Raw genomic sequence first — 1,150,119 nt, forward strand, 5'->3', positions numbered from 1 at the left:
GGAGCTTGTTTGTATTGTTTTATTATTTCTTCATTAAGTACTTTTAGTATTTTGTCTAAGAATTCAAAAAGCAAAGACTCTGGGCTTTTGGATTGCTGTAGTTTTAGAATTGCCTTACTGACAAAAGATAGTCAAACTTTTTAAAAAATGCTGAGGAAGGGAATGAAAAGTTTTGGTTCTAATCAGTTTTGAATTACCTTGACCTAGCAGAGCAGACCCATACTTAGGATTCCAAACTACTGGGCAGAATCTTCAGAGACCAGACATCTTAGAGCAAAAATTTCAGGGATTTGTGACATCTTAAAGAATATAAAAAATGCTATACTAGGTCAAATCAAGCCAGACTTTTATAGGCTGCTTTCTTTGATAGTGGCTTCAAAAGATTTCAGAAGTATGCTATACACAACAAACCTTGCAGATAACAAGTTAGAGATTGATCTTCTATTAGTATAGTAGTCACTTAAATAAATATTTATTGACTGAGTGAATGACTGACTGGATAGATACAACTATACCTGTTATTACACTGATCTCAGAAACTCTCAAGTGAAACAATTTCTGCTACTAGTAGGTTGCTATGATCTCTGAAACATAACCAAGAGAATCACATAGAGTACTGGGAGGTTAGATGACCAAAGGGGCATAGAGTCAGTATGTGTCAGAGACAGGACTTGAAGAAATGTCATCTTCACTTTGATTTATCTACCATGCAATGTTGCCTTTCAATTAATTAATTTAAACCCTTTGGGAATCTACTTATATATTTAGCCTGTGACCCCACCTCATGGAGATAATAAATTCCATTAAATTTATATAAACTGGATGCAGTAGCATTTCCAATACTCATCTCAAGTGCTATAAATAGAATTTGTGGATAATTGTGTGTATGTATGTTTGACATAAGTTTCACAAAATTTGCCCTGGGAAAGCTGTAGAAAAGCATGATGAAGTATGCATTCCAATAAACATTTTATAAGCATGTGTAGTTTTAAAAGCAGGCAGAAACCTCAGCAAAGAGATAGTTTATTACTCTCCAAGGAAGAAAAAAGAAAGTATAATTTCTGGGATAAGGAAGCTGACATCTGATAGTTTCCAGATTTGGCTAATTATTTTTGCTAGCACATGGTTAAATGTAATTGTTTCAATACTTCCATGAAGTTTGTGACTATCACCTTAAATTTTAATGCCTGGAACAAAACATTCATTATTTTATTCTAGTTATGGTTATACCTAGAATTATATTGTTTGGAACTTCAAAAAAAAGTTTCTTACTTCTTATATTTTAGGATATGATGAAAAGTTTTATGGTCATATTGCATTTCATAGATTTGTTCATTTTCATTGGATTTTAAATGTTTGTCTTTCTTGTCTAAAATATAATATTTTCCTTAATTTTTATTGAAGCTTTTTATTTTCAAAACATATGCAAGGATAATTTTTCAACACTGACCCTTGGAAAACCTTATGTTCCAATTTCCTTCCCTTCTCCCTACTCCTTCCCCTACGTGTCAAATAATCTAATATATGTTAAATATGATAAAAATATATGTAAATCAAATATAGACCTATATATTTATACAATTATATTGCTGCACAAGAGAAATCTGGTCAAAAAGGAAGAAAAATGAGAAAGAAAATAAAATTCAAGCAAGCAATAACAAAATAAGTGAAAATTCTATGTTGTGATCTACACTCAGTTCTCACAGTCTTCTCTCTGATTGTAGATGGCTTTTATCATCACAAGATCATTGGAATTGGTCTGAGTCATCTCATTGTTGAGAAGAACAATGTCCATCAGAATTGATCATCATATAAACTTGCTGTTGTCATGTACAATGATTTTCCTGGTTCTGCTCATTTCACTTAACATCAGTTCCTATAATTCTCTCCAGGTCTCTCTGAAATTATCCTGCTGATTGTTTCTAACATAACAATAATATTCCATAACATTTATATACATACCATAACTTATTCAGCCATTCTCCAACTGATTGGCATCTACTCAATTTCCAGTTTCTTACTATTACAAAAAGAGCTTCCACAAACATTTTTCACATGTGAGTCCCTTTCCCTCCTTTATGATCTCTTTGGGACACAGGTCAGTTAGAGATATTACTGGATTAAAGGACACACACATATTTGATAGCCCTTTAGGCATAGTTCCAAATTGCTCTGCAGAATGGTTGAATCAGTTCATAACTCCACCAACAATATCCCTGCAACATTTGTCATTATTTTTTCCTGTCATTTTAGCCAATCTGAGAGGTATGTAGTAGTATCTCAGAGTTGTCTTAATTTGCAATTCTTTGATCAATAGTGATTTAGAGCAACTTTCACATGACTAGAGATGGTTTCAGTTTCTTCATCTGAAAATTTTCTGTTCATATTCTTTGACCATTTATCAGTTAGATAATGGCTTGAATTCTTATAAATTTGGGTCATTTCTCTATATGTTTTAGAAATAAGACCTTTATCAGACCCCTTGAATGTAAAAATGTTTTCCCAATTTATTGCTTCCCTTCTAATCTTGTTTGTATTAGTTTTGTTTGTACAAAAACTTTTTAACTTATTATAATCAAAATTACCTATTTTGTGGTCAATAATGAGTTCCAGTTCTTCTTTGATCACAAATTCCTGCCTTCTTTACAGATCTGCGAGGCAAACTATCCTATGTTCATCTAATTTGTTTATAATATTCTTTATCTCTAGATCATGAACCCATGAACCCATTATTTTGATATACAGTGTTAGGTGTGAGTCAATGCCTAGTTTTTGCCATATTAGTTTCCAATTTTCCCAGCAGTTTTTGTCATGTAGTAAGTTCAAATCCCAAAAGTTGGGGTCTTTGGGTTTGTCAAACACTAGATTACTATAGTTATTGAGTATTTTGTCCTATAAACCTAACCTATTCCACTGATAAGCTACTTTATTTCTTAGCCAGTACCAAATGGTTTTGATGACCACTGCTTTATAATATAGTTTTAGGTATGGCACAGGTAGGCCACCTTCATTGGAATTTTTTTTATTAATTCCCTTGAAATTCTTGATGTTATATTCTTCCAGATGAACTTTGTTATTTTTTTCTAGATCTATAAAATAATTTCTTAGGACTTTGATTGATATAGCACTAAGTAAGTAGATTAACTTAGGTAGTATTGTCATTTTTATTATATTTGCTCAGCCTATCCATGAGCACTTGACATTGTTCCAGTTGATTAGGTCTGATTTTATTTGTGTGAAAAATGTTTTGTAGTTGTGTTCATATAGTTCCTGACTTTGCCTTGGCAGATATACTCCCAGATATTTTATATTATTGACAGTTATTTTAAATGGGATTTCTCTTTGTATTTCTGGTTACTGCACTTTGTTGGTAATCTATAAAAATGCTGATTATTTGTGTGGATTTATTTTATATATTATAACTTTGATAAAGTTCTGAATTGTTTTTAGTAGTTTTTTAGTTGATTTTCTAGGGTTCTCTAAGTATATCATCATATCATCTACAAAGAGTGTTAATTTGGTTTCCTTATTACCTACTCCAATTCTTTTAATCTCCTTTTCTTCTCTTATTGCCAAAGCTAATATTTCTAATACAATATTGAACAGTAATGGTGATAGTGGGCAACTGTGTTTCACCCCTGATCTTATTGGGAATGGTTCTAGTGTGTTCCCATTATATATGATGCTTACTGATAGTTTTAGATAAAAGCTACTAATCATTTTAAGGAAAAGTCCATTTATTCTTATATTCTCTTGTGTTTTTAATAGGAATAGGTGTTGGATTTTATCAAATGCTTTTTCTGCATCTATTGAGGTAATGATATTATTTTTGCTAGTTTGGTTGTTGATATAGTCAATTGTGTTAATAGTTTTTCTAATATTGATGCAGCCCTGCATTCCTGGTATAAATCCTACTTGGTCATAGTGTATTATCTTGGGGATGACTTTCTGTATTCTCTTTGCTAATATTTTATTTAAAAGTTTTGCATCAATATTCATTAGGGAAATTGATCTATAATTTCCTTTCTCTGTTTTCCCCCTACCTGGTTTAAGTATCAGCACCATATCTGTGTCATAAAAGGAATTTGGTATGAGTCCTTCTTTCTCTATTTTTTGAAATTGTATTGTATTGGAATTGTTTTTTAAATGTTTGGTAGAATTCATATGTAAATCCATCTGACCCTGGCGATTTTTTCTTAGGGAGTTGATTAATAGCTTGTTCTATTTCTTTTTCTAAAATGGAACTATTTAAACAATCTATTTCCTCTTCTGTTAATCTATGAAATCTATATTTTTGTTGGTATTCCTCCATTTCACTTAGATTGTCAAATTTATTGACATAATGTTGGGCAAAATAACTTCTAATTATTGCTTTAATTTCTTCTTCATTCATGGAAAGTTCTCCCTTTTCATTTTTGAGACTAACAATTCGATTTTTGTCTTCCCTTTTTCTAATCAAATTAACTAAAGATTTATCTATTTTGTTAGTTTTTTTTGTAAAACCAATTCTCAGTTTTATTTATGAATTCAGTAGTTTTCTTACTTTCATTTTACTAATCTTTCCCTTTATTTTCAGAATTTCCAATTTGGTATTTAATTGAGGTTTTTAATTTGCTCTTTGTCTAGCCTTTTTAGTTGCAAACCCAATTCATTGATCTCTTTATCTATTTTATGCAGCTAAGAATCTGGATATATAAAATTTCCATTAACAACCACTTTGGCTGCATTCCACAAATTTTGGTATGTTTTCTCATTAATGTTGTTCTTTTAGATGAAATTATTGAATTCTATGATTTGCTATTTCACCCATTCATTCTTAAGGATGAGATTATTTAGTTTCCAATTAATTTTTGATCTATTTTCCCCTGGTCTTTTGTTGCATGTAATTTTTATTGTATCATGATCTGAAAAACTTCATTTACTATTTCTGGTTTTATGCATTTGATTTTGAGGTCTTTATGCCCTAATATATGGTCATTTTTTGTATAGGCTCCATGAACTGCCAAGAAAAAAGTGTACTCCTTTCTGTCTCCATTACATTTTCTCCAAAGATCTATCATACCAAACTTTTCTTAAATTATATTTACCTCCTTAACTTCTTTTTTATTTATTTAGTGATTTGATTTATCTAATTCTGAGAGAGCAAGGTTGATATTCCCCACTAGTATAGTTTTGATGTCTATTTCTTCTTGCAGCTTTCCTAACTTTTCCTTTAGGAATTTTGATGCTGCATCACTTGGTGCACATATGCTTAGTATTGATATTATTTCATTATCTGTGGTTGCCCTTAGCAAGATATAGTTTTCTTTCTTCTCTCTCTCTCTCTCTCTCTCTCTCTCTCTCTCTCTCTCTCTCTCTCTCTCTTTTTTTTTTTTTTTTTTTTTTTGCTTTTTGAGATCAGGATCATTACCCTTGCTTTTTTTTCCCCTACACTTCACCTGAAGCATAATAGATTCTGCTCCAGCCTTTTACCTTTTCTCTAAATGTATCACTCTGCTTTAAATGTGTTTCTTTTAAATAACATATTATAGGATTCTGGCTTTTAATCCAGTCTGCTATCTGCTTCCATTTTATGGGAGCATTTATCCCATTCACAATCACAGTTTAAATGATTAATTTTCTATTTCTCACTATCTTATTTGCCCCAAATTGTGTTTTCTCTTTCCTTTCCCCCTTTCCTTTTTCCCCAGTATTTTGCTTCTGAATACCACCTCCCTCAAACAGCCCTCCCTCTTTACAACTCCCCCCCCCTATATCTTTCTTCTACTAATTCTGTTTTCCCTTATATTAGCCTTCTTTTTCCTTTCCCCTTTACTCTCCCACTTCCCTATAAGGTGAGACAAATTTCTCTGTGAAACCAAATATGTCTAATATTCTCTTTGATCCAAATCTGATGAGAGTAAATTTCACACAATGTTCACCCCCTCCCTTCTTTCCCTCAATTATAATAAGTCTTCTTTTCCTCTTCATGAGATGTAATTTCCCTGATTTTACCCATTTTGCTCTTTTTCCAATACAATCCCATTTTCACCTCTAGTTTCTTTTTTATATTATTACAGTAAACTCAAATTATACCTGTACTTTCTAAGTATTCCCTTAACAAAGACATAATTCTCTAGAGTTCTTTCCTTTATACCTTTTTATGCTTCTCTTGAGTTTTGCATTTGGAGATCAATTTTTTTGTTTCGCTCTGGTCTTTTTATCAGAAATAAATGAAATTCACCTATATCATTGAATGTCCATCTTCTTCCCTAAAAGATAAGGCTCAGTTTAGTTGGATAGTTGATTCCTGGCTGAAATCCAAGTTCCTTTGCCTTTTGTAATATCAGATTTCAGGCCCTTCAATCCTTTAAGGTGGAAGCTGTTAAGTCCTAGATAATCCTGAACATAATTCTTCAGTATTTGAATTGTTTTTTTTCCTGGCTGCTTGCAATATTTTTGGGCCTGATAATTCTGAAATTTAGTGCAATATTTCTTGGAGTTTTCATTTTGAAATCTCTTTCAGTAGATGATCAATGAATATTTTCAATGGCTATTTTATCTTCTGGCTCTAGGACATAAGGGAAGTTTTCCTTGATGATTTCCTGAAATATAATATCTAGGCTATTTTTTTATCATGGTTTTTAGATAGTCCAATAATCTTTAGAGTGTTTCTCTTAAATCTATTTTCCAGTTAATCAGTTCTTTTTTTCAATGAGGTATTTTACATTTTCTTCTATTTTTTCTTTTCTTTTTTCTTTCTTTCTTTCTTTTTTTTTTTTTTTTTTTTTTTTTTTTGGTTTTGTTTGACTGATTCTTGATATCTCATTGAGACATTGATTTCTATTTCTTCAGTTCCAATTTTTAGTGAATTATTTTCTTTAGTTACCTTTTTCAGTTCCTTTTGTATTTGGCCAATTGAATTTTTAAATGAGTTGTTTTTCTATGGATTTTTTTTTTTCATTTCACTAATTCCGTTTTTCAAGGAGTTGTATGCTTTTTCCACTTCACTAAATCTATTATATAAGGAGTTTTCTTCAGATAATTTTTGTTTCCTTTCCAAATCCTCTTGCAAAGTTCTTATTTCCTTTCCCTATTTTTCTTCTAACTCTTTTTAAAGAATCTTTTTGAATTCTCCCAAGAGAGCCTTGTGAAATGGGGATCAATTCAGTCTTTGGACTTTGGAGACAATCTGCTTTTAGTTTCCTCAGGGTTTGAAATCTGTTTTTCTCTTTCTCCATAAATACTGGCTATAGTCAGAGTTATTTTTGGTTTTTTTGCTCATTTTTTTAAAGGTTGTGGTCTGCTTTTAGGGCAAAGGGGAGATTGTCCAAGAAGCTTCCTCAACAGATAACAATGGCTGCACAGGGTCAGTGTTGACTAAATTCCGATGCTGGGAGGATGCAACCAGGTCCTGATATTCTGGGGTTTAGGGATTCCCCATTTGTCTTTTGTATTATATCAGATGTTTTGCAACTAATCTGCTGACCTACAGGCTTGTAACCAGGATAGATTAGTCAACACTGCTGTAGATACCTCCTGGTACATTTCCTGGCTCACAGAGCCTATGCTGCATGGATTTCTGCACTTCCTGTGTTTAGCTTTCTACAGGACTACATGTTCCCTCTGTGCCTGATTGAAACAGACCTTTTCTGAAGATCTTCCTAGTTATCTTCTGCTGGAAATTTGTTACACTCTAAATATCATTCTAAAACCAGTCCAGAGGCTTAATTTGCTGTTAATTTGAAGGCTATGGGGAGAGCTCAGAAAAATACGTGTCTTCCTCCACCATCTTGGCTCTGCCCCTTAAAATATATTATTTATTCTCTAATCTTGCAGAAATCCTTATATCTAATTATTTGTTTTTCCCATTCCTGATTTATCTTTGTTTATGTCTTACTGGTGTGAGAGAGAAAAATCAGAGCTAAAGAGGAAAACCATGGAAGAGATAAAAAGAAGTGAACATGGTATATGTTGATTCATATTCAGTCTCCATAGATTTTTTCTGGATGCAGATGGCATTTTCTGTCCTATTTGGACAGAAGTCCAAAGTCTATTCGGATTGCTTCACATCACTGAACTGCTGAGAATAACCAGATCTTTCAGAGTTGATCATCATGCATTCTTGCTATTGTTATGTACAATGTATTCCTGGTTCTACTTGTTTTGCTCACTTCATTTCACGTAAATCTTTCCTGGCCTTTCTATTATCAACTTGTTCATTATTTTTATAGAACAATAATATCCCATCATCTTCCTGTACCATAACTTGTTTAGCCATTCCCCAATTGATGGGCATCCACTCTTTTTCCACTTCTTTGCTCCTATAAAAGAACTGCTAGAACAATTTTTACACATGAGAGTCCTTTTCTCTTCTTTATGATTTCATTGGGATATATATCCAGTAGTGACACAGCTGGATCAAAGGAAATATATAGTTTTATAGACCTTTGAGACCTTCCAGGTTGCTGTCTAGAATAGTTGAATCATTTTACAATTCCACAAACAATGCTTTAGTGTTCCAGTTTTCCCACATTCCCTCCAACATTTATCATTTTCTTTTTCTGTCATCTTAGTCAATCTGGTATTAAAACAACCTCAAAGTTGTTTTAATTTGCATTTCTCTAATCAATAGTGATTTAGAGCATTTTTTTTTCATATAACTATAAGTGGCTTTAATTTCACCATCTGAAAATTATCTGTTTATATCCTTTGACTATTTAGTGACTGGAGAATGACTTGTAATCTTATACACAGTTCTTTATATATCTTAGAAATGAGACCTTTATCAGAAATAGTGGATGTAAAATTTTTCTCCAGCTTTGTACATACCTTATAATGTTGTTTCTGTCGTTTGTGCAAAAACATTTTTTTTAATTTAATGTAATCAAAGTTGTCCATTTTGCCTTTCATAATGTTCTCTACTTCTTCTTTGGTCATAAATTCCTCCCTTCTCCAAAGATCTGGGAAGTAAATTATCCCTTGGTCTCCTAATTTGTTTATGGTGTCAACCTTTTTGCTCAAATCATGTTTCCATTTTGACATTATTTTGGTATGGATACATGCCTAAATTTGAAGGACAGTTACTGATCTGCTCTGGTAAATGGAGTTTCTTCACTAGAAGTTCCCTTACATAATAATCATTGGTCAATAGTCTTACCATTCCCCTGAATAAAAAAAAAAAAAATACCACTATATATAGCTTATGATTTTTAAAGGTAGGATGGAATTTGCTATTTCTTTTTTTATAGACAATTTTTTATAATAGCCTTTTATTTTCTCAAAATATATACAGGGATAATTTTTAACATTCACTCTTATAAAACCTTGTGCTCCAACTTTTTTTTTTTTTTTCTCTCTCTCTTCCTGAGATCAGGATCACTACCCCTGCTTTTTTTTTTTTTTAACTTCAGCTGAAGCATAATAAATTCTGCTCCAACCTTTTACTTTTATTCTGTATGTATCTTTTTGCTTCAAAGGTGTTTCTTGAAAACAACATAATATAGAATTCTGATTTTTAATCCAATCTTCTATCCACTTTTGTTTTATGGGAGAGTTCGTGCCATCTACATTCACAATTAAAATTATTAACTTTATTTGCAACCATCTTCATCTTCATTTAATCCAAGCTCCTTTGCCATTCAGAATATCATATTCCAGTCTCTTCAATCCTTTAAAGTGTAAGCAGTGAAGACTTGGGTAATCTTCAAGATTGTGGCCCCTCAATATTTGAATTCTTTCTTTCTGGCTGCTTGCAATATTTTCTTCTATATCTGTTAATTCTGGAATTTAGCTACAATATTCCTTGGAGTTTTCATTTTTGGGTCTTTTTCATAAGGTGATTGGTAGATTCTTTTAATGGCTATTTTACCCTCTGGTTCTAGGACATCAGGAAAGTTTACTTTATGACTTTTTTGAAAGTTGTCTAGGTTCCTTTATTCATCATGATTTTCAGGTATTCCAGTAATTCTTAGATTGTCCTTCCTGAATCTACTTTTCAGGTAAGTTGTTTTTCCAATGAGGTATTTTACATTTTTTTTTCTGTTTTGGGGAGAGAGGGGGGAAATGGGTTTATTTGATTGATTTTTGATGTCTCATTGAGTCATTAATTTCCATTTATCCAATTCTAATTTTAGGGAATTATTACTAAATCTATTTTTAATAGCTTTTTACAAGTTATATGCATGGGTAATTTTACAGCATTGATAATTGCCAAACCTTTTGTTTCAATTTTCCCCCTTCTTCCCCCATCCCCTCTCCTTGGTGGCAGGTTGACCAACACGTGTTAAATATGTTAAAGTATAAATTAAATACAATATAAGTATACATGTCCTAACAGTTATTTTGCTGTACAAAAAGAATCGGACTTTGAAATAGTACTATTAGCCTGTGAAGGAAATCAAAAATGCATGTGGACAAAAATAGAGGACTTGGGAATTCTATGTAATGGTTCATAGTCATCACCCAGAGTTCTTTTGCTGGGTGTAGCTGGTTCAATTCATTACTGCTCTATTGGAAGTGGTTTGGTTCATCTCATTGCTGGAGATGGCCACAGCCATCAGAATTGATCATCATATAGAACTGTTGTTGAAGTATATATTGATATCCTGGACCTGCTCATTTCACTCAGCATCAGTTCATGTAAGTCTCTCCAGGTCTTTCTGAAATCATCCTGCTGGTCATTTCTTACCAAACAAAAATTTTCCATAATATTCATATACCACAGTTTATTCAGCCATTCTCCAATTGATGGGCATCCACTCAACTAAATCTATTTTAAGGAACTATTTTCTTTTTCCATTTCACCAAATCTATTTTTAAGGAGTGATTTTCTTCAGACAATTTCTATGTTTCATTTTCCAAAGCTCTTATTTCCTTTTCCCATTTTTCTTCTTATTCTCTATTAAACTCATTTTTTAATCATTCCAAGAGAACTTTTTTAGTTGGAGAGGAACTCGCATCACCTTTGAGGCTTTGTCTGGAGATGTTTTGCCTTTAGTGTCCTCAGGGTTTGATATCTGTACTTCCCTCTCTCCATAATAGTTATCTAGAGTAAAAGCTTTTTTTGCCTTTTTGCTGTTTTTGTTCATTTTTTTTAAAAAATTGAAGTTTGCTCTTAGGAAAAATGAGACATTGTCCCAAGCTTCCTTTGCGGGATACAGCAATTTCACACTGCCCTGGGGCCAGTACTGCTGACTTGTTCCTGTACTGAGTGAATGTGGCCAAGTCCTGCTTGTTATGCTGGAGTTTAGGGGCTCACTATTTGCTTCCTGTAGCTGCATTTGTGGATAGTCTACTGAGTCACTGGCTTTTAGACCAGGGCCTAATAGCCAGTGATACTGTATTTTGACTAAAAACCTCACAGGAGATTATTCCCTCAGTGCCCATAGGCCTCTCCACTACGGGCCTCCTTGCACTGTGTCTGCTCTGGGCTGCCTCCCCTGTGCCTGATTGAATAGATCTTTTCTGGAGTTCTTCAAAAATATCTTCTGCTGGAAATTTGTTACATTCCAAATATTTGTGGATTCTGTCACTCCAAACTGTTCAGAGGCTAGATATGTAGCCAGGAAGACCAAGAAGAGCTCAAAAACCTGTCTAATCTTCCATCTTGACTCTGACCCTAGTAGAATTTTTGGTTTCTAATATCCTTTGACCATAGTAGCACATTCAATGATATTGTTCATGTAAAAATCAATGATAAATTTGTGACCTTTGTTCTTTATTATAGTTGATCATCCAAGATGAGTTATTTTTGTATTACTTTATACTTTCCCACACTAAAGTTCACACGCCTCTTTTCTGTCCACTCTCTTATTTATATAGTTATCCCCAGGAGGGTTTAAGGAGCTCAGTTTTATCCCAAGGTGTGTATCCCAAAGCAATTCAATACAGATTTCTATCTCTTTCAATTTTCCCACTTACACACATTTTTATTGGTGAAATTTATTTAAAATGAACATCAAGAATTCTGTGAAAGGGGGGAGAAGTTGTAAAAGGCCAAGTTAATTTATCTCAGAATAACAAAATTTGAGATTTGGAAGGGATCTCAGTAATGATTCAGTAGCAATTCAGTACAATAGCAGAACACAGAAGGAATCCCTGCTGTAACACATGTTACATACACTATCACATTCTAATGTAGGGGAGCAGAAAGAAAAAAAAAGTCCATCTACTTTGCCTTGCTGATGGTGGTGACTGTACTTTGATGGATATTTTTTTGTTTGTTTGTTTGTGAATGTCCAGACCTGTGATTTTATCAGTATAAAGAACTCTGGCTCTAGAAGGTATCTCTACCAATGTGCTATTCAGTGTTCGGAATGTAATCATTTTGAATTATAGTCTTAGAGATTTATCTGAGATCCCAAAGACATTAAAGGATTTTCTAATATGAATCAGAGTTAGGACTTTAACCCATCTCTGTTTCTGATTCTAAAGCAATACTGCTGTTCTACTATGTATTATAGTAGTAAAAGGGCCTGAATTTAAATCCTGACAATTACTACTTTTGTAACCTTTTAAAGATAACATAAGCTCCTTAGTTCTCAATTTCCTCAACTATAAAATGGAAGGACTTTGCTAGATAATTTGTAAGCTGCTAGCTGGTGCATTGAATAGAGTGCCAGACTGTGAGTCAGATTCTTCTTTGTAAGTTCAAATCTGATCTCAGACACTTACACTGTTTTCTAAAATTTCCTCCTCTATAAAATGAATTGGAGAAGGAAATGACAATAACTGCAGTGTCTTCAGTTAAAAAAAAGCCAAATGGAGTTTAAAAGTCTTGGACATAACGGAAAAATGACTCAACAATAGCAAGATAATTTGTGGGATCTCTTCCAGCTTTATATCTAAGATTCTGTTCTATGCTAATTCAAATTCATGTTTTAATTAGATGGATAACAATCTTAACTCCTTTTCAGTGTCTGCTGGTAAAATTATTTTCTTCTTTTGGCATTTGCATACCCTGTTAACTGTATCTTACAAATGGCTGTTCAGATAATCTTTTGATATCTTCCCATAGTAAATCCTTACAGGTGTGGGCCTTTACTACCAAGATCTTAATGTTATATGTAAACTTGAAGATTTTTTCTGCACTTCTCTTTCTTTAAAGCATTTTTCCAAATACTGAATGAGGTCATTTTGATCACTCATTCTAGAACGGGTGGGGAAGTATAATGAATATTATTTATATTTTTACATCACGAGAACTGATTATTGATAGAAAACTCTCATTGGGACAGGAAATAAAATGTGACAAAATTTCACAACCAATATTATGTTGACTCCTTTGTCTATTAGCCTTTGGAATAGCATATTAAAAACTTGTTGAAAACTTTACAGATGTCAAAATTGAGAAAACTTTTTGAATGCCAAAATAAAAAATGCCTGCATTTCACGTGAAAGCTCTCAAAAGTTTTTCCAGAAAACTTTAAGTCCTCAGTAACCTACCAAAAGAGAAAGACTTTGAGCAAAATCTCAAGAATGTACTAGGTTTCTGTCATCTGGCAACAAAGTTTAAAAAGGTTTATCACCAGAGATTTGACCACCAAATTATTTTATACACACACACACACACACACACACACACATACACACACACACACACACACACACACACACACACACATTTTTATTTATTTATTTATTAGGGGGGCAGAACACTTGAGAGGAATGTCCATAGGAACTCATAAATATAGTTAACCTAGATATGCAGGGATTTTGATCATTAATTGGTGGAGTCACCTCATCACTGTATTTAGTATAACGATAAATATAATATAAACATAGACATAATATAAGTGAAACATAAATTTAGATATAGTATATTTGTAGTGATTCACTAGATTTAAGGAAAGATCTGATGCAATTAAATAATGAATCCCTTGAAATCTTACAAATCTAAATAGATTATGTCTATTAGTACTCCTATGTACCCATGAATTTAATCTTTAAAGAAACTAAATATTTCTGTAGCCATGATTTCCTCTTATAAAATTGAATTGCTTTCTATACCTTCCTCTCTTTTCCCTTTCATCTATGTTGAAAATTGAGCAAACATAATTTTTGTTCAATATCAATTTCCCAAGTTGTGTAAGATGAAAGGAAACATCAGTGAATTAATGAATGAATAAATAAATAATGTATTTAGTCAATACCCACTGTGTTAGGAGTTGTGTAAGTCTTGTGTATATAAATATATACAATGATACCTCTTTGAAACCATTTTACACAAGTAGTGTTCATTGGAATCCTAATACTATCATGTTAACAGTAAGCATTATTTTCAAAGAAAGCCCAATATTAATTTAGTATAGGTATGCATTTTACATCTTCTAACACTTCTAATTCTAATGCTGCTAGGAATTCTTGTTAAACTTAGGTTAAATTAGCATTTTGTTTGAGACTTTGCTTATATATGTTTTTAAATTGTTATGCTCTAGTCTTTATCCAAGAATGCTCCTATTTCCCTGTAGTTGTAAGAATGCCTTCCAATTCTGACTCTAACTCTGTGACCAAGCACAAGTGACTCTTATCTTAAAACTGTGACCCAGAACCGTGTGGACATAAAATTTATAAATAATACTAGTCCTGCATCCAATGTCTGCGAAGAGTCCCTGTAATCTTGTTGTGACTAGCTGTCCAATGTGCTTAGAGTCTCTCAGCTGATTATTTCCAAAGCTGCTGCCTTCAAGGTTTATGGGTAGTATTGCTGTTGTATGTACTTCAGATTGGCTCCTTACTTTTGTGACACAAATCTATCATGCTAGCTTCCTGAGTTGTTTTAGGTTGAATAAATGTCTCAACCTTATTTTTTTGTTGCCTCTGCTGCCTCAGAATTTGATTTGTGACATTATTTTAAAGTCATTTGAAGGGGAATGTTAAGAAAATTTGGCCAGATTGCTGTCTTTTTTTTTTTTTTTTTACAATCTTGACTCTTTCCCTACATTTATTTTTTTGATTAGCTATCTAAGCCAATAATTTCATTTTGGAATCAAAGGTTAATTTTTAAGGCATACTAATATTCTGTAATTGCAAATGACTACAAACTTAAGGAAAATGTTTTCCATTCAGTCATTAAATATCTTGATATTTTAATAGATGTATTATCTCATTGATAAGAACCCTTTTTAAAAAAATTTTCCATGATGTGATTTTCCATGTCATTACATCTTTTTATTGTCTATTTTTTCTATAATTTGTTCATATAGGTTCTTCCTACCATGATGGAAGCCCCCTCCTATTGTTTAACATTTCATGAATACTAATACATTCCCTGTCTTGTTCACTTCTAAGTTGTGCTATCGCTTTATTACTAACTTCTTCTTTTTCAAATATATATATATATATATATATATATATATATATACATATATATATATAATTTCTTTGGTAATTTCTTTTATGCTACCTTTTGTGTACAAGTCAATTCTGACTATATGTCAAAGACAATATACATTATGCAACTTTCTATTACTCTTCAGTTTACTGAAATTTTGATTGTTCTAAGATCAGTTTAATGTTTCAAATGATATAATTACATAATATTACTGGAGGAAAATTACCATTAAAATGATGGCTTGTTGAAGCAGTGAGACACTTGGGATTATTCAAGATGGTGAGTAATTTCATTTAAAACCATGAAACATTGTTGAATAAACTGGGCAAAATGCCATGAATATTGCACTTCTTGTTCACTTGCGTAGAAACAGGTTTAAGAATCATGAATAATAATCTTTTCATTATGTGACTATAATGGAGATCCAGTAAAAATGCCTTTAGCTACTGTTTACAGGACATGCCTTCATCATTTATATCCCCCTGTAGGTCTATGTTCTGGCTTTAATCAAGAAGATGGCTCATATGTGGAAAATATGAGACCCTCAGAGAAATATACATATATTTCATGAGCTCCTTATTGGCCTTGAAATCTATACTTCAGGAAAGGAACACATAACAACACTAAATGAGCATCATTATCCTACAGCTTTACTTATCCATTCACTTCTCAACTTTCCTACATACTACATTGTGAATATCCCAAAATATTAAGTATTTTGATAGTCATGCTCTAGCAGTGAAGACAATACAAAGCTAGCTAAAATACCTTATTTTCCCCTAAACCAAGAATGGATGAAGCACTTTAAGTTCCTGTCTGCTCCTCAATCTAGTTGTACTTTTCTTTCCTTTACATTTGTTGTTAACATGGAGGCTCTGTTAAAAATTTCATTTTTAAATATCTGTTTGAGGGATAGGAGGAGAAGAAAATATTTCTATAGAGGGTTTTGTAAATGTAAAATATTATTTACAAATGACTTTTAGGGAGTAGCTAGGTGGTACAGTGGATAGAGCACCAGCCCTGCAGTCAGGAGGACCAGGAGTTCAAATCTAGTCCCAGACACTTAACACTTCCTAAGCTGTGTGACCCTGGGCAACTCCAATTGCCTCAGCAAAAAAAAAAAAAAAAAAAAAAAATTACTTTTTCCTTCAACAGATTAGCTTTTCATTGTCTTTTGTTGGGTAGGAAAATGGTTTAACTTTATATTATAAAATGCTTCATTATGATGCTTATTCTAAAAAAAAAAAAAAAAAAAAAAGTTGTGTTGTTAAGGGAAATAGTGTGAACAGTGAGCATCTGCCTAGTTTGTAAAGGAGAAAATGTGGTGTCTTGATTATTCAAATTGCTCCTGGAATAGTTTTATCTATAATACATTCAGGCTATAAACATGAGAACAATAGATTGTTTGCAAAGATTGTGTGATTTAATACAACATTTGTATTAATTAGTTGTCTAACCAAGTAAAGAAATTATTTTGTTTAAAGTCAGGGATTTTGGTCTTGATTTTGAGATTTAGTATTCTGGGAAAGGAGGGTATAATTACTTTACTTTTTCAAATCTCCAAATATTCTTTTTTCATTTTTGTTTCTTCCTTCCTCATCCATTCATCAAGATCATAGATTGTGCTTCAAGTATTAAATCTCAGATATTGATAATGTAGGATTATCTCTGTTCAGAAAGCCAAACAAATTCCTATAATGCTAGGGCACAGGGTGGAGAGCTTGTTAGGAGAATGGAATTTTCTAAGAAATTGTATTCATTCCTATATCACTATGGGTGGGCTGGAAATCCACTAGAAACTGATCAATTGTGGCAAAGGTGAGGAAGATAATGAAATTTATATTTTCTGTGCATAAATATCAAATTAGAAACATTTTTACAGGCCAAATGTCTAAGATATATTAATTCATTTATTTCATCTGGCCAATCTTAAGTAGACCTTGGCCAAACTTTTGCTTTCAGTTTAGCTGAGAGAAGGCTCACAATTAGAAGGGAGACAAAAGGACAAGAGTTTCTTAAAATTTTCTCTTTGACTCATTTACTACATCATTGTAACCCTGATAGAAAGGAAAATGAAACATATGAAATTATGGCAAAAAAGAGATATTTAATGAAAACAGGATAACAAAGAAGAAATAAATCAAACAATTAATTAGCAATTTTTGGTGCTCATAGCAAATGACTTCTTTCCTCTCATACCTCCAAGGAAGACTAGTCGATTGGTAAAGCCAAATACTCAAGACTTTCTGTGTCATCTGACCTAGATTGTATTAGAGCATATAATGCAGGGAGAACTGCTCATTCATCATGTGTCTAGTACCTCTGCTTATATGGCTTATCACCCAGTCTTTTGTTATTTTATCTTCTGATTTCAGTTACCCCAACTGAATTATTTTCCACTTTTTTAGCTACCTGCACCTCTACCATTCAGCTCCTCTACCATGCAGCTTCCTTTTGCTGCAAACCCATTTCCCCAAATCCTTAAAAGTTCCTCCATCCTTTATCATTTTACTGGCTAGATTGCTCTATTTGGATTAAGTGTTGCTATACTATAGAGCTCATGCTCAGCCTCATAGTACAAAGAATCTCTTTCAATTCTTCAGGTACCCAAACATGGTGGAAACAAAAAAAGATACTTTAGAGAATTGCCTGTATTATCATTTGCATAGTCTTAAATTGTCTTCTCAAACAAATAAACGAAAACACTCATCACTTCACAGAAAAGCATAGATATTATTAAACATTGAGTATATGTCATGTGTAGGACAGCAACCACTGATTCATTTATCTAATTTTTGTTGTTATTGTTCAGTTGTTTAAATTATGTCCAACTTTCTATGCATTCATTTTGGAGTATTCTTGGCAAAGATATGGGAGTGGTTTGTAATTTCCTTCACCAACTCATTTTATCACCAACTCATTTTACAAATGAAGAATTAAGATAGATAAGGTAAAGTGACTTACCTGCTTACTTACTATTAAGTGTATGAAGACAGATTTGAACTTATGAAGATAAGTCTTCCTGATTACAGGTCTAATACTCCATCCATTATTCCTAGCTACTTCACTAATTAATAATTAGACAATTAAAAATGGATAATTAACAAGTGTCAAGCATGAATAAGGAAATGGACTTAGCAATATGGAAGATATACAAAATAATCAAGAAAGACATTACATATAAAAGGTATTCTTAATTTAATAGTACAGATAAGTATAAGCTATAAGATAGTTCCCTTCATTTATATTGCATTTTAAAATATTGATTTTTGTTTATATCTGTGATATTACCAATGAAAATCACACCAATAATGTAAATTCCTACACACATATTGAATAACTGACTTGTCACTTTTTATCTTAGAGAATTAATTAGGACATTCAGAGATTAATTGACTTTCCCATTATTACACAAGTAATAGACAAAAAAGATCTGGAAACTAGCTTTTCATAGTTCAAAAGCCAGCCCTTTATTTATAACATCATACACCTTTTGTAATTATAACCTGTTTTATTCACAACTCCAAGAGGAAGGCACTATAAATATTATTTCTAATGTATAGAAAAAGAAACTAAATATATGAAGAGACTTACACAGGGTCACATAACTTATTAAGGGCAAAACTGGAAACCAGAATCTGTAAATTTAGTTCTGGTATGCTTTATATCAATGGTATCAAACTCAAATAAAAACAAGGGCCATTATGTCATGCATAGGGATCCTTAATGACTTCATGTTAACTTAAAAAACCACACTTTAGCAACATTTATGTTTTATTGTATTATTATTATTATTTACTATTTCCTTATTAAATTTTAATTTTATCTAGGTCACATTCAACTTGTGGTCAAATATTTAACACTTTACCTTTACACAAGTGGTAAGACTGGTACTATGGAAAATATCCTTAATCTGCCTGGGTATTCAAAGTACAAATAACTCTAAAAGATAACATTTGAGCTGAATTTTGTTGGATTCTTGGGATTCTAAGAGATAGCAATGAATAAGTGAGTTCCAGATTTGGGAGACAGAGAGAACAAAGACATGTAGATGGAGACAGGATTCTATATTTAAGGAATAGCAAGGAGACTACTTTGTCTTCCTTGGAGTGTCAGAAAAGAACTGGAAATAATAAGAATGGAAAATATGTTGAAGTCAAGTTATGGGGGATTTAAATGTCAGAGAGAATTAATATTTGTTCCTAGAGATAATAGGAGCTATTGGTACTAATGGGGTGATGTGGTCAGACTGGATGCTTTAGAAAAATCACTTAGGCATCTGCAGGGATTGATTGGAATATGAATGAAACAGTGCAGGGAGACCAATTATGAGGTTCTTTAAATAGTATAGATTTATTTAACTCTGTATCTCTAACAATATCTAATAGAGTGCTTCAGACATAATAGATACTTAACAAATGATTGACCTATAAATGAATAAGTATTTGTGTTGATTAGAGTTCTTTTGGGGGGGCAGCTGGGTGACTTAGTGGATCCAGTGCAGGATCTGGAGTCAGGAAGATTCCTCTTCATGAGTTCAAATCTGATCTCAGACATTTACTAGCTATGTGACCCTAGATAAGTCACTTAATCCTGTTTGCTTCAGTTTCTTCATTTGCAAAATGAGCTGGAGAAGGAAATGGCAAACTACTTCAGTATTTCTGTTAAGAAAATCCCTAATGTAGTCATGAAGAATCAAATAAAACTGAAAAAAAATCCAGTACAACAAAGATTTTTTTTCTACATGAATGGAAGAAAATGTATTTTGGAAGAATCTTAAATGTGTAAAACAGTCACTTGGCAAGTGACTAATCAGCACATTCACTTGCTAAGGGTGCTTATTCAGGTCAATAGTTAAGAGAGCCATTCTCTAATCAAATGAAGAGCAGTAGTTTTGTCCTTTAATGCTGTTTTAATAAGCTTAGGTTGTATCAACTTGTTATTTGATTACAGAACTCTTCATGAGATATTCATTCCATTCTGAGTTTTTCTGTGGAATCTGCAGCAAATCCCTGCTTTCCTTTTGCTTAGTAAGGAAATGCAGGACCTGAATTTCTACTGTAGTGGTGTCATTGCTTAACATCCACTGCAGGTTTGCCTTTCCAATGCCCTTACAATCCAAAGCATGATTTTTAGAATATAGCAACTTGTTTTCTATGAACAGCAGAAAGAAAATGAATTTGCTAGATTCCAATTTACATATGTAAATCAAATAGATTCTGTGCCATATTTTTATAGTTAATATAGCTCTTACACTATGGCTGCACATTATTTTTAATTTTAGATTGAATTTATGTAAATTTTACTGTTCCTTCCTTCTGAATTCCAATCCTGTTAGAAAAATTCCCGAGATATATTCTTAAATGCAGTGCATTTCTGTGCAGACAGCAAGTCAATAATCATTTTGAATATGCAAACTTAATATGTATCCCCCCTCCCCCATTTTTGATTCTGCATGGGGACCCGGGAGTGTGGAGATGACTGTGAGCTATTCCTTAATTTCTTTACTATACCAGACAAATGCAACGATCTCTGATGCTAAAAAGGTTATTTTGAGCGCCTGCTATCAGTTTCCTATTCACACAGCAACTGGTGGCAACTAAAAATACCCAGCTTTTACCACCAGCGAAGAATCCGGTCACATTTGGCTCACAATCTGCAGAAACAAGCTTTAAGATCCCTTCTTCTTGTGACTTCGCTTCAGCCCACTCATCAAGCTTAGTTTGCTGCCATTTGGAAGCTATTGAAAAGCCATTAACCGGCAGGACGGTGGGCGCCGCAGTGCAGCAGCACACCTCAACGCTCGAACAATGTGGCTGCGAGTGCACACCAATTAAATCTTACTATTCCTGGGGATGTGGGATTAGGAGCTCTGTCAATCAGCGATGCTACAATAGCACGTGCAGCAGCCATGGTTCAAGGCACATAGAGAGATTTCTCTAACTCCAGCTGCTGCATGAGAATGAGTTTGAAGCTTTTTTCTTTCTTTTTTATACATTTTTTGCAAGATCATGGAATAGGAGCTCCGTTCAATAATGCATCCTGAGGTAAACTGGTTACCTGAGGAAGGGCTCTAAATTATGCAGTTTGTGGGGACGACTATTGTAGCAGAAGAGAATGCTGGAACATGTAACAAGACTACTGTCTGAAATGGAAACATGTCTCACTATCATTTTATCAAGTGCTGTAAGTAACCTTGGTATTTTGCTTCCTTCCATTTTATTTGATTTTATGCAAATTGTGAAATCGAGGAAGGTGCCTTGGGTTGAAAAATTCAGATGAATGAAAATGATTTATTACTTGGGAAGAAAGGTATAGAGATATAGGCATTCTTTAGTCTTTCTCCTAAGCAACGGAATAATTTTAAAGTGATTTAAATGCTGGGTTAACTCTTTAAAACTTTTCCTCCTGTCAAAAAAGAAAAAAAAAATGACCACTGTGGGCAGAAAAAGATTATACAGGCATGGTTATGAGTAATAAATACTACCAGACAAGAGGGAGCAACATTCATTAATCAGTGTGAAGGTCATCTTAGTATTACATACTTTTCAAGTTTGATTGCCTGGCAGTTTGGGGTGATACATTAGATTACTAGACTGCCTAGAATTCCAAGTTTAATCTTTATGCTTCTCCTTGAATCTCAACTTTTATCCTTGCACCATTCTTGCTGAAGTATAAAAGAAAGAAAGAAAGAAATTTCAAAGTGGTATCTGTCAAATTCTGCAGATTGATTCATGATGGAGGGAAGGGAAGGAAAGGATTTTCACAAGCTTTTCTTAAATGCTATTCACTGTTTTATGTAATGGTAATATTTAAAACTGCTTTAGAAGCCACAAAATTGATGCATCTTAAACCTTTTACAAAAAATTATAGTAAAGAGAAAGACATGATAGCACACTATTTTCATGGTTTTTGCACTCTCATGGTAATAGGAAATGGCTTGCCATGCATACATATTTTTTCATATCGTACTTCTAAAAACTTATATTTATGTCATAGTCTTGCAGAACCACTGATATATTATTGAAAGTGTTTTCCTTTTGGTCACCATGAGCATAAGGTTCTTTAAGGGCTAATATCATGACCATTAAAAAAAAACCCAACATATTATTAAATAAAGGATATTCCAGGTGAATCTTTAATTGCGGAGTGAATAGAATTGAATATATATATATAGCTGTGTCTACAGAGAAAATTTTTTTTCCTCCTGTCTGCTCTAGCACATGCAGGTATGCACTTTAACCTCTATGAATGTTAATGAGCTAACTAGTAGGCACAGCCATGTGAAGAGAGAACCTTTGACATTTCACATTTGCAGCTCTGATAAATGCACTTAAATTTTCAACTCTAATAAAATCCACTAGTAGATTCATCTGTCAATTTGGACATGAGTTCTTAATGAGTTCTTAACATTGGAACCTTTACTGCCAAGGTGCTATGAAAAAGCTTGAGATTGTCACTGAATAGTTTTCTCCTTTTTTCAATTTAGGGTGAATTCTCTGATGTAGAAACTACTGCTGTTGCTACTGGCACTGATTTAAATGTGTTATTCCACTATCGGAACTCTTATTTCTTTCCTATCTGTGAGTTTGCAAAGTCAGTTCTTCTAACTGCAACCTTCTGCAGCCTAGTGTGCACCCTTCCCCCTCCCCACCTCAACAAGGTACTAGCTAAGCAGGATTGAGCATTCTTCCTGCTAGAGGACAAGAACAGTGAGAGATTCAATATGAGCAGTAGATGATTAAATGCTGCTATATTGGGATTTCTCAACAAGCAGTTTGGTCCTCAAATATAACACTGAAATGCTTTTCACCAAAGTAAATGATTTGTTTCATGAATTGTTTTGCAGTTGAATGTAAAGGCTTAGAAAATAAAAAGGGACAGTTATGCTGAGTTAAAAAAAAAACAGTATTGTGTGTTTGTATGTAATGTGCATGTATCTACACATACATTTATGGATGCTTCTATGATAAAATATGGAACCTAAATTTAATGTAATTTGGAATAGATCAAAAGGTAACTAAAAGCCAATAAAAATGGTTTTAATTCAGATTAATTAGCAAGTATATTTTAAGTATCTACAGTTTCTAGTTCTTTCTTATGTGCTATGAGGGATATGAGAAGTATAAGGCATGTATTCTGCCATCATGAAATTTATAATACACAATTTTCAGAAAGATTGGACTAATGCAGAAGACACAACTACATGATGACTTTAGGAGGTACACTGTCAAGTACAAAATCATGTGTCACAGAGAAGTTCTCTAAAATTTCAGTAGAAAGAGATCACAATGGACTGGAACATTGCAGTTGACTTTATCTGAAGATTTGAACTTGATCTAAAAGGACTTTGAGAACTAGTATGTATAGGAATGGAAAAGCTCTGAAGCATAGTGGGCAGAAAGTTGGATATATGCTTAGGAAACATGGGTTCAAATTCTGAAACTGATACATTAGGTTTGTGATCATAGGATAGTCATCCCAATGATCTTCACTTTCTTCCTTTGGGGGAAAATAGGATTAATAATAATGTATTATATATTTCATAGTTACACCAAATAAGATCATATAAATATTATTTATCATTCTACACATATGTAATATGAATATGTATATATGCATATGTATATACATTTATACATGTTTGTTTCTATATATGTAAACTCATAATAGAGATGGTATTAGTCGTATATGGAGGACTGAATTTATAGTCACGAAGCTCCAAGTTCAAGTTTTGTCTCAACTAAGTATTGACTATGTTACTCTAGAGAGGTCACTTTAATATCAGTGTCTTATTATAATTTGCCTAATTTTCATTTTAAGAGTTAGTCATCATTTATTTTGCTATGGTGGCCATAAGAACAATGGCATTTCCTGGCACATTTTTCTTAATTTTAATAATTTTATTGTTGGCTTGTCAACATCCAATTAGTGTGGTAGAAACAAGGCATTGACCCACCTCTAACACCATATATCAAAATAAAGCAGAAATGGGTTCATGATTTAGACATAACAAGTGATATAATAAGCAGATTAGAAGAACAAAGGATAATCTACTTCTCAGATCTGTGGAGAAGTAAGGAATTTGTGGCCAAAGAAGAAATGGATGTCATGTTTGCAATCCCTGCTTTTTTGAATTCATTTAAATAACAATAAATTTTGTTCTACCACTTACATTTTCACTCTGTACATAGGTATCTGTTTTAAATGTACTTCTCATATGTAGCAAATTATTTTGTTTTGTCTCTGTTACACTATATATATATTTTTTTTTTGCAAGAGGAGGATTTAATTTACATTTGGGTTTGCAATTGTAAAATTATATATTTTCTTCCATTAAATACATGTGTGTTGTATATATCTGTGAGTGTACCTTTTTATTATTTTAATAGCATTTTATTTTTTCTCAATTACATGTTAAGATTTTTCTTAATCTCCTATACTCCTACAGGAAAGTAGGAGTAACTACTAGATTTCTATATTCAAGTAATTTTGTATATTGTTCCCTCTTCGGTTCAATACTAATGTGAGTAAGATTCAAGCTATACTCATTTCCCACTCTCCCATCTTTCCCTCCACTGTAATAGGCTTTTCCTGGCTCTTCACAGGGAGTAATTTATCACATTCTACCTCTCCCTTTTATAGCCAGTGTATTCCTTTTTCATCTCTTAATTTTTTTTACATCATTCCCTCAAATTCACCTCATATGGTAGCCTCTATCTATGTATATTCTTTCTAGCTACTATCAATGTTAGAGTTTTTAAGATTTCAGAAATCCAATGGAATAAATTAGGTTCATAACACCCGATTGTTAATGACTATAGTAATCGAGTGTTTGATAAATCCAATGATCCCAGCTTCTGTGATAGGAACTCACTATTTGAAAAAAACTGCTGGGAAAATTGGAAATTAGTATGGTAGAAACAAGGCATTGACCCACCTCTAACACCATATATCAAAATAAAGGAGAAATGGGTTCATGATTTAGACATAAAAAGTGATATAATAAGCAGATTAGAAGAACAAAGGATAATCTACTTCTCAGATCTGTGGAGAAGTAAGGAATTTGTGGCCAAAGAAGAAATGAGTACATCATGGAATGCAAAATGAATAGTTCTGGTTATATTAAGTTTAAAAGTTTTTGTACAAACAGACTGATGCAGACAAGATTAGAAGCAAAAACTGGGGAAAAAACTGGGAAAAAATTTACATCAGTACAATACAATACAATACAAAAAAATTCAAAAGTTCTGATGAAGGCCTCATTTCTAAAATATACAGAGAATTGAATTCAATTTTTTTTAAAGAATTCAAGCCATTCTCCAATTGATAAACAGTGAAAGGATATGAACAGACAATTTTCAGATGAAGAAATTGAAACCATGTCTAGTCATATGAAAAAGTGTTATAAAACACTATTGATCAGAGAAATGCAGATTAAGACAACTCTGAGGTACTACTACATACCTCTCAGATTGGCTAAGATGATAGGAAAATATAATAACAAATGGGGGATATATGGGAAACCTGGGATACTTATACATTATTGGTGGAGTTACTCAACCATTCTGCAAAGCAATTTGGAACTGTGCGCAAAGGGTTATCAAACTATGTGTATCCTTTCATCCAGCAATGTCTTTACTGGGCCTGTATCCCAAACAGATCATAAAGGAGGGAAAGAGACCCACATGTGTAAAAATGTTTGTGGCAGCCCTTTTTATAGTGGCAAGAAACTGGAAACTGAGTGGATGCCCATCAATTGGAGAATGACAATAAGTTATGAAATTACATATGAATGTTAATGAATATTATTGTTCTGAAATAATCAGCAAGATGATTTCAGAGAGGTTTTGAGAGAATTACATAAACTCATGCTAAGGGAAGTGAGTAGAACAAGGAGATTATTTTACATGACAAAAGTAAGATTATGTGATGAACCTTCTGAGGGACATGACTTTTTTCAACAATGAGATGATTCAGCCCAGTTCCAATAGTCTTATGATTAAGAGATTCATCTGTACCCAGAGAGAAGTCTGTGGGTACTGAATGTGGATTGCAATATAGTATTTTTAGTCTTTTTGTTGCTGTCTGCTTGCATTTTGTTTTCTTTCTCATTTTTTTTTCCTTTTTAATCTGTTTTTTCTGGTGCAGCAAGGTACTTGTGGAAATATACCTAGAAGAATTGCACATGTTTAACATATATTGAATTATTTGCCATCTAGGAGAGGGGATGGGAAGAAGAGAGGGGAAAAATTTGGAGCACAAAGTGCATATGTTGTAAAAATTTTTAAAAACTGTAATAAAAAAGTAAGATTAAAAAAAAAAAAGAATTGTAGATATCATCTTCCCACATAGGGATATAAACAATTTAGCTCCATTGGTTTCCTTATGTTTCCCCCAACCCTTTTTCTTTCTTTCTTTCTTTCTTTTTTTTTTTTTTTGGTTTTCTCTTGAGTCTTGATATTGGAGATAATATTTTCTGTTCAGCTCTGGTCTTCTCATTAAGAAAATGTGAAATCCTTCTAGTTTATTGAATGACTATTTTTTTTTCTCCTTGAAGTATTATGCTTAAGTTCATTGGGTGGGTGATTCTTGTTTGTAGTTCTAGCTCCTTTGCCTTCCAGAATTGTTCCTGACTTCTGTTTCTTTCATATTGCAGCTTCTATATCCTGATTGTGCCTCCCTGATATTTGAATTGTTTCCATAGTTTTGAAATTTGGATATAATATTTCTTGGAGCTTTTATTTGAGAATTTGGGGATCTCTTCCCTGAGTTGATTGATGGATTCTTTCAATGCCAATTTTACAATTTAATTCCAGGATATCAAGGCAATTTTCCTTGATAATTAATTGAAAGTTATTGTCTAGGTCCTCCTTTTGATTATAGCTTTCCCATAATTCAATGATTCTGAAACTGACTCTCCTGGATGTATTTTCTGAGTCTGTTGTTTTTCTCAACCCCCCCCTTTTAAAAATTAATCTTTTTTATTTTTTGCTGAGGCAATTTGGATTAAGTGACTTGCCCAGGGTCATATAGCTAGGAAGTGTTAAATGTTAAGTGTCCGAGATTAGATTTGAACCCAGATCCTCCTGACTTCAAAGATGGTCCTCTATCCACTGCACTACCTAACTGCCCCCAGTTGTTTTTCCCAGTGAGGTATTTTACATTTTCTTCTATTTTTCATTCTTTTGAATTTTTTCGATGGATTCTTGATGTCTTATGGAGTCGTTAGCTTCTATTTGCCCAATTCGGACCTTTATTTTTTTAGTTATTTATTAAAGTTTTTTATTTACAAAGCACATGCATGGATGATTTTTAAAAAACTGACTCTTGAAAAAATTTGTTCCAAATTTTCCCCTCCTTCCCACTCACCCTCTCCCCTAGCTGACAAGTAGTCTAATACATGTTAAATATGTTGAAATACATGTTAAATCCAATATATATATATACACATATTTATACAGTTATCTTGCTGCACAAGAAAAAATCAGAGCAAGAAGAAAGAAAAAGAAAAACTGAGAAAGAAAACAAAATAGAAGCAAATAACAACAGAAAGAGTGAGAATGCTATGTTGTGGTCTACACTCTGTTCTCAAGGTTCTCTCCTGGGTATAGATGGCTCTTTTCATCACAGAACAAGTGGTTTGAATCATTACAATGTTGAAGAGAGCCACATCTATCAAAATTGATTGTCTTATAGTCTTGTTGTTGTGGTGTATAATGATCTCCTGGTCTTCTCATTTCACTTACCATCAGTTCATGTAGATCTTCAGAGGCTGGGTTTGCTAATTAGCCTGAGAATTGTAGGAAAAAGTCAGAAAGAAATGTGTGTCATTTCTGCCATCTTGGCTCCACCCCTGTAAGTCCCCAATTCAGACTTTTAAAAAGTTATTTTGATCAGTTAGTTTTTGTACTTCCTTTTCCTTTTGGCCAATTCTGCTTTTTAAGCATTTGTTTTCTTTTTCCAAGATGCTGATTCTTAAAAAAAAAAAAAAAAAAAAAAAAATTTCTAGTCTCATTCTCATTTCTTTTCTAATTTTCTTTTACCTTTTTTATATGATTTTTAATCTCCATTTTGAGATCTTTAGTTCTTTCTGGGCTTGAAACCACTTCCCATTTTAATTTGGATTTTGCCCATTGTTTTGGTTTTTTTGACATTGTTTACCTCTTTTGAGTTTGTGTCTTTGTCATCCCATAATAGTTTATATAGTTGGATCTTTCTGTTTCTTTATTTTTGCTCATTTGGGGACTTTTCCCTTTCTTTCAAATTTGATTTCTGCTCCTGTGCTAATAGGAGTATTGTCTTAGGATTCTTGTACCAGAAATTGAAAGCTTTGGCTGTTTACCTGGTGCTGCACTGATTTTTCTCTGAGGTCTACAGTGGATCCTAGTGTCTGGTGCTGTATTAAGGGAGTAGGTTGGGGTGATTGGCACTGCTGGAAGCTGTAGGGGTCTGGCAGCTTACCTGATGCTGAGCTGGGGACCCAGTGCTGATGTATGCTATGTGTTGAGGCTGGTGGTGTGTTTCTGCATTACCCTAGGGCCACAATGAAGCATGAGTGGAAATCTAGCCTCTGAAGTTTACTTCTTTACCTGGGATTGGACTGAAGAATGTGGTAAGAAAAAAGGAGGTATAGGAAAAAAATTGCAGGTACCTGCCTATTCATTTAGGCACTTGTAATGTTGGCATCTACCTATTTGTCTGCAGCTGTGTTATGTAGGTCTGGCAACTAGAGGATGCCAATTTTGCACTGAAACATGTGGTGATTCTCAGAGTTGGAGTCTGTTGGTTCCGCTCCCTATTTTGAGGCATGTAGGGGTCATGGTATTGGAATCTGCCTGGTCCATCACACTGGGACTTAGGATCTTCCATTGGTTTGCTGAGGTGGAACTTGGTCTGTCTTGCTGGGATACTTCTTGTCATGACCTATGTTTTCCTTTTACTTGGATGAGACACGTCTTTCTTGCTGATTTTTCAACTTTCTTGGGCTAAAAAATTTTTACTGCACCTTTCTGATGGCTCTATTGTTCCAGAGTTTGTTTGGAGGCACTATTTTATGATTGTTTAGAGATGAATATGGGAGAGTTACAATGATTTACTGCTTACTCTGCCTCCCCTTATTCTTGTCTCCTCGAGACAAGAATAATTTACCTGTAATTTACCTTTTAAGAAGAGGTAAATAAAACAAGAAAAGTAAACTTCTCTCATTTTGTTTTCACTAGTGTGAGCCTAATTTTCTCTTCAAATGATTTTTCTCTATTAGTTTCTCCTTGAATTTACTCTTCTTTTTCTCACTATCTTTTGTTTTATCATTTCACTTTCTGCCTCTTATCTAACTTGTTCTATTTTTAAAACCTCATCTCTGCTCTTCTTCTTTATTAGTGACATTAATTCCTAACATTCCTTTCCACAAAATTTTCTTTTGATTTAACCTCTTTCTCAATGAATCCATTTTTCTGTGATGTTATATGATCCGTTCCTAGAAATTCTAGTATTTAATGGCGGCAGACATTTTGCAACCTTAGTTTTTGAGTTGTTGTCTCCTCCTTCTCCTCCTCCCCTCCCCTCCTTTTTCTTCTTTCTTCTTTTTTTTTCTCTTTCTCCTCCTCCTCTTCCTCCTCCTCTTTCTGTTTTTCTTCCTCCTCCACCTCCTCCTCTGCATCATCTTTCTCCTCCTCCTCTTCTTCCTTTTCCTCTTTCTCTTCCTCTTCTCCTCCTCTTCACCCTTTTCCTCCTCCTCCTCCTTCCTCCTCCTCCTCCTCCTCCTCCTCCTTCTCCTTCTCCTCCTCCTCTCCTCCTCCTCCTCCTTCTTCTCCTTCTCCTCCTCCTCCTCCTCCTCCTCCTCCTCCTCCTTCTCCTTCTCCTTCTCCTCCTTCTCCTTCTTCTTCTTTCTTCTTCTTCTTCTTCTTCTTTCTTCTCTTCCTCCTTCTTTTTCATTTTCCTTCACTGCTTTCCAATCTGATGATGTAAAACCTTTTCTTTGAATCTGTGACCCTCTGTGCAATCTTACTTGAGTTGTGTTCCTGATTCCCAAATGTTTCTTAAGTTAGCATCATAGTTGGAAGTTAGTATCAAAATATCTCTAGACTCTGATGTACTAAAGTATCTATTTGCTACCAATAGAGACACCTTTGTCTTCCTTTCTTGTGTTGCCATAGGGAAGTCTAATGATCTTATAAAATTGTACCCTTTCTTTTATCTATACACAATTCCAACTTTTTCTGTGATCTTTTTTTCTGGTATTGTATCTTTAATCTCTTACTAATCTAAAAGTATGGAGCAAAATTGAAAATCTCTCTTCAACTTTTCTTCTTGTATCCTGACAAGTTATTATTTCACTTGCCCCCTCCTTTCTTCATTCAAAAGTCATTTCTCTCTATTATCTTGGAAGATGTAATATTGAAGTAATCAAGAATTACACTTTTTCCTTGGAATATTAATTCACTTCTTCTACTAATATAGTTTAATTTTTATAATTATTCTGTTTACTTCTTAAGTTTTTAGTGCCATTGAAACTTTCTTCAAAGATGAAAGAAAATCAAATAAGAGACAAAAAGATTCTACTATACATTCCTGACTTTGTACAAGACTACCCATATGAAGACAAATGTTTCATTTCTTAGTTTTTCAATACTATATGAAAGTGTTTAACTGCATGCTGTTTAATCAGTTTGCATAATGAATATCCATCTCACATCTGGGATCTTTTGAGGGATGATTTGAATTCTTCCTTTTGCTGAATATCCAATTATTTCCTTTGATTTTTAGGCTTAGATTTGAAAGTTGTGCTTTTTGTAATGACAAACTATCTCTTCAGAATACTAATTTTAATTTTCCCTCTGATTATTTACCACTGAGTTCTCTTACCCTGTTCTCCTTGGTTTTTCTTAGAAATTTAAAGTATCCCCCCCCCCCCGATATCAATAATTGCTCTTTTTTTTTGGTTGCATTTCTTACATCTTACTTCATTATTCTTTGATGTACTAAACTTGGAGGGCTTTTTTTCCTAATTGATATTCTTTTGGAAGGTGTTTTTTTTTTTTTATGCTGATTTTTTTTTTTTTTTGGATCTTCTTAACCTTCAATTTACTGTTTTCTTTTAATGCATCCATATTTTTTTCTTTATTACTTACTAGAAAATGCAAGCCCTCATTTTTATTTTTTATGTCTACAATTCTTAAATAATTCATTTCCATTCTATCACCATGTTCAATATTCTTATTTTGCTGAATCCTCGTGTTTTCTTCCAAACTTACAAAAGTTTCATTATTTTTCCTTCTGCCTTATTTCTGTTTCCATTTCAGTCATTCTTTTTTGTTGTTTTTGTTGTTGTTTTACATTCTCTAGTCTCTTATTAGATTTCCTTATTTCTTCCTCAAGAAAGAGCTTTATTGCTGACCTTTAAAATCGTTAATTCTTTTATTCTTCTTCTGAACCACCCTTCAGGTTCTGAGAGTTACTCCATCGTAATTTGTGGTGATACCTTCAACTTTCTCAGGATATTTTGAACCAGTTTTATTTGTTGTAAAGAGTGAGATATCACTTACTATTTATGTTTTTTTTTTAATTCCATATCTCTTCCTGAGGAAACTTTATAAATCTTGATGATTTCTCTCTGATGCCCTTGAGGAAAATGTAACTATCTTTTCTCTTCTGAAATATCAATATTACAATGTTCTTTCCCCAACTCTTGTTTCCTATTCTATGTCCTCTGAAACACCAGGGATATCTAAAGTTTGCATGTCCCAGAGGCTGAAGGTTACTAATTGAAACAGCACTATAGGAAGACTGCAAATGTCCTCTGTAACTGGGCATATTTTCCATTTTTACCAGTCCCACAACTATGATATACTCTGCTTTATGCAGTTATCTTTCCTGTGGGTAGATCAAGGAAGGGCTCACCAGGACATAGTGACCAGGATATTCTCAGAAGCCTTGCACTTGTTTGTTATTTTCCCACAGTTCTCTCACAGTGTTTACTGCCTGTCCTTTTCTTCCAGTGCTATTTATGGAGTCTGCTGATTTCCCTGACTATGCTGAAGCATGTTGGGAGTCCTAGAGTTGGAGTTTGCCTGTTCTATCACACTGTGGCTCTAGATCTCCCATTGGTTTGCTGAAGTAGGGCTTGCTAAGATGCTTCCTAAATTGTAGTCATGTTTATTATTTTGGTAACTCCTATCCTTCACATATTGGTCCACCCTTCATACTACTCCAGAGTAGCTCTCTTCCTTTGTTCTTGAAATCTGTGATAAGTCTAATTTGTAGGTTTGACTCTGCCTGGATACTTCACAATAATTTCCAAAGGAGATACTTCAGGTCTTCATCACCCAATGTTTCATTATTCACAAAGATTGCAAGACTACTCTGGAGGAAAGATTAAAGGACATAGATGAAATTCAGAGACTTGGACCCTACAGAAATTCCCAGATTGGTGAATTATTTAGTTATATTTAAATTTTTATTGTTTATCTGTCATCTATGTATGTGTTTGTCTATCTATCTGTCTGTCCATTTTTCTATCCATTTATGAACCACTGGACTTGGATTTAAGATCTGAATGAGCTTGTTGATCCTGAGATGTTTATTTCCATTGTGTGATTATGAGCAAATAATTTCATCTTTCTCAGGACCAATATTTTCATCAGAAAATGGAGACAATAATAGCACCTACCTTATACAGTTTTTACAAGGATATACGTGAGATTTTTTAGATGAGGTATTCTTAAAATTTTTCCTCTTGTGACCTGTTTTTGCCTAAGAAATTTTTATATGACCCTGGTACATAGGTATATAAAATAGATATACAAATTCAAGGTTCATTGATAATAAATCATAATTTTATGACGTTCATGTTGTATCATGAATCCTCACATGGGGTCATGACCCACAGTTTAAGAAGCTAGGATATAGCTATTGCTACTTTTAATAAAACTCTCATACTCAGTTTTTTTTTTTCATTAAAAAAAAAAAAAAAAGGTGATGATAACACCTACTTTATAACACTGTTGTGAAGATTAAATTTAATAATGTGTCTAAAGTGTTTTGCATGCTTTAAAGACTGCAAGTGTCCTCTATAACTGGGTCTATTTATTGTATAAATATTGAATAATAATGATAGGAAATCTTTTGTTTAGTTCTTTTTTTATTTACAAAGCATATGCATGGGTCATTTTTCCAACATTGACCCTAGCAAAGCCTTTTGTTCCACATTTTCCCCTCCTTCTCCCCACCCCCTTCCCTAGCTAACAGGTAGCCCAATACATGTTAAATATGTTGAAGCACATGTTAAATCCAATACATACACACACAGACACACAGACACACACACACACACACACACACACACACACACATTTTTACAGTTATCTTGCTGCACAAGAAAAATTAGATCAAGAAGGAAGGAAAAGAAAAACTGAGAAAGAAAACAAAATGGAAGCCAATAACAACAGAGTGAGAATGTTATGTTGTATTCCACACTGTTCCCACTGTTATCTCTCTGTGTGCAGATGGCTCTCTTCATCACTTAACAAGTGAAACTGGTTTGAATCCTCTCATTGTTGAAGAGAGCCACATCCATTAGAATTGATTATCTTATAGTCTTATTGTTGCCATAATGATCTCCTGGTTCTGTTCAATTCACTTAGCATCAGTCCATGTAGGCCTCTCCAAACCTCACTGAAGTCATCCTGCTGGTCGTTCCTTATAGAACAATAGTATTCCATAGCATTTATGTACCGTAATTTATTAAGCCATTCTCCAATTGATGGGATTCACTCATTTTCCAGTATCTTGCCACTACAGAGAGAGCTGCCACAAACATTTTTGCACATAGAGGTCCCTTTTCCTTCTTTAATATCTTTTTGAAATACAATCCCAGTAGAAACAGTGCTGAATGAAAGGGTATGCACAGTTTGATAACTTTTTGAGCATAGTTCCCAACTGCTCTCCAAAATGATTGGATCCATTCATACCCAATAATGTATTAGAGTTCTGGTTTTGGCATATCCCCTCCAACATTTGTCATTATCTTTTCCTGTTATCTTAGCTAATCTGACAGGTATGTATTGGTATTCAGAGTTGTCTTAATTTGCATTTCTCTGATCAATAGTGATTTGGAGCACCTTTTCATGTGGCTACAAACAGTTTCAATTTCTTTGTCTGAAAATTATCTATTCGTATCCTTTGACCATTTATCAATTGGAGAATGGCTTGATTTCTTATAAATTTGATTCAATTCTTTATATAATTTGGAAATGAGGCCTTTATCAGAGCATTTGGATGTAAAAATGTTTTCCCAATTCATTGCTTTCCTTCTAATCTTGTCTACATTAGTTTTGTTTGTACAAAACCTTTTAAACTTAATGTAATCAAGATTATCTATTTTGTGATCAATAATGATCTCTAGTTCTTTTTTGGTCACAAATTCCTTCCTTCTCCACAAATCTGAGAGGTAAACTATCCTATGTTCTTCTAATTTACTTATAATTCTTTATTTCTAGATCATGAACCCATTTAGAACTTATCTTGGTATATAGTATTAGGTGTGGGTCTATATCTACTTTATGCCATACTACTTTTCAATTTTCCTAGCAGTTTTTGTCAAATAGTGAATTCTTATCCCAAAAGCTAGGACTAGATTGCTATAATCATTGACTATTTTGTTCTGTGAACCTAATATATTCACCTGATCAGTTAACTCCTCAATTTCTTAGCCAGTACCAAATGGTTTTGATGACTGCTGCTTTATAATATAATTTTAGATCTGGTATAGCTAGGCAACCTTCGTTTGCTTTTCTCTTCATTAATTCCTTTGAAATTCTTGATCTTTTGTTCTTTGAGATGAATTTTATTGTTATTTTTTCTAGTTCAGTAAAATAGTTTCTTGGGAGTTTGGTATAGCACTAAATAAATAGATTCATTTAGGGAGTATTGTCATATTTATTATATTCATTCAACCTATCCAAGAGCACTTGATATTTTTCCAATTTCTTAGATATGACTTTATTTGTGTGGAAAGTTTTTTTGTAGTTCCTGACTTTCCCTTGGCAGAAAGATTCCCAAATATTTTATACTATTAGTAGTTTTTTTTTTTTTTTTAATGGAGTTTTTTTGTATCTCTTGTTGTTGGATTTGTTAGTGGTATATAAGAATATGATGATTTATGGGATTTATTTTGTATTCTGCATCTTAACTAAAGTTGTCAATAATTTCTAATAGTTTTTCCATTTTCTCTAGGATTCTCTATGTATACCATCATATCATCTGCAAAGAGTGATAATTTGGTTTCCTCATTATCTAATGACTTTAATTTCTTTTTCTTCCCTTATTGCCAAAGCTAGCATTTCTAATATAATATTGAATGGTAATGGTGATAGTGGGCAACCTTGTTCCATCCATGATCTTATTGGGAATAGTTCCAGTTTATCCCTATTACATACAATGCTTGCTGATGGTTTTAAATAGATGCTCTTGACTGTTTTAAGGAAAAGTCCATTTATTCCTGTACTCTAATGTTTTTATTAGAAATGGGTATTGGATTTTATCAAACGCTTTTTCTGTATCCATTGAGATAATCATATAGTTTTTGTTAATTTGGATATTGATATAGTTAATTATGCTAATAGTTTTCCTTATATTGAAGCAGCCCTACATTCCTGGTGTAAATCCTACTTGGATTGTGTGGCATATTATACTGAGGGTGATTTTCTGTAATCTCTTTGCTAATATTTTATTTAAGATTTTTTCCTCCCTCAATTAGGGAGATTGGTCTATAATTTTCTTTCTCTGTTTTCATGCTAAATGGTTTAAGTATCAGTACCAATTCTGTGTCATAAAAGGAATTTGGTAGGAGCCCATCATTCCCTATTTTTTCAAATAGTTTATATAGTATTAGAGTTAATTGTGCTTTAAATATTTGGTAGAATTTACATGTAAATTCATCTGCCTGGGATTTTTTCTTAGGGAGTTGCTTAGTAACTTTTTATATTTCTTTTTCTAAAACAGAAATGATTTAAATAATTTATTGTCTCTTCTGGCAATCTGGGCAGTCTATAGTTTTGTAACTATTCCTCAATTCCACTTATGTTTTCAAATTTATTGGCATAAAGTTGGGCAAAGTAATTCTTAATAATTGTTCAAATTTCCTCTCCATTAGTTTTTGAGACTAACAATTTGATTTTCCTCTTTTCTTTTTCTAATCAAATTAACTAAAGGTTTATCTGTTTTGTTGATTTTTTCATAAAACCAACTCTTAGTTTTATTTATTAATTCAATAATTTTTTTGTTTCAATTTTATTGATCTCTCCTTTTATATTTAGAATTTCAAGTTTGGTATTTGATTGGGAGTTTTAAATTTGCTCTCTTTCTAGACTTTTTAGTTGCAAACCCCACTTATTAATCTTCTCTTTCTCTATTCTATGCAAGTAAGCATCTAAAGATATAAAATTTCCCGATATTACCACTTTGGCTACATCCCACATTTGTATGTTGTCTTATTATTGTCATTCTCTTGAATGAAGTTATTGATTATGTTTATGATTTGCTGTTTCACCCATTCATTCTTTAGGATGAGAATATTTAATTTCCAATTACTTTTTGGTTTATTTTTCCTTGGCATTTTATTGAATGCAATTTTTATTGCATCATGATCTGGAAAAAAATGCATTTACTATTTCTGCCTTTCTGCATTACCTAACATATGGACATTTTTTGTATAGTTTCCATGAATGTCGAGAAGAAAGTGTACTCCTTTCTATCTCCATTGGATTTTCTCCAAAGATCTATCATATCTAGCTTTTCTAGTATTTTATTTACCTCTTTAACTTCTTTCTTATTTATTTTGTGATTTGATTTATCTAGTTCTGAGAAAACAAGGTTGAAATCTTTTACTATTATAGTTTTACTATCTATTTCTTCTTGCAACTCTCAACTTCTCCTTTAGGAATTTAGATGCTATACCACTTGGTGCATATATGTTTAATATTGATATTGCTTCATTATCTATGGTACTCTTTAACAAGATATAGTTTCCTTTCTTATCTCTTTTAATTAGATCAAATTTTGCTTTTGTTTAATCTGAGATCAGGATGGCTATCCCTGCTTTTTTACTTCACCTGAAGCATAATAGATTCTGCTCTCACCTTTAACTTTACTCTGTATGTATTGCTCTGCTTTAAATGTGTTTCTTGTAAACAACATATGGTAGGATTCTGATTTTTAATCCAGTCTGCTATCCTCTTACATCTAATGGGAGAGTTCACCCCATTCACATCTACAGTTAAATTTTTTAATTCTGTATTTCCTGCCATCTTATTAACCTCAAATTATACTTTTCTCTTTCATTTTCCCCTTTCCCTCCTCCCCAGTATTTTACTTGTGAGCACTACCTGCCTCAAGCAGTCCTTCATCTTTAGAGACCTCTCCCTTTTCCTATACCTTTCCCCTACTATTTGTTTTCCCTTATATTTAGCCCTACCACTTCTCTTTTCCCCTTTTCCCGCCCACTTTTTTATAATGTGAGAGAAGTTTCTCAGTGAAACCATATATTCTTTTTTTTTTGAGCCAAATCTTACGAGACTAAAATTCACACAATATTCATCACCCTCTCTTTTTTCCCTCAATTATAATAGGTTCATTTTGCCTCTTCCTGAGATGTAATTTCCCTCATTTTACCTCCACTTTTCCCTTTTTTTTCTCTATTACAACCCTCTTTCTACCTCTAGTTTCTTTTTTATATTATAACAGTAAAGTCAGATTATATATGTATTCTCTATGTATATCCATAACAGAAATAGTTCTCAAGAGTTTTTTTTTTCTTTTTGCCTTTTAATACTTCTCTTGAGTTCTATATTTGGAAGTCAAATATTTTGTTTAACTCTGGTCTTTTCATCAAAAATAAATGGAATTCATCAGTTTCATTGAATGTCCATTTTCTTCCCTGAAATAAAATGCTCAGTTTAGCAGGGTAATTTATTCTTGGCTGCATTCCAAGTTCCTTGGCTTTTCAGAATATCAAATTCCTGGCCCTTTGATCCTTTAAAGTGGAAGCTGCTAGGTCCTGAATAATCTTTATTGTGGTTCTTCAATATTTGAATTATTTCTTTATGGCTGCTTGTAATATCTCTTTTGTGGCCTGATAGCTGTGAAATTTAGATTCCTTGGGATTTTAATTTTGGGGTCTCTTTTATGAGGTGTTTGGTGAATTCTTTCAATGGTCATTTTATCTTTTGATTCTATGACAATCAGGCAGTTCTCTTTGATGATTTCCTGAAAAAATAATATCTTTATTCTTTTTTTTTTCTTTTTTTTTTGTCACGGATTTCAGGGAGTCCAATAACCCTTAGATTTTCTCTCCTAGATCTGTTTTCCAGGTCAGTTGTTTTCCCAATTAAGTATTTTACATTTTTTTATTTTTTCATTTTTTTTTTGGTTTTGCTTGACTGATCATTGTTGTCTCATTCAGTTATTCATTTCCATTTGTTCAGTTCTGAGTTTTAGTGAGATATTTTCTTTATTTGCTTTTTTTACTTCTTTTTATATTTATCCAATTGAATTTTTAAGTGAGTTGTTTTGTTCTATGGATTTTTTTTTCCATTTCACAAATAGTTTTTTACAGAGTTATTTTCTTTTTTTCCATTTCACAAATTTTGTTTTTTTAAGGAGTCATTTTCTTTTTCTGTCACAAATTCTGTTTTTCTGGGAGTTGTTTTCTTTTTCAATTTTATCAAATCTATCTTTTAATGAGTTATTATGCCTTTTCCAAACTTCTTGCAATGTTTTCTTTTCCTTTCCCCATCTTGCTTCTAGCTCTCTTTTTAAGATCCCTTTTAATTTCTTCTAGGAGAGCCTTGTGTGATAGGGACCACGTTATATCACCTTTTGGGGCTTCATCTGGAGACAATCTGCCTTTAGTCTCTTCAGGGTTTGAAATCTGTTCTTCTCTTTCACCATAGAAGCTGTTTATCATCAGAATTCTCTTTACTTTTTATTCATTAAAAAAAAAAAAAAACTTAAGGTCTGTTGTTAGGGCCAAGGAGATTTTCCAAGTTTCATCTATAAACTGTGACTTCCTCTATAAGTGACCCTTTCTTAGCTGAGTCAGTGCTGATTCACTTCAGGTGTTGGGTGGGTATGTCCAGGTCCTGTGAGACTCCAGCTTTTGTATTTATCTTTGTGTTTGTGTTGGATGTTTTCTAACTTCTCTGCAGCTAGGGCAGAATAGCCAACACTGCTGCTGTGGATTCCTCCCAATAGATTCTCTGCTGTGTGGAGCCTGCCCTGCCTCATGGAGTCTGCACCTCCCAAGAGAGTCTGCACCAACCAAGGGAGTCTGTACAGCCCTATGAAGTTTGCACTACTCTGGGACTCTGCACTGTCTGTGCTGGCATTTGTGCTCAGCTGCTTATGCTGGATGCCTCTCTCCCATTTCCAATTGAAAGATTTTTTTTAGTGATCTTTGAAATTATCTTCTGCTGGTAATTTGTTGCACTCCCAATATTTGTGGGTTCTGCCAGTCCAGAGCTAATTCAGAAGTTGGATTTGCTAATTAGATTGAGGATTATAGGAGAAGGTCAGAAAGAAACGTACGTTATCTCTGCCATCTTGGCTCCATTCTCAGAACTGATGAGGAAATCTTTTATTGGGGAAAAAATGAAAGCAAGAGAAAAGGGGAATGACAAAAGTTGAGATATCTAGGTAGTGTAATGAGAACAAAGACATGAACTTGAACAGACTTTGAGAGAGAATGGAGGAGACAAGGGCCTAGAGTGATATGATCCATGGATCATAAAGAGTCAGAGATGGATGAATGTCTGAACAACAAAAATGATTATGATAATGATGATAATGAATATAAGAAGTTTCTTATGATTAGTTCATTCATCTTTTTTCTTTCTGTTATTTCTAAATTTTCTTTATGTTGGGTTCTTATTTGATATTATTTGGAGATGAGATACTCCTAGGATACCTTTGAAACTACCATCTCCCCATGACCAAAATTAAACTTGTAAAGAAACCAAGCAGCTGCTTTTTATATCCCTTAATACACCTTAAGCTCCTTCAGGTTAATGTTTGCTTTTCACTTTGACTTTATATCCTAAAGTACTTAGAAAAATTCATGAAACATATTAAGTTCTTAGCAAATTTCTCTTGGATTAACTTTATTGATATTGGGAATATTATGTTATCTTTTTTTTCTACCTATGATGAATCTTTAGTATCAACATGTTTGTTGTAAAAGTGATAACTATAGTAAACTAAATAAAAGTTCAAAAGTGAAAATGGAATATCAGACCTGGAATCAGAAAGACTCATCCTGAGTTCAAATCTGGCCTCAGATACTGTGTGATACAAATTGTGTGCCTGGGTATGTCAGTTATCCCTGTTTGCCTCCATTCTGTGAAATGAACTAGAGAAGAAAATGGCAAACCACTTCAGTATCTTTGTCAAGAAAATTCCAAATGGAGTCACAAAGAGTCATACATGACTAAAAATAACAAGATTCTTGGGTGTCTTGTAGGGCAGGTAGTTCAAGTTAATTACAATCTTCTGGATGAGGAAATGAAGAGTCATAGACTGAGAGATAAAAAATGTCTGTCAAGATCTCTAATGCAATTCATCTTTTTTAAAGAAAAAAAAACTGGGGGCAGAGCCAAGATGATGGAGAGAAAATAATTGACATACTTGTTTTACAAAAAATCCTCTCATCTCATTAAAAAGGGGGAGAGGAAAAGGGAAAAGAAAAAAAGAGTAATAAGGGAAGGGTACAAGAAAGGAGAAGAGATTCAAAGTGGGGGAGGGAGGGATCCTAAAGAAGGTGAGCCATGTGATACAAGTGGAGTGCATAAGTTTAAAACTGGGAAAGAGAGTTGGTGGGGCAAGCAAAAGAAAAACATAATCTGAAGATAACAAAATGGCAGGAAATACAGAATTAGTCATTTTAACTGTAAATGTGAATGGGATGAATTTTTCCATAAAGTAGAGGTAGATAGCTTGCTGGATCAAAAGTCAGAACCCTATAATATGTTGTTTACAGGAAACACATTTAAAGCAGGGAGATACATACAGAATAAAGGTAAAAGGCTGGAGCAGAACCTATTATGCTTCAGGTGAAGTCAAAAAAGCAGGGGTAGCCATCCTTATCTCAGATCAAACAAATGCAAAATTGATCTAATCAAAAGAGATAAGAAAGGAAACTATATCTTACGAAAGGGTAGCATAGATGAAGAAGCAATATCAATACTAAACATATATGCACCAAGTGGTATAGCATCTAATTTCCTAAAGGAGAAGTTAAGAGAGTTGCAAGAAGAAATAGGCAGCAAAACTGTAATAGTGGGAGATCTCAACCTTACACTCTCAGAATTAGACAAATCAAACCACAAAATAAATAAGAAAGAAATTAAAGAAGTAAATATAATATTAGAAAAATTAGGTATGATAGATCTTTGGAGAAAACTGAATGGAGACAGAAAGGAATATACTCTCTTCTCAGCAGTCCATGGAACCTATTCAAAAATTGACCATATATTAGGACATAAAGACCTCAGAATTAAATACAAGAAGGCAGAAATAGTAAGTGCTTTCTTTTCAGACCACGATGCTATAAAAACTACATTCAATAAAAACTTAGGGGTAAATAGACCAAAAAGTAATTGGAAACTAAATAATCTCATCTTAAAGAATGATTGGATGAAACAGCAAATTATAGACACAATTAATAATTTCACTCAAGATAATGACAACGATGAGACATCATAACAAAATTTGTGGGATGCAGCCAAAGTGGTAATAAGAGGAAATTTTATATCCTTAGAAGTTACCTGAATAAAATAGAGAAAGAGAAGATCAATGAATTGGGTTGCAACTAAAAACCCAAATTTTTAGAAAAAAGACCAAATTAAAAACCCCCAATCAAATACTAAATTTGAAATTCTAAAATTAAAAGGAGAAATTAATAATATTGAAAGTAAAAAAAAAAAACTATTGAACTAATAAATAAAACTAAGAGTTGGTTCTATTAAAAAACCCAATAAAATAGATAAGCCTTTGGTAAATATGATTAGAAAAAAGAGGGAGGAAAATCAAATTAGTAGTCTTAAAAATGAAAAGGGAGAACTGTCCACCAATGAAGAGGAAATTAGAGAAATAATAAGGAGTTATCTTTGCCCAAATTTATGCCAATAAATTTGATAACCTAAGTGAAATGGATGACTACCTCCAAAAATATAGGCTTCCCAGATTAACAGAGGAGGAAGTAAATTGCTTGAATAGTCCCATTTCAGAAAAAGAAATAGAACAAGCTATTAATCAGCTCCTTAAGAAAAAACCCCCAGGACCAGATGGATTTACATGTGAATTCTACCAAACATTTAAAGAACAATTAGCTCCAATGCTATATAAATTATTTGATAAAATAGGGAATGAAGGAGTCCTACCAAATTGCTTTTATGACACAGACATGGTACTGATACCTAAACCAGGTAGATTGAAAACAGAGAAAGAAAATTATAGACCAATCTCCCTAATGAATATTGATGCTAAAATCTTAAATAAGATATTAGCAAAAACACTAAAGAAATAACCCCCAGGATAATACAGTATGATCAAGTAGGGTTTATACCATGAATGTAGGACTGGTTCAATATTAGGAAAACTATCTGTATAATTGGCCATATTAATAACCAAATTAACAAAAAACCATATGATCATCTCAATAGATGCAAAAAAAGCATTTGATAAAATCCAATATCCATTCCTATTAAAAACACTTGAGAGTATAGGAATAAATGAACTTTTCCTTAAAATAATCAGTAACATCTATTTAAAACTATCAGTAAGCATCATATGTAATGGGGAAAAACTGCAACCATTCCCAATAAGATCAGGAGTGAAACAAGGTTGCCCACTATCACCATTACTATTCAATACTGTATTAGAAATGCTAGCTTTGACAATAAGAGTTGAGAAAGAAATTAAATGAATTAGACTAGGAAATAAGGAGACCAAATTATCACTCTTTGCTGATGATATGATGATATACTTAGAGAACCCCAGAGAGTCTACTAAAAAGTTATTAGAAATAATCTACAACTTTAGCCAAGTTGCAGGATACAAAATAAAACCCACGTAAATCATCAGCATTCTTATATATTGCTAACAAAATCCAACAGTTGGAGTTACAAAGAGAAATTGCATTTAAAGTAACTACTGACAGTATAAAATACTTAGGAATCTATCTGCCAAGGGAAACTTTATGAGCAAAACTACAAAGTTTTCACACAAATTAAATCTGATCTAACCAATTGGAAAAATATTAAATGCTCTTGGATAGGGCAAGCAAATATAATAAAGATGACAATACTACCTAAACTAATCTATTTGTTTAGCACTATACCAATCAGACTCCCCAAAAAAATTATTTAATGACCTAGAAAAAATAACAACAAAGTTCAGATGGAAAAAAAAGTCAAGAATTTCAAGGGAATTAACGGGAAAAAAAATCAAATGAAGGTGGCTTAGCTGTACTAGATCTAAAATTATATTATAGAGCAGCAGTTACCAAAACCATTTGGTATTGGCTAAGGAATAGATTAGTTAATTAGTGAAGTAGGTTAGGTTCAAAGGACAAAATAGTCAATAACTATAGCAATCTAGTGTTTGACAACCCCAGAGACCCCAGCTTTTGTGATAAGAACTTACTGTTTGACAAAAATTGCTGGGAAAATTGGAAACTAGTATGGCAGAAACTGGGCATCGACTCGCACTTAACACCACACACCAAGATAAGGTCAAAATGGATTCATGGTCTAGGCATAAAGAATGAGATTATAAATAAATTAGAGGAACACAGGATAGTTTACCTCTCAGACCTGTGGAAGAGGAAGGAATTTATGATCAAAGAAGAACTAGAGATCAATACTGATCACAAAATAGAAAATTTTGATTATATCAAAATGAAAAGTTTTTGTACAAACAAAACTAATGCAAACAAGATTAGAAGGGAAGCAATAAACTGGGAAAATATTTTTACAGTCAAAGCTTCTGATAAAGGCCTCATTTCCAAAATATATAGAGAATTGACTCTAATTTATAAGAAATCAAGCCATTCTCCAGTTGATAAATGGTCAAAGGATATGAACAGACAATTCTCAGATGAAGAAATTGAAACTATTTCTAGCCATATTAAAAGATGCTTCAAATCATTATTAATTAGAGAAATGCAAATTAAGATAACTCTGAGATACAACTATATACCTGTCAGACTGGCTAGAATGACAGGGAAAGATAATGCAGAATGTTGGAGGTGATGTGGGAAAACAGAGACACTAATACATTGTTGGTGGAATTGTGAATACATCCAATCATTCTGGAGAGCAATTTGGAACTATGTTCAAAAAGTTATCAAACTGTGCATACCCTTTGATCCAGCAGTGTTATTTACTACTGGGCTTATATCCCAAAGAGATCTTAAAGAAGGGAAAGGGATCTGTATGTGCACAAATGTTTGTGGCAGCCCGCTTTGTAGTGGCCAGAAACTGGAAACTGAATAGATGCTCATCAATTGGAGAATGGCTGAATAAATTGTGGTATATGAATATTATGGAATATTATTATTCAGTAAGAAATGACCAACAGGATGATTTCAGAAAGGCCTGGAGAGATTTCCATGAACTGATGCTGAGTGAAACGAGCAGGGCCAGGAGATCCTTATATACTTCAACAATAATATTATATGATGATCAATTCTGATGGATCTGACCATCTTTAGCAATAAGATGAACTAAATTAGTTCTAATGGAGCAGTAATGAACTGAACCAGCTACACCCAGCAAAAGAACTCTGGGAGATGTCTAAGAACCATTACATTGAATTCCCAATCCCTATATTTTTGCCTGCCTGCATTTTGGATTTCCTACACAGGCTAATTGTACAATATTTCAGTCTGATTCTTTTTGTACAGCAAAATAATAGTTTGGTCATTTAAAAACAAAACAAAACAAAACAAAACAAAAAAACTGAGATCTAAGGTTTTTAAATGTTTAGTCCAAAATTGTACAGCTATTAAGTGACAAAGAGTGAAATTTGAATCCAGGTCCTACTGCTTTAAATTAATTGGTCTTCCAAATGTATATTTTCTGATTTCAAGTACTCTTTATCTTTATCACCATTATTTAAATGTACCATAAAATTTTCTCCCTGAGTTTCTGATAATTAAATTTATATTCTATTTATCTATAGACAGATCCTATATCCTCTATAACATTGTCAGCTCTTTCAGGACAAAGACCACTCCTTATCCATTGTTGTTTCTTTGACCACCAAGCATAATGAATTATAACAGTAGGAACCTACTAAACCTTAAGCTCCATGAAGTAAAGGGCTATATCTTTTCTAAACTTTTTAATCTCACTTAGCAGATTTCCCTGGATAAGAGCAAGAAGTGCATATTATTTTTGGTGAATGTGGAATGAATAAATGACAGCTTGAATGTCACAGTTTACTCAGAGTAAAATGAATGTAAGTAGAGTAGAGATATTTCACAGTAGTTCAGTAGCTGCTTATTGTTGGAATCCTTACTAACTGCTAACTAATTAGAGTTGATCTAATCTTACAAGAAGATGTTTTGGGCAGAACCTGAAACAAGGTACTAAGTAGAACTAATTAATACAAGGCTTGTGTTCACACCTTTACTCATTGGAGTTCAATGAATTCACACCTCCCTTGAAGCTCTTTGGGCCAGAGCATAAATAGAGCTTCAATGGGCCAGTCAAGGAAGTTCTTCAGAGTGAAGAAGCTACAAGTCGAGATTTCACCGAAATGACATGAAGAATGGAGCTGGCTGGAGGCTGAAGAAAGCAGAGGCAAAGGCTGAAGGACAAAACCTTTGGATTTGGCGACATTCGGAGAGAGCTCTTGGAACCAAGCAGAGAGATATGCCTCTAAGCTAACCGGGCTATATTGGAGATAATAAAAGATCTGAACTTTTATCACCTGGCTGCATTTTGAGAAGAAAAAGCTCACCACATTTTGGCGCCCGAACAGGGACCGAGTCAGATCCATCTGAACTAGATCACAACAGCTTATGTTATATATTTACTGTGGTTTTATTCTTTTAAAGCTACTCTTGTCAGCAGCTTTCAAAGGAGTTAGGGAATAACAGATAAAGTTATCAAAAAAACTGTCATAAAATGATGCAGTTTCAGGGTGATATTTTTCATTAAATGCAATCTCAAAATTCATATCTTCATGCTATTCTTTTATTCTTTCTCTGGGCCTCCTCTCCCACTTTCCCTTGACCTTTGAACATTTGTTTTCAAACTTAGGCCATATTTTATCTCTTTTCCCCACATTTACCTTTTAGAATTCTGGCTTTGACCATTTGCATACTAGGTTCCTAGACTTTCTTTGTTGCCATTTTGCCCTTTGTAATTGCTGACTAATCTCTGTCACGTGCCATTTGGGAACAAGAATAGAATGATGACAGAACAGTTATTTCATAGACTAATAAAAATCTTCCTTCTCCTGTAGCCACAGTTCTCTACCATGTATTTCAAAGAAACAGCTCATTTCTCAGGAGTTAACATTCTGATCTATAGTTCTTGGGTTTAATTTCTAATCTGATTATTGAAAGCTTTTTTTAGGGTGAAGATTTGGTAATGTGGATATAATAATAGTAACTAATTAGAGACCTGTCTTTCTGCTTGGTTCTGAGAGCTCCTGCAGCTTTGTCCTTTGCCTCTGCTCCCTTCAGCCTCCAGCTAGCACAAAGATGAATCTGTCTCTCTTGCCTTCCGAAGTAATTCTCTCCTGGCTCTAGCTCAACTTCGACTCGTGGCTTCTTCTGACTTGACTCTCCCCTCTCCATGTAATTCAGCTGAATTCTCCTCACTGGGCCTCTGCTTTCTTCTTATATATCAGAAAGCAGGATTATGGGTTTTCTCCCATAGTGCTCTCTGGCCCTAGGAGCTTCAAGGGAGTTGTGAATTTGGATATCTCATACTAACCCTGAAATTTCCCAAAATGTGTGAACTCCAATGAGTAAAGGTGTGAACACAAGCATTGTGTCAATTAGTTCGACTTAGTACCTTGTTTCAGATTCTGGCCCAAAACATCTTCTTGTAAGATCAGATCAATAATCTATCAACTCTAATGAATTAGCAGTTTGTAAAGATTCCAACAGCAACTCATACCTACATATTCTAACGTTTGTAAAGTACTTACTCCACAATGCCTTGATGAAAGAAATAGAACAAGTATTGTTATCCCAAGTTCAAGGTAAGGAAACTTAGGTTTTAAGAAGTTAAGTGGATTGCTTATGGTCATAAAATTAGAAAATTGACCTATGGAATTGAAATTTGGTTTCTCTTAATCCAGATTAAACCTTCTCTCCCCCCACTACCACACTACCTCTGAACATGTTGAAATGAGTGATATTACAATAAAAGAACAAATTTATGTTACAATTAACTATCTTTGCCCTGACCTGTTGGTGGTCTCACAGTATATAGATAAGTTGGACCCTAATAGTATAGTGCAGGATGTACTTTAAAGAGAAAGTTGAAACTATACTAAAGAGGAAAAAACGGTAGGAAAGGTATCCATTTTGATAAAAATGTATATAAAGGAATTTAATGTTGGAAGAGATACACTAGTAAGAACACAAAAAGGTCCCAGATAATGGATATTAAGGATAGAAGGATACCAAAGTTATGAGGAAGAGGGAAATTTCAAACTTTGTTAATTAAAAAAAAAAAAGCAAAGCAAAACAGAACACAATATTCGTTAAAAAAAAAAAAAAGGAATCAATCTTTATAGCTATTCTTTAATTTATAAGAATTTTTGTGTTTTCTCTATTTACAAATTAAGAACATCATGAATAAAAATACTAGTAAGCAACCAAAACACTTTTGCAAGCAATATTCAAAAAAGGATCATATATCTATCATTTTACCACTGGTTTAAACATAAAAAGTAGAAGAGTTTATTGTGTATTGTATTTTTATGCTTTATTTTATTATTTTAAAAATCCCTTTTGATTTGGTAGAGAAAAATTTCTCCTTAATAATTTTTTTCAACAATTAACTCTAATTCATACATCAAAATAATTGAATATTCCCTAAAAACATACAAGGAACAGTAATTCTGTTCAAGAATACTATGATCATAAACATCTGGTGAAGTAAAAAAACTGGAGATATATGCCTTGTTCATCAAAGGTGCTGATGTAAGAAATTCAGAGGTTAAACAGTGTTCTTCTATGGATAATTAGGTTCTCCAGATAGTCCATTGCATTGATATCATTAATTCCTATATCACTGAAGAGATGCCTGAAAGAAATATACAGTTACTCACTGTATAAAATAAAATTGATGAATATCTATTATTCAGATTATTTGTAATTGGATAGATAGCCTATAGAGTTTGTTAATATATATGGAACTCTTTATATATATATGAGCATATTTATACATACATCTATAATTCAGAAGCTTATATGTATATATAGATATCTGTCTGACTCAGAAAATGCAGATAGAGAAGCAATCAGGCCTAGAGTTTAATTGGAGAATGAGAGTGCATAGGATTACCTTTGGGAAATTTTAGTGCAACTTTAATGGCTGCCTCCTCCCTTTTCCCATGGAAACAAAGGCCTATGAAGAAGAATATTAGTATATTCTGCTGCAATTCAGCTGCATGCTAGCAACATATTGAATGCAAAATTCTCCAAAGAAATTAATATTAATATAATAGAGAGATCCATGGCAATGTATATGATAAATGTAAGCAGGCTGCAATATAGAACCATTTTGAACAACAGGAGTAAAATATATCTTCAAGGAAATATATGATAAAAAGATTAAATGGAATGGTTATTAGGCAAGGATAAAGGAATAATGGAGAGCCAGATCATTCCTCTGATGCCTTTGATATTTTAGTAGAAGAACAAAGGAAGGCTTCAGAGTGTTTTGAGTGATCTCTTTGGAAAATTTATGGGAGCATATGGTTAATAGATGGACAGGATTAGGAGGCATGGGTAGGTTTCAATATAGTTCTTTGAATAGATCTCCAAAATTGTTGAAACTTCAGATGCACTTGAATACGAAAATATCAAAGGAGGAAAAAAAAAACAACTAATTCTAAATATTTAATAGAAAGTTTGAACATAATTTAATACATAACCAAATGTTTTTAGGATAGAATTTCTCTTTCTAAAAGCTAGGACCTCTTTGACAGAACAGAGTAGTCAATCTACGGATACTTAATTTTTGCTTTGAAACTTTTTTTATACTCTGCACTTCAAAATTATTCCAATGCTTAATAAGAATGATGATGCTAATTTTAGTAATTCAATAATAAAATGTTTGTTAACTATTTCATCTAAATTACTTATTCATGCCAGACAAACAATTAAAAAATAATAAAAGAGAATAGTGTTTAGATGCTCCTGGAAGATCTTCATGCCTTTTAATTGAGGACTGTTGTAGACAACGGATGAATTTCTCCCCTCCCATATTAGGTTAAAATGGTGCACATCAGCAGAATTCATTTAAAAGGTTCTTAAGGATAAGTTCTTTTCAGGACTAAGTCCACTCTAAGGCAGTCTTTCTTTCCTTCTCATAATGTCTTTTTTTCTCCTTATTTTAGCCAACTCTGGTTTGGTTGGTCTGCTAAACTTCTTTATGGATCTAACCTGCCAATCAGTAGTTAACCTCCCACCCTCACCCGCCATGGAATATTTTCTTTTTCCTGATTAATTATGAGTTCCTCTAGGAAACTTTTCCTCACTAACTATATGTTCTCCCTATGCTATTTCATTCTTGATACTCCTTGTCTATTTTGCCTCTTATTTTGTCTATAACTTCTTCTCCTTAATAAATCTGCCTTTTAGCAAAGAGAATGGCCATTGTGAATTTGTTCCATGTTTATTTTGAACTAAGTATTGCTGCCCTGCCTCATCACTAGGAGTACAAAGATTAATAACAATCGTTTTCCTCAAAAAACTTACATGCTACTGGATGAGGGAGAGGTTATACACCATGTCTACCAATAAATTACTGCAAAGTACATCTAGAGTGATACAAATTAATTTTAAGAGAAAGACAGAGTCTACTCTGGGCATTTGAGAAAACATCTCATTGCTTTTTAATTTCATGGACTGGATTTTTTTGGTACTAGAGATTTTGTATAAAGGCCTACATGTAAAAGATAGAATATGTTCCAAGACATAATACTATTTGCATACAGCAAAGCCATGTTATTTGTAAGGAAAATAAGCTAAAAAAAAAAAAAAAAGGTTCTTAAATTGTTGAGCTTTAAGTTGACTTGTATATTCTAATGATTACAATTCAATGAATATGTTGTTGCCATGGATTGTGGCAGTTAAAAAGGTTAATTGCTTGCTGTGCCATTGTTTAAAACATAAGAGTAAAACTCACAAGTCAGCGATAATGACCTTGTATTAATCAATTGTGTATCCTAAATTGTGTACCTAATTTTGTTTGTCTCAGTTTAAAAAAATACTTTGCTACATAGAAAGAAGTTTAAAGAAAGGGCAGTTTAGAGACTAAAAGCTTCAGGACCTTATGAAGGAAAAATGATTAAAAGGGGTTGAATTATTTATTGCCTAGAAATGAGGAAGGACATGAGAGATAGATACAAATTAATGAATGGTTTTGCAGAATTCATTTGCACGTTCTTCTTCATCTAATCTCTTACCAGAACAGGAAGACATTTATTGAAATTAAATGACAACAAATTTTAGGTTGTTGGAGGTACTTTATTCTTTGTATTCTATGAAAGTCATCACCACTGAATATCTTTAAGATATATTGTTCAAAACATAAAAACTTTAAAGCAAAACTGCTTAACCATTGTGTTATATATTAATTTTGATGTTACTTATTTTGAATTCATTGGGCAACATTTTATGCCAATGAGTGCAAGTTTTAATCTTTATCAACACCTCTCTTTATCAATTGACAATGACCATACATACCTTGTTATTCTTGGATGGCTTTTGAGCTACATAGGTTTATATCTTTATTTTATTATATGAACTTAAATAAGATTTCTCCAATAGTTCCTTCCCTTTCTTGTGTTCAAATTTTATATTATAATGTTAACATATTGCATGCTATAGTTAGAACAGCACATGAAATATTTTGATTATCTGAAAAATTAACATAATTCTATCATTCTTTCTGTGTCCAGATGTTTAATTTATGTGCCAATGGCTTTGCCCAATTAATCTTTGACCTTTGCCCCACAATGCTGTCTTGTGAAGAGGTAGAGCTATAATGTATCTGACATTTAGTTGCATCCTTTTTGTTGTTGTTGTGTTTTTTTCAGTTGTGTTCATTTCTTTGTGACCCCTATTTGGGATTTTCTTGGCAGAGATAGTGGAGTTGTTTGCTATTACTTCTGCAACTCATATTATAAATTGTGAGACTGAGGCAAACAAGATTTAGTGACTCATCCAAGGTCATACAGATAATAAGTGTCTGGATTTGAACACAAATCTTCCTGATTCCAAATGCTTTATCAGTATCATCTCAAGATAGCAAATACATCTCTATCTACTTCAACAACAACAACAAAAAAAAAAAATGGGAAAAAAAAGAAAAAAAGTCCTCTTTCTTTTAGGAGAAAAAAAGCACCTTATATCATAGCGTCTTTTCCAACTATTATCTAGGTGATTTTTGAGAAGTTGTTTGATCTCTTGTTTTCTCTTTTATTAGATGGTAATAATAATAGTCCCCTCATCCTAAGGTTGTTTTGAAGTCAAATAATATCCCAAAATAGAGATCAGATTTTACATCTCTAAATTTCTTCTGCTCCAAACTTTCCTATTTCTATTGAAAGCAGAGACAATTTTTCAGTCAGCCAAGTTCCTAATCTCCATATTGTTCTTAACTTCTCTTCTTCATCCCATATTTCCAATGAATTGGCAAATCTGTTCCTCTTGGCCTCTTGTTTTTCTATTTCCTCTGATTAAATAGTGTCAGTCTTTTCTTTGTTATAACTAATAGAATTTCTGTGTAAATCAACTGGCCCTGGGATTTTTTTTAATGAGTTCTTCTTTATGAGTTTTTCTTTATGAGTTCTTTATGATTTTCTCAATGGATTTTTTGACAATTGATTATTTTCTTGTTTTGATATTCTACTATAAGTTTAATTTTTCTAAAAATGTCATGCACATCTGAGGAATATGTATATTCTTTTCTATTGTTATTATTATTATTCAGTAATCACCAGAGTTCTATCATTTCTAACTTTTCTAAATTCTTTTTAGGTCCTTACTTTCTTATTTTTGTTAGCGTTATTGAAATTTGAAAGTGGTATATTGGGATCCTCCCACCATTATAATTTTACTATCTTCCTCAAATATTTATTTATATTATCCTCTAAGTGTTTAGATGATATACAACTCAGTACACATAAATTAATTTACTTCCTGTAATAACTTCAGGAAAATTAAGTTTTCCTATTTATCTTTTTAATCAAGTAAATTTTATGGCTTTTTGATCTGAGATCATAATTACCCTCCCTGATTTGTAAAAATGTTATCCGAAGAATAATAAAATTTACTCTAGGACTTTATTTTCATTCATACTCTAGAACTTTATATTCAAGTGTTTCTTGTAAAAAACAAATATAATGGATTATGATTTCTAATTCATTTAGCTATACTTGTCCATTTTATAGATGAGATTATTCAATTCATATTTATAGTTATGACCGTTAATAGTTTTCCTTCATCCTATTCACTTAGACTTTTTTTTTCTCTATCACCTATTTAGATAAAAGAGAATCAGGTTAAAGGAGTACTCAGGATCAGGGCTCTTTATGTGATATAACCAACTTCCTTTCTCCTATCTCCTTATCCATTTAACTAGACCCCAGTCATGTTTTTAGTTTCTCCCCTTATGTTCCTTCTTTCCTTTTCTCTTTTTTCTCTCTTTCCTTTCCACTTGGCTGACCCTCTCTTTTTTTCTCTGTGTCCTTCTCTATTCTCTTCCTTTTTCTCCCTCTTCCTGAATTTGAGATCATGCTTTTGTTGGAGTTGCTTCCATTCTTGAAATCAGAGGCCTTTTCATAATTCAGTAAACTTCTGAGATAGTGACATAACACTAAAACCTATGGTTTTGCCTAGGTAGTGCAGTACAAAGAGCCTTTTGTCTAGATTTGAGAATACCTTACTTCAAAACTGACTACAGACACATATTACCTGTGTGATTTTGGGCAAATCACCTAGGTTTTTTTTTTTGTTTGTTTGTTTGTTTGTTTGTTTGTTTTGTTTTGTTTTTTGAGAAGGGGGACTCCATTTTGTTAAATGTAAAATGAGGACAATAACAGCATCTTCCTCATAGAGCTGTTCTGAAGATCACATCACATAATGTTTTTAAAGTGCTTAGCACAGTGTCTGGAAGATACTTGACTTATATAAACATTGATTCCCTTCCCTATAGACTGTTGTATATAACAGGTATTTTACTTAGATATTAGGTTATAGTAGAAACTCAGGAATTGTAATGTCTATCTTTCTTCCTAAAACGATTTGCTTTTTGGCTTTTCAAACTTTACCTTCTCTCACATAGTTAGATCTACTCAGGTAATAAAGCTAGAGCACTGCCTCAAGGTGACAGGATACAGATACCATATGTTATCACCCTAAGGCAAATCTTGAAAGGAAATTCTGGACTATAAAAACTGTTAAGAAATGAAGCAGTGAAGAAGTCAACTTGTAAGATATTTGCTATTTAAATCTTCTTGTAAAAGAAATACAAAATCTTGGAAGTTGAGTTTGCATGTGAAGAATGACTTTTAAACTGTAGCAGGATCAAACTTGTTACTAGTCCTTTCTCACACCACATTATATGACCCTTATTCATATTTATGCATACTTTGAAAAAATTCTTTATTTGTATGTTTTTAAAAAGAAAAAAAAATCAACATTCTCACCAAAACTATATACTGCCTATTTGAAGAGATTCCTCTTGCTTTTTTTAGTTTGTCAAGTTGCCTTAATATGGGGGGAAGAAAGTGATTTTTTTTTTAAAAGAGGTATCAATTACTTCAAAGTGACTAAATATTGTGTTTCTTGTAATTTAGTTGAAAGAACTATATATTTTAAGATAGTTCTTTTTTTTTTTTCTTTTAAAACAGTTCATAACTTATTTTTCCAAGACTGCCTGGGCTTTGTAGATACACACATGGTAATTCATATTGATATTCTAAATGATTATTCATTCTTTTCTTTTTTTATTTTTCTCTTTCTTTTGTGAGACAATTGGTTAGGTGATTTGCTCAGAGTAACATAACTAGTAAATTTAAGTGTCTGGGCCAGATTTGATCGCAAGTCCTCCTGACTTCAGTGCCAGTATTCTATCTACCTTGCAATCTAGTTATCCCTAGATAATTATTCATTTACTAATTTCTGAGCTTGGAGAGTAATGAAAAAAAATTAAAGGCAATTATTTTTACATACAATAAATCCTCCATTACTGATTTGGAAGTCATTGCTGAATCAGTTTTCTGTGGACACTGACAAAAAGTAGGAAAATTATAACATGAACCTAAAATAGCTTAATTCTTCCCACTTCAGATGAAAAATGGGTAGTTGATATAAAAGTGGAATAAACACAAAACAGAACCATTTTTTACTGAAGGTAATCAATGTAAATCAATTGGCACAATAAAAAAAGAAAGAAAGCCTAAGTGTTGTGCCTGTAATGCTGGAGAAATTGAGGCAAGATAGAGATTAGAGATTTTTAATAATTTATTTATTGGAGAGCTTAATTGATTGACTGGACTTTCATCTCAAAGTATCCATTGTTGAATGTGAGACTCCCAGGTTTTTTTATAGGACTCTAGTAAGAAGAGAAACAAAAACAGGAGTCAAAGAGCAGGAATTTTCAGGGTTGGACCATAAATTCAGTCCTAGCAGGATGGGGGTGAAAACTATACATTCTTACTAACTAGGAGGCCAGAGTCAGGATGTCTGAACAAATAGAAGTAAAGATGTCAATTAGGTATCTGAGATAGTCTTATCCTTTGGAATGTTTGGAGTGAGTAGTACAGACTTAAGGGACAGGAAAAAAAAAGCTGGAGTTTGCATACTAATTCAGGGCAATGGAGATATAATTCAGGGAAACTGAGGTAGAACAATTTAAGGAGACTGTGGCATAACAGAACCTACACTACATTTGGTATCCATGCTATTTAAAGATTATGGTGATAAAAGATAGAACAACATTTCCTAATTTTTTTTCTTTCATTTTTTTTAGGTTGCTTCCAGCTATGTAATGTTTTCCGATCCCATGAAATGGAAATTGACCAGTGCTTGCTGGAGTCCCTACCATTAGGCCAGCGACAGAGGCTGGTGAAACGTATGCGCTGTGATCAGATAAAAGCTTACTATGAACGAGAAAAAGCCTATCAGAAACAGGAAGGATCTGTGAAGAAGCTGAAACATGGGAAGAATCATAAAGTCCATTTCAATCTTGTTGACATGATACAGGATGCAATCATCCATCACAATGATAAAGAAGGTATATATCACACAACTTGTATGTGTGTGTGTGTGTGGGGGGTGTAATATGGAGATGATTATTAAGTACTATTTTCCTGAATATTTTATTTTAGGTGGCAGCTCCCCTCTTTGTAAAACAAATCATAAAGAGCCTGTTTTTTGGTTTTGGTTTTGGTTTTTTTTTTTTGGAAATTAGTTACTCTATGCAATCATGCCTCTATGGATATGGCAGTAATAGTAATATTTATCTGGAATAATCAAATTTTATCAAACACAAGGTCCTGGTATTGTTTTCTATATCTGCCATAGTAGGTGTTGAAAAAATACTGATTTATTAATGGCTTTACATTTATCCTAAAAGACAGGCTTATTTTCCTCAGATGAAATATCAAAACTGACTAACCTATAATGCAGTCATGATTTAAAGCAATCAAAATGTTCAAGCTGAAAGAGACATTAAAATTTATCTAATCAAATTAATTCATTTGATAGATGAGAAAATTAAGATTATGGAAATATTAATGAGATGCTCAATAGCTTAACTAATAAAGAAGGTAGGTGGTACAGTAGTTAATAATGCTAGCCTGGAGTTAGGAAGACTCATTTTCATGAGTTCAAATCTGGCCTCAAATGCTAGTTGTGTGACTCTGGGCATGTCATTTAACCCTGTTTACTTCAGTTTCTGAAATGAAAATGAGCTAGAGAAGGAAGTGGCAAACAAATCCATCATCTTTGCTGAGAAAACCCCAAACTGGAGTAACAAAGAGTTGGATGTGATTAAACAACAATATCATTCATAGTTCATTATAGAACATAGATTAGAACATAGGTCTCCAACTTCTAGCCTGATGATCTTTCCACTGCATCACTTTGAAATTAAAATTTACAAGATTTTAAAGAAGCTAAAAAATTCATGTACTTCTTAAAATCTTTGCTTAATTCATACCTAAATCTAGTTTTGTTAATATTAGTTTTATCTTAATATAAACCAAGATCTTTTCTCTAGCAATAATCACTAATTGTTTAGTACTTTAAGGCTCACAAAGTTTCATATGAGCAGCTAAATATACTTCCCATGAAATATATTTGCACGTGGCTCCAGGCTTGGATTAGACTGAGGCAGAGGTAGAGTCAGAGCACTGACAGTGGGATGGGACTATCAATCTGGTTCTAACAGGGTAGGGGGAGGCACTGTACATTCTGATAAGTAGGGAAAGGCTGGGGTCATGATGTCTAAGACAGGAGGAATGAGGTTTTACTGAGGAAAACCAAGGCAGGACCATTAGAAGGGAATTGTGACACAACAACATGAGTTTATATTCTAAATATTGATAGTTTCATAATGAGCTCTTTATATACTTTCCACAAAATTTTGCTTCATAAAAATTATCTCATGTGTCTACAGACATGAACTCTTCTGCGTATTTTGTAGCTTTTTATATAGTATTTCATATAATTGAGGAATTGATTCATATTAATTAAACCTTTATGTAACCACAAATGATTGGAGAAGCTTAAGTTGTTTTAGTTTGCTGGAATCCCCAAGTCATTGCAGATGGAGTTGTCAATGATAAAAAGCCTTTTAAAAATCACGAAAAATCTCCACTGCTGCTTAAACAATCAATAATATAACTATTGAATATGTTTATTTGAGTAAATAGAAAATGTTTCCTAATGGGATTCAGAAAGAAAAGGAACTCTCTATCTTTTATTGTATTGAAGGACATTGTAGTGGTGATGAAAATTCTTGAAAAATACAACATAACAATGCTAGGCATCTATATAACACTTTAATGTTTGTGAATAATTTTATAAATATTATATCTTTTTATCCTCACAACAATGGTAGGAAGTAAGTCCTATTATATTCACCCTTTTATAATAGAAGAAACAAAGCTTAAATTACTTGCTCAGGGTGACATAACTAATAAATTTTGAACTCAGATCTTCCTGAAAATAGGTCCAGTGCATTATCTGCTTCACCACCTAGCTGCCTCAATTTTAGAAAAAAAAATTTTTTTCTATATATGAATTAGAGAAGCATAATATAGCAACTGTGTATGTTTATAACAGCTTTATAATGTTTATAAGATATAAGAGGGTGAAAGTGCTTGTCATGAAAATCCTTAGCTCTGTCAAATTTTTTAATGTCAGAAATGAATATGATTTCATCAGTAAGAAGATTAAAGAAATATCATCTAATTTGTCCCTGTATTTGAAGGATCATGGGATCTTTATATCTGCCTTGTAATTGAAATCTTTCATATATATATGGTCTATCTCATTAGATATAAACTCATCAAGGGTGGGCATTTTTGCTTTCCACATAGTAAACACTTAATACATGCTTGGTTATTCATTTATTCATAGAGTAATTCACTCTAATCCAAAGAATATTGACTTTGGACCAGAAAGCCTTGATTTAAATTCTAGCTATATACTATAATATTTGAATGACTCAGTGATTAACTTAAGTTCTCTGGACCTCAGTTTCCTCATGTATAAAATAATGTGGTTGTATTTGATGAATTCTAAGTTTCTTTCTTATTTTCAATACTGGGATAGTTACAAAAAGTAGAGCAAATAATGTGGTTGTTCTTCAGAAAATGATTGATTATCAGCAGTAACTGAAACTTATTTGTGCTATCAGCTACTAGTAGTAGACAAAAAAAAAAAAAAAAAAACCCAAAAGAAACAAACAAACAAAAAAAACCTTAAAAAGATAGCTACTGCTAGTACCTGAGTTAGATAAATAAATCTTTGCTGAATAAAAGCTCCTTTGTCTTTTTAGGACATTGCTAATATCCTCTCTTCCCTAGAAAACTATATCTAGAAGTGACCAGGTTTTGTATTATTGGTTTCATTTCATTCAATTTTTGAAATTCAAATCAAATGACAAATCAAAAGTCTTACAGTAGTTTCTCTTATGGGAATCCCTTCCACCATAAGAGACTTGACATTTGAATATGAATGTCCTACAAGCGGCATACATAGAATAGCAGTTTGTTACCCCTTCAATGAAAATAGATTTTACTGGCGCTAGTATTTTTTTATTACCCCATAAAATTATTAATGCACAACTTTCTAAAGTAATTATATTACATCAGAAAAAAAAATTAAATGAGAAAGATTAGTTTGGGTTGTTAGTTTGAAGAATCCATTTGTTTTTGTGAATGACCAGGTTGTTTCACAAATGTTTCCACAATCCAATCATTTTTCCGGGCATGGAGATAAACAGAAATATGCTTACGTCCTGCCTAAATTTACTAATTCTTATCTGCTTTTATTGTATATTGAGCATATATATGTAAATTTAAGTCGGTGCCAACTTTAAATTTTGTTTCATATTTGCTGATTCAGGCTAAATAAAAACAAAAATTTTTTCCCAAAGGAATCTAAGCCACTGATGTTGCCTGTGTCAGAAAAAAATTTATAGCATACTATTGAAGAATCAATTCATTTTTTTCTTTCTGTTGTTTGATTTAATAACCATCATTTTTTTTCCTAAGGCTGAACATAGTTATTGTCTTTGTCACTTCATTGTTATATTCTGATTGTTAATGGTATTTTATTGTCAGCAACTTGTCATTTTAATGTGCAGTGACATTCTGAAGTAGACACTATAACTTATTTGTTCCCCCATGAACTATTCTGTATCATTCTTTGAGAAGAACTTTGACTTCCAATGTAATTCTATTGCATCCCCCCCCAAAAAAAAAAAAAACAAGAAGAAGGAAGAAGAAAAAGAAAGAAAGAAAAGAAGGAAGGAAGGAAGGAAGGAAGGAAGGAAGGAAGGAAGGAAGGAAGGAAGGAAGGAAGGAAGGAAGGAAGGAAGGAAGGAAGGAAGGAAGGAAGGAAGGAAGGAAGGAAGGAAGGAAAGAAGGAAAAAAAGAAAAAAGACCGGCAACGAGAGATGAAATTGAAGTTGGAGTAACTATTTTAGATTTGTGCATTTTCTGTATAACCATTGTGTTCTCTCATATTTTGCTTAACAGTGACAGAAATAACTGTATTGTAGTCTCCACAAAACAGATAATTCCTCCCTCCAGCTGGAGCCTTTTATTCCTAGTTGGCATCCTGGATCCCAACTCTAATTGCAGATGGAATTGCCAGAGGCAGAAATATGTTATGTGTGAGTGACAGGTGTCTCTTCTCCCTTTCCCTAGTCACACAATTTTTCTTCCACTACTATTTCTTTCTTCTCTTGGTTTGAGAAAAAAAAATCATTTGAAATAACAAGGAAGAACAGAGAACAAGGAGAAAAAAGTCAAACTTCAAAGTGAGCTTGCTGTAAGCAGATACTGAAACAGTGGCACTAGATTTGAAATCAACAAATAACCCTTTAGAAAGGGACCTGCATATGCCAAAATGTTTGTGGCAGCCCTTTTTGTAGTGGCTAGAAACTGGAAAATGAAAATATTATTGTTCTGTAAAAAATGACTAGCAGGATGAATATAGAAAGGCATAGAGAGGCTTACATGAACTGATGCTGAGTGAAATGAGCAGAACCAGGAGATCATTATATACTTCAACAACAATACTGTATGAGGATGTATTCTGGTGTGAGTGGATATCTTTGACAAAGAGAAGATCTAATTCAATTCCAATTGATCAATGATGGACAGAATCAGCTATACCCAGAGAAGGAACACTGGGAAATGAGTGTAAACTATTTCCATTTTGGTTTTTCTTCCCAGGTTATTTTTACCTTCTGAATCCAATTCTTCCTATGCAACAAGAGCATTTTACAGTTCTGCACACATATATATTGTATCTAGGATATACTATGACATATCTAACATGTATAGGACTGCCTGCCCTCTAGGGGAGGGGGTAGAGGAAGGGAAGGGAAAAATCAGAACAGAAGTGAGTGCAAGGGATAATGTTGTAAAAATTACCCATGCATTTATACTGTCATTAAAAAGTTATAATAAAATTAATTAATTAATGAATTGATTTTTAAAATAAATAACCCTTTAGGAGACTCAGGGGGATAGATCGCTAGGCCTGAAATCAGGAAGACTTCTGACTTCAAAACAGACTCAAACACTTATAACTGTATGACTCTGACCAACTATTTAACCTCTGCTTGCCTTAATCCACTGGAGAAGGATATGGAGAACTATTTTAGTATCTTTGCCAAGAAAACCCCATGGACTGTATTGGCATGGCATGCTATGGTCCAGTGGTCATGGAGAATTGGATACAACTGAACAATAACCCTTCAAATGCCTCATTTGATCACTTTAGTATCCTGGATAATTAACAGGAAAATCTGCTCTAAATAATCTGAATGAGAATCCAGAACTGATAGCTCAACATAGTACTTTATGTTGAATGAATGATCCATAATTATTAATTAATTTATCAGTTAATTGACTACACATGCTCTTATTTTTCACTCCATTGTCTGGAATATCATTAGCGAACCATTTAGAGAGCTATTGTTTCCAGAACAGTTTGTCATTAGTCAAAGAATGATTTCAGTTGTCTCATTGGAGTAAAAATGACCTAATATTTCAACATGATTTTTTTAATGGGATTTTATTTTTCCAAATACATGCAAAGACAGTTTTCAACATTTCATCTTTATGTTCCAAATGTTTCTCTTTCTTCTCCTCCCTCCCCACCCAGAAAGCAAGCTATCTGATATAGTTTAAACATGTTGCACTATCCTTTTGATTGAGACTATCTATATTCTCTAGCCCTTTGCCTTGCACTCATTAGAAAATGCATAACTTCATGGAAAAAATGGCATAAAATCTGGCTTCTTTGTTTCTATTACTGTAGTGATAAACTACATAATACTCAGAAAAGTATTTCCTTTGCAAAGATGTAAATGTTGAAAAATGAAAGTGTGTAATTTCTCAACTCTTCAGCCTATGGATTCTGTCTTTTCTAAATAGAGATGATTCTACTGAATTTTTTTTCAGTAGCAGCAGCAGTATTGATAGGCTTCTTGGTGATTAATATTAATTTTTCACTCTATACTACAACTATTTGAATTAATATACAAGATGACTAATTCAGTCTATTAGCAGTCATTATTAAATACCTTCTTTAAACATCTCCAACATAATTGGAAAATCTAATTAGAGAAAGAACTTATGCACATACAGTGACTTAAAGAATAGCTATATAGCATAACTGCAATATATTAGAATAAGTATCACCATTAGGATGAGGGAAAGCATTGTATTTTTTATAAATTCTCTTTTCATTGAGTAGTCATACAATTATAATTGTTGTGAACAATGAGAACAGCTAATAGACACTGAGAAAAGCTATTAAATAATTAATCAGTTCTATATTTGTGAAAGCATGACTTGACCAAATATCTTGGACCTCCCTTTGAAAATATAAACTATTTCCAAGTATCAAAATAGAAGAGGAAATGACAGATGTCCACTCTATAGATTTAGAATGTTAACTTTATGCAGCTCATGACAGATGCTGAATTAAGCAAAACTGGGCATTTTTCATGGACATGTTGTTATGATTAGTCAACCATGATATCTTCAGTTATTGAGTAACAGCTGTTAGGTAATTACAGCTATCCATTAAGAAAAAGTTATAAAAACAACCAAGAACTGAAAATATATTTTATACATTATGTAGATTCTGAATGTGTTTAATCAAAGACTTAATATTTAATCATTTTAATTCATTCATTAAACATTTATTATGTGGCTCATATATAAAAGAAATGTCATTATTAGGCAAAATGGTTTCAAAAGAAAAAAGATATGATCCCTACTTAAGAGAAGCTGAAAGGTTAAAATGATTCAACTTACATGGAACAAACTATTAAAACAAACTTCTAAAGTAGTGTATAATGGGTATGACAATGTGAGATATATAACCTTTGCAAGAGTTCTGAGAGTATTTAAAATGAAGGAAAAAATGATTGTAGGGGAATCATTTAAGATGAGTTTTCAGGTGAATCTTAAAGGAAGTTTAAGAGTAATTTTGGTTAAGAAGAAGTTAAAAAGAAAAAAACATACACACACACACACACACACATTTGTTCCAGTTATGAGTGATAGTTTACCTTAATTCACAGTCAAAGCATGTGAGAGAGAATATTAGGAGATCTATCACTCTGCTATAGATTATCTTTCCATAACAACCCATTAATTTTCTAAATATTCTTGTACAGGCACCTATCTCTGATAAAACTGCATCAAAACTGTTTAAGATATATGATTAAGTAGACTTTTTTTTTTACTAAAATTTTTCATTCACAAAGAATATGCATGGGTAATTTTTCCAATATTGACCCCTGCATAACCCCCTGTTTCAAATTTTCCCCTTCTTCCCCCCATGCCCTCCCCCACCCAGCATCCATCTGGTTGTGTAAGAAATATCAGATCAAGAAGGAAGAAAAAGGAGACTTTTGGCCAAGATGGTGGAGAAGACACACACACCTACTTAATCTCCATCTTAGCTCTCAGAATTTATTTCATGACAAGGCCTTGGAATTAGTGCTTGACTGGAAAAGAAACCCCACAAATAATTACCAACAGAAGACATCCTTGAAATTCGCCAGAAAAGGTCTGTTTTTGCTCGTGGGTGGGAATGGTCAGATTGGGTGCAGGCTGAGGGCAGGCAATAAGAGCAAGGCAGACAACTGACATTGAGCAGACCAGAAGGGGGTGGGATGTGATCTCTGCCATTTCTACAAAAAGAACTTTACCACAATGTGGATACTTTGCCCTGGCAACAAACCAGTAGATCAGCAGAGAAGCTGGAAACACAGGAGGTAAAGACTATAATCCTGAAAAGCTAGGGTCTCTCAGGACCTGGCTACACCCACCCACAGTGTCTCAGCATGCTCTCAGAGTCTTAGAGCACAGATACAGCACAGCCATTGCTGTCCTGCTAGTGCCTCACTGCTGCCCCCAGCAGTCTGTAGAGGAAGCTCAGTAATACCATCCAGTCCCCTTTCAAAAAAAAAAAAAAAAAACAGACTGCATTTGATTTTTTGCTAGTTTGTCTTCTTTGATTCTTCTCTGAGAAAATGAGCAAAACATTAAAACAGACTCATTATTGATAGTTTCTATATGGATAGAGAGCAGACTTTAAGCCCTGAGGAGACTAAAAACATTCTGTCTCCAGAAGAATCCCCAAAAGGGGATATGATCTGATACTCAACACACAAGACTCTCATAGAATAAATTAAAAAGGTTCTCACAAGAGAGCTAGAAGAAAAATGGGAAAAGGAAAGGGAAGCTTGGCAAGAGAGTCTGGATAAGTCATCCCACTCATTTAAAGATTGACTGGGTAAAGAAATCAAATCCTTGAAAAACAGAATTAGTGAATTGGAAAAAGAAAATAACTCTCTAAAAAATAAAATTGGTGAAATGGAAAAAAAATTCCATAGAACAAAACAACTCACTTAAAAACTCAATTGGACAATTAGAAAAAGATATGAAAAACTGAGTGAAGAAAATAATTAATTGAAAATCAGAATTGAAGAAATGGAATTGAATGACTCAAGGAGATACCAAGAATCAAAACCAAAAAAAAAAAAAAAAAAAAAAAACAATGGGAAAAAAAAGTCAAATACCTTCTTGGGAAAACAGCAGACCTGGAAAATAGATCTAGGAGAACCAATCTGAGAATTATTAGTCTCCCTGAAGAATGTGATGAAAAAAAGAGCTTGAACACTATTTTCCAGGAAATTCTCAAAGAGAACTGCCCAGAAGTTATAGAAACAAAAAGTAAAATAGACATTGAAAGAATTCATTGATCACCTACTGAAAGGGACCCTAAAATCAAAACTCCAAGAAATATAGAGGCTAAATTCCAGAACTATCAAACCAAAGGAAAAATATTACAAACTGCTAGAAAAAAATCAATTCAAATGTAGAGGAGCCACAATAAGGATTACCCAGCATCTAACAGCATCCACATTAAAGGATGGAAGAGTCTGGAATCTGATATTCCAAAAAGCTAAAGAACTTGGTATGCAGTTAAAAATAACTTACACAGCCAAAATCAGCATTTTTTTTTTCTGAAGAAGATGGACATTCAATGATGTGGTTTAAAATCAGCTGGAATCAGGAATTCGGGTTAAGGGAAAATCTTTGATCTTTATTCTTTGTGGAGGTGAAGGGGGATGGCGATAGGAATGTGAGCAGCCATGACACGAACCTGGCCAAGAGTCTCTCTGCCTCTCTCTCTGCCTCTCTCTCTCCACCCACCAAAATCGTCCCTTCATCATTTCCTATACAATACATCAGAACTTGCACAAAGAGTGGGCGGGGGCCATTCTTTCTCTAAGTATGGTGCAATTACTATTTAGCCTCATGTGCTTGGGACCTCAGTGCATCAACTTGAGCTTCTGCCCATTACATCTCCTGCTTTCTTTTGTTTTAGAGCACAGGTGGTAATGCCATCCCTGGCTTCTTAGGGAGGTTAGAGCTCTCAGAGGTGATCACACCCTCCCTGACTTCTCAGGAAAGGAGGTGAAAGTACTAAAAAGGCAATGATCATGCCCTTCCTGACATCTCAGGAAAGGAGATGAAAATCACCAAAAGGAAGTGGGGGTTGCTATTGGGTTTCTGGGCTTAAGGGTCTTATTAGAAACAGGTATGCACAAGCCCATCAGCATGGGAGGTATTACATAAGCACATAGCAGTAACGCAGAGGCTATTACTGATGACTCTCCCCACAGTCAGTGAAGGCTCCACATGGTGCAACAAACATGGATTGTACACACAAGTAGCGGTATAATAAACAATATAAATCAACATGGTGTAAAAGATTTCCAGAAATCCTAGAAGGAGGGTATGTAAACAACAGTCACACATACACCTTCTTCAGCAGCCAAGAGATAGTCCAAAACCAATATGTTGTCCATTGCTTCACATGTCAGGGAATCCAATGATCCTCCCAAGTTTTTGAAATCCTGCAACAGTCCTTTTATATGTTAGGGAATCCAATGATTCCAGCAGATTTTGAAGTCCTGCAACAGTCTTATCATTTCTCAGAAAAATCCAGTGATTCCTGAGGGTTTTCAAGTCTTACAACAGTCTTATGTCTCAGAGAATCTAATGATTCCTGAGGGTTTTCAAGTCCTGCAACAATCTTATGTCTCAGAGAATCCAATGATTCCTGAGGGTTTTGAAATCCAATAATTTTCGATGTCCATGAGTCAAATGCCATAACTGCCATGTTCTTTCAGTGGTGAGCACAATCAGCAACAGAACCACCCGATATTTCTTGTGTCTTCTCCTTTGTTTCAAAGGTTTGCTCCATCTCTCTGCGATGGGCAAGGCGAATATGGCTCATTAGTACCCATCTGATTCCTTATTCACCTGTAGAAAAGCAGTTAGCCTATCTGGTCCTTTCCATTCACCACTTTCTGGGTCTCTCCACATCACCTGGCGATTATCTAAAGATAGTGGAGCCACTCGCACTGGACACTGCCCTTCTGGTGGGTTATAAAACTTGTCTGCCGGAGCCAGTGCATCTTTGTCAAAAATCAAGAAGTTAATAGTATAAAGGGTTAGATTTAGAAGTTCTCTAGGATTACCTGTGGCTCCCTCTTTCTTTTGTTTTTGGAGGAGCATCTTAATGTCTCTGTTTCTCCTCTTTACCATTGCCTGTCCTTGAGGATTAAAAGGTATGCCAGTGGTGTGTAAAATCTCATACTGTGCACAAAAGTGTGCAAAATGTTTAGAAGTATATGCAGAACCATTGTCTGTTTTTATTGCTTGTGGCACACCCATAATTGCAAATGCTTGTATGAGGAATTCAGTGACCACTTGGGCTGTCTCTTTTGCTGCTGGTATTGCAAAAGTGAATCCTGAAAAGGTGTCTACCACAACGTGGATAAAAGACAGGTGACCAAAAGATTTATAATGGGTCACACACATTTGCCAGATTTCATTGGGGCTCAAACCATGAGGGTTCTTCCCTGGAGGCAGTGTAGGAGCGTGGAAAGGAAGGCAAGCCATATAGGCTTTTACTGTTGCTCCTAGCTTCCTCTCGTTATTCCAGATTGTAAACATAAAGCTTGAGCAGCCTGATGATATTTAGAATGAGATTCCTGGGCTTCTTGGAATAAAGGATTATTGACCAACATAGTTAGAAGTCTATCTGCCTTTGAATTACCATCAAAAATGGGACTTTGAAGTCCACTATGAGAGTGGACATGAAAAATATAAATCTTACCTAGATGCTTTCTCACTTGCTCTTGAAGAAGTTTCTTAAAGAGCTGATATATATTAGAGGCTGCAAATTTTATTTGGGCAGTGGCAATTCTTTGTACCACACCTACTGAATAGGCCGAATCAGATATTATATTTATGTCTCCTGGATAATAAGTAAGAGCTAGAATGATCACATACAATTCATTCTGCTGAGTGGACTGAAAAGGAGTTCTGACTACTCTCTTTATAGTTAAGTCATGTGAGTATACAGCACAAATATTATGTTTGGATGCATCTGTAAAGATAGTTGGTCCTTTAAGAGGAACTTTAGAAACTTTTTCTTCAAGAATCCATTGCCAATTATGTAATATCTGGTTATCTTTAATGGAGACCTGTGTGTAAAATTTGAAGCCATGGCTAATAAAATTTGCCACTCTGGGATGGTCTCACAGCACACATTAATTTGTGTATTAGTATAAAAGGTGTATATCTTGTCAGGTCTTGTCCCAGATAATTGTACTGCTTGCTTAATGGCCTTTAATAAAGTTCTAGCCACAAGCACTGGGTAAGGAGTAAGGTTTTGTTCTAGTTGTGCCGGGAAGTTCACCCACTGTATCACACTGTCTCCTTGATGAAGGTCTGCTGTGGGTGCCTCTTGTGTAGCAAAAATTGATATTTCCAAGGGTTTTTGAGTGACTCTTTAAACCACATTGGATAAAGCCAGTTCAACTTCTCTCAAAGCCTCTTGAACTTGTTTTGTAAGCTGTCATGGTGAATTTAAAGCACTGTCTCCCCTTAAAATATCATATAATGATTGCAATTGATAGGTAGTCAAGCCTAACACTGGTCACATCCATTGGATATCTCCTATTAATTTCTGAAAATCATTTAAAGTGTTTAGCTTCTCTGTTCTTAAGGACAGTTTTTGTACTGTAAGGACCTTAGGATATACTTTATATCCTAAATATTGAAAAGGAGCATGTCTTTGAATTTTTTCTGGAGCTATGCACAATTTGTAATTCCTTAGTGTCTCTATGGTCTTTTGTAGACAGGCTTCTAACATTTATTCCTCATGTGCACATCCCAATGTATCATCCATATAATGTAATAGCATAACTTTTGGAAATGTTGGGCACCAAGTGTGATGACTATGTATTTTAAAATCAGCTGGAGTCAGGAATTCAGGTTAAGGGAAAATCTTCGATCTTTATTCTTTGTAGAGGTGAAGAGAGATTGTTGGAATCCTAGTGTTAACTCAACTTGAAACAAGGTGATAACTCAAGGGAGATGTTAGAATCCTAGTGTTAATTCAATGTAATTGATACAATGCTTGTGTTCACACCTTTACTCATTGGAGTTCACACGTTTGGGAGATTTCAGGGTTTAGTATGAGATATCCGAATTCACACCTCCCTTAATTCCTCCCTCAAAGGGGAGGAGTAAATCTTTGGGAGATGGTATATAAGAAGTGTACTCAGTCGAGAGTTCAGCTGAATTAGATTGAAAGGAGAGTATCAAGTGAGTTCAGCCAGAAGCCCTCTCCTGGAAGTTAGTTATTTCGGGTTAGAGAGAGTTACTTTGGAACATTGACTAGGGTCAGAGAGGAGCACTCTGGGAGGAAGCCTACAGGCCCTCTCTCTGAGGCAAGAGAGATTCATTCCATTTTCCACTTGGCTGGCTGGAGGCTGAAGAAAGCAGAGGTAGAAGTAAAGGACAAAGCAGCAAGAGCTCTGAGAACCAAGCAGAGAGATAGGCTTCAACTAACCAGGCTATTTTGGAAGGAGAAAATAAACGTTTGCATTTTTACTAGCTGGCTGCATTTTGGGTGATTATTACTCTTAACTGAAAATAAGGCTGCCTCCAGAAAACCTCCCCAAGAAACCTGCTTTCTCCCAGAGATAATTGTTATTTTAAAGAAGATAAAAACACCAACAGGGGATGGCAATAGGAATGTGAGTGGTCGCAACACAAACTCGGCCAGCAGTCTCTCTCTCTCTCTCTCCACCCCTCTCTCTCCACTCACCAAAATCATCCCTATGTCATTTCCTATACAATACATCAGAACTTGCACAAAGAGTGGGAGGGGGCCATTCTTTTTCCAAGCACATATTAATAGAGTATAGTCCAATTATTAGCCTCATGTGCTTGGGACCTCAGTGAATCAACTTGAGCTTCAGCCCATTACACAATGAAATAAGCGAATTTCATCTATTTCTGATGAAAAAACTGGAACTAAACAAAAAGTTTGATCTCCAAATATAGAACTCAAGAGATACCAAAAAAAGAAAAGTAAAAAGAAATTTTGGGAACTACATTTCTGCTATAAAGATATATGAAGAACACATGTATAATTTGTTCTAGAAACTAGAAAGGAAAGGAAATTGTACCAGGAAAAGGGTAAAGTGGGGGTACTACATCTCATGAAGAGGCAAAGGAAACCTATTATATCTGAGAGAAAGAACGGAGGGGAATGAACATAGTGTGTATCATGTTCTCCTCAGAATTGGCTTAAAGAGAAAAATATTAGACATATTTGATTTATGGTGAAACTTCTTCCACCTCATTGAAAAGTGGGAGGGGAAAAGTGAAAAAGGAAGAAATAAGCTAAGTGGAAGGGAATACAGAAATTGTGAGGAAAAGGGGTAAGATAGGGGGAGGAATTCTCAGGTGGGGGGGAGGGATACTAAAAAGGGAGAGCTGTGAGAAGCAAGTGGTGCCCACAAATTTAATACTGGGGAGCAGGGAAGGGAGAAGGAAAGGATAAAAGCATAAATAGAGGTGAATAAGATGGCAAATAATACAGAGTTGGTTATTTTAATCATAAATGTAAATGGATAAACTCCCACATAAAGAGGAGGCAGTTAGCAGACTGGATTTAAAGCCAGAATCTTACAATATGTTGTTTACAGGAAACACACCTGAAGCAGGGAGATACATGCAGAGTAAAGGTAAAAGGTGGGAGCAGAATCTACTATGCTTCAGGTGAAGTAAAAAAAACAGGAGTAGCCATTCTCATCTAGATCAAACAAAAGCAAAAATTGACCTAATTAAAAGAGATAAGGAAGGGGACTATATCTTGCTAAAGGGTGATAATGAAGCAATATCAATATTAAACATATATGCACCAAGTGGTGTAGCATCTAAATTCTTACAAGAGAAATTAAGAGAGCTACAAGAAGAAATAGACAGCAAAACTATAATAATGGGAGATCTCAATCTTGCACTCTCAAAATTAGATAAATCAAACCACAAAATAAATAAGAAAGAAGTCAAAGAGGTAAATAAAATACTAGAAAAGTTAGATATGATAGATCTTTGGAAAAAAATTAAATGGAGACAGAAAGGAGTACACTTTCTTCTCAGCAGTTTATACAACCTATACAAAAAATTAACCATATATTAGGACATAAAAACCTCAAACTCAAATGCAGTAAGGCAGAAATAGTAAATTCATCCTTTTCAGACCATGATGCAATGAAAATTACATTCAATAAAAAGCCAGGGGAAAATAGACCAAAAAATAATTGGAAACTAAATAATCTCTTACTAAAGAATGATTGCGTGAAACAGCAAATCATAGATATAACTAATAACTTCACCCAAGAAAATGACAATAATGAGATATCATATCAAAATGTGTGGGATGCAGCCTAAGTGGTAATAAGGGAAATTTCATATCTCTAGAGGCCTACTTGTATAAAGGAGAGAAAGAGAAGATCAATGAATTGGGCTTGCAACTAAAAATGCTAGAAAAGGAACAAGTTAAACCCTCCTCCCAATCAAACACTAAGCTTGAAATTCTAAAAATAAAAGGGGAGATCAATAAAATTGAAAGTAAAAAAAAAAAAAAACTATTGAATTAATTAATAAAACTAGAAGTTGGTTCTATGAAAAAAAACAACAAAATAGACAAAGCTTTAGTAAATCTGATTAAAAAAAGGAAAGAGGAAAATCAAATTGTTAGTCTTAAAAATGAAAAGGGAGAACTCGCCACTAATGAAGAGGAGATTAGAGCAATAATTAGGAGTTATTTTGCCCAACTTTATGCCAATAAATTCGATAACTTAAATGACATGGAAGAATACCTTCAAACATATAACTTGCCCAGATTAACAGAGGGAAAAGTTCATTGGTTAAACAGTCCCATCTTAGAAAAAGAAATAGAACAAGCTATTAACCGACTCCCTTAGAAAAAATCCCCAGGACCAGATGGATGTACATGTGAATTCTACCAAATATTTAAACAATTAAGTACAATGCTATATAAACTTGAAAAAAAATAGGGATTGAAGGAGTCCTACCAAATTTCTTTTATGACACAGACATGATGCCTAAACCAGGTAGGTTGAAAACAGAGAAAGAAAATTATAGACTAATCTTCCTAATGAATATTGATACTAAAATCTTAAATAAAATATTAGCAAAAGGATTACAGAAAATCATCCCCAGTATAATACACCCCATATTCCAAGTAGGATTTATACCAGGAATGCAGAGCTGGTTCAATATTAGGAGAACTATTAGCATAATTGACTATATCAATAATCAAATTAACAAAAACCATATGATCATTTCAATAGATGCAGAAAAAGCTTTTGATAAACTCCAACATCCATTCCTAATAAAAACACTTGAGAGGATAGGAATAAATGGACTTTTCCTCAAAATAGTCAGGAGCATCTATTTAAAACTGTCAGTAAGCATCATATGTAATGGGGATAAACTGGAATCTTTCCCAGTAAGATCAGGAGTGAAACAAGGTTGCCCACTATCACCATTATTATTTAATATTGTATTAGAAACACTAGTCTCAGCAATAAGAGTCAAGAAAGAGATTAAAGGAATCAGAGTAGGTAATGAGGAAACCAAACTATCACACTTTTAAAAAAAATTTATTTTATTTAATAACAACTTTATATTGACAGAATCCATGCCAGGGTAATTTTTTACAACATTATCCCTTGCACTCGGTTATGTTTCGATTTTTCCCCTCCCTCCCTCCACCCCCTCCCCAAGATGGCAAGCAGTCCTATATATGTTAGATATGTTGCAGTATATCCTAGATACAATATATGTTTGCAGAACCAAACAGTTCTCTTGTTGCACAGGGAGAATTGGATTCAGAAGGTAAAAATAACTCAGGAAGAAAATCAAAAATGCAAATACTTCATATTCATTTCCCAGTGTTCTTTCTTTGGGTGTAGCTGTTTCTGTCCATCATTTATCCATTGAAACTCAGTTATGTCTCTTTGTCAAAGAAATCCACTTCCATCAGAATACATCCTCATACAATATCGTTGTCGAAGTGTATAATGATCTCCTGGTTCTGCTCATTTCACTTAGCATCAGTTCATGTAGGTCTCTCCAAGCCTCTCTGTATTCATCCTGCTGGTCATTCCTTACAGAGCAATAATATTCCCTAACATTCATATACCACAATTTACCCAGCCATTCTCCAATTGATGGGCATCCATTCATTTTCCACAAACTATCACACTTTGTAGATGATATGATAGTATACTTAGCGAATCCCAGAGATTCTACTAAAAAGCTATTAGAAATAATTCACAACTTTTGCAAAGTTGCACGATACAAAATAAATCCCCATAAATCCTCAGCATTTTTATACATCACCAACAAAATCCAACAGCAAGAGATACAAAGAGAAATTCCATTCAAAATAACTGTTGATAGCATAAAATATTTGAAAATCTATCTACCAAAGGAAAGTCAGGAATTATATGAGCAAAATTACAAAACACTTTCCACACAAATAAAGCCAGATTTAAATAATTGGAAAAATATTAAATGTTCTTGGATAGGCTGAGCAAATATAATAAAGATGACAATACTCCCTAAACTAATCTATTTATTTAGTGCTATACCAATCACATTCTCAAGAAACTATTTTAATGAACTAGAAAAATACCAGCAAAATTCACATGGAAGAACAAAAGGTTGAGAATCTCAAGGGAATTAATGAAAAAAGAAATCAAATGAAGGTGTCCTAGCTGTACCTGATCTAAAACTATATTAAAAAAGCAGCAGTCACCAAAACCATTTGATATTGGCTAAGAAATAGATTAGTTGATCAGTGGAACAGGTTAAGCTCACAAGACAAAATAGTCAATAACTATAGCAATCTAGTATTTGACAAACCTCAACTTTTGGGATAAGAATTCATTATTTGACAAAAACTGCTGGGAAAACTGGAAATCAGTATGGCAGAAATTAGGCATGGACCCACACTTAACACTATATACCAAGATAAGATCAAAATGGGTCCATGATTTAGGCATAAAGAATGAGATCATAAATTAGAAGAAGAATAATAAATAAAATAGAGGAACATAGGATAGTTCATCTCTTAGACTTGGGAGGAGGAAGGAATTTGTGACCAAAGAAGAACTAGAGACATTACTGATCACAAAATAGAAAATTTTGATTACATCAAATTAAAAAGTCTTTATATAAACAAAACTAATGAAAGCAAGATTAGAAGGGAAGCAACAAACTGGGAAAACATTTTTACAGTTAAAGATAATGATAACGGCCTCATTTCCAAAATATTTAGAGAACTGACTCTAATTTATAAGAAAGCAAGTCATTCTATAATTGATAAATGGTCAAAGGATATGAACAGACAAATTTTCAGATGATGAAATTGAAACTATTTCCATTCATATGAAAGTGTTCCAAATCACTATTGATCAGAGAAATGCAAATTAAGACAACTCTGAGATACCACTACACACCTGTCAGAGTGGCTAAGATGACAGGAAAAAATAATGAATATTGGAGGGATGTGGGAAAACTGGGACATTGATGCATTGTTGGTGGAGTTGTGAATGAATCCAACCATTCTGGAGAGCAATCTGGAACTATGATCAAAAAGTTATGAAATTGTGCATACCCTATGACCCAGCAGTACTACTACTGGACTCATAGCCCAAAGAAATATTAAAGAATGGAAAGGGACCTGTATGTGCCACAATGTGTGTGGCAGCCCTTTTTGTAGTGGCTAGAAACTGGAAAATGAATGGATGCCCATCAGTTGGAGAATGGTTGGGGAAATTGTGGTATATGAATGTTATGGAATATTATTGTTCTGTAAGAAATGACCAGCAGGATGAATGCAGAGAGGCTTGGAGAGACTTACATGAACTGATGCTGAGTGAAATGAGCAGAACTAGGAGATCATTATACACTTCAACAGCAATACTGTATGAGGATGTATTCTGATGGAAGTGAATATCTTCGACAAAGAGAAGATCTAATTCAGTTCCAATTGATCAGTGATGGACAGAATCAGCTACACCAGAGAAGTAACACTGGAAAATGAGTGTAAACTGTTTGCATTTTTGTTTTTCTTCCCAGGTTATTTTTACCTTCTGAATGCAATTCTTCCTGTGCAACAAGAGAACTGTTTGTTTCTGTACAATTATATTGTATCTAGGATATACTATAACATATTTAACATGTATAAGACTGCCTGCCATCTAGGGGAGGGGGTGGAGGGAGGGAAGCAAAAAGTTGGGACAGAAGTGAGTGCAAGGGACAATGTTGTAAAAAATTACCCAGGTATATGTACTATCAATAAAAAGTTATAATTATAAAAAAAAAGAAGGAAGAAAAAGAAAAACTGACAAAAAAGAAACAAAATGCAAGCAAATAATAACAGAGAGAGTGAAAATGCTATGCTGTGTTCCTGTCTTTTCCCATGGTTCTCTCTCTGAGTGTAGATGATTCTCTTCATCACTGCACAAATGAAACTGGTTCAAATCATTTCAATGTTGAAGAGAGTCAGGTCTGTCAGAATTGATCAACATATAATCTTATTGTTGCTGTGTATAATGTTCTCCTGGTTCTGCTCATTTCACTTTGCATCAATTCATGTAGGTTTGAGTAGATTTTTTAAAGCTCTTTAGTAACAGAAATTTAAAATTAAGAAGTTCTCCCCATTAACTAAAGTTGTCTCTTAAACAATCTCCATTTCCTATATTCTCTCTTATGATGAATACATACTGCAGTCTAAACTTCTGAATGAAAGGCAGACTTAAAAAAAAAATGTAAACCATTGTATACAAGTAGTCTGGATTAGCACAGATACAATTCTAAGAGTATGCAATTTTTTTTGCTGTTACATGGGATATTAGAATGGTAATGGAATAACTTGGGGTTTCATTCTCATACAGGAGCTTCATTCTTACATGATCTGGATTTGAAACCACCTTTCCCAAGACTAGGTCCTTTGATTTCTCCTATTAAGGGTTGGGTAAAGGATAGATCAGTTGTAAAGATGGAAAAAGCAAAGATGGGGCTTAAGGCAATATGGTCATAATGAACCTCTTCCAATGAGTTGTGGAAAGAAGTAGTAAAGAGGAGACACAGCAGATTTAATCTTTTCTGGGGATTTAATTAAGAATCCAAATGTCAAGCCATAGAAAATATGGTATTATCATGACAATTGGATCATTCAACAACTTAAATGGTTTATGTGTTAGTTTTTGATAAGATTGCTGGTGGGAGAGAAAGATAAAAATGCAGGGTACCTGAATCTAAATTATTATAATAGGAAAATCATTGTTTTATCATTAATGTACATAAAAAAGAGGAAAGTAGAAATATCCAAATGAACCAAAGAAGACTTTAATCATGTGTCATTAATATATTCTTCTTACCCATGTTAAATGAAAATTAAAGAACTGGTTCAGGATATAATCATAGCCCTGTTCCTAGGAAGGCAGTGACTAGGTAGTGATCCAAATACCAGATCTGGAGATCATTTTAATACCCCTACTCAATTTAATTAACATTTATTCAATTCATTATGATTTCATGGTATTAATGATCGTTTTTGTGAATTAAGCAGAAAATAATTGAGTAAAAATTATTTTTGTTAATGCTGTGATGTATGTATAGGTGATTATATTAATGTATTTGATTTATCACATAAATCATGCTGTTAGCCAGGTCTGGCATAAGAATGTAATTGCTACACTATCCTTATACCCAAGCATTTGTTAAGTCATTTTTCAGTAGAGTCTGACTGTTCACAATTCCAATTGAGGTTTTCTTGGCAAAGATACTATAATAATGTACCATTTCCTTCAGTTCATTTCACAGATGAGGAAACTGAGGCAAACAGGGTTTAGTAACTTGCACAGGGTCACATAGCCAATGAGTATCTGAGGTCAGATTTAAACTTATAGAGATTAATCTTCCTGATTCCAGACTTGGCACTCTATCTTTTACTTGTCCCATCACTCTAAGCATTGTCATTATAAATAATGATTATTAGCCTCTCTACTTTTATGAATCATTACAACATTCTCCCTTAGGTCTTTTACTTCAAATCACAACTCCTTGGACCCTAAGATCTCTTGGTTAAACATTAGATTTTTATGACCTGTGAAAGGTCTCAAGATGTTGTTAACAGGGTTTTGTGACCTTTGTAATGCTCCTTCTAAGATGGCCTGTGATTGATACCTATAATTGGTGGTCAATTCCCAATGACTTGTGAAATGTCTAATGACTAAATTTTGGTGATTGATGTGCATTTTTCTAAGACCAATCATGGAATTTTACCACCTTGCTTTACTTTTAGTACTCCTTCAATAGCTACAAAAGTAAATTTATTTTCCTTAAGCAGAAAGGTCCTCATAAGGAAAATCTTTGAGCAAATTAATTAGGGACCACCAAGTCTCTAATTAATTGATTTACATTCTTGAAGCTCTTGTCTAGTGACTGTTGTTTCAGATTGGAAGTTCCTGACCCACATTTCCTTTTTTTTTTTTTTTTAATTAGGGAAAAAAACAATGTATGTACCAATAATCCATTTTTCATTAACTCTGCTTTCCATCATTACTAAAGGATGAAAGGAATCCTAGTACATTGTTTTGTGGCTAATGAACTCCCATTTCATGATCTTCCAATTTATCCTTAGAATTCAGTTACTATGTATTTTTTAAATGTATTTTTTATTTATTTTTAACATTTTTAAAATTTTTGGGTTTTGAATCTATCTTTCCTTCCCACCTTTCTTCTATCTACTAAGAAGGCAAACAATGTGATATCAATTATACTTGTGAAATCATGCAAAATTTATTTCCATATTATGCATAAATAAATAAATAAATAAAGTGAGAAAATTATACTTCAACTTGTGCTCAGCGGTCATCAGTTCTCCCTCTGGAGGTAGTTAGAATTTTTCTCATAGAGTTCTTTGAAATTATCTTGAATCATTGTATTAATCAGAGTAACTAAATTGTTCATAGTAGATTACTTCCAATATTGCCATTACTGTGTACCATGCTCTCCCAGGTTTTTCTGAAACCATTTCCTCCTCATCATTTCTTCTAGAACAATGCCATCACAAATTACATACCATTACTTGTTCAGCCATTCCATCAATTGCCATCTATTAAGGCAAAAACTTTATTTTTATGTAATCAATCCCATCTTAACTTCTATGGAACTGCTTTCTTCTGGTTCTCATGGTTCCTATCTCTTCCTTCATTCTCAATCTTCTCTTTATTAAATAATAATCCATTTTTAAAAATTCTCTAAATTGGGGAACTATTTTAGGCTTCTGTTGCTTTTCTGATCCTTCTGACAAACATTGATCAGTGGAGAAGTCGTTAGATTTGTGGTTGGGTAATCTTGGGCAAGTGTCTTTATCTTCCTGTATCTTTATTCTTATTTTACAAAATGAAGGTGTTGTACTAGACATCCTCAAATTATCCTTCCAACTCTAGGTATAGGATTTTATGCTCATGTAATTTCTATGCAGATAACTCACAATTCTAGTAGCCATTCCTAATCTTTATTCTGAGTTTTAGTCCCACTTTTCCATGTGCCCATTAGATATTTCCATCTGAATTTCACATAAACCACTCAAATTCAGTATATCCAAAATGGAATGACTTGCCTCCTGCCAAAAATGAAAACCCACAACAAAACAAAACAAAACAAAAAATCTGAACAAGCTCCAAACCTAATTCTCCTCCAATATTTGTTATTTTTGTTGAGGTTGCCACTATGCCTCAAACCTCCTAGCCTTGTAACTTAAAAAGTTATCTTCAATATTTTCCTTCATTTAGTTTCCAATCCCTGTTGATTTTACTTATACAAAGCATTTCTTCTCCATTCACATAGCTGGATCAAGCCTTAGTCACCACATGCTATCACATCATTACCACAATTGTCTAGTCTTCTAATTGGTACATTTATTTCCTGTCTCATTCTTCTTCAAGTCATCTTCCAAATATCTGCTAAAATAAATTTACCAATGGAATAGATTTGACCATGATACTTTCCTATTCTTAAATCATCAGTGACTATTTATTGACTTTGGGAAAAAACAAAAAACTCCTCAGACTACCATTTTAGACCTTGTACAATTCTGGCTCCAATCTTCATTGCTAGCTTTATTTCATAATTTTTCCCCTTTACATATTCTAGCACTGTTTAGGAAATTGAAAGTGATTTCCAAACAAATTCACATTTGTGACTTGAATTCCCCTTATTGGTTAGGTATGGGAGGGAGATGTATTCTTTTAATCCCTTTTCTCTTTCTTACATATAAATTTTCTGATTTTTTTTAATAGAGTTAGGACTCCTTTTCATTTACTGTACTAGTCATCCCCAAGTCAGTGAAGAAAATTGCTCTGACAAGTTTAAAATCTAATGGGAGAAGTTCAGACAGATGTCCCCCTCTGCCCTTCATACTACAAAAGGAACTTTGAGATAACTTTTTGCATTTTTGCCATAATCTGCCTATTCTACTGATATAACGCAATTCCTTAGAACCAAACCCAAATGAGTAGGCTTCACAAACAAACTTACAAAATATCTTACACAACTAAACAATAAGGGCAGTAGCCTAACATTGTAGTCAAGGAAATCCCTCGTCTACATTTTTCTGTGAGCATTTCTGCTATGGAGCACACTATCTGAATTAAATATAATTTGATCCTGAGAAGATACAAGTGATCAGAGTAGATCACTCCCATCAGTTCTTGCTTGGTGTTTCCTTTACTGGCTTCCAGTTGTCACAAATGAGGTAGTGTCAATTGGCATATTATCCATCTAACCTGCCTAACTGCAATATTTCTCCTTTTCCAATCAATTTCTTCAAGGCACAGTCCCTCTGTCTCAGCATTTTGATAGCTGGCTTCGCTGTGCATGTTTGTGAGGATACACTTTCCTCAAGGATATGCAATCTTGTTTTGACAGCTGTTGCTACTGAATGTCCTTTCCTGAAGCATATGGTTTTTCCTTAGTAGCCATGTGCTTGTTTCCCACCTGTTTACATGATTTTTGTCTATATCAGGGGATGTTTGGTGTGAACCACTGACAGCTTACATTGGAAAAGCAAAGACTGTGACCGGTTGACATCTCATCATATTAGTACACTAAAAGAAAGCACATTATCCTTCAAGAACCTTTCATATACTTTCAACTAGTTATTAAGCTAGCTATTAATCTTCCTTCTTCAGCATATAAAAATAAAATTGAACAAAGAGTCCCAGCTGTAGCATCTTTTAATTCAACAAATTCAGCAAATATTTGTCAAGTACTTACTATATGCAAAGCATTATGCTAAGTGATGGGGATACAGCTATGATATTAGACATAGACTTTTCTGTCAAACAACTTATAGTGTGAAAATAGTTGGACATAGCATACACATAAATATGGTAGAAGGTAGAATGTGATGTAAGCAAATGAGAGATTTAAAAAAGGTGCTATATGGGAAGATATGAAGAGGGAGAACACTTTCAGCTGGGTTTTACAGAAGACATGTGTATATTCATACATATGTGTAATATATGTGTATGTTTGTGGATATAAATATATGGGGGTATGGAATGCAAAGTTTGTGTATGTGTTTCCCAATGATATGATTTTATTGGGGTATAGAGAACTAGACACTGAGGAAACTCCTTTTAACAGTGTATGAATTAATGCCTGTTTTTCAATTATAGTCTTAGGGGCTTACTTAGGGCTTTGTCAAAGTCACAAATTTATTCTGTGTCAGAAGTACATGGTTTGAATCTAGAGCTTGAACAAAGATCTTCTTATTTCAAATATATTCTATTTATTCATTATCCAATGTTGAATATCCAATAGAAAATGCATTTATTAAATATTTTCTGTGTGCCAAATATTTTGCTAAATGACCCAGGTACAAATAAAGCAAGTATATACAGTCCCAAATAAAATTCATGTAAGAAGAGAATACACTGTAGAAAAATATCAGTATTGGATGGGTAGTAAATAAGTCTGCGTTTTTCATTTAGTTGTCATTTACCAAGCAGGGATTGTGAGTCTGAGTGCTCAGATATCACACAATACATATATTTTCATAAGTCTTTGAATACTTTCCATATCACTCCAACTATTTCCTGGAAGTTTTGACTTTCCTTTGAATTATTTTAAAAGTATCATAGTAGTGGTATTAAGAAACCTGGTATCATTTTGTGTTTTTTCTATTTCCCGGTCAGTTAAGAATTTTTTTAAAAGTAGGGAAAGGAACTTATTGGACTAGAAGTAGTGCCCTTGTATCAGTGCCTCTATCAATGGCTACCTCTCTAAACACTTTCTGACAATCTTTTTATGGAAACAGAAAATTTATGGAAGAAATAATAAGAGCATATTTATAGTCAAGAAAACATTGCATCAATCAACATCATCTTATAATAATGTTAACATATTACAACTAAATCACATCAAAGTTTGAGAAATCTAAATATCATTTAGCTGATGGGAATAAAGAGAAGGGAATAAGAATTTATATAGTGCTTACTATGTACCAGGCACTATACTAAGTGGTTTTTACAAATATTATCTCATTTGAGTCTCACAATAACCTTGCCAGAGTGCTGGTATTATTCCTATTTCATAAATGAGAAAAGTAATAGAAAAAAATGCAAATAGGTTAAGTGACTTAAGATCACAGAGCTAGCAAGTGTCTGTAGCAGAACTTGAAATCAGTTCTTTCTGACTATAAGTCCAGTATTGTAGCCATGGCCCCAATGTAGATTGTATTGGATCTAGATTTTGTATCTACCTGCAGGAGATTCCTCCACTTCAAATTGGTATTGAGCTGATGAATACAAGCTTCCAAGAAGATTTTAATGCATAATAATTCAGAACACTGTTGCTGGTATAATCAATATTGTCCCAGTGATTCACAAGAGTTCCTTCTAATGGGAGTCAACTTCTGTCTACTCAAGATAATGTATCACTTTCCCGTGGTCTTTAATTTAGCAGATTTTCTTGACCCTGAAGGGAATGGAGATGAAGAGAGTGGACTGGTAGTCATCACAAGTTGCTACATTCAGGAACTTGGTGGCCAGCTTCCCAAGGTCTCTGGAAGGGAAAGAAAAAGCAAGGATTACTGATGAGAGCTAGTAACTCCTATACCAGAGCATGAGTTTACAATAGAATGAAGATGTGCATATAGGGTATGAGTTATGCTGGATGAAGCAAAATTTCCACTTAATTTTGCAAAACCCAGCATTAAACTAACTAAACCTAGGCATCTATCTGGCAAAGTGGATAGAGTGTTGAGCCTGAAGTCAGAAATACTTGAGTTCAAATCTGAACTCAGAAAATTACTAGCTATGCTACTTTAGGGATGTCACTTAACTGTTTGCTTTGGTTTTCTAATTAATAAAATCTTCACTTCAAGAGATATTTGAGACTCAAATGAGACAATATTTCTAAAACCCTTAGCACAGTTTGTGGTGTAGAGAACATTATATTCAAATAATCCTTCCCTCTCTCTTTTAACTCAAGATATTCTGAAAAAAAAAAAACAGAGAGGAGTATACATCTAATTCTTTATAATATTTTAGATTAAATGAGAAACATTTAAGATCACTGTAGATAGGAAAGGAGAGTGTTCTTTAAAGAAGACTCAATACTGTTTTTGTTTAAATTATCCTCTGGTATTTGTAAATATTGACTTTTTAAGATGTTACATTTTGAATTTGAATCATTGGAAAACATATTTCTTGAAATAATTTTACTAATTTACTCCCCTTGGTAATATTTTACTCAACATTATGTTTTCTCAAGAACAGTTAATGAGATCAACTGGGGTAAGCTCATTATTTGCTCCCCCTCCAACCATATCAAAAAGCCAAGCAATTCAAGCGCAGTGTATGAGACCTAATTGATAAAGATATGATATGATTATAAAACCATGGCCATGAGATCACAGAATTGGATAGAAGAAGCTTTAGAAATCGTCTAATCTAACTTGCCATTTCTTAGAAAAGAAAACCAAGATCCACAGAAATCTAGTCTTATAGATAATAAAGAATATAGCCAAGACTCAAAGGCAAGTCATCTGGTTATGAATGTTTTTTTTTTTTTTTCCCTTTCTCAATGTATGTGTGTCTCTCTGTCTCTGTCTTTGTCTCTGTCTAATTTGTTTGCTTCAGTATCTTAATCTAAAAAATGGTCCTACAAAAGAATTGTGAAGCTCAAGTGAAAAAATATTGATAAAGCACTTAGTACAACATCTGGCACACAATAGACAGTATACATCTTTAAATGATCAAATTTGAACTCCTAAAAATAACAGGAATCTAATGAGATATACTTTAAAAGAAAGAGCTAATGGTACCATGGGAAATGAATAACATTAAGATCAGAGCTCCTGAACTGAAATCCTGGTTCTGTCATTTACTTTTCAATTGATCTGTGACCATTTTACTTTCAAGATGAGACCTGGAGAGATTGTGACTTGACCTGTGACAGTCAAGTCACAATCTCTCCAGGCCTTAAATTCCTCATCTTGAAAGTAAAATGGTTGATCTAGATGATCATAAGACCTCTTTCCAAATATACATTCACTAAGTTATGAATATCTTCATTTAATATCCACTGCTTTTTAATGCATTTGTAGAAATTCCCCTAATATTAGTAAAAGTTCCTAATCAGCTATGTTTTCTACCTATTCTAGTATATAGTGAAAAAAATTTCTGATCCCGTAAACCTGATTTTTTTTTTATCTTAGCAATATTTTATTCTTAAATGCATTGCAATTGTATTGCCAAAGGCAAACATTATCTACAAATTGTTTCCCTGCTGTAATGATGTTCTACACAGACGCTCACGCTGTTGATAGACTGCTCTGTTTCTATAAAAATTGCGAACCATTTTTCCTTCCCTAAACTCTTCTATGAACACAATGAATCAAAAACCTCATGTTTTACACCCTCTGTAGCATCACATTTTATGGTTTAATAGGTCAGAGAGTTTAGCTGCAGCATTAATTCAATGAACCAAAATGTCTTCTTCCTGAATCTCAGTTTAATCAAAAGTCATGAACATTGGAGGATAAGAAATTTCAGAATACATGGCTCTTTGTCAACTCCTATTAAAACTGTACCTAAGTAAATGGGGAAGCTTTAGGAAATAATGTCATGATGAAAAAAGTACCATGCCACAATGATAAGCAACCAATAATAATAAAAAAAAAGAAATGTGACAGTTAATATATAAATAGTAGGGCCCCAAATTAAGCAATATTGTGTAATAAGGCTTGTCCATCTAAACATCCACTTGGATAGACATTTAGTGTTTTCAATGATAACACCCAAGATATTTACCCAAGACATCTTTGAAACTCCTTTTTGGAAAATTACTTCAATTTACTTAAAATGTATTTTCTCGTCTTAGGATTTACCTGGAAAAAAAAAGTCTCATTCTATATAAAATCACCTTGCTTTGAACCAAAAATAATAATTCACAATCTTGGCCTCCAGCAATTTTCAATTTATTCCGAAACCCAAATCCACATTTAAAGCATAATAATTCTTTACCAATCATTGAGAATACTTAAAAGAATTATCCTCTGGAAGTGGATCTCTTCGATAAAGAGAGCCTTAATTGATCAAAGATGAACAGAAGCAGCTACACCCAGAGAAGGAACACTGGGAAATAAATATAAACTGCTTGCATTTTTGTTTTTCTTCCCGGGTTATTTATACCTTCTGAATTCAATTCTCCCTGTGCAACAAGAAAACTGTTCGGTTCTGCACACATATATTGTATCCAGGATATACTGTAACCTATTCAACATGTAAAGGACTGCTTGCCATCTGGAGGAAGGGGTGGAGGGAGGGAGGGGAAAAATCGGAACAGAAATGAATGCAAGGGATAATGCTGTAAAAAATTACCCTGGCATGCGTTCTATCAATAAAAAGATATTAAAATAAAATAAAAAAAAGAATTATCCTCAAGCTGTGAACACCACCCAAAGAATAATGTCCTAGGGGATGAGATTGCAAAGAGCACTTAGATTTATTAAGTTACAAAGTTGGAAGTAATATCAAAGGTCATCAACTGCTCTAATTTGATAATAGAAAAGAATCTCTTACATAATGTTTGCAATTTTAATAAAGGAAAATTCTTGAAGTTAGAGATGATTTAATTTTTCTCTTTCTTTACAAAACACCTAGTACAGTGTGTACTCAATAAATAGCTATTGATTTTTGATTGGCATAGTGTGTTTGTATTCCTCTTACCCTCATGGACTAATTACTAGATTTGCATTGAATCAATAAAAAAAAATAGAGAGTAAGAGATGACATATTCCCTATCTTCCAAAAAGAGATAGGTGTGCACCTGAATTTTTGGATAATAACAACTATCTTCATGATTATCATTACCATAATCATTACACGTTTTTGAATAGGGATTAAAGTGTTATGGGCCAGAACTCTGAACTTGAAGAACTTAGGATTCTTGCAAGGTACTAAGTGGAATTGATAAAGGCAATGGTTATCTAGCTCTAGTTCAGTACATGTACTTAGTACTTAATATAGTTCTACAAGATTCACACCTATGATAAGATAAACTTGGATAAACTCAGCCAGATTGAGAGGTAGAGAAAATAAGAGAACTGGAGGTAGGAGCTTAAGCTCTTGGAGTGAAGGAGAGAAAGATTCAACTTCACCTTTGATCAGGCTCCTGGTGGCAGGCTCTCCCTCTTCATTTTCTCCCCTGAAACCAAGATTCCAGAAGGCCTCTGAGAAAGCTGCCCAGCCCCATGCAAGGAGACAATAAAGGATTTGGACTTTAATACCTGGCTATCCTTGCAGTGATTACTGAACTGAAATGAAGGCTGCTTCCAGAGACCCCAAGAAAACCGAACCAGATAACATTACATTAAAGGATTTACAAAGTATTATATTCAAAAGAACTTTTTGAGATATATACAATGCATTATCATCCCCATTTTACAGATGCTCTGAGTGATGAATAGGCTTGTCTCAGTTCATCTAATAGTTCACAAGAATTAAGTACTTTTTTAAAAATTGTAACTTTTTATTGACAAAACATATGCCTGGGTAATTTTTTTTTTTTTTTTTTTTTTACAAAATTATCCCTTAAATCGGAACAGAAGTGAGTGCAAGAGATAATGCTGTAAAAAATTACCCTGGCATGGGTTCTGTCAATAAAAAGTTATTAAAACAAACAAACAGACAAAAAATTATCCCTTGCACTCACTCCTGTTCCAACTTTTCCTTTCTTTCCCTCTACCCCCTCCCCAAATGGTAAGCAATCTTATACATGTTAAATATGTTATAGTATATGCTAGATACAATATATGTGTGCAGAACCAAACAGTTCTCTTGTTGCACAGGAAGAATTACATTCAGAAGGTAAAAATAATTTGGGAAGAAAAATAAAAATGCAAACAGTTTACACTCATTTCCCAGTGTTCTTTCTTTGGGTGTAGCTGCTTCTGTCCATCATTGATCAGCTGGAACTGAATCAGATCTTCTCTTTGTCAAAGATATCCACTTCCATCAGAATACATCCTTATATAGTATTGCTATTGAAGTGTATAATGATCTCCTGGTTCTGCTCATTTCACTCAGCATCAGTTCATGTAAGTCTCTCCAAGCCTCTCTGCATTCATCCTGCTGATCATTTCTTACAGAACAATAATATTCCATAACATTCATATACCACAACCCTCATATCCAACCATTCTCCAATTGATGGGCATCCATTCATTTTCCAGTTTCTAGCCACTACAAAAAGGGCTGCCACACACATTGTGGCACATACAGGTCCCTTTCCCTTCTTTAGTATTTCTTTGGGCTATGAGTCCAGTAGTAGCACTGCTGGGTCACAGGGTATGCACAATTTCATAACTTTTTGTGCATGGTTCCAGATTGCTCTCCAGAATGGTTGGATTCGTTCACAACTCCACCAGCAATGCATCAATGTCCCAGTTTTCCCACATCCCTCCAATATTCATTATTTTTTCCTGTCATCTTAGCCACTCTGACAGGGGTGTAGTGGTATCTCAGAGTTGTCTTAATTTACATTTCTCTGATCAATAGTGATTTGGAACACTTTCATATGACTGGAAATAGTTTCAATTTCATCATCTGAAAATTTGTCTATTCATATCCTTTGACCATTTATCAATTGTAGAATGGCTTGCTTTCTTATAAATTAGAGTTGTTCTCTGTATATTTTGGAAATGAGGCCGTTATCATCATCTTTAACTGTAAAAAATGTTTTCTGAGTTTGTTGCTTCCCTTCTAATTTTGTTTTCATTAGTTTTGTTTGTATAAAGGTTTTTTAATTTGATGTAATCAAAATTTTCTATTTTGTGATCAGTAATGTCTCTAGTTCTTCTTTGGTCACAAATTCCTTCCTCCTCCCAAGTCTGAGAGATAAACTATCCTATGTTCCTCTATTTTATTTATTATTATTATTCTAATTTATTTATGATCTCATTCTTTATGCCTAAATCATGGACCCATTTTGATCTTATCTTGGTATATAGTGTTAAGTATGGGTCCATGCCTAATTTCTGCCATACTGATTTCCAGTTTTCCCAGCAGTTTTTGTCAAATAATGAATTCTTATCCCAAAAGTTGAGGTTTGTCAAATACTAGATTGCTATAGTTATTGACTATTTTGTCTTGTGAGCTTAACCTGTTCCACTGATCAACTAATCTATTTCTTAGCCAATATCAAATGGTTTTGGTGACTGCTGCTTTATAATATAGTTTTAGACCAGATACAGCTAGGACAGCTTCATTTGATTTTTTTTTTCATTAATTCCGTTGGGATTCTCAACTTTTTGTTCTTCCATATGAATTTTGCTGGTATTTTTTTTCTAATTCATTAAACTAGTTTCTTGAGAATGTGATTGGTATAGCACTAAATAAATAGATTAGTTTATGGAGTATTGTCATCTTTATTATATTTGTTCAGCCTATGCAAGAACACTTAATACTTTTCCAATTATTTAAATCTGACTTTATTTGTGTGGAAAGTGTTTTGCAATTTTGCTCATATAATTCCTGACTTTCCTTTGGTAGATAGATTCCCAAATATTTTATGCTATTAACAGTTATTTTGAATGGAATTTCTCTTTTTATCTCTTGCTGTTGAATTTTGTTGGTGATGTATAAAAATGCTGAGGATTTATGTGGATTTATTTTGTATCCTGCAACTTTGCTAAAGTTGTGAATTATTTCTAATAGCTTTTTAGTAGAATCTCTGGGATTCTCTAAGTATACCATCATATCATCTGCAAAGTGTGATAGTTTGGTTTCCTCATTACCTACTCTGATTCCTTTAATCTCTTTCTCAACTCTTATTGCCGAGGCTAGCGTTTCTAATACAATATTGAATAATAATAGTGATAGTGGGCAACCTTGTTTCACTCCTTATCTTACTGGAAAGATTCCAGTTTATCCCCATTGCATATGATGCTTACTGACAGTTTTAAATAGATGCTCCTGGCTATCCTCTCAAGTGTTTTTATTAGGAATGGATGTTGGGTTTTATCAAATGGTTTTTCTGCATCTATTGAGATGATCATATGGTTTTTGTTAATTTGGTTATTGATATAATCAATTATGCTAATAGTTCTCCTAATATTGAACCAGCCCTGCATTCCTGGTATAAATCCTACTTGGATTATGGGGTGTATTATACTGGGGATGATTTTCAGTAATCTTTTTGCTAATATTTTATTTAAGATTTTAGCATCAATATTCATGAGGGAGATTAGTCTAAATTTTCTTTCTCTGTTTTCAACCTACCTGGTTTAGGCATCAGTACCATGTCTGTGTCATAAAAGGAATTTGGTAGGACCCCTTCAATCCCTATTTTTTCAAGTTTATATAGCATTGGACTTAATTGTTCTTTAAATGTTTGGTAGAATTCACATGTAAATGCATCTGGTTCTGGGGATTTTTTCTAAGGGAGTCGGTTAATAGCTTGTTCTATTTCTTTTTCTAAGATGGGACTATTTAACCAATGTACTTCTTCCTCTGTTAATCTGGGCAAGCTATATTTTTGAAGGTATTCTTCATCATCTAAGTTATCGAATTTATTGGCAAAAAATTGGGCAAAATAACTCCTAATTATTGCTCCAATTTCCTCTTCATTAGTGGCGAGTTCTCCCTTTTCATTTTTAAGACTAACAATTTGATTTTCCTCTTTCCTTTTTTTAATCAGATTTACTAAGGCTTTGTCTATTTTGTTGTTTTTTTTATAGAACCAACTCTTAGTTTTATTAATTAATTCAATAGTTTTTTTTTTTTTACTTTCAATTTTATTGATCTATCCTTTTATTTTTAGAATTTCAAGTTTAGTGTTTCACTGTGGGGGAGGGGGGCTAATTTGTTCCTTTTCTAGCATTTTTAGTTACAAGCCCAATTCATTGACCTTCTCTTTTTCTGTTTTATACAAGTAGGCCTCTAAAGATATGAAATTTCCCCTTATTATTGTTCTGGCTGCCTCCCATACATTTTGGTATGATATCATATTATTGTCTTTTCTTGGGTGAAGTTGTTAATTATATCTATGATTAGCTGTTTCACCCAATCATTCTTTAGTATGAGATTATTTAGTTTCCAATTATTTTTTGGTCTATTTTCCCCTGGCTTTTTATTGAATATAATTTTCATTGCATCATGGTCTAAAAAGGATGCATTTGCTATTTCTGCCTTACTGCATTTGAGTTTGAGGTTTTTATGTCCTAATATATGGTTAATTTTTTTGTATAGGTTGTATAAACTGCTGAGAAGAAAGTGTACTCCTTTCTGTCTCCCTTTAGTTTTCTCCAAACATCTATCATATCTAACTTCTCTAGCATTCTATTTATCTCTTTGACTTCTTTCTTGTGTATTTTGTGGTTTGATTTATCTAATTCTGAGAGTGCAAGATTGAGATCTCCCATTATTATAGTTTTGCTGTCTATTTCTTCTTGCAACTCTCTTAATTTCTCTTTTAAGAATTTTAATGCTACATTGTAGCATTAATGTACAATGTAATGTACATTGGTACATATATGTTTAATATTGATAATGCTTCATTATCTATGCTACCCTTTAGCAAGATATAGTGCCCTCCTTATCTCTTTTATTTAGATCAATTTTTGCTTTTCCTTGATCTGAGATGAGGATGGCTACTCCTGCTTTTTTGACTTCACCTGAAGCATAGTAGATTTTGCTCCAACCTTTTACCTTTACTCTGTATGTATCATCCTGCTTCAGGTGTGTCTCCTGTAAACAACATATTGTAAGATTCTAGGTTTTAATCCATTCTGCTAACTGCAAGAATTAAGTATTTTCTTTGGATCAGCCACCATGCTAAATGCTAGGGATAAAAAGAGAATTCTCTCTGTCTTAAAAAAAAAAAGACAAAAAATGCTGGAAAAACTGAAAAATAATATGTCATAAACTTATCATAGACTTACATCTCACTCCCCATATCAAAATAAGATAAAAATGGGTGCAGCATTTGGGCATAAAGGATGATATCATAAACAAACTGGGAGAGCAAGGGCTAATTTACCTATCAGATCTTTGGAGAAGGGAAGAATTTGTGACTAAAGAAGAACTAGAGAACAATAAGAAAGACAAAATGGACAACTTTGAGTACATTAAATTAAAAAAAATTGCACAAACAAATCCAAAAGAAATAAGATTAAAAGGGAAATACAAAGTTGGGGAAAAATCTTTACAGCCAGTGTTTCTGATAAAGGTATCATTTCTAAAATTTATAAAGAACTGTATCAACTTTATAAGAATGCAAATCATTCCCCAGTTGATAAATGGTCAAAGGATATAAACAATTTTCAGATGATGAAATTAAGCCATCTATAGTTATATGGAAAAAAATGCTCTAAATCATTTTTGATTAGAGAAATGCAAATTAAAACAACTCTGAGGTACTACTTCACACATTTCACATTGGCTGAGATGACAGGAAAAGATAATGATAAAAGTTGGAGGGGATATTGGAAAACTGGGACACAATGCCTTATTGATGGAGTTATGATATGATCTAACCATTTTAGAGAACAATTTGGAACTATGCCCAAAGGGCTATCAAAGTATGCATACCCTTTGACCCAGCAATGCCATTACTAAATCTGTACCCAAGGAAATCATAAAGGAGGGGAAAGGACCCACATTTGCAAAAAAAAAAAAAATGTTTATAGCAGCTCTTTTTATGGTAGCAAAGAAATGGAAAATGAAGAGATGACTATTAATTGAGGAATGAATGACTTGCATAAAGTAATGAAATGAAATGAGCAGAACCAAAAGAATATTGTATTCAGTTAACTGTAATTTTGTTGTAAAAGTGATTTTGAGCAAATAAGTCATTTTGAATATTAAAAATACACATCTCAAGTATAAAGTACACATGAAGAAAGACACTATCTACAGCTAGAGAAAGAACAGTTTAAGAAAAGTGTATGTAGAATAATCTTACAGGCATATATACACAAACACATACGTATATATGTTATGTATATATGTGTGTGTGTATCTAGTGGTGGCTATCTATAGGCAGGTGTGGGGGAGAAAAAAAGGGAAAAATTATGTGATAACTATTGTTTGTTTAAAAGGAATAATAAGTTGTTCAGAGTAGATTTGCAGTTTCATGTACAATCTTGTTATGTTATAGAAGTGCTTTTTCTATAAATTAAAAATAATATATATATGTGTGTATATATATATATATATATATATGTAGGTAACTGAGTGAGTATAAGACTACTGAACACAAGCTAACATACTGCAGATAAAAAATTGAGAAAAAAATGTACAGAGCTCCTTTGCCCTAAGGATCTTATAATAGAACATGATGAAGAGACCGCACAGAAAAAGTAAGATAAGAGGTGGAAAGTTATAAAGGCAATAGCATACAAAATACCATTCTATTCCCATAATTTTTATTTCTTCTTGTAGGTATTTTTGGAAACTTTTAACACAGCTTGGACATTATAAATAAATGAATGAAGGATTTATTCAATGTTTACTATGTGCTAAACTTTGGGGATGAAAATAAACAATCCTATTCTCAAGGGTAAGATAGTCTAATGGAATGTATATGGGAAATTTTCAGCTATATGTCAAATGGCAAGGTTCCCTAGTCCTTAGTGTGCAAAGCAAGTAGTAAAGCTTATTCTTTAATTCAATTTCAATTGTTAAAATCATATCCATCTCTTATATTGAACCATTTGACACTGCCAAAGACTGTAATTCTATAAAGAAAAGGTTTCTAGGACAGCCTGCAAAAAGGCTTGGAAATGGGTAGTGAAATGTGGTGAGCAGTAGACAAGTTGTATCTGTACAATGTTTATTTCCCAACATGTTGGCTGAAGAGGCTGGCCTGAAAGTATTGATATTCCCAGGTTTCTTAGATTCAGATTCCTGGCCTGCCTCCATCAGAATCTGAGTGTATGTCATGGTATTTCAAATTCTATTAAAAACTTCTTCAGATCATTATGGGTGTAATTAAAGTACATGTGAGTGGGTAGTAGTTCAGTTTAATTTTGGGTTAAGTTTTAAATGATTGTGTTTATATTTTAACTACTTGATGGATACATGGGTTCATTCAGGTGGATAGTTACTCGAATTAGAGCATATCATAATCCAGCCATGCCCTTTTATTGTAAACCTTTTGTGTCCTTATCCTTTTTAAAATCCTAGAAAGACCTCCTTGATATGTACGAACCATCTCCTCTATGTGTATATCCATATCCATATATGTATATACACATATGTGTATACATATATATACTTTTGTAGATGTATATATATATATATATATATATATATTTATTTAACATATATAAGTATCAGTAATGATAATAAACACTCTATCGTGTTATTGCTCACTTTCACATCTTTTTCTAATTATATATTATAAATCTCCTGATCAAGTTCTTAGGGGTTACAGTACACAAATAAGCAAAATAAAAATAAGCCTCTGTGTAGTGTTTGCATGAAACAGCAGGACATAATTATGATTAAATACAGCTATATTTAATTTTTCTAGTAATATTTAATATTTCTAGAAGTCATTTCTTGAATACCCCAGGGCTAGGTATAATTGATAATTGCCTGTGTGTTTTAAAATGATTTTATATTTTTTGTTTCAATAAAACGAGGATCACAAATATAGCTACACTCAAAAAAGTCAAAACTCAATGTTAATCAAAAGAATACAGGACTTTTGTATTTTTTCTGACTAGTAGAATGGAATAATGATAAATTTTTCAGAAAGTTGAGAATAAGAAGCTACTTGACTGAGTCATGAATGGCAATTTTGTTTTCTGAGACTGAAAAGACAAAATGTGTGTGGGCTAAGCATCATGAAATGGGCCCTTAAATCACCATCTAAAGATAATTTCAACTTGATGATGGTGATTTTAGGAAAACTCACATACAGGTCACAATTTGGAAGGAACTAATGCTGCACATTTGATATAACTAGGTAAGTCATTAAAGACAGGCTAGGGATAAATGGGATATTCAAAGAGAAATATTATTTCTGGTATGAGGGCTTGCCAAGCCCTATCAAGGTTGCTTATCCATCTTTGGTGTCTACTGACACTCAACTTTCACTAGTGGCTCCAAGAAGCTGTAGCATCAGCAATGATCACACTCTGATAAACAATCCCAGCAGACTGGTTAAATAAGGTTGAGCTTAATCAGTGGGCTTCAAACTCATCAGCAACTTATGGAAGCATTTATCCCAAGTATGTGGAAATTTCCTCCTTCAAAATGGATATATGAGAATAAATTTTTTCCAGTAGCCATGAAGGCAGCTGAATCAGATACTGTGGAGCCCTCAGAACTTGATCAGACAATAAAGATGCTAAAGTCACCCCTGCATGCCAAGCCATTGCCAGTTGGCTTGACTTTTGCTTATCATTGGACTTTGATTACTAAAAAGAGATTGAGATTGATGACTTTATGCAACTCTGCCTCACTTACAGTCAGTTCATCTATAAGTCAAGGTACTGACATATGATGTCATTGGTCCCCTTTAAATAAAAGACAAAGCAAAAAAGACTGGCTAAATGAGGGAGCAGCTCAACCTGAGTGTTACTACCCAGGGGATGACTAACAATGTCTTATTGCTTTTTAATTTAACTTTTTTCCCCTTTATAATTTGGTTTTAAGTTCAGTTGTTTCTATACTAATAAGAGTCAGGAAAGTTCTATTAGTACTCTTTAAATTTTGATGCCTTAGAATATATTACAAGTCACTCTTCCCTACTTATTATTCTTATTTTTTAATTTAATATTTTTCCCCCAGTTACATTTAAAACAATTTTTAACATTTGTTTTTAAAGCTTCAAGTTCCAGTTTCTCTCCCTTTCTCTATCCTCACAACCACTCCCATTGAGATTGGAAGCAATTCAGTATAGATGATGTTTAAGTGTGTAGTCATGCAAAATATTTCCATATATAGACCCTCCTTTCAAAAAACAAACAAAACAACCCTTAAGAAAAATACAGTAACAAAAGTATGATAACAATCTATATTTAGATACTATTAATTTTTTTTCCCTGAGGATGAATAGATTTCTTCATCATAAATAGTTCAAAGTTATCTTGGATTATTATATTGCTGAGAATAATTATGTCATTCACAGCTGATCATCTTACAATATTGCTATTCCTTTGGACATAGTATATTTCACTTTATATCAGCTCATGGAAGTTCAAGTTTGTTTTTATTTTCCCAAAAGTATTGCTCATCATTTTTTATAGCTCATTATTATTCCAATGCAATCACATACCACAATTTATTCAGCCATTAGCCAATTGAGCCTACATACTATTTTAATGACCAAGTTGCCTATGGAATAAATAAAGTAAAAACTTTCAATTTAATTGAATATGAGTCAGGAAGAGTCTGTCTTTCTGGGGTTTCTACTGTTAGAAGTAAGTCTTTATATTCAAGACATGAAACAGGGGATAGAACTTCTGTTGGCAACCTGTTAACCTGATCATGGCTACAGAAAGAATGTAAATGACCAAGATGAAAATCAAGATACTGAATAAGTTTGGAATAGTTGTTCTATACCAGGGAGTTAGCCAGATCAGACTGGAAAGTTTATTTTTGAAACAGGCAGGCTTATGTTCTCATAGATTTGTAAGATTTGTCAAATTATTATTTAGAAATATTAGAAATTGTATTCACTTAATACAGCTTTTGAGAGAAAATTAAAATTTAAGCTCCTCTTAAGTAGAGATTGTTAGTGTATCCTTGGAACCTGGCACATAATAGGCATTTAATAAATGTATATTAAGTGACTGTTTGGTTGATGTTTAAAAGCTGCAAGTTTATCTTGGATTTTTTTTTGTTAGTATAAAGTAGCTTCTAAAATAATTAAATCATTCTGCTTTTTATTCTTTGTGTCCTTTTGAAAATTTAATTATACCTATGCAAACAAGATTGTTGTTAATTATCATAGTTCAATTCTTAGAGGGTATATTTTGGACAAGATTAATATTATTTCTTTTTTTTTAAATAATCTGTTGCAAATGAAAATAGAAAATGATCCTGTGTTTTCTTTAGCTACCCCCTCCTCCCCATTTCAGCAGTGAGAATAATGGAAAGGCAAATAAGTAAATAAATAAAAGTGGGGTGGGGGAAGAAAGGCACAAAACATCACATGATTTTTCAGGCTTTTGTCAAATTTTAATTTATCTTTTGGCTATTTAAATGTAGACTCTTTGTCCAATGATAATGATAGTGCAGACACCACATTTGGGCTCTGATCCTTCAATATCCAGTGTGCTAGGGGAGGAAGTAGAATGCCACATTATATAACCTATATCAGATATATATACATATATATATATATATATATATGTATATATCTTGGGAGGAGGGAGGTAAGGAAGGGAGGAGAAAAATTTGGAACTCAAAATCTTACAGAAATGGATATTGAAAACTATGTTTATATGGAATTGGAAAAAATAAAATATTGAGAAAAAGAGGAAAGAAAGAAAAAAGAAAGAAAGAAAGAAAGAAAGAAAGAAGAAAGAAAGAAAGAAAGAAAGAAAGAAAGAAAAAAGAAAGAAAGAGAGAGAGAGAAAGAAAGAAAGAAAAAGAGAGAGAGAGAGAGGGAGGGAGAGAGAGAGAGAAAGAGAGAGAGAGAGAGAGAGAAATGGCACATTAGAAATTGAAATCTGAAGAATAGCTGAGTTTAAAAATATCCAGAAGAAAACTGCTAGAGGAGAACTGATACCTAAGTGAAAAGAATCTTTGCTTTCCTAAAGCTCTCTAAGAAGACTTGAACTACTAACTAATATATCTACTTTCTCATCTCTATAAAGGTTTTTGGGGAATAATCTACATACTGTCATCAAATATAAAATCTTTCATCACACACACAAAAAAATGGAATAGGCAATATTTTTATATAATTTTGATGTTACATCAAAACTTAATTATCATGTAATTGAATCACAGTGGTAAGGAATACAAGACCCTACTATATTTATTGTTTGCTGATTAAAATTTTTTTAAAAAATAAAACATTTGACTAAGGGCAGCTAGATGATGCAGTGGATAGAGCACCAGCCCTGGAGTCAGGAGAACCTGAGTTCAAATTTGATCTCAGACACATAACATTTACTATTTGCTATATAACCCTGGGCAGATCACTTAATTCCAATTGCCTATCAAAAACAAATAAACAAAAAGAAGAAAATATTTGACTAAATAAAATAGAAAGCAAATTTGAGAATTCTTCTTCATTCATCTTGCTATGCATGTGCTACAATCATATGAGAATCTTTGATGGATATGCCCATGCATCATCACCACTAAGATGTAAAACACATGTGTCATTTTGGGACTTGATGATATCACAATATTTTCAGCAAACAGGAGTATCTAGCAAGTCTTCCTAACTATAGCAAATAAATTTGCCATTTGAAGTCTATAAAGGATATCATGTGTCAGTGATTATCTTTTGATATGCACATTTCTCCTTGTTTTATATTTTAGTGGTGATGATGCATGGGCATATTTATCAAGGATTCTCATATGATTGTAATCTATGCATAGCAAGATTCATTAAGAAGAATTCTTAATGTTGCATTCTATTTTAGTCAAATATTTTCTTTTCATTTATTTGTTTTTTGTTTGTTTGTTTTTGATAGGCAATTGGGATTAAGTGACATGCCACTGAGGTTATGCAGCCTTAGAACTATTCAAAAGGGGTAATCCCAAAAGTCCATACGTAAATGTATTGCAGAGATCATGACATGGAATTGTATATTCAGCATGTTAAAGTAATACATCAATATAGCGATCTTTAACAAAAAAGCATAATTACACAAGGAGCATGGACAGAGGCTGAGTGAGGTTTATTACATTTCAGGAATTGTGCAGTAAGTTTCACTGATCTTAAGGTGTCCCTTGCTTTTTAAAATTGATATTCTTTCTGTGGTATTATAATGGCTGGAAATAATGAAATATCATCTCAAAAAATCAAAATTGCAAGTTCCAATAAAGGCAAATGAACAGAAGCAATGTGTAAATAGCTTGTAAATATCATCAGGAATAGTTTGTGAAAGAACTGGTAAATAGGGTAATATGTCAGAAAATAAGCAGGCTAACCATATACTCAGAACTAGAGATAGCAAAGTGCATTGAGAATCAGTAATAATTGATAGCTAAATTGTCACTATATTAAATACCGAAATACCTAGAAAAAAGCCTCAAGAGACATGAGTGGAACATAGACAAGAATTATACAAGAGATGTGTGTGAATTAATTATAATCTGTACTGGTGAAGTGAATACCCTTCCTGAGTAAAGCAAAGATTCAACAGTATATTTTAAGAAATTAGTGTCATAATCTAAAGTATATTATGGTGGAAAACAAACAAAAAATTTTCAGTTAGAAAATCTTCAGAAATAAATAGGCCAAATACTGTTCACAGGGCTTAAATTATCTCATTAAGTCTTCAGATGGCCTGTTCTAAAGGAAATTGTTGCTAATGATACTTCAAAAGCACAACTTGGTAAAATTATGTTCTTACCTATATTCGTACCAGAGCTTATTGAAGTTAGTGCAAAATTGCTGCATAATATCCTTTCCCTCTTCTAACAATAATATATCAATGGAAGGGGGAAAGACATTAGGCAAGTAAGTACATTATCTGTCCAATGATAAATAGTGCATCCTGATCAATGGTTCACCATTAACAGTATCACAAGGGATTTACAAAGATGCTCAGGATGTTTTTATTCATTCAATAGCTCATATTGCAATTTTAAAAGTATATTTTAGGGATCTGGTGCATAAACTTTTGCTATGAATTGATTTTATGTGGAAAATAAACAAGTTTCTTCCTTTCCACGCACCCTTAGAAAGAACTAAATATAACTGAAATGATCACTTGGAAATAACCATCCAAAAATAGTCTTTTTCTGGAGAATAGCAATCAGTATATGCAGAATTTAAGAAGAAATTAAACCTACACTTAATAAAGTTGGGAAATAATACTATTTTCATGGAAAAAGTAATTTGGTTAGGAATATAGTTTGTCATAACTGCAAAAAACAAAAAAGGTTTTATCTTGACTTATCACATAAAATATCTTGGGGAAGTTTGAAAATCCATATTAGAATGAACTCATTTTTTACATGACTTTTTAAATTTATTGTTAATATTAATGACTATTCACTAATCAGCAGTAGTTCTGATCACTGAAAATAAATAATGTATCTAAAAATTAAATATTATATTGGATAGTTTAAATTATAAAATAGTTCTAAATGTGTTATTACTTCAATTTATATTTATTATTTATTTTCATTCCTTTTCACTTCTGGGTAGAAAATTAATTTGTTTTAATCCATTAACTATATGATTTTGAAATTCTGTCTTTGGGAATTTAAAATTTGTACTATTTTTCATCTCTTTGTCATTCCTGTTTAATTTTAATCTTGGAAGTAACAGAACACAGGAATTGCAGAAATTATTTAACTATATTTTTTAGCTTTTTTTAAAGTTTCAATTTCTTTGCCTGTCTCTGTCATCATTCTCTCTCTGTGTGTGTCTCTGTCTGTCTGTCTTTTTTGGCTCTGTGTCTCTGTCTCTGTTTCTGTCTTTCTCTGTCTCTTTGTCTCTCTCTGTCTCTCTGTCTCTCTGTCTCTCTTTCTTTCTCTCTGTCTGTCTCTGTCTCTGTCTCTTTCTGTGTATATGTGTGTGTGTGTGTGTGTGTGTGTGTGTGTGTGTGTGTGTGTGTATGGATGGCTGTCTGTATCTGTCTCTGTCTCTCTGTCTCTCTGTCTATGTGTGTGTCTCTTGTCTGTTTGTCTCTGTCTCTGTCTGTCTTTATCTCTTTTGTCTCTGTCTCTCTTCCTTATGTTCATATCAGTATGGGACAGAAAGCTCATGCTGTCACTATTAGAAGACAGATTTGGGAACATATGTTGAGTCTATTTGCTGATATTCCCTATATGTCAGTGTCTCTGTCTTCCTTTTGTATCTCAGTGGTAAAAACTGAATAAAAATCATCATATGGAAAGTGCTTTAAAACTTTTGAAGTCATTTATATACATATATATGTATATAAAATTGCATTTGACACATCATTAGAAGGAAACTTAAACTGATGGAGGTTAAATGACTTTCCCAGAGTTGTACAGATACTAAGCATCTGAAGCAGCATTTGAACTCAATTCTTTCAGACTATGACTGGAACTTTACTACTCACTATATCACCCACTATCCTAATATAGTATTGACATCCACAAATTCGAATCTGCTAATATAATTAACTTTCTTCTAAATCTTAACCTTGGGTTTTGATGCTATGAAGAAACCCAACTTGTGATCCTATCTAACCTTTGTCTTTTACTTAATTGGATCTTAATTAAGATCCCTCTTTTTTTCTCTAGGGGAGTATTCCTCCAACCCCAGTTATTGCTACAGTTACAAACAAATAATAGTAACCCTTGGTTATTGAATGATTACAAGTTTGCTCTTTTTTCTTTCTCCATTTGGCCAGACTTTTGGATTGGATTTCCTTTACTTTACCTTCTTAATTGCACATCATCCCTATGCCTTGGGTTCAGAGTGACTGCTGTTCTGGTTATGACACTTTCCTGTCATCATTCTTTAACTTTGCCTCATCTCTGCAAGCATGCGGCTCTTGTGGGATGTCCCACAACTCAGCACACATTTCCACAGGTGGGATGAAGTGCTGAAGAAAAAGTCAGTTTCCTATGTCTTTACATTTTGAACACAATCAAGATGGTAAATTTGGGGAGGAGGCATAAGGAAAGGAGATAAAGAGAGAGAAAGGGAGAGATCAAGAATTAAAAGAAGATAATGATAATATATAGTAATTTAAGAAAAATCTATACTTCTGGCTTTAATCATTCCTTTGATGTTTCAAAATGAGTAACAGAAAAACAATGTAAAGCATGCATAGTTGCAAGATGTTATAGCTATGAAGAGGCTAATACATCTAAAATTTGTAAATTAGGGACATATATGGCAGAGGCTATATGTTCAAAGGAAATCTGAGTTCTGAGTCTGATCTCATCAGCTGTGAAGACTTTCAATTTATTGAACCTCAATTTCTTCATTTGTTAAGGATAAAGAATAGCCCTTATAACACCCATCTCACAAGGCTGTTATAAGAAAAAAATCTTTTGTTTAAATAACACTTATATTAATAACTCTATGATGCCTTATTTCATTCATATTCACGAATAATGTTCTTTACCTTTAAAATTCTTAACCTCTACATAAAATTCATTTCTATCTCTATATTTCTGATCTTATGATTCATAAGTAGAAAGTTAAGAAATTGTTCAAGCAAGAAATACCATTTCTAGATGGTTAACTTTTTCATGGCAAGCACTAATATATGAGGAATCTAAAAGATTTTGCTTCTGAAATGAGCCTGTCACAAATGCAGAAATTCTAAGATAAAGAGTTAAGGAGGGGGTGAACTGTAGGCTTTAGAGATAATCTTTAAAAAGGCAGCAAAACAATGAAAAAACAACAATAATACAACAAAAGAAAGTGAAAATAGTATGCTTTAATCCACATTTAGTTTTCATAGTTATTTCTCTGGATGCAAACTTTTCCATGCAAAGTTTATTGTAATTATCTTGGATCATTGTATTTCTGAGAAGAGCTAATCTGTCACAGTTGATCATCACACAATCTTCTTGTTACTGTGTAAATTGTTTTCCTATTTCTACTCATTTCATTCATCATTGATTCATATAAGTCTTTCTAGGCTTTTCTGAAATGAGCCAACTCATCACTTCTTAGACACAATATTTCTTTACATTTATATACCATAATTCATTCACTCATTCCCCAATTGATGGGTATTTCCAGTTTCTTGACACTACAAAAAGAACTGCTGCAAACATTTTTGCATATGTGTGTCCTTTTCTCACTTTTTATGATCTCTTTGGGATACAGCTGGATCAGATGATATGCACAGTTTTATAACCCTTTGGGCATATGTCCAAATTGCTTTCCAGAAAGGTTGGATCATTTCATAACTCTACTAACAATGAATTAGAGTTCTAATCTTTCCACATCCCTCCAAATTTTATCATTTTCTTTTCCTGTCAATTTAGTCAATCTGAGAGGTATGAAGTGGTAGCTCAGAGTTGTCTTATTTTGGATTTATTGATTTAATAGTAATTTAGTTGCTCATTATTTCTTAGATTATAGTAGTATTCTATCACAATCATATACCACGATTTGTTTAGCCATCCTTAAATTGATGGATATTCCCTCATTTTCCAATTCTTTGCTATCATAAAATTAGCCCCTCTAAATAACTGTAAAAGTGTGACCCTATCTAATCTTTGACTTTAACTAACTTGTATCTTAATTAAGATCCCTCTTTTTTTTCCCCTGGGGGAGTATTTCCCCCTAATAAAATTATTGCTGAAGTGATTGACAAAGATAAGTAACCCTCAGTTATTCAGTGATTACAACTTTGCTCTTTTTTTCTTTCTCCACTTGGCCAATTTTTTGGATTGCCCAAAATAGCACTGTTTACTTAACTTTACCTTATTAATTGCTTTTTTTTTCAACTCTTTATTGAACAGTGCAATTTCTGAGTCAAAGCATATGTAGTTTTATAGGCTTCTATAACCAAAGGTTCTTGACCTGACCTATTCAGACTTATTATGTGTTAGGAATATGCACTTATGTCACAGATAAGTTAGAGATACATGACACTCATTGGGAACTGGCATAGTTCAAGTGGGAAATAATGAGGGCTTGACTGAAAGGGATGACCATTTAATGGAAGAAGTGGGTGAATATGAGAAATTTTATTGAAGTAGGATGGATAAGACTTGGCAATCAATTGGATTTAGATCCTGAAGAAGAAAACGGAGTTAAAGTTAGTAACTACAAGTTAGTTGTGCTCTTTGCAGATAGAGGGAATATGGATGGGGCAGGGGAGCAAGTGATCATTGGAGGAATGATGATGATTTATTCTAGACATGTTTATTCTACACATCCTACACATGGAACATACAAACAGATGTTAGCCCACATTTAGTGATATAAGATTGGTATTCAAAAAGAAGTTCAGGGATGTATACTTAGATTTGTAGAAATGGGAACAATCTATACAAATATTTTATAAACCACAGAGTTTCTTCTACTCAGTGAAGGTGATGAAAAATTTGAAGCAGATGCTGTATTGAATGAAATGGAGAATCACTCTGGGAGGAAGGGGGAAAAAAGATTTCTATGTAGCATTGAAGGCCCAATTAAAATTAGATAACATAAATTTGTATTGGTCCAAGTCAGGATGGTGTTTTGATTTATTCCAAAAGCACTGAAAGAATATGAAAAGAGAAGTCAAATAGTGAAGAGTAATCTAATATTAGATTTTAAAAAGGAATGAACAATGGTAGAACAAGAAGATTTAAGGATTAAGGTCACTGTAAAGTTGACTTGGTTTACCAAAGTATCAAAATACTGAAACAGGAAATGAGACCAGAGTAGATTTCATAGACTTAGAAAGCATGGAGAAATGGAGTGACTGGAGATTATAATAAGGATAGATATATGTAAAGGGGAACTTAGGCACAGAGAGCAATGGAAGGACAGAATGTAATATTCAGATTGATAAATTTTAGAGTTCTAGATAATGAGGTTAAATACTTGTGGATAATGGTGATTTTATCTGTGTGTGGGGTCAAAGGAGGGTAAAGAAAAAAAGACAATTGGACTGAGAAGGTTTAAATAGGATTTTCATTTAGTGAAATCAAAATTTGTCCATCTTTCTAAAGAGAGGTGTCCATTATTTTAAATTCTGATTTTATTCATATTGTCTCCTGAATTCTTGTTTGTTTGGTTTTTTTTTTTTCTCCCCAAGAAACAGAAATTACCTGGGAGCTCTAAGAATTACTGAAGAGTTTCTATTCATCAGCATACTTAACTTGGTTGTCAAAATTGATAATTTTTTTAAGGCAGTTAATAAAGATGTAAGGTGAAAATGAGTCCATTAAAATAAAATGGCAAACATATGGGACTGATAGATGATGTTGCTCATCCTAGACTAAATGGTATCCTTCCAATTAAGAAAGCAATACCAATTCATAAAATTGATGTTTTTCTCCAAGGAAGAATGGGATGTGGTACATGATCAGCCTCTGAATAGGCTTGCCTAGGCTTTCTATGCTGAACCTAAATGCTCCTAGAAGTATTGAAATTGGAATTGATAATCTCCAGGTGAAGCTTCATTTTTCTTTCTGCATTACAATGTCACAAAGTGCATATATCTCCACATGAAGATCTCTAGGGACAACAGTTATAAAAGCTTAATGGGGCATATGTCTGTATATGAAAGAAAAATGACCTTATTAATGAGAGGAAAAGAGGCTAGTGGTTGAAATAGGAAGTTGGGGAAGTAGCAGGGTAAAACAATTACTTAAAGGTTTGGAGTTGATTTGACACTGAATTAAACACCACTGGAACTGATCCCAATAAAGCTAATAGGATTCAAATTTTCTCAACTTCTTAGGCTATTTTCTTATTTGAACTAAGAAGACAGTTTTGTTTTTTTTTTAATTTTTTAATTTTTTTTGATTATAAGTAATTATCATATTAGAAAAGGCAAATTAGTATCAAAAAATATATACCAACCCACAATTTGTGTATATCTAAACCCTATTGTTCCCATCTCCAAGGAGTATTGTGACAACTAAATAGGAAATATGCAAAAAATGCTCTGAAAACTATAGTGATATTCATGTAATTTCTGATTACCACCTCAAAAGGTATTAGAAATTGAGCATAATTTAATTAAATTCAACAAATATTTATGAAGCACCTACTATGTTCAGGACCCTAATTTAGACATTGATGTTATGAAAGCAAAAATGAAATAAGCAATCCTGAAAGAGCTTTCAATTTATAAAGATTTAAGAATAACTCTGATCTTCCTTCTATTTCATAGTAAGCACTCTTGAAAGGTTATTTCCTCATAATGGTATACTAAAATAGGAAATCCCTATAAGATCAACTATGACAGACTTAACTTTCATGAAATATCTATGATTTATCTATCTGCAATTTATTTGAATGATTGTCAACAAGACTCTTCCTTAGCATTAAAAAAAATGTTTTTGAGTACCTTGCTACCCCATCATGCTAGCCATATCATTAAAAAAAAAAAAAAAAGATGATACTAATTGTTGGAAAACTCTTCTTTAAATTAAGTTAACATCTGTCTACCTGTAATATCTCATTGGTCCTAGTTATGCTGTTTAGAAGTACATAGAAAAGTCACATCCAGAATCATAACCCATTAAATATCTGAAGATTATTATCAATTTCTATTGCTACTTATTTGTAGTAATGGAAAATGCCCTCTTAGATATCTAGATATAGAGCTCTAGGATGGGTGTAAGTTAATAAATTTGGACAGTAAAATGGGCAGTACAAAAATAGAAACAAAGAAAAAATCATGCTCATAAAAATTGAATGCATAAAATGGAAGAAAATATTCATAAAACTCTCACATAGTTCTTGTTATCCAAGTTTCAAACTATTCTTACCATGAATCTTTGGACTTATGGTCTGTTTTTTTTGATCTTTATATCAACCCTCCTTTTGATCTTGACTTTGCATTATGCATTAATTGCTCTGTTCAGCCACTTATTCAACTACTGATTATGATCTCTTTTAATGCTTCTGACTTTTCCCTGAGCAGAAAATCTCCAGCTGAAACCCTTTCTTAAAACCATTGTGGAAAATCCAAATTGTGGGTTAACATCTCAATCTCACTTATTGTTGAGACTCATTCTTAGTCCTCCTGTTCCAGCATAATGTAGGAAGATCATAGTCATGATGACAGTTATATTTATTTTGCAAATAAAATCAGCTTTGAGTTTTTCATGACATGTAAAAAGGAAGTAACATAAAATCAAATATTATTTGCTATGTGATAGCAGGTCTTAATTTAGTATAAATATTCTAATTTAACTTACTTGCAAATTGTGTAAGAATTTTGACTTAGATTTCAAATGTGAAATTCCTGAAAAATTGTTTTCTGGGGAACAAAGGAGTCAGATGAATGTAAATTCACAAGAAAAAAAAAAAAGTCAAGTTTTTATAAGGAAGTAATTGATTTTTAACTCTTAAATTTTGGGTTGATATTGATTTGTAGTTCATTTGTAAAAATCACTACAAGTGATGGCCATTATTAACTTTACTTTTTTCCTTGAATTATTATTTTTCTGAGCTTTCTTCTGTAAATTATTTTTAAAAATTGAAATAGGGCAGATAATTTATCTACTCAAGAAACAAGGATATCATCTTTACTTCTTTGTAAGGATCTTATACACTAAGATTATTATTTCTATCTCTAGAGTTCAAAGGAGTAATCAAAAATATACATACCTTCCTAAATGTTCAACTCAGGAATCCCTACCAATTTGTTTTGACTAAATAATTAGCCAGAGAACTTTTTTTTTGGGGGGGGGGCGATTATTTGCTCAAAAGACTTTATAGTCATAGTAGTTAGAAATCATTTTTCCTCAATAACAAGGATGTTCTTTCCCACAAATATACTCAGAGTACAGAATGTGGAAAGACTGTATTCAAATTGAAAACACAATGGTAATTAGATATGTCTATGTAGGGAACTTTTGTGGACAAGGAAATGCACAACTCCAGAACTCAATGTCTAAAAGTTCCTCATGAAGTTCTCTATGAGTTACTTTTCTAATCAGGTGAAATAACAACTCATAAAATACCATGTCTCCACTGGATCAGCAGAACAGCTAGGCTTTCTTCTCTAAATGTAAAATGTCTCAAGCAAATATGTTTACATATATGTTGAATAGATCACTTTCTGACTGTGCTGGATCCTCTCCAGGCTCTGTTATCACTGGATTAAATGGATTGGTAACATCAGCATTGAGTAAATATTTTTTTCCACTAGGGTATGTGGCTGCTGGATGGGGCTTGGCAGCCTACTGTATTACTGGGCAGATACTGCCAGAGTAATCTGACAATGGACTAATTGGATAGGACCAACAAATCCATTGGGCAGTGGTACCAGTACCTGCTGGAGAAAGCCAAACAGACTACTCTGCCACTGGACAGTGAATACCAGACAGGACCAGGCAAGACATTCTATTGCTAGACTGTTAGTGCCATACTTGGTCCACAAGTTGCTAAGCAACTGGGTTCCTAAGGTGATAGCAGGTGTGCTAGGTGGATTCTCTGCTGGTTCTCTAGCCTTGGTTTTCTTTTTATTTCTGTTTAAAAATGTATTTATTAAACTAAATACAAAATAAGAAAAAACAGACTAGAAAAAAGAAAGACAGAAAAGGAAAACAAACAAACAAACATTGTCATGTGTCCCTCAGAATGTCAGGAAGGATTCAAAATATATAACAATAAATTTCCATTTTAAGAAAGCATATATAATAATAGAAGAAATTATATTCATGAGTATCCATCTTTCATTTACTTCCTTGTAGATTATTCTTTTGTTCTCTGCTTTGCACTTTTTACTTTATTCTTTTATTTCTTTTTCATCCCTCCCCATCTCCCCCAAGCAGACTACAATTAAGTACATGTGTACACACACATATATCTATATACATACATACATAGATCTATATATATATGCCTGCATATACTCAGATACACACACACATAAACATATACACCCACATATACATATATACATATTTATTTGTATATAAGCATACATCTAAAACAATATTAATATGGCTGATGTAATGTGGATTTCTTTCTTGATTGAATCTTTTAAATTTGACTTTGTCTAAGATGAATGATTACTAGTCCTACTTTAAAAAAAAAATCTACTCCTGATCCCTGTAGTGTTTGTCTATATTTCTTATTTCCTGTCCTTGCTAACTCATCTACTTAATTCTGTTCCTTAAACTACCTTGCTATTACTTAACCTCCTCCCACCCATGGATCCCTCTCTTATCTTTTCCCTCCACCTTTCCTTCTTCATCCCATTCCCATTGATCAACACACTTTATCCTTTTCTGATTAGACACCCTTTTATATTCCCACCTAATCTTATGCTACCCTTTCCCTTCTCTTTTTTCCTTTTCAATTGATATACATATCTTTTCTCAGTGTCATTATTCTATACACTCTTATATACCTCACTTTATCCTTTATCCTTTGCCCATTATTCTGCACACTTTGTCCCACTGCCATAAATATATATATCCTTCTATATTCCACCTTATCCTAATCTATCCCTTCTAATTTCTTTATAGATTTTGGAGAGTATTATATGCTTCATGGCATATACATACATACATACATACACATATATATTATATATATACACATACATATATATATATATGTATGTGTGTATATATATGTGTGTGTGTATATATGTGTGTGTGTGTGTGTGTGTGTGTGTATACATATATATGTATGTGTATATATATATAGGCCCTTGTCTCTGCTCCCTCTTCTAATGCTTCTGTGTCTATTCTTGCCCTATACCTGATTTATATAACATAATTATTGTTTTTATCTTTTCCTAGAGAAATCATACTCAACTCTGCCCTTAATCTTTCTTTTGAGCTATCCAATTACTGATATTAGTCTTAAATATATGGTGTTTATTTCCATGCAGAATACATAAACAATTTGTCCATGTTGAGTTTTTTTTTTTTTTTAATTAATCTTTGAGACCTGAAGAGACTTACATGAAGTGATATTAACTGAAGTGAGTAGAATCAAGAGAACATTGTATACAACAACAAGATTATATGATGATCAACTCTTATGGACATAGCTCTTTTCAACAATAAGATGATTCAGGCCAATTCCAATAGACTTGTGATGGAGAGAGCTTTCTGCACCCAGAGAGAGGATTATGGAGACTGAATATGGTTCACAACATAATATTTTCACTTTTTTTGTTGTTGTTTGCTTGCTTTTTGATTTGATTTTTCTTGTGCAGCATGATAAATATAGAAATATGTATAGGATTGCATGTGTTTAACTTATATTGGATTACTTATTATTTAGGGGAATGTATAGGGGAAGGAAGGAAGAAAATTTGGAATGTAAGATTTTTAGAGGGTGAATATTGACAACTATCTTTACATATATTTTGAAAATAAATTATTATTTTTTAAAAAAAGGAAATTAATCTTTGATATTGGCTCTTATAGGTTAAATATCCTTTTAAAATTTCACATTTGGTTGAGGCGAAGTCCTGAAAATCTGCAAGTTTGTTGAATGTTTTTTTTTTTCCATTCAATATTATGGATAATTTTTCTAGATATATTTTTGACCATAAGCCTAGTTGTTTTGATTGCCAGTATATATTATTCCGAGGCCTTCAGTCTTTTATTCTAGCTGCTGATAAGTCCTGTACAATTCTAATTGTAGCTCCAGAATATTTGAATTGTTTTTTTTTTTTTTAATGTTTTTGTTTTGTTTTGTTTCTTGCAAAATTTTTTCTTTGATCTGGAATTTTGAAATTTAACAATAATGTTCTTATGTGTTTTCCACAAAAAGATCTCTTTGAAGTGATGATCAATGGATTTTTTTATTATTATTATTTTTACTTTCACCTTGTGTTCTATCACTCTAGAACAAATTTTTTGGATTATTTCTTGTGTTATTGTGTCAAGGTTCTTTTTTTTTTTTTTTGGTCACAGCTTTCAGATTGTCCAATTAGTCTTAAATTTTTTCTTCTTGATATCTTCTCCAGATCTGCTATTTTTTTTCTTATAAGATGTTTCCTCTTCTGTTCTATTTGTTCATTCTTTAAACTTTCTTTCATCATTTCTTGATCTCATAACTTCATTGACTTCCCCTTACCCAAGTCTATTTTTTAAAGAATTCTTTTCTTCTTTAAGACTATAGTCTCCTTTTCTAGTTAATTAACTTTTTTTCATAATCTTCTTGATTTTCTTGGATGATTTTAGTTTTTATTTTTATTTTTAGTTTTCCTCAATCTCTCCCATTTGATTTTGAAAGTCTTTTCTGCATTCTATAAATTCTTTCTGATCAAGTAGCCATTTAATGTTATTCTTTGTGGTATAAGAGACTTTATTTATTTATTTATTTTTGTTTACTTCACCATTTTCTTCTGAAGATGAATCCCCAGTCTTCTCTATTCCCATAGTAAGTTTCTGTGTTTGGGTTGTTTCTTTGCCTGATCATTAAAAAAAAAAAAAAAAAAAAAAAAAAAAAAGAACTATTGGTAAGCATCTCTAATCCTGGGGTTGGGAGTATGGTGCCTCTGGCTTCACTCAGCTCTCCCTTCTGACCTGGAACCACAAACCCCAAATTCTACCTTTTTAAGAGTGTCTACAGTCAGCAGTGTTCCTGCCCCACTGCTTCTCTACTCACTGGGTGTGCTGGTTCCTTCTTGTCTAGGACTGTGTTTCAACAGTATGACTGGGCCTGGTGTTCCTAATCATCAGAGTTTTCCCTAGTCTTTCCTGACTCAAGGGTGAAAGTTCCTGTGGTTGGGTTTGAGGCTGCAGTCAAACTCAACTAGTACCCAGGATTCCCCACTTGCCGTTTCTGCAGAGCTATCCTATAGGTATTTGGACTTCACATTGGTTAATCTCTGCCTTGAAGTGCTTTTTCTGGTCTTCTTGGATTATCCCAAGCAGACCCCCGCCACCATTCCAATACAGGTCTTCTTTGCTTTTCACCAGTCTACACTTTCCCTGAGGCACAAATTTGTTCTATTTGTGGGAACAATCTGGAGAGTTTGTAATTTTCTGACCTATTCCATCATCTTCTTGGAATCCTCCCCTGGCCTTGTTTTTCAGCAGTAATACAATATTTTTCCTCTTTTAGTCAATGGCTGGATTTGGGGGGTAATGATGAAGTTGGGGTACCAATTTCTAGTTTAAAATAAACATGTGACAAATTCATAATGGTCATTCTCATTGCCAAAGATACCTTTTTTTTTTTTTTTTTTTTTTTTTTTTTTTTTTTAGAGGAAGTCTGTACCAGGAGTGGCAAATATGAAATAGAGTTGGAAAAGTATATAGTTAGCAAGGAAAAGACAAGTTTCCCAGAGGAACTCATAATTAAGGAAAAAGGAAATACTCTATAAAATGGGAGTAAGCCACTGATTGACAGGTTAAATCCATAGAGGAGTTTAGCAGATAAGCCAAAGTTAGCTAGAGTAAGGAGAAAGACTCCATTAGAGGGAAGACACTAAGAGGGAGAGAGAGAACTCCTCATAGTGAGTTTAGTCCTGAGAAGGACCTAGTAATTCCTTTTAAGGGATTAAAGGGATCAAAGATCAAAGAGGAGCCAGACATAATACCTGGCAGATCAGATCTACCTAAAGATATACTAATCAATATCTCAAAGGTTGTTTAAAGATACACAAAGGTAGAGGAATAGACAATGGAATTTCATCTTCACAATCACTCTATACAAACAGGATAGTCTGGGAACTGGTTATGCTTGATAATAACTGGTTGGGCTTCTTACTGACAGGGGAAAAGAGTAGATCTTCAGTACCATCCTAATCTAAAGCTAGAATGCTACATTGCTCATTCAGCTAGACCAATGGACCTTAATTTAATATCAATTGGAAGAAGTTCCTTCCCTTTGAATTTCCAGTAACTTGGCTCAAAGCTTTACATGTGAAGTATTTTGCCCCCATCTGGAAGAATATGAGAGCCTTACCTTTATCTTCAGTAAATGCTGCCTTCTGGTGATTAATTTCAGTTCAATAATTTTTACCTACCTTAAATTACTAAGGACAAAAGTATTAAAATATAATGTATGACTTGCAGGTAGGTTCATTTCCTTGCTAACCTTTTTACAGGCAATTACAATATTCAAATCCCCACCCTGCCCAGATTTTATGGTGAGAAAAGTCTGAAGGCTTTTCCCTTTACATCTCAATTTCTTTCTATTTTGGTCTTTGCTACTAAATATATGTAATTTTTGTTAATATTTCACTGAAATACCATTCCCTTATTTCTGAATGAATGAAATCACTTATTATTTATAATTGAATTTTTATTTTTTCAATAAAATTTATAAAATATTTCCAATTCATCATCTCATTTGCTCACTAAATTTAATATTTTTCTGCTTCTATGATTTTGAGTACTCTAAAAATTGGATTTATTTATCTGATCCATAATCTGAGTGCTCTGCTTCAATGTTTCTTTCTGTAAAAATGGTTTCCTTTGTGTATTAATTAAAGTCTGTTTTCAAACTTTGATTTGCTACAAATCAAAGTATTTTAAAGTCATATAAAAATTGGACATGAACTTTAAGAAAGGGCATGAAAAAATGGAATATGCAATTTACTATTTTTACAAGGCCTGAAGAAGGATGTTACCATTGAATTTATGCTGGAATAAAATGGTCATTTGGTATAATGATTGCGTATTTAAAATCAGCCGGAGTCAGGAACTCAGGTTAAGGGAAAAATCTTCAGTCTTTATTGAAGTGAAGAGGTGAAAAAAGATAGCAATATGGGCAAGAAGGATTGCGATAGCAATATGGGCAGCTGCAACAGGAAGCCAGCTAGCAGAGAAAGTGGGGCCTGAGCTCTCCTCCCCTTCCTTTTTCACTCCCCTGCCTCCACCCACCAGAATCGTCATTTCCTATACAATACATCAGGACTTGCACAAAGAGTGGACTGGGGCCATTCTTTCTCCAAGCTTATATATTAATAGAGTATGGTCCAATTACTATTTAGCCTCATGTGCTTGGGACCTCAGTGCATCAACTCAAGCCTCAGCCCATTACAATTTGGGATCTACCATGTGATAGTTAGGAAACAGATTTAGTTTAAGTTTAGGTACTATTGGTCAGAACCTTCAGAATCTGAAACTAATGAGGATTTTTTCCTCTGGTAGAGTTTAGAAATACCAGAGAACTAGGACATTTTACTTAATTTTATTTTATGCTATAATTAAATCTTTTTATATCATGCTATATGATAATATAGGCAAACTGAAGTTTGAGAATTGTTCCTCAAAAACACAATGCCTTGGTGTTAGATCAAATGATTTTTTTTTAAAGAGACTATGTCTTCAGATTTAAAGGGGGAATGGTAGTATTTGCTGCTCACTTTCCAAATGCCTGAGGCAATTATTTATTATTATTATTATTATTACCCTTCATAATTTTGCAAATGTGTGGCAGATTAAAAGGATTCCTAGAGTCAAGACATGGAAATTTAGTTTCATAGAGTCATTGGATTTAAAATATAAAAGGCCTTGGAAAATATAAACGATCTTATTTTTGGTGGTAAAAATAAGAGGTAAAGGGGGTAAACCACTAAGACTAAGTGACTCACTACAGGCTATACAGCTGTAATTCAAACACAAGTTGTCTTTTTATTCCAAATCCAACTTTCTTGCTATTATATCAGCTCAGATCAATGAATCTCTTTTGAGATTATGGATTTAGCGCTAGAAGAAATTTGAGAGACTTACTAGTTTCACTCCTTTATTTTACATAAATGGGAAATGGTGCACAGAGAAGTTAACTGACTTGCCTAGGATCACCAATCTGGCAGGTTTCTTATCCTGGTCTCTCTGACTCCAAATTCTGTGCCCTATCCATTACAACATGTTGTCTCTTAAATGTTCATTCAATATACATTTCAAATACATTTCAAAATGCTTTCATTAAGTATTTTGAGGCCATTATTGAAAGTGTCAGTGGATATATAGCTAGTTAATAAAAGAGAGAGAGGGAAGTGATAAACTTTATTTCTTCTACCTTATAATCATGTTGGAAAGAACAGTCAAATTTAGATCTATCATTGGATGATTGTGTGGCTCCAATTCATGCTGATTTAGAGAAAAACCAACAAATACATGAACACAATAACATTAGCTGCATTTGAAATCTTAGTTTCTACATTCCATTGTGATACTCTCTTAACTAATATGTGTAGTTACCAACTTATTTCTTCTTTCTGAACTTCATTTTCTCACCTACAAAATAAGTGTAATAATTTGAATTACTGAACTCAAAAATTGTTTTGAAGAAAATGTATTTGTCATACAAAATATAAACTATTAGTGATTTTCACAAAAGGTATGTAATGTAACTATAATTTTATTTCTTTAGAGAAGACTCCATCTACCAATGTAGACCCATTTCTTCTCTTCAATTTATAAACTGCTAAGTAATTTGCCTTAAGTAACTTATTTGGGATCACAAAGCCAGTATCTCTATCTATCTATCTAGCTGTCTGTCTGTCTATCTATATCTATAAAATGGGGTTTAAATCCAGTCTTTCAGACTTTCTATGCACTATGTTATTCTGTCTTTTACCTTATTGTAATTCAAGAAATCCTAGAATGTAGGGAATATATGAGTTTAAAAGTATCATAAAAAGCAATGTGGAATAAAGGATAGAGGCCTTTCTTTGGAGTCAGGAAGAATTGGGTTCAAACACTACATCTATCATACCATATCATGTGTTTGACTTGTTACCTGAATTCCTAGCACTTGAAACAATCTGCATAAAATATTTCAACTCAACCGTTATTATTAGGGCAGTTAGGTGGATCCGTGGATAGAAAGCTGGGCCTGGAGTCAGGAAAACCTGAATCTAAAGCTGGTCTCAGACACCTATTATGACCTGGGTACATCACTTAACCATGTTTGCCTTAGTTTACTCATCTGTAAAGTGAACTGAAGAAGGGAATGCAAGTTGTTCCAAGGTCTTTGCCAAGAAAACCCTGTATGGGCTCATAAAAAGCCAGATACAACTAAAAAATGACTCAACAACATCTGTCATTGCTTCAGTGAAAATGTGTATAGTTCCAAAATTGTAACATCCTGTAACAAGAATTCACTCTTTTAAGCCTAAGGATAATATAATGATCCCTCTGACCCATGTTGTTTACTCCCACACTGCTTTAGAAAAAGCATAGCAAATTTTAAAATATGGATACTATCAAATACTACTTTTAGGCAAAAGCATAGATTTCATTTTTAGTTAATTTTTATCTCTTTCTAACTCTCAGTCTTTTTGTTGTTGAGACAAAATAAAATCTAGCAGCAATGTTTGGGTTAAGTGTATTTACAGATTCTGCTAGTAGGCACTAGACACCGGAAGTTTGAGGAAAAGACCTTTTTTCTTAGAATTTTCTTCTGTTCTTGATGGGGAGGATACATGTGGTGGTGTCATCAGAGTCTTCTTCTTTGAGATACCTGTAGGGTTGATGATCTAGCTCCATTACTCTCTTGTCTATAATATCTCAATCCTTTAGTCCACTGTCCTTGTGCTGCTAAATCTTTTAACTTTTGTCTCACTTTCCCTTCTACTCTACTAGCATATCTAGCATATTAGACATCTCTCCATGGTTCTGAACTAGGTCCTTTAATACAACTTCTTTTATACAACTTACTCAAATGTGGCAAGTCACTTCATCAGAAAAGACTTCCTAATAAACCTCATTTAAATGTCTGACTTGAGATCCTTCTAGACCCTATTCACTTCTACTAAGCAATGGAGATTTGTTCCCACTTGATGGATGTATCAGGGACTAACCTCTTTCATTTAGAAAATCTGAAATAATTGAATTGATTTACAGAAACTTTTCAAAAGTTGCTAGTTTCTTAAGAGACTGAGTGAGTTCTTTGTCAAGGAGGAAGAATCTGAAGAGATATTAACCTGAGAACTTAGTTAGACTGTAGAATAGGAGATATATTATCAAGATAATAATGTGAGAGATATTCTGAAATCTTTAATTACATCTTAAAAGAATTGTATTTCCTGAATTGTGGAGAAGTCAGCAATTGCATTTAATAGTTAAAAGCAGCTTTGTCTTTGATCTTTCTCATGCCTGATACATTGTTTAAATATTTTAGTATGCCCTTTATTATTTATTATCAATAATATTTGTAATGAATGCAACAATTTGTAATGAATCCAAAATACCAACTAAAACAAATTCTATACAAAGACACACAGACAAAATGTTACATGCATATTAGCACTTAGAAATTTCTGACAGTGAAATATTTATAAGTAGTCTTATTTGTTACCTCTTTTCTGGCTGACATATTGTTGAGATAATTTTTAGTGAAACTTTTTGAGAAATATCATATTATTCATATAGCATGATGAAAATTGATCACAAGTTGCATATTTACAATTTATCACATTGTTACTCTCATTCTTTTTTGTATATGCTGGCAGGATTATATAATAATAATCCTTTTGTAGTTATGTCTGGAGAAAAAAATTGCATTTCACACTGAGATTTTGTTTAAATCAGTTATTCCTCTATTAATTCCAAGGTTTGCACTTTTGCAAAAATCAGTCTCATCTGTCTTCAAAAATCCTTAAAAGCATCAGACTAATATCAATTGAGTATACTCATTTTCTTATAAGTTAGCAAACTCTCTAGAAATTTGTATTCCAATGCTGCATACCATAGATCTGTTTAAATAAATAAAATATTTATTTTCATATTTATAATATATATGTTCCCCCACACACATATTGTATACAAACATATCTATACACATATACATAAATATCTTATATACCCATTATTTACTTGGTTTTTCATTAGGAAAGAATGAATTTGGGAGAAAGGATTATGTTTTTGAGTTCTGTTATATTAACCTTAGCACTTAGCACAGTTCCTGGCAAATAGTAATCATTTAACAAATACTTGTTGACTGACAGATTTACTTCATGATCTTCAAATGTTCACCCTTTATTTTTCAAATGCTATGTGATTTTACACAGAATGATTCTGCTTTATTTATTATATGATAATAATAAACCCAGTGAGCAAAAATGGTAGCTAGTAGAATCAAGCAATATATTAACTCCTTTCCTTTCACATTTCAGTACTCCACCTACTGAAGGATGGTGCTGACCCTCATACAACTCTTTCATCAGGAGGATCCTTACTCCACCTGGTAAGAACCATTATAATTATTTAAAAATGTGTAAAGATGACAAGGAGTGTATTAGTTGCATTATTAACAAAACAAAACAAAAGAATTATTATTATTTTAATAAACATTCAATGACATAAATGTAACTAATTTAAACTAATTCTATTGTCAAATACATTTGGTAGTCTCTGAACAAGTACGAGGGGATATCATGGCATGGAATAAAGACAGCTACAGAGTAAGAAAAATGGGTTCAAATAATGACTTAAATCTATCCTAGTTATGTAAATCAGTCTCTCATTGCCCTCAACAATCTTTATGCAAAGGCAGAATCACTATCTGTGAGTTGGAAGGGAATTTAGCTGTCCTCATATATTGTCCAGCAGCAGTCCAATGTATATGCTAAGTGAATCTTCATTATTCTATTATCCTGAGCTTGAATCTAGGCAATTCTATCCATTATTTTAAAAAGAAGAAAAGAAGGAAGGAAGGAAGCAAAGAAAGTCATTTTGAGGTTAAAAAGATAGTATCTGTAAGGTGCTTTATAAATGTTTAAAATCTATGCAAATATTTGATTGTAGTAATAGCAGTATACTACTATATAGTATGATATAATATTGTATAGTGCAGTATAGCATAACATAGTATAATATACTATAATATAGTAATTTACAAACTGTATTAAGCTATAACATCTATAACATCACTTTAATGGAGAGTAGTGCTTTCTTTATCTATTATAATAACTAGCCTCATTAAACTTTTTTATTTACTTCTCTTCCTTCTCTATTTAATGTTTTTCTTCTTTCTTTTAGCCTTTTCTAATTTTCCTAGTCTTACACTAAAATTTGCAATCAGGGTATTTTTTTTATAAGATACCTTAAAGTGATGTTTCATGACTGCCTTGGAGGTCATCTCTAAGTGCCAAGTAGGAATGTTTATTTTTATAGTTCATCATGAGAACTTCTTGGAAGGCTCAGGATAGTGATGATACCTGTGATTTGAGATGAATTATTTGCCTTTGTAGCAACTCTGGGATCACCCAAAGTATAGTTATTATGATTCCTATAAGACTACTTTGGAATTTAGTGTAATGTAAACTATAATGAATGCAAATTAATAACAAAGGGAGAACTTATTTGTAGAACAGAGGGTGGACTCCATAGTTTTTTTTTTTTTTAATTCTTTTTACTTTATAGATGAGCTTTATACTTTGGTGTTAATATATATGACCATCATTATGAGATAATCAAAACACAAAATCTGAATTTTGTGTTAGTCAGAAAAGCTTCATGTTATAGTTAAAATTATAGTTATGTGAAAGAGGTGAGGCCTATAAAGTAAACTCATAGGAGTGGGAATAGAATAAATTCATCCACCAGGAGTCGGGTGTGGAGTAGGAAAATCAGACAAAGAAAATCAGATATCAGATATGTTTTAATATAAGGATTAGAGCTGAGAATTAGAGGAATAAGAATACCAAGGTATTATAGCATGGACCATGTAGGACAAAAGATAAGGAGTTTTGTCTCTGTTAAACAATATTTTTTATTTTGGGATCACCAAAAATAGTAAACAAGAAACAAATGAAAAATAGCATGTTGCCAATGATTCAAAATTGCAAGTGTTCCAAAAGGCCTCAGGTAGTATAGAAGGCAATTTAGCCTTCTAAAATGTCAGCTTTTAGTGCTTTATTGTTTATTCATTTTTCTGGGCATTCTGAACTTGGAAACTTAACACATTATCAGCATTTAACCTATAATTACACATGTCAAGATTAATATCAGGGAGAAAAAAAAAGCAGCATGTGTGGGGAGGAGGTGCTAGATCAGAGGAGAAAGAGAATTACTAAAATAACCTCATTTGAGTATATGAACATATTTGATTTAATCTTTATTGGTATGCACTTCTAAATGCAATTTTCTCAATAAATTAAGGGAGTATTCTCAAAACTGAATTCTATGGAACCTGGTAAAATGAATGAAAAGTCCAGGTGAGCAGATTATCAATAAATTGAGGTCAATGATTTTTCTCAAAGCTAAAGATTCCTAAAGGAAATACTAATGAAAGCCTTAAATATCTTTGGAAAAGTAGGTGCTCCCAAGAAGCAGAGATTCTAAACATATTGATTCTGCCAAACCCAAACTGTGCCCACCCCTTAAAAATGAAAGTTTTAACTTAAAAATATTCTCTCAGAGGAAGGATTCTGGGGAAATGGCAGAGGAAATCAGAAAAGTCTAAACTCTCTAGATTTATCCCACAAACAAAACAAAATTGTGCCTCAGGATGAACATAAATAGGTGAAGGACAGAACAAGAGTCCTCCTGGGACAACCCAAGAAGACTGAAGTTTAACCTAGTGAAGTGAAAATACCTCCAGGCTACCTCTGTAGAAACAGCAACAGGAAAGCCTAGTGATAGCTGGGTTCAGAGTTAACCTCAGCCACAACCACAGGAACTTTCATCTCCCGGACAACATGGGAATTAAGGGGCCTGAGTCTAGGAAGATTGAGGGAACAGCCTTATTAAATCTTCCAGGTTCAATTCAAAGTGCTCAAAGTGCTGCAGAGATGTGACCCTGAGTCAGAAGGAGCTAGCACATTCTGTGAATATCGAAGCAGTTGGGAAAGAAAGCTGCTATCTGCAGGCATTTGAAGGAGGGTAAAACTTTTGGTTTGGGGTTTCAATTCAGAGCAAAGAGCTAAAATGAAGCCACCACTTTCCTACCTGAGGATTAGAATTGGTTACCCTAACAGTCTTGTAAAAAGAAAAAAAAAAAAAAAAGGACAGGCAAAGGAGAAAGAACTCAATCATAGAAACCATAGAATTGGGAAGACCAGGGTTTACCTTCAGAGGAAGAAACTGAAGTATATTTTTTTTAAAAAGCCTTTCCTACCCCAAAGAGTAACATTAAAAAGCTACCTGTGGAAAAGGAATTTATAAAAGAAATCGAAAAAGACTTTAGAAATCAAATGAGAGAAATTGAGGAATAAAACTAACAGGAAAAAAAAAAGAGCCATCTGAGAAAAACAAAAAGATTGTGAAAAGAAAGTCAACCAACTAGAAAAGGAGAAATAGAATTTGTCTGTGAAAATTAGAACTGGGAAGGGGAAACCAGTTAAACTGTAAGAAACCAAGAAATAACAAAACAAAACATGAGGAATGAAAAAAATAGAAGAGAATGTGAAACATAAGTAAAACAACATCTCTGGAGAACAGATAAAGAGGAGAATGCATAAAAATAATTGGGCTACCTGAAAACTAACTTCCCCCCAAAAAAAACAACAACAACAACAACAACAACCTTGACACAATATTGCCTGAAGTGATAGAAGAAGAGCAGAGAGTAGAAATAGAAAACCCATGAATCACCACTTCAAAGAGATCCTACAAGGAAAACATATAATAAGCTATGTAAAGGGCTGAAACTCTTGAGTTAATGCACTGAGATCAGACAACTGAGCACTTAAGGTGAATTACAGATTGGACAATACTCTATAAGCATATGCTTGGAAAATGTCCCTTCCCACTATTTTGTGCTGGCTTGATAATTGGTGTATACAGAGAATTGTAGGAGGGACTAGGGGGTGGAGTAAGACTAGCCAGAGTCACTTCTGAGCAGGAGACAAAGAGGAGAAGTCATGGAGATCCTGCATCCATCCAATTGACTCTTACTCCTAAAGACTAAGGACTTTTGTTTATCCTGACTCCAGCTGATTCTAAGGTATCCAGGTTGCTAACTCGGTCTTCACACAGCTCTAATGAAATATCTGGAATATTATATCTCAACAATCAAAAGAATTAAATCCGTAGCCAGAAATATTATGCCCCATGAAATTTAATATAATATTGAACAAAAAAATCAGAAATTCAGTGAACTCAAAGATTTTCATAATTAAGACATTAATTAAACCAGAACACAATAGAAAATGTAACATATGCTAACATCAAAAGTTAATTTCACGTATATTGTATTTAATTTATACTTTAACATATTTAACATGTATTGGTCAACCTGCCATCTGGGGGAGGGGGTGGGGAGAAGGAGGGGAAAAATTGGAACAAAAGGTTTAGCAATTGTCAATGCTGTAAAATTACCCATGCATATAACTTGTAAATAAAAAGCTATTTAAAAAAAAAGTTAATTTCAAGGGCATAAACAAGTACATATTGTTTATGTTTAATATGTGGAAATGTAAATCATGTGTCTAAGATTAATATCAATAATTGGGTAGTTCAAAAGAAAGATTGGGGCAGAGTTGAGTATGATCTGTGTATAAAAAGCAAAAATTTCTAGGAAAAGATAAAAATAGTAATTATGCTGGAGAGAAAGAACAAACATACAGTCATTAGAGAGGTGAGGAGGACTGGCAGGTCTGAAAATCTGCTTATATCAGGAATGGATTAAATAAGGAAATAAACACACATATACACACATTTTGTATTTATGTATATATACCATGAACAATATAGCATCCTCCAAAATCTATAAAGAAATAAGGGGGGAGGGAATAGGATAAGGTATGGTATAGAAAGATGTATAAATTCATGGCAATGGGATACAGAATATAGGTTATTGAAAATTGAATAAAGAGTCAAGGAAAAAGTAGGGGAGAGAAGATAAGGGAGTAATCCATGGGTGAAATACTGAACTGATTATCTTAGGATTTCTGTTCTTAACTATCACTGAATATCATGGTACAGTTAATATTGCTATTAAAGAAAAAGTACAACAATGTTAACTGTACCAGGCCATTTTATTCAATGTATATTCCTGCAAATTTTACATTTCCTATCTTCTTTTCTTTGGCCCATGAAATCCTCTACCTGTAAGAACTTTCAATTCTGTCAAAGGCTCTTTTATACATTAAAAGCCAGTTTACATGCTGTCTCTTTCATGAAACTTTTTTATGAACCCTTCAGACATAATTCCCTCCTCTCATTCAATAGTTACCTCACCCTCTGAATTTAGTACTGTATAGCTGAAATTTTTCACACTTTATTTTGGATTATAGTTATTTGTATTGCAGATTTGTGAGTCAACACTTCCTTATGTATGCCTGATTGGAGTGGTTCTCTTTCTCTTTAATAACTACAGGTCTATTTCCTTATTAATTCTCATCTTGAGTTCTAGCACAGAAGACATGTAATAGAAATGACCAGACTTTTTCATTAATTAATAAATTATTGTCTCACAGCTTTCACCCCAGTTTACAACTAATCCAGAGAAGCCACTTTTCTAATTTCCCATCGCCCCTACTTCAGTGTATAGTTAAAACTGAGAAACTTCTTTTCCCAAGCTTTTTCTTTACCTCTCATGATCTCAAACTCCTTGTTCCCATAAGCTTAAATGATACTAATTTTTTTGATAATTTACTTTATTACAGTATAACAAATAACATAAAGACAATTAAATATTTCATCATTGTACAAACTGCCAGAAATACATTGATTGCAACTTCTAACTTTCCCACAACTCAGAACACACATTTATTTTAAAATAGTTATGCAGAATCTCTCAAGAAATATATTCTGGTTACTTTTTGCCAGCTTATCTTTTTCATAGGATAGAAGTTTAATTCCCTTTTAAAATATTTTAATTTGTATTTTATTTTAATTTATATACTAAAACAAGCATTTCTATAACAGTATAATAAAGATGACTGCACATGAAACTGCAAATCTATTATTTCCAATTCTTTATTTTTTTAAAATATAGAATAAAATAATCATGTAAATTTCTTTTTTCCCTTCTTTTCCCTTCCCTGCCATGGCTACCATTAGATAAAAATTCAATTCTGTCAGGACATATTTCTTTAGATTCTCTTTGACAATTAGCTTGTTCAATCTTTAAGAGGTAAAATATTCACTTTGTCCTTTTTCTCAGTGCTTCACATATATTCCTATGTGAAGTAATTCTAACAATAACAGTTAATTCATACCAAAATCACATTTAAACTTTTTCTTACCCAAAGATATTATTTTCTCTTAAAAACATATAATGTCATTGTCCATAGTCTCTTTGGGAGGGATTGTAATGACCGCGTGTTTAAAATCAGCCGGAGTCAGGAATTCAGGTTAAGGGGAAAATCTTCAATATTTATTGAAGTGAAGAGGTGAATAAAGATTGCAATAGCAAATATAGGCAAGAAATATTGCGATAGCAAATATAGGTAGTTGCGACAGGAAGCCAGCTAAGAGAGAGCAACGGGAGCCGAGCCAACCGTGGCAATGGCAATCCCAAAAGTCTCTCCTCCCCTTCCTTTTCCACTCCCCTGCCTCCACCCACCAGAATCGTCATTTCCTATACAACACATCAGGACTTGCACAAAGAGTGGGTGGGGGCCATTCTTTCTCCAAGCTTATATAGTAATAGAGTATGGTCCAATTACTATTTAGCCTCATGTGCTTGGGACCTCAGTGCATCAACCTAAGCCTCAGCCCATTACAAGGGATTATTGAAGTGGAGTTTATATTTGAATGCTTTTCTTAGACCCAATACTGAATGTAAAACTCTGAAATCTTAATATATATTAATCACAATATCATAGTAATAAAGCATGGAAGGGATCTTAGTAATCATCTTGATATAGCCTAACAGAATTTGATACTTGGAAATGACTTTAATGGCAATTTTTACATAGCCCATGAATAAAAGGACTTTTCACTATATAATACCTGGCTAGAGGTTATTGAAAATATGATTGAAGACTTCCAACTTGGGAAAAGCCCCTTCAGAGGCTGCCAATTCTTCTTTTGTATAGCTTTTATTGTTAGGAGGATTTTTCCCAGTCATGAAGACTTAGTTTACATTTGTAACCTTTTATTCTTTGCCCCTTTTTGTGCCTTCTGTGGCAAAAGAAAAGTCCAAGTCTAATCTGATTCTGCATGGTAGCTCTTTAGCTACTTGAAGATATTCATCTACTCACCCCACCTAGAAACTTCTGATCTCCATGCCAAAGAATCCCACATTCTTTGACTGATATTCATTTGATATGGACTCAAAATCCTTCACTATTTATAGCTAGATACAAATAATATGAAAAATATCTTCCCTGAAATGTAAATATATTAAAATGTTCACTATTCGAAGCTATAAAATGTAAAATATGATATCTGGTTATCAGTCTAATTAAAATATGCAGTGGCAATTCGAATAATAAAATGACTTCAGAGGAATCATCACTTGAACTGCTTAGGATCTAGATGAACTCCCTTCTGGAAGTTAATATTATCTGACTAATAAGAAAATTGATAGTCCAGAGAAGTAAAGTGACTTGTTAGAATTTGAACTCAGATATTTATTATTACAAATTCATTATCCTTGTCTCTATAACAAACTGGTTCATTATAGAACAAATTAATGAAATTTATGAAAAAACTTAAGTATAATTATGATTTAACTATAAGGCAATATAGCAGAAAAATATAGAAAATCATCTGAGTGTGTTTAATTGAAAATTATATAAAATGAGATTCTTTTCAAGGGTACCACTTCAATGTGAATCTCATGGGATACATTTTTTTAAAAAATCATGCAAATATAATGCTGTTTTTGAGAGAAAAAAATATTCAATCACCATTCATTTTATAAGGTAATTCTGCTATTATCAGATTATGATTCCATGAGGAATTACATTTGGGACATATGATCTAACCAGGAATATAACTGACTTATCAGCAATGAGATATGTTATACTAAGTTTCTACTGCAATATGAAATTAGGTATTGCTATTTGAAATACGAGTAGGAATCATAACTATAATTCACCCCAGAAAATGCAAGTTAATGCATCTGCAGAAAAGTAATCTGAATTATAAATATTCAATACTCAGGAGATACTTACAAAGTAGAAATGTCTTGTTTAATGAAATATGCTCTTAAAATGTAATATAGTGGCAAAAAATATTCCATATCCTTTTGTGGAAATGATGATGAAGATATAAAGTGATGCTCTTTATAAAGAGTCAGAAAGAAGCTAGATGTCCACCTGTCAGATATGCTTTAGAGCTTATTCACTGAATTAAATAAAATATTAGAATTAATAGCTTTTAAGAGATCCTTTCCAATTCTAGTGATTTTCAATTTTTAGTGTATGAAAACTAGTTAAGAAATCTCTGATTTCAATAGAACCAAAGAGAATTTGGAGATATTTCATCAAATTCCAAAATATTTTATTTTAATATGTGAAGGGGTAGATACTTTCTTTGCCCAATCAAGACCATTTCTAAGTGTGACCAGAAAACACATTGCTCATATTCTACTCATTTTTATGATGAATATAAAATAATTAAAATAAAATGAATGCACCAGTGTCACTGTCATAGAGTAATAGAAAATACATATTTTGATATTATTTAGTTGTTTTTAATTATGTCTATTTCTTTGTAATCCTTTTTTGGGGGATTTTCTTGGCAAAGAATATTGAGTAGTTTACTCTTTCTTCCTCCAGACCATTTTACAGATGAGGAAACTGAGGCAAATAGAGTTAATTGACTTGCCCAGGGTCACAGAACTAGTGTCTGAAGCTGGGTTTGAATTCAGGTCTTCTTGATATTCTATCCACTCTACCACCTAGATGCCTAAAAATAGAATAAAAAGCAGTAGTCAATTGATATTTTATGCTATTCCATAACATTTCTATATCTATAAACATCTATCTTTGTCATTATAGCTCTTTAGCAACCTTCATCTATAATTATATAGCTATAATAATAATAATAGCTATAAATAGATGGGTATATAAAGAAATATTTACAGGTCTAGATATAGATATACCAGAGACAGATAAGCACCATAAGTAGAAACTTTGTAAGAAATATATTAAGATAGATCATTTGTGTGCTACAGAGTTTAAATTTTAAACTTAAGTTTAAATGTCAATCAATTATAGCAGCATATTTGTATATTCTGCCATAACACATTTTGGAAGATACATTAAGATGAAACTTTATTAAAACTGTCTTAAAAATCAAATGTGAGTGCTATAGAAATATCTCCCAAAGAAAATAGTGGATAGTCTATCATTATAGTTTTGTAGGAGAAAGTTTGGAAAGCACAACAATAGCCTTGGATTTAAGTAGATGCGATAGAATGTAAACTCTGTCCTATTAGGTACAACTTTTTTGTCATTTTACTCCCAGTGCTGAGCACAATGCCTTGTATCTGATAGGTGCTTAGTAAATGCTTGATGAATAAGTAATTGAATTCAAAATTCTACTCCAGTTATTTTCCTATAACTTTAATAGATTAAGTTAGACATTTCTAAAGAAATACTAATTAGTGAATTAGATTGATGTAACTCTTAAATCCTTTAGTGTTTAAAAGAATTGTACATATTTGCTTGCTGTCTTGAAGAAGTGTAAATAAGGGAGAGAGGGAGAAAAATTCAGAAAACAAGGTTTTACAAAAATTAGTATTGAAAACTATCTTTATCTGTATTTGGAAAAATAAGAATACTTTAAAAATATATGTTATCCTTTATGTAAGCTCCCACAAGAAAGATGATTCTTTACATAGCTTTTTGTGTTTTCATTAAAAAGTTGTTGTTCAGCAACAACAAGATTATACAATGATTAATTCTGCTGGGCAAGGCTCTTTTCAACAGCGATTCCAGCTCAAAATGTACCCAGCCCCCGTCAAAAGCTGCACCCAGATTCTAGCCTAGGTTTCAATTATAAAAAGAAGCAAATTGAACCTCAGTCCTTTCAGAAGACTTAACATGCAATGCCAAGGAACCTCTCTCTCCCTTTTGCATAGCAGCAACCCTGAGCTGCTGAAATGATATTCTCTTTCAGCATTACCCCCTTTTTATCTCTTTCTCACCTATTTCCCTAACAAGACTTTATATCTCTCTGTCAATACTTCTCTGCTAGAAATAGAAATAGAAATATACTTCTCTGTAGGGATCTTACCACCAAGGAATTTGGTCTTTCTATTCATGCATAGCTAAGGGTGACTTTCCATTGCCAATAATAAAGTTCTTTTCACCAGTCTAGCTTTTTGGGTTCATAAATACACTTATAAGGGACCTCTGTGCTACCAGAAGGGGGTTCCCACAAGTCTCTGCCCTGTGCAGAATCCTAGGGGGACATAACCTCAAACCTCTTCATTTGACTCCCTGACCTTCAGGAACCCCAAATCTCATCAGAGCTCAACATCCATATTTGATAAGCCCGCAAATGAATGTTACCTAGGAAAGAACTTGTTTGATAAAACTTCTGAGAAAGCTGAAAAGTAATCTGACATAAATTTAGGCTTAAACCAACAGCTTACACTATATTCAATTATAAATTCAAAGTATATATGTAACTTGGATGTTAGGCATTATATATTATTAAAGAAACAAAAGCATAATGATTCATATAACTTTCATTGCTGTGGGTAGATGAACTTTAAAACAAACAAACCAAAATTGGAATATAACAATTATAAAAGTTAAAAAAAAAATTTATTACCTAAAATGGAAAAAAAAGTCAGTGGTGGGATATATGTATATGTGTGTGTGTATATATATATACATATATATATATGTAAAATTTTAGAATCCACAAGATATAGATATATATTTAACAGAAAGCTATTTCCCCAAAAAAGAAAAGTGGTTAACAGATGGGAACAAATAATTTCCAAAATATCTGCAAACTATTAATAATCACGTGAAAAAATGTCCAAATCAATAATATTAAAAGTAATATGCATCCAAACAATTCTGGGAAGTTAATATCCAGTCCCAGGAAAAGGATGGGGATGTTTGAGAGTTTCTATAAAGAAAAAAACAAAAATGACCTATAGGTGAATAGATAAAAATATTTTTAAAACAATAAATTATTTCAAATGTGATAAATCAGTAAATAAAATTTTAAATATGGTAACTTTAGCATTCAAGTCTCCAACAGCAAAAGAAATTCCATCACCCAAAGCTGCTTATTTGGGTCACTGGGATGTTCTGGCTCTTAGAGATAATTATATCCTTCCTTTCTATTGTATGCTTCATGCTATGGGAAATGTGTCATGGGATGGAAACAATTGGGAGACACCATTAGAGAATTAAATTAATAAGGCAAAGGTAGAAGGTGAGTTATTACCCTGTCCACATTCTATTCTTTAACAAATAACTTGCAATCAAATATTACAATACTATTATACATGATTTTAGCAATAGAAAATTACATTTGTTTGTTTTTGAGACTGGGTCTTTCTGTCTCACTTTCTGAATGGGACTGCTTTGATTTCCATGGATTAACTCCACTGAAGATCAACTTTGAAACTTTGGTTTCATTTTTTACCTGGACTGGTTGACCCCTCTTTAGAAACCCTGGTAATTCATCTCAGGGACTCTTCATATTGTTGCCAAACTTAATGTAGATATCTAATCAGTTTAGCTCACTGCTGTTCAGAACTCCCTAACATGAGTGATCCATCAGCCTCAGCCTCTTCGATAACAGGGATTATAAGATTATACCATCATGTTAGGCTGATAATGACATCTTTAAAACACTTATATAAAGATTATATGATCATAACAATCCTTTTATGCAATAGTCTCTCTCAAGAAATGTGACATAAGGAAAAACAAAGATGTAATAAAATAATGCTAAGATAAAGAGGATGATCTAAATAAATAGAAGTATAGAAGCCAAAATGAAGGTATTTTATATGGATCCATATGGTAGATCTTGGACCACGTAGTGGAAATTGAAGAGAGGAAGATTTGGGCTTGAAACAAGGGGGGAAATCTTAACAATTAAAGCCATTAAAAATTGGAACAGATTTCCTCAACAAATACTGAGTTTATCAGTATTTAAGGCCTCAAAAGGACCCTAAATCGTGTGGTTTTTGATGATATTGTACAACAGATTCCTGCCCAAATTTAGACTGGATGAAATTTTTGGTCAAATTCTGCCTAAATGAAATTATTTTTCTGGTATCTTCCAACTCTGTTCTTCAATGATTCTCAAACTCATTTATGTTATGAAAAAGATTGTCCAAGGATAAATCAGGCATAAGAAGCATCATGACAAGATGAATAGAAGAATGACCTTTAAATCAGGAAGACTTGACTGAAACTCCTCCTCTGACATATATTATCTGTGTCTGTGGGCAAGTAACTTGATAACTCAATGTAAAACAACTCTAGAAGCCTATAAGTTATATCACATATGTATTTATACACATTGCTAGATTAGGTTCCTGTACAGGTAGTCCCTTGCATTAGGAAATCACTACTCTAAATAAAATAGCTATGATGTATATATGTGTGTATGTATGTGTGTGTATCTATACATAGCTATAGATGATATATATAGATATAGCTATATTTTCCTTTAAGTGGTCTACACGCCCAAAACCTTTAAGGAAACAAGAGCAGAGTCAGTAGTGAATTTATAATAAATTTAATAAGCATTTAACATATTTAACATGTATTGGACTACCTGCCATCTAGGGAAGGGGATAATTTGGAACAGAAGTCTTTGCAAAGATCAATGTTGGAAAATTGCCCATGCATATGTTTTGTAAATATGTTGATGGAATGGAAAGTTTTGTGATGGTTATTTTATATCTGTTGGATCAATCCAGTACTAAATCTTTTCTATCCTTTTATGATTTTTATATTTCAGTGTCAAAAATATTATGTTCTCTTTGTCATTCTGACTACAGAAAAAGAATGATTTCCTTTTATCATCTAGCTTGCTCTAAAAGACTGGTCTTTCCTGTATTTTTATATAAATAGCAAAATATTTGAAATGATGGGAAAATTTTACTATTATTTAAGGAATAATAACTCATAATTCTAAACTTTTTGTTTATCTTTCTTTTGTATTATTAAATTAATGAATAAATCCTAAAATTTCAATTTAAAAAAAATATTATGGAAGAAATTGTAAAATTCTGTTCTCTGTGGTTTGTAGTTTTTTAAAGTACATGCATATTAAATTTAATAGATGTAGTAACAAAAATATTCTGTGTCCTCTCCTGTACTTTAAAAAATTCACATTCTAATTTTAAACAACTTTATTGTTTATTGTATGTAGGGAACATAACTCTCACACACTACATTTTTTATTTCCTGTGCTTCATACATGATAATTCCATTTCCTTATCTCTTTGCCTTTGTTCAAGCTCTCTATCCTTAATGCTCTGTTCTTACTTGTGGAAGTTTCTTACTAACTTGTGTAAGTATATATCTAGAAATTCTTCCTTATCACAAACTGCAAATAATTTTTTTGTAAAAATCCATTTCTTTTCATTTTTATATTCCTCAAATAAAAATGCACAAAGCCTTTTGGCAGAGTTAATATTATCATACCTGTTTTATAGTTGAGGGAACTGAGACACACAGAAATTAAGTGATTTACCTAAGATTACACAGCTAGAAAGTATCTGAAGCTGTATCTGAATTGGTCTTTTTGACTCTAGACCAAATGCTCTACTCACTTTACTATCTAATTGCCTTTAAGTTAATTGAATTGATTCTTTCTCCTCTGCTTTCTTACTTTGCTTTCCCTATACCTTTAATTATGCTGTTTCCTTTATCCAGAATTAACATATGTCCTCTTTAGAACTAATATGCTTAATGCACAATGCAAGTACTACCTCCCTCTATGAAATTTTGCCTGATTACACTATTGATTAGTAAAGATCTCAAATGATATTTGTTTTATATCTCACAAATGTATGTGTTATTTAGTGCTGAGTATTAACATTTATTTTGCTTGGTTCATAGTGGGCACTTAATAAATGCTTATTGAATGATTGATAATTCTTTAGTATTGTGTTTTATACTATCAGTTTTCCTAAACAGACAATAAGATTACTATATGGATAGCATTTGTTGTTTCTATTTCTTCCCATTGACCAATTAATCAAAAGCTTTGATTAAATATCTTCTATGTATCACACATTGCTTTAGGTACTAGGTACTTAATACAACCACCCCCTAACTATTCCAGTCCACAAGCAATTGACATTCTGCTGGGGAAACAACTTATACACATATAAGTAAATATGCAATATTTACCAAGTAAATAAATTTGTCATTATGTTGGAGACATACTAGTAAATTGAAGGATCAAGGAAAATTTCACTGGGCACAGCACTTAATACTGACGTTTGAAGGAAATTTGAAGGAAACTTCCACAAGTAAATAAGAAACTTCCACAAGTAAGAACAGAGCATTAAGGATAGACAGCTTGAACAAAGGCAAAGAGATAAGGAAATGGAATTATCATGTATGAAGCACAGGAAATAAAAAATATAGTGTGTGAGAGTTGTGTTCACTACATACAATAAATACTAAATTGCTGCTTAATATATTAAACTGAAATCAAATTTTATCCTTCTTTTCTTTAGACTGGATAATCTTACCTTATATCCCAATTGTCATTTTCCTATTGACTTTCCACTGTCTTCACTTTTCATAATCTTAGTATACCTTTTCAGATGCCACATGCACCACTTTCCTCTTTGGCAAGAATACGGAAAAATCCTACTCTTGTCAGAGCTTTTGGGGAGTTGGAACCAAAGATTCTTCAAGTATTGCTTATTTGGAAAATGATTTATTATCACCTTTCCATATTTTACAAGTTATTTTTTTTTCCAATCCCAGTGTGCTCGCTATGATAATGCCTTCACTGCAGAAATTCTCATTGAACAAGGAGTGAATGTAAATCATCAGGATGAGGACTTTTGGACACCAATGCACATTGCCTGTGCATGTGATCACCCTGATATTGTTCTGCTACTGCTTTTAGTAAGTAAAAGGCTTTCTTCTTTGTGACTATTTGAAATATTAAATGATATTAAAAAGTTTATATCCTTAATTGATGAAGTCATAAAAATATTCACTAAATCATTTAAATAAAGGTACATAGTCTGGTAGTTTAATTGTCTTAGAATCCTGATGAGAAATAATATAATAAAAAGTTGAAGTTTCTGATTGTATACCATAAATTGAGTTGTTTAAATGTGATGTCAGATGCCATTACTGGAAAGGGAAATGCTCTTATAACCAGCATGTTGGTTTCAAATAGGGAAGTCAGATATACATTTTTTTTTCCTTCTCTCCATCACTTTCTTTTTTTGTAACTTAATTGGAAGAAAGAGATAAAAAAAATTTTTTACTTCATGGGTCTTCATTATGTCAAATAAAATGTCCATGAGAATAATAAAAAGAGAAATTATTTCAAATTGTTTGAGCTAATTTCAGCTGCATGAAAATGAAAGCCTTTAATGATAGACAGAGGCATGGGAAGAATGAAAATCATATTGTAATTTAAGGTTATTTTCCTTTTTCTTTATTAGGTCTTTTGTTTCTAAGACTTTGGACTTTCATCTGAGCATCTATATCTTCCTAATGTTGGGATGTGGGTGTTTTGGCTTGATTATTTTTAGCAAGGCATTATAATATATATAAAAGAGTTCTGGGAAAGAAGTAGAAATGTAGGAGGATAAATAAAGGGAATCTTCCCTTCCTTTATGGAGATTTAACAAAAGTAACATAAAAATGAAAACTACTCTTGAAAATAGGAATTTTCAGAACATGCCATAGATTTCTTTTTGGCTTATTTTCTTTTTATATCTCTTAGGAGCTTATATGAATATGTATGTCTATATACATATCTACATGTACATGTTTATATTTGTATGCACTGTATGAGAGTATGTAGATATACATATGTGTAAGTTTTATAACAGGGGAAATGTATATCCCCTAAAATCTTCTTTTGTGTGCCTTTGGAGGAAATATAAGATGCTGTAATAAACTTGGGCAAAAAAAAAAAAAAAAAAACTTGGGGAAAATAATTAATTCCTTACAAATGATGAAGAGTCAATGAATCATTTCCATGTTTTCCACTTTCTAAAAGACCATCATATGAAACAGCAGAAAGAACTACACTATAGATAATATATTTGCAGGACAATAGACAGGGAACAATTTGGTCAACACATAAGCATGATGTTTCTTGAAGAAAAATGTGATCATATGATGTATTATGGAGTACAGAATGTTGGTGTGAAATCCCTTTCTTTGTTTGACTTTAAAAATGGCTTCCAGAGGCAGTTGGGGGAACAGTGGATAGAACACCACTTCCAGAGTCAGGAAGACCTGAGTTCAAATCTGGTCTCAAACACATAACACTTCCTAGCTGTATGACCCTGGGCAAGTTCCTTAATTCTAATTGGCTCAGCCAAAAAAAAAAAAAAAAAGGCTTCTAATAGTGAGATCTTCTCTAGATGTGAGGAGATTGGAATGAAGATTCATTTAGATTTTTTCCAGTATGTGATTACAAATATTTTTTAACGTTTATTTTCAATATATTCTGGGGCAAAGCCCTTAACTGGTTTGAATCACTTTTAAATATATCTGTGTATTTAAATCACCTAAGAGGTTTTTGTTGAATGGAATAAAACTGTTACTATAAAATGTAATTTGATTGAGTTTGTTTGTAATTACCTGTGTGATTTCCAATAGACTAGAATTAGCATCTCCTCCTGGAAGGTATTTCTCTATGGAGTTTTCAGTAGCATTCTAAGATTTTTTTATAATTCATAGTAGGTACACACTGTTTCCTATATAAAGCCTTTATCTTCAAATAATCCAAAACTCCAGAAATAATGTAAATTGGTGACATGTTCATTGATGGTATCTCCTGACCAAGAGCAAATCACATTTTATTAATTCATAATGATCTTTGAAGATACTTAAGGATTCCAGAAGGTAAAGGTTTAAAGGGAGAACAGTCTAGGCATGGGGACACAGAAGCCTGGATGTGATGTGCCTATCCATGTCATGAGCAAAAAAGTAGTTGGACTTGACAAAAGAGTATATGAAAAGTGTAATGAGAAATCAGTTTGGAAAGACAAGTTAGATACAGAGTGTCAAGGGTATTGAAGGCTTGAAAGAGGAGCTTATAATGTGGTGGCCTTGTAGATTGAGAATTGGGAATAAATAGGAGAGATATTGTAGAAATAATATTGTTAAGATTTTAAAACTAATTGGAATATAGAAGGTAAAAGAGAATACAAAATTGAGATGCACTTTTTGGTCCCAGACCTTAGTGATTATTAGAATGGTGACACATCTAATAAACTCTAGAGTTTACTAACTAGAGTTAGTAAAAGGGGTAGACTAAAGGGAAACAGGAAGTTCACTTTTTGATGTGTTGAGTTTGAGATAACTATAAACTATTCTGAAGGAGAAATGCATTTTAAGAAAAATTTAAAAATCAGTCACAAACTGAACTGACAACTAGTGAGCAATGAAACATTTTAGAGAATAGTCATAGAACACCTATTCTTTGGTCATTTAGAAAGTATTCAACTAATACTTCCTCTGTATTCTTCCAAATTGCAAGAAATTTACTTTTGCTGTTGGTATCAGGAATGATGGATCCTACAACAATGTTAAGGACCAGCAAAAATACAACAAAAGGAAATATCAGTTTTTGCAGTTATTATCTAATATTTTCTGGGGTTTATAGAACAGTGAAGAGAATCCATTGAATTGTTTTTTGTTATTGTTGTTGTTTTTCAACCATGTCCAACTGTTTGTAACCCCATTTAGATTTTCTTGGCAAAGATACTAGAGTGTTTTGCCATTTCCAACTTCAGTCATCTTACAGACAAGAAAATGAAACAAACAGGTAAAGTGACTTGCCCAGGATTACTCAGTTAGTAAGATTCAGATTTGACTCAGGAAAATGCATCTTCTTTATTTCAAATCTACTACTATATCAATTATTCCACCTGCCTGATCTAATTAAATTAATGCAGAGGACTAATTGCCCCTTTCACAGTGGTAGCCAATTGACTAACTGAAATAACTGATTCTCTACAGACAACAGTATCTATACCATAATGGGCAGTTGCCTATTTCCCAGTGAAAATCTGTACAGTTATGCCTTTGATGAGTTGACCAGAATTCATCTTAGCCTTGCCTACATCATTTTGGTAGGACTTGTATTGGCTAGTAAGTTTCATCTACTGAGAATGAGGACGGACTTTGATTAGGAAAAATTTTTCCCTACTAGCCTAAGAAGAGGCAAAGGAAAAACAAAAGCAAAAAAAAAAAATCATGGAAATTTAGCATGAGGCAAGATGCCAATTAGTACAATAGGAAGAAATATGGATTATAAATGTAAATTTAAATTAAACTAGAATTCTACTTTACCATTATATTCTAGACATATTTAATCATTTCTGTCATGTCCAATTCTTTGTGACTCCACTTGAGGTTTTCTTGGCAAAGATTCAAGATTTGGGCTATTTCCTTCTCCAACTCATTTTATAGATGAAGAACTGAGGAAAACAGGATTAAGTAAATTGACCAGAGTCACATAGCAAGTGAATGACAGAAGCTAAATTTAAACGTGGGCCCTGAGACTTACATGAACTGATGCTAAGTGAAATGAGCAGAACCAGGAGATCATTATATACCTCAACAACGATATTGTTTGAGGATGTATTCTGATAGAAGTGGATCTCTTTGTTAAAGAGAGCTAATTCAGTTTCAATTGATCAAGGATGGACAGAAGCAGCTACATCCAAAGAAAGAACACTGGAAAATGAATATAAACTGCTTGCATTTTTGTTTTTCTTCCCAGGTTATTTATACCTTCTGAATCCAATTCTCCCTGTGCAACAAGAAAACTGTTCGGTTTTACACACATATATTGTATCTAGGATATACTGTAACCTATTCAACATGTAAAAGACTGCTTGCCATCTGGGGGAGGGGATGGAAGGAGGGAGGGGAAAAATCGGAACAGAAGTGAGTGCAAGGAATAATGCTGCAAAAAATTACCCTGGCATGGGTTCTATCAATAAAAAGTTATTTAAAAAAAAGTGGGCCCTTCTAATTTCAGGCCTGGTTCTCTATCCATTGTCTCATCTAGATGCCCTTGCCATTGTACTACCATTTATTAGAAACCTGAGGATTTCATTTGACCATGTTATTTTTTCCTTTCTATGCTCACTCAATTTATATTTTCTTTACTTATTTATTAGGACATTTACTAGTTAAAATTGAGTTGTAGTAATGAATAATAAAGAAAAATTCTTAGAAGGTGGAAAAGATGGATGACAGAGCCAGAAGAACTACTTCTTCAGTGTTCTATACCTATGAATCATCTATTCTCCCAGAAGATAAATTAATTATAACCTCCAAAAGGGATTACAGAAATAAAAATTCTTTATTCACTAAGTCTATTTGGGGAGGGGGCAATCTGAGCTAAACTTTTGAGAAGTTTACTTTTCTTCCTTTTTTATCAGAGATAAAAAAATAAATTTTACATGTAGTTTATGTTCATTTATGTGATGAAACATGTATTCAAGAAAACATGGCATTAGACATATTATGTCTATTTATGTCTTTATATACATAAAGACATATGTGTCTTTATATGTCATATAAAGATAAATAAAATATATTCACTGATCTCATTGAGCTTACAATCTAGTAAGAAAAATGATGTACAAGCCTAGAACTATGATATGAGATAGGTCCAAAATATTACATATGTTCAAAGGAGAGATCACCTACTGTTGGCATTATTTATGTTTGATATTGCAAATTTTTGAAATTCATGCATATACCATGATTCAATTCAACAATCATTTATTAAATCTCTATTATGTGCTTGCATACTTAATAGCACAGAGCAAGTACTAAATTAATTTTTGTTAAATTGATCAGTGTCATGTTGTGAATCAGTTTGAGGCTTAACACTATATATAATAACCAAAGAAAATAGAAATATTTAGTCAGAAGAAAAAAAAGTATGGCAGAGCTTTGATAGCTATCTTCATGTAGAATTTATTTTCCTGCTTAATCCCCCAGAAGAGAACTACCAAGATTAGATATTGTGATAACATTTCAGTCAATATAAGAAGAATTTCTTGACATTTAAAGTTATCCAAAAGTATAATGATCTGTCTTAGCAGACTGATTTACTATCTCTGGAAGACCCAATTTCAAACCTTTTCTTTGATATTTGTTAGCTTTGCAGCCAAATGCAAGAAGTTTTCTCATCTTTAAAATTGAAATTATAATACTTATGTATGATATATATATATTATTTTTCATATACCTTAATTCAAGGCCATTCTTTCAGATGCTTTTCTGTTCATCCTTCCTAAAAATGTAGCACTCAGAAATAATGGATAGTTAAGATTTAAAACAAAACATTTTATTTGAATTATTCATTTAATTGAATATTTATTTTTGTATAGTGTCATACTTGTTTTTAAATAGTGTTAAGGTTTCATTAAATTATACACAAAAGGTGATGTTGATACTGTTTTCACAGGAAAAAGATAACACCAATGTTATAGACTTCCCATATTAGTTTTAGAAAAGCGTAACATCACTACAGTATTCAGAGCATGACAAGTGTCAGAATAACAGTTTAAACAGTATTTAAGTGGTGTGTTATTCAGCAATTTATTTAAGTTGTATTATTCTTTAAATGTCAATTTGATGCTATTAACTCATCCTTAGTAGAACACATGTTCTGAAATATTTTTCCTCTAGTAGGGAGGTTGAATTTAAATTCATGCAGTCACAATTTATTGCATAGTGTTTCTTATGAGAGGCAATATATTTGCTTGGAATGAATGACCAGTGTTAGTATTTAATACTGTGGCCATTGAGAAGTTAATTTATTTATGCCTCTAAAAAAGCAATATCTGTGTGTCTTTAGCTAACTCAAGGAATCTTCCACAGTCATAATTTAATCATGGTGAAAAGACAAGTCACTGCATTAAAACTTCAGTTTCATGGATATACTTCTTCATTTTTAACAGTAAATTCCAAAGGAAAGATGTATAATGAGAGATACAGAGTATATAAAAATAATTTGATTTAGCTAAAAGACAAAGTCTCATCATTTTGTGTCTTAAATTGTCCTATATTGTTCTGAGAAAGCCCTTTCTTAAAACTTCATTAGAATTACTGAATGCATACATAGGAGTTTCATTCTATTTTCTAATTAGTATTTTTTGATGTGGGTCTATCAGAAGGACAAGTATATTTTGTGGTACACTGACTTTGTGAGCTTACAATATTAGACATTTGCGGTTGACTTTAAATCACAGTTGCCTGGAGTAGGAGTTAAATGCTATAAACACAGGCAGACTTTTTGCCAAATGAATTACTCAAGCAGATGGTACTACTCTTGCGCTAAATACCCACTAATTTTGTACCCACTAGTAAAATCATACAGTTCTTACACAAAACAAAAAGTTATTCATTGAAATATCCTTCACTTGGGAATTTTTGGTAATCTAGCTAAAAAAATTATTCTTACAAACTAAAACATTTGAATTCATATCATTGCAAAGTAGAAAACTATTATTTGTCAATAGGGAAATTGAAATTTTAAATATTCAGGATATTAAAAAATTCCTTCAATTTGCTTTCAATATTTAAGCACAGAAATTATTTTATTAATATTTATGCCCTTAATTATTATTCTGCTTTTGTTATTCTAAAACTTATTTAATGCTCATAGCAACTTTGTAAAATAGGTACAACAAGATAAACATCAAGGTAGAAATTATTTTTAAAATATTTTTATTTAGAGTGGTTTGGGAGAAAAGTCCTTGAGTCTTGCTTTTACATCTTAGTTCTGTGTCCAATTAATGAACATTTATTGAGTGTCTAGTGTGTGTAATACATTTTCTTTTTTTATTAAAGCTGTTTATTTTCAAAAATATGAATAGATAAATTTCAGCATTCACCTTTGCAAAACCTTGTTTCATATTTTTTTCCTTCCCTTCCCCCCACCTCCTCCTCTAGAAAGTTATGTTAAACTTTGTGCAATTATGTTAAACATGTGCAATTCTTCTATATATATTTTCACAATTATCTTGGTGCACAAGAAAAATCAGATCAAAAAGGGAAAAAAATGAGAAAAAATGAGAAAGAAAATAAAAGTGCAATGTATTTTCCTAAATGTTATGGATGAAACAAAGATAAATAAGACATTGTTGCTACTCATGGAAAGATTACAATACAACAAAATATGTTATCATTTGTTTTTGCCAAATTAAATTTGATGTAGTGAGAAGAAACCCCCAAATGTGAAATAGTTTCATGAAGAAATTTATTAGATAGTTAGTAAAGAGAGAGAAAGAGAAAAGAACCGGAGAGAAGGAATGTCTATCTACCCAAATCTTTGTGAAATTACATTACATAGAGTTCACAAAAAAGTATGAGGACATTTGACTGATTGAGCTCACGTAGGCAGTAGGTAGTCTCTAAGAGAAGGATAACAACAGACTACAGCAAAGTGAATCAAAATGCAAGCTTTGGAGGAAGCCAAAATTAGCATAAGATGGGATTGAAGCATAATTTACAACTATCTGGCTTCCTTGCAACAACTCTGAGGTCAATCAATCTCTATAGTAGTAAACTTTTAAAGTTTGACATTTTCTAATTGAATAAAGCTAGATTCAAACAATATTAATAAATAATTAATCATTCACAGGAGAGACTGAGGCTGGCTGGAAGGGAATAAGCATTTGTTAAACACTTCTATACTAGTCAGTATGTTAAGCAATTTAGAGATATAATGCCATTTGATTTTCACAATGGAGGTATATGTTATAATCTCCATTTTATAGGTTAGGAAACTGAGGCAGACAGGTGTTGCCTAGGGCCACAGTAAATAAATATATTGTGGTCAGATTTGAACTCAAATCTTCCTGAATCCAGGTATAGTGCTCTAGCCACTGTGTGTGGCTCGAATGGCTCCATAGATTCAAATTTTAATTCATTTAATCTCCTAGTTTGGATATGTTAAAGCTATGCTCACTATGAACTAGTTCATAGTAAACAACCTCACAAAAGATCAGTTTATAAACTATAATAAGAATAAATTAATTTACATTGATAACTGATGAATAATCGGAATATTAAAGACGTCTACTGATTAAGATATTGTCTTCTAAATAGGAAATTCATATAGAATCACAGAATTTAGGAGCTGAAAGGGGCCTCAATGGCCTGTCTGATCCATACAACTTCTTAGTCCATTTAGACATTTGTTGAGTTTATTAAGTCAAAATAAGGAAATTTGTTGATTTCAAGAGTTAGTGTCCTTACCTATAATTATAGGTATATTAATTATATATAATTATTAATAATAGGTATATAAAAATAATTTCTCTTTCCTATGATACTATAGATTGCTAAAGCAACCCAATTATTCATATTTTCTGGTCAGAGTACCCTTCTCCTCCAAAAAGTGATGAGGGTACACTGGCACACCCTTGCTTTGAAACAATTCCAAAGAAAATAGTCAAACTCTTGTTGTTATAGCATTCTCTATATTATATTGCCACATTTAGGGAGTTAGAACTCAACTGTAGGTGCACTAAGAAATATCTGTGGGTAGTAGGCCTTTATAGAATCTACCTTTTGCCAGCTTCCAGACTGCATTAAAAGAGCAGGTAAAGTCAGAGTGGGGGAGATCATTTGGACTGTAATTTTGAAAAATTGTCATTCTTGTTCTGTTGTAGAGCTGCTTCTTTATGGAAAATGGAAAAGAGTAAACAAATTAAGATTTCTTTACAATAAAATAATGTAGCTTCATGAATTTGTTATTACTCTTATTTATATTTTTGTGTTTCTCCATGTCTTACATATCATTCAGAGACATTTGTATGTTGAATTGTACATTAAGCTGTGCAAGATCTTGGATAAAACAAACATGATAGGGTTTCATATAGTTGAATTTGTACCAAAACATAACAGTTTCATTATGGATAATTTTTCTAAAATATTTCATATTCTCTTTGACATAATGTTGACAGAAATCATGTGACTTTTTTAGTCAGGTATCTTGGAACATGTCTAGATATCCAAGATTATAGTTTAACTTATTTTGTATTTCAAATACTTTCCTCTCTTGTAGATAAATATCTTGGGTTACTTGTAAAAAGTAAAAAACTACTTAGTCTTATCACTAACATTTTAAAATCATCTCACAGCATGAGTTATTGCTAACATCATCTCACCTATTTTTAGTTGATTTTCAGTAACATATATATGTATATATCAATAAATTTTGTTTTTCTAATTGAGACTAATTAAATTTATCTTCCTCCCATGTCTCCAAATTGGAAAAAAAAGAGAGGAAAAAAAAATTTGGTCAAGTGAAACAAATTATCTCATTAGCAGGCTCCTATACATACATGCATTCATATATATGTCTCTCTGTATGTATGTGTATATATCATACTTCATCATTAGTCCTCCAGAATTGTGGATACTTATTTGGGAGTATTGCTTTGATTGGACTTATCATAACTCTCAGAGTTGTTTGCCTACAATACAAAAAAAGTTGTTTTTTTTTTTGCTTTTTTTAAAATCAAGCACCAAATATTTGTACTCTAGTGTGTCTTACAGAGTACATAGTTGTGACTACATATAGAGTTTAAAGCAATTAATACTGAGAATTTACATGCAAATATATACTATCATCATTGTTTAAAGAATATAATTCCCTTTTGGGAATAACTTGGAAATAGTAAATGTGTCCTTGCTTTTTGAAATCAGAAAGAAAATCTCTTAGAGTGCAGAATGATGGAAAGAAGAAGTGGTGTTTTCTGGAGTACAGCAGGCCAAATGTTATCAGTGTTTCACTCCAGTAACAATGGAATATTTGTGGGAAATTGGAGTGAAATTTGCTTCAACCTCTAGCCTTTTCAGTGTGAACATCTGATATTAATAATTACTTTGCCTTGAGGCTCAAGTGTTTCATGGACTGTATCTAATGGATAATGTGGGATTAGATAAATTGAATGGGGGCTTGCAGGCAACTTCTGATATACTATAAATTCTATCATTGCTAAAATGGTAAATAGTATTTCATAACCACAGTCCCTAGTCTTTATCAAATTACTTGAAGTGATAGTATATAATGAAATCTTTCTCAAACCTAGTTCACATTTAGAAGAAAATTATATATATACATATATATATATATAAATCCAAGTCAACTAGGAGTAAATTAAAGCTCCCGAATAACCTGAATTGCTTTAATAATAGAATGTGTTGATTTGGGTAAGTTACTCAATTTTTAAAATCTTCATAATGAATATCTCATTTTGATTATTTAGACAACAGGAACAAACAAGTGAGTTCAATGACTTATAACTGTATTATTGGATTTCTCTATATGTGTGTCACCAAATTCAACAACTCTAATTTATATCAATTCCTATGAAATCATCTAAAATTGAAAGGTGTATATATAGAGGTATATATTCAAATATACATGCGTCTATACAAACATATTTGTGTATATCCATGTATATATACATTTATATACACACATACATACAAATATGTGTATATACACATACAAAATATAGGCAGACACATACATGCATATACATACATATATTTATATATATATATATATATAATATATATATATATATATGTATATATATATATATATATATATATAGGACACTTTAGACTCCAAATAAAGTGTACCTCAAATATGTGAATGTTTAAAAAACACCTTTTTTTTTCCATTGCAAGGAATAACTTTGAAAGTTATGAGACGTCTAATCAAAGCCTTTCCCCCCCAAAAAAATAAGCATCTATTATTTTGGAGTACTGATGAAGCATGAGGTACACATACACACACACACACACACACACACACACACACACACACACACACACATATATATATGCACATACATATAATATATATTTAATAATGTCATTTCTCTTTGTTTCATAAATTGCCAGAAAGATAATATCTCTAATAACTCCTGTTTCTGTCTCTCTTTTTCTCTCCATTTTTCTCAGTCTCTGTGTTTCTCTCAGTTTTCGTTTCTCCCTCAGTCTCTTTCTGTGTTTTTTTTTCTTTGTATATCTGTATTTGTCTTTATGTTACTGTGTCCATCTTTGTCTATCTATATCCACTTCTGTCTCTCTCATAAACTGTGTAGATGTCAACACCAGCAGCTATTTATATAAATCCAGTATACTCAAGGAATATTCCAAAAGAAGCATACTGCATATGAATGCTGAAAGCAATTATCTTATTTCTCTAAATTTCATGTAGGAGCTTCCTATATCTGTGGCATCCTTTAAATGTCGTGATTGTTCTGCTGCTTCCACATTCACTTTTCTTCTCAATATATTATAAAATTGAGAGAGTATATACAATGATGAATAAAAGCTGACTTTGAATTCAAGAAAACTTGGGTTCAAACATGCTAAATGTTTGAGCATAAACAAATCACTTTCCACCTCAGTGCCTCCAAGCAGCTATCCAAAACTAAAAGCCATATACAAGAATGGCTGAATTATATCTATGCAGTGAATTTCTATCTCAATAATTCCTCCAAATTAACAAATAGAAGCATAAACAAAAAAAAAAATCCAATCCAGTGAGGATCTATTTGGTACTGTGAAATCATTATACTTTGAAAATTTGAATTTGGTATTTTATTTTTCATTCCTCTTAATTCTTACCACCCCCATATGTAATTGATTATAGGTATCATAGTATATCATGAGTATATACCAAAGAAATGAGAATTTTATATATATACATATACATATGTATATATCTTAAAATTATTATTTTCTAAGAAGTAAGGATGTAAAATTTCTATTGTGATTCACAATTGGTCTTTTCTTGTAAGGAGGTATTGTCATAGTTGTAAAGGTAATTATATGCTTGGGAGGAGAAAAGACTAGGTATACTTATTTGTCCTATCATAGAAGACATTAGCTTCTATTTTTCTGCTTATCATAAGATCATCTTCAAGAAGTAATTTTTAAAGGATGGAAATAGAGGGAAATAATCTTGTAATCTTTGAAACAAATACCATTCAACATGTATTTTAGTGTTTTATGATCTCATTGGTGTGAACACTTTCCACTGCTGTAAGTCAAAACTCTCAGATATCTTAGCAGACAGTTTCATGATAGAGTTAGTCTCTTGGTGATGAACTTCTACAAAATTAACTTGACTTAATTTGTAGATGACAGTTTTTCATTGTACCCATAGCATAGTAAAGTATTTTGTCCAGTGGCATAGCTTATATATCCCCAGGGCATGAGAGTGAGAAAAATAAAGATTACTATTATGTAAGAAATTCATTTCAGTTAGAGAGAAAGTGTAGCAATTAACCAGTCACTAATGATGCAGAAAGCTTTATGTGGTGCTAAATAATAAAACTTATAGTCATAAACATAGAATAAATATGCAGTATTTCTTTTTTTTTCAAAAAAAAAAGCTATTTATTGATATCATATCCTCTCCTAACTCCACATATGACTCTCTATCCTCCCATCACCCCTATGTCCAAGTCCTTGGTCACTTTTGCCAATTGCAGACCTTCTTCACCATTTCCAAGAAGATAGATGCGGGGAGCCAGGAATCAATGCTTTTCAATAAGCCCCATTAGTCTACTATAGTTTTCTTCCTCAAATTTGGTGAAAAGAGCAAGCAATTCAAGTTTCTCACACAGTTCCTTCACTTTGTCTGGATTTTTTTGTCCTTAACTCTCCTCCAGCATCTTTCTTTTCTCCAGTAATGCCAGCTGAAGGCATTTTATCACCAGCTATGTGCCTTTGTTATCCTAGATGTCAGTGCCAATCTTGCCAGTCACACTGGGGTCACCAAAGAGGTCAACGTAATCATGCTTAATTTGAAAAAACTCCTCCATCTTCAGAAGGATGCTCCTGGCATTGACATGTTCTGCCTCCCCATTTATATCTGCTTTGAAAATATCAGCAGCAAATGATAATTAGAAGGAGTAGAGAGCTATCTTCTAACAATATTCTTATATCTCTGTTCACTGAATCTGGGAAGATCAATCTTGCCCCAAAGGGCTGTGTTGATGAGATCAAGGGAAGGGCCTTGCAGTCTGCCAACTTCAGTCTGGTAAATGCTTTGAAGGAGTTCAATAAAATTCAGGAAATAGGGCTGCCCTCAGCAATAATGCTTCAGCAGGCAGTGGAGACAGGCTTCCAGCAACATGGCGTTATTGATTGGGACCCATGCCAATGCCAAGCTTCTTATACCAGCATAGTTGTCCCCGGTGTGTAAGAGAAGAATCTATGATGTCATCTGTTACAAGGAAAAAAGCCTGGAGCAGCTCCACATAATAGCCCACTGCTGGTGCTCTATGTAGACTATCAGCATCTTATTTTAGGGATTCCCTAGTTCCTGTAAGACTATAAGCACCAATAAGCTTCGATTATATTTTCCCCCAAGAGCATTGTACTCTACTACCTCCCTGAGTCTGATTATAGCATCTCCCACCTCAGGATGCCCCATGCCATCTTTTATCAGGATCTTTAAAATCTGAGAGAAATGCTGGATTTTGTCCAGCAAAATCTTGCTTCTCTTCGGCAAAAAACTGATTTCTGATCTCTCTTCAGTCTGGTAATAAGAAACAGCCACAGGCTTCTCTTAGGAATAGGGTGTCTTTTTTTTTTCTTTTTCTTTTTTCTTTTTTGTTTTGGAGACAAAATTTATGATTAAATCGATTTAAGATTTTTTAGTAAGGGAATTCGTTTATCAAATATAATTGACATTTTATATGTTAAAGAGTTACATGAATGACTCAATATTTAAGTGATTTGCTCAGAGTCATAGAGTCACAAAGGCAATATGTATCAGGCAGAACTTGAACTAAGGTCAATTGACTTAGAAGCTAGCTATCCATTTATTATACCACACATGTAGGGGCCCATTTAGTAATAAATAGTTAGAAAATACAGCTATATTTTAAGAAGATCAATCTGGCATTAGGATTTAAGATGGTTTGGAAGAGGAGTGGATTCAGAATGTATTGAGAAAAAATAAAATGAAAACTATATCGCAATAATGTATCATAAAATGAAATCCTAGAGTAAACAGAAAGAGAAATTAGTGAAGAGAATGAAAGAAATCCTATTTTGGAAAGAGGTATAAATTGTGAAATGTAATTAACCTGATTTGGTTTGTGATTGATTTATGTTTGAAGCAAAGAGTACTCACAGATGTATCCTGAGATATGTATCCTGAATGATTGACTAAAATGTTGTCCTAAATATGATAGCTAAGTAGTACAGTGGGTAGAGTACTGCACCCAGACTCAGGAAGACCTGAATTCAAATGCTATTCAGACACTTTCTAGCTATGTAATTCTGGATATGTCTCTTGCTTTCTCTGAGCCTATCTGAACCAGTTTCAAGTTTTCTTGGACCTCAACAAACAGGTTGGTCATAGTCTTTAGGAGCAAATGCCTGTCAAGGTTGGAAATCTAAATCCATCAGAGATGTAATGCTCTGAACTTCTGGCACCAGGGAAAATGAGTTCAGGACTACTAGTGCCAGACCTGAAAGTGTGAATAGTGAGTCATGTCAGAACACCATATATGTGGTGGGCTGTGCAGAATCCCAACCACACTTGAAAGAAAGCACAATATCCATCTGAAATCAATTTTGAGTATCCAGAAGTCAGTTGAGGAAGAGAATTAGGTTGGTGAATGATGAATTGCCTCATGCAAGAGAAAACAGATACTTTGAGATCCAGCTTCCAAGAAAATCACAATCACAAGGAGGGGAATCAAGAAGTAATTCTGATAGAGATAACAGTCATTAGGTATGTATTTTTTCATACAAAAAGGAAGAAGAAAGTCCAAAAAGGGGGAGAAAGGAAGAAAATCTTTCTTTGGAGATGGGAAGAAACTCATGAGGACAATTGGCACCTGGAGAATTTGGAGATCATGGACAAAGGGAGGAAATGTTTAGGCAGAAATATAAAAAAGTCAATCAAAGAATGTATGGATTAGTAGTTGGCAGCATAATCAGGGGCTTGGTGGGGGTGGATTGAGGATAAAATTCACTGTGTCCTCTAGAACACTTGTAATAATTAGCATTGTTCTGAGAGTAAGACACAATGAAAAAGGAAAATCTACTGGGTAAGCCCTACAAGACTGGGAATGAATACTTGGGAAGCTTTGATTGTATGAAGAATACAGAAAAAAGATAGAGATTAGATAATATTGTTTTCCTTTTGTTTTCTTTCTCCTTTTTTTTCCTTTTTGACTGATTTTTCTTGTGCAACATGATAATTGTAGAAATATTTATAGAAGACTTGTACTTGTTTAATATAGATTGGATTGCTTGCCTTTGGGGAGGGGAAGAAGAAGGGGGGAAGGGAGGGAAAATTTTTGGAACACAAGGTTTTGCAAAGATGAATGTTCAAAATTATCTATGTATATGTTTTGAAAATTAAAAAAAAATAAAAATAATATTCATGGTCTTCAAAGCATATAGAATGAAATGCTTTCAATATACAAATTCTTAGTAGAAGAAGTTAAAATTATATAAGAATAAAATGAGGCATGTTTCATTCTTGTCTTATTGTATAATGCTGGGACTAATCTAAAGTCATTTTTTCTGTGAGCCTAGAGAAGATAAACTATTATCTAAAAATATATTTAATTACCCAAAAAAAATAACCTGCACAATATTTAACATAAATATACAAGAATAATAAGATTGTGACTTAAGAAAATTGATATAAAATAAGTTTAAAATAATATATAAGAGTAGTTACTTCTACTATTTCATTCTTCTTTTGATGTGATTCAGATAAGAATAGACTTTAAGTCTATACCAGTATCTTAATGACTTTAAATTCTATAATATCTTCATTATGATTTGAGGAAATTAAAAGAAAAAAGAGAATTGGGAAAAGGCTTGGAATAAATGAAAGAATATGTATGAAAAGAGAGAATATGAGAGGAAGACAGAAAGAATGGTACAAAGTGCTTGTACATTGAGATGGAGAAATATAATTACCCATAAAAAAAACAGATTCTTGACCTTTCTTTGTATTAATGAAATCCTTCTCAGGGATTCTGAAATGCAGAAAAGTAAATTCATCAGATTGCAAAAGAAACCAATGGTCATAAACTTCTGAAATTCTATCTATATTTGCCTTTTCCCCGCCCTCCACATATATTTTTTTAAAATATTTGGGTATCTAAGAACTCCAATTAGAACTCCTAATTAGTAGAACCAAGAACAATAGACTTCAATCATAATTACATTCCTCCTATATCTTCACCTTCAAATAAAAATGACCAATGATAGTTAAATGTATGATTACAAAATGTCATAAAAGTACATTATTTATTGTTGAAGTTATATTCTTCCATATATAATTTTATTTAAATGACATATGATCAGGTCAGTGCTTTGTCTTAGTGAAGTAAACAAAATAATCTTATTAGTAGAAGTTATGTTCTTATAAAATGTTTGTGTTTGGTGATTGAATTTTCCCAGAGCTCTAAGGAATTATTTAGTGTATTGAGGAGGGGGATAGGAAGAGAGTATTGAATGGCAGGGCAGAAGGAATGTTTTTTGTAGAAATAAAATAGTTCCTGAAATAACCAATGAGGAGGAGGAACCCAACATGTTCCAGTGTTTATTTTGTGAATGAATGATTTAAATTTAAATGAGACAGATCTTAAATTCTAACTGATGCCATCTTTATAGAATGAATTTTTGTTAAATATTTATAGATGACTAAATGCAACTAATAATATGCCCCCATATAAATATGACATTTTATCTAATAAATAACGAATCATTTTATAAAGTAAAAAAGAAACTCTAGCCCTTTTATGGAAAAAAAGTTCTATGTGTAGCTAATTTCACAAATTCAATTTTCCATTAAAGTGGTTGGTTAGCAATGAAATTGGATAGATCTCAGAATATTTTGACAACCAAGGAGAGCAGTAAGGAGCATGAGTTCATGAAATGCTGTTGTCAAAGGAATCTATTTTAATTCTCACATACATTACTGAAGACAGATTTATTAGCAAGTCAAAAATGGCTTGTCACAGTATATTAACCCATAGATTATTATGTAAAACATTAAAGGAAAAATTACTGCAGCAAAGAGAGCTTTGGGAATAATTGAAGAAAATAGTGTAGGTGAAGAGAGTAACACTAATTTGAAAAAAAGATAATATGGTAATAAGAACACCAGAGAACATACCTATAATCACATTTATTATGTAAAACAGTCTCAAGGCTCTAGCTCATTTTGTCTGCTGGTAATGAGTAGAAAGGAGGAAAAAAAAATGCAATTGAAAATGATTCTCCCATTCTACAATAGTCTGTGTAGATGGTGGTTATTTTAGCATGAGTAAATAGTTGATTCAGATGATTTTGTGGACAACAATTTCTAATAAGAATAAGGAATAAACAGAGCATGTAAAGAATGTGTGGAGAAACATGAGGAATTATTTTGAGATAATGAACTTGAACTTGAGGAAAAATAATTGCTGGGGTATATATATAACGCTTGTAGCAAAATGCTCATGAAATTTAGTTTACTTAAATATTTGCCTCCCTTTGAAATCTATTTGATTTAATTTCATGGTGAGCATAAGTGAATAAACTACTAAGTGTTTGGTGAATGAATTTTTCTAGAGCTCTAGGGAACTATTCAGTTGATTGGGAAGGAGGATGGGAAGACAGTATTGAAGGACAGGGAAAAGACTGTATGAAAAAAAAGTTCCTGAAAGAACTAATTCACTTTATGTAACTAATTGCGTTATTACATAGTATTTTCTTCACCCAAATCCCAATAACAAGAGGTCCAATAGAGTATAGCCAATTAAATTAAATTAACATTTAGTGAGCTCTGGAGTGCCAGGCACCATACTAGGTTCTATCTAATACAGACTAGAAAATATAGAGGAGATACACTTTTTGGCCTCTCTAAGCTTAGAATGCAGCCATCCAAGTGGACATACATACTAGTACTCAGAGAAAGATATGGTAGGGCAGCTATCCTTTAATTCACAAAATCTTATATAATGACTTTTAATTCAGGGTTCTATAAATGCACTGTTCAAAGGACTTTTTAAAACTATTCTAGACACCTTTTTGATGCTATGACTTTGCCTGTGGGGGGAAAGAATACTATTTTAGAGTGTTTGGTTGATGGAAAATCGTATGGATTCAAAAGCAAGGCAAATTGCAAAAATGGGTTTGTATAGCACGAGGATAAAAATGTTTGTCATTTTCCTAGTATATGGGAGATTAAAAAGAAAATAAGGAAGAAAAAAACACTGAAACTATTATGATAGAGCACACTTAAAGATAATATTCATTATTATAATCAATTTTCCTAAGACAATATAAATACATAGAATGTTTACTATGTAATAATATATATGTAATATGTATAACATAAAGATTTTATGTATATATGACTTTTCTTACTTGAGTGTTTTATTCACAAAGTGTTTTCTTACTTCTGACTTAGTATAAAATCCATTCCCAATATATCTGAATTCATAGCTTCTTGGATATAGATAGAGCAGGTAGCTACTATGGAGACCAAGTAGATCAAACCCCTTGTTTTACAAATGGGGAAAAAAAGAACTAGAATAGTTAAATTAAATGACTAGGTTCACACAGCTAGTAACTATCTAAATCAAGATCTACACTCAGATTTTTTTGACTCCAAATATACTGGCCCATCCAATGTGACACTTGACTTGTATCCATTGATACTTTTTTCTCCAGAAGCATTAAAACAGACAGACAGACGGCATACATATAGTCTTATTTTTTTTTCTATTTGTTTGTTTTTTTTTTTTTCATTTCAGGCCAAAATGTATCACCTTTTCAAGAGAAAATATATTTTTCTTTGAATATTTGTCTTGATTAATAGTAGATTATTCCGTATATTTAGAGTATCCCTTTGATTTTCACAGTTCTCTAGTAAAGGTCTCATTTTCAAGGAATAACATACTAGGAACTTATTGAAATTTATGAGAGTAAAAGCCATTCTCCAACATATAAGTTGTAAAAATGGACAGTTTTTGAGGAAAGAAATTCAAGATTTCAACAATCATATTAAAAATGCTTTTACATTAATAGAGAAGTACAAATTGAAGGAACTTTGAGGCTTTACCTTATACTTATCAGGCTTTCAATAATGCCAAAAGAGGAACATGACAAATGTTGGAGGGACTATGGGAAAATGGATATAGTCGTTCAGTATTGGTAGAATTCTGAAATAGTCTAGCTGATCTTGAAACATATTTGGAACTATGCCCAAAAAGTTAGCAAACTGTTTGTATCCTATGACCCAGCTATATCACTGCTAGCTGTCAAATAGTCCTCTATTCTGAAGAAATGAAAGTGGAAATGGATCTTTATGTACACAAATATTTTAGAAGCTTTTAGCCAAGTGCTAGAGATCTATACTGTCCTATTAGGAAGATAGCAAAAATGCTAGAATATGAATATTAATGGAAAAATATTATGCCAAAAGAAATGATGAGGTAGATATCAGAAGAAACTCGAAAGTTCTTTATTGCTTGACTTGACAGAGCAAAGTGAGCAGAACTAAGAGACTACGTTATACAAAGATACTATTAGAGAGCAAAACAACTTTGAAAGACTTTTTGAATTCTGATTACCTCAATAATAATTTTTAAATGTATTTTCAAATCATATGCATAGTCCTCAACACTCACCCTTGCAAAACTTTGTGTTCCAATTTTTTTCTTGTTCCCTTTCAACTCACCTTCTCCCCTAAATGACAAGTAATCCAATATATGTTATATGTGTGCAATTATTTTATACATATCTCACAATTATTATGCTGCACAAGAAAAAATCAGACCAAAAAGGGGAAAAAATGAGAAAGAAAACAAAAAAATTAAAATACTGTGTTGTGATCCACACTCAGTCCCCACAGTCCTCTCTCTGGGTGCAGATGGCTCTCTCCATCATAAGACCATTGGAACTGTCCTGAATCACCTTGTTGAAAAGAGCCATGTTCATCAAAACTGATCATTATATAATCTTATTGTTGTTCTGTCTTGGTTCTATTCACTTCATTTAGCATCAATTCAAGTGAGTTTTTCCATGTCTTTCTAAAATCATCTTGATTATCATTTCTTATAGAACAATAATATTCCAAAATGTTCATATACCATAATTTATTCACCTACTCTCCAACTAATGGGCATCCATGTAGTTTCCAGCTCCTTCCCACTACAAAAAGGGCTGCTACAAACATTTTTGCACATGTGGGTCTTTTTCCCTTTGTTGTGATCTTTTTGGGATACAGGCCAGTAGAGACACTACTGGATAAAAGGGTATGCACAGTTTGATAACCCTTTGGGCATAATTCCATATTGCTCTCCAGAATGGTTGGATCAATTCACAATTCCACCAACAATGTATCAGTGTCCCAGTTTTCCCACATCCCCTCCAATATTCACCATTATCTTTTCTTGTCATCTTAACGAATCTGAGATATGTATAGTAGTACCTCAGAGTTGTCTTAATTTGAAAAAGAATGAACATGAAACATGCTACACATCTCCAAACATAGAGATGATGAACTTAGAATTCAGAGAGAGAGAGAGAGTGAGAGAGAGAGAGAGAGAGAGAGAGAGAGAGAATGACAAATGTGATATATTTTCTCACATAGCTAATAAGAGAGAGTATTTTGCCAGACTATCCAAATATGTATGAAAGGATGTTTTTAAGTTTTCCATTTAAAAAAAAATTCCTCAATAATGGCTTAGCTAATAACAACAAACTTTTAAGTTAGAAAATAAAAGTAAATGGGGCAGCTAGATGGCCCCATGGATAGAGAGCACCAGCCCTGAAGTCAGGAGGGCCTGGGGTCAAATGTGGTCTCAGACACTTACCACTTCCTAGCTGTGTGACACTGGGTAAGTCACTTAATCCCAATGGCCTCAGCAAAAAAATAAATAAATAAAATAAGACTAATAACCTCAATAGGAATCACAGAATCTAAAATAAGAAAGGAAAATCAGAGATAATCAGAATCTAATATTGACTTCAATGTGAATAACATAATTCACTTTTTTTTTCTGAGACAATTGGAGTTAAGTGGCTTGCTCAGGGTCACACAGCTAGGAAGTACTTAAGTGTCTGAGGCCAGATTTGAATTCAAGTGCTCCTGACTTCAGGGCTGGTGCTCTCTATCCACTGCACTATCTAACTGCCCCTCATAATTAACTTTTAAATAATTCTTATTGTTAAGGTTTTTGTGTTTTTTCCCCTTTTTATTCTATGGCACTTTTATCTCAATGATATGGATATAATCTCATATTTTATATATGAATTAATTCCTAGGACTTCTCATCCTATGTAATTATTTTTCTTAATCTCCCATAAATTCTCCTCAAGAGTTCCACATACCCCTCACCCCCATGCTGGGAGGTATATTTTAATTTCTTGATTTTCTATGGATAATAAAAGCACATGAAACTTTGTATCTTGGTTAATCTTCATACTTGTTTCATGACCAGGCCACCTCTTTTTCCAGTTACACTTTTCTCTTACAGTATCCTTTGTGTTTTTTCTCCTTAACAAACTTTTATTGACCTACTTATAATTATTATATACTTTTTCATTTCCCTTTAGGGAAAAAAATGATTCTGTGGTTTTTGTATAAGTTTAATATATGTTTATTAATGAATGCTGTTAATTGTAATTTAAATTCATTATAATTCCTAGAAAAGAAACTGAAAAGGTACACTAAGGTGTGACAATGCCTGAGAAATATATGATTATTTTTTAAACGAAAGAAAGCACAATTTTTTGTCTTTTATTATATATGAAAATAGTATACACCTATTTATTCACAATTAATGCAAAATTTTATTTATTTACCATTCTGGAACAATTTGACCTTTGCCAATCACAATAATTTAACTGGCTTGTCCTCAAAGATCACTGGTTTTGTACTCAGAATGTCTCAGTTAAATAACTATTCTAACACTGGTTTCCTTGAAAATGTTGATTTATTTCTCTTGACTTTGATTTACTTCACTATAAAATGAAGAGGTTCAACTAGATGACATCACAGTTCTAGCTAATTCTTTTCATTCCAAATCTATAATCTTCTTATGCTATGATTTGACAAAGTTGCAAATAGCTCCATATTAATTTGTGATTAATGATTCTTTTCTAAATAATCAAAAGATTTTGATTTGAGGAAAATTGTCAAGGAAGTAAATTTTATCTGAATATTACCCTATCAAGGGAAGAAAATCCTATTTTATCATATGTCTAGGTTCAGTTAGTATTGCCATGACTTTAAGCATATTTCAGCTGTGCTCTGAATGAAATAATGTGACTGATGCAACATTTATAGAAATGAACTCTTTGTGGTTTATAAATTTGATTCTGTTTATTTCTTCCTTTCTTACCTTCACATATAAAGAGTTGAAGGACATTCCTTTGACCAATATGTTCTGCTTTGTAAAGAAAAAATGGAATATTTAGTTACTTATTTCATAAAGGATCAAGAATAGTAGAAAATTCAGAAAAAGTAAATTTTTCTTAACTTATTGAACATGTGGGCCTTGATATATCATACTATATTTATTCTTATCCTAATAACTTAAGAAATATGCCTATATTTAAATTATTTTCTTTTTTGGCATAATTTATGTCTGTCCTTTGCTCCTGTCTTTTTATTTTTCTTTTTTAATATAAATTGCTTCTTTCTGGGAACAAAACAATATAATTCGTAAAATGCATTGCAGTTAAGTAGATTTACTCTGGCACATTATCATTATTCAACTTTTTCAAGCATACTGCCATGCTTAATGACTTAGTGCTATTATTTCAGGGAAAAAAATAATCAAAAACTCCTGTTACTGAATTTTGCTAGATAAGTAACCCAAACCAAAAAAAAAAAAAAATCAATTTTCTTCTCTTAATGAAAACCTAGCCACTTGATCATTCATTATGGTACATTATTACCAATAATACCAATTAAAATAATAATCGATTTATTGAGTACCTACAATGTACATGGGAGTAGCTAGGTGATACAGTAGATTGCTGAGTTTGGAGTTAAGAAGACTGCCCCTTCTTTTCTCTCATTCTAGAACCTTAATCATTGCAATAGCCTGCTGGTTTGTCTGCCTGCCTCTAGTTTCTTTCTGTTCCAATTCATTCTCCATTAAGTTACTAAAGTGATTTTTTGCTAAATCATTTTCCTAAATGTTTCCTAAAACATTGGTCTGCTCATGTCTTATACACACACTACCCACTCAACTCAAAAAAAAAAACTCCAATAGCTTCCTATTATTGTGTCTAGAAAAAAAAAAAAGAAAATAGTCTGTTTTATATTCACAATCCTTCACAATCTACTACCCTCCTGCCTTTCCAGTCTTCTTTATGTTGCACTAAAGCAACTAAAACCAAGCAATATTTGTGGTCTGACTGTTTCACCAATAAGATATTCCAACTCTTGGCATTTTCTCTGACTGTCTCCCATACCTGGAATGCTCTCCCCATTTCACTCTAATTGCTAACCTCTCTAACCCAATTAAAATTCTGCCTTCTACAAGAACCCTTTCTTAATACCTCTACTGCTTTCCCTCTTTTGATTATTTCCTATTTGTCATGTGTGTGTGTGTGTGTGTGTGTGTGTGTGTGTGTGTGTAGTTTTGTATATATTTGTTTTAACATTGTCTTCTCCCATTAGATTGTAAGTTCTTAGGGACTGACTTTTGCCTATTTTTTGTATCTGGTACATATCATGCATTTAATAAAATATTTGTTGGTTGGTTGATTGATTAAAACTGGTATTAACTCTTTAGAACTCTAAGTGCCATGATGCTACTATAATTTGACTACACATTGCAACAAGAGGTCAGATGACTATTAACTTTGCAAGCTTTAGTGTAAAAACAAACTTCAAACCAAAATCGAAACTAAACAAACAACTCCTCTCCAACATCTCTCCTGTGCACAAGAGCATGCACACACACACACACAATTGATGGGTCCTCAATCAACCAGATTACATTGGGGTAGAAAAAATATGTGGAAACCATAACTTGGTTTTTCTTACTCATTTTTTTTCTTTTTAAAATGAATATTCTCACAGTAGAGAATAGCTGGATGTAAACATGGAAGGAAATAAACATTTATTAAGAGTCTAATATGTTCTAAACAATTTATAAACATCCTGTTTGATCCTTACCTAACTCTGTGAGCTAGGTGCTATGATTCCCATTTTCACACTGAAAAAATGGAGGCAATCAAAGGTTAAATCATTTTGTAGGAGACACCTGGCTATTCAGTGTTTGAACTGAGGTTGAATTCAGTTCTTCTTAACATAAAGGCTATTACTTTATCCATTATGTCACCCAACAACCTCTAAGAAAACAAAACGTGTGTGTGTGTGTGTGTGTGTGTGTGTGTGTGTGTGTGTGTGTTTGGGAAAAGGGGTAAGGAGAGGAGGACAGATAGACAGAGACACAGAGAGAAAGAGATTTCACAAAGAAAAAAGATCTTACAAGTTACCTAATTCCACTTGAACATGAATCTTGTCTCTTATAAGATCATCATGGCACAAGATAATGATTTAATTAAATTGATGAATTCTCAAACAGAGAATGTGCAATGGTTGATATATCTTATTGGCTTTCCTGGGGAGAAGGCTTAAGGATGATATCATAGTTGTCTTCATATATTTGAAAGATTGTCACATGGGGAAAAGAGTGCTTTCTTTTTCTTGGTCCTGAAAAAGGACTAGAATTGATGGGTGGAAGAGTAACAGACTTTGGCTTCATAGAAAGAGGAACTTAATCACTGTAGTTACCCCAAAGTGGAATGAACTAACCCCACATATTGGAATATTTTTAATATTTATGACCTTTAAGTAGAGAATGGATGACTTTTCCTTAAAGATATTTTCAATCAATGAGCATTAATTAATTTTATCATCATTTCTGAAGCATTTATCTGGTTGTTTTATATTATGATATCTGGAACTGAAGATAGAAAACTAGATATAGTCTGACCATGTAACATCCAAGTAGAGCTATCATCTTAATTATAGAAATTGTGTTTCTATCAATGCAAATTAAGATGACTTAGACTGTCAAAATGTTTGCATGTTAAACTTGCAGTTCATTAAAGTACCCAATATTTTTTTTCCTTTTCCTGCAGTTGTGTAGTAAATTTTTTCAACCTAATTGTAGTACTTTACACGTATCCCTTATCTAATGTTAAGAACTATTAGAAATTGGAATTCTAATTAATGCTATTTGAAAAAGTCCAAATTAAGTCCAACAACATGTTTTCTTGGATATGATAATAATTGTTGTCCTTTATTTTATTTTATTTTTAATTAATAGAATAAAATTAGAAATTGTATAACAAAATAAAAGATGATTGCATATGAAACTGCAGATTTCTTATATAAAACTTGCTAATCTTTTAAAAATATATGATGAAATTATCATGCAAATCCCTCTTCTTTCCCTCCTCCAATGATAGCTGCTATTACACACAAAAAAGCACATATACACATAACACACACACACACATGCACACACACACACACACACGTAAAATTATTCTATACATACTCTATTTATCACTTCTTTCTCTGGATGCAGAGAACATCTTTCTTCATATGTCCTTTATAATTAATTTGGGTATGTATAGTAGTCAAAATTACTCATTTGTTCAAAGTTATTCTTAAAACAATATTGTTGTTATTGTACATTATGTTCTCTTGATTCTGCTTCTTTTACTCCATTATTTCATGCATGTCCTTCCACGTTTTTTTCTAAGATCACTGAGATATTCATTTTATATAACACAGTAATATTCTATCATAATAATATACAGCAACTTGTTCAACCATTCCCCAAATAATGGAAATTGTTATTTTAATTCATAAAAAATTAATATCTTAGATATTAATTAAGAGCAAAAATGAATTTTCTTTTGGTGGAATTTTTTTGTTTTAGAAACATAGCTCATTAAATAAACATGATATAATTTAATCATTTATTGCAAACTGATTTTAGGAAAAACATGTAAACATTATATTTCATCTCTGTGATAAATTCATTTAATGGACTTGAAATTTTCACCTCCTGGGTTATAACTGTTGAACACTGGCACTTATTATGGAGTAAAACAATGTATAATTGGCTTTTCTAAAACATTATTAATAGTTTAAAGGTTTAGATAAGTCAAAATTACTGTCATCCAACATTTTGAAATTACATTTCAAGTTTTTTTTTCCAATGTAAAATGTACTTATTAAGTATAATTATGTTTAACATAGTGGTACTTAACACATCATTCCTCCTCCTCTCCTCATCACCCACATCTGTATACAGAGCTAAATAATGTGCTAGAGATGTCAAATGGCAAATTCCTGTGGATATAGCTGTTCATAGGAATATTGAGTTTTTAAACCTATATTTTTCTTCCATGTCATTATTTTGAGTAAATAATTTGTCTCTCCACATAGATTTGCCAGATCCAAGTATGTCTCCAAAGTATAGGGATATTTTAATGTATATTTTACTACAAGTGGCCTTTTTGAAAAAAAGAATTATGTGGGTTTACACTGTTATCAAAAATGTTCAGTCCTGCAATTATTTGATTTTTACACAACCTTTTATGCTGATGGCAAAGAAATACAGGAAGAGTTTTTCCCATGTGTATGAGCAGATGGATGAATGTTAGTTTTACGTTCCAGTCATCAGTGCTGATTCTTTTATCTTCAGATTCCATTACTGAAACAGATCATGCCTGTCAAACTCACTGTTAGATGTGGATGACAGCATATTTTTAAAAAGTCTGCTCAAAATTCATTTTTACACTGGAATATTGTAAGTTGAGTTCTACAAAAATACCTTTGCACATAAAATAAATGTTCTCAATTTTAACATTAGATTTTTTTTAGGAAAAGCAATTTAATTCTATTAGAAAAATTTAAAGTTTGGACTTCTGGAACTCCTAAATGGCAGCTTGGGTACTCTTTAAATACTTATGTGATAACTTCCTCTTTATTCCAGATTTCTCTTTATTCCAAGTTCTTGATATTTTCTTTCTATATTCAAACATCAAATTTTAGGCTCTATAATAAGAAAAAATTATTTCATAAGCAATATTATTCTTGAAATCATATTAGGTTGAATCAAAGCATTAAAAAAAACTTGCTTTTGCATATCGTCATAGTTAAATTCTAAAGACATTGAGTCAAGATTTATCAGATGAAAGTCACTCATATATAACAGATTTTGTAGACTTTGTTCACTGAAAGATTGTCATCTGTTGAATGAAATTTATAGAATCATATGACACTTCTGAAAAATTTTACTTTAAGAGATGCAGAATTACAGCAGATGCTTTAACAGAATTACATAGTACAATACTAGACTTAAATAGTTATTAATTATTTCAAGGTCAGGACAATATTTTTGATAATTTGCTTCTATCTGGCCTCATCTTCACAAACCAAATCTTCAAGTTGGAAGGGACTTTTGAACCTATCTTGCCAGACTTATACCTGAAATGGACCCAGATATAGAATTTCTTTAAAAAGTAATGAATTTGTTTATTTTTAATAAATATTGATTTATGAATCACGTTGGGAAGAAAAATCAGAACAAAAGTGAAAAACCATGGAAGAGAAAAACAAAACAGAAAAAAGAAGTGAACAAACATGTGTTGATTTACATTCAGTCTCTATAGTTTTTTTTTTGTTTTTGTTTTTGTTTTTTTTTTTTTGTGAATGCAAATAGTATTTTGTATGCAAAGTTTTTTGAGATTTCTTTGGATCATTGAACAGCTGAGAAGAACCAAGTCTTTCATAGTGATCATTGCGCATTCTTGCTATTATTGGGTGCAATGTATTCCTGGTTCTACTTGTTTCACTCAGCATCAGTTTGTGTAAATCTTTCCAGGTCTTCCTCATATCTGCTTCTTCATCATTTTTAAAGAACAATAATGTTCCATTACCTTCATATGCCACAACTTGTTCAGCCATTCCTGAATTGATTGACACCTACTCATTCTCCAATTCTTTGCTACCACAAAAAGAGGTGCTACAAACATTTTTGCACATGTGGATCCTTTTCCCTCCTTTATGATTTCCTTGGGATATAGACTCAATAAGTGACACTTCTGGGTCAAAGAGCATGTATTATTTTATAGTCTTTTGAGCATAGTTCCAAATTGCTCTTCAGAATGGTCACAATTCCACAAATGCATTTATGTCCTAGTTTTCCCACATCCCCTCCAATATTTATCATATTCTTTTCCTGTCAGCTTAGCCAATCTGAGAAGTGTGAGGTAGTATCTCTCTCAGAGTTGTTTTAAATTGCATTTCTTTAATCAATAGTGTTTTAGATCATTTTTTCATATGACTATAGATGACTGTTCATCTATATTCATATGACAATTATCTAGTCACATCCTTTGACCATTTAGCAATTGGGGAAATGACTTGTATTCTTAATAAATTTCACAAGTTCTATATATATTTTAGAAATGAGAACTTTTTCAGAAACACTGACTGTAAAGATTTTTCCCTACTTTGTATTTCTCTTTTAATCTTGTTTCTGTTGTTTTGTTTGTGCAAAACTTTTTTTAATATAATATAACCAAAGTTGTCCATTTTGCCTTTCATAAACATTCTCTAGTTCTTTTTTGGTCATGAATGTCTCTCTTCTCCAAAGATCTGATAGATAAATTATATCTTGCTCTTCTAATTTGCTTATACTAACACCCTTTATGCCCAAATCATGTACTCATTTTAACTTATTTTGGTAAGGGGTATGAGATGTAGATTTATGCTGAGTTTCTGACATATTATTTTCCTGTTTTCCCAATAATCTTTGTGAAATAGTGAGTTCTTATCCCAAAAGCTTGAGCAAAAATTAAAAGGGGGAACTTACCACCAATGAAAAAGAAATTAAAGCAATAATTAGGAGCTATTTTGCTCAACTTTATGGCAGCAAATCTGACAATCTAACTGAAATGGATGACTATTTATAAAAATATAATTGCCCAAAGTAACAGGGAAAGGAAATAATGTATTTACATATGATACAATAATCAAGGTCTACAGTAATATAGTATTTGGTAACCCCATAAACTCCAGCTCCCTTTATTGGTATGCTCTTCAATGTATATAATAGGAATGAGTGCTGTGAGTTTTTTCTGGGTCTATTGAGATTATCATATGATTTCTGTTGGTTTTATTATTGAAATAGTCAATTATGGAAAGTTTTCTTGATATTGAACCAGTCCTTCATTATAAATCCCATTTGGTTGTAGAGTATTATTTTGCTGATAAATTGCTAATGTCTTTGCTAATATTTAAAAGTTTTTATGTCCATATTCATTAGGAAGAATAATCTGTAATTTTCTTTTGTTTTGGTTCTTCCTGATTTAGGTATCAGTATCATATTTGTATCATAGAAGGAATTTGGCAGTAGTCTTTCTTTACCTATTTTTCCAAATAGTTTACATAGAATTGGAATTAGGTATTTAAATATTTGGTAAAATTCACTTGTAAATCCATCTGATCCTGGAAATTTTTTCTTAGAGAATTCAATAATGGCTTGTTCAATTTCTTTTTCCTAATATGGGACTATTTAAGTAATTTATTTCCTTTTCTGTTACTTTGGGCAATCATATTTTTGTAAATATTCATCCATTTCAATTAGATTGTCAGATTTGCTGCCATAAAGTTGCGCAAAATAGCTCTTAATTATTGTTTTAATTCCTTTTTCATTGGTGGCAAGTTCCCCCTTTTCATTTTTGATGTTGATGTTTTTCTTTCTCTTTCTTTTTTCTAATCAAATTAATGAAAAGTTTATCTATTTTGTTGCTTTTTCATAAAACCAACCCTTCATTTTATTAATAAGTTCAATAGTTTTCTTGATTTTAATTTTATTAATCTCTTCTTCGATTTTCAGAATTTGTAATTTGTTATTTAATTGGTTGTTTTTAATTTGTTCTTACACTAGCTTTTTAGTTGCATGCAATTCATTGATGTCTTTCTCTGTTTTTTTGTATATGAAGTTATTTATAGATTTAAAAAAAAGTTCCCCTAAGAACTGCTTTGGCTGCATCTTTCAGGTTTTGCTTTGTTGTGTCATTATTGTCATTTTCTTGGTTGAAATTATGGATTGTTTATTTGACCTACTCTTTATTTAGAATTGAATTATTTGATTTCCAATTTTTTTTTAGTCTATCTTTCCATGGCCCTGTATTGAAAGCAATTTTTATTGGTCATGAACTGAAAAGCAAATGTTTACTATTTCTGCCTTTCTGCATTTGATTGTGAGGTTTTTATGGCCTAAGACATGGTCAATTTTATGTAGGTGCCATGTATGTAGTCCTGAGAAAAAAGGTATATTCCTCTCTGTCTCTATTTAATTTTCTCCAGAGCTCTTTCATATCTAGGTTTCCTTGGATCCCATTAACCTCCCTAGTTTCTTCTTGTTTATTTTGTGCTTAGATTTGTCTGACTCTGAGAGGGGAAAGTTAAGGAGCCTTACTAATATGGTTTTGCTGTCTATTTCTTTCTGTAGCTAGCTTAATATATTTTATAAGAATTCATATGCTCTATTGTGATGACCACATATTTTAAAAATCAGCTAGAGTCAGGAATTCAGGTTAAGGGAAAATCTTTGATCTTTATTCTTCGTGGAGGTGAAGGGGGGATGGCAATAGGAATGTGAGCAGCCGTGACACAAACCCCGCCAGCCATCTCTCTGCCTCTCTCTCCACCCCTCTCTCTCCACCCACCCAAATCTTCCCTACTTTATTTCTCATACAGCACTTTAAAACGTGCACAAAGAGAGGGGGGGGGGGCATTCTTTCTCCAAGCATAATTAATAGAGTATATTTAGCCTCACATGCTTGGGATCTCAGTGCATCAACTCGAGCTTCAGCCCATTACATTCTACCTCTTGCTACCTATACATTTAATATCATTATTACTTTATTATTTATACTATCCTTTATCAATGTCTTTCCTTCCTTATCTCTTTTAATTATATCTATTTTTATGTTTCTTTATCTGAGATCAGAATTGCTACCTTGCTTTTTTTTTGCTTCAGCTGAAGCATAGTAAATTTTATTCCAGCATTTTACCATTACTCTGTATGTATCTCCCTGTTTCGAATGTTTCTTGCATATAACATATTGTAGAATTCTGTTTTTTAATTCACTCTGCTATTTTTTTTTTCATTTTATGGCACAGTTCATCTGTGAAATGAACTCATTCACACTCATAAAAATAGTTTTATATTTCCCTCTATCCTATTTTCTTCCCTATATATACTTTTGTTTTCTCTTTCTACCCTATCTTTAGTAGTTTTTTTTAATCACCCTACCCACTACCTTATCTTATCTTTTATCTCCCTACCTCCTTCTCTCTTACCTTTTTTTCCTAGTGTTTCTGCCCTTCCCTTCTATCCAGTCCTTCCCTTTTCTTGTCTTTCTTGCCCTACTTCTTTATAGGATAAGATAAATTTGTGTACTTAATTGAATGATTCTTATTCCCTTTTTGAGCCAAAACTTATGAGATCAAGCTTCAATCATTTTCCTCCTCCCTTCTTTCCCTTGATTACAATAGGTCTTTTGTGCCTATTCATGTGATCTAATTTGTCCCATATAACTCTCCTTTCCTCTTCTCCCAGTATAGTCCTTTTTTCCACCTCTTACTGTCTTTTTATTTGATATTATCATAACAGAGTCTATTCACAACCACATCCTCTGCTTATGTGATACCCCCCTCTATCTGCCCTAGTAACAGATATTGTTCTCAAGAGTTACAGATATTGTTTTCCCATCTAGGAATGTAAACCGTTTAACCTTTAAATAATATATTTTCCCCCTATTTACCTTCCTATCCTTCTCTTGAGTTCTGTGCTTGAAGATTAAATTTTCTCTTTAGTTCTGGTTTTTTCAATAGAAATGATTGAAAGTCTCTTACTTCATTGAAGATCCATCTCCTCCCCTGCAAAATGGTGATGCTCAGTCTGTCTGGGTAGTTAATCCTTGGTTGTAACCCCTGGTCCTTTGCTTTCCAGAATTTGGTATTCCAGATGCTTTGATTCTTTATTGTAGAAGCTACCAGATCCTGGGTAATCCTGACTGTTGCTCCTTGATATTTGAATTGTTTGTGTCTGATGTCTTGCCATATTATTTTTTTCCCATGAGATTGTAGTTCAGGAATTTTGCAACAATGTCTGTTGGGGTTTTCCTTATAGGATCTCGTTCTGAAGATGATAGATGGATTCTTTCAATGACTACTTCCCCCTCTGTATCTAGAATATTGGGGCAGTTTTCCTTGATGATCTCTTGAAAACTGCTATCCAGGCTCTTTTTTTGGTCTTAGTTTTCAGATAATACAATGTAAGGTCCAAAGAGAAACCTCGCATAGTGCAATAAGGAAATCAAAAAACTTTGATGCCTGAGGCACCCAGATGTGATCTCTGCAGCTAATAGGGACTGCCTCATGATCAGAAGTTCTGGCTGCATTGAAAATGCATCATCATCAGGAGACATCTCCTTCTCTTATTGGCTGTGCATGTGACCTCATAGACCCTATATAAGTAGTAGGGACTAGGGAGTACAGGAATGTGAGGAGTGCAGGAGTGGTGCAAGTAGTGCAGGATGTGATCTTGTGGAATAAAGTCTTTGCTTGCAAGCCACTGTGTCCGGGTGCTCTGTTGAACATAAAAACCACCACTAGCTGAGTCAGCGGCCAGAGATCTCTGAAGACCTAGGATTAGGTAAGTAATAAAGAACCACTGATTGAGGAGGCAATGGCCAGGGATCTCTGAAGGTTTGGGATTAGGCAAGACTGGCAATCAGTAACCTCTGAGGGGGAGGTTACAACTGCAGTCCAACATGAGGGCAGCACTTTCAGCATTGTCAGACCCGCAAGGGAAGGTTCAACAGCCTTGTTAAGAGATTGAGAAGGCAGGGACATATAATGGATCTGGGTCTAAATTTACCTGTGATCATGCCCGATAACACAGCTGTGCAAACACAGATCAACTGTATAAGTTAGAGAGCCAGAGGGGTGATTCTCTAGTGGAGAACACTTCTGATGAGGAGCAGGCGACAGGGCTTACTCCCGGGCTCCAAGGTGTCTACTCCCATCCCCATTGAGCACAACTCAGGAAGGAAAAAAATTAGGAGGAAGAGAAGAAAAGAAAAGTTACTTTATAGCAGTTAGAACAAAAAGTATAAGAACTCCGCTTACAGGCTGAAGAAGAGAAAAATCAAAAGATTACAATAGTTATAAGAAGAAGTACAAGAGTTTCAGTTAGAGAAGAAACAAAAAGTTACTTTATAACAGAACAAAAAGTGCAAGAGCTCAGCTACAGGTTGAGGAAGAGAAGAAACAAAAAGTTACTTTACAGAAGTTAGAACAAAAGGAAGTGAGATTAGAGCTAGAGAGGTGGAAGTTAGTGGGAGAACAACTGACTGAATACAATGGGTTAAAATTGGCTTTAAGAAATCCCACAAGTTTTAAAAGGAGGAAAGATTTTAAGTTGGGCAGCCAGACAAGAAAGTATGAGGAGAAAAGCAAGCAGAGAGTTGGTGCCTGTAACCCTGGAGAGTACAGCACCTGAGGCAGAGCTAAAAAAGTCTTTTTCTTTTTCTTTTTTTTTTTTTTTTTTTTTTTTTTTAGCATTTTACTTATTTATATAGCTTGCTACTGCTCTAAGAGATCTGCAGGGCACAGCCATTTGGTAGAGAGAAGAATTAAGTGTGTTAAGTACCTTGCTGAGGAGAAGGGGTTTAGAGCTTTTCACTTTCAAAGCTCGGTTTCCATTTCAGTTCTACCTCCAGTAGAACATGGACCCTGCTCTCCCCATCAAAATTTTACCCTGCTTTTTTTCATTTTTTAAATTCTACTGTTTAAGTAATTTTTTTTTTCTTCAGACAATTTTTTTCCTTCCTTTTCCAAGCTGTTGACCCTCTCACACATACTTCTCATTTCCTTTCTCATTTTTTTCTTCTACCTCTCTTGTTTGCCTTTTAAAGTATTTTATGAGGACTTCTAAGGAGCCTCTTTGTGCTTGAGATCAATTTATATCATGCTTTGAGATTTCCTCTGTGGATATCATGTCTTTGTCTGAGTTTGTGTTTTGGTCTGCTCTGTCCCCAGAGTACTTTCTATGTCAAAGTTTTTTTCTTGTTTCTTGCTCATTTCCTTCCCTTTTAATATTTCCTTTTTTTTTTTTTTTTTACTTTTATGTTTGAGCTCTGCTCCTGAGTAAAGAGGGCACCATTCCAAGCTTCCTATGCAGCTCTGAACCTTGACTTTGAGCAGAGGATTCCCTTGTGTATGCTTGAAGTATCTTTGCCTGCTCTTTTCAGGAAACAGCCTAGTATCCCAGAGTTTGCCTTCTGAACCGGAACTGGAAACTGCCCCATTGATTTGCTCCTGTACTGAATCCTAGGTCTCAGCCAGGATTGAGGGTCTTAGTTGCTAAGTTGTTGTGATTAAGACCCTATTACTGACTTTCCCAAAATCTATCTGAACTGGGGTGAACATCTGTGAACACCCTTTTCACCCTAATGAGACTGACCTTTCTTGAAGTTTTTTCAGTCTATTTTGAACTGGAGAGTGATTTCATTCCATCAGACTCTGTTCAGAGGTTTGGTTTCATGTGGTTTTCAAGGGAAACTTTTCAAGCAGCTTTCTAACTTTACTCCACTATCTTGACTCTATCCTTGTAAGTTTTTTTTTTTTAGTTAAAAAAAAAAAAAGATTGATTTGCTGAGCTCTTGTCAGTTTCCAGTAAATATATGAAGTAGGATTTGGGCAGAGATCTTTCTTTATACCCAAGTAGTAATTATTCAGATAATCAGATAATTTTTAGATAGAGCCATTCAGTATGTGTTAGACTTTCCAGAGGAAACATTTTTTAAAATAAGAGTAATTTGCTAAGCTCGCTCCCAAATATATATACATTATCCTTTTTTAAAACTTAGATTCTGTTCTACACTTTTCCACTTATTTCCAGGAGGAACCTGTACTACAGATATTATTTTTCCTACTCATATTCCCCAACAAAATAATAATCATAATAATAACAAAATTACTTTTAATAGTCCTATTTCTTTAAGGTTATTGATTTCCCAGATTCCATTGTGTTAATATGGCAGATGTGTCTGGTTCTAATTTGGTAGACAAAAGGTTCTAATAATGTGCTATCTTTTAATTACATTCACATTTTAACAGGTACCAGCTAGAGATTTATTATAATCACAAGGAATAATTATAAACATAGTAATATTAGAGGGGATCATGAGGAGATATTTTGAATCAGGTGAGCCTTTTGATACTCAATAAATAACAATATATACCTATATGATACCTATATGGATTGGCCAGCTGTACATGGGTTACAGGTGATATTATATTTCTGTCTTTAATTCATAGTTTTAGTAATGGTTTGTGTAACATATAAAACTATTTCATGCATATGAAGAAAATAAATGAGTTGTATACAAGAAAATGAAATGCTCTGACAAAGCTATAAATTCATGATCTCAAGTAAATAGAGCCCAAACCAGATAAAAAATGTATTTGGTAAATGTTTAATAAAGTATAATACAGTATAGACTATATCAATTTAATGTCTTCTGATTCAGTAAGTACCCTAATGAATCTATTTCTATTTAAGTTTGAGATCACAGATCTAAAGAAACAGGCCTAGTTATAGTCATCATGAAAAGCTAAGATGATGATACTAGCAAGAACTAACATTTATTTGCAACTTTAAGTTTTGATAACTCTAATTTCTTCTTTTGTTGAGAAAAAGAAAAAAAGGGCAATATTTGAATGCACAGAAGGCAAAGGTAGTGCTATTATTGCTACTAGTGATTTGTATTCATTGCTAAATATATAATTTTTCACCTTCTTTCATCTCACATCTTTCAAATGCTTTCCCATACTGTCTTATACTTTGCTTGGTTATTTCTTCAGTTTTCATAGGATCATACATCATCTATATGCAGCTGATTCTTGGCTCTATGTACGAAGCCAAATCTTTCCTGATCTTCAGCCTCACATTTCCAATTATTTATTGGACATGTTTAACTGGATGTTGCATCTTAAACTTAATATGTCTAAAACAGAATTCATATTTTATCTCTTAACCCTTTCCAATTCTAACTTCCCTATTTCTGTGGATGATACCATCCTTCTCCCGGTTGCCCAGACTCTCAAACTAAGGGTCATCCTTGACTTCTCAGTTCTCTCTCTTCTCCATGCAGTATATCAATCCTTGCCTATTAATCCTTCATAACATTTTTATACCTGTCCCTCCTTCTATCTGGTCACCCCACCACCAGCTGGTGAAGGCTTTTATTACTCCATGCTTGTACTATTGAAATAGTTTTCTGGCTGTTATCCCTGCCTTAAAAGTTGTTGTCCTCTCAATTCAATGGTCTTTCAATGGTTGTATCCAATATGTGGAATTCTTTCCCTCATCTTAATTTCTGTAAGAAGCTTTCCCTGGTCCACCTTAAAATTAATGTCTTCCCTTAGAGATAGTCTCCAGTTTATGCATTATATATATTTTGTGCACATAATTACTTGCATACTGTCTCCCCATCAAATTGTGAGTTCCTTAAGGGCAGAGACTGTTTTGGCCCATTGCCAGACATTTAGTAAATACTTAATAATTTTTTGTTGATGACATATCATCTCCTTAATTTTTCCTCTCCTTATCAGAACACTTATGGGATATTGTTATCATAGTTTCTGATGTGAGTGTCACAATATTTTGAATGACTACATAAAGTCCAAATTGTTCTCTAGGCTGTTCACAACTTCAACAACAATGCATTTTCCTACATCCTCTCCAACATTCATCATTACCTTTTCCTGCCATGTCAGCCAATCTGATACGTGAGGTGGTACCTCAGAGTTACATCATTTCAATGTGTTGAAAATATTTTGAATCTTACTTCTAATATACAGCTTTTTGCTTTCCTTCCCAACTTTATGTCATCTGCAAACTGATTAACAATTGTTATAACTGTGTAAAGAGATGTATGAATGGATGGAAGAATGAATAAAGGGATGAATAGAAGAATGAATGAAAATCATGTCTTAACTGGCCATTCAAATCCAAATTCATGTGGAAGGGGAATACAGAATTTAGGACATTTAGGAGATTTGGACATGCCCAGACAAATCGCCAGAAGCTTGTTTCCATGTTAGGGGATTTGGAGATGTTCCAAAGACAGGAAAGTGTCATAGCTGCAATTGACACCACCTTCTATAATCTGTCTAATTTACTTTCTTTTGTTGATTTTTCATTCAACACCCATCCCACTACATAATTTCTTCTACTTCACTCTCTCATTTATTGCTATGAACTAAAGATCAATAACAGAACATGCTCGGCAACATTGTCTGGGTAAAGAGTTGAAAAATGAAATATAAGCAAGAAAAGAAAAGAAAGGCATTCCAGAGACTTTCATACTGATAGCATATTTTTCCCCTTTGCCAATGGAATTGTAAAAGAACCATTTATTGGCTTATTTGTTTTTATAATGAATGTTTTTCTTCAAAATGCTAATTAGTTTCATTGGTTAGTGGCAGTTGAGCTTACTCCAATGACCTAGAAAAGACTTCAATTTCATATTGACATACTGATGTTACAATACAAAAGAATACTGAGTTTTAATTTTTAATAAGCCTTTGAGATTGAACTCCATTTATTAAAAGTCAATTTGACACATTGGTTCTATTTGTTTTCCAAGAGTGTAGCATAGTATCTTAATAAATTTTTAATTTAATTGAACAGAATTGCATTGAATTTAATTGTACAATTTAATTGTTCCTTTATATAATTTAATTGTATAAAGAGTAGCACATTATAAATAAAATACAATAAAATCTAGATAATATTAATCTGTTATTTTCTGAGTCAATATGCCTGAAAGAATCCTTTCCTAAGAAATTATTATAGAATACTAACAAATGACATTACTACAATATAAGATTTTAAGGTTTACAAAGTCTTTTATGATCTTACATAATTTTGTTAAGTACTATACTTATTACCATTTCCATTTTATTGATTAGTAAACAGGCTTAAAGAGATTTAGTGACTGGCACTTAATCACAGAATTAAACTATCAGTGATGTGTTTCAAAGTCTGATTTCTGATGACTTCATGTCCAATACTTTTTCTTTTATAAGAACATGCTATGTTTTGGAAATATATGTAAAACATCTAACATGAACTCAATGACAACAGAGATTATCTTTTGCCTGTTTTTTGTTGTTCTTGTCATCATTGTTGTATCTCTATTTTTTTTAACAGAATACTATGCACATAGCAGATCCTTAATAAATATTTACTGATTGACTAGAGTGTCTCCCTATATTATGGTTAAAGTCACAATTAAAAAAGGCAGATGTATGAGATATTAATGAAGAAATATAATACAATGGAAAGAAATCCCAAAGTTGGAAGACATAGTTTCAAATTCTGCCTCTCATGCTTATTTCTCTTTACTTCTGTAGACCTCAGTTTCATCATCAATAGAATGATGATGGGTGACTCTGGGTAGTCTTTGAGGCTCCTTTCAGCTTTAAATTTATAATCCTCTGATTCAAACACTTAATTATAAGTTTTGTATCAAATATCAAGTGATACTCAACTATTAACTCCTTTTTGAACAAGAGATTCTTGAATAGATTTAGCAGCTGAATTTATCTAAACAACACAGGATAGACAAGAGTTAAAGATATCTCCAAAATTTTGAAAATAGAGGCACCAGTGAATGGTGCTTTTACTGATGGAAAAGGAAAATTGAAGAGCTCCATTATTGACATAATTAGTTTGAGATATTAGATGAGACATCTACGTCAAGATGTACTGATAGTAAACTGAGATTTGTATTTAGATCTTCAAACACAGATCATCCACCTTTTTTTTTTTTTACTATTCTTACACATCCATTTATTTACAATATAATTTACTACTGATAAATTAATATAAAAATCATCCATATGGGTAATTTTTATCTCTAGAAAATAAAACATATTTCTTGAAACTTCTGTCATTTATACTATATTATACTATATTTATACAAACTATGAGAAAGAGCTAAAAAGTCATATATTCTTTATTCTTCCCTCCTCAGTCAATTGTTAATATCTACCAGGCAAAGGGAGCAGAAGGGTGCTCCCTTTGAAATACGCAAAGTGCCTGTTCCAGTGCCTACAGCTCTAATAAGGGCAGGCAGATGGAATCACAGCAACATTGCTTGTGACTGACTCAAATACAAAAGAGAGAGAGCAGTGTGCCAAAAACCTGGCTTATTCTTTCTCCATACCTCTGATCCATAACTAACCAATAGTGCCTGCTTCCAATACCATATGCCCTCTCTAATGGCTGGGAAATATCAGAAGGGTTTAAACCCAACTACAAGGAACCTTGTGGCTCTATATTTAGCTTTTTAGTCTCATTCTGTAATCCACATATTCAGTAAGGTTGATATCTGGCTCTCTTTTGCTAAATATCTGACCTGTTGATGAGTAATTTAATAGGGGCAGGGGGAGGAATTCATTGAGAAAAGGAATTATGGGTTTGTACTTAATATTTACCAGTTTTGTCACATCGGGCAAGTGTCGCAGTAGTCATCTGTGTCACTTCCATTCCCTATACCTTCAAATGGAATATCCAGGGGTCCTCAGCTGAGGACGTTTATCCCCCTCACCCAGGGCTATGAAGTTTCTTTATTTAAAGGCCCACAAAACAAAGTTTTTGTTTTTTACTATAATCTGATCCTCCAACAGTCTGAGGGACAATGAACTGACCCCCCATTTAAAAAGTTTGAGGACCCCTGGAATATACTAATGAAGCATACTAATAACTAATAAGAGATATCTCTATGTTGGAAACTAATTGAACTTTGTGAGGAAAATCATTGGCTAATGATTAAAATAGAGAAAAACATCTCTTAAGACCTATAGTCTTATCAATATCAGATAGTGCTTAAATGTGGGGATACAAATTTAAGCAAAAAAGATTGACCATCCCCATCCTTAAGTTGACATTCTAATGGAGAAATGCTTCAAAGAGGAAACTGAGGGAGTGTGTAAAATACTTGTGTGCAGATTTTATTAAGTGGAGATTTAAGGACTCAAAATTCTTGGGTATTACTTTCTGCTGACCACGTATAACTTTTTTTGGGGGGGGCAAAATAAACATATTCAACATGATAAGCATTGTGAAAATAAAAGATATAACTAGGTAAATAAACGTAGTGGAAGTTTAGTTTCTTAGACAAAGCTCTTGTCTAATATTTTGTTTTTCTTTTAATATTGAGATGTTTATATGTTGTTGATGATGGTAAAGTTACAATTATAAAAAAGAAAATTTAATGAAAAATATTCTATAGGTCTGATAATCTTGGATGCTTTTAGTTATTTGGAATAAGCTTCTGGGTTAGTTCCCCCATCCCCCACCCCCCCACTGGGGTTTCATCATTCGATGTTTCATCATCCGAGGACTCTTAAAGCTTTGTTGGCATACTATAAAATCTGTCTGCTGTTTTCTGCCCTATTTATCTTAGCATTTTCAGAACCCTCTAGAGCTTGTGCTGAATGATACCATAAACTCTTGCAAATCTCTTTGTTCCCACTTGTTTGTGTTTAAGAAAGAACAGGAACTCCATGCTACAATTTTGGGTTGGTTAGCAAAGTTAAAAGCAAAAAAAAAAAAATGTTGTAAGTAGTAGATGAACAAATCATCTGTTCCTCCCAAGGAAGAAACTCAGTATATATTTGCAAAAAAGTTGTGATTTTCAGAGGGAATATTCCTGTTTGAATCCTTGAAAAATTACAAGAGTCATTTGTAGGATTATCTTTTATTAACATTTAAAGGGAAACAAATTCTTAAATCTTTTAGGAAAAGTGACTCTCACACAGATTTAGGAATATTAGGAATGCTAAGATCCCCTACTAGAAAATAAGGAATCACAACAAGAAAGTAAAGCAAGCCAACTTGAATGATGGGATATGGTTATAATATGAAGGATAGTCAGATAGATGGAAAAAATATATCAGGTTCACAAAGACCCAGATAGATTGTGATTTACTTCTTTAGAGCCCTAGAGGAAGTGGAGCATCCTCTCCCAAATCAGTTTAGAAGGGTTTTAAAGAGTTCTTCTTTGGGTCTAGTAGGACTATGAATTTTGGGGAAAGGACAGATGTCCAGGGACTTTCATGGTGACACTGATTAAAGTTAGAGGAATAAAAGAAAACTAACGAGTAACTGATGACTATTTGATATTCAGACTCTCAGTTGATCTTGCTCTGAAAGGAAAAAAATAAGCCAACATCTTGATAGACCTTATTAGTCATAAGTGCTTTCCCTATATTGCAATTTATAATCTTGCCACTTTCAGGACCTTAAAAATCTCAGGATTTGGGACATTGTGAGGCATTACATCATTTAAGTATGCTTCTTTTTATTATCTTTTTTTTTACATTAAATGAAATCATTACCACTAAGGAAAAGAAAGCAAAATATTTAACATTATAATTTCAGGAGGATATCTCTGATGGTATATGAAAATTATGGAATATTATTATTCTGAAAGAAAAAATCAGCAGAATGATTTCAAAAAGACCTGGACAGACTTATATGAATTGATACTAAGTGAAGTATGTAAAACCAAGAGAACATTGAACAGAGATAAGATTATATGATGATCAATTCTGACGAATGTGGTTCTTTTCAACGGTGAGATGATTCAGGCTAGTTCAAATAGTCTTGTTATGGAGATGCACCCAGAGAGAGGACTATGGGAACTGAGTGTGGATCACAAAATAGTATTTTCACCTTTTTTTTGTTGTTTGCTTGCATTTTGATTTTTTTCTCATTTTTTTTCCTTTTTGGTCTGATTTTTCGTGCAGCATGATAATTGTGAAAATATGTGTAGAATAATTGCACATGTTTAACATATACTAGATTATTTACCATCTAGGGGAAAGGGTAGAGAAAAGGGAAGGACAAAAAATTTTAGAACTAAAATTATCTATGTTAAAAACTATGCATATGTTTTGAAAACAAAAAGCTTTACAAAAAAAAATGTATCCTTGCCATGTAAATTTAGGTAACTAACATATGGTTTACCTACTGTTTAGTCTTTCTAGGCTTCATTTATTATGTATGCCATATATACATTTCTAACTGCCTTGCAATTTATCCTAGGAGTTGACATGTATATAAATATTTGGCTAGAGCAAAAACTGAATATATTTTTACAAAAAAAAAAAAATCTGCCATACTATTCAATACACCAATAACAAAGTTCTGGTCTTGAGAATTTTATTTCTTCTTTTTCTCTTCCTTTCATTCTTCTTTTCTTTCTTTTCTTTTTTCTACTTTTTGTTGTTCTTTTTTCTGTGTGTGTCTCTTTCTCTTTCTTCCTTTTTTTTTTTTTTTTTGCTTTTATTTATGACATGAAGGAGGTGGTACATAATGAAAAGCAGGAAAGAAGGGAGGGAGGAATGCAAGGAGGGAGGAATGAAAGAGTGAAGGGAGGAAGGAAAGAAGAAAGGAAAGGGGAAGGAAAAAAGCTTCAAACTTCCCTTTGACTTCTATCTAAGGAATGTCACCATAAAAGAAAAAAAAAAAAGCAATGAAATAATGACATCCATATTTAAAATAATAAATAACTAAATCAGGGAGGGGCAGACCCTCAGGTGATCAGAATGGGGGAAAAATCCCAAGTGAAGTCCCAAAGAGTAAGAAATAACTGAAAAAATAGCTAAACAACCACAGACATCTTTTGTACAGACATTTGTACACACACTATTGTACAGAAATAGCTCCTTTCTATTTGTATTTAAAACCATTTAGCAAGGCTTCTTAAACTATGGGTTATGTCCCCATATGAGGTCATGTAATTAAATGTAGGAGTGATGAAATGATTTATTATTAGTAAATGTTTGATGTGTATACCTGTTTTATATTTCTATATACCTGGGATCAGATAAACATGTCTCAGGCAAAAAGTAGAAAAAGGTTTAAGAAGTCCTGCTATAAAGGATTTCATCAAGAAATAAATGATTTAAAAAGAAAAAAAAATTTCTGTGGTAAAATCAAGAAAAAAAATCAATAATCATGGATCATATGTGTTTCATCAACATCCCCATGGTATAAAGAGAAAGTGAGAAACAGCCCGAGCTGATTAGAAGTTCTCCTATGACAATCTTATGGGAGGATATAGATAAGATGTATAAAGTATAGGTAAGCATTGATGGGTGGCAACCATAATTTAAGAGAATACTCACAATGAAAATGTTAGATGTTCACCAGAGCATGTGAGTGATAAATTAGATGCTCAATAAATGTATTTTTAATTGAACAGACCCTTTAAAACCATAAGAGTTTAGGGCCTTTAATAAAGTAGCAAATAGCCTCATCTCAGTTAACCTGTAGAAATATACATTTTGCTAGTTGCCATAAGGTAACCAGGGCAGTACTGGAGAAGGAAATGGCAAACCACTCCAGTATTCTTGCCAAGAAAAACCCAAGGACAATATAGATTACAGTGTCACAAAAAATCAGAGAATACTAAATGACTAAATAGCAACAATCACTAAGATGATGCATGGATTTATAGCTGATTATTGTTGGAATCCTTACAAAGTGCTAATTTAGCATGGTACTTAGCAAATCCTCTAGCTCACTAATGTATTTAAGTATTCATTGGAGTTCACACGTATGGGAGATTTCAGGGTTTAGTATGAGATATCCAAATTCACACCTCCCTTGAAGCTCTTAGGGCCAGAGAGTACTCTGGGAAAAACCCATAATCCCACTCTCTCAGAGAAGATCATTTATAAGAAACAGAAAGAGGCTCTCTTGGGGAGTTCAGCTGAATTAGATTGAGAGGGGAATGTCAAATGAGTTCAGCCAGAAGCCCTCTCTCAGAGGCAAAAAAGATTCATTACAACTTTTATCTTGGTGCTGGCTGGAGGCTGAAGAAAGCAGAGGAAGAAGCAAAGGACAAAGCTGCAAGAGTTCTTAGAACCAAAGAGAGAGATAGTGTAATGGGCTGAGGCTCAAGTTGATGCACTGAGGTCCCAAGCATGTGAGGCTAAATAGTAATTGGACCATATCTATTAATATATAAGCTTAGAGAAAGAATGGCCCCTGCCCACTCTTTGTGCAAGTCCTGATGTGTATAGGAAATAATGATTTTGGTGGGAGGCAGGGGAGTTGAAAAGGAAGGAGAAGGAGAGACTGCTGGCTGGCATTTTAACTCAGCTGCTCTCATTGCCATTGTGACAGCTATTCAGCTCGGATCTCCCTCTGCTAGCTAGCTTCCTGTTGCAGCTGCCCATATTGCTATCCCAATCCTTCTTGTCCATATTGCTATCGCAATCCTTTTTCACCTCTTCACTTCAATAAAGATTGAAGATTTTTCCCTTAACCTGAATTCCTGACTCCGGCTGATTTTAAATACAAGATTATCACAAGATAGGCCTCTAAGAAAAACTAACCAGGCTATTTTGGAGGAAGCAATAAAAGATCTGAACTTTTAACACCTGGCTGCATTTGGGTGATTATTACTTTTAATTGAAACTAAAGCTGCCTCCAGAAAACCTCCCTGAGAAACCTGCTCCCAGAGAGAACCACTTTTATTTTAAAGAAAAAGAACACCACAGATTATATATGTAATAGAACTTATATATCATTGAGTACAAACTTCTCATTTGTATAAATTTGGGAAATGAACCCTTAGATAAAAGAAGTAACTTTACCAATATCACAAAGAACCAACACTTCATCCCACTTCTCCCTCAGGCATATATTCCAGTGCTCTCTCTACACTATATCATCAGTTACTTGGCATTGAAACTATCAGATGATATGAATGATGATTCAGCTATATAGCTGTATAGCTAACCATGGACAAGTAGTGTATGAATCTGGTTTCTAGAATATGTCACCAAATACACCTGTAAGTATATAAAATATAAATATAATAAAAAGGAAATAATAACTGCCCATAGTGCCCCATTACCAACTATCTATTGGACATTTTGAAGCAATTTCCCTTATAGGCATATTATTCATCTACATATATCCATATGTGTGTATACATACCATGTATGTGTGGATTTATATGTGTGTATATATAAACACATATACATATGAGTATCTACATCTATATGTACACACTTATTCAAAAAGAATAATCATTACCTTTCTACCTGAAATTTCTTGACTGGTCCTTTTTTTTTTCTTTTTTTTTTTTTTAATGACAGCATCAACATGCTTTCAGTCTTGTAGGTTGGCAGCTTCAAACTTATCCTTGATCTCTCACTCCACACAACTCAAGCCCTCATCATCTCTCATTTAGATTATAGCAATAGTATCCTTGTTGATATTCCTGCCTTGTGTTTTTTCTCTTACAAACAAAAATACAAACATGTATTATATTTTTCTTCTATAAGCTTACTCAGAGAAGAACACTTTTCATTTTTGTGCCTTTATCTCTGATGTATAGAACAGTGGTACAACGCAAATATGCTTGCTTGCTCTATTGGTTGGTATAGGTGAAGAGTGATGAGGGCTGGACCTGAATAGTGACCACATGTAAGGAGAACGATTGATAGAGAAGAAAGATATTATGGAAGAAAAATCAACAAGATTTGGTAATGAATATGTATGGAAGAAAGAGTTGATGGTAATCCTGAGGTGATGAATTTTGGTAATTGAAAGGATGGTATCATTCTCAGAAGAAATAAGTTAAGAAGAGGCCTCAAAACATAACCCTAATAAATTCAGATTGAAAAATAATCATTTTGAAATACCTACAGAAAACACAACTTGAAGATGACCAATGGGCAATTGCTGATATGGGATTGAAGTTCAGGAAGGTAAACACAAGAAATTGAACTCACAAGGTCATGAAGAGAGAGAATAGGTCCTAGGACAGCACCATGGAATAAATAGAAAGTGGGACAATAATGATTCTTTTTCAAACAAACAAGAAAAGAGTGGCCATGTAAATGGGAAGAAAATAAAGGGCAGAATGATATCATGAAAACCAAGAATGGAGAGAACATTTAGGATGAAAATGATCTCTGTTAGAATCCTTACAAAGTATTAAGTCATTAGAATTGATAGAGACAATAATTATCTAATTTAGCATAGTTCAGTATGATTGATCTGATCCTACAAGGAGATGTTATGGGCCAGAACTTGAAACAAGGTACTAAGTGGAATTGAGAATACAATATTTAAATCTAGTTTAGAATTTATTTAATCCTACAACAAATAATGGTTTCCCAGTGATATAATGATTGGTGTGTACTTAGTGTACAGCATATAAGCAAGAAGCTCTCAGGGCCAGGGACAGAAGCCCACTGTCGGAGGCAGAAACAGATTCATTCCGTATTCTACCTGCTGGCTGGAGAGATTCAGAGGGAGGTAGGAGCTGAATCTCAAGAAGGACACAAATAAAGGACTGGATTTTAATTCCTGGCTGTGTTTGAAGTGATTATTACATAGAACTGAAACTAAGGCTGCCTCCAGAAACCTCCCCAAGAAACCTGCTCCCAGAGAACCATCATATATTATACAAAAGAAAAGAACACCACAGATCTCAATCAAACTATATGCTTTAGTAGAAAGCCCAAAATTAATGACTAACAAAAATGTCATCGAAATTCTCAATTAAGAGAACATCACTGATCTTGTATAAAACTGTCTCGCTTGAATGATGAAGTAGGAAGCCAGAATCCAAGGCATTGAGGAATGGTAGGTGAGAGAAAACTAAGAACAAAGCATTATAGAGTCTGCTTTTTTCTATTAAAGAAATATGATTCTGAAATAGAAGCAAGAAGAATAGCTTGGGGGCATTGTAAGATTAAGAGAAGTATTTTAGTTTTGTTTTTAAGATTAGGGAGATATGGGCATATTTTCAAAGAAGCAACCAGTGAAAAGCATGATAGTGAATATTAGCTAAAAAAGTGGGGGTGATCATAATCCAAGAGGCAACTTCAAGGTGAAACAGAAAGAGTAAAGTAGAGATGAAATGTGGGCAGAAATAAAGCTTTTGCCATTAGAAAGAAAGTCTTCTTACTCTTTAGCCTCGAGCAAAAGAAGGGGGTGTGACAAAAGGGTGCTTGTTTAAGTAATTTGAAGTGTAAAAATAGGTAATAAAAAGAGATTGTGACATTACTTCAATTGAGATGACATTTGTAAAGTAGCTTAACACAGTAACATGTATAAAAACTCCATAAATGATAGGTATTATTCTCCCCTAGGGAATCATGAATTAATCTTCCATTGAGAAGGAAGGAATAAAGATAGCTTAGATGACTTAAAGAGAGAAGAGAAAGCATCAAGGAGTAGTAGGAGGAGCAGAATACATATGACAAGAATTTTTTTAAATGAATAATCAGCACAGTTGTCTGATCTTCTCCATTACATTCAACACTAAGAAGGAAAGAAGTGGGAATATTGAAGAGCTGGAGTTTAAAAAGGGACGAGCAGTAATTGGACAAAAAGCCAAAGGACTCAAGGGTAGGTCACTGTGTCTTTGAGGAGGTCAAATATTGGGACAAAATTTCAAGGAATGAAAATTGATGGTCTTAGAAAGTAGGATAAGATGGAGGTGAGCACAGACAGTAAGCTTCAGAAAGGTGAGCCACAGGGGAAAATGGAAGGATTGATCTATTTCTCTACAAACTAATTATCTACTAATATTAGATACAATAATAATAACCAATTCAAACGTAAAATATTTGCAATTTTCATGAAATCTATAATATTGGCTCAATTCACTTAGAACAGAAGTGAATAACATTGTCCTTCAAAGGTAGCAATAGTAAGTTCCATTTTCAATATCCTGGAAACATCATTTAAACTATGTTGGAAAAGGAAATCTTGTCCCATTTAAACAATAGTATAGAATACCTGTTAAGTTTACTAATTAATTAGTACTTTTCAGTCATCATTTGTGGGACTAAATTGAGGAGGTACTGATTTTTAATGTTACTGAGTTAGTAACTGAGTTAGATCTCCATTATACACTTCAACAACGATATTGTATGAGGATGTATTCTGATGGAAGTGGATTTTTTTGACAAAGAGACCTAACTAAGTTTCAATTGATTAATGATGGACAGAAGCAGCTACACCCAAAGAAAGAACACTGGGACACTGGGAAACGTATGTGAACTATTTGCATTTTTGTTTTTCTTCCCGGGTTATTTTTATCTTCTGAATCCAATTCTCCCTGTGCAACAAGAGAAATGTTCGGTTCTGTAAACATATATTGTATCTAGGATATACTGCAACATATCTAATATATATAGGACTGCTTGCCATTTAGGGGAGGGAGTGGAAGGAGGCAGGGGAAAAAATCAGAACAGAAACGAGTGCAAGGGATAATGTTGTAAAAAAAATTACCCTGGCATGGATTCTGTCAATATAAAGTTATTATTAAATAAAATAAAATAAAATATTAAAAAATAATAATAATAAATAAAAGAAACTGAGTTAGATCTCTTTATCAAAGAAATCCACTTCTATCAGAATACATCCTCATACAGTATCATTGTTGTGGTATATAATGATTTCCTGGTTCTGCTCATTTCACTTAGCATCAGTTCATGTAAGTCTCTCCAAGCCTCTCTGTATTCATTCAGTTGGTCATTTCTTACAGAACAGTAATATTCCATCACATTCATATACCACAATTTACCCAATCATTCTCCAATTGATGGACATCCATTCATTTTCCAGTTTCTATCCACTACAAACAAGGCTGCCACAAACATTTTGGTACATACAGGCCCCTTTCCCTTCTTCAGTATCTCTTTGGGGTATAAGCCCAGTAGTAGCACTGCTGGATCAAAGGATATGGACAGTTTGATAACTTTTAGGGCATAATTCCAGATTGTTCTCCAGAATGGTTGGATTTGTTCACAATTCCACCAACAATGCATCAGTGTCCCAGTTTTCCCACAACCCCTCCAACATTCATCATTATTTTTTCCTGTCATCTTAGCCAATCTGATAGGTGTGTAGTGGTTTCTCAGATCAATAGTGATTTGAAACACTTTCATATGAGTGAATCATCATTTTTTCCTCTCAGATCTAGCTAAACAAAAACTAAAACAAAATAATAAAAAAGAAGTTAAAGAGATGAATAAATTTCTGGGAATGTTAGATATAGTTCTCTGGAGAAAACTGAATGAGAATAGAAAGGAGTGTACCTTTTTTTCTCAGCAGTACAGAATGCCTACACAAAAATTGACCGTGTATTAGAACATAAGACCTCAAAATAAAATGTAAAAAGGAAGAAGTAGTAAGTTCTTTCTTTTTAGATCATGATACAAGAAAAAATATATGTAGTAAAAGGCTGTGAAAAGATAAGGCTATACATTAATTGGGAAGTAAATGATTTAATTTTAAAGAATAAATGGATTAAATTGCACATCAAAGAAACCACCAAAAATTTCATTCAATAGAATGACAATAATGAGACAAGATACCCAAACTTGGGATGCAGCCAAAACAATTCTTAGGAGAAATTTTACATCTTTAAATGCTTACATAAATAAAATAGGGAAGAAAGAGATCAATGGATTGACATGCAACTAAAAATGTTAGAAATCAAACAAATAAAAAAATACTCAATTTAATACTAAATTAGAAATTCTGAAAATCAAAGGAGAGGTTAATAAAATAAAAATTATTGGACTAATAAATAAAACTAATAATAGATTTTATGAAAAAAAAATCAAATAGACAAACTTTGGTTAATGTGATTTAAAAAAAACAAATTATTGGAATCAAAAATGAAAAGAGTAAATTCATTACCAATGAAGAAGAAATAAAAATAACAGAACCAATTTTGTCCAACTGTAGGGCAATAAATCTGAGCATCTAAGTGAAATGGATGAATATTTACAAAAATCTAAATTATCCACATTAAAAGAAGAGGACATGTTTAAAAATATTGAACAAGCCATCAATGAAATCCCTAAGAAAAAAAATCTTACAAGTGAATTTTACCTGACATTTAAAGAACAATTAATTCTAATACTGTATAAACTATTGGGGAAAAATAGGTTTAAAAAAGCCCTACCAATTTCCTTTTATGACACAAATATGGTACTTATATCCAAAATAGAGCCAAAATATAGAAAATTACAGAATAGCTTGCCTAATGTATACTGATGTAAATATATATATGTATATATATATATATATTAGCATATATATATATATTAGCAAGGAGATTACTAATCATACAACATGACCAATTGGGATTTATACCAGAAATGTAGGGCTGTTTAAAAATTAGGAAAACTATCAGTATAATTGATAATATTAATTAAAAAACTCACAGAAATCATATTATTATTTCATTAGATGCTGAAAAATCCTTTGATAAATACTGCACCCATACCTATTAAAAATTCTAAAGAACATAGTAATAAATGGAGTTTTCCTTATAGATAATAGGTGTAAGCTAGAAGCATTCCCAATAAGATCAAGAGTAAAACAAGAATGCTATTATGATTACTATTATTCAATATTCTATTAGAAATACTAAATTTAGCAATGAGGGGGGAAAGACATTGAAGGAATTGGACTAGGTAATGAGAAAATGAAGCTATCACTATTTGCAGATGATATGATGTTAGAGAATCCTAAAGAATCAACTGATAAACTACTGGAAAAATTCAACAACTTTAGCAAAGTTGCAGGATATAAAATAAATCCACACGAACCACTGAAATTCTTGTATATTGCAGACAAAGCACAGCAGCAAGAGATATAAAGAGAAATTTCATTTAAAATAGTTGTAGATGATATAAAATATTTAGTAGTCTGCTTTCCAAGGCAAATCCAGGAACTATACATATAAAATTACAACTTTTTACATAAATGAAGTCAGATTAAAGCATTTGGGAAATTATCAAGTACTCATTGGCAGACTGAGCTAATATATTAAAAAAGTATGTTTGTATCTGAATTAATTTACTTATTCAGTGCCATATCAATTACATTGCAAAAAAAAAATTACTTTATAAAGCAGGAAAAAAATAAGTGAATTCAACTGGAAGAACAAAATTTCAAGAATAGCAAAGAAAATAATTTTTAAAAAATGCAAAGCAAGATGGTGTACCTGCACCAGATGTAAAACTAGATTGTGAATTAACAATTATCAGAACTATTTGGTATTAGCTAAGAAATAGAGTGATGGATCAGTGGAATAGATTAAGTACACTGACACAATAGTCAGTGATTATAGTAATTTAGTGTTTGATAAATTCAAAGACTCTTTTTTCTGTGATATGAATTCACTTTTTTTTTAATTATTATAGGTTTTATTTACAAAATATATGTATGGGTAATTTTTCAGTATTGACAATGGCAAAACATTTTGTTCCAATTTTTCCCCTCCTTCCCCCCCATCTCCTCCCCTCAGATGGCAGGTTGGCCAATACATGTTAAATATGTTAAAGTATATGTTAAATACAATATATGTATACATGTCCAAACAGTTATTTTCCTCTACAAAAAGAATCAGACTTTGAAATAGTGTACAATTAGTCTGTGAAGGAAATAAAAAATGCAGGCTGACAAAAATAGAGGGATTAGGAATTCTATGTAGTGGTTCATACTCATTTCCCAGAGTTCTTTTGCTGGGTGTAGCTGGTTCAATTCATTACTGCTCTATTGGAACTGATTTGGTTCATCTCATTGTTGAAGAGGGCCATGTCCATCAGAATTCATCATCATATAGTATTGTTGTTGAAGTATATAATCATCTCCTGGTCCTGCTCATTTCACTCAGCATCAGTTCATGTAAATCTCTCCAGGTCTTTCTGAAATCATCCTGCTGGTCATTTCTTACAAAACAATAATATTCCATAACATTCATATATCACAATTTATTCATCAATTCTCCAATTGATGGGCATCCACTCAGTTTTCAGTTTCTGGCCATTACAAAGAGGGCTGCCACAAACATTCTTTTTTTTCTTTAATAACTTTTTACTGACAGATAATTTTTTACAACATGCCAGGGTAATTTTTTACATCATTATCCCCTGTACTCACTTCTGTTCTGATTTTTCCCTTTCCTCCCTCCACCCCCTCCCCGAGATGGCAAGCAGTCCTATACATGTTAAATAGGTTACAGTATATCCTAGATACAATATATGTGTGCAGAACTTAACAGTTCTCTTATTACACAGGGAGAATTGGATTCAGAAGATATAAATAACCCAGGAAGAAAAACAAAAATGCAAGCAGTTTACATTCATTTCCCAGTGTTCTTTCTTTGGATGTAGCTGCTTCTGATGAAACTGAATTGGATCTTTTTGTCAAAGAAATCCACTTCCATCAGATTTCATCCTCATACAGTATCATTGTTGAGGTATATAATGATCTCCTGATTCTGCTCATTTCACTTAGCATCAGTTCATGTAAGTCTCGCTAATCCTCTCTGTATTCATCCTGCTGGTCATTTCTTACAGAACAATAATATTCCATAACGTTCATATACCACAATTTACTTAACCATTCTCCAATTGATGGGCATCCATTCGTTTTCCAGCTTCTAGCCACTATAAACAGGGCTGCCACAAACATTTTATTACATTCTTGCACATACAGGTCCCTTTCCCTTCTTTAAAATCTCTTTGGGGTATAAGCCCAGTAGAAACACTGCTGGATCAAAGGGTATGCACAGTTTGATAACTTTTTGAGCATAGTTCCAAATTGCTCTCCAGAATGGCTGAATGTGTTCACAATTCCACCAACAACGTATTAGTATCCCAGTTTTCCCACATCTCCTCCAACATTCTGCATTACCAAGATTCCGCATTATCTTTCCCTCTCATTCTAACCAGTCTGACAGGTGTGTAGTGGTATCTCAGAGTTGTCTTAATTTGCATTTCTCTGATTAATAATGACTTGGAGCATCTTTTCATATGGCTAGTAATAGTTTCAATTTCTTCATCTGAGAATTGTCTGTTCATATCCTTTGACCATATTAATTGAAGAATGGTTATTTTGGAAATGAGGCCTTTATCAGAAACTTTGCCTGTAAAAATGTTTTCCCAGTTTATTATGAACTCACTTTTTGACCAAAACTCCTGGGAAAAATGGAAAATGGTATGGCTGAAATCAGTCATAGAGCAACATCTCATATCCTATGCTAAGAGAACTTCTAAATGGATATGTGATTGAAACGTAAAGAATAATATTATGAGCATAAAACTATGAGCAAATTAGAGGAATAAGGGAATAGTTTGCCTATCTATGAAAAGAGAAGAATCTATGTCCAGAGAAGAATTTATGGCCAAAGCAAAAATAGAGAACTTTGTGAAACACAAAATGGATAATTTTGACTACATTAAATTAAAAAGATTTTGCACCAAAAAAGTGCATCCAAGATTATAAGAAAAACAAGAAAGCTTGAAAATAATTGTTACAGACTGTCTTTCTGATAAAGAACTCTTCAAAAAATAGAACTTACTCAAATTTATAAGACTACAAGTCATTCCCCAATTGATAAATGGTCAAAGGATATGAACGGTTTTTAGATGCAGAAATTTAAATTGTCTTTAGTCATATGAAAATGCTCTAAATCACTATTATTTAGAGAAATTCAAATTCAAACAACACTGAGATATCTCATATGACAGAAAAGGAAGACTGAATATGTTGGAAAAGGTGTTTGAAAAATAGGACACTAATGCCTTGTGGGTGGTGGTGTAACCTGATGTAACCATTCTAAACAACAATTTCAAACTATACTCAAAGGGCTATAAAACTTTTTGATACAACACTATTAGTACTTTATCTCAAAGAGGTCATTAAAAAAAGGGAAATTGACCCACATGTATGAAACTATTTTAGCAACTCTTTTTGTGGTGACAAAGAAAAATGGAAATTAAGGGGATGCTCAGCCATTGGGGAAAAGCTCAACAACTTGTAGGATATGAAAATAATGGAATACTGTTGTTTAATAAGAAGTGATGACCAGGCATATTTCAGAAAAAAAAATGGAACAACTCATAAAAAACTGATGCTGGGTGAAATGATCAGAACCAGCAGAACATTGTAAAGAATAATAGCAACACTACCCAGTGATCAACTATGAGAGACTAATCCAGTAATACAGTGATCTAAAACAATTCCAAAAGACTCATGATGGAAAAATGCTATCCCCTGAATGCAGATAGAAGCATACTATTTTAACCTCTATTATTTTCTTCTTTTTTTTAATTCTTTTTTCCTTATGTTTTTATTCTTCTTTCACAACTTGACTAATGTGGGAATATGTTTAACCTGATTGTAAATTTATGGAAAATGGAACTAGGGAGAAAAATTTGGGACTCAAAATCTTACAAAAATGAATGTTGAAAATTATCTTCCCATGTAACTGGAAAATATAATACTATTAAATACAAAATCAGCATTCAAGAGACATAGTTTTTGGATAATTTAATAATTTTATTAATAAGGCCAGAGCATTATTAATGAAAGGATGATCACTTAGCCATCTCTTTTTTAGACTAAAGGCAATCATTGTGGTGGGCTCACAGTTTATATATCCCTCAAAGAGTAGTTATTCACTGAATGACTGACATCATATCACCCTTGAGAAAGACTTATCTCTATATCCAGACCACCCCAGCCCTGAACAATCTATTGAAAGAATGTATGCCCCACCCAAGATAGAGAACACAATAGCTATTCCTCTTGGGTGAGGCCTGGACAAAAAAAAAAAATTAGTTAAATCTCATTATCAGCAATATCCTTCAAGAAACTGTATTTTTAAAAATAAGGACTTTAGAAAAAGGAAGGACTATGAATATCTTCAAATCATTAATTATTAATAATCATTTGCCTCATGACCAAGGTTTCTTATTACTAACTCAAAAATCAATCCATGATACTGTATTTCTTTTCTTTGTTATAATATTTATTCTTTGTCATTTTCCTTCTTTGCTTGAGTAAGACTAAGCTAATAATAAGGAAAGTTTACATAAAATTTTAAGGTTTACAAAATGATTTCATCATAGTAATCTTATAAGGGATTTGAAATATTATGTTGAGAAAAACAGAATAAATAATCCAGGTAACAAGGTCCTGGAGATGTTAAGAAAGAAAAAGACACAAGTGTAATTGTTAGTCATGTGGCAGAAAAGAACCACTTCATCTTCTACCACTATGGAGGAGAATCTGAGCAATTCTATGAAATGGAATATCTCTGGGACACAGGATTGCAGAAGTATGAAATGCTCCTAAATTTTGATTTAGTCTTATTCATGATAATAAAGCTGTTTGTCTATAAGCATCAACATTCTTCAGGTTTCATTGGTAAAATGTGATATGATCTATGATGTGGTATTTGCCATCAAATGATGACAAGCACCAAAAATTGGGGTTCAATCATGGGAAGAGTTTATTGGCCACTCTCTTTGGTGAAAGGTAGATTTAATTAGTGAAGAGGGATACAGACAAAATGAAAGGATTCAATAGATACTGAAAATGGCAAATAGGAAATAGAATTGGAAGAGCTGATGAAAGACAAAGTCCTCTGCAGAAGTATAAGTACTCAGTCGAAAGGGACCATCCCATGAGTCTGGGGTATGCCCCTAGCTGGTAGGCCAAATCCTGAAAGGGGCCTAGCATCCCAATAGAGTTAGTTAGCTGTAAGTAGGAGAAGAAGGGTTAAGAAGCACAGTGGGGCCAGGAAAGACCAGCATGTGACATGGGGAAGAGAAAGGAGATGGAAAAGTACACCACCAAGCGTAGCGCCATAGCCAGCTGACCCAATGGAAGGCAGCTACAAAATCATGAGCCATAACTTATTTTATAGGGAAAATTTAGCCTTAGGGACATAACTAGGATTCCTTAGCCATGGCAAGGTGAACCTGCTCAAGACTTTCACAGAGTATGAGAATCAGTTTGGCATATCTTGGATTTTAGACTGGACTACCTCCCCAAAGGGTGGGACCATGGAACTAAACTGATCTCTATCAGAACTTCTGCCTACTTGTTTAAACTGACCCTAAAGTGGCCACAAATGAACTTCAAAATCAATCATTCTGCTTCAGCTAATATAAGAAAATGTTTTCTATTTTGTCCTAAAATTTTATAGGAAATATAAAATCTTATTTTTTAGGTTAGTAGAAAACTACAGAGGGATTTTTTTTTAAATGTATCTTTCAGTAATCAATAGTTTATTGTAATGATTTAATAAAGTTTTAAGTGAATTGTTGGTTAAACAAGTAGTATAGTGTTGGTGTTTTGTAAGGTAAACCAACAGGCTCTTGAAATTTCTACTATAAATAAATAAAGTCTGAATGCCAAAAATGTCATTCATCACAATTTTTGAACAGGAAATATTGTTTATAGATTTCTCCTAGGCATCCATGAAAATAAAATACTATTCAGAAAAGTTAGTCATAGAAGAATGAAAAAAATTATAAATGTCTTCTCAATTTTTTCTCTACAATTTCAGATGATCAGGTTTTAGTCATGTTTTTTAATAAATTGTATGAAATCACTATGATATATGCTGCATCCACATTTCCATTTGGAATAATTTTTGGTTTTGTTTGTTTTGTTTTGTTTTGTTTTTTACTTAAGAGAATCTCATTACCTCTTAGAGAATAGGTAATATGTTTTATTAAAGTTTTTTGAATTCTAAAAGATGTTATATTTTCTATTTCTCTTTAGTTGTGATTCATAGAACATGATTTTTGATTAAATGTACTGTTCCTTTTTTTCCAGCTCTTTTGGCATAAATATAGGTCCACTTAAAATACTTAAGAATAGGAAAAGAAAATTTTGTAAACCTTTCTTGTATTTGTACAGGGTGAAATATTTACACTGGTTCCACTGTATTCATATAGAAATAATAACACCACATGATCTCTTCTCTGCATTAAGGCCTTTAAACAGCTGAATCATTGTTAAATAATAGAAAGTAGCATTTCTCTACTCAAAGAAAAGAGGGCTAAACAGTGATCAACTAGGGGAAATAGAATAATGACTTTTGCATTTTTTCTAATTGTGGAAAAAAATAAAATAGTTGAAACATTAAAAAAATGGAAGTTTTCAGGGATCTTAAAGAAGATTTCTTCTAACTATGATCCTATAAACCTATTGATGATCTTCTCTTACAAATTTGTGACTAAATAACTGGAACTCATTATTGAATATCAAATAGATAATTTTGATTATATTAAATTGAAAAGCTTTTGCACTAACAAAACTAATGTAGATACATTAGAAGGGAAGCAATAAAGTGGGAAAATATTTTTACAATTAAGGGATCTGATAAAGGCCTCATTTCTAAAATATATAGAGAATTGACTCAGATTTATAAGAATTTAAGCCATTCTCCAAGTCATAGATGATCAAAGGATATGAACAATTTTCAGATGAAAAAATTAAAACCATTTCTAGTCATATGAAAAAGTGTTCTAAATCCCTATTGATCAGAGAAATGCAAATTAAGACAACTCTGAGGTACCACTATACATTTCTCAGATTGGCTGAGATGACAAGAAAAGATAATGATGAATGTTGGAGGGGATGTGGGAAAACTTGGCACTAATACATTGTTGGCGGAATTGTGAATGGATCCAGACATTTTAGAGAGCAATTTGGAACTATGCTCAAAAAGTTATCAAATTGTGCATACCCTTTGATCCAGAAGTGTTTATTACTGGGCTTATATCTTAGAGAGATCTTAAAGGAGGGAAAGGGACCTACATGTGTAAAAACATTTGCAGCAGTCCTTTTTTGTAGTGGCAAGAAACTGGAAACTGACTGGTTTCCCATCAGTTGGAGAAGGGAGAAGAATAAGTTATGATATTTGAATGTTATAGAATGTTATTGTTCTATAAGAAATGATCAGCAAGATGATTTTAGAGAGGCCTGGGGAGAATTACATGAACTGATAATAAGTGAAATGAACAGAATCAGGATATCATTGTACATGGTAGCAACAAGATTATGCGATGATCAATTCTGATGGACATGGTCCTTTCCAACAGTGAAATGATTCAGATCAATTCCAATAATCTTGTGATGAAGAGAGCCATCTACACCCAGAGAAAATATTGTGGGAGCTGAGTGTGGACCACAATATAGCATTTTTGCTGTTTCTGTTGTTCTTTGCTTGCATTTTGTTTTCTTTCTCAGTTTTTTTTTTTCCTTCTTGATCTGATTTTTCCTCTCCAGCAAGATAGCTGTATAAATAGGTATACATATTTAACATATGTTCACATATGTTAAATTAACATGTGCATACATGTTAACAATATGTATACATACACATATTAATGTACATGTTAACATGTATACATATTTAACATATTTAAATGTATTGGATTACCTGCAATCTAGGGGAGAGAATGGGGGGAAGGAGAGAAAAATTTGGAACACAAGATTTTTCAAGGGTCAATGTTGAAAAATTACTTTAAAATGTTTTGTAAATAAAAAGCTTTAATAAAAAAATAAACTGAAAAAAAAAATCCACCCTTAACATAGTTCGGAAAATAAAAGGAATCTATAATTTGATGGCACAAGATTATACCTCATCTTGAGACTAAAATGTTAAAAACTTATTTAAAAAACCTTATAAATGTATTAAATAGTTTTGAATAAAGATTGTAGCAGGTACAGAGAGTTTTTGTAGCCTTGATGATGTAGAAAACTAGGAAATGTAATGTCAGGAAGCAGTCTAAATGTTAAGATATGTTGCTAATATTATTAGTTAATGAGTATATAAAAGTTTTTTTTTAATTAATTTCAATAAAGATATACATTTGTACATCACAGAAAGTGTTATAATAGGGGTGGGGGGAGGAGAGGATTCTTATATAGAAAAATGTGTTAAGAAAGATTATTCAGTTGATTGGGTGAGATGATTATTTTTATTTTATTTCAACAATGGAAAATGTATTTAGGATATTCTAACATTTTGACAATTAGTATATACAGAGATTTGTTGTAATTAGATGAAGACTAGAGAAAAGATCATGGAGGTATAGAAAATATATATATTTTTTTAAATGTGAAAATCTGCAGAAGCCTGAATGAAGTTCTTTTCCCCTACTTTTTCGGAGGTTAGAGTGAGTAGTAGGGGAAGGAAAAGCCACAGGGTCAATGTGGATGTGGTTCTCCTGAAAACCAGATCAAGTAAATTATTTAGAAAGCTCTGGAATTTAAGACATCTGCAAAGAAACGTAAAATTGAGCACTTAACAAAGTATAACAAAAATGATAATAAAAATAGCATTTATCATTATTATCATTATTAGGTAATGAATTACTTATTCTGTTTCTGGGTTTTTTTGTTTTTGTTTTTGTTTTGTTTTTTGATGCAGGATTTCCCTTTGTCCTTGCAAATTACAACTCTTCTATGATTTGACAATTTTATGAGATGCTGTCAACAAAACAAGAGGTTTCTAGACATCATAATGATTATATTGGTGGACACGGAGTCAGCAAAACCTTAGTTTAAATCCTTGTTCTTACATTTACTAGCTATAGGACTCTAGGCAAATCACTTCTCTAGTCATCAGTTTCTTCATCTGGTAAAATATTTGTATCAAATAATAGACTCATCAAAGATAAAATAAAGCTTAATGATATTTATTTGTACTTTCTTGATATTTATTACCCCTTCCAGCTTTAAATTTGATACCCTGAACAAAAATTCCAATCTTCTATACATAAACTTAATTAAAGCTAGTTAGGTTGGCCTCAGAAGCATAGCTGGCCACTTTGCTGGTAAACAAAGTCATTTCAGCATGGTAGGATCTGCCATAGATCTTGCATTTTCTGAAAAGAGCCTAGTATCACTTCTTCCAGAATGAATTAGAGATTTAGTAGAAGATATGAGTAATTATATAATCAATTGATATAATAATATTATTATTATTTCAGTTCATATAGCATTTTAAAGATTTAGAAATACTTTCTTCAAAATGACTCTTTGAGGGAGGTAGTTTATACAGCCATTTTACAGATGAGAAAACCAAATACCTTACAGTTATCCTAATAATTCACAGATTCATTGTTTTAGAGATGGAAGAGACTTTAGAATTTATCTATACCAGTTATCTCCTTTTACCAATAAAGAAAGTGAATCTCATAGGGTTTCAGTGATGTTCCCAAGGTCATATAGTTATATTTCCTTCATTTATTCTGAATAATATTAGAAACACTACTGACTACTTAGTTAGATAACTTTAATTGAAGTTTAGCCTTTTTGACACTAGACAAGTTATTTAATCAACTGGAGCCATCTGAAAAATAATGTGACTGAATGAGATTGGCCCTGAGTTTCCTTTTAAATCTAAGTCTATGATTCTCTGATGTGAACATTCAATTTTTAAAGTTGATATAGAACAACCAAATTACTTTCAATGATTCACTTCTCTATTACATTTATCTATCTGAAATGAAAGTGATTTATTTTTAGAATAGTTCAATGCCATTTTAAACCATTTCTCTTTCTTTCCATCTATATGCAGGCTGGAGCCAATGTCCTATTGCAGGATGTCAATGGGAATATACCACTAGATTATGCTGTGGAAGGGACAGAGTCAAGCTGTATCCTTTTGACCTACCTAGATGAAAATGGTAAGTTTACTTTTTCACTTAAAGTTCATTGGTGCTTTTATCTCCATAAGAGTATGTTTACTATGGATACTCCATGCAACCCCCCCCAAAAAAAATTACTATATTAGACAAATAGGAGAACCCTTCTTATTTAGAGTTTTCTTTTTTACTCTTACTATAATTTATTATGAGTTTATTCATGTGGGAAGACTCCCAAGCTGGGTAAACAACCCAGAAAAGCAATAAAGGAAGGAAATTTTAACAAGCATATACAGGCATAATTGTTGATATCAGGTTTATAGATATAATGCTTTTCTACTGGGAGGGAAAAAGGCAAAATAGGGTAAAGTGAACCAGATAATTAGATTTTGAACCAATAAGAGAATGGCTGCACAATGGAGATCTCCTTAGGAAGTATATAAGCCTAATATAAATTGTTTTTAGTTAGGATAAATTGTGCTGATGACAGTAAATTTATTTCTATTTTCTAAATCCCTAACTATTTTCTGAGTGCCAGGTACTATGTTAAGCACTGAGGATACAATTAATAAACAAGAAAAATAATCCCTTCCCTTGAGAAATTTACAACCAAGAAGTGAGAGGAGCAAACAAAAAGAAATAGAAAAAAATGGTTAGGGAATACCAAAGGGTTCTTGGCATCTTATACTTTGGACTTGAAATCAGGCAGAGGAACAGATACAAAGTGTAGTAGAGTCTAATTGCTGCCATCTAAAAAAGAAGGCATTGGGAGGAAGGAGACTGATAAAGATTGTATCAATCAAAACTTGAATTAACCAATGGTGAATTAAGATTAGCTTTTCCTAAGAGGGGCATCATAAACATGAAACCAGGTAGAGAAACAGATGCAAAGTGGTGTCAATGATAGAGCAATTCCTGATTGTCTAAATAGCATCTTGCAAAAAGTAAGATGTTTATACAAAGAAATATATATAATATTACAAATAGCTAAATTTTGAGAGTTGGGAGTTGTGTGAAATCTAGATGTTTCATATGGCACCAGATTTGGATTCAGCAGAACTAGTTTTCATGATACCACACTTAGCTTATGTGTAACCTTGAGCAACAATTCGAATAGTAAGAACTTCTTTAAGACTTATCCTGTGCTGAGTACTGTGTTAGGGGATTGGAATAGAAAGTCAAAAAAACCAAAAAATTCCCAACCTTCTAGAACCTTCTATGCGATTAAATCATTAAATTTCTTTGTATCTTGATAAATTTGTGGACTCACATGACTTATTTATTTTTCTGTACTATTGAATGAAAGAGTAGGTAGAGATGTGTTTTAGTCCTTTTTGAGTGTTGCTGTTTACATCTCTTCCCTCCTCCTTCCACCTCCCCATCATTTGGAAAAGAGGTGAAAATTTTAATAATTGCATATTTCTTAGGATTACATAGGCTCCACAGAGTCTAGCATTAGAAACAGAACAATAACACATACATCTCATTCCTTACTTGTACTCTTACCCTCGTACACATTTATAAAAAGTTTATTCTCAACATTTTTAGAATAATAACAATTTGTTCTTAGAAAACTCTTAATATATATCTTAATATATAATTGTCTAAGAGGAAGGTATATTATTATTTTCATTAAAAAATGAGAAAGTAGATTGACTAAATGTCTCTGTTGAAGGTCATTTAGTCAATTGTTAAAAGAAGTAAAACTGGTCAAGACTTTGGCCAAACCTTGTACTGAATCTTTTTTTTTCTTTTCTAAACTAACTTTTTTTTTCTTTCTATAATTTATTATTTTTTTTTCTTCTAATGTGATAAAAAAAAAAAAAGCATTTGCTCTCTTTGAAAGCTGTTTTATAGACAAAACTTCTTCCAGATAAATTACATTAATAAGAATGGAAATGAAGCTTGGGATTATGCAGATTTTAGTATTAGAATTTTGATATTTGGCCATTTACAAATTTTGTCATGCATTTTATAATGTTAAACTTGCAGAAAGTATTTTGGCACTTTTAATTTTATGGTGCTAGTTCCATGATTTTCTCCTCACTCTTCCCTTCCCTTCCCTTTTGTCTTTTTAGGAGATACTGTAAATTAATTATTCTTTGAAAAAAAGGAGTCTTCACTTGCCAGTGGATTAAAGCTAATTCATTAATATGGCTATTTATTCTCATTGTGGGTTGATCATATGGACAATTTTGCTTCCTAGGTAGTTAGAAGATTGTATCTGATAGGACACCTTAGTATTTCATTGTAGTAAAATCAATAAATTACCCAATAATGAAAATTAAGTGATATTATATTTTGAGGGTTTTATTTTTTTGAGGGGGAGGATTAATGAAAGTAAAAATGAGAAGTAGGTGCTGATAATTAACAATTAGGAGAAAATCAGTCACCACTTTGGCTGTCACAATCAATTTGTAAAATAAACATTTGCCAGAACAAATTCAGCTTCATATCTCTTTAATTTTTAATTTTGTTTATACCATTTGTCATCATTGTTGTAATGGTCTCTGCTGATACCATCCATCTGTTTCTTTCCTCCACCTGATTCACAATCTGTGCTCTGTTTATGTCAGCTCCCCTCCCACTTATCTGCATCATCTGGAATTGCTCTTTGTAAATTCTGTGCAATTTGATTTGTGCTTTGGCCTTCTCATTAATGATTTTTTAGTGGACACTTATCTGTTTTGGCTGTGGGGTGAGGGATGTTAGAACTAATGACCCCAGAGGAAATTTTTGTTTTGTTTTATATTTTACTTTTGTATTTCATGATTTATTTTCATACTTAATAATTGTATCATTTTTATTTTAATCTTTGAAGTTTGCATTTTCTTCCTTTGTTTCTGGGCTAAATGATTGTTGTAGGATCAGAGATAAATGTGGTATGAAGCCAGTGAAAAAAATTTTGGTTAGATGGAAAAACAATGGTCACAGGTTCTAAATGCGTTGACTAAATGAATATGGAATGATCAATTAACCTTATCTCATCTCCTGGGTGTCCTGATTTGTAACATAAGATAAGCAAAGGGACCTGATAGAACATTAAATGAATATCACATTTCAAGTGCAAGACAAACCAACAGCCTCTGAGAAAAGCAATTGGTCAATAAGGTTGCCGGAAATAGAAAGTATACTTTTGAATGATAAAGATGGCATAGGAGAAAACAAACAAACAAAAAAATTCATTAGTACTATCTATGTCTGAGTTCTGCAGATTAAAGCTTTTGTGTGTAAGTAAAAATAAAACACAAAAATAAAACTAAATATTGGGGTTCTCCAAAGTAGACTAAATTAATAAATTATACTAAAATATGGTTCTGACTTCAATTTTTTTTAAAAAGTTCATTACCTATCATTCTACTAAAGGCTGTGTAACATTCAAAAGATTAAAACTTTTATTTAGTGCTTGACATTGAATTGAGAGAAAAAAAAAGATTTACACAGATGAAAGCATTAAGAGAAAAATTGGGGTATTTACTTCAATTTTGATTTGATTCATACAAATTTTAAGAGCTATATTTGAAGGTAGCTGAGATCAAAATGGACAAGAGTACTTGGAGTAAGTTTCATGTAGGAATATATAACTGAACCCTTAAGTTAGTGCTTAGTCAGATATAGTATTCCAGGTATAGAGATAGGAATGCCTATCATGCACAGGGTGAGGTGGGTGGGTAGAAGATACAAATGAAAAGAATGAGTTGGCTGGAATAATATAGTTAAAAAGGCACTGCATCTCTGCTTAGAGGATGTAGATCTCAATCCCATTTGTGATACTATGTAATTTTGCAAAGTCACTTAATTTCCCTGGATCTCAGTTTAGTCTACTGTAAAATGAGGGAGTTGGTATATATATGACCTCTGTGGTCCTTCTCAGCTCTACATCATTTATGCTATGGTTTATGTTGCAGAGTTTGTTCATTAAAAAGAATAGCAAGAGATGACATTTAGTAAGGAAAGCAGTACCAGAATGTTGAGGGCTTTATCAGGATAAAAAGATTAAGCTTAATTTATAAAGAGTTGAAAATGTTTTGAAATAGGAAAGTTAATGTTGAAATTGTTATTTCAAAAAGAGTAGTTTGATTTTTACAGCCAAAGGTTCTGATAAAGGCCTCATTTCCAAAATATATAGAGAATTGACTCTAATTTATAAGAAATCAAGTCATTCCCCAATTGATAAATGGTCAAAAGACATGAACAGACATTCTCAGATGAAGAAACTGAAACTATTTCTAGCCATATGAAAAGATGCTCCAAGTCATTATTAATCAGAGAAATGTGAATTAAGACAACTCTGAGATACCACTACACACCTGTCAGATTGGCTAGAATGACAGGGAAAGATAATGCAGAATGTTGGAGGGGATGTGGGAAAACTGGGACACTGATACATTGTTGGTGGAATTGTGAACACATCCAGCCATTCTGGAGAGCAACGTCGAACTATGCTCAAAAAGTTATCAAATTGTACATACCTTTTGATCCAGCAGTGTTACTATTGGGCTTAGATCCCAAAGAGATCTTAAAGAAAGGAAAGGAACCTGTATGTGCAAGAATGTTTGTGGCAGCCCTCTTTGTAGTGGCCAGAAACTGGAAATTGAGTGGATGCCCACCAATTGGAGAATGGATGGATAAATTGTAGTATATGAATATTATGGAATATTATTGTTCTGTAAGAAATGACCAGTGACTTACATAAACTGATGCTGAGTGAAATGAGCAGGATCAGGAGATGTTTTTATACTTCAACAACAATACTATATGATGATCAATTCTGATGGCATGGCCCTCTTCAACAATGAGATGAACCAAATCAGTTCCAATAGATCAGTAATGAACTGAACCAGCTACACCCAGCGAAAGAACTCTGGGAGATGACTGTGAACCACTAGATGGAATTTCCAATTCCTCTATTTTTGCCTGCCTGCTTTTTTATTTCCTTCACAGACTAATTGTACACTATTTCAAAGTCCTGTTCTTTTTGCACAGCAAAATAATTGTTTGGACATGTATACATATATTATATTTAACTTATACTTTAACATATTTAACATGTATTGGTCAACCTATCATGTATGGGAAGGGGTGGGGGAAGGAGGGGAAAAGTTGGAACAAAAGGTTTTGCAATTGCCAATGCTGAAAAATTACCCATGCATATATATTGTTAAAAAAAAAAAAAAAAAGAATAGTTTGGTGGAAATTCACAGGATAGATTAAAGAGCCAAAAAATACACACACACACACACACACACACACACACACATGCACACACAAGAAAAACTTAAAATTAGTTTGAAAAAATTGTAATAATGCAAAGCAATGAAGGTATATTATAGGGATAATATTAAAAATGGAAAGGGATGTGTAAAATCTAGAAATCTTTCAGAGGGGAAAAATTATCAGATGATAATTGGCTATTTCTAAGGGGCAAAAGAAAAAAATGAATTAAGAATGAATACAAAGTATCAATTCTATTCAAGAATAAACATGACCAAAAATGAATATGTATTTTCCCCTATATTTTTACTACTTCCTAATTTCCTGTTTCTCTTGAAAGCATCACTATCCTTTCATGATATTAGGTTTATAATCTTAATACTACTCTCAGTTTTTCAATCTCCCTCACCCTACATATTCAATTTGTTACTAAATCCTTCTTTTTCTTCTACCACATTTTCCCCCATTTGATCCCTTTTTTTGACATTCAGGCCATTGTCACATTGTTCCTAGGTTGGTGCAACAACCACCTAATTAGTGTTCCTCTCTCAAATCTCTTTCCAGTCCAGTCCATCCTATTAGTGCTACTAAAGTAAAATTCCTTAAATGACTGTGAGAGTATTTTATACTAAATCTAAAGGTCTTATATTACCTGTGGGTGAACCATAAGCTATTTACCTGTTAAAGTCCTATCCAACCTGGCCCTAACCTATATTTTCAACTTCATTTATACCATTGCCCTCCTGTACTGTGATCTCTAGCCAAAGTGACCTCATCTCTATTTTTTGCATGTGAGACTCCGTTTTTCAATTCCATTCCCTCTGCAGAAATGAGATATGTACAGAGAAGAAAGAGCCTAGTATGGGCCTCAAGTATGTGCAAGTAACTGAAGTTTTTTTATGGATTCAATTTTGCAAGTAGAGAATTTCCATTTTTTACTTATATCTTTTAATATATATGCATATATATGCACATACATAAATATATATGCACACACATACATCTATATCTGTATATATACATATATAAATATATATGCACATGCACACACACATAATATATATATATATATACATATATAAATTGTACCTTGTCAGTCAGGTTTTTTTAAGTGACTAAGTTTTAAACATATTTTTAAAAAATGATGTTCTAGGTGGTAAATAAGATAGAGTTTCTTGACAATTCCAGCTACTGCATAATGTATTTTGCAACATTAGAAAAAAATTACAAAAATGATCAAACTTTGGAATGAAGAATACATTATATTCAGAATCATTTTAAAATATGTGAGAAAAATCTTCATGAAGCTAGAAGAAGAAATATACATAAAAACTTTAGACCACTATTCAAACTCATGAATGTTAAAATGGGAACAGTTATGATTTTTGACCTTAATAGATGTCACAGGTGTCAATTAAGGAATCTGTCTATTTTTTTGAAATGGAAAATGGTAATTCCCCAGGCCTGATATATGTAAAGAAATTTTATTTTCTTATTCCCCCCCCCAAAAAAAAAGAGATGACTTTAAAAGAGACTATATCCAGACTACCTAGGGGCGGAGCCAAGATGGTGGAGCAGGCACACACGACTCTCTAAGCTCCTCTCATTACCCTCATAACCAACTATTTAATCCAACCTCAAAAATAACTCCTCACTGCTTAAATTCATGAAGATTAGAAACACTATAATTTACCAGCCAAAGTCAATCCGGAAGCTCTCCAGGAAAGGTTTGTCCTGAGGGGCCAGGAACAGACTAGCACAGGCAGCGAAAGGCTAGTGTCCTGAGCAGACCAGGGGTGGGGGTGATCTCTGTGGCTAGAGAAGCTATAGGAACCACTCTGCTATAGGCTAACTGCTCTGCCTTGACTACAAAGCAGTAAACTGGCAGGGAAATTAAAGCCTGGAACAGCGAGTACTCTAAGAAACACCAGAACCGAGATCTGGCTGTAAACCCTCGAACCCGGAAGTGACTCAAGCAGACTTTACCACAGCCCTGCAGCCACATCCTGCAGTTCAGGGCTTTTGTGGGGGCAGTTACTAATCTGCACGGCAGGGGGGCACAGCCTGGGCAGCCTCTGATCCGCAGAGTCGGGTGCTCGCTCGGCCTGGGGCCTCCCCAGCTGACTGCTCTTCTGGGCAGACACTTCAGGTCCCTGCAAATCCATTCACTGCTCAGCTGCTAATATCCATAACCCCAGGGCAGGCTTTGGCTTGGGAAGTGAAACTCTCACTGCTCAGTGTCTAGCCCCAGGGCAGTCGTTATCTCACACAGCAGGGGTTCTTTGAAGGTCACTTTCCCAGCTCAGCCCTGCAGGCCTGAGTTACTTTTGGGTGGGGAACTCTTTCCCAGAGCACTCCAGTATCTCGCTGTTTTTTGTAGCCGGTTAGCAGGACAGCTACCGATCCATATACCTTTCACTGCTCTGCACAGGAAGGTGGTAACCTCCTGGCCCTGAAGGCAGACCTTAATAGCTTTAACAAAATGAGTAAAAAAAAAAAATCAAAAGAACAATCGATAGTTTCTATACTGAAAAAGAACAGCTTTTCAACCCTGAAGAGACTAATAGCAGACAGTCTCCAGACAATTGTTGGTCTCCAATACAAAAGGCTCTCCTAAAAGAGACTATTAAAAACCTTAAAAGAGAGCTAGAAGAGAAATGGGAAAGGAAAGAAAAGCTATGCAAGAGAGTACAGAAAAGGCACATAACTCACTAAAAAAAAATTTGATAAAGTGGAAAATGAAAACAACTTCCTGAAATGTGAATTGGAAAAGGTAAAAAAAACTCCCAAGAAGTGCAGGGAAACAGAATTTGCGAATTGGAAAAAGAAAATAACTCATTAAAAAAAATTAGTGAAATGGAAAAAAATTCCATAGAGCAAAACAACTCAATTGGACATATACAAAAAGAAGTAAAAAAAGCTAATGAAGAAAATAACTCACTAAAAATCAGAACTGAACAAATAGAAATGACTGATTCATTGAGACATCAAGAATCAGTCAAGCAAAACCAAAAGAATGAAAGATTGGAAAAAAATGTCAAATATTTACTTGGAAAAACAACAGACCTGGAAAATAGATCTAGAAGAGATAACTTGAGGATCATCGTACTACCAGAAAATTATGATGAAAAAAAGAGCCTAGATACTATTTTACAGGAAATCATCAAAGAGAACTGCTAGAAGTAATAGAACCGGAAGGGAAAATAGGCGTTGAAAGAATTCATCAAACACCTTCTGAAAAAGACCCTAAAATAAAGATTCCGAGGAATATTGTGGCCAAACTTCAGAATTTTCAGACTGAAGAAAAACAGCCAAGAAAAAACAGTTCAAATACCGAGATGCCACAATAAGGGTCACGCAAGATCTGGCTGCTTCAACATTAAAGGATCGAAGGGCCTGGAATCAGATATTCCAAAAGGCAAAAGAACTTGGAATGCAGCCAAGAATAAACTACCCAGCTAAGCTGAATATTTTTTTCCATGGAAGAAGATGGACATTTAATGAAATAGAGGAATTCCATCTGTTTCTAAGGAAAAAACCAGACTTAAACAAAAAATTTGATCTCCAACAACAGGAATCAAGAGAAGTAGAAAAAAGTAAAAGGAACTCTTGAGAACTGTATTTCTGTTGTGGATATACATAAAAACCATATGTATAATTTGATTTTACTGATATAACATAAAAAAGGGAAGTAGAAATGGAAAGGGGATAGTATCAGAAAAAGGGAAGAAGAGAGATAAAAAGAGGGAAACTACATGCGACAATGAGGCAAAGGAAACCTATCATATATGAGGGAACTTAGAGAGGGGAAGGAACATTGTGTGAATCTTACTTTCATCAGAGTTGGCTCAAAGAGGAAACAATTGACATATTTGTTTTACAGAGATCCTTCTCTCACTTCATTAAAAATTGAGAGAGGAAAAGGGAGAAGGAAAAAGAGTAATAAGGAAAGGGTACAAGAAAGGGGAAGGGATTCAAAGGGAGGAGTGATACTAAAGAGGGAGAGCTGTGTGATGTTAGTAGGACCAATAAGTTTAATACTAGGGAAAAAGGGAAGGAGGGCAAGAAAAAGAAAAGTATAATCTGGGGATATTAGGATGGCAGGAAATACAGAATTGATTATTTTAACTGTAAATGTGAATGGAATGAACTCTCCCATAAAGAGGAGGCAAATTACAGACTGGATCAAAAGTCAGAACCCTACAATCTGTTGTTTACAGGAAACACATTTAAAATAGGGAGATACATACAGAGTAAAGGTAAAAGGCTGGAGCAGAATCTATTATGCTTCAGGTGAAGTCAAAAAAGCAGGGGTAGCCATCCTTATCTCAGATCAAGCAAAAGCAAAGATTGATCTAATTAAAAGAGATAAGGAAGGAAACTATATCTTGCTTAAGGGTACTATAGACAATGAAGCAATATCAGTATTAAACATATATGCATCAAGTAGTATAGCATCTAATTTTCTTAAAGAGAAGTTAAGAGAGTTGTGAGAAGAAATAGACAGCAAAACTATAATAGTGGGAGATTTCAATCTTGCACTCTCAGATTTAGATAAATCAAATCACAAAACAAATAGGAAAGAAATTAAAGAGGTAAATAGAATATTAGAAAAATTAGGTATGACAGATCTCTGGAGAAAACTGAATGGTGACAGAAAGGAGTATACTTTCTTCTCAGCAGTTCATGGAACCTACACAAAAATTGACCATATATTAGGACATAAAGACCTCAAAATTAAATGCAGGAAGGCAGAAATAGTAAATGCTTTCTTTTCAGACCACAATGCAATAAAAACTACATTCAACAAAAAGTTAGGTGTAAATAGACCAAAAAGTAATTGGAAACTAAATAATCTCATCTTAAAGAATGATTGGGTGAAACAGCAAATTATAGACACAATTAATAATTTCACTCAAGATAATGACAATGATGAGACATCATATCAAAATTTATGGGGTGCAGCCAAAGCAGTAATAAGGGGAAATTTTATATCCTTAGAGGCTTACTTGAATAAAATAGAAAAAGAGAAGATCAATGAATTGGGCCTGCAACTTAAAAAGTTAGAAAAAGACCAAATTAAAAACCCCCAATCAATTACTAAACTTGAAATTCTAAAATTAAAAGGAGAAATTAATAATATAGAAAGTAAAAAAAAAAAAAAAACTATTGAACTAATAAATAAAACTAAGAGTTGGTTTTATGAAAAAAACCAATAAAATTGATAAACCTTTGGTAAATCTGATTAGAAAAAGGAGAGAGGGAAATCAAATTAGTAGTCTTAAAAATGAAAAAGGAGAACTTTCTACTGATGAAGAGGAAATTAAAGAAATAATAAGGGGTTGTTTTGCCCAACTTTATGCAAATAAATTTGATAACCTAAGTGAAATGGATGACTATCTCCAAAAATATAGGCTTCCCAGATTATCAGAGGAGGAAGTAAATTGCTTAAATAGTCCTATTTCAGAAAAAGAAATAGAACAAGCTATTAATCAACTCCCTAAAAAAAAAATCCCTGGGACCAGATGGATTTACATGTGAATTCTACCAAACATTCAAAGAAAAATTAGCCCCAATGCTTTATAAACTATTTGAAAAAATAGGGAATGAAGGAGTCCTATCAAATTCCTTTTATGACACAGACATGGTACTGATACCTAAACCAGGTAGGTTGAAAACAGAGAAAGAAAATTATAGACCAATCTCCCTAATGAATATTGATGCTAAAATCTTAAATAAGATATTAGCAAAAAGACTACAGAAAATCATTCCCAGGATAATACACCACGATCAAGTAGGATTTATACCAGGAATGCAGGGCTGGTTCAATATTAGGGAAACTATCCGTATAATTGGCCATATTAATAATCAAATTAACAAAAACCATATGATCATCTTTAAATAGATGCAGAAAAAGCATCTGATAAAATCCAACATCCATTCCTATTAAAAACTCTTGAGAGTATAGGAATAAATGGACTTTTCCTTAAAATAATCAGTAGCATCTATTTAAAACCAGCAGTAAGCATCATATGTAATGGGGACAAACTGCAACCATTCCCAATAAGATCAGGAGTGAAACAAGGTTGCCCACTATCTCCGTTACTATTTAATATTGTATTAGAAATGCTAGCTTTGGCAATAAAAGTTGAGAAAGAGATTAAAGGAATAAGAATAGGCAATGAGGAAACCAAATTATCACTCTTTGCTGATGATATGATTTTATACTTAGAGAACCCCAGAGACTCTACTAAAAAGTTATTAGAAACAATCCACACCTTCAGCAAAGTTGCAGGATACAAAATAAACCCACATAAGTCATCAGCATTCTTATATATCACTAACAAAACCCAACAGTTAGAGTTACAAAAAGAAATTCCATTTAAAGTAACTACTGATTGTATAAAATATTTAGGAATCTATCTGCCAAGGGAAAATCAGAAACTTTATGAGTAAAACACAAAACACTTTCCACACAAATTAAGTCTGATCTAACCAACTGGAAAAATATTAAATGTTCTTGGATTGGGCGAGCAAATATAATAAAGATGACAATACTACCTAAATTAATCTATTTATTTAGTGCTGTACCAATCAGACTCCCAAAAAACTACTTTGATGAACTAGAAAAATAACAACAAAGTACATATGGAAAAACAAAAGGTCAAGAATTTCAAGGGAGTTAATGAAAAAAAAAAATCAAATGAAGGTGGCCTAGCTGTACCAGATCCAAAATTATATTATAAAGCAGCAGTTACTAAAACCATCTGGTATTGGCTAAGAAATAGACTAGTTGATCAATGGAATAGGTTAGGTTCAAAGGACAAAACAACCAATTATTTTAATAATATAGTGTTTGACAAACCCAAAGACCCCATTTTCTGGGATAAGAATGCATTATTTGACAAAAATTGCTGGGAAAATTGGAAATTAGTATGGCAGAAACTAGGCATTGAACCACACTTAACACCATACACCAAGATAAGGTCAAAATGGGTTCATGATCTAGGCACAAAGAATGAGATTATAAATAAATTGGAAGAGCATAGGATAGTTTACCTCTTAGACCTGTGGAAGAGGGAGGAATTTATGATCAAAGAAAAACTAGAGATCACTATTGACCACAAAATAGAAAATTTTGATTATATCAAATTGAAAAGTTTTTGTACAAACAAAACTAATGCAGACAAGATTAGAAGGGAAACAATAAACTGGGAAAACATTTTTACAATCAAAGGTTCTGATAAAGACCTCATTTCCAAAATATATAGAGAATTGACTCTAATTTATAAAAAATTAAACCATTCTCCAATTGATAAATGGTCAAAGGATATGAACAGACAATTCTCAGATGAAGAAATTGAAACTATTTATAGACATATGAAAATATGCTCCAAATCATTATTAATCAGAGAAATGCAAATTAAGACAACTCTGAGATACCACTACACACCTGTCAGATTGGCTAGAATGACAGGGAAAGATAATGGGGAATGTTGGAGGGGATGTGGGAAAACAGGGACACTGATACATTGTTGGTGGAATTGTGAACACATCCAGCCATTCTGGAGAGCAATTTGGAACTATGCTCAAAAAGTTATCAAACTGTGCACACCCTTTGATCCAGCAGTATTTCTACTAGGCTTATACCCCAAAGAAATACTAAAGAAGGGAAAGGGACCTGTATGTGCCAAAATGTTTGCGGCGGCCCTGTTTGTAGTGGCTATAAGCTGGAAAATGAATGGATGCCCATCAATTGGAGAATGGTTGAGTAAATTGTGGTATATGAACATTATGGAATATTACTGTTCTGTAAGGAATGACCAGCGGGATGAATACAGAGAAGACTGGCGAGACTTACATGAATTGATGCTAAGTGAAATGAGCAGAACCAGGAGATCATTATAGTGTTTGAGGATGTATTCTGATGGACGTGGATCTCTTCAATAAAGAGAGCTAATTCAGTTTCAATTGATCAAAGATGGACAGAAGCAGCTATACCCAAAGAAAGAACACTGGGAAATGAATATAAACTGCTTGCATTTTTGTTTTTCTTCTCGGGTTATTTATACCTTCTGAATTCAGTTCTCCCTGTGCAACAAGAAAACTGTTCGGTTCTGCACACATATATTGTATCTAGGATATACTGTAATCTATTCAACATGTAAAGGACTGCTTGCCATCTGGGGGAGGGGGTGGAGGGAGAGAGGGAAAAAATTGGAACAGAAGTGAATGCAAGGGATAATGCTGTAAAAAATTACCCTGGCATGGGTTTTATCAATAAAAAGTTATTTTAAAAAAATAAAAAATAAAAGAGACTATATCCAAAAAGTGAAATTCAAATACCCATGCATGCATTTTATTGTTTCATCACTTCCTTTCTCTCTATTGCTAAAAGAAAAAGAGTTTAGAATACCTTCAGTGTGGTATATACATCTTTTTTTTTTTTAAATAAAAGCTTCTCATGATTACTTGAATAGAGCTTTTCCTTTATATGTAAATTTGATGAATGATTTTTCTGTCATTCTCTCTTGCATCCTGCATGTTCACTATGTAGTTGTATATATTCTAAACAAGAATGGGATTTTAATAGTTTATTTATGTCTTTGATAAACATTATCTTTTATAAGCTTGTAGGAACAGATATTGTAACTTTATACTATGTTCTATATAGGTGTTTTAATGAAATTATTTTGTTATTCAATTTTTACTATCAATTTAAAATAGGAACACATATAGATATAGAACATATGTGTGTATGTATATTTAGAGAGACACACAGACAGATACAGAGAGATGGAGAGAGAGAGAGACAGAGCAACAAAGAGATATATAGAGAAAGAGGTACAAAGAGAGAGAGAGAGAGAGAGAGACAGAGAGAGACAGAGAGACAGAGAGAGAAAGAGAGAGAGACAGAGGGTCAGAGAAAGAGAGAGAGAGAAAGAAAGTATAGGACCTATAGGCTTCTCCTGGGTGAGAAAACTCTCCCAAAAATGCAGTTCAAAAGTTTATAGTCTTAGAGAATTGTCTGATTCACTAAAACACTGGGCATCTATGCAGTGTTACACAACCTGTAAGAGGTAGAAATTGAACACAGGTCCTCTTCTTTTTAAGGACGACTATTCATGAATTATCTTACCTAATAAATATAAAATAAAATCAACGAGTATTTTTTAAGCCTACTATATATAACAATGTACTAAGTGTTGAAAAAGACTACAAAGATGACAGTCTACTTGGGGAACTTTAACACATTTAACAATATTTTGAATAGCTATAGTCAAAGAGAGTAACTATGACAATAGTAGAAATGGTAGAAAGCAGTAGCTATTTAATTTATGCCTAAATATACATATTTTTTTGGTAACTAGTGGTCTGAGAAGTTTATTTTTTTTCCCTGGAGTTTGAAAGATCTTTTTTTCCCCCTTTTCTCTCATTTTCTTTTAAACAGGGGTGGATCTGACTTCACTTCGGCAGATAAAACTTCAGAGACCAATGAGTATGTTGAATGATATAAAACAACTCTTATCATCAGGAGGAAATGTAAATGAGAAAAATGATGAAGGTGTTACCCTTGTAAGTTGAAATATTTCACTCAGGTATATTTAAGAACAATTGAATTTAACAGTTATTAATCAGATATGTAGTACACCCAACACTTGGTTAGGCACTGTCAAAAATATAGTCTCTCTCTTCAAGAAACGCATGGCTAATAAAATGTATAAGATAAGCAAACATTTTAGAATCTTACAAGATATAATAATAGAGAATCAAAGGAGAAGTTTAGAGAAACTATTATAAAAAGTAGAAATGGTAAAGAAAAATTTCACAATGAAAAACTACAGAATATGCTTCATTGGAAAAGTAGTATCTGCATTGGATCTTAAACTAAGAAAAATTTCAACATGAGAAAAAGTATTCCTGGTTGAGATGGACTATATAGTACATGGAACTGGAATAATGCAAGACAAGATCATGGAAAAGCTTATATAAATATAGTTAGTTAGAATATGAATATGTGAAAAGCAGGGTGAAATAAAAATATATAATTAGGTTGGGTTTACAGTGGGCCTAAAGTGTCAGTGAAGTAAGTTTGATTTTTATCCTACAGTAAAAAGAAGCTATTGAAAGTTTTTGCTTAGGAGTGTGGTATGATCAGACCTGTGCAAAATGATTACCAAAGAATTAATAAATTATGTTAGTTAATAATATTAAAGCTTTTTCTGTTCTGAATAGTATGATATTTGTAGGGTCAATGCCAGGAATATAGCTCATGGGAAAACAAATGTTGATTGTCGGTTTTATTCTTTTGATTTTGACTTGTAAATACTTCAGAATATTTCATTCTTATTCAAGCCAGCCCCTTATGTCAATGACTGATCGTTTGTTTTCAAAGTTTTAAATTTCTTTCAGCATTTACAATTTTTCTCTGTTCCTGGTTCAGTAAGCTGAGAAGCAGTGGGAAATCAATACTCAGTTTTTATTGAATGTTATAGCATAAAATTTTATGTCCAATTTTGTGCATAGTAAGAAATATTTCCCTTGTTTATCTTAAAAGAGATTATACTCTAAAGTGCCATATTATTTAACAGAAGAATTCCTTTCAGAATAGTATAGTGTAAATGATAAGAAATTGGGATCTCATTTTGGGGCTTGCCATTGAAACTTCCTATATGTGTTGTCTCCCCCTAGTGGAAAGTGAGCTATTTGAGAGCCAGAATTTTCTTGGTTTTCTAGTAGGGTTTTATCCCTACTACTTACTATGTAAAATACTTGGTGTACAATAAGGGCTTAATAAATATTGTTCCATTTGCTTATTAAATCTTTTGAAACTTCCTATATATGTTGTCTCCCCCTAGTGGAAAGTGAGCTATTTGAGAGCCAGAATTTTCTTGGTTTTCTATTTTTATGACTACTACTTACAAAGTAAAGTACTTGGTGTACAATAAGAGCTTAATAAATATTGTTCCATTTGTTTATTAAATCATTTAATAGTGACTTCACTTTTTTTAGGGAAATGTCTTGAGTCATGGCTTTTAGTGGTTTGTAGTTTTTAGATTTCTAAGACATGATACTTTCTGACTTCATATACTTTGTAGTAGAACTATAAAGATTGACTTATTCATTCAACAGATTATAATCCAATGTGATGTATGGCCTTTGTTATAGAGTCTCCAAGGAACTTCACAAAATTATAGAAGAGAATATAATGTCTCTCCCAAACATGGTGTAGAGTCAGGTGTAATTCCATATTATAAAATGTCTAGTAAGATTTCTTACAGTTTTCCTTTAGACACTGTGGTGTAGGACTTTTGGTGCCTACTTGGACAGTCAGGATATTAGGAAGTGCTTTTCATGTTATACTTTTTCAAGGTATTAGTACAATATTGAGGCATATATGGCTAGATAATGTTATATCCCCATTATCCCTCTCTTTTTCATCAATGGTTACTGGTAAAAGGTGAGACTTAGAAGTACACAACAGAATTATAAAACAAAGAGACAGTGTGGCAGGGACTGATTATATTGAATTTATCAAATTGAACATATTTCAAAATTCAGAATTAGAAGTGATTTAAAGTTAGAACTGAATAACATTTGAGTTACACAAAGCTATAGCATGGTAGAAATGAATTGTCAATGATTTACTACCTGAACTGTCTTATGATTTTATGTTATTTGTAAAATGAGAGTATTGAACTAGATGGAATCTTAGTTTGATTCCCTGGATTTTTGTTATGTTTATTTTATTATTTCCTCCAAAATAAAATTTGAGTTTTATACATAAAACATATGTGTATAATATATTGTACATATAATAGTTATATAATAATATGATAATTATGTACATATTTACATGATACTTATTAGGTATTAGATCAAAGATTTTCTTTAAAGGTTGGAACCAAAGAGACCAAGACTTGGGACTTGAAATTCAAATATATTCTTGACATCCTTCCCTTTCTTACAAGGTTAAGAAGATAGATTCTTAATCAGACATCTTGCAAAAACAAAGACATTCTATCCCCAAATATTCTCTGGCTATATTAAACATATATAGAAGATAGATTATGCTTCATGATTTTAAGAAAAATGTAGAATAGAGATTAGGGAAATTTAATCCTAATAACCCCCAGAGTTTGAGATTATGTGTAATGCCAGAGAAACTGGGCAAGACAGAGATTAGAGACCAATTTAATAGTTTATTAAATGGAGAGATATACTGGGACCAAATGAATCTTGGTCCCAGGGCTGGACAAGACTATCATCTCAAAGAATCCAGCATTGAGCTTTAGACAACAAGACTATTTTATAGGATAAAAAGAACAATGACATAATGGGAGAGGTACTTGGATGGGGATAATCTAATGGGGGGAGGCACCTAGGATGACACAATGGAGGGAGGTACTGGAGAGGTTCCTGATATTCTAATAACATCTAAAATGGATAAACCCTTATCCTGTCGAACATTAAGAACGAATGATTACAACCTATAGATATAAAACCTTTATCTCATCAACCATATAAGAGGGAATGATTATAGCCTGGGGTTTGGGGGCAGAGCAATGGAAGTAGACCTTTATCTCATCAAACATTAAGAGGGAAAGGTTATAACCTGAGGCAGAGTAACTAAATAGGACAATTAGGGAAATTAGGTCAGGATATCAAAAGAGGACTGTGGCACAACAAAATAACCCAGTGTATTCCTGATTATTGCCAGTTATCTTGAATTTTGTCTGTCCCTTAGGGGATTCAGTGACTGTGAAGGAGAAAGAGGTTGATGACTTTGCTCACTCTGCCTCATCCAAGTCTAATTTGCATTCAAGTTAATCTGTGGTATCATTAGTCCTTGTTGAGAATGAAGGGGAAGAACATTTTAGCAAGGTAATTTTTAATACCTTCCACTACTAACAGCCTATAATTTTAGACCTACAAATATCTAAAGACTCTTTACCATTAGAAAATATCTTTAATTTATACTATATAAATCAGAATGACTTATAGTCATAAATCATTTTACATGAGAATTAATTACAAAATTATAAAGTTGAGAAAAAACTCAGGAGTCATTGATTATAGCCCATACATTAGAAGAATCTCTATTATGACATATCCACTAAGTTGTCCTCCAGCTTTTGCCCAAATACCTCCATAGAAGGGAAGCAATTCTTGTCTTGAGGCAGCCCATTCCATTTTTGGACAGTTTCTAATGGTCAAGTTGTTGGGAGGAGTATTTTGTTCCCCTTCCCCTTCCTTCCCCTTCCCCCAAAAGTCAAGCCTAAATTTGTTTCTTTGCATTTTTATGTCATTATTCTTGATTTTAACTTTTGGGACCAAACAGAACAAGTCTAATTTTTTCCCCACATGATAACCCTTTAATTTCTTGAACATGGCTATAATGATCTTCTCCTTCCCCACCCCCTATTATTTTCTTCTCCAGACCAATATGTTCAAATGGTTCAAGTGAGTCTCATATGACATGAACTCAAGTGGTGTCCACTGCTGGACACCATCTAATTTCTCAATATCTTTCTTAATATGTGGTGGTAAGAATTAAACAGATGAGATCTGATCCTGATGGTGGTCATGAGACTATCATTTCACTTCTTGAAATTTCTCTCCCTTTTTTCCCATAAGGTTTTCTAGCTACTGACTCATATTAAGTTTTCAGTCAACTGAAAGTTCTAGATAATGATCATAACTTCTTTCCCTCTGTATTTCCCAGCTCACACACACACACACACACACACACACACACACACATATATGTGTGTATATATATATATATATATATATATATATATATATATATATATATGACAGTGATTCTGTGATGTGCAAGACTTTAATTTGTTCTTACTGGATTTTATCATATTAGGTTCATTTGTAACCTGATCATAACCTCATGTTAGCTTTTGTCACCTAACTTTGAATTATCTGGAAATTTGATGAAATATTTTATATGACTTTATCCAAGTCACTGCTAAAAATCCATGTTTCCTCATATGAAAAATTAGTAAGACTCACATGAATGCAGAGAGTTGATAGACACATAATAAAGACTAATATATATATTAACTTGGAGGGAAATCTAGAAAATTAAGCCATGGTGCAGCTAGATGGCACAGTGGATAGAGCACCAGCCCTGAAGTCAGGAGGACCTGAGTTCAAATCTGGCCTTAGTACTACCTAGCTGTGTGACCCTGGGCAAATCACTTAACCCCAATTGCCTCAGTGAAAGAAAGAAAAAAAGAAAGAAAGAAAGAAAAGAAAAAAATAAAGAAAGAAAGAAAAAAAGAAAGAAAGAAAAATTGTCATTAGGATATGTAATTAACCCTAAATCATTTAACATTTATATAAAAGACTGAAAAAAAGGTTATGTTGTAGATGACATAAAATTAGTGAGATAACTAAGAAGTTATGTGACAAAGTAAATGATGCCAAAACACACACACACACACACACACACACACACACACACACAAAAGATTGTAGGAAAGACCTGGTTGTAACAAAACTAATATAAAATTTGCTTTAAAAAATCAACTACATAAATGCAACATGATGAAAACATGTTTAGAAAACTGTTCTTATAAACAAACTATCTGGAAGTTTTAATGGTCTATAAATGGTATATGTATCAACATAGTGACATGGCAGGAAAAAAAAAAGATATTTCTATCTAGTATACATTATGGCAAGTGAATGAAAAGATAATTTTACCATACTCTATTTTGATCAGAGTACATTTGAAATACTGTGTTTATTTCTGGACTTTCTATGAAAGTCATTGAGTAGTAAGAACAAGTATTCATTAAGATGGAAACAAAATTAGACATTATGCCAAGGATCAGTTGAGGTAATCGTTATCCTTGAAAATATATCTTATTTGAAAATCTGTCATGTGGAAAAGATGTTAGGCCATTCTACTTTACTCAAGAAGACAAAACTATGAGTAAAAGGTGAAAATCTTAGATATACACATTTTTACTCAATAAGAGAAAAAATTTAATAATTAAGCTGTTCAAGAATGGAAATAGATGATTTTGGAGGTAGAAAGTGTAACCATCTTAAGAGTTATTCCAGTGGAGGCTGAATGACCACTTGATAGTGATTTTATTGAATACAATTTAAGGTACAAGTTGGGTTAAATGGCTTCTGAGGTCTCTTACAATTCTGTGATTCTGTGTTTAGGAGAAAAGGAAGCATTCTAGGCCTGGAGAACAAAAAGAACTAAGTTACTGAGATGAAGCATGCTTTCAGGAATCAGAGGGCAGTCTAGTTTAACATGTGAAAAATATACTGTTGAATAATGCTTGCTAATTTTGAAAAGGTAGGTTGGTGCTAATATGCCTGGAATCTTTGAATTTTAGAAAGAAATCTTCAGCTTTTTACTGAGTAGACAATAAGGATCCACTATCAATTTTTGGAGAGAGAAGTAATATGAACAGATTTATCTGTAACAAAGGTCAATCTGATGGTATACCTAAAGAACCCCAGAGATTCTACTAAAAAACTATTAGAAATAATTCATAACTTTAGCAAAGTAGCAAGATATAAAATAAATCCCCATAAATCCTCAGCATTTTTATATATCACCAACAAAATCCAACAGCAAGAGATACAAAGAGAAATTCCATTCAAAATAACTGTCAATAGCATAAAATATTTGGGAATCTGTCTACCAAAGGAAAGTCAGGAATTATATGAGCAAAATGACAAAAAATTTCCACACAAATAAAGTCAGACTTAAATAATTGGAAAAATATTAAGTGCTCTTGGATAGGCCAAGTGAATATAATAAAGATGACAATACTCCCTAAACTAATCTATTTATTTAGTGCTATACCAATCAGACTTCCAAGAAAAATATTCTAATGATCTAGAAAAAATAACAACAAAATTCATATGGAACAATAAAAGGTCAAGAATCTCAAAGGAATTAATGAAAAAAAAAATCAAATGAAGGGGTCCTAACTGTATCTGATCTAAAACTATATTATAAAGCAGCAGTCACCAAAACCATTTGGTATTGGCTAAGAAATAGATTAGTAGATCAGTGGAATAGATTAGGTTCACAAGACAGAATAGTCAACTATAGCAATCTAGTGTTTGACAAACCCAAAGATCCTAACTTTTGGGATAAGAATTCATTATTTGATAAAAACTGCTGGGATAACTGGAAATTAGTATGGCAGAAATTAGACATGGACCCACACTAAACACCGTATACCAAGATAAGATCAAAATGGGTCCATGATCTAGGCATAAAGAATGAGATTATAAATAAACTAGAGGAACATAAGATAGTTTACCTCTCAGACTTGTGGAGGAGGAAGAAATTTGTGACCAAAGATGAACTAGAGACCATTATTGAGCACAAAATAGAAAATTTAGATTACATCAAATTAAAAAGCCTTTGTACAAACAAAACTAATGCAAGCAAGGTTAGAAGGGAAGCAACAAACTGGGAAAACATCTTCACAGTTAAAGGTTTTGATAAAGGCCTCATTTCCAAAATATATAGAGAATTGACTCTAATTGATAAGAAATCAAGCCATTCTCCAATTGATAAATGGTCAAAGGATATGAACAGACAATTTTCAGATGATGAAATTGAAACTATTACCATTCATATGAAAGAGTGTTCCAAATCACTATTGATCAGAGAAATGCAAATTAAGACAACTCTGAGATACCACTACACTCCTGTCAGATTGGCTAAGATGACAGGAAAAAATAATGATGAATGGTAGAGGGGATTGGGGAAAACTGGGACACTGATGCATTGTTGGTGGAGTTGTGAACAAATCCAACCATTCTGGAGAGCAATTTGGAATTATGCCCAAAAAGTTATCAAACTATGCATACCCTTTGATCCAGCAGTGTTACTTCTGGGCTTATATCCCAAAGAAATACTAAAGAAGGGAAAGGGACCTGTGTGTGCCAAAATGTTTGTGGCAGCCCTGTTTGTAGTGGCTAGAAACTGGAAATTGAATGGATGCCCATCAATTGGAGAATGGTTGGGTAAATTGTGGTATATGAATGTTATGGAATATTATTGTTCTATAAGAAATGACCAACAGGATGAATACAGATAGGCTTGGAGAGACTTACATGAATTGATGCTAAGTGAAATGAGCAGAACCAGGAGATCATTATGTACTTCAACAACAATACTGTATGAAGATGTATTCTGAGGGAAGTGGATTTCTTTGACAAAGAGACCTAACTCAGTTTCAATTGATAAATGATGGACAGAAGCAGCTACATCCAAAGAAAACACTGGAAAATGAATGTAAACTATTTGCATTTTTGTTTTTCTTCTTGGGTTATTTTTACCTTGTGAATCCAATTCTTCCTGTGCAACAAGAGAACTGTTCAGTTCTGCATTCATATATTGTATCTAGGATATACTGCAATATATTTAACACATATAGGACTGCTTGCCATCTAGGGGAAGGGGTGGAGGGAAGGAGGGGAAAAATCGGAACAGAAGTGAGTGCAAGGGATAATGTTGTAAAAAATTACCCTGGCATGGGTTCTGTCAATAAAAAGTTATTATTAAAAAAAAAAAAAAGAAAGAAAGAAAGAAAGAAAGAAAGGTCAATCTGGCAGCAAAATGAAACATAGTTTGAATTAAAGAGAGAGGCAAAGACCTGAAGACCAGTTGAGAGGCAATAGCAATAAATCAGGCAAGTAGTTATAAAGACTATGACTAGAGGGGTAACAGTAAAAATGTAGAAAGAGTTTGAATGCAAGAGATGGAATTTATAGACTTATTTAACTATTGCATATATTATTGGGAAATTAAAAGTTAAGTTCAGATCTCCAAATATGATACTCCTAGTAAATGCTTGTGCCAGAGGCAGAAAGGGTGACATATTCTGAATATGTAAATTTAAGGAAGGAATTTAAAGCTTACTTTTGAACAAATAAGATCCAGATAGAAATGCATACATACAGACAAATATATGTTATAAGTCTTAGAAGATGCATACCTGGAACTATAGATTTGGGAATCAAATAATTTGGAGGAGCAATTAAAATCATCAGAGTAAACCAGGTTGCCAAGGAAAATAACCTTAAGAAAGAATATATAGGCAGAACCCTGGGAGTAAAAGCCACCCTAATGAGTCAAGGAGAAGAGAGGGAGACAGTAAAAAAAAAAAAATGCAGCAGCAAAGGAACAATTAGAGAAGGAGAAAGAGACCAATGACGTCATATATCATACATACATACATCATTCAGAAGCCAAAGAAGATAGCCAATAGTGGGGAATTGACTAAAATGATGGTAATGCTTAATAATGATTTGGGGATTGGGGAACAAGCTGGATAAAGGGATATGAGATTTTTAAGTTTAATCTTCATTATTAACATTATTAACATTTTCCCCATGAATTTCTTAAGTCTAGAAAATTTTAAATAAGGTAACTCAAGTTCTGATTTGTAGCATTTCCCAGTTTCTGAAGTATGTATCTTTATGCTGAAAATTCAACAATTTAACAATCAATTCTTCAAATAAAATTTAAACTGGCTCCCACACACTCTTCATATTATTACAAGCTGCCAAAAATCATTGAATAAATTTACTGAAAAAGCCATTGGCTTTTATGATTAAAAAAAAAAAAAACAAACAAAAAACAAAAAAACTATTGCCCCCATTTGAGAAAGTAATTTCAATAAAATAAAAGTGGTTAAAGAAATAGTGTGAAACTAGAGTGTTTCGATATAATCAACAACAAGCATTTATTAATCACTTAATTCATGCCAAGGACTATAATAAGCACTGGGAATACAAAACAAAAATAAATGGAATCCCTGCCCTCAAGGAAGTTACATTCTGATGGAACAAGAGAGAACATACAAGGATTCTGAAAATCAGCAATGGAGGCTGTTTTGGAAAGGTCCTGGGAAGGAAGGATGGCTAGTCTGGGCCTTTCCTCAAAACACGGGTTCTAAAAACAACTCACAAATGGAAGAATTGAGGGCTGGGGCTGCAGATTGGAGGAGAAAACAGTTGAGTTGTAATGCCAAAATTTGGAGAGTTAAGGTATAGACAATTTTCTCAAGTAGTGTCATAATTAAAGGGAGCAAAAAAATGGTTAGAAGAATTAAGAAAGATACATTTAAGACAGGAGATATGGGCATATTTGGAAACAGCAAGAAAACAGTGGAAAAGGAGAAATTTATTTAGATATTTAGAGATTCACTTGAGATACTGGTTTGATTAGATAATATCTAGAATTCCTTACAATCCTGAGATTCTATGAAGATACATTGATTGGGAAGTGAATAAAATCTGCCACAAGATCTCAGAGAGATAATAAGGCAAAGAGATTAAAGAAACAATCAAAGGGATTAGTGGAAAGTGAAGATTTCCCCAAGGAACTACAACTGGGGTTGTCCATAATTCCAGCACTATTTCTTCTACATTTGGAATGAGTCTATTAACGCTAATCTTTTGTAGGAGGACACATCATTCATATAGGGAGTTATTCATGGAAGTTATTTATATAGAGATTCATATATTAGATCTCCTCTTACACTGATCTCATATTCTCAGGAATTGAATTTAAATTAGTCTTGGAGGAAGATCAACATGGTAAGCAATACATGGTTTTGTTCAGTAATATTTTATTTTTGTTGAACTCATTAGAGGTTTTCTTGGCAAAGACACTGGAAAGTTTTGCCATTTCCTTCTCCAGCTCATTTTATAGACGAGAAACTGAGGCTAGTAAGTGTTTGAAGCCATATTTGAACTCAGGAAGATGAATCTGACTCCAGGTCCAGCATTCTATTCAATGTACCATTTAGGTACTCCACATACATAGCTAGTTACTTGGTTAGATACCTAAGAAAGTTCTTTGTACATTTTCAAGCAGTATGCAAATGGGAGCTGTTATTGCTGAGTTAATACTATTATCAAACTAGGAAGAAGAGATTTTATCATTTATGACATTTTCTTTTCAACTCATATACATATAGAGTAAACATTTTTTTAAATAGCTTTATTATTTTTTTCTAGAGCAGAATATTTTGCAATTCTTTAGTGGAAAAGTAACCTATTTTTAAAGGAGGCATTGGAAAAGAAAAATAATTGCATCAATTTTCTAACTTTGTTGAATTTTTGTATTCTTTGTGACCAGTTTTCCATCGAACAGACAACATAAATGTTGCTGATAGTTATAGAGTAATATCTAACACATTGCATATCATTTTGAGTATTCTTTACAATAATAGTTACAAAGAATTGATGGCTGAGGAGGTAGAGGGGAAGAAACAGTTTTCTCCACTTAAAGATCATTGCATTTATAAAAGAGCAGTTCACTTTAATTTTAATTTTAGCACTGGTAAGTCTATTTATTGTAATGCTTACCATCATTGCACTGCTTCTTATTCTATGTAAGGATCAGCGGATATTTTGTAGTCATTCACTTTTTTTTAAAGAGAATGTTAAAAAATACCAGTGGTGTCTACTGAATGATTTCTATCATAATTTATAATGTGATATAAAGTTGAAAATTGTTGAGATTCCTTAATTTGATAAGACAAATGCACAAGAGATAAATCTACCACAATAACAGTCTGCAGTTACCTAATTTCAATTTGTTTAGAATGTTAACAATGTAACATCTCTTAGTCTATTGGATCACATTAAACATTTTCATGTGAATGAGAAGTCCATAAAATCTGACTCAGTCCCCAAAGTTACACTTGACTGTAGCATATTAAGATGCAGTTCTTTGTTTTTAAACATGTTTTATATTTGGTAGAATCTATAATAGTGGAATTGAATCAGTACTAACTTTGAGGAAGACGAACTAACGCTATGACAATCAAATAACATTTCTCAAAAAACTTAAAAAAAGAAAAGTTAGGGAGTGGGGGAAAAACAGAAAGTATATTTTTAAAGCATCAATATTTATGTTTTGTCTTATAGGATAGATATTAGTCCTACTTTTATAGATGGGGAAACTGAAGCCCAAAGTCACAAAGTTAAGTGGCAGCATTGGGGTTTGAACATGAATCATCTAGTACTACTAAATGTAGTGCTCTTTTCAATAATATCATAACACCCTCTTTAGAAAAGAGATTCTGTAAAGATGCTTGCTAGCTTGGCCAGTATGATCATTTCTAAGATCATTCTTAGAGTCTCAATGTATAGACCTCATCTAATTCCTTTAATTTTCAATTTAGTCATATGAAATTTGAATTTAAAATTTCACAGATTAACGATAGGCAGTGGCTTTTCTTAGGCCAAAATGTACAAGACATGGAAATGTCTGATCTGTGTTAAACAGTGGCTCATAATTCACTTGCATGCAATATTGATTTTTACCTCATTTGATCAATCAACAAGAGTTTATTAAACACATATTCTGTATCTAGTAGTGTGATACATCATCTATGACTAAAATACAAAGTATGAAATATTAGCTACTCTCAGAATGTTTCATTTGATGAAATGAGTCAACATGTATATAAAAAATGTATAGAGAAAATGTAAAATAAATACAAGGTAGCAAGAGAAGAACAGCATGCCATGAAAGCAAGTGGAAAAAAGCTTCATATTAAAAATGATGATTGGTATATATTTTGAAAAACCACTCTGTAAAGCTAAGCTAGAGGGAGAAAACATTTTGGATATAGTTGCTGTACATCACAAAGGACACAGAGATAGGAGATGGAGCGTTATATGAGTACTGGAGAGAATATTAGTTTGACTGGATCATAGAATAAAGCAAGGGAAATAATGTGTGGTAAGGCTGGAAGAACAGATTAGAGCCAGTTTACAAAGGCATTAATTTTTTTTAAATAATTTTTTATTGATAGAACACATGCCAGGGTAATTTTTACAGCATTATCCCTTGCATTCATTTCTGTTCCGATTTTACCCCTCCCTCCCTCCACCCCTTCCCCGAGATGGCAAGAGTCCTTTACATGTTGAATGGGTGGCAGTATATCCTAGATACAATATATGTGTGCAGAACCAAACAGTTTTCTTGTTGCACAGGGAGAATTGGATTCAGAAGGTATAAATAACCCGGGAGGAAAAACATAAATGCAAGCAGTTTATATTCATTTCCAGTGTTCTTTCTCTGGGTGTAGCTGCTTCTGTCCATCTTTGATCAATTAAGGCTCTCTTTATCGAAGAGGTCCACTTCCATCAGAATACATCTTCAAACAGTATCATTGTTGAGGTCTATAATGATCTCCTGGTTCTGCTCATTTTACTCAGCATCAGTTCACGTAAGTCTCGCCAGTCCTCTCTGTATTCATCCTGCTGGTCGTTCCTTACAGAACAATAATATTCCATAACGTTCATATACCACAATTTACTCAACCATTCTCCAATTGATGGACATCCTTTCATTTTCCAGCTTCTAGCCACTACAAACAGGGCTGCCACAAACATTTTGGCACATACAGGTCCCTTTCCTTTCTTCAGTATCTCTTTGGGGTATAAGCCCAGTAGAAACACTGCTGGATCAAAGGGTATGCACAGCTTGATAACTTTTTGAGTATAGTTCCAAATTGCTCTCCAGAATGGCTGGATGTGTTCACAATTCCACCAACAGTGTATCAGTGTCCCTGTTTTCCCACATCCCCTCCAACATTCCCCATTATCTTTCCCTGTCATTCTAGCCAATCTGACAGGTGTGTAGTGGTATCTCAGAGTTGTCTTAATTTGCATTTCTCTGATTAATAATGATTTGGAGCATATTTTCATATGTCTATAAATAGTTTCAATTTCCTCGTCTGAGAATTGTCTGTTCATATCCTTTGACCATTTATCAATTGGAGAATGGTTTGATTTCTTATAGATTAGGGTCAGTTCTCTATATATTTTGGAAATGAGGCCTTTATCAGAACCTTTGATTGTAAAAATGTTTTCCCAGTTTATTTTTTCCCTTCTAATCTTGTTTGCATTTGTTTTGTTTGTACAAAAACTTTTCAGTTTGATATAATCAAAATTTTCTATGTTGTGGTCAATAGTGATCTCTAGTTGTTCTTTGGTCATAAATTCCTCCCTCTTCCACAGGTCTGACAGGTAAACTATCCTATGCTCTTCCAATTTATTTATCATCTCATTCTTTATGCCTAGATCATGAACCCATTTTGACCTTATCTTGGTGTACGGTGTTAAGTGTGGGTCAGTGCCTAGTTTCTGCCATACTGATTTCCAATTTTCCCAGCAATTTTTGTCAAATAATGCATTCTTATCCCAGAAACTGGTGTCTTTGGGTTTGTCAAACACTATATTATTAAAGTTATTGGCTGTTTTGTCCTTTGAACCTAACCTATTCCATTGATCAACTAGTCTATTTCTTAGCCAATACCAGATGGTTTTAGTAACTGCTGCTTTATAATATAATTTTAGATCTGGTACAGCTAGGCCACCTTCATTTGATTTTTTTTTTCATAAATTCCCTTGAAGGCATTAATTTTTTAAAAGGAATTTTTGCTTTATTCTGAAGGCAGTAAAGGAGTCACTGGTATCTGACTAGAAAGAGACATGTTTAGAACCAAGTTGTTTAAGGAAAATCATTTAAGCAGTTACATGGAGGATGAAGTGGAGAGAAATTTAAGGGTAAAAGAATAATGCAAAATTTGATCTTCTATAGGTAGCAATTTCTGATCCCACTTAATTCTATTATCTTCCTTTTATCAATTATTTCAAATTTACTCTATATATAGCTTGTTTATACATATTGCATGTTGTCTTTCCTCATTAAACTGAGCTCCTTGATAGTAAGGATTATCACTTATATTTCTCTGTATTACTAGTTCTCAGCACAGTACTTGACATGTAGTAGGCAGTTAGTAATTTTTTTTTTGGCAGACTGATTGAAACTAATGTAACAGTCTAGACAAGAGGTGATGAGGACTTGGAATAAGGTTATAGCAATATGAGTAAGGAGAAAAATATTAGATGAGAGAGATATAATAGCAATGCTAAGATATGACAACTGACCACCTTTATAAAGTGAGAGAGAATGAGAATGAAGAATATAACTTCACTATATAAGTGAACCTGAGAAAATGGAAGAGTACTAGTATCTTCTATAGAGATAGGAAAGTTTGAAAAAGGACAGTGTTTGGGGTAAAAGATAATAATTTCTGCCCTGAACATGTTGATTTTGATATGTTTGAAGCATATCTAGTTTGAAATGTCTAAAAGGTATTTTGGAATTTGGAAATAAAGCATAGAAAAGAGACTAGAGTTAGGTATGTAGATTATCTGCACAGAAATGAAAATTAATGCCATGGGAATTAATGAGTTCCAAAAAAAGAAAAAGAGGATAGAAAGAACAGTATCCAGATAAAGTCTGGAATATGTTTAGTTAAGGGTGGGACCGGATATTAATCATTATCTAGCAAAGAAGATTGAGTAGAAAGAGAATATGTAGGAAGAGAAAAAAGAGAGAAAAAGCAGTGTTACAAAAAAGTGAGAGAGAACAAAATGAAAGAATGACAATGCCAAATACTGAAGAATTTGAGGAAGATTAGGACTCAAAAAAGATTATCCATTTATACAATCTAACACCAAGGTGACTCATCACTCATATTTCTGACTTCAAACATTGGGATCCTGAGCTCCAATTAGAGATATTTCATCCTATCTTGCCTGGTTCTAGGCCTACCATTCCATTGTCTAGTCACCTCAAAGCCATGCTACCCTTTCTATCTCTACTTTTCCTATATGTGCTGTCTTCTTCTATTAGAATATAAGCTATCTGTATCTAGAGAAAGAACTAATAAATAGAATAATTATATATATATATATACACAAATATATATGTATGTATATATAAATGGATGTGTGTACATAAATTGGTATTCAGTATATAATAGGTTATATATATATGTATACATGTATACATACATATATATGTGTATACCTAATTGCATAATAGTAGCCATATTTAAGACAGAATGGAGTAGGAGGGGGAGAGAAGAAAATTATATAACTTTATTATATATTAAAAGGAATAGCAAATTGTACATAATAGATTTGCAGTTTCATTACTTTGCTATGTTATATAGTTTGTTTTATTCCATAAGTTACAAATTATTCCTTTAGTCTGGGGATTATGCTGTATGTTTATTTGTATTCCCAGAGCTTAGCAAAATTTCTGGCACACAGAAAGCAATCAATAAATACTTTCATTCATTCATTCACTCACTCTTTCATTTTTGGATAATCCCACTGTTTTTATATAGCCAGATTGGAGTTGTGAATATTTAGGGGTAACAGTTCCTCAAAAGTTTTTATAGTAGTTCTGAACTTACCGACAGAGAAACTCCTGAAGTTTTGACTACAGCCTCTTTCCCTGAGTCTTTAAAAACCAAATAGAACTGATAGGAAAAGTACAGGAAACTGGTTGGAAAAGTGAAGTAATGAATGTTTCAGAGCTATGAGATCTATCAAACACCATCTTTTTGAAATGTTATTTTGGATCTGAAACAATGATAGGAAATGTTCATGAATTTTAAGAACTAGCTTCTATATCATTACATTCTGTTAATCCAACTATTATAGAATACTTACTTTGTGAAATATAGAGAATTATACGTAATCCTTTGAGGAATTTACTACTCTAGCTGAGGAGTAATAAGACAAGCACACAAATTGCTATAAAATGAAACAGAATATATTCTTGAAGAGAAATTCACTTCAGTGGGAGTTCAGAGGAAGAAGGGTAATATGCAGGGTGTCCCAAACATTTTAATGCACTTTTAAGATTTAATAACTTAGAGAATTGTTAGAACTTTAACAGATTAAATACCAGTTACAGCTTAACACTACACTAGGATTTTTTGGGACAATCTATAAAATCTAAAGATCATGAAAGGAGGGAGGTGATCTTTGAAGAGGGCCTTTAAGGCTGGATAAGATTTTAAAAGAAGAGATTTTCAAAAAGGATGAAGACATTGCATATAAGTTAGAGAAAAGAACATGTTACTCACCAAGAATTGGATGGGCTTGACCTCTCCACATTAGGCAGTTAAGAACACTGCTGCAAGATATTTAAAAGCAACTCCCCTAAGTTTAAAAAACAATTAGCAGCAGAGGAGAGAGATAGACTTTTAGTTTTTCTTATTCAAGTATAGTTGAAAAAAATTCCTTTTAGTTCATTATTTTCCAGTGATAAAACACTTACAAAGAAAATGCTAAAATTCTTGAAATTTGAATATGTGGGGCTTTCTTTTTTATTTTCTTTTCAGTTGGACTTGCTTAAGTAACTCCTTCCCAACAAGGAAACCTCTTCTGTCAATGAATGTAGATCCCAGTTTCAGAGATATAGGTAGATGACCTACTTTGAGTTCAATTGCCAGCAAATGATGATAAGCCTGTATTAAGTCAGTCAATCACTCTTTCCTCGTTCCTTATGAAATAAAGTGAGAAGATGTCTGACAAGGATTATTGTTTAATTTGTCACTATGGAACTATTTTTTGTCTGTCTTTTTTTTTCCCACTTCTTTTATTTAAATCTGTGAAGCTAATTAGCTAATTTAGGAATTTGCCCCGTGACCTCATTAGTACTTTGCCCTAATGAAGTGTGCATTTAATGGGCCCATTACTGGTGTGTTCTCTCTCAAATAAATGCTCCTCAGAGATCTTTATCTTTTGACTTCTATTTTTAGCATGGACTGTATAGATTTATCTGTCAATCACTCCAGTTATTTCTGGTATTCATTAGAAAAAAATGTGAGAGACTTTTCTAAGGTAACTAATTTTTAAACATTATATTCAATAAACCATCTCTAGATGATAAAGGCCTTCCAAAGGGTTTTTAGTGCAATAATGATATGAATTTTACATGAGAAAACGACTTTAGTGGAGACAATATAATTCATTGGGCATTAAGGAATATGTTATATCCTAAACAAGTATGATCTTCCTAGTTAATTAAAGTGGAATAGATAGATAGATAGATGTTTATATTTATAAATGTGTATGCATATATACATATATATGTGCGTGTATAATACAGGAGTATTATGGATCAAAAATCAAAACTATCTTCTACTAAGTGAATCAAGGAATAAAATGACTGTCAACATCACAAGTTAAAATAAAAGGTTTGAAAAATCTTGATTGCCTGGTAACTTATACTCTGGTTATTTGTTCCTCTGCTCATTTCTGTTTTTATTACCTTCTATATGCAACCTACTGCTTCTTTATCAAGAATGGGTGTCATTACAACTCAGAAACAACACTTTTTCTTCCTTGACTAGATGTATGATAGGAACCTGAAGTTCTCTCCTTCCCTGTAATTCTCTCCTTCAGTCAGTCTCCCTTCTTTCTTTTCAGTCCAAATTTCTCTCTCTGTCTGTCTCTCTCTTTCTTTCACTTTCTCTCTCTCTTTCACTTTCTCTCTCACAAACACATATTCTCACAGACTTTCACACACAGCTTAATCATGTGTTTTAAATTAGATACACTAATTTAGGTCACTGCTCTTAGATAAGGAGGAAATCATCCTAGAGAAAGGAATAAATGATAACTTCATAGTTTTCAAAATGTCTTCACATAGAGTATGTCATTTAATGCCAATAGTAATCTGTTAAGATAATTACACAAGAATTTGAAAAGATATTTTCCCCTCAATTCTACTTTTCTCATTTTTATCTGAAGCTTATTTCATTTATATCTATCACAAAGTGCTTCATACATTCTTGTAAACTGATTGATATTTCACTTTAATAAGCAATTGAACTAGAAAAATATGTCAAAAGAGTAGTAACTATAAAATTGTTATAAATTGTTATATATATATATGTATATATATAAATAAGAATGCTATTGAAATGTCATATCTCATGCTCTTAAGTTCATTATCATCTTCATCATCAACATTTATAAAACACATATGTGTTACACCCTTTTATCCATCCATCCATCCATTCTATCTGTCTGTCTGTTTGCCTTTCTCTCTCTCTCTCTCTCTCTCTCTCTCTCTCTCTCTCTCTCTCTATTTCTCTACCTATCACATTTAAGTTTTGTAGTGGATAGAGCACCAAGCATAGAGTCAGGAAGTTTCATCTTTCTCAGCTCTAATCTAGCTCTAGACATTTTTTTAGCTGTATGATTGTGAGCAAGTCACAATTATTTTTGCCTCAGTTTCTTGAGCTGGAAAAAGAAATGACAAACTATTGCAGTATCATTGCCAAATAGGGTCATGGGAAGTCAAATATGACTGAAACAACTGAAAAATAGCAGCAACAAATACACACACACATACAAAGATATATTATATAATTTATACTTATAGATATGTATACATTTATATGTGTATATATGTATATATACACATAATTATCTCATTTGAGTCTTAAAGATGTTATTTTTAATTTATAACTATTTATTGCTTTACAGTGTTTGTTAAAATGCAACAATCTGGTAGCAGCCAGTGAGGATATTGATAGAAATGAGAAGGAAATAAGAAAATGGCATAAATGTTTTTTTGAAAGTAAAATGCTAACAAGTTACTGATATGGCAAATTGGTATGAAAATTTCATGGATTATTCTGCTTTGCTTCCCATTGTTCTTAAACTTAGATATCAATATTCTGCTAAATAATTAAATGAAAATTAAAATACATCAGTAATTAAAATGTATATATTTGATTTCATATACCTTCAAAATGGCATGATGTCAGAAGGAGGATTGATATGGGTTTTTCTTACTCACAGTTACATATGGCTTGTGCAAGTGGCTACAAGGACGTGGCTTCACTCATCCTTGACCATGGTGCAGATCTCAATGTGGTGGATAATCAGTACTGGACACCTCTCCATTTAGCAGCAAAATATGGCCAGGTAAATTGATCTCTTTATTTGTTTATAATTGTTGATTTTAGAGTAGGAAGCATTTTGAGTTTATTCTTTAATTTCACAATTTATGGTTTTTTTTTTTTTTTTTTTTGTAGTGTCAAAACTTATAACATTACTTTACATCTCAGCATCAGGTGCCACAAGTTTTTGTTTTTGTTTCTGTTTTTGTTTTTTTCCCTTTTGGCTTGTACACCATATTAAGGAAGAAACTTCCTTTGCAGAACCAGGGAGAAAAAAAAATCTACCAATAGAAATAGATAGAGATATAGATAGAGATAAATAAAGGTATTTTTAACAGTTATTCATATGCTAGTCAAGACCTCCTGAGGGGGAAAAATTCATGAAATTGTAAAACATAAAATAAATATCAGAATGATGTCTATTTAGCCTTGTATTGTTTTTATAAATTTACAAGTCAATAATAATTCTACTTGTTTTATGTGGTTAAGTTCCTGAAAGCTAACTTAAATTTTATATGTTCTTTTTCTCTTTGTAAGCATCTAATGTATTTTAAATTTTTTAATGGACAAATTATGGGCAATTTATTAGTTTGAATCCTATTACCCATAGCAATTAAACTTTATTGAATATATTTTCAATAAATTGCTATACTAGCTATTATTACATTAAATATATAAATGCGTAGGTACTTTATATTTGCATAGTACTTCACAACTTATAAGACTTGAACTCACAATCTCACTTCCTCTTCACATCTACCAAATAAAAAGTACATAATAATTGTTTCTTCTTTGGCCAGGAATTCTGAGGGGGAAGTACCTCAGAAATGAAGCAAAAAATGAGGCATTTTTTGCTTCATTTCTTATCCAGCCTTAATCACTGAAAGGGCATTACTTCAGACAAACTGATTCCTGGATAAAACTTTAGTTTAAAAAAACCTAATATCTCCCACAGAATTCCACTGCATCCAGAATCATCTCCAGTAATTCTAATGTATGTTTAATAGGATCAGATGGCTATGGAAAAGATAATGAGGCTGGTGACCTTGCATAACCATGCCTCACTAAAATGTAATACATTTACAAGTCATGACATCATGACTTCCTAATTTCATTGGTCTTCTTCCAGAACAAAGGAGAAATAATAACAATCCTCTTTTTTCTTGCAGTTGTTGAAACAGAGAATAAGGGTTTATTAAGAACCTCCTATGTTTTAGGTATTGTGCAAAATATAAATATTTCATTTGATTCTCACAACAATTCTGTGAGATAGGTGCTATTATCATCCTCCTTAACAATGATCTTCTTCACAAAAACATTGTGTGAAGTTGCCTTTGTATCCATTTTGCAGATAAAGAAACTGAATCATAGAAAGGTTAATAATGTGCTCTAACTCCCATAGTCCAATTCCAATGATCTTTAAAAAAAAATATGTCACTGCTTCCTTGTTGTGGAAGATTGTACTAAGTATTTCTTGATAGGCCCCAAACTCTATATATCTTATTTATTAAGTGCCTATTATATCCAGACTTATGTTAAGCCCTAAGAATAGAAGTGTAATGAAGCAGTTCCTGCTCTCAAGGCTCTTTCATTCTTTTGTAAACATTGTTGTTGTTTAGTCCTTTTCAATTGAGTCCCATTCTTTGTGATCCCATTTAGGGTTTTCTCACCAAAAATACTGATACTGAAGTTGCTTGGCATATCCTTCTCATTTTACAGATGAGAAAACTGAGGCAGGCAGGGTTAAATGACTTGCCCAGGGCTACTCATCTAGTAAATATCTAGGGTCAGATTTGAACTCAGGAAGATGATTCTTGCTAATTTCAGGCCTGACATTCAATCTACTATGCCATATAGCTACTCATTGTAAAAACATTATAAACATACACATAAACTGTACACAGATAAATATATAAAAGGAGCATACAATATACATAAGAAATAATATCCAGAGGAAGAGAGGAGTAATATGGTCAAAACCCAGGTAAGCTTTGTATTGTCATTTCCCTTTGAAGGAAGTTAGGGATCCTAAGAGAAAGTAGTAAGCAATATACGCTTTCAAGCATCAGAGACAGCAGACACAAGAAACAGTAGATGAGATGCCATGTCCAAGGAACATTCAGTAGGGAAGTTTGTCAAAAATACAGAATGTGTAGAAGGGAATAATATTAAATGATTTGGGGAAAGTAGGTGGAAGGAAGTTATAAAGGCTAAGGATTTTGCATTTTAGCCTAGAAGTAATCTAGAGTAACTGAAAATTTTTGAGTGGTATAGTAACATGATTGAGTTATATTGTTTTTTTTAGGAGCTTAGTGGAAAATGGACTGAAGGAGAAAAAGACTATAAAAGTGTAGAAATAAATTAAGAGGCATTCACAATAGTGAGATGAAATGTGATAGAATCCAAAATTCTGCTATTGAATATATAAATGGGAAAAAAGAGGGAAGATCAAGAAAGATATTGTAGAGATACAATTGCTATGACTTACCAACTAAGTCAATATGCAAGGGTTGGAAATTGGATGTTAAGTTAAAAGTCAAATATAACATTGATGCTATAGATTTATGAAGAAAATGAAAATGCACTCAAGAGAAATGCAAAATTTTGGAAGAAGGATATTTTGGGGGAATTAAATGTGATCCGTTAAGTTTCAGCTACCTATGGTATATTAGTTTAGAAGGCTTTAAAATAGGCAATTAAAATAAAGAACAGTGCTTTAGGAGAGAAATGTGTGCCTGAGTATATGACATTGTCATTATAAAAATAATTTTTAATCCATGATAGTTCATAAGATCATCAAAAAAGAAAATAAGAGCTAGATCAGTTTGTAGCATAGAGCTTAGGGGAGAATACCTATAATGTAGGTATTAGTGTATAAGAGAACGATGATCATATTAAAGAATTTGAGAACTAAAGGCCATACCTGTAGAAGAAAAAAGTAAAGGAGAGCAATATCATAGAACACAAGGGGGACAGTATTCCAGAAGAAGGATAATAGTCAATAGGGTCAAAACCAAAACAAAACAAATAAACAAAACAAAAACAAAATAATTTACTAATTGATTATTAATATAAGAGAAATAATTATTTCAGATAGATAATAGTATTCCAGCATAAATGACTTCCTTTGTGTTCTAATATATTTTATTTTATCTATTTAAAACTGTTGTTCTGAGAAGGGGTCCATATGCTTCACCATATTGCCAAATGAGTATATGACATATCCTTAGAGAGATTTTTTTAAAAAGGAATTTAGCTGTGAAAAGAAAAATAAATATATGTTAATTGCTAGAGGGGATACAAGGCTAAAGCAAAAGATCTGTAGGGCTACCATAAACTTGAATATGATTATAGCTGGAGAAAGGGAGCAGTGGATAGGGAAAAATGGAAAAGGACAAAATAGAAAAACTTAAAGGAGAAAGTTTCTAGAAGAGATAAAAAGGATAAAAAGGATGGGAACTTTAATAGAAGTCAAAGTGTAGGGCTGGACAAAAAGAAGTAAAACTTTTTTTTTCTTACTTTTCAAATATTTCACATTTTCACAATGATTTATGTCACTAACTGACTTTTTTCACCTCACTAGGTCTCACATTGAGACATACTTTTTCAAGAATATTCTCTGCCTTTGCTAATAATGAATTTCTGCTGTAGAATGACTTCTTCAGAAAAAAAAAAAACCATTTTTAAAAGTACAGTAGATATCTATGAAATGTGAATAATTCATGATTCTTTTAATATGAAATATAACTCACAAATGATGGAGTGAAATGTATGCTCATTTTCCTTCCAGTTACCTAATTAAGACTCTATCAATATATTTGATATCATGTGCTGAAAGTGTCTAAGTGAATTCATCTTGACTGCCATTTTGAATGTGATACTGAAGTATATATTTACCAGTAAAGTGAAACAGCACTTGAAATATCTCAAGATTATGAGATACCTCTAAAATGGACATAATGGAATTCTATTGTAATGCTATTGGTAAACAAATATAATTTCCTCGTTGACCTTATATATGTATTCTTACACACTTGGTTCATTGAAGTAGTTCATTGCATTGAAATATAAGTAGTACAAATCATCATCTATCTGAGCTGCCTAAAAGAAGGTAATGTTTTACTTTATCTAGTGAGGAACCACTTTGATGTTTCTCTAAGACATGAAAGGAATATCTAATTTCTGGCTTCATGTGGCTATGTTGTCCAGTGTGGAAATTTTACTTAGGTATTATAGAAAATATTAGTTAAAAACAAAAATGTGAGAGTTAATGATTTTAAATCTCCAAAATCTATCAATAACTATCTCCCCAACATGCACAAACACCTCAATAAGATCCTAATACTTAATTTGTAATGGCAACATTGTTTATTTAACATAGATGATAGTGGTAGAGGGTAATTGTTATACATTTTATTGTGAAGTCATTATCCAATCTTTTCTCCAAACATTCTTTTAATTACTCTCTCATATTTGGGTTCTTTGAAGACCCAAATCTACCAATATGTGGAGTTGGTGAAAATATTAAAGTTATATATTGAGTCTTGAAGAAACCAAATACAGCTTGGAGTAGGAGGTGAAGACATCCAATGTAATTAAATGGATTTGGGAGATAGTTTATTGTATAAAACAAATAGCAAGCAGGAAAGTTTAATTATATTATATCATATAGTAAGTAAAGTATTAGAAAACTGGAATGGGAAGGAAGGGATCAGCTTATGAAGGGCTTCAAAAGCTATAATTGTTTTTACTTGTAAAGGAGTTGTAGTATGTGGATGCTATTTTTGTTTTGGCCCATGAATCTTATGCATGCCTACAAGAGTCTCTAGAGGTGTCTCACAGAGAGGCAAAAATGGACATCTACAGCATCTCTTTCTCCCACCTTTCTCCAAGTAAGATTTTGATTTCTGCAAGAGGGGAAACAGAAAGTTATGACCTCTTCAGAAAGAAGAGGTACCTTGCTAGAATTATATCTTTCTGATATTTTAAATAGTGTTAATCTAGGAAAAAGTAACTTTTGGATTTAAGATGAAGTATTGATTACTATTTATTAATAATAGGAAATAATTACCCCACACTCCATAACTAATATTTGAACCACTTTTCATCACATGTCAGTCCCACAATGAAAACTCATAACAAAATAGTGAAGAAACTCATTTGCCCAAAGTCAGTAGCAAAACAGAAATCAGAGAAAGTATATGCAAGCAACAACATATTAGAAAATACAGAGAGAAGGACCTCTCACTGGGAGTCAGGTAACTTGATTCATCATTGAGAGAGAAAGAAAAAGACACAGAGACAGAGAAAAACAGATGTACAGAGGCAGACACTCTGAAGGAGATAGAGACACAGACAAGAGACAACCCATGATCTCACTCAAGAAGAAATTCTTGGAAGTATCTAGTATAACAAGGTAGGAATAGAGGGAATGTGATAAAAGTGCTACACATTGACTCCTTTCCAATCTTTCTCTCTCTTTGGTAATCTGAAGAGTGTTTGGAATGGCACATCTTCTATTTTGAAACTGTAAACTGGAAGAGCACTTAGCAATTCAAGCTCCGTCCTCATGTAAGCATGGGATAATGAGTAGTCAGTATACACTGCTAGGAGAGAGTCCCATATAAATGTTCCTTTGAGATAAATGTTACATAGATATATTTAATTCATAATAAGGAAGGAATCCTTAAAGTTTAAAAATAGAAAGGAATGACATAATCACCTGGACTTTAAGAAAATTACTTAAGAAGCCAAATGGAGACACCCTAAATACTTGTAGAAATGATTTAATGAGTTTGTTTTAAATAAAACAAACAAAACAAAAAAAATGATAGTATGTTACTATGAGTTACCTATAATAGTAAGACACTAATGAGGCATTGACCTATTGAATATATGGAAATATTTCTTTGAATAATTTATTCTTTTCTTTTCTTTACTTAAAACTAAATAGAAAAAAGAAAGGAAAAGGAAAACAAAACAAAACACTGTCATGTGCCCAACAGGATATCATTGATGATTCAATACAAGTAACAATACATTTCCATTTTAAGAAAGCATATATAGTAATGGAAGATATTGTAATCATGATTGTCCTTTTCTTTACTTTCTGGTAGGTGATTATTTTGTTCTCTGCTGTGCACTTTTTACTATATTCTTTTTCCACTCCCCCCCCAAGCATACTACACACACACACACACAGACACACACACACACATATATATATATACACACACATATATTTATATTCACACCCACACATAGATATACCCATATGTACCAACATATACAAATATAAATGCCAATATGTACACATACATATATGTTTATATAAACATGCTTCCCCTCCCCCCAAATTCAAGTCATTATTGTTTCCTATGTTCCAGGGACTGTGCCAAACATCTATATAAAAAGTCTTATATAACTGGGAGGTAACCTTAATTTTTATATTATTATAGCTTTTTATTTACAAGATGTATGTATGGGTAACTTTTCAGCATTGATAATTGCAAAACCTTTTGTTCCAATTTTTCCTTTCCTTCTCCCCACCCCCTCCCCCAGATGGCAGGTTGACCAATACATGTTAAATATGTTAAAGTATATTTAAACATGCTTTTTAATTAATTTAATTTATAATAATAATTTATTTAATTAATTTGCTACATTCATATGATTTACATATAGATTTTTCTCTTTTTTGAATCTCTAATTTTAACTTTGAGATCAGTGGTTACTAGCACCACTTTTTTTCTCATAAATTCTCCTGATTCTTGGTGTGTGTGTGTGTGTGTGTGTGTGTGTGTGTGTGTGTGTATGATTTCTAATCCTTGCTAATTCTTTTACTTTAGTTCTACTCCTTAATTTGCCTTGTTACTACATAACCTCCCTCTAGTCATGGATCCTCCCTTCTCTTCTCTTCTCACTTTTTCCCTCCCTCTTTTTCTCTTACTCATTAATCTACACATCACTACCAAAAATCTATATACCCTTCTACACCACCTCTCCCCTAATTTCTTTATAAATTCTTTATAGTCCTTTATATATTCTTTATAGTTCTTTACAAATTCTTTATAGTTCCTTATTTAACACATTCCAGATGTGAGTAGCTTTTAAGAACTACCAGACTTCCTTTCCTATCTAATGCCTCTGTGTCAGCTTTTCCTTTGTACCTCATTTGTGTAGCATAATTATTATTTTTACCCTTTTCTAGATATTTTTTCTTTTTAGGGTCAGAACATACTCAGCTCTGTCCCAATCTTTTTTTGAGCCACCTATTTACTGATGTCAAACTTAGACAGATAATTTACATTTCTATAGATGAATTATAGTTTGTCCTTGCTGTGTCCCTTGAAATTAGTCTTTGATGTTGGCTCTTGTATGTTAAATTTTCTATTGAGTTCAGATTTGGTTAAGACAAAATTTGAAAATCTGTGAGTTTACTGAATATCCATTTTTTTTCCTATTCAATATTATATTTAGTTTTGCAAGATGTGATATTTTGGGCCATAGGCCTAGTCCTTTTGATTATTGGTATATAATATTCCAGATTATTGTAATTGCTGATAAATCCTGTACAAATCTAATTGTAGTTCTAGTGTATTTGATTATTTTTTTGTTTCTTGTAAAATTTTCTCTTTGATCTGGGATTTTTGAAATTTAACAATAATGTTCATATATGTTTTTTCTGTAGGATCTCTTTGAGATGCTGATCAATGGGTTCTTTTCTATTTCTATTTTCCTCTCATGTTCTATCACTTCAGGACAATTTTCTTTGATTATTTCTTGTAATACTGTGTCAGAGTTCTTTATTGGTCACAGTTTTTAGATAATCCATTTATTCTTCTATTTTCTTTTCTTTGCCTATTCCCAGATTTTTTTTAAACTTATGTTTTACACTCTCTTCTGTTATTTCATTCTTTTATTTTGTTTTTTTTTTTTGATTGATTATTGTTTCATTGGTTTCACTTGCCCGATTAAAATTTTCAAAGATTTGTTTTCTTCTTTAAGCCCCTGGATCTCCTTTTCATAACCAGAAGATTACGTTTGTCTTGGATAATTTTTTATTTTTTTAGTTTTTCCTTAATCTTCTAGATTTCATTTTTGAAGTTTTTTTTTTTTTAATTCTTCTATAAATTCTTTCTGGGCAGGCAGATATTTGACATTACTCTTTGGGGTAAGAGAGTCTATTTTTACTTCACTATGCTTCTCTATGGATGAACCCCATCTTCCCAATTCCCATAGTTTCTTTTTTTCTTTTTCCTTTCTTTAGTGAGGCAATTGAGGTTAAATGATTTACCCAGGATCACATACCTAGTAAATGATAAGTGTGTGAGGGCAAATTTGAACTCAGGTCATCTTGACTTTTGGGCCAATACTCTTTCCATTGTGCCATCCAGCTGTTCCATGTTTCTATAGTTGGGTATTTTCCTTCTTTGTTCATTTTTTGAAATGAGAAGTTATTAATGTAAGCATTTCTAATTCTGGGGTAGGTAGGATGGTGCCTCTGGTTTCATTTCAGTTCTCCCCTTTGGCCTAGAACCCCAAATCAAAAACTCTTCAAATATGTACATGCCTTCAGCTAGCAGTTTCCCTGCCCTTTCTGTACTCACTGTATATGCTGGTTCCTTCTCACCCAAAGCAAGCAATCCAACATAGGCCATAGAAGTATAATTATTCTAAACATATTTCCATAGTAGTCATACTGTTGTGAAAGAAAGATCAGAACAAAAGAGAAAACCCACAAGAAAGGAAAAAAAAAATAGTGAAAAGAGCTTGCTTTGATCTGCATTCAATCTCCATAATTATTTCTCTGGATGTGGATGACATTTTCCATAACAAATTTATTGAAATTGTCTTGCATAACTGTATTGCTGAGAAGAGTCAAGTCTATCATAGTTAATCTTCACATAGTGTTTTTTGTTGTTGTTGTTGTTGTTGTTGTTGTTGTTTTGTTTGTTTGTTTGTTTGTCTTTACTGTGTATAATGACTTCCTGGTCTTGCTCACTTAACTTAGCATCAGTTTATATAAGACTTTCCAGGTTTTTCTGAAATCCATATGCTCATCATTTCTTATGGAACAATAATATTCCATTATACTCATATGTCACAATTTATTCATCTATTCCTCAATTATGGGGAATTCCGTCAACCTCCAATTCATTGCTACCACAAATAGAGCTTTGTGGGTTCTTTTCCCACAATGCTCTCCAGAATGGTTGGATCAGTTTACAACTCCACTAATAGTGCATTAGTGTCATCTGGTTCTTTCTCAGTTTAAGGTGTGAATTGCACTTGGTGCTTTATAATTTCAGGTATAGCATTATTTTGACTATGGAACATTGTCTCTTTAAGTTATCTGTATTGTAGTGTAGTAATAAGTCAAAAAGATTCCAAAGTAGAATTGGGGTTATGATAATGGAAGGAAAAAAAAAAACAGATGTGTGATTGTGGAGGCAAAATCTCTGGGTGACCAATAAATGTGGAAAGTATGGGACTGGGAGGAATCAGGAAGGACTGAAATATTTAAGAATAGGTGACTTTGAAAAGGGTGTTACAATTAATAGAATGCAGAAATTAAGGAATTAATTTAGGAAGCAAGGGAGAAAGGCAATTTTCAGCTTTAGCTATGTTGGATTTGAGGTAGTAATGGAAATGTTCAATATAGACAAAACAGTGTGACTGAAACTTCTCATTAGAAGATGAAAATACATTTATGTCAAGAAAAGATACTTTATGTAAAATTTCTACTTAGGGATAGGAAAAATGAGACAGAAGATGATAAACTAAAGAAGTAAAACAACAACAACAACACCAAAAAGGAGAACTTTCATTGGAAGTCAAAGTAAGGATGCTTCAAGGAAGATAGTACAGTAAAGAGTGCTAAACATTTCAAAGCAATCAAGGCAGATAAGGAACAAAAAAAATAATAAATTACTGGATTTAGTGATCAGGTAGGTGATTTTTAAGAGACTAGTTTAAGTCTAATGCAAAATGTATTAAGCCTTAGAAAAATACAAAATTTTACTAGTGACATACAGCCATCATAATCAGAAGAGAAAAATGTAACCATCTATACTGGGAAAACAAGGTGGATGGAAAACACATTGTTCAGAATATGATAAAAATATGGATAAGCTACTCCATATATATCTTGCACAACCTCTTCACCTGATTTTGACATGGGATTAGAAAAGAATAGTAGAAAAATGCTGGTTTAGATTACATATGGGAAATGTCAAACACCTTAGACTTCTTACTACCATGAAAGTCAATTCAATTAACATGAATAGTTTTCAGTTGATGTTTTATCATTGAAAATTATGGAACATTTCCCTTCTAGAAGATGTAAAATAAACCCAAGGGCAATGCATAATCATGATGGATATAAGTAAACTACAGCATTTCATCAACTATTATAAAGGAAATGGCATTAAAAATGTATAAGTGCCATCAAATATTTATATAACTGGAAACAAGATTAGCTAATCATATAATAAGAATGAGTGATAGGAGATGAATAGGTCAAGTGGCATATAAGTGTTCTTAATATATTAATGAATCAACAAAAAGGGCTCAGTGCTTTGGAAATATCATCTAGATTATCTTTTTATAGGAAAACACAGGCATGAATTGTACATATGAAAATATGCAAAGGGTGCTATGAGATGTATCAACAGAAAGAGTACCCACAATAATAAAATGATAAATTCACCAAAGGCAATTATTTTTTGCTCAAAAGAAATCATTATAGCCCAATAATTTAACATTTTTTGAGTTTCTTTCTGTAGACTGAGAAGTCTAGATGAAATATTTTTTCTTCCTGTAAGATATAGTTACATGTGTGTGTGTATTTATATTTATATGCATATCTCTACATGTAAATGTATATGTATGTATACATAATGTAGGCAGCTATTTGGCACTGTGCTTGGAACCAGGAATATTCATTGTCTTCAATTCAAATGTGGCCTCAGACACTTACTAGTTTTGTAATGCAGGGCAGGTCCCTTAACCCTGTTTTCCTGAGTTTCCTCATCTGTAAAGTAACCTGGAGAAGGAAATGGTAATTCTTTACCAGGAAAAACAAAAATAAAACAAAACAAACAAACAAAAACCCAATGGGTTCATGAAATCAGACATACTGAAACAATCCAATAACAACTACATTGTGTGTGTGTGTGTGTGTGTGTGTGTGTGTAAACTTGTTTTCTAGAAATTTCCAGTTAGTAAAGTATACCCAAAACAGAGTTTGTAGAAACAAAATTTTTGCCCACTTCATTTTGCCAGTGAGTAGATCATTGTTTCGATTTGAAATATTACATGGAATTCATTTTTACTAAATTTTTCTAATTTTGAGAATATTTAAAGGCTGAATTATCTTAAATGCCTTCTTTTCATGTTATTTTATTTTTATTTCATGACAAGATAAAATATACAAAAATTAAAAGAGGCAGCATTTTTCCATTCTTTTTTTATTAACAATTGGAAGAAAAACAGATGTTCTTGTTACAGAGACCTGCCAGTATAACCCCAAGATCATAGTGTTTCATGAATACAAGAAAATGAATTTCTTTGAAAGAGATGACATTGACTTTAAATGTTATATTAATAACACACTATAAACAAATCATTTTCAATTATGTCATTAGATATCAGTAAATATTTTACTGTACATAGCAACTATTTTGTAATGTAACATATCAACATAAATACCATTTAATTTTCCCATTTTGTACTCATGTTTTGTAGTTTTCATTTACCTGATTATCAATCTACATGTATATGAAAATTGAAACTATTTCTCAGTGATCTATGGTAAATGTGTTTTGGGGAAAATGTTTTGTATGGGAAAATGTATGATGAATCTTTTTTAAAAGAAAAGTTTATATATAGTTTAGAGAATTGCACATGGAAGATATTTTCAAGACAAATTGGTTTCCAAATGTAAATAATTCTATAATGTAGTTCATGATTTATAATAGAATTGATTAATTTTGCTTAAAGTAAAGAATTATATAAATTTGTCATTTTCCTTTATACATATATATTTTCCCAATAAGAAAAAAAAATGCTTATTTTTGTTATCCTTGGGCTGAAAATGTGAATTAAATAAATCATTAGAGGAATAAATTCATTATTTTCAGTTTATCTCTTTTCTGAGTTGTAAATAAACAGAAATTTGGAGTATCTATATTTCCATTAATATTTATAACATTAGAATAAATATCATAGTAGAAGGTGATAAAAAAAATTTACAAGAACATATAATTTAAACCTTCTTTATTTCTACATTGTGAAGTGTCATATAAACAGTGGTGTGCTGGTAAATGTTTAATAACATTCAAAAAATGTTTGTACATGACAAATTTTTAAGTTTAATCTACATTATTAATATTTTCTTCATCAAATCAACCAAACAATAAATCAAGCCGCGATTTGTAACATTTGCTGATATCATGTATATAAATGCTTATAATGAGAATTAATGGTCAGCTCTCCTAAATCCATTAGAGCTGGCTATAGCACATTTTCCATACAGTCCAAAAAACCTGAAATTCACAGGAGTGATTTTATACCTTCCATTACTATCTGTTGATTTTTTTTTTCTATTTTTGCTCGTTGAATTTTACTCGAAGTCAACAAAACCTCCTTGCTTTACAGTAATAACTTGGAAAGCTGATCAATCAAAAAATATTTATTAGGTTTTTGCTAAAAATTGGAAATAGAAAAATAAAACAAAAATAGTTCTCACCCTCTGGGAGTTTACGTTTTGATTGCAGGCAGGGAAAAACAACATATTCATACAAGATAATCTTTGAAGAGGAAGACATTTAGTAGCTTAGGGAGGCAGAAAAAATAGAAAGTTGCAATGGATTTATATAATATAAAGAAATGAATTTTAAACTATGGTTGGTGAATTTTAAAGATATATTTAATTATTATATTTCAATGTAATTTGTTTCTTTTACAATTGAGCCTATGAATATTTTAAATGCATTTAAAAGCATTATTATTATGAAAGTCTATAGACTTCAATATACTTTCAAAAATGTCTAGACATAAATAAAAGTTAAGAATCTTTCCTTGTTGTTTAGTTGTATCTGACTCTCTGTGACCCTATGTAGAGTTTTCTTGGCAGAGATACTGAAATGATGGCATTTTCTTCTGCAACTTATTTTATTGATGAAGAAACTAAGGCAAATAGGGTTAAAGTAATAGCAAACAAGTGGATGAGGCCAAATATGAACTCATAAAAATGAGTCTTCATAACACAAGGCCTGATATTCTATATACTGTACCATCTAGCTTTCCAAGAATCCTTAATTGAGAAATTAATTTCTTCCAAAGAATTTTGAAATGCAATATAATATGTATATGTATATATATATATATGTGAAATACCATGTATTTTTCTCAGTCATCAACTTCTGAGCAAGAAAGATGTTTGTTATGATTTTTAACCCCCTTTCCTTTTCCTAAATTGATATGCCTGTATTATGCTACTCATGAAAGCATGGTGTAATTTGTTAAATCTGTAAAATATTTTCATCGATATTATATGCAGTCTATATTTTTACCTAAATTTAAAGCAATATTAAAAAGAAAATTTTCAATGTGTATATAATTATATAGCTTTCTCACAACTTTTTTGAGATTAGAATTCTTTTCCACAAAAATATTTAATATTCTCTCTAAAATGGATGTCATGGTTAGAATGAGAGGCAACATGGTGAGCTGCCTAAGGATCTAGCTTCAAAATGAGGAAAATATAGATTTAAGGCTTAACATTATCATATACTGGTAGTGTCAACCTTTGTAATTTATGTAACCTCACAATACCTCTAGGGAATTTTCTGATATTATACATTTCAGAATAGTTGTTAAAAGGTGTTAACAGAAGGGATTTTTTATCTAGAAATTCCCTGTAGAAATAGATTGGTGTTAAGAGTAACAATAAAAATAAGCATATGAACATAAAATCTTTGCTAATGCCTGAATATTTCAAAAAATTTCAAAATTATGCACTTATTCCAACCAATAGATGAAAAGATGACCTTTTAAACCATCCCTATCAAGTTGCAATCAGCCTTTCTTTGAAGATCTTGAAAAAATTAAGAATTAACAAACTCTTCAGGATGTCTAATAGTCTTTTTGACTAAACAGAATTTTAGCCACAAATAGGGTATATGCAACTTTTGCAGTTGCTCCTATTTTTGTCTTCTTGCGATAAATAGAACAAATCTTAACCCTCCTTTGACATCTGTCAAGTTACTTGTACTGAAGATGGACTAGAGGAAAGAGATCCCTCATGATCCCTAATATGATTGGATCATCCTGGACATTTCTCACATTATTTTATTTATTACTAATATGGTCCATTCTTTCACTAAGGCTGGTACTTGAATCATTTTCTACTTGGTAGAAATTGATAGATCTTTTTCTCTGGCAGTCTTAGAGAAGACATCATAACTTTACTAAGAATAAAGCTTTTCTAAAGACTTTTTTGATAGGGGTGTAGTGGGGAAGAATAACTTTTTTATAAATAACTTTTATAAACTTTTCTCTCAAATAGCATGTTCTAATTCACTACAAGTAAAGAGTATAAGTATAATCAAAATATTGTACTCTACCTTCTACTCTATTTATTTCTTGGAATATACATGCAGCTATAGTTAATTGTTTGTTGTTGTTGTTGTTGTTGTTGTTGTTTTTTGGACATTATACTAAATAAAGAAAACACATTTTCTTTTGGGATTGACTCAATGTTTAGATAGTACTGAATTTAGCTCAACAACAACAAAGAATCCTTACTAAGTGACCATGTCATGCTGGATGCTAAGGATACACACAGACACACAAAAAAAGAACAATTAAGTCCCCATTTTCAAGGCCTTTACATTTTACTGAGTTCATAAAAAAAACAAAAACAATGAAAACTAAGAAAAGTGATATCTTTTTTAAAAATGGGTAGAGGGAGAGCTTTAATAGTTAAGGGGTGGTGGTAAGAGGTGGGTGGAGCCAAGATTGTGGAGTAAAGAGCAAGCCCAACCTCTTCTCCAAACTGCTCCAAATTCCTTTAAATAATTACTCTAAACAGATTTTAGAGTATCAGAACACCCCAAAGACAGACTAGAACATTTTCCAATCCAAAAAGAATCTGGAAGGCCATCAGAAAAGATTTATAACACTAAAGTGGGAGTCCAGCATGCAGTCCCAGTGTAGACTGAGCCAGTTCAGTCCTAGATCCACATTCAGCCCCAGCTAGACCTCTGAATTAGTAGTACCAATGGTTTCCAGACCTCTCAGCTCAGAGATATCAAAGAAGTATTGGAAGGTCACCAGAAAAGGTCTGTGGAACCAGGGTGGGATCCTAACTGATAATCCTAGGGCAGGCTGCACTAGTGGCAGTACTGACCCTGATCCACCCTGTGCCTAGCCTTAGTCTCAGCTGGACCCCCAGGATTAGTGAGACAGGACCTCTGAATAAGCAGTAGTGCTAGAGACTTCTGGGCCTATTAGCCAGGGAACACCAGGGTGGACTCAGAAGGTCAGTGGAGAGCGTATGTATCAACAGGGTGAGAGTCTGATACATAGCCTCAGTGTAGGCTGTGCCAGTGCAGTCCAAGCCCCAATCCCAGGGTCTGAGGCAAAGTAGATCTTTGTTGATTCGCATACTAGATCTTATAGTTACAGTGGGGCAGGAACACTTCTAACAGCTCCAGGGTGGAAAAGAGTGCTTGTGATCAGATTCCTAGAAAGATCTCTGAAAACAGCTGCACAAAATCTCTGACACTTGAGAAAATATATTCCCTACCCTGGAAACAGAACCCTACTTTAACAAAGAATTAAATGACAAGTAATAAGCTAGGAAAATTAATAGACAATAAAAGAAAAGTTTCTGACCATTGAAAATTATTATAGTCATAAGGAAGATAAAACACATTCAGAAGATGATAACAAAGTCAAAACTCCTACATCCAAAGCCTCCAAGAAAAATAAGAATTGGACTCAAGACATGGAAGAGCTCAAAAAATTATCATTTTGATAATCAAGCAAAAGAGATAGAAGAAAAATTAGGAAAATAATTGAAAATGGTGCAAAAGGAAATGCAAAAAGCTAATGAGGAGAAAGAATGCCCTTAAAAGCAAAATTGGCCAATTAGGATGTTGTGCCACAGTTCTCTTTTAAAGTCCTGACACAGTTTCCCTAATTGTCCTATTTAGTTACAATGTCTCAGGTTATAACCAATTCCTCTTAATATTTGATAGGATAAAGGTCTTATATCTTAGACCTTAGGCGATATTTATTCCCTCTTAATGTTTGATGGGATAAAGCTCTTTATCCATTTTAGATATTATTAAAATATCAGGAGCCTTTACAGTACCTCCCATTATGTCATCCTAGGTGCCTCGCGCCATTAGGTCCTCCCCATACAGGTACTTCCCTCATTATGCCATTGTTCTTGTTACCCTATAAAAGAATCTTGTATCCCACAATCCATGCGCAATTCTTTGAGACAATAGTTTCATTCAGCCCTGGGACCAAACATGGATCCATTTGGTCACAGTAATCTCTCCATTTAATAAACTATTAAATTGTTCTCTAATCTCTGTCTTGCTCAGTTTCTCCGGCATTACATTTTGGAGCTCCCCAGCAAGATGTTAGAAAATGAGCAGAATTAGAAATAAGAGACTTTCCAGTCTCTGCCTTGAGCAGGGTGGCTGCGGATCTGAGAGGCTGGGCACCCCCCATGGATTTTTTTCCCCCTAGAACTTCCAGGAAACAGAGCAGTTTCCAGCCACAACAGCCTGATGGTAGACACCCCCATTTCAGCCACAGGAGAGTAAGTCTGATTGGATACCTTTTGGGGTACCATCTGGTTAAATCTTAAGACCTGTTCTGTTCTGTTCTGTATGCTAGCATCTGGATTCCCAGAATTATGAAATGCTGACTGAAATAAATTCTGGGAGTAGAGTCTTCTGGACGCAGGAGATGCTACCTGGTTGTCTAAGACACATCTGTGTGCCAGTTGGCACAACTCCAGGCATTCCAGAGAATAAATCTGGGTGTTTTTTTTAAAAGACATCATCTGGATAAAAAAAAGGGCTCCATTTGGATTATGGTAAGGAAGACTGGAGCCGAAAATTCCCTCAGGGCTATTCTTTCCAGATAGCCGCTAGTCTGTGTTGAATGTTTTGACTGCACAGTCTATGTGTGTTCTGTGTTCTGTGTGATTTGTTTGTCTGTTTTGTTATTTTAAGAGCTCTGTTAAATTTAAGAACAATGATCAAATTTGGAAATTGGTTATTTCAATAATGAACTCCAGCTGGAGAAAACATTTGATTAGGAATTTTAAGATGTTTCTAAATTTGGGAAATAAATTTTACTGTTGACCATGCAGATTAGAATTAGTTATCTTTAAGTATAAGATCTTAAAAGAACAATAGCTTGTTAAAGAAGTTCTGTTAACTTGCCTGAAAGGGGTCATGTGTCTCTAATTAGATAAAGTATGTAGCAAAAAGGATCTGACTTTTCTGAAGGCTTCAGCTCTGGCCAAATTGATGCTTAGGAGAAGTCCATTGGGAATAATGGCCATAGGGGCCAGAGGGAGAGAAAAACTATGCTGTTTCATTATTTGAAATATGATAGGAAAAGCAGTTTTATATTATTGGGAATTAATGCTGTATTTTGGTTCAGAGTTTGTTACTTATAACATTGTAAGTTATGCTTTAAATCCAGCTCTGCTGGACATGTGGGTGTGATGACCACATATTTAAAATCAGCCAGAGTCAGGAATTCAGGTTAAGGGAAAAATCTTCAATCTTTATTCTCAGTAGAGGTGAAGAAAGCAATATAGGCAGCTGCAACAAGAAGCCAGCTAGCAGAGGGGGATTGGAGGTCAAGGGCGGTCGCAATAGCAATGCGAGTAGCTGTGTCAAGACACCAGTCAGCAGTCTCTCTTTCCGCTTCCTTTTTCCCTCCCCTGCCTCCACCCACCAAAATCTTCATTTCCTATACAACACATCAGGACTTGCACAAAGAGTGGGCGGGGGCCATTCTTTCTCCAAGCATATATATTAATAGAGTATGGTCCAATTACTATTTAGCCTCATGTGCTTGGGACTTCAGTGCATCAACTCAAGCCTCAGCCCATTACATGTGGGTTTTATGGAATCTTCCCCCCTTCCCACCCTCCCACTGATTTTTGCTACTTTAAATGTTGGGTGGGATAGGGATCTTTTGTAACTCACCCCCCATTACTCTCTGCTACTTCTATGGAGCATCTAGTTAGCCTGGAGTGCAAATTAGTTCACCTCCCCTCCCCTCTCCCTCTAAACTGTTCCAGACTTTTTTTTTTATTAAGTTGTAGCCCCCTGGTTTTGGCTAAAAAGAGCAAACTGATTTGTATAAATATAAGGTTATGGTAAATATCTGTTTATGATTTGTCCGAAACTTTGATTAATGGGATTTGTTATCGGAGGTAAGATTTCTTGGATTTGTAGTTAATATGTCACTGCATTTTTTCCTCCTGTAACTGATTTCTGTAATCAGAGCAATGGTCAATAAGAAACTATTAATGCAATTCAATTATGTCATACCTTGCTATTTCCAATTTGGTTATATGTTATACCTGGTTATTTGTAATCATTATACCCTAAATAGTTGAGCAAATAATTATTTAGTCCAGTCATCTATCAGTTACTAGATATTGTGTCTGGATTTTCAAGTTTTTTTTTTTAAGATTTATCACTAATGAGAGGCCACATCTTGGAGCAATCCTTGTAGACCAGTCTTTCTATTCCAGACTTTTCTAATGTTTCTTAGTTAGGATTTGTTTTTATTTCTAGATTTGGTCAAATTACAGATACATTGACTTGCTTTTGAGATCTAGATAACACCATATGCCATCCCCCTTCCTGGACTGAGCATCTCTGCCCATCTTCAGCAGGAAGTAGTTGTTGAGAAAACCATCACCCCTGCTTCTGATGTAATTTGGAATGATATGGGGGAGTGGGAAAGTGGTTGAATTGTTAAAATTTTAACTGCATTACTGTGTTTAAGATGGGATGAAAAATTGTTAAACTTGTGTAATTACGCTGTTATGTTTGAGGGGTTTTTAGTCTGTTATGTATATGTATATGATTTATATGTGGGATGGTTATTTGATAATTCCCACACTTCCTCATGGAGGAGGAAGGCATAGGAAATTGGAGAAACTGCTGTATTTTCTTAGGCACTTCTGCCCCACCCCCTATCTTACTAGTTCAGATTTAATTGGAAGTCTTTTAAGCAGTCCTTTTTATTTTTCACTCCTTGCTTAAATTTACTGGACTGTGATTTGCTGGTTATGCTTTAACTTTGAAATTCCTTATTCTATTGGAATTACCCTGGCAACTAAGTTTTTGGTGTTATATTTTATAAACAACCAGAAATCAGACACCTGTCTTGGGTCTGGCAGTCTCTTTGATCTGTTTCTCCACTACTGTTACCCCAGGTCCCTAATTAGTATTTCAGCATATTTAAAAGGACCTTGCAGTTTTGTATGAGGCCTCTAAAAAGTTGGGGTTTGCCTGCCTTGGTCTAACTGCATAATCTTCTCAGAAATCTGATCCTTTCTGCAGCCCTGTCTGTTCCTCTGGGCAGGGACAGGTGGAGCTACTCCAAGCCTCACCCTTCTCCCCTGGAGTGGGTTGCCCCTCTGAATGGGCAACACAACTATCTTGAGCCCTGCTGCTCTGTAAGCAGAGGCTGAGTCATGCACAAATGACCACAGACCTAACTCACAGTAAACTGTCCATATGCTCCCCAAGTGCAGAGGACCTGACATAATTGCAATAAGGAGCTTTGTGTATTGCTGATTAACTCTGGGGTTATCAAAGAGAGACTTGCCCTTACCATAAGTCCTTGCATTGTTCTAGCTTTATTTTGGTTTTTATTTGGTTCACATAGGGTTAGTCAAAACTAAGATCTTCTAGAGGAAGGTAATTCAAAGATTTGAATAGTTAGAAGAGAGAGAGTGTGGAATATTGTGCCACAGTTCTCTTTTAATGTCCTGACCCAGTTTCCCTAATTGTCCTGTTTAGTTACTCTGCCTCAGGTTATAACCATTTCCTCTTAATATTTGATAGGATAAAGGTCTTATATCTTAGACCTTAGGTGATACTTATTCCCTTTTAATGTTTGATGGGATAAAGGTCTTTATCCATTTTAATTAGAATATCAGGAGTCTCTCCAATACCTCCCATTATGTCCTCCTAGGTGCCTCCCCCCATTAGGTCATCCCCATCCAGGTACTTCCCCCATTATGCCATTGCTCTTGTTACCCTATAAAAGAATATTGTATCCTACAGTCTGTGCTTGATTCTTTGAGATGATAGTCTCATTCAGCTCTGGGACCAAACATGGATCTATTTGGTCCCAGTAAATCTCTCCCATTTATTAAATTATTAAGTACACTCTAATCTCTGTCTTGCTCAGTTTCTCTGGCATTACAGGGAAAGGAGATACAAAAGCTCATTGAAAAAAATCTTTAAAAAATAGAATTGAACAAATGAAAGCTAATGACTTAATGATAAATCAAGATACAATAAAACAAAAACAAAAATTAAAATTAAAAAGTGAAAAAAAAATGAAATATCTCATTAGAAAAACAACTGACTTGGAAAATAGATCAGAGATAATTTTAAAATTATTGGTTTATCTGGAAGTCACAATCAAGAAAAGAACCTGGACATCATCTTTCAAGAAATTATCAAGGAAAACTATCTTAATATTCTAGAACCAGAGGGTAAAATAGAAATTGAAAAAATCCACCAATCATCTCCTTAAAGAGATCCCAAAATGAAAACTCCCAAGAACATTATAGCCAAATTCCAGAACTCCAGGTCAAGAAGAAAGTACTGCAAGTATCCAGAAGGAAACAATTCAAGTAAAGTGGAGCCACAGTTAGGCTAACACAAGATTTAGCTGCCTCTACATTAAAAGACCAGAGTGCTTGGAATATGATATTTTGGAGAGCAATGAAGCTAAGATTGCAATCAAGAATCACCCATCCAGCAAAACTGAGTATAATCCTTCAGAATAAAAGGTGGTCATTCAGAAAAGTAGAGGATTTACAAATGTTTGTAATGAAAAGACCAGAGCTGAATAGAAATTTTGTATTTCAAATACAAGACTCTGGAGAAGCATAAGGAGTTAATCAGGAAACTGATATCATAAGGATCTTAATTAAGTCAATCTGTTTATATCCCTACTTGGGAAAATGATACTTGGGTATCATTTGAATTTTTTTATTATTATGGCAATTAGAAGTTGTAAGTTCAGTTGTGAGTTCAGTAATGTACCAGGAAAAAGGGAAAGAGAGAAATGGAATTATATAAATTATATGCCATTAAAAAAAAAAGGAGGCAAGAAAAAGCTTTTACAATGGAGGAAAAGTGGGGGAGAAGAAAGGGAAAAAGTCAATTTTACTCTCATTAGAATTGGCTCAAAGAGGAAATAACATACATACTCAATAGGGGTATAGACATTTATTTTACCCTGCAGGAAAATAGGAGGAGAATAGGATATAGGATGGGGGGAGGTGATAAAAGAGACAGCATATTGAGGGAGGGAGTGGTCACTATGAAAATTCTTTTGAGAAGGGACAGGTGGAAAGGAGAGAATAAATGTGGGGAGGAAATATAATTAGGGATAATAGTTATAAAAAGAATTTTGAAGTAAAATTTTCTGATAAAACTTCATTTCTCAAACATAGAGGGAATTGAGTCACTTTTTTCCTCTCAGGCAACTGGAGTTAAGTGACTTGTCCAAGGTCACACAGTTAGTGTTAAGTGTCTGAGACCAGATTTGAACTCACATCATCCTGACTTCAGGGCTGGTGATCTATTCACTGTGCCATTTAGCTACCCCTTGAGTCAAATTTATTTTTAAAAAAGAGCCATACCCCAATTGATAAATAATCAAATGATACTATCTATGTCCAAAAGGCTATAAATTAATGCATATCCTCTGACCTACCATCACTACTTGCCATGAATACCAAATTGGAAAAATTAAAAAAGGAAAATGACCTATATGTACAAAAATTATTCATAGCAATTCTCTTCTCAGGGCAAAAAAAAAATGCAAATTGAGGGGATAACCATCAACTGTGGAGTGACTCAATAACATGTGTATCTATGGCATGTATTTATTATGGAATATTATTGTTCTATGGGAAACGATGAGCAAGATGCTCTCAGAAAAAAAAAAAAAAAAGAAAAGGAAAGTCCTCCATGAACTCAAGCAAAATGAAATGTACTGTATAAAAGATAATAGCAATGTTCAGAAAGACCTGATGTGAATGACTTTGACTTTGCTGTTTTCAGCAATACAATCATCCATGACTACTCTAAAGGACTCTTAGCCATAGCCATACCCAGAGAAGGAACTGATTGTGTCTGGATACTGACAGAAGCATTCTCTTTCCCTGCCTCTGTTTTTCTGTCTCTCTTTAAGTTTTTTTGAGGGTTTTTATTTTCATTACAGTAGGAGATCTATGTTGTTGTTTTTTTCACAACTTGACTTTTATGGAAATGTTTTGCATAATTTCACAAGTGGTTTCTTAATTTTGGATGGGGATAAGGGAGAGAACCTAAGAACTCAAAAATTTTAGAAAGAAATGTATTTTTTAAATTTTGTTTTGAATGTAATTGGAAAAAATATTAAATAAATAAATAGAGCCTGAAAAAAATTAGTTAAGGGGGATGGGAAAACAGGATATGAGGTTGGAGAGATTTCTTTTGTAGAAAGTTTTTAATTATCTAGTAATGGAGGAATAAGCATTATCAGTTCGGAAAGGCCAATTAAAAATGTTCTTCCCTCTCAAATTTTAAGATAAGGCATATTTAAAATTGATGAAATTTAAAATACCCTGAGAATACAGAGAATAAATGATGAAAAGGAAAATTTTTCAAGCATTCTGAAAATAATTCATTTTCATCACACATTTTTCCACATATTGGCAGAAAGATGTATAATCATGTGCCTTTTTTAGATATGAAATAAATATGAAATATGAAATAGATATGAAATAGAGCTGAAGTAACTTTCTAAAGGTCACACAAGGTGTTCATAGCAGAGCCCGTGGTCTCTGATGCCAAATGTAATATTTGTTCCAGCCCACCACACCAACTCAGATATTAGCAATACCTAATTTAATATCAGCTCATAATAGTATAAGATTTATAAGACTTTCTTTAAAAGCCTTTATGTAATGTTTTCGACATAATCTTAAGCATTAAAGGACACTAATTTGAATTGTAACACAAATACAGTTTTGGTGAGTGAAATGATTTTATTTAATTTTTAAAATTTATTTATTTTAAACTTAAATATAAAATCAAAAAAGGATCATTTCCACATGCACAGCAGAACAGTAGGGAGGATTCAAAACATAAAATAACCATTTCAAGAAAGCCTATATAACTATACATTGTGTTCAGAGCTATCTATATACAAATATATTTTATAAGATAAGCCCTTTAAAAGGCAAGTTTGCTGCTCTAGCAGGAGGTGTGGCTCCAGAATTTATTCATAGGACTTTGTATTTCTTCATGGAATAGCTATAGGTCTCTATAAACATATTCCAATATTGCGAGGCAAAGTATTGCTAAATTGAGAACCATAAAATATGGATTATAGTCCTATCTCTACCATTAACTAAATTTTTATACATCTTTAGGTAAAGCATTTACATACACTGTGGTGGTGTTTCCAGAGTCATAAAATCAAGGTAATGCATTATTTTCACCATGCAGGGTGATTATATGGATCCAATCAAGTGGTGTATGTAAATTCCATGAAAATATGAAGCACTCTTAATTAATTAGCAGCTATGTGATTTAAAGAGCAAAACAATTATTTAAGTCATTTACATAGTGAAATAAATATAACTGTGGGGTGATATATCTTCATGGAAAATGCAATTTTTAGGATCCATATGATTTCATATTTTAGTTCTTCTAAAATAGATTTTCCACTGATTTATTTTGCAGATGTTTGTATCTATTTTATTCTTTATCATAGAACAATTCTACATATGCCAAATGTAATTCTTTTACATGATTTTGCCTATTTATGATGAAGTCTTTTTAAGAATGTCTTTGACTTTCCTAAGGCATTGTTTCCTATTACCTTCTTGTATTGTTTTCATTTAATCTTTTGTCATTTTGAAACGCTGTAATGAAATATTCTATTTTCTGTCTCTTTCAGAGACCAAGATCTCATTTATTTCTGTTTTTTTCCTCATATTTTATATTTTGTTTGTTATTTTGCAGTTTACTTTTATTATAACTATAGTCAGAAGAATCTAAAATAAATTTTCCCCAACTTAGAATGTAGATTGCCATTCCTTTTTAGTTTATTTGCATTAATTTTATAGTTTCTTGGAGGAAAGGCCTGTATTATCAAAAAATTTAGAGAATTATTCACCACTCTCTTTGCATTGCAGTTACATATAAACACTATATGAAGCAGAATCTATTAATCTTAAGACAGTATCATGTAAGAGTCTAATGTATGAGAATGATAAAATTAATCAATTCAATTCAACCAACAGTTATGAAATCTGTAAAATCTGAATTTCATTTTAATCTTAGATAGTTCCAATATGTATGACTATGCAATCACTTAATCTCTCTTTTCCTTAGGAATTTCCTTATCTCTAACCAGCTTAGCACCTACATTCCAAAATTGTTGTAAGTTTCAAATAAGGCAAAATTTGCAAAGATCTTTGCAAACCTTAAAACATTATATAAATACTAGCATTTCCTCCTCCTACTAGTATTATGTGCCTATATGTTATGAATTTTCTTCTTTCTGCTTTGAAGCCTAGTCTCTAAATCTCCTTTGATTCCTTGGATTATAATAGTAGATAACCAGAAAGTTGTTTTGAAAGAAAAATTTATTCTCTGACACCAAACAAAACAAAAGAGCAATACAATGCTATGCATTAGTATAAAAAGAATTGTATAGATTTCTTTGAGACTTAAAACATCAGAGACAGATTGTAGTAATGCTTGTCATCATTTCCATATATCTATCCTACCAGCTAATATATTCTACATATATTGTAGAATTATAACATTGAAAGTCCTTGGTCCATTTATATCTAAATTATCTTACCATCTCAACCAGAGGGATAAAAACACTGTCCTTTGCCTCTGTAGACCAAATACTATCTAGTAATGCCAGGATGGGGTGCAAGGAGTACTAGCAACTCTGGTGAGAGGCCTTGTGAAGGCCCTCTTAGGGATGCTCATCTATCTTTGTGTCCACCTATCACCCAACTCTCACCTGTGTCTTTTTTTTAAATAGCTTCTTATTGACAAAATATATGCGTGAGTAATTTTTCAACACTGACCCTTGAAAAAACTTCTGTTCCAACTTTTTTCCTCCTCCTTTCCTCCCACCCCTTCTAATAGATGGTAGGCACTCCAATGCATGCTAAATATGTTAAATACAATATATGCATACATATTTATACTTGTTGCACAAGAAAAATCGAATTTAGAAACAAGGTAAAAATAACCTGTGAAGAAAAACAAAAATGAAAGCAAACAATAACAGAAAGTGTAAATGCTATGCTGTGGTCTGAACTCATTTCCCAGTGTTCTTTCCCTGGGTGTAGCTGGTTCTGTTCATCACTGATCAGTTGGAAGTGATTTGAATCCTCTCATTGTGGAAGATAGCCACTTCCAATAGAATTGATCCTCATATACTATTGTTGTTGAAGTATATAATGATCTGGTTCTGCTCATTTCACTTAGCATCAGTTCATGTAAATTTCTCCAGGCCTCTCTATATTCATCCCACTAGTCATTCCTTACAGAATAATAATATTCCATAACATTCATATACCACAATTTACTCAGCTATTCTTTAATTGGTGGCTATCCATTCAATTCCCAGTTTCTAAGCCACTGTGAAAACAGCTGCCACAAACATTTTTTGCACATACATTTCCCTTTTCCTTTTTTAATATCTCTTTGGGATACAAGCCTAGTAGTAACACTTCTGGATCAAAGAGTATGCACAGTTTGATAACGTTTTGAGTATAGTTCCAAATTGTTCTCCAGAATGGTTGGATCTGTTCACAACTCCACCAACAATGCGTCAGTGTCCCAGTTTTCTCACATCCCCTTCAACATTCATCATTATCCTTTATTGTCATCTTAGCCAATCTGACAGGTGTGCAGTGGTATCTCAAGGTTGTCTTAATTTGCATTTCTCTGATCAATAATAATTTGGAACACTTTTTCATATGAGTAGAAATAGTTTCAGTTTTATCATCTGAAAATTGTTCATATTTTTTTGACTATTTATCAATTGGAGAATGGCTTGATTTCTTATAAATTAGAGTCAATTCTCTATATATTTTGGAAATGAGGCCTTTATCAGAACCTTTAACTGTAAAAATGTTTTTCCAGTTTATTCCTTCCTTTCTAATCTTATCTGCATTAGTTTTGTTTCTACAAAAGCTTTTTAACTTGATATAATCAAAATTTTCTATTTTGTGATCAATGATGATCTCTGGTTCTTCTTTGGTCACAAATTCCTTCCTTCTCCACATATCTAAGAGATAAACTATCCTATGTTCTTCTAATTTATTTATAATCTCATTCTTTATACCTAAATCATGAACCCATTTTGATCTTATCTTGGTGTATGGTATTAAATGTGGGTCAATGTCTAGTTTCTGCCATACTCATTTCTAATTTTCCCAGCAGTTTTTGTCAAATAGTGAATTTTTATCCCCAAAGTTGGGGTCTTTGAGTTTCTGAAAGATTAGATTGCTATAGTCATTGACTATTTTGTCCGGTGAACCTAAGCTATTCCTCTCATCAACTTGTCTATTTCTTAGCCAATACCAAATAATTTTGATGACCATTGCTTTATAATATAGTTTTAGATCAGGTACAGCTAGGCCGTTTTCATTTGATTTTTTTTTCATCAGTTCCCTTGAAATTCTTGACCTTTTGTTCTTCCAGATGAATTTTGTTGTTATTTTTTCTAGGTCATTAAAATAGTTTCTTGGGAGTCTGATTGGTATAGCACTAAATAAATAGATTAGTTTAGGTAGTATTGTCATCTTTATTATATTTGCTTGACCTATCCATTAGCACTTAATATTTTTCCAGTTGGTTAGATCTGACTTTATTTGTATGGAAAGTATTTTGTAGTTTTGCTCATATAGTTCCTGACTTTCCCTTGGCAGATTCCTAAATATTTTATACTATGGACAATTATTTTAAATGGAATTTCTCTTTGTATCTCTTGCTGTTGGATTTTGTTAGTGATGTATAAAAATTTTGATGATTTATGTGGATTTATTTTGTATCCTGCAACTTTGCTAAAGTTGTCAATTATTTCTAATAGCTTTTTAGTAGAATCTCTGGGGTTCTCTAAGTATACCATCATATCATCTGCAAAGAGATAATTTGGTTTCCTCATTACCTACTCAAATTCCTTTAATCTCTTTTTCATTTCTTATTGCCAAAGCTAGCATTTCTATATATATATATATGAATATATTTCTATGTATATTGAATAATAATGGTGATAGTGGGCAACCTTGTTTCATTTCTGATTTTATTGGGAATGGTTTTAGTTTATGTCCATTACATATGATGCTTACTGATGGTTTTAAATAGATGCTAATGACTATTTTAAGGAAAAGCCCATTTATTCCTCTATTCTCTAGTGTTTTTAATAGGAATGGTTGTTGGATTTTATCAAATACTTTTTCTGCATCTATTGAGATGATCATATGGTTTTTGTTGATTTGATTATTGATATAGTAAATTATGTTAATAATTATCCTAATATTGAATAAGCCCTGCATTCCTGGTATAAATACTACTTGGTCATGGTGTATTATATTGGGGATGGTTTTCTGTAATCTTTTTGTTAATATTTTCTTTATGATTTTTGCATCAATGTTCATTAGGGAGATTAGTCTATAATTTTCTTTGTTTTCATCCTACCTGGTTTAGGTATCAGTACCATGTCTGTGTCATAAAAGGAATTTGGTAGGACTCCTTCCATTCCTATTTTTTTCAAATAGTGTATAATAGCATTGGAGTTAATTGTTCTTTAAATGTTTGGTAGAATTCACATGTAAATCCATCTGGTCCTGGGGATTTTTTTCCTAGGGAGTTGCTTAATAGCTTGTTCTATTTATTTTTCTAAAATGGGACTATTTAACCAGTGTACTTCTTCCTCTATTAATCTGGGCAACCTACATTTTTGAAGGTATTCATCCATTTCATGTAAGTTATCAAATTTTTTTGGCATAAAGTTAGGCAAAGTAACTCCTAATAATTGTTCTAATTTCCTCTTCATTAGTGACAAGTTCTCCCTTTTTATTTTTAACACTAGCAATTTAATTTTCCTTTTTCTAACCAAATTTACCAAGGGTTTATCTATTTTGTTGGTTTTTTCATAAAACCAACTCTTAATTTTATTTATTAATTCAATATTTTTTTTATTTTCAATTTTATTAATCTCTCCTTTTATTTTTAGAATTTCAAATTTAGTTTTTGATTGTGGGTTTTAAATTTGATCTTTTCTAGCTTTTTTAGTTGCAAGCCTAATTCATTGATTTTCTCTTTCTCTATTTTATGCAAGTAGGCCTCTAGAGATATAAAATTTCCCCTTATTACCACTTTGGCTGCATCCCACATATTTGGTATGTCATTTCATTATTGTCATTCTCTTGGGTGAAATTATTAATTGTGTCTATGATTTGCTGTTTCACCCATTCATTTTTTGGGATGAGATTATTTAGTTTCCAATTACTTTTTGGTCTATTTTCTCCTGGCTTTTTATTGAATGTAATTTTTATTACATCATGATCTGCAAAGGATGCGTTTACCATTTCTGCCTTTTTGTATTTGAATTTGAGGTCTTTCTGTCTTAATATATAGTCAATTTTTGTATAGGTTTCATGAGCTGCTGAGAAGAAAGTATACACCTTTCTGTCTCCATTTAGTTTTCTCCAAAGATCTATCATACCTAACTTTTCTAGGATTCTAATCACCTCTGTAACTTCTGTCTTATTTATTTTGTGGTTTTATTTATCTAGTTCTGTATAATGTTCTGGTTTAGTTTTCTGGAGGTCTTGGTACCAGCTTTCATTTCAGCAGACTAATCACCATGAGAATAGCCAAGGATAAAGTCCAAAAGTCTTTATTGTCTCCTTGCCTGGGGCTCAGCTAGCTTTCTGGAGGCCCTTCAGATGGGCCTTGGTTTCAGTGCAGGGAGCGGGAGAGGCACCACAAGTCTGATGAAGATGGAATATCTCATTAAGTCCGAGAGCTTGGCTCCATTCTCTAGTCCTTTGCTTCTCTGAATATGTATGTCTCTAGCTGAGTTTGTCCCAATTTATATTCTCTATTACAATTACATCATTACAGTATACTGAGTATAAACCAATTATCATACTGAACTAGAGAACTCACATGTTAACCTACATAACCATTGTCTTATCAATTCCACTGAGTTAACACCTTGTTTAAATCAATCATACTGAATCTTAAGTATACTTCTCCAGAGTTCTGCCCTTTACAGTTCTGAGAGTGCAAGGTTGTGATCTTCCACTGTTATAGTTTTGCTGTCTATTTCTTCTTGCAGCAAACTTAACTTCTCTTTTAAAAATTTAGATGCCAAACCACTTTATGCATATATGTTTAGTGTTGATATTGCTTCATTATCTATGCTATCCCTTAGCAAGATATAGTGCCCTTAGAGTGCCCTCCTTATTTCTTTTAATTAGATCAATTTTTGGTTTTGCTTGATCTGAGATTAGAATGGCTACCCCTGCTTTTTTACTTCACCTGAAGCAGAGTAGATTCTGCTCCAGCCTTTTACTTTGACTGTATATGTATTGCCCTGCTTCAAGTGTGTTTCCTATAAACAACATATGGTAGGAGTATTTTTTAATTCAGTCAGCTATCTGCTTCCACTTTATGGGGGAATTTACTCCATTCACATTTATGGTTAAAATTACTAATTCTGTATTTCCTGCCATTTTGTTAACCCCAGATTATGCTTTTCTCTTCCCTTTCCTCCTTACCTCCCTCCCCAGTATTAAATTTATGTGTACCACTTACTTCATGCAGCCTTCCCTCTTTAGGATTCCCCCACCCCTTAGAGTCCCTCCCTCTTTCTTAATGTTCTCCCTTACAATTTCTGTATTCCCTTCTATTTAGCCTACTCCTTCCCTTTTCACTTTTCCCCTCCCACTTTTCAATGAGGTAGGAGAAGTTTCTCTGTAAAGGGAATATGCCTAATATTTTCTCTTTGAGCTAATTCTGATGAGAGTAAAATTCACATTATGTTCATCCCCCACCCTTCTTTCCCTCAGATATAATAGATTTCCTTTGCCTCTTTGTAGGATGTAGTACCTCCACTTTTCCCTTTTTCTGGTACAATTTCCTTTCCACCTCTAGATACTTTCTTATATTATAACAGTACAACCAAATTATACATGTACTCTTTATGTATATCCTTAACAGAAATATAGTTCTCAAGAATTCTTTTTTACCTTTTTAATGCTTCTATTGAGTCCTATATTTGGGGGTCAAACTTTTTGTTTAGTTCTGTTTTTTCATCAAAAATAAATGGAATTCACCTATTTCAATGAATTTCTTCTTCCCTGGAAGAAAATGCTCACTTTGACTGGGTAAGTTATTCTTGGCTACATACCAAGGTCCTTTGCCTTTTGGAATATCAGATTCCAGACCCTTCGATTCTTTGATGTGGACACTACTAGATCTTGAGTATTCCTTAGTGTGGCTCCTCAGTATTTGAATTTTTTTTTCCTGTAGTATTTATTTGTCTGATAGTTCAGGAATTTAGCCACAATATTCCTTGGAGTTTTAATTGTGAGATCTCTTTTAGTAGGTGATCAATGAATTATTTCAATGTCTATTTTACCTTCTGTTTCTATAACATCTGGGCAGTTCTCTTTGATGATTTCCTGAAAAATAGTATCTAACCTCTTTTTTTCATCATGATTTTCAGGGAGTCCAATAATCCTTAGATTATCTCTCCTAGATCTTTTTTTCCAGGTCTGTTTTCCCAAGTAGGTATGTAACTTTTTTTTTTTTTTTTTTGGTTTTGCTTGACTGAATCTTGGTATCTCTTTGAATCATTTGTTTCCATTTGTTCAATTCTGATTTTTCATGAATTATTTTCTTCATTTACTTTTTAAATTTCTTTTTGTAATTGTCCAGTTGAGTTTTTAAATGAGTTGTTTTGTTCTATGTAATTTTTTTCCATTTCTACAATTTTATTTTTTAAGGAGTTATTTTCTTTTTCCAATTCACTAATTCTGTTTTTCAGGGATTTGTTTTCTTTTCCCACTCTATTTTTTAATGAGTTACATGCCTTATTCAGACCCTCTTGCAAAGCTTCCCTTTCCTTTCCCCATTTTTCTTCTAGCTCTCTTTTAAGAGCCTTTTAAATTTCTTTTATGAGAGCCTTATGTAGTGGGGACCAGATCTCCCTACCTTTGGATCAAGAGACAAACTGTTTTTAGTCTCCTCAGGGTTTGAAATCTTCTGTCTTTCACTATAGAAGCTATCTATAGTTAGAACCCACTTTGCCTTTTTACTCATTTTAACAGAAAACAAATAAACAAACAAACGCTGCAGTCTACTTATGGAGTAGTGGGGTATTTCCAGGCTTCCTCTACAGACAACAGGAAGTATCAGTGAAGCAGGAGCAAAAGACAGCAACTGTGCTGGGATTGGCATCTGTGCTGGGATTGGTGTCTGCACTGGGATTAGTGGTTGCATGCTGAGATTGTGCTGAATCCCTCCTGGTGCTGGGTGGGTATGGCCAGGTCCCAGAGACTCTAGTATTTTGGGGTTATAGTCTTTACTTTCTGTGTTTATAGCTTCTCTGCTGATCTACTGGCTTGCTGCCAGAGCAGATTAGCCAACACTGTGATAGCATTCTCCCTGCAGATTTTCTGCTGGAGAAAACCACACCCCTCCCCGCTTTGGTCTGCTCAGTATGTGCTGTTCATTGTGCACTCATTGCTTATTTGCCTGAGTCTGTGCCTGGCCTAGCCCTGTTCTGTCCCTGTGAAACAGCAAGAACAAACTTTTTCTGGTGAATTTTGAGATTATCTTCTATTGGTAATGTGTTGTACACCCAATATTTATGGGTTTTGACAGTTAAGCACTAACTCCAAGACTGAGTTTCATAAAAATAGTTTGAGGGTAAAGAAGAACTCAGAAACACCCTGTGTCCTCTCCACCATCTTGGCTCTCTCCATTCCTCTCCTCCCCCACCCCCACCTGTGTCTTTATGAAGCGGTAGAGTGCTCAGTGACTACATCCTAGTAAAGCTGTCTTGGCAGATGGATAACCCAACAGTTCTCAAACTCATTGGTGAATTAGGGGAGTGTCTACCCAAACATGTAAAAACTTCCCCTAGCAGAATGGACAGATGAAAACAATTTGTTCCGATGGCTATGAAGGCAGCTGAATCAGGAGCTATAGAGCACTTACAGTATGGTCAGGCATCATAGACACCAAGGTCATTCACTGCATCCTGGGCTCTCATCAGTAATCCTGACTTTTGTTTTGCCACTAGATTTCAATGACCCTGGAACAATGAGTAAGGCTGATGACTTTATGCAACTCTGCTTCATTTATGCCCACTATCATCAATCATTTTTGAAAATAAAGGCAGCATTAACAACAACACTTTTGGGATGGATGATTGAGCATTCAATGAGAGGAATGTTTTGTAAAGAGAGAGAATTGAAGGAATTTGGAAAATGAGAATATCTACCTTACTCCCTTCCCATCTTAGCCTATTTCTTATTACATTCTAGAGTTTAGGAGGCTAAAAATGGTAAAATATATAAAATCATTTGGAAGAAAATAACTTTCAGTTTTTGTTCCTCTTGTCATCACTACTCTACTCTTTACCACCAACTAGAAGAGAAGGAGAAAAATAAAGGAAATGAAAACTACATCTTGCCACTATCCCTACTACCTTCTCTGCCCTTTTCCTCATTCCATCATCTCCTTTTTCATTACATACCCTATCTTGGTCCAGGTCTTTATATCATAATTTTCTCTTCATTTCAATTCCTAATTCACAAAATCACAACTTTAGGATTGGAAAGATTCTCTGAAATTATCCATTCCAACCCTATCTTTCAGTTTAAAAAACTGAGACTTAGAGAGAATAAAAGAGTTGCTCATGTTTAAACAGTAAAATACAGAGTCAGGATATAAGCCTCAGTATCATAATACCAAACTAATAATTATATCATGCTGCCTTGTCAAGAAACAGAGAAAACAAGACCATTAACTTGGAAGGAATGGGATGGGTGCTTACTACCTAACAGATATATAATGTGGTTTGGTGATAGGAAAGTTTCTTTTTTTACTGCCATAACTGTGATATGAGTTAGTTATGATCTTGGTATGCCTAAGTGGAACTCGGTGTATTTTCCCCAAAAAACAATTGTTCGATATTGTGGTAGCTTCATGAATTCATCCTATAAAACCAACAATAAATAAAATTACTTTACAAGGGGAAAATCAATTCCATAGAAACTATGTTATATGTGGAGACCTATCTTTGCAGTGATATTATACTACAGAGTTTCATTGATTTATAGCAATGTTTACTTATAACATTTTGGGGATGTTTTTGCTAAACAGTATTATTCAGAACAACTTCAGGTTGGGTCATCCTGGGAACCAACTATAACACAGCATCTATGAAACAGTTAAAGTCCATACAACCAAATTTCAAGTAAACCCATTCATTTAACAAGTTGAGAAAGGTTTGAATTATACTAAAATAATATCCTTGAATAATTCTACTTGAATCCTTTATCCTAATGTTGAAGGGATGCTGGATCCCTCAAAGTTACCTTGATATAATACAAATTCTGGTGGGATGTTATATCTTAATTTGGGAAGATGTCATATAAAAGGAAACTGAAAAGGACAAGAAAGGTACTTAAGTTCAAGATAGGTAGAAAAATCAGATAAGTCCCATCCCTAACTCTAACTTTAACTCTAACAGCTGAGCTGACCCAAATTAAATATGACTGGCATGAGCATCTTCTCAAATGAAGTTCTCTGAAGGAATTCACAGGAGGAGATTGCTTCAACTATGGAGGTATCACTGGCATAAAAAGTCTTCTGAGGACAGATTTTTTAAAAAGCCAAAGATCAAACTGATCTAGTTTAGAGAAATGTTGTGTTTAGTTGGAATATAGAATTTTGAAAGGGATAAGTATGAAATAAAAGTGTATAGACATTTCTAGAGCCAGGGGCCTATACTCTACTGCTTTTAAATGCCAGCTTATGGTGTTTGTCCATTATAGTTAATAAAATGGAGAACCAATGAAGATTTCAAGGAAGAGAGTAATATTGACAGACTGATCACTTAGAAAGATAATTTTGGCTATTATATTGAAAATTTATTATAGCCTATATTGAACCTCATTATAAATAAAACCAGAAAGTAAAGTAACAAAAGGTAGCTAAATCAAAGAAGCATAGATTCTTCTCAGAGAGGAATAATTTACACTTGTTTTGATCGCCTTTTGAAGGCAATAAGAAACATTTCTTAATGAGACATAGTTATGAGTTAGAAGAGACCTTGAAGAGTATCCAGTCCAGTCCCTTAATTTTACAGATATGGAAACTAAGATTAAAAAAAAAAAAACTAGAAATTTAACTTGCTTAACCAAATTCACACAAATGATAAGTACGATTATGCAGACTCAAACCCAAGTTTTTCTGATTCTAAATAATTTTGATCATCCTCCTAGCAAATTTTCTACAGAATTCCAAATTTCCTCAACTCCAAGGTCTTCTGTTTTCACCTCAATTTAGACTTCACCCTCTTGGTGTGATGACTGCGTATTTAAAATCAGCTGGAATCAGGGATTCAGGTTAAAAGAAAAATCTTCAATATTTATTGAAGTGAAGAGGTGAAAAAGGATTGCGATAGCAATATGGGTAAGAAAGATTGCGATAGCAATATGGGCAGTTGCGACAGGAAGCCAGCTAGCAGAGGGGGATTGGAGATGAAAGGCCTATTGCAATAGCAATGCGAGCAGCTGTGTCAAGACGCCAGCCAGCAGTCTCTCCTTCCGCTTCCCTTTCCACTCTCTTGCCTCCACCCACCAAAAATGTCATTTCCTATATAACACATCAGGACTGGCACAAAGAGCAGGTGGGGGCCATTCTTTCTCCAAGCATATATATTAATAGAGTATGGTCCAATTACTATTTAGCCTCACATGCTTAGGACCTCAGTGCATCAACTCAAGCCTCAGCCCATTACACCTTGGGAATTAATTATACTTATGGACTTTAAAATTCCATCCTCCAGCAGCAGCTTTTTCTTACTTTATTATTCTCATTTTCTATAAAAATAGTTCTATTTTTTATCTTTATTGTGGATTGTGAATCCTCTAACACTGTGACACTGGAATAGTATTTTCTTCCATAAACTCCATGCTTCAGTCAAATTGGAGCACTCTTTATCTCCAGAACCTACATTAGACTCTTTTACCTCCATACTTTTGCTCAAGCTTTTCTCCATCTCATGAACTCCTTCTTCCCACTTTCATCTGTTAAATTACCATTTCTCTTTTAAAGCTAAGTTCAATTGCCAGTTGTTTCAAAGAGCTTTTCTAGATTTGCTCACCCATTCCCCAGGGCCACACATATAAAGTATTTATTACCTTCCCGATAAAGCTTCCTACTGCTGTTTGAGGCCATCTTCTATTTCATATACCCATATACCCTGTATTATACATTTACCTGTGTTAATGTCTCCTTACATATTAGACTATGAATGTCTTAGGAATATACATTCTTGGGTATATATATATATATATATATATGTGTGTGTGTGTGTGTGTGTGTGTGTACATATTTATATGAATGTGTATATATATATATAACTATATACACATAGATATCGATATATGCTGTTCATAAAATCTGCATTTCCTAGCATGCTATCATAATATATCATCATATATTTTCAAATGGTATGAATCAAAAACATTTTATGTATTTGTGTGTATAATTTTAATGGCATATTATAGATAGAATAATACTATACTTTTGAAATGGAATTGTATAACTCTCATTGGATTGTTTCTTTTTTAATTTATATCCTGAAAATTAATCCAGGGCTTAGGCTTTAGCACTACTTTTTGATGTTCTAATACATAGTAAAAGTGTTATATTATTCAGAATCACAGAGACACATAACCAGGGCTTTGTGCAAATTTATATTTCTACTTAATTAACCTTTATGCTAATCTTTTAAAATCTCCTTTAAAGAAACAGACTACATATAAAATTTTGATGTATATTTATCATGCTGTGGATATTGGTCCCATGGAATTCCTCTGTTTATTATAAAACCATGTTAATAGTAGAAGTGAATCTAAATTAAGCTAAGAATCCTACTAAATAGATCTTATCCTCTTGATTCAAAACACGAAGAGAAAATGAGTTTGAATTAACTAAGCTACAAAAGCTCAATATGGATAAGGACAAAAAATAGGAAGCAACTGAAATTAGCACTGACCTCAATATCTCAGTCTTGGTAATTGCATCAGTGACTTCCAATTAGGAATGAATTGGAAGCAGTGACTTTCTTAAATGGAAAGAGCAGCTCATGAACACATTTAAACAGAGATACCTAATTTCTCCATGGGAGAATTTCCCATGGGAAATGTTTATTTTTATAAGTTAAAAAGGTGACAAGTTCAGACTAAGTATCAAGAAATCCTATTCAAGAAAGTATGTCATCATTAAACATTACATACTCAGATTTGAAATTGTTGGGGTGAAATTATAGCAGAGGAAGGATAGAAAATATTTCAGAAAAAACTATACATAAGTACCTTACTGTTTTGTATAGTAAAAAAAAAAAAAAAAGAATGAGATTTAAGATTTCACAATGATGGACCTTCATATAGTGCTTTCCTTAAATTCTCACACCTTTTTATTTTCTCCTGCTTTTTCTTTGTCAAAGCCATTGTGCCAATGCCAATTTCAGGAAAGTATTTTTAGGCTTAGAAAGAAATGATTTTTGCAGTTTAAAAAATAGAAAAATCTTGATTTTTGCTGCCCATGTCATGCTGTGTAGCTCCTAGAGATTCATGATAATGTTAAAAGAAATCTATTCTTTTTATCCCTTTGCTATTTCTTCAGCCCATCATTTTTCTACCTTAGACCCTTTAGGAGTTTATATCAATGCTACTGGTATGCCTATTCTGATATGTCACCTCCAAATCATTTTATTCTGTACTTTATGAGTTATTTTTGTCATATCTTTCCTTTTCATACAATCATTCCCTTTGATGCTTTCCTCTCTGTTTCATTTTTGAAACTTAACTAGGTCTTCAGACTTGATTTAATTCAGCACAGATAGACCCAGATTTCCCCTTATCTCTTTTACTTGTGATATTTCTAAAGTCTACTCACTTTGAACACTTCAAACTATTGTACTATTACAGACAGCATTGGCTATATGAAAATCTTAAGGGAACAGAACTTGCCAATGTCATAGTTTTAGAATACTATGAAAACTTATTCCATTAAAAAATGAAGTTATCTGTATTTCTTTTTGTTTAAATATTGACCTTGTCAAGTTAACTTTACTCATGAATAATGAGGTTTAAATGTAGCTCATAATATATGTAAAGTACCTTGCAAACTTCTAATTGCTACAAAATGTAAGGTGGTGTGATGGTGGTAGTAGTGTTATTTTTTCTAATTAACCAAAGGCTGTGAAAAGTTACTTTCCTAGACTTGTAACCATGAGCTAAATAAATTTCAAGGCATGATTCTTGAGAAAAAAAAAGAAAATCTCTCATTTTGTTTGCCTAGTCTGATGATTTTTGGCATAGCTTTAAATTGGAGGAAATTATCTAGCATTCCCTTTCCTACATACTAAAAAAAGAGGAGGTTGTGGCCAGTGGTTGAGTTAAAATAACTTCCATGTTGATTTTGTTGCCCATACCATACTTTGTAGATACCAAAGTTTCATGATAATGTTAAAAGAAATTATTTTTGTTATCATTTTTCTATTTCTTCAGCCCATCATTTTTTTACATTAGCCCATTTAGGACTTTACTTCCAGGTGATGATCTGGCAATCATTAAAAAAGATTATGGAAGAGCAATACCCACGAAACCTTATAAAATAAAATTCAGATTTGAAAGACATCCTAAAAAGGTTTATCTTTATGTAAATAAGTTCTATCACTACAATTGTCTTGAGAAATTATTTTTAAAAATGAAAGTGTAATCATCACAGGAATCATAGAATAAAAATAGCATATTCTCAAAAACCACAAAAGGGATTTAAGGAGGGAAAATGAGCTTGTGAATGAAGAATAAACATTTGGATACCCTAGGTGTCACTATGAAGAAATATTGGAGATTCTTCCTTCCAATTTTTTAATTCTATGATTTTGTATTTCAATGATAATCGGATATTTATTTAACTAAATTTGCTATTTGAAACTCAATTGTATTTCATAAATCTGTTATTTTTCATATTCCAGACAAACCTTGTGAAACTTCTATTGATGTATCAGGCCAACCCAAATCTTCTTAATTTTAATGAAGAAAAACCTTCAGGTGGGTTCATAGACAAGCTTTTATCATCCAGAGAGAATGTTTTATTCATTTATTTGGGAGGTATTGTTTTACTTACACTTCTTTTTTTTTTTTTTTTTTTTTTTTGAGAGTAGAATTGTGATTTTATTGGTATAGGAAATTTCTGGTGGAAAAAAACCTGATCTACCAAGGAAATCAGCAACAATTCAGCAACTGATAGGTTTCAGTAGCACTGAAATTAAATGCCTTGTGCAAGGTCATACAACCAATATGTTCTATATAAAGAGATTGAATTTAGGTTTTCCTTATTTGAAAGCAGATTCAACATCCATTATACCAGTGATTCTCACGTTTTTTATTTATCAAGCTCCTTTATACTTATGAAAATAGTATAGCCCTCCTGGATCCTCAGAAAATATATTGGATTCCTTTTGGGGTGCCCAAGACCATGTTTTGAGAATCTCAGCACTATACTATACTGCTTTGATGACTGTTCCAGATAGGGGAGGGGAAACGCTTTATATACATCTAATATATATATCATTGTGCTAAGTGCTTTATATCCACTGTTTCATTTTATCTTAACAACAACCTTGTAAGGAAAACAGTATTATTCTCATTTTACAGTTGAGGAAACTGAGGCAAAAAATTAAGAGACTTGCCTAAGTTCACATAACTAGTAAGGATTTGAGTTCAGATTAGAACCTGACTCCTGGTCCAGCATTTTATTCATTGTGATATGTTTCCTCTATATAAGGATATATCCAGGTAAAAAGAACCCTTTTGAGCATAATTCATTAGCAAACCTTCACTATTTCATTTTAAAGATTCAATTAAATAATAAAGCATCAGGGAACAATTATATTTATGGATCCTGGTTATGGACTATTACCTTCTGCTTTATGCCAATGCAATATTACTTTACGTCACCATTCCTGAACTGTTTCATTGACTGTTATGAAATAGATTTTTTTAAATTCTTATTAAATCTATTTTAAATTAGAAGATTTTTTTGTCCCATTTTTCTTAATTACTTCTGCTGTGGAATTTAAAAAGTGTAGTTCATAGAGGAAAACAATCATAGACTAATTTTTTTCAGAAAATCAAATAAATAATAAATAAATAAATAAATAAATGTTTTCCCCCCAAAAAAAATCAATACTTTATCATATGATAAATTGCCAGATTACCACAATACATCTCCTTCAAAAAAAGTGGAACAATCTTTTGTAACTCTTTCCCATCACTTTCCTGCCTCCATCTTCATAAATTTATTTCAATAGTTAATAAAGATATGCTTGATTAAACTTTCATTGAAATCATTTTTGACAGTAGATCAGAGAAGGTTTTGGACTGTTTATTATTCTTTACCTCAGAAGTTGAAATTAAAAATGTTAAGTTCAAAATTAAGTGACATGTTTAACAGTTACCAAATTGATATGAAAATCTCATTGACAGTGAATAATTTATCATCATCTTTGTACCTTTCTATACTTCCATGAAACTCTAATCTAAGGTTTAAAAACTTAACATGCCTGAGGCATCTTTATGTCCTTCACTTTGGGGACTTTAACTTTTTGATAGGTCTTTTGCTTCTCTCTTATTTGTAATTTAGCTGGGATGAAGTTTTATCTCTCTAACCCACTTCACTTATTAACATGACTATTGCTTCTTCACTGAACTAAAACTAATTAGTTATAGCTTCTAACACTGTGATAATTGCCTGTGTGTACTAAAGACTAATTAATTACCACCAAAATACAACCTTTGGCTCATATCATCAAACACTACAAAATACTTTAAAGTTTGGCTAGATTGGTACATTTTAAAAAATGTGCTTTAAAGTAGAATTACTAAATTAGCATGCTTTGAGAACAGCAATAAATACCATTTCAAGTATAGTCCTCTCTTAGCTCCAAAATTTTATTTTATTCTTCCTTGAGTTAATAGCTAACATTAAAAAGGGATTTTTTTTAAATAGTAGTGTTTGACAGTGTTATGGAGGATGTCAATTAGAAACAATTCTGATGCTTGCCAAGATTTTATATATGTTTTTGCTGGTTGTATAGCACCGATTTCATTGAACCCTAAGTATCCTACTTGCTAAGATCCATCGTCACTCAAAAGAATCTGGCCTAAATATCAATGAAGGAGAAAAAAATCATAGAACAAAAAAGATCATGTCACCAAGATTAAAACATGCATTTAGGCAACCCATTGAATTAACTGATTTATCTATTTATATGTATATCTATATCTTTCTCTCTATCTATCTCACCATTCATCAATCAAAATGAGCTTATAGCTAGAATTGAATAAGAAAGAAAGACTTATCTGGATCATATTTGAAATATCACCCAGTGCTGTCATCTCAATGAACTCCCTTGCCCCTAAACCTCACCTTGGGAAAACCAATATTTTTCTATATGACTGAAAATCATAGAATACCACTGTCCACTAGCTTCATGGAGCTATAAGTACCATCAGTGTAGACATATTAGTGGGTCCAAAGATACATATTGAAAGCCATCTAAACTTGTTGATCTTAAATAACTTTTATATATGCTATCAAGAGGGCTTTCTTTCTATTTCATGTGAAAAGGGAATATCTAAACATGTTTATAGAGAGATAAGCTGGTAAGGAGTAGGAAAGAAAAAAAGTGAGAGAGAGTGAGAGAAAGAGAGAGAGAGAGAGAGAGAGAGAGAGAGAGAGAGAGAGAGAGATTTACAGAGGATAAACCTCTAGGAGTGATAGAAAATGCTAGAATCAAGGGTTCAAATGAAGAATACAAGGCAAATTTACTTTCTGGGAATGAGAATGATGGGAGTAGAGAAGGCATAAAAAATTACTGAATGGATCCACTACAATTTCATGCTATTTAACTACAACTTGGATCTAAAAACTGCAAGCAATTCTATTCATTTTAAAATTTATTTATCAATCATTCTACCAATGGAGACAGAACCAGTTCCAATTTTTCTCTTATCTTCTCAGTGGCCTATTTCTACTCATGATTCCAATTTCCGATGACATGTTCCTCTTGTTTATCAAGAAAGCTTCACCATTTCTGCCTTTGATTCTAGTTTTTCTTTTCTCCTCTGAAGTTTTTTCCTGTGTAGATCATTCTCTTGGTCTATGTACTTCTCTCTCTCTCTTTTTCTTTTTTCTTTTACTTCTAATTCCTTATTAACATCTCCCTGTGAACATATTCTTGCTGTTGTTCAATTGTTTTTGTTATTTCCAACTCTTTGTGACTTCATTTGGAGTTTTTAACCAAGATACAGACGTGGTTTACCATTTCCTTCTCCTAGTCATTTTACAAATGAAAAATTGAAGTAAATAGAATTAAGTGATATGTGCAAGATCACACAACTGCTATGTATTATAGGCCATATATGAACTCAGAAAGTTGACTCTTCCTGACTCCATTATGCTATCCACTTAGCTGGCTATGAACTTGTTCATGTGTTTTCTTTGCTATGCAGTTCCTTAACCTTATCATTCTATCATTTACAACTGAAGTTTTAGGAAAATACATTTTGTCTTCACTTTTCCATCATACACATTCATTCTTATTTGGTATTTAAACCATTGAATGGTTTAAATGCATTGAAACTCTTCTCTCAAAGGTTACTTATTACTTCTTCCTCCTCTATACTATATTATTTGGTAATCTCATCATATCCTATGGATTAACATATCAACTTTAGGCCAATGCTTGTCAGATCTGTTTATTGAGCCCTATCATCTTTTTTTTTTTTTTCTTTACCTCTAACCTTATATCTTGAACTGTTATGTTGTTTTTTTAAAGTCATTTTTTGAGTCATGTATGACTCTTCGTGACTTCATTTTGGAGTTGTCTTGGCAAAGATACTGAGGGGTTTGATATTTCCTTCTCCAGCCCACTTCACAGGTGAGGGAACTGAGGCAAACTGGGTTAAGTGACTTGCCTAGAGTTACACAAATACTAAGTGTCTAAAGCTAAGTTTAAACTCAGGAAAATGTTTTCCTGTGTCTAGGCCCATTATGCTAGCCACTGTGCTGCCTAGCTGTGCCACTGGGATATGCTATAAACATCCTAAATTCAATATGTATCAAACTGATTATGCTGTTTTTACCTCCAAACCTTCCTCTCTTTAAAACTTTAAAACTTGTCTTCCCAGTCACACATGTAATGTTCTTCTTGGTTCGGTTTCTTTGGGGTCTCTGGGAGCACCCTTCATTTCAGTTCAGTAATCATCACAAGAGTAGACAGGGCTTAAAGTCCAAATTTTTATTATCTCTTTCAAAGTCTTATATCCTTTACTTGGGGCTCGGCTAGTTTTCTGGAGGCCTTCCGGAGTCTTGGTTTCAGTGAAGAAGCGGAAGAGAACCTGCCATCAAAGGCAGTGTGAGATGAAGTGAATGACTAGTCCAAGGGCTTGTGCTTCAGCCTCAGCCTTCTATCTTCTTTGGCCTCTGAATGAACCTAGCTGCATTACCATTGTCTTTATAAATTCCTTGTAAGAATCCTTTGTTTCAGGTTCAGAGTTCTGGCCCATAACAACCCAGGCTCACAACCTAAGTACAATCTTTCATTCCTCATTCTCTTTTAATATCCATTACTATACTATCCATTACTTGACTCCCTTCTATGTTTTTTACTATCCAGTGACACTGGACTCTTTGCTGTTCTTTGAATATAACATTTTTGTCTCCTGATTATATGCCTCAGATACTTTCTAATCATGTGACCCTGGGCAATTTATTTAACCTTACTTGCATCAGTTTCCTCATCTATAAAAAGAACTGGAAAAAGAAATGTTTTGGTCAAAACAAACAAACAAAAAACAATCCAAAATGGATCATGAAGTGTTATAACACAGTTCCCTAATTGTTCTACCTCAGTTTCCCTAAATTGTTCTACCTCAATCCCCTAAATTGCAACCCTCCCCTCTGGTTCATTAGGACTGATATAACTTAGGGCTAGTTACTCTAAGTTACAATATAAATTGTAAATATGTAAACTCAAGATAAGGAGGAGTCAGACTTCCTGGCTCCTAACTCCTCCTAAATTATCAAGAATTTAGGGTCCTACTCCCAACCTGTCAGAACCAGATTGATAGTCCTTGACTGGAGAGTCCCATTCATCAGAGTTTAGACTCTACCCCTTGCCTTTGTGTAGCTACCTGAGCTAAGAGCTATAAATATGTTATTGAGAACTCACATTTGATGCTGGATGCTTTGGACATTAGCCCTGGGAGCATTGTGCCCCTAGCACAATCTCTTCCTCTCAGAAATCCAAATAAAATATTAAAAACTCTCTAATCTCTGTCTTGCCTCAGTTTCTCTGGCATTACAGAAGAGGAAGGCAGAACTAAAAGGACTCAACAAAAACATGTTCAGCACTTGACACACGTTAAAACTTAGTGAGATCTTATTAATGCTTGTTGACTTGTCAAATCATTGTTCTTTTCTGTTTTTTATCCTCTTTTAACCCAAGCTGAAACATTTAAGATTATTCACTTCCCCACTTTGCTTCTCCTCCTATGACTTTCTTGATCTACTCTTTTCTGGTTTTCTTCTTTATGCCTCTTTTGCTCCAACAAAACTGAACTTCTAATTGATCCCTGATTCTTCTCCGCATTTCTCCCCATCTCTTAATTCACTCAGACTCATGTGGACGCAGAGAGAAGATTGTGGGGACTGAATGTGGATCACAACATAGTATTTTTTATTGTTTGCTTATATTTTGTTTCCTTTCTCATTTTTTTTTCCTTTTTGGTTTGGTTTTTCTTGTGCTGCATGATAATTGTGGAAACATATATAGAAGAAACATACATATTTGACATATATTGGATTGTTTATCATCTAGGGAGGGGGCGGTGCAAAGGGAGAGAAAAAATTTCAGAGTACAGAGTTTTGCAGGGGTGAAATGCTAAAAATTATGCATGGTGTTTTTTTAACTTTCTTTTTTATCTTTTTTTTTGAATCAAAGCTTTTTTTTTTCAAAATATATGCATGAGGTAACTGTATAAATACATATTCTTATATTGGATTTACACATATTTTTGCCATGTTTAATATATATTGGATTACTTGTCATCTTTGGGAGAGAGCAGGGGGAGAAGGGAAGGAAATTTGAACAAACTTTTGCAAGGATCAATGGTGAAAAATTATCCTTGCATATGTTTTGAAAATAAAAATATTCAATAAAAAACATATGCATGGGTAATTTTCAACATTTCACCCTTGCAAAACCTTGTGTTCCAATTTTTTTCACCTTTTCCCCTAGAGAGCAAGTAATCCAATATGTGTTAAACATGTGTAATTCTTCTATACATATTTCCAAAAATATGCTGCACAAGAAAAATCAGATCAAAAAGGAAAAAAAATGAGAAAAAAAAACAAAATATGCATGTGTTTTGAAAATAAAAAGGTTTAATACATTTTTTTTTAATTCACTCAGACTCTCCTCCATCCCTGGAAGAAACTTTGATTTCATCTTTTCTTGCTGAGTTTTCCTAATTTCATATTCTATTATCTCTTATGTCTAAAGCTAATCTCAAAAGTTACCTATCTTTTCTGATCCCCTCAAATGGTGATTATTCCCCTTGGATCAGGGTAGATCTCTTTTAGCACTTAAGTATTTATAATGTACTATTTTTTAAAAAATTACAAATATTGGTATAGGCCACATCTACTCATGAAACTGTATATTCTATAGAAGTTTATAGGAAAAAATGTGATATGTAAATTTTCTCTCTTCCCTAAGGCTTAACATATAATAGGTGCTTAATGAGTTGAATTAGCCATTTCTTCTTCAAAACTGTAAACATGTAGTTATTAGGCATTTGTATTATCATGGTTGCCAAGATAGACTTGTTACTTTTATACTAAATTTCTTCATTTTAAAGTGAGCGATGATAATAAAAACGCGGAACAAAAACTGTTCTCTTGGTGGCTGCTAAATTTGCCAGTCATTTACAAATGCACATAACTTCAATTTGCTGGTTTGCATTGATTGTGCTATACTTTGCTCATGGAAATGGAGGATGTCACATTAATTATATCTTTAGTTAGTATTTATTGTACATTTTTCTTCTGTGCACCCTGCTAATTCTTTTTTTTTATTTCATGCTAAAAAATTAAAGTTATTTGATGCCTTCTGTACCTCCTATTTTTTTCTTGACAAAATCCATGCATATTTTAATGTCTGCTATTAATTTCTCTTAGCATACATTTTCATTGACATTTTTAATCAACTAGTATTCTGTCTGTGTATACATTTATATTGATATTTGTGGCTGATTTTTTAATACAAAAATAAAGTCATAGAGAAAAAAAACCAGCCCTTTTACTTTAAAAGCCAAGTTGAAAGCTCATCTATAGGGTAGATGTTTCACTACTTGGCCTTTGAGCAGGAAATGCTGCTACCATTCATTTGAATCACATGAATCAATATGCTATTTACAAAGGAGAAATAGTTTCATAAAAATGAAATCACCTCAAATTCTTTCAAGTCTCACTTAAAGCATTCAAAAATGATTTTCATATCAGTGATTCCTATTCTGTGAATATAGCATTTATTCTCCTGATTTTCATTGTAATGAAATGTAAAATGGGTCAAGAATAAAATAGATTCTTTTTAACATTGACAATCATTCCATTTTGAAACTTTTTAAGGAAGTGGATAAAACTTTATGTTTTATAAAACTTTACCAACATAAATTCATATAAATAATTATTAGATAGGATTTTTTTCCTTCCCTGATTTCATTATATTTATCTTTTAGATATTGCAGCTTCTGAGTTTATTAAAGAAATGTTACTAAAAGCAGAAACTGTCTGGGAGTTAAAAATGAAAGAACCCTTATCTGTTTCTTCCTTATCTCAAGAGGAGCCATATGAAGAGATCATCCATGATCTACCAGCAATTTCCAATAAACTGTAAGTACCTTCATTTTTAAAGGACAATATTCAATGATAATATCTTTGATACTTGAAAAGTGAAAGAACCTAAAGCTTTCCATTCTCATAGCATCATAATTTAAAGGTAGAATATTGTGTTTTAGGGACAGAAAGGAGACCAATGACACTGTATGACAGAGTATGTGAAAGGGAATACACTATAAGAATTCTGGAATAGTATGAGATGAGGAGAGATAAGTTATGATGGGCTTTGAAAATCAAAGGATTTTTTTTTATTTTAAAAGTATTATAATAGAAAACCATTTGAATTTATGAATGAAGTGATGAAGGACTACATGGACCAGAGTGGTTGGATAATTGCAATGTAAGGAGAAAGGAGGGGGAGTTCTTAGTGAATGGTTTTGAATTTTTCAAAGAGTATAGCTAATACAGGAGTGATAACTTGATAAAGAAATAAGTAATATGCCTTGCATATTAGTGTCAGGAAAATATTCAGCTCACACTTCTATAACCTAAGTGGTAATACATTATTATGGGGATTATTCAACTGGGAAATAAGAGCTACTATCTCTTAAAACTGTTATTAGGTGTCAACTCAGTGGAATACCTCCAGCTTAATGCTCTAAAAACTTGTCCTTAGCTTTTTGCTAACTAGCATGTTTATTACTGACTTAAATGTATATTTATTATACTTATGAAATCTGTCTAAGGGAAATGACCAAAACTTTGGACAATAGAATCAAGATACAAGAAGAATTCAACAGACTAGAAAAAGTAAAGGGTACATAATATAAATGATATATTGTAAATAAGTGTGAAGTAATAGGATAATAGATAAACAGCTGAATGATATCTTAGAGGCCATTTAATACAGTCCCATTATTTAACAGATGATGAAAATTATGGAATTGGTTATACAGAGAAGTCACAGTGACAGGATCTGACTTTGAGTTGTCTATCTACCAAAGCTAGTATTCTTTCCCCTCTACCACTTTCATATGGATTTAAATCATCTACACAGGATGGGAGTAAAGTTGGAAAGGATCAATGAGAGGAATTTTGAATTGTTTGTGGTAAAAGTTCAACACTATTTGGAATTGAACTTGTGTTCAGATATTTGGTCACCTTGAGCAAATCACTTAATTTATTAATCCTCAATTTCTTCATCTTAAAAACAGATGATAAAACATTACCTACTTTTATAAGCTTATTATGAAAAAAATAGTTTGTTAGCATTAAACATCTATATTTATATGTGCTATATCTATCTGAATAATCATTTTCTCTAATTTTACTTATTGGAATTTTATTTCTAACCTCATATATCAATTTCCATTGATAATTCTCTTAATAACAACATTTGACAATTAATTGGGGAAATGGATGAAAGAAAAAACCCTATACATAGCTAAGAAAGACAGTGGTACCATTGACTAGAGATGTCACAATGACTGTCACAAACAGTCTGAATAACTGAACAACAAAAAGTATGAGTAGGGGTCAACAAATAAACCAGAGTAGGTACAGTTGGTCAAAAAGAAAAATAAAAGAATTCTGAAACTGCAAGGTCACAAAAATCAATATGTATAAAACCTCATGAATCTGTCCCTTCCTTTCTATAACTATCATTGTTGAATCATTGTCCAATCATGTTTGACTCTGAGAACCCAATTGAGCTTTTTTGGTGAAAACCAAGTAGTTTGTCATTTCCTTTCTCCATTTATTTTACCAATGAGGAAACTGAGGCAAAGAGAGTTAAGAGTTGCCCAGAGTCACACATCTAGCTGAGGCCAAATTTAAACTCAGGAAGATGAGAATTCCTGTTGCCATGCTCCGCTCACTACCCACTGTGCGATCTAGTTTTCCTATATGTTTTATGGCTCCTCTCCATGTTTTGTGGTCTCTATATGTTTTATATCTCCTCAGCCTGTATGCTGAGGAGGTATCTTCAGGATTGTATAATTCCATCAGTTTTATTAGCACTAAATCTTGGTTCTTATACAATCTGTTCCTTACCTATTTTCATGATTTTATTTCCCAGTGCCTGTCTTTAAAAACTTAATGCCCCTCCCTGCCTCTTCTTTCAAGACTGCTTTTTTTTTTCTTCATCTGCCTTCTAAGAAAAAAAAGTCTGAATATAAATCCTGGATTGGCTATGTGAAGTACATGGGATTGTAGTCCAGTCATTCCAGTTGAATTCAATTTTTCATGACCTTATTTTGGACTTTCTTGATAAAGACACTTTCAAATTATTTTTAAAGTAATGAAATTTAAATATAAAATATTGGAAATTTTCTTTTTTTCAGTTGTGGTGCTAGGTTCCTTTTTTTTACTTAAAAATATGAAAGTACAAAGTATTATCACTATTTTTGATGTCACACATACACAAATTTAAAATAATTGCATATATGATGAGATAGTGTCATTTTTAATGTAAACATGCCCTTTGGTTTATTTTTCACATAAAAAATTTAAAAACAAACATGAAATTAGCAAGTTCCCCCTTGAGAAGAATTCACATATAAGATTATATCCAATTTTTCTCTCACATTTAATTTGTGTATTAGGAAATAGGTTAAAAAGTGTAGGAAGAGCAGGAAAAGAGGAGGAAAATATGGAAATATAAGTAGTCAATAGTATACATGATCTGCTCAGTTAATGTAAGGGTTTATTTCCATATTTTTGCTGATTTTATGAAATATTATATTTAATCAATATTGTTGTTCAGTTGTGTCTGACTCTTCATGATGACACTACTATTCTTGGAATTTTCTTGGCAAAGATATGGAGTTGTTTCTCATGAATTAAGGTAAACAATAACTGGACCAGTACCTAGCCAGTAAGTATCTTAGATAAGATTTGAACCCAGGTTTTTCTGACTCCAGACTTACCACTTTATCCACTGATTCAATATGGCAAGCCCCTATTATTTCACCAGTGAAAAATAACCAAATCCAATTACGTTTCATCTTTAACTTAAAGCATTAGAGAGATACCTAAGCTTCAGAAGACTAGGTGGCTTTCCCATAGTCAAAGAAGGCAATATTAGAAGGGAGAATGTAGTCTAGAAATTTTCTGACTCCAAGTCTAATCCTCTACACTATGCTATCTCTCAAATGTTGGATTTTTTTTTTAACAATAATTATATTGAGTTGGCAAGCACTTAAAATGTTGAAAGAAATGACACATTTCAATACTTCTTGTCCTTGATGAAATTTATTTGATTACAGAGATAGTTATAGAAAAAAATTACTGATTTAGTAATAATTAAACCCAAGTAGCTTTAAAACTTTATTCAAATGCAAAAAAAGAAATGGGTAGTGTTTTTAATTCTTACAAATAAAAAATGTATAGCTTATTTTATATTTTAGTTCAATAAGTATTCATTAGGCATACACAACGTGCCAGATATTATACTATGCACATGGGCTGCAAAAGTAAAAATGGGATTGTCCCTTATTTCAATGAGTTTATAATTTATTAGGAGAAAAATATGTGCATATATAAATATACACAAAATATATCCAAAGTAATTTAAGGAAGGAAGGCATTAAAAACTGAAAAGGAAATCAAAAAAAAGTTTCATATAGAATTCAGTGACTGGGTCTTGAAGAAAAAAAAAAGAATCCAAAAAGAGGAGTTGAGGAGGAAGTATATTCCAGGCTTGGACAGCCATTATAAAGACACAGAGATTGTAAATATAGTATGAGAGAAATAGTAAGAATGACAATTTGGCTGTACATAATGAGTCCAAATTTCATTGTTTAGGCATTCCTTCCTTTTACTGGGGGAAAAATATTGAAATCTCAAAACCTGAGATGATGAAATGAGACCTATCCTAAGTACAACATATTTTATAACTACATTCTTGAAATTCAGGAAATTTAAGAATTACAAGGAGAGAAAGTAATGACAGAATCTGTTATACATAGTCAAAGATGAATAATAAAAAAGTGAGAACAATTTAATATCAGAGAATGTGGAAGGACTGACTCTCTGATGATGGAGTGGTGCCCCTTTTTTCTCATGCATTTCTCAAATCAGTCATATTCAAATAGTTTAATCAGTGTTATTTTTCAGGATTAAATTAAAAATTAACATGGACCTACCTGAAGGAAGTTTTATCTGATGTGACACTCTTCCTGGCTCATGTCCTTTCTCTAACCCTTCCACTCCTTTCCACATTGTATTCCAGTGATGACCTATTAATGCCAAAAAAAAAAAAAAAAAAAAAAGGAAGCAAATATCATCAGTGATATAACCTTGTCACTGGTTCAAGGATGATTAGGCAAAGTCCTAGTTACAAGCTATACAGAAATTTTGTAGAGAGATTTCCTTTGATTGTCTCCCATATTTCAATATCTTCAAAATTGCCAATGAAAATCAGTATTTGTGTTTGAATATTTTATTCATACATTCCTTCATATTTCTCTGGCTATTTAAACAGAAAATTTATTATGATCTATTTAATAATAATACTTTGACCTTTATAGAATAGTGTTACTATATTGTCATATTTCATTCTCCTGGAATATTATTAGCTCATTTTACAGATGAAAAAACTGAGACTGAGAAGTTGACATGTTCATGGGCTTATAGCTAGCTTAATGGGATAGAGATAAAATTCAAACTCAGATGTTTTCAATTCTTAAGTCTCTTGTTTTTTGCCACTATGTCATTCGCCCTAAGTGAGTTTGTAATCTTGGTAAGGCAGATACAATTGTGCTTCTACAGTTATTTTGTTTGCTGTCCTTCAATTACCACTGGCAATTTTTGATAGTTGTATGAAACAGTTGTTCTTCTAAATATATCATTGACCCAGAATGACCTATGGTTTTTCAAAATCAACACAACTTTAGTCTACTCAACTGCAATGAAATGGCATCAGTTGAGATAAATTCCAGCAGGGCTCACAACCCTGGAGTCTGCATATTTATTTGAAAACTATTATGCCACTGTTATAATGGGAAGTGAGGCTGCAGCTGGCTGCATTCAGGTTTTGGATTTTATTACTATGTCTTGAAGGATTTGTGGAATTAAGTGAAATCCTGCAAATACACAGACATACTTCTATTACATTCTTTATGCATTTCTTTTAAAATTCTTCTGCTGTTGTTTAACAGATGACTTTTCAGGAGCCAGAAATAGGAGCTTATATAAGGAAGTGCCATGAATAAGGGAAGCAAATTTACTGAAAAGCACTTCTACATGCCTGCCAGTGCTTATCATTTGAAAAAAAAAAAAAAAAGCTTCTTTTTAAACAAATATTTGCCCCTAAAACTAGATTTGAGGCTCGAGGTAAAATTTCATCATTTCTGTTTGTGTTACTAAAAAGAGTACCAGATAGACCTTAGCACTTTGAAATCTGGATAAAGCAAAGAGCTATACATGTTGAGCCCCAAGAGTTCAATCAAAGGATGTTGTTTGTCTTTGCTTTTGCCTATGCTGACATGTATTGACTTTTTTTTTAAATCAAGAAAGTCATATATTTATGAAGTAAAGGAGAAACAGAGACAGCTAGAGGTGGAGAAAGACAGAAAGAGAGAGAGAGAGAGAGAGAGAGAGAGAGAGAGAGAGAGAGAGAGAGAGAATTTAGACAAAATATAAACTTTAGAGATGACATAGATCTAAGTGACTCAAGTCAATAGAAGGGGTAGATAGCGTTCTGCCTATGAAGACAATTAAATTAGTGACCCCATCTCACAGCACAGGTTACCTATTGCCCTAATACCCATTTCCAGAATATTTGGAGGACTCTTGATTAACCCTAAAAATCTTCCTCAAAAGACAATTTTTTTAAATGAGAAATTTACCTAGCATTCCATGCAGTTTTGTAATAGAACTATGTGAAAATTTTATGAGATAACAGTTCTTGTCCATAAATTCTAGATAGGAAGTAATGTAATGTCCTATTACTCATTTCTTTTGTTTGTTTGTGAATTAGTACATGAATAAGTATTCTTTAAAACCAACAAGAATAATACTGCAGGCATACTCATAATGATATCATGGCTTGTCTCTTTTCCTATCCCACCATCATAACCCCTCCCCTGATTCTTTATGTGGGAAAATAATAATCTGATGGTTTATTTTATGTTTTGTCTAGTAGTATTCTACTCAAATTCTTCAAAAATACAATGTATCTAATCATCATTAAAGCAAAGAATTCAGAAGAACAATAAACCTAGAAGAGGTTAGTGTGTCAATGCTTTTTTACAGACCTTTGTCTTTGAAAATTCCCAGAAGTCTAAATATGTCAAGCTGCTTGGTATGTAATACTGACAATTAAATACACATATCTAAAGAAACTGAGACTGAGAAGTTGACATGCTCATGGGCATATAGCTAGCTTAATGGTATAGAGATATCCATATCCTTCCCATCTGACTTACCTGTTCCCATCATTTAATTTTATAGCTCTTAGTTTGCTTCTGCTATTTCTGGCCATTTTGCTATTTTAGATTATTACTAGACATCATAAATCTGTTGAAGGATTTGACTTTTTCTTCTCTCTCTTTTTTCTTTTCTGAGCATTCCTCATTTGGAACTTTAGGATCATGTTCCTTTAGTTCACAAGATTCTGGGAAATAAAATAAAATAAAAATAAAATAAAATTCTTCCCAATGATTCTTGTTGAGTATAGCATGTGACCCACACATCTTTCCTCTTTAATCTTTCTGCATCCTCAAAAAGGCAGGGAAATGAAGAGGGAAGAATCAGACAAATATAAGCTCTAGTTACATTTTTAGATCTAATACATTCTTGCCCTATTCAATAAATTTATGTGCCTTGCAAATGATGCTGTTTCAGAGACTTAATTATATTGTATTACTTATAGTATCATTAAATGCAAATTAATCATGGTATATAAGTCACATAGAAAGAGACATAGCATGGCCTTACATAGTTGTTTCATAGAGAAGACTAAATATAAAAGTCCATGTTACAAAGTAATCTCCTATTAGTATATGCTATGTAACAGTATATATTTGAACTCTGGAAAAGGTTTTTACCTTATATAAACTTTTTTAATCTGAGTGCTATTTTACTCAAAAGAAAGGCTACAATTCTGTATCAGGAGTTAACCACTATCTATCTCTCCTATTTTTGTGGTCGTATTTCTCTCACTATGTCAGTGATCCCATATTCCCAAATACTATTATCCTATGTTATCCAGGCAGGATAGTGCTATATAAAAGACCCTCACAATTCTTCTTTATAGGGGTGTTTTGTTCTCTTTGCTTTCTTGGGACCTCCAAAGATGGATTATCATGCAACAAAGGAATTTATTCTGAATTCCTACCTACCCTTTTTACCCTGTTTTGGGCAGATGTTCTTTTCTGTCCAAGGCAATTTTATTAGGTGTTTACATGCCTAAAATGGCTAAACTACAGCTTCTTGTTCTTCTAAATAAATGTGATAATATTGTTGATTCAAGTCCAAATGAGAATTTGTGAACCATAATTAAGAGATTTTCTTACTAATAGAAAATTAGATTTTTATTCTCTAGACCTATTTCTTTTCAAAAGTAATTCATATTTTGAATGAAGACAGAAGAACCAAATTAAATATTGGAGACATTTCTAACAATAGGTTTGCATCTCACTCAGATTCTTTTATTGGAAAAAAAACCATAATATAGACAATTTTACGTCTTGTCGGTGGGTATTAGATACTTACATGAGGACTAGAATCCATATCATATGAATGCAGACCTGTATCATCCTCATTTGGGTACCAAGTGTCCATTTACAAGTTTTTTTTTTTTTTTTAATTTTAGTGTCATCTTACTCCATCAATGCAAATCAGTAGAACAAGTACTATGGTGATTCAGACTATGTAATCTATCTCTTACTACCTTTGTGACTTTAGGAAAACCACTTCAATTCTGAAGGCCTCAATTTTTTCATCTAGAAAATGGGGGGGAAGGGAAGTTGAATTCAAAGATATCTACAATCTCTTCTACCTCTAAACCAATGATCCTACAGTCTTTTGAATTATTGGATAGACCCTTCTAAGGGCTCAGTTGCTCAAATGCCCCTAAATTATATCTTTATTTCCAAGAAAATGCAACAAATTCCAAGCTATTGCTGGTTTTGATACATTCATTACCTTTGTCAGACCCTGATCTTTCTCAGGAGCTATGTTTACAAATGGATTTTCTTTAGGTTAATTATATAATAGTTCTTTATTACATGATTTTCAAGGCAATATATATGTCTCCTATATTTTGGCTCTGCCTTGAATTAGTTAGCAAGTATAATCTATATTTGTTTATTTGCTTTTTATTTTACTAGGTTTATTTTTAATACATATTGTTTTATGAATCATGTTGAGAGAGAAAAATCAGAACAAAAGGGAAAAACCATGGGAAAAAATAAAAAAGCAGAAAAAAGAAGCATATATAGCATCTGTTGTCTTACATTTAATCTCCCTAGATCTTTTTCTGGATGTAGATGGCATCTTCTGCCCAAAGTCTATTGGGATTACTTTGGATCACTGAACCACTGAGGAGAACCAAGTCTTTTGTAGTTGAAGTATTGCACATTCGTGCTGTTATTATGTACAATGTATTCCTGGTTCTGCTTGTTTCACTCAGCATCAGTTCATATAAATCTTTCCAGGCCTTTCTATAATCAGCTTGTTCATCATTTTTTAATAGAACAATAATATTCCATTATCTTCATGTAGCTCAGCTTGTTCAGCCATTCCCCAATTGCTAGGAATTTACTCCTTTTCCAATTCTTTATTACCATAAAAACAGGTGCTACAAACATTTTTATGCATGTGGGACCTTTCCCCTACTTTATGATTGCTTTGGGATACAGACCCAGTAATGGCACTTCTGGGTCAAAAGGTATATACAGTTTTATAGCCCTTTTCTGACATATTATTTTCCAGTTTACCCAGCAATTTTTGTCAAATAGTAAGTTTTTATTCCGGAAACAGAATTTTGGGGATTTATCAAACACTAGATTGCTATATGTAGATTATGTCATGTGCATCTAATCTATTCCACTGATCTACCACTCTATTTCTTATCCAGTAAAAAATGGTTTTGATTACTACTGCTTTATAATATAATCTTAGTCATCCTTTGTATTTTTTCATCAAATCCCTCGATATTTTTAACATTTTCTTCTTCCAAATGAATTTTGTTATTATTTTTTTCTAGTTCTATAAAATAGTTTTGACAGTTTGATTGGTATGACACTGAACAAATAGATCAATTTGTGCAGAATTGTCATTTTTATTATATTAGCTCAGCCTAGCCATGAACAATTGATATATTTCCAATTGTTTAGATCTGATTTTATTTGTGTGAGAAGTGTTTGTAATTGTGTTCATAGACCCCCTCCCACTCAGTATTTTATTTTGTCCACAGTATTTTAAAATAGAATTTCTCTCTCTATCTCTTGCTGATGGGCTTTGTTAGTAATATGTAGAAATGCTTATGATTTGTGTGGGTACAATTTATGTTTAAAAGTTATTTGCCACTATCTGGTGGTAATTATAAAGATGCTTAGAATCTTTTTGTTTGTTTGTTTGTTTGCTTAATGATGAAAAAAAATTGTCCAGATTTCCTATTTGGCTCTAGTTTATACATTTTTTAAAAGCATGATGTATTTTCCTCTCCTTTTTACTATTTTCAATTAAATTTCAATTCAAAGCTCTCGAGCATCACTCACAGTTTTTCATTAATTCTGGAATCTCACTTTGCCAGCTATTTTGATCCTAGTTTTTTAAGTGGAGAAAGTTAACAAGGCTAATTGAATTCCTTTCAGTAACTGTGACAAAAATATTCTCTTGAATTCAGAACTATTCTGATATGCCATTGATTTACCTCCCCCACCCCACTAATTCTACAACATGTAATCATATGAGTTCACATTTATGTTCTTTTAATTTTATTTTCAAGACCTATTTTACCCTTTGTTTTTTGTTTTTACATTCCATTTTTATAGTATTATCTTAAACATGATGGGTAATGGTTGCTGCTTTTCTTAGAAATATTTTATATTTCTGCTTTCCTTTTTAGAAGTAAAATACTAGCTACAGGTACATTTACTCAGCATGCCATACTTATATGTTTAGAGAAAAAAAAACAAGTAAAATTTTAAAATTTAATGCCCCACTATGTATATTTCCATCTTCCTTCTCCATTTTCTAGAACTAAGGTTCTTTTTTACACCACAATCTTTCTAGTTTCTTTTTATTTAAAAAAAAAATTAAACAAAATCTGGTATTTGGCATATATAAAGTACTTTTTAAAATTCAAAATAAATTTTATTATCATTATTATTCCCCTCTTTTGACCACATAAAATTTTAATTCTTCCTGATCAAGTTCACCAATAATTTATCCTAATCCTCCTTCCAAAATTTTATTTTCCATAGTATGTGAACATATATTCATTGATACTTATTACCTTAAGGCATATCATTAAAATCATCTCATTTCCTTCCTCTAGAATGCCTTCATCTTTTGCCTCTCACTACCTGTCCAAATACTATCTTTCAATCAAAACTTATAATGTTTCACTTTCTCCATTAAGTATTTCCTATTATCTCTCAGTATAACTGATTTCTTTTTATATACTATGAGGAAATTGTATTCTACTTGTCTGAATGTATATACTACTTGTAGCGTTTAGTACTTAGATTAGCAATTGATTATACACCATTTCAAATTGTCTATTCATTTCTTTTTAAAAATATACTCCATTTTTTGCTTAAATGTAGTACAAGCTGGGAAAAAAACAATTATAAACTTCTGAGGACAAGGTTCTTGAAAAATCATATTTTTTGTTCTTTAGTTCACATAGTTTTAATAATAGGCACCACAAAGTACACAATGAATATATTTAAAGACTCACAAAATACAAAGTAATCAACATCTCAATTGTCACATATTAATATTTTCAACATCTTAATATGTTAGCTTTGTATGTTGACAAGCTGTTTGGTGGAATCCCAAAAATACATACACACAAACAACCCTTCCAATTGCTATATTTGGAATCTTATGAATGCAGAATTTTCTATAGATTTGTGCATGTAACTTAATTTTACCACTAATAATGTATTTCTCATATATTAAACATTTTATTTGAATCCTGGATCATATATTGAAACATAATCCAAGTGTGGTAGTGCACAACTGTTTTCTTGGCTATTGAGAAACTGAGATTGTTAGATTAGTTGATCTCAGCAGTTCTGATCTATAGTAGAATAAAGGTGATGTGTCTGCATTAAATCTAGTAATCAAGAGAATGAGCATTCAGGAAGGAAGACCCACCAGACTGGCTAAGGAAGAGTGAATAGGTAAAAGACTGTACCAATCAGCAACAGAATCTGCCCATAAGTGGCTATTGCACCTCAAACTTGAACAAAGTGAGAAAATCCAGTCAAAGGAAAAAGAAAAAAGTGGGAAGGAAAAATGCAAGGAAGAAAAGAAGAAAAAGAAAAGAGAAAAAAGAAAAGTTCCAAATATATGTGTAATGAAAAAAATATAAAACTTAAAGAGCTATAATTTATATCTTTAAGATAACTTAGAAATCATCCTTTTGGAAACAAAGGCACAGGAAATTTAGATTATTTGCCCAAACATATAGCAAAATGGCAAATCTAGATGTAGAATTTAAAGTCTCTACTTCCAATGTTCTTTTCACTCCAAGTATCATCTTTCCTTAATTTACTACATTTTTTCAATATCAAAAATAAAATATAACCAAACATTCACAGATTCTTATGATTTGAAATGCTCTGATAAATAATACATAATTTCTTTTCTATTTAGTTCATTTTAATAAACAAAAAAATCACTTTTCCCCTCTTCTGTATCCCACTGTAAAAAGAAAAGAAAGACAATTCTCATAACAGGCATACAACCAAAATTAATTCTAGTATTACCTATGACCAAATAAATATAAATACAAATACATATTTGTTTTGTTGTTATTTAATAATTTTTATTCATATCTGATTTTTTGTGATGCCTTTTTGAGATTTTCTTGGCAAAGATGTTGGTGTGGTTTGCAGTTTCCTTCAGTTCATTTTAATAGATGAGGAAAGTGAAGCAGACAGAGTTAAGGGATTTGTCTAAGGTCACACAGCTACTAAGTGTCTGAGACTACATTTGATCTCAGCTCTTTGGACATTTGAATTTTAATCAGGAGCAGAATATAAAAGTAGTGGTCTAGGCAAAATAAGTATGTGTATTTATTAGTTAAATATGTATACATTACCATTGGCTCATTTGTATGGCAAAATTTAGCAAAATATATTCCTAATATTTTATTAATAAAATGTTCTGTTTATTTCTCCTTGGACAGTACACATGGAAAAATAATGCAATCTGAAAATAAAGCCTGTTAGAACCAAGAAATATGAAAAGTTTTCATATATGAATTCAAACTATTTGGAAATAATGGAATCTATCCAGTTTATAATATTATCAAACCAAAGTCATAACATTTTTTTTTCATTTACTTCCATGAGAGAACTTCATTTCAACTAACATTTATGATAGTAGTATATTGTTTAAAATACAAAATTTACTTAGCAATATAAATAAATATTACAACAGATGCATTTTGTTTTTTACTGGATTTTATAATTTTGCCTTTATTGAAGTGTTTGTAATGTATTACCAATTTTGAATATCTAGCTCAAGTTGTTCATTCAACTTTTAAATTGTTTTTTGATTTATGTGCCTATCATACTCAAATATAAATTAATGAATATTATCTTTGGGCTATTTAATTTTGGGGGCTGTGTAAATTTAATTTAAAGTGAAAATGTGAATTTCCAATTAATATTTTGTTGATTTCAACAGCAGCTCATTTTCTATAGCAACCAATTTAATGAAATAGTATTTAATTCTCCTGCTGATGTCTCATTTTAGAATATGAAGAGGCAGTTTTTTCCCTGAATAGAATTATCGATATACAAACTTGTTATTAGTCATAATGGTTTGGACTTGTTGGAGAAATTAAAGAACAACTAATTGTCTTCTTGATTCTTTCTTTTAGCAGTCCACTGGTGTTACCAATTGCTAAACAAGACAGTTTATTAGAAAAAGATACCATGTTCAAAGATGTCACAAAAGGCATAAGTAAGCAGCAGTCTCAAGACAACACTCCTGAAAGCATTACAGCAAATGTACCAGCCAAGCTTGAGCAGGTATTGTGTGTTTTTCTAATACCAGTATTGATGTCTTACCAACGATTTTTAGCTCTGTAGAGATGGAGAGAGACAGACAGGGAAATACACACACATACACAAACACACACACACACAGATCAAAAAGAAATGGAAAGGCAGAGAGAGAGAGAGATGGAGAGAAAGAGATAAAAAGAAAGAGAATGGAAAGGAAAGGAAAGAAAGAAAAAGAGACAAATGGACAGAGAGAGAGACAAATGGACAGAGAGATGATACACAGAGAAGGAGGGAAGGAGAGGAGGAAGAAACAGTGGAAGAAGGGAGGGAGGAAAGAGAAAAAGGAAAGAGAGAGACAGAGAGAGAGGAGAGAGAGAGAGAGAGAGAGAAGAGAGAGAGAGAGAGAGAGAGAGAGAGAGAAAGGAGAGAAAAACACAATAAAAGTTCTTGGATTGGGTACATCTCTGAGCTGGTACTGTTTGAAAAATGAGCGTTTTTTTAGAACAGAAAATGCTTTTCCCTAAAATTGTTATGAAGGTGAGAGAGGTATTTTATTTTTTATATTTCTCTGATATTCTGATCTTTGCTGAATTGGACCCATGAGAATTTTACCCTGTATATTTATGTTTATGTGTGCATGCTTTTAAAATAACTTTACTTCACTTAGATTCTGAAACCTATTCAAATGTTTTAGTTTAGATTCTTATCAACAAAATAAATGCAGAAATGTATTATTTAAGAATCAATTAATTTTCAGGTTCAATGATACTATTACTACTATTCTTTTGAGTTTCAGGAAAAAAGTGACATCTCTTCATCATGACATTCCTGCTTCATTAACTCTACTAAGGAAGGAGTGCTCAATAATATTTGTCCTCTGGTCTTGCATTAATTGAATGGCTTGATATATTAGATAAACTATTCATTTGACATCTCCTAAGGCTTCAAAGTTCATTTTTATTTATAGATAGGATTGGGAATATAGGATATAGAGGTAGCATATTATTCTAGAGAAGCTTTAGAAGGTCCAGCCCAGCCTTAAATTTTCAAGAAAGAAAGAAAGAAAGAAAAATCTAAGGCTTAGTTTAGAGTCTGTATCACTAACCTTGGTATTTCTCCCACCTACAGACCTAGTACAAATTTGAAAAGGCAGAGGGAAGAAGGGAGGGAGGAAAGAGAAAAAGAAGGGAGAGAAGGAGAGAGAGACCAAGAGAGAGACAGAGAGAGGAGAGAGAGAGAGAGAGAGAGAGAGAGAGACTACTACAGACCTAGTACAAATTTGAAAAGGCAGAGGGAAAATTTATTGGGAGGGCCCACACTGTATTATTGCTACATTTAATTATAGATTATGTTTATCCACATGGGCAACTGAAGTATAGACACATGAATCAACAATGCCCTAAGTCTCAAAAGTCTCATAGTCAAGCTCTGTGAATGTTCAGATAGAAACACATTCACCTTGATACCCCAATGGGTTAGTTCTTTAACACTAAAGGACTTATTTCACTCTTCCTCAGAACAAATACATTCTCTTTTCTATCTGCTCTTAGTTTTTTTGATTGTGTGCAGGCCTACACATGATTTAAAAATATATTTATTATATATCAAACATAATTCGGTCGTTAACAAAGATGCTTCATGTGGTCAAGGAGAAGCAGTATGGGATAATGTAAAGGTCCCTTTTTCCTAGCATGTATCGCAGTAATAATTTTCTATCTTCAATGAAAGAGAAGGGCCATTTCTAGGGAACTGATATAGGATATTTGGACTAATTATCTCTGAAATGTTCCCAAGACAGGAAAGACTAATCCATCAATATGAACTTCAATTATGTAGAATTTAATGTGATGCAATATGTGAAAGTGATGTCAAAAGCATAAATGGTATCTACAAACATAAAATGACAGTTCTGTTTTCTAATTATTTTATTACTATTATTACTTAATTTTGGATTAACTAATTTTAACAGCTTGGATATTCCTGCTCTATATCAAAAATTCAATCTTCCTAAACATTTTTGGCACACACAGATTTAATATATATTATTTTTACAATATACTACGGTTTAACTTCTATAAAACTTTCTAAAATGGAGGCAGTGTTTTTGTTATCAATATGTAAAGATCTTTTGAAATCTATGCATATTTAATTTACATAAATAAATTTCTCTTATGGATTTATCACAAAAATGCTATATGTAAATATTTTCAAAAGCAATTTGTAAGAAATATGTAATGTTAACATATATATGTACATATATATATATATATATATATATGTGCATATGAATAATAAGAAAACACAGTTTGTTGCAATCAGAGATGTCCTGTTAAATTATTAACAAATAGTTCTGAAAGCTTCAGGTATACTTTTAAGTATAATTTCCATTTTAAATATTTTTCCATTGTGTTCTTTAATTTAGAAATCACCAAAATAATAAATTGAGGCATGATTTATAGTGTCAGACAATTTTTGAGAGATAAATGCTCATGCCAAAATTGAACAATTAATTTGGAGTTGATTCTAGGACATTTCTGGTTACAGTTTACCAAGTGAGTTTATCAATCCTCCTCTTCTTTCAACATTTTATATTTTCACAATCCCATCTGCTACTATGTATGCAATTATCACCTCTTCCCAGATGATTCCAGAACCTATATATTCTGTCTAGGACAGTTAAGTGGTGTAGTGGATTGATTACTGGCTTTGCAGTAAGGAAGTCTCGAGTTCAAATCTGATCTCAGACATTAGCTATATGATCCTGGGCAAGTTGCTTAATCCTGTTAAACTCAAGTTTCTTCATCTGTAAAATTAACTGGAGAAGAAAATGACAAAATACTCAAGTATTGTTGTCTAGAAAACTATAAATAGGGTCATGAAAAGCTGGACATGACTGAAATGACTGAATCACCACTATTTCCCTAGATGAGTCATATTTCATAGCATTCTCTTTACAAATCCACTTCTAGCCTTTAGCTTTCTGGACTATTCCTAGGACTTAACATGTCATCTCCTGTTTCAAGGCAATTGCCTAGGTGATTCCCTCTTCCTAGAATATAATATATCCTTTTTCAAGCTTTTTAGAACTTTCATAGTCTTTTAATGTTTAACTCATCTTTTGTATAGCATTCTATAACCTCAGCCCATATTCTACCAAATCTTTCTTGCTCCAGATTAATTGTTCTGTGCCTTCTTTATTTTTCCTAGAAAATTTATTCTGATTCTCTCATTTACCCTAATGTCTCTTTATTTAATATTAAATAGCAATTATCTGTGAAGATATTGTGTTCTCTTATTCCCCTCCTCTGAAATAAAATATAACTTACTTAAACCAATCTCAATTCTTTGCAGATACCATGTGATGAAAATTTTTTGCTTATTGAATTATTTGTGGTTAAATAGCTAGTAAATGGACAAGCTAGAATTAAAAATTGGATTTCTAGCTCTTAGTCTAGTCTTATTCATACAATATCACACTAATGCATTTTTTAAAAGCAGTTTAATGGAAAAGTAGAAAAAAGAGATAGACTACACTATTTGACAGTTAATACTTAGGTTTGTCTACCAAAAATTCATCTGTGTTTTAAGATTTTTTTTCTGACCAACAATTATAAAAACTCAGTTGTATCTGTTGTTGAATACCAACAAATCTACTAGGATTGAGGAAGATTATTACCAAGTTAGCTACAGAGTGATAGGATAGGTAGATAGATACATGGATGGATAGATGAATAGAAACATTTTATGCAAAAGTATTTATATGAGAATATACATATAGAAACAAATATATTTAAAAGCAAAAAATACATATATATTCACTTATTTGTATTGATACATCTACGTAACACATGGTATTGTTAAGAAGTATGATACAGATAATGAGCCAGCAATAAAGAAAGAGAAGAAGAGTCATTCAGGAAGGGAGAGGAGGAAGAATGAAAAGAAAGTCACTAACAATTCAGAGAGTAAATAACATAACATACAGGAGGAAGAGGAAGCCAACAGTGCTCTTTCCAGAAGATAACTCAAGACAAATGAGAGCTGATGGTGGGGGGAAGGATTTATCCATTATTATTTAAGGGTTACTTTGCCATTTTTCACTTCAATAATTACCAGTAGTTATTCAACAAATCTAATTGATTTGTCTTACCTTTTTTCTCTCTTCCGTCCTTCATTTAGCTCTCCTGAAGCTATAAATGCAGTAGATAATAAACCTATCACTAGAGCAATTCTAGAAGTTTACTTCTGCCCCGACCAAGCAAGATAAATTACTTAAAATTTGTGAGCTGCATTTTCTTTCATCTATTGTACAAATATGCTGGGAGAGGCAATCTGTCAATCTAAAAATAAAATTAATTGATCCTAAGATAGACATATAATTTCACATAATTTATTACAAATAATTTCTTACTTTCCCTCTTACTCCTCTTAGGGAGAGCTAGAGTGTTATGCCTGGAAGTTCCTGGAAATCATTGACCCAATTTCAACTTTCCAGTCACAGTCTAAAAATCCCCTAACCTTTTTATGGAAGTGATGTGTTTTTCCCTTCCAAAATCCTCCATTTCCATAACAATGGATACCACCTTTTCCCATAATTTTGAATGATTTATAATTTAAAGAAGTTTGTTGGAATATTAGAACTGTTTTGTATGATATGGGAGACACTGCCACAGGATTACCCAGCATAACATGCCTTCATCAGAGAAGATGTTGTGCTCAATGAGCAAAACAGAATTGAATTAGCCCAGTAGAACCATGAAATGTGCAATTATAGAAGCCGCCCCAAATGTTTATGTGAACATTGTGTGGCACAACATTCTGAGTTTTATTGGCCACAGTTGGACACATTATAACTTAGTCACATAGTGATGTCATTTTGGTCCTCTTCAAGAACAAAGGATGATAATCACACACATGTACAATACACACACACATGCAGACACACAGTATATTATCATCATAATCTTTTTATCAATAGCTTTAAGGATTATAAAGTGCTTTACAAATGTTGTCTCATTTTACTTTCACAATAAATCTGAGATGTTTACTGGTGAGGAAACTGGGCCAGACCAAGCTTCATTAACTTGCCCAAAGTCTTTCAGCTGTTAACTACCTGAGACCAGTTTTGAACTCATATATTCCTCATTCTAGATCCAGAACTCTATTAATGAAATGATGAAAGGAAAAGAAGTCAAAGATAATAAAAACAAAATCTCCCCTATAACTTTTCGTTGCCTGAAAGAAGACATCCTTGAAATATTGATCTTCCTGACTGTTTTAATTTTCAGCTGTGTGACCTTGAGCAACTTTTATCTTCATTTATCTCAGTTTCCTCAATTTTAAAACAGGAATAACAGCATCTTAGAGGGTTGTTGTGAAGATCAAATGAGATACTATTTTTAAATCATTTAGCACATTGCCTAGCATATGGTAAGCATTATAATAATGCTTATTCCCTTCTCTTCCCCTGATGTAATTAAAAATTAATCAATCATCAATTAATTAAAATATTAATAATTAATAAATGTAATTAAGAACCCTGAGATGTAAACTAATCCTTTTTAGGCTTATTGTCAGTCAATTATCAGTCAATCAAATAACATTTATAATGAGTATTCATTGTGATAGCATCTATTAAAATATTGCCCTTACAATTTTAAGGATTGATGTTAGGTCTAGGAAGTGATAGGCAAAAAATTTATGTTTAATGATTTTCTTGTTACAGATGAGGCTTTTTGTTGTTTGTCAGGGATATTTGCAAGTTTGTATTTGTAATATGGGACTTTGACATGTTTTATTTAAGAAATATTACTGAACCACCTGATTGTGGTTTTCTAGGCATCCTACAGATGATAAATATTGCAACCCATAGTGTGTGTTGCAAAATTTCCACCATTTAATTCCAGTCAGCAACAGTCAATTCATTCAGGATTCTTAAATGTAAACTTACAATTTCTAATGGTTATGAGCTGGTCTTTAATTGCTAACATAAATCCTTCAATTTCTACAAAACAAAATTCCATATGAGTAAATCACTTCTGCAGCATATCTTTGCAACATATAAGTTCATGTGGATATCTCCATGTCGGGGGCCTTTTGATTTTTCTTTTTGGCATCATCCACTTAAGAATTCTTTTCAAAGAAAAATATTTTTCAATTTCTTTCTATAAATCTTTTCAGGTAGATCTGAAAAAAAATTTTTTTCTGAATAGCTTTATGCATAATGTGTCTTTCTTGCAGAAAACCAGGATGCCTGCAGGTTAAATCTCCCTACTGACTCAAGCTCAAAGAATTAATTCCCTATTCTTCCTTTGTATATTATTATTATTATTATTATTATTATTAATCATGTTTATTATTACTATTATGGTTATTGTCATCATCCCCATCATCATTCACATTCCCTTCCCTATATTTTTGATGGACTTAACATAGAAATGGTTTTAATAAAAATGGCTTCTCTAATGATTGATAGATGACTATTGATAGATAAATAGATGGCAAAGTAAAATTGAAATGGATATTGTAAGCATATTGACTTAGAAATTATAAATTAACATCATTTGTTATATGGTATATTGTTATTTATTTTGTTAAACATTTCTCAATTTTAATCTTGCTCAGCTTCACTTGGGAGTTTTACAGGCAGAAGACTATGAGTCTGACAGCTCTGATGTAGACCATTTCATAGGTATATAAAATAACTACTTTTTGAAACTTCACTAAAAGAATTGCAAGATAATATAAATAATGTGTACTTCATCCTGTTTCCACATTTCATATTTTGGACACTTCATTACATTTAGTTTGAAAGTTTTATATATATATTTGGTATGGTAACATCTCTTTTACAGGTCAATAATTTTCAGCAACGATCGTGTCTATGATGATACCCTATTTTCCAAGAGAGTTTATGTATAGAATATGCAGGAATATTTGGGAGGTAATATTTTTAGCATGGAGACTGTTGTTATATGAGTTTATAAAATACAGTGAGTTTTGAAGGACATTGTTCTTTGTAGTTATTACTATTTTTACTTTTCTCCTAATGTAAGTGTGTATTTAGTTACATTTTCCTAGTAGGATTTTTTTTTTCTATAGATACTAATTCATTATGTGTTTTGGTAGTTTACTTCAATTAATATTTCCTTGATTAAGATTATCAGGTCAATTTCTTATTTTTGATGGGATAATTTAAATTATGATCTGCTGACTCAAAGTTTAATCCTTTCAAATCAAGTGCTATTTTTTTTATATTCTACTTCAAGAAAAAAAGGAAAGAAAAATTAGAAATTTTTACACAAATTGATTAGCTTTTTAGTAATTATTTAGTTGAATGTTTTCAGAATAGACATTTCACACTAAAAGAGCAAAAATTTTGGAACATAAGTAGATTCTCTATCCTGCATTGAATTACCTTTAGTAGTATTCCATCTAGGTATATTAGAAGTAATCACGGGCTATTTAATTTTCCATTAAAGTATGAAGAGCCATTATTCAGATTTATGTTCATATATTATTAACAGAGATCAGCATAGTACTTCACTTGGTGTTTTTCAAATAGATCATGCATTCATACTCCATGTACTATGTATGATGAGGCTTTCTCAGAGGGAGTACAGGGCTCTCCAGTAACTGAATTGAATGCATGCATTTTAATAACAAAGTTATTAAGCAGACTTCTAAAAACTGTAGTTTTTTTTTAAAAACTATTAATTCTTCAAGCCTATTATAAATGTATATACAGTTATCCCTTTCCCATCACAACTTTCTCCATTGTAACTTCAACATATCGTTGGGGGGATCGGAATAAGAAATTAAATAAAAATTTTAGAGAGTTTTGAGGCAGCTGCAGATGAGCAGATGACATTGTAAAAGTTTAGAAACCCAAAAAAGCACAATATGTATGTATAGTATTATTTATAATGTATTTTATCTTTTAATACCATAATAATCCAGAGTTCTTCTCTAATATAAAGGGAAATATTATTATTAAATAATAAGTATTTAGTAGTATTTAATCACTCAATAATCCTAATTTACATATGTACATGAATATCTATATCATCTATATCTATATAGATGGATAGATGATACATTAATTAATGCCAGTTGATTTGAGGCAAAGTTTCTTTTGATTATTTAGTGATGCATATTTAGTGAAGATAATGATGCCATCTATATATTTTATAAATACATATACAGTATTTCAGACAAAACACTAAATAATGAATATCAAAGAAAACCTGCTAAGAGTATTGAGTACTGCTAACATCTGAAAAAGTGCAAAACACTTATTCAATGTCATTATCACCTCTTCTACTTTTTATTTCTACTTCTCTTAATCCTAGTTATTCTATGTCCATCTCCATTTTATTGATTCTTCCTTATTCATTCTTTTTTTTTTTTTTTTTGGTTATCCTTTTGCCACTTTTCTTATCTCTCATCTGCCATATGTATGCAGTCCCATCTTTTCATCTCTCTCTATTTTCTAATGTTCTTTGTCCCTCATTACCATAGATTAAGCATCAGAAAATTATTGATGTAATGGTAAATCAAGCCTATGTTTGTTGTTTTTTAATGTCCTTTTTTAGTTTACTGGATATATAAAAGTAGTTGATGGGTCTACAACCATAGATTGCCATCCCCTGCTATCGATCATGGATTGACTCTTTTGTTCATATCCTGAAGTTGATAAAAAATATTATCTACAGATAGGTACTACAAGATGTGGAAATGTTGGGTACCCAGAATGGGATAAGTAAGAAGTTGGATCTCTTTATGATTTTATCTCCTGGACCTCACCTGTACCAAATAATTCCTCTAAGTTCAGTAAAAAATGTTTTATTGACCTCAGACCCTTGAAAATATCCTGCTTTCTTTTCTAAGATTGCTGCTTCTATGCAAACACTTTGTTATATCTTTCTTGAAAAGATAACAATCATGTTCATTGCAATACATTGCTATTGTTCATTTTTGTTACCATGTTTTTGCATAGAATTTTGACACTGACCAGTCCATACTGCTATATGTCATTATCCACCTAAAGATATTTTCATGAACACATATTTTCATTGTTTTTCATTAATTGTATTCTCTCATAAGCATGTTTATTTAAAGATCAGAAAAAGAAAGATGAACTTCTGAAAATCTGTTTTAATATTAATGATGTGATAGTTTCATCCTGATCACTATGAAATTTTGCTATGCATAAGGCCAAAGGGCCTATTACTTCATCTATTCATGCAATGTTTTTAAACACTCAATACGATAAGGTTAGTATATCTTGACTTTTTAAAAACATCATCCAAATACTTTCTCTAATGTAACAGTTGTACCACTGATTAGAATTTCTAAGAATACTAGTGAGATATTTATGATAACTTTTTCAGGCTTGGCAGAATAAATGTTGAGCTGGTTTTTAGGGGTATTCATATATAAAATTTGCATGGGAATAGCTGGAGTAGTACTTTCTGGAAGGATTTTATTTTTTTATTATCTTTTGTGTAAATTGTTCCTTTGAAGGTAAAGAAAAAATTCATAGCTCAGAATTCCTTAGAAATTACAACTACATTTTAATTTTCCCCTTAAAGGACTCCTTTGAGAATTGAATATGCATATTGGCTTGTTCCTCCATTATTCTTTAAGTGCCATATTATTTATTTCAGATGGTACCAAGCACCTGCAAATATTTAATAGAAAATAAATGATATTTATATAAACTGTGTCCATACATCCAAACACATGTATTATGTTTGTATCTTTAATAAATGAAGAAGAAACCAATGACCCACTCTCAATGGAGACTGTATTTTTACTTTTTTCCCTCTTGTTTATTAATTTGTACTATTTAAGCCATTTCCTTCGGTTCATGGCACACATTTGAAAATAGCCTCTGAGATTTAGAGGGCAAGTCTTTGTGATCTTAGAAAAGAATAGTAACACTCCTTCCTCCACAAAGGAAACAAACATGATATTGGTTAAATCAGTATTATTTTTATCTGCATTAAGAAACATCCCACAAATATAATGGAATTTTCTTAAGCATTATACATTAAGAAAAAACATCTTAAAAACTCTTATGATTTTAAGCAAGGCAACAAGCATTTATAGGAGCTGTCCCACTGAGGCCATTTGACAGAGGTTCATTTATTCCTCCATTCCTTCCTTTCTTCCTTCCTTCATTCCCTCTTCCCTCTCTCACTCCTTTGATATCTTAGGGTTCACAGGCTAGATTTGTTTCTTAACTATGATGTCTTAAAACCAGATCACTCTAGCTCTCATTGATTGGCCAACAAAAGGTGCCAGGCCAAGCCCATTTGTTTTTGTTTTTTGGCCCTGATTGACTCATAGTGAAAGCAATTGTTGCTCTTTTGGCCAGAAACCTGACTGCCTTCCCAGGTTGATTTTATATGTGTGGGTGCGGGTGTGGGTGTGTATGTGTGTGTGTGTGTGTGTATATGTGTGTGTGTGTGTGTGTGTGTATGTATGTATGTATGTGTGTATATATATATATATATATATATATATATATATATATATAGGCATCTTCATTTGTCTTGATCACTATCTGACCATTGGCTCTAAAGCTCTGAAGGAAATAGTGAGGTAGGTGACTTTGAACAGCACTCCCTCACTCAAATCTAATTTATTTGTATACCATGATGTCCCTAATGTTATGGTCATCTCATCTTCTGAAACAAAAGACAAGCAGTAATACTTACCATGTGCTAGATACTATACTATGCAATAGGGATACTAATACAGGTAAAAAGAAAGGCAATCTTTGATATAAAGGAACTTACATTGTAATATGGGAAGGTACCACATCAAAGATAGCTGAAAAGTGTAAGTAGGGGTAGTGAGAGGAGGACAAGATCAATATATCCATTTTGAGGTATGTTGTTGGGTATAGAAATTGCAGAATAGAAATCAAATTTGGCTTTCCTAATTCCCTTTGAAAAATGGAGACACAGAAGAAACTCATCAATAGGAAAAGGAAGCCAGAATGGCAGGTAAATGTTCCATGGTGCTGAGGTTCCAAGATGAACTACAGCTGAGATATTGAGTGGAAATTAGAATTCCAGCCATGAGAGAAGGTAATTTTATATGAATGAAAGAATGAATAGGAATTTATTAAGTGATAAAACTGGGCATTGGAAATGCAGATAAAAATGTTACTCTTTTCAGAAGCATGCATTGTAAAAGGAAGCAATATCACATCAGTAATATTCAATGATAGGGAAGATTGAAAAGTCCACTGATCCTTATAGTACTATAGCAAGACAATTATAATTCTTTGTTAATTTTATTTCTATTTCTAAAAGCATGTTAATTTATGATGTTGATATGATTTCACAATATCAGGGACTTTGGTGGTAAGAAATAGTTGTGCTGAAGAATTAGGGTCTACAATACGTGAAGTGATCATTGCTAGTTCAATTATCCATAGAAATTACTCCTCTAGCCAATGACTATCATGGCCAGATTGAATACAAGCAAACTATTTGCTTAATTATTCGTGGTTATTTCTCTGACCTTGTATCTAATTAACACTGCAATTAGTAAAAACCTTATCTCAATCACTTAACCTCCAAAATTCTCTAAGTAAATAAGAAGTCTGAGCAAGATGATCATAGATGAGCAATAAATTATGGAAAGTTAGAGTTGGAAAGTACCTAATTAGAAAAATTGTAAATTGTCTACTTCACTCTTTCTGTCTCTGTCTGTCTCTCTCTGCCTGTCTTAGGTTACAATCTCAAAGGCTTCTTTTACCTAAATATTCCATGAGCCAAAAAATATGATAAAATTACCAGTTAACTGTTCATCAAGAATAGAACTAGAGTTTTAATAGGAAATATTGTAAACTATATATTGCTATATTGATATAATTTATTAATGTCACAGAATTTGATTAATTTGAACATATACCTGAAAAGTCATTTTAAAATAGAAGCCTATCATTATGAGTTGAAATTTTCTAACATTTAAAAAGTGACACTTAAAATAAATTATGGAATCCTTAACTTGAGTCAGGAGTGAGGCAGTATGTAATAAAGAATATAGAGTTAATGTAGGTCTTTGATTTTTAGTGAGGAAAGAGAGCTATCGCTACTTTTTTTTTTTTTTTAAATTGTAACCTTGGTAGCTATACTTTTGGTCAACAGCCTGAGTCTATAAGAATCTTCAGGATGAAATGAAGTGTAAAATGTTAAATAATTGATATTGAACAATACAAAAATTGCTTTTGACAGCCCAGGAGATTGGAGAAGAGTTGAATTATTGTAGCTTCAATTTTTATCAACCAAGCAGATATCATCTTTGAATGACACTGATGAAATATTTAGTCAGGGAATTCCCAACAGAATGTTGTATCTCAGCCTTAGCATCACAACATGTGTATTTCTGGCACAGGCATGAAAGTTGACTAGAAGTAATTATCCTGTGGATGTGTACCCTTTCTGGTATATATCATAGTGCTCTTCTTTTTTATTTGAAACGTTCACTTAATTTCTTGGACATTTAAATGTTCTCATATCCTTCCTCATTCACCAGGACTATAATGATTGGAATATCAATTATAAGACTTTTTTTAAAGGTGTCTAGACTAATAATGGTGATCTCAATGTTTCCTGAGTCCATATTATTTTATTTTCTTGTAATTGTTTTCTGATAAAAGGAGAAACAACTTATTTTTTTCTATTTTTAGGAAATACAGAACTTTTTTATATAAAAGTAATATTTATATCTGGCATACATTAAGAAGAAACTTATGAACTAATATGTATAATGACAGCTATTCTGAAAATCTAAAAGTCTTTATTTAGCCAAGTATTTATTGTCATGATACTACATTAGACATGGAAAAATTCTAGAGGATAAAACATGCTAACTTCATGGATATTTTTCTAAGAATCCTATGCATTTTGAAAAGTGTAGCTCCTTAGAGAAATAATTTAGAACTAATTCTATTTTTTCTCTTTTTAACAGATTTTTAAGAATACTCATTTCCCCCCTAACTTCAAAACATGAAATAAACCAAGATGTTTTTGACTAGATATTTTCTGTTCTAATATAGATTACTAATCACATATAACTTCTCATCCTTTGTAATTATTTCCCCTATATTTTCATAAATCCTCCACAGAGGATCCCTGCAATGCATTAGAGACATACCTCTAATTATAAAAATAAAAGTTATTCATATTAAAAGTATAGCCCTATTGTTGTTCATTTTTCCTTTGACTAATCTCTGTGTTTCAATCAATAAGAATTTTAAATGCCTGCTACATGTCAAATGATAGAAGTTGTAGATACAAATACAAAAATGAAAGAGGATCTGAGGACAATTAGATGGTGTGGTTGTGGAGTTAAGATGACTGAGTTAAAATCTGGCCTCAGATACTAGTTGAATGACCCTGGACAAGTCACTTAACCCTGATAACCTCAAAAAAAGAGAGATTTTGTCCTCAAGGAGCTTAGCTTCTTCTAATGCGATTTGTGAATTGGAATGGAGTGTACAGGGAATGAAACTTTGTTCTAAGCTGTCATAGAAGTTCTGACTGACTAGTGAGTAATTGATTGTTCTAGCATTTTGAAGACTAATGAAAATATGTCTTTGATCATTATTCTCTGAAAAAGAAGTGAAAAATTGTTTTTGATGGGGCAGAGGCAAGTGTGCATTTGGCAGCAAAACAAATAGTTAGATGCTTGCCTACAATAGCTGCACCCTGATGTATACCTGGAGAGATAAAGAGCATTATTTGGGAGACTTGGGATTTAGAGATGTGAATTAACTACTTATTTTATTTGCATTCATTCCAATTATATGTCTGACTTTGTAGTTTAATTCCTATAATTTGTACATCTTCATGGTTATGTTCTTAAGTATTTTATAATTCTGTAGATATTTTAAGTGGAATGTCTCTTTATCTCTTCTTGCTATTTTTTTGTTTGTAGCATACATAAATATCAATAATTTATAATTGTTAAATTATAATTTTCTTCAGTGGTCAATTTTAGTATTTTAAAGCATATATCACATCTGGAAAAGGCAATAATTTTCTATTTCTGCTACTCTCTTAATTTCTTTTCCATTTATTGCTATCACTAGCATTATAACAAATAGCTGTGATTACAATTTATATCCTTGTTTTACCTAGACACCTAGAAAAGTCTACCTTAACCATAGAAAATATAAATCTGACTTTTGGTTTAAGATATTTAATATTTATGATAAGGGAAAGTTAATTTATTGCTTTTTTTTAATCCTTGAAGTTGTATTTTTTCAAAAAAATTTTACATTTCTTTACATAATCATTTGATTTTTGTTGTTATTGTCATTAATATGGTGAATCATGTTCATAGCTTTCCTAATATTGAACTACATTTGCATCATTGGTATAAATTCAACTTAATAATGGTGAAATGTTGGTATAGTTTTTTGGATGAAATTTTATTTAAAAGTTTTGAATAAATGTTCATTTGGGATATTGATAATTTTATTTCTCAATTTTGACTTTCCCTGGTTGAGATATGACGATTATATTTGTATCAAATAAACAATTTAGTAGGATTCTTCTTTTTCCTATTTGTGCAGATTGTATACTATTGGAATGAATTTTTGTTGAATTATTGACAAAAATAATTTGTCAATTCATCTGGTAACAGTGTTTTTTTCCCTCCCTTTAGGAGCCTATTTATGATTTTTAAAATTTCCTTTTTCTGGGATAGCATGGTTTATATTCTCTACTTCTTCTCCATTAACCTTGGCATTTTATGTTCTTTTAGGTATTCATCTATTTTATTTAAAAAACCAATGAACTTCCAAGCTTCATAGGTGTAAAAGTATGATAAAAATTCAATCATCATCTCCGCATTTTTGCTGCCTTTTCCCCCTGTACAGAATGCTTATCCAATAGTTAAGGATTTCTTCAGAAAGATCTTGGAAACATAATACAATCATCAGTGTTATGCACAAATAGAAGTATTTGCTGAGTTTCATCATTAGGGAATCTGTGTGTGTGTGTGTGTGTGTGTGTGTGTGTGTGTGTGTGTGTGTGTATTTGTGTCTCTCTGTGTTTCAATGTGACTCTCTGCCTCTCTGTCTCTGTCTGTCTGTCTGCCTGTCTCTCTCTCTCTCCCTTCTCCATACAAGACATCCTTATCATACTGATCTATACTTTTAACCCAACATTTAACATATGTTTTATGCTCAATATTGTTATTCAGAGGATTGTGGAACAAAATTATGTAATTGTATCTATCAGGAAGTCTCGTTTATTCTGAAAATAGAAGTGGCATTTTTTTTATTCTAAATTTTATTCTACTGAGTCAATTTTTTTTTTTTCTCAAGCGATAAATACAGCACACTCTCATGATCTCTCTAACTATGTCTATTGCATGGATGTCTCAGAGATAGCTGCTGTAAAAAAAAAAATCTGAAAATGTTCCATTTCCTTTATCATATTTCTATAAAGTACATTTTTATTCCTAAACAGATTTTATGTAGAGCAGAGATTAGATATAGATGATGGTTGTTGGATATTTACCTGTTCATCTTTCTTTTGAGAGAGTACCTTTCTTTATGTGTGTACATAATTATTTTAGATTTTAGAATCTTTCCCTCTTCTAGATATATCTGTATATATGAATGAATTATTGAATCAAAAATCATTTAATAATGATAATACTGGTAATAATAATTATATATATATATATATTTATATGGTAACTACTGTGTACTAGGCACAATATTTATAAATATTATCTCATTTGCTCCTCACAATGACACTGGAAGGTAGGTGCTTTTATTTTTTCCATTTAACAGTTGATAAACTGAGACAAAGAGATGAAGTGACTTTCCGATATGTACAAAGCTAATAATTGCCTGGGGTCTGATTTGAACTCATCTCACTAATTTCAGCATACCCCATTCTTAAACATTTATCAAACCCCTTAATTGCTTCAAAATTATGTTTCCTTCTATACACATTACTTCTATATGGATTTTGTCAAGTCCAGGATGTTCTTCTGCCTTGGTGAATTCAGATGCTGTTTTCACTTCTAGAAAACTTATCATTGTAGAAGTGTTGAGCACTTTATCTCATTCAGGTTAATTAATTTTTGTGTACAGGTTCATCTAGAAATGTGCTTAAGGTTATATCGTTTTGCCTCTAATACTAAATTTTCTCATCCAAAACGTTCTGTGGCTTTAAAAATCATGTACTTGTATCTATCAGGAAGTCTCATTTATTCTGAAAATAGAGGTAGCATGTCTTTATTATAGATTTTATTCTACTGAGTCAACACACACACACACACACACACACACATGTTAAACAATGTTTTTACATATTTTTTTATGAGTCATGTTGGGAAAGAAAAAGCAGAACAGAGGAGAAAAACCAGGAGAGAATAAGACAGAAGAAAAAGAAAAACTAAGTAAAGATATCATGTGTCAATTTACATTGTCTCTCTCTCTCTGGATGAGGATGGCAAAGTTTATAGGGAGTGCCTTGGAGAAGAACCAAGTCTGTCATAGTAGAGCATTGCACAATCTTGCTGTTGCTGTGTACAATGTATTCCTGGTTCTGCTTGTTTCACTCAGCATCAGTTCATGTATATCTTTCCAAGCTTTTTTAAAAATAGCTTGTTCATCATTTTTATAGGACAATAATATTCCATTACTTTAATATACCTATTTGGTATATTAAATATACTATTTGGCCATTCCCTAACTGATGGGCATCTAGTTATTTTCCAATTCTTTGCCACCACTTCTATGACTTTTTGATGTGATTCTGCACCCAATCTTTCTTTATGATTTTTTTCTAAATGAGATTGGATTCTATACCACCATTAGTTATTGCTATGGTTTTTTCTACTTGGTAAAGAAATTAAATATTTGCCTAGTTGAAATAGTTTCTGGACCTTTTTGCTCTTTTTGTCACATTATATCTTTTATCTCAGTCAAGTGCTTCTAAGAAATTAAAATAGAGTCAAATTCTTTACTTTTACTTACCATTTTTCAAAATAGATCAAGTTTAAAATAGGTCAGGTTGAGATTATTTGAATCATTCTTAGTTTTTATCTCTAACTTTTCTTGTAATTTGGTTTTGATTTTGATTTTTTTCTCTCCAAATGAGTTAATAAGTTGATTTTATACCAAGAATAGTTTGTAAAATGGACATGTGAAATACATTTAAATTTATTTGCAACTTCTTTGCTTCTTCTGGATTCACTGATAATAAGAATATTACAATAACTGTATCTTAGTACTCCGCGAATAGTAGCAACTTGCCATCCATTGAACTGAGATTTCACATTGTATATTTGCAATTAAATTAATGTTTATTGATAGCCTAAAAACTTTTTTATAAATACCAACACATTCTGCTGTCTTTTCTTCAGTTATGCCGCAGGCATGGTAGAAATAGAGGGCACCACTCTAAAATGAAATTTGTATTTAAATGTTTTGCAGCTCACTGTGGCCAAAGAACTACTCTCTGAATGAAGTCTTCTAGCATTCTGAGTTTTTTCCTTCTCTCCCATTATTAGAAGATGCAAATATTGAAATGATGTATACATAGTTGACATTTTTGTTAAAGTAAAAGCATGAAGAAACACCTTTTATTAACTTTTGACAAACAATTTGTGTGTTATTTCTCTTTATAAATGGTAATCATTAAGAAATTAAGGATATGATTAAATTATTAAAGAAATCAAGTGTGGAATTTGTGATAAATTATACTTGGTTGCAGCATGAGAAAATTATGATATATATATGTGTGTGTGTGTGTGTGTGTGTGTGTGTGTGTGTGTGTGTGTGTGTGTATTTCTGCCAGTAGTTTAACAGCTAAATGAAAGACTTATGTCTTAGGGGAAAATCCAAAATGACCTTTCTTTAGTAATAAGTTAGTGAAGTATATGAAATGATTTGCTGATGATTAGAAAAACTCTATGGAATTCTCTTATAAGACCCTAAATTATTGACAGTAGCTTTATCTTTAGAGCTAAAATAAGCCCCAAATAAATATGACTTTAAAAATCAAATATTTGAAATATACTCACTAACTTTCCATGTATTTGTGTACAGAAACCAAATTCTGCACAGCTTCTTTCCATTCCAGTTTTAGTAATGCTAATATTATACTGAAACTGACTTTCTGCCTTGACCCTTTCTAGAGTTAAACATAATTCTCTTTAAGTTGTTAGGAGATAATGGAAATATTCTGTTTCCTGAAGGTATTTTTTGCCTGATTTGACAAATCTAAGTAGTATACTGATAACAAGCACACTGCCTATATGATAGAAACTCTATTATTAATTCAGATTTGAGAGATTTGTCCTTTTGCCTGATGATAAATATTCACTTTTTTTTCCAACAGAACTTTTCAGCAATTACAAAAATTTATAAAGTATTATCATTATCATCATCATCATCATCATCATCATTATTATTATGATGGTAGCCATTAATATTTTTGATGTACAATTAAAATTGTAATATCATACTATAAAGTAAATGAATTAAAATGAAATTTATGTGTAAGGTTATTTTTTTCAGGTCAAGCTGATGCCTCCAGCTCCCAATGATGACCTAGCAACATTGAGTGAACTGAATGATGGCAGTCTTCTTTATGAAATCCAGAAGCGCTTTGGCAACAATCAAATATACGTGAGTAGTTATAACATTTTCTGTTGTAGTACATCTTGGTGGATAATTTGATCTATCTGATACTGCATAGACTAGAAAATAACAAAAGATGAAGACATGATATTCCAAAAATACATAAATGATGTGAATGCATTTAAGTTACTATAACTATATAGAGAGACTTCTGAGTACCTCTGTCTAATCCTGTCATGTGCTCTTCAGTATTGTTTGTAAAAAGAGAGTTTTTGAAGACAGTGAGTTTAGTGCCATTTCTCACAGAATCTAAAGGCTCAAAGTGGATAGTACCAGCATGGAACTTCATGAACAGATCTGAATTTAAGTACATTATTGAAAACTTTAAGAATATTCATTACTTCTGTGAAAATAATTCTTTTGATAATTTAAAACTCTTATGTTCTACAAATAATTTTAAAATGTATCCCTTTGTCTACTTTAGCTTACGAGGTCTGGAAATTCAAAGAAGACTGTATTAAATGTGAATGTAGTATTCTGAATTTACTTGGGAATGAAAATGTCCCCTTAATTATGATGAAATTTCATATGTTTAGGATTACAGTGAATATTAGTAATTTATATATCAACATGATAATAGGAATCATGAATAAGATTTTGATTAAAAATCACATGGAAGTTTTGATTTGTTGGTTTAAATATCATCATTTTAATGTGTGTTTTTTTTCAATGCTTGAAAATAATTCAGACACCTGGTAAAGTAACAAACTTGAATGTGTGGGGAGGAAGGGGTTTGTAACTATGGGTCTCTATGTTGCAGGGAGAGCATACTAAACATAGGGTAATTCAGGCAAGTACAGATAATTTCTTTAGTGAAATTAATCTGCATATCTCTGATTTCTTTTGATCATTTGTGAAGCCTAGACTACCTCTCTGGAGGACCTAGAGATTAGCCTGAGTCCTTGGTTTTAGTGGAGAAGTGAAGAAGGCAAGAGAGCCACATGGCTGGTCAAAGGTGCAGTCTGGAACCTGGCATCTTATCTTGTGTCTGTGGCTGAGAGCTGTGGCTGAGAGAGAGCATTCTAAGTCTGAGACTCCCTTTAAATATTCCAGTAGGATTACATCACTACCTCACACTGAGCATTGCAACCACACTGAGCATGCGCAATTATAGAACATTACATCACCATATTACCAAAGTATATGCCAACAATCTAGATTGATTGCATCATTATATTACATTAAGTATGTGCTTAGAGAACTATATCTCACATTGAGTAGGTACTTAATTATAAATACCCTGCTGTCCTAGATTTAAGTGCAACTTTTCAGAGTTCCTGCCCTTTACAATCAGTCTTCATTTTTTTTGTTTCTCAATTTAATAAGAAGCTGGTTGGATCATTTTTATTGAAATGTAAGGTATGCAAATCTCCTTGCATACCTTATCAATTATTGATTAATTTAAGAAAATGTACCACAGCAACCCAAATCTTAAAATAAGATAATGTAAATATACTTAAAATAAAATTATTCTACCAAATTAAAATTTGAAGTATTTGAGGCAAAGGTTTGCCAAATCTAGGTATAGCTACCTGGAATATTATTTTGTTGTTCTCATGGCTGAAATTTTTATCTTGTTATGGGAACATGGTGAAAATATAAATTTTGAACTTGTATTTGTTTGCCTAGTTTTAGACTTCAGTTCAATTTTCCTAATGTATTTCATTACCCAGCAAAGAATTCTTATGCATCTACTATGTTTCAGGCAATATTCTTTTTTTTTTTTTTCAATAACTTTTTATTGATAGAACCCATGCCAGGGTAATTTTTTACAGCATTATCCCTTGCATTCACTTCTGTTCCGATTTTTCCCCTCCCTCTCTCCACCCCCTTCCCCAGATGGCAAGCAGTCCTTTACATGTCAAATAGGTTACAGTATATCCTAGATACAATATATGTGTGCAGAACCGAACAGTTTTCTTGTTGCACAGGGAGAATTGAATTCAGAAGGTATGAATAACCCGGGAAGAAAAACTAAAATGCAGATAGTTCACATTCGTTTCCCAGTGTTCTTTCTTTGGGTGTAGCTGCTTTTGTCCGTCATTTATCAATTGAAACTTAGTTAGGTCTCTTTATCAAAGAAATCCACTTCCATCAAAATATGTCCTCATACAATATCGTTGTCGAAGTGTATAATGATCTCCTGGTTCTGCTCATTTCACTTAGCATCAGTTCATGTAAGTCTCGCCAGTCCTCTCTGTATTCATCCTGCTGGTCATTCCTTACAGAACCATAATATTCCATAACATTCATATATCACAATTTACTCAACCATTCTCCAATTGATGGGCATCCTTTCATTTCCAGCTTCTAGCCACTACAAACAGGGCTGCCACAAACATTTTGGCACATACAGGTCCCTTTCCCTTCTTTAGTATCTCTTTGGGATATAAGCCCAGTAGAAACACTGCTGGATCAAAAGGTATGCACAGTTTGATAACTTGTTGAGCATAGTTCCAAATTGCTCTCCAGAATGGCTGGATGTGTTCACAATTCCACCAACAATGTATCAGTGTCCCTGTTTTCCCACATCCCCTCCAACATTCCACATTATCTTTCCCTGTCATTCTAGCCAATCTGACAGGTGTGTAGTGGTAGCTCAGAATTGTTTTAATTTGCATTTCTCTGATTAATAATGATTTGGAGCATATTTTCATATGTCTATAAATAGTTTCAATTTCTTCATCTGAGAATTGTCTATTCATATCCTTTGACTATTTATCAATTGGAGAATGGTTTGAATTCTTATAGATTAGAGTCAATTCTCTATATATTTTGGAAATGAGGCCTTTATCAGAACCTTTGATTGTAAAAATGTTTTCCCAGTTTATTGTTTCCCTTCTAATCTTGTCTGCATTAGTTTTGTTTGTACAAAAACTTTTCAATTTGATATAATCAAAATTTTCTATTTTGTGATCAATAGTGATCTCTAGTTGTTCTTTGGTCATAAATTCCTCCTTCTTCCACAGGTCTGTGAGGTAAACTATCCTATGCTCTTCCAATTTATTTATAATCTCATTCTTTATGCTTTATGCTTTATGCAACCCATTTTGACCTTATCTTGGTGTACGGTGTTAAGTGTGTGTCAATGCCTAGTTTCTGTTCAGGCAATATTCTTAAGAGATGATGATTAATCTTCTGCATTCATTAATTCATGATTTAAATTGTCCAATGATTATTCCCATTGAGAAAGAACATTGAGAGCTGAATGATTTTCTCCCTTTGTAAATGTTTCATTTTGATTTTTAATCCATAGAATAGAGAACCACTCAAATCAGCTTCAGAGAAGGCTAATTATTTTTTTTTCAAACTGGGGTTTCATTACTTTCAAGTATGAGCAAAAAGAAAAGGCTACCAAGGAGACTCTAGCGGACTGATTAGGGAATAAATATAAATAGTTTGTACTTAACCATTAAATGTCAATAATATTTTTCTTAGACACCATCAAGGTCATATTCCCTGGCCTTTTCAGGGTGTGGACATAATCTTGTCTTGAAAAGGGCTTTGCTAACAGAGGACAATCTTTGGAAGCTCCTATCAAGTTGCAAAGGCTTTAATTATGGCCTGGCAATAAACTATCTCTTATCTGATAACTAATTTCAATAAGTTGAAAAAGGCTCATCCTTTTTATATCTAGAATTTTAAATGCTATACCTGTGATAATGAGTAGTTTTTTTGTCTTTCTTTGAACCACCATCTCTTATGAAAGTTGATGGAATATGGTCATCTCAATGATTCACTACCTGAACTGTCTTATGATTTTATGCTATTTGTAAAATGAGAGTATTGAACTAGATGAAATCTTAGTTTGATTCCCTGGATTTTGTAATATTTATTTTATTATTTCCTCCAAAATAAAATTTTACTTTTATACATAAAACATATGTGTATAATATATTGTACACATAACAGTTATATAATAATATGATAATTATGTACATATTTCATGATATTTATTAGGTATTAGATCAAAGATTTTCTTTAAAGGTTGGAACCAAAGAGACCAAGACTTGGGGCTTGAAATTCAAATATGTTGTTGACATCCTTCCCTTTCTTACAAGGGCAGGAAGATAGATTCTTAATCAGACATCTTACAAAAACAAAGACATTCTATCCCCAAATATTCTCTGGCTATATTAAACATATGTAGAAGATAGATTATGCGTCATGATTTTAAGAAAAATGTAGAATAGAGATTAGGGAAATTTAATCCTGTAAATAACCCTAGAATTTGAGATTATGTGTAATGTCTGGGCAAGACAGAGATTAGAGACCAATTTAATAGTTTATTAAATGGAGAGAGGGCTGGACGAGACTATCATCTCAAAGAATCCAGCCCTAAGTATCAGACAGCAAGCTTTTTCATAGGATGACAAGAACAATAACATAATGAGGGAGGTAACCTGGATGAGGATAACCTAATGAGGGGAGGCACCTAGGATGACATAATGGGAGGTACTGGAGAGGCTCCTGATATTCTAATGATGTCTAAAATAGATAAAGACCTTTATCCCATTAAACATTAAGAGGGAATAAGTATAGCTTAAAGTCTAAGATAAAAGACCTTTATCCTATCAAATATTATGAGGGAATGGTTATAACCTGAGGCAGAGTAATTAAATCAAACATTAAGAGGGAAAGGTTATGACCTGAGGTAAATAGGACAATGGGGAAACTAGGTCAGGACATCAAAAGGGAACTGTGGCACAACTTATGCATTTGTATCAGGACAAAATTAGGAGAGAAATCCATTGATTGCACAATTTCATTTAAACTTTCCCTTCGGACTTATCATAGTATTCTGCACTACACAGAGGTGATATTTAATGAATGTTCAATTTTATGGAGACAAAGGCTCATTTGCCTCTTCTAAGGCACTATTGAATGTTTGAAAATTCATTGTTGGTTGTTGCTGAGTAGTTTTCAGTCTGACTCCATTTGAGGTTTTCCTGACAAAGGTCCTGAAATGCTTTACCATTTCCTTCACCAACTTATTTTATAGATGAGGAAACTGAGGCAAACAGGAGTGAGTGACTTGTTCAGGGTTATACAACTAGTAAGTGTCTGAGGCCATATTTGACCTCAGTCTTCTTGACTTGACTCCAGGCTCAGTGCTCAATCCATTATATCATGCTGCTGTTCATAGGCAGTTCTCTACTTTAGCTATATTTTTTTAACTACATACAATTACAAATGTGCAGAGAAAAAAAATCCAAGGGAGAAATAGCAAGAGACTTAAGCGTCGTTTTTACAAGAAAATTTCAAATAGCTTTAACTTCTTCAGATCAAAGATTTTTTCTTCCTAGTAGAGGAGTGGATACTTTTTTCTTCTCCCAAGTAAATACTGAAAGCCTTGCTACTTAAGATCAGCTTAAAATGTAAGAAAAACAGGATGTTTCCCTATGAACCACTATTAAAATAAATCTCCAGTTTAATGAAATCTTTTTTTATTAAAGTTTTATTTTTCAAAACATATGCATAGATAAATCTGCAACATTAGCCCTTGCAAAACCTTGTGTTCATTTCCCTTCTTTTTCTCACCCCCTTCCCCTAGATGGCAAGGAGTATAATATATGTTAAACATGGTAGAAATATATATTAAATACAATGTATGCATACATATTTATACAATTATCATGCTGTACAAGAAAATTAAATCAAACCAGAAAAAAACTGATGAAGAAAACAAAATGCAAGCAAACAACAACAAAAAGTGAGAATGCTATGTTTTAAACCACACTCAGTTCCCACAGTCCTCTCTCTGGGTGTAGATGGCTCTTGTGATCACAAGACCATTGGAACTTGTCTGAATAATCTCATTGTTGAAGAGAGTCATGTGCATCAGAATTGATCATCATATAATATTGCTGTTGCCCAAAAAAGCATTTTCAAAGGAACTAATGAAAAAAAATCAAATGAAGGTAGCCTAGCTGTACCTGCCCTAAAACTATATTGTAAACCAGAGGTCACCAAAAACCATTTGGTATTGGCTAAGAAATAGACTAGTTGATCAGTAGAATAGGTTAGGTTCACAGGACAAAATGGTCAATAACTATAGCAAATCTAGTATTTGAGAAACCCAAAGACTCCAACTTTGGGGATAAGAATTCACTATTTGACAAAAACTGGGAAAATTGGAAATTAGTATGGCAGAAACTAGGCATGGACCCACACTTAACACCCTATACCAAGATAAAATCAAAATGGATTGATGATTTAGGCATGAAGAACAAGATTATAAATGAATAAGAAAAACATAGGATAGTTTACCTCTCAGATTTATGGAGAAGGAAGGAATTTGTGATCAAAGAAGAACTAGAGGTCATTATTGATTACAAAATAGAAAATTTTGATTATATTGAGTTAAAAAGCTTTTGTACCAACAAAACTAATACATACAAGATTGGATAGGAAGCAATAAACAGGAACATTTTTATAGTTAAAGGTTCTGATAAAGGCCTCATTTCCAAAATATATAGAAAATTGAAATATAGAAAATATAAATTAGTCAATTTTCAAGAAATCAAGCCATTCTCCAATTGAGAAATGGTCAAAGGATATGAACAGACAATTCTCAGATGATGAAATTGAAACTATTTCTACTCATATGAAAAGGTATTCCAAATCGTTATTGATCAGAGAAATGCAAATTAAAACAGCTCTGAGATACCACTACACACCTGTCAGATTGTCTAAGATGTTGGAAAAGATAATGACGAATGTGGGAGGGTATGCAGGAAAACTGGGACAGTGATGTATTGTTGGTGGAGTTATGAATGGATCCAACCATTCTGAGAGCAGTTTGGAACTATGATCAAAAACTTATCAAACTGTGCATACCCTTTGATCCAGCAGTGTTACTACTGGGCTTATATCCCAAAGACTGTATTAAAGAAGGGAAAGGCACCTGTATGTGCAAAAATGTTTGTGGCAGCCCTTTTCATAGTGGCTAGAAAGTGGAAACTTAATGGATGCCCATCAATTGGAGATTGGCTGAGTAAATTATGGTATATTGATGTTATGGAATATTATTGTTCTGTAAGAAATGACCAGCAGGATGAATACAGAGAGGCTTAGAGAGATTTACATGAACTGATGCTAAGAGAAATGAGCAGAACAGGAAATCATATGCACTTCAACAACAATACATTTATCTTTACATTTGTAGGTTCTCATGTATTTTCTTCCCAAAATGTAGTCTTTCTTTTTTAAAATAAATATTCTTACAAATTACAGAGAGGATATATGGTTGAAGGTAGGACATTGCTATGTCAACTAGATTAAAAATGTACCATGTATGGATGAAAAGATATTTTTAAAATAAATGTATTAAAATAAATATAAATTAATTTTTATTTTAATAAATATAAATTAATTTTCAGAGGCTGTAGTAGCAATTGGAGAGGCAACCTAATTTATGCATAGTATCCTGTTTAAAAAAAAAAGTTAGTGTGACAAAATTGGAAGAGTATTTTATTTGGAGATATAGAAATAGGGTTCAGATTCCTAGCTGAATCACCTTCTGCCTGTGATACTGCTTCTAATTTATTTGATGTCTTTTGGTCTTGGATCATTGTAAAATGAAGAAATTCTTAGCTTGGGTCCCCAATCCACCTAAGGGGTCCATGGATAGATCTCACAAGATCTATGAATTTGGATGGAGAAAAATATATCTTTTTTTCAACATAATTGGTTTCCTTTGCAAACTGAAATATTGTTTTATTAATTTAAAATATTATTCTGAAAAAGATTCATAAGATTCCTAAAGAGGCCCAAGACCCAGGAAACATTAAGGATTCTCACTCTAAAGTCTCTTCTAACTCCAAATCTAAAATTTTATGATTGGATGAAGAAAATCTTTCATGAAAGATAGGATAGCATGTGCTTATACAATATGAACAGTTGTACTATTTGCACACTATCATTCTTTATCATAATGAAAATTTGAATCCTAGATCTTTGTAATGATTAACTGACATTGGCCCAGCTATATATCATCTCTGAAAATTAGTTTCCTTATCATTTTTCATGATTAAGCACTGTCTCAAAGTTTAAATTAAAAAAAAAAGTGGGGGATACATTTTAAAATCTTCAGTACTTCAGTTCTTTGATGAATCGATTATATCATTGATGTAGGAATTTCTTTCACCAGTCAGATTACAATATTCCTATGGTTTCTTATGCAACTCTTATTTTCTACCATATTAAACATTCCATACATGAGTCACTTAGCACATCTGAGGTTTTTGTATGGCACATTACCTATTTAGGAGTACAATTCCAACCCTTGGATTGTCTACATCTCAGTTTTGATACATGATCCCATCTTTTTCAAATTACATATGTCCTAGTAGATATCTTTCATAACACTTTGCAGATAAGACATCAATGATGGTTCATACAGACTCTTTACATTTGTTCTTTGGTTACCTGAAATTTTTATTCTTTCTTATATAAAGACCCCCTATAGTTTGTAGTCCTTTAGTGTTCCTGGGATAGTACTGATTATTTAATAATTGCTTGAAGCAAAATACAATGTCAAATTTATTAATCAATAGATTGTACAAATTTAGCACATGCTCCATATATTGAACCTGGTACCATGGATAAAAAGACATATTTTAAAAAGAAATATGTTAAAAATAAATATAAATTATTTTTAAAGGGCTATAGTAGCAATTGGAAAGGTAATTAATAAAAGATTCCTATAATAGGTGATGTCTGAACTGAGCTTAAAAGAAATTAGGACCATAAAAATTGTTTAATTTCCCAAATATGATCCAGTTAACTCCTATTGTGTTTTGAATTCTTAATCATTGTCCATCTGTAATAGATGTCCAAGATACAAATATTGAATAATCAATCAACAAGTATTTAGTGCCTTTATGCAGTTTTTAAATTTAGTTTCAGAGGGGCAGTTTTCTAAACATCTGTTTTTCACTAACAGGACTTTGTAGTGTTGCATTGGTTGCTAAAATTAACAATCATGTTGTCTGTAAAAAGAAGAGCAGTAAAATATCTTCATCATTATTAACATTATTTTACATTTGAATTTAATGCACACTCAATTGGAAAAGTATTCTTTTTTGCATCTATTATTGAACCTTATGTGGCAGCAAAAAGAGTACTAACTGCGATTAGGCACTTAAATTCATGTTTGATATTTATTATCTAAAGTGACATTGGGGAAGTCATTTAACGTCCCTGATTTCAGTTTCCTCATCTATAAAATGAGGAAGTTGGACTATATAGCTTCTAATGTACATTTCAATTCTTGATTTTACTGTTTTGAGAAGAGATTTTTAATGCTGGTTAGTCACTCAAGGTCTTCTCTTCTATCCTTCAACTTTGTTAGAAAATAAATAGTAAGAATTTATATTATAAGTAATTAAATTAACCATTGTAAAATTATGAAGATATAATCTGATGTAGAAAACGATGTGTGAAAATTTTTCTTTTTTTTGTCATCTTTTCATCATAAATATTCCTTATGAATGGTATATAAATTAACATGAAGATCTAGTTTTATTTTTTTTAATTTTATTTTATTTAATAATAACTTTATATTGACAGAATCCATGCCAGGGTAATTTTTTACAACATTATCCCTTGCACTCGCTTCTGTTTCGATTTTTCCCCTCCCTCCCTTCACCCCCTCCCCTAGATGGCAAGCAGTCCTATATATGTTAGATATGTTGCGAAGATCTAGTTTTAAAAAGAGAGAGATTCATATTATCTAGAAGTGAAGCTTCTGCATATTTTAAAAATCTTTAGTCTGTATTATTTCTTGACTCTAAGGTTTATTTTATTTTATTTTTTAAACATGTGCACTTCTAAACATATTTCCACATTAATGATGCTGCACAAGAAAAATGAGATCAAAAAGAGAAAAAAAATGAGAAAGAAAAAAAACAAGCAAACAAACAAAAACAACAAAAGGTGAAAATAGTATGGGGTGATCCACACTCAGTCCCCATAGTCCTCTCTCTGAATGCAGATGCCTCTTTCAATCACAAGTCTATTGGAATTGACCTAACTCAACTCATTGTTGAAAAGAGCCAAATCCATCACAGATCATTATATAATCTTATTGCTGTACATAATATTCTCTTGGTTCTACTCACTTCACTTAGCATTAGCTCATGTTATTCTCTCCATTCTTATACCATAATTTTTTGAGACATTCTCCAACTGATGGGCATCCACTCAAGTTTCCAGGTCCTTGCTACTACAAAAAGGGCTGCTACAAACATTTTTGCACTTGTAGATCTTTTTCCCTTTTTTATGATTTCTTTGGGATACAGACCCAGTAGAGATACTTCTGTCTCAAAGGATAGGCATAATTTGATAGCCTTATGAGCATAGTTCCAAATTGTTCTCTAGAATGGTTGAATCATTTCACAATTCCCCTAGCAATGTATTAGTGTCCCAGTTTTCCCAGATTCCCTTCCTCATTTATCATTATCTTTTCCTGTCAATCTTAGCCTATCTGAGAGGTCTGAAGAGTTACCTCAGAGTTATCTTAATTTGCATTTCTCTAATCAATGGTGATTTAGATCATTTCTTCATATATTACAAATAGTTTTAATTTCTTCATCTGAAAATTGTCTGTTCATATTCTTTGACCATTTATCAGTTGGAGAATGGCTTTTATTCTTATAAATTTGAGTCAATTCTCTATATATTTTAGAAATGAGTCTTTTATCAGAAAGTTGGATGTAAAAAAATTTCTCCCCAGTTTTCTGCTTCCTCTCTAATCTTGGCTACTTTGATTTTGTTTGTACAAAATCCTTTTAATTTTTATAATGAAAATGATCCATTTTGCATTCATACTGTACTCTATTTTTTCTTTGACCATAAATTCCTTCCTTTTCCACAGATCTGAGAGGTAGACTTATCCCTTTTCTTTTTTCCTTATTTGCTTATATATCACCTAAATCATGAACTCATTTAGACCATCTCTTGGCATAAAGTATTAGATATTTGGCTAATACCTAGTTTCTACCATACTATTTTCCAATTTTCTCAGCATTTTTTTTTCAAATAGTAAGTACTTATCCCAGAAGCTGGAGTCTTTGAGTTTATCAAACACAAATTACTATAGTCATTGTGTATTGTATCTTAACTTAATTTATTCCACTGATCCACTACTTTTTTTCTTAACCAGTATGAAATGATTTTGATGACTGCTGCTTTATAATATAGTTTTAGGTCTTATCAGACAGCTAGGCCACCTTTGTTTGCATTTTTTTCATTAATTCTCTTGAAATTCTTGACTTTTTTTCTTCCAGATGAATTTTGTTATTATTTTTTCTAGCTCTATAAAGTAATTTCTTGGCAGTTTGAAAAATTAGATTACTTTAGGTAGATTTGTCATTTTTATTACATTATCTTGGCCTTTCCATGAACACTTGATATTCTTCCAGTTTGTTTAGACCTAACTTTATTTGTGTGAATTGCTTTGTAATTGTGTTCATATGGTTCCTAAGATAAAGTAGAAGCATAAAAATATACTGTTTTCATGTTCCTCTAGGTCAATCTTTGAAGTAAAATCACTGAATACAAAAGACATGTATATGTTGGCTGACTTTGAAGCATTTCATTATGTATATGATTTTGCTTCAAATTTTCATTCAAAATCCCTCAACTTCTGCAACACAAATTATAATGTTTGCTCTAACTTTCTGGAGGTCCTCTGGAAGGACCTTGGTCTCAGCAGGATAGACACCACGAGAATGGTCAAGAATAGAATCTAGATTCTTTATTCTGGTCCAGTCTTGATCTTAGTACAGGAAGCATGAGAGCCATCACGAGGATGGTGAAAGATAGAATGTCTATCTTCCAGTCCTTCTTAGCCTTTATATACCTTTTTGTAATTAAATCATTTCAGCATACTGATTATGTGTGAACTTAGAGAACTATTACATTACCATACTAAGTACTAAGTATATATGTGTGAACTAGAAAACCGAGTAGAATTAGAAAACCTAATTCTACTGAATTAACACCTTGTTTCAAGTATACTTCTCCAGAGTTCCAGCCCTCTACATCAAATTGCTACATAAGTTGAAATTGAATCTTCATGGAAGTCTTACATGTTGCTGGCATAGTTTTCAAGAAGCTAAAAAAAATAAAGTATTGGAATCTTGCTCCTGGGAGCAAAAGATTTTCATAGTCTAACGTAATAGATTCCATTTATGGTTATCTTCCTAGTGCTGGAACATTCTAGAAGGATTCAAAGTGATTTTGAAAATCAAAGGTTTCTTGATGATTTTCAGTAATCATTTCTACAAATGCAGAGTCATTCTAGTATTCTTAATTGGAAAGTCTGGAATATAACTGGTATAGACTGTTCTATTAAAAGCAGAGGACCTACCTCAGTATGTATGCATATGTATGCAGAGATCTCTAGGAAAAGAGAATGAGGGCACTTAATTCAAAAGTGAAATATATAATTTTGGAGAGGTGTAATGCCTCATAGCCTGGATCTAATACTCTAATTAAACTACTTTTTTCTCTGTTTCAGTTTTCATTTTATTAAAAAGGTAGACTTTGCACTGGTAGTAAAGGTGATTTTAAGTTTTATTATGTAATTAGTCAATATAAAATACTCCTATGATGTCTGGGTGATCTATTAAAATATGTTGGAATTCAAAATGGAATAATAACAAGTAAATCAGTAGTATCCATCACCACCTATTTTTTCACACATTTGCAGAAATACATACATATATATGCACTCTTGAGTAAATTTAAAAAAAAGTGAGTAAAACAAAAACCAGGGGACTGTGATAAAAATAGGAAAGAATAATTCATAGCCACTGACCTTTAGGATCAGAGATTTTGAACTGAAAAGGACAGTACACATTTGGTCTAATTACCTCATTTAACTGAAGCTAAGAGGGATTATTTGATATGATCAAGGTCTTAGAGAGACTATGCAGAAAAGTCAAATTTTAAACCCTAGTTCTCTGACAAAAAATTCAATATACTTTCTATCATACCATTTGCCACCCCTATTTTAGAATTTTAAAATTATCACAAAGGCAAGAGGTGTTGATGATGAGGAGATGAATCCTTTGTCTTTTGTTCACCAATGACCTTCTTTTGTATCAGACATATGAAAGATATACTCTTGATAATTTCAGCTATCTCTTTCTACAATATTGAAATTACACATGGCCAGTAAATGCCCAAGCAAAAACCATAATCCAAGTGTTCTGACATTTATTTCCATTTTTTCTTTTCACCCCCAGTATGTTGATTAAACATACAAACATTTTCTGACCCAGTTTTAAACTAAGGTTCTTTTACACATGAAACGAAAGTGATATAAGCACTATACTATTTACTATATTATAAAACAGCAGTAGAAAATCATGACTTGAAATCTAAAATAATATTTCTGATAAACCTCAGGAGAAAAATTATATTTGTCCTTAGAGAGAATGGTTAAATTATAGATTGAAATATTAAACATAGAAGAAAAAAAATGTTGAGGCAGAAAAAACAAATAATGAACATCTGTTCCTAGTTGCAAACCTAATTGGAGTCCTTGCTATAATCCCCCCAAAAAGCATTGATTATATGCCCTAAAACTTATTTCAAATTCAAGAAAATTTTCAATTCAACAATTTTTTTTAGTACTTGCCAGGAACTAGGCTAGACAAAAATAAAAGTTTTTGCCTTCAAGAAATTTAAATTCTCCTGGGGAAACATTGTACATATACAAAATGCATGCAGATAAAAGGCAGAGTAATTTTAATGATCAAGTCAAGAAAGAACATTAACAATTGAGCTGACCAAGAAGAGCCTGCTATATGTTATTTGCTTTGAATGAAATCAGCAGAGTCAAAGAAAGAAATGACATCGTGGATGGAGAACAGAAAGACAAAAAATATGGATGTGGGAGATGGAATGTGTTTGGGATGTAATACAGAAGAAAGTGCATTAGCTCTATAATCAGAGGATCTAAATTCTAGATCCCACCTCTCATAATTCCTACCTATATGTTCATTTTTTCATCTATAAAATGAAAAAATCTGATTAGACTACCAATGAAGTTTCCTTCTACATCTGTGATTCTGTGCATGATTTTTAGCAGTAACAATAGGAAAGTCAGTTTGGGTGGGATGTGAAGAATAATGTGGTATATGATTAAAAAAAAATTACAGTCTTATTGTGAAGGATTTTAAATATCAGACTTAAAGTTTGTATTTTAGTCTAGAAACATTAGAGAGTTGTTGACATCCCTTGACAGGCAACAAAGTCATAACAATTATTTGGGAAAATAAATTTAATGAAAAATAGTGCCCGGCCTGAATAATTTATAAATTATCGTATTGTGCATTTTAATTTAGGCCATTAATTGCACTTTACTATTCTTAGAAAAAAAATGTTAACTTCTTTAAAAGAGCTACTTATTAGTTCATTATATTTAAACTTTTTTTCTTCCCCTCTCCACAGACTTATATTGGGAACATACTTCTGCTTGTTAATCCATTCAAAGAACTTCCAATTTATTCAAGTATGGTGAGTATTCACTTTATACTCTGGAATATTAATCTTGATTCACTTCCATTAAACATTTTTTATTGTTATTATATGATTCATTGTTGTTGTTTGTCCTTCATTCTCAAAAAGGAATATGACATCAGGGAAGTTATGGAATAACATGCAAGTGAATTGAGTTTGAGTAAGGAAAGTCTATGCAAGATCACCTGCCTCACTTTTCCTTCCACAGTCATGTGGGTCCAGTGGCAAGATATCCATCAAGATGACTAGAGATGTCCCTAGATGAAATTGGCTTTTTTAAGCTAAGGTCTTAGTTTAACTGAGAACGCATCCATTCAGTAATGAAAGCTAGGTATCAATTGAAGCAAAAAATCTCCTTTTTCACTTAGACCAAAACCAATCTAAAAGAATGAATGAATGAATCTGGGAGGGAAAGACCCTCAGTGTTTCTGGACAAAGAAGAAATGATTGCTATTTATATTTAGTCTGAGTTAACTAGATAAGAACAAATAGTAATCAGCCATATTTATCAGAAATATCCATTATCCATTAGGGAATTATTCACAAATAAATAAAAAAAATAATTATTATTTGCTACATCTAAGCATTGTTCTGAACATTGTAGCTACAAGTACAAAACTGCAAAGGCAACACTTGTACTTAAGGAGCTTAAATTCTTCACTAAATTTTCTTCCTTTTGAAATATTTGGTGTTTCTGGTCTTTCCCTCTTGTGTTACCCTGTTGCTCACTATCTGACTTCCCTTTTTACCTTGGGGGTTTAACCACAAGAAAATTTCAGCTTCTACCTACCATGGAGAATTTGTATTTGACCACTCTGGTTTCCTGACCAAAGCAGTTTCTGAAAGTAAATGAATAGTCCTAGTTGGATTCCAGTGTCTTTTCTTTCAGGCCCAGTGTGGTCACATGCCCTGACTCTCTGCCCTAGATTTCTCAATTATTTAATTTTCTCCTTGGGCTGAATCAAAGAACTTTTCTTTTTGTGGAATTAAGAGAAGGCAATATAAGTGTTTTGAACAGTGGTTTTTACTACCTTGAATTTCATTAATGTAGCCACCATAAGCAGAAGGAAGTAGGTTTTACCTTCCCCTCTATATCATCCCCTCCTCCTTATATAGCTGGGTAGAATTAGTTTTCCCCACTTGTAGCCACCAAACTGTGCTGCAGTGCTGAGTATAACTAACTTGAGCTTCACGGAGTGAATGCCAAAACCCAAGTTTGTGAGTGCTTTAGGAATTGATATGCTCTACTGTTAATACATAAGGTTGCTACATTGTTGAGCTTCTTGTTTTTATTGTTCTATGAATTCAACTATAACTGCTGTGTCTCCCTTGAGTATTTCTACTTTTTTTTTTTTTTTTTGAGAAGGGATTAGGAAAAAAAAAAAGTTGAGATTTCATTTTGTTGGTCACATGACCCAGAAGTCTCTAGGAGTTTATATTCCAATTGGGGAGACAACACACAAAATAGAGTGGTGAAAGAGATAGGAGAACCAACAGAAGAAACATTTTATAAATGCTTACTCTTGGATGAAAATACTTCAAAAAATTGAGTATAGTTATGGATGTCAAAATCCATTGAAAAGTAAAGGAAAACAAAGACTATTTGACATCATAAAGTCTTTATAGATCCAATAACCAGTCATCTCAGATCTTTCCCTTTTAAAAATATATAATAAGGACAAATATTAGCACAGGTTAAGAAAAGAAAATAGAGAATTATTTTATGAATATTTTTGAATATTAGTGCAGTCTTCTGTGACTGCCAAGTAAATGAAGGAAAATCATATTAAAGTTAATTTTTAAAGCATGGAATATTAAGCATTTCTTTTCCTCTATTAGAATGTTAATAACTCTTTGAGAAGATTGTGTTTTTCCCCTTTTTCTTTTTTATTAATGGAATTTAGCACAGTATTTGTGCTAAACTCACAATAAATGCTCATTCATTGATTGTTGATGAATTGATCTTTTAAAACTTAAAACAAATGAAAAATAATATTTTTCTTCTGCTTTCATACTCTCTTAGGCAGTGACTCTACTCTATTAGACTTCTTTAACTTTTAATATTAAAAAAAAAACCCTCTTTCAATGCTGTTGCTTCATAATGTTCAGTGATGTCTATTCTCTATTATTTCTTCTTTTCTCTTGGCTTAGAATATGTTGTATCATCCAGAGGTAGACATATAAGCTGTAGGACTCTAAGAAAACATAAATTTCAAAAAGAAGACTATTATTCTTTCTAAAACAAATTCTTCCACTGTAGAATCTGTTTCAATCTTTTCACAAACAGTACCTCAAAAAAAAAAGTGAGGATATATACCCCAATTCAAGATGAATGACTTCCCTGATTTTTGCAGAAGGTCTTCCATTAAGTGCACACTTCAAAAGAAAATAATCTTAGGTCAGTGTTTAAAAATAATAAAATTAATTTTACTAAATAGAATTTTTAAAAGTTAATAAAATAAGTAATCTTTAACTTTTAAATGTTTTCATTAGCTTTATAGAGAAATTCACTGTTTTAATTCAGTACATGTATTTTTAATTAATCTCAATGTTTTATAATCTCCTCAATAATTTTGATGAACTGAGACAATTTACATTTGATAAATTTCAAAAGATTTCTCCATGTTTAGTATTGAGTAGATTATCTACTTTAATATAGTATGAGTTCGTGGTGACATATCACAGACAGTATTCGGTTGATTGCATTATAATTATACATAGCACAAACTCCTAAAACTTTGTTAAATTCATACAGGAATGATTATGAAGTGATATATGAAGAAATCATGACCATATTTGGTGGTCAATTTGTTATAATAAAAAGAGTTGACTTATTATTGTGCCAATTTCATTAAAAAAAAAATCTTTGCTTGTAGGGTATATAGTTCCAAGCATGCAATGATTAGAAAAGTAAAGCAATTATATTGCTTTGTAGGCTAATACATACTGATGGGGTCCTCTTGTGTTTAAATTTATATTTCATATTAAATGAAGTCTACTGCATTAAAAAACTTAAACTTTTAAAAAAATAGTATTGTTATTTAAAAATAATGAAAAGAAAATAAAATAGGTTTCATTATTATACTGAAATTGATAACATAAAATATGCTAGCATATTTGCCTGAGGAATGAGTGAACTCTTTATGATTGATTCTGTGTCTCACATTCTATACCAAAAATCTCATGCTAACTGCTATTACAGAAATTGAATATTGTTGACTAATATGATTTTAAATAATTAACTAACCTTTAGTCTATTTAATAAATTTGTATATTTTAATTTCATAAATGGAATTTGCATTATTGTGTTTTAAAAGGGCAAAGACAATTAAAGTGAATCCACTAAGAAAAGTCAGACATAATCCATTATGTACATTATGTTCTTCCATTATGTACATGTAAAAATACATTTGTAACTTCTTTAACTACAAAAACATAAGTATAGAACTATTCATATTTTGTTAAGATATTAAATGCATTTATTACGTAGTTTTATATACACATATACATTTGTATACATTAAGAAAATTCAACTTTAATCCTGTATTGTTATTATGAATTTTAATTTATTTCAAAGTAAATTTACAATTGCAAATGTTATATTTAATAAAATTGCTTCAGTAGAATTACCCACTATGTAAGAAGCATTGGTAGCTTAAACAATTGAAGATCATGTTAGCAGTTAAGAAGAAATGGATCCCAAGTATGCTGACTGTGTGACCCAAAACCTGTAACACATAGTAAAGGTTTTACAAATGAACTTAACATGGAAATATATCTCTATTTTGATAGAGTCAAAATTAGGATGATGTTTGTTTTTTCAGCACACATTGAGTATAAAATGTTTCATGACCTTTAAAAGAGATGGAATAGAATCAATATAAAAGTAGCTTCAGAGATGGGAAGATTTGATTCAAATTGTACCTCTGATTTATAGGGGCCATGTGATTCTGGGCAAGTTACTTAAGAACATAAGGTGCAGAAAGAGGTATTAATTTAATTGATATAAGGAATTTTCCCATTCAGGGACTTATCTTATTAATGAAATTACAGGTCAAGTCCTCACCTATTCTATGTTCATTATAAGTAAATAATTCCATCTTAATGTCAAATAGTTTTTTTTTTTTTCAGGTTATGCAGCTTTACTTGAGCAATACTGGAAGATTGTGTTCCTCTTTGCCCCCACATATTTTTTCATGTGCTGAGAGAGCTTATCACATGCTTTTCCAGGAGCAGAGACCTCAATGCTTCATCCTCAGGTATAGTCCCTTTTATCATTGAGTAATATACCTGATATTTATCTTTTCATTTTTATGCTTTTGTTTTCATTTGCCTCATCAACAATTAAAGTTGGAATATGACTATCTAACAAATAGATTACATTTCAGTCAACTTATTTGTTAGTTGAAATATCCTGAAGAGCAAAACTGTATTAGTATTAACAAAATTCCTTCAAAACTTATTTCAATGTACAGATTTCAAATAAAATCTCAGAATTATTTTTCATTGAGTCCCAAGAAATAACAGTCAATTAATCAGTCAATAAAAGAATGAAAGAATGAATCTAAATTGCATAAATTAAATGTTAGGAGTTAAAAAATAACAGACTTAGTTTGGGCTTTCAAAAATATGATTTAATTAAATTAATATTTTATATATCTTGGGACAATTATTTAGTCAAAATTGAAACATATCTTTTTGGAAATTGATCAGTTTGGTAGTCTGAGGATCTGTACTCTCCTGAATATAGTGCTGACTGATTTGAATGAAATAATTTTAAATACATTTCTCTTAATGCTCTAAATTTTTTTCATTTTATTTTTTCCTATTACATGTGAAGATAGTTTTCAACATTCATCTTTGTATGATTTTGAGCTTCAGATTTTTTTCTCTCTTCAAAACAGCAAGCAATATGACATGTACAATCATGTTAAGTGCATTTTAACATTAACCAAAAACATTTTAAGCCACACATCATTGTAATTTGCATATGTTATTCAATCATATAATTTATATCTGGAAGAAATTTTTAAGAATAATTAGTCTAAGCTCCTCATTTTACATAAGAGGAACCTGAGGTTTAATGATGTGACTTGTCCGAAATTATAAAAATTAAGTAGCAAAACCAGAGGTTAAAATCAAATATTTTAATCAAAATCTAATGTTCTTGCCACAAAAAGTACTTACAAGCTCATTTAATCACATTCCATTAATTTCTATGATATTTAGCAAAAAAAATATTGCATCTAATTTCTATAGTTAAAAATTGGGGGATTAATGACTATACATGGTATATTAAGTATCTAATGTAGAATGTTTAACAGTAAAATGAGATATATAGTGGCATACAAGAATGAAAAGGTATTATAACTTTGCCAGAACACATGGATAGATACTTTATTCTGTCAATGACTAGCTCTTTGATATTAAAGAAAACACTTGGTTTTTCTTCAGTGCTTCTGTGAAATGGAGACAATATTTTTTCTATTTTCCTCCTAAGTTGGGTGTAATAATCAAATGAGATAGTTTGTAAAATGTTATCTAAATGTAAGTATTATAATTGTTTTAAATGTTAAATATTTCATTATTATTATTCTTGTAGCTAATGATTTAGTACTTACAAAGTTTTTAAATTATCTCAGTTTATTCTCACAATAACCCTGGGTTGTCAGTGCTAATATTATCCTCATTTGTATGAGGTAAATAGAGATAAAGTTAGTTGCTCAGGATCACATAGATAGGAAGTGCTGAAAGCCAGATTTAAACTCAAGTGTCTTGACTCTAGGCCTGACACTATATCACTGCATCAGGACTTCTGTATGTTAGTCTTTCTACCCATTATAAACATTTATGGCTTTCACTTACTCATTATTTTTTAAATTTTGGTTAAAAATCAGGAAGGTACCATGGGTAGAATGCTATATTTGAAGCCAAGAACACCAATGTTCAAATATTTTCCCTAAGACATTAGTTTTGCCAACAAGTATCAAGATGACTGTTGGTAATTAATAAAACCTCTTAGGTGATCTGTATTGATGAAAAAAATTCTAGTACCAGGAGTTCTCCATACTTACAAAAGCATTGATCTTTTGAATGCAAGTTAAAGTATGATGTAACCTTCCAGGCACATTATACTACACAGAAAGTTAATTGGGTAAAATCTAAATCATTTTCATAATACTTTTACCTTTATTCACATTAATCATATTACCAAGATTGTTGAACAAATTAAAATTAAATCAACCAGTACTTATTAGTTGATTACTATGTGCCAGACGCTGAGCTAAGTCCTTTATAAATATTGTCAACTTTGCTATTCACAACAACCTTGGGTTGTAGATGTTATTATTATCTCCACTTAATAAATGAAAAAGATAAAAACTTGTTGTGATCTAGTTCAGATGGATCTGAATCGGTCCCTGTTCGGGCGCCAAAATGTGGTGAGCTTTTTCTTCTCAAAACGCAGCCAGGTGATAAAAGTTCAGATCTTTTATTATCTCCAATATAGCCCGGTTAGCTTAGAGGCCTATCTCTCTGCTTGGTTCCAAGAGCTCTCTCCGAATGTCGCCAAATCCAAAGGTTTTGTCCTTCAGCCTCTGCCTCTGCTTTCTTCAGCCTCCAGCCAGCTCCATTCTTCATGTCATTCTGGTGAAATCTCGACTTGTAGCTTCTTCACTCTGAAGAACTTCTTCGACTGGCCCATTGGCCTATTTATGCTCCTTCCAGAGAGAGGGATTATAGGTTTTCTCCCATAGTGCTCTCTGGCCCAAAGAGCTTCAAGGGAGGTATGAACTCATTGAACTCCAATGAGTAAAGGTGTGAACACAAGCCTTGTATTAATTAGTTCTACTTAGTACCTTGTTTCAGGTTCTGCCCAAAACATCTTCTTGTAAGATTAGATCAACTCTAATTAGTTAGCAGTTAGTAAGGATTCTAACAAAAACTGAGGCATATAGAGATTAGGTGATTTACCCAGGGTCACAACACAAAACTAGTTTGTGTGTGAGACCAGATTTTACTTATTTTTAACAAAATAGTTTTTTTTCAAAACACATGCAAACATTCACCCTTGCAAAATCTTGTGTTCCATATTTTTCTCCCTCCTTCCCCACTTCTCCTCTCCTCTAGAAAGTAAGTAATCCAATTTAAATTGAACATGTGCAATTCTTCTAAAAATATTTCCACATTTATCATGCTGCATAAGAAAAAATCAGATCAAAATGAAAAAAACAAAGAAGCCAAGCAAACAACAGCAACCAAGGTGAAAATACTATATTGTGATCCACATTTAATACCCATAGTTGAGACCAAATTTGAACTCATTTTCATTCTTAGAATCTTGACTTTAAACCTCATAGTTTTGTTTTTTTAGCTGATAAAGAATTTCATAGCTGAAATACGAAGTGATAGGTTTTCACCCAACCTTTAATTTGTTTTTGTTTTTGTTTTTTTTTCCTGGCCATTTTATTGAAGATTAAAAAAAAAAAAAAAAGGTAGGATCAGTTCTCAAGACTCCCAAATCTAATTTCAATGTACTTACCAGTTTATCATGCCACTTCCAAAATAACATAAAAAATTAAGCAGGTCCAGACATATTCAATGTCTGGACAAGTATTTGAATAACAGGACAACTTTATGTTGAGCTTATTTATTCGGGAACATTAACAATGAAATATAGGAAGAGCAGAACTAAAATGATAGGATAGCAGAAAAAAAATATAACAAATTTTCTCTCTCAAACTCCTCCAAATAAATATATAAAATGCAGTGATCAAATCCAACTTAGCAAGTAGAAGAAAGAAAAAAAAAAAAACAGGTTTTTGTTTGTTTGGTTTTAGCCTATGTTGGCAAAGGAGACAGTGAGAGAGATAAGGTATGGCTAGGAACTCAACATGTCAGCTCTCAAAGACTGTGTCTAAGATCAATAAAGTTCTTATATTTATTATGGAACACTGCATTATATGCAATCTTGCATAGGTGTAGGAACAAATTCCAAAGAGTAATTCTGTCACTCATTCAGTTACAGATCACATATTCAGTGTAGATTGAGGAATGAAAATGTATTCATTTGTGGTCTTTGGACTGGGTGATATTTTGTAGCCATAGCCAGTGTTGTTCAAGCCCAGGATTAAAGGAGTAAAGGAAGGTTCTCAGTCTAGCTTTGAGACAAATTTGAAGTCAATAGAGGAATAACTAGGTTCCAAATCTCAGATCAAAGAAAAGCCTATAATTTTGTTTGTTTGAAACTTCAGATCTTTCCAAGTGGCTAATTGGAGCTAAGTCCTGTAACAGATCCCCAACCCAGGTCAACCTGCATACCTTAAACAAGGGGGCAGTAGTCAGACTTTTCCTTCATGAAACCATTTTAAGAGCAATGGCTTAACATATGCATAGAATGAGTTCTCTCTGACTCTAATATTAGGTCAATAATCATTAAATGGTCTGGAAGTAATGTGGAACAGGAACTTTTTAATATATGCTATTAAAGCTACAAGTACCACAGCTGGTGTCACCATACTCGCTCTCCAATGAATCCTTATTAGAAGATTTAAAGTGAACTCATTCCGATTACATGACCTTGAAAAAATTTTATATTGTTATTTTTCATCACTACCTTCTCAGATTGGGAGGTCATAATTTTTGTGCCTGCTGCTTTCCATGGATGTGATAGCTATTTCTCAGGCTCCCTCTCCAAATTCAAACTCTGATTCCCTATCATCCTGACCCCAAGGTCACCATAGTAAACATGGCAAGTATCATAGAAAGTTGATAAGACAGATGTTCAAATGGTTCATCATCATCAGAGAGGGCATGTAATCAGCCCAAAATTATCGAGAGTCATTACTAAGGGCATCACAGACCAATTATTGCTCAAACTTGGGTAACTGAATGCCACTTGTTGCTCTAAGAAGTTGGGATGCTGACCACTTAGGGGTCATGTAACTTAACATGTCAGTGTCTTGTTCAGTATTGGAATTAACCAGACAAATCATCCTTCCACATAAGAATGGCCATGCACCAACACCCACAGAATTGAGAACTAACTATCAATTTGTCAGTCCTTTCTATGTCCAGGCTAGGTGAGGTTCCCAGCAGTAAGTAGCTATAGAACATTAAATCATTACCCTATACCTGAAATGATTTTGGGCCCCATTTGTTTGAGGGGAGAATCCTAGCAAAATACTACTCAGTGTCTGAGTGGGTCCCAGTAAAGGGAAATCTGACTTTGTAGAATTATCTTGTATAAACATTATCATATACAGATAGAGTTAACCCGTACTGATCTCCTGTTGTGCCCTGGTAAGCAATATCACATGTATCTTTACAATATCACCAAATATTAGCATGAATTTAAATCTGATTTCTGTAACCTTTCTAAAAATGACTGTATTCCACTTCTAGTTTCTGGACACTTATTTGTTATCTTTGGATTTATCCTCTACAAAATTTTATGCAGGTCCTCAAGACCCCTTCCTAGTTAAGGAAGATCCCCACCCACTTTTTTGAAAGATTTTTTTAATGATTGAAAGATGAGGGAGTGATGTGGAACAGAAATCTATCCTATTTTCACTGTCACACAGAATTAGGCGAACTCTTGAGGCTTGATTAGCATATGTAAGACAGATTCAGCTTTGTACCTTGTCACATAGATGTAGATGTGCATACAAGTTTGTTTTCTACAAGGCTCTGTCATACTTCCTCCCTTACTTCTCTCTGACTCCTCAGTAACTCCTCTCTAACTCCCCAGACCCTGCCCTTACTTCCTTTCTCCTCTTCCTTTTGACTTTAAATAACCATGTTATCAGAAGCATCTTGTTTAATCAGATGTGCTTTAGCCATGTTTTATCATATTTTATGTAGCCCATAAGTTTCACTTTAATAATGGCATCCTTTGTGGCTGTGATAAATGTCTCTTATGTGTATTCTTCTTATTGCAAATTACTCTCACACCTTGTACCCAGATTATTTCATTTTTCAGAAGAATTAGCAGCTAAAAAATCTTATCATAAAAAGCTATTGTGATGGAACTCAAGGCACAAATCTGAGAGGTCAGAGCAACTCTCAATTATCCACAAGCAAAATTTAAAATAAAACCAAAGCATTAATATCTTCAATTCAAATTCTTGAAAGAGATACAGTGAAAGAGGTAAAATGGTTTTATAAATGAAATGAAAATACTAGTAGAAAAAAGAAAAGATATGAGAGGAGAGATATCAAAAGCAAATTAACACCTCCGACAATCAACAAACTTTTTTTTTGAAATAGAAAGCTAATTATTACATGAGACAAGAAATGTGTGCTATTGTTGTTCAGTCATGTTTGATTTTTCATGACCCCATGGACCAAACTATCCATGAGGTTTTCTTGGTAAAAATACTAGAGTGGTTTCTCTATTCTTATCCAGTGGATTAAGACAAACAGAGATTAACTGACTTGCCCAGGATCACATAGTAAGTAAGTATATAAGACCAGATTTGAATTCTTGATTCCAAACCTAGCTCTCTATCCCTGAGCCATGTAGCTGCCACAAGAAATATTTAAACAATATTCAAAAATCAAAATTAGAAGAAAATATAAGGCATTTCATTTTTTTTAAACTTTTTAATAACTTTTTATTGCTAGAACCCATGCCAGAGTAATTTTTTACAGCATTATCCCTTGCACTCACTTCTGTTCCGAGTTTTCCCCTTCCTCCCTTCACTCCCTCCCCCAGATGGCAAGCAGTCCTTTACATGTCGAATAGGTTACAGAACAGAAGGCATTTCAAAACAAAAATCAACTGACATAGAAAATGGATTCATTCAGGAGAAAAAAAAATCCTTAATCTATGAGAGAGAGAGAAAAAGAGAGGGGGGGAGGGCTTAGACATCATGTTTCAATAAATCTTTTTTTAAAAAACCCAAAATATTTTAAAACAAGGACAAAGTAAAAATTGGATACATAAATCATCTTTTGAAATAAACCATGGGGGAGACAAACTGGGACATCTTTATACCCACAACTTTAAAATAATGTCTCAAATTGAATTCTGAAGTAGCTAAGCCAGTAAAAGGTAGGATAAGATATTCTAGATCAGGACAATTTAGGAGATAAGAAGGTCTGTAATGTCCTCACTAGATTTCTGGAGGTCCTCCAAATGGGTCTTGGTTTTAGCCGAATGATCACCACAAGAATAGTCAGGGATAAAGTCCAAAGTTCTTATTATCTCCTTCACAGTCTGTCTTTTTCCCCTGGGGCCAGGCTAGCTTTCTGGAGGCCCTCCAGAATGGGTCTTGGTTTCACTGGAGGAATGCAGGAGGCAGGAGAGCACCAGGATGGTGGTCAAGTCTTCTCCATTTCTGGTTGAGTTTGTCCCCAATTTATATACTCTATTACAATTACAGAATTACTGAGTATAAGCCAATCATTATATCACTAGGGAACTATTATTTGTTGTAAGATTAAATCAATCATACTGAACTAGATAACTATTAATCACCATGCTAAACTAGATAACCATTGTCTTATCAATTCTAGAGTTAACACCTTTCTCCAGAATTCTGACCCATTACATCTCACTTTCTTTTGTTTTAGAAGATGGTCATGTTCTTCCTGATTTCTCAGAGAGGTGAGAACCCCAAAAAGGTGATCATGCCTTCCCTCATTTCTCAGAAATGGGATTAAAACACCAAAAAAAGGGGGATGATCAGCCCTCCCTGATGTCTCAGAAAGGGAGGTGAAAATGCCAAAGGGAAATGGGGAGTCAAACCAGATTTAGTTAGCCGGTTTCTGAAGGGTCTCACTTAAAATAGGTATACATAAATCCATCAGCATGGGAAATATTACACAAGCACATAGTAATATAGCACAGGCTAGTAGTAATGTAACAAACAACATGAATCAACATGAGGAATTTTACATGTCTATAAGTCCTAGAAATAATCCCAAACCAACCTATTATCCATTACTTCATGCGTCAGGGAATCCAATGATTCCTGCAAATTTTGAAGTCCTGCAACAGTCTTATTATGTGTTAGGGAATCCAATGATTCCTGATGAAAATCCAGTGGTTTTCAAGTTTTGCAACAATCTTATCACGTCTCAGAGAATCCAATGATTCCTGCAGGTTTTGAAGTTCTGCAACTGTTTTATCAACAATTTTTCATCTCAGGGAATCCAATGATTCCTGCAGGTCTTAAAGTTATGTAACAGTCTTATTAACAAATTTTGATGTTCATTAGTCAATTGCCATATACATTGGATTAACAGTCATGCTTTTTCAGTGGCACATGTAGTCAGAGATGGAACCACCTAATACTTCTTGAGTTTTCTCTTTTGTGTCAAGGTTTTCTCTTTTTCTACCTTTTTCTGATGGACATGGTGAATACAGCTCATTGGCACCCATCTGATTCCTTCTCCATCTGTAGAGATACAAGCAAACCCTCTCCCCCAAGCAGTTAACCTATCTGGTCCCTTCCATTCACCACTTCCGGGATCCCTTCACATCACCGGGAGATTATCTAACGATAGTGGAGCTGGAAAAAGGAAACTGTATCTTGTTAAAATGTATCATAGATAATGAAGTAATATCAGTACTAAACATATATGCTCCAAGTGGTATAGCATCCAAGTTCCTAGAGGAGAAGTTAAGAGATCTGCAAGAAGAAATAGACAACAAAACTATACTAGAGAGTTATTTCATCCTTGCTCTATCAGAACCGGATAAATCAAACTACAAAATAAACAAAAAAGAAGTTAAGAGATAAATAGAATTTTATAAAAGTTAGGTATGATAGACCTTTGGAGAAAATTGAATGGGAACAGACAGGAATACACTTTTTTTTTCTCAATGAGACCATTTTCACACTCAAGAACCATACTCAAAAACAAGCATTAAAAGTAGATTGTTTAATGAAAAACTTTATGTATAGTTACAATTTAGAATTTGAGATTGTCTATATAAATCACCTGTTTTCTCAAATTTAACCTGATAAGCCTAAAGGGAAGGATATAAAATAGTATGCATTGAGATAAATGGCAACATTAAAAGTTGCACTTCATGAGCAACTCATTGGCTACAATATGTGTCCAATAAAGAAATCATTAAGAGAAACTTACTAATTTAGATAGGCTAGTAATACTCACTGGAAGTGCTTTTTGCAGTGAAATTTTAAACAAGTCAAGGCTGGAGAGCTGTTGAACTTCCAGGATATTTCTATTAGAATATTCCCTAATAATAACATGCATTTAAGTTTGAAAATGAAGAGTCTAGTCAGTCTGTAACACATGACATGTGTCGTGGGTCAGAGATAAGAATTTCTTTCTTGCCAAATCAAAATTTCAAACGTTATTTTCAATTTGAATAGGAAATTTTGGTTTGCTGGACAGTGAAAACTTCAGATTGTTTCAGATTTGTCCTATAGTCACTGGTGTCCTTAAAGCAGAATGAATTAGAATTTTTCAACAGCATCTAAATCATGTCTAGTTTGGCTTTCCCTTTTCAGAATTATAAAATTAAGGATGAAATATAGATGCAAGAGAGATCTCACCACTGTAATATCATTTCAGTACTATGAAGATTTAATTAAATGCTGAATATTTCCAGCTAACTGAATTCCCAAAAGTGAGCCTTATATATTATCTCTATGATACTCTTGAGGGAGCTATTTCTTTTCCTCATAAGGTACAGAATTCAATTCAACAATCATATATTATCTAGCTGCTCCATACAGAGCACTATGCAGGGTCCTTGGGGATATAAAGATAAATAAGACATAATATCTATCTCCATGAACTTCATAGTGTAGTAGGAAATAGAATACATGAATTCTGTAATTTTTTTAGTCTCATCTTAAATTTAAAACTAATAATTGCTAATAAGCAAATAATCAACAAAACATAGAGTAAATCTTCAAATATGCTCCCTTCACAAATATTAACAAAAACTATCATATTGTAAATATTTAACAAAATCAACGCTTTGCTGATACATTTATTTGGATCCCAAAAAGCAAAGTAGGAAAAGGAATGGAAAAATCTTATATACCCAATATTTGGATGACTATTGAATAAAGAAGGATATTAATGTAGTACCTTGTTCCCTCAAAAAACAGCCCTACACTTATAGGAGGAAAATAAGAAAGAAGAGAGTGAGACACTGAATAAGAAGGCACACTTTTGTAATAATTCAGCCACAGATCAAAGAAGAGAGTAAAAGATAGAGAAAAACAGAACCACACAAAGATCAATAGAGGCAAAGAGAAACGGAGATATAGACAAAGATACAGACACAGAAAGGAAGACACAGGTAGCTTGAGACCAACAAAAGAGAATGAATATGAAGGTTCAAGTCCAGAGAAGAAAATAGAAGATAGTCTTTTCCCTACTGGAACACCTAAAAATAATAAGTACAGAGCTTAGATTAAATTTTAATGTATGTAACTCTGTAGAAATGTTAATATGTGTAAGTTTATTTTATTCTTTCTTACAAATAGGGCATTTTCCTTTGTCTTTGCCCAGTGTAGGAGAGGGAAGTGATTAAGAACTTAAGAAGCAATTGAAACCACTCACACCTATCAGTAAAATAGTGAGTAGTTTAAGTGTTTGTTGATGAGCAAATTCTGAGACAGAAAAGATATCTAGAACTTCATTCTAAGGATCTATAAATATTTTGAAAAATTAATCTGTACCTATGATTTTACTGCTATAAAGAATTTATATTGAAGAAACTCCCTCAACTAATACAGGTTCGCAACTGTTCTGCAACTTATATTTTAAGAAGTTGCCCAGGACATTAAGTGTTTTGCACAAAATCTCACAGCCAGTCAGAGAAGAAGAAGAAGAAGGAGGAGGAGGAGGAGGAGGAGAAGGAGGAGGAAGAGGAGGAGGAGGAAGAGGAGGAGGAAGAGGAGGAGGAGGAAGAGGAGGAGGAGGAGGAGGAGGAGGAGGAAGCAGCAGTAGCAGAACAAAAACAAGAAGAGCAACAAGAAGAAACAAAAGCACAAGAAGCAAAGCAGAAGAAGAAGAAGAAACAGAAGCAGCAGAACAACAACAAAAAGATGATGATTATAATGATGATGATGAACAAGAAGAAAAATTAAATTCTACTCCCCCATCCAATAGTTATAGGCATAAGTTACATAAGTCACATAAGCCTTTTCTGGATCTTGTTTTCCTTCTCTATAAAAAGAAACTGAATACAATGATGTCTAAAACTGGATCCATTGCTAAAGTTCTGTGTCTCTGTGGCATCTCTCTGCCTACCCAACAATGTCCATTTTCTATCATCTTTTGTTAAAATCATAAAAGCCATCACCCTAATCCTTTTAATCCTTTCTCCAGATTCAAATTAATATGGCTTTTCTTTCATATAAATGATCAATGTTCATGAAAACTTAAGATCTTGTATAGGAAGCTCCTTAAGACTCATTAGAATAATCAGGTTTTTCTCTTTTGTTTTTTAACATCAGATAAGGTGGAACCTACAATTGAAGGCATTGCTATTCTCATCATATTCGTATTTCTTCTCCCCATATTAATTATAATAGCTCTATTTTTGTGAAATTATTATATAATTAGTAATCTATATTAGATATGCACAGAAATAACCCTCACTTCTATTAGGGGTAGCTATGTTACACAATGGAAAAAGTACTAGGGACAGGAAGATTTGAGTTCATATCTGACCTCAGATATTTTTATTAGCTGTGTGACTAATTAAGTTACATATCTTCTATGTCTCTCAGTTTGTTTATTCAAGTATAAAATCGGGGTAATAATATCATCTATTTCCTTGAGTAATTGTGAGGATCAAATGAGATCATATTTGTAAAATACTTGTTTCCTTTTGTGCCAAAGTGCTTTGCAACAATTAAAGTACTATGTAAATCTATTGTTAGTGTTATTAAATAACTGCTACTAATAAACCATTAAGCTAATTAATATTCCCAAACCTTAAATATCTAATTCTTTCTTTGCCTTTGTCTTGAAGAATCATTTCTGCTTAACTGCATGACCTCTAATAGTTATGATCAGAATGTTGAACAGATGTCCTATCTTTCTCTGTCTCTCTAGTGGTGAAAGTGGTTCAGGAAAATCTGAAGCCAGCAAACAGATAGTAAGACATCTAGCATGTCGATCCAGCTCCAGCAAGTGTTTATTTGACTACAAAATAAAAAATGTAAGTACCATCATTGGTTGACTTAGAGAGTCATAGGAATACAAGTTGAAGATAGAGATCTAGAATTCTAGAACTAGAAATAGACTTAACATATGACCTCTTCATATATATTTGTTTGCACAAAAGAAAACTGAGGCCAAGAGAGATTAAGATCAGAGATAAATGACAGAACCAAGACTTAAATTTAATTCTTTTTATATACAATCCTAGTGTTGTTTCACAAAACAAAACTTTCTTCTTTATTTTTTAAAAATTCTAAACATTTATAAGTTGGACATAAAATAGGAGAAAATAGGAGAAACTACTCGATGCATAAATTTACATTCAATTCAAATCAACAGGTTTTATAAAAAAAAAATTCTCATAGCATTTGATTCCTGTCGTGTATTCAGCATATTTTATTTTATGGAATGGCTATTTGTGTTTTATAGTATGATTATTATATGACCAGTAGTCTTCAATTCCTTGAAATCAGGTAATTTATTTTGTTTTGGTTTTATTCTCCTTCAGAAACTGATACTAAGATAAACACAATAAGCTAAATATTCATTTAATTTAAATATATTTAGTAACAGTGGTGTTTGAAGGACTTTAAACAATATGTGGGTATATATATATATTATATATATATATATATATATATATATATATATATATATTAGCAAGATTTTGTCATGTATCAAGACTGAACAGAGAGGCATGGGCAGAGTATAGAAGGACAAGTTAGTAGGTTATTATTGTAAATGAAGCAAGAAGTAATATAGCTTGAATGAAAATAGAGATGGTGAGAATAAAAAAGCAAAAGATATTTGGAAAGAAATTTCACCATTTCTTGGCAACTGCTTAGTGAGAGATAAAAGAGATGGATAAGTTAAAGATGGTACATGGTCTTAATATAGGTGGCTCAAAATAGCAGAGACCATCATAAACAAAAGAATCAGAAAACCTCAGGATTTGGAGAAAAGATATTTAAGGAATGTTGGATGTGGTGTATTGGCTGAAATTCATGTTGAAATATATAACTGGCAGCAAAAAAAGTTAAGGGCTCATTGGCAGCTAGAGATATAAAATTTGGAGTTATCCACAAAGAGGTTAAGTTGAAGCAATGTATTAAGCCAATGAAGGGATAGAAAAGAGGAGAAAAAGAGGGAAGTTTAGTTTAAAATTTGCATGGGGAAACTGCTCTTTGTGTAGATATGAGAATAGTACCAAGAAAGACTTCCAAAAAAAGTCCAATGGAAAGGGGGTTCAAATTTTTTTGAGTATGTCAAATATTACAGAGATGTTAAAGAAAATGGATTCTTGAAAAATATCATTATATTGAATGATTAGTAGGTTGCTGTTAACTTCAGCAAAAGTTTCAATCCAGTGGGAAGGGAAAATGGAAGTCATTGTCCAAGAAGATGAAATTAACAGTACTGCAAAAGGTGAACGATTTTCTAAAAGGAAAAGAGGGATGGATGATTTAGTAGTTGAGAGTGTAGAAGAAAGGTGTTTTGTTCTATTTTGTTTGTTTTCTTTATAAGGTCAAGAGATGCCCAAAGATATATAGGAACATGGAAAGGAGATTTTAATAGCTTAGGGACTGATGATTCAAGAAAGACATCTGGTAATATTTTGCAGGAGACCTTGGAAGATGGTCTGAATGGTATATGACTGATAGGGTTTAAGTTTGGAAAGGAAAATTATTTTTTGCCATTAAAAAAAAGAAGAAAAGAGCAAAATAGTGAAGGTAGAGGAAATTAAGTATGACAACAGAGGACTAAGGGTATAATGTTGAATGATATTGATCTTATTGGTAAACCATGATATACAGTCATTTGCTAAGTATGTGAAAAGTTAAAAAAAAAAAAAGTGGTAGTTTGATATTTCCATTCTTTCAGTATTTAATGTGACTTTAATTACTTCAATAAAATAGAAATATATTTATTGAGTGCCTACCGTGACCCTACTACTGTGATCAAACTGTTAGTAGAAACACTGTGTAAAATAAGACCCATTTTCAAAATTATAGTTAAACTAGAGAAACAACGTATTTATGAATAAATCTTTAATTTGACTTTGTATCTACTTCTATTTAATAAACAACTAAATCACCACTGTATTCTTACCAAAATCTGGACCATTTATTTTTTCTTTAAGAAATTAAAGAATTACAAGTTACTGGAACCCCCTTTTTTTAACATAGGGATGCTACTTCTACCCTAGGAAGAGAACCAAAAACTATAGATGTAATCTCCAAATCCTTTGAGAACTTTTTTTTAATCCCCCAAAGGAGGAAAATATCTCTAATAGCAATAGAATAGATAAAGGTCATGTAATAATTAAATGAGAAAAATCTTTACAGCCTTGCCCTGATTTTAAAAATAAAGTGATTCATGATAAATTATAAATTATTTATTTATGAACCTCAGCCAGAATATACCAAGAATCCAGAAGGAAATAAAGGGGAAAAAAACCTCTTAGTACCTAAAATACATTTTAAAAATCTTTTACTTAATTCATAAAAAAGAACCCTAGTACTTTACTCAAAACTTATTTGATTGTATTTTAGACATAATTCTGAGTTTGGTTATTCACTTTCTTAAACTCTATTGTCTTAGAACCAGTAAATTAGCAGGTAAAGAGATCATCACATTATAAAAAAAGAAAAACAAGTCAAATATCAAAAGTATAGATTTTTTAAATTGTATATATCATAATCTATATATGTGTATATCTACTTGTTTGTATGTGTTTTTGAATCCCAAATTCAAAAAACTTAATAATCTGAGTCCATCTAATGTTACACTGGGTATCTGTTGGAATCCTTACTAACTGTTAACGAATTAGAGTTGATCTAATCTTACAAGAAGATGTTTTGGGCAGAACCTGAAACAAGGTACTAAGTAGAACTAATTAATACAAGGCTTGTGTCCACACCTTTACTCATTGGAGTTCAATGAGTTCACACCTCCCTTGAAGTTCTTTGGGCCAGAGAGCACTATGGGAGAAAACCCTTAATCCCTCTCTCTCGTATCCCACAATTCCTCCCTCTTGTATAAAAGAAACAGACACAGAGCACTTTGGGGGATTTTCACCGGAATGGCATGAAGACTGGAGCTGGCTGGAGGCTGAAGAAAGTAGATGCAGAGGCTGAAGGACCAGACCTTTGGATTTAAAGACATTTGGAGAGAGCTCTTGGAACCAAGCAGAGAGATAGGCCTCTAAGCTAACCGGGCTATATTGGAATAATAAAAGATCTGAACTTTTATCACCTGGCTGCTTTTTGAGAAGAAAAAGCTCACAACATTTTGGCGCCCGAACAGGGACAAACAGACCCCTCAGTGGATTTCAGTGGAAAAGCTCCGATCCTGATTCAAGTGGAAAAGCCTCTGATCCTGATCCAGTGGAAAAGACTCATCAACCCAGAAATTAGGGTGAGTGCAACAAAGAAATTTTGTTAGAAGAGTTAAAGTAGAATTTCAGCTAAGATGGGACAGATATTTAGAAAACAGCCTGTTTCTGTTCAAGGAAAATGTTTAGACAGCATTGTCAAAATTATGGAAAGCCAAGGTTTAATTATAAGTTTACAGCAAATCACTGAATTTTTACAAACTGTAAAGGACATATGTCCTTGTTTCTCTCTTGATAAGGAATTAGATCTAAATGAATGGAAATTGGTTGGAGAGGATCTTTGTCAATTCTATGATAAAAATGGGCCTAACTCAATAATTAATACATATAATGTAATACAATTGGCTATAAGAAGTTATTTAAGTGATAGAATGATGAAAAGGAAAGTACAGGAGGAAGAAATGCCAACTTTACTAGGTGAAAAGGAGGACGAATCAGATGAGAATGGAGTTAATTACAATTCTGAGTATGATACTTCACAGCAGGAGGAATTAGGTGATTCCACATCTCATGACCCTCCCTCCGCAATTAACCCTTCATGGGTGGAACAAGGGGGAGGGAGAGAGACAGAAACACAGTCAGCTTCTCCTGTAAAGCAGAATTTGACAAGATTAGAAAAAGCATTAATTAAAGCAAAAAATGAAGGAGAAGATATATCTGATTTTATAAATGCATATCCTGTGATTGAAAAGATTGACCCTTCAGGTCAAAAAGAGAGAAAATACACTCCTTTTAATTTGGAAAAAATTAAAGATTTGAAAAAGGGTTGCACTCTTTATGGGGCTACATCATCTTATGTGAAGATGTTACTGGATAATTTGTCTTATGAAATCCTAACCCCGAATGACTGGAAATCCATAGTGAAAACTTGTCTAGAACCAGGACAAAATTTATTGTGGCTTTCAGAGTTTCATGAATTATGTAGGATTCAAGCCCAACGCAATAGGCAAACAGGAGCTATTGTACAAGTTGCTTTTGACCAACTAGCTGGTGAAGGTCAGTATGCAGAGAGTTCAGAACAAACTTATTATCCCATAACAGTGTATGAGCAAATTTCTAAGGCTGCAATAAAAGCTTGGAATTCTCTCCCTGGACAGAAAGATGGAAATAATGCTTTCACAAAAATAGAGCAAGGTCCCAATGAACCTTTTGCAGATTTTGTGGGACGTTTACAAACAGCTGTAATAAGAACCATTGGAAATAATGCAGCAACAGAAATAATGACCAGACATCTGGCTAAGGAAAATGCCAATGAGATTTGCAAGAGAATTATATGGGGGCTAGGCAAAAATGCTCCTTTAGAAGAGATCATAAGACGCTGTGCCACAGTGGACACAAATGCTTATTATGCCCAGACTATGATGAACATGGAAAGACAAGGTCCTTCTTGGCAGAGGAATTCTAGAGAAACTCGTCGATGTTTTCATTGTGGAAAAATTGGACATCTAAGAGCCCAATGTAGATACAGAGATACAATGAGAAGACAGGGTGAGAGAAAACCCAAAACCCCATGTCCAAAATGTAACGGAGGCTTTCACTGGGTCTCTAAATGTATATTGACCCAGAGGAATGAGAGGCAGGGCCCAGCTCTAAAGTATCAATCAAAGGACAGGTGGGGCATGATAGCAGCTGAGGTTACACCCAGAGAGACTTTAGAAATTCAGTACTCTGATGTCATCAACCAACAGAAAAGCAATCAGGATTACAGTTGGGGAGAATACAGGCCTTTTAAGACAACAAGACAATATCCAATGCAAACAACTCCAATGTAATTACCAGATGATGAGAAGAAATCCCAAATTTGGTAAATAGAAGGGAATTAGGTTAATTGCTTGGGGAAGAGGATCTGCTTATATTTCCACAGGTGGAAAAGGCTAACAATGAGACTGTCAAAAGAACTTTAAAATCCTCAGCTTTCAGTTCCTGAAAAACCAGCAAGAATCACTGGATTCCCTGAGATGAAAAATTGTTGATGAGACTTTTTGCAGTACTTCAGAGCTTACAGGAATTATTAGATTCCTGGCACATGAACTAATGGACAATGGAATCCTATTGGACTGTTTCTAGGACTTATGGACATGTGTAAATTTTCAGGACAAAGTTCTGGCCCATATTGATGGCTTTATGTGTACCCCCTCAGAAACCCCCTATGTTTTAAAACAAAAGAAAGGGGGAGATGTTGGAATCCTTACTAACTGTTAACGAATTAGAGTTGATCTAATCTTACAAGAAGATGTTTTGGGCAGAACCTGAAACAAGGTACTAAGTAGAACTAATTAATACAAGGCTTGTGTCCACACCTTTACTCATTGGAGTTCAATGAGTTCACACCTCCCTTGAAGTTCTTTGGGCCAGAGAGCACTATGGGAGAAAACCCTTAATCCCTCTCTCTCGTATCCCACAATTCCTCCCTCTTGTATAAAAGAAACAGACACAGAGCACTTTGGGGGATTTTCACCGGAATGGCATGAAGACTGGAGCTGGCTGGAGGCTGAAGAAAGTAGATGCAGAGGCTGAAGGACCAGACCTTTGGATTTAAAGACATTTGGAGAGAGCTCTTGGAACCAAGCAGAGAGATAGGCCTCTAAGCTAACCGGGCTATATTGGAATAATAAAAGATCTGAACTTTTATCACCTGGCTGCTTTTTGAGAAGAAAAAGCTCACAACAGGTATCCTAATACATTTTAGTAACTCTAAGAATCTTATTTCTTTAATTCAGTGTAGTAATTAATATTCATAATAATGAATCTGAGTGATTGAGAAAAAATATGAATTAGCATTCACTGTGCTTTGATAGAGCAGAGAAATATTTAATACATTTTAGTATAAGATTTCCATCAAAATAGTTAAATTTTTCGATGTCACAAACTTCGGGTTTCCAAAAAATTCATTTCTATGGAACACTTTACTTTGTATGTTAAATGAGTCACTTCTAAAACTACAGATCATTTTTAAAACTTCAAGTCATTAAATTTCTGTAATATGCTTCTATTTTCTTCTTTGGGTTCTGAACTGAATTTTGTAATACTAACTCCATCATTATCTTTCATATATTTCAACTACTTCTATGCAGATATTTCAAATTTTCTCTTTTTAGTGAAATGTTCATAGCAGTACCTTGGGAACACTACATGTATTAAGAAACTATGATTATTACTCACTCAAGCCAATTTTTGATATCTGAGCAGGAAATTATTAATTTTAAATACCTGAAAAATATATTTTTTTCCTCTTGAAAAACACTAGATATGAGTAATATCTAAAAATGAGTAAAAAAAATAAAGGGTATGGGGAATATGTTGGAAATGATGGTCAAAGCTGTCATTTTTGTCATGAGAAGTAAGTGCCATGTGTCTTAGACAGAATAAGTAAAACAGCTTCACCCTGATAATCACTTCACAGTGATATGACAGGCATGCTGACATAGACTAGTAATAGCCTTGGAGAAGGGATCAACACTCTTACTGAATTAGGGATTTTTTTGGATATGCATAGCACATATAGACACACACATAATTGGGCACACACACACACGCACACATACAGAAATACACCTGCATTTCAGTGATTATGTATTCAAGTACATCTGATTACATTATGATAAACACAGCTGCATTTATCCCAAGAGTCATTTATCAAAATAAGAGCTGAGAGAACATTTAAACAGTAAAACTTCCAAATCAGTACTGTACAATGACAGATTCAGTTTCTATTTTTCCCTATTCCATGAAATTCTGTTTCCTTATGGAGTTGCTTAGAGAGTGGAAGTAATGTTGCTATAGTTCTATGTTCTTTAAAGAGTCCTTTATAATACCAAAAGAACTGCTCTAGAATTGTAGACAACTTGCATGCAGAAAATATACATTTCAAACTTAATGTAATTATTGGTGATAAATTTTCAGCCATTACTTTTAGATTTGTGTCTTTAATATCAATGAGACCTGATAGGTTGACTCATTTTCCTGTTAAAAAAAGAAAGATGACTATTCCTCTATGTAACAAGAGTTCCAAAGCTCATTAATATGGAATTCTTTCCTTAAAGGTAGAAGGTTAGTGAGAACAGGAGATAGGAAAGCTTTTTATTCACTCCCATGATGGATTCTTCCAAAGTCTTTTCCTTCAGGAACATGAATATCTCTGTTTTTACTAATTCTTCCCACCTGTCAGGAAGACCTGAGGACTTGAGCTCAACAAACTAAGAGAGAATCCTATACAAATAGGCTTGGAGATCCTGATTATGCCTTCATTTAAAGAAATTAAAATGTATTACACACATACACACACACACACACACACACACACACACACACACACACACATAGCATAGCATATATGTTCCAGACAGTATTTCTTCATAGAAATTTAAAATAAGATAAAGATGTGGGGCAAAATTGGAATAATGAAAGACATTACTTTGTTTGGTATTTGCTTGTCTTTAAGGATCCCCAAGTCTTATAAAATGTGATAAAATGTTCTGAAGTTAATTAATTGGAATAATAAAATACATGGTCTTGATTATAGTGTCATGATTTCAGAGTCTTCTTGTTAAAAGTAAAGATGTAACAAGCTTCCCCCATAAATTATTGGAATAAACTTTAAGCAAGATGTGCTTTTAATTTTCAAAATGCACTATGCATTATGATATACAAATCACCTTCCATTTCCCTATTTTAATTAAATTCTTAGAATATTTTTAAATGACATTGCTATTTTTGAGATTTCTTCTGTGAACTATGTGATACCAAAAAGAATAATGCATGGATTTGACAGTATTTATATTTTGTTCTGTTTTCGTTTTGTTTTGTTTTGTCTTCCCTGAAGGAAGAATGATGGTTTTCATAAACCTTAACTTTTTGCCCTGGGAAATAATGCTCTGTGTGTGTGTGTGTGTGTGTGTGTGCACGCGCACAAATGTGCGTACATGTATGCATGTGTATGAGGATATGTGTATGTGTATGTAAGGAGATGTGTGTGTTTCGGCATATGAGCCAGACGGCTAGACAAGGTAGATATAAAAAATAGATAGTAACTCAGAGGAAATGTGGAGAGTGTGGATATGGAAGGCATGTAGACCCAGGGGGAAAAAAAATCTTGCATGAGGTGTTATATAAACTGAATATTAATGGAAGTTAGTTAAGTTAAGAGAGAGAAGTGAGTAAGGAGACCATTTCTCCGGGGCATTGGCAGTACAAATAAAAAAAAAAAAAAGTCAAGAAATGGTTTTTGTGGCTGAGTTGTATAAAGGAGAACAAAATGTAAGAAGATTTAAAAAGCAGAAAAATGTATATCTGTGAAAGGACTGAATAGAGAGTATTATATTTGAACCTGGAGATAAGAAAGAGCCATTAGAATAGGAGTGGGCAGAGGTGTGTGACATAGTCAAACATGTGCTTTGGGAAAATAACATTTGTAGCTGCTTAAAAAATGGATTGGTGTAAGGAAGAGTTTTGAGGAAAGGACAGTTAGAAAGCTATTAAAGAAATATAGATGAGAGGCAATGACAATTTAAACAAGTGTGGTAGCCATATACAGCAGAGATTGGGATGCATATGACAATTTTTGCAAAGATAAAAAACAAGAAGACTCAACAGCAAATTCCATATGCAAGGTGACTGAGTAAGACAGATTATAAAGCTGTTTGACTGGGAGGAGAATGCCCTCAAGAGCAATAGTTGGGAAGGGGAGAGACTTTTAGAGAAAGCTGTTCTATTTGGACATGTTGAGTTCGAGATTGATGTCATTGTAGGTTTAAATACCACTTTAGAGAAGTGGAATGTGTAGAAGACAAATTTAAGAGGGTCAAGGAATGAGTTCAAAGTCAGAAGTTTACATAGTTTCTATAAAGAGCATATAGTACTTACCAGGAGGAAAAGCAAAGAAATGAGGTAACATCTGATGAATGCAAAGGAGACTAGAGCAAATTGATTTCTGGTGGCTGTTAATGTAATTTCTAGGCCCAGAGCTATCCTTTCCTATTGTTCATCATGGATGTATAATGTTCCTGTTTTATAAACTCTACCCAGCTATGCATTTTATTCCTGGATACTTCAGAGTATATAAAATAGGATGTTCTATGTGAATTAAAATAATTTTATCATAGATATTATTTCTTCTTAGAGAGCCTCAGGGATGATGAAAATGGTATTCTCAACTTAACCCAATTCTTATTTCCTAAAATTAGTGGCAATAGATTTTCCATGAAAGAAAACTTCCTGGAATTTCCCACATCTAGTAGTAGTTTAAACAACTAAGTTTAGGAAATATATCATTGATCTGGCATTCTTCACTGAGGAGTCTTCTGCATTTGTCTTCTAGAAAATTCTTGAGAAAAAATATTTTATCAAAATATCTGCATAATTTTAGAAGTCCTAAGATTAAACAATTACTCAAACTAATCCATTTAAGTAATTTAATTAAGGCCTCTTAATAATATAAGGATAATACCACCTATAGTTGGCCCCAGGAGATGGAGGACTTGCCAAGTGGCAGAGCCAGGATAGGAGCAAATTTCCTGGTGTATCATCCAATGTTCTTTTCACTTTACAAAGCTTTCTTACATAGACAAAGTACTGATTTGAGTCATATTCTAAATTAGTATCAAAAGAGCTATGCATATTTTTTTTCAGGGGGCTAAAAAAATGAAACTGTTAGAAAACATTAGTTGTAACATTAATAGCAATGGTTCCCCCCCAAAGGTGAAGGGGGCTTTATTTGGTTTTGAATTTCTCAAAATTTGCCCAAAACACATTTCTTTACTGCCATCTAATGGATGAATGGTTAATCAAAATGTAAAATTCTAAATATCTCAATCAGTAAAGTTTTATACATAGTCTTAGTTTTCTGATATACATGTAGGTCAAGGATAATTATATATCACTATATAATTATATGTGCATGCATGTGTTTACATATCTCTCTGGACATTATGTGTGTGTGTGTATGTATATATAGCCATTTCCCCCAAAACATGTACATATATAAATTATTGTCACATATAACATTTATATTATAAAAATAAGAAATTATAACAATATAATTTGCATATGTGCATGTAATATTGTATCTAATAATAAAGATAATATATTTACATGTTGTTTCTCCAAAATAATGTATACATGCTTATATATATTATGTGTTAGCACAGTTTATATATGTGCTGTCAACACAAAAGACCAGAATGCATACCTACATGTTATGAATATATGTGTGTGTGTATGTAAATATATGTAAATGCACATATAATATATACATGCATGTGTGTATATGTGCATTATATAAAATAGTATAATATATGTGCATGTTTTTCTTGTAATAAAATGAAAGCTGTTGTGATTCAAGGAGTTTCATTTTTGTCTTTGCCTAGAAAAGTACTTTTTACATAATTCTGTTTAATAAATGTTTGCTGATTAATTCAAATTCCAAATGGTACAACATGAATATATTATAATATTTTATTACAAAGTGATGAAATTTTAGGAAAATATTTTGGATTTCATCTAGCCCAACATTTTCCTTTTATAAAAGAGCAAAAAGAAGACCAGAGATATTTAGATTTATTTTCAATAAGCAGTGCTTGTTAAACACATATCATATGCCATGGATTGGGATTTTAAATATAAAGAAAGATAAAAAATTTAAATAAAATTTATTCCCTGCCTAGTTTAATAAGTAAGACACAGACATAGAAAACTATAATACAGACAAGTATCTGCAAAACTCATTAATGGTGAAAAACAAATGCTAAAGGAGAAAGTCATTGACGATAAAAATAATGAGGAAACTCTTCAGAGAAAAAGACTTCTAAAGAATGGTTGGATATTGAGCTAATGAGAAACACTAAGAAAGACATTCCAAACATAGATAACAGAATTAGCAAAGCCATCATAGATATTTGGAAAAGGATGATGAAAATACCTGGAATAAAAAAAAAAAAAAGAAAGAAAGAAAAAGAAAAAAGAAAATACCTGGAGTATCTATGTATGACTTTAGCATTTAAATATGACTGTGAGAACCAGCATGATTTAAAAAAAAAAAAAAAAGGATTATGTGGACTTAGGTAGGTGAGATTTACACATTTTAATTTGGACTTTCTGGATACAACTCAAACTCTACATGTACAAAACTGAACTCTTAACCTGATCCCCAAATCAACCTTTCTTCAGAACAGTCCTGAATGTTGAAGGTACCACCATTTTCTCTAGTCTATTGTTTGTAAATTCAATATCATCCTTGACATCCTTATTTCTTCATATCACATTATAAAAAATCTTGCCATTTCTATTTTCATAATACCTCTCACTTTATTACTTCTTTTTCATCATATATCTAACATTTTGTTCAAGTCCTCTTCACCATTCATCTAGATTATTTTAATGGCCTACTAATTAGAATACCCTGTGTCATCTATTTCCCTCTCCCAAAAATGATTTTTTCATCACAAATCTGATCATGCTACTCCCCTACTCAAATTTCCTTGACTACCTGTTCATCTTTGAATATAGAATCAAATAAAATTTTTTGTTTAGTTTTTAAAGCCCTTTATAATCTTGTACTAACCCATTTTCCAGCCCCCTTTTATATTACTCTCCTCTTCCACATTTTTTTCTGACCTAATCGATGTTGACTTGGGGATATAATATTCTATCTCTTACCCTATGCCTTCATATAGACTGTCATCCATGCTTGGGATGTTCTTTCTCAGCTCTGCTTTTTGAATCCCTTGCAGCCTTCAACTATCAGCTCAAGTACAACTCAATTTTTTCAATAGATCTTTTTTTAAAAATGTATCCCTCAAAAAAACCTACATTTTTATTTTGTATTCATATTGACATTTTAGTGTTCATAGTTTCCCCCCAATAGAATAGAAGCCTCTTCGTAATAAGTTTCCTTTTTACTTTATAACCTCAATGCTAACACAAAACAAGCCCTTAATAAATGATTATTTGATGAGACTCCTTACAAAAGTCCAGACTGGAGATGAGAGGTGGTTGAATCTATTGAAGTCAATGAATTTCTAAGGGGGAGTGGTTAAAAAGGAAAAAAAGAAGATTGAAAATCACAAAAGAAAAAAAAAACATTTTGATTACTCAAAAAGAGGCAGAAGAACCAGCAAAAGAGAAATATGAGATTGCAAATATTTGAGCCTAAGGGAAAAAAAAAGAATATATAGTAGAAATAGTGCATATAGTTCAAAAATTGGGGTATAATAGAAAAGTTAAGAGACATGTTTAACATATATTGGCTTACTTGTTATCTAGGGGAGGGGGGAGGGGGAAAAGGGGAAAATTGGAACACAAGGTTTTGCAAGGATTAATGTTGAAAAATTATCCATGCATATCTTTTGAAAATTAAAAACATTTAATAAAAATAAAATAAAAAGTGTAAAAAAAAAGAAATAGTCAAGGGAAAACTGTTTTTTATTTCATTTTTAATGAAAAAAATTTGTTTTCTCCTCCTCTGTTCATTATGAGGGGAAAAAAAAAGAAAAACAAAACCTATGTAACAAATATACGTAGTCAAGTAAAACAAATTCCATCACTGATCATGTTCAAAATGTGAGGTATTCTCTATTCTGAGTCCAGTACCTGTCTGGAAGGAGATGAGGATCATGCTTCATCATTTATTTGTCCTTTGGAATCATGATTGGTCCATTATATTAATCAGAATCCTTAAGTCTTTCACCTTTACAATCCTGTTGTTATTGTACAATTTTTCTCTTGTGGTTTTACTCATTTTAATGCATAAATGTATGCAAATCTCCACATACCCTCCAAAAAAAAAATCTCTTCCATCATTTTTATTGCACAATTGTATTCTATTTAAATATTATGACATATATGTAGAGAGAAAAATACATATTCATATATGTGTGTGAAGATATATTGTAATTTGTCTGATTCCCCAATTGATTAATTAATATGATTATCAACTATAGTTCATTAATGTGCCTTTTTCCTCACAACTTTGGAAATGTTGGTTATGTTTGTTTTTCATCAGTTTTGCCAAACTAATTTTTTTTTTGTTAAATAGAACTTGAGTTGTTTATTATGAAATTTTATTTTTTCAATATTTTTGTTTACAATTCTACTAATTATAGGTTACTCCCTTTTGTGAGATGTCTCTCATAACAAAGCAAAACATATAGGTGAAATCTCTTATTACAGAGACCTCATCTGAAAGTATGTGTAATACTCCATATATGTGTATATAATTTATATGTAATTAGCAGAAATCTAGTTCAGTCAAAGCAAGAGTAATGATAGACAATTTAAAGAGCTAAAAAGAGAAACTACATTCTGGTGAATGAACTGATTTGAATATTTCACATGTATGCAACCAGTGAAATAGCTTCTCAATACTTAAGTGAAATGAAAATAAAAAGAGAAATAAACATTATGCTGGACTTTGATTTATCTGTCAGATCTTGATAAATGTAAAAGAAAAAAATGGAACTTAAAGATCTGAATAGACTTATTAGAAAAAATTAATATAGATCTGTGAAAATAGTTGAATAGAACTAGAAAGGAAGTATACATATTTTAGCTGTATATAATCATTTCTTATGATATAAAAACTCATAAAAATTCAGAAAAGCAGAATTGTTATGCCCAACCTTTAATGATCATAAAGTAACAAAAATAATAAAAAGTAATTTATATTAAATAAATTGAAAAATATTAAAAATCAACTGAAGAAAAATAACAAACCTAGGGAATTGTTAAGCCAATAAACAATCATAGAAAAACAAATAATGCCATTAAAAATAATGAAATCAATTAAAAATATTCCAAGAACAATTTATTGTAGCCAAAATAGTCATTAGGAGAAATTGCATATCTTTAAATTATTTTATTACCAAAAAAGAAAAAAAAAGAATAGACCAACTAAAGCGATAGGGAAACCATCAAATTTCTAAAAATGAAATTAGAAATCTTGGAAATCAAAAGAGAATGCTGAAGTCCATAAAAAAATATAAATATATGAAATGAATGAAAATGGATTTCTCTATCAGTAATTTGGATTTTTTTTAATACAGCTATTTCTAGTTTGAATTTCTTGGAAAATTGGTCATATCCTTTGAAAATATTTCTTTAGGAGAAATTCTTATACATTTTAATATATTTTACATATTCTGGAAATAATTTATGTATCTGAAAATCTTGCTATAAAGATTTTTTCTCTGCTACTTGTAGGGAAGACTTTTTATTTTAATTTAGAGAATCCTAAAATTCTTCTCAACAAGAGACATGGGAAAAGGTTAGTACAGAGGCAGCAAATAGAGATGTATTAGCAAAGGGAATGAATTATAGAACAAAATTTTGTAGGATGTGGGAATAAATTGAAAGATATAGCAAGAATGATTAGATGAAAAAAAATGTATTCTTTCTAGTAATTAGAGGGAAAAAAGGAGAGAATTTTAAAGAAATACAGCAGAGGATTTAGGGGAGTGATTAATGATTGATCTCATGCTCAGAAGTTATATGGTGATTTGGGACATAAAGGAAGAGAAAGAGAAAAAAATAGCACAATTATAAAGGATGATTTAAGGGATCTACTTAGAAATCAAAAGTAAATTATTACAAAACAGATTCTTAAGTAGAAACCATGGCTCAGATAAAGTTATTCACTATAATCTGAAAGTGAATAACATCAGTCAAATTTCTCTAGTGGTGAAAGAGTAGGAAAGAACAAAATGAATAATGGTGATTACCTTAGATAAAAAAATATAACAAATCAGAATCATGGAATGAAGGATTTCTGTTATAGGGGTTATCTGCTAGTAGCAGCTGAGGATCTAATTCTTACTAGCAGAATAGAGCCCTTCATGTGAGAAGATGGTAACAATACAAAGAGACTGAGAGGCAGTTGCAATATCTAACCTCTCTCCTCTTCCCTCTTGCCTCCAATTTATTTCATTCCCAATCTACAAGCAACATCTGTGTCAGTAAAGGCTGAGTTGAAGTTCCTTTTAATGTGTTGTGATTCACAGATGTGGGGGTTTTCAGAGAACTAACCTGCCCCTTCACACTTAAGTGTGGTCCTTAACAGATTTCTAGCATGGTGAATAATAAAACTACAAAGTTTATGCTCATTGGGTCCAGACTTGCAATGATTAAGAAATTGAATACTTTGCTCAAAGTGGTATAGAAAATAGTAACATAGATCTTCTGATTACTTCTGTCAGTCAATTAACAACAACAAAAATTATTAGTGTGTGATAGGCCCTGACTATATAAAGGCAACACTGAAACATACCCCATCCTCAAGAAAATTATATTATTATGAAAGAGAAAAAATATATTTACGCATATTTAACAGAACATATACAAAATAAATGCAACATTCTTTACTACTTTTATAGTTTTGTAACCTTTAAACTTTACATATTTATGTAGGTGTCAATTCTTTTATATCACTTTATTTTGTAATCTTTAATATACGATACAATCAGAATCATTAAGAAGTAAAAGATTAATAAATAAAAGTTTGAAAATAATTTCTTAGATATTTATCTTTTAATTATTATTATTAAATCACTACTATTAAACATTAACATTGATGCACAAGCAAGTTACTACCTTCTATTTTCTTCATTAGTTAAAAATGTTAATATTTAAAAATATATGACTAGATAAGATAAAATAGGAGATTGTGAACTGTAATTTAGCATCTATTTAAAATTATATTATTAGTAATATCTAGTATTAAAACTTGCTAATTTTTGCCTTTTAGTTTTTCTTTTTTAAAAAATAATAGCAGTAAATTTCTATTATGTTCATTTTTTTACTAGGAAGCAGATTATGTTTTAAAAGTTTAAAAGTTAGCCATATTTCTAAATGCCTGAAAATACTGCAACTTAAATTCATTTTAGTCACTAATATTTATTAAGTATTTATTAAGCACTTTAGCATGTGCCAAGCACAGTTCTGAATACTATAACTAAAAAGGATAAAAAAAACTCATATCTTTAGGAATTCACAACTCTACTTGACACACATTCAGCATAAAAACATTTAGTGAAAAGATCTTAATACATTATATTTACAACCCTAAACCCATAATTCATATCACTTTCTATTTGTTATGTACAAAATTCAATATTTTTGTAATCTTTCATAATTGAAATCTATTTGGGGTGAATAAGGTGTTTTTATATAGCAACTACTTGAAAAATTATTTTTAAACCAAGAAAATACAAAAAAAAATGTCATTATTCAATAAGAATAATTCAATTCTAGGAGAGCTGAACAGCTTACAAGTTAATTCATTCAGGAAAACTATCTAGGGTAAAGAAGTGATAGTTGAGTGATTTCCTGGAGTGAAACAAAATTTTCTGAAATATAGGGGTGACCCTCCATGATTCTGTCATTCTTTGGAGCATGGTTTGATCATTCATAGTGCCACACACAGCAGAAAGAAACAGAAAAAGCTTTTTTGAAAAACAGTATTATGTAAATCATCTCAAGAGCTATTATTAAATGGGTGGTTTGCTAATAAAATTGTTGTAACTATAAATGTCCTCCATTTAATGGAATTTCTCAAACAGGTTGCATGCAATAATACATGGGAAAGCAACTACACGATGATAGCAATAGCAGCAGCTTGCATTTGTACAGGATATCAAATTTTACTAAATGTTCTGCTATCTCAGTTTTAAAGATGAGAAACTGAGTCAGTCATAAAGAAGTTGAATGACTTGCTTAGAGAGATATAGCTAGGGCAGAATTTGAACATGTCTTTCCAATTAAAAATCCAGTCCTACATTTACAACTTCATACTTTTGTTAACTCAAATTCATTACTTGGAAGAAACAATTGTGCTATTATTTATGCCAAAATTAAAAAAATAATTTATGATACTGCTCCAAAACAAAAGATTTTGTTTGTTCACTACATATTATAAATGGTGAGAAAAAGTTATTTTGCAATTATTTGGTACAAGCATATTTCAAGATTGGGTGCTCTAAGCAAGATTCTAAGCTAGATTCTATGCTAGGTGACCTAGTTTAGGGGGGGAAAAAGTTTGCAAAGCTCAGGGGAGAACTATTATTTTGAGCCCAGCTTCTTAAATTGTGGGTTGTGACCCCATATGGAGTCTTGTAAATGAATGTAGAGATTGCGAAATTATGATTTATTATCAGCAAATGTTGAATTTGCATATCTATTTTATATACTTCTATAATGGGGGTCACATGACATTTTTTGGGAGAAAAAGAGTTGCCAGTGGCAAAAGTTTAAGAAGTTATGATTTAGATGATTCAGTTTATTTGAATTCTTGTAATGCAAACGAAAGAAAATGAAGAAATCTGAAAAATGCCGTTTCCATCATGCATATGCATTTTTAAACTGTTTTGTTATGTTACAGGTCAACTGTATTTTAGAAGCTTTTGGACATGCTAAGACAACACTTAATGACTTATCCAGTTGTTTTATAAAATATTTTGAACTGCAGTTCTGTGAGAAGAAAAAATCTTTAACAGGAGGTAAGGATAAATTATGTTGGAATACAGATAGATCCCTTGTTGAACCACAAGGTGGCAGAGGCACCCAAGAAATGATAAAGAATTACAGTAAACATGTCCTCAACATTCCTGTTCTATTTTAATAGATTTATCATGGCTAAAGACCAAATTTGACAGCTACAGGGAAAACAGATTAGCAAATGGCTTAATTAGGGTCCTGTTTATGCTTCTGCTGTCAATTCAAATATTGGCTTGCTGGAAATAAGCCTTTTTACTTTCTTTTCACATCTTGCCTTTTGTAACAAGGACCAAGACTGAGAAAATATTTTCACTTACTGATCTTAATAATTGAGACATGGGATTTTAAATACTGCTACAACCATAGGTTGCAGACCTAAGGGAGAGGATTTTCAAAATGCTATTCTATATGATTTTATGATAATCTGGGATGTGTACTCAACCAAACTAGAAAACTCAAATTGAAAGAAATCACATTAATTTTCTAAAACCTGTACCCAAATGAACCCTGTTTCAAGAACAATTTTAATAAAATCAGCACATCAAGATATTCACCAAAATTAAATTCAGCTAATCAATTCAGGCCAGTTTTCTAATGAGAATACAATAAAGCTCATCATTATTACTGTTTTTACTTCATATTATATAATGAGCTGAGATTTGTAAGATGCTTTCTTAGCGGTAGCATTCTGAAGAGACACTACAAATATTATTCATTTCCTATAGACTCAGACACTGAGGCTAAATAATTAATCTATGTTGTCACACCTCTGGTGCCAATTTTGTTTTCCCATCTTTAATAATTTTTTTCCTCTATGTAATTAATACTGAAGAAAAATCAGATCTATGGTTGTTTTTGAAATTTGATATATTGCAAAGTTTTTTTTTCTTAATAAATATATAATAGGATAAATATAATTTAAGGAAAAAATAACAACTGACACTAGTAAATAAGCTCATATAGAGAAATTTGAGCTAGTCATTCATATATAAACTATGTCATAACTACAAATGCTTATTATTAACATAAAAATGTAATTTTGGAAGATTGACTACTAAAAAAAGTCCAATTTCTGAGACTTAGGCTTTAAATATGAAGGGGTCTTCCAACTCTAATTGTGGTGCTTTTCCCAATTTTGCATGAAAGAACACCAGTAAATCAATTGAGTCATGCTCTGAATGTCATTATGTTTTAAAGAATAACTTTTTGAGAAACTGGTAAAAACAAACAAACCAAAAAAAAAAAAAAAAAAAAAAACCTCACTCTGAAAATTAAGGATAAAGGAGTGAGTTGTTTTGTTGTTGTTGTTAAGGAAAATTCTGTAATCCTCTTTCCTAAACACTTTATGGCAGTAATGAGTCAAGGGATTCCCATTTTAAAAATGATTCTACTTCAAGAAGAATAGGAATATTGGCTGAGTTCCCCCCATCCCCCAAATTTAGTTCACCACTATCCCCTCTGATATTTTAAATGAATGTTTGGGCTTCTCTAGATTGCTAGCAATTTATTGTATAATGCATTGGGACTTCCTATATGATCTATTTCATATTCCATCAAGTTATAGTATTGAAAACTTAGAATAGCTGGTCCTCATAAGGTCAGTTTTGTATTGATGATCCCCACCTCTGACTACTTCTAAGTGAAGTCTATAGGCAGTGAAAAACGTTTTCTAGAAATCTCATCATACTTTATTTTTTCTGAAAGAATTGAAATTTAAATGATTTCTTTTCCTCTAGAACAGCATTAATAATTTATCTTTCCAAAATAAAAATGATCAAGAAAGACATTTATATGTAGATATGTTTATTGAATTGATATATTTATTGAACCTACACAGCATATTTTGAATATGGCTTCTTGGTCATAGTTATTTTTTTTGTTTTTGTTTTTTTTTGCTTTTTTTTTTAAACTCTTAAGTTTTGAAGGTTGCTGTTGTGGTTTGCCCTTTGTTATCAAAAAGTTCCATGATATCAGGGAGGTGAGGCCATGATATGCAAGTGAAGTGATTTTAAGTGAGGGTGAGGCTTACAAGGTCACCTGCCTCCCTTTCCTCTCCATAGCCATCTGGATCCAGTAGTAAGATATAGGTAAAGATGGCTGGAGATGGTCCTGGATGAAATAGGAAACCTTGGCCTTTTTTAGCTGAAGTCTTCAATAGGTCTCAGTTCAACTGAGGCCCCACCCATTCAGTGATTAAAACTAGGTAGCAATTGAGATCTCCTCTTTTACCTAGACCCCCCCCCCCAAAGTCTAAATGAATGAATGAATGGGAGGGGAAGATCCTCAAAGTTTCTGGCCAAAACAGAAATGATTGCTATTTACATTTAGAATCAATCAGGAACCAAATAATGACCAAATAATGTCTAGGATCTATTGGGGTCCATTTAGAATCTGATTGATTTTGTTTTAAGTATTGGTCTTTAAGAAAGAAATCTACCCAGTAAAATCCAAGATATCTTGGGAGGGTTAAGAAGTATAAAGGAGAAAAACAATACTTTTGCTTTGGAGGACAATTACATACACACACACACATACACACACACACACACACACACACACACACATACATATACATACATCTATGTGTGTGCAAGAGAGAGAGAGGAGGGGGAAAGAAAGGGAGGGAGAGAGAAGGAGAGGAAAAGAGAAGGAGAGGAAAGAAGGGAGAAGGGGGTAGGGGGAGTAGGGGGGAGATAAAGAGCAAGAGGGGAGGGAGGGACACAGAGTGGGAGGAGGGATAAAGAAAAACTTAGTCAAAAGATGTAGATGTAAATATTTGTCTGAATAGATGATATATGTTCTTGGTCATTAAAATTCTTTAAATAGATACATAGTTTTTACTTTTCAGGGATGATGCTGAAAAGATTCTTTTTTGAGAAAGGATTTTGGAACAGATGATTTTTAAAACCCCTTAAAACTCTAATATTACATTGTTCTGTTTCTTTATTCTAGCTTGGTATGCTCTAATAACTAGCAATAAATTGCCAAGTAATATAATTCAATAGCACTTTTATGCCCCAAAAGCTTTTATTTACTGTGACAATGAGTATAGTCCTGAACTAAAATAGTGTGTATATAATGTAAAAAAGTAATGACCTAGTCCTTTCCCTAATTAAAGCAAAAGCAAGAAGTATAATCATATTTGTCTTTTAGTATTTAATTACTAAATTGATATTTGCCCTCTCCCCTTCTAACTAAGTCAAATGCAGGAAAATAAAAATGCTATTATTGCAAGAAATGTGAGATATTTTAAAATTTTGGAGTTTCCTTTAGCATAGTGTCTTTTGCATGAAGAAGGTTCTCAATACATCTTTCTGGAATTTTTGAATTATCAACAAATTAAACACTCATCATAATACTTTTTGTCTGCTCTAAGATTATTATATCTAAGATTTTGAATTCTACTTCTTGAAGTAAGGAGGAAATTCTGTTGAACCAACTGGTATTAGTTCAAATACTAAATGGCATTAATTCAAACTCTGTACCTAAAAGTTTTTATTTAGTTTATTTTTCTTTTCAAAGTAATTATTTTAATCATTTTAGAGGTCATGACATAAATGTATATGTAAAATTGTCCTCCAAAATTCAGAGTTAAAAAAAATAACAAAAGCCAAATAACCATAATCAAATTATACTTTGTAGGGTATACATAGATAAATAAATATTTCGGTTGTGTCAGCCTTTTCATGACTCCACTTAGGGTTTTCTTGGCAAAGATCCGAAAGTTGAATATACATGACAAGTCCTTTATAGTGAATTCTTTCTGTTGTCTATCATTTTCTTCTTTCTTATTATTCATATTCTGTTTCCTTTAATGTATCTTGTCATTTCTCTTTTTCTTTTCTCTTTCCTAACTGACATAATAGCTAGTCTTGGCATTTGAGCCATTACAACCTGCGTTTAAGTTCCATTTTTAATATACATTGGCTGTATGACTATGGGCTAATTACTAGACTTGTCAATGATAGAGCCAACTAATTACTGAGATGCTTACCTGCAATTTGGTAGAGGAAGTTTCTTCATCTGAAAGTCCTCAAAATGAATTTATATGTTCTATTGTTATCCCTTTCTTTCATCAAGCTTAGTAAATGCCTCACTTTTCACCTTTATCTTTTCTTAACATCCTAAAAACATAATTTTTATTAGTTTTTTTAAACAAGGCATATTCACTTTGTCTCAATTGTTTCTAATAGAAATTAAGGAAGTTTATGAAAATTAAGTAAAATAGGATAAATCGAATACATTTCTCCAATATGCACCTTTCTTTGTGTAACCATACACATTCCATATATCAATAACAGTGAATGTCATCAGTCTCCTATCAGGTCAAGATTTAAATTCACAGGCTTTGGAAGCTTTCTATTTGAATGACTGAAAAGAAAAGAAAAACAAGAAAGCCTTCTTAAGTTTTTGTTTAAATTCAATTTCCTCTGAAGTTATAGTCACGGAATTAAAGCTTAACCCAGTCTTGATTTATTGATATTTAGGCCAATTTACATATTTGGTAGCATATAACCCATTTAAAATAGAATCAAAGATATAATTAATCATTTTGGTGTAGAGCAAGCAGCATAAAAAATTCCGTCAAATAAACTTTGTAACTGCCATAGTATAACAGACTTAGATCTGAAAGTCTTGAAAGGAGCTGCCTCATTTTATTGATAAGGAACTAAGGTACAAAAGTTTTAATTGATCTGAATAGAGTCACACAAATTGTAAGTGTTAGAAAGAAGATTTGAATAAAGGGTACTTAAGATTAGATATCTAGCATTCCTTCCATTATACTATATATAAAAATAATCTAAGAGGTAATTAGAAGCTGTGCATGGTGATTTGACCCAGAAATTGAGGCTACCAAAGAAGCTGAAGTTGGCATATCTCTCGAGCTTTAGAATTCTGAGTTTCAATAAGATAAGTAAATTAGGTTTCCTTACCAAGTCTGGCATCAATTGGGTGAGCCTCTAGCAGTGGTGGAAGAAGAACAACAAGTTGTCTGAGGAGGAATATTTCAGATTGGAAATGGAGTAGATCATAATTACTCTGTCAATCAGTAGCAGAATTATGCCTGTGAGTAACCCCAGTACTTCCAGCTTAGGTGAAATAGGAAGACCCAGTCATTAAAACTGAATTTTAAAAACTAATTAGAGCAAATTTAGTTAGGTAGGAGAGAGAATTAGTTACTTTGTGGCTCACAGGTGGGTGTTATTAAAATATTATTAAATGTTATTAAAATAGCTTTCTACTTCAATTAAATTTTCTTCCTAATCATATGCTAAATCAAACACTAATTGTTTCTAGCCTGCTATAAGAAGGCATATGCTGACAACATGCAAACAAAAATTTAAACATTGCAGTTTTTTAAATCATCATTTTACATTTTTGTTCCTTCCAAATTTCTCACTAATCACTTGGAGCTTCTTACAGTTTCCAGTAGAACAGCTTCTCTGTGGGCCTATCATCATGGTCATTCAGTCACAATAAAGCTTTATCCAATAGGAAATAAATTTGTGTGTAGATTTAAGTTTAACTTTTTGAGTATTTAAGAATGCCAAAAAATCATAGAGAATTTAGTTGTAATATAATTGATGCTTGGCTGCTTCTTTGACAAAAACTAAGCAATAGAGCTAACTGCTTTCTTGATAAGACTGTGCTTAGCCTGTGTGGTAAGATTATGTCATTACCAGAGGAAACATTTTTGCTAAGGTAAAAGTTTTCATCCTGTTTGCCTACAAACTCTACCAAGTTTTGTTGCCATTGTAATAATACATTTGCCCACACTGCCTTGGGACATGTTGAACAAGCATCACAAGACCATTACAAGCTTTGACTCTCCTAAACAAGGATAATAACATCCCAAGGAGGAGATGGGGCAGCTATGATGGTGCTGTACTTTTCTTTACAATAATCCTGGGGTGATTCTCATTATCTACATTTTAAGCATGAAGAATATGACTTTTAGAGAAATTATATGATTTACTGAAAGTGCTTAAGGCTATCAAATGATAGAAGTAAGAGTTGTAAAATGTTAGAGCCGGAAGAGACTTTGTCAATAATCCAGCCAACCATTTTAATTAGAATCAACTGAATCCAAACTCAGTGAAGTTTTTATTTCTTTACTTATGAATGAAACAAAAGAATTAGAGGATATTTGAACACAGGAGAAATTAACTGTATCATTAATCAATTAACACAATTTTATTGAGTTTCTAATATGGGGAGGGAGGTAATGTCCAAATTATGTTTTTCTAGGGGATTGAAGTCATGGTAGAACAGTGGATTTTGAGGGAGGTTTAAAGATACTGCTGGAACTATTGAGGACATTGCAATACTTTTTAGGGAAAAGATATATGTATGTATGTATGTAAGTGTGTGTATATATGTATGCATGTGCAGACATATGACACATATAATACATGTGTGTATACATATAGTGTCTGTGCATATATACGTGTATATACATGTACACAATACATTTTCTTTCCTTTTAAAAAAAATTAGTGTACACTGAAAAATATCCAGTCTAAAAAAAAATCCCTGCAGAATATCTTTCTACACAAATTACCATTCATACCATATATAATACTTAATTATACCAAAAAGGTATAGTTTAGAAAATTCATATTGAAAGTCTTTTTAAAAAAATTCAAAGTCTTTCAGTCCAAGTTATTAGTAAAAAGAAATGTACATCCTTTCAATGGACACACTTAGAATTGAAAAATCCCAGGTGCTTCTTTAGCTAAGAAACCAATTACCTTCCCTCAATTATAACAATTTCATTTCAGTTATATAGAAGAAATAATACATTTCCTTCTAGAAGAATATTTAGTTCCCCTGGTAGTTTATTTTATTTTACATTTTTAGAAAGGAAAATGTCCATTAAGATAGTTTTTGAAACCCTACTGATCAGAAAGCTGTTAATCCTTAGCAATTTTTCTCCCTGCTGGAGATGAGCTAACAAGGATGATTACTAATTACATTTTTTTTCCTAATTCAAATGGAAGGTTTTGAAGTAGCTCTATGGGGTGGAGTTTGATTAATTTTGAATGCTGCTTTAAATAAAGCTTACACATATTATAAAATCAGCATGTGAAAGTGTCATTTGTATCCCTGAGTGTAGAAGTGTGATAATCATGAGGGCTACCCCACTAAGCCTTCCACTCTCACCTCTCTGTTCCTTTCCTTGATGAAAAAGGGGAAAATGACTCAATTAAGGAATCTCATTGCATATGTGTCTGAGGTTAATAGGAAAAGATTTTTATACTTCTGTATTCTGGTTTATCTGAAGAATTAATATCATTAATATAATAAAAATTATAATGGGGGAAATAAATTCAGCAATGAGTTTGTTTAAAAATCAAAAAGAAAATAAACCTTAATATCGGATATTGCATTTGAAAATCCCCTCAAATAAAATGGCAATTACAAAATGGAAAAAGAATGTTTTTGAAGCATACTACTGCCTTATTCTCTGCTTTTCTATTTAATTTTAATACCATCATGGTACTTAATAATGTTAATTTTCTGCCATGTTTTAAAAAGGAAAAAAGGAGAGAGAGAGAGAGAGGGAGGGAAGAAAAGAGAGAGAATTTTTTTGTTGTTGTTGACATCCAGACTTGAATTTTTGAGGACCTTTTCTCCATATTTAGTGAAAAATGAAGGTCTTGGTATACAATCCTGTTAAGAGTTCCATGAGAAGTCTCCTCAAAATTTTTAAACTCACTTTGACTCTTTTGCTTGAACTGAGTACTTCCTGACAGCACATTTAATGTAAATAATGGAACTTGTTCTTAACTTGCATTTTATGGCCAAATATCAAATGAACTAATGTCTATAAATGTAAGTAACAATTAGTAAATTATTTTAGTAGGGTCCTATTTATAATTAAGTTGTAATGGATAATTAAGGTCATCTGCCTTTATGAGAACTGTCATCCTATAAATATATTGACTATGGAGTCTGGGATGTGTATCAGAAAACCTCAATAATTTACATATTCTTTATGCAGTTCTAGCATTTTATCTCTTACTGCTGATCATTAATAGCAAAAGGTTGAAGAGATAATTGTTCAAACAGATTGAACATTCTTGTTCTACTAACATTGTTAGTTATATGCTAATCATATACTAATACTAACATTGTTGACAACAGACTTGTAAATTCCCAGAATATGCATCCCCAGGTATTCCTTTGACAGACAGACAGATAAATAGATAGAGAGATAAATAGATATTTTTTGACTAGGTGAAAGAAACCATTCTTTGCCTCAATTTCTACCTACTCTTAATCACTATATGGGGGCAGCCTCAATCAAATCTAACTTTAAAAGGCCAAGGTCTCCCATCATACACTGGGCCATCTCCAGTTGTCCTGATCTATATATATCTGGTCACTGGACCCAAATGGCTCTAGAGAGGATATAAGGCAGGTGACCTTGCACAGCCCTCCCTCACAGAAATCGTATTCACTTGCATGTCTTGACATCACCTCACTGTTGTCATGGTCCTCTTTGAAAACAAAGGTCAAACAACAACAACAATATATTTAATAATATATCTTGCAGAGAACCTGTTGATTTGCCTCAATAGAAGAAGTTTTCTCAATGAAAATTTACCAATTTTAATTAGAATGTGGGGGGACAAGCTAGAAGAATAGTTTTCCCTTAACTTCCCTACAAATGGCTTCTCAATGTATAGTCCTGTGTGACAAGTTTCTTATTGTTAAATTCCTAGGCACTTAAATTTCACACTTCATTATTATTAAAGGAATTTTTCAATTGTTTAAGTATCTGCCATTGCATCAAGATATGTGTTTGAATGGCTAGGTAGTCTTTGTAAGATTTCAATGGCTTTGGAAGTTTCCAACTCTATCCCTTTGGTGCCTCAGGGTATCTTATGAAATTGAATACTTTTCTTCATTTGCCACAAAAAGTTTTCTTGTGTTCAGGATGGCAAAGGAATAATAGCTTCTATTTCAATTGTGGGATTTTATTTTCCAGGGTATTTGTTGGATAACTTTTACAAACATATCCCTCTTCAATGCAGAAAGCATTTCAGTACTTTAAAAAATACAGAAAATAAGAAAATTTCTCATATCAGCATTTAGTGGCAGTGCTCTAGGGGGAACATCCACTCAGATTTAAAATTTTTATTACATTTTATCTTAAAGGACTATATAGGAAAATAAACGAGCCCATGTTACAAAGTATCATAAGAATGAATAATATTCATGAAAATTAGATGAATAAATATCATTTAACTGTCTTTATTTTTCTAAATCAGCCAGGATTTATACTTATATGCTAGAGAAGACCCGACTTGTTTCTCAACCTCTCAGCCAGAGCAATTTTCTTATTTTTTACTTGTTGATGGATGGGTTAACTGCTGAAGAAAAATATGCTCTTCGCCTTAATAACATATCTGCACACAGGTAAGTGGTTAAGCATTTCCAAAATAATTAATATCAATTTTCCGATTTTTCATGATAAAGTTGATTTTTCCAAAAATAGCTTTAGATTTCATAATGATAGAAAAAGAATGACTAAAACAAAAAATATATAAATTATTTTAACCATAAATGCAGTTTTAATTAAAATCTAAGTTCTTTTCAAATTTCATTGCTGTGCATACATTTGTACTTCTCTAATTTTTAAAACTGAGGGTAAAAAAAATGGATAATGTGTGTTAGAAAGACAACAATAGAATCTGATAGTAAGCAAATTTAAAAATTCATTTTTATCATTATGGAGATCAAAGAGATTAAGAGGAATTGTCTAGATTGCTTCATTTGACTATTTTATTAGCTATTAATGATTAATTTCACATTTTCAATAGTCTTTTAATGTAATGATATAAACCTACTGATGAAGAATTAGACTCAATTCAGCATATATTTATCATTTGTATAATACATAAAAAATACTATGCTAAGTAGGCACTGGGGATACAATAATTTTTTTTAAATGATACAGATTCTAGCTTCACAGAGGTTATATTTTATGTGAATTGAAAGAGAGTAGTGGTTATATATAAAACAATATAAAATGAGATGAGGATGAAGGAATATTCAAATTATTTTAAGACAATTCTTTACTAATTGAGAGAGTAAGATAAATGTCATAATTGATTTGAACTTAAATCAACTTCAAATTTAAGAGATTAATTTTGTATCCTGAAGGTACAGAAGTACCAAAATAATTTTCTTCCCAATTTCACAGGGGAGTGAAATAGGAAAGGAGATAAGAACAAGGGGTTAGCATTCCTTCTAAGCATTGTTATTGTTGAGTGATTTCTGTCCTGTCTTACTTTCCATGATTCCATGTGGGGTTTTCTTTTCTTTCTTTTTTTTTTAATTACAGCTTTTTATTTTCAAAACATAATCAAGAATAATCTTTCAGTATTGACCCTTGCATATGGGTTTTCTTGGCAAAGACACTATAATAGTTTGATATTTCTTTCTCTAGCTCATTTTATAGATGAGGAAACTGAGACAAATAGAGTTAAGAAAACAGGATCACACAGCTAGCAAGTATCTGAGGATGGATTTGAACTGTTGACTCTAGGCTCAGCATTTTATCCACTGTATCACCTAGTTGTCCCATTCTTTATATACCGCTGTATAATGGTACTGCTGGATTCATACACCTACCTTTTTCTGGTACATTCTCCTCTAAGGTTACTTTTCATTTACTATATATGTATCTTATAAATCTCTATTTATATAATGGTTGCCTCCCCCATTAAAATATTATAAGCTTCTTGAGAACATTTTTTTCTTAGTATCTCCAGAACTTCACATAGTGTCTGACACATAGTATCTTAATAAATGCTCATATGTGATTGATAAAACTCAAAGACACCTTAGCAACTATGTATGTTAAATTGCAGAGTAGGAACCTGAGCCGCAGAGAAATAAATTGCCTTACCTAAGGTTATACCTAAAAATTTCCAGAAACAAGTTTTAGAACAAAGATCTTCTAACTTCAAGTCTGGTGCTTTTTCCTCTATAAAACACAATTTCTTGCATCTTCCATTGGTAATTTCTTTACTCTTCCCTCTTCATGCATTTTATCCTTCATCCCTATACATAAGAGAAAGAGGAGGACTGAACTTAAAGGTATTCCAAAAAAATGAGCAAATAAATAAATGAAATGTTTCATTATTCATACCTTTCTAATATTTTATGCTAGACAAACATCCAAGATATTAAACATTCATTTGTGTTTTGTTTTATAACATTTAAAATAAAATCTATCCCTCCTTAAAATGAACCCCAATCTAGTTTGTAACTCACCAGATTTTTTAAAAATTCCCTACAGAGAAAACAATTATTAATTAATTTTTCTCTGGTCATTCCATTTATTTCTCTTCCTCAACACAGTTTGGAGTTACTAAGCATATTCAAAAACTGAGATAATGGGAGATACTTTGCCAAGAGTCCCCACAGGAAAAACCTCAGCAAAATCTTGAATAATTCAATCCCCATGAACAAAGCTGTTATCTCATCAAAAATCTCCCAAGCATCCAAAAAAAGGACTAATTCCTATCCCTCAGCAGATCTATATATTCCATCTTCAACTTCAGAAGTAATTTATACCTAAACATTTGGAAAATAATGCTTTCCTCAGCCATTTTACCAGGGGATCAATTAGGATGAATGAGATCTTATATTGGTGATTAAAGCTTTTACCTGAATAGTATAGATGAAATTTGACAAAATCACATAACATTGTGACTTTAATTTGTCTAGAGATCTCTTCTTGATTTATAAATCAAATATGTTCAATGAGAGCCTTTCTTGAAATTGCTTTGTGCTCAGCTGGATGCTTTCTAGCATTCAAACATTTAACCTCTCATTCCACTGATATCTCTATTTAGTACCTCAACAATAAAGGGAAATTGAACAATTTGTAGTTTGACTATATGTTTGCTCACATCACAAGTGAAGCCAAGACTGTTTTTGTCCAAGCATATTGCTATTGAATTAGCAAGCATTTGTGAGATATTTACTGGATCCAAAATAAGAACAATGAAGTTAATAAAAGACTATTTCTTTCATAAAGTAACATTTTTTTATTTAATGAATCTAATTGATTTATTAGTTTAAAAAGACAAATGAAATGGCAGTTTTGCAATCTGTATATAAAATATTTTCTCTGCATCCTCAAGACTCATATATTCTATTATTTTTTTCTACTTAGACAAAGGTGAGAAATAATTTCAGAAAAAAAATATTTGCTTTAAAAAATTACAAACATCAAAACCACCACTGCCTTTTATTTATTCATTTTACTCTGATGTGGAAATTATTTATATCAGTTTGTATTCAATTGATTACCTTTGTGGACTTTGAAATATACTCACGATCCTAATATGCCTTCTTTATTGAAAGATTGCAATAATATTTGTTACATTTGTATATTACTTAAAACAATTTATATATTCTTTTTGTGTAACATCTGACAGATTTCATCACATTACCCACAATTCTCCAACGATGTGTATAATTTGAACGTTGGATGGGGCACTTACTTGACTTATGCTACAAGACTGACATTCACAAAAGGATAATTAATTGTTATTGTTTCCAAATGAATGGCTGCTTAGTAACAGTCAACCTTGTGAAAATTGCTTTCCCTTTTGTTCCCGGATTATTTATAACTTCTGAATTCAATTCTCCCTGTGCAACAAGAAAACTGTTTGGTTCTGCACACATATATTGTATCTAGGATATACTGTAACCTATTCAACATGTAAAGGACTGCTTGCCATCTGGGGGAGGGGGTGGAGGGAGGGAGGGGAAAAGTCGGAACAGAAGTGAATGCAAGGGATAATGCTGTAAAAAATTACCCTGGCATGAGTTCTATCAATAAAAAGTTATTTAAAAAAAAGAAAGAAAGAAAGAAAGAAAGAAAGAAAGAAAGAAAGAAAGAAAAGAAAGAAAAAAAGAAAGAAAGAAAGAAAGAAAGAAAGAAAGAAAGAAAGAAAGAAAGAAAGAAAGAAAATTGCTTTTCCTCTCTGTCCTCTGTTTCCTCTTCCTATAAAGGCCTGGATATGATTAGATCTGATTTCTAAGGCTCCTGCCTTATCATGTGACCTGCCCATATAAATTGTTAATCAAAGAGTGGTACTACAGCTTCTAGCTTAGGCTTCCACTAGGTGTCCTTCCTCTCCACAAAGTCAAATTTCAGGGACTATGAATGCCATTCATACTGGAAATTTCTGTTCTCAGTTTTCAATTTCTGTTTCAATTTTTTAGATGTTTATTTTTCAGTCTCTATTTTGTTATATGTGAATAGGGATATATTCATTTAGTTTTAAGAAATACAGAAAAATAACTGGGTTACATTCCCAGAAGCCAGGAATTATTGGGAATGCAGTTATTTTCTTTTCTCTTTTCCAGTTTGGGATCATAGATTTAAAGCTCTAAATAATTTACAGATCATTTAATCTACCTACTTGATTTTACAGATGAGGAAATTGAGTCTCAGAAAATGGGCCTTTCCAAAATCATACGGGTTCTAAATGGCATAAATAGGATTTTTGAGGAATTGAGCCTAATCCTTTAATTCCAAATCCATAATGCTTTCTACTATACTATCTTTTAAAAAATAGATTCAAAAGTTTGGAATTCCTTAGTTTTGAAAGAGACATAGAAGTCCAAAGAAACAATTCATTCAGCATTGTGCTTTTTCATGATGGGGTTGATTTCAGTATTAGCTGTGAAAGATAGACTATTGCCATTATACATATTTTAAAAAATAAGCTGAAAGCCAACTTCAGGTTGATTTTCTTTGTGTGAACTGTGTCTCACCCTCTGTTATGATCAAAGGAAACTCTGAGTCATTAGTTATTTGTACTCATGATTGCTGTCTAAAAGAATACCTATCACAGCAGAAGCCAACTAGAGTTTAAATTTAGTTTAGAGAGGATTCTGTACTAACTTTTGCATACTTAAAGTCTTCAGTGATCTGTGTTTTGTTTGGATAGATTATTCCCTCTGGCAGGATGTATCATAATTTCTCTATTACTCTGAATATATACATACACACACATATATATGTAATGTATTTATATATAGTTTATATGTTAGACTTCAGTCCTCTGAATGTCATTTTATTCTTTTATATGGAATCACAATATACACATGTATGAAATATACATACACTAACATACATATAACATATACATGTAAATGTGAACATACATAGATAGATATAGTAATAGATGTTTGATAATAGAAAATTATATGGTACTACACCATGGTATCTATATTCTGTCCATCAACCTTATTATAATCTGTCTGAGTCAATTCATGACTTGTGGCCATGTCTTTTTGTCATAAATCCATAAACCCAATCCTTGGAAATATGCATAGACTCTGAAAAGGCCATAATCAAATAACTTTACAACTTGATAGAATCAATTATCCTAGTACAGCTTTTGAGAAGCAGGGTCATCTTTATGCCATGATGGGGGAAGAGGCTTTAACAGAGAATATTTGCAATATGAATGCTATTTTAATGGGGAAAATGTTTCACACAGTAAATTAATAAAGGGTACATCTTCACCCCATACCAAAATAAGATCAAAATGAATATATGATTTGGGGATAAAGGGTGATACCATAAGAAAATTTATAGTTTATAATCATTTATAGTTATATAAAAATACTCTAAATCACTATTGATTAGAGAATGCAAATTAAAACAGCTTTGAAGTACCACCTCACACCTTTCAGATTGGCTAAGATGACAGGAAAAGATAATGATAAATGTTGGAAGGGATATGGAAAAACTGACACATTACTTCATTATTGGTGGAGTTATTAAATGATCCAACCATTCTAAAGAACAATCTGGAACTATGCCCAAAAGGCTATAAAAACGCACCTCTATTGACCCAGCAGTACCATTACTGAATCTGTATTCCAAGAAAATAATAAAAGAGGGAAAAAGGACCCACATATGCAAAAAACATGTTAGTAGCTGGGTTTTTTTGTAGTAGCAGATGTCCATCAATTGGAGAATTCCTGAACAAGTTGTGGTACATGAAGGTAATGGAATATTATTGTTCTATAAAAAACAATGAACAAGCTGATTATAGAAAGGCCTGGAAAGATTTCCATGAATTGATGCTGAGCAAAACAAGCAGAACCAGGAATACATTGTATATAACAACAGCAAGAATGTGCGATGATCAGCTATGAATGACTTGGTTTTTTTCAGTGGTTCAGTGGTCCAAAACAATCCCAATAGACTTTGGACAGAAAATGCCATCTGCATCCAGAAAAAAAAAAAAAAAAAAAACTAAGGAAATTGAATGTAAATAAATACACGCTATATTTACCTCTTTTCTCTATTTTTTATCTCACCCATAATTTTTCCATTTTGCTCTAACTTTTCTCTCCCGATATGATTCATAAAGCAATGTGTGTTAAAAATAAATCAATTTAATACAATTAAAAAGGGTACATCTTAAAGTTCATTAATATTAGTTCATTGCATTGTAATTTCTTGTTTGTCAGGACTTTTCACTGTGGTTCCCTTTCTAGTATACAATATTTAATTTCTTTTCTTCATATTTTAGCCAGTTAAAATTGAAACTGTGCCAGAAGCTGAATATATTATTGAATGGTGGCATTTCAACATATTTGAAAAAAAAAAAGATAGTCATTTATTGTGGATTAGGTTATTAAACAATCAATGGAAAAAATGGAACTTAATATTGAAGAATTGAAGTTCAGAAAGTTTTTTTTTTTTATTCACTGAGTTTTCTTTTTTTTTTTTAATTTGAGACTTAAGATAAATTGATTCTTTGGTATTTTAATGATTCATCATATTAAGGAGCAATTCTTGAATTAGAGTTCTGTGATACAATCCATCCTGTCTGGCTTCAACCCCATGATAACAATATGGAACCTAATAGAGCTTTAAGTACTCATAACTTTGCTGAAGAATATTGTGTTGAAGTTCCAAAAAGGATTAGACTACTACCTATGCAGCCAGGAGGCACATTTCAATGATACTTTGGCAGAAAGCAGAGTTGTAGGTGGTTATAGACCCTGGTGTTCTGTTCCCATTCTAGGTACTAAGTACACATCACTAAGAAAGTGCAAATTATATCACATTGTATCACACAAATTATATCATATATACTCAGGTACCTGGGTCAAACTCTGATGTAAGAGTGTATAAACACATCATTAATCATCATAGCACTGCATTTCAATGTAGGATAAAGAACACTAGCTGTAGAACTAGACCCTAGGTTAACTTCAAAATATGTCAGAGCCTTTTCAATGCATCCCTCAAAACAAGCAGATTAGTTGTTTTTTTTTTTTTTTTAATTTTTAAATGTTGAATTTTGAGTCAAAAAAATTTGGATATGCATCCTGACTCTTCCACTTTCTATGTATAATCTAGGATAGGTCATCTGACCTCTCTGGGTCTTAATGATCTCATTTCAAAAATTAGGAGATTGGACTAGAATTGACAGAATGTTCATTAGAATTCATAAAAAATTGAAAATTGGCTGCCACAATCCTGAACAGACTCCTATCAGTCCTCGATAGTTTCTAAGATCTCTTCCAGTTCTAAATCTATGATCTTTGATCCTATGACTTGGGTTTAAATCTCAGTTCTATTACTTAATACCTATGTGGTTTTCAGTGAGTCATTTTATTTCTGTCAACATCAATTTTTTTTTTCATCTGTGAAAAGAAACAGCTAGACTAAAGCATATTTTATCTCTCTTTTAGCTCTTGACAATTCAGTTTTCCTAACTAGTTAGGTTCTTCTAAAACTAATGTTGCTAATGGAATCAAATCATTTTGTGAGGTTGATGAGTATAATTTAGAAGCCATTGTGTAGTTCCTCATCATTTTTGACTTATCTTTTGTACACACACACTATATGTAATATATAGTATTTCATAATATGCACAATAATTATAAATTTTCTATATATTTGCATATAAATATAGAGAATTAGAGGGACTAAAATGACACTGATTTTGGGAAATGCCAAATACATGATGTTGTTTAGTGGCCAAAACAGGAAAATTCTTATTAGGATCTATTAGGAATAGAGTTTCAGTGCCTCTGAAAAGGAATAATAAATTCCTGTGGTAGGTAAAAACTATCAAATTGATGTTAAAAGTTGTTTTAAAGAGACTCATTATAGTATTATTGATTGTATTGGTTAAATGAAATTCATGATTTAGAGTACAAATACTAAAACAATACATTGTTGCTGTTTAATGATTTCAGTCTCTGTAATTCCATTTTCCTTGGGGGGGGGGGGGGAAGGGGGCAAAGACTCTAGTAAATTTTTCTCTAGTTCATTTTATAGAAGAAGAAACTAAGGCCAACAAGGTTAAGTGATTTCCCCTGACACTAGATTTGAACTCAAAAAGAGAAGCCTTCCTGACCCCAGAAGTGGCACTCTACTGTGTCACCTATTTCCCAAAATAATACATTACTTTTTACTTAAACTACTATAATAATAACCTAATTGTTGTCCTTTTCCCAGTTTTCCTCCAAACAATCCTTTACTTTTCTTTTTCTTCAAATCTATCCTTTGCCCAAAAACCAAGATAATTTTCCTAAAGCTCAGATGTGACTATATCATTCTTTTGATCAAAGGGACTTTAGGGACTCTCTGTGACTGCCTCTGGGATAAAATCAAAATTTGACATTTAAAACCCTCCAGAATCTAATTTACACTGTACCTTTGTATATCTATTTCAAATTATGTCTATCAAATTATCTTTGATAACTTAAGATCTAGCTAAACTGGACTACTAGATGCTCCCCAAATACCATAGCTTTCTTTTGTCCTTATAGTAGAGAATCATCTACCATGCCTTGTATGTACTTACTCTTCACCTCAACATTTAGAATTTGCCCGAGTAGTCACTGAATTCCTTATACAAGCTTTAGCAATTATGGGTGTTCCACAAGCAATAAAAATGGATAATGGACCTGTATGTACTTTGTGCACAGTATCAGATTTTACATACCACTGGCATACCTTTTAATCCTCAAGGACAGGCAATAGTAGAGAGGGGAAACAGAGACATTAAGATGCTCCTCCAAAAACAAAAGAAAGGGGGGAGCCACAGGTAACTCTAGAGACCTTTTAAATTTAGCTCTTTACACCATTAATTTTTTGATTTTTGATAAAGATACACTGGCTCTGGCAAACAGGTTTAATAATCCACTGTAAGGGCAGTGACCAGTGCAAAGCAGCCCCATATTGGGCACCAAAATGTAATGTCCAAGCTAGATTTCCGGAGGATGTCGGGACCAGTCCGAGTCCTTGGTCTTAGTGGAGGAGGTAAAAGAGCCACCAGAATGGTCAAAGATAGAATGTTTCATTTTCAGTCCTTCTCAGACCTTATATACCTTAGTACAATGACATTATTACAGCATACTGAAAATATGTGAACTAGAGAACCATCATCTTATCAATTCCACTGAGTTAACACCTTGTTTCAAGGATATTTCTTCAAAGTTCTGGCCCTCTACAATTCTATAATACCTTTTTGTTGTCATTCTCACTTAATTGCCCATTGTTCTTGCTTTCATTTTCTATGGGTTTCCTTTGTATCCTATCAATCACTCCAAGCAATGCTCTTTGTTCTAATCAGATTTCTATTTTTGAGAGATTCCCTTTCCATTTAATACAACTTTTATGCTTTTGAATCCTACCTAATTATTCTCTGAACACTTTGAAATATGCTATGTCTAAGTTTAAGAGGCTTAGTAGATACCCTCCCTTCCTTATTTCATAAATTGGTTTTTACAGACAATGTGGTATAAAATTTAAACAGAAATTTGGATCCAGGAAATCCTGCCTGAGCAATTAAATGTTCACTCTTGCTTGTCAAGTCACTTTACCTTTCTAAAAACTAGTTTCTACTATTTATACCCATATGAAAAGGTGTTCCAAATCATTATTGATCAGAGAAATGCAAATTAAGACAACTCTGAGATACCACTACACACCTGTCAGATTGACTAAGATGGCAGGAAAAGATAATGGTGAATGTTGGAGGGGATGTGGGAAAGCTGGGACACAGATGCATTGTTGGTGGAGTTGTGAACAGATCCAACCATTCTGGAGAGCAATTTGGAACTATGCTCAAAAAATTATCAAACTGATCATATCCTTTGATCCAGCAGTGATATACTGGGCTTATATCCCAAAGAGATATTAAAGAAGGGAAAGGGACCTGTATGGGCAAAAATGTTTGTGGCACCTCTTTTTGTAGTGGCTAGAAACTGGAAATTGAATGGATGCCCATCAAGTGGAGAATGGCTAGGTAAATTGTGGTATATGAATATTATAGAATATTATTGTTCTGTAAGAAATGACCAGCGGGACGAACATAGAGAAGCTTGGAGAGACTTACATGAATTGTCACTAAGTGAAATGAGCAGAACCAAGAGATCATTATATACTTCAACAACAATACTATATGAGGATCAATTCTGATAGAAGTGGCTATTTTCAACAATGAGAGGATCCAAATCAGTCCCAAATGATCTAGTGATGAACAGAACCAGCTACACTCAGTGAAAGAACACTGGGAAATGACTGTGGACCACAACATAGCATTTCCACTCTTTCTGTTATTGTTTGCTTGCATTTTTTGTTTTTCTTCCCACGTTATTTTTACCTTCTTTCTAAATCCATTTTTTCTTGTGTAGCAAGATAACTGTATAAATATATATACATATATTGTATTTAATATATACTTTAACATATTTAACATGTATAGGAAAACCTACCATCTAGAGGGAAGGAGGGGGGAAGTTGGAACAGAAGTTTTTACAGTGTTGAAAAATTAGCCATGCATATGTTTTTTCAATAAAAAGCTATAATAAAAAACTTTTTAAAATAAAAAAAAAACAGTTTCTATATCTGTAAAAATGGGTATAACAATAGCACCTATCTCACTGGGTGTTTTAAGGATAAAACTTCATAAAATAAGTAATTATTTTTAAAAGCACCTGGCAAATGTTGGCTAATATTACTTCTTGTAGTTAAAAATTAATAAGAATAAAAGTTTCTATGGATTTTTCAGATTTTTGAAGAACAAATTTGTCATTAAGGCAAATCATACATTTACTAGGTGCTCTGCTCTAGGAAGAGGAGTGAATGAACAAGCAATAATCTGATCATAAAAGCATCTCATCACTAACTTTCATGTTTTTGAAAAAGGTTTATGATCTGTTCCATGAAATGCCCATTTAATTTTTCTTCTGTCCAGATGATCTGTAATGTACCCCCATCACAATATGTTTACCCCAAATGCATAAAACAACCTTTAAAATATTCATTCATGTTAGAGATATAACTAATATAAACATCCTGAGTTTTCAGTTGACCTAAATTTGACATTTTGTGTTACTCAAAAATGGGTTTTTATCTTCTCATCTATAACTCTCTCTGTGTGTCTGTCTCTGTCTCTCTTTCTCTGTCTCTGTCTCTGAAACATACATACACAACCTCTTCCCCACACATATACACCCACCCACACACAGTCTTTCCTCGTCTCTGATATCTGTTCAAATTATTATACTATATTTTCTATTTCTTTTATTGACAAAGCTTAGAAATAGTATATTTACTGCCTCATTTTCCTTACCATTTGTTTTCATGCCTTTACAATGTGGCTTCTAATCCCACAATTTAACAGAAATTACTCACAAAGTGACCCACAACAGCCTCATTTCTTTTGTTTTTGCTTTCTTTCTTTTTTTTTTAAAGGATAAATAATGTTATAGTTTTGTTATTTTATTGATGACTTTAATTTTTATATCACATTCAGTACCAAATATACCACCCTCATCTCCCCAAAAGGATGTTTTCCATTGTAACAAATTCTAAAGAGCAAAACAGAAATTTTAGGCAAAACCAAAAAAAAAAAAAAAAAAACCATATGAACCAAGTTTGTCAGCATATGCAATTTTCCAAACCCAAGGCTATGTGAGATAGCCAGCTTGTTTATTATTATGCTTATTTTACACATGAGGAAATTGCTTCAGAGAAGCTTAGTAACTTAATCTGTAGGCCAGAGTCAAGATTCAATACCATATTTTCTAGTTCTACACTGTGTTCATTCTACTAGATTATGGTGCTTTTCATCTTATCAAAATCATTGCTAAAAATACTTTGCAATACATTGCAAAAACTTTTTAATTAAATGTAATCAAAGTTGTCCATTTTGCATTTCAAAATGTTCTCTAGTTCTTCTTTGGTCATAAATTCCTCCCTTCTCCAAAAATCTGATAGGTAAATTATCTCTTGCTCTCCTAATTTGCTTATGGTGTCACCCTTTATGCCCAAAGCATGTACCCATTTTGACCTTATTTTAGTATGGGGTGTGAGATGTAGGTCAATGTTGAGTTTCTGACATATTATTTCTAATTTTGCCAGCATTTTTTGTCAAATAGTAAGTTCTTATTCCAGATACTGGAATTTGGTGGTTTATCAAATACCAGGTTACCATAAGCTTTTATTATTTTGTCATGTGTATCTAATCTATTCTATGGATCCACCACTTGTTTTTTAGCCAATGCCAAATGGTTTTGATGTTATTGCTTTATAATATACTTTTAGGTTTGGTACAGCTAAGCCACCATCCTTTGTAGTTTTTTTTTTTTTTTTTTTTATTAATTCTCTTAACATTCTTAATCTTTTGTACTTCCAGATGAATTGTATTATTATTTTTTCTAGGTCTATAAAATAATTTTTGGCAATTTTATTGGTATGGCATTAAACAAGTAGACCAATTTAGTCACAATTGTCATTTTTATTATATTAGCTCTGTCTACCCATAAGCAATTGATAGTTTTCCAACTGTTTAGAGCTGACTATTTGTATAAGAAATTTTTTGTAATTATATAAATATAATTCTTGTGTTTGTCTTGGCAGGTAGACCCCCAAGTATTTTGTTTTGTCAACAGTGGAATTTCTCTTTCTATCTCTTACTAATGGGCTTTATGTAGAAATGTTGATGTTTTCTATGGGTTTATTTTATGTTCTGCAACTTTGCTAAAGCTGTGAATTGTTTCCAGTAGGTTTTTGGATGATTTTCTTGTATTCTTTAAGCATACAATAATAAAATTCATCATATCATCTGCAAAGAATGCTAGTTTTATTTCCTCATTTCCTATTATATTTCCTTTAATTTCTTTTTCTTTTCTTATTGCTAAAGTCAACATTTGTAGTACAATGTTGAATAATATTGGTGATAATGGGCATCCTTGTTTTACCTTTGATATTATTGAGAGTGTATTCAACTTCTCTTCATTTTAAATAATGCTTATTGTTGATTTTAGATAGGTACTGCTTATTATTTTAAGGAAAGTTCCCTTTATCCCTATGCTCTCTAGGGTTTTCAATAGTAATGAGTGCTGTATTTTGTCAAAAGCTTTTTCTGCATCTATTGAGATTATCATATCATTTCAGTTTTTTTTTTTTTTTGGTTATTGTTGTTATTAATATGGTTGATTATAATAATCGTCTTCCTGATATTGAACCATTTCTGCATCCCTAGTATAAATCCTTCATAATTGTATTATACTGCTGATAAGTTGCTGTGATCTCTTTGATAATATTTTACTTATAATTTTTGCATCATTATTCATTAGGGAATTTGGTCTCTAATTTTCTTTCTTTGTTTTGGCTCTTCCAGGTTTAAGTATAAGGTATATATGTCATAGAAGGGATTTGTCTGTTCTCCTTCTTTCCCTATTTTTCCAAATAGTTTACATAGTATTAGAATTAATTGTTATTTAAATGTTTGAAAGAATTCACTTGGGAATCCATCTGGCCCTGGAAATTTTTTTCTTATGAGAGTTCACTAATGGCTTATTTTCAATTTCTTTTTTTCTAAAATAGGACTATTTAATTAATTGATTTCCTCTTCTGTTAATCTGGATAATTTATATTTTTGTAAATATTTACCCATTTTGGTTACATTGTCACATTTGCTACCATACACTGGGCAAAGTAGCTCCTAATTATTGTTTTCTTTTCTTTTTCATTGGTGATAAGTTCACCCTTTTCATTTTTGATGCTGTTAATTTGTTTTTTTTCTTTCCTTTTTTCTAATGAAATTAACCAAAGGTTTATCTATTTTGTTTTTTTCCCCATAAAACCAATTCTTTGTTTTATTTATAGCTCAATAGTTTCTTAGTTTTGATTTTATTAATAACTCCTTTGAGTTTCAAAATTTCTAATTTGCTATTAAATTGTTGGGTTTTAATTTGTTTTTGTTTTTTCCCTAGGTGCTTTAGTTGCATGCCCAATTCACTGTTATCTTTTTTCTTTATTTTATTCATGTAGGTAATTAGAGATTTAAAAATTTCCCCTAAGAATTGCTTTAGCTGCATCCTATAGGTTTTGATATCTCATTATTGTCTCATTATTGTAATTCTGATGGATGAAATTATGCACACTTTCTGTGAACACTTTTTTTTTTAGAATTAGATTATTTAATTTCCAATTGGTTTTTAATCTATCTTTCCCTACCCCTTTATTGAATATAATTTTTTACTGTATTGTGGCCTGAAAAAGAAGCGATTGCTATTACTATTACTATTGTTATTACTATTTCAGTCTTTCTGCATTTGATCGTGAGATTTTTATGCCTTAATGCATGGTCAATTTTTGTGTAGGTGCCATGTACATAAAAAGGGTATTCCTTTATGTCTGTATTCCATTTTCTTCAGAGATCTATCTTATCTAGGTTTTTTAGGATTCTAATAACCTCCCAAGTGTCTTTCTTGTTTATTTTGTGGTTAGATTTGTCTGACTCTGAGAGGGAAAAGCTGAAGTCCCCCACTAGTATAGTTTTGCTATCTATTTCTTCTTGTAACTGGCTTAAAATATCTAGGAATCTGGCTGCTCTACTACTTGTGTGTGTCACATTTAGTATCATAATTATTTCATTGTTTCTAGCACTCTTTGTCAAGATGTACTTTCCTTCCTTATCTCTTTTAATAGCATCCATTTTTACTTTTGCTTTATCTGAAATCAGAATTGCTACCTTTTTTTTTTTTTTACTTCAGCTGAAGGATAATAAATTCTGTTTCAACCTTTTACCTTTACTCTGTATGTGTCTCTCTGTGTCAAATGTATTTCTAGTAAACATATTGTAGGATTCTGTTATTCACTTCCATTTTATGGGAGAATTTTTCCCATTCACATTTACAGTTATGATTACAAGCTCAGGATTTCCTTCCATCCTGTTTTCTCCTCTGTATATACTTTTATTCTCCCTTTATACCCTGTCCTTAGTCACTTTTTACCTTCCCCACCACTACCACTTACCCTATCACCTCTCCCCATTCTCTTAGTAGCATTTTTTTAATCCCACTCCACCCATTGTCTTATCTTCTATCACCCTTTCTCCCCTGCTCTTACCTTTTCCACTAGTGTTTCTGCTCTTCCTTCAATTTTGCCCTTCCCTGTAGTGTTCTTCTCTAAAATATAATTTTCTCTGGGAGCAGATTTCTTGGGGGGCTTCTGGAGGCAACCTTAGTTTCAGTTCAAAGTAATAATCACCTCAAATTCAGCCAGGAATTAAAGTCCAAATCCTTTATTGTTTCCTTTTAAGTCTTGTCTTCTTCCTTGGACCTGGTTAGCTTTCTTAGAGGCCTATCTCTCTCTTTGGTTCCTGCCGCTAGTCTTTGCCTCTGCCAGCTTCAACTTCTAGCTCCCTCAGAATCTCCAGCCAGCACAAAAGTGAAATATGGAATGAATCTGACTCCACCTCCAAGAATGGGCTTGTCTTTTAGTCCCTGAATGTTCCAGATCCAATCCTGGTTGAGGTGCCTAGCTTATATATGCTCTCTTAAAGGTGTGAATCTTGTAGAACTCTAATAAGTACTAAGTGCATCCAGAGAACTGCTAAGCACCCTGCTAAACAACCATTGTCTCTATCAATTCCACTGACTTAGCACCTTGTAAGAATTCTAACACTTTCCTTTTCTTTCCTCTTTCCCCTCCAATTTCTTTATAGGGATAGATAAATTTCTATTGCCAATTGAATGACTAAGTTATTCCCTCTAAGTTGAAATCAAGCTTCAGACAATGCTCATCCCTTTTCCTTCTTTTCCTCAATTGCAATAGGTCTTTTGTACCTCTTCATGTGAACTGTCCCATTATACCACCTCTTTTATCTTTTTCCAGTACAGACTTTTTCCCATTCCTTAATGTTTTTTTTTTTCCTTTGATGTTATCACATCAGAGTCCATTCACAACTACAACTTCAGTCCATGTGATGTTCCCCTCAATGACAGATACAGTTCTCAAGAGTTACAGATATCATTTTCCCATCATGGTATATAAACAGGTTAAGCTTTGAATAATATATATATTTCCCCCATTTACCTTTCTATACTTCTCTTGAGTCATGTATTTATAAACTTTCTGTTAGTTCTGGTTTTTCCAATAGAAATGATTGAAAATCTTTTATTTCATTGAAGATCCATCACCTCCCCTGCAAAATGGTGACGCCCAGTCTATCTGGATAGTTAATTCATGGTTGTAACCCTAGGTCCTTTGTCTTCTGGAATATAGTGTTTTAGGCCCTCTGATCCTTTATTGAAGAAGCTGCTAGATCCTAGGTAATCTTGAGTTTTTCTCCTTGATATTTGAATTGTTTTTGTCTAGCGGCTTACAGTATTTTTCCTTTAGATTGTAGTTCTGAATGTTTAAGGTTTTCCTTGTGAAATCTCTTTCTGATGGTGATTGATAGATTCTTTCAATGACTATTTCACCCTCTATCTAGTATATTGGGGCAATTTCCCTGAATGATCTCTTAAAGAATGCTACCTAGGCTCTTTTTTTTGGTTATGGTCTTCTAGTAGGTCAATAAATTTTAAATTGTCTTTTTTGCATCTGTTTTCTAGGTTGGCCATTTTTCCTGTGAGTTATTTCACATTTTCTTCCATTTTTTTTTTTTAATTTTTAGTTTGTTTGACTGATTCTTGCTATCTCACAGAGTCATTAGCTTCCATTTCCTCCAATCTAGTTTTTAATGTGTAATTTTTTTCAGTTAGCTTTTGTATCTCTTTTTCCATTTGGCTAATTCTATTTTTTAAGGAGTTGTTTTTTTTCAGATAATTTTTTATTTTCCCTTTTCAAGTTGTTGACTCTCTCATGAATACTTCTTTTTCCTTTTTTGATTTTTTTCTTCTACCTCTTTTATTTGCCTTTCAAAGTCTTTTATGAGCACTTCCAAAATGTTTCTTTGGGCTTGAGACCAATCATATCACTTTTTGAGATTTCTTCTGTGGACATTTTGTCTTCATCTGAGATGATGTTTTGATCTTCTATGTCACCATAGTAGCTTTCTATGGTCAAGATTCTTTTCTGTTTCTTGCTTCTTTTCTTTTCTTTTTTTTTTTTTTTTTTGTGTTTCTTCTTTTTTACTTTTATGGTTGAGTTTTGCTCCGGGGCACTGTCCCATGCATCCTGTGCAGCTCTGAGACTTTACTTTGAGCACAGGAGCTCTTTGGTTTCCCAGAATTTGCCTTCTGAGCTGGAATGAGAAGCTACTCCACTGATTTGCTCTTCTATTGATCCAGGACTAAAAGTTGCTGATTAGCTGTGATTAAAACACCCTCACCTACTTTCCCAGAGTCTATCTGAGTTGGGCTGAATACCCTTTTCACCCTAGTGAGAGTGATCTTTATTGAAGTTTTTCTAGTCAATCTTGAGTTGGAGAGTGGTTTCATTCCGTCAGACACTGTTCAGAGGCTTGGTTTCATCTGGTTTTTAAGGAAAACTAGTAGAGCTAGAGCAGTTTCCTTGTTTTACTCTGCCATCTTGGCTCCACCCCCAGGAGTCTTTAATAAACCAGTTTCAAATGTCAAAGATGTCATATACTCTATGGTTTTTGACCTAACTGTAATTTTCCATTCTCATTTCTTGATCTTTCTTTCTCCATCTGCCAAGGAAAATAATCTTCCTCATTCACTGTATGAATCCTGTTTTCCCTTATTTTTTCCATACTTGTTTCAACTCAACTCAAATGTGCTTTTTGAATAGGGTTTTCAATTTTAATAACAGATCTCATAGTAAATCTACTCAGGATTGGCAAAGTTTGAATGACTTTTACTAGATTATTGTATAATATACTATATGTTAGACCTGAATATAGATGGAAATTCTGAAGCATAGAGAAGTTCATTGATTTGCACAAGAGACTAAAAAGTAAGTAGAAGAGGCAAGATTCCTCACTCCTACTAGATGAGATGTGCTTCCTACTGGATTATTGTAGAGGGTTGAAACTCTTGAGTCATTGCACTGAGGTCAGTTCAAACACTTAGGGCTAATTACTGATTGGACAATACTCTATGGGCATATGCTTAGAAAATGGTCCTTCCCACTATCCTGTGCTGGCTCAATGATTGGTGTATACAGAGGATTGTAGGAGGGACTAGGGGGTGGAGTAAGATGAACCAGAGTCATTCTTGGGCAGTAGACGAGGGAGAAGGAGGTCATAGAGATTTTGCTTCCAACCTGTTCAATCCTGAGTCTAAAGACCAAGAATAAAGACTAAGGACTTTTGCTTATCCTGACTCCGGCTGATTCTGGGGTATCCTGGGTGCTAGCGTGGTCATCACAGACTATGATATCTTCCCTCCTAGGCAAGCAAAACAAACAGTCAAAAAAGAAATCGTCAAGTGCAATCATTACCAAAAAGCTCCACAAACACTCATCCAGTGCCTAGAAGATTATATTATATATGTTATGTTTGATAACAATAATAGCAATAATAACAACTATCTTTTCTATAGTATAGTAAAATTTGACTATACTTTGCATATATTATCTTGTCTAATTCTCACAACAACTCTGTGAGTTAGGTGCTATTAAATGGAGTTTTCATATGGGGGAACTGAAGCTAAAAGAAGTAAAGTGATTTGTTCAGAGTTATCAAACTATTAAGTCTATGAGAGAGGATTCAAACTCATCTTCTTGACTCTATGTCTAGCATTCTATTCATTACCCTCACCTAACTATCCAAGACTGAACAAATACTATTTCCTGATGATGACAATGAAAAGTTACCTTTGATTTGTTTGGTTTGTTGTTGTTGTTGTTGTTGTTGATTTCCCCCTTGAAAATGAGCTCTATGAAGAGAGGTGATAATTCATTTTCATCTTCATATTCTCCTTAACTAGCACTGTTTCTGTAGAATACTAGATGCTCAATAAATGGGGTTATTTTGAATCAATTGATTTGGTACATATCTGGGGAAAAGAAAGAAGGAAGGAAAGACAAAAATCAGGAAGCACACAGAGTTGTCATTTCTAGTTCCTTCCCAGGGTGAAAGTACAGAACAATTCTCTCTCTCCTTAAGAAGTCAGGGATTCTTTGTCTAGCATCTATGAATTTTAAACATGTATGTATACATATGTGTGAATATATATAATATATATATGTTTGTATATATATTTATATATGTATATGTATGTTTGTGTGTGAATATATTTTTATTTTTATTTTATTTCAACATAATTGGTTTGCTTGGAAATCTTATATATAGGATGTCCCAAGTCTTAGTGTTTAACACTACACTAAAAATTTAGGCATGTGGTGTTTTATTTTATATGTTTAAAACTTTATTCTGAGGAGTCCATAGGCTTTCCTAAATTGGAAAAAAGACCATGATACCCCAAAATTTAAAGAACCTAAGATTCCCTACACATTTGAAAATTTATAATACAGCAACAGAAAGTTGCCTTTCTTCTCTTAACTGGCCAATATTTATTTAACTCTTTTTAGACTCAAGAAGAGATATAATCATATTGTGTTGTCTAAGTACTGTAGTTGGCAAATAAATAAGTTGTGTTTGATGATCCTCTTTGCTTGACTAAAATTTTCAAGCATTTTTTATTTTAAGCAGGAGAGGGAGAGAAAGGCAGTTATCTTGAAAGATTATGGATATCTTTTCATAAACAAATGTAGTATAATTATTGTATAACTTCTGGTGCTTAAGTTAGTAACTGTAATCATTTACCAACCTTGAATATACCTGGAGGTCTCCAGGCTGATGTATATAGAAATACACATTTAAATATCAATTTTAACTAGCATTCAAAAACTGCCAAGCCAGAATCCTAAAAATGATCTTAAAACTCATAGCATCATAAAATCCAGTCTCCTCTCTCCACTTTTAGAAAAGCCAATCTCATTGCTTTTGGCCAGCAGTGGTGCTTTCTAGTTATGAGAACCAAAGTACAATGAGAACCTCCTCCACTGTGAAATACTTATTCTAATAATGAAAAGGCCAGTGTTGATAACTATGTAATATTAATCCTACCTATGCAATTTAGCCCCTTTTCAAATTAGTATCTAAACATGTATTAGTAAGGTTTTGATCTAAACATTAAGAAACATCTAAGCAAAGTGCTTAGACTGCTATACTTGGAGCCAAAAAATTGGGTTATATATCATCTTTAATCTCTATCACATATCACCATATTTAAACTTTCTGAGACTCATTTTCCTCATTTGTAAAAGGAATCATTTGGACTAGATAACTTTTAAGGATCCTTCTTGCTTTACATCTAGGGTCATGTGACCCTATGATTCCCTCTCTTTTTCCACCCCCTCCCTTCCTATGTGCCCTACGAATGATGATACCTATCTCCCCTTTTGAAAGAGATGCATAAAGTTATATTTGTTCCCTATTTGGATCCCTAATAGTTAGATTTATTAAGTTTTCTATGTCTAAGCTGTTATCCAGTTCCTTGGCCACTGAGTTTAGTTGGTCAAATGAAGATCCAAAAGAACAATACCATAAAGTCAGCAGATCTTAGATTAAATTCCAGCTCTGTCATATATGAACTTTATAATCTTAAGCAAGCATTTTTCTTTCCCTAAATCTTAATTTCTTTATCTGTAAAGATAAGGTTTTGTTGTTTGTTTGTTGTTCTACAATGAGATAGTGCTTCATACAGTTTTTAATTGATTAGACTCGTAAAATTCTGTACATTAAACTTTTATATACATACACACACATATTTCCATATAACTTATTTTAGTATAATTTCCTTTTCAATCCTCTATAGTTTATTTATACATTTAAAATAGCCATTCTGAAAAGAAAAGCTTCTAGGCTTTACAAGATTGTTAAAATAGATCATGACAATTTTTTTTTAAAAGGTTAAGAAGCTGGTTCAGAGGCTGAATTTCTATTCAGAATTTCATTATTCTAAAATTTAATTTGAACATTAAGGCCTTCATGTGAACCTGCACTTGCCCATTCACGTTACTGAATAAATGTTTCCTCAATTTTGTTATTGAAATGGACATTTTGCTACTTGTTTCATTTTCTTTTGCCCAAAGCAAGTTCATTATCTGTACATAATTTCTTGACTTTCTGGCAGAGAAATTATGAAGAAAGAATGTAGATTGCTTTTTTTTGTATCATTGTTTGTCTGGGATGTGAGGGATTAAGGAAATAGTGACCACTTTGGAATTTAGCTAGAGCATCAGCCAAAGACATCTCATATAAACATAATAACTAATTCCTTCTTGCTTAAGCTGTTCCAAAAACTACAAAGCTCCCACTTCCACCAACATTTTCTGTTGGCAAATTTTCAGATATATCGCTTGCTTCTTCTAGAGCCAATGAAGTAATATAACGAATTTGTGAACAAGCTTGCATTTGCTCTATAATCATGGTTCCAATTTATGTAACAAGGTTCACAAAGGAATTTCAGAGTGCTTGGCAAATATTTTTTGATTATCACATAACATTAAGCTCACTTGGTGAGGCAGTTAGAGAAATTTGGACAAATAGAAATGGAACAATTGTCATTAATTATTAATAAACTCCCAGTAAAATACCAATCTGGGAAAATCAGGGTGAAAACAATAGCCTTAAAAAGATAAGTGACAATGAGGATCAACTGGAATAAATGAGTTCCTGAGGAAAAGAAAGACTTGTAGTAATCTAGGCTCAACTGACTTGCACCTTGGAATCATAATAATAATAATGATAATGATAAAAATGAATTGTTCTTTCTCATATCATTCCTAAGGAAAAACAAGAGCAATGTCACTGAACTAATGACCACAAACAATAAGATTATAAATGAAATAATGTCTGCCTAAAGAGAATGAAATTGGAAAAATGGGACTAATATATCTAATTGCCTGTAAATCCTAAGCTTTGGAAATTAAAAAGATCCAAAGATATTAAAGACTTCTAAGATAATTTATTTATAATGAGATGAAATAGAAATGGCATAAAGAATAAGTATAGGTACATTTTTTTCTGCTTTTCTTTTTTTAATAGAAAAGAAGATACTTCAGTATTACTGGGACATATAATATCATCAGCATGAGCACTCTATCTGCTGACAGGAATCATAGTTACTCTTTAAGTTGGTAGATATTTTTTGAGAGTTGCTGTGGTTGAAATAGGTGTAATTCTAAAGGCTTTCTAAGCTTAACAAGGTTGATCTTTGTATGGTGGACATTTTTAAAGTTTAGACTAAACCTAAAAAAACAACAACAACAACAACAACAACAAAAACAACTCCATATCCAACATATAAAGGACTGCTTGCCATCTAGGGGAGGGGGTGGAGGGAGGGAGGGAAAAAAAAATCAGAACAGAAACGAGTGTCAATATAAAGTAATTATTAAATAAAAATTAAAAAATAAAATAAAAAAATAAAATAAAATACACAAAAAATTACATTAAAAAAAAAAAACAACTCCAAACCAAGATAAAGCTGAGGAAAACCTGAGTAGAAGAAATAAGAGAAGAATAACTAGAAAATTAAAATATTCTTCTTGGATCATGATTATGTTGAATTTAAACTTCTATTCCTAAGGCTTTTTGCTTGCTAAATTAGTCTTGCATTAGTCTTGAATGTAACCTTTAATGAATAAAAGTGTACTTATATTTCATCAATATTTTACCTTTCATATCCAAGATTGAGGTCAAAAATGTATTTTCATGACCTGACACTTTTATTGAAGGTATATGCTCTAGGGAAAAAAAAATAAACCATTAATATCAGTGATAAAAGGTTAGAATAAGCTCATGTCATGATTTTTAAAAATTGTTCTTGAAATTTTAAATTTCCAATTGGTAGCTCTAGGTTTAGCATTCTGATCTGGTGACTTGAAGAAAGAATTTCTTTCATTTAAAAAAATTCTTTTATCAAGTATCTCCACTATGCCAGGTACAGCGTTCAACAATGGTGATGAAAAAAAAAATAAATAAGAAAGGCATTGAAGACCTTGCTCTCAATTAGATTATAAACCAATGTAGGTTGAACCACTATCTTTGTACATAATTGTGACAAAAGAGAGAGTCAGACAAACAGGTTTAGGAAAAATGAAGTTGGATGAGATTATTTTTTCTTAAGGGGAATCAGTGAAGTCTTCTTGGATGTACCAAAGTTAGAAGTAGGAGGATTTCAATAGTTAGAGATATGGAAGGACTGTAATAGGGGAGAGTGACCTTGTGAAAAGATATAGGCAAGTCAGAAAGTCATATCAAGGAATGGCAATCCATTTTGTATGGAATGTAAAGTGAGGAGAATAGAATTAAATAATATTGAAAAGGCAATTTAAAATAAAATTGTAGTGGACTTCAAGTCCCAGGCTAGGAAGGATGTTTTATCCTGAAAGCATTGGAAATTACATGGTGGCTATGGAATAGGAAGAAAAAAACAGAGGCAGACCTAAGACTTAGAAAGTTTATTTTTGTGACTATGTAAAGGATAGATTGTTAAGGGAGAGAGAGAAGAGGCAAAGCAGATGAGTTAGAATGTCACTTAAATAGACGAGAGGTAATGAAAAGCCATATTGTGGTCATTGCCATGTCAGGGGCAAGATCACTAGTCTAGATGTAGCTCCTAATAGTGGTTCAGTTGCTAATTAGCTATGTGCTCGTGAGTAGTTAAATTTTTAAAAATCTGTAAAATAAGGAGATTAGACTAGATCTCTAAGTTTCCTTCCATCTCTAACTTTCTAAGTCAAATTTTATTTAGGAAATATTTTGAGAGTGGATGTGAAAAGATTAGATAACTGATTAAATGTATAGGATGAGTGAGATCAAAGAGAAAGAAATTACTGTGATAATTGTATCATCAAATTATCCATGGAAATCAAGAAATTGGGCCGAGAAAGAGATTTAGGAGAAAAGTTCAATTTGAAAACATTGAGTTGAAGGTGCTGACAAGATGTTCAGACAAAGATAGATGGGAAGCAGCTATAGATATGATAGTGGAACTCAGGAGAAAGACTGAGCTAGTTACTCTTGAGTCTTTGGCAAGGACATGTAGCCATGTTTCCTCACCCCTTTTCATTACTACCATTACATCATTGCGAGTCATGATTTAAAAATATGCATTACATATCTAACATTTCAAATTAGAGAGAAAAAAAAGAAAAATGTGAAATGTATTTCTATTGGAAATAAAGAGAATCAAATGGAGATTAAAGCAAAGGAGAAAATTTGGGAAAGTGACCTTATTATTGATAATGTTAATGACAACTAATGAGAGATTTGGGGAAGAACTAAGAAGAGGAAACATTTTTGTGAAATGTTTTCCCTTTCCAAACAATTCTTCACAAAGGTGCTGAATTTATTTAAAACTCTCCACAGTATGGCTCCTCCCTAATTTCAAATTTTTATTTCATATTTCTGTCTTTTATTCATGTCCTATTATACTTAAATTTGCCTAGTAGCTTTTTCCTTAGTATAAAATTCTAGCCTTCACTCTATGTCTGAATTATTCACATCTCCATTCGATTTCTTATGTTTCTTAGCTTCCTTTAAAGCACAACTTAGGGCCCACTTCTTGCATATCACCTTTTCTTATCCTCTTCCTTTCTACCAATCTCTCTCTCTCTCTCTCTCTCTCTCTCTCTCTCTCTCTCTCTCTCTCTCTTTCTCTTTCTCTTTTTCTCTCTCTCTCTCTCCTCTCTCTGTCTCTTTACATTACTCTCTGTCTCTGTCTCTGTGTGTGTCTCTCTCTCTTCTCTCTGTCTTTCTCTGTGTGCCTCTCTGTCTCTCTGATCACTCTCTTTTTCTGTCTCTGTGTCCTCTCTCTGTCTTCCCTTCTGTCCCTCCCTTCTTGTATCATTTTATAAACTTAAGTTTCTATTCACATATTTCAAAAAAAATTGTTTTCACGTAGAAAAGCTTTGCATAACCAATCCAACAAAAGTGCCTCCCCACCACAAGGTAGCTGCATAATGGATATCTTTAAAATTCATTTAAATTAATAAATTTTAATGGTCATCTTAAATTAATCTTTTGTATTTTGAAAATCTGAAAAGTGATAATGTGAGGAACCAGTATATACTTATTTATATGTGCCTAAGTTAATTTTTCTATGTGATCTGAGAAGCCAAATGTGCTGCTTCACACATTTCTGATATCTGTGAAGACAATGAAGAATTTTGATATCTAGACAAAGGAAGGAATATGATCCTACAGATGAAAATTTTACTGAAGGGGCATTGAGGAAGTTGCTTTCATAATATTGTATAAATGATAAGGCAAAAAGATAAAGAAAATGAATGTTTGGTTTATAACAGAATAAATAAGTCAAGAAGAGGAAAGATAGAATTCAAAGTCTCATGCAAGATCTTTTTGACTGTTTAAGATAAATCTATAGATACATTTCCTAGGAATTGTGATGACAAGTCAGAGGGATTTAAGAAGGATAGTGTAGTCCATGTTATCTTGGAATAGAGAGAAGATAATTGCCAGGGAAGGTGCTGGTGATGGAATGGAAGTAATGAAGGGAAGATCTACTGGGGAGAGAGGGATGTGGAAGAGGAAGGTGTAGAAAACTAATGATAAAAAAGGTGGGAGCTGAGTGAGTTATAAAGGGAAAAGAGAGGGGAGGAAAGAAATATGGGGGAGGGTAGAAGGAAAAAAAACATTCATTGGTGTGAGGCTGCTGAATTGAAAGTTGTGACCATAAGATGGAGAAGTGAGAGTATAAACTGGTCCATCCTATTAATCTACTCAGTGAAGGGGGAAAGAGAAGAAATTTTATTTTCTAAAAGGGCACTGCCTGAGATGCTAAGGAAAACAGAGATTTCCTGTTCTGTATAGTAGAAAGAAAAAAAAAATTATTAAGGAATGACCATCTATTGTGGGTTATAATAAGACTCAATGTCCCCTGGAAATTTAAGTGCTATTAATGGGGAATGAAGGGAAGAAGGAGAGAAAAAAAGAACAGTGATAGCTTTTGTCAGGTTCTAACTAATCATTAGACAGGGTGAATGTGAAGTAATATTCTTGAAAAGTATCTCTTTGTGTTGAGTTGTGGTGGGAGCAATATATTAACCTTTCTTCCTCTATGGAAACAAATAAGAGTAATTTTTACTTAAAAGGTAGTGAAGCTATCCTTAATTTCCATATCCATTATCCATAATTTGTTCAGGAACTACAGGTTTCAATTGTTCTAGCTTCCTGATTACAAAACAGACATGAAGAGCTCTAGACCCTTTTTGCTGGTGGCAGACATCTATGGCAATATAGTGACAAAGAATCTTTACTCAAATGCATTAACTTAAGGTGTTTTGATGCATATTCATGTTGAATATACTTCCCCGCTATTGCTAAGTAAATTTCCTTTTGGTAGCTGTCAAATGACCTATAAAAATATCTTTTTATTTTCGAGTAGTAGACAAACTATCAAGAGATTGACCTACTTCAGGCACAGCCCAGAACATGAATAAATTATTTTAAGGATCATTCCTGTTTCCACTGAGTTCCTAAGAAGAAATGTGTTTCGGTAGTTTATTATAAATTATTTTAAAACTCACTATGTTTCAAATAATAGATATCAAATAAATGACACACAGAAAGTTCCTACAAATATTAGTCTTTCATTCTTTCCTTGAATTGTTGTCAGCTAAACTCTTTAGATCACTAATGCCCTCATTTATTCCTCCCCAAAACCTAGGGTGGGAGGGGTATGTATACAGGATACACATATACATACACACACATGAAAATATGCATGGGTATACACACACACACACACACACACACATATGTACATAATCATATTTAAATTTCTTTAGGAAATAGGTAAAGTTATAAATAGTGTTTATTGGTTATTTGTTTTTAAATTTAATGAATTTATTTTCTTTATAAAGCACCAGAAAACATGAATCATGTCCTTGTTCTATAGAAAACATTAAGTCAAAATGTCAGAAATTAAAACAAGTCCCCATGTTACTCTAGCATATTGAAACAAAACATATTGAGGAAAATTGATTGACTAAAATGTCTTGTAGCTACTTGGGAACATAACCATTAGCATATAAAAGGATAATAGCAGTTTGGCTTCCAACTAGGTTAATCAAGTACCTTTCATCAGAACTAAGTATCCTTAAAATGTCAATATTAATGAAAATAAACTTAGTAACATTACGCATGATGAGACTGTTATCTGTAATGGACCCACCCACAGAAAATATTATCCAGGAACAGAACATTTTGTCCTACTGTCTTGCGACATCTCACCTGTTTAAACACTTCATGGTAAACAGAACACTATGCAATTATAGCAGAACATATTTGTTGATTGTCTTTTACAGAAAACCCGGGGAGTTTCAGGGGGAAAGGTTATGTAATCCAGAAACATCACCTATAAATCTATATCATGAAATGTTTACTTCTAGCCAGATAATACATAGCTTTTTCTGTAAAAATAAATAAATAAATAAAAGACAGGCAAATGGGACAGGAGAATTTTAAAAGTAATAAATTGAAGATATCAAAGAAGATTCTAAGTTAAAGATTATATGTCATCAAAAGCTTTGTAAGACTATATTGTAGCCAGATTCTTAAATCATGGATATGGTTCATCATTGGGAATCTTAAAAATACAGGTATTTTGTTCAGTGTGACAAAACACATTAGTCTCTTTCTTAAAAAGAGCTGCTTGTGGTAGTGCTTTTAGAAACCTGCATAAACTTCCTGTCATTATTCTTTGACTGGAAACTCCTCCATACCCTGCTCTGAAAAGGAACCCCTTCGTTTATCCCTGATCTGAGACAATGCACAGTGATACAAGACATGCCAGTGAAAACAGTTAGCAGACAAAGCTCTGTCTGTCTGTCTTTAAAAAAAAACTTTTTTTTCCTAATGGATAGTGTTGGTAGATTCTGCTTTTTCTTCCTCATGAACAGGACATATCCAAGTCAAGTGAGAAACTTCAGGAAGCAAGAGGAAGGTGGGACACGCTAGGGAGTTAATGGGGGGATGGAAGAATGGTGGGAAAGGATTAGTAATGATTCTGTACACTTTCTTTATAGCCTTTTCAACCTGAAAGGAAAAAAAGAAAACTAGTTTTGTTATTAACTAGTGCTGTGATTCCAGCCATCATTTTATGTATGTAGTCTCTAATAGCTTTACAGATAGAATGAATTTGTATGCTCTGCATGCCAGTGAATCTGTGACTGCAAAGATGCAGATGTTGACAAAATTATAGAATTTGGAAGCTGGAAGAGATCTTAGTAGCCATTTAATCTCACCCACTCTCTAAATGAATCTACATTAGAACATTTCCCACAAGTGATCACCCAACTTGTGCTGGAAAATGTCCAAGGAAGGCAAATTGAGTGTGTTGAAATTCTTGAAAATTTCCTGAATTCAGTGCAATTTGCTTCTTTACTCCCATTTATTTCTGTTACAATTATAACAACAACAATAATAAAAAAGATATTTACATAGCATTTAATGTTTTAATAATAATGTGCCAATAAGTTAATATTATTTATTCCTTACAATAGCTAAATGCTGTTATTATCCCCATTTTACAAACAAGAAAATGGAGTGTAGATCATTTGCCCAAAGTCATACAGAGAATTAGCAAGTGTTTGAGACTGGAATTCTGAACCCAGGCCCATTGTTCTAATTACTGTACCATCTAGTTGTCAATTGTCAGACTGGCTCTCTGAAGTTTTATAGAGTTTGGTATAATTAGCTACAATGTCATTTGCAAATGGAAGTATCCAGATGATCTTTTCATCTGGAGAATATACCTCTTTCATCCTCTATGACAGAAGCATTTTGCCCCTTTTCATGATATGTTTAGTATTAATAATCAGATCTTATTTAAAAAAAAAACTTTCCATTGTTAGCTTTGCTAAAGACTATTGTATGATGTTAATAAATTCGTGGAAGGCATTTTGTTAGGAGTAAGTTTTTAGGGAAACTTTTTCTCAACTGAATCCAATACTTTTTTAAAAAAAAAATTATCAAATAACAGACATATTGAGGTGTTATAATAACTGAAAAATACTGTTACACATACAGTTATAAATATTGAAAAATAATTTTTTCAGTAAAATGTGTGACTAAAGAGTCATTCACAAAGTATATAAGTACCTACTGTCTATATACTGCTGAGCTAGCCCATGAAAGGAGAGGGATATAATAAATTCAGAAAAAAAAAACAGTCTTAAAATATTAGTACTTTTGTTACTTCCAATTATAAAAATTTGGGTATAAAAAAATTTAAAAAGGGAAAGATAATCCCTGAAAAATTTGCACAGATATGTTTCCTCTTTAGTTTTTGTGATCAGGAAGATTTTGTTATTGTTCACTAGTTTTCATTTGTGTCTGACTCTTCATGATCATGAATTTTGGGGCAGAGATACTAAAATTGTTTGCCATTTGTTTCTCTAGTTCATTTTAAAGACCTGACTCCAATACAAGTCTTTATTCACAGCATCACCTCATTGCTGATCAATAAGATGCTTTATTCTTGTTTTAATGAAAATTCCAGAACAAATAGTTAAGACCAGAGCTCTAGTTACAACTCTGAAGTATGAGTCAGGATATTTCTTACTGCTTGCCACTACAAGACTCTATCACACTGCCACTTCTCCTTTGAAGTCCACTCAATCAGAATTATCTACTCAACTCCAACCAAGTTGAATATTGTATACATGTCTGCTGACCATTCTGTCACCTGATTCATATCCCTCCTCTACTGCCAAATCTTACCATTTAAAATCAAGTTAGCCAATTACACTTGGGCTTTTCCTGCAGCAAGGAAATCCTTTTATTCCTCTCTAATTGATTCATTACCTCATGTATTTCATACTTTTTCTTCTCAAGCTCCTAGAACTCCCTTGCTCTCTTTTCTAGTGAAGAAACTCACTTTTTAAAAATTCTGAATTTAACAAAGACTAAAGAAATTGGGTATTATCATGAACATTGTGCAACAAAGAAAGTTGATTTCTGTGAAACTCTGTAAGTTATATGTACTTTGTTTTTCTTTTGCTGTATATAATAATAACTCCTTATATAAGTTTTAAAATACTTTTTATTTCTGGTTTTTATATTACCTAAATTTATTATTATATCTTTCTTCTTATTTACTCCCATATAGCCCCCCTCATAACCAAGATTAATTTTTTAAAAAGGAAAAAAGAAAAGAATATCAAGACTACAAAATAATCATTAACTTTTATGTAACATATACAATGTACCAGGTATTATACTAAGAGCTTTATAATCATCTCATTTGATCCTCAAAAAGATAAGAAAACTGAAATTCAGTGATTTACCAGGGTCACAACTAGTATGTATATGAGGGAAGATTTGAACTCAAATCTTCCTGACGCCAGGCCTGGTATTCTATTCTTATCTCCCTACACTAAAGAATGTGAGGATATATGCAGTATTCTGCACTTATCATCCCCTTTTCCCACATCTATCCTTACAATGAAAATGTTATGACTTATATCTTCCTTAGAACCATGCTTATTACTTGTCAACTTTGTAACATTTGTTATTGTTTTGTGAGTTTTATTCTTCACACTTACATTGTCATTGGCATCATGTATAACATGTATAACACAATTTCCATCCCTTTAAGTAAGCCAATTCATACTTCTTTGGATTCATCATAGTAATTTTTTCTTACAGCACAGTGAAATTTCATTACATTAATGTACTACGAATCATTAATCATTCTTCAATCACTAAGCATGTACTTCCCCTCCCCTATTTCTTTATTCCATAAAAAAGTATAGCTATAACTATTTAATTGAATGTGCAAGCTTTCTTTCTGATTAATCACCTTTTTGGAGTATACACCTAGCAATGTATTTTCCAGATAAGAAAGTGGAGATGTGGCTAAGATGACAGGAAAAAATAATGATGAATGTTGGAGGGGATGCGGGAAAACTGGGCCACTGATGCATTGATGGTGGAGTTGTGAGCGAATCCAACCATTCTGGAGAGCAATCTGGAATTATGCCCCAAAAGTTGTCAAACTGTGCATACCCTTTGATCCAGCAGTGCTACTACTGGGTTTATATCCCAAAGAGATACTAAAGAAGGAAAAGGGACCTGTATGTACCAAAATGCTTGTGGCAGCCCTGTTTGTAGTGGCTAGAAACTGGAAAATGAATGGATGCCCATCAACTGGAGAATGGTTGGGTAAATTATGGTATATGAATGTTATGGAATATTATTGTTCTGTAAAAAATGATGATGAATATAGAGAGGCTTGGAGAGACTTACATGAACTGATGCTAAGTGAAATGAGCAGAACCAGGAGATATATACTTCAACAACAATACTGTGTGACGATGTATTCTGATGGAAGTAAATTTCTTTGACAAAGAGATCTAACTCAGTTTCAATTGATCAATGATCAACAGAAGCAGCTACACCCAAAGAAGGAACACTGGGAAATGAATGTAAACTGTTTGTATTTTTGTTTTTCTTTCTGGATTACTTCTACCTTCTGAATCCAATTCTCCCTGTGCAATAAGAGAACTTCAGTTCTGCACACATATATTGTATCTAGGATATGCTGTGACATATTTAACATGTATAGGTTTGCTTGCCATCTGGGGGAGGGGGTGGAGGGAGGGAGGGGAAAAATCGGAACAGAAGTGAGTATAAGGGATAATGTTGTAAAAAATTACCCTGGCATGGGTTCTGTCAATAAAAAGTTATTTAAAAAAAAAAAGAAAAGAAAAGAAAGTGGAGATGGTGTATTTAAAATAATTCCAAGCTGCTTTCCAAAATGGTTATAGTAACTCACAATTTCAACAACAATGCAAAGGTGGGCCTATTTTTCTACAACCCCTCCAATTAGTCTTTTCACATTTTTTGTCAAATTTTCCAATTGTTGGGAGAAACCTCAAGATTATTTTCATTTTAATTTCTCTAATGATTTGTAATTTTTTCTTAGTTATATGTTTAAATTCTTTGACCACATATATTGCGAAATGGTTCTTTCATACATATATATATGTATATTGACAAACACACTATATTACTTGTCTGAATTTTATAGGAATGAAACCTTTATCTAAGAAATTTGATGTGAAAATTGTTTTCCCCATTGGACATTTTCATGCTTATATTAGATGCATTAATTATTTGTACAGAAGTTTTTTGGTACGTGTAATAGTTTTTTGGTATATAAATAGAAATTATCTCTTTTATCTTTTGTGACCATCTCTATTACTTGATCTTAATTATTAACTCTATATAAAAGACACATCACTCATACACACATATACTCTATTCAAAACACACACCCCCGTGTGTGTATAAACATGTATCTATACATAAATGTATAAATTTATATATTTATTTATATATATATATATATATATATATACATACACACACAAACACACACACATGCAAAAGACCCATTCTCTTCCCTGAGCTTCAGGGTCCTACATCTTCAATTGGATATTTCAAAATGGGAATTATAGGCAAATATCAAACTCCCTCAGTCCAAAACTGAATTCACTTCTTTTATCTCAAACCTACTTCTGTATATGTTGGAAGCACCACTGTCCATTTCCATGTTTACAAATCAGATTTGTCCTCATTCCTCATGCTTATCACCCTACATACCCAAGCAATAAACACAATTTGTTATCTTTACCTTAATAATTCTTCCATATCTTCTCTTGTATCTAAATTCCCACCTTAATTCAGGCACTCATCCCATTTGCTAAATCATTATAGCATGTCTTTATTGGTCTCCTTACCACAACTCTCTTCCTATTCCAGTCTATGCTACTTACTGTTGCCAAAGTGATTTCCCACAAATGCACATCTGACTGTGTCACTACCAAATGTCAATCTCTTTAGTGGTATCCTATTGCTTCTAAGCTAAAATATAAATTCCTGTGATTAATTTATATATTCTTCACTACTTGTCTTCAGTCTATCCCCTTTCTAGGTAAAATGATAATCTGGAAAAAATGCCCTACAGTCAAATGGATTGGACTTAAAGATTAAAAATATGAATATGTATTTATATGTTTAGCAGTAAATAAAATTGAAAATTCTTGAGTATGGTTAGTTCCATATTCAGACCTTTGCATTCCTGAGTCCTTCACTCCTATCAAAGCTTAGTTCAAGGCTACTTCCTTCAAGAATCTTTTCCTGATTGCTGCATGTGATATTTCTAAAGAAATGTCAGATTCAGCACCTGTGTGAAGAGCCTGCCAGCTGAAAAAGTGAGACCAATTAAAAGGCTAATACAATAGTCCAGGCTAAAGGTGATGAGGGCCTGAACTGATGGTTTGGCAGCTCAGTGGGGAGGGAAAGAAAGAAATAAATAATAAGAGCTCTTGAAGGGTTAGAATAAACAAAACCAAACACGTGACAATTCATTGGAAGGGGTAATGATTTCTTTATTGCAAATACATTTGGAAGGATGGTCATATTTTTGACTGAAATAGGGAAATTTGAAAGAAGATCATTTCGAAAAAAAAGATAATAAATCATCTTGGACATGAAGAAATTAAGATGACTTTTTGACAACTAGATGAACAATTTATAGGAGATCTAGGGTGATAAGTGATCATATTGTCAGGTTTAGATTACAGAAGTGGATTTGAGCTCCAGAGATAGATTAGGTATACATATGCAGATTAAAGAGTAAATTGTCAAGAGGTAATAGTCACCTATTGAATTTCTGGAAGAAAATGAGATTATCAAGAGAAAATTTTCAGAGAGAGCAGGAGAGTATAGTGGACCTTATTTTCCCCTATCTCTCAAGTTTAAATGGAGTACATGGGTAAAAGGAGAACTACAAACAGAACAATGTCACTAAAATTCAGGAAGGAGAGAGTATTCAGTGTCAAAAATTATCAAGGACAAGGAGGAGTGGCAAGATCACAGAACTTCAGTAGACCTCAGAGGCCATTTATCACTATGTCCTATTGGAGAACATGATAAAAATCATATATAAATACTCTGTTGATGCAACTGTGAACTGATCCAACCATTTTGGAGAGAAATCTGGAATTATGCCCTATTATAAAATTGATCATACCTTTTGACCCAATAATTCCACAATTAGGTTTGTTTTCTAAGGTGATCAGGGAAAAAGAAAAAGAAGCCATATGATCTGCAATATTGTTAGCAGTTGTTGTTAACAAAGAATTAGAAATTGAAGGATGCCCATCAATTGGGGAATGGCTAAACAGATTGTGGTATATGATTGTAAAGGAACATTACTATGCTAAAAAAAAATGATGAACTAGTTGATTTTAGGAAAAAACATGGACAGATTAGCATAAAATAATGAAAAGCAAAATAAACATGACAAAAGGGACATCATGTAAAATATTGTTCAATATCACAAAGAATAATTGTGAATGACCAAGTTATTTTTGTACTATAAATATTTGCTCTTGTTATTTATCTTTCATTCTTTTTTTTTAAGCTTTTTATTTTCAAAATATATGCACGGATAATTTTTCAGCCATGCCCCTTGCATAGTCTTATATTTCAGATTTTCCTCTCCTTCTCCCACCTCCTCCCCTAGATGACAAACAATCCAATATATGTTATATATATTATATGAGTTAAATCCAATAAGTGTAAACACATTTATACAATTCTCTTGCTGCACAAGAAAAAGCAGATCAAAAGGGAAAGTAAGTAAGTAAGAAAACAAAATGCAAGCGAACAACAACAAAAAGAGTGAGAATGTTATGTTGTAATCCACATTCAGTTCCCACAGTCCTTTCTCTGGGTGTAGCTTTCTTTGTCACAAGATCATTGGAACTAGTATCAATCATTTCATTGTTGGAAAGAGTCACATTCATCAGAATTGATTGTCATATAATATTGACATTGCCATGTACAATGATCTCCTGGTTCTGCTCATTTCATTTAGCATCAGTTCATGTAAGTCTCTCTAAGCCTCTCTAAAATCATCTTCCTGATCATTTCTTATAGAACAAAGATATTCCATAACATTCATATACCATAACTTATTTAACCATTCTCCAATTGATGGGCATCCACTCAGTTTCCAGTTTCTTGCCACTATGAAAAGAGCTGCCAATTTATCCTTCATTCTCAAAGAACACCATGGTATCAGGAAGGTAATGTGATGTCACACAAATGAATTGGGGAACTGTGCAAAAGTTAAGAGATGGGAGCCATGCAAAGTCACCAGTCAAAGAACATATGAAGAAAGCTACCTTTAGAGAAGGAACTGATAAACAGAAATATGCATCGTATGGTTTTACATATCAATAAACCTACGTCAAATGGTGACCTTCTGTAATATAGGGTAGGAAGGGAGGGAGGAAGACATAGGAAATTAAAATGTATCAATAATTAAATTTTTAAAATGGGGGAAGGATACTGAAATGACAAATGCAACATTTTACATTTTATCTTAGAAGCAATAAAGAGCCTGTAGAGTTTAAGTAGGAAGGGCAGGAAAGATGACCTTCTCAGTCTTGTGCTTTAGGAAAATCACTTTAGTGGTTGAATGAGAGATGGATGGTAATGGGGAGGACCTGAGATAGGTAGATTCACCTGGAGACTATTACTATTATGCATAAGATAATGAAGGCTTACAACAAAATAGTGGCAATGGCAGAAGAGAGAAGGAACATATTGGAGAGAAAATAAGGCCTTGACAACAAATTGGATAAGAGGGGTGAGTGATAATGAAGTGGTGAAGATGATTTCTAAGTTCAAATCTGAAGGACTGGGTGGAGGCTGTTGCCCTCTACAGTAAGAGACAAAGTGTGGAAATAAGTAGAGTTTGAGGGAAAGACAATGAGTTTTATTTTGGGCATGCAACATAGCTATTAAGCATCCTGTTTGAGATTCTGAAAGGCAATTGGAAATGGGAAATGTAGGGTCAGCAGAGTGGGTAGGGTAGGATAGATAGATGTAAGAGTGGTTAATATAGAGGTGATAATTAAATCTATGGTTGCTAACAAGTGAAATAAATGGAGTAGGACTGCTTAAATTATTTTCCACTCACAATCCCTTTTCACCAAAGAAATTTTTACATGACTCTGTGCATCTATATACTATATATATATATATATATATATATATATATATATATATAATAGTTATACAAATCAAACATTTACTGATAGTAAATCATAAAAAACTTTATTTTAAAATAATTGTTAGCATACATATAATTTTACCATTTATTAAAGATGAAAACAAATGTGCATACTAATGAGATGGATGTGCTTATTTGTTTTTACCTAAAGAATTAAATTTTGGTGGAATATTTGATATCTTTTATTGTTGCTAAATTTTTTACAATTCCCAATTCAGATATACAGCTATCCATGATTTAAGAAGCTTTGGTATAGAAGGAGAAAATAACAGAGGGTAGGATACAATCTTCTGGGATATTTACTACTAGTCTCACTATTTGTCTCAATTGGAGCATATAATTTTTTTTTTTACAATCTGATTTTGTTCCTAGGAGCTGCCTATATGAACATATAGGAGCTGCTTATATGAGCAGGACTTTTCATTTTGGTCTTGCTGTCTCTATCTCCTAATAAATGACGTGCATAGATTTGGGGCTTACTAGTGGTTTGCTGAATTGAATTGTCTGGATCTGAGACCTTTTACAAGCTAGTAACATTGTAGCTTTCATACTACCTTTCAGACATATTTCATACTATCTTCCATACTCTCTTCTGCATTCCTGATAAATTTGCTTTTTTTTCTCCTTCCCTGCCTCCTTGACTTGTTCACACTCAGCAATCCTCAACAATCCTCACTCTCCCTTATTGCTTGCTGAATTTCTGTTTTGTTTTGAAAACCTAATTCAGATACTATCTTCTGCATAAACCCTTCCTTAATCCTTCTTTTCTTTGTTCACCTGTCCCTCTGAAGCAACAAAAAATACTGTTCTATTTTTACCTCATCATTCATAGGGATCACCTATGTTTTATTTATCTGCAGGACTTTCGTTTAAACTTTATCTCTCCCTGTCCTGCCCCATTGCCTGAAGCAAATACATCATAGATAAAACAACTCAAGCTCAGAGAAGTAACTTGCTCAAAATTACACAGGAAACAAATGTCAGTCAGGATATGAACCCAGATCCTGATTCTAAATTCATCATTCTTTCCACTATATATCAGATTGTTAAATGAAAGTGAACTTAACTTAAATTGGATTTGTGGCAGCTAATGTATTTTTAAAACCCTATTTTGCTACCTTTTTATAAATTGGATTCATTATCCATCTTATATTTTTCTTACTTTGTATAATGAATAAATGTCTGAATATAGCGTCCTTCCCCTAATTATACAACAGTTCTATATTGCTATTTGAAGACACATCCATGTCCTTTTGAAAACATGTTTTTTTTTTTTCCTCCTCTGACAGCATATATGCAACATACAAAAGGATAATATTGTAGCTACCAAGGGTATGGACACAGTTCAGCATGGAATACCCCAGAAATGTTACCATGGTAAGACTGGACAGGTCTATAATATTATTCAACCTGATGAAGGCATTATTATAAACAAATAGGTTAAGGGCAAGATTCTAGCCAAGAGAAGTAATGTGCATGTTGAGCATATTAAGCATTCCAAGAATAGAAATAAAGTCCTGAAGCAAATAAAAGAAAATGATCAGAAGAAAAGGATCAGAAGAAAAGGAAGCCAAAGGAAAAGAAATATCATCCTACTTTACCCAGAGATACACACTCTGGGAGCACCAATGGCAAGGAACCTGAGCTGTTGGATGCAATTCTTTAGATGAATGTAAAGAGCTGAAACTCTGAATAGGTGCACTTGAACCAGACAAGAGAGCACTTAAGGCTAATTACCTATTGGACAATGACTCTATTAGCATATGTTTGAAATAGCTCTTCTCTCAGTTAATGCTGGCTCAATCTTTGGGGTTAAGAGAATTGTAGGTAAGGATTAGGGGCTGGAGTAAGAGAGGCAAGAGAACTTCACTTGGCTATAGGAAGAGGAGGAAAAAAATGTAGAGATTCTGGACTCTAGAATCAAGGAGGGATCTTTGGCAAAACTTCTGGCAGTTTTGTCCATCTCCTTCACTTCTCCTCCTAACGACCAAGGACTTTTGTTTATCCTGATTCTGGCTGATCCTGATGCCTCCAGGGAGCTAGCTTGGACTTTACAAATGACTATAATTTTTTTTTTTTTAAGATTCTCAAATTAGAAAAATAAAATAAAATATCATCAAATTTTTGCCCCTACTATTGGCAATCAAAATACATATCCAAATCTAGTCAGTGTGATGAATAAAATGAGGGCTCTGGAGTCAAGAATAACTAAGTTCTAATCTGATTTCAAATACTTCATAGTGCTATGACCCTTCTATGTCATTTAACCTCTTAGTTTTTTCTTCTGTAAATAGGAATAATAATATAATAATAATATTTTCATTAGAGTCCTTAGAGTCAGAAAGTGTTCAACCTGTTTTTTTTTACCCTATTATTTTAGCATTGCAAAAGATGCATAGCAAGGAATGCTGTCATTGTCACCAACAACCTTCCCATAGCTTTAAAGAGGTAAATATATTTATACCTGACCACTTGGACCAAAAAAAATGAATGGACCATTGATGAAAACTGAAATGGATTGTACATTGTTCCAAGCAAGCTAGGTAGATCATTCACTGAGCAGGATTATGTAAAAGCTAAGCCCCATCTACCAAACTAGGATCAATACCAAGGATCTAATTTATAATTGATGACAAATAAAGGCATTTAAAAATTTTTGCTTTAACATTTTTATATGGTCAAATCACTCTGGTGGTTTCTGAAAAGCAAGATGTTTTTTAAATATATCATTATATATTCACTGTAATTGTCTTATTCATTTAGATGGCCATAGGTGACTACAAATCATAATACAGTATAATTGGTTATATTTTAAATCAACCAGCTTAAACAAACAAGCCAAAAAAATCACATCAAATATATCTATTTTTAGAGAATATATTATTTGAAAGATATGATACACTACCAATTTCATTTATTTATTGAAATGCATAAATCACTTTCTTTTAAAGTTTATGGTGACTGATTCTGATGACAAGACTCTAATTTCAACTAGAAAAGTTAATGAAATATGGAAGTACAGGAGGCAGAGAAATTCACTTATTCAAAAACAGAGATCTTAACAAAGTGGTCCATTGATATATTTAGGGAGTACGTGAATATGGATAGAAAAAAAAATGACATCCCTATTTCAATATAATCAATTTCTTGATAATTTAATGTATTTTATTTTATTCCTTTAAAAACATTATTTATAGAGTTTATGGGCTTCACTAAATTATCAAGGTTTTATAACATTAAATTAACCCCCCCCAAAAAAAAACTCTTCATGCTTATTAAGCTCATGCTTAGTATAAAAAGCACTAATATGTTAGGGAGTTTGGGGAATGTTGTTTCCTGACATCAAGGGACTTAAAGAAATCATCAGAAAAACAAGATCACATATGTAAGATGAAGGGTTAAATTTGATGCTATCTGAGGTCCCTTACAACTCTAAAATTCAATGAATCTGAACTAAAGTAAAATTTGGTAAGTGATGTAAGAGAAGTATGAAAAGAGTTTGTGTAGTTCAGAGGAAATATTTGATTAAGATTAAGACTTTATGAAGGCAATCTATTATGATAAGCTATGTTATGGTTGGACTATGGTGATCATAAACATATAATACACAGTAGAAAGAATATTTCTGTTTAATTTGTGTTTCCCTGAGGAAGCTGAGTCTTCTATTTTGAGAATTTTGTAGGGTTATTTTTGAACTTAGCATGATATAGTTATATATAAAATGACCCCAAGGCTGACTTTGGGGACAGATTAGGTTCCAGTATCTCCTCTGACATATATTTTATGTGTAACCTGATCAATTATTTTAACTTAAAAAAAAAAAAACTTTTAACATCTGTGTATTCTATACAATTGTCTAATACTAAAAGCTAAATAAAAGTTGTAGATACACATTTATAAAAGGAGGTTTAAAAAAAAAAAAAAAACTGGACCTCACACCATAGAAAGATGTGGAAGGGAGGGGAGGAGGACAAAATAAAAGAAAGCAAGAGTTGAAAATATTAGTATTCAAGCTTTTACTCTCATCCACATTTATGGAGGAAGTTTCTACAATAAAGGTTCCCTCAGTGATAAAATCACAAATCCAGCAATAAATAAACAATAAATGAAATAACTCTACCCACATTGTTTTGCCATAAATTATTCATTTAAGTAATTGAAGAATAGCTCATTATTATGTTATCATTCTTACTGAGGCAACTTTATTTCTGGTATGGGCAGAACAGTCAACCAAGATTTTCAGTCTGCAATTGCAGGAAAACAAATTGTACATTGTTGGACTGCGGGTGCTATTGTTGCTTTGTATTCCAAGTGTGTGGGTGTTATGTTTTATTCCACTCTGCCTTTGAATTCCCAGTGCTCTGATAGCTTGTTTTGATTCCTGGTATGCATATCATCCATGCTTCCTCTTTTCTTAACCTATTGCAATTTCAGCAGTGTCTCTGATAGAAAAAACATGCTGTGAGGAGAGATGAAAGAACCCACAGAAGAAACAGTCCAATTTCTGCTCAGACACAAGTTTGCTGAGGTTAGGACTTGTTTAAGTCAGTGGTGGAGAAAAGAAAGAAATGACAATAAGAAAAAATGAATTTTTAAAAATTGTTTTTGGCATTCAACTATTTATACTTTCTATATCAAATGTGATTTTTTTCTTCTTATATGCCAGATTTTTTTTTAATCAAAAGATTTAGTCTTGGTAGCTGGGAATCGCTTCTAAATTTGACCAGATACATCAACAAAATCACCATTTTGAAGTAATATAGATATGAGGAATCATATGAAGAATCATAGATTTTTATGGATAAAATAAAAATTAGAAAATACCCAGTTAAAGATATTTATTTTATAGAGTAGGATATTAAGGCATTAAAAAAATGAAATTATCAAGGCCACAAAACTAATTAGTGACTTTAGTCACTATCATTATAGAACCATAGATTTAGAACTAAAAGTGATCCAAAGCTATGTAGAACAAATCTATTATATTACATATAAGGAAACAGAAGCCCAGATAATTAAGTGATTTGACAAAGACATATAATAAGCAGTATCATTAGAATTGAAAACCAAGACTGGTATCTCTGAATCCAGGTTTCCTCTTGTTGAACAAAAGTGCCTAACTTATGAAGCAAAAGAGGTATTAGAATTTTATGCTTTTGAATTTGTTTTATTTTGTCATGTTAACCATTTAAAACTGCACAATTAGAGATTAGGGGAGAAATTTACTTTAAATATTTTCAAACTCATAAGATCTTAAATTCTTATCAGTGTGTACATGATTTTAAGAATAAATGCAAGTTTGCATTTAAAAGTTGGGAGTACTTTGGATAGAACAGAAGAAATAAAGGATAGCTAAGCAACCTGTTGCTTTAAAAAACACTGAGAAAGAGCTTAGAAAGTGAAAATATTATTTCATGAAATTATTTAGTACATTAGAAATGGTGATTTCAATTATTTCTAATGCCTACAAGCATATTAAGCCCCAACATGATCAGAAGTAACTAGTTTTGAAAATGCTTTCAGTAATCTTTGAAAGAGATCATATTCAACATTTTCTCTTGATTCAATTCCTTCTTTATGTCCTAATTACTTCCTGATTTTCTTGTATCTGTCTTGGGATTGTCATAGTAACATGTCAAGATAAGAATCCATACATCTTCAGCCTAACAATGCCACTATATTCTTTAATAAAGGTTGTCAATTTCAAATTCATCGACTTGTGGTGGTCATTAAATGGAAAGATGTGGTGACCTTCAAAATACATACTTGGATATATTCCATAATTTTATTACATATTAAAAGGATTTCCCCATTAAAAATAAGGAATCAAAATTCATGGTCATATATTAATGTGTGATTTTGTTTGAGGATATTTTTAGAAAATATATGTAATGTTCTTGAAAGACTGATATTTTTACAAGAATGGAAACTCCAAATTTAGGAATATTATTTAAATAGTGTTCTGTCTCAAAGAAATATCCTTCCTTGGAAACTTAAAGGCAGATTTAATTTTCAGTAGTAGTAATTAGCTTATCTTAAGTGCCTGGAAATTTGACTCCCAGCTTTCCTCTTATGTAGTTTCTATTCTGTTTCCATACATAATTGCTCTATTTTTTATGCTTCTTATTTTTTGTAAACTGCCTTTTGCAAGAATATGGGGTCTTTTAGAGAATCAGACCTATGAGTTCATCTGTGTGTGAAATTCACTTTACTAATATAATTAGCTATCTCATCTGTAATTTATAGTTTTAGTATACCTGGGGGCATTAATAGATTAAATGCCCAGTTCAGAGACACATAGTATGATTCACAGTCAGAATTTAAAAGCTAGGTAGGAAGTTATAATAGATAAGCAGTGAGTACAGTTGGACAGACCTGATCAACCTCATCTACTTACTTAATAGCTGTGTAAAAAGGGCAAATCATATAACCTCATTTTTCTTCAGTTTCCTGACCTGTAATTTGGGAATAACAATAAAAACCAATCCCACAAGGCTGTTTGAGAATCAAATGATATAATGTTTGTAAAGCATTTAGTCTAGTACCTGGCACATAATAGGTACTTAATAAATGCATGGTTTTTTTTTCTTCTTGACACCAAAATCTGCCTTTTATTTAAGTACTCTGCAACAGTGTCTTTCAACTAGAGCTCTAAGTAAATTTAATTAAATATCCTACTGTAAAGGGCTGAAACTCTTAAGTTGATGCACTGAGGTTGGACAACTGAGAACTTAAGGCTAATTATTAATTGGACAGTCTCTATAAGGATATCCTTGGAAAAGGACCCTTCCCACTATTCTGTGCTGGCTCGATAATTGGTTTATACAGAGAATTGTAGAAGGGACTAGGGGGTGGAGTAAGACTAGCCGGAGTCATTTTTTGGATGGGAGATGGAGAGGAGAGGTCGTGGAGATCCTGTGTCCATCCAATTCACTTATACCCCTAAAGATCAAGAATCAAGACCAAGGACTTTTGTTTATCCTGGTTCCGGCTGATTCTAAGGTATCCAGGGTGCTAGCTCAGTCTTCACATCCTACTTTTTGTAGAAGGAAAAAAAGAATAGAAAAAACTAATGCACAAAGTATCTAGGAGTAGAGATGAGACTCGAAACTCATTTTCATTTTCTTTATTTTCTGCTTAATACATTATCCTTTAAGAATAAGCACCTTGGAGAATAGAGAGGATGAAATGTATCAAAACAATCAAGAGAATAAAGAAGCATTAGAGAAGGGAATAGAGGATAAAAATGTGATGATGACTCCAGTGTTTTTAACTCAGGATATTTACAAATTGAAAGTCCTATTGATTAGAAATGTTGTTATTGAGTATAGGAATTAATTGGAGAAAGAACAGTATTGAAGAATTTAGTTTAGAATATTAAGAAAGAAGAGTGGCTAATATATAGTCATAGTGGTTTGGGGGAAGAGAGAATAGAATGTTATTGAAATCATTTACTTAAATTTAAACAAAGATTCTAATAAAGCTTTTAAAGTTATTCTTTTAAGGGGGTGGGGGTGGGAAGTGAAATACAGGGTAGAATACAGCATGATGATATGGATTTAGAAATGGACTTATTAAACACAAAGAGGAATGGTTGAATGGCCTTCAGAAATTCTCCACTGCAGTAAGGGATCCAGGGAACTCTGTCTATGTAGGTTGTTGACTGTTTCTACATAGGCCTTGGTAAGGCATAGAAGACATACTTTGATTTCCAGATGACACAAAGCTAGGCAGGCTATATAATACAGTAGATGACAGACAAAATTTAAAAAAAAATCTTAACATTGGGCTACATTTAATAAAATGGAATTTATAAGGACAATGGTACAAATTTTATATTCCTGTTCAAAGAATTAATAGTAAAAGTATACAATAGAGGAACTTAAATATCTGAACATTTAAACTCAAAAAAAAAAAAAAAGTCTCCCTTAAAACAGCTTCAGGCTACATTCCTAGAACCATGCTTTCTCTCTTAAAAAAAAAAATTCAATAGTATTTTATTTTTCCAATTACATATTCATTTTTATAAGATTTTGAGTTCCAATTTTTCCCCTCTTTCCCTTACTTCTGGCCTTCCAAATGATGCAATTAATCTGATATAGGTTATATATGGACCATCTTTTAAAACATTTTCCATATTAGATATATTGCAAAAGAAAAATTAAAACAAAATGGAAAATCCTTGAAAAAAAAGGAAAAAAAAAGCCCAAACAAAAAGGTCAAAATAGAATATTTTGATCTGTATTCTGCCTCCATAGTTCTCTCTCTGGCTGCAGATGGCATCTTCTATCCCAAGTCTATTGGAATTGTCATGGGACCACTATTTTGCTCAGAAGAGCTAATTCTATCACTGTTGATCATCACATAATCTTGCTGTTATTATGAACAGTGTTTTCCTGAAAACCATACTCTCAAGACATAAAGACATCATAGTCCTATTATTTTTTTCAGACAACTTTGGCAAAATGTATTCAATTCTGGACACCACATTTTAGGAAAAAACTTCAATAGCTTAGAGAGCTTTTTGATCCCTTAAGACAGAACAAGAATGGTTAAGTCAATTTATCAAGTAGGCAAATTTAAATTTGACATAAAATGGGAAAAATCCTTAATTAGAGACAGCGTAAAAGAAAATGTTTTTCTCCTCATTGGAGAGGTTGGATAATCATTCATTTATTCAATCATGTTAGGTATTGTAGAGAACAAAGACAAAATCCAAAATAGTCTTGCTCTCAAAGAGCTTACATTCCCTTGAGGACAAATAATATGACTCCAGGTAACCAAATTGTGTGTATGTATACATATATGTAGATATATACACATATAAGGATTTAGAGCTAAATATAAAAGCAAAAAAATATTTTTACTTATTTATGTATACAGTATAGATATATATATGCATATGTATAAATATTTAGATATGTTTATAATAGTTTCAGGGGTTCTCTCCTGCATGGAAGGTATGTAAATTTTTATATTAGTAAAATCCTGCTTATACTGTTGTTGTTGTTGTTGTTTTGGGATTGCTTGTTGTTGTGATAGTGATTTTTTTTTTCCTAACAAGTTTAAAGGATTGGTGTACCACATTTAGTATGATTACCCCTTGGAAAATTGATCCAGATTTAATTTATTTTTACTTAATTAGATCTACCTAAATTCTTTCCTCAGACCAGTCCATCCTCCACTCAGTCATCAAAGTCATCTTCCTAAAGTCATATCTGACCACGTTATGCACTTGCCTGGTCAATAAACTCCAGTGGCTTTCTAACACTATCAAGATCAAATATAAAATTCCATTTGGTGATGACAAACCTTTACAAACTGTACCTTTATACAAATACACACATGTACATGCTCTTGCACACATTGCCCAAATGTATATACAGACATATCTTTCCTTACGTGCTACTGCTAACTCTTCAAATCAATGATAAAATAATCTCCCTGTTGTTTATCAAACAATATACTCCATCTCCCCACTCCAGGAATTTTCTGTGCCTGTCTCCAAAGCTAAAATTCTTTCTTTCATCAAATCTGTCTCCTTACTTTTAAATCTCAGCTAAAGTCCTACCTTCTACAGAAATCTTTTTCTTATACTTTTTAATCCTTGTACCTTTCCTCTGTCAATCATCTCTATTTTTCCTACATACATATAGCCTATTTGTATGTAGTTTTTGCATTTTGTTCACTCATTAAACTGTGAGTTCCTCAGGGACCGTGGCTACTTTTTTTTTTTTTTTAACTTTCCTTTGCATCCTTAATACTTAGCATAGAAACTATAATAATAGTAGGTACTTGACAGATGTTTGATTGACTATATATGCCTTACATACATAAATGTATGTATAGACATATATATGTGTATATGGATATATATTTCTCCTTATGTTTATTGGTTTTCTTATTTGGGGATACATATTTACCTAAAAATCTAAGATTAGGGTATTTCCTTAACTTTTGCAATTTCCACATAGATCAGTGTCTCTTCTAACCAAAATCCTCATGCCTTAACTGCATTAAATTGGGGGTATGTTTTGCTTTTCTCTATAGGAATCAAAACCCTTGCCAAATGTGTATATCCATAGTAGCATTAATCACTCAAATAGGAATTAGTGGCATTTAAATTTTCATTCTTTTAAAAAATATCTGGAGAAGTATACTTGAAACAACGTGTTTACTCAGTGGAATTGATGAGATGATTGTTCTCTAGTTCATATATATAGTACTTAGCCTGGTAATGTAATGGTTCTTTCTCTAAATTCACACATAATTAGTATGTTGTAATGATGTAATTATAATAATGTGTACAAGGGCCAACAAGGACTGGAAGAGAGACATTCTATCTTTGACTATCCTTGTGGTGGTTCTTCTGCCTCCTGCACTATGGGGAAGACTGGCAGATTGGCAGAGTGGCAGACTGCTGGAAGAAACTGGGAACAGTCAATTAGACTGTTGTGTGAGTCAGACTGCTGGAAGAGACTGTGGAGCAGACTGGTTCAGATTGGAAACTGAAGAAGACAATAAAGATTTTGGACTTTATTCCTGACTATTCTCTTGGTGATTATTCTGCTGAGACCAAGGTTGGTCCCAAGACCCTCCAAAAAGCTAGCCTGGACATTACAAGAGAGAAGGTGTAAAATAGGCCATTTAGACAGCAAGATGGCTGGAGCTGGTGGCTATAGATGTTGAACAGCCAATCCAGAAACCACTAGTATGGTATCTAAATCTATCACTCTAGTAAACTAATCCATAGTCTAAAGATATTGGAAAACTGGAATAAAATTATCAGTGATTTTTTTTTCTCTATAATTGTTTTAGTTTCAAAAAACTTTTGAAACATGAACATTGGGACAGTCATTTATCTCATAGGATGATAAAGTCTTGATAGTATTCTTAGACCTAATAGAGAATAATCTTTTATAATAAAATCAGGAACAGAAATCTAGCTAATTCATGTGATTGTTTTTCTCTGCTAAGGAGGTTAACTTTTATCCCAAATATACATATGTTTTAATGCATAATTTAATCAATATAACATTCATCTACATATAAGCTTTGGGGAGAACTCTAAGGTCTATTTTTACCCTGAGTCCTATGAATTGACTCTTTCTCGAAGAAACCATTACTTCATAATCTATGCTGTTGAGAAGATGCTTCTCTTAGAACATGCTTCACCAAAAACAGATGTCTTGCTCTAAGATCCTGCCGGATCAGAAAAATCCAAACAACCTATTCTGGGAGTATCACAAGACTTCAAAAATTTCCATTGACAGGGCTTTTTTTTTTTTTAATCCACAAACAATAATTTGGGCCAGAGACTTATTATTCCATTCTTGGGTATAGATTTATATAGACAGAAATTTGGTAACAGTCTTATCTTAATGTGGGAAGGGTTTCATACTTAGAAATTTAAGACCACTTAACACTTTATAACTTTATAACACTTATAACTTTATAATTTGGAAATGAGAAAAAAAGAGAGGGAGAGAGAGAAAGGGAGAAAAGAGAGAAAATGAAAAAAGAGAGAGAGAAAAGAAGGAAGAAAGGAGACAGACTGACAGAAACAGAGAGAAAGAAAGAGAAAAGGATAGTTTTTTTTTTCTTTTCTATGAGAAATGATGGGGGGGGGGGCAAGCAAGAACAATTTACTAGCTTTCTCTGTAAATGGTGTTGTCTTTATGGATGTCAACTGTTATGTTTCGCCTTATCTGGTTTCTGTTTACATATTAAACAATCCTAAGTGAAAGGCAGCTTTTCCACACAATACAGAATACATTGTTCCTTTGTATTCACATGGCAGATTAAAGACTAAACACAATAATATGGTGTTTGTAGTCTATAATCCTCTGACTCTGTGAATGTGGTCTGCTTGTTTGTATTTAACTAGTTATATCTCCTATTTATATTTGATCTTTCATCCCCAGAGCACTTTATGTACACATAGGCAAGCGCACAAAAGGATCAGTTCACCGTACACTGAGATGCAATCCCTGCTGAGCCTGGGCACTACCAGCTGTTTTAATGTGGAAGGCAGCAGCAAGACACAGCAGGTTAGGGCAGGAAGAAGACTATAGGCCCTTAAAATACTAATCCTACTTTTTAGCAAAAGATTGCTGGTTTATATTTGATATTCAAATCACTACTGTAGTACACCTGCAATAAATATGCCAAGGAGATGGCATAACTTGGTCTGTAATGCTTGCAAAATGCCTTCTTTCATAGAATTCACACGAAAGAAAATTGCTGAGTAGACTTTTCTATTATCAAATAAGACCTTTCATCAAATATAATGCTGCAGGCTAGCTTTTCCCCAATGTTCACTGATAGAAGGGCCTCTTCCAAGTATCCTCTAGTCTTCTTAAATAAATAAATAAAGCTACTGGGGATCGGAGGGGTGGGGTAGTATTGAGGGAATTCCTGAAGCAATGATCTAACCTGGAAGTTATGTCTTCACAAGCAGCCAGTGTCTCTTTCTAAGGCAATCATTATAAAGAAATACAAGATTTCACTAAGGGAAACAGAAGCACATATTGACCAAGCTTGTTTGTAACTGACCCATTTTAATGAAGGTTAAATGACAGCTAAAATCTTTTCTCCTCTACAGGACAAGCAGTGTTTTACATTGACTTACCTGAATCCGTGCTGCTGATTTGATAAGCTTCTTTCTTTATAAATGAAAACAGGATGGCGTTCTATGACTGCAGGTGTACTTTCCCTTGGATGACCTGTAAAGGAAAGAGAGAGAGAAAGAGAGAGAGAAAGAGAGAGAGAGAGAAAGGCTTGCATACTGAGACAATACAATCAATGAGCTGATTTATATTTATATGCATGTATATATATAGTTATGCATATTGAATGTGTACAATACATAAATATCCTGATAGTTATTGAAAATGGGGGAAAAGAAACAAGGGATTATTTGAGTATCTTCAGATGAAGTGTCAGAAAATCTAGATAGAGTGATGATATGGGAAATTTGATTTCACTTGGCATAAATACATAAATATCCTGATAGTTATTGAAAATGGGGGAAAAGAAACAAGGGATTATTTGAGTATCTTCAGATGAAGTGTCAGAAAATCTAGATAGAGTGATGATATGGGAAATTTGATTTCACTTGGCATACAGTATAATCTGCTTTGTCAGCATGCTCATTTTCAAAGAATTACTGTTATTAAATTGATAGAAATTTATTGTGAAATAGGAATAAAAGGCCTACAGCTAGAAATCGGGGCAGTTGGTGGCATAGAGGATAGATATCTGAGATTGGAGTCAAGAAGAATTGAGTTCAAATACTGCCTTAGACACTAATTGTGTGGCATTGGACAAGTCAATCAATCTATTTGTCTAAGTTTCCCCATCTGCAAAATAGAACAATACTTCTGAGATTTTTTGCAAGGATCAAATGAGATAAAAATCATAAAGTGCTTAGCAGAGTGCCTGATCCATAGTGAGAGCTATATAGATATATTATTAATTAATTATTACCTAAAAATCAAGATTCATACATAAGAGGAATAGACTTCAAATGAAATTTATTTTGAAGGATAAAGTTAAATGATTTGTCAGAGGAGGCATTTGAATCCAGGCATTCTGAATCCATTGTACTCACATAAATCTACACACAGAAAGATTCTTTTTTGGCTGTTGTTCTTTTCACCTAGTAGTATTTTATTTTTTGTAATTATATTAAAGTTGTTTTTTTTTTAATTTTAGAATTTATATTTATAAGATTTTGATTTCCATTTCTTTTCTTTCTCCCTCCATCTCTCCCCCCACCCCTTCCCAAGATGGCAAGCAATCTGATCTAGGTTATACATATATAATCACATTAAACATATTTCCACATTCATCATGTTGTGAACAAAGAATAAGAACAAACCACAAGATTGAAAAAAAAAACTGAAAATGGTGTATTTTGATGAAGAAGAGATTTTTTTTAACCTTGATGGCTAGTAAATGATCTCCAGGTCAGTACACTGCTGCATATGTTGCAACATTCATAACTTAGGGAGGAACACATTTCCACTTGAGAGAAAGACACATGACATTTTCAGAAAATTCATTCTTAAAAGACTTTCAAGAATGACAAGGCACAGTCTTGAGTAAGTCAGTTTTCCTAAATAATAGGAACAAGCCAAGACAAATTCCTGAATCACAGAATCATAAAAGAAAATACCAAAATACCAAGGACTCCATGAATGAACTTCTGAGTATAGGAAATTTCAAAAGCCTCCATATCTGAACAGATTCAGGGAAAAACTGATTAAGTTGAAGGAAGTTTGTGGAGATAAGTTATATTTGTCAATGTGTTAGGACCATTTCACTTATTGTAGTCCAAATATAAATTTAGTAAGACATATGAAAATTAAATTTCACTTTATCATGAAAATGGAAAAAAATCTACATAGGAATAATTTCCTATCCACCATGACTTTTAATATGTATTTTATAATTAATTTAATTTTCTTCTGAACAGTTGATACATATTTATTGCCTTGAAAATATGCATGATTCTCATAATTTCTTTTGTTGTTATAGTACTGGAAAGATTACTACTTTTAGATTCAGAGGAACTGAGTTGTAATCCATGTCTTGATATTTATTGCCTGTGGTTGGTAACATACTTTTCTCTGAGTTTCACTTTCTCCACTAATAGAATGAGAATATTGCACTAAATGACCTTTATATTACCTTTCACCTCAAAATTTATGATCTAATGAAATAGACATGGCTGCTTATGAGATTTTTAATGTCCTAGTATAATTATAGTTATCACACATAATAAAAAGTATGACTAAACAATGTTCTTACTAAGGACATGCACACAAATATGCCTGACCAGACCAGATCTAAAAAATTGTATTCAGTTCCTGGTACTAAATTTTAAAAGGAACATTGATACATAGATTTGGTCAGTGAGTACTGATCAGAATAATTAGGAGACTCAGAACCATAATATTTGGAACCAAGCATAGTAAAACTACAAGAGAAAAGTGATGGTTATCTTTAAATGTGAAGAACTAAGTCAACTGAATAAAATATAAAAGGAGACAATACTTGAAATAATGTAAAGAATTACTTGCTGAGTTTCTGGACTTCTGAGAGCCAAGATGGCAGAGTGAGCTCTAAATTGCCATAACTCTCCCAGATTTACCTTCAAACAAAATAGTGCCCCAAACAAATATTGGAACAGCAGAAACAGAAAAAAAAAAAAAAAGAAGAAGAGGGAAGGGGGGGAATGAAACAATATTTTAACCCAACAAATTTGGAAAATAGGCAAAGATCTCTTTAATTTGGGTAAAAGGGGAACACAATCAGGGATAAGAAGCATATAAACAAGCTAATATTGAGCCCCATCTCAGCAAACTAGAAAGGCTTCTGAGGTCCAATACCATATACCAGCAAAACCAGAACCTTCCCCCTACCTCCCATATGCCTTAGCATAGTCAAGAGATTATGCAGACAGCACTTCTAAGGACCTCTTCATGGTCCATTGTAGCCCCAGACAAACAAGTAGTCATTAATATTATGGTTGTCTAAGCAAACAGGCAACTGCCAGAGCTTGGAACTCCTCTATGTGCTTTATAGGGAAATGTAGAAACATCCTCCACAGGCCTCAGTATATGCCAAAAACCTGGTTCAGCATAAGGAAATTGCAAATCCCCTATGATTTTCAGTACTAGCCACCCTCACCTCACCCACTCTGCTGAATGCCAGATATAAGAGTCCCCTCTTGGTCTCAAGGCAACATTAATTTAGTATCAGGTAAAATTAAGACTGCAGTCACTGGCACAAGAAGTCTAAGATATCCCCTTTCTACTCCAGGGGTAACACTCCAGGAGGAGAAGTCAAATTTCAAAGAAAGTTTAAGAAGGCCAAAAAAAAAAAAAATGGTGAGGAAATAATAACAATAAAAAAAGAATCTAACAGTTACTGTGGTGACAGGAAAGACTAAGGCACAAATTCCAAAGAAGTGTTCAAATACCTATGGACAAAATCCCATAGGAAAATAGGAAGCAGTCAAATTCCTAGAACAGTTACTATGGGGACAGGAAAGACTAAGGCACAAATTCCGAAGAAGTGTTCAAATACCTATGGACAAAACCCCATAGGAAAATAGGAAGCAGTCAAATTCCTAGAAAGAACTTATGGAAGAGTTCAAAAAAGAGCTTAAAAATCATAGAAGAAAGTTAAAAAAATAATAATAACTTGGAAAAGAAATGAGAGTGATGCAAGAGAATTATGAAAAAAAGAGTTAACAGCTTAGTAAAAGAAAACAACTGCTTAAAAATAGAATTGGCCAAATACAAAAGGAGGTAGGAAAAGTCCACTGATGAAAACAAATTCCTAAAAAGTAGAATTAAACGAGTGAAAAATGAAATACAAAAGCTATCTGGAGAAAACACCTTAAAGAATAGAAGATATAAAATACCTCATAGAAAAAGCAGCTTACCTATAAAATAGAACCAAGGAAAGACAATGTTAGAATCATTAAACTACCTAAAAAGCATAATCAAAAGAAGGATCTAGACAGCATCTTTCAAGATATTATCAAAGAAACCTGCCCTCATTTTTTGGAACCAGAGGCTAAAATAAGCATGGAAAAAATCCGCTGATCAGTACTAGAAAGAGATTCCAAAATAAAAAAATCCAAGAAACATTATGACTAAATTTCAGAAATATCAAGTCAAGGGGGAAAAATACTGCAGACTACCAGAAAGAATTAAAATATTGAGGAGACACATAGCTTACCAGCTATATTACCTGCAGATCATGGAATATATTTTGAAAGACAAAAGAGCTAAAACTACAACTAAGAATCACCTACCTACTAAGAATCAAATTAAGCCAATAATTAAAGGGGGAAAATGGTCATTCAATGAAATACAAGGATTTCAAACTGTCATAAGGAGAAGACCAGAATTGACCAAAAAAATTGATCTTTAATATCAAGACCTAAGAGAAGCCTAACAAAAGGAAAAGAAAACAAGGGATTCAAAAAATCTAAATTATAAAATATATACAATTAACAACATAGTTAGTATGAATACATAATAGAGTATGGGTATGTGGTGAATTTGAAGGAATGACATTAAATTTAAGGGATGAGAAAGAGAGTACTATATGTAGAAGGAAGGAAGAGGTAGAATTGTTGAGGTTGGGAAGAAGGGATCCCAAAAGTTTTCCATACTGGTGTAATGAGGTGTCTCAAAATAATTTACAAGCTTGAACCCATATCCTAATCAAGGGGCAAAGTTTTGTAGCAGTATAACACTACTACAAAGTGAACTGAATTTTAAGAGATTTTAGAGTGAAAACAGAAGCAAAGGAAATATATTTATCCAGCTTTCAACCATAGACATACTAATTCTATGGCTTATAGATAGGAAGGAGTGGTTCTTGATTGATCAGATTATTACTGACAAAATTACCAGTTAGCAATGAATTGAGGAGTGGTCTCATTCACTATTGTCTCAGGAATTTGATCTGTGAGAGTTTCCTGAGGCCAGAAGCTATCTGACTAAGGAGTGATCAGAATCAGACAGATTGAGCACGGGAGTTTCCTGAGGCAGATTGCAAAGATTTAAGACTACTGACTTATTGTTTAGAACAGAAGTCCTTCTAAAATCAGGGGACCACAGAATCATATTACATCAGAATGAGGTATATTATTTCACATGAAGAGGCATGAAAGATATATGAAGGGAGAAAAAGGAAGGTAGGCAATGATTATTGCTTGAAATTTATTCTCCTAGGGACCAACTCAAGGAGGGAATAGTATGCACAATCATTTGAATATAGAAATCTGTCACTGGGCAGGAAAAGTAGGAGTAGAGGAAATTAAGTAAAAGATAGATGAACTCACAGAAGAGAGGGTAGACCCAGGGAGGTGATAGACAGGAACAAACCTTGTCAAGGAGGGAAATGGTGAAAAGGAAGAAAGGACAAATAGGAGGAAAAATAGGATTTAGGGAAATGCACAGTTAGTAGTGCACTGTGAATGTGATAAGATGAGATCTTCCATAAAAAGAAATGGATAGCAGAGTGGATCAAAAACCAGAATCCTACAATATGCAGTTTTCAAGAAACCAAGACACACAGAGTATTTAAAGAAGAAAGACACACAGAGTAAAAATTAAGGGGCTACAACATTATCTATTATGCTTAAGCAAACAAAAAAAAAAAATCAGGGGTAGCAAGCTTGATCTCAAAGTAAAAGAAAAAAATTAGAACCTATTAAAGGATATAAGGAAGGAAACTCATCTTCTAAAAATGTACTATAGACAATGAAATAATATCATTATTAAACATATACACATCAATTGATATGCATCAAGTAGTACAATATCCAAATATTAAAATAGAAGTTAAATGAGTTCCAGGTTCATGACCAAAAAAGAGAGACCATTATGAATTTTTTTTAAAAGTTGGTTAATTATATTAAATTAAAAAAAAAATACTTTTGTACAAAACCAATGCAACCAAGATTAAAAGAAAAGCAGAAAATTGGGAAACAATGTTTATGAAAAGTGTCTTTGATAAAAATCTAATTTCTCAAATATAGAGAGAATTCAGTCAAATTTCTAAGAATGCAAGCCAATTTCCCAATTGATAAATAAAGAATATGAACAGTCATTTTTCAGATGAAGAAATCTTTAGACATGTGAAGAACTCCTCTAAACCATTTTTAATTAGAATAATGCAAATTAAAATAATTCTTAGGTACCACCTCATCCTTCTCAGACTGGCTAATATGACAAAAAAGGAAAATGATAACTTGGGAGAAGATGTGGCATAATGTTCTCTTCTTTTCTCAAATATAATCGTTCTCTGGGAAGCAAGTTTCTTGGGGAGGTTTTCTGGAGGCAGCCTTGATTTCAGTTCCGTGTAATAATCACCTCAAATGCAGCCAGCTGATAAAAGTTCAAATCTTTTATTGTCTCTTCCAAAATAGCCCAGTAAGTTTTCTTAGAGGCCTATTTTCGTCTTTGGTTCCAAGAGTTCTTGCAGCTTGTCCTTTGTCACTTCCTTGGTTCTACTCCTCCAAATCCTTCGTTCGGCCCGACTGCATTCTCTAGCTTGTCAATCTCCCAAACTCACTGACTTCTGGCTTTCAATCTTTTTCAACTGACTGCTCTTGACTGAGCTCAGCTCTTTTTATGCTCTTTTATAGGTGTAAACTCAAAGGTTGACTCCTCCTCTGAGAGTGGGATTATGGGAGGTGTGAATTCACAAAGTTACAAAGTTAACTTTGTGTATCTCCCATACTTGTGAACTCCAATGTGTGAGCTCTAATGTGTAAAATCTCTTAAAGGTGTAAACACAAGTATTGTTTCTATCAATTCCATTGAGTTAACACTAGGATTCTAACATCTCCCTCTTTCTTTTGATTTTAGAACATAGGTGGTCATGACCTCCCTGACTTCTCAAGGAGGTGAGAACCCCAAAAAAGGTGAATACACCTTCCCTGATTGCTCAAAAAAGAAGTGAAAACACCATAAAAAGCAGGTGGTCCTTATTACTTTGAATGGAAACTAAGGCTGTTTTCTAAACATCTGTCCCATCTTAGCTGAAATTCTACTTTAACTTTTTTAACAAAATTTCTTTGTTGTACTCACCCTAATTTCTGGGTTGAGGAGACTTTTCCACTGGATCAGGATCAGAGGCTTTTCCACTGAGATCAGGATTGGAGCTTTTCCACTGAAATCAGGGTCCTGTCAGTCCCTGTTGGGGCGCCAAAATATAGTATTCTCTTCTTTTCTCAAATATAATCGTTCTCTGGGAAGCAGGTTTCTTGGGGAGGTTTTCTGGAGGCAGCCTTAGTTTCAGTTCCATGTAATAATCATCTCAAATGCAGCCAGCTGATAAAAGTTCAATTCTTTTATTGTCTCTTCCAAAATAGCCCAATTAGTTTTCTTAGAGGCCTATCTCCCTCCTTGGCTCTAAGAGCTCTTGCAGATTGTCTTTTGTCACCTCCAACTCCCTCTGAATTCCAGTTCTACTCTCTTCAACTCACTGACTGACTGACTTATATATGATCTCTTAAAGGTGTGAACTCAAGCATTGTTTCTATCAATTCCATTGAGTTAACACTAGGATTCTAACAATGTGGGAAAATTGGGACAGTAATGTATTGTTGGTGGAACTGTGAACTAATTCAATCATTCTCAAAGAGCAAATTGGAAGTATGTCCAAAGAGTAACCAAACTGTGCTTATCCTTTAATCCAGCAATACAGTGCTAGGTCTCTGTCCCAAAGAGATCATCAAAAAGGTAAAGGATCTACAAAAGCAAAAAATATTTATATCAGTCCTTTACAAGATGACAAAATATGGGACACTGAGAGTATGCCCATCAATTGGGAAATGGCTGAATAAACTGTGGTGTGTAAATAAAGAAATATTATTGTGCAATAAGAAATTAGAACCAAGCAAATTTCAGAAAAACCCAGAAAGTCTTGTAAAACTGAAGTAAGTGAAATGAGAACTGAAAAAAACATTGTACATAGGTATCACTAATTTTCAATTATAAATGTCTCAGCTCTTCTCAGCAACACAATGATCCAAGACAAATACATAGAACACATAAAAGAAAACTATCCAGATCCACATAAAAAACCAAAAACTGATGGACTCTGAATGCAAATTTAAACATATTTTTCACTTACTTTTTTTCTTTTTTATGTTTTTTACCTTTTATTCTATTTATTTTTTCACAACTGTGATTAATATGAAAATATGTTTTATATGATACAACATGCCTCCTATATCAAATTGTCTACCATTTAAGGAAGAGGGATGAGTAAGAGTGAGGGACAAAGAAAGATTTGGAATTCAAAATTTTGTAAAAATGAATGATAAAAATTGTTTTAAGATGTAATTGGGGAATAAAATCAAATAATATTAAATCTATACAAAAGAATTGCTTCTTAAAATATTCAGCCTCTTGAAAAGGAAAGTGATGATTAGTTTTCCAATCTTTTGAGGTATCCAAATACAGATAGATGTTATCACGAAATATGTCATATATTTGGTTCAAAATCAGTGCCCAGTCAGTTCCAAATAATTATCACCATCAATACAATAGGAATAAAAAGCAATTTATAATTCTTTAAAGTTTAGGGAAGCTGAATGACTAGATGGATAGAGTATTGGGCCTGAAAACTGGAAGTCTCATCTTCCTGATTGAAATCTGAAGTCATCTTTTTGCTTTAGTTCCTCATTTGTTAAATGAGTTTGGAGAAAAATATAGCAAACTATTTCTGTATTCTTGACAAGAAAACCTCAAATAAGGTCATAAAGAGCAGAATACAACTAAAACTACAGAACAGGGAGAAAGTTTACAAATTGCTTTATACATTGTTTCATTTGATTCTCACAACAATATTATAGTTTCATCTCCTCAGCTAATAAATATCTGAAGCAACATTTTAACTCAGATTTTCCTTACTCAAAGTCAAGACTGTGTCTATTTTAAAATGGTGACACTGTGTCCATCTTGTTTCCTATATCATATATAATCTATATATGCTCTATAACAGGCCAGGCACAAATAGTTCTTGGAACATTTGGTGTGGGTTCTCTAAGTTTGCACATCTTGAATCTCTTTTGAGGTACTATGTGAAAGAACCAGGGATACACATATGAAAGCCACACAGTATCTGCCCTAAGAAGCTTCCATTTGAATGGAGAAATCAAATAGAGGAGATATTTTGGAAAGGAAAACTAGAAGAATACTGTGTTGAAAAATAGAGCACTTAAGATTTTCTTTCTAGAAGTGATAGTATTGATCAAATTATGGTTCATAGAACAGTAACTGGAAATAATACACACACACACACACACACACACACACACACACACACATATGTATATACACACATTCATAGCTCTATGACCATAGCCAATTCTCTTACTTTACTGGGATAAAGTCTATTTCTGTATAAGAGTCGTCCTACATGAATCGAGTAAAGTAAAATGCATTGTATACAAAATATAACAATGTTGTAGCATGATCAGCTGTGAATGACTACTATTTTCAGCAATACAATGATCCACGATTACTCTGATGAACTTATGATGAAAAATGCTATTCATACCCAAAGAAAAAACTGGTTGTGTCTAAATACAGATTGAAGGAAACTTTTTTTTTTTTTTGCTTTATTTTTCTTGAAGGTTTTTTTTTTTTTTTGAGGGAAGGGTATGTTTTCTTATGCAACATGACTTGTATGGAAATATTTTGCATAATTTCACATATGCCTTCTTAATGAGGAGTGAAAGGGAAAGAATCTGGAACTCAAAGTTTTATAAACAAATGTTAAAATAAATTGTTTTACACATAAAACAATAATAAGAGTAGGTTAGACCAGGAAAACTCCAAAGTCTCTTGCAGTTTTAATATGCTCTAACAATGAAAATTGAAAATGTGAAAATTCTCACATTTACTATTTTTTCTTAAGAATGAATTAATCAAAATTTTTATGAAGTGTCATATAAGATATGGTTTGGTATGATTATTTATTCTCCAGCACTTACACTAAGTCACTCAATAGCTAAATGGACACTTTCCATTTTCTGTTAAAAAAAAATCAAATTGGCATTACCCTGGTATACCTGAGCCTCCTATTTTGAGGTATAGTTCTGTTGATATTTCTTAATAGATCTATTTGTAGAAAAGGAACACACTAATGACACCAACGAGGTGGATAATAGTATCTGGAATCCCAAATTAGCTGCATGAAACATCATGTTCTTTGCTGAGTCATCTTTTCACCAGATTTCAGGCTATAAAAGAAAACTTGAACAAAACAAAATCTCAAAGAGCCATTAACAAAAACAGTATTTTAAAAAAAAGTTTGGGGCAAAACTTTGCTAGTGTGATGTCAATTTTGTTTATGTTTTCTTTATGAATTATTTTTATAATTTTGATTTTGAATCATGATCATAAGAGAAGGGAAGATAGGTAGCTGCCCAGATTGTGACAACGAAAAGGAAAGTACTAGGGATACTATTTAAAAAAAAACAAATATACATATTTCAATGCCAGAAAATTCAGTCTCTTTAAATTGATAGATAATTGAAGAGGCTCTGGACATCCATATCTTTGACAAATAGACAATTGGATTATTAAAGTCCTTTAGTAATGATGAATACACTACTTTCATGAGAAATCCCATTTCACTATTAATTCGAATTTCTTCCTTACTTATTTTGACCCTAAATATGTCTCTTTAATACATATCCATAGAGACACACACATGTGGACAATGCATATATGAATGTACATGTATGTACACATAGGTATGTGCTTATTTGCATGCACATGCATGTTTATGCATATGCATGTATGTAACTATGCTTTTTTATATTTATTAACATATATATATTTGAATGTCATAACCACCATGGTTGTCTTTTTATAAATAAGTTTAATTCCTTGAACTCAGTTTTTAAATGGCATGCCCAAAGCTAGACAAATATAGGTTGACCAAGTTACAGGAGAAGACTATCGGAATTTGTTTCACTTTTTGGTTTTGGTTTTGGTTTGTATGATTTTTAGCCATATGTTGGTTGGCGAACTTGATTTTAATTTCAGGCAAATTTTAAGAATGATTATTATTGGAACAGTTTGTGAGCAAGTACTTAGAAAAGGAAAAAGTGATCACTTCCTATTGGCATTCCTTCACTAAGAACAAATCGTACAAAATAGTATAATTTCTTTTAAGGAGAATGATATTAGTATAATGTTTAGATTTTGTTCATGAAAGTCCCAATTTTCTGGAGACAACTTTCTTCCCAGTGATTTCAGGACTTTGGATCTTAACTATCCTCTCCCTGAAGGCACAAAGGGAATCTGGAGCCAGCTTGAACTGGTTCAACTGAGGATAAATTTTTTTATATAAACATTATCAATTGGGAAATAGTCAGATGCTATAAATTAGGTCTTTGTTTATTGTTTTGTTGATTGTCTAGGTTTAAGAAAGTGATGGAAAAAATGTTAGCAATGCTTTAAAGTATATAATATATCTATTTTTTCCTCCCCCCCTCAGAAAGTTTCTTGTTAAATGTTTATATCACACTCTTTTTGTGAAGGTGAGTTATTGGTTAAATATGCAAAGATTGGTTCATAATCAGCTCCATAATAATATTTTTCACAGATTCCTCTTCCTTCTGAGAGATGAAATTATTAGCAAGGCAAGTGAGGAATTTATCTAGTGGATAAAAATCTTCAATATTATCCATGGAAAGTTAAAGCCCAACATTACAATCATACTTGTTTCAAATCACTTTTGTAATTGATCTTGTAAGTTGCACAGACATGTATGCTTTTAGTTAGGAAGATAACTTGTGTTTGCTCAGCCTTGTGAATAGAATAATGAATTCAGCACAGAAATAAGTTCAATTGTGTGGGAATGAATATAATTCCTGTGTGTTACTATTAGGAACTTACCACATTTCCTCTTTCAGTATAGCCCACCTATAATAAGCTCCCACCGTCTTTGTCTCTTATATCCTTGACCCAAATGATAACTGTCTTCCATTTGGTATAGATATTTATTTTGTGATGAGTCAGAAACAGAAAAGCTTCTGGTGGGCAGTGATGCAAAGGGATTTAATAAAATCCTCCACAATTTAAACTCTTTCCAAAGCTTCATTTTTTCAGCAATGTGTGAAACAAGCACAAGTACCTTTCCTAAAACAAGTATAATCCTCAAACCCAATGACAAGATTAAAGACTATATCATGTAATTGAAAAAAAAAAAAAAGAATAGGTGATCTGTTTGATGTTTGCATCTGTCATTAAATAGTTATGTCATAGGATTGTAGATTTAAAGATCACTTATACCACACTTTTGTTTTAGGAAAACAGAGACCCAAGAAGTTAGAAAAAGTATCTCAAGAGACCAAGGAAGCTACAGAGAAGATCTTTATCCACTAAAAACAAAAAGAAAAAGATACATTCCTGACTTCCTTGATCATAATTTCACCTCTCCGAAGAAAGATGAATCAGTGAAAAATACTAGTATCAATCTAATTCTGAATAAATAGGAATTTATTAATTAAGCAGAACTTAAGGGATCATTGGGATCCAATAACTATATATCTCTATAAAGTTTATGATAGAAAAGGAGTAGAATTTCAAGTGTAGACATTTTTAAACATTCCCAGATCTTGAAGTAACACAAATCCCAGAAGCTATCTTGTCCAGACCTTTTTTTTTTTTCAGATAAAGTTAAGGAAAGTTAATATTACACATGTAATATAATAAGTAGCAAAGCTAGGATTTGAACCCAGCCTCTTAAAAAAAGTCAAATGCACTCTTTTTTTTTTTTTTTTTTCCTGAAAAGACTGTGTTGGACTATATGTGCACTAAGACTCATTCCATGTGTATAGTAGAAGGAACACTGATTGGTTATAAAGAATTTGGGTTCATAATACCATCACAGACCCCAGTTTTCTCATCTGAAATATATTTTAAAAATTATCCTATTGGGCTTCTACAATCTTTTCCATTTCTATTCTTATAATTTTATAGGAAAGAATAAGTAGAAATATATACATTTCTCTTACATCCTTTCTTTAATTTCTTTCATCTAATTTTGTTCTTTTTAAGTTCTGACCATTGATGATTCTGGATCTTTGAATTAAGAGATAATCAAAGAGATTGTGAAATTATTTTTTAAAAATAAAAGAGATAGCATTGTCTATTTTCTATGTAACACAAACGGAAGATATCTATAATAGTTTTAATGTTTCAAAATGAGAAAGCAAAAGAAGTTATTTTGAAGGAAATGATTACTACTGAATATGAACAGGTTGATAGAAATTAAGGTGTTAATCATGCTTTGTAAAAGGATAGTCTACTAATAAAGTTCTGCTAACATATGGAATGATGAGCAAATGAATACAGAACTAAAGGTAATATCCCAAATTACCTAAAACTCTTCTTTGAGAATCAGCAGTAAGTCCTTCATAACTTCCTTTATAAGTGTTATTTTTTCAAGGTCACCAACATTTTAAAAAGGAAAAAGGGGTGATATTAAAAACAAACAAATAAAAAAATACAAATTAAAATATTTTGGAAAGCTATCTTATTGAGCAATATTATTTACACATTTGAAAACTTTTTCCTCTTGATTTGGTGGGATGTTTATAGTCATAGGTATGGCATCTTAACATTTTTCTTTAGGGAAAAAGCACATTCAAAAATGTAGTCATGTTGATGTTGGGGAAATTGGCATGCTGAATTGAAATTGAAGTTTAGCTTGATGGGGTACTTTATCATTATCCTTGATTATTATTATGGCAACCATGATCTACTCTGAAACTTCAGCTCACCATTAATTATTTTTAAACTCATGAAATATACAAATGAGAAGATGGCTTTCACATTTACTTCCTTTGCATTTCCACAGTTGTAAGATATTGGCCAGAAGGAAAACATAAGTCCCTTTAATAATCATAAGCTACAAATGAAATTACTTGTCATCCATTCAAAAGATTTGCAAGGAATCTTGTCCTTTCACTTAACTATGAATAGTTAAAGGAAGCTTTGGGAATTTGGTGATGTAAATAAGCTCTGGTACCACAAGTGTTCTTTCAGAGGGCTGAACAGGTATTCCGTGTTGACATTCCTGTAAGTATACCAATAGGTACATTATGTTCAGGTTTTTGCATGTGATTTCCTTTGCACTGGGAGACCAAAGTTGTCTGAAATGGTTTATAATCACAGGAACTTGACATTATGCCAAGCCATAATGTTTATTCGTTCTTTGTTTGTTTTGTTTTGTTTTTGTTTGTTTTTTCCTTCTCCACAGGTATCTGAATCGGTCCATACTGGAAGACACATGCATAGCAACAAACACTGTTAACAGAGAGAAAATGGCTACTCTGAAACAAGCTTTGATTGCTGTTGGATTTAGTAATTTGGTGAGTTGTGCCCATCATACGTGTTTTATTGAGATCCCACATTAAACTGAGATACAAGAGGTGATATGAAATTTACATCAACATACAAAAAAGTAATAGTTCTAACTTCCTATTTGTGGAAGAAAAAAAAACTAATGAAAGAAATATTGGGTTTATTTGGGAAATGATCCAGTCATTTTATCTGTAGATATTTTCATCAAAAAAAAAGAGGGAAAAATTTTTTTGTGTGTGCTTAAAGATTCATCAGCATCTAAAATAGATACTATGTATGTTAGAGAATATATAAATAACAAAAAATAATCTAATGCCATTTATGGAAACCTTTGACATTCCATAAGTCTATTTCTTTTCTAAATTACCTCTGATTTTTCCCAATGTAAGACTACTGCCAGAAATATACCTGATTGTTTATTAACTCGTCATGATGTAGGATGGCACATATTACTTATATATACAAGTATTCCAAACTTCATTTGTCCTCTTTTGCCAAGTTTCTCAAAAGGAGAAAGGTTCACATTCTGAACTCTTTATTCTTTCCCTTAACTAAATGGGAACAACTATTGTAAAGGTGTGATAGGAACAATGAGAAGGCAGTATATGCTAAGGAAAGTGACTGTGAGGTGATGAGCTTCAATTAAGAAAGTTAGATAATTAACAGAGAAAAATGCTGCTTGGAAAAGATGCTTTCACTGTAAAATGAATGAAGTAGATTAGATGACCTCTGAGGTCATTCCAGTTCTAAAGATACAATCATAGATTATAGAAGTATCAAAGTAGTTTTATGAAGAATTGAATACCAGAATGTCTTCTTCACAAATATTATATTTATCAACTAAAATTTCCTTTATTCTAGATCTCCTGATTGAGACTAGAAACACCTTTTTCTAACACGAGGCTTTTGAGCAGCTGCATACAGTCATAGATTTATTTATCATGGCTATTATTTTTAATCGTTTTCTACATCCTTTTTACCCCATACATACTTCCTTTTTTATTTAAGTATTGTGTTTTCTTTTTTATATCTTCTAGGGAGTCTTCCACTCTGAATTCCATAAATAAATATTAATATAGGAAAAATAACTAAACAAAAAAAGTTTTTGAAAAGGTTCTATCTGTTGCTTCTTATCCTTATATTCAATGGAAAATTTTCTCATTATGTTATTCTCAAATGGAGTTTTTTTTACCAACTTGTCCTTTTTTTCCTGAATTCTACTTAAAATATCAAGGTATAGGAACCATTTTGTGGGAATATTTCATCAAATACCACTTTATTTATTTGGACATAGAGAACTAAATTCCCCCCAAAACAACAACAACAACATAGGATTATCTAAATTTAAACAGATGATAATGTATATTTTTGATGTCCTAGACAATTCAACATATACTAAAGTACTTTCTGAGTGACTTAAAAGTGTAGTGTTAAAAGCATTTCAGGAACAGCAGAAACTCTCAACTCCCATTCTGTCACTGATTTGAATAACATCTTAGACAAGTTATCACTTTAATCCACTCTTAGTTGATAATCATCCAGGCATATTTGGGGATACTGTTTTTACAATTTTTAAGATTCATAGGGGTTTAGTTAATAGAGCTTTCAGATGTCACCTTCATTGTCATCATCATCTGCATAACTATTATTTTCATTATTATATCCATTTAGAAACAATTAATTTCATGCAGAAATATGACTGCTTTGCTACATATATAATTTTTTTTAAAGTTAATATTGAAGAAAGGTCAAAACTAGAATAAGGAAGGATCTCAGAGCCATGTGATCTACTCTACTCATTTTACAGATGAGTTATCCCATGGAGAATAAGTGAATTGCTCAAATTCACATATATACTAAATTTTCAATTCAGGTCTTCTATCTCCTGAGATATACATTTAAATATTATTTTTTATTCTGCAGTATAGTAAAAAATTGTCATGTGTAGCATTCAGCCTATTATGAAAAACAATTCATTAAGATGGGCCATCATTATTATGACATTTTTATCATAGCTCCCCTCCCCCCCTTTTAAAAAAAGATTTTTCATTTAATCTGTATGCCGAGCAGCACTGTTCATATTCTTTATTTATAAAATGTGTAGGAGGTGGAGAATCTGTTTGTGATTATAGCAGCAGTTTTACATATTGGAGACATTCGGTTTACTGCTTTGACAGACGCTGACACAGCATTCGTGTCTGACCTTCAGCTGCTGGAACAAGGTCAGTGCAACATGACCTTCTGACATCCCTTCCTTAGTGCCATTGAAAAGCAATTCCAGAGAGTGACCAGTAGATGGAGACATAGTACAGAGAAGTCAGAACTTCATCACTTAGTGTGGAAAGCAAATATGGGCATAACTTCCTACTTAATATTTTTTATATTTTATAAATATGTATGAGTTTATGAAACAGAATAAAATAAAAGTTTATACAATAGTCCAAAATTATTGAAGTTCATTATAAAAGGACATTTTGATTTATAGTTATTGAAATTTTGTAATCCCCCCCAACACACTTCTGTGGTATTGTCACTAAGTAATTTTGATTCCAGTAGAATTCATCACTTTTACAAAGTCTTGCCAAAAAGCATTTCATCTTTTGAAGTTGCTTGGCTGGTCACTTCAAAATCTTTTAAAAGCAGCTTATAAATACAGGTTGCCGATATACCTTCTGTATAATACGCAGATGATTTAGACAAACATCTAGGAAAACCTTTCTTCAGGATATTAAGAAAAAAGAAAGTTTTATGATAGAAATTTTAGAACCGCAAGACCAATTTAAAGTTAATGTAAGCTGATTTTTTCCTTTCACTAATTGTGATTAAAATGTCAGTTTATTATATGTGTGTATATCTATATCTATATCTATATATATCAGTTGTAAAACAGAATACACATATATACAATGATATACTAAATCACGTGACTAAAGTCTTGTATAAATTAACTTTTTTTCATTTTAGTGGCTGCAATGCTCCAGATATCACCAGATGAATTAGTGTCTGCCTTAACAACTGATATTCAGTATTTCAAAGGTAACTTTTTTTTATTCTTTGACATTTGGCATCATTTGGACTTCTATTAGGAAATTCTTAATACAGCTGCCTTTTTCCATCTTTCTACTCCTTTCCAACTCTATTTTTATTTACAACATAGGAAATGAGTCCAGAGGTAACTATTTAGTCCCAATAATGACTCAGTATGTTTTAATGAGTCTCTATTTTCAGAACTCTAATAACACAGTCAAAAATTTCACTAATTTATCTGATTTGTTTATTGTTTATCTCATAAGTTCACTTCAACTCATTAACAATTCTATTCACTAAATGTACATTAAACATATGTCATGTGCATGACACTACACTAGTTATTGGTGATAAATGTATTAAAAAAAAAATTCTGTTGTCCAGAAGCTTGCATTTCTATTGGTAGAAAAAAAAAATGCACACAAATGAATACAAGGTAATTTGAGAAGGGAGAGAAAATCAACCATTCATGGAAAGGGTTATCTGGGCTGTATTTTTAATATGATGAGGATTCTGAATAAAAGGGAGGATACTAGAATTATATAAAGGTACAGAAGGAGAAGGAATGCCAAGTATGACAAATAGCTTAGAAGTCTGATGTGAGTGAAACTCAGTATATGAAAGGAAGTCCTTGAAGACAGAAAATTTACTTGGATTCAAACTATAGAGAGCTTTAAATGACAAAGTGAGGAATTTTTGTTTTAATGTAGAATAAATAAGGATACATTGACAAATTTTGAGCATGGAAATGATATAATAATTTGATAGATGGATGGGATTCACAAGCCCCACTGAAATTTAGAATGATTGCATTTACATTTGAAAGTTTCTGACATCTAGCTAAGAAGAGGAAGGGAAGAGGGGAAGAAAAGATGATGTGAAGAAACCATGATCTTGCTTACAGGGTTTAGCTTTTCTATATATTTCCTCCACTTGTTCATCTGCTTGGGAGAATAGAAAAGAATTAGGGTTTTCAAAAAGAACTCTTTGTTTGTGATTGGGCAAATATCCTTATCTTTCTCATAGGTTAACTTTTAGAGATTAAAATTGGGAGGCATATGGAATATTCACTGTAGTTAGGGGGACATCTCTGACAGGTTGAGTCAAGCTCATGGACCAGGAATCAAAGTCCATATTAAGCCTGAAGACATGAAATAGCTATAAGGAATTTTTTTTCCCCTGAAGAACTTAACATCTAGAGATGAGAAACACTGGTTTGTAACCTAATCAAAACTCTAAAAAGGAAGCCTTTTTAATCTTGTTAAGCAAGGACTTGTGACATTCTCTAAAACACTTACACAGAAACAGACTTTAAACTGTTGAAAGCCCAATACAGTGCACACACTGTTACTTTGGTGAAATGATACTCAGGAATTGCAGTTGAATGAGAAATTATAGCCAAAATAAGATGCTTCTAACAAGTAAAATCCATCTGGATAAAATCCATCTAGGCAATATCTGGTGAAAGCTCTGTCCTCTAACTGGAAGGAGAACCGAGGTCTTCTGACTATTTTTAGTGCTTGTTGCACCACACCACACATATAACTGTAGCTCCCCTTCAATTAATATCATAAGATTCTTTTCTAACAATGTTATCTTCTAATTCCTCCATTTTAAACATATTTTTATTACCTTCTGTTGTTTTCATTCCCCTCCATCCATTGACTAATTCTTTCTTACCTAGACCTCCAATTGCTTTCTGAATTCATCATCAATTCACTTCTGATTTGATTTGCTCACTTTCCCTGAATGTCAATTTCAGATTGCCTAATGCAATTCCCCCAAAGAATCAATTTTTTGTTGATTTTCTCCATGTCTGAACATCTATAATTCCTTTCAAGTCTAATTCAAACACCATCTCTTTTAGCAAGCTTTTTCTGAATTTTAGTATTCTTATATACATATAGATACTAAGACTGCTTTATATATTTACCTTTCTGTAAATATGTAGTATTCCTTCAACAGAATTTTAGTTCCTTGAAATAACATATCTTCAACATCTAGCATAATATCTTCCATGTAATAGGCATTTAATCATAAAAGCTGTAATAAATGCTTTATGATTAATTTATGAGGAGACCTACAAAGCTTTTCTGGATTTATGAAATTGAGATGACTTGGCCCACCACAATTGCATTCAATCTAATTTCAACTAGATTCTCACAGTGTTTTTATTCAACTACTTTCCTTTCCATTCCCCTTACCACAATACTAGTTCCTGACATTCTCACTTTATGTCTGTCCTATCGTAGAGCTTCTTTTTTCCACTCATGATCCATTTTCACCAGAGAAATTTTTACACAATTCCAGGTATATATACATGAGTATAAAATATTTACTGATAATAAATGATAAAGAAATTTATTTTAAAATAATTCTTTGATATACATATAATTTTCCCACTGAATAAAGATGAAAGCAAATTTACATACTAATGAGATGGATTGCTTGTTTATTTATACATAAAAAATTAAAACTTGGTGGGATATTTGATACATTTTACTGTTGCCAAATTTTTAATAACCCCCACATTCATTTATGTGACCCCTATGGTGTCTTGATCCATACTATTCTTCAAGAAGCTTTGTCTAATAGTGAGAAGGTGCTAATATCTCCATTACTACAGGTTCTTCCTTCCAAACTTTTTTTTGCATACTGCAAGTAGAATATTTATCCTCTAAAACAATAATTCCATTATTATTCATATCAAAAACATCCAGTGCTTCCCCCCCATCATTGTCTACTTGATAAACTCCATATTACTCATTGAACCCTTAAAATTTTGCATAATCTTGTTACAACTAATCTTTCTTGGTTTATTGCTCACTACTTCATTACATGAACTAATTATACTTCAGAAGCTAGTTTCACCACTATCCAATGAATGTCCACTTACAAGACTGTTTCTAATCAAACATTTAGCTTTCCTGGAATTCTTCTCTTTCTCTGTCTAAAACCTGTCTAATCTTTAAGAATCAACATAGTTCCAGTCATTTCACTAAAGTGTAGATGGATCACCTTATCCTGAAGTGATCTCTCCTCTTCTGAGAAACTATATTAATTATTATTTGTGAAATTCACTAAGAAAATAATAATGTAGTGACCAGGTATAGATTTCTGATTTTTGGCTTTAACTGCCATTTCAATTTTTTAGTCATTATTTAAATTTCTATGTGTTTTTGACATGTTGCTTAAATAAATGATATATTTCTTGAGGAAATGACTGGATCTTTTTATAACTGTATCATCTGTCTTGGTGTCTTCACATAGCTGGTGATCAGTGAAAATGTGTTCATATATATATTTTTTGAATTGGTCTCAGTGACACATGATAAATCTTAAGTAAATCAGTATATATATATATATATTATCAAGATCCTTGTAAGGAATGAAGCTTATCAAAAGATAGTTTCTTGTCAAGGATAAAACATGGACCATTAAGGTCAATGATACAATTCACAGAAATATTTGAAATACCCATGTTAAACATCTATTAAAAGGATTATAGCAATAAATTCACAAATTGAAATATCCAAAAGTCTTTTTTAGGATGGATCCCAATATGGTAATTAGCCTCAGCCTTTCTTCACATCTCCATTCACTTAACTGAACAAATATATAAGCATTAAATATAGTTTTAGATGCTACTGAAATGTTTTTTTCCTCAGACTAAATGTATTGATAAATGTTCATTTTGGGGGTGAGAAGCCCTTAAGAATATGTCTTATTTTCTTTCTCTTTATTTTTATAGGGGATACAATAACAAGAAGACATACTGTAGAAATTGCTGAATTTTATCGTGACCTCTTGGCTAAGTCAATATATAGTCGCTTGTTTAACTTTTTAGTAAATACCATGAACTGCTACCTCCACAGTCAAGATGAGCACAACAGGTAAAAGATCTACAACCATAGTCTAGCCCCTACTAGTATTCATGTAATATTCAATGTAAGAGCTTGACTTAAGAAAAAAATAACAATGCTTCAAAATGCAATGGAACTTGATGGTTGAGTCATCATTAAAACATTTCATTATCACAAGTTGATTTTACTTAAGATCTTCTTATTGATCATTTTTCAGGGCTCTAGCCTGCTGTTTATGGATGAATCAAATCATTTGTCATGTGCAAATATGCAAATACACTTTATCTGGATCCAAGATATATATGGCCATTTGCACATCAAGCAGTATCAAAAATTTATGAGTCCAGATAGAGATCTGAATACAAAACAGGATCTTCTAGAACACTCAAGTTTAGTATTGTATTCTATGCCTCTTTCAACTCCAATTTGACAATATATTTAAAATCAATAATAGTTTTTTTTTTTTTTTTATTTTCTCCCCACATAATTTGTGGGCTGTTTGACAAAAAGTCTCTATTGGCTCTTGGCTTAAACATCTTTAAGTAATAACTTTACACGGTTATTTAATGACCTAAAAATTATGTGTCTACTTGGCACTTAGTCAATTTACAGAATTGTTAATATTCTTGTCAGTAATTATGACATTAGAGCAGATCATTGAAAATAAAATATATTTGGGGATCATCAAATACATATTTAAAGTATCCTTGCTTTTGTAAAAAGCTTTGGGAGTAGATTTGTATTTTCTGTATATCATCATATTTAACAAATCATTATAGCTAGATAAGTAGGTAACTAGCAAACTTGCTAGGTAACTCCTTTGTATTTTTGAAAAAAATTAATATCAACTATCTCAAAAAAAAAATTTCATGAAATACCTTATTCTAAGTGAAGCACAAATATTAATATAACATTAAAATTATGATTAAGATATGCTTGATTAAAAGTGATACTAGATAAAATTAAGTGAAGATTAATATCAGCTTGATATTTATTATGTTATCTATTTTATCAATTCTATTTATATATTTAAGTGGATAGTCTTTGAAAAATATAGCATGTCAACAATAAAAAATGCATCTTTTATTTAAATTTCACCAATTATAATCAATTTGATGTTGAAAATAATATAAAAATAAATCCAATGCCCATTAATTTTTCAGAAATTTTCTTTTTAATCTATATTTTTTAATTTCCCAGATTTCTTTATTTTAAAAGTTTTAATAATTTAAAATTTTTTCTTCCCTTTTTTGTTTTAGAATTACATAATTAGACTTGTCTTTAATTATACTTAAGATCCGAGGAAGGAAAAAATTGAAAACAGTCTGGTCTTTTAAAATTCTCAACTGAGCCAATAAACAAAGAAATGAATGTGAAGGAAATACATGTGAGGTTATCCCTTATCATATATAGAATTAATATTTTATTGTAATGTGAACATATAGAATATATTAGGGTATTCACACAGAGAAAACAGAGAGACAGAAGCAAGGAGAGACAAAGACAGAAAAAGATAGAGAGAGAATTATAAATTTCATTTTTGTCCTCTGACTGTCCTAGTTTTTTACTGGGGGAAAAAAGTAACCATAATGTCAATATAATTCTAGGAAAAAAAAAAAAGGTTGCATTAGGTTCATAAGCTCTCAGAATGCAAGGGGTCATTTTTGAGATCATGTAGTCACATCACTATTTTTTCAATGAATAAAATGAAAGATTTCCATTTGGTTGCAACTGAGGAAGTCTTGAGACCCCAATACATGTTTCAGTCTATGTAATTTTAAACATTATTTAATTTAATTTAAAACAGTATTATTTATTGTTTTCACATTTAACCAAAAAAGTTAACCTTGGAAAAAACTTCAATTTTTTCCAAAAATATTTATTAGATAATTTCTTTGAGGGAGGGACAGAGTGCTGAAAACACTGAAAGACACAGTCCCTGGTCTCTAGATTATGTCATAGAAATAATTGCAACTTTGGTTTTCAGTCTACCATCTTGACATAACAGTTTCTGTTTTTGTTTTCCCTCACAGACACTAATTCTGTACATTTCTTCAGAAGATTAAAGATTTAAATAAAAAAACATATTTTTAAAAATATGAATATCAAAACAAGCAAAATGTTTCTGTTTTGAACAAAAAGAGTAGAAAAAATACAAAATTACAAACATGTTTCAAAAATGAAAAAACACCCCAAGTCTGGAGGAAAAAAGGTTTACTCCTTTCTTTATGAACTTGTATTCTGAGTCTAAATTACAGCTTGGAATCATCTCAGATTCAACAAGAATTTACAACATTAAGTAGCTACTGTGTGCTCCTAGATTAGATTATGAGGACACAAAGGCAAAAACTAAATAGTTATTGCCCTCAGAGAATTTATATTCAATCTGGGAGAACATAACAGATACAACAAGAAATAAAACAATCTATACAAAATTGATTTGTAATTGATAAAAGGACAAAACAAAGATCAAAATTACATTTAAAATTTTACATTTAAATACAAAATTATATTAAAATTTTACAACGTTAATTCTTTGAGGCCAGAAATCATTTCATTTTTCCTCTAAGAATACCTAGGCTAACCATAAGGCTTAACATATAATAAACATGTATTTGTTGATTTTTTTTTTAAAGAAGTTTTATGAGAAGGTACTTGAACTGAGTCTTAAGGAGAGCTAGGCAAAAAATAAGAAGGGGGAATTCATTACAGATATCATACAGATAGACAAGCTTAGCAAAAGCATCAAGATGAGAAATTGGAGCAAAGTTCATGAAGGAGACATAATATGCAATAAAAGCAATAAGATTGGACAATAACCTGGAACTATTTAAATAAGGGCTTTAAGTGAAATGGAATAGAAAAACATTTAGTATTTACTATGTGCACTATGATACCAAATGCAGCAACTTACATTTTCTCCTAACCATAAGAGGGAGTCACTGGCCTCTTTGCATAGGGAATTTATATAGTCAGTCCTACCATTTAGGAATATCATTTTGGCAAAGCAAAATAAGAGATTGGAGAGGGAAAACATTTGAAGAAGAAGCTATTCCAATGCCAACTAGAATTGATGAAGATATAGCCATGTAAATGTTTAATTACTCTTCTATTACACCTCCTATAAATTTGAAGACAACTATTCTATTTCCCCCAAGACTTCTCTTTTTGAGGCTAAACATTTCCACACGGTTACTTTATCCATTCTTCATATTATGTGAACTCAAATACTTTTATCATAATGGTTGTTCTCCTTTGGACTTCCAAGCTTATTGTTGTCTTCCTAAAGTATAATGCCCACAGTTTTGGAACTGATAGCTTTGTAAATAGTTGTCTATTTTATGGAATGGAATATAATCATTTTAACAAGATTTGATGTGGATCAAATTTACATTAAAAAAATTTTCCCTGATAACTTTTGATAACAAAACAATGGAAAATAAATGCTATACGTAGTACAAAATAAAATGATTCTTTAAAATGGGGGCAATGAGGTGGCACAGTAGACCATCTCTAGTCAGGAGGACCAAATTCAAATCTGTATTCAGATATTTGACACTTACTACATGTGTGATTTACTTATTCCTTATTCCCTTGCTCCTAAAATAGAACAAACATGAATAAATAATAATTTACTCAATTTTACCCTTTGGGAAAGTGATTCTACTATTTTCCATGGTTGTACCCTCATCATCTAGAATAAGGTATTGCAAAAAATTAATGCTTAAGAATAATCTGCAAGTAACATTCTAAGTATTTGAAACTATGCCTCAAATAAAAATGAGGAAACAAAACATACATATGATATCAGAAACCACAAAATTTGTTCATCATCATTACTTTACTGTAGATATTATTTTCACTCTAGAAATAGCTAGAATAGCTAGCATTTATTTCACTATACATGTAGCAATCTGTATGTTTCCTTATTAATTAGACTTCTTTTAACAAGATAATCATTTGAGAGCCTGAATAAATATTCAATACATATAATTTTTATGGAAAAATGAAATAGATTTGCAATGAAATACAAAATCCTATGTATATGTATGTAAGTATACACACACACCAGATATGTGTGTGTGCATATCTGTGTATGTATACTTTTAAGAAATTTCTAGGAGAGGAATACAGAGGAAAATTTAGGCTATGTAAAAACAAAAGAGATCAATAAAAATTTGTTTTTAAATACATTTCTACACTTATAAATCTGAATACACTAGCATCTAATTTGCCTAGTATTATTAAAGAATGAGTTGCTTTACATTAATTATTGATTAGTCATGAACAATTATTTTTTTAAATAATTTTTTATTGATAGAACGCATGTCAGGGTAATTTTTTACAGCATTATCCCTTGCATTCATTTCTGTTCCGATTTTTCCCCTCCCTCCCTCCACCCCTTCCCCCAGATGGCAAGAGTCCTTTACATGTTGAATGGGTTGCAGTATATCCTAGATACAATATATGTGTGCAGAACCAAACAGTTTTCTTGTTGCACAGGGAGAATTGAATTCAGAAGGTATAAATAACCGGGAGGAAAAACATAAATGCAAGCAGTTTATATTCATTTCCAGTGTTCTTTCTCTGGGTGTAGCTGCTTCTGTCCATCTTTGATCAATTAAGGCTCTCTTTATCGAAGAGATCCACTTCCATCAGAATACATCCTCAAACAGTATCATTGTTGAGGTATATAATGATCTCCTGGTTCTGCTCATTTCACTCAGCATCAGTTCATGTAAGTCTCGCCAGTCCTCTCTGTATTCATCCTGCTGGTCGTTCCTTACAGAACAATAATATTCCATAACGTTCATATACCACAATTTACTCAACCATTCTCCAATTGATGGACATCCTTTCATTTTCCAGCTTCTAGCCACTACAAACAGGGCTGTCACAAACATTTTGGCACATACAGATCCCTTTCCTTTCTTTAGTATCTCTTTGAGGTATAAGCCCAGTAGAAACACTGCTGGATCAAAGGATATGCACAGTTTGATAACTTTTTGAGCATAGTTCCAAATTGCTCTCCAGAATGGCTGGATGTGTTCACAATTCCACCAACAATGTATCAGTGTCTCTGTTTTCCCACATCCCCTCCAACATTCCCCATTATCTTTCCCTGTCATTCTAGCCAATCTGACAGGTGTGTAGTGGTATCTCAGAGTTGTCTTAATTTGCATTTCTCTGATTAATAATGATTTGGAGCATATTTTCATATGTCTATAAATAGTTTCAATTTCTTCGTCTGAGAATTGTCTGTTCATATCCTTTGACTATTTATCAATTGGAGAATGGTTTGATTTCTTATAGATTAGGGTCAGATGAACAATTATTATAGTACCCTTCTACTGAAGTTCTAGTTTGATACTTCATTATACAAGGTGGTGACCTTGGAATCTTTAAAAATATAGCAACAGAGCTTAGCCTTAGCCAAGACATGCCAAACCAGAAAGACTTTGAATATGATTGGCAATGGACTATATATGTCAGTTGTCTGAAGATTTGCCCAACAAAGTTCAGGGATTCTCACCACCAGGTGATGAATCATTCTGGTATTAGCTACACAGACCAGTGATTAAGGTTGAAAACCAGTGGAGGAAATGACCACACTGATTAAATCACAGCCCTTTTGAAGTTAGGATAATACCATCTGTCAAGTACTTTAGAATTTTGGAATTATTTTCAAATATGTTGTTTTATTTGATATGCAGGAAAATCTTATAAATCAAATATAATAGGCATTATTAGTCCCATGATTCACAGCAGGAGCCAAAGTTTTTAGAAGCCAATATAATGGATATTCTAGTCTAGAAAATCAAGACATTAGAATTCTAATTTCTGCTATTAATTATTGTAACTGTGTGACCATACACAAAATTATATTTTCTCATTGGTACCTCATTTTATTCATTGAAAGATCAGGTGCTCTGAAACTATAATTCTGCAATTCAAAAAATTAAGGGATTTGCCAAAAGCTTTTGGTGGAGTTTGAAAGATGTTACACTTCTGCAAAATGTAGGTGGGAAATGAACACATTCTAAGAATGAGAGAGAGCTTATGCAAAGGCATGTATATAGTTTTGGTGGAGTAGCTCCCAATTAACTTAACTCCAACATTTAAAAACATATCTTCCTATATGCATTATACTCCTCTCTGTCTTCTCAAATAGAAGCTATTTAACAAAACTGATCTTTTTTTCAGTGGGATAAAACCATCACCCTGAATTTAAGTGGTATAGTGATATAGGAGGGAGATGGTATCATATGTTTTGAGTTCAAATTCTAACTCTTCCATCTAATTCCTGGCCTCTTTCATGGATATATATCTTAGTAAAGGGATCCATCAATGTGTAAATATATGTGTGTGTGTGTGTGTGTGTGTGTGTGTGTAAAACAGAAATTTACAGAGAGAAATAGACTATCTGTAGATTAGTGACTGGATGAAAGTGTGATACACATATATACACATGTGTGTATGAGTATCTGTGTGTATACATATCTCTGACTTCAGTTTCACCATAAATAATGATCCAATAAAACCTAAACATATCAATTTGTCTTTTTCAAAGTAAATAAAGGACAATTAGGCATCACAGTGAATAGAGTGCTGGGCCTGAATTCAGGAACACCTGAGCACATATATATAGCCTCAGATTTTTATTAGCTATGTGACCCTGTTGGAACTTAACCATGTTTGCCTCAGTTTTCTCAACCATAAAATAAACTAGAGTTGGAAATGACAAAGTGCTCCAATATTTTGCCAAGAAAACCACAAAGTGTATTACAGAATTAGACACAAATTGAACAAAGTGAATATGCAGGCAGTAGAAACATGTTAATGTGACATCATTGGATTAAACAATTTTAAAATTTCCTTCCAATTCTATGTATATTTTTTTATGATTCTCTGATCTTTTTCAATATAAATTTATTTATCACATAGCCATGAAACTATTAAGCTTTGGGGATACAAAGTCAAAACTAAAAGCAGTCCCTGACCTTAAAGAACTTAGATTTTTCTAGGTGCACAGAATATACATGAACATAATTTAAGGGAAAAGGAGAAAGAACTAATAATCATGATGATGAGGAAAGGCTTCCCATTGTAGACAGCTTATATACTGAGCCCTGAAAGATGTTAGCACTTCTGCAAAATGTAGGTGGGAAGTGAATACATTTTAGGAATGAGAGAGAGCTTATGCAAAGGCATGTATACAGAAGACATAATCTTGAGGATGTAGGTTATTTGGCTGAAATGTTGAACATAGGAATATAAACATGCAAGCTGGTTGAGTAAGCACTAGACAGATTGTTTGAGGTAGGGAGTAACGGCATGTTTTTACATATACCTAAGAAAAGTGATTGTATTAAATAGGTAGAAGGTAAATGGAGGAAAAGAAAAAAAAATGAAGCAAGGAGTCTAATTAAACATCTTTGCAATATTACAAGTGAGAAATGATGAGGTTCTGCGGTGGTAGCTATATGAATGGATAGAAGATGGCAACTGATAAAAAACATAGTGAAGATAGTTTTCATAAGAATTGATGACTGAATATTATAGAAGGAATTATGAGTCAAAGATGACTCAGGTTATAAAAGTAGATATCTAGAAGGATGTTGATGCCGTTAAAAAATCAAAAAAAGTTTAAAAAGAAAATAATACATTCTATTTTGGGTTTGGTGAGTTTGAGATATCTAAAGATACCCCAGTTCAGTATGTACAAAAAGCAAGTCATTCAGGAGATGGCTCTTAGGAAGCCCATTAGGATTAAATATATACATTTGAATGTAATCTGAAGATTAATGAATTCTTGATAGATATTAACATTACTAAGAGAGCATGCAGAAATAAAAGAAAAGAGTCCAGGAGCCACCTTTGAGAGTAAGCCTTATTAATGGATAGGACATTATAAAAATGAGAAGGGAGCAATCAGACAAAAAGAATGATCTCTAGAAAAGAATAATCATGAAAATGGTATGGAGGGAGTAGACACAAGTATCACTTGTTTAAAGATATCAGGAAAAATAAAGACACAGAAAATGCTTTTGTATTTAGTAATTAAATTACCTGTGGATAATATCTATGCTCACATGGACCAAGTCTGGTCTTAAAGATAACTGAAAAATATTAATATCTCTTTGTCTCATGCCATCCCTTTTCAGTGTTTCTTCTAGGAATTCTCTAAATTCATTAGCTCAAGCCAATATTTCTGCAGACATTAGCAAAAGATTCCCCATATCCTATATAAGTCATGAAAGTAACAATAATTTCTAGAAGAATATCATTTATTTAACACAAAGACTAATAACAATAATAATAAATGCATAATGTTTAAAGGATTTCAGAGTGCGTTACAAATATTAAGTTTAGAAAATCTCAGTTAAAAGAACCCTAAATAAACAATGTGTAAAATAGAATTATGATGAAATAGTCAAGTATTGTCTCTTTACTAAGAATCTTTTTCATTAACTGCATTGAAATGAAAATAATTTTCATTATTTCTTTTGAGTCAAAATTACCATCTGGCAGATTAACACTGATACAGGATCTATGTCCCCAATGAATATCATCTTCCTTTATAATTTTTGTTCATTATGGTCAGACACAAAGTCATAGTCCTGATAATTCTTTTCAGGAAATCTTTTTAATGATTGCCAGGGTTATCTTTCCTGAGATGAGTTGCCAGATTTAGAACAGGAAATAAGAGGATCTTATGACCTTTAAATAGATTGTCTTGTTTCCTGTGCTCAACTGCTCATCTCCCTCGGTTATGGCAGGTGTGAAAGCAGAAAATGGCACAATTTTCAACTTCTGCCGTAGGTTTTCTTGGTAGATCACCTTCTATAGCCTTTGGATATAATACTTTGTAGGCTTGAGATGCACAGGCTCAGAACTTCCATCTCAGATAAACCTTATGAGAGATTTCTCTTCCACTGAGAGAGAATATTTCGTAATTTTAATTTTCTATAGTTCTCCAACTTCCTTTTCTGTCACCTCTTTTCTATATGTCTTTAAATAATTATTTTTATTTTTATTTTGTGTTGTGAAAGTTTTTTTTTTAATTTTAAATTCCATTAAAATTTTTTTAAACACTGGCCTACTATTTAGTATTAATAGCTTTAGTAATGTACAGAAGAAAATTTAAAATACCAAATAAATGAAAAGACTTTTCATTTATTTGGTGTTTATAATTTTCTTCTGTACATTATTTATTCTATATATTGATATCTGGTTCTACTGAAGAGTATGAAATACCAAAGGAATATTGGGTGGAAGGTCAGCCTTGGAGTTGAAAAAAAACCCAGTTCAAGGGCTGACTGACACTTTTAAATAGTTGGTCTGCTGGAAAGTCTAGATTTTAAATTACAGGTAAGTTTACAGATCAGCAATTTTTTTTTAAATGAAGTTGATCTAATTTCCTTTTTTTTTTCCCTTAAAGGCAAGACAGACACTTACAAAATTTCAGATATGGATTTTTACTGCTAGTAATTGTTCAATCATCATTTGTGACTATTTGAATATTGAGTTGCTTTGGGATATAAAGGGTCAATATTAGAATTCATTTGAAAAGATTTTTACATGTCTTTAATTTTGTGACTAATTAATTGAAAAATTGTACATTTTGAAATAAATTGAAATCTGTATATTTGAAATCCATCTTCATTTTTAGTTTATTGTTTAAATAATTAATAGCATCTATCTGATAAGCAAAAACTCTAATGGATCCCTTCCTCAGAAATTGTAGTTAAGAATTAGCATTTTATGGAGAATATGTGAAGTGCATGCCCTAAAGATCTTTATTGGCATTGCACCTTAGGGTTATCATATTTCAAGCAAATTATCCTTTCCTTATTGAAAGCAATTTAAAAAAATGAATATAACATAAAGATGGGCTTAGACCATAACTACACATATGTATGATAGTGAAAGCACTAAGGGGTGAATCCTAATGGAATGAGTCTTCAGTATGTAAGAAATGATGGAATGAAAGGCAGATAGAAGCTTACTTTGAATTATACAGATAGATGGGAGTTATTGTATCACTTAAGTGGATAGAATCAAAGTATAATGTTTAATTAATCAATAGTGATCATGTTAATTGTAAATGACTCATTAATAAATTTTAAGCATACTAATTTTATATCATAAAACATACTTCTTCCCTTTTTCAGAACTGTAATTTTATATTTTACTTCTTCATTGCATTGAGCTACTCTCTGATGCAGGTACTCAGCTTAAAAAAAAAAAAAAAACAACAACTATTAGTCAATAAAGTCCACTAAAAGTCCAATTTCAGTCCCATATCTATGCCTAAGATTTCAAAAGCTATGTCAATGGAATTATTACCTTCCTTAAAGTCTTTAAGTGAAAGGGCTGGTCAGCCCCAGATTACAGGACCCAGCCATGGAGATAAGCCTGATCAATGGATGATAAAAATGAGAAGGGAAAAAATAAAAAAGATTGAGCCTTAGAGGAGAATAATTAGGAAACCCAGGAAAAAAGGTAGTAGGAAGTAGACAAAAGCATCATATATATAAAGATATTGAGAAGGATAAAGGATCTTAGAACCAAAGGCCAATTTAACTAAGCATAGAGAGGCTTATCATCAGAAGGTTGACTGCCAAATAATGAGACTTTGTAAAATAAGTCATAGAGTAACAAATCTTAAGATACAATTAGATGTTATCAAGTTTCAGTTGTGACCCTATTTGAAATTTCTTGGCAAAGATACTAGAGTGATCTGCCATATCTTTCTCTAACTCTTACAGAAGAGTTCCCTGTATTTACAGATGAGGGAAGTGAGGGAAACGGTTAAGTGACTTGTCGAGTCACATAGCTAGTAAATATCTAAGGTCATATTTGAATTCAGGAAAATGAGTCTTCCCGACCTCAGACCCAGCATCCCATCTACTCTACCACAATGCTGTTACATAAACAGAATTCCCAGGAGGAAAAAAAAAATCACAGACCTTTTGAAATTAGTTGACATAATAGACAGTGTGGGGGGATATCTGAGTTCATATCCTACCTTAGATATTTATTAGCTCCATGATCATGGAAAGCTCATTTAATATGTATGAGTCTCATTTTCCTCAACTATAAAAATGGATACCCTAATTTATATCATCTAAGCTGTTACCTTCTGGGTCTAAATATATGATCCAATTGAAGTATTATACTTAATGTACAATATTTTGTTTGCAAATCAATGATCATAATAATAGTTGATAACTTTATAAAATTTAAACACAAGTATTAATGCCAAACTACTATTTAAGATATATACATACATATATATTTGATTTATGAATTTTTATAAATACTTATCAGGTAATTAAAACATTTTCCTTCTATCCCTTTACCCTATTCATAGGATATGAAAGTACTTAGCATACTTTTTAAAAAGAGCTTAGAAAAGAGAGAAGAGATTAGGGACCTCCAGGATTGCTCATTTTGTACATAAATAGCATACTGCTGTATTATGGGACTAGAAAGCATGAGAACACATTGGTGTTAACCTACATGGGGATGACGAGAGGACAGGAGAATTCAAAAGCTCATTAATTTGGAGAAGGGGAAACTAAGGTGATCTGATACAATCTGCTTATTTTACAATGAAGGAAACCAAAACACAGAGAAGTTAATTTTTTTTTTTATTGTCATATAGTAAATAGCAGAAGTACAATTTGAACCTTAGACCTTCTTAATCCAAATCCTGTGCCTTTTGCACTGTATCATACTTTCTCACATGCTCTCCTGCTCTGTTATGGAATGGGTGGATATAAGAAGTGATTGATGATTATATTTGTATTTCCAATGAGATATTTGGAGTTCTCAAAGAGGAGGAAATCTGTGGACTGCAAGTATAGAGATGAATTCAGAAGATTGCCTTTGTGAAGGGAGAATAGATTAGTGAAATTAATTTTTGTTACAACTCTAGGAGTATGAATAGGAAAATGACACCCACAGTGCTTACTTTAGAGTCTTTTCTTGTATCAATTCTATGATATTCTACTTATGTGTCATTATTAATCTGAGTAAATTGCTAGTATAATTTTCCATATCCATATCTATCCACAAACCATCTACAGTATATATCAGAAATGGAAAAAGAAAATGATGGAAGCTAAAGTCAGAGCTAGTCTGGTACTTCTTTGTTGAATTTCACCATTTTAGGTTCTGATTTCCCATCCTTAGAGAAAGTTGCTTGGAGGCACTTAGCAAGAATTAGGAATTAAGGTTTGAGATTGTACCCACTTGGATAAGTTTTTTCAAGCCTCCTCTATATGTTTTTTTTTTAAATAGTTTTAATTACTCAGGCATTATTTTGATTTATGAATAAAAGTGTCTTTTAAATATAATAATATAAGAAATATAATTTACAGCTGTACTCATGAAGTAGGAGATTCTCATTTTTTAATCCACCATATGCTAAAAAAAAATCAAGGAATCATAACAATTTAATGCTGAAGGGAACCATAGAAATCACACAATCCAATTACTATATAGATGAAAATTCTGAAGACCATTTTTTGGTTATGGTTGTTATAATTGAAAATGATACTAAGCTTGTATTGACTAGGGTAAATTGCTGACCTTTTTTCCAGTGGTGGTAATGAATTTTCACTATTTCATCCATACTCTCATTTCTACCCTTTGCAAGAATCTAAGCTTTTCTTTCCCCAGACTCTGATTCAGTAACATGCCTTCCTTCAGTGATTGAAATAATTTGGTCACTAAAAAGTTTATGTAAACACACGTGTACAAAGACATCGAAAAACCCACAGAGTTATTTTAAATAAATAAAAATCTAGTTGAAGGATGATTTACAAAAGGAATAGGTCTTGTGCTATGACTAGTTAAGCCTTTAGACATTGGGAAAAAGAAGCAGATAGTATCACTTTACAAAATATTGTTGCCAATGGCCTGAAGATGTGACCAATCAATTATATACTCACTTCAGACAAGCCAACTTCTTAACTTACTTAACTTCTTACTAAGAGCATTTGCTTTAAATTTCATTTATTTATTTCACCTAATAATGTGCAATTTCATTTTTAAATGGATTTCAAATGCTTGGGAAGTATGATTTCTTTTGACTGAGATCATAGATCTTGATTAATAAACTTACAGTGTGGTTAATAATGCATTGCCTGAATTCTTAATATTTGATATATGTTATCCTAGTAATTATCAAAGTGTGTTCTGGGATATGTAGGCGGTTTTTGATGATCCTTGGATATCCTAAATTTGGTATGAAATATACATCTTACAAAATGTTTTTTTAATCCATTTCTTTTTAAAATTTGAATCTGTATTAAATAACTTTCTTGTTACTTATTCATTAAAGTAAATCATAGGATTACATATTCAGAGGAGGAAGGAACATCTGATGACATTTAGTTTCAAATGATTTTGCAGATGAGAAAGAAATCTAAAGTTATAGAGACAATAAGTAACACCAACTTTGACTTTAGAGCTATTTTCCTTCTTCTGTGCCAAATTCCCCTCAAATCTTTTATTAAAGGGAGAGGAGGAAAAAAAGTGAAAACAAATAATTTTGTTGAAAAGATTGAAGACCATTTTATGTGCAGTAGCAGTCATCTTTGGTTAGTTCTGAAAAAAAAAAAAATTAAAAACCCCTGCAATAATATTATAATAAAATTTCATTTTTTTTGATTGGAGAATGAATTTAATAAATAAATGGTAGATGGAAATCAAGACATTTTAAACTGCTTATAAGTTATGCTTAAATGATTAATTTATTTTGTACCATTAAATAATACTAGTAATGATCAAAATAAGTTCCAAGGAAGAAGTACATTCTTGAACTTTTTAGAAACTTCATTTCCTTGGGCTTGGATTTATGGAAAAAAGAGATGTATAATTTCATCTTGCTTAATTACTTGTTAATCTATCCCAAAACAAATATTTGTTTTTATTGGAGTTGTTGACAAAGAGCCGTTTCCTGTGGAATCTTTGGGGACTATGGCTTCCAGTGGGGAAAAAAAAAATTCTTGATTTAGAATCAGAGGATGTTGGATTAGAGTTCAAATCTCAGCTCCCCACTTATTTTCTGTTTTATCATATCCTAGTCATTCATATTCCTCTCTAAGTCCTTCTATAGGTCTAACTGTGCTTGGACTCGATGGTCTTTGCGTCCTCTATAGTTCTAAATCAATTACATTACTATGTTTACACACTAGTATTTTCCATTAAGTTCTCTAAGGGGGGAAAAGTATTTTTTTTTAAGTTTGGGAACACAAATATATGATTGATATATTATGTATCAAAGTAGTTATTTTAAAATTCTTTATGAAATTAAAATTATCAAAATTTAAGTTCACATAGAATCCAAGGAATTATTTATTTCACTCACCTCCTTGAATTTATCGATGAAGTTGGAACTGAGTTCCAAAGAAAATGAATTATAGCTCAACTATCAGGGATTTTTTATTTAAACAAAATATAGGCATAATCCATAGATTTTTTTGCAATTATTGGTTCCAATCTTCTTCTCTTTAAAGTTCTTTATCTGAGATCCTAAGAAGAATTTAAATCCTTGTATCTTCTCTTCAGTGCCTTTGTGAATTATAACATATTCCAAAACCCAGTGCAATTTTCAGCTTTAATGACATAATACTCCACTCAGACTTTTGCTACATACTCTGTATCCAAAGGGTCTCACTATAAAACAAAGAGAAAAAGGAGCTTAGATTTCTAAACAACCAGTAGATAAGTAATTTATTTGAATATATGATATTTTAAAAATCATAATAAAAATCACAAGATGCCAAAATCAAAGACTTGCTGATATACTTAGTTGATGTATTTACTCTCCTTCAGTTGTTATTGTTAGATTATGTACACAATTCCTTTCACTGCTTTAGTATATCTATTATGTTTCCATGGCTATATAAGACACATTTCTGCAGATACAGAGAGTGATCTAAGAGCTTTTCTCTTCTATCAACAATAATAAGTGAGGGCTTGACAATCATCTTCCTTCAACTGAACTACTGAAGGGCTAATATCTTTCTGTTGGCCTTGAAACTTTCTTCTTGGGCTTTTAAAAATTCCTTGATTCTGTTGACTACAATGATTTCTCAGAAAATTACAAGTAAAAGGGATGCCTCTTCATAAGCTTCCTTTTTCTTCATTCCTTAATCCATATGAGGACATACTGAATTGACTTAAATGGCCAGAATAACCTTACATTTATAAACACTCTTTAAACTTTTGAATTGGGCTAACCATGACACCATGACACTACAGTTCTCAAAAAATAGCACTCATACCTGTTTAATTATGCCACTTCATTTTTTCAATCAGATATATGTAAGACTAGAATAAATTTGAACCAATTGAACTGAGAAAGTATTGGTTATACATCATGTTTTTAAATTTGTATTGGCATAATTTGATAACCTTAATTTCCCAATATCTTTTTTTTTTCTTTTTTGTTTATATGCCATAACTTATAACAAAGAATAAAAATAAGGAGGGGAAAAATCATGTCAGTAAAACTAACGAATACACAAATCCAATATTATATTCAATACTCCACATTTTTCACATTTTTCACTTCTTCAAAGAGGATAGGGAGATAGAGTCTCATTCTCTTCTTTGGAGTTAAGATTAGGAATTGTAATTTCAAAGGTTTCAGTTTAGTTGTTTTTTTTGGGGGGTTGAATATGTATATTTCATGGAGGTCTCTCTCTCTCTCTCTCTCTCTCTCTCATTTTCTTTCATTTTCCCCCCAATGATGAAGGGTAGAAGAGAAAATAAATGTTTGTGAATTGAAACAATGTAATTTAATTAAACACAAGCCTTCATTATAAAATCAAAATTTTTTACATTGAATATTAAGCAAATATTTTGTTAATAATCCATTTTTCCAAGTAGATTCTTGACTTTTCATTAGAATTTATATCAGGCATGTTCTCAGTTCTACAACTCTAATAATTTTACCAACCTTTTGTAATATGTGTTGTGGTACAAGGTCATAATTTAATATTCTATTATTCTAATTTCTATTGAGAATAATTATTCTAATTATTCTAATATCTTACTTTGAGAATTTTTACAATTCTGGAACAATTGTGCTTCTCAGTATTTCAGTATAGGTATCAGATTTCCTTATTCTCTTAAAGGCTTTCACATCTACTAGAAATTTTGTAAAATTTACTTGATATACTTATGATTATTTTATAGCTTTATAAAGATGCCTGTCTTTTATAATGTAATCTGGATTTCAGAAAATAGATTTGTGTAACCTTAGAAGAAAAAATTAATTCCATCAATATAAAGTATATTTTCCTAAAATTCAGTATTATAAATTGTCTTTCCTCCCATTTTTTTTTCATGAAAATAAAGAGTAGTTCTTTTAATCATCTTGCTCCTCTTTCATCTTTAAGGAGCCTTTGCTACAACATAGAGGAATTAGTAACCTCCAGATGCCAAGTCTTTTTAAAACTGCTTTGCTTCTTTTCTTAGGACTAATTAGGCTATTTAGCTGCAATAATTTGTCAGTTCTTTTTTTTTTCTTTTCACATTTTTCTGTTTTCATTACACTTCAGTGCAACTGATCCTGTTTCATTATGGACTTGACTAATCCTTGAAATGCCTGCATTACTCATACCAAAGGAGGTTATAATATATCTAATAGATATTGGCATGTTCTTTTAAAGAAATACAACTTTTCATGATTCCTAAAAGTAATATCTATTCTTGACAACAAAGGAGAGTAATGAAACATGTATGGCACAAAATGCAGTATTTAACTTTCAAAGAACTAAGTGAAGGTGAGCAAGCATCACAATTCAACTTTACCTGACCAAAGCCAGACATTCCAATTCAGCTTACTGTCAACAGAAACACAAGTGTGAAATCATATTAAAGTGATTACTTGTCCCAAGTAATTTAAACTGAATCCTCTGAAGAGTTAGATTCAGTAATAATTATTACACATTTGCTATGCCCAAATATCTTACACACAAACTTGGCTTTTCTTAGATCTCCATTACAATCACTGTCCTTTTAAAAAGGAGATTTTCAACAAATTCCAACTGCTTAGGGTTCAAGCCAAAACAGATTTTCAGAGCATATTCCATTTAAATAGTACAGCCATTGCTTCCCCAAACCAGGTTGACATTAAAATTACCTTGGCATATGGGATTAAAATATGCTCCTTTTAGCTTTCTCTTCAGTTTCACATTTGCCACTTAAGAAATGATAGCCCAAATAAGGTTCTGCAGTATATTAAGCTTAGCAGTATATATGTAGCTTCCATTCTTTATTACATGATGTGTTGAATAACAATTAATTACTTGCTTTGTGATGAGAAACACAAATCTTATGCATCCATTGCATTTCCTCCACAGATCTGAACTTAGGGACATTTTAATTTTGCACAAGGAATTCATACCCAGGGTAATATGTACTCTGATAGCAGAACATCATTCCCATGTATGACACAGAATATTGACAACTTCCTCCTTCTTCTCTTTCTGATTCATGTGTCCAGATAGTTTTGGGTCAGTGATGGGGGTGGGAATATTAGGGGAGAAAAGATAGGTTTTTCTCTGCCCTTTTTTCTTGGTAAGATCAAAGCTATAGGTGATTTTAAAGATATTAAATTTAAATTGTAAAATCAAGGAGTTTTTTTATCCTGCTTTCATAGGGAAGCAGGTGGTGGCCTAATAACTAAAGAAACTGATGTTAGAAGAAATCTATGCGTCACAATCATAAGTGGAAAAAAAATGTACTAATAGCATTAGCAACAAAACTTACCCAAGATTCTGAAAGCTTTGTCAAAATTTGCCTTTTTTTTGTTGTTGTTGTTGTTGTTGTTGTTGTTGTTTGTTTGTTTGTTTGTTTTAATCCAAAAACTTTGGACTATCCAAGCAATTTTTTCCCCTTCGGTACTAAAATAATTTCAAATGTTACTTCAGTGTCCTTATATTTACTGGAAACTATACCTCCTTTACTGAACTCTTCATAAAAGGAGTAGTTTGCTGTGAATGTCCCTGAACTATTGATATACAGACAGACAGACACATAGATAGATAGATAGATAGATAGATAGATAGATAGATAGATAGATAGATAATAGGGTGCTACCTTATCAGGCTTAGAGATTTTGGCATGTTACTTTAAGAATTGCAGTAAATCATTCATCTTTTATAATTGACAAGGAAGACTTTGTAGTTAATTTTATTTGATTTATTTCATTATTAAAATACTTGCCCCATCATTCCTAGATCTAGACCTAGATTCAAGGTTGTTTTAGAAAATGTCAAAAAAAAAAAAAAGCCATATTTTTATAACTCAATCATGTGCACAGGAACTTTTTCCTATGCAGTCATTTACACAGTATAATTTTATTTCCTTTTGTTTTTATTAGTGATTCTTTTCCTCTTTTAATTGTTTATTATTTACTGAGGAAAATTCCAACCTTTTAGAATTAATATGAATGTTGCAAGAGACATCTGTTGTGTTGTCAGAGTTCTTCGTTCTTAGAAAGTTTAAAGTACATTGGAATCATATCCTCATAGGATAATAATTTCAGAATTAAAAGTGACATCAGAGATCATTGATCCTAATATTATCATGTGCAAATGAGGAAACTCAGGTCTAGAAGTGGGACCCTTTGATCCTATGTCCCTAGTCACTTATGCTTTCCTTCCTTCCTTTCTCCTTCCCTCCTTCTTTCCCTTTCTCCCTCTCTTCCTTCCCTCTCTTCCTTCTTTCCTTCCTTCCTTCCTTTCTTCCTCCCTCCCTCCCTCTGTCCCTCCCTCCTTTTTCTTTTTCTCTTTTCTTCCTTTTCTTTCTTTCTTTCTTTCTTATATTCCATCTACTTCCTTTCTTTTCTTTGTCATTGTGGGTTAATTTGGTGACTTCATCTATAGCCCTTTTTTTTTTGACAGTGATGCATATGTTTATCTCAACATCATCCATGTAGCTTATGATAAATAGGGTGATATTGCCTAAGAAATAATGAAAATTAGGCATTTGAAAATAAATTTTGATGTATGTCTTTGAACAAAAGCCAAAATTTATATAGCCCTTGATATTATTTCACAGCTCTTTATAATCTAACACATTATTACACTCATTTGATACACACAAAACTCTAGGAGGGGTAAGTATTATTATTATCACCAGTTTACAGTTGAGAAAAGTGAGGTAGAAAGAGATTAAGTGAGTGCTCAGGCATGATCACCAGTATATATTTGGAGTTTAAATTTGAACTCACATCTTCCTGACTTCAGGAATTGTTTGTTATATGCCTATATATATATTTTAGTTATATGCCTATATAACTATCCATTGCATCACCTAATTATTCAGGGAAGTGGCCAGCACCACCTTGGGTTCTAAAAATGCAAAATTATTCTTCTCAAAGTCCTAGACTGATGATGATGGTGCCCCAATCAAACTTATACATCAACTGTGCTACTTTAAATTGAAATTATTAATGTTTTTAATGCAAGCATCATAAAACTTAGGTCTTTATTTTAAGAATGAGGCCAGAATCAAGCTGCTATTTTCTGGGTCAGGTGCCACACATTTTCTGACACCAAAAATAAAAAAGCCATTCTATTTTTCTAAAACAAGCAAATGCTAACTAGGAATATTTGTTAACTCTCAGGAAATCTCTCAGGAAAATTTTAAAGGAGAAATTAGCCTGAAATACATTATCACATTAATTCAGTTAATTTTGCCTATAGGATTGATGTCTAGATGACTAAAAGACTTCTGAACTTCCTTGCCAGAAATTGAATGTTAAATTAAATATCTATATGTTAGCAGTCGGGATATCAATAAAAAGGAATCATGATGATGCTGACTGCTTAACAGATTGAACATTCAGTGGCTAAAAGTTTTTTCTAACTAGACTGCCAAGATTGCAATTGTAGGCACAGAAACATATTTCATTCAATCACAAATGATGAAATTGCAAAAAAATTATATATATTATGTGTCTGCCAATGGTTATAAAACCTCTTTAAAATTCCTTATATATTAAATATTTTTTATATGTGTGTGTGTATATACATTCTCTCCTAATGCAGTTTCTTTTTATCTTTTAAATCTTAAGGCTGAGATTTTTATTATTATTATTATTACAAGTTGGACCAAACTAAAAATTTCATTTTGCAAGCAATTCTACTTTTTAAGTAGGGATAGAATCTCTTAGAGGACAAATCATAATTCTCCTTTTTTTATTATCTGTATGGATCTTGAATCACTGAAATAGTCTCTAGCAAATATGGGAAGAGCTAATTTATCATTTAATAGGTTTCCTGGATTCAACTTCACTCTCAATTCATCTTTTAATAATTTTTCTTATTGTGAAATTAATAATCATCAATAAAAGAAATATATTGATCTTCAAAGACTAAAAAAGAGAATAGTGGAAGGCATAATAAATTTTTATTATGTAGTTTATTTTTAAAGAAATATTATTGGAGAATTCTCCTATAACCCCCAGGCTAATTAAGCAAACCCAACCTCTTAATTAGCTCTGGACTGGCAGAACCTATAGATATTGGGAATACAACAAATTACAAGCAGAAGATAATTTTGAAGATCACCAGAAAAGATCTGATTAAATTGGAAACGGGAGGGAGGCAGTCAAGCACAAGCAGCTGAGCACAAATGCTACTGCAGACAGTACAGAGCCCCAGGGCAGTGCAGATGCCACAGGTGGTGTGGACTCTGAGGGGTGGTGAAGACTCTGTGGAATGATGCAGACTCTATATGTCAGAGAATCTACAGGGATAAATGTACAGAAGGAATGTTGGCTACTCTGTTCTGGCTGCAATACTGTAAATAAACAGAAAAGTTAGAAAACATTGAACTCAAACACAAAGCTTAATAGTGAATCCTGAAACACCAGAATTTCATGGGACCTGACCATACACACCCAACACTGATCCAGCACAGCTGTGGCTGCTCATAGAGGAAACTACTGCTTTTAGAGGAAGCTTGAAAAATCTCCCCTGCCCTAAAGCACACCTTAACTTTAATATACATACATATATATATTCATATATATATATATATATATATAATATATGTAAAAAAATAAAGAGAACTCTGACATAGCTTCTATGGTGAAAGAGAAGACTCAAACCTTGAGGAGACTAAAGACAAATTGTCTCCAGATGATATAATCTGATCCTCATCACACAAGGCTCTCCTAGAAGAAATTTAAAAGGATCTTAAAAGAGAGACAGAAGAAAAATGGGAGAAGGAAATGAAAATTTTGCAAGAGGGTTTGGAAAAGGCATATAAGTCATAAGATAGATTTGATAAAATGGAAAAAGAAAACTCCCAGAAAAATAGAATTTGTGGAACAGAAAAAGAAAATAACTCCTTAAAAATGGAATTGTGAAATGAAAAAAAAAAATCCATAGAACAAAACAACTCATTAAAAATTCAATTGAACAATTACAAAAAGAAATAAAAAAGTAAATGAAGAAAATAATTCACTAAAATTCAGAACTGAACAAGTGGAAATGAATGATTCAATGAGACAACAAGAATCAGTCAAGCAAAACTGAAAAAAAAAATGTAAAATACCTAATTGGGAAAAAATGTAAATTGGAAAATAAATCTAGGAGAGATAATCTAAGAATTATTGGACTTCCTGAAATCTTTGATAAAAAAAAAAAAAAGGAGTCTAGACACTATTTTTCAGGAAATCAAAAAAGAGAACTGTGTGGAAGTCATAGAATCAGAAGGTAAAATGACCATTGAAAGAATTCACTGAACACCTGCTGAAAGAAACACCAAAATTAAGACCCCAAGGAATATCATTAAAACTATGTGGTACTGGCTAAGAAATAGAAATGTTGATCAGTGGTATAGGTTAAGTTCACAGAACAAAATATTCAATGACTATAGCAATCTAATATTTGACAAATCTAAAGACCCAGCTTTTGAGATAAGAATTACTATTTGACAAAAACTTCTGGGGAAATTAGAAAGTAGTATGGCAGAAAGTTGGCATAGACCCACACCTAACACCATTTACTGAGATAAGGTCAAAATGGGTTCATGATCTAGGCATAAATATAAACAATTAGAAGAACATAGGATAGTTTACATGTCAGAGTTGTGGGGGAGAAAGGAATTTGTGATCAAAGAAGAACTAGAAACCATTATTGATCACAAAATAGATATTTTTGATTGCATTAAATAAAGTTTTTGTACAAACAAAACTAATGCAGACAAGATTAGAAAGGAAGCAATAAACTGGGAAAACACCTTTACATCCAAAGGATCTGATAAAGACCTCATTTCTAAAATATATTGCAAATTGACTCAAATTTATAATAGTTTAAGCCATTCTCCAATTGATAAATGGTCAAAGGATATGAACAGACAATTTTCAGATGAAGAAACTAAAACTATGTGTAGTCACACGAAAAGGTGCTTCAAATCACTATTGATCAAAGAAATACAAATTGAGACAACTCTGACACACCACTACACACCTCTCAGATTGGCTAAGATGACAGGAAAAGATAACAACAAATGTTGGAGGGGATGTGGGAAAACTGAGACACTGATACATTGTTAGTGGAGCTGTGAATGGATCCACCATTCTGGAGAGCAGTTTGGAACTATGCTCATAAAGCTATCAAACTGTGCATACCCTTTGATCCAGCAGTGTTTCTACTGAGCTTATATCCCAAAGAGATCTTAAAGAAGGGAAAGGGACTTACATGTGCAAAAATATTTGTGGCAGCCCTTTTTGTAGTAGCAAGAAACTGGAAACTCAGTGGATACCCATCAATTGGAGAATGCCTTAATAAATTATAGTATATGAATGCTATGGAATAGCATTGTTCTGTAAGAAGTGACCAGCAGGATGATTTCAAAGAGGCTTGGAGAGGCCTACATGAACTGATGCTAAGTGAAATGAGCAGAACCAGCAGATCATTATATACAGCAACAACAAGATTATATGATAATCCATTCCCATGGATGTGGCTCTCTTCAACGAGAGAATTGAAACCAGTTCCACTTGTTCAGTTCAGTTATATACCATATAAACCCAGAGAGAGAACCATGGGAACAGAGTGTGGAATACAACATAGCATTCTCACTCTCTTTGTTGTTATTTGCTTGCATTATGTTTTCTTTCTCAGTTTTTTTTTCCTTCCTTCTTGATTTCTTGATCTGATTTTTCTTGTGCAACAAGATAACTGTACAAATATGTATATGTATGTATGTGTATATATATATAACATATATTTCAATATATTTAATATGTATTGGCCTACCTGCCAGCTAGAGGAGGGGGTAGGGGGAAGGAGGAAAATTTGGAACCAAAGGTTTTACAAGGGTCAATGTTAGAAAAATTATCTATGCATATGCTTTGTAAACAAATTAATTAATTAAAAAAATAAATATTATTGAATTTAGCAATGTAGTGACAAAATCGGCCTGTTTGCTTTATGTCCCCTATTATCCTTCTTTTTGTTTTTCTTTCAACTTTCATGGATAACTTTTTTTTCCACAATTATTAACCATTATTTTTTTTTCTCCCCTCACTGACTAAAAAGAAAGGAAGAAAGAAAAGAAAGGAAGGAAGGAAAGAATTAAGGAAGGAAGGAAGGAGAGGAAGGAAGGAAGGAAGAAGGAAGGAAGGAAGGAAGAAGGAAGGAAGGAAGGAAGGAAGGAAGGAAGAAAGGATAGGAAGAAAAGAAAGAAGGAAGAAAAGAGAGGAAAGAAGGAAGGAGAGCAAAAAAGAAAGGAAGGAAAGCAAAAAAGAAAGGAAGGAAAGAAGGAAGGAAGGAGAAGAAAGAAGGAAGGAGAGGAAAAAAGAAAGGGAGGAAAGAAGGAAAGAAGGAAGGAGAGGAAGGAAGGAAGGAAACAAGGAAGGAAGGAAGGAAGACTGAAGAAATCATGGCTTTATATAAACATAATCAAGCAAAAAACAATCCATATTGGTAGTATCCAAAAACATATTTCTTATTTTGCATATTAGTTCATTATGTCTTTCTCATAAAGATAAGCAATAATGTTCATTAATTCTCTGAAATCATGGTTGAGATTTAATTGTTAGTTCTTAAATCATTGAGGATTGTTAGTTTTTTTACAAAATTTATATTGTTATAATTTCTTCTTTTGATCTTCCTCACATCACTGCAGCAGCTTGTACTTGTTTTTCTGCTCTCTCTGAAACTTCCTCAGTAGTCTGTCTGTCTATCTCTGTCTCTGTCTCTGTTTCTGTGTGTGTGTGTGTTTGTGTGTGTGTGTGTGTGTGTGTGTGTGTGTGTATTTCTCAATTGATCCAGAAAACAATTCTTTGACACCATAAACTTCTGTGCATTTTAAACTTGTTTTATTGATGCCTCTCTTTTTTTTTATACATGACTACTTAGAAACTCACGATTTTTGCCCCAATCTCTGTCCCAACATACAGCTTTAAAAAGAAACAAATCACAACTTTAAAATAATACAATATAAACACCTTTTTTAAAAAAGGACACCATAGTCTTCTTTATCTTCTGGGCATTATTTTTACTTGCTAAATCATGGTATATTAATAGGTATTTAAAAATTGGAGTTCTACATTCTGCAAATTCTAATAAGTTTTAAAATGCTTTTAAAAAGTTTGACCTCTTTAAAAATGCATGTTGTTTTAAAAAATAGGTAGATTCACAGAAAATCAGCTTTTAGTTAGTTCTTATTTTAAGAAAATCTTTATTCCTGCTGGGAAGTGTCAAGATTGACTTATGAAGGAAATATGTCAGAATTGTGCCAATGTCCAGATCTCAGAGAATGTGACTGAGGAAATAAAAAAAAGAAAGATGAATCATGAGGCTAGGGCTGACTACAAAGCTGTAGTATTAGGGAAGAAAGTTTTTATTTTGAGTCAGAATAACCATGGAAGGAGAAGAACAAAGACTAACATTGCTATAAAAGATGGGGGAGGGGATTGGATCCAGGAAAATAAAGCACTAATTATACAAGAAATATTAAAGTTATCAGCATTTGGTACACCAAAGAAAGTATACAAAGATACTTAGATACTTACCATGTCAAATATATATATATATACATATATATATATATATATATATATATATATATATGTATATATATATATATATATGACTAGAGCTGAAAAGAAGCTTAGAGTCCTTCTGAGTCAGCCCTCTTATTTTACAGATGAGGAAACTGAGTTCAAAGAATATAATTTGCCCAAAGATTCTATGAACAAGTTAATGACAGAGGCAGGACTAAAATCTAGCTCCCCTGACTCATGTCAACCAGATGGTGCCAAACCTCCCAGATTTTCTGGTAGAGTCCAGATTTAAGGAACAGAATATATATATTTTAATACTGCTTCACAAAAATATATTTGTCAAATTTATTTCAGTTTTTGATATTTTTCAATTTTGGTTTTTAAATTTTTATTTTGAATGCAAAACATTCAGTAAAGACAAGTCTATGAGCTTATCACTCTGGTTGTTTAGCCCAAAACTTCTAAAATCGTGGGTTATGGCTCCATATGGGATCATATAAATGAATGTGGGGGGTCAGGAAACATTTGACATTAGTAAAAAGAAGCAAAGATTTAATTCTTTATGTTAAAAATAAGCAAGACCATCCATTTCTTTAATATGCAAATTTGGTTTCATTTTTAATAAATGGTAAGATTACATGTATGCCAAAAATTGTTTTAAAATAAATTTCCTTATGATTTATTATCAATGATTGTTTAATTTGAGTGCCAAATTTATATACATACCCCGATTGCATAAACATTTCTTGGATGAAAAGAGGTGTGTAAAAAGTTTAAGAAGCTCTGGTTTAGCCTGTAAAAACAGGCAAAGGAGAAAACATGGGGGAAGAAGTGGCAAATTTTGGGGAATAATATTTCTCTATCTTCTGACCCATAATTATGTCATATTGCTTCTCACACTTACAAAATTTGTTTAGCTTTTATTCTTCATAGAAGAATTCTCTTCTAGAGATATTTACTTAATCACTTCATAGTGTTAGCAATAAGTTAATGAAGAAAAATCAAAGAGAGCAACAAAATGGATCTTGATTCATGGTTCAGGCCATTAAATTATCCTGACTTATTAAATATAGAAAAGTCATCATTATTACTTGGTAGCAAATCTCTGACTTGACAATACAAAATACCTTTAAAAACCTCACCAAAGTATGATCTTGGCTAATTTAACTCTTTCAGTGGCATAAATATCACTGTTGCTTGAGCATTACACTTTTTTCATTTAATATTTTTGGCTGTGTTTTTAAAATTAATATTCCTTGAAAACAAAAAGCATATCTTTCTACCAATTTTTATTTAGTGAAAATTCATGATGATATGGCTAAAATAGTATTCATAAAAGAGGGAGAGGTAGAGGGAAGTAAAATATTTTAAGAAATTTTACTCAAGCATTCAATTTTAATGTTTCAGTGTACAGACATTGGAAATTGGAATACTGGACATCTTTGGTTTTGAAGAATTTCAGAAGAATGAATTTGAACAAGTAAGTAGCATTATGTGTAAGTCATATGCATTTAAATTATGTTTTAGGTAACTCAGTTTTGATCTTTTAGGTTCAGAAAAAATAATATAATCTTTGGATAAGAAAAAAAATTAAAATAAGTAGTTTACTTTCTCTGGATGCCATTTAAAAATGCTGCTTTTCTGTTGCTACTACTATTACTACGACTTCTACTACTACTACTACAGAAAAAAGGAAGGAAGGAAGGAAAGTAGGAAGGAAAGAAATATTTACTATGTCCCTATGTTTGTGTTAAGCACTGGAGGTACAAATAAATAGAAAATTAGAGATAGCCTCTGCTTTCAAGTAGATTATATTCTTATGAAGCAAGGCAATACATTAAGGTGAACTAAAGAGTAGAGGGAGTGAATGGTAGAAAGAAATTAATGGATACTGGGCTCAGTAGTGTCATTGTGAGGAGTATGTGAGTATCTTGGAGGGCAATTTCCACAAAATGGAGATTGTAGTAAAATAAGTTGTATTAAACAGGCCTTTCAAAGGAAAATCCCTTGGTGAATAGACTGCAGGGATATTAGGACATTGTAGGACAAGGAGCCCTCAGTTGCTAAGGGAAGTTCTAGGATGAAATAGTAATAAGAGATAATACCCTGAAGTCTAGAAAAATAAAGTACTATGGCTAACATTTATCTAACTTGTTTACCCAATTAAAATGTTCATAGTCCTTTGCATATATCATTTCTTCTGAACAGAATGCAGCAAATGCATTTCCACAATTTCAAAATTAAATTTAAATACAATAGATGTGATCACTTGAAGGTACCTGCTACCTGAGTCATGCTGGTTGAAATGAACTTTTAATGAGGAGAAACTTTGTTTAGATTTGAAATTTGATTGGAAACATTCAGGCGTCTCAGGCAAAAAAAAAAAAAATTTAAGAAGAATCAAAATTGTATGTTTTGTTAAATGTTATTAGGAGAGTAATTCTTATGTAATATTTGTGGGATTTAAAAATTGGGAATGATCATCTATTTCAATTTCCTCTTATAGATGAATAAACCGAAGCCATGTTGGGGAAATGTTTTGCACAAGGTCACACAGATTGTAAATGGCAAAACTAGGATTGATACAACGGTCTTTAGATTCCAGGCTTAAAGTCTTTTTTTTTAGACTATATCACTATTCATGTTCAATGATGACATATCTAATGAATCAATCTATGTCTTACAGAACCAATTCATTTCATAAGTTTTCACTTAAATCCTATAATATGAAAAGAATCTGCTTTGAGGAAGGATGTACTCAGCTTCTGTTTCATTCTCAACATCTTTATCTCCTCTTTCTTTTAATGATCCAGAAGACCAGAAGTATGATGTTTCATCATTAGAAACATCACAGCTTGCATGAGCATAGAGTCAGTCAGAGTGCTAAATAGAAAATAAAAGTTCTCATAGTCAAAGATCTATTGACTTCTCTTCCAACAAGGAAGATTAAATGTCTATATATTAATCTCAGTCATTCAAGTACATTCTAGCAATAGATAAATGTGACATCTATGATGAGTTTTGCATAGTGCCTAGCACATGGTAGGTGTTTAATAAATGGTTATTTTCACTTCCCTCTACTGGAGGTTGACCATTTTAACAATGTCTTATAAATCATAGGAATTTTCATCTAAATGGCCTGATAGAACCACAATTGGAGAAGAAGAAAGGAAATGAAGAGTAATGCTATGCCTGACCCTGTGAATAAATAATACGTTTTAGAGAGATTTATAGAGATAATATGATGTAATGGAAAAATCATTGTGTCTGGAATTTGGAAAGACCTGAATTCATATCCACTTTCATGAGCTATGAGACCATAAGCAAGTTATTTCTAAACCTCTCTTGACTTCATATTTTTCATATGAAAACAATATAAATCATAATAGTCACAGTATTATGTCTTAGGGGTTATTATAAGGATTAAGATAATATATATCAAGTACTTTTTAAACCCTAAATTTTATTTAGTATTTCAAAATATGTATTATTTTAAATAATTTTAAATTTAAAATATATTTTAAAATATTATTCCCCCTCTCTCATCTACCTGTACTGACAATAACAAGATCTATATTGGAGCTAACTTTTCTACCAATACCTATGTGCTTTCAAGAGAACAAAGATCACTATGTGTTTATTTTAATAGTATAATAGTATCCTATTTTGGTATTGGAATAGAGTAATTTTATTGCTGTTTTTATATTACCTTATTCATCTTGCTTGCTGCTAAAATATTTTAATTAACCATGAATTTTATTATCGCTGAGGTTTGAGGTTTTATGTAACAGAACTATAATTTGTTCATCTGAAAAATGAATAAATAATAAATCCTAAGTAAAACCTGAATGTCACTTTCATGAAACTATGAGTAATTCTTAAACCTAGACTTGGTTGCTTATAAATTATGAAATGAAAAGGAACATTTTTTTTTAAATTCTTGATTTTCCCAGTTTTCTTTTGCTGTCAAACATAATAGTGTGTAGTTGTCATTTAGGAGGATATAATTCCTTTCTTTGAGCAATATCCAAATCCCATTTTACTCACACTGGATTTAGCAAATCCACATTGTTGATTATGAATTCATTATTATATTTTCATTTATATAGTAATATGTTTTTAGAAGACTAAATTGCTAACATACTTGAGGGTTTCATCATTCTTTAACTCACTCAAAATTTCTTTTTTTTTAAGTTTCTGTCCAACATTACTTTTCTAACAATCAATTTTTTTCCAAAAAGTATTTCATTGTTTAAAAAAAAAATTGAGTGAATTGTTTCTGCCTAAATTTGGCACTCTTCATTGATTAAATTAACCAAAGAAGCAGAACTAAACAAAAATATCCAAAAGCAAGAATAAAAATTAAAGGACTTAACCCTTCTTAACCAGTTCAGAAAATATGTTTTTCTCAATATGTTTTTCTTCCATATAGTATCCATAATAGGATACTATTATACTATTAAAATAAACACATAGTGATCTTTGTTCTCTTGAAAGCACATAGGTATTGGTAGAAAAGTTAGCTCCAATATAGATCTTATTATTGTCAGTACAGGTAGATGAGAGAGGGGGAATAATATTTTAAAATATATTTTAAATTTAAAATTATTTAAAATAATATATATTTTGAAATACTAAATAAAATTTAGGGTTTAAAAGATACTTGATATATATTATCTTAATCCTTATAATAAAAAGTTAGAACAGGGACAGATTTAAGTATACAGTTAAGTACTCTAGAATACCACCCCAAATCAGGCTTAAATAGTTACATCATATTATCCTTCCACTAATGCTGATATAAAAAGTTAATGTTTTTCAACTAAATGAAAATATTAATAAAAGCCCCCTTTATTTCACTGGTACATTTCTGCTTCTCTTCATGTTTTCAAGATTTCAGAAAATTCTCAGACAGACTGAATATCAGATGAAGTAGATGTTTGACAACTATTTGATTAATCAGTGGGAAGAGCCAAACGAAGTAATTTGTGTTCTAGAATGGATTTTTTTTTTACCTGAATTTGGCACTCACTATTCATTGATTATGTTAACCAAAATAACTCACTAGTTTACCTCATTTTCAAGTAGATATAGAGTGAATATAATTTCTTTTATTAGAAAATTATGACATACTAAAAAGTTTTAAAATATTTCATAATTCATTGATTATAAACCAATTAGAACTCTACCCAAATAGCTCACCTAAATATCACCTAGGTTTGTAGATTTATTCATGGAAGTTGTAAAGGACCCTAGATGTCAATCATTGAATCTATTGTTGTGTCTGGTGGCTAATCATTCCCTCCATTATATCCTTCTCAAGAAACAATAATAGCTAATGTTGCTATCCCTATTTTATATGTTAACACATTTGATCCTTGCCTGTGAAATAGGTGCTATCATCACTATTTTGCAGATAGTGAAACTGAGTCAGATAAGTTAAATGACTGATTTGCCTAGGATCACATAGCTAATAAGTTTCTGAGTCTTGGATCCAAATTAAAGTCTTCCTGACTTCAGATTCTATCTGCTGGGCCACCTAGGTCCTTCAAATAATAATATTTTCAATTTTTTTTTCAATGATAGCAGGGAAGGTAATGAATGTCTGAGTTACTGTCCTTGATTCATATATGAATGTTTAATATTTTTAATGTTTTGTTATCTTAATTGTGAAAATTATAGTGGTAATATCACAGTAGGAAATATTCATGATGTTTATGCATACTAACAATCCCCAAATTTCTCACTGGACATGACAACCAAATCCTTGTGAAATAGGAGCTTTGTTGGAATGAATTGCAATAAAATCAAATATTGACAGCATGTTGTAGGGATTTAGAAAGGAAGTCAAAGGTTTGTCAAAACAAAAGCCTATGCCTCAGAAGTTAAAACTGTGATTCATTACTGCTGACCCAAGCTTCCTCCAAACTAGTTTGACAAGGACTTGGAGAAGTTCCCTGCTTATTGGTTGTTTTCTTAAAAAAAAAAAAAAAATACGGTAACTATAGGTCAAAAACAGCTCAGTTAAACTTAGAATGAGCCTAGACATAGGGGGGAACCAGGAGACTGAAATATACCTGATTGAACTGTTTATTTCATCTTCTAGTGATATAGTAAAAGTTCTTTCTTGTCCATATCATTAGAAGCATTCATCAAGCATCTAATTATGCAAATGCTATCCTTGGCACACTGTGCAAGGAGGATATAAACCTATTTTAGTCTATGTCTACTAGGAGTTTACAGAGGGGACTCCTTTTCCTTTTTATATTAAAATTTCTTGTGGTTACATGAAATGCTTAATGTATCTATATTCTGTTTCCTGGGAAGAATAAATCCATGAAATTTCTATTCCTTGTTCATGGTCCAGTCTTCTGGAGTCAAAAAGCAAAATATTACTTCTTTCAGATGACAGCTCCATAAATATTAAACGACATCTGTCATGCCCTCCCTGCCTTTTCTAGAGTAAACATTTTTAACTCTCAATTTATTTTTATATTATATATGCTCTAACTTATCCAGTCTCCTCAAATGGTTACACTATAGATTCTCTCTAGTTAATGAATGTTCTATTAAAATGTTGTTTCCTGAAGCTGAACAGACATCTGAATTGGAAAAAAATCTAGTAGAACTATGTGTCCCATATATTATATCTCTTGTAAACCTAAGATTACATTATTTGGAAGGGGTTGGGGGATTTCATGTAGCCCTTTTGATTATTAATGAGTTTGAAATTCACTGAATCTTCTCATCTTTTCTCAATGTCTATGTATATCCTAGTTATAAAAGACATCCCAATCCCTCTACTACCCTTGGAACAATTTCTCATATTAATCAAAGTTTTATCCTGAATTTCAGGTATCCAAAGAATGAGGGGTGTAGGGGTAAGGGAACGGATATTTCATCCTTAGGAAATTGTCTATCGTTCTTGTGCAGCACAATGTCTCCTGCACCATTGCCCAACTATGAACTGAGTCTCCATGAGTATATCATGGAAATATTAGCCAGGGACAAAATATTTCTCACTAGGTGGGGGGAAGGAGGGGAAAAATTGGAACAAAAGGTTTGGCAATTGTCAATGCTGTAAAATTAACCATACATATAACTTGTAAATAAACGACTATTAAAAAAAAAAAAAAAACTATTTCCCACTAGCACATCCTCCCCTCACTCTTCCATACACATCCACTTCTTTCTCCATGATTGAATTTGCCATAGGTAGTGAATAGTTATATATATGATAGAAAGGGAAAGCTACAAATAGAAGTTAATATTGAAATAAATATAGGGTTGGCATATAGCACCAGATTTAGTGCATTAAACATAGGAGAACTCTAAAGATGTATTCTTCTATAAAATGAACAATTTATACCACATAAATTTATTCTTTTTTTAAGTAGAAACTTCTTCTTAAGTAATACTTTTATAGAGCTATATTTATGGATTGTATGTTGGTTAGTAAGTTTAAGTTCATTTTTCTTAGATCATGAAGGATTCAGAAAAATAATATTGTGAAAATAGGAGTGTGTGTACATATACACACATACACACATATTATACACATATATACACATATATATTTGTAATACGTGTACATATAAATTGAATTATGTGAAGTATTTTGAAAATTTGTTTCTGCCAAAATATATATTTGCTGTTAGCTTGATTTTCCAGTCAATTTTTTTAAATTTCAAAAACTCATTTATCTACATCACAGAAAAATTTATAAAGTGAACTAAATTCATAAAAATATTGGATTTACTTTATTAGTTTATGATGTTCTTTGTAGTAGAGCTAAAATGATGATTGTAAAAATAAATACATAAATAATTGATACCCTTTAAATTTCCATTATGATGTTGAGATCTATTAATATAATAAATTGTAAATTTTTGGTTTTCTATTTATATCTAACTAAAATGTGAATGTTTAAATTTCCTTTTTAAATATGTTGCATGAGTTTTTTTGTTATACTTCATAATTGAATTTGAAGAAATTTTTATTATACATTTGATTTTAATGACAATAACAGTAATTGTATGCTAAATTAATTTTTACAAGTCTCATTTCATGTATTATTTTATTTTATTTGTTTCTTACCTTAAAGCAATCCTGTAAGGTATTATTAAACCTCCTATATGATAAGGAAAGTGAATCTGACAAAAATTAAGTGACTTACCTATTATAACATAGCTACTAAATGACTAAAATTTTAACTCCAAGATTCCTGCTTTCAGATTTAACAATTTTTCCATTAGACTACTTACCCACCATTTGAAACAAGTAATTTTCAAATGTTGAAGAAAGGAAGAGGGAGAAGACAGTGGGAGTTGGTGAACAGAAAGTCTTTTTGCAAAAAAAAAAAAAAAAATTGGTATAAACAAGCTATAGAATTATGTAGAGTAACAAAATCAAAAGGTAGAGCCATGTCACATGAAGCATGTGTGGCATTTATATGATCCTTTCATTTGTGACAGGGAAGAGGGAAGAAGTTGCATAGTGGCTACAATGTGCTAGATACTGTAGGTACTTTGTACATATTATTTCATTTGATCTTCCCAACAATTTTATGAGGTGCATGCCATATTATAGTTGAGGAAACTAGAGGTTAATTGATTTGGCCAGAGTCATGCAGCTAGTAACTGTCTGAGACCAGGTTTGAACTCTGGTATTCTTGACTCCAGTCTCAGTGTTCAGATTATTACCAATATGTAAACAGCTCTTGCCAGTAGGTTGAGGATTGATTAGACTAAGAGAAACCACGCATGATTTCTTTCAAGAAGCAAAAATAAGGAAGAAGTTTGCCAAAAAAAGATTTTTAAGGCAAACTATTAAGACAGTACATATATTTTTAATAGGTAATTTATCCAATATACCTGCTAAGACAAGCTAGGAATTTGTCATCATACCTTAGTTCAAATTGAAATAGCTCAAGGGCTGCCTCTGAGTGAAATATAAGTTAAAGATTTATAAAAGCAAATGTTAAAATAAGTGTATCTTAAAACACTAAATATTCAAATTGAACATAAAGATCATTTTATTTTTTTTCTTTTGACACCTCATAACAGCATGGCATGGAAATGACTGCATTTTAGTGGCTTAATGTCAGGAGAGGGCAAGTTCAGAAAGGTTTTACCATGCCATTATGCCTCCTGAGCAATAGTTCTGCTATTCATGGATCAGCCTAAGAATGTTAAGTTTTTTCACCAGAAATTTGGCTGCTTATTGAATAATTTGAAGTGAATGTGAGAATGGATAAATCTGTAATATGATCCTTAGTCCTCTCAGTTCCCTTTTCACAGTGATGATAGAAGAGTGACAGAAAAAAAAAATGACAGGCGTTATTGAGCCTTAGTTTTCATGGTACACAAGAGTATTAATTTAAATATTTATCTTCTTCATGAAAGATATTTGTGTGACAAAAAAGTTGATGAATGAATGTAGGATTTGAGTCTATCTATATTGATATGAAGAGTAAAATCACTCCATGAAAAGGAAGAAATAAAGAATTGTAGCTATGAAGAAAGATAACTCACAATCTCCCCCCACCCCAAGAATAAAATAAAGATTTTTTGTGCCCATAGGCAGAAGACATATTACCTTGTAATGTTATTTGTAAGTATACACAAATCTATAAAGATAATAATATATATTGCCATCTGTTCCAGAGAAGAGATGAGGGGAAATGTCCTATAAAGACCCTAACAAGATTATCCAAATTTGAAGGCAACTTTATAATTTTGATGTGAAGATAGTCATAGAAAAGAATAATGAAAATATTTTGAAAACTTTGAAGTCTTAAAGTCAGGGCCTATTTTTTTTTTTGTCTTTCCTTAGCATTTTAGCATGTATAGTAGGTGCTTAACAGATGAGTGCTTGCTTGCTGAATTAATGAGGGAGTGACTGCTTCTAATTTAAGAAATAAATAGGACCCCAGTAAAGTAATCAACAGTTTCACTCTTATGTATCATGAATGACTTATTCAATAAACATCCAGAAAGGTGGATGCATAAAGCATTGCACAAAAATGTACAGAATTGAATTTCTTTTTATAGATAGGAAATATCTAGTTATGAATCTAGCAATCATTTTAGAATCAACTGGCTATGGATTGATAGATTTCCAACTGTTTGATAAATAAGGAATAATTAACAACAAATTTAAAAAGTGTAAGATGCTACATGCAGCTAACAATAGATCCAACTCAGCTCTTTGACATATTTTTGACAGAAAATGAAAAAATGGATACAAAAAGAGATATTGACTCATTATTACTATTTTGTAGAAAAGGTTAATTAACACATAAAGTCAGCGCAAGAACAGACCAAAAGAAGACTAAAATTGCTTCCATTAGTTAATCCCTTATTTCCCTTCCAAGCAGACAGGCAAGGCTGCCAAAGACAGTATCAGTTTAGAGTACAGTATGTTCTATTTACCTCCTTAACTTCTTTCTTATTTATTTTGTGGTTCAATTTATCTAGTTCTGAGAGAGCAAGATTGAGATTCCCCACTAGTATAGTTTTGCTGTCGAAATCTTGCAGTTCTCTATGCTACTATATCATTTGGTTCATATATGTTTAGTATTGATATTACTTCACTTTGTATGGTACTATTTAGCATGATGCAGTTTTCTTCATTATCTCTTTTATTTAGATAAATTTTTTTTTTCTTTTTGCTGTATCTGAGATCATGATCGCTAACCTTGCTTTTTTTTTTTCCACTTCAACTGAAGCATAATAGATTTTGCTCCAGACTTTTATCTTTACTCTGAATGTATCATTCTGCTTCAAATGTGTTTCTTGTAAACAACATATTGTAGGATCCTGGCTTTTAATCCAATCTGCTCTATGCTTCTATTTTATGGGAGAGTTCATCCCATTCACATTCACAATTTAAATTACTAACTCTGTATTTCCTGCCATCTTGTTTTCCTCAAAGTTATACTTTTCTCTTTTCTTCCCCCCTTTCCCTCCTCCCCAGTATTTTGTTTCTGACACCTCCCTCAAACAGTCCTCCCCTTGTACAGGCCTTCCCCCTTTATTATACTTTTCCCCTTCTACTTCTGTTCTCCCTTCTATTAGCCTTCCCATTTCATTTCCCCTTTCCCCTCCTACTTCTCTTTAGAGTGAGACAAGTTTCTCTATGAAGCTAAATATGTCCAATATTCTTTCTTTGAGCCAAATCTGATGAAAGTAAGATTCTCACAATGTTCATCCTCTTCCCTTCTTTCCCTTAACTGGAATAGGGCTTTTTAAAATCTCTTCATGAGATGTAATTTACCTCATTTAAACTCCATTTTCTTCCTCTTCCAGTAGAATTCCCTTTCCTCCTCTAGTTTCTTTTTTATATCATCACAATAAAATTAAATTATACCCGAACCTTCTAAGTATACACACAACAGAGATACAAATCTTAAGAGTTAAATATATCATCTTCCCTATATACTTTCTAACTTTTTTTCCTTTTTTTTTTTCCATTTTTTTTCTTTTTATCTTTTTTTATGCTTCTCTTAAGTTCTGTATTGAAGATCAGATTTTCTGTTCAGTTCTGGTCTTTTATCAGAAATAAATGAAATTCACCTATTTCATTGAATGGCCATCTTTTTTTCCAGAAAAATCATGTTTAACTTTGTGGGATAGCTGATTCCTGACTTCAATCCAAGTTCCTTTGCCTTTCAAAATACCTGATTCCAGGCCCCTCTATCCTTTAAAGTGGAAGATTTTAGGTCCAGGGTAATCCAGACATAGCTTCTCAATATTTGATTTTTTTTTTCTGGCTGCTTGCAATCTTTTCTCCTTGATCTGATAATTATGAAATTTAGCTATAATAGTCTTTGTAGTTTTTATTTTGGGGATCTTTTTCAGGAGGTGGTGAATTCTTTCAATGGCTATTTTACCCTCTAGTTCTAGGATATCAGGGCAATTTTCCTTAATGATTTCCTGAAAGATCATATCTAGGCTCTTTTTTTTATCATGGCTTTCAGGTAGTCTGATAATCCTTGGATTGTCTCTCCTGGATCTATTTTCCAGGTCAATTGTTTTTCCAATGAGGTACTTTACATTTTTTCCTATTTTTCACTTTTTGGGATTTTGTTTGACTAATTCTTGAAGTCTCATTGAGTCATTCACTTCCATTTCAAATCTGATTCTTAGGGAATTATTTTCTTCAGTTACCTTTTTTATTTCCTTTTGCATTGGGCCAATTTAATTTTTAAACAAGGTGTTTTGTTCATTTTTTTCTATTTCATAAATTATGTTTTTCCACAAATTGGTTTCTTTTTCAATTCTATTTCACAAGGAGATATAAGCTTTTTCCATTTCATCAAATCACTTTTGTAAGGAATTATATGATTTTTCAATTTCACTAAATCTTTTTTTTAAGGAATTTTCTACAGATAATTTCTTTTTCGTTTTTTTAAATTCTCTTGCAAAGTTCTTATTTCTTTTCTCCATTTTTCTTTTAACTCTCTTTTAAGATCCTTTTTGAATTCTTCTAAGAGAGCCTTGTATGATGGAGACCAACTCATGTCATCCTTTGAGGCTTCTTCTGGAGACAATTTGCCTTTAGGATCCTCAGGGTTTGAGATCTGTTCTCTTTCTTCATAAAAGCTACCTAATGTCAGAATCCTTTTTGCTTTTTTGCTCATTTTTTAAAGGATGAGATCTCCCTAAGAGATTGTCCCAAGCTTTCTCTACAGATGACATTGGCTTTATGCTGCTCTGCCCTGATGCTGATGACTTCCTTCTGCTGCTGGGTCACATGGCAAAGTTCTGTGTTATTCTGGGGTTCAGAAGCTCACCATTTGCCTTTTGTATTTTCATTGGATGTCTCATATTTAATCTGCTGATCCACTGGCTTCTGAATCAGGACAGAGCAGCCACTGCTGCTGTATTTTGGGTAAGAGCCTATTAGTAGATTCTCTGGCACTCAGAAACCACACTGCACCTGTGCTCAACTGCCCCTCTCCCCTGCCCAATTGAAAAAGACATTTTCTGAAATTTCTTTCAAAATATCTTCTGCTGGAAATTTGTTACACTCCAAATATTTGTGGGTTCTATCACTCCAAACAGTTCAAAGGGTTGATCTGGTGTTGATCTGTGGGATCCCAGAAAAAACTCAGATAAAGACCTGTCTATTCTCTACTATATTGGCTCTACCACCTAGTGTTCTTTTCAAAATGTTTTCAAAACATTTTTCATTTTACCTTTGTTTTCACAATTTCTACTATGGTGCAATCTTATAGAAAATGTAAAAGAATCTTTTTTTAAAAATGAGACTGAAGAAAAATTTCCAGGTGTGTGACCCAACTAAATCAGCTCATTAGATAACATTTTAGAGAAAACAGAGAGGACAAGAAACATGTGAAATGGAATGGTTCTGCAAGCATTAGTTTAATGATGTATTCTCATTAATGATAACAATTAAACTATTATATTATAGACTTAATTATCTATTGTCCAATGTGTTATCTAATGATAATGGCAATAGGACTTAAATAAACAAAATCAGAATAAACAGATCTGATCAAATATGGAAGTTAACCACATTAGAGGAAAGATTTTTCAAGATATTGTAAAAAGAAAAAAATTTGAAGAAAATGCAAAAAAACGAACCAAATAATCAACAAATATTAATTAATAAATTACTGTATGCTTGCCTTTGTGCTAGGTGATAAAGCTTTTGATCAAAAAATGAGATAATATCTATTCACAAAAATGTTTATCTTCTATCAGTGGAGATAACATGTACATATATAAGTATATAGGAAGTAAGTGCACAATAAATTCAAACTCAAATAATTAGAAAGTTGAACATTGTAATTTTTAGGTATCAGCAAGGGCTTTCCATTGAAGGTATGACTTAAGTTATCTTGAAGGAAGATACAGATTTTTTTGAGAAAGAAAGGAAAGAGTATATTTCAAGCATGGAGAAGAGTCAGTATAAAACTATAGAGATGGGAGATGTAACACCACATATAAGGAACACAGAGAAGGCCAGTTTGACTAGATCTACAATATAGGAAGTGTAGCAATATACAATAAGATTACTTAGATTGTGAAAGAATCTAAAAGTAAAAGAAGACTATTTTATTCTAGAATCACTAGAAGGCCAATGGAATTATTGATTAAAGAAAACTGGAGTTTTTGAATAGGGAGTAATATAGTACATGGAAGTTATTCTTGGCAAAATCTAAATAAAAGGACATTTCCCTATCAATAGGTTCTTTGAATGTTCTGATTTGCAAATCCTAGTTTTACTAGATGCTATAATGGCACATAATATTTTCAGAAAAAATCATAGCCTTTCAATAAAAGTGATTCTAAAAGCAAATAAAACATCAACTTGGAAGAATAAGACATATTGCCCAATTTAAGAAAATCAGTTTACAGGAAGTCTTTTGAATGAATCCATTAGAATCTCTAACTTGAACACTCTAGATGGAAGAAGAGAGGGAAAAATTTTGAACTCAAAATATTGCAAAAAAGAACATTTAAAATTTCTTGACATAAATGGGAAAAATAAAAAAAAACTATTAAATAAAAATTATTAATTTGTTAATGATTTTTTTTAAAATCTAAATCAAGATACATGGAGATGGCCCTGGATGCCATGGGAGACCTTGGCATTTTTTAACTAAGGTCTTTAACAAGTCTCTATTTGACTAAAGCAATACCCAATCAGTGTTTTAGGCTAGGAAAGAATGAGGCAAAGTATGGCTTCTTTTACCTAGTCATAAAAAAAAAAAAAATCCAATATTGATTATCTGGGAGAAGAAATATAAAAGACATCTTCACAATTTCTATGACCAACATAGATGTGATGAACCAATCATAGAGCAAGCACTATTTTAACTGAAATGTTAAAAGAAAAAAAAGTATAGACTTTATGGCACTGATTTTTCAAAGCCATTACTCTAGGGCAACTAGTTGATATAGTAGATAGAGCACTGCTTTGGGAGTTAGGAAATCCTGAGTTCAAAGCTCATCTAGTCTCAAACAGTGACTAGTTATGTGACTAACCACCATGTGCCTTGGTTTTCCAAATTGCAAAATAAGGCTTATAATATTACTTATGTGAAGATCAAATATAATAATATTTGTATAGTAATTAACACAGTATCTGGCATATAGTAGACAGTAAGTTCTTGTTTTCTTTTTGTATAAAAGCATAAAATAATAGAATAGTATATGTCTGCCTCTGAGTTTTCATACTAGAAAAGGCTTAATAACTCATTTTAAATTACCCTTTTAAAAAATGGTTTCAATATAGCCTATATAAAAACAAGTTTATTTTTAAAATTGAGTTATTCTTGAACCTCAGGCAAATTTTGTTAGTGGAAAAAATTATGTGCATGTGTACATATACACAGACATATAAACATATACATGCATATATATTTACATATATATTAACTTTATGTAGAACTACTTATGTTGAATAATATTATATCAGTATTTGATAAATTACTTGTTCCTCAACCCAACCTTTCCATTCCTTTTGCTCTAACCCATATACTCCATGATCCAGTGATATTGAATGCCCTATTTCTTCAGCAAGACACTAAACCTCCAGACTTTTGATATATTTACTTACTGATCCCTCCCCTCCCCCACCCCCATATGTATAAGTTTTCCTCCTTCCTTATCTTTCCCTCCTGGCTTAAATAAATACTGGTTGGTTACTTAGCATTATTTATCCACATATATCAGCTGTCACCCTATTCATGTTTTAAAGTCCCTAAAAGGGAATACTTGTAATCTGTTCTGCAGAAACCAAGAATGCAGTGAAAAAGAGAAAATTTATGGCAATTTATATTTCATGAGTATTTTTCCTCCTAAAATTCAGAGATATCTTTAATTGACTTCAAATTCAATATGAAAACTGAAATGTCCCCAAACACATTGTCTTTTGAGATTCATGGATATCTTGCAATGGGATTGGCTATCCCAACATGATGATAATTAAAAAAACAAAACAAAACCAAAAAAAAAAAAACCATGTAGACAAAATCAGAATACCTGATGGCAATTTCTTGCTAGATGACCATAGATGTAATCAACTGAAGGTACTCTCTCTCTCTACTTTTCAACTGATTATTTGGGCAAAGGATAGATTCATCTATATTTGTCTTCTTTCTGACATTAGTTTGCAGTTTTAAAGTTCATCCCGTGATGCTGCTTCTATATTAGAACTTTTGTAGGTCAAACAATGAGAATCAGAACTGAAAGCCTCCCTTTGAACGATTTAAAAGAAAGGAAAAAAAAAATTTTTTTTGAGGTGAATTTTTTAGATGTACACTTTACTTCAAAATGATTTTGAAGCACAGTTCACTTTGAACTATATAATTGTGTTCCCTCTGTTAGAAATATAAATATATATTTAGTTTAGGCAATACTTCTGTAATAAAGACTACACGCTGAAAATCACTCCACAGTCTAGTTGACTTCATATCAAGCCATATTTTTCCCTACAGGATTTTAATAAATGGAAGAAAGGACATTTTGCAAAGGAAAGAATGTGATGTATAATAATAAGTACCAATACACTGAAAGTGAGTGATCTATGCAGTGCCTCATGGCACCACCCCAGAAATCATTCCCCTTTTGTCACAAAAACCAATCACTGTTGGACATTGTATTGAAAAAGGCTTGGAATGAGTTAAAGTTAGTTGTTTTTTGTGTTGTTTCATCTGGAAAAGGTTAAAAAACTGGAATATTTTAACCCAATATGTTTTGAAAACTGCAAAAAACGTATATGTGTATGGGATGGGGGGTGGTATTTTTACAAGAAATTAAGTCAGATCATATTCAACCTAATTTCAGCCCACTTTAATCTACATCTTGGAAAATAAACTATGTTTTTGTTTTGTTTTGCTTTGTTTTTTAATCATAATTGTTCTGGATATGGCCTATCACCCCCCCCCCCCATAATCAATCTTTCCTTTGTAAACAAGGAAAAAATAAACAATCACATAAAACTAACTGATGCAATGACTATTTGACAATTTAGATAAATATTTTACATTGTAGACCTTTCAAACTGGATGTCTCAGAACCCTCTCAAAACCAATATATCCAAAATTAGATTCACCATCTTTCCCCTTGAACTCTGAACTGCTCCTACTTCCAATCCTTATCTTTTCAATCTTGTCTATTTTTAACCCTGTCATTATCCTCAATTCCTTAGTCACATTCACCCCACATGTCCAATCAGTTGCCAAATCTTGCTATTTCAAATTTTACAACATTTCTCAAATCTGACGTTTTCTCTTTGCTCATACACTACTCTGCATTCTCATTTTAGGTCCTTATTACTTCTCATCTTGATTAGAACATCCTTTTAAATGGGCTTCTTGCTTTGAATCTCTCCTTACTTTGATCCATCTTGCTCACACTGACAAAATAATTCTACCTGATCTCACATTTTAGCATATTGTTCTCTCCCCAATCAATTCTCAACAGCTCCTTACTAATACTGAGATTACATATGAGCTCCTCTCTTTAGCCTTAAAGGCCCGTCACAACTTCCTGTGCCAAGATGGCATAGTAAAGAAGGAATCTTTTGAAACCCTCCTTCATTTCCCTCCAAAACAATTAGAAAACCATATCAGAATTGATGTATTAACAGGGAAGCAGTTTACCACCATGGCAGGAAAGGTCTATCTCACTGAGGTAGAAGGAGAGAGAGGTTCCAAGAATATCAGCAACAGTCAGCCTCATAGCAAAAGACTTGCAGCAAGTCTCCAGGCCTGAGGCAATCTACCAGCAAGTGCCATGCTTCTGCTTACTGGTAATCTAAGAAAGTGAGCGATCTGTGCAGTGCCTCAAGGTGCTACCCCAGAAGCCCAAATCTCTGCACAAGCCACTTGAGAGGTCTTGGCCTAATTGCCAACCTGTAGTAAAGCCCTGCCCTGGAGCTGACCAACACTGATAATCTGCCCCTGACGCCTGCCAACAAAAAGGCTCTGTTTCTTGTGGCAACTCAGCATCAGGACACCATCCCTGGAGCAGAGCTGCAATAAAGTCACTTCTCCCTGGTCAACTAACAGAGAAAGCTTAATGAATTAGAGGACTTTCAAGCATGTCAAATTAAAAAATTAGGCTGAATAATAATAATAAAAAAAAATTGACTTCCAAATACAAGACTAAAAGGAAACATAGCAAAGTTAAAAAAGAAACAAGAAGAAAACAGAATAAATTCAATAAGATTAAATTGTTTAAATTTATATATGAAGGATGAGATTTGTAACTCTTAAGAACTTTATTAATATAAGAGCAACTAGGTGTATATGTACACAGAAAGTGTGGATATAAGGTGACTTTAATGGGATGATTCCTCCCCCCAAAAAATTAAGGGGTGAGAAAAAAATTTGTGTATGGAGAAATGTAGTGGATCCAGAACTCTGAAAGGGTGTACTTGAATCTAAGGTAGCAGGGTGATTGTAGTTAAGTACCTACCTGGTGTGAGATGGTGGTTCTTTAAGCACATACTTGATGTAATGATGTGGTCAATCTAGTTGGTGTATCTTTAGGGTAATATGGTGATGTGATGTTCTACAGAGCATGCCCAGTGTGGTGTCATAATGTAGTTGTGCTGGGGTATTTAAGGGAATCCCAGAGATAGAAAGCTCTCTCGGCTAGGGTGATCTCAGCCACAGAGAAGACTTCAGGCTCCAGACTCCAGACCCCATACCCCATCTTTGACCAGCCACATGTCTGCTCTCCTGCTTCCTTCACTTCACTCCCCCACTAAGCCTAAGGCCTCAGACTGATCCTGAGGCCCACCAGAGAGCTAGCATATTGGCACCCAACATGGATTAAGGACCTGCACGAAGCTCAACTGATGCAGTCATCTTATGTTCAGTGAAGTCCCTGTGACCTGGAAATAGGGTGAGTATAAAAATAGACAAGGAGGAAACTTTGTTAAGGGCTAAACTAGTAACTTTCATTTCTTAGCTGAAATGGGGCAAATACCAAGAAAAGAGTCTCCTCTACCCCAAGGGAACTGTGAAGAAAGCATAGTTAGATTAATGAAGAGCCAAGGTTTGTTGGTAACTTCGGATCAGATCCTTAGACTTTTAGAAACATTAGAGTACATGTCCCCTTGGTTCTCAAAGGAAGAAGGATTAAAGCCAGACAAGTGGAAACTAGTGGGAGAGCAACTATTTGAATATTATGAAAATAATGGTCCTGATTGAATTCCTGAAGAAATATTCTATATATACAATATAATACAATTGGCTTTAAGGAATTACATATGTTTTAGAATAAGGAAAAAGGAGAAAGAACAGGAAAGGGAGGGTACTGATAAAGCAGCTGAAAGGTATGGAGAATTAGATCTTGCGTATAATACGGATAGTCTAACAAGGAAGTATGAGGAGAAAAAGGAAGAAGGGGATGGGACTGACAACACAGCTGGAGGGCATAACCAGTTAGACCAAGTTGAATACCATGCCCCATTGGCCTCTTGTTTCATCTCCACCTATACCTGAGCAGGTTCTGACCCTCCTCTGTCAATTTTGCCTTCCTGGGTGGAGAGAAAAGGAGGAGTGGGAAAGGCAGTGACACTATCACCACCGCCCATACAGAAGTCCTGCCCACCCCCTATGACTCCATTACAAAAGGAACTATTTAATGTCCAGGCTAGCTCTCTGGTGGGCCTTGGGATCAACTCTAGGCCTTGAGCTTAGTAGGGAAGTGAAGTAAAGGAGGCAGGAAGAAGATACGTGGCTGGTCAAAGATGGATTCTGGAGCCTAAAGTGTTTGTAGCTGAGATCACCGAAGCTGATAGAGTCCTTTGGCCCTGGAACTCCCTTAAATGCCCCTCATGACTACATTATGATACCACACTGAGCATGCGCAGCTGTAGAATATCACATCACCACATTACTTTACATAAGTGGCAAATTGGATTGACCACATCATTACATTACATCAAGTATGTGCTTAGAGAGTCACCATCTCACACCAGGCAGATACTTAGCTACAGGCACCCTGCTGTTTTAGATTCAAGTACACCCTCACAAAGAAGAAAGCAGGAGATTGAATGGGGTAAAATTGTCCCATGTTAAAGAGGAATTAAAGAGCTATTATAATAGAGGAAAAGAGGGAAGATTGGCAGCCAAAAATTAAACTCTCTTCTCATCAAGATTGGCTCAAAGAGGGAATAACATACACAGTTAGTTGGATATACAAATCCATTTTACCCTATAAGGAAGTAAAGTGGTATGGAGATAATAGGAAGGGAAAGAGAATTAATATATGGGACATAACATAGTATATTGGGGAAGGTGATGATCAGAAGTAAAACACTTGTAAAGAGAGAAAGCAGAAGGGTTAAGAAAAAGAGGTATAAATGAATGAAAAAGGAGGAAAAAAGTTATAATATAAATGTGAATGGTATGAAATTACTCATTAAACAGAAAAAGATAGCAGAATGGACTAAAGACCAAACTCCTATAATATGTTGCCTATAGAAAACACATTCCAATCACAGAGATACACACAGAGTAAAGATAGGGGGCTAAAGCAGAAACTATTATGTTTCAGCTAAAGCAAAAATATGCAGGAGTAACAATTATGATCTCAGACAAAACAAAAACAAAAAAAACTTCACAGCCAGTGAAGTCATATGAATATTAAACTATAAGCATCAAATGGTATATTATCTAAATTTTTGAAGAAGTTGAATGAGTTACAGGAGGAAATAGACTTGGACTCTCACCTTTTAATACTAGATAAACCTAATCAAAAAACAAACAAAATAAATGTTAAGGAAGGGAATAAAATTCTGGAAAATTGAGATCTCATAGACATCTTCAGAAAATTACCTGGGAATTTTCTTGACAGTACATGGCAACTAGACAAAAATTGGTTGTATTAGGGCATAAAAAGTCTACAACCAAATGCAGAAAAGCAGAAATAGTAAACATATCCTTTTTAGATCATGATATAATGAAAATCACATTCAATAATGGACAATGAAAAGAGATTAAAATTTAGTTAAAATGTATAATTTAAAATTATAAATTAAATTACATATAAAATTAAAATGAAAAATTATATATAAAATTAAAAATTAAAATTATTTATAATCAATTCTAAAAAGACAACTGAGTCAATCAATATGAAATCATTAAAGAAAAAATAACTATAAGATAACATATCAAAATTTATGGGATATAGCCAAAGTAGTACTTAGGTAAAACTTTATATCTAACTACTTACATCAATAATATAAAGAAAAAGCAGATTGATGAATTGATCATGAAATTTAAAACGCTAAAAAAAAAGAACAAATTAAAAATTCTCAATTGAATATCAAATTGAAATCCTCAAAATCAAAAGAGAAATTAATAAAGTGAAAAAAAGAAAACCATTGAATCAAAAAATAAAACTAGTAGTTGGTTTTATGAAAAAAAAAAAAACAATAAAGTAAATAAACCACTGGTTAATTTAATTCAAAAAAGGAAAGAAGGAAATCAAATTACTAGTATCAAAAATTAAAGGAATGAATTAACCACAAATGAAGAGGAAATTATGATAATTATTAGGTGCTATTTTACCCAATTATATGCCAATAAATTTGACAATCTAAATGAAATGGCTGAATATCCCAAAAAATATAAATCACCCAGATTACCAGAAAAAGAAATCAAATAATCAAATAATCCAATCTTAGAAAAAGAAATTGAATAAACCATAAATGAACTTCTTAAGAAATAATCCCCAGAACCTAATAGAGTCACAAGCAAATTCTATTAAACATTTAAAGAACAATTAATCTCACTATTGTATAAAATGTTAAGCCCAGGTTAGCTCCCTAGAGGCCTCAGGATTTGCCAGTCAGGATGAATTAAAGTCTTTTGTCTTGAGGGGGAGAAATGAAGGAGACAGATAAACTGATACAAGACTTCTGGATTCTTGAGTCCAAAATCACCAATTTCTCTGCTCCCTGTCCTGCCCCAAAATACCTTAACATCAAATATTGAATAAGCACCAAACAATGAGAAGAGCCATTTATCCAGAACATATGCTAATAGAGTCATTGTCTCACATCAAATAGGTAATTAGCCTTAAGTGCTCAGTTGTCTGATTTAAGTACACCTTTTCATAGGTTCAGCCCTTTACAATAAAATATTTGGAAAATGGAAGAAAAAGGAGTCCTACAAATTCCCTTTATGACACAAATATAATGCTGTCACCCAAACTGGGAAGAACCAAAACAGAAGAAGAAAGTTACAGAACTATTTCCTTAATGAATTTTAATGTAAAATAAATAAATAAATAGAATACTAGCAAGGAAATTACAGCAATATATCACAAAGATCATAAACTATGACCAGGTGGCATTTATTCCAGGAATGCAGAGCTGGTCCAATATTAAGAAAACTGTCAGCATAATTGACCCATCAGTAAAACAACTAAAAAAATTTTATGATTATCTCACATAAAAAGGTTTGATAAAATATAGCTCTCATTCTTATTAAAAATAATAGAGAGTTGGGACAGATAGGTGGCACAGTGGATAGAGCACCATCCCTGAAGTCAGGAGGACTTGAGTTCAAATTTGGTCTTGGACACTTGACACTTCCTAGCTGTGTGACCCTGGGCAGGTCACTTGACCCCAATTGCCTCAGCAAAAACAAAACAAAACAAAAAACTAGAGAACACTGGAATAAATGTTTACCTTAAAATAATGAATACTATTTATCTAAAACTCTCAGCAAGCATTATCTGTAATGGGGATAAACTAGATAAATGCAATCAGAGGATTACCAAGGATGCCTATTATCACCTCTATTGTTTAATATTTTACTAAATATGTTGACTATAGCAATAAGAAAAGAAAAAAATGTTAGAAAAGGCAATGAAATATAGTTCTTTGTAGATGGTATGATATTATACTTAGAAAATCAATTAAAAAGTACTTGAAATCATTATTATCTTTTGCAAAATTGAAAAATGTAAAATAAATACACATAAATCATTAGTATTTCTACATATTATCAAGACAGTCAAGCAGCAAGAAATTGAAACAAAAATTCCATTTTAAACAACCAGACAGTACCAAAAAAAAAAAAAAAAAAATCAGATTCAAAGAATTGGAAACATATTAATTGCTAATGATTAAGTTAAGCCAATATACAAAAATGACAATTCCACAAAATTCTACTTATTCAGTGTCATACCAATCAAATCTACCAAAAAAGTGTCTTATGGAGTTAAAAAAAAATAACAAAATTCATTTGGAAGAACAAGAGTGAGGATATCAAGGAAATCAATTAAAAAATGTAAAAGAAAGTGGTACAGCCATACCAGATCTCAAAGCAGTAATCATCAAAACAATCTGGTGCTGGCTTAAAAATATAAATATAAATATATATATATATATATATGTTAATAAATCCATGGAACAGATTAGGTACAAATTGTATTCTAATAAATTATCATAATAATCTAGTAAATGATAAATCTGATAAATTCAAAGATCCAAGCTTTTGGTACAAAAACTTATTATTTGACAAAACTGCTGGGAAAACTGTAAAATACTAGAGACTTGGTATAGACCAACATCTCATACTCTATGCCAAGATAAGGTCAAAATGGGCACATGATTTAGACATAAAGGATGATTCCATAAACAAATTAAGAGAGCATAGAATAGTTTTTCTGTCAGCTTTGTGGAAAAGGAAGAATTTAGGACCAATAAAGATATGGAGAACATTTTAAAAAGTAAAATCAATATCTTTGACTATATAAAATTAAAAAGGTTTTGCACAAACAAAACCAATGCAACAAAATTAAAGGGGAAGCAGAAAACTAGGGGAAATTTTTTGTAACAAGTATCTCTAATAATGGCCTCATTTCTCATATATATTGAGAACTGAGTAAAATTTATAAAAATATAAGTCCTTCCACAATTGATAAATGATAAAAGGATATGGAGTCAGTTTTCAGATGAAAAAATTAAATGACCTTTACTCATATTAAAAAAAAATGCTCCAAATCACTATTGATGAGAGAAACACAAATTAAAACAACAACAACAGTTCTGTGGTACTACCTTATATCTATCAGAGTGATTGCTATAACTAAAAAAAGGAAATTTATCCTCTTTTACTTCCCCTTTCCTCTTCTCTCAGTTCAATATAATATCTCCTATAATTATAGTTCTCCATCTCTGCTGAGAGATAGAAAAAGATAGAATTCATTATTTGCCCCTTCAGACATTTTAAATCCTGCCTATACAGTAATTATTTGTAGCTAGAGTATATTAACTCATGACATTAATTCTACAACTTATTGATGAGTGAATGATTAGATCCCATCATGCCTTTAGTATTATAAATATTAAAATTAATTTTTTTCTCTTAGCTTGCATTCTGTTACATAATATAATTTCCCTACTTTAAGAGAAAATAATGTGGATAAATTGAAACTGGAAAGCAGAAAATGTTTCTGATATTAAAAACTTGATGTGCTTTTAAAGTTATTTTTTTAGATAGTAGTGGTAGAATTGTTTGATTCTATCCAGAATGATTATCAAAGAATACTTTATAAATAATGACATAAAGGCAGTCCTTTGACTTAAAAAAAATTGGACAAAGTTTTATTGAGATCTGCTAGACAATCCTTTTAAAGTAAGGCACTGCAATGGATTTGGATGAAGCTAACAAAATGACAGAGATTTTTCTAGTTAAAATGTAATCCCATTTGAGACATCCAAATGATACTTCAATTATTTGATCAAGGCATAGATTTGAAGGACTTCTGATTTCATTGGAACAGGCATTCTCTTCATTGATATAGATCACAGTTTTTAAAAACTTCTCATCTTTGATTCTTGTCCAAGTTTTCCCCCAATTCCATGCAAAGTATCTAAATAAATGACTAATGACCTTCCTTTTTTTCTATTACTAAAGCTGTGAAAATACCAGTATTTCATTCTGAGTCCAATTTTTTTTTTTTTTTTTGATTACCAACCCCCTTATCAGCGATTTCTGTTTCATGGATCTTCAACAAAGCATCTGACTCTGGTTTTGCTTAATCTGGACTTAAAAAGTGATTATGATATTGACTAATCTATATCAAAAAGAGAAAGAGCAATAGGGAACAGCAAAATCTCAATTTAACAAATAAATGCAACCGCATTGGGAGTCTGGTTAATTGGGTGAATTTGCTCTAATCTGTGCTATATGTTCAAAGTCTAAGCAGTGACCCTGTGTTACGAGGCTGATACAAGATGCATTCTTATCAATAGTCTCCAGCCATTTCCTTCCCTTAGTTTTTCCTGTGCCAGGGTCACAGGACTTTGACTTCCTTGACCTCTTATTTCTAATTGGTTGCCAAGTCTTATCGATTTGACCTATATAGTATCTCTAACATCTCTTCAATCCTTTCTTTTCTAGTTGCCACCAGCTCAGTAGGGAGAATCATTATCAAGCTAATTGACTATTATAGAAGGCTTTTAACAAGCTTCCATTCTCTTTTTTCCTCCTCCATTCTGGATTAGTCTGCTCCCAAACTAATCTTCTTTAATACATAGATCAAGTCTTTTTTTTTTTTTTTTTTTTTTTTGCTGTGAAATCTTAATTGTCTCATATTGTTTGTGACATTAAAACCTCTTCCCATTCTCTTATCCTTCTACCTTTACAGACTTGTCTAATATTACTGTTATATACTGAAATGTCAATCAAATCAGATTGTTGACTGTCCCCAAAGCATATATGGCCTGCAATTCTTGTCTTGAAATTTAACTCTAGCTGTGCTCCTGTTAGAATGTCTTACTTCTCTTTTCTTTATTTGTTGAATTCCTGTCTGACCATTAAAGACCAACTCATATGTCTTTTATGAAGCTTTCCCTCCCACTTATCCCTAATCCATACCTTTTCATCTGGACCAAACATAGGACTTTGCTTTGGACCATGTTACTACATTTAACATGTATTATTTTGGTGTTAAAATTTTTCAAATATTTATTAGATTTTGCAGTTTAAATGTAAACTTCAGGAAGCTAAAAACAAAGTCTTTTTAAACTCTGTTTTTTTCTTGAAGCATCTTTTTAAAGTTGTATTTTTTTCTCTCTTGAACCAAAAGCTTTCTCAAAATTAATAAATAATAAACCTAATTTTGAGGGAACATAGCTTAATACAAAGTGTTCTGAACTTGGAGTAAAATTACTAGGATTAAATTCCTGCCTCTGACATCTGATAGCTATTTGACTCTGAACAAGTCATTTTACTTGTCAGAGCTTCAGCTTCCTTATATTTAGAATGAGAATAATATTATTGCTTTATCTGTCTCTCAATATTTTTGTAGGGAAAGAACTTAAAGCTTATATAAATTTGATTTGTTAATAGAATCTTATGGTCCTCTTACCTCTGAGCCTATCTTAACTCATGAAATCAATTCAAGAACTTTTTGATGTCTGCTTAGTTCTCATAGTACTTTCAGAATTGTAAATTTGAAATGACATTTTAAAAGTAAACTTTAAAATATTTTATTTTTAACTTACCTTCTTGCATGATATCAGTTTTCTACTATAGGAGAAAATAATATTGAGACGTAAAATTAGAATATAAGAAGGTGATTGATAACTCAAAACCTGGATGAGGATTGTTTTATCATTTTTTTAAAAAGTAGCCTAGTGGAATAGGTTATGATCATTTCCACAACTCTGTTTGGCATTCAGTGTTCCTGATTCACTGGTCCCCATCTACTTTTCCATTTTCTAACTCATAAGACTTTTGTAAGAAAAGCATTTATAACGAATACCAAAAATGTGACTTTTTGTTTACAAATACTCTTGATTTAATTAAATTTCTGTTAGTCCTTAATTACATGTATTCCTTCCACACTTAAGGCATTAGGGACATAGAATCCCATGATCTGGAAAATCCACATAAAATTTTTTGAGCCTCCCTCCATTTGTACCAGAGAAGTAGTCAGATTTTTCTTTTTCTTTTTCTTTTATGGGAGGTTTATAGTAAAATTTGAGTTAAATATTTGGTCACAGGCTATATGTGGGTCAATGTTAAGTAAAATATTACATGTAACAGAAGATTAAAATTAAATAAATATGAATTTTTTAAAAAATGAAACATTTCTTATCCTGACCAGGTGCAATGTGGAAGGAATAACTGCTTTTAAATCATTTGTTAGTGGATTTCAACAGTGATTTTTTCTCTTATCCTCTTCTTTCCTCATATTAATGATTTACAAATAAGCTTGTATTTTAAAGCAATATTGTCCTTGGCTACTATGTCTTTCACTATATAAGAAGATTAAATATATACATTCTGTTACCTTGGTTATTCTAACCTTGTGTATCCACTCATTCAGGCAACTAGTTTTCAGTAGTTAAACTTCTCTAATAATTAGTGATAGATTTATGTCTTTATCTTTTTCAGTGTCTTATTTGATATTTGATCCCTCTTAATTTTACTTACTTAGAAAAGAGCTGTGATTCTTCTACTAAGCTTTTAATTTTTCTTCCAAATTATCCATCTAGAACTCTTATTTCCATTTTTTTTCATATAGAACTATTTTTAAAATACACCAATTTACTTCTTCCAGAAACTTTAGATAACCTTGTGGACAGAGTATTGTTTTCTATAAACTGTTTGTTTATGTTTCAAATCCATTCCCTTTCTTATTCTTATGTCTTGGACATTCCTGATCCCATATTATCCACACCATTAATGTAGTTTTTAAGTTATTTGTTTAATTTGTAATTTACTTAATTTTTCTTTCAGTCTTATTTATTGAATTCTGATTTCTTAATAGAGCAAGTTTCTTTGCTCTATTTTTAGGGATTTTAGGGATTTATTTATTTATTTGTTTGTTTATTTTTTAGGGATTATTGGGCCTTTTGGGTCCTGATCTGAATTGTCTGTGATATTGTTACCAAGTTTTCCAGGTATTCAATACTGTGATCTTCAAGGATTTCAGATATGGATTAGGCCTCCAGGAAGTTGAAAAATTTCAGCTGCCACTAATTCTAAACACTCCTCCTAAACTCTCCTAAGCTAAGATTTTCAAGTTCTTGATCCTTTTTAGGGGAATCGAGGCAATCCAAGCAACACAATTACAGGCTTCCACTAGCTGATGCTTTTAGAAGATAATTGCTAGCCTCAGTCCCTGTCTGATAAGATCTGCAAGTTCAAAAAGATAGAGCTGAACATTCATTCTTGTTCTATTTTAATGCCAGAGAAACTGAGCAAGACAGAGGTTAGAGACCAATTTAATAGTTTATTAAATGGAGAGATATATTGGGACCAAATGGATCTTGGTCCCAAGCCTGGATGAGACTATCATCTCAAAGAATCCAACATTGAGCATTATACAACTAGACTCTTTTATAGGATAACAAGAACAATACATAATGGGGGAGGTACCTGGATGGGAATAACCTAATGGGGGGGTGGCACCTGGGATGACACAATGGAGGGAAGTACTGGAGAGGTTACTGATATTCTAATGACATCTAAAATGGATAAACCTTTATCCTGTCAAACATTAAGAAGGAATGATTATAACCTAAAGATATAAAACCTTTATCTCATCAACCATTTAAGAGGGAATGATTATAGCCCCAGGGGTTTTGGAGTAGAGCAACTGAGGTAGACCTTTATCTCATCAAACATTAAGAGGGAAAGGTTATAACCTGAGGCAGAGTAACTAAATAGGACAATGGGGAAACTATGTCAGGACATCAAAAGGGAACTGTGGCATAACATTATCAAAGCTTCTGATGCCATTATTACTAACTATAGGCATATTCCCATCATCCTGCTAGATCTATGTGATCTCCCTTCTCTGGTTACAGTTCTTATTTGGCTCTGGGTTTAATTTGTGATATTGTATATCCCAATGTAGAGTATCCTTAGATTTCTCAATCACAATTTAGTCTGGTGCTCTTTATTCAACTTTATTGAAATAATTGGAAAAGAGATCTAAGTTATACAGCTGGCAAAATCAGCACATCTTTTTAGTACCCTATACCAAAGCTCCAATCACCATTTGCTGATTGGTCTCCCTTATTCTTTACTGAATATATTAATAATAAAGAAGTAAGTATTTGATTTACTTTTTTTTTTTTTTTTTGGCTGAGGCAATTTGGGTTAAGTGACTTGCTCAAGGTTATACTGCTAGAAAAGTGTTAAGTGTCTGAGATCAGATTTGAACTTACATCCTCCTGACTTCAGGACTAGTGCTCTATACACTGCACCACCTAGCTGCCCTGATTTACATTTTTAAAACAACTAATAATGATATACAATTTTCTCTTTTTCAGATATTCATTCCTGGCCCTTTACATCTCTGTTCTTATTTCTAAACTCCAACTATATTCTATTTCTGAGACAGGCTATTGGACATAATAGAAAAAAATCCTTATCTTGAATTTAGAACAAAGTTTTAGTCCTAATTCTAAGCATTATTAAATATGTGACAAAAGGAATATCACTTAAGTTCTCTGGATCTTAGAACTGTTTAACAAGTAAATGGTGGGGGCTAATAATATTTATATTGAATGTTATTGTTGTTGTTCATTTATTTCACTCATGTTTGACTCTTCATGATCCCTGGTGAGGATTTTCTTGGCAAGGATACTGGATTGGTTTACCATTTCCTTCTCTAGTTCATTTTACAGGTGAGAAACTGAGACAAATAGTGTTAAGTAACTTGCCCATTTTAGCATAGTAAAGCTAGATTTGAACAGAGGTCTTCCTGACTCCAAATCTGGTGCTTTTTCCAATGTACTATATAGCTACCCATTCTTATTGTCTAATTCACAGTAATAGTATACATTTGTGCCAAGTGTTTTGTAAATTTTAAAGCACTCTATTAATTGCAATTATTATTATTAGTATTGTCATTATTTTTATTATTATATTATTTCCTCTCCCAGAACTTTGCTCTCAAATTCTACATTTTGGAAAGATTTATTCATGAATTAGAATTGATTAATATGAAAATAACAATGCTATAAGCTTTTAATCCAGAAGTATAATCTGACTAATGATCAGCCTTTAAGATGCTCATTTAATATACTTCTCCAACTTCCAACTCTGATACATTATTATGCCATGGATGTGAGCCTGAGTTTTTTAAAGAGTTTACTAAAGGAATACAAACTCTCCAATGCTGGAGAGGCTTTTTCTGCATTCCTAGCAACAGAATGTTTCTACTTTTTAAGGACTTATTGAGCTAAGTCAAGAAAAACTTATTACCAGTCGACTGATGACTTGGTGATAAATTCTTAGGCCATGGCAACCCATAGAACAAAGTAAAATAAATAAATGGCCCTAAGTTCACACCTTTTTCTCTAGTAATGATGGCAGAGTAACAAGAAAAAAAGTGGGTCAGCCATCCTAAGAAACTTACTTACACCATAATAAACATTAATTTAACTCTTTATGCTCTAAATAGGAAACGATAGTTTGGTGAGCAGTGAGCGAGCAAATTATGAAAGAACTGAATCAAATCTTCACATTCTTATTATAAATGAAAACAGAATGCAAAAAAAATAAGTTCCCATCTAAATGAAAGGATATTTTATAGGTTGTTCCTGCTTGGAAGAGTAAATACAAAGTTGACAAGGTTAGTTTTAGTATGCTTACAAAACTTGAAACATTTCTATGGTGTGTGTGGGGAGTGTGTAATTATATATTGCATTGCTTATGATGGGCATTCATGAATCACCATTAAGTAATTATAATATGTTTTATAATAGCAGTTGCAATAAAATGAGGAAGTAGAGAAATTTGACAAAGTTCATGAAGCTCTCCCAATTTATTCAGTGAATTCTTGAGACTTTGATGAAAATATGGGCATAGCAAAAAATCATGTTGGAAAACATGAATAATGTATAAGAAACAAAAAATAACCTCTTATAGACTACATATAAGTCTCATGCCCTTCTCATGTAGATATTTTCTTCTAGAATAAGAAGGGACTAGTCATTTTAAGAAGTCACAACTTGATTATATCTTCCACATAAAATAATTGATTACTAATATGGGGATCATTTCTGAGTCAACTGTTTGTATAAAACAAGTCAAGTTAAACAGTTATAAGTATTCACTAAGTTCCAAGCACTGAGCTAAATCTGGGATTACAAAAGCAAAAACAAACAAGCTAAGTCTTCACTCTCAAGGATCTAATGAGGGAGTTGACATGCAGACACTATGTACAAACAAGTGGTTAAACAAGATAAATTGGAGTTAATTTCAGAGAGAAGGCACTAAAATGCAGGAGTACTCTGAAAGGCATCATGGAGCATAAGTGAGACCTTAGGGAGACCTAAAAAAAGCCAGAGGCTTATCAGTTTGCCAAATCAAAGGTCAAAACCATTAAAATGTAAAAGAAAGAATAAAAATAAGAAGATATGTTGCAAAATCAAAACAAATCAAATGTGTCACATTTAAATAATCTTTTGATGGTGAAAACAAGAAATAGATCAAGAATCATTTTTGACACATACTTTTTGACACATTCCTATTACTATTCTTTTTTTTATAGTAACTTTTTATTGACAGAACCTATACCAGAGTAATTTTTTTTTTACATTATCCCTTGCACTCGCTTCTGTTCCGATTTTTCCCCTCCTTCCCTCCACCCCCACCCCTAGATGACAAGCAGTCCTATATATGTTAAATATGTTGCAGTATATCTTAGATACAATATATGTTTGCAGAACTGAATAGATCTCTTGTTGCACAGGGAGAATTGGATTCAGAAGGTAAAAATTACCCGGGAAGAAAAACAAGAATGCAAATAGTTTACATTCATTTCCCAGTGTTCTTTCTTTGGGTGTAGCTGCTTCTGTCCATCATTTATCAATTGAAATGGAGTTAGGTCTCTTTGTCAAAGAAATCCACTTCCATCAGAATACATCCTCATACAGTATCGTTGTTGAAGTATATAATGATCTCCTGGTTCTGCTCATTTCACTTAGCATCAGTTCATGTAAGTCTCTCCAAGTCTCTCTGTATTGATCCTGCTGGTCATTTCTTACAGAACAATAATATTCCATAACATTCACATACCACAATTTACCCAACCATTCTCCAATTGATGGGCATCCATTCAATTTCCCGTTTCTAGCCACTACAAACAGGGCTGCCACAAACATTTTGGCACATACAGGTCCCTTTTTCTTCTTTAGTATCTCTTTGGGATATAAGCCCAGAAGTAACACTGCTGGATCAAAGGGTATGCACAGTTTGATAACTTTTTGGGCATAATTCCAGATTGCTCTCCAGAATGGTTGGATTCATTCACAACTCCACCAACAATGCATCAGTGTCCCAGTTTTCCCCAATCCCCTCCAACATTCATCATTACTTTTTCCTGTCATCTTAGCCAATCCCTCAGGTGTGTAGTGATATCTCAGAGTTGTCTTAATTTGCATTTCTCTGATCAATAATGATTTGGGAACACTCTTTCATATGAGTGGTAATAGTTTCAATTTCATCATCTGAAAATTGTCTATTCATATCCTTTGACCATTTATCAATTGGAGAATGGCTTGATTTCTTATAAATTAGAGTTAATTCTCTATATATTTTGGAAATGAGGCCTTTATCAGAACCTTTAACTGTGAAGATATTTTCCCAATTTGTTGCTTCCCTTCTAATCTTGTTTGCATTAGTTTTGTTTGTACAAAGGCTTTTTAATTTGATATAATCAAAATTTTCTGTTTTGTGATCAGTAATGGTCTCTAGTTCATCTTTGGTCACAAATTTCTTTCTCCTCCACAAGTCTGAGAGATAAACTATCCTATGTTCCTCTGATTTATTTATAATCTCGTTCTTTATGCCTAGGTCATGGACCCAGTTTGATCTTATCTTGGTATATGGTGTTAAGTGTGGGCCCAAAATCTTTGGGGTTTGTGACGAAAGATGAACTAGAGACCATTACTGATCACAAAATAGAAAATTTTGATTATATCAAATTAAAAAGCCTTTGTACAAACAAAACTAATGCAAACAAGATTAGAAGGGAAGCAACAAATTGGGAAAATATCTTCACAGTTAAAGGTTCTGCCATACTAATTTCCATTTATTCCAGCAGTTTTTATCAAATAATGAATTCTTATCCCAAAAGTTAGGATCTTTGGGTTTGTCAAACACTAGATTGCTATAGTTGACTATTTTGTCTTGTGAACCTAACCTATTCCACTGATCAACTAATCTATTTCTTAGCCAATACCAAATGGTTTTGGTGACTGCTGCTTTATGATATAGTTTTACATCAGGTACAGCTAGACCACTTTCATTTGATTTTTTTTTTTTCATTAATTCCCTTGAGATTCTTGACTTTTTATTGTTCCATATGAATTTTGTTGTTATTTTTTCTAAATCATTAAAATATTTTCTTGGAAGTCTGGTTGGCATAGCACTAAATAAGTAGATTAGTTTAGGGAGTATTGTCATCTTTATTATATTTGCTTGGCCTATCCAAGAACACTTAATATTTTTCCAATTATATAAGTCTGACTTTATTTGTGTGGAAAGTTTTTTGTAATTTTGCTCATATGATTCCTGACTTTCTTTTGGTAGATAGATTCCCAAATATTTTATCTGTCGACAGTTATTTTGAATAGAATTTCTCTTTGTACCTCTTGTTGTTGGATTTTGTTGGTGATGTATAAAAATGTTGAGGATTTATGGGGATTTATTTTGTATCCTGCTACTTTGCTAAAGTTATGAATTATTTCTAATAGTTTTTTAGTAAAATCTTTGGGGTTCTCTAGTTATACCATCATATCATCTGCAAAGAGTGATAGTTTGGTTTCCTCATTGCCTACTCTAATTCCTTTAATCTTTTTCTCGACTCTTATTGCAGAGGCTAGTGTTTCTAATACAATATTGAATAATAATGGTGATAGTGGGCAACCTTGCTTCACACCAGATCTTACTGGGAAAGGTTCCAGTTTTTCCCCATTGCATATGATGCTTATTGACAGTGTTAAATATATGCTCCTGACTCTTTTAAGGAAAAGTCCATTTATTCCTATACTCTGAAGTGTTTTTATTAGGAATGGGTGTTGGATTTTATCAAATGCTTTTTCTGCATCTATTGAGATGATCATATGGTTTTTGTTTTTTTGGTTATTGATATAGTCAATTATGCTAATGGTTTTCCTAATATTGAACCAGCCCTGCATTCCCGGTATAAATCCTACTTGGTCATAGTATATTATCCTGGGGATGATTTTCTGTAATCTTTTTGCTAATATTTTATTTAAGATTTTAGCATCAATATTCCTTAGGGAGATTGGTCTATAATTTTCTTTCTCTGTTTTCAGCCTATCTGGTTTAGGTATCAGTATCATGTCTGTGTTGTAAAAGGAGTTTGGTAAGACTTCTTCAATCCTTGTTTTTTTTCAAATAGTTTATATAGCATTGGAATTAATTGTTCTTTAAATATTTGGTAGAATTCACATGTAAATCCATCTGGTCCTGGGGTTTTTTCTTAGGGAGTTGGTTAATAGCTTGTTCTATTTCTTTTTTTGAGATGGGACTGTTTAGGTTATTTACTTCTTCCTCTCTTAGTTTGGGCAAGCTATATTTTTGAAGGTATTCTTCCATTTCATTTAAGTTGTCAAATTTATTGGCATAAAGTTGGGCAAAGTAACTCCTCATTATTGCTCTAATTTCCTCTTCGTTAGTGGCGAGTTCTCCCTTTTCATTTTTAATACTAACAATTTGATTTTCCTCTTTCCTTTTTTAATAAGATTTACTAAGGGTTTGTCTATTTTGTTGGTTTTTTCATAAAATCAACTCTTAGTTTTATTAATTAATTCAATAGTTTTTTTTTTTTTTTACTTTCAATTTTATTGATCTCTCCTTTTATTTTTACAATTTCAAGTTCAGTGTTTGACTGGGGGGTTTTTAATTTGTTTGTTTTCTAGTATTTTTAGTTGCAAGCCTAATTCATTGACCTTCTCTTTCTCTATTTTATGCAAGTAGGCCTTTTGAGATATGAAATTTCCCCTTATTACCACTTTGGCTGTATCCCATACATTTTGGTATGATGTCTCATTATTGTCGTTTTCTTGGGTGAAGTTATTAATTATGTCTATGATTTGCTGTTTCACCTAATCATTCTTTAGTATGAGATTATTTAGTTTCCAATTATTTTTGGTCTACTTTCCCCTGGCTTTTTGTTGAATGTAATTTTCATTGCATCGTGGTCTGAAAAGGATGCATTTACTATTTCTGCCTTACTGCATTTGAGTTTGAGGTTTTTACGCCCTAATATATGGTCAATTTTTGTATAGGTTCCATGAACTGCTGAAAAGAAAGTGTACTCCTTTCTGTTTCCATTTTGTTTTCTCCAGAGATCTATCATATCTAATTTTTTATTATTATTCTATTTACCTCTTTGATTTCTTTCTCATTTATTTTGTGGTTTGCTTTATCTAATTCTGAGAGTGCCAAGTTGAGATCTCCCACTATTATAGTTTTGCTGTCTATTTCTTCTGCAGCTCTCTTAATTTCTCTTTTAAGAACTTAGATGCTACACCACTTGGTGCATATATGTTTAATATTGATATTGTTTCATTATCTATGCTACCCTTTAGCAAGATGTAGTGACCTTCCTTGTCTCTTTTAATTAGATCAATTTTTGCTTTTGTTTGATCTGAGATCAGGATGGCTACCCCTGCTTTTTTGACTTCACCTGAAGCACAGTAGATTTTGCTCCAACCTTTTACCTTTACTCTGCATGTATCTCCCTGCTTCAGGTGTGTTTCTTGTAAATAACATATTGTAGGATTCTGGCTTTTAATTCAGTCTGCTAACTTGCTTCCTCTTTATGGAGGATTTTACCCCATTCACATTTATGGTTAAAATCGCTAATTCTGTCTAACTTGCATCTTGTAAACCCCTGTTTATGCTTTTCTCCCTTCTTTCCTCCTTACCCCCCTTCCCAGTATTAAGCTTGTGAGCACCACTTGCTTCTCACAGCCCTCCCTTTTTAGTATTCCTCCCCTTACCTTAGAGTTCCTCCCCCTATCTTACTCCTTTCCCTCACAGTTTCTGTATTCCCTTCCGCTTAGCTTATTCCTCCCCTTTTCACTTTTCCCTTCTCACTTTTCAATGAGGTGGGAGAAGTTTCACCATAAATTGAATATGTCTAAAATTTTTCTCTTAAAGCCAATTCTGAAGACAGTAAGATACCCACTATATTCATCCCCCTCCGTTCTTTCTCTCAGATATAATAGGTTTCCTTTGCCTCTTCCTGAGATGTAGTACCCCCACTTTACCCTTTTTCTGGTACAATGTCCTTTCTACCTCTAGCTTCTAGAACAAGGTATGCATGTATTCTTTATACATCTTTATAGCAAAAATATAGTTCCCAAGATTTCTTTTTACCTTTTTAGATTTCTCTTGAGTTCTATATTTGTAGATCAAACTTTTTGTTAAGTTCTGGTTTTTTCATCAAAAATAGGTGAAATTTGCTTATTTCGTTGAATGACCATCTTCTTCCCTGGAAAAAGATGCTCATTCTGGCTGGGTAAGTTATTTTTGTTTGCATACTGAGTTCTTTTGCCTTTTGGAATACCATATTCCAGGCCCTTTGGTCTTTTAAAGTGGACACTGCTAGATCCTGGGTAATCCTTATTGTGGCTCCTCTATATTTGAATTGGGTTTTTCTAGCTGCTTGCAGTATTTTTTCCTTCGTCTGAGGGTTCTGGCATTTGGCCACTATATTTCTTGGTGTTTTGATTTTAGGATCCCTTTCAGTAGGTGATTGATGAATTCTTTCAATGTCTATTTTACCCTCTATTTCTATGACTTCTGGGCAGTTCTCTTTGATAATTTCCTGGAAAATAGTGTCCAGGCTCTTTTTTTCTTCATACTTTTCTGGGAGTCCAATAATTCTCAGATTGTCCCTCCTGGATCTATTTTCCAGGTCTGTTGTTTTCCCCAGAAGGTATTTCACATTCTTTTCCATTGTTTGACTTGTTTTTGGTTTTGCTTGACTGATTCTTCTTGTCTCCTTGAGTCATTCAATTCCATTTGTTCGATTCTGATTTTCAATGAAGTATTTTCTTCACTCACTTTTTAAATATCTTTTTCTAATTGTCTAATTGAGTTCTTTTGTTCTATGGAATTTTTTTCCATTTCGCCAATTTTATTTTTTAGAGAGCTATTTTCTGTATCCAGTTCACTAATCCTATTTTTCAAGGATTTTATTTCTTTATCCACTCTGTCTTTAAATGAGTGGGATGACTCCTCCAGACTTTCTTACCAAGCCTCCCTCTCCTTTTCCCATTTTTCTTCTAGCTCTCTTGTGAGAGCCTTTTTAATTTCTTTTATGAGATTCATCTGTGCTGAGGAACAGATGATCTCCTCCTTTGGAGATTCACCTGGCGACAGTCTGTTTTTAGTCTCCTCAGGTTTTAGAGTCTGCTCTCTATCTATACAGAAGCTGTCAATGGTTAAGGTCCTTTTCAATTTTTTGCTCATTTTGTCAGAGAAGACTCACAGGCAAACTAGCAAAGAAAAAAAGAAAAAAAAACCCAAATGGAATCTGCTTTTTTGGGGGGAGGGGCTGGGTGGTGTTACCGAGCTTCCCCTACAGACTGTGGGGGGGGGGGGGGGGGGCAGCAGCGAGGCACTAGAAGGACTGTGTTGCGCCTGTGCTCTGAGACTCTGAGAGCGTGCTGAGACACTGTGGGAGAGGGGTGGCCAGGTCCCGAGAAACTCCAGCTGTTTGGGGTTGTTTTCTTCACCACCGGTGTTTTTAGCTTCTCTGCTGCACTACTGACTTGCTGCCAGAGCAAAGTATCCAATCCTGTAGCAAAGCTCTCCCTGCAGAGAAGGCTGAGATCACACCCCACCCCCCTCCGGTCTGCTCGACTGTGAGTTGCTTGCCGGGCTCTCACTGCTGCTGCCTGCCCTCAGCCTGCGCCCAATCTAAAACCATCCCCACCCTCGAGCAAAAACAGACCTTTCCTGGTGAATTTCAAGGATGTCTTCTCTTGGTAACTATTTGTGGGTCTTTTTTTCAGTCAAGCATTAATTCAGAGGCTTGTCATGAAATGGATTCTTAGAGAAACCATGGAGCTTACACAGCTATGTGCCTCCTCTCCGCCATCTTGGCCAGAAGTCTTGACATTGTTTCTTAATATCTCATGGTATCATTAGTTTCCTCTTGCCTATTCTAGTTTTTAAGGAGTTATTTTCTTCAATAATTTTTTGCAAATTTTTGAAACATCTTTTGCCAAGCTGTTATTTCTCTTTTCACATTTTTTTTTTTTGCATAGCTCTCATTACCCCCTCAATTTATTGTGTTTATTCTTTTTATCTCTTTAAGTCTTTTAGGAATTCTTGTTGATCTTATATCCAAAATATGCATTTTTTTCTTTGACATGTTACTAGCAGACAATTTTAACTCATTATTTTCTCCTCTATTTAAACTCTTAATTTATGGTACCTTTTAGTAAAATATAGATTGCTTGATCATCTCTTCAATTAGGTTTATTTTTGCTTTTGCTTTTTCTAAGATCATGATTGCTAGATACTTTTGCCTTTTTTTTTTTTTACGCCATCTGAAACATGAGCTTTTCTTATTGTAATTGAGTGCATCTTTCTGTTTTACATATTTATAATAATATATTGTTGTATTTCCCAGTTATGACAGATTTTTATGACCATATTTTTTTTTGCCCATTTTTAGACTTTGGATTAACATGTATTGTACTTTGTTTTTATTTGAGAGACCTGTCTGATCTGAGCGTTTGTCTTTTCTGAGCTTCTGTTGTTTTCACAGTTCAGTTTTAAGTCCTGTAAGTTTTTGATATTTCCAAAATATTTTGATTCAGGTAGATATCTGTGTTCATTGACTTTCTCATCTATATTCTGTAAATTCTTTACTCCATATGGATCTGTTACCTTGTGAGTGATTGGATTTCTGTAGACTGCTGCATGACTCGGTCACAATTAGCCTGTTATAAAATTCTCCAGATTTGAAATAATTGAACTGCTCTCTCCCCCTTGATTTTGATGGACTACTTTCTCCTGTTGCCACACTGCTTTTGTTATCTGAATTTCCTGATTCCCTTTCACCTCATCCCCACTTTGTCTATAGCCCTCTCTTTCTATCTTTCTAAGCTATCATGGGTTGAGTAAATGACTAAGTTTGACTTTATCTAGATTTTTCCAATCAGAAATCAGTCTAGTTCTTTTTAGAGATTATTATAGAGGAAGATACAAAAAGCTAAGGTAAAATTCCTACCCATCACTCTTTTATCTTGACTCTACCTCTCCAATATTACTCATCAATCATTCTAGTAGAATGTAGAGAGTTGTAAGGCCTCCCATAAACTGGGTTCACAGGGTTCCAAAAGTATTTCAGAATGGTGAATTACAATTCTGACACTATGGAACCATAAAGTATTTTCCCCAACAGCAATCACTACTGATCAGCAACTCCATATATTTTCTTAAAACGAATAACAAGAAACAAAATGCAAGTTAATCCATCTGAATCAAGGAATACACTTTCCTGTTTACCACTTCCATGCCTGGGGAGAATGTGTTCAAACTGAAATCATTTGCTACCTAGTATCAATTTAACTAAGATAACTTCTTAATGTAGCATAAATAATGGACAACAGTTGACTTGTGGTTATCATAGATATACAGCTATACAGGCGATTAGACTACTGACACACTCAAGCAGGAACTCTACATACTGAACCCTCTTTTGCTCTACTGACCTTTTGAAGCTTACAAGATCAAATCCTAATTCATTTCATTTATAACACAACTTCAATTAAAAGCAAAAAGAATAAAAACAAAATTGTCAGAAGCAATACCATGCCACATGCTGTGCCATGTGCTCATGTCAACTCACTCTTTCCTTTGTGCAATATCAGGAAAAACAAGAGCAATTTGCCACTGTGGGATTTTTCTTTATGCAGGCTCATTTCTATCTCAGAGTCAATAGAGGCTTCTTTTTTCATCACTCAAGAAATATAGAAAAAACAATCCTTGAAAAATTGACATGCTGCTCATGGTCATAAATGCCATGGTTTCACTGGCTAACCCCCAGTAATATAAGTAATTCCTAGGAATACTTTTAATAACTCATAGTAATTCAATGTTTAAGGGTTATCAAGATGAAATCTTTGTAATTTTGTGTTTGCATTTTTAACACCCTTCTCTTAATCCCTTCAGTTCTAATATAGTGCTTATCCTCTTAAGGATATACTTTCTGAAGAGATGGAGCCAAATTCGGGGAGTAAAGATGGGGACTCACCCACATCTCCTCCACTTTAAATAATGACTAAACAAATTTTAGAGCATCAGAACCCACAAGATGACAGAGTGGAATATTTTCCACCCAAAGACAATTTAAAAGGTGAGCAGAAAAGATCAGAGGCACCAAAGTGCAAGTCCAGCATGCAATTCTGGTACAGACCACAATAGTATAGCCACAGACTAGGCCCCAGCCCTGGCCCCACAGGCAGCAAAGCAGGAACTAGCTTTGGGCCTCTGAATCAGTGACAAGGTTTCCAGACCTCTCAGCACAGAGACACTAAAGACAACTAGGAAGGTCAGCAAGATAGACGTGTGGAAGGGTCTTGGGAAATCAGCAAAGCAGGAGTAGGCCTGGATGGTGGTGGCTTGCAGCAGATTGCAGAGGCCTCAGATCACAGGAGGACTCTATTAACACTGAGGAAAGACTATTGCTTTAGCACAATAGAACTTACAGCCATGGTGGAGTAGGGACACTCCACACAATTCCAGGGAAGAAAAAGACTGCTTGTAATCAGGTTCCTAGAAGGATCTCTGAAAACAGCTTGGGATAGTGGAAATGGAGTCTTATTTTAACCAACAGCTACAAGTAACACACTGAGAAAATAAGTAGTCAAGAGGAAAAAGATTCCGACCATATAGTGACAAGAAAGATCAAAACACACTCAGAAGAAGATAACGAAGTCAAAGCTTCTATATTCAAAGCCTCCAAGAAAAATAAGAACTGGGCTCAAGCTAGGAAAGAGCTCAAAAGGGACTTTGAAAATCAAATAAGAGAGACAGATGAAAAGCTGCAAAGAGAATTGAGAATGGTGTACCTTAAAAAACAAAATTGACCCAAATGGGAAAAGCTCACCGAGGAAAATAATTCCTTGAAAATTAAAATTGAGCAAATGGAAGCTAATGACTTTATGAAAAACTGAGAAACAATGAAACAAAAACAAAACAATTTAAAAAATGTTAACTATCTCATTGAAAAATCAATTGACTTATAAAATAGAAAATAATTTAAAAATTTTTAGTTTTCCTGAAAAGCATGATAAAAAAAGAGCCTAGACATCTTCTTTCAAGCAATTATCAAGGAAAACTGTCTAGAGGGTAAAACAAATGGAAAGAATACATCTATCACTTCCTGAAAGAAATTCCAAGATGAAAATTCCCAGGAACATTGTAGTCAAATTTTGAAATTCCCAGGTCAAGGAGAAATATATAGCAAGCATTTAGAAAGAAACAATTCAAGCATAGTGGAGCCTCAGATAGGATAATGCAAAATGTAATAGCTATTATATTGAAGGATCAGAGGGTATAGAATATTAAAGGGTATAGAATATTCCAGAGAGCAATGGAGCTAGGATTACAACCTAGAATGACCTAGCCAACAAAATGAGTATAATCCTTTAGAGGGAAAGATAGGAATTCAATTAAATGATGGACTTTCAAGCATTCATGATGAAAAGACCAAAACTAATTACAAAATTTGATTTTCAAATATAGGACTCAGGAGAAGCATAAGGAAGCAATCAGGAAAGGAATATCATAGCGGGATTTAATAAGGTTTATCTGATTACATTCCTATTTGGGAGAATGATAATTGTTCTCATTATTTTCTCATTATTATGGCACCTAGAAGGAATATATAAATAGAGGACATTGGTATGAGATGAATATGAAGGGATAATATCTAAAACAATACAGAGTGAGATAGGAATGTACTGGGAGAAATGGGGAAGGGAGAGTTGGAATAACAAATTATGTGCCACAAAAGTGGCACATTAAAAACTTCTACAGTGAAGAAGAGGAGAAAGGTAGGGGAAGGTATGTGTGTGTATGTGAACCTTACCCTCAGAACTAACTCAAAGAAGAAATAGCATACACACTCAATATGAATATAGAAATCTATTTTACTCTATGGGAAAGTAGGAAAGGAAGAACATACAGGAAGTGAAGAGGGGGACAAATGAGAGATCTTATTGGGAGAGATAGTGGTCAGTAGCAAAAACATTTTTGAGGAGAATCAGGATAAAAGGAGAGAGAGAATAGAATAAACAGGATGGAAATATAGTTAGTAATAATAATTGGGAAAATGATTTTGAAATGTTTCTGTGATGAATGCCTTTTCTCAAATTTATAGAGAACTGCATCAAATTTATGAAAAATTTAAAAAGTCATTTCCTAATTGATAAATGATCAAAAGATATAAACTATGCCCAAAAGGTTATAGAATCGTGCATATCCACCTGATTATATGATTACTAGGCATGAATACCAAAAGACTTTAAAAAAATGAAAAGCACCTGTATATACAAAGATGTTTATACTGTCAGGGCACAGAATTTTAAATTGAGAGAATTCCCATCAACTGGGAAATGGTTGAATAAGTTGTAGTATGTGATTGTGATGGAATATTGTTCTCTGGGAAATGATGAGCATGATGTTCTCAGAAAAACCTGGAAAGTCCTCCATGAATTCAAGCAAAATGAAATGTACTAGGTACAAAGTAATAGCAATGTTGTGATTGCTACGAATCAGCTACGAATGACTTTGCTGTTTTCAGCAGTACAATAATCCATGACTAATCTGAAGGATTTAAGATTAAAAGGTGCTATTCATACCCAAAGAAAGAATTGATTTTGTCTGAATACAGATTGAAGCATACTTTTTTTCCTACTGAAGGTTTTATTTTTGGGGGGAGTAAATCTATGTTTTCTTTTACAATATGACTTTTATAGAAATGTTTTGCATACCTTTACATGCATAACTTAAAGGGGGTAGCAGTAGGGAAGAAGGAATGGAATCTGAAACTCAATGTTTTAAAAACAAATGTAAAAAAAGTTTTATATGTGACACTATATTTAAAAGAACACTCTCTATTATTTTGATTTTTAATTAGTTGAAGTTAAAATCTGTACTAACTTTTTCCATTTGTTGAACAAGATCAGAGTCTAGAAAACTGATACAAAATCCTTAGGAAAGCAACATATCTGAGAGTCCCTTAGGAAAATTCAACCAAAAATGTTATAGACTTTTCAGTATTATAGGAAAAAAATTTCCCTCACCTCAGTAAATCCAAATTAGGCCTTCCTTAAAATCTACCCACTGGCTCATAAATCTCAATTTAATAGCATTAGAGATTTATTTTCTTCTCATACTTAATAACTTCAGCATTCCCAAACTATCCAACAGGTCCAGGAATTAAAAATAATATGTCAATGTCTATATTTTCAAAGATTAATTTTTTTCTTGTATTCATTCCACATATGCATTAGATGCTACCTTGTCATTTATACCTTCACAATATCACTGATATATCTTCTCTTCTCTCTACTCAGACAAATCTTTCCCTTTTAGAGACTCTCCTCAATTCATTCTTGATTATTGCAGTAGCCTACTGGTTATGCTTCCATCTCAAGCTTTTCTCAGAAAGACCAGGAAATTCCTCCATGAACTCAAGCAAAATCAAATGTACTGTGTACTCCACTCATTGCCAAAATGATTTTTCCTAAAATTCAGATCTGATTAAGTTACTCTATCTCCAGTTAATAAACTCCAATGGCTCCCTATATTTTCAGAATCAAATACATTATCCTCTGGATTTAAGCCTCTCACAACCTGATACCTTCTTATCTTTGCTTTCCTCACCTCTTCATATTTTACTCACCTCTCCATATTGCCACTCCTCCTTCACCTCTACACATCTCCCAATTCTATGACTTTTCAATGACTTTTTTTTATGCCTAGCATGTTTTCCCTTCTCACTTCTGTTTATTGGCTTCCCTGGTATCTTTTACAATTTAACTCATGTGAATTTATCCAGGGGTCCTTTCCCAGTCCCAACATTCTGCAAGTGCCTTCACCTTGAATTTTTTTTCCATTCTGTATATATCTTGTCAGTTCTACCTAGACAGTTACTTACATTTTGTCTTGCTCCCAATCTCCCTAGAATAGAACTATCTTCTTCTTCTTTTTTTTTTTTTTTTGCCTTTCTTTATATCCCTGGTGCTTAATTCACTGTCTGGCACATAATAGATACTTAATAAATGTTTGTCAAAAGGCTAAAAGATGGCAAGATCACTTCTAAAAATAAACATAGGAGTTCAACACTCCAACAAAAGCTGAAAAGTTGCCAAAGAATAATAGCTCTATATCAGAATAATAATAGTAACTAACAATATTTATAGTGCTTACAATGTGCCAAATACTATGGTAAATTCTTTGTGATCATTACCTTATTTAATCTTCACAATAATCCTGCAAAGTAGATACAATTATCATTCTCATTTTATAGATGAGAAAATTGTGTCATAAAGAGATTAAATGACTTTCTCATGGTGACACAAGTAATGTTTGAAACCATATTTGAACTCAGGTACTAGCCTATTCTAGGCTCAATTATCTATGAACTTCACCACTTAATTCCACCGAAAAAAAAAAAAGTTGAGATTAAAATAATGACTTCTTCCTATAGTGATGTGTCAGGGAACAAATTTAAGGAATTAAAGAATTCCATCCATGTATTCTTCAAACCAAATACAGAGATAGCTGTTTGGGGAGTGTATTGGAATAGAAATTAGATAAGCTATGTTAATCATATTAAGACATTATTCCAATGGTCTAAGCCTCCTGCATATTTTTCATTTGTCTTTGGTTTTCTGTATCTGAGGGCTAATTACCTGGGAGAGGTGACTGGGATCATTATGTTGTGATATGTTATATATGTGCTCGTTCTCCAATTATATTCTCAACTACTACAGAACTGAGACAACATAAAAAAAAAAAAAAAAGATAGAATTGATTGTGAAAGGATGAATAGTATCCAGACTTACACATTCAAATCAGAATTTAGATAGGGACCTCACTCAGCCTGTACTTGAAGAGCAATTCCCTCACAATGGACACCATTGTTCAAAAAACGATTGCCTAATCTAGTCATATGAATTTGTATTTCAGAAAGGAAATCAGGAGGGAGAAATTCAGATTTGATGGATAGATAGATCAATCAATAAATAAATGGTAGGTAAATATAAACACAAAGTGCATTTCTACATCATGACTCTCCCCATTGTGATTTTGATATATCACTTTTAATATATTGTAGCTTGACATAAGAAATTGTTGTAGTGTTTTACATTATTTTTATTTCTTTTTCATACAGTACTTTTACTTAACATTGACCTATGTGTAGCCTATATTTTACCTGAATTTTACAATAAGGTACTACTGTAAACACTCCATGAAAGAAAAAGAAAAAGAAAAAATTCAGGCATTTTCTCTGGTATGAAAGGAAAGCCAAAAATTTTACATGCATTTTCTAGATCCCTAGGAAACTGCCCCCTTATCCTCACGATGTGGAAGGGATAACTGTACTATTGTAGTTCTAGCTTTTCTATCTTTGCCCCATTTTAGGATCAGATAATATATGGAATGCACTTTTATTCTTGGGATAACTCACAGTCAGTCATCAGGTCCTATTTAAGACAAATAATTAAAAAAAAAAAGTTCAAGAGAAACCTTCAAAAGAAAATTAAAGGGTCTTTGACAGTAGGAAATGTGACATTTTATTTTTCATATATATACCTCTAGCACCAACCTGATTATATTAGGTATTTAATGTTTGTTAGTTATATTGAAGAAATCCAGCCCTAGCTTGAGTGTCTCACTTCTATGATATGCCATTCTTGTGCCATTCTTGTGATCTGCCCAACTTCATGAATTTTAGGTTTCTACTTGCATTGACAAGCTTTTTTTTTCTTTCAGATTTCATCTATATACTTTCTATTTGATCTCCTATAAAGACATTACTCTTTATTATGCTGGTAACTCTGGGACCCTCTGCTTACCTTCCTCCATCCTAACTATTCCTTGATGACACAATTCTGTACTGGACTGACTAGCCTCATACAGTTGCTTCCCATGCTGACATCTTTTGTTTGTTTTAATTTTTGAAAACATAAATGTGAGACAACTTTAAAATTTGTCTATAAATGGTCAAAGGTAATAGGTATTATTCCAGGGAAGGAAAACTGTACTTTGGAGTATAGAGACATTTAAATAGCCAGAAAATTTTATTTCTGATTAAGAGTAACTTGATAACATGATAACTAGAGAAGATATTTTAAAATCTTTAAATAACTAGGCTAGTTGACTAATATAAGGTTTTGATTTGAATTTTTAAACCTCAATTCAACTGAAGCTATACAGTTTAAAACAAGCTATATTAAAATATGAAAAATTTATTCTGATTTATATGAGAGTACTGACATACTTTTACCTTTACCGTCTAGTTGGTTTGAAACTCTCTAACGTCTCCATTTCATCAAACCCCTCTTTTTAAATAGAGTTAACACTGCACTGCTTAATTGTCTTGTAAATGTTTTTTTCTTTTTTCTTTTTTTTTTTTATCACAATAGCTCTGTGTCAACATGACCAATGAGAAGATACACCAGTATATCAATGAAGTGCTTTTTCTACAAGTGCAAACAGAATGTGTACAAGAAGGAGTTACCATGGAAACAACATATTCTCCTAGTATCCAGATGGCAGCTTTGGATTTTTTTTTCCAGGTACCCTGAAAATCCACATGGTACAATTGAATATTTTTCAAGCAATAGAAATTGTAAAATAATAAAGATAAACTCCTTTCATTTAAATGAACTTTTTAAAAGATCTTCATCTTTAAACCCTTGAATATATTTATTACATTTCTAAATTTATTGAAGATTTAGAAATATACCACCTTTTCCTGAAAGAGCTCTTGGATGATTACCAATTTACTGAATGAGCAGTAGGAAATATATGATCATCTTGTTATAAAAATGCTCAACTTTGGCTCCATCCCTGAAGAATCTCTTTTGGCACAGCTGCATATTCTTAATGTTCACAATTTATAATATAATCTCTAAGACTAGAGAAATCATAAAATACATTCATAAGATTGTCTTAATACTCATAGTCAAAGAGTATATGAACTTCAATAGTGAACTACTGACCAAGACTTTAAAATAGGGGGTGAAGGAGTTGTTTTTTTTTTTTGTTTTGTTTTGTTTTGTTTTGTTTTTTAGTGATTTATATTTCAGAATCAAATGTTTTTATTCATCACTGTTAAACATAGATTAGGTGCTAAATGACTTTTTGCCTCAGTTTCTTAATTTAAATTGGGTAGGTATCAATATTCACTGACCTATACATAAAGCTATTATGAGTATTTATAGATGATATATCTAGAGTGCTTGATGGTTCTTTGAAAAAGACCCTGTTCAGCTATTTTAGAGAGTATACTATTCTTTATCCTTCCTTTATATAAAAATAGATTCATAAAATCATTAAATTGTAGTGCTGGAAGGGACCCCAAGAAGACATTTAGTCTATTTTTTCTATCGAGACAGAACTACTCCAGCCATCTCAGAAAGAAAAAGAAAATATCTATTCCATTTTTAAAAAATACAATCTGAAAATCCCTTTTATATTCTCATCTAAATTTTGCTAAAAACTTTCCTTAAAAATGCTAAAAAACTTAAATCAAGTTGCAGTTGTTTATAATCATCTCCTCCTCAACTTTCCCAATCTTATTCCTCTATTTATTTATCTTTGAATATGTGTAATCTCAAAGTCCACATCATATTCCTACAATCAGTCCTTATTCTTCCATTTATAATTCTTTGCCTAAATGGAAAAAAAAAACTTTATTTTTCTATTCCCTATCATAAATTTTGCCTTTTTTACTTTTAAATGCCACTGAAGCCTTTCTTCTTCTGGATCACCATATGTGTGATCCACTGATTGACAGTGTAAATTTAAAAGTTCATAGTATGTCCTCAAACATCATATTCCATGTTCTTTCTACTATATTCCATTACCCTTTGTCAGCATATAGGTTGTTCCAGAGTTAAAATAATATGCATAATAATTTGTCTGGAAGAAGGATTGTTAAGAAAAGAAGGCAGAGTTTCCTTTTTCATTTCATTCCATATCTCTAGTGCTTGAAATATATTGCCTTCTCACCTTCACCTTCACCTACTGAAAAGCTTCTCTTCCTTCAAGGAAGGAATTGAAATGACATGTGTAAGAATCTTTTCTAGTCCTTCATTCTTCTAACTGAAAATCTGTGTCTGCATGTGTATGTGTGTTTCTGTTTGTCTCTGTTTCTCTCTATTTCTGTCTGTCTATCTCACTCTGTGTCTCTCTGTGTCTGTTCCTATCTCTCTGTCTCTCTCTTTCTCTGTGTCTCCATCTCTGTTTCTGTCTCTATCTCTGTCATCTCTGTATCTATATCTGTCTCTGTCTGTCTCTGTCTCTTTTTCTCTCTGTCTGCCCTTGTATGTGTGTCTCTCTCTGTCTCTCAAATTTTTTCAAAAATAATTTTTTTTCAGTATTCTGGATTTCTCCTTTGCCTCAAATTCCTTAATTCCCTAAACCTAGTATTTTGTTTCCCATTCTCACAATGTCAGATAGCTGAAATGATTGGGAATATTATGTAAATAATTACCATTAGCTTTAATTGATAGTCAAAACTGACTTCTCTAATACATATTTGCATTTTGATACGGTACTTTGGAATACTTAAAAGCCTTCAGGACCCAAAGGAATAACTCTTGAAAAATGAAATATCAGCTACTAAAATTGGCTTGTGTTTAAGGGCCTCATTCTAAACCTTGAAGGCAGCTGCCTGCTCAATCTATTCATCAAGCCACTATCTTCAGGCTTTGCTAGGAAAGTGGCATGATAAGTCACTAATGTATGATTATTGACAAAAATATATTGGGTCTTTCTGTTCCCTAAGGTACCATTATTTCTTACATCAATATTTCAAAAAGTATATCAGTTTTCAGTATAGGTATGCCCTTTACTATATAGATTGCTATTCTTTCTTTCCTTCCAACAATCTTCCTTGTTAGATTGCTATCAGTTATTGTAGAGAAGGAAGTCACATTTTGGGGACTGAGCTTCTCAGAACTTATCTAGGTCACTCTACAGAGGGATATCTATCACAGAACATGGACTCAACCACTTATCTTAATTATAAAAGCAATTTTTAACTTCACTCCAGCAAGTTTACTCAGGACCAAATTGAGAGAGTAAAATGATACAAAGCACTAGGTAAAAAAGTTGTTCAACAGATGTCCAAGCTATGTAGGCAGAATGGTATGCTAAATATGGGGGAGATGTTGGAGGCTGGGAAGTACTGTTAAGCAGCCCTTTCCAGTGATGCAGATTTAATTTTAGAACATTGGATACTGTAGTTCTTTAGTTCTTTTCTTTGGCAGTCACAAATGATCAGCCTTCTAATTTGAGATTTATAACTTTCTTCTGCACAGTTGCTTTTTCTAGGTCTGAACTGTGGAATGTCATAGAGGCACTTCCTACTTCCTGCTGAGTGGGATTTTTGTCACATAATCTTGAGACTTAGTCTTTTTCTTTCTCATGTTTCTTGGTGGTGATTTCTAACTTCTAAACAATCCTACCTCCAGATGAACTATTGTGCATATTATTTTAACTCTGAAACAATCTAAATACTGATGAGGGGAAGTAGGATATAGTAGAAAGAACATAGAATATGATATCAGAAGTTTAGGTTAAGCCAAAATTCCATATATTAAAAAAAAAAAAAACCTGCAACTTTCTTGACATAGAAACATTTTTAAAAACTCATTTCAATCAGAACTTTTTAAATCCATGTTTATAATAAAATGTATCAGTATGAAATTCAACTCATAAAAATGTCTAAAAAGTCACTTTTAGACTTAATTTTTAAAAAGTTATGTTTATTTTCTTAGTCACAAAATGTTAAACAAATTTCCTATTTAACAAAAAGTACCAAATTGAAGGTATTAGAGGAAAAGAACTGCCTAAAGCTTTTTAAAATTATTGTTTCTTTTGCTTCTCAGAAACCATCTGGATTTCTCTCTTTGTTGGATGAAGAGAGCCAAGTACTTGGATCACTGGAATCTAATCTCCCCAAACGGCTGCAGTCTCTCTTGGAATCTTCCAATTCCAATGCAGTATATTCTGCCATTAAGGATGGGAATGGAAATGTGGCACTCAAAGATCATTGTACCACCTTCACTATTATGCACTATGCAGGACGGGTAAGTTCAGTGAATTGCAGATAATAAACAAAGAATTAAGGGGTAATTTTAGGGTTGTCATATCTTTTATAATAATCATTTTGATAAAGGAAAAGTAGAGAACGAATCAGTCACTTTTGGGAATGCAATTTGGTACAACCAATTTTCAAATGTCTTCCAAGGTTAGGATCACATTTGTAGATTCAGAACTAAAAGGGATCATAAAAGTCATCTAGGCCAATCTCTTCTTTTTTGTGGATGAAGAAAATGAGGACCAGAAAGATGAAGACTTATTCAAATATTGTATATAAATGGCTGAGTTGGAATGCAAACCAAAGTATATTGTATCTAAATCCATTAGCCTTTTCAATGCACCAGGATAAAATACTTTTTAGTATGACCTAGAACTTTTGATATACACTTTATATTTTTATACTAAAGATTAAGTTAATGTTCTTTTCATTTTCTAAAAAAAAAAAAATTGTTTAAAAGCTAAAGATAGCAATATAAACATATGTGTGTATATATATATCTGTATATATGTATATATGCATCACATACATACATATACAAATATATGTATGTATGTCTACACATACATGTTTGCATATATACATAGTTGCATTAAAGTAAGACATTTTATCACTCATACCCTGCCAGGCCAGTCTTTCTAAGCATCACTTTGTTTGTGTCACATCCTACACCTAAACCTTTAACATTTTCATAGTTAGATGAAGTCAAAGGCCCTTGAAAATCCACCAGTACAGATTATAATCACCTTGCCTTACGTACACAGTTGACATCTATGATTTAAACAATTTTGTGATAATGTGTCTCTCTGAATTTAGCTAGAATGATTTTTGAGCAGCAGATACACAGCAGACACAGCAGACACATCCATACCTAAACATTTCTATAGTGGTAGAATTAGTCATAGTTTATCTTACACTAGCACATGCTTCTAAAATCTAGGTTCATGTTCTTTAAGATAATGGGATGATAAGAGCTAGAAAGGACTATGACACGACACATCCATGCCACAATGAGGTAGAAGAATTTACTGAAGGAAAAGCTGCATACACACACACACACACACACACACACACACACACACACACATGTATACCCTCTTTGCCACTTAAAAAAGAAATCTTTAATGAAGGCTGATTAATACACTGTGCCCCAAAGAGAAATGAAAGTTGAAATGGGTTTAGGAACATTCCTTAGTTCAAAGAAAAGATCAAGTTAATGAAACATCTAATTAAAGGATGTACCAACAAGAACAACAAGAAAAAAATTCTGCAAAAAAAATTTAGATGGTTGTGTCTTTTGTGCCCCTCATTAAATTGTGATCCCAAGACTTTGTTTTCTAGGAACTAAGGTTTTTATGATAATTAGAAAAGTGAAAATATTTTAAAAGATTAATTCTTCAAGGGGATTCAATGGTTGTAGCATGACTGTGATCTTATCTTCAGCCAGAGGAAAGAACTAGAACATAAGTGTCAAAAAGGCAGCTTGTATGTAGAATGGGGCCCATGACATTCACCAGTGTGGCCAAAACTGAAGTAAAATATATCAAGAAATATTTAATAAAATAAATAATAATACAATAAAACATGGAAAAACATTATGTTTTAAAACTAAATCAACATACAGCCAGCCCCCTGTCATCCTTATGTATGGTTTCTTAACTCCCAATTCTATTTGAGTTTTTATTTCCTGCCTCAATATATATTATGAACTGATAAAATATTTGAATTCTTTATCTACAACAAATTTGTCCTCCTTAGTAAACCAAAATCAATCTGATTCTAATTGGCCACCAATAGGCCCTAAGCCAAACCCTATTTGGTCCTTATTTGAGCCCAAATTGGCTCAGATTGCATGTAAATAGCAATCATTTCTGCTTTAGCTAGAAACTCTGAGGGTCTTCTCATTCATTTATTCATTCAGTTAATTAGTTTTTTTTAGACTAGGTGAAAGAGGAGATTCTTTGCCTCAATTGCTGTCTACTTTTAATAACTGGAGAATGCAGGCCACACACACAAGATATTGCAGTAGTTAGAGCACTAAGCCAGCCTTAGACACTTGACATTAACCATGTGACCCTGGGCAAATCACTTTACCCCGGTTACCTCACACATATCTAGCTTTAATCACTGAAAGGATGTGGCCTCAGTCAAACTGAGATTTGTTGAATATCTTAGTTTAAAAAGGCCACAATCTCCCATTTCATCCAGACCCATCTCTAGTTGTCTTGATCTGTATCTGGCCAATGGACCCAAATGGCTCTGGAGGGGAAAGTGAAGCAGGTTACCTTGCACAGTCCTCCCTCACTTAAATCCAATTTGCTTGCATGTTATGGCATCACCTCCCTGATGTTATGATCTTCAAGAATTAGTCTCACTTTAGTGTTTCTGAGCTCAGCAGATAAAGATCAGAGCAAGGGTGATTGGAGTGAGAGAGTTGTCACCTTTTTTGTTTTCTTTTATGTTTATAGGTTTATAAGATGAGGCACTTTTTATAGTACATTTGAGGAAATCAGTAAAAATTTGACTTGCTAAAAATAATAGTAATAATTCACATTTATATAATACTTTCAGTTTTGCAAAATGTGTCCTTTTATAATCCCTATTTTGAAAATTGAGAATCTGAAGCAAGCTTTGAACTTAGGTAGTTCAACCTTCAAGTTCAGAACTATATCAGTTATACCAATTAGGTGTCAAGAGAGAACTTTTCACTGTTATCTGTACCTCTTTATTCTTTGAAGTATTATTCTGAAAAGTGATTTGCGAAATAATTTTATTTTAAATTAATTCATCTTAAAATAACTTTAAAAAATCCAAATGCATGCATATGAATATCTATATTTATCTATAGTTCACAGTAGTGCAAAGGAGAAGAGATTTCTTTTAAAAATTTAAAACAATATTTGAATAACATTTGAAACTCTTCCTCCAGAATACTCCCAACACATAATCTTACTTGAAAAATACTTTTCAAAGCCTGATTTTGAACTATCTCCCCTGCCTATACTAAACACTAAGTGCAAACCAAATTCCCTTAATCCAAATTGTTCCCTTAATCTACTTGCATTTGTTTATGTATATCAACTGCCATAAACATGTCTCTGGAAATTTTTTTTATTCCCATTAAGACCTAGTTTAAATACTGTCTGCTCTATAAAACTTTTCTGGATACCCATAGTATAAATTTGTCTCCACTTCCTCAGATCCCTCAAATTACTCTCATTGTCCTATCCTATGAATGTAATATTCTAAACTGACAAATAATTAATAATGCATATGCCTTAACAGATTCTACCACTCCTGATGAGAATAAAAGCTTTTTGAGGACAAGAGCTATGTGGTATTTGGTTTTTCACTTTTTGCCCAGTGCCTTACAAAGTGCTTTTTCTTGTAGTAGAAGCTTAAAAAATATTTGTTAAACTAAGAAATATTCCTAAATCCATTTCAATTTTCAATTCTCTTTGGGGTACAGTGTATTAATCAGCCTTCATTAAAGATTTCTTTTTTAAATGGCAAAGAGGGTATACATGAAATACTAATTGTCTGGCATTAATGAGAATGAAGTTAAATTGAAGTCTTCTGAAGTGAATTTAAGAACATCATGGGATAGCCTCTTTTGAGGGTAGCCCTTACTATAAAGCTAATGATTTATATAATGGTTCAAGCATCAGATAATTGCATTCAGTTTTATTGGCAATTGAAAATAACAATAATGAAGAGAAACAAAATATAATTTGGCAAAGAATGTTAACTATTACTATAGTTTTATTTTTCATTAAAGCTCTTTTGAACTAATTGAAATCAAAAGCATTATTTTGTTGCAAGGCTTCTAAACTTTAATATTAGAGAGGAGGGGGAAACTACTCCTAGATGCAAGCAATAGCATTTGAGGCCTTTTCTGAATACAAATCTAGAGCAAGAAAAAATAAACAGTAGATTACATAAAGTAGGACGTATAGGTTATGAGGAGAGTGAATTAGTGAATTGTAGGGTTTTAAAAAATCAGTTATTTAAGCACAAAACTGAAGTTTCCACTTGTTGATACTTTTGCTTCCTAGCATATTAAGAATTCAAAGTTGTAGGCTTATCTCCATATGCAGAAATGTTCTCTGAAGCTCAAAACTATTTTGATAATTGTTTTCATGACAAGTTAGTGATAGGCTGTCAATCTATATTCATAGCAAATCCAGCTTTGGGCATGCTACACGCTAGTATATCACTTGTATGCTTCCTTGCCTAATCTCATAAACAGTTGAGAGGGAGGTTAGATTGATCCTCTCTTAGGTGTAAATTGTGAGACAGAAGTTGGAACAATTCATGCAAGCTTATAGGAAGATTCTTAGCCTCCTTCCTTGGCATGTGGAAAATTCCATTGTTATTTCTGCTGAATCCAATGATTCCATTTAAAATTCAGGGAACAGCCTCTGTCCATTGAAAGCATCCCAAAACTGTATAATGAGTGCATTTCTTAGTCCCCTAAGGACCTGAAAAGACACTTTGAGGTAAGAGATTACCTGTAAGAGCTCTAGGACTACAAATGGCTTTTTGGAAACCCTGATTCTTGACTGCTAATAACATTCAACCTTAGCCTCAACTCCTAAGATAGTGAAGAGAAAAGAAGCTCAGCTATCTGATTCTTTTTTGTTGTTGGCTGTACAATAATCTAAGTCCTTTATTGTTGTTCTGTTGTTAAGTCATGGTCAGTTCTTTCTGATCCCATTGCACTTCATGTCCTTCCATCTTCCACTAACTCTTAAAGTCTGTCCAAGTTCATGTTTATTGTTTCCATGATTCTATCCACCCATCTCACCCTCTGCCAGCCCCCCTCCCTTTTTTTTTTTTTTTTTTTTTTTTGCCTTCAATTTTTCTTTTAAGTGCTAGGTGAGTTTATATTGCTTGAGGAGGGTAGGTAGGTGGGAAAACACTAGAGGGTATCTTGTTCCATGAAGTTAAAACCAGCTAGAGCGGCAGAAATAGAGTGGAGTGACACATAACAGTTGCTTAATAAATACTTGTTGTTTGATCTCCTAGAAATGGAATTTTGATGCTAGATTTCTAAAAAAATGAACATTTTTTGTATGTTCATAGATTTTATCATTTTCTCTCTTTATCTCATTGTAATTATCTTTGTTGCATGTGCTTACAGAAAGTATACACAGATTTTTCTCTCAAAAATATTTTCTTAACAAAACCTGACCAAACCAAAATATTGAAAAAGAGATTGACTTTATTAAATTTATTTTTACTCCACCTGCTCTTTTAACATGGTCTGTTTTTGGCAGTAGATTTTCCCAGTTTTATTTTTCATTAAAATGTGAATTTCTTAAGTATACTATTTATCAGTCTTTCTTTCTAAAAGTTCCTATAGTCTTACAAAGTCTGGCACACAACAGACACTTAAAATCCGGAGGTGTAGTGATTGCATTGCTAGAAGAAATAGCTGACAGGCCAATGGCAGTAGAGATCAATGGCAGAGCCAGTTTTGAATGGTACATCTGGGTGTGTGTGTGAGTGGGGGGCTCATTAAATATAGGCACAATGTCTCTCACTTCTATATGTCCCACAGTGTTTAACTACTTCATTAAATATGTTAGTTGATCATTCTTTAAAAGAGAGGAGGGAGATTGAAAATCATATTTGTATGAAATATTTAGAAATCTTGTACATTTGATTTGCCAAAGATATTTGTCTGATAGCCTCATAGTGGAAGAGATAAAAGAACAATCTCTGATATTACAAGGTATTAAAAACTTTTCAGTTCAATATGAAACTACAGTCAAGGTGATTAGAAATGTATATCTATATAATACAGCACAATTTCTCATCTCATTTTTGTGTTTTTATTTCCAACACATAGTTTAGAGTTTGGTCCATAGGAGGTATTTAATGTATACTTCTTAATTGCAGGAAAAGTCAGTCAAAATTATATTTTAAACACTAATTTTAAATATAGCCTTTTTCATTGCATTGATTTATGACTTAGATATTGGTCATTAATCCTATTTTTTATATAATTGAAGTTTATCCTTCTTAGTGCTTACAGATTTTTATAAATTATTTTTCCAAAAATGCAATCACATTTGATATATTTTCTCTTCTTGAGTTTGCTTTTTTCCAGCAGTGTACTTAAAGAAATAAAGCCTGTTATAAAAACCAATGTATGTTCATACCTGAGCTTTTTCTTACTGAATAAAAATATGTTACTCTTGCATACCCTGTGTGTATGTGTAGCTTTTATGATATATTTTTATTTCATTCTTTATATTTGCTTTTCCTCATCATCCTTACCTAAGGCATGAAGTAGAAATCATAATCACGTGGGTTCTATACATTAGCATGCATTTCATTGTCTTCTGCATGTTTTCACATGAATCACATCATTGAATTGTTAGTCTAGCTAGTGGCAATGATTTTAAGGAAGAATAATGTTTCTGTTCATTCTCTCCTAGAGTACAAAATACCTAATTTTTTTCTTTAAAAGAAATGGATTATTTTTCCAACAAAAATGGTTCTAAAGTTTATTTATTTGATAATCTTCTAATAACCTAATCTCTGAGGAATTGTTATTAGAGTAATCCTATACAATACAGGGAAAAGAATAGGTACACAGTCCAGTAAAATATTATCATTGGGTTTTTTGATTTGAAGAGTTCATCCAAACACCTTAAATTTCTGGATCCGAATCACAACAATTATCATAAATCAACATGGGTTCACAAAATATTGATGGCTCATATGATGTCTTTAGTTGAAGAAAAAGGACTTTGTAACAAGTTAGGGAAGTTCATATTTCAACTGAACTAGGAAAAATCAGTTTCCCCAATTTGGCTCCCAGAAGTGTCTTGTACCTACTTGATATCAAACAAGGAATAAAAGGAAATGAAAAGTATGGGGACAACTATCTGTTTTTATTAGAAACAATGCAATTTAACATAATCACAGAATATTTAGAAAGGAACCCCAATAGTGTCTAGAGGAAATAAGGCTTGGAGAGGAGATAAAGTTCTTCCCCATTACCCTTTTTATATCTGCCAAACACCCCAACTCCTTTAATATTTCTAGCCATCCCTCCTTTGTGGTATATCCTCTCTTATCTTGGGAAAGAGATAGTCTAAAACTCATTTATAGCAAAATACTCTCCCCTCTAGTTTTAATTACTTATTAGCTTTCTTCCAAATTTGGAAAGAAATATGACTCTTAATGCCATTAGTATTTTAATCCCTTCCCCACCCCATACACAAAGCAGTCAATCCAAGTCTTACTAGGAGAATAATTACACTTAAAATTAAATATATATTTTAAAATTTTATTCTTTTTATAAGGCTACTTAATTGGTAGATTTGGACAATGTCATTTGCATAGAATACTATGATTTTTAGCATGAAATTTTTGGGGAAAGTTTTCTATAATATTCTTATGAACAAAGCAAATAAATTTGGGATGATTATGGTATGGTTTGATTTGAGCAAGAAGTGATTGAAGAATTATACAAATCCAAAGAGTAGTGATTATTTGATTAATGTCAATCTAGAAGGAGTCATAAGGCCATAGGGATCTATTTTTTGGCCTGCATAGTTTAGCATTTTCATCAGGCACTTGAAGAAATATATGACATTTTTTTAAGTGCACAAAACTAGGAGGAATAAAAACACATCAGTTGACAGGTCCAGAACCAAAAAAATCGTGACAATTTAGAACTAAAAGCTGCAATCTAACAAAATGAAATTTAATAGTGACAAATCTTAAATTTTATACTTGCACTCAAAAAAAAAAAAAAAACCCAACCACCAAAGAACAGAAAAGGAAAGACTTGGGTTAATTCAATATAATCCAATAAATATTTATTAAATCACTATTATGAGAAACAATGTGATATAATGGTCAAAAAGTAGTCCTTGAAATGAAGAAAACCTAAGTTCAAATCCTATCTATATTATCTATTGATTCAGTGCTTCTGGAAACTCTCTGAGATAAAAAAGGACAGTGAAATTGTCTATTTGTATGTGTAGAAGAAACTTCCTCATCTGTAACAATGAATAATAATCCCAAATCCATATTATCCCTATTATGTACAAGATACTGTTAGACAATAGTTCATATACACACACCAAAAAAATAGGAGTTTCTGTTGAACTCTTACCTTAATATGAGTTAATTTTACGTATGAAAAAGCAACTGAAGAAGCTAAAGTGATCTTAGATTTTGGTCAAACCACATTTGGAAGATTGTATTCAATTCTAGATATCATATTTTAGGACAGGTATTGGAATAAGAGAGCAGTCAAGATGTTAAGGGAATTTAAAACCATGCCATAAGAGAATTATTTAATGGAACTGGCATAAAGGAGAGAGAAATTAGGGAGAGAGCAAGGATTATAAGAGTTACTTCTTATTTTAGAAAGGCCATCATATGGAAAAATAACTTGTCTAATGTGACTCGTGGTCAGAACCAGTAGCAAAGTATAGAAGACATATCTTGCCTCAACACAAGCAAACATTTGCTAACAAAGCTAACAATCCACAGTGGAATGGCCTGCCTTCTGAAGTGGTGAGTTTCCCATCACTAGAAAGCTTAATGATTATTTAACTTGGGATGCTGTAGAGAGAGCCCCTGAGCAGGTACAAATTGTACTAAGTGAACTCCTAGATCCCTTACAATGCCGAAATTTTCTAAGATTTGCAAAATGTGCTAACCATTGTGACAAGGGTGTCTTCTCTTGAAATGTAATGTTGCTCTGACCTATAACAAGGTGATAAATGGATCAGGTCAAAAGATGGACATCTTTGCCCTTAAACCTGTTTACATAACATCTTTTAAATGTGGATCAATAGGTGTTCAATTTTCCAACTCTACATGTGTCAGAAATACCTGTCTCAGCTGTCTTCTCACTTTCACCATAGGGAGATTTGTGGGAGACAGCTTGTATCCTAGGCAGACTATGAAACTGAACCTTTAAATCAAAAGACAAAGGAGATGGATTAATCAATATGGAAGCTTTCATTTTATTTTCTCTTTTTTTTCCTTCTCTCTCCAGGCTGAATCCCCAGACATAACAATCAAATCAGTCTAGTCTAAGCTGTGCTGAAGCTATTAAAGGTTATTTGACAAAGGCATTTTCACTCACAGAAAGAGCTATTTGTTTTTAACTTAAATCTGCATTTGTTCACCTTTTGAACAGACTTTTTGAAGAGTTAGAACCAGAGAGACCATGTTGCTAACTCAGCTTGCTTGTGATATTTTATCATTTCCAGTGAAATACTGTATTGGCATAAATTGTCACAGATTTGATGATGAAAGTTCACTTACTCAGAGTTTTGTTAGAGAAAACACAAAAAGGTTTTTTAAAGTAATCTCATAGTTTCATTAAAAACTTAATAGCTTTTGTAATCTCCACTTTTATATACTAGCAGAGAGAAAGAGAAAGAGAGAAAGAAAGAGCAAGAGAGAGATCGAGATCATAAAGTTATACACATGTATATATGCATTTATTTGTGGAACACATGCATAGGCATATATGTGTTGTGAAATATGCATATATGTTGTGTTATGACATGTATAGCACATGGCTGTTTTATATAATAAATGAATATCTATTCATGTGTACATTTGTGTGTATATTGAATCTTTATATATAAAGATGATCTATAGATACATTTCTTAATTTTCTGGAAAATGAGACAATCATCAAACACCAAATATGAAGCTAAGTATCTATTATATTTTAGGCATAATGCTAGTCCTTTGGAATACAAAGATAAAAATGAAACAGTCCTTCCCTCAAAGAATATATAACAAAAAGTATGTGCATATATTATTTACATACACATGGTTATGTATGTACTTATGCCTTGCTTATAGAGTGTCCATATTATGCATACATGTGACATACATATAATATACACATTAGTGCATCATTGTATATACTATATGCATATGTGTAAATGCATGACATATATAGATATATATTCAGTAAACCAAAACAAATTTCCATTTGTGTTTGAATATATATCTTATTCTGTATCTTGAATTTATAATCTCTCTAGCATATTTCCCAACATGTTCTCTGGATTTTATTAACCATTATATTGATCAAAGTTCTCAAGCCTTCTAGGCTGTTCTCTATAATCTTATTATTTCATAAATTGTTCTCCTGGTTTAGCACATTTTATTCTGCAACATTCTGTTTGTCTTAGGTTTTTCTAAAACCATCTCATTTGTCATTTTTTTGTGAAACAATGATAGTCCATTTCTTTACCCATTACATAGTAGATAGGGACTCTCTCTTAGTTTTTGTTTTTGTTTTTGCTGCAACAGAAAAAGATGCCATATATCATTTCATGTATGCGACTTCTTTTTTTCTTCATTGATATATTTAGAGGATATGCCTACTAATAATTGTATTGCTAAATCAAAATGTTTGCATAGTTTAGTCACTTTTGTAACTAATTATCCAAATTGGTAGAATGGCCAGATTAAGTTACAGTTCTATTAACATTCAATAATGTCTTTTTTCCTGAAGCTCCAACGAGTAAAATTCTTCTTTGTTTTGTTTTCTTCACTGATCTGAAAGGAATGTGTCTTCAATTCCTTTAATTTACATTTCTTTATCAATGATTTGGAGCATTATTTCATATGGTTACTAATGGTTTAGATATAGCCTTTCAAAACTTCTCGTTACTATTCTTTGACCATTTATCAATTAGAAAATGACTTTTATTTTTATAAATTTAAATAAATTCCCTATAAATCTTAAAAATGAGAAATTTAAAAAAGAAACTTGCTACAAAAGATTTTTCTCAATTTCCTGTTTTCCTTTATCTACATTATTTTCATTTGTGGAAAAGCTTTTAGCTTTATGTAATCAAAAGTGTCTATTTTATGTTCTGTGATCTTATCCATTTCTTCTTTTATCATGAATAATTTCCTTAGTCATAAATCCAAAAGATAATCAATTTCTTCCTTATTCTAATTTATTTTTATATCTTGTTTTATGACTAAATCATGTATCCATTTTGAGCTTTATGGGTTTACAGTGTGAGATATTCGTCCATATATAATTTCTGCCAGGTTGTTTTCTACTTTCCAAGTTTTGTCAAATTCTGAGTCCCCAAGAGAGTACACATTCTAATAAGAAAAGATTATACTTACACCTATACATATATGCATATATTTTATTTATGTATTATATATTTATGAAACATAGAAATCTGACATAAAATAGTCCTTGGAGTAGGGAAAAAAAAGTATTCTAGAGAAAACTGGGATTCCAATAAGTGGTAGAGAGAAAGTCATGTATTCCTTACATGGGGAATAGGAAGTAAAAAGATATAGACTAGAGAATCATGATGTACTATATAGGCAGAAAAGCAGGAAGATCTGCCTAGTAAGTTTATGAGAAGTAATATTTATTAAGGTTAGAGTGTCAGGAGACTGTCAGGATGTGAAGAAATTTAATCTCAAGAAGATTTTACATTTGATAATTAAATGAACAAATAGCCGATGGTATGTATTGTAAATTAGGTGGGATAACATGATCACATCTGTAATATAGGAAAATTCCTTTGATGGCTGTATGGAGGATGAATTAGCAGATTCATTTTCAGCAAAGTATGTTAATTGATTAGAGTGTTCTGTTTTGAAATGGAATATATGTGTGTGTGTGTATGTGTGTACATATATGTAATTGCCTTATGCCTCAAATCATACCATTATTTAGCGTAAATGCTATACAAGTATTTTTATATTCCCAGCAGATCTATAGGATAGAATGGTGTTTACAACCACAGTAGATGTAAAAACACTGAGGCCAACATTTTAAGCAACTTGTCTGCTATTTATAGAGTTAATTAATGGCAGATCAAAGGCCAGAGCTGAATCTGAATATTGATAATCAGCAAAGATTGACTTAACAAATACAGTAAGATATAAAGAGGAAAATCTCCCAAGGAAAGGAGATAGGATAAACCAGAATGACCCAAATGATAATAGAATCACTAATGAAGAAGTTGGTATTTGCAGAAAGCAATAATTTATTCCTCTTGACATAATCAAGCTTCTGCAGACTCATCTTGTGATATACTAGAATCAAAGGACACCTAAGAGATTAGCACTATTTCTAACTTTGATCCATAGTCTTTATCATCCCTCTATCCCCACCAATCTTTACTAAACGATTTTGCAGAATTGCTGATCAAAATAATGGTACAGCCTAGTAGTCACAATTCCCATAAATTATTTTTATTGGTCAGTTGTATGACATTTTCATCTCTTAGATAACTTGACTTTATTAACATTCAGGAGAATGTGTTCGCCTGAATATATCTTAACATGAAAATCAAAATCAAACATACTCACACAAATACAAATGAAAAATTAAGAAGAAGTCATGTTGCTCTTTATTGAGTCAACTTTTAATGAGAAGCAATTCACACTGATCCTTCTCCCATCCTATGGCCCATACCTGCCTTTAAAGGTCTATCTCTTTTAATACATAACACTTAAAATGATGCACCTAATATTTTTTGTTAAATGACTATAAAGTTTACAATCTCCTTTTCCATCCCTTCTTTCCTCTGCTTGGTTGCATCATTCACTTAACAGATATTTATTAAATGTGAACTATATGCCAGATATACTGATGACATCAAGATAAAAATAATTTTTGCCCTCAAGGAACTTATCTTATCTATGGGAGATGTACATGTACAAAAGGAGGAAAGTGCATGTACAAAAATAAGTTCAACATACAAAGATATATCATTACATTGTTAATAGAAATTCTTTTCAGAAACTCAAATCTATATTTTCACATAAGCTAGAAATGTGGAGAAAAGTATTTTTCCTCTTACAATGACACCTCCAATGATTCATCATAATATATGCATTCTGAAATGTCACAGGCTACAGTATAGTCTGGAAAATTTGGTTGCCCTTAAGTTTGTCTGCTTTTCACCCTGAATTTTCTATTCTTTAAAGTAGGAATGTTTTTCTCTTATTATTATGGTTGTAAGATAAATTTTTACTTTATTAGAAGTATAATTGTAGTCCTATTATTAGTATTTTGAAATGTATATTCTCATATCGTAGAAAGACACACAAACTACAAACTAGTGTAGTTACTCAGCTTTTCAAAATAGCCCTGCTTTTCTTTCTCTTTTTCTTCTTTTCCTCCTCTTCCTTCTCCTCCTTTTCCTTCTCTCCTCCTCCTCTTCCTCTTCTTTCTCTTCCTCCTCTTCCTCCTCCTCCTATTCTTCATCCTCTTCTTCTTCTTTTTTCTTCTTCCCTCTCCAGATTAATTAATTTTATCTAATACAAGCTTTACATTCTTCTTATAGATCATTTCAAACCATGCCATTGCAAACTACCATTCTTTGATTTGATCTTGAGGTCTCTATAGATCTTATCACATCATCACATCAGTCAAAGAAGAGGCAACTCAGTAATCATCATGGTAAATGGGATGGTGGCCATCCTTGATTGGCTCCTGAAATGATGCTGCCTTTTCCTTCTATTGCCCTATCTAGTTCATTATGCAAAAATTAAGTGACAGTTCCTTTGATGACTCATGGCTGCCAAGAAGAGTGGAAGCCTGAAATTTCTACCTTGCCAACCAATGAAAGTAGCCAGTCACTCATGGGTCTACATATATGTTTTTCATGACTTAGATCATCCATGCTTAAGTAATGAGTGTTGCATTTGAACTTTTGGTATAGAAACACTGAAAGCTATCTTGAGCTATTTATTTTTCAGTTTTCTAGATCCATTATGAGTTTTCTGAATTCTTGTGATTTCCAAAACTGCCTGTAGTATTCTCATAGTTTCCTAATAAGCTCATGTGTTTTCTCTTATTTTTTGAACATCATGTCATTAGAGGTCATACAATCAAATTAAATCATTTTAAGAAAAAAGAAAACTCAGGTTTAGATTAGAAGGTTTGCCCAATATCAAAGTGAGAGTCTGAATTTGAATCTAGAACTTTTGACTCCAAATTTAGTACTTTAATCCTCTCACCATATTATTACTTGCCACTTCATTGACCTGTCTGGTATTGCCAATATATTGGAATATTACCTTAGAGAGAAATTTATAAATCAAATATATTTCCATAATCCTATCTATACTATAATTGTGATTATTTTCTTCTAATCACATTATCTACTTTCATTTAAAGAAAGTAATCTGCCACTTTTTTCCCCATAAAGCCTTACATATATTCCTGTATTTTGTCTTCACTGTATTTTTTTTCTTATCCAGAAGACAATGTAGCCTGAAATTAGGAGGTTTTATTATACTCCTTCCTTCAAACAGACCAGTTATTTTAAAATGTTATCTTTAGTGGTGATAATTGTGATAATATTTTATACTTGTATGGTACTTTTAAGTTTACAAATGGATTTTAAGTTAAATGAGATCAACCATTTGAACCACTTTCTGGGAAAGCATACTGTTTATCATATTCTCTACCCAGTGGAGTGACAGATCACTCACAAACCTTGCTTCCTGCCCCTTAAGCCAATTCCCAGCTCTGATTAAAAAGTGTAAGATGACTTCAGTCCCTGGGGTAATTTCACTTTTTTTTTTTTTTGCAGTTTGAAAGTTAAAATAGTTTAGAATATTTTATGTGCATATTAAATCCACTCAAAGAATTCTAAGTAAATAAATGAAGCATGCTTTCAGCTTAACATATCTATCTCTATAGAATATACATAAGATGTTAGAGATTCTGTAGAGTAGTCTTAGTTTCTTTATCAGTAGAATCAGGTAGTCAAGTTTTTAATTTGCTATTAAAATTTATTTTATTTTATTGTATTCTGTACCTCTTTTTACCAGGTTGTGTCTAGTTTCTTTTCTGACACTGAGAAATGTGAGATTTATAAGAAAAAAATGGATTGAGTGAAATTCTGCCTAGATTTATTCGTGAATATAATTATAGGAAAGTTCCCTTTTAAAAGATCACATTTTCTTACACATCTAGGTAGGTTTTGTTTATTTTCTTTTCTGATAGAACCCAAATATTTATTTTCTCATCTCTACCTTTGAGCATTATAATATAAGTGAAAAACTCTAACAGAAATAACCTTGACCAGGCAGTTAGCTGTCACAGTGGATAGAGCACCACTTAGGAGGATAAGAGTTCAAATGTGACCTCAGACACTTAATATTTATCAGCTGTGGGACCTTAGGCAAGTCACTTAACCCCAATTGTCTTGCAAAAAACAAATAAACAAGCAATACAATAGAATATGGCCATTATCTAGAACCTGGTGTTATATATAGTTGATGTTAATAAGATCTATTTTTTTAACCACTGATGCTTTGATAATCATACTCTATGACCACAGTCACAGACTAAAATCTTTTCTCAAGAAGTAAAATTTTGAGTCACCAAAGAACAAAAGAGATGGATTGTTCCCATAATTGAAGGAGGAATAACAAGTGGATAGTTTTCATTCTCATGCAGAGCTAAAATCAGGATTGAGCACATTCACTAGATCTTCTGTGACTGATTTCTAGGAATACAATGGGCAGATATGGGTGGGTCTGTCAGAATCTACATTGTTGGTCAGACTACCATATTGACCAGTACACAGATTCATCAAAGTGGAAAATATTAAAAACAGTTTTTTGCCTAATCATTGGTAAATCAATAGTTTTCCCCATGCTGCCTGTAAGCCTATACATTAAGCCAAAATGCTCTTGCTTTCCAATCAAGGACATGAATTCTAGTCTTGATGGTAAGAAGCCTTTTTGATGGTGCAGTCTCAACTCTGAAATCCCCTGCTCTTGATGATTAGCCAAAGCAGTAGCCTGACAGCCTTCAGTGAAGAGGAGAATTTATGTATGAAGTTTGATGTTTCTTTTATTTTTACCTCTTTTCATCCAAGAAACCCTCTAGCTGGAAATACTGTGATTCCAGCAATAGTGTGACTTTTCTGCTCCCCCTTTGGTGAGGAGCTGACATAAATTATTTTTTTTTAATTTTATTTATTTTGATTCTTTGGTGACACAGCATCAAACTTACAAACTAAATACAAAACTACCACCGTTACATATTTTATATCCCATTCTTCATTTGGCACCCACTGAGAAATCTGTAAATGAGGATTGCTAAGGAGTACAGTATAAATAAAAAGGATAGATGTCATTTAGGTGTTTAACACTTAAATGATATTTTTGAAAATGAATTTTTGTGGGGAAATATTTCTTTAAAATATTCAGGTTTGGTATTAGTTAACATGGATGATTATATAACAAAAAGAACAGCTAACATTTGCTGTGTTTTCAAATTCAGTGAAACACTTGTATTATTATTTTTACATTATATTTTTTCATAATATATTATTTTATTTGATCTTTATAACAACTCTTGAAGGTTATTTTATAGATGAGGAATCTAAGATTGAGAAACATTTTAGAATAACATGGCTAATAAATTTATAAGGTTGATTTTCCTTTTTTTTTTTCAAATCAAGATCTTTCACCACTATAATATCTAATGACAACATATTAGCTATATTATGTATGTGACTATCACACTAAAAAGAAATGATGCCATTTAAATTTCCACAAGGAAAAAAAATGATGGAATTTGAAATCAATAAAATAACAACAAGAAGGATAAAACTGTAATTTCCAATACTTTTCATTATTTGACTCCTGCCTATATTTCTGTTTTTCTTTCATTTTCCTTAGAATAAAACCCAGAGAAGAAATGGGAGCTAGAGGCATGATATGTGTTGGAATCTGAACAGTTGCCAAAAATTAAATCTGAATTTAGCCTTCCAGTTCTTAAGCTACCCTAGCTGTGCCCTTGACAACCATCCTAGGATAAAACATCTTTCTTTTCTTCCTGTTATTATAAAATCTTCTTAGGCCCTGGCTTGGAGTCATAGGCAGTCCAAAGAAATTGTTCTGTATGTGATGCCATCCAATTCATCTGTGATATTTTTCCATTTCATAGTCCCCATCTTAAGCACTTATTGAATCCATAGCTATCCAGGCATCTCCAGAGAGGTACAATGACCTATTTTTAAATTCTCTTTGGCTTTATACCATTGTTATATCCTTTTATAATATACCACTTCTATATCTCATTTTATAGTAAATAATCTTACCCTGTCATATTGGGGGAGGGGGAACCTGATAAATTCATTACTTCTCAGGAATCAGTTACACATAATATGTAAATTTTGCCAGGGAAATCTCCATTTTAATAAGGGTCAATTCTTAACTAACTTTATTTAGAAAAAATGCAGCACTAATATTGGAATTATAAGAATAATGGACAGCTTAGGAGAGGATAATATTTAGCAATAGGGAGCATCCTTCATTATCATATAGAAAAAAATAGATTGATTACCTTTTTTTTGCCTGAGGCAATTGGAGTTAAGTGACTTGCCTAGGGTCACACAGCTAAGACATTAAGTGTCTTGAGGCCACATTTGAACTCAGGTCTTCCTGACTTCAGATGCACCATACCATCTGTTGCAACTGAACAGTTCTCATTTTGAAAAAAAAATCTTTCTGACTCTTGTAAAGTCAATGATGTGGTATCTGAAGATGGAAATGAAGGGATAAAGAGATCTGATTTCTTGCCCCTTGAGGTTCAATCTTCTTTTTACAGAACTAAAAAGTGTCAAAGGAGGAAGGAAAAGGACTCATCAGTTTAAACCTATGGATGAGCCCAAAGCTTCCAGAAGAGGACCTCCTTCCCTTCCCCCAAGGCTGTATAGCCATGAATAGAAATTAAATATTGAGGGGTGGGACCTCCTCTCTCCTACCAAGAAAGTACACTCATTCTATTTTGAGTATACACATTATCTTGTAAGAGTATTTCTCCTGTGGCTTCAGGTCAATGCTTTCATTGATATGGCAGTTGATACTTGATTTATCAACAAGGAAATTAAATACATTGAGGATGCTGAGGACATTCCAGATCTGAAAGATGGAACAAAGAAAGTCAACTTTCTGTTTTGATTTTTGGCTGCCTTGCATTGGTACTGAAACTTAAAGATGAATTCATCAATAATATCCCATAGCCACTGGTTGGAAGTTCAAGAGGAAAAGAACCATTAGCACTGAAAATATAATTGAAGAGGTTTCAGTAGTTGTAATAGGATTCAAATCTCTGTTCCAAGAAAGGCCTACCATTGACTTTCCATATATATGTCTATAACAACTTCTTACATAGGATCAAGGAACTGGCATTGTTGTCAACTTGTGGGGTACTGACCTCTGCTTCTGGCCAAAGGCTGTTCTTGATGACCCTTTCTGTCAGTTTCTTCTCACTGTTTTCATATATATCCTGAATCTCGTAAACCTTTTGATCAATGACATATCTGGACACCCAGATTGCCTGGAGCTCACACACTTTCTTGTCTATATGGTCAGAGATGGTTTTATGGAAATGATGGATAAAGTTCTTGATCACTTCTGGAATCATTTGGAATGCCTCCTCTCATATTAGCATTCACAGGCCAGGCAGATCTTGCTTTGGGTCTTCTGTATGTATGTCATAGTTGCCAGGGTAAGGGTAAAAATCATATGCAGCCTTGGTGAGGGATACATTTTTGTGATTTCAGAGAGTTAAGAGTGATCAGAGAAGAGTAAGTCTATATTAGTTGAACATAGAATCCATGAAGGGGGAAAATAAAACAAAAAAGTCTAGAAAGATAGATCAGAACTAAATGTTAGAAAGCTTTAAATGCTAGGATACAGCACATAGAATATGGAAGCACTAAATGTTTTTGTGTAGGAAAAAAGGGAAAATATGGTCCTATTTTGTACTTTAGGAAGATTAGTTTGGTGATTGTGTGAAGATGAACTGAAATAGTAAACCATTAATTGGAGGCAGAGAGCCATGAAAGCAATGTAGTCAGGAGATGATTATCTGGTAGCATCATAAAAAAAGAAAAAAATTGGATCATGTAATATCATGCTCATAGAAGATACCTGACTGATTAGATGAGACTGGGGAGGATTAAAAGAGAGGAAATAGTTATCGATGACCAAGGTTTCAAACTTCTGTAAAAGTCGATAACTTTCCCATCAACAACCAAAGGGAAGTATAAAGGAAAAAGATTTTATGTGGAGTCAATAATGAGTTTAGTTTTGCTCCTGTTGAGTTTTATGACCTGGAAGAACATTCATTTTCTCCCAGGAAGTTTGAAATGTGACACCTGAAATAAGAAGAACAAAAGGGATTTTAGATACATAGATTTGAATATCTTAGAAAAAAGAAGATAATAAACATATAAAATGGCATTATTTGAAGTAATAATATTGTCCCAATAAAATGCCTTATAAAGTTGAATGGGAGGCACTTTTTTTTTTTGCCTCTGTAAGTGCTGTATAAGTATAAGCTATTATTTTTACCCTTTAGGGATCCTTTCTCAAAAAAAAAAAAAATATATATATATATATATATATATATATATAAACCAAAATTGAATTTGGTCAATATATTACACTGCTATCTTTCATTATCAGATTCTGTCAGTATCTATTCAGTGTTGAATGGCTGCACAGAAAAATGAATGGATATGTCAAGTCAATAGACACTAAAGCATTATTGCAAAAATCACTTAAAATGGTAATTGTGGGTTTCTTTCATCAAAATCTTATTGTGGTTTCCCTTTTCTCAGTGGAAGGATTGTGATGGCTACTAATCTACATTTGTACAATGTCTTCATTTGTGAATAGTAATTTACTTCAGGGTCTTACACAAGTATTTTGAATTTCTTACTTATTTTGCTTAAACAATCCATTGTTTTTTTAATGTTTCTGTGAAAAATGTTTTCATTTTTCAAATTGGAATTTATTCAGTTGATTCATATGACCCTGACCACTTCATGCATTGTCATTTATTTATTGGAATCCACTTTTTAAAAAAATAATAAAGACCTTTTTTTGGACCTATGATATTTTCAACATTGTTTAAGTAATAAACAAAAACAAAATCAATGCAAAATAACCAGACAATGCTTTAATAATTACAAAACAATTTGCATAAATTATGTCATTCAGTCTTTACAACAACACTGTGAGTTGGCCTTTTAAAGTACTATTAGTCTCATTTTTATAGAAAGTTAAGTGACTTGCTTATGGTCATCTAGCTAGTAAGTGTCAGATTGAAACTCAAGTTTTTTTTTGTTTTGTTTTGTTTTGTTTTGTTTTGTTTTTTTAATAATTCCATGTCCAAGCTTCTTTTCACTATATCTTACTTCCCCACCAAGTTTACATGGACTTCTCTCAGTTTATACTCATCTTACAGAAATATATGGCAAAAATTCCCAGTTTGTGATAAAATGAAAAATGAAAAACAGAAAGCAATTATTTTAAAATTATCAGAGGACATATAACAACTTCTTCTGAATGCCCATTGGTTACTTATAGAAATAAGACAAATATTCTTATGCAAAGTTTAATAAAAACTTCAAGTCTATGGTTATTTAATCTAAAATATTCATGATTTCTCTAATTTCTAGGTATTTTTAGAAATAAGCTTTCAGATGCCTTTTGTTTTCACATTAAAGGCATTTGTGAACATACCGCCCCTCAACCATTCAAATTTAATTTTTCTTTGAAACAAAGTACAACAGTAAAACAATTATACTCTTACATTCTGTCTTAGGAGTCACCTCTCTGCCAAATATTCTTCTCTGCCATTACTGTTTTGATTTTGTTTTTTCTTTTTTTTTTTTGCTGAGGCAATTGGGGTTAAGTGACTTGCACAGAGTCACACAGCTAGGAACTGTTAAGAATCTGAGGCCAGATATGAACTCAGGTCCTCCTGACTTCAGGGCTGCTACCCTATTCACTGCACCACCTAACTGCCTTGGTTTGGTTTGGTTTTTAATTAATCAGATCTAATTTCTTTTTAGTGATCTATTCATGTTAGTTGGTGTAGCCATTCTATTGTTTGGTTGGTTAAGCTTATTTTAATCTGTATTGATGTATGTGTCTTTCCATGTTTTCTTCTTTATTCCTCATATTTGTTGTATCTTTGTGGGGATAATATTCCATTATATTGATATACCATAATTTTTTCAAACATTCTCTAATTGGTGAATACCCACTTTGTTTCTACATCTTTACTTCTACAGTGTTTACTGTTATGATTTTTTTTCCCTGCATACTGGAGTTTTACTTGTCTTTCCCTTCCACAAATGTATATATGTATATGTGTGTGTGTGTGTGTGTGTGTGTGTGTGTGTGTGTGTGTGTGTGTGTGTGTATTCTTGAAATAGTCCAAAAAAGAATTTGATTAGTGTTTCCCATGGAAACATCCTTATGTAGAAAAAAAAATTAAAGCAAACCATTTCAGATCCTAAAAACTTGAATTTTGTGATAATTCAGATGCAATATGCATGAATCTTATTCAGTAAAACTTAAATATTTTTCATCCTTGCCATTTCATGATCAAAAATCACGAGAATCTAATCCCCAAATCAGTAGCTTTTGTCAAATCAACTATTCTAGAAATTAAGAACTTTCAATGAGCCTTAGCAGGTGCTTAATCAATGCTTATTCACTTGAACATCTGTGTGAAGCAAATGACTTTTGTGAACTAAAGGATTTTTATATTTGAATACATTATTGTGTCTTTTAAGGATACTGGGAATTGTAATATGATTATTAAGTTAGCTACTCTCCCTTTTATGATCTCATTATATCTTTGTACTGAGAGGTGGTATAGGATAATGGATGGAACTGGCAATAGAATCAAGAAAATGTTAGCTTCAATCTTCTCTCTACTACATACTCTTTCTGTGCCTTTTGAGGAAATACTTATCTTCTTAAAGAGCTACACAATTTTTCAAGGTCCTATATTACAGAAGACTTGACAATTCACATTAATGAGGGATTGTTTATTCTGGGAATCTCCCAATCAATTAAATCAAAAGTCCAGATTAAAATAATATTGGTGCTGTTCTTAAATGCAACAAAAGGACATTTTCTTCTTAAATAATCTCTAATTAAAATTGTTATTGTCATGATGGTCCCACTGTGTTAGAATTCAAAAATAGTTTTCAACACAGAATTAAAAATTAGTGCAGTATCTGATATTTAAAACAATGCTAGCATAATAAACCTCACTATGATCTTTGTGACATCTGTCTTATGAAGGAAGAATTTATGACAAGAATTATTCATGTAATATATAATAGCATCCTGCTATAAATATAATTGATAAGATTATTTAGAAACAGGTGTATATTGTCATTTTTATGAGATATAATGTCATATGCTTTGAAAACATAATGGACATAATTAATTTCACAAATCAGTAATGAGTCCTTAATTACATATGCACAGCTATGTGATATAATTATATTAATTACATAATTATATTAATTATGCTGCAATAACAGTTTAAAACTATTTACTTTCCTGCACCTTCCTGGTTAATTTATTTCATTTGCTTTGACTTTTTAAAATTAGAAATAAATTATTTTTAACATGGTAAATGTACACATAGTGGAGACTGAAAAATCACCTATTGTTATAGGCATCTAGCCCAACTCCTGTAGTTTTCTAATGAAGAAAATGAAGGCCAAAGCAATTAAGTAATTCATTTTAATTCATCCAGCAAGATTATTCTCCTTGGTTTTTGTTTCATGTGTGCAATAATGAATAAATATCATATAGCTTGACTCTGCCCCACCAAACTAATCAACCTTGGTTTTTAACAAACTACTTTCTAATCACTCACAGGCAACATGATAATAAGAATGTATTGTGATTTGTGTCCAAGTAGCTTAGCTGTTTATGACATAGGATCCTAGATTTAGATCTGGATGTGATCTTGGTGGCCATCTGATCCAATTCAAAATTTTTAACAAGTAAATTAAGGCTCAGAAAATTGCTCAATGTCACACAGCCAGTAAAGAGATTGAGAAGGGATTTAAACACAATTCCACTGTTAGTGAATTCCAAGGTTTATTTTCAGAATAAGCTACTTTGCTTCCTTTGTTCTCTAATAATGAACTCTAAACCATCAATGTAATTGCAAATATGTGGCTTTAATCATTTTGGTATTGTTTTTATTATTTATTCAATTTTAATCTCTCTTTCTGAATATCTGTGAACCCATTTGGAGTTTTCTTGGCAAAGGGTTAGTTTGTCATTTTCTTCTCCAGCTCATTTTAAGCATGAAAAAACTGAAGTAAATAGGGTTAAGTGATTTGTCCAAGGTCACATAACTAATAAATATCTAAGGCTAAATTTTAATGTAGGAATTCAGAAAGACTGCCTTCAGACCTGGCAATCTATCTACTATGCCATCTAGCTACATTGATCGTTCAAGTTTCAAATAAAAGATCATGTGATAACTTGTGGTTCTGCCATTTAAACTCCTCAAAATACATTATTTGCTAATAAAAATAATATTATTTTTATACAAGTAAAACATTAGACATCCATGGACATGCCATATGTGTGTGTGTGTGTGTGTGCACGCGTGCATGTGTGTAACATTAATTTAAAAAAAATTATTTGGAATATTTGGATGAAAGAACTATATTGACTATTGCCTAAAACACTTTCAAAAGCGTATATGTAAAATTACTACTTGGATAATAGATTCTTAGTATGTGATGATAATGGCATTTACATAACAATCTTTGTAGAGAATTATGAAAAATGCTGATATATTAAAAGATATAGTTAAATTAATTAGTGAATTATGAAATAAACATTTACTAATCACCTAATATGTACTAGCCATGGTACTAAGTACTAGGGATACAAAGAAAGGCAAAAGAGTTCCTGTTCTTGGAGAATCACATTCTAGCAAGGGAAATAACATATAAACAACTACATACAAATAAGCTACATGCAGGATAAATCGGAAATAATAAACAGAAAACACTCAGATTAAGGGGGATCTGGGAAGGCTTCCTGTAGAAGATAGTATTTTAGACAGAACTTGGAAGAAATATAAGTAGCAAAGAGGTAGAATAAGGACAGTCAATGAAATTGGATATAGTTTTACAAAATGAGAGCATGATGAAGAATTTGGCCTTCACAGGTTTAATTATTTAATTTGAAGTGTTCCCCTTTAAGTTCCACACAAAAGCATAAAAATCCATTCTAAAGCCAAATATTGATGACTTTACAATTATCTCCCATTTTGTATATCAAGGCTATGCTATTTTCAGCTTCATCAGAAGCAGCTGGTGCTGATGTAATCAGAACTAAATCTTGGCCTTTGGATTTAAGGATTTCATGTGCTATTGTTGCTTTAGTTGCTGTTGTTATTATTATTTTTCCACTCTAGTATCCTGATGAATGATAAATAGTTTCTTTATTTAGAAAGCCAATAATCTAAGAAGAGTTACAAAATACAGATACAAATCATTAAATAGAATATGAGTGTTTAGAGAAGATACAAAGTTCCATGAGGCACCCAAAAAAAGTTGAGAATATTTGGAGTTAAGGTAAATCAAGGGAAGCCTTATAAATATCAGCACCTTGAAAATGACTGATTCAGGATGTGAAAAAATTGGAAAACTAATACATTGTTTAGTGTATATTGGAACTGTGGACTGACCCAAACATTTTGGAGAGAAATTTGGAACTATGACCAAAGCGTTATAGAACTGTGTATGCTCTTTAAACTAGCAATACCACTACCAAGTCTGTTTCCCAAGGGGATTAGGAAAAAGGAAAAGAAGTAGAAGGAAAAGTTCTAAAACATTTATAACAATTCTCTCTATGGTGACAAAAAACTGGAAATTGAGAGAATGCCTATTGATTGAGAATGACAAAATAAATTGTGTTATATGATTGTGATGGAATACTAATGATGAGGTCTTGAGCAATTAGATAGGGTTGGCAGAGAAAGACTAAAGTATTGATGAAATTACTCTTTGAAGCAAACAAGGAAGGACACTTAGGGGGATCAGTTTAACCTTATAGTCCTATTGTCTCTGGAGGTCACCCAGTTAGAAATTCAAGTTATTTCAAATTCCTGAAGTAAAATTTCCTCTATAAATATGGCCATGGCTCATACCATCTTTACTGAATCTCTTTTGGGTCAGTCCACCATGGCATTCTGCCTCATTGTGTCGTTCCCCTCCTCTTCATAACACATGATGACTCTTCTCTCATTCCCCCACCACACTTCTGGTATCTTTCTCCTTATATCTAATAATTCTTTTAGGGTGCTAAATCCCATTTAGGATTTAGCCTGCTAACTAAGGGCATACTCTAAATTCCTTGTGTGTTCCCTTTCTCCTAGTTAATTATGAGTTCCACTAGGGAACTTGTCTTTTTCATTGTTAATTGTTAAAACCTCTTTCCTAGCCAACTATATGTTTCCCCAACTCTATTTCATATTTACCACTCCTGATATCTACTATATCTTATCATTTGTCTGGAACCGTTTCTAAATAAAACTACTAAGTGAATGGCTTTTGTGAGTTCTTCACATGACTGAACCCCAGCATTGCCTACATCAGTTTGGTGCTGCACCCCAACCATATAATTTGCTCTCCTAAATCACATCACTACTGTGCTAAAAGAAATGATCAAATAGTTAATTTAAAAAAAAACATGGAAAGTCTTGCATGAAATAATAATGAATGAGTAGAATTAAAAAAATGTGTATGCAGTGGCAGCAATGTTATTCTAAGAACAGATAGGTAAGACTAAGTTATTGTTAATATTACAAATACTCAAATCAACTACAACCTATGAAGGAAGATGTCATTTATCTCCAGAGAAAGAACTGATAAGTACAAATATGCATGGTATGGTTTTACATACACATATATATCTGTGTCTAATGGTGGCTATTTGACCACCGTGGGGAATGGGAAGGGGGGAGGGGGGAGTGCACAACAAAGAACTAAAGAAAACCCAGAAGGAAGTGCAGAAAAGCAGAGCAGATTTGAAAACATTGTGTAGTGTTTATTACACAGCTTTTCCACAAAAAAAAAGTAAAGAGAAATGGAAATTCATAGTTTCATGCTGAATCCCCCTTTTTTTTTTTTTTTTTTTTTTTGTATTTATTGTGTACATGGGCTTTTTTTGGTCTTTTTGCATTTAAGTTCAAAATGAATATAATTTTTTTTAAAAAAAGAAAATGACTAATTTAGAAATGAGATAATCAGGTTTGGATATGTAGAAATACCCTTAAATTATTTTAAGAGTTTCCATTGAAATTATCACATTTTAGTTCATAGATATTGAGAAATTTTGCTTTTTAATAGAGTTTTTTGAGAAGTTTTTGGTCCTCCCACATGAAAGGAACTACCTGGCTAGAAGTCATTACCATTAGCAGTTGAACTTATGAATCAGAATAAGATTTTGCAAGTTAAAGTGCAAAAGGAATCTATTGTTTAAATATGAACAATTATAAAATGAGACTGAAATGATGAAGTACTGAATTTGATTCATTGTGAACTTTGCAACTTACAGATGCTTTCTTTTTATGAATAATTTAACACTTCAGAAAAGTCAAGTTATTCTTTAAAGAAAATAATCTTCACAGTCATGTTTAATCATTAGTAATTATGCTATTTTCTTTCATTACAGGTAACTTATGAAGCTGTTGGAGCAATTGAAAAAAATAAAGACTCCCTTTCACAAAATCTTCTATTTGTAATGAAAAGTAAGGCTTTTAAAAATACTGTTAAAAATGCCATCATTTCTCAATTCTCTAACCCTGAACACAGTTTTATAAAATATGCCACCAACCAAAGAATAATTGAAACACAGTTTGCATTTTAATGCCCTGAATAATAATGGCCTGGCTCTTGGAGCACTATACATTGGTTACAATTTAATTTGAAGTCCTGTAGAAACCATAATTTAACTAAGCTTTTAGCAGATAGAAATGTAAAACACCTTTATATAACATTAGTGGTATGAATATAAAAAAGCTTTTCTGTGAGGACTAATGAAGATGAATCAGACTTCCCAAGTTATTTAGGTTGCAGCAGGGTGAATTTCATTACTTAAGATGACTCTGGAGTGCAGCTTGGAATGGTGTTTTATTCTTATATATATTTTTAGTTACTTAGTAGCAAGCAAGATTCACTGAGAAGAAGAATCCTATCATTTCATTTTCCTGCATGTGTGAATATATCCTGAACTTAGCTTTTTCCATTTAGTAATGCTTTCATTAATAGCAGTTCTACAGTGATTCAGATTTTTCTAATAACTATTTTCAATTAACTAAATTAAATTAAATTAAAAGTGGCACTTTCTTATTGTTATACACGAAGTAAAAAGAGACTGTTTTTTTTTTCTTTCTTTATGGAAATGATATTGTGGTGAGCTCTCATAGTTTGGTTAGAACTTATTTTCAATCAAATAGAGCCCACAGTACCTTATTATGGAAGGGAGGAAGTAAGGTCTTGTTAGCTTTTACACTCAACACTAACTACACAAACAATATATTGGCTCTTATAAATGAGCCCTGATATTTACTATGTCAGATCATATAATCCTAGTTGCATTTTAAAAGCTGGCACTATTGACAAAAATATGAACCTATTGTTATAAAGAGTATGATGAAAGAAATGAAAGAACTGATCCCAGAATATATTACATGCTCATTGATTGTCACTTTAGAAATCTTCAAGTTCTCATTTGTTTGAACTTTCTTTTATAATGTTCTTTTCTTTTGACAATAATCTTTTGTGAAGAAAAATTTAATGTGTACAATGTAAATTAAAGGTATTGTTTTTCAGAGAAATAGAGTAACTTTTTTTCTTGCTCATTGTGTTCTTGTGATTATACAAATATAATTTCCAGTGAAAATGAAACCCCATTTATCTTAATAGAGTCCAGTATTTATAGACATTTTTCTATGATCTTATAATGAAGTTTTAAAAGGGAATAAGAAAATATTGTTTTTATTGTAAATGTAATAACTCTTAATACATTCAAGATTAAATGTATTTTGAAATAATATGAATATTTATAATGTGGAAATAGAAATAATTAAATATATTTGGAATTATATATGCATATATATAATTGGAATAAATGAAAAGAAAGGGAAAAACATCCTCAGATGTTCAGGCTTTGTCATGTAAGCAAATGATTTTAAGAAGATAAGATGTTCTTTTCATCTCCAAAAAATTTTTAATGGTCCCCTTTAGAATAAAGTTTAGACAGCATTGGCTGTCATGCAACCTAACATCACTCTTCTTTTTCTACTTTATCTCATCAAGAACTTTTCTGGTATATAATAATATTTTAATAAATACTTGTTGACTGACTTCACAGTTCAACACTTTAGGTAGACTACAAAATAGCTATCATAAGATTTCTCACTTTTGTATCATTGTATTCTCCTTGCCCTGTAAGTTATTAAATTTCTATCCTAATGCATCATCTCCTGAATCATGGTCTAAGCCTCTCCTTACCATCCCTTCCTAGTTTTATCCAACATGTCAGGGCTTGGCCATGCTTCAGAACAAAGCTTGAATGTATTCTCATCATATAGCCTCCCATTTCAGTTGTACTCCTTGCTCATTAAGACCTCTCATAACTATTGTTTTAATCCCATCTTATTCATTATTTGGAATATGTTCCATGTCTTCTTAGTAGATTCTGCATCCTTGGGGAAAAGGAATATTTCCTACTTGTTCTTATAGAAGTGGGATGAAAAACATCAGTCCAGGTTTATTTTAAGGTGTCTTTAGAATGTTAATATGTAAGGTGCTGATGTGAATGAGAAACGGATTACTAGGGATTAACCAAAGAGATGGTCAGTGGATAGAACACCAGATCTAGAATCAAGAGGACCTAAGTTCACATATGGTTTCAGACACTTGATATTTATTAGTTGTAAGATGCTGGGCAAGTCATTTAACCCCCCACTTGCCTCACAGAAAGGGAGGGAGTAATGAAAATAATTACTAAAGCAAAGTCTTTTAACTAAATTATCAGTATTTGATCTAGAAGCCAAAGCAAAAAAAGTCAGGACCTTTAGGTAACTCGACAGGAATCCCTAAAGCTTCAGAATTTCGATTGCAGATACTCTCATTCCCTTCTTTCGATTGGTACTGATATTTTAGCATGGCTGGAAACAAGATTCTCCATGACTCTTCCTGATTTAGCAGCCCTTGTCATTGGACTATGGGCACAGATACATTTTTTATAAAATGTGAGTTCTGACAAGTTGAATTGAATTGAATAATTTAATATCAGTGGGTATAATTAGGTAAAATGTCACTTGAATCAGTAGCTAGATAATTCATTTGGATAGACAGGATGTTAGTAAGGCCAAGATTTCAAGTTCATTGTCCATATTGATGGACTAATTAACTTTTCTGTATTCCATAGACATGAGCAGTCCCCTTGATTACAGGCAGCTTTGTTTCCAATGTTTCCATTTAGTTGAAAGGAATACTATTGAGAGTGTGTGGGCAGATAAACACAAAGTCATTTCAACTTCTGAAAATTATGTAAAGCATATTCTTTTTTATTATAGATAATAATTTAGATTTAACTTTATAAATGAAGATATATTATTATACTATATAAGTAGATTTAACTTCATTATAAAGGATAATATTTTATCAGAAATATGTCATAATTAATAAATACCTAATTATGGAAGGCCCTTCATTAAAAACTATATAAGGATAAAATAGATAGATAGATAGAGATAACTACAGACAATAGCCTTTTCCAGTAGCAGTTCACAGAGACACACACACATACCATCAATGTATGTTTGAAGAAATAATATGTAAATTTCCATATTGGCATTGAACATAAGAGGGAAATAATTTTGATTCTGATACAAAATATGACAGTCAAAACTTAGATTATGTATTCTACACATAAAGTTGATCAGAACACTTAGCATTCAACTTTATAAGGTTTTGAACCCCTGGAAAACAAGGAATGTTTTTTCTTTGTTTCCTCAGTACATAGCATGGGGTCAAACATTAATGTTCCCTTTAATATTAAGAAAAGATGCTTTATTTTCAGATCAGTAATATTTTTCCTAGTTTGTAGGATAGCTTTTTGAAGTAACATGATATAGAATTTTTTCACATGTATATATTCAGAGCTTTTTCCTGGAAAAATTATCCTACATCTTTCAAAACATGGTGGAAGAGTTCACTTATATGTAAAGAAAAGTAAAAAAAAAAAACAAAAAAAAACCAAAAACAGATTTGAAGTCAGATCTAGTTTCAAAGCCATTTTTACTATGTAATCTCTTTGGATGACTATTTGCTCATCCATAAGTGAAAGATTTGGTCTCTGAGGTAATTTACAACTCTAAATCTTTATTCCTACCAACTTTATGTGGATTGATAATGTTTTACAGAGGAAAGGTGGAATCAAATAATTGCATGTTTCAGAACAGTTCTTTCTTGACTGACCATAGAATTATTTCTGGAGGGACCTTAAAGGTCACCTCATCCAATCCTATCTTTATATACATTATGACATTGAGTTTTAGAAAGATCAAATTATCTGTTCAAAACTACACAGGAGGTAAGCAGTAATTATTCAAACCAAATCTTCTGACTCCCCTTTCAGAAGCTTTATTTTTCCTTTTTAATATTTTGCATAGCCTTTTTCGTTGTTTTGCAAAGTTATTAATGTACTTTCCAATTTTTGTTTGTATTGTCCTACCCAGGGACTTAGTCAATAATAAGTGTGATTGCTATATATAGAATCAATCCATTCATTCAATTATAGTACACAATAAAGGATAAAATTGCTTAATTATTTTGGTTTGTTATAATCACGTAATCTAATACTTTTCAATTGTGTTAACTCTGTGGTATCTCACTTTAGAGCCAGAAAATAGAGAAACTTTAAAATTACATCTACACTGATATACACTTGTGAAGGATCACTAAATACCCTCTTTAAATTAAGATATTAAACAGTTCTTCTATTGAAAATAAACAATTAAATAACATATTCAAACTTACCAATAAAATAAAAATCCATTCATTCACACTCTACGGCCTCCTAGAAGCAAGGAAGTAAAAATATGTTTTCAAAGTTAGAAAAATGTATGTGTCTTAGTGTATATACATACACTAAGACACATATATTTATATATATATACACATATATATATGTATGTATGTATGTATGTATGTATGCATGTATATTTGCTGCCACTACTACTGAAAAGAGTCACTTCTCTTTATATCTACTTCTGGAAATCATAGAGATAGTATCGCTTTCCCTTTGAATAATAAAAAGACAGGCTAGACCAAAGAGAATGGGACTGACAATTTGACAAGAAAGATTGGTTTTTGGCAAATATGTACCAGGTATTTTGGTGATTGTATCCAGTGATGTCACATAAGACTGGAAGAAATAGGTAGGTACTTATTAGCCAATTAAAATTCCTAGCCCAGAATTCAAAATTAAGAAGTAGGGATCAGGAATCCAAGTCAAGAAGTTTAGGCTATAAAAGAAAAAGACAGTCAAGGGTCTTGAACTGGAAGACAACAGTAGCTGCCAGAATGAATAGTGATACAGAGCTGAAGGCTCTATGAGATGAACAGGAGCTTCCTATAGATACTTTGTAAATGTCTCCAAATAGATTTGGGTCTATTAGATGATGATCATAAAATATATGTTTAATAGGGAGTGGGGCAGTCGGGGGGGGGGGGGCGGGGTTCATAGACTAAGGCCACAATTGACACAAAAATATTTGAGTTGAATCTTTCTCACACTTTCAGTGATCTAGGCACATAAATTGGGGAATAAATTTAATGCTGATATAAAATATGTATACCTTTACTTACCTTGGACACTTATTTATCTTTCAGCAAGTGAAAATATAGTGATCAATCAGTTGTTCCAATCCAAACTGACACAAACAGGATCCCTCATATTTCCCTATCCTTCCTTCAAAGTTCGATGGTCCAGATCTAACATGCTCAGTAAAAATATACCAGCTGCCTCAGAAACCAGTGAAACAAAGAAATACCTGGAACTCAGCAAGGTGAGAATCTTTTGTGACCCTTCTCCCTATCAAATTCTTAATGTTTGTCTTAGTAGTCTTTTTATTTCTTTTAGTCATCTCTACCTTCATATGGGATATAAATGGAGGGAGATAATGACTATATATACTAGTCATTGTAAAAAAAAAAATCAGAGAAAGAAGGTACTTTCTTCCTGGGATAATAGAGTATACTAAAAATTCAATAGCATGTACAATATTAATAATTTTATTGGTTGTTTCTGAAACATCCTATTTATGTTTCATCTCTATGACTGTCTTTTTGATAAATGGGAAGTAACTTCAGGGACAGTTGACTTAGAGGGATAAACACAGCTTCCCTATTCTGTTGACATTAATCACTTCAGAGATTTTTGGTCTCCAAACAATAAATTGTAGATTCTTGTACAGACATGGTATACTTTTCATGGACTAGAACTTTATATTTTTAGTGTGTTTTCAAGGTATTTAACTTTTCCTTCTACTTATCTTTGATTTTATATTTGTTCCATCCAAAATTATATTATATGGAGATATAATCTCCATAATAATATATTACTAATAACATATAATTAATAACATATAATCTCCATATAATCTCTCTAAATCTTCTGCCTATTTAGTAGAATAAAATGGAACCATAAACAGAATTGAGGATTGATGAGTATTGATGAAGCAATCTAGGGTTTTGTTGTTGTTGTTGTTGTTTTTTGGATTCAGCATTTCTTCATTCCCCTTGCTTGTCTCTGCCAAAACTATAAAAAGACAGGAAGAAGGCCAGCATAATCAATTAATAGAAATGTTTCCCTATACCTAGTTGGAATGCATTTTGCTATATTTGTTCAAATAAAAGTGTAATTGTGTTTTAGAGTGGTGTTAGAAAAATTGTATGCTGCTAGATATGGATAGAAAATTATATTTCAGAAGATGGTGGGTCCAGAAGACTTTAGAATTAAAATTCATTCAAAGGAGATACTTTGATGCTAATAATAACATTTCATTCAATCTTAGCCTTGAAAAATGATGATTTCTGTATCAAGCCTTTATATCACTTGTTTATTTCTTCATATCTTTTGATCTTCCCTGAATCTTTTATTTGTATTATAATGAAAAACTCAGCAACCAAACTATTTCATTGTATTTTTTCTAATTGTAAAAAGGAATGTACTGATGTTAATGTACTGATATTAATTCCATTATTTCCTCACAGATCTAAATGCAATTCATTAGCCTTTCTCTGACCCAAATTTCCAAGAACTTAAATCAATCCCAGGAGCTGCTTCATCCCAATAGGAACAAACCAAAAGATCTAATTTGAAGAGATGGTATTCATTTAATAGGGACTTATCCTTTTCTTATGCTTTTCCATGAGCATCCAATATCTCCATTCTTATGTCTTTCCTATGAAGTATTCAAATACTGGATGTCTCAGCCCTTGTGACACAAGGCAATATTGACATTTTGCACACTTATAATTGAACACCACACCTGCAATTCTCTTTGCATATAAATTGCTTTCATACCTAATCTCCTTGGTATATTTGTCTGAAAATTATAATTCATTAGGACAATTTGTCTTGTTCTGTTCATCTAAATGAAGTTAATATATTCTCGTAACAGAAGTAGTTCAAAATTGATGCAAACGTGTTTTTTTCTGTAGGGTTTTTTTATTCTCTATTCCAACTAAAACAGTAAAGTAATTAACTTAGTTTTTAAGGATGATGTTTTTAGATCTCCAGATTTTAGACAAATCTATTATACTGTACAATACTGAATTATACTGTTAACATAATTGTAGTGAATTATAATGTTAAATTAAACAGCTAATTTACTATCGGTCAGATGTAATTAAATGTCCCTGTATCCTTTTTCTTATATTGCTTTCGTCTTTATTTTTTCTAAACCTCTTAAATTTAACTACATATGGGAATGTTTTTTTTTTCACTTGCCATAACTTTATGGTTATATTTGTTATATAATGTTATATATGTTATATTTGCATATATGTGTATGTATATATTTGTAATATAATGTATATAATGTTGTTATATAATGTCTAACATAAATAAACCAATTTGTTGTCATTCTTCAGAATGCAAGTAATATATATATGTATTTTATCAGTAAAAAAATACATAACTATAAAGACATCAAATAGAATATCTTCTTAGTTACTGATTAGAGCTAAACTTAGAGTTACAATCTAATGATTGTAAAATGTTTCTTTTCACAAAAGAAATATTCATTTTGTCCTTTGGCAGGCTACATATATCAAAAAAAAAATCTGTTGCTATTTTATTCCTAATTATCAGAATGATTTTCTGCAGAGTATACATATTGTTGCACCAGCATTTCAGTCACCTAGTGTCTGAATATATATTTGTGCTCAACTTAAAATAAGTTGGCAGCTTTGATTTTCTTGAAAAGTTGCCACTCAAAGAAAGTTATTTACACATTCACTAGTCATTTTCCCCAACATATATTAAAATTGCTAAAAATGTTCTGATTCTGATTTTGTAATTTATGCTAAAAAATCTGTATTTGTCTATAAGGGATTTTATGGATGATATGGACTTATTACTTTTCTCAAATTCAGATAAAATCTTTCTCATCTGTGCTTTCTTTTCCCCCTTATAGTTATTTAAAAAGAAAGGAACTTCCACATTTCTGCAGAAACTAGAAAGGGGAGGTCCAGTCACAGTGGCTTCACAACTCAGGGTCAGTGTTCTTTTAAAGGCATGTGACTATAAATATGAAAATTTTGATTAGCATCTTAGTGATTTTCTCCCTATTTGGCTTATAAAATTGATTTACATATTCAGATTAACTTCTAAATAAAAAAATAATACCTAATAAGTATGAAAGAAAGAATGTGAACATGTAAAATTTCACTATAAATTGTGTTCTTAGCAATCAATGTATTCCTCTGAGAATTAACTAGGTTTTACTTCTCTCCATAGAAATCCCTTATGGATATCATTGGGAAGCTTCAGAAGGGCACACCACATTTTATTCATTGCATCAAACCCAATAACTCTAAGCTGCCAGATACTTTTGATAATTTTTATGTGTCTGCTCAGCTACAATATATTGGGGTTTTAGAGATGGTGAAGATCATTCGGTATGGATATCCTGTCCGCCTCTCCTTCAATGAATTCTTGTCAAGGTAAAGTCTTTCGAGCTGGATAAAGGCTTGTTTTACCTATTGTATAGAGCATGCTGTGTTATTCTGTAAGAGCCATCAGAGAGTGTTTTGCTATTGTTGTTTATAAGGAGGTCTCAAATCAGCTTTCAAGAAAAATCTATTTCACTGGGCATAGATTACTATATTTTAAATGGAGATAACCACAATCAAAGAACTATAAGACCTTATTGAAGATCCCAACCACCCAAACCCCCAAACTTGTAGAAAATATAAGAATATAAAATTCATTCAACTGATATTTAATAAGCTTTATGCGGTATTAAGGAATTGAAGAGAATGTAAAACATACACACAGTTCTTGCCCTCAAGATTCTTTCAATTTAATATTACAGTTAATACTAAATGAACACACACACACACACACACACACACACACACAAGCACACATTCACACCATAATTCAAAATATACTAAGATAATTTAGAGAATCACAAACAAGTAACTGGGTAGTTCAAAGAAGGATAATTCTAGTAGTGGAAGTTGGAAAACATTCATAGAAGAAGAGATATCCAAAATGATCTTTCAAGAATTTATTTGTGTGTTTAGTTTAAAAATATTTTATTTTTATCTAATTGCTTTTTAAATTTTTGTATTGCCTCTCTGGTTGCCCTTTTCCCTCAATAAGAAGATAAGCAATTTTTCATGGATTAATATATGTGTAGTCATGAAGAAAATTCATATATTAAATAATTTTGTACAAAATAGACACCACCATCACTACTCCCTCAAAAGCAAGAAAAGTAAAGAAACTAAAAGAAAATGCTTCTGTCTGCATTTAATTCCATCAGATCTTTCTTTGGAGGTGGATAGCATTTTTAGTGAAGCTTTCAAAAATAATTTAGATTACTCTATTTCTAAGAATAGCTAAGTCATTCACAATTGATCGTTGTATAATATTGTTGTTAATATGTACAATATTGTCCTGGTTCTTGTCACTTCATTTTGCATCTGTTCATATAAATCTTTCAAAGTTTTCCATAAAGCACGCTGCTTATCATTTCTTATACCACAAGAATACACATGTCATATAGCACAACTTGTTCAACCATTCCTCAATTAATAGGCATCCACTCAATTTCCAATTTTTGTATACCACAAAAGTGCTGCTATAAATATTTTTTCACTATGTATAACTCGCTATTCCTTTCAAATATACAAAAAAGCAATCATGTAAATTTCCTTTTTATTCTCCTTTTTTCTTCTGCCTCTATCCTCCCTTCATTTCAGAGAGGACTATCATTAGATAGCATGTACTCATATGTATTGTGCACATGTCATGCACATGTCATATGTATATGTGTATGTTGTACACACATGCATAAACACATATATACATATACTAATTCCATACATACTTTTCTCAGTTCTTTCTGTGAATGCAGAAAGCCTCTTTCTTCATATATCTATCATGGTAATTGGGTATTTATACTAGTTTAAAATGTCTTATTTGCTCAAGGTCATTCTTAAAATGATATTACTGTTACAGTATACAGTTCTCTTGGTTCTGCTAATTTCTTTCTTCATTATTTCTTGCAAATATTTCCATGTTTTTATAATCATTGAGTTCATCATTTCTTATAGCATAGTAGTATTCTATCATAATTATATACCATAACTTGTTCAGCCATTCTCCAATTGATAGATGTCCTTGAAATTTCCAATTCTTTGCCATCATAAAAAGAGCTGTTATTAATATTTTAAAACACATAGGATCTTTTCCCTTTTCTCTAATTATCTTTGGAAATAGACCAAAGAATGTTATTGCTGAGTCAAAAGAATAGGTAGTTTAATAATCCTTTGGACATAATTCCAGATTGCCCTCCAAAATGTTTTGGACAATGAATTTGTGTCCCCTTTTTTTTTTTTTCCACATCCTTGCCAACATTTGTCATTTTCCTTTTCAATCATCTTATCCAATCCAGTAGACATAAAATGATCTCTCAAGGTTGTTTTAATTTGTATTTTTCTGATTAATAATAAAAATTAATATTTTTCATATGACAATCTTTGGTCATATAATAATATTAATTGTTTGCTTTCTTGGAAAACTGCTTGTTCATATTCTTTTACCAATTGGTAAATGCCTCATATTCTTATAGATTTGATAACTTTTTTATATAATTGAGATTTTAGACCTTTATCTGAGAAAGTGTCTATAAAAATTTCCCCCACTTTGCTGCTTTCCTTCTGATAAATTTTTTTTGGGGGGGAAATATAGCTCTTTTTCCTTTTAAAAAATTCTTTGTAGTAAAATGCATAGAATTTAGATAGATAAAAGTGTGGAAGGATATTATTCATATTCTCATATGGTTACATTTACCAGGTGTACCAATATTAATCATCACACTCTGAGGCAAACATTATCATTGGCTGGTCCTCTTTTCTCAAAGCAAGGCTCAATAGTACTATTCTCCAGACTGCTGAGTTTCTCAGCCTAAATTATGCTCAACTAGGATATTGTGTAAAGGGATGATTGTAAACAAAGGCAAAGAAGTTGAAAATCTGAAACTATATTTGATAGTTAGCATAGATGAAGGGATAGTTTGCTGAAAAAAGTTTGCAAGATTTGTATTTGACTCCTGTCTATGACACTTACCAACTGAGTGATTATGAAGAAGTCACTTAAATTTCATGTCTCATGTTCCTCATCTGTAAAACTGGAATACAAATCCCTGTGAAAGTTGTCTTATAAGATGGCCCTTGTGAAATTAAAAAAAAAAATTAATAAAGTACTTTGCAAATTTTAAAGTTCTAGAAAAACTACAATAATAATGAATCTGGCATGACTAGAGAGTGGGGGGACAAATCATTTAGTAAAGTCGTGTACTTCATTATAATATTGAGATGACTTTCAATTATTTATCAACTAGCTTGATTCATAGCATGTTGAATCCAAGTTAAGGAATTGTCATTTATTTGTTTAGTAGACAATAAGTAGCAATGGTTGGTAAATATGAAAATATTACTACTATTTCTACTACTACTTACTACTGCCGCTACTAATCACATTTAGGAAGATTGATATGGAAGTGTATAGAATGAATTGGAAAAGAGAAAGGGATTGTAGATAATAAGATTAGCCAGGAGGCTATTGTGCTAATACAAATTGGCAATTAAAAATGGGAGGGAATTTTTGGGATTGGAAGAGTGCCTGAAGAGGGTAAGGGGGATTTTTGGAGAGTTGAGATGGAGAGTGATGGGGTGGGGAGAGAAAATAAGATAAGAAGAATAGAGTAAAAATAGAGGGTGGAAAAGAAAATAGTAAAGATAAGATGATGGGAATTTCACAAATAAGTATTCTAAATTTTAATATGAATGGGGTTTTTATCTAGCTCCTTTGTGATGGTAAAGAATTGAAAATTGAAGGGGATACCATCAATTAGGGGATGGCTGTACAAATTGTAGTATGTGATTATGATAGAATGCTACTGTGCTATAAGAAATGATGAGCTCAATGATCTTAGAAAAGTATGAAAAGACTTGCACAAAATGGTGAAAAGCATATTGAGCAGGACCAAGAGTATATTGTGTATAGTAAATGCAGCATTGCATTTATATAACTTCATTATATATTTAAAAGGAATAGCAGGTTGTATACAATAGATTTGCGATTTCTTACAGAATTTTTTTTATTATTATATCACATTATGGAAATGCTTGTTTTATTCTATAAATCAAAATTTAAATTTAAAAAGTAAAATTAAAAAAGTATTGTGGATCATATTGGCCAAGGTGTGCCAATATGAATTGCCCATGTTCTATGTATACATACAGATGGGACTAAAAGTTTTTCAGCAGAAAAGTATCAAAATCAAAGTGATAGAAAGTTTATGTAGGCAGTGATAAGAATGATGATTTGGAAAGGGAAGAAAACTAAAAGAAGGAAGCTGAGGTGAGAGACTTTTAAAATAATCTGAACCAAAGTTTTACAGAACCTGCAGTGACTGGTTGCAGTGGGAATAGACAGGGATAATATGAATGCAAATAATATTGGAAGTGTATGAATGAAGATTGCAGAGTAACTGATTGAATTTAAGAGGCCAAAAGAATCAAAATTAATTAATGTCAATAAGGGGTGACTAAGAGAAAATTTGGCACCTTTATTAGAAATATAAAAATCAGGGTGGAGCTTTTCAATCTCAAGGGTCTTACATGAGAAAGAAGGTGACTTCAGTTTTAAAGATTTGAAACTTGAATAGATAAATTGAAATTACAGAATTTTTTCTTCAATATCTAAGAAAATAATATAGAAAAAAAATTTACTTATTTTTTATAAATAATATTTTAAATTGATTTAGAATATAAAACATCATCACATTAAAATATTCATTTTTCTCTCATTTATTGTGGTGAATGAAATGCTATTATGTGCTAGAATGTGCTAGAAAACTGATTTATTCAATTGTCAACAATAGGGAATTTGCTACGTTGTAGTTGTAGTAATTTGGTCACACGTTAAGGTATTCCCACAATTTATTCAGCAAGCATTAATTTTAGAAGTATTCATTGAACATTTACTTGGTGTCCAATACATTTAATTCAGTGTTAATCACACACTAAGAAACTGGATGAATTCCAAAGTGTACTTTTTAACCTCAAAAAAAAAAAAAAAATATACCAATACCAAAAAAAAAAAAAAAAATACCAATATTTCAAAGACCTTATACATTTTGTGAAGCATTTTTAACTACTTTGACTAATCTGATAGTACTATTAAATTTTGCATCAAATTATGAATCATTCCAAAGAGGAATTTAGACATTGTTATTATATCTTTTGATGGCTGAAGAAAAATATACTCCTCAGGATTTTCTGACCCCATTTCAACTACTCTTATCACCATCACTGATTCAGGTAAAAGGGATGGGGCTCTGCTACCCAAGTAAGGGTATTTTGTATGTTCTTTTGCTTATGAGTTGTTGCAGTATCCCTGTACCCCAACCAAAATCATTATTAAGTGCTCTGCATTTCAAATATGTATTCTGTCATCCTTAACTAGGCCAATAGAAACAGTCTTTCTCTTGATCCAGACTCAAACATTTGGAGAATCTATCCGAGCTTGCACAATGCAGGCATAACTTTTGAAAACCAAGATTATCTCTGTGCCATGAGGAGGCCCCACATGAAATCAGTCTATTTAAAGTTATTGTTTAAATTGTACACAAATATAATAAAGAATTTGAATGCTTTAAAATACCAATGCAAATTGTAATACTATTTAATATTCCATGATTTTTATTGTGACAATTTTAAAAATATGGATTTTTCTTCTTATTAAATAGAATCATATCTTAAACATCTTGAAAAATTTTAATTATTTTTATCTTCTTGTAAAATTTCATCTGGTCAGGATACTAAAGTTTTTTATTGTGTGTTTGGAACTTCTCTATGAAGTAAATTTATTAAATATCATTTCATATTTCTTCCATTTCTTTAAAAGATTTTAGATATGCTCTGCTAAGGAGAAGCACTTGGTTTTAATTTAATGAATCCATTGTAAGAAAGTTAGCTGAATTGTTTTTAAGTATTCAAGGAAGAAGAAAAAATTAGGAAGAGGGAAAAAAAATCAAGAAGAAAACATCTGCAAATAATACAGTAGTGAAGAGAAAGATATAAGATAATAGCCACATAGATGGTTGATTAAAATAGGAGCATTCATTTAAGGGTTTACATAATCTTGATCCATCCTGACAGTTGTATTATGCATTACTCTCCCTCCAGCATTTTGTTTCAGACAAGCTGAACCACTTGCTGTTACCTGAACTCAATTTGACATTTCCTGCCTTGGTACATTTGTGCAAACTGTCTCCCAATGACTGAAATTCACTTCTTCCTCATGTCTAGCTTTCTGAGTCCTTCTTTTCCTATAAGACTCACCTCATATGCCACCTCCTGGATGAAACCTTTCTGTTAACGTTAAATGAAATTACTCTTTCCTTTCTCACTTTTCTTAAGTACTTTGTCACTAAAAGGCAATATAGTTTAGTCTTTGTAGACAGAATGTTGGACTTGGACTCAAGCACTCAAGGACTTAGACTCTGACACTATCTGTGTGATCAATGAAAATGGAATTAAAGTTACTACATTACCATCGGCTTTGTCATTGCATCCTACAGATCATGGAACCTTTCTACCTGAATTGTACCTGATGCCTCCTGTATGTTTTCTCTTCCACTAGAGTGTGCCTTTCTTGACAGCAGTCTCCATTTTTATTGTTGGATTTTCATCACTTAACATGGTGCTTGTGTATAATAGGGACATATTATTTTTTTCTTCATTTACTTGTGTAACTTTTTTGACCCTAAGTTTTCTTACCTAGAAATAAATACAATAACATTGTCAGTACTTACTTCAGTAATTATCCCATTAGATTATAAGTTACTTGAGGGTAGAAATTGTCTTTAGCATCTTTTTTGTATCCCTAGCAATTAGCATAGTATCTGGCACCTATCTATATAAAGGTCTTTATAAGCCTTACAATGTTATATACATGTTGGTTATTTTTATTTCCATTTCACAGATGAGGAAACTGAAATACAGATTACTGAGTGACTTTCCTAATGAAATATATAGTAAATATCAGAGCCAAGAATTATATCCTATTATCTATACACAAATATCTGTGATGCAAGACAAAAATGGGTCAAGTGCAAAGTAGATGCTACTTCCCAAACTCAAAATAGAAGGTATAACAAGTCTTAATGCAGTTTCAAACTATTAAAACTCAGGAAAATAATTTTGTATTATATCAGTTTCATACATCAAAATTTCTCTTATGCTTTCTCTTTCTTTCCACTCTCATTGCAACTATTCTTATCTACTAGAGACAATTGTAATAGCCACTTAGTTGGTTTCTGTATGTTCATACTCTTCCCCTACACCTTTCCTAATTCATTCTTTGTATTAATGTTAGTGAAATAGTTAAATATTCACTTTAATCATCTATGGAAAAACTTTTATTGGCTCCTTATTCCCTATTGAATTAAGGATGAACTCATTATGGCATTCAAAGGTATCTTTAATAGAGTTCCAACTTATACTATTTTGTGATATTTTCCTTCATATTGTAAATTATTTGGATGACTCTCTATACTCTATTCTTATCTTGATTTCTCCTGTCTCCCTATAGTTGCTCATGTTATCCTCCACATTTGATATTTGGACACAAGAAGATTATACAAACTGAGTTCTCTAACATGATTTCTTTTGTGTGAGTTCTTGCTTTATTTCTATTTCCCCCCATTCAATTAGCATGGGTTGAGTAGCTACATGACACAAAGGATAAGGGTGCTGGGCTTAGACTAAGGAAGACTCATCTTCCTGAGTTTAAATCTGTCCTCAGACATTTACTAGCTGTTTGATCCTGGACAAAATCACTTAATCTTTTGAAGCTAGGTTTTTCTCATCTATAAAGTGAGCTGGAGAAGGAAACAGGAAACCATTTCAGTATTTTTGCTGAGAAAACCCAAAATAGGGTCAGAAAGAGAAAGACATAATTGAACAACTAAAGAACAAGTATATGAGGAACTATGCTAGTCATTGGAGATACAAAGACTGGGGGGGAAAAAAACTCATTTACCTTGAGAGGTTTACATTCTATACAGAGATAAGTAAATCGATTACATAATCAAATCATACAAAGTTACTTTATAAAAAAGATCAATAATTAATGGCTGGGGAAAGCAGAAAAAGTCTCTTGAAGGAGATACTTGAAGTGAATCTTGAAACAATCTAAAAGTTCCAAAAGATAGAGGTGAGAAGAACACATCTTGGGTAAAGAAACAGAAATGACTTGTGGAATATTATCTATGAGAGTGCTTTCACGTTATTAACCAGCATTTTATTCCTTCCAGTCCAAGATTTCTTTTTCTTTTCTTCCCCTAAATGTATATGGTTTTAACCTTCCTTGGATTTAGAAATAGAACAGTTTTGAGGTTATTCTTCATCCTTTTCATCACATCCTCTATATCCTGAGGCTCATCCTATGCTTATCCTTTATTCAATAAAGTGGTTATACTTTGGGTGGGACCAAAACAACTCAATAGAGAGGTTTAGTTTAATGATATGACCTTGTTTGGGGAAGGAAAAAAAAAAAACCACTGAAGGAACAGCTCAGTAATAGTACTAAAGGTTTTAGTATTATGCTTGGCATGGGCAGGAATTATGATCAGCTTTCTCAGATTGTGATTGGATGGAATCCCTATTAGAAACAAGTCTGAGTCATTTAGCTTTTTAAATGACACAATTGTTAGTGAAAGGTCATGCCACTGAATTAAATTGGGTATGGGGGGGAGGGAGCAAAAAAGATGCGTTTTAGTTCTTGAATTAAAACTAATAAGCAAACACTATCCAGTACACAAGACAGTCCCCAAGAATCATAGACCTGTGTTGAAATCTTTGTAGAAGTTTGGTTTGTTATGTGGAAATGATGCCAGTTACTGTCAATGGATCTTTAATAAAAATTTGAATTAATAAGGTCAGAAGCTATTAAATACTGTAAAAACAGACAGCCCAGATATAATTGGCAAAAGATAAATGTGATTTCAGGAGGATTTGCCAAGTCTAACTGCAGTGTCTCTGCTGAACCTGCCTGCAGCATTGGCTCATTTTCTGAAGCTTTACCAAGAGTGGGAGGGAAGCCTATCTGTAGCTTTTCTATGAAATGTGAAACTGGAAACAGAAGGCTAAGCAATAACTTGTATAATTCATCTGTAAATTAAACAAAAGCAGCCCAATTCCATACTGATTCATTCGTTGTGGACCTTGGATCCTTCATGATCTAGTGTGATTTTTTTCTTGTAGGTCCAGTAGAATGTAACAAAATATTATGTGAGGTCAATAGGTTTAAGGCAAGAAGTGTTTGGTATTTGACTTACCAAACTGGTATACTTCCTAATTTCTGCAATGCCAAGTGAAATGTTCCCTACTGTCAGTAGGCAGCCAATCAAAATGTCACTAAGAGCTGACTAACCAACTTGAAACATTTTAGAGTCTGAAAAAAGCCAAATAAAGGATCCTTAATGACTTCAATGCTTGGATAGCAGTACAGAATATGAAGGGAAAAAAATGTTTAGTCAAAGGATTGCGTCACATTCAGTTGTTGTTCTATTTTACTAAACAATATCCCTGAAAAGGCTGGTTAATTTTGTTCAGGGTCAGGGTCACAGAGTATTTCCCCTGGTCAATCATCTTGCAAATGTATTCCATTGGTCATAAAGGAGCTAAGTGATAGAGTGTGGATGGACAATTGTAAAAACAACTGCAAGAACATATTCATCAGAACTAGTCAACCATGTAATCCTCTTTCTGTGAAGGACAACACTTTCATTTTAAAACAATTAATGTAAAGAGAATGACATCAAGGAGCTGCCATAACTAAAATTTTTGGAAACTTCATAAGTAAATAGCAATAACAGTCACTCTAAAACTATCTATTACTTTCCTACAATTCTTTTACAGATACATATAGATACAGATAGTCTTCAAAAAAGAGATAGATGAAAAAGAGCAAAAAGGACATCACCTCCATCATTATCATCATCATCATCATCCATGTTTACTTAATATTTTAAAATTTATAAACCACTTTCCCAGTTTTTTAGTTAGGTAAGGGAGGGAGCATAGCTATTATTATCCTAATTTTCCAGATGAAGGTGAAGTTCAGAGAAGGGAAGTGACTTATCCATGAAAACACAGTTCTAGTCCAAGTTTTTTAAATCAAGCCATATGCTTGTCTCACTATATCATACTGACTCTAATATAATCTTAGTATTCTGACCATAGCACAGTATGTTTGAAACATTGTCTCATGCTTAAAAAACATTTTCTCAATTTACCAGGTTTTAATCTTTACTGAATAATTTCTCTAAGACATTTTGACCCCCTATTATGCTTAAAAGTCTTTAGACTCATTAAATGGATTGAGTAATAACTTCTGAATCATTGCTATACTCTTTTTACACCATTTTCAGTACATTGCCAGTCTCATTACTTCCAAATTACACAATTCATTTTGTAATATAGTTGATTATCCTCATATAGTTGTTAGTGTGTTAAAGTTCTCTTGTTGTTTCAAATTAGAAAAACATAAATGTGTTATGAGATCTAAGAAGAGCCAAGATGGAGTAAAAAATTAATGATATTAACTTGTCTTGCCATTCACTTCTAAAAAGCTAGGGGAAGCTGCACTGTTTTTAAAAGCTATAGCTGAATGAAAGAAAAAGAAGTTATTAAGTAAGCCCTTTCTATATTGATGGTCCTATGCTAAACCAATTAATAAATGAATTTGTTCATTTTTAATTAAATAGAAAAATAAAAGTTACAAAGGAAATAGTTTTTTTTTTTTTTTTGTCATCCATTAACTAGATGTTTCACCTTGATTCCCCTAGTTAACATTTCCCCCATGTTCTAGAAATTATATTAGTTACTTTGTATGTATATATCTTATGTCAATACAGGAGAACCTCTCAGAGGGCAGAGAATATTTCATTTTAATCTTTGTATCCTCAGTCCCTGTAATAGTGCTTTGTGTATAATAGGTACTTAACAAGTTTTTACTAAATCTTTTGTGCAAATCACTTCAGTTTTTTGTTAAATTTCAATTTATCAGAATTGAAAAATAAAAATTAAAGAGATTGGAAATTAATTTTACCATATATTCCTTTGTATGCAATGCTATAGGAGATTAAATTTTAAAATGTCATATCACAGTCATTCTTATGCAAAAATCTCACTCATCTTTGTTGCCAATTATCTGGGGGAAATATATTCTTTTTTTTTTTTTTTTTTTTTTTTTGCTTGAGATGCTTTTTCAATCACTTTGAAATTCATATTTTAAGATTATGTATTGAGAGCTTGGAGGGATCTAGAGATTATGAATCTGACTTCTTCATTTTATAGTGAACTGAATAAGTATAACCCAAGAAGTTAAATTATTTGCTTAATGTCATCAACAGAGTAAGGAGTTTATCTTTGTTATGTTAACTCAAGTTTCATGTGATTCTAAGTTCACAAAAATTTTGCAAGATAGCATGCCATTAGATTTCCTGAAAAACAAAACAAAAAACTGAAGGCCTTTTAACTGATGTGTCCTCTGTGCACCCAATATTGAAAGATTTAAGAATTCTAGTCAGTGTGGAATTAGCTCATCTGAGCAATTACAGTTTTAGGCAGCCAGAAAACTCATGATGAAACAAACAATCCACTTCGTTGCAGAGAAATGATAGACTCAGAGAACATTTTAAGACATATATATTTTTGGATATGGCCAATGTCTGAATTATTTTTATTGGACTATGAATATTTGTTTCAAAGATTTGTTGATGTGAGAGAGAAAAAAAACAATCTTTAACCAAATAAATAAATAAAAACAAGTAGCATTGAAATATTTTCCTCAGTTGCTAATAGAAAGACAAAAAAAAAAAAAATCTGGGTAATACTATCAAATTTTAACTGTACTCTTATCAGTGGTTGGAAGTATGGGGAGAAAGGTGGTAGCACAAAAAAATTTAACCTGAATAACTGTATGTCCAATACAAAAATTTCTCCTTTGCAATGAGCTCAACCCCATCCAGAGAACACATTTCCCTCACTGATTTTATTGGATCCTACTCACCCATCCCCATCAGGTTCATTCTATCAACTTCTACTTTAAGAAGAAGGTTTCTAAGTATTGACTGCTTTATGTTAGTCCTTAATTGAGGGTATTGACACAGACGTGATGATGAGAGGGAGCTTGACCTATTAGGTGCCTATAGCAATTCACTTTCAATTTGAATTTGTATTATGGATTATACTTTCATCTGATTTACATGAGAACCATTTTTTCTTCAATTTGACTGACTCCTTTTACTCCTAACCACTTCCAGTGAACATTTTGCTGTAGACATTTTTTTTTTTACTTTTTCTACAAACCATTCTTCTTATGTTTTCTTTCCACATTAGAACAAATTATTTGATACCGCTATCTGAACATCATGATAGTATTTCAAACTTAACATATCTAAGATGGAGTTTTTTATTTTTCTCCCAAGTGCCATGGCTGATGTAGGCTCCATTTATCTCTCATATTCCCTTATCAAGCTCACTTAATTCTGCCTCAAAAATATTTTAATCTATTTCCATTATTACTTTGTAGGTCTTTATCACCATCTTTCTCTGCAATTAAGGTAACTTTCTCCTCAGTATTGGCTCCTCCATTTTTTCCCACTCCCAAACTAGCTTTCATATTTCTAAAACAGAAGTGTCAAACACCCAGCCCACTGTCCCATATGACCCACAATATCCCTGTGTGTTTCCCAGAATAATTAGGAAATTTAATAATGTAAATAAAAATGCAATGAAACATAAAGATTATTAATATGTGATTACATTTTTCTAAATCAATGTGGCCCACAGAAACCCTTATGATGGTTTAATGCTCCCTCCTTTTGATTTAAATTTAACACTATTGCTTTAAGAAATTAAACTTCCTTATGCATAGATCTGGTCACTCTTAATTAGCATTCATGCCTACCAGTTAGACTTCTCCTTTCTTGATGTTTAAAGTTTAACACAATCTAAAATCATCTACTTCAGTCAGTTTATATTATTTAATTATTCTGCTTACCTTGTACTTGCCTGCTTCTCTAACTTTGCTATTTCTGTTTCCTCTTTCTAGAATATCTTCTTCCCAACTACCCCTTCAATTGTAGAAATTCTTATAAAAAATCTAATACATGGGCTTGCACACAATAGACACCTGAAAAATGTTTATTGAATTGATTTGAAATGCACTATGTGCCATAACATTTATTTGCACATTATTTTGCTCACTAGAAAATGCAGAGTTTTTGCATTGATATTCTCCACCAATTTATAGGCAATAAACAATGTCAATGATTGAGAACATATCGAAATTTCTTTAAAATATGTTTTGCTTAGTGCTTTAGTAGTGTAGGGACAGCAAAGAATTTTCTAATATGTACTTAATTTATATTATTATGCATTAAATATTTTTTTAGCAAATATTACATAGAGTTTATATTTCTTTGAAATTGTTCAATCTTTTCTTGACTGTCTAACTGGCTTTGGGCAAATTGTTTCAACCTTTCAGAATGTTCTGGGGTTGGACTGAACTTAAATAAAGTATTATGAAGGTGATTTGTATGTCTCCAAGTGTAAATACTGGTCTCTAAAAGTCCAGGATGTAGGATTATAGGTTGTTTGCAAACTGAGGTTCTAATTAATGATTTTCCCTGATTTTGAAGGGTACTTAGCTACTTGATGTGATTTCCAGGATGAAGAAATAAACAAAATTTGTTTGCTTGCTTGCTTTTCTCTTACTCCTAGTGAAAAAAATAAGAGGAAAAAAATCCACAAAACTTGATTAAATGCCTCCAAACTATTTGCATTTAAATATCCAGTAATTTCAATAAAAAAAGAGGTAATAAAAAAGCAAAGGTTTAGATTTTTTGAAATATGCTATCGATTGTTCATAAATGTTAAGATTATGTATTATGAATATTTTAATAGAAAAGAGAAAGTATTTGACATAATAACACCAAACTGATATTTGATATTATTACCCAAATCATAATACTCATAAAGTAAGGTGACTATATCAAAATAGACAGGAAATGACTGGCTATAGGTATAGTAATCGTATCAGAATTAGTTGTCTGTATCATTTAGTCATGTATTAAATGGAACAAAAGTCAAAGTTAACATTAATTTAGAAGAAAAGATGAAAATGACACAAGGAACAATTTTATACCTTCAAAATAATCTACTAAAACTAACTACTGAGGCTGAAAAATGGGAAATAGAAAAAAAAAAAAAGCATAGCTACTGATCAGCAGTATTTCCTGAAAAAAACAAACAAACAAACAAACAAACAAAAAAAAACCTTTTCCCCACCAAAAACCAAAACAATTTGCCATAGGAACTAAGAAAGACCAGAAAGCATCTTAACTAATAAATTCTATATCCTTGCCAAGCAGAGAGATATAGTAACCAATGCCAGTTCTATTTTAGAATACAATCTCATTTGGAAAATGCTAAGGAGAAGGATGGCAGAAAAATATATGCGGTATCATCTCCTAAAAAAATGGAATATAGTAGAAATAAAATTAAGTCTACAGAAAGATTATCATGATAACAAACTAAGTCACATCATCCCAAGAGCATTTATATATAAACATGACAGCAGGAGGGATCAATGTGTATTTCTATATTCTATTTTCATCATGAATAGAGGAATTCTTATATTTAAACCCAAGATAACTTATTCCCTAATATATTATATACAATAAGATTGAAATAACAATTAAGAAGATGAAACCAGGATCAAAGTAAATGTCACTGCTTAATTATGTTTGAAGGCATTGAAATATCAATATGTCAAGGACAATAGGAAACCAAAATAATGGAAAATTTACAGGTGTATTGTCCCAAAACAGTGATTGAATGACTTCTAATAACCACTGACTCATATCTATTTTCTCATCTTTGTAATGAAAATGATCAATTCATAGATGAAACTGTGAGAATTAATGTATAGACCTCTGAACAATATTCTATAATAGATCATAATTAGTCAGACAGCTGACTAATGTGTACAGAGATTTCAAGATTCCACTATGTTTATTCTTGTTTATAAAAAGGCTTGACAGAATAAAATATGGTTTGTAATTATTTTTTGGAGTTTTTATTTTAACAAAGAGTATCCCAATTTTATACGAAGATAATTTAGTATGTGTAGAGGTAATTCTCTACCATCTCTCTTTAATTATTGGTAATAATTAAGAAATAAAACAGAGAATTATATGATCAACAAAGACATTTAATACTATCACAGAGAATGCCCATTACAGAGTTAGGAAGGGAGTACCTACAAAATGGTATAATCTCCATATATTTCCATTTGGTGATATTGTACTGATTGCGTCAAGTTTCACAACCCAAAGTTTCTTTCTCAGTGAGATCCATATTGTACTTAAAATAGGACATTGATAAGACCTTGAGATCTGTGATTTCAGTATAAAAGGACTCCCAGGAGACAAGTTTTTCCTACAAATGCATGCTCACAATTTTTCTGTAGCTTGTAGTTTTAGGAGAAAGATTCTTAACATTTTGTTATGTCATGACCCCCTATTCCAGCCTCATGTGGTCTGTGTACCCTTTTCAGAATGTTTTCAAATAATTTAATAAAATGCTAAATTTCAGTTAGAGGTTTATGAAAAAGATCAATTTTCCCATCTAAGTTTACATACCCTCTGAAATCTGTCCATGGATCCCTATTGGGTAAAGGTTTTTAGAATGAAGAAGGCTGTCTTGGAAAGTTTCTTATAGTTAAAGAAAGTTAGTAACTTTCCAGAATTACATAGCCAGTATGCATCAAAGACGTGACTTGAAACCAGGCACTCTTGGTCAAGGTTAGCTCTTTAGCAACAATACCAAAAGAGACCTAAACCGAAAATTAACTATACATATATATATATATAATATATATATATATATATATATATATATATATATATTATATATATATATATATAATATATATATATTTTAAATTATGTTGCACAAATTTTACATGCAATTGGATTAGATTTTTGGAATTGATATGTGTGTGTGTATATTATATGTATTAGACTGCAACTGCAGATGAACACTGTGTTGGGCCTTCAATTGAAGAAAGAGTAGACTATATTGCATTTTTACAACCACACAGCACTTTCAGTGATCCTGAGATGCTTTCTGACACAAAATCCAAATTTACTTTAATACATATTTTACCCTGTTGATGCTGTAAGATTCTAAATATTAAAGAACAACATTATCTTAAAAATATTAATATTGAAGGTGATTCAAGTGAACTACTGCATGTTTCTAATGATTATCTGCATGGTTGAAGATAAACAAGGTATATTACCAAGGAAATGTTTGATCAGAAAAGTAGGTTGAACTAGTCATGTAAGAAGACCAAGTGATAATCTATGGACCTTTTTAAAACTTCAGTGCTATGCCTGAATTAATATAATAGAAAGTCCATGACCAAGTCAAATTAATCCTAAATGGAATATCTATGGGAGAAGATAGACAGAAAAAATGGGAAATCTTGGATGGGTTAGAAATGGGATAGAAATTCCCTCTTGTAGAGGAAATAATCACATTAATGAGATCACAAAGGGATTTATTATTATTATTATATTAGGTTTCAATTATTTATTTTGATATAAATAGCAATTTTAAAGTTCTGTGAAGATTGTTAATGAAGGAATACAGCTGGAGCTTTTAGTCCATGAATACTATGATGGAGCTGTCATTTCATTGGTGGGGTGGGGAGGGTTCACATAAAGATCTAGATTAGGAAAGAAGGGATGGAGGGAGAGTAGAACAAAAACAGTAACAAAAGAATAAAAGATTTGTTAAGTTCCTATTATGTACCAGGCACTGTGCTAAGCTTTTTACTAATGTTATCTCATTTGTTCTCCCAACAAGCCCCTCCACTCAAAGATAGGTGCTATTACTTTCCTCATTTTATAGTTAAGAAAACTGAAGCAATCAGATTAAGTGACTTGTCTGGGGTGATTTAGCTATTAAATATCTGAAACCAGATTGAAATTCACCTCTTCTTAATTCTAATTCTAATTTAAGTATTCAATCCACTGTGCAACCTAGTTGCTTTGGGAACTTAATGATTATTAAATTTGTTGTGTCTCCTTTAGGAAATGGGGATCTAGAGATGTAAAATGGACCAGAGTAAGTGTCAAAACAGAAATTTGAACACAAGTCTTTGGATCCTATGTCTACTATTGTTATTTTCTCTTGGTACCACCTCATTCACTAATGCACACCAAAAAAATACATTTTCACTTTCTCTTCTGTTTTTTTTTTTTTTGCCCATTTTCTCTATATAAATATTTTTCATATAAAATAATTATCTAAAACATTAGTGGGATTCCACTATTTCTTTAATTTCTCAGGAGTACCACTTGAATATAATAGGAACCTATTTTTTAAAAATTCATTTTATTAAGAATTTATAAGAATCATTTAAAATGAACATTTTAATACATAAAACAAAAAAAGGATATTATGTATGAAATTCTGAGTTTATTACTATTTTTAAAGTATTTTTTAATTTTTTAATTATGGCTTTTTATTTTCAAAATACATGGAAAGATAGTTTTTTGATATTCATCCTTGAAAAACCATGGGTTCCAAATTTTTCTCCCTCCTCTCTCTTTACCTACCTCTCCTAGACAGCAAGTAATTCAAAACAGATTAATCATGTGCAATTCTAAATATTTTCCACATTTATCATGGTATACAAGAAAAATCAAATCAAAAATGGGGAAAATGAGGGAAAAAATCAAGCAAACAACAACAAAAAAGTAAAATACTACGTTGTGATCCACAGTCAGTCCCCATAGTCCAATGTGTGGATGCAGATAGCTCTCTCCATCACAAGCCTATTGAATTTAGCTTGAATCATCTCATTGTTGAAAAGAGCCAAGTCCACCATAGCTGATCATCACATGATCTTGATGTTGCTGTGTACAATCTTCTCCTGGTTCTGCTCACTTCACTTAGCATCAGTTCAGATAATTCTCTCCAGGCCTTTCTGAAATCATCCTCCTGATCATTTCTCATGGACCAATAATATTCCATTACATTCTTATACCACAACTTATCCAGTTATTCCCCAACTGGTGGACATCCACTCAGTTTACATTCCTTGCCACTATAAAAAGGGCATTTTTGTACATGTGAGTCCTTTTCCTTTTTTTTTTTTTTTTTAATATTTTAAGAGAATCTTAAAAAGCAAGTTTACAAGTTCTTTATGAGAAATTAATGTTATTGATAGGAGAGTAATCATTATAAATAATTATTGGAATAATTTAAACAATGATTATTTTATTAAGAGAACAACCATTTTAAATGAAAGATATCCAGGTCACAAACAGTTATAGCCAAGTAAATTCAAAATGTTGCTGTGCATAGTATAATATTCTGAGAGCTTTTTTAAAGGCATACTTCATTATTTTAATACTATCCCTTTTCAAAAAGTTATCCATAATTTGACAGGAAAATAAATTAACTTTATAGTTACACTATCTACTAAAACATAGATCATGTATTTATAAATATATTTGTGTATCAAAGTAACATTATTATTTATTACCAAGGGTGTTGAAAATTCCCTTATAGTCCTCTATTAGAATAAACATTAAGCCTATCAAAATATTGTACTGTCAACAAAATGATTATTAGGCATTAGTAATTAAGCTTTTTAATTATCCCTTTGAATATAACTGCTAGTAGTGCTAGTAAACAGTAATACAATCTAGAGATATAGTCTATATTTTAGGAGAAACTACATTTACAATGCAAAATAAATCTATTTTCTTATGAAATGATGAACAGAATTGAGTCATCATTTTTTTTAAAGCATAGCATTAGTAATAGGATGAACCTAGAGATCATAACGTGACTTAGAACTGAAACACAAAAAATCCATTTGAAATTTCTTGGGAAGGGGAAGCTAGGTGGTACAGTGAATAGAGCACCAGCTCTGAAGTCAGGAAGACCTGAGTTCAAATCTGGCCTCAAACACAACACCTTGGAAAGTCACTTAATCCCAATTGCGTCAGTTGAAAGAAAGAAAGAAAAAAAGAAAGAAAGAAAGAAAGAAAGAAAGAAAGAAAGAAAGAAAGAAAGAAAGAAAGAAAGAAAGGAAGGAAGGAAGGAAGGAAGGAAGGAAGGAAGGAAGGAAGGAAGGAAGGAAGGAAGGAAGGAAGGAAAGAAGAAATTTCTCAGGAAAACAGACTTATAACTTTACAGAATTTGAAGTTCCTCTTTCTATTGCAGCTATAAATGGGATACATTTTGTTATAGAAAGGAACTTCCTTTTATATTCTTAAAACAATGTACTTGGCAAAAGGATGAAATTTGTGCAATGCCCTTAAAACAATTTGGACACAATTAAAAAAGAATTAAGCGGGGTATTAGTAAAAATTAGAGGAGAAATCTTGAGAAATGAAAGATGATGCTTTTTTCCAGTTCTCATCTGTATAACATTCAAAAATTAGTGTCCCATTCTTGAAGCAGAATCTCAGTTGTAATATATGTGAAAACATATTCTATTCTCCATTAAAAGAATTTTATTTTATTTCTATAGACTCAAGAAATTGAACTTTTAGCTTCCATTTTTATAACAAAAACCAATATTAACTATATCTTAGTTTTTATTTTAAATATAAAGCCAGTGCAAACGCTACCTGCATACTTTTGCTGCAGGGACCTTCCAAATACTATTTCAGGTTGACTTTTATAGAGTCAGCAAGAAAGAGAAAACAAGATATTCATTATGTAAGCTGAGAAAATGAATACTATTAATGGTATCCCCAAAAGGGATGTGCCTCAGCATCCACCATGGCAAAAATCCATGCTAATAAAAATTAGATTTTATAAAACAAAAATGCAACATATATATTCTCACATGTCTGATTCTAAGACATTGATTTCAATATTTTAATCATTTGCACCCAAATGAACTTCTAAAACCCTTTAAGGCTAAACCATATACATTGTCTTTCATTTGAGGTCTAATTGTGAAACAATTATTTGTCATGTTACTCCAACAATAATGTAAGCATCCATTCTTACTTCATTATCAACTTGAACATTTATGAGAGTATAGGAGCCTTCAACTAATATTCATAGGATGTAGAGGATAGGAATTGTACTTATGTTTTCATAGAGTATTATTGGCTAAGGAAATACTCTTTACTATCATGTTAATATCTTTCCTCTAACTAAGTTTTAAAGAGTGACCTAGAGTCTTAAGGAGCCACATGATTTGACTCAATTCCAACACCAGTATGTAGTGTGAGCTCCTGTCTTACTGACTTTGAGGCCAGATACTCTATTATGTCATGAATGTATTACTGATTTGAAATGAATACCAATAGCAAATACCATTAGAATATCCAGTTCGCAAGGACTTGTGAAAAAACTTAAGTTTGTTCACACATTACTGAAAATGACTTCCAGTAATGATTACAATTTGTCTATACTTTTCTATCCTGTACAACTCTTGCTGATTTTCTCTCCAAAGTTCACATTAGAAAATCTACCAACATGCTTCAGATATTCTTGTTTCCTGATCTTCGGATATCAGTGAAACACTCTTACTGTCCACTTCTCATATCTGTATCTTGGCATGATATTAGCTATTGTTCCTCCTATTGTAAAATTCCTTTATGATATCCTTTACTCCAGTTTTAAGTAGAGTTTATTTGTTAAAGCTTGCTTATATATACCTTTTGAATGTTTTCATTACCTTGTGTGTGATACTTATCTTTAGTTCTTTGGAGGTTGTAGCATTCCCTATCTTGCTGGCATAAAACACAACCAGCAATTACTGGAAAAAAAAAAGGAAATTTGCTTTCATAAAAAACATGAAGTCAAGAAAAATTCTTTGCAGTTTCCTAAAATCAATCAAGCTCATTTGTCCCCTTCTGTAACTCTGGGTCAAACTCATGGTCCATCTGTATTGTCTGTCCCATATATACATGCTATTACATAAGTGCTACAAGATTTCTATCTAAAGTAAAAGCACTTCAAATATAGTCAATAAACCATCAATGTATTGTATATGATCACAAAATAAACTCCAATCTCAAGAGTTACATCTAGATAGAGATCACTATTTGAGTCTATTCTCAAAATTTCCTATGCTTTGGCAGCTTGTCTACAGTTTAAAGTCTATTCATACTATATTGTTAAATTTCATGCATTTTATTTCCTCATATATTTTGAAAAGCACATATTATTGTCTCCAATCTGTGACAGGGTGACTGAAAAGGGTGTTATTTCACTATGTAGATGTATTTCTCTCTAGTGTATTTTCTTATTCTTTCATTATTTGATAGCTCTTTTGTATGTGACTTTTCATGTTTTGTAATATTTTTCTTAAGGTAAATTGCCAATTTTTACCCAAAGCCTTTTCATATGTAATTGCTTTGGTTCTGGCTTAGTACCAAAATTAGGATCTCTCTGTACCTTCATGTTCTTGAGTACTTATTTCTTGGGAATTATTGTGGCTAGTGGAGAAGGGAAATTTGCTTCTGTGATACTGGTTACTTTAGGTGTCTTGAGTCCAGTAGTAGATCCATTCACTGAAATAATCATTCTTTTTCCCCTTGTTCTGTATTATAGATAATTTTGTGATATATTTTTTTTTTATTTCAGGCCTAGTTTTTTTGGTTGCAAAAATTTTTCTTGCAAAATTTTCTCTTTGTTCTGGGGATTTTGAAATTTGACAATAATGTTTCTATGTGTTTTCTAAGAAGGATTTTGTTGAAATGGTGATCAGTGGATTTTTTCTCTTTCTACTTTCCCCTCCAGTTCTATCATTCCAGGACAATTTTCTTGGATTATTTTTTTCCATTATTGTATCAAGGTCCTATTTTTGGTCACAACTTTCAGGTGGTTCAATTATTCTTATATTTTCTCTTCTTGATCTATTCTCCAGAAATGTCATTTTTTAATAAGATGTTTCACATTCTGTTCTAATTTTTTCATTCTTTATAATCTGTTTTGTTATTTCTTGGTCTCTATAGATTCAGTGACTTCCTTTTGCCTAATCCTAATTTTCAGAGTTATTTTCATCTTTGAGACTTTGTATCTCCTTTTACAGTTGGTTAACTTTCATGATCATCTTGTTTTTGTTAGATAGTTTTTATTTTTTAGTTTTTCCTCAAGGTCTCTCATTTGATTTTTAAATTCTTCTTTGAATTCTTCTATAAATTCTTTCTGGGTAGGGAGACACTTCATGTTACACTTTGGGGTAGAAATTTTTTTTTCTTCTAAAGATGAACCCCAGTCCTCCATGTTCCCATAGTAACTTTCTATGGTAAGTTCTTTCTTCTTTGCTGGTTCATTTTTTTTTTTAATAAGAAGTATTAGTGTAAGCCCTTCTAATCCTGGGGTGGGAGGAGGATACTGCTTCTTGACTTCACCTCAGCTGTCCCCTCTGATCAGGAAACCCAAATCAAGAGCTTCCCCCTCCAGCAAGAGCTTGCAGCCAGTTGTGGTCCTGCCCTGATACTTCTGCATTCATGGGATACTGGTTTCTTCTCATCCAGGGCCCATTTCTGCAGCACAGCTGGGCCTGCCATTCCCAGTCAGTTGAGTTTCCCTCTTTCCAGAATCAGACCCTGCTTCCACAAACAGTCCAGGTGGTGAAAGTTTCTGTGATTTTGCTAAAATTCCAGCCACTCCTAGTTAGCCCCAGTGCTCCTCACTAGATTTTTCTAAGGTCCAAGGGGTTTGCAATTCACATGAGTAAATTCTTCAGATCTTCTTGGCCTATATCTGGAGGCCCCTCCTTCCCCTTCTTCTCCAAGTCTTCTTGATTTTTTTCACCAGTCTATGTTCATCCCAAGGTAAATTTGTTCTATTTGTAGGGGAACTCCAGAGAGCTTGAAATTTACCATCCTCCTCCACCATCTTTCCCAAATCCTCCCTTATTTTTTAAATACACTAAAACTGTTGGACACACTGGAGTTTGCCAATTCACAATATAAAGGAAAGTAGGATTTTTGTCAGAATAATACATCATTGAGACAGTAATTGATTAAAGTATTAATGATGTTTTCATTGTTATAGAAAAGATAAGACAGAGAGAAACCAAGACAAAGACAGAGAGATGGATGGATGTCATTTATGTTGAGAAAGAAACATTGTTGCTTCTTTGTTATATGCCTTTTTTATTCTCCTCTGTTTGGGGATGGCCCTTGAAGTTAAAAAAAAGCATCAAGAAAAGAATAAGTCCTTATTTATACCTCAACTAGATTTTAGCCTTGAGTGTTTTCTTACAAGTATTTAAGCTAATTTTGGGAGAGTTCATTCCTCAAAGTTGTAACAGTGAATTGAAACTTTTTATTGAGTAAAAGTACTCACAGACACTCATTCTGCATGTCTATTTTAGAAAGTTTTCCCTGTACTTCTTGATTATAGCCACCTTAATATGAAAATATTGACCTGTCGAATTCAAATGCACTATCATTTCCTGAGAAGCCATATCTCCTAAGAAGCCTGAATATTTTAACTTGAGTTAAAAACTAGGTATGAAGGTGTTAGTATAAATCAAAACACTAATGGGTTTAATAAGTTTGTCTTTAGTCTTAAACATAATTTTCATATCAGAGAATATAAATCCCTTCATATCAGTGTACAGATTTTGACAAGACAGGCCAAATCTTGTCCCTCAAAATAATCTGTAAAATGACATTCTGTAATCTGATTAGTTTATAAAGCATATGGCAAATGAATTTTATACATATATCCCTGTACAATCATCTATAGAATTGTCTATTATTATATAATACATGCAAAATTGTACTACATATGCCAATGTACACGTGTGTGAATATAATCTCTATATGGATGTGTATATGTATACATACACACATTTGGATATGTATGATCATTAAACATAGTCTGGAAGGCCCTAGGTGAACAAGTGAAATTTATTCTAAATAGATCACCTAAATATTGTTGAACACAAAATCTATTTAAACTCAAAAAAAAAAAATTACTTAGGAGGAATAAACTAAAGATTTTTCCTCCTTCAAAGATTAGGAAAGGGCCGATAGTAATCCAAGGATGTACTTGTATATTAGACTCATAAATCTATATGTCAGATAGATTATGATTTATATTATTGGGAAAAGAACCTACAAATTCATTATATAGGTATCAAAATCTTCTTCTACATATGTACATACATACATACAGGTAAAGGAAAAGTGGTAAGTAACTAACTAAACTGTCATTAACTAAAAACCAGATTTCCTTTTGCTCACACATATCTGTTTTCACATGCACATATCTCCTAATATCAGTGAAAAAATCAGGTCATTTGTCAAGAACTTTCTCTTCTTATTTCACATCCCTCTGATAACCTTCACCATCTCCACCTCACTCTAGTCACTGTTAAACATTTGGCTCTTCTACTAGACCACAAATCTTTTACATGCATCCTTCATCCTTGTCTTCTCCAGCACATTATTTCCATTATCATTCCCATTCATTCTAATCTTTAATCTTTCTCTATAGAATTCTTCCCTGAAGAATATAAATATGCCAATGTCTCACCCATAATTTAAAAATTCTCATTTGAGACTTTCATTCTCATTAGCTATAATTATAGACCTCTCTTCTCAACTAAGTTCCTTGAATAAATCTGAATCTGTCCTCTTCAAAATTACCAAAAATCTTTTAATTATCAAACCTAATGACCTTTTCTCAATCCTCTTCCTTAATAATTTTTTTGTATCATTTGACACTCAAACATCTCCCTTCCCTGGATATTTTCTTATATCTCCGTTTTCATCATACTGCTTTTTCTTGCAGTTTTGCCTCACTGTTCCTTTTCAGTCTTCGATTCTGGATTTTGATTCATAATATTCTTCTTTATTGTGAGTGTTCCCAGTAATATGGTCTGGCTCTCTTTCTCTGTAACCTTTCCATCAGTTCCACCAATGCCAATTATTTTCTTTCATGTGTCTCCTGGATCTCTATATCCACCCTGGTTCCTCTCCTGAGCTCCAGTCATACATCAACAAGATCCTGTTTTCAAATTGCATATCTACTAGGTGAACAGTAATATGTCATCTTTCCCCCTAAATCTCTACTCTTTCAAACTTCCCCATAATTTTAAAGGTCATCAACATTTTCCCATACAGTTCAGACTCTCAAATTCAGTGTCATCCTCAGCTTCTCAATATCACTCATCCTATATTAACAAAAAGTTGAAAAAAATTATAGTTTTTACCTTTACAACATCTAATACATGGTCACTTCTTTCTACTTCTGCATTCATCATCCTAGCTCAGACTCTTATCACCTTTCTCCTACACTATCACAATATCCTTCTAATTGATTTCCTTGTCTCAGTTTTCTCCACTCTTATCCATTCTATTTAGCTGCTAAATTGACTTTCATAAAGTTCAGTTCTAATCATAGTAATTCCATATTCAATAAGTTCCATTGATTTCTTATTATTACCAAGTTTTAATATAAAAACCTTTTGGGGACTTTTGAAACCCTTCACCAGGGGTCCTCAAACTACGGCCCACAAGCCAGATGTAGCAGGAGGATATTTATCCCCCCCACCCAGGGCTATGAAGTTTCTTTATTTAAAGGCCCACTAAACAAAGTTTTTGTTTTTACTATAGTCTGGCCCTCCAACAGTCTGAGGGAAGTGAACTAGCCCCCTATTTAAAAAGTTTGAGGCTCCCTGCGCACCTGGGTCCTTTTTTCCTGTCTTCTTGTATACTTTTCTTTATACTATGATCCAATTACACTATTTTACTTGCTGTTCCTTGCACATCACCATCTTGTGTTTTTCTATTCCATCCTTGGCTGAAATTCTCACCTTAAATATTACTTTCTGAAGAGATTTTTCTTAGTCTTTCCCAACTGAGCTTCTCCCTTTAAGTCAATCTTCCTTCTATTCTGTACATATCTTCTATACATACCTATTGAGAGTAGTGGTTATTTGGGATTTTTTTTATCCATAGCATTTAGGACATAATTACCACATAATAGATTATAAATGCTTATTTTATGATTAACTGATAAACACACATACATGTTAGACATATGTATGTGCATATATGTGTATATGTATACATACAGGTGTGTGAAATATGGATCATTTGACCATTATGTAGCCTAATAAACTGAGTTTTTTTTAAATGTTAAGCACTAATATTCTATTGGATTTAGAGAAATAATGTTTGAATGTTTCTGTTTATAAATGCATACTGATACACATATAATTAATTTTCTCATTTTTGAATAAATTTGGTAAGACTCAATAGTCCTAATGACACCTCATACCACCTATATTAGAAAATTTTATTCTGTGGTATCTAGATCATAATGTAGAGATTCCTCTCGATGATCCAATTCATCATTCTAGTTCCTTTTTTAGGAAATATTTGCAAACTTTTATCTTAATGAGAATATTCAATCATAAATCCCAAGGTCAAAATCCTGTTATTTTCCTCTATTATTTTTCTTCATTGAACTATTCTCAGTAGTATTATTGCTGTCAGGTTGCGCATACAGGAAGACACAAAATACAGCTATTGAGAGAAAAAAAGCAGTATTTGCTCTGACTCTTTTCCAGGCCACTATGTCCAGTACAATTGTTATTTAATAGCTAGCTCACCCTCTAATTTGTCCAGGGAATTCTGGGTTTATTTTTTAAAGTTATCTTAGTCTTTGGATTCTTCTTCATGCTGTGTCCTCAGGGTTGTTTCTAAATGAAGCTTTTCACGCAATATTTTTCAGGCAACCCATTTAGAACAAGTTTCACTTAGAGTGATTGATATTTAATGAAACATTATATATACACATATACATATACATCCATTCATCTATATTTCATAATATGTGTAAATATGCATATTTATGTGTGTATATGATGCTAAAATAGAAAGAACTTATGATTCTGGGTATAAAAATAGTGACAGAAGAACAATATTACTTAGCAACAGTTTCATCCCCAGGCAGTGACTGCATCCTTTTGCACTCTGTGATTCTGACATAGGTTTATCAGAGAGAGCAGCAATAGTCATTATCTCTTGCAATGCACAGAGATACAGCTTCTGTGCTTTTCTGCAATTTGCTATCTCTGGAACCAGGTCTTATTGTCCTCCTTTGATGTGTGAATCTATGCTTATTGTTAATGCAGTCTATCTTTTATATTTTTCTATAACAATTTTTCTGAACAAAGATCAGTATGTTCCACTTAGATTTCATATACCCATCATGGAACAATTTCTGTAAAGAATCTTTATTTGGAGAGCTCTACATTAATAACTAATATTAGTCAAAAGGGTAAGAAAAGAGTAGTGCAAGACTTTTGTACCTTAAATGTGCTCCAGCTCAAATATTATGTTTAGACATTAACACCCCAAATTAAAGAGTAAGATATTAGTAGCAATAGTAGCAATGACATGACTTCTAGAATTTCATTCTCTGTTGAAATTGTTCTCAGGATTAAATATTCAAATAAATAATTTAATTAGCATATTCTCTGAGGCAGTATGCAAAATTATAAACTTAAAGTGAATTAAAATATAGAAGTACTTGTATAAACATTTACATGGTAATAAGAAAAAAAATTTTCTCTGAAATCTCATTAGCTGGCTTCATTTTCCTTGGTTTGTTTTTTATTTCATTTGGTCATTGACTTATCTATAGTACAATTGATTGGTTGATTGGTCATTGTTTTTCTTTCTCAAAGAGGACCAAAATAACATCATTATGTTACAGTCAAGTTACAGTGTGTCTAACTATGGCTAATCAGACCAATATGAGCTTAGAATGCTCTATCACTGGTCAGACACAAATAGTCCATATGAACATATGGGGTAGCTTCTCTAATTTTGTGCATCTTGCATTTCCTTTGGGCTATCAGTGATCACACATACCCCTGATTATGAAACATAAATAATTTCATATTCTATTGTTTTCCTTCAGTTTAAAGTACTGACATATAATCCAAAAGAAATGGAAACTTTATAAACTCCTAATGTTTAGGATTTTGAATATCAATGTAAGCCAGTCTTTGCAGCTTCTCTCCCAAGAGCCTATTTACAATGTCAGAGTTGGTTTCAAGGGGCAAATAGCTACTTCTCCCTTCAGTGCTCTAATACAAACCTTGAGGATTTGTGGCTATTTTTCTAATGCTGTTCCTAATGAGCTCCCACTAGTATATTCCCCTTTGATTATCAATTGATATCAATTAGCTATAAAGTCTTAAGAAGCTAATAGAATCTACTAAAGTAGTATTATTTTTTAAATGGGTTTATCTTCCTAGATTATAATGTTTTAGTTAGTTTTTGGGAGGTCTTGAGACCAGCCTTCATTTTAGCAGAATAATAACCAGGAGAATAGTCAGGAGTAAAGTCCAAAGTCTTTATTATCTTCTTCACAGTCTGTCTCCTGTCCTGAGGCCAGCCTAGTTTTCTGGAGGCCTCGGGACAGGCCTTGGTCTTAGTGGAGAAAGCAGGAGAGTCACCACAATGGTTTCTGTCTTGAAGTCCCTCCCTGGCTGAGTTTGTCCCCAGTTTATATGCTCTATTACAATTATATCATTACAGTATGCTGAGTATAAACCAATCATTATATCACTAGGGAACCATTATTTGTTGTAAGATTAATCATACTGAACTAGAGAACTCACATGCCAAACTAGAAAATCATTGTTTGATCAATTCCACTGAATTAACACCTTGTTTAAATCAATCATACTGAGCCTTAAGTATATTTCTCCAAAGTTCCTGCCCTTTACATGATAAAATTTATACTCTTTAGCCAATTTTTATATCCTTTATTTTATTATTATCTCATTTCATCTAATGATTTTCATTCTCAAAATAAGAACTTTTTAATAACCAATTTAATGATTTTTAGGAATTGACTTACAGATTCAATAGTCATCCTCACCTGGATAAGATATCAGGGTGTGAAATATTTTGGTATTTACTTCGATTCATGTAAGGGTAATTTATTGATTCATTTAATCAATATCCCCTCCACCATTATATCAGACAAAATAGTTTATATTTGTTTGGCATATATTTTTTTTCCTTATTTGGGATCAGATTGTAATTCACATCCAGTAGAATTGGAGTAAAATACCACAGTAAGAGTGGAACCATATCAATACTAATGATCTCAATAGAAATGAAATCAATTAGTTTAAGGAAGTTACAGATGAATAGAAAGATGACTTACAAGCTTTCCTGAATAAAGTAAATAAAAGAATTGGTAGATTTATTGTTATCATATATGCAAAGGAAGTAAGAAAAATCTCATCATTACATATTTAATAATGTCAGAAACATTGGAGAGTTCAAGAAGACAATAGACAAAAAAGACTCCAATAAATATAAGTGAAACAACCACTAATATCTGATACAGAAAATCAAGACATGGAGAAATCCTATGACAAACTAAGAAAATCCTCCAAATCGTGTATATATGTGTGTTTGTCTGTTTACATAGACACATATGTACATATATTAGTGCATAGTCATTTAGAAAGGCAGATTAATGATATGGAAAGAAAGCATGATTTAGAATCTCAGGACAAATATTTTTATCTTAGCTGTTTCTTATTACCTATATGCTTTAACATAAGAATAAATAACTTAAACTACTTGACTTTCAGTTTCTTTATCAGTAAAATAAGGCAATTGAAATAGATGAACACTTATTTCCTCCCATATCTAGATCTATGATCTGTTACCTATGACTGAAAGTATACACACACACACACACACACACACACACACACACACACACAAATACACATACACAATACAAGACAGCATGCTAAGTGGGAATTAGGTATAATAATAAGTGTGAATTCAAATTAGGTAATGAAAAGTTTATAGGCTACTCAAAATATTTAATCCCTATCTCAATGACTTTTTTAAATTATAGAGTATTGGATGCAGTATATATGACAGCTGTGGCACACAAAAAAAAATTAACTATACCATACACAGCATAATATAATTATCATATTAGAATCAGTTTATAGATGTCATGTCTGACAATCAGAGGAAAAATACAAATCAATATCAAATTATAAATAAAGATATTAATAATTATGCCAGCTTTATTAAGACTTTTTTTTTAAAAGCTATTGATTTCAAAAATGAAAGAGATCAGGGAAATGATACTGACATGAATAACCATAATTTCCTATGAAAATTTAAATAATATGAATCAGTTGCCACAATGAGAAAACCAAAAAAAACTAGAAACCACTCTAGCCAGCACATATTTTGGGTTGCTTTGCCTCTAGCTAAAGTTGTACTAGCTCAGTATAAATTCATTTGCAAACATTTACCAAGAAGGATATGAACATATTACAAATTGTTACTGGATCATAGGGGAGCAGTGATAAAAGTGAATATGAATCTTTGGAAATTTTAATGTAATATCCATCCAATCCAGAACATTTATGTATGAAACTGGAAGACAAGAGAAAAAGTTGTATCAGATCTCTTTCTGTCATGATATTCATTATCAACAATAGAATTATCACTTGGAATCCAATGACAGTTCTCATTTTGCCATATGAGAAAATGAGTCCATAATAAGTACATAACAGAAAAATATCTTATAGAAGTAGAATTATTTGAAAAGCACTAAAGTGGGTGTTTTTAGCCTGGGGATGGTTAACTTTTATAAAGTTTATTTTGGAAACTATATTGCAATTTATTTGTTTTCAGTAACTTTATTCATGTTCAACTTTTCATGACCTTGTTTGGGTTTTCTTGGAAAAGATAATGGAGTGGTTTGCTATATATATATATATATATATATATATATATATATATATATATATCTTTAGTGGATTAGGCAAACAGAGATTAAGTGATTTGCTCAGGGTCACATAACTAGTGTGTGTTTGAGATAGAATTTGAACTCAGGGTTTCCTGACTCCAGACCTAGCTCTATCTATTGAGCTACCTCGTTTTCTATCAATTTAATATATTATTTTATTTTAATCCTATATGTTTTATGATTTTAAAAAATTATTCTGAGAAGAAACTCACAGACTTCACTAGATAAAGATTTAAACACAAGATACAAAGAAGTTAAGAAACACTACACTAAGTAATTAATTTTAAAGATATTTGAAACTTGGAAATGTTATGATTAATTTAAGGAGTCATAGATGTCTTTTGTCCTTTTCAAAACAATTAATAATATTTTGTTTTTTTTTCCCAAATATAAAGATAATTTTCAGCATTCATTTTTGGAAGACTTTGTGTTCCAATTTTTTTTCCTCCCTCCCTTGCCTTTCCCCTTCCCAAGATACCAAGCAATCTGAAAGAGGTTAAATATGTGTGATCCTTTTAAACATATTTACATATTTGTCCTGTTGTGAAAGAAAAATTAGACCAAAAGGGGGGAAAAAAGCACAGGAAACAAAGATGAAAATATTATGCTTCAATCCACATTCAGCTACCATAGTTCTCTCTCTGAATGTGGATGGAATTTTCCGTAATAAGTCTATTGGAATTGCCTTGAATCACCAGACATTGTTGAGAAGTGCCAAGTCCATAACAGCCGATCATCTCATAATCTTGTTGTTATTGGTTCTGCTCACTTCACTTAGCATTAGTTCATGTAAGTCTCTCCAGGCCTTTCTGAAATCATCCTGTTGATCATTTCTTATAGAATAATAAAATTACATTGCATTCATATACCATAACTTATTCAGCCATTCCTCAACTGATGAGCATTCACTCAATTTTCTGTTCATTGTCATTACAAAAAGGGCTGCAATACTATTATTCTAAAAAAAGGTGGGGATGCTAAAGGCATCAAAAGGCTATCTGTGATTCCTAACCCATATTCCTGTTTTATTATAATCTCTCTGGTTCTAAAATTGAATAAGTACTGTATTTCATCAAAGGAACTGAAGAACTTTTTTTGGTGATTCTAACTTCATCTATGATGCAAAAAGTTCATTTTTTAAAACTAGTAACAATATATAGGTGTTGTTAAATAAATATTGTAAAATTCCATGATGGCCCAATAATTAAAAATGTAGGTAGTCTAAAGCACAATACTAAGCCAAAATAGAGCAAGTTTCCAACAATAATTAGCTTACAATATATATCATAAAAAGATGTTATCCAGTAAATGTATGAAAAGTAAAATACTTAATAAAATAATAAGAGTGAAGAATGACATAGGAGTATTTCTCTGGTACCCAAAATCTGTTACAAGACTTTGAAGAAGGTCTACATTATATTAAGTAGATATGTCTTATGGAGGATATATGGGAAGAGATATGAATAGTGTAGTTCACAAAGGTCTGAGTTATGATGTCTACTAGTGAATAGGTTAACCACAATAATTAGTCACAAATCCTTTAAAGTATTAAAGTAAGCAATGAAAGTCACTAAAAAATTTTAAACAGAGGAATATGGTAAAATGGAACAGGAGACTTTCGGAGAATAGGCTGAAGACAAGAAGATCATGGAGAAGTCATAAGATAAGGACATATAATAGGATGGTTATAAAAATCAACAGAAAAGAATAACTGTTGAAATATATTAATTGCTAGAATATTAAGACTGGGGATAAAAAGATGTGGGAAAAGATTTAGAGCCTAAAGAACTGCAAAAATGATAGTACTATCAATAGAAATAATCAATTCTGAGAATAGATGGGGGAAACTGATGGATTCCATTTTATAATTGCGTAATATATAGTGCTAAACCTCTAAAGCCTCTTCAAGACAAAGACTCTAGAATTTTAAAACAATGCAGTTGTCTGTGAGCTTAGTATGAATGTAACAGCACAATGTCATATTCCTACTGATATCTTGCACACTACATAACACTACATACCTTGCATATAACTGACACTTAACAAATACTTATTAAAATGAATGTTGATTTTGAAATAATAATGGGATATCCAACTAATGAATGTTTAATAGTTGTTTAAAGGTACTTCAGAAATAAGTGATGAATTATGTACTTTCTCTCAAAATTTCAGGTCTTGTACTTTATAACTTTTTAGCAGTATATATTATTCTTGTAAATATAATACAGTAATGATCAATGATTATGGTAGAAGGAATAACTATTTTGCTCATGAAAATCTAAAGATTTTATACATATAAAAGGAAGGTAGAGACTATCCAGGTTTTGAAAGTAACTTATTTTGAAGTACTTGTCCTTCAATAGAATGGAAAAGAGATCTATGTATACATCTACACAAGTGAACATTTATCTAATATGCCACTTCAAATTTGCAAAAGTGAATTTTTCTGTTCACTATATTAGTAATTCAATATCTAGATTATTTTTGTCAAAGCAAATGATGACTTCTACTGATTCTCAGTTATATTTATAAGGGTATAGGCCTTACATGATCTGAAATTCAACTAGTAAGATGTTTCAAAACCTCCAGTGTTAATTTTGCTAACAGTCTTCAATGAGGAGGCAATAATATTCAACATCAAGTTATATTTTCTTATGAGTTAAACTAAAAATAATTAACACCTAGAGAAATAAAAAATTTTTAATGTCATAAAGATGGCAACAATCACTTTCAATTCTGTAATAGTTCCATATTAATCTTTCTTCTTCATAGACATAGACATGTCATTTAAGTGTCAAGCATTTTTAGTGGTTCCCTATTAGTATAGTTTTATTTGTTTATTTTTTAAAAACAGAATAGAAAAAGAAAGACAGAAAAGGAAAATAAAACAAAACAAAATAGAATAGAACATTGTCATGTTCCTATCAGGAGAATTCAAAATATATAACAATCAATTTCCAGTTCAAGAAAGGATATATGGAAGAAATTATATTCATGAGAGTCCATCTTTGCTTTGCTTTCATAAGAAAGGTTGTTCTTTTGTTCTTTGATGCACTTTTTTTCCTTTATTCCTTTTGCCCCTTTCATTCAAGTTCATCTCCCCCAAACAGACTAAAAATAAGCACAGATATATTTATACATACACACACATACACACATATGCATTCACACCTTCCCACAGACCCACACACGTATCCATATATCTATATATACACATATATAGAACAACACGCACACACACATTTACACATGTAAATTTACACATTTAGCAAATTAAACATGCATCTAAAACAATAATAGTATGGCTGAGAAATTATGTAGATTTCTCTCTTGATGGGATCTTTTAAGAGTGACTTTGTCTAAGATCAATGATTACTAGCCACAATTTTTGTTCCCTTAATAATTGCTATTCCTGATTCTTGTTGTAGTGTATGTGTGTAATCTCTTCTTTCCTATCATGGTTAACTCATCTGTTTTAATTCTGGTCATTAATTTGCCTTACTATTACCCAGCTTCTCCCCACGCCTACAAAAATCCCTCTCTTGTCTTCTCTCATCCTTTGCTTCCTCTTCTGCTCACTCCTCCCTCCTTACTTATTTAGAGATATTTGCAGGGTGCTATACCCTTCATGGTATATATTTAGTGTTGCTTATTTAACCCATTTCTAATGCGAATAGGTTTTCAGAACTATGAGCCCTCCTTCCCATTCTAATGTCTCTGTTTCTATTCTTCCTCTGTACCTCATTTGTTTAATTATGATATACACATTTTTTTTAACCTTTTCTTAGGTAGTTTTGCTTTTTATAGTCAGATTATACTTAACTCTGCCCTGACCTTTCTTTTGGGCTCCTAATTACTGATGTCAATCTTAAACATATGGTATACATTTCCATGTACAGTACATAAAGGATTTGTCCATGTTGAGTTCTCTGAAATTAATCTTTGATATTGGTTCTTACATGTTAAATCTTCTATTAAGTTTGGGTTTGGTTGAGACAAAGTCCTGAAAATCTGCAAGTTTGTTGAATATCTTTTGTTTTTCATTCAATATTGTGTATAATTTGGTTAAATATGATATTTTGGCTGCAAGTCTAGTTTTTTATTGATAGTTTTTTATTATATTTATGATTTTATTATAAATATTATTCCAGAAACTGCAGTTTTTTATTGTGGCTACTGATAAGGACTGATAAGTCTTATACAATTATAATAGTAAGTAGCTCCAGCATATTAGAATTTTCTTCATTTCTTGCAAATTTTCTCTTTCACCTGGGGGTTTCAAAATTTGTCAAGAATTTTCCTATTGTTCTACAAAGAACCTCTTTGAGGTAGTGATCAGCAGATTTTTTTTTCTATTTCTGCTTTCCCTTATGTTCTATCACTCCAAGACAATTTTCTTGGATTTTTTTTTTTTTTGGTATTATTGTGTGAAAGTTCTTCTTCTTCTTCTTTTTTTTTTTAATTGACAGAATATATGTCTGGGTAATTTTTTACAACATTATCCCTTGCACTTACTTTTGTTCTGACTTTTCCCTTCCCTTCCTCCACCTCCTTCCCTAGATGGCAAGTAGTCTTATATATGTTGAATGTGTTATAGTACATCCTAGATACAATATATGTGTGCAGAACCATACAGTTCTCTTGTTGCACAGAAAGAATGGGATTCAGAAGGTAAAAATAACCTGGTAAGAAAAACAAAAATGCAAGTAGTCCACATTCATTTACCAGTGTTCCTTCTCTGGGATAGTTGATTCTGTCCATCACTGATCAATTGGAACTGGATTAGATCTTCTCTTTGCTGAAGATATCCACTTCTATCAGAATACATCCTTATACAGTATTGTTGTTGAAGTGTATAATGATCTCCTGGTTCTGCTCATTTCACTTGGCATCATGTAAGTCTCTCCAATCCTCTCTGTATTCATCCTGTTGGCCATTTTTTACAGAACAATAATATTCCATAACATTCATATGCCACAATTTACTCAACCATTCTCCAATTGATGGGAATCCATTCATTTTCCAATTTCTAGCCACTACATAAAGAGCTGCCACAAACATTTTGGCACATACAGGTCCTTTTCCTTTCTTTAGTATCTCTTTGGGATATAAGCCCAGTAGTAACACTTCTGGATCAAAGGGTATTCACAGTTTGATAACTTTTTGGGCATAATTCCAGATTGCTCTCCAGAATGATTGCATCCGTTCACAACTTCACCAACAATGCATCAGTGTCCCAGTTTTCCCGCATCCCCTCCAACAATTCATCCTTAATTTTTTCCTGTCATCTTAGCCAATCTGACAGGTGTGAAGTGGTATCTCAGAGTTGTCTTAATTTGCATTTCTCTGATCAATGGTGATTTGGAACACCCTTTCATATGAGTAGAAATAGTTTCAATTTCATCTGAAAATTGTCTGATCATATCCTTTGACCATTTATCAATTGGGGAATGGCTTGATTTCTTATAAATTTGAGTCAATTCTCTATATATTTTGGAAATGAGGCCTTTATCAGAAACTTTGACTGTAAAAATGTTTTCCTAGTTTATTGTTTCCCTTCTAATCTTGTTTGTATTATTAGTTTTGTTTATACAAAAACTTTTTAACTTAATATAGTCAAAATTTTCTATTTTGTGATCAATAATGATCTCTAGTTCTTCTTTGGTCACAAATTTCTTCCTCCTCCACAAATCTGAGAGGCAAACTATCCTGTGTTCCTTCAATTTATTTAAAATCTTGTTCTCAAAGTTCTTTTTTTTTTTTGTCACAGCTTTCAGGTAGTTTGATTATTCTTATATTTTTTCTTTATCTCTTCTCCAGATCCATTGTTTTTCTTATAAGATTTTTTATTCTGTTTAATTTTTTGTCCTTTAAATTGTTTTATTTCTTCATCTCTTAAAGCTTCACTAGCTTCTCCTTGCCCAGTTCTAATTTTCCAAGAGTTATTTTCATCTTTAACACTCCATATTTCCTTTTCTAGTTAACCATTTTTTCAAAACCTTGTTTTTATGAATAGTTTTAAATATATATTTAGTTTTTCCTCAATGCCTCTTATTTGATTTTAAAATTCTTTTTGGAGTTCTTCTATAAAATCTCTCTGTACAGGGAGCCATTTAATGTTACTCTTTGTGGTAGAAAAAAGCTTTTTATATTTAAGTGTCCTTCTCTGAAGATAAACCCCAGCCTTCCCTATTCCCACAGTAAGCTTCTATAGTTGAGTTCTTTGTTCTTTGTCAGTTTTTTAAAAGAAGTATTGGTGTAGGAGCAGCTAAGTGGCATAGTGGATAGAGCACAAGTTCTGAAGTCAAGAGGACCTGAATTCAAATGTGACTTCAAATACTTTCTAGCTGTGTAACCCTAGGCAAGTCACTTAACCCCAACTGCCTCAGCAAATATATATATATATATATGTGTGTGTGTGTGCAATATTGGTATAAATACCTCTAATTGTGGGGCATAGCTTCACTTCAGTTCTCTTTTCTGACTTGGAACTGCCAACCAAAACCCCCACCATCCTGTAAATGCCTGCAGCCACAGCATCCCTGCCCCATTGCTTCTGCACTTGCCAATATGCTGGTTTCTTCTCTCCCAGGACTGAGTTTTAGCAGCACAGCTGTTCTAGAGTTTCTAATCAACTGAGATTCTTTCAGTCTTCCTGGATTCAGACCCCTGAAGCCACAAGCAGTCCAAATGAAAGAGTTTCTGTAGTTTCTGCTGAGGCTCCAGCCAAACCTATGTAGTTCCAGGATTCCCCACTGGGTGCTGGTAGAGCTAGACTGAAGGTATTTGCACTTCATATTGGTTAATCCTCAGCCTGGGTCTTCAGATCTTCTTGGGTTGGGCCAGGAGGATCCCTGTTGTGCCCCAAGTCTTTTTATATTTTCACCCATTTATGTTTTACTTGAAGTACAAATTTGTTCTGTTTGTGGGGGAAATCTGGAGAACTTGAAATTTACTGATCTACTCCACCAACTCCCAGAAACTTCTCCCTATTACTATTAAGTAAAATTTAACTACTTTGACTAACATTCAAAATCTTTCACAGTCTAGCATTACCCTACCTTTCAAGCCTTATTTACATCTTATTCTCCATCTATTGCATTGTACTTTGGTCTCTAAGCATCCCTTTTTTTTTTTTTCTGTCACTTACCTACATTGTATTCTCCTTATGCTAGCAATACCATCCCTTTGCCTTACTTGTCACATCCCTAAAAGCTCTTTAAAGTGTATGTCAAAATCTACCTTTTCAAAGATCCTTCTCATTCCATTAGTCAGTAATCAGATCTCAAATAATTTTAGCTATCTCTAGTGGTCTTATCATGTAATATCCATAGATGATGACTATATGATTTTGTGTCATCCTCATGTAAAAATGTAAATTTCATAAAGGTAGGGACCATGATTTAGCTAAACTTTGTATTTCCCCCGGACCTTGCAATGTTTTTTTTTTTTTCATTTAATAGTATTTTAAATTTTTCCAATGACATGTAAAAATAGTTTTCAATATTCACTTTTGTATTCTGAGCTCCAATTTTTTTCTCACTCCCATTTCCCTCTCCAAGTCAGTAATCAATCTTATATAGGTTAAATGCACAATAATTTTAAACATAATTTCATATTAGTCTTGTTGTGGAAGAAAAATCAAAACAAAGGGGAGAAACTATGAGAAAGAAAAACATGTGGATATAGTATTCTTTGATCCACATTCAATCTCCATAGTTCTATCTCTGACAGAAGATACCATTTTCCAACTTAAGCCTATTGAAATTGTCTTGAATCTCTGTGTTGCTGAGAAGATCAGTACATCATTATAATCTTACTGTTACTGTGTACATTGTTCTCCCAATTCTGGTCAGTTCACTCAGTATCAGTTCATGTAAATCTTACCAGGCTTTTCTGAAATCAGCATGATCATCATTTCTTATAGAACAATAGTATTCCATTATATTCATATGCCATAACTTATCCAGCTATCCCCCAAATGTTAGGCATCTTCTCAATTTTCAATTTTTTTGCCACTACTGAAAGAGCTGTTACAAACTTATTCGCACATAGAGGTCCTTTCCTCTATTTTATGATCTCTTTGGGATATAGATTCAATAGAGACACTGATGTATCAAAGGATATGCAGTTTTCTAGCCCTTTGGGCATAGTTCCAAATTGCTCTCCAAAATGGCTTAAGCAGTCCACAACTCCACCAACAATGCATCAGTGTTCTAGTTTTCCTACATCCCTTCCAACATTTATCATTATCTTTTCCTGTCATAAAGGCAATCTGATACATGTAAAGTTTACCTCAGAGTTGTTTTAATTTGCATTTCTCTAATCAACAATGATTTAGACCATTTTTATATGACTATGGATGGCTTTAATTTTTAACCTTGCAGTCTTGTATACAACCCTTAAAATTTTTTGTTGAATGAATGAATGAATTCTTATATATTTTTTCAACTGAGGCTTTTTAATCTACTCATTACTGCCTATCAGTTAATGATACTGTGTTTGAATTTCAAACATATGTGAGAATTTCACACATCTTGCATTTCCCAGCAGGGACTTAAGCTTAGTCAATATTTTCATATAATGACAGTTGGCAATGAGTACAAAGTGCCTTAATTACACCAACAAGTTATTATCCTTTACAACAGAAGTGTAAACAGGATGCTGATTCATAAATTTGCTAATTGTTCTTCTCTGATGCCAAACTGGTTCAGTTCACATTTAGTTATGATATACATATATCTATTAAGTAAGAGGCAGTAAATCAAAACATGTAGTTCACTTTATGTGGTTTCATAATTACAGTAACTAACACTGAGTTAGGATTTCAGAATAACAGAGCATTTTCCATAAGTCATTTCTTTTAATCTTTATAAGAATCCATGAGGTAGCAAATGTAAGTGTCTCCATTTGTATATGAAAGTTCAATAATGCTATCCAGAGTAAAGATGGGACTTGAATATATAGATTCTAATTCCACATCTGAATATTTCCCCTGTTACAGCATGCTGCCTCTTACTACACATTTTCCTAAATTTGGTTGAACATAGTATATGCTAGCTAATGAAAATTTTCATTCCTTATTCTCCATTTTTTAGCATCAACCATATTTTTATTCCTTTGACTTCATTTTCCATACAATTCTTATTGTTTTTGTTTTCAAATTAATGCTCCCAAATAAAGACAAAAATACAAATAACTTAGAATATCAGTTCTTCTAAATTGTATGGGTCAAAAAAAGATCCTTATTGTATTTAAGAATCTTGGATGACTTCAGCACTATACTATTAATCCAAGAAAATATTAATTTTATTCTTAAGCACTACCCATATATATGTATATATGTTTGTGTAGCGCTCTATACAGGAAATTAAATATTAAATATCAGTTTAATTTAATTTAATTTGTTTATTTAAATTAATTTAATTTAATAAATAAGGGGAAAATAAATTTGCTAATTTGTTAAATGAAAATATAACCTTTTAATCTTCATATGAAACTTTATATATTGAAATCCTTTTTAGTCAATGTGTATAAGAAGAGTTACCTCTAAATAGTGAACAAAAATAGGGAAATATAGTTAGTTTAAAGAAGAAACATCTCAAATATAAAAATGCATCCGTCTGCATTAGTTTCATGTTACTACTCCAAGAGGTCAAGTTGACCTCATTAAATAGCTGATGAAAGATCAAATTGGTACAGGAATAGAATAATTTTACTTAAATTATGTTCTTAAAAAGGCCTCTTGTTTAGACTTAAAAAGCAAATGAGCATTTGTTCTCCTCCATTTAGCAAAACAAGCTGTTCTTGTACCTGATCAATGAAAGCCCCTGGTTTAGCAAGTGAATTGTTCAATTCATTGTAGATGAAGAAGTAACACATATCTTTCCAAATGCAATATATGGAATATGCTTAGCTTCCTCCTGCATGTAAGTGGACCAGAAAAATGTGTTATTGACTCCCAATGCCCCAACCATTATTTCAGCCCTATCACATAGCCTCATATATGAGAGAATAGTTTTAAATGTTCTTTATGGTAGATGGCACTAGAGTGACTTTGAGCAGAGCTGGAATTATGTGTCTGGAAGAACAACTAAGGAAGATGCCTAGAAAAAAAAAAATAGTCCATAGTTAAAACAAAATGCTATCAAGTGAGTGGCATTGCTTGGGAAATGCAGTTTACTGCAGATTTCCTGCTAAGACATTTCTCATTTAATGTTTCATTTTAATCCATTTATTGAATAAATAGGATGTTGCTATATTGCACAATCAAAATGAAATGGTGATGCCAATTTTAAATAAGAGAACTTGAGAGCACTGTCATGTAAATTCTTAGCAGATGCTGTGAATTCATTTTTTATTTGCATAGCTGTATCAGCTACTCCCAAGAGCTGAAGTATAATTTAGCATTCTTTTTATTATTCAGCCACCATATTGTCTGGCATGAGGGAACCCCTGCTTAATTACATGAAGTGCATGAATGAATACTATAGGATTAAGATAATATCTCCTAGCGATTTGCTTTCCTCCAGGGATTTGAATTCAGGTGCTTCAGAAATGGTGATTATAATGGAAGTGAAACCTGTATACACTATGGTAATTCAAATCTGTCATATTAAACATTCCAAATTTTGGTTTATCACCTTTGGTCAAAAGTCTCTGTATAATAATGAGCATATATTAGCATTTTGGAACAAAAAAACTGAAGATAAACAGAAAAACAGAATAGAACACATAGAGAAATCAGCTAATTAATGGAGAAATAATCATATGTATCTCCCTATATAATTTACATATATATGTGTTTTCAATAAAACTAACAAAATAAAAATTTTGGAATTAGAAGAGACTTTATAGCACTAAATGAATCCACTTCATGTTACATATAAAGAAAATGAGGTACTTAAAGTTTTAAGTTACCAAGTTCACAGAGCTAATCAGTGGGAAAGACAGAATTAGAATGTGGGTATCACTCTTGAAATAATATGCTTTTGATTATAGCACATTGGTGCTTATATAACTTCTCTCTCATTTTTAAGACTTTGTACAGCTTCAGAGACACTATTACAATGGATGGTAATAACTATGATGAAGAATTTTATTTTAAGAAAAAAAGAGACATAGGTCTTTACTTAAATGAATCGGCTAACTAACATTTAATAAATTCTACTTAGCTAGTAGACTGATGAGTTTATAAGAAATGGTCAGTACTTGCAATTTAAAAAAAAATAATGGTGATTCAAAGCTAGAGCTCAGAAAAAAATTGAATATTTAGATTTGTGAATTACCTGGACAGGGAATAAAAATTGATTAATAAAACTTGATGAAATCTTTAAGAGAAAAGAAGAAACATTGACAGTCAGATGGAAAGGGTAGTACAAAGATGATGATCCAGAAAAACAATCTGAGAAGAAGCAGAGAAATCAGGAGAGAGAATCATCATGAAAATCAAGGAAGAAGAGAGTAGTATATGGTGATCAACAGTTGTGGTGTGCTTCTCTTTTCCTTAATATATAATCATTCTCTGTGTGAGCAGGTTTCTTGGGGAGTTTTTCTGGAGGCAGCCTTAGTTCCAGTTCAAATCACCTCAAATGCAGCCAGGGAATAAAGTATAGTCTTTTATTGTCTCTTCCAAAATAGCTCAGTTGGCTTTCTTTAGTTCTGAGAGCTCTCGTTGCTAGTCATTTGCCTCTGCCAGCTTCTGCCTCTAGCTCAACTCTGACTCCTGGCAATCTTCCAAACTGACTGACTCCACTGACTCAGCTCCTTTTTATGTTGTTTTAGAGGAATAAACTCAAATGTTGACTCCTCCTCCGAGAGTGTGATTATGGGAAGTGTCAACTCGTGAATCTCATACTGAATCCTGAAATCTCCCAACTTGTGAACTCTAATATGTGAGCTAATGTGTGAACTCTCAAAGGTGTAAACACAAGCATTGTTTCTATCAATTCCATTGAGTTATCACCTTGTCTCAAGTTCTGGCCCATAACAAACAGTTTAAAATGTTACAGAGCTTATGGCTGCCTTCCACATATGCCCAGGCCCTGGTTCCAATTAGGTGATGCAATGAATAGAGTATTAGACCTTTCAGATCAGAAAGACCTGAGTTCCAATATAGTCTTAGACACTCACCAGCTAAGTGATCCTGATCACGTCATTTCACTTCTATTTGCCTTAATCTATTGGAGAAGAAAGAGTCAAACTATTCTAGTATCTATATCAGAAAAACCCATTACAGGGTCTCAAGGAGCTGGATATGATTGAATAACTAAGCAACAACAAATAATCAAGGCTCAGAAGGGACAGTTCTGTCTGTGACCCAAGTTCTATACAATTCAGCATATAGTTTTTTTTTTCATGGTCAACTGTACACATGCTATGTTGGTTTCAAGCAGGATTAAAAAAAATGAGTAAGACAGCCTACGATTTCAAGGAATTTATAATCTGGTAAAGAATATAATACAATTAATATAATATAATAACAGGAATTAATATAAATTCCAGACAAGAAGTGCAAATAATAAAATATGGAATTTGGAGAAAGAAAATGAACAGATTGAGTTTGGGACATCAAGAAAAAATTAATGGGAAATTAAAATTAAAAAAAAATTAAAAAGATTCTTGAAATTTTCCTGCAAAGAAAGACAAAATTTCAAAAAATAGAAATATATGTGGGCAGGCAGTTGGGAAGGACAGTAAAAATAGTAAAACAAATAGCCCAGAAAACAAAAGGATGGCACACTATTAGGAATAATAGTGAATAGACTTGGTTAGTTGTTGAGCAGAATACATATAGCAAAGTAATCAGTAAACAATTTTTTTTATTAATTGCTTAATATGTGTCATGCACTGTGTTAAACAATAAGTGAGAAGCTTAAACTATAAACTGGAATATTACTGTGAAGGACTTTGAATGAGAGATTATAGAATTTGGACTTTTCTTTGTAAAACAGTAAAGGGGTCATTGAATGTTTTGGAGTAGAGAAATTGCATGATTGGAATTGTGCTTTAGGAAATTAATCTTGCACTATCATAAAAAATGGATTATATTTGCAAGAGATCAGTGTTCTGGTACAGGTGATCTTGTAAATGGCTAAGCCCCGAAATACAATTATTTAATCCCTGTTAGCATGTTCCTTTGATAGAGGAAAATTTCTATATGCACTTGAATTATCTCTAAAAATGTCATTCACTTCTGAACATAACTATTACAATGCTTCTAGAATTATCATCATAATGGTATTACCAATTCTGCTTCCCTACTGCTTTATTAAATATCTTGCTTTTTTAGTGACTACATGAATTCCAACAATATTAAAAGTGGTAGCAACACTGAAAAAAATGATGAAAATGGCAAATGGGGACATTATGGAAAGAAAGGCATACCTGTGCTGAGTTTTAATGGAATTATCAAATCATGAAATGGTCCACAAACATTATGAAAAATAATTTGGCACTAAAAGTTTCATTAGTCATTACATACCTCAAAGACATAGATACAGATAATATATGCAAAGTATTTGTAGTAGTATTTGTGGCATCAATGAATGGGAAACAAAATTCTTGTCCAATGATTGCAGAAGATCTCAACCCATTGTGGTATATAAATGTAATAGAATATTGTTGTGACATTAAAAAAGAGAAATATTAAAATTTCATGGAAATCCAGAAGAACTTTGTGAATTGATGCAGGGTAAAGTAGGGAGATTCAGGAGAAAGTTTATGCAACAATGTAAAGGAAAACAACAGTGAAAGACACCAGAACTCTGATTAATACAGTAATTTCAGTGTACTGATCATGAAGCTTTGACAAAAATGTAGTTGACTAAAAGTGTAGAGTAAGTGCTACATTTTCACATTTGGTCAAAATATTTATTATTTTTACCTTTTTTTTTTTTTTACTTTGAGGAAGGGCTTTATTGAGAGAGTGGGAGTATGCAGAATCTTTGTAAAGTGATAGTAAGTTTCAAAAAAAAAGTTTCAATGCAATATTTTTTTAATATAAATTCACAGATATCAAGTCTATCCAAGAGAGTGTTAGCTTCCTTAAGGTACTACCTGTGTAAATTTAGTCAAGTTAATTAACCTTTTTGGACTTTATTTATTTATCTGTAAAATGAATAGATTGAACTAATGACCTCTAAACTCACTTCCAAACCTGAATCTGTGATTTATAGGAGAGTTAAGCATTCATTTTATATAGTTTGCTTAGTATAGTATCTGGCAGGTAATAAATAAATGCTTATGCATGGACTTATATTTACATCTTTAACAAGGGATTTTATACATAGTGTTTAATAAGTGTACGCTTATGTAGATGAGAAAGAAATATTTGTCACTCTATAATGGTCTTGTTATCGATTACATTAGTCTCTTCTCCCAATACAAACTAGAGAAGTAGCATCACAAATTTTCAACTGGAAAAGACTTTTAAGGTCATCTAATTCTGTGTTCTTCTTTTATAGATAAGGAAGCAACTGAATTGGGAAAAAGTGACTTGCTCATAATGATAGAGTTAGTGTCAAAGTCAGGATTCAAACTACTGCCAGAAGGAATAGCAGATTTTCTTGGCAAATGGACCAGCCAAGCAGCAGTAGTATAATGCATTAAGTACTAAACTCAGGGAAGCCTGGGTTCATAGCTCAATAATGACTTTGTACTAATCACTTAATTCTCTAAGACTTGGTTTTCTCATCTGAAAAGCTATAATAGCAGCTATCAAGATTGTTGGGAAGGTTAAATGGAACAATATAAAGCAAAACTTAAAACACACACTATATAAATGGAAACTATCATTCTATTTATGTTAAAGTAGTATTTCTTTCCCATCTAGCTTTGCAATAGGCCAGTATAGGTACATATTTCTACATATTAACGTAGTTTGTTGCATAAATAAAGTCAATTACAAAATATGACTAGCAAAATAAAGACTGCAGTCTTAAGACACATACATTCTCATTTTATCTCCTCTCTGTTTTTATTTATTTTGAAGGTTATTGTGGAGGCAATTCTATATTGATGATACGCACACCCACTTAGGATTCTTGAATGTTGAAAAAAAAAAAAAAAGTTGAAGGGAGAAAATGTATAAATTTTATGGATTAAATAGAATTTCCATGAGTCAAATGATTTTCAAACCGATAAGACTCTTCTCAGTCATAGCACTTTATTTTTTACAAAGAAGGAAAAAAAAAAACCTTTATCTTTCTTTTCTTCTGTTTCATTCCTCACCCCTCCACCCACTTTAAATAGGTTTTATTTCCCTCTCAAGCCCAGTTGCTTTCCTTTTCCTTCATACTTCTCTCTGTTTTCATGATGCATGTCAGCCCCGTTGCTAGGCAGCTGTTATGCTCAGCATACCACTCAGCCTTCAGAATGCTGGAAATTAGCCCTGAATAGCTAGAAAATCACCCACCTGCACCTGCACCATGTTTACCATGAGAACATGATATGAAGAGGAAACGGAACAGTACTGTGAAGCTAATAAAATGAATCTCTAGTTGAATTTAGCCAGGCAGCAACACTTATTGAATACAACCATACTATGCACAAAGGGGAGTTTTAAAAGCAAGTAGTTGGGAAGGGAAATAGAAATATCTGTCTTATATAAGCTTAAAATCAGAGAGGTCGATAGGAAAATGAAGGGATAGCACAAAAATTAAGGGATTGCAATGAAAACATAAAAATATAAATAAACAAATAAAAACTTAAGCACACAAAGAATCAATGCTTTAGAATGCATACTTTCCAAGGTAGGGGTAGAGAGAGTTCAGTAGAGTAATGAGGGCTGGTGGAATAAGAACCTTTAAGATATTTTTTTCTCCTTTGAAAATTATGGGGAAAGCATTTGTATTTAGGAGTCTCATTTCTGAGTAATTTGAACATTCAAGATATATGTCAGAAAAGAAGAACTTTTCAAGATGATGTTATATTCTTCATGAAGATTTCTACCACTAACTTTGTTGGTCTTTTAAAGTAACTTCTTATGAGACATTATATTTGATCTGAATATCTCTTGATGCCATGAGAACAGGGAAATATACTGCTACGTGAAATCACATTCTCTTCTCTGGTCCTTCTAGGTATCTGGGTAGTAATAGAAGGTCAGTATTCTAAGTGGAAAGAATAATCTCCTGTTATTGTCAAAATAATTTCAATTCTTTTCATCCCTCCTTTTTAATTTTTTAAAAGTTTTCATCAATGTGTTCTTTTCTAAATTACATTTATGCATTTCTCCCATTTCTCAAGAGTTACTTGTAACAAGAAGGCAATTAAGCAAAACTAACATGGTGACCTAATCTAAAAATTCATACAACAGTCCGTTTCTGTAGCACATATACCATCCCTCCACACAAATCATTTAATTTTTTAAAATTAACAAAAATATATATTTTTTTATTTCCCCTTTCTGCTTTTGACCATTGTAGGTGGGAGGGGAAGGGAAAGAGAAAAAGAGAAAAGAATAATAAACTCCTTATAATAAATATGTATAGTTAAGTGGAACACATTTTCTTATTTTGTGTGTGTGTGTATATGTGTGTGTGTGTGTGTGTGTGTAATTTCACGTACTAAATCTATCCTCTTTCTGTAAGGATGTGAATGGCATGTTTTATCATCAATTGTTTGGAATCATAGAAATTTATTTCATTAATTTTAGTTCTAAATCATTTAAAAAATTGCTTAAATTTACAAAGCTTTATATAAGTTGTTCTTCCGGTTCTGTTCATTTCATTTTTCAACTGTTAATGTATTTAACATTATTTTTTATTATATTGAAGTTAGAATATAAATTTTTAATTTGCTTATTTCACTCTATGTAAATTCATGAGTTTTTGTATGTCTCTTTCAAGTCTCTCATTTCCTTATTTCTTATAGCACAAAAATATTCCATCTCATTCACATACCATTACATATTCTTCTTCTACATTCTAATGTTCATCCTTTAATCATCATTTTGATATTCTCTGTGCTATCTCCAACTTTATCTCATTTTTGTGAAAATGAAGAGAAGTAACAGAAATAGAGAAGTTAAATAATGGTGCAATTCATGATGCAATTTCATGTACTAATTGCATATCTGTATATTAAATTAGTTGCTTTGTGAACTATTATATTCCTGATGGTTTATTTCTGTTCTTCTTTTAAATCATTTTTATTTCAGAATATGTTCCTTTGCCCTCTCTTATCTAGCAAGACATTCTTTTATAACAATAACTAAAAAATAAAATAATATGAGAAAAAAACAATTTAGCAAAACTGGCTAAACCTATCACTTAAGTCTAACAGAATATGCAATATTCAATATCCAATAAAGCTCAATTCTGCAAAGAAAAAAACAAAATTTGTTTTCTCAAATCATTCAGGGAACTAAGCTTCTCGATCATAAAATTATAAAGCAGTTGACACTGGTTTCTTTTGTTTGTTACAGTTAGGCAGGATTCTATTCCTATCTGCCAAGGCATTGGTCTAATTGCCCTAGTTAGCATCATGTGCAATTTCATACAACAGTTAACCATTCAATCCACATGTACATATATCAAATTATATTGAATATATGTTTTTTCCTATGGATTCTATTTGGGAAAATATCCTTTAATAATCTGTGTGTATTTCATCCATAATCAGCTTCACCATGTCAATTTGTTAATTTATCTGGCAATAATTAGTCATGTCAGTTTAGGCAATAGGATGTGATAGGATGTTGTACTTAGAATTAGCAAACCTTGGGTTCAAATTCTACCTCAAATATTTATTGCATGTGAGCCAAGGAAGTTGTTTAACTCTCTGTAGCTCAATTCCCTGAGATAAAAAAAAAATTATGGGAATGGCCTCTAAGACCTCTTTTAGAAATAAATTTATTAAATCTAATACTGGGATACCATGATGTAATCACAATCCCAAATAAAGGCTTATGTCCCAATAAGCATATCAGTTTAATTAGTCCTCTACAGAGAAAAGAATGGTGTTTTTAAACATTAGGCCAGTGAATGTTTCTTGGATTCCAAGCAGAATTGTTTAATATAGTTTTTAAAGTATGGCTAAACATCTAGAGAGGAAAGAATGATGACAAAGGGCAAAAGTTTCATCAAGAACAGATCACATGCCTCTAAATTCTCTTTCTTTTTAACATGGTTAAGAGACTAATAGATCAGTGGAATGTTTACCTAAATTTTGTGAAAGCTACTCTCTTTCTATTTTTTATTATCTGTGTAACTTTCACCAAAGGTTCCTTCCACTTCTAAACATATGATTAGAATAAAATTTAAGATATGTTTAATTAATAGGAATGATTTTAAATGAATACTAGCTTCTTAAACATCTGGAAGAAGTGGTGATGGTATTAATATCTTTCCATCTATCTTTTTCTAGCATTTCTGTTTTATTGCTCATAATTAGTGTTATCCTTCATAATCAAAGATATTGAAATGCTGCTAATGATTTTTGTCCATAACTATGTGGATACTTGAAGAGTCCAATGAAGAGTTATTTTAATAGTTACATTTAAGAGTTACATTAATAGCTTCTTTTCTCAACACATTTTGTTTTTGTTTTTGTTTTCTTTGACTTCATACCATGAGATGCTAAATGAGTGGAGTTTTTTGTGATTTTCCCTTATGATTCCAATTGTCTCTTTTGAAGTTGAAAAAAAGTGATTCCATTTCTAGATTGATTTACTTTGAGTTTTTGTAGAGGGGGAAGACCCAAAATCTTTGGCAGAATGTGGCATAAAGAACCAAATCTTCAGTTTCTTTGCCTATAGATTAGAATTCACAATGAATATCTTTGTACTTTATTGCCTTATCTCACAATGATGACATTATTAAGACACCATTTAATGTAGCATTATCTGTCTGAGAAAATAGAGCTATTTTTTTTTCTGATAGTACAGAATTTCAGAATGGGAAAAAATTCAATGGTCATGTAGTCCAAAGAAATTTTTACTTTAACATATGGCAATTGAAAATCTAGCCTTTACTGAAAGATCTCAGGGAAAGGGAACTACCACTTACTCTACTTTTGAACACTAATGGTTAGAAATTTTTTTCTTGACAGACATCAAGTCTAAATTGGACTCTTCATAACTTCCACCCATGGCTTCTATAGAAGCAGTGAATTATTTCCAGCAGTGTTGTCAATATTGATTTTATCATTCTTTAAGTAAAAGGAGAAACATGATAGGAAAAGGTCAGAGAAGTGTCCGCATGTGTAGTAGCAAGATTAATGGCAAGATGTACTTACTAGCAAGTTCTAGTTATCTTGGTAGACATGAAGTTTGAATGTAGCATAGCCTAAGGGCCTGAGACAAGGTAGAGGAAGAGGATGATGATTGATCACTCTCCAATTTAGGTAGCTTCATCTTGGAGGGATTCAAAGCTAAGTAGAACATGAGGAAAGAGATGATGGTCTTTGGATATCTAGATCCAAAATATTACTGTTTTGGATAGGGTTCGTCTCAGTGGCTATTTCCAGGTGGATAACAGAAAGAATGGAACATGATTGCTGAATGATTTGCCCACTTCCACATAACAAGTAACTTGGTATCAGAGATGCTACTAAACCCTAGATCTCAATCTGATCCTATTTCCACTGTGGATAATTAAAAAATATTAAATTATACATATATCATTTCTTACTGTGATACATTGTTACCAGTACCTTTGGGGGATTTAAAAAATTCTCAAGAGACCTATTTGCTCTAAACATTGCCCAATACCTGCTCCTGTTTCTGAGAAATGCCTGCTTTCTTCACCAACCAAAAAAGTGATTACATTCAAAGTGAGTAGGAGGAAGGACACTGCTTCAGGACAATTTGGAGAAGTATTATTTCCATAAAAGAACACTAGGTATCCAGTCATCCCTAGATCATTTTAGCCCATTTAGTATGATTAAGTTGATGAGTTGAAATTTTTCATTCCCTTGCCTCTGGCACATCAACTTCACTATGTATTGCTTACCTTTTTCTATTTTTATAAGCTCTCATACCCAGAGCTTGACATTTGAGTAAAGTTTATATAAAAAGAAGTGATTGTGCTAGAATTGATGTGTTTATTTTGCTGACCAAATGATGGAAACTTTCATGTCATACAAAGGAAAATATTTTTGTTTTTGTTTTTCATCAAGTAAGGTACTTAAAGAGTTAAGAGAGAAAATAAGAAAACATGCTTATCTAAAAAGTGAATAGTATGAATTTCTCCTATATGCATTATTTACTGTAACTGCAGTCTTTGCAATATTGCCCACTCAATTCCTCAACCCTCTTTCAATGGATCTCTTATGGATGGTATTTGCAAAATGAATAGCCATATATCCATCTTATATGACTGTCAGTTGGTTTCTGCAATAATAGCAATTCTAGAGTCTGAGTAAATGTGGTAAATAAGGATACATAGTTTGTTTTTTTTTTTCCTTTTCCTTGCCTAATTCCCCTAAGTGAATTGAAAAGCCTCATTTTAGGATATACCCAATTAACTATAGCTCACATGAGAAAAAACTATCAGCCATTCTGCACAAAAGAGCAGAAATCTTATGTGATAATGATATGAGCTTCCCCTTAAGTTTTGGCAGAACTTTATTCTGGCTTACAGTATAGTTTAACATGATATTGATAAACAATATAATGTAGTAGCAGAGAGAAAGTTAATGCAGATGCTTTTGTTTTTTTAATGCACTATTTGCTCACATGCCAGGTGAAATGCCAAAAGGAGAGAAAGATGGAAGAGGAAAGGCTTAACAAATAGCTATCAGTTGGTTGGCGGAATACTATGAAAGTCAATTTTTTTCTATTGATGGGAATTTTAAACTTACATTAATTTCATTTAGAATAGATGAACATAAAGGACATGGCAAAATAAGGGATTCTAAAAATTTCATCTTAGTAAATTTAGAGGAAGCAAATACAATATGAGATGAGCAGAATAATTCTTCAGGTTTTAATTGACTCCAACAAGAGAAAGTAAAGTGCTGAGCAGAATTTTTTACCACATTCCTTCCAAATGGGCTCTGAAGTCATAAACATATAATACGAATTTCTCTCTTCAAATGAAGCTACTTATGCATCTACTTTTCTTTACATATTCATTTAGATTAATATGACTGGAAGTTTAGAGGAAGTAGAAGGGGGAGATTATTCCAAAATCTTTACATGTTCATGTTAAATTACTTCCAAATAACAATTTCTTAGTAATGGCTATCTAAATAAATTCTACAGATCCAATAGAAATTCAAGAAATGTTAGTGTCTTAATTTACGAATTAAAAAGAGAATAAGAGAATATAGATTTGTCTATTATTTTAGAGTCATAGATTCATAGATATAGAGCTAAAAAGGGCCTCAAAACCCATCTAGTACAATTCTGTCATTCTACATTTCAGAAAAATGAGGGCCAGACACATCACATGATTGGCTAAGATTGGACAAGTAGTTAATGCCAAAGATGAGATTTAAACCCAAGTCCTCTGGCTCTAGAGGAATTCCTTTTTCCCTAATTGAAGTCTTCTTGTGTATATTGATAGGAAAAAAGCAAAGAATAAACAAAAACCCATGTCAACAAAGCTAAACTGCTGACCAATTACCTCAAGCAATGTATCCTCCAAATTCAAAGATTACTATTTGGTTTCTTCCTGTATTAAGTCATTTACCAGATTTTTGTTTTTGTTTTTTAACAGGTATAAGGCCTTGGCTGATACATTGCTGGGAGAGAAGAAGCTGTCGGCTGAAGAGAAATGTCATTTTGTGCTTCAACAGTGTAAATTACAAGGCTGGCAGGTTTGTGACCTACAGGCAATTAAACTATTAGTTTAAGATTTTAAATAAGTGACCTGAATTACTTCTATTGTGGTAATCAGTCTGTTTGATTTACTTGTTTTAGTTGTAAAGTATACTTCTAACAGCAATCAGGTAGATAGCAGAAGAAAATCAAAGATCTCTTTTGTGAAAAAAGTTAGGAGAGAGCAATTAAATTTACATGATTCTCTTCTGAACTTTTCAGTAAACCACAAAGTTAATAAGTCTAGAATAATCAAAGGCCATGTAAATTAGCTTTGATTTGTTCACTCTGAATCTCACAAGTGTTCCAAAGAATTACATTTAATTCTTATTAGTGTGTTTTCTACACTTTTTTCCTCTGATTCTGTCTTGATTTATACCTACCTCAGACTGAGAAGGTCTTTGACCTTTGATCTCTAAGGAAGGAAGAGCTTAGCTAAATTCTGTGATGGATATATTTTGGAGCTTTATGTAGCATCCTAGGAATAGGAGAGGTATGAGATATGGAATTGACTTAAAAAACTTTCTCCATAAAAGGAAGGAAAGAGGGAGGAACAGAAAGTGAAAATGCTATCAATTAAAATACAGGTTTACTCAAAGCAGCTTGATGTACGTATGTACTATGAAAAGAGTACATTAATGAGAAAACAAAGAGTAAATTTCTATCAGTGATATTCATGACTTTTATTACCTTGAGGAAATAACTAAACTTCTCTTGCTTTAATTTTCTTCTCTGTAAAAATGAAAGATTGGACTTGATAAATTCTGATTAACCTTACAATTCTAAATTTATCACTTCAGTATAATATCCAATATAATCAAAGAAGAAATAAACCTTAACACTGCTAGTTTATTCATCTCTAAATTAATCTTTATAATACCAATCATTTCTGTTTTGACCAAAATCCCAAGGGTCTTCCCCCTCCCAGACCCACTTATTTATTTATTTAGATTTTTTTTTTTTTTTGACTAGGTGTAAGAGGAGTTTCTTTGCCTAATTGCTATTTAGCCTTAGTCACTGAATGAAGGCCTCTGTCAAATTAAGACCTTTAAATTTTGAAAATCTTAGCTTAAAAAAATCAAGCTCTCCCCTTGCATTCAGGGCCATCTCCAATCATTCTGATCTATATCTTGCCATTGGACCCAAATGGCTCTGCAGGGAAAAGTGAGGCAGGTGACTTTGCATATCTCTTACTCACTTCAATCCAATTCACTTGCATGTCATTTCATCACCTCTCTGATGTCATGGTCCTCTTCAAGAGGAGGCCTTACCAGTTTGTTGCAAGAATCAAATGAAATATTGTATGTAAAATGCTTTGTCAACCCTAAATCTCTGTAGAAACTTGACCCATATTCGAATTATATTCTTCTTGTATAAGTTTAATATACCTTAGAGAGAAAGGGTCCTGAAAGAAATTGCTCTACTACTATCCTTCTCTCATATCTAGTGTTTGGGGAATTATTGGATAGGTAGATAAAAAATGATTTGGTATATTTTTTGTAATTGAACAGAAAATTAAGAAGTTTATTGTTATAGTTATTAAAAAGAGTTAGCATATTATTATTAATAATGGTGCATACTTTATGGCTTGTAAAATGTTTTAGTTAGGTAGTCCAGTGAACAGAATGTTTGCAGCTTGGTGGCACAATTGATAGAGAAGTGGAAATTGAATCAGGAAGATCTGAGTTCATGTCCTTCCTTTTGCTGCTTGTGAGACTGTTGACAAGTCATTTAACTTCTGTCTATCTTAGTTTCACTCATCTCTAAAATGGGGAAATAGTGCTTACCTCTCAAGGTTTTTAAATAGTATTTTGTTTTTTCCAATTACATGTAAAGACAATTTTCAACATTTATTTTCTGAAAGATTTTGAGTTCCAAATTTTTCTCCCTCCTTTTCTTCCCTCCCTCTTCCCCAAGGCAATCAGATGAAAGTTGTATAAGCACAGTCATGTAAGACATATTTCCATATTAGTTATGTTGTGAAAGAAGAAACATAAGAAAAGGAAAAAAACAGGTAAAACAACAAAGCAAAAAACCAAAAAAAGTGAAAATAGTATGCTTTGATCTGTATGTAGACACTATCAGTTCTTTCTCTGGATGTAGAAAGCATTTGGCATCATGAATCTTTTAGAATTATCTTAGTACGTTATATTGCTGAGAAGAGCTAAGTCAGTCATAGTTGTTTGAATATTGTAATTCTGCTCACTTCACTTACCATCAGTTCATATATGTCTGTGGAGGTTTTCTGAAATCCACCTGTTCTTTATTTCTTATAGCACAATAGTATTCCAGTACATTCATATACCACAAATTATTCAGCTATCCCCCAACTAATGGACATCTTCTAAATTCTTTGCCACCACAAAAAGAGCTGCTATAATTTTTTTTTTTTTTTACCTATGGGTGTTTCCCCCTGTCTATTGAAATAAACATTCGTAAAGTCATTGATTAAAACCTTAAAGCAATTTTAAATTGTTCACTTTTTAAAAAGTAATGCCAAATAAATGGGGGGAAATGCCAGAAAAGATGGCAGTCATCAAAATAAGAAAGAATTTAAAATATAAGTAATAATAAAATGACATCTAAATATCTGGAGAAATGAAATGATATTTGACAGAAGTGACATTCCTAATTTCAGTCATTAAAGACAAATCAGATTATTTTCAGGAAAGCAAGGTTTTTTCCCTGAAATTTATAGCGTACAAAAGATTTTAATTTGGAGAGTTGGTATAATCAGGAGAAGCACAAGTGAAAGCTAATTGATGAAGCAGAAAAAGAGGTCAGTGTTTAAGAAGTAAACTGAACATATGGCTCAGAATTGCTGCAGAAAAAGCTGAAGGAGTCTTTGGATATAGACAAAAAATAAAGGAGAAATGAGATTGATAGTAACACACTAATCTCTCTGTGACACAGAAGCAAGAACCTAGATTTTTGAGCACAAATGAGTAATAGTTTAATTGTCTATGCCACCTAATCCTTTTTTTCATTATCTTTTTTTGACTAATCATGGAATCTGAACCTTAAATAACAGTCTGAGGGAGGAAGCTCACACAATCAGTAGTTGTCATGGATGCACAGCCCTACCAGAGGAATGTATAAAAAAGGAAAGTCAAAAGGAGGAATTACTAACATAGGGTGATGTCAGCTAACAAAGCTGGGGTGGGATGGGGAGTGGAGGAAGAGGATGTCAAAGCTATGAACAGAATCACAATCAGTGACATAAGATGTGGGATTCTAATAAAGAGCCTTTTTAGCCAACTTGGGAGCCAGCAATAATTCTTTCAACTGAATCATTGCTAGAATAAAAAGAAGTCATTTAAGAGGAGCTCGTGAATAAGTTAAAACTGAGACCGCCTCCTTGCTACTTCCTTCCACACTCTTACCCTTCAAACACCCATTCCCAGGCAAGAGAGTACTAGCAGAGAGGTGTAGTTTTTAACCAACACAAATGAAGTTCAAAACTCAGAAGTCATGTAAACCTGAAATAACCATTCTACTGAGGAAGTGTCAGGCAATGTACTCAATGCCTGACCAGTTATAAAGTCACTCTGAAACCCACCTGTATAGAACAGAAATCATAGCCAATTGTTTGATGCAATGGTGTGCTATAGGGAGGAAAAATCATTACCATTCTATGTCTCTGCAAGTGGCTCAGTTACCTGGAATTACATTTGATGCTATCATTAAATCCAAGTTGGAATCAAAATCAAAATAAGACATGGAAAAATCCTGATTTTTTTTCTCATTTGTACTTCTAATTTGCTGGCTAATGTCATTCTTAGTATTGCAAAGCATGAAAATCCAAATCCAGAACTTATTTTCTAGGCACAATTTTTTAATCTAGAAAGAAGGTTCTCCCAAATACAGTGACAGATGTGTGTCAGATGAATAGCTAGCTAGATTTACTCTATAATTCCAGAACTATAAGTTCTTCAAAAGTGTGGCTTATTAGGAAAAGATGAATATTCACCATTTCCTCTTGATTCCTAATTTAGCAGGAATTTATTTCTCTGGCTTTTGAGAGGAATTCTTGGGGATGATTGAAAGTAGGTGTGAACGTGAGGGGAGGGTTAGAGAGATTGATCCAAAACTGCATAATATTCCATAGTTAGCCAGTGCAGTGAGGAAGCTTGACAAACTCACTCATGTTAGCTATTATTTGGTATATATTGGAAGACTTAATACTGTGAGTTTAACCACCAACATCTTGATTCAAAGCCCTCTGCCACCTTCCATGGACACTGACCTTCTTGTTGCTCCTTACATACAAGACTCCATCTACTGCCACTATGCCTTTTTATGCCCCCTGCTTGAAATGCTCTTTCTCCTCAGCAATACCTTTTAATTATCTTGACTTCCTTTAAGTTTCATTTCAAAGCCCACATTCTGCTGGGATTTTCCCTGGTCCCTTCTCATTCTAGTGAGCTCTCTTCTGAATGATATGTCTTCCATGCACCCACTTTATATATTGTTTCCTCCACTTGAATGTCACTTCCTTGAGAGCAAAGACAATGTCCTCTCTCTGGGTGTATATGGCTCTCTTCATCACTGAACAAGTAGAACTGGTTTCAATCATCTCATTGTTAAAGAGAACCACATCCATCAGAATTGATCGTCATATAATCTTGTTGTTGCTGTGTATAATGATCTCCTAGTTCTGCTCATTTCAGTTAGTATCAGTTCATATGAGTTTCTCTAGGTGTCTCTGAAAGCATCCTGCTAGTTGTTTCTTACAGAACAATAATATTCCATAACATTCATATACCATAATTTATTCAGCCATTCTCTAATTGATGGGCATCCATTCAGTTTCCAGTTTCTTGCCACTACAAAAAGAACTGCCACAAATATTTTTGCACATGTGGGTCCCTTTCCCCTCTTCAAGATCTCTTTGGGATATAATCCCAGTAGAAACACTGCTGGATCAAAGGCTATGTACAGTTTGATAACTTTTTGAGCATAGTTCCAAATCATTCTCCAGAATGGTTGGATCCATTCACAATTCCACCAACACTGTATCAGTGTCCCAGTTTTCCCACATCCCCTCCAGAATTCGTCATTATCTTTTCCTGTCATTTTAGTCAATCTGACAGATGTGTAGTGGTATCTCAGAGTTGTCTTGATTTGCATTTCTCTGATCAATAATGATTGGGAGCACCTTTTCATATGACTACAAATAGTTTCAATTTCTTCATCTGAAAATTATCTGTTCATATCCTCTGACCATTTAACAATTGGGTAATGGCTCAAATTCTTATAAATTTGAGTCAATTCTCTATATATTTTAGAAATGAAGCCTTTATCAGAACCTTTGAACGTAAAAATGTTTCCCAGTTTATTGCTTCCCTTCTAATCTTGTCTGCATTAGTTTTGTTTCTACAAAAACTTTTTAACTTAATATAGTCAAAATTATCTATTTTGTGATCAATAATGATTTTAGTTCTTTTTTGGTCACAAATTCCTTTCTCCTCCACAAATCTGAGAGGTAAACTATCCTATATTCTTCTAATTTATTTATAATTTCATTCTTTATGTCTAGATCATGAACCCCATTTCAACCTTCTCTTGGTATATGGTATTAAATGTTGGTTCATGCCTAGTTTCTGCCATACTAGTTTCCAATTTTCCCAACAGTTTTTGTCAAATAGTGAATTCTGATCCCAAAAGCTGGGATCTTTGGGTTTGTCAAACACTAGATTGCTATAGTCATTCACTATTTTGTTCTGTGATTCTAACTCATTCTACTGATCAACTGCTCGATTTCTCAGTCAGTACCAAATGGTTTTGATGACTATTACTTTATAATAGTTTTAGATCTGGTACACCTAGGCCACCTTCATTTGCTTTGCTTTTCATTACTTCCCTTGAAATTTTTGACCTTTTGTTCCTCCAGATGAATTTTGTTGTTATTTTTTCTAGGTCAGTAAAATAGTTTTTTTTGGGAGTTTCACTCCTAAGATTATTGCTGAGACCAAGTTTCCTATAATTGTGAGAGATAAGGGTAACATCCTTATTTTTCAGCAGTGTTCCACATAGTATGGTGTCTCATTCATTATTCAGCTTTCTCTGGACTTCATCAGAGTCTTTGGTTTGAGGATACACTGAATAACTCCTGATTATCTGTTCCACATGCTTTCTAATTTTACCTCCATGCCTTAACATTTACTTCATTAAAAGTTAACATATGGATGGTTCTATTAAAAAGAAAAATATCAATATATTTTAAGTTAACATATGGGATCATAGAATCCTTCAATTCTAAATTATTTTCATTGCACTCACTCTGTTAAGTTCTGTTTTCATTTCTGATCTTAAGTCTATAATTTTTTTGAAAGATAAGAAAGGTAACTCCTTTCCCTTATAAACTAATCCCACTTAGAACTAATCATCTGAACCACTGGTATAAGACCTGTTAGCTGTATGTCCTTCATAAGGTAAAAGTTGATTAAGTCAAATCACTTACCCACTTAATACAAATTCAAGATGCTACCTACACCTAGATACTTTTATTAGTTGATAATACTTCTCTATTTAGTCACTCAGCCATAGGTTTTAGACTAAATGCAAAAAAAAATGCCCTTGTTAAATTTAGATGTCTTTGAAGATTATTGAATGAATTATAGTAATATTTAATAGGAACTGTTCAAATTAGTTGAAGAAATTTAGTTATTCCTTGTAGATCATTTACAAACTTACAGACTAATTTAGAATCCAGGATTTTAAGAATTTGTTGACATACAGGCAGCCTCTATCCACACCATTGAGAAGAAATTGCTGGCAGGTAGTGGGAGGAGGTGAGCCCCATTAATGGCTTCATTCTCTCTTCCCCCATATCCTCCATCTTCTTCTCTAGAGTATCCTTTAAAGGGTCTGGAGTATATTGAATTTCCTGACAGAATCCTACAAACTTTTCCAGGACAACTGACAACAGTATATGCATGGAGAGGAAAGGACAGACTAGATATTTTCTCCTTTGGGACTTTTCTGCTTTCTCCATTATGTCCATATTGGCTACTTCCCTTATCCCATTTTCATTTTCATTAAACTTGAAGTTCCTTGAGAATGAGAACTGTTTTTCTTTTCTTCTATTTGTATCCCTAACTTAGTGCAATGTCTAGTGCATAATATGTACTTGACAAATGTTTATTCACTAACAGATAAATCTACTGCTTTTCAAGCAGAAAAATTACACTTCACCTATGGGCATCATCTCAAGGATTATAGCTAGAGGATTTCCAGGATTTAAACCTTACATTCCTTGCCAATTATACTTCAAACTTGAGTTTTCTTAGTCCTCTATTCTGTATATACTTTGACTATGTCAAAAATATTTGTGGAGTTGTTTACCTTCTTTTCATATGATTTTCATTTAATATTCCCAAGTCATTCAACTGTGATTAGCCCTTTGAAAATGTTAATTATTGTGATGTTATAATAAGGTTAAAAATCACTACCTCCAGGGCAACCTTTCCATTTTGGTAGGATATATGGAAGTGTTATGGGGAGCCAACCTACTAGAGTAAGTAGATATTAGTATAGTCAACCTAGAGCAAGTATTACAACTTGAGTAAATATCTGCATTTTGATCAAATTGTTTTGTGCCTATTGTTGCATTTTACATACAGAACACATTTGAAGATTAATATTAGAGTCTCTATATTTAATCACTGACTCCATAAAAGATTATAATATCATGAAAGAAAAATCTAGGTCTAGCAAGTACAAGTTTTGAGCTCATGTGAGCAATGTGGGTTTAAGTCAATTACTAGAACCTGTCTCTGTGTTCTAAACTACAAAATGAGGGAGTTAGAAAAGGTGGTTTCTAAGGTTCATTCAAGCCCTAAATCTTCTATTCCTTTTACATATGTCTTTCCTAAAAAATGTATTTTCCTTTACTAGTAGCTTCTCTCATCCTCCCAAAAAAGAGCATTTTTATTAATGCTTAATAATTTTAAATATTCCTGTACATTTGTTTCAGGGATCAATTAAATAAAAGAATGAATAGTAAAGATACTCTCACTATTGAACTGAAATACTTGGGGTAAATTTGTTTTTAAAAATCTTTTTATTTTCAAAACATATACATTGTTTTCAACATTTACCCTTGAAAAACCTTGTGTTCCATATTTTTTTCTTCCTCTCTTTTTCCCATTTCCTCCCCTAAATGGCAAGTAATCCAATATTTGTTAAACATGTGCAGTTCTTCTATATACATTTCCACAATTATCATGCTTCACAAGAAACATCAGATCAAAAAGGGGGGGGGGAATGAGAAAGAAAACAAAATGCAAACAAACAACAAAAAAGTGAAAAATACTATGTTATGATACACACTCAGTTTCCACAGTCCTCACTCTGGATACAGATGGCCCTCTCCAACAAAAGACCATTGGAACTGGCCTGAATCACTTCATTGTTGAAAAGAGCCACTTGCATCAGGATTAATCATAATATAATCTTCTTGTTGCTGTGTATAATGTTCTCTTGGTTCTCCTCACTTATCTTAGGATCAGTTCACATAAGTCTCTCCAGGCCTTTCTGAAATCATCCTGCTGATTATTTCTTATAGAATAATAATATTCCATAATATTCATATACCATAATTTATTTAGTCATTCTCTAACTGATGGACATTCACTCAGTTTCCAGTTCCTGGGCTACTACAAAAAGGGCTGATACAAACATTTCTGCACATTTGGGTTCTTTTCCTTTTTTTACGATCTCTTTGGGATATAGACCCAGTACAGACACTGCTGGATCAAAGAGTATGCACAGTTTGATAGACCTTTGGGCATAGTTCCATATTGCTCTCCACAATGCTTGGATCAGTTCACAACTCCACCAAAAATGTATTAGTGTCACACTTTTACATTCCCTCCAACATTCATCATTATCTTCTCCTGCCATCATAGCCAGTCTTAGAGTTGTGTGATATTACCTCAGAATTGTCTTAATTTGCTTTTTTTCTTATAACTAGTGACAGAATATTTTTTCATGTGACTAGAAATGGCTTTAATTTCTTTGTCTATATTTTTTGACCATTTATCAATTGGAGAATGGCTTATATTCTTACAAATTTGAGTCAATTCTCTATATAGTTTAGAAATGAGACCTTTATCAGAATCCTTGGCCGTAAATTTTTTTCCCCAGTCTATTGCTTTTGGAGTACATTTTGTATAAAATATAGTTTTGCTAGCATTTTTAAAGTGAATTTTTAATGAATAAAAAATTACTTTGAAAAGCTATTTAATTAATAAACATAATTGATTTAAGGAAAAATTTCCCCTAAAAGAAATGGGCTTTGGGAAAAAGTAAGTAGGTTCCCCATTAGGTCAAGGAAAGGTTGAATGGTTACTTTTAAGGCAAGTTACTAAGGAGATTCAAGTTGGTGACAATGAACTTTTTTTAATCCAAAAAACATTTTAAAATATTTGTATTTGTAGCAGCCCTTTTTGTAGTAGCAAGGAACTGGAAACTGGGTGGATGACCATCAGTTGGAAATACTTGAATAAATTATGGTATATGAATATTATGGAATATTAGTGTTCTAATAAAATAAAAAATAAGTTAAAAATTTGTATTTGCCTATGTATATACAATGTGCCCCAATGTATATAATGTACACCGAATATATGTTCTATAAGAACAGGAATTTTTAGTTTCTGACTCTGTATCCCCAGAAGAAAGCACGATGGATCATATTAGTGAAAGTTAATTTTTAATAATTATTTGTTGAAAGTTCTGTGCTAGAAAAGTACGGTCAAGGAGAGATCTAGGATAGAGAAGCCCATGACAGAGCCACTCTCACTGGAATGATCTTCATTCAATAGTATGACAGAAACATGCAATGTATCATGCCCAGTTTCCAAATTTATCTTTATTTTCAAAATGCATGCAAAGATAGTTTTCAACATTCATCCTTGAAAAATCTTGGATTCCAAATCTTTTTTCTTCCCTTCTCATTTCTCCCCTCCCCTGGACAGCAACTAATCCAATAGATTAAACATGTACAATTTTTTCTAAACATATCTCCATATTTATCATTCTGTAAAATAAAAATCAGATTTAAAAGGGAAAAATGAGAAAGAAAAAAAAGCAAGCAAACAACAAAAAGGTGAAAATATTATGTTGTGATCCACATTCAATCTCTGTAGTCCTCTCTCTGGATGCAGATGTTTCTCTTCATCACAAATCTATTGGATTTGGCCTGGATCATCTCACTGCTGAAAAGAATAAAGTTCAGCATAGCTGGTCATCACATGATCTCATTGTGGCTGTTCACAGTGTTCTCCTAGTTCTGCTCACTTCCCTTAGCATCAGTTCATATAATTCTCTGCAGACCTTTCTGAAATCATCCTGCTGATCATTTTTTATGGAACATTAATATTCTGTTATATTCATATACCGTAACTTATGCAGCTATTCCCCAACCAATGAACATCCATTCAGTTTCTATTCCTTGCCACTAAAAAAGGGCTTCTATAAATTTTTTTGCACATGTTGGTCGTTTTTCCTTTTTTATGATCTCTTTAGGATACAGACCCAGTAGAGTCACTGCTGGATCAAAGGGCTGCTTGGTAGTTTGATATCATAGCTTGGTAGCCCTTTGGGCATAGTTACAAATTGCTCTTCAGAATGATTGAATCAATTCACAACTCCACTAATAATGTATTAGTGTCCCAGTTTTCCCACCTCCCACCCAACATTTATCATTATCATTTCTATCATTTTAGCCAATCTGAGATTTGTGTAATGGTATCTCAGAGTTGTCTTAATTGGATGCAATTAATTTTAAAGATACTTTTTTTTACATTGTACTTGTTTTTATTTGATACATGAAGATGAGCAAAGATGAAAAATTAAGGGACTCACAGTAATGAGAAAATACATCTTGTATAGAACCCAAGAAATACAAATTCCAGTTCTTTTCCCATATTTGGAGTTGTCAGAACAGGCCTTGAACTCTGGTTCTACCATATTTGACACTGGCCATGTTACACCATCTTTTGGGGTTTCAGTTTCTTCATCTGTAAAATTATGCCTTTATTAAGCTTTATCCAGGCACTGTACTAAACACCAGAAGTACAAATAAAAGGAAAAAGTCAGGGGACTTCAAAGAGCATACATCTTAGTAGAAAAAGATATCTTGTCTCTACATGAGTTGAAACTGTCATAGGTTCTTCTCTAATGGAAATTCATGGAGAAACTCATCAATGAGAATAGGAGACACCAGAGGTAGAATAATTACCAGAGAGACATGTTTGCTGGCAGTTATTTGGAATAGGTGATGCCTGGGATATTTTAAAGAGCAAATCATGAATGAATGAATAAAGCTCATTTTCAAAGTGCCTTAATAAGAAAAATCATTTAAATTTTTCAATTTTTCAACCTTTCCTTATGATATTTTTGGAATTGATTTTCATATGTACATATTGATATAGAGAAAAAAATATTCTTCTGATTTATATGGAGGCCAAATGAACATATGTGTTTGCTAAAAAATCTGAAAACTATGTTGAATGATTGCAACACTAAAACTATGTTGAATTATTTTAACACTATGAGGGGTTTGCCATGAAAACTGTTATAACACACTGTATGTTCCATATCCCAAACCTTAACTTTACACAACAACCTTTCATTCTCTTCCATGTGACCTACGTTGGGAATACAAAATAAAATATCTACATCTAATCTAAGACTCCAAAGCACTTTGTAACAGATATAAAAAATTAAAAAGAATCTTTTTGTGTACTGTAGGAAGTGTAACATTTAGAGATAATGAATAATTTTTGTCAAAAGCTAATGGTCCTGGAGGATTTATACTTTAAAAGGGCAAGAAGGAAAAATGCCAATCAATTTTATTTTATTTTTCACTTGTGTTGTTCTTAGAGCAAGATTCATATATTTTTTCTTAAAGTGTGAGTGCTTTGTCTTGATTTATGTAACTGAGACTAAGTAACCTGTATGACGGTAACACAATAGAATGAAAAACAAACCTGAAAATGAAAAAAAAAAAAAAAAAAAAAAAAACCTAAATGCTAGGTTGCTACCAGTACTGCAAATTCAGGATTAAGTCAGTAATGTAATGCCTGTTTAAATTCGGACCAATTCAAGATATCTTGAATATGACTTAGTTAAACCACTAACAAATAATTAAACTGAGCAAAAGAACCTTCAAAAAGACAGTATGAAATAATTTTTCCAGCTTAAGACAACTTAGAAAAACTTCAGAAAAGGTTGATCTCACTTGAGGAATGCAGTCCAGTGCAGATGTGGTTCTAGCAAAGCAGTGGGAAATTCTTAGCCACAGCACAAATCAGTAACCAAGGATCCTCAAACTCAATTCAGTAGGTTTGTGACACTATAGGCTAGTTGTAAAGCCTGGAGCCCCAGCACAGAAGGAAAATTGTCAGCCTCAGAACCCCACTCCACCACGTGTGACTGGGCCAGGCCATCTCAGTGCAGTGGGCATGCAAACAACACTTGAGGCTGTAGCATCAGAAATTCAGTGACAAGACTATTATCCTTTAGCAAAAAAATTTTGAAGAGTACCCCTTTTGTACTAGGAGCAGAGTTCAACGTTGAAAAATGAGGAAAACAAAGCAAAACAAAACAAAAAGATCCCCGACCACAGAAAGCTATTATGGTGACAAGAAAGACAGAAAAAAGACAAATTCAGAAGAGGGCAACAATGTCAAAATGCATACAAGTAAAACCACAGAGGAGAATATGATTTTAGATATCAAATAAGAGAAAGAAGAAAAAGTGGGAAAATAAATTAGACGTATACTGGAGAATCATGGGGATGAGTTAACTTGGAATAGGAAGCATGAAATTGACTGAAGAAAACGAATCCTTAAAAAGATAGGATTGTCCCACATGGAAAAAGAAAAATTCACTGAAGAAAACAAGTCCTTTAAAAGTAGAATTGGCTAGATGGAAAAGAAGGTACAAAAGCTAAGTGTAGAAAATAATTCCTTAAAAATTAGAATTGGATAAGTGGAAGCTAATGACTTTAAGAGATATCAAGAATCAATCCAAATTAAAAGAATATGAAAATAGAAGAAAATATAAAATATCTCATTGAAAAAAACAACTGTCCTGGAGAATTGATCCAGGAGAAATAATTTAAGAATTTTTTAGACAATCTGAAGTCAATGAACAACAACAGCAAAAGGCCTGGACATCTTTCAAGAAATTATAAAGAAAAACTCCTGGTATCCTAGAACCAAAGAGCAAAATAGTTATTGAAAGAATCCATCAATCACCTCCTGAAGGAGATCCCCACAAATGAAAACTCCAAGGAATATTGTAGCTAAATTGAAGAATTATAAGCTCAAGGAGAAAATACAACAAGCAGTCAGGAAAAAAAATTAATAATTCAGATATCAAGGAGCCACAGTCATGATTACAGAGACCTTAATAGCTTTTACATTCAGAGAGTTTGGAATATGACACTCTACAAGGCAAAGGAATTTGGACTACAACCAAGAACTAAGTACTCAGCAAAAGGAAAAGTGGATATTCAATGAAATAGGTGACTTTCAAGTTTTCCTGATGAAAAGACCAGATCTGAACAGAAAATTTTATTTTCAAATATGAGATTCAAGAGAAACATAAAAAGGATAAAACATAAAGAAAAAAAAAAACACATGTTGTTCAATAATAACAAATGTTTTACCTCTCTACATTGTAAGATAGTACTTTAACTCTTGAGAACAGCATCTCTTTTGATACAGTTAGATGGAGTATATATAGACAGAGGGTATGGATAGAAATTGAGTTAATTGATGTGATTATATTTAAAAATAAGGGTTAAAAAAGAATTGAAATAGAAGAGGAAAGGGAAAGGCAAAATAACATGAAGAGTTACAAAAGACATATTACAAGTGAAGGAAAGAAGAAATTGAAAATGGGCATTGTTTGAATCTTACTTTCATCAAATTTATCTCAAAGTGGAAATAATATATACACTCAGTTGGGTATATAAATTTATCTTACCCAATAGGGAGTAGAAAGGAAAAGGTGAAAAAAAAAGCAAAGGAGAGTACTAATAGAATAGAGGGCAGAATTAGGAGGGGGGAAAGGAAAGAAAAGGAAAGAGGGAAACTGATAGAAAGGAGGACAGAAGTAGGTGGGGAAAGAAAAAATGGAGGCTGACAGAAAGGAGGACAGATTGAAGGGGTGGTGATCAGAAGCAAAACACTGGTAAGGAGAGATGAGATAAAAGGAGAAAAGGTGAAGGAAATACACAGTAATAATAACTATTAATGTGAATTAGATAAACTTTCCCATAAAATAGAAGTGAATAGGAGAATAGATTAAAAACCAAAATCTTGCAATGTGTTGTTTACAATAAACACACTTGAAGCAGAAAGATTCACACAAAGAAAAGGTAAAAGGATGGAGCAGAATACATTATGTTTCAGCTTCAGTAAAAAAAAAAAAAAAAGAAAAGAAAAGAAAAGAAAAGAGGGGTAGTAATCCTGCTCTCAGACAAATCAAAATCAAATTAAAAGAAAAAGGAAGTAAACAATCTCTTGCTTAAAAGTACCATAGATAATGGATTAATGTCAATACTAAACATATATAAACCAAATGATATAGTATACAAATTCTTAGAGGAAAAATTAAGAAAGTTGCAGGAAGATTTGGCCAACAAAACTGTAGTATTAGGGGACCTCAACCTCCCTCTCTCAGAATTAGATAGATATAACCACAAAATAAGCAAAAAAGAAACTAAGGATGGGTTTTATAAATAATTTTAGAAAGGTTAGATATGATAGATCTCTGGAGAAAATTGAATAGGGATAGAAGGAAATATGCCCTTTTTTCAGTGGCACATGTCACTACACAAAAATTAATCATGTATTACAACATTAAAAAATATCATAATCAAATGGAGAAATAATAAATGCTTTAGTAAATAGTAATCATGAGAATAGTATATAATATGATTAGGTGGGATTTATACCAGCAATGCAGGGCTAATTCAATATTGGGAAAACTATCAACATTATTGACCATATCAATAATATCTTATTATTATCTCAATAGATGCAGAAAAAGCTTTGGACAAAATATAGCAGTCATTCCTATTAAAAAAACACTAGAGGCCATAGGAATAAATGATGTATTCTTTAAAATGGTCAACACTATCTATCTAAAACCATCAGAAAGCATTATGTGTAATGGGGATAAACTAGAAGCATTCCCAATAAGATTAGGGATGAAACAAGTCTACCCATTATCACCACTGTTATTCAATATTGTACTGGAAATAGTTAGTAATAATGGTGGGATGGGGGAGGAAACTGAAGGAATTAGATTAGGTGATGAGGAAACAAAACTATCACTCTTTGCAGATAATATGATCTTATAGTTAGAGAATCCTAAAGAATCAACTAAGAAAACTACTTGAAACAATTTAAAATTTTAACAAAGTTGGAAAATATAAAATAAATCCATTTCTATAAATGATCAACAAAATCCAACAGCAAGAGATAGAAATAAAAATTCCTTTGATAATACTTGTAGGGAAACAAAATACTTGCTAGTCTAATTGCCAAAGCAAAATGCAGAAACTATATGAACACAATCACAAAACATTTTTCACACAAATATGTTAGATCTAAACAAAAATGTCGCTAGGATAGGAAAATGTCAACTCCTCATGGGTAGGCTGAACCAATATAATTAAAATGACAAATCTACCTAAATAAATTTATCTAAAAATCAAAACAAAATCTATTGGTAAGAACAAAAAGCTGCAAATATCAAGGGAATTAATGAAAAAAAAATGCGGAGGAAGTTGGCCTAGCCATACCAGAAGAAGAAAAATTTAGAACTCAGAATCTTACAAAAAAGAATATAGAAAACTATCTTCACATGTAATGCTATTAAGGGTAAAAAAAAGTGAAAAGAAGAAAAAATGATTGCTAAGTAACTAGTTGGCACAGTGGATAAAGCATCAGTACTGGATAGTAAGGAGGACCTGGGTTTAAATCTGACCTCAGACCATTACTAGCTGTGTGACACTGGACAAGTCACTTAATTCCAGTTACCTCCAAAACAACAATATTAACAACATAATAATTGCCTTGATCTACAATACCATTTAAAAAAATTTAACCAACATTTATGCCTGCATTGCTTTGAACCTTGTCATCTATATAAAATGAAAATCTTTTTGGCTAATATGAAGGGAAATTAGGTAAATTATTTTTACACATCAGATGGGAATTATCTTGTTATAATAGCAATTATAGTATGTAGCAATTTGTAGTTACTATATTCATTTAAGGGTGTGTAGGCAGGTGGCCAACATGGTAACACAGGAATATCTAGAATGTTCCCCCACAAGAAGGAAAAGGGAACTTGGGGGATGTTTCCCCCTGTTTAATATAAATCCAAATGAAAGAATTTATTTTACTTTAAACAAAAACATATAAGATCTCTTTTTATCAGGTAAAGAATAATATAGAATCTGTAAAACAGGATAGCTTACAATAATATTATCCTAATTATATGGTGTATAGCATACACCTTATAAGCATAGACTTCAATTTTAGAGTTTGGAAAGTAACTTTAGAGATCCTGTAATTCAATTCCATTAATCCAAAATGATAAGGGATTTGCTTAAAATTAATTGTTTAAATGTGACATTAGAATATATATTTCATATTTGTCAATTTAGTCTATATTGGCTTTTGAATTAAAATAAAATTACTAATAATTGGAAATTATGTAATATTTAAAGGTTTTTGAAACATTTTTTCCTAACAATTATTTAAAATAGGTGATGAACACACTCACTTTTCAGATGCAGAAGAAGATGCAGCTTTGACTTTTCCCGGTCATGAAGTAATTCTTTGAGACAGGATTTGAACCTAGACCTTGATTGTACATCTAGAACTATAAGCCATAAAATACATTACTTTTCAGTAACTGAAAATAATATTAAAATGTCCTTCAAAATCAAGATCCAATGTAACATTAACTATTTTTTGTTGTAAATATTTCAGTTATGTCTGAGTTTTCATCATCCCATTTGGTGTTTTCTTGGCAAAGATGTTAGCATGGTTTAGCTTTTTTTTTAATGCAATTTATCTTTAAGTTGAAAAAACTGAGGCAAACAGGGGTAAGTGAGTTTGTCCAGGATCACACAGTTAATAAGTATACTGCTGGCAATATGCATTTCCTAGTTCATAGGTTCATTAGGATCATAATTTTACAGAAGGTTATCTGATCCAAACATCTCATTTTGAAAATTAAGAAAATGAGGCCTAAAAAGTCTAAATAAGTTAGCCAATCATAAGGAGCAAAGCTACTCAGCTACTCAGATTCCAAATGAAACACTGAAAAACATGATTAAAAAAAAATTTTTTTCTTGGGGCAGCTAAGTGGTGCAGTGTTTACAGGACCAGCCCTGAAGTTCAAGGAGAACTTGAGTTCAAATCTGATCTCAGACACTTAACACTTTCTAACTGTGTGACCCTGGGCAAATCACTTAACTCCAATTGCCTCAGCAAGAAAAAAAAAAATTTCTTTATAAGTAGTTTTAAAGAAGAGTTCAGAGTTCTTGGTTGCGTGAAATTTTAAAAGGTAAATTTTCTGAAGAATTCTCTGTTTGGTAAGAGCTACAAAATGCAAGGTTAACATTTATCATGCCTACAAATGAACTGGTAGGATAAAGGATTTATTATTACACATCTTAGAATAGTATAGGAAAGATAATAAAAAAAAAGAATGAAATATTATTAAAAGTTTTTTAAGTTCCTTTCTTACCACTTTCAAGATAAAACAATTGTTTTAGGGCTATTAGTTCTTATTAGTGCAATAAATTAACAGTTAATGGTCTTTGTTTTATCACAGAAGTAACACTTCAACCTTTCTTCATAAATCAGTGGAAGGTACAAACTAGAAAATAGACTATAAAATCATTGACTGTCATATATTCTCTTCTCTTTCTCTGCAGCTGGTGATGTGAAAATATTTAAGCATTAGGAGTCTAGTCATGTCTGAAGATGCAGTGTACGTTCTAACCAGTAGTTGTTCATTTTATTTGAATGTGCATATTGTGTGTGTATGTGTGTGTGTGTGTGTGTGTGTTAATTCTTCCTTGAAAATTTGGAAATATATCAATGTTTCAGTATATGGAAGACACACATGTGAAGATTCCTTCAGAAAGAAATGCTTGTCTTTGTATACCTCTAAAGTTTTGTTCAACCAAAAAAAGTCAAGTATGCTAATTCAGTCCTGTCAGCTTCCTTAAAAATCTCTCTTAAAGCTCATCGCTTTATCAGAATTCTAAGTGATGGGATGTAGCACTGTTAATAAGAATAATTTAGTGAGCATCCACTAGATACAGAGTTTCAGCAGTCTTTTTGAAAAGTCTGTTTGCATTCAAAAACCTAAAACAGTTGAATAATTGAGAATTTTTCCACACTCCTCTTTTATAAAAAAGAGACAAATGGCATGTAAAGGAGAGTTATATGGGTTTGGTTTTTAAACCCAACTCCGTAGCACATACTAGAGAGTTAAATCAGGTTCCACACATTGCCCTCCCCCTTCCATGCTAAACATGGCAAATATAACTGGTGCACATAAATCAGCATAATGGGAGAGAAAGAATGCAACACCATTTGGTTCAAAACCCAGTTACACCATGTTCTAATTATATGACCTTATAATACTTTGTTTCACTGAGTCTTTTTTCCTTCATTTGCAAAATGAAAAGTTTTGACTATGTGGATTCTAAATAACTGTCCAAAATTTTCAGTAATTGAAAAGAGTCAAAACATGTACTTCATAAGCAAGACCACGTGTAATACTAGCAATTTTGGAATGATCATTAACTACAAAGATTTACTAAGTACATGCTACATGTATACCTCTTTGCTACACACTAGAAATGAAATGAAATGTGACATGCTCTCTGTGCTTAAGAGGATTTGAATAATTCTGGGGAAATAGAACATACACAAAGATAAATTACAATACAAAGGCAACAACAATAAAACTAGCATTTATATAGATAACATGTTACCTATTAGTAGCTAAAATTTATAGAGAACTTTGTGATTGCTTACAAATCCTATTTCTTTTTATCTTCACAATAACCTTGGGAGATGAGTGTTGTTATTATCCCCATTGTACAGATGAAGAAACTATAGATGAAAGAAATTAAGTGACATGCCCAGCATCTTATAGCTAGTAATTGACTAGGGTAGGCTTGATTTCAGGGCTTACTGACTCCAGGTCTCCTGATCCATCTATTAGACTTACCTACTCAGACACTAAGAGTTAAAGGAATTAAGAGAAAAATAATTATTTCTGAGAATAAACATGAAAAACACATTAAAAGAATTAGTGTTTAAATGAAACTGAGCTTTAAGAAGAAGATATGATTTAGTGACATTCCAGATAGGGAGCCAGGTACCTGTATATGGGAGGACAGAATGTATTGGCTGATCAAATATGTGTACACTGGGAGATAAGGTTGAAGAACTAAATAGTGATCAAATGTTGGAAGGCTTCAACTATCATGCTGAGTAGTATCATGAGACATTTACAGATCCTAAAATGCTTTTGAAATAGCAAAAAAAGAATTGATTAGATTTAGTCTCATGAATCTTTTAATTGTGCTTATTGTGTTCTCATCATTTGAACGTTGTTCACTCAAGAAGTTTTTATTAAGCACTGATATACCAGATATCATTTACTGAGGATGCAAAGACAAAAATAAAATGATTCCTCTCCATCTGCCCCCCTCATCTGCAGGAATTAATGTTCTGCAAATACAGAGTCCCGTGTGAAATAAATAGGAAGTCAATTTTTAAAAATATTCTTTAGCACTATATATTTTATAGAACAAAATACTTAGGAGGACCACAGAAGAAAAGCCATATATATCTCATTATCCCTATTCCACAATTAAGGAAAGGAGGAGTTAGAGCTACTGTTTTTTTTTTTTTTTTTTTTTTTAGAGGTGGAGAATAGGGAAGTGACTTTATATGTTGTACTCCATTCACTTATGCAGATCGGCAATTTTTCTCTAACATACAGTAGTATAAAACTAAGTAGCTTCCCTATGGTTATATAGCTAAAATGTATCAGATGAAGGAGTTGAATCCAGATTTTTTCTTACTCTACTCTATTCCTACTCTAAATATAAATATAAATATAAATGTAAATATATAATAAATATAGCCTTCTATCTACTATATTATGCTGCCTCCAAATTAAAAGATGTTACCCAGTTATATGACTGGTATGTGAAAGAACCAAGATGCAAACCACTCTCTTGATATCAAATCAAAACCCTTTTCATTGTACTGCTCTGATGGAACATGGTAAACCACCAGAATAATTTGTTTATCTGAGGGCCCAGAATAGTAAATTAATAAGAATTTTTGCATTACTACATCATTCTGGATTATTCTTTATTTAGTGAGATATAGAGTCAAAAAAAAAAAAAGAAAAGAAAAGAAAAGAAAAGAAGGAAGGAAAAATTATTGCCCCTTAAGGAATTGATAATGAGAAAGAACCAAATATGGGTAGGTATCAGAAATAACCAAAAACAAATATCCCCACCTCATACACACATACCAGCATACTCAGTAAATTCTACTGGTTCTTTATTACATCTAGGATCAAATGTAGAATCCTCTGTTTGACATTTAAAACCTTTCCCATATTAGCCTTTTTCTATCACTATAGTCTGTCTTCTTATACCTTACTCCCTCCTACTCATTCCTGGATGAAGCATTACCAGCCCTTCTTGCTGAACCTTAAACATGATACAACTCTGTGCTTTTTGATGATACCTTTTTCATGAATAGAATGTTTCCTTTTCTTACTTCTGTTTCCGGTCTATCTTGTTTTCTTTCAAGACTCAGTTCAAATTTCACCTTCTATAAGAAAATGTTTCAGGCTTCCCTACTATTAGCATCCCTTTCTTTGAGATTACTTTCCAGGTATAATGTCTATATCTTATATATGCTCTTTTTTAAATTTTGCTGATCTTCAGGATAATTAGCATAGTAATGTTTCTCAACTGACATTTTGGATAAGCAATAAAGTGGAGAGGTTGAAATACTCTGTAATTGTTAGAAAATATCACAATTTGTAAATGGCCAATTCAATATTATACATTTTTAAAAATTGGTCAAAAATATTTTAAATAGTATCATTTCAGAAGGAAAATAAATTTTAATACAGACAATAGAAAGAAATTATTATAGAATGTTTCATGCTATTCATATTCATATATACTGTAGAAAGAACCATATGTTAATAATTTAGGTTTTAGAGTGGGAAGTATGCAAACTCCTTCCAGTGTTGCATATCAGCAATAAATCTGTAACTTACAGTTTTAGAGATCTGCCAATGAGGCAGTGAGGAATTAAATACCTTGCCAGAGGTCACTCATCCTGTTTGTATCAGAACTAGGAATGAAACCAATGGTTTCTTGTCCTCAAGACAGGTGCTTTATCCATTAGGCTATATAGCCTATCATATTATTCAGAAGCTAAAATAAGAAATGTTAATATTCTTACTCAATATGCTATATCTTTGAGCTACGTTCAATTATGCCTTAGTTTTAGAGATTTGGAAATGGGAAGATTAAGAATGTTTTTAAAAGCAACTCTAAAGCAGTTTTTACTATTATTTTTATACTCATGGTAGGTCAACTATATTTTTAATTAATAGATCTTCCACTTCATTTGAAGGAATATATTATTTTGTACAGATTAATTACATCTTAAAGAAATGCTCAGTCCAATGAAATAATGTTTTTAATGATCTAAAAATCACACATTGAGGAATCCAGTAGCAAATTCCAATGAGTTTTCTGTTTTCCTTTCCTCTTGACTAGATCTTACTGTTCTTGGTAAGATATCTTCATTTTTATCCTATAATTATAATATTTAATTTAACCCAAAACACCTTTCTTAGAAACCAAAGAATGTTAAACTTTAGGCATTTATGTATGTAATTATCTTTCATATTTTGAATTTGCACTTCAGAAACATCTAGACTATTGAATATGAAACAAATTGTAACTCAGAGTAGAATTCTCTCTCAAGAATTCTGGAGAAAGGATATTCAGAAGCAATCAAAAATTAGAATATTCTCAGTCATTTCTTAAAATTCATATATGAAGGTTCATGAGGTCAAAATACCTGATAGTAGAATTTATACAAAACAACATCATGTTAGAACATAATCATCCTTCTCTGATGAATTTGTAGCCAAAAGGGAATGAATAAGGGAGAAAAAATATAATTCAGTTTATAGGAGGAGAAATTTTTGAGATTAGTTGTTTATTTATATCTTTGTTTTTTAAAAAGGAAGAAGTTCAGATGGAGGTTCTTCCAGAAAAAGTTGAAGTAGGCTGTCTCAAAGCAAGCACTGAAAAAGTGTCTTCTATGTACATTAAATTATGGTGATGAATATGAAGATGATAACAAAGATGAATATGAAAAGTGGGGAAAGATATAAGGGGAGGACTAAAGACCAGAAAAAGAACGTGTTAGACAATAGGTAAAATCTAAAAAGACAACAGTAGCACCAGCATTAAACATTTTTAGCCTAGGCACCATTAGGTGTTTGTTCTCTACAAAGGGAAAGAAAGTACAGTGTTGTTAAGGAACAGAGTGACACTGTCAGATCAGCATGAAAGAAAACAAACTGAACAGGAGAAAACTCTGCATATAACAAAGAGAAACACAGTCAAAATGAGCTTGTCACCTAGACCTTGATTTAAAAAAATGCTTTTTATTTATCCAAGTACAGATTGACACTGGTAGGTACTTTTCACAAAATTACCTATTTTTCTCAAGCTAAATTATACTGAAAAAATACAAATTTGCATTTGGTATCTCAAAGTCATCCATAATGAGGAAATGGAATCGAAATACCTGCTTTTAAACTGTACATTTTTAAAAGAATTTGTCACCAAAAGAATATTGTCTTTAAAGAGAGTTACTTCATCAATAATGGCATAAAAAGCATGTTTCCTTCTTTCCTCTCAAAGTATTTGAAGTTACAATAACATATGTTAATTAAAATTTAATTTGTGGAATATTGATCACATCAATTACTACTACCCTGAAAAATCCATTATAGTGATATTCTTTATAAGGAAAGAAATGTCTAAAACAATATTTTTTAATATATTCAAGCAAATATGTAAATGGCTACTATATTATAAGTGTTAATCACTTTGAAAAACAAAAACAAGTATAGGACAAGAGTCTCTTTTCAACTTGGTTAAATGCTACTTAGTAAGAAAAGGCTTGCATAGATTAAGTAAATTCAAGACAGCATCGAAATACATGAAACAAAGCAATGTATGATTAGTAACTTAGGTTTGTAAGACTTCTCTCAAATAAGGAGTAGCAAACTTTGATGAATAGGCAGGATTTGAATATTCAGAGAATAGAGTATGGACAAAGGAATGGAATTAATAGTTGTTGTTATTTGTCCTTCATTCATAAAGAGGAGCATGACTTCAGGGAAGTGACATCATGACATGCAAATGAATTGGATTTTAGTGAGGGCTCCTTGCAAGGCACCTGCCTCACTCTCCCTTCCTGAGCCATCTGAGTCCAGTGGCAATATATAAAATCGAGACAACTGGAAATGACTCTGGATGAAATGGGAGACCTTGGCCTTTTTAAGCTAAGGTTTTCAATAGGTCTCAGTTTGACTGACGCCATACCCATTCAGTAATTAAAGCTCGGTAGCCATTGAGGCAAAAAAAATCTCCTTTTTCACCTAGTCCAAAAACATCTAAATGAATGAATGAATGAATCTGGGAGGGGAAGATTCTGGGGTTTCTGTCCAAAACAGAAATGACTGCTATTTACATTCAATCTGAGTCAATGGAGACCCAAACAATGACCAAATGAGGCTTGGCCTAGGACCTATTGGTGTCCAATTAGAATCAGATTAATTTTGGTTTAAGGCCTGGTCTTTAAAAAAGAAATCTAGCTAATAAATCCTAAGATATCTTGGGAGGGTTCAGAAGTGCAAAAGAGGAAAAAATGCTTTTAAGAGCATCTGTACATAAGAGTATGATGCCTTATGTGGACAGAGGGAGAGAAGGAGGGGAGGAAGAAGGAAGGAAAGAGGAAAAGAGGAAAGAATGGAAGAAAGGAAAGAACAGGAGAGAGGAAAAGAAGGAGGAAGGAGGGAGAAAGGAAAGGAAGGGAGGGAGGGAGGATGATAGAGAAGGAAGGAGAGAGAGAGAGAAGAAGAAAGGAGGGAGGGAGAGAGGGAAGGGGGAGGGAAAGAGAGAGGAAAAGAGGGAGGGAGAAAGAGGTTAAGAGGGAGGAAGAGAGAGGTGAAGAGGGACGGAGAAAGAGGTGAGGAGGGAGGGAGAGAGGAAAGAAGGGAGAAAAAGAAGGAGGGAAAAGGGAGAGAGGAGAGAGGGAGGGAAGGAAGAAGTGGGGAAAAGAGGAAGGGAAAGAGGGAGGAAGGAAGGGAAGAAGGCAGAGAGGAAAGGAGGGAGGAAGAGGAAGGAGGAGGGGTAGGAGGGAAGAAGGGAGAGAAGGAGGAAATAGTCTTTTTACTGACCAGTTCCAGGTCAGCTTTACTCACAGAGATTGTTGTTTGTCCTTCCTTCTCTCTGACATCAGGAAGGTGTTGCATGACAATCAAGTGAAATGGATTTAAGTGAGAGAGGACTGTGCAAGGTCACCTGCCTCATTTTACCCTCCAGAGCCATCTGAGTCCAGTGACAAGATGTAGATCAAAATGACTGGAGATCACCCTAGATGAAATAGGAGACCTAGTATATGATGTAATTTTGGACATAGCCAACATGAAAATTTATTTTATTGATCTATGCTTATATGATTCAGGAATTTTTCCTTCTTCCCTCCCTCCCTTCATTCCTCTCTTCCTCCCTTTCTTTCTTCTTTCCATTTTTCCTGTTTTCTGTTCCTCCTTTTTCCATTTCTTCCCTCCTTCCTATCTTCTTTCCTTTTCCTCCCTTTCTTCTTTCTCAATAAAACCTTTTCTGATTCCCCAAGAAATTATTGCCCTCTTTCTCAAATCTACCTTGTATTTTTTTTTAATAATTCCATATACAGGATATATACAAAATATGGGCAAAAATCTAATGAAGATTTTAAAGACTTTGAGGACAGTGACTGTTTCACTTTTGTCTTTGTACCATTTATGCTTTGTACAATGTTCAGCACAAAAAAGTCACAATACATGATCATTAATTGATTTCTTTTATCTATTTGGTCTCCCCTAAGACATGCTAGGATAACGTCTTTTAAAAATGCTTTGAATCTCATTAAAAACAATGTCCTTATCAACATATATAAGTTCAACAAGCATGTATTTGGTGCTTATTATATTCTAGTAATTGAATTAGGATTTTTTAAAAATCTCTATGTTTGAATTGTATCAATTTTACTGAGGGAAAATCATTTGGTAAATGCAAAATAAGTGCAAAATAAATACAAAAGGTATATAAATAAATATAATTTCAGAGAGATATAAGGAGAACTGAGTAGGTTAGGAAAGACCTCAAACAAGATAAAATGATAGGAAAGATGTTAGTTATGGTTTAATAGAGTTGATAATCATCTGCATAACATAATTGAATCCTTGGGAGCTGATATGATCACTAAATGATTGATTATATAGAGAGAAGAGATGAGAATGTTGCAAATAGAATTTGGGGGGGACATACATATTTAGTAGTTATGATCTGTCAGAAAATCCAGAAAAGTCGATGAAGTGGTCAGACAGGCAAGAGGAAAATCAAGAAATTGAAAACCAAAGCAGGAGTTAGAATTAAATGAAAGGGAACAAAGTGAAGATTATCAATTCTAGCCAGGTTACTCCACTATGTTAGCTGTGAAATTGAGAAGAAATCGAGAATGAAAGCATTGTGGGCATGTTAAGAACAAGATAGCTTGTTGTTTATTTGGTTTAATTTGGCTTGGTTTAAGGATAGGGAAAGACAACAACATATTTATAGACAAAGGGGAAGAAGTTTACAAATATAAAAATGGAAGAGTGGTAAGACAGCAGGAATGAAAGAGGAGACAGTCAATAGCTGGCGAAGACAGGATATAATGAGATCAGGTACGGTAAAGGCTTTTCCCTTAGCAAGATGAAAGTTCAAATCTTACTGTAATACAGGGATAAAGGAAGAAATTGTTGAAGAAGATATCTGAATTTTACAAGATATGGAAGAGGGAGTTTTGGGGCAAAGGTCTTAAAGAAAGAAAGATAGGTATACCAGGTGCCAAGTACTGCCTCTCCTAAAATATGCTCCTGAAACAGGACAACTGTTACTTTTCCCTTGTTCTTAAGTCATTCACGTTGAGAATACCAAAGAATTCTTCCATAGTCTTTGAAAATCTCTGCATTCTTATCAGAGAATTGATCTCAGGATAGTTTTATCTCTTCCCAAAGTGGAAGAGCTACAAGTTCCAGGGTTTTGTGGCCAGTCAATCCATGTCTGAAGCTGTTACATTTGTAGGCCTCAGAAAAGGGGTCATTGAAATAACTAGAAATTGAAAACTAGCAGAAAACAGGAAAGGACCTATGAGACAAGCTCCCCCAAATTAGATGGGGATTAGAGTGTAAGTAGAATATTTAACCTTAGTAAAGGAAAAGTCCTAGTTTTTTTTTCTCAAACTAAATGTTGATTGAATTAAATCTAAATACTGAAGTGGTTGGTTTAGGAAGATTAAGGATTCTACACAGGATTTGCAAGATACATCTGAGAGAGAAAATGTCAGGAATTTTAGTTTAGAGGTTTCTGCAATTTGAGGCACTGAGGTTTGGACCAATGTGATGACAATAAAAAGGAAAGGAAGGGAGAAATGATGATACAATGAAGGAAAACCAATATGATATCCAAATATCCTTTTGTTTTCTAGATTTTAATGAGGTTTCTGCAAACTTTATCTCCATGGTCCCATGAACTCAATATCCTGACCTCTCTCATGTGGCTCTCTCCATTTATAGAACTAATTTGGCAATTATTCAGATTCTTAGGTCAGCTTTATTTAGTTAATAAATACCGCTTCTGCAAAAATCATATTTGAGGCCAGTACAATATTTCATCTGCCTATTTCAAGTATTTTTTTCACCAGACTCTCTTCTTCCTTATAGACCAACTGTATTTTTAAATTTTTGTTTTAACTAATTTTTTCCAAGATTACTGGCCTTTTCACCTCAAACCACTCTTCATAATAACAGAGACAGAGAGATAAACAAATAGACAGTCAGAGGGAGAGAGAGAGAGTTTAGAGGTTTCTGCAATTTGAGGCAATGAGGCTTGGACCAATGTGATGGCAATAAATAGGAAAGGAAGGGAGAAATGATGATACAGTGAAGGAAAACCAACACAGCATCCAGATCTGATGACATCCAGACCAACAAAACAGAGACAGAGAGCTAGAAATAGACAAAGAGCCATGTCTAATTTGTTCTGGCCTGACAGCAGTAAGTAAACAATTACCTATTAAGTACCTACTACATACCAGGTACTGTGCAAAGAGATCAAAGGCTTAATATGAGAAATATTGGATTAGGATTCAGGCCACCTGTTTCTAGTTCCAGCATTGTTACTAAATAGTCTGTTTTGATGGCTAATTTCTTTTTCTGTGTTAGTTTACCATCTTTAATATTAGAAGAGTGAAAGAATTTTAAATAGATTATATCTAAAACTCTTTTCATTCTAAAACTCTAACCTAGATCTTGAATTCTCCTATATATAGATGATAAATCCCATTAGTTTATCATGATATCATGACAGCACATTTTCCTACAGATGCCTTATATCAAAATAAATTTTAGTCATTTTCTTTTCAGAACAGACTCATCCTCTGTCCTCCATGAGCAACTGAAAAGCTTTGTGTCATTTTAATTAGGGGATCATTTCTTTTCAAAATGAGAGTCATGTGAATAAACTCTCATTTACTTTATCAGCATGAGAAATAATTACCCATTATTATTATTTAATGGCAATAAATGAAGGAACAAATATTTTACCTATAGGATACAAATAATCCATATGCTCTTTGGGAATATAAAAAATTCTAGTGATTTTTTAAAAATCTGAGTGTGTATTCTAAAGGAATGACTTTATCTCTGGATGACATAATTTTCCTATAAGAATCAATATGGAAGAAGTCATTTTCTACAATATTAATTTTTTCACCATTTCATTAATACACAGAAAGTATGTGTAATTGTGCAAAATAGCACTAGATTATAACTTTATTTTTCTTTTGTGGGAAGCTATTTTGAAAGTACTGCCAGAAACACATAGCTCTCCCACAAATTGTCTTTGGGGGAAAAAACAACTGAAGAACTGCTTCACAGATTCCCTTGACACCTACTAAGTATGAGCTAATACAGCCTCCATGCCACCTACACGCCATCTCAACATCCATTGTAGCATTTGGAATGTCTGTACTTCCACATCCTACACCTTTACATGAAAAAAAATACTGAAAACTGAAAACTGTTAACAGTAATTGAAGCTTTGGAAGTCATCAATGACACTTTTACTTAATCTTTTAAAATCTGTCACTTTGGGGTAGGAAAAAAAAACATTAAAAACCCTAATGGTTTTCTAATAAAAATAGCTATGACTGTAATTCACAGATGGTTTACTTTTACAGGAGTCAGAATGACATTAACATTTCAATCTAAGCTAAGAACACTGTGTCGCCCAGGGAGTGCTAAGCAGAGAGTGGCTCAGTAGGAGAACATTTTAACCTTTTTTCTTTTCTGGCAAGAAATATCCTTTGATTAGAGTACGCAACCCAAATCCAAGCAGTAATGATATCCAAATCTGGCCTAATATCAGAATCTTATCTCAGATCAATTTGATTTAATATAGAGCATTTAATATCTTTTACCATAATTACTTTACATAAGTATATTCCACAGAGAGGTGGCAAAATGGCCAACTCTTCTTTGTCTATTGATTCAATTCAGAGTTAACATAAGACCCTGGAAATTTAGAAATCATCTAATCTTGTTTGTTTCTATGACATGGGAAGCTCATTAAATGGGCATTGCCAGTTAGAAACTGAGCATCAATAATACTCATATACCTTCTGTGTATGAAGATGGATTGTCTAGCTTGATTTCCTAGGAAGTATTTTGTAATGCTAATTTTATTCTACAACATTATACACAATTTTATGAATATAGTAGAATATCTAGTAAGAATTGACTTGCCTTGTCTATTACAAATTACTGTACATGTTTATAATCTTGGTCATCAGAAAAATAAGAAGAACATAAGAGTTTTTAGCATGCATTTAATTATCATCTACCATATCCATAATACTATTCTAGGTACAGTGAAGGTCTGAGAGACAATGATGACTAAGATATAGTCCCCAGTTTCAAATAGTTTGCTAATGTCGTAATTAATAAACAGTGGTTCCAAAGCAGTGCATATTCATTATCTGTGAACATTATATGGATATAGTGTTCAGATCTTCAATTAAATTTGTATTCTTCCCATGGATTTAGTCCTAGTTGTTGGCCAGCAATGTTTTTAATGAAATCTATTTTTGTTAATCCTCAAAATTTCAATTACTATCATTCCTATTTTACAGATGAGAAAAGTCAGGCTCAGAAAGGATAAGTGACTTCTTCAGCTTCATATAGCTGGTAAACAGTATATCTGAAATGTAAAACTAGCATTCTAATTCATGGTACAGTGTTCTTTGACTAATATCACTTCATGTCATGTCACCAGAGAGAAGAATGAAAAAAATCAAACTAGAATGTAAAAATACAATAATGATTTGTATGTGCATAACATCAGGGTACATGAGAGGGAGATCATGGGTTTGTAGACTTAGAACCAGAAAGGACCTTAATTTTATTATTTGCTTAATTTTTCCTTATAATTTGCTTATTATTTATTGATTATAAAAAGGCATTTGTTTCAGTAGAGCAGGATGAGTTCTAAAAGGATCTAACTTTATATCCCCACAAATATGACAAAATTATATAAGATTTCTTGAAAAATAAGATAACAGATAATAGTATTCAATGACCTTCTGAACAATTTCAAGTGAGGCATAAAATAGAAAGGTGTCTGCTTTCCAAAAGTATTTTCCACTCTTATAGTGGAGAAGTATGCAATATTCACATCAAAGAGTAATTCCTTGTTATTATTGAGGTCTATAATCAGCTATATTTTATATTAAGCTGTAGAATACTAAATACGAGTATTCTATCTATTGACTATTTACATTATTGACACTCTAAATAGTCTAAACTAACTACTCACACAGGAAAATCTAAATGGATGAAAAAAAGTCTATCATTCAGATAATTATATATAATTGAAATGACAACCTATAAAACTCAAACATTAGCATTTTATTTTATAATTTTGTAATTATAATTTAGTTAAATATTTATATTTATGATATGTATTCATATTATAATAATTTTATAATATTTTATATAATACAATTATGTTGTATTATATAATTTTATGATATAATAATAAATAATTATAATTTATTATTATATTTATTATTTTATTTGTATGATTTTAGCCAGACACTGCAGATTATTAGATGACTCTAGATTTTGTAAAACTGATTGAAGTAACACATATCTAAGTGATAGATGACAGGGTAAAGCCAGATTGCCTTAATGAAGCCACGGTTGTTTTAATGACTCTAGCTCTGGAACAAAATTTTCATCTTCATATTAACTGTGCTTTCCAGAATGTTTAGAAATTCAAATGATAAATACTGCCATCTTAAAGACCAGAAATAAAAGAGCAAACACAGAGCAAGAGAGAAACACATAGGGGACACTTAGTATTCCAACTCATCACAAACAAGGAATTATAAAAAATATTTTGACTGATGTATATAATTAAAGAAATGTTTGAATGATAAGGAAGAAGAGCAATTTTCATGGAAAGAGACAGGAATAATCAATGTTCAACTCCTGTGTTCCACTGTTACAGCCTCAAGATCAAGAGAAAGATCCTAACATGTTGCGTATTCCCCTTATGGAAAACTTGTGATAGGACATGAACAGGAGTTACACAGGATGAATAGGCATGTATAGTCTGCAGTCTGCATTATTAATAAGAATCAGTCATAGAGATCAATGAGATAATAGTTCCTTTTAAGTTTTTCAACATCTAATTGAGACCACCACAAATTTTCTCCTGCAGAACTTCAAATAGGCCTTTAGTAATGTTCAGTACTACATTTATTAATTTCTTTGACAGTCTCAAATTCATTCCCCATAATGACTGCTTGTTCCATTTGTCTCAAATCTTCATTCTACTACATCATACTACATCATGCTGCTAATCCAAAATAGTTCTTGACTCCTACTTTACTTAGAAATTTGAGGCTGATTTTGATGTCCTCATTAAGCAACATAATGAAGGATTCCTTTTTACTTCAAAATAGTTCTCTTCACCATAGATACATGGATATAGTTACAACTATAGATTTAGATAGGAAATGTCCTTGCTTGCTAGGCCCAAGTTCTTCATTCCATAATTTCTGACTGCTAGAATTTTATCCTTCATTTATCTCCTACCTCTTCATCATTTTGCATCCCCTTTCCATCATTTCTTCCCTTCTTCCTATAAACTCACTTTATCTTACTTCAAAAAAGCCTTCACCAGCTAATGTCTTCTCCTATTGTTCTATTTCAATTTAACTACAGATCATTTAACATTGAATTCAATCCTTGCTCCTTCCAGTTCCACATCACTCTATCACTCCTTAATTCTTTGAAGTGTAACTCTGCCCCTACTCTTCTACTGCAAAATATACTGGCAAATGTCACTATTGATATTTTAGACACTAAATCTGGGAAATTATGTCACTACAATTTTTTCTTCACTTCTTCAAAGCATTTGGCAGTTTTGAAAATTCCCTTCTTTTGAAATTTTCCTTCCTTACTTTATGATATTATGATAATATATTATACTATTCTGATTGACCTCCTACCTCTCTCAACACTCCTACTAGATTTGCTGTGCTGATAATTTTCTTTCTCTTACCCCTTAATGTAAGTAATCCAAGTAAGCCTAAAAAACTCAATACTTATATCTCTTATAGCACTTTGTTTTTCTATAAGAACTTTTATATTCCTATGATTTTTTTATCCATCTGTATTACCAGCATGACTGTGAAATCTACATATCCATTTTTGAATTTCTCCTGAAATTTAAGTATTTTCTGAACATCTCTATTTGGATGTTCCATCATCATCTTAAATTCAGGAGTTCATAAGTTTGGGTCTATAAATGTTTTATTTTTAATGTTTTGATAACCTTATTGCAATATATTTGGTTTCTTTGTAGTTTTATATATTTATCTTACACAGTTTTTAAAAATTCTACAACTGTTTCCCGTTTTTGCCAGATTAATAAAGGGGTCCATGATACACACACACAAAAATTATAACCTCTGTCTCAAATAGGGATGTATAAATCAAATTCATCCCACACAGTTACACCACTGCTATGAGATTTTCCCATTTCATTTGATTATACCTCAATTTCCCATTCTTAAAGCTATTTTTCTACTTGCTTCTTCTATAAACCACCAAACCAACTTGTGTCCATACATTCCTTCCAGACAATGATTATTTTTTAAACATAGGCTTATATATTCCAATATCTACATTCAAAAACAATAAGATCAAAACCAACAACTTTTTTACTTCCCAATTGTCTAAAAGTCCAAACTCCTTACACTGGTGTTCACATCATTCTATATTTAGTTCCAACCTACCTTTCTAACTTTCCCCAAAACTCTTATGACTGAAAATTTCAACCCTCTATTTTTTCTAATTGTTTCTTGAATCTGTCTTGGCCCCATAGATTTGTTCACACATTCTTCATGCCACAAAATAGTCTTTTCCATCTACTCTTATACTTACATGGTCTCTTTGACCAAATGAATCCTAGTTATTGTTAAAAATCCAATTCAAATATTTCTACTTTTAAACAAAGTTTTCTTAATCATTCCAGTCTACAATTAATGTCCCTCTCCTTAGTACTGGTATAGTATGATTTATCTGCTACCATTCATTTGGTTTAATGAACTGCTTAATTGAACTGTTCATATTTACAAATCTTTCCCCCAATTATTCCATAGAGCTATTGGAAGACAGATAATGAGACTTATATGACTTTGAGTCACCCTTGTACCCATTAGGTGGTCCATGACTCTGTTTATTATCTGATGGGTTGGGCAGATGTGACCTGGCAGTCTTACTTGCTTTTGCTATTTCTGAGTTTTGCTTTCATGTTTAGCCTTGAGCACATTTTGCCTTTGAGATTTAGTTCACCACTATGAATGACATGTCACCTTTGGTGATGAACAGATAGATGACATGCCCCCTCCTTTCCAATGCCTGTCTCACAGATTTGTTCTGCATTGCTCACAGACAGTACCAACTGTTCTTCCTGTTGATTGCCAGAATAAGTCAGTAGTTGAAAAAAAGACCACAAATTGTGGAAAATAACCAGGGATGTGGATAGGAATAACATTTTATAATAATTCTAGTTAGGTAATCTTTTTTTATGACTTTGAAAGTGCAATGGACATGGTAGAGCAAACAAGTTTTAAAGGCTCTTCTTAGACAAGGAGCCTCTAAGTAGTACATCAAAATTAGACAAGATTATATGACAGATATAATCACACATAAATTATTTTCAGTGATCCATTAGACTATTGATATCAGGTGAAATGTTAAATTGCAAGAGGTGTTTGGTAGTCATGTGAAATGTCCAGTATAGTCAAAAACATCCTTTTCCCCCAATAAAGATATATCATTATAAGATTCTCCATATTCACTAATATATTAATGCATTAATTCTATGAAGTCTCAGATCACAACAAAGCTTCTATAATGAAATACACAGTAATGTGAGAGATGAATATAATATCTACAGTACTAAAACAAAGTTGACAAAAAATCCCATATATTGACTAGATTATGACATAGGACATATCTATATGCATATGTGTATATGTATTGTGTGTGTGCACATGTGTGTGTATGCATTGTGTGTGTATATATATATATATATATATATATATATATATATATATATATATATATATGTGGGTTAGCAGCTAGGTGGCACTGGGCTTGGACTCAGGAGGCCTCATCTTCCTGAGTTCAAATCTGACATCAGACACTTATTAGCTATATGAACTTGGACAAATCATTTAATCCTATTTGCTCAATTCCTTGTATGTAAAATGAACTAGAGCAGGAAATAGCAAACCACACTCCAGTATCTTTGCCAAGAAAACCCCAAATTGGGTCATGAACAGTAGGATATGATTGAATAACAATAAATATATGTATAGAGATATAGAGATATAGATAATAGATTTGGATCTTGAAAATTCTGTGGTTGGTCAATCAAGTGGGCTCAGAAATGAAGAAAAAGTGATGTGGCTAAGCTGTTTTTGTTTCACTTTCTGTGAACAGTAAATAGGAAGCTATTTACTACTATAAAAATCCACCTCATCAATATTTTTCTACTGAAACATCATCATATTAAATTCTGGAAAACCATGCTATAATAAGAATAAAGGTTATAAGTTGCCTAAAGAGCAATAAAAATGCTTATAGGGCATAAAAATGAGTTGCCATGTTAAGAATTTTGACCTCAAGAGCAAAATAAATCATAAATACATCATAAATTGAGATATTTATGTCAAGCAAGGAATTAGATTGGATATGTCATAAAAATGATTGGCATCAGATGAATAACTTGCATGATCAATTGCTATCTCACAAATTGATTTAATAGTCAAAATTAATGACAAGCATTGAATAGAAAGCTCTACAGAAACAGAGGAAAATCAGACAAAAATCAGAAAAGATGAGATAGGTTGAATAGATTAGGATAGGTTACTTTCTGAATTATTAAAGAAAGTAGCTTCATTGATGAAATCACAGATATTTCAAAATATTACTCTTGAGAAACAATTGTACCTATCTGGATAAACTATTTAAGGGGAGTTGGGATAAATAAGTAGGTACAAACACAGACCATCTTTGACTCAAAGATAAATCTTTCAAAAAATGTCAGCCTTAGTCAATGGTTTTGACACTGTGACCAATCAGAATTAGCCAACAAAGAGCTATCATTTTTTTCCTTTAAAGAAAAATCGTTTTATTTGCCTTAAAAACTAGAGATGTTAGCAACTCAGGAAAGCTGTTCATATTCCACTATATGTTCTATCTACTACCAGCAAGGGATGATTGTAGGCTATAGAAAAAGTATATGTTAATGTACTATAATATGTAGAAATAAGTCCCTCTTTTGAGCTGACTTGGGGGTGGAAGAGATATAACAGTGTGAACCCTAGGAAAAGATTGGAGAGCTAGATCTTAAAAAAAAAAAAAAAAAAAAAAAAAGACAGAGAGTTGTACCAGAGAAGCTATAGAAGAGAAAAAAGACTTTGTACAAACAGACTGCAGATGAACTAACATGGAAATGTAGGATGCTGCAGGGCATGGCATGACTTGCCCAAAGCTTTACCTGTGGGAACTCCTTGAGAAATAATGACTATGTTCAAAAGACTTAGTTTAAAGATTCTAAGGAGACCCAAGTTATCACAATTTCAATTACCACCACAACAAAAAGAAAACCAGGTAAATGATCAAAAACCTCATAATTTGAAAAGGTGCACAAGTCATATTTCAACTAACAGGATTAATTTTTTTTCCGGAAAACATTATATAAGATTGAACAATGTTACAAGAGGTAGTTAGATCCATATGAAATATGTTATAAACTCAATGCAATTCATTCATCTGAGGCTCAGAGAGGCTAAGATACTTGTCTATGGACACACATAATTTCAGAAATAAGATTAAAATTCAAATATTTCTAACAAGGTGAACATTCTAATCAGAAGGCTATATTCTGCCTCTCACTCCTAGAGTTCTTAGTGCTCAGATAGTCTGATTATAACCATTAACTTTAAATCAAAGATAATTGAGTGAATGACACTATAGTAGCCTTTTACTACCTGCTTTCGAATGAGACAAGAATAATTCATTAATTATGTTATTCCAAAATAACATTGGTCAAATCAAGATTATATTTAGTATGCCTACAAAGTCATTATTATATGTGGCATGCCTATAAGTGAAAGGTCAGATAGATAAAGAAGGTTGTTCTTTACTTTGGAAAAAATGAAAAATGTAACTCATCTGATCTATAGACAAATTCCATTTTGTTAAAGTGATTTGGACCATATTTGTCCCTTTAGTCTCAAACAGTATTTTAGGAGAGCAAATAATTGTTATTTACAAAGGAAAAATAAAAGGATTTTGGATATAAATATATAGAGAGACAATATTTTAATTTCAATTAAGAAAGTGAAGGGTTATTTTGTATATCTTAACCAAACTTTAAAAATGCCACATTATTGAAATATATGTGTACACATAAGAATATGTTTTATGAGAATGTTTCTGATAGAAAATGTGAATGGGCAGAATTAAAGAGCTTAATTGGATTGACCAAAGGGGCCTTCCAGAAAAAAAAAAAATGACCTGGAGTAGTCTGTCTCACCATATGTGTTCTTAAAATACAGAAAGCAACTCAAGGGAGTCAAATTCTAAATGAAATTTTGATATATGTCAGATATCTTTCTAATATCTGATGATATGTTTAAATTTTCACATATAATGTAAATACTTATATGTGAAACCAAACCAAAGGCAATAGTACTTTATGTTTAGAAGAACAAATACCATTCATTCTCTCTTTTAATCTCCAAAGTTAAGCCTAACACTGGATGCATCCATTGAGTATCGTCTATCAATTTTTGAAAGTCATTTAAGGTGTTCAACTTCTCTGTTCTTAAAGAAAGTTTTTGTACTGTAAGCACCTTAGGGTATACTTCGTATTCTAAATATTGAAAAGGAGCATGCCTTTTAATTTTTTCTGGAGCTATATACAATTTGTAGTACCTTAGTGTTACTATGGTCTTTTGTAGACATGCTTCTAAAATTTGTTTCTCAGGTGCACACCCCAAAATATTATCCATGTAATACAACAACATAACTTTTGGAAATGCTTTTCTTAATGGAGTAAGAGCAGCAGCCACATACATTTGACACACAGTGGGGCTATTTTTCATTCAATGTGGCAAAATTGTCCATTCATATCTTTTATAAGGCTCAGCTATGTTAATACTGGGCACTGAAAAGGCAAGTCTTTTCATATCCTCCTTATCCAGAGGGATAGAATAGAAACAATCCTTAATGTCTATAACCCAAAGAAGCCACTCTAGGGGTTCTCAAGTTATGGCCCGTGGGCCAGATGCGACAGCTGAGGAAGTTTATCCCCCTCACCCAGGGCTATGAAGTTTATTTAAAGGCCCACAAAACAAAGTTTTTGTTTTTACTATAGTCCAGCCCTCCAGCAGTCTGAGGGACAGTGAACTGGCCTTCTATTTAAAAAGTTTGAGGACCCCTGCTGAGTCTAGGCAATTGAATAGGAGATGGAAGCCCAGGCTGAAGAGTTCCCATAGTTTCCATCTGTTAATTTACTTTTCTTAAATCAGTCAACATCCTCCATTTTCCAAATTTCTTTTTTACAACAAATACAGGGGAATTCAAAGGACTTAGAGAAGATTGTAAGTGTCCTTGGTCAAGTTGCTCTTGTACTATATCTAATAAGGCCTGAATTTTTGAATGGGAACAGGTGAGAGTGCAGGCAAGCCTTCAACAGCAGCCCTGCCTAAAAAGCCAGAGTACTCAATTGTAATCCTAACTGTTGTAAGATGTCTCTTCCTCATAGATTGATGGGGATTTTTTCTACTACAAAAGGAGTAAAAACTCCTGTTTCACATTCAAATATCCATCTCAAAAGGGTAACACTAATTTCTGCTGCTATTGATCCTCCTACACCAGACAAATGGGTGTCGGCCTTAATCTTTGGTCAATGACTGGGCCAAGTGTCACCTCTAATGACTGTAAGATCTGCTCGTGTATCTACCAATTCTTTCAATGGTATGGCGTTTACATAGATAATGAGCATTGGTCAGTCAGCTATAACAGAATATTCCTGGATTCTATTGCTGGGAGTCAAAATCTGGGCAAATACCACCAAAATGCCTATTAGGAGTGTGTATCAATAAACCTGATGCTACTATTTCTCCTGGGTAATAAGTCACACATTGTCTACCTGTATTAGTGACTAGGATATTAGCTACACATTCCCCAGTTTCCCATATCAGTGTATGGATAGACACTGTTTTGTAAGCGCTTTCAGGAGGTAAAATGGTCAAGCCTACAGTGCCTGGAGGCAAAGGATCTATAGGTTAGATAGGGACAGATTTCACCTTTCCAGAGGATATCTCAGTAGTCTCAGCTGCATACAACTGTATTCTTCCCAATTGTAATCTCTTTTCCCCATCAAGTTGCTTCTTGGCTGATTGAGCATTGGAGTATGGAACTTCTAAAGACTCTCTAAGTTAACATCGACTGCTATCATGCTCAAAGTGTTTTTTGCATGGGGCCCTGGAGCTAAGCCCCATTTCCCATTTCCCTGAGTCAATCTCCATTCTGATGCCCAATGGAAGCCTTTGTTGCATTTTGGACATAAGAGTTTTGGATCTTGTTCTCCCATCTTGTTTTTTATGCCAGCATTGAACTTTGAGATGCCCTACTTTATCACATTGAAAATATTGACTAGTCTCTTAGGAAATCCCTTGCCAAAAGGGATCCTATCTTCCCATGTTCCATTCTTGAAGTCTGCATCATAGTCTGGGTATAAAAGGTATTTGTGCCCACTGTGGCACAGTGTCTTATCATCTTCTCTAAAGGAGCATTCTTATGTAGTCCTAGTATAATTCTTCTACAAACCTCATTAGAATTTTCTCTAGGAAGTTGTCTTATCATAATTTCTGTTGCTGCATTTTCACCAATAGTTCATATGACAGCTGTCTGTAGACTCCCATGAAATCAGCAAAGGGTTCCTTTGTACCTTGTACTATTTTCATGAAGGCTTCCCCTCTATCTTATCTTCCCAGGAGGGTGCCCCATACTTTGATAGCAACAGAAGCAATTTGCTCATATGCTGCTGTAGGATAATTAATCTGCTCTAAAGTGTCTGCATAAGGACCTAAACCTGCTAGTTATTCAAACTCAAGGTTGCCTATTTTGTTGGGCTTATGTACCAGAGAGTTCACTATACTTAGAAAGTCACAATTTTTGTCCAGGTTCTAAACATGCCTTTGCTATAGATTTCTAATCACTAGGGGTTAAAATTTCATAAGCCAAATTCTCTAATACCATCTTTACATAAGATGATGTAGAATCATAAAGAGTACAAGCCTTTTTCAGATCTTTGAGAATTTACAGATTAAAAGGAGTGTTATCATCTTCTTCCTTGATCTGAAGAGTCTAATTCTTCAAGCACAGGGTATGTTTCTATACTCAAAATCAGATGTATCCTGTTCTTCCTTTTTAGCTTTAACTAATGCCTTTAGTAATTGTGTCATAGGGGGTGGACAAAGCTGATGCATGGGTAGTGCTGATGGTGTCACTGTCCTTCCTCCTCCTCCTCCTCCTCCCTCCACTCACAAAGGCAAAATTGAGGGGGCAGGGTCAGGAGATGGGAAATGCCCTAAAGGCACTTGCTGAGAAGCATCACACTCCTTAAGTTCATCAGCATTGTACTTAACTCCTTTCTTGTCCAATTCTTCAGCTTTTCAACTACTTTATCAGTACCATCCCTCTCCTGCTCTTTCTCCTCACTGCCTTGTCTGGATGTCCACATTAATTTTTTTTCCTTATTTTAAAACTTGTGGGATTCCTTAAAGCCAATTGTAGTATGTTTTATATATAGAATGTTTCCTCAGGAATTGAATCAGGACCCTTAGCAATATTCAATTAGTTGCTCTCCCACTAGTTTCCACATATCTGGCTCTAATTTTTCTTCCTTAGAGAACCAAGGAAACATGCACTCTAATATATTTAAGAGTCCAGGGATCTGCTTCCAAGTTATCAACAAACCTTGCTTCTTTATTAACCTAACTATTCATTCTACACTTCCCTCGGAGTAGGAGAGGCTCTTTTCTTAGTTTTTGCTTCATTTCAGCTAGAAAATGAAAGTGACTAGCTTACTCCTTATCAAAGTTTCCTGCTTGTCTATTTTTGTACTCACCCTATTTCAGGATCTCCATTGAGCTTAATATCATGTCAGTTGAACTGCTGAGTGTAGGTCCTTACATCCAGGGCCTCAAAATGTAGTATGCTTCTTTCAGTGCCTGATGTTTAGATGCCAAAATGTAATGTCTGGATTAGCTTTCTCTAGGATCTCTCTGGAGTCTGAGATCGAGCTCCAGCACACTCTCACTCGAGTCTCTCTTGAGTCTGCTTATTTCAAGTCCTCTCAGCTCTTATATATCTTAGTACAATTACATCACTACAGCACACTGAGCATGTCAACTGTAGAACCATTATATCACCATACTAAGTGTATGTAAACTAAAGAACCATTATCTCATCAATCACACTGAGTAAACACCCTGTTATAAGTATCCTTGTTTCAAGTATACTTTTGCAAAGTTCTGGCCCTCTACAATGTGTGTGTGTGTGTGTGTGTGTGTGTGTGTGTGTGTGTGTGTATGTATAGACATATATATCAAAAAAATTCTGACAGTATATGTAATGATACACAACTGTAGTCTCTCATACAAAGATTTGAGAGGAAGTTGTTTTTTTTTTTTTTCATATCTTTTTGGTACCAAAGGGTTTTGGTACCAAATATTAATCATCTTTCATTTTTCACTTTCAATTCTTTTATATTTATTGTAGAATATACACACACGTATTGTTTTCTTTCCTCTATTTATTTCACTTTGTCTCATTATTTAATGTCTTTCTGTGATTTTTTTATATTCATCTTATTTACTGCTTCTTCAGAATAGTAATACTGTGTTCTGTCTGTCATGTATTACAATTTGTTTAGACATTCATTAATCAATGGGCATCTATTTTGCTTCCAGTTCTTTGCAACTACAAAAGTGCTGCTAAACATTTTGGTATTTTGGGAGTCTTTGTTTTTGTCAGTAATCTCCTTGGGCTATAAATAAGTGCTTTCAATAATTTTTTTTGGCAATCATTTTCATGACTATCATTATACTTGATTGAGTTGATCTTACCATTGCAGCCGATTTGTGAGAGCTGGTTTGTGGATATGTAAAAATTTAGGAGAAAGAATCATATTTTCAGTAAATAGGTTTGTTCCATGATGTTTTCCATAAAAAAGAATATTGTTCTTCAGGTGATGTTCTATGAAAAATTTTCAAATTTGCTATTCAAGTCCTATTTTGTAATACCTTAATTACAATAGAGACTGTGTGTCATAAAAAAGTTAGCATATTGGCATAGGATCAAAAGATTATAAATTCATATTCTGCCTCTGACATTTATTTATTTAATCCTGGACAAGATACTTAACCTCTACATACTTCAGGAAAATCCCTACAATTTATTTACTAAATTATAAATGTGTTTTAAACTATACTAAAAAATCATAGATTCTTCAAATGTTCATAAGTGAATTATGTTATATTAGAAGTCTAAAGGATAAACAAACAAAATCTGGACTATGTTTCTAGATGGAATTAATGTATACATATTTTATTCATGTGTGTATCTTATGCTATACATTTCCATTAATATAAATTAATAACATAAATATGAAAGTGGAATAAATGATCAGTACCATTAAAAAAGACCAATAAGAATATATAAAAATCTAAATAATAAAATATTTTAAATATGCACCTTTAAAGTACATTAAACATAGTAACTCAAACTAGGTTAAATTAGTGTTGTCCCAAAGAAGTTCAACAGTAAAAACCTGTTTAGCATATAGAGACAAGTGATTTATAATTAGCATGTCAGTTGTTAAAATGATGAGTGAAAAATCATCAAGGGACTTGAAGATGAGTAAAATGCTTTGTTGTCTTGAGTATTTCAAACATTACTCCTTGTCATTCATTGAGTTTACATGATTAATTTTCATTATCTTTGAAGAGGGTATGATTAACAAAAATAAACATAGCACAGCTCCTATCTCAATTAACACAAATTTCAAATTATAACAGTTGAAAATAATGAAGAATACCTGTGATCAAAATCCCATTTCTGAAACTTCCAATGCAAACTTAAGTGGTTTTTTCTTCTTTTTTATTATTATATTTTATTATTTGGAACAAGATCAGCTAAATTCAACCTGGTAATTAAAAAATTCCCATAATCTTATTTTTAACAATATTGATTCAATGGACTGCTTCTTTGTTAATATTATTTACATAGATGATAAGGAGAGATCAGGTATAAAGACAATGATAACCAAAAACAAACATCAAAATGCTGTATGGTGATTATTCATTTATCAAAAGTAGGTTTCCAAAATCCAGAATTTAGACTTGAATATCATTGTTATCATCATGTCAGACACTTAATGAGTACTCCAGGTGTGTTTTACAATGGACTAGAAATCCCTAGGTGATATGCTTAATAAATAGATAAGAGAAATTCTAATTAGCATAACACTTGGTAAAATATCAAAATGCAGAAAGTCTAAGGCCTGAAAATATTTTAAGCAATTTGTTGTCTTGAAGATTTTAAACATCCTTTCTCATAACCATGTTGAAAACATTATTTTGTATTACAGAGATTAATTCAATAGAAATGTCTTTTTTCATGGAAATAAGAAATTCCAAAAGAAATAAAATTGTTTGTTTAAAAAGCAGCCACACATTCAGCTAAATGTCTTTGTCCTATAACATGATGATGTCCCTATTTGCATATATTTTCCTTTTGTTTATTTCTGATAGAAAATTTAAGGTAAGAAAAGGATTACAAAGGAAAGGGGAGAGGGATGATTTCTGAAGATCAAACAAATAGAATTCATTCATATCTAAATTCCTGTTTTCAAGCAAGAATGATAAAGTCAGTTCTATAGTTTTTTCACCAAGACATACAAGTACAAAAATTACATTGTTCATATGTTTGTCCAAAGATTTTAATATTCATATGAAAACATTAGTTTCTGATTACTTAAAAATGTGTATAGCATAAAACTGCTGAAAAGAAAGGCCTTTCAAAGATGTACTTGTATATAATATATGTGATGGTGTTAAGAAAGGAGACACAGTAGTGAGGGGGAAAAAGCTATTATTGCTTTTGGTGCTCCCTCCTAGTCTTCTCCTGGAAAAAATCTCTGTTCTGTGATTATTTACCCATCATCATTTTGGCATTTCCTTGTTGTTGAATGTTTCCCTGCTGTTTGTGTTTTAGACAGGAGTCCGAAAAGTGTTTCTAAAATACTGGCAAGCTGACCAACTCAATGATTTGTGCCTTCAGCTCCAGAAGAAAATTATAACCTGTCAAAAAGGTAACAATTACATGTGGATATTTCTGAACTGTATTTTTTGCATATCCATACAAAGCTGTTTTGTACATTAGAATTTTTAATCTCTAAAATGTAATCATTATACATCCATATTCCTGAAGTGTTTTTTATTTGTTTTGCACACTTATTTGGCATTGAGGTAAAGTACAAACTTTTGATTTGTATAGAATTCACTTTTCAATTGACCATAGCATTAATTATCTGGCACAGTATTTGCATAAGTAGCTTTTCATGGGTTAAAGAGCATTCTCTTTTAGCAAATCATACCTTAACTTAGTCATTTGTTTTATAACTCCTATGCTGTATAGAAGAGGAAATTAATTCATTGATTTTTTTTATTAATTTCTACAAAGATGTTTTGGCAACAACCACTGAAATTCTCTTCTGATTTTTCCTTGAGAGGTTGAGCTGACCCTGGGTTGCCAAAGTCAATGCCAGAGGACTACAAGTACTGTCATATACAGACTTGGTAATGGGCTGTTTGTTAGCATCTAAGTTTTTCAGAGTTCATCACCATTTTACCAATAGGGTGATAAATTTTTAGCTATAGCCATTTTAAAAGGCCATCTACTAACATGTAACACTACTATTACCACTATCACTATTAACACCACTACCACCACCACCGTCACTACTACTAACTAGCATTTATGTAGTGTTTTAGAACTTGTAAAATGCTTTTAGATTATCTTGTTTGATCCTCACAACAAGCCCAGGTATCTGTTAGTATTAACTTCATTGTAAAGATAAGAGCAGTGAGGCTGAAAGATGAAGTATTTTACCTAGGGTCATAAAACTAGTAAGTTTCTGAGACAAGTTTTAAATGCAAGTCTTCCTTAAGTTTCATACCTTACATGAGGCTATAATCTTAAACTTAGGTCCTTAAGACTATTTGTTAAAGTGTAGGGAAGTGTGATGGGGAAGGAATGATATACATTGATAAAAACACAATTTTTTTTAAAAAATACTGAAATATAACAGAAATATAAGATTACATATGTACATATATACATATATACACACAATATATTGTGTGTATAAAGTTAAATAACAGTGGAAGAAATGATGAATTTGGAATTATAGGAAGAGGATGAGTAAGTGTTGGAGGATGAAAAATGTATTATTACAATTTAGTAAATGGCCTTTTAGAATTGCTGTGGATAAAATGGCATCACCCTACAGCCAAGCTGGCAATAAGTCATAAAAACTTAAATACTCAGGAAGTAAGACAACACACACAATCCATCATCAAGTGTGCCTCTGAAGCCTGAATGTGTATGTGTGTGGGTTAGTGTGGGTATGTTTGAAGAGGCTAGTCTAGATAACCCTTGAGGTATATTCTATCTCTAAATCTCATTATCTCTGATATTTATTTGCTATTGGAAATTTACATATGGCTACATTGTCCATTAATGCCACAGAAAGAAAAATACTTCATTTACCATTTATATATGAAGCGAAATAAAATTCTCCAACTTCTATTCCAAAGCTAAAAGAAAAAAAAAACTAATATGTAAGATTTGCAAAGCTTGTCATATATTACATGATTTCATTATCACAACAAGCTTCTGAGGTAAATATTATTATCTCCACTTTACTAGATATGAAACTGAGGGTAAGAGAATTTGTGACTTGTCCAAACTTATTAATATTTTGATGTTTTGGACTTTTTTAGCTTTTAAAATATTTTCTTTTTAAATATATCTCAGGCAAATTTTTTTTTACATATTTTTCTGTTTCATTTGGGTTTGTTATGACATGGCTTAGACAAATCTTTAGATGATTTTAAAAACTGATTTAACAAGAAAAGAACATGCTTACATCAATTTAATTAACATAATTTTAAATTGTGCTTATTGCCACAGATTTGAACTATGTGGAAAGGAAGAAAGTGAAGGATTATTGTCACTTAAAAAAATTTTTTTTGGAAAGTTTTTTTAATACCTAATAGTAGAATCTTAGAATTTAAGGCAAGTTTATAAAGAATACTACAAACCTATGGTAAAGATGCAACATGTTGTAACCTTTGTGGAAAGTTCTTCATAGATTTACTTGCAATATGGAAAATATGTAATCCATCTTCCAAAAAGAGAAACCAATGAAAATATTTGCATTATATAGTTTCATAGCTTTTGTTGATATGCTCCATGCAACTGAGATGAAAGAAATATATACTGACTGGTAATTACAGAAAGGGGCATCATGGAATAATGAATTTAGAATCAAAAACACTATGTTGAAATTCTGTCTCTTTGAATTAAATGGTTTCATTTCCCAGGACAAATCATTGACTTTCTTTACCCTCAATTTTATCATCTGAAAAATAGGAAAAAATTATAAAGCATATATTATTTCATAAAATTGTTGGAAGCATCAAATGAGTAAATACATATATACATATGTAAATATACATAAATATGTATGTGAATATATATGTATATGTGCACATATATACATACATTCACATATATCTTTCTAAACTTAAAGCCTACAAAAATTGTTTTTTCTACCTAATTCTGTATGTGAAGGATAATAGCAGTACAGCAAGAAATATTTAAGCAGAAGCTGAGGCAATACTTAGAAGAGTAGTGCTAGTAAATGTTTAACAAATAATTGATTGGGATTGATGGGAATCCCTTCAAATTTGAATTTTTTGCCACCACAAAAAGTTATTATCGATATTTTTGTATAGTAGGACTTTTTCCTTTTCCTTTAGTCTCTTTAGGATATAGACCTAATAGTAGTATTGTTGGGTCAAAGGATATATATGCACAGCTTTATAGACCTTTAAGTTTAGTTCTAAATTTTTCAGAATGATTAGAGTACTATACAACCATACCAATAGTGGATTACTATCCCATTTTTTCCACATCAGTTGTCATTTTCCTTTTCTGTTATCTTGACCAAGCTCTAATCAATAGTGACTTAGAGCATTTTAATGACTTTAGATTTTAATGACTTTTGATAATCATATATTTGCATCCTTTGACCATTTCCAAATTGCAGAATCACCCATAAATTTGACTCAGCTTTCTATATATTTGAGAAATGAAGCCTTTGTAAGAGAAACTTGCTAATTTTTTTCCCAGTTTCCTGCTCTCCTTCTATCTTGGTTGAATTGGACAAACTTTTTAATTAAACATAATCAAAAGTATCTTTTTTATAATCTGTAATACTTTTTAATCTCTATTTTGGCCATAAATTCTTTAGTTATCCATAAATTTGACAGGTAAAGTATCCCATACTTCCTTAATTTGCTTATGGTATCAGATTTTATTAATTTGGTATCTGTTGTGAGATGTGGGTCTATATCTAGTTTCTACCAGACTGCTTTCCAGTTTTTCCAGCCTTTTTTTTTTTTTTTTTGGTCAAATAATCAACTTCCCCTCAAAAGTTTGGACTTTTGATTTTATAAAACAATACATTACTATGGTGATTTACTATTGTGTATTGTCCACCTAATCTAGTCTACTGATTCACTACTTTATTCCTTAACCAGTACTATATTGTTTAGATGATTATCACTTTGTAATATAGTTTGAAATCTGGCACTGCGAGACCACCCCTTCACATTTTTAAAAATTGATTTCCTTTATATTCTTGACCTTTTATTCTTTCAGTGTGTTTTGTTATTATCTTTTATAGCTCTATAAAATAACATTTTTTGGAAGTTAGATTGGTATGGCACCAAAGAAATGAATTAATTTCGATAGAATTTTTATTATATTGACATTGACATGAACAATTAATATTTCTCTAATTATTTCTATCTGACTTTATTGTGTGAAAAGTTTTTTGTAATTGTGTTCACATACTTCCTTGGTTTGTCTTGTCAGGTAGACTCTCCAATATTTTACATTGTCTAAATTTATTTCTCTTGTTAGCTCTTCCTGCAGGTCTTTGTTGGTAACATATAAAAATATTGGTTATTTATATGTTTTTTTAAATGTCCTTCAACTTTATTAAAGTTGTTTTATTTCAATGTTTTTTTTAAGTTGATTCTCTAGGATTTGCTAAGTATACCATATATCATCTGTAAAGAATTATTCTATTTAATTTTTGTTATGTTTTCTCCATTTTTAAGTCCAGATAATTCACAAAATAATAAATCAAACTCTTAATTGTATTGTTTACTCACTTTTGAAGTATAAATGCTCTCAATAAAAAGTTAACAATGGTTTTCACATGTTGACTCCTATGGTGGCTAGATATTAGTTTCCTCTTTCATTGACATTCTACTATTTCCTTCTATGCCACACTTGAAAAGTTTCATCAGTGGGGATCCTTGCCCCCATATAATTTGTCTTCTACCCTTCCAGAGCTATTGATTCTAACTAGGGCAAGTTACAAATAAATTAATCTCTTATACACCAAATATATACTATATAATGTCAGCTCTCTTCCCTTACTGGCTCATCCCTACTGCTTGTCCAAATCATTTTAGGTTACACTTATTGATTCTTGAACTTATTCCCAAAGCATCTCTTCTGACACCTTTCCTATTCTCTCCACAATTAGTAAACTGCCTTCCCAATTTTTAAAGTTTTGGCAGATGATTTAGGCTCTTTCTTCACTGTGGTTGAGGTCACACTATAAATATAAGATATAAAACCTCACAAGGTTTTCCTTTGTTCAAAACTTCATAGTATCATCCTCCTTCTCTTTTTATCCTTCTTGTCTTCCTACATGTTTGATTCTATTTCCCTCTCACTTCTTTCAGAACCTTACTCTAGAAATTATTCCCTCTCTTAAATATCTTCAAATGTTTTCTCTCTATTGATTCCTTTCCACTGGCCTCCAAATGTCATTAGGTCTCCCTAAACTTTTTTTTTTTTAAGCAAAAGCCTTCTCTTCATACTTCTGGTCCATTCAGATGCTATTTCTTCTCTTGTACTGTCCTACTTGAAATAATTTTTAGTCTCCATTCTTATCAACTTTTACAATCTGCCTTCTTTTCCTAATAGTTTATTAAAAGTTCTCTTTTAAATATTACAAAAATTAAATGACATGTCTCCCCCTAAATTTAATTTTTCTTGACCTTTTATCAGCTTTTAACACTGTAGTTCTTTTTAATAAAGGCCAAGTTCTCTCTTAGAATCAGAACTAGTATAATCAGGGCCCTTTTCTTAGACTTTCATTGTCCCTTTTCTATTACCAGCTGTTTAATTTGATGTTCCCCACGGTTTTGTCCTTAGCTCTTTTATCTTCCTTTTTGATACTCTCATTTGTGAAAAGCCTTCACTCTCATAACTTTGAGTATATATTCTATCTGTATATGATGGGAATGGGTCCTTATTATAAATTCAAATAGAACTATACATTCTCCAGCTTTATAGAAAACCCAGTTTTCACTTAAATAAAAAATATATAAAAATCTCTCTGAGTATTCCTGAAAACTAGTAATTTTCTCTTCTAAACCATTTTTTGATTCATTATATGATATGCCCAGCACTTGCTATGATCCTGACATAGGCTCTGCAACTCAGTATTCTTAATCTATAAAAATATATAAATTTATTCTATAAAAAATATTATTTTAGGATTTATGTCTATAAAAAGAACCCTTTTTATAGTTTGGATTTAAATTGTTTCTAATTTCAGGGTGAGCTTTATTGTCTCCACCTTACTTCCATTTTCACCCAAACACACATACCTTTAGGAAGGTTTGAAAAGGAGGCTGGATATTTTTGCTATAAATGTAATCATTTGAATTTCAAATTATATTACCAGGAGATTATCTTTCTGAGTATAGGTATTTATTACCTTCTAGACAAAAGAAAAAAAAGTTTTATGAGTCTAAAATCTACTACTCTTTCTATCATCTTAAAAAATCTCATAAAAATGTCAGAAGAAAAATGGGAAATTAATTTCCTTTTGTGCCAAATCATTTTCTTAAAGTAATTAATCTTATGCTAAAGAAGTCAATTTGTGCCATACAGTATAGCTTAAATGATCAAAAAAGACAGTTGGGAATAATGATGGGGAAATGGAATCCCTTAAATTCTTTGAAATAGATGTCATTGGGTGAATGTTGTTGTCATATGGGGAAGGATATGGAACAATGAATAGTGGGGGTGGGGCGAGGCCCGATTTGCTCATTTCAATGCTTTAGTTCAAATAAGCAGACATTTATAGAATTATCTTGAAGTTCACCCTTTCAAAAGACAAACTCTTCCTTTTTTTAGAAAGCAAAAGGATGAGTAAAGATCAGCCTGTCTTATTCTGCTTTTTTTCATCTGGTGTTCACATTTTAATTTTACAATAGTTTATATTCATGGAAGCTTGATTGTACCTTTTGCTGTTTGGTTTTTTGTTGGTTTTTTTTTTTTTTTCTTCAGATTAGTTCAGCATGACTGTTTTGCAGTTTAACTTAATACAGTATCACTACATTCCAATATAAGTATAAACATTCAATATTGACATCTGGGGAAAAAATGTTAAGCATTTTAAATGACTTCATATTTTTCTTCTGAAGTGATATTTGTCAAAAATGTTGTTCTCTTGCCCCCTTGTAAACAATCTTACAGGTCACCCATAGTTTATTGTAATTTCAGAGAAGTGAATAATGTTAAGGTATTTAATTTCTCTTATCCCAACTTCCTTACCATCCAGAAGAAAAAAAGTTTTATTTTGCAAAATAGATCTCTTGCTCTTCTTTTGTTCTTTATAAATCCATTTTTTGTTTGGTTTCTTCCTCTTTCTCTACCTCCATCCCTTCTTCCTTCTTTCTTTTCTTTCTTTCTTTTTTTCTTCCCTCCCTTCTTTCCTTCTTTGATTCCTTTTTTCTTCCTTTACAGCTAAAATTCAAAGACATTTTCTGATCTCACCATCATTGCTTCTAGGAAGGCCAAATGTTTGAAGTTTGGCTTTTTTAAGGAGTTGATAGTTATAACTATAATATAGTTATATTATACTACATATAGTATAATAAGTCTTGTTAGTAATGGACTTATTAGTAATGGAGGAAATTAGTGGTTCTCAAATATTTAAGTGAAAGTGTATTTCCAGGAATGAAGGTGAATATAATCATGATTGCTCTATTAGGATGGGGTAAAAGGGATGATATTTTGTTCTCAAAATAAAGTTTTATTCCTATAAAAAGTTTTTCTCTCTTTGTCTGTCAGAATATATATTCTTTGTAGCTATATTCCGGACCTATTATTTTTCCTTAGAATTATGAAACTTTGTCTATCTATCTATCTATCTCAAATGAGTCATAGGTTTAAGTGGAGGTTAACATTATTTTTAAAAATCCACACATGCATATACTTATATAGCATATATTTATACATATATATAATATACATATTATTGTGTATTTTACACAATATATCTATCTAGAGATACATGTGTATATATGTATTACATACTCATGTTATCCTCCACTTAAGGCCTAGAGCAAAATCTTACTCATTGTGTTATGAAATAGATATTGACTTATTAAAAGCTACTGAACTTTTTGTGTCCTCCCAAACTAGAAATATTTAAATTACAAACCTGGTGAAGTATTATTTTAAAAGAAGCAGCCTTAACTAAACTCAGAGAGCCCCATCACCAGAAAGTTGACCCTGAATTGATAATATTTTTCAGCCTCAATCATTTATAAAACTCATCTTATCATAAAAGATTCAACCTGCATTGGTAGACTATGTATACATAAAACGCCTCATTATAAAGTTTCTTTCTGCTAATCTAAGTATTATATTCTTAACATAATCTTTGAATTTATAATAGCTATTAATGAATTTTAAAATCTCATTTTAATGTGGCTAAGATATATTTCATTACTTCTTTTACACTGAGCTTATATTTATCAGTTTGTAGCCCTATTATCAGTCATGCAGCATAATGTCATTGTGATTTTGCCTCTGTATTTTGGATTCCTATCTCTCATCAGACCATAATTTTGTCCTCTTCTGACAGTTGTAAGAGGATTTCTTGCACGCCAGTATTTGCTACAGAAGATGAGCATCAGACAACAAGAAGTCACTTCAGTCAAGAGTTTCCTCCAGAACACAGAAGACATGGGCCTGAAAACATATGATGCATTGGTCATTCAGAATGCTTCAGATATAGCTCGAGAAAATGACCGGCTCCGTAATGAAATGAGTATACCTTACCATAGAGAAAAGTTAGAGGTCAGGAACAAGCAAGAAGAAAGCAACAAAAGGTAAGCGTGGAAAGCATTTTGACAGTCTTTTTAATTGATCCAGCTATCACCATAAGAGTTCAGAACAAATATCTGCTTGGGGTCATCAGCAAACAATGATTATAGAAGAAGGGACCAGGAACAAGTACTTACTATGTGCCAAGGCAAGTGATAAGTATTTTATAAATGTTGTGGTATTATGTGTGGTAGTATATCATCTGCAAACATTTTGCTAGAGGCAGTGCAGCGTAATAGAATGTTCAGCTTGAATTCAGGAATATCTAAGTTCAAATCCGGCCTTAGATACTTACTAGCTGTATGAATTTAGACAAGTTATTTAAACTCTCCTGATTGATAGAATGAGGACAATTTAGTCTTGAAGGGTATTGTACACATGAGATATTATGTTTCTTTTTGTCATTATTATTGCTATTATGATTATCATTAGGCAGGCAACATGATATAGAAGTAGAGAGCTGTCCTCTGAACCAAGAGGACCTGAGTTCAAGTCCTGCCACTGACACATTCTCTATAAATGTAAGCCAGTGACAACATCATGTTGCCTCCAGCAACTCTCTCAGACTACAATTTGCAGACAAGGTGAGGTTATGAACTTGTAAGGGAAATTGCCTCATTGGGAGTTTCTTATTTAAAAAAAAAAAATTCATGAGTCTGGTAAAAATGATAATGATGATTATGATTGATTATTGAAGATCTAATTACAGCTTCAGATGAATATTTTAAATATTTTTGTTAATATATAAAATATTCTTGTTAGCAAAGCCATAGTTGCAGATATACATATCACAATACTATATATAATTTCTGTTTTGAAGGTCATTAATTTTGCATGCTGTACTTGTTTGTTTTTGAATACCTCAGGCAATCTCAGGTTTTATTTTAAAGTATATAATAGCTCTATTTTTAGCTAACAGATTTAATTGAGCTTTAAAATTTTTTCATTCAAGCACACTGAACATAAATGCTGACTTAGAGAACCTTCTGAAAATTTGCCAAGATAATTAATAAGGAGTCATTTTAGGAGAGAGGAGATGCCTTGAAATCAATATAGAGAAATGTGTCTGTTCTAGTCACTATCTAAATTGACACATTTTCTTTGCCAATAAAGAAAGTGTTTTTTTTTTTCTTCTTGTCATTTGAAAGTCCACTTTGTATGCTTAGCAAGAAATAGAAATTTTGCAACCACTTGTTTCAACTTACAATGGAGTATCCTTCCTCTTATGTGAATGATAAGGACACCTATGCATAGTAGCATCACTCTATGTAATGGCTTTGTAATGTAAAGTGATCTGTTTTCTTTGACCATAATTAACTTGTTAGGGAGCTATTTATTTTTCCGGAAGAACTCAATAATGCCACATTGTATCTCACTGGAAATAGCACTCCTTTGCCTGTGCTGCCTATATCAGATTATTTTTATTAAAGTAAAAATGGCAGTGTCATCTCTGATTAATTAGCTTCAAATATCCAGTGATTATACACTAAAAATTCCTTTGTAGGAAAAAAATCGGTAATTAAGCATTAGAGTGAAAACAAATTACATGCTGAATACCAACTTTTTATCTTCAGCTATTTCATTTACTACATGGGCATCTGGCTATATCTTTTAGAAGAATTCCAACTCTTTTGATGGTCTGCCATACAGAGATATAATTATAAAAACAAATGCTTAAAAATGTATTGACATCTTTTTATCACATGATTACTCTAGCATATAAAGCCAAAAGGAAAGACTCTGTTTTTTGTTACTCTCATTATTATTATTATTACTATATCCTTTTAACTAAAGAACTACTAATTGTATATGAATTTCACAAGAATATTTATTATTTTCGCTGCTGGAACTGAACAATCACCTTAATTTCTCACTTTTCCCAGATGTAAAATTAAGTACCAAGTGATTTCTCAATTTGTTTATTGTATAAGAGCTTGGCAACAGGAAAGACATATAGTCTAAAAGGGAAAGAAAATCATTATAATGGAGAAAATAATTCCACATAATTAAATGATGGCTCATGATGCATGGAGGCAGAAACAGAAATAGGAAAATAGTGTGGGGTTACCCCCATAATTCCATGCTTTGCTTTTTATAAGAGTATGCTCCTTTGGGAGGGAACCATGATGAACTCCCAACATTTGCTGCATCAGTAACTTTCTATTAAGATGGATTTCCCAGAAATTATCATTCAGATTGAATTCCTAGGTTTTGATTGTGTTTAATAATCAGAGTGTGAACAATCCATTCAGTGAATGCCTGATCAACAATATGAAACTACTTAAGGAAAGCTGCATTTATGTCTGTGTGTGGTAGGGAGGGGTCAGGGTAAGGAGACCAATGATCTGATTTATCATAAAGCAGGAAATGGAAAAATGCTAGCAGCTTCATCTGGATTTGTTTGTCAGAAGATTAGTGCAGACACATCCTCTAGTCTCAGCAGGGGTGTTGAGAGATTGTTTTTCAAAAGGCTGTTATTATGTTTGCATGAACAGGTTCATTGTTATCATTTGAATAATGCATCTGGGCATCTCTTCTGTTGTATATGTGTATTTTTCTTTTTTCCTTTAAGAGCTGCAGACAAAGGTGGAAAGGTCTCTGAAGACAACTTTGCAGTCAGTCGGGCACCCAAGCATTTTCATTCCAGCTCAGTTCCAGTCCCTATGGCAGTGGATGGCTTAGTACAATCTCTGGCTGGATCATCCATCAGATCTCCCTCCCTGCACTCTGTGTTCAGTATGGATGACAGCAGTGGCCTGCCATCACCACGGAAACAGCCCCCTCCCAAACCAAAGAGAGACCCCAACACACGACTGAGTGCTTCCTATGAAGCTGTTAGTGCCTGCTTGTCAGCAGCTGCTAAGGAAACAGCTAATGAAGGTTAGTTAGGCTAAAAGGGAAAGCGTGGAGTTGGGGGTGGGGGTGAAGAAAGATTGGGAGACAACATTACTTCTGTTTATTGATGTTCTGACTTCCGGTCCTCAAAAGCCCAAAGTAGCCTTGTTGCTCTAGCATATTTGTAAGAGAAATAAATCTAATTGCTGCTTTACTAGTGGCTTTTTAATCACTAAGGAAATAACATTTTCTTAAAATTTCTAACGCTATTGGAAAAGATAATTCATGCTATTCTCCCTCCCCCTGCCCTCTCCATGACCTCCAACACACACACAGCTGTGCATAAAATAAACTTCACATTTTTATAATACAAATTTTCAACCCTATTATAATTAGAAATTTTTTTTTCAAATTTTCTATTTAAAGAGAAATGCCAGAATCAAGACTTGGACATATACTACCTATGATGCATACTAATTGTGTGATCCTGACAAGTCACATAACCTGTGCCTGAAGCAACACTCAAAGTCTCTAAGTGCTGATATGCATTGGTAGAGGAACTAGGAGTTCCTTATATCATCTTCAGTCAAACAAACAAACAAACAAAACCAAAATCAGTCTTTTCATTAGTTTCTCTTTGCATCAAAATTTAGGCTGACAACACCTATTTCAGAATGCCAATGAGTGAAATAAATCCCCATTAAATGAACTGCAAGCTTTACTTAGTGCTATCTACAGAAGTAAATTTCTATATTGAGATTCTAACAATGTTTTTATCTAATTAATTGATTAAAGTTAAATTGCATACTCAATCCAAGACATTTACTCCTCATTTATATCAGGGGTTACCCTTGATTTATATTATGATTGCTTATTAATAATTATTTATCTTTAGTATTATTAAAAATAAATAAGGCACATCAGAGAATATAGAATTAAATTTTAGCCAACAAGATAAAAATGCAGAGAGAGAAAGCATAAGAATATTCTCCTGGAAGAAGATAATTTGACAAGTTACCCCCTAGAGTAAAAGACCACCTCAATCCTAGATTTTTGATCCAAGGCAAGTTAGGGAATAGCTTTAAGTTTACTTTTCTGTAAAATGAAAGGATTAGACTAGATAATTTCAAAGATTTCTTTCAACTCTAAATGATCCTATGATTAATGAGAAGATTGAAGAAAATGATATGTTCTGATACATTGGGAAATAAAGATGAGAGTAAATACAGAAATAAACAAGTATAAGAAACAACATGGAGTGAATATGGAAAATGGGTTCAAGGGAGGGAATTTACATTTGATCAGTGGAAAGCAATTAGAAAGAGTAGGAATCATATGCTAGAACTGTTGAGTTCAAACAATATTGTCTTACACAGTACTTACTTAAAGATATTTACTTATAAATAATTCATAAAAACACTGGATGAGTAGACAGGATAAATCTTACTCATTCCCTTATTTTCTTCTAGGTATTTTAATGTGGTAGTCTTCAAAATTAAGTTTGTGGAACAAAATTCAATAAAAGAATGACAAAAATACACACATAAATAAGCAAATCATAAGTTAGATGAGGAGTCAATAATTCTTACAATCATATTCACATATAGAAAATCCATGGCATGATTATAAAACCTCAAAATTAAAAACAAAATATACCATAAAAAAGAGAAATTGAGGGTGAAGCTCCACTAATAGTAGCTTTATTCAAGATGGAAAAATCAAGGTGAAAAGAATAAATATTATTGACTGAATTGAAGTGGGAGTGGGAAAGGACATGAATATTATAAATTATTAAGTTGTCACATAACATGCAGTAGTTGATGAAATGGGAAAAGGAAATAAAATTGTTAAACAAAATTAAGGGCACATTATACAGGATAGAAGTATAAATGAGATTCAAGAAAATAAATTTTAAAAATTTCCTTTGAAAAAAGGAATCCACTGACATGTAGGTAAAGGGTCATCAGGAGACAGAAAATTATATTCCAGAAGTCTTTTTTTGTTTATTCTAAAGACAAATGTTAAGAGCAGAATTGATTGAGATAGAGCAAAGTAATTTTTTTTTAAGACAAGCATGAGTATGCTGAGGAAGAATGAATTTATAATCAGAGAATTAAAAAGATTTATATCTAATATTTATATCGTACTTATCCTTTACTAAGTACTGTGTTATATGCATTACAGTTATTAGCTCTTTTGATCTTCACAACAATTCTGGTAGGTGGGTACTGTCATTATGTCCATTTTACAGATGAAAAAACTGAGACAAACAGAGGTTGAATGACTTGCCCAGAATCTCATTGCCTGTTAAGTGTCTGAAGCCAAATTTAAATTCAAGTATTCCTGACTTGGGCCTGGATCTCTATCCAATCTATAACTTAGTGATAGTACTCTTGTTCTAGATGAGTAAAATGTAAGATTAATAAACTGATATATCAATCAAATAGTATTCAAAACCCAATACATCATATTTTCTTTAGGGAGCTTTCAAATTTTGAATCTTCACAAAAATAATCTATGCAAAATTATTTTCCAGATATCTCAACTCAGTTACAATTTGAAGTGGTATGTGAGTTCTATATTATACAGATAATATACCCAATTTCTTTGCAACTGTCTTTTGCCAATTTATACAATACAAAGTCAGAAGCTGTTTAGGACACTATGAGGGGCTCGTCAAGTGCTAACTTGTGGATTAATTATGACATAATTTTTACTTTAGATTTGCTTTATATGATTCTAGAAAAAAAAAGAAGGCAGCTTATGCAAAAATGAAGTCCCTTTCAAACTGGAGAACTAAAAGTGAGCTAGAAAAGGTTCTTAGCAAAGAAGCAATGTGGTGAAGTTGACAAAGACATAACCTAGGAGTCCAGGATGCTGTATCCAAATCTGTCTTAGATGTCCATTATAGGCAATAGAGCCTAAATGTGAAGATTTCCTTGATGCTAATAGGCTCAAATATTTGCAATTATACAATCATGTTTAAATGATTGTGTTTTTATGTAAAATAGTGTTTTTTGGTAAATAATTAGGGATTAAAACAAAGAAGTATTCATCTTTGCCATACAGAATTCTCAGTGCCAAATCTAAATGAGAGAGGAATTACCTAAGGATAAGTTTCTCCAGATGCTCCTATTGGAGGATGATACAATACTGATCATATTAGGCACTGAACCATTACAAAACCTCCTAAATGAGTTTGGCTGATAGCTACATGAGAAAATCAAGTGGATAATGTAATATGCTATTTTCTATGTACATAATATATATTACATACATATATACACCATACATATATACATGCATGCTTTCTAGCCTCTTGTACAGAGATAGAGTTTGTGTGATTTTTATTAAAGAATACATTGGATTCTTTTTGCTCACCTGATTTTCAATTGGAATTTCATTATATTTTCCTTTGAAATGTGGTAAAAGGCATCATCTATCTGAACCTTGAGTACTAAATCTTGGGAAATGTATTATTGAATGTACCAGACAGGCAGTTAAGTGTTCTTTCACCACCTGTAATACTGTACTGGAACATAATCTTCCCAAATAATCTTATAATGAGGTTCCAACAGATTCTTAAATTTTTCAGAGACCTTCCATTTGTCATCCAATTATAACTGAGTTTTTGCACCTGCAGTAAATGTGGTCAAAAATGTTGCTTGCCATTTTGGAATATCATTATCTATGCAATTCTTTATTTTATGAAAAGGAACTTTTCTGGATGCCTGGACCTCAATGAGGTTAAAAACATATGACATGTATATTTATGCAAATGGAACAACTTAAAAATAACCTCAAACATTCCTCTCAAGAATAGAAAAGAAAAACAAAACACAAAGGATTCTTGTATAAGAATTCTTCTGTAGTTCTTGGTATATGAGGAGCCAGGATAGGATACATGATTTAAGAATTCTATCCTTTATTTTTAAATTGTGATCATATGAAAATTCCATTTAAATTGGACACAATTTGACCCATGTGTACCTATAATAATCACATCATTCTGGCTTCTTTGATGAGATATGAAGTTATTGAGTTGTTGTTTTTGTGGTTGCTGTTTCCTTAAAGTTCAGTATCCAAACATTTTTTTTCAAAGAATAACTTGGTTGGTTTGGAATGCAGATCAATCAATAAAGCTCAATATTTCTAAATAACTATACAGCATTAAACTGAACTGAATGTAGCCAGGATTTGTATTTGTGATCATTATGATTATTTAATCTCATTATATGATAAGCTAAACTTTCCATAGCATCTATAGTTTATCTGTCCAAATATTGGTCTTTTGGGTCACAGTTGGAATAGAGCAAAAACTTTCCAAAAAGAAGTTGTTATGAACTAAAGGCTCATAACCTACTGAGAACAATTTTAAAATGCTATATTCATTCCACTGAACTGTCAGGGACTTCACACTTGTCTGCTTTGAAAAACAACCACCACCACCAGATAATGATACAGTATAGTAAAGGGCATTTTAATTACTATGGACATTAGCTCTTTTTACTAGTTCCCTTCATTTACTAGTTCTCAGGAGTTCCATTTATTTAAAGCTCACTTTTTCCCCCATTACTAGAGATTTAGAGTTCTTTTTGTTAGGTTTTCTTGAAGGACCTTAACTATTTAAGGGCCCTATTTGAAATGAACAATACATTCCATTTTCTTAGTTAAATGATTCAGTAATGTATGAAAAGTTGATATTCACAAAAGAGACATTCTGCAAACATTAATAGTTTAAAAATAACATATTATTATATAAAACAATTCTCACTATTTCTAGAGATTGTATTTATTTAATAAAATTACCTTATTGAATAAGATATTCTTCATTATTGCTTGCATAAAATAAATCATCCTTCAAAAAATTCTATTATGTTTTTTGTACCTACAAATCAGCAAGTGTATCCATTTGCTCCCTTAATTTTATTTTTCCAACTTAATTTTGCCTTTGATTGATTAATTGATTCCTACAGTGTTTGATGATTTGGCATTACTTTATTCTCTCTCTCTCTTCTCTCTCTCTCTCTCTCTCTCTCTCTCTCTCTCTCTCTCTCTTTCTTTCTCTCTCTCTCTCTCTCATTATGTATGTGTATGTCTCTCTTTCTCTGTCTCTATCTGTTTCTGTCTCTTTCAGAAAGATTTCTCATCATTTATATTTCATTTTTTTTGGTGCCCATTAATGACATTATTTGTTTGTCTTTTTTTTCCTGAAACAATTGGGGTTAAGTGACTTGCCCAGGGTCACACAGCTAGGAAGTGTTAAGTGTCTGAGGTCACATTTGAACTCAGTTCCTCTTGACTTCAGGGCTGGTGCTCTATCCACTGTGCTACCTAGCTACCCCATTTCCTTGCTTTTTTGTATTATTTTAATAACAACCAAAGTAAACTTTAAGCAAATTTATTCTTTGAACTGCAATCATTTTTATCCATCTATCAAAGCAATCTAGTTAACCAATAGCATTAGCTCTGCCTGTGAGAGTAATTTTCTATGTGACTTCAACCAAAGTCAGTTCATTTCTATATTTCTTAGTTTCTTTGCCTATAAAAATTAATCATTTAATCAATAGGTATTTCTTAAACACTTATTCTGTTTAATTCTTTGTGTAAAAAAAAATTTAAATTGAGGTAGTATCTGCCTTCAATAAGCTTACATTTTATTTTGTGGCTAAAGTTGATATATACAGAATAATTACATAATTATACCACTCCCATCAATAACTGGAGAATTTGGAAAAGCATCTGAAGAGATTTGCTCTTAAGTTGGGCCTTAAAGAGAGCAAAGTTTCCAAGAAGAAGTGAATTATTATATTTTAGGATAGGTGAAAAACCAGTACAAGGACATGCAAATGAGAAATGAAATATCATGAAAAGCACAGCAGATTGACTATAGAGTACAAGTTATAGACAAAAGAGAGACAGTGACAGAGATAGAGAAGCAGAGGTAAAAATACAAAAACGTGTAATCAACCTAGAAAGATAAATTGGAATCAGATTATGAAGATATATAAGTGCCAAACAAAGGAGTTTTTTGTTTGTTTGTTTATTTGTTTTCTCTGAAAAAGCACTTATATAAAACTATAAGGATTCTTTGGAACTGAACTTCCTGTGCTCAGCATTAATCATCTTCACAGGAGAATAAGACAACTTAGAGAATAAGCTAAATGAACCTTCACCAAAAGTAGAATTAGGTTTCTGAGATACTTTGAACAAATTCTTTGAACAATCACAGTTAAATATAGCCTAGATTACTTTGTGTATCACTATTCCATTTTTTTCTCAATCTAATGTGTTTAAATTCTCCTCAAGCAGGGTAAAGACATGATCAGATGTACTCAAATATAATTTTATTATCCAACTATCTCCCTTTTTCTCATGAATAAGCTGTTACTCTTATCAATACTAACAACTAATTAATATTGATCTTGATATTGAAAATATTGATGTTCTCCTTTTGCAGAGAATAAAGTGAGTTTTGTTTAGGAACCCAAAGATACTGAACTACATTGTTGAAGAGAAATATGGTCTAGAACATAGTAGAAGCTGAAACAGTAAAATCTATGAAGAGTTAAGTCCAAGCTAAATTACATGTGCAAGCTGTCAATTATTTGAGGAATCTCAACTCTACCTGTTTCTTTTTCTATTCTAGTGTTGACCCGGCCTAGACCACATAGCGATGATTATAGCACAATGAAAAAGATTCCTCCCCGAAAGCCCAAGAGAAGCCCCAACACAAAGCTTAGTGGCTCATATGAGGAGATACCAGCACAAAAGCCTGGAGAAGCAAAATACTTAAGTGTTGTAAATAAAGTAGGCCACCAGGACATGATGACAATGCAGAGACCTTCTTCTTCAGATGGGCCACATCAGGGAATCCTCAATTTGTATTTGTCTCAAGAGGAAGAAGAGGAGAGCGAACCAGTGTACATAGAAATGGTAGGGAACATAATAAAGAACATTTCCATAGAGACAGACAGCCCAGATCAAGGAGAATCTGTTTATGAAGAAATGAAATATTTTTTGCCAGAAGAAAGCAGCACAAATACTTTGGGAATGGTTCCACTAGTAACTGGATCCCCACCACTGTTTTTTGATTGCCGCAAACCTCTAGCTGTTGATGATGTTGACATAAACAGTCAAACCATAGGGACCTTTAGAGATACTTGTGACATTCCACCACCTTTTCCAAATCTACTTCCTCACAGACCTCCACTTCTGGTCTTTCCTCCAACCCCAGTGACCTGCTCTCCAGCATCTGATGAGTCACCTTTAACACCTTTGGAGGTCAAAAAGCTTCCTGTTCTAGAAACTAATTTGAAATACCCTGTGCAGTCAGATGGATCAAGTCCGTTGTCTCCACAGTACTCCAAAAATCAGAAAGGGGAAAATGACAGACCATCATCCCCTGGTCTGATGGTATTTAATGTTTCAAACAAAGTTTCTCCTCCTTCAACTCCACCTCCTCCTCCCCTCCCACCTCCTCCGGTGCCTCCACCTGCTGCTTTTCGACCTTCCACACATTTTACTTTCCCCCCAGAAACTCATGCTCCATTTTTTGCTAATGCTGGGAAAGCAGTGACGAATTCAGAGTTGCCCAAAGTACCTCAGAAACCAAATTCCACTCATGGTGCAGTCTCTTCCAGCTCGTTTTCTCAGTTGCCCTATTCCCCTGGAAAGGTGGCAATAGTTGAGCACAGAAAACCCAATTCTGGTTCATCTTCTCCACTACCATACAGCCCTCCAAATTCAAGACCATTAACCAGTCCTCTAGATGAGTTAACAAGCCTGTTTAACTCAGGACGGAGTGTGCTTCGAAAGTCTGCAGCAGGAAGGAAAATTAGAGAACCTGAAAGTAAGTAATCAGAAACTATTTTATCCTTTGTTCCTATTTAAGAAAATATAGTAGAATAATCATGGTAGATGTTGAAGTAGATAAGAGTATTAGATCTGGAGTCAAGAAAACTTGAGTTCAATCTAGCCTCCAACAGTTACTAGCTATTGGACAAGTTATTTAATTTCTGTCTGGCTCAGTGTCCTTATATGTAAAATGGGGATAATAGTAGCATCTACTTTTAAGAGTTATTGTGAGGAAAAAGTGAGATGATATTTGTAAAGTGCTTTATAACCCTAAAAGTTTATAACAATTTACATATATATACATATATATATATACACAAACATGTACATATGCACATAAATCACAACATAATATATAAGCATATATAAATGCATTGTTTTGATTACTATTATTTTTAATGATTTCTTTTAAGCAGTTGTTAAAAATGATGTTGACAGAATAGGAAATCAGTTAAGCACTAGGGTTCTCACTTTATAGATAGAGAAACTCAAAGTTAAGAAAATGTTCGGATATTAGAATAAAACTGTATTCACTAAATAAGAATAAGGTAAATATTAGCATTTCTATGCAGTGTTTGGTTTATCCTTATTAATAATTACCTACATAACAGCAACTCATTCACAAGGTGCTTACCTTCCTCATTACTGAATCATGTTAACTTGCAGACATATATGTATAACCTTCATGAGCTATGCTTTGTCTATCAAACCATTCTCTTTAATGGTTTACTTTTTTCCCTTTTTATCATGCTAGCATGGTGATTATGAATATATTACTTCATCTTTATAGCCCTCAATTTCCTCATTTGTAAAAGGAAGTGAATACTACCTGGAAATTTCCCCTAATGGATTTAAGCCAATTTTAGTTGAATGGATAGATTATAGAAGGAAAAACATATATGTATTAAGTACTTAATATGTGCAAAACACTATGTTAAATGCCAACAGACAAGTGAAACAGAGACCCTGCTCTTACAAACTTATAATCTAATTGCAAAAGACAGCACATTAAAAAAACAAAATAAAACAAAACAAACAAATATATACATATATATGTATACATACATATACATGTATGTATACATATATATGTGTGTATACACACACACACACACACACACACACACACACACAACTAATTCATGGAAGGAAAAGCCCAAAAGTGCTGGAAGGTGTTCCGGAGAAGCAAATACCAAGATCCAGGGTCCTTAAGGAATATCAGTAAGTCAGATAGTAATACTCAGATGTCTAGAGATGTAACTATAGAATAGTTAATAAAACCCAAAGTACCTTACAGTGATAGAATAGATGGTAAACCAGGTCCTCCATCATGAGGACTGAAGTTAGTAACTTTCTGTTCAGACAAATAGTGTTAACAGCTTTATCAATAATTCAGGAGAATTGGCAGGAGGACCTTGAATAAAATCACAATTCTGACATCCCTCTCTTAAGTATAGAGTTTGGAGAGGAAGCAGATTCAGCAAGGAGACAAAACAGGGACATTAGAAAAAAAAAAAAAAAAAGATTAAATAGAATATATTCCATAACACTTTTTCTGACTCTTGAATGGGCAGTGGGTGATCTAGTCAAAGGAAAGGTCAGAGAAAGAGCTTATCTATCACCAATTCAGTTAGAATTGTAAAGATTTGTTCAGCTAGATTATCATTAATGACTAAAAGAAGTAAAAGAAGGTGAATGACAAAATATTAGCATGTCTTCATAATTCAATTCAACAATAGTTTATTGTTGCTCATGAGTAATTTCTCCTTTCTTATATCAAGTTGGAGTATAGACTTTGGAATAAAAGATTGCACAGTTTACTAAATTTAAGGTATCATTTCACATTAGTATCTAGAATGGTTATTTCAAATCATAGCTATACTATTAATGTGCCTAGTTCCCTAATGTCCTTCTAATCTTTGCCATTTTTTAAAAAAAATTACCTTTGGTTTTAGGAAAAACATCATAATTAATTTAATCTGCCTATCTCTAATTATTAATGAAGTATTTTTTCACATGATTATTGAAAGCTTATTTTTCTTTCCTTAAAAGTTGCCTTTCCATGTTTTTTGACCATTTATAAATTGTAAGTTTTTATTCTTATACATTTCAATAATGTCCCCATATTTCATAGAAATCATGCCTTTATCAGCAAAACTTACTACGCAAATTTTCTTCCCACTTATCTGCTTCCCCTCTGATATTAGCTGTGAATTTAAGGGTTTTTTTTGTGCAAAATTTCTTAATTTTATGTAATCAAAAATTATCCATCTCATCTTTGCTGATTCTGTTCTCTAATTGATATAGTTTCTTCTATCTATAGCTCTAAAAGTTCTTCCTTATATCCCTAATTGTTTATTATGCCACTCTTTATGTAAAATTTATATACCCATCTTAGAGTTTGTTAGTCTTTGCTTAGTTTTTTCCTCAATAACCATTAATAAAAGAAATTGAATTTTCATCTGCAAAGATTTTTGTTTTTTGCAAATCTTACATTGAAATATTAGCCCTTATAATTTTTTGTTGCTTGTTTGTTTCATTTTTATCTGATTCTTTGTGACCCCATTTGGGGTTTTCTTGGCAAAGATACCGGAGTGGTTTGCCATTTCCTCCTCCAGCTTATTTTAAACAGATAAAGAAACTGAAGAGACAAGGTATGAAGACTTGCATAGGATCATACAGTTAGCAAGCAATAAAAGCTAGATTTGAGCTCAGGAAGTTGAGTCTTCTTAACACGTGGTGCAGCATTTTAGCCACTGTACACACAGAGCTTAGTTTAGCACTACACTTAGAACCTAAAAATTGACAAGATTTTATTGAAGCTATCCAAGAAGGTTTAGTTAAAGAAATAAAAGGAAGACTATGTTATAAGGCAACTTCATGGTAAGAGCTATAAGGATAGTACTCTTATAAAGCTCTGAGGTATAAATATAAGGATGAAACATGAATTTACTAATTGTTTGTCCCTATTGTAACATAGCCAGCATTCAGTAACACATATTAGAATTTCAAATACAATATTGTTATCTTGACTGTGAAATTATAAGATATATGTTCCTTTTGTGAGCTTTTTTATGAGGCATTCGTTAATTGAAAAAATTGCTTTGAGCTTCTTTATGACTTTTTCATAAAAATATGAATTGGCAACTTCCCCATCTAACACAGTAGGTAGAAGAGAAAATTGAGGAACATGAAACAAACAAGCTCATCCCTATCCAAAAGATTTCTGTTTTCCAACTACCCATTGGAGACTTCTAAACCTAGTGATAGTCTGTGATGTGGGGAATATTTGTGTGTTCTCTAGCAGTATTCCAGAAACATAATACAGGTTATTTGAATTTTTCTTGAGTATGATAAAAAAGGAATTATAGCTTAGATGGAAAAGGGAAAACAAGTAGGACTAATTGATAAAGCCCTAATAGCCATACACATATACATACACACAAAATGTTGTCGTTGTCATTGTTGTTAGGGGGAGCTAGCCTTTGTCACAAAGTGAGGAAATTTAGAAAATTGTGGAAAGGGCAAAGTTGGCAACAGGTCTTCAATAAGTCCATTCAATAAGGCCTCAAAAGTGCCATTCTGTTTGCTATGGTAATTCTACCATTGTAAAGTAATCAGACTTCTTGATTATCAAGCAAATTCTTTAGTTTAATTGTACTTATATGATAAAAGACCTTTTCTTCCATTCCTTTCCCTCCTCATTTTTCCTCTTCTTCTCATCCCCTCTCTTCCCTCTTATCCAGTCCTCTCTTTTCCCTTCCTCTCCTCACCTCTCCTGTGCTCTCCTCTCTTCTATTCTCCACTCCTCTCTTTTTCTCTTGCCTTGCCTTGCCTTGCCTTGCCTTGCCTTCCTTTCCTTCTTTCTTTTCAGTGGTTGAGGGTTGGAGGGATCAAGAAAAATATATACTTGCTAACTGAAAAAAAAAGTAATTTATCTTTAAAAAAATAAAAAGAAATAACTTACTGTTTATAGTTAAAATTAAAAAATAGTCCATCTTCATGTGCCTCGGAAGGAGTGAACCACAAGATGCCTTGTGGTATATCTCAAAGTCTGTGCTCTTTTAATGTCCATTGCCTTTGGTTATGCTACTTGTCTTGTTTCCAAAATTCCTAGTTATAGTACTGAAACCTTGTTATATGATTATTACCATATTCCCCCCAAAATTGTAAAGTTAATTACATTTCTTCTGAAAAAACAGAATGTCATTAATAACTGACAATATTATTTGGATTTAAATCTTCCATTTTAGTTTCCTTACATTTGAATGTTTTCTAATTGAAATTACTAGCTTTATATTTGAATTTTTTTCTACCTGAAATTATTTTGCTATATATAACTTCAATAAGTGACTAATTCACCCCTTATATCCATCCCTCAAATCCATTTGAAAAAAAAATCAATTTCTTGCATATTTTGCAATAGTCTACAAAAGATCCTCCTTATCTCCTTTATTTTAGTGACCTTGGGCAAATAGAACTATTGAACTTTTGTGAATCATTAATTTAAAGTTGCAAAAATCCCCAGCTAAAATATAAAACCATGTTAGTACAAAAATATACTGCCCCTAAAAAGAAATTGAATTCTTAAAATAAAATCTCTTTGAAGGGAGATACATACATATAGATGTCTAAATATGTATGTTTATCATATATACAAATATAAACACACAAAAAGAAGAGAGAGAGTAAGAAACAGAAAGAGAGAGAGAAAGAAGGAGGGAGAGGGGAAAAAAGGTAGAGAAAGGAAAAGAGAGGAGTCAATAACTGTTTTCTAGTCTGAACTCAGGGGTTTAAATAAATCAGATTAGGCTTGACTGAGTTCAAAATAATAATGTAAACTTACCTGTTGGTTGATGTGACATATTTGTTTTCTATATGATTAGCATAAGAAAAATAAACAACAATCTCTCCTCTTTCCTTTGCTTTCTCCACCCCACCCCCCCCCCCCAAAAAAAAAAAAAAGAAAGTGTTCTTTGGGAAATAATGACCATAATTTTTCAATCTGTCTGTCTGTGTCCGTGTCTCTATCTGGCTGTTATCTATCTCTCTCTCACCTTGTGTATTTTACAAATATACATACATACACACATATGTAAATGTTTATATCATATTGAATTTAAACAAATTATATGGATTAAAGAAGCTATCATTTTCTATGTAATTTTATCAGGTAGAGAGAAATCTCAATATTACATGGGTTTACATAAAGGAAACACAAAAGAGTGAAAAAAAGAGTTTCTTAAAAGCCAATCATTCATTTTTCAAATGATATTTTTGTAGGATTTAATATGAGCGATGGGAGGTTTACAGAATTTTCCAAATTCTCCAATTATAGTAAGCATATGCAAAACCTTATTTCTATATGTGGATTAGGAAGTTTTGATGTAGTAAAAAGCTCTTCATCAATGGTGGAGATGGAATGTTTTTGTATCAGAGGTTTGGTATCAATTGAACTTGATACAAAAAAAAAAAATGATAGGAAAGAAATGCTAACTTGAGAAGTAAAATGGGGGAGGGGGTCGTAGACTTTAGAAGGAAGCAACTGGGCTCCCCAACTCACATATGATAGTACTTTAAGGTTTATAAGAATATTATAAAATATAGAAATGGATTGTATAGATATAAATTAAGTCATTTCCAAATATGCTATGCCCCTAAAATCAGATATTCTTGAAAGAAAAATAAGAGAATAAAAGAATAAAAGTGGAGAGGGTGGAGAAGCATGGGTAAATCTGTGTATGTAAAGAAAAATACACAAGATTGCTATGTAAAATATGTTTAATATAAAAGTGTTTTAATATTCCCTTCCATTTAAATAGAAATGTTTTACTAATTTTATCATTACTATTCTCTTTGTGCGCATTATAATTATCATCCTTTTACTAGGAGTATGATTATAGGCTGTGTTCAGGTTTCAAACAATCTAGATTTGTATGGAAAACTACTGGCTATATTTCTACCAATACAATAGCTACTTGATAAATTGCCTTTTAAAAACTAAGCATTATTGAATGTTTAGTTTTTATACCTTTTCACATACCATTATTCCATTAATGTTCAAAATATTTAGTTCTATATAGTGCTGAAAAATCTCTGATATCCACATGTACATAATTCCTGATTTCTTTATTACCAGCATGTTAAACATGATTCATTTTGGTTAATAAGAGAGATGTATTAACTCTTTGAGGCCACTAGGGTGCCTCATTGTACTAATTGGCACTTTGGTACCTGGCTGAACTCATCCTTCTTTGAAAGATGGAAAATTTGCCAGGAAAAAAAGCAAGATTCAGAACTATCCAAATTACAAGCAGAGATAATAATTTGTTTCAGAAAAAAAGCATTTGGGGAAATTAGATGTGAATCTGTGAAATGTATACATGTTGGAATTCTTTTAAAAGAATTCAATTTTATTATTTTTCAAATGCTATAAATTTTTGATTACTAAGTATGAGTAACAATAATTAAAATAAGGTAAATTTATGATAAATGTAATCCACAATATTGCTCTGCATATAAGCAACTCTTTAATATTTTTGTTGAATGTGTAAATATGTGCTAAAATTCTTTACTATAAATAAAATAATATTTTGACATTCCAAAATTGCCTATGAGATGCCCAACATGTAGACAGTTGAAGTCATTTTAATCTAATAAGAATCAGACATATCATATCCAAATTATTGTAAATAACAAATTAGAAATATTTTAAATATTTTTTCAAAAAATAATTTACAAAGGATCTTAGAGAGAATCAAGTTCATTATCCTCATTTTATAAATGAGAAAATTAAGGCCTAGAGAGATGAAATGACAGATCTTCTGCCATCTAGCTGACTAATGATAACCATGATTCAAACACAAGACTCCAGCTGGATTATCTGGTCTCTTTTATAGCATTGTAGCTCCTCAGTATTTTGTTCTTTTGGAGTTGCAAATTTAAAGATAATGAAAACTTATTTGTTGGGTGATGCGACATGCTTGTTTTCTATATGACTAGCATAGGAAAAATAAACAACAATCTCTCCTCTTCCCTGTTCTCTTTCCACTACCACCCCTCAGCCCTCCCCCCCAAAAAAGTGTTTTTTAGGAAAGCTTATCCTCAGTGCTCAAAACATTTAAATTGTTATGGACAGTGGGTTGTAACGCATCGCAAAAACAACTTGTCTCTGAAAACCATGAAATATTTTTCATAATTCAAATAAAATATTTCTCAGGAGTTAGGTTTCCACCAAAATCACAATGCACTATGCAGGATTCTCGATATTACAGCAATGTCTCCAGAGGGTGCAGCTAATACAATCAACCCACTCTGCCACCCCCTATAACTACTCTAAATTTACTTTTCATGTAGAAAATGTGTGGACTTCTAAATATTTCATCAAAACAGAACTAAGTACGAAAGATCAGAGTTCAAAAAGATGCACAATAGCATTTTAAATCAATATTTTATGAAGTTAGAAGCTTCTGAACCAAATTAAATGCTGTTACCTAGAAATTGTTTAGCAATGAGAAGCAGATTTTCATAGATCCATGAAATAACAAACATGAATATGTGATTTGTTCAAGAAGAGTATCTGGAAGTTGCTATTTTCTGTTCCTTGTGCGGGTAATAGATTTATACAAGTCCTTTTGCCACTTTCCTTGTTTTTTTTCCCCTCCCCCTTTAATATCTGATACACTCTAAAGAGATTATAGCCTGGGAAATTGACCCACCTATGCAAATCTTAACATCCTATAATAGGACAATCCATAGCATTTTGGCTACTCCAATATTCTTAGACCCTCCTCTTGCTCCCCCATCTAGAATAGTTATATCTTTTTCACTCCTCCAAATTCTTTATCTATATAATTGTTTATTTGTAGTGGGTGGTGTCATGAAGTTGCATAAAAATTAAAAAGGGTATGAACAAAAATAGCACAGTTTACTGACATGTGATTCTTCTCATTGATCCAGTATGCTAGCATCTCACTAGCATAAATCATTCTTCTGTTTAAAAAAAAAAAAAAATGGAAGCCTTCCTCAGCATTCTAGCAATTCTGCTGAAGACACTACTGATTTTTTTTTCTAATTTTCCACATCAATCCTGAGGGAAATGCTAGATTAATATCCCCAGGAAGGAAGTTCCTCATTTATTCAGAAATCATTGGAGATATAAAGCTTTCTTTCCTCATCCTGCCCATGAACCTGAATCTTGACATAGGGTGAATAGTTCTAGCATTGAGAAAATAATCTTGTACTAAGTTCTTGACTTCTGTGCAGCAATTCAATAACCCCTTATTAAGCACCAGCCACAGCATAAGGTGAGAATTAGTGTGGAGATAGGAGGAGGAGGAAAGAATTGACCTTGAAGGAAGGAAAAACTGAGTTCAAGCTCTACTTCAATCCATTGGGACCTTGTAATCAGCTCTCAGAGTCTATGGATTACCAAAAGGCTGCTGATCCACTTTGGTTGAGGATGTTTCATTATGGAAATTTCTTCAGAAAAATGAAAGCAAGAGGTCCATCCTCCCTTTCCCCTGCCCCAAAAAACGTAACTGTTATGTAATCTGTATTACATGGTTAGCACTTTTATCAGCTAGAAACTAGGTAATTATTCAGATAATCTAGTCATTTGAGGTCACAAGAACATAGATCTTGAGCCAGAAGGAATCTCAGAAAACAAGAAACTTTACTTTCTATTCTCCATTCTAAAAATCAGGATTTATGACTTCTCCAAGGTTATAAATGAGTTGTTATTTTTTATTAAGCACTAGATTAGACATTCATTTTTTATAGAGTATAGGCTATAGTATTTTAGCAATGCATTTAGAACACTGCAAATTGTTTATTGTTCTGATATGTTGCAGACAATAACCCTGATGCATTGTCATCTGTAGCATCTTCCTTGTGTGAATGTCCAGCTATTTATAAGACACTGGGCCTGATTTCCCAACTGAGAAGCTTATGCTTCCTTATACATAAAATTATAATTCATTTTGTAGATGCATAACTCCTCCCCTTCAACAACAATGAAGTGATAAGAGACCTGCACAATCTAGATTTATTCAGCCACTGCTCTCACATGTGGACATGGACTAATCTCTTAAACTCTGGTACATTTCCTCATCAGATGAATAGAGTTCATAATACCTGCCTTCCAAACAGTGGTGAAAGTGAACTTTTCCTTTTCTCTTCTGATACTTCATGTGGCCTTTACATGGATTTTCTTATTATTTATTATGTTCTTAATTTTTCTTATTAATTTTCTTAATATTTCTTATTTTCCTCTCTTTGATACTTATTTTTGAACTTCTTATTTTCCTCAATTAAACTGGAAGCTACTTGAGAAAAAAAAAAAAAAAGATAATACCTACCTTATCCAGAAGGCTATAATCATCTAAAGAAACAACTGTAAAAATATTTTATAAATTGTAAAGTTCTACAAAAATATCAGATTAAGAGAAATTGTGTGATGTAACAGAAAGAAGACTGGATATGAAGGTAGAAGATGTGGATTCAAATTCTAATTTCGCTACTTAGAGCCTGTGGGAATTTGGATAGATGATATTTTTGGAACTATTTTCTCATCTTTAGAATGAAAAGGTGAGATTAAGTGAAACCTGAGATAACCTTTCATTTAATTCTAAAGCCTAAAATTATAAAATTATAGTAATTACACACTGTGGAAAAATTAGTTCTTCATTTTTCCCAATGCCTTCTCTCCATAGTTCCTAAGAAAATGCAATAACATTTTCCTCTGCAGAAAGCCAATGCGGAAAATTATTAGAGCCAAGATCATTGCAAAAGGTAAAAGGAATCAAATACAAGCATAGTATCAAGAGAAGATATTAAAGGAGGTCATATAAAATGTCTCTTTTTTTGTGTTCCAAGAGGGTGTATTCCCAGCACATAGTAATAACCTAAAACAAATTATACATTAAATATAATTTTTCTCTCTGTATCCTTCTATCTTCCCTCACATGCCCATTCTATGTGTACATAAAAATCATAAATATAGAACTTGAAGTATCCTTAAAGACTATGTAATCTAAGCACTTTATTTTACAGATGAGGAAACAGAGGTATAGAACATGACTTGCCTGATGTCACATCATCAGAGCCAGAATGTGAACTCAAGTCCTCCGACCCAGAGTCAATACTCTTTCTACAATTCAGAACTGGAAAGAACCGTAGATATCAGTTAGTCTAATCGTCTCCAACTTTATAGATGAAAAAATTAAAATCCAAATCCAATTCTATCATTCATTTATTCTGCTTACTTTGGCTTCCTTATGTCCTTCATTGTTGTATTGCCTCCTCCAGAAAGAATGAAGCTCAGTGTTACAGATATATTTTATTTTATAAAAAATCAGCATTTTGCTGTTCTGCTTCTCATTCCCTCAGGGTTCTGTATTTGAGAAAAGGGATGTGAGGGGCAAGTACAGATAATGATCCTGGAGGTTCTCCTTCTCTAAATTATCTAAATTATAGAGAAGGATTCTTGGAAATGTAATGCCTTAATCCACTGAATGACTCTCCTGGTAGGGATTTCAGAGAAAGTCACAAGAACATTTGGCAAAGCTTCTCAGATCCTACCATACAAGTAACACAGGACTAGGCTACCCATGACAATGCAGAAAACTGACACTATAAATAAGACAAGGAGTCATACTTCTTCCTGAAAGACATTAGATGAGGAAATGGACATAAATTAAACCAATGTAAATATCAATGAAGTGACATATAAAGAAGGCCAGAAAACCAGAGCTAGAGCTTAGATTTACCACTAAAAAGGATTGACCAGATCTTTTAAACAATCTTTGCTTTCATTTCTTCATCTGTAGAACAAAAGTAGTAGACTGGATGATCTTGAAGGTCTCTTTCTGCTCTAAAAATCTTATAATTATCTATCTTATGAATTCCATTCCTTTGGCTCTTTACTTACTACTACATTATATCACTTTAGTAGTGGACACTTGCAAGGCCATAAAAATGAGTCTTCAAAGACCAATCAAAGCAGCAGTCATCAGAAGCAATTGTGTATCTAAATGCTCAGATGCTTATATAAATCTAACCCTTCTAACAATACAAAGTATAGGCCACCTTATCCTTTAAATTTGGTTCAATTCTTGTCTACAATCTATGATAACTTTGCCATAAAGGGTTTGCCTAACATCTAGAGGTTTTCTTCACTTTCATCTGACATTTTGAGGATCCCTGTGGAATATTGATACCTTAGACCAAAAAACAACCCATTGCTAGGAATTGCTGTTGGCAGGTGCTTTAACAATTTGCTTTTTATTGCCTGTGGATTGTCAGTCACATTGCCAAGTTTGGATTTTGTACATATATTTTATCATCTCTGAAATGAGCTCAATCCTGGCAAAGAAGCCATTACCACTGTGATATTCTCCAATGAATTAGTTGAAGAGGAATGCATTGTACCTGGTATCCTGAAAAGAATGCTGCCTTTTCAGAAGTGGATTATCCTTCATAACCAGTAAATATTTTTCATATTATCAACATGTTAAAGCAAGCAGCTATTGTGTATTGTGTATCTCTATGCTGGATTGTAAATTAAACTCCCACTGGGGTTTCAAAAGAGAAATCCAGGGCTTTATCCTCTAAGCCACTCAGCCTCTCTCCTTAAGCAAGTTAATAAAGACTTTCCTGGCTATCTGCATCTCATTATACTCAAATAATACAATATCATGGGGTTTTCTTCCTTTTGTGAAGAAATGCTCAGAAATAACATAGTGTGAGGAATATTTTCCTAAAGATATGTTGGATTTGTGCCATGCACTCTCTTTCCTAAAGAGTGTTGGGAAGAAAAATCTACTTCTTAATTATCTACCAGCATTTGGGTCCTTAATGCATGACTCAGATCTTTTTTGTGATTAATCTTAAAATATGCCAAGAAATTACTCATAATTCACCTAAGAGCTTATTATAGTCACTATATCTAGATTTATCCTATTTCTATTAAATTCTTGTGAATGAGTCATTATTAAAAGAGTACCTACTGTGTTCACATGTCTCTCAGTCTTTTGGTCAATCTGACTTTGATTTCCACACTTTAAATTTATTAGTTCCTTTTAAGAATTTCCTTATTTGTAACAACGTTGTACATTGGCAGCTGCTAGAAAAAGATCAATGAAGAATGATGAACTTTAATATAGAAGATTTTAAGTAGAATGTAAATTCCTTGAGGGTAGGGACTAATAAATGTTTATCTTCATACCTTTACCATCTAGCACAGTGCTTGGAATATATTAATTGTTTAATAATGGTTGTTGTGGTGAAGTTAGTTGCTAACCATTTAATTACTATTTTTGGTATTTGATGGATTCTTGATATTATAGTCTGGGCATGTCCTCCATATGAAGATTGTAATCATTTTTTGCCTTATTTAATGATTGTCATAAATTATTGTAACAAAAAAAATTATTTGTAATGAAAAATGTCTTAAAAAAAAACGCCTAAAAAACACATTTTTGGAAGGGGGAGAGAAAGGGGACTTCACTCCTTTTGAAAGAAAAGTGATGATTCCAGCTCTCACTGGACTTTTTCCATGAAGTTCTCAGAGAAAACACCTTGGCATTTTTCCAGCTTCTTATGCTGGTGCCAGTCACTTTTCTTCACATCCATCAACCAGCCTTCACCCTGCTCCTCTGGGTTCTCAAAGGGAATCACCAGCACCACGTTACCAGCCTTTAGCTGCAGCTCATCTATGTCAGTGGCAGTGTAGCCATTGTCAGGTGGCTCCTGTGTATTCCAACAGCTCCCGTGTATTCCAACATATGGCACCTGAATGTGGGATAAGAATTACAAGAAGAACCAGAATTGTTCATGAGAAGGATTCTTCCAGAATTAAGGAAGAAGAGCCCCAGTAATACTTTTTTAGTTGGGGTAATTAAATGGGCCAATACATCAAAGGGCCAAGCCAGGAGACTGATGAGAGACTTAAATGCCTATTCTGATTACAATCCTCTTCTCTGTTTGAAAGTTTGCCTCCATGATATTTCACAAGATCAACACCTGTTATAATTATCCAGAAGTGATAGTGCTGCTTGCATTCCTCAGTGTGCAGACCATGCTGTGGGGAGGGGAAGGTGGGGGGAGAACAGCCAAAAAAAAAAAAAAAAAAAAGGGAATTGTTAAGGGACAGGTCAATTCTCTGAGAGCCTCCACAGCTGTGGCTCATAACATCTGGAGTTGCAAGCAGCCATTGCTGACACAAGTGTCAAGTGGGAATGAGATAAATTGGAGGCAGAGGGAAGAGGAGAGAGGTCAGAAAATGCAACAGCCTCTCAGAGAAGTCAGAGAATAGCAAATACCTCTCAGTCTCCTTGTATCATCCTCTCACAAAAGGAGATCCATCCTGGGATGGATTTTCAGCCACTGTCAGGTGGCTCCCATGTATTCCAATACTCCTTAGTGAGCTTGGAGCCCAATATAATAATAATAGAACTATAATTTATGTGTGTATAGTCTTCTAACTTATTAAAGCACTTTAACATGTATTATAATGATATATCTGATATTTATATAGGATTTTTAACAATTCACATCTATTATTTCTTACTATTTCCATTTTGCAGATGAGTAAACTAAGGTTGAGAAAAATTATTTGGCCCCATTAGAGTCACATACCTAGAAAGTGGCTGAGGAGCATGTATACCCAGCCAGGATTTGCTGACTGCAAATCTATTACTTTATCTATCCACTGTACCATATTTACTCTTCAGTTACTATCAAATAAAATATTTTATGAGGTGGCAAGATCACATTATCTAAGTCCATTATAACTACTTTTGGGATCCTAAGATACTTCAGAGAAGAAGTCACTCAAACAATAATGATAAAATCTACAGTTGTTTGTTATATGGACAGATTTTACTCTCACAAGGAAAGCTGCTTTAGTTCTTCTTACACTGGGATATGCAGACAGTGAAAGATGAGAAAAATGCCTAAGGTTCTTAGACACCAAAGAAACAATGATGTAATGAAATTTCTAGAGGGGAAGAATGTATTTGTGATTTTATGAGTGAGGGGCTCAGTCTCTGAATGAGTTGATCTTGAGGCCCCAGTGGGAGGTAGAAACAGATTGTTAATGCAAGAGGCCTCCTCCTGGCTAAATGCCCAGACTATTGCAAACTATTGCCATTCTTCCCTTTTTTTAAACAGGTACATCTGGGTCAGTTTCACAGAGAAGGTCTCTTAAGGGTTTAGAAGAAGGAGGTTTTTAATGGAAAGGGGTACTCCTTTACTCAGGCAGATTGGATTCCCTTCCCCATCTCATAGGCACAGACAGGTAGATAGATATCAATGTCAATTGACTAGGAAGGTGGAAGTTTACTGCAAGGAAGATTCCAAATGTTCCAAATTCCAGAGGAGGGATTGGAAAGCACTAAATTAGGAAAAAGAGCCAGCCTTTGCCCAAAATGTCTAGAAATTACTCCTTCATATCCTCCTCCAAAAAGAAAACTGTGGCATTAAGAATCACCACAGGAGGCATGATTATTTATTTCATAACAGAAATAGAAACTTGAGCAGCCAGCTGGTAGTAGAGTCGATATTAAGGTTTTCCTTATTCTCATCCTTGTGGTCTTGACAATATATCATAATGTCTTTGATTCCAGATTCCAGCAATAGATCTTACAGAATAGTAATAATAGTGATATGGCATAGCAAGAGAGAACTTGGGGTAATGCTAGGCAGGAATTTTTTTTAAATTAGCTCAAATTCTCCATTGAGGTTAATTCTTTCCAAATTTGGTGCCTAATCTCAATACTCAATACTGATCGAAATCTATTGATCTCCAGGATTTCCCTTCTTTCTCAATGAGTTCAGTACTAGATTCACAGCCTTTCCCCATCTAAACTCTTATACTAATGTTTGGAGACTTCAGCATTCATGATAATGTTCCCTCATTTGCCCTGTTTAGTTCCTCAGTCTTCCTAGTTCCCATGACCTACTACTGTCAAAATGGTAGATGGTTGGGGATGGTCATGTCTGTTTTGTCATTGACCACAAAAAAATCAAAGCTGTTCTCTTTGAGTTCCCTTTTCTCCCCCTCTCTTCATCTCACATCTCATTGATCTTACTTCTTCTTCCCTTATCCTGACTCAGATGAAACAGTGGCCCTTTGTAAGAAAATCAATCCCTGAACATGTATTCTTGATCTATTCCTTCCTATTTTCTTGAATAAATTGACCCTCCTATCATAAAATACAAAACAATAACTTCCTCCTAAATTACAACGTAATACAAAAAAAAAAAAAAAATCCTCCCAAAGCCTCCATTTAAAACAGCTCAGAAACCCAACTAACTCTTAATTCCCTACTGCCTGCAATCCTTATATTTGACTCCATTCTTATGATTCACGCTTGTCAGGTACCTTTCTTCTCTTCTCCCCACCACCCTAAATTTTCAGTTACCTTTTATATGTTCTCTTCTTGCTAGCTCCTAAATTCTTTGCAATCTAGAATCTAACATCATCATTCAGCTGAAAGTGCTCTATTCAATATTACCAAGAATCTCTTAATTGACAAAGCTAATTGACTTTTCTCAGTCCTTATCCACTTATCCACGCCTTCTCTATGCAGCATTTTACAGATTACCTTCTTCTAGATACTCTTTCCTTTTTGAATTATCAATATACTAATCTCTTTCAATTCCCCTGTCTAACTACTTCTTCTCAGTCTTTTTTTCTGTATCAGCATCTTTGTCCCACTCCCTAATTCTGGTGTCCTTTAAGTCTATCTTTTAATAGCTTCTTCACTTTTTGACATATTGCATTTTGTCATTTTCTTATTTCCCATAGGTTTAATTTTATATCTATGTATATGATTCCCATATCTATATTTCTAGCCATACTTTCTCTTCTAACTTCAGGATTATGCCTATTAGACATCTTGAATTGAATGCCATCTAGGTATTTTATTATATATATATATATATGTATATATATATATATATACATACATACATATATATGTGTGTGTGTATATATATATAAATAAAATAACTTTTTATATACAAAATATATGTGGTAATTTTTCAACATTGATCCTTGCAAAAACTTCTGTTTCAACTTTTCTTCTCCTTCCCTCACCCATCCTGTAGATGGCAGGTAGTCCTATACATGTTTAATGTTAAAGTAAATCTGTTAAAAATATGTAAATACAATATATGTATACATATTTATACAGTTATCTTGTTGCACAAGAAGGATCAGATTTAGAAAGAAGTTAAAAATAACCTAAGAAGAAAAAACAAAAATGTAAGCAAACAATAACAGAAAGAGTGGAAATGTTATGCTGTGGTCCATACTCATTTCCCAGTATTCTTTCTCTAGGTGTAGCTGGTTCTGTTCATTACAGATCAGTTGGAATTGATTTGGATCCTGTCATTATTGAAGAGAGCCATGTCCATCAGAAATGATTATCATATAGTATTGTTGAAGTGTATAATGATCTCATGGTTCTGCTCATTTCACTCAGCATCAGTTCGTGTATGTTTCTTCAAGCCTCTCTGTATTCATCCTGATGGTCAATTCTTATAGAACAATAATATTCCATAACATTCATATACCACAGTTTGTTCAGCCATTCTCCAATTGGGTGGACATCGATTCAATTTCCAGTTTCTAGCCACTAGAAAAAGGGCTGCCACAAACATTTTTGCACATACGGGTCCCTTTCCCTTCCTTACTATATCTTTGGGATATAATCCCAGTAGTAATACTGCTGGATCAAAGGGTATTCACAGTTTGATAACTTTTTGAGTATAGTTCCAAATTGCTCTCCAAAATAGTTGGATCCATTCACAACTCCACCAACAATGCATCAGTGTCCCAATTTTCCCACATCCCCTCCAACATTCATCATTATCTTTTTCTGTCATCACCTAAGCACTTTAAACTCACAAATTCAAAACAAATCATTTTTTTTTTCTTTCCAACCCTTCCTTTCTGGGAGCAACTAGATGGCACAATGGATAAAATTCCCTGGAGTCAAAAAATCAAACCGTCCTTTCTCCCAAACTTTCCAATTATTATCAAGGGTATCATCATCCTTTCAGTTACCCAATTTAAAACCTCAATGGCATTCTTAATTCTTCACTCTCAGCTATCCTCCATATCCAATCAGCTTCCAGAATGTGTTGTTTCTCAACAGAATTATTCTTTTTTTTTCTATTAACACAAAGATTACTACATTTTAGGTACTCATATCTTGCCTGGATTAATGAAATAGACTTAATTGGTTTCTCTGCCTCAAGACTCTTCATTCCAAGCCATCCTTCACACAGCTTCTTAAATGACTTTTGTATAGTGCAGCTCCAACCATCTTGCTTCTATATTCAATAAATTCAAATTGTTCTATATTACCTCTAGGATTTAATATCCACTTTGTTTTACCATCTAAGTTCTTTACAGCCTGACCCTTCCTATCTTTTGAGTCTCTTTACATATTCTTCATAAGGTCTTTCCTAGGACATTCCAGCTTCTACGGGAGTAGAAAAAGTACTTTGTGCTCCAGTTATCTTATACTTATTAATATTTCTTTCCCATAATGTTATACATACATGTTACTTTCCCCATTAGAAAGTAAGTTCCTTGAGGATAGGGGATTTTATTTTTTACTCTTTCATCATATCACTAGCAAAGCATAATACCTAACATTTAATAAATGCTTAATAAATAATTGTTGGTGGATTTATTCAAGTCCTGCCTCTGATACAATCAGACTCTGTAACTGAGGAAATAAAAATTCCCAAGGGGCTTTCTTAAACTGCAATTCAGAATAGTTCCTGTTCTTCAATGGATGAAGAATTCTAAACACCAATTAAATTATAGGATTGGACAAAACAAAACATTAATAGTGGCAGTGCCTTCTATCTATTTGCAGCATTTTTACCTTGGACTGATATTAATCCAATTTAACTCTATGATAAAGAGACTATACCATAGCAACTAAAAATATGATGCATCATTTGTTGGTGACTGGAACCTGACTTGCACATCCTAATTCATGAACAGACTGAGCAGCTGCCCACTTCTAAATGTATATTCTTTTTTATTTGATTCCATCAGTACTACAGATATGTCTCCATGATCATTATTGTTATTTGTTTATGTTTTCATTTTGAATAAAAGCTTCACAATCATTTTGTTCTTTAGGTTTCAATAAATAAATTCCCCTCAATGTAACTACTATATTGCTATCAAAAAAAATTATCTCCCATGATTTCTTGATGCTAATTATGTATCTATAAAGCTTTGTTCTTTTTTGAATAGTATAGTTTAAGTTTTGTCCTCCAGATTGTAGTGTTTACGTTCTTCTCTGCTCCCTGACCACAACTTAATTAAAAGTATACCAAAGCTAAAAGATTTGGTTTAATCACTTACATGTCATACATGACGGTAAAACTCCCTAATTGTTAACATTAATTTCACTGATGTAGTTGCCACCAAGCAGGGGGTCTCCACCATTCACTCATCCAGGCTTGAAATCATTTCTAATTTAGTGTGTCTTGGAACTGTGACACAATAAAGGCTCATCGTGCTTTCTTTTTGGTGATGTGGGATCATAAAAATGTCTTTTTAATCTGAGGATCATTAGAAAACTCAATGATGTGGTCCAGCTGCTAATCAGAATGAATTCCCATTTCCATGGAGATTTAGTGGATCTTAGGGACCATCTAAAATGTTTACTGTGTGACTGAATACTTTTATTTCTTAAAAATGAAAAAAAAAGGATTATCCTGTGACATACCCTACTAAGACATGCAGCTGCTTTTTCAGAACATAAAAGCAGGGCTGACTATATGCAAAAAATTAAGAGTGAAAACATGTTATATTCATGTTTCCTGTTTTATCTTAAATATGCATAGGGTTTTATAAATAGGAGGGGATGAGTGGAAGCTTTACCAATTCATAATATTAAATTTACAGCTACTTATTATTTTTAATCTCACTTATATTAGAAATAAAACAAAACTTAAAATGAGGCAGCACTTTGCTTCCTTGATGTCCAAGGAAGAGCATCATTGAGAAAGATGAGTGAATACATATCTTGTAAATCTGGAGACTGATACAATCATAGATTTAAGAGATAAAAGAACTTCTAATGTTTTCTGGTCTCAACTCTTCACTTTGCTGATGAGGAAACAAAGGATTAGAGAAATTAACACTTAAAGTTCTTGACAACATGGCCCATTTTTATTTCTCCAGTCTTTTTAATATATTATTTCTATCTTTATCCTCTACAGTTAACTCTTCTAAGCAATGTTCTATTTCCCATTTTCCTGCCCCTGTCCTGGCTTGTCTTCCAATCTTGAATTCTCTTTTTCCTAAAATCTGACTTAAAGTCTCTGGAATTCTTTAAGACTCACGTTGTAAAAAATACCATAGAAGATCTGTCCAGGTTACCCACCCTTGTCAGTGATTTTTCCTCTAACATTGCCTTCTATAAAATTTGAATTTATTTTATCCTTACTAATTTATGCATATATTGTTTCCCCTATTATTATATAAAGTCTGTATTCATGAAGGATAGTTTTATTTTTTCTTTACATTCACATTCTTAACGCAATCTTACATATACTAAGCCCTTAATAAATGTGTACTGACTGACTAAAATGAATTTATGTTAAGTCATGAGGATTTAGTTAGGATACAAATTGTAATGGCTAAAAAATAAAAGGAAGTTTAGCCTCCCTTCTCTTTGACTTCCTTTATTAAGAATTTAGTATATACCATATATAATACTAAGAGTTGGGAAAGCCAGGACAAAATCCCTGCCTTTTAGCAGCTTACATTTAAACTGTTACAATCTAGTAGATCACCTAGAATTTATCACTCCTGAAAACTCTCTCACAATAATATTCTGATAAGAACCTTGACATTAATTTGTTTTGTAAACATCAACACATTACTTCCCCTGTCCTAAGATCTTACAATCAATGGGATAGGGACACAAGCTTATCACCAATCTCCAATTACCTAAACAGAAGACTATAAACATAAACATCCTTCCCTCACTGTAACTTCTGATATTCCCATTGTGACCTAGCCCAGATATATGCCATCATGGCATCATGAATTTAGAGTTGAAAGAAACCTTAAAGACTATTTAGTCTAATTTCCTCATCTTAAAGATAAAACTGAGGACTAAGAAATTCTGAGTCCTTGCCCAAGTCAAATAATTAATAAGTTGCAAAGCCAAAATATGATCTTAGACGCTCTAACTCAAATTTCATTTATTTTCCACTTCATAATTTGTTTTTATCATGATTATCTGCTCCTTTTGTTATATTCTTTGGAATCTCTCATCCATCTCAAACTAAACCCTTCATTTTCTCTTCAGCCTTCACCTACATCCTTCTCCTAAGTTCCTTTCTCAAATTTGCATCAAACCTAGATTTCCTTTTTAGAGAGTACATTTCTTCTCACTTCTAATGCTGATCTCATTTGTACTTACATTTTGTATTGGTACTTTGTATTTGTATCTGTATTTGTACTTTATATTTGTACTTTACATATTTTTTCTGTTTGTGTGTGAGTTCTTATCTTTTTCATTAAAATGTAACACTTTTGGCAGTAGGAAGTATTTCATTCATTTTATTTATATCCATAGCATTTAATAAATGATGATTGATTGATTGATTTTTTATGCCCCCAACTGGCAAGGTCAGGATGTAGCACTGATATATTCCTTGCTTGCCACTGCTTCTAAACTTTTTATCTGCCTCCTTTGTTCTTCTTCTTTGGAGTTTATTACATCATCCTATAATCCATTTTTATTGTTTCCATCAATTTATCCCTAAAGCATTCTCTCGGTTTTCCTTAATAGCACTGAACAGGATGAGTTCTAAGATCTCATCCAGTTCTTATCATATGAAATATGTAATCATAAGAAAAAACTAATAAGTATGTTGATATTGAGGAGTATCAAGTAGTCTAGTTTGGAAAACAAATCACAAGAAAGGAAATGGTATACAATGATGGTGGAAAGAAGGCTAATCCATGAATCAGGCTAAGAAGTTTATATTTTATTTGATAGGCAAAGAGAAGCCATATATTTTAACAGGGGACTAATTAGACATCTGCATTAAAATTAATTGGATAATAGTTGGAAGGACAGATAGAAGATGGAAGAGACTGAAATCAGTGAAATTAATTATGAAATTGTTAAAATGATCAAATTTATTAATAAAGAAGTCTTTAACTACTAGGGATGAGATAGGGATGACCTCTAAAAATATTGGAGGAATAGGATGGGTAGAATCATGCAGCTAATTATGCATAGGAAGTAAGAAACAAGGAAGAGTTGAAAATAATTTTAGAGTTTAAAATCTGATCCCATTAGGAAAATATTTATTTTGTCATCATAAACAAGGAACTAGATTAAGGGGCAGGTTTTTAATGAAAGTGAATATACTGGACTATACATTTTACTTGATAATTTCATCAGCTCTCATGAATTCAATTGTCATCTTTACAGTGATAATATTCTCATCTATTTGTCCAGTTCCAACTTTTCTCCCAACCTCTATGTACTCTACTGGCATTTTATGTGTACTTGTTTATATTTATGTTGTCTCTTATGAGGAGTATAAACTCCTCACTAAACAGGAACTTGGTTGGGAGTAAGGAGGGATATTTTTCTTTTTTTCCAGTGCATAACACAAAGCCTGGCACAAAGTAAATAGGTTTTTTTTGTTTGTTTTGATTTGGTTTGGTTTTTTATTTGTTGCTTTTTTCCTGATGATAGGTGTATAGCAAATTGGATTCTCCTAGATAGCATACCAGATTGATGCTTAAAACTAGACCTATAAGCTCTGTGGTTGAAGCTTAATGGAATAAGTGTCACAGTTGATCTTTGGCAAATCTTTATTATTTACTTTTGCTTCCAGTGAAAAATGAAACAGAAATTGTTTACTTAAAGAACACCTTGCTAAGTAAGGTAATACTCTTATCTTTCAAGGCATTGTGTTCCTGAACTCTTGGGTATATATATATATATATATATATATATATATATATATATATATATATATAAGATAAGGCCAGCCTCAACATTTTGAAAATGTAAAAATAACATCAATATAAATAACCTCATAACCTATGAAATTATATGTGAGTCATGGGACATGGGGCCAGGCAAACTTTTAGTCTAGGTATTGCGTATTCAGCTAATTATAGGGAAGGCAGACTACCGCGAGTACAAAGAGGAAAAAAGTGTTTGAAATGATTTCTTCATTATGACAAAAGCCAAAATACATGCAGCCCATATGAAGGAAAGATCTAGTTAGTTTAAATTAGATGAGAGCTGGCACAACTTAATTTTCAATGCATTTTTGGTTAGTGAAAACATTATTTATACTGACAGTCATTTCTTAACTTTACTATCAATAAGATCTTCTCTTTCTCAGCACATATGTTGTTAAAAACAGAGTATTACTCTGTTTCCTTGTTGGGTTCATTTTCTAGTTCAGCTCTAGTCTTAGAGAACAGGGAGGTTCCATTTGGAGAGAATGGTGTAATTTTTGGTAGTTGTTTGCCTGATGTCTTGATATTCTCACTCTGTCTCTGTTGAAAATAACTTTAGCCTCCCTGTAGGAATATTTTGAATATAGTCTTCTCATTTAAAATGAGGCTGTTTCATTAGATTTGTCAGCTACTTGGGAAGTTGTGCAGTATTGTTTGTAATCTTTTGTATAATCCTCTCATTGTATCTGCAACAGTCAGGTCTAGTCTCAGATTTGCTACTAGCTTTCTGATTCTGAGCTTGATTTTATTTATTTTTGAGATGAAAGAGTTACTGGCTAATTTTTAAGGGTCTGTTATGATGCTAGGCTACTTAATATAACAAACTTTCATAATATACTACCCCACTAAGCTATAGAAGCTAAGAACATAAATAGCTAGATTCGTGGATAGCTCCTTAGTATGTAATCAAAGAAAATGTGCTCCAATCTTATGATGTCATGGAAGGTAATTCTCCATGTTCCTTAAGTGTCACCAAATCTCACTTGGACAAATTTCTATGCTTCTATGTTTTCCTGTTCAAGTTAGAAAATGGCTATAGTATATAACATGATACTGTGAGGTCATTTAAATTTAGTATTCTTTCTTATATCATTATTTCTATGATTTTTTTGGAATTTTTTTGAAATTCTTGGTAGATGAGTTTCTGAACTTTTAACAAAGTGATGGTAAAAAACATTTTACACTGCTGAAGGAAGACAAATTTATATTTAAGTATGACCACGTCACATCCTTACTTACTACTTAATTCAATATCTCAGTGTTACTCCATTGACTCTTGTTGTATCTGACTCTAGCTTAGATTTCTAGGATTATTACATTTTATGCCCCTTGTTCATGTTTTACTATATCTCAATTTCATTGCTTCTATACCTTCATATATGTCATTTCTTGTCTGCAATGCAGTACCTCTTCATGTATACCTCTTAAAATCCTTGCATTAATTCAAGGTTCAGTTTATGTGCCACTACCTGTGGGAAGACTATTCTCATCCTCTCTGAATTATCACATATCTATATAGGTATTTTTTATATGTATACACACACATACACGTACATTCTCCTTGAGTGCGTGAATTTTTTTTCTTTTTTCTTTTTATGTTTCCTAATACAGTGACTTACACATTGTAGGGACTTAATAAGTGATTGGTGGATTAGATTGATGGCTTAATAGTGGGATGTATACAACTTGAGTGCTATACAAAATATTTTTTAAATGGTCATTATTCTTCACAAGTATATATCTCTCAAAAATAGCAGCTTTTATTGGCACCATTCATCATAAAGAAACCTTGTGTATGAAAGGTTCTTAATTGTCTGAGAAACTTAATAATGTCTTTGACTATATGATCCAAAATGTACAGTCACATTAGTCAGCAAAGGAGGGGAAACTTTGCAACAGTTGTAACCATGGATGGCTTTAAAGTAATATGATTTTACTCTTATTTTAAAGAGAACCACTATGGAATAAAAATATACCAGCATGAGAACTTAAGACATTCAATCCTTATAAACAGGGAGAAGCTACAAGTTATAATTCATCCTTACCAAAATCACTGTCCACCTAAACTACTAATAAATTGATTTGTAAAAAAACAAAAGCAAACAACTAACAGTTCTAAGATGGCAAATTCCATGGCACCTGCATGTGACTAGCATTTTTTCCTTAACAATAAGTTGGAAATACAATCTTATTTCCTCCATGAAATACTCTTCATAACTGAATTTTTGATAGTGTTAAAGAAAATTCAACACTCAATAGGAGTAATGATTCAAAAATGTATTTTGATATTTTATACCGTTTGTTGCACTTCCAGTATTGCCAGTCAACAAACTGTATTTCTGTTGATTTACTGAAACAAGATTCTTATCTGATATGTTTCCAAAATATCCTCTAAAATTATCTTGTTAGGAAAATTAAACATATGTTCATTTTTCCTTATTTCTTCTTAAAACTATGATATTATTCACTGGTAAATTTTCTTAACATTTTTCTTGTGGAATTCAGTATTATTGACTACTCTGTCCTTTGCAAAAACTTCTTCTTTTCAAAGCTCTTATAACATTACACTAGATTCTTTAACATTCTATTTCAGTGATTCTTTCCATAGCTTCCAGTGATTCCATTAACTCATCGTGCCTCCTATGTTGATACTTGCACTGAATTTCTGTATTTTATTGATAGGAGACACTAGTTGTCTCCTATCTTCTTAGTATGTAATCAAAGAAAATGTGCTCCGATCTTATGATGTCATGGAAGGTAATTCTCCATGTTCCTTAAGTGTCACCAAATCTCATTTGGACAACTTCAACTTCTTGTTGTTTGTTCTTTACTTTCAAAGAAGAGCAATGAAATCATGATGTGATATCTTCCCTTGATGTCAACTATGATTGCTATACATATGACTTTACTAATTGTATTTCTAACTCTAACCAAGCTCTAATTTTACATCTATAATGTACTACTTAGTATCCATATTTGATACTGCCATATAGCAGGTAACATAATCCTAACCAAACTCATCACTTATCCATAAACCAAATACTCTTTGCAAGTCCTCTATAACTATTAAGGATGCCATCATTCTCTCAGTTCTCTGTGTTCAAAGTCTGAACCTTTAAATTCATTGCTATTGAATATGATCATTTATACCTCTGAAAAATTTTCAAAGTTAATAATCAAGCAATCATTCAGAAACTTTTAATGATTAAATGAATATGTGCCAAACTCTATACTAGAGATTTTAAAAAGTAAATGAAATCATTCCTGCCCTCAAAGATCTTACATCCTGGAACAGAAAATTACACACACACACACACACACACATACACACACACACACAAATATTTGTAAAATGTAATTGATGAAGGATATTAACAGCTGGAGAAATCAACATTACATCAAGTAGGAAATGATCCTTGAGCTAAACTTTGAGGAAAATAAGGATTCTTAGAAGTATAGTTGAGGAGGAAATGCATTCTAAGTATTAGAGAAGAACAGCTGCAAAGGCACAAAGGTAATAAATTTATGGTTACATATAAGGAACAGCTTAGTAGTTTGTAGGCAGGCAATCATTTTTTTTTAAATAACTTTTTATTGATAGAACGCATGCCAGGGTAATTTTTTACAGCATTATCCCTTGCATTCACTTCTGTTCCGATTTTTCCCCTCCCTCCCCCCACCCCTTCCCCCAGATGGCAAGCAGTCCTTTACATGTTGAATGGGTTGCAGTATATCCTAGATACAATATATGTGTGCAGAACTGAACAGTTTTCTTGTTGCATAGGGAGAATTAGGCAATCATTAAGCATTCATTATATGCATGTTGATGACATAAAACAAAGAACAATTCCCATCTTCAAAGAGTTCCTATTCCAATGTGGGAGAGAACAAGTTTATAACTACATAAGTATAAGATCAATAAAAATAAATGGAAAATAATCTCCAAAAGAAGTCATAGCATATGGAATGCAAGGCATTGAGGATTGAGAAATGTCACATACAGAAAGTAGGATTTCAACTATCTTTAGGGAAGCTAAGAAATAGAGATGAAGAGAGAAGGCATCTTATACAGGGAAAACAGCCAAGGTAAAGTCTATTAGTCTGGAGATGAAGTATATTTGTGAGCAAATGCAAATTGGACATTGTATTTAGATAGCAGAATGTAGAGTCAGTTAGATATTCCAAAAAATGTGCTAAAACAAATCCACCCTCATTAGCTTACATTCTAATGAGTGAAATAGTATACAAATAAATATAAGCAAACAAAATATTTACAAGATAAATTGCAGATAATCTCAAAGGGAATGCACTAGCATTAAGCAGGATTGAGAAAGGTTTCTTGGAGAATGTAAGATTTTAGCTGAAACTTGAAAAAATCCAGGAAGTCAAGAAGATGTAACAAGGAATGAGAGAATGCTAGGAATCTTGGAGAGTCAGTGAAAATTCATGACATTAGAAGATGGAGGGACTTGTTTGGACAACAGCAAGGAGACCATCGTCTCTGAATTTTAGTCTACCTGGAGAGGAATAAAATATAAAAAGAGTGGAAATGCAAGAAGGGTCTAGTTTATGAAGACCTTCACTAGCCAAACAGATTTTATATTCAGTTCTTAAACTAACATTGAGAAGGAAGATGTCATGGTCAGTTTTGTACAAAAGACTACTATGATAGCTGACTGGAGGGTGGACTACAGTGTGGAGGGACTAGCTAGGAGGTTCAACAGGTAGAGAGGTTATTGAAATAGGCCAGATATAAGAAGAGAAGGGTCCATAAAAGGGAAACACCGATGTCATAAAAGAAAGGGAGAATACAGGAGAGATGTTGCAAAACTGTCAATATATCCAATCTGTTTGTGAGATCAGAGAAAGACAGAACTGAAATGACTGAACAACAAAAGTGAGTAGGACGATGACTCAATTATAAAAGTGTAAAAGGATTGCTTTCTAACATGAGAGCCTAATAATAAATGTGGGTAATGACCACTGAAGAGGTCTCTAAGGCTAGAATCAGATTATGAAGGATTTTAAATGCCAAAAGGGAAGATTGTATTTTATCCTAAGGATGACAAGGATCCATTGAAAATATTTGTTTCTTTATTTTGTTTTATTTGTTTAGCAGGAGAAAACCATTGTCAGAAATTAGGACATTGGTATTAGGTATTAGGAATACTATTCTGACATCCATGTAATAGAGAAGGGAGAGAGTTTCGGGGAAACAAAATAGAAGACTATTCCAATATTCCAAGCAAAAATTGATGAGAACTTGAACTAGAGTTGAAAAAAGATGTTATAGTGGTAGAATCAACAGGATTTAGAAACTGCCTAGCTGTGTATGGTGTGACAGATATTGAGGGGAGACTTTTTGTAATCTCGTACTTGTGTTATTGAAAGGATAGTGGTGTCTTTGATAGAGATAGGGAGATTAGCAAGAGGGGTGGGTTTTGGCAGAGATTTCTGTTTCATACATGTTGAAATGAAAAAAAAAATTAAGGACATCTAGTTGGAAGCATCTAATAGAGGGTGACATAGAATTGGAACTCAAAAATTACATGGACTGATTTTATAGATCTAGAAGTCCAGATATAAGGAGAGTTGACAATCAATTAAGAGATCACTGGTAACTTTAGTAAGAGATTTTCAGTTGAGTGATGAAGCAACAGTCCAGCATGTAGCAGACTTCTAACTGTTCTCTCTTTGTCTCTCTGTCTGTCTGTCTCTCTTTCTCTCTCTCATCTATCCCTTAGGGGAAAAAAAATCTATCCTTTTCTAATCCATTTTTTATACTGATCAGTTAGTAAATACTACAGTATGTCAATAACTTTCAGTTTCATTGGTCTGAGTACTCCCTCCACCTATAAAGTTCCCCACAACTTAATAATAATAATAAATATCAACATTGATAGCTCACACTTTTAAGTTTGTGAACATAAACTTATATATAAACACATATGTTGTGGACCACACAACAACTCGATGATAAAGATTCTATAAATGCCATTATTCTCATTTTACATATAAGAAAACTGAGACTAAAGGAGGAACTGACCTAAAATAATAAAGATAAATACATAATAATTTAATAAATTAATAATAAATTTTTTAAATGATAAAGCTAATATTTCTCGGAGTCAGAATTTGAATTCAAGTCTTCTTGATTTCAATTTTGACTAGTATTCTTTGCAATTTTAAAATTTAATTACTCTATAGTTGACATGGTAATGATCTTCTTTGACCTTAATGAGTTGTTCCCACATAAGAAATATAGTCTGTTAATAGCTTTGTGCACAATTCTTTTCTAGCTTGTCAGAATTTTTGTTTGTGTTCTGTTGTCTAGACTTCAGGAAGACAATGTCACCTTCCCAGCACAATAACATTAACAAGTGGCAATTATTAATTGTGCTAAAATAGCACTTTTTTTCTAATATCGTTATTTTAAAATCTTTAATAAAGAGGAGAATAAGCACTTACTATGTGAGAAGTATTTTAAAATACTATCTCATTTGAAGCTCACAACAACCCTAGGAGGTAAAACTATTTACATTTTACAATTAGGGAAGCTGAGGAAAGCAAAGGTTAAATGGCTTACTCAGAGTCACATTGCTAGTGAACATCTGAGGCCATATTTGAATTCAAGTCTTTTGTAATTCACGTCCTATGTTCTATCCATTGAATCATGTAGCTGTCTAAATAACTTCTTGTAATCTATAGGATAAAATTAAAATTCTTGAAACTGGATTTCAAGACTTTTAAAAATCTGGACCCACTCTGTCCATTCAAATATTACCGCTGTTCCATGTTCCAATTATCACTTGCTTCTTCTTTATATCAAATTCAATATATTCATCTCTATCTTTGAATTTTTATTCATGTTATCTTCTCCCTCAGTCATTATTCTTTCTCCTAATCAAAACTTATCAGTTCTTCTACTAAGTGCAATCTCATTCATGAAGCTTACCTTCATTATTCTAGTTTAGTTTTCCTTCTCCCTTCTCAGTATTCCCTTTTCTTATCATTTGTCCTGTAATCCTTTGTGTTGTTATTTTAATTTTTTATATGTATATGTAGGTTTTAATGTCTCAACTATACTCTTAAGTTCCTGGCACATGAGCATTTAATAAACAGTAGTTAAATTGATTAGATTGCCTCATTCTGGAAAAAAAGACACAGGAAGACAATTATTAAGTATATAATATTTTTCAGGCCCTGTATTATTTAGAAATATTTAATTAAATATGGTAATATATGTAAAATATGCTTTGTTCCTCTTAAAGCACTATATAAATATGTTATAATTTGCATGTTGACCAATTATAGACTTTATATGTTGACCAATTGTAGACTGTTTTTTTAAGAAGTTGGGGATATTTCTGTCTCTGTAGTTTAAACAGATAATGGCCATGTCAAATTAAAAGTTAAAAGAGCAAGTGAGGAAAAAATCAGTCCTAGGTCTTGAATAAGCTTCAGACTTTTATAAGTTTCCTCATCCATAAACTTGTTCTCTTAAAATTACTTGAAATGGCTACAACCTTTCATTCATTAATTAGAAATATATTCTCTGAACACCTGGCTTATCCAATATACTAAGTTGTAAGGGCTGAGAGTGAAAGAAAAGTAAGAAAGTGGAAGAAACAAAAATGAATGATGCCTATTTGGTATCTGACTATGAAATAGAGAAGAGGTATATGGTGACAGCTTAAGAGTTAAATAAAGGATTTCTATGGATAGGTCATAGGAACATAGATCTAGAGCTAGAAAGAAATTCAGTGGTCATCTGTTTCTACCTCCCTTATAAAGCAGATGAAGACATTGAAGTCAAAAGAAATTAAATGCCTTCCCCGAAGTCACATGGGGAGTATCAGGGACAATCCTTGAATCCAATTCTTCTGTCACCCCATTCAATTCTGCCTGTCCTTCTGGAGAACACACATATGTCTGTAGCCATGAAAAAGAACAGCCAATAAGGATAGATTAAATATGAAGATTAAAAAATGGAATGATAGAGAGGGAGGAAAAGATAAATAGAGAGGATGAGTAGAAGAACTGGCCCTGGCCAAAAGGTCTGTCTTCTCAATGAGAATGGAGCAAAAGAAGAGAGAACAGAGAGTGATGAAGATGTGATTCAAAGAGTAGTGTAAATGAACGGAGGAAATTTGAAATGACTTCTTTTTCCATTTTTTGCTAAAAGATATGGGGAAAAAGAGTGATGTGGAAATTTATGAAAAGAGAGTATTTGGAAGACCAACTATGGAATATATAATAAAGAAGCAAAGATATGTAAGAGCCACCATGCCCTACATAGACTTCAGTTGAGATAAGATAACATACATTTGTCTTTGATTTGTTTAAGTTTAGTTATTTTTTTTTTTTTGGTTAACATTTTGAATTTCAAAGAGGTTATCCTCTCCCTCCCAATTCTGCTTTAGAAAAGTCCAATATATATATATATATATATATATATATATATATATATATATATATATACATACATATACATATACACACACATATATACACATATGTGTATATATGTGTGTGTATATGTATATGTATATATATTGGCCTCATATATGTATATATGTATGTGTTCAAATCTGGCCTCAGACATGTACTAACGGTGTGACTGTGGGCAAGTCTCTTGATCTTTTTGTCTCCATTTTCTCATCTGTAAAATGAAAAATGAAAAAGCAAATGGCAAACCACTTCAGTATCTCTGTCACAAAAACAAACAAACAAACAAACAAAATAAATCCAAATAAGCAAAATGCTCTTGGAAAAAAAAATATGGAGAGTCTTCTTTAAACTCAAGCAAAGTGAAATGTGTTGTATACAAAGTAATAGCAACATTCTGGGATGACCAGATGTAAAATGACTTTGCTGTTTTCAACAGTATATGATCCACAATTACTTTGAAGGGCTTGTGTTATGATGAAAACATATAAAGACTTGTATCAATTGATACAGAAAGAATCAAGAGAACAATTTATAAAATAAAAATAATCTTGTAAAGCTTAAAAAAAACGAAGGTCACAAAGAGTAATACACAACTGAAAACTGAACAACAGTAATAACAGTAGTCATGATTCATAGTTCTTCATAAAATATCTTTCTGTAAAAGGAACAAACAATGGGAATGTACTGTCAACATGTGCCAACACACCTGACCTATTCTATAAATGGATGTCTGTGGCATGATGGAATGAATATTTCCCTCCCTTCAATTCAACAGTATTTGAATGGGGTCTAGGTAATACAGTTCTGAAATTAGGAATGATATGATAAAGGGATTAAGAATAAAGTGACAACAAATTCCAAGGAAGAGAGAAATCAAAGATGGGTATTTGAGCTCGGCTTAGTAGAACAAATGAATTCCAACTAGAAGAGGTCATAAGATCTATGGCCCTAGTGCTAGTAGGTACCTCACAGACTATGTAGTCCAGCCCCTTTATTTTACAGATGAGACAACTCAAGCATAGTCAGAAAAGGTGTTTTCTATTCAACATGTAAAAGACTGCTTGCCATCTGGGGGAGGGGGTGGAGGAAGGAAGGGGAAAAGTCGGAACAGAAGTGAATGCAAGGGACAATGCTGTAAAAAAAATCACCCTGGCATGGGTTCTATCAATAAAAAGTTATTTAAAAAAAAAAAAAGGTGTTTTGCTCAAGGTCATGCAAGTAATAAGTGTCAGAAGCAAAACTCAGTCCTAGAAATCCCAACTCTAGAGTCAGTGCTTGCTGTATTCATTCATTCATTCATTCATTTATTGTACAGTAATTTGGGTTGAATGACTTGCTCAAACTCAAGTGTTAAATGTCTAAGGCCACATTTGAACTGAGGTCCTCCTGATTCCAGGGTCAATGCTCTATCCACTGTGCCATTTAGCTGCCCCCAAAATTTTGCATCAGTGCTTTTTTTAATTGAGAAAGACAATTCTACAGGCTTCTCAAAAACAGTGACTGGGTTATATTGGTTTCTGTCCCTGACTGACTGTAATCACTTGCTGGATATTAAAATAAATGTTTGTGGACTTCAATTAAGATGATTTGGATTTATTGACACACGGGGCATGACATAAACAAAGGAACACATAAGAATGAGGAATGTCCACAGAATTGTCTTTTGTCCAATTTAACTAAACTAGAAAGGAAAATGTATAGATAACTTAAAAACAGTAATTTGATTTTAGATTTGGAAAATATATTACCACTGTATTTGGGAGATAAAAGAAAATGATTAAAAAATTTTGATCTGGGTTAGAATGTGATCAATCTTGTACCCACTAATTGCCTATTATATACTGAAAAATAGCCTGGGAACTATGAAATATATATAAAAAAGGATAAGATTCTCTGCCCTACAATCAAGCTAGAGAGACAAAACTTAGGCACATGCCACAATTAAAAAACAATTAAAGGCTTAATTGTGCAGTACTAACTGTTAAGTGAATTAGAGTTCACAAAGGAGAATGTTCATTATGAGCTGGGATATTAGACAAAGCTTTGTACTGGGTTCTCTTCTCTTTCTATACCTTCTCTCTTGGTGATTTCATTTGTGTCAATAGATTCGGCTTTTAGCATTTGCAGAAAACTTCCAAATCTCCCTGGAATATCACCCATTAAGTGATAGGTATTTTCTTCTATATGTCCTGTGCTCATCTTAAACTCAGCTCCCAGTGGATTTTGTCATTCTTGTTTCTCCTCCCCTCATAAAAATGAAGCTCTAAAAATCTGAACTTCCCCTAAATTTCTCTATTTGATCTAAAAGGGCACTATCATCCTCCTAGTTCCGTGTGAACATAAAATTAGTCACTATAGTCCTCCTTTGCTTGAGCCTTGACTCTACTCAGTTGCTAAGTTCTATGTATTCTCCTTTTACAATATCTCTCACATCTATCCCTCTCCATTTTGATAACTGCCTTACTTAAATTCTACAGGACTATCCATCCTTTCAGTAAATATTTCAAATGCACTAGGCTTAGTGCTAGGCACCAAAGAGAGGAACTATCTACATGATTTCACTAATAAAAGGAAAAAATCAGGTGAGAAAAAGTCTATACCTTTAAGGAATCTATGTTATCTCAAAAAGAAACCATGCACAATTAAATGTATTTGAGTATATTGTGTGTGTGTGTGTGTGTGTGTTTATGTGTGTGTGTGTGTGTGTTTATGTGTGTATGGTTTTTAATTTCAGTCATTTCAATCATGTCCAGTCTTCATGACCCCTGTTTAAGATTTTCTTAGAAAAGAAAAAAGAGTGATTTGTCAACTTATTTTATTGATAAGGAATTGAGACAAACATGATTAGATGATATGCTAATTGTCATCCATCTAGGAAGTGTCAGAGCCAGATGAGTCTTCCTGACTCTAGGCCCAACACTATCCATTTTACCATCAAGCTGCCCTCATGTGATAGAGAGATCACATATTAAATATAAATGTGCCTGCACATATTGTGTGTGTGTATGTGTGTCTGTGTGTGTGTGTGTGCACGCGCATGTGCCTTCTGATTGCACAGCCCCTAAAATAGTCAGTCATCCTTCAAGATGAGGGAGATCTTTTAATAAGCTAGTCCATCTATTGTACATAAGACAGAAACTTAGAACTCAAAGGGCACCTAAGACCCATTTCATCCAACTCATATTTAAGAATTTATTTTGCAATATTCCCCAGATTGATCAGCCATCCTTTACCTGAATACTACAAGTGACAGAAATATCTATAGAGGTAATTCTTTCCCATTTTACACAATTCTAATTGTTAAATTTTAACTTTCACCGAGACTAAATCTTCCTCTTTGCAATTTCTATCAATTATTTCTAGATCTACCTTTGAACCACACAGAATCTCTCTTCCACCTGAGGGTCATTCTAATACTTGAAATGATCTGTCATTCAGTAGTCACATCTTGATCATCTTGATTATAGACCAAAGTCTATCACCTTAAAAGTGTCTTTTCACATGGTTCTATTGCATCACAGTCAGTGAAGAGTTCTCAGATCCAAAACTTGTTAATGAATTTTCCCTCCTTCATATTTCCTAAAATATACTGATCTGTTCTTTTCCTTAGTCACATTTTGGGCATTTACTTTTTTGTGTATGGGAAGGGACAGATTTACCTAACACATAATGTGACAATATATGAAGAAGTAGTGATATTATTAGTAAAGGAAAAATTTCACTCGATAAATCATATTTATCTATAAGGAACTCAAAAATTAAGTGATTTTTTTCCCAAAGACATGTACCAGTTAACGTAAGAAACAGCGCTAGTCTTCTTGGCTCCAAGCCCAAAATTCTATTCAATAAGTTAAATTGCTTCTATATTCAGTAAGTGCTTAATAAATGTCCTTAATTGAATGAATTAGTATACAACCACTCTTGGTCTCCTGTGAATCACAGAAAGTCTTCATACTTGAAAAAATATCTCAGTGAAAAGGGGCCGGGGGAAGAGGAGAGAAGTACCAGTTTTTGGTTGTTCCCCCCCACCAAGGAAAAACCATCCTCATCTGTAGTGTTCTTCTTTTCTAATATATGATCGTTCTCTGGGAACAGGTTTCTTCGGGGGCTTCTGGAGGCAGCCTTAGTTTCAGTTCAGAGTAATAATCACCTCAAATGCAGCCAGCTGTTAAAATCCAAACCTTTATTTTCTCCTTCCAAGTTTTATCTCTTTCCTTGGACTCAGTTAGCTTTCTTAGGGGGCCTATCTCCCTTCTTGATTCCAAGAGCTCTTGCAGCTTATCCTCTGCTTCTTCCAGCTTCAGCCTCCAGTTCTCTCTGAATCTCCAATTCTACTGACTCCTGACTGAGGTTCATCCTTTTATGTGCTCTTTTAGAGGTGTGAACTCAAAGGTTGATTCCTCCTCTGAGAGAGTGGGATTGTGGGTTCCTGACTTGTGAATGTCCCAAAAGTGTGAACTCCAACAAGTACTTAAATACATTAATGAGCAAGAGAATTGCTAAGTACCATGCTAAATTAGATAAGTGACTTAACACTTTGTAAAGCTTCTAACAATCTTCATCACCATCTTCATTATTAGCAGTAATTTTACTACAACTAAAAAAAAATTCTTTTTGTCAAACTTTCCACTAGGAGATTTTGATGTTATTTAGTAAGCTATTATTGTATTTCTATAAGTGGCTAACAAAAGGCACAGGTATTTTCTGTGTATTAACTTTTAAAAATCTATGAAGACTCTTCCATTAGAGAAAAGTTTAGCTTGTATCTACAATACATATTTGTATGTTAAAATCCAACATTAGTACAAAGCTGAGATGTTTTGTTCATCAAATTCTGCTGAGATTCATTTTTTTTCTTTTCTAAAAACAAACAATTCAAATCAGCAGAAAAGGAAAGTAATTATTATTCTGCCAAAACAAAAGAAAAAAATGATAAAATTCACAGCTGTTAGGGAACCATATTGCATTTGTTTTGATGAAACATACTAGAAAAGATCACAACTTCACAAAGAGTCTCTTAGATAAAATGGATAGTTTACAAAACTTATAAAAGAAAGGGTTTCAGAGACATACCTTTAAATAATGATACAGGATTTTAGAGTATTTAAACATATGTGTTGGGTTTTTGTTGGATTGGTTGTTTTTGTTGTTGTTTTATATTGAAGTTATCAAATATTTTATTTTTGTGGGACTGGATACAGTATTCCAAGCCACATACCTCTGTGGCCACCAGAGGAGGGAATAAAGATTCTTGTTCATTTTTTTTTGTAGCCATATCAAGATTTTGTGAATATTTTATTAAAAATAGGCATATGTGTATATATAATATATAGACATATATGTGTATAGTGTGTGTGTATGATTTAAACAAAGATCTGCTTCTCAAACCCCTTCAGTCTTTGTATCATCTTTGTCCTGATTTTTTTTAGCAGCCATTATTCCTTCACCACTTAAATGCAGGTTGACTAGAAATTCTTTTAAATCAAATTTCCACACCTTCCACCACCTTCCACACCAATTTTTAAAGATAGGAAAAATGTCAACAAGAAGTTCTTTGAAAGGTGGTTAGTAGCATACTTTATAATCTATTAGATATAGCCAATACTGTGGTAGAAGAATATTCTTGTAAGTTATAAATTTAGAGGCATGAATGGTGGCACAATAAATGAGCACAGAACTCAAAGTCAGAAAAGTTAAGTTGAAGCTCTAGCTTACCTTGTCAAATGAGTTCAACTTTTTTTGACTTCAGGTGTCTTCATTTTAAATCAACTTTATGGTTTATCTCATGTAGTTAACTGTGAGGATCAAATGAGATAATAGTTAAATAATAATAATAAATGAATCAAATACTTTGCAAAACTAAAATGTATGCAGAATATAGCTCTAGATAGAGAAGCAGGCCTGGTGTGTTGATAAATAATGAACAACTCTCCAAATATACATTTATGCATATATAGATAGACAGATATGCATATATACAATGTAGTTTTAAGTTTAATCTACATTATTAATATTTGTCTTAAATCTTAGACAATCAATGAAATAATAAATCATGCTTTGAATTGTAGTGTTTGCCAATTTTCAAGGTATGTCCATAATGAAAAATTTAAAATAGGCTATTGTGTGTCAGTACATGCAGTCCAATACAACTTTGAGAAGATTTCTAGTTCTACCCAATTCATTTTGCAGATGATAAAATCAAGTCCAAGAAAATTTAAGGGGCCTGTATAGCATCGTACAGACAGTAAGTAATAAAAGGGGCATATGACATCTAGTCCTTTACCTCCAAATTCAATATTCTTTGAATTATCTCTTGACATCTAAAAAACTCAGGCATATTTTAATCTGAGCTTTATTTCCATTTATAATTAGTATTCAAGGTGAAATAGGTATTCTTATTAGTTTAATCTTATTTTTTAAAAAATATGATGTGTTATTTCTTGTCTTAGGTTTTGAAACTAATCTGAACTTAACCAGCAGAGATGACCCTAACATATCAGAGAGTGGAACAGAAACCCAAGACAGAAATGCAAACAACCATGGAACTCAGTTTTGTAATTCAATGTCCAGTTCTATAACTTCTGAAAATGGAAATTCACTCTCTAATGGTAAGTAATTGTTGATTCTAAAATTTTCTTTAGAAGTTAAAACTATGAATTGGTAAACCTGAATGTATTAGCAATGCTGATTTTTCAAGATGCTAATCTTCTTTTAAAACTAACTGAATAGAAGTTGACAGACTTCCCTTGAGGAAAAACTGATCAATAGGAATTGCCTATGCCAAGGAAGGTACAATTAGAAACATGTCATCCCTTATGGTCATTTCTCCTTTTCATGTATGTTATACAATATAACTAAAAAAATCTTTGGCCAAAAAATGCACATTTTTATGTACACTGAAAAAAAAATAGATTAGCTGAAAATAATTTTTAGATAATGATTATTGCTTCTGATATTTCTGAGTTTATTTGTGTAAAATTATTCCTTTTTGAGGCTAATTTTAAGGGTGTTAAACAATGTTTGAGGAAAAGCATGCAAGCAGGGCTGCCCTACAGGTCAGAAAGATTCTGTGATCCTTGGAAAGCTATTTTCACTGTTCCAGACAACTTCGTAAGACTAAGTTATATATGGGATTCTAATTTGTGTCAACAAAGGGTCTTCCACCCATAAAATCACACATCCAAGAAACAAAAATAATAATCACTGGTAAAAATGGGGATATTAAAATCCATGAAAATATTGGTAATTAAATACATTTTGTTCATTCAAATATGTTCAAAAATTTCTTTTCCAAGCTCATTCTTAAGCATTCTGCTTCCAAACTCAGAAACTTAAATTTATACATTACTCACTTTAAGCAAATACAGAAGCATTTAAAAAAAAAATAAAGTTTGTCCTTTGCTGTCATAAATGGAAACTCTCTTGAAATATAAACTATTATAGAAAACATATTAAAAGTTCTGTGTCAAAAAGAAAATTATTTCAACTGGGATTTTTATCTTATTTACAAAAAAATCTGATGAAATCCTTAGAAAACTACTACTAAAAACAGCAAAAAAGCTAGCTATTCTAGCTTCCAAATAGATTACTGCTGTGACACAGTTAGAAGCTATGCTACCATCCAATATTATTACTAGTCTGAAATCTTAATGAAATCTTACAGTTTTTCTCTTTGCCTTATCCCCTTTCTCCCAAGTTTATGTATAATATTCCAGAATAAAATAGAAATACATAAACACAGAGATGTAGCTATAAACATAGACATGCACACAGAAATACAAACACTACAGACCACAGCACTATTACAATGTATCGTGTTGACATAGTATAAAGCAAAGATTTAATGTTTGTTGGTTTGTTAGTTTCGTTTTGATTGAATGTGACTCTTGAAAAGGTACTTAAATTGCTCTGATTTTCACTTTACTTATCTATGAAATGGGGACAATAATAGTATCTATTTAACAGAGTTTTATAGGGATCAAGTGAGATGATATATTTAAAACACTTTGAAAAACTGAGTGTTATATAAAATGTAACATAAGTCACATTTTTGTTGCTTTTGTTTTATTGTTTTTCATTTTTCTGAACCTGTAGTTTCATTGGTTTATAATCCTCCCAGTGAAGACTGTGATAGGGTAGAGATTTTAAGAATCAAAGGAAGGTCTATTCATGATGCTATCAATATATGTTTACCTGTTTTGAAGAACTGTATCATCCAAAAATGGGGTGCATATGGTGAAATTATCACTTATCTTCTTAACTGAATTTGACTAGGCACTCTTTTCAAAGTTCAGATTCTCTCATCTATATGAGTTTAAGTTGTTTATAATTTACCTGGCATATTTTGGTATTCTTTAGAATAAAATATATTATAATCTATATAGAGTATACATAAAAATATACCTTCCGTGAGAGCAGATGCTGTCTTGCTCCTAAATAAATACTAATTGATAAATTAAATAACAAATCACATTTCTATAATAATTTACAGTTTAAAAAGAATTTCCTTGACAACTCTCAGTTGTAGAAGAAGTAAATATTTTGTGTATGTGTTAAACAGCTCTATGTGCAACCTTAACTTTGCCAATAGAGTAGATCAGAATTAGTGCATATCTATTGAACACAAAGACAACTAAATAACACACCTGAATCTTACCTTAAAAAGCTTTTGTTCCCCATTAGCTTCTTAAAATACATACAGAGCCCATTTTCTCCTGAAGATATACAGTTTTTTGATAGTCTCCAAGGTTATTTTTAGTGCAAATTGCTAATTTGAAGTAGATTGCACTTTAAAAAGAAATAAAACTGGAATGCAAATATGTAGAAAATAATTTAAATTTCTAATTGAATTAGAAATAGCATTTCCTAGGAAACATTCTTTTGAATGTCAAAATTTTTACCCAGAAGAATTTTTTTATGTTTTTTTGAATTATGATAGAGATAATTATGGCTACCACTTATTTAATTGTATCAGTTTACTTAGGAAAACACTGGCTTCGAGTTGTATATGTTTCCTTATTCCTAGCACTTATGATTATTTAGCATTATTAAAGAAACTTTTTAATATTAATGCATTGTTAGTATTAATATACTTTTATATAGAAAGTGTTAGTATTTACAAACTATATAATTTCATGTAGAAATTTTTAATTTTGTGCAGCACTTTGTTGACACAAAGATGATAAAACATTCCAAATAATTCATCAAACCAATATAGCTCTATTAAATTATAGATTTCAGTCCATCTCTGAAAATACAGAAACAGGAAAAAACTGTAAGTGTAAAGTATGAAAAGGGCAAAGGTAACAACTAAATGGATAGAAGGTTCTTTTCTTCAAGGAATTTGTGATCTAGGAAAAGGAAGAGATATAAACATAACTATAATATATAACATAAGAACCAGAAATAATATTTGTTGCAATTTCTGTAATGTTTTAAGGTATGATGAGTGATCTCTCTCTCTCTCTCTCTCTCTCTCTCTCTCTCTCTCTCTCTCTCTCTCTATATATATATATATATATATACATGTATATGTATGTGTGTATATACCATATATGCATGTATGTGTACCATATGTCTTATATGTAATATATATTTAAATATATTTGTGTGTATATGTGTGTATAATATATATGTGTAGATAGTATATATGTGTGTATACTATATACATAGTTATGTGTATATATGTGTGTATACTATATATGTATCTATGACATATATAAAATGTGTATATATTATATGTAACATATGTATATGTGTATATATAATAGATATATATGTGTGTGTCAGCGTATATATTTTATACATATACATGTCCACACACATTTATCATGCACTTATAATATTCCAAGTATAGAAGCACTAGAAACATAAATACAAATAAAAAGACAGTCCTTAGAATCTAGGATTCTGTCATGGCCGTCTTTTAAGAGCTCATGGAATATGAGCCCTTTGATCTCAAAGGCGAGATGAATGAGGCAGGAAATTCATAGAGTATAAAAAGAGCTCCAGTTTATTATGCTGTTCAGCCTTGTTGATATATATTTTTGCAAGCATGGCCAGTGAGTGAACAGTAGACAATCCCCAATCCCCATTCAAAGAAGCAATTTATGGGCTTTGCGTATGCATGGCATCTGCCAATAGGAGGAGAATCAATCCAGCAATTCAACAGCTGACTCACAGGCAAGAGGCCCTGTTCAGGCATCCCTGTTTACGTAACCACTGGCTGTGACTCTCAACTTATACCTGTTCCCATGATCACAATTCATCTCTCCTTGCTCAACAAGAGTGTTTCTGCAATATAGCAGTGTTGGAATCCTTACAAACAGCTAACTAATTAGAGTTGATCTAATCTTACAAGAAGATTTTGGCCAGAACCTGAAACAAGGTATTAAGTAGAACTAATTAGTACAATGCTTGTGTTTACACCTTTGTGTTCACACCTCCCTTAAAGCTCTTTGGGCCAGAGAGCACTATGGGAGAAAACCCATAATCCCATTCTCTCAGAAGATTCACATATAAGGCCAATGAGGAGAGGGAGCTATTCCAGAATACATTTTCCACTTGGCTGGCTGGTCGCAGAGGAGAGTTCAGCTGGATTGTAGAGGAGCGACTCTGGTGCAGACAGAGAGCACTTTGCGGAATTACGCCAGAAGCCCTCTCTCCGAGGCAAGGCAGAATTATTCCACTTGGCTGGCTGGTGGCAGACGAAGAGTTTTCAAAGGATAAAGCTACGAGTGAGAGTTCAGTGGACAACCAGATTCATCTTCATCTCACACCACTGTGGTAGGTGACTGGGCTCCTGCATGCCCCCCACTGAGACCAAGCTGGTCTGAAAGACTCACCAGAAAGCTAGCCGAGCCCTAAGTGAAGGAAACAAGATATTCATTCCATCTCTGTGCTGGTTGGAGGCTGAAGAAAGCAGAGGCAGAGGCTAACGGACAGAACCTTTGGATTTGGAGATATTCGGAGGGCCCTAAGCTAAACCGGCTGTGTTTTGAGAAGAACAAGAACTCCAACATTTGAACTCCTAACATAGCAGAAAACTTATTGTGCATCAAAGGTTGAGGTGATCTCAATACCCACTCTTAGCAGAATCACATACCCTTGCAATTCCCCCTTTTTATCTTTTAGATAAAAAAATCCTTTCTTGAGCTGCAACTTCTGAAAAGATGGGGAGAGAGAGATCTATAAAAGCATCTTAATCTTATAGGGCAACCACAAAGCAGTAACAACATAACAACACACAGAGCAATCCATGATTCTAATTTAAACCACCATGAAAGAGATATTATCAAACCAATGTTTGATTTTTTTCAGCAGTTTTATCTGGATTCACATTGTAATTGAGCCTGGAGTTTCAATAACTACTTCTGCTCCCATTTCCAATGATACTTCTCTTTTTTTCTAATGGTATGAAGGTCTGTTTCTCATTTTGCATTGATACATGAACTCTAGCAATCACAAATACAGTCTAATTTTCAATTTCAGTATACAATTCCAACAAGTAACAATGTAAAAATCTAATGTTTCTTTGGTAAGTTACAGAGTCTCCCCACATAAATGTATATTTCCCTCCCCGACAGGCTTTAGTATAAAACCATTTTATTGGCCATTTGTCCAAAAACCAGGGCCCAAGATGTTTTTCCATGTGCCAAACTGCCAGCCCAGTTCTTGAATGAAAAAAATGTGTCCCATGGAGGCTTGTGGGACCAACCTGATGATCCATTATGTAGATACACTGCTGTAACCCTCCCATGTGGATGAGGGTGTTGCTATGACAGGACGTCCCCTACATCTCCAGCATGTATCACATGATACTCCACCCCTCATGAACAATCCTAGACCATGGGAGGTCCATAGCCCACCTTTTGGACTCTGTTGCCAGTCCTGAATTGTGTATACAGAAAGCATCTTGCTAGTGGTCTTGGGGGCACATCTTCTCCTCCTATTGGACGGTCATCTTTTCTTCCTTCTTTTCCTCTTCTGTTCTATGGACAACTTTGAAATGTCTGGTGGGAATCCACTGCTGAAGGTTTTCTCCTGTAGAAATACAAGCATATCCTGGCCCCCACATTAGAACCCTATAGGGTCCCATCCTTCAGGACTCGTTTTTATTACCATGGTCTTGTTTTTAGGGAATCTTCTTAATGAAGATGGGATCTTATCTTTGAATGATTCTGTCTATGTTCACTAGAGAGTATTTCATATCTGGACTTAAATCATTTGAATCAAATTTTAAGTAATTTACTGTGTACACTGCATTATTTATATCTTTTTGAGGGTCTCTTCCTTCAGGACTCGTTTTTATTACCATGGTCTTGTTTTTAAGGAATCTTCTTAATGAAGATGGGATCTTATCTTTGAATGATTCTGTCTATGTTCACTAGAGAGTATTTCATATCTGGACTTAAATCATTTGAATCAAATTTTAAGTAATTTACTGTGTACACTGCATTATTTATATCTTTTTGAGTGACCCTACCCTCATCTCCCTGATTTTGTTTTTTTTGATAAATCTCTTGAGGGTCTGATTAGTCCTTTCTACAATGGCCTGTCCTTTAGGGTTGTGAGGAATCCCAAAAATATGATGTATAGAGAATTCCTTTAAGAACCGTTTTAATATTTTTGAGGTATATGAGGATCCATTATCAGTTTTAATGGTGTGTGGGATACCGTTAGAGGCAAAACAGTGAAATAGGTGATTTATTACATGTGAAGCAGCTTCCCCTTATTGAGAGGATGCAGATACAAAGCCTGAATAAGTGTCAACTGTAACATGAATGCATGTTTTTCCCATATGTGTAACATCCATTTGGCCTATCATCTTTGGGGTTAGTCCCCAGCCCTACAGGTCTTTGAGAATATAGTACACAAGCTACACATCTTTTTCCTATGCTTGCTGCTTCTTGCAGAGATATCCCATACAATCTCTGAAGAGATCTGGCAGACAGATGCAAATATTCATGAGCCTTTTGCTTGTTCTAGAGGGCACAGAAGAATACAATATGTAAGCAGACCATCCATTATTTTATTCCCTTCAAATATAGGTCCCAGTCCATCCACATGAGAGTAGGTGTGCTTTATATAAAAAGGATGGGCTCTCATTAAAATCACCTCTTGTACCTCCTGAAACAATAAGAAGATAGGTCCTGTTTGAGCCTTTATATATAATATAAATACATATGTATAATGTATTCTTTGGATATCACAATTGCATAGTGACTATCTGAAATGATATTGATGGGTTTGTCTATTTTCAATGCTTGTATAATGGCATATAATTCATTTTGGTGTGTTGAGGTGTAAGGTGTAGTAAATACATTAGAGATGCCCAATTGTGGAGATTATATGACTACTTTATTTTGCTTGGTGGCATCAGTGAACACATTAGGGCCTTTAAGTGGATGTGTTTTTGTTTTTGTGGGAAATATCCATTGCCACTGTTCATCTCCTAACCCTAACAAAATGGTCCAGATTTTCTGAGTAGCTATTAAGCAATTTAATCTATCTTTCTCTATGTTAATCCATATAATTCCCATTTCTCCTATTAACTGGATAATTCTGAGCAATGTTTTCCTTACTATTTCAGCTGTCATGTCTTTTCTTTATAACAAATACAGGAGAGTTCCATGGGCTGTTTGTTTCCTCAATGTGTCTTAATTCTAATTGTTCTTGTACTAATTGATATAGAGTGATGGAAGCCACAGCAGCAATGATCCCTCCTAAAATTCTGTAGTGATTTCCATCACTAATTGATGTAAGATAGCCCTACCCCATAAGTTAATATGTAAGTCATCTATTATTAAAGGAAAAATGGTTCCTATTTTTCCATCTTTGCCAATTTACCGGTTCAGTGGACATCAAAGCCTCCTTACTGCCTCCTACCTCTGCCACTCTATAGCTGAAGTCATAGACCATCAAGGGGGCCACTGAGAAGCAGACACCACAGTCCTGTCAGCTTCAGTGTCTAGATAAGATGGGGCTGAAGGTGGGGGGGGGGGGGAGACAGAAGGAAGCCATTCAAAATCATCCTGCTCAGGCTCAGGAGAGGGACATGTATTGCTAAGAGATGGACCTGTCTGTGCTCTGACTATAAATTTCCTGACCTCTTTTTCTGGTTCTGATTTCAGACTTTGTTTAATGAGATTATATATAGTAAAATGACTTTTTAAAAAAATTTTCTATTGAGCATACTTATCATAAGCAGTGAGCTGTTCACCAAAAACAATCCATCTATCACAATTATAACAGCCCTCCTCAAGTAACCATGGAGAAACTTTGTAACCAATATCTAGGAATTTCTTAATATCTCCTAATTGAACTTTGTACCCCTACTCTTTTATACATTTATATATAATCCTGACATATGCTTCCCTGTCTGAACAAGTAAGGTGCCTATTTTCTGCCCCATTAGATTACTTAGCTGTCTCTGCCACACTCTGCCTGGTCCAGAAACAGTGCAGTTTGGCAGGCTCTTCATCTGGAGTCCTTATAGAGGTTGTCTTGACCACGTAGCAGTGCTTGACCATGAAGTGGTCACTCTGACACCATTCTAGATTCCTGTCCTGTCTCTATGTTTTGGGGAAATAACCTGCACCCAAGTTGAGGATTTTGTATTTTTTCTCTTAACTATTCAAATGGAATAAAATTGTTTCACCCTTTTATAGTTCACTTCTCTGTCAGATGCTTTCTATGTGGCAATTATTCCTTTTTCCTATATTTTGATTCATCAAGGAATTTTTTTCTTCATCACTCTGGTAACTTGAAAAATTTATGACACCTCATTATGCCTCCTCATCCTTTAACCTACTTCTTTATTAAGAAGTTCAAAAGAAATTCCTTTTATATATTAACTTACTTCTACTATCCTTGACTTTTCTGGGTATCTTTCACTCATGAATGGACAATTAATATTAGCCCAATTCATTTAAGACAACCAATGACATCAGAAGGGTGGTGTCTTTACTTGTATGTGAATGGGATTTAAGTGAGGCAGAGCTGCACAAAGGCACTAGTCTCCCTTTCTCTTCCATATCTATCAAAGTTCAGTGACAATGCAAATGTCTAGACAACTGAAGATGGTCTGGGATTCAGTGGATGACCTTGCCCTTTCTAAATGAGTTGTTTCTCAGGTCTCAAGTTTGTCTATTGTCATTCAATGACTAAGGTTGAGTAAGAATTGAGGCAAAGGATGGCCTAATTTACCAAAATTTGAGCTTTGACTGTTTAGGAGTAGAAATAATAAAAGAAAGTTATTTCCAAAATGAATAAATTGTTATCTTTTGCTTCTTTAACAAAGTTTCCTATGTTCAAGTTTTTCTCTCCTTTACTCTTCAGATAGGCTTTAAACTGCTATAACCTATCAAAAACACTATTTCATCTTTGTATTATCCTTCTTTGAATGTCTGCTGGGTATTTGTGTATATAGGTCTTTTAAATGGGCAGCCATAGTGCAATAGGAGATTTGAGTGGCCCAGAAGTTATTTCTGTGGGTATAGGACTGCCCCTTGGGTGGGATCCTGTCCATATCAAGATAGCTTCTTAACGGGAGAAAGTGCTCTTTTTCTGATTGGCTGTGTGTGTGACCTCAAAGACCCTCTATAAGCCCACTGTGGGCAGCAAGTCACTCTCTTTATTCTGGGGTAGCCGAGTGAAGTGGATGGATAGCCAAGAGAAGTAAAGAAGTTAATAGTGAACACGTGGGTCTTCGGACTAAGTGTTCACTAGGCAGTTAACAAGTCAGGGCATTATGTGAGTAGGTATAATAAAGGCTTTAAGTTTGTATGTGGCTGGCTGTTCTTGAGCGGGCTATTGGTTATTAAACTACGATTCAAGAAATCATGGCCAGAGGCCTCTGAAGGCTTCAGAGGAAGCAAGTTAGTAGAATTAGTTGACACTGCAAAGGACAGTGGCCAGAGGTACTCTGAGGGCCTAGAAATCAGGAGAGACTGGTAATGGTAACTGCTGTGAGAGCAAGTTACATTTATGCTATTCAAAAAAAGATGTGTAAATTTAACTTTGCCTAACCAACATTTTTTTTTTTTTTAACTTTGCTGTTTACTGCACATAGCAAAATAACCACTTTATGGCAACAAGTATGAAAGAACAATGAAAATAATAGCTAACATTTATATAGCACCTATACTTTACCAGAAATTGTACTAAGCATTTTACAATTATTATTTAATTTGATCCTCACCATAGTCCTAGGAGGTAGGTACTATTATTATACCCACTTTACAGATGAAGAAATAGAAGTAAATAGAGGTTAAGTGACTTGATCAGTCACATAGCAATTAAGTATCTGAGGCTGGATTTGGTCTCAGATCTTCCTAATTCTGGGCCAGATGCTCTACCTATGCACTATTTTCCTTTTCCTCTTTTTCAAACTAGAAGTCTGTTTTTGCCTTTGAATGGAACTAATTGGATGAAGTATTTCTCAATATAGAGTCACATGATCCCTATTCCCAAAGCTGAGATCCTGGGGGGATTATATGATCTCTGGAGGGATAAACTTTGAATTCTGTGAAACAGGAAGTTAGTGAAGTTGCAGGAAGTCACATGACCTGTGGGAGGCAGCCAACATTGGAGACCATTGGTCAAGGATGGTTACCTCCTTTTAGTCTATCCAATGAGAAGGCTTGAGTCTTTTGCTTTTAAGTTCTGTACAAGACAGAAGTTGACTAGGTTCAGGAGCCCATGGGGGAGTTAGGATGGCTCCCAGGTGCATTTGGGCCTCTCCCTGCAGGATTAAATAAATACTTCTCTTTGTACCTGTAGATGTCTCTGATTAGTTAATTTGGGAAAGGGGGGTCTTACACCCTTCCCACACACCTTCTGCAATTTATATGTTCATTTGTGTACATTTGTTCACTTACATATTTTTTTAAATTGATGTCTAATCCCCTTGTATGCTTATTAAAGCAAGTTTATCAATCTATACATAAAGCTCATAGTGCCAACAACTCTATATCATTTAGTATATATTTGTTGATCAATTAATCAATGAAATTTAGCTTATAATCTGCTTGAATGTGTGTGCAAGTTTTATTTTTATTTCTATTGAGGATGAAGAACTATCTAACTAATGGTATCATTATCAATAGGCTTACCAGAAGAAGACGGCAACTCAAAATTGTCAGTGAGTGGTACAGCAAGCTCATCGATCCAGAGACATAGGGAAAATCATACCAGTCAGGTAAATCAGTCCATAATTTTTAATAGAAACTGATGGTTTAGAAATGGCATTATATCATGATTTCCCTCTTGGATATAATTGGTTTTGCAATACTTAAAAATTATTGTCATGTAGGATTATTATTAAAGCTTTGAAATATAATGAAACTAGTATTTTCTACCTCAGTAGTCTTTCATAAAACAAAACATGACACAAAACAGCCAACAATATAAAAATAACACAGTTTCATTTCATCTCAGTTGTTAGATGACAAGTAAATACATTATATCTTTACTCAGAAGCTAGATATTCCTGCATAGAATACGAGTTTAAAATGAGATAAAAGGTCACATATTACATGTTATCTTAAAAAAAAAAAAGTTTAACATATAATCCCTAAATCTTTAGTTCTTAAATATTAATTTCATTTTAACAAAGCAAATTAATGTATCCAAGAGAAAAAGGTGTATTTTTATTTTTGGAGAATAAGAAATTCTATCAAATAAAAATTTACTCATTTTTCTTGCATCTGAGATGATGAAAAATCTTTTTAAAAAAATAAAATTCAAAAAATGTAAATTGGGAATTAAATTTGATGTTTGTCTTCAATAAAGTTCTATAGACTTGCTATGTGATTTTTTAAAAACTATTTTATCATTAGATAAGAGATATCTCATTAGCATTCAATTTATATTTCTACAAAGTTTAATATGGTTTTTTAGAAATAAATCAAAAAAGGTCTTTTACACAGATGTTTCAAGTAGTTAATACTTCTTTGTGAATTTTTGCGTTTTTAACTATATATTTGTCATCATGTATACATAGCTGTAGCATCTAGTTAGATTTTTCAAAGTAACATAGAAAGGAAAATGTAAAAGAAAAAATCAATTATTTTAATCCTAAAAAATAAATCTAACATCTAGCAATCTTCAGAAATCACATACACTGAAATATTACCGCTAAATTGGAAAGAAAATGCTGATTGGCTGTAACAGATTGTCACTAATTTCCCCTCTTTCCCTTAGGGATGCATGTACTTTATCTTTTAGACATTACTGCTGCTTTATATAAGAGAAAATTCACTATATAAGAAAAATACTTACTTGCATTGAACACTGGTACAATTTTTATTGTAGAGTTGACTCCAGCACTTAATAACATAATGATGGACTGTTTAACTTCCTTACCAAGATTTCATGCTTTACAATGTAGTCAGAGAAATTTGATAGAAGATGCATGAAATGTGCTACTCTATAACTGACTTACCTTTCCTAGCTATGGCTTGGAAGCAAGAGGGAAAGGTCATTCAGAAATCATTTTTCACTTTCTATTTGAGGTGGAGACTTGTTTCCAAATCTAGTTATATGAAATAAAGCAGTGGCCTCCAGTCATTTACAACAACACTTCTTGAAGAAATGGAAAACCATGCTTATTTCCTTACCTCAAAAGAGTAAAATTCACAAGAGACATATTTCTTACTTGAGGAGCTGAAGAAGAAATTTGAAATTATGTATTTCAGAATCGATTTCATATGTGTCAGTTTAATAGAGTGAATATGGGCCCATTTGGCTACATTTTAGTTATTTTACTTTTTTTTTCCCAACACAAGTAAAAAAAATTTCTGTGGTAAAAAAAAAAAAAAACATGAAATCTGACTGATAAACTGTTTTGCTCTAAAGTTTTCTGTAAACACAAAACTAAACCTCTCCATGAGTAAATTTATATAATGAATAACAAAGATGACACAATTTTAAAAAAATAATAATGAAGATTTTAATGACATTCTTTGGAGTTAGATATGAAAGTATAGGCAGTGTTATATGCTAGGAAAATAAACAACAGTCCTAGTCATTTATCACCATATCAAAAATTATGGAATGTATCATGGGAAAATATTTCATGTAGTCATATAGTTTCTTCCTTGTTTTAAAAAATAATCTTATACTCAGTTAGACATGTGACCACTTGATAAAATTTTCCAGGGATACAGGCCTTAGGATTATTCACATAGACTTAATGCATTTGCTAACTAAATTTCTAATTTGGTTGGTGTCATAAGACAATATGGTTTAACATAAAGAGTACAGGATTTATAGTCAAAAGATCAGTCTTGGAGTCTTACTATTGTTATGACTGTGATAAGTCACATACCTTCTCAGAATCTCCACTTCCTTTTTGTATAATCATAATCAGACTACTACTTCAGAGTTTTTATAAGGAACATGTTTATCAACTATAAAATAGCATAGAAATCTTAATTATCATACCTAATCCAAATGATCTTTGAAAAGTCAATGTAGAGGGGAGGATTCTAGAAAGATGGTTGAGTAGACAGGCAAATTTCAAGCTCTCCCAATTTTCCCTGCAAATAGAACAAATTTGTACCTCAGGGTGAATATAAACTGGTGAAAAACCAAGCAGACTTGGGGAAGAACAAGTGTACTCCTGATACAATGAAGAAAGACCCTGGGAAGAGATTAACCTGCCTGAAGTGCGGAATACCTTTAGGCTAGCTCCACAGAAACATCTGGTGTGGATCCCTTGGGGCTATCTAATTGTGGCTGGAGCCTCAGTAGGTACCAGAGAGAGACTTTCACCTCCCATACAGTTTGTGGAATTGGGATCTGAGTCCGGGAAGACAGCTTATAACTTGGCTGATGGGGAACTCCAAGTTCAGCTGTGCTGCAGAGATGTGGCTCTGTGCAAGAAGGAACCAGTACCTGATAAGTGCAGAAGCAGCAGGACAGGAACACTGCTAGCTGTAAGCATTTGCAGGAGGGTAAAGCTCTTGGTTTGGAGTTCCTGGTAAGAGTAGAGAGCTGAAGGGAAATTTGAGGCACCATTCCCCAACCCCACCATTAGAGGTACTTATATTGAGGAAAAACTAAACTAAACTAAAATAAAATAAAATCATCCAAGAAAAACAAGATTATGGGAAAATATAGTTAACCTATTAGAAAAGCAGATGAAAGTAACTCTTTGAAAATTAGAATTGGGCAAGGGGAAGCCAGTAGAGCTATGAGACACCAAGAAATAACAAAACAGATGATAAAGCATAAGAAAATACAACAGAATGTGAAACAACCCATAAGAAAAATAACAGCTCTGTAGAAGAGATCAAGAAGAGAAAATATATGAATTATTGGACTGTCACAAAGTTGTGACCAAAAAAAAAAAAAAAAAAAAAGAACCTTGAAATAATAATACAGGAAATAATCCTAGAAAATTGTCCTAGAACTATTCTCAAAAAATTATCAAACTGTGCATACCCTTTGTCCAGCAAAGGGCCTTTATCCAAAGAGATGTTAAAGAAGGGAAAGGTTCCCACATGTACAAAAATGTTTGTGGCAGGCCTTTTTATAGTGACAAGAAACTGGAAACTGAGTGGATATCCATCAGTTGGAGAATGGCTGAATAAGTTATGATATAAGAATGTTATGAAATATTATTATCTTATAAGAAACAATCAGCAGGATGATTTTAGAGGTCTGGAGAAACTTACATGAATTGTTGCTAAGAGAAATGAGCAGAACCAGGACATCATGTACACAGCAACAACAATATCATATGACAATCAATTCTGATGGACATGACTCTTTCCAACAGTGAGTTGATTGAGGCCAGTTTCAATGATCTTGTCATGAAGAGTGTCATTTACACCCAGAGAGAGGATTGTAGGAACCAAGTGTGGATCATAACATAACATTCTCACTCTTTTTGTTGTTGTTTATTTGCATTTTGTTTTTTTTTTTTTTCCCTTTTTGGTCTTATCTTTCTTGTACAGCAAGATAATTGTATAAATATGTTTACATATATTGGATTTAGCATATATTTTAAGATCTATAACATATATTGGATTTCTTGCCATCTAGGGGAAGAGGTGGGGAAAGGAGGGGTAAATTTGGGACACAAGGCTATGCAAGGATCAATGTTGAAAAATTATCTGTCAGATATTTTGAAATAAAAAGTTTTAATAATAATAAAAAATAAAAGAAAGACAATTATCCTGGAATGATAGAACATGAGGGGAAAATAGAAATAGGAAAAAAATCCACTGATCACCACCTCAAAGAGATTATTTGTGAAAAACATTTATAGCAATATTATTGCCAAATTAAAAAAAAACCCAGATTAAAGAGAAAATTTTGCAAGAAACAAGAAAAAAACAATTCAAATGCTCTGGAGTTACAGTTAGAATTGTACAAGACTTACCAGCAGCTAACATAAAAGATCACAGGTTTTGGAATCATTTCTACAGAGAAGCAAAAGAACCAGGCCTGCAGCCAAAAATAACATATCCAGCAAAATCATCTATAATTTTCAATGAGAAAAAAATGGACATTCAATGAACTTGTTTTCAGGACTTTCTTATCAAGCAAATCTGAATTTAACAGAAAATTTAACATATAAGAGCATATCAAAACATATTATCTTAACATATCAAAGAGTAATTTTAAGAAACTCGACATGGACAAACTGTTTAAACACGGACAAATTGTTTATTTTTTTTTTCTACATGAGAAATGTATACTTTATGTTTAAGATTTACATCAACAATAGGGTAAACTCAAAAGAAAGATTGGCAGAGTAAAGGTAAAAATACAAATGAGCTGCAGAGGAAGAATAGATAGGCATTGCAGCGGAGGAAGGCTTATAGTTCTGGAAACCTACTCACATCAGGCATGGGTTCAATAGTCAATACTACATATATACTATGAAGGATATAGCACCCTTCAAAATCTATAAAGAAATAAGGGGGAAGGAATAGGTGTATAGGGAGGCAAAGAGTGAGGAAAGAAGACAAGGACGGGACATTCATGAAGGACATTCATGAATATCATTTCTTCTACTAATAGATATACTTTCTTAAATTGCTATTTGTTGTTACATATTTTGAATCCTCCCTGATATTCTCCTGGGCACATGGTAATGTTCTCTTTTGTTTCATTTTGTTTTGCATTGCTTTTCTCTTTTTGTTTTTGTTTTTTTCCTTATTCTGTTTCTTCAAATAAAATAAATTTGGAAAAAAATGAAATAAAAGTTAATGTATATTTTCTTGATTTATCTTTTGTAGGCTATAATAGTTATTTGGTTTTTAGCTCTAAAACTGCAGAGCCTCATAAATTTTCAAAACTCTTTCATATAATTGTGAATTCTGATACTTTTAGTTAATTTTCCCTTGAATATACTCATTGGTTTGGAATATAAAAAGAAAGCAAAAGTTAGTTCCTTTTTCACACTGAGCAGTTTTATTATAGTAGCAGCAGCAGCAATGACAGTAGTAACATTAGCAATATTTCTATAACACTTTCTTAAGCACTTTACAAATATCATCTCATTTCATAACAACTCTAGGAGATGGGGCTATTATTATTCCCACTTTATAAAGGAGAAAACTGAAGTAGATGAAGGCTAAATTGCATGCTCAGAATCACAGAGATAATAAGTGTCTAAGGCCAAATTGGAACTCAGATCTACCCTGATTACAGCTCCAGCAGTCTTTTTCAATCTACTCTTAAATGCAGTCATTTTTTTGTAATGAATATATGGGAGATCATGCATCAAAGTTACACAGGATAAGCAGAGGTATAGGTGGATTGTGGTCTGTATAGTTAATGGGGATATCCATCCATAAGGAGGTCACAAAGGCACTGGAGTATTGAAGTAAATAATTAAATCTTCTCTTCCCGTCCCCCATACATACATACTGACATAAAGTAAATTAAGTTCATTGCAAATCTAGCATAGTAGCCAGCTAATCACAAGGGCTAGAGATTTCATATAATCTCTGATTTTATTTATCATCACAATTAGCCCAAGTTTCAGCTTTAGGGAAAGCCTAGTTTCTAAAAGGTAAGTAAGATCCGCTACCACATTTCATAGTCCCTACTTGTTCCATTTCCCATTGTGCTTCTGACTCTCTGGATTTCTTCACCATTACTCAGCTCCCTTCTCATATTAGAGTTTCCATCAGTCTCTGGGGCATTCTGTCCCCTTCTTCCAAGGGTGAGCTCTTTTTTATGACCCGTCATCCTTCAGTTCGCTGCTAGATTTTATTACTATATTTCAGTAGGTATCTTCTTTCTCTGCATTCTTTTTTCACCTGTCTTTTATTTGTCGACTTTCCCCATTAGAATATGTTTCTTGAAGGAACAAATTGTTTTGTTTTGTTTTATTTTTTTATTTGTCTGCCTTAGCAACTAGGACAGTGACTCACACAGAGTAGGTATTCAGTATATATTGTTTGGATTGAATTGAATGATCTAGGAAACTTAATAGGGTGTGATTTAAAAATATATTGAACTAGGTAAAGTTTTTAGCATCAAATATACATAAAATCAATGTTCCTTAGAATACTAAATATTGGTCCTGCCACAAAAATCCATTGTTATAACATTACAAAGTAGTCTAAAACTCCAAGAAGCAAGATTGTGATAGTCTTGCAAATATACTTAGCAAATATAGTATGGAATTGGGGTGGAAAATAGGGAAGTGTCTAATATTATAACATAAACAAAGATACAATGTAAGCCTTTCAACTTCCAAATTGTTACTTGACATTATATATACGCCAGCTTCCCTCTTTGACAATCCTCATTTGAATTAGGGAAGTAAACAAAAGTACAACCTGCCCTCCTAGCCTGACTCAGGAGAACATGTAAGCTGAAAACAGAATGAAAGAATGTGTGAGTAAGAAATGAAGAACTATGAATAGGACAAAGGATGGCTACAATTCTGTGAGCTTGTCCTAGACATGAAAATTACTAGTTATATATCTGCTTAGCAGCCTACATTTGACAATGAAAAATGAGAAGCTTTCTTTTTTCATTTGAGTGCAACTTTCTTATGTTTTCATTACAACTTAAAATCCAACACCTCCTTTGGGTCATTTTATTGTTTTCAATAGTCTGTACCTCTTAGTAAGTATGACTTCTGTATACCTATAATCCCTTTCTTTTCCCCCTTTGAGAAAATTTCCTCATATTTCTTAGCAAATACTTCTTTCTTTTAATTTATTCTTCATATTGTTTTGTTAATCAGGGAATGTCAGCAGGGAAAAAAATGTGCATACCTTACTTTGCATGTTCAAGGGCATAAGAATTCATTATTAATATGTGTCATGTACAGAGATTAGTAATAAAAAATGGTGATAGTCTGATGGAAAAAGTGGCAATCAAACCTTCTAGGCTGTAATATAATATGGTTCTAGCCACTACTCTTTCTAACATATAGCTATCAGTGAAAGACAAAATAATCAATGGAAAATTCATCTGAATTAGAAAACAAATTATTTTGTGGTTTGCATTCTGGACCATCAAAGAAGGCTTTTTGTAACATCACACATCAACAAAATTAAGTGTTGCAAGGCATTTAATAACATAAAATGAACTCTCTTTCTCTATGTGCATCATATATATTACTCCAAACATCTTACTGAATTTAATAATGAAAGAAAAATATAGCAAGTTGCAGAAAATAATGCAATGAAGATATTTAGTAATGATTAAAATTGAAGACTATTCTAAATTACATGACAGGAAAAAGAAATAAGGTAGTCACATAGTCACACAAAGTAGAAAAGATATTTCTGACATGCAATCTGCAAATAGATGAAAAATGTGAAATGAAAAATATATTTTACATGACAGAAGCTTCAGAGCATCAGTATTCAGTATCAATGGCTTATTTGCATAACAAACATAGGACCTAATAGAGTATACACAAGAAATGAAGACATGAAATGAATTGCCAATGACTATTAAAATGGCAACAGTTGTAGTGGGAGATAGTCATATTCGTTAAGATAAAATGATTTTTTAAAAAATTCCTTGGTGTATTTTTTTTCATGAAAGACTATACTCTAAAAATAACTTATCTGAATTTAAATATCTAGTGTTTGTTAACTAATACTCCATTTAAGAATCATAAAAGAAATGCTACTAATTATTATTGGGAGAAGATTACTAGAAAACTGCAGAGGTGGCTGATGATTGAAATTGAGGTTACATTTTAAAAAATTTAGAATCTTTCAAAATTTATCTCTAGACAATTTCTATATGGTGAAGTTGAAATTACACATAATTTGATGACGATGGAAGTAGACAGTTCCATTCTAATTGGAGCCAACTAAGAAATAGTTCCCTTTTAATTTCATTTCTTGATGAAAAACATTGTTACTTAAGCTACATCTATATCGCTATATTGCTATATTCCACTGTTATATGTTCTTAAAGTTCTGTATCTTTCTTTTCTTCTCCTTCCTCCTTTCCTTTTCTTTTTTTCCTTCTTTTCCTCCTCTTTCTCTTCCTCCTTTTCCTCCTCCTCCTCCTTCTCCTCTTCCTCCTCTTCCTCTTCCTCCTCCTTCTTTTCCTTCTTCTTTCTCTTCCTCTTCTCCTTTTTCTTCTTCTTCTTCCTCTTCCTCATTTTTTCTTTTTCTTCTTCTTCTTCCTCTTCCTCATTTTTTCTTTTTCTTCTTCCTCTTCTCCTTCTGCTTCTTCTTCCTCTTCTCCTTTTTCTGTCTTTTTCTTCTCTTACTTCTCTTCCTCCTCCTCTTCTTCCCCCTCCTCTTCTTCCTCCTCCTCCTCCTCCTCTTTCTCTTCCTCTTCTTCCTTCTCCTCCTCTTCCTCCTCCTCCTCCTCCTCCTCCTCCTCCTCCTCCTCCTCCTCTTCCTCCTCTTTCTTCTACTACTACTATTACTACTACTACTACTACTACTACTTGCTACTACTACTACTTCTTCAAGTGGAGAAGAAACTTGATGGGTACTTTTTTTCTTCCAATTTTTAATATTTTAATGTCAAGTTTTGAGTTCCAAATTCCATCCCTGTCTCCCTCCCTGAGATATTAATCAGATATAGGTTGTATATGTATAATTATGTAAATGTACTTATTTTGTACAAGAAGACTTTAATAAAAAAAAAAAAAAGAAAGGAAGGAAGGAAGGAAGAAATAGCATGCTTCAGCCTATATTAAATCAAGAGCAATCATTTTTCTGGTGGCAGGTATATTTTCTCATTAACTCTTTGTGATTGTCTTAGATCATTGTATTGTTGAGAATAGATAAGTCATTGACAATTCTTCATGAAACATTATTGCTATTACTGTGTAGAATGTTTTCCTGGTTCTATTCACTTAACAATGCATCAGGTCAGGTAAATCTTTCCAGGTTTTTCTGAAACCATCTTACTTGTCATTTCTTACAGCACAATAATATTCTATTATAAATTGGTGGCATCCTTTTGGTTTCTAATCTTTAGTCATCATAAAAAGATCTGCTATAAATATCTTTGTACAAATAGGCCCTTTTCCCTTTTGGGGAGAATGTCTTTTTGATGTAGACTTAGCAATGGTACTGCTGACTCAAAGGGTATGCACAATTGTATAGCCTTTAGGTACAGTTTAAAATTACTCTCCAGAATGGTTGGATCAATTCAAAACTCCACTGCACACTGCATTAGTGTCCCAGTTTTCGCACATCTCTTCCAGCATCCAACATTTTCCTTTTTTATCATATTGGCCAATCTGATAGGTGTAAGATGTACCTCAACATTTTTTAAATTTGCATTTCTCTGATCAATAGTTAGTTTTTTCTTGTTTTTTTTTAAATATGTCTAGAGATAGCTTTTAATTCTTCATCTGACAATTGCCTGTTCATAATCTTTGACCATTTATCAATTGGGGAAGGACTTGTATTTTTATAAATTTGACTCAGTTCTCTATAAATTTGAAAAGTGAAGGTTTTATCCAGATACTTTTATCAAAAAATGCTTTTTTACAAGCAAAGTCTGCTTTTCTTATAATTTTGGGTGCATTAGTTTCTGTGTATTATGCAAAAACATTTTAATTTTATGTAATTAAAATTATCTATTTTACATTGTTTAATGCTCTCTATGTATTTCTTTGGTCTAGAGTCTTCCCTTATCCATAAATGTGACTGAAAAACTTTTTCAAGATTTCTTAATTTGCTTATTATATCATCCTTTATGTGTAAATCATGTACCCATGTTGATCTTATTTTGGTATACAGCAGCAGTCTATACCTAGTTTCTGTCATATTGTTTTCCAATTTTCCCAGAAGTTTTTGTTAGCTAATGAGTTTTCTTCCAAAAACTTGGAAGTTTTTCTTTGTAAGAGAGGCTTTGAGGTGACTGCACAGACTGCTTACTTGGGTTTTCATATACTAGATTACTTTGGGTTTTCATATACTAGATTACTATGGTCATTTACTATGGTCATTTCCTAACCTAGTCCACTGATCCACTCACCTATTTTTTAGCTAGTACCAAATTGTTTTGATAATTACTATTTTATAAAACAGTTTGAGGTCTGACATGGCTAACCCACTTTCAATCACATTTTTTTTTCTTTGATTCCCTTGATAGACTTGACCTTTTGTCCTTCCAGATGAATTTTGTTATAAATTTCTTAGCTCTATAAAATAAAATTTTGATAGTTTCATATGCATGACACTGAATAAACAGATTTTTTTTTTTTTGTAGAAGTCATTCTTGTCATGTTTGCTTGGCCTACCCATGAGCAATGGATATTTTTCCAATTGTTCATTTTTTATAGTTGTGTTCATATAGGTCCTCAGGTATGTCTTGGATGATAGACACCCAAATATTTTATATTGTCTACAGTTATTGTAAATGAGATTTTTCTTTCTACCTTGTGTTGTTGTTCTTTGTTGGTAATATATAACAATCTCTTTAATAAAATTTTATTGTATTATGATCTAAAAATCATGTTTATTATTTTTGCTTTTACATATTTGCTTATGAGGTTTTTCTATCCTACTACATGATCAGTTTTTGTGTAGGTGCCACATATTGGTGATAGAAAAGGCATATTCCTCTCTATCCCCATTCATTTTTCTCATTTTTTCCACCCCCCCCAGTTATATGTAAAAGAATTTTTTATATTTGTTTTTAAAACTTTGAATTCTAGATTTTCTCCTTCCATCCTCCCCAACATCCCTTTCCCCATTGAGAGGCACATGTAAGGTTATACAAAACATTTCCATAACAGTAATGTTCCAAAAGAAAACATAGATCTCTACCACCTACTCCTCTCCCCCTCAAAAAAATATCAAGAAGAATAAAATTCTGTTAAGTATGCTTCAATCTGTGTTCAGACACAATCAGTTCTTTCTCTGGTTAGCCTCTCCACATACATGTTGTTTGGGGGCCTGCTCATGAGACTCCAGGGAGATGCCAACAACTTGCATGGTTTTGAAGTGGACTCTTGAATATACCTCCTGATGAAGAAGTTGGCTTTCTGAGCTATGCAGGGAGCTCATGCTATCCCCTCCTTCCCATCTGGGGAGGTCTGGCCTGGGCTTTGCCATTCCTGAGTGTGGCTCCAGTGGGAGGAGAAGTGGTTGAGGAAGGGCTTTGTTCTTTGAAAGAATTGATTCTTCCTGCTCTTAATAGACTTAGGAACCACTCATGGTTTGTCAGAACTAAGTGGAAATCTGGCTCTTAACCCCCATTAGATATATATTTTTATATAGATAGATAGATAACATTTTTCATTATTAGTCCTTCAGAGTAGTCTTGGGTCTTTGTATTACTGAGAATAGCAAAGTCAAGGAATTATTTTCTTCAGTGAACTTTTGTACTTTGTTTTCCATTTGACCAATTCTATTTTTAAGGAGGTTTTTTTTTTAATCAGTAAAATTTTGTATATCTTTTCCTTTTTCTTTTCATGATTTTCTTGCATTATTCTAATTTCTTTTTCCAATTTTCTTCAATTTCTGTAGTTTGTTTGCTTTTTTTTTTTAATTATTTTTTTAAGCTCTTCCAGGAATTCTTTTTGTGCCTGAGGCTTCATATGTAGCCATTGAGAAGTTATTGCCCTCTTTTGCCTTGATCCTTTCTATCACCATTGTAACTTTCTATAGTCAAGTTCTTTTTTGCTCATTTTGTCTGCCTTTTTTTGGGGGTGGAGGGGTAACTTGGTGTTTTCATGTGAGAAAGGGGCTCTGGTCCTGCATTATTCAGGGTTTTTTTGTGCTGGGGCTCTAGGTCTTACTTCTGGCTTTCACTGGCTTTAGGACTTAACTTCTTGCTTTCTCTTCTGACTTCTACTAAGGATTGGGGCATCCTTGTTGGCCTTTCTGGGTGTGGAGTATAATTTCCGGCCTACCCCAGGAGTCGGGTCCTATTGCTATAGAAACAGGGTGTCTCTGCTCATGATTCCCAGGAGAAGGGTCCCCCTATTGGCCAGCTCAAGTACAGAGCTTCATTACTAATCAGCTATGGGGTCAAGGTTTCATTGGTAGCTTTTGCTGGAAGTGAATTCTTTGTAAGAGAGGCTTTGAGGTGACTGCACAGACTGCTTACTTGCCTAGGGAGTTTTGATTTGCCGGAGGTTAGGGACTTCCTGTGAATTGTGCCAGGCTTGGAGCCTTAATACAGGCCCCGGCCATAAGGCTGGCTGCTGTTACTGCTGCTGTTGCCTTTGAACCTCACTTCCTCTAACCCCAGTGACATGAATCTTTCCTACCATTCCAGTAAACTCCTTCCCTGCTCCCAGATGAATTCTGACATGGTTTTCTAGTTTTTTGGAAGGGAATATGTAGGGGTTTCTGAGGTTTGTTTCTCACTCTGCCATCTTGGCACTGAAAGTTTGTGCTTTTCTTTATATATATTTGGAATACTTGCATGCTTTTCTTTATATTCTGAAGTACTTGCATACCTAGAATTTTTTCCTACTTCTTAAATTTATTTTCTTTAATCTATTTTAAAATAGAAAACCAAACAAAATAGAAAAAGAAAAAAGAAGCATAAATGTGCAGAGTAGAATATAAGAAAAGATTCAAAATATTAGACAACAAATTTCCATTTCAAGAAAGCCTATACAATAAATACTACACATTGTGTTCAGAACTGTCCATCTTTTCTTTGCTTTTTTTTTTAATTATTTTTTTAAGCTCTTCCAGGAATTCTTTTTGTGCCTGAGGCTTCATATGTAGCCATTGAGAAGTTATTGCCCTCTTTTGCCTTGATCCTTTCTATCACCATTGTAACTTTCTATAGTCAAGTTCTTTTTTGTTTTGGGGGGATTTTTTGCTCATTTTTTCTGCCTTTTTTGGGGGGTAGAGGGGTAACTTGGTGTTTTCATGTGAGAAAGGGGCTCTGGTCCTGCATTATTCAGGGTTTTTTTGTGCTGGGGCTCTAGGTCTTACTTCTGGCTTTCACTGGCTTTAGGACCTAACTTCTTGCTTTCCCTTCTGACTTCTACTAAGGATTGGGGCATCCTTGTTGGCCTTTCTGGGTGTGGAGTATAATTTCTGGCCTATCCCAGGAGTCGGGTCCTATTGCTATAGAAACAGGGTGTCTCTGCTCATGATTCCCAGGAGAAGGGTCCCCCTATTGGCCAGCTCAAGTACAGAGCTTCATTACTAATCAGCTATGGGGTCAAGGTTTCATTGGTAGCTTTTGCTGGAAGTGAATTCTTTGTAAGAGAGGCTTTGAGGTGACTGCACAGACTGCTTACTTGCCTAGGGAGTTTTGATTTGCCGGAGGTTAGGGACTTCCTGTGAATTGTGCCAGGCTTGGAGCCTTGATACAGGCCCCGGCCATAAGGCTGGCTGCTGTTACTGCTGCTGTTGCCTTTGAACCTCACTTCCTCTAACCCCAGTGACATGAATCTTTCCTACCATTCCAGTAAACTCCTTCCCTGCTCCCAGATGAATTCTGACATGGTTTTCTAGTTTTTTGGAAGGGAATATGTAGGGGTTTCTGAGGTTTGTTTCTCACTCTGCCATCTTGGCACTGAAAGTTTGTGCTTTTCTTTATATATATTTGGAATACTTGCATGCTTTTCTTTATATTCTGAAGTACTTGCATACCTAGAATTTTTTCCTACTTCTTAAATTTATTTTCTTTAATCTATTTTAAAATAGAAAACCAAACAAAATAGAAAAAGAAAAAAGAAGCATAAATGTGCAGAGTAGAATATAAGAAAAGATTCAAAATATTAGACAACAAATTTCCATTTCAAGAAAGCCTATATAATAAATACTACACAGTGTGTTCAGAACTGTCCATCTTTTCTTTGCTTTTTTTTTTAATGGGTTTTCTTTTATTTTCTGCTGTGTACTTTTTACTTTTTTTTTTCTTCTTTCTTCTCCCCCCCAATAAGGCTACAATTAAGTATGAATATCTATCTAAATAGATAGATAGCTATAGATACATATTTTATATATATATATATATACATCCATATACAGCTATACAAGTTCATACCACACTTGTTTGTGCTCTGTTTCTCTGAAGGTGGATAACATCATCTTTCATAAATCAAAGTTTTTACATATTTTTTCCTAAAAGCAACCAATTCATCTTTTCCTGTACCATAGCAATATTCCAACCTTATAATACCTAGTTATTTTAAATAGTATATAACAATATTGATTAATATGGCTGTCATAGTAAGTGGTTTCCTTGGGTTTTTTTGTGTTTGTTTGTTACTAAATCTATTTTAACTATAACTTTGTCTGAAATTAATGATTATTAGCCCTGGTTTCTTTTAAAAATAATTTTTTCCTAATTATTGTTATTATGTTTGTGTGCACATCTTATTTCCTATCCCTACTGACTCCTCTGCTTTATTTCTACCCACTATTTTGCCTTGCTATTACCTCACCTATTAACCTATCCCTTTCCCCACCCAGGTTCCCTCCCTTATCCTTCCCCTCCAATCCTTTCCCTCCCAATTTATCCCATTCCCATTAATTTACACATTCTTCTTTACCTTCCTTTATTCTATTCCCTCTCCCTCTTATTTCTTTATCAATTTAAAAGATTTTATGTATGTATGTATGTATATGTGTGTATATGTGTGTGTATATATATGTATATGTATATGTTTTGTTCCCTCTTTAACCCATTCCTGATATGATTAAGATTTCAGAACTATCAGCCTCCCTCCCCATATAGTTCCTCTGTATCAATTCTTGTTCTCATATCTCATTCTTGAACATGATTACTCTTTTTAGCTTGTCCTATATAATTTGGCTTTCTAGAATCACATTATACTTAGCTCTCTCTCAATTTTTCTTTCAAACTATCCAATTTCTAATAACAATCTTAGACATATAATTAAGATTTCCACATATAAAAGATTAACAGTTTTGTCCTTATTGAGTTCCATGAAATTACTCTTTGAGGTTTGTCTTATATCTCAGATTTTATATGTCAAGTTTTCTACTAAGTCCAGAGTTTTTTTGCAACAAAATGCTGAAGAGTCTGGAAATTTGTTGAGTATACATTTTTTTTTCAATTCAAAATTATATTTAAGTTGCTGGGTATAATATTTCTGGCTACAATCCTAGTTCTTTTACTCTTCAATATATACTGTTCCAAGACCTGCAGTCTTTTAATGTAGTAGTTGCTTGGTCTTGTGTGATTGTAACTGTGTATCTGCATATTTGAATTGTTTGTCTCTTCTTGTTTGTAATATTTTCTCCTTGATCTGGGGATTTCAGAATTTGTCTATGATGTTCCTATAGATTTTCCTCATAGGATCTCTTTCAGGTGGTGATTGGAGGATTTTTTCTTCTTTTTGTGGATTTTTTCTATTTCAACTTTATTCACTTTAACACTTCAGAACAATTTTTTTAAAAATTGTTTTTTGTATCATTATATCAAGGTTCTTTTTTCATCATAGCTTCCAGGTACTTAAGTAATTCTTATGTTATCTTTCTTAGTCTGTTCTCTCATTTTTTTTTTTTTTAAATAAGATGTCATGGTCTCTTTTATTTTTTTCATTCTTTATAATTTGTTGTATTTGTTTTGGTCTCATAACTTTGTGGACTTTTCCTTGTCCAATTCTAGTTTTTAAAGATTCATTTTCTTCCTTAATACTCTGGATCTCCTTTTCTAGTTGGTTAACTTTCTTTTCATAACCTTGTTTTTCTTGTTTTTTTTTTTTCCTTAGTTTTTCCTTGATCTCTCATTTGATTTTAAAGTCTTTTCTGAGTTCTTTTTAGACAGGTGACCATTTAATGTTACTCTTTGTGGTAGAAGAGATTTTTTTTTTATTTCAGTATTTTCCTCTGAAGATGAATCCTGTTTTTTCTTATTTCCATAGTAACTTTCTATATTTGCATTCTTTCTTCTTTTCCTGTTTGTTGTTGTTGTTGTTTTTAAAAGCTTGTTAGTGTGATCACTTCTAGTTCTGGGTTGGGAGTCTGTAGGATAGTGCCTCTAGTCTCAGTCCTTTTGGTTCTTCCCTCTGGCCAAGTATCTAAAACCAAGAACTCTACCCTCTTGTGACTGCCCATAGCCATCAATGTCCCTGCCACACTACATTGGCACTCATGAGATATGTGCTGGTTCCTTCTTGCCTAGGATCATGTTTAGCAATACAACTATGCCTGATATTACTCATCAACAAAATTCTCCTTCAGTCTTCCCCATTTCAAATCCTGGACTGCCCACATTGTCTGAAAGTTGAAAGTTCCTATCTCTGAGATAGAGTCTACCACCCAATCCAGCTATCCCCAGAGCTCTCTGTTTGCTGTTCAACAGAACTAGCCTAAAGGTGTTTAGACTTCAGAGGCCAAACCTCTGTCCTTGTAGCTTTCTTTGGATCTTCTCTGATGCTTCTTAGAATTCTTAGAACTTTAAGATTCTGGTCAGGTGTCAACACCTAAAGGAAGCTTTTTCTTATTCCCCTAGCCTGTTAGTGTTCTCTCCTTGTGGAAAGTAGATTATATTTATTTAAATATTTATATGTTGTATCCCAAATCCTTTCTGATTCCAATCATATGTAAGATCCCTTGAAAACAGGAATTGTTTTGCATTTTGTCTTTTCTTCTCTAATTCTTGGGTTAGTGTCTTGTACATAAAAGTTTTTTTTTTTCTTTTTAAATAAATGCTTTGATAAATGAATTTTAACTACAATATATTGAAAACAATCTATATTGATGATTCATTTTCTAGTTCCCTAAGAGTTAGAATTTAATTTAGTGGTCAGATTTTTTAATTTAAATTTAGGAAAATATAAATTCAAAACTTACCTCTGATGTTTATCAGCTGTATGAACACGAAAGATTCACTTTACTTCCCTTAGCCTCAGTTTCATGACATGCAAAATTAGACTAGATTATTTCTAGGGTTCCTTCTGCCTTTCATACCCTATAAACTGCCAAGGGGGAAAAAATAACTACTTGAAATTAATGTTAAGTTGGGTTACTGTTAATCATATTTGTATTGGTCTGTTAAACAAATTAAGTTAATCTAACAATACCTAATAAATAATACAAGTGTTGTAAAGAAAGCATCCTAGAAAATCAAATAGCAATACAAGTAGATTTCCCAAGAACCAATTAATGTATATTATGGATGGAAAGGTAGAGTTCCTCCCATTCAATTCTTTTATTTTATAGATATTCAAAATAAGCTCCAGAAAGGAGAATGATTTTTTGTAAAAAATCATACCAATAATAAATAATATAGTGAGAATTTAAGACAAAAATAAGACACAGTTATCCTTTCCAAATCACAAAGGTTAGAAGTGTGGCATCCCCTTGATCTAGAAAATCTGCATAAAAATTTTTAGTCTTCCCTTTGTATCAGAGAATAAATATTCTGACTTCATGGATTTCCTTCTCTTTTTTTTTTCTTGATGCTATGCAATAAAATACATATGTTTTATACATTTTTGAGTTACTAAACTTTTTATGTGTCATCTGCCTTTGCATATCACCTGCAGCTTCCACATAACTCCCAGAAAATTCCCATTAAATTCTTATGCCAACAACAATATATCAAAACTTTGATATGGGAAGTTGCAATGTGAAAGACATAAGTATAGTCTGACTCAAAAGCCAGTAATTTTTTCATTCTAACAAGCTGCATTGAGAGGAGTACTTTATAAGTGATGATAAAATTTAAATTAATATACAGGGTAAATAATAATAAATGCCATATATAGATATTTTGCCATGCCTTTTCCAAAATTTTCTACAACTTTAAAAATAGTTTCTAATCAATCCTCTCTGAATTCAGGGAAGGAATTAAAAAAAAAGTTGGCAAGAATTGGGAGAAAACAGTACTAGAATTGGAGTCAGGAAAAGTTGAATTCAAAGCTTGCCTGAGACATTTAAGATAGATGTGATCCCTAGGCAATTCATTTAATCTCAAATTTGGTTTCTTCATCTGTAAAATTTGAATAATGATAATAGCAATACTTAGCCCTCAGAGTTATGATTTAATAGTAGTTGTTGTACTCATCATCATTGTCACAGTATTCCAAGTTAAAATAGAGAAATTACATTCAATTACAAGATCTTATAAGAGAGAGCTCTCCTGGATAACAAGAGATTTCATCTTTTAGGTCTAACTCTTTCCATACTAATATACTCTGACAATTTCAAAGGTATAATTCAGGTGGAATGTACAGAAATGCTATTGTACTGTGAAATAATCAGTTACCAATGGTAAAAGAATGCATTCTCTGACCTGGGTAGACCCTATTCCTTCACTAATTTTTATGATTCCATTATTATCTGAACCTGTCATCTTGCATTCCTATTTCTACCAGAAACATTACTCAGGCAACCCTATTTCTTTGAGGACTTTTACTAGATGAAGTGAAATGTTGGGAATAAGTGCTATAAAGCCAGTGATACACAAAGCCCAGATGGTAAAAGACAGGGTGGTTTACATTGTTTTAAAAGTTTCTGCCAATCACACTGAAATCTGTGTTTTCTTTTGTTTCATCAGTGATTGAGAAAACCTTTATTGAGTAGATGTAAACACATAAAATTGTCTACTTAGGCACAGTGGCTGTCTGGTATTCAAAATGATAGAAAACATTGCCAGAGGCATTTGATACTATAAAGCAATTTTCTCTTGCTGACTTAACATGTCTACCATGCACACTTACATAGATTATGCCACTATATTTAAAAAAGTGTCACAATGACTGCTGACAACAACAAATAACTGACATTTATATTGCATCTTATGGTTACAAAGTATCTTATATGCATTGCCTAATTTGATCCTTACAGCAACCCAGTACATCCATTTTGATTTTTTGGACTATGCACTTCTACTCTACAGCAACAACAAACTTTATAGACTATAAGAATGGTTCAATTCAATTTTCTTTATTTATAAATCAATCAACAAGCATTTATTAAAAGCCTACTATGTTCCAGGTATTGAAATAGTCCTTTCGGTAACATCTTTACTGAGTAAAAAGTGTCAGAGAATATGCCTCATAAACATGTATAATTGTACATATGTAAATCCCACAGTGACAGAACCTAGCGTAGAATTAGGATTTTCTCTCTTGCTTAGGAATGCTTCCATTCTGGATCCTTCTACTCAGTCTTTATTGTGAATGAGGGATTACTCTTCCTGGATCTATTAGGGTTTGTATTCTATAGCTATAGCGTGTGCCTTTGGATACTTTCCCAAAGGAAGCCAAAAAGTTATATCTTATATTTTCCCTATCTCTTATTAATTCCCCTAATATTATAGCACACTGGTACCCTCTTTCTCCTGACTTAGATATTGCTTTGTATTTATTTATTTTTCTGTTTTAATTCTTTATAGATAGATAGATATAGATGGGGGGAGAGGGTGTTTCCCTCCTGATCCATCATAAAATAGAAGCTCCTTGTGGGCAGGAATTGTCTTATTTTTGCCTTTCTACCTCAGTCCCTAACACAATTATCTGCAATGCTTTTTGTATGATTGAATGAAAAGGAAATTATGGCACTCTAAAGTTTGAAAAGCATTTACAGATTTTTTTTTTTGAAAACTTTGCAATATGGTTATGGAATAAGTACTGGAGATATTATCTCTTTAAGAGATAAGTAAAATGAACCTCAGAGGTTGTTTCCCACAGCTAATAAATATGTGTAACATTTCTCCAACAGCTAATAAAACACGTGTGACTTATTTCTCCACTCCACATAGAACATAAACCACTTGAAAACAAATTTGTGGGTTTTTTTCTTTGAATCACTGAAAATATAAATTGAATATAATGCAAAATAAATGCATCCTGAATTAACCATATAAATTCACTCAAATTGCAGTGAAATTAAAGGAGCACAAGTAGCAATACAAGAATGGAAACAAAGCGAGAAGCATTAAATGAATAAATGAAAAAGCTTTTCTTAAATACTTACTATGTGCCAATTACTATGGTGAGCCCTCGAGATAAAACTATAAAAGGTCAAGGTAGTCTGAACCCTTAAGAAGCTTAGATCCCAAAAGGCAAAGGAGTACTGACCATAGAGAAATATTTTGTATAGGGAATCAGTCAATCAATCAACAAATACTCATTAACTACTAATTGTGTGCCAGGACCTTTGCCAGGCACTAGGTATATGAAAAGAAAGAATTAAATAATCCCTATTTATCATATTCTTGTAGCATACTGGGTGATAATGTGTGTATGTGTGTCTATGTGTCCATATAAACATAAAATAAATATAAAGTCATAAATGCCAACGTATACAAAGTAATTAAATTAAAGGTAGTTTTATGATGAAATGAATTAGTAGTTGAAGAGATCAGGAAAGGTTTCATGTAAGATATGGTGCTTGAGTCGCATCTTAAAAGAAAATAGTAATTTGATGAGGTTAAAGTAAAGGGAAAATGTGTTCTAAGAGTAGAGATTATCCAACACTAAGGAATGTATATAGAAAACATAGTATCATATCTGAAGAAGAGAGAGAAGGTCATTTTGGACAAGTATTTAAAACACAGTATATCAGAAAATGAACCCATTACCTTTTCTTCATCTTTTCCTTTTGTAAAATTTTCTATTTCTGGTGACAGTTCCATCATCTTTCCAATGTCTCCAGTTCATAGTTGCATCATTATCTTGGACTTTTGACTCTCCCTTACCTTACATATCTACTGGAAGAGAAAGTATAATGTCCTCTGAAGCTTAAAAAAGAGAGAGTAGGGATTTTGAATGGAGAGAGATTGAAGTTTATATTTTTGTTTTGTTTGGGTCTAGTTTTTCTGGACATTGTCTTGACTACATATGCTCTTTAGAGGGGTTTTTTCTTGGTTTGTTTTTTCCCTTATTTTCTCAGTGGAAGTAATGAGAGGTAAAGAAAATTCAGGCCAGAAAATAAAATGAAATTGAATTAAAAAATAAAAAATAGAATTTGGGGTGATTATATAGAGCCTTAAAAGTAATTTGAGGTGTTTCAATTTTATCCTACATGTCATAGGATACTAGTAGAGTTGATTGGATAGGGGCGTAATATTGTCATATTTAAATTTAAAAATTATTACTCTGGCAACAGAATATAGAATGGAAGTGGTGAGTGGTGAGAGACTTGAGACCAGAGATTAAGTAGGTGGCTAGTGCAATAATATAGACAAGATGTGATAAAAACTTGAGTTAGAGTATTAACAGTATGAGTAGAGAGAAGGGATGATATGAAAGATATGATGTGAAGGTAAAGGCAGCAAAAATATGTAAAGTGATTAGATATGTAAGGTAAGGGAGAGTCAAAAGTCCAAGATAATGATGCAACTATGAACTGGAGACATTGGAAAGATGATGGAACTGTCACCATAAATAGAAAATTTTACAAAAGGAAAAGATGAAGAAAAGATAATGGGTTCATTTTCTGATATACTGTGTTTTAAATACTTCAAACATCCAGTTTGAAGTGTCCAGTTGATGATGTTCAACTGACACATGAGAGGAAGAATAGGGCCAGATATACAAATCTGGAATCATCTGCATAGCAATGATTGATAAGAAGAGAACTTTGGACAGCATCCACAGTTATGGAATATCATAATCAAGCAAAGGAAATTGAAAAAGAATGGTAAGACAAATAGGAGGTAGACTGTGAGAAAGTAGTATCAGGAAAGCTCAAAGAAGAAAAAAAATTCAAGAGGAAAGGTTGGGCAACATATCAAATGCAATACATTGATCAAGAAGGAAGCACCTTTTTGCTAAGTACTAAAGTGCTAAGCACTTTACAAATATTATCCCAGGAGTTACTCACAACAGTTCTGGGAGCTAGATTTTGTTATTATCTCTATTTTATAATTGAGGTAACTGAGGCAAACAGTGAAGTAGATGCTTCTACCCTTATTTTATAATTGAGAAAACTGAGCTAAATAAAGGTTAAGTGATTTTTCTAGGGTGATATAACTAATCAGTGACTCGTGAGGATTGAACTCATATCTTCCTTACTTAAGATCCAACATTCTATCCATTGTGCCACCTCCCCACTGCTAAAAGAGTTAGGATTGGGACTGAGAAAAGATCATCATGTATGGTCATTAGGAGGTCAATGATAACTTTGGAGAGAGCAGTTTCTGATGAGTGATAAGGCTGAGGTTGGAAACCTGATTGATTACAAAATGTTATACAAATGGAGAAATTGAGTAAAGAAAATTTTAGCTTAATTCATTTTTTTCATTAATGAAAATTTCTTTTCTCTTCCTCCATAAAAAAAGAAAGCCTTAGTAAAAACAAAACAAAACAAAACAAAAAATGCATAAACAAACAAAATAATGCCCATATTAGTCATTTCCCAAAAAAGTATATTTCACTCTCTACTTTCTACCTCTCTATCAGAAGATAGAAAACAGATTCCACCATCAGTCCTCTAGAATTATGGTCTTTGCATCAAACCGAATTCTTAAGCTTTTCAAAGTTGTCTTTTACAATATTGTTATAATATATTTTCCTGATTTCCAGATTCTGTATTAATTCATACAAGTCTTCCTGGGTTTCTGAAAAAACATCCCTTTAATAATTTCTCAAGGCATCATAGTATTATGTTATATTAATATATCATAATTTTGACTGATCCCTTTAGTTTCCAGTTCTTTGATGCCAAAAATTAAGAAAAGCTGCTATAAATATTTTTATACACAATTTTGGCTGAGAAAATGAGATAATTATTAAATAATTTGTAATATAGTGAGATCTAGTCCAAGGGATGTTTTTTGTTTGTTGGTTTTTGGATAGGGAACTCAAGCATTTTTGAAAGCAGTAAGGGAAGAACCAGTTGATATGGAGAGGTTTAAGGTTTGGGGGCTGGGAATGATTGAGAATACAATCTACTGGTAAAAAACAGTAGGGGCAGGGATAGGGAATGGTGATTGGAGTCATAGGGCAATTGATTGACACATCCTTCCCAGAATGGTAATATTGATTTGATTACTATTCCCAGAGCTAGAGATAGAAAACAAGGAGAGACTAGAGTGGTGATGCTCTTACTGGAGCCTTTGCTTAGTAATGTTATTTGTTCCATTTAACTTAAAGCACAAGGGGGAAAAAAGCAATCAGATTCATTTATTCCTTTCACTTTGCACATTCCTACTTTTGTAAAAATTGAATTTCCCTCGCTGTATACCCCTCCCTTCCATCACCACCCCCAAAACTTATGAGAACAATTTTCCTGAGCTATCTTTCTGTAGTTCTAGAGAATAGTTATATATAGAAAAATACCATTTAACCAGGATGCTTGTTTGGGGCTGAGGAGTCAGGGAATAATGTTCCAGTTAACTGGAGCTTTTAGTTTAACTGAGTAGACACAAGACCTTTTTGTTTAAATTCTTGGTGAAACTATCTAAAATGTATTAGTCAAATTTGCTGCTTTAATAGGTAAAGAATAGGGAACACAATTAAATTTTCCTGTGATAATTCATTATCTTATAGTGCCTCAAAGTCTTTATTATGAATATCAATTTTCTTGCACAGGGCTGTCAATGTAAGCAATTGGGTCAATTGTATATTGGCCACAACATATATCTAGTTTGTTTATTTTTGAAATAAATCCTTAATATCAACTGATATTTTTTTTCATTCTGATCTCAAGTTTAAGTGCAAATAAATCAGGCCTGCTTGCCTCTGAAAGCATGGCCATAGCCTCTGAAAACTCTTTAGTTCTAGATCTATGATCCTATGTGTCCCATACACCCACACAAACCCCAATGGTGGCAGTATGCTTTAGTGCTAAGAGGGATGGACTTGGGTAGAAAAAAATCTCAGCGTGAAATACATATCATATAACATTTATATACTTAAGAGAACTTCCCAATACTTAACTAGCAAGTTCCATTGTGCTCTAAATTAGTAGAAGTAATTCCTACACTGGGTACCTCCCACCAATTATTCTTGGATAATGAGGCAGTGGATCATAGTACAAAAAACATTAGACAAACTGTCCAGGGTCTAGAATTCTAGTTCTTAATGTACTTCTTATTAGAAAAGTGACTTTGAGGTCAATGCTTCATCTCTGTGGGCTTCACTTTTCTGATCTGTAAAATGAAGAGTTTTCTATTAGCATCTCCAGCTCTAACACTCTACTGTTTTTTGAATAAGTAGAGAAAGCCTTCAGTAAAATCCAAGGGGCCAGAATCAAAAGAAAACTGTACATTACGGTTTGATTCTGAATTGCACCTTTTTGTTGTAAGGTTTTCATATAGAATTGAGAAGCATGTAAATTCATTTACCCCACCTCATCTCTCTTCTTCCAGCTGTGATCAGGAGTGCCCAATGAAAATTGTTCAGTCAAATGCAAATGAACATGTTGATTTTGAGTTATAGTGAACATTTAAATGGAATCCCTAGCATTACCATAAGCTCAGTTTTAGCAAACCTTTCAAAGTGAATTTTATTTTTCTTAACCCTTAGAAGCCAAGAAATAAGCCAAAGAATTATATCCTGAACTTAACTAGATTGTTATTTATGGCACTTCTAGAGCATAATTTTTTGTATATCTAAAACAGAAGATTATATTTACTTTGAATTATTCTATAATTTCCTTAATTTCCTAGCTTATCATCAATGAATGATTGACTAGATGAAAGACTAGAAAAATCAAAAATTAAATATCATCTAGTTCATTTTGCTTGTTTTATAAATGAAAAAAATTAAGACCTTAAGTCTTATGTGACTTAAGTGACTTGGCCAAAGTCACATATCTAGCTGGAATTGTAGATAGAATTTTAACTAGAACATTTTCTTTCTAATACAACATGCTATCTCTATGAGTACTGTGCTTTAGTTACATTGTATCCCATAATTTTAGAATTACATAGGTTTCTTTTTTTCTTCATATTAAAAACCCTCTTTAGGTTTCAGGTTTTATCTCTAAGTTTTTAAATTAACATTTCCTTAATGCCATATCTAATGATATTTGCATTCAGGAATATAGGGATATTATCATTCAATCTGTCAGAAGCATTTGCTTCTTTTAATTTCCATAAATGTCATTAAATGCTTCTTTTCACCTTTGGGTGAATAATCAATAGAAAAATCAATACAATGACAAATGACCAACAACATGATTTTACATATGAATAATTTAACAAAGACCATATTCATCCTAAGAAGGAATGATGAAAGAAGAATAAGGAAAAAAAACACATAATTGTACTATACTTTTCAACATAATTCATAGAAGTACAAATCTGCAACTTTGAAAAACAGTTTATATTAATTTTTCTTTAATTAATCAACTTTATAGGGTACATATTGTTAAAGTATGCCACATCAGTGACACATACAAAGAGCTTTTAAATGAGCAAAAAAAAAAAAAAAAAAAAAATCATTCACAATGAACTTCACTAAATTCTTTAGTATCCTATTTCTCAGTATAATGTGAGAATATTTTGGTGATTTTCTTCCTTGAAAGCAGTTCCTCATTTAAAAGAGGATCCTACTTAACCTGGAAGTCACAGCATTCTTAAATCAATTTTGGCTGCTATTTATTTTCATAGCTAATTAATATTGTGTGCTTATTGAATATGCCAGCATGAGATGTACTATAATCCAGATGGGGAACAAGGGACTAGTTAGCTAAAGAGAGTATGGGGGTTTCAATGATAAAATCAGATTTGCTATACCAATTGAAGAATTACTGTTTCTTTATCCCAAATACTGAGCTATTGTGTCAGTAATCATGAGGGTCTCAAGTAGTATTATCATTTGCTAAGGATTATGTTCTTCTGTATCTGATGTTCTAACAATTTAACAAAAGATATTTTCCACTCAAATATCTGCTTAGAGAGGAAAGTATTTATTTGGGAAGATGTGCTCATGCATAAAGAATATGTTTGGTATATAACCATTTATGTATTGTTTCACCATTTCCAAGGTTATTAATCTAGTCTCCTTGGCCATATACTCACTGAATTTAAAAGCCCTGGCCATTTGTTTTTAAATGGTCCTTTCTTTAAAAAAAAAAATTTAAAAAAAGGAGGGTATTGTGCCCCAGATGTAACCCAGACCAAGTTTTTATGTCTGCTATAAACTGATATGAGAATGTATATTGGAAATGCTGACACAACCTTAAGTAGAGCACGCACAAGGGGTAACACTGCAATAAAACTGCTTTAGTTTCTATCTTCTATAAATAGTATTCATTTGTCAATTTTTTTGAGCAGTCAAATTATACTCATCTCCCTATAGATTCTGACTTTGTGCCTTCCAGGTACTAAACAAAAAAATAGCCTCCAAGACAGAGCTGCTCTCAAGGCTGTTTTAAGACAAAATTGCTTAAACAAATGGAGGAAGTATCAACTTTAAAGGTATAGAACAGTGCCCAGTTATACTGTTATACCACAGTTTCCTCTAATTGTTCTGCCTAGTTTTCCCGAATTATCTTGCCTCAGTTTCCCTGAACAGGCTCTGCCTCAGTTTCCCTAAATTGTTCTACTTCAGATTACTTGAATTGTCCTGCCTCAATCCCCCTAGTTGCATTCCTCCCCTCCTTCCTGGCCATTAGGACTGATATAATTTAGGGCTGGCTACTCTAGAGTCATAAATTGTAAATGTTTAATCTCAGCTAAGGGGGAAATCTTCTATTTCAGATATCCTGGCTCCTAGGTCCTCCTAAGTTATCAAGAATGTATACCTCATCCCTAACCTGTCAGAACCGAATTTATGGTTCGCTCACCAGAGCTCTCTCTACTTCCCCACTGCCTTTGTCTCTCCTGATCACTGGAGCCCTATAAAGAATCCCTGGATTTCTTCACTCATTACTGAATGCTTTGAGACTCGAGTCCCATTCAGTCTTCTGGGGTCAACATGGATCCTGTTTTGGCCCCAGACAATCTCTCCCTCTCAAATATAATATTAAAAACTTTCTAATCTCTGTCTTGACTCAGTTTCTCTGGCATTACAACACACACAGTGTTTATTGGCAGCATCACAGAATCTTTGTTTTTTTAAAAAGAGATTGTTAAATGATTGACTATTTTTTATTGAAACACTCTCTCTCTATTCCCAAACTAGACTTTTTCCATATGACAGAGTTGTTTCTTGTCCTGTAAAATCATGTTAGAAGTCACTATTTTGCTTAGTTCGTGAGCTAATTCAACTAGCTAGTTTATCTCTTAACTGACTTACTAGGAAAGACCATCCCCTCAGTCCAAAAGATTTCTTACCATTACATACTGCTCAAATTAACTAGTAGCCTGTGGTCGCAGCTTTGGCTATCTTTGAAAAGTCAGAGAATATGAGAGAATGTAATGATAAACTATATCTGCTTATGAACTACATCCAAACCAACCATTAATCATGAACTATAAATAATGCTTATTGGCAAGGTTTTAGGACACATCTACTAAAAGTCATTTTCAAAATGAAACAAAATTTCTAGTAACTTTAGATATACATAATTTGTGTGTGTGATTTTGTTTTGGGTTTCTGTTAGTTTTTAAATCAGTAGTAGTTTGTTGTTTCATCCAGAGATATGGATTTAGCTTCTTCTCTTTGGGGTGATCTCTGTGCATTGATATCTTCTCTAGATCAGTTACCTTTCTTCTCAGTTTTGTCCTGAGGAAAGACCTTGAGGACATGCATTCATATGCAAATTGTTTTCATTATTTAGGGTAGAGCATACTTTCTGGGAAGGTGGATGAAGTTGTTAGGAAAGCTCCTCCCTCTCTCTAACAGCTATTTAGTGAGAGTTTTCTTTCTCCAGTATTTTTCTCCTTTACAGAAAAGGACAAGAACAAGGAATTCTTAATAATGAACTTTAATAAAATATTGTGATAATTATATTTAAAAAATAATTAGTTTCCTTTATTATCCTTTTTTTTTTTTTTGGCATTTTTAAATACTTAAAAACATTATTTTGAAATGATCTCTACAGACTTCACCAGCCTGCCACAGGTGTAAATGACTCAAAAAAAAAAAAAAGATTAGGACTTCCTGAGCTGGAGTGATACCCCTTGCTCATAATTAAATTTCAACTGACTGTAATTCCGGAGAAACTGAGGCAAGATAGAGATTAGAGAGTATTTAATAATTTATTTAAAAGGGAGAGATTTACTGGGACCAAATGGATCCAAGGTTTGGTCCCAGGGCTGAATGAGACTATCGTCTCCAAGAATCCAGCAAACAATGTGAGTTCTCAATGACATATATACACATGACTCAGACTCTGGTTAGAGCAAGGCAGGGGTGGAGTCAGGGTGCTGAGAGCAGGAACGGGACTCTGACAGGGTGAGGTGAGCCTCTAGAAAAGGGATGATCTAATGTGGGGAGAAACCCTAGAGATGGGGAGAAGCATCTTGATAAGATGGTATCTGATACTCTGATAGCTTGGGGTAGGGAAAGGCATTCTGATATTCTAAAACATAAGATCTTTTATCCTTATCAAATATTCTAATAAAGAGGGAGGGGAGGTTTTGCAGAACTGAGCTTTGAGCTGATAATTATACACTGAAGCAGAACAATTAGAGAAACTTAGTCAGGACTGGGTCAAGATAATTAGGGAAATTGAGTCAGGACAATAAAAGAGAACTGTGGCATAACATTGTTGTTTGAGTAAGCACACCTGAAAGCAGTACTCATAAGTGAAGAACTAAACTTTTTTTCCTTTTTTTTGACCCCTGTGTTTAGAATTAGCTCAAGTAGAATAAACATTTGTTTTTGCCAAAAAAATTGTTCTACCCATTAAAATAGATAGTTCGAAGTGCCCCATCAAAACATTTACCAAGTTGCTTTCAAACAAATTTGACTTAACTGAAAGAAAAAGAAGTAAAAGACATCTTCAAGGAGGGATGTCAGATCAAATATATATGACAAGTACCCTGCTCTCAAATACTGTCAAGGCTTGGAGGTAACTTGGTAAACAGCCTCTTTATTTTATAGAGAAACTGAATATTTAAAAAAAAAAAAAAACTTGTCCATAGTATATTCTCAACTTAAGATACAAATATAATAGTTTATGATGATCTCTCTTCTCACAGTTACAATCCTTATCTCTTCATCTTTCTTCCTCTCCTTTCTCTTTTTCTTTTCTTTTTTTTTTTTTTTTTTTTTTTTTGTTAGCAAAATATACTGTTTTAAACTTTGGAAATAACTCTACTAGCAACTAGATGGATCATATAACTATGTAAATTTATTATTAACTGAACATGTATTTGATTTGTTTTTTGTTGTACTAACTACATTTACACATATACTAAAAATAATTGAATTCCCCAAGTTTGTCTTTACATTAAACTCTGGTGATCCTAGCTCCTTATCTTTATTTTCTTCCTGAATATTCACCCACTCTCTAAAATCTCAATCCTGTTCCAAAGAACGAAATCTGAATTTTTTACTTAAGGGTCATTTGTATCTTAAAATAGATTGAGAGCTTCCCTTTAACAATAAGTGATATTCCATTTTTCATAGGGTCTGGAATATGATTCCTCTCCATACTTTCTCTCTCTCTCTCTCTCTCTCTCTCTCTCTCTCTCTCTCTCTCTCTCTCTCTCTCTCTCACACACACACACACACACACACACACACACACACACACACACACAAAATCTATGTATAAATTATCTTGCAAAAAAAGAAAATTAACAGTTATTTAGATGTTGGTCAACAGCAAATAATTCTTATAAATGTTTATCATTTTATGTCATTTGATTACTATTAAAAAACAGGACTTGATGTCATGTTTTATATTGGAAGATAATAAATCTCATACTTATTATCTATGATGGGCATCATTACAATAACAGACAGCTATAAATACAGCAGATTTTATATCATTATTCAGAAAGCCTTTTAGGGAATACTGTGCCCATCTTTAGATCTGTATTCTTTCTATTTATAGTATCACATTGCTGCTTATAAAACTTAAATCTTCCTGGATTCTATTTCTTTGAAAATTCTGAAATTATGCAATATATCTCCTCATGTAAAAGTTTAAATGGAGAAGGAAAAAAATAAGGAAGGAAACTAGGAAGGCTATGATGTGAAATTTCTGGCCCTCTCTGGCTTCCTACAAATCTCAGTTAAAAGTTCACCTTTTTTTTTTTTAAACAGGAAGCATTTCTTAGGTTTTCTTAATATTAGTGCCTACCTTCAGTTGATTATTTTCTATTAGATCTGTATGTAGCTACCTTAAACATACTTGTTTTCATATTGTCTTCCACATTAGATGGATTGTGAGCTCTTTGATAGCAGGAGGGTGTTGGAATCTTTACAAACTGCTAACTAATTAGAGTTGATCTGATCTTACAAGAAGATGTTTTGGGCCAGAACCTGAAACAAGGTACTAAGTAGAACTAATTAGTACAATGCTTATGTTTACACCTTTACTCATTGGAGTTCACAAGTATGCCAGCTTCACAAAGTAAACTTTGTAACTTTGTGAGTTCACACCTCCCTTAAAACTCTTGAGAAGAAAAAGATCACCATATTTTGGCGCCCGAACGTGGGACTAACATACCCCTCAGTGGATTCCAGTGGAAAAGCCTCTGATCCTGATCCAGTGGAAAAGTCTTCTTGACCCAGAAATTAGAGTGAGTACAACAAAGAAATTTTGTTAAAAGAGTTAAAGTAGAATTTCATCTAAGATGGGACAGGTATTTAGAAAACAGCCTGTTTCTGTTTAAGGAAAATGTTTAGAGAGCATTGTCAAAGTTATGGAAAGCCAAGGTTTAATTATAAGTTTACAGCAAATCACTGAACTTTTACAAACGGTAAAGGACATATGTCCTTGTTTCTCTCTGGAAAAGGAATTAGATCTAGATGAATGGAAATTGGTTGGAGAGGATCTTTGTCAATTCTATAATAAAAATGGGCCTAACTCAATAATTAATACATATAATGTAATACAATTGGCTATAAGAAGTTATTTAAGTGATAGAATGATGAAAAGAAAAGTACAGGAGGAAGAAGTGCCAACTTTACTAGGTGAAAAGGAGGACGAATCAGATGAGAATGGAGTTAATTACAATTCTGAGTGTGATACTTCACAGCAGGAGGAATTAGATGATTCCACATCTCATGACCCTCCCCCTCAATTAACATTGGGTGGAACAAGGGGGAGGGAGAGAGACAGAAACACAGTCAGTTTTTCCTGTAAAGCAGAATTTGTCAAGATTAGAAAAAGCACTAATTAAAGCAAAACATGAAAGAGAAGATATATCTGATTTTATAAACGCATATCCTGTGATTGAAGAGCTCAACTCCTCAGGTCAAAAAGAGAGAAGATACACTCCTTTTAATTTGGAAAAAATTAAAGATTTGAAAAAGGGTTGCACTCTTTATGGGGCTACATCATCTTATGTGAAGATGTTACTAGATAATTTGTCTTATGAAATCTTAACCCCGAATGACGGGAAATCCATAGCGAGAACATGTCTAGAACTGGGACAAAATTTATTGTGGCTTTTGGAGTTTCATGAATTATGTAAGATTCAAGCCCATCGCAATAGGCAAACAGGAGCTATTGTACAAGTTGCTTTTGACCAACTAGCTGGTCAAGGTCAGTATGCAGAGAGTTCAGAACAGATTTATTATCCCATAACAGTGTATGAGCAAATTTCTAAGGCTGCAATAAAAGCTTGGAATTCTCTCTCTGGACAGAAAGATGGAAATAATGCTTTCACAAAAATAGAGCAAGGTCCCAATGAACCTTTTGCAGATTTTGTGGGACGTTTGCAAACAGCTGTAATAAGAACCATTGGAGAAAATGCAGCAACAGAAATAATGACCAGACATTTGGCTAAGGAAAATGCCAATGAGGTTTGCAAAAGAATTATATGGGGGCTAGACAAAGATGCTCCTTTGGAAGATATCATAAGACACTGTGCCACAGTAGGCACAAATGCTTATTATACCCAAACTATGATGAACATGGAAAGACAAGGAGCTTCTTGGCAAAGGAATTCTAGAGAAACTCATCAATGTTTTCAATATGGAAAAGTTGGACATTTGAGAGCTCAATGTAGAAATGGAGATAGAGTGAGAAGACAGGGTGAGAGAAAACCCAAAACCCCATGTCCAAAATGTAATCGAGGCTTTCACTAGGCCTCTAAATGTATATTGACCCAGAGGAATGAGAGGCAGGGCCTAACTCCAAAGTATCAATCAAAGGACAGGTGGGGCATGATAGCAGCTGAGGTTACACCCAGAGAGACTTTAGAAATTCAGAACTCTGATGTCATCAACCAACAGAAAAGCAATCAGGATTACAGTTGGGAAGAATACAGGCCTTTTAAAACAAGACAATATCCAGTGCAAATGGCTCCAATGTAATTACCAGATGATGAGGAGAAATCCCAAATTTGGTAAATAGAAGGGAATTAGGTTAACTGCTTGGGAAAGAGGATCTGCTTATATTTCCACAGATGGAGAAAGAATCAGATGGCTGACAATGAGACTGTTAAAAGGACTTTTAAAATCTTCAGGAATCATTGGATTTCCTAAGACAAGATGAGACTGTTTCAGTTCTTGAAAAAACAGCAAGAATCTTTGGATTCCTTAAGATGAAAAATTGTTGATGAGACTTTTTGCAGTACTTCAGAGCTTACAGGAACTATTGGATTCCTGGCACATGAACTAATGGACAATGGAATCCTATTGGACTGTTTCTAGGACTTATGGACATGTGTAAATTTTCAGGATGATTCATGTTATTTGTTACATTACTACTAGCCTGTGTTATATTGCTATGTGCTTATGTAAATTATGTATAATGCCTCCCATATTGATGGATTTATGTATACCATGTATATCTGTTACAAAGGTCTGGCCCATATTGATGGATTTATGTGTACCCCTTCAGAAAACCACTAATCTGATTTGATTTCCTATTTCCTTTGGTGTTTTCATCTCCCTTCCTGAGATGTCAGGGAAGGTGTGATCACCTTTTAGGTGGGGTTCTCACCTCCTTGAGAAATCAGGGAGGTCATGACCATCCTATGTTCCAAAACAAAAGAAAGGGGGAGATGTTGGAATCTTTACAAACTGCTAACTAATTAGAGTTGATCTGATCTTACAAGAAGATGTTTTGGGCCAGAACCTGAAACAAGGTACTAAGTAGAACTAATTAGTACAATGCTTATGTTTACACCTTTACTCATTGGAGCTCATAAGTATGCCAGCTTCACAAAGTAAACTTTGTAACTTTGTGAGTTCACATCTCTCTTAAAACTCTTAGGGCCAGAGAGCACCATGGGAGAAAACCCATAATCCCTCTCTCTCTCATATCCCACAATTCCTCCCTCTTGTATAAAAGAAACAGACAGAGGTTCTCAGTCAGATTTCACCGGAATGACATGAAGAGTGGAGCTGGCTGGAGGCTGAAGAAAGCAGAGGCAGAGGCTGAAGGACAAAACCTTTGGATTTGGAGACATTTGGAGGGAGCTCTTGGAACCAAGCAGAGAGATAGACCTCTAAGCTAACCGGGCTATATTGGAGATAATAAAAGATCTGAACTTTTATCACCTGGCTGTGTTTTGGGAAGAAGATCACCACAGGAGGGGATCTTTTTCTTTGTTATCACCACTGCTTAATACAGTGCCTACCATAGAGTAGATGCTGAATAAATGCTTATTTATTAACTAAGGACTCAAACAAAAAAAACAAACAAACAAAAAATGAAAGCTCTAAATTCTTTAACAATTTAAAGTTCCAGGTATACCCTAGGAAGTATAGTTGTGTAATAAGTGGAAGATCTACCAGAATCTTTGCATGTAAAACTTAATTTCAGTATTAGTTTATTATTGAAAACATCAGTCACAATTTTGCTTATCAACATAGAAAGCTCTAGCTTCTTGATTGGACGATATCAAGGTTCCTTACTCAGTACTTTATTTAAGACAGTCAATATCTTCATTTAATAAATGCTTTCGAATGGTCTGTGTATCAATTTCAATTCCTAAAATGTAATTGGAACTTGGAAAATTTTTATTAGTAAATTCCAAGAAGCTGGAAGGGAATACATTTCATTTGGAAATTAGAAGAAATGACTCAGGAAATTTGTAAAATTTTGTGTTTAATTCCCTCTGCAAAAGTTCAGTTCTGGCTCAGCAGTTAGCAAAAGTCATTGTCAGCAGATTTGCAGGCCTCCACAAGGAATGACTAAACATAAGTCAGTTTCCTATTGTGAAAGTGTTATCAAAGAGCAACACCTAGTAAAAGTGTCTATTGATTCTGAAAACTTCACCAATAAAGCTTGAAGAACTAAAGAGGAAATGCAGACTGGATACCAAATATTCCTAGTCTATATATATAGCGTTACTAATATAAGCTACATTAACTCAAATTCATTTATCCTTTGCATGACACCATTGTTGGATACAATAGACACTTAATAAGTGTTTGTTGTGCTGAAGTGAGGTAAATAAAATTGCAAAAATGCAGAAATAAGAATAAGTGATTGGGGAAGTATTTTTTAAAGTTACATGGAAAGGATAGAAAAGAAACCAGGCTTAAGAAGGTGAAGGGAATGGCCTGCCAAAAACTTGATAAAACTAAAAACAGAATTATCCAATTTTTCTAAAAATTAATTATAATCCTCTATATATTGGAAAGATTACACAATTTTATCTTGAATTACACAATATTCGATGCATAATTGGGGAGGAAGATATAAAAACAAAGCCATCATCAAGCTGCCTGAAGTGTTGGTTTTTGGGAAATTCATGGCATCATGCAGTCCTCTTTATAATTGTATTTAACTTCCCTCCATTTCACATTCATATGAAATTTGAGTGACACACTGGATTAGGTGATAAAAAGTTTTCTTCCCAAATCAGAAAGATCTGAATTCACATGCTGGCTGTCATCCTGATGTAGTCTCTTGATTCCTCCCTTTCTTACAGAACTCTGATATTCTAAAATAGGAAAACTGAATTTCCCTTGGGGAGCTATCCATACCAGTGAAATCACGAAATGACATAAAATTTCTCAATAAATATAATATCTTTGTCCTCTAGAAGGAATCAATATTATATAGTAGAAAGCATACTGATCTGAAAGTCATTATGTCCTAAGTTCAAATCCCAGAGTGACATAAGGTAAGTCACTTCACTTCTGTGGGCCTCAACTTCCTCATCTGAAAACCTAGTAACTTAGACTAGGTGACCTCTTCATAGCAATAGATTACAATTCTTTTGCGGGTAAGTGTCATCAAGATCAAAAAACTCTTTTAGCTTACATCCTTAACACTGCCAGTCTCAAATGGCATCATTGCCTTTCTCTGAGTCATATTTTCATCCTTCCATTTTGGCCTAAACTTGTATAGCCATAAATGCCAGTTGTTTGTGTAACAGCAATTTTGCTGATTGTTTTCTGTAAAAATAAACCCAATCTTAAGCATCCAGGAGCTGATTTTGCAAACCTTCAGTTATACAACCTCCCTTTGCTTCTTCCTCTCTGATGATCTATTTTTTTGTGTAACTTTTGTCAATCTCTTTTTCTATTTACCTTACAGAGTTGTAGGGAAACAGTTTTTAAAACTTTGAAACATTATTTTACTATCAGTTATTATGATAATTGTGTGGCCATAAATCTTAAAAAAAAAAAAATAGGTGTAAATATTAATGAAGATGTGAGGAAACTGGTTCACTAATGCATTGTTGGTGGAGTAGTGAACCGATCCATCCAGTCTAGAGAGAAATTCAGAATTATGCCCAAAGGGCTATAAAACTGCATATTCTTTGATCAGCAATATCACTACTGTGTCTATATCCCAAAGATATAAAAGGAACTATATGTGCAAATATGTCTATTACCAGCTCTTAGTCATTTTTTGGGTATGTGATTAATATGGGCATATGTTCAAAACAATAGTACATGTATAACCTATATCAAATTGTTTGCTATTTGAAAAGGAGTGAAGTAAGGAAGAAACGGAGAAAAAATTGGAACTCGAAATCTTACAAAAATGAGTGTTAAAAACCATTTTACATGTAATTGGAAAAATAAAATATTATTGAGAAAAATAAGTGTAGGCAGGGAATTTGAAAAAAATGAAGCTTGTTTTGGTAACTTGTTCGGGTCAGAGGGTTAGAAGATGAAGAAATTAAAGGGTTCATTGAAATAAAATTTCAGGATCCTATAGGATTTTCATTGAATTTAGTATCAACCAAGATAATTCTATATGATATATAAAAAGCATTGAGTTTTAAAGATAGTCTAATAAAGAGCTTTGTGTGTCATATATACATATATCAATAACATATGTATGTATGATAATAATTCCATACCTGTGAGAATTCCCAGTATGAGAACTCCATCTTCCAGTGCAGATCTGCAATTGTTTTGTAACTTATTATAGTGTTGTTTGGGATATTGGGAAATTAAAGTACTTGCTTATGATGACAAAGCTACTTTTTGTGAGAAAGAAGGTTTAAATCTCAGATTTTGCCTGATTTCAAGTCAAGTCTTTTATCCAATACACAAGTAGTATTAAACTCAAATAGAGACAGTGGCCACTAATCCATATGAAAGGATTCCCACAGTAGCACAATGACAGTTATAAAATGTGATATTATCTATGTCATTGTATTTTTGTTTATTCACTAAATATTTTCTAATTACTTTTTACATGTAATTAGAAAAATAAAATATTATTTTAAAAAAGAAAACTCAAAAAATATTTCCCAATTATATTTTAATCTGGCTCAGGCAGCATTAGGCAGTGTTGTGGGCTGAATGATGCCAGCTACTTGTGTATGATGTGCCAGCATCAGATCATACTGTTGCTCTCCTGTGATTTTGTCCAATAAGTTTGCCATAATATAGATCAACAATAAAGAAAATACTATCCTCTGTGTAGAAACAGTGGCCACATAGTGAAGGAAAGGGGGAGACAAATGAGTTGAAGTTGGCTCTTACTTGTAAATTTTTTGGCGGGGTAGAAGGTTCTTTCCCTTGCAGTTAGGTCAAATAATTAATCATAATTCAGTAACAAAGTATGAAAACAAATCGTCTGATCATTATTTATTTATTTATTTATTTCCCAAGTTCCTGTTCAAGTACCCAGGGCAAACAAACTTTTAATTCATTTCCTTAATTTTTTTAACATATAATATATTTTATCTATTTTGGCATTTATTTAATCATAGTTCAATTATAAATCATAAAATGAGAGGCTTTTATATCTAGGTGTTATTAAATTTCATGACCCTTCATGTTTTGGTTGTTTTATTTTTCTCTATTTCCACTTTCTCACCCCTCCAGGTAATCCATCAGCTAAGGCTTTCAGAGAATGAGAGCTTGGCCCTTCAGGAACTCCTGGACTGGAGGCGAAAACTTTGTGAGGAAAGAGATTGGCAACAAAATCAACACCATCCAGAACCTCGAGTCAGTGGACCACCTCCACCACCTTGTAAAAAGCCAGCTCTATTGAAGAAGACAGAAGAGACTTCCTGCAATAGATTATCTTCAGAGTTATGGGACACTACAATTTGATGTGGATTGGTTTGCAGACTCTAAAAATCAAAACCACCTAGTGACTGGACACTAGCAGCAAGCAATAACTTGCTGCTCCATTCTCATCTCCCATCCCCTAAAATGTGCTAGATTCTCTCTCCAGGAATTTATCATCAAAAAGCACAGGAAACTAAAGTTCAATACTCAACTCAATACATATATATGTGTGTGTGTGTGTGTGTGTGTGTGTGTGCATCTAGTCTTTCTTTCTTTCCTTTCCTTTCCCTCTTTCCTTTTTCTTTTTCTTTTCTTTTTTTCTTTCTTTCTTTTTTCTTCCTCCCTCCCTCCTTCCCTCTCTTCTTTCTTCCTTCTTTTCTTTTTTCTTCTTTTCTTCCTTCCTTCCTTCCTTCCTTGCTTCCTTCCTTCCTTCCTTCCTTTTTTCCTTCCTTCCTTCTTTTCTTTCTTCCTTCCTTCCTTTTTTCTTTCTTTCTTCTTGCAATTAACACTGATCTTTCTAACTGGGTGTTTTGGGAGACTCAAGAACTATAGACATCCTTTCTAGAATCCAGAAATCTATAAACAAGAATGGGAGATGGGGAAGGAAATTAATCAGTGAACGGAGAGGGAAGCAGAGTGGTAGAATGGTGATGGTAGAATGATAGGTGGGATTGGTGTGCACACTGTATAGTTGTTTTATAGAATTCAATACTATGTTTATTGTACCTTGAATGGTTTTAATATGATGCCTATATATAGTACATGTATTATATTTCTTTGTAGATGTTTGTGTTTTATTGGAATTCCAAACCTCAGCATTATTATTTACATGTTTATTACTGGATTTTATAAATTTATGTAATTGGTGGTGCTGTTCTTTCTTCAAAATACAGGTAAAAACACCAAATCTATTTGGATTCTGTTTGTTCCATATGGTTTTTGCCTGAAGTATTTAAGAATCTCAACACTATGTTGTTGTTTTAGCTTCACTAATGCCAACCTTAAATATGGTGACACTTGCAAAATTGGCTTCTGTGGATAGTACCCAATGCTTTCTATTTCATTCATTAGTTAGGAGATATTGTTTCTTTTCTATGCGCTGTGCTTTGGAATAAGTCGATTGTGAATTCTTTTAATTCAACTTCATCTCAAGTTGACAGCATAGGTTACAGAAAATAATGAGGTGCTCAGTTAAATGTGTATAACTTCATTTTCAAACTGGTTATGTAAAAGGTCAGATATCAGTACAAAGTTGCACCCAGTAACAGGTGCAGAAAGGACTGCTGAGATTTTTCTCCTTTGAGCAATAAGGCTTCCTGAAAGTACAAGGTATCATAAGATGAATATGTCCTTAAAGAAGTATGCTGCATGATTCACTTAATGTATATCACCAGAGCTCATGTATTACAATGGCCTTGAGTTAACAAAATGTTCTGGTTGGCTGTTGTGAAATTTTGTACAGTAGCATTAAGAGCAATAATTTGCTACTTGGAACTTTGCAGCCATACCAGACTTTGAAATATTACTGTGCCAATAAAAGGGTGCAAGAATTTTCTGTTGCTGTCTGTTGCTGTTGTGAATTCCAATTCAAACTAACACTCTGAGGTTTCAACTTATCTCAGTTCAGCAGTTTTTTTCACTCTTTTCGATGTTTCTTAAATGTAGCAGACAACGATTTTAAATCATGATTTCACTTTTGCATAAAGACTGCTTTGCAAACCCTTTTTGAAAACCATGGTGACTGAGGTAATGTAGCCTCTGTCCTAAGCTGGGTATCTACTGGAATCTAGTCTGGAGTTTCCAAACTATTCTTCTTATATTTCCACTGATTCTTGGACTCTCTACTTAAAATAACAAAGTAACAGAAAGAATCAGCTTTCTGCCATTAAAAAATTCACATCAACCATAGTATTTAGATACTCTTACTTTTCCCAAAATTATTAAAGTTCATGCTAAAAATCTAAAGTGAACTTAAAATTCAACTCATCCTATATTTAAAAATATATGCATGTATAAGCACATTTGCATGTATATGTCCATACTCATATACATAAACTAATACATCTCTCTGGGAAGATAAACTTCACATTAAAAAGACAAGAAGACTTGGGTTTTATTATGGATCTGCCATGAAAAAAAAAAAATGTAGTGATAATAGCAATTCCGGTTTGATTGACTGTTTTGCTAGAGTTCTTAGTGATGATTATGTCTAAATAATTCTAAAAAGTAATAGCTAATTATCAAAACAATACAATACATCCATTTACTGAATTACTGCCATCCTCACATTAGAAAGACATAATCTTCAGGGGAAGAAAGAAGTGGACATTTCTAACTTTAATTATAATCTATTCCTTTTTTGGAGCTTCCTATAAAGCTGCTACTTCTGTATTAATCACAAAAGGCCATTCATCTGGATCTCCCTAATCTCAGTAAAATGACCCTTGAAGCTAGCAGAGTTGTGATCCCAAGGTCACCTAAAATAAATAACAAAGTTGGGATTTGAACCAAAATTCTGATTCCAAAGCCAGAACTTGATCTGCTCTAGCATCCCATTTTCCTATGTAAGAAGAAAGTATCGATGTTTACCTGTGACTTGTAACCTATTGTATAGAAGATTCAACTATTTAAGTGCTTCCTTTTCTAGTGAATACTCAGTCTCTTGCTCTCAGTGAAATTGGGAATTTAGAAATTAAACATTTGGGAAATTTAAATGAACATATATTAAGTGCCTTCATTGCTAGGTTCACAGAGATACAAAAGCAAAATTGAAGGAGTATCTGCTTTCAAGAAATTCACAATCTTTCTAGAAGAGATATTGTTTGCATATATAAATATACACAAATATATGCAAAAGAAACCCAAGGTACTTTTAGGGGAGAAGAACCAGGAACTGGAAAGAGAAGTATGGAGCATTGCATTTGAGTTGAGCCTTAACAGAAACTAAGAATTCTAAGAGGCAGAGGTGAAGGGGGAGTTCACTCCAGAGATAGTGGCCTGTGCAAAGGTAGAAGGGAAAACTAGAGATGGATTGTCATATATGAGAATTAAAAAAAAAATAAATTCCATGTTTAACAAATAATAAGGCTTAGTAAAACAATGTGACCTCAGCAGAGAATTAAAATTGCTTCTTCAAATTCTGGAGAAATACAGCAGAACTATTTGTTGGAATTAGGTCTTTTAATCCACTGGAATCAATAATGGTCTACTATTGATACAATAGAACAATTGAAAAAGATCTAGAAACTCAAGTCATTGCAGTAAAATGACCAAAGTAAATAGTTCCAGAGCCCAGTGATTCAAATAAGAGTTACATAGTAGAACAGCTCTCAGGATATAACTTTTGTTCATCATATTACCATGGATCTTTCATTCCACAACAAAAAGCCAAGGAGAAAAAAAAGGAGACAGACATTTGTCCTCCCATTGAAATCTACACCTCTGTGCCTTACAATCAGACTAGTAAGACCAGGATACATTCCTCAAACACAATATTTTAAAGATTATTTATGTTTGCAAAAATATTTTAAAGGGTTTTTCAAACTATTTCTCAGAGTCTAAAATGTGAAGTATGTGAAGTAAAATACACATATATCATGTTTAATGATCCTTTGGTCTTTGATCTTGTATTTAACCATATAATTACTATGAATTATTAGGCAGCGATTTAAACCCTGTCTAATTCTCTTGCTTTCTTACTTCCTTTGTTTCTGTTGAATCAACTGGAGCTAAGAGACATGTCCAACTAGTGTTAAGTGTCTGAGGCTGAATTTGAACTCAGGTCCTCCTAACTCGGGGCTTGGTGCACTGTCCATTGCATCATCTAGCCATCCCTGTTCTATTGCTTTTTAAAGAGGAGGGGGAGAACCTTCCAGAATGGTCAAAAAATATTATTGATACTTGTTCAAATTAGGTCAAGATGTGTTCACTAGTATGGAAAAAAAAAATCACTGTTTTCAAATGGAAAGAGCAGTTGTAAATGATGTCTACATATATAAATCAATTCAAGAGACCATGCATCAACTAATTAAAATACTAGCTCTACAAATAGAGTTTACTCCACTACATTAGATAACTTGGGTCAGCAGAGCACTGTGAACACAGCAATCTAAAGGGGCAAATTAACTTCTGACAAAGGTCTATTGCTGTCAGTTTCCAAAAATGCTTCAAACCTATCTTATCAGAATAAAAGGACATTGGTTTATCAAATATATATCCAGTGTCGAATTTTTAATATGAAAATAACATACAAAATTGGAGGTTTTATAATCAAGCTGTGTTTCTCCTTTTTTTTGAAATTCATATCATTGTGAATCTAGTAAAATCCATATTTAAATATTCACATATACACATGTGTGTATACATATGTGTGAAAGAAAGATATTTTGAAATTGTGAATAGAAGGTGAGCTCAGGAATCACGAATATCTGGAATTAAATTCTTCCTCATATGCACACTGTCTGTGAATCTTGGCAAATGACTCAATCTCAGTATCCCAGATCACTCTCTAGACCATCTCTTGCAGAAGTATTGATTGACATTGTAAAGAGAATTTCCTGGAGTTCTCTATATCAAGGAAATCATAAGTTTTAAGCCAAAAAAAATGTTAATTTCTCAAAAGGAATTTTCCATGAAAACTAATCCTCAATCAATTGTTAGTTATATTTAGTTGTTGCATATAGTTGAGGTACAAGTATATTCTGAAGCAAATTTCCTACTTTTATAAGCTATTTTCAGTTGCTAACCCCCCTCCAGAAGTACATTTTAAGAAGGTTAAAGCTGTTAACATTCTATTAAGATATAATTAGTTCTCTGCAATGTTTTCTGTTTTCAGAAAAATAAAGAAGACAGATATTCTAGGTTTCCTAGGTTCTCTAGGCAAGCTTAACATTCTTTTCAAATAACTAGATGATTTTTTTCCTGTTCTTTATATTTTCAAAAATGTTTTTCTGTAGAGTTTTATTTCCTAGTCAATTAATTCATATTAATTGTCATAAAAGAAAAGTATATATATATAACAAGATTTCATTGTATGTTATGGAGATTCACATTAGGTAGTCAGAGATTGGGGGTTCCAGGGAGAGTGTAACATTCTGGGTTGCAAAAGAATAAGACTACTCCTTTGAGATTTCAGTTTTCCTGTCTTTAAGTACCATAGATCCCTGGAATGTTCTATTATGTTGATTTCAATCAGTAAGGCTAAACTTTTAAGAACTAGAAGGAACTTTAACGATGATTTTACAAAAAGAATAACAAAGTCTCTATCATCCTGCTCAGAATTATCTGATTCCCCACCCCCACCCTGAACAGATTTTTTTTTTTAATAAGCTATGATATTTCACTTTACACATGATTTCCTTTCATGTTCTTAGAAATCAGGATAATCCAATGAAAATATTATATGGCTTTTCAGGCCACAAAGAAAGCTGAAAAAATGTGGCTTTTCTCTTTTGTAGGTAAGCTAGAGTCTGCTCATCCCCACCTCTATCTGACCAAAATGATAAATCTGGTCATCTATTTAAATCATGATATAAAAATGAAAAAGTCATCTAATCTCCCTTTCACTTTATTTAAATCAGCCTATGGCACATCTAGTTGCAGATCTCTTTTCCTTCAGTCTTTGGGAAATGCTTTTCCTTCAGTCTTAGGGAAAATTGGCTTCTTCAAAGGCAAAATCTGCTAGCTTGTGTCAGGTAGCATTTTCCTGATGTCAATGCTTAGTTTCCAAAATATGAAGCAGGATAGAAAAGAATGATACTATTGTAAAGTTGAAAAGGGGAGTGGGGAACATCAAAGTGCTAAGAAAAACTGACAACACCAAATCCAATTTCAATTTTTGTTATTGTTCTTATAGTAGTTGTTAATATTCAACAAAATCAGCACTGGGGCGTAGAACCCATAACACTAAAGAAAAAAAGTTGACTGATAATACATACATTTTGTTACATGAGATTTTTGCTGGAATTTAAACCAAAATATAACTGAATTTCATTTGGGGTTTATTAAGAGCTCAGTCAACCTGGTTCATGGGAGGGAGAATACTCCCACTTAGAATCCCCAAGGCATGAAACCTATCCTATTTTTTTAAAAAATCCTTGGATGGCATTCTTAAGATTGCAAAAACATTATTTATCCATTTTCTACATAAATAGATTAAATATATATATAACACTAAAAGCAAAAATATTTGTTAACCTTTTAATCAGAACCACAATAGAAACTTTGTAGTTTAAGAACAACCCTGACATCCCTAGATTCAAACTTAATTTTCTTATCAATAAAATGGAGATAATGATAATAATAATAACCATGAATAGAGAAGTCATAAAATTTTATTAATATTTGAGCTTGATTCTCTCAAGTGATAAATAAGTTCTGTCACGAGTCTATCACCAGTTCATATTATTGAATGGGAAAATGCTCACTATCAGATATTCTTCACTCTGATTCTGTCAAGCACATAAAAAATCCATGTGTCCTATATAATATTTGTGAATCCTTAACAAGATTCTGCTTGTGGCTACTTCTCTAACTCATATTTAGGATTTGGCCTCTCTCAGGAGTCACTATTCTTAGATTTCTAAGGAAGTAGCCTAATAGGTGACTACATCTAAAACTGGAGTTCATATAAGCCTACCAATATGTTTCCTACTAACAATCAACTGGTAGGTATAATTAGCTTTTAACAAAGACATTCACTAATGGGATGCATCATTTCCTACAAAACATTATCCCCCCAAACCTAGAGCAAATTCATCTATAAATAAATGTACCATTTGCAGGAGAAAGAGAGTTCAAAATTAAGTACATTGTTAGGGAAGCACACATGTAGATTACATATGTAACAAAGAATAACTCACAATTTCTAAGTCTTTCTCACTTTGTATAGTGCCCATGCATCTCCTTTTGGGTGCAGTTTTTCTTCTGAGTGAGGCACTCAGTTTGATTTCCAGTATCAGGTTCTTTCATGAATCCATAACTAGCATTCCTTGCTGTCACAAGAAGTCATGCTTTTCCCTCTGGTTACTGTCTCCATCCATGTCTGTCAGTGCCTTCAAAATTTCATATCTTCAGCTGCAATAAAATAACCAAACTAAAAGCCTACTTAGCAAGAATTGCTAAAGTATGAAGGTATGAGACAGAGTTGCTTCTAATCCACCCAGCTGATTTGAATTTATTTTTTTTAAGTCACTTGAGCTCTATTTCATGCTACTTATACAAGTTTTAGTAAAGTTTCCCCAAGAGACAAATAATACTAATTATAATTCTCATAATCTTATCCTAATTGTTATCAGGTAATAAGAGGCCTTTTGACTAGAAAAGAGTGTGTTCCTGGAAACAGGACCAAAATTCTTAAAACCTGCTATTGTCCTTTTTAAAAAAAAATGGAGGAAGGAGGGAATATAACTTAAACTAGAGGATTTCAGATACATAAGGGCACTTCTAGGTTGAAGAAGAGACTGGTTTCTATTTTTGAAAAGGTAGTCATATTTTCCTCATATTTCCAATAATAACACTGAATTGCATCTCTTTGGTGTTTTCAAGTAGGTTTCCTGCCTAGAAGGGGAAATAAATAATCTCAAAGGCCTCCTCCAATGTTATTATTTCTATCATAAACATTATTAAATGCTTACTCACATTGCTAAATACAAGTGATACAAAGATGAAGGTTAACAGCCCCTTTCCCTCAGTGAATTTACAGTGGAGCTACAATGGAAAGGAATCCTTCAAGAGGAGTCATCTTATAAGTAGATAAATGATAGAAAAAGTTTGAGATAGAAAAAAATGCAGTTTGAAGTGGAAAGGAAGCCAGGAAAAGCTCGTAGTAGAAGATAATACTTGAGTTTAGTTTTGAAGGAAGCCAAAATTTCCAAAAGAAAGAAGTGATGAGAGAAAGCATTTTTATTTCCCTGTCTCTTTTTTTTTTTCCTCAACAGTATTTTATTTTTCCAAATACATGTAAAGATAGTTTTCACCCTGACCATCCCCTTTCACAGAACAACAAGCAATCTGATAAAGGTTAAGTAAGTGGAATCTATTTTTCTCTTTTTAAAGAAAATTCTTGCATAAGGCCTCTGAGGAGTTATTGAATTCCTCACAGTATTAGTGTTTTAATCTCATCCCCACCCATAACTCCATCTTTATGTATGTATTTTATTTTTTATAACATTTCCTTCCCTCCCCCATTACATATTTAAACATTTTTTTCTTTTTTTAAAATATTTCTATTGTTTCTCTCTTTTCCTTCCCACCTCACACCATTTAACAAAGAATTATAAATATATGTAAAATCCTACTATGTATACTTTAATTTGTCAGTTCTTTCTCTGCAGGTGGATAGTATCTTTCTTCATAAATCTTTGTAGTTAGTTGATTTCAATATTTATAATCCAGAATAACTTGACCATTCAAACAAAATTGTTCATTTCACTTTTCATTATTTTATGCATCTTGGAATTCCCTGTTTTTTTGTTTTTTTTTTTTTTTTTTTTGTTAAACCAACCAGCTCATCTTCTTACAGCACAGTAGTATTCCATCCTAACCATTTCCTAATTAATGGGCATCTTCTCAATTGCCAGTTCTTTGCCCACAAAGAGAACTGCTGTAAATATTTAAGAACAAACATATATGTTCTTTTTTTTTTTTTTCTGGATTATATTGGGAAACAGACCTGATGGTGGTATTGAATACCAAGTATTTTGAGAGACTAATGCATGTTATCATTTAGTGGTTTCTCATTTATAGATCAAAAATCAGCATTTAAGTCATAGTTTTGTTTTACATTATTCATAGATAGACATCGTTCCCTTCCTAACAGGTTTAGTTTTCCAATTTTTTTCCCAGAAAAAAACAAAGTTGTTTTCCAAAATTTGTTCAAATTCCTTTTTCTACTCAATAATATTCTGTTTTCCATTGGTTAATCAAGAATGAAATTTACTGTCTTTTCCTATCCTTCTTGATTCTAGTGCCTCCCTTGTATGATTATCTTCAATTTTAATGTTATTATCTCCAAATTCATCCTTTCTTTATCTTTTGGTATATAGCTATTTGTATGTTGTCTGTTCCATTAAACTGTTGAACTTGAGAGTAGGAGTTGTGTTATTGGTTTTTGTTGTTGTTATTGTTGTTATTTTATGGATTTTTGTTTTGTTTTGTTTTTTGTCTTCCCTTGTATCCCTTGGTAAGGGCCTGGCATACAGAAGGTTTTTACTAAATGCTTACTGAATTTTTTTTTCTTCTTCGTCTTTTTTTTTGTGAGACAATTGGATGTTAAGTGATTTGCCCAGTCAAACAGCTAGGGAGTGTTAAGTGTCTGAAGTCAAATTTGAACTCAGATACTACTGACTTCAGAGTCAGTACTCTATCTTTTGTGTTATCTAGCTACCCCATGCTTATCAATTTGTGACTTGACAACAGCAAGTGTTGAGCTGTCGGTGCTCAACTGAGAACATACAAATCTTTCACGGTAAATGCATTTGACACACTTCTAAGCTTTGGAAAAGAGATAAAATGGAAAGTTTTCCCTTAAACATAATCCACTGAAAAAGAATGATATTGATAAAGTTCACATGGGATCAATAAAAATTAAGTTCTCTTCTTCAACCAGCAAGTCAATATTTGCTTCTTTTGGACCTTTCTCTCAGATAAAATACAGTCCTCTGTCTTTAGATGTTAGCACCTTTGGTCTGAGACAGACTTTTACAATTGACCTATGAATTCCTTTCATTCCTTATTCAATTTCCAAATTTGTGACTTAGCATAAAACTATTTTGCAGACAAAAAACTGGTCAATAGCTCAGTTTATTCAGTGAAGGAGGGAACTCAATAGATCTCATTCTAGGATTTAATTAGTAAGTACCATTCACTTCTTCTGTTGCTGATTTACTTGATTAGAGTCAAATATTAAAGCTTGAAAGCAGCTGCAGTATTTAATCTAAGGAGCAAGGTAGTATAGTGGAAAGAGTTGGGGATCTAGGGTTAGAAAACTTGTTCAAATTCCAAATTAAGGCTTAATACTTGTATGAACATAGGGCAAATCTCTTAAAATCTCTGGGTCTTTAATTTGTCATCTATAAAACAAGATAAAGAGATTGGACTAGCTGGTTTCAGAGATGTATCCTCATAGTCTAAACTTTTCATTTTTCAGATAAGAAAACAGATTCCCTAAGAGACAAGGGGATTTGCCCAAAGACACACAATCAATAAATGGCTGGTTCACAATCATAAATTGAGAATTGGATAGGTCTTTAGAGACCATGAAAGTCAATTGACAGATGAAGAAACTGAGGCACAATGAGGTTTAGTTACTTGTCTAGGATCACACAGCAATCATATTAGGCAAGATTAGGAACCAGAGTATTTTAAATCCAGTATTCTTTCTATTACATCCAGCTACATGTGCTTGAGTCCAACTTCCCTGGCTTCTCATTTGATATACTTTCCATCAGATTATGTTTCCTTTAGCTACTATGTCTGCTTTAGCAGCTAGAATTCACATCATTCCTGACAATAGAAATGATATGGACTTTATTAGAGTTCATATCATTCCTGACAATGGCTGTACCACATCACTGAGGATTGCTATAATAATGAAATAACGGAAATGCTAGGCTCAGAAATTTACTAGCTGTGTAACTTTGGGCAAGTTACTTAACACCATTTGCCTCAGTTTTCTCATCTGTCAAGTGAGTTGAAGAAGGAAATGGCAAACCACTAAGTATTTGCCAAGAAAATTCAACAGGATCACAAATTGGACGGCAAACTTTTGGATGTGACTCAAATGACTCAACAATAACAAAATGGAATATTAGAAAGAAAATTTAGTCTTTTACTGGCACATAGAAAAAAGTACTGAATATAAAATAGTATAAAAGCAAATAATATGGTAGAATAAATGGAGCAATTGACTTTGGCTTCATTTTCCTTATATGTGCAATAGGAATGATATCTGTAGTACCTACAATACAGAATTGCCAAACAACTGAAAAAATAATGTATTATTATGAAGCATTTTGCAAGTTTTTTTTTAATCACATAAAAGGCAGTTATTATTCAGTAAGAGATAGTTTTGAAGTCTATTCTGCTTTGCATATTTGATGAGATGATGGACAAGTTAGTTTACAGATCTGTCTCTCTTTCCCCATCTGTGAAATAGGGCATGCTCTTCCTTGATGCCAGATTCACAGGAATGACTTTTTTTAGTCTATTGGAATAAAATGTGTCTAACTGCTTTTGATTGTATTTATGGAAACAGTGTTAGAAACTAGCATTTGAAAACAGATCAGTGAGAATAGATTCAGATGCATTAGAAAGCATGCTAATTATCTCTAAAATGACTGCTTTTACTTCCTCAGCATATGGCTTGGGGCTCTTTACATGGTAGAAATACAATATCCTTTTTCTACTCTTATCCCTCTAAAAGAAAGAAAAGGGGAGAAAAAAAGAGATTCCCAACCATTTTGTCTCTTTCCCTTTATCCTCATAAATAAAGTTAATAGGACACTAAAATTGTATATCACCAATAGTAGTACAGTGGAAAGAATGCATTAACTTCAAAGGATTTAACTTTCACTATTGATTTTGCTGGATGAGCTCAAGCAAATCACTACAGGGATCTGGGCCTCCATTTTCTAATTTTTAGATTACATAATTTGTTCTAGATAATCACTAAAGCTTTTTCCAGTTCTGAATCCTTATTAGCGTTTTATGTAGTTAGTAAATTAATTAGCATGTTTATAGTTAATAAGTACTTAACAGGAATCAGTACACATAAATCCCTTTTTTTTTTCTTTTTTTGCTGAGGCATTTTGGATTAAGTGATGTGACCAGAATCGCACACCTAGGAAGTGTTAAGTGTATGAGATCACATTTGAACTCAGATCCTCCTGAATTCAGTGCTGGTGCTCTATCCACTACTCCACCTAGTTGCCTCAAGACACATAAATTCTTAATTCTGGTTCTATTTGGGGGGGGAGGAGAGGGGAGGATGTTGCTATTGTTGCTCTTAAGCTAGCCATTTCATTTCATTGGGTCTTCATTTCATTAAGTAAAATAAATGGACATAGCTTGGTGCTCTCCAAAATCCCTGCAAACTAGCAATCTCTAATTTTTTAATACTATATTAGTACCACATGTGTTCATACTTAGTCAATTGTTGAAAATATCTATGTAAAATTCCCTGGAACTGCAAAGAAGGCAGAAAATGATAAGCTCTGAATCCAGAAATCCAAAATTTACTTAAAAATGACTTGAGTTATAACAATTTTGATTCAAACCTGTGAAAAACTGGGCTCATTGTTGACTTGAGCCTGCATTCCAATTTTTTTTTTCTTTTTATGGTATTTCTGCAAGAATGAGATGAGCAAAGCCAATAGCTAATACCATTCCCAGGGAAGAAAACAGATAAAAGATCATAGAGGTGGAGGAAAGAATGTTTCAAAAGAGATAAAAATTCCTTTGAAATAAAAATAAGTTGTGGCAATATGACACTGTGTGAGCTTGACAAATCATCTATATAACCTGCTCAAGCCACTACCAAAGTTCTGTTGTCCTTTTATGAAAGAGGATTTTGAATTTGTACATAAGTAAAAGGTGAACTTAGGAGAATCTAATCAAACTGGCAAAGCTTTGAATCTGTAGTTGGCAACAGATAAGATTTCTCTTTAAGTTTAGGGAGGTCTATCATCAGAAAGTTGGCTACAAAGTAAGGCAGTAAAAAACAAAATAAAACTCATGACATAGGAAAAGGTTATCTTCTTCACCAGTGAAAGAAATAATCATCCTAATAAAATCATAGACCTTTCAATAAATCTAAATATAAGATTAAAAGGGTCTGTGTACCCTTATATTTGAATCTTCTCTGTAACATTTACTATCAGTATGATTTTGGTCTAGTCATTTCAACCCTTTACCTCACATGTAGTGAAATGTAAAACTTTTGTATTGTCCACTTCACAATTTGTTGTTATTGAGTTTATTGTTTTTTATTTGAGGAAAGAATTTTAAAATATAGAACTCTAAAAACATATACATATATATGCACATATATATACACATATACACATAATGTTATTATTGCTAACACTGAGATGATTTAAAAAGTTGGCCATCCACAAAAACTCAAGAGTGCTATCTCCATGGCAGATAAATATGATGGCATTCATTTTTTCAAGAAATTGGGTTTCTTTTGTGAGAGATTATACTCTATAAGAGAACAGCTACTTACTTAACATACTTTTTTCCAAGTGCAAAATATTTGTCCCCAATGTTTCCACAACTATAAATTTTGCCTAGTGCAAGCCAAAGGGGAAAAAAAAAAGACAACTAAAGTCTAAGAAAACAAACAAAGAACTTAATTATATCAAAACCTCAAAGACTATCTTTTAAAAAATCTAAATATAGCTGAAAAGGTGATCATAGAGTCAAGCATTTTACTTGTCAACAAAGAAGATGAAAGAAAATTTGAAAAATCTGAAGTACATATTTATTTTAAAATGAAAACACAGGATATGAAGAAAGCAAACAATGTGTTAAAAGATATATTAAAAAATTGATGGTATTTATAAAGATAAAAAGAAAAGAATTTCTATATTATTCTCTATAAAAATGTTATTATGTAGACCATGTCAGATTATAAAAGTGTTCTAAAAATGCTAAATAGTAGTAATAGTGGAGTTGGTGGTAGTGATGGTGCTGGTGGTGGTGTTAGTGATGGTGCTGGTGGTAGTAGTAGCCATAGCAGTAGTAGATAGTAGTAGTGGTGATGGTAATAGTAGCTAGTAGGAGTCATATAATTAGTATTATAATGGTTGTAATTAGTAGCAGTATGGTAGTACTAGTATTTCTGGTAATAATATATACATATCAACAGAAGAACAAATTAAGAGATCCTCTAACAAAGTGACTAAGCTATTCATATTCTTTGCCTAAAAAAGACATTATGGCACAGAGGAAAAAAATGATAAAGAAATGTAGGAACTGATAAATCTCCCATGTCCTAGTGTGATTTTGAAAAAAACATATTTAATTGGACTTTTGTTCCAAGGAAATCAAAGCCAAGAGGAAGGATGTTATGTATACTAAATTGCTGACAATAGTAGTTTTTGCATGCCAAAATCCTGGAAATAAAGTGACTGCCTATTTAATGGAATACCATTGCCTCATTGTTGTTGTTACCTTTTAGTAATTTTCAGTCATCTCTGACTCTTCATGATCTTACTGGGGTTTTCTTCTCAATGATACTGAAATGGTTTTGTCATTTCCAGCTCCAACTCATTTTATAGATGAGGAAATTGATAAGCATTGACAAATAGGAGAAATTCAGGGGAAAAAGGGACAACAAAAGCATAAATAGGTACGAAGTCATATAAGCAAAATTAGGAGGCCTATGTTTGCAATAGCAGCAATAATGTAAAAGAAAATAATACTAAAAGATATTAGTTTGAGAGATTGTGGGTTACAGTGCAATGCATAGAAGAGTCAGAGGACCTGGGATTAAATTTTGATTCTAAATTCCCAGGTGACTTGGGCAAAGTACTTTTCTTTTCTAGACCTGTTTCTTCATCTGTAAAATGAAGAATTGGACTACTTGACCATCATCTATGATGATCAAATATATGTGTAATGTCCAAGCTAGCTCTCTAGAGGACCTCAGGATCAGTCAGAGCCTTTGGTCTTTAGATGGAGAAGTGAAGGAGACAGGAGAGCCATCACATGGTTGGTCAAAGATGGAGTCTGGACCCTGAAGTTTGGAGCCTGAAGTCTTCTCTTTCTGAGAGCACTGAAGCCAAGGGAGCTCTGTGTCGCTCCCTCAGCCCTTAAATCCTTCAGTACAATTACCTCACTACATCACATTAAGCACGCACAGCCATAAGCACCATTCTGGGATTCAAGTATAACCTTTTCAGAGTTCCAGCCTGCTCCATCTCCCTCTTTCTTTTGTTTTGTAACACAGGTGATCACATCCTCCCTGATTTCTCAAGAAGTGAGATGAAAACTCCAAAAAAGAGATGATCACACCCTCCCTGACTTTTCAGGGAGGGAGGTGAAAACACCAAAAGGAAATGGGAAGTCAAACCAGATACTGTTAGCAGGTATACTCAGGGCTGAAACTGAAACAGATATCCATCAGCATAGGAGATATTACACAAGTGCATAGTAATATAACTCAGGCTAGTAGTGATATAATAAACAACATGGATCAACATGAGGATTATGCATGCAAGCAGTGATGTAACAAACACTATGAATCAACATAGTGATATGATAAACAATATGGATATACATGTCCATAAGTCCTAGAAGGAAGGTATATAAATAACAATCACACATACACTTCCTTCAGCAGCCAAAAGATAGTCCAAAACCAATCTATTGTCCATTACTTCATGTGTCAGGGAATCCAATGATTTCCTGAAGATTTTGAAGTCCTGCAACAGTCTCATCATGTCTCAGGGAATCCAATGAGTCTTGCTGGTTTTAAAGTCCTGCAACAATATTATCATTTCTCAGAGAATCTAATGATTTCTGCTGGTTTTAAAATCCTGCAGCAGTCTTATTAACAGTGTTTAATGTTCATGAGTCAATTGTCATAACTGCCATGCTCTTTTAGTGGTGGGCACAGTCAGCAATGGAACCACCCAGTGTTTCTTGGGTCTTCTCCTTTATTTCAAGGATCTTCTCCATTTCTCTCCGATGACCAAGGCGAATGCAGCTCGATGGCATCCATTTGTAGAGATACAAGCAAACCCTCTCCCCGAAGCAGTTAACCTATCTGGTCCCTTCCATTCACCACTTTCTGGATCTCTCCACATCACCTAGTAATTATCTAACAATAGTGGAGCTACTCGCACTGGACACTGCCCTTCCAGTGGGTTATAAAACCTGTCTACCAGAGCCAGTGCATCTTTATCAAAAGTCAAAAAAATTAATAGTATAAAGAGCTAAATTTAAAAGTTCTCTAGAGTTACTCATGGCTCTCCCTTTCTTTTGTTTTTGGAGGAGTGTTTAATGTCTCTGTTTCTCCTCTCTACTATTGCCTGACCTTGAGGATTAAAGGATATGCCAGTGGTGTATAAAATCTGATATTGTGCACAAAAGTGTGCAAAATGTTTAAAAGAATATGCATGTTCATTATCTTTTTATTGCTTGTGGCACATCCATAATTGCAAAAGATTGTATAAGGAATTCAGTGACCACTTGGACTGTCTCTTTTGCTGTTGGTATTGCAAAAGGAAATCCTGAAAAGGTATCTACTACAACATGGATAAAAGACAAACAACCAAAAGATTTATAAGGGGTCACATCTATTTGCCATATGTCATTGGGTCTCAAACCCCAAGGGTTCTTCCCTGGAGGGAGCATAGGAGCATGGTAAGGAAGACAAGCTGTACAGCCTTTTACTATGCTCCTAGGTTCTTCTTTTGTTATCCCAAATTGTAAATGGAAAGCTTGAGCAGCCTGATGATATTTAGAATGAGATTCTTGGGCTGCCTGAAATAAAGAAGTATTGGTTAGAAAGTAATCTGCCTTTGAATTTCCATGAAAAATAGGACCTGGAAGTACACATGAGAGTGGACATGTAAGATCTAAATCTTACCTGGATGTTTTCTCACTTGCTTTTAAAGTTCCTTAAAGAGCTGATATATATTAGAAGCTACAAATTTTATTTAGGCTGTAGCAATTCTTTGTACCACACCTACTGAATAGGCTGAATCAAATATTATATTTACATCTCCTGGATAATAAGTAAGAGCTAACATAATTGCATGCAATTCATTCTGCTGAGTCAACTGAAAAGGAGTTCTGACTACTCTCTTTATAGTTAAGTCATGAGAGTATACAGTACAAATATTATGTTTGGATGCATCTGTAAAGATAGTTGGTCCTTTAAGAGGAACCTTGGAAACGTTTTCTTCAAGAATTCATTTCCAATTTTATAATTGTCTGATTATCTTTAATGGAGACTCGTGTGTAAAATTTGGAGCTGTGGCCAATAAAATTTGCCACTCTGAGATGGTTTCACAGCATATATTAATTTGTGCATTGGTATAAAAGGTATATATCTTGTCAGGTCTTATCTCAGGTAATTGTACTATGGATACATAGTGTCTAATGGCTTTTAATAAAATTCTAGCCAAAAGCACTAGGTAAGGAGTAAGGCTTTGGTCTGGTTGTGCTGGGAGGGTCACCCACTCTATCACACTATGTCCTTGTTGAAGGATTGCTGTGGGCCTCTTGTGTAGCAAAAACTGATATTTCCAAGAGTTTTTGAGTAACTCTTTCAACCACATTGGATAAAGCCAGTTTAACGTCTCTCAAAGTCTCTTGAGCTTCTTTTGTAAGATGGTGTGATGATTTTAACACATTGTCTCCCCTAAAAATGTCATATAATGATTGCAGTTGATAGATAGTTAAGCCTAATACTGGACACATCCATTGGATATCTCCTATCAATTTCTGAAAGTTATTAAGACGTTCAACTTCTCTGTTATTAAAGAAAGTTTTTGTATTGTAAGCACCTTAGGATATACTTTATATCCTAAATATTGAAAAGGAGCATGCCTTTGAATTTTTTTCTGGAGCTGTGTACAATTTGTAGTTCCTTAGTGTTTCTATGGTCTTTGGTAGACATGCTTCTAACATTTGTTCCTTAGGTACATACCCCAAGATATCATCCATGTAATATAACAGCATAACTCTTGGAAATGTTTTTTTTACTGGAATAAGAGTAGCAGCAGCATACATTTGACACATAGTCGGGTTATTTTTTATTCCCTATGGCAAAACTGTCTATTCATATCTTTTATAAGGTAAAAAGTAAAAGAAAAGCAATTATGTAAAACTACTTGATGAATTTGATGTCTTCCATGTTTCTCTAACTTCCTTATATTCACATCTTCATATTCATATCTTAGTATTGTATCATATTCATGTACACAAAACAATTTAGCCACTCAATCTATAATGGCTTTGTTCCTACTTCTTTGATCTTGCTAGAAGTTTTATTATAACTATTTTGGCTCTATTCTTTTATCTAGGACTTCCTTGAGCTATATTGTTAGTATTAGAATTTCTGGGTCAAAGAATTTAGACATTTAAATTACTTTTTTTAACACAATTTAAAATTCCCTTCCAAAATTTTTGGGCTAACTCAGTCTTGCCAACAGTGTATTGTTGTGTTTATCTTTTTATACCCCTCTAATATTGTCCATCCTCATCTTCTGTCATCATTATCAGTTTGTTGGCTGTGAGATAGAACCTCAGAATTATTTTGATTTTTATTTCCCTTTTTATTAATGACTCAAGCGAGCATCCAAATTTGTATTTTGATATCTTAGAATAGTATTTTAATTTTAATTTTAATGAGGAAGAAGAGGAGAGGAGAAGATTGTACAACATGGAACATTACCCAGTAAGGATGTGGCACAGCAGAAAGCTGTAGGTGCTTGATTGTATAAGAAAAGGGTCAAAATAAATTTTACTCACTTGATGATTCTCCCAAAATCTAGATTAATAACTAATGGAAGAATCAATTAGTAATCTTTTCTACTTGTCAGGCTATGCATTTGCTATATTAAAAAATATTAAATTTTTATTGCATGAAATAATCGAATCAAATACTTTACTCAAAATTGACATATACAGTTACATGTAAAGTACAAAGCTATATAAAAGATAAAAAGAATTGAGAGCAAAAATAAATTTATAAATGAACTCTTTTATTTGGAATTTTGAAAGTTTCATAAATCCTACTATGTCTACCCAGAAGGGGGCAAGAATCTCAGGATCTCAGTCTCCTTTGTCTTCTGAGGTCCAAAGTCTCTCATTTTCAACTGAGTTTGACTTTAAAAGTTGACTTTTTCATTTTACTTGTTCCAGAGTCAAGAGTTTCCAACCATAGCTTTGTCCATAACTTATTATCTTGCATTATTCTTGTCCAAATCTTTCCACAAATCCTACATTAAGGATTCACCTTCTGTTTGAGGCCTTTTTCTGCCCCTGCCACCCATGTCTTATGAATATCAGATACCACTGTCATATTTAAAGTTTGTTTTTCAGTTTATCTTGCTGCTTGGGTATATTCTTGTCTTGAATACCTTTAATTATATCTTTTGTACCATTCCTCAAAAGCAGTTCATCATTGGTAATATGCTGCCACCATTTATATCAATTACCCATCTTTCTATATCATTTTTGGCACCCAATTCAATCCAGCAAACATTTCTTATATATCTACTATGAACAAAACCAAGATACTAGACATAATAGATAATAGATGTTCTAAGCATGCAAAAATAATTTCGAAAATCTTTGCTTATATATCCATAAGCCAAAGGATATCGAAATGCTTATTATGTATCAAGATCATGCTAATTCTGGGAATACAACTGTAAGCAAAAGTAAAGACAGTCTCTGCTGTCAAGGAGTTATTCTGATGGGAGAAAATAACACATAAAAGGGAGCTGAAAAGATGAAGGAAGGAAAAAGTCCTCAAATAGAAAAATGGAAATAGTCTGAAGAATCAGGAAATGAGCTTGGTAAGAAATTAAATATGACTTGCCTGGACACAACCTCAAAATGGAGATTCTGGGAGGAATTTACCAAAAGAAATGGGGATTAAAAAAAGAAGAGGATTTTTTTTTTTAATGCATGTAAGTAACATAGATTGGTGGGGAGGGGAACTTCAGAAGTAGTCTTCACCAATCTCTGTATTTTTCAGATAGGGAAAGTTAAGGGTCAGAAATGTTATGTAATTTTCCCCCAAAATCACTGGCATAACTTTTCAGTTATACATAAGTGTCACAGTAAGGATTCAAACCCAGACAAAAACTCAAAAGTGAATTGTCCAAGGCTTTTGGAAACAGAAGTGACATATATTTTAGAAATGAGACCTTTATCAGAAACACTGGCTATAAAAATGGTTTCCTAGCTTTGTGTTGTCCTGTTAATCTTTGTGCAAAACCTTTTTAATTTAATGTAATCAAATCTGTCCATTTTGCTTTTCATAATGTTTTCTAGTTGTTTGGGGGGCAAAAATTCCTTCCTTCTTCAAAGATCTGATAGGTAAATTATCCTTTATTCTCTTAATTTGGTTATGGTACCATCCTTTATGCCCAAATCATGTACTGATTTTGACCTTATTAGATTACTATAGATCTTGATTATTGTATCATGTGTTTGTAACATATTCCACTGATCCATCACTTTGTTTCTTAGACAATACCAAATGGTTTTGATGAATAATAATATTTGATAAAGCCCCAAACTCTAGTTCTGTAATAACAACTCACTATTTGACAAAAATTGCTAGGAAAACTGGAAAATAATATCAGAAACTCAGCATAGACCTACATTTCACACCACATACCAAAATAAAATCAAAATTGGTAAAGTCATGAGAGTATACAGCACAAATGTTATGTTTGCATGCATCGGTAAAGATAGTTGGTCCTTTAAGAGGAACCTTAGAAACCTTTTCTTCAATTGCTATTTATGTAATAGCCGGGTTATCTTTAATGGAGATCCACGTATAAGTTTTTGGAGCTGTGGCCAACAATATTTTCCACTCTGGGATGGTTTCACAGCATACGTTAATTTGTGTATTTGTATGAAAGGTGTGTATCTTGTCAGGTCTTATCCCAAATAATTATACTACTCTCTTAATGACCTTTAATGAAATTCTAGCCACAAGCACTGGATAAGGAGTAAGCACAACTGGTCTGGTTGTGCTGGGAGGATCACCTACTCTATCATACTGTGTCCATGATGAAGGACTGCTGTGGATGCCTCTTTTGTAGCAAAAACTGATATTTCCAAGGATTTTTGAGTAACTCTTTCAACCACATTGGATAAAGCCAGTTCAACCTCTCTCAAAGCCTCTTGAGTTTCTTTTGTAAGCTGGTATGGTGAGTTTAAAGCATTTGGAAATGCTTTTCTTACTGGAGTGAGAACAGCAGCCACATACATTTGACATATAATAGGGCTGTTTTTCATTCCCTGTGGCAAAACTGTCCATTCATATCGTTTATAAGGCTCAGCTAAATTAATGCGGGGCACTGAAAAGACAAATCTTTTCATATGCTCCTGATTTAGGGGGATAGAATAGAAACAATCCTTAATGTCTATAATCCAAAGAGACCATTCTCTAGGCAAGTGAGTAGGAGATGGAAGTCCAGGGTAAAGAGTTCCCATAGTTTCCATCTGTTCATTTACTTTTCTTACATCAGTCTTACAACAAATACAGGGGAATTCCAAGGACGTAGAGAAGATTGAAAGTGTCCTTGGTCAAGTTGCTCTTGTACTATATCTAATAAGGCCTGAATCTTATCACTTGTTAAGGGCCACTGTTCTATCCACACTGGTGTATCAGTTCTCCATTAAATAGAAACATTAAATAGAGAGTATTGGCAGGCCTTCAACAGCAGCCCTCTCTAAAAAGCCGAAGTAATCCTAAATGTTGTAAGATGTCTCTTTCCCACAGATTGATGGGGATTTTTTTTACTATAAAAGGAATAAAAAGTCCTGTTTCACCTTCAAATGTCCATCTCAAAAGGGTAGCACTAACTTCAGCTGTTATTGATCCTCCTATTCCAGACATATAGGTGTCTGCCTTAATCTTTGGCAATGAATGGGCCAAATAGAATCTCTAATGACTATATGATCTGCACCTATGTCTACCATTCCTTCCAATGGTTTGCCATTTACATAGATAGTGAACATAGGATGATCAGCTGTAAAAGCTGCAGTCCAGAATATTCCTGGATTCTATTGTTGGGAGTCAAAATCTGGGCAAATATCAGCATATCAGTAAACTGATGCTGCTACTTCTCCTGATTGATAAGTCACACATTGTCTACCTGTATTAGTGACTGGGATATTATCTACATATTCCCCAGTTTCCCACATCAGTGTAGGGATGGCCACTGTTTTGTAAGCTCTCTCAGGAGGTGAAATGATTGAGCCTAATGTGTATGGAGGCAAGAGATCTATAGGCTGGACAGGGACAGATTTCACTTGTCCAGGGAATATCTCAGTAATCCCAGCTGTATACAACTCTATTCTCCCCAACTGTAATTCCTTTCTCCCATCAGGTTGCTTTTTAGCTGATTGATTATGTCTGAGTATTGAACTTCTAAAGAAGTGGTTCTCAAACTTTTGTTTTCAGTATGTTTATCCTATTAAAAAATTATTGAGGATTTCTCCAAAGCATTTTTGTTTATCTGGGTTATATTTATAGACATTTACCATATTGGAAATAAAAACTATTTTTGAATTTGTAGACCCTCTAAAAGGGTCTAAAAGAGATCCCCAGGATTCTCTAGACCATACTTTGAGAACCACTGTTCTAAAGACTCTCTGGATGTTACATTGGCTGCCATCATGCCCCAAGTGTTTTTTTTGTTTGTTTGTTTGTTTGTTTGTTTTTTTGCCTGGGGCCCTGGAACTAGGCCCCACATCCCATTTCCCTGAATCGGTCTACATTCTGATGCCCAATGGAAGCTTCTGTTGTATTTTGGACATTGGGGTTTTGGATCTTGTTCTTTCACCTTGTCTCCTCACTTTATCTTTATGCCAACATTGAGCTTTCTGACGCCCTATTTTACCACATTGAAAGCATTGAAAAGCCTGTCTGGAAGTCCCTTGCCAAAAGGGACCTTGTCTTCCCATGTTCTGCATCATAGCTTGGGTATAAAAGGTATTTGTGCCCACTGTGGCCCAGCGTCTTATGATCTTATATGATTCTTGTGAAGACCTAGTATAATTCTTCTACAAACCTCATTAGCATTTTCTTTAGTAAGATGTCTTATCATAATTTTTGTTGCTGAATTTTCACCAATGATTCATATGACAGCTGTCTGCAGATGTCCCACAAAACAGCAAAGAATTCATTTGGACCTTAGGCTATTTTCATGAAGGCTTTCCCTCCATCTTGTCTTCCTGGGAGGGTGCCCCATGTTTTGATAGCAGCAGCAGCAGCAATTTGCTCATATGCTGCTATAGGGTAATTAATTTGCACTAAAGTGTCTGCATAATGACCTACACTTGTTACTTAATCAGAGGTGATTGGTATATTAACTCCAGGTTGCCTATTTTGTTGAGCTTGTATCCTACAGAATTCACTATACTCAGAAAGCCACAACAAAGTTTTGTCCAGGTTTCTAAACAGGTCCTTGCTATAGATTTCCAATGATTGAAGTTAGTTAAAACTTCAAAAGCCAAATTCTCTAATAACATCATAACATAAGATGACGTAGACCCATGAAGAGTGTAAGCCTTTTTCAGATCTTTGATAATTTCTAGATTAAAAGGAGCATATCTTTTTTTTTTTTTTTTTTTGACCTGAAGAGTTAAATTCTTCAATTACAGGGTACTTTTCTATTCTCAAATCAGATGTATCCTGACCTTCCTCTTTGGCTTTAATTAGTACCCTTTGTAATCATGTCATAGGGAGTGGGTAGATTTGGTGGGCATGAGTGGATGGTGATGGTATCACTGCCCTTCCCACTCCCGCTCCTCCTTCCATCTACAAAGATGAAATTGAAGGGGGAGGATCAGAAGATGGGAAATGCTCTAAAGTTTTCTACTAGGGTGAAGGTGGAGGTGAAACTGAGCCAGCATGGTACTTGACTTGGTCTGACTGGTCATGCCCTCCAGCTGCATTGTCAGTCCCATCCCCTCTTCCTCTTTCTCCTCACACTTCCTTGCCTGGCTGTCTTATTGGCATGGTACTCAAGATCCTACTCTCAATCCCTTTCAGCTGCTTTGTTAGTACTCTCCCCTTCCTGTTCTTTCTTCTTTTTCTTTATTCTAAAACTTACGTAATTCCTTAAAGCCAATTGTATCATATTGTATATATAGAATGTTTCTTCAGGAATTAAATCACGACTATTATTTTTGTAATATTCAAATAGTTGCTCTCCCACTAGTTTCCACTTATCTGGCTCTAATTCTTCTTCCTTAGAGAACCAAAGGGATGTATATTCTAATGTTTCTAAAAGTCCAAGGAACTGATCCTGAGTTACCAACAAATCTTGGCTTTTTATTAACCAACTATGCTTTCTTCACACTTCCCTTGGGTGGAGGAGGCTCTTTTCTTGGTATTTGCCCCATTTTAGCTAAAAAAAAAAAAAATGAAAGTTACTAGCTTAGTCCTTACCAAGATTTTATCTATTGTCTATTTTTATACTCACCCTATTTCTGAGTCACAGAGACTTCTTCACTACCTTACAATAGTGTCAGTTGAGCTGCTGAGTATAGGTTCTTAGTCCACGTTGGGCACCAGAATGTGATGTCCAGGCTAGCTCTCTGGAGGACCTTGGGATCAGCCAGAGTGCTTGGTCTTTAGGTGGAGAAGTGAAGAAGACAGGAGAGCCGCCACATGCTTGGTCAAAGATGGAGTCTGGAGCCTGAAGTCTTTGCTGTCTGAGAGTGCTGCAGCCAAAAGGGCTCTGTGTCCCTCCCTCAGCCATTAAATCCTTCATTATGATTACCTCACTACATCACATTGAGCATGCACAGGCATAAGCTGTGATTCAAGTATATCTTTTCAGAATTCTGGCCCGCTACATATATGTCCCTTCTCAGTAAATACTACAAATACAGCAGGAAGTATATGATATCAGACATGATCAATATGTTCATTTGTTTTGCTTAATTGTGCTTTTGTTGAAAGATTGGGCTCTATTTGGAGAGAGAGGTATTTATTTGAAAGTATCATTAATTAATCAAGCTCACTTCTCTGATTCAAGGATGTTCATTGAAACCATGACTAAATTAAATAATTTGTGACATGACCCCTTCTGTGTTTTAATTTAATTTTATTAATTGTTTTATTTATAGTAATTAATAATCACTAAAAAATTATATACTGAATAATTTTTTATTGTTATTATTTTGAGATATGAGTCTTCCCTGCCTTTCCAGGCTAGAAGTATGGTGGCCAGTTACAGATCTAATTCCAGTGTTCATCTGCATAGAGGCTTTGTCCTGCTCTAGTTCTGTGACCAGTTTGCTTCTCTCTAGGTAGACTAGTGGTTCTAGTTCCCAATGGCTCTTTTTATTAATATCTGACTCAGGGCAGACAGATCATCAGCTTTATCCTTACTATAAATCAAAAATAAATCATTTTACTAGCCTCTGTCTCCCTATTTAGCAGGGATGATAGGCCAAGGTATACTTGGCCTACATCCTGAATTAAATGAACTCCTTAAATATCCAATTGATAATTTGTTTTCTTAATCAAAACCCTATTTAAAAATAAATTCTTTGAGGATGAGAATAATAAAAAGAAATGTTCAACAACAAAGTTATCTTATGATATTAATACTTGAAAAATCACTGGTAAATGGAAGACAAATAAAAATAACATGAAAAAGTCAACAAAAGTAAATCTGGCCACTCAAGAAAATTTTGAAAGCATGAGACAAAAGGCTTTCATATATTTAATATATTGATGAAGGAGGAATTATTGATAGTAGGTAAACCATAAATAAATAATGACTTAGCAAGGTCCCCACAGATGCAATTATAATCTGGCACTTTCGCATCTCATGATTTTTGTTCCTTAAGTTGTTTGGTATAAACACAGGAAGTTTATTCTGATCTTGAATTGGATCAGAGCTGGTAGAATTAGAAAACTGAATCAATTCTATGGCTACCCAGAAATTCTGATTTCTTTGATGAATTAAAATCAACTCATTCTTCTTGGAGCCCTCTGGAAATCAATCAGAAATTCAGTCTGATGATTCAAGCTCAGAATTGAAGATAACTCTTGAGTAAGACTGAAATTTCTGGAATACAAGTCAACGACACTAAAACAAAATTTAAAAATGTTTTCACATTTTATCACATGAAAGCATGTATATTTGAAATGATCATGCCCTGGCTCTACCAAACTTAAGGATCTGAGATGGTTGTGGGTGCAGGAAGGAATATTAAAGAACAAAGATACAATAGAAGGAATACTTACTGGCCTTAACATTACAAAATGGGGTCAAGTACTCCCTCTGATGTTTGATCTTGGCCATATCACTTAACCTCCCTCAGACTCAGTTTCCTCCTCTGTAAAATGTCAGGACTGGACTAGATGTTTCATGTTGTCCCTCCCAGTTTAATACCAGTTATCAAATGACATACAAATATCAGCAGGAAAAGAACTGAAACTAATATTGTATCCTCAATTTATTCATTCCAAATCTAAAATAAGCAATGAAAAGAGTGAGGAGAAGCATGACTAGGAAGGACTAATTAGTGAAGTTTAATTCACACTGTGAGAGCCTCTAGACAGACTTTCAGGTTGAAATCTAGATAATTGGTGACATGGTATATATTCCCTTGCAAAGAATGACTTAGAGTTAATATGTCTTCTAAATTGTGCAATGCTGCACAAAATCGATTGATGAGGACAGCAGAAAAAAGAGGTTTAGTCACCAAAAGCACTGGACTGATAGTGTGTATTGGGTCAAGACTATGAAATTTCTATTTTATCAGCAAAAAGTGCATGACATCTTGAGCACTGAAACCCATATTCATTTTTATTTAAGAATTAAGAGAAAGTATGTATGCAAAAATCATGAAGAGTACTGGATAGAGTGCTGGGACTCAAGATGACTTTGATTCATATAACATCTCTGACACTTGCTACCTTACTACCATTTGTGAGCATGAATAATTCGCTTAACCTTTCTGTGACACATTCTATCTACCTTGTAGGAGAGCAAATCCTCAAAAAGGAGCTCCCTATACTAATTAAATGAAATATTATTTGTTTCTGGTATCTAGATGATCAGGGGGAGAGGAAAATATGTCATTTTCAAAATGACAATAGCAAATTTTTGTTTGAAATGGTCCTCACTTTTCCCCACTTTGCATTTTGTCACATAATCCACTAAGTACAATCTAAAGAAGCTTTATGCTTCATTTCTTACTATCTTTATTGCTACATTGTATCCCTAGACACTTGCAAATAGTAAGTACCTAATAAAGTTTTGTTGAATTAAATAGAAGTGAATTGAATTAAATTGGTTGATTTCTGCCAGTAGCCCCAAAAATGAAAGCAATAATTATTGTTGAAGACATAATAATATTAAAACTCAAGGAGAGTAAGAATTTCATCTCCAGACAGTGCTTTTGAAGATACTAGATCCATTATATCTAAAAGCAGGGACTGATAATTGAACAGCATCTTTGCCTGTAAAAAACAATATTTTCCCCTCTTCCCAACCATTGATGTTGGGAATATATGCATACTTCAGAGGGGCTGATTTTATAGTTTCCTCTCTCTCCCACTGCTCTGCATTATTGTCCACTCATCTTTATCCCTTCTTAATGTTCTGCTACTTTGTCTTTTATCCTCAGTTCTTCAATGTGTTTCTATAATATCCTTATCAAAAGGTATGCTAACTGATTGAAAACTTCGAATCTCTTTACTGTTTAACACGAATTGATTGATAATCTTTTTCATCTCCAGATACGCTGTGGCAAGGAGAAGTAGTCACAACAAACTAACCTCAGATATAAGGAAACTTCTTTGATTGCCTTTTAAAAAGTTTTTTTTTGTTTTTTGTTTTTTTGTCTTGTTTTGTTTTTAATGAGGGAAATAAGGAGAAAATAACTATATAGATATTTATATCTATCACTAACTTTCAGTGTAGAATTATTTTTTTAAATCTGTGCAGAAAACAGGTAAAAAACCTTTTAAATAACTGCCTTCCAAGATAATGATGATGATGATGATGATTCAATAATAAGGACAAAGGTTTGTTTGTTTGTTTTTCATTACATTAAACAATAGAACTTGAATCAGGTTTTTTTCCTGTTTGAATCCAAAAGCAATTATAATAGAACATGAAAACTAATTAGAAATCCCTTTATTAAGAAATGTAATAAAATTAGGAAAAAATATTAATGAACAAAATTGCCAAAGATAAGAAAGGTATACATATAGTATACATATACTAGAGGACGTTTCTAATACAATGTTTAAAAGTGAGTACTAGAGTAGGAGACAAGAGACCCGAGTTTCAGTTCTGCTTACACCACAAACTCTTAGTGTGATCCTGGGTCAGTTATTCTACATCTGGTACTTATTTTCCTCATCTTTATCTCCAGCAGCAGCTGCAACAGCATCAGCATCATTATCATCATCACTAGTATTTATGTAGTATTTTAAAGTTTGCAAAGCAGTCTATTCATATTGAGTCATAATAACTTCACAACAATCTTGCACAGTGGGCGCTATTGTTATCCCCATTTTACAGCTGAAGAATTGTAGCTAAGTTAGGTAAAGTGACTCATCCAGTATCACAAAACTAAGAAGTATCTGAGGCTGAATTTGAATCCGGTTCTTCTTGGCGCCAAATTCAACAAATAAGGTTAGACAAGATGATCACTTAGATTCCTTCCATTCCTTCCATTTCTGAAAATCTAGATCTCACTTTCCTTCTCTGAAAAATAAGGGGATTAGACTATATGTCCCCAAAGTTACCTTTCAGCTCTTAAATCCTATGATCTTTATGTAACATATTAATTAGATCAATTTTTAATTGATAAAAACACTGATAACTATTATTTATTTAGAAAGTACATCACAAACATGTGTAGGTATATATCCATACACATGTGTGTATACATACATATACATACACATATGTGTATATTCACAGAAGTGTGTATATAGATATATACATATGTGCATATGCATATATAGATATATATTTATATCTATCTATCTAAAAAGATAGATAGATATAATGAAATTCAAGAGTTAGCCCCTTCAAGGAAAGGATAGTTTTACTTTTGTCTTGATATCCCTTGTGCCTGACATAATACTCTATGCCACAGAAGGCACTTACATATTTAGAAATATAGATTTAAAGTTAGAAATACCACTTAGAGGCTGTCAGTTCCAAACTACTCATTTAAAAAGAATGAAAATGAGCACAGAAAAGTTCAATAAATTTTGCCCAAGTCATACACTAAGATAGAATTCAAATTCAGGACTTCTTGATTCTAAGTCTAACACTATATGTATCCTCAATGCTACCTGGAGACCTCTACTTGTTAACTAATTGATGCTGTGTTAAGGTGGATCTAGTAACACCTTACCAGTGTATGTGTGGAGAGCAATTGCTCAGTGACAACAATGACAATAATGATCCATTGAGAATAATGAGGAGGGGGCAGCTAACTGGTGCAGTGGATAGAGCACCAGTCCTGAAGTCAAGAGGACCTGAGTTCAAATCTGGCCTCAGACACTTAACACTTTCTGGCTATATGACCTTGGGCAAGTCACTTAACCCCAATTGCCTCAGCAAAAAAAAAAAAAAAAAAAGAAAAGAAAAGAAAAGAAAAGAAAAATAGAACAATGAGGAGGAAATGATTCTATTATCATATAAAGGAAGGTTAGGAGCAATGGCTCTCCATACATACACATGCATACACACAACTTGAAAAGATAAAAAGCCCAGGCAGGGGCTAATAAAACATGCCACAGCCAACTCACATAGTTTCCACGTGACAGTCCACACAGCCTAATAGTCTGTTCCCTTTGATGAGGAAACAATATAAAGTACAATCCTGTCACCGTGACTATTAATAACTTGAATGGAATCCAGAACCACATGGGTACAGGGGAATATTCTGTTCCTAGTAACTGCATCAATATTGAGATGTTTATCCTTACAAGACTGAACCTCCCGGTCTCTTGACTTCTATGAGTGAAGGTCTTAATTTCCCAGTCACACAAAACCTCAGATTAGCTGATGATAAGACCTAAAAGAAGGCAAAAGTTTTTGTGTATGACAAAGAATTCTAGATTCCAGAGACATGTGTTAACCTTATTGAATCTTATTTGCAAGATTTGTGTGTATGTGTGTGTGTGTGTGTGTGTGTGTGTGTGTGTGTGTCTGTGTATGAGGAGATGTCAATGCCTTATGATAGTATCCATTTTAGGGAATGCTCAAGTGATTAAAATCTTTTTACTAGTATAGGGCAATAACTTTTCTTCTACTTGTTTTTTCAGAGAAAAGTCTAAGACATTTGGAGATTAATTTGCCCAAGGTAACAAAGAAAGTAACAAAGAAGTAAAATTTGAATCCAAATCTTCTTGAGTCAAAGAGTTGCCCTCTATTCACTGTACTTTTCTGCAGTAAAAACTAAATTAATTTGCTTCTGTTGCTGTCGTTCAGCTATTTCGTTTCCAACTCTTCATGACTTTCCTGGCAAAGACATTGAAGTAGTTGGTCATTCCCTTCTCCAACTAATTTTATAAATGAGGAAACTGAGCTAATCAGGATGAATTGATTTGTTCAGATTCACACAAATAGTATTTGAGGCTAGATTTGAACTCAAAGAGATGAATACCAAAAAGGCAAATTGCAGAAATTTCTCATGTGTGTAAATGTATGTATATTTGTATCTATTGCATTAGTTACTCCTTTTAATAACAAAGTTGAAGCAATGTGGATAGCTATCATTTGGGGAATGGTTGAACAGATCAAGATGTATTAATTCAATTAAATAATATCGTGCCAGAAGAAATGACAAATATGACAAAGTCAGATAATGGTGAGATTTGTATGAATAGTTGCAGAGTTGTTGTGCCACAGTTCCCTGACTCAGTTTCCCTAATTGTCCTGCCTCTGGTTTCCCTGAATTGTTCTGCCTCATTTCCTAACTATTCTGTGCAATCCTGCAACACCACCTCTCCCTCCTAATCACATAATTCAGATAAAGAGAAAGATCTTCTATCTTAGACATCATCAGAATGCCAGTGCCTCTCCCCATTCTATAATCCCAATTTATCAGAATGTCCCCTGCCTCTTCCCACCTTGTCAGAACTAGATTGATAGTCCTGTTGCTGCTTTCAGCGTTCTGACTCCACTCCTGACTCGTTCTACCCCTGTAGCTGAGCCATATGTCATTGAGAACTCACATTGGCTGCTGAATTCTTAGTGTCATTCACCAAATCATGGATCCATTTGGTCCCAGGAAGTCTCTCCCTTTTAAATAAAATATTAAAAACTCTCTAATCTATCCTGCCTCAGTTTCTTCGGCATTACAGAGTGAAGAAAACAGGATGAAAAAAACAATATATGACTATAATAAAATACATGTAAGCAATACTAAACAGCAGAATTTAGATCATATATACTGTCTAAACTTGATTTTAGAACTCTAATGATAAAAAAAATTTTTCCTCATTTAGTACAAAGGTGATAGAGATGTGAATAAATACATGTGCTATCTGATGGTTTATTTGTTTAATTATTTCATGTCTTAGAAGAGGAATTCTGGTTTTGTGAGAGAGGAGGTTATTGGGAAACAACTGTTATATAACTAATAAAAATATAAATAATATCTTTAAAAATAAAATTATTTTTTATTTTTATGAGAAAAGGGAGAGCCCTTAGTTTCATATGGGTTCGTTGGCTAAAAAGGAAATAGAAGAAAATAATAAGAAATGTAGAATCCTGCCATTCCCTCAGGCCTTTCCTCCATCCACCTGTACCTGCTTGTCTATGTGGTTTTGCCATTTAGATTTAGATTTTCATCTTCTCAAAGGTACAGCCCACATCAACATGCTTCCTGTTCAGCATCTATCACTATGGGCACTTACAAAAGCTAAAGAATAATAAGATTTTCTATTGCATTGCTATTCCCTGAGATTTTTCTTCTGAGGTCCTTGTGACAAGTCTGAGCAAGGAAAGTCAGCATCATGTGATCTGCATTTTTCTCAGTGCTTCAAATACCAAGAAACCAGCAAACATTAAAGGAGAAAGGGAAAGACAGGAAGAATGGCAAACAGTGATTATGATTTTCTTTCTTGCTTCATTCCTACAATGATTTTTACCTTCATTGTCCTGCCTTTCCTGTTTCTGCTGAAGCACATGTGCACATAATTGCTTGCAACCTTCCTAGGTCCTAACATCTTCAAGCATACAAAAGTTATTCATCTGACAGAAAGGAAATAGATAAGTAATTACATTTACTGAAAGATGGGGCCTGGCAAAGTCAGCAGAGCAGGGATCAGCGTAATTATAAGCAGAGCATTGCCAGTAAAGGGATACTCATTTTATTGTGTTAAATGTCTTGTACATAGTAGGCACTCAGTAATTTAATGTTGAATGAAAGTGTCTAAGATGGAACCATCAGATGCTAAGGAAAGGCCTAGAATATTGAGAAGTGGAGAAAAGAAGAGTCCAGAGAATGTTATGTATTTCATAACATTAGCCTATATGAATGTGATTTTCCAGGAATAAGGATAAACTTATAGGTAGCTAAAACAGAAGAAGACATTTTTCCCCTTCAGTATACATGTTGTAGTTGAACGTGAGACAGAGAAAGAGACAGACGGACAGATAGAGACAGAGACAGAGCTGGCTGCAGAGGCTGATCCTCACAGAAACTTCAATGAGGCAATAATGGGCATACAGATTAGTTTTGCAAATTCAGAGGCTCAATTTTATTCATTACTTGAGTGATCAGATTCAGAGTCATTGATACATACTAAACAAATTAATGATATGATGGTTTATATAATAAAATGTTGTTTTCTTAATTTCTTTTAAGAACAATGAAAGTCAAGTGAACTGAAATCTTGTTGACCTGTCATTTCCTTATCTCCTAAGTAGGAAAATATTTTTAAGAAACAAATAAAGATCAGCAGCTTGCCTGGTGAATATACTTGATAGGATATATGGAAGGAAGTATTCCCTCCACTGTAGAGTTCTTATTGTCAAAAACCTCAGAAGCAGCCCAGAATAGCTATAATCAATAAAAAGTTATTCTCAGAGCCAAGAAAATTCAGATTGCACCTCAGTCATAGAGTGGTTGTATGACCCATAACAATTTATCTTCTCACTCATTTAGGCAACTCTCTAAAATTATGAGAAACAGGAAAGGTATCAACCTGCAATGGTAGAAAGCGGGGAGGAAAGGATACAAATATTTATTGTGTACTTGAATCTTGTACTATCTTAAGCTCTTTTACAAATATTATCTCATTTGATTCTCATAATTCTGGGGAGATAGGTACTATTATTCTGTCCAGTTTACAGGAAAGGAAACTGGATCAGAGTTTAAATAATTACTCATGATTACTTAGTCAGAAGTGTCTGATGTTCAATTCAAATTCAAATATTCCTGCCTCTAGGTCCAACCTCTTATCCAAAGGGCTACCATATCAGAATTTTTTTTTCATATGGTAGTTCCTTTTCCCCTTAGGAATACCATGTCCCCTATCCAGAGGAGCAATAGGTAGCAAGATATGTCTAAAATTTCAAGTCTGGAAATGGTTTCAGAAATTGAAATCCCACAGCAAACCATTAAAAACTCCAAGAAGGAGAAAAGAAACACTCTAAAGAATCTACTCTGGTTCCCTGGGGGGAAAATTGGCTAATTTAAATGCATGTACAGTATTTTGAATTCTCCTTGATATTCTTCTTAGTAAATGACAATTTTGTTTTGTTTTCTTTTGTTTTCTTTTTCTTTCTTTTTCCATTTTATTTTTCTTATTTTGTATTTAGTTTTAAATATATATAAATTTTTAAAAAAAACATAGACAGAAGATCAAATAAGGGCAACTAAGTGAGGATGAATGTGTCACAAATCTGAAAGAATCACAAAATGATAGAATTTGAGAGTTGGAAAGAATCCCAGTAGGCACCAAATGTAGTGTAAACATAATAATGATAATAATTGGTCTAGCCTCTACTTGTAGATCTTCTAGAAGTCTTCAATTTCTAGAACCATCCCATTCCGCTTTTGGACAGCTCCAATTTTTATTTTTTATTTATTTTTTTAAATAATTTTTTATTGACAGAACCCATGCCAGGGTAATTTTTTTACAACATTATCCCTTGCACTCACTTCTGTTCCAATTTTTCCCCTCCCTCCCTTCACCCCCTCCCCAAGATGGCAAGCAGTCCTATACATATTAAATAGGTTACAGTATATCCTAGATACAATATATGTGTGCAGAACCGAACAGTTCTCTTGTTGCACAGGGAGAATTGGATTCAGAAGGTATAAATAACCCGGGAAGAAAAACAAAAATGCAAGCAGTTTGTATTCATTTCCCAGTGTTCTTTCTTTGGGTGTAGCTGCCTCTGTCCGTCCTTGATCAATTGAAACTGAATTAGCTCTCTTTATCCAAGAGATCCACTTTCATCAGAATACATCCTCAAACAGTATCATTGTCGAGGTATATAATGGTCTCCTGGTTCTGCTCATTTCGCTTAGCATCAGTTCATGTAAGTCTTTCCAGTCCTCTCTGTATTCATCCTGCTGGTCATTTCTTACAGAACAATAATATCCTATAACGTTCATATACCACAATTTATTCAACCATTCTCCAATTGATGGGCATCCATTCATTTTCCAGCTTCTAGCCACTGCAAACAGGGCTGCCACAAACATTTTGGCACATACAGGTCCCTTTCCATTCTTTAATATCTCTTTGGGGTATAAGCACAGTAGAAACACTGCTGGATCAAAGGGTATGCACAATTTGATAACTTTTTGAGCATAGTTCCAAATTGCTCTCCAGAATGACAACTCCAATTTTTAGGAAGTTTTTCCTAATAACAGCCAAATTAGATTTTTTTGCAATTCTCATTACTCCAATTTCTCTTACTGGGGCTCAAATGGAACTCATTTAATCCCTCCTTGATATGACAGCCCTTCAAATTCTTGAACTTTCTCCACATGCTCCCATTCATCCTTTATTTAAACTTATTTATTTTAAATGTGTTCAGGTCCTTCATCTGATTCCTAAGTAACATGGACTCAAGGCCTTTCACTATTCTGGTTTGCTTTTGAGGCAATGTCCAAATTAAATAACTTTCTTCTTAAAATCATGGCATCCAAAAATGAAGTATTCTTCATTTGAGATCTGACAAGGTAAAAAATATAGACATATTAATTGTAAAACGCTATACTGCTTGTAAAACTTTGAAAGATTTGATTATCAATTATGGACTTGAAGGAAGTTAGAGATGTTGTGGTTCAATCTCATCAGCAAATATATAACAACAACCAAGCTTGAGATACAGAATCATGATAGAAGTTACAGTTGATGTAGATTCCTGCCTCCATGGCAGCTCAGCAACATGTCTGTTAGAAAACAAGATACTTAAGTGGGGCACAGTACAATCCTTAATGGTCTCCTCTCCTGGAGAAAATAGTAGCTCAGCAAAGTTGTATGAAAGAGAAAATACCTAAGGAGTCCAAATAATTTCAGTCTATTGTGGTGATTCATTCCCTTATCTTCTACCACTTAAGTAGGACAATTCTGAACCTGACATGTCCTCAGCACTCGTTGCTCCTGGAATCCCTCTCTTCATTTGACTGGAGTGGGTCAAATTCACCTCAACATTTCCTATCTGGCTGACTTCCTGGATTTCATGATTTGAGAAAATTATCAAGACTTTAATTCACAACTCCTCAGTTCTCAGCTTAAGAGCTCCTCCTACTCTTTCCTTCCACTTGTATTTGGTTTCTTTTTATATGTTGTTTCCTCCCATTAGACTGTGAGCTCCTTGAATATAGACACTATCTTATGCCTTTTGTTAATCATGTTAATTGAAGAATAAGTTAGGTGTTAGGGTATTTTTACAATGGATCAGCCCAGTGCAAATAGGAGGTTGAACTTAAGCAGCCTGAAAGTAATTTCTGTGACTAGAGACTGCCTTATCGGTGGAACCCTGGTCATATTGAGATAGCTTCATAATGGGAGATGATTCCCTCTCTAATTGGCTGTATGTGTGACCTCACAGACCCTTCTTAAGCTCAGTGCAGCAAGAGGTAGCTCTTTTTATCCTGGGGTAGCTGAATCAAGTGGGTAGATAGCTAAGAGGTAAGGAGCTTGATAGTGAACATGTGGGTCTCTCCCAGACCAGGTCTGGGCATTATGTAAGCAAATATAATAAAGACCAAGTTTGCACATGGCTATTCTTAAGTGCATTATTGGTTATTAAACAACGGTTCAAGAAATGTAGCCAGAGACCTCTGAAGATCTCAGAAGAGACGAGTCGGCTTAAAGTTGGTTGACACTGCAAAGGTCACTGGCCAGAAGATTCTGTGAAGCCCTGGGAATTAGGAGAGACTGGCAATGTAAAGGACTATAGAGTAACACTAGGAGGATTAAGTATTCCTGGCTTTTACAGTTGAGTTCACAAGATACAATAGTCAATGACTACTCCAACTTCTGGGATAAGAACTCAGTATTTGACAAAAATTGGGGAAAACCAGAAGTTAGTATGGCAGAAACTAGGCACAGGCTCACACCTAACACCCTATACCAAGATAAGGTCCAAATGAGTTCATGATTTAGACATACAGAGTGATATCAGAAGCAAATTAAAACAAAGAATAGTATACTTCTCAGATCTGTGGAGAAGGAAGAAATTTGTGTCCAATGAACCAGAGTACATCATGGAAGGTAAAATGAATAATTTTGATTATATTAAGTTTTAAAGTTTTTATACAAACAAAACCAATGCAGACAGGATTAGAAGGGAAGCATATTTATTATTATGTTTTCCCAGTTTACTGAGCCTATATCCCAGAGAGATCATTAAAAAGAGGAAAGAACTCACATATGCAAAAATGTTTGTAGCAGCCATTTTTGTAGTGTCAAGGAACTGGAAACTGAGTGGATGCTCATCAGGTAGAGAATGGCTCAATCAGTTATGGTATGTGGATGTTATGGAAAATTATTGTTCTATAAGAAACAATGAAAAAGATGATTTCAGAGAAGCCTGGAGAGATTTAACATGAATTGATGCTAAATAAAGTGAGTAGAACCAAGAGAACATTATACACAAGATTTTGTAATGATCAATTCTGATAGACATGGTTTTTTTTTCAGCAGCAAGGTGATTCAGGCTAGTTTCAATGGTCTTGTGATAGAGAGAGCCACCTGTATACAGAGAGAGGACTGTAGAGACTGAATGTGGATCACAGCATAGTATTTTCACTTTTTTTTGTTTTTCTTCAATTTTTTTTTCTCTCATTTTTTTTTCCTTTTTGATCTGGTTTTTCTTGTGCAGCATGATAATTGTATGTATATGTATAGAAGAGTTATACATATTTAACATGTATTGGATTGCTTAGGGAGGGAGTAAGGGGAAGAGAAGGGAAAAAAATCAAACACAAGGTTTTGCAAGGGTGAGAATTGAAGACTGTCTATACATGTGTTTTGAAAGTAAAAAGTTTTATTTTTAAAAAGCAAAAAAAGTAATTATGTTCACTGATACATAATTAAATTAATTTCCAACTCCTATCTTCCTCCTTATAATTCTACATATATAGAATGATAATCTACTAATCTCAATATTGCAGTAAAGGTTGTGTTGCTTTTTTCTGTCAGTAAAATTTGACTGTGCTGTGAGTGAAAAGGTCCATATATTCTCCCAGTGCAAATAGACATTTTCTTTATTCCCATTCATATGTTCCTGAGTTATGTATATAATACATAAACATATGCATATCTGTATATGCATGTATATATAATGTGTGTGTGTGTGTAATCCATCTCTTCAAATTGATTTTGCCTTCTTATAAGGTAGAAGCTATTTCTTTTATCTTCCCTGTTACTCTTTAAAGGCTTTAATGCAGAATTCTTCATACGTTGGGCACTTAATAAATGGTGCTTCCTCATAGTCCCTTACTTTATTAGAGAAAGAGCCCACCTTTCTAAAAAAGTATACAAGGTCTGCAGAGCTTTTTCCTTCTGTCCATATTTGACCATCCTACTTACTGAGTCAGAGAATTATTCATAAGCAAGTATCAGTATTGCAGAGGTGAATATGGCTGAATGCTAAATATTAGGAATTTCCTGAAGAACATTCACAAAGAATAGTAGACCAATCTGAACTATTGGTAAAGAGGAATGATTTGTTTTTTCCAAGTTTTACAAGTTCACACTGGTGTGATTTTTCTAAATGCATTTCTAATCTTAAATATGTCATAGAGACATTTTCTGAATTTTTAATTTTTGGAGAAAGGCCAGACATTTCATTTAATTGACATGGAAAACTCCCAAAATGGAAACTCATTATATTAGTGCACATTGGTAATTCACAGGTTTATAGAGTTATCTGGGAGAAGTCAAATAATATGCCCAAAGTTGAGCCAATACAATTAATATGAGTCAGTATTTGAACCTAAATCTTCCTGAATCCAAGGCTATTCTATTATCTATATATCATACTAAGACAATAGTCTCTGAGCTTATTACACTTCTTTAAATTGCCACATATTATAGATAATTAAAAATAACTATAGTAGCATTATAAGGAAACTCTTAGAAATTAGCTTGACTTGGCCTAATATAAAATATTTGGGAGAATATCTGCCAACATAAATATAAGGATTATATGAATACAGTTATAAAATAATTTTCACATAAATACAAAGCTAAACAATTGAAGAATATTCATTGTCCATAGGTAGGCTAAGTCAATATAATAAAAATAACAATCTTATCTAAGTTAGTTTACCATTTCAGTGCCATTCCAATTGCTGCAGGAGAGTAGTTTGGTTCAGAGTCAGAGTGAGAACATTTACATAGGATTCTTTTTAAATCAAAACCTTATTTCCCCAAAGTGGAAGGGGAGAGGGGTGACAAATAATATGGTTAACTAATTGGGTGTAAGGATCAGGGGGAGATACCTTTTATATCAAAATTTTGATTCTTAGCCATATTAGGAGTACGAAGGCTACTAAAACAGAATTTTTTTTAAAGACAGTAACTTAGCTCCAAGATCTGTGAAAAACAGAGTTAGTCAATACAGCAACTTAGTTGGCCTGGGTTCAAGGAACAACTTACATAATTTACAGGGGTAAGTGTTCCTTCCATAAGCCCAGAAAGTCTAAACATACTTAGTTTCAACTTGGTTACTGGGGTTCAAGCTACAGCTTTTAACAAAAATAAAATTAATGGAGTCAAAATTAGAAGAAAAACAGGAAATTAGGGGGGAAATTTACAATAAGTTTTTCTGATAAGGACTACATTCTCAAATATTATCAGGAACTCAACCAAATTTAAAAAAATAAGAGCCATTCTCCAGTTCAAAGGATTTAAACAGGCACTTTATAGAAGAAGGATTCAAAGATATCAACAATCACATTTTTTAAATGCTCTAAATCACTAATGATTAGATAAGTTCAAATTTAAACAGTTGGATAGCACTTCACATCAGATTGACTAACATGACGGAAAAGGAAAATGACAAGTGCTGGAAAGGATGTGGAAAACTTGTGACACTAATGCATTGTTGGTTAAGTTGTTAAATGATCCCACCATTCCAAAGAGCATTTGGAATTATGCTCAAAGGACTATCAAATTGTGCATACTCTTTGATCCAGCTACTGGATCCCAAAGAGAACCTAAAAAGGGGGAAATGACCAACGAGTGCAAAAATGTTTGTAGCAGCCCTTTTTGTAGTGTCAAGGAACTGGAAATTGAATGGATGCTCATCAATTGGGGAATAGCTGAATAAGTTATGCTATATAAATGTAATGGAATATTTCAATTCTATAAGAAAAGAAGAGTAGGCTTATTTCAGGAAACCTGCAAAGACTTAAATGAACTAGTACTGACTGAAGTGAGCAAAATTACAAACTTTAAATCTCTGATCCTATCAATTGTCAGCTCTCTTTTAGTTTCAAATTATAGAATATAAAAGCCACTGCAACATGACTCCATTTTTCTAGTCCTATTTCATATTATTCCCATTTATACCATCCTCTTTCCAGGCAAATGACCTGAAGTAGCTGGTCATTATAGAAAACCTTTTATTTCCTACCTAAATGTTTTCACACAGGTGTTTACCCCTATGTAGAATACAATCCCTCTTTACCTCTATCTTGTGCAGTTTAAGCACAACTTCAGATCTTAGTATGCCATTATTTTCTTGGTTAGTAATGTTTTTTCTCCACCCCTTTTTAATTTGCCTCTTCTTCCTTCTTTTTCTTTTCTCTCTTTCTTTGTCTCTATCTCTCTTTCCCCTCTCTTTGCCTCTCTCTCTCTCTCTCTTTCTTTCTCTCTCTCTCCATCTCTACGTCTTTCTCTGTTTCACTGTTGGTCTTTGTCTGTTTCTCTGTGTCTGTCTGTGTCTGTGTATCTCTGACTCTATCTCACTGTCTCTCTGTATGTCTTTCTATGTCTCTGTCTCTCCTTTCAATTAATTTATGTGCTTTGTATGGGCATTGTCCATGGGCATATGTATTAACATGTTGGCTCTCCCAGTAGAATGAAGCTCATTTAGTAGAGTTTCTGGAGCAAAATAGGACTTAATAAGTGTATGATTAATCAATCAACAAACATACTACATTTCTAGCATTGTGCTTGATACTTGGGATTTAAATCCAAAACAGTCCCTATCCTCAGTGAATCCCAATTTAATAGTGGGATACTTATTATATAAATATACATATATATGAAAAGGGCAAAGGTTTTGGTCTGGGGAATCATATGAATTTTTACTCTAGTAATACTTAAATGAATTGTGTCCTTTCTGTTATCAAGAAGCAGCTTATAAAACAGGTAAAGGCAGCTAATATTACTGTGGATTGAGTATTAACCTGGAATCTGAAACACCTGAGTTCAAATTAGGCCTCAGATGCTTAATAGATATGATCTTAAGTAAGTAACTTAATTTCTAATTATCTCAGATTCTTCAACTGTAAAATGAGGATAATAATAGTTTCTGCCACAAAGTTGTTGTGAAGATTAAATGATGTAATATCTGAAAAAAAGCTTACCATAGTTTCTAGCACATAGTAAGTACTATGCAATGTTTTGTTTTTTTTTTTCCTTCCCTTAATATTAATTTTATGGGTTTCCCAGATTAAAAGTAAGAGGAAAAGGGGTGCAGGAGGGAAGAGTAAACATATAACAGCAGAAAAGATAAATGACAAGATGTCCATAATAGATAGGCCCTGGAATCATGCCCTTTGATTAACAAAACACTAAATATAGTGGGGTGTGATCAGATTTCACAAATTCCCTTATTCACTTACTAGCAAGGAGAGAGGGCTAATCCCAGCATAGAACATTCAAATATTAAAATTATAGGACTGTGGATGACCTGATCTCTGTTAGTTCAGGATATGGAAGATTTCTGGTTTTTTGTGAGAAGAAAAGGGGAAGCAACAGATCAAAAAGCAAAATGCCCACATTAAGTAGTTTCTGGTCCTAGAGTAGTGGATTTTTCAACAGCCAGACTATGTAATTTTTTTTGTTTGTTTGTTTTGAAATCAACACTATTTATTCCAAGTAGCATAAGTTGACACAAATTTAACTTGTTTTGATGCCAATTTACTTGCCAACACTAACCTTGGGCTCCATTTTTAAACTTAATTACTTTAAGGTGACAGAAAACATATAGAAATATGCTTGTTTGGGGCTACTTGTGGGAAAAAAAAACATAACTTATCATCAATTAGGATTTATTGAACACCCACTGGGCATGTGGGTTGGTGTTAGGAAAACATGAACATCTCAATTAGAGAAGCATTAAAAGCATGCCCTGGGGTATGGTAGAGTCAATATGAAAAGTATCACAGGATTTTCAGTGAATCAAAAGATTGACCTAAAAATCAACATGTTCATTTTAAAGTGAAAATGATCCAATGGCTGATTAAAACACATAAGAAGAAAACAAGTAGTTATTAAAGACCTACTAAGTACTACAAAATGTGCTAAGTGCTTTATAGCTATCATTTCACTTGATCATTTAATATGATTATAGTGTTGTAGATAGTTTTGTAGAACAGATTCAAAATGAAACACTTGCCATATTTCTCTGTCTCTGTCTCTGTCTCTGTCTCTCTCTCTCTCTCTCTCTCTCTCTCTCTCTCTTATACCCACTTACACACACATACACAAATGCATACACAAACTAACCTAAGAATTGACTCAGGTATACAGGGTTTAAAAAAAAAATTCAGAGAATGCATATGAAGTCACAAAATCATATTCCATTGCCACCAAAATAAGTATTAGACATACAGAGTAACATATAAATTCCCCTGCTTAAATATTAAATTATTTAGCATTGATGGGGCATTGATGCCTATAAAAAATACAACAAATTTGTCCTGTTTCAGAAATACAAATTTCTACTAGTGATTAAACAATAGGATTTAGGCAAGCAATTACTGGGCACTGCCCTGAAAAGGAAAATGGATGTGTGTTAGGCTCAAAATCACAACGGATGCTATAATTTGTTTTTAACATACTGTTATTAGGTTATTTTATAATAGGGTTTGCCTCAAGTCTCAAGATTACTAATGATAACATTCACTCTGCTAGAAAAGAGCTTCAGAGAACATTTGAAGTCCCGATTTTTTTTTTAATTGAAGAATGACTGGGCTTGGTTTATTCCTCTTAGAATGCATTAATGCAAGCTTTGGAAAAGCCAATTGGTGGCCACCCAGCCTGATCTTTTATATTCAACTTTAGGATAGGAGTGTAGGGATTTGTTCCAATAATATATAAAAGATTTTGGTAGTAAAGGGACACAAACCATATAAAAGAAGATTTTTCTCTTCAATCTTATTTTTTATAAACATAGATTTAAAAATATATAAGTGAAAAATATAGATTTAAAGCTATAAATACAAATATAAGTGTATACACATGTAGATACATTTATGACTATATAGCCATATAATATCACTGGCACAGGGAATTCTCTGTACTCATACAATTAGGGCCTGCTTCACAGCTTAGTCTTGAGAGGCACAGTCAAGACAGTGAAGTAAAGACACCCTGAGCTCTCCCTCCAAATACCTTTAAATAATGACTCTAAGCAAATTTTAGAACATCACAATCCACAAAAAGACAGAATAAAACAATTTTACAGCCCAGGTTAAATAAAAGAGTGAGAATGGAGCACAAATCAGTGCAGACCTCACTAGCACAGCTCCAGCCCCAGCAAATAAGTAGGTCTTGGGAGCCACTGAATCACCAGTAGCAATGTTAGCTTCCTGCATTCTCAGTACACAGATTGTAAAGGGGTGGAACAATTGGTCAGAAGATTACATGAAGTCTTTTTGCTAGCATTGAGGCAAGATTCTGTTTTGCCCATATTTGGTTCTAGGGCATAGTCATTGATAGCAATCCCAGAGTGAGGAAGAGTATTTAGTACACCAGAGTTTGTAGCCACAGTTCCAGAACAGAAAAGAGAGTCTGTGGTCATTCACAGACCAGAGTACAGGCCAAGAGAGGAGTAAACACACCTCTCCTTAGATCATATTACCTTGGAAGAAATGAAAACTTACAGGTTCCCGGAAAGATCTCTGAAAACACCTGCACAAAAGCCTGAAATTCAGGACAGTACATTTTCTACCATGGAAATAGAACCCTTCTTTAACAAAAAATTAAAAGTCAAATAATAATTTGGAAAAATGAGGAAACAACAGGAAAAAAAATTTTCACCATAAAAACCACTGTAGTGACAAGGAAAAATCAAAACATACACTCAGAAGAAAATAACAAAGTCAAAGCTCCTATATCCAAAGCCTCCAAGAAAAATAGGAATCAGTCTCAGGTTATGAAAAGGCTCAAAAAAGATTTTCAAAATCAAGTCAGAAAAGTAGAATAAAAATTGGGAAGACAAATGATACAAGAAAATCATGAAAAACAAGTCAGTAGCTTGTTAAGACACACATACACACGCACACACGCACACATACACAAACATTACTGAAAAAAATAACATCTTAAAAACCAAAGTGGGGCAAATAGTAAAAAAAAAAAAAAAAAAAAAGAAAAAGAAAAAGAAAAGAAAGAAAGAAAGAAAGAAAAGAAAAGAAAGAAAAGAAAGAAAAGAAAGAAAGAAAGAAAAGAAAGAAAGAAAGAAAGAAAGAAAGAAGAAAGAAAGAAAGAAAGAAAGAAAGAAGAAAGAAAGAAAGAAAGAAAGAAAGAAAGAAAGAAAGAAAGGAAAGGAAAGGGAAAAAAGTACAAAAAGCCAGTGAGGAGAAAAGAATGCCGTAAAAATCAACATTGGCTTAATAGGAAAAAAAATTCCTTTAAAAGTTGAATTGGACAAATGGAAAAGGGAGTATAAAAACTCACTGAAGAAAATAATTTTTTAAAAATTAGAATTGAGTAAATGGAAGTTAATGACTTTATGAGAAATCAAGAAACAACAAAACATTGGAAAAATAGAAGATAATGTGAAATATCTCATTTAAAGAACAACTGAGCTGCAAAATAGATTCAGAAGATTTCCTTTAAAAGTTATTGGACTACTGAAAGCTATGATAAAAAAAAAAAAAAGAGCTTCAAGATCATCTTTCAAGAAATTCAAGGAAAACTGCCCTGATATTCTGGAACCAGAGAGTAAATAGAAATTGAAAGAATCCACTTATCACCTCCTGAAAGAGATCCCAAAATGGACCTTACCCTCTCCCCACACCTACAGCCCTCCTTCCCTCCCCCTCTCTCTCCCCTCTCCTCCCCACCTCCTGAGAGTGGGGGGAGAATATTATAATCAAATTTCAGAACTCTCAGGTCAAAAAGTTTCTGCAATAAAGGATTGGAGGCCTTGGAATATAAAATTCTAAAGTGTGGAGTTCTCTTCTTTTTTGTAATATAATGGTTCTCTCTGGGAGCAGGTTTCTTGGGGAGGTTTTCTGGAGGCAGCCTCAGTTTCAGCTCAAATGCAGTGAGCTGATAAAATCCAAACATTTATTTTCTCCTTCCTTGGGCCTGGGTAATTTTCTTAGAGGCCTCAGCTTTCCTTGGTTCTGAGAGCTCTCTTTGCTAATCTTTTGCCTCTAGCTCAACTCCGAATGTCTCCAGCCAGCACCAAGGTGAAAGTTGGAATGAATCTGACTCCGCCTCTGAGAGTGGGCTTATGGGCTTCTGTATCTCCCAGAGTGCCCCTGCGTCTGTCCCAGAGTGCTCCGTGTCTGTCCCAGAATGCCCCTGTGTTTGTCCCAGAGTGCTCTGTGTCTGTCCCAGAGTGCTCTGTGTCTGTCCCAGAGTGCCCCTGTGTCTGTCCCAGAGTGCCCCTGTGTCTGTCCCAGAGTGCCCCTGTGTCTGTCCCAGAGTGCTCCATGTCTGTCCCAGAGTGCCCCTGTGTCTGTCCCAGAGTGCTCCGTGTCTGTCCCAGAGTGCCCCTGTGTCTGTCCCAGAGTGCTCCGTGTCTGTCCCAGAGTGCCCCTGTGTCTGTCCCAGAGTGCCCCTGTGTTTATCCCAGAGTGCCCCTGTGTCTGTCCCAGAGTGCTCTCTGGCCCTAAGAGCTTCTTACTTATATGAGCTTTCTAAAGGTGTGAACACAAGCACTGTTTCTATCAGTTCCACTTAGTGCCTTGTTTCAAGTTCTGGCCCATAACATCTCCTTGTAAGAGCAGATCAATCATACTGGACCACGCTAAATTAGATAATTGTTGTCTCTATCAATTCTAATGACTTAACAGCCTGTAAGGATTCTAACACTAAAGGGCAAAAGATTTAGAATTACAACCAAGAATCATCTACCCAGCAAAATTGGGGTATTCAGGAAGGAATGGGCATTCAAAGAAATGGACTTTTCAAGCATTCTTAATGAAAAGACCAGAGCTAAGTAGAGAACTTGACTTTCAAATACAAGACTCCAATGTAGCATGAAAAGGGAAATAAAAGGAAATCATGAGGGGAGTATGAACCTGGAATCTGAAACACCTGAGTTCAAATCAGGCCTTAGATGCTTACTAGGTATGATCTTAGGTAAGTAACTTAATTTCTAATTATCTCAGATTCTTCAACTGTAAAATGAGGATAATAATAGTTCTTGCCACAAAGTTAAATTGTTGTACTATAATAGAAAATATCTTGTACAATATCAAAAAGGAATAACTTCTTATCATTATGAATCTAAAATGTAAATAGTTTTGTTACATGAGCTAATATTGGGAGCTAAATTCCTTAGCATTTTCCAATAAATGTATTCCATTTATATCCAAATGTAAATGTATTCGTAACTCATGGACTGTGAGTGATTACAGACTGGTTTAGGCTGTTGTGGCTTGACTTGGAATGGATTAGTTGACAGTCATTGGGTTAGAGTATTCCTTTTTACAGGGCCTATAAACTCAGAGTAGAGAGAAGAACTAAGCTCTGAAAGTTCCCAAATTCATTAAATCTCATTTAATAAATAAGAATATCCCCAGTTCATGATGATACTTAGTACCAATATTTTCAAGCAATACTTTGATGTGACACATAAGCACAGATATTATTAACTGCTTAGAGGAAGTCAAAAGTATAATCAAAATGGACTTTTGGGAATAGCAATGTGATATCTGAATTACCTGATAAAACATTTCTTCAAGAAAACTTCCTCTGTATGTCATCTGCCTTATATATCACTTCAGAAAGATTTGTTTCCATTTGCCCCTATAATTGTGTTAATAACAACTGTGTTACTAAGAAACATATGTGTTTAATGTTGGATATGTGCTGCTGGAAAGAAAGGAGCAGGGTGGGGAGGAAGGGAGAGGGAAAAGGAGAGAGAAACATGTGAATGATAGACACATCTATAGATTTCCCTAGGAATAATGTGAAGGGCTCAGAAGTTCCAGGCAGAATGTTGTTGTTTAGTCCAAGTTACTTTTAGTCCAAGAAAATAAGAATGTAAAAGATAATGGTATAGAGCTGAAATGCATTACTAGAGGATCAATTTTGAAGGGAAAAAATTGAGATCTGAGCAGCAATGATTGGGAGGGATAGAGGAAATGGAGATTGTGATGAGGGCAAAAAATATAGCTTTAGGAGTAGTAAGAAACAGAAAATGCAGGACAAGAGATTGATGACAAAGGAATTTAAGAGTTCACAACCAGACTGGTGCATAATCACAGAGAATAGGACAAACATAATATATGAAAATTCCAGCAGATGACTAAAGCTGTATATCATAAGAGTTCTATAGACTGAAAGACTGAGAAGCCAGGATGTTTGAGGGGCAATAATATGTTTTTTGAAGTTTCCATCTTAGTAGAAAAGCGGTTGAACTGTTGAAAAAGGAGACAGTCAGCCAGATGGTGAACTTGAGAAAGGAAAAGCTTGCCCCAAAGTCAATATATAATACATAATAGTAACAAGAGTCTAAACTGGGATGATAGAAATGGGTGTCATTAAGTTCCAAGGAAGAGAAGTTGTTAAATAATCATGGCAAAAAAAGATTAGAAATTGGCAATAGAAAATTAGAAGTACACTCAATCCTCCTGCTGGATCAGTCTTTAAGAGACAAGAAAGAAACCCACAAATGATAAACAAAAGGTACAGAATGAAACATTTATTTGGAGATTTGCTTAAGGCATTGTTTTTGTTATTGTTGTTTGTTTTGTTAAACTTATTTGTCACAAGAGAAAATTATTAGGAGAACTGATAGTGATAGTGATGTAAAAAAGCAAGAAAGGAACATCAGTGAAAATTTACAGATAGAGAGAAGCTTTGAAAGGAAACAAGCAGAGAAGTTTTAGTGTATAATTTAATACATGTTTTAAAACTATATATAATAGAAGTTCACAGATTCATATATAACCCCCTTTTATTTTATTTGGACATCAAAATAGTCATATTTGTTGTTTGTTATGATCATAAGCAAGAAAAAAAATTAAATGAAAATTGTACTACTAGCACTGGAGAATCAGAATCTTTTGAAGAATCAGATTTTGTGAAACCAAGAAAGTAGGGTATGAAAGAAGAGATCAGGGAAATGTATTTATGATTGATCAGAGTTTTTAGATGGCACAATGGAAATGAAAAGTGACTAGTGAGTGTTACGTTTTAGTTGGCTAAAGAAAAGAATAGGGGAAATAGAGGAAGAGAGAGAGAGAGAGAGAGAGAGAGAGAGAGAGAGAGAGAGAGAGCGAGAGAGAGAGCGCTTTTATCCCAGTTGAAGATTCTGATCACTGAAAATAGTGGAGTCAGACAGGAAGATTCACTGAAGATAGAGAGCAATTATTTTAATCCTTTTCCAGAATTATGTATAAATTTATTGTAGTAATGGTGCAGCATTAACTCCCCAAATAGCTGGGCGCTGTGGACATTGGTGAGCAGTGTATGAGGGATCCTCAGGCCAGAGTTTGAGCATTTAGGAATTAAAGTGATTTTATACATGGCACCACCTTAGTAAAAACACCCCAAACATAGCAGGAGATAGGCATACACATGGCATAGCTTCCATTTGGCTTTGCACAAATCCTGATATCCCTAGATTCTATCTGATGTCTAAAGCCCTAGTTAGAATTTCTAAATCTTTGTTTAAATTCTTGGTCTTAATTCCAAGCATACAGGAAATGGATAGAAGAAAACTAAAAGGAATTAGAAGAGTGAAGTAGCCTTTCAAAAATAGTTTTATCAGTTTTCTTTTAATTGTTTGTTGAATACATTATTCGCTAAAAGTCAATTCAAATTTTCATCATTTATTTAAAAGAAGGAGTTTTAAAGTTATGGTATATGAATGTAATGAAATATTTTAGTGCTATAAGAAATGACAAGCAGGAAGTAACAGAAAACTTGGAGACTTACAGGAAAGCATGCAAATTGAATTGAGCCTAACCAAGAGAACATTTTATAGCAACAATGTGCTAATGATGAGGTTAGGATTCCTGGTAGTCAAAGAATTAAATGATGAGATTAGTGACAGGTTCGGTGTTCAGGGAACCAAATGAAGAGATTTGGCTCCCCTAGATTCCCCTAAGATTCAGCACAGGGTAGGGAGTTGTGGGAACCCCTTCTGGTGGCACAGCGGTCCTTCATAAAGGAATATATGAACTTGAAAAGCTAGACTGGTAAAAGAAGTTTATTATTGGCATTGGGAAGTCAACTTTGCTATGTATGAATAGAAAGACTGGATTCCTTGGTGGCAAGGTCCTAAAAGAGAAGTAAAGTTTCTAGCAGAGAAATCGTGACAGAGAGGTATAAAGTCTGGTTAGGGAAATAGGTGAGAAAGCTAGAGAGTGTAAGGTTGAAAGAGAATATCATTTCAGCAGGCAGAGGGTTGCTGCTATGCCAAGGAGAGAGGGGCATATTAGGTCCTCTGCAAGGACTGAGCCCCAAGTTGGCTTATTTTATAATAGAAGCCTAGGCTAGCAGCTCTTGATGGGGGATGGGTGCAGCCTGGGCTAGAATCAGAATAGAAAATCTTGGAATTGAATGAGTGCCTTTGGGCTGATCTTCACCTCAATGGGAAGCTTACTCAGTAGTGAGTGTTATCAATGGTGGTGGTGCCCTCCTTGCAGGATAACAGAATGAAGCTGTTTATCCTGTTTCCTTCCAGCAGAGTCTTTTACAGAGTCCAGAATTCAAGGAAACTTTCTCCTTGAAGGAATTTCAGAGAGAGAGTTTTGGAGTCCTCCCTTCAGTTTCAGGTTCCCCTCATCACTATGATCAACTATGACTTATTTAACTCTTCTCAGCAATAAAATGATCCAAGACAATTCCAAAAAGACTCATGTTGGAAATTGCTATTTATATCCAGAAAGGTTGTTGTTTGTCTTTCATTCTCAAAGAGGATGACATCAGAGAGGTGATGCCATGGGAGGGCTGTGCAAAGTCACCTGCCTCAATTTCCTGTCCAGAGAAATGTGGGTCCAGTGGCCAGGTATAGATCAGGTCGACTGGAGATGTCCCTAGATGAAATGGGAGATCTTGATCTTGTTTAGCTAAGGTCTTCGACAGGTCTCTGTACTGTTCTTGTTTGGTTTTCTGGGGGTCTCTGGAGGTCTTTGGGGCAGCCTTCTTTTCAGCCAAGTAATCACCACAAGAATAGCCAGGTGTTAAAGTCCAAATCCTTTATTATCTTCCTTTCTTCTAATCTAATTATCCTTGCCTGGGGCCCCGGGCCAGGTTTCTGGAGAGCCTTTGAGAAGTCTTGATTTCAGTGGAGAAGTGAAGGGAGGAGAGCCTGCCACCAGCAGCCTGATTGAAGATGGAATGAATCTGTCTCTGCATCCCTTCCGAGTCTGTGTCTGGCCCTTCTGATTCTCTCTCTGTCTCTGACTCTGGCTGAGTTTGTTCCAGCTTTATATGCTCTATTTTGAGTATAAAACAATCATTATATCACTAGGAAACCATTATTTGTTACAAGATTAAATCAATCATACTGAACTTAGAGAACTATTAAGCACCATGCTAAACTAGATAGCCATTGTCTCATCAATTCCACTGACTTAACACCTTGTAAGAATCCTTGTTTCAGAGTTCTGGCCCATAACAGGTCTCAGTTGACTGAGGCCATAAGCATTCAGTGATTAAGGCTAAGTAACAATTGAAACAAAGAATCTCCTCTTTCACCTAGTCAAAATATATATATATATATAAATAAATAAGTGAATAAATGAATGAATTCAGAGAAAGTACTGATGGAGTCTGAATGCAAATCAAAGCATACTATTATAATTTTCTTTATTTTTTTTTTCTTTTTGCAAACATTAATTTTTTTCAAACTTTCTTTTTCATAACATGACTAATATGAAAATGGGTTTTATGTTATTGTACATAAATAATTTTGAAACTCAAAATTTTATTTTAAAAAACCAAATAAAAAATTATCTTTATATGTGATTGGGGAAAAAATAGTATTCATTTAAAAGTATGCAGATTCAAATTTAGGTTCTTTCACTTGCTGTCTTGGTTACCTTCAGGGCAAGAACAGTCTTTTTTCCCTGCTTTTTTCTTTGGATCCTAAAAACTTGAAGTGATATGTAGCACATAGTAGTCACTCAAAAAAGGTCTTATTATATTATTTAAACTCTCACTCCTCTTTTTAATCATCTGAAAAATGAGGATTCTAAATTAGGTCAACTCTAAGGTTCCTTATAGGTCTAAATTTATGAGCTATGAATCCATTTGGGAACATATTTGTGTTCTTCAATCCCTTTATATCATTGATTTAACTAACTCTAAATCTGTGGTGTATGAATTCTTTCTAAATCTGTGGTGTATGAATTCTTTATAGAATTACTCGTTGTATGTTTGAAATAAAACAAAAGGACATCCCCAAAGAATCCTAGGTTCTTGCATTATGAGGAAATGGAATGCATATATCTCGGGGCTCAATATTAGTGGGAACTCTGACTTGTGAGATATTTAGAACAATTGCTGACTTGCTATGATACACTCTAGAATTTATTTTCTACTTTTTATATAAGGTGCTTAATAAAAACTACTGTCTAAAAAGGGTGTTAGCATGCATACCAAGCTAATAACAAAGGAGTGGACTTATCCTTTTGTGGTAGGAACTTTATAATCTTGGAATTCTAAATCAATGCAAAGTGTGCAACTTCTTTATTTTTTTGGTCTTATTCTAAGAGAAATGAAGTAAACCAGACTTCATAACTAGCAATTGTGAAGGGGAATAAAACATTTGCTGTAGATCTTATTCCTGACTTGTTATTTCTGGTCATTCATTCATTTCTTCTTTCAATAGGCATTTATTAAGCGACTGCTAAATGCATAGCACTGAACTAAGATTTATAGGTAATAATAAGGCAGGGGAGCCTATGATTTACACCATTAAGGAATTCACAGTATTGTATTGGAAGGCATCAATTTCCTTAGCTATTAATTGTCATTGCTACAGAATTTTACAATTCTATGGAGCTATTATTTTCATCTCAGAGCACTCGAAAAATATATATATATTTTTCACTTCCCCCCTTCTGGAACAAGGTTAATTGAAAAATGTTGTCTTGTTTTCTAAATTCTAAAAAGAAAAAATGTAAGCAGGGAAGGGCTATTATGCATACCTGAAGTCTGAAAAGATATATTCCTCCTTTTAAGACATTATTTCAAAATAAATGAATTCTCTCCCCTTATCTCCTCCCTCTCCCTCCCTCCCCCCTCCCACACACATACACACACAGTTTTCAGAATCTAATTGCAAGGAAGAAAAAAAAAATCTCTTCAGATCTTTTCCATATATATATATATACATATATATATATATATATGCAATTTTGTAAATTTGAGTCCATAATAAGATATCATGGCATTTTTATTTTTTTAAATTTTGGCCTGAAAGATATATGTCAGTAAATGAAATCAAGTGCATGTTGTCTGGTAAATATACCTGATCTGGGATATTTAAAATTATACTAAATGTATCATCTGTTCATTGTACCTCAAGGTATCTGAGGCTTCTTCAAGCAATAATTTACAAGGTGCCTAGAAAGTAATGGACTTGAAATCATATATAATACTTTCTACAGAGACTTTCCTCAGGGAATAGGATAACAGGAACAATTTTCTCCTTTCATTTGAGCACCCTGGTTTATTATATGTAACTATGACACTGAGAGTGTGTTCTAATACCAGGCTGTCATTCTCAAGGGATCAGATAAGAGAGGAAAGGAAGAAAAGAGAAAGGAAAGCAAAGGAAAGGAAAGGAAAGGGAAGGAAGGGAAGGAAGGAAGGAAGGAAGGAAGGAAGGAAGGAAGGAAGGAAGGAAGGAAGGAAGGAAGGAAGGAAGGAAGGAAGGAAGGAAGGAAGGAAAGAAGGAAGGAAGGGGGAGGGAGGGAGGGAGGAAAAAGGGAAGAAAAAAGGGATGGAGGTAAAGAAGAGATCATAGTATACAGTAACAGCAATATTGTTTTAAGAAAAATTTTGAGTGATAATGTCATTTTGACTATTATAAATATTCAAATTAACTATGAAAGATTTATGAAAATGCTATCTAAATCCAGAGAATACACACACACACACACACACACACACACACACATATACTTTTGGCCTGTTAGCTATCTTTACGGCAAAGGGGAAAGTGAGGGAAGGAAAGAAAGAAAAAAGAAGAAAGTTAGATGATATTTCTTATATATTTAAAAGGAAAAATATCAGATTTGCAGTTTTAAGTGCAATCATCTTTTATTATTCTATGTTATGAAAATGCTTTTGTTTCATAAATTAAAAATAGAATAAATAAATTAAAATTTTAAAAAGAAAAGAATAAATAAATGAAGAAGCATTGAAAAGAGAAAGAGAAGAGGAAATATGGAAGGAAAAAGAAAAGGGAAGGAAAAGATAAGGAAAAATCTGGGGATAGAGAAAGATGGAAGAGGATGGAGAAGGAAGTAGGAATAAGAAATACAGACAAAAAGAATTCTTCTAATTAGTATTTACAATACATATTAATAATTTTATATTCTATTTTTAAAAATAAAATTTATTTTAACCTTGCAAAACACCAAACTGTGATCTAATGGGAAACATACTATTGTAGCAAAGTTTTGGTTTCTAAATAGTTAGATTTTGCAATAAATTTTTTAAGTCTATATAGATTCAGCACCTATTTTATCAAAAAAGGAACTGGTAGTAAAATTGGTGGTTTAAAAAAATAGCATTTTTAATGTTGATTTACCACATATACCCCATTTAAGAAGAAATGTTTATTTTAGTGAAGATAGTATTAAATAATATTTCACTGTTTAATTAAAAAATATTCAAATGCCCAAACCTGTGATTTCATTTAATTCATTCTTAAATAGAGCAAATCATATCCTATCATATTTTTGTTTGTCATCCTGTGTGACTATAGGCTATGTTCTCTTTCCATCTACTAATTATTGATTTATCTTCTCAAATAACATCCCATCCACTCTTTTGCTCAATTTTTATTTTGATGATTTTAATCAAGTTCTTCTTCACAGTTTATTTTTTATTTCGTTTTTAAAGCAGGAAAAGTTAAAAAACCAGTTTAAAGAAAATCAGGTATGAGACCTAATTTGCAATTAGAACTAAGTTAATTGCTGAACCCTGAGAAAAGTCTGTTAAATAAACAAACCAATCAGTTAGTACAGTCACAACTTAGATAATATGAGTAAAGAAATGTTATCAATTTTTGTATTTCAAGGTGCAAGTATATAAAAGAGCTCACAAAATGAACAACTACTTCCTCAGTTGCCATGGGGATATGTTAGTTGCTGATTATCAAAAACAAAAACAAAACCCTCAAAATCATACAGAAGATATTCAAGGCTAAAAATGGAATGACAACCAGCAGAAGAGAGAAAAAATCTGCAAAGGTTTTTACAACAAACATTTTTCACTAGCAAGGACAAGAGAGCCACTATACTTAGAAACTAAATTCAAACTTCAAGGTGTACTTATAGATGGGTTAAACACACACACACACATAATCACTAAAGAGAATAAACAGAGGAAAGTAGATGGATTCTACCAAATGTGCATAGAAAAGTTCCATGTTGAAAGCAACAAAACTGAAGATTTTGAGGGATTGATTTATAAGATACTGAAAGAGAGCAAGATATCACAACATTATCTTGATAATTAATGGATCTGTGTCAAAATCAAACCTCTAAAGATTACTGTCCCTCTGATGTTGGGAAAGTCATTTAACCTCCAAAAATTATCATATCATCTCTAAAATGAGATTGTTGAATTTTTACTAGTTTTAGATATATCATATTATGATCCTGTGATCCCAATGTTTAAAGTGTATATATGTGTATGTGACTAAGAATATTATCATTAACAAATGATTCATATGTCTGCTTTCCCAAATGTTTATGGTAATATCTTTTACACAAATTGTTAGCAATTCTAAGAAAAGGAGAAATAGGAATAATCAAGTTTTCAATAAAGATATTTCATAGTAAGCCACATTTTGATGTTGTTTAGCCATTATTTTCAGTTGTGTTCAACTCTTCATGACTCCTTTTGGGGGTTTTTTGGCAAAGATTTTGGGATGATTTGCCATTTCTTTCTCCAAATCACCTTATAGATGAGGAAAGTTAGGCAAACCAATGGAGTGCTTTGCCCAGGGTCACACAGCTAAATGTCTGAGGACAAACTTGAACTTTGGGAATTGTTATAGAGCCTAAAGAGCTAGACTAGGCACCAAGAAGACTTAAATTTTAAAAAAATATGGATTTGAATATTGTTATTTGAGTGACTGTGGACAAATTTACTTCACATCTAAATGCTAATACATTAATATCATAAAGTTTCAGAAAGCTCAAAAGAGAAAATAAAATGCACATGAAGCACTTTACAAACTTTAGAATTCCATATAAATGTCATTCTAACAGGGTTAAGTGATAGTAAGTATAATATAGATAATGGAAGTGAACAAGCACTGAGGACCACATACTTAACTCTCATTTCTATTACATTATTATTATTTTTATTCATAATGAATAAAGAAGTAAATATTTGTCATCTATTATTTTGTACAGGATTACAGCTGAGTAATATGAGATCAGATGATGTAATATCATGTAGACAGTCATCAGTTCATCTACATCTGACATTTGCAATCAAAACTCAGTAAATGGCTGAACCCTGAGAAAAAAATTATTAAATAAATAAACCAATCAGTTGGTACAGTCACAACTTAGGTAAGATGAGTAAAGAAATGTTATCCATTATTGTATTTCAAGTATATAAAAGATCTCACCAAATGAGCAAATGCTTCCTCAGTTTCCCTGGTGATACAGGTTACTTGCTGATTACAAAAAAAAAAAAAAAAAAGTTTTCCAATTTACATGTTCTCGTTTTGGATGAGAAAGATACTTATACTAAAATAATGTTTTTGGAGAAATCCATTATTTTGTGGCATAAATACATGCCTAGAAATTATAGGTGAGCTATCATATAAGGGACTGCATGAATATAGCACCACAGAAATGTCATGTTGTCATTTCTTTTTTTGCATCTATTTGGGCACCTATTTCATTGGAAATAATGGACATGATTCATCAAAGGGAATAGTAAACTTGGCAGGATTTGAAGGTAGGTAATTTTCATAATGCTAATGAAAGAAATGACATTTCTGTTCACTATTTGTCAAGTTCCAACAGTCAATAAATGTTTGTACTGATTTCCAAACTTTGAGATGTGACTCACTAGCAATGTGTTGTAATTTTTAAGATTTATGAAAGGGGTGTTTTTTTTTTTTTTGTTTGTTTGCTTGTTTGTTTTTTTTCATGAACACTCAAATTTGATAATTAACAGTTGAACTATTCATTATATTTCAGAAGTTAAATGCCTGATAAATGTCTCTTCGGGAGTCCAGTTTTCTAAGTGAAAAAAAAAAAAATCTGCTCTCTTCTTTGATAATCAACTCAAAAAATAATTTCTCAAGTAATGATAATAACACTAGTTTGTTTTTTCTTATCTCTCCTCTACCCCAAGGCTGGCTTTTACAAAAGGTTCTCAGATTCGTAGTCATCCTGAACAGTTAGCACTCTCAATTCTAAATTCATATTGCTGAATAACGGAGCAAGAAGCAAGCCTAGATTCTGGGTACTCAGAATAATGCCAATCCCTTTGCTGCAAATGGATATGCATTTAACATTGGCTAGTCATTTCAAGTCATGTCTGATTCTTCATGACTCCATCTCATATTTTCTTGACAAAAGTACTGGAGTGGTTTTCCATTTCCTTCTCCAATTTATTTTACAGATGACAAATCTAGTATTAGCAGTATACCATAGTGCACCAGTAATATAGCACACTATTAGTGTTTAATATTGTTTATACTATATGTAGTAGATAATGTAATCTATATGCAGATTATATACTCTGTATATCATATATGTATTATATATATCTATTATATATATTGTGTAGTATATTAGAGTACATTGGTATGCTATAATAGTATATTATAGTGTACTGGTATACTATAGTTATATATTATAGTATACTGCCACACTACAATAAATACTATACTACACCAGTTGTTTACTATATCAATAGTATACTAAAGTATGCTGATTATGTTGCAATATACTGGCATATTATGCCAAAATTATACTATAGTATACTAGTGTGCTATAGTGGTCTACTACAGTATTCTACTAATGCTAGATAGATGATTCACAGCTGGCTGCCGAGGACTTAAGAAACTTCAAGATTTATGGGAAGGGAGGAGGGCATTATGGAAGAGTGGAAAGAACAGTAATGGAATCTGAGAAACTAGGTTCAACTCTAATCTCTGACACTACCTCTAGACCTTAATTTCCTTAAACTCCATTTTCTTAGTCTATAAAGCAAAAGGGTTGTACTCAATTATCCCTGAATTCCTCCCCAGATCCAGATCAACTCTTCTCTACTACAGAAGTTGAGGCTAAGAGGAAGAAGAGAAAGTGTCTTTGGATCTTGGAATTCAAAGAATTCTTTTGCATTACCAAAGGATTCATAATCACCAAAAGGCTTGCCCTGGGGTCTTTTTAGAAAGAATTTCCTTTCCTTGCACTTCTAATCCATTTAAGGGTTTATTTACTAGTTTACAGCGTGGCCAGGAATATGCAAATATATAGGATGCAGTTAAGTTTCAATGGCAATTAAAACACAGAAATTAAGATAAACAGCTCCAAACTGTTACTGCTAATTGAAGTGAAAGTAGAATTCAAATTTTTAAAAATGATTTGCCCTCTTTTTAGGGTCATATCTAATAATGTGGTGGGGGGGAAGCATACTTTTACTCTGTAATACTTTTAAGGTTTTGCTCATCTAGATAATGGAAGATTTTTTTCTCTCCTCTCTTCTCTCTTTTTCTCTCCTGTCTTTTCTCTTTCTTATACACACATGCATATGCACACATATCACATAAATAACTTCAATTATTTGGTCTTTTCAGTCTTTTAAACTCCAGGTAATCCCATTTGGAGTTTTCTTAGCAAAATTCCTAAAATAGTTTGCCATTTCCTTCTCCAGTTCAGTCTATGGAAAAGGAAGCTCAGGCAACCGGATTCAGTGACTTAGGCTAGATTTAAACATGTTTTAGTTACTACAAACCTAGCACTCTACTGAACCTCTGAACTGCCCTTCACCTAAATAATATTTCTTTAACATGATATCACAAAAAGCAAACTAGCGTGTTGTAACATCATAATCATCATTGCAACCAGTAATCAAAACAACATAAATGAGAATTTGGAGACAGGTCACCTATGTAACTCTGCACAAGCTACTTAGTTTCCATTTTCTCTGTCAAAAGAAGGGATTAGACTAAAATGACCTTTAAGGGTTTATTTCAACTACAAAACTTATGTTCCTTTGACCTTTTCAGAAATGTAACAAAAGAGGGGAAAGAATTGTTTCCATGGTTTTGTAACAAGAATATAGTGAATTATTCGTCCATGATCTACATGTTGCTTTAATGTGGATGAATTAATTTGTCTCTAGTCAACATATCTAGTAAGGAGCAGCATGCAAATGTACACATTATATTGCCTTTCTGAGGCATGCATTTTTAAATGTCCTGTTAGCTGCTAGGCTACATCCCTTTGACGGTAAGTAGTTCATCACAGTTGAATAATGTTCCATTGCTCTAGTTAATTTCACACAAATGAGTGGGAAGCAATGTTGTGTAGGGAATAAAATAACGAGGGTGAGTTTCTGGCGTGGAGGGGAATGGAGGATCGTTTTCTGGATCTGCAGTAAACTTTCCAGTTGCCAGGTTTAAATCTTTCAAATTTTTATCTGGAAAGTAGAGGTAATCATAGGACCCTTCCCTCCCCACCTCTAGAGATAGTTGCAGTAATTAATCAATTCACAAATTGAAGGATGGAAAGTGATATGAGTCATGTAGAGAGAGGGAAGTGTAAAGGAGGACTCCAGGCCAGAGAGGAATTCATTCCCGGGCCCTTCGCATTCTGAACAGTTGCTTAATTGACTGATACAAGTTAAGTCATTATTCCTTGATGGCTGCATTGGGTTAATGACACAATAGAATTCCTAAATTCGCCCTTTGGAGCTGCAAAAGGACCTGTTCTTTATTCCAAAGAAAGAATTTGTTCCTTAAGCAACAAGCCCAGCGTGTGCTTCCTGGCTATTCAAATATCCCTTAGAAACTTTGGAGACTAATATTAATATATTTATGAAAAGCAAAATTCATTTGCTTTTAAAATATTAAAAACAATAGTTCCTGAAAAAAGAAAACATATCATCAGTTAAAACCTCTATAGTGATCCCCTTAAGAAAGATTTTCTATTCTGTACAAACATAACAAAATATAACAAAGACAACCACAGAGGCACATGGATGCTTACATGCACACACATGCTCAAATCAAAAATCTAACAAGAAAGCAAAACAACAAAAAATGTATATGGAAGATCCCAAAGGGAGCCTAGTTCTACCATTGCAGGAACAAATGTGAGATCATACACAAGTATGAATGAAATATAGCCTCTCAGATTCTTCAAAGCAGGATTTATTTACCAGAGAAGCCCCCAAAAGCAAACAAAAACAAAACCCCCGGGGTATAATTCGAAGAGGAGTTAAGAAATTGCCCCTTTGATAAAGAATAAAAATATCTTTTGGAGAGAAGATTGAGTGGAAGTAGGAAACATTCCTGATAGCTGGAAATAGATCCAAGGCATACTGTCTTTTCCTTTTGCTTACATAATTTTTCAGTGATCAAATCCTATCTTTGCATTCACTGGAAGCTGCTCTACAGCTCCAGTATTACTAAACAATCCAACTGACCAATTTAAATATAGCACAGAGTCCAAAGCAATATTCCAATTACCATTCACACTCCCTAGAAGAGGACTGCACTATTTAACATTTCAGAATAATTCCTTCCTCTGAGAGAAAAGAGAAAGATAAAGAAGAGAAAGACAGGCAAAATCAAGTTGTTAATGAAGAAGGGGAAAGCTGAGGATAAACTCACGTCCCTCTCAATCTATTTCACTGACTACATAAAGAATTTCTTTAAGACTTGAAACAACTAAATTATCATACAGATTATGGAGTTCTAGCAACAGAACAATGACTTCCATTTTAAGCAGCCGTCTTCAACTTGAGGCCAATGAATTTTTTAAATTAGTAATTGTATTTTAATATAATGATTTTCTTTGCACTTTTATATCTCTTATTTCTTGCATTAAAAAATATTATTCTGACAAATGGTATATAAATTTTACTTGAATGGCAAAGGGCACCAAAAATGCTTTAAATAGATTTATTAGAGTCTCAATTTCTTGGATTGAGGTTGGGAGTTTGACGGGAAAGAGGACTTAGCTACTGACAGTTGTTATGCCACAGTTCTCTTTTATTGTCCTGACTCCGTTTCCCTAATTATCCTGACCCAATCCTGCCTCAATTTCCCTAATTGTCCTGCTTCAGTTTATAATTGGCTCCTCAGTTCTTCAAAACCACCCCTCCCTCTTTATCAGAATATTTGATAAGGATAAAAGATCTTATGTTTTAGAATATCAGAATGGCTCTCTCCATCCCAAGCTATTAGAATGAGAGGTAGTGTCTTATCAAGATACCTCCCTCATCTCCGGGGTACCCTCCCCTATGTCCGATGTCTTACCCCACCCTGTCAGAATCCTGTTCCCGCTCTCAGCACCCTGACTCCGCCCCTGCCTCAGTCTACCTCCTGAGTCTGAATCACATGTATGTATGTCATTGAGAACTTACATTGTTTGCTGGATTCTTGGAGATGATAGTCTCATTCAGCCCTGGGACCAAACCATGGATCCATCTGGTCCCAATAAGTCTCTCCCTTTTAAATAAAATATTAAATACTCTCTAATCTCTATCTTGCCTCAATTTCTCCGGCATTACAAATATTCTGCATGCTAAATATACATTCCCTATCTACTACTGACAATTATTTGGAAGACATACATAGCGTTCTGAATCAACACCCATGACCTTTTCCCACAAGCATTAGAAATATAAAGATTTTTCCTCTTTGTTCATTTCCCCTTTCACCATGCTCTCAGACTTGAAATTGGCCTCCCTAGGTTGGCCTGGACTTTTTTATTGTCAATTGTTAGAAGAAAAAAGGGGAATGTGGTCCTCATAGTTCAAAGCAATTAAGGACTAGCTTTCACCAGCTTTGAAGAAAGCTTTTTATAGTCCCAGAATTTAAAAGTCCCTGGAGAGAACTTCTTGAGTTTTACTGATGACTTTACAAAAGGAAACCAGAACCTACCTTAATAATACCTACATTCCCTACTATCCCATTAAATTCATAAAAAGAAACAAAAATGATCATAAAACTATAGGTCTAAGAGCATAAACATTTTTACAGCCTCCATCTCTTTATTGGCATTGACTTTCCATACCCATCTCTCTAGGACTTTATCTCAAAGAACCATTCTCTTTTTCATTGACTCATACTAATTCATTTAATTATCCATTCACCTATTAGATGGTATTTTGAGTTGATTTATTTATTCACTTATTCATTTATTTATTTATGATTTATTTATTTGTTTGTTTGTTCTTTCATCTAATTCTTCATCCAGCAGTACTTGGAAATTGTTGTCTCCCTTTTCCCCTGCCCTTCTCTATTCTTTCCCAATTCTTGTCTGCTTTGTATTCCAGCTAATCTCCAATTTAGGTACTTACAGATCAGCTGTCATTAAAAACAAAACCAACAACAACAAACAAACCCAAATACCTTTTTTTATACCAAGTAGAAACACGAGAGACTTTATTTTTATAGGTTTTGATAATCATGCATTATATTACTGACCATTTCAAAATAAGTTCAAATAAACAGAAAGTCTTTTTCAGGGTCATATTCAATCATTACTCATTGCAAGTCTCCCATAGTATCATTGACAACCCTCAGTGCTTATTCTTAGGGAAGATCATGAGTCAGGAGTACTTCAATTGGAAGATAAATAGAAGAGCAAGGACTCAGAGGCCTTTCAAAGTCTATCTTTGACAAACTGTAGAATAGGTATCAGTCTCTAACTTTATAAAATGATATATGTCCCTTTTCATAATCAAGAAAATTTCCCATTTTGAAAATAAATTGACTTTTTTCATAGATATTCAATTCAAAAATGAGATAAGTTTTTTTCCTGTTGGAACACATGGGAAAGCTGTTGGAATACATGGGAGCCACCTGACAGTGGCTGCTGGAGGTCCAACCCAGAATAGATCCCTTCTTTTGAGAGGATGATACAAGGAGACTGAAAGGCAATTGCTATTCTCTAAGCTCTCTGACTGAGAGACCATTGCGTTGTCTGACCTCTCTCCTCTTCCCTTTGCCTCCAATTTATCTCATTCCCAGTCTGCAACTGCAACACCTGTGTCAGCAAAGACACAGCCCTGCAGCTCCTTCAGATGCTATGATCCACAGCTGTGGAAGCCCTCAGAGAATTGACCTGTCCTTTAATATTATCCTTATGAGTTTACCACAAAAGGTTTAAGAACTGAGCTCCTGGCGTCTTTTTTTTTTTTTTTTAAACTTTGCCTCTTTCATTCCCTCTTTTTACTACTCAAAAGGTGAGAACTCCTACTTCACAAAGTGTTTCTGTCTCTGCAATGGGACTATGTTCCTAAGTTGTTCCTTTTTTAGAATTACGGCCCTCAAGATTTGAAATGGCATTCACATCTAGGCACTTCAGAAGAGGCTTGTCTTGCCCTTCATTCTTTCAAAACAGTTGAAACTGGATTTAAATTAAATTGGACTTTTAATTGGAGACATGGTGATGGTATCAATACTAATCTATAATTGTGTGTGTGTATATATATATATATATATATTATATATATATATATATTATATATATATATATATATATATATATATATATATATATATATATATATATACATAATTTTTGCTAAGGCAATTTGGGTTAAGTGACTTGCCCAGGATCACACAGCTAGAAAGTATTAAGTGTCTGAGACCATATTTGAACTTAGGTCCTCTTGACTTCAGGTCTCAGGCTCTATCAACTGTGCCACCTAGCTGCACATATCTATATTGTATTTTAAAATGAAATCGTTCCAAGAAGAGGGACAAAAAGTTCTACAGGGGAATGGCAAAAAAATAGAAGATAAAAATGAAAATATATTTGCCAAAATGTCTTCCCTTAATTATTTATACAGTAGAAGACTAATGTATTGCAATCATTCACAAGACCTTTATGTCTATACTGTCTTATATTTCCTTTTTCAGTAGAAGATCCTTGAGTTTGCTATGGTTCTCAAGCTGAACTTGTTTCTCACTCAGAACGATAGTCTTTCCATTCCTACTTCCCTAGGACAAGAGAAACTTTCACCCTTTTCCTTATTCATTCATTCCTTTTTTAGCTGTTTGTTTTCTGAGTTGGTTATTTATTTATACACAAGATAATTTAGCATTTGAGATTTTTCTCTTCCTCCTAAAATACTTGGAACTTTTTCCCTCCTATTTTCCTTTTCTCAGTTCTTTTCTCCTATTCTTCTGTCTGGTTTTCCTTCCAGTTGAGATGCTAGAAGATCAGCCAACAAGGAAAAAAAAAATAACCTGTCGTTTTTTATGAGTAGAAATAAAAACAAGGCAGATTTTATTTTCTTTGGTTTTAATAATGATACAACACTTTATTAACCATTTAAACAGGAATTCAAAGAAATAGAATGTCACTGGCAGTATCACAATCATTCACTTGTCATAGAGGATCATCTGTAGTAATTAGTATCTTTGATAGTCCTCTACTGAGGACTCTTGGGGCAAATGATGAGTGAACCATTGGTGCTTTCTTCATAGAGAAGGCAAGGAGAAAAGTAAGGGCGAAGAGGCCCTTCAAAATCTATGTTTGAGAGATTGTGGATTAGGGATCTGTCTATGACATCATAAAATGCTAGATACCTCATTTCATAATCAAGGAAAATGCCCACTTTGTGCACAGGTGAGCTACATTGACAGCCCTTTTCTGAATTCCAGAGGAAGAATCCATCTCCACATATAAAGCCCATGAGGGTACTTATATCCTCAGATGAAGAGGAAATCATGCCCTTTCTCCTGACTGAATCTTTACAGATGCCCAATTCCCACTCTGTCTTGTCTCCCACCTCCACTTCCCAATAATGTTTGCCAGAGGTGAATTTCTGGGCTCCCAGAACCACTAGTGCAGAGTCAAATCTCTCTTTGTTGTTAGGCAGGTCTTGACAGATGCTTCCATACTGGACCCTCTTCAAATCCTCAGACAGGATGAGATGAGGATGGGCTGATTCAGGATCAAGAGTTATATCCCTATGGAAACTCATGAGCATTTCTCGAATGCCTGTGACAGGGCAGGTAGGCCAGGAAATGGCAGGAAGTTCTGGTTTTTTAAGTAGGAGCTCTTCCTTCTTTTTCAAAGTGCCTGGCATATCCTGGATCATTTCCAGGGGCATCTTGTCCAAATTCTCTTCTACTTGGAAGACCATTTGTCGTAGATTCTGGATTTGTTGGGACAGCTCATGCTCCTTCTCCTCCAGTTTGACCACATTGTCTCTGGATTGCTGCCCCAGCCTTTCTAGGCGTTGATATTCTTCATCCATTAAAAATTGGTGAATTTTCCTATATTCAGAAATAGCTGACTTTCTCAAAGTGTAGGTACACTCTGTGAATTGTTCCTCTCTTCTTTTCAAGGTGTCCAGTGCAGTTTGAAATTTCTCTTCTTTTTTCTGTAAGATCCTCCATATCTCCCGGAGCTTCTTCTTGCACTTATTAGCAGCTGTCTCCAAGGGAAGGACTTGGTGGTCCTTGTGCTCTGGGGCTGATAAGCAGGAATCACAGAGGGGCCTCTGGTCTTCCTCACAGAAGAACATCTCTTCTTGTCCATGTTGGTCACAAGTACTCAGGCCCATCTCTTTCTGCAGCAGGTGAGGTTGGAACATCTTGTGATGCACAGAGTCTGCAGGTTCCTGCTCAGCAGCAGTGGCCTTGTCTAATGAATGACTCCCTGCACTCTGTACAGGCTGAGGTTTCAGTGGCTCCCTCACTGCCCTGGAGAAGGCCCTCTCTACACTCCCAGTCACCCAGTCAGTGAAATAGTTCAGGTAAATGCAAGCAAGTGAGACCTGGCTGGAGGTTTTCAATTAAACTCTTGCATGTATGTTCCTAAGCCTCTGATTCCTTCCTTTTCAGGTAGGGAGAGTGCTACTTCCTGCCCTTGAGATCTGGCAGCAAAAGATACTGGCACTGAGCTGTGTGAGCCTTTTTATATCTCTTCCCCTGCTTAACACCTCTCTTAACTCCACCCTCAAAAAGGTGACAACTCCTGTCTTTTGATAGGACTTCCACACTCTGCTTCAGGGCTGAGTTCTCACCTTTCTTCTCATCCCACACTTCAGAGTCACCATCTCTTGAGAAGAAAACTCCTTCCCTCCCTCTTAGTACTTGGAAAGATCTCCTCATTGGGTGAGTTAGCAGTAATATACCTCTTTTGCAAGCCTCAGGACATCACCTTTCTGATGTGCTGAGATGGAAACATGGCAAGGAAAGACTCCTCCCACCCCACCCCTCAAACAAAGTCTTTTTTCCCCAAACTGCTTCCCACCCATGGCTCCCATGAATAAAACAAGTATCAACCTTTGCTATGCCTCCCCCTTAGTTTCCCCTTTTTGTCTCATTTAATAATTATGATTCAATCAGTGAATCAAGATGTCTTTATATTTTTAAAAGATTTTTTTTAAAAGGACCTTATTTTTGATTTCTTTCTTTTTAGGTATTCAACTCAGAAAGAAGATTGGCTGCTTCTTTTTGATTCTACCACGAAAGATTTAAGAACTGAGTTGCTGTTGTTTTATTCAATTGTTTCCCCTTTAAGGTCCTTTTATTTGCTGCTCAAAAGGTGAGAAGTCCCACCTCTCAAAGTGCTTCCACTCTCACCACTGGGGTTTACCCTCTTTTTAAAATATATATTATGAACCCCCAGATACTCAGTGCTGTTCACACCAATGCACTTTAGACCAAAGTCATTTTCCCCTTCAACTTTTCAAAACATTCCAGATTGAGATTAATTGAATTTAAATTAAAATGAACTTTAACCTGGACACATGGTGACTGTATCAATCATATTCCAGATTGTATTCCATAATGGGATAGCTCTGAGAAGAGGCACAAAAAGTTCTACAAGAGAAGAGTATAAAAACAGAATGACAATGCAAGTCTATTTGGCAAAATGTCTTGCTTCAATTTCCTACTCAGTTGAGGACTAATTTATTGCAATCCTTCACAACACCTTTATGCATGTACATATATTATAGTTTCTTATTTAATACAAGATCTTTGAGTGTGCTGTGATTCTCAAGTAGATCTCTCTCTCACAGCAATAGATTTTCCATACCCATCTCTCTAGACCTTCAACCAGAGAACTTTTCTCCTTTTTTTTATTTGTTTGTATCCTTACCTGCATGGTTATTTATTTATTTCTACACTCATTTAGCATCTAAATTTTTTTCTTCCTCTTTTTGTACTAGAAACTTTGTCCTTTCCCTGTTTCTTTCCTCTGGCCTTTTCTCATTTTCTTCTATCAGCCTCCCCTTCCAAATTTGGTGCTGGAAAATCAGCCACCAAAAGGAAAAGAAAAATGACTTCTCCTTCTTATGATAAAAAGGATTAACAAAGTAGACAGTATTTTCTTGGTTTAGATAATCACACTTTATTGACCATTTCAACAGGAATTCAAAGAAATGGAGTGTCACTGGCATTGTTACACTCATTCACTTTTCATAAAGAGTCATCCATAGTAATTAGTACCTGTGACAGCCCTCTACTATGGACTCTTGGGGCAAATGATAAGTGAATCAAGGGTGCTCTCATCATTGGAAAGGAAAACACAGAAGTAAGGGCGAAGAGGCTCTTCAAAATCTATGTTTGAGAGACTGTGGATCAGGGATCTATCTATGACATCATAAAATGCTAGATACCTCATTTCATAATCAAGAAAAATGCCCACTTTGTGCACAGGTGAACTGCATTGACAGCCCTTTTCTGAATTCCAGAGGAAGAATCCATTTCCAGATGTGAAGCCTATGAGGGTACTTACATCCTCAGATGAGGAGGAGATCAGCCCCTTTCTCCTGACTAAATCTTTACAGATGCCCAATTCCCATGCTGACTTGTCTCCCACCTCCACTTCCCAATAGTGTTTGCCAGAGGTGAATTTCTGGGCTCCAAGAACCACAAGACCACACTCAAATCTCTCTTTGTTGTTAGGCAGGTTTTCACAGATGCTTCCATACTGGACCCTCTTCAAATCCTCAGACAGGACCAGATGAGGATGGGCTGATTCAGGATCAAAAGTTATATCCTTGTGGAAACTCATGAGCATTTCTCGAATGCCTGTCACAGGGCAGGTAGGCCAGGAAATGTAAGAAAGCACTGGTTTTTTAAGTAGGAGCTCTTCCTTCTTTTTCAAAGTGCCTGGCATATCCTGGATCATTTCCAAGGTCATCTTGTCCAAGTTTTCCTCTACTTCGAACTTCACTTGTTGTAGATTCTGGATTTGTTGGGACAGCTCATGTTCCTTCTCCTCCAATTTGAAGACATTGTCTCTGGATTGCTGCCCTAGCCTTTCCAGGCATTGATATTCTTCATCCCATAAGAATTGGTGAATTTTCCTATATTCAGAAATAGCTGACTCTTTCAAAATGTAGGTACACTCTGTGAATTGTGCCTTTCTTCTTTTCAAGGTGTCCAGTGCAGTTTGAAATTGCTCTTCTTTCTGCTGTAAGATGCTCCATATCTCCTGGAGCTTCTTCTTGTACTTGTCAGCAGCTGTCTCCAAGGGAAGGACTTGGTGGTCCTTGTGCTCTGGGGCTGATAAGCAGGAATCACAGAGGCTCCTCTGGTCTTCCTCACAGAAGAACATCTCTTGTTCTCCATGTTGGTTACAGGTGCTCAGAACCAATTCTTTCTGCAGCAGGTGAGGTTGGAGCATCTTGCCAGTGATGCACAGAGTCTGCAGGTTCCTGCTCAGCAGCCAGTCGCCTTGTCTAATGAATGACTCCTCTGCACTCTGTACAGGCTGAGGTTTCAGTGGCTCCCTCACTGCTCTGGAGAAGGCCCTCTCTGCACTCTCAGTCACCCAGTCAAGTAGGGTAGTCCAGGCAGATGCAACCAAGTGAGATGTGGCTAGAGGTTAGCAATTAAACTCTTGAATCTATGTTCCTAAGCCTCTGATTCCTTCCTTTTCAGGTAGGGAGAGTGCTATTTCCTGCCCTTGAGCTCTGGCAGCAAAAGATACTGGCACTGAGCTGTGTGAGCCTTTTTATATCTCTCCCCCTGCTTAGCTCTTCTCTTAGCTCCATCCTGAAAAGGTGACAACTTCTGTGTTTTGATAGGACTTCAACACTCTGCTTCAGGGCTGAGTTCTCGCCTTTCTTCTCATGCCACACTCATCAGAGTCACCATCTCTTGAGAAGGAAACTCCTTCCCTCCCTCTTAGTACTAGGAAAGATCTCCTCCTTGGGTCACTTAGCAGTAACATGTTCATTTGCAAGCCTCAAAATATCACCTTTCTGATGTGCTGAAATGGAAACATGGTAAGGAAAGACCAGGCCCTCCCCACCAAAGTCTTTTTTTTCCCCAAACTGCTTCCCACCCATGGCTCCCATGAAGAAAACAAGTATCAACCTTTGCTATCCCTCCCCCTTCATTTCCCCTTTTTGTCTCATTTCATGATTATGATTCAATCACTGCATCAAGTTGTCTTTATATTTTTAATAGATTTTTTTTTTTAAACCACCTTATTTCTGATTCCTTTCTTTTTAGATAGTCAACTCAGGAATAAGATTGGCTTTTTTCTTTTGGTTCTGCCACAAAAGATTTGAGAACTGAATTGTGATTTTTTTTTAATTGTTTGCCCCTTTAAGGTCTTTTTATTTACTGCTCAAAAGGTGAGAACTCCCACTTCCCAAAGTGCTTCCACTCTCTCCACTTGGGGTTTACCCTCTTTTCAATATATATATATATATGTTATGGACTTCCAAATACACAATGGTGTTCACATCTATGCACTTTAGACCACAGTCATTTTACCCTTTGTAATCCCTGAGAAAATGAGCAAGACACAGATTAGAGACTATTTAATAATTTATTAAATGAAGACATATACTTGGACCAATGGATCCATGTTTGGTCCCAGAGCTGATTGAGACTATCCTCTCCAATAATCCAGCAAACAATCAGAGTTCTCCAATGACATATATACAAGTGACTCAGACAAAGAAGGTAGACTGAGGCAGGGGCGGAGTCAGGGTTCTGAGAGTGGGAGCAGAACTGGCAGGGTGTTGTGAGCCACTGGAGATGGGTTTGACCTAATCATGGGGAGGCACCCCAAAATTGGGGAAAGGCATCTTGATAAGATAGTATCTGATATTCTGATATCTGATATTCTATCAAGCATTCTGAAAAAGTGGGAGGGGGGGTTTGCAGAACTGAGAAGCAGGAAAACTGAGGCAGGACTGAATCAGGATAATTAGGGAAACTGAGTCAAGACAATAAAAGAGAACTGTGGCATAACATTCCATACTCTCTTTTCTGAATATTCAAATCATTGAATTACCTTTCTCTAGAAGGGCTTAGCACCATCATTTTCACCAGCCCTATGTAAAGCAAATAAGCCAAACTAAAACTAGAAAAATACAAGGACTTATGGCAAGGACCAGTCTCTCCCTGATAACTCCACAATTATTTATATCAAACAGCATTCCTTATTTAGGGACACACACAAGCCTCCCTGTTCAGGTCCTCTGCAGTTGCGGGGCATCTCAGCCAGAGAATCCAATTTGAGATGGACAGTTCACTGTGAGTTAGGTCTGTGGTCATTTATGCATTTAACTCAGCCTCTGCTGAGTAGCAGTGCTCAAGACAGTCCTGCTGCCCATCCTAAGAGGGCAGCCCAAGTCTGCCAGGGACTCCAAAAGAGGGAAAAAAATGGGGCCTGGAGTAGCTCCATCTGTCCCCTCTCAATACAGTAGGAGCTGCTACTAGGAAACAGATTTCTGACCAAATTATGCAGTTAGACAAAGGCAGGCAACCTGGAACTATTAGAGGACTGATATGATGAAATACTAATTAAGGACCTGGGGTAACAGCAATGGAGAAACAGATCAGAAAACTCGCCAGTTTTAAGACAGGTGTCTGATTACTGGTTGTTTCTAAAGAATAATCCCTAAAACTGAGTCTGCCAAGGCAATTCCAGCAGAATAAGGGATTTCAAATTTAAAACATAACCAGCAAATCATAGTTCGGTCAATCATAGTTCAGTAAATATTAAGCAAGGAATTAAATAATTTCCAATTCAATCTGAATTAATGAAATAGGGCCAGGGCAAGAAAGTGCCTAAGAAAAATACATCAGTTTTTCCCAATTTCCTGACCAGCTTCAATCAGTTTCCTTCCTCCCTTTTTTTTAACATGGAAAATAAATGATCAAATGACCATTGCACCTATAAATTCCAGGAGTGAATCATATTTCCTATACATAACAAGAGTACTAAATTCCTAAAAATCCCTCTAACATACAGAAAAATTTTAAACAGTTTTAACAAATCTTAAACACAGTAATACTAAAATTTTAACAATAATTCAACCACTTTGCCATTCTCCAATATCAGTCCAAATTACATCAGGAGCAGTGATCTTCTCAAAATCTGCTTCTGCTGAGGAGTCCAGAGAGGGCGTGGCCATGCTGCCTGCTACCAAAGCTTCAGATGGGCCGATCCAGAAGCAAGTCAATACCTGTAATTTTGACCAAAATCTAGAACAAGAAAACAAATCTTAACAAGTCAGATCAGACTGATACAAAACATGAAGAGGCTAGTATGAATTGGCCAGCAGCTTCCTAATAGATAAAATGGCAGTTAGGCTTTTGTCCTCTCATTATGGAGAAACTTTTAAAAACCTGAATATACACAGACTCAAATATTCAGTAACAGATAGATAACCAGAATAAATATCCATTTGCCAGGTATTTAGTATATAATGATTACATTTAACCAGATTGGAAATAGTAAGGTATGACATAATTCAATTGCATTAACAGCTTCTATTGACCATTGGGCTGATCATAGAACTTAGTTACAAGAGGAAAAATGCAGGGACACCACCGTAACATAAGCAGTTAAAATTTCACTTCCAGCAAAACAGGATAAAATAGCTTTAATTCATTTTTAGTCTAGATAATTGTCCCACTAACTCTCAGAGGGTGGAGTTTTAAAACTCCCAAATAGCATTAATTATAAGTCCAAAGAATTTTACTTCTAATAACAAATTCTATTAAGCAAGTTTCAGACAGAGCCTAACCAGATCTTTGCCATAACCATATATTTATGACAGTAAGAATTTGTCTCAGTAAGTTCACTTCTTTCATATCTAAGTAGATGTTCCCATAAGTGAACATTATACATACAAATCAGTTTGCTTTTAAAAATACCCTACATAGACATATATTCCCAATTAGAGATTGTCTTTTTTCAAAAAGATGAAAATATTATTTTCAGACACTCCTTAAATGACCTAATACAATCAATTAAAACCATCCTATATTTTATATATTTAACTATAATAACTATATATTGAAAATATCCTATACAGAACATCCTAATATCACATAAAAGAATCCAAGAGGTTCTTAAAAATATTAAACTTTCAGAAATAACATAACCTCATATCAAGGTAATAAATTTATTTCATTAAGTTCACAAGTCAGCTTTCCTATTTAACAGAAACATTTTCAAAAGGACAAGGAAAAACTAAATGATGGGCATAACCTCAGGATATAATCAATTAAACTTATACAGAATACCCAGTTCTACAGAAAAAAATCTGAAATATTCTTTAAAATATCCTTTAAACCTTTAGAAACAGCCTTACCATATTATAGATCAATTAACTTAAAATTGGGCTTTTGCCAAAGCCAAGCCTCTGCAGAAAGAGCTTGAGCCCACTCTGTGTGTGTGTGTGTGTGTGTGTGTGTGTGTGTAATTCCACGTGACTGCCCTTCCCCCCACCATACCTCCAAAGAGACAGGGGGGAAGGAAGGGGAGCTAACGCCCCTGCACCTCCCCCCAGGATACTAGGTGGTCTGTAACTGAAGTATCACAGAGCAGTGGGGGCCAGTTTAAGACAAAAGATCCCTATCCCACCCAACCTTTTAATGTAGATTGTAATGGGGTGGGGGTGGGTTCCTGAAGGACTTTTCCTAGGCTTCAACTTAGAAAAGTCAGATCCTAATTGGAGACACATGACCCCTTTCAAGTAAGGTAACAGAATTTCACTCCAATAAATTCTTAAGATCTTACATTCAAAGATAACCAAATCTAGCCTGCAAAGGCAACAGTAAAATTATTTCTCACAATTTAAAACTGCCCAAAAGAATACTCAGAACAGAGCTGGCATGCAAAGGCAATAGTAAAATATCCACAATTTTAAAAATCATTTTAATCAGATGTTTTCTCCAGCCTGATTTCAAATCAATTAGCATAAACTTCTTTTGTTCTCCAGAGGTCTTATCTAAGGTAGTTCCATTCAAGCCCTGCCTAAATTTAAACTATCCAAGTGCCAGTTTTTTTTTTTTAAGTTTAAAATTACCAGTAAATTTTAACCAATTCCCAAATTTCTTCATTTAGCCAAGCTTTGAACCAAACAAAGTCGCAAACAATGACAGACAAACAGTCCATAAAACACATGGACAATGTTTTGATCCTGACCCAGTTTCCCAGTTGTCCTATTTAGTTACTCTGCCTCAGGTTATCTTTCCCTCTTAATGTTTGATGAGATAAAGGTTTTATATCTTCAGGCTATGATTATTCCTTCTTAATGTTTGACAGATTAAAGGTCTGTCCATTTTAGATATCATTAGAATATCAGTAACCTCTCCAATACCTCCCTCCATTGTCATTGTTGTTGTTATCCTATAAAAATCTTGCTGTCCCTATACTCAGGGCTGGATTCTTTGAGACTACAATCTAGTTGAGCCCTGGGACCAGCCATGGATCCATTTGGTTCCAGTATATCTCTCCATTTAATAAACAATTAAATTGGTCTCTAACTTCTGTCTTGTTCTGTTTCTTCCGGCATTACATTTTGGAGCTCCCCAGAGAGATAACAGAAACTGGGAACAGGACTAGGAGTTAGAGATGTTTCAAGTCTCCACTTTGGGCCTGGAAACAGTTGGGGATCAGTTCACCAGCTGGGGCCACACCCAACAGTGGATACTTTCGATTTGGCCAGGGGACAGGAAGACACAATCTTAGCACCTGGATTCCCAGAATAATAGAATGCTGAAGGAATGATGGGCATTGAATTCTGAGAAGGTTATTATTCAGGGCACTGGATAATACCCTCTGGTTTTGTGTCTCCTAGATTCATTTTTGTCTGTCTGTCTATGGTAAGCTCTTTGTTCTGTGTGATTTGTTTGTCTGTTTGTTGTTAATTTTAAGAGCTCTGTTAAATTTAAGAACAATGTTCACATTTGGAAATTGGTTATTTCAATACTGAACTCCAGTTGGGAGAAAACATTTGATTAGGAATTTTAAGATGAATCTAAATTTGGTAAATAAATTTTACTGCTGCCTATGCAGGCTAGAATTAGTTATCTTGAAGTATAAGATCTTAACAGAACAATAGATTGTTAAAGAATTTCTGTTAATGTGCCTGAAAGGGGTCTTGTGCCTTTAATTAGGTAAAGTATGTAGCAAAAAGGATCTGACTTTTCTGAAAGCTTCAACTCTAGCCAAGTTGGAGCATAGGAGGAGACCATTGGGAATAATGGCCACATGGGGCCAGAAGGAGAGAAAGAAAAACTATGCTGTTTCATTATTTGAAATATGTTATGAAAAGGAGTTTTATATTATTGGGAATTTAAAGCTGTATTTTGGTTCAGACTTTGTTACCTATATTATAACATTGTAAGTTATGCTTTAAATCCAGCTCTGCTGGACATGTGGGTTTTATGGAATCTTCCCCACCCATTCCCCCACTGATTTCTGCTACTTTAAAGGTTGGGTGGGGTAGGGATCTTTTGTCTTCAAAGGTAAAGATTTAAACTCGACCCCCACTACTGCTACTTCAGCTATTGGAGCATCTAGTTAGCTTGGAGTGAAGTTTAGTTTGACTTCCCTCCCCTCCTCCTTGCCATGTCTCTTTAGAGATGGACTGGGAGAAGGGTGGCCACATGGAATCCTCTCCTCCCCCCTCTTTCTAAGCTGTTCCAGACTTTTTTTTTTTTTTTTTTTATCAAGTTGTAGCTACCTGGTTCTTGGCTAAAAGCAGCAAACTGATTTGTATAAATATAGGGTTATGGTAAATATCTGTTTGGGATTTGTTATTGCAGGCAAAATTTCTTAGATTTGTAATTAATATGTCATTGCATTTTTTCCCTCCTATAATTGATTTCTATATTCAGAGCAATAATCAATAAGAAATTGTTAATGCAATTCAATTATGTCATACCTTGCTGTTTCCAATCTGATTATCTGTAATCATTATATCCTAAATAATACTTAAGCAAATAAGTATTTGGTCTGGTCATCTACTGGGTACTAGCTATTGTGTCTGAATATTCAAGTTTTTTAAGGTTTATAACTAATGAGAGGCCACATCTTGTAGCAGTCCTTGTAGACCAGTCTTTCTATCCCAGACTGTTCTAACTTGTCTTTTTTAGATTTGTTTTTGTTTCTAGATTTGATCAAATTACAGATATATTGACTTGCTTCTGAGACCTAGATCAAGCTGTGATTATCACCATGCCGCACTACATCCCCCTCCCTGGAGTGAGCATCTTCCCCCATTTTCAGCAGGAAGCAGCTTTTGAGAAAACCATTGCCCCTGCTCCTGATATAATTTGGACTGATATGGGGGAATGAGAAAGTGGTTGAATTGTTAGAATGTTAATTGTACTACTGTGTATTTAAGACTTGGGATGGAAATTGTTAAACTTGTGTAATTATTGCTGTTATGTTTGAGGGATTTTTAGTCTGTTATATGCATTTGTATATTATTTATATTTATATGTAATTAGATAATTCCTTTCCATGAGGGAAAAAAAAGGGGGAGGAAGAAATAGGAAATTGGGGAAACTGGAGTATTTCCTTAGGCACTTCTGCCCTACCCCCTATCTTACTAGTTCAGATTTAATTGGAAGTCCTTTAAACAGTCCTTTTCATTTTTTACACCTTGCTTAAATTTACTAGACTTTGATTTGCTGGTTGTGCTTTAACTTTGAAATCCCTCATTCTGTTGGAATTGCCCTGGCAGACTCAGTTTTGGGGATTATTTTTTAGAAACATTCAGAAATTGAAAACCTGTCTTGGGACTGGTAGTCTCTCTGATATGTATCTCCACTCCTTTTATCCCAGGTACTTAATTAGTATTTCAGGGTATTTAAAAGGACCTAGTTGATATCAGGCCTCTAAAAGTTTGGGGTTTGCCTGCCTTGGTCTAACTGTGCATAATCTGCTCAGAAATTTGACCCTTTCTGCAACCCTGTCTGTTCCTCTGGGCAGGGACAGGTGGAGCTACTCCAAGACTCACCCTTCTCCCCTGCAGCGCATTGTCCCTCTGAATGGACAACACAACTGGCCTGAGCCCTGCTGCTCTGTAAGCAGAGGCTGAATCATGCACAAATGACCACAGACCTAAATCAGTGATGCTCCCCAAGTGCAGAAGATCTGACATGATTGAAATAAGGAACTTTGTGTATTGCTGATTAACTCGGGGGTTATCAGGGAGAGACTTGACCTTGCCATAAGTCCTTGCGTTGTTCTAGCTTTATTTTGATTTTTGTTTGTTCTATTTCCTTCACATTGGGTTGGTCAAAATTATGGGGCTAAGACCTTCTAGAGAAAGGTAATTCAAAGATCTGAATAGTTAGAAGAGAGAGAGTGTGGAATATTGTGCCACAGTTCCCTTTCAGTGTCCTGACCCAATTTCCCAATTGTGCTATTTAGTTACTCTGCCTCAGGTTATAACCTTTTCCTCTTAATGTTTGATGAGATAAAGGTCTACCTCAGTTGCTCTGCCTCAAAACCCCTGGGGCTATAATCATTCCCTCTTAAATGGTTGATGAGATAAAGGTTTTATATCTTTAGGTTATAGACATTCCTTCTTAATCTTTCACAGGATAAAGGTCTATCCATTTTAGACATCATTAGAATATCAGTAACCTCTCCAGTACCTCCCTCCATTGTGTGCTTCCCCCCATTAGGTTCTCCCCATGCAGATACCTCCCCCATTATATCATAGTTCTTGTTATGCTATAAAAATCTTGCTGTCCCGATACTCAGGGCTGGATTCTTTAAGAAAATAGTTTCATTCAGTCCTGGGACCAACTATGGATCCATTTGGTCCCAGTAAATCTGTCCATTAGTACAATTTAATAGTACTCTAATTGCTGTCTTGTTCAGTTTCTCTGAAATTATAACATGACTACACGACCGCGCAGCCAAAAACATGAAACAAAACATTGCCCAGAACTGTGCCCACTGGCACACAGAACCAGATGTGTCTTAGACACCCAGATAGGGACCCTGCCTCCAGGAGACCCTGCTCCCAGAATTTATGCCCATCAGCATTTCATAATTCTGGGAATCCAGATGCTAGCATACAGAACAGAACAGGTACATACAGAAGAGATGGTAACCCAAAAGGTACTCAAAGGCAAACTTACTTTCCAATGGCCAAATGGAGGTGTCAGGCTCTTATGGCTCGAAAGTGCTCTCTTTCCCAGAGACTCTGGGAAAAAAATCCCAGGGGGCCAGTCTCTCCATACCAAGAATTCAGATCCCTAGCCACCCAGAGGCCTGAAAATTCTCTTATCTCTAATCCTGCTCATTTTCAAAAATCTCAGTGGGAACCTTCAAAAATGTAATGCCTAAGAAGCTGAGCAAGACAGAAATTAGAGACTAGGAATTTATTAAATGGAGACATATACTGGGACCAATGGATCCATGTTTGGTCCCAGGTCTGAAGGAGACTATCCTCTCCAATAATCCAGTAAACAATCGGAGTTCTCAGTGATATAAATACAAGTGGCTCAGATGAAGAGGGTAGACTGAGGGAGGGGCAGAGTCAGGGTACTGAGAGTGGGAACAGGACTGACAGGGTGGGGTGAGCCACTGGAGAAGGGGATGGCCTATCAGCGGAAGGCCTATCAGGGGGAGGCACCCCAGACATAGGGAAAGGCATCTTGATAAGACATTCTCTGATATTCTAATAGCTTGGGATGAGGAGAGGCATTCTGATATTCTATCAAGTATTCTGATAAAGAGGGAGGGGAGCTTTTGCAGAACTGAGAAGCAGGGAAACTGAAGCAGGACTAAGTCAGGATAATTAGGGAAACTGAGTCAGGACAATAAAAGAGAACTGTGATGTAACACCTTCAATTTTTCAAAATATTGCAGATTGAGTTTAATTGGGTTTAAATTAAAATGGACATTAACCTGCACATATAGTAACTGTATCAATCATATTCTAGAATGTATTCCATAATGGGATAGCTCTGAGAAGAGGCACAAAAATGTTCTACAGGAGAAGGGTATAAAAACAGAATGACAAAATGCAATTATATTTGACAAAATGTCTTGCTTCAATTTCCTACTCAGTTGAGGACTAATTTATTGCAATTCTTCACAACATCTTTATACCTGGACATGTCTTATATTTTCTTATTTAATACAAGATCTTTGAGTCTGCTGTGATCCTCAAGTAGATCTCTCTCTCAGAGCAATACTTTCCATACCCTTGTCCTTAAGCCTTCAATCAAGAGAACTTTTTATAATTTTTTTGCTTCCTTATCTGCTTGGTTGTTTATTTATTCTTATAGTCATTTAGCATTCCAAATTTTGCTCTTCCTCCTTTTGTACTTGGAACTTTTCCCCTTCCCTTTTATTTTCCTTAGGCTTTTTCTCCTATTCTTCTACCACCTGCCCCTTCCAAATTAGGTGCTGAAAGATCAGCCACCAAAGGGAAAAAAAAAATGACCTATCTTTTTTATAGTAAGAAGTATTAACAAAGTAGACAATATTTTCTTGGATTAAATAATCACACTTTATTGATCATTTCAACAGGAATTCAAAGAAATAGAGTGGCACTGGCAGTGTTATACTCATTCACCTTTCAGAAAGTCATACTTAGTAATTAGTACTTGTGACAGTCTTCTACTGTGGACTCTTGGGGCAAATGATGAGTGAACCAGGGGTGCTTTTCTCATTGGGAGGGCAAAGAGAGAAATAAGGCCAAAGCAGCCCTTCCAAATCCATGTTTGAATTACTATAGATAAGGGATCTGTATGTGACATCATAAAATGCTGGTTTTGCTTATCATAATCAAGAAAAATGCCCACTTTGTGCACAGGCCGGCCCAATAGAAAGTTCTTGTCTGAAATACAGAAGAAGTTTTCCTGAGGTGAATTTCTGGGCTCTTAAAACCCCCAAAACACAATCAAATCTCTCTTTGTTGTCAGGCAGGTTTTGACAGATGCTTCCATATTGGACCCTCTTCAAATCCTCAGACGGGATGAGATGAGGATGGGCTGATTCAGGATCAAGAGTTATATCCCTGTGGAAACTCATGAGCATTTCTCGAATGCCTGTGATAGGGCAGGTAGGCCAGGAAATGGCAGGAAGTGCTGGTTTTTTAAGTAGGAGCTCTTCCTTCTTTTTCAAAGTGCCTGGCATATCCTGGATCATTTCCAAGGGCATCTTATCCAAATTCTCTTCTACTTGGAAGACCATTTGTCGTAGATTCTGGATTTGTTGGGACAGCTCATGCTCCTTCTCCTCCAGTTTGACCACATTGTCTCTGGATTGCTGCCCCAGCCTTTCTAGGCGTTGATATTCTTCATCCATTAAGAATTGGTGAATTTTCGCATATTCTGAAATAGCTGACTTTCTCAAAGTATAGGTACGCTCTGTGAATTGTTCCTCTCTTCTTTTCAAGGTGTCCAGTGCAGTTTGAAATTTCTCTTCTTTTTTCTGTAAGATCCTCCATATCTCCCGGAGCTTCTTCTTGCACTTATTAGCAGCTGTCTCCAAGGGAAGGACTTGGTGGTCCTTGTGCTCTGGGGCTGATAAGCAGGAATCACAGAGGGGCCTCTGGTCTTCCTCACAGAAGAACATCTCTTCTTGTCCATGTTGGTCACAAGTACTCAGGCCCATCTCTTTCTGCAGCAGGTGAGGTTGGAACATCTTGTGATGCACAGAGTCTGCAGGTTCCTGCTCAGCAGCAGTGGCCTTGTCTAATGAATGACTCCCTGCACTCTGTACAGGCTGAGGTTTCAGTGGCTCCCTCACTGCCCTGGAGAAGGCCCTCTCTACACTCTACCTGTACCTTTTTATATCTCTTCTCCTGCTTAGCCCTTCTCTTAACTCCACCCCACAAAAGGTGACAACTCCTCTCTTTTGATAGGACTTCCACACTCTGCTTCAGGGCTGCGTTCTCACCTTTCTTCTCATGCCACACTCATCAGAGTCACCATCTCTTGACAAGAAAACTCCTTCCCTCCCTCTTAGTATTTGGAAATATCTCCTCCTTGGTCACTTAGAAGTAACATACTCATTTGCAAGCCTCAAAATATCACCTTTCTGAAGTGCTGAAATGGAAACATGGTAAGGAAAGACCCCTCCCTCCCCAAACAATGTCTTTTTCCCCCAAGCTGCTTCCCACCCATGGCTCTCATGAAGAAAACAAGTATCAACCTTTTCTATCCCTCCCCCTTCATTTCCCCTTTTTGTCTCATTTCATGATTATGATTCAATTACTGGATCAAGATTTCGTTATATTTTTAAAAGGACCTTATTTCTGATTCCTTTCTCTTTAGATATTCAACTCAGAAAGAAGATTGGCTTCTTCCTTTTGGTTCTGCCACAAAAGATTTGAGAACTGAGTTGCTGGTTTTTTTTTAATTGTTTCCGCTTTAAGGTCTTTTTATTTGCTGCTCAAAAGGTGAGAATTCCTACTTCCTAATGTCCTTCCACTCTCTCCACTGCGGTTTGCTGAATTTTTAAGACATATATTATGAATCCCCAGATACACAATGCAGTTCTCACCTATGCACTTTAGGCCAAAGTGATTTTCCCCTTCAACTTTTCAAAACTTTCCAGACTGAGATTAGTTGAATTTAAATTAAAATGAACTTTAACTTGGACACATGGTGACTGTATCAATCATATTCCAGATTGTATTCCATAATGGGATAGCTCTGAGAAGAGGCACAAAAAAAGTTCTACAGGAGAAGGGTATAAAAACAGAATGACAAAATGAAAGTCTATTTGGCAAAATGTCTTGCTTCAATTTCCTACTCAGTTGAGGACTAATTTATTGCAATCCTTCACAATACCTTTATGCCTATACATATCTTATATTTTCTTATTTAATACAAGATCTTTGAGTTTGCTATGATCCTCAAGTAGATCTCTTACTCAGAGCAATAGACTTTCCATACCCATCTTTCTAGGCCTTCAACCAGAGAACTTTTCTCTCTTTTTTTATTTGCTTGCTTCCTTACCTACTTGGTTATTTATTTATTCCTACAGTCATTTAGCATCTAAATTTTGTTCTTCCTCTTTTTGTACTAGGAACTTTTTCCTTTCCCTGCTTCTTTCCTCTGGCCCTTTCTCTTAGTCTTCTACTAGCCTCCCATCCAAATTAGGGGCTGGAAAATCAGCCACCAAAAGAAAAAAAAAAATCACCTCTCCTTTTTATGATAAAAAGGATTAACAAAGTAGACGGTATTTTCTTGGTTTAAATAATCACACTTAATTGACCATTTCAACAGGAATTCAAAGAAATGGAGTGGCACTGGCAGTGTTATACTCATTCACTTTGCAGAAAGAGTCATCCTTAGTAATTAGTACCTGTGAAAGCCCTCTACTATGCACTCTTGGGGCAAATGATGAGTGAAGCAGGGGTGCTTTTCTCATCAGGAGGGCAAAGAGAGAAATAAGGGCGAAGAGGCCCTTCCAAATTCATGTTTGAATTACTGTAGATAAGGGATCTGTATGTGACATCATAAAATGCTATTTGTTGCATTTCAAAATCAATAAAAAAGCCCACCTTGTGCAGAGGCCGGCGCCATTGAAATTTCTTGTGTGAAGTACAGAAGAAGAAATTATTTCCAGATTTGAATGCTGTGATGATCATTGCATCCTCAGATGATAAAGCATGTTTCCCTTTTCTCCTGACTGAATCTTTACAGATGCCCAATCTCCACTCTGTCTTGTCTCCCACCTCTACTTCCCAATAGTGTTTTCCTGTGGTAAACTTCTGGGCTCCTAAAACCCCAAGAACACAATCAAATCTCTCTTTGTTGTCAGGCAGGTCTTGACAGATGCTTCCATACTGGACCCTCTTCAAATCCTCAGACAGGACCAGATGAGGATGGGCTGATTCAGGATCAAGAGTTAGATCCCTGTGGAAACTCATTAGCATTTCTCTCATTCCTGTAATGGAGCAGGCAGGCCAGGAAACAGAAGGAAGTGCTGGTCTTTGGAGTACAAGTTCTTCCTTTTTTTTCAAAGTGTCTGGCACAGCCTTGATCATTTCCAAAGGCATCTTGTCCAAATTCTCCTCTACTTCGAACTTTACTTGATGCAGTTTTTGTATTTGTTGGAACAGCTTGATCTCATTCTCTTTTATCTGGAGCAGGTTCCTTCTGTATGCCTTCACCAATATTTTTTGGTATTCATATTTTTCATCCATTAAGAATTGTTGAATTTTCGCATATTCAGAAATAACTGACTCTTTGAAAGTGGAGATTCCCTCTGTGAATTGTGCCTCTCTTCTTCTCAAGGTGTCCAGTGCAGTTTGAAATTTCTCTTCTTTCTTCTGTAAAATGCTCCATATCTCCTGGAGCTTCTTCTTGCACTTATCAACAGCTGTCTCCAAGGGAAGGACTTGGTGGTCCTTGTGCTCTGGTGCTGATAAGCAGGAATCACAGAGGGGCCTCTGGTCTTCCTCACAGAAGAACATCTCTTGTTCTCCATGTTGATCACAGATGCTCAGACCCATCTCTTTCTGCAACAGGTGAGGTTGGAGCATCCTGCCAGTGATGCACAGAGTCTGTAGATTCCTGCTCAGCAGCCAGTCGCCTTGTCTAATGAATGACTCCCCTGTTCTCTGTACAGGCTGAGGTTTCAGTGGCTCCCTCACTGCTCTGGAGAAGGCACTCTCTGCAGGCAGATGCAAGCAAATGAGACCTGGCTGGAAGTTAGCAATTAAACTCTTGCATGTATGTTCCCAAGCCTCTGATTTCTTCCTTTTCAGGTAGGGAGAGTGCTAGCTCCTGCCCTTCAGCTCTGGAAGCAAAAGATACCAGCACTGAGCTGTGTAGCCTTTTTATATCTCTTCCCCTGCTTAACACTTCTCTTAACTCCACCCCGCCCAAAAAAGGTGACAACTCCTGTCTTTTGATAGGACTTCTACACTCTGCTTCAGGGCTGAGTTCTCACCTTTCTTCTCATCCCACACTTCAGAGTCTCCATCTCTTGAGAAGAAAACTCCTTCCCTCCCTCTTAGTACTTGGAAAGATCTCCTCCTTGGGTCACTTAGCAGTAACATACTCTTTTGCAAGCCTCAAGACATCATCTTTCTGAAATGCTGAGATGGAAACATATTAAGGAAAGACCCCCTCCCCTCTAACAAAGTTCTTTTATCCCCAGACTGGAGCCCATGGCTCCTATGGAGACAACAAGTGTCAACCTTTGCTATCCCTCCCCCTTCATTTCCTGTTTTTGTCTCATTTCATGATTATGATTCAATCACTGGATCAAGTATATTTTTAAAAGATTTTTTTTAAAAAAGGACCTTATTTCTGATTCCTTTCTTTTTAGATATTCACCTCAGAAAGAAGACTGGCTTCTTTCTTTTGGTACTGAATGAGATAAAATGAGATCTTTCAAGACAGTTGTGAAAATCGAGTAAGGCTTCATCTATTTCAAAATTTGATTGGGCCTGAAGGACTTTAAGGTCAAGGGCATACTTAGTGTCTCCTCCCTGCTATCTTAAGGACATACTTAGAGTTTATCCCCTCCCTGTTAGCCCCCTAAGGGCATACTTAAGTCCCATTCTTGTTATCCTCCCTACTTCAGCCAAATATGGGCAACTATGTACTTGTTGGTCAAGCTCATTTCTTGGACAGTTCCCGCGTTTAGAATGTAAGATCCTCAGCCAATAAGGATGAGGGTCAGTGGTGGGAAGGGGAATTTGCGTTAGGGATAAAAGCGCCAACCCTACCCCCTATGGTGCCTCCTCCCTTTGATTGTTTGCTCGATGGGTGGGATGCCTGTTCTCGAGAATGTAAATAAACTTTGCTTTGCTTCTAGAGATCTATCCAGTTGTTTTATTAATGGTTTCTGACCCACACAGTTTTGGGGGCTCCTCCGGGATTACACTACTTGTGGTGAGTAGGTGAACCCTTGGGGTGCTGGCAGGGTGGCGCCCTGCCCTGATTTAGGCAGCCCGCCAGCGTCCAGGGCTTCTCCTTACTCCCCAAGGAAAGTGGGCCCGAAATGGAGAAACTCAGAGCAAAGCAAAGGGAGAAACTCCGCGGTAAAAATCCCGACCGTTTCAGTGAAGGACAGATATCAGTCAAGCAATTTGTTGTACAACAACCCAGAAAGGTAAGCCCCCTGTGAGGCTTAAACTCCAGAGGGGTCTCTGGACAGGAGCCTGTGAGGCCTGGAGTCTTCAACTCTGGGTCTCTGGACAGGACCAGATAAGCCCCCTGTGAGGCCCTTGAGTCTTAAACTCTGAAGGGGTCTCTGGACAGGACCCTGTGAGGCCTGGAGTCTTAAACTCTGGGTCTCTGGACAGGATAGGCTTGTCTAGGCCTTCTAGGGTGACTGGAGTCAATTGGCGACAACTGGCGTGTTTCGGTGTTTTGGAATTTAGATTCTGTCCAAATTCAATGGGTGTGGCCCAGTCCCAGCCAGCCCTTGTGGAGAGAAATGAGAAAAATGATCAGAAAATACCAGTAGATAGTCCCTTGGGAGATAAATTAAGTAATTGGAACAAAAGGCCAAAATATAAAGGAAAAAGCAAGAAAAAGAGATAAGGTATTGTTGTTTTGTCTGGGGTGACAAAAGATATTGGGGAAGGCACTATTGAATACTGGGGTGCCAAAGCCTGAATTTGTACCTGAAAGAGAAGGAAAGGATTGAATTCTTTAGCCCCTCCAAGGGCCCTCAGGCTGGGAGGAGAACTTAGGTCTATTTTGAATTCTCTCTCCTCACTAGAGGAGAGGCGACTAATTAGAGGTGCAGCTATGAAGGAGTGGGTCAGGAGAAACTCTCCAGCTGCAGGAATAGTTTCAGCTAACCAGAAATACCGTTAGCAGATCCCAGTTGGGATCATAATCACCCTATACATCGGGGAAATATGTGGGATGGAGAGAGTGAAGACGGTGGCTTCTTTCCTTTCCCTCCCATGGGTCCTGACTGCAGCAGGGCCACGTGGGACCAAGGGAAAGAAACTGCTATTTGGTGAAAAATATAGGTTATTAAAACAAAATGCTGGTAGTTTACCTTAGGGGAGGTTGGGGTTGTATCTCCCTACTTAGATGGTGTGTGTTCTAGAGGTATTGGGTAATTTGTAACTGAGTTATGCCTTAAAATTTGTCATCTCTGTTGGGCAATTATAAGTTTTATGAAATTTGGTTCAGTTATTTGAGAAGCTTGGAAGTTTTAAGTTTTAAAGACAAGGGACAAGAAAGATTGATTTGCAAAAGCAATCAATAATTTAACTGGAGCATCTAGTATGGGTTTGGGAGTGTTTAACTTATGTCGGAGAAGGTTTAAGCAAATAAGCTTTGGAAGGAGAGAGATGGGACAGGAAGAGAGGAAAAAGTGGGAGAGAAAAAGAGAGTAAAATAGCTCTCCAGAAATGGGGAAGAAAAAGGCAAATTCCCTAGTGAATCTGTCATTTGCCATGGGAAAAAGGAGATATATCCCATGAGGTTGGGACTATCTTGAGCTGGCAGATTGGATCCTGGGGAAATGGCACCCTTAAAAAAAAAGTTAATTGTGATAAGTTAGGGTTGGGAAGCATGGTGGAGTGGGGGAAGGGTGGTCACATGGAGAAGGGACCCTGTCAGGTGATCTAATTCCCCTTCTCCATTAAGTATGGTGGCTACAACACCTTGCTGGTTCGGCTATCAATTGCTTCTACTGTTTAAAGGAACAGCCTACATTTATATGGTGTTAATAACTGAATGTTTTATTTTTGTTTTTCAAGTCTGCTCTAAGAAGTTTGTTGGAACTGTAAGTTATCTGAAAGTGATTTATTTCTACTAAGATTCCATCTGTTTAAAGCAAATTATTTAATGCTTATTTATGTGCATGGTAGTCTCCTTGTTTAAGGAAGATGATAAAAAAAAATCACTAGAGCAGGATTTTAATTTGATCTGATAATTTGATAGTGTTATTTCCAAAAATTCTTTATTTTTAGAATGAAGAGAGTATTGTTATATCTGAAAGATTTAAAAGTTTCTTTTATGTGGGATGCACAATATGCAATTTAGAATTGTTTTTCTTTGTATTTGAGTATTTTACAGGCAAATGATCTGAACTATCTACTAGATAAGAAAGATAGCTGTATAAGCTGTAAACCCTTTACTGTGATTCTTGAGAACTAGATTCATCTGAAGCCCTTGATTAATAATTGCTGTAGAAGATAAAATCCTTTGGCACTGCGGCTAATATTTGCTGGGAGTTTTGAATTCAGGTGTGACTGCATAGGTCATAAGGTGGAATGGTTAAAACTTAAGGACAGTTACCTGAAGTAAAACTGCATTAAATAGATATTTTAATTTGCAGCCAGTGTTTGGTTGTTGCTATTAATCTTTTAACCTTTTTACTTCCTGGGGCTAGAGTTTCTTTATCTAAAGGTTTACTTCCAAGTACTTGGGGCCACTCCCACCTTGCCTTTTGAGAAAGCTGGGAATCTCATGGGGGGCAGGGCTATCTCTGGAACCCCAGTCCTAGGCCCCTAACTTACTTATCAAAGATCTATATTGTCATCAGATGCGTTTTTCATGTTTTGCATGATCATGGCGGGGCTATATGGGAAGAGAACATTTGACACCCACACAATTCCCCATTATATACGCAGAGAAAATGAAATGAAAGGGAATTCACTCCAAGTGAAGGGAAAGATGTGGTGAGCTTTTTCTTCTCAAAGCGCAGCCAGGTGATAAAAGTTCAGATCTTTTATTATCTCCAATATAGCCCGGTTAGTTTAGAGGTCTATCTCTCTGCTTGGTTCCAAGAGCTCCCTCCAAATGTCGCCAAATCCAAAGGTCTGGTCCTTCAGCCTCTGCCTCTGCTTTCTTCTGCCTCCAACCAGCACAGAGATGGAATGAATCTCTTGTCTCCTTCACTTGGGGCTCGGCTAGCTTTCTGGTGAGTCTTTCAGACCAGCTTGGTCTCAGTGGGGGGCATGCAGGAGCCCAGCCACCAACTCCTCTCCAATGCAGCTGAACTCTCTTCTGTGACCAGCCAGCCAAGTGGAATATATTCTCTCTTGCCTTGCCTCAGAGAGAGGGCTTCTGGCGTAATTCTGCTGAAATCTCGACTTGTAGCTTCTTCACGCTGAAGAACTTCTTTGACTGGCCCATTGAAGCTCTATTTATGCTCCTTCAAGAGAGGGATTGTGGGTTTTCTCCCATAGTGCTCTCTGGCCCAAAGAGCTTCAAGGGAGGTAGGATCAGCTGCCCATACTGCATTGCTGGAGCAAAAGGCCCCTGACCAGTGGCTTTACTCCTTTCTGAAGTATTAGATCCGGTAGCCAAAGGATGGCTTATCTGTGTACCAGCAGTAGCTGCTACCACTCTCTTGGTAGAAGAGAGTAGGAAGCTCACCTTTGGAGGCAGTGTTAGAGTAAGTGTCCCACACCAAGTAAGAACTCTATTAAATCAGAGGGCTGGGAGATGGCTCACAGATTTCAGAATGTTGATAATCTTAATCCTGCCTCCTATCCCCTGGAACAGAACTACCCCTGCAGAGGAATATTGTTTAGAGTTAAATCGATTTTCAAATTTAAGAGGATTCATAAGACTCCCCAATGCCTGGGGGAGTAAATTGGTTTGTAGATGGATCCTCTAGAAGGTAGATGGGAAAAGGAAAATGGGTTTACTATTGTAGATGGAGCTAGGAGGACTTCCACTGTTACCAGAGGCAGTCTGCAGGCCCATTGGTCGGCCCAAACCTGTGAATTATATGCCTTAAGTCAAGCCTTGGAAGTTATTGAGGGACTAAGATGGGAATATATATACTGATTCGAAATATGCTTGGGGTGTGGTGCAGGTATTTGGAAGGATTTGGGAGGAAAGAGGATTTGTAAATAGTAAAGGAGAAGAACTGGTCCATTATACACTAGTTAGAGAGGTACTGGAAAACATCCTGGCCCCTAGGAATGTAGCAGTAATACATATAAAGGGACATCAGATGGGAAGCTCTTTTGAGGCAAGGGGAAATAGATCAGCAGATGAGGAGGCCAAGGGAGCTGGAGACCAAGAGATTTCTCATATGATGGCTCTGATACCTGTACTTCCCCCTAGTCTACCCTCTCCCAGTTTTACTAGAAGGCCTCAACTCTCGAGAGCAGTTGGGAACTCGGAAGGACGATGGCTCTTACCTGATGGCGGAGAGGTACTGACCAAAGCAAGTATGAGGCAGGTCCTTCAGCAACTGCACCAGGGCAGTCACTGGGATGTCCAAAAGCTGTGTGATGCTGTGCTGACAAGGTATGTTCCCCTGGCCTATATACAATGGCCCGACAACTGGTGGACGGCTGTCTCGTTTGTCGAAGGACTAACAAGGCTGCTCAACGCCAGATCCCAGAGGGGGGACGACCTCCCTCCGGGAATCATACCATTCCAAAGCATCCAGGTGGACTTCACTGAGCTGCCACCAGTGGGTCGCCTCAAATACTTGCTGGTCATAGTGGACCATCTGACCTCATGGGTGGAGGCATTCCCCTCAGCCCGAGCAACTGCTTTGACAGTAAGGTCTTATTAGAATAAATTATTCCTAGATATGGAATGGTGGAGAGGATAGACTCAGATTAGGGAACACATTTTTCTGCCCAAGTGTTGCAGAATGTGATCAAATCACTTGGGATCTCCACACCCCTTGGCATCCTCCCTCTTCTGGGAAAGTAGAAAGGAAGAACCAGGAAATAAAATGGCAACTGACTAAATTATGTTTAGAGACCCAATTACCTCTTGCTCTAGTCAGAATCAGAACCAAGCCACATAGAGAAATTGGGCTTTCACCTTAGGAATTATTGTGTGGTCACTAGGCTTGTCCTATGGGAAACTGGGGCCCTATCTTAGAGACAAAGGATTTATTTCTTAAGAGGTATTAAATCATTGCTAAGACCTTTACAAGAATTTCAGCAGAAGGGTTAATAGCTCAGACTCCTAGGTTTCCCTCTTCATAGAATTCAGCTGGAGATTGGGTGTTAATCTGTTCATGGAAGGATGAGAAGCTGACTCTGCTGGGACGGACCCTGATGGACCCTACCAGATAATACTGACCCCTTGGACACTGCTATTCGCACCCGGGAGCGAGGCTGGACACACCACACCAGAACAAAAGGACCTGTGGCGCCACCTTTATCTGAGTGGACAGTTGAAGATGGGGAGACCTCAAATTACATTTGAGGAGGGGACTTCACTGAATGGGACACATTCTGAATCCAGTGCATTGTAATTGTATGACTTTTCTTACATTGATTACTTTGGGAAATTCTCATGGGGCTTTTCCTGAACTTTGGGTCTGCCTCATGATAGCCATAGAAACCAGACCTTTATCTTCCAGAGATGAGAACCAGCTCCTCCTGCTCATGCGGAATATAGGGAGAACTTTTAACTTATCAAATTGTTGGATCAATTGGTGGATCCCAACCACTGAGCTAATGGCCATGGGAACCTATACCCTTTAAGCCCCGCCTGGATCCTTAGTAACTGATCCCAAATTCATAATGGGGCTGATTTCTAGAACTTAGAAAAATATCAGTGGCCATTGACAGAAGATAGGATTTGTTAAACAGGGAGCTGGGAAATAGTGTATGTTAGCGGATTTAACTCTGGACAAGGACTTTTTCTTATCTTGTCATCATTTGGAGCTCTTGGGAGCTCTGGCACAATTCCTCAGGAATTGCTGCAGATTGACAAAGGACTTCCTTTGTCTGCTCTGTCTCTAGGAGACACGAGGGAGGCTGCAAAGATTTGGAAAACTTAAATTTTTACCTGTCTAGACATCAATGGGTTGGTACCATGTCACCACAGGGACACCTGGGAAACATGGGACTGTTTCCCACATTTTGGAATACCTCTAACCCAGTAGGTCAATGGCCAGTTGCCAGTTGTAGAAGGAAGGATCAGGGTTTATGGAAATGTCAGTATGTCACATTTGTAGGGGAAGGTCCCCTAGGGATGAGAGACCAGCAATATTGCCCTTTTACAAGGAATAGTTCAGACATATTTTTGAGGGAACAACCTATTCTAATGGGTCATTATTAGATCTGTGGTTTAACTGCTTATACTCGCCTACTTGGCGAGTATAAGGCCAAAATTTTTCTTTCTTCCTGAATAGGAAAACGATTTGGGAAGAGAGAATGGGGTTTAGATACCTCCATTGGAGAGGTATACCTCCAGACTGGAGATGTATTCCTGGCCTCCAGAAAGAATAGAGTATGAGCCAGCCACTTGGGCTCAAGATGGAAGTTGGGGATATAGAATCCCAATATATATGTTGAACAGGATAATTAAGCTTCAAGCAGTTGTAGAGATTATCACCAATCAGACTGCTGAGGCACTAGATCTTTTGGCTGACTAAGCTACTCAAAACAAAATGTTTTACAACAGCCTTATGCTGGATTATTAGCTGAGGAAGGGGAAGTTTGTGTGAAACTAAATTTGTATATTTTGTTGTATAAAGATGCTGAAGAGATCTCAGTGTATAAATAAGAGAGGAGACTGAACGAGATAAAATGAGATCTTTCAAGACAGTTGTGAAAATCGAGTAAGGCTTCATCTATTTCAAAGTTTGAGTAGGCCTGAAGGACTTTAAGGTCAAGGGCATACTTAGTGTCTCCTCCCTGATCTTAAGGACATGCTTAGACTTTATCCCCTCCCTGTTAGCCCCCTAAGGGCATACTTAAGTCCCCTTCTTGTTATCCTCCCTACTTCAGCCAAATATGGGCAACTATGTACTTGTTGGTCAAGTTCAATTTCTTGGATAGTTCCTGCTTTTAGAATGTAAGATCCTCAGCCAATAAGGATGAGGGTCAGTGGTGGGAGGGGGAATTTGCGTTAGGGATAAAAGTGCCGACCCTACCCCCTAAGGTGCCTCCTCCCTTCGATTGTTTGTTCGATGGGTGGGATGCCCGTTCTCGAGAATGTAAATAAACTTTGCTTTGCTTCTAGAGATCCATCCAGTTGTTTTATTAATGGTTTCTGACCCACACAGTTCTGCCCCAAAAGATTTGAGAACTGAGTTGCTGTTATATATATTTTTAATAGTTTAACCCTTTAAGGTCCTTTTATTTACTGCTCAAAAGATGAGAACTCCCACTTCCCAAAGTGCTTCCTCTCTCTCCACTGGGGTTTACCCCTTTTTAAATATATATATATATATGTATGTATGTTATGGACCTCCAGATACACAATGGTGTTCACACCTGTGCACTTTAGACCACAGTCATTGTACCCTTTATAATGCCCGAGAAAACGAGCAAGACACAGATTAGAGACTATTTAATAATTTATTAAATGGAGACATATACTGGGACGAATAGATCCATGTTTGGTCCCAAGACTGAATGAGACTATCCCCTCCAATAATCCAGCAAACAATCAGAGTTCTCAATGACATATATACAAGTGACTCAGATGAAGAGGGTAGACTGAGGCAGGGTACTGAGAGTGGGAACAGGACTGACAGGGTGGGGTGAGCCACTGGAGATGGGGATGACCTAATCAGGGGGAGGCACCCTGACATTGGGAGAGGTATCTTGATAAGGCAGTATCTGATATTCTAATAGCTTGGGATGGGGAGAGCCATTCTGATATTCTATCAAGTATTCTGAAAAAGAGGGAGGGGAGCTTTTTCAGAACTGAGAAGCAGGGAAACTGAGGCAGGACTGAGTCAGGATAATTAGGGAAACTGAATCAGGACAATAAAAGAGAACTATGGCATAACACCTTCAATTTTTCCAAATATTGCAGATTGAGTTTAATTGGATTTAAATTAAAATGGACTTTTATCTGGACACATGGTGACTGTATCAATCATATTCTAGAGTGTATTCCATAATGGGGTAGCTCTGAGAAGAGGCACAAAAAGTTCTACAAGAGAAGAGTATAAAAACAGAATGACAAAATGCAAGTCTATTTGGCAAAATGTCTTGCTTCAATTTCCTACTCAGTTGAGGACTAATTTATTGCAATCCTTCACAACATCTTTATGCCTATACATATCTTATATTTTCTTATTTAATACAAGATCTTTGAGTTTGCTATGATCCTCAAGTAGATCTCTCTCTCTCAGAGCAATAGATTTTCCATACCTATCTCTCTAGGCCTTCAACCAGAGAACTTTTCTCCTTTTTTTTTTATTTGTTTGCTTCCTTACCTGCTTGGTTATTTATTTATTTCTACACTCATTTAGCATCTAAATTTTGTTCTTCCTCTTTTTGTACTAGGGACTTTTTCCTTTCCTGTACATGTCTTATATTTTCTTATTTAATATAAGATCTTTGAGTCTCCTATGATATTCAAGTAGATCTCTCACTCAGAGCAATAGACTTTCCATACCCTTGTCCTTAGGCCTTCAACCAAGAGAACTTCTGTTTATTTCTTTGCTTCCTTATCTGCTTGGTTGTTTCTTTATTCCTACAGTCATTTAGCATTCCCAATTTTGCTCTTCCTCCTTTTGTACTTGGAACTTTTTCCCTTCACTTTTATTTTCTCAGGCTTTTTCTCCTATTCTTCTACCACCTTCCCCTTCCAAATTAGGTGCTGAAAGATCAGTCACCAAAGGGAAAAAAAAGACCTATCTTTTTTATAGTAAGAAGTATTAACAAAGTAGACAGTATTTTCTTGGATTAAATAATCACACTTTATTGACCATTTCAACAGGAATTCAAAGAAATAGAGTGGCACTGGCAGTGTTATACTCATTCACTTTCCAGAAAGAATCATCCTTAGTAATTAGTACTTATGACAGCCTTCTACTGTGGACTCTTGGGGCAAATGAAGAGTGAACCAGGGGTGCTTTTCTCATTGGGAAGAAAAGGAGAGAAATAAGGGCGAAGAGGCCCTTCCAAATCCATGTTTGACTTACTGTAGATAAGGGATTTGTATGTGACATCATAAAATGCTATTTGTTGCTTGTCATAATCAAGAAAAATACCCACTTTGTGCGTAGGCCGGCCCAATAGAAAGTTCTTGTCTGAAGTACAGAAGAAGAAACGATTTCCAGATGTGAATTTTGTGATGGTTATTACATCCTTAGATGAGAAAGAGTCTTTCCCTTTTCTATTGATTGAGTCTTTACAGATGCCCAATACCCATTCTGTCTTGTCTCCCACCTCCACTTCCCAATAGTGTTTTCCTGAGGTGAATTTCTGGGCCCCTAAAACCCCGAGAACACAATCAAATCTCTCTTTGTTGTCAGGCAGGTCTTGATAGATGCTTCCATACTGGACCCTCTTCAAATCCTCAGACAGGACCAGATGAGGATGGGCTGATTCAGGATCAAGAGTTATATCCCTGTGGAAACTCATGAGCATTTTTCGCATGCCTGTAATGGAGTAGGTAGGCCAGAAAATGGAAGGAAGTGCTGGTCTTTGGAGTAGAAGTTCTTCCTTTTTTTTCAAAGTGTCTGGCACAGCCTTGATCATTTCCAAGGACATCTTGTCCAAATTCTCTTCTATTTGGAATGCCATTTGTCTTAGATTCTGGATTTGTTGGTTCAGCTCATGCTCCTTCTCCTCCAGTTTGGCCACATTGTCTCTCCATTGCTGCCCCAGTCTTTCCAGGCATTGATATTCTTCATCCCATAAGAATTGGTGAATTTTCTTATATTCAGAAATAGCTGACTCTTTCAAAGTGTAGGTACGCTCTGTGAATTGTTCCTTTCTTCTTCTCAAGGTGTCCAGTGCAGTTTGAAATTTCTTTTCTTTCTGCTGTAAGATGCTCCATATCTCCTGGAGCTTCTTCTTGTACTTGTCAGCAGCTGTCTCCAAGGGAAGGACTTGGTGGTCCTTATGCTCTGGGGCTGATAAGCAGGAATCACAGAGGGGCCTCTGGTCTTCCTCACAGAAGTACATCTCTTGTTCTCCATGTTGATCACAGGTGCTCAGACCCATCTCTTTCTGCAGCAGGTGAGATTGGAGCATCTTGCCAGTGATACACAGAGTCTGCAGGTTCCTGCTCAGCAGCCACTCGCCTTGTCTAATGAATGACTCCTCTGCACTCTGTACAGGCTGAGGTTTCAGTGGCTCCCTCACTGCCCTGGAGAAGGCCCTCTCTACACTCCCAGTCACCCAGTCAGTGAGGTAGTTCAGGCAGATGCAACCAAGTGAGCCCTGGCTGGAGGTTAGCGATTAAACTCTTGCATGTATGTTCCTAAGCCTCTGATTCCTTCCTTTTCAGGTAGGGAGAGTGCTACTTCCTGCCCTTGAGATCTGGCAGCAAAAGATACTGGCATTGAGCTGTGTAGCCTTTTTATATCTCTTCCCCTGCTTAACACCTCTCTTAACTCCACCCTCAAAAAGGTGACAACTCCTGTCTTTGATAGGACTTCCACACTCTGCTTCAGGGCTGAGTTCTCACCTTTCTTCTCATCCCACACTTCAGAGTCTCCATCTGCTAACAAGAAAAGTCCTTCCCTACCTCTTAGTACTTGGAAAGATCTCTTCCTTAGGTCATTTATCAGTAACATACTTCATTTGCAAGCCTCAAAACCTCACTTTTCTGATGTTCTGAGATGGAAACATGGTAAGGACAGATCCCCTCCCCCCAAACAAAGTATTTTTTCCTTAAACTGCTTCCCACCCATGGCTCCCATGAAGAAAACAAGTATCAACCTTTTCTATCCCTCCCCCTTCATTTCCTGTTTTTGTTTCGTGCATGATTATGATTCAATCACTGGATCAAGATGTCTTTATTTTTTTTTTTTTTAAGATTTTGTATAAAAGGACCTTATTTCTGATTTCTTTCTTTTTAGATATTCAATTCAGAAAGAAAATTGGCTTCTTTCTTTCGGTTCTGCCTCAAAAGTTTTGAGAACTGAGTTGTTTTTTTGTTTTGTTTTGTTTTTATTGTTTGCCTCTTTAAGGTCTTTTTATTTACTGCTCAATAGATGAGAACTCCCACTCCCCAAAGTGCTTCCACTCTCTCCATTGGGGTTTACCCTCGTTTTAAAATATATATATGTTATGGACCTCCAGATACACAATGGTGTTCATACCTAGGCACTTTAGACCACAGTCATTTTCCCCTTGTAATGCCTGAGAAACTGAGCAAGACATAGATTAGAGACTATTTTTTTTTTAAATTTTTTATTTAATAATTACATTATATTGACACTCGTTTCTGTTCCGATTTTTTTCCCCCTCCCTCCCTCCACCCCCTCCCCTAGATGGCAAGCAGTCCTTTATATGTTGGATATGTTGCAGTATATCCTAGATACAATATATGTTTGCAGAACCGAACAGTTCTCTTGTTGCGTAGGGAGAATTGGATTCAGAAGGTATAAATAATCCGGGAAGAAAAACAAAAATGCAGATAGTTTACATTCGTTTCCCAGTGTTCTTTCTTTGGGTGTAGCTGCTTTTGTCCGTCATTTATCAATTGAAACTCAGGTCTCTTTGTCAAAGAAATCCACTTCCATCAAAATATGTCCTCATACAATATCGTTGTTGAAGTGTATAATGATCTCCTGGTTCTGCTCATTTCACTTAGCATCAGTTCATGTAAGTCTCGCCAGTCCTCTCTGTATTCATCCTGCTGGTTTAGAGACTATTTAATAATTTATTAAATGGAGAGATTTACTGGGACCAATGGATCCATGTTTGGTCTCAAGGCTGAATGAGACATAATCTCCAATAATCCAGCAAACAATCAGAGTTCTCAATGACATATATAACATATATATATATAAGTGGCTCAGATAAGAGGGTAAACTGAGGCAGGGCGGAGTCAGGGTACTGAGAATGGGAACAGGACTGACAGGATGGGGTGAGCTATTGGAGAAGGGGCTGGCCTATCAGGGGGAGGCACCCCAGACGTGGGGAAAGGCATCTTGATAAGACAGTATCTGATATTCTTATAGCTTGGGATGAGGAGAGGCATCCTGATATTCTATCAAGTATTTTGAAAAAGAGGGAGAGGAGCTTTTCCAGAACTGAGAAGCAGGGAAACTGAGGCAGGACTGAATCAGGATAATTAGGGAAACTGAGTCAGGACAATAAAAGAGAACTGTGGCATAACAACTTCAATTTTTCAAAATATTGCAGATTGAGTTTAATTGGATTTAAATTAAAATGGACTTTAACCTGGATACATGGTGAGTTGTCAGTCATAGTCCAGATTGTATTCTATAATGGGATAGCTCTGAGAAGAGGCACAAAAAGTTCTATAAAAGAAGAGTATAAAAACAGAATGACAAAATGAAAGTCTATTAGGCAAAATGTCTTGTTTCAATTTCCTACTCAGTTGAGGACTAATTTATTGCAATTCTTCACAACCTCTTTATACCTGTACATGTCTTAGATTTTCTTGTTTAATACAAGATCTTTGAGTTTGCTATGATCCTCAAGTAGATCTCTCTCTCTCAGAGCAATAGATTTTCCATACCCATCTCTCTAGGCCTTCAACCAGAGAACTTTTCTCCTTTTTTTTTATTTGTTTGCTTCCTTACCTGCTTGGTTATTTATTTATTTCTACACTCATTTAGCATCTAAATTTTATTCTTCCTCTTTTTGTACTAGGGACTTTTTCCTTTCCTGTACATGTCTTATATTTTCTTATTTAATATAAGATCTTTGAGTCTCCTATGATACTCAAGTAGATCTCTCACTCAGAGCAATAGACTTTCCATACCCATCTCCCTAGGCCTTCAACCAAGAGAACTTCTGTTTATTTCTTTGCTTCCTTATCTGCTTGGTTGTTTATTTATTCTTATAGTCATTTAGCATTCCAAATTTTGCTCTTCCTCCTTTTGTACTTGGAACTTTTCCCTTCACTTTTATTTTCCTTAGGCCTTTTTCTCCTATTCTTCTACCACTTGCCCCTTCCAAATTAGGTGCTGAAAGATCAGCCACCAAAGGGAAAAAAAAATGACCTATCTTTTTTATAGTAAGAAGTATTAACAAAGTAGACAGTATTTTCTTGGATTAAATAATCACACTTAATTGATCATTTCAACAGGAATTCAAAGAAATAGAGTGGCACTGGCAGTGTTATACTCATTCACCTTTCAGAAAGTCATACTTAGTAATTAGTACTTGTGACAGTCTTCTACTGTGGACTCTTGGGGCAAATGATGAGTGAACCAGGGGTACTTTTCTCATTGGGAGGGCAAAGAGAGAAATAAGGGCAAAGCAGCCCTTCCAAATCCATGTTTGAGTTACTGTAGATAAGGGATCTGTATGTGACATCATAAAATGCTATTTGTTGCTTGTCATAATCAAGAAAAATGCCCACTTTGTGCGCAGGCCGGCCCAATAGAAAGTTCTTGTCTGAAGTACAGAAGAAGAAACAATTTCCAGATGTGAATGCTGTGATGGTTATTACATCCTTAGTGAGAAAGAGTCTTTCCCTTTTCTATTGATTGAGTCTTTACAGATGCCCAATACCTATTCTGTCTTGTCTCCCACCTCCACTTCCCAATAGTGTTTTCCTGAGAGGAATTTCTGGCCTCCTAAAACCCCGAGAACACAATCAAATCTCTTTTTTGTTGTCAGGCAATTCTTGACAGATGCTTTCATACTGGACCCTCTTCAAATCCTCAGACAGGATGAGATAAGGATGGGCAGATTCAGTATCAAGAGTTATATCCCTGTGGAAACTCATGAGTATTTCTTGCATTTCTGTAATGGAGCAGGCAGGCCAGGAAATGGAAGGAAGTGCTGGTCTTTGGAGTAGAAGTTCTTCCTTTTTTTTCAAAGTGTCTGGCACAGCCTTGATCATTTCCAAGGACATCTTGTCCAAATTCTCTTCTACTTGGAATACCATTTGTCATAGATTCTGGATTTGTTGATTCAGCTCATGTTCCTTCTCCTCCAGTTTGGCCACATTGTCTCTGCATTGCTGCCCCAGCCTTTCCAGGCATTGATATTCTTTATCCCATAAGAATTGGTGAATTTTCTTATATTCAGAAATAGCTGACTCTTTCAAAGTGTAGGTACGCTCTGTGAATTGTGCCCCTCTTCTTCTCAAGGTGTCCAATACAATTTGAAATTTCTCTTCTTTCTTCTGTAAGATGCTCCATATCTCCTGGAGCTTCTTGCACTTGTCAGCAGCTGTCTCCAAGGGAAGGACTTGGTGGTCCTTATGCTCTGGGGCTGATAAGCAGGAATCACAGAGGGGCCTCTGGTCTTCCTCACAGAAGAACATCTCTTGTTCTCCATGTTGATCACAGGTGCTCAAGCCCACCTCTTTCTGCAGCAGGTGAGATTGGAGCATCTTGCCAGTGATACACAGAGTCTGCAGGTTTTTGTTCAGCAGCCACTCGCCTTGTCTAATGAATGACTCCCTGCTCTCTGTACAGGCTGAGGTTTCAGTGGCTCCCTCACTGCCCTGGAAAAGGCCCTCTCTGCACTCTCAGTCACCCAGTCAGTGAGATAGTTGAGGCAGATGCAAGCAAGTGAGACCTGGCTGGAGGTTAGCAATTAAACTCTTGCATGTATGTTCCCAAGCCTCTGATTCCTTCCTTTTCAAGTAGGGAGAGTGCTAGCTCCTGTCCTTGAGCTCTGGCAGCAAAAGATACTGGCACTGAGCTGTGTGAGCCTTTTTATATCTCTTCCCCTGCTTAGCCCTTCTCTTAACTGCACCCCCCAAAAGGTGAAAACTCCTGTCTTTTGATAGGACTTCCACACTCTGCTTCAGGGCTGAGTCCTTTCTTCTCATCCCACAGGAGGAGTAGGAGGAGGAGAAGGAGGAGAAAGAGGAGCAGGAGGAAGAGGAGAATTAATGTAAGCACCTTTTTCTTTGGAGTGGAAAATGGTGTCTTTGGCTTTAAATTCTTTAAGTGCTTCCCCTAATCTTCTTTGGAAATGGACCTAGTAGTGGTATTTGTGGATCAAAGAGTCTAAATATTTATTCTAATAATTCTTTGAACATAATTCCAGATTGCTCTCCAAAATTAGATAATTTCACAGTCCATCAACAGTGAATTAGTATCTCAATTTTTTCACATAAACTCAAGTATTTATCACTTTCCTTTTCTATCATTTTAGACAGTCTTGTAGGTGTAAAATGATATTATAAAGTTAATTTAATTATAAGGTTAATTTGCATTTCTTTAATTTCCAATCTAAGAATTTTTAAAATATGATTATAAATTGTTTTGATTTCTTTATTGGCAAACTACTGTTCATATCCTTTGACCATTATCAATTGGGGTATGACATATTTTTATGTATTTGACAAAGTTCTTATGTATTTGAGATAGGAGACTGTCTATATACTGTCTATAAACTGTATAAAAATTCCCTACCTCCCAGTTTTCCAATTTTCTTCCCATTTTTGCTATATTTGCTTTATTTGCACAATTTAAAAAATTTGTTATAATCAGAATTACTAAAATTATTCATCATTTCTACTGATTTTTTAGATGAGTATTTGGAACTTTCCAAGAATATCATACTATTGCTTGCAAAATGAGATAATTTTATTACATTCTGATTTTGTCTGTTTCTTTGTCTTTTCTTATTATCTTATTATTAGAATTTTCTATGCAATATTGAGTAATACTGGTGAGAGTGGGTATCTTTTTTTACACCTGCACTTACTGGTAAGGCTTCTAGTTTATTCCCATTACAAATAATTGTTAATTATTTAAATAATTTTCTTTATCGATTTAAGGAAAAATTCATTTATATCAATACTTTCAAGTTTTTTTTACATAGAAATGAGTGTTTAACTTTCTTAAAAGGTTTTTTTTTATATCTATTAATAAGTCAAATGATTTTTTTAAAACCTTTATTATTGGTGCAATCAATTATGCTAATTGTCTATTTAGATATTTTTCCTCCTCTGCTTCTGCTAATCTAAGCAACTAATATTTTTGTAAATTCTTTCATTTCATTTAAATTGCTAAATATATGACCATATAACTGAACAATAATTTCTTATAATTATTTCAATTCAATCTTTCTTAGTTTTATAAATGTGCTTTTTGTTTTTGATACTAGTGATTTGTTTTTCTTATTTCTTTCTTAAAAATCAAATTAACCAATTATGTATGATATTTGATTTTTCATGAAACCAATTCCTAGTTTTACACATTAATTCAATTTTTTAAACTCTCAATTTTAGCAATTTCACCTTTAGTTTTTAGGATTTTGAATTTTGTGTTTAATTAGGGAAATTTAATCTATTCTTTTTATGTTTTCTTTTTTCACTGAAAATCTAATTCATACTGGAAACTGAGTGGATGCCATCAATTGAAGAATGGCTGAATGAGTTATGGTATATGAATGTTATGGAATATTATTGTTCCATAAGAAATGTTCAGCAGGATGGTTTCAGAAAGGCCTGGAGAGACTTATATGAAGTGATATGAAGTGAAATGAGCAGAACTAGGAGATCATTGTACACAGCAACATCATTATACAATGATCAATTCTGATGAACGTGACTCTTTCCCACAATGAGATGATTGATGCCAGTTTCAATGATCTTGTGATGAAGAGAGTCATACCCATAAAGAGAGCTGTGGGAACTGAGTATGGATAACAATATAACATTTTCACTCTTTTTGATGATGTTCACTTGCATTTTGTTTTCTTATTTCCTTTCCTTTTTGATCTGATTTTTCTTTTTCAACAAGAGAATTGTATAAATATGTTTACACATTTGTAAATTTTTGACATATATTTTAACACCTATAACATATATTGACTTGCTTCCCATTTAGGCAAGGATAAGAGAAAGGATGGGAAAATCTGAGATACAAGGCTATGCAAGGATCAATGTTGAGAAAATTTCCATAAAATGTATGTTTTAAAAATAAAAAGCTTAAAAGAAAAAAAGAAAACTTAATTCATTACTCTGTCCTTTCTCTGTTTTGTTATTATAAGCATTTAGAGTTGTAATTTGTTCTCTATCAATTGCTTTTGATGTGTCCCATAGATTTTGATATGTTAGCATCCCTCTCGTACTTTATAGCCCAGTATTCTCATCTCCCTAAAAAATTGGACCACTTGTAAATTTCTTCAAATGTACATTTTGTTTCTTCTTCAATCAATCCTTGCAAGGATGAGACTGTGGTTCTAACATTACCAGTTCTTCACTCCTACCTGCTTGCTCTGTGTTAGTTCTTTCTTTCATGTCCCATTTTTATGAAATAATTGTTCCTTTTTACCTTTTCTTACTTAATTTCTGATGCACCTTATCATGCACAACTCAGCCTAACACTTTTTTTCAAACTACCTTAGTAATTCTAAGTTTTTAAAATACTTATAACATTTTCTTATATCATAAGTAAAAAGGCTGACCTTTATCAGTACCTTGTAGTTATTCTTTAATGATTTTCTTCTGAATTTTGGATATCTGAAATATACACATATTTCTTCTTGATATTTTATGTCAAAATTTCCTTTGAATTCTGGTCTTTTTTTTTTTTTTTTTTTTACAAATACCTGAAATATTCTTCAAATTGCATTTTTTTTGCCATTCAGGATTATACTAACTTACTTGGTTAAGACATTTCACTTCTTCTTCTATAGGAAGTCCAACAAAAATTTGGAAATCATCAGTAATTGAAGGTTTATCTTCTTATCATATCTCCGAGTCCATTTATAAATAGTGTCAGACCACTGATGTTATTCTAGAGTTCCATAGATTCCCGAAAAACCTTTCTTCCAGATTATTTGTTCTGCTGACCAGATTTCCCCAAGCTCAGAATAGGCACATTTTATAGCAAGAGGAATTCCTTTCAAAATTATCAGGCATTATTTGAGTCATTGTATAGTTAATACAGAGTAAGAAGCTGCTGATGAATTAGGGCGTATTGATTCCTCCCAGAGCTTAGAATTTTTGTTTCTCCCACTAATCCAATAGCTTCTTTGACCTGAAGGTGGAATTGTCCAGCATTACCACCACTGACATTTTCCAGACCTGCCCTGGGCTTGGGTCTCCTTCTCCTCCTCTGTCACTTTAGGCCAGACACTACAACATACTGCTGATCTCTGACCCCAAGATCCCTTAGGCATTGGTGTGCCTGAGGTCTTTCTTTATTGTAATTATTCATAATTACATTTATATCTTCAGTTTTATATTTCTTGATTTAGTGTAAGTTCCTTGAAGCTCCTATGGAACTCATTTTATTTTGTCTCAGGACTATCAAATTTCCATAACCTATGATTTCATTCAAGAAAACTATTTTCTAATTCATTTGTTTCTTTACTTGTTTAAATTTGTTCTTTTCTTGATTATTTATTCATTTAACAATCTAATTTTTCTTCTTCATCCTTCTCTATTGGAAAATATTCATCTCCTTTTTTTCAGTTTTTATCTTTTCCTTTTCAGCCTCTCTTTCCTGTTGATTTTTAGTTTATATGTTTTAGCTGCTTTTTTTAAAGTCCCCATTCCTTTTTTTATACATGTATAAGTAATGTTGATTTTATTAACATTGGTTTTGATAATCACATGTTACTTTATTGATTATTTCAATATAAAAAGTGAATTCACATAAATAGAAAGTCATTTTCAGTATCACTTTCCCTCGCATGCATTGAGAATATTGTATAGTATAATTAAAATCATTGACAGAGATCTATTGATTACTAATGGAGCAGATAAATGAGTGAATCAAGGATACTTTCTTTGTTGGGAATATCAAAAGAGAAGTAAGAGCAAAGAGGCTCTTCAAAGGCTATAGTTGGGAGACAGTGGACAAGGAAGATCATAAAATCTTCACGTCCATTTTCATAACCCAGACAAATATGTACCTTTTATATAGGTTGAAACAAATAAAAGCCTATGAATTCCAGAGAGAAAAAACTATTTTAAGATGTACAGCCTGTGAGGGTCCTTACAACCTTGCATGAGGAAGAGTTTCCCCTTTCTGTTGAGTGAGTCTTTACAAATGCTCAGTTCCTTTTCTTTCTTCTTTTCCAAATTTACTTCCCAATAGCGTTTTCCTGGGGTGAAGATCTTAATCCTTAAAATAATAAGAGAGCCTAGTTAAATCTTTCTTTGTTGTCAGGTAGATCCTGAGGTATCCGTCTATACTGGATCCTCTTCAAATCTTGAGACAGGATGAAATGAGAACTGACTGATTCAGGATCAAGAGTTATATCCCTCTGGAAACTCAGGAGCATTTCTCAAATGCTTGGTGGGTTAGGAAAGGCAAACAAACACTAGTTCTTAAATTAGGAGCTACTTATTCCTTTCCAAAGTACTTGTCATATCGTAGAATATTACTAAAGACAGTGTCCAGATTCTCCTTTACTTCTAAAATCATTTGTTAAAATATCAAAATGATGGAATAAAGCCAAGGACTCAGCAGAGGTCTCCCCCAAACCTTTTAAAATATTTTTTAAAAATGACTCTAAACAAATTTTAAAGAATCAGAACCCACAAAAAGATAGAGTAAAATAATTTTTCAGGCAAAGACAACTTAGAAAGTGAGCAGGAAAGTTATATTGCTTCAGGGAGGGAGAAGATCACAATCCCAGATCCAGCCATACAACAGAGCCCCAACATCAACAAACCAGGAACAGGTCTTGGGGCTTATAAATCAGTGGCAGCACTGGTGGTTTCCAGATATCTCAGCCCACAGACACCAAAGACTACTTGAAAGGTTGGAAGAAAAGCTTTGTTCCACTAGGATGAGAGGGCCTTGGGAAACAAGCAAACCAGGAACAGACCTTGGGAGCCACTAAATCTGAAGCAGCAGTAGGAGGAACAGTAGCTTTCAGAGATTTCAGCCCACGATAGTTTAGGTGCTAGTAGTGTGTGTGTGTAGATATATTTTCCAAGTCAGTTGTTTTCCCAATGAGATATTTCACATTGCTTTCTATTTTTTCATTTTAGTGGTTTTGTCTTACTGTTTCTTGATTTCTCACAAAATCATTAGTTTACATTTACTCAATTCTATTTTTCAAGGAATTATTTTCTGCAGTGAACTTTGTGTCTCTTTTTCCATTTGACCAATTTTGTTTTTAAAGCATTTATGATGAAAAGCCCAGAGTTGAATAGAAAATTAGACTTTCAAATATAGGTCTTAATAGAAGCATAAGGTAATCAAGAAAAGGAAATCATATGGGACTTAGGCTAATCTTTTTATATTGTTACATGGAAGGATGATGCTTATAACGCATAAGAACTTTATCTTTATTATGACAATTAGAAAGAGTATACATAGATAGAGGGCATAAATGTGAGTTGAAGGGCTTAAAAAATAAAATTAAGGGATGCGAGAGGAATATTCTGGATGAAAGAGAGAGAGGTAGAATGGTATCTACCACAAAAAAAGCAAGAAAAATCTTTTATAGAGGAGGGAAAAAGGGGGAAATTAAGGGAAGTGAGTGAACTTTACACTCACCAGAATTGACTCAAAGAGGAAATGACATACACACTCAATATGGATATAGAAATCTATCTTACCCTGAAGGAAAGTAGGAGGGGAAGGGAATAAGAGAAGTGGGGAGGGTTGTAGAAGGAAGGAGAGAGACACACTTTAAGGAACATACCTATACTTTGAAATAGTTAATTATTTCTCAGTATAAGAAAATGCACCAGTTCTTATGGGATGAAGAATATCAGTATTTGGAAAAACTAAACCAGGAATCTAGAGACAACCTAGTCAAACTAGAGGAATGCAAGGATAAGCTATCTCAACAAATCTAGAATCTACAAGAAATTATTTTATTTTATTTTTTCCTATTTTATCTGATATTTTATTTTTCCCAGTTATATGAAAAACACTTTAGAACAGAGTTATCTTACTTTTCAATTATTCAAGCCAATGGACGTTGGGTTTAAATGTCTGAATTTTAAACTGGATACATAGTGACATTATCAATATTGTTTTAGATTGTCTTCTGAAGGGGAAGGGAAAGTTCTACAGAGAAGAACAAGCTTATAAAAATAGAAGAAAACAGTCAACGAATATTTGGCAAAATGTCTTGCTTCAATTTCCTAATTTCTACAAATTTGTTGAGACCTTCCTTTTTTTTTTTTCCTTCCTTCCTTCCTTCCTTCCTTCCTTCTTTCCTCCCTCCCTTCCTCCTTTTCTCCCTTCCTCCCTTCCTTCTTTCCTTCCTTTTTTCCTTTCTTCTTTTTTTTCTTTTTGTTTGGTGGTTTACTTATTTATTTATACATTCATTTGTTTAACATTTATATTTTTCCTCTTCCCTTCTTCTCTACTTGGAAATTATCTCATTTTTTAAATTCCCTCAATTATAATTTTCTGTTCCTTTTCTGCTTCTCCATTCAGTTTAGGTGCTAGAAACTCACCTATCATTTACAAAGAACTTGCAATGTCATTTGCAGTATTATATTCAGTCACTTGTCATAAAGAGTCACCTTTAGTAAGTAGCATCTATGACAGCTCTCTACTGAGGACTCATGGGATAGATAATAAGTGAACTTTATTAGGCAGAAAAGGAAAGAAATAAGGATGAAAAGGCCCTTCAGAGTCTATATTTGAAAGACTGTGGATAAGGGATCTGTCTGTGATATAAAATTCTATATGCCCCTTTTCATATCAAGGGAAAAAATGCCCACTTTGTATATAGTCAGGCTGAATTGAATGCCCTTTTGTAAATTCCAGAGGAAGGAATTATTTCCAGATGTGAAGCCCACTAGAGTCATTATATCCTCACATGAGGAAGGAAGCTTGTCCTTTCTACTCACTGAATCTTTACAGATGCCCAATTTCCATTCTGCCTTGTCTCCTATATCCATTTTACATTAGTATTTGTTTGAGGTGAAAGTTTGGGCCCCTAAAACAAGAGCACAGCAAAATCTTTCTTTTTTTCTCAGGCAGGTCTTGATGGACACTTCCATACTGGACCTTCTTTAAATCTCCAGACAGGAAAAAGATGAAAATTGGCTGATTCAGGATCAAGAGTTATATCCCTCTGGAAACTCATGAGCACTGCTATCAATCCTGTGTTGGGCCAGGTGGGTTAGGAAATGTAAGCAAGCTCTGATTCTTGAAAGAACAGCTCCTCATTCCTTTCCAAAGTGCCTGGAACATTTCTGCAGGCATCTTGTTCAAATTCTCCTCTACTTCTAATATCATTTGTTGCAGTTTCTCTTCTGAACCAGGACAGAGCAGCCAACCCTGCTGTATTTTAGCACAGAAGCTATCATATTCCCCACGAGGAGCCTCTCTGCTCTGGGTCTCCTTGCATCTCACCTATACTGGGCTGCATCCCCCCCTGCTCAATTGAGACAGATCTATCCTGAAATTCTTCCAAGATATCTGCTACTGAAAATTTGTTACACTCCAACTATTTTATGGGTTCTGTGATTCCAAAATGTGTTCAGAGACTTGATCTAGTTCTGAGGGAAGCCATGGAGAGCTCAAGTAAAGTCCTGTCTACTCTCCGCCATCTTGGCTCTGCCCTCTCATTGCAGATTCTGGATTTGTTGGAACATTTTGTACTTGTTCTCCTCCAGTTTGACCACATTATTTCTGGATTCCTGGTCCAGCCTTTTCATATATTGCTATTCTTCATCCCATCACAACTGGGCCATCTTCCCATATTTAGACATAACTGACATCTTCAAAGTATAGGTATACTTCTTAAAGTGTCCTCTCTTTCTCACTGTGTCCAATTTTAAAATCTCCTTTTTGTTTTTTTTAAATAACTTTTTATTGATAGAACCCATGTCAAGGTAATTTTTTACAGCATTATCCCTTGCATTCACTTCTGTTCCGATTTTTCCCCTCCCTCCCTCCACCTCCTCCCCGAGATGTCAAGCAGTCTTTTACATGTTGAATAGGTTACAGTATATCCTGGATACAATATATGTGTGCAGAACTGAACAGTTTTCTTGTTGCACAGGGAGAATTGAATTCAGAAGGTATAAATAACCCGGGAAGAAAAACAAAAATGCAAGCAGTTTATATTCATTTCCTAGTGTTCTTTCTTTGGGTGTAGCTGCTTCTGTCCATCTTTGATCAATTAAAGCTCTCTTTATCGAAGAGATCTACTTCCATCAGAATACATCCTCAAACAGTATTGTTGTTGAGGTATATAATGATCTCCTGATTCTGCTCGTTTCACTTAGCATCAGTTCATGTAAGTCTCGCCAGTCCTCTCTGTATTCATCCTGCTGGTCATTCCTTACAGAACATTGATATTCCATAACATTCATATACCACAATTTACTCAACCATTCTCCAATGGATGGGCATCCTTTCATTTTCCAGCTTCTAGCCACTACAAACAGGGCTGCTACAAACATTTTGGCACATACAGGTCCCTTTCCTTTCTTTAGCATCTCTTTGGGGTATAAGCCCAGTAGAAACACTGCTGGATCAAAGGGTATGCGCAGTTTGATAACTTTTTGAATATAGTTCCAAATTGCTCTCCAGAGCTGGATGTGTTCACAATTCCACCAACAATGTATCAGTGTCCCTGTTTTCCCACATCCCCTCCAATATTCCTCATTATCTTTCCCTGTCATTCTAGCCAATCTGACAGGTGTGTAGTGGTATCTCAGAGTTGTCTTAATTTGCATTTCTCTGATTAATAATGATTTGGAGCATATTTTCATATGTCTATAAATAGTTTCAATTTCTTCGTCTGAGATTGTCTGTTCATATCCTTTGACCATTTATCAATTGGAGAATGGTTTGATTTCTTATATATTAGAGTCAATTCTCTATATATTTTGGAAATGAGGCCTTTATCAGAACCTTTGATTGTAAAAATGTTTTCCCAGTTTATTGTTTCCCTTCTAATCTGGTCTGCATTTGTTTTGTTTGTACAAAAACTTTTCAATTTGATATAAACAAAATTTTCTATTTTGTGGTCACTAGTGATCTCTAGTTCTTCTTTGGTCATAAATTCCTCCCTCTTCCACAGGTCTGCGAGGTAATTTCTCCTCTTTTTAAGAGTCCATGTCTCCTGGAGCTTGTTCTTTCACTCATCAGTAGCTGTTACCAAGAGAAGAATTTGGTGATTCTTGGGCTCTAGGGCTGACAAACAGAAATCACAGAGCAGCCTCTGGTCTTCTCACAGAAGAACTCTTTTTTTTTTCCCTTATGTTGATCACAAGTAGTCGGGCTCATAATGCTCTGCAACAAATGGGATCAGAGCATTGGCATTTTGTGCCAGTGATGCACAGATGCTTGTTGGGTACCAACTTACTGTATTTGATGACTCCTCTGCACTCTGGGCAGATTTTAAGATTTCAGTGTCTCCCTCTGTACACTAAATAAGACACTCTATACAAAATGTGTCCAATTTTTCTCTAACCTATCTTTCTAGTATTTTATATTCTTCTTCTTCATGCTGTGATTTTTGTAGTGGTGCATTGGTAAATATTTAACAATTACCTCTTTCACCCCCCCCCCCAAAAGTGTATGCATACAACATTTTCAAGTTTATCCTATATTACTAACATTTCTCCATCATTTTATTGTCTACACAATCAATACAATAAATCATAAACTTCATTAATATTACATAGTGTAGGTGGTACAATAAATAGAAATTGAGGCCTTATATGAGGAAATTGTGAGTCTGGCCTTAAATACTAGCTGGATTACCCTAGGAAAGTCATTTAACTTCTGTCTCAGTTTCCACATCTCCAAAATGTAGATAATAATTACACCTACTTCTCATAATTATTATGATGATCAAATGAAATAGTATGTGTAAAGTATAGAACATAGAACCTGCATATAGTAGGTACATAATAATGCAAAGAAAAAAAATGAACAAAACATTTCTCAAGCAGTCAGTATTCCAATATGACATCATTTCCACTTACCATTTTCTCTGTAAGGCAGTTTAATACACACATAGTTCATTTTGAGTTATTCATAGGGGAATGTGCAATGTCTGCATCTCTAAGTAGTATTTATTAAACACCCCAATGAACACAGTGCTGTGAGTGGATGTGCCACAGTTAACTGGAATAGAATATAGTAGGAATCAAAATTCTTCCCCCCTCTACTTAATATTATTTTTTTCCCAATTATATGAAAAGATTGTTTTCAACATTCATTTTTGTAACATTTTGAGTTTTAATTTTTTTTTTTATCCCTTCCTCCCTTATCTCCCCTCTCTCCAAGACAGCAAGCAATCTGATATAGGTTTATAAATGTACAATCATTTTAAAACATATTTCCATATAAGTCATGCCATGAAAGAAAAATCAGAACAAAAGAGAAAAATGTGAAAAAAAGAAAACAACAACAAAAACAACAAAAGTGAAAACAATATGCTTCAATTTGCATTCAGTTCTTTCTCTGGATGTAGGTGGTATTTTTTACCCTAAGTCTATTAGAATTGTCCTAGAGCATTGTATTGATGAGAAGAGCTAAGTTTATAATAATTAATCATTATACAACCTTGTTTAATGAGTACAATGTTCTCCTGATTCTGCTCTCCTCACTCAGCAACAATTCAATTAAGTTTTTTCCAGGCTCTTATAAAATCAGCCTGATGGTCATCTCTTACAGAATAATAATATTCCATTACAATCAAATACCACAGTTTATTAGTCATTCCCCAATTGAAGGGCATTCACTCAATTTCCAATTTTTTGCCACCACAAAAAGAACCGCTACAAAAACTTTTTTTTTTTTTTGCATATGTGGTTCCTTTTTCCTTTTTTATGACCTCTTTGGGATTCAGATCCAGTAGTAGCACTGCTGAATCAAAAGATATGCACAGCTTTGTAGCCCATTGGACATAGTTCCAAATTGCTCTCCAGAAAGCTTAGATCAGTTCGCAACTTCACCAACAATGTATTAGCATGCTAGTTTTCCCATATCACCTCCAACATTTGTCATTATCTTTTCCTGCCATTTTAGCCAATCTGAGAGGTATGTAATGGTATCTCAGAATTGTCTTAATTTGCATTTTTCTGATCAATAATGATTTAAAGAATCTTTTCATATGACTAGAAATGGTTTTAATTTCATCTGAAAATTGCCTACTCATATCCTTTGACCATTTATTAATTGGAGAATAACTTGAATTCTTATAAATGTGAGTCAATTCTCTATATGTTTTAGAAATGAGGTCTTTATCAGAAGCCTTAAATGTAATTCCCCCTCCCCCCCCACCCCCAGTTTATTGCTTCCCTTCTAATTTTCTTTTCTAAAATGGGACTATTTAAGTAATTTGTTTCCTTTTTTAATCTGGGCAATCTACATTTTTGTTAATTTTTATCCATTTCACTTAGATTATCATTTTTTTTGGGGGGCATACAGTTGGACAAAATAGTTTCAAATTATTGTTCCAATTTCCTCTTCATTGGTGAAAAGTTCATCTTTTTCATTTTTTACACTAACCATTTGATTTTCTTTTTTTCTGTTTTCTGATCAAATTAACTAAAGGTTTATCTATTTTGTTGGTTTTTTCATAAAACCAGCCCTTAGTTTTGTTTATTAGTCCAGTCATTTTTTCCTTTCAATTTTATTAATCTCTTTTATTTTCAGTATTTCAATTACTTGGGGGATTTTTTAGTTGTTGTTGTTGTTGTTTTCCTAGCATTTTTGGTTGCATGCCCAATTCATTGATCTTCTGTTTCTCTATTTTATGCAAATAAGCATCTAAAGTTATAAAACTTCCCTTAAGAACTGCTTTGGCTACATCTCATAAATTTTGGTATGTTGTCTCATTTTGTCATTCTCTTGGAGGAAGTTATTGATGTGTTGTTTCACCCACTTATTCTTTAAGATCAGATTATTTAGTTTCCAATAAATTTTTAGTCCATTTTTCCCTGGCTCTTTATACATATGATTCTTATTGCATCATGATCTGAAAAGAATATATTTATTGCCTTTTGGCATTTGATTTTGAAATTTTTATGCCCTAATAGATAGATAATTTTTGTATAGATTTCATGAACTGCCAAGAAAAATGTATACTCCTTTCTGTCTCCATTCAATATTCTCCAAAGATCTATCATATCTAACTTTTCTAAAATTCTATTTACCTCCTTAACTTCTTTCTTATTTATTTTGTGGCTTGATTTATCTAGTTCTGAGAGAGCAAGGTTGAGATTACCTACTAGTATAGTTTTGCTGTCTATTTCTTCTTGCAGCTCTTGTAATTTCCTCTAGGAATCTGGATGCTTTACCATTTGGTGTATATGTTTACTATTGATATTACTTCATTATCTATGGTACCCTTTAGCAAGATATAGTTTCCTTCCTAATCTCTTTTAATTAGATCTATTTTTGCTTTTGCTTGATCTGAGATCAGGATCACTATCTCTGCTTTTTCTTTTTCTTTCTTTTTTTTTTTTACTTCACCTGAAGCATAATAGATTCTGCTCCAATCTTTTACCTTTACTCTGTATGTATCACTCTATTTTAAAAGTGTTTCTTGTAAACAATATGTTGTAAGATTCTGGCTTTTAATGTAGTTGTTATCTGCTTCCTTTTATGTGAAAGTTCATCTCATTCACATTCACAATTAAAATGACTAATTCTGCATTTCCTGCTATCTTATTTAGTCCAAGATATGCTTTTCACTTTCCTTTCCTCCTCCCCAGTATTTTACTTCTGACTACCCCTCAGTCAAACAGTCCTCCCCCTTTACAGCCCTTCCCCTTTTCTTATACCTTTCCCCTACTACTTCTGTTTTCCTTTCTATTAGCCTCTCCCTTTTCTTTGCTCTTTTCTCTCCCACTTCCTTATAGAGTAAAGCCTTATATAGGCTATGAAGCCAAACATGTCTGATATTCTCTCTATCAAATCTTGAGATAAGATTCACAAAATATTCATCCCACTCCTTTCTTTCCCTCAAGTATAATAGATCTTCTTTGCCTCTTCATAAGATGTAATTTCCCTCATTTTATCTTCATTTTCCTCTTTTTCCCAGTACAATCCCCTTTCTCCCTCTAGTTTCATATATATATATATAAAATATTATATCATCATAGTAAAATTAAATTATACCTGCCCTCTCCATATATACTCATAATAGAGATAGTTCTTAAGAGTTCTTTCCTTTTTACTTTTTGATGCTTCTCTTGAGTTCTGTATTTAGAGAGCAAATTTTTTGTTCAACTCTCATCTTTTCATCAGAAATAAATGAAATTCACCTGTATCATTGAATGTCCATCTTCTTCCCTGAAAGATAATGCACAATTTAGCTGAATAGTTGATTCTTGGCTACAATCCAAGTTCCTTTGCCTTTTGGAATATCAGATTCCAGGCCCTTTGATCCTTAAAGGTAGGAGCTGCTAGTTCCTGGGTAATCCTGATTTAGCTTCTTGATATTTGAATCATTTGTTTCTGTCTGCTTGCAATATTTTTTTCCTTGACCTAATAATTCTGAAATTTAACTACAATATTCCTTGTAGTTTTCATTTTTGGATCTCTTTCAGGAGGTGATTGGTTAATTATTATTTTTTAATTAAAGCTTTTTTATTTTCAAAACATATGCATGGATAATTTTTCAACATTGACCCTTGCAAACCCATTGAATTCTTTCAACCTTCTGGTTTTTTGTTTTATTTTGTTTTGTTTTTTTACCTTCTGGTTCTAGGACATCAGTGAAGTTTTCCTTGATGATTCCCTGAAAGATGATGTCTAGGTTCATGGTTTTCAGTAAGTCCAATAATCTTTAGATGGTGCCTTCTAAATCTATTTTCCAGGTCAGTTGTTTTTCCAATGAGGTATTTTCTATTTTTTCTATTTTTTTATTTTTTTGGTTTTGTTTGACTGATTCTTGATGTCTCATTGAGTCCTTCTTTCCATTTGTTCAGTTTTAATTTTAGTGAATTATTTTCTTCAGTTGTCTTTTTTATCTCTTTTTTGTATTTGGCCAGTTAAATTTTTAAATGAGTTGTTTTCCTCAATGTATTTTTTTCCCCCAGTTCACAAATTCTGTTTTCAAGAAGTTGTTTTCTTTTTCCATTTTGTAAAGAGTTATTTGCTTTTTCCATTTCTATTTTTAAGGAGTTTTCTTCAGATAATTTCTGTGTTTCCTTTTTCAAACCCTTTTGCAAAGTTCTCATTTCCTTTCCCCATTTTTCTTCTAACTTTCTTTTAAGATCCTTTTGGAATTCTTCCAAAAGAGCCTTGTAAGATGAGGATCAATTCATATCACCCTTTAAGATTTCATCTGGAGATGATCTGCTTATAGTGTCCTCAGGATCTGAAATATATTCTTCTCTTTCTCCATGAAAACTATCTACAGTCAGAGTTCTTTTTGCTTTATTGTTTTTTGTTTTTTAAAGTTGAGGTCTGCTTTAGGGCAAAGGGGAGATTTTCCAAGCTTCCTTTACAGGTAATAGTGACTGTGCTGGGTTGGTGCTAACTAACTTCTGGTGCTGGGTGGACATGGCCAAGTCCCACATTATTCTGGGGCTGAGGGGCTAAAAAAAGCTATTTGCTTTTTGTATTTGTGATGGATGTCTTATAGTTCATTTGCTGCTATACTGGCTTGCAACCAGGACAGAGTAGCCAATACTGCTGAGATTCCTCTCATTATATTCCTCAGTGTGCTGGACACTACACCACCCTGGTTCTGCATTGTGCCTGTGCTCAGCTTCTCCTCCATGCCCAATAGAAACAGACCTTTTCTGAAGTTTTTGCAAAATATCTTCTGCTGTAAATTTGTTACATTCCAAATATTTGTGGTTTCTGTCACTCCAAAACCAGTTCAGAGGCTTGATTTGGTGTTGATCTGAGGGAGATTAGGGAGAGTCTCTTTGCTATCTTAGCTCTGCCCCTTCAAAACCTTTTAATTTAATGTAATCAAAATTATCCATTTAGCATTTCATAATGTTGTCTAGTTTTTCTCTGGCCATAAATTTCCCTCCTTCTTCAAAGATCTGATGGGTAAACCATCCCTTGCTCTCCTAATTTGCTTATAGTATCACCCTTTATGTGTAAATCATTAATCCATTTCAACATTATCTTTGTGTAAGGTGTGAGATGTTGGTATATATCTAGTTTCTGCCATACTGTTTTCTAATTTTCCCCAGAAAATTTTGTCAAATGGTGAATCCCAGAAATGAAAAGTCTATGCTAAAAAAATGTTAGCTCAAATAAGAAATATGATTCATGAGTTTAACTCTCTCTCCCCCCTTTCTTCTTTGGCATTCTATTCTCCTTTGGTATTTATTAAAAGATTCTTTCCAGTTCTTAATTTTCTTTGAGCCAGGAACCCAACAATGCAAAATAAACAAATCTTAGAAATTTTTCTTCCTTTAACCACTTCTGATGATTCTGGTGGATCAGTTCCCCTCCAGGTTCTCCTTTGCTTTATAAGAGATTATTGCAGGGATCTGAGGCATAACTATATGGTTAAAGACAATAGGTGTCTATTATTAAGGTATCAATGTGTTAGAGTACTAGAGTAAAAAAGGATAATGTAAATGAATTGAAATATACTTTATGTTAGGGAATTAACATTCCACATTCTAAGTTCAGGGATATGATAACAAAAAATGCAAACTTTAAAAAGTAACTTAAATACACAAGACACAAAAGTCAATGACTATAGTAATCAATTTACTGTTGTATAAACTCAAAGACTCCACCTTCTGGAATAAGAATTCACTATTTGACAAAAAATGCTGGGAAGGCTGGAAAATGGTATGACAGAAACAAGGGATCTTATACTCCATATCAAAAGAATGTTAAAAGTTTACCTATTAGATCTTTGGAGAAGAAAGGAATTTATGACCAAACAAGAAATAGAGAATATTATAAAATGCAAAATGTATATTTTTTTATTATACCAAATTACTAACATAACACAAACAAAACCAATATAGCTAAGAAAGGAGAAAAAAAAAAGCACAAAGCTATAAAAAAAAAAAAAAATTAAACCAGTGTTTCTAATAAAGGCTTCATTTTAAAAAATGCTAATAATATTTTATTTTTCCAATTACAAGCAAAGATAGTTTTGTACATTCATCTTCACAAAACCTTATGCTCCAAATTTTTCTCTTTTCTCCCCCCACCTCCAGACAGCAACCAATCTAATATAGGTTAAGCATGTCCAATTCTTCTAAGAATATTTCCATATTCATCATGCTGTGCAAGAAAATCATATTCAAAGGAGAAAAAGAAACAAGCAAACAGACAACAAAAAAGTTAAAATATTATGCTTTAATCTATATTCAGTCTTCATAGTTCTCTCCCTTTGAATTGGATGGCATTTTCCTTCATAAGTTTACTAGAATCAAAAGGTCTCATTTCTAAAATACACAGAGAACTGACTCAAATTTGTAAGAATACAGGTCATTTCCCATTTGATAAATAATCAAAAAACATTAACAGACAATTTTAAGATAAAGAAATCAAATCCACTTTTAGTCATATGAAAAAATTCTCTAAATCACTAATGATTAGAGAAATGCACAATAAAATAAGTCAGAGGAACCATCTGAAACTTATCAGGTTGGCTAAGATGACAGGAAAAGATAATAATTAAGTGTTGGAAGGAATATGTGGAAAGTGGGGCACTAATGCATTGTTGGTAGAGGTGTGAATTGATCTAGGCTTTCTGGAGAGCAATTTGGAACTATGCCCAGAGGGCTATAATACTATGCATAGCTTTTGATCTAGCATTGTCTCTACTGGGTCTGTATCCTGAGGAGCTCATAAAAAGAAGGGAAAGGCCTCATATATGCAAAAATGTTTGTAGCAGCTCTTTTTGTGGTGGCAAAGAATTGGAAAATGAGTAAATGCCCACCAACTGGGGAATGGGTCAATAAGTTGTGGTATATGAATGTAATAGAATATAAAATTATATATATATATATAATTCTATAAAAAATGATGAACAGGATGATTTTTTAAAAACCTGAAAAGATTTATATGGATTGATGCTGACTGAAACAAGCAGAACCAGGAAAACATTGTACATAGGAAGAATAGAATTATGGAGATCAATTATGATAAATTTGGTTCTTCTCAGCAATTCAGTGCTTTAAGGCAATTTCAATAGACTTGGGATAGAAAATGCTACCTGTATACAGAAAAAGAACTATGGAGACTGAATTTGATAAGATATTTTCATCTTTTTTGTTTGCTTGTTTTTTCTCATCTTTTCTTCCCTTTTTATCTGATTTTTCTTGCACATGATAAATATGAAAATATGTTTTTAAAAATTGCTTATATTTAACCTATACCAGATTGCTCACTGTCTTGGGGTAGGAGGAAGTAAGGAAAAGAAGGAGAAAAATTTGGAACACAAAGTCTTACAAAAATGAATATTTAAAATGATCTTTAAATATGTTTAGAAATATAAAATATTATTGAGAAAAAAATGAAGGAATAAACAATTCTTTAAAAAGTAACCTAAAAATAATTATAACATAGGGATAGAGTAACTCATTAAATTCATTAGTGTAAGGGTACTTTTTTCAAAGTAGCAGAGAATAAAAAAATAAATGAAAACAAAACAGCAGAGAGGGTGTAGGGTAGAGATCATTCAACTAGAATGTGGAAATTAGTGTTCTAACTAATCATGAACTCACAAATTACAATGTCTTTAGGCCTCAGTTATTTCAACTAAAATTGGAGAGAAAAACCCTGATAGACTATTTTGAGTGAAAAATCTAGGTTTCTCTGAAGCATATATATATGTAGATACCTGAAGCTGATTTTTGAGCTATGTCTAAAGTTTGGAGTTTATATGGTTTGGTTGAAAGTACTGTGTGATGTGGAATCCATATGATTAAAGTTTATATTTGAGGAGCATATAATATGTAAGAGTATTGAAATCCAATCCAAATTAGTTCAGTTCCTAGTACATAGTAAGCTATTAATAAATATATGTCAACTCAGTGATTGAACCCATGAAACCTGATGAACTCATGGAGGAAGAGTAGGAAAAAAAAAAAAAAAAAAAAACAACACATAGTACTAGGTGAGAACTTTGGCATGTATCCACAGTAAGGATGTTATTAAGTGTACCACAAGGGACACAAGGAAAGGAAAACCAAAATCCAGAGAAGAAAAAGTATACTTGAGAAAAAAAAGTATACAGAGAAGACAAGAAAGATAAGTATTGGGAAACACCTATTAAACTTGGCAAGATTATTGGTAATTTTAGAGATAGGAGTAGCTTCTGTTGAGAGAGAAGATTTGACTGATCAAAAAGATCTTGATTTTAATGTCCCAAATTTAACTGAATGCTAATATTCATAAAAATAAGTCACAGGAAAAAAGACATTTTTAAAAATCAGGTATGAGAAGTGATATGCAATCCACTGTAAAGGCATTTGAAGAATTGTAGATTCAAGTGTTGGAACTGAAACATTTCTTCATCAAGTGTTATCTGAAATGTGCTACCAAAATAAAGAAAAAAAATTCCTTTTAAAAACTATTATCCAGAAAGATTATATATGACAATATTTTTTCATAGTAAAACTTTGTTTTTAATTTTTTTATTATTAAACTTCATTTTCAAAACATATGCATAGTTTAAAAATTTACCCTTGCAAAACCTTGTGTTCCAATTGTTTTCTTCTTTCTTTCCTCTCACCCCCTTCCCTAGACAGCAAGTAATCCAATATGTTAAACATGTGCAATGCTTCTATACATATTTCCACAATTAACATGCTGCACAAGAAAAATCAGATCAAAAAGGGAAAAAAAAAAAGAGAAAGAAAACAAAATACAAGCAAACAGCAATAAAAAGAGTGAAAATACTGTGTTGGGAAACTGTTTTGATGTTTTAAAAAATTTTGTTTTGTTAATTAGTCGTGTTAGATTCTTTATGACTCTGAGATTTTCTTGGCAAAGATACTGGAGTAATTTGCCATTTTTTTCTCCAACTCATTTAACAGATGAGGAAATTGGGGCAAATTTTGGCTAAGTGACTTGCCAAGGGCCAAGTAGCTAGTCAGTGTTTGAGTTCATATGATTCAAGGACCAGAACTCTAACCACTATGCTACCTAGGTACCCCTGCTCCTGGCAAATTGTTTTTAAAAAATGAACTTGCAGATATTACGCATATTTCATTTACAAAAAGATAATTGCATCAAATTTGCTGACATCTTCAATGAGCTGTCCCATCAAGGTAAAAATAACAGTAAACATTTATTGATATACTTTGTTTTGTCATTTCTCAATATATTTCTCCCTCTTAGAACAAAAATTGAAAAAGAGAGATAGGAAAAATCAAATCAATAAATCTAATCAACATACCAATCAAGTTTAGACTTTTTTTTTTTTTTTTTTTTTTTAAACAAGGTTCCCTATTAGCCTGCTTTTGCAAAGAATACAGGAAGATATTCTAATTTATATTATTTTGGTCAAGTTTAGTTGTTATAACAATATAGTTTTAGTTTCTTTCTTGTTGGTTGGTTGCTGTTCTTTTTTACGTTATTGCAATTATTGTGTATATTGTTGGGTTTCTTTTCTTGCTTACTGCACTTTACATTGGTCCATATGTCCTCTTGTTTCCTTTACCTAGTCAATGACATTCCATGGCATTTGCTTCAGCTGCCTACTACTACCAAAAAATTTATACCCCAACTAAGAAGATGTCTATCTTTTACAATTGCTCCAACATTGATTATTCCCATCATTTATCATTTTTGACAATTTCCTGAATAGGAAATGAAACCTCAGAGTTGTTTGTCCTTAGATTATTTAGCTTTTGAGGAATGACTTTTTGGTTACATATTTGTTAGTTCCCTTTATATCTCAGCAATCAGTGGTGACATTAACAATAATTAAGAAATTAATTCATTAGAGAGCATTCTGAGAAGATGCTCAGTAGATTAGAGAATTCCAAGCTCTCCAGATTTCCCCCAGAAACAAGACAAAACTGAACTTAGGGTTAATGAATAAGATACAGGGTAGAAGAGTGGTCCTCCTGGGAGGATCAGAGAAAATTCAACGAAAGATTTTTTTTTAAAATAGAGGTTTTGCTCTTGGGAAATCTAAACACCTTCAGGCTAATTGTGCTAAAACAGCAAGTGGAGTGCTCCAGGGATGGCTGGTTAGAAGGTAGCTTCTGCCCTAGCCACAATTACTTTCACTTCACAAGCAGTGTGGAAAGTCCAGCATTTGAATTGGGGAACTGAACATAAATAATATTAAGTCCACCTGTGTTGCTGGGCAAGAAGAAACCAGCACACACCTATGAGTTCAGATGCAGTGGGGTATGAAAACTGCTGGCTATGGGTAGTCACAGGAAGGTGACATTTTTGGTTTTTAGTTTTTACTTAACCCAGGGAAGAATTAAAAGAGATTGAGGCCAGAGGCACCATCCTACATATATCCAGGACTAGAAACGATTACTTTGACATCTGCCTCCAAAGAATTCATAGAAGAACTATTTAAAAATCAAGTAAGAGATACTGGGGGAGGGGGAAAGGAGGGGGGAGGAAGAGAAACTCCAAGAAAAACAAAATTAGGAAAAAAAAGTCAACTAGAAAAGGAGATCCAGTCTTTTTTTTTTTTTTTTTTTAATTAATTATAGCTTTTTATTGACAAAATATATGCATGGGTAATTTTTCAACATTGACCCTTTCTGTTCCAACTTTTTCCCTCCTTCCCTTCACTCCTCCCCCCCCCCCATGGCAGGCAGTCCCATACATGTTAAACATGTTAAAACATATGTTAAATACAATATATGTATACATATTTATACAGTTCTCTTGCTGCACAAGAAAAAATGCATTTAGAGAGGTAAAAATAATCTGAGAAGAAAAAAATGCAAGAAAACAACAGAAAAAGTGCAAATGCTATGTTGTGGTCCACACTTATTTCTCAGTGTTCTTTCTCTGGGTGTAACTGATTCTGTTCGTCACTGATCAATTGCAACTGAATTCGATCCTGTCATTGCCAAAGATGACCACTTCCATTAGAATTGATCCTCAGATAGTATTGTTGTTGAAGTGTATAATGGGAAATCCAGAGTCTTAAGGATGAAAATAATCCTTGAAAACTAGAATTGGTCAAGGAGAAGCCAATAAAGTTATGAGACCAAGAAAAAAATAAAATATAAAGGATGAAAAAAATTGGAGGAAAGAATATAGGAGGGGTCCTTGTCGGGGCGAGGGGGTAAGTAATAGCACGGTAAAGTAGAAGCTTATTTCTATTTACTGCTTACTATTCTAAAGCAGAGTCAGTAAGGATAGGAAATAAGAGATATGTGTAAACATAATAACAATGGTCAGGAGTAGAATTTATTTGGGGAAAAAAAAAAACCAGGGCTAGTAATCATTGATTTCAAAGTTAAAGCTAAAATAGATTTAATTTTTTAAAAATAGGAAAGTTATACTGTATGCCAGCTATATTAATCAAAATCATTTTAGACTAGTTAAAAAAACTTGTAGTATGGCCTTACATAGATGTGTATGAATGTACATATGTATATATGTTTATGATTATAGATATCTAAATATGTCTGTACAGATCAATTTTTCATCATTTAATGTTTTCTTGGGGAAAGTGGCAAAATAAAAGAAAACCTAAAAATAAGCAAAGATCGACAGCTCTGAACACAATGTATAGTGCTTATTATATAGACTTTCCTGAAATGGAAATTAATTTTCTCATATTTTGAATCCTCTCATGTTCTGCTATGCACATGGCAATATTGTCTTTTTCTTTTTCTGGGTTTTTTTTTTTTTCCTATTTTGAAATAAATAAATCTTTCAAAAAGATATTCAGTTTTGAAAGAAACATGCTATGTGGAAAGCATTTTAAAAATGAATGTTTGGAAATACTTTTATCATTATGTGGTTTTGTTGCTGTAAATGATATGTACCATATTTGCATACTTTCAGAACTTGGGAAAAAAAAAATTTGCTAATCTGTTTAAAAATCCTCCAAATGACAAATTTTGGTTTTGAAATCATTTTTAAACATAAAAATACAACACCTTTGGATTCATTTGCAAGAATAATTGGTTGACATCAGGGAAATGAAAATTTCTAGCCAAATTTCAATAAAAATGTTTCCATAAATAATAGCTGAAATTGAAAAATAAATATCATGGCTTAGGATACATTTCATCCATTTGGAGTTGTTTCTTTTTCAGCAATGGCAGTCATTAAAAAAAAAAAATTAAACTGAATTTGATCCATGTTCATACAAATAAATTGTAAGAAAACAAATGTGTGGTGGAGTACATGCTCCTTTTTCTCCCTGATAAAAGTATGTGATAAAAATTTCAGTAATCATGGGATAGAAGAGTCTAAACTAAGAAAGAAGTAGCCAGGTCTCTGAGAGAGTGTTTCCCAAGGTTCTTTCTTTTGATGAATGGTATAAGGATCTTAGTAACTTCATACCTAACTAAAAGAGTGAAGGAAGAAAGGAAGGAGGAATAAAAGAGAGGAAGAGAGGAACTGAGTGGTAGGGTATTGAAACAAGGAGAAAATTCTAGAAGATCTCTTAAAGGAATAGTGAAACCAAATATTTTTTTCCCCCTTCTTAATTTGGATCAATCTTATTCTTTAGGTATTTTTGTTGCCTATATCAATATATGCATTCCAAAACGAAGATAAAATTTAAAAATGGGGACCGAATATTCACAATTTCATTATGAAAGGTAATTTTTTTTTCTTTTTCTTTGACTTCAAAAAAATATTGTGAATGTAAGGAATGAGACAGAGACAGAGACAGAGGCAGAGACAGGGAGAAAATGCCAGAGAGAGAGAGAGAGAGAGAGAGAGAGAGAGAGACAGAAAGAAAGAGAGATGACAGGGACAGAGGATACAAATAACAAGAGACTTCTATATAGAAAGTTAATTTAAAAAAAAAAAAAAGCTTGCCTATGAAACCACAAATATCTTTTACAAAGATAACATTTTACTTTCAAAATTGTCCTGCTTATCTGTTTGCTTCTAAAATTCTTTTTGTTCTCTTTTGTGCATTAAAAACTATTTCAGTGTACCTCTTTTCTTTTTCCTCCTCCTCTTTTTCTTCTTCTTCTTCTGGCAAGTACTACATGACAATCCTCCTCTCTCCCCTCATTGTAACAAAAGAAAATATTATCCTTATAACCAATAGTCATAGTCAAGCAAAAAGAACATAATCATATGCTTGTTGAATTGCAAATTAGTAGTCATACCTTCTTATTGGTGCATTTTACCACTGTATGGGACAACCAATCCTTGCCCAAATTGAAATCAGAGACTCTCAAGGTAAAAAACAAAAAAGGATTTATTACAATCTCAAGAAAAAGGGCAACTCCCAACAGACAAGGTGTCAATAGAGGAATGAAAACTGCAAACTTTAAAACACAAAATTATATAGACTCTAATCAAAAGCCACCCCCCACCCCTTTCCTCCCACTCTCTTGGGGAGTCCAGACTTAAACTCTACTCATATTTTGTTTCTGGGATAGATTTCTGTGTTTAAACAACAAATTATTTAGTCCAGTAAGTACTTAAATGCTAATTAAGGGGGCATAAGTGGCAAATGTTTATCTAAGATAATCAGACATCTGCAGCTTTTAACTATAGCTCAACTTATTGCAAAGTTTGAAGTCACAATTGGGGCATAGATGGAGGCCACATTTTTATGAGAGGTCTTCACTCAGTTTATCCCATTCATAACTGACTTTTAAAAAAAAATTGCTACTACAACAAAATGAGAGATTACAAAATTTGTTAGCATATTATTGGTTGAATCCCAAGTCTTTTTTTTTTTTTTTTTTTTTTTTTACCATATTTGTAACTTTGAATAAGTTATTTAATTTCTTTGGCATTCAATTTGCTCATCTGTAAAACTAAGGAGCTATATTAAATGATATCTAGAATACTTTCAAGATCTAAATTACATGATTCCATGAAACTGAAGAGCTTTTTCTTATCTACTTGAGGAGTAGAGTTCTGAAAAATTACTCTTGCTTTGGAGGTATATTTCTTGCTTCAGTATCCAACTTGCACCAATCCCAAAGAAAGGTAGTTTTTTAGTATAAGATATTCTTAGGTCTAGCAATACCAGTGATAAGAGAAGGTAATGATCATCTGATTTTTTATTTTTGTGTCTATAATGCCGGAGAAACTGAGGGAAGATAGAAATTAGAGAGTTTTAATATTTTATTTGAAAGTGAGATTTACTGGGACCAAATGGATCCATGGTTTGGTCCCAGGGCTGAATAAGGCTATCGTTTCCAAGAATCCAGCCCCGAATGTCAGATACAAAGATTCTTTTACAGGGTAATAAGAACTTTGACATAATGGGGGGAGGCACCTGGGATAGGGATGACATAATGAGGGGAGGTACCAGAGAGGGAGAAGCACCTGGTATTCTAATTAATTGAGATGGGGAGAGACAGCTGATATTCTAATGATGTCTAAGATATAAGATCTTTATCCTATCAAACATTCTGATGATTAAAAGGGAAGGGTAGTGTTGCAGGATTGAGCATTACAATTAGGAACTGAGGCAGAACAATTTAAGGAAACTGAGTCAGGATAATAAAAGGGAACTGGTACAACATTCCACATTCTCTCTCTTCCAAGTATTCAAATCATTGTGTTACCTTCCTCTAGATACTTGGAAGGTTTTAGCACCATAATTTTGACAACCCTATGTGAAGCAAATTAACCAAACTAAAACTAGAAAAATGCAAGGACAAGTCTCTCCCTGATAACTCCAGAGTTAATCAGCAATACAAAGGCTCCCTATTGCATTTCTGGAGCATCTCAGCTAGAGAATCCAGTTTGAAGTGGACAGTTCACTGTGAGTTAGATCTGTAGTCATTTATGACTCAGCCTCTGCTTACAGAGCAGCAGGGCTCAAGATAGTCGTGCTGCCCATTCAGAGGGGCAACCCATTCTAGGAGAGAAGGGTGAGGTTTGGAGTAACTCCTGTCCCTGCCCAGAGGAACAGACAGTGCTGCAGAAAGGATCAGATTTCTGAGCAGATTATGCACAGTTAGACCAAGGCAGGCAAACCCCAAACTTTTAGAGGCCTGATATCAAACTACAAGGTCCTTTTAAGTATGCTGAAATACTAATTAAGGACCTGGGGTAACAGGAGTGGAGAAACAGATCAGAGAAATTGCCAGTTCCAAGACAGGTATCCAACTTCTGGTTGTTTCTAAAAAAATAATCCCCAAAACTGAGTCTGCCAGGGCAATTGCAACAGAATAAGGAGTTTCAAAAATAAACCATACCAGTAATAGTTACACAAATTTAACAATTTCCACCCAAGTCTTAAACACACAGCAATCTTCCTACTGAAGATGGGTGGAGACACTCAAAAAACCCACAAATCTGACAAAGGTTAGAACAATCCGAGATAGAAAGACTTGGTTCACAAGGACTACTACAAGATGTGGGGAGGCCAAAATAGATTGGCTAGCAGCTTCCTATGTGAAGAGATGAGTTTGCTTCACAGGGCAGGCAAATGGCTGTAGTTTCAATAAAAAACAGCAGTTAGGTTTCACAGACCACTGTTAATTGTTCTCTAAAAACACTTGAATATCATAGACACAATATCCAGTAACAGATGACCAGCATAAATACTTATTTGCCCAAATATTTAGGATATAATGATTACATATAACCAGATTGGAAACAGCAAAGATGGCATAATTGAATTGCATTAACAGTTTCTATTGACCATTGTTCTGATCAGTCACAGGAGGAAAAAAAATACAGGGATATGACTATAGCAATATAAGTAATCAAAACCAATCCCTAAGCTCATACAGGATAAATAGTCACTTTAACCCAGTTTTACTCCAGATAATTGTCCCAGTAGAGCTTTAAAACTCCCAAATAATTTAAACTATAAGCCCAAGAGATTTTACGTTCAATAACAAATCCCATTAACCAAATTTCAGATAAATCCTAAACAGATATTTACCATAACCTTTTATTAATAACAGTAAGAAACTGGTCTCAGTAAGTTCACAACTTAGATTAGCTTTCATATCTAAGCAGATGTGTCATAAGTGAACATTATACAAACCGGTTTGCTTTTAAGATACCCAATACATAGACAAATATCCCAAATTGCATATTGTCCATAATAGAAACATTTTCAAAAGGACAAAGAAAAAAACTTATATTCAGAAGCCCTTTAAATGATGGGCATAATCTCAGGATACAATCAATACAATCAAGTAAAATTTATATAGAATATCTTAATACCACATAAGAGAATCTGAAAGATTCTTAAAAAATTGTTATGGTCCAGAACTCTGAACTTGAAACAAGGATTCTTACAAGATGCTAACTCAGTAGAATTGATAATACAATGGTTATCTAGTTTATCATGGTGATTAATAGTTTCTAGTTCAGTATGATTGATTTAATCTTACAACAAATAATGGTTTCCTAGTGATATAATGATTGGTTTATACTCAGTGTATTGTAAATGATCTAATTATAATAGAGCATATAAGCTGGGACAAACTCAGCCAGGGCAGACTTGAGAAGACAGAGGACTGGAGATGGAAGCTAAAGCTCTTGGAGCCAAGGAGAAAGATTCACTCCATCTCACACCACGGTGGTAGCAGGTTCTCCTCCTTCCCTTCTTCCCTGAAACCAAGACTCTGGAAAGCCTCCAATAAAGCTAGCCCAAGCCCCAGATAAGGAGGCAAGACTTTGAAGGAGATAATAAAGGATCTGGACTTTAACACCTGGCTATTCTTGTGGTGATTACCTACTGAAACGAAGGCTGGTCCCAAGAATTCCAGAAAACCAACCAAAACACTACAAAAAAAATCAATTAAACTTTTAGAAATAGCCCTACCAAATTATGGATCATATTCATGACCATTTCCTTAACCAAGGAAACTATTATATATCAAAAAGAAACAAATATTCAGTCAATTTACTTAAAAATGGGCCTATCTCTTAAATTACAGTTTGCTCCTTTCAGCCAAGAACCAGACAGCTACAGCTTGATTACAAAAAAACAAAAACAAACAAACAAAAAAAAACCCAGCTGGAACAGTTTAGCAGGAGGAAGGGAGGAGAGGATTCCACTTAGCCATCCTTCTATATCAGGCTTAATTGGGGGAAAGGGTTTCACATGGTCACCCTCCTCCAAAGAGGCAGGGGGGAAGGGAAGGTGAGCTAAATTGCACCCCTGGACAAAAGATTCCCTTCTTTTTCCTCCATTCAATTTTCCCCAAACAGAAATCCTTCCATTAAAAACTTCTCTATACTTAACTCTTCTCTTTTCCCTTAGCTACATATTTAAACAATTCCCAAACCTACAACCTTTCTAACTAGATACTCCATTGCTAAAGTTACAGAAAGTAGTGGGGGAGGGGGGAAAGAGATGAGTTTAATCTTCCCTTTTGAAGACAAAAGATAGTTTCTCCCTAACCCACCCAACCTTTTTTCCACATGCAAATTTTCCTTCTAGTTTCTCCTAAATTGCCTTCAAAACTATTAAGATTCACAATACAGTGAAAAGCTAAATGACTTCATAAAACCCACATGTCCAGCAGAGCTGGGTTTAAAGCATAAGTTATACCATTGTTCTTAAGATCTTACACTCAAAGGTAACCAAATTTAGCCCGCATAGGCAACAGTAAAATTATTTCCCACAATTTTAAAAGTTCCCAAAAGAATACTCAGAACAAATCCAGCATGCAAAGGCAATAGTAAAATTATTTCACACAATTTCAGAATCATCCTAAAATTCCTAATCAAATGTTTTCTCCTGCCTGAGATTCAATCAGATAAGGTTTTATTACCCTTTACTCTAGCAGGCTTTGAAAAACCTCTCCAAGGGGAAAAAAAAAAAAAAACAAAGCCTGTCAGTTTTAAAATAACAACAGGTTAAAGAGTTAGAAATCACAAGCAATTTCTATACTAAGCAAAGTTGCAACATTGAAATAACCAATTTTTAATCATTGTTTTTAAACTTTTAGCAGAGCTCTTTAACCAACAAAACAGACAGTCACACAGAACAGAGAACACATAGACTGAGCAAATACAACATTAAACAAAACATTTAACACACATAATCAGAGAGTGCCCAAAAAGATGCTCCAGAATCAGATCAGACCAGATGTATATTAGGAGACACAAAACCAGAGGGTATTATCCAGAGCCCTGGATACCCTTTTCTCAGAATTTAATGCCTGTCAGCATTTTATTATTCTGTGAATCCAGATGCTAGCACAGACAGACATACCAGGTAAACAGATCAGATTATGTTCTATAACTATAGATTTACTCTCCAGTGGCCAAATTGAGGTACCTACCATCAGGTGAGGCTGCAACTGAAAACTGCTCTCTTTCTGGAGAAATCCAGAGAGTCAGACTCTCCAGGCCAAGAATTCAGATCTCCAGACATCCCAAGGCCCAAGGAGGAGACCCTGAAGGTCTCTAATCTCTAATCCTGCTCTCATTTTCTAATATCTCGGTGGGACCTACAAAATGTAATGCTGGAGAAACTGAGGCAAGATAGAGATTAGAGAGTTTTAATATTTTATTTGAAAGGGAGAGATTTACTGGGACCAAATGGATCCATGGTTTGGTCTCAGGGCTGAATAAGACTATCATCTCCAAGAATCCAGCCCCAAATATCAGATGGAAAGATTCTTTTATAGGGTAACAAGAACTTTGATATAATGGAGGGAGGCACCTGGGATGGGGATGACATAATGAGGGGAGGCACCAGAAAGGAGGAGGCACCTGGTATTCTAATTAATTGAGAGGGGGAGAGGCACCTGTTATTCTAATGATGTCTAAGATATAAGATCTTTATCCTTTCAAACATTCTGATGATTAAGAGGGAAGGGTGGTGTTGCAGGAGTGAACATTGCAATTAGGAAATGAGGTAGAACAATTTAGGAAAACTGAGTCAAGACAATAAAAGAGAACTGTGGCACAGCAGTATCCACACTGGGGATAAAGTTTATTGTGTCCTCTAGCAAAGCTGGAGGTGTTTTCTTCCACAGATTTTATCGATCTTCTTCATTCCTTTCCTCTAGTTATCCCTTAGAGATTTCCTGCTCCATCTTAATGACCCAGACCTAATAGGTCTCTGGCCCTCCACGACTAACCCAAATTGGAAAGATTCCATCACTTACATTTTGAAGCAATAGCTTCAAACAGTGTATTCACACTAAATCTTTTAACCACATTTGCATTTTAAGAGCTATGTCTTTTTATAGAATTAAAGTATTTGTACTAGTGAATGGAATTTCTGGGATAAGCAATTTCTTACTATGGAGGGGGAGAAAAAACTTCTAATACCTTTGAGTACAAACTAGAGTGAATGAGATTAATCCAGAAGATAAAATCTCTTTTGTTCTTTTTAGTTTATTTGAGGGATAAAGGACAATAGGATGCCTAGATTAGACACTTCCCTTTCTTTTCCATTCCTCCAAGGCTTCCCATTTTATCCCAATCCATCTGCTTCAATTCAACTGAACCAAAATTTATTAATTTAATTTTCTTTTAATAGCAAGCCCAAAGTATTGAGCTGGAAACTGGAAAGGGGTGGTGGTGAACAAACATAAAGGTGCTACAATGTCTACTTCCAAAAAATCCCCAAGCTCCTGGATGCCAGCTATACAAAATCCATTACCATTGTGTCATCTGCTCTCCCCTGGCAATACCATCCATGACCTGAATCTTACATGAACCTACAGAATACTAATCATCCTCTCATCCTCAGTTGATGATCCATATTAATTAGAGCTATAAGCAATCCTGGAGATCATTTACTCAAACAATATCATTTTTGCAAAGGGGGAAAGATCACTGAAAGAAGTTAAGTGACTAATCCATGATCACACAGCTAATGTTTGACAGAGTCAAGGAGACAAGGTACAAGAGAATGTGCACTGGATTTGAAGTTAAAAGATTTGTATTTGAATTCCGTCTGTATTACTTATTACTGATGTAATAGACTCTGTGGTTCCCTGATCTTTGGGGGGGGGGGGGGAGGAGGAGGAGGGAGAGGAGGGAAGGAGGCAGGATCTGGATCAGAAAACTTTGAATATCCTAGTTCTGGCTCACAAACTCCCCACACATATTTTTCACTTGGCCTTGGAAAACTCCTAAAATAATCCTCACCTTCAATTCACTTGAAGAGCACTCTTTAGTTACTGACTTTAGGAATAATCAACACCCATAATTGACCTGGAAATTATTCACTCAATTCATCTGGAGTTCATCCCTAGCCCTAGGCCACAGAAAGCTAAGTAAAATTGAACTCTGTCTCCCACATCTCCGTTATTTTCCTAATCCAGATTTTAACCCACTGAGAACTACTCAGTGTCAATAAACCCTCTTTTGCCAACCTCAACAACTGGGAAACTGGGACTGCGAATTTTTTCGAAAAACCTGCAATACCGGCCTGGGAGACCCCCAAATGCTATTAGGGTGTCTTATCCCTCAGTATTACCTGTGTGAACTTGAGAAAGTCTACTAAACTTATGAGTCTCTGTTATTTCTCTGCAAAATGATAAGATTGAACTAAATGACTTTTAAAATACTTTTTAATTCAAAAGTCTGTGATCTGATTTTTTAAAAAGTCTATGATCTGTTTATTCAAATCTACAGTTTCTTCTTACCTTGGAGCCAGAAGGTATAGGAGATAAAGACAAAATTGAAACATTCACTGCCAACAAGGAGCTTATTTTCTCCCTGTGGAGGCTGGGGTGAGAGGTGAAGAAAAATACAAGAAAAATGAAGAAAAGGTAAGAAATAAAGAGAAATAGGGAGAGATCAAAGTGCTCTAGTAAAATAAAAAAGAGGATCTGGAGACTTAGAGAATACTTACTAAAGGGGGGTAGCATCTGATGTGAATCTGAAAAGAAAACAAAAATGCTTAGTGGCAATGAGATGGAGATAATTTTGTGTGTTGATAAATATTTAACAACCAGCTCTCCTGCAAATGAAATCTGTACATAGTTTAATCTGCATTATTAACATTTTCTCCATTACTTTCTTAAGCCTAGACAGGAAAATAATAAACCAAGTACTGATTTGTAGTATTTCCTAATTTCTAAGATGGACATTGAAAATTTAAACAATCACATTGTTAAATGTGATTCTACACCGGGGGAGGAGCAAAGCTTGAACAAATGCCTGAAAGCAGAGGAAACAGCCAATAAACTTTTATTAGCAGCAGCTGTGTGCTTAGAGCTCAGGGTGTGGAATCATCTTTCTCAGTTAAAATCTGGCCTCAAACATTTTGTAGCTATGTGACATTGGACAAGTCACTTAAATCTGCTTTGCCTCTGTTCCTCATCTGTAAAATGAACTATGGAAGGAAGTAGTAAACCAATCCAGCATTTTCTTTCTTTTTAAAATTTTTTTTATTAGAGCTTTTTATTTTTCAAAACATATGCATGGACAATTCTTCAACATTAGCCTTTGCAAAACCCTGTTTTCCAACCTCCCCCTTTCCCCCCCTTCCCCCATGCCCTCTCTTAGATGGCAAGTAGTCCAATATATGTTAAACATGGTAGAAATATATGTTAAATCCAATATATGTATTCATATTTATACAATTATTGTGCTGCACAAGAAAAAAAAGAAGCAAAATAAAATGCAAGAAAACAATAAAAAAAGTAAAAATGTTATGTTGCGAACCACACTCAGTTCCCACAATCCGCTCTCTTTATCACTGAACAATTGGAATTGATTTGAATCATCTCATTGTTGGAGAGAGCTATGTCCATCAGAACTGAGTATCCTATAGTCTTGTTGGTGCTGTGTATAATGATCTCCTGGTTCTGCTCATTTCACTTAGCATCAGTTTGATGCAAATAGTGTTCCCCTTGAATTTTGGGGGGCAAGGAAGAGAAACTCTCCTTGAACTCTTAAGAAGCTCTCCTCAAACAAAAATCTACCCTTCAGCACAGTTAAGTAGTTTCATTAAGATTAGCCCAGGACCACTCCCTATTTAGCTCAAACTCATTTAGCTGGAGATCTGGACCTGATATTTCTATTGAGCTGTAAATTGGCTCAGGACCACTCCCAGTAAGTGGTCTCATTCAACCAAAAATCTAGGCCTGGGGGCAGTGACAACATTGGAAGTAATTTCTTTCAATTGAAATTGAATATTTAAAGGGCAATTTGGGGGCTCATTTCTTTGCAAAGGCCTAAAGCAGGACCATGCCATGATCCTCTTGGAATCTCTCCTTGGCATAACTGCCTGTCAGGACCCTGTCTGCTATGAAGACATTCTCTTCTCAGCGTTAACTCCTCCTCTATCTCTCTGACAGGATTTCTCTACTAGATCTTTACTTCTCTGTCACGACCTTGCCACTGAGGAAGTCAGCCTCCTAGCAAAAGATGATTTCTCATCCAACAATAAACTTCCATTTTTGCCACCTAAAACTCTTTCATATTAAACCTCTGCGCTGACCAAAAAGGGGTTCCCACAACTCCCTGCACTGTCATTTACCTCATCAAGTTCATGTAAGTCTCTCCAAGCTTCTCTGAAATCATTCTGCTGATCATCTCTTACAGAACAATAATATTCCTAACTTTCATATCCCATAATTTGCTTAGCCATTCTCTAATTGATGGGCATCCATTCATTTTCCAGTTTCTAACCACTACAAACAGGGCTGCCACAAACATTTTGGCACATACAGGTCCCTTTCCCTCCTTTAATATTTCTTTGGGATATAAGCCCAGTAGTAACACTTCTGGATCAAAGGGTATGCACAGTTTGATAACTTTTTGAGTATAGTTTCAAATTGCTCTCCAGAATGGTTGGATCTGTTCACAATTCAACCGATAATGTATTAGTATCTCACGTTTCCCACATCCCCTTTAACATTCGTCATTATCTATTCCTGTCATCTTAGCCAATCTGACAGGTGTGTAGTGGTATCTCAGAGTTGTCTTAATTTGCATTTCTCTGATCAATAGTAATTTAGAGCACCTTTTCATATGACTAGAAATGGTTTTAATTTCTTCATCTGAAAATTGTCATATCCTTTGACCATTTATCAATTGGAGAATGGAACAAGCCAGTAATTTCAAAAAGAAAACCTTCTAACAACAACAACAAAAAAGACAATAACAACAACAAACCTTTATTAAGCACCTACTCAGGGCTAAAGAGAAAGGCAAAAAACAGTTCCTGCTCTCAAGGAACTGAAAAGCTACTAAATTGATTAAAAAAAAAAAAAAAAAAAGGTCCAAAGGGATTGGAGAAAAGGTACATGACCCCTGGGCAAGAAGGTGATACCATTGGCAGCCTCTTTTAATCCACCACCAAAATTGTGTCATAGTTTTATTGTAGGTATATGAGTCTACCCTTCTCTTGTTAGGTGTGGCTGCTCTTTTGTCGGAGCTCTTCCCTCTCTTCACTGATTATTGGGGGAGGGCAAAGAATCTCATTCATGCTCAGTGCTTCTCTGGGCACTCTTCCCTGCAGGTTAGATGAAATTTCTTGAACTTTCTATTTATTATGTGGAAGTTAATACTAGGTTTTCACTAAGAGATCTGCCTGGGGGAAAGAGGCCTTGGCACACATTTAAAATCCCTTTTCAGCCTATGTTGAAAAGGTGTTAATAACTATTTATTTTTCAAGTCTGATGGTTGTTTAAAAGCAAAATCATTTCTGTAATGTTAAAGATATTTTAGATAAGATGCTGTATCAAGGTTCTATTGCTTAGCAATGCAAGGAACTTCTAAAAGAAGTTTGTTAAATTTCTGTATAATTGCAAATTCTCTGAAAGTGGTTATTTCAAAACCTACTGAGCAAATTATTTAATATTTTTGAAATGCATCTTGTCTCATTGTTTAATGAATATAATCTATAGCTTTCTTATTCTACAAACAATTAAAATACATAGTTTATGATTTAAAACCTGATTAGTGAAGCTTGCTATTGAGATGAAATCTCTTGGGATTATAATTGTTATTGTTTTGAGTTTTGAATTTGGGAATGATTAACTGATGAATTATTCAGTTAGTAACCATTTTACATGATTGGTTGTCAATTGTGCCCTCCGGCTGAGACCCTGAAGGATCAGTTTTGATGGTATTATATAATCATGGCCCTGCCTTTTTCTTTTATAGCAAATTTCAATAATCAGAGTAAGTGATCATTAGAAACCATAAGCACAATTCAAGTATGTAATATCTTGCTGTTTTCAATCTGAACATATGTAGTATATTATATGTACATGTATTCTATGTATCTTATAATTAGGTAAATGAGTATTTGGCCTGATCATCTATCTGTTGCTAGATGTATATGTCTGTATGAATTAAGGTCTTTAAAAATTTCAAAATACTGTAAGAACAATTGATACAACTGACTCTGGCACTTCTTATTTTATTGATTATTGAAACTAAAGCTGAAACATCTTTGATTTGGAGAAGAGGATTTTAATGTATTCAAGTTTTCTTGGAGGGAGGTAACTTACAGAATATTTTGTTATATCAGTGGGAAAGTTTCTAGAAATCTGAGTGATTTTTTTAAAACTTTCAGGCCAGCTTCTAATCCCAGAGTCATGCCAGTGGAACTTCTTAGCCCTACAATAGGGTCCCAAGTCTCTTGTGAAATGTATTCACTGATCACAGGCTAGGAGCCTAAGTGACTCCTGAAAGTGTCATTCAATCCCCTTCTCCTGAAATCTGTTCAGAAGAGGGATACTTATCTAAAAAATAATATTTATACTAGCAGAGAGGCTTCACATATGATTCATCTAAGAAGTTTGGGTGAATCTCTATCTCAATATCCAGCTTTAGACTGGCAAATGACACCTGTGAAGGAAGGATTTTGTGAATAACTATTATTCTGATGGGATTCCCAATTTCTCAAAATTGCTTTTTTTGTTATAATGTAATTGCTATTAAAAGAGACAATATCTAACTAGCTATTTATAGAATCTTCAAGGAAGATATAAGTACACCTCCCAAGAAATAGGGTTCTGCTCTTTGTGTTCTCACACTTTCTAGTTCTTTTAGGTTTGTTTTCCTCCATGCTTTGAGCAATTCATCTTGCAAAGACCAGCATTAGACAGCTGTTTTGACTAACTTCAGTGATCTGACTCAACCCACTGGATCTTCAACCAGCTCAAATCCCTCCAAATGGGACCTGATATGATGACCCAGCTCAATGCCCATTCTTAGCAGGAAGTAATTTCAGAAGATGAAATCATTACCTCATACCCCAAAGAAATTTGGGTCCCATTGGTTTGAAAAGAATGGTAACTGGTTGGTGAATGGCTCCCAAACTACCCAGTATCTGAGAAAGTCCCTAGTAAGGAATTTTTTGATCCCACAAAGGAGGGAGGTTATAATATTAATGCTACTCCCCTGCTGCAATAGTATTTGGGACTTAGGATGAGCACATTGAGTTAAGATTTGAGTTAATAGTGCTGAGAAATATAGCCACAAATCAGTTTGATGCTTGTCAAATTATAGAATTATAGAGGCTTGACTTGCTGTAGACAAATAGTTACAATAGATATTTGTTTCCTAATAGGGAAAGGATTTTATGGAACTGCCTGTCCAATTTAGAATAATGTTTGGTTTGCTGCAAAGAATGGACATTTAGAAAATGCAGAACAAAAGGATAAGTTGAGAATAAAATAGGTATAGATCAAAGAGTAAGTTAATTATACATGTAATAGCTATAGATCTCTCAGGAAGATTTGGAATCAAGTTAAAAACTTAAGGCAAGTGATAGACATCAATGTCTGGGTAGAATTGGTAAAGTCTCCTGCAAAGAGTCTGAAGTAAAAAGAATCTCTATTTTTGTTCTACGGGTTGTTCCACGCTCAGATAGTACCATTTCCTTTGAATGAATCCAAGTGCAGGATCCTTCAATTTCCCAAAATAATATTTCTGTGAATTACAATGCTTTATTCTACCTTTCCCTTCTTTGAGGGAGTAAGCCAGGTTATCTTATCTCTGGAGATCAATCAGTTTGCCTCTCATTTTTTTCAGATTCCAAAATCTAGGGACTGTAGTGACATGTACCTGAATCTGGAAGCTCTGCCAATTTCTCAAGAATGAGCATACCTCAACCTTGAGTGGTATTGTGGAGGAAGCACTACTTTTCCTGGGAATTGAATGGACATCTGTGCACTGATCCAGTTGGCTACTCCTTTTACCCTGGCATTTGAAGGGAAAAGTCAAGGATAAACTGATGAATTCAAGACTAGAAATCTAATTAATTCTGTATTTGGATCATTCCTACTCTGGTAGGTAAATATTATTGGATAAGTTACATCAGAGAGGCAGTAAAGGAAATAGTAGAATAGTTAGATGCCCCTAGCAGAATTGTATGGGAAAATAGAATGACACTGGACAGGTTAGGTAGGAAAAGGAAGACATACTTAATATAGCCCTGTCAGGAAAATTAATGGAGAATTCAGGGGTTAATTATATCCATCTTGTATAAGAAGTTAAGACTTTTATGAAATGGGATGTAAAAAGAATTGGTCAAACTTGAGGAGTTAGAAAAGTATATGGAAATCACATTTTAAAAAAGGGAGGATTGTGAGAAATGAATTTATTTGGTTTCCACATTATAAAAATTTAATAAATGAAACTTAAATTAGATTGAAATTTACAGAGTAGTTGGGTACAAGTTATCTTGCCCAAAAGAATGTAAGAATGTAAACTCTTTAGGGACAGGGATTGGATTTTGTAATCAAGGGATAGTGGCCTGAGATTTGAAAAGAATCTTTTTGTTCTTTGCCCCTCTGCTTTCTACTGTTATCTTCCCCTTCTAGAATGCAAGCTTTTTGGGGACAAAGATTGGATTGAGTTGAAAACATCCTACTCTGTTAAGCATTCGATAGACTCAGGCTTTCTTACCTTATTTTAAGAAACTGCACTTTAGAAATGGGGAAAAGAGCTAGGAGGTTGGAGAGGGGACCTAACTTTGGGGAATAAAAAAGGGAATGCCCTTTGCCTGGATGGGTGTCTCTAAAAACCATGTTTTGTGTATCAGAGACTACACACCCTTTTTCAGGAGAAAGAAATAAACTTTTTCTTACATTCATACTCAGACTTCTGATTGTTTTAGTGATTGCTACTGTCCACACACTGGGCAAGTCACATAATCCTTATTTGACTTCAAAATGGCTTCAGAAATAGTTGATAAGTCTTTAAAATATTAGCAGCAACTAGATGCTGCAAGTGGATAGAGTGTTGGGACTAGATGTGGGAAGATTCATTTTCTGAAATTATTAATCTGGCCTATTTTTACTACCTATGTGATTGAGCAAGTTAACTGTATTTGCCTCAGTTTCTTTATCTATACATTGAGCTAGAGAAGAAAATGGCAAAACAGTTTAATATTTTTGTTAGAGAAACTAATATTGCACAGTTAAAATGAATTATTAATTTGTAATCCATCATTTTCCTCCTATTTCTGTTAAGACTTTATTCCTAAAAAAGTCATTCCTTCTTAGAAGGATGTGACTGACTGACAAGATTACTCCTAGCTCCTGAGGCACTGGTTCTTAACTCCTTTGGAAGGGACCTCACCCTACCTAACCATTAACTAGGTTGAGAGGAACCTCACCCAACCAGGAGACCTAATTTCTATCCCCAGCATAAACAAAATCTAATTTACTAAGTCCTTACTATTCATAATCAATCTTCTCTTGATTCTACTCACTTCACTTAGCATCAGTTTATTTAAGTCTTTCCAGACTTTCTGAAATCACCCTGCTCATCATTTTTTGCAGAACAATAATATTCCATTACATTCATATATCATAACTTATTCAGACATTTCCCCAGTTGATGGGTATCCACTTGATTTCCAAAAGGTCTACTATAAATGCATCCTTTAAGGGAAGGCCTGTTCTTTTTTTATAGCAAATATATATATATAAAAGACTTTATCTCATTGGTTTTGATAAACATACATCACTTTATTGACAATTTCCAAAAAAGTTTACAAAAATAGAAAGTAATTTTCATTATCACTTTCACTCACATGTACTGAGAGTCACCCTGAACAATTGACAGCCTTCTACTGATCACATATGGGACAGATAATGAGTGATCCAGGAGTACTTTCTTCATTAAGAATGACAAAAGAGAAGTAAGGGCAAAGAGGCCCTTCAAAGGTTATGTTTGAGAGAATGTGGATAAGGCTTCTGTCTCTGACATCATAAAATGCTATGTATCCATTTTCATAATCAAGAAAAACTCCCACTTTTAGTACAGGTTGCTTCAAGAGGAAGCTATTTTGTGAATTCAACAGAAAGAAACTATTTCCATATGGGAAGCTTGCTAGAGTCATTACATGCTCAGATGAGGACAGTTTTCCAATTTTCCTGACTGAATCTTTACAGATGCCCAATTCCCACTCTGTCTTATCTTCCACTTCTACTTCCCAATAGTGTTTGCCTGAGGTGAAGTTCTGGCACCCCAAAACGGCAAGAACACAGTCATTTCTGTCTTTGTTGTCAGGAAGGTCCTGATGGACACTTCCATACTGAATCCTCTTCAAATCTTCAGACAGGGTGAGATGAGAATTGGCTGATTCAGCATCAAGAGTTATGTCCCTCTGGAACCTCAGGAGCACTTCTCTCAAGCATGTGATGGAGCAGGTGTCCAAAAAAGGTGAAACAAGCTCTGGTTCTTGAAGTAGAAGCTCACCATTCCTTTCCAAAATGCCTTTCATATTCCGGAGCATTTCCAGAGGCGCTTTGTCCAAATTCTTCTCTACTTCCAACATCATTTGTTGCAGATTCTGGATTTGTTGGGTCAGCTTGTCCTTGTTCTCCTTCATTTTGACCAGGCTGTCTCTGGATTCTTGGTGTATCCTTTCCAAGTATTTATATTCTTCATCCCATAAGAAGTGGTGAATTTTCCCATATTCAGAAATTGCTGAGTGTTTCAAAGTGTATTCATTCTCCTTACAGCATGCCTTACTCCTTCTCACTTGATCCAATATAGTTTCAAATTCCTTTTCTTTTATTGCTAAGACAGTCTGTGTCTCCTGGAGCTGATCCTTGCACTTGTCAGCAACTGTTTCTAAGGGAAGGACTTGGTGGTCCTTGTGCTCTGGGGCTGATAAGCAGGAATCACAGAGTAGCCTCTGATCCTCTTCACAGAAGAACTTCTCTTGTTCCCCATGTTGATCACAGGTAGTCAGGCCCACCATGCTCTGCAGCAAATGAGGTCGGAGCATTTTGCCAATGATGGACAGGTTCTGCAGATGCCTGTTGGGAATCAAATCACTGTATCTCATGACTCCTCTGCACTCTGGGCAAGTGATTCTCTCCCTGCACTGGAGAAGACACTCTGCGCAAAAGCTATGGCCACATTTTACAGTCACTGGGTCAGTGAAGTAGCCCAGGCAGATGGAGCAAGTAAGATGTCCCTTGAGATTTTCAATTAAGTCTCTTGCATCCATATTCTTTCTTCTCAGATATGTCTCTCAGGACTAGATGCTAGCTCTTACTCGAGCTCTGGCAGCAAAAGATACTAACACTGAGTTCTGTAGGTCTTTTTATATCCTTATCTTTGCTTAGTCCCTCCCTTTACTCCACCCTCAAGAGGTGAGAACTCCTTTCTTTTCTAGGTTTAACACTAGGGCTGAGTTCTCATCTTTCCTTCATTATAGGATTTAGTAGCAGTATCTCTTGTAGCAACATTTTTCCTCTTAGCACCCTCCAAATTGGATCATTTAACAAAATCTCTTCTCATTTCTAAGTCTCAGGATCATCACATTTTTTACATTCTGACGTTTTGAGAGAGAAACTGGTCAAGAAAAACTCCAAAGCAGTTTCTGCTCTCCAAACTGCCTCTTTCCTTAACCAACACATATACTGAATTTTCTCACTTTCTCATTAGTCCACTGGCAGAGATAGCTTTTTCTTAATATAAATATTTTTAAAAGAGAAACTCATTTCTGATTCCTTCTTAGATGTTCCACTCAGAAAGGATAAGACTAGCTCTTTCCTTAGAAGTCTACCACAAAAGATTTGAGAGCTGATTTGTTGGTGTCTTTTTTTTTTTTTTTTTTTTTTGCACCTTTCCCCTTTAAGCTCTCTTTTTACTCCTTTCTGAAAAGGTGAGAACTCCTACAATGTAATCATCTTCAATGGAACAGAATTTTTAGTATTTTCCATTTTCAGAATTATTGATGTCAAGATTCACAAATGGTGTTCACTCCAAAGCAAATTAAATCAGAGTTGTCTTGTCTTTCAAAACAGTAGAGATTAGATAGAAATGACAGGATTTTTAAACTGGAAACAGTGACAATATCAATACCATCTTTAGAATGTCTTCTTTGGTGTGGTAGCTGTGAGAAGAAATGGAGCAAGGTGGGAAGGGGGAGGGAGTGAGGGGAGTGGAAGGGTGGGAACAAATATATAAAAAGGGAAGGTAGTAATCAAAGGACGTTTGAGAAAATGTCAAACTATAATTTCTTGTCTTCTACTCTGTTGAGATCTTATTTATTAAAATAATACCCTTATTAATTAAATTATCAAACATTTATTTATTTATTAAAATAATATCTTTATTTCAATATATTTCCTATATTTCCTGATTCAATAGAAATTCCTTGAGGCTACTCTGGTATTCTATTTTGTATTTCATTCAGAAAAACAGTTTTCCAAACTTATCTCCTTAGGACTTCATCCAAGAAAACAATTCTCTCTCTTACTTATTTATTTTTTCTTTTTTTATTTTATTTAAGATTGTAAGTTTACCTCTTCATCCTTCTCTATGTGAAAATTATTGTTTCCCTTTTTATCTCCTTTCAGTCCCCTCCTGTTGCTTTTCTATCTCCCCTGTCAGCTGATCTCCAATTTAAGAGCTTGCAGATTAGGCTCCATGTTCTTTTTTTATGCCAAATATTTTTTTTAAAGTCCTTACCTCATTGGTTTTAATAAACATACATCATTTTATTGACAATTTCAAAAAAAAAAGTTTGCAAAAATAGAAAGTAATTTTCATTATCACTTTCAGTCACATGTACTGAGAGTCACCCTGTACAATTAGCATCTTTGACAGCCCTCTACTGATCACTAATGGGACAGATAATGAGTGATCCAGGAGTATTTTCTTCATTAAGAATGACAAAAGAGAAGTAAGGGGAAAGGGACCCTTCAAAGGCTATGTTTGAGAGAATGTGGATAAGGCTTTTGTCTCTGACATCATAAAATGCTATATATCCATTTTCATAATCAAGAAAAACTCCCATTTTCAGTACAAGCTGCTTCAAGAGAAAGCCATTTTGTGAATTCAACAGAAAGAAACTAATTCCAAATGGGAAGTTTGCTAGAGTCATTACATGCTCAGATGAGGACAGTTTTCCCTTTTTTCCTGACTGAATCTTTACAGTTTCTAGGCTGAAACCCAGGGCTGAGTTCTCACCTTTCTTCTAATTGCACAATTCAGCAGTTTCATTTCTTGAGCAAATAAGTCTTTAGTTGATCTTAGTACTTGCAAATGTCTCTAGTTTTCCTATTTAATTCAGCCTTTTAGCAATAACCTACCTCATTTCTAACTCTCAGTACCTGTTAGAATCCTAGTGTTAACTCAATGGAATTGATACAATGCTTATTGGTTCACACATTAGAGCAAATCCTTACAAGGTGTTAAGTCACTAGTATTGATAGAAACAATGCTTAAGTTAACACCTTTAAGAGTTCACACATTAGCTCACACATTAGTTCACATGTTTGGGAGATTTCAGTATTCAGTATGAGATTCATGAGTTTACACCTCCCATAATCCCACTCTCAGAAGAGGTGTCAACCTTTGAGTTTAAACCTCTAAAAAAGCATAAAAACAGCTGAACTCAGTCAGGAGAGTTTAGTTGAAAAGATTGAAAGGGGAGCATCAGTTGGAGATTGAGAAGCTACAAGTCGGAGTTGAGCTAAAGGGAGAAGCTGGAAGAGCTAAAAGACAAGCTGCAAGAGCTCTTGGAACCAAGGAGTGAGGTAGTCCTCTAAGAAAACCAACCAGGCTATATTGAAGGAAACAATAAAAGATTTGAACTTTTAACACCTGGCTGCATTTAGAGTGATTATTACTCTGAACCAAAACTAAGGCTACCTCCAGAAAACCTCCCCAAGAAACTTTTCCACAGAGAACTATTATATTCTATAAAAGAAGAACAACACCACAAGTACCCTCACATTTCGAATGTAAAGAGATAGCAAATGATTTGGGAGAAGGCATTCATGTACAGTGTTTGGACTCATTTTTTTAAAATTGAATGTAAAGCAAAGGAAAAGGTTCTCCTTGATGCTATTATGCAGGAAGAACACAAGAAACCTTAGTCCTACATCAAGGGTTATGGAGCTGTTATTATTATAAAATAAAATCCAGGACTTTGCAAATGTGGATAAATATGTGATGTTAAAAATACTATATAGAATGATCTAATAATTTACATTGTGCCTTCAGCATCACAATATTATAGTATCTTGTGATGGTAAAACTAAAGCTAGAGTTGGAGATTATGTACTCTGTACTCCTTATACTTATATACCTTTCAAACTATTTTATAGATATAGAAATGGAGATGCAGCAAGTAGTAACTTCCTCAAAAAGGAGCCTTAAAAGGACTCGGTAAATTAAACTAAAGTGAATGGTTTGCAAGATGGCTTTATAGTTCTCAATGAAGATGGCTTTATTGTTTTCAGTTGTGTCCAACTCTTTGCAATCCTATTTGGAGTTTTCTAAACAAAGGTACTGGGATGGTTTGGCATTTCCTTCTCCAATTCATCCAACAGATAAGGAAACTGATGCAAACAGGATTAAGTGTGGACTAATGTGTGCTAATGTGTGAACTCACAGGTCAGATGTGAACTAAAGAAAATGAGTTCCTGACTTCAGGCCTGGCACTGTATTTATTGTGCCACCTAGCTGCCCTTTATATTATCACTATATATTTAAACCCTCCTCACAGTGATGTGGCTGGCCTGTGGATTAGTTGCTGCTGGTTTGTATCTGGACGGTAATGATAGATTTGTAGTAACCTTTTTCAAATCACTTAATTAAATCTTTTTTGGATTAGTTTCTAAGTTTGCTTTCTTTCTGAACTTACATACACCATTTAAGAGCAACAGTAACCTTCCTTAATCACCTCCCCCTTAAAAAAAAAATACAATTCCACCTAAAATGGCTATTGAAATTTTTAAAAATGGGAGTGAAAATTCCAGAGTCTGCCTGTTTGGTCTTTAATTGCTAACAGGCAGGTAGCCTGTTACCTCAATTTACTTCATTTGGGAAAGTGGTCTTTCCTATACCCATAATGTTGAAAATGTTTTCTAAAAACATTTGAATATGGAACAGTAAAAACTTTAGTAAGATTTCTGATTCAAATCAGTTTTCCTAACTCGAGAGCTATTTTTGAACTTTTTTGTTCTCCTGAAACATTTAGTGCATTGTTTATTTTTGTTAGAAAGCCCTACCCCGATGCCAAGGAATTTTCAAACATCCTGCCACCAACATCTGCACATAGAATAAAATGCTTCGGAGGGTCAGATGAAAAAACAAATTTCCTTTGCAAAGATAATATAGTAGTGTTTCTATGAAGAGCTATAGAATTGACAAAATAAATTGTCAATTAAGTTATATCAGTAAATCATTGTGATTGGGTCAATTGGATACAAAAGGAAGATCTAATGCCATCTATACTAGGCAAATGCATTATAAGATTTTCACATTTTATATGATTTTGTTGGTTGAGTATGGGTCATCTAGTGCCTCAAATCTCATGCTTCATAGCATACACTGTAAATTGATAAGCACTACAAACCTCCTTAGCTTTTTTCTAATAATGTAGTTTAAAAATTTTCTCAGGTAACTAAATGTTTCAATCACCAGAAATAGACGTTTGCAAGAGTAGCTGAATCATAGAACACATTGCAGTACATAGCAAGCCAGTTTGGCTTGTTTCAACTAGCCTTATTCTTGCAGTCTCCTCCCTTTGCCTTGATACACTGCAGCTGAATCAATCAGGAGGAAATTTGGATGGACTGGCACAATGGCTAGAAATATCTTTTCCATTGTGCAGTTGTTCTGCTACGTTTAGATACAGCCTATGCCTTCAGAGCCAATGCAATGCTTGCTACAATCTTCTCCCGGGGTGATTCAGGCTAATTAAAATGCTCTGGGGGAGGAAAGATGAAAAAAAAAAAAAAATCAATTTCAGCTAGCACTGAAAAGACTTCCAGCCACTCAGCTACATTTCTGAGCCATTCACAGTACAAGAAATGTTGCCTATTAGGAAAACTTGTGGGCTGCACTTGTTTGGAAATGCCAAAGAAAGAATTCTCTTAAAAAGTGCTTAATAACACATTGTAATATTATTTCTACAGCAAGTCTTCTGGCGTGTAGGAGTACTGGAAATGAGCCAGACCATTGATGTTGGCATACTGATAAGAATTTGGCTGAATGTCCCTGTTTTGTGGCCTTAGAAAGAAGACTTTGCACCATTGAGAAGACCTGATAATTGTTAAATCTCTAAGTAATTTCCTGAATGTGTATGTTGCTTAATTTAATCTTTTTTTCCTTGAATGAAGATGAGCATTACCTGAAAGGATCCCCTTCCCCCCTTCCTTTCTGAAATAAGACATATATTTACTTGGTGATTCCTTCTTAGAGTTTTCAGATTTTCAGAGGGTAAAGAAATGAAGATAAATGCAGGGGAAGGGTGATTTGGATGAAACAATGAATGGGGCTTTAACATTATTTATTTATGAGACTTGAGTACACCTCAGATTTTATTATGAACAGCACTCCCCATTAAAAAAAAAAAAATACTCTCTGGAAGAAATTAGTACTTTCTCTGCAATTTATAGACTTAGTTGAATTGAGCCACAAATAAGTTTAGTGACTTGGCCAGAGTCATCAGCCACATATGTCAGAGATGGAACAAAGCATTCTTAATAATGAGGCTTGATCTCTATCCATCATACTCCCTCCCCTAGGGAAGGACAGATGAAAAAATACTTACATCAAAAATACTTATCGGTGTTTGTTTTTTCTGATTGCTATTTATTAAAATGAATGCAGAGTCTTAGAAGACAGTTGATGCTTTTAAGAAATAACTAATAAATCCAGGTAATCCATCAAATATATATGTAAGCAACATATTTAGAAGTTTCACATTTAATTTATCAGAGTATAACTTCTCTTAAAAAATCAGAGGATGTTAGAATTTTCAGGGACATTGGAGATCACCTATCTCAGAAATTCTTAACCATTTTTGGATTATAGACTCTTAATTATCTGTGAAGCCTATAGAGACTTTCTCAGAATAATGTTTTTAAATGTATAAAATAAAATGCCTGAGGTGATGAAGAAAATTATATTGAAAGAAAATTATTAAAATATTAAAAAAAATTCACTGATCCCAATCTAACCTAAAGCCCTCATTTTGTAGATCAGTAAACTGAGTCTTAGAGGAGTCATTCGACTCATCTGTGGTCACACAGGTAGTAAAGGACCAAAGTCAGAACTCAAATGAAATCATTTGATACTCATATCCAGTGTTTCTCCCCTGTATCTTGCTACCTCATCAACCCCATATTCTTGCTGTATTCCCTACCTTTCTTTCTTCCTTGCTCTTTTGCCCAGTACTGTCTGAGAATGTTCCATCAACTGGAAGAGAAAATACTTAAGAATGAGCAAGTCCAGTCCTTATCTTACTGGTACGGCCTGTCCCACAGGTGCAGTTGAAAGTACATACAAAACTAGAGTTATGAGGGAAGAGGAGAGAACACACTTCTGAAGTTCTCTCTCCCTTCATCACTCTCCCAGGAGTCCTTCCCCAATTCCTTTGATGAAATGCCCAGAGAAGACACTCCTCTGAAGTGTAGCTGAGTCTTATTTCAGTCCTATGTGTATACAAAGACCCCATTAGCACCTAGAAGTCGCCATTACTACTTGGCCTAAATGAGAAAAGTAGAGAGAGCTTTTTAAATATTGAGAGAGGAAAAGGAAGGTAAATTAGAGCCAAAGATGCACAGAATTGAAAAAAACAAGAGGAGATGGGGAAGCCAGCCTATGAATAAATCTGCCTGGGCAGATGGGACAGAAAACATTTATTAAGAACTTGCTATGTGCTAAATAATGTGCTAAGAACTGGGGTAACAAGGAGGAAAGCAAAACAATCTCTGTTCTCAAGGAATTTGAATTTGAATAGAAGGCAACAAATATCTTAAGTTCGATATGGAACTCAGGCCCAATGATTCTTAGGGACAGGAACATCAAGAGAATTAATGGAAAAAAAAAATACAAAGGATGGCAGCTTAGAAGTACCAAACCTAAAGTTATATTATAAAGCATCATCATCAAAACCATTTGGTATTGGCTAAGAAATAGAGTGGTGGATGAGTAGAATAGATTAGATACACATGACACAAAAATCAAGGCTTGTAGCAATCTAATATTTCATAATTCCCCACAATCTAGCTTCTGGAATAAGAACTCTGTATTTGACAAAAATTGTTGGGAAAACTGAAAAATATGTCAGAAACTAGGCATAGATCTACATCTCTCACCCCAAACCAAAATAAAGTCAAAATGGATACATGATTTGTGCATAAAGAATGATACCATAAATAAATTAGGAAAACAAGGGATAATATATCTATTAGATCTTTGGAGAAGGGAGAAATTTATGACCAAAGAAGAACTAGAGAACATCATGAAAAGTAAAATGGACAACTTTGATTACATTAAACTAAAAAGTTTTTGCGCAAACAAAACCAAAAGAAACAAAGCTAAAAAGGGAAGTACAAAACTGGGGAAAAAAATCTCTATAGCCAATATTTCTGATACAGATCTCATTTCTAAAATATATGAATAATTTGTCAAATTTCTAAGAATACAAGTCATTTCCCAATTGATAAGTGGTCAAAGTATATGAACAGATAATTTTCAGATGACGAAATTAAAGCCATCTATATTCATATGAAAAAATGCTTTAAATTACTATTGATTAGAGAAATGCAAGCCAAAATAACTCTGAGATATCACCTCATATCTCTCAGATTGGCTAAGATGACAGGAAAAGATAATGATAAATGTCAGAGATGATGTGGAATAACTGGGACACTATTGCATTGTTGATGGAGTTGTGAACTGATCCAATCATTGTGGAGAGCAATCTGGAACTATGCCTGAAAGGCTATCAAACTGTTTATACCCTTTGATTCAGCAGTGGCACTACTGGATCTGTTTCCCAAAGAGACCATAAAAGAGGAAAAAGGAACCATATGTGCAAAAATGTTTGCAGCAATTCTTTTTGTGGTAGCAAAGAATTGGAAAATGAGTAAGTGCCCATCAATTGGGGAATAGCTGAACAAGTTATAGAATATGAAAGTAATGGAATATTATTATTCTATAAAAAATGATGAACAAGCTATTTTTAGACAGGCCTGAAAAGATTTATATGAACTGATGCTGAGTGAGACAAGTAGAACCAGAAGTACAGTATACACAATAACAGCTGGAATATGCTATGATCAGCTATTAGAGATTTGATTCTTCTCAGTGGTTCAGTGATTCAAAGCAATCTCAATAGACTTTGGCAAGAGAATGCCATCTGCATCCAGAAAAAGAACTAAGGAGACTGAATGTAAATCGACACATGCTATGTTTACTTCTATTTTTTCTGTTTTTTATTTCATGATTCATAAAGCAATATGTGTTAAAATTAATTAATTAAAAATAAATTTAAAATAATTTAAAAAACATATCCCTAGAACCCAATAATTTTGCCAAAAACTTTAATGTTAACAACTTGCTTTTCTGGGTTTTCAGTTGCCATGACTGTTGAGCAGACAAGAGGCTATAGCACATTTCCAGTGGCAGTTGCCAGGTCAAATCTTTATAAGGGTTTTTCCTCTGGACAATGACTATAGGGCCTATTCCAGAAACAAAGATGGTAATCTGGAGATGAGACAAGTGCTGCTACTGGTGGGGTTCTTGGAAAATACAGGAGAAAGAGCTACAATGGTAGGAAGGTTTAGACGTACAATAAACCTCTTATGTCAAAAACCTTGGTCTCCCTCACACATTAGCATCTGTGCTGTTAAAGTCCCAGTCCACCACCACCATTGCCATTATTTACAGAATCATATATCATGACAGCTTTTCTTTGAGCCAAGGCTAGATGACCTCTTCAAGGTTAGCCAGGCAAACATTAAGCTGGATGCTAGGCAACTTCCTTGTTCTCTCACTCTCCTCACTCCCAGGAAAATTACAAAAAGTAACATTTATTTTGGGGGAACTTGCCATGTTCCCTTTTCAACCAAACTTTCCCTACTCTTAAACTCCCTTTAGTGTGGACATTCTCAGTCTCACTTTCAGTACTCAATTCTTTTCCACTAAGATAGCTGATAAGTTTTTGAATGATCTATTTCTCCCATGGATAGTTTCACAATTAACCAAAGATTCTCTACACCTGAAAAGCCTTCAAGAAGAAATGAATCTCCCCAAGACTGACTGATAGTAGAGATATTTGAAGAAGAGAAGAGGGATTTTTTGGCACTCTTTAAATCATACTATGCAGGCATCTGATTATTTTGTTTATTGGTAACTGATTCCAGCAGTTAATCGAGCTTAGAGAGGGGGACTGTGAAACAGGTAGATCTGAGCTTAAATGTCAACACTTTGGACTTAAGTTCAGGAAAATAAAGAAAATACTAGAAGATGGTGTAGTATGAACACTGAGGAAGGGCAAGGCTTGGCCTATACTGCCCATTGAAGAATAGACAGCTTTGTTCACTGGTATGTCTGGCATCTTTTTCCCCTGAGGAATTTTATCCTTTCAATCTACACAACTGAAATTTCATTCACTAAAATATTTCAAGGTATACAGTTTTGAATTCCATGGGGTCAGAAGCTTGTTCTGTCTTTCTTTCCCCCCAAATAGGACAATAAGTGTGAGCTGATATTATGTGCATACATCTTAGATCTGAAAGCAAAAAGGCACTGAGTTTGTGTGTTCTACCATTAGCCAGTAAACTTTGCTGCACTTACTAGAAGGGTGTGACTTGTCAGTCTGTGCTCTGGGGGATTTGCAGGATTTCAGTGGGAGTTAGTCAGGAAAAGATGAAGTCCACATTTCAACAATTTAAATATAAATACAGTTTTGTTCTTGGCAAATGAGCATTACAAAAACTTTCTGGCATTTTACAGTCCCCCCTTAGCCCCCCCCCCCAAAAAAAAAAAAAAAAAACCCAGACACACACAAAACTAAGCAGGATTCTAGAATGACCTTTCCATGCCAAAGTCTGGATTATGACTTTATAAAATAAAAACTGTTTCATAAAAATTTTATTCATTCAAAAATACTGTATTATCATTGCTTCTAATTAAAAATGAAGTTGCTGGTGTTTTTTTCTTCTTCTTTTTCACATTATTATTTTCATAAGATTGAGAGTTGGAAAAAACCTTTAAAACTATCTGATCTAATCTCCTTATCTTACAAATGGGAATTTGAGATGCAGACAAGTGAAGTGTCTTCTCATATCTATAATAGGAAGTAGGGACAGGATTTGAATCTATTATCTCAATCTCCCAATTCAATATTCTTTCCACATCATTCTGCTTCATTTGCTCATAAATTGACAAACTGTAGTTGACAAATTAGGAAAGAATGTAAATAATACAAAATAGTTGATTACAGTCTTATCATGAGTTACTAAATGAAGTCCATTGAATAGAATTTATTAAATCATAAAGCTGAGAGAGAGAAAAGGATAGTATCCCTTTCCTAATCTATTCACAGGGATATGATATTTATACAAACATGTATGATATAAGATAATATGTGAAGGGATGATGGACATATTCAAACAAGACAATTAGAAAATGTGAATAGAGAGGATTTTTTATTATGGTTTAAAAAGGCATTGTAAAGGAGGAAGTGGTATCCTGAAGGAAGACAAAGGCTTCAAGACAAATGTTTGCAAAACATTTTGCATGTTATTTAATTTTCATTAAAAATCCTGTAAAATAAGTACTATTTATTATCCCTACTTTGCTGATGAAGAAACTGAGAATGAGATAGATTGAATGGCCTTCCCAGGATCATATAGCTAGTTTCTAGGGAGTTTCTAAGGGAAGAGTTGAATTCGTCTTCCAAATTTCAAGTCTAGTTCTCTATCTGTTACACCATAGGTAGAATGTTAGAGGTAGGATTTGAACTCATTAATCAAGTGAGAGCAAAACAAAGAATAGATAGAACAAAGGTAGAATAGGTCGAGTCAATTTGTGGTCCACTTTTTGATCTGATCTGCTTTAATAATCCTGATTCTATAAAATATAATTATTATTTTAAAAAATCTTAAAAATTTAAAACTAGAAGGGATCTTAGAAATCACTCACTTTGTTTTTCTCATCATTGAGATTACATTATTTATACAAATGTTTCTTTCATAACTTACATTTGCAATTCATTTTTTTTTCCTTTAATAAGTGATAAAATTACTTACCTGGGGCCAGATGAAAGATTTCAGTAATCTACAAGACCCAATATCTCTTGTCAGGATGTTTTTTTTTTTTTTTTAAATAATAATTAATCAAGGGAAAGAAATTCTGATTTTTTTTTTCCTGGATTCTCTTTTCTTATCTTCTCACTGATGGTTCATCCTATTAAAGATCTAGTTCTATCTCTATTGATCATGTTAATAAAATAGGAATTTCAAAATAAATCCCAGGGTTTAAGTTATGTTAGACTGACAATGGTTTTCTCTTTGGAATGGTTCAGAATATGTATCAGTTTGTTTTTTCATAATAATTGTGTATTCTTCCCCCTTCCCCTTCCTTTTCCTCCTCTCTTCTTTCTCTTCTCCTCCCCATTTTTCATCTCCCTTCTTTCTTCTTTCCTCTTCCTCTTCCCCACTTTTCCTCTCCTCCCCTCTTCTCCTCTATTTCTCCTCTTCTTCCTCTTCCTTCTTTATTCTTGTCATTTTAAAGTATATAATACTTGAATATTTGCATCTTCCAAGGGCCTGTTTTAAGACTAATGACTTTGACTGATTTTATTTTCTTCAATAATTTTATAGGATATCATTTAGCAATAGGATATGGTATGTGCATGTGTGTGTGTATATATGTATATATTTATATAACTAACAGATACAACAATAATAGCTATGATGCGTATACTGCTTTAAAGTTTGCAGAGTGCTTTATATATGCAATATCAGTTGATCCTTACAACAATCCTGAGGTAGATGCTAATATTATTACTGTTTTAAGGGATGAAAAACTGACTATGAGACAAGGTAGGAGGATGAGTTTTGTCCAGGGTGACACAGTGTGCAAGCTTCTGAGGAAGGATTTGTACCCATCTCCCTGCTTTCTTGATTGACAATGCCTTCTATTTTATATCTAGCTACTTCAAGCCATTTTGCTGTTATTCTAATTCAGATTTCATTCTCACAGATCCAAAGATCTAGTCAGTCACTTTGTGTTTGCTACATGGCTTCCCCTGGCAACCATCTGTTATCAGTAGGTAGTTTAATATTCCTTGGCCACTTTTAGTTGCTTATTGCAGCAGCTCATTAAATCCTAAGTCAGGTTCTGAACTTCTAAAAGAATGAGGAGATCTGTAATGATCCACAGCTGTCCTAGGAAAGACTCAGACGCTTCAAGAAAGTCTGAGAGTCTCTGAGCAAACATTGATTTGAAAAGTAAACTCTTTGAAGGCATAAACTGGGTCTTGCATAATTTTTATATTTTCTCAAGGACCTAAAATAGTGATTTACAAATTATAGGCATTTTAAAAAATGTTTGCTGAGTAAATGAATGGAATAATTTGAATGAATGAATCAATGGCTTTTCTGACCAGAAATTTATTTGCTGGCTCACAGTAACTCATATCAGGCCTCATCACTGTTAATGGAAAGTAGATTTCAGATATATATTTTTTTCCTTTTGAAGGGAAATATGTAATTATTTTTTTCACATATGAATTATAGAATGATTCATAATCTTAATTTTTATTCTTTAAAGCTTTCATGATCTGATGAAGATCCTCAGAGCCTTAAATTTTTTGTTTTTGTTTTTGTTTTTTTTTCGAACCATGTTGGCAGCTCCACTCCTTGCTTTTAGAATGGTTTACTCTAGACTTTACACGATATTAAAATTGTAAGAATAAATGTACTGCTTGGTTTTGAGTGAGTGAATAAAAAATGAGTATTTCAATGCAGAGTATATTTATGAAATTCATCATAATTTTCAAAATCATGCTTTCTGTCTCTATGTAGAGACATTTATTCCTATCCATTTTTGGTCCGGTTAGGCAGAAAAATTCCTGCCTCAGCATCCTAACTTATGACATTATCACTTTAGGAAAAGTAGGAAGAAACTTTGATATATTCATATGGCAATTAAATTAAGGAAAAAGATTACTGTCCATTAGTCTTACTTATTGTACTAAGCCATCTGTACTTGTAAAAGTAATAATAAACAATGGTAACATATGTCATCTCCACTCAGATGTTTAATAATAATTAGATAATGATCCCTAAAAAATCACTTGTTAACCATGATAATTGATTAAAGATAATTATTTTTGCAATAAATAATAATCAATGATTTCTAACAGCAATAATCTTATTTATTTATTTAGAATGCTGTGGCCACAGCAAATCGAGGCAGCTGTGCTGGAAAATTAGTAATTTTTTTGAACTAATGGCTGATTTTTCACTAATCCGAACCCAAGAATGGTCTGTTAGGTTTATAATAAGTGTTTATAATATTTTAAAAAGTGAAAGTGCTATAAATATCCTATCTGCTAGTTTGCTATTAAAAATAAATTACCTTAATACAACTTTTAACTATATTTAAAATGTTTAATGATTAATCTGACAAAAGCCAGAATAAATGTGGGCATTTTGTTAGAATCCTAGTGATAGCTCAATGGAATTGATAGAAACAATGCTTGTGTTTACATCTTTGAGAGTTCACACATTAGCTCACACATTAGAGTTCACAAGTTGGGAGATTTCAGTATTCAGTATGAGATTCACGAGTTTACACCTTCCATAATCCCACTCTCGGAGGAGGAGTCAACCTTTAAGTTTACACCTCTGAAAGAGCATAAAAAGAAGCTGAGTCAGTGGGGTCAATCAGTTTGGAAGATTGCCAGGAGTCAGAGTTGAGCTAGAGGCAGAAGCTGACAGAGGCAAAAGACTAGCAACGAGAGCTCTCGAAACCAAAGAATGCTAACTGGGCTATTTAGGAAGAGACAATAAAAGATTGGATTTTAATCCCTGGATGCATTTGAGGTGATTATTGATTTGAACCGAAACTAAGGCTTTCTCCAGAAGCCCCCCAAGAAATCTGCTCCCAGAGAACAATCATATATTATATAAAAAAGAAGTGAACACAACAATTTCACAACAAGTGAAATTGTGCTGACAAAATGCAAAATTTCAATTCTGGAAAAAAAAATCAGTCTAATAATCTATCACACTTATATATTTTTTCCAAATGCATCACCCATGATTTTAGTTTTGGACAACCTACTAAGCCATTTCAAGAACTGATGTGTAACATTAAGAAGTGATATTTGCTATAATAAAGAGGTGACTAACTGAATCATATACATTTCAGTCATAAAATCTTTTGGAATACATATACCTCATAGCAATTATTCTGTTTTTATGTACTAGAAAAATGTTTAGGACCAAAGAGAGGCTTCAGAATACTTATGAAAACTCATGATTATCTCAGGAAGAACTCAAGATTATCTCCAGGAAAACTCTACTTGGAGTTCCATATTCAATAGGTAGAAAGGGCCTAGGAATTGCTTCAGGAATTGTTACTCATCCTTAATACTTGTCTTGTCCTGGAAATACACAGTGGGTTTGATTTGGTCTCAGGTTTAGTTCTTGTGCAGCTAAACTATTTATAAAGGAATCATGGTTTTTCAAATTTAAAGGAGCAAAGAGAATTGAGAGAATGGAAGTTATCTGACTTTTCCCTCCCCCATCCCACCAGAAGCATAAGAAAATGGCTAGAGGAATGTGCATATTGTTATATAGGATGTTGAAAATTTTCAGATACTATAGAGTTTGACTTCAAAAATTTAATCCCTCTTCTAACCTTCACTTGCCCAGGTGAAAAAACACCTCCACCCCAACTTATAACCCTCCAATTCCAAAAAGTGATCTTTATATGGTAACATTGCTAGTGCTATTATTCCTTTGACTATTCTGAACTTATCATTGACCTTCTAAAAATGGATCACCAGAATAAATAACATGGTTCCTTACTGATTATTAGATAATTTATGAGACCTTAAGAGTCACACAAAAACTTCACATTGTGAAGATGGGGTAATAACTACCTAGAAATAAGAAATGATTTATTTAAAGTCATACTGTTAGTAAGGGGCAAGAACTAGAACTTAGATCTTCTGTTCTTTGGTCAAATGTACTTTCTAACCTATGTCATGTTATTGACATGTGAGTTTATAATTATAGGATTTTTGCATTTTATTTATTTATTCATTTATCCTTTAATTTAGTTATCTATTTGGGGGTTCTCATCTTTTTTCATTATTTAAGATTTTATTTTCCCCCAGTTACATATAAAACAATTTTTAATATTTGTTTTTAAAACTGAGTTCTAAATTTTCTCTCTTCCTCCCTCACTACTCTCCTCCCCATTGAGAAGGCACATGTGCAGCTATGCAAAATATCTCCATATAAGTCATGTTATGAAAAAAAAAAAACATAGATTTCCCTTCCCCCCAAAACCCCACAAACAAACCAACCTCAAGAAAAAAAAAGTGGGGAAAAAAGTATGTTTCAATCTGCATTTAGATACAATCAGTTCTTTCTCTGAGTATGGATAACATTTTTCATCATAAGTCCTTCATTGTTGTCGTGGATCATTATATTACTAAATGAAAATAGGAAAGTCATTCACAGCTGATTATCTTAGAAGATTACTGTTACTTTGTGCACAATATATTTTACTTTTCATGAGCTCATGAAAGTCTTTTCAGGTTTTCCAGAGAGCAGCTCTTCTTATAGCACAATGATATTCCATCATAATCACAAACCACAATTTATTCAGCTATTCCCCAATTTATGGGCATTCCCTCAATTTCCAATTCTTTGCCATGAGAAAAGAGCTGTTATAAAAAATTCTGTTTATATATATATATCTTCTTAGGTTCTTTGCATTTTAGAAACAGAAATTTCCATGTGCCCCTTGCCTTACAATAGATGTAGTAGACTGATGAAGAGAACTTGATCATCTTGATGAGAGTAGAGGGAGGAGGAGACTGAGATCTAGAGAATTTAGATGATGTATCCAAGGCCACACAGCTACTTTGTGGCAGAGTTAAGATAAGAATTTAGATCTCCTAATTCCCATTTCAATGTTATTTCCATCATAACATTCTTCTAATGTAAAGACATCTTGGGTCATAAACCCCTCAATAACATCAATCAACAAGAAAATATTAAGCACCTGTGATGTTCTCGACACTGAGAATATACACACACATACAAAATTAGAGACAGTCTGAGACAGACAGTCAGAGACAGAAAGGAGAGAGAAAAGTGAGATACAGAGAGGGGAGAGAGACAAACATACACAGAGACAGATAATTTCTACTTGTAAGAAATCTGCATTTTTGTATTTCTGATGTTCTGATGGTTTGAAAAAATATATGAGTTTTTAAATAATCTCATACTAAAGAATGATTGGGTGAAACAGCAAATTATAGACATAATTAATAACTTCATCCAAGAAAACGATAATAATGAGACATCATACCAAAATGTATGGGATGCAGCCAAAGCGGTAATAAGGGGAAATCTCATATCTCTAGAGGCCTATTTGTATAAAATAGAGAAAGAGAAGGTCAATGAATTGGGCTTGCAACTAAAAATGCTAGAAAAGGAACAAATTAAAAACCCCCAATCAAACACTAAACTTGAAATTCAAAAAAAGAAAAAATATATGAGTTTTATGGAAAGGTTCTATAAAACTTAAAGTGCAATATGAATATAAAGTATTTTTGTGCCTCTGGATCTTAGTACCTGCTGCCCTAAGAATCCATAATGTTATTGAGTAAAATAACCTAAAAGGACTCTATAAATATTTTTTATAGATTAAAATCATAACCATAATTATGACCAAACATGATGACCACATATTTAAAAATAGCCGGAGTCAGGAATTCAGGTTAAGGGAAAAATCTTCAATCTTTATTGTAGTGAAGAGATGAAAAAGGATTGCGATAGCAATATGGGCAAGAAGGAATGCGATAGCAATATGGGCAGCTGCAACAGGAAGCCAGCTAGCAGAGGGGGATTGGAGATGAAGGGCCTCAGCGATAGCAATGCGAGCAGCTGTGACAAGATGCCAGGCAGCAGTCTCTCCTTCTGCTTTCCTTTCCATTCCCTTGCCTCCACTCACTAAAAACGTCATTTCCTATATAACACATCAGGACTTGCACAAAGAGTGGGCGGGACCATTCTTTCTCCAAGCATATATATTAATAGAGTATGGTCCAATTACTATTTAGTCTCATGTGCTTGGGACCTCAGTGCATCAACTCAAGCCTCAGCCCATTACAACCAAAGCTCATCTGAATTAACTTATTGCATGTGCATATATCCATATGTGTGAATTCATATTTCATAATTCATTCATGTGTATGTGGGAAATTCATATTTCATACCTATGGGTGGATGAGGGGAGAAGAAAGATTTTTAAATCTTTTTTTTCTGCCTTTAGGAAATTTGGAATTTCAATTAAATTTGATAAAATTTTGTTGTTACTGAAAAAGGGACCCCAAAACTCTAAAACTCATTGAAGGAGAAAATCTTCAACTCTACCTCAGTGAGGGAGCCCGCCCAAGGGAAACAAGACAAAACAGTTTCATCCTGTTATCTAATTGGGATTGGTTCTGTCCTGAGCAAAAAAATTCCAACCCTATTGAATTAAAGATACTCATTCAATTCTATTCAAATTCCAGCTCAAGCTGAAACCCAGCTTGTACATGAGCCAACTTGGGCTGTCCCAGCCCCCACTAAGACATCCAATATAATGGCTTCCTTCAACAAAGGTCTTTTGCAAATGGACCTTGGTAGCTCACTCAGCTGCCAGGACTTCCTATCCAGTGAGAACTGCATTCTCAATGCAAAACTCCATTTTCCATGCAAAACTCCATTTTCCATAGATCTGCCACTATAGAAGTCAGTCTCTTGGTAAACTGATTTCTATCTAACAATAAACTTTCATTTTGCAACTAACAATTCCGGAGTGAGTGAATTCTTTCATCCTAAAACCTGCAGCCAATTTAATGGGGATTCTTAACAACTCTCTTATAGCCACTAATCTAGACCACTCAAACAGCATCATTACTACATGAAAAACATATAAAAATACTAACAACTAGTATTTATATAATATTTTATTGCCCTTTACATATAGTATCTTTTTGTAACAACATTGATCTTTGTAACAACACTGAAATAGATGCTATGATTATTTTCATTTTACAAATAAGGAAGCTGAGGTTGAGGAGAGAGGGAAACAGACAGAGAGACAGACAAAGAAACAGACACAGAGAGACAGAGGGAGAGACAGAAACAGAGAGAAGGAGAAAGAGAGAAAGTTAATGAGTTGCTCAGAGTCTCCCTGATAGGCTATCAATTCATGTCTTCCCAGTTCTGGCTTCATTCCTTTAAACCACTGAGCCATTTAGCTGTCTCACAAAATAGAAGAATATTTAAGCCTAAAAGTCCTTCTCATTAGAATTTTAAGGAAACTAGTATATTTCAAAGCTAAAACAAAACAAAACAAACAAATAAACAAAACCCTGCCTTCCCACAGTCTCACATCTTATTTTTAGAGAAATAATTGTCTGAATGTTTTTTCAGGAAAAAAAGCCTTATGCTATATTTTTACGTTGTCAGACTCAGTTATCGGGATCCATCAACTCCCAACTCTGCTGTCCTACAATGCAATATTATTACCTCTAAATGGAAAAAGAGAAGGCAATATCTCAGAATACCTTTATGTCATCCCAGTGCTCTGTAGACAAAGAAATCCTATTTTCAAAAGCCTAGGCTTTCTACTGTTATGCTTTGCAGAAAAACAAAACGAAATAAAAAAATCCTACAACAAAATTTCTTTCTAGTTCTAACAGCTGTTAATTTTGTGGTTAAAAAATAAGAGAGAACTTGCAAAGATAATCAAGAGTATGCCAGATGGTTAGATTGTAAGAAGCCACTGGCTGCCCTGAGGTGAAGCAAGAAGGACTCAGAAAAGACTGAGTAACGTTGCAAGCCAAGACAAGCTGGAGTAAGTAATGAGTGACTACATACCCGTACTTTACAAAATTAATATATCCTTTGTTTCCTGAGATTCCCTCACAATATAAGCCTGTATAAGTAATTGCATTGCAGTGGTAATGAAAGGGAGGGACTGTACTGGGGAAGCAAAAATAGAAGGAAAAACCAGAAATCTCAGGAGGATATTTACAGAAGAATTCCTTCTCATTTCAGGGGAGTTGAACCTCAAAAGTTATCCAGTAGAAGAAGAATCAGCTAGAAAGTATTGCATTCAGGATTTTGTAACACTTATATAAATATATCCTATCCCATATTTCCTTTAAATTCTCAGTAGGATTCAATTTAATACAATCAATATTCACCAGGTACCTGCTACATTCAATTCATGGTATTAGGTTTCTGTCTTTCCACTTCTGCTACAATCAGTCCACTTCAGAATCTTAAATTTCTTCTTTTATTAATCAATTAACAAACGTTCCAGGCTCTATGCTAGGTTCTGGGGATTCGTGCTTTCAGTCTCTTTTCTTTCCCAACTGTCCTTCACTCTTCTGCCCTGGACGCTTTCTTATTCTATTCATGTCATTCCTTAATAATAGGAAGCTACCCCCTCTGGGCTACCTCCCCTACTTGGCATTCCCAAGTTTTAGGTTGAATTCCTAGGCAGTGACTACTACCTCAAATTCAAGGAACTTTGCAGATCTTTGCTATTAATACAATATCTCACAATGCCATCCATCTCCTATAGCCAACCTTATTATTGTCATTAGCCAGCATACATAATTAGCTCAAACAAAGGCATTTCTAAAATAGCATAGGAGGAATAATAACTACAAAATATTTCTCCCCTTTTCCACAGACCTGGCACACATTCTTCTACATCTTGACTTACCATAAGTGGTAAGGGTAGGCAATATACCTAGGGGCTGCTCTAAGAGGCAAAATAAATCTTATTTATTGATTGATTGAAAAAGGACAAAAGAACCAATATGTCTAACACAGATGTTATTTTTTAAATTTCTTTTTCCCCAATATATGCATACATATTTATACAATTATTGTGCTACACAAGAAAAAATCAAATCAAACCAGTTTAAAAAAGAGAGAAAAGAAAAAAGAGAAGCAAAATAAAATGCAAGCAAACAACAACAAAAAGAGTGAGAATGCTATGTTGTGAACCACATTCAGTTCCCACTGTCCTCTATCTGGGTGTTGATGGCTCTCTTCATCATTGAACAATTGGAATTAGTTTGAACCATCTCATTGTTGAAGAGAACCACATCCATCAGAACTGATCATCGTATAATCTTCTTGTTGCCAGGTATAATGATTTTCACTTAGCATCAGTTCATGTAAATCTCTCCAGGCCTCTCTGAAATCCTGCCAAAAATGCTATTCTAAGGGGAAGAAGCAATAGGACACTAGGAAGAGAGAAAGGAATGTACCTTTGGCACTATATGGCCCAAAGTTCCTTTTTCAATCAAGAAACACTTAGTAATTGCTTACTATATGCCCACCACTCCCCACTCCAAATAGCAGGCGTTATGTAAAGCAAGGGGAGATAAAAGAGGCAAAAGATAATCCTCACCCTCAAGGAATGATAGTCTAATGAAGGAAACAACAAGCAAACAAATATACAAACAAGTTTGTGTGTGTGTGTGTGTGTGTGTGTGTGTGTGTGTGTGTGTGTGTAATAAATAGGAAATAATTAACAAAAGGGGATACACAATTAAGTACGGTTGGAAAAGCCTTCCTGTAGAAGGTAGAATTTTAGTTGGGACTTAAAGGAAACCAGTAAAGAATGAGAAGGGATAGCATTCCAGGCATGAGAACAGACATGAGCTAAGAGATGAACTCATTTTCTTTAGATCAAAGAGTATGTGGCAGAGTGCAAGGTATAAGAAGGCTAGAAATTTGAGAGACTAAGTTTTAAAGGGCTTTAAATGACAAACAGAAGATTTTGTTTTTGATTCTAAAAGTGATAGGGAGCCACAGGAGTTTATTAAGGGGGATGACATAGTCAGATCTGTTCAGTTTATATCCTAATTACAGGGATAATTCTCTTTCTAACTTTCTATAACTCTGCAGTCGGGGTCAGTCTCCTCAGATCTGCCTCTGCTTCTATTGACTATCTTTTCTGATTCTGTGTACCTATAGTCATGATATCAAGAATGGATGAGGAGATAAGGAAATTGCCCTCTCTAAAAGGGGGGGCAATCTATCATCTGATAAAAGCAAAGAGTATCTTCTCTCAAGAGCGAAATTCTTTCTCTGTTACAGATCATTCTCTCTGTTGCCAGGGTTCATACTTCACAATTGTCTCCTGAGTCCAGTTTTTCTACATAGCTAGCTTTTTCTTTTCAAGCTTCCTTAGGGACATGGATAATCTTTTGCAGGCAATGACAAACTAATTCCATAAAAAAGAAAATCTTCCCTTTTAACAGTGAAAACTTTTCACTTTGTTTATAACATCAATATCTTTTTATCTCCATTATCTTTCTCTTCTGTTATTTCATCAACTGTGTTGGATACTGTCATGGAGGCTCCAAATCAGCCCCCACCCCAGTGTCATATAACTCTCCTTCCAATCTCTTTTCTTGGGTTGAAAAATGTTTCATTCTGACCTCTTGTTGGCTCTGCTGTTTTAGAATTTGACCTGAGACCTTTTCATCTTTTCCCTCTGCTTTTTATTTCCTTTACTCAAAATACATGGATGGCTCTCTGTTATATACAGTATCTATTAGGCATGCACAACACTTTACTTTTTCTCTCAAAACCTTCCTATCCTTTCCCCACCCAAGTCTCCTGCACATAATTTACTTTCTAGCTAAACTGAACTATTTTCTGTTTCCTGTTCTTATCCTGTTTTTTGTTTACTCTATTCCTTCACATTGGAAATGGACTTGCCTTTCATCTCCAAAACCTAAGTCCCTCCCATATTTCAAGACACAAGCCAGATGTCACTTCTGAATGCATTCTGATTCTACCTACTCCCTCCCTTCAGCTGAAAGCTATCTCACCTTCCTCAAATTTGTTATAGCATTTTGCCATGTCTTCACTATTGACCTTGGAACAATAGTCATTTACTGTATGCATCTCTTTCCTTCCATTAAATTATAGACTCCCTGAAAGCAGATTCTTTATAACATTCAACATTTATCATACTGCCTTGCACATAGCAGGTGCCTAATGGGTGCTGATTAAATTGAATCCAGTTTCTATCTTCCATTCCCTTCTTCATTTCAGTTATATATTTTTTCCAATATTATTTTTGGGTCATCACTCCATCTCTGTCTCATTCTATTTCTACTTGAAATGAGAACTTACATTAAGAATGAATAAAAAATAATTTATGAGACATTATATGACAATCTATGTTGTAAGGGCCAAATACTTTCAAGGAGTTCACATTGTGATTGGGAGAGAAAACACAGCTGGTTTCCACTTCAAGTCAGATAGAAGGACCTATGATATCTTTACAATTCAACAACAAAGCACAATGTAATGTTTCTTCTTTAATGTTTTATTCACTGATAAAAATACATACAGATATATGTGTGTGTATGTGTGTGTGTGTGTGTGTATCCTTTTCTGAAAAAAATTTTCTGAAAAAAATTATTGTGGTGAGAACTTTTTTCACCAGATCTTTAATATCTATGAGTGCCTGACTCAATAGGAACTGAAATACCTGAACAATTAGTTTCCATACTATTCCCAAAGAGCTATCAAATTGTGTGTATCCTTTGATCCAGCAGTATTACTACTGGGTCTGTATCCCAAAGAGATCATAAAAGAGAGAAAAGAACCCACATGTACAAAAATGTTTGTAGCAATTCTTTTTGTGATGGCAAGGAACTGGAAATTGAGTATATGCCCATTAATTGGGGAATGGCTGAATAAGTTATATTTATATATTATTGCTCTGTAAGAAATGATGAGTAGGCTGATTTCAGAAAAGCCTGGAAAGATTTACATACTTGATGCTGAGTGAAGTGAGCAGAACCAGGAGAATATTGCACGTAGTAACAGCAAGATTACGTGATGATCAGCTATGATAGTATTAGCTCTTTTTAGCAATGCAGTGATCCAAGACAATTCCAGACTTAAGATGGAAAACACCGACCACATTCAGAGAGAGAACAATGGAGACTGAATGAGGATTGAAGCATAAAATTTTCACCTTTTGTTCTGATGTTTACTTTTTCTTTCTCATGCTTTTTCCCTGTTGTTCTGATTTTTCTTTCAGAACATGACTAATGTGGAAATATGCTTAAAATGATTGTATATGTATATCCTGTATCAGATTTTTTGCTCTCTTAGGGATGAGAGAGGTAAGAAAGGGAAGGAGGGAGAAAATGTTTGGAACTCAAAATCTTACAAAATTGAATATTGAAAGCTATCTTTACATGTATTGGAAAAATAAAATATAATTGAGGAAAAAATTAGTTTCCATGCTGTGACAACCAGGTTGAAGGTAATCAAAGGGTCTTAGACCCATTGGTAAATTAGGGGGTTATGTATCCCAGAAATGTGAATACTCCCAGTAGAAAGGAAAGATGAGAACAATTTATTCCAGTGGCCATGAATGTGTCTGAAGGAGGTGCTGTGGAGCACTAAGAGCTTAGTCAGACACCAAAGACATTTCTGCATCCTGGACTATTGCCAGCCATATTGACTTGTATTCTGAAACCAGACTTTGATTACTCTGGAAAAAGAGTGAGTTGATGACTTTGTTCAACTCTGCTTCATTTAAATCCAATTTATGCATGATGTCTTGACTCGTGTTATGTCACTGGTTGTCTTTGAAAATGAAGGACAAACAATAACTCAAGACCAAGCACTCAATTCAAAGAGAAGTGAAAATAAAAGAAATATATCTTAGCCTGGGTTTCATAGGCTCATCACTAAGGAGTCCATAATGTACCTCACATATAGTAAACATTGAATAACCATTTCATGATTGAATGAAGGAGAAACTCAACAAATAAAGCCAAGAGATAATATAATTCCATAGATAGTGCAGTGGATAGAACATTCAACTTCTAAATTGGAAGACATGACTTCAAATTTGGCCTCAGACATTAATTCTATGACTCTGACCAAATCAATTAACCCCTCTCCACTAGTTGCCTCCTTTGTAAAATGAGAATAATAAAGAGCATCAATATAACAAAATTACTGCGAAGATCAAATGAAATAATATGTAAAGCACTGTAAATCTTAAATTACTCTATAAATAAAATCTCATTGTTATTATTTTTATTAGCAAGGAAAGGATTGGAACTGTATTTTCAAAGGGAACTACCAGATGAGGGAATTTTACCAATGCATTTTCTCTATAACTTATAGTGTTAGAGAGTTGTTTAGAAGTCAACTTAGAAGTTCCTTGTGTTTCCCAGGCTGTCACAACCAGTATATGTCAGAAGTGGGACCTGAAACTTATTTTCTAGGCTAACTCTTTATTCACTATATAATGATGCCTTTCATTGTTATTCATACCAATAAAAGACTCGACCACATGATACATTGGACAAAGCACTAAATTTGGAGTAAAGAAGATCTGGGTTCAAATACTGGATCTACTTCTGGATCAATCACACAACTTCAATTGGCCCTAATAAATATCAAGATTTTTCTCAGTTGATCCAGCTGATATAGGTTCTTTCCATATAATTGGCTACAATTATCTAAATATTAGAACTGAAATCAATGTCAGTATCAAACGACTGAATACATACATACATACACACACACATACACACACACATACACATCTAGATCTATCTACACCTATTTATAATCTCTATACTTTAAGAATTTATCAGAATTGTTCAAGTACCTAGTGCAAATGTTTTAGTTTCAGGGAGATTCTTGAATCTCACATCAAGTTAGGCAATTACAATTTATTTCATGAGGATAAAATAACTAAAGCTTCTTAAAAATCACTGTCTGTTATTACAAATTCCCTACAACAACAGCTGTAGAATTATTGTTGTTCAGTAGTTCAATAGTTTTGACTCTTCATGATCTTTGGCCCATACTGTCCATAAGATTTTCTTGGCAAAGACACTACACTATCTTTCCCCAGTAAATTAAGGCAAAGAGAGGTTAAATGGATTAAATTCTTGAGAGGTTAAAAGGTTAAATTCATGATTGAATGAAGGAGAAACTCAAAAAATAAAGCCAAGAGATAATATAACTCCATAGATAGTATCTGAGATCAGATGTTAATACAGGTTTCCTGAGTTCAGGCCCAGCGATATACCTATTGAGCTATTTAGCTGGCTTCTGTTGCTGAATTATAACTATACTAAATTTAAATTATAATATTTTGTAGTTTCAAAGTAGATATACACAAGGAAAACCAATGGAGAACTGTGCAGGAGAAGTAGCATCAAAGATATTATCAGAGATATATAATCAGAAAAGAAAATGGGTCAATCCCACTGTGAATGTAAAAGACAATTAATAGAATAACTTTAGGCACCACGGCTTTCTAGTAATAGTAAAAGATCCATAGAAAGATCCTTAGCATGTTGGGCAGACTATTTGTAGAGGATTGATTCAGGGACATAGATGAGAAACATATTGATTAAAATGGTGTGGACGAGTTACCATTTTTACGCTTTTGCCTGAGAGCAATTGAAATATTAATAGTTATTCTAATGTAGAAACTCCTGGGGTATTTCCCCAACTTACATTTAAATTGCTGGGGCCTTCAAAATTCTGACACTCTCAAGTTCTAGGATTAGCTCAATTGGTCCTCTTTCCCACTACCATTTGTTCATGAGCCCAGTGTGACAGTGTACTCCCCATTAACAATCAACCAGGAGGCACTATTAGCTCTTAGCAAATCACTGACTTAAATGACATAGCAAGAATAGTAATTATAAAACATTATCCCATAAACTTGGGGCACATTGTCCTGCAAATACATATATATATAGCACACATGAAAAAATTTAACAAAAACTTAAAGTAATGATATTTGTACACATGTGTAGAATATATATGTCAAAATCAATTTATGTCTACCAGCATGGCAGAGCTTTATAAATGTTTTTTCTCATCATAGAACCTTACATAGCTTCCATTTGTACAGCATCTCAACTGGGTGAGTTGCTCAGCAACTATACTTCTCTCCATAGTTCAAATTGATTTATGAGGGCTGGTTCTTTAAAACTGTTTCTTTTAAATAATTATCTCTCTGTATCTACTTCTGTCTGGAATATCTCTTCTTCCTTCCCGATGTAGAATCTTCTACTGACCTGAGGAGGGAAAAAATTTCCTTCCTGCTTGTTCCTCTGATACAGATACAAGATGACTCCTTCATAACTGCAATTCACTCTAAAACTCTGAAACATGACTAGGATCCATCCATTTAAAATCCATGGAAACATGGCTAACTTTCATGTTTAACCATGTTTTTCTCCTAATGATCCAATTAGAGAAGTATTCAAATCTTATGAAGGGATTAGAACACATATAAAGTTTTATGCATTAAAAATGAATCATCTGTAACTATATTCTGTGACTAAAACTAATTTGGAGGGGAAGAGAAGTCATCCTACAACTTTGGCAGAGACAAAGTAAGCAAGGGTGTGGTAGAACATATAATGGTAGATTAGGGTCAGATGGTAGACTTTATTTCATAGTCAATGACAAGTAACCAAAGGCTAATAAGCCAAAAAAATTAAAAAAAAAACAAAAATGTGTTTGGTGCAATAAAAAATACTAGTGTAATAGAGACTAAAGCTGTTGAAGTGTAATAGAGCTGATGTGCTAACAGATTTTGGCTTTGTACCTTGTTTTGAATTATAAGTAGCCCAGTTTCCATTCATTAACATATACAATTCAATTGACTACACAAAAAATTTAATAACATTTAGATGTCTGTCAGAGTTCCAGGACCTAGGGGGTGGCAATGAGATGTTTTAAGATTGGATAAATAAATAATCAACCACAAACACACTAAATTAATTCTTTACTTTGTCACAACTGTTGGCATGTTGTTTAGTTATAGTCATGGTTGGTTGTCGTGTAGCTCTGTTATGCTCTTCCTGCCTGCTTTTTTTTTTTTTTAAATATAAAATAGAAGAAACAGACAATGCTGCCTAGCAATGAAGGCTTAGGTTTTATATGTGATGACAAAACCCTCAGAGACCACAAAATGTTTACGCAAAGTTGTATAAAGTTAAGTGAGAAAAGACTTTACAGATCACCTAGTTTTATAGGATCATTGAATTGATCTGGAGGTGACCTTTATATTTATATTATCCAATCCTGTCATTTAAGGGTTGAAAAAGCTGAGGCCAAGGGAGGTGAAGACTTTTTCATGGTCACCATGGTAGTAAGGTAGTAAATATGAGAAAACTAAGGTTAAAGTGGGCAAGTGACTTGTCCTTGGTCATAGAACTGCCAAAGTCAGGACTTCTTTTCCAATCTTCTGGAGCCAAGTTCTTTTTATGAATGACACTGTTTCTCTTGAGAGACTTTGTTACTAGAGAAGGAAAAAAAAATTACAAGTGTGGACATGTTTTTGACCATGACTGGTATTACTAGTATCAGTATCTGCTTTCTAATTTGCTTTTTGATGCCTTTTTTTTTGGTTTGATTTTTTTAACCTACTTGCATCTATGACATTTTCACACTGGTTATATTTTTGTTATATTTTTCACATGAATATCTTTGAAAACCCTTCAGATATAGCTTTAGCACCCTTCGAATGTCACATCTTGAGAATGTATTTCAAAGCTATCTGATAAGAGCAAGAAATAATGAACAGATGAATAGCCTATTCACTATACTGGCATCCATGTAATGGTTGGCATTTAATGGCTCTAGACCTAGGCATCCCCCCTACTTCAATACACACATATTGAATAGAGACCTTTTGAAAGATTTTTGGAAGGGAATAGGATAAAAGGCCACAGGTCGATGGATTTAGAGTTGGAATGGGCCTTGGAGACCATCTTAATCCAATTTTCCTCTTTTTATAGATGATGAAATATGACCAGGAAGATAAAATAATTTAATCAAATGAATTTAGAGATAATTTTATCTAACACTTTGATTTTACAGATAAAAAAATGGAGACCCAATGAAGTTAAGCCATTTTTCTCAGGTCAAACAGATAATGGGATAGTTATGTTGGTGCTAGCCATTGATACTCATCTTCTGATTCTAAATCTAATATTCAAATAAAAACAAATAAAACTAGCATGGCTTCTCTTCACCCTGATTTTTATTCCCTTCTCAAATTGATTGTTATAGAACAGAGGAGGCAGATTCTCCACCTCACTATATAACCAGATTGAAATCTAATTAGGAAATATTTAATAACATAAATTAAAATACAATACAACATAATGTTTATTTATCATTTTCCAAATCAATATTTGGCCTACAGGTATCTGTTTCTAGTTGAGTTTGACACTAGTGAAGTAGAGGATGAAAAAGAGTGGATGGGTTTCAGTCTATACATTGGAGATCACAAATTTGTGAGATCATAAATCATAAAATATTTGTAAAGTTCTCCTTGAACATGAAGTCTTTAATTCCTGTTCTCATTACTCCTCTGAAAGTCAGTAGTATTTAATATTGAGAGGGAAGGTGTTTTTGTAGAAAGGACTCTAAACTTTGCACCAGGAAAGATCTGGATTCAAGATGAGATCCCAGACTTTACTAGACGTATCTAAGGACAAATCTGAGACTTTTTTTATTCAGCCATAAAAATAAGGTCTGTAATACATATAAATAGCAGTAACAACAAAATGTGGTATTTATATAGCACTTACTATGTGCCATACACTGTTCTAAGTGCTTTATAAATATTCTATGATTTGATCCTCAGAATTATTCTGGGAGCTGCTATTATTATTCCCATTTTACAACTGAGGAAACTGAGGCAATCAGCAGAGTGAATAATATCCATCAAGAATCTAGTGCCAGTTTTGAATTCATGTCTTCATGACTACATATGCAATACTTTAGCCATTGCACCTAGCTTCCTCAGGAGGGATATAAAATATTTCCCTTACAGGATTGTTATAATGGTCAAATGAGATTAAGCATACAAAGAAGTAAAAAGAACTTTGAGTTAGAATTCTTGGATTTAAATTTTGACTCTGCTACTTAATAACTATATGGACTGGGGCAAGTATCTTACATTCTCTAGGTATCAGTTTCCTCATCTGTGGAGTGGAAGTTTCAATTAAATTAATCTCCAAGGATTCTTATTGCTCTAAATCCATGATCCTCTGGTTTGAAAATAAATCAACTGTACCAATATGTCATTCTTTAATTATTACTACCTTGTGAGTCTTCTTCACCCATTGGGATCATAAATTTCTCAAGTAGAGGGACTAATAAATGAATATATATTTTATATTTCCCACAAAACCTAGCCTTAGTTCTGGATATTCACAAGACACCCAGAAGCCATGATAACCATATCTCTTTAGTTCAAATAACTAAAATTGTATGAATTTAGCTTCAGTGAGCAAATAAATATTTGCTTCTAAGAAATGGGGTAATAAAATTAGACATTTTGGTTATTTTTGTAGTAGATGTGTGATTGCTCAGTTCCTATGTTATTTTCCATGTCTCTTATATGGCTTAAAGACAAGTGGAGATTTGGGGGGGAAAAAAAACCTACATCATTTGATTAATATAAGTGGCCCAACTAGACAATTCAAAGTGCCAGATCTTTAGCCATTGTCAGCAAATTTCACTTGTTCTTAGGGGAGAAATCAAGATAACTTTCCATAATATCTGGCATAGTTATGGGAGGAATCAAAATTACACCTATCCTTATGTATGTTGACTTATTTAGATATTTGCTTAAGTCAATATTTGATCAGAATGAAGGCCTAGAGAGTTGGCCTGGGAGGTCAGGAACATTGATTTTAAGAATTGCCTCTGAGATATACTTACTGTGTGAACCTGGGCAAGCCATTTATTGCTTTATTCCTTTTAGTAGTTCTCTAAAACTATAGGAATGGGTTAGGTTAAAATCTATACTTCTAGGTTCTGACCTACTCTTATTAGAGTAAGAAGAAGAAGCTCCTTCTGTTCTGAAAATATAGATCTTGTTCTGCTTAGTAGGGAATCTTACTGAAAACTATGCAAACAGTACAATTTCCTTCTGATGAGATAAATATTATACAAAGATGATTGCTAATTTGGGAAAGATTTTTACTAAACACTAGCCAAAATTGGATATGTCTCTCTAACATAAACATGCAGGTTAACAACAAAGCAAGGAGAAACCTGAATAGAACATATATTAAAGAACTTCTTGACTATAAGACAATGTAAAAAGTCTTTCAGATTGGTATTCCTAATCCTCATTCTCCCTTCCTCCAAATAAACAATAACAACAACAACAACAACAACAACAACAACAAAAACCCCAAGAATTTACATGTACTTATAATTACAATTTAAATTCTTTGACAGAATTGGGATATTGAGCATTTTGGTATCTTAGTTCATATTCTGACTAAGAGTTAACTCTTTAGCCTTATTATAGTTTCTTTTATTAAATCCAAACTTCTAACTTGATTTTAAAAAAAAATCTTTAGTTCTTTATTTGATAGTAAAGGCAACAAGAAATAGTTTAATGAAGAAATCTGTTTGCTGTGACCTGATCAAAACTTTCCCTATACTGAATATGCTATTCCCTCCCCAAACTGTAGTGCTGTTTGCTTTCATTTCCAGGATCTGGTATTTTTCTTTCCTCCTTTCCTCCACAACCCAGTCTGAAATTCGTTTTACTTCTGATTGGTCTCTGAAATTTCTTAAGTTGATAGGTGTAGACGTATAATCTCAATTCTGGAAAAACAATGATGGGAGCATGTACCTACCTCCTAACAGAGGTATGACAGACTCAGGGTGTAGAATGAAAATATATGTATGTATATGTCTGGATATATGTATAAAGAGATGTGTATGTTTTTTACACACATATGTGAGTATAAAATATTTATACTTTAGATAGATATATAGAGGGAATTTTTTTTGCTTGATTGCACTTTTGTTAAACGAGTTTTGTTTTTCCTTTTATTTGAGAGAGGGGGGAAGGGAAAAAAAAGGAAATAGATTTGTAATAGAAAAGAAAACATAAGCTTTGTATCTCTCTCCTAATGCTTTAATGTGCTGCTCTGTATGCAATAGGCTTTTTGCAGACCCTGACTCAGAATTCCAAGTTGTAAGTTTATGCAGATTGGGCTCAAATTTGAAGTTCTCTCAGAAATCACTATCTTTAGTTTGTTTTGTACTCTCTGGGAACCTTAGATTTGACCCTATTTGCTCCCACTCCCCAGTCAGGTTTATCAGAGAATTTCAGAATATAGATCTTTCCTACTCTCCACAATGTAGTAAGAACATTGATTCCTATGAAGGCTAGCTATTTTCCTTTGTGCTTAAAGAAGACCAAAATGATGTCATTATATTGGGGTTAAGGTATAGTGTTGTCTGACTTGGCTGATCAAACCGATATGAGCTCAGAAAGCTCTACTACAAGTTGGGCACAAATAGTCCATATAAACATTTGGAATGGTGATGTCTCTAAATCTGTGCCTCTCATGTTTCTTTTGAGTTATTGCAATTTTGCTTTACTTATAGAATACGGTACCTTCTTTGATATGGGTACATCATGCTATGTTTCATGATTTGATTCCAAAGTTATTCAAGTGAACTTGAAAACATTTTTATATCACTTCCTCACTTGCCCTAGATGAGCTCTCTTTAAAAAGTCTTTTAGGCAAATGTACATTTGGCACTCAAACTATGTGGCCAGTCCATCCCAGTTGTGCTCTCTGCAGTGGAATTTGAATGCTTAGCAATTTAGTTCAAGTTTGAGAAAGTCCAAGAAAGACTCTCAAACTCTGGTACCTTATTCTGTCAGATGATCTTCAGAGTCTTTTAAAGACAATTCAAATGGAAATAATTCAGTTTCCTGGCATGACACTGGTATACTGTCTATGTTTCTTAGCCTACAACAGTGAGGACAACATGATGGTTTTGTAGATATTAAGTTTGCTAGTCAGTCTCTGACACTTTCTTTTGGAGTCTCCCAAACACTGAACTAGCTCGGGCAATTTGTGCATCAATCTCATCATCTATGTGTATATCCCTGGAAAGTATACTGCCAAGGAAAGTAACAACTATAGCATTCAAAATTTCTCCATTTACTGTAACTAATAGGTCCACATATGAATGGTATAGTGTTGGCTGGTGCAAAAACCTCTGTTGTCTTGTTTCCCATGGCCAAAATTAGCACAAGTGACAGAGAATCAATCCATACTCTGTTGCATCTCAGCTTCAGAAGCTGTATTGATCTGTGAACAAAAAGTCACATACCAACTTTCTCTGCATTTTAGTCTTAACTTGTTGCCTTTCATGTTAAATACTTATCATCATAGCTAACTTTGATGCCAATTTCATTCTTGTTGAAGGTGTCTGATACCATCACTGAAAACATCTTGCTAAAAAGCATGGAAACATACATCCTGATCTGCTGGAAAGTGTGAGAGCAGTGTCCATTAATAGAATCCTTTGTGAGTGTGCCATCATGAAACTGGTATAAGTATTGATGAACTTCTCTGTGCAATAAAATTTTGCAATGAGCTTCCACAAGTCCTCATGGTTGACAGAATCAGGGTCTTGGTCAAATTGAAGAATCTTGGGATTTTTCCAGGAATAGTCAGGCTGCAAACAATATATTTTCCAGTACTTGACCCTTTCTTGAAGTTACATTGGCCCTCAGATAGATAACCCTCTTCCAGGTGAAGTAACAGCCTTTTAAGAAGCACTCTGGAAACCAGCAATGACTAAGAGACAGATCTGTTCTGATTGTCATATGACAACCTATTTCCTTTTTAGAAATGGACTGTGCAGTCATCCTTGAACTACTTAGGGATAATCTTCTCTCATCAGGTATGAGCATTGGAACCCCTGCTTTATAAATCTCAGCTGGAATAGAATCAGCACCAGGCATTTGGCCAAAAGAAAAGAGTCTAATGGTATTCAAAACCTTTTCTTAAGTTGGAAGTTTGGCTAGAGGGGGATTGACTTTAACTTGAAGTATATGGTCAATGGCTTTAGCTTTGGACAATTTTGGTCTGCTGAGAATACTATGGAAATATTTAATCCATCTCTCCAGGATCATGTCCTTATTATTAATCAATGTGGCTCCATCAATGCTGACTAACTGAAATGTGCCAAATGTCTTTGAGCTATAAATAGCCTTCAGGGCATCATAAAAATGCTTTAGATTGTTACTATCAGTGAAAAACTAAATTTCACCTGCCTTTACTGAATCAATAATTTTGCATCTTTCTAAGCTTTGCTTACTTTTCTTTGCATGGAGTTAAATCCTACCTTCTTAGAAATGAAGGGACTATCCTGCTGGTAAACATTGTAGAGTTCTTGTTTGTTTTGTTTAGTTTTGTTTAGCAGCTTCTGAATTTTCATTTTGGTCAAACCAATCTTGATATTTCCAAATGTTCTATCCCAATGTGCTAGTATACACCAAATTTCTGAAAGCTGTTCATTCCTTTTCTGTTCCACTGTTGTCAACCATGTGTTGTCTCAGTTTTCCCTCCAGGTTAGAAACAAACTTTACATGCACAGAGCCCTTTAATCTGTTAATATTGTCTTCTGACAGTTATCTGCCTTAGGGAAATTTTGTTGAATACAAATGTTTAGCTTGGAAATGATATGTCTATCATTGGTCCAGCACTGTACCACACACATCACGTTCATCACTCTGACATCCTACCTGTCTCTTCTTTCTTACAGTGACCTAGTCCTCAGATGCCCCTGTTTGCTTTGAGGGTGCATCCATGAAGTTTTATTGTCTTTAGGTAAATGGAAGGCAGTGGTGATGAGATCGTAAGACCACAAGTCTTCAGTAGTAAGTGATTGTTGCTATTGCTGTTTCCAATTCTATGCCTCTTTCCATGTTGATTGTCTCTGTCTACTCTGACATTGGTCACTCAGAATTACAAGCTTTTTTCTCTTTCAGCACATTGATAATGGGAATTTCCAGATCTTTATAAAATTTTCCTTTGATCTCATCAAGGTTCATTATGGTGGGAACATATACAAAATGATGATAGTGACATGACTAGCAATTGGCAAATGCATTATCATAAACCTGTCATTCGCTCTTTTTGGAAGGCATGCAAGTTTGTTGAGTAGATTAGTTTTGATTGTGAAACCTACACCAGCATGGCACTCTCCAACACTGTGGCCACACTAGAAAAAAAGTATATCCAGCTATAACTTTAGTAAGTTTGCCTTTATTTGTCAGCCTTTTTTTATTCAAGGCTGCTATTTGTATGTGATACTTATTGAGTTATCTTGCAACAAGAACTATATTTCTCTTTCAAGTCTACTGGATTAATGTTATCCATAATATTAAATGTGCACATTTTATGTATTGATGGTGAGTGGAATCATTTTTGCAAAAGTTTTGTACATTTTTGAAAAATGTTTTGACTGAAGGGTGGGACTCATCATCTGCCATGTTAAATAGGCTAAGGTTGGGTGAGGCAGACAAATTTTAGGACACTTTTAAAACTCCTTCCTCATGCCAGGAGGTGAGAAGTGTAGTCCTTAGAAAAGGTTGTTCAGATAATCAGGGGGCTATAATCCCATAATGCTTCAGTCCAGTGAGAAGATAACCCTATGGCCTATGCCATCTGTTTGCAAGGTTGTGATTACAGCTTCCAATGTATTTGCACCTGCTACTTCATCACTTACCTGTTGCCATAGGACTTTGAGGTAGGTAAAAATAGTATGGATGATATCTCTTCACTCATGTATAAATTGGATTTACAAGAGGCAGAAATACCCAGTCATCAGCTTCATTCTTTCTTCTAGAATTATCAGAGTACAGTGGAAAAACAAAAGTGATAGTTCAGGATGCAAGCGATGATCCTGATGTCTTTAAGAGCTCTACAATGCCAGCTTCTACAACCTATACAACCCATTGTAGCAAATTATTCATATGTATATTTATTCTACGAGAGAAATCTTTATATGCTTGGAGTAGGTATCTTCCCCTACCTCATCCCCAACTCACCAATGATTCTGAGGCTCCTTGGTTATTCTCAACCTGGTTTAGGCAATCTGAAATAGTTACTGAGGTATAGCCACTACACATGTCACAGTTTCTAAGAGTCACAGGTGAGAGCTGGGTGTCAGGTAGACACAGAGAAATGCAATCAAATGTAATCAAAGTCCCAGAGAAACCCATCTTTTTTTTAAAATATTTTATTTTATTTTATAATAACTTTATATTGACAGAATCCATGCCAGGGTAATTTTTTTACAACATTATCCCTTGCACTCGCTTCTGTTCTGATTTTTCCCCTCCCTCCTTCCACTCCCTCCTCTAGATGGCAAGCAGTCCTATATATGTTAGATATGTTGCAGTATATCCTAGATACAATATATGTTTGCAGAACCGAGCAGTTCTCTTGTTGCACAGGGAGAATTGGATTCAGAAGGTAAAAACAACTTGGAAAGAAAAACAAAATGCAAATAGTTCACATTCGTTTCCCAGTGTTCTTTCTTTGGGTGTAGCTGCTTCTGTCCATCATTTATCAATTGAAACTGAGTCTTTGTCAAAGAATTCCACTTCTATCAGAATATATCCTCATACAATATCGTTGTCGAAGTGTAAAGTGATCTCCTGGTTCTGCTCATTTCACTTAGCATCAGTCCATGTAGGTCTCTCCAAGCCTCTCTGTATTCATCCTGCTGGTCATTTTTTACAGAACAATAATATTCCATAACATTCATATACCACAATTTACCCAGCTATTCTCCAATTGATGGGCATCCATTCAATTTCCAGTTTCTAGTCACTACAGACAGGGCTGCCACAAACATTTTGGCACATACAGGTCCCTTTCCCTTCTTTAGTATTTCTTTGGGATATAAGCCCAATAGAAACACTGCTGGATCAAAAGGTATGCACAATTTGATAACTTTTTGGGCATAATTCCAGATTGCTCTCCAGAATGATTGGATTCGTTCACAGTTCCACCAACAATCCATCAGTTTCCCAATTTTCCCACATCCCCTCCAACATTCATCATTATTTTTTCCTGTCATCTTAGCCAATCTGACAGGTGTGTAGTGGTATCTCAGAGGTCTTAATTTGCATTTCTCTGATCAATAATGATTTGGAACACTCTTTCATATGAGTGGTAATAGTTTCTATTTCATCATCTGAAAATTGTCTGTTCATATCCTTTGACCATTATCAATTGGAGAATGGCTTGATTTCTTGTAAATTTGAGTCAGTTCTCTATATATTTTGGAAATGAGGCCTTTATCAGAACCTTTAACTGTGAAGATGTTTTCCCAGTTTGTTGCTTCCCTTCTAATCTTGTTTGCATTAGTTTTGTTTGTACAAAGGCTTTTTAATTTGATATAATCAAAATTTTCTATTTTGTGATCGGTAATGGTCTCTAGTTCATCTTTGGTCACAAATTTCTTTCTCCTCCACAAGTTTGAGAGATAAACTATCCTATGTTCCTCTAATTTATTTATAATCTCATTCTTAATGCCTAGGACATGGACCCATTTTGATCTTATCTTGGTATATGGTGTTAAGTGTGGGTCCATGCCTAATTTCTGCCATACTAATTTCCAGTTATCCCAGCAGTTTTTATGGAATAATGAATTCTTATCCCAAAAGTTAGGATCTTTGGGAAACCCATCTATTTTAAGTGTGTTAAGTTAACAAGGCTCTTAGGTCTTAGCAAGTGTTAGCAAGGCTCTTTTTACCACACCTTGCACTTAGCATAGTGTCAGGCCCATGGGTACTTATTTAATGATATTTATTGAATTGAATTGAATCTACCTAAGTGGTTCAATAACTAGAGGGCTGAGTCTGGAGTAAGGAAGCCCATTCAAATTTGACCTCAGATACTTACCAGTTGTGTAACTCTGGACTAGTCATTCAATTTTTGCTTGTCTCAATTTCCTCAACTATAAAATGAGGATAAAAAATGTTATAGTATTATAGCATGTTATAGTATATTACAAAAACGAGTTGTTATGAGGAGCAAATGAGATAATATTTGTTAAAGCAGTGTAGTACATGCACATAATAGATACTATGTAAATGCTTATTCCTTTCCTTCCCTCCTTCTCATCTATAAAATGGGGATAGTAATAGCACCGAACTTCCAGGATTATTGTATAGATACAATGAGATATTTCTAAAGATTTTTGAAAACCTTAAATAATTGTATAAATTCTATTATTTATTGCTTTTTATTTTTTAATTGTATTTTATTCCCTTCCCACTTACATGTCAAAAAAAATTAGCATTCATTTTAAAAATATTTTGAGTTCCAAATTTTTCTCCCTCTTTTTTCCCTCCCCTCTTCCAAAAATGCTAGCCAATTTGATATAGTTCATGCATGTGCTATAGTGTAAAACATAGCTCCATATTAATCACAGTTGAGAAAGAAGAAAGATATCAAAAGGGGGAAAAAACCATAAGAAAGAATAAAGACTCAATGTGAGTTGAGTCTATCAGATAGCATTTTTCTTTGTCTTTGGCATTTGTCTGGGATCTTATGTTGTTGATATGAGCTGAGTTGTTCATTGTTGATCATCACAAAATGTTGCTAATACTGTATACAATGTTTTCCTGCTTCTGCTCATTTCAACTTTAGATCAGTTTGCACAAGTCTTTCCAAGTTTTTCTGAAATATACTTCATAATGTCTTACTCAGGTACTCAGTATCTTGTCCTGCCATTCCACAATTGAAGGGCATTCCCTTTATTTCCAATAGTTTGCCACCACAAAAAGGGCTACTGTAAATATTTTTACACATGTAAAAATTTTCCCTTTTTTTATGACCTCTTTGGATGACAGGCCAAGTAGTAGTATTCCTGGATCAAAGAGTATGTATGCAGTTTGGTTGTCTTTTGGACATAATTCCAAATGATTATCTAGAATGGTTGGATTAGTTCATAACTTATATTATTATTATTAATGACTATTTGCTGAACTAAATTGAGTATTCCTATCATTCCTGTATTCCCATCACTTATGTAGACTACCTTATTAGGCACTTATCTGTATGTTGCCTGGTAATTGTTGCCAAGTATTGCTTAAGCTATTTATGCTGTTTCCTTAACTAAATTACAAACTCCTTAAAGTTCCATAGTGCCCACAGAGCAAAGCTGTGCTGGCAGTGAATGAAAAATAAATGCTGTCCACTGTTTGTCTCTGCTGAGATATTACTTCAATATTTCAGTGTATCCATGGTCTCATCAGAGTGAAAACTCACCATTAAGGCTGATCCCCAACCTATTCAGCTTAGTGTAATACAGACAGTGCCAGACTTGGAGTTATAAAGATCTTAGTTCAAACCTTGCTTACCTCTATGAGGGGAAGTGGGGCTGGAGCCATTTAGCCTCTCCCAGCCATTTTTTTTTAATATGGAAAGATAATATTTATGAGGATAATCAACAGTACATACTTCAAAGAGGCTTTATGAAGTTCAAATGAAGCAGAGCTAAACTCAAATCCCACTTTAGAAATTTGATGTTCAGCTTCCTCACCTGTCAAAAGGAAATAACAATAGCACCAATCTCACAGGATCATTGTGGGGATCAAATAAAATAGCATAAACTGATCACTTCACATAGCACATAAAAGTGCTATAATGGTATAATTCACTTGTTCCAATCATGTCTAACTCTTTGTGATCCCTTTTGGTCTTTTCTTGACAAAGTTTCTGGAGTGGTTTGTCATTTCCTTTTCCTGATCATTTATAATTGGGGAATTGAAGGAGGTGAAGCCAAAATTTCAGAGTAAAGGCAGGAACTCCCCTAGCCTCTCCCTCAACCACTCCAAATTCCTTTAAATAATGACTCTAAATAAATTTTAGACTATCAGAAAACCCCAAAAGATGGAGTAAAACATTTTCCAGCCAAAGACAATTTAGGTCAGCAGGAAAGGTCTGTAGCACCAGGGTGGGAATCCAGCATACAGTACCAGTGCTGGCTATACCAGAGGCAGCCCTAGTCCAGCCCCGCTCAGGGATCATACCAGCAAAACAGGAATTGTCCTGGGGAACCTTTGAATCAGCAGCAGTACTGGTGGCTTCCAGATCTCTCAGGACAGAGACACTTAATGAGGACTTGGAAAGTTAGCAGAAAAAGTCTGTGGCAACAGGGTGGGAGTTCAATATGCAATCTCAGCATAAGCTGAGCCAGATCATCCAGGGCCCCAAGCACCAGCAAAGCAAGACCTCTGAATTATCAGCAGCACTGATAATTCCTAGACTGCTCATACCAGAGACACCAAAGGTGATTTGGAAGGTCAGCAGAAAAGGTTTGTTAGTGGGGTGAGAAGGCCTTGGTGAAACCAGCAAACCAAGAGGCAGTGTGGGCAGTGTGGCAGTGGCAGCTTCTAAAAGCCTCAGCTCATAAGAGGTTTCATTGTTAGCACTGAGGGACTCTGTTGCTTTAGGACACTAGATCTTATAGCTACAGAGGGTTGGGAACATTCCTAACAGCTCCAGGGCAAAAAAGAATGCTTGTGGTCAGATCCCTAGATGGATCTCTGAAATAGCTGCATACGACTCTTGTAGCTTAGGACAGTGTACCCTCAACTAGGAAACAGAGCCCTACTTTAACAGAAAGTTAAAAGCCCATTAATAGGCTATGAAAATGAATAGACAACAGAAAAAGTTTCTTACCATAGAAAGTTACTATGGTGATAAGAAAGATCAAAACACAGGAGAATTGAGGCAAACAGAGTTAAGTGAGTTGCCCAGAGTCTCATAGCTAATAAGTGTCTGAGGCTGAATTTGAAGTCATGAAGATGAGTTTTCCTTATTCTAAGCCCAGTGCTCTATCCACTATATATACCTAGCTGCCCAATGTGCTATATATATGCTAGCTATTATTATTGTAACAAGTCAAACAAATCTGGTAGGGCTAGCCAGCCATCTACAATGCATAGAGTAAGTTAATTCACAATATCCTTGAATTCTGAGAGAACCTTTCATTTGATGCTTATATGGTTCAGCTGTCAAACATACTTGTATTTCACGTGTTCATTTCCAAAGTAAGGAACACCTTACATATATGCTAGGAATCTGTCTAGTAAGGCATAATTACTCTTCCTCTTTCTAAAAAGACAGTAATGGTTTGTTTCTCTCTCCCTTTCCCTAATCTTTCCTGTGTCAGTCCCTAGGGTAGGAAAGATAATATGTCATCTGGGAGAACATGCAATGGAAGATAGAAAGGAACAGAGAAGAAGAAAAAAAAATCAATAATAGCTATTTTAGGATACAACACAATTTCTAGTCTAAATATGTAAGAAATTCCTAGACAGATGTGTAACATACCCAGAGCTTTGAAAATACTTTAACAGTGATCAAAATACCTATCTCTTTTTTTTTTGCCATAGTATGCAAAAACATTTCATTTTAATAATATTAAAATTTGTTTCTTTAAAATAGAGAAATGAAAATGGAAAAGAGCAAGATGTCCTCTAAGTTTAAAAAAAAAAAAGATGATGAGACCTTGATACTTTCTACCTTGGGGTTTTGTCTTGAAAAATCTAAAGCACTATAAATCAGCTATTTATACTATAGTAAAAAAAAAAAAAAATAGAAGCCCACTAGAAGCATCTCCAGGATTCTTGGATTTCCTGCTCTTTTTGCATTTATATCAAATCTTCCTCCTTGGGAGATTAAAGGGCTTTATAGACATCATATTATCAAACCTTAGGGTACCTCTGCACACCCTTCCCCTGCCCCCATATTTTTAAAGGAGACTAAATTATGGTACAGAAAAATTCAATAATGTTCCCCAGGCTACGATGGAAGTAAATAAAGAAATAAGGAGTACCATTTCTCACACCTAGGTTATATTTCTTCAGATCAGCCCAATTAAATGTCATATCCTTCATACATAGCTATTTGGGAAAGAGAAAAGGAGGGGAAGTGCAGAAAGGAGGGAGAAAAGATAAACTGAAAACAGAACAGGATATATAAGATGTCCAAAGAAATACTTAAGGTCTATTCCTTACTCATGTTATTTATCAAATAAACACTTCTCTTTCATCCAGAAATTCATAGCCTAAGGTGTATAGTTATTTTTTTTAATTATAGCTTTTTATTTACAAAACATATACATGGGTAATTTTTCAACATTGACCCTTGTGTTCTAATTTTTCCCCTCCTTTCTCCCACGCCCTCCCTTAGATGGCAGGTAGTCCAATACATGTTAAATATGTTAAAGTATATGTTAAATCCAATATATGTTTATATATTATACAATTATCTTGCTGCACAAGAAAAATCAGATCTAGAAAAAAAGAACCATTCATTTATTGATTCCATGAGATCCCAACTGTCATCTCTAGTTAAATTTTTCTCAGTCTGTCAAACCCCAACCTCTCTCCTGACACCAGTCTTGCATCTCTAACTTCCTATTCAACCCTTCAAACTGGATGCTCTGTAGACATCTTAAATTCAACATGTCCAAAACAGAACTCATTTTCTTTCCCTCTCTAAATGTACCTATTTCTTTTGAGGATCTTATTACTTAGTCTTCAAACTGTATCAGTGTCATCTTAGACTCCTCACTTTCTTTCACTGTTTCATGTTCAATCTGTTGATAAGACTTGTTGATTCTATATTTAATCTCTATTATACATTCTTTTCTCTCCTGGCACATTGCCACTACTTGATGAAGGCCATTATCACCTCATTTCTGAACTTTTATAATAGTTTTCAGCTTGGCCTCTTTGCCTCAGGTTATTTCTATTACAATTTGTCCTCCTTTAACTATCAAAGTTATCTTCTTAAAGTGCAGGTCTGACCAAGTCAATCCCTTCCTCAATAAACTTCAATGGTTGTTATGGGACAGAACTCTGAACTTGAAACAAGGATGCTTACAAGGTACTAAGTGGAATTCAGGAGACAATGGTTATCTAGTTTAGCATGGTTCAGTATGATTGAATCCTACAACAAATAATGGTTTCCCAGTGATATAATGATTGGTTTATACTCAGTGTAGAGCATATAAGCTAGGAAACTCAGCTAGGTTGATTCGGAGAGATTCAGAGGGCAGAGAAGACAGGTGAGAACTCAAGCTCTCTCCCTTCTTTCCTCCCTCTCTCTTTTCCTCCTTTCCTTCCTCTCTCCCTCTCTCCCTCTTTTTCTGCCTCCCTCCCTCCCTCCTTCCTTTCCTCTCTTCCTTCCTTCCTTTCTTTGTCTCTTCCTTAAAATAACTGACTTCATATTTGAAAGGTAGTAGAGACAAGTGAACTCTCTCTCAAAATTTCTGCAAAAAGACAAAACCCAAACTAGCTACTCTAATTGCTACTCCAATTCTTCCAGAATATAGGATTTGCAGTGCATCACCATGGCATGGAGGTGACACTAGTTTCTTGAGGCAAACAGTATAAGCTAAGTGATAAGTCCAATTATTGTAGATCCTAGACAAACAACAACTTTGATGTCTAGCAACCATCCTTGGTCAGTGCAGGGAAGGTCATCACGAGTAGTCTTGCTAAAAGAGATGATAATTTAGTTTAGTGAATATAGACAAATTATAAAATTTGTAAGTAAAAAATAAGTAATTTGTCTATTTATTCTATCTAAACCTCAGTTTACTCATTTATAAAATGAAGTAGCTGAATTCAATTCTAGTCTAAATTTATTATACAATGAAATTCTCTGACCATGGCAGCAAATTCAATCATAATACTTGAGTTTTTAATTCTCTTTTCTTTTTTGTCTTCAAACTTCCTTTTGTACAGCTATATGTTAACCTCAACCAACATTTTTGAAATGACATATTGATGAACCCAATCCATTTTATTTGAGAAGGTCTATCAAAATTCACAAAGATTTATTTTTCTAAAGAATTAGAAAGATTATAGATTATAATTCATTATGTATTTTCTTAATAAGTAGATGGGTATTTTTTGGATCTAAGTTGTAAATGAATATATTCTGTTCTCCTTTACTAAAGATATAGGAATTAATTATTGTTCTTCTGTAGTAATTGGAAAAAAGAGATATGCTATTTCATTATGGACTCAAGGCTTTACTTAGAATAGGATCACTGGGACAGCCAGTCTTAGTAGTCTGCATTTTTATAGAACCTATGAGAAATACAGGTGTCCACTCATTTCCAGGCAGCCTTCTTATATCTATATGATAGCCTGGTTTCCCTCCAACAGAGGGTCATTTCATATTAAATTAACGCTTCATCTTAAGGGAAAATAAATATGGAGATATGTCCAGTTGAAGTACACAAGGAGAAGGCTTCAATTAAGATAATTGATATGCCTTAGCCCTGGAGCCCCATAATACTGCCACTCTAGGCTGGCTTGGGAGAGCATCACTTCCACTGGGCTGCAGGTTGTAAGTATCCATTACAGATGTCTAAAGTAAATTAGACAGAATGACTTCAGAGGAAATAATATGCCACTGATGGCACCTAACAAGAATAGTCATATGCATTATTATTTTTGAGAATTGCTTTAGGTCAGTCTGAGAATCATTCCAACCTCCAGAAAAGAACATTTTATGTCTGCACTCATGATGACATTCCATACTTACATAACATTATTGCTGCTAGAAAAAATTGCTTTAAAATGCCTTATATAGTGTTCAAAATTTATTCACAAAATTATCAGGAGAACATTGCAAAACTCAGCACTTTTGGTGAAAGAAAAGGAAAGACTGAGCTAGCAACACATCTACTTTCTTTTTAATTTGAAAGTATGGTAAAACCAAAGGTTTTGCAATGTATGAAAGAATACAAACATGTTGAAGTATGAGTGTGAGAACTATGATTCTGTAACTACACAATGATGTTGACTGCTCCAAGTTCTGGGCTCTTTATTTTATTTAGAAGCTAAAACAATAGATAAAATTTGTTCATATTTGACTATCATCTTAGTTCCCTCAGGTTAGTTTCTGAATATGCACAGGAGCAGGAGATATTAGCTATATGGCCAGTAGCTATAGACTTCTCATTAGAGCAGATTTCCAGAGAGAGAAGTAAAGCTTTGAATTTCCTTGGAGCACTTCCAAAGTATCAAAAGTGTGTCTTATCCCTCAAGCTACTAGAAAATGTATGACTGATTGACTTCTGGGGAATTTGTTTTGTTTGGGAAAAATAAATGGGAACTAAAGCAAAATTTGCATCTCAGGTTTCTATCCTGGAATGATATCTTTAAAATAAAATGACCAGAGACAACTTCTTTTATAACCAGAAAGTCTTTCTCTAGGGGAGCAGAATAATTTGCAATAGAGTAAGTGAATAAACACTATTCATGGAACAAAACTCTGGATAGAATGTTACAAAGTATATAGAAATTTTCAGCAGATACCAAGATGAAGGATGGAGACTTTCATTTTCCTGGGAGTTCCTGGAGAGCTGAGATTGTCTTGATTTCCTTAATCCTACTACTTGGCATAGTTCCTGGCATATAATAAATGCTTAATAAATGTTTATTGATTGAGTTGGACATATTGGAGATTTTGGAGCCCAACCATCCAGGAGAAAAAGTGCAGATCTTTCAATCAATCTAAATTATGCCTCGTTAAGTTTTTCTATGTTTTAGACCCTCTTCTTTTTTCCCATATTTGAACTCAAGTCTTTCTTACTCCAGGCCTGGTGCTCTATCCATTGTACCAATCAATCTGAATTTAAAAAAAAATACAGACACCTTTTTCCTCTTTTCGTTACTAAATCGGCAGACAAATTAAATTTTTCCTATATGGGTCACTGAAAGCTACAAATTTTAATGAATTTCTTGAGGTTGAGCCAAACAGATGATATAAATTGGATCTATCCTCAGATAAAGAGCGGAGAATGGAGGCATTGCTACTGTTTTGGATCTCTTGGCATTTAAGAGAATAGTGGATGGTATTCATATTCTTACAGTATTACTACCCTGGCATATCTCCTTCATTTTGTTTATTCCAACCTTAAAGCCAGAGCTATGTGGCTTGATGGATGAGCTGGGAGCAATGGCAAAGACAATGGCAGTGAAAACAAATTTCCATGCCAACTGCTGGTCCAGACTTTAGGGAATAATAGTTCAAAGCCATACTCCAATCATCCTTGTGTATGGGCAGCATAGGGGATCCATATAAAAGGATCTATATCTATGACGAAGAGCTTTTACATTACTAGAATTATTGCTGAAATCTCTTCCTTTTTAAAGTACACACACAAGCTGGACAGACTTAATGGTTTAAGCAAAACTGTCTCACTGTCCTAGATTTCTTTTATTACCAGATATTTTAATTTATGACAACAACCAAAACAACAAGAAAACAGTAACAACAATGGTTTTACTCAGACTGTCCAAATGGCTACATTTTAAACTCTTGTTATAGCTAGTGTGAAACAAATTCATGTTGTCTCTCAGAGCGACTGGTCCAAAGCTGAGCAGAAGATACACATAGAACAATAAGCTCTAGAGGCTGCCTATGAAAGGCAGATATAAAAACCCTTTCTTGAAACTTTCACCGTTGTATTGCTTCCTGGTAAACATGCTTCTCCAAGAACTGGAAATTGAGATTAGCCTTGGTTGGGCCAATATTTAAAAATACAGGATCTGAGATTTAAGTCTGAAAGTAAATTTAGAGATTGTCAAATCCAATCCTCTCATTTCACAAATGAAAAGCAAAACAAAAAACTGAAACCAATGACTATCCCAAAGTTACACAACTAGTAAGTATCTGAGACCAGACAAACTCAAGTATTCTTGACCCCATATATGATCCCAGACTTTATTAGCTTCCTAACTTCCTCACTATGGGTGATAGCTAAGTGTGGGCTCTTGAGTAGTGGAGGTCCCAACCCCAATGCAGCATAAAATACTGGTGAACACCCCTATCTACCCACTCTCCATAATGATGAGACATGGGAAAGAGACTCAGGAAATAACCACATGGAAGCTATAGCCATGGAAGCCACCTTATGGCATCAGTCAATCTCTCCCCTGCCTTTACTCCAATTATTGTTATCATATGCTCTTTCACTTTCAAGCACAGGCTAGTTCAATCAAAGATATCCCAATAGCCTTCCAATCATCTAGCTCTGTTAAATTCCCTGGCAGAAGAGTTAGGGCATTAGGCTACCACTTGATTCAGCTGTTCATGATCATGGAGTTGGCAGGATAGAGAACATCCCAGAAGCTCTCCTCTTTGGAGGTACAAGGCCTGTTCAGCTGTCCTTTCTGACCTTGTTTCTTGACATGCCCCATTATCACCTTTATATTAATATTAGCTGGACTATAGTATCATTAATCTATCACTATTTGATAATTCACTTTAGGAATTCTATAATGGAAAACCGGCAGAATGACTAAGGAGATAATTATAACTGGAGCATTGATGACCAATAAACTTTCTCTATTTGATGATTTTTCTGAATATATGCTGTGTTATGTATGTATTTCTGAAACATACATAGAATCACGGCTTTTTAGGGCAGAATATTATTAGTCACTAACTAATCCACACTTTAATTTAACAAAAGAAAATGAAATCATATTGGTTTGCTTAAGTTCTTAGAGCAAGGTAAAAAAAAAGAATCTGAGACAGGATAATAATTAAAAATCTAGCCCACATATAGAATATTGGAATGATTGGGGAATAATATAGAAGTTAGCCATCAGTAGAGTTCCTAATTTCTCATAATCTATTTCTGATGTAGATAGATAATAATCAGATAGTCTGCTATTGCTTCAGGATTTGATGATTTTTTGGATTTCATAATAATTGTACCTCCCTCAGTTTCCTCTAAAATTACTCAGGCTTCTTGATAAAAAAACCTCTTTGACTTATCAGTGATGTGGAAAAACCAGATAAACAAGCACTCTTCCTGAGCATCATATTTAATTGAATCAAGGATTCTTTCCTGTTTGCATTTTTAAAAAATCAATAATAATCACATGTGTATTATATTTCAAATGTAGACTGCAGCTGATCTTGTATAAATAAAACTCTTGACTTGTCTTTTAACTGGGCAGGCCAAATATTAAGAGTAAACAAAGTCTTTATTTTAAAATAACAACAACAGGAGCAAAAAAAAAAAAGTCAGTTTCATTTTAAAACCCTTTTTTCTTTCTCTCTCCACTTAACATCCTCCTCCCTCCCCCTCCAAAAAAAAATCAATTCTTAATCATGGTAGTGAAAATCCTCTTAGAGATCTTTAGGTGAGCTAGAGTTTATTCAGTCCATTTCCCACTTCCTTCTCCATCCTCCTCTACCTCCACTTTATGCCTTTTTCTCCACCACCCTGAAATTTTCAAGCAGTTTGCTCGACCAACTGGTGCCAGTGTAGCAGTTCAGCACTGTGCTCCTGAGACTGAAATGCAAACAGGCAGATGGAAAATGAAGGAGGTGTTTTTCAACCACTATGTCTATTTGTCTATCCAAAAGCGCAGGATAATTCTGCACATTGTATTTTGTCTTCCTGACATTTAGACTTAGGGATAATAGTTGTGACTGAACAGAGGATTGACATTAACTCTAGAGGAAGAGGAAGCTGGGATTTGGAAAACAATTGTTTCATAATGTTTGCAATAAATATTTGCAAACCTGTGATGTACTATGATGTTATCTTCCTCCCTTCCCTCCGCCCCTCCCTCCACCCCGCCCCGGACTCCTAACCTTCTTTTCAAGCTGTAGTAGGTATACTCTGTTCTGGGGAATTGTGTTGGAGGCACAGGATGTCTTACCATGCTGTCTGCCCTTGTAACCTGATATTTTCGTCATTGTCATGTGCTCAGTAACCATCGGTGTCATGAGAGGCCAGGGGTTACTATAGCAACACTAACCATGCTATCATAATAAAAGAGGCTTGTGAACTAGGGGATGCTGTCATTTCTGACCCCAATACCTTTCAGGTTTTAAAAGTTGCCCCCAATCTGTTACATGGTGTACAATATCTGAAACTTTTCAAAAAAAAAAAAAAAAAAGAGAGAGAGAGAGAAAGATACCTTAGAGATTTGGGTTGTTAGACTTAAAGATCTACTGAATAAGTCATATCTTCTTGTGGAACCTTCACAATTCAATTCATCAATCACCCAGCCAGTCAACAAGTATTTGTTTTTTATTCTGTTTTGGTCACTATATTTAGTGCAAGGGATTTGAGAACCCATTATTTAAGCTTACATCCTAATGGGGAAAATAACACTTAAGTAATTATGTACTTATATGATGTATATAGTATAAATAGAATGCAATCTCAGAGAGAAGGCATGGAGATCAGGAATTGTTATGTAAGGAAATGACCAGATAAGACCTCTGTCAAATGATAGACTTGAAAGAGATCATGGAAACCAGAAAAAAGATGATTTCAGGCCTGGAATAAGAAAAAGCCTTCCAGACAGGAGGAACAATAAGGGAACAGGAAAACTTAACTTTTCCTATAATTTTCTTTAAAGTATGGGATCACTGAGTAGGAATTTATATAGAACACCTTTCTATTCCTGATTGAATTGCCCTTTTGTGTGATGTTCAATGGGAGTACTCTACCATTTACAATCCAAGTCACGATCAAAACTTCTCAGAACTTTTGTATTCTTCATCTGTGAAAAAGAAATGGGAAATATTAACTACTCTGCCCTGCCCTGCCCTGCCCTGCCCTCCCTTGCCTTGCCCTGCTCTGCCATATGGGCTGTCGTTAGGCTCTTGTAAGATAATAGATATGGAAAAAAAGCTTTGTAACAACAGCAAAGTTCTATGCAAAAAAGTGTTATTTAAAAAAAAAAAGTTCTGAGTAAATGATGATTAATTAGCCAGTCAATTTGATAAGTGAAGATAATAAATTGGGAGAAATCTGGGCAACAACAACAAGAACAGAAACAAGAACAACAACCAAAAAAAACCTTTTCCATCAATAGAAAGGAGGGAGGTAGGGATGGGATATGCTTAATTATACACAGCTTAAATGCTTTATTTAGAGGCTTTATCATCTTGTTATACCAAAGTATCCCTATTTTTTTCCAAATTTATAATTTTTTCCAGGTATATGTTCTTCTCATCTCATTTTTCTTCCCTTTTCATATCTTTACCATTATTTGTAAGCAACTAAGTGGTGTAGTGGATAGAACTGGAGTTAGCAAGATTTATTTTCCTGAGTTCTAACTCTTGCCCCAGACACTAAACTTGTATGATCTTGGGTAAGTCACTTAATCCTGTTTGCCTTGGTTAAGAGATAAGTGATTTGCACAGAGTCACACAGCTTAGTTCAAGCCCAAGTTTGAACCAAGGCTTTCCTGACTTCTGACCTTGTAATGATGGAGAAAATGAGTAAGATAGGGAGAGGTTAGAGAATATTTAATAGTTTATTAAATGGAAAGATATACTGGAACAAATGGATTCATGGTTTGGTCCCAGGGCTGAATGAGACAATCATCTCCAAGAATCCAGCAAACAATCAGAATTCTCAATGACATATATACACGTGGCTCAGACACAGAGGGTGGACTGAGGCAGGGGTGGAGCCAGAGTACTGAGAGCAGGAACCAGAGTGATGACAGGATGGGGTGAGCCTCCAAAGATGAGATAACATAATCAGGGGAGGCACCCCGGACTTCGGGAGAGGCATCTTGATAAGAGGGTATCTGACATTCTGATAGCTTGGGATGGGGAGAGGCATTCTGATATTCTAAAACATAAGATTTTTTTTATCCCTATCAAGTATTTCAATAAAGAAGGAGGGGAGGTTTTGTAGAACTGAGAAGCAGGGAAACCAAGGCAAGACTGAGTCAGGGAATTAGGGAAACTGAGTCAGGACAATAAAAGAGAACTGTGGCATAACAACCTAACCCTCTATCCATTCTGTCACCTAGCTGCTCTATTTCTTTCTTTAAAAAAAAAAAAATAAAGCTTTTTATTTTCAAAATATGTACATGGATAATTTTCTACATTTACCCCCACAAAACCCTGTGCTCTATTTTTTTCCCTCCCTTCTCCCAGTGGGCAAGTGATCCAATATATGTTAAACACGTGCATTTCCTCTATACATATTTCTACCATATCATGCTGCATTTAAAAAATCTTATCAAAAAGGGAAAAAATGACAAAGAAAACAGAATGCAAGCAAACAAAAACAAAAAGAATGAAAATACTATGTTGGTGCTGCATTCAGTTCCCACTGTCCTCTCTCTGAGTGCAGATGGTTTCCTTTATACAAGATCATTGGAATTGGCCTGAACCATCTCACTGTTGATGAGAATCATGTCCATCAGAATTGATTATTGTATAATCTTGCTGTTGCCGTGTATAATGATTTCCTGGTTCTGCTCATTTCACTTAGTGAAATGAGCCTTTCTGAAATCATCCGGCTGATCATTTCTTATAGAACAATAATATTGCATAACATTCCTTTACCATAACTTGTTCAGCCATTTTCCAATTGATAGGCATTCATCTGGCTGCTCTATTTCTGCTGGATCTGAAGTCAGGAAAGACTTATTTTCCTGATTTCAAATCTTGCCTCAGACATTTACTGGCTATGTGACCTTGGGCAAGTCACTTAACCCTGTTTGTCTCAGTTCCTCATCTGTAAAATAAGATGGAAAAGGACATGGCAAACCACTTCAGTATTTCTTTCAAGAAAATGACAAATGGGATCTGGAAAATGACTCAATAAAGTAATTCTCACCTATGACCCTAGCTACCAGTTAGCACTCTTCGATTCTTTTAAAATATTTACTGAACATGTCTAATTAAATGCATATCACAGAGAACATGAACACAAAACTAACTCTTGCTTTCAGTTAGTTTGTATTCTAAGATTGGAAAATCAATAACATGAACTACTGTACAACACCAAAATCATACATGTAGTCAATATATCAACTTATAAATATTAAAATTGCATAGCAACAAAATGTTATTTATTTTTTTCCTTCAAAAACTGCATCTAGTTTTTTTGTGTTGTTCTTATTGACTCTATCCAATATAAGATAGGGACAGAAATGCTAACATAATACTTGGGAGATACCTAATAAAGGATACATGACTAGAATTAAATTCTTGGAGTTAAGTTACTAGATTAGTTTGAAAAAGAAAGAAAGAAAATAATAAGAGGTAAGAAATGTATTTATTATGAAATCCTACTGACAATTTTAAGCTTTTCTTTAAACTTCTGGAATTTATAGTAAATTTTTAAAAGTGCAACTTGCTAAGAAAAAATATAAAAGTAACCTAAAGTTACACACACACACACACACACACACACACACACACACACACACACAGCCTAAACCCTCTTCTTCCTTCAATTATATTTTGTAATCTGGAACAATTATAATTGTAATTTAGAGTTACTAGTCAGAAATGGAGGGGACTGAAGTTAGATCATTTTGCCATACAAGCAAAGCAGCAGATGGTTGCCTAGGGCAGCAAAATGTTTAGTGACACTATTGAGTGAGTAGCTAAGGGTAGTTAGGGACATCATGTGTTTTTGGAGGAGGGGGCTGTTTTTTATTTTTATTTTTTAATTTTTCAGTATTTGCTTTTGTCTATTTTTGCCTGGGGCAACAAAATTCCAGCACCAGTCTAGGGTAAAATGTTCTAACATTTTTATGGGAGGATATTAATGTTTCTTATGTTTCTAATGATTATTTTACTATTTATCCAGAGCATTGCCACTATAGCATTTCATGGATGAGCCACTAGTTACCAATGCCAGACTTTTTATAAAGGTGACATGAAGGTCACTCAAGGGATATATCAACCCTGTGCAGACCAGAGGGACAACTGGCAGTCAACAGTATCCCTATATCCTCTCTAGAGAGTATGTACAGTCTTACTAGAATGCTGTAAACCTCTGCTGAACCAAGCCCAGTCCTGCACCTGGTTATCACAGCTGCCAAGGCAATATGACTAGGCTGCCATAACAATTCAGAATTGCTGGAAATACTAGTAAGAAGCAAAAACACTGAAGTCAGAATTAATATCATTATGGAGTACAGTCTGTTTGTGATAGAAGCTTTTGATTGTTCTTAGAACCAACGAATTTAAGAGATATAGATTAACTTGATATAGCCTATCATACAGCATAGTTAATCTAGCCTTTCAATTTATTCATGTGCCTTCAAAGGTGAATTGTTATGTCCAGGCTAAGGTAGTTATAGCATCTGAATCTTTCAAAGTGGTAAGCTGCAAGAAAATTAGACTAATAGATAGTCTTTCCTATTCCTTATCATTAAAAAACAAAAACAAAAAACAAATACACACTCCAGTGTAAGATTTTGGAATGGCATATCTTTTGAAATCTTCCTTTTTTGCACAGAATCAAACTAGATCCTTCTTCAAATGGGCAAATAGCGTTTCTTGTCCCTTATTTATGTAATTATAATCATTTCTGTTTTGTGCATTATTTATGGGAAAATACTTTCCAATTAACAAAATGTATTATACATATAGAGCCCATGGGATCTATTTTGATGTCAATATGTTCACTCATTACCATTAATGGGAATTGAATATGTATACCAATGGAAGAAAAGATCCCTAAATAATCGAAATGATTAAGCTTCCTTAATGTGATATAATGGATAATTTTCCCTCTGAAAATGTATTTAAGACAAAAAGATCAACATAAATCTACTAACAAAAAGCTCAGAAATATACAGCTCTGAAAATCTTGCAAGCAGGATCAAACTAATCTTGCAAGAAATGGAATACAATGCAACATCCAGTGTACATTTTTGATTTTGAAACTTGAGTGTAAGTATAAGATGTATCATGGCTATTAATAAAGGTATTTGTACAGAAATGGGACCATGGAGAAAAATACCCCAAACTCAAATAGAGTAAAGTTTGATTCAAGACTCAGCAAAATGCTTGGCTTCATCACAATAATAATACTAAGGAGCATTATTTAAATTAATCTAAATTATCCTTATACCCTTGCAAAATAAGTAAGTGGACTAGAAAGTTACTCTTTAAGTTTCTTTTACTAATAATCCTAAAAATTATTTAACTGTCCTGTGTTGGAGCTTGGAGCTAAGTCTTTTCAATCATTTCTATTCTTTATGCATTTGTACACCTATATATCAAGAGAATGAAATGGTAAACTACTCCAATATCTTTGCCAAGAAAACCCTCAAAATCGGGTCACAGAGAGTTGGATATGATGAAAACAACTGAACCACAGTTCAGTTTTGTTTTGTTTTGTTTTCTGTTTACTGGTTTATTTTTTAACCTATTTTTACCTTTAATCCCCATGTATACATACATATATATGTATATATGTGTGTGTGTATTTACATATATAAATACATTTTTAGCCATCCTATTATTTTATTAGCATAGGAAATTTACAGGGAGCATTCCTAGGATTAATGCAAATAAGTACTTTCTCTAATACTTATAGTCTTAAAGCGTTATCTGATGAACTGAAAAGTTACATGATTTCCTCATGGTTTCACAATTATTATGAAAATTGCAGGCATAACTTGAATTCAGATCTTCCTGACTCCAAAGCTGGCTCTCTTTTCTCAAAGCCATATAACTTCTCACTTTTGAAAGCTGTGATAGCATGTTTGTGAGTTTGATATCTAAAAGACTGACATACCTTTTCCCTCATGTTTATAACGAACTTAAGCAAGTAGTTTATGACAATAGAAAAAGGGCCATATTTCAGGTTTGGGAATGACTTTTGTCTAATTTGCTTACTGATATAGGCCTTATTTGCTATTATTCATGTACAGGCTACTGATAAACTTACATATTATTTAGATGATAAAGAAATATGGATTTCTAGTGATGAGTCAAAATGCTTAAATTTGTATATGAAGTAAAAGACAATGTAATCAAATACAAAATGGGGAGGGGACTAAATCATGGTGTATGTCCCTTTAATACACCTGTTCAATTTTAGGCAATGCAAAGTTAGCCTTGAAAAGAAGCCAGGTCTTGGGCTAAAAACCCAGACAAAGATATTAATATAATTTACTTGCTTAATGTATCTCTTTCCTTCTCCCTCTCCTTCTCTCCTTCTCTCCTTCTCTCCATATTTCCCTCTCTCCCTCTCTCCTTTTCTCCTCCCCCCCTCAGTTCTAAGGATTCAATTCATAACAAGTCATGATCTGGCTCATAAAACCTATTTAACATAGTGTGTCAAAATCAGGACTTACAAGATTACTACTTCTGGTAGTTCTCTATATCAGTGACATCACAGATTCAATTCCTATTCTACATATGTGTGTTGGGGATAGAGATGTGGGTATTGCACTGTGTCATATTGGATAGGGAAATAACCTTGAAAAAACTAGGAAGATTTGGATCAGGTCCTGCCTCTGACCATTCTAGGCAAATCAGTTAGCCTTTGAGAGCGCTAAAAAATGTCTAAGACTCTAAATGAAACTACTTATCTGCATTGTTAGGAGATTTCTTACCTACAGGTTCCCTATGTCAACGAAATCATAGGTTTAGTCTCTATCTTTATCCCATTATCTATTTATATAGTAGAGTAAATATGGTCATTTTATAAGACAATCTCTATCTCTGTTATCTCCTTGTCTCTTTTTTTCCTTCCTTCCTTCCTTCCTTCCTTCCTTCCTTCCTTCCTTCCTTCCTTCCTTCCTTCCTTCCTTCCTTCCTTCCTTCCTTCCTTCTCTTTCTCTCTGTCTCTCTGTCTCTTTGTCTCTGTTTTTCTCTGTGTGTCTTTCTCTCTCTCTCTGTCTCTCTCTCTCTCTCTCTTTCTCTGTATTTCTCTCTCTCTATTTCTCTCTCTGTCTCTCTCTTTTTCTTTTTTTCCATCTACCCATACACAAATGGATAAAGGCAGAAACTTCATGTAAAGTTTAGTCTAGATTTGAATTTAAAAACCATAGTAATAGCCAGCATTAATATCTAAGTGAATTTTGTAAAGTGAGAAAGTGCCTCTCCTTAGAAATATTTTTTTTATCTCCAAGATAAACAATGATTTCCACAATATTTGCCTAGTGAAATTCAAATTAATAGTATAATGCTGGAGAAATTGAAGCAAGGTAGAGATTAGAGAGTATTTAATATTTTATTTAAAAGGGAGAGATTTACTGTGACCAAATGGATCCAGGGTTTGGTCCCAAGGCTGTATGAGACTAGCGTCTCCAAGAATCCAGCAAACAATGTGTGTTCTCAATGACATATATACAAGTGGCTCAGACACAGGGGGTAGACAAAAACAAGGACAGAGTCAGAGTGCTGAGAGTGGGAACATGGGACTAACAATCTGGTTCTGACAGAGTAGGGGGAAGCAACCGGAGATGGGAATGACATAATAGAGGGAGGCACCCCAAAAATGGGGAGAGGCATCTTGATAAGACAGTATCTGATACTCTGATAGCTTGGGATGGGGAAAGGCATTCTAATATTCTAAAACATAAGTTCTTTTATCCTAATCAAATATTCTGATGATTAAGATGGAGGGATGGTTGCAGGATTGATCAGAACAATTAGGTCACAATTCAGGGAAACCAAGGCAGGACAATTTAGGGAAACTGAGTCAGGATAATTAGGGAAACTGAGTCAGGATAATAAAAGAGAACTGTGGCACAACAATAATGCCCATTTCTTCCTCTAGAATAGCAGTTCTTAGTGTTTTGTGTGTCATGGGCCTCTTTGGCATCCTGGTCAACTCTATTGACCCTTTGTAGAATAATATTTTTAAAGGCAGAAATAAAATACATAAAACTAAAAATTAAGTCAACTATATGAAAACAATGTATTTTTTCCCCAACCAAGTTCATGGGTCTGTAGAGCCTATTTTAATAGCTCTTTCTGTGGAGATATGCTAAAAAGGACTAGTAATCCTACCGTTGCAGTCCCAAGGTAATGCTTGGATTTCTATTGTACAATGTTAGAGAACATAAATTGTTCAAATGCTGTAGTGCAGGACTCTAGAGCCCTATGAATTATTCTAAAAATAGATAGACCCAAAAAAATGAGTTTACATGATGAAGTTTTGACTTCTAACTTGTCTTTTTTAATAGTCTTTTTTATTTTCTTAATTTAATATCTTATTTTATCCAGTTACATGTAAAACAATTTTTAAAATTTGTTTCTAAAATTTTAAATTTCAGATTCTCTCTCTTCCTCTGTCCCTCACTTCCTACATACACCTTACTGCGGAGGCACATATGAGATTATGCAAAACATTACTATAAAAGTCATTTGTAAAAGAAAACATAAGAACCCCACCTCAAAAACAAAACAAAACAAAACAAAACAAAAAACACCTTAAGAAAAACAAAGTTAAAAAAAAATTTGTTACAATTTGTATTCAGACACACTCAGTTCTTCCTCTGGATATGGATAGCATTTTTTTTTTCATAATAAATCTTTCACAGTTGTTTTGGATCACTGTATTGCTGAGGATAGCATAGTCATTCATTGCTAATCATCTTGCTGTTGTTTTCTGCACAGTACATTTTACTTTGCATGAGCTCACAGAAACATTTCCATGTTTTTCTGAGAACAACCTGCTCATCATTTCTTGTAGCACAATAATATTCCATTATAATCATATACCACAATTCATTCAACCATTTCTTTAATTGATGAGCATACCCTCAATTTCCAACTCTTTGCTCTGAGAAAAGAACCACTATAAATATTTTTGTACATATAGGTCTTTTTCTTTTTTTCTTTTTTTTAAATCTCTTTTGGGATATATACCTAGTAGTGGTACTGTTATATCATAGGGCATACATGGTTTTATAGCTTTTTTTGGCATAGTTCCAAATTTCTCTATGCAATGGTTGAATCAGTTCACAATTTTGCCAACAATGCATTAATGTCCCCTTTGTCATTTTCCTTTTCTGCCCTTCTAGCCTATCTAATAGGTATGAGAGATAAAACCTCAGAACTGTAGTAATTTGCATTTTCCCAATTAATTGTGAATTAAAGTATTTTTTAATATGGCTTTGATTTCTTTATCTGAAAACTGTTCATATATTTGATCAGTTGTCAGTTATTAGGAAATGGCTCTTATTTTTTTATACATTTCTCCTCCTTCTACTTTGCTACAGGATAAGATAAATTTCCATATACAAATGAGTGTGTTCCCCTTTCTGAGGAAATTCTGATATAAGGTTCACTCATTCTCCCACCTTTCCAGCTCTTCCCCTCCACTTTTAAAGTTTTTTTCTTGACTTTTTATTAACAGATAATTTAAATCATTCTACTTCTCTCTCTTTTTTTCTTCCAGTACATTCCTCTCTCATTCCTTTATTTTTTTAAAAGACATTATCTCTCATATTCAACTTATATCTGTAACCCCTGTCTATATATACTTCTTCTAACTTCCCTAAAAATGAGAAAGTTCTTATGAGTTACAAGTATCATCTTCCTGTGTAGGAATTTCTTAAGTTCCTTATAGTCTCCCTTTCTTGATTACTTTTTAATGCTTCTCTTGAGCCTTGCATTTGTCAGTCAAATTTTCTATTCATCTCTGGTCTTTGCATCAAGAATACTTGAAAATTCTTCATTTCATTGAATGTCCATTTTCCCCCCTGAAGGCTTATATTTAATTTTGCTGGGGAAGTTGATTCTTAGTTTTAATTTTATATCCTTTGCTCTCTGGAATATTATGTTTCAAATCTTCTGAGCCTTTAATGTGAAGCTGTTAAATCTTTTGTTATCCTGACCACGACTTTATTATACTCGAATTGTTTCTTTCTAGATACTTGCAATATTTTCTCCTTGATGTAGGACTTCTGGAATTTGGATATAATAACCTGGGAGTTTTCATCTTGGGATCTCTTTGAGGAAGTGGTTGATAGATTCATTCAATTTCTATTTTCCTTCTGGTTCTAGAATATCAGAACAGTTTTCCTTGAATAATTTCATAAAACTTGATGTCTAAGTTCTTTTTTTTTTTTTTTTTTTTTGATCATGGTATAAAAGTAGAACCAATAATTTTTAAATTATCTCTCCTGGATCTAATTGCCAGGTTAGTTGTTTTTCCAGTGAGATATTTCACAGTTTATATTTTTCATTCTTTTGGTTTTGGTTTATTGTTTCTTGATTTTTCATAAAGTCATTAGCTTCTATTTGCTAAGTTCTGATTTTTAAGAAACTAATTTTCTCAGTAAGTTTTTGTACTTCCTTTTTCATTTAGCCAATTTACTTTTTAAGCTTTTTGTATTTCCTTTTACAACCCTCTCATTTCTCTTCCCAATTTTTCTTCTGTGCGTCTTACTTGATTTTCAGAATACTTTTTGAGCTCTGCTATGGATTGAGACCAAATCTTATTTTTCTTTGAGGCTTTGTATATAGAAACTTTGACTTTGTTATCTTCTGAGTGTGTGTGTTGATCTTTGTCACCATAGAATCTTTTTCTATTGTTGGTTCATTTCCCCATACTATTACTTGACTTTTAACTCTTTATTAATATGTAGCTCTTTTTCCAGGATGGAGAGTGAAACGTCCCAAGCTTCAAAGGTTTTGTGAAGCTGTTTTCAGACATCCTTCTGTGTAATGCCTGTGTAATACCTGTGTAATGCCAGAGAAACTGAGGCAAGATAGAAATTAGAGAATATTTAATAATTTATTTAAAAGGAAGAGATATACTGGGACCAAATGGATCCATGGTTTGGTTCCAGGGCTGAATAAGACCGTCATCTCCAAGAATCCAGCAAACAATGTGAGTTCTCAAAGATATATATACACATGGGTCAGATTCAGGGGTTAGACTGATGTAATGGGCTGAGGCTTGAGTTGATGCACTGAAGTCCCAAGCACATGAGGCTAAATAGTAATTGGACCATACTCTATTATATAAGCTTGGAGAAAGAATGCTCCCCCCTCCCCCCCCCCCCCCCCCCCCCCCCCCCCCCGCCCACTCTTTGTGCAAGTCCTGATGTGTTGTATAGGAAATGACGATTTTGGTGGGTGGAGGCAGGGAAGTAGAAAAGGAAGGGGAGGAGAAACTGCTTGCTTTTGCCATTGCGACGACTTTTCTGTTTGTTTCTCTTCTTCTTTTTGCTTTTTGCTGAGGCAGTTGGGGTTAAGTGACTTGCCCATGGTCACACAACCAGGAATTGTTGTGTCTGAGGCTGGATTTGAACTCAGGTCCTCCTGACTTCAGGCTGGTGCTCTACCGGCTGATTTTAAATACATGGTCATTACAGACTGAGGCAGGGGTGAAGTCAGGGTGCTGAGAGCAGATTGGGACTCTGACAGGGTGGGTTGAGCCACCTGAGATGGCATGACATAGGAGATGGGGTAACCTAATTGGGGGAGGGGGAACCCTGGAGATGGGGAGAAGCATCTTGATAAGACAGTATCTGACATTCTAATAGCTTGAGATGGGGAGAGGCATTCTGATATTCTAAAACATAAGATCTTTTAATCTTATCAAATATTCTGATAAAGAGGGAGGAGTGGTTTTGCAGGACTAAGGAGACAATTATAAACTGAAGCAGAACAATTAGGGAAACTGAGTCAGGACTGGGTCAGGATAATTAGGGAAATTGAATCAGGACAATAAAAGAGAATTGTGGCACAACACCTGTAAGTTTTCAGTTCTTACAGGATGGTATAATATAAAGAAAGATAACTTTACTATTCTTCTATCCTGTGCTCTGGGCTATGATTGATCACAAGGGCTCTTTGCTGCTTAGAACTGTGATCAGTCCCTCCCTTTATCATGGCTGTAAATTCTAGTGTACTGGTGCTCTTCCTTGCCCTGGGTCTTCCTTCTGGATCTAAGTATGGACAAAGCAAAAGAGTCTTGCCTTGGTTTTAGCAAACAGACCCCTGTAATCTCTTTCTGACAAGCTGTTTGATCCCCTTATCATCTGTAATTTAAGACCTCATAAGCTGCTGCCACCACTGTTGCTGCTGCTGCTACTGATAATGATGATTCTATGGCCCCCAAGACTTACCCTTAATTTTCTGGAGCTGGGGCTGTGCTGGTAAGACTTGTGCTAGATTGTGTTCCACTCTCGCCCTGATATGATAGAGCTTTCCTGCTTACTTTCTCAGTTGTCTTATCTGGAAATTTTTTTTACTTATTCTTTTTATGGGTTCTGACACCCAGATTTGTTGAGAGTCATTATTTAAAGCTATTTTATAGGGGTTTAGGGTAGAGCTCAGGGCAAGTTCCTACCTTTACGCCCCCATCTTAACTGTTTCCCCTTTAATTTGTCTTGAATGATTCATTAAATCCCGATCTATATATATCAGGATTAGGGTTACTGGACTCCAATGACTGAAGGAGATAATGAAGTTGATGACTTTGTGCAGCTCTACTTAAATCCAATTCACTAACAAGTCAAGGCATCACTCCAGGCATTTCTCCATAAAGTCTCTACAAAGTAAAAAAAGTGTTGTGAGTTACAACTTTGTTACACATATTTCTTATATGTATGTCTTACTACTGTTATGATCTAGATTTAAACTTACTCCAAAACCAGCATTTTAGAAAATACTTTGTATTAACACTTTCTTTTTCTTCTATTCCTGCTCCTACTCCTTCTTCATCTTCTTCCTACATCAGTATGGTCCCTCTCTCTCCTTGGGATGTCATGTAAGTGCTCTGTCCATAGGAATATGATTTTTGGTTCCTTATATTCTGTAAGCTATTTGGGGTTTGGAACTAGATTTTTTTAAATTAAATATATATTTTTCAAAAATCTGAAACAATTTACTTTTAGTCCTATGACATTTTCATTTATGTTTTCTTGAAATATACCTCTGAAGAAACAGGCTTTTAAAAAGCCCACTGTGATACAAATGGAGCTACTTGACTATGTCTTTAAATCCAAATTATTTTGATTTCATGAAAGGCCAAATAACCCCAGCCCAAGCCCCAATTCCTCTTTGTTTAGGTTTTGAAACTTAAAATGAATGTAAATAGCAATTGTTTTCTGCTCAGACTAGAAACTCTTGAGTATCTTCCTCTTCCAGATTGATACTTTTGTGATGGTCTTATTTTGTCTCAATTTTTACCTAGCTCTTAGTTATTGAGAACATACATAACCAACATGAGATCCACACCCTCAAACAAACCCTACAAATATATAGATACTTATTCTTATATAGATACTAATTCTGTATGAATTCAGGATATTCTCTTTTATTTTCTCTTGATACCTCTCTTGGCTATCTCATCAGCTCCCGTGGATTTGATTATCACATGTGAGAATGACTGCCAAATCTATGTAGTCTCTCTCCTAAGCTTAAGTCTCATGTCACTAACTACATACTGGACATTTCTAATTAGATGTTCCATAGGCATTTGAGTTCATTATCTTTCCTTCCAAAAACCCAGATGCCTCTATTTCTATTTAATTTATTCCCATGCTTCCAGTTATCCAGGTTTGAGTCTTTTTTGTCATCTTCCACTCCTTAATCTCCACCACTCTGCATATCTGTTCAGTTGCTAAATCTTATCAATTCTACTTCTATAACATTATTCATATATGTTCTCTAATTGTCACTAACAACTACAATTCTAATTCAGTTCTAATCACCTCTCACCTGGATTTTAGCAATAGCCTTCTAATTACTCTTCCTGTCTCAAGTGTCCCCTATCCAATCTGCTATACACACAGCTGCCAAAATGATTTTTCTAAAGCACAAATCTGAGTCCCCTGCTAAAAGATCTCTACTCCTTCCCTGTTACATCATGAAACATAAATTCCTTGACTTGACATGTAAGTTCTTTAAAACCTGTTCCCAGCATATCTTTCTGACTTTATAACAAATGAATTCCCGGGGGCAGCTAGATGGCACAGTGGATAGAGGACTGAAGTCAGGAAGATCTGAGTTCAAATTTGGTTTCAGACCCTTAATACTGTGACCCTGGGCAAGTCACTTAACCTGAATTGCCTCAGCAAAAAAACAAAAACAAAACAAAACAACCCAAATGAATTCTTTTAATTCACTCAGACAAACTGACCTCTCACTATTCTTCATACATGGCACTCTACTTCTTGCCACTGTGCATTTAGCATATACCTTGCATTTAGTAGGCACTTAATAAGTGTTAATTGATTAACTTTCCTTTATATTAACTCTGTTTCATGGGTGGAAAAGTCCCTGAAATGTCTAGAATAGAAAGTTGAAAATAGGAATAGGATAGAGACTGCTACCTCCTCTTATGTCTTCCCATAGTGTTTTCTGTCAGCAAACTGAAATGGAGTTGACCACTTCCATCTCCTTCACATTGCCCACAGTGACTCAGAACTTAGAGTCATAAAAACTCATATTTCTGAATCCCGAGGTCTCTTATCTCTCATTACCTCTGTTCTTCCCCTTACGTAGGGCAGGTTCTTCATCTCTACCAATAGGCTTTGAGACAGAAGTTTTATATGCATGTATGTGTTTGTATGCATATATATATGATAAGATACATGGTATCTATATATACAGTACATAAATATACATGTGAGTATATACACATACATACATATAAAACCAAATTTTTATATTATAATATATACTATACACATATATGTAAAAATGTAAAGCATATATACATATATGATACATAGCATAATGGAAAGATTACTAATAAAGAACCTCAGTGCAAATCTCACCTCTAATACATACTCATTGTGTGACTTCAGGAAATTCCTTTAGCATTCATACACCTCAGTTTCCTTACCTATAAATAAAAGGAATTTAAATTAGATGTCTTCTAAGTTTCCTTTTGGTTATTCATCTATGATGTTATAATCTGCCATAACTGGGTAAAATAGAAGAAACAAGAAAGCAGAAATGTTAATAATTAATACTGACAATGAAAAAAAGTTGATAAACTAACACGACTACACATACACATAGAACACATATATGATAATAGCTATTTTTAGTGTGGCTTTATTTCAAGTGACTATGTTGAACTGTATTAATTTTTTTACCAAACTTAAAAAATATATATATTTCTGGCAAGATTCTAAATTCATTTCCAAATTTCAAACTAAGTTAAAAAATAAAATTCTTGAATTTTAGAAGCAAAAATGTGATAGAAAAAAATTACTCCCAATACTGGCATATATATGTGAAGGGGGAAATAAAAATTGCCCTGAAACATTTTCCATAATGATTATAGTATCCAATATTCTTCCCAACCACAAAAAACTTAATAATATCTTATGTCTGTGTGGCAAGGTCAACTAAACATAGGCAGGGCCATAACTAGTAATTTTGACAATTTGGGACAAATAGCCTTAAACATATCCCCAAATCAAACTCAAAATCAGCACAATATCAAGAAGACACTTTAGCACACTTTGGAGTCCTATTGGGGAGGGTGATGTCTAAGGGAAAGCAGAATGGTTCCAGACTACATAGGACTTGGGAAGTATCACACCTGCTGTGAAGCCACTGAGGAGAGTGAGCATACCATCTGGTAGCTTCCTACTTTAATTATTCTTGCTAAATAGTTTTTTAAAGGAATCAAAATACTATCAATTTGTAAATGCAACAACTTTTAAACTTGTAAATCTTTTAAAACCATGATTTTTAGTTTATTATATTAGTGTAGTATATGTATTATATATACGTGATATATGCTATATAGATATATCATAAACATTATATATTAGTATAACATATCATATAGTTTATAGACTATATGTATACACATATGTGTATGTGTATATGTGTGTGTGTATGTAAATTTCCCTGCCAAGGGTGAAGTTTGGTTGCCCAGTTTTATTTATGGCTTTTACTATAGCACCAGGAGAACTAATACTAACGATTAGCTGATCAGTATTAGGAATGCCATGGACATTCATTCAGAGACTTAAAGAAAATTCTGTGTGAATATATGCAGAGTATGTTTTAATGGTGATTTATATTCATGAATATTCTGGATTAAAATAATTTTTATGTCTATTAAGACTCTGAAATTCTATGATTTAAAGCTTACAATGCTTTTTCCTTAAAACAATCTTGATGATGTAAGTAGGACAAGTATAATTTTATAGATCAGGAAACTGAGGTGCAACTCAACAGATGATACGACTTCCCCAGGGTCACTGATCCCAAATAAGTTATTTGTTGTATTGTTAGATTCAAACTAAAAAGATGAGAATTCTAAAAGATGAACATTCAATTATTTGATATTAATAATACTTGGATTTTTCATTTCTATGAATTTAAAAATAATTGCATATCCAATGTATTAAAGTTCTTCCAATGGTTATCCCTCAGTTTTACTTATAATATGACAAGTCTTTTTGGTTGGACATCTCTGTGATGACATTTTATATAGCAGGGCTTCTTAAATTTTTTTCAATCATGACCCCTTTTCACCTGAGAAATTTTTATGCTACCCCAGGCGTATAGGTATAAGAAATAGGTATATAAATCAAATATTCACATGGAATAAATTATAATTTCACAACCCCCATATTAAGTTATATGACCCTATATGGGGTTGCAACCCACAGTTTTAGAAGCTTTGCTCTATAGAACCAAGAGAACATTGTACACAGGAGCAAAATTATATAATGATCAACTGTGATGGGCTTGGCTCTTTTCAACAATGAGGTGATTCAAAGCAATTCCAATAGACTTGGAATGGAAAGTGCCACCCACATACAGAGACAGAACTATGGAGATTGAATGTGAATCAAAGTATAGCATTTCCACATCTGCTGTTGTTTGTTTGCTTGTTTCTTTTTTCTTTCTCATGTTTTATTTTCCTTTTAGATGTGATTTTTCTTGCTCAACATGACAAATATAGAAATATGTTTAGAAGAATTGTACACGTTTAGCTTATATCAAATTGGTTGCTATCTTAAGGAATGAGAGGAGGAGAAAGGGTGAAAAAATTTAGAACTTAAGGTTTTGCAAAGGTGGATGTTGAATTCTATCTTCATATGTATTTGGGAAAATAAAGTACTATCAAAAAAGAGGAAGCTTTGCTATGTACTATTCTTTTATAATACTAGTTCAGAATACCAAATTCCATTATATGAAATGTGTACAATCTATGCATATATCTATTTCCTTTTTTATGATTCTTTTGGGTTCATAGAGTTCCATGACTCAGAACAGTATCTTATCCCTGAAAAAATGTTGGTATTAAAGAAAATGGACTTTTGTGTCAAAGAGAGGCTGGGAATCTTATAAGAATGTTACAATTTTCCAAAGGCAAGATGGCGAACTTTCTTTTCAATGTTAGATCAGTGGTAAAGTTCCAAGATAAAGATTTGAAAGGGTCTTCAAAGACTATCTAATTTACCTCCTTTAGTTTACAGACAAAGAACCTGAACCAACAAAGATCAAGCTACTATTACATTAATAATAAGTGACAGAACTGGAATTTGGGTATTGATCCTCTGAATCTACAACTAGTGTTGTTTTCATGCTATTATCCTCAGTAGATTGTTCTTTTTCCTGTATCTCATGATATAGACAATAAGAATTTTTTCATCCACTTTTTTTTTCCTAATTGGATATCTGAATGATATTCTTCAGAGTGATTATGGATTTTTTTTAGTAAGCTGTGCAAAATTTTACAAGTATATTGTATATGAACATGACAATGTAATATGCGAACATGAGAGGGAATTCCTCTAAAACCTGTACTCTATGCTGAATCTCTTTTATAATAACATTGAACATCAGTAAGAAGCTTACATCTCCCTGTCTTAAGCTTACAATCAGAAGGTCATTTTTAAAAAAAAAAGGTTATAGCTATTGTTCCATCTTTCAGGAAATCTTCTGTTATTTTGACATATGCATGTGAGAATACATTAGGAGGAGACGCTTTAAGATGTCACTTTGCTTCACTGAATTTAATGCTTTTTTATAGCAAGCAGACAGTTAAGCACAATGGTGTCTTTTATTCTTTATATATTTCAGTCAATTCTATGATAGAAATGATGTGTTTTTCTGTGCCTATTCTCTTCTAATAACCTCTCACTGTATTTTTCTCCATTAAGTAGGTGAGCTGCTGTACACAGATTCAGGAATGACTTGAGCATCAGTAGCTAATAATTTCCTTATCTGTTGAAATATGATCAATTTTATTTTTATAGGATTATTCAGTATTTATCATGTACTCATCCATTTGATTCTGTTCTCAAGAGAAGTAGTCATGCTTTGTAAGCATAAGGCTTCTGTGTTCCATAGTAGAGCAACTCTCAAAGTGTGGTCCATGGGTGCTGGGGGGAAATATGAGACCCTTTCAGGAGATCTTCAAAGTCAAGAATATTTTCATAAATAATACTAAGATTTTTTTTATTTTTGTTCTCTCATGAACATACAATAGGGTTTTTCAGAAGCTATATGTCCTGTGAATTAGAGATTTAGCAAGTTTCTCTCATCTGCAGAATTGCATTTTTACCTTATAAGTGTATAAAACTAATAATATGATTAGACTTTTGATGTGGTACATCTAATCATCAAGAAAGATCTTTTTTATGTACACTTGGCAATAGACACAGGGAATACTGAAATATTGTGTCAAATAACTTCTTTGAATCTCCTGGATAAAAAGTGCTGATATTTGCTCTGATGGACAAAACTATTGACACCTTAATAGACACTAAGACAGTAGCACCAAATTGTATAAATAGTATTTGTATTCTTTATCATTAGGCATTCATTTTACACACAAATACAAAAATCATCTAGAATAAATTCCTTTCTTTTTGTTGATGAATATCTTAAGTGAGTTCTAGTGTATATTTCTCCCTCCCCCGATTTGCTTCTATATTTCAGATAGGCAAGTGTCTAGCATCTTGTCCAAACATCTCAGAAAATGACATTATCTGTAAGGCAATACATTCAATTTTTTTTTTTAACACTATTAATTCTGAGGAAGTAGTCCTTACATCCCAAATTTGCTTGCTATGATTTCTACCTACAGATTCTAGATCCTTCCTCTGGAGATACAGAGTTTGAACTCTCTAACATGATAAGCTTTCAAGTATTTGAAGATAGTTGACATTGATGTGTTTTTAGAATGCTCTTATTGCTACATTTCCTTTTGACACATCAACCATTTTCCAACAAATTAGGCATGATTATGACATCAGATAACTTTTCACTTTTATAATTTGCCACCTATTAAATGAAAGGAAATATGTTTTAACATCAGTCATCTGGAACCAATGTTGCTTTTTGTACTTACTTGACTTCTGTTATATTTTAAGGTTGTTTTTATTATTGGTGTTTTTTGCACTTTGCATCATTTTATATATTTTTGATATTTCTTCTTTTTTTTATTTACTACATTTAAATGTCTTTCCCCATTTCTTATAACTTTTCACACATTATAAATTTTTCATATTTTTCACTCATGACATAGTAATATATACTATGGTAATTGTAATAATTATAAAATATGATAATAACATATAATAATTTTTATTAATATGATAACATATTCAGTAATCAGTAATTTAGTAACATATAATCACCATTAATTTTAAAGAATGGTTGGATCACTTCACAGTTCCACCAATAATGCATTAGTAGACCTGCCTTTACAAATCAATTTAAATATTGATAGGTTACATTTTTTGAAGCATTATTTTCAGTTTGAGGTCCTACCTCAAAAATGTGTACATTTACATGATTTTTTCCCCATGTAATATATCTATAATAAAGTATTCTTACCCTTATAAATATATATTTTTTTTATTTCCTGAGGGTTTTAGAATCAGACTTCTATCAGGGAGATGTAATAAAAACATTTACCCCAGTTATTACTTTTCTAACTTTAACTGCATTAATTTGTGATATTATATAATTAAAGCATTTTTAAGATATTAAGATGATGTAAATGAAACAAATTATTATTATTGAAGTATTTTAATTAATTAAAATTATGTCTTTATCTTTTGTCATCACTTTTTTTTTCCTATTCATAGATTTTCTTCTACTTTTTGTTATAAAAGATAGGTTTCATTTTCTATGCTTATGATGTAAAGTTTCCAGTTTAGGTTACTTATGCATTTACAATTTATTATATTATATAGCTTAAGTTGATAATCTAAATCTATTTTCCAAAAAAACACTGTTTTAAATGTTTTCTGATAGTTATTATCAGCTAAAGAGTTCCTAATCCAGTAATTTGAAGCTTTGTTCTTATGAAACACTGGGCTGCTTTCATAGTTTTTCTTTCTTTTCTTTTTTTTTTTTTTAAAGGTCTGGCTTATTTAATGTATTCCACTGAATTATTTTCAAATTTATTGAGCCACTAAAAAATAGTTTTTTTTTTTGCAATTACCACTTTAAAATCCAATTTCATAACTAGAAATTCTATTCTTCAATAACTCCCTTTTTCCTTTATATTCTTTGTTTGTTGTTCCTCCAAATTAATTTTTCACATTGTTTAATTCTGGAAAATAGTTTGGTGTTTTTACTGATGTTGAACTAAACTTGTAGATTAATTGGAGAGAATATGTACATATTTAATCCATCAGAATAGCCCAGCCACAGCATTAAACATCTTTTAAATTCTTTAAATCTTTGAAGTTTGTTTTGTAGTAGCATTTATATTTTATGTTATTGGAGAAATTAACTCTCAGACATTTCACACATTTTGTAATTATTTTAAATGGAATTTCTCGATTTCTTTTCCTCCTGATTTTTGTTAATAATATACAAAAATAGTAATGACAAAGTGAGGATTTATTTTTTATCTTGCTACTTATCTTGCAAAATAATTTTGTATTACTCATTTAAATTAACTTCCTAATTGATTTGCTAAAATTTCCTAATTAACAGCATCATGTTGCCTGTAATAGAGTAATTTTGTTTCCTTATTTGTTATTGTTTTATTTTCATTTTTTCTCCTGTCTTCTTTTGGTAGCTATATTTTTTAGCATTATGTCCCATAGTAGTGAAGAGAGGGAATATCCTTGCTTAGTTTCTGAACTTATTGTGCCACCTTCAAGTTATTCTCCACTAAAATGAATAATAATTTTAGATTCTTATCTTCTTCATTCTAAACATCCCCACTGTCTTTAAGAATTCCTCATAAACTTTTCAACATCTAGCATATACCAAAAGTCTTCAAATCCAAAATTAAGACAAAATAGAGAGCCATTAGTGTTTGGACTCCAGAACATAAATTTAGAATAAAAATTAGCCTTTTTTCATGTGTGTTTTTATTTGTTGTTTGTACAATAACTTTTTAATTTATGAAATCAAAATTAATAATTTTATTCCCTATGAATTTTTCTTATTGATCATGAACTCTTCCCCTATCCAGAGACTTGATGTGCAATTTCTTTCTGCTCCATTAATTTTTTCGTGAGATAACTTTTAACATATAAATCATATGGTCATTTGGAACTTACATTGATATATGATGGGAAGTGTTTCTATATATAGTTTCTGTCAAAATTTCCAAGTTTTTTCAATGCTTTTTGTCAATTAGTGACAAATATTTTCTTCCACACTTTGGTTCTTTGAGTTTCTCAAACACCAAGTTACTATGTTCATTTGTTTCTGGGTTGGTTTTTTTTTTTTTTTTAATATTTAACATCTATTTCACTGATCACTCTCTACATATCTTACCCAGCACCAAATTATTTGATGCTTATAGTTTTTGTTGTATAATTTGAGATCTGGTACCCTTAAATTCCCATTTTTATAAATTGATTCTCATGATTGCCATGACTTTTTGTTCCTCTAGGTGAAATTTTATAATTTTTTTTTTGGTAGTTTGGTATTGCAGTGAATAAATAAATTAATTTAGGCAATATTATGGTTTTATATTTGTTCAGACTTCCCATAAGTAATTAATATTTTCCTGATTATTTAGATCTACTTTTATTTGTATGAAAAATATTTTGAAATTATGTTCATGCAATTCCTGGGAATTGCATGGAAAACTCAACAAAAAATTTAAGTTATCTCTAGTTATCTTAAGTGGAATTTTTCCTTCTATATCTTTCTGCTGAGTTTTGTTAGTAATATACAGAAATGCTCATTTGTGGAGATTTATTTTAAAACCTGCAAATTTGTTGAAGTTGTTAATTGTGTAGTTTTGTTTAGTTCATTTTATAGGATTCTCTAAATAAGCCATGATATTATTACCAAAAAAATAGTTTTGTTTCCTCATTGCCAACACTTATTCCTTCAGTTTCTTTTGCTTGTCATTGCTATTGTCAGGATTTCTACTACAATATTCTATAGTAATGGTGATAATGGACATTTTCATTCCTGATTTTATTGGACAGTTTTCTACTTTATCCTCATTATAGAAAAATACTTGCTCTTGGTTTTAGTTGACATTGTTTATCTTTTTAAGGAAAGCTCCATTATTTTTGTATTTTCTAATGTTTTAAACAGGGACATGTGTATTTTGCCAAAAGATTTTTCTGTATCTATGGAAAAATAATATGAGCACATAAAAATAATCACATTATTTTTGTTGTTGATATGACCACTTCTTTCTATAGGTTTTTTTTTTTACTTGAATCAGTTCTATATTATTAGTATAACTCCAGTCTGATTATAATATTTGATCTTGATGTATTGTTATATTTGTTGGACTTGATTGTAAATTTTTGCAAAAACATAATTAGGGAAATGGGTCTCTAGTGTTCTTGTTTTGCTTCTTTCTGTTTTATATATGTAAGGCCATGTTTGTGTCATATAAGGAATTTGATAACCATTTTTAAAATATTTTTATACTATTAGAATTAATTGTTCTCTAAATTTTTGGTAGAATTTGCTTATAAATACATCTGATCCTGTGGGTTTTTGTTAAGAAGCTCATTTATGTATTGTTCAATTTCTTTTTCTAAGATAGAAATTTTTGAGCATTCTATTTTCATTTCTATTAATCTGAGAAATTCCTGTAAATATTCATTTATTTCATTTAAATCATTAGTTTTACTGGTATGTGATTGGGCAAAATAATACCTAATAATTGTTTTCCTCTCTCTTCTTCATTGGTTATCTTTTTTGTTGTTTTTTTAAAGCTTTTATTGTATTTATTAGTTTAATACTCTGCCCTCTCCCCCCCACCCCCAACACACACACACACACACACACACACACACACACACACACACATTCATTTTGTTAGCTTCTTCTTTGATTTTTGTATTTTTATTTTGGTGTTTAATTGGGAAGGGGAGAGTTAATTCATTGTTTTTTTAAAAATTTTCATGCCCAAATCATTGATCCATTTTCTCCCTCTTCTCTTCTTTCTTTTCCTCTCCTCTCTTCTTCTCTCTTCTCCTTACTTAATTATTACTTAATATCTAATTAAAAGTTAATCCTTTTTTGTTGCCAATTTTTTTTTTTTGCATTATGGTTAGAAAAACAGATATGTAATATTTTTGATTTTCTGGATTTATTTGTGGCATTTTTATACCCTTCACTTTTGTGAAGATACCATGTGCAGCTTAGAATAGGTATATTCTTTTCTAGTCCCATTCATATTTTTCTGAGTTTTGTCATATTTGATTTTTCTAAAATTCTAATCATCTCCTTAACTCTTTTATTCTTTATTTTATGATTGCATTTATCTATGTTTGATAGTAGTAAATTTGGACCCTTCAGCAATATAGTTTTTTTTTCCTCTTTTGTCATTTTTGTTTTGTTTTGTTTTGTTTTAAAAATTTAGATGTTAGGCCATCTGGTGTGTGATGTTGTTCATATATTTCAGTGGTGTTCAACTCTTCATAACTCCATTTCAGGTCTTTTTGGCTAAGATACTAGAATGGTTTGCCATTTCCTTCTCCAGCTCATTTTACAGATGAAGAACTGAGGCAAATGCACTTGGCCCAAGTCACACAATTCATTTTTGAATTCATGAAGATGTTTTCCTAATTTCACATTTGCCATTCTATCCATTACCTCGTCTAGCTGCTTTTTGGTGTATATATTTCAGTATTGATATAATTCATTTTCCTTGGTATATTTTTAACAAATTGTGGGGTTTTTATCTTTTTTAAATATATTTGTTATTTTTTTTCTTTGCTTTGTCTAAGAAGATGATTGTTATCCTTGTCTTTTTTTAAAAACTTTAGTAGAAATAAAAGTGATTCTGTTATAGCCACTTAATGAAACGCAAGGTATATATTTCTCCTTCAGGATGTGTCTCTTTTATACAATTTATTGAAGGATTCCAGTTTATAATCCATTCTTCTATCTTTTTTGTGTGTGTTTATAAATTTTCTTTTCATAACTTTTTTGGGTAGGTCTCAATTCCTTTTCATATGCTCTCATTTCTGACATTAGTTCTAATTTACCATTTATACCATTTTGAAATCAGAGTTTTTGATGTTTTTGTATATTCTTTCTTCAATTTGTCCTTATTTCTTTTCTTTCTTTCTTTCTTTCTTTTTTTTTTTTTTGAGAAAAGAATTTAAATATTATGCTTTCTGGTACATATTGTTGTGCATTCATTTCAATTGTGTTCAACTCTTCATGACTCCATTTAGGGTCTTCTTGCTAAGGTACTAGCATAGAAAATAATAAAGATGAGACTAAAGATTAGAAAAAAGCATACACACAACAGTGGCTTTGAAACCATAATTTGTACTTATTGTAAATGTAAAACAAAAATAAATAGTGAATAATAGAGATCAGTATTTTCAGGTAAAGTCTTCTTTTTTCTTTTCTACTACATATATAGAAAACAACCATTTTTGTTTGGTATTTCTTAAGCTGTGAATAAAAATAAATTTTAAAAGGAAACCACTTTCCTCTGCTCCTCCCTCCAACCCAACCCCTCAAAAAGAAGAAAAAAAGAAATTAGCAGCTTCACAAGGAATCTTTCCAATGCTATCTATTCTAATGTAGCCATCACTCACTAAATATTTATTAAGCTTTATCAATGCTTCCTCTTCAATGTTGTACCCAAATTAAGTGATACTCTAGCTCTAATATTCTGATTTTTACACATATTTGACATAAAATGTTCTAAGATGTATTAGTAATTTTGGTGAGCATTTTATTTATACAAAGATTGTAGTCAATTCTTAGTTCTTTTTCATATAAATTTCTTTTAAGTTTGCATTTCTTTTAACCTGTGTTTGTACAATTCATATTTTAAACATAAGTTTGAAAGGATTTCTATTGTATTTATTTTATTAAGATGCCCTCTAGTCTTTACTTTAATGAAGGAGAGCCAACATAGAATCCAAGTTGAAGAGGAATTTGTTGTGGATGGTAAAGTCCTCCCAATGCTTCTGTTTGTTGATAGCAATGTATTATTTGATGATGACCTAAAAACATTGCAAAGATTCCTGGAAGAGAGAGAAATAATTCAAAAAAATTAATTTGAGCATCCATACAAGAAAGATCAAATTAATAAAGAATGTTTTTTGTCCAGATTATGACATGCAATTGAACCAGTAGCCTATAGAATCTGATCATGAGTGTGTATATATATATATATATATATATATATTTTAGACAATATAAATAGAAAATAATCTGGGTCCAGAGTTGAACAGAAGGGAAAAAAAAGATTGATTACTTTTAGGAAATTACAGATTATTTTTAATGACCCTAACCACCTCCCATAAGATACCAATTTTTTTTTTAATGCCGATATTCTATTTCTGATGTTATATGGTAAAAATACATTGAATATAACTTTACCCAAAAATGAAAATAAATATCATACTCATAGTGAAATATGAACAGGTAATATCATATAATCAAGACAAAATGTAGACGAGAAGTAAAGATTTTATGATTAGCAAGATTGATCATGTGTCAAAGGCAAAGAGTAGCAATGGGTAAATAGGTGATTCTTCCCTGATAATCTTGTGAAAAGATAAAGCAAAAAGAAAGCAAGGAAATCCTCCTTCAACATTTTTGGTAGACTTCCCTATAGGAAATTTATTGGAGGCTGTGCATAAGAAAAAAGATAGACTGTAGGCATGAATAGTATTGCTATTTGCAATATTTCAGTAAAAAAACCTCCATTTATGAGATTACATGTACATTTAAGGATTTGTATACTTTTATTTCTAAAGTTCTTCCATCCATGGTTCTCTTAGTTTTTATAATTGTTATGCCATGTCAAGATCTTTTGAAATCCTGAGTCTGTCATGTAATAATATATTTAGTATACTTCCAATAAATTTAATATGTAGGCCATTTTAGTCTTTATCCAGATGCTCTATTAAAAAAAAATTGACCAGGTCTAGACTAAGTTCAGAAGAATGTGATACACTATTAAATATCACTCTTAAGATTAATATCAACTCATTAATGTGTTCATTGGGTAAAGTTTTTCAACCAGTTGTACATCAAGCCAGTTATAGTATGATAAAATATACATCTAATTAATTCCATAGGAATATGATATTTAATGTGTTTCTGAATTTCATGTTTAGTCAATCTTGACATACTACTCAAGTAAGCCTATATAAAAAAATGAAATGCAGTTACTTTGGCATGACATTCTTAGTAAAACTGTGAGGGCTGCTAGGGATCAACCATATTTTTATTGAATGCTCATTAAACATATGTTAAGTAATTCATTTTAGAATGTTCATATTAATTAATAACAGTCTCACCTTTCTGAAATTTTTGGAATTAATTTTCCTTGTTTAAAAAAAAATCAAGATAATAGCTGTTTCTGCCCCTTCTCCCTTCCCAATTTTCTAGCTCCTCTCCTATTCTCAGTAGTTCCTCAAAGAATACAGATCTACATTCCAATATGCAAATATTTCAATACTTTGGGTTCATCCATTACCAATATAAAGTCTCAAAATAGGACTTGCTCTGTCCCTGTCTCATATTCTGATTGTTCTTCTACAGCAAATTATCAAGGTTGTTTTTTTTTTTTTTAAACATTCAATTCTTAATGAAAATTCTTAATGACTCATCCTACTATAGTAAGTAGACTCTGGCCATATTCCTCATGTACTTTTATACCCATTTTAGGCTTTCATTTTGAATTTATACTTTATAGTAGGTCCACTTCTACTTCTGTGCAATTAGTTCAGTTGTGCTGATAGACAAACCTTGCAACCAATAGACAAAGCATGAGTATCTAAATGACACCATGAAAATGAAATAGATTATAATTTAATAGACAAGAAAAGCCTGCCTACCAGTTTGGAAGTCATTTCCAAATCCAGTATCTACATAGGTTCAGATCATTTGATTATTAGAACAAAGATAATAATCAGTTCAAATTAAAAGAAAAACAACTGACAATGAAAAGATATGAAGTAATTCCAACCTGTCCTATCTATTGATGCCAAAAATAGGGAAAAGATAAAAGAACAATTCCTAAAAATAGCTATCACGATTTACAAACCATTGAAAATTAAAGAAGTCAAAATAATCTAGAAATGTCTCAATCAGGAAATACTTCCTCTCTTTTCCAAGCACATTGATATGGCACTCACAGAAGCATGAGTAAAGAATATAAACTCATTTGTACAGTATTAGAGAGGTTATTGATGGAAGATTTTATTAGTAGTACTTTATAGAAAAACAACAAATGTTACAATGAAAAATAATTTTACAGGAAGGTTGGTAAGAAACTTAATCAATCAATCAGTCATTCAATTAATCACCAAGCATGTATCTAGTGTGTGCGAAAGTAAGCACTAGGCATAAAAAAATAAAATTATAATTGTCTCCTTTCAGGGAGCTTGTATTCTTTGGATGGGATAATGATTAAAGTGTATTCAAAGTATATCTAAAATGAATTCAAGGCAATGTGAGAGGAGATAAAAGAACTTGAGGGAGATAGGAAAGATTTCAGGGTCAAGTGGGGCTTTGAAGGATTTGGGGGATTCTAAGAGTTAAAGATGAGAACCAGAGCACTCTGAATTAGATATTTAAGGATGAAATTGGAAAGAGGAATGACATTGAACAGACATGAACAGACATTCAACAGATAATGGATGGATAGAATTTAAAAAAAAAACTCCTTTCTCTATCAGCAACTCTGTATTTAATGAATAAAACTGCTGTTGCTGCTTCTGTAGTTGTTTTATGCCTCTAAGATTAGTGTTCTTAGTGTGCTTCATCAAGATGTAGGAACAATATATGAGTATTGACCCTTACTGATGTATATAATTATTTCAAAGAAGCTGTGATATATACTTTGCATGTAACATTAAGAATAGCTAATATGTGACAGAACAAAATTGCCATGGGTGTGGATGAGGGAATTCAAGTGTTCTACTGGCACGTCAGTCATTTTACAAAAGATCAAATTTCTCTCCAAAAATTCTCAAAAATTTAACTTCCAAATGAAACATATTGAGGCTTCATATTAATCTAATCATAAGGAAAAAAAAAACATGTCCAGAAGAGGACAGGTTCAAATCACACTCACACATACACACATCCTAAAGGAGGAATAATATTTCAGAATCACTTCAGATAGTGTTAGAAGTCACTCTGGGATTCATGTTAGTTCATCTGTAGCTATATATGCTACTTTGCCATTTTTTTCAACTTGAATCTCTGAAAAAAAAAAAAAAGCTGATTCTGCTAAGAATCTGGATGAAGTTTTTTCTGGATGGAATAGAAGTAAGTTATTAAACATAATATAAAGATTTTTACATATAGAATATATATTTGAACATGCATATATGTATATATATATATATGAGTACATGCACATGCATGTATGTGGGTGTGTGTTTTTATGTGTGTGCTTCAGAGGGGAATGGGGCATTTGATATATGCAAATGTAAAAAACAAAATATAACTAAGTAAACAGCTAATAAATCTATATAAGTACAAAAGTCTCCGTTCCTTCTTCCTTTCCAACTCTAGTGCAATTGGGTGTTAGAGCAAAATTATATAGTGAACTCATGTTATCAGAATTAATGATCTGTATCCCATTCAAATATCTGAAGAGTTTTACAATTTTCTGATAATTGCTCTTAAAGGGTTTCTATCTTTTCTAGTGTGGTAAATCTTTAGATACTTTAAAGGAAACATTTTACAAACACATAAAGAAAGTGATACTAGTTTCTCTTTAGGAATAAAAGAAGTGAATGATTTTTTAAAAACGATACAGAGGAACTAAAGGAGAAAATTCTCTTTTTTCTGTTTTGCTTTAATTTATTTTTGTAAAATTTTTAATTTTATTTTTTTTCTTTTTTAAATAAAGCTTTTATGTTTTTAAAACATAGGCCTGGATAATTTTTTCAACATTAACCCTTGCAAAAACTTGTGTTCCAGTTCACCTCCTCCTTTCCCCACTCCCTCCCCTAGATGGCAAATAGTCCAATATATATTAAAAGCAATATATCCATACATATTTATTCAAATATCTTGCTGGATAAGAAAAATCATATCAAACAAGAAAAATGAGAAAGAAAATGAAATGCAAACAAACAACAACAAAAAGAATTAAAATGTTATATTGTTAACCACACCCAGTTCCCACAGTCCTCTCTCTGGGTGTAGATGGCTCTCTTCATCACAAGATCATTGGAACTAGTTTGAATCATCTCATTGTTAAAGAAAGCCACATCCATCAGAACTGATCATTATATAATCTTCTTGTTGCCATGTACAATGATCTGGTTCTGCTCATTTCACTCAGCATCAGTTCATGTAAGTCTCTCCAGGTCTCTCTGAAATTATCCTGCTGAACATTTCTTACAGAACAATAATATTCCATAACATACACATACCATAACTTATTCAGCCATTATCTAACTGATGGGCATCCACTCAGCTTCCAATTTCTTGCCACTACAAAAAGGGCTGCTATAAACATTTTTGCACATGTGGGTAGTTTTCCCTTTTTTTATGACTTCTTTGAGATATAGGCTCAGTAGAATTACTGCTGGATCAAAGGGTTTTCAAAGATTGATAGCTCTTTGGGCATAGTTCCATATACTGCTCTCCAGAATGGTTGGGTCAGTTTTCAACTCCACCAACAATGTCCCAGTTTTCCCACATCCCTTCAAACATTCATTATTTTTTCCTTTCATCTTAGCCAATCTGAGAAGTATGTAGTGATAACTCAGAGTTGACTTAATTTGCATTTCTCTGACCAATAGTGATTTAGAGGATTTTTTCTTATGACTAGAAATAGTTTTAATTTATTCATCTGAAAATTGTCTTTTTTTATTTTTTGACAATTTATCAATTGGAGAATGACTTGTATTCTTATAAATTTGAGTCAGTTATCTATATAGAAAATTCTCTCTTAACTATGTTTAGTGATGGTGAACAAAAATTGTGTGTAAATCAGACAAAACAGAGTTTCTCAAAATTGTTCTTCTTGGAGAAATAGAAGTAGGAAAGTTGAATTTGTTGTAAAAGCAAATAGTTAAAATCTTTCCTGACTAAGGACAGAAAATGTCTTCCATTTGCTTTTTAAGCTAAAAGGCTCCTTGGAGACTTACTCTAGTCTTCCTCAGTTTGTTGATGAGAAAACATAGGAGGCAATAATTTGGCCAAGGTTAGGAAAATAATCTTGGTCTTTAGATTTCAGATCTGTTATTTTTTCTGCTAAGGTTTGTGTTTACCCAATATTATTGTTGTTTAATCATGCTCAACACTTCCTGACTCCATATGGGGTTTTCTTGGCAATGATACTAGAATGTTTTGCCATTTTCTTCTCCAATGAATTAATGAAAATTGAAGTTAAATGACTTGCCTAGGATCAAACAACGAGGAAATATTTGAGGCTATATTTGAACTCATATTTTTTTGACTCCAGGCATAGCATTCTATTCTCTGATGCCTTAATTTTTTAAAGCTACCACACCCAGTATTTCCAAATACTAACCAGGACTGATTCTGCTTACCTTCTAAGATCAAATGAGTTTAGGCATGTTTCATAGACTCACCAAATATAGCCACATTTTAATCTTTAAGACAACTAGAAATGCTTTAGCATTTAGAAATATTGGACTAATGTTTTATTTTTATCAAGTCAGTTCATGTGAATTATTCAATCCTCCACCAGAGCCTAGAAGTTACATTTTTGTCTAAACTGAACAAAATTCAATCAGATAAACACCATGAAAAATGGTGTCATACCAATTTTTTTAAAGATAAATTCAATAAGGTATGATTGGTTCAGTTAAGAACAATTCTAGATCCTAGAGGAACATCCTATCTCAGTAAATGCTTTTTTTGTGGGACTACAGAGATCAAGTGAATTATGAGGGATCACACAGCTAGTAAGAGTCTGAAGCTGGATTTGAACTCGTCTTCTTGACTTCCAATGCTCCCTTCACTGTGTCAACTAGTATAAACTGCTTAATAAAAAGACTAATATTTTGTGAAGAATAGGGAATGTGAGGAGGATTAAAGGTAGATTAATGGAGTAGAACTTTAGGACAAAGGAATCAGAACTTTTTTCCTAGAGCACTGAACTTTTATAGGTTGACAACAGTACTAAACTTTTAGCAATATAGCCATGAATGGAAACCTGTTAAAAGAATTATTATTTAAAATAGGAAACTAGCACATGAAATACTTCCTCATTTCTGTCTATATACTAGGTAAATTCTTCTCTGAGTCAGCCAAGGATTGTCTTCAATTTTCCATGTATCCACCACAATTGGTGCAGAGTCTTAGGGAACCCATCTCTCTTACTTCATTTATATTTTAAAAGGAGATTTAAAGATACTTTGGGAACCATTTGGCCACTTGCTTTTTATAGTGCTTGACTTGATGAATACAATTATATTGTGTTCAGATACTAAGAAGTACTAAATCCCTGAGTGTACAGCAAGCTCCTTTCCACCATCCTTTTATGTAGATATGTATAGATTCTTTTGTGTATTAAATAAAATCAGTTTTATTTGCTTACCTTCCCTCCAAATTCAGAAGACTACTATGGGAACAGAGGTATAGGTTGGAGATCAGGAAGTAACTCCTATTTCTCATATATTGAGTTGTGTGAAAAACTGCTTTGTCATGTAAATGTAACATTATTGCCATTAGATATTGGAGTGGTAAAAAAATAATAATAATAATAAATGGGGATGTGTGTATGGTATACTAAAGATAACCTTTACCTACCTCCTAGTTTTGCCTAGAGCTGGTCCTCTTCTGTTTTTAATTCTTTGTTTGTTTAATTATTTTCTTAATTCCCAGAGCACTTAGGAAACTATCTTCACCTACTCATTCCTTACTATTTTTCACTGAGGAAGAGATAGCTTTACTGTTTCCTAAGGACTATCCTTCTACAATCCTTCCATTTCTGTCCTTGATCCTGTTTCCTTCTTATTCTAAGGCTTTTTCCCTCAGTAGTTTTCTCTAGGCCAGTGCCCTGGATATATTAGTCTCAGAAAGAAAAGTTCTATGTTTGTTTGTTTGTTCCCCTTCCAGATTAATTAATTAATTTATCTAGATCTTTTTTTTGACTAGATGAAAGCATATTCATTCCCACAATTGCTACCTAGCCTGAATCTCTTAATGGGTGTGGCCTCAGTCAAACTGAGATCTATTGAAGACATTAGCTTAAAAAGGCCAAGGTCTTCCACTACAATCAGGACCATGTCCAGTTGTCCTGATTTATATTTTGCCACTGGCTTTGGAGGTTTTGGAGGAGAAAGTAAGGCAGGTGACCTTGCACAGTCCCTCCTCACTTCAATCCAATTCATTTGCATGTCATAGCATCACCTCTTCAAGAATGAAAGATAAATAACAATCTCTCCATAACCGTCAGCCATCTTAATAGATAGAAACCAGGCCTTCTCAATCCTGGAAAAATAGAGCCTTATGCAAAGAGATGACGAAATAAAGTAAAAAAGGAAATCAATTGAGATGTTCTTAGTTACTTGTGTCTTTCTAGAATGAACTGCTTTAAGAAATAATTCTTATCTTCACAAGTTAATCTGTTGTCAATGTATACCTTGTATTAAAAAAAATGAGTAATTGATACAAACTGTTTTCTGATGATTCTATGTCATAGAAGCAATAAGGCATGATTTGGAGATACCAAACAAAGAAGACAAATGTTCCTTTGAAAACCCATTGCTTTGGATCTTATTGACATTGGCATGACAAAAAATTACTGGTTTTGTTGGTAGGGTGGGATTCAACATTCCTTCAAGGAACAATGAATATTTGTGATTTTATTGCTTTGCAGTAGTGATAATGAAATAATAATAATGTTGATAATAAAGTGTTAAGTATGAGATACATATATACACACACAAAAAAAAAAAAGAAGAAAAGGAAGGAAAAAAATAAAGGACACTTGGGCTGTTTAGTTATCTCATTCAGTTTCTAAGGTCACAAGATAGATTAAGAAAGATAAAAATTATAGCTATCTTCCCAGGAATTCTTTTTAATTTACTCCCTTATCATTGCTTTAATACCTGGTCAATTCAGGTCAGTTTGGCACAGGTGACAACTCTATCAACAATGGGCATCTTTCTTGCCAATGTTTTTAACTAAGATGAATTTTGATGTTTGCAATGATTCCATCTCACAAATCAACTTTTTTAAAGAAAAAAAGCTTTGAGAGTTTTTAATTTTCTCTGCCCCAAGGTTTTTATTTTAGCTAATCTACCTTGGCTTTGATAGTCAGGATGGCTAATTCTGCCCCACATAGCTTGGAGTTTCTTCTCTAATGCAAGCTTCCACTAGCTATGTTTCTCCTATGATTAGATACTAGCCAGGGTGACTAGCCAGAGCCTGGCACTGTAGTGCCCAGAAACTCAGTTCAACTTAATTAATTAATATAATTTAACTTTAAAAGATATGCTTAGTTCAAAGATAGCACAAAAACAAAAATACAAATATTTTCTCCAACATTTCTGGAGTAAATATTTTTACCCTCACATGGAATGGGAGTAGTAGATTTCCTGGGAAATTTCTAAACAAATAAAATTATAGGTCAAAGCAAAAAACAAACAAACAAAAAATACATGAAGATGTTTGAGAAGTGGTTTTTGAAGTTATGCATGAGCTTTGAATTATATATTTAGATTTGATTTAATTGCTATAATGTCCAGGCTTGCCCTCTGGTGGGCCTCTGGATCAGCCCGAGGCTTTGGGCTTAGTAGGGAAGTAAAGTGAAGGAGGCAGGAGAGCAGCCACCATGTGGCTGGTCAAAGATGGAGTCTAGAACCTAAAGTCTTCTCTGTGGCTGAGCAAGCCCTCTCTCTTTGAGACTCCCTTAAATACCCCAACACGACTCCATTACACCACCACCCTGGGCATGCACAGCTGTAGAACATCAACATATTACCCTAAGTATATGCCAACTAGATTGACCACATCATTACATTATATCAAGTATGTGCTTAGAGAACCACCATCTTATACCTATTAGGTACTTAAGTACAAGCACCCTGCTGTCTTAGATTCAAGCACACCCTTTCAAAGTTTCCAGCCACTACAATTGCAAAGAAATGTTTGATAGTGGATAAAATCAACAAATGAGGGTATAGAAAACAGGGCAAAGAATTGATATTTGGAGCCATGACAATGGATAAAATTGCCAAAAAAATCTCTTAGAGTATAGGAGGAAAAGGGAAGAATTCACAAAGCAGAGCCTTAGGGAGTAATTTAGGATGTGGGATGACAATAAACCAGTGAAGAATATTGAATAGAAGCAGTGAGACAATGCGAGGATGGGTCATAGATAGAGTACCCAAAAGGAAGGAGTGGTCAATAGAGGTAAATGCTGCAGAAATGTCAATAAAGATGAAACTAAGAAGTGGTCATTGGATTTGGCAGTTAGTCTCTGGTTACCTGGGAGAGAGCATTTTAGTACAACAATATAATGAGAAGCCGTGTTGTAATAGATCATAGAGTGAATAAATAAGGTAGAAGTAGAGCAATAATGCAAACTAGTCTTTCTAGAAATTTTGTGAGGAAAAAAAGATGTAAATGGATTTGTGGATCTAAGAAAAATGACTGAGATAGAAGGGATAATTACTGAAAAAAGGCCTTGGGATAAGGAAAAGGGAATAGGATCAAGGACAGAAATGGAAGGATTGTAGAGGTATAGTACCTAGAAAATAGTAAAGCTGTTTCTCAATGAAAAGAAGGAAAGAAAAGAGGAGGTGAAGCTAGTGAGAAGTTTGGAGGAATAAAAGAGTTCAGTTAAGGAATCCTTAAATTCAGTGAAGGCAGGTCAAATAATAATGGTCTTGTTCTCCTTTTCATGGAAAAGTGGCTAGTTAACAATGGCCATCACATGGTGTATCCATGAGGACAATTCCAGGCTCTGATATTTCTGGTGATATAATTCTAGATGGATTTCCAAAGGGTAATAAGTTTTAATTTTGGTCATTTTGGGGACACATTTCTCAGTGCTGAAGAACTTGGTACTTTGGAATGGTACAACAAACCCTGGGTAGTTCATTGGTGTCCTGTTTCCCATGTGTGTGTGTGTGTGTGTGTGTGTGTGTGTGTGTGTGTGTGTGTGTTCCTGGTGCTATGAATGAATTTTTGTTATGATGTTTCATAAATCAATGTTATTATAATTCAAATTCAATATTTTTTAACAATATGAAAATTTTTATTTTACAGTAGGTTGAAAGAGAAAATGACCCAATGTTTATGTTGATTTTCTCAAGATCTTAGACTTAAGTTGATTATTATTACTAAGAAGCTGAGAACTTTTTAATCACCCCTAATGTTTTCAACGAAAATCTTGTCCTTCAAATTCTTCATATTTTAATAATGACAAATCATCAAACATCAGGAGATTATTTTTTCTTTTGAGAAAGAAGTAGACAATTGAGTCCACTCCAGAGAAGTATAATTTGAACAACATTTTATCATCCTCCTCCTGTTTCTTAGAGAAGAACCAAAAAATACAGTGACAACTTCCTCTGGGCAATGAGTGTCTTTGAACAAGAGAATTCTTAAGCTTTTAAGAAATTGGTGGAATTATGCAAATATACAAATATACAAATATAATATTGTGGAATACACAAATGGGCTTCATTTCCTCCTCGGGAATTATCCTGTACATTTGTGTGCTGTTGTTTTTCCCCTAACTGACATGGAGAAATCATGAGGGTTATAAGGCAATTTGTGTTAGATTAAAAAAAAAAATCCAGGGTTTAATTCCTTGCAATTATTTTAATGTCAGATCTGAGAAAAACATGCATAAGATGTCAACACCCCAGCTTTTATCTTGCTGTGGAAAGATTGATTTTTTTTTTCAAATGATAAGTCTTATAATAGATTGCTTATATCAGCTAATATGAATGCAGTTCCATGGACACTCTAGAGCAGATGTTTTCTTCTGCACTAGGTTGATAGGAATACTGACAGAGGAAATTATAAATTCATTACTGCAAGAGCATATATTATAATGAATCTCATTAATAGTAATTAGGAATTTTTTTTCTAACAAGCCACCAGTCTTGCAACACTCCCTTTCATAGGTTAAAGGAGGTTAAAAAAGAGAAAAAAATAGGAGAATTAACTGCAGAAAACAATTCCTTTTCAAAGAATGTGACACATGCATTAAGTAGCTTCCTGACAGAAAATGTTTATTTTCTTCCTGACCTCTCATGTCCAAATTGGCCCATTATAGACACACAGTGATTTTTCAAATAATAACTAGAAGAGAAAAAGCGTACATGCCATAAAATAAACTCACTTTTTAACAGAGTTACAGGCAATGGGTCAGGGCAGTTTTTTCCCCTTTCTCTTTGTTTAAAGAGTCTTCTTGGAATTTATTATGAAAAAAGCATGACCCACACCCTTAGTACAATATTTGATAAAAATAGTGGGATGCTTATTAATTTAAATAAGCAAGATGGACTATTTTCTTGCACAGGGGTCAGTTCTAAACACTGTAATCTAATTATTCTTCACTTTCATCTATGTGTGCAGACATTTGCTCCTGAAACATGGAAGACTGTTTCTTTTGGCAGTGATTGCAATGTGGAAGCCTACTGTATTTGCAGACTGATAATAGGACTAATATGCTGGCACTCTGACAGAGGGCATGGGAGGGCATGCTATTAGATAAGTGTTTCTGCTACATTACCCAGACAGCCTTGCCCTTCACAGAATGTTCTAGCCATTGTGCAGCTCTGATATCACACAGCTATAGAATGTTAATGCCAACATAATTATATATTTTGGCTTCCGTTTTGGCAATAGGCTGTACTTAAGCAAAATTTAGTACATCTTCTGTGTTCCTACAGCTGGATAATTAAAGGGCATTTCAGTTTTCAGAACAGGAAATTAATGATATGAAGATCAGCATCTATTTAAAGACAGTTATTCTTTGCTCTTATTGAGACCTAATACTTTTCAGACATCTACAAAAGGTGAGCTTTGGAATCAACCACAGACAAATTTCTTACTCCCAGGTCAATGTCATTATCAAAGAAAATGTGAATTTTCTGGAATCCATCTGTTTAAGGGGGAGGAAGGAAAGGCATAAGCACTTACTATATTCCTACTGTGTGTCACTTGGTTTACAAATATTATCCCATTTAAAGTTCTCACTTAATTAAAATAAACTCATTCACCAGAAAGTTTAAATAATAAGTATACAAGGGAAGAATTTGGCAAAGTTCATGAGATACAAAGGAGAAACATTGCCTTATTTAAGTTAGATTATTTTTGGATCACAGAATCAAATATTCTTAGATTTGGGAGAGATATCTGAGACTCCTCCAATTTACACATTACATAGATGTTTTAAAAATGAATTTAAAGAAATTGTTCACTATCAAGTAATTATCTTTTCCTCCAGAAATACTCAGTTTTAAAGATATTGTTATTACTGGAATCTTTGTTCTATTGATTATGCAACAATGTCCTCAATATCTTTGGCTAATAAAGTCTAAGTGGTGCTTACCAAAAAGAAAAACAATTATTGAATTCACCAAATTATATCTCTCTTATACTTCTGTTCCTAGAGTTGATTGTTTAAAATGAATATCATAAATCTTCTGTTTCCCACTTGTAGCCAGAATCATGAAATGAAATTTCATTCTATGGTAGCAGTTCAACATAGTTTGATTTTAAAATATTTTAAGATGCAAAATTAAGCAATCAAAAATAGAAAAAATAATATCACACAGAGACAAACAATTCCATAGCCTTGACAATAGAATAATATGTGAGATATATACAAAAAAAAAAAAAAGCACAAGTGATGAATTTCTCAGCTGCATATTCCTGAGGGGGATATTTGCTGGTCTTTGATCTTTAGCTCTAACAGTGTAACATTAAGAATATTTCCATTTTTTTGTGTGTTCCTTCTAGGAAACAAGAGAAGAATTGTGGTTTATGTCCTACAGAACTGGTCTTTTTTCACTTTGAGACAAAGAAAAGCAACAACTGCAGTTTGACAGCTTGGGAAATATTGCTGAATGACCTGGTGTTATGGAATTTGACAGGACAGTTTTGTAAGTCAATGAGTATTAATTAAGCACCTATTCTGTGTCAAGACAATATCTAATTCCAAAGTCAAACAAGTAGATGTTGTAGAGAGATGTTGATACGGGGGAAATATTATTGTCATGAGGACCTGCCTTCAAAATTCCTTCCTAAAATCATCCCTTAAGTATGTGATTCTCAAGAATTTGGAAGAATTATTAGGAAAAGTACATATCCCCTTCACAATAATATACAGTGCAAAACACATTTCCCTTACATAACATTAAGTAGTATGTTAGCTCATTTATTTTTTACGTTTAATGGAATCTTTTGATATGTGACCTTGGGGGACAATAAACATGCATGTGCACACACACATTCACACGTGCCTATATGGATACTATGTATGTGTATATGTAGATATGCGTGTACATAAATATATATGCAATATACATATGTATATATACATATGTATATTGAAGCTAAAGAAACACTTTGGCGACATAATGAGAAGATAGGATATATTGGAAAAGACCTTGATAATGGGAAAGATAGTGTCATAAAAACAATGAGAATGAATTTGAACAGACTTGAGAGATTGTAGATGGCAGAAGGGCCTTGCCTGCTATGTTTATTGGTTCCCTTATAATCTTGTCTGCATTAGTTTTGTTTGTAAAAAAGCTTTTTAACTTAATATAGTCAAAATTATCTATTTTGTTATCAATAATGATTTCAAGTTCTTCCTTGGTCACAAAATCCTTCTTCCACCACAGATCTGAGAGATAAACTATCCTATGTTCTTCTAATTTGTTTATAATATCATTCTTAATGTGTAGATCATGAACCCATTTTGACTTTATCTTGGTATACAATGTTAGGTGTGGGTCAATGCCTATCTTCTGCCATACTAGTTTCCAGTTTCCCCAACAGTTTTTGTCAAATAGTGAGTTCTTATCCCAAAAGCTGGGGTCTTTGGGTTTGGCAAACACTAGATTACTAGAGTCATTGACTATTTTGTCCTATGAACCCAATCTATTCCACTAGTTAACTATTCTATTTCTTAGCCAATAACAAATGGTTTTGATAATCACTGCTTTATAATATAATTTTAGATCTGGTACAGCTAGGCCACTTTCATTTGCTTTTTTTTTTTTTTTTTCATTAATTCCCTTGAAATTCTTGACCTTTTGTTCTTCCAGATGAATTTTTTGTTGTTGTTTTTTCTAGGTTAGTAAAATTGTTTCTTGGGAGTTTGATTGGTATAGTAATAAATAAATAGATTAGTTTAGGTAATATGTCATCTTTCTTGACCTATCCAAGAGCACTTGATATTTTTGCAATTGTTTAGGTCTGACTTTATTTGTATAGAAAGTGTTTTCTAGTTTTGCTTATATATTCCTGATTTTGCTTTGGCAGATAGATAATCAAATATTTTACCCTATCAACAGTTATTTTAAATGGAATTTCTTTTTGTATCTCTTGCTGTTGGATTTTGTTAGTGATGTATAAAAATGCTGATGATTGATTGTAAAGTCCAGAATAGCTCTCTGGAGGACCTCAGGATTAGCCTGATTCCTTGATCTTAGTGGAGGAATGAAGGAGGCAGGATTGCTGTCACTTGGCTGGTTTTGACCAGATGGAGTCTGTGATGTAGAATCTTCTCTTGTGTTGGTGGCTGAGAGCTATGGCTGAGAGGGCATTCCCAGTTGTTTCAGTCCTTAAATACTTCAGTACAATTACATCACTACACCACATTGAGCACACGCAACCATTACATCACCATACTAACTACTAAGGATATACTTAACTATAAGTACCTTGCTGACCTAGATTTAATTATACCTTTCAGAGTTCAGCCCTCTACAATTTATGTGGAAAGTTGTGGATTATTTATAATAGTTTTTTAGTTGATTCTCTAGGGCTCTTTAAGTATATCATCATATCATCTGCAAAGAGTGATAATTTGGTTTCCTCATTACTTGCTCTAATTCCTTTAATCTCTTTTTCTTCTCTTAATGTCGAGGCTAGCATTTCTAATACAACACTGAATAGTAATGGTGATAGTGGGCAAACTTGTTTCACTCCTGATCTTATTGGGGTCCCAGTTTATCACCATTACATATAATGCTTGCTTATGGTTTTAAATAGATGCTACTGACTATTTTAAGGAAAAGTCCATTTATTACTATATTCTTTAGTGTTTTTAATAGGAATGGATGCTGGATTTTATCAAATGCTTTTTCTGCATCTATTGAGATGGTCTTTTTTTGTTGTTGTTGTTGTTAATTTGGTTATTGATATAGTCAATTATGCTAATAGTTTTCCTAATATTGAACCATTCCTGGCATAAATCCTACTTGGTCATGGTGTATTAACTTGGGGATGATTTTCAGTAATCTCTTTGCTAATATTTTATTTAATATTTTTGCATCAATATTCATTGGGGAGATTGGTCTATAATTTTCTTTCTTTGTTTCATCCTACCTGGTTTGGGTATCAGTACCAAGTCTGTGTCATAAAAAGAATTTGGTAGGAGTCCTTCATTCCCTATTTTTCCAAATAGTTTATATAGCATTGGAATTAATTGTTCTTTAAATATTTGGTAGAATTCACATGTAAATCCATCAGATCCTGGGGATTTTTTCTTAGGGAGTTGATTAATAGCTTGTTCTATTTCTTTTTCTAAAATGGGACTATTTAAGTGATTTATTTCCTCTTGTGTTAAGGTGCTCCAAATCACTATTGATCAGAGAAATGCAAATTAAGACAACTCTGAGATACTACTACTTAACTGTCAGATTGGCTAAGATGACAGGAAAAGATAATGACAAATGTTGAAGGAGATGTGGGAAAACTGGGACACTGAAACATTGTTTGGTTGGATAACCATTTTGGAGAGCAATTTGGAACAATGCTCTAAAAATTATCAAATTGTGTATAACCTTTGATCCTATAATATTTCTACTGGGCTTATATCCCAAAGAGATCTTAAAGGGTGGAAAGAAATTGACATGTGCAAAAATCTTTGTGGCAGCCCTTTTTGTAGTAGGTAGAAACTGGAAATTGAATGGATGTCCATCAATTGGAGAATGGCTGAATAAATTATGGCATATGAATGTTATGGAATATTATTGTTATGTAAAAAATGACTAACAGGATGATTTCAGGGAGGCCTGGAGAGACTTACATGAACTGATGCTAAGTGAAATGAGCAGAACCAGGAGATCATTATATATGGCAACAAGAAGACTATACGAAGATCAGTTCTGATGGACATGGTTCTCTTCAGCAATAAGATGATTCAAATCAGTTCCAATTGTTCAGTGATGAGGAAAGCCATCTACATTCAGAGAGAGACCTCTGGTAATTGAGTGTGGACGACAACATAGCATTTTCACTCTTTCTGTTGATGTTTGCTTATATTTTATTTTCCTTCTCAGTTTTTTTCCCTAGATCCAATTTTTCTTGTGCACCAAGATAACTGTATAAATATGTATACATATATTGGATTTAACATATATATTAACATCTTTAATATATATTGAATTACTTTCCATTAAGGGGAGGTGATAAGGGGGAGATGGGAAAAATTTAGAACAAAAGTTTTGCAAGGATCAATGTTGAAAAATTGCCCATGCATGTTTTGTAGGTAAAAAGCTTTAATAAAAAGGAATATGCATATATATAACATATGTATATATGAATAAATTATTGTATTGCATTTATTGTATTATATAAATTCTTGAAACACATGTGTGTATACACACACACACACATATATATGTACATATATATATATATATATATATATATATATATATGTATACACACACTCCTAAACATAATAATTTGTTTATTCATTTGTTGTTTGTACCTCCTTTTGCCCTATCAGTGATCTAGGACTCAATCCAAATTTATGAAGAATAAGAAAACAATTATAGGACTTTAATGGATCCTGTGGGGAAAAGAATTATCATCGCATATTAAGGGAATACATCTGTCCAATCCAGAAGATAGGGAGGTTGTGGGAAGGTAAAAGACAAATAAGAAAAGTTGGTGATTACATGAAAGCCATTTTAAGTAAGATGGCTCTGGGTTTTGATTTCTGAAATTCAATTTTAGTATATGCATGTAAAATTATAGAATTAAAAAAGAAACTATCTAACTCAGTTTTATGTGACAGATGAAAAAATGAAGTGTGGAGAAAGTAAAGGAGTTGTTGAAGGTTACACAGCTTGATTGTAAAATTTATAGGTAGAAAACATCACATTTTTTTTTATTTTAAAGCTTTTTATTTTCAAAACATATACATAGTTTTCAACATTTATCCTTACAAAACCTTGTGTTTCAATTTTTTCTCCCTCCTTTTCCCCTACCTTCTTACCTTTTCAGCAAGTAATCTGTTAAATAAATGCAATTCTTCTATACATATTTCCACAATTATCATGCTGCACAAGAAAAATCAGATAAAAAAATGAGAAAGGAAACAAAATATAAATAAAAAACAACAAAAAAAGTGATCCACATCTATGTTGTGATATCCACAGTCAGTCTCCACAGTCTTCTCTCTAGGTACAGACCATTGCAACTGGACTGCTGAAAAGAGCCACATACATCAAAATTGATCATCACATATAATCTTGTTGTGGTATACTATGTTCTCTTGATTCTACTCACTTCATTTAGCAATAAGTCATGTAAGTTCCTCCAGGGCTTTCTGAAATTATTCTGCTGATCACTTTTTATAGAACAATAATATCCCATAACATTCATATACCATAACTTATTCAGCCATTCTCCAAATGATGGGCATCCATTCGGTTTCCAGTTTCTTGTCTCTACAAAAAAGGGTACTATAAATATTTTTGCATATGTGGCTCCTTTTCACTTTTTTATGTTCTCTTTGGGATATAGACCCAGTAGAGACACTGCTTTATCAAAGGGTATGCACAATTTGATAGCTATTCGGACATAGTTCCATATTGTTCTCCAGAAAAGTAGGATCAATTCACAACTCTACTAACAATGTATTAGTGTCCCAGTTTTTCCATTTCCTCTTCAACATTCATCATTATCTCTTCCTGTTATCTTAGCCAATATGAAAAACATGTAGAGTTGTCTTAATTTGCATTTCTCTGAACAATAGTGATTTACAGTGTTTTTTCATATGACAAGAAATGGTTTTAAATTTTTCATCTGAAAATTATGTTTATATCCTTTGATCATTAATCAATTGGAAAATGACTTGTATTCTTATAAATTTGAGTGCATTCTCTCTCTCTATTAACTTTATCAGAACTCTTAGATGTAGTTTTCTTTTCTCAGTTTACTGCTTCCCTTCTAATCTTGCCTGCATTGATTTTATTTGTACAAAAACTCTTTAAATTAATATAATTAAAATTACCCATTTTGCATTCCATAATGTACTCTAATTCTTCTTTGGCCACAAATTCCTCCCTTCTTCACAGATCTGAGATAGACTATCCTTTGTTCTTCTAATTTGCTTATAGTATCACTCTTTATGTTTAAATCATGAATCTATTTTGAACTTATTTTGGCATAGAGTATTATTATGGGTCAATGCCTAGTTGCTGCCATATTAATTTCTAATTTTCCAAGCAATTTTTGTCAAATAATGAGTTTTTATCTAAGAAGCTGGAGTTTTTGGTTTTATCAAACATTAGATTACTATAATCACTGACTATTGTTACAATTTTCTTTAAAAAATCCAAAAGCAGTAGTTTCCCATAATATACAAATCAAACAATAACAAATATAGTAAAATACAAATTAACCTCGAATTAATGAACCACTGCCATTGCTATTATTTCTTCTATGAAGAGATTCTTATTGGAAGGTTTGTGAGCTATTTCCCCCTTAATATTTGAATAATTGTATTTCAAAATAATTTATTTCTTTTGTAATTCTTAATATTTTACTTTATGAATTCTAAAATATTATTGTGATGAAGATACTACAGGCTTCAAGAGAATGTGAAAGGGTTCTCCCCCTCTATTCATTTCTTTCCCATTTAGCTCTTTTATTTCTTCCTCTCTTCCTTATCATAATCACTTATTCTCCACACAGTATTTTGGTCTTTATTTGTTATACTTATAACAATTAGCTGCAATAATTACTTTTTCACCCTCATTTTCATTTCACATAGATCATGTCCTCTTTTAAATTTTTCAGCATGAAAAATCTTAGAAACCAGAGGGAAAAATAAAGCATTGATTTTTCAAAACTTTAAATTGCTGTGAATTTTCAGGCACTATAATTCAGTAGAGTACTTCCTCTGGTAACCAGCCCAGGGTGGAGTTTATCATTACTTTTTCAACTAAACCATTTTATTGGTTTTCTTTCTCTCTCTCTCTCTCTCTCTCTCTCTCTCTCTCTCTCTCTCTCTCTCTCTCTCTCTTTTTTTTACTAGTACCTTGTATGTGTGATTTTTGTTTGCAATAATATGCTAATTTTAGTACCTCCCCATTTTAATTATTATTCAAAGTAGAAAGGGATTGAATCTGTTCAGTTGTATCTGACTCTTTATTACCCCATTTGGGATTTTTTTTTTTTTTTTTGGCAAAGATACTGTAATGCTTTGCCATTTTGCAGCTTATTTTACAGATGAGGAAACTGAGGCAAATTACTGAGTAAGACTTGCCTAGGGTCACAAAATTAGTAATGTCTAAAGCCATGTTTGAACTTAGGTCTATCTGACACTATGCTCAATGATCTAGAAAGCAGTGGAAAGAATAAAAAAATAAATTTGTGTTACATTTTCTTGTTTGACCAAATACTAATATCCTAACCTTAAACTCAGAATTTCTGATCATTTTGGTCAGATAACACAGGATTAACTTGAGTTATTTTTAATCTTTCAGTGATACTGGTTTAAAATCCTATGAAAGTTCTGATCTTTTCTTGAGCTTAAAAAAACCCATATTTCAAAGTAATGGCCTTACGGGCATGAAATATTGTAGCCCCTGATTAAATTTTGTAGCCTCTGATTACATTAGAGCTTTGAAATATGACTTCCTACCTGGCAATGAGAAGGTGGTTAATATATCTATATCTATATAGCATCTGGGTATATCCAGATCTTTCTGTCTATTGAAATGTAGATAAATGAGGAAATATAAAATAGCTACATAATATAAAAGGTGTCAAGAAACTAAAGAGTGAGAAATTCAATTATTTCCATGATCCTTCTAACATTTCTACTTTATGTAATTTCTCATTTTAAAAATAGTCCTGTGGTTCTTAAATTAACTTTTTATTAGAGATACGTTTGTTAATGCCTGCTTAGGGCTACGCCAGATTGAATTTTCTTCAAGATACAACTAGCCAAATTATTTCAGAAAATATTATAGTGTGATTGTTAAAAACGTTTCACTTTCTTAACCTCAGATGTTCTGATAATCTAAATAATCTACATGTTCCAGATTTATCAGAATAGCTTTCCTTCACTTGGTGGTCCTTATGAGAAATGATTAATGTCTCAAGTGTCTGTTAGCAATCACTATAATTATAAGAGAAATCAAATACAAGGGCCATGTTACGCTACCTGAGGAAAAATAACGGGGAAAGATGAAATCAAATACTTAACCTGATAATTCAAATTTTAACCCATTAAGATAAGATATTCTGAGCATGACAAGTGCATTACAATTCTTTCTGTACAGTTACTAGTACTATTGTCCAATGACTTTGCATTGGAACCTGTTCTAATTGGTGAATTTCTGGGCAACATAACCATTATTTGAGGAGTTCTATCCATTTCTTCATTTCCAACTCATCATAGTTTCCAAACTTCTGCAGCTTTTCAGCAGCCTTGCCCCCATTTGTATAAACTAGCTATGTCTCCTTTAGTTTTGTCCTCCTCTATTAGAAGGGATTAGAAAGTGAAGTAGACAGAGCACTCATCTTTGTGAGTTCAAATATGGCTTTATATACTTATTAGATGTGCCACTTAATCTTGTTGGCCTCATTTTTCTCATCTGTAAAATGAGTTGGAAAAGGAACTGGCAAGCTATTCAGTATTTCTGCCAAGAATACTTCAAATGGGCTTATAGAGAGCAGACAGAATTGAACAACAACAACAAAATTAAAAGTAAACCCCTTGAGGGCAGGAATTTCTTTTGATTTTATTTATATTCTCAGCACTGTTTAGCTTAGTGCTTGGTACATGATTTAGCATTTAATAAATACTTTGTCTCTTTGTCTTTAGATATAGATGTATATAAATATATGATATATGCATATAACATTTATCTCTTGATAATTCACATTTACATACAATTCCTTCTGTTTATATCAGAGAGCTCTTAACACATTCACCACTGTGGCTACTCCAATATTCTCTTTTATCTTCAAACACCCTGCTGTATCCCCTTACTGCTATTTCTCAGCAGGTGACTACTATCTTGAGAAGACTGAGGCCATTTGTTGTGAGTTCCTTCCTCTCTGATCTCTGTTTTCACCCATCCTGTTCTTTTCCTCCATTTTCAGAGAACAAAATTAGTCATCCTCTGTCTCAAGCTTATCCTTGACAACCACATTCTTGCTTTTATCCCTTCTGATTTCTTTCATAGCTTATATCATCTATGGTTCTTTTTTTTTTTTTTTAACATCTTCAGATTCTCCCTTCTCTTGATTCATTTCCCTCAGTTAATTAGCATGTGTGCATATTTAAACTGCAAACAAACAACAAAACAAAACAAAAAACAAGCAAAACAGTATACTGCTGGAGAAAGAGCATTGGACTTGAAGATGAAGGACTTAGATTCTTATCGGTGTTTTGCCATTTAACACCAGTATCACATAGCTTTTTTGTCTGGGTCTATGTGATGCAGTGAATGAAGTGCTGAAATTAGAATTAGAAAGCACTGAGTTCAGATCCTGCCTTAAGACATTTATTAGCTATGTGACTAGGAAAGTCAAATGGTTTTTTTCTAAAGTTGTAGAATGGGAATAAGAAGAGCAGTTACATTTTAGTAGTCTTGTGAGGACCAAATAAGATAACTATAAATCATTTTATAAATATTAAAGCATACATAATATATTGTATAAAAGCATACATAAATGCTTTTGTTATTCAATCATACCTGACTCATCATGACCCCATATTAGAATTTTCTTGGCAAAGATATTAGAGTGGTTTGCCCTTTCCATTTCCAATAGATTAAGGCAAAACAGAACGTATGCAACTTGCCCAGAGTTACATAAGGTCATGGTGTCTGAGGCCCAATTTGAACTCAAGGCTTAGGGCTCTATCCACTGAGTCACCTAACTGCCTCCATATAAATACATGTTTAATACTATTATTAGTATCATAATATGTAAAAATTAAAGTTTGTACTTGATATTGTTTTTTAATTGTCATTTTTATTCTGAGCTAAAACACCAAAAAAAATTTTTTTTCTATATAAACAGGGCACAAAAGAGAAAAGTATATGAAACTGAGCTTTTATTTCATAATACTTGTGTTTTTTTTTTTAATATATAACAAGTTGGACAAAGTTTCTCTTTGAGAATCCGTAAGTTTGTTTTTCTAATGATTATCCTCACCTTTGTAATGTTACCTTTCACCATTTCACTATGCCATTTGTTTTCCATTGGAATTTGATATATTTCTACACCAAACTCTGTGTGTGTGTGTGTGTGTGTGTGTGTGTGTGTGTGTGTGTGTGTGAGAGAGAGAGAGAGAGAGATAATTACCCCAATTATGAGAAATAGCAAGAACCATGCCTTTCTTCTTCCTTTTCACTCTAATGTATTCCTTTTGCTCTTTCTTCTCTTCTCTTTCCCTTCTTAAAATGATCATAATAGAATCAATGTGTAAGTAGGTCTTGTTTTTCTTATTTAATTCCTCATTCTCCTTTGAAATGATGCTAGTTCTGAAAGGACACATTTCTTATCTCTTTATCAGAATGTCAGTAGTACATATAGACCCTTTCAATTGCTCAAATAAATTTACCTTTTTAGGAAAGGTAAAAAGTCATGCCCCAAATCATAAAGCTCTTAAGTATCTAAGGTAGGATTTAAACTCATTTTCCTTCTCCAAGTATAAAATTCTATCCACTGTGTCTATAATACATATGCTAATATGAGCAATTCATCCATTCTTTCTGTAATACATATACTAGTATGGGTCTGTCTTTCATTCTGGATATGGTATTTTTTCTTTGTCATGGAAACTGAATTTTAGCTATAACATTTGTGGGATTTTTCATTTTGAGGTTGTTTTTAAGAGATGATTCATGTATTCTCTTTGATTTCACTTTTCTTTCTAGTTCTAATTGATCTGTGTAATTGTCCTTTTATGATTTGAGGAAATATAGTGTCCAAACGGTTTAAAAATAAATTTGTATTGGTATCTTCTTTTTTATCATTATTATATCATCATAGTTGTTCTCCCTTCCAGAGAACAAGTCCATATAATAAGTAATGTATTTTTCAAAGAGGAAAAAAATAATCATCAAACTGACCAAAACATTGAAAATATTAGAAAATATGTGCAATGTTTAATGCTTGGATACCTACCATCTCCACAAAAGGGTGAGTTGGGGCTGTCTCCTATATTTTCATTTGAATCATGATTGATTATCATAATTTTATTACATTCTCTTTGATTTGTTAGTGTGTGTTTATTTTTTCCATTTATATTTTTGTTATTGTGAATATGATTTTCTTGGTTCTATTTATATAGAACTCTTCATTGGTTCATGTAAATCATTTCATCCTTCTCTATATATATCCTATACATGATTTTTATAGCATATTAATATTTCATTATATTATCCATTTATTTAGGCACCATTTAGGGTTAGGGTTAGGGTTAGAGTAGGGAGGCAACGCATTTGGGATTAGGGTTAGGGTTAGAGTTAGAGCGCGAATTTAGGGTTGAGTTAGGGTTAGAATTGGGAATCGGGAGGGTTAGGGTTAGGGTTATGGTTAGAATCGGGAGGCACATTTAGGGTTAGGGCTAGAGTCGGGTTCGGGTTCGGGTTAGAGCGCGCATTTAGGTTTAGGGTTAGGGTTATTTTCACCATTTATTTAGGCATTTTCAGTCAGTAAACATTTATGTTGTTTCCATTTCTTTTCTGCCACAAAAATGTTACTATAAATAAAAATATTTACATGGAGAGTTTATTCTTATTAATGATATCCTTGAGTGGTAAACCCAGTAAAAAAATCTTTAGTTCAAAGAATATGGACATTTTAGTAATTTTTTTTTGCATAATTACAAATTACTTTCCCAAAAAGCTTACCAATTCACGGAGCTTCAACAATCCAAGAATTTTTATTTCACAACTTTTCAACAATTAACATTGCCTTTTTTGTCATTTTTGACTATTTCCACGGTGTGAAGTAAAATCTTAGAATTATTTTGATTTGTGTTTCTGTTATTATACATGATTTGAAGCATTCTTTCATCTGATTATGATTACTTTACATTTCTTCTTTTGATGATATATTGTTCATATCCTTTGAATATGTATCTATTGGGGAATATCTATATACATACATACATATACACACATACACACACATACATATGATACACACATATTCTGGATATCAAAAACTTAGAAAAATTTGATATTGAGTTTTGTTTTTCTGTATTTGACCACTTCCCTTCTTATGGTAGCCGCATTAATTTTGTCTGTGCTGAAGTTTTTCACTTTCTAATAATCAAAATACTTACTTTTTTATCTTTTTAATGTTTCTATTATTTGTTTAAAATGCACGTCCTATCCCAATGAGATTTTTTAATGTAAGTAAATAGAATCTATATGTACAAAAATATTTATAGTTGCTCTTATTTTGTGGTGGCAAAGAACTTGAAATTGAAGAAATGTCCATCAATCGAGGAATGGCTGAAAAAGTTGTGCTATATGATTGTGATGGAACACTATTGTGCTTTTAGAAATGATGAACAAGATGCTCTTGGAAACCATGAAAAGACTTGTATGAACTGATGCAAAGTTAAGTTAGCAGAAGCAGGAGAACAAGGTACACAGGAGCAGCAATGCAGAATGATGATCAATTGTCAATAACTTAAGTATTCTCAACAATCAATGATCTTAGAAAATTCCAAACAATTTATGATAAAAAATGATATCTACTTCTAAAGAAAGAACTGTTAGAATCTGAATGCAGATCAAGGCATACTCTTTTTGAACTTTATTTTTCTTGTTTGTTGGTTTTTTGTTTGTGTTTTCTTTCCAAACATGACTAATATGCTTTGTGTTATTACACATGTATAACCTATATCAAATTGTTTGATATAGCAATTTGGTAAGAAACAGGAAAGATAATTTGCAACTTTAAAAAATATATATTTTTACATATAAGTAAAAAAAAATTTTTGAAGAAAAGTTTGTGTGACTGAACATGGATAATCTATATCAAATTGTTTGCCTTCTCAATGAGGGGAGTAAGGGAAAAAAGGAAAGAAATAATTTGGAACTCAAAAGGAATTGTTTTAATATTAAAAATCATTTTTATTTATAATTGAGGGTAATAATAAGGTCACAATCCATTTAGAATGTATTATAGAATGTGGTATTGGTCTGAAATCAATTTTGATCAGACTTCTTTCCAGATTATTCAGCAGGATTAACAAACAAAAGAGTTTTTTTCTAGGTAATTATGTTATCAACTTTATTAAACATTGGCTTATTAAGTTCCATTTTTTTTCTGATTCTGCCTTGTCTCATTCCAAATAATTACATTGTTTTTCTAGATATTTTGTTTTTTCCAAATGATTTTTATTGTTTTTATCAAATTTTGCAAAGTTTTCTTTTTGTAATTTGATTGGTATAGTTTTTAATATACAAATTAATTTTAATTAATTATTATTTAATGTATTTTGTTATATCATCATAGCCTAGCTATGAGTGTTGAATATTTTTCAAAGTATCTGAATTTTTGTTTTTATTTAAATTTCTTTAAGAAATACTTTGTAATTGAATTCATTTGAGTGCTTTGTGTGCTTTGGTAAGTACTCAGATATTTTATACTTTTCATAATTATTTAGGATGGCATTTTCCTTCCCATTTTTGCTTCTGTGATTTGTTATTATTACATATAAATGCCATTGATTTTTAAGAATTTATTTTTTAGTCTGCAACTTTCTTTTACTTTATACTTTATTTATTTTTTGCTGAGGCAATTGGGGTTAAGTGAGGCAATTGGGGGTAAGTGACTTGCCTAAGGTCAGATAGCTAGGAAGCATTAAGTATCTGAGGTCAAATTTGAACTCAGGTCCTTCTGACTTCAGGCTGGTACTCTATCCACTGCACCATCTAGCTGCCCCATAGTCTGCAACTTTATTGAAGATATTTTTATCTCAATATTTTTTGTGATTCCATAGGATTTTCCAAATATATTATCGTATTGTCAACAAATAATAATAGTTGTATTTCCTTTTTGCCTTTAATTACTTTTTTTTTGTCTTACTGTTTTTACTAACATTTCCAGAACCACATCAAATAATAATGGGGAGAATGGACATCCTTTCTTCACTACCATCTTTTAAAAAAGTTATTTTGAAATATTTTTTCTAATCACATATAAATTTTTAAATGCAGTTTTTTTAAATTTTGAGTTCCAAAATCTCTCCCTCTCTCACCTTCCCCTTTATTGAGAAGACAAGCAATATGATATGGTTATGCAGATGCAGTCATACAAAATATATTTTTTATATGAATACATGATCATCTCCCCCCCAAAAAAACAAAGCCCAATAGGTCATAATGAATGATTTCTTAAATAAATTACTGTGCTTTGTTTGACAAGGTTTTGTTTACAAATTTTGTCATAATTCATTATTGACATTGACTTATATTTCTTTTTCTGTTTTATTTTTCTTTCATTGAGTATCAGAATTCTATTTACCCTATAAAAGGATTCTGTCACAGTGCTTTTTTGAAATCAACTTTTGAAAATAATTTGTATGTATACCAATTGTTCTTTAAAAAATTGATAGAATTCTCCTGTGAATCCATCAAGACCAGTTTCCTTTGCACCTTTGATAATTTCTTTATAGCTAATTCTATTTCCATTTCTGGGATTGTATTATTTCAGGTATGTAACTGTCCTTCTGATAGCTTTGGGATTTTATATTTTTGAAGATACTCTTCTATTTCTTTTGTTTTCTCAGTTTTGCTACATAGGTATAATATATTATGATTTATTTTTTTTCTGATTTTCTTTTGATTTCACCTTTCTCATTTTCTATTTTTCTAATTTGATTTTCTGCCCTATTATTTTTAATCAGATTAGTTTAAAGTTTATTAATTTTGTTAGTCTCTTCAAAGGCCCAGCTTTTAGATTTACTTATTTCTAGGGAAAAAGACATTAATTCTATCTCTTCTTTTGTTCTTGTTTTATGTTTGCTTTTTATTTGTTGTTTAAGTAATTTAATGCATATTTCTGTCATTTATCTTTGCTGTGTGTGTCTGTGTCTCTTTCTGTCTCTGTCTACCTGTCTCTCTGTATGTCTCTGTTTTTGTCTCTCTTTTGCTTGGTCTACTTCCTAGAAAATTTTGTATCTTATTTCATCGAGATCATTTTTTTCATATAATTATTATTTCTATGATTTTTTCATTGACCTAATCATTATTTAGAATTTCTATTTGTATCTTTTTGTTGTTATTTGTGTTCCCTGAATTGATGAATATTTTTGTGTTATCTATAACTTATTATTTAACTATTCCTTTCTATTAATTTTTAATTCCAATATTTCTGTGCCATAAGATATTATCAATTTATACAAAAACTCTGAGAAATAGTACTAAGTGGTACTGAAAAACAGTTAAATTCTTTTGCTATCCTAGTAAGAATATGCCAAAAGTCTTCAACTCTAACTTTTTCAACAAATATTTTTAGCTCCACATTTTCTTTTCTGCTTATCTTTATGTTTGTTGTTCTTTAGTCCTTTTCAGTCATGTCCAACTTTTTGTGACCCCTTTTGAAGTTTTCTTGGCAAAAATATTGGGGTGGTTTGCTATTTCTTTCTCCAGATCATTTTATAGATGAAGAAACTGAGACAATTAGAATTAAATGACTTGCTCAGTTCTTAGTATCTAAAACCAGATTTTGAGCCAGGTCTTCCTGACTCATGCCCGGCATTCTATCCACTGTGCCACTTACCTATCCAGCTTTCTGTTAGATTAATCCAAAATGAAGTCTCCTGACACCTTTTTCTCTGTCTTCTCTCAATTAAATTGATGTTTCCTTTGTGAATTTGAATATTAAATCATTTTTCTGTGTAAATTGATTGCTGATATTGGTTGCTATATATGGTTACTTTTACCATAATGTAGTTTTCTTGTTTATATCTTTTCAATTTCTATATGCTTATTGTTGCTTTGTCAGATAGTATAATTACAACTTCTATTCTTTTATATTTACTTGGTGCATAGTTTTTAAAAACTCTCTTCAATTTTATTTTGTGTATTTCTCTGTTTTTTTAAATGTGTTTTTTGTAAGCAACAGAGTATAGTATTTGTTGTCTTATCCAATTTGTCACTCTTTTTAATTTTATTGGACTATTTGACCATTCACATTTAAAGTCATGAGAATTATATTTATATTTTCCTCCATTTAGCTCTAATTTTTTAAACACATGACTTTTTTCTCCTTCTATTATAGATGTCATCATATAATCCTGAAGTTACTTTAGCTTATTCTTTTTTTAAAGTAGTCATATCTCCAATGTTCAAAGAAGAACACATTGTTTTTTTCAAAACTCTTCATTTTTCTTAAATTTTCTATTTCATTTGAGGTCCCCATCATTTTTTTAGGCATCTTAGGCAAAATTATAAAGGAAGATTTATCCTTTATTTTACACTTTCATTCATCCTTCATATCCAATTATTTGTCTAACATTACTGTTTTTCCATACCATCTCCAACCCACCCCTTTCTTTCTAGGCATACAACCACTAATTAAATTCAGGTTCTAGTTAATTCTCATGTGTATTATTGCTATATCTTCCAAATTGTTCTACCAGGCTCTAATCTCTCCTCCAACCATTTTCTACAAAATTTCCAAGTTAATATTACTCAAATTCAAGTCTAACCACATCATTTTTGTATTGAAGAAACTACAGTGGCCTTTTAATTCCTGTTTTGGTGAGTACCTTAGCTTGGTACTTACCTGATCAGTTTCTAATTCCTATTGATGCGACCTTAATAAATGTTCAGTTATTCCTCAAATTATGGGAAACCCCCAGTTTTCAATTCTTTACCATTAAAAAAAGTTGCTAATCTGAATATTTTTGTATATGTGGTTTATTTTCCTGTTTCTTTGATCTCTTTGGAGTAGAAACTTGGTAGGACTATGCACAATTGACTGATTTCATTCATTCTATAATTTGTTATATTCTTTTCTTTGTAACTTCAATTTATTTTGATATTTTGTTATTAAGGACAATAGCTAGCATTTCCATAACTGCTTTAAGGTTTACAATGCATTTTATATGTAATGCTTCAGTTGATACTATGTAAAATAGTAGCTCTTATCCCCATTTTACAGATGGGAAAAATTAAAGGTTGAGTGATTTGCCTAATGTTACACAACTAAGTAAATATATAAGGAAATATTTGAACACAGATCTTACAAGTCCAGAAAGCTAAGTGGTACCATGGATGAAATACTGGACCTAAAGTCAGAAAGAGTCATCTTCCTAAGTTTGAATCTGGCCTCAGACATTTATTAGCTATGTCACTCTGGACATAGCACTTAACCTTGTTTACCTCAGTTTCCTCATCTATAAAATGATCTGGAAAAGGAAATGGCTATTATAGTATCTCTGCCCAGAAAAACCCCAAATGAAGTCAGAGAGAGTTAGACACTGAAAATTAACAAGTTACATATCCAGCTCTATATTTACTTTATCACCTTGATGCCTATTTATCCTGCTTAGTTAAGTGAGCTTGCTATTTTCTTTTTATGGTAGTTTTTTATGTAACCTTTTTGGTAGGAAAGGATTAAATCCTTCCCAACATGGCCACAATCTATCTTTCCAGACTGATTTTACATTTAACACTCACTCTACATTCCAGCAAAATTGGCTTATAATCCCCTTACTCAATATTCTATTTCCTGACTCTGTCTTTGAACAAGTTGTCTGTCCCACAATCTTCTTCAACTTCAGTCTCTTGGAATCCTTAGCTCTCTTCCAGACTTATCTCAAATTGCATTTTCTTCAAGAGATCATTCCTATTTCATCTCACTTGTTAGTGCTGCCCCTCTTGGAAATTACTTTGTATTTATCTTTATATGTAGCCATATTTATTTACATGTTCCTTCGCCACAGTAGAATGTAAGTTCCTTGAGGACAGGAGCTACTTTGTTTCTGTCTTATTTATGCTTATCATCCAGAAAAGCTCTATACACTCAGAAGACAATAAGTATTTATTGAATTGAATTTTATTGGGAAAATAAGGCAAAAAAATTACTGAAAAAATGAAATAGCAACACAATAGTTACATAAAAATATAAGAACAATACATAATCAGTTCAAAAATGAAATTGAATGGTAACCACAATTAATGCTATAAGTTCAAAGACATGACAGCACAAAGAACTATAGTGGTCAAGAAATGTTTTTAGAGTAGGTGGGCCTTGTCTGGGGCCTTGAAGGACAAGCAAGATTTGTAGAGAAAAAGAAGAGCTGGGAAGGCATCCAGTTGCCTCCCCTTGGATTAGCACTTTATATGCTATTTACTTATCTTGGTCCTTATTACCAACTAACAATCCTAAATATTTCAGAAAATTATGTTAGGTCTGCTGTGGTTCTATAGCAACAACTGATGTGTGGCCTCTAATCCATCAATCAAATTGGCTTATTACCTGTAGAAACTAAAACAGAATGCTTCCTCAAAATGTGACATCTCCCTTCTCCTTCATTACTCCATAAGTCACACCCATGATAGTACAAGACTGTTTATATTAAGTCATGATCAGTTTGTCATTTTTAGAAATAAGTTTAAAAAAAAGAAGAAAATTGATAAAAATAAATAAATTAAATAACCCAACTACCAAAAAGCATTAGATAGATATATCTTCATACATGAATCAAAAAATTTATCACCCTTTCAGCATGCACCATAACAGTATATTATCATGTATTTTACTGTCTTGTCTTCCTAATGTTATCATGCTCGGAATATATAAAAGTCATTGCTTGTGTGTATATGTATATGTATGTGAGGTTGTATGTGTTGAGGGTGAGAAGCTATCAATCTTGACATTTATTTTAGAGGCTCTTAATGGATATCCTTTGCAGTGTATGTACACCAAACATCTAAAAAGCCACTGACTTGTACTTATGACTGGAAACATATTGCTCCTCTTAATGTCTCTCTGTGGACCAAAATCATAACAGGGACGAAACAAGGGAGGTTACTGCTTCAGGCAAACAATGCTGAAAGAGACACAGAGAAAATATATATATAAATATTTATGTATGATACCATTTCACTCTATAGTGGGATGAATGTGTATGTTTGTGCATTATGCAATTTTACATTTTTGCCTCAGGTTCAAAATTAGCTAGTCACAGCTTTACATGTAAAACATGTAAAACACTCCACCTTCTATTGTCTAATTTATGATATCATCTTGATTTCTCTATTCTTTCCTCTGGGTTAGTTAATAGTTATCTTTTTACCACTTTTAAGAAATTTAGCAGATGTAGCCTTGCATGTTGAGTTATTTTTTGTGTATGCATAGTTCCAAACTAAATTGCAAACTCTTTGAGGGAGAAATGTTATATTTCTTTTTATCCCCAAGAGTGAAAAGTACAGTGCCTTTTTAAAGAATAGGTGCTTTATTATTTTGTGTTGGTTGATTGATCTGCTTGTGGAGAATTATTTTGAAATCTTGCTCTTCCCTCTAGCTACTCCAATGGGAAATCCTACATAGATTTCAAAACAAAAACAAAAACATTACTTGGAATTCACCTAGGTGATACATCAGATAAAGTGCAAAGCCTGGAGTCAGGAAAACCTGAATCCAAATTCAGCTTTGGAAATTTATTAATTGTGTGACCTTGGACAAATTACTCTACCTGTTTGCTTCAGTTTCTTCATCTGTAAAATGAGCAAGAGAAGGAAATAGCAAATTACTTCGGTCTTTATGCTAAGAAAATCCCAAAAGAGGTTATGAAGAGTTAAACATGATTGAAAAACATGAAAAAACAGCAAAATATCTCCTTCATTCAAAAGATTTTTTAAAAGTGTTTATTGAACTAATATATAGTTATATTATATAATTATTCTATATTATATAGTATAACATACTCTAGGGCATAGAAATATAGAATTTAGGGTCAGAAAGCATCATCTCATTTACTTCCCTTCTCCCATCACCTTTTAATTTTATTTAATTTTATTTCATTCATTTATTCATTCTTTTTTTACACAGATGAAAAGAATGAAGGTCAAAGAGGTTGTAACGTGACTGAATGAATAAATCACATCCCATTTTCAATATCTTTCACTGCCAAACTGCCAATCTTTATATCACAACACACACACACACACACACACACACACACACACACACACACACACACTCGAAGCAAGTTAAGATAAACAAATAACTTTTGTCTCTACTCTGTGAATTATTTTGCTAGCAGTAGGACTAAAATTTTACATTGGATAAATGGAGGTGCCACCTTCTCATAACATATTGGATAGTGAAATGAGGTCCTCCTCAGGCTGGAAGGCACTGAGGAGGAGCAAATGGTAGAGAGAAGGTAGAAAGGAGAAAGTTCAAACTCAAAACCAGTGGTTGTTTAAGATAGCAAAGAATCAGTCAGGATATATTTAGAGCCGGGCAACTCACTGGAAGCTGGAATATCTTAAAAAAAATAATAATAAACAGAGACTAGAAACCCCAGATACTAGTCTGCTTTGGAGAAGAGGTCTTATGCATTCAGAAGACAATAAAACAAGTCACAAGACAATCCTGGGTACATGAGCAGGTAACCATATCAGATACTGGACATTAATTACCTAGTTTTCTTTTCATGTCTGCTAGACATAAGACTTGTACCAATCAACCAAACCATCATCATTGAGACAGTTTACAAACAACGGAACTTCTACAACAGTGATGATTTTTTTTTCAATCTATCAAAAAGGAAATGAATTTATATGCTGCTCACTTAAATCTCACTATAATCCTGATAAATCTAGTTAACTTCTACTTCTTTCCCAAGACTTTCTTCAACTATACCAGCATTCCATGATTCCCTCTTTCTGTCTCTGAATACCTAGCAAATTTCTGGTCATTTGATATTTAATCATCTTCTACTTCACCAGCTATTTCAGACTTTTTTTTTTTGCTTGTGTGTCTTATCTTTTCCTTTAGATTATGTGCTCTTAAGGAAAAAATCCATGGCATTAAATTTTTGTATCCCATTCAATATCCAGTACAATGCACATAAGCATCATTGAATTTGAACCTGCTAAATAGATGAACGGAAAAGTTTGCATGTCAGTGAATAACCTGAAAAGGATAGTGATTATTATTTTAATTATTACAATCATAAATAACAATAGATTCATGGCCAATAGAATTCTATTAATCAAATTTATTTTCTTTAATAAAATTCCATAAATAAAACAATTTTCTCGCTGAATTGTAATCCTCTAAATAGGCATACCCCTGATCCCCCATAAATGACAAGTTTGTTTTCCTTTTGAGGGGAATAAAAATCCAAAAATGTGTCTCAAAGCCAAGGGGTATGGGCATAGGACTCTCACAAAAGGAAGGACTAAGAAAAAGAATAGCATTATGCTAAGAATTCTTTATGTATTTTTAGCTTTTGCTGTGAAGTAAAATAAAAATGATAAAGATTGAATCAGTCATTAATTTGATGAGCTTACTGACCTTCTAGAGTCAAGAAAAAAAGGGATTTCTTTGGCAATGTAAGCTCAGTATTGCCTTTCTAGCAAATTTGAAGATATGATGATCCCATTTTCTATAAAGAAGGGGAGAGACAAATTCTTGGGAAGCATAATTCTTTTGGAAAGAAAAGGCAATTTGAGAATAGTCTTCTAGAAAGTACTGGTAAGTTTTTGGAATGAATTCCAGTCTCCTTATCCTCCACACAGAAATCTGATTCTGACTTCTGAGACACTGGATTTTGATTAGTGACCATTTCATTTTATTTTTTCTGGCCTGAAACCCACCAAGTCAGTACCAGGTCATTTTCCTATCATGCTACATGCACTCTAACCTCCTCTACTTTCCTTATTGCCTAGAAATGTTATTGATAACTGGGATTTTGACATCTGGTGCTTTTTATCTTATAGTGATCATTTCTTTGCCATTTAACCATGTATATTAGCTTCTTCCCCCTTCCAATTTTAGCTCCTAGGACATTAAACACAACAATATTATCATTCCTAAAAATTGTTATGTCAGTAATTTTTCACTTATCCCTAGCTACCACTCCTCTCAATCTGTTATCTTCTTGTATTATAATATAAGCTTCTTTAAAAAAATTTCCATATTTAGCATGTTGTACAAGAAAAATCAGACTAAATACACACACACACACACACATATGAAAGAAAACAAACAAAAAAGATGAAAATACTATGCTCTGATTCACATTCAGTTTCTATAGTTGCCCCTCTGGATACACATGGCATTTTCCCTCCCAAGTCTATTAGAATTTTCTTAAATCATCATATTACTCAGAAGAGCCAAGTTCATGACATTAACCATTATATAATCTTCTTGTTACTATGCATAATGGTTTCCTGGTTCTGCTTATTTCACTTAGCATCAGTTCATCTGAGTCTTTCCAAGCTTTTCTGAAATCAGCTCGCTCATCCTTGTTTATATAACTATAATATAAGCTTCTTGAGGGCAGAGACTTTCTTAAATATTTGAAGTTAAGTCTTCAGCACTTTGGTACCTGACATGCTAACCTTGTAATTTTTTTCAAATTATTCATTTATTAATTCATTTATTCACCAGTTTTTTGGAGAGAGACTAAGGTTGTCTATATGACCTTAAAATTGAAGAATCATGAGAGAAGTCTAAGATACAATATAGATAAACAAAAGACCTGGAATTTGCCTTTTGCTATTACAATGACTTATTCAGACAGTGCAAAATAAAAGTAGGAAAAAACATTCATTACTTTTCCAGTTGTTCCAAGTCTATTTCCATTATGGGGAGTCTCAGCTGTCAGGGTAGTGTCATAAGACTGCAAGCTTTTATAGGTCTCTTGGGATAAGTGGTCCTTATCAAAATATTTGGGGGATTTCTTCCTAAATTCCCTGGGTTTATTCTGTGTCTAATGGGAGTACAAATAACTATCCCTGATTTCCTTCCCTCCCCAAATGCTGCATGTTATATTCAATATTTATTTTTTTTAAATATAAGTATTATCATCAATTTTTTTTTTGAAAATCAAGACACAGTTGAGATAGTTGTAAACACTCTTAGGTAATAGGGAGCAAGGGCTAGAAATCATCATTGTATTAAAGAGCAAACTGTTAAATAAGTGCTTTGTCATGATCTACTGAGTAACAAATATCATTTTGGGAATATACTTTCCTTTATTCAATTTCCTTCAGATAGAAAGGGATCTATTTGTATGCCTATGCAACCATGTTTACTAGTTATATTACAATATCAGATTCTTCTCCCTTTCCTCACTCCCTGTTTGCCATGAGGCTGATCACTAGTGAATTATTGTGTAAAAAAGAAATTATTAAAAATGCTGCCTTTTATAGCACTAATCTACTTTTTAATTCACAAGCTTCTTAGAGTCCCCCAATAAAGCTAAGAAATAAGCAGGGCAGGTTATCACATTTGCAGCATACTTGTAGGGGGACCTGAAAAGCAAAAAGATTGAGAGATTTGGACACAGAGCAGGGAAGCAATAGACCTCCACTTGTGACTTTAGATTCCTTTCATGCTGTCTCCCATTATGTGGGAGGTATGCTTAGAGGTATTTTTGGTATTTTTCTTGGGATCCTAGCCAGTGCAAAGGACAAAAACAAACATTATTAAACATGGGTTGTGTGAGTTCATGAGCTAAGTCCTGAGAATGATAGAAAGTTAGATCAAGGTCCCTACTCTCAAGAAGCTTATAATCAAGTGAAAAATAATGGAAGCTAATGATAACATATAGCATATGACAAATCCATTGAAGAGTTACAAAATAAAAATCTGTAGTTGATGGAACTGTGAACTGATCCAGCCAATTTACAGAGCAACCTGGAAATATGCCCAAAGAATTATAATTGCATGTATTCTTTGATCAGCAATACCAATATTAGGTCTGTTTTCCAAGGTGATTAGGGAAAAAGGAAAAGAACTTATGTGTTCTAAAATATTTATAGCAGCTTTCTTTGTGGTGGCAAAGAACTGGAAACTAAGCTGTCCATCAACTGAGGAATGACTAAACAAGTTGTGGTATATGATTGTGATGAAACACTACTATGCTATAAGAAATAATGAGCTGATTTATTAGAAAAAATGGAAAGATGAGGAAAATGATCAGTACCTAAAGAACCTTATATAGAGTAACAGCAATATTCAAAAAAAATTATGAATGACTAAGCTTTTCCAAGTTTTATAATTACCCAGATCAAATACTTAGCACCCAAAAAGGAAGATTCTATTCACTCTCAGAGAAAAAACTGATAAATAGAAGTAGCATAAGATGGTTTATATAAATGTGGATCTACATATATGTGTGTGTGTATGTGTATGTGCGTATACACATAAACACTTGTGAAATGGTGGCCTTTTCTAGTTCAGGATGGGGACAGAGAGAGAGAGGGACACAATTTGAAACTTATAAAAAATAGTAGATTAAAAAATAAAGATGTCTGGGAAGTTTGGAAAGAATAGCTCATTAGAAACAGGGGCATTAAGGAAGATTTCATGGAAGAAGAAATTGGACTACATGATCTCTAGAATTTCCAACACTAATCGATGAGCTCTTACCTAAGATGGAATATTTCAGATGGATTTTAAAGAATCAGTGGTAATTCTTCCTGCAAAGAGAACAAAGAAGAAGAGAGAACATAATTCAATTTAGAGGAGATAATCATATATTTCCCTCCATAACAGCACTTTGTAATCATAAGCAGTGCTCACTTTTCTCCATTTGTGAGTGATCTTTGAAGAAGGGCCACACACCAGTGAGAACAAAGGATAAGTCCAAAACCCAGTACATAGCCATGAGGAACTACATCTTTCAATTAAGAAAAGGGTCCTTTTAGCTCTACAGATTTCCTGAATCTTTTAGGCCTTGAGTGAAATTGAAAGCCATGACAAAGTTTATAAAAGCAGTACTCACACCTGTCACCCAGTTGAAACTGGAACTAGTTTGTTCCTGGATTTCTTTTTCATTGTGAACACAGTATGAGCAGATGCCTGTAAGGAAGCTATTACAGAGTAGCCACTTAGAGTGATTAAGTGATTCACTGGAGTCTATCCATGAGCGGAAATTTAAAGAATCTGAAGTCTGCTTTCTACAGGTAAAATTTAAAGTGACAGACACATGTTTAGCTTTTAAAATAATTTATATCACTGGCATACTCTGTGCCCAGAACCATATTATTCTAGCATTGAGAGAGTATTTTTCTGAGTAACCATATCTTTTAAATATTGGTTTGGCAAGATTATTTTCCTAGGAGGAAAAAAAATGACAGGATCTGTTAATACCAACAAACATATGTTGGTTAGATGAATAAACATCATAAACACTACCCTGCATACAAATGGGATTAAGAAAGGGTAGAATAAATATTTAACTCAAATTCTGTGGCTAAGTATTCTAATATTATACTTTAAATTATATCCAAGACTCTAGGATTCATAATATACCAAAACTTGCCACTATATTAGAATGAACTGAAGATTTTGCCATTAAAATGAAGATTCAAAAAATCCCAGGTTTGGAAGTTTGCTCAGAGGTCTTTTTGTAAAACCTTAATTAAGGCACAAATCCCACCTAAAACATCCCTCTAACTTACTATCCAGCTACTGGGGAACTCACTACAGCCCTAAGCAACCCATTCTGCTTTTGGATGTTTTAATTGTTATGAAATGCCTCTTTTTATTGATCTAAAATCTGTCCCCCTATAGTGACTAACCACTGAGTTCAAATTCATTTCCTCTTCTATATAAGGGCATATCAAATATCCTGCTCTTCTACTTCCATGTATGCTTCAGTTTGTCAATATCATATTTATATTGTTAGTTAAAGGATAGAACGGTATCTCTAGATATGGACTGACCAGAACAATGCTAGCACTTTCCGATATCATGCCTTTCTTAATGAATTCTATCAATGTAGGGCTGCATCTTTGAAATTTCTAATCTTGAACAATTTCCTAAAGCAATAACTGTTTGAAATGACTTTTTCAAGATCACACATCCAGTATTTGCTTGAGACTGAAATTGAAACCAGGTCTTTCTGGCTCAGAGGCTGATTCTTCATACTCTGTAAAATATGGCTGATCTTCTGAGCATAGCAATTTAAAAATCTCATTATGGAGCTCCCTGAAAATTTGTTTTTCTTCCATATTAGTATATTTTACGTCTATTTCAGAAGAATTATTTGAGGTATTTCCATTGTTAATGAACTGAGTTCCCTTTTCAAGTGTAAGGCCATGAGATGCCTCTTCTTTTTTTCCCCTACAGTTAAAAAATTGTTTTTTCCTAAACTTTATGATCAGTAATAGATTTTACTTACCAGTTCTTTTCTACTCTGTCACAGAACTGTTGATCTGTGTTAAGCTTCTCTAAAATTCCTGGTGCTAGTATTTGACTGAACAGTTCCTTCTGTTGGAAGATAGAATTATCAATATGACAAATGAACTGCTTTACTTCTTAGAAAACAAAGAATGAAATCTCAGTGAGATTTCCAGATAATTAAAGTCCCTTATCACAACAAAAATATATTTTCTTGCTAAATCAACCAATTTTTTTTCTGGACTAATCAGGTCATCCATCTTATTCTCACTATGATATTGCTTCTGTTTCTTTCCCTCTTTTTATATCCTTACCTGAAGATTTCTTACTACCGTTTCTCTTTTTAAGATTTATGGATTCTCATAGAAGTACATATTTTCTTGATATATGATGGTCCTTTCTTTTAGATTTGTTCTTTTAGAATAAAATATATCCCTTGATTGTTGTCTTCTGATTATGAATCCAAGTCTCAGTGTTCATCATGAATACATTCTTATCTCCTTTGCTAGTATTTATATATGGTACCCATATAACTGTTTATTTATATAGTTAGCTAAGTCCATAATGATCACACCTATTTCTCTTTCTAGTTATTTTCTACCATATATTACTGGATAGTTCATTTGTCATTCTTTCAGTATTAACATACTTCATGATATATGATTTTAAAGTTAATACTTAGACCTTTTTACTGCTCCCTCCATTTTTAATTTGAAATTCTTCTAATTTGATCAGCTAATATATGGGGAAATATTTTCATCTTTTTTATAATATGAAAATATTTTTTTATTAGATGCATTCCATTTCTGGCCGAGTCAATTCTTTTTGCATCTTAGGCCATAGTTTTTGAGATCTTGTCTCATCTTCTAATGTGTGAATTGTTCAATGGAAAGAGTGATTAAAAACACCTCCTGTACCTCCAAGTCTTTGGATTTCTCTAACCTGTGATTTCATAATCTATAGATGTTCTTTCTTGATTTCTTCAGTCTACATATTTATTACATATTACCATAAGAACCTCTAGAAATTCATAGTGGTCATTAGATTTGATGAACATTTGGAGGCTTTCTGTTGCATCCTAGATACATGCTCCAGGAAAGCAGTATACATCTCAATTGGTTATGTCAGATCAACATATGGCAGCCTCAGCAGAAAGCCTTGGATCTCTCCCGACTCATTCAAACAGCCTGACCTCAAGGATAATGACATACCCACAGAATATCTCTACTTCCTTTCCTTCCCACTTACCATATTCAAACATTTTCTGTACCCATCTGCTGATTCCTAATTTCTTATTCTAGCTCATTACGTTGTTCCATTCCCAGTTTCAAGAAGATGGATCTTTCAGGGAGTAGGTTTCTAATACATATTCTTTTAATTGTGACACCCATTAGTGTTATACTTCCTTCTCCCCTCCTCCTGGAATTTGGGATATTGAACTGAATATATTGTTTCAGAGAGATTACATAAAAGCATATTCATATATGAAATCATATATAACAAAAATATATAAAGCAAAAAAGTAAAAAGATACCAAAAACTATTCTGCATAGTTTCAAATCTTTGAATGATAGGAAACATCTGGGTTGCATGGATTTTTTTTTTCATTTTTCATCCAGATGCTGGTATCATGAAAGTGTAATCAACATGTCATAGTATCCCACATTTTAGAAATTTTATCAATAAGGAATAAAAATTCATAAAACCAAATAAAGAAAATATTTAAGAATAATACAACTTCCAATTTAATTTCTTCCAATTTTCATTAGTTCTTTTTTTTGGTATAATTTTATTTGGATGTGGGAGGGGGATCATACTTCTAGACTGCTAAAATCTTATGTAATGTAATTTTGGTCTCATTGGTTGTTCTGATTTTATTTCCCCTATTAAAGATATAATTCACTTGAAATAACTATGAGCTAACTCATTGTTTAAGAAATTAGTAAGCCTAAACATAACTGGAGTGATATGAAACAATAGTTGATAAACATAAAATATTATGATATCCAGCTCTTCAATTCTCTAAACAATAAACCTTCTTAATGAGTTAAAACTACAAAACACATGTTTGTTTGTTTGTTTGTTTGTTTTTGTTTTTTAAGACTACATCTGAATAGCTATGGACAAATTGAACTGTGTCTGAAAAATTCAGTAGGTTTGATTTCCCAGGGGTTATTTTAATGCTATGCCAAAGACAAAATCTGTGATTCTATTTTCCTGCTAGTTTACCACAATATCAATGAGCCTTTGTGACCTAAGTCAATACTATTATTTGGGATCACTTTGGTTGAATGGATTCATGTGAACTCATACTATAACCGTCATCACAAACAAGTCACTTAACTCCCATGGGTCTCAGTTTATTCATCTGTAAAATGAGGATATTAGGTTAGATGGCCCCTCAGGTCCCTTGTAACTCTAGATCTATGATTATGAACATTATGATTACTATTACCATGATTGTCATTATCCTCGCCCCACTCATCTTTGATGGTTCAACAATCAACAGGTTTTGTTGCTGGGCTGAATAAGGTAGTCATGGGAAAAGACAGTCCTTGTTAATCTAAGTATCCTTGGAGAAACCATTGTCTCAAACTGGTAAATTTTGGGGCTTTATACTTCAAGAATCTTGGCTACAAATAAAATGACTGTTTGGTAGAGCTTATTACTACAAAAGAATAAAATGTTCACTGACTAAATAATTTGAAGGACAGGTACTTGTTCACTAAGCTGATGATGGTTCCTATAAACAAAAGAATATTCCTTCTTACCTTTCCCTCACTATACTCTCATTCTTCAAACAGCCCACAAGATATAAATGAATGAAAGAACATTTATTTACCACTTACTAATTGATGAGCACTGTACTAAGTGCTGAGGATACAAATAGAGAAAGAATATAATCCCTAAACTCAAGTACTCTATGTTCTAATAGGAGGATACAACACATGAATGTGTTTGAAGGTTATTTGGAAAGTTACACTGATCACTGGTGAGTGGATATGTAGTGGAGTAGATTGACACATCCTTTTCAGTGGAAATGACAGTATTGATTTGTTTATGTATCCACACTTGGGAAATGAAGGTAGAGTGAAAGATGGTTGACCATAGGAAGTACATGTTCAATGGAAAGCCAACTGGTAAAAAGATGGCTAAGGAGTAAAGTAAAAAAAAAAAAAAAATGCTTAGAGTTGTCTTAGATGTAACAGGCCACATAAGATACTCACCAATCAGGACAACGCAATCCCAGGATATAGGTTTCAAAGATGAAAGGTTTAAGTCCTCCAGCATATGGCAACTGGATGGATTAGTTCAGAAAGAAAATAAATGAAATGTGTAGAAAGACTTTTCCCTATAACAGGACTGGAGGGACACAGAAAGGATAAAGACTACTAGATTGGGAACCCAGGTGATGAGTCCAAACAGATAAAGAAGTTGAGTAGTGGCCTTTTTCATTGGGACTCTAAGTAAACAAAGTTGATCTGGTATTTCTCTGCTCAACTTGATTGGGTTACAAGAAAGTGTATTTCCTTTTAGAAGGTATGAATGTAAAAATATCTATCACATTCAATGGATTAAAGACATTTTCTGTTTAATTTCAATGATGAACTGTTGTGCTTCTGATTTGGATTAAGGTTTCTCCCCTGTACCACAAGTCATAAATAGAAAAGAGGAGTTTTAGAAACTAAGGGATGAGTAGCCCCTGTTTTCCCCCGACAAACCAACAGACACATAGATAAATAAACATATAGGCAGAAGGAGAGAGAAAGTAAAAGCAAGAGAGGACACGAGTGAAAATGAGTGCTGAATCTGAGCATTGATCCCTAAAGGGATACCCATGCAACAATACATCATCACCACTGATACCACCATATCTTTCTGAAATGAAAAATAATTAATCAACTTCTCAGCTCCAAAGATGGCAGTAGAAGTGGAAGAAAGAGAGCTCCTGAGTCCTAGGTGATTGTTCTAAATACCTAAAGCAAGGGAAAAGTTATATTTCATTGTATAGTACTGCAAACATGTTCCTGACCCCAGGAAAGACAAATCTCATAAAAAGTTGTGGGGAGTTCTGGAATCTTGAAATTCTATAGAAAGGAGAATAACTAAGACTTTGAGCTATCACTGGTAGAGCAAGACTATATTTTGTAGTTCAGAGTCCGACTTTCTGTGTATTAATTCTGAATTGGAGGAGTAAAGGGCTTAACTATGTGAGTGCAAAAAGTCTAGACTTTGTGTTCCTATACTATTCTATATTATTTGAATGGTGAATGGATGGTGGAGGAGGGGATTAGGAGAAGAGGGTTGCCTCCCTGGAAATCATTTTTCTGTTTGGGGAGAGTTCAAATTCTTAGGTTAGTAATATAAGGCTGGAAGACTGAATGGATAACTGAGATGAACATGGGGTTCACTAGAGGGTTACCACTTTAGCAACTCTAAGCCTATTTCCCTTCTGAGAGAAGAACAATCCATAGAGTAGATCTATGAATCTGGGGGACTAAAAAGATACTGGGGAAAAGATGAGACTCACTGGAGAGCAGGTTCTGTGTATAATTTCTGTATTATTTTTGAGATAAAATAGACTATCCTTTGTTGTGATCTTGAGTGCTTCCATAGGAACTGGAAAATCTTTTATTCACCATTGTGGGAACTTATATATAAACTATATTTAAGCCATATTCTGACAATACCCCTATAAAAAGGCAAGAGTAAAATGAATTTTAAAAATGTAGTTGTGTGAGGAGGTTGACCTTGGTAAATTCAGAGTCAAAGATGTTGGCCTATAGCGTGTATGAAAGTGTCAAAATACTCTGTGGAGTTTCACTAAAATTGTTCAACTTGATTTTGGATATGGTGTTATCTTGAAAGAGAAATAATTGTTTCTGACCCCCGCCTCCTTCAATCTGTCCTCCATTCTAGCAGCCCTATTCTTTTCTTAATCCACTCCCCTTTTACTTTTGCTTTTCCTCTCATCAGCCTTTCCTCTTCTCCCCCTGCTCCTTTTATTTTCCTATAGAGTAAGGTAAATTTCTATACCAGATAAGGTGTGTATGTTATTCCCTCTCTGAGCCAAATCTGATAAGATTGAGATTCACACAATGCTTGTCCCCCTTCTTCTTTCCCTCTCCTATAAAAGTCTTTTGGACCTCTTCATGTGATATAATTTACCCCATTTTACTTGTTCTTTCCTCTTCTTCTTTTTCTATCCCTCAATTTCTTTCTTATATCATCATATCAAAATTAGCTTACACCCACATCCTCTGTCTATGTATACCCCTTCTAACTGCCCTGACAAAGATACAATTAAGAGAAGTGATTGTTAAAAATAAGCAGAAATTACCAGGTATAAGATGTTAAATACTAGAAAGAAGAGGGAACATGATTTTAAGGGAGATCTTAAGAGATGATCTTAAGGAGAGTCCAAGATATTAAGGAACTCAATTTAATTGGAGAGTGAAGTTGTATGCACATTCCTGCCATATAAATTTATACATATATATACTATAAATATATGTAATTATTTATATGTATATGATTATACCTAGATAGTTTGGCTCTCCAGCTACAGGAATAAGAGGAGAAGGAAGGGGAGAGGAATTGAAAGAAGACAGGGAGAAGGAAATGAGAGAAGAAGGAAGAGGAATAAGGACTTTAACTTGTACTTGACATATTGTTAGGACTTATACAAATCATCAGGATGATATCCACACCTCCATGAAACAGAACAGACAGATCTCCTGAAGTCTACTTACCAAATAGAATCATCAATGGTAAAAGACTATTTCTGCTTCCTCTTCACTTTATCAAGGAAAAAAAAAAAAGCACAAATTGTTACAGTACTCTACATATCACCAAGACAACATCAATGTCCCCTTGGGGTAAGCCAACTCTGTCCATGGTTGCACATTTATTACAGTTTAAGGAAAATGAGAAAAAGTAGATTTGATTGCATAACACATACATAATTTGTGCTATTATTCAGACAAAATAAATAAAATTTTTGCTTTGGAAGAACTTTCTGAATTGTGATTTTTAATGGAATTTATGGAATAATTTCTCAGCTGTCCACTTTATTTTGCTGATATCAGTAGAATTTCAGATAATTTTGTAAAGAATTAAAATTCAAAAATATTCTAGTAATTTGGTGCATGCAGCAGGTTTTTATTAGGGGAAAATGATGAGCAAGGGTCTGTGAGCCTTTGTGTGTTTATCTCTGCCCATAGGAGAAAATTGCAGGGTGATGAGATAAGCTAACCATCTATTAAAACAGATCACCACAATAATGATCTGTCATCAGAACACAAATCAGTAGTAAAGTACATGGCCCAGTATGTACTGGCAACAGTTCTATGTCAGCATTAGAGAAATGGTGTATATATACACACATCCCAAAAGATGCTTCTTTCAGATTTTGCTGCTGCCTTTCTCTTGCAACAGCCTCAATCCAGTGATTTTCTTTTCTTGTCATCTATACAGCAGTGTGAAGAATACATGTTTCCAGAAAAAAGCCACAGCACAGACAAGGTAGCAAAAAATAGAAAAAAAAATCTCTTCTAAGCATGTGGGTCATTAGCTTCTAAATCCCAAGCTGGAGTAGGTTTAAAAAAAAAAAAAAGGCATCCTACCAACAGGAAATCTTTTTTATTCCAGGATCTCCTTGAAAACTGCCCAGTTAATCTGTGACTGTAGCAGGCAAAAGAGACAGGAGGCGGGGCCGTGGATGGCATATGCCCTTGTTTACTACAGAAGCAGCCGTTGCCATGCTTTGTTGGCTTCCTGACGTGTTCTCATTCATTATTTCCACTACTTGTTTATTTTGCAGAGTTTTTGGTGCTCCCTGTGGGGATGTGAGTATCACATTAATGATTCGTTTTTCCTTATCGGCGCAGGAGAGATCTGTGCTCCAGAGGGCATATCTCCTCCTGGCACCTGAACACACAGACACAGAACCCTGTGAAAACTGGTAAAAAAAAAACATCATATGCAAGCCCAGAAGGGGGCTTTCTTTTGGGGCTGGTAGAAGCTGTTTTTTTTTCCATCTCTCTAAAAATTGATATAGATAGATGCATGCCTCTTGTCAGTGTTGTTTAGTGTGGGTGGGATGCTCAGCATATGCCACCTCTGGGCTCCGGTATTCCTTGAGCATGGCAAACATGGACATTATTCTCTAAGACAACCTAAAATCTCAGTGCACAAATTTAAGCCAAAAGAAATTCCTGCATGCCGATTTGATGGCTCCCTCATAATCATTTTCCCTAAAGGTGCTGTACAATTGGAGGAGAGTATACTTGAGTATCTTACAAGCACGCCAGCTTATGATAGACCCACACATTCCTCTTGGTGATAAAACAATATCTTGGTTTTTTCTAAACATGGAAAAAATACCAGTAAGCCCAGAAAAGGAACCCTTAGCCTATTGTCATAATTTATATTCAGCTTTTTGCCACCTCAGTGAAAACCAAACAGCCTGTCCATTTTTCAGGTGAAACAAAGTAACTTCTCATATTGACTAAGACTCATTGTGAAAGATGAAAAACATGTTTTCTACCTTGGTATCTTTGCTTTTATGTTTAATTTCATTTTTAGCATCTTTAATTTCCAGACATCATTTCCTTTATGCATTTCTGCTATTTCATTACTCAGAACAGAAATGCTTGGGAAGCTCTACTTCAGTATAGCTCTATGGATTTTTTTTTTTAAGTTGCATCATGGGATGGAAACCTTTGGCATTATGTGCCAGACACCATAATATGAGTATATTGAACTTAAAGAACTAGTTAGGAGGCAAAAGCTTAAAAATACAATTGCTACATACCCAATAAATACTATTTAATTTTATGAAATGATTAATCTTATGGTTTTATAAATTTAACCTATTTTAGTGGTCACCCAAATTTATATCCCAAGTCTCTCTGTTTAATGCTTTAGGCACTGGAGACTTTATTAACAAGGACTGGATGCCAGGCTGTTTTCCAGTTCAAATTGGAAACCTTGGATTACTCAAAGTAAGTCAATAAGAATTTTTTTTAAATTCCTTATAAAATAAACTGCTGGCTTGTTTTTTTTCTTACCAATTTTTTTTTTTTAAACTGGACACATTATGATAATGAGCACTCTGTGTACCATGATAATATTGTGTGAATAGTACTAAGAGCTATTATCACAGTACACAGAGTATTCATTCTCATAATGTTTCCTGCAGCTTTTCCTCCTCCTCTTTTGACTTTCTTCTCACCAAAACAAGTCAACAGTGTAGGTAGGTAATGAAAAGATACATATTAGGGAACATAGTGTGAGGGATTAAAAATTTTCTAATTGCAATAGGGAAAAAAAGCATGTCTATTCTCAATCTTTTGAACTGAGTTACCTCGTTATTTGCCCTCCATCTGAATTTAATTCAGCTGTGACCATGGATGAGCCTTTTGCTTCAAGTTGTGGCCTGATAAAGAGAAATGTAAAATGGGAATTATCAAACCACAAACTCTGATTTTTTTCTGGATGAACTTTGGCAAATTATTTGATCTCTTTTTTTCCCCTCCAGTTCTTATTATGGATAGAAAGAAACTTATCTGCAACTGGACCCTGGGCTATTGTGAGCATTCATGAGCTATTCTCCAAGAGCCCTCAGTTTGTTTGTTTGTTTGTTTGTTTTTTAAAGCAACAAAGGAGGAAGTAGCTGGTAGAATGGTTATATCCTGTCCCTGCTCTTGGGTGCTCAAGCCTAATCCTACCCATGGGATATAGTGCTGGATAGGAACACAGTGGAATGAATGTTGGAATATAAGAATACAAAAACTGTTTCGATGCACACTGTAAAAGTATTCTGAGATAATTATTCGGATAAATTCAAAGTGTATGTGGGAGGGAGACCCGCAACTGCCTTTATTTATTTTTAATTTATTTTCCAGCATTTGAAGTAATTGCTTCAATTTGCTATTTCTCTTTGACCATGTGACCAACTAATGTTTTCCACTCACCCTTATCCCCTCCACTGGGAGCTTTTATCTGTTCTGACAAGTTGGGGGCCTTTTGGAAGAATAGTTGCTTTTCTATTTTCAGGGGCAAAAATGTTAATAAGCATTTGTAATTACACAAATAGCCACAGGTAGGGCGGTGACAAACATCTTTTGTTGTAAATAGAGAAGATAAATCAGGTCACTATCCTTTAGGATTTGAAAGGGTCAGGAAGGTTAGTACTGTCATTAGCTGATTTAGTGGGTCTCTCAGCTTGAAAGCAATAAGTACTGCCAATTTAATTAGATAAAATAATCAAAATCAACTTCCTAAGCATAGAATTTAGATCTCTTCTCCTGATTTATTTCATCCCTTAAGAACAGGTTAAGAGAAGGGTTAACACTGTTGGCTTTTGCCTGTCTCTGTCATACAGAGAAGTTTTGTTGTTCTCCCTAGTTAAAAATGCTCAGTGCGATAACAATACGTCTTTGATACTGGACACTGATATTGATCTGGGTGCATCTGTCTCTCTCTGCAGCTGATAATGACACCACACGTGACTTCCTGTTATTGAAGCCCTTCAGACATTTCTGGAGCCAGGACTCAGCAGTTCCAGGGGCCCTGCTCCTATCAGTAGCTGAAGACTCAAGGCTTTTATTGCCTTTCAGTTAATATACCTGGAGCCTTGCTGTGTTGTAAACAACTTGTTTACCTCCTCAGCATAATTTGTCCCTGTTTCCATTGGCTCCTGTATCATAAACAGAGCATTAAAAGGGAAGGCGGAGGAAGAGGCAAAGCTCACACACTGTCAAAAGGAAAACAACCCTAAGCAAAGGCAGCCAGGGTAGATGAGATTTTTTTATACCTGTTGTTTTCATTTCCACCCAGTAGTACTGTACTTGTATAGAATGTGTTTCAGCTTAGAGAAAAACAAATAAAAATGGCATTTAAAAAATCCTACTGCAAAACATTTCATATTAACATCCGTTCTCCTGCCAGAGAAATCCAAACTGAATGGTAAACATGCTACACTCTGCAAGTCAACATCTGGTTGGGCAGATTTAATTTTTGACATTAATTTCCCCCCCTTTATTTTGCACATGTAACATGCCTTTTATTAGATAATTGCCCTAAGGGATATTTATTTCATTAATAATCATTATTTTCACCCAGTGTTTTCAAAACATTTTGCAAATGTTAATAAATTTTTCAAAATGCCTTTGAAAGTATAATCCCTCTCTATGAAGCTATAAATGTAATTGGTGGAGGTGGGAGGCAGCAAGAATTTGTCCACAGTTAAGGAATAACAATATTTAGTCCTATTAATACATACTTTTCATTTCTTAAGGCACAATGGAAATATTTCTTGTTGAAATATAACTGGATTTATATAGGGTGGGGGGAGATGAAGACACTGACAAGAAGTAGAGCATCTAGATAGTAATCTCATTCACATATAAAGTATGAAATTCAAAATCAAAAGTGTTTAGCCCCATTTTCTTACTTTACAGATGAAACAAATCAGTTACACAGATAGAGGCTAAGTCCAAAATTACCCAGACAGTTAATAGTGGAGCAGAGACTAGAACTCAGGGCTCCTGATTTCTAGTTCAGTGATTTTTTTTTTTTATGACCTTTTGCTGCTACTCATAGCTAAGATATCAATTAATATAATAATACAAAATTGTGCAGAGTTCTCAGAGAAAATTTTTCTTTCCCATCATTGGATTTATAAATATCAGGAGGCATATTCCTTGGAGGCTGAGTGGAGTAGAAGGGGCAAAGGAAGAATGAATAAATTCCAAGTGTCTTCCTCATATAAGAAGCTAAGCATAGAGAGGCTGAGACCATACATTTAGAGAATGAGATCATCTGGTCTAACCCCTTCATTTTATAAATGAGAAACCTGAGGCCCTGGGACAAAAGTGACAGACCTGAAAAGTGAACCCAGGGCCTTTCACTCCAAATCATTGGAGTCCTGTCCTGATGGTCCACTTTGAATAGCATAGACAGGAAAACCATTACTTGCCTAATAGTAACAAAAACATTCTTTTGTTTTTAATAGCTTTTTATTTTTACAAATACATGTGAAGATTGTTTTCAACTTTCACTTTTGCAAAGCCTTGTGTTCCAAATTTTTCTCCCTCCCTTCTCTCCCTTTCCTTTCCCTTAGACAACAAGCAAAGTGATATAAGTTAAATGTCAGTTCTTCTAAACATGTGTCCATATTTACCTGAAAAATCAGATCAAGGAGGGAAAATATAAGAAAGGAAAAAAAAACAAGCAAATAATGATTACAAAAAAGTAGAAATACTATGTTTTGATCCACATTCAGTCTCCATAATTCTCTAAAAAACAATCTTTTAAAGAAAGATTAAGATTCATTTCTCCAAAATGTACCTACTTTTATTTATTTTGCTTTTAGGAAACATAATAAAATGCTTTATTTGTTTGTATTTAATTTTACATTCTTGTGAAAACCTCATAAGATAAAAAGTGGGGGGAAAATCATGCCAATTTGTAGAGTCCATAGAATCACAAAACTCTCAAGTATTCTTAATTGTGTCTCAAAAAAATTTAGGTCATTGGACATCATTAAGACCTATTATCCTGATTACATTTACAGAAAATTAAAATAAAAATAGGACTATTCCAAAAAAAATTAAAACAAAACAAAATAATTGCCTCAAACCTAGGTATAGAGACACAGTCTTTGATTGTGGAAATTATTTTTCGTTATAGGGAAACTGAGGTGGAGAAATTAACATTGTCTATCAGAAAAAGTCAGTGAAAAGGGATTTGGGAAATGTAAGATTGTAGTCGCCTTTAATTAGAGATTTCAAATTTTATATTATTTTAACTTGAATCCCAGATGCCCCTCTAGGCAAAGCAATGGTATTTATTGTTCTTAATTACTGTTTTTAGCAATTCTTCTGGGAATGAAGGAAAACATGTGAGTGCACATCGAACAAGGAAGATAATATGCTCTCTCCAGGATGCCAGTTATGTTTACTCAATGATTATTTGTATCTCCTGCCTTTTGTCTGTGTATATATGCGTGGGTTTTTGTTTTGTTTTGTTTTTGCTATGATCCCCTTAGAAATCTTATGGACAGAGGCTTTCTCACTTGTTTAATGAAACCAGAATTCCATTTTAATGATAGAGATTTTTTTGTTGTTGTTTTTGAGTTTAAGAGGATTCCAAGTTGCATTAGGGATTAACACAAGGAATATTTTTGATTACTTGAGAACACCCCATCTGAAACCATTAGGTTTCAAAATACATTTTAGTTGGTTGTTTTTGTGCTTATTTTCTTGGTTTCTTGGTCAGTATTTACTGGCGATCCTTTATCTCACCTATCAAAGGTTTACCACTGGGAATGATTTTTTTTTTTTTTTTTTTTGAGGGGTAGAGGGATAAGACCTCAAATTATTGGAATGACTGTGAAGGTTTAAATATTCATAGTCCGTTGTGCCAGAATATGCCTTACTGTCTTTTAGAATACTTTGCTTTTTCTATGTTTTTTAAAAGTTAATGAAGTTGTTAATTCTTAAAATTAAGTATAGTTTTAGTTTAATTAGATAAGTAAAATAGCATCTAGTGTGACTGAATACTCAATAAATGCATACTTTAAAAATAAAATCTAAATACACATTCATGTATTATATGCTTTATGGAAAAGGACAATGTTTGGACAGGTCAGGGCTGTGTGTATGTTGGATACTCTAATAGGCTTAATGTTTATTTGTAGACTATTACTATGTACTATTCAAATAGGGAGAAAAGGGGGGGACCAAAATCATGAAAAAAATAAATTTTGAAGGTTTTTTGGCTTAAAAAAAACACAGAAGACAGTATAAGAAAATAGAGTAGAAATAGATAGCTGAAAATGAAGGGGCACTAAAAAAAAAAGACTGGGTCAGAAAAAAAGAAAGATGAAAGACAAGCCTAGAGGCAACCTAGAGTATCATTAGTGACAAAGATAAGACTCATAGCACAGAGTTACTGAACAATATATGGTGTGTTTAAGGAAAGATTCATCAAGAAATTTCTATGGACAAAATACAAGGGGCAAAGTATATCAAAGGTTGATATAGCATCAAGGAAAACTAACTTTGATTTGCAGATCAGTAAATGGACCTGAGATTCAGAAAGAAAAAGGGTCTGAACATATAGTCTATGTAACTTTATGGTTCTGTGTCTCAGTTTTCTCATCTATAAGATGAGGTGGTTGCTTGACAGACTCTAAGATCACTTCCAATTCTATGATTTTATCAGCATAGCATTTTTGACCAGACAGTCCCGGTATCTAGGGAACTGAAAGGGGATGCTTTAAACCTGTTCAGCCTAATTGATAAGATGAAACTGTGTGCCTATAACATATTTTAGTTGTTTATAGTTAGTATTTCCATAGCCTAATCAAAATAGTCACACTTTTGAATACATTACAGTACAATGGGGGACGGGTATAATTGGAGAAGAGAATGATGGAATGCCTGGGAATATTAAGGATGCCATCTTCAGAGGAGAAATCCCTGCTTCTTTGATTAAAATCAAGAGTTGATCTGTTAAATAGGCACTCCCAAGAAAATGTACCATTTACAATAGGGAATTTTCCATTAATGCTACCTTGTGCTGCATGACCTAAGGGCAGAAAGACAGATGTTTCCTTCCTGGTTATACATCTCTCAAAAACTTCCCTTATATCAACCTGATACTCATCATGTAACATCTAATTAAACCAAAAGAAACAAGGAAATAAACAAATAAATAAATAAAGCAATTAGGAAAACATGATAAAGCAATGCTGTGGAATCCTAGACTCTTAGAAATAGATTGGATCATGTAGTTCATCCTCATATTTTGTTGATGAAGAAAATGACGCTTATATTGAACAATTTTATACTTAAACTACTTTTACATAAACAGGATATGTAACTTCCCATGATACTACAGGAGCATGTTTAGTTTCAAGAATAGTGAGGCACCCTGGGACTGTCTTCACTTCCTTAGCGCTGAAGGAATAGTCAAAATTTCAAGTTGGAGCCAAAAACCACTGGGAAAATAGTTACCCTCTGGAATATTCTAACTAAACCTCTATTCATAATTCACCCATTCTTCCAGGATTTTACATGAGTTTCTCCTGTTGTTATCTAAACTAACCACCCCATTATTTTTTACTTAGTAGTGATAGATGACTTTCAGCAATACAAAAAAACAAATGATTCCATATCATTTTTCTATATGATACATAGTTAAGGTAAAAGTGCAGAGCTGGAAAGTATTTTTACAATTAAGCAGAAAAGATATCTTCTCATAGTTTGGGTTAGATCTTTATATACTCCATTTAAATAATGTTTCACCAAATCAATCGATCAGTCTATGCATACAAATCCATAGACATAGATCAATATATATATGTTTATTTATATATATGTTCTTAGTCTATATTACTTTGCATAGAATTATAAAATGTTAGTGCTGGCATAATAATAATAGCATAATGCCTGTTATAAACTCAATTCAATTCAATAAAAATTTGTTAATTGTTGTTATTGTTATTGTAATTGTAATTGTTATTGTGCTACCTCCAGGAGAAAGATATAATTTAAGGAAAACATGGTTCCTGTTCACAAAGAATCAGAGCCTAGTAGGGTTATATAACACACGAGAAGATAATTTTAAAACAAACTTATGCATAATAATAATTAATAACTCACATATAATGTTTTAGGACTTATAAGAATTTTGTGTAAATTCATAATTTGTTTTGAGCTCTAAGGAAACTCTGAAGTTGATATATCAAATATTGTCTCCACTTTACAGATAAAGGAATCAAATATCAGAAATATTAAATTAGTTTTCAATGGTCACATAGTCAAGTTTCAGAAGCAGCATTCAAACTGCCTGAATATAAGATCAATATACTCAATTCACTATGCAAAGTAGCCATATTGTAGTCATTTGGAGAGACTGAATATCATCTAATCCAACCTTCCTTACTTTACAAGTGAGAAAACTGAGGCCCAGAGAGTTAAAGGAATTTGCCCTGGTATAAAGCTTATTATTAGAAGATCCAGATATAGAATTCAAGTACTCTGATTCAACCTGATATTCTTAGCATCATAAAAAAATTTAAAATATTGCAATGGGAGCCATAAAATAAATTACAAGAAACTGCTTTAAAAAGGTACATCCAGTCAATTTACCTTTCCTAGCCATAAATGTTACCGTTGTGTGTTATAGGCTTTATATATCAATAGTCTCACCTGAAGATTCAATGGCTGAGGGTATTGCTGGTGGGATTCACATCTGCAACACCAACAGATATAATGATATTGACTATGCCATGTTTCCATGTCCTTCTGGAATAACGAGACAGAGAACAATCTCAAGCTAAAACAAGTTTTGCAAAGAGAGGCAATAACTATAAATCAAGACAAATGTGGACAAGAACAGTGATTATATATTGTTCTTCTCAACTACAAGGCTTTTTACACAGTATGCTCTACTGAGAAAAAAAGACAATGATTATATAGGGAAGTTTGGGAATTTAAAAGAAAAAAATTACTTGCAGAAATACAAATATACAAATACAAAAATACATAATATCATTTTCCTATATGATACATAGTTAAGTTAAAAGTGCTGAAATAGAAGGTGTTTTTACAATTGAGGAGAAAAGGTATCTTTTCATGGTTTGAATTAGGTTTTTATATGTTCCATTTAAATAATGTTTCATAATGTTTTACCAAATCAAAATGTTGCCAAGATTTCTCCCACCACATAATTGTCAAATCAAAGTTAAGTCTCCAACAATTACCCTTAAGCCCTCAAAACCATTTACAAAAATCCTTTTAACTTTTATTTTTCTTCTTTGCATCTCTGATAATTCTTTTTGCATAATGTTGAAATATTTTTAATACTATCATTCAAAGTTGTTAACTTTTTTTTTTATTTTGACCATTTTTTAATGTGGGCAAGGTATTTTCATCAGATGATAGAGAAATCCCAGCTTTCCTGTTTATTGGGTTTTTATCCCAGATAGAGATGAAGAAATGCCAGCTTTCCTGTTAATTGGGTTAATGATGAATTGAATTTTCTTTCACTCAGGGCCTCTTTGGTATTCTGATCAGTTGGAACTGGAAGGGTTGCTTCTGACATGGTTGGAAACAAATGCTTCTGGTCAAATCAATGAGCTAGCAGCAGATATTACACAGGAACCAAAACTTTCTGTCAACTGTCTTCCAGGGAGGTCTGCTCCAAAAGGTTTCCCACTTCCATTGTCCAAGGTGCTATAGTACACTTAGAAATTTCTCTGCTACTTCACTCATATATAATCAGGGGGTTACTCAATGAAATTCCTCTATCTAAAAGACTGAGCAGAAATGGGAGCATTGTTTGTAGAGAGACCACTTCATTTCTTACTAAAAAGGTAGGATGCAGAATGAATAGAATACAAGACTTGTAAAGAAATTGAATTCAGTGTCTCAGATGCTTACTGGCTGTGTGACCCTACACAAGTCACTTAGCTTGCCTTACTTTTCTCCATGGAAAAGGGGGAATGATAACAATTCCCACTTCCCAGAGTTGTTGTAAAGTAATACAAATAACATTCTTTGAAAATATTAAACTGACCTATACATGCTTGCTATTGTTTTGGCTGGCCTTTAGATCAGAGTATAGTCTGGAGAATATGATCTGATACTTGGTCTTCATTTTTTTTTTTTATTTCACTGATGGAGATCATAAATAGATTCAATTGAATAAAATTTATAAACTTATGAAAGTTTAAAATGGTATCTAGATAGCATGTTTCATTTTATACATGAAGAGAGAACTGGAACTTGAGAAAGAAATTGATTTTGCCTATAATTTCAGAACAAATTTATTAGAGTAGAGATTCTGTTTAATAGAGATTCTATTAAATGGAAGTTGTCACCTATACAGATCACCATGTTTCATCAGTGCTTTATGAGGATAGTATTCTGCATCACTCCTTCAGGGAACTCCCTTTTAAGAATATCCCTCTTTTATTGCAGATAATCATTTGCTTAGGATTTGCATGGGATATTGACTTGTATAATGTCATACAGCCCCTAAGTGTAAATGTGTGGACTGGCACTTTCTCTTCCTGACTCTTCATTTTTCATTATTCTATATTGCCTCTCATGTCTTTATATAGTTAGTCTTCATCTCATATACCAGAGATAAGGTAGCATCCTACATTGGATTCTTTAAATTTTTCTTATCTCAGATTAAGAAAAAAAGGAAGTGGAATGAAATTTAATGTATTCCCACAGATTTTAATCCTGGCTCAATAACACCAATGATAAATATCATAGTGATAAAAATATGAAGTCAGCTATATTGCATGCCAGGGTTAACATCTCTGGGCCTTGTATGTCTCATTTATAAAATTAGACTGCATGACTTCTAATTTCCCTCCCAATTCTAAAATTCAAATTCTCTGAATTATGGGAAGAAATCACTCGACTGTTGTTTTAGTTGTTTTTCAGTCCTGTCCAATACCTCATGACTCCAGTTGGAGTTTTCTTGGGAAAAATACTGGAGTGGTTTGCAGTTTCCTCCTCCAACTCATTTTCCAGATGAGAAAACTGAGACAAGCAGGATTAAATGACTTTCTAGTTCACAAAGTGTTTGAATCCAGATCTGAAATCAGAAAGATGAGTCTTCCTGATTTCAGGCCAGTACTCTATTTACTTCTATACCTAGCTACCTCGTGACCAGACTATTTTAAGGTGTGTTTTTTTGTTACATTTTTTAACATGACAAAGTATGTTCCCTTTATAGAAGGGAAATATTGGGGAAAGGGAAGGATTTCAGGCCATATCAACCTAATAGACAAACCACAATTTGCAAAGGATTCAATCACTGTGCAAGGATTATGTTTCTTAAATTAAGCCAATCTATAAAAAGTAAAGCAGATATCTAAAATGACAGTTTCCGAGGAAAGGTCCACCCCAATCTACTCTCTGTTACTCGACTCCCCAAAGGCTCTAATTGTTCTAAGTGAAAATATCATAGCATTTATTTTAAGCCTCGGTGGTCTAGATATTTTCCTTAGATTTCCATTTCACTTTGCCCATATTGACAAATACTAAATTAAGGCATCAGCCAGGAAAAAAAAAATTCTGGATTTAGAATGTGAGAACTTGGTTAAAATCTTGCCTCTGATTCTTATTACTTGTGGGAATGTCATTTCAATGCTTTGGGTCTCAATTTCCAAACTTTCTGCATTAGAGGGAATAGATCAGAATAATCTCTAAACTATCTAAAGCTTCAATACTTCATTGAATGCATGGTTTTGTTAGTATAGATCTTCCCTTAAGTGGATACATATTTCAACTCACCCACACCATTTCATTTTGAGTTATTATTGTCCATATTTTTCAACAAATTTTCCATAGAGAATCCATCCAATGTTTTGGAGCCTGTCTTCTGAACTTGAAAGTATTCAGTGGATGCTCATTTTCCCTTTTACTAGATGATTAGTCCATCTCTTTTTTAGGCATATGTACTCTTGCTCTTCTTATGTACAAGTCATCACATCTGCTAAGCAAAAGTTTATTATCATTGCATATTTTTTCTCTAGTGAAATGTTGCTCACTATTACCCATAATTCTGGGTGCCACATCGTCCAAAACACTTTACCAAAGAATTTTTCCCAGATTTAGTTCAACTAACTTAAAAAAAAAAAAACAAATAAACTCATGGATTATGTCATGTTTAGGGAAATTCTTCAGCTTTGGGATAAATTATCCTTGAGTAAATGGTGAATAATGAGATAAACTGAAGAAGAATGTTAACTTTCCCCAGCTGGAGTGGGGAGAACCACAATATATGTTTAGCAAAGAAATATAATTGGGAAGCATTTTCCAGGAGCTGTCCAGGAAGTTCCTTCATCCCCCATTCTTTGCATGTAGCTGGTTACTATTCTTTATTACACCTTCACCATCAAAATAGAAAGATAACCTGAAACCCCAAAGATTTTGTATAATCTATTCATTTAAAATAAAATCATTCATTCAACAGCTTCATCATAGTTATCTAAATTAGTTTCTGTTTATATTTCTGTATATATTTATTTCTTAACTGTGTTGCCTTTAGTATACTGTAGATAATTTCCAAATATATAACAGGCTCTCATTTACCTGCTGATGCATAGAATTCCCACTGACATACATTTGAACATCACCTGCATGCACTTACTCCTTAGTAATATTACGGTTAAGCCTAAAGCATTTCATTGTACAAGTCACTATCTATTCCCAGAAAACGTAATGGAGTTGTGTTCTTTTTTTTTTTTTTTTTTTTTGGTTTGTTTTTTTTCTCTATTCAGCTTCCTGTTACTCCTAGAGGCCACTATATCAATCAATAAACCACCAATAATAATTAACTGAACAGAGTGAAATCTTTTGTTACTCAAAAGCCTGTTTCTCAAACCTACATTATTGCAAAGAGAAAAAAAAAAAAACCACTAGCCTCCTACAGTTATTTCTACATGATTGCAAAAGTGCAATGTGGGGTAAAAGTCTTCTTCCCTAAAGTACATTTGCCAGAGAACACAGATTGCACCATTTTTGTTGCTCCTATTGATACGTCCTCAGTAAGAGTTGTTTTTCTTAATAAGGAAGTTTGCAACATCAAAACTGCCCTTTCTAACTATGCTACAAGCAGCAACAAATAAGCAAGAAAACAACTCTTCAAGAAACTTTTCATCTGCAGCTACTCCCCAATTATTATTAATGTATTGAAATCTAGACTCATATCTTTAGCATTCAAAGTCCTTCATATAAACCTAATGTAGAATTTTTTGTTGGAATTTTCTAATGCACTTGCATGTGATAGTATAGATTATAGTTGGATGGGTTTCTGTTTTTGTTTTTGTTATATTTGAAGTTCCAGCAAAACCGGGACCATCTCACATGTAATGTTTTTATCTTCCTCAGCACTTAGCACAGTGTGTATTAAGCACCTGGCACAATGTTTTTCACATAGTAAGCCTTCATTAAATATTTGCTAAATGAATGAATATATTGTTGATGAATATTTATGTAGATATGTTGTATATAGAAATGAAATACAGTATGGTAAAGTAGAACTAACATTGGATTTAGAAAAGGGGGAGAGGGCAAATATTTTAAAAATGTCTATTATATTCTAGTTTAATAGTATATTCCAGGGTATGCATTTTTCTATGCCTTCTTAATTTTAGCATCTTCTCTTTTAAAAATTATTTCCTATATTTCCTAAATACAGTTTTTTTTGAAAATGTGTTTATTGTCTGTTTTCTGTTAGTTTTGTGAGCTTCTTCAAAGCAGGGACTGTTTTTTTTTTAACCTTATTTTTATATCAGTAATATTTAATATAGGGTATGATTAATAGCACTTAATAAATGTTTATTAACTGACTATGCTAAGTTCTTTACCACATTCTTCCCTGGGGAATAATGCATAGTGGATAGAGTCCTATACCTGGAGCTGAGAAGACTCAACTTTCTGAGTTCAAATCTGGCCTCAGACTCTTACTAGCTGTGTAACCCTGGGCAACTCACTTAACCCTGTTTGCCTCAGTTTCCTCATCTGTAAAATGAGCTGGAGAAGGAAATGGCAAACTACTCCAGTATGTCTGCCAAGAAAACCTCAGAGTCACAAAAAGTCAAACATGACAAAAAATGGCTAAACATGATGGTTTCCTAGGCCATGACGGGAAGTAGGTGTTATTTTTTTTATCTACATATGTAAAGTTGAAGAAACTGAGGCCAAATAAGGAAGTTATTTTAGGGTCACATAGCTATTAAGTATCTGAGAAGTCAGATTTGAACTCAGCTCTCCTGAGTCTAGCCCCAGCAAAGGGGAAGAAAGCAAGCATTAAACATCTATCATGTTTTAGATACTAAGCTAAACATTTTTATAATACCATCTCATTTGAGCATTTGATTCATTGTTTTAAGGTTTCAGCAAAAGCTCCAGTCCAGTCTCTACCACTTAATAACTATGTGCTAAGGTTAAATCATAATCTCCTTGTGTTTTTTATTTATCTATAAAATGCTGATAATAGCTGATTAAGCTATACTACAAGTTTATTGTAAGAATAATACTTTGTAAATTTTAATATATTATAAAAATATGAGCACCTCTTGATATATGGGAAATGTGGTATAATCAGTTATTCAACAAATTCTTTTTAAGTGCCTACTATATAGTGCACTGGTAGACTTTTGGGAAATATTCAAAGCAAAAAACTGAAGCAATACTGATCATTAAGGGTCTAGATCCTCTGTTGGATTTGTTGTTGAGTCTAGACTCAATCCTTTGTTGGATTTTTTAAAATATTGGTAATTTTTCTTGTTGTTGTTTAGTTGTTTCAGTCATGTTCAATTCTTTGTGATCTCATTTTTATGAAGTTTTCTTGGCAAAGATATTCGATTGATTTGCCATTTCTTTCTCCAACTCATTTTACAAATGAGAAACTGACGCAAACAGGGTTAATAACTTGACCAGATAACACAGCTAATAAATGTTTGAGGCCCCATTTGAATATAGGGAGGTGAGTCTTCTTGATTTAGTAATTTTTTTTTTCTCTTTGCAAAAATGTAGGCAAACTGATGGTGTTCCATCCACTGCACCACCTACCTGCCCCAATATTGATGATAGGTCAACCCTAATTATTGATGAAATCCAAATTTTAATCCTCATCAGTTCCCATGGTTCAATTATTATCTTTATATGTTTTAAACTGTGGAAGTGTGGAAAATACACATACCTTACTTTGGAGTCAAAGAATCCACAGCCAAATCCTATTTCTGACACATTACCTGCATAATCTAAGATGAGTAATAACTTCCCTGGGGCTCAGTGAAAGACACTTGAGATAAAAAAACAAATTAGGAGGCATTATTGCAATAATCCAGGTGAGAGGTGATGGATGGAAGAGGTGGCCATGTACATGGAGAGAAGGTGATGTATGCAAAGGATATTGTAGAGAAAGCAACAAAATTTAGTAACTGATTGGGTATGTGTGATGAGTGCAAGTTAAAAATATCTCTGGGGTCACAAATGAAGATGACAAAATAGAAGATGAGGGCTGTGATTGCAATAGAGATTTTTGTAGAAGGATGTTTTCAGGGAAAGAGGATTTCTTTTATTTTGGACAAGTTGAGATAGAGATGCCTAGGGGATCATTGGTGTGAAATGTCCAACAAGCAATTAGTAATACAGGACAGATAAGACCCAAACCTTCTTGACTTTTTAACTAAGGGTTGACTTTCTAATCATGACACCATGATATGTTTCAAATATTTGTCTATCATCTATCATCTATTTATTATCTATCTATATTTATCCAACTCTCTATATATTTATAACAAACATATTATATGCATATATATGAATCTACATATATCTATATTTATATCTGCATCTGTCTATCTATTATTTATCTAGCTGGAGGCAGCTAGGTAACAAAGTGTTGAGCCTGGAGTCAGGAAGACTCATCTCTCTGAGTTCAAATCTGGCTTCGAAAACTCACTAGCTGTGTGATCCTGGACAACCCTGTTTGCCTCTATTTCCTCATCTGTAAAATGTGCTGAAGAAGCAAATAGCAAATTATCAGTATTTTTTATCAAGAAAAGTCAAATGGGGTCATGAAGAGTAGGGTAAAACCAAATAAACTCAACAACAGCAAAATGTGTGTAAATATATATATATGTGTGTGTGTGTGTGTGTGTGTGTGTGTATACAAAAATGAAAAATACATATGTGCATATATCCATGTGCATATGTTGTGGAAAGAGAGAGGAAGAGAATTCTAAACTCTAGATATGTCTCTGTGTCATTCTCCTTAATGACAATTTGACAGGGTATATATAGCACAATTAACAAAATAAATTCAACACATATCATTAAATACCTACTATGTGTAGATCTCTGAGAATGTACAGACAAGAAAATTCAACCCTAGAGAGGACAGCTAGATGGCAGCTAGGTGGTAGCTAGGTGGTGCAGTGAATAGAGAACCAGCCCTGAAGTCAGGAGGACCTGAGTTCAAATTTGATTTCAGGCACTTTAACACTTCCTGGCTGTGTGACCCTAGGCCAAGTCTCTTAACCCCAATTGCCTAAGCAAAAAAAAAAAAAAAAAAAAGAAAGAAAGAAAGAAAAGAAAATTCAATTCTAAAATATCAAAAATGAAAAATCTAGCATTTTGTAAAATCTTTTTTCATATTCTAATTGTTTATTTTGAATCACTCTATAGAACTATAGTCATTAATACAATGTCTCTGAAAATTTGCTCAAGTTTGGTCCTCTTCATCTTCACATTCTTCTGTTGACATTTTCTCCTTTACTTGGGTCTGTCCTATCCTGAAAACAAAACATGTCCTGGACCCTGTCAGTCATTGCAGCTAATATCAGTTTCTATATCTCCTTTCCATTATTGCTGAATTTCTAGAAAAGTAATATACATTTGCTGTTCCTTCTTCCTCATTACATAAAATTCTATGATCATGTTTTCATGTGCCCTCTTCACTACACCAAGGTCAGCCATGGAGTATTATCTGTTTTCATTCTTCTATTCTTGATCTTTTAACTACATGGTTTTAATTATCCCCTATGTGTAGATGGCTCCCAAGATTATACATGTAACTCTAGTCTCTTTTCTGGGATTCAGTACCACATTTGCCAATACTTACTAGATATATCCCCCCAGATGTCACCTTAATAGCTCCAATTCACGATCTCCAAGACTGTTCTAATTATCATCCTCCATAAACCTCTTCCTGTTTCCATTTTTTTCCATTTCTATGAAACCTCATGGTCATATTTAACCATTTCTACTTTCACCCTTCAAAGCCCTATATGATCATTTTTTTTTTTTGATGCTGAGTCATTTCATCGTGTCTAACTCTCTGTGGTTCTATTTGGAATTTTCTTTTCAAAAATACTGGAATAGTTTGCCATTTGCTTCTTCAGCTTTATTATTTTTTTTTCATTTTTTTTAATTTTCAAAAACATGCATGGATAATTTTTCAACATTGACCCTTAGAAAACCTTGTGTTCCAAATTTTCCTCTTTCTCTCCATCCCTCCCCTAGATTGCAAGTAATTCAATACATATATGTTAAACATGTTAAAATATATGTTAAAACCAACATATGTATATATATTTATACAATAATCTTGCTACACAAGAAAAGTCAGATAAAAAAGGAATAAACTTGAAAAAGAAAACAAAATGCAAGCAAACAACAATAAAAAGAGTGAAAATGCTGTATTATAATCCACATTCAGTTCCCATGGTCCTCTCTCTGGGTGTAACTGGCTCTCTTCATCAAAAGATCATCATCGGAACTAGCCTCAATCATCTCATTGTTGAAAAGAGTCACATCCATCAGAATTGATCATTGTATAATCTTGCTGCAGTGTAGAATGATCTCCTGGTTCTGCTTATTTCACTTAGCATCAGTTTATGTAAGTTTCTCCAGGCCTCTCTAAAATCATCCTGTTCAGCTCTTCTTAAGATGAGGAACCTGAGGCAAAAGTAGTTAAGTGTCTTGCCCAGAGTCACACAAATATTAAGTGCCTGAAGGGCAGGTTTTAACTCAGATTATCCTTATTTCAGATTTAACACTTATCTACCTTGCCCATCTAACTCCCATTTAACAGGCATTTATTAAGTTATTGTTTTGTACCAGGTACTGTAGTAGATGTTTGATGATAAACAAAAGTGAAATTATTCATTTCCACGAAGAGTTTATATTCTAGACATATCTGATTATCTCAGGTGATTTTTAAGAGAACATTAGGATCTGGATGGAATCCATGACTTGCTTCTCTAGAGCAGGTGTTATTTGAAGTGATTCTTAAAGGAAACTCGGGATTCTAAAAAGAGATAAAGAGTAATTGTATTCCAAGGATGGGCCACGTTCAAAGGCATTGAGGTAAAAAGTGGAGTGCCTAGTGTTTAAAGAAGAGTAAGAAATCTATGCCAACTGAACAATAGAGCATGAAAGAGAATTAATACAGCCACATTATGAAGGTCTTTAAATACTAAGCAAAGCCAATCAATCAATAAACATTTATTAAGCACCTACTAAGTGCCAGGGATTGTGCTAAACCCTGGGGATATAAAAAGAGGCAAAAGACTCTTTCTGCCCTCAAGGTGTTCAAGGTGCTCTAATCCATATTAGATACTAGAGGTATTAAACCTTAGAGTTGGGCATTTTTAACTTTATCTATCCCTTCTTCTCCACTTACATTGTTATTATCCTAATCCAGACTCACGTCTGTTTTCATTTGGACTATTGTAATAGTTTATGAATTAGTCTCCCACTTCAAATCTGCCCTATCTCTAATCCATCCAATCCAATCTATAATCATCAAATCCAATTAGGGATATTATTCCTAATGGTTGAATGTGGCTTTATCACTCTCTTGCTCAAAAGCCTTCAGTGGTTCCCCATTATCTGTAGGAACAAATAGAAACCTATCATTTAAGCCCCCCTATAATTAGGTTCCTTCTTTCAAGCCTTATTTCATATATTCCCCATTGTGTATTCAATGTTTCAGTTCAACTGGATCCTCACATATTTAGAAAATATTCAGACATTCCTCATAAACTCTTTCCATATCACCACCTTTTGAAATTCTTTCAATTGGCCTAAACTCAGTATTTTGCTCAGGAAGCCTTCCTTAACAATTTCCCCTAACTATATAGGTCAAAGTGATTTATTTATCTGTTTTTAAATTTCTTGGTTAGAGTATTGGATTTGTACATGGAAAGCTCTAAGTTTAAGGTATATCTTGGAAATTTGCTAGTTATAAAAAATTGGGCAAATCAGTAAACCACTATGACTCTTAGTATCTTCACTTGAATAATAGGAAATAATAATGACAAGGTCGCTCAGATGACCAATGAAACATTGTATATTGTTAGTATATAATAAATAGTGTATAGTGTATAATAAAAAATAATGTATAATAAAGCACTTTGTTCAGCTTAAAGTGTTACATAGAATACTGATGTTGTTATATTATTTTGCTTTGGTGCCTCTTTTGGATTTTATCAATCTACCATATAATAAAATTCACAAATGTGTCTTATTCTTAAATAATTGGAAAAATATTAAGTGCTCTTGGATAGGCCAAGCAAATATAATAAAGATGACAATACTCCCTAAACTAATCTATTTATTTAGTGCTATACCAATCAGACTTCCAAGAAAATATTTTAATGATTTAGAAAAAATAACAACAAAATTCATATGGAACAATAAAAAGTCGAGAATCTCAAGGGAATTAATGAAAAAAAAATCAAATGAAGGTGGTCTAGCTGTACCTGATCTAAAATTATATTATAAAGCAGCAGTCACCAAAACCATCTGGTATTGGCTTAGAAATAGATTAGTTGATCAATGGAAAAGGTTAGGTTCACAAGACAGAATAGTCAACTATAGCAATCTAGTGTTTGACAAACCCAAAGATTCTAAATTTTGGGATAAGATTTCATTATTTGATAAAAACTGCTGGGATAACTGGAAATTAGTATGGCAGAAATTAGGCAAGGACCCACACTTAACACCACATACCAAGATAAGATCAAAATGGGTCCATGACCTAGGCATAAAGAACGAGATTATAAATAAATTAGAGGAACATAGGATAGTTTATCTCTCAGACTTGTGGAGGAGAAAGAAATTTGTGACCAAAGATGAACTAGAGACCATTACCAATCACAAAATAGAAAATTTTGATTATATCAAATTAAAAAGCCTTTGTACAAACAGAACAAATGCAAACAAGATTAGTAGGGAAGTAACAAACTGGGAAAACATCTTTACAATTAAAGGTTCTGATAAAGGCCTCATTTCCAAAATATATAGTGAACTGACTCAAATTTATAAAAAATCAAGCCATTCTCCAATTGATAAATGGTCAAAGGATATGAACAGACAATTTTCAGATGAAGAAATTGAAACTATTACCACTCACATGAAAGAGGGTTCCAAATCACTATTGATCAGAGAAATGCAAATTAAGACAACTCTGAGATATCACTACACACCTGTCAGATTGGCTAAGATGACAGGAAAAAATAATGATGAATGTTGGAGGGGATGTGGGAAAACGGGGACACTGATGCATTGTTGGTGGAGTTGTAAACGAATCCAGCCATTCTGGAGAGCGATCTGGAATTATGCCCAAAAAGTTATCAAACTGTGCATACCCTTTGATCCAGCAGTGTTTCTATTGGGCTTATACCCCAAAGAGATACTAAAAAAGGGAAGGGGACCTGTATGTGCCAAAATGTTTGTAGCAGCCCTGTTTGTAGTGGCTAGAAACTGGAAAATGAATGGATGCCCATCAATTGGAGAATGGCTGGGTAAATTGTGGTATATGAATGTTATGGAATATTATTGCTCTGTAAGGAATGACCAGCAGGATGAATACAGAGAGGCTTGGAGAGACCTACATGGACTGATGCTAAGTGAGATGAGCAGAACCAGGAGATCATTATACACTTCGACAACGATATTGTATGAGGATGTATTCTGATGGAAGTGGATTTCTCTGACAAAGAGACTTAACTGAGTTTCATTGGAGAAATGATGGACAGAAACAGCTACACCCAAAGAAGGAATACTGGGAAATGAATGTGAACTATTTGCATTTTTGATTTTCTTCCCGAGTTATTTTTACCTTCTGAATCCAATTCTCCCTGTGCAACAAGAGAACTGTTCGGTTCTGCAAATATGTATTGTATCTAGGATATACTGCAACATATTTAACATATATAGGACTGCTTGCCATCCTGGGGGGGGGGGGAGGAGGGAGGGGAAAAAACGAAACATAAGTGATTGCAAGGGATAATGTCGTGTAAAAATTATCCTGGCATGGATTCTGTCAATACAAAGTTATTATTAAATAAAATAAAATTAAAAAAAAAAACAAAAAACAAATGTGTCTTATTAGAATAAGTTCCTTTAAGACAGGGACTTTGTCACTTCTCTAACCTTGCATGCTCATCACTTACCAGTGCCTTGAAGAAGTTTTTCTTGAATTTACTTGATTTGAATGGAATCTTTAGGAAGAAAGAGTTGTTATTCATAGAGAATAGACTCTATGAATAAATTATTGTGACTGGAATTAAATACAAACCTGACTATATGATTACATTAGTCTAGCTACCACCTGGGTTTGGTCTATAAGAACTGGCTGGAGATGAGTTTCATTACTGATCCCTACCTTCCATCTATTTTATCACAAAACTAAGTTGCCTGGAGTATATGTTCCCAGCATCAAAGTCTTTCATGGGGGTTAAGCATGTGAGAGAGATGAATGAAAATAATAGAGAAAGTGATTACTCTAGAGATCCGTGATAAGCAGGGGGGAAAGACAAATGTCACTAAAATTCAACCAGAAAGGGTTTGGTAAAGTTCTTCATCTCTGAGAAAGAGTAACTCTAGGATTGCACATAAAGGTTGTTGTTTCCAAAAGACCTGCAGCATCATCCTAGATTAGAGTTCATATATACTCATTCCCACAAATGTTGTGTACAGCATGCCCATATATCACAGTCCTGGAATACTGAAGTTAATCTTCAGTTCATCTTGAGAAAATATTAGCCAGCAATTTGTTTTCTGATTATTCACTTAAGCCAAGTCAGTTAAAAAACATCAGCCACTCCAAAGATAGAGATCACAATGAGCAGGGTGGGGAAGGTGCCCAACACAATGAATCAATGATTAACGATGGGAAATTGCAGAGTGGATGTATAGAGGTCAAATTTCATCTTGCATTCAGTAAAGGGAGGCTGAAGAGTTATATTTCCATACTGCCTGCCCTCCACACTATTGATTTTTCCTGTCCTTACACATTAAAAAGGAAGGAAGAAAGAGAGAAAGATTCCAACTGATATTTTTCTTTTTAATCTTTGGTCTGAACAAAATCCATAAGGACCAATTCTTCTTGAAGTCTAGGTGAACATATGGTACTTTCATGGCATTAACAAAGGTAAAGTTATACTTACATTCCTAGCTTTGTGACTAAGGAAAGAGTGGTCATTTGAACTGATCAAAACCATTTTCTCTGAGAAAGAAAGAGAAAAGTGCAACAGTGGGTCTATTTGAATGGTGCATTGAGCATGTACACTGAAGAGAAAACTCCAGGGAGAACTCCTTGATCTTTGGCCTAGATCTATAATGTCATGCCAGCTAATGGCATAGAAGCCCCTTCCCAACTTTTCTTAAAGAAATTGACAATATACTATAACAAATACCATCCCAAAACATGAGTAATTCTGAAGTTCAAACTGTAAAGTGTTGGAACTTTATTTATATATAATTAATAGTAATGCAAAAAATATGTTCTACTAATGATCAGATAAGAAGACAGAGAACAAAGAAAAGCTATTCCCCTTTAAATGTGAATTTCAGATTTTTGCAAGCTGATTGGAAGTATTAAAAAAAAAATCCCCGAAGTCCTTGAAAGTTAGACTAAATAATTTTATTTTTACTCAGTTGACAAGAGGGAACCACTGAAAGAATTTGGGTACAAGGATAACATGAGCAAATCTATACATGAATAGAGCTTTTCCTGTGATCTTTATTTGTTGTTATTGTTCCATTGTGTCCAACTCTTCATGATTCCATTTGAGGTTTTCTTGACAAAAATGCTAAAACGGTTTCTTTTCCAATTCATTTTATATGCGGCAAATAGGATTACATGACTTGGCTAGGGTCAAAAAACTAATAAAAGTCTGAGGCAGGATTTGAAGTCAGAAAGTTGCACTTTCCTGACTCCAGTAATGGTACTCTATCCCCTGTGCCACCTGTTCTTCCATTATTTTTAAATATATATTATACAAAAATGCATGTTATGCTAAATATAAATTATAAACAAAATGTATGCCTACAGTCATATGAGAATATGTTTAATTTGAAAACATTAATCTGAATTGTGTTTGGGGAGTGCTGTCAAATATTTAAGAATTGGTTTTCCAGGGGGAAAAGTGTGTCCACAAAATACATCACAAAATAATCATCATTATTAATATTTTCTACATCACTTTCTTATATCTAGACTATCAATAAACAAGAAATTCCACTGTTTTCTTTTTTTGTTTGTTTGTTTTTTTAGCATTTGCTGATTTCCAACATAAAAGTACTCATACTGAAAATTTGACCATCACTAGTTTAAGCTAACTTCAGCATACCCTTAGTTTATTTCTTAGAAAGTTTTTTCTAGATTCTTTATTTAAAGACCATGGATTTTAATTTAATTAGAATGCTTTCATTGTTTATACATTTGACTGAAATATCATTCTTGTTAAATACTGTCAGAATTATCAGAATTGTCTTTTGATTTAATAAGCTGGAAAACAGCAAAGAAACTAATTTACCTAGTCAAGCAGTATAATCAGTCAAAACTTGATGCTTTGATGGAAAAATTAATTGCCTATCACATGTTTCTGATATTCTTATTAAAAAAAAAAAGCTTTATCTAAAAATTGGCCTAGCTTGGTTAATCAACACCTTTATTTTCTTTTCCTGGCTGTCCATTAACTGTATGTAATGGATTAAAGAATGAGTCCACTGGGGGAAAAATAAATATTTTCTAGTGTTGAGGAGCATCATTTAGTGGAAAAATACTTGCTAAACACCTGGGAGTTTCCCCCAGGGAATGAGTTTGATAGATTAGATTTTTTTCAACTTTCCTAAAACCTGCCACACCCTCTGCCCAATGTGCCAAGGGCAATTTGACTTTGTCTTCTGGGTGAAACCCCATCAGAATGATATCAGACTAATTATGGGTCTCTCCTCAATAGCTATATGAATATGGGTTGACTGAGAAAATTGGAAAATATTATGGTAGAAACTAGTCCTTGATCAACACCTGGCACCTCATAGGAAGATAAGGTCGAAGTGGATTCACAATTTAGACATAAAGAGTGATAATAAAGCAAATTAGAAAAACAAAGTATAATTTACCTCTCAGATCTGTGGAGAAAGAAAGAATTTATGACTAAAGAAAAACTAGAATACAGTAAGAAATGCAAAATGGATCATTTTTATTATATTAAGTTAAAAAGTTTTTGTACAAACAAAACCAATGAAGACAAGATTAGAAGGGAAGCAGAAAATGGAGTGGGGGGGGGAATTTTACATCTAAGGATTCTGATAAAGGGCTCATTTTTTAAATACATAAAGAACTGACTCAAATTTTTAAGAATACAAGCTATTCTCCAGTTGATAAATAGTGAAAAGATATGAACAGAAATTTTTCAAATGAAGATATTAAAACCATTTCTAGTCACATGAAAAAATGCTCTAAATCACTATTGATCAGAGAAATGCAAATTAAGACAACTCTGAGGTACCATTCCACACCTTTCAAATTGGCTAAGATGACAGAAAAAGATAATGATTAATGTTGGAAAGGATGTGGGGAAACTGGGACACATACATTATTGCTGGAATTGTGAAACGATCCTACAATTCTGGCAGCAATTTGAAATTATGCCCCAAAGGCTATCAAATTGTGTATATACCTTTTGATCCAGCAATGTCTCTACTGGGTCTATATCCCATAGAGATCATAAAAAGGGAAAAGGACCCACATGTGCAAAAATGTTTGTGGCATTCAATTTTGTAGTGGCAAAGAACTAGAAATTGAGTTGGGGAATGGCTGAATAAGTTATGGTATGTGAATATTATGGAATATTATTGTTCTATAAGAAACAATCAACAGGATGATTAGAGAAAGTCCTCGTGAGACTTACATGAACCGATACTAAGTGAGTAGAACAAAGAATGTTGAAAACTATCTTTGCATATATTTTGAAAATAAAAAGTTATTATTAAAAAAAAAAACACATGTGTGAGCTGATCATTTTTTGCTACACTGGAAAAAATGAAGGCCTCTCTTGTCTGGTGTTTCTTGGATTCAATGTCCAAGAATGAAAATGGACTCACTTTCTTCTTGAAGTAGTGAATTTTCTATTCCTCAAAGTGTACAATGATGATTTGTGAAATTTTGATAGAGGTTAATTCCTGCTTCAGGTAGTTAACACATAGACAGCGTCTCAACTCCTTTTAACTCCCAGATTATCAGACTGTAAAGTCATAGAGAAGAGCTCTACTGGATCTTAGAGTTCATCTAGTCCAATTCCATCATTTTATGGATGGGGGAAAGGAAGTCAAGAGAGATTGCATGAATTTTCTACAAAGTGGCAACAACAGGATTAGAATTTAGGCCCTTTGATATCAAATACAGCCCTATTCCCTCTATACTATGTTGCTTTATGATTCACTGGTTCACTTGTTAAAATGACAATAACTGAATTGACTATGCTGTATTCTGGTTATTTCAGCCATAAAGATAGCCTCTGGGTCTGAATTATCTACCTAGAATTGTCTCCTTGATGAATAAATTCACATTGTATTTGTAGGGAACACCATTTGCATTTCAATGAACTTTTCAGACCTTTCTCAGGAAAAAATTCCTATATAGAATTCAGCCTTCTGAATCTCCATGGCACTTCACCTTTAAGTATAATTTTCCTGAAAGTGACAGTGATGAGAACATATCACCTCACTAACTGCTGTAAAAAGAGAGCTTTCCCCCTACACACTTAGTAAGAGAGCACTGCTGAAGTATAACTCATAGCAAGAGGGGGAAGGGAAGCAGGCTAAGACTATTTCATAGAATTGCATTATATTGCTGATGCATGGAGAGATATTACAGCATATGAGATGAGTAGTTTATGTAACAGGGGTCTTTTAGACCACATTATAAATCTGGGTTAGCTCTAGTATAAAAGCCAAGCCTCTTTGTTTTTCAATACAGCATATGCCACATGTTCTGGGTTATATTACTTCTTCACAGGACCTTAATATTCTAAACAGACAAACACATTACGTCAATCCAATCAATATATTCTGAAGCTCATGACCATCAAAGTTATGGAAATGTATATCATACATCTTCAACATTCAGCTAAAATCAATAAAAATCCATTATCTAATATTTCAGCTTCTGTGCACAGGAAAAACCAATGCAAATATATCTCTACAAAGAAAAAATTTTAATTCCCTTACATAATTACTAATTATTGATATTTACTTTTCAAAAACATGATACCTGATGGACAATTACTGATAATTAAATGCATGGTGGATCAGTCTCTGAGGAAAAGATAATATTAAATTGTTATGTGAATGCAAGAATCCATCATACATATACTCAGGCATGCCTATAAGTCTTGAATAGAATATATAACAAGCAGATGAGAAATGGGTTAAATATTGCTGTCTCTATTTATTTTTCAGTTAATTTGATATTAAGAAGGAGGAGATGCACTACTGATAATAGCTTTTAACATAGTGATTTCAGGTTTGCCAAGCAAACCTTTATAATAAATATCTCATTTTGCATTCACAACTCTGGGAGGTATATGTAGTTCTCCCCAGTTCATTGATCAGGAAGACAGATATTAAGTGATTTGGTCAGAGTGAATGTCTAAAGCTGCATTTGAACTCAGATCTTTCTGACTCCAGGTACATTAATAGTGTATACAACAAATAATCATTAATAACAATAATTGAATAACTCAGATAGGATTTGGAGAGTTATAAAGATGATGAATAGCTGTGTGGTACAGTGGATAGTGTGTCAAGTCTAAAGTCAGGAAGATTTATTTCTTCATGTTATTCTGTTTGCCTCAGTTTCCTCATTTATAAAATAGGCTGGAGAAGGAAATGGCAAACTACTCCAGTATCTCTGCCAAGAAAACCCCAAGTGGGGTCACAAAACAATAGACACAATAGAAAAATGACTGAATAACAACAAAAAGATGATTTAAAGGTTAGAAACTATTTAGAAAAAAACACTAGTAAAAATTATATTCAATCTGAAGAAAAAAAAGTCAAAGGCTGGTTCAATCTAAACCTTTAAGGATATAAGGAATTCACACCTGGAAATTGATGATGAGTCATTTTTTAGTATTTTTAAATATTGAAAGTGTCTTAAGAGTTGTGAGTCAGATAAGTGAGTGATCAAAGGAAATTACTGTAGCACTTTTTTGGGGGGATTTGGAAGGAATAGATTTTAAAATATTGTGGATTCTTATTTGTTTGTTGCTTCTATGTGAATTATTAATGACATCACTAGATGGCCTTTCTTGAGATTCTTTCATTTAGAAGATTTTTGTACAGGGCTCCATATCTTCTCCTTCTCCTATGTGTTGATTTCGCTCCACAGTCAAACATCTTTATGACTAAATTGATAACATTAACAAAGACCAACCCTTAATTAGTAATTCTCATTTCTCACATGAAACTATAGAAATTTCTATATCAATTTCTTTTTTTTTACTTGTATTTATCCAAAGTATATGTATTTCATATCTAAAAACATTTAAGTTCCAGCAATCTTAGCCAGAAGAAATTTCAGAGTTTATCTAATTCCATTCTTTAATCTCCCTGACAAATGGTAAGGGAAATCTGAATTTGAATAATACTCTATGATCAGTTTTAAATCAATGCTGAATTACAATATGTGATAAGCTTCTGTTTTGGACATTCTGTTTCATCAATAGAAGATTCTCCATCAGATAATCATCTTTGGATAAGACAAAATCTCATTAAAAAAACAACAACAACAACAAAACAAACAAACAAACAAAAAAATCTACCAAGGGGTGGAAAATGTGTGTGTCTTAGAACAAAAGGGAACTACATTAAAAAGCTAGGTAGAATCTTGGATTTGGAATCAAGAAGCCCTGAGTTCAAATTTTACTTGAGATACTTACTACCTGTGTGAAGGAGGGCAAATATCTTAACTTCTGACTTCCTGAATTTTCTAATCTGTAAAGTAATAATAGCTAATTCCCAGTGTTTTGAGAGCATCAAATGAAATAATATTTTTAAAGTGCACCATGTCTATTAAAAATTGCAGGTTACTATATACCCAAATATTGGTAGAGGTATTAAATATAGCCATGACTGACCTTTCTAGAACACATTACATAAATCTGCTTATTTGATGCTTACAACAATCTTGTGAGCAATTCTGACTTTATTGGACTTCAGAAAAGATTAAGTGATTTGCCCAGAATCATATAACTTTTAAACAACGAGGAAAGATTCAGGTCTATCTCTTTCTAACACTCCACGTTCAGCACAGAACTGTGCAATACTGCCTTTATAAAGTGAAAACATGATGCTTTTTTTGCAAATTAAAGGAAAATATAAGCAAAATGTTTTTTTTTTTATTTGAGCTTTTCATAAGTATCTTCCTTTTTTAGAGTTGTCCTGCCTTCAAGTCATGGTTATCTTTAAAAAATATTATTGACTTTATCTGTCAATATCAGTCTCTGTTTAAACTATTATACATTTTGCAGAAAAAAACTTTTTTGGGATATATGTCTTTAAATTCTATTTCCATTTTCATGGGAATGTATACTTATTAGGGAAAAAATCCAATTCACATTTGTAACTAATATTAGATGCTCCAGGAATGAATGAAAGTTTGATATTATGTAGAAAGATAGGCATGTGGCTTATGAAAAATTGTTTTTATTGTGAACATTTTAACCCTATTGGAAAATGGATAAAGGGCTTACTTTTAACTCTGTAAGCTCCATAAAAATGTAGATGTTACACCTTTTTATGTCAAAATTCATAGGAATAGACTTTTTTTAGCCTCTCAAACTTGGAAGCTTTCTCTCCTCCAAACCAGCATTTGAGGAAACCAATTTCAGCACAATTACCTCTTTCAATGATTTGTGTGGAGTGGAAACCTACTATTTGGGGGTTTTCATTATTTTTATAGTTTTATTTTGGTTTTATTTTCTCCCAACTCCCAGGATTTATTCCTCAACCTTTTTTCTCCTGAATATTTTAGATCATACATCAAGTATGAAAATAAGAATGGGCCCATGCATCCACTATCAACAAGAAATAAGAGATTGAAAAATCTGGCAGTAGGCATAAAAGAAATCAAATATAAGCTGCTTCTCCTTCTATTTATGTCACATCAATTTAAGATAAAATTATTTGAGTTTGTTTACTCAGATGGATTCTCTTTGAATGAAGCTTCCCAATGGCAGAGGAATAGGATCAGACATCAAAAAAACATCTTGTTAACATAATCAGTATGGAAAACAGTGTGGAAGCAATAGAATAGTTACATTCACCAAGTAGAGATGGCATTACCTGAAATGTTTCAAATAAAAAAAGAGAATGACTATCAGTGATAGACATCAGTCTTCCTACAAGTAACATTTGGAAGCCATTATCTGTCTGTAAAGTGAATATCAGACCTCTTGGGGCTTTGAAAGAGGATGGCTATATCATCTTGATCTTCTTAGAAGTTTTACTTAGATGAGAATTTTTATTATGTATTTTCTAGGAAGATTGAACCACAGGAGAGCAACTGAGGAAACAAGAGAAAGCCATCTCATAAGCTGTTTTGATACTTGGAAACTTCACTGATGAATCAATCAATTGGTCAATGAGGAAACATTATGTGCCTACTATTGCCATAATGTGATACTAGTGATAGAAAGCCAAACAGTCCCTACCTTAGAGGACTTTCAATTCTAACATGCACATTTTCATAATTTTTCAGTTATTTTACTCATATCTGACTCTTTGTGTCTCCATTTCTGGTTTTCGTGGCAAAGATACTGGAATAACTTGCCATTTCCTCCTTTAGATGAAGAAACTGAGGGTTAAGTATCCTGTCTAGAGTTGCAGAGCTAAGAAGTTTCTGATGATAGATAGGAATTCAGAAAGATGAATCTTCCTGATTCTAGGTCTTGCACGCTATCCACTGTGCCATCTACTTGCCCAACATATGCATATATACAAAAACAAACAAAAAAATGGAAGGTCAGTTTGGTGAAGGAAATATTAAGAGTTGAAGGAATCATGAAGAACCTTATCTAAAAGATGACTCTTGGGGACCACAATAGCTAGAAGTGAATAGGGAGGGCATTCCAGACATGCTAGACAACCAACAAAGATACAGAAATGGGAGGTAGAAGGCCTTGTAGGATGAACATCAAGAAAGCAAGTCTGGCTAGACCATAATGCATGAAGGTCATTAATGTGTAACAAAATTGAAAGGTCACTTGGGGCCAATTCGTGAAGATCTTTAAATGTCATACAAAGAAGTTTATGTTTTATCCAAAAATCAATAAGAAATCAATGGTATGAGGAAGAAGGGGATAAAAAAATGATCATATCCTAAATCTCAGAAAAATCACTTTGGAAATTCTGTGGAGTATGAAGAATGGATTGCAAAGGAGAGAGACTTTTAGCAGGGATATTGGTAGAAAATTATTGGTGTACTGAGAGCAAAAAGTGATGATGGTTTAGACTAAGGTGTTGCTTTTGTGAGTGGGAAAAGGGCCAGAGTAATCATCTTCCCTACTACCTCTGTAGAATTATCATATGGTTAGAGAACTAAATCAGACTGTGACCAGCCAATGAACCAGAAACCCAAACCACAAATATTAAGTTGTTAAGGAGCCTATGACCAGGAAAAAAAAAAAAAAAACATTCTTTATTAAGTGTGTAGACATTGACTAAATTTGACAGTTTTGGAATCAAGGTGTTTGGAAAGGTTTTAGGAGCTTTAATGTTAGTTACTCTGATGAGATATAGAATCCCTACCATATCTCCACATGTAATTTCTCCAAACTTCCATGAGGGGAGGAGGATTTTGGTTTTTTTATCCTGTCACTCATATTTAGTTGAGATAAATTCTACCCCTTTTGAATTATAGCTCCAGGACAGTATATTCTTTTCTGATTTATGATTCTTAGAACAAAAGAAGTCCTGTCAAGAACTTGATGTAGTGAATCTCTTCTCTAGTGACCTATAGGAATCTATCTAGAATTGAGTTTATAGAACCATGGTCATATTCAGTTATACCTTTGTATAATCTGATTGCCCTTTGACACTTCCCTTAATCACTCCTTATTTAACAACATGATTATTCTCTATCCTAGGCATAAAGTTATATAAAAACTTAACTGACGCTAAGAAATTTTGCCTCCAGGGCTAGAGAAAAAACTCCCACCATTCATTATAACTATGCAACAGCAAAAATGCATAAATACCCATTGTTCTTTAAATATCTACCATTTTTAAGATTCTCCCCAAGCTCAATTATTTAACATGAAAAACTAAAAGTATGTGAAATTATTTTTTCAATGGCTTAAGAAAGCACTATATATCAAAAATATTTCTTGGAGAGTTATAAATGAATAGAATAATCCTATCCACAGATATAGGTATTTGTACTAGTTATTTCCATTAATATTTTAAAGGAATATTTTCTATCAATCCTAAATTACTCATTCTAATTAGTTTGGTCTTTAAAAAATGGAGTAATTATGCTTGTTTTCTTTTGTTTTTATCTCTTGTTAATCATTCAAAGTAGTGGACACTACGAAGTTATCCAAAGGTACAAATTGTCCAAAAGCTGGTACATTTTGGTTTCATGTTTGAAGTAATGATAGAGAAAAACCAGACATTTCCCTCTGGCTCTTAAAGCAAAAGGATATAATAATTTAAAGGCTGAAAGGTAACCATAAAATTTACCCAACTATTTCCCCAGGCCCCATAGAAATACCACCTATTCTTGAAGTGCTGGTTATTATAATATGCATAAAAGCACTTAAATATTCAGGAAAATACAGAAGGAGCAATTAAACACTAATTGACATAGTTAAATAATAGGTTTTTAAAAATAAGGAGAAAAGTGTGAAATTTGACAAGGGAGAAACTATATCTGCAAATCCCCTTTCTTCTGAGTAGAAAACAATAGTTTAGAAATATTTTATATGTTTCCTATGTAGTTAGAATAAGAATTTTTAAAAAATTATCCTATAGAAAAATTAGAAATGGAATTTTCTTTCTCATTTAAAGCCCTGATTGGTACATATTTATTGTTTTCATTTGGCACTTTAAAATCACTTTGCTTTTTCTCCTGAACCCACTGTATAGAAAGATACACACACACACACACACACACACACACACACACACACACACACGGACATACATACACATTGGTAGCTGCTAGTCAAGGCAAGGCAAATCAAAACCATGTTTTGCTAATTGTCATGCGGATACTGAAATTGTTTCCTTGTTTTGCTTCCTATCACTGTCATATCTTGGAGTTCTCAGCAGTATAGTGCTACATACTACAATAGTCTGGCCTATGGGGACCTTTCTGTCTGGGACAGTACCATTTTGTCCAGACAGGGAGAGACTGTTTTTGTTTTTCTTGTTGATATTATTATTCTCCAGGGGAAAAAAATTTATCCATTCTACAGCCCGCCGCTACGGATTCCTCTTGAACATTCACATTCCAGCTGCGTACTCCAAAAGACCTTCTGGCAACAATTATTCCAGGAGCAAAGCGTTATTGTGTCCCCCCTCCTAGAGAGTGCTGCAGCCTGACAGCAAATGCTCTTCCAGCCAAAGCAGTTGTTGGTATATGAAGCACAGTTTGCTTGCAAGTGATGAACTAAATTCTTTGTTGGGAAGTGAACGCTGATGAGGCCGATCCATTTGAAGTGCAAGCCCAGTTTAAAGCCACTGTTGATTTAAAAGAGCTTTAGAAGTTATTTGTAGCTCAGCAGTCCCGAGTCCCTAATTAGTACTAGGTATAAATGCACTCACTCTAACCACACAGTTAAATACTGTTGATGTGCATCAGGGGTCCAAGAAAGAAGAAATGCTATAGTACAAGAAGAACTCTTGTTCAAATGATGGATATTTCTCTGTAGAGATCATCTCAACAGATCAAAGCTCTCAGATGTTTAACAAAATGAATTATTTCAGTGAAAGCTGAAATCCTGGACATTCTCAGGAATGCACAAAACTTTTCAACTTAGTTAACTAGAATTTTCTATATATATGTACATGGGAAAAATTCTAACGTTCCTTTCTCCAGATTTTCTAAAAACTACTTAGGCAAGGGAAACTTTCCTAGTTTTGTTGAATTAATTGTAAATCTACTATAGATAACTTATTTTATAAGAGGCCGGTCTTGAAGAAATGTTTTTTTTTTTTTTTTATTTGTAAAGAAAATGCCTTACTACATGTGCTACAGGTTATGAAAATATGGAAAGAGTAGGTGGAACTAATCTTATTGTAGGCATCCCTCCCTGGATTCTGGGATTATTTTAAAGTCAATTTGGGTCTCGATACAGAACTGGTTTAACTATTTTCAGTTTATCTGCCAATTAAGTCAAGCAATTCACTACTTCAGTATATTTAAAGAAAAAAAAAATTTCAAAGTAGCTATCTATGTTAATGGCACTTTAATATACTTGTGTATTCCCAGTGCCAATTACATTTCATTTTGGAAACTGTTTTCCAGGCAGATATGTAACTTCATGTATGCTCTTCCTCCCAACTCTTCCTCTCCATCCAATATAACTGGAGGAAGGATGGGCGTATGTATACTGTACAGTTAGGTTCTGCAGTACTTTTGAAAAGATGAAGATAAGATGACCAATGGACACAAAGCTGAGCATTGTATGTGATCTATACCAGTGGAGGAAATGTCCATATCATTGAAATCATTAATCTAGGATACTGAAATTTATTCTTGTTCAGTTTGTTTTTCATGAAGTTGAAAAATAACTAATAATTACTAGCATTTACATAGCACTTTAAGGTTTGCAAAGTGTTTTACAAATATAATCTCATTTGATTCTCATGATTCTGGGAAGTAGTCAAGGAAACTGAGACAGCAAAAAGTTAAATGGTTTGACAGGGTCACACGGCTAGTGTCTGAGATAAATTTGAACTTGTCTTTCTAACTCTGTGCCCAATGTATTGTGTTACCTATATTGAATAAACACAATACAGCAATATATTCAGACTTCTTCATGTAATGTTGCATATTCATTGTTTTTTTCTTCTCACCACCAAAATATAAAATGTCTAATCACCCCAGTAAGCACCATAAGGACAAGAATTGCTTAATCTTTTTTTTTTTTTTGTATAAACAATTTGAGCACAATTCTTTGCACACAGATACTAATAAATTTGCATTCAATGGAAATATAATTGATTTTGTAAATATAAAATATCCAGATAATTTACCAAAGATCATGTTTTCCCTCTTCCCTCCACTCTAGAAATGACTGCCTTGATAAACTATTTTAAGAATATAAATTCAAATACTTTCCACACAGTATTTAATATGTTAGATCTCAAAGGTTTTATGTATCACAAATGGTTCAGAATTTTTTCCAAAAAAATCTCAAGTCAATTTATGAAGTAAGCTGGAATTAAAATATCCTATTCAATAGATGTGTATTGTGATGCTGTTTTTCTTATACATAAATAGATACAAGGAAAATATTAAGATGAAGTGCTGAAATATTATATAATTGCATGATGGTTGCTCAAAAATAGATTATAGAATCGTAGAGCTGGAAGAGGTCTTAGAGATCTGTTGGAATCTTTACAAACTGCTAACTCATTAGAGTTGATAGATTATTGATCTGATCTTACAAGAAGATATTTTGGGCTAGAACCTGAAACAAGTACTAAGTAGAACTAATTGATACAATGCTTGTGTTTGCACCTTTACTCATTGGAGTTCACAAGTATAAGAGATTCACAAAGTAAACTTTGTAACTTTGTGAATTCACACCTCCCTTGAAGCTCTTAGGGCCAGAGAGCACTATGGGAGAAAACCCATAATCCCTCTTTGTTGTATCCCACAATTCCTCTCTCTTTCATATAAAAGAAACAGACAGAGGCTCTCGGACAGATTTTACCGGAATTACATGAAGAGTGGAGCTGGCTGGAGGCTGAAGAAAGCAGAGGCAGAGACTGAAGGATAAACCTTTGGATTTGGAGACATTCGGAGGGAGCTCTTGGAACCAAGCAGAGAGATAGGCCTGTAAGAATCTAACTATCCGGGCCCAAGGAATAGAGAAACTTCCTAAAGGCCTCAATGAAAATAAAGACTTTATTAAAAAAAAAAATCAGTTTCTTTCTTTCTTTTTTTTTTTTTTTGTGAATTCGATTTTTTATTGAATGATGACTAGGATGCTGCATAGAAAAACAGGCCAAATCACATCCCAGGATCATTGTTTCCTTTTAGGGAAATCTATTTTTTTTTAAATAACTTTTTATTGATAGAACTCATGCCAGGGTAATTTTTTGCAACATTATCCCTTGCATTCACTTCTGTTCTGATTTTTCCCTTCCCTCCCTCCACCCCTTCCCCCAGATGGCAAGCAATCCTTTACATATTGAATAGGTTACAGTATATCCTGGATACAATACACGTGTGCAGAACCAACAGTTTTCTTGTTGCACATGGAGAATTGAATTCAGAAGGTATAAATAATCCGGGGAGAAAAACAAAAATGCAAGCAGTTTATATTCATCTCCCAGTATTCTTTCTTTGGGTGTAGCTGCTTCTGCCCATCTTTGATCAATTGAAACTGAATTAGCTCTCTTTATCGAAGAGATCCACTTCCATCAGAATACATCCTCAAACAGTATCATCATTGAGGTATATAATGATCTCCTGGTTCTGCTCATTTCACTTAGCATCAGTTCATATAGGTCTCTCCAAGCCTCTCTGTATTCATTCTGCTGGTCATTCCTTACAGAACAATAATATTCCATAATGTTCATATACCACAATTTACTCAACCATTCTCCAATTGATGGGCATCCATTCATTTTCCAGCTTCTAGCCACTACAAACAGGGCTGCCACAAACATTTTGGCACATACAGGTCCCTTTCCCTTCTTTAGTATCTCTTTGGGGTATAAGCCCAGTAGAAACACTGCTGGATCAAAGGATATGCACAGTTTGATAACTTTTTGAGCATAGTTCCAAATTGCTCTCCAGAATGGCTGGATGTGTTCACAATTCCACCAACAATGTATCAGTGTCCCTGTTTTCCCACATCCCCTCCAACATTCCACATTATCTTTCCCTGTCACTCTAGCCAATCTGACAGGTGTGTAGTGGTATCTCAGAGTTGTCTTAATTTGCATTTCTCTGATTTATAATGATTTGGAGCATATTTTCATATCTATAAATAGTTTCAATTTCTTCATCTGAGAATTGTCTGTTCATATCCTTTGACCATTTATCAATTGGAGAATGGTTTGATTTCTTATAAATTAGAGTCAATTCTCTATATATTTTGGAAATGAGGCCTTTATCAGAATCTTTGATTGTAAAAATGTTTTCCCAGTTTATTGTTTCCCTTCTGATCTTGTCTGCATTTGTTTTGTTTGTACAAAAACTTTTCAATTTGATATAATCAAAATTTTCTATTTTGTGGTCAATAGTGATCTCTAGTTCTTCTTTGGTCATAAATTCCTCCCTCTTCCACCGGTCTGAGAGGTAAACTATCCTATGCTCTTCCAATTTATTTATAATATCATTCTTTATGCCTAGGTCATGAACCCAAAAAAATCAATTTCTAAAGATAATCATAAACAAAAGGTTTGAGAATTGTCTGTTAATAGACATTCATCCCTATATATTGAGGAAGAGCTTTTCTGTATGGATATGTTTATATATACACATTCAACTTGCCAGCCACTTATATAAGGTAATCCAAAAGTCTTATTGTAATCTTAAATTATTAAAGCTTATGTATAGATATAGGTATGTGTATATGCATATAAGTATAAATAACTTAAAATAACTTTTAATAGCTATATTTTAAAGTTTAAAAATGCACTTAGACTTTTGGGACAGTGTATATTCTAAACTTAAGCATCCCAAAAAAAACTTGTTCACATTAAAAAATATAACACAAAAAGATGATGGTATATGAAACATGTATTTTCCATTTCTCCATTTCCATTTACTTCAAAAATATATTAAATTATGATACCACACTATTTGATATTACTTTATATCATATCATACTATATTTTAACTTACATGTGTACTTTGAGAATTATGCTTGTCTATGCTTCTTTCTGTTCCCTTTTTAAAATTTATTTAAAATATTTAAATAATGGATTAGTACATTACTAATTCCTCATCTTCCCCTCTATCCCTTTATCTAAAAACCAAGAGGAGGAAAATCTTATGGCATATAGACATAGTGAACCAAAAAGAACCCATAAAATAGTTGTGGCCAAAATTTCATCTCTTTCTGTACCTTGAACCTCTGTCAACAAATTTAGTGTAGACATGTAACTGAATATTGATATTCCATGAGAAATTATGAAAGAAATTATCCCAGAGAAACTTTTGTAGTGTTAACTAGTGCATCACAAAGTGAGCAGAATCAGGAGAATGATCTATACAATAACAAGATGATACCAAAGGTACTTCATTATAAGATAATCTAGAGTAACATTTGGTCATTGCTTTGATCAGAGTTCTTAAATGTCTCAAGATGGTTGATATTTACAATGTTGCTTTTCTGAAGTTGTATCTTTCATGCTTTCTTAAGAAATAATGATATTTCTTTACATTAAATACATATATTTTTCAATGATTCCCATTGAATGTGATTTTTCTACACAAAACTTGTTTTATATACATTTTCCCCATTTCAGATAAGAATGTGATTCATTGGATATTTATTCACTCTGTGCCTTTCTTCATGTTTGTATAATGCTTTAAACACTTCAATTAGATGAAATCCTTTATCCTAATTTCCATGTGTTTTATTCTTTTTTCTCTTCTACTTTGTAAAAGATTCTTACAATACAATTTCTCCTAATAATTATATATTATTCTTATTTAATTCTCACAATAAACTTTGAAAACATTAAAGTTTTGAATTTTACATTTGATTGACCTTTCCCCTTCCCCCCTTGGAAATTTAGCATTATACAATCTTCTGCAATAATTCAAATAAATTTACTTTTCTAACTTTTATTGATTTGTTTGTTTTTCAAAGTTCAAAGTTGTTCAGTTCTAGTCTTTTCAGTAAATATGTTTTAGATCTTCTCTATTCCAAAGGTGTCAGAGGGGAGGCCATGGACTGCTTAAGATCCATACAAATCTGAATGAAATTTAATTGGGAAATATTTAACAAATATATATATACACATACACATAGAATAACATAAATTACAATACATTTTTAAAACTAAGTCATTATTTGGTCCATTTGGATTCTTATATACAGATTAGTATTTCTACTTGAGTTTGGCACCACTTGTCTACTGTCTTAAAAATAATTTTTTTCCCTTGAAAGATTATATTGGACTTTTAGGAGCAAATTATTCTTGTTTATAAGAATGTATCATTTACCTTTTAGCATTTTTTATTCTAATGTTTCCTAATATCTCCTTACATGAGTAGGAACTCAGAGGTATTGTGTGATATTGACAAGTCAGTTCTTGATATCTGATCTTATTTCTTCTAGGTGATTGTACTATGTTTTTTATGATTCATGAGCTCTGGATTGTGACTATGATATTCATGAGACTTTTCTCAATATATATATTCCTTTAACTATGATACTCCCTCACCTTAGACCTTTACTTCTCTCCCCTCTTCCATTTCTTTCACTTTTGGAAAAGCTGAGTTCTCTCTCTTTTCTTTTAAAGAAACAAATTCTAAGAAGATCAAAATCTCCATGTTAAGCCTTGTCAGATAAAGAGAGATTCAACACTAGACTTGTGATTTAAAAAAAAAAAAAAGAACTTTTCTACTTTATGTTAAGCTTTATCCAAATAAGAATTTCTTTTTTTTCTTAAAAAAAAGAAAAGGTTTTTTAAAGTTAAATTATTCATGATTTTTTCTTCCATTAAAACCCAGGTAAAACTTCATGTCCTTGAGAAAAAAAGAATAAAATCTTGATTATTCCTTTGCTTTATTTTCCAGCAGCACTTATTATTCATTTATATTTTGTAAGTATAAACTTGAATTTCTGACCAAGCCTGGGAATTTTTGTGCTACTTCTCAGATATGTCTAAAAACTGATGGAGAAAAAGTTGATCTAAGGCTCTAGCCCTGTAGAAGTGGCAAAGCTAATATGAGAGTCTTGGAAAGAAAAAAAATTACTTTGGAGATTGGGGCCATATTGAACTTCTCTTGCATGCTTGAAGCTCCCCAAATCTTTTTTTTTTTTTTGTCATACCATGGGTCTGTATTTAGTTTCAAAGGGCATCTATCATCTATCACACAGAGAAAAAATGTCTCTCCTTTCCAAAACTCATGTACAAACTGCTCTCAGGTAGCATTCTCTCTGTCAAGCCAGAGAAATGTTTAAGTAACAACATTCAAAATATCCAGGCTTAGCTAAAAACCTGTTACATATACATTTGCAATATTGTCCTTGTGTATTTTCTACCTCTACAATTAGACTTGAAATCTCTGGAAATAGTGATTATGTAATAAAATTTTATAATTCCCTTCTCACAACTTTTTTGCATACTTCTGATAATTTAAGAGTCTGAAATTTTGTAGATGTGGATATTCCATGTCCAAAACACCCATCACAAATCTTTACTACCTCTGTGTCTCAATATAAGATATTTATGTGTTGTTAAGACTGAAAAATTGTTCATCTCCAGCCAACCTTCAGTCTGGCCTCATTGCCTTTATGGATGTTGGTTCTCAAATGGAAGATATATCAGGTTCATCACTTACTAGGATTTTCCAGGTTGGTATAATTGGCCAGAACTTGGACTTTATTGGAATATCTTTTGGAAATCCAAGGTTTTCTAATGAATTATAATGAGACTTAAGAACAGAATTTTAGTGAGTATCAATACATATTGTGGCTTCACATGCCTCCAGCAAGCTAAACTCACTTATTAAAATTTTTCTTAGGGACATTTGTTGATATTGGTCCTATCAAAGACCTGAACACAGAAGAAATGATGAAACATTTAATACAACACCATGGAATTTATGGTTTGGTGCTTAAAAATAACAGTCCCAATAGTCCTCAAAACATTAATGCACAAAACAGAATTTTACTTCTATATTTATAGTTGAGCAATAACCTGTAAAGAAAGGTTTAGATACTGACATTCTCTCATTAAATATGGGAACCATGCAGACACCCAAGCTTTAGTATTGTATATAGTAATGTTCACATAACAATAATTCTGTCAAAGAGCTCATAAATACCCTTCATGAAAATTAAAACCTTATATGGAAAGTTAAATTTGCTTTATTTATGTAAATATGCTTATAAGCATAAGAGTATACCATGATACGGGAGTGGCTGTGTTTTGGTCTTTTTTCAGTAGCAAAAAGATTTATAATATTTTTACTTTAGCTTTTTTTAAGGAAAGTGAACATGACAAGTAAACATGGAAAAAGCAGGAGATATGCTACTCAGTGAAGTGATAATGAAAGGGGGAAAAGTCTCTTTTGGAGGATATATACAAACAATATAAAAATTATGGGCATTTAAAAAGAAAGAAAGGTTTGCCAGTGGCATAGAGTGAGGGTTTCCCCCCATTGTTATTGTTCAGTGTTGAATAGCAATAAGATTTTAAACTGCAGTGCTTTATAATAGAATTAGGCTTCTTTGTATAATGAGGTTCATTATAATTGACATGCATAATTCCAATCATGTTCTATGTTGATTCAGCTCTTTGTTGCCAAGACTGTCTTTTCTGTGGACTGAACTAGCCAATGAACACTCAAAATACATTTAAAATATTTTGCAATTCTTTTTTGTTTGTTTGTTTGTTTCATTGATTCACTATAGATTCATTATATGCAGAAAATGTCTTTTCAAAAATATTACTGCATTATATAATTAGATTATTCAGGACACATACACCTTTTTTAATTCCTAATGGTGAAGACAAGATTACAAAGAGAATCCTATGATATTATTTCATGTGCTGTTCCCCTGGTTTATCCAAGCCAAAATAAAATGAGCAAACAGAAACAAAATTTAGTTGAAAAATTAGTGTATACTTAGTATTGTTTTGCCTCTCCTCTTCCCCCACTTTTGCCTCTTTTAAACCTATTCAGAAAAACAACTGGGGAGATGTGGGATTTATCCTTTGAAGAGAAAAGAAGAAAAATAGTAAAATGGGATAATGAGAAACTAAGGTAAATTGGGATTAAGGTAATTGGGATTGTAAACTCAAGTGAACATTGTCCTAAAGTGGAGTGGATTTAGAGCAGTTTTTAATTGTATGACCTTGAACATGTTGCTTCTCTCATATTCAGCTACTTCATTTGTTAAATGAAGTGGTTGCATGACAGGATCTCTAAGATCCATTTTGTAGGTTTCAGATTCCCAAGGAAAGGTGCACAGCTGTGTGGAGAAAGATGTATCATGGGAGCAGCTGACTGCCATTGTCAATTTTCTTTCCAGGTTATTGTTTTAAATGTCAATATATTCCTTTGACCCTTGTGATTGAATGTTGGAGTGCTTGTAAATGGTTACAGAATTAGTAGAACCTAAGTGTGTTTAGAAGAGCCCCTAGAATGCTTTAAGCGAATGAAGTAGGGTAGAGTATAAGAGAGTAGGTTAGGGGGAAGCAGAGCATGTGCATGGAAAGTGAGAACAAAAATTGGGGGAGTGAAATGAAAGAAAACAAGGCATCTAAATGTGAAATCTCCAAGTGTATTCTATGTTGGGTACATGAGGAATGGTTCCACAGATGCCTCTGCCTCTATAACCTGAATGGGGTCAATCCTGAGTCATATGTCATTCTCTTAAGAAAGATATTAGCATTTTGAGAATCCTATAAATGTCTCAATGTTGCAATTCAGAATGACAGTGATCATTTCAAGGAAAAGATAACATTTTGCCTGTAACATAAGGAGAGGAAAACCAATGGGGTCTAGTAGCATCTGAGAATGAGTATGTATGAGTCTGACTCAGATCCTATAGCTCCCTGAAATACAAAACATCACTGAGTTCAAAACATTCATCCACATGATAAACAAGTGTCTAATAATCAGAAAATTGTTCTCCATGCTTTAAGATTTTCCCTTTTCCACTCCCCTTTTTCTTCCTAGTTAGAGATGTGAATTATAATGAAAAACACAGTCTAGTAATAAAGGTTCAATTATGTAGTGGTCATTCAATAGTATCACTCAAATAGAAACATATTTATTGATAGCATATTGATTTAGAATATCATTATCTATGCTGTATTGTATTATTATTTATTTATTTTGTTAAATATTTTCCAATTAATTTTTATCAGATTCCAACACCACTTGGGAGCTTTTGGGTCAATTAGTCTGATATCTCTAATAGATCGCTATGCTATGATCATGAATTCTTAAATTATGTATACATAGACATATTATGTGTCCATTATATGCCCATAGATACATTATCAGTCATGTCTGACTGTCATTACATTTACTTTTTAATTGTTGTTTTGTTTAGTTCTTTGGTAAAGATAATTGAATGGTTTGCTCATTTTACAGATGAGGAAACTGAGGCAAACAGGGTTAAGTGATTTGCTCAGGAGTTCACAGGTAGGAAGGGACTAAGGCCAAATTTGAACTCGGTGCTCAATCATTGTGCCACCTAGTTATCCAAATATATGTATATCTACATATACATATATGCATATATATGTCATATGTATATTTATATACATACATTTTATACATATATTTAATAAACTGAATAACCACCACCATCATTAACAATAGCAAATCATATAAAACAAAGGTTGAAATCTTATCTAAACCCCACAGCTTTCAGCAATGCAAAAACAAAATAAGTAATAAATAACAAGCAAGTGAGTAAATGCTTTTGTTTTGTTTCTTTTCATATCTCTCTGAAATTGTCACCTTTGTATTTCTTTTCTTTCTTTCCTTCTTTTATAGATAATTATGGTTAGTAGTAGATATTTTTGATTCTACTGATTTCACATGGGTATGATCATTGCTTTATATTTTTTTGTTTTAATGTTTGCTTCATTTTTATAACTTTTGTGAAACTATAATATCACCACTCATTTATATAACAAAAAGGCAGTATATTGTGGTGTATTGAATACTTGATATAGAATAAAAGTAACCTAAACTCCTTGTCTCATATTCCTCCTTTAAATCTGACCTTTGGGAAAATTACTTAAGATCATCAAGCTTCAAGTAATACCCAAAGCCCTATTTACTAAGTTGTGATCATCTCAGTAGAAGGAGATCCCCATGATTTTATATGTATGTTTATATACGTTTATACACAGACATATAGTATGGATGAATATAGGTGAATGTGTGCATGCTTGTGTTATGTGTATATGTGTATACACATATTCAGCCACTGATAAATTGTTGAACAAGTACGCTGTTTTCCCCCATTTTTGTTATTACAAATAAAAGTTGTAGTATTGTTTTTGTTTTTTGTTTTTTATCATATTTGAGACATCATGTCCTATGGAATAAGTTGAGATAAAGTCCCATGGAATCATTTATTCAGTTAAAAGGCATATTCAGGTTCATAACCAATTGTACATTGATATATTTAGTTTAAAAATATTTGTCCAAGTATTCAATCTCAACAACAATCAATCCTGCTTATGAACATTTGGCATTCTTATTTTTTCATATTTTTCTAGTGTAATGGATATAAAATCATATATTGAAGTTGTCTTGATTTGCATTTTTTGTTATTGATTTCATTTTTTAAAAAGTAAAAAAGCCTAACATATTGTTGACACAGTTAGAATTTGTTGTGATATATTCCCAAATTCTTTTTTGACTTCTAGTCATTGAATTTTCCTATCTCTTAAAAAAATTGAATATTGATTTTATTTCCCCTCCTGCCTTTTTTTTTAAATATTGGTTTTTCAAACAATTTATCAGATTGCATTGAGCTATCTTTTCTATTCATTTTAATATAGGGTATATGAAGTATTCAAGGAGGATTATCACCTCTGATGTGAAGACTTGCTAAGCTCTTTTCAGGGCTTCTCATCCACGTTTGGTACCTAGCACTAGACTCTCACTTGTAACTCTAAGAAACTAACACAAATAGAAGCCACACCTATGTAAACCTCAATAGACAGGTTAAAACACAATGAGGTAAACATAGGAATTTGTGAGTTGGGGATTGTCTGCTCCAAGCACATGAAGGCTTTCCCTAAAAGAATAGTCTAATGAGACCAATTTATTCCAATGATCATGAAGGTAATTGAAGCAGGTGCTGTGAAGTACTTAGAATTTGATCAGATATCAAAGATGCCAAGGTCATCCACTGCATCCTGTGTCATCACCAGTCATCTTGACTTTTTCCTTGACATTGAACTTTGATGTTTGAAAGAGAGAATAAGGTTAAAGATTTCGTGCAACTCTGTCTCACTGAAATCCAATTCATGCAAGAGTCAAAAAATTACCCCATGATGTCATTGATCCTTTTTGAAAATGAAGGACAAATAACATTTTACAATACTAAAAATTTTTATAATTATAACTTTGGAATAAATATATTTTATTCTGCTGAGGCTAATAACCATTTGTTTATTTTTAAAATTAATTCTTCTTGTCATTTTTGTCTGTTTATTTTCCCACATTTTTATATTAAATACTTGTATATATATAATTATGTTATATTATATTTTATATAAAAATTATATATTATATATTAATTTAATTAATATATATTAATTTATATAACCTTAGCTTCCTTGAAGTGTTTTCCTCTTTAGTTTTATCTAAGTTTATAATACTAAAGATTATAATTTTACTAATTTTTAATTCTGAGCTTGCATTATTAGATCTCCTTAAATAACATAATAATTCAATACTTAAAAAAGAATTTAATAAAACATATTAATAAGGTATCAAGAAGGAGTTGAATAAATAAATGTCGTCCCATTTAAGAGTGATCTTGGAACTTCCTTGTTCTAACATGTATTATTTTGGTTCCTTTTGTGTGCCTCATTAATATTGCTAACATTCCCAAACAATGTTAAAGAATTGTGAAAATAGACATCACTGTTTAACATTTGTTTTTAATAGAACTAATGCCATTGTTTTTCTAATTTATAGAAACGTTAGTTTGTGTTTCCACACTCACACACACCACCCCTCTATGCATATAATGAAATAATGATTCTTTTGTTCAAAATAATTATTATGTTTTATCAGAGACTATCCATGTAATAATATGACCAAGTAGTCTCCATCTTTATCCTTATTAATAAAACTCATTATATCATATGTTTTCATCACTTTAAACCACTTTCAGATTCTATTTTCAAACCATTTTGAAGTAATAACAAGTAATTGTTTTCCTATATTTATGTATTCTTATTGTCAGTATTTTATTAGATATTTTCTGCTAGTATACATTATTGATATTAGATGCACTTTCTCTCACTTGTTTGATTTGTTTAAAGATTAATATCATATTTACATTGTAGAAAGAATTAGGTTGCCAGTCATTTTTTTTTAACATTTAAAATTTAACATTTAACATAACCTAAGTAATGAAAGAATAACTAGTTATTTAAAAGCTTTTTAGAATTCCCTTGCATCTACCTGGAACAGAGCCTCTTTTTTTTCAGAGTAACTATTTGGTAGTTTTTCTGATTTTTCATTCTGAAAAACACTAAGTAGGTTGTCATTGGTTTTGACATTTCATGCTTTCATTAAAAACTCCTTTTATTTTTATAAGTTTATTGGCCTATAATCTTGTATAATATTGATTTATTTTACCCTTACTGTGATCTTTCCTTTCTAATTCAAATTTTGGTGATTTAAGTTTCCTTTAGTTGTTAAAAATTAAGCTTGTTAATTATTTGTCAGTTTTGCTAACCATTTTGGGGGGAAAATCTGTCTTTTATTTTTTAGTTGGTCGAATTATTTTCTTATTTTCAAATATATTGTTCTCTGTTCTAATCTTTGTTATTTTTTCTTCTTCTTTTTTTTTTTTTGTTTGTTTGTTTGGCTGTTTTGTTGATTTTCAATTTTTTTTGAGGTTAGATTCAATTCCCTAATTATATGTCTTTCCTAATTTATAAAATTATAAAACTTTGCCTTTATTCTATAGATTTTTAGATATGGCTTATATAATACTAAGATTAGTCTTTTGAGCCCCAAGGAATATAGTTAGAGAGCTTCCAGATGCTCTTGAAGACTTCAGCACTTAATCCAGGTGATGAAATTGCATCTTAGAATATTGACAAAGCTGGAAGGAATGACTGCTGAGCTCCTTAGAGATCTTTGAAAATCATGGAGAAAAGGAGAAGAAATGTATGATGGGGAAAGGGCAAATGTCTTGATTTTCTAAAATAAGAAGAAAACAGAATTTATAATCTATGGGCCAGTCAAACTGTGGAACATATTGTAGCATTATTCTTAGGAAGACAGTAGGCAAATAGCTGAAAGCTCCTCTACTTTCCTGAAAGGGATGAAAATTTTAATTCTGAACATTAGTCCTTCAGCAGATGTCCCAGATGAAAATGGCTATAGTTTGTCTAGCTGGCAGACTTTTGATCCTCTTTGACTTTTGAAAAGAAAAGTTAAACAATGGATAGTAAACAACTAGAAAAGGATATGATGATTACAGATAGACAGCATGACTGTAAAGTGTGCATACCCTTTGGTCCATCAATACCACTACTAGATTGGCTAAGAAATAGATGAGTTGATCAGTGGAATAGGTTAGGTTCAAAAGACAAAATAGTCAAAATCTTTAATAATTTAGTGTTTGATAAACTCAAAGACCCCAGCTTTTGGGATAAGAATTCACTGTCTGACAAAAACTGCTGGGAAAATTGGAAATTAGTGTGGCAGAAACTAGGGACTGACCCACACGTAACATCGTACACCAAGATAAGGTCAACATGGGTTCATGATCTAGGCATAAAGAATGAGATTATAAATAAATTAGAAGAACATAGGATAGTTTACCTCTCAGACCTGTGGAAGAGGAAGGAATTTGTGACCAAAGAAGAATTAGAGGTCATTATTAATCACAAAATAGAAAATTGTTGGTGGAGTTGTGAATACATCCAGCCATTCTGGAGAGCAATTTAGAACTATGCTCAAAAAGTTATTAAACTGTGCATATCTTTTGATCCAGCAGTATTATTACTGGGCTTATATCCCAAAGAGATCTTAAAGAAGGGAAAGGGACCTGTATTGCAAGAATGTTTGTGGCAGCCCTCTTTATATTGGCCAGAAACTGGAAACTGAGTGGATGTCCATCAATTGGAGAATGGTTGAATAAATTGTGGTATATGAATGTTATGGAATATTATTGTTCTTGAGAAATGACCAGCAGTATGATTTCAGAAAGGCCTGGAGAGACTGATGCTAAGTGAAATGAGCAGGACCAGGAGATCATTCATTATATACTTCAATAACATAGTTGTTGATTGAAAGAGATATATATGATGATGATCAATTCTGATGGACTCGGCTCTCTTCAACAATGAGATGTTCCATTTGTTCAATAATGAATAGAACCAGCTACATCCAGTGAAAGAACTCTGGGAAATGAGTGTGAACCACTACATAGCATTTCCAATCCCTCTATTTTTGTCCGCCTGCATTTTTGATTTCTTTCACAAGTTGTGTACATTATTTCAAAATCTGATTCTTCTTGTGCAGCAAAATAACTGTATGGATATGTATACATATATTGTATTTAACATATACTTTAACACATTTAACATGTATTGGTCTACCTGCCATTTGGGAAAGGTGTGTGTGTGTGTGGGGGGGGAATAGAGGAAAAATTGTAATAAAAGGTCTTGCAGATAAAAGGTCAATGCTGAAAAATTATCCATGCATATATCTTGTAAATAAAAAGGTATAATAAAAAAAATTTAAAGACCACTACTAGTTTTGTATCTCAAAGAAATGTTTTTTTAAAAAGAAAAAGAACATATTTCAACAAAAATATTTATAGCAACTCTTTATGCAGTGGCAATAATTGGAAATTGAGGAAATGCTCATCAATTGAAAAATGGTTGAATAAGTTGTGATATAAGATTGTAATGGAATATTGCTGTATTATAAGAAATGATAAGCAAGCTGAATTATAAAAAGACTTTACATGAACTGATGCAAAGTGAAGTAAACAGAAGCAAGAGAACACTGTAATAACAGTACTACACAATAATCAACTGTGTTGATCTCATCTTGAAAAATGTTATGTGCCTTCAGAAAAAAACTGATGGAGTTTGAATACATATTGAAGCATATTATTGTTTTTACATTTTTTCATGGCTTCTTTTTTTGCTTTGTCCACAACATGCCTGTTATAATATATTTTTGCATGATTTAAATGAATGAGTGCAATATGAAAACATAGTATGATATAACAGTAAGAAAGGTTAATATAAAGCTTACAAGATACATATAGGAAGTAGATGAAAATAATCTGAGAGGGGAAGGAATTAGCAATTGGGAGTGGGACCTAGGGAAAGTATCTTTTAGAGGATGGGATTTGAACTGAGTGTTGAAAGAAATCAGAGAAACTAAGAAGTATGGATCCAGAATATTCTAAACATGTGTTATAGTCTGTTCAAAGGCATGTCAAGCACTCTTGGGCCATGATAAGATAGAACATAGATAATATTAGTATGTAGGTGTTTCTTTTTTAAAATCAACATGTAGCCCAACAGGATTCTTATATGGTTTATTGCACACATTTCTATTGGAGTTTGACAACACTGATGAAGGATACATTGAGGCATAAGAAATATATGTTATAAGAAGTCTAAAAAAGGTAGGAAAAAGATGGTAATAGTATTAAATCACAAAGAGAGAATAATGTATGTTATCTGTGAGGTGATAAGGAAACACTGAAGTTAATTGAGTAGGGGAGCTATCACATGGAAAGGGAATTAGAATTATTCTCAGCTTCTAAGGATAGCATGAGGAAAAATGAGTAGAAATGGAAAAGAAACAAATTTAGATATGAAATAAGAATTTTTTCACATCTGGAGCCATTTTTTGGGGGGAGCTGATCTTAGAGATTACAGTTTAAAACAAAGCAGGAGGAAGGTAGGAGGAAGGTAGAGCCAAGATGGCTGAGAGAAGCTAGGACATTGCCTGAGGAATCACCAGTTTCCCACTAAATCAATGCTAGATCAAATAACTGAACAGATCTTGGATTAATAGAACCCATAAATATTCAGAATGAAACAATTTTCTAGCTTTAGTTTTCTTGGAAGGACTTCAGAAAAGGTCTGTCTTATTTGAGCAGGGGGGAACACAGCCCAGAACAGGTGTGGCAGAGGAAATCCAGCATAAGTCTCCTAGCCAAAGTACAGACAAGCATCATTAACCCTTCTGTCCTGGCTCAGAGAGCCAGTGGTTCAGCAGAACAGATGCTGTACCAACCCAAGTGCAGAAGGAAAATTGTGACAACCTGAATATTGGCATACCATGTGGGACAAGGTCAGGCCAATCCAGCACATTGAGAAAACCAGTGGGAAAGTCAGCAAAGAAAGTCAATGAGAAGCCACTGTGTCCCTACAAAAAAAGCTTGAGACCATTTCCTCTATGCCTTAGGAGCAGAGATCAACTTTTTTTTTCTTCTAAACATATTTCTACATTTATCATGCTGCATAAGAAAAATCAGATCAAAAAGGAAAAAAAAATGAAGACAAAAAGAAAAGCTAGCAAACAACAATAACAAAAAAGGTGAACAGACTATGTATGTTGTGATCCACATTAAATCCCTATAGTGCTATCTCTGGATATTGATATCTCTATCCATCACAAATCTATTGAAATTGGCCTGAATCACCTCATTATTGAAAAGAGGCAAGTCCATCACAGCTGTGTACAAGGTTTTCTTGGTTCTACTCACTTCACTTAGCATCAGGTCATGTAAGTCTCTCCAGGCCTTCTGAAATCATCCTGCTGATCATTTCTTATAAAACAATCACATTCTATTACATTCATATACCACATCTTTATTCCTCATACCAAAACAGCCATTTCCCAATTGATGGACATCCATTCAGTATCCATTTCCTTGCCACTGCCAAAAAAAACCAAAAACAAAAACAAAACCTGTTACAAACATTTTTGCACAAGTGAGTCCTTTTCCCTTTTTTATGATCTCTTTGGAATCTCGGCCCAGTATCCAGAATATTCTAAACATGTGTTATAGTTTGTTCAAAGGCATGTCATCAAAAGACATGTATAGCTTGCTACCCCTTTGGGCATAGTTTCACATTGCAGAGCTCAACTTTTTAAAATGAGCAAAAAAGCAAAAAGAGCCTGGGAGAGAGGGAAGATCAGAAGAAAAATCCAGCAGAAGACAGCAAGGGGAAAATGCTTGCATATAAAGCCTGAAAGAGGGATATGAACAGCTCTCAAGTTCAAAAAAGGTTCTCTTGGAAGAGTTCAAAAAGGATTTTAAAAATCAAGTGAAAGAGATAAAAGAAAAATGGGGAAGAAATGAAAGCTATCCAGGAGAATTATGAAAGCTAGGAAGGGGAGAGGGGAAGCCAATAGCTTGAAAAAGGATACACAGAAATTGATTGAAGAAAACTACTCCTTAAAAATAGATTTGGAAAATAGTGTGGGGGGGAATCCACTGAACAAAACAACTCCTTTAAAAATACAATTGGTCAAATGGAAAAGAAAGTAAAAAAGCTAACTGAAGGAAAAAATCATTAAAAATTAGAATTGGACACATGGAAGCAAATGACTCAATGAGACATCAAGAATCAGTTGAACAAAATTTTTAAAAAATAGAAGAAAATGTAAAAATACCTCATTGGAAAAAAACAACTGACCTGGGAAATAGATCCAGGAGAGACAATCTAAGAATTATTGTACTACATGAAAACCATGATGATAAAAAGAGAATAGACAACATCTTTCGAGAAATCATCTAGGAAAACTGCCCTGATATCCTAGAATCAGAGGGTAAAATAGTCATTGAAAAAATCCACTAATCCCTCCTAAAAAAAAAAAAAGCTTCAAAATAAAAACTCCAAAGAATATTGAACCTAAATTCCAGAACTTTCACATCAAAGAGAAAATGACACAAGCAGCTAGAAAGAAACAATTCATATATTGAAGACCACAATCAGGATTACCCACGACTTAGAAGTTTCCACATTATAGAGAGGAAAAAAAGGAAACATGAGGTTAAAGGAGTAAATTACATCCTATAAAGAGATGCAAAAGACCTATTAGTAGAGTAGTATACCTACATATATGTGTATATACATATATGTGTATATATATATATATATATATATATATATATATATACTTTGGTATAGAAATATGTATCACTCTATAGGAAAGTAAAAGGGGAAAAGAAGAAAGAAAAAGAAAGATGGGAGGCTGATAGAAGAGAGAGCAGGAGAAGTAGGGGTAAAGGGTTAGAAAAGGGGAGGAATGATAAAAGGTAGAGCAAACTGAGGGAGGTGGAGGTCAGAAGCAAAACACTGGTGAGGAGGGAAAGGGTGAAAGGAGAGAGAAAATGTAAATATAAAAAATAGTAATCATAACTGTGAGTATGAATGGGATGAATTCTCCTATTAAAAGGAAGTGATTAGAAGAACAGATTAAAAGCCAGAATCCTACAATATGTTGTTTATAAGAAACACATGTGAAACAGAGAGATACATATGGAGTAAAAATAAAAGGATGAAGCAGAATATATTTTGCTTCACCTGAAGTTAAAAAAAATGCAGAAATAGTGATTTCAGTTGTGTGTTAGGCCTATTGTCACCAGATGAAATGAGGAGAGAGAGTTTTCCAGGAATGGATGACCACATTAGAAGATGTTTAGAGTGTTTAGAGATGGTAGACTTTCTTTGTGGAAAGCAAGGTCAATATGTAGTAGAAAGTAAGATCTAAGAAGACTAGAAAAGTAGCAAGGGCTAGGTTAATAAGAGCTTTGAATGTCAGTCAGGATTTTGTATTTGATCTTGGAGACAATAGGGAATTCTCAAGTTTATTGAGTGGAAAGTGTTGGTAGTGGTGACACAGTCAGACTTATGCTTTAGGAAAATGACTGTTGGTAGAATGAAGAATGTGTTGGAATGGGGAGGACAGGAATTTGGATAAAAGATCTGGATGAGCATCCATTAAAGGAGACTGAGGCATGGTCAAATAGGTAAGAGGAAAACCAGGAAATATAATTCAGGAGGAGAGGGTGATTTCCAGTATCAAAAGCTGCAGAAAAGTCAAGGAACATGAGGTTAGAGAAAAGTCTGTTAGTCATTATCTAGAAAAGAACAATTTCTTTTGCTTTATTCCACTTTAAATACAATTCTCCTGCACATAAATTAACAAAAACAAAACAACAACAACAACAACAATGACAACTATTCAGGTGCCCGCAGTATTTTTTAAAGGTTATTTTTAAAGATACAGATGAGTTATTAATTTGCATTTATGGACAGAGTTTCTATCACAGAAATTTGTCTCATGGACATAGGGATAAAATCACAGGCCTAGAAAGGCCTTATCTAGAGAGTTTCTTAAACTGGAATTATTTTTTGTATATGATAGCAACATTTCTTCAGGGTACAGCTTTTGCTTTCTCCTACATTTATTCTTTCTCTGTCTTTGAAATGCTCTTTGTGTACATTAGTTATTTAACTAATAGTGTTCACAATATTTGACCAATTGTTATACCTTGATTGTTTTAATTAGTTATCTTTTTGGCTAGGAAGATTGTTATTTGAAGACTTAAGTGGCATTGTGTCTCTGTAAATTTTCTAAAAACTATCTTCCCCCTAAAAATATTGTCTGTTGTCTTCATAAAGTATATATATATTTGTTAGGTAGATATTTCTGGGTGTATTGCATATGATTCCTTTTTAAAAATTTTCTTAATAGTATTTTATTTCTTTAGATACATGTACAGATAATTTTCAACATTCATTTTTGTAAGACTTCATGTTCCAAATTTTTCTCCCTCGTTCCCTTGTCTCCCCCTTCCCAATCTGATATATGTTAAATATGAACAATGCTTTTAAACATATTTCTATGTGTTATGTGGTGCTAGAAAAATCAGACCAAAAGTAAGAAAACAATGAGAAAAGAAAGACAATCAAAAGGTGAAAATATTGTGATTTGGTCCACATTTAGACTCCATAGTTCTCTCTCTCTGAATGTGAAAGTCATTTTCCAGCCCAAATCTATTAGAATTGTAATGAATCACTACATTGCTGAGAAGAGCTAAGTCGGTCACAGTTGATCATCACATAATCTTGCTGAAACTATGTAAAATGTTCTACTAGTTATGCTCTCTTCATTTAGTATCAGTTCATGTCCTTCCAGGCTTTTCTGAAATTAGCCTGCTCCTCATTTCTTATAGAATAATACTATTCCATTACATTCATATGCCATAATTTATTCAGCCATTCCTCAACTTATGGGCATCTACTTAATTTCCAATCACTTGCCACTACAAGAGGAATATTTCATATGATTCTTAAATTTGTAAATAGCAATCTTTCCTTGTCTTCCTTGAAATAATATATTGAGGCCTAAGAGTTATTTCTTAGTGATTTTGTTAATTCTTTTTTTGACAGCTTATAGTATTTTTTCTTATCTTTGTAAGCTTGGAGTTTGATTGTGCTATAACTACATATGTTAAAAATTCTGTTTTCTTTTTGAATATCAATGGATTAGTTTTATTTATAGTTTACCAGTTCTGTATAATTTTATTTGAAATGCTGATATCTGAATTTATTTTGATTTTCCATGTTCACTGAAACATAAGTGATCCTAAATTTGCTGCACTAAAATATATCTTCTAAGGTCAGCCAGTTCAATCAATCAGTTCAAGAACCGACAATTATTTATTAAGCACCCAGTTGCATGCCACATATAGTAGTCTATTTTAAAAATAGACATAAAATCTAAAAGTGAAACAATACCTTTCCTAAAAGAACTCACATTCCACTGAGAACTTATTTCACAAAAAAGTTTGCATACACACACACAATATACATATACACAGAATAAATGGACAATAATAAGAATAACTTTAAAAATTTGGGAAAACAGGGAAAAAAACTTCTTGGAGAAGTTAACATTTGATATGATCTTTGAAAAAAACATTTGGGATATCAAAAAGTGGACAGCATTCCCAGAATGGAAGGAGCTTGGGGAAAAGCATAAAGATATAAGTTAGAAGGTAGTTTATTGGGAAGAGCAAATAGTACAATTTGGCTCCAGAGTAAGTTAAACATAGGAATGCTAATTGTGATAGCATCCTTTACTTCTTGTCCACTGGTCTTACTTCCAGCTCTGCCCCACAGTCATAATTCAGGAAAGTAAGTCCTATAGAAAAGGGACCAGACATTCCTACCAATCAATTGCCATTAACAACCAACATCAAAACAGAAGAACCAGCTTAGTTGAAGCAACAAGGAATCTAGAGGGAGAGACAGCCAGTCAAATTAAACCAATACAAATACTTTTACTACCATGTTCCCTGAGATTCTGATGAAAACAATCTAGGACTCTGAATACAATAGCCTTGAATATAGCAATGTTTTCAACCCACAGCCCTCAAAAATAAGAAGCACCTACTATGAAGATAAAGCATGGCAATGTCTTCTATAGATGCTACAGTCATATCCCCTGAAATTCCATAAAGGAAAGTTCTTTCCACTAATATCCTTGGCACTATTAATTAAAAAAATAGTACCATCTGTTTTGCTTTTGTATCCAAAGGACTATGAAACCATTCATTTGACTGGTAGCTGAAAACTTATATATTGTCTTCTATAAAAGAATGCAAGCTCTTTCAGAGCAGAAAATATCTTAGTTTTTTATTTGTAATCCAAGAATTTATCACAATATTTTATATATAGTGATTATTTGATAAACGCCATCTTCATTCATTCATTGTAGAATACACATAAAAATTGCCATAATGTGTTATCTGACTGAAAAAATAAGTTAAGTCCAGATTGTGAAGGACATCAAATGTCAAATGGAAGAGTTTTTATTTTATATTAGAGAAAATGGGGAACATCTGAAACTTCTAAAGTAGAAGATGAAGTAGCCAATTTCATGATTAAGAATATTAGTTTGGCAGTTATGTTGGGGATGAATTGAAGAAAGGAGAATCTGAAGGTAGCCAGAATTAAGGGACATTGCAATAGCAAATGGTGAGAAAGATGAAGGTCTTCACAGAGGAGGTGGTAATGTGTCCTGAGAAGTAATAGACTGAAAGATATTGATTTAGAATCCGTCAAGTTATGAAGAATGAGAGAGTAAAAATTAGAAAACATCATAAACTGGGTATGTTACCAAAAGACAGAAAGACTGAAAATATGTGCCATTGTATATGCCATTGGATTTTCAAATGTAAGTGAAAATGATTTGTCCTCTTACTGAATATACTATTTTGTTGAGATCCAAGCATGTGACCAAAAGGCCTTCCATGGGTAAAATTCACATGAAATCAACCAGAAATAGTTTCAATAAAGAAACATGGAAAGTATGAGTCATACATAGTTTTTGAGAGAAACAAAGAGGTTAATTATAGTAATTCAAGCCTAGGTGTTTACTATCACAAATTACAGATATGGTAACCTTAAAAAAGATTGGACTGATTTATCAATGTAAATTATGCTTGGAAATGGTAAAAAATAAAAAAAGTTGCAAATAGTGTCATAATAGGTTAAAAATATTCAGTACTTACCTAACAAGAGATGACTTTGCTAGGATTATCCATAAAAAGTAATCATAAATCAACAGTTGGCAAAACCCTGTGCTACAAATAAAGAGCTTAATATATTATTGAGAATTCAATTCATAACCTATATTATAATTGGATCATTATCAGACAGGTAAAGTTGCCCACAGCTACTTGAAGATATTATCAATTCACAAAAAGTTGAGCAAAAATTTTAATAAATGTTGTGAGAGCTAATTAATAATCTCCAATCTACATGAAATAAAAAAAGCTTTCAAAATATAGAGACTCAGAGTAAGAGATTAAAATCATGTGGGAACAGGATGATAAGGACATCATGCTTTTTGTCCCATCTGCTGCTGGAACCAAAAGAAATGTGAACTTATAGTATAATTTGGCTCCAAAGTTAAACATGCTAATTGTGATAGCATCTTTTACTTCTTGGAGCATAAACTTACATCCTAATATTTATATTCAGTTACAAAAAACAATTATTTTCTCCACATATGAAACAGTCTATAGAACATTAAATTTAAAAAATCTGAATAGTGATTTGTCCCAGTATAATTTATATTCTATTTTTGTAAACAGTGACATGATGATGGCAATAATTTACATTGTTATGTTGCTTTAAGCTTTACAAAGAACTTTATATATACTATATTATTTGATTCTCATAACAAGTTTGAAATAGGTGTAGTTATCACCTCTATTTTACAGAAGAGGAAATTAAAATTTAGCCAGGCTAAATGATTTATCCTGGGTCACATAGATACTACGTGACTGAGGAATGAAATCCTAGGGCTTTTTGACTTGTCATTCTGCACTGCATCCAGCATTGAATCTATGATGGCAAAACAGAAAATTTAATACTTGTAGTATTGTTTACTTTAAAGCCATCATTTGAGAATTTTGAGCTCTTTGGAATTCCAGTCTGTGCTAAAATATTATTGAAATTCTTATCATATCTGAAACACTCCATCCAACTTCAATAATAATAAATATTTTATATAAATATTTAATGTGGATGTAATATATCTTATCTGATCAAAACCAATGAAGGTAGTAGATTCAATCTTGCAATTATCCTGTGAAGAGCTATATACTGTTCTATTAATTTTGACAAAGAATATGTTTTTTCCCCTTCTTAACCTTAATAAGTTGCTTTATATATATTCCCTGTGTGGAACTGGTGGGGAGAGAAAGTGTCCTTAAATTTTCTTGCATCTTTAATAAATGCCTAATGCTGCTTTGGAAAGGACTATAATTTGCAGTGTATATCCTGAGAAGATTAATTTTGGAATTACAAAAAAAGGCACTGGAGGAAGTTGTCAGGGAGGATGAAGTAATGCCTGGGTCACTAGTCTAACATGTCCACATTGGCAGCTGAGAATAACTAGTGGAATGAAAATGACTCTATAATTAGAATCATATAAATTAGAAATGGAAGATATCTATTAGTTCCTTTGGTGCATCCCCAAAGAGACCAGTAAAAGATTGTTCCCTGCAGAACACAATTGAATACTTTAGCTATTTGAGTTTTAAAAGGCTCATCCCATGATGTTGCTTTCATTATCTAGATGGGTAGGAGATTTATTGTGATTAATTAGTAAGGACCCTTTGATCCTTGGTGTGTAAGCACTGAAAATGGACAAGTGGGTTTATTCTTGCCAAACTATACTCATAGCAGCAGGGTTAAGGGTAAATAGACATTTCAACACACACATACACACACATACTATATATATATATATATTTATATTTATAGATGTGGTATTCAGATAAACATTTCAACCTATATAGTTTCTCTCCCTTGCCTAATACCATGTGGCTATGAAAATACATACACCTATAAACATACATATACATATGTGTGTGTGTGTGTGTGTGTGTATGCATGTGTGTGTGTGTGTATACACACACACATATTTTTGTCCTTTTTAACTTATTTTCAAGAATTCTGAAATCAATAATCTAAGGAAATGTCTTATATTTTAAAAAGTGCAGGAAGAAATATTACTTTCTTGCATCATTAATACTAGTATTATTGAAACAGAATGAATGCTGAAATGTGAAGGTTTTTTCCTAAGGATTTCAGCAAGTAGAACACCAGATCCAGATGACATTTTGGTACTGTATCATTTCCATCTTATTGTTGTTAAACAAATACAATGGAGATGAGTAATCACAAAAGAATAAAGGTTGGACATATGGCCAGGTATGGGGGAAATTGTCACAATAATAATATTTTATATTTATAAATCCTTCTAAGATTTGCTATGCCTTTTTTCATATCAATTCTGTTTAACATATTGTGGATAAATTATTACTCCCCATATAACATATAAGGCTGACAGAGGCTGTTTTTTTTTTTTAAACCTGCGGAAATACAGATAGGAAATCGAAACAAAATTCAAATCGAGGACTCTAAGTCTGTTTTCTCTCTATCATATTAAATTATTTCTCCAACACAAATGTATGAAAGAGAAATAATATGCATGTTTAGAGATTAATTATTATAAGGGAATTTAAACAATCATAGGATTTTACAATCACAGACATAGTACTTGAAAATACCTCAGAGACAAGAAGTCTAATTTCTACTCCCCTCCTTTCTATCCTTTCTATATTTCATAAGAAAGAAAATGAAACATTTGGAGTTTAAGAGATAGGGATACCACTCTCTAATATTGGGTTCACTTTCTTTCATACTCTAGATTAGGATTAGAACATGCAAAGTCTTTTCACTCCAATGTCACTTTTAGGCTTTTACTCTGTTGCCATCACTGAGGAAATTTTCTTAATTTGAGGTTCGCTACTTACAAATATATCATAATAATTGGATCCTGGTCTCATTTATCTACTGGACTCCAGATCATTATGCCTCTTCCCTTAAGGTCAGTTAACTGGTTCCCATTGTTTTCTCTTCTATCTCAATTCCTTCTCCTATGTTTGTGAACTTGGAAACAAATGCTGATATCTCTTTGAATACATTATAGTTAACCAATTCATCAAATCCAAAGATTTGTATTTTTATTTCATCTTAGTCATATATCAGGATGGTTGACCATATTGATCATCAGCCATGAACTTTCTACTTCAATGGGTAAAAGTGTAAGTCTTAACCTGATTACAATCGCTAGCTTATCATCTTTTTTGGTGCCTTATTTCTTCTAAAATTAGTCATCTTTATCATGACTTCCAGTCTTCAATCACTCAGTGTCTTCCTAAATTATTATCTCACCTTAGTTTCCTTCTCTTTCTAATCTTTAAATGCTCATTAAGCAGTTCAAACCTACATGGTTCTCTACACAAGAATTTCTTGGATACTTTGTCCTGTACCCATTAATTTTAAACCTCTGAGCCTTTATTATTCCTGTAATACGATATATCTACTCCTATGCATATACTTTTGAATGTGTTAGAGGAAGACTACTATAGTTTTATGTTTAAAAAATTGCAATTTGCTAAGCAAGTCAATATTTGTATTCTCTCCTAATTGGCGATTGCATTTTCTTTGGAACAGCATTTGTTCCAAACCTTTTCCATTCTTTCAGTCTTCCCACAGTATCTTGCTCCCCCTGTCTTTCAGCAGAGGATGTCATCTCATACATAACTGAGGAAATAGAGACAATGTCTTAGGTTTACTTTTCTCCATTGTTCTACATTTCAAAACTATTACTTTCTCTTCTATCCCAGTTTTTGATGAAAAGACTTCCTTTTTGTTTACCAGTGTTAGCTCTTCTTCTTGTTATCTTAAATCCTTTCTCTCTCTATCCTCCAGAAGCTCACCTTCACAATTACTTTCACCTTCAAATATGTCTATAAATATGTCATCCTTAAGAGGTCTTTGAGAATCTCTACCATCTCCTCCAGTCATTTCCCTGTATTACTCACTTTCGTAGTCCAAAATTCTAGGCAAATATATCTACAATCATTACTTCCATTTCCTCTCCTCATTATTTATTACATTTTTGTAATAAATATCTCAATAAATATCCTTCCAAGGCTATCAATGATGTAGACTTTATGGCTCTTTTTCAATCCTCATAACTCTTGATCTCATTGTTACATTTTAATCAACTAACCAAACAATGTTTTAAATACTTACTATGTATCCGGACTGCAATATGCACTGAACTTAAGTTATTAAGATCTTTAAATGAAAAATCAAGTATTTTATATTTGAGCCAAAATGTCATAGGGCACTGTAGAAGTTTAGTGAGTAAGACAATACCATGATCAGATTTGTTACAGGAAAATCTTTTAAGTAGTTGTGTAGAAAACAGATTAGAGCACAAGGAGGTCTAAAGCATGGAAACAAGCTAGGGGCCAATTATAGTCTAGTTGACTAGTGATGAGAGACTTAAAAAGTGTGATGACTTTATAACTACAGAGATGGGAATAGGTTTAATTTTAAAAAGTTGTGCAGATAGAAGCAAGATCTTACAGTTGATTATGGGGAGGATGAAAGTAAGGAATTCAGGAAGGAATTTAGGTTGTGAACCTAAGTGAATATTTTTTTCATATGACTAGAAATGGTTTTAATTTCTTCATCTGAAAATTTTCTGTCATATTTTTTGACCGTTTATCAATTGAAGAGTGGCTTGAATTCTTATAAATTTGAGTCAATTCTCTTTATATTACAGAAATGAGACCTTTATCAGAATCCTTGGATGTAAACATTTTTTTCCCAATTGATTATTTTCCTTCTAATCTTTTCTGTGTCAGTTTTGTTTGCACAAAATTTTTCAACTTAATATAATCAAAATTATACATTTTGCAGTCCATAACATACTCTAGTTCTTCTTTGGCCACAAATCCCTTCCTTTTCTACAGATCTGAAAGGTAGACTATCCTTTCTTCTTCTAATTTGTTTATAGTATTATGTTTTATGTCTAAATTGTGAACCCATTTCTACCTTATCTTGGTATAGGATGTTAGGTGTGAGTCAATGCCTAGTTTCTACCATACTAATTTCTTATTTTCTCAGCAATTTTTATCTAGTGAGTTCTTATGCCAGAACCTGGGATTTTTTTTTCAACACTAGTTTACTATAGTCATTGACTGTGTGTTTTGTGAAACTAACTATTCCACTGATCAACTACTCTATTTATTAGGCAGTACCAAATGGTTTTGATGAACACTGCTTTATAATATTGTTTTAGTCTGGTACAGCTAGTTCACCTTCATTTGCATTTTTTTCATTAATTCCCTTGAAATTCTTGACCTTTTGTTCTTCCAGATGAATTTTGTTATTATTTTTTCTAGCTCTGTAAAATAATTTGTGGGAGCTTAATTGCTATGGAATTGAATAAGTTGGTTAATTTAGGTAAAATGGTCATTTCAATTATATTAGCTTGGCTTACCCATGAACATTTGATATTTTTCCAATTGATTAAATCTGAATTTATTTGTGTTAAAAGTTTAGTAATTGTGTTTATATGGTTCCTGACTTTCCCTGGCAGGTACATTCCCAAATATTTTATATTATAAACAATTATTTTACATGGAATTTTTCTTTGTATCTCTTGCTGCTGGACTTTGTTGCTAACATATAAAAATGCAGATCATTTATATGAATTTATTTTGTATCCTGCAACTTTGCTAAAGTTGTGAATTATTTCTAATAGTTTTTTAGTTGATTTTCCAGCGTTCTCTAAGTATACCATCATATCATCTGCAAAGAGTAATAATTTGGTTTCCTCATTACTTACTCTAATTCCTTTAATCTCTTTTTCTTCTCTTATTGCCAAATCTAACATTTCTAATACAATATTGAATAGTAATGGTGACAGTGGGAAATCTTTGTAATGAGGATAGACCAGAAACAAGATTTCACACCGATCTTATTGGGAATGGTTCTGGTCTATCCTCATTATACATGCTGCTTGCTGATGGTTTTAAATATATATTACTGATCTTTTTTTTTTTTTTGCTATTGATTATTTTTAAAGAAAATTCCATTTATTCCTATACTCTCTAGTGTCTTAAAGAGGAATGGGTGTTGGATTTTATCAAATGCCTTTTCTGTATCTATTGAAATAATCATATGGTTATTGATATGTCAATTATGCTGATAGTTTTCCTAATATTGAACCAGCCCTGCATTCCTGGTACAAATCCGACTTGATCATAGTGTATTATCCTGGGAATGACTTCCTGTAATTTCTTTGGTAATATTTTATTTAAGATTTTTGCATCACAACAAGAGTAAAATCAGTTTTGATGGATATGGCTCTTTTCACCAATGAGAAGATTGAGGCCACTTTCAATGATATTGTGATTAAGAGAGCCAGGTATACCCAGAGAGAGGATTGTGGGAAATGAATGTGAATTACAGCATAGCATTTTAACTTTTTTTTGTTGTTTGTTTGCATTTTGTTTTTTCTCATTTTTTTCCTTTTTAATCTGATTTTTCTTATGCAGTATGATAATATAAAGATTCAACATATATATTTTTAACATGTTTGACATATATTGGATTACTTTCCATCTAGGAATGGGGGGAAGGAAAGGAAAAATTTGAAACACTAGGTTTTGCAGTAGTCAATGTCAGAAAAATTATCCATGCATATGATCTGAAAATAAAAAGCTGTAATTAAAAAACCTTTTTGTATCAATATTCAACAGAGAAATTGCCCCATAATGTTCTTTCTCTGTTTTGACTCTACCTGGTTTGGTATCAGCACCATATCTGTGTCATAAAAGGAATGTGATGACTCCTTTCCCTACTTTTCCAAATAGGTTGCATAGTACCAGAATTAATTGTTCTCTAAATGTTTGATAGAAGTCACATGTAAATCCATCTGTCTCTGGAGATTTTTTCTTATGGAATTGATTAATGGCTTGTTCAATTTCTTTTTTCTAAAATGGATTTTTTTTTAAAATTTTATTTTATTTAATAATAACTTTGTATTGACAGAATCCATGCCAGGATAATTTTTACACGACATTATCTTGCAATCACTTATGTTTCGTTTTTTCCCCTCCCTCCCTCCTCCCCCCCCCCCCCCAGGATGGCAAGCAGTCCTATATATGTTAAAATGGATTTTAAATGTGAGCTATTTGCATTTCTGTTTTTCTTTCCGAGTTGTTTTTACCTTCTGAATCCAATTCTCCCTGTGCAACAAGAGAACTGCTCGGTTCTGCAAACATATACTGTATCTAGGATATACTGCAACATATCTAACATATATAGGACTGCTTGCCATCTAGGGGAGGGGGTGGAAGGAGGGAGAGGAAAAATTGGAACAGAAGCGAGTGCAAGGGATAATGTTGTAAAAAAAATTACCCTGGCATGGATTCTGTCAATATAAAGTTATTATAAAATACAATAAAATATTTTTAAAAATGGGATTTAAGTAACATTTCCTTCTTTGTTAATCTGGGCAATCTATATTTTTGTAAGTATTCATCCATTTCACTTACGTTATCAGATTTATTGACATACATTTGGGCAAAGTAGCTCCTAATTATTATTCTAATTTCCTCTTCATTGGTAGAAAGTTTACCCTTTTCATTTTTGATATTAACAATTTGATTTTTTCTTTCCTTTTTCTAATCAAATTAACTAAAATTTTATCTATTTTCTTGTTTTTTTTCATAAAACCACTCTTACTTTTGTTTATTAGTTCAATAGTTTTCTTACTTTGAATTTTATTTATCTCTCCTCTTGTTTTCAGAATTTTAAATTTGGTATCTAATTGGAGAGTTTTAATTTGTTCTTCTTTTAGCTTTTTAAATTGCATGCCCAATTCATTGATCTTGTCTTTCTCTATTTTATGCAAGTAAGCATCGAGAGAAATAAAACTTCTCCAAAGTATATGCTTTGATTGCATTCCATAAGTTCTGGTATGTTTCTCATTACTGTCATTCTCTTGGATAAGATTATCGATTGTGTCTATGATTTGTTGTTTCACTCACTCATTCTTTAGGATTAGAATATTTAGTTTCCAATTAATTTTGGCCTATTTTTCTGTGGCTGTTTATAACATATAAATTTTATTGTATCATTATCTGAAAAAGATGTGTTTACTATTTCTGTCTTTCTGTGTTTGATTTTGAGGCTTTTTTTACCCTAATACATAGTCAATTTTTGTATACATTCCATGTATCGAGGAGAACAAAATTTTCTTTCTGTCTCCAATTTTCTCTAAAGGTCTATCATACTCAACTTTTCAAAAATTTTATTTAACTCCTTAACTTCTTTCTTATTTATTTGTGGTTTAATTTATCTAGTTCTCAGAGAGCATGATTGAGATCCCCCATGAGTACAGTTTTGCTGTCTAATTCTTCTTGCAGCTCACTTAACTTCTCTGTGAATTTGGATCCTATACCACTTGGTGCATATATATTTAATATTTATATTATTTCATTATCTATGGTACTGTTTTGCAAAATGTAATTTCCTTCCTTATTTCTTTTCATTAGATCTATTTTTGCCTTTGCTTGATCTGAGATTGGGATCATTATCCCTGCTTTTTTTTTTTTTTTTTTTTTACTTCATCTGAAGCAAAATATATTCTTCTCCAGCCTTTTATCTTTACTCTGTATATATCACTCTGTTTTAAATGTGTTTCTTGTAAACAACATAATGTAGGATTCTGGCTTTTAATCCAGTCTACTATCCATTTCCATTTTATGGGAGAATCCATCCCATTCCCATTCACAGTTAAAATTATTAACTCTGTATTTCCTGCCATCTTATTTTCCCCAAGTTATATTTTTCTCTTTTTTGCTCCCCAGTTTTTGCTTCTGATGTCCACATACCTCTTGTGAGATGGAAACCAATTCATATCACCCTTTGGGGCTTCATCTGGAGATGATTTGCCTTTAGTGTCTTCAAAGTTTGAGGTCTGTTCTTCTCTGTCTCCATAAAAGATGATAGAGTTCTTTTTGCTTTATTGCTCATTTTTAAAAGTTGAAGTCTATTCTTAGGGCAAAGGGAAGACTGTCACAGGCTTCTTCTAGAAGCTACAGTGGCTTCATACTGCACTGGGACTGGTGCTGCTGACTTTCTTCCCATGCTGTGTAGCCATGTCCAAGTTCCAAATTATTCTGTGGTCATGCCCTCTTTATATGTGAGTTTACTCCCAGAACTCTTTTCTCCCTCTTTTATTTTTTTCCTTGTGATCTCCTCAGCTTCTAGAGATTGAACTCTTACCTATTTAACATGTAAAGGACTGCTTGCCATCTGGGGGACGGGGTAGAGGGAGGGAGGGGAAAAATCGGAACAGAAGTGAGTGCAAGGGATAATGCTGTAAAAAATTACCCTGGCATGGGTTCTGTCAATAAAAAAATGTTATTTAAAAAAATAAAATAAAATAAAATATTAAAAGAACAATTAAAAAAAAGAGAGAGAGATTGAACTCCTATCTTCATGTAGATAGTTTTGAGATCTTTAAATCCAGTCAGTCTCTTTGTGCCATTCCAATTCCACATCACCCATTATCTATTTCACATCTGTAACTGATTTTCATGTAGACATCTCAAATTCAATGTATTGAAAACAGAACTCATCATATTTCCTCCCAAGCCTTCCTCTATTCCTAACTTCCCTAATTCTGTAGAGGATACTACCATCCTTCCAGTCACCAAGATTTATGGAATCATAATCATTCTTGACTTTTCCCTCTCAATGACCATTCTCCCATTCCCATCATTTTCCAAAGTTGGTTGATTCTATTACTCACCTATGTCCATTTCTCTACTCACACCACAAATGTCCTAGTTTTGTCTCTCACCATCTCTTGCCTGGACTGCTTAAGTGATGATTGTCACTTAAGGAAACATTTGTTTTGTATTTATGGAATATATGTCTGGACAACCATGCAAAGGCCTTATTCCAGTCTGCATTCAGCAAAATAATAAGCTAAACTAGAATCGACTTTCAGTGAGCTGGGAATAAAAATATATCTGTAAGGAAAGAAACTGTTGTACTCTATGTCAGTTTAAATCAGTTCTTCTGGGAATAATTCCATTGAAATTCATTGAAAGATATGATGAGATATCTAAGGATAGTTGAGTTAGGCTAATAATAGTTATGTTGCTTGACTGTGATATGGGCTTGATAAGTAATTCAACAATAAGAGAACTCAAAGGCAGTGATAATCAATCACTTGATTAAAATCTCTCACTGGTTCCAGAGAGAATAGTCTATCCAGAGATTAAAATAGAGAAATCTGAAGTCCCACTGTTCTCTTCCCACCTTAATCATAATTTTATGGGTGATTTCTCTCAAGCAAATAATTTAAGTTTCCTAAGGTCTGGCTGTCTGAATCACAGAAGACCTCCACAGGGAAATGAGGATGGTATTTTGGTATAGTTTTCTGATTTTGTGCCACTCCATTGCTTAATATACCAATTGAAAAATAGGTTCTTTCTAATGTTCCCACCTCCCTTTGGCCAGAAAATTATGCTTGCTATTTTGGAAATCAATATGCCAGGGATATTGTGAGATGATATTGGCTTATTACATATGAGAAGAAAATTATTAACTGCCTCTTTAATGAGAGATCTATGAGAGAGATAGAGAGATACTCTAGAAAATCTGAGTATTTAAAAAATTCTTTGTGTAGACATTTTTTAAGTTATTCAGGGATGTTAAATCAAAATAGGATTCTGCCAATACAGTCAAACTCATTCTGTGCAAACTCACTGTCAGGTGCTATTTTTAGAGGAATAGCATTCATATAAATGAATTCTCTAGACTGGCATTTCCCAAACAGCTTTCTGAAGAACTCTCTTCTTCCATGTGATACGAGATTATCTGAAAAAAAAAAAAAACCAAAAAACCAAAAAACACATCAGTTCTGGGAATAATTTCCCCTCTATATTTCTAAATGTGAAATTACGTAGGCATCAAAAACATTTAGGAAAGAGCTAAAAGGGTCTTTAGGGGTCATGTAGTCTAAACACCTCACTTGAGAGAGGCAGTCTAAGGATGTAAAAAATAGTCTCCAAATTCCCAGCAAGTACAAGTGAGATTTGAACAAAGGTCCTCTAATTTCAAATACAGCATTCTTTCCACTATACACACTCCCTCCTTTGTATGGAATATATTTCAGTAAGAAAAAAAAAAGATTAAATTTACTCTAGTTTACTCCAAAATGTAACTAATCTTGATTTATACTAAAGATATTCTATACTTTTAAAACCCACAGAAGAGAATCTATGCTTTGTAAACATATTTCTAGCCCTAAAATGCCCCACCCCAATTATTTTGAAAAATACCTATGTAGAGCAAAATAGGGTCACCTTGTCAGCAAGACATGAATCAAAGAATTATAGATTTACTGACATTGTGTCCAATCCTTTTATTTTATAGACGAAAAAACTGAGACCTAAATGGATTGGACTTGCTCAGGGTCACTACAAGCAATAAGTGACAGAAGCAGGATTCAAACTCAGGTCATTTAAAAAGCAAAATCCTTTCTATTGCAACTTGCTATTTCCCAATATTACTAATGACATGGCAGATGATGTTCAAATATGGCTGTCCTTTATTTTCCTATTGACCTTGAATACATATCTTCTGTGGCTAATTCATCCTTCCCAGAAAACAAGAGGAGGCTGCAGAAAACAAGGCCAATAAGGTTATTGCCGGAGGGAGCTGGGCTTCCTGCCCAAGGGCACAGAGAAAGGTCTTTTTACTTGGCTGTCCACCAGGGTATCTATTACCTCGATATTCTACTAGTTCTTTAGTTTCATTAGATAAGTTGATTAAATAAAGGCAGTCAGGCGCCTCTGAACTGTAGCACCACATTGAGTTTAATTTCTAGAGTAGTTTTACCTGTTATAGGTTGTCAGTATGTTTAATTAGAGAATGAGTTTTATTTGTGAAGGGCATGCTTTTTTTCCCTTTTTTTTTCTTTTTGGCACTCATGTTATAGCTATTGGATTACTTTCATTTTCTATGGTTTGAGCAAGGTCTTTTGCTTGGAGAATGCTTCTGAGTGATGTATACCTTCTTCTCATATCTTTCTTTTCAGAGGATTTTTTTTTCTTTACTTCCCACGAATATCTAACACATATCCTTGTATCTATCTATATCCATATCTGTGTGTGTGTGTGTGTGTGTGGGGGGTGATGGGAAGGGAAATAGCTCAGCAAAGTAGGTGAATTCAGTTCAGCTCACAGGCATGAATGAACACACACACTTATATATGCATAGTGAAACATACAAACACACACATTTAATTGATCTGAAATTACCTGGGATAGTTTTCTTATACAGTGTCCTGCATGGGCTCAAGAAGGTAAAATTACTAAAGAATTTCTATCCCTAGTCCATTTTTTATTATGAATATGAATTTATAAATACAATTCCCTCTTTTTGCACATGAGTCATTTTAGGCCAAAGGTTTTTGATTGTAGAACCCACACAAATTTCAAATTTTTAAATTATGGTAACATCTGTTGTATGGACATGTAGGTGGCAACTGATCTACAAAAAAGTTGAAAGAGAAATAACAGAAAACATCAGACCAAAAGCCAGGATAGCATATTTCAAGAAAAGAGAACTGAAAATAGCCCAGCTCTTCTAAGAACCAAAGTGCAAGATAAGTATGGAAAGAACCCTTCAACAATCTCCTAGAAATAAATAAATAGAATGAAATAAAAACTCCTGTGAATACTGTAGGCAAAATCCAGAGCATCTAAGTCAAAGAAAAAAATTGTAACACGTAGTACATGCCACTCCACCTCACAATAAAAAAAAAGTTCAAGTATCAAAGAGCCATAGTAAAATTCACATTAAATTTAATAGTTACAATGTAAAAGTGACAAGATTTTAGAATAAACTATTTCAAAAAACAAATCAAGAATAACCTACTTGACAAAACTGAGCATAATTCCACAGGGGTAGTGTGGGGAATGAATCTGCAATGAAATAAAAAGCTTCTAAACATTCCTGATTAAAAGGGAAAAAAAGGTACATAAATTTTAAAATGTGAGTTGAAGAATCAAGGGGGACATAGAGAGGTAAAAACATTTGATCTGTCGGTAGTAACTGCATGATAGTAGAAAAGAAATATAGTGAACATTTACAACTCATACGTTGCATTTGTACTTGCCAAATCTCAAGAGATTTAGAGGGAAGACTTCTGTAAGTAGAGAAAACCCAGTGTAAAGGATGGGTGAATATGGAGAAGAGTGGAATTATGCTCAAAAAGTTATCAAACTGTGCATATCCTTTGATCCAGCGGTGCTACTTCTGGGCTTATATCCCAAAGAAATGCTAAAGAAGAGAAAGGGACCTGTATGTGCCAAAATGTTTGTGGCGGCCCTGTTTGTAGTGGCTAGAAACTGGAAATTGAATGGATGCCCATCAATTGGAAAATGGCTGGGTAAATTGTAGTATATGAATGTTATGGAATATTATTGTTCTGTAAGAAATGACCAGCAGGATGAAAACAGAGAAGCTTGGAGAGACTTACATGAACTGATGCTAAGTGAAATGAGCAGAACCAGGAGATCGTTATATATTTCAACAACGATATTGTATGAGGATGTATTCTGATGGAAGTGGATTTCTTTGACAAAGAGACCTAACTTAGTTTCAATTGATCAATGAGGGACAGAAGCAGCTACACCCAAAGAAAGAACACTGGGAAATGAATGTAAACTATTTGCATTTTTGTTTTTCTTCCCGGGTTATTTTTAACCTTCTGAATCCAATTCTCCCTGTGCAACAAGAGAACTGTTCGGTTCTGCAAACATATATTGTATCTAGGATATACTGCAACATATTTAACATATATAGGACTGCTTGCCATCTAGGGGAGGGGGGGAGAGAGGGAGGGGAAAAATCGGAACAGAAGTGAGTGCAAGGGATAATGTTGTAAAAAATTACCCTGGCATGGGTTCTGTCAATAAAAAGTAATTATAAAATTTAAATAAATAAATAAATAAACGAGTAAAAAAGCAAAAAAAAAAAAAAAAAAGAATATGGAGAAAAGCTTCATAGGATGAGAACCTGCATAAATTTGCCATCCATACTTTAGGAGGGAGTTTGACTTTGAGGAGATTAGTCTAACAGTGCAATTGTAGCAAAGGAGATGGAAAAGACATTACATTTCCTGAACTCAAAGAGTTTATAATTTAAGTAGTGAAATTTGTCTCTTTACAACTTCTACATTCTGCCCTTTGAGTACAAGTAGAACAAATTTAATCCCTCTTTCAAGTAAGAGCTATTAAAATATTTGAAGACAATCATCTTGTCACCTCTAAATCTTCTCTTCTCCAATCTAAAATTATCACAGCTTCTTCAGTTGTTCTCTAGGTGGCATGATCTCCAGTTTCTTTAATATACTGGATGCCATCTTTTGGAAATCCTCTAGATAAACAAAAATCTTGATACTCAGTGGTTACAATGCAAATCTAGACATAGATGAGTACTGTGAAAAGTATGTTGAAAAACATGGCTAGAGATCAAGAAATTAAAGTCATCAAATTCTTGGATATGCATATCTACATTATACATGCTTCTTCATGAAAGGAATCATAAAATGTTGGAAATTGCCCAGAAAAAGAAAGAAACTGATTATAGCTTAAAAGACAAGAAACAGCTATTTTCTGATAATCAGTGATATGAATGTTATTTTGGAATAAGCTAACTTTGTGCAGTAAAATTTTTGACTGGTTAATGGAACATGTAAAAATTAATACCAAATTAGAAGAAAAGCTAAGAATGAGATAAAAACATTGCAAGCAATTAAATCAGTTCTGATCTGACCCGCTTAAATAAGTTGTTGATTTAAAAAATCAAAACTGGCAAAAGTAAAGGCATTAGCTTTGGCCAACAATATTTCTTATGTACAGTAACTAGTGCAAAACAGTCACCACAATGAGAAGGCCAAGAGTTCAGAAATCATTTTAGTAAGAAATGATCATTTTCATTTTCAAAAATTTGATAAATTAGCAGTCTCCAAAGAATTAAGAATAATTATCAGTGAGAGCAATGTAAGGCAAATAATAGATATGAGTTACTCTATATAGCCAATGAAGAATCCCCAAGAACAGGAGTAAAACATGTTAAGGAATTGTATAATGTACAATGTTTAATTTATATATATATGTATAATGTATAATGCATAATGTAAGATGCACCATCTATGTGGCAAGAGTTAATTGTCTCAGTTTGCAGAGTATTTTACCAGTATCCCAGGAATATTGGGAGAAAATAGGGAATGTCTTAAGCTTACCAGATGCATTCCTTGTTATGACCTTTTGGAATAACATGAATAAGAGTCACATAAATATGATTGACATGACTGTGTTACAGTCCACATTTACTTAGGGACTTCCTGTATTGATCCATTTGAATATTTATTTCAAGCTTCAAATCTTTCTAAGCTTCATTATTACCTGTATTATAGTTCCAGGATTATAACATTATTTTGTATTTATATTTATTTATCTGCTCAATTCCAGCTTCTATACATTATTTTTCTTTAAAAAATTCAAGTTGATGAGTTCATAATTATCTACCTTAATCTCTTCAGCTGAATTTCTCCATTCTTCCCTATTACAAATATTTGGATTTTTAGAATTTAATTCTTGATTATTTCTCTTTTCCTTTGGGCTGATTCTAAGTAGAATTTTAGAACATATGTTCTAATTCTCTTTTCTTTGGATACAGAAATTTACCCTACCGATATGAATGTTAGAATATGTTCAGCTTTTTTATTTTTCTTCAGGCAAAAACTAATAAATGATAAAACAGTAATTTCCTAACAAGATTCCCATCTTCTTGAATTCAACAATTTTTTCTTCCATATATTCAAAATTAGATTCAAAATAGTTATTTCTATTATCACTTGCTACACATCTTATAGAATAAGAATGTTAGCAACCTTACTTTCATCAGAGTGTACTTGAACACAAATGTATTTATTTGAAATTTTCTATCACTACAATATTTCTATTTCAATGAATAATCTGCTGTCTATATTCCTTACCTATTTCTTTCTTCTGACCAGGTAATTTTTAGCAGGGCTTTTTAAACTTTTTCCACTTGCCCCTCCTTTTCACCTGAGAAAATTTTACCTGACCATAGATATATAAGCATATAAAATAGACATACAAATTATTGATAATACATATAATGAAATTTATTTTTAAATAATTCTTTGATATATGTGTATGTATATTTATGTGTATGTACATGTATATATGTGTAATTTTACCATTTATTAAAAATGAAAGCAAAGTCGCATACTAGTGAAATGAACATGCTTATTTATTTTTAGATAAAGGATTAAATCTTGGAAGAATATTTGATCCCTTTTATTGCTGCCAGTTTTTTTCAATCTCCACATTCAGACTCCAAATGCGGTCTTAACCTGGAGTTTAAGCATACTATAGCATACTATCATGACAAATTTGCCTCTGTGGTTCACTCTACTGATCATTACCCAAAATCTCTTGGTCTTATAACTTATGAGTATTATCTTAGAAGGAAATGGTTCTCTATTACTTTTTTATTTACTCTTTCTCTTTTTAAAAGTTTATAAGCTTCCAAATGTGTAGTTGTGAACCTCAGTCCATTAGTGAAATCTTTAAGATAACATTTGCTTATTTGCTTTAGGATCCCTAATTCACATCATTTTACTCTGTAGATTGGTATATCGACCAAGTTTTATCACTTGCTTTTTTCTTTAATATGAACTTTTGCAAGTTACTGGAGTTTTTTGTTGGTTACTCTCTCTATTTGAACATCTTATTTAGGCATTTGTATTTGGATTTTTTTCTATCTTCCCTTAATTTTTAGCTTAAAGCTCTTCTATAAGAAAAACTATTTTTATCTATCATTGCTATGTTTTCTGTATCCCTGGTCAAAAGTCCATGATTTCTATACTTTAAGTTGTAGCCCAGATATTTCTCTAAATACCCATTTTTCAAGCTCTATTAGATAAAAACAATAAAAAACCAGGTGCTCACTTTCCAAACTCTTTTTATTTCTTGAACTCTTAATATTTTGTCAACAACAGTAATGAAAACATGACCTTTGGCCCTAAAGTGTTTGGTTTCTTCTCCAAGACTTTAGAATTCCTAGTACTCTTTTCTAGTTTCTTTCTGGCAGTAACATTTATTCCCACATGAATCATGAGTAATAAGTAATTATTAGATTATTATTATTATTGTTAGGTTAGACAAGTTTCAGGAAGCCCTATATTGTTTTAGATATACTATATGATCTGAAAAAAAAATCAGCAACCAAACATACTATGTTCCCTTTAAATCACTATAAAACTTCTCTTGCCCATCAAATGTTTTAGAAGCAGTGTTCTCATTCCTCTCATTCTTGTGGATAATGGTCATGTAGAGTTCTTAAATATACAAGAAACTTTAGGCTGTAACTTGATTTGTAGGGATCTTTGTCCATAAGATGACATTAATCTGCTTAGTTTTCTAAGATTCTTACTTTGTAGATTGATGCCAAAGACGTAATGCAAGCAAAAATGCCTTCAGCTGTTGTCTGTTGGAAAGTCTTGAACAGAAATATACCTTCAACCAATCCTCTTTCACTTCTTCCTTTCTCTTTAAACATCAATCATATCCCATCTTCTTGTTATTGTCTTTTATCCTTACCTATGATCTTGTTTTCTTGTAGGACCATCTATTTCTTTTCTTTGTTTCCAGATTTTGTACTATATATTTTATCATTTAAGTTTATTGCCCAATTGCCCACTTACACATATATTATCTCTTATGTAGATATCTCCTCCCCCCCGCCCTTTATCATAGATATTACATGACCCCACAGTGTTACTGTGGTTAGAATTCCATTCTTGAAATCATCATGCCTTTCCTCTAGCTAACTTCAAGATATAGAATTTTAGGCAATGAGATCCTACTTATCTTTTATCTAAACTCTTTGAAATTTTCTTTTTAACAATTTAGGATATGCACAAGACTATGCCCAGATACTTTTGCTTCTGGTTTATTTGCCACCACAAAAAGAATTATTCTAAACTCTACTGCATGCATGCATCTATGTGTGTGTATGCATATTTCTTTGATAACTTCTGCTTTTAAACAGTGGTAGTGGTAAAGCTAGTATGTTAAATTGTATAGAAAACTTTAATAAATGCAATTCCAGTTATGAAGAAATAATTCCAAATTACAATTCATAATAGTTGCACCCACTTACAATTCCACGAAGAGTGCATCAATTTGCTTATTTTCTCACAGCTCCTTTTAAAAAAATTATCTCTATCTCTTATCTATAAATCCATCTATCTATATATCTATCTGGTTTTTGTCAATTTAATGGGTATGAAATGGAATCTTTAAACTACTCTAATTTGCATTTCTTTAATTAGAGTAATTTAGATGATTTACAAAAATATAGTATACATTGCCTGGGTTTCTTCCCTTCAGAACTGCCTCTTCAAATGCTTAGATTATTTCTGAATTTGAGAAAAGTTTTTATTCTTATAAGTTTAAATGGGTTTCTTATTAATCTTGGAAATGAGACCTTTATTTGGTGCAAAGACTTTCCCTCAGTTAATTGTGTCTTTTTAAATAACACCTTTACTGGATATCATTGTACACAAACTTTTAAATTTTATATAATCAAAATTATCCATTTTATCTTCTTAGAGCTTCAACATCCCTTGCTTGATCAAGAACTTTTCTTCTCTTCATACATGTACTAGATAATTCTTCCATGTTTTTATAATTTATTTATAAGGTGACCTTTTCTATCTAAACCACATATTCATTTGGTAGCAATCATATCATGGTATAGGATATGAGTTATTGTTCTAAATAAATTTCTTTTACATTATTGTTCAATTGTCCCAGCAGATTTGTCAAATGATGAGTCTTTATCCCAGGACCTAGAGTTTTTGTATTTCTTTGGTACTAGGATACCAAGCCTTTTATATTTTTCAATTCATTAATTGATCTCTATTTTGTTTAACCAGTACCAAATTGGAATCTGCTTTGTAATATAGCTTGAAATCTGGCTTTACTAGTATCCTTTGGTCCCTAGTTCTTTTCATTATTTCTCTTGAGATTCTTGACCTTTTCTGCCTTCTTCTGTATTTCATTTTTTTCCTAGTTATTATAAAAGAATACTTTGTTAGTTTTATTGACATGGCATTGAATTAGTAAATTAATTTATATAAATTATCATTTTATATTAACACCTTCTGTAAACAGTGGTTTATAGTTGTATTTATGCAATTCTTGTGTGTATCTTGGCACAAAGATTACCAAGTATTTTATACATACTATAGGTATTTTATACAGTATTTTTCTTTTTTCTCTCTTCTGATATTTAGTGATATTTTGTAGAAATACTGATAATTTGTGTGGAATCTTTATATTATGGGAATTTTCCTGACAATATTGTTTCAATTAATTTTTATTTGACTAGAATTCTTTAGGTACACCATCTTATCATCTGCAAAAAGTGATAATTTTTTTCTTTTTGTCTATTATTTTCTCTCCTTCCTTTTCCTGTCTTATTGTTATAATCAATTTTTTTTAGTTCTACATCAATTAGAATATTTTTTATCAAAAAGGATAAAAAAAGTTTATTTCTGTTACACATGATAATAGCCCTCAATTTTAGATATATATTACTTATGATTTTAAGGAAAGTTCTATTTATTCCTATATAAGTGCTTTAAGAAAAACAAATCATATGTGTTGTCAAAAGTAAATCAACATTACTGATACAAATGCCAACTGATCATAGTGAATAATCTTGATTTTTGTGATTCTATTTTATCCTCTTTGCTAATATTTCATTTAAAATTTTTACATCAATGATTATTAAAGATATTGGTCTATGGTTTTCTTTTTCTGCTTTGACTCTCTCTGGTTCATGTATTACATATCATGGAGTGCATGGGGTGTTCAAGAAAGACTAGCACCTCTAGTGTCTAAGTTTGCTGAGCCCTTTTCAGAGCTTTCCATCCACCTTTGGTATCTAATAGCCACTCAATTCTCACTTGTGCTTTTAAGAAGCTATAATTTGCATAGCAGCCAAAACCCAGTAAACCCTCTCAGCAGAAGAGCTAGACCAGATCAGTGAGTTAAGGAGGTGTTAACCTGAAACATGAAGATTCCCATGTTTGGGATGGATGAGAACAATTTTTTCAAACAGCCATGGTGGTGGCTAAAACAGGAACTACATAGACAAATATATTTGACAAAGATACCAAGATCATCTACTGCATCTAGGACCATTGCCAGTCATATTTGCTTTTGTCTTCCCACTGGATTTCAGTTACTCTAGAAGAGAGAGTAAGGCTTATGACATTTATGCAACTCTGCTTCACTTAGATCCAATTCACTCATGAATCAAGAAATTACCTTGTGATGCATTGGTCTTCTTTGAAAACAAAATACAATGAATTCAAAAGCATATTTGTGATTTAGAAGGAATTTGGTAGGATATTTTCTTTTGCTTTTTTGTTGCAGTTGGAATTGTTATTTGAATGTATAATAAAATCCACTTGTTAATGCATGTTGTCCTATAATTTTTTTCTTTTGGAATTTCATTAATGATGTTCAGTTTCTTTATCTGAAATTGGGTTGTTAAAATTCTCTATTATTCTGTTAATTGAATATTTTATACTTTTAAAAATATTTATGAGTTTTACTTAAGTTATTGGTTTTATTGTTATATAGTTGGACAAAATAGTTCATAATAATATCCTTAAATTCTTCTTCATTTGTTATAGTTTTTCTCAGTTTTTATACTGGTAATATGTTTTCCCTTTTTCTAGTTTCCTTCTTAGCTAATACTTAGCAATAGTTTTTCTATCTTATTAATTAAAAAAAAAAACAATTCCTATTTTACACAGCAATTCAATTGTTTTAGTTTTGTTTACAGTATTGTTATTCTCTTTTTTGATTTTTTTCAGAATATCTATTTTGGTGTTTACTTGGCGTTTTACTATGTTGGTTTCTTGTATGTTTAATAGCATCCTCAACTTGTTGATATGTTCATTCTGTTTTTTTTTTAAACAAAAAATGCTTAGAAATAACTTTTTCCCAGTAAGAATTGTTTTGACTTAACCACTAAGAATTTGATATACTATTTTACTGATATGTTTTAATTAGTTATCATTTCTACAATTTGCTTTTTGGTCCATTGATTCTTTAGGATTTTCTCCTTTTCTATATTTTTATGAGATTTTTATGTCTAACAACATGACCAGTTTTTATTAAGGTGCCACACACAGCTGAGAAATATATATATATATATATATTCTCTTTCCATTAAAAAATCACCAGTGATCTATCATATTTTTTCTAAAATTATATCAGCTGTTTAATTTATTTTTTAAAGATTTATTTAGGATTCACAGTAGTAAAGTTGAGGTTCCCCAATTTTATAGTTTACTACTACTTATTTTACCTTATAACTAATTTAATCTTTTTTCTTCAGAAACTTTTAAAATTAGTAAATAAATATTATCATTTTACTCTCTATTTTTTCTTGTGATTTATTTAGATTTTTCTTTAAAATTTAATACGTACTTCATATATATTTAAAAGGTTTACCTTAGCTATAGATATGTTAAATATCAAAATAAATTCATTTTCTATGTTAATTTTCAACAAGATGTAATTTCCCTTTATATATTTTAATTAAGTCTATTTTTGCTAATGCCTTATCTGAAATCATAATTTATACTCCTGTTTCTCATATTCAGGTGGATGTGTCTTTATGTTTCAAATTTTTTTAGAACAACATGTTGCAAAATAAAAATGCAAAAAAAAAGGTGGCCTAGCCATACCAGAACTAAACCTATAGTACAAAGCAGCAGTCATCAAAACATTTTGTACTGGCTATGACATAGCATAATGAATTGATGGGCTAGATTAGGTACATAAGCCACAATAGTCAATGACTATAGTAGTACAGTGTTGGATAAACTACAGCTTCTGGGATAAGAATTCACTATTTGACAAAAATTGCTGGGGAAATTGGAAAATAGTTTGGAAGAGAAACCAACATTGACCAACATCTCATACCCTATACCAAGAAAAAGTTAAAATGGGTTCTTGATTTAGACATAAAGGGTAGTGCTATAAGGAAATTAGTAGAGTAAGGGAAGTATACCTGTTGGTTCTGTAAAAAAGAAAAAAAAATATTGCCAAAGAAGAACTAGAGAAAATTATGAAATGCAAAGTGGCTCAATTTGATTACATTAAATTAAAAAGAGTTTGCACAAACAAAGCTAATGTAGTCAAAGAAAGCAGAAAATTGGGGAATATTTTTTTAAGGCAGAGTTTCTCATAAAGGCTTCATTTCTAAAATATATAGAGCACTGAATCAAATTTATAAGAATACAAGTCATCCTCAATTGACAAATACTCAAAGGGCATGAACAGACAATTTTCAGGTGAAGAAACTGAAGCCATTTCTATTCATATGAAAAAAAATGCTCTAAATCATTATTGATCAGAGAAATACAATATATTATTGTTGCAATTGTGAAACAATCCAACCATTCTGGAGAGCATCATAGAACTATGGCCAAACTGTGTGCCCTTTGATCCAGCAGTGTTTCTATAGGTTCTATAGTCCAAAGAAATCATAAAAGAAGGAGAAGTACCCACATGTGCAAAAATGTTTGAAGCAGTTCTTTTTATAGTGGCAAGAAACTGGAAATTGGGTGAATACCCATGAACTGGGGAATGCTGAATGATATAAGAAAATAATGAACTATTATTGTTCTATAAAAAATGATAAACAGGATGATTTCAGAAAAGCCTGGAAAGATCTGCATGAACTGAGGCTGGATGAAGTGAGCAGAGCCAGAAGAATACTTGGCTCTTCCCAACAATTCAGTGGTTCAAGGCAATCTCTATAGACTTGAGATGGGTAAATGTCAATCTCATCAAGAGAGAGAATTGTGGAGACTGAATGTGGATTCAAGAAAACTTTTTTTACCTTTTTGCTTATTTGTCTTTTCTTTCTTGTGTTTCCTCCCCACCCTTTTGGTCTGATTTTCCTTGTATAATATGACAAATATGGGAATATGTTTAAAAGGATTGCACATATTTAACATGTCAGATTGTTTCTTGTCTTGGGGAGGGAGGGAGATAAAGGAAGGAAGGAAAACACAAAGTTTACAAAAATAAGAAATGAAAATTATTTATACATATGTTTGGAAAATTAAAATACTATTAAAAAAGAAAGAACATATTGTTGAATTTTACTCAATAATACATTCTGCTTACCTCTTCTATTTTATGGCTTAATTCATCCTATTTATATTCACAGATATTATAGGTAATTGTTTATTTACCTTCATGTAATTCTCTCATACCTTTTTTCTTATTGTCTATTTATTTCAAGTTAGTATCTTTTCTTTTTTCCATTAACTTCTTTATTCAAACCCTTTCTAAAATAGGATTTTATTCTATTTATAATTAATCCTTTTCAGAATTTGACCCTTTCCTCCTTTTTCTATTCTAATTATATCACTGTTGAGATAAATGTATAACTATGTCAAATGATGTGTGGATATGTATGAGTGTCCATGTGAATTGAAAATGATATTCAAGTTCTGCCCTCTCACATATTCTCTCACATTGTTTGCATACAGTTATCTTTGAACAAACCAATTATACACGTGAACAAGTCCCACATCTTTCTTCTCATTTGCCTGTAATAGTGCCTCACTTTCTTCTCTTCACACGTTTCTTATAGAATTTTTCAATGTATGACAAAATTATTTATAGATCTTCTGTTTGACTAATTTTATGATCCTTTGTAACTTTGTAACTTGTAATCTTGAATAATCCTGATCATAGTTTCTTAATATTTGAATTATTTCTAGCTTCTTGCAATATTTTTTTGAGAATAGGATACTGTCTCTTTCTGGAAGCTCTCAATTTTGGCAATGACGTTTCTGGTAGTTTTCATTTTAGTATTTCTTTTAGGAGATGATCAGAATTCTTTCTATATTATCCTCTTGTTTTAACAAAGTTGGGCAGTTTTCTTTGCAATTTAATGATTTCTTGAAATATTATGTCCTGATTGAGGTTTTGGGTCATGTAATTCAAGTTATCCAATTTAAATTATCACTCCTTGATCTGGTTTCTAGGTAAGTTTTTCATGAGATGAGACACCTCTATTTTCTCACTTTGGGGTCTTTATTTTAAGAATTCTTGATGTCTACTGGAGTCACTTCTATTTGCTTTTAATTTGATCTTTAAGATATTTGATACTCTGTTTTGTACCAACTTTATTAAGCTATTTAATAAGCTATAATAATAATATTATTATAAATAATAAATATTATTTATTAAGCACTTTTTCTAAGTGCCACTTAATAGTTAATTTTATTTCCATATACATAATGTATTTAATTCTTGCATAATTTCTTCCAAGAATTATGACTGTTCTTCTAGGCATGCACTTGCATGCATTCACACTAAGATTTTGATTGTAAATGCTTTCAAGTTATTCTTCCTTTGTTGAATCCTAGGAACTGTATTATGTTTTTTACCATTTCGGTGATCATATCAATTTCTTTGTCTAAATCCCCTTGCCTACAGGATCTTTCTTTAGGCCAGAGTTTCTTTTTTTTTTTTTTTCAGGTTAAGATTTTGACTCATGACTTTTACTTCACCACAGACAACAATGTTCTCTTTACCTGTGATTGGCCATAGTTGAAACCATTCCTTTTGAATAAGGAAAAAAAGGAAAAAGAAGTTATTTTCTTCATTTTAAAAATAAAATCCAAGGTTGGCTTCTTTGGTATAGTAGAACTGGTTGTGACCTTTTCATTGAAGGAGAGGGAATGAGGGAATTTTTATTTTTATTTACATTACTAAATTAAGTTTGTTTCTTCTTCAACCAGTTGAGATGAACTTCTGGCCTCCTTTTTTCCTCCTCTAAAAATACTGAATAGACTTCATGTAGGCTTTCTTTTTCCTTCATACTGAAATTTTTTGTTCTTCCCTTCCTATAGTTTTTTGGAAAGAATATGCTGAAATTTTTCTACTTTACTCCCTCAGAGAAGTTCCAGGATATCTAAAAGACTTTCACTTTTATCTTTTAGGGGATGTCTTATGCTAGAGGCTTTTTATTCCTATACCTCAAAACTTTTCTTTTCATTTCCTAGGTAATGTGGACCATATTTACAATTTGTATAAGGGTTGAATTGTTTGGTATTTAGTTGTGGGCTAGAACTGAGTTCTACTGTTTTCTTCTCTACCATCTTGGTTCTATATCTAACTGTGCTCTTCAGATATATTTTCCCAAATCTCAGTTACAATTATGATGTTAGGTTGCATTTACCTTTTTGAATAAGATATCTAGTGCACATTGTTGTTAAGCATATTTTCTGCATTGAGGTATAGACATTTAAGGCCATTAGTTTCATTCCTTTTACTCTACTCACGAATTTTGTAAATGATGGAACTTTTCCATTACTCATCTTCCTTTGTTGTACTGATTGGTCTTAGTGAAACATAATTTGGCAGATGAATGAGTGTATTTTTCTCTCTACTCCACCATTTTCAATTAAAATACTCTCTAAGGATATGTCTTCATTGCCAAATCATTGAAGGGAAGTTAAGACAATATGAACTAATTTCCAAAACTAGAATTCCTTTTCTTGTACTCCAACAGCTCTGATAATCATGACAAAACAATATTTTCCTTTAAAGATCTTTATAAACAAGTAAAATTTTCCCAAACCTACATATCTCTTGTTTTATAATTTAAACAATACATATTTTTACAATTGGAACTTTACTTATTTCACTTTGCTCATCTTTATTTTTTTTAATTCAATTAAAACTCTCCCAGTTAGGGCTTATATCCCAAAGAAATCTTAAAGAAGGGAAAGGGACTTGTATGTGCAATAATGCTTGTGGCAGCCCTCTTAGTAGTGGCCAGAAACTGGAAACTGAATGGATGCCCATCAATTAGAGAATGGCTGAATAAATTGTGATATATGAATATTATGAACATTATTGTTCGGTAAGAAATGACCAGCAGGATGATTTCAGAAATACCTAGAGAGACTTACATGAACTAATGTTGAGTGAAATGAGCAGGAGTAGGAGATCATTATATATTTCAACAACAATACTATATGATGATCAATTCTGATGGATGTAGCCATCTCCAGCAATGAGATGAACCAAATCAGTTCCAATAGAGCAGTAATGAATTGAACCAGCTACACCCAGCGAAAGAACTCTGGGAGATGACTATGAACCATTACATAGAATTCCCAATCCCTATATTTTTGTCCATCTGCATTTTTTATTTCCTTCACAGGCTAATAGTACACTATTTCAAAGTCCAATTCTTTTTGTACAGCAAAATAACTGTTAGGACATGTATACTTATATTGTATTTAATTTATACTTTAACATATTTTACATGTATTGGTCAACCTGCCATCAGGGGAATGGAATGGAGGAAGGAGGGGAAAAATTGGAACAAAAGGTTTGGCAACTGTCAATGTAAAATCACCCATGCATATAACTTGCAAATAAAAAGCTATAATAAAAAAAAGAAAAAATTTTTTAAAAAAACCTCTCCCAGTTATTTATAATATGCGACAAAAATAAATTCCTTAATGATTATAGAAAATAAGGAAGTCTGGAACATCTAGTGAGAGCTAAATAAAGCAAAATGGTTTCTTCTTTTCTGAATATTTGACACTGTAATTGACACTGTCACTCTCTTGCCTCAGATAATGGCAGAATTTAACTATGTTGAAATCCTAGAGATGGAGTAAGAGTTAGCAAAATGTTTGTGCCTTAGTTTTTCTCTGCATCCAGAATGAGAATTTCTGATGACACAGTCCTTTTTCTTGTTAATATTCTTTTAAGTTATTTTAGGAAAATTATTAAATGAACTATTAACAATTGAGAATATTCCTCTCTAATTTCTCAAGGATCCACAGTTGAAGTAATGATTGGAAAAGATCAAAAGTCACTATATTATTTATAAAGCTTGAAGAGTTTTATGTTAAAGTTTGCAAAGTATTTTCAAAAATATTATTTTTATCCTCATAGTAATCTCTACAATGGAAGCCTACAAGTATTATTATCCCCTATGACAAGTAAGGAAGTTGCGGCTTGGAGATAACTTGTTCACAATAACACTGTTTCAGATGTCAGATGTGAACTCAATATCTAAGTTCAGTACTTTCTTTTCCCTATGATATATCATCTCTCAGGCAATTTGTTAAAGGAGATGATTGGACCAATTTATTCCAAAGCCCACACTGATATTTACTTCTTGGTTGCTTTGACAGCCTGTGCATAAAATAATGTCACTAAAAATTCAAAGATTTTGTGTTTATGAAATGAAAAGTTGTTTATTGTTGTGAAGGTAATACTTCCCCTTCCTCCCACCTCATCCCTAGATTCCAGGCCTGCCTTCCCCGCCCCACTCTTGTCTTATACCAATCTCTGCTCAGCATCAGTTAGGGAAACAATCCAGGGCAGTTTAGAACTGACTTTTGTGTCAAGAATCTACCTTTAAATTCTCAGCTGAATCTTGGGTTTTGAAAACTAGATCGTGTGCCAACATAATCAACCGTGAAATGATGTCATGAGAAAGAACAAGGACTATAAATGGTGCCTCCTGTTTCAGGAATGCAGAGCCACAAAGATTTTAAGAGGGTAGAATTTGTCACACTAGCATGTTTCCCTGTCTTATTTTAAGGTTGGGTCCACGGCATGAAACAGGGGGGTATACAAAAGGTGTGTACTTGAGTGCTTAAAATCTCACCTCATTAATTTGGATTTAGCCATCAGATCTAGCCATATTTTGTGAATAGGCTGTGTTCCTGGTGACTTCTTAAATAATCTTTTAGCTCCTATTACTGCTTGATAATTGTGACCTTATAATAGTTTCCATGGAAAAAATTCCTAGATCATAAATAATGACAATGTGAGTTTCCTAGTTACCAACTATATTTATAAAATGAATTCCTAAGGTACATGACATTTAATTCCAATCTATTTTTAGAAATTGAAGGAAAACAAAAGAAAATAAGTTGTCTTTTTTTTTTTAAAAGGGGAACATTTCTGGTTATACAATTGCCCTATATAATTTAAAATAATTGATTTATAGAGCATGGAGATAGAAAGTGTAATTTTAATTTCCTTGAATCGCCTGCTAAGAAAATTCAGTCACCCATTGAAGATTTACAATGGTAAATGTTCCAGACAGTTGCCTAAATTACTGGTTTTCAAAGTGTGATTAGGACAGCTCTGGAGATCCCTGAGACTCCTTTATCATATCTCCAATATCAAATTTATTTTTTTAATAGTACTAAGATATTTTAATTTTACATATAGTAAATATTGATAGACGTTATTCACATAAACAAAATTCTTCAGGGTCTTCAATAATTTTTAAGAACATAAAGCAATCTTGAAACCAAAAAGTTTGAGAATTCCTGGGTCAGAATAATGAGAGGTCATACAATGAGTACATATCAAAAATGGGGCTTGAACCCAGGTCTTACTGGTCTGACATTCTACTGTCCAACCACTACATTATATTAGTTCTCTCTTCATGATGATGTAGCTGAAAATAAATTGATATAATCCATTTATAATTAAGACAATATAATATTGTCTTCAGCTTGGAGTTTCAAAGGAAATTTTTCTGGATTACAGATTTCATTGTTAAAACAAGTAACCATAACCATTTATCACTATTAGATTTAAAACCAATAATACTTTGGGAAGGAGAAATAGGGTAATGTAATTAGCTGCAAAAAGCCCCCTTAGTGATACAATATGGTAAGAAAGTTGTGGCTTATTTTTGCACAAAGGACCTTATGTAAAAGAACTACTATCTCCTCTTTTAACACAGATCTAATCTGTTTGAGATATTTAGTGAACCAAATTTTGGAGAGGCTATGTTATAAGAATTTAGAAAAAGTAAACTAAGTGTTCAAATATTTCATTTAAAAGGGAAAGAGACACCAAGATTGTGAAAATGAGGGTCCTTCTATCTGCAATATAATGACACATCTTTCCCAGGCCTTATTCCAGGAAATATGTCAATGAAAGTGAAAATCCAAACATAATGAGCACAATATGATATAAATGGGGAAAAGATTTCTTTTTAGAACCTAAATTTTGTTGTATTATTTAATTTAGCCTTACAAGATGAATTGTATTGACCTGCTCATTATTACTTTGAGATCTGTAGTTTTTTGTACATAACATGTAATTTGTATTTCAGATAGTTATTTCTTTCTCTGAAGCCATTTCGGTCCCCCACAGTTCTAAAGTTTTATACTGTTAACTATATGTTGCTTAGTAGTTCTTGCACAGAATATCGTATTAATTCCATCCATATTTACCAATAATAGCTTCTTTTGTATAAAATAAATGGTTTCCCTTCCAAGCATTGCCTGCATCACTACCATAAGGGAATAAAAACTTTACCTGAGGCAAACATGCTTATCCATCCTATTTACTAAAATTTTGATGAATCCCACTCTCCCTCCACTCCTCTCATGAAAACAAAACAAAACAAAAATACTTAAACAATAGGGAAAACATTTATTAAATTGATTTTAGGTCTGTTATCTCAAATCTATTAGGTCTTTTATCTGAATTTTTCTTTAAGCCTTATGCATATGGGAAATCAATTCCAAGATTGATTTCAAGGCCATGAAAATTTATATAAATGTAGCCTGTATCCATTTTATATATTGCTGTTTTGAGGGGTGGAGCCAGGGAAATACAAAGAGCTTTTTATATTTATATCAATTATATTAGAAATACTATTTCCTTTTCCCTTTTCAAGGTAAATGGTCACCTTTTCCTTATGGAAATTCTGCCTCCTTAAAAATAATAATGCTATCTTGAACTAGTTTATTCTGTAACCTTGGTTAAGATATTTCCAAAATAAAACACTGATTCACATCATGACTTCTAAAATTAATATTATTCTTTTTACAAATAATAACACTAGTTCACATTTATATTTACAATGACTTTTATCTACATTATTTCACTGACCTCACATAATCTATTTAATAATGATTCATTCAAAAAATACTAAGTACACAATATAGACATTACACATTCAGCATAAATGCAGATCCAGACACATAGTAAGTATTCAAATATTTGGTGATCGACAGAATAGAGACCTCTCCAGTTATTAAGAAGTTCTCATCAGTCAACTAGCATTTATTAAGTGACTGATATAAATCAGACACTGTTAAGTGCTGAAAACACAAAAAAGGGAGGGGGGAGAGGGAGGGGTGAAAAAGTCCCTTCTATCAAGTTGCTCACAGTCCAACAGAGAGACAATGTGTTGACAACTATATACAAATAAGATACATACAGGATAAACTAGATATAGTCTCAGAGAAAGTTCACTAAGATTAAAGAAGAATGGGAAAGGCTCTTTTCAGAAAGTGGGTCATTAGTTGAGATTTGAAGGAAGTCCAGGAAACTAAATTCTCCTTTATACTGAATAAATTATTCCCCTGTAACTTTTAACCGTTGGTGTTAATTTCTAGTTTAAAGGCAAGTAGAATAACTCTAATACCTTTTCCACAGATTACACATTCAAATAGCAGAAGACATTAAAGCATTTCAAATACACCAAACTATACAAATAGCCTGCTCACATCTTTGCATCTTGTCCCAAAGGATGTGGGACAGACATTGGTAAAAATTACTATAGTCTGTAATGTTTTAAAAAAAAATTCTTTAAAAAATAAAATTAAGTTAATCTTTAATGACTTGTTCTTAATGAACTCATGTTGGCATGTAGTGATCACTCTTTTCTTTTCTAAGGGCTCACAATCTGTTCAATAATCTGTTCTAAAATGTTGCCAAAGATGAACATCAAACACACCAGTTTAGAGTTCATAGTATCTATCTTCTTACTGTTTTTTTTGAAAATCAGTATATTTTTCTATTTTTGGTGCTGTTATATTCCCATTCCTCTAAATTCATTGGCAAGTCCTTTTACTAACTTTGGATGCAATTGACTGAGCCAGGTGAAATTAGGGGTTTTCTTGCTAGTTTCTGATTTATCTTAGGCTTCAATTCTCTCTTAAACATTCCTCTTTTAAGTCTGCTCATTTTTTCCTTAAAGAAAAAAGACACAAAGAGGTTTCAAATTGCAGATTTAAAGCTGGAATAGACCTTTAGAGATCATGTAGTACAGCTCCTTTATTTTAGAGATGAGAAAACAATCTCAGGAAGGAGAAGTGAATTTCATAATTCTGCTTTCTTCCTGTCTTCCCATTTACCCTAAATTGTAAGCCTATTTCTTAGAAGAGAGTGCTAGAGGAGAGCCAGCTCTTTTCATTCTGAGTGTTTACACTCAGGTTTACAGAAACCAACAAATTCTAAAATTCAGTGCTTGGTTTATTGTTTTGTTGATTGTCAAGACTTAAGAAAATGATGGAGAAAACATTAAGTGTGTTATGTTCCACAAACATTTGTGGGTTTCACATTGTTACTTTTGGTTATTCACCATGATCATTGCTATTGATGGGATAAATAGAAATTTTTGGAAATTTGTGGTGTACCCTAGAAAATCTCATCATAGGTAAAGAAAAATTTTAAAAATTGATTGTCATAAATTCTGTATACTATTAATCCATTTTATCATTTATCACCATAGAATACATACATATAGATATAAATTTATTATGAACAGTTAAATTGTGCACTAAAGAATTAAGAGCTATGCACTCTTCTTGGAAATGCAGAGGAATCCTGAGTCCTTAACCCCCATAAATGTTGAAGTATATATGTATATGTATACATACATATATAAAAATATTTATATGTACGTGTACACACATACACACACACACATACACATACACACACTTTTCTTTCTGGAGATATATTTTGTATATGATAAGATTCAAAAAGATTATTTGGCAGTTGCAACAGTGGTGAAAACTTAAACCATCTTTTGATTAATAAATATGCACCAAATTATAAGATGCCTCTTGCTCAAAAGTGTTTGCCATTATTAATGGATTGATTGGTTGATTGTTGTCCTTCATTCTTGAAGAGGATTGAAATGACATCAGTATGTTTGAATCAAGTTACAGTGTGTTCAACTATGGCTGATCAGACCAATCTGAGCTCAGAATGCTCTAGCACAAGTTGGGCACAAATAGTCCATGTGAACATTTGGAGTGGATTCTCTAATTTTGAATATCTCATATTTCTTTTAAGCTACTTCAATTCTGCTTTGCTCATAGAGCACAGTATCTTTTCTGATGAGGGTATGGTGGGCTCAACAGTCCTATGCCAAAGTCTCCTTTGTCACACAATCAGTTCCAAAGTTTCTTTTTTTTCTTAATTCCAAAGCTCTTTGGAAAGACCTTGAGAGTGTCCTTGTATTACCTTTTCTGACTACCATGTGAATGTGATTTCTCTGATTTCTATAGAAAATAGTCTTTTTGGCAAGCTTACATTTGGTATTCAAACAATGTGGCCAGCCCAATGGAATTGCACTCTTTGCAGTACAGTTTGATTACTTGGCAGTTTAGTTCAAAAAAGAATCTCACTATCTGGTATCTTATTCTGCAAGTCTAGATTGAACTTCTGATATGTGAGAGGTACTAGAACTAGCCTGACCTAGACACATCATGCTACTAATCTCTAGTCATCTTTAGGTCCATCTATTTCTGTGGTTTCCTGACCCAAATACCCCATGTGTAAAATTTTCTTCTTCTCTTAGGAGGCAGAGGTCTTCTTTTTTGGTTTGTTTATTTTTGTATCTTTAATAGTTAGTACAATTACTGTTATAATGTAGGTAGTGCAGAGGAATTCCAATGAAAATCACTTAGAACACAGAAGTAGCTTTAGCAAATTGAATTGCTATTCATAAAAGAACAGCTACTAACAGAGATCCAGAGAAAGTACTCAATAACATTTGGGGGTAGGAGGGTGTTAAGAGGGGAGAGTGTTCTGGGAGAAGGCCCAGATCTCTCAGGGACCAACTTTATATATCATTTGAGGGGAAAAATAAGTATGACACGAATGGGAGATTGCTCTATTATCTTTGGGACCAGTAAAGTAAGAATATTATCTAAATTACATAATAAGAAGAGATGAATGTGGAGCAAAGAGGATAGAATGAGGAGCAAGAAATCATTCCAACAAGAGGACAACATGATGGCTGGGTACATACTAGTTCAGTCATTTTCACTAGTCAAGAAGCAAGTACTTAATAAATGCTTCATTCATTAAAGGAAGAGGCACTTCTTATAGATATTAAAAACCAATTTTATTGATGATGGGTACCTGCAGCATTCCCATTTGCAGATTCCATAATGATATGATAATAATTACTTAACATAAAATAGTTTATATTTCCATAACTTTTTTTTTAACATTTACAAAGTCTTTTATATACTTGATCACATTTAAACTTTACTAATTCTTTTTGAAAGGATTCCCAGTTTGCAAATGAATAAACTGATACCAAAGTCACCTATTTAATTTAATCTGAGACTCAAATCCAGGTCTTTTTACTCCATATCTAAATCAACTATTTTATTTTACATTCAAAGTAGCATTGTTAGAGGGAAGGTAAATACTAAAATATGTTGACATAGCCTGTCAAACCCCAAATAGATGAGAATGTTCTGGTTGAGCTGAATATATACGGTACTCAGGTATCTAGGTTTTCCATAAAGGGATGTGTTCCATGATGGGAATAAGTAGGAACACAATGTGATTTATTTATGTTTAGAGACAACTAAATGAAAACTCAGTGAATAGAGCACTGGACCTAGAGTCAGGAAAATCTGAATTCAAATCTGTCTTCAGACATTTACTAGTTGTGTAATCTTAGGGAAATCACTTAAGCTCTACCTTAATTAACTCACTAGAGAAAAAAAAAGACAAATCATTCTAGTATATTTGCTAAGAAATCTCCATGGACAGTGTGGTCCACAGGATCACAAAGAATTGAACAAAGTTTGACATGATATTTATTAAATCAACACAACAGCAAATACTATATTTGTCTTTTTAAAATATTTGGTTTTTTCTTATTTTTATTGTTCTGGTCTCATATTTTTGCCTTATTTTTACATTATTTAATGTAATGTCACTTACATTAACATGTGCTAGTCATACTATAGAGACAGCTGGTAATTCTCATGTAAGTAATTTTCCATGAATTAAAATAGAGTTTTCAAAAAAAAAACATTTTTGCTAAATTTCAAACATTTTTACCTTTCCTGCCACAATCTAATTGTCTTAAATATTGTAATAATATAACAATTATCATAGATAATTGAAGTGCAAATGAAATTTGATCAACAGGTAGGCAGAAGGGGTATTTTTTGTTTTGTTTTGTGTTTTTTGTCTGAAGGCAAAAGAAAAATAACTGATTTCATTTAGCATTAGAAAAAATTACCATGACCACTGTGAAAAAGCAAATTGGTCTTTCCATTCTGGAAAGCAATTTGAAATTGTGCTCCCAAAGTAAGGACACAATATAATAAAGAGATTACAGACAGAAAAATTATTATAAATAATATTATGTTATAAATATTATGTGTATATATAGGATGTTTCAAAAACTACAGTTTAATAGCTTATCAAAATCTTAGCCCAGTTTTGAGGTAATAAAGCTTTATTTTGCAATAAGACTTTCTGGACCTTATATATGTATACTTACATACATACATATATATGTATATATATTTGTATATATATGGAATCTCTTTTGAGTGTAGCAAAGAACTTACTAATAAGGTGGTGTCTATTAATTAGAGAAGAGCTGAATAAGAATGAAATGAAATGATATTGTTCCATAAGAAATTATGAAAAGGTTGGTTCTAGAAAGCCCTATAATGACTTGTAAGAATTGATGCAAAATGAAGTAAAATCAATAGAACATTTTTTTTACAATAGCAATATTAGAAAGAAGAAAAAAATTTGAAACTTCAAAAGACTTTAGTCTCTGATCACTGTGATGGCCAACAATGATTCCAGAAGGTCAATAATGAAACATTTTATCGACCTTGTGACAGAGAAGTGATGAATGAGACATATTCTCAGACACTGCAAAAGTGGGAATTTGTTCTGCCTAACTATGCATATTGTATGTGGGAGGGTTGTTTGTTTGTTTTTAAGAGTTGGGTTTTTTTAATTTGGTTTTTAATGGAGAGGAGAGAAGGATTGGTAAAAGGATTGGTATAATTCTGATTCTATTCCATTCAACAAATTGGCCTTTTTGATTCTGGTCTATTTTCTCTCTTATCCATTCTGTTCATTGTTACCCAAGTATTTTCTTAATATATTGATATAATCATGCCTAAACATAGCCTTATATAATTGATAAAGAGCCAATCTTATCAATTTATTTCCCTAACATATACTGGCTGTGTGACTCTGGACAAATCATTTAACCTTTTAGCTTTCCAGGCACTTTTTTCAGACTGTAAGTTGTAGAGCAGTGGTTTCTTTTCTTGGACAGAGGGTGTTTTCTTATAGGGGTAGGTAGTACTATTACCTCCCTTGTTACAGATCAGGAAATCAAGGCAGAGCCTAAGTGACTTAACTCAAGATCACAAAGCTAGCAAATATGTAAGGTAAAATTTAAATTTAGGTCTTCATGCCTCCAAATCCAATGCTCTGTTCACTGTGCTACAGAACTGCCTCTAGTTATGAACAGCAGGGGTGGGTACCTGATTCTCAGGATCCTTAACACTTATGTTCTTGGCACATAGTAGGCCACATAATAATGCTTATTAATTGACCGATTATGAAAGGCATGGAAAAATAAAATGTGAAAGGCAAGATCCATATTTTAAAAATAGGCATCTAGGTTAACAGTGGTACAATACCACCACTACTACCACCAAAACATAATGAAGTCTGAAGGTTTTTGTGGAACTATTAGTTTTGCACAAATGGAGTTTCAGATACCATTGAGGTAGTTTAGGAAAAGCCTATAGGCAACTAAGATTTAGGTCTGCACTCAGGGGATGTAGGGCCTACATATATGTGATAAGTGCTTTGATGTTTAATTTATTTGATTTAAATGAAAAATTAAGTTTAATTTAATTTAATTTAAATATTTGATTTAATCCTACTCGGAAAAGTGAATACTATTATTATTCCCATTTTATAGATGAGAAAACTGAGACAAAGCAAAGTTAACTGACTTTGCACTGTTTGCATTGAAACAGATGGTGAAAAAGTATCACAAAATAGTTAGTCCAAACTAGATACATGGTTTACAAAATGTGAATCATATTCACATTTTTGCAATTCAGACCAGTAACTCTGACCACAAAATTGAATTTAAAAAAAAAAAAAGTTCTGACATGTCATAATCTTTCAGAGCTGTTCATCCCTGCAAGTTGACTTGTGATCATGAGTCTTTAAGAGCCTTATAATTAACCCCATTCCTATTCTTTCTTTTTCTTCTGGTATTAAGTGAGTCTCAGTCTATGCCTTTTCATTTATTTGAATTGAAGATTAGGTCTCACATTTGTTTCATTTCTGATATAAAAAATGATGAATGTCACCATTATTTTTTTCAGAGAAGAATGGAGTGAGGGATTCTCCATTAGCTATCATCTGTCCTTTGTACTCATGTATCTTTTTGTGCTATTTGATTAAAACTCACTATTATGAATATGAATTCTGCAATTTCTTTCTTAAAAAGATTATTGTTGTACCTATTTCTCCTCTCCACTGACCTTGTCATTTAAATATGACAGCCAGTGGTTGAATATATGTATTGTTACAACAAAATGGCAAATCCCAAAGCAAAAATAAAACCTCTAAGGAGAAAAAGATGTATATGCTATTTGAAAATTTTTATTTCTTAGATATAACAATTTATTAAGGACATTCTATAATAATTAGTGTACTGTGATGAGAATGACAAGCTAAAAATACTATTCATTTCTAAATATTTTAAATGTTTCTACTGATATACATGGACCCCTATTCACCATATACTTAATTCTTATCTTCAAGTTATTTAATACATACACACAAATATTCATTTTATCTTAATTCACTGTTTTTTGGCATTTGGCACTGTTTAGAACCTATTTTGCATCCATCATTAACTAATCTCTGTTCTTTACAATTGCTTTAACCTATTTCCCACTATTCTGTACAAGTAAGAAATGTTCACCTGGACATAGACTTATAAGAATCCACCAAGTTTACAAGTATTTGAGAGACTTACCTTCTCAAAAATCTATGGACTCAGAAGATCCAGTTAGGGTAATCCTTGTTACAAGAATATAGTCAGGGTTTTCACAGAATCAAAGAATTGTAAAAATGGAAATCATCAGAAGTCATCTCATTCAATCTATGCTGGAATATGGTGTCCCCTACAACATCTCTAATGACAGAAGGTAAAGAAAAAAGAATATGCCAGATATGGAGATAGCCTCTGCAAAGGTTGAGATGTGAAATGAAATATCATTGGTATGGAACAAAGAGTAGACCAGTGTGTGTAATGTTCTGGTTGGTTTTCTGGAGATCTCTGGACCAGCCTTCATTTCAGCAAAATAATCATCACAAGAATGGCCAGGGATAAAGTCCAAATCCTTTATTGTCCCCTGAGGCCCCCGCTAGTTTGGTCTCAGTGGAGGAAATGCAGGAAGACAGGCCAGCTACCATGGTGGTGTGAGATGGAGTGAATTTATCTGGCTGAGTTTGTCCCAGCTTATATGCTCTATTTATAATTACATTATCATAGGTGTGAATCTTGTAGAACTATATTAAATGCTAAATTCATGTACTGAACTAGAGAACTATTAATCACCATGCTAACCTAGATATCCATTGTCTTATCAATTCCACTGAGTTAGCATTTTGTAAGAATCCTTGTTTCAAGTACAGAGTTCTGGTCCATAATAAGTATGAATGTGCCATAGAATGTGGAGAAAAGGAATTTCTAAGACTGGAAATGTAGGACAGAGTTTGTTTTGGGCTATAAATGCCAAATACAGCATTTTCTACTTGAGCTTTGTATGTAATAGGGAGAAGAAGGTTTTCTTGGTGGTGGAAGACCTGTGCTTTAGAAACAATCACTTTAACAACTAAATAGAGGAGAGATTGGGGAAGGAAGGGATCTGATACTAGAAGACCAACCATAAGATTCTTAATATAGTCCAGATGAGAAGTGATGAGGGCCTGAACTAATGTAGTGGTGACATGAGTGTAGAAATGGTATCCGATGTTATTGAGATATAAATGACAAGATCTGGCAACTTATTAGGTAATCACATGTGTGAGAGAGAGGAGCTGAGAATGACACTGTGATTGCAAACATAGATATCTGCAGGATATAGTACTCTTGAGAGTAATTGAGAAGTAAAGAAGAGAGGGCACTATTTTCTGCTGTTTCTCTTTCTTATCAGATGACTTCTTCTTAGTGTCCTTTGCTGGATATTCATCTTGATTGCATTCTCTAATTAAAAGTATCCAATAGGGTCCTATCTTAGACCCTTTTGTCTTCTTCCTCCATACAACTTAACATGGTGATTTCATCTGCCTCTGCAGATTTATATAACATCTCTTTGCTGATGATTCTCAAATCTATTTATCCTGAAGCAACTTTTCTGCTTACCTCCAATTTTTCCTTTTAGACATCTCCTAAAGATCTCATCAGCCCTCTTTTTTGACTAGCACTGTCGACACAAACACAAGTTTCACTCAACTCAAAATTATTATTTTTAACATTTCTTTTTTAATAATAGTTTTTTATTTTAAAAAATATGCAAATATAATTTTTAACATTCATCCTTACAATATCTTGTGGTCCAAAGTTTTCTTCCTCCTTTCCTACCACCCTCCCCTAGAAAGCAAGTAATTCAATATATGTTAAACATGTAACAACTAACTTTCCAAAATAATTTTTCAGTTTAATATGAATTCACATTTTCTTCATCTCTCTTTTTTAAAGCAAGGCTATGATATCACAACCAAAAAATAAACCAATGGTTAATTTGTAGCATACTTTCCAAAATGTAAGTGCTAAAACTGAGAAACTTGAAAATATATATCATCACACTACAGAAAAGAAACTAGATACAATGGAGTGAGAGGGACTAAGTTCCAATCCTACTCTGAAGCTAATGAATCATAACTTAAAGAAGTCAATCATCTCTGAATCTCAATCTCCTCATTTCTAAAATGGGAATAATAGCATCTACTTCACAGAGTAAAAAAATAGCTCAAACAGCATATATGTTACCTTGACAATTCTAAGATATTATATAAATGCCGATTATTCATGAGGAGAGGGGGGTGAGAACAGGATGGTGGGATTGTATAATCCCTGTTGTTCAGGTGACTGAAAATCATCTAACTTTTCTTTTCTCTCCAGACCTCTAAAACTTGCCCCTGAAACATATCTGGGCACTCCTTCTGTTCTCCTTTCTGTCTCCCCCATCATGTCACCCCACATGTACATTATGGGATTCCTAATGGAGTGTGGATAGAAGAAGAAAATAAGTCAGAATGAAGATGACTACTTTTGTTTAAGCCTCAGGGACAGAGAAATCATTCTACACCTGCCACTAGCTCCCAGGATAGTCACTGAAATGGAGCAAACTAATTTAACAGTGAAACCCGACATTCCATGGGAGTAACCATCCTGAACTTCAAGCAACAAGGCAGGGCAAAGAGGTCTCAGTTTGTTCTAGGATGAAATCTCTAAACTAAATCTGCTAGTGTCAGAGCTTCCCAAAGACCACAGCCAAAAGAGCACTGTGCTAATTGCTGCCCATATCATCACAAAACAAAGAAAGGAATAATCAAATGGAATACACTAGTGATTAAACAGCATTCTTTCCCTGTCATTTGAAGTCTAAAACATGAAATTGATGAATACTAATACTAATTCATATTCATATAGTTCTTTAAGGTTTGCAAAACATTTTACATATATTATCTATTTGATCCTCAGGACAATTTGATGAAGTAAGAGCTGTTGATACTCCAGTTTTACTGATGAAAAAACTGAGACACAGTAACTAACTCTAAATCATAGGATCATAGCATATAAATCTGGAACCTGAAGTAATGTTAGAAGTGTTTGATCAATGAATCAATCTATTAACATGTTTTGTCAGGTACTGTGCTAAATTTCTAAAGGTACAAGGAAAAAACAAAAAATAGACCCTGCTCACCTTCTGATGAGGGAGCCAACATGTACATTTTAAAGTATACACAATATAAATATAGAGTAGATAGAAAATGTCATTTGTTACCAGGGTAGGGAAGGGAACCCTATTTCTGCCAAAGGCCATTTGGATATTTATAATATCATTTGTAAGCCATATAAAATTATCAATTTATAGAATTTAAGCAATGGGAGCTTGTCTGCGGTTACCTTAGCAAATGATTTCCAGGCCTTATATGACCTATAGGCCTGACATTCCTTACCCCTGCAGTTAGAATATTAGGCACTAGCAATTGGAACTCCCAGGAAGGAAGTCAGGAATTCTAAGAGGTGGTGGTGAGCCATTCAATAGTCATAGAAAAAAGAAACAATGTGAGATGTACAAAATACAGCAAATAGGGCAATAGAGCTAACCTTAGAATATACAAAGAGAGCACATCTTTCATTTTGCACATAAGGAAACTGAGGCCCACTGAGCTTAAATAAGTTGCTCAGAGTTGCACAAATAGTTAATATCAGCTGTGGGATTTGACTCCAAAGCCAGTGTTCTTTCTATTATACTTAATCATCTATCTAGTAAGGGAGGGAAGGTATGAATTCAACTCTTCCTGCCTCCAAAAACATCCCTAAGTTTACTCCATCACATTGCCTCACACCCAAGAAGCACAATCAGAGAGCCAGCACTCATTGCCTCAAAAGGAACATTAAATCTGTCGAATGAAGTGACAAGCTATTTCTGGTTCAGTATCCAAGTGACAGTTTGAATGGGCTGTGGTGGTGAGATGTCAAAAAAAGGCAGTTTCCCATTTCTCATATCGTTGCTCCCTTTTACAGGTCAGGTGTTCAGGCATATTTCTGAAGCATTTTGTTTGCAGCATTGACACCCTTGGACTTAGTCTGGGTTATGGCACAGCTTGGACTGTCTTATAATGAGGACATTGCAATGGATATTTGTTTACTAAAATGGTTTTTAAGCAAATATGGGAGGATTTCTTGTTAATTATCTGCCACCCACCCCATCCAGGAAAGGTGCTTTCTTGGAACGGACAACAGGATTGTCATTCAGGAATTAGGAGTTCTAATGTTGCTTCTATATATTTGCTTCATGACTTTAGGCCCAAGAACTTTCTAGTTTCCTCATTTATGTCATTTGAATCCAAGTCTCTCTGGGGATTTAGCATTTCAAAGGCTTCAAAAAATCTCAACTTGTTTTAGGATGTGTGATTTATTTATTTATGAATTCATCTGTTATCTATTTATTAGTTATTTTGTTTTTCAGTAATTTTTCAGTGGTATCTAATTTTTGTGTCCTCATTTGATATTTTCTTAGCAAAGAATCTGGAATGGTTTACCATTTTCTTCTCCAGCTCACTTTACAGATAAGAAAACAGAGGCAGATAGGACTATGTGACTTGCCTAGGTTCACACAGCTAGTAAGTGTCTAAGGCTGGATCTGGCAAGATGAATTTTCCTGACTTCCTGGCAGGTCTTCTAACAACTGCACAATTTGAATATTTATCTTGACATTCATTAATTGATGGATATAGTTATCTATTTAGAGAGTGGGAATGTACCTTACCAATTGTTTCCTTATGTTCATTCTATCGTATTTTTGTTTATTTGAATCATGAAAAGGTTATTATTCTTTTGTTTTTCTTTAACTCATTCAATATTATTGATTTTTATTCATTATCAGGTTTATTACCATATGAAGATCCATGCACCTCCAGGGTGATGCTTTCTTTTGCAAAGAATTACTCAGTATTATGATGGTCCCTTCTTTTTGCACATGGGAAGCAAATCCATACTTTTCAATTTGGTTGTGTAAGATTTTATAATTTAATAATAATGGCAATGAGGACAAATTTGGTATTATTTTTAAAACTTTTTTTTAAAATCTGTTACATATTTGGCTAAAAAGAACCTTTGTTGCTTAATTCTCTACAAGTGGCCTTCCTGGTTAAATAAAGATATTTAAAGATTATATGACTTTTCATTTTTCTGAAGTTCCATACATGGTATATACATTGTGAGAACAACTATATCACTATGATACCAGAATATATTTACACAGATAAATTTCCATACACATATATGTGCATATAAGTATCCCAAATAGAACATTGATATTATATATCAATGTTCAATGGAAAAGAGAAGTATAGCTGCTGGGCCACAGTTAAATCATGACTAAAAAGGTCTGAGTTAGAGGCTGCTTCTTTGAACTAATCACTTAAACCCATGGAACATGATCAGAATTGTTCTTTCCAGAGATATAGAACTTAGTTTTGACAGTATGGAGACCTTGTGATGAAAGGATTTATTTTTTGGTATGACATGGCAAACTCTGAATAGTCCATTGGTCCTCTTTCCATCTCCATCTCCATTACAACAGTAAAGAAACAAGGTTCCATGTCAACTAAAAGAAGAGACTGCTTCTGACAATCTGTTGATTCTCCGATATGACAAATATTATCTGTTCCTAGATTACTGATATGGGAAGGTGGTATATACAGGGTCTGCTCTTAGGTGGATCATAAACTCAACTCAATGAGTTTGCACCAGGGTTCCTGTTTTTTTCTGTTTTAAGTTTCCTTTTCTGAACAGGTGAACAAACAATGATCTTGAAGTGGGTATTTCAACACTTTAAGGCCACCTTATATCTTTGAGAAATATGTAGAGACTGTGTCCAATAACAACATATTTAGTGGCAAGAGAAGTTTCTATAAAACAGAGATGGCTATGAACAAAAGGATAAGCATAAAACTATCCATTTGCCAGAAGACAAATATTAGGATTTTTTTGGATATAGCACAAATATAAAATGCCTAATCAGCAATTCCACAAATTACTTTATATTCTGATGATCTTTAAGTAACTGCCTTTTGAAGACAGTAAAGTAGATTTAAGTTGCTACGGTTAAAGAGAAGTTATGAAACTTTTTTAGCATTGCATTTGTGTAAGAAACAAATAACAATGTAATATTAAAATCATGTTGGATCATTTATATCTTTCTATCTTCATCCTCTTTATTATGTACCTGAACTGAGGACTGGACTTGAAATTTGGAAGATTTGGAATCCTTTGTGGTGTAGTCAGCTTGACCAAGTTACTTAACTACTCTGAGGTTTAATTTATTCATCTGTAAATGGGATAATGCTTTTGTGCTATAGTTTTATTTTTGTTATTTTGTGCTATTTTCCCCAGGTTTGTTTTGAAGAATCAAATGAGATAAAATGTATAAAGATATGATCAAATTAACTAATTATGTATTGATAATAATGTTGATAAAACCTAGATGCTAGTCTGAAGTTAAGCTAAATTAATCATTCCTGAATCCAGGGATCCTCAAACTACGGCGCACAGGACAGATGTGGCAGCTGAGGACGTTTATCCCCCTCACCCAGGGCTATGAAGTTTCTTTATTTAAAGACCCACAAAACAAAATTTTTCTTTTTACTATAGTTAGCCCTCCAACAGTCTGAGGATACAGTGAACTAGCTCCCTATTTAAAAAGTTTGAGAACTCCTGAAAATCTATCTCCACTGCCATAAGAGTCTACATTACCTAAATTAAAATTAGTCCAGACCCATCTACATGGCCTATTGTAAAGGGTCATATAAGTAGAAAAGAGACTAGATGCAATATCATGATCCCTGTGGATTCTATAAAGACTTCACAGGAACAATATTTCATTTATGTTAAAATATTTTATAGTTGTTTTCTACTAATTTTCCCCTTCCTTCTAATTAATGTAAAATAAGTCACTCACATGACATCCTATCAAAAATGCTATTACTAAATTATCAGCCATCCTCAGAATAAAATCACATTTTATTACATTTTAAATACATTATGTATATAAACTTTTTTCCGCTGGAAAAAAATTTTCTCAGTTCACTAATAGCATTTGTTTCTCTGTGTGCTCCATAAAGATGTTTTATAATGACTCTGCATGTAGTTTTTGTTTTCCCTATGACTTGGTTAAATGAATATATATATATATATATATATATATATATATATATATATATATATATATATATATATATATATATATCTTTAGAGCAAAGAACTCCCAGTTTTCTACCTGAGAATTTCATGGCTGTTATATTTAACTTCTAATAGTATTCATTATGCCATATCATGTGTCCTGGAATAATTACAGGGTCACCAAGCCCTGTGCTTGCCTTTTTCTTTTTGAAAGGAACTTTATTTACTTATGAGATCCTCAAAGGGCATGAATGACAATGATAGCTCTTCACTTCACCCATCACTCTTCTGCATACTGATTAGCACCTCATAAAATATTAACTTAGTTTGTGTCTTGTGTAAAATATAGTGAGTAATGTGACAGTGATCTGTGTAATAAACTATTTTATGCTTGAAAAGGTGCAAAGGATAATGGTTTTCAAGGCATCCCCTCATGAGGCTAATGGGAAAATGGGCTTAATTCATAGAATGACATATCAAACAGTAGATTAATAATTAAAATATTTGCTCTGTTGTATTTTGCTGGTTTTGTTTTTTCCTTCCTTCCTTTTTGTATTTTTCCTTCTTCCCTCCTTCCCTTACTCCCTTCTTCCTTTTCTCCCTTCCTCCTTCCTTCCTTCCTTCCTTCCTTCCTTCCTTCCTTCCTTCCTTCCTTCCTTCCTTCCTTCCTTCCTTCCTTCCTTCCTTCTTTCCTTCTTTCTTTCCCTCTCTCCCCGTTTCTTTCCCTCTCTCCCTGTTTCTTTCCATACAGATCAAAGATCAAAAGAGATCCGTACCACTTGAAAAAATTAATAGTCTTTTAATAATGAAGATTTAAGAATGCTTTGTACATCTGACATGGGAACACAAAATTAACTGATTGCTGAAAAAAGCTATTCTGTTTTTCAGTATATAATAAAATATTATCTCACAGTAGAAAATGAACATATACCTCATAAAATAGAATAATTGAATCCACATTTTAGAATGTTCATTTTCCTTAAAGCTATAGATAATTGGTAGTGAAGAAAGCAAATGAGGGAATCATATCATCATCTAGAGTCAGCAAAACTATGAAAAAAACATGCAAAATTACATACATGATAATGAAGACATGTTTCCTCAGTCATTGATTTTCAGAAGACTCTATATCAGATTTCCATTTCAGAGGCATCACATATTTTAGATAAAAGAGGATATTTTCCTTTTTCTGTTATACTATTTTATATTGTTTGTACTTAGTGCACCTGGGTGATCAAAATACATTTATAGATGGGATATAAATATGTAGACAGAAAAACATCATATGTTAGAGAATTTCTATAAGAAAATCTTATAGAAACAGTTTCATTTCAAATAGAATGCTTTTCTTGAGTTGAATTCTAATGTTAAAACTAGTTTAGTTGTTTTTGTTTTATTTTTAATGTAAGTACCAGTATAATGAGTGACATTTTTTTTTTCATTTCAAGAGTGCAGGGATCTGTGATTTCATTTTGATATTTACTCATGTGACAAAAATGGATGAGTCCCTTCAAACCTAGATAGATAACCTTCAAAAAATTGTTGTGGTTTTTGAAAAAAAAAATCATGACTTGGTTATGAACTTCTCTAAAAATTTATTTTGGAATTAGGTGTGGTAGTACATGCCTAAAATCCCTGCTATCAGGGAAGCTAGAACTAATACATAGTTTGAGTTATGGAATTCTGAATTTCACTTGGTCATGCATCAATATGGTAAATGCCTGGTAAGGATATGAGGCACCAGAATGCTTAAGAAAAAGAGAACCTACTGAAGGATAATAGAGTAGGTCAAAGTTTCCACTCCATTCAGGGCCTGTGAATAATTGCTGCACTTTCAACCTGAATAAGTATCAAAAAGCTAACAGACATAGTTAGGCTATTCTCTGGACAACAGATACAAAAATCATCAACAATTAATTGATGAGCCCATATTATCAAGTCTTTCTAGATTGTTGAAATGTAGTAAGCTTGTACTGAATCAGCATAGTCTTCAAGAGCCTTTATTTTTATTTTAAAAAAAATTAACTTTGCTGTTATCTGCTCTTCCAGGCTTAAACTAATTCAATTGATTGTCATACTTCTGTAGAACAGGAAACCCCACTGGGATGTGAAGCAATTCTCAAATTGGTAGCTAGAAGAAGATTCTTAAAACGTCACAGATTGGAATTGCTCCAGTTATTTTGGAAAAAAATAAAATTGTAACATAACTCCAGAGTCTTCACTGTGGATATTCTTTATGCTTCAGTGAAATCACTGCTAAATATTACTCAAGGTCAAAGACAAGGATGGAGACTTATTTATGCAAAACTATTTATCACAGAATTGTTTGTATTTTTCTGATAAGTAATACTAGAGATAAAATGGATTGTCATTATTTTGACGATATATGAACAAACTATAGCATATGAAAGCATTAGGATATTATTTTATTATAAGAAATGACAAATACTATGAATGAAGAGAAACTTGGGAAGATTTCTATGAATTGATATAGAATTAAATGAGAAGAACCAGAACAGTTTATACAATGACCACTATTTATAATGTAAAAGAAAAACAATTTTGATTTCAGAACTTTGAACAATGCAGTGATAAATCCTAATTTCAAAAAACTGTTGGTAAAAGATCATCTCTCACCTCTCAGCAGAGGACAATCCTGAGATATAGATGCAGTTAATGGATTAATTTTTACTTGTTTGATTGCACCAAATAACTGTAAAAAGAGTTTCTATTTGGTGAGATGGGATACAAGTTAGCAGATAGCAGTAGACATTCAGAAAAAATGAAATATAAAAGCATCAATAAAACAGAAAAAATGTGCAAATAATGCAAAAAATTTCAAAAGGAGAAATGAAAAGAGCAATTCTGTTCGACTCGAGTAACTTTAATATAATTTTTTTTAAATAGCCTGTAACAGAGTTTTATGTTTGTTGTTGAAATGTTTATATTTGTTAATGATTTTAAGTTAAAACAGAGAAAAAATATTTAAAAGATATAACAGAATATAATTCTTTATGCAGTTTTATGGCCAACATATCTTTTGACCGAAAAGGTGTCCTTTCATGTTTTGAATAGGGCAGGAGAAAAGGAAAACATTTTCATAATCTATATATACATATATGCATGTGTATATGTATTTGGGAGTAGAATAAGATGTGATTGGACAGAACTAGATTTATAGGCATAAAAGAGCATTTCTTGGATAATAGAATTCAGGTATGACAATAAGACTTCATTTCTCCCTTAAACACAAATATCTTTTCAACCTAAACTCTATTATTTTAGAGATAATTCTTTTGGTTTAAAGACTGTGTTCAGTAGTAAGGCATATATCCCTGAGAAATATAATACTTTAAAACTTATTTACTCTTGAGTGAATGAGTTTATCAGGTTGTTTATTTGTTTGTTTCACAGGGAAAGGTGAATGATTTTTTCTGAGAGCAGAATTTGAAAGATGGAAAGATGCGGATGCTGGGAAACAGACTAACTTCTGAGAGAGTAGAAAATGAAGTCTATAGCAGAGTCTGAAGGTTTGACAGCAAATTTGATCTCTTTTTCACACATATATACATATATAAATATATATATAATATGCATATACACATATGCATGCATGCAGACTTACATACAGACAGATGCTTTGTGTGTGTGTTTATATATACATACATACATATACACATGTACACATACATATATGTGTATGTATGGCCAGAAGATATTGTTAGTAAAAGGACTAAACAGAAAAAAATATGCTGAAGGATGTATTGTGCCACAGTTCTTTTTTAATGTCCTGACCCAGTTTCCCTAATTGTCCTATTCAGTTACTCTGCCTCAGGTTATAACCATTCTCTTAATGTTTGATGGGATAAAGGTCTTTATCCATTTTAGATATCATTAGAATATCAGGAGCCTCTCCAATATCTCCCATTGTGTCATCCTAGGTGCCTCCCCCATTAGGTCATCCCCATCCAGGTACCTCCCCTAATTTGTCATTATTCTTGTTACCTTATAAAAGAATCTTGTATCTGATATTCGGGGCTGGATTGTTTGAGATGATAGTCTCATTCAATCCTGGGACCAAACCATGGATCCATTTTGTCCCAGTAAATCTCTCAATTAAATAAATTGTTAAATTGTTTTCTAATCTCTGTCTTGCTCAGTTTCTCCAGCATTACAGATGAAACAGTTTTTCTATTTTCCAAAATCTCCTAGAGGGCATCAAGGATCAATTTTCCTGGCAACAGAAAAGAGAATTAGTTGGATGGACGTATACTTCTTTCATACCGAATTTCAAAAGCAGACGGCTTTAAGATGAATCAGGTAAAGGAAATTGGAGCATCACCTGGAGTCCTATTAGAGAAAAGCTTCTTCCAGGCCTCTGAATTCTTTACTTTCTCTATCATGCATCTATTTCAATCACTAAGTCTTAAATGTTGCTGTTGCCACCACCATTAGGGAGCTCTTCCACTAGGCCCAGATCTTTTGCAGTTTTTGTTTGTTTTACTTTGTTTTTCTACAAGGTGAAGGATCTCCATTCAAGAGGTTGATGCAATACTTTGGCATTTATATTAAATGAATTGATTTATTCTACCAGGAAAATAATTTCAATTTCTTGATTGAGCATTCTCTCAGTGTCAGAAACAAATTAGGGGAGTTTAGTCATCTTGAGAAAAGTAAGTAAGCTTTATGTGGAACTTTGATAGCATTCCCACAGGAAGGATGTCTCCACTGGTACCTTGTAGAGAGAGTTGAATATAGGACCCAAGACAATTATTTGCCACATGTTTAACCTATATTGGATTGTTTGCTGTCTAGGGGAGGAGGGAAGTAGGAAGGGAGGGAGGAAAATTTGGAACATAAAGTTTTACAATGGTGAATGTTGAAAACTATTTTTGCATGTATTTTGAAAAATAAAAAGCTATTATTATTTTTAAAAAGAAATTGTTTACCAAAAGAAGTATCTTTAGCATAGTATAATTTAGGTTATGGGTTTGATGACAGAAAAGGTATCTGAGCCCCAAGTAGAAGATAGGATCTTATTGTCCTTCCTGACAACCTACTATCCAATGGACTCCTTTGTCTACAAAGCCAGCTCTGTCTGATAACACCATATCTTATAAGGAATGTCCAGTCATTTATTAGGTACTTATTTGTTTATTCAGTAATTAATGACTTATTTATTGAATCCATAGGGAAATTCAAACTCCCAAAAACAGGATCACCTCTCATCAACCTAATGAATGTGATCAGGCTACTCTTATCAGGACAATGACTAAATTTCAATGGAGGTCTCTTTAATTTCTTTCTCTGATGTCTATTCTGCTAGAAAGTGTTAAGGAAATCTTGGATACAGAAAACTTTGTAATCAACAATAAAATATTTTAAGCCCCCATTTCTATCTTAAATTTGTGAAAACAATTTTGTTTATCTGAAAATTATCTAGATAACTAATTTGGTATTTATCACTGTTAAGTTTGTTGCTTCTCACCTGGCCCTGAATATACATACTTTAAATACAGATGTTAATTACATAGATTTGCTTTCTAAGGGGTGATTGGTATTTAGAGATAGATCCCTTTTATGTTATTAGTTTTCAGAGCTCTGTAAATCTGTCTAAGTAATCTTGACAAATTGAATTTCCTCAGATGTTTTTAAGACCAGAATATGCCTGTCAGTTTACTTGCTACATGTCACCATTTTCTTGGCAGAAAGGAACAGTTTCACTGGAACATCTGCCTTGACCCCAGCTGTTGAAAGGAAAAAAATCTACAAATTATAATCTCTATTTGCTAAAGTCAGACTGTTTTCTAAAAAATACTGTAACAAATAGTAAGTGAAGGGTCACTGAAGATAAAATATAAGGGTGATCTTAATAAGAATCGAAGTGTTTTGTAATGATATTTTGTTTAATATCCATTTAGATCTGAAGAGGTGGCAGGGATTTTATGTATATTATATAACAATAAAATTGATATATATACACACAAATACAGACTAGGATATGCTAGATTCAGCTCAACATGGCTTATAAGAACCTGGTATTAAATGTTTTGTGTGTTATACTTGGGTATAAATGGATTTATACATTTACACACATAGAAAAGAGAGTTCGTTGTTGTTGCTGTCGTTGTTGTTTTTATTCATTTGTTTTAGTCATACACAACTCTTTGTGAACCTTTTTGATATTGTCTTGGTAAAGAGTGGAGTGTTTTGCATTTTCTTTCTTTGGCTCATTTTACAGATAAGGAACTAAAGTAAACAGGGTTAAGTAACTTGCCTAGGGTCATACAGGTAGAAAGTGTCTAAGACCAGAACTCTATCCACTGTACCACCTAGCTCCCCTATGTCAAATGATTGATTTGGACTAAAATGCCCCTAAAGTCACCTTCAACTCAAAATCCAAGATATTGAGTTAGAGAAATTGTCCATTCTCTGAATAGTTTAATTGGTCTGTATTGTATATGTATATGTAAGTATACACACACACCCACACACACCCACACACACATGAATTTATATGTGTTGCTTATTCAATCAATTCATACTCCATTACATGAATATATACATTGTGTACATAACTGAATGATAGGAGAAAGAAGATAAATGTATCAACTTGTATTGTGATTTGTATCAACTCACAGAATCACAGTTCATGAATTGGCTGTTATTGCTATAGAACTTTGATATGATCTCCATTTCTATAATGGAATAGAATCTTTAATCAAGTACATTGCTCTAGATGGGGAGGAGAAATAAAATCAGTTTTCCAGGTGCTGCATTTCACCTACCATTGTCAGTAGGATAAATGAAAAAACATAATGATGAAAACAGATTTAAATGGAGTCTCAGAATATGAGACTGAAAGAATTCCACTAAAAATACTAATTCTAAATTGTGGGGGTTGAAAGGACTGCCTGCTTCTGATTCACCACCTTTAGCATTTATTGATAGATAGAATCTCATCTATGCATGTAAAGTCCAGAGAACTTCATAAAGAAATATATTCTTCATATCTACAGGGTATATGTATGGAATAGGGTGGGCTAGGGGAATAAAGGAGGCAAGAAAAGTTTGTAATAACCATGAAATTTTTTCCTAAAGGAAAGAGAATTTTATGATTCATATCCCAAAAGTTACTTTCCACAGTGCTGCAGGGAGTTGCAAGTAAGGCAATCCAAGGTTCAGGAATCATCTACAGATTACTGAGCAAGAGATTTCTTAAATACTAGGTTACCTCTACTACAATTCCCAATAATAAACATAAATGCATTTACACTTGTTTTCCTTTTCTTACCTCTATCCTGATATAGGTTATCCTGATAAAATAATCTTTATTTATTCATTCATTTCATTTCATTATTTATTTATTTATTTCACAAAGAATCAGATGCTGGGAACAGCAAAAAGCATGTCTTCAAAACCTTTGTTTAATGTTAATTTAGTAGAGGGCTCTCTTGGGAGGAGAATGCAACCCCACCCCAACTGTTTGCAGTTCAGTACATTAGAGAGGAGGATGAAGTCAATTAACTCTCTATTTTAATTAATTATTCCTGCAAACTAGAAGCCAAACAGTTGTTTTTCTTTTGTTTGTTTGTTTGTTTGAGGTCAAACTATAGGTTTGGTCCATATTCCTTCAATTTCAGTTCTATGGGACAAAGCACAGAGTATCAGCCTACCCAAATTAGGATTTTAAATTAGTAGATCACCTTGAACTATAGAAATAGCCCAGAGTAGCCCACAATGATTACAATAGGAAGGATTTCATGAGCTGAAATTATTCAAAATAGCCATCAATATTATGCCGATTCTTCAGACAATAGGTTAATTCTTCACTACATTTTGGTCATTAGTCATAGCTATTGTTTTTCACTCTAAAGTAATCCAGTCTTCTAGTTGTGAGGTGAGAAAATGAAAAAAAAATTTTTTTTTAACAAGATGTCATCCTAACAGGGACTCAGAAAATACTCACTCAAAGGTCTTCTAGCTGGGGATTAGGGTGTGGGGAGTGAAATAGATCTTAATATTCTCATTAAGGAACCAGTTTTTATTTGGCTAAAAAAATAACGTCTTCAATAAAAAATATAATTGCCAAGACCACAGATAACAGCCTGGAGGTGAGCTGTCTGAATATGTAAGAAATTTTAAAGGCTTGCTGAAGACCAATTAAGCTATAGAATAAGAAAAAACCAGTTACATGGAAAATTATTTAGTGAGACCTGTAAGGAAAAATTACCACATAATAAGAATCTTAAATGGTGTGAATAAATCTAAAAGCACTGCACTTATCATGAAACATATTTTAATTGTCTCCAACCACTGCAAACAAGTCACAATCCAGATAAGGATTGCATCTGAAAAAAGATTTTTTTTTCAAATCTTTGTGTGCCAAGTTACAGCCTTGCTAAGACAGGTCCATGACTTTGGAGTTTTCATTGTTTGAGAAGTAAACTTTATAACCAACTCTTTAGTTGTACACTTCTACATCTGACTTCAGTTTATATATCACTTCCTGTCACTTAATCTAAAATCATTGCAATTGGATTATCCATAGTGTTCTAAATCCATTCAACCATTTCTTGACTCCTATCTTTGCTCATGATATTTCCTCAACTTAAAATATTCTAATTCTCTTGTGTTAGGACAGAGAAAATGATTCAAGTTAGATGATGGACCTACTAGATGGATTCAGAATTGATTGAATTGTAATGCCAGGGAAACTGAGCAAGATAGAGAATAGAGATATTTAATAATTTATTAAATGGAGAGGTTTACTGGGACCAGATGGATCCCTGGTTTGGTCCCAGGGCTGAATGAGACTATTATCTCCAAGAATCCAGCAAACAATGAGAGTTCTCAGTGACCTATATACACACATGGCTCAGAATCAGGGGGTAGACTGAGGCGGGGGCAGAGTCAGGGTGCTGAGATCAGAAATAGGATTCTGACAGGGTGGGGGAGCCTTCAAAGATGAGATGACATAATCAGGGGGAGACACCCCAGACAGCGGGAGAGGCATCTTGATAAGAGGATATCTGACATTCTGATAGCTTGGGATGGGGAGAAGCATTCTGATATTCTAAAACATAAGATCTTTTATCCTTATCAAATATTCTGATAAAGAAGGAGGGGAGGTTTTGCAGGACAGAGCATTGAGAAGCAAGGAAACTGAGTCAGGACTGGGTCAGGATAATCATAGAAACTGAGAACTGTGGCAAAAAAGAATGAATAAGAAGTGTAGCCTCAGTAGCTCCATGACTTGTGGTGTTGAAGAAGGGACCCCAGAACTCTAAAACTCCTTTAAGGAGAAAATCTCCTTTAACTCTGCCTCAGTAAGGGACCCCGCCTGAGGGAAACAAGACAAACAGCTTCATTTTGTTATCTAGGTGGGGTAGATTCAGTCCAGAGCTAAAAGAATTCCAACCCTATTCAATTAAAGAAACTTATTCAATTCTATTCAAATTTTAGCTCAAGCTGAAACCCAGCTAATAGGTGAGCCAACTTGGGACTCCACCCACTAGCCACCTTCAGCTTGTAGCCAAAGCTCCTATTATAAAAGAACCAATCTAAAATCCTCTCTTTGCAGAGGCTCTAAACATGCCATGCTATGCTAAAGAAGCATCTGCTCCCTGAAATAATATTCTTTTCCAGTGCTATCCTCTCTTTACCCTCACCTGTTTCCCTAGCCAGACTTTATACCTCTCTGTAGGGATTTCTTTTTTGAATTTTTTTTTTATTTTTTTTTTAACTTTTTATTGACAGAACCCATGCCAGGGTAATTTTTTACAGCATTATCCCTTGCACTCACTTCTGTTCCGATTTTTCCCCTCTCTCTCTCCACCCCCTCCCCCAGATGGCAAGCAGTCCTTTACATGTTAAATAGGTTACAGTATATCCTAGATACAATATATGTGTGCAGAACTGAACAGTTCTCTTGTTGCACAGGGAGAATTGGATTCAGAAGGTATAAATAACCCGGGAAGAAAAACAAAAATGCAAGCAGTTTATATTCATTTCCCAGTGCTCTTTCTTTGGGTGTAGCTGCTTCTGTTCATCCTTGATCAAATGAAACTGAATTAGCTCTCTTTATTGAAGAGATCCACTTCCATCAGAATATATCCTCAAACAGTATCGTTGTTGAGGTATATAATGATCTCCTGGTTCTGCTCATTTCACTTAGCATCAGTTCATGTAAGTCTCACCAATCCTCTCTGTATTCATCCATAATGTTCATATACCACAATTTACTCAACCATTCTCCAATTGATGGGCATCCATTCATTTTCCAGCTTCTAGCCACTACAAACAGGGCTGCCACAAATATTTTGGCACATACAGGTCCCTTTCCCTTCTTTAGTATCTCTTTGGGTTTAAGCCCAGTAGAAACACTGCTGGATCAAAGGGTATGCACAGTTTGATAACTTTTTGAGCATAGTTCCAAATTGCTCTCCAGAATGGCTGGATGTGTTCACAATTCCACCAATGTTCACAATTCCACCAACAATGTATCAGTGTCCCTGTTTTCTCACATCCCCTCCAACAATTCCACATCATCTTTCCCTGTCATTCTAGCCAATCTGTCTGTTGGGATTTCTAAACCTTACTTCCTTATCCCTATAATAAACCTCTTTTATCAATCTAGGTTTTGGGGTTTATAAATTCCTTTACAGAGAATCTCTGTGCTGCCAGAAGAGGGTTCCCCAAAGCTCCCAATTCTTGCGCCAAATCCCAAGGGAGTGCAGATGAACTAAACCTCTCCATTTGGTTCCCTGAACCCTGACTCTGCCCCTAGACCTTATCATTTAACTCCCTGACCACCAGAAACTCTAATCTCATTTTGGTTCCCTAAATCTAGACCTATGAAAGGGAACCTCAAAACCTAAACCTCATCATATTTTTGGTTCCCATACCAGAAGCTCCCAAAACTAGACTTCACCTCATAAGCGTGAACAAGACATGTATGCTTTATGTTGTCTCATTAGTGATCTTTGATAGAAGCAGCAATAGTACACTAATCCAATATATAGATGGCATGAAGTTGGTAGAGACAGCTAAGTCACGGGGTAGGAGAGTAAATATTCAGAAAATTTTGGCAAATTAGAAACTCATCCTGGCTCAAAGAACATTTAATAATTATAAATGCAAAGCTTGAATTTGGTTTTGAAAAATAGTTTTCCCATGAGGAATCAGAAGGAGAGCATGATTAGTTAAAAGTTTGTCTGAAAGCTATCTGTGGACTTTGGAGGCAACCTCAGTAGTGTACTACACCATCCAAAAATGCTAATGCAGTTTTGGACTGCATTAAGAGAAACATAGCTTCTAAGAAAAAAAGAAAGTGACAATCTCATCATAAATGGAGTATGTGAAGGGGAGGACTATGTAATTAGACTAGAAAGATAGGCTAGAACCAAAGAGATAAATTTAGTTTTTATGTTAAAAAAAAAAAAAAACTTCCTAACAACTAGAGCAATCCAAAAATGGAATGAAAGGGAACCAACAAAAAGGGCATAATAGGAAAAAATAGTACAGCCCAAATCTCTTGAACTACTCCACAAAGATCTAAGAAGAAAACCAGACTTAGTAGTGAGAAATCCAAAGTAAAACCATAGAGAATTATTTTTCTAATCCAAGATAGTGAATTGAAACTACATGAAGGTGGGGAACTGAGGAAAAGGGCCAGAACTACATTGCTACTTCTCTGACTATAGACTAGGATCATGGACTCAAGCTACATTGTGGGAGATCATTGTGGGGGATCATTGTGGGAGAGGGATATTGTTCTATTACTCAATACATAATCTTAAAGCTTTCTGATAGAATTCAGCAAGTACATGTTTAAACCAAGGGCCTGAACCAACAAAATTTAGATCAGGAAGACATGAATCAGACTATGTTCTAAATTAGACCACTTAATGTGTGTACTAGAAGTTTGCAACTCCCTAATCTGAGCTGCTACTGAGCATCATATACTTACACATTACTTAATACCCATAGTATATAGTAATAGAACCCTAAATAATATGATAAAGCCTTAATGTAGTGTTCCAATTCATGAAGTAAGGCTGGAAAAAATGAGTAAATAAAAATGTATAGTGAGTCATGGTGGAATCTGAGATTCAAATACCCCAAAAGAAAATTCTAATACATCTACAACAAAGGTAAAAAAAAAAAAAAAAAAAAAAAAAAAAAAAAAAAAGGAAAAAAAAAAAAACAAAACCTAGTTTGGCCACACAGTCAACCTAGAATTTCTAAGAGAATTTCATCTATAATTTTTAAAACATTGAAATGGTTTCATAAATAAAATGAGAATTCTATAAGAAAAAAATGGAAAAAAAATGACAGTGCTAGAAGAAAGATTTGAAAGTCAAATTAAAAGCTTAAGATAAAAAATACAAAACTTTACTCAAATACCACCACATTTATTGTCATGTCCCCTCAAATCCCAATGGAGATAGTCCAGGATTGTGAACCCCCAAACTTTAGGAATAGCAAGGCTTCCATCCCAGTGAAAACAGAAAGACCCACTTATTAACCTATGAAAGAACCCCAAACAAAAGTGCAATAGGCTGCATAGGAAGATTTTCCCTCTTTGAAGGTCTTCAAGCAAAATCTGAATTATAACTTGTATGTATTGTTGAAATGATTCTTTAGTGGATATGAGTTAAACTAAATGACTTGGTGTTGCTTTCAATTCCTCAGTTCTGTGATTCTTTAATTTTGTGATTGAGTAACTCTATGTATCTGCTCCTCATCCGTTTCTGATTACTGATACTGTTCAAGGTGCAGCTCAAATTCAATTCAATAAGCATCTACATGGTGTGTACCATTTTTAACTATTGAGAATAAAAATATGAAAAAATGACACAGTTCTTGACTTCTAAAAGCATACAATTTAGGCTTCTGTCATCTGTACAGATAGGTCAGACCATTATGGGGACAAAGAAGATAATGTACTTAAATAAAATTTAAAGAAAAGAGTACATTCATCTCAGAATAGGTTCCAGTGAAAAGGCTGTTTACAGGAGATGACACAAACTCAGGCTTTAAATGAAGATTAAAAATAGCACGTGCATCCTAGGAATGCTTTGAGAATAGTTAAGAATATATTTCTAAAGTGCTTAGTATAGTGCCTGTAACATGGTAGGTACTTAATAAATACTTGTTTCTTTATGCCTTTTTTTTTTCTTAAAAAAAGACTATGAACTGCATATTATAAATCTGTGAATTTCACATTGATACTTGACAAAATTCCAAAATGTATCATCAAGGAGACTTCTATAAACAGGGAACATTAACCATGAAAAGTCATTATAATGTGACAGGAACAGGTCAAAGCTTTATCTTATATAGTCTATATAGAGGGAATGCTAACACAATGATTCTGATCTTTCAGGAAGAAAAAGTATCATTTTCATCTAGTTAAGATGGGGGATGAGGATTGTCCTAGAACCAGAATTTCTAAATTCAACACTTTTGATGAGCATGTTATTGTTTAGTCACTTTTCAGTCATGGCTAATTCCTTATGACTCCTTTTTAGAGTTTTCTTGATAAAGATACTAGAGTAGTTTAGAATTTCTTTCCCCAGTTCATTTTACAGATGTGGAAACTGAGGTAAACAGGATTAAGTGACTTGTGCAGTTTATTCAGCAAGAAAATGCCTGAGACTAGATTTGAACTCAGGAAAATAAGCCCTCCCAATTTCAGGCCTAGTACTCTATTCTCTACACTACCTAGCTGCCCAAAGAGGAGCATAGCATGGTAGAAAAACACTGGATTTGAAATTAAAGCACGAGTTTGCATCTTAGTTCTTCTACTTAAATAGGCATGTCCCAACTCCTTGGGCCTCATTTCCTTCACGTGAAAAATAATACTACTGGATCAAATGATTGCTATAATCCTTTCCAGAGCAAAGTCCTATGATCTGACAGGAATTACTGGTCTATATCATTTTGATGATAAATATGGAACTTTAGATATTCAATGTGACCATATTATCAATGGTTAAAGTGACAAAACATGATTTCATTAATCATCTCAAAATTGTTTCATGGCCAAACATAATACATGTATTGGGTGTATGGGTCCCAGATTTACTGGATAAAAGACAAATTCTCCATTTCACTATATTTAGAATATGAAAGTAGAATTAACCATAAATATAGTATTAGTTTTGTTAAGAATCATATTTCAAAGTATGATATTTGGCAGGGATTTGCTCTTAAAAATCATTTCTTGGTAAATTTTGAATCTTAGACCTCCTTTTTAAAAATCTTTTCCTCTACAGTACCACTATCTCCTCTTCCCTGACTCAGATATCCATTACTCCCATACATGCTAAAGAATAGTGAAACAAAAAACTTATAACCTAGAACATCGCCTATGAGGACATTTTCAATTCCAAAACAGTGTGTTCCTCCACTGTCCTCTTGGGGAATTAACTCACTGCAGTGCAAATATGATCTGTCCTTGCTTAAACCTGCAGGAAAGAAAAAAAAATATCACAATTAAAAATTGAGATTCATTTTTTTAATCAAGTATCACAAAAAAAAGCACATTAACCAATATCAGTTTTTATTCTAGGGAACTTTGGAAGGAACTTGACATTAGACTTTTGTTCCTTTACATCTAAAATGCTTAATTACCTGTTTTCTTCCTTGTCCACTTAGATCTGAAGAAATGAAACTGTTTTACTGGGATGATGAAAAATCCATGGCAACTACCATATCCAGCTTCTAAAGCCATATTGCAAGGATTATATGGTGAATTTAATGCTATTATTCTGAAAGACAATCAGAGGTTATCTATCAGGTAGAAAGCATATTAAGATGAAATATTTAGAATGATTTAATTTAGCTCACTGATTTAAGTGAGAAAACTAGCTCCAAAGGAAGGTAAGGAAAATACTTTTCCCAGCAACATATAGGAAGGTAAGTGAAAAGTGATTGTCTTTCCTACTCTTATTTTAAAATACATTTCTCCTGGTGGAAGATAGAATTGCTTAAATCATATTCAGTATGTATCATTACAGGTCATAAGACTAGCAGCTTATCATCACATCAATCAGTAGGTTGATTGGGTGAAAACAGAAAACCCGTTTGATTTTTCTATTTGGTGGTAAGAATAAGGGATTAACCAGGAATAAGCTGTACTGCATTGGGGGTTAGGAGGAAAAACAATCTAGCCCCTGTATATTCATTATCCCAAAGCTTTATCTTTCCACCCACCTGTGCAACATGCATGTCAAAAACCCTATCAGTCCCTAAACAGCAACAAGGAGGGAACAGCACAAACTTGAGGAACCTGGCCCTAAAAAACAGATACATATTCCTAAAGAAGAACATTGATTTGACTAAGATTGCATAATCAGCAGAGAAGACTGTTGCCTAGAAACTTTCCCTCTCACACACAAATACTATGTAAAATAACTTTAGGACAAAGGGACAATATGTTACTTAGTAAGAATATCTTCCTATAGGCTAAGCCATTTGCAAAAGGTTATATATCTTTTAATGTTTATCTCAAATCTAATTATTTTAATTTAACATATACAATTTATACTGGAAGTAAGCATAATGTTTTTCTGTGTATCTTAAAATACTCAAAGCCACTTAGTTTTTAATCCAAAGGGCATTTTTGAAACATTGAGCTTTAATTTAACTATTTCATAAGGTTTTTAAATTTTGCTAATGTTCTTTTAGGAACTGACTTGCTTGAGAAATCAGAAATTTTGCTGGAACTTTCTACAGGGTTTCAGGTTCAGTTTGAATGGTCCCAAAATCGTGGAATGTGTCTTGTTACTTATCATCAGATCCACCAACACAATATTTGCTATTTTCCTGTCCCAAAGATGTGATTACTTTCTGTTCTTCTCTTTGCTGTTAATAAAGTGAACACATTTAATTTTGTTTTAATATTGGTTTATGTATTGAATATGTTTCAGAAAACCTTTTAATTGGATGATTTCTATAAGGGCAGATTTGCAAAGTTCATTCAATATTGATCTCTTTCAATATTGGACTTACATACAGTCAAAGCTTAATGATATTATTGTTAATATATTGTTCCCTAATTGTTTGGTGAGTCTCTCTAATTAGATCCTTGAGGTTAGGGTCCTAGCCTTACACTGTCACACATCTCTCTCCCTTTCCTTTGCAGACTCAAAGAACACAAATTGATATGAAGTAAATGGGAATGAATCTCATAAAATCAATAGATTTTATTGCTTGCAGGAACCTTAGAAACCATGTAACCCAAATCTTTCCATTTTGTAGTTGATGAAACAGAAAGTCAAATTGGGAGAGTGATTTGCCCAAGATTATATAATTACTTATCAGCAGAGTTGAGACTGGAACTCATATCTCCCGACTCTTGATTTAGTACTCTTTTTGCAACTCTGTTACCTAGAAGCTTTGTTATTGAGTTCATTCAACCAAATATTTACCTACTATCATCCTCCCTCCAAAAAAAGAAAAAAGAAAATGAAAGGACATAAGAAACCCCCTCAGTTTCAATGACTGTGCAATGAAACAATTGATTTTTCAATCTAGACTATCTGTAATTTAAAATGGAGGCTTTTTTTCTAAATCTTTATAAAATGGAAGCATTGTTCAATAATCACTTGTCAGAGTAATTAGGCTATTTTTGCTGCCAAGTGATAGACAGATCCCAATTTTGAAATTAAAAACTGACTATGATAACTATTCATTAAATTTCACTTGTATTTTTTTCAAAAACACCAAACCCATGATGCTGATGGTAATGGAATCACTAGACACCTTTTTCTGAAATGCCACCATTGACTTAAGATGAAAGAAATGCTGTGACATCTTGTTTTCCAGTTATAAATTTGCAATATGTCATAGGTTCATAAATCTACAGATCTTAGAGGTTATTTAATCCAACCAAACACCCATATTTTCTAGATGAGAAAACTGAGGTGCATAACATCAGTGATTTAACCAAGGTCACACAGGTAATAGGTAAAGGAAGATATTTGAACTCAGATCTTGTGATATAGGTTCGGGACTCTTTTCACTTTATTGCGTTATCTTTCAGTTATTTATGTTTTTATGTCAGTACCTACTTAATTTTATGTAAGGGAAAAAAATGATTCTTATGTTACAATTAAGTCTCTATCCAAATAAAAGATTTTGTCCCTGCCCAATTACACTACTCAGATTGGTTGGGATCACTTACAGCCTGTTTTTATAAAAATTGGTAAAAACTGGGGAGATATTTCAGGACTCTTTTTCCTTACAATTGGGACTCTAAAACATACCATTTCTAAGGTGATAAGCCTTCATGTGTGATAAAAAAAAAATCCACCTTGAATAGCAAAGAGTCTTGGTGGATCAGAGCCAGAGATTTCATTATAGATATATAAAAGATACTAAGCTTTCAAGTTACTGCTGATCTAAATTCCATTATTTAACAATACAACTTTAGCAATGTTAATTCTGAGGGTTAAAATAAATTGTCACATTATGTCAGTATATATATATATATATATATATATATATATATATATTTTTACCCTTTGGCTTATATATGAGCCCTGATGTGGATACAGGATTTATTAATTATTTATTGAGTTCATTCAGTGCCATATTCATGTGAATATCTTGAATTTCACCATAGATATTCTATAGGCTTCCCCCATCAATATTCTATATTTCTAAATACCAAAGTCAGAGTCTCCAGACTTTTAGTCAATCATTATATTACTCATCCAATTGTGAATAATTAGATAAAAGTTAATATATCTGAGGAAATATGGTCAATAAATTAAAACGTAGAAGGCTGAAGAGGTTAACTCAAGACTTCCTAATTTCAAGTCCAAAATGCTATTCCTGTACTCTTCTATTATCATTGGCAAATCATTTAATTCTCTCTGTTCACCAGTTTTCTGCATCTATAAAATGAGACAGTTGATCTTTAAGGGCTATTTGAAAGGTGAAATTCTTTAATGTAATCACAACCAAATTATCAGTGGAATTAGAAAGAGCTAGTCTTTAGTCTTACCTTGGAGACTAACCAGCTATTCTAACCAGGACAAGTCATTTAACATCTCAGTGATCTGAACAGCTCTTTAAGAAAATAATCCACAGAAAATATGCTGACATGCATTTGTAGTAAAAAATTCCTCATCTGGGAGTTCCCTGTACCAATATTATCATAGGTCCAGTCCCTATTTCTTATCTAATTCTCTCTCCAAGGGATAGAAAGACATTAAAATTCATTCAATTGTTGTGACTCATTTCAATCCAGATAAATATTGCCTACCTGTGCCTGCAGTCATTTACAAATATCTATTTTACAAAGTAATAAACTAAGGCTAATATGGCTCATCACTCTCCAAACTTCAAAGAATAAGTAGGAGCCCAACTAAGTGGGGAAGTGCAAATTCCAATCAATATGTGCATGCTACTTTAATTGTTAAATAATAATTTTCCACATTTATTGATTTTAGAATCTCCCTTTCCAGTTTATAATGATCCCATGTAATATAGGCAAAAACATTCATATATTTACCCCCTATACAAAAGAGCATACCCCAGGATTGGGGCTTCTTCTTCCTCTTCACTCATTCCTTTTCCTCATATCTTTATACTTCAAAAATCCAGGATTTCTGTCCAGTTGAAATGAAAACCTTTTCTCTCCCCATGGTGTTATCAGTGTGCCATGATGGGCATGTGTTTCATTGCCATGGATTGCTAAGCAACAGATCCCTATATTCTGCCAACTTTCCTTTCATGCTGACAATCTGAATTTCACATGAGTTGTGTTTTCTAGAGTGCCCTGCATATTGGGAACAGTGACGTGGAGATGTCTCATCAACTACGCACACGGAAACTGCCACTGGCTGCACCTGTTTGTGATTTCTCTGAATAGTTTAGATGTCATTATTATGGCATGCCATTCCAAGAAAAAAGATATTTTTCAATCACAAGCTATTAACCATAAATGGACTGATGTCAAAGAGTTGGTAAAACTAATGACATAAACTCCTGTCCACATGAAGAAACATTAGTTAACTTAGTTGCAAACATGAAAAAAACTGGGTTCAAAGCAGTATTTACCAAAAGGGAATTTATGCTTACTGTTTAGCATTAAAATGTAGCAATATTATTTTTTTTCACTATCTACTAAAGATAACATGCCAAAAAATTTTTTGAGAAGCAACATGGAATAAATGAAAAGGAATAGGGATTTAGCCTTAATGACAAATTCACCCCTTATTCTGACACATACTACAGACTATGTATGAGACTCTAAGCAAATATAATTTAACCTCTATGTGCTCCAGGAAACTTTAAACATTGCCTCTAAAACAATCCATGAATTTGCTTTAAATAATATTTTTATAACTAATTCAATATGAATTTATTTGCTTTGTGATATAATTTTAATGTATTTAAACTGTTATTCTGAAAAAAGAACCAGAAGCTTCACTAAACAGCCAAAGGGATCCATGCCCTCCCCCCTCCCAAAAACAGTTAAGAAATGATGCTCTAAGTTAACAAGTTGTTAAGAAAGTACCAACTTAAGGGAGTTTCATCTCTAAAAACTCCTACATATTAATGAAACCTCAGGTTCAGTCATCAGCTCTAATTTTCACTAAAGAGGAATCTTGATATAATGACTAGTTAGCCTACAAACAAGAAAATCTAGGTACAAATACTGCCTCTGTAACACAAAAGCTGTGTAATTTGGGAAAAGTCTCTTAACCTCTCACCAAGAGGTTTATCTTCTGCACCTCCTAGCCACTTTATTTCTGTTGAGCCATAAAAGACTCATCTTCCTGAATTCATATCTAGCCTCAGTTGTGTAACCTGGGACAAGTAATTTTACCCTGCTTGCTTCAGTTTCCTCATCTGTAAAATGGGTTGGAGAAGGAAATGACCAACTAGGATCTTTGCCCCCCAAAACCCAAATGAGGTCACAAAGATCTTGTCAAACATGATAGAAAAATGACTGAACAACTTCTTGACTTCAAGCTCTATACTCTATCCACTGTACCATCTAGCCACCTTATTTCCATTGTAGGTTAGCAGATTCTAAGCAACTTAAATCTTAAAGAAGCACTAAGAAATAAAATACCTATCCAGAGTCATAGAGTGGCAAGAGAAACTTGAACCCGGGTTTTCCTAACTCTGAGATCAGGTCTTTGTCCAATATGTCCATTACTATTGATTTAACTTGAATAGATGTTTTTTATGCTGTAATAGGCTACCTCAATGAGTCAAAACTATCATATTTCTGGCCCATTCCAGTGATAAATCCCTTCAAATTGAGCTAAGTTGGTTTACCAACTGTTACCAGATCTGGACTTGAAGACTTTTCAATGGGTAGTACCTAATAGAGTTTGAGTTCTATTCAGGATTGTCTGAATAAACTTGAGGGGATCCCCATGCCACCTTGAGGCACTAAAGCAGGACTTTCATAGAAGTTCTTCTGTAATGACATACCGATTCAAGTGGAATAGTATCTCCTCTATCTGAAAACCATAATACCTTTTGAGTTGCATAATAGTCCATGTCTAAAATAAATTTTGAAAGTTTATATAAATCATGATAATTACACGAATAAAATGGTTCGGGAAGCTTTATTCTCCCTAAAAAATCAGTGATTCATCATTCCTGCATCTCCACATCACTAACTTAGTATGTTTTTTTTTTTTTCACATTCCTTTACATATTTACAAAATGAGGTGATAAGATACAAGATGACCAAGGTAAATTTTTTTTTTAGGCAATCATCATTAAGTGTCTTGACCAGGACCACATAGATAGTATGTATCTGAAGTCCGATTCAAACTCAGGTCCTCCTAATTTCAGAGCTGGTACCCTATCAATTGTGTTCCCTAGCTATTCCTCTGAGCAAAGTATTTAAAAGATGGGAGGGAATTCATAGGTCATCCAGTTCAATCTGTACTTGAAAGGAACTCTTAACTTCTATATGTCCAATAAGCAGCCAACCATTTTCTGCTTGAATATCTTCAAGGAAGTTAGTGGGTGAAGCTATTGTTTCTTGAGGCAATTCATTACACAGAGAGACGGCTTCAATTTCTAGGAATATCTCCTAACTTCGTTTAAATTTTCTTCCTTGCAACTTCCATTTGTTGCTTCTAACTATACCTTTAGGGAATGAAAAAGTCTGTTCCTTCTTCCATATCACAGGACTTTAGGCTCTTAAAGACAATTGTCATGTCAACCTTTAATTTTCTCTTTTTGGGGCTAAACACCCTCAGTTCCTTCAAATGGTCTTCATATTACATGAACTAAATAAACATCATCTGGTTGCTCTCTCACAGTCTCTAGCTAATTAGCATCCCTGCTAAATTTTGGCAGACAAAACAAAATATAAAATGACAATAGATATGATCTAACCAGAGCAAACTACAGTCAAATTCTCATCTTGTTCCTGAAAGTTTTGCTTCTTTATCATAGTTCTAACTTACATTAGATTTTTTTTTTGGCTGCTATATTATTATACACAATAAATTGAGCTAACAGTCTCCTAAGAGACTGTCCTAAGAGGCAAAATCATTTTCAAGCAAAAGATTATCTGTCTCTCTGATCTTGAATTTGAAGTCTACTTTTTGAACCCATGTATAAGTCTTTACATTTATCCTTCTTATCCCTGAATTTGGGAACACTATTGGGTCAACACCTTAATCTATCAATAAAATTCCTGTTTCCCGCAGGGTCATGCACAATCTCATCTAGATTTGTAATGTCGGTTAATTTAAGCTTCCTGAGAAGATAAGCAGATTTTGGGGACTGCTGAAAAAGCAAAATTTTCCTATTAGATGTTCAGTCCAAATGACTCACTAACTTGTCTCCCCAAGAAGGTTCTTGTAATTTCATTAAGTTATTTTAAGAACTCAAAAGTTTTCTTATTAATAAAAGTGATGAATAGAATAATGCCAACTACAGATTCCTGAGGGACTACACTGGACATGCCTTTCTAAGTTGAGATGAAACCATTAATGAACACACCTTTGGCATTCAATTATTGATTTAATTCCAAATCTATTTCATTATAGTGGTGAGTATCCTCTGGACCTCTTTCTTACAGCCAGACTGCTATATCTGCCTTTCAATGTTCTAGGGTAGTCAAACTCAAGCACAATTAAGGGGACAGAAGGATCTCTGCAAGTCACTGTTTATGCTCAATTGAATATTTATGTTGTGAAATATTTCTCAATTTTTTTTTGTTTTTTTAATTTTATTTCTGAGGCATATGAGGAGACATGTTTGACACCTGTTTTGAGATGCTCAACAGCTGGATTTCTGTCTTCTGTACTTGAAATGAAGCCATCATTGACTGTGGTGTGTCTTGTTATGTGTTATGATCATTGTTATGTTATGACCATTGACTAGCTCCCAGTTTTATTTAACCATCAAACATCAAAAAGCATATTTTTATAAAAGCATATTTATTTTTAAATCTGTAGAAAGAAAAAAATGGCATTTCCCTAATACTTCAGGATCAGATTCTTCTCTATCTTTTACTTTAGTTTCTGGGGAGAGAAGGTTTAACTTAGCTCAGTTCCTACTAGAATACTATAATATAGTGTTAAAAACCAAGTTAACACAGTTAATTTCAGTTGTTGTTATTCAATAGTTTTCAGTCATATCTAACTCTTCATGGTCCTATTTAGGCTTTTCTTTGACAAAGACATTGGAATAGTTTGCCATTTTCTTATCTAGTTATTTTTACAGATCAGAAAACTGAGACAAACAGAGTTAAATGTCCAGGGTTCCAGGGTCTCCACTTTGCCACTTAACTACCCTTAATCAGGCAAATCAACTATTAAAACAGTAAATACAACTTTATGGATAGACTAGGACAAATAGAAACATGTAGTAGGGTAGGCAAATGAGTTTACTTAGAGAGAATTGAGATCAGATCCTGACTTTTGACACTTAATAGTTACCTTATCAATTGCCTCTCTCAGTTTCCTTACCTGGAGATAGTACTTCAATATTTCAATGCTTCTGTGATGTCATTGATACTGATACTACCTCCAGTGATGATTGCAACCTAACCAAATTTTTCATCATATGTAATTCTTGGTCATTTGATCATGTAAATCTTGTAGAGAGTATCTGTATCATGTGCTAAGTATTCTTTTTTCTAGATCTCTTGGCAATGTATAGATTCCAGTGGAGCACATAGGTGATCTATTGGTTATCCTTTATTCTTGCTACATGAATAGCCCACTTTCTTTGGTAGTCATACATATATCTGTTAACATCTGTTTTGTTTCTTTTGTATGACTCATTGGTAAAATGCTGCAACCTAATTATGATAGATGTTTCTCTCTTCACCCTTCCTTCCTTCCTTCCTTCCTTCCTTCCTTCCTTCCTTCCTTCCTTCCTTCCTTCCTTCCTTCCTTCCTCCCTTCCTTCTTCCTTCCTTCTTTCCTTTCTTTTCTTCCTCTCTCCTTCTTCTCTCCCTTCTTTCCTACTTCCCACTCTCTCCTCTCTTCCTTCTTTACTTCCCTTCCCTCCTTTTGTTCTCATAGGGTCTTTGAAAACATAGTACATGGCTAGAAGAATACTAATGTTCAAAGGATAAGCTTTTGAGTTAGAGAAAAGTTTGTGGTAATTAAATCACTGCAATTTCCCAAGTGCAATCCAATTTGCTATACTCTTCCAGTTCAGTTTTGGGTCTAGCTGACTGTATATCCATAGTGTCTCTTCAAAATTTATGCATTGTTTTGTGTCTAAGGGTAACCATCTCTAAGATAGGGACAGGGTGAGGGAGGGAGAAGGGAAGGGGACAAAAGAAAACTTACATGATAATTTTGTTGTGTATTTAAAAGGAATAGCAAATTGTGCATAGTAGATTTGTAGTTTCATATGCAATCATATTTTTAAATTATATTATGCTATGGAAATACCTATTTCATTCTACAAATTAAAAATAAAAAGGTTTTTTTTAAAAACTCATTTAATCCTTTTACTATGATTACTACTACTGCTACTACCATCACTCCTTCTACTACTACTATTCCTGTCATCTTCATCATCACCACTACCGCCACTGTATCACCACAATTAGTAGTACTACTACTAGTATTTCTATAATTGCTATGGCATCACCTTCCAGATGTCATAGTCCTCTTCAAGGACAAAGGACAAAAAGAAATCTCTATAAGTAGAGTCTTTCTTCCTTCCTTCTTTCTTTCCTTTCTTTTTTCCCTCCCTCCTTTTTTTCTCCCTCCTTTCCTACCTCCTACCCTCTTCACCCTGCCTTCTTTATTTCCCCTCCCTCCTTCTGTCCACATAGGGTATGGTACCTTAAAAACTTAAAAAATGATTTGGGAAAAGAAATAGCAAATTACTCCAGTATCTTTGCTAACAAAAACCCCAATGAAATCCTAGAGTCAGACACTATTAAAAAAAAAAATTACCCAACAACAATAGCCTCACAGCTAGTAAGTGGCATAGGTGGGATTTGAATTTTGGTTTTCTTAAGTCTACCCCCAGCACTCTCTCCCCTGTGCCATGCATTTTTAATAATCCACTTGATTTTTCTTCTGTGGATACTTGATATTCAACCTTATTTGATTCTCTATGACTCCATGTGGGATTTTCTTGCCTCAGACACTGGAATAGCTTGCCATTTTCTTCCCTAGCTCATTTTACAATTGAGAAAACTGAGTCAAACAGGGTTCAGTGACTTGCTCAGAGTAACACAGCTAGTGTGAGAAGTCAGATTTGAACTCAGAAAGATATCTTGCTCGTTTCCAGCCCAGTATTCCATCCACTATGCCATGTAGCTGGAATCTGATTGTCCCCTGTGAATATTTTAACCAAACTATTGTGAATAATTATGGATCTCATTAAGGAGACACTGTTAGAGCTTAATGAAATCAGCCCAAGGATGTTCACAGCCCTAGGACTAAAGGACCTTAGCAAATATGTGTGTGTTCCTATAGATATATATTTATATATTGTATTATATTTAATATATTAAAGAAATTTCAGATACTTCAGTTTAAGAACCCCTGACCTGTAGAAAAAATCTTTTTCCATTTGGACTCAAGGTTGGACAGTGGTGTTGCCAGATGGTGAATACTCTTTGGCAAGCATATTTCCTTGTTTTCTGCCTCACTTGATTTCAATAACTAAAAGGTTTCTGAACAAGGTTATCTCCATGATTACATCTTTTAAAAAATCTTGTATGATTTTGTTATCTGTTTTGGTGACAACTTCTTAAAGGAGAACTTTTGAGAAAGCATTTTTCTCTACTGATTTAAATGTGTCTTAAATAGTCAAAAAACCATAAGTAGAGTAGAATCATGCATTTTTTATATATTTCATTGAATTATGTGGTATTAAAGGTATTAAATATTATGGAATAGCTTCTACAGAAAGTCTTCTTTTTCTTGTACCTTTTCATACGTGCTATAAAAGTTATTTGTGAATTATTCTCATGAGGATTTTGTAGAGATACAATAGGAGATATATATATATATTTATTTTGTTATTTATATTTTTGAGCACTTTTCCCCCAAGTAATAAGCCATTGGAAATATCCTTTCTTTCACAATATCTTGAGAATATCTTTTAATTCTTATCTGACAATATGGTTGTGAAAAAGTGTCTTGCAATTCTAAAATTTCTCCAATAATGAATTATTTTGTTACATATGGCATTTATAAAATCAAGGTAGCCATTAAAATATTTAAAAGTTCCATAGTTACCTTCTAGCTAGAACACATAATATTCAACAATTTTTTATTCTTTTGTCTTTGAAAAAGATTTCTGGTATATAATCATCATTTTACTTTAAAAAATGGGGGGAGACTAAAGAATTAAGGATGGGGGGAAATGAGGCATAGAGTAACTCACTTGGAATGCCTTGATGCTGATCACTACATCTTGCTCTCCTCTTGTCTCAAAACTATCAGTATTTCCCCCCTAACATTAATTTCTAATATTGATCCAGCAATCAAGTTGCTAAAAGCACCATGAGTGGCAATTATTTTGAAAGCATTTGAAGGCTCAGCATAGGGCCTTTTCTTTCCCTCTTTCAGTAGTTTATGGGTTCTTTTGGAGCCTTTGGATCAGCATTTGCATAACCTTTCCTCAGTATTATCTGAACTTTATCAATGATCATATGGAGCCTAACATATGAAATCCTCCAACCTCCCCCCTTTTCCTTCTCTCTGTTTTCCCACACACACACACTACACTTTGCAAACACAATAGCTTTTCTTTACAAAGATAAAAGAGGAGTAAAGCTTCCTTTCTTTCGATCTTATAATGAACACATTGTAGAAAGGTTACATAAGCTGCCTGAGCACAGTCAGTTTCAATTATGTCTGCAGTGTTGGGAGAAAAAGACTCAATCACATGGCTCCTGTTTTAATAATTAAGTGTTTCTGGGTATTTATTTCATGTTTCAATGTTGAAGTAGAGTGAACTTGACAGAAAACAGGAGGGTGATGGTCCAAACAAGCCATGTCCAAGTATAATACTCATAACCCTGATTTATTAAATAACTTTGAGCTGGGATACACTTGTGCAGCCCATTAAATGAAACAGTGTCAAGATGATTTTGAGAAGATGAAAGTAGATAACACCAAACTCTGTTTGGTACATTCATTGTATGAAGTCTCGGGAAGCCACTTTTATGCTGTTTATATCTTCATGGAATTGGTCATAGAATGGATTTGGTGATATTCAACAAAGTTCTGAATAAACTATCAAGCTGAAATGTATAAGATAGGAAGAGTAGGGAGCTATTGCCTTTTTTCTTCAAGTCTGAATTCAGAAAGCAGATTGTTGTCATCCAAGTACAACAAACTACTTGGGCTGCTGCGCTGCTAACAGTAACAACAACAACAATAAATGATATGTGCTGGAGCTCTCTTGGCTTGATCATGAGAATCAATTGTTAAATTTTCAGTATGAGCATTTTCACTTTGGGAATCAACAAATATTCCAAATCATGGCTTGATTTATTTTCTTGTTCATTGTGTAGACTCGATAAAGTGATGGGGAAAATGTCAATAATGCAGATCAAATTTAAAAATATGTACTATAGAGTCAGCTAAGTGATATAGTGGATAGAATAGCAGCCCTGAAGTCAGGAAGACCTGAGTTTAAATCTGGCCTCAGACACTTAACACTTCCCAGCCATGTGACCCTGGGCAAGTCACTTGACCCCAATTGCCTCAGCAAAAAAAAAAAAAAAATGTGGTGTATATTTTTTTCAGAGAGCATACTCTTCACATGCATATACATAAATAAACATAAAAACACATATGTACATAAATATATGAATATTTATATATGTGTGTGCACAGACATATATCCACACACAACATTTTAATTTCTACAAAGAACATTACCTACAATTTCTCATTTGATCTTCACAAAATCTTGTGAGGTGGTACTGTTATTCTCATTTTGCAAATGAAGAAATTGAAGCTGAGTTTTACAACTTACCTGAGATCAGAAATCTAGTATCTAATTCAGGATTAGAAGTCAGATTGTCTGGACTCCAAATCTACTCCTCTTCTTATACATTGAGAAGATGTGGTTAACTGGCTCTCAGATCATTACTTAATATACTGACTGAATAACTGCTTCCTTCAATAAGTCTCAGCCTTAATTTCAAGAAACTACATGTGGAGTCAATTATTCCACTCAATAGGTGTCATTATTTTATCTCCTCCCCTGTCTCCTTCCATTTAAATTAATTTAATTTTTAAAATATATTATATGTCATGAAGTACTTTGTGGAAGCAGAAGAAGGAAAAGAAAGGAAGCAAAAAGTGAAATAATGAAATAAGGTTGTTACAAATCCAAAAAAATTAGAATTGTTCCTCTAAAGATGATCCTGACAGAGTGGAGATAGCTTCATGCCACATAAAATCTATCTAGGCAATCAGTTAAAAATATTTATTAATCACTTTCTATGTGCCAGACTCTGTGCTAACCATGAATGACATAATGAAAAACAAAAGGAGCACATGTTCTAATGGAGGCAATACTATACTAATAACTAGGTTACATGCATGATACACACACACACACACACACACACATATGTAAAAGATAACTCAGAGGGAAAAACATTGGCAATTCAGAGGATTAGAGAAGGCTTCCTAGGAGGGAAGGATTTGAGCTGAATTTTGAAGGAAGCCACAAATCTTCAATCTGTAAAACACAACACAACATAACATCTGCAAATAGCAATAAAATAAAATGCAATAAATCAAAGTATACCTGTATACACAGACATGTAGAAATGTGGATTTGTATATAATAATGTTACTTACAAATTGTTGATGGAACTGGAGAATGGTGTACAAATTGTGTAGAACAATATGACAATATGTCAGGAGAATGCTGAAACTGATTGTATCTTTCCACATAGTAAGTTCATTTCTAGGACTATATTTTTAATATACTTTTAATGAGGAGAAGCAGGTAGGAGATGCTGCTATACAGGAATATTAGTCAGTTGTTGTTTAGTTGTGACTGACTTTTGGTAACTACATTTTCTTGGCAAAGATACTAGAATGGACTTCAATTTCCTTTTACAGTCATTTTACAGATGAGAAACCTAGACAAACAGGATTAAGTGTCTTGTCCAAGGTCACATGGTTAGTAAGAGTCTGAGATCAGATCCATGCCCAGCATTCTTTCTACCATGCTACCTAGAACCCCCTCCCCAAAATAATAGTTTTTTTAAATTTATTATGACAAAAATAACTAAATTTATGGGTCTAACCATTGGTGGATATTTAAATTATTGTCAATATATTTGCATAAAATCTTCTTAGGGAGAAAAAACTTCATTAGATTCTACCATCCTCTGAATTTATCACCCTATATAGCTCTTCTCTGTTTTTCACACAACAAGAAGTAGAAAATGTTACTATAATCATTGCTTTCATTTCTCTCTCATTCTTTAACTCTCTGCTGTTTTTAAACTTCATCACTCAACTGAAAATGCTCTTTCCAAAGTTACCAATGATATCTTACATGAAAAATCTGAAGGTTTTTAAAGTCCTAATCCTTCTCAATTTATTTGTTTTATGTGACACTATTGACCACACTCCTTATGGATGTTCTCTCTTATTGTGTTTTGGTAACACTATATTCACCTGCCTGTTCTATAGATGTTCTTTAGAGTTCTAGAACCTCTTCTCTTCTTCCTTTATAATTTATCTCAGTAGGCCATCAGATCACATGGGTTTAAGCTAATATCCTTTTGAAGGTTACTCCCAGGTTTATCTAATCCCATTTTCTTCCCCGAACTTCAGTTCTTATCACCAATTGCCTATTGACCATTTCAAGAAACATTTTAAACTCAATATGTTTAAAAATGGACTCACCTTCCCCTGAAATCTTCCTCTCTTTCAGTGTCCCCTTAACAGCAAAGGCATCACCATACTTCTAATGTCTCAGCTTTTTAATCTCGGGTACTATACAGTTTACACATCCAATCAATCAATCACCAAATCTTGCTTTTTCAACTTTTACAATATCTCTCCCATCCAACTCTTTATCTTTGCTTATAGATACCATCTTAGTTCCAATGCTCTCCTCCAGTCACTTTATTCTCACACTGTTTCCAAAGTCATTTTCCTTAAGTATAGATCTAACTGTGTGATTTCCTTATTCAACTAACTTCAGTAGGTTTCTATTGCCTCAAGGGTAAAAACTAAACTGGTCTGTTGGGCTTTTAAAGTCCCTTCCAATCCAATTTAAAACTATCTTTCTAGCATCTTTAGACATTCCTCTATTTTATCCAGTCAAATTGGTCCTCTGTATATTCCTTATTTACAACATGCCTTCTTTTATCACTTTGCTTTTACCATTCCTGGAATGCACTCCTCTGCCTTAAGTCACTTTTTTTTCCCTTTAAGAGACTGCTCAGGTTCCATTTTCTGTATGAACCCTTTCTTGATTCCTCCGAGTTCCATACCCACCTTCCAAAACTATTTTGACTTTAAAGACTTTGTACATATCTTTATTTTTTGACTTTATATTTATACTATTTGTATTTCATATACACTTGTCTACCCTATTAGACTCCTATAAGCTCATTTAGAATAGAGATTGTTTCATTTTTGATACTTGAATCCCCAGACCTGGCAGTTAGTGGGTGCTTAATGAGTTATTGTTGACTAATCGAGAGAATATTAAGGTAATGTTAAAAGTAATAAATATAAATATATTAGGAAAGAGAGAAAGGCAAAGAAGTGCAAAACAAAACCAAAACACTCAAAGGTATATATGCAAGCGATATAAAAAGGAGAAGAGAAAGACAGGAAAGGAAGTCAGCCTTGTAATATGGAAGACCTATATCAAAACCTCTAACACATATACTAATTTTCTGAGCCTTGGCAATTCATTTAATTTCTTTAAGAATTCATATTGCTACACAGAAAGAGGAAGTTCTCACATTTGAAGAGGAAGTTGCCTTAACAAAGCGTTCCCTATATGAATGAAATTATAGATCTAATCCTTAACCCATTTGTCATTCTATTCTATTATTTTGTTATTGATCAATTACTAGGTTATCATTTATAATATAAAAAATTAATACCAATGAACAAGGCTCTCATATCTCGTGCTTTCAGATTTAGCAGCCATAAATAATATTTATACAGCATTTATGATGATGCGCCAAGTACTTTAGAATTTAATCCTCACAAAAACTTTGGAAAGTAGGTGTAATTATTATCTTCATTTCATAGATGAGGAAACTGAGACAAACTTAGGTGACTTGCACAAGACAACACTGATAGTAAAAGTGAAGCCAGATTTGAACTCATGTTGTCTAGATGAACCAATGGATAGAGCACTGGACCTACAGTCAGGAAGACCTGAGTTCAAATTCAGCTTCAAAAGCTTTCTGGGTGTCACTTTCTGGGCAAGTCACTGGGCAAGATACACATTGTTTGCCTCAATTTCTTTACCATCAAAGGAGCTGGAGAAGGAAATGACAAACCATACCAATATGGCTGTCAAGAAAATCCCCAAATCATAAAGAGTCAGGCATGAAAGTATTACATCTCCATCTTAAAAATGAGGATTATGATGCTGAGATTTTAGATCTGGAAATTCCTTAAAACTATTTATATAGATATGATATATGTAATAGACAATCCTGGATTATGAGCATATAATTTGCATCCAGGAACTTGGGGGATGTCATAAACTTTTGAATTGTATTTGAGTACATTTGGTGTCACAACTATCAGAAGTCAAAATGAAAAACCCTTGCTCTAAATCTAGTAATCAACTAATTACGAGTTACAGTAGAGTAGGTAAGATTGAATTCCTTTGCAATTAACTACTTTTCTACTTTTTCTTCACCTGCCAGAGGCTACACTTTCTACCCAGAAAAATAACTACTTCTCTCTTCTCCAGATCATTCTGAGCATGTGGTTTTCATTTTAATGATGTATTCACAATTCACAATAAAACCTATAACTGGTTTTAAAATTTAAACAGATATCTTTTTCTATTCAAAACATATTGTCAAAATCCATTCAAGAGTAGTTCTCAAAAGGTTTACTTAGCAAGGACATTGCTGTTCAGAGTGGGCTGATTGTATGGTGATTCCAGTTTCCAGGAGCTAGATATGTACAGTGAATAGAGTGTAGTAGTAAAGGTGTGTAGTAGTCATAGTGTAATGAAGACCTGAGGTCAAATTTGATTTCAGATGATTATTGCTGTGTGATCTTGGGCAAATCACTTTATTTTTGCCTCAGTTCCCTCCTCTGTACAATGAGCTGGAGGAGGAAATGACAAACATTCCGGTATCTTTGTGAAGAAAACACGAAAGAGCTCATGAAGAGTCAGACATGACTGAAAAACAACTAAACAACAACAACCAAACAGCAACAATAACAAAACCACCACCAACAAAATAGTTTGGGATTCCATTGAAAGTTTGTGTCATAGAAAATAATTACTGGCATAATCAGAGGTGGAAAAAGTTTGCCAAGCAGATTAAATAGGTTAAATAGTCTTGCTTGATCAACTTCACCATTCTCAGAAAGTAACTTCTAATAGGAGGAGCTACAATTCTTTTAGGTTATACTTTTGGGAGGGTATGGTATATTAGAACAGTACTATTTTAAAGCAGATAAAATGAGACTTTAAAGGGTGGTGTCCAGAAATCAGCATAATTCAGAAAACATTAATTAAGCTCCTATAGTGGATGGAAATCTGACCTTAAACACAGGAAGACCAGTTGAAATTTGGCCCCCAATATTTGCTTCTATGAATGCAGGCAAATCACTTAATCTTTCAGTACTCTAGGTAACTGTCTGGTTATCTGCATGAACAAAAAGAGTTTTCTCATTCAGAAAACTTATCTTTCCTTATCTCAGTAAAATCATGGATTTTTTCCTTACCACACATAGCCCATCCATGTCTAAGGAGTCAGAGACGCTAACAAAAAACATTGAAGAATTTAAGTTCCAATAGAGTCTATGTGTAGAAATATATTTATTGTATATGCTGAGAATCAGCATAGTACAATAGAAAGATCAGAGCCCCTACAGGCTGAAGATATAGGTTCAAATATCATTTCTGATTCTTATTATATGTCTAAATTGGGAAATAACAACTTCCTTGAGACTTAGCTTCTTTAACTTTTTTTTTTTTTTTTTAAATTAGCTGGTTGACCTAAATAACCTCTGAAGTCCCTTAGTTCTAGGTCTTTGATTTTTTGTGATTCTATAAATAGGACTCAAAGTAAGATTTGATAAGAATAAAAGGGTAATTCAGAGTGTTTCTAGAAAATTGAAGAAAAGAGAAATAACTTTTAGTAGGGGTTGGGGAGAGAGAGTATTATAGGTTCAGGGAAAACTTCATATGGAAGAATTGGTACCTGAGATGAGTTTTGAAAGAAGAAACAGATTTTAAGAGAAAGATATAAGGAAAGGGGGTACCTTAGGCACAGCACCTGTAAATGTACTGAGATAATCTAGTTCACCTGAAATATAAAATGGATAAAGGAGATTGAGGTGAAATAAAACTGTAAATGTAAGTTGAAGAGAAACAAGGTAGTATTAATTATCCCTTTGCCGTCATGGGGATTAAGAGTATGATTCCTCCACATTCAGGAAAACCTAAATAAAATTTCTTGGTCCTCCCCTCATATCAGAAAAGAAGACTGATTTTTTTTTTCTTTTATGGGATATTTACAGTACCTTATTATAAAATTTGGGTTAAGAATTTGGTGACATCAGGAAAAGATAATAATGAATGTTGGAGTGGATATGGGAAAATTGGGACACTGATACATTGTTGGTGGAATTGTAAACAGATCCAATCATTCTGGAGAGCAATTTGGAACTATGCTCAAAAAGTTATCAAACCTTTGACCCAGCAGTGTTACTACTGGGCTTATATTCCAAGGAAATCTTAAAAGGGGAAAGGGACCCTTTTCATAGTGACTAGAAACTGAATGGATGCCCAATCAATTGGAGGGGCTGAATAAATTATGGTATATGAATGTTATGGAATATTATTTTTCTGTAAGAAATGACCAACAGGATGATTTCAGACTGAATTTACAAACTTACATGCTTAGCAGTATGGTGAAATAAGAAAATATTTGGAGTCTGAGAATAGAGGTAGTTTGAGAAAAATGATGTGCTCATTCTTAGATATGTTAGATTTGGGTGGAAATGAAGGGAACTGCATATGAAGCACTAGAGCTAGGAAGAAAAAAAAAATAGGAGACATTAGCAAACTAGGAATCATCTATGTGAAGATGATAATTGAATCCATATGAAAAGATGATATTCCCAAACATTCATATTATGTCACCACATTGCTCAAAAAAATTCATGATTCTATGATTTCTATGGTATAAAGCACATATTCAATTTTAAAGTCTTTCAGATAGGTCCAACCTATTATTCCAGACATTTCATATTACTCCCATTCACACATTATTTTCCATGAAAATTGGACTGTTAGATACATTTTTCACAATAATTCATCAGTCACTTTTGCTGACTTCTAAAGCACTCCCTCTACTTATTTCTCTCTTGAAACGTCTAGTTCCCTCCAAGGATTGTCTAAACACAGGCTGATATTACATGAAATCATTTTTGATCCCATATGCACTCAATGTTTTCCAAACTTTGTTTTATATGTTGTTTATTTATTTATCTCTATATATTTATCCCCTTAGTAAAATGTAAGCTATTTGAGGGTAGAAACTTGAATTTTTTTTTTTCTTTTGATAACCATTTGCAAGTCCAATGCCTTTTATGTAGTAAGTGGTTAATTAAGAGTTTCTTGAATGGAGAGGATTTAAAGAAATATATGATGAAAGACAAGAGGGATGCCAACGCTTAGAAAGTAGGAGAAGAAAGGTAGGTGTGAGAAGTAGACTGGTATTAATCAAATTTTAAAATCAAATTTTAAAAAATCTAGGGGAAAAAAGTGTCATGGAAGCCAAGAAAACAGACAGTATCAAGAAGGAGTCATTGTCAAATGTGGCAAAAATTGTAGGAAATCATTGAAAATTGAAAGTGAGAAAGTTATCTTGATTGGTAATCAAGTTCACCTGTGTCCTGATTTTTGTCATAATCATTTTTGAAAAATGGGAGTGGTGGGTGATGGTGGTGGTAGTGGGAACAGACTGCAAGGGGCTAAGGACTAAGTAGATAGTGAGGAATCAGAGGCAAGATTTGTAGATTAATCTATCTAGAACTTTAGCACTGAAAGGGAGACAAAGCAGATGATGTTTACTTGAGGAGATATTGATGTCAATGGAAGGTCATGAGTTTTTAATTTTGTTTTGCATTGCTTAAGAAAGGGGAAACTTGAGCACTTATAACATTTTGATGTAGTAGAAAAGGAGAGCCAGACAAAAATAATAACAAAATGTATTTGAGGGAAGAAAAGGTCCAAAATATTCAATGAAATAATGAAAATATTCAGAATGAAGGGGGGGTGGTACTTCTTGGTTTCAGATGATATTTTAAGATAATCATCAAAAATATTTGATTCTGATTAAAAAAATAGAAAAGATCAATGGAAAACTAGACAAGGAAGAATCGAAATGATTCAATAATTCAGTGTTCAATGAACACAAAAGCATAAATTATCTAGTAAAGAATTTCCTATTTGATAAGAGAGTTTCTGGGAAAACTGGAAAGCAATCTGGCAGATGGGAGATTTAGAGCAATATCTTATATCATATTCTACAATAAGTTCAAATTGGATACATGACCTGAATATTAAAGATACTGCCATTAAAAAAATAGAAAAGAAGCAAATTATATATACCGTATCTTATAACTGTAGATGGGACATATTTTTAAATAAACAAGGGATAGAGGCAAATACAAAATATTTTTTTTAAATTATTACCCAAAATTGAAAAGCTTTTCTAAGAACTAAATTCATACATTTAAGATAAAAAGGGAAGTGATTGACTATGGAGTGGGAGAAGTTTATATTAAATTTCTCTAACAGTTTGCTCTTTAAGGTATTTAGACAGTAATAGAAATATATAACTAAAGACCATTCCCCATAAATAGAACACCAAAGCACAAACAAAATAAAACTGTAAATTGTGAAAAGTCAAATGAGAGATTGCTCCAAATTACTGAATAAGAGAAATGCAAAGTAAAACATTGTTGAGGTTTCAACTGATACTTTCAAACTGACAAAAAGATTGAAAAAATTAAATATTTGGTTTGGGGTTGTAGAAAGATGAGCATACAAATGCATCATTGGTAAAGCTGTGAATGGATACAATCATTCTGGAAAACAGTTGGGAATTTTGAAGGAAAAAAAGTACTAAAATATTTAATAAAAACAAGAAAGACCAAATACACACCAAATAGTTATAGAAATACTTTTTATGGTAGCAAATAATTGGAACCAAGATAGATGATCCTCAACTTAGGAATGGCTAAAAAAGATTATGGTATAAAAATGTTATGGAATATTATTTTGGCATAACAAATTACAAACATGATGAATCTGGAGAAGAATGGAGGGGCTTATATGAATTGATACAAAATTAAGCAGCTGGAATTAGATTTTATGCACATATGCATATATATACAAATACACATATAAATAATCATATACATACAGACATACATATCATAATATCTAATGTACACACACACACACACACACACACACACACACACACACACGTGTATGAAGAAAATGAGAAGGCATTTCAGTATTTTTGCCAAAAATAAAATCAAATTGGAGTGACAAAGCCCAACATGACTGCAACAATTGATCACACTCATATGAATATATACATACATATATAATATTTACATTTCATATATATGCATTATATATCCATATAATACCTTACCATTATAAATGAAAAAATAATAGCAAGAAAATAATCAAACCTGGATACTGCTAAATTATAATGACTATGGTAGGTCTTGAAGATTTATGACAAAATATCTTCCTGGGTCTTTTTGGAGAAATGAAAACTATGGAATGTAATGGGCTGAGGCTTGAGTTGATGCACTGAGGTTCCAAGCATGTGAGGCTAAATAGTAATTGGACCATACTGTATTAATATATATGCTTGGAGAAAGAATGGCCCCTGCCCACTCTTTGTGCAAGTCCTGATGTGTTGTATAGGAAATGACGATTTTGGTGGGCGGAGGCAGGGGAGTGGAAAGGGAAGTGGAAAGAGAGACTGCTGGCTGCGTCTTGACACAGCTGCTCATATTGCTATTGTGACCACCCTTCACCTCTGATCCCCCTTTCACCTGCAATCCCCCTTCACCTCTGCTAGCTGGCTTCCTGTCACAGCTGCCCATATTGCTATCGCAATCCTTCTTCACTTCTACTGAGAATAAAGATTGAAGATTTTTCCCTTAACCTGAATTCCTGACTCCAGCTGATTTTAAATACATGGTCATCACAATGGAAGTGGATCCAAAAAGTCAAATTTTAAAAATATGTTATTTGGTATTGTAGTTTGTTTCTATCTTTCTTCACACTTAACTATGAGATTGTCTTCTGGGAATAACTGAAAAAGGAACTCTTATGTCATTTTAATGTACTTTTACATTAAAAAGCTAAAAAATGTGAAAGTAATAGAGTTGTCTTAGAATGGAATAGATTGTCTTGGAAGATTCATTAGAGATCTTCAAGCAAAGTTTTGATGATTATTTATTAAGTATGCTATGGAAGACATTCTTGCTTGAGTATGACTTCCTTTCTGAGTCCCTTCCATCTTGTCTGTGCATATTTTTTTTTTTTACATGTTCTAAATATAAAGACTGTATTTTTATTGTATCCCAAGAATTTAGAAGATTAGTGACTTGGGATATAAATAAAATTAAAAAAAAAAATGCTTGCTTTGTCCCCAAGAAGTTTACATTCCAATGGGGAACACAAACAAGATATATATTGACAAGATGGGAAATAGGTACATATTTATTGTAGGTACAACAGGTACAATATTTATTGACTGACAGGTATCATTTAGAATAGATTATTGCTGAGTTCCTTTCCAACTTTAAATTATATGATTCTGTGAAGTGATGAGCAACTAAAGACCCTAGAGAGTGCAGACGACTATATGGTCAAGAACACAAACAAGCAAGGGAAAGGAAGGGAACCCTTTAGCTACCAAAATTGGAAGTGACGGTATAGCAAGTTTGTTTTTTTTTTTTTGTTTTTTTTTTTTTTTTTTACTGGCTGAAGAGGCAATGAAAGAACTCATTACAAATTTAAAATACTGTCTTTTATGTTATAGAGTTTACCATTTGGAGGAAGGGTGAATAAGAATCTATTATTAGTATACAGATAAGTGTAGTATAATGTAAAATATAATGAGCCTATAAGAGAGATAGAGTGAAAGTAATCTAGGAAAAATTGAGGAAGAAGAGATTGGAGAAAGGCAGGGAATTTCAGAATTGCAAAAAGACAAGGAGAAAGGATTCCAGAGTGAATTCAAAATTGCATTGTTGAAATGTAGGGTTGGAAAATGTCTTAGAGACTGGCAGATAGAAAAGGAAAGGATTTACACTAAGCAAAATGCACTTAGAGTGTCTAGCACGTGATAAACACTATATACATTCTAGCTGATGTGATGATGAATATAATTTTTATAATTACATGATATGGATTTCAACAAAGGAGAAATTGCTAAGTGCTGACAATAGTCAGTGTCTTGAAGTAAAAAGATCTCAGGAGTAAAAATATGGCAACCTGTCCTCCTGGTCCTCTCCATTGTGATGGAGATGAATGGTCAGCATTGAAAGGATTGGTCAGCAAGGGAAGGAATAGAGTTGACAAGAGTTGGCAAAAAATATTAGTGTCTTCACAAAAAATTTAAGTTACTAGTTAGAAATTTTACTTATTACTAGGAGGAAAAAAAATGCAAGAACAGAAAAAAGATGAAGGAGGAAGCTTATAAATAATAAATGATGGGTTCCAGTGGATACATTGAAAAGGGCTGACATGGACAGAAGACAGGAGATGCAGAGACTGAGCTGGAAAGAGACAAAAAATATAGAAGAAATAGTTTCTGCAGGGCATGTGTTAGTTCTGAATGACATGGTTTAGGGAGCAAAAAGTTAGAATTTTTAAAAATAAGTTGGGGAGTATTACATATAAGAAGAGGTTTGCAGAACAAACAAACCTCAAAACTTTGAGTAGAATGTTTATATGATGGACCTTGAACACACCCTGCTTCCCTGACAAATCCTGTGGGATTGTTTCCAGGGAAAGCCATTGGTAAGGGCATCAAAGGGGACTGGAAAGAAAAGGAAGCTTTTACAGAGCTGATCCCCCAGGTGGATTATAAGAGCTTGTTTTTATTGTGAAGCCTGATGAGGATCTTCAGAGTCAGAAGCATCAAAGCGTGGTAGAAGGAATAAGCAAGGAAAATTATTTAATGGTAGGGTGCAGAATAAAGTAGTTTATAGAAGAGAAATGCTGGAAGGACAGAAATTATTTACTCTCTGAACTTTTAAAAGTGAACTCTTTGTATCTGAATAGTAAAGAAAATTTTATTTAATTCCTTTATTTTAGCTTTTTGTATGGTCTTCTGGGAATGGTTTTAGTATTACACATGATCCTCCCCACATGCATTCCCAGTAAACTCCTGGAGGGCTAGAACAAGATTTTTGATGTGTGAAACCATCACTCCCTCCCCATTATATCATCTAGCATATAGGACATCATAAAATCATGACTATAGTGTTGGAATGGACTTTAGAAAAAATTGAGTCCAAACTTCTCATTTTGTAAATGAAGAAACAGAGCACAAAACATTGTTACAAAGTGATATATTTTAGATAGATTTATATAGATAAATTTATAGAGATAAATTCATTTATCCCTACTAGGTGATCATTCAATTTCTGCTTCAACATTTCCTGTGATGGAGAGGACTTGTGAGCATAGTTGCAAAATCTTCCATTCCATTTTAAAACTGCTTTAATTATTAGAAATATTTTTCTTACATTGAGTGGAATGTATTTCCTTCTATCTATTCATACTAGTTCTGCCCTTTGAAGCTATTTGGATAAAGACTCATCTTTCTTCCACATGAAAGACTTTTAAACATTTTTAAAATAGCATTTATACCCCATTTTTAAGTTTTCCTTTGCCCAGACTAAATTTCCATAAGTTTTCTGAGCTCTTGTAGAATTACTTCAACTGTTACCTTTCCATCACCTAAACGCAAAAAGGAAAGGACATAGCTACATTAAAGAACATTCTTTTACAACATACACAAAGCAATATAAGGAAAAGGTAAGGTTCTGAACTAAGATGGCTGCAGAGGAAATATAAAGTAGGGGACTGATAGGAGAGATCTTGTTGCAGTAGAATCCACTACTTTATTTGTGCTTGTCCAGATCCTGGGAACAGTGGATAAAAATAATTAAAGAAAAATTGATACTGAAGAAGTGAAAATGATATGACATATCAAATAAACAAGAAGAAAAGTCTTTTGAGAAATTGTAGAGGGCTGAAACTCTTGAGTCGATGCCTGAGGTCAGGACAGCAGAGCACTTGAGGCTAACTACTGATTGGACAATAATCTATGGGCATATGCTTGGAAAATGGCTCTTCCCACTATCCTGTGCTGGCTTGATGATTGGTGTATATAGAGGATTGTAGGAGGGATTAGGTGGTAGAATAAGACTAGCCAGAATCACTTTTGGGGTTGATGAGGAAGAAGGAGGTTACAGAAGATCCCCTTCACTTCTACCCCTAAAGACCAAGAATAAAGACTAAGGAATTTTGCTTATTCTGACTCTGGCTGATTCTAAGGTACCCAGGGTACTATCGCGATCGTCACAAGAAACAAATAACAAAACACACATATATACATACACACATACTTAAAGCTAACTAACTAATAACTAATAATTAAAGCAGTTTTAAAATGGAATGGAAGATTTTGTACTTGTATCCCCAGGATCTGGACAAGCACAAATAAAGTAGTGGATTCTACTGCAACAAGATCTCTCCTATCAGTCCCCTACTTTATATTTCCTCTGCAGCCATCTTAGTTCAGAACCTTACCTTTTCCTTATATTGCTTTGTGTATGTTGTAAAAGAATGTTCTTTAATGTAGCTATGTCCTTTCCTTTTTGCGTTTAGGTGATGGAAAGGTAACAGTTGAAGTAATTCTACAAGAGCTCAGAAAACTTATGGAAATTTAGTCTGGGCAAAGGAAAACTTAAAAATGGGGTATAAATGCTATTTTAAAAATGTTTAAAAGTCTTTCATGTGGAAGAAAGATGAGTCTTTATCCAACATAGCTTCAAAGGGCAGAACTAGTATGAATAGATAGAAGGAAATACATTCCACTCAATGTAAGAAAAGCCAGCACAGGATAGATTTGAGTCCCTAGACTGGAAATTCTTGAGAGGTTTTTTAAAAGTCTTAAAAATAGATGGATTGGATCCAGTTTCTTAGCATGGACAGTATTACCCAGCACTGTGGCTCTAAAGCTGGAAGCATCCTTGGACATCATTTATAGGTATCATTTTTATAGTGGAGACACAGATCACTGCTCACATGACATGAGTATTTTCATCATGTTACTGAAATCTACTGTAGGTATTGGATATGATTTCTATTACTTTTGGTACCATGATGACCAAAGCCCTGTAGTCATTGTCAGATGACGACAAAAGACTCTTTCCTTGTCCCTTACACCCTACAGACAAAATCTGACCTAAATAACTTTCCCCCTAAACCTGCTTTTATCTGTCTCTGTCTACCCTTGGCACTCTCTCTCTTTCTCTCTCTCTCTCTCTCTCTCTCTCTCTCTCTCTCTCTCTCTCTCTCTCTCCCCCTTCTTCCTCCCTTCTCTCTCTGTCTCTATGTGCCTCTGTCTGCATCTCTCTTTTCATCTCTGTCTTTGTCCAACTTTCAATATCTATATATGCTGCCCCAGATTATCCTCCAAGCTTTACCACCTGCACACATCAGTAATTTGCCTACTGGACATTCAAAATGGATGTCCTGTAAACATCTCAAACTTAGCATGTACAATGTATTAGCTTTCTCTCAAACACATCTCTTTTCCCAAACCCTCAGTTTCTATTGAAGACATTATCATTATTCCTGTTTCTCAGGTTGATAACGTCAGCATTATTTTCAATAATTCCCTCTCTTTTACCCCACAGTTATAGTTGCCAAATCTTGCTATCTCTACTTCCGAACCATCTCTCACATCTGACTCCCTCTCTCTGAAGCAGTTACTACCTTAGGTCAGGACCTCTTGACCTTTAATCTAGAATATTACAATGACCTCTTAATTGGTCTTTATGTCTATATACTGTGTCACTCCAGTCCATCTTACACACAGCTGCCAAAGTAATTTTCCTCAAGAGCCAATCTGATCATGTCATTACCCTAATCAAACAATTACACTGGAAATCTATTCTCTCTGGGTCAGGGCTTTCTAAAAGTGTGTGTGTATGTGTGTGACAAAGTATATGGATTCCACAGAATAAAATTTTTAATTGAAGGAAATGTTAAATTTTATTTAGAATTTAATGAAAATAAAAGGTATAACTTTTTCTCCATCCAAATTCACTGACAGCCTGAAATTTTCTATGGACCACAAAGAGTTTATTTATTCTTAGTTAAGAACATTTGTTCTGGGCTGAAAAATAAAACCCTCTGTTTAACTTTATAAAGTTCTTCACAACCAGGCTATAATCTATCTTTCCAGTTTCATTCTTCCTTTATTTCATGATCCAGCCAAAATGTCATTCTATCTCCTTTCTTTATGACTTCATACTTGTTTCTCCTGCTCAGAATTCATTTCTTCCTACTTTCTACTTCATAAAGATGCATATCTTCTTTAAAGATGCAATCTCTTCTTTAAAGATGCAATCTCAAGATAACCTTCTACATAATTCCACCTTCATTATATTATTATCAATAATAATATAAGCTAGTTTATCTACCATCTACTACATGGCAGGCAAATTTCTAGCTGATTGATCCACAGTTAAATAGCACTAGTTTACCCTGCATAGTTTACCATGCATATTTGATGGCACAATAAGTCTTGCAGTACATATAGATTATGGAATTCTTTGCCATTCTTCTGTATAGATCTGCAAAACAGTAACCATATGGAATTAGTATTATAGTACTATGTTTTGTTTCATTTTTATTAAATCTTTGTTTATTTTATAAAAGACTTAAAATTGTTACAGTAATTTAAGGAGCAAATACTCTATAAATGTAATATTTGATTTTCAGAACAATCTTGGGATGTAGGTGAAATTTTCCCCAATTTATAAAGGAAGAAACTGAATGATTTGTCCACTGTCATAGAGCTCGTAAGCGTCTGAAGTTACATTTGAACTTGTCTTCCTGACTTGTAGACCTGAAATTCTATCCATTGTGCCACCTACTTCCCCTCCTTTTTTATTATTTTGTACTAATATATATTTATTCTATTGATACTGATTTACTTAAAAACATACATACATATAGATATAATTTGTCTTCCCCAATAGAATAGTAGCTTCTTGAGAATAGAAATGCTTTCTTTTTTGTACTTGTATCCCCAAGGTCTATTACGTAGTATTTACCTTATAATGGACACTCAATAAAAGCTCATTGATTAATTTAACTTCATCTCTGCAACTACTTTTTAAAAAAACCCTTCTCTATTTCTAGGTGTTGATAATACCAAACTAATACTACTATCCATCCCTCCCCCCCTCCTCCATTACTAGCCTCATGGACTATTGCATTAGCATTCTAACAGGTTTTCTTATCTCTACTCTGTTATACTCCAATGAATCCTTTATAACATTTCTAGAAAAATCTCTTTTATGCATAGATCTGGTCATTCCAATCTTTTGAGAAATCTCTAGAGGCTTCTCATTGCCTGCTTAATAATGTTCAAATTCCTTGGCTTGATATTCAAGTCTCTCTGTATTCTGGCAACTTTCTACTTTTCCCGCTTTATCTCATATTACTACCCTGCATATAAATGATACTCCAACCAAACTAGAGTGCTTTCTGGCCTCTGAATGTGCTCTGCATTTTTTCATCTTCTTTGCTTCTCAGGTTTACATATCTATCATTCCACTAACTGTCTGTGTGTCATTGGATAAAGGACAACTCTCCTGATCTCCAATTTACTTGTTTATAAAATAATGGCTGGGGAGCTGTTAACTAGATCTTTGAAGTTTCTTCTAGTCCTAGATCTATGATAATATGCTTCCTTCCTCTTATTTTTCACCTGTTGAATATTTGCTATCCTTAAAAGCTTAAATTAATTGCTTCCTCCACAAAACCTCCCTTGATTTTTCAGATTTGTAATGATTTTTCCCTTTGAAATTCTTAGAGCATTGTGTTTTGCAATTCTTTAGCATAGCTATTGCGTAAAGGTAATTATAACTATCTATCTATTTATCTATCTATCTATCTGTTTAATTCTCTCATTAGTCTGTAACCATCATAGTAAGGATAAATTATGAAAATTGTATATCTTCTTCATTAACTAGCACTGGGAATTCTGAATAAAGTTGGTATTTAATGAATGTTCAATTTGTAAAATAGGAAAGGCAATTGGGATGTTACCTATGAGATTACCTGCTTGTATTCTTCCATAATAATAAAGGAACAAAAATGTCTGGGTTTTTTTTTTTTTTTTTTTTTTTTTTGTTTGTTTGGTTGCTTGTTTGCTTGTTTGTTTTTTCCATTTCATTCATTGTCAGGATCACATCTGTTATCAGTAAAGTTATCTCCTGTAGTCATTCCCCTTGTAAAATCCTTACTTTAACCTGCTCAGGTTTGAGAAATATAACAATCACTTGATAATACTTTTCTTTCAAAATCTAGTACAAGACTTGAATGAATGAATGAAAAAACATTCAATTAACCACTAATGATACATTAACCATTGTGCTAAGTATTAAGACAATCCCTCATCTCAAAGAGCTTTTTTTTTGTTGTTATTGTTTTGTTGGGAAAAGCAACACAAAAAGAAAATTAGTTAAGCTTTAGAGTGAATAGCACATTCCTGTGGAAGTTAGGTGGATTCAAAGAAAATGTACCTACTTAAAATACATTATCCAACTCTTATCTCTAAAATGTTGCTTTCATCAGTAATGAATGATTTTACTGTTCCAATACCAGGATCCCTGGGAAAGAAAAGAGGAGAGAGAGAGAAAGAGAGAGAGAGAGAAAGAGAGAGAGAGAGAGAGAGAGAGAGAGAGAGAGAGAGAGAGAGAGAGAGAGAGAGAGAGAGAGAATGAGAATGGAAGGATTCAAGGGTAAGACTGCTAGCAACAAATATCCCACTGGCCACAACAATTGAACACAATATTGATAAAATAAAGGATTGTAACCATGTGATCTGTTGAAGCAAATCTCCAAATGGAAGAGGCTAGAGAGAGCTGTGATGACATGAAATGGAAGTACCTCAAATAGATTTTGCATCATACATAGACCTTCCTTAATTCATCTGATCTGCAAACCATGTGGCATACAGCAGCCTCTTTGATTGGCTGCAGTTACAGAACCAGAGCTAGGGCCACTTTCAAAAAATCTTAGTTGCCAATTGTTTCTCTCTTAAGATATGAACTTATGTATTTTATTAGTTATGTGTCCCTGTGAGAAATATATCACATCTAAATTGCCTCAATTTTCTCAACTACAAAATAGGCATAATAAGAGCACTAAAAACTCAGGGATATTGTAACCATCAAATGAGATAACGAGCATTTGTTTAGCACCAATTATGTTAGGCACTGTGTTAAGCACTTTATAAATATTATGTCATTTGATCCTCCCAGTAACCCTGGGTTAAGACTCACCTATTTGTTCTATGGACAATTTCTGTATTTAAAAGTCTAGGTAGGCTTTGGTTAGATAATTCAATGAAAAGCCTTTATGTAGACTAGTGCTCAAGCTGAGTCATAAAGAAAACTAAGGATTCTAAGAAGGAGTGAGAAGGAAAGAAAGTATGGACAATGAAAATGGACAGCTGTGTATGAGGAATTGTAAGAAGTCACTTTGATTAGACTGTGGAATGTGTGAGGGAAGTAATGTGAAATAAGACTAGAAAGATAGATGGAGCTGTTTGGTTTAGGGCTTTACCTAACAGAACAATTTATATTTGATCCAAGAGGTAATGGGGAGCCATTGTAGTTTATTGACTAAGTGAAATAGAATTTCATTTTAGGAAAATCACTGTATCCATGGTGTGGAGGATGAATTAGAGAGGGGAAAGACTTGAAGCAGCAAGAAAATTAAGAGGTTATTGTAATAAGCCAGGTGAATGCAGATGAGGTTTGACTTGAGGTGGTGGTTCTTTTACTGGAAAGATGAAACAGAAGTGAAGAGATATTATGGAAATAGAAATAAAAATATTTCTTGACTGAATGGATATATATGGTAATGGAGAATGAGAAGTCATTTATAACAAAGCTTCTTAAACTGTGGGTCATGACCCTATATGAGGTAGAATAATTAGATGTGGGGGTCACCAAATTATGATTTATTATCAGTAAATGTTTGATTTGTATACCTATTATATATAGCTATATACCTGGGGTCATGTAAAAATATTTCAGGCAAAAAAACTCATGAGTGGAAAAAGTTTAAGAATCCCTGATTTATAATAATACCAGGATGATGACCCTAAATATCTGATTGCTTTCACCAGAAACAGGAAAATTTAGAACACTAACAGATTTGCTTGGGAGGGTACAGATGATGAATAAGTTCTGCTTTGGATATGTTACATTTGAGATGCCTATAAAATGACTAATTTGAAATATCTAATAGGTAGTTGTTGATGTGGAAATGGAGATTAGAAGAAAATGCTGCACACACATGCATATGTATATGTATATATATATATATATATATATGTGTGTGTGTGTGTGTGTGTGTGTTTGTGTATGTGTGTGTATATATGAGTCATCAATATATGATATTTAAACCCAAGTAAGCTGATGGAGTAAATAGGATAATCTGAAGAGAGAAAAGAAGATGGTCCAGGACATAAGTCAGTAGTGCACACCCATTATCCAATAATGAATATTGAAGATAAACAACCAAACTATTAAAGAAACTAAGAGAGAACATTGTCACTAAAATCCACAGAGGAAAGACTATCCAAATGGAGAGGATAATCAACAATGTCAAATACTAAAGAGAGGTCAAGAATGATGAGAACTGAAAAAAAGGCTTTCAGATTTGGCAATTAAGAGATCATTGTTGACTTTTAAAGAAGGAGTTTTAGTCTATTACTAAGTTTTTAAGTCAGACTATAAAGCATTCAGAAGTGAGAGGAGAGAAAATGGAGGTAAGGAGTTTTAGGATTTTGATGAATAAAGGGAGAAAATATAGAGGTTAAAAGTTGGAGGGGATGATAGAGATTAGTAAATATTTAAAAAAATTAGTTATTGAGTATTTTATTTCCCCCAATTACATGTGAAAAATATTTTTAAGATTTTGACTTCCAAATTCTCTTCTTCTCTTGCTCTCCACCCCCCTTATTGAGAAGACTAGCAATTTGATATAGGTTACATTTGTGTAATCATGCAAAACATATTTTTGTTTTAGTGATGTTGTTTTAAAAAAAAATCCTTCAAGAAAAATAAGGAAAGTAAAAGAAGTATGCTTTATCTGTATTAAGACAGCATCAGTTCTTTTTTCTGGGAATGGATAGTATTTTTCATCATAAGTCCTGTTAGAGTTGACTTGGATGATTATTGCTGAGAATAGCTAAGTCATTCACAGATGATCATCTTGCAGTTTTGCTGTTACAATATAAAATGTTCTCCTGGTTCTACTTAGTAAACTTTGCATCATTTCATGTAAATCTTTCTCGATTTTGTGAGAGCATTTTGCTCATCATTTTTATAGCATAATATTTCCATCACAATCATATAGCACAACTTTTCCAGCCATTTCCCCATTCTTTGCCTCTACCTCAAAAAAGAGCTGCTATAAATATGTTTGTACATATAGGTCCTTTTCTGTTGTTGTTGTTGTTGTTTTTTTAATCTCTTTGGAATACAGACCTAGTTGTGGTATTGCTGAATCAAAGAGTATTCATGATTTTATAACCCTTTCCAAATTGCTCTACATAATGTTTGAATCAATTTACAACTCTACTTCATTAATGTCTCAATTATCCCACATTCCCTTCAACATTTGCCATTTTCTTTTTGTGTCTTTTTAGCCAGCCTAATAGATATGAGATATCTCTGAATTGTTTGAATGTTTCTTAAACATCTTTTAAAGTTAAGATTCTATCTTTAAAGTCCAGAAGAGAAAATTGTGACTGCAACTGAATGGGATTTAAGTGAAGGAGGGCTGTGCTCCTCCAGAGCCCATCAAGGAAGGATCCATTATGTTGGGAAAGACTGAAGGTTAGAAAGTAAATGATTTGTGACACAATATGCTAGAGAAAATAGAGGAATCAAGAATACATATAAGAAAATTGGTGCTATTCATAATGGTGACCAAAATAACTCTGATTAAGTTCTCTTTACAGATGGCATTTAATTTTTCTTTATTCACCATGCTGCCAAAGTTTGATCTTGCCTTAGAGAAAAGAGGAACCATTAAATATTTTATACCTGATATATATCAGATATCTATCTATTAGACATAGCTATATCTCAGATATATAGAGAGATAGATATCTATTTTATATATAATATGTTGAAGATGAAAAATATATATTTTATTTTATTTTAAAGAAGGAGAAGGGGGAGAATATATCAAATAATTTCTATTTTCACAGAAAAATATGAGATAAAATCCTTAAACATGAGGGTGGCAGATGCAGAGGTATAGAAAAAGAGAAAGATTTTGAACAATTAGTGTGAGGAGAAGCTTAGAGAATCAGTTATTGAGGGACAAAAGAATTTCCTTGCTTCAGTAAGTGGCCTGTTTGATAATACTGAAGAGATCTATTCTTCCTATATGTTTCTGAAATGCTTTTTTGGACTAACTCCTGATCTTGAGGGGGGTCAAATTCAATTCATATCTCAATGAATCAGTCCTTAACTTGAATCAACAAGGTAACATAGTGGATAGCATCCTGCACTTAGTGTCAGGAAGATCTGACTTCAAATTTCATCTAAAATGGATAAGGAGATACAAATTTTCTAGATAGTAAAAGAAAAACCAGGAGTAAGTTGAATTGTGATAGTCTTCAAAGCCAATCTGATCACAAGGAAAGATATAATTTGATTAGCTGTATGACTCTAGAAAAGTTACCCTCTTTCTGCCTCAGTTTCCTCATTTGTCAAATGAGAATAATTATAGAACCTACCTTCCAAAGGTGTGGTGAAAATAAAATGACATCATTTGTAAAGTGCTTTCTAAACCTGCTTTAATGATATAATGATATATGATTCAGAATCCAAAGGTGTGGAATAATCCCTTGACTGTCAACTCTGTTTTTGTAAGGTAAAACTTGGGAATCTTACAGCTTCAGAGTATAGTTTCATTGTGGCTCCATAACCAGATTTCGACTCTCCTTGTGATCATATTAACTTTTGAGGAATACAGCCAAACAACTCCTATCTGATAATGTCCACTGGTCCCTAGATATTTGATGTTTCCTCAACTATCTTTTGAGATATTATTTAACTCATGAAACATTAGAACTAGAAGGAAGTTGAATGGTCATTAGAAACTGTTTCCACCAAAATTTGGGATAGAGTTCAGTCATGCTAACATTAAAAAGGCATGAAATATTAACAGCTGGAGATAATGTACAATTAAAAAGGTGGCAAATTAGAGAATAGTAGAGATTTGCTTATATGGAATATGGAGTCTTTGTTCCATATAAAAATATCAGAAGCTGATCTTTAAACATCACAATTTTTTTAAAGCCAGAGAAGCTGAATTTCATGTCTGGTTTTATAATTGACCTTTGGGGCTGACTTAGACATAGCTGCTCTGCATTTTAATTTCCCATAATTCCAAAGAGAAAAGATTTCTTGCCCCTGCATATCTCCAAGGACTTTAATACAGATATGGATAATCTTTCTTAATGATTGACAATAAATACAAACTTTACCTAAGTTCACATGTTCTTATGACTTTAAATATGTTGAGATAGTAAGGTTGTATATATTGAGTAGTCTTACTTTTTTAACCATTTGTGAAACCTAAGAATATGTTTTTATTCCTATGTATGAATGAATGAATGCAATGAATGAAAGCTGGACTATTTTCCCCTTTCCACTTATATATAGTAACGGACTAAAAAGAACTGAAATATAGGACTACTAAAACAATTCCAATAATATGAAGAACAAACTATATGTAATTTTTATGGAAGTTTTACACGGTTTATGCTGAATTAAGCAAATATTTACATAACCTCTATTTGTACTCAGCTCTAATGATAACATATCAAACTTTTAAGAGGCACATGTACAGTAAAATTACTAAGCATGTATAAATTTTTATTTATTTCCTTAGTGTAGTTTAGTGTTTTGTTCTGGCATCTATCACTGAGATTGAACTATTGGTAGCTCTTTTTATAAACTAACTTTAGCAACACTGTCTTTCTACCTGGAGAAGTGAAGATTAGGACAGAAACTGAAGTAACACTGACCGGATGGAGCTACAGAATGTTCAGAGGTGGGAAAAAAATGACCTTTCATATATTCCTGAATTCTTGCCTGACCTCTCCACATTCCAAAAAAGCAACCTAAAACTGACTGATGTGAGTCTATCACTCCAGGACTTTATTAGTCTATTAGGAAAAATTACTCTAGGAGTAACTTAGTAAGACTATTCCTATTAAAATATCCTCTTCCCTAATAAGAATTGGTAAGGTGATCTTGGTCAAAATCATTTCTCTTCAGCTTCTAATTTTAAAATCACACATGAGTTTATTCTAAATACATTTTCTTGGTCTAAACTATGATTCAATTCAATTTACTGGACATTTATTAAGAATCTCTAGTTCACAAAGCATTATGTTAGGTTCGGGATATACAAAAACAAAAAGAAAATTATCTTTTATATCAAGTCTAGTCATGATAACTCCTGGCAGTAGTGTACTCCTTAGGATATTTGTGTCCTAGTAAAAACTATCCCAAATTCAAAAATTCAGCAAGCCAGTACCCACTGTTCTTAAGTCCTCTCCAGCTTGTTTACTTTTATCAGCCTGAGGAGTCACAAATTCATTGTGTGAGATATTTAATCAAACAGTAAAGCAAATTAAGTAATGGTAAAAGATTCCATCCCCCTGTGTTGGTCAAGTGGAATAACTACAGTTTATGCTACAAGAAAGAAAAATCACACATGCAAAAAATGTGCAAAAATGGGTATCACACATGAAAGAATATGGGTAGTTAAATATATATATATAAAGAAACAAAAGACAGAAACATGTTCAACCAGGGTTTTTATTTTGGCATCTATTACTGAGATTGAACTATTGGTGGTTCTTTTTATAAACTAACTTTAGCAACACTGGCTTTCTTTCTACCTGGAGAAGGAGTGAAGATTTAGGACAGAAACTGAAGTAACATGCATTTAAACCACAACCATAGGGGAAACATGTGATCAAAGCAACTCACTGTTCATATGGCAAGACTGGTGATGTGCTCAGTTAAAATGACTTTTGCATTGCAACTTTTCTTACCACTAGGTTGCCTCTGCTATAGATTTCCATGGTTTTACCTATAGTGAGTTTCTCAGCGCTGTCCTTCATCTCTTCAGGGACATCTGCAGGCTATCTTGGCTCCATACTAGCAGATGCACTTTGGTATATCCAGGTTATCAATCTTGTATCTGAACAAAAGTCAGGGAGAATTCCCCAGGGACAAGATTAAGTTTTTCTTTAACTTTCTGTGTTAAGAACTGAATTATAGTCCATTTGTAATACTTAACAAAGTACTTACTCTTAAGAATTCCTTATAATTCCCATTTAATCTCTGAAGATGATCTTGCAGTTCCCAACCTTATTACAATGGGATTCTGCCAAAAAAAAAAAAAAAATCATATGATGGGGCCAACAATGGATGCTGAACTATAAAATTGACATTACTCCCAATATCCTCCCTGATTTGGCATGCAAATAAAATTGGACTAAATCAAAAATTAAGGAAACAAAAAAAGCCATTACTTCACCCTGCTGAATTAAATTCATATCTTTATAACCTATGTTTATCAGCAACAAAAAAGAAAAAGAAATTTATGGTTATCTTTAACTGAAACAGTATAATCCAAGAAAAAAATCCTCTTATTTTCCTCCATTTGTATAATTATGCAATAATCTCTTTGTCCTTGCATACATGTGCTAACACATTTCGCCACCTGAAAAAGATTCCCTAAGCATGTTTATCTCTTCTTTCCTTTTCATATTATACATGATGTTTGCTTCTTTCCTAAAAGAATATAATTTATCTTCTAATATCATTTAAGATATACTACAGGAAGCACTATAATGATTTTCTCAGCAAAAAATTTCCCATTTTTGCTCTCATTGATTTAACAAAAATGTTGGAAAGAGAATTCATATCTAAAAATAAAACTGTAGGTAAAACTATTCAGTCATTTAAGAGTAATTAAAACAAATTTTTAAAATCCTTGGAGTTTTACTAAGATTTTAAGCAAAAACTATAAACAACCAAACTTAAACACTAAAATTTGCATATAGCTATTCTTCTGAGAATTAATAGATGGGGTAAAATAATTAAGTTATGAGTAATTAAATATAATCATTTGCACATTCAGGCTAAACATTTCCAAATGAATTTCCACAGTCATAGTTTCACCTAAATTGCCGTGAGTTTTTTGTGGGAAAATATTT

General features: G+C 33.2%; 1 protein-coding gene, 1 long non-coding RNA gene and 1 pseudogene across 2 annotated transcripts; 1 reads left to right on the top strand and 2 right to left on the bottom strand.

Moving 5' to 3' along the window:
- Nucleotides 1-20,588: 20,588 nt before the first annotated feature.
- MYO16 (myosin XVI) lies at nucleotides 20,589-743,458 on the top strand. Its single transcript, XM_051984178.1, has 35 exons — nucleotides 20,589-21,499; nucleotides 55,600-55,863; nucleotides 115,677-115,747; nucleotides 130,335-130,478; nucleotides 191,166-191,274; nucleotides 205,898-206,022; nucleotides 225,157-225,282; nucleotides 263,883-263,958; nucleotides 271,714-271,867; nucleotides 284,883-285,033; nucleotides 303,578-303,688; nucleotides 318,167-318,232; nucleotides 322,367-322,494; nucleotides 334,289-334,394; nucleotides 352,156-352,273; nucleotides 361,550-361,697; nucleotides 424,497-424,608; nucleotides 426,705-426,822; nucleotides 427,565-427,636; nucleotides 431,379-431,520; nucleotides 457,952-458,024; nucleotides 503,231-503,383; nucleotides 506,705-506,905; nucleotides 533,455-533,530; nucleotides 538,686-538,861; nucleotides 541,496-541,576; nucleotides 541,819-542,024; nucleotides 594,161-594,260; nucleotides 637,627-637,723; nucleotides 645,665-645,911; nucleotides 648,479-648,786; nucleotides 655,391-656,593; nucleotides 693,541-693,699; nucleotides 704,200-704,291; nucleotides 741,717-743,458. The coding sequence occupies exons 1-35, from the start codon at nucleotides 21,472-21,474 to the stop codon at nucleotides 741,945-741,947; spliced, it is 5,772 nt and encodes a 1,923-aa protein (XP_051840138.1). The 5' UTR covers nucleotides 20,589-21,471; the 3' UTR covers nucleotides 741,948-743,458.
- Nucleotides 143,080-153,380, bottom strand: LOC127553358 (farnesyl pyrophosphate synthase-like; annotated as a pseudogene).
- On the bottom strand, nucleotides 443,073-480,963 carry LOC127553459 (uncharacterized). The gene is made up of 3 exons (XR_007951744.1): nucleotides 472,561-480,963; nucleotides 445,874-446,181; nucleotides 443,073-443,351 (listed from the first exon to the last, which is right to left on the bottom strand). It is a non-coding gene; the product is annotated as an uncharacterized LOC127553459 (long non-coding RNA).
- Nucleotides 743,459-1,150,119: the final 406,661 nt, after the last annotated feature.

The sequence above is a fragment of the Antechinus flavipes genome, chromosome 3 (genome assembly GCF_016432865.1).
Source record: "Antechinus flavipes isolate AdamAnt ecotype Samford, QLD, Australia chromosome 3, AdamAnt_v2, whole genome shotgun sequence".
Lineage (NCBI taxonomy): Eukaryota > Metazoa > Chordata > Mammalia > Dasyuromorphia > Dasyuridae > Antechinus > Antechinus flavipes.

Coding starts and splice junctions, on each gene's coding strand:
- MYO16 (XM_051984178.1), top strand. CDS start 21,472: ATGTCTCACTATCATTTTATCAAGTGCT. Junction 271,868..284,882: donor CCAGCAATTTCCAATAAACT/GTAAGTACCTTC, acceptor TCTTTCTTTTAG/CAGTCCACTGGTGTTACCAA. Junction 424,609..426,704: donor CTGTTGGATTTAGTAATTTG/GTGAGTTGTGCC, acceptor TAAAATGTGTAG/GAGGTGGAGAATCTGTTTGT.